This window comes from Schistocerca gregaria, chromosome 6 (assembly GCF_023897955.1).
Source record: "Schistocerca gregaria isolate iqSchGreg1 chromosome 6, iqSchGreg1.2, whole genome shotgun sequence".
Lineage (NCBI taxonomy): Eukaryota > Metazoa > Arthropoda > Insecta > Orthoptera > Acrididae > Schistocerca > Schistocerca gregaria.
This window is the reverse complement of record NC_064925.1, coordinates 381,817,050-382,970,482: the sequence shown is the minus strand read 5'-3', so window position 1 is coordinate 382,970,482 and position 1,153,433 is coordinate 381,817,050. Positions and strand designations below refer to the sequence as shown.

The following is a 1,153,433-nucleotide window of genomic DNA, read 5'->3' as shown; positions in this document are numbered from 1 at the left end:
AATAATAGAATAAAAATATTCTTCCTTTGTCATTTTTAATTATAATGTGGAAGAATATAAAAATATAAATTAGTAATACAAACTAGCATAGAACAGAATAATGTGGCTGAACAATATGCAACAAAATTTAGATAAATTAGAAAATTTTTGACTGGCTTAGACAACGATTCAATCATTGCCTAAATTCAGTGCAAAAATTAAGTTCGATGGGTGGTGATATGTAAGGTGTCAGGCAAATCCAACACCTTACATGAAAACCCTGACATAATAAGCAAATCTAGTAGTATGTCACATAGCTCCGAATAAATCGTGACATTAAATTAACCAAAGTACGAGGGTCGGTCAAAAAGTAATGCCTCCCATTTTTTTCTATTTAAAAAAATTAAGTTAAGTGAAAAATTTGAATTTGGCGCCATTCCTCAAACCACCTTCTGCAATCCACTGCAGTAGTAACTTTCTGTGTCAACAGGTGGCAGCACAGCAGAAGTTTGTAAGATGGCCGACATCGATGTTCGTTTGAGACAGCGTTGTGTGATTGAATTCTTGAATGCAGAAGGTGAAACGCCCATACGCATTCATGAAAGACTGAAGAAGGTGTATGGTGTTGTGACAGTGGATGTCAGCACTGTTAGACGATGGGTTCGTCGTTGTAAGGAAGCTGAAGGGCAAACACCGTTGACTGACGAAAAGCGGAGCGGCAGGCCGGTGAGTGCAGTGACTCCACACAACATTCAGCAAGTTTATGACATCATTCGTGGTGACCGTCGGGTGACTGCAGATGAAGTGTGTCGCATTATTTCTCTTAGTAAAGGCAGTGTGATCACGATTATTAAACAATTGGGGTACTCAAAAGTTTGTGCACGGTGGGTTCCAAGAATGTTAACCGATCAGAATAAAGAGGCAAGGAAAACAATAGCCTCCCAACACTTGCAGCGCTTCCGTTTGGAGGGAGATGAGTTTCTGAAAAAAATTGTGACCGGGGACGAAACATGGGTGCATTTTTTGAACCCGAATCAAAGAGGCAGTCAATGGAGTGGCGTCACACAAGCTCGCCGAGGAAGAAAAAATTCAAAACTGTGCGATCGGCAGGGAAAGTTATGGCAACAGTTTTCTGGGATACATAGGGTGTGATTCTGGTTGATTTTTTGGAGCAGGGATGCACAATAAATTCTGTTCAATACGTCACAACCCTCAAAAAACTTAAAGAACGTCTTCAGCGAGTTCGCCCAACAAAATCAATGGCAGAAGCTCATCGTGGGATTCATTTTGAAGAAGAGGAGGCCGTCAAAACATCCGTGCGTCAATGGCTTAGGAAGCAGAGCTGTGATTTTTACCGTGCTGGGATACATGCCCTTGTTCAAAGATGGACCAAAACTGTAGAGATGGGCGGAGATTACATTGAAAAATGACAAAATGATCCTCAATGTTGTGGTTTTCAACCTATGTAATTGCATTTAAATTTCCTGACAATTAAACATAGAAAAAAAAATAGGAGGCATTACTTTTTGACTGACCCTCGTAATACGAGTAACAAGTGAGCAAATGGAATACCACAGACTAACACAAGAATGCCTAAATGCATGTCGTACCTTTCCACCGTGAGGCAGACACAGTTCCGAGGGGAAAAACAACGACAGAAGCCGAGAGCAGAACCGTGTTAAGCTAGAAGGCCCTACGATAATGGATGGAGTGGACACCCACGTCCCTAGCCCATCGCTAAGTCTACCACCCGCACGTTTTAGCGTGAGGCTTTTTCGCGTCTCTGTTATGTCAAGGACCACCCCCCAGCCCATGTTAAAAGCTAGAGCCCTCCAGAAAAACAGTATAGATCTTACGATAACACAAAAAGGGCCACTACCACCCTCAAGTTTTAGCGTGAGACTTTTTTGTGTCTCAGGTACGTCAAGGACCACCCCCCAGCCCATGTTAAAAGATAGAGCCCTCCAGAAGAACAGTATAGATCTTACGATAACGCTAAATGGACCACACTAGCTGCAGGTTTTAGCGTGAGACTTTTTAGCGTCTCTGTTACGTTGCAAACTTTAAAAACATTGCCCCACCACGAAAAGTATAACGTTTCTCATTGGATGGACAGAATTTTTGTAGGCGGTGCTTAAGGTTAACATTGAGACCCTGATTGGTCAGATGAAAACACAGCCAGATAGTTTTTTTAAGCTAACTTCGGTAAATTGTAGTAAGGAGAAGTTAGGAAAGAGTTAGTTCCGAGACGGCGAGCTGGATGGCTGGTGCGCCGGCCGCTGTCGCCCTGACGCTGCCTAAACACCGACAAGGTAATGAACGCACGCGATGCCGCATTTTTGAGCGCATAAGGCTTCACTCAGAACTGCAGAAGACTCAGCTGTTACACCCCTTTTTTGCGTAATACTAGTGTCGATCGTTAATTAAAACTCATGGTGTTCACATTTGCCACTTGAAGAACACATCTGAAACGCGATGATTTTTCTTTTATATAGTTATTGAGAAGCCACATCAGCCACTGTAATATACGACAAGTTAGATAAGTAATTAAAGATAATTGAGGGTCACTGTAGACCATTTTGATAGATTTCTCTTTTGTGAAACTTAAATTAAACCTAGATTATAGATCTGATATGGCATAGGTCATCCTTCGATCCATTGTAGAACTTGGAAACCCATTCAGGGAATATTCGTTCACATTTTTGTTGAACGCAGTTGGTTTTTACCATCCTGTATTAAAACATTTCCTTTTATCAATAGTGCAATTTATAAACGATGTTTTGTGAGTAGAATAAAATTTCCAATGGTAAACTTAACTGCTTTTTCGACGATATTTTACCAGCTAACTAAAAATAGGAAAGCCTTGAACCCTTTCCACTAAACTTAGTTCGTATTAAGATTCTTTTACAGGGATTGCAGTGGAGCTGACGCTGAGATCATTTAGTATTTGGTTATATCATCGCTAGTCTCACTGAACTCTTCTGAATTCTACATGTCATGTGTGGTCTGGCGTCTCCCTATCAGCAACAGGTCCAAGGTTCAAACCAGTCAATTCCCTAAAAAACACGCTCAGAGCGTCGTTGCGCGAAAGTGGTAGGGAGACACGGAACAAACAGACACCACCATGAATTTTTAGACATACTTCAGCGTTTGATTTCCTGGATTAAAACTTGAGTGGATTCATATGTAAAATAATATTCCACTTAGACTTACTTTGGCTATGTTATCAAGGTATCAGTCAGTTAGAACAGGTCTGTGCACTTACTACCACGACATGATACTGACCAATTCGTATGGTGATTACCCAAATTTTTTTGTAAAGATAAGACATTGCATGATTCATAAATTTGTGTCATTCAGACACACCCAAATGAATTTTCTTTTTATATTTTATTTAAACATCAAAAGTAGACTGAGTCACTTGTCTGAAGTTGCAAAAGATTTGAAATAATTATATTAAAATTCAAAACGTATTCTTTTAAACCGATCGTGTTGAAGAAACCATCAATAATCTGTACATAATATCTCCGTTCTGCGCGCTGTCTTTGTCGAAGACGCATTTCTGCACAAAAGTAGTCATAAGATTGATTTCGTGCCAATGAAATGAATCCGAGAGTTCTTAGCAAGTGACTGGAAGAAATGTGTGTATACCGTCATTACAATATTTAGGTTTGATAAAATGCCAAACAACGATAAAATCATCAATTAATTCTGATATACCAAACCAGATAATACTATTTCAGTTGTAAATAAAACATGTGGAATTGAAGATTATCTGATAGCATTGGTAAGAAAAACTTAAAATTTGTTGTAATGCTTGCTCTCGAATATTATATAGAAAGAGTAAATTTGATTCAGTATTATTTGAATCGAATGCACAAAGGAATTTTACATTTCTTGATCTGAGCACTGGTTGGTCTGATCACTGTCCAACATATTTTTGCACTGCACGCAGTGACGCTACCATTTCTGAGTACTTTTTTTTTCCTTCGCTGTCTAAGGTTTCTATTTACACAAATGTACCGGTGGTCTAATGCATCCAGACCAGGTGAGAAGCTGTTACCCGACGGTACTTGAACTCACTACAGAGGGTCCGTGATATCTGTCAATGGAGCAAGTATCCTAAATTCCGTTGGTGTTGAAGTTTGTAGTAGCCAGTTTAATGGTCTGCTAAAAGGAAGATCCTGTGCTTACCATGAAAAGGAAAGTTTCACTATAGTAACTGCGAGTGGCTCACTGGTCTGGAGCAAGTTCTCAGTTGGACTCACGTCGACGACTTGCGTGTCCGTGACCTACGCCATTTATCCAACAAGGCAAAGTTGACATGCAGTTTAAGGAGAAATCCGCACCACGTATCGTTTCCGGCGACTGCTCGCATTTCTAAGAGGTGAAAACTAGAGGAAGATTGAATATTTTCGTGGTCCAGCCGGGATTCGGTTTCGGTTTCCGGACACGCCGTTTACGACTAGACCGCCAGGCCCGACAGTGCTGTACTGCTGCCACGGGAAGGACGAGGTCGCCCAGTCGTCTGACGTCACCAGCACGATTCTGAGCATTCGCTGTTCCGCTGCATTCCATTACTCCCCCGATGCCGGCGTCGATTATTCTGAGAACTTCCCATGCGCCAGTACCAAAGCCAGTTCGCCGAAATATTAATTTTTCTTTTTTGTCGTCCTTCAAATGTCCCGTGGGCTCGGAAAACCTGGCAGACACGCATGCTGCTTACTTTATTCTGGGCCGTCGCAGCGATAAGTCGATACGTTCCAATCCTTGTCTCGCCATCTGTTCTGCAGGACGGCCGATGCCGCCGGTCGACCTCCATGCTGTGACGTAAGCAGTGGCCTAAAGTGCTTTTTTGGCTGTAGGTTTAGCAGTTCTTTTTCGAACCTGAATTTGTGTACTTCACTCTAATCTTGTTTAGACAGGAATTCAGTAACGACTTACTACTTTTCAAATTCAGGTATCGAAAAATTGCGCGTTCTTGAGAAGAGGGGGGGGGGGGGGGGGGGTAAAGGGAGGAAGCGTTTCAGGCGGACCGACAGACGGTCAAATAACAAATGACAAAAATATTTTTTTTTTCGTGTTACTTAATTACAAATTCACAATTGCTGCAACGCAAGACATGTGGTACATCAGGTTCATTTTCTCTTTGACGGCATGGCAAAGAGAATCGTTTCTATTTCCGAATAAAAATTGGCCAATTTCGACTAGGACTCCGTAAAAACTTAATAACATATATAGACAGTTCATCCATTCCGGGAACCTCGAAGATTTTGCCTTGTTATCGACATACTGGCAAGATATTGGTCCCAGGGATTCCGAGACTTTCGAAAAACTTTTAATGTTTAAGCTGGGTAAAAAAAGGCAAAACAAATATTTTCCGATCGATATAATTGCAAATTAACAATTTTCGGATATTTTTCTCTTGGTTCTACAGTGAAACCTTGCTTCTTCACAAATTTTATGATTGTAGGTCAACGGGAAGTACATTTTCATGAATGAGTTTGTGAGGGTCAAAATATGAGTCACAAATGGCCATATCTTTGGTTGCATTGACTTAGAAGCTTATATTTATTACACTGCCGAGAGCCATAAATTTCAGCTTCAGCGTGAAAAGTCTATCCGTTCTTGAGAAGAAAGGGGGGAAGGGGGGGGGGGGTGAAGGGATGAAGGGTTTCACGCGGACCAACAGACGGTCAGATAACAAATGACAAAAATCTTTTTTTCGTGTGACTTAATTACAGATTCACAATTGTCGGATTTTCTTGCTCTGCTTGCGCATTGAAGCCTTGCTTCTTGCCAAATGTCATGATTATAGACCAATGGGAATCACCCTACAGATTTCGATGAGTGAGTTTGCGAATTTTAAAATACGTGCCATAAACAGCCGAATCTTTTAAGTTCATTGATTTAGAAGCTATCGTTCATTATGCCGCAAATGGAACATATACCTTAGTATGTGACGTAAATTTCAACTTCATTCGTCTCCCCGTTCCTGAGTAAAACGGGGCCTTAACAGTCGAGTAGATAGACAGTCAGTCTGATAACGAATGATGAAAAAAAATTTCTTGTGGTATAATTATAAATTACCCGTTTTTCGATTTTTTTTCCTGTACTTGTACTGTAAAATCTTTCTTCTTGTGAAATTTCATGATTCCGTGGCAAGGGAGAGTCCCCTATAAGTTTTGATGGGTGAGTTTTTCGACTATCAAAGTATGTGACATATTAACAGAATCTTCCGTCGGTTCTTGGTAGACCAACATTATAATAAATGAAAAGCACCAATTTGCTTTTGTTCTACAATATTACTTTTATTGTAAACCAGTTTTCGGCTTACAAGGCCATCTTCATACACTCCTGGAAATGGAAAAAAGAACACATTGACACCGGTGTGTCAGACCCACCATACTTGCTCCGGACACTGCGAGAGGGCTGTACAAGCAATGATCACACGCACGGCACAGCGGACACACCAGGAACCGCGGTGTTGGCCGTCGAATGGCGCTAGCTGCGCAACATTTGTGCACGGCCGCCGTCAGTTTCAGCCACTTTGCCGTGGCATACGGAGCTCCATCGCAGTCTTTAACACTGGTAGCATGCCGCGACAGCGTGGACGTGAACCGTATGTGCAGTTGACGGACTTTGAGCGAGGGCGTATAGTGAGCATGCGGGAGGCCGGGTGGACGTACCGCCGAATTGCTCAACACGTGGGGCGTGAGGTCTCCACAGTACATCGATGTTGTCGCCAGTGGTCGGCGGAAGGTGCACGTGCCCGTCGACCTGGGACCGGACCGCAGCGACGCATGGATGCACGCCAAGACCGTAGGATCCTACGCAGTGCCGTAGGGGACCGCACCGCCACTTCCCAGCAAATTAGGGACACTGTTGCTCCTGGGGTATCGGCGAGGACCATTCACAACCGACTCCATGAAGCTGGGCTACGGTCCCGCACACCGTTAGGCCGTCTTCCGCTCACGCCCCAACATCGTGCAGCCCGCCTCCAGTGGTGTCGCGACAGGCGTGAGTGGAGGGACGAATGGAGACGTGACGTCTTCAGCGATGAGAGTCGCTTCTGCCTTGGTGCCAATAATGGTCGTATGCGTGTTTGGCGCCGTGCAAGTGAGTGCCACAATCAGGACTGCATACGACCGAGGCAAACAGGGCCAACACCCGGCATCATGGTGTGGGGAGCGATCTCCTATACTGGCCGTACACCTCTGGTGATCGTCGAGTGGACACTGAATAGTGCACGGTACATCCAAACCGCCATCGAACCCATCGTTCTACCATTCCTAGACCGGCAAGGGAACTTGCTGTTGCAACAGGACAATGCACGTCCGCATGTATCCTGTGCCACCCAACGTGCTCTAGAAGGTGTAAGTCAACTACCCTGGCCAGCAAGATCTCCGGATCTGTCCCCCATTGAGCATGTTTGGGACTGGATGAAGCGTCGTCTCACGCGGTCTGCACGTCCAGCACGAACGCTGGTCCAATTGAGGCGCCAGGTGGAAATGGCATGGCAAGCCGTTCCACAGGACTACATCCAGCATCTCTACGATCGTCTCCATGGGAGAATAGCAGCCTGCATTGCTGCGAAAGGTGGATATACACTGTACTAGTGCCGACATTGTGCATGCTCTGTTGCCTGTGTCTATGTGCCTGTGGTTCTGTCAGTGTGATCATGTGATGTATCTGACCCCAGGAATGTGTCAATAAAGTTTCCCCTTCCTGGGACAATGAATTCATGGTGTTCTTATTTCAATTTCCAGGAGTGTATTTTACTTTGCTCATTTATTTAACGAAAACTGTTACACAGCCACTGCTTTGATTAAAATGCTAATGTTAAAATGCAGTACCACCACACCCTTAGACTGTAGGTTCCCTCAAATACCTCAACTTTCCTGCATTTAAGTATTTCTGTTTGTCTTATGATATTGCTTAAGTTGCTTATGTATTCTGTATTCACATTGATAAATGTTTCTTCTTTTAATTTGTTGTGTATCACTCTCCATGTTTCATACCTCCTGGTGAAGCATTGTCTAGTACTAATTTTACTTTATTTTATTAGCTTTGTTTATTAATAGAAACTGTTATTTAGGCATGCTACTCCTATTTTGTGCTAAAGGTTTTCCTGCCTACTCCATTGTTGTTCATCTACAGTTCAGTTTTTACTTTTTCATTGCAATGATGTTCCTTACTGTATGTTTCTACATCAGTCTAGATGTGTTACTTCTCTTCCAATGTTGTCTGCTAACATTTAACTTCTTTGATGATGATACTCAGGAAATGTCTGAAGATGGCTTTGTAAGCCGAAAACCGGTTTACAATAAACGTAATGTTGTAGAACAAAAGCAAACTGGTGCTTTCCATTTATTGTGTGTACTGATTGCATTGACTTAGAAGCTTCAATTTTTTACACTGCCAAGGGATTATAGATTTTGGTATGTGATAAATTTGAACTTGATACGTCGATCCGTTCCTGAGAAAAAGTGTCTTTAGGAGTAGGACAGACAGACCGACAGACGGACGGACGGACGGACAAGAAGGTGATCCGTTTTTACCTGTTAAGGTATGGAATCGTAACAATGTAGGATGAAAGCATAAGGAGGTCTTATTACACAGTTACTTTTCCAAGCAACTAGCTGCCACGCATCTCTCTTACTACTATGTAGTATTTTCACCTATTAACTAACTATCTCCCTACAGCTAAACGTATGCTGAATATTGAATTAAACCCGACTACGGGCCATTCCGGAGTGAATGAGTGCACGAACTTCTATCTTCTTAGTTGTTGTTGTTGTGGTGTTCAGTCGTGAGACTGGTTTGATGCACCTCTCCATGCTACTCTATCCTGTGCAAGCTTCTTCATCTCCTAGTGCCTACTGCAACCTACATCCTTCTGAATCTGCTTAGTGTATTCATCTCTTGGCCTCCCTCTACAATTTTTACCCTCCGCGCAGCCCTCCAATACTAAATTGGTGATCCCTTGACGCCTCAGAACATGTCCTACCATCAGATCCCTTCTTCTGGTCAAGTTGTGCCACAAACGTCTCTGCCGGCTGCGGTGGTATCGCGGTTCTAGGCGCGCAGTCCGGAACCGTGCGACTGCTACGGTCGCAGGTTCGAATCCTGCCTCGGGCATGGATGTGTATGATGTCCTTTGGTTAGTTAGGTTTAAGTAGTTCTAAGTTCTAGGGGAATAATGACCACAGCAGTTGAGTCCCATAGTGGTCAGAGCCATTTGAACCATTTGAACAAACGTCTCTTCTTCCCAATCCTTTTCAATACTTACTCATTAGTTATGTGATCTACCCATCTAATCTTCAGCATTCTTCTGTAGCACCACATTTCGAAAGCTTCTATTCTCTTCTTGTCCAAACTATTTATCGTCCATGTTTCACATCCACTTCCATACATAGCTACACTGCATACAAATACTTTCAGAAATGACTTCCTGACACTTAAATCTATACTCGATGTTAACAAATTTCTCTTCTTCAGAAACGCTTTCTTTGCCATTGCCAGTCTACATTTTATATCCTGTCTACTTCGACCATCATCAGTTATTTTGCTCCCCAAATAGCAAAACTCGTTTACTACTTTAAGTGTCTCATTTCCTAATCTAATTCCCTCAGCATCACCCAACTTAATTAGACTACATTCCATTGTCGTCGTTTTGCTTTTGTTGATGTTCATCTTATATCCTCCTTTCAAGATGCCATCCATTCCATTCAACTGCTCTTCCAAGTCCTTTGCTGTCTCTGACAGAATTACAATGGCATCGGCGAACCTCAGTGTTTTTATTTCTTCTTCATGGACTTTAATACCTACTCCGAATTTTTCTTTTGTTTCCTTCACTGCTTGCTCAATATACAGATTGAATAACATCGGGGAGAGGCTACAACCCTGTCTCACTCCTTTCCCAACCACTGCTTCCCTTTCATGCCCCTCGACTCTTATTACCACCATCTGGTTTCTGTACAAATTGTAAATAGCCTTTCGCTATTGTACCCCTGCCACCTTTAGAATCTGAAAGAGAGTATTCCAGTCAACATTGTCAAAAGCTTTCTATAAGTCTACAAATGCTAGAAGCGTAGGTTTGCCTTTACTTAATCTTTCTTCTAAGATAATTCGTAAGGTCGGTATTGCCTCACGTGTTCCAGTATTTCTACGGAATTCAAACTGATCTTCCCCAGTGTCTGCTTCTACTAGTTTTTCCATTCGTCTGTAAAGAATTCGAGTTAGTATTTTGCAGTTGTGGCTTATTAAACTGATTTTTCGGTAATTTTCACATCTGTCAACACCTGCTTTCTTTGGGAGTTCAATTATTATATTCCTCTTGAAGTCTGAGGATATTTCGCCTGTCTTATACATCTTGCTCACCAGATGGTAGAGTTTTGTCAGGATTGGCTCTCCCAAGGCAGTCAGTAGTTCCAATGGGGGCCTTGTTTCGACTCAGGTCTTTCAGTGCTCTGTCAAACTCTTTACGCAGTATCGTATCTCCTATTTCATCTTCATCTACATTCTCTTCCATTTCAATAATATTGTCCTCAAGTACATCGCACTTGTATAGACCCTCTATATACTCCTTCCACCTTTCCCCTTTCCCTTCTTTGCCTAGAACTGGGTCTCCATCTGAGCTCTTGATGTTCTTATCTCCAAAGGTCTCTTTAATTTTCCTGTAGGCAGTATCTATCTTACCCCTAGTGAGATAAGCCTCTACAGCCTTACATTTGTCCTCTAGCCATCCCTGCTTAGCCATTTTGCACTTCCTGTCGATCTCATTTTTTGAGACGGTTGTATTCCTTTTTGCCTGCTTCACTTACTGCATTTGTGTATTTTCTCCTTTCATCAATTAAATTGAATATTTCTTCTGCTACCCAAGGATTTCTACTAGCTCTCGTCTTTGTACCTACTTGATCCTCTGCTGCCTTCACTACTTCATCCCTCAATTCTACCCATTCTTCTTCTACTGTATTTATTTCCCCCATTCCTGTCAATTGTTCCCTTATGCTCTCCCTGAAACTCTGTTAGTCAGTTTATCCAGGTCCCATCTCCTTAAGTTCCCACCTTTTTGCAGTTTCTTCAGTTTTAATCTACAGGTCAAAACCAATAGATTGTGGTCAGAGTCCACATCTGCCCCTGGAAATGTCTTACAATTTAAAACCTGGTTCCTAAATCTCTGTCTTACCATTATATAATCTATCTGATACCTTTTAGTATCTTCAGGGTTCTTCCATGTATACAGCCTCCTTTCATGATTCTGAAACCAAGTGTTAGCTATGATTAAGTTGTGCACTGTGCAAAATTCTACCAGGCGGCTTCCTCTTTCATTTCTTACCCCCAATCCATATTCCCCTACTACGTTTCCTTCTTTCCCTTTTCCTAAACTCGAATTCCAGTCACCCATGACTATTAAATTTTCGTCACTCTTCACTATCTGAATAATTTCTTTTATTTCATCATACATTTCTTCAATTTCTTCGTCATCTGCAGAGCTAGTTGGTATATAAACTTGAACTACTGTAGTAGGTGTGGACTTCGTATCTATCTTGGCCACAATAATGCGTTCGCTGTGCTGTTTGTACTAGCTTACCCGCATTCCTATTTCCCGATTCATTATTAAACCTACTCCTGCATTACCCCTAATTGATTTTGTGTTTATAACCCTGTAGTCACCTGACCAGAAGCCTTGTTCCTCCTGCCACCGAACGTCGCTAATTCCCACTATATCTGACTTTAACCTATCCATTTCCCTATTTAAATTTTCTAACCTACCTGCCCGATTAAGTGATCTGACATTCCACGCTCCGATCCGTAGAACGCCAGTTTTCTTTCTCCTGATAACGACATCTTCTTGAGTAGTCGCCGCCCGGAGATCCGAATGGGGGACTATTTTACCTCCGGAATATTTTACCCAAGAGGACGCCATCATCATTTAATTACGGGAAAAATTACGGCCGTAGTTTCCCCCTTGCTTTCAGCCGTTCGCAGTACCAGCACAGCAAGGCCGTTTTGGTTATTGTTACAAGGCCAGATCAGTCAATCATCCAGACTGTTGCCTTTGCAACTACTGAAAAGGCTGCTGTCCCTCTTCAGGAACCACACGTTTGTCTGGCCTCTCAACAGATACCCCTCCGTTGTGGCTGCACCTACGGCACGGCTATCTGTATCGCTGAGGCACGCAAGCTTCCCCACCAACGGCAAGGACCATGGTTCATGGGGGGAGAATCTTCTTAGTAAAAAAGCAAAACTGATTCCAGAGAAAAGCAGCGTGTGATAAGTGCAGTCCTGTAAAGGAATTATTTGGGATATACTGAAAGGTTCATTAGAATTGCGTCACATTACTTTGTAGTGTAGCGTACAAATGAACCTCATGTTATGTGAACATCTCAGTTAAGCTGCGGTTAAGGTTGTGCGAAGGCAGAAACCGTCATGTATTGGACATGGCAGGTAGGTGGAGAAGTCCCACAGTTGTAAAGCACAAACTCTCTGCTCTATAACATCATTTGCCAGCCTGGCTGCTTAGAAAAAGAGATCCGCTAACTCAAAATTAGGGAAAGGAAAATTTTCAATAACAGTAACTATAAAAATAACGTGAAAATATCTATTTTCACCGACGTATGGCCAAGTCGGTGATTTTTACGAGATACCGTGAAATTCGTACTTTCCCTGATAAAAATTTTATGAGGACGGCAGTTTTTAAATATTCATAACTCATACGGTATTTATTGAATGTTAAAACTGCATTTTGGCTTTTAATCTCCTCTAGCCCGAGGTTCGCGCATAACCTTAAAATGATAGTACATTGCAGCAAACACTGATATGATGAAAAAAATACCAACGATACTGGCAAAAACTAAGAAACAAATCGACAAAAAATAACAACGTGTTTGACAAAAGGCACCGAACATCGCACAAATATACCGAATTTTGTAAAAAAACTGATCTGGAAAAAAGGCCACAGAATTTAGCAAAAAAAGACACCGAGATTGCACAACAAAGGACACCAAATACGGTACGTCAAAAAAATAACAAATGTGGCAAAAAGGCACGGAATGCACCAAAAAATTGCACCTCATTTAGCAAAAAAAAACATTGGCAAAAATGGCACCGACTTCGGCAAAAACTTACACTGAATGTGGCAAAAAATAACAAATTTGGCAACACAACTAATTTTAAAAAATACACACCGAATTAGGCAAAAATAAACATTAAATATGACAAGATACACGCCAAATGTGGCAACAGTACTGACAGAATCTGGGTAAAATAAACATTGAATCTGGAAAAAACACACAGAATCTACCAAAAAATCTCTCCCTGCTGGTAACATACACTCCTGGAAATGGAGAAAAGAACACATTGACACCGGTGTGTCAGAGCCACCATACTTGCTCCGGACACTGCGAGAGGGCTGTACAAGCAATGATCACACGCACGGCACAGCGGACACACCAGGAACCGCGGTGTTGGCCGTCGAATGGCGCTAGCTGCGCAGCATTTGTGCACCGCCGCCGTCAGTGTCAGCCAGTTTGCCGTGGCATACGGAGCTCCATTGCAGTCTTTAACACTGGTAGCATGCCGCGACAGCGTGGACGTGAACCGTATGTGCAGTTGACGGACTTTGAGCGAGGGCGTATAGTGGGCATGCGGGAGGCTGGGTGGACGTACCGCCGAATTGCTCAGCACGTGGGGCGTGAGGTCTCCACAGTACATCGATGTTGTCGCCAGTGGTCGGCGGAAGGTGCCCGTCGACCTGGGACCGGACCGCAGCGACGCACGGATGCACGCCAAGGCCGTAGGATCCTACGCAGTGCCGTAGGGGACCGCGCCGCCACTTCCCAGCAAATTAGGGACACTGTTGCTCCTGGGGTATCGGCGAGGACCATTCGCAACCGTCTCCATGAAGCTGGGCTACGGTCCCGCACACCGTTAGGCTGTCTTCCGCTCACGCCCCAACATCGTGCAGCCCGCCTCCAGTGGTGTCGCGACAGGCGTGAATGGAGGGACGAATGGAGACGTGTCGTCTTCAGCGATGAGAGTCGCTTCTGCCTTGGTGCCAATGATGATCGTATGCGTGTTTGGCGCCGTGCAGGTGAGCGCCACAATCAGGACTGCATACGACCGAGGCACACAGGGCCAACACCCGGCATCATGGTGTGGGGAGCGATCTCCTACACTGGCCGTACACCTCTGGTGATCGTCGAGGGGACACTGAATAGTGCACGGTACATCCAAACCGTCATCGAACCCATCGTTCTACCATTCCTAGACCGGCAATGGAACTAGCTGTTCTAACAGGACAATGCACGTCCGCATGTATCCCGTGCCACCCAACGTGCTCTACAAGGTGTAAGTCAACTACCCTGGCCAGCAAGATCTTCGGATCTGTCCCCCATTGAGCATGTTTGGGACTGGATGAAGCGTCGTCTCACGCGGTCTGCACGTCCAGCACGAACGCTGGTCCAACTGAGGCGCCAGGTGGAAATGGCATGGCAAGCCGTTCCACAGGACTACATCCAGCATCTCTACGATCGTCTCCATGGGAGAATAGCAGCCTGCATTGCTGCGAAAGGTGGATATACACTGTACTAGTGCCGACATTGTGCATGCTCTGTTGCCTGTGTCTATGTGCCTGTGGTTCTGTCAGTGTGATCATGTGATGTATCTGACCCCAGGAATGTGTCAATAAAGTTTCCCCTTCCTGGGACAATGAATTCACGGTGTTCTTATTTCAATTTCCAGGAGTGTATTAGCTCATGGCTTGTGTCCTCAGGAGCAACGTCCAGCGGAAGCCTTTACCAAGGCCAAGGGCTAGGTTCCCATTCTGTGTCAAAATGATATCCCGTCCGCAGAAAGTATATGGGTGAGACTGAGCCCAAACATGAGCATGATGAATTAAGTGTCCTAATAATGAGGACGTTACATATCAGATCTGCTCTTTTAGTACCTCGATCCAGGAAGAGTGAGAAAAACAATCTTCCACTACACTGGGTCCCGATGCCAACTCCTATACTGAAAAAGATGAAATCATTGTTTCTTTCTAATGGAGCAGGTGGGGTGAGTCTTCTTTCTAAAGATGGTAGACATAAAAAGATAGATCGAATGGCAGCGTAGACGTTTTCGTAAAGGTATCTCACACCATGTCTCGTTAACGGAGATCCTTCCGCACAGTTTCATGGTGTTATGGAGCGCCCAAGAAAGACACCGCTCCTGATATGGAGTTCCACCGTCTTAGCTAATCTCGTAAATACTAGAAAGCGTCAAGATAACTGTATAGATCCTGTGATATGTCTCCCCAGTTCCTCATCTCCGTACTAATAAGTCTAGTCGAATTGTAATCCTTTCAATTGCCGTGAAATCTGCCTATCAATTTATATGAATTTTTATATAACAGAAAATCAGTTTGGATTAACAGAAGAAAGGGAGCTACATACGTTATATGCCATTCGTATAGTAAAACTGGCAACGGAAAATCTTGAGAGAACAAACAAAATAGATATGGATATGGAAAACGGTTTTGACCGAGTATCGAGAACGACAATGTGACTGTGTGCACAACATGTCATAGCCCACATATTCAGTTTATCATGGACATCTGTCACAAGCGTTTTCAACATCAATTTCGCTTGTTCTCTCCAGATTTTTCCAATCTTACTGTACGAATAACCTATAACATACTCGTATGTAGTTTCCTTTTCTTTTGTTCAGCCAAGCTCCTTTCCTGTCAGTTAATGATTCATAGAAATTGATAGGCTAATTTCACAGAAATTGGAAGGATTATAATTCAACTAGACATAACGGCGCCATCCTGAGGAACTGGACAGATATATTACAGATTTTATACAGTTATCTTCTCGCTTTCTACTGTTTAAGACATTAACTAAGATGGTGGCAGTCCATTTCAAAAGCGTTGTCTTTCTTCAGAGATCGAGAACACCACAAAAGTGCCTTTGCGCGGAGGTATCTCCTTTAAATAGAAATGATAACCTCCGAATTGAGGCTGAGATAGTATGGTCAAGTAACACGAAGACCTGAAGAAGTGACTTTCCTTGGTTGCAGAGAGGATAGGGAGAGGGAAAGCTCAAACCATCTGATTGACGAATATCTAAAGTAATATGAAGAAGCTAACCATAAGTGAAGAAAGAAATATGGGGTCGCATGATTAGGAAAAACGATCCGGTGTAGCGGGAAAAGGCGAGGAGAAAGACAGAAGAGATTAATTAAACACTTAATGAAAATTATAATGCAAGTGAGCTTTTAAACACCCGCTTCTCATTCACTCCTTACAACTGTAATTCGTCTACATGTTTTGCTTTCTACATTTCCCACATAAATGAGGATTCACAAATACACGGGCAAAGCATGCAAGTTGATATGTAAAATCAACATCATGAAAGAGAAGGAAGGAAGGAAGACTCGCAAGATCATGACAGTTTTAAGACGTCCTAGAAATATTTGTTAAGGTGTCAGGAAAAGAACTGCTCTGAAGTACGAGGGTCACTCCAAAAGAAATGGACACTACTTTTAGTCCATTTTTTATTCTACATGTTTGAATGTTTTACAGTGTGTAGATACATCCTTTAGGGACAACATTTTCACTTCTCCAGATAATTTCCATCCCTCTCAACTGCCTTACGCCATCTTGGAACCAGCGCCTGTATACCCGCACGGTAAAATTCTGGATCAATCTGTTGGAGCTACTGTTTGGCAGCGTGCACAAGGGAGTCATCATCTTCAAATCTTGTTCCACGAAGAGAGTCTTTCAGTTTCCCAAAGAGACGATAGTTACATGGAGCCAGGCCAGGACTGTAACGCGGGCGTTTCAGAGTTGCCCATCCGAGCTTTGTGATCGATTCCATGGTTTTTTGACTGACATGTGGCCGTACATTGTCGTGCAACAGCAAAACATCGTGCTTTTGCCGATGTGGTCAAACACGACTCAGTCGAACTTGGAGTTTCTTCAGTGTCGTCACATATGCGTCAGAATTTATGGTGGTTCCACTTGGCATGATGTCCACAAGCAAGAGTCTTACGGAATCGAAAAACACCGTAGCCATAACTTTTCCAGCAGAAGGTGTGGTTTTGAATTTTTTTTTCTTGGGTGAATTCGCATGATGCCACTCCATTCATTGCCTCTTCGTCTCTGGTGAAAAATGATGAAGCCATGTTTCATCGCCGGCCGGGGTGGCCGAGCGGTTCTAGGCGCTACAGTCTGGAACCGAGCGACAGCTACTGTCGCAGTTTCTAATCCTGCCTCGGGAATGGGTGTGTGTGATGTCCTTAGGTTAGTTAGGTTTAAGTAGTTCTAAGTTCTAGGGGACTGATGACCTCAGAAGTTAAGTCCCATAGTGCTCAGAGCCATTTTGAACCATGTTTCATCACCTGTCACAGTTCTTCCAAGAAATTCATCTCCACCATTCTCGTACCGTTCCAAAAGTTCGCTGCATACCGTTTTTCTAGTTTCTTTGTGAGCCACTATCAACATCCTGGTAACATACCTGGCACAAACCTTTTATAACGCCAACACTTTCAGTACTTTGCAAACACTTCCTTCTCCTATCCCAACGTAACGTGACAATTCGTTGACTGTGATACGTCTGTCAGCAGTCACCAATTCGTTAACTCTCTTCACATTGTCTGGAGTGTGTGCAGTACGAGGCCAGCCGCTGCGAGGACAATCCTCAATATTGCCGTGCCCACTTTCATCACGTAACCTGCTTGGTCACCAACTAACTGTACTGCGATCGACAGCAGCATCTCCATACACCTTTTTCAACCTCTTGTGGATGTTTCCCACTGTCTCGTTTTCACAGCACAGGAATTCTATGACAGCACGTTGCTTCTGACGAACGCCAAGTGTGGCAGCCATCTTGAAGACATGCTGTGACGGCGTCACTCACAGGAACAGGTTGAACTAAGTTTGAAAACAAGTGGGAAGGATGTATCTGCACACTGTAAAACTTTCACACACGCAGAATGAAAACTGTATTTTTACAAAAATAGTGTACATTTCTTTTGGAGTGACCCTCTTGTCTGTGCAGATGAAGTGCAGACATCCGGAAGGCGAATTCTGCCGGAACTTCAGACTATCACTGAAAATAAATCCTCGGCACGAAGAGTATTTTAAGAGTAAGTTAAAAGAGATGATGTAGGATGAGGTGTATATACAAAAAGATGGTAATGTCAGATTCATCTCATTCCATAGTAAATTTGTCTAAATTTTTGAAAGTAGCTTTTCTAAAAATTTATCTAGTAAGTGCATCAAAAAAACCAATTAGGCATGGATAATTAACGGAATTCAAATTTCATGTAAGAGAAAGAGGGGAATTTGCATAAAGGGCAGGATAAGGCAAGATCAGACATTACTTGCACAACACAAAAAATAATGTACTATCTTAAGGGACGTCATTAAAACGGCCAGAAGTATGCCTGTCCACACAGAAATTAATAATGCGTATAACAAGAACGAAACTATATACGATATTGTCAAACCGAACATAGGACAACCAGTCAGCGTACGAGGTATCTACAAATACATCTACATCTACATCTATATCCATATTCCGCAAGCCACCTGACGGTGTGTGTCGGAGGATACTTTGAGTACCTCTATCGGTTCTCCCTTCTATTCCAGTCTCGTATTGTTCGTGGAAAGAAAGATTGTCGGTATGCCTCTATGTGGGCTCTAATCTCTCTGATTTTATCCTCATGGCCTCTTCGCGAGATATACGTAGGAGGGAGCAATATTCTGCTTGACTCCTCGATGAAGGTATCTTCTCGAAACTTCAACACAAGTTCGTACCGAGCTACTGAGCATCTCTCCTGCACTGTCTTCCACTGGACATTATCTATCATCTCCGTAACGCTTTCGCGATTACCAAATGATCCTGTAAGAAAGCGCGCTGCTCTCCGTTGGATCTTCTCTATGAACCCTATCTGGTACGGATCCCACACTGGTGAGCAATATTCAAGCAGTGGGCTAACAAGTGTACTGTAACCTACTTCCTTTGTTTTCGGATTGCATTTCCTTAGGACTCGTCCAATGAATCTCAGTCTGGCATCTGCTTTACCGACGATCAACTTTATATGACCATTCCATTTTAAATCACTCCTAATGCCTACTCCCAGATAATTTATGGAATGAACTGCTTCCAGTTGCTGACCAGCAATATTGTAGCTAAATGATAAAGGATCTTTCTTTCTATGTATTCGCAGCACATTACACTTGTCTGCATTGAGATTCAATTGCCATTCCCTGCACCATGCGTCAATTCGTTGCAGATCCTCCTGCATTTCAGTACAATTTTCCATTGTTACAACCTCTCGGTATACTACAGCATCATCCGCAAAAAGCCTCAGTGAACTTCCTATGTTATCCACAAGGTCATTTATGTATATTGTGAATAGTAACGGTCCTACGACACTCCCCTGCGGCACACCTGAAATCACTCTTACTTCGGAAGACTTCTCTCCATTGAGAATCAGATGCTGCTTTCTGTGATCTAGGAACTCTTCAATCCAATCACATAATTGGTCTGATAGTCCATATGCTCTTAATTTCTTCATTAAACGACTGTAGGAAACTGTATCAAACGCCTTGCGTAAGTCGAGAAACACGGCATCTACCTGGGAACGCGTGTCTAAGGCCCTCTGAGTCTAGTGGACGAATAGCACGAGCTGGGTCTCACACGATCTTTTTTTTTTTTCGAAATCCATGCTGATTCCTACAGTGTAGATTTTTAGTCTCCAGAAAAGTCATTATACTCGAACATAATACGTGTTCAAAAATTCTACAACTGATCGGCGTAAGTGATATAGGTCTATAGTTCTGCACATATCATAACAGTTGTACTAAATGACAGTGTTGTGACTGATAATTCAAAAGTTGCGAGTACTTTTAACAATAAATTTATGAATGTAACAACTAAATTAGTAAATCAGTTCTCCTGGAGAATGCCTATTTCACGGACTAATTCCTGTTTAAAAAGTGGTAGTCTGAAAAAAAATAGTTTTTAAGTATCGCTGCACGAGCAGGACTAATAAATGTGTTCATTAATGTTAACACTAATCATTTATACGTATCCGTAAACTGACTCGTTCCGCATAATTTCGATAAAAGAATCGTTCATATGACCTATAGAGCGCGTAGAGAAGTAAATAACCAGCATGTGAAACGGTAGATGTGTCAACAGAACCAAGGTATCGCCTCTTGGGTGCAAAATTGCGTTGTATGTAAATTAACATTGCAGTGGCCGTTAAGGAGTTGGCAACCTTTGCGGTCAGTATCACGCAGATGCTAGACGATCCTAAGCTCAGAGTCTTAGACGAGGAACTAATAATTGGAAAAGAAAATATAGTTTTTTATTGATGTAAACAACCTACAACCTACAACTTACATCAACAACTTAGGCGGTCCGCCCCCAGTAGCTGAGTGGATGCCGGCACGGTAGCTCAGCGTGTTCGGTCAGAGAGCCGGTTAGCCTCTGTAATAAAAAAAACTGAGTGGAAGGATCAACCACTGAACGTGAACAGGATGTCTTGCAACGTCCGCAACGACCAAACACAACGATCAACAACGAATAAAATGCAAAAAAAGAAGAAAAAAAAGTGATCAGCTCGACAGAATGTCAATTCTAAGGGCCTGGGTTCGATTCCCGGCTGGCTCGTAGATTTTCTCCGCTCAGGGACTGGGTATTGTGTTGTCCTAATGATCATCATCATTTCATCCCCATCGACGCGCAAGTCGCCGAAGTGGCGTCAAATCGAAAGACTTGCACGCGGCAAACGGTCTACCCGACGAGAGGCTCTGGTCACATTTTAACAACTTAGGCTCACAGCAACTGTTCAGAGTAACTTCAGCCAGTCACAATGCAAGGATTACAACTTAGTCTGTTCACAAATCTAAATTCTGGATTCCAAGTCATTTGACACGTTTGCACGCAGACGTTGTTTTTAATAGGGGTGTAGCTGTTGCTCCCCTAGACCTCCCCGTAGTCTATTCGCTAACAAATCGATCAGTGTTCGTTGACGAATGTTTTCACAAACATTTGCGAAAAATTCCTTGTCGAGCAATTGAGACAGCAGCTCCCTGTCACAAACACCGTAGACACACTGTGTATCATTCAAAGTAGCGCGTCAAGCGGCGACGCCGCTGCTGACTAAAGTAACTAGAAATGCTGTTTCTAGGTGTGCGTCACGCTATTCTTCCAACTGTAACCACAACTATGGAGCATTAGGCTCAACACGTGCATTAGTTAATAGCCGTTGGCGATATCATTTCGTGTTGGGCAGGTAGCGAAGTAGCACTCCACGTGTGCAGGAGATCGGGCAATTCGCTTTCACTAGAAGGGTGACCCTGTGGCCCATAGAGCGAACTTCTACATATGTGACGAGGGCGGGTTTTTCGTAGAACTGTCGCACCGAGTTCTAGAAGCGCTCCTTGCCATTTCGTGAATCTTGTTAATAGGATAACGGGTAGGTACATTCAGCGCACGTTCTGTCTGGTTCAAATGGCTCTGAGCACTATGCGACTTAACGTCTGAGGTCATCAGTCCCCTAGAACTTAGAACTACTTAAACCTAACTAACCTAAGGACATCACACACACTCATGCCCGAGGCAGGATTCGAACCTGCGACCGTAGCGGTTGCTCGGTTCCAGACTGTAGCGCCTAGAACCGTACGGCCACTCCGGCCGGAAGCGCACGTTCTAAGGTGCGGTTTTGTGCAGTCTGCAGCACTCAAATCGACATCCATACTCCGCAGATCATCTTATGGCGTGTGGCGGAAAGTAGTTTGTGTTGTCTTGGCAGAAGAGCCAACACCGTGTTACTAGTGGAGACCGCAATGCACGCGTTTTAGCTCACGTAGGCTGGCGTGACGAGGGAAGAACTATACTGACGTGAGGTGGAACATGACAAGGAATTAGAATTTAGAAAGCGCACGAAATTAGTTGATACTTAACTTTAATCCATTAATGATTAACGTCGCTCTTGACGGTACAAGATTCACAATATTATCTGTTAAGATTATGATAACTGAATATGGCGCCTTGCTAGGTCGTAGCAAATGACGTAGCTGAAGGCTATGCTAAACTGTCGTCTCTGCAAATGAGAACATATGTAGACAGTCAACCATCGCTAGCAAAATCGGCTGTACAACTGGGGCGAGTGCTAGGGGTCTCTATAGACTAGACCTGCCGTGGGGCGGCGCTCGGTCTGCAATCACTGACAGTGGCGACACGCGGGTCCGACGTATACTAACGGACCGAGGCCGATTTAAAGGCTACCACCTAGCAAGCGTGGTGTCTGGCGATGACACCATATTTTGTGTATGAACCGTGTCGTTTACTATGGTTCCTGTTTTTCCCTTGGTTTACTCCTGTTTGGAGTATCCGCGCTTTCCTAGAGGGCGTTGCGGAGCCTCCGCGAGCACGCTGCTAGCGCGCCCGCTGGGAGGAGGCTGTGTGTGCCGTGCTCGGGGTGGAGGAGGCAGATGAGACGATTGTTTGGCCCTGGACGACCGTTCTGCAGCGGGACGTTCGGTCCCTCTGTGCTTAGTGATGGTGGTTGTTGGGATGTTTAAGGGGGACTAAACAGCTAAGGTCATCAGTCCCCCATTCCAAAAACAGGCGAGACGAAAATTTACGGAGCAGGTAAAACCCCAAGTGGGGAGGAGACGCCTCTCCCCCCAGTCACTGAAAGAACACCAACGTGGCAGCGAACGCTAGAGGCAAGAAGAGTACAGACGAACACCGGACAGAAAGAAATGGAAGAAAATAAGAGGGCCAGAGACTGGTTGACTGACCATGAGAACAAAAAAAAGGGAAAGAGTCAACCATCCGAATACACACTAAAATCTGCAACCAATGAGAGACTCGAGGACAAGATACACAGAAAGGGAAAGGGGCAGGACCCCCCTAAATGGAACCATAAAAAGGACTACCACGGATAAAATTTAAAACGTCGTCAGCCATGGAGGCATCGTCACTTAAAACCAAAGGCAACGTACCCGGGAGATTAAAAGACTGTCGGAGGGTGCGCAGTCGGGGACACTCCAACAAAATGTGGGCGACCGTCAACTGGGACCCGCACTGACACAGGGGGGCATCCTCCTGACACAAAAGATGTCCGTGCGTCAGGTAGGTATGGCCGATGATGAGCCGACACAGGATGACAGAGTCCCTGCGAGAAGCCCGCAGGGAGGACCGCCATACATCGATCGTCTCCTTAACAGCCCGCAGTTTATTCGGCGAAGTCAGGCTACGCCACTCGTCATGCCACATCCCAAGCACCTTACGGCGCAACGCCAGCTGCAGATCACGAGCCGGGAGGCCGATCTCCAAAGTGGGGGCGGCGATCGCCCCTTTGGCCAGCCTGTCGACACGTTCGTTCCCCGGGATACCAACGTGACCTGGCGTCCAAACAAAGACCACCGAACGACCAGAGCGGGTAATGGCAAAAACAGACTCCTGAATAAAGGATACCAGAGCAGAAGAGGTATAGCAGCGATCGATAGCCTGGAGGCTGTTCAGGGAGTCACTGCAGATGACGATGGACGTACCGGAGCAGGAGCGCATATGCTCAAGAGCGCGCAATATGGCCACCAGCTCTGCAGTAAAAATACTGCAGCCAGCCGGCAAGGAGCGCTGTTCAACATGGGCAGCGTGAGCAAAAGCGTAGGCAGTACGACCATCCACCAGGGAACCATCAGTGTAGACAGGCTCACAGCCTAAAAATAAGGCGAGGAGCACAAGAAAACGGCGACGGAGGGCCACAGGCGGAACCGAGTCCTTGGGTTCCCATGCCAAGTCCAGGCGGACGTCGTGGGTGCACGGACCCGGAAGGGTGGCAGAAGAGGGAACGACCCCAGTTCCTACAGCAGGGACTGGACGCGGACAGCAATGGAAAGCCCAGACCTAGGTCGCCGGTCGGGCAGAGGGAGGACCCTGGCAGGGAAAAGCAGGTGATGATTGGGATGGCCCGGTGAGCAATGCACGTGGACAGCATAGTCGGCGAGCATTCGGTGGCGGCGAATCCGCAGCGGGGGAACCCCGGCCTCCACCAGTAGACTATCCACGGGGCTCGTACGGAAAGCGCCAGTTGCAAGCCGAACCCCACAGTGGTGTATGGGGTCCAACAACGTCAACACTGAGGGTGATGCAGACCCATAGGCCAGGCTCCCATAATCAAGCCTGGACTGCACAAGGGCTCTGTACAATCGCAACAGCGTGCAGCGATCTGCACCCCAAGACCCGTGGCTCAGGCAGCAGAGGGCGTTGAGGTGCCGCCAGCACTTTTGCTTCAGCTGAGTAATATGAGGAACCCATGTGACCCGGGCATCAAAGACGAGTCCTAAGAAGCGGCTAGTGTCCACCACTTCAAGTAGGTGACCGTCGAGGTAAACTTCCGGATGAGGGTGGACCGTCCGACGCCTGCAGAAGTGCATAACTCGAGTCTTGGCTGCAGAGAACTGAAATCCATGAGTCAGAGCCCATGATGCCGCCTTCCGAACGGCTGCTTGCAGCCTGCATTCGGCGACTCCCTTAGTCATTGAGGTAAATGAGATGCACAAGTCGTCGGCATACAAAGAAGGAGACACCGACGACCCCAATGCTGCAGCCAGACCATTAATGGCCACTAGAAATAAGGAAGCGCTCAACACTGAGCCCTGCGGGACACCATTTTTCTGTATATAAGATGAACTAGAGGCGGCACCGACTTGCACCCAGAAAGAGCGGCGCAATAAAAAGTTTTGAAGAAAAGCTGGGAGCTGACCACGAAGACCCCACTCACGCAACGTAGCAAGGATGTGATGCCTCCATGTTGTGTCATATGCCTTCCGCAGATCAAAAAATACAGCAACGAGATGCTGACGGCGGGCAAAGGCCGTACGGATAGCAGATTCCAGCTGCACCAAATTGTCCACAGCAGACCGGCCCTGACGGAAGCCACCCTGGGATGGAGCGAGGAGACCGCGCGGCTCAAGGACCCAACACAAACGCCGCCCCACCATACGTTCGAGCAATTTGCACAAAACGTTGTTGAGGGTAATGGGACGATAGCTGTCCACCGCCAGAGGGTCCGCACCGGGCTTCAAGATAGGGACAATAACACCCTCTCGCCATTGCGACGGGAACACGCCCTCGCTCCAAATGCGGTTAAAGATGGTGAGTATGTGTCTCTGGCAGTCCCTGGAGAGATGCTTCAGTATCTGCGCGTGGATGCAGTCCGGTCCTGGTGCCGTATCAGAGCAATCGGCGAGGGCAGCGAGGAATTCCCTCTCGCTGAAAGGAGCATTGAATTTTTCAGAACGACGTCTGTGGAATGATAACGGCGTCCACTCGGCGCGCTCCTTTAGAGAGCGAAAGGCGGGAGGGTAAGTTGCAGTCACAGAGCTCGTAGCAAAGTGCGCGGCAAGGTGGTCAGCAATGGCGGCAGCGTCAGTGCAGACAGCGCCGTCCAGGGAGATTCCAGGGACACCCATAGGGGTCTGGTATCCATAAATCCGCCGGATGCGGAACCACATGAGCGACAGGGAGACACGGGAGCCCAAGGATGAAACATACCTCTCCCAGCACTCCTGCTTACGCCGTGCAATAAGACGACAGGCCAAGGCATGGAGCTTCTTAAAGGTGATGAGGGTCTCCAGAGACGGGTGCCGTCTATGACGCTGGAGAGCCCGCCTATGGTCGCGAATAGCCTCAGCAATCTCCGGCGACCACCAGGGGACAGCCTTCCTCCGAGGGAGTCCAGAAGAGCGGGGGATGGCAGCCTCGGCCGCAGAAATAATTGATGTGGTCAAGACACAGACCACCTCGTCAATGTCACCCTGTGGGGGAGAAGCAATAGTGGCAGCGGAAGTAAAAGCCGGCCAGTCAGCCCTGTTGAGAGCCCAGTGGGGCAGGCGCCCAGAAGAATGACACTGGGGCAGTGACAAATAGATGGGAAAATGGTCACTGCCACACAGGTCAAGATGCACTCTCCAGTGGAGGGATGGGACAAGTCTGGGGCTGCAAAGAGAGAGATCGATGGCCGAGAACGAGCTATGGACCACACTGAAATGCGTGGGAGCACCAGTTTTCAAGAGGCTAAGGTCGAGCTGAGCCAACACATGCTCCACGGCACGACCGCGGTCATAAGAGACAGTCCCACCCCATAGAGGGTTGTGGGCATTGAAAACGCCCAGAAGCAGCAATGGTGGCGGGAGCTAAGCCAGCAGCGCAGCCAAGACATGTCGGGGGAGCTGCCCATATGGAGGAATGTAAACAGAGCAAACAGTAATTGCCGGCGAGAGCTCAATCCTGACAGTGACTGCCTCTAAAGGCGTCAGAAGGGGTACTGGCGAGCTACAGACAGAGTGGTGAACAAAGTGGCAGACTCCACCTGAAGCTCATTGACAGGCAGCGCGGTTCTTATAGTATCCCGATAACCGCGAAGGGCAGGGGTCCGCGTTGCTGGAAACCAAGTTTCCTGAAGAGCAATGCAGAGAACAGGGGAAACACTCAGCATCCGGAGCTCAGGCGGAAATAACCGCCGCAATTCCACTGGAGAATGGAAGTAGAAAGGGACTGGCAGGGCGTGAAGGCGACTAAGAGGCAGACGGCGCCTCAGAGCCAACGGCCGCCACCGGGCGAGAGTCAGCTCCGTCCATAGGAAAGGCCCCCGAGGGTTCCGTGAGGGCGAGATCCGCGGCAGAGGCGAGGATCTCCAACTCACCCCCAGAGCCAGAACTACGTACAGCAGGCGGTGCTGAAACCGCCAGAACGTCCTTCTTCTTGGACACATTCCGTTCCTTCTTCTCGCGTCTATCCTTTGGCTTAAAGGGCTGGGAGAGTTTCTCTGAAGGAACATCGGAGGCTGACGACGATGCAGAAGCCCTACGACCAGCAGGTGGCGGAACCTTCAGCCACTGGCTGACATCTGGCTGGGTAGGAGAAGAAATGGAAGAAGGGAGGGCCCCGAGGGACCCCTTCCACGAGAGAGGAACCGGCAGAGGCAACGCCGGCGGAGAAGGAGGGGGAGGGGGAGTGATCGAGCCCCCTGGTTTTTGAGCAGATGTCACTCCCGAAGCGTGTGCCGGGGGGTGGCAGAAGAGGGTTTGCCCCCAGCTGCTAAGTGGGCAACACAGTAAGGCTTGCCCCCAGACACGAGGGGGACAGACAGAGATGTACGGCCCCGAGGGACCACTGAAGGCGGCACAGATGAGGTGACAACTGCCACCCGCGAGGGCGACGATAACGTGGCTGCAGCATAGGATGTTCGAAGTGGGACAGGATACAACCTTTCGAATTTCAGTTTTGCCTCGCGATAAGTAAGCCGGTCCAGGGTCTTAAATTCCATATCTTCCGCTCCTCATGAAGAACGGGGCAGTCCGGCAAGCATGGAGAGTGGTGTTCCCCACAGTTGACACAGACAGGCGGAGGCGCACATGGAGAATCGGGATGAGAGGGGCCTCCTCAATCTCGACATGTGGCGCTGGATGGGCAATGGGAGGACATATGCCCAAACTTCCAGCACTGGATGCACTGCATCGGGGGAGGGACATATGGCTTGACGTCACAATGGTAAACCATTACCTTGACCTTCTCAGGCAATACAGCACCCTCGAAGGCCAAGATAAAGGCACCGGTGGCCACCCTGTTAGTCTTGGGTCCTCTGTGTACACGACGGACAAAATGCACACCACTTCGTTCCAAGTCAGCTCTCAGCTCGTCGTCGGATTGTAACAAGAGGTCGCGATGGTAAATAATCCCCTGGACCATATTTAAGCTACTGTGGGGAGTGACAGTAACAGGGACGTCTCCCAGCTTATCACACAAGAGCAACGCCCGTGACTGGGCTGGGGAGGACATCTTGAGGAGGATGGACCCATTCCTCATTTTAGACAACCCCGCCACTTCCCCAAACTTATCCTCCAGGTGCTCCACAAAAAACAGAGGCTTTGTCGTAAGAAAGGAGTCACCATCAGTCCTGCTGCAGACAAGGTATTGTGGTACATAACGCTCCAGCTTGGCACTAGATCTGCGTCCTTTCCACGGCGCAGCCAACGAGGGGAACGACTGAGGATCATATTGTGCAGCATCGAATTCAATTCTGCCTCTCTTAGAGACGCTGGTGGCAGTGCGACCACCAGCTTGGTGAGATTTATTGCGCTTCATTGCGCCACATCCGCCCAGATGCCACCTACTCCGAACGAGGGCTCTCCCCAAGGGCGCCACCCAGCCAAAGCAACGGGTACCTGGCCGATATCCCATTGCCCGGAGTCCCCGTGCCCCAGACACGATGGGCACATACTCCTTGGCATACATGGGGAGGAAACAGCTCTGGCATCTGTAGTGCGATCCCTGCGTGGTCAGGGGGCTACCACCAAGAGGGTACATGACGACCCCACCACAACGGACTGGCTACCGTGCTGGATTTTAGGTGTTGAAAGGGTCTACAGTTGTCGTGGGCGCTAAGAAGGGGATTGCGCACAAGACGAGGAGGCAACCCAGAAGACATGGGGTGTAAATCCCGCCACACGACAATAGATAGCATGCAAGATGGTGGTGCACGATGGACCAATAGAAAAACACCACGTAAGGCGTCCTTCCCCAAATGGCACGCACTAACAACGGAAATTTTGAAAATTGCAGGTCAAACCCAAGAGGGGACCATCACATAAGGTCGAAACGTTTGAGACTCCCTTTAGTCGCCTCTTACGACAGGCAGGAATACCGCGGGCCTATTCTTACCCCCGAACCCGCAGGGGGTTCTGTGCTTAGTCTGGATGGGTCAAAAACCCAGGGCGTGAGGACACAAGAGGCTGTAAATCTGTGGACGACGTTTGGTTTCCGTTTATCTACATCTACATCAACATGGACACTCTGAAAATCACATTTAAGTGCCTCGCAGAGGGTTCATCGAACCACCTTCACAATTCTCTATTATTCCAATCTCGTATAGCGCGCGGGAAGAATGAACACCTATATCTTTCCGTACGAGCTCTGATTTCTCTTATTTTATCTTTGTAATCGTTCCGCCCTATCTAAGTGGGTGTCAACAAAATATTTTCGTTTTCGGAGGAGAAGGTTGGTGATTGGAATTTCGTGAGAAGATTCCGTCGGAACTAAAAACGCCTTTCTTTTAATGACGTCCATCCCAAATCCTGTATCATTTCTGTGACTCTCTCTCCCATATTTCGCGATAATACAAAACGTGCTGCCTTTCTTTGAACTTTCTCGATGTACTCAGTCAGTCCTATCTGGTAAGGATCCCACACCGCGCAACAGTATTCTAAAAGTGGATGGACAAGCGTAATGTAGGCAGTCTCCTTAGTAGGTCTGTTGCATTTTCTAAGTGTCTTGTCAATAAAACGCAGTCTTTGGTTAGCCTTCCCTACAACATTTTCTGTGTGTTCCTTCCAATTTAAATTGTTCGTAATTGTAATACCTAGGTATTTAGTTGAATTTACGGCTTTTAGATTAGACTGATTATTCGTGTAACTGAAGTTTAACGCATTCCTTTTAGCATTCATGTGGATGACCTCACACTTTTCGTTATTTAAGGCCAACTGCCACTTTTCGCACCACTCCGATATTTCTTCTAAATCGTTTTGCAGTTTGTTTTGATCTTCTGATGACTTTATTAGTCGATAAACGATAGCGTCCTCTGCAAACGACAGAAGACGGCTGCTCAGATTGTGGCTGTGGAAGCTATGAAATCCGTCTGCGGCTGCCAATAACCTCCAGAAGGTGGTGTCGTCACTGAAAGTAAGATTTTTCATCTAGTTAGTGCAAAGGTCGTCGTTTGGCGGGCTAAGCTCCCGATGTTGTGGGAGCTATTAATAACTGTGTGGCAACGATTCTCTGCTTTGAGTTTGTGATCGGAAAATGCCTTGCGTGTGTGTTACTGTCGCCTTACATGATCGTGCAGTTGTACGCCGTACTGACTTAAGGCGCGCGTCCTAATGTAACAAAAAAGAAAATTTTTTTGGCTGTGGACCTTCTGCAAACCGTTGTTTTCCCATGGACAGCTTAGGTCACTGTTTGTATAAACACGTTGTAAAATATTAAATAACCTTGTACTGTCTGGCGGGGAGATAGAGCCAATTAATTTTATGGATGTCTGAAATGCGAGATTGTGTTAATGTTCCCCAATATCTGTTGTTTTAGTACATAGACATATTTAACTTTACTCGTTATTGTGTATATATTCTTTTGTTAAGGGGTTTAGTCTCCGTGGCATTTGTGTTCTATTTAATTATATTTAAGGTAGTGCTAGAGTTTCTATTTGGTAATCCGCCTAGCCACGACTGATGTCGGTTGCTCGGTCTGTCTGAAATGTTGGGCCTGTTGGGTAGAGATCGTTGCTGACTTGCTCTCCTCAGCTCCGAAGTCCCGTATTGATACTACGACGCTAGTTCTGCCGGAATCCCATTTGCAGAAGTTATCAGTTCTTGTGAGCACAAATAAAGCTACGTTTGCCTCTGTAATTTTAGTCCGCTGGCCGGCAAGCTTTGATTAATGATTAGAAATCGCTAACTGGTCTTCGTCGATCCTAGTGGCTCGTATTAGACGAGTTCCCTTTCCAGTTCGGGTAAATGTTTCCTCCTCCTGCCGGTGGAGCCATCCTCTTTCCCGATCCACGCTGGGGCAAAAGTTGCCCGAGCGTCTATTGTCGCTCAATTATCTACTCCACCGTTACGCCAAAGAAAGGCGAATTAGAGTAGTTCTGGATAATCTAAGTATTGTACACTATTAAGATAGTTCTAGGCTTGAAGAAATTGCTGTTTGGTAAAATTTAGCCTCCTGTGTCGATAATCCGGAGCATTCCACGATCCGACATTGTTATAGAATTGAAATATTTGGTTTTGATAAATTTGCTGAGACGTGACCTAATTATTTGCTATTGATGTTAATTGCTTTAAAAGAATCGTTTTTTAATTTCTGGTTATAATTTTTAATGAGTGATCGTCCTTAATAGTGTAACAGTTAATGTACGTCTGATTGTCCCCTATGTCACCTACTGACTTCATTCAGAGACTGAAAAGGTGATCCTTTCTCAAGTTTATGGGACTTTTAACCAGTTTATAGTCTTAAACATGTTTGTTAAAAAGGACTAATTTTAGATTCCTATTGTTTACAGACGAATGGAAAAACTGCTAGAAGCCGACTTCGGCGAAGATCAGTTTGGTTTCCGCGGAAACGTTGGAACACGTGAGGCAATACTGCCCCTACGACTTATCTTAGAAAATAGATTAAGGAAAGGCAAACCTACATTTTTAGCATTTGTAGACTTATAGAAAGCTTTTTACAATGTTGACTGGAATACTTTCTTTCAAATTCTAAAGGTGGCAGGTGGAAAATACAGGGAGCGAAAGGCTATTTACAATTTGTACAGAAACCAGATGGCAATTATAAGAGTCGAGGGGCACGAAGAGGAAGCAGCGGTTAGGATGGGAGTGAGACAGGGTTGTAGCCTCTCCCCGATGTTACTCAATCTGTATATTGAGAAGCAATAAAGGAAACAAAAGAAAAATTCGGAGTAGGTATTAAAGTCCATGGAGAAGGTTCGCCGATGACATTGTAATTCTGTCATTGACAGCAAAGGACTTGGAAGAGCAGTTGAACGTAATGGACAGTGTCTTGAAAGGAGGATATAAGGTGAACATCAACAAAAGCAAAGCGAGGATAATGGAATGCAGTCGAATTAAGTCGGGTGATGCTGAGGGAATTAGATTAGGAAATGAGACACTTAAAGTAGTTTTGCTATTTGGCGAGCAAAATAACTGATGATGGTCAAAGTAGAGAGGATATAAAATGTAGACTGGCAATGTGAAGGAAAGCGTTTCTGAAGAAGAGAAATTTGTTAACATCGAGTATAGATTTAAGTGCCAGGAAGTTGTTTCTGAAAGTATTTGTTTGGAGTGTAGCCATGTATGGAAGTGAAACATGGACGATAAATAGTTTGGACAAGAAGAGAATAAAAGCTTTCGAAATGTGGTGCTATAGAAGAATGCTGAAGATTAGATGGGTAGATCACATAACTAATGAGGAGGTATTGAATAGAATTGGGGAGAAGAGGAGTTTGTGACACAATTTGACAAGAAGAAGGGACCGGTTGGTAGGACTCGTTCTGAGGCATCAAGGGATCACAAATTTAGTATTGGAGGACAGCGTGGAGGGTAAAAATCGTAGAGGAAGACCAAGAGAGGAATACACTAAGCAGATTCAGAAGTATGTAGGTTGCAGTGAGTACTTGGAGATGAAGAAGCTTGCACAGGATAGAGTAGCATGGAGAGTTGCATCAAACCAGTCTCAGGACTGAAGACAGGAAGAAGAAGAAGAAGAACAACAACAACAACAACAAAATTGTTTATTAAGTAATTTTCAGTTATATAGCAAATATTACGAGTGTAAATATTCTCTCATTGTTACACTTGCTTATTCTGTGGCTTAGACTGAATGGTGTGAAAATAAATGCAAAATCTAAAGTGAAGCGCTGGGGTGAATTAATCCTTTCCCTTATCATTACCGTTAAAGATAACTGATTGTTTGTCGTTTGTTATTGAAACTGGTTGGGTGCATAGTTTGATTGACCCTGTAGAAAGAGTACATCAGTGTTCCACTGTCACCTTCCCTCTTTTCTGTCCCCATCACGAACGGTTTGATGAAGAACAATAGCTGGAAAGCGTCAGTATGGGGTCGAAGTCTCAAATTTTAACTTTGCGGTATTTTCGCGAGATGTACGTACGAGGAGGCAATATGTTGGTCGACTCCTCTAGGAACGTAAGCTCTGAAAAGTTTGACAGTAAAGCACAGCTAGATGCAGGACGCCGCTATTGCAACGTCTGTGACTGGATTTACTTGAGCATCCCCATGAGTCTTTCGTGCTTATCAAATGAACCTGTAACGAAACGCGGTTCCCTTCTTTGGATCTTTTCTATGTCCTCTATCAATACTAAGCTTTATGGTGGACTGCTATGTTCAAAAGACTGAAACAGGTGGACTATATCAGAAGTCTCTAAGAACGAGTACGAGATTACTGACTAGCATGTCGTATTAGATTGTCAGAATGCTCCGGAAAGAAAATTGTGAAAAACATCACCAAAGGCTGCCCATGGGGCTCTCTTTGTCGAGTGTAACAACCACTAGAATCTGCATCGCCTACGCAAACAATCTGTTAGTTATAGTATCTGCCAACTACAGGGCTAAATTAAAGGAAAATAGCAAGGTAGTTCTTGAAAGACTAAGCTGTGTAGAAAACAGATTAACAATAGCAACACAGAGGACAGTTTATATGTTGCTAAAAGGAACATTATCAAGAACGAGAAAGGCCACAACCAGAATAAATGACCAAACTGTCAAAAGAAAGGAAGTATTTAGGTACTTTGGTATTAAAAACGAAACTTTGATGCATATGCAGCAATAGTCTGCCAGAGATGTGTTAAAATCGCGCACGTAATACAACAACTGGCGACAGAAGTTTTCAAGTGCCAGTAGGTGCAAAAAGAACAGTCTTTATTGCTGTTGTGGGCTACTGGTTGAGCTTTATGGCTTTACGGAGAGCACACCAAAGCGAACTCCTGCGCCTGGCAGGTGCGTATAGAACACCATCGACTGAGTGCTTATGGTTGGTACTAGGCTTGCTACGTCCAGGCCCAGCAGTACAAAAGACAGGGCGAAATGATGAAATAAAGGAGATAACGGGCACAAAAATCACATCGAATTTGGAAATAGAGAGTAGCATTCATAGAGAATGACAAGAAACCTGGAACACGGCGAAAACACAGACGAGAACTTACCAGTTCCTTCCTTACGTAAAAGAAAGATCAAGAATGTCATACTTTCTTCCGACAAAGAGGGCTGTGATCTATCTGTCGGGATATGATCCAAATCTCAACTACTTACTAAAATACAATGCACCACAGACACTTGCGATTGCGGCGCATTTGTCACCCAGGATCATATCGTCTGGGAATGTGCTATAAGACAAGATATTACAGACCGGGACGGGAACGTCATTGGTAACACAACAGTATGTAACATAATAAGGAATGGGGAACTGCGGCGTAAGATGAGCTCGTTGACAGCTGAACTGCAAGCCTACATGGTTCTCTACACTTTGCGTGGCGCAGCAGCACAGCTCCCGTGATTCCAGAGTTGTATCTCAGCGCACCGAGGGCTAACTATCCAGACAAATCATAACTACCTTGGATCTGATATCAGCTATAGGGGTGTAGTTTAGTGTAGTACTGTTTAGTGTCATAACAGATGACTTCGACCCCTTTACTGATTTAACATGAGACCAAAACTTCTTAAGATTTGGTGCCAAGTTGGGAGAATTTCACTTTCGAATTGAACGCTCTCGTTGCGCTAACTTTGGCTTCGCTCAGTGTTGTGTTGCGGTGTAGTTTAGATGGTTCAAATGGTTCTGAGCACTATGGGACTTAACTTCTGAGGTCATCAGTCTCCTAGAACTTAGAACTACTTAAACCTAACCTATGGACATCACATACATCCATGCCCGAGGCAGGATTCGAACCTGCGACCATAGCGGTCGCGCGGTCCCAGACTGAAGCGCCTAGAACCGCTCGGCCATTCCGTTAGAATTATAAATTAAATGGAAATTTGTGGTAAGATCTTATGGGACCAAACTGCTGAGGTCATCGGTTCATAAGCTTACACACTATTAATCTAACTTAACCTAACTTACGCTAAGGACAACACACACTGGCCGTGCGGTTCTCGGCGCTGCAGTCTGGAACCGCGAGACCGCTACGGTCGCAGGTTCGAATCCTGCCTCGGGCATGGATGTGTGTGATGTCCTTAGGTTAGTTAGGTTTAACTAGTTCTAAGTTCTAGGGGACTAATGACCTCAGAAGTTGAGTCTCGTAGTGCTCAGAGCCATTTGAACCATTTTGAACAACACACACACACACACACACACACACACACACACACACACACACACACACACACACACACCAATGCCCGAGGAGGGACTCGAACCTCCGACGGAGGGAAATCATAAATTACATAATTTGTGATCCGCCTATGCAGCAAAGTGTAGCGGACTAGTAGTATGAGACTTCTGCATTCCACGGGAACAATGGCTTTGCACCAGATGGTCAAATTAAGTCTGTAGACTTTTTAAAAATAATTTCTTTTTTCGTTTATGTAGATATTTTTTTTAGTTTTTTTCCTTAAACTCCATAATACTTTGTTATACTAACACATCTGAAATTATGCTAAAATCTTGCGTGCTGTATTCGTGCCAAATCGTGTGCAACATTTCGTCTGTTCTTGTATCCAGATAACAGACCAAAAGAAAATAGCAAATAAATAAAAAATATCAATCCTATAAGCTACGGATCCCACACTAATTAGAAGTATTCAAGTATTGGTCTGTAAGTTTTTCCCTTTGTGAGTGGACAGCACTTCCTAAGGATCCCTCCAATGAATCTGTGAGGCATCTGCCTAACGGGTGACTAATTTTATTTGGTCGTTCCACTTTATATAGCTCCTTATGCATTACCGTAAATATTTTGTGGCTCTCACTGACTGTTCTGCAGTGAAGTCATACAATAATGGATCTTCCAGACTACTTACGCCCAATGCGTTACATTTGTTTACGTTGAGGATCCCTGCACCAAGTGTGGAGCCTCTTCAGGTCTTCCTGCTTCTAGCAACAATTTTCTATCGTTGCGACTTCTGCGTATTCAACAGCACCATCCGCGAAAAGCCTCATGGATAACCAGAATATATATCGTGCAAAGTAATGCTCCCACAACAGTCCCTTGTGGCACGCACGAAGTTACTTTTACGTCTGAAGACACGTCTCTCCGTTGAGAATGACATGCTATGTTGTGTTTGCTGGAAACTCTTCAATCCAGTGAAACAGTTGGTCTGATATTCTATGCGGTCGTAATCTTTTCACCAGTGCGGAACTTTATCGAACGCCTTCCGGAAGTCAAGGAACGTGGCATCAACCTGGGGGACGATATCTATTGGTATTCGGGTCACGAGTACGAACAAAGCGAGCTGTGTTTCACGCGATCGTTATTTTCGGAACCCATGTTGATCCGTACAGAGAAGGGTTTTGGTCTCCAGAAAAGTCATAACATGCGAGAATAAAATATATTCTAAAATTTTAAAATGTACCGACGTCAGACATATAGGCCTATAGTCGTATGTATCTGTACTACATTCTTTCTTGAAAGGCTGCCCTTTCTTCAAATTATTAGTAACGCTTCACTCCTCCACTGGCTTACGATACGCTGCTGATAGAAGAGGATACTCTATGTGGAATCTTATTGGTATCCCGTCAGTTTCAGTGGCTTCCCTCTGTTTATTGATTTCAGTTACTTTTCTACCCCATAATCGATACCTGTCATTTCGAGGTTCGTGTGATGGTTCAAAGGTGAAGCTACAGTGCGACCTTCCTCAGCGAAATACGAGGGCTATTCGGACAGCAATGAACGGCCGATTGCGAAATGGAAACTACAGTGAAAATTGCAACAGTTAGCTACAACTTCCACCTATCTCTCAACATAGTCGCCGCTCCGGTTTGGACATCAGTTGTAGCGTTGTACGAAGTTTCCAATAGCCTCATTATAGATGTCAGCCTTCTGTGCTTTTTGACAATTTTCTACGTTGGACTGCAGCTCGCTGTCTGTGCCTTCATAGCCAGCGGTTCATCTGAGCAGAGAAGAAAAACAGAGCGAGCCAAGTTCGGGCTGTATGTGGGTGATCAAACATTTCCCATTGAAAACGCTGCAGGAGCGTCTTCATTGACTTTGCAGTGTGCCGCCGAGAACTGTCAAAGAAGGACGAACTGCATGACATTTACGTTAACTAGGGTTGCATGAAATCAGGCGAAACCTGTCAGCGGGCACCCATACTTGACGGAAGACGCCATTTTCTAGTCTTTTTGCGCTCACTGCGCGCTCAGAACTGAGGAGAGCGACCTGACGCTATCTACGGGCATACTAGAAGCTCTCCACAGCACATCTATGAATCTTCATCGAGCTTTCAGTGTGGTTTCCGATCGTTCCTTACTTTCCGAATAATTCCGGAAAAAGACTGACGTTCAGTACTTCGGCCTTCTTTGCGTCATCCTTCGTTTCGATGCCATTATTATGACATAGTGTCTTAACACATTGCTTCGATCCGTTTGCTGATTTAAAATAAGATCACTTCTCAAGATTTTGTGCCAAGTTGGTAGAATTTCAATTTCCAATACGTTGAACGCTCTCGTTTCGCTAATTCTGGCTTAGGTCAGTCTCTATTTGTCTGTGAGGCTTTGGCTACGTTTAAAGCTGCAGTAAAGCTCTCTTTGCTTTTGTAGCGACTTCGTAAATTGCTGTCGAACGCGGCGGGAGTTTCCCTTCCTCGTAACTTTGTCGGGACATACCTGCCTCGAGCGTATTGTACAATATTCATAAACTTTTTCCATTGACACTCAGTATTGTGAGTGCTGGAGCTGGAATTTTCATGTTGATCGTTCTTGTAATCTAAGATTTGTTTATTGCACTTCTGTAAAGCACAGATGTCTTCTGTAGGTTACATTCTCCTATGTTGTCCCATATAGCAGCAGCATTTTCCAAGACTCGCAAAGCTATAGTTTTATCGTAGGATGACAAAGTAGAGGAAGCATGGGTCTTCATCAGAGGGCAAGTTCCCTTAGTTTCGCGAATGATATGATGGCGTCAAGCCAAGCTCCTGTCCAATGTGGCGCCAAGAGATTATGCGGCTTGCAGTTGCGTATAAAGAAAGACAAACAGTACACAAACACATGTCTCACCACTATTGAGTATTGGAGACCTGGTGCTGCCTAAATTATTAATTTTCGACTGTTGGTTCCTCGTGCCATAACGCTCACCTTACAGTTATCGACTCTACAGACTATATACATTTGACGCTAAATGTTGGTGACACCTTGTATAACAAAAGCGTATGTAATGCTGTAACTTGACGTCTAGAACCAAGTATTGCACTACAGAAAAGTTCATTTTGCGTCTATTATGCTGCTCATAACAATGAAAAAAATGGTTCAAATGCTCTGAGCGCTATGGGACTTAACTTCTAAGGTCATCAGTCCCTTAGAACTTAGAACTACTTAAACCTAACTAACCTAAGGACAACACACACCAATGCCCGAGGCAAGATTCGAACCTGCAACTGCAGCGGTCGCGCGGTTCCAGACTGTAGCGCCTAGAACAGTTAGGCCGCCACGGCCGGCAACGATGAGAAGACGGGCTGTCCCCGACCGTGTTAGCTCTTAAGTAATATGGATGACCTGGAATGCCAGGAGGAGGAAGTGCTCCACTTAGGAAACGTAATGCGATACCCGCACATTTTTGACGCAAATACGTGATAAACACACAAACTCTACATTTAATACATCCCGTAGCCCTGTGTCTATGAAAATATTGCACAAAGAGACAGAGATCCCCTGTAAATGGCGCACGTCACAGTACATGATTCAGCTAGATCAACTCCGAAACGATATTGCAACGTTTCTCGTCTTCGTATCGCGTTTTTTCACGGCGCGGCGCAAAATTATGCGAGTGTCCTCTGCCCGGATCCACCACGCTCAGCTAACGGTGTGAGTCGCGCGAGACAAAATTATGCGACTTATTGGACCACTGACAAGGGCAACAAACGGGAATCGGATTTTTGTAATCTTTTATATGTATGGTACGTAAAATTCAGAGGTCGAATATGCAACTCTCAAAAATTCTCTAGAAAATCGACTTTGAAGTCTTGTGAGCGTCTTTAATACCCCGAAGTAAAATACTTCCCGAGAGGTAGTGTGGCTCTGTGGTAGAGAGCTCGCCTGACATGTAGGTGGCTTGGGCTCGGTAGCCGGCCGATACATATTTTTAAACAAATGTGCATGTTACACAAGCATTTTCATTGATCGTGAAATACACTGACAGAAAAAAATCGCAACATCAAGAAGGAATTGTGCGAAGTATAGGAAAGGTGTGTAACCTCCCCCTCACTTATCGACATTAATGGTAGTGAAAAATTAAACCACGTGTACCTAATGGAAATTGGGGAAAAGCAATCGAAGTTAATTTGTCGGTAAAGCGGAAGGAAAGGGTTACCTCTAAATGAAAGGAAAAATGCAAATGAAACTGATGGAAATTAATTTTGAAAGGGGGTAAAGTTAATAAAGAAAGCAAATGTGCGGCCGTTACGTTAACAGTTAACTAGGGCTAATTAGATATTTGAGATTTGGGGGGAAATTACGGCCGCCAGTCCTATGGACAATTACTATAGTAACTGAAAAAGAAAGGTTATTACACATATAATTAGCACTAGAAGCGTGGCAACTGAAGGTTGACACGTGGAGTGTGAAAACTGAAAGTTTGTCAGAAGTAATAAATTTCGCTACACTCTGACTTAATTTAGCAAAAGAATTAATAAAACCGGAAAATTGAAAGTTAATTTAGTGACTGAAATTAATAGTGAGCTTTGTTTCTGAAGCACATCGAAATTCAGTCAAATACGGTTAGTCTTGGGCTACCTCAACAATCATTTCAAAAGCTACTTGAATCTACGCATTTTAGAAATAAGAAATTTAACTTTGAACTTGAATTTAATGATTCTGAACAATTAACAATAGTAAAATTTAGTACGTACCAGGCTGAGCTGTAGTCACAGGTAAGATAAAATATGGTAACAAAACTCGCACTCATAATTTGTGCTTGTGTAATCTAAATATTGTAGCCAGCTATGAATACTTTAACTGAACTTTGAAATTAAAGCAGTGAAATGGAATAATATTACTTTAATGCTGGCGTCTGAATTTCAACGACACTCGGGTTCTTTCCGGAAAAGGAAGGGACCCTGCTTTGTAATGCAATTGGGACAATGAGCATCAAATGTTCATGCTAAGTTGCTGTAATTATAGTTACGAAAATGGAACAGTTTGAAAAGCTGAGGTCTGCCATACAGCTCTAAGACTTTACGTGCTTCCAGTCTTCCTTGTTGGTTGATTGAAGGTTTGAAGCCGTCGATCGAGGAGGTGGCGACAGTCACTCATTGTCGGCCGTCGCTGTTGCAGAAGCTGGATGTTGGCGCGCCTTCTTTTCGACACGGTCACCAGGCGAAACGGGCTCTTGATATGCGCCAGCTAATGCTTCCCGTCCGCGACACCGTGTCATAAACTAACATAACAAGTCGAGCGCAATTACATACTGCCAAACCCCGAAAGCGGGGCAACTCTCGGGAGCGTCACACAACACACCTGCTCCACTCCCTACTCCCACCAGACTCCCCTCTGCCCGCGCTCCACGCGACAGAGTTAACACTACCAAAGATTCTAAACACTTCCGTTCTCCACACGACCTATCGATGTATTCGTTCGATAGCATAGTTTTCCCTAGGCAAGACCCAGCGTAAAATACAAATAATATTTACAAAACAAACCAATTATACATCGACATATATAGTAAAACAATTACAACATATAAAAACACAGAAATGTCATATCTTGAGGTAACAAAACAAGGAAAAAAATTATAGTACAATAGATGGAAATAGGAGGACATGCATTTCCGGCGTTACAGGTGGTAGGTATGTTTCTACGTCTGTTCCAATTTCAGGCCAGTCGCATGAGAGTGGCAGTAATAGTATTGAAGTCAGTTCGTATTTAGATACACGCCGTAACGGTCGTGAGCGTTAGTTATCTTTGACACTGTACGAGATGAGTTGATGTTAATCAAGAATGCCTTTGAGGTGATAAAGGCGCCATTATCAACACCTCACTGAGTTTGAACGAGATCTGTACTAGGGCTACGAGTAGCTGCACGTTCCTTCTGCGATACTGCAGAAAGATTTGGCAGGAATGTACATCTACATCTACATACATACTCCGCAATCCACCATACGGTGAGTGGCGGAGGGCACCCCGTACCACAACTAGCATCTTCTCTCCCTGTTCCACTCCCAAACAGAACGAGGGAATAATTACTGCCTATATGCCTCTGCACGAGCCCTAATATCTCTTATATTTGTGGTCTTTCCTCGAAATATAAGTTGGCGGCAGTAAAATTGTACTGCAGTCAGCCTCACATGCTGGTTCTATAAATTTCCTCAGTAGTGATTCGCGACAAGAACGCCTCCTTTCCTCTAGAGGTTCCCACTCGAGTTCCTGAAGCATTTCCGTAAGACTCGCGTCATGATGAAACCTACCAGTAACTAATGTAGCAGCCCGCCTCTGAATTGCTTCTACGTCCACCCTCAATCCGACCTGATAGGGATCCCAAACGCTCGAGCAGTACTCAAGAATAGGTCGTATTAGTGTTTTATAAGCGGTCTCCTTTACAGATGAACCACATCTTCCCAAAATGAACCGAAGACGACTATCCGCCTTCCCACAACTGCCATTACATGCTTGTCCCAATTCATATCGCTCTGCAATGTTACGTCCAAATATTTAATCAACGTGACTGTGTCAAGCGCTACACTACTAATGTACTATTCAAACCTTACGCGATTCTTTTTCCTATTCATCTGCATTAATTTACATTTATCTGTATTTAGAGTTAGCTGCCATTCTTTACACCAATCACAAATCCTGTCCAAGTCATCTTGTATCCTCCTAAAGTCACTCAACGACGACACCTTCCCTTACACCACAGCATCATCAGCAAACAGCCGCACATTGCTGTCCACCCTATCCAAAAGATCATTTATGTAGATAGAAAACAACAGCGGACCTACCACGCTTCCCTGGGGCACTCCAGATGATACCCTCACCTCCGATGAACACTGACCATCGAGGACAAAGTAATGGTTTCTCTTACCTAAGAGCACATGACCACTGGCAGCGGTGGTCGCAAAAAGACCAGACTCTGGACGGTCACATGACACTACCAAGAGGGAAGACCTTCGTGTTCGGCGCATGACTGCGTACTCCATCTCCAGCAGGAGTTTGAGTAGCAGTTCGCACCAGTGACATAGCGAAATGTTACAAAACGGTTACTTCGAGGACATCTCCAAGAAAGAAGTCTTGTAGCGTGCATTCCTCTCCCCCTAACCGCCATTTACGATTTCAGTGGTGTCAAGCGAGAGCTCACTGGAGGTCAGGGAGGAGGTCTGTTGTGTTTCCTCATGAAATCTGGTTCTGCCTCGGTGGCAGTGACGGCTGTGTGTTGTTTGGAAGGAGGCCAGTTGAGGATCTGCAACCATCCTGTCTGGGTGCTACACACAGTGGGTCTACATCTGGGCTGCGATTTCGTATGACAGCAGTGGCAAGCTCTTGCTAGTCCCGCGCACACTGACTGCTGATTTGTACGCCAGTCTGGTGATTCGACCTGTTGTGTGGCCATTCATGAACAGCATTCCAGGGGGTGTTTTCCAAATGGATGACGCTCGCCCACATACCGCTGTTGCAACCAAAGATGCTCTACAGAGTGTCCATATGTTGTCTTTTCCTGCTAGATATCACCAGATATTTCTCCATTCGAGTACATATGTGACATCAGTGGATGACAACTCCAGCATCATCTACAAACAGCTGTAGCCATCTGTGCACTGGCCGACCAAGTCCAACAGGTATGAAACATAAAACCACCAACTGACATCCGACGTTTACATGTCTGCATTCAACATTCTGGCTTTTACACCGGGTACTAATGTACCAGCACTGCATATTTGAAATGGCTTATCACGCACCTAAATTAAACTGTGACTTTGTGTTAATCACTTAAATATGTTACCTAGACAAATGCACTACTCCCGAAATTTTATTACATTTCAGTAATAATTTTTTGGTGTTGCGATTTTATTCTTCCAGTGTTTAATTTCTTCATTACTGATTTTTTTATGAAAGACTCTCTGTAAGGTTGTTAAAATTAAAAATAACATCGTCTTTATGTTGTTCACTCTCCATGTAAGTGTCGAAAATTTGTTTAAAAAAGGTAATGTGGCCAGGAATTCAAATGGTTCAAATGGCTCCAAGAACTATGCGACTTAATGTCTGAGGTCATCAGTCCCCTAGGCTTAGAACCACCTAAACCTAACTAACCTAAGGACATCACACACATCCATGAGCGTAGCAGCAGCGCTTCCAGACTGAGGCGCCTAGAATCGCTCGCCTTATAATTTTATTTATTTTGTAGCTACCAGTTTCGGCGCTTCAGTGAGCCATCTTCAGGACGTAGTTGATGCTAAAGGAGTTTACACGATCCCTACATATACCGCATCAGTGGCCAGCATAACTGGTTACGCAGACTGTATGTAAATTTTGGTGTCAGCACCCCAACTATCAACAGACTCTGAACGCGGAATACTAGTTGATGCTAGATGCGTGGGAGATTCTATTTCGCAAATCGTTAGGGAATTCAGAGTCACAAAGTCAGTGTCAAGAGCATGCCGAGAGTACCAAATTTCAGCCATTACCTCTCGTCACAGCCAACGCAGTGCCCGAGGGCCTTCACCTAACGACCGAGAGCAACAGCGTTCGCGCAGAGTTGCAGTGCTAACAGACAAGCAGCTCTGAGCGAAATAACCATAGACATCAATGTGGGACGTGCAACGAATGTGTTCATTAGAAGAGAGCGGGGAAATGTTGCGTTAATGGGCTATGGCAGCAGACGAGCTATGGCAGCAGACGACCGACACGAGACCCTTTGCTAATAGCACGATAGCTAATAGCTCCTGGGCAAGTGACTTTTGACAATACGTGAGTGGAAAACCGTGACCTGGTCAGACGAGTTCCGATTTCAGTTGGTAAAACCTGATGGTAGTGTTCGAGTGGGGCTGTTTACGTGGAACAGACTAGGTCCTCTGGTCCATCTGAACCGATCATTGATTGGAAATGGTTGTCATCGTCTTCTTGGAAATTATATGCAGCCATTCATGGACTTCACGTTCCCAAACAAGGATGGAATTTTTGTGGATGACAATGGTCCATGCCACGGAACCACAACTGTTCGTGATGGGTTTGAAGAACATTCTGGAGAATCAGAGCGAATAATTCGGTCACCCAGATCGACCGACGTGAACCTCGTCGAACATTTACGGGGCTCAATCGAGAGATCAGTTCGTGCACAGAATCCTTCACCGGCAACACTTTCGCAATTATGGACGGCAATAGAGGCAATATGGCTCAATATTTATGCAGAGGACTTCCACCGATTTGTCTAGTCAATGCCACGCCGAGTCGCTGCACTACGCCGGACACAAGGAGGTCCGACACGATATTAAGGGTATCCCACGCCCTTTGTTACCTCAGTGTAAAAGACCACTGATGCTCAAACTCTAGCCAAACATGTATAGGAAATAGATGATAATGTTGATGATGATGGTGATGATGATGACTGGTTTGTGGGGCGCTCAACTGCGCGGTTATCAGCGAACGTACAAATTCTCAACCTTTGCTCAGTCCAATCTCGCCACTTTCACGAATGATGGTAAAATGATGACAACACAAACACCCAGTCATCTCAAGGCAGCTGAAAATCCCTAACCCCGCCCGTCCCGGAAGCGAGGCCGCGGCTGCGAGACTACGAGCTGCGGACATAAGAAACAGAAGGAAAGATATAATTGTGTATTTCTGAAGGTGGGTACCTCCAAAAAAGAAAGGAGCAAACACGCATATAAAGAAAAAATATACACTACTGGGCATTAAAATAGTTACACCAAGAAGAAATGCAGTTGATAAACCGATATTCATTGGACAAATATATTATACTATAACTGACACGTGATTACATGTTCACGCAATTTGGTTGCATAGATCCTGATAAATCACAACCCAGAACAGCCACCTCTGGCCGTAATAACGGCCTTGATACGCCTGAGAATTGAGTCAGAGCTTCGATGTCGTGTACAGGTATAGCTGCCCGTGCAGCTTCAACACGATGCCACAGTTCATCAAGAGTAGTGACTGGCGTATTGTGACGAGCCTGTTGCTCGGCCACCATTGACTAGACGTTTTCAATTGGTGAGAGATCTGGAGAAAGTGCTGGCCAGGGTAGCAGTCGAACATTTTCTGTATCCAGAAAGGTCCATACAGGACCTGCAATATGCGGTCGTGCATTATCCTGCTGAAATGTAGGGTTTCGCAGGGATCGAATGAAGGGTAGAGCCACGGGTCGTAACACATCTGAAATGTAACGTCCACTGTTCAAAGTGCCGTCAGTACGAACAAGAGGTGACCGAGACGTGTAACCAATGGCACCCCATACCAACACGCAGTGTAATACGCCAGTATGGGGATGACGAATACACGCTTCCAATGTACGTTCACCGCGATGTCGCCAAACACGGATGCGATCATCATGATGCTTTAAACAGAACCTGGATTCATCTGAAAAAATAACGTTTTGCCTTTCGTGCACCATCGCAGGCGCTCCTGTCTGTGGTGCAGCGTCAAGGGTAACCGCAGCCACGGTCTCCGAGCTGATAGTCCATGCTGCTGCAAACGTCGTCGAACTGTTCGTGCAGATTGTTGTCTTGCAAACGTCCCTATTTGTTGACTCAGGGATCGAGACGTGACTGCACGATCCATTATAGCCATGCGGATAAGATGCCTGTCATCTCGACTGCTAGTGATACGAGGCCGTTGGGGTCCAGCACGGCGTTCCGTACTACCCTCCTGAACCCACCGATTCCATATTCTGCTAACAGTCATTGGATCTCGACCAACGCGAACATCAATGTCGCGATACGATAACCCGTAATCGCGATAGGCTACAATCCGACCTTTATCAAAGTCGGAAACGGGATGGTACGCATTTCTCCTCCTTACACGAGGCATCACAACAACGTTTCACCGGGCAACGCCGGTCTACTGCTGTTTGTATATGAGAAATCGGTTGGAAACTTTCCTCATGTCAGCACGTTGTAGGTGTCGCCACCGGCGCCAACCTTGTGTGAATGCTTTGAAACGTTAATCATTTGCATATCACAGCATCTTCTTCCTGTTGGTTATATTTCGCGTCTGTAGCACGTCATCTTCGTCGTGTAGCAATTTTAATGGCCAGTAGTGTAACTGTTTTGCTGAAGGCAAATACCTCCAAAAAAATCTGCTTGTAAGCAAAGACGCATAGAAGAGCTTTAGCCTCAAGAGAGAGAGTTGTTTAGCGCCAACAAGACGTCAGATTCTCGTGGCATACTGGTGTCTAGAAAGCTTTCAAATTTCATCGTCCATTTGTTCCGACAAAATGTGAGAGTTGCATCTCTAGGCGTGCCAGTCGCCTTCAGCGCATCACGTGGACGTCTCGGTCATGTTGTAAGAAATGGCTTCGGCCACACAAGTGTTGCGATCCTCAAACCCAGCTACTCAAACTGTAGCTATGCAAATCTTTATAAAGGGAAGGAGAAACTTGCAAGCCAATGAGCACTTCCTGCATTCCATTGTCGCGACGTAAACAATTCCCACATTTGTAAGAGAGAAGCTTATCTGTACAGAAGATGAGGGCATTCCTTGGATATGCTACGCGACATTCTGGAGTCAGCCTTACCACACAGGACACAATAAGTTCTTGTTTTCTGAAGCTCTCCGCTACCACAGCCTTTGAAAGCGTAACCAGTCTCCATTTTGAAACTTGCTGGCGGATTAAAACTGTGTGCCGGACCTAGACTCGAACTCGGGACCTTTACCTTTCGCGGGCAAGTGCTCTACCAATTGAGCTACCCAAGCACGACTCACGCCCCGTCCTCACAGCTTTACTTCTGCCAGTACCTCGTCTCCTACCTTCCAAACTTTACAGAAGCTCTCCTGCGAACCTTGCAGAACTAGCACTCCTGAAAGAACGGATATTGCGGAGTCATGGCTTAGCCACAACCTGAGGGATGTTTCGTGCTTTGGTAGCTCAGATGGTAGAGCACTTGCCCGCGAAAGGCAAAGATCTCGAGTTCGAGTCTCGGTCCGGCACACAGTTTTAATCTGCCAGGAAGTTTCATATCAGCGCACGCTCCGCTGCAGAGTGAAAATCTCATTCTGGAAACATTCAATTTAGTTAACAAACTGTATTGTTTGCGAGCCAAATGACGCCGACAAATGCCTCTGGAGAGCGCTGAGAGAGCAACACCCACCTCGTCCCGTGTGCCGACGGCGATATGTCTTGTGACGTTGGATTTCTCGTCTGCGTGCACATCAAAGGTAGCTGCCTCAAGGTCTAGTAGTCACATAAAATGGAGTGGCTTATCTAAGAACGATAAACATTGGAGGTGCTGAGAATACGGCACTGAAAAACTAGCCCAGATGTCGTAATTAAGAGCACAGACGAAAGAAGATCAGAACTTAGCGTGCCATCGATGACGACATCATTGGCACAATTTTGGACTGAGAAGGATAATCGACCATGCCTTTTTCAAAGGAACCACGCCGTTATTTGCCTCAAGCGATTTAGGAAAACCAAAGATAACCTAAATCTGGATGTCTCAACAGGGACTTGAGCCTCTGTCCTCTCGAATGCGAGTTCAGTGTGTTACCACTGCGCCACTCCACTGGGCTACTTTGAGTACGTTTAATCGCTATATACAGGACAGTGGAAAAACTGTGAAATGTGCGTAGAGAACTTTTTCCGAGTGCCCCGTTTTGGGGAGCCTGAACGTCTGGTGCAAGCCTTCCTTCTTATTTGACGACACTTCAGCACTTGCACGTCGATGATGATGACATTATGACAACACACACACCCAGCCCCGAACGGAGAAAATCCGCGACCTAGCTGGGAATAGAATGTGGAGCACCGTATTCGACAGTCAGCAGTGCTACCCCATAACTCCACGACCTGTTGAAAGCACAGTGCAGCGCTCCAGCAGATGCCAGTAGACCTAATTAAGTGAGACTATGCCGTTCGCGATCAATTGGAACCATACAAAGTGGAAGACTACAAATGCTATAAATTGTTATTAATGAATTTTTATAAACAAATAGTAATAATGATAGCAATATTATTGAAAAGCATCGATTGCAATATTAGTCCAGTCGACGAACGAAAATTAGGGGCAAAATTTGCTAATTTGGTACAGTGGCAGGAGGAAATGTCATGAACTACACATTAAGTTGCTGCGTACGTTCGTAGCGCTTTTGTTTTGCATGTTGGTATTCCGGTTGCTAAGGGTTTATTTATCAAAATGGTTCAAATGGCTCTGAGCACTATGCGACTTAACTTCTCTGGTCATCAGTCGCCTAGAACTTAGAGCTACTTAAACCTAACTAACCTAAGGACATCACACACATCGATGCCCGAGACAGGATTCAATGCCCGAGACAGGATTCGTACCTGCGACCGTAGCGGTCGCTCGGCTCCAGACTGTAGCGCCTAGAACAGCACGGCCATTTATTTATCGACTGTCACGTTTTATTTGTTGTTGACTGTTGCTATTTGAGTTCACATGTTGTCATTTTGTCACTTTGAGATAGTGAGTGGAGTTGTGGACGCTAGAAAATGGATTGCCAAGTGGAGAAATCGGAACATTTTCGACATATTCATCTGTTTGATTTCAATAGAAGACTGGCAGCAGAAGCATTTGCGCCGCGTGTGAGGATAATGTCTTTGGGCAGAGCATGACAAGACAATGGTTTTCTCGCTTTAAGGAGAGGGAAGATCTTCAGGGTTTGATGAAGACTATTAAACGCATTAGTCCACAATGATCAACGTCAGTGTACTTGAAAACTGGCAAATTTGGTGAACAGTATAGAATTAAACTCCACTAAATTTGCTACAATAAAGGCCATGTACATTTTTTCTCTAGGACTAATTTATGTACCAACACAATAGTTTATGAATCCTAAAAACAAATAATAATAATGATAGGAATATTGTAGAATAGTAACAACTGTAGCATAAATCCAGTCAACGAAAGAAAATTAGGGGAAAAGTGTAAATTTTTGCCCTTAATTAAAGGCAAAATGACCATATTTAATCACAAATAGTAAAAATGAACTACAAATAGAGAAGACAGTCGATAAATAAACCCATAGCAAACAGAATACCAACATGCAAAACAAGAACTCTATGAACTTATGTAGCAACCTAATATGTAATTCATGCAATAAATAAGGATTAACATTTGTACAGTGATGGGAGGAAATGCCATGAACTATATACTAAAAGTCCCCACTGGTGGGGTGTGAGCATGGGGATGGGGAAAAGGGGAAGGAGAGGTCACTTTTTGTGTTTTTCTCAAATAACTCTACGATTGTGGCTTCTGGCGAAACTGTTTCTCAGTGTAGAATTAAACTCCACTAAATTTCCTACAATAAAGGCCCTGTTCATTTATTTCTCTAGGATTAATAGTTTCCATGTTGCAGGGGCTGAAAACATAACAGTTTATTAAATATAATATTGTAGTGATATAACATCAATGTTTATTTTTTAAATGAAGTGGGTTAACACCAAATATTAAATGTGTTTATAACATCTAAGTGCATTAGAACTGTGTTGAGGGATAAATTGTGTTCTGGGGGGTTAAATAGGGTGCAGGAAGCGGAGATGAAGAGCAGAAGTGAGTGGGGGATGTACGTCACTAGATTGTGGTCGTGTACTTCGCTTCTTCACAGGTGTGCTAACTGAAGAGAGAGCAAGTAATTCCCCACTCTGTCTACCCCACTACGTCATAAGAAGCAATTAAAGGGTCTTTTAAAAACTTATACCAACCCTCCACAGCGCACCGTATGAATTATTGGCGATGCGGGCGGTGCTCCGACATGCAAGATGTGGTGGGGTTGATTAATTTCCACAAAGTTTATTAACACTACTTAGAAAATACAGGGTGACAAGTATTTAACTATATGAACTAAAATCGTTATAACTTCTGAACGGTTTGCGTTAGGATGCTCAGACTGCACGGTTGGCCGTGGGGCATGATGGGATTGGATTGGATTGGATTGTTTGGGGGAGGAGACCAAACAGCGAGATCATCGGTCTCATCGGATTAGGGAAGGATGAGGAAGGAAGTTTGCCGTGCCCTTTCAAAGGAACCAGCCCGACATTTGCCTGGAGTGATTTAGGGAAATCACGGAAAACCTAAATCAGGATGGCCGGACGCGGGATTGAACCGTCGTCCTCCCGAATGCGAGTCCAGTGTGCTAACCACTGCGCCACCTCTCTCGGTGCTGCATGATGGGAATTTTGATGCGAATATGGTTGGTTTAGCGACGAAGCCTACTTTCATTTGGATGCGTTCGCCAATAAGCAAAATTGGCGCATTTGGGGGACTAAGAATCTACATTTCGCGATCGAGAAGTCTCTTCATCCTCAACAGGTGACTGTGTGGAGAGCAATGTCCAGTCACAGAATAATCGGTATGATATTCCTTGATGGCACGGTGGCTACCGAACGGTACATGAAGGTGTTAGAAGATGATTTCATCTCCATTATCCAAAGGGACTCTCATTTCGACAAGATGTGGTTCATACAACACGGACCTCGACTCTATCGAAGCAGGAGAACGTTTGATGTCCTGGAGGAGCACTTTGGGGACGGCATTCTGGCTCTGGGGTACCCAGAGGCCACTGGCATGGGCCTACATTGGCTGTCATATTCTCCGGATCTTAACAAATGCGACTCCTTTTGTGGGGCTGGTGTACATCAATAACTCCAAAACCATTGCTGAGCTGGAAACAGGCATTCACGAGGTCATCAACAGCATCGATCTTCCGCTACTTCAGCGGGTCATGCAGAATTTCGCTATTCGTTTGCTCCATATAATCGCCAATGATGGCAAGCATATCGAACTTGTTTAACCTAAATCCGAATATCTGTAGTGATGTTTACATGTTTTCATGTAATTCAATAATTGTCGTCGTGTAGATATAAATTACTACTAATACTAACGTAAGAAACACTTTTGGACATAATCTACATAAATCACTGCACACTGTTTTACACTGCTAGAGCCCGCATCTCGTGGTCGTGCGGTAGCGTTCTCGCTTCCCACGCCCGGGTTCCCGGGTTCGATTCCCGGCGGGGTCAGGGATTTTCTCTGCCTCGTGATGGCTGGGTGTTGTGTGATGTCCTTAGGTTAGTTAGGTTTAAGTAGTTCTAAGTTCTAGGGGACTGATGACCATAGATGTTAAGTCCCATAGTGTTCAGAGCCATATGAACCATTTTTACACTGCTAGAGGGAAATTGACCCTGAGCCATTCTCTACAGCAGCTTCTGCGAAAGGTGCATCCTCTCCTACCGAAAGTGCTGCTCGCTTTTCGGTTTACAGACAAATTATATGTCCCAAGCATTTCTTGTCCAGTTCTCTTATATCAGTAGACAAAACGATTTCACTCTGCTCGTGTTTACATAGTGGAATTTGACGGTGGTGCGCCTTTTCTGGCACACCAGCTCTTTGGCAGTGCTATCGATTACCCGGCTGTACTAGTATCTTTCTCCCTATCGTGATCTGGCGACGGGTATTTGCGGAAGGGGGGTAGTCGCCGGATTCTCTGCGAGGCGCTAGGACGTGCTTGAGGAGACGACGGAGCAAACACGCGGGCTCGGGCAGCGGTGGCGCGGCCGGTCTACCTTGCAAGACGGTCGCGAGTTTGTGGTGGACCTGCCTTTCTTCAACTTCGGGCGCTGTTCGTCGCCTTGCTTTGGGACCTGTTTTCTCGGAGAAACCCATCCCTCGAGACCATCTCGAAGAACGCTCTCCATCGTACGTGTAATTGGTTTTGGCGCTTTGGTTTCGTCAAACGATTTGCGTTGCAGCGAGTGAAACTGTAGGTCGGTTGGCCGCCGGCAGAGTCTTTGTGCTTGTATGCAGACCAGCAGTTACTATTTGCTTTAAAATCCGCTGGTTGGATGACTATTAAAAGGCAGAATAGCACGAAGGCGGGCGTGTGATTTTGGGTTTATTGCCATCAAGGGACGCCCCTGGTATACAGGGTGTTACACAAAAAGGTACGGCCAAACTTTCAGGAAACATTCCTCACACACAAAGAAAGAAAATATGTTATGTGGGCATGTGTCCGGAAACGCTTACTTTCCATGTTAGAGCTCATTTTATTACTTCTCTTCAAATCACATTAATCATGGAATGGAAACACACAGCAACAGAACGTACCAGCGTGACTTCAAACACTTTGTTACAGGAAATGTTCAAAATGTCCTCCGTTAGCGAGGATACATGCATCTACTCTCCGTCGCATGGAATCCCTGATGCGCTGATGCAGCCCTGGAGAATGGCGTATTGTATCACAGCAGTCCACAATACGAGCACGAAGAGTCTCTACATTTGGTACCGGGGTTGCGTAGGCAAGGGCTTTCAAATGCCCCCATAAGTGAAAGTCAAGAGAGTTGAGGTGAGGAGAGCGTGGAGGCCACTGAATTGGTCCGCCTATACCAATCCATCGGTCACCGAATCTGTTGTTGAGAAGCGTACGAACACTTCGACTGAAATGTGCAGGCGCTCCATCGTGCATGAACCACATGTAGTGTCGTACTTGTAAAGGCACATGTTCTAACAGCACAGGTAGAGTATCTCCTATGAAATCATGATAACGTGCTCCATTGAGTGTAGGTGGAAGAACATGGGGACCAGTCAAGACATCACCATCAATGCCTGCCCAAACGTTCACAGAAAATCTGTGCTGATGACGTAATTGCACAATTGCGTGCGGATTCTCGTCAGCCCACACATGTTGATTGTGAAAATGTAAAATTTGATCACGTTGGAATGAAGCCTCATCCGTAAAGAGAACATTTGCACTGAAATGAGTATTGACACATTGTTGGGTGAACCATTCGCAGAAGTGTATCCGTGGAGGCCAATCAGCTGCTGACAGTGCCTGCACACGCTGTACATGGTACGGAAACAACTGGTTCTCCCGTAGCACTCTCCATACAGTGACGTGGTCAACGTTACCTTGTACAGCAGCAACTTCTCTGACGCTGACATTAGGGTTATCGTCAACTGCACGAAGAATTGACTCGTCCATTGGCAGGTGTCCTCGTCGTTCTAGATCTTCCCCAGTCGCGAGTCATAGGCTGGAATGTTCCGTGCTCCCTAAGGCGCCGATCAATTGCTTCGAACGTCTTCCTGTCGGGACACCTTCGTTCTGGTAATCTGTCTCGATACAAACGTACCACGTCACGGCTTTTGCCCCGTGCTAATCCATATATCAAATGGGCATCTGCTAACTCCGCATTTGTAAACATTGCACTGACTGCAAAACCACGTTCGTGATGAACTCTAACCTGTTAATGCTACGTACTGATGTGCTTTATGTTAGTACTGTAGAGCAATGAGTCGCATGTCAACATAAGCACCTAAGTCAACATTACCTTCCTTGAGTTGGGCCAACTGGCGGTGAATCGAGGAAGTACAGTACACACTGACAAAACTAAAATGAGCTCCAACATGGAAATTAAGCGTTTCCGGACACATGTCCACATAACATCTTTTCTTTATTTATATGTGAGGAATGTTTCCTGAAAGTTTGGCCATACCTTTTTGTAACACCCTGTATAGCTGTAATTTATTTATTTATTTATTTATTTAGCAGCCAGTTATTCTGTTATTAGTAAAACTTGTATTTTGTAAAGCTAGTCATTTATATGTGCTTCCTTATATACGTGCACTTATTGAATGCACTCTCTCAACAGCAATTAGTTTTTGTATTTTATCGATTTATTAACGTACATTGATCGATGTTTGGTTGGTTTTTGCCGTCTCTTCTGCGGTCTGTTTGTGTTCCAGTTTCTGAGAGTAGGGGTGCGTGGGTACGGCACCACGTCCCGCTTCGGTGCACAAAAGCTGTGATGTGCCGTCTAATGGGAAGTGACTCCCAGTTGAGACCCGACGCTTCTGTGTTGTTTGGACGGTTGGTCGGCTGTTTCCGGCATTTAAGTTAAGTCACCCTTGCCCAGGGCAGCCTGGGGTCACTGCCCGTTTGATGAATATAACCTATTTCATATGTTGTTTGTTTTTTCTTTTAAAAAAAGGGTTTTTAAACTCGTTTAATATGAATTGTTATTATAGTCACGTGTTGTGCTGGTTGGGTTTTTGGGGGTTCTACACGAACTGATGCTTTTGGTAAATTAGCTTCATGTTGTAATTTTTTATTTAAAAAAATGTTCGTGCCATTTCTTTAAATCAGCTTCATACTGCAATTTGTTTGAAATCGCTGTGGGTCATGTCCTGCTGGTAATTGTTATCTGCTATCTTGCTTGAGCAGAAAGATATCTGTAATATTTTATAAAAGAGATCTCCAAGTTGATTGTCTCTCATCTGTTTTGAAGAAACAGTGAATTTGGTAGTTGTTCTTTAAGGAGTGACATTACAGGGGCCTTGACCTTCCATCCTAAGTGTACCCCTCATCCCCACTTACTAAGTAACAGAATTATTTTCAGTTTATTAAATGTGAATTTATTTGCATTTGTTAAGCGAACTTTAATATAAAATACCTTCCTGAGAAGTGTATAATTTGTACGTGTGATGTTGTCAACCACCTTTTAAGTGTTGTAGGAAACAGGTTGTGGGAAACAGGTCTGGATTGGAAAATGTGGCACCTTTCTGCTGTCTGTAGTTGACAGAGTATTGTAAAGTGATGTAACTGTAATGTAATCACTTGGCGGTGAACTGATGTGTCACCAGAAAGCTACTGGACATCTCTCACCAGTGATTGTGTTATTGATTACTGGTGGACTGCACATTATGGAGCCACTTACCATACATCCACAGTATGTGTGTGTTTGTCCTTAGGATAATTTAGGTTAAATACATCTACATCTACATCTACATCTACATCTACATCCATACTCCGCAAGCCACCTGACGGTGTGTGGCGGAGGGTACTTTGAGTACCTCTATCAGTTTTCCCTTCTATTGTTCGTGGAAAGGAAGATTGTCGGTATGCCTCTGTGTGGGCTCTAATCTCTCTGATTTTATCCTCATGGTCTCTTCGCGAGATATACGTAGGAGGGAGCAATATACTGCTTGACTCTTCGGTGAAGGTATTTTCTCGAAACTTTAACAAAAGCCCGTACCGAGCTACTGAGCGTCTCTCCTGCAGAGTCTTCCACTGGAGTTTATCTATCATCTCCGTAACGCTTTCGTGATTACTAAATGATCCTGTAACGAAGCGCGCTGCTCTCCGTTGGATCTTCTCTATCTCTTCTATCAACCCTATCTGGTGCGGATCCCACACTGCTGAGCAGTATTCAAGCAGTGGGCGAACAAGCGTACTGTGACCTACTTCCTTTGTTGCCGGATTGCATTTCCTTAGGATTCTTCCAATGAATCTCAATCTGGCATCTGCTTTACCAACGATCAACTTTATATGATCATTCCATTTTAAATCACTCCTAATGCGTACTCCCAGATAATTTATGGAATTAATTGCTTCCAGTTGCTGACCTGCTATTTTGTAGCTAAATGATAAGGGACCTATCTTTCTATGTATTCGCATGACATTACACATGTCTACATTGAGATTCAATTGCCATTCCGTGCACCATGCGTCAATTCGCTGCAGATCCTTCTGCATTTCAGTACAATTTTCCATTGTTGCAACCTCTCGATACACCACAGCATCATCTGCAAAAAGCCTCAGTGAACTTCCGATGTCATCCACAAGGTCATTTATGTATATTGTGAATAGCTACGGTCCTATGACACTCCCCTGCGGCACACCTGAAATCACTCTTACTTCGGAAGACTTCTCTCCATTGAGAATGACATACTGCGTTCTGTTATCTAGGAACTCCTCAATCCAATTACACAACTGATCTGATAGTCCGTATGCTCTTACTTTGTTCATTAAACGACTGTGGGGAACTGTGTCAAACGCCTTGCGGAAGTCAAGAAACACGGTATCTACCTGTGAACCCGTGTCTAAGGCCCTCTGAGTCTCGTGGACGAATAGCGCGAGCTGGGTTTCACACGACCGTCTTTTTCGAAACCCATGCTGATTCCTACAGAGTAGATTTCTAGTCTCCAGAAAAGACATTATACTCGAACATAATACGTGTTCCAAAATTCTAGTGTGTAAGCTTAGAGACTGATGACCTTAGCAGTTAATTCCCGTAAGATTTCACACACATTTGAACAAGCACCCACTGGACGTGTTGTATCGAGGCAAACGCTGTACAGAAGGCTTTGGCAGAGTGATTCTCGACGGATTCGCATCAGGAGGGAACGCGGAACACATTTCCAGGACGCAAACAGGATCCCAATAGTGTTGAAGGGATTATGTTGACCTCTGGAACACCTCTGCATGTAGTTGACCATTCAGACACCTCTTCATGCAATTGTAGGGGTGAATGGGCAATGATTAACTGCTGTCAGGTACCGTAAAGAGATCTTTGGATCTCATGTGCGGTTGTTACGAGGTGCTGTGGGCTCGGATTTTTTAATGATGGAAAATAATGCTCGACCACCTAGAATACGGGTGGTTGGTGTTTTGTCGGATGACAGTGCACGCTTGACACGGTCTGCTCGCTCCCTCGGTTTCAATCCCGTACAGCATGTTTGGAATGCACAAGGGATAGGGTTGCATCATGTCAGCGTCCACCAATCACTCTCCAAGACCTCTGAACAACTCTGCAGGAAGAACGGGCGTTATTGCGTCAACATGAGATTGATGCCATAATTCACAGCATTCCCCGTCTTTGTCAAGCTTTTATTGCTGCCAGAGGTGGGCACACCCTATACTGAGCACATTAACGAGTTGTCGTGTGTAAATCCGTTAGTTCGAAATAAAAGAGAATTTTTGTCTGCCATTGTGCATGTTGCAGTTGTTTTGAAACGTCCCCTTAGAAAAATTATACATGTCTGTACTTAAACTGACACACGATATTTTCAGCGCAACGCAGTCTGACTTTTAGTAATCCCTACAAGAGAATGACCCGACGAAATTAACTTATACGTTTCACAAATCACTTACCCCACAAAAACCTTCGTTACTCGAACTACTGCAATACAGCGAGCGCCACTACTGCCAGCTCAATAGTGTTCGAAAGTGATGATATATACATATAGCAGTTCACGACATCCAGTCTTATAAATTTCAAAACTCCGCCATTTCTCTCCCCACATCCACCACTGCTGGCGGCTCACCTCCAACTGCGCAACGCTACGCGCTCTTCACATCCATCTGCCCAACGCTACAATGGCGAGTATTACAACAATGCCAACCAGCCACAGACTGCACACGGCACAGCCAGTGATCTTCATACAGAGCGCTACGTGGCGTTACCAATAAAAAAAAACCCTAAACAGCCTACTTACATAGCCTCCATGCTCCCCACAAAAAATTTTACAAATTGTTTTGGGCAGAGACCAATACAGATTTGAAAATTTTTTTCATAATTACAACAACAAATATATCAAATGCACACACTTATTGATACAATGTTGGCCAAACGCTAAAATTTTCTCACACTCCATAAAGACAGTCCTGATCATTCATCACAGTAAAATTGCAGATTTTTTTTTTCTCAAAGTCTGAGCAGTAAAAGAAAATGCACGCGGAAGTAGTGGATTTCCATGCAGTCTTGAAGAAGTAGTGTTGTCCTTCCATTGGAAAGACAGTGCTGACTCTTGACATGCAGACAGGTAATGGGCCACAACAGAGCAAACCCACAGCAGAGTCAGTCGAAGTTGAAGAATATTGGTAGGTAGGTCGTCACAGAGCAGACCCACTGTATTCCTGGTAGAGGTTATGGTATTGGTGGGCCACCAGAGGTGCAGACCCACTGCAGTCCTTGCAGAAATAATGGTATTGATGGGTCATCAAAGGTGCATACCCACTACAGTCCTTTGAGAGAAAATGGTGTTGGTGTGTCATAAAAGGTGCATACCCACTACAGTCCTTGTAGAAATAATGGTATTGGTGGGTGATCAAAGGTGTAGACCCACTGTAGTCCTTGTAGAGATGGCCAGTAGCCAACTGTTATGACTGTGCAGGTGCACAATCACCATCGAAGAGTCTTGTGGAGAATAAAGCAAGTCCATAAACCACCACTTGTGTACTCACAATGTTTTTGGAACTGTCCTTAGAATCAGCAATGCTGTTAACCAGTCCCTTGCTGAATTATTAACACACATACAAACACTATCAGTCCCTACTTCTCACATATTGTCCATATACTATGACCAACAGAAACGTGTGCAGTGAAATGTAACTTACAAGTTACTTAATTCAATGAACTGGTGTCAATTACAATTTTATAACATAAGAATACAATTACAAAGATACAGAAAACATCATTAAAAACATAATACAGATAACATTTGCAGTAATACAGGCTTTACAAAAGAATTGAACTAACATATACATCAGTGTTACAAGAATTATGACATAAGTAAATACATAAAAGATCAGAATAACTTTTGAAACATCAACTTCACACGTGAGCATTAAAACAAAACAGAACAAATAACGGCTAAACATCTTTATGAAGTAAATAACATATTATTAAAGCAAATTATATTTGAGGATAACAGTATTCCTCATCATAGTGAATGTAGCTTAGTATTGGAAGAGAAAAAATGAAACAGTACACAGAGACCGGAAGAAAACAAATACACAAGGATACACAAACACATAGTGGGATAACACAAAAGGAAAGGGCAGGGTTTGTTTTCAGTGTAACATTTCGTACTGCAGTCCAACCCAAAACTTCATTCCATAGATCGTCCCTCTTATTTCAACATTTGCTTCAGCCAAAAAAATCCTATCCAAGCATGCTTTCTGTATTTATATGTTCACATATTTATTACCTCATTATTTATTTTCCATCATCTTACCTCATCATTTATTTCCAAGAAAATCCTACCTAAACCTGTTGTCCCTATACCCTATTTTTTTCCTATCCTCTTTCAAAATACTTTTTTGGCCAAATAAATTTTCTTATAGCTTCTCAATGCATTCCTTCCAATTCATCGCAACTCATTCTCTTATACAGTCTACCCCCTCTTAAGCTAACTTAAATCTACTGAGCTCAGATGCTAAACTAAGGGATGAGGCAATGCAGCAGCACAAAACAATTAACACAAACAGCAATGAAAAAAATGGAAATTATCACAGCAAGCATCAGAAAATCTAACTTAGCACAGCAAATGCAACATTACAACTAATATAAGGCAATACAGAACAAACAAGAAAAATAAATCCGTAGTACAACTGGCTTAACAGAGTAATACAAAGTCAAGTTCAGTAACATCATGCCTGGCAAACAGCAGCAGCCAATGCAGATCCCATACCAAATACATCATTCAAAGCTCTCATAGTATCACAATGGTTCCAAAAAATATTAAGGGTTCACACAGTACAGACAAAATACAATTTCCTAATTGTGAAGTTACCCAGTTGTGTAATTGCGTAAACATCTGTCACTGACGTAGTAAGAAAAAAAGTGTTTGTCTCTCTCAGTTAAATGATCAGATAGCTGTGTAATTTATGTGTTAGAGAAATATGGTACCGATGTGTAAAGTTGTATAAGCAAATACCATATTAGCTAGGGCTCCTTGTGCTTGCCAAACACATGGTGCACAAAGTAAGTGTGTACCCCCTGAGGATTAATGTAATTATACCCTCAGGTGTTACAGATTACAGCAATGGAATGAAATGTATCACAGAAAACCTTTGTATCATTGTACTTCAAATATCTTTAAAAATAAATGTTTTAAGTACAAAATTAATCACTCAAATATGTGTACTGTAGCGCTAAACTGTGCATCCTGTTGTAAGATAATCTCTGTGGAAGTGTCGTAGTTATCGTCCTCCGAGAGCTAAGTTCTGCAGAAGTCAATGTACTTACATCATGATAAACACAAGTGAAATGCTTTGCGTATAGATATCTTAGTTATTACGCTTATTGCCGTGATAAGCAAGTACTGTGCTGTAACGTATTGTTGCGCTACAGAAAAGGCTGTCTCCTTGTAGCTATACCACAAAAGTTACTACTAAAACATGTTTTAGTTTCCAGAAGAATTCAGAAAAACTGTGCAGATATAATAAAACACATACAGCGCAAAAGCAATATTATAAATTGTGTCACTCATTAGTAGCGTCGTGATATAATCGTGTAGCTGTCAAATAAACTAACCACTGTCTCATCTGGTATCTTGCAGAAAGTACTTTATATCCAGAATGTATTTTCAAGTAAACCAAAATGTTGCATTAAAATCTCATTAGCAGTACCAGTGTATGTTCTAAGTATGTAAGCCTGATAGTCGTTACGTAATCGTGCAACTAACAAGCAAGAATGTACAAATAACAACACTGTGTCATCTGTTCACTATAACAATGCATTCGTAATTTCTGTTTAAATATGTTCCCTAGGTTGTAGACTGGATAGTGAACTTCAAAACATTGTTGCATGTTAACAGTTTCTAAGTCTGACAAAGCATACTAGTAATGTGAAGTGAAAAATTTTATGGCAGAGACTAAGTTATAAAGCAGATTATCTTTCAATAAACGGTTTTACATGTGAAATGTGGTGCAATCCTTTACTCTTCCTAGTACGCAGAGTTTCAACTTCAACGCCATGATCATGTGGTATACGTCGGATCCTGTAAGGTCCATTGTAAACTAGAAAGAATTTGTGACTCAAGTGTTTCTTCTTATGTGACAATGAATGAGCTTTAATGAGCACTTTCTGACCAATATATAATTTCTTTGTATTTGCTATATCGTGTAGTTTTCTCCTTTTGTCTGCTGCAGATTTTATATTTTTAGTAGTTAAATCAATTATGTCTTTGTTCCGGAGTTTAGTGTATTCGGAAAAGGTACAAGCTCTCGAATTCCGTTCGGTGGTTCTTCATTCTTTAGTACAAGAATAGGTGGTAAAGCAGTGGAGTCATGAGGCATTTCATTCAGCACGTTTTGAAATAAGTGTCAATATCTGTCCCAATGCTGATGCTTTCTGTGACAAAGTCTCCAAAGCTTAGTGATTTCTTTCATAATCCGCTCAGACGGGTTACAATGTGGTAAATGAAATGTCGTGTGGCTAAGGCCTCCCGTCGGGTAGACCGTTCGCCTGGTGCAGGTCTTTCGATTTGACGCCACTTCGGCGACCTGCGCGTCGATGGGGATGAAATGATGATGATTAGGACGACACAACACCCAGTCCCTGAGAGGAGAAAATCTCCAACCCAGCCGGGAATCGAACCCGGGACCTTAGGATTGACATTCCGTCACGCTGACCACTCAGCTACCGGAGCCGGACTACAATGTGGTGAGTACAATGAAATAAAAAACAGGTTTGATTTTATGGTTCCGAAGCATGCGTGACCAAACAGCAGATTGCGGGCCGTTATCTGAAATGACTTTACTAACGTGTCCAGCTTCACGTAAATTTTTTTTAACAAAGGCGTTGGATAGAGTCCGTCCAGTGGCATTACGTAACGGAGTGAAAGAAACAAATTTTCAAGTAAGTTCAACAGCGACTAGAACGTACGAAAATCCATTCCATGTTCTGACAAGGGGTCCCAAGAGACCAACAGCAGCAAATTCTTTTAATTTAGAAGGAATGATAGGAAACAACTGAGCACGATGTGAGATAGTAGATGGTTTAGCTTTTTGACAAAGTTTACAAACAGACAAGACTCTTCGAATTCTCTTTTCCATATTGTTAAAATAACAAGTCGTTCGAAGAATATGATAACATTTTCGTGGACCAAAAATGTACGTAGCTGAAATGAAAGTACCGAATGAGCTTATTAACGAAATCGTCTGGAATGCAAAGTACCCATAGCTTGTCATCAACAGTGCAGCGTTTGAAGAGTTTGTTGTTTCTAACCAAATAATAATTCCGGATCTTTATCTTGTCCATGAGCAATGTCCTTTAAATATATGGTGATGAAGTTTTCAAAGGCGACTTTCTGAATGTAAAGAATACTGAAATTTTTCTCGAGGTTGCCTTCTGTGTTACTTTTCTCAAGCCCAGCCGGTGCGCGTGACAGTGTGTCCGCAACAATGTTCTCCTTGCCGGGAATGTATACTATTGTGAAGTGAAATTCTTGCAGAAACAATGCCCAACGTTTTAACCTATCACGATTTAATTTTGAAGACATAAGAAATTGTAATGCACGATGATCACTGTATACTTTTACGTGCTTACCAGAAAGAAAAACAGAATTTGTTAAATGCCCAAACGATAGCTAAAGCTTCTAATTCAGTAGCGGAAAAATTTCTTTCAGATTTTGTTAGCACTCGGCTAGCAAAAGCAATGGTTTTCTGAACAGCAGTGTCATTTTCTGTGGCTTCTTGAAATAAATGGACACCAAGACCGACTTTAGAAGAATCCGTGCTAAGGCAGAAATATTGTGATATATCTGGATGAGCTAGTATTGGTGCGTTAAGTAGCGATTCTTTCAAAGAATTAAATTCCAACTGTGCTTGTTAGTCCCAGTTCCAAATAGTATTTTTTCCAGTGAGAGAACAAAGTTTTGGTGTAACTAGAATTTGCATCTTCAGAAAACGACGGTAAAAATTTACGAGACCTAGAAAACTGCGGACTTGTTTTTTTGTGGATGTAACTGGAATGGCTCTGATTGCTTCTAACTTCAGGATCCGACTGAATGCCTTCAGAAGAAATAATATGTCCCAAAAACTTCATCTTTGTCCTACCGAATTCGGACTTTTCCAGGTTAACTGTTATTCCAGATTCTGCAAAAATACGTAACAAACTGTTGAGGATGCGATTATGTTGTTCCCATGAGGCTTCTGCTATTAGAATATCATCCACGTATAAGGTGACGTGACGTTTTAAGAAAACAGGTAATATGGAATTTATCCCGCGAATGAACACTGCCGAAGAAATGTTCAAACCAAAAGGAAGTTTTCGAAATTGATAACAAACGCCGAAACAAAGGAAAGCTGTGTATTTTCTACATTCTGGATGAAGTTCGATCAGGTAAAAGCTGGATCTGAGATCAATAGAAGACAACACTTTTACACCATTAGAATTTTGAAGAAGTTCTTCCAACGTTTGCGGCCTGTCTGTTTCAGGAATGATGATTGATTGTCTCGAATCAAAGACTAACCTGATCGATCCATTTTTCTTCTCAACAACATGTAATGGATTGTTTTATGAGCTTACTGCAGGCTCAATAATGCCCTCGTCAAGCATAGAGTGTATTTCTGTTCTAACACGGTCCCTGTAATGTGCGGGAATTACGTATGGTCTAACACAAAATTTAGTATGCTCACGAATACGAAATTGGTATTGAAATCCCTTGATTGTTCCTGTTTTGTGAGTAAAAACTATGGAATGTGCTTGTAAAATCTCAAAAAGGTCCTGCCTATCAGTCTCATTACAATTCACAATCGTTTGAATTTTATTCTGAATTAACTCATTAGTATCAAATGCGCCATCGATATCATCCCTGTCAGTACTTGCAGAGTGATTGTTAGTGTCAAGTTCCGTCGAAAATTACGAACTGTTGTCTAACAGGAGGTAAAGCCGATTCATTTCTTCGTCATGGTTTGAGGGCCAATCTTCAAATTTGAAAGCTATTGACTTACCTTCCTTCTCTAAACTTATTTCAACATCGTGAAAGTTTAAGATTGCTTTGTATTCATTCAAAAAGTCTACTCCCAATATAATTTCCGTCGACAATAATGGAACAATAACAAAATTCATAGAGAAGCTGTGTTTGTTGACGTACATCTACACTTTTTCCAAAGATTGCACCTTGTAATTGAATCTTACGTAACGGAAGTGTGGGGCAATCGTTCGATTTGTTGCATTTGCTAAAGACTGTTTCACTAATTACTGAAATGGGACTGCCAGAGTCAAGTACTGCCGTAAATTTTACGTCATTTACTGTAATGTGAATCACAGGATATGCAATGTTGTTATGATTTTCGTCGTTTTCCGGGAGTAAGATGTCCCTAATGTCTTCCATTTTTACGTAATTACTAACTACGGCAGCTGCGTCGTCAGTTTCATAAGTACGTTTTGTGGCTGCCAGCGGTGTGAGTCTGCCAATTGTCTCTTTGTTGGCGCGCGTCGTTATTGGGATTTGGAGACCTAACTTTACAAATTCACCTTGTCAAGGGGGTCCCGCCCTGTTTGAATCCCGCCAGTTCTGATGCAATTCAGGTCTGTCGTTACGATCATATCGTCTGTCGTCATGTCGGTAGATTCCATAGCTTCTTTCTTGTCGGTCACGTGGTGGAGAATTTCTCCCTGAATCGTAACTGCGCGCTGGACCGTTGCGTCTAAAGTTATTCTGTCTCCCTTGATAATAATTATTTTGGTTCCCATATTGCCTGTTTCTCTGATTGTCTCTGTGATAGTCACTACCGCGGAGAGGTCATCTTTCCCTGTAATTATTACTACTCTGCCAACGGTTGTCATACGAGTGGTGTCTGTTTTAGTCACGATTTGTGTTGTGAGAATAGCCTTGTCGTGTCCAGTTATTTCTTTCATCGCGGAATTGCGACGGATGTGACCTGTAATTGTTGTGTTCCTGTTTCCGCGTTCCGCGATTGTCAGTATCAATTTCCAGTTCTTATAACAATCCCTCAAAAGCTTCAACGCCATCTTTGCAACGTCCTGCCAAAATAATATGTCGTAAATATTCAGGTAGTTTGATTAGGCAAATGCGGATGAGTTCTGAGGGGCTGTAAGGGTTTGACAATACTAATTCTTGTGCAACATGTCTTCAAATATTTCACAAGACTGGAGAATTCAGATTGTTCGAAATGTTTCATCATTATGATGCTATGTTTTACTCGGACTTGTGTAGCTTGAGACCAATACGCTGAGAGGAAGTCATGGTAAAATTCTCCTTCACTGTGGCAATCGTGAATGACCGATCACATTCTTACAGCTGGTTTATTCTCTTAAGTAGCCACATAAATTCTAAACTGTGCACCAATGACCACTTGGAAGGAAAACAATGAGAGAATTGATGAAGCCATGCTTGTGAATGAATGTCGTTGTTAGAATTCTTAAATATTTTGAATTTACGTGTAGTAATGAACAGCTTATAGTCAAAATCATCGCGTCGGCGAGTAGCATATCGGTCATTGTTACGTCGTGTCGGCGGTTCCATCTCAAAATTCGGTGCACCTTGCCAATTTCTTTCATAATTTCCGAAATGCCCTGTGTTATTATTTTGTGGCTTTTCCGTATTTCTAAGTCTCTCTTCCCGTGTTGGAGCGCGAGTGTCCTCTGAAATACGTAATTCTTGTATTACCTGTGTCAGCTGATCTTGTACTTCCCAGATTTCTCTTTGGTGTTGCGTATTAATTTGATTCCGATTTTGTTTGAATTTCCTAATTTGTTCGCACTCTTCTGTGTTATTCAGATCATCGTCTACCTTTGCAGATAAGTTAATGAACTGATCCGAAAGTTCGGCTACTTTCTCCGATAGTGTACTTATTTCCTCAGTGTGTTTTTCTGTACCAAATTTCAGAGTGTCCATTTGTGTTGAAATCGTATCTACTGTGTCCTTTAAGTTTTCCTGAGTTTTGGCAAGTTGCGTAACCGAATCGGTAGATGCAACTGAGTCAATTTTAGCTTGCAAGGTCTCATGATTTTCATGAACAATAGTTTGCAGTTCTTTTATGGCTGATTCGTGATTCTGTAATGTATTTTCATGCCGCGAAAAAATATGTTGGAAATGCTTACAAATTTGTGTTTTTACGTCATTACAGACTTATTGACGTTTCGATTCGATTTTATGCAACTCAGTAGTTAAATCTTCACGTGTTTGTTCAAGCGTATGTTCCACTGAGTCTAACTTTTGAAGATTTTGTCCCATTTGTTTCTGATTTTGTTCAAGCGTTTTGTCTAACTTTTTTAGCCTTTGTCCCATTTGTTGCATTAACTGTAATAACAGTGGACTGGTATCTGAAACATGTTCCTCAGTGCTATTCGGCAGTGCATTTGAACCGGCAATATTCGCATTCTGAAAAGCAGAAAATGTGTCTTGATTTATTTGAGTAAACGGTGAGGACGCAAAACCTGAATCTACAGTATTTGCAAGATTGTGTCCTGTCATTTCGGAATCCTGAGGCGAGCTGTTGCCGACCGATCGATCGATAACGCTTCCCTGTTCACTAATTGTTTCACTGCCTACACCATTATTTGCAGCCCGCTCCATATCCCTATGCACAGTTACAAAATTACTACTTTGAACATTAGTTAATTCATTACATGGTGGCGCTAACACACTTCTTTCGTCTTCACTGTCATTTCTCAGTTTACTTTGGAGCCTAGTATTACGTTTTTCACACGCCATTATTGTCACAATATTTCATATGATAACACAGAAAAGCACAATTTGAAGAACAAAAATAAGAGAACACATTAACATAGCACTAAAAATAATATCTAGTTAATTGCAAGCGCAGATGCGAAATACTTGGTGCAAATCTACATGCATGCCACAACTGTTTTACTGTACAACAACGAAAGACTGCAACTACAAAGGAGATTCTCTCTGCAATTACGCGCTAGCAATAAGCAATAGCTACACTAATTACACAAACTACAAGAAAAAATCAGAAGATTCCAGTGAGGTATCCTCGGCTAAGGGTCGACATATGAAACGTCCCCTTAGAAAAATTATACATGACTGTGCTTAAACTGACAGTCAATACTTTTAGTGCAACGCAATCTGACTTTCAGTAATCCTTACAAGAGAATGGCCCTGACTAAATTAACCTATACGTTTCACAAATCACTTACCTCACAAAAATCGTCGTTACTCGAACTACTGCAATACAGCGAGCGCCACTACTGCCAGCTCAATAGTGTTCAAAAGTGATGATATATATATAGCAGTTCATGACATCCAGTCTTACAAATTTCAAAACTCCGCCATTTCTCTCCCCACATCCACCACTGCTGGCTGCTCACCAACTGCGCAACGCTATGCGCTGTTAACATCCAACTGCCCAACGCTACAGTGGCGAGTATTACAACTATGCCAACCAGCCACTGACTGCACACAGCACAGCCAGTGATCTTCATACAGAGCGCTACGTGGCGTTACCAATAAAAAAAACCTAAACAGCCTACTTACAGTTTACATTCTGTTTTCTTTACATTGTTTACTGTCACCTGTTTATACTGCTCTAATTCTGGACGCCAATGTAGATCTGCGAAATGTGATCAAGACATATGTGAGTAAAAGAGTTTGTTCCAAGTATATCGTATGCTCCAGTTTGATAATGTCACATTTCGTTGATGTCATACATTGGACCCGTATTCAAGAATGTTTTGCTCATCATCAGTTGTTGTCTAATGCAAGCAAAAGTTACTGAAATAATCTATACTTAAGTATTTCATGATAGTAGGGGGAGGGAGGAGTGTAGAGCGAGAAAGTAACGTCCGCCGTTATTGACATGGTACTGAACTGCCCCTTGTTGGTTGCCACACAGCAAAAGTTTGGCATCAGTTAGTATGTTCCACTACCTGTTTATCATTCTCTCTGAATATCAAAGATTTCCTTACTATTTTTGCGTTCCAAGCCTAATTTTAACGTATTTCCTGGTAGCGCCATTATCTGTATTCAACGACATCATAAGCACTGAAGACTAAGCAGCTTGCTGCAGTATTTTCTGAAATTTATTGCAATAGTCGACTTCTAACTGCACAAAAGCATTCACAACACCATGATTCCGGTAAACGAGGCTAGCGTACGCATAGCGGATATTTTTCCTACCGATATTGTGGCATTATTCCGACACTGCCTCACCACAACCTACTTTCAATACAATAATAACTTTTATGAACAGATTGACGGGGTGGCTATGGGCAGCCCTCTCAGTCCTGCTGTGGCTAACTTACTTATGGAGACTTTTGAACAACGGGCGTTGCAGACTGCCAGTAAGAGACCAGCCAGATGGTATCGCTACGTCGATGATACGTTCGTAGTATGGACACAGGGAGCAGAGGAGTTGGATGCCTTCCTGACACATTTAAACAGCATTAATCCGAAAATCCAATTCACCGTTGAGACGGAAATGAATGGGCAATTGAACTTTCTGGATGTGTCTGTGGTTAAACGACGGGACGGAACGTTGGGCCATAAGGTGCATAGAAAGTCCACACATACTGATCGTTATCTACACAAAGAATCAAACCACCACCCTAGCCAAAAAGGAGGTGTAATGAAAACTTTGGTAGAGAGGGCGTACAAACTTTGTGAACCTGATTATTTAAAAGATGAGATTGAACATCTACGCTCAACTTTCGTGAAGAATGTCTATTCTAACAAGGATATAGATCGAGCACTTCGCTATAGGCAGAGAATAAGGAGTAACGACGAACAACAGTGGTCCAAGGGCAAAGTTTTTCTTCCGTTCATTAGTAAGGTCACAGACCGTATTGGGAAAGTTTTAGGTAAGTATGGGGTGGAAACTATTTTCAGAACCACGAGGAAAATAAAAGAATTTTTAAGGTCGGCAAAAGATGCACGACACCCTTTGGCTACACCGGGGGTATATAAAATTCCTTGTAGTTGTGGACAGGTTTACATCGGTACCACAAAGAGAAGTGTTAACACCCGTCTTGTTGAACATAAGAGGAATTGCCGCCTGGTCACACGGATAAATCGTCCGTAGCGGAACATGTTTACCAGGAAGGTGATCATGAAATAAAATTCAGCGAGACGAGCGTCATATCAAAAACCTCGCATTATTATGCACGCTTGTATAGAGACGCTATCGAGACTGATAAACATCGTAATAATTTTAACAGGAAAGACGAAGGTGTTAAACTGGATAAAATTTGGTTGTCAGCGTTGCACCGCAAGCGTGACGATGGATTACTTTCAATCGAGAGTGTTGGCGTTACCAGAGACAGTCTCATAGCCGACGCCACGAGATGGACGGTGGCGCCCTCTGTACTGCCTACGTAATCAGCGATTCCTCTAGTTCTCTTCGCAGTTCGCCGCTTTACCTCCAAGGATGTCTCCCGTAGTCGGAGACGAAACGTTTAGGCAGTTCGCCGCTTTACCTCCGAGGATGTCTCCCGCAGTCGGAGACGAAACGTCAGGAGAGAGTTTTATACTTCGACCACGGCCTATCAGCCCGGAAGTTTTAAGTGAAGACAATACCGGCCGTGAAAGCTTACATTGTATGATTCACAACATTATTTCATTACGGTGAATACATGGTTTGGGTCAGGATACCGATTATCGGTTCTGTCGGAGTCGATTTCTGCTGTAATAGGTAGGTAGTACAATAATTTCTTTGCCTTTGGCGCCATCACTTCAACATATTAATCTAGGCTTAAGGATACTGAAGAATTTTGAGCATTAAATGCCATTATTCGTTTAAAATAGTATTTTTGTGTATTATGTAAAGGATGAGAATGTTAAATAGCACGACGTAGCAACTGATGTCAAAATACTATTACGCATGTGCTGTGTACGCAGTCATTCGGTGCACAGCGACAGCAACAGAGGATGCCACCACCCACGCCAGGCACGTCTATCCAGATATGTCACCACCCAGATGGCGCTCATGAATTGAAAACTATTTACACTTTCATCACGAAACCTTTAAAAAATGCTCCATCTGCCTATAGTAATGTCAGCTGCCACAGAGTGCGTTTATACTTGGAACTACATGTCTCTTTCGTAACATGGAGTGCAGATGGACTTCATTTCGCTCTCGGCCAGTGTGCCAGTTCGCACAGTTGCCAAACAGTCCCAGCCGGCACATACCGTCAGTTGCCGAATTACAGCGAGCCACTCTACACTGAGGTGACTAAAGTCTTGTGATACCTCCTTATATCGTGCCGGACTTCCTTTTGCCCGGAATAGCGCAGCAGCTCGACGTCGCATTGTCTCAACAAGTCATTGTAAGACCCCTGCTGTCCCTCTAACCTTCACGTCGGTCGATCTGGGATGGCCAGTTCATTCGTCCGAACTGTCCACCCTCTTCTGCAAACGAGTGCAAACAATTGTGGGCAGTGAGATGGCGCATTGTCATTCATAAACATTCCATAGTTACTTGGGATCATGGAGTCCATGAATGGCCTAACATAGCCAGTTCAATGATACGTTCCTTGGCGTGAGATGACTCAGTCCATTCCACGAAAACACAGCCCAGAACATAATTGAGCCGCCATCGGTTTGCAGAATACCTTGTTGCCAACTGGGCTCGGCTCCACGGCTTTATGGGGTCTGCGGCAAACTCGAATTTTACCATCAGCTCTTACCACTGAAACTGGGACTTATCTGACCAGACCACAGTTTTCCAGTCGTCTAACATCCACCCGATATGACCATGAGCCCAGGAGAGGAGCTGCAGGCGATCTCGTTGTGTTATCAAAGGCACTTCCATCGATCGTCTGGTGCTACAGCCCATTAACGTCAAATTTCGCCGCACTAATAAATTTGTCGCACGTCCCAAATTGATTTCTGCGGTTATTCCATACAGTGTTGCTTGTCTGTTAGCACTCACAACTTTACACAAACGCTACTGCTCTCGACCGTTAAGTGAAGGCCGTAGGCCGCTGTGTTGTCTGTGGTGAGAGGTAATAGCTGAAATTTGGAGTTCTCGGCACACTCTTAACACCGTGGATCTCAGAATATTGAACTCCCTAACGATTTCCGAAAAAGAATGTCCTATGCGTCAAGCTCCAATTATCATTCAGCGTTCAAAGTCTGTTAACTGCCGTATTGCGGTCAAAATCACGTCGGTAACCTTTTCACTAGAATCACCTGAATACAAATGGCATATCCTCCAATGCACTTCTTTTATACCTTGTATACACGACACCACGTGTATATGTTCGTATCGCCAACTCAACTCATTACTTTGACACTTCAGTGTAAATAAGTGATTGTCGGATAGTAAATCCCGAATGTTTAGATGATACCCGACCCAGACCTAGGAAACAAAACTGTTGCATGCAACAGTCCAGATTGAAGTTGTATAAATTAGACACTTCTATTTCATCATTCGTAACTCAAACCTGAGTATTTAACTATACATTGTGTTTGTAAATGTTTATTATTCGTTTGATTTTGTGTTGTCTGTATTACTCGTGTTTTAAGTTCATGGTGTGGCGTAAAAACGGGCTGTTTTAATTAGTCTCTAAAACACAGAATGTTTGATGTATGTTTCAAGTAGGTACGCCATTTACTGATATCGAGTGCTGGAGCGGGCCTGAACGTGCTGTGGCTGTGAAGGCCTTTTACGAAAAAGGCGAGCGTGTTGCTGCTGCTAGACGGGAATACCGTTGCTATTTCAACCTTAGACGGAATTATCCTGTACTATCGACACACGCAATCAGGTTATGGGTGAAAAGCTACGAAGTACATCTAAGTTGAAACCGACAGAAAGGCCCAGAAGTTGTCGTTCACTGTCGCACACAGGAATAAAGAAAGATGTAACCAACAGTCTAAAATTGTTTTGTGAGCCAAATGGGGACATTCCCGGTAATATCTAGTAGTTGTGTGCACAGAATTACGGAATGATTTGAAGTTGCGATGGCACAAGACAGCGACTGTGCTACAGTTAACTGAAAGTGATTGTGGAAACCAAATAATTGTTGAATTATAGGATAAAATTAAGGCAATGAAGGCATCTTAAATTTGCTATCGATTAGTGACGAGAGGTCTATACAAGGGCGTTGTACTTGAGGACAATATTATGGAAATGGAAGAGAGTGTAGATGAAGATGAAATGGGAGATACTATACTGCGTGAAGAGTTTGACAAAGGACTGAAAGACCTGAGTCGAAACAAGGACCCCGGAGTAGACAACATTCCATTGGAACTACTGATGGCCTTGGGAGAGCCAGTCCTGGCAAAACTCTACCATCTGGTGAGCAAGATGTATGAGACAGGCGAAATACCCTCAGACTTCAAGAAGAATATAATAATTCCAATCCCAAAGAAAGCAGGTGTTGACAGATGTGAAAATTACCGAACTATCAGTTTAATAAGCCACAGCTGCAAAATACTAACACGTATTCTTTACAGACGAATGGAAAAACTAGTAGAAGCCGACCTCGGGGAAGATCAGTTTGGATTCCGTAGAAACACTGGAACACGTGAGGCAATGCTGACCTTACGACTTATCTTAGAAGAAAGATTAAGGAAACGCAAACCTACGTTTCTAGCATTTGTAGGCTTAGAGAAAGCTTTTGACAATGTTGACTGGAATATTCTCTTTCAAATTCTAAAGGTGGCAGGGGTAAAATAGAGGGAGCGAAAGGATATTTACAATTTGTACAGAAACCAGATGGCAGTTATAAGAGTCGAGGGGCATAAAAAGGAAGCAGTGGTTGGGAAGGGAGTGAGACACGGTTGTAGCCTCACCCCGATGTTATTCAATCTCTATATTGAGCAAGCAGTAAAGGGAACAAAAGAAAAATTCGGAGTAGGTATTAAAATCCATGGAGAAGAAATAAAAACTTTGAGGTTCGCCGAAGACATTGTAATTCTGTCAGAGACAGCAAACGACTTGGAAGAGCAGTTGCATGGAATGGACAATGTCTTGAAAGGAGGATATAAGATGAACATCAACAAAAGCAAAACAAGGATAATGGAATGTAGTCGAATTAAGTCTGGTGATACTGCAGGAATTATATTAGGAAATGAGACACTTAAAGTAGTAAAGGAGTTTTGCTATTTGGGGAGCAAAATAACTGATGATGGTCGAAGTAGAGAGGATATAAAATGTAGACTGGCAATGGCAAGGAAAGCGTTTCTGAAGAAGAGAAATTTGTTAACATCGAGTATAGATTTGAGTGTCAGGAAATCATTTCTGAAAGTATTTGTATGGAGTGTAGCCATCTATCGAAGTGAAACATGGACAATAAATAGTTTGGACAAGAAGAGAATAGAAGCTTTCGAAATGTGGTGCTACAGAAGAATGCTGAAGATTAGATGTGTAGATCACATAACTAATGAGGAAGTATTGAATAGGATTGGCGAGAAAAGAAGTTTGTGGCACAACTTGACCAGAAGAAGGGATCGGTTGGTAGGACATGTTCTGAGGCATCAAGGGATCACCAATTTAGTATTGGAGGGCAGCGTGGAGGGTAAAAATCGTAGAGGGAGACCAAGAGATGAATACACTAAGCAGATTCAGAAGGATGTAGGTTGCAGTAAATACTTGGAGATGAAGAAACTTGCACAGGATAGAGTAGCATGGAGAGCTGCATCAAACCAGTCTCAGGACTGGAGACCACAACAAAAACAACATAGTGACGAGGCACATTTTCAACTCACAAGGAGCCCCTTGAGTGGGAGGTTGCAAGGGGCCATTGATGTTTACGACGCTCCACATATTGTCTACCACGCAACTATAGTATTGGCTGCTAATGGCAAGAGGAGACGGGACTGGAGGTGTCCAATGGTGAGCACAGCATGAGGCTACTGAGTATAGGTGAACTGCTTAGTCGACGAGTAACTCACAACAGTTCTACAATGCTGGTGGTGTTATACAAAGAAAAGCAATGGCAATGATAAACAAAGCAATCATTTCATTATATATACAACAGCTGCCGCAGTTGACATTTCGTTAGAAGGAAACCCGATGAATGTCGCAGAGTTCCAAACAAGTGACAAATGAAATATCAGCGTTTCTGCAAGATCAGTCAGTGGAATGTGTGGTGACGTGCAAGCTCGACAATGTGCATGAGGAGTACAAAGATGACGATAAGAGCTTAAGAAGAGAGAGGCATACTAAAACACATGTCGAGCCATTTAGTACATCAACCTTGTCCGTTAGGGAGCCTCAAATTGCGTCACAGGGAAACGTTGGTTGGTTGATTTGGGGGAGAGAACCAAACAGCGAGGTCATCGACCCCGGATTAGGGAAGGATGGGGAAGTAAATCGGCCGTGCCCTCGCAAAGAAACCATTCCGGCATTTGCCTGAAGCGATTTCGGGAAATCACGGAAAACCTAAATCAGGATGGCCGGATGCGGATTTGAACCGTCGTCCTCGCGAGTCCAGTGTGCTAACAAATGCGCCACCTCGTTTGGTCGCAGTGAAATGTAGTAAAGGACAATCGATGTCCAAGGAGCGACTATTAAACATAATTGCGCACATGGAAGATCATCCACAGGAAAGAGACTTTATGTAATTGCTTTACGGCAGGTCCTGTCATGGGGGAAGGCTCGTCAGAGAGGTCCGCCGCATGAGCGTCTAGGGAAGTGACTCCCGTGGTGATTTCCCGTTGCCTCCCACTGGTGACGATGAAATGATAATGTGGATAACACAACACGTAGTCTCTGAGCGGAGAAAATCTCCGACCCAGCCGGGGATCGAACCCCGGCCCCTTGGCGTGACAGACTGCCGTGTTGACCATTTTTTTAATTTTTTATTTTTTTTATTTTTATTTCTTATTTTTATTTTTTTTAACACTAAGGAACAGAAAACTAGTAAGTGCACTCGTTGCGTCGAGTTGGGGACGCACGTAACTAAAACCATGCTAATAGTTGTAGAAAAAGGCATAAAGAAAGAGAGCAAAGTGCGGGGCGAAGGAAACCATGAAACAAAACTGAAGGGTCGAATCCATACCACCATTAACCAGTGCTACATCTAGCACCGGATGGGAAAACTAAAACTGCGAAGACCTTTTCGCACCGGGGACAAAAAGAGGAAATGGGACAAATACTGCTACAGAGTGTGAGGGTTCACAACGAAACTCTCCATCTGCTGTATCATCCAGGTATGACTTCTCGTAGTGATGAAAGTAGATCCCACGTTGTACCGTGTAGTGTTCTATTACCGTATTGTAATTTTAGCTTCTCTTACCCGTGATGTTCCAGCTACGTGGAGGGTCGTGGAACGCACTCCACAAAAAATTGGAAAAATATTGTCGATACTTTGGGTTACGGAGGATCTTGCAATGTCGTTACTGCAAATAGTTCCAAAAGTCTAAAGTGTCCTTAGTGCCGTCTTGAAACAACTAATGCACTGCATGTCCACGAAGCCACGTCATTGCATTAGTTTTAGTGCGTGGGTAATACGTTTCATCCGGGTATAAGATAGTCTTGGGGTCGATATGATTCGGCGTTACCCGAAGGAAGTATGCTGACATTTGCCTCACTAAGTGCCACAATGCTGTAGACTCGCCACAGCTAAGACGGTGTCCATCGTTGTCTTGAACGCCACAGCTCGTGCACGTGCGTGAGTCTACCATGTGGATCGCATGTAGCCTTGATCTGGTCACCTGCTTACCGTTGACAGTGATATACCACATCTAGTCTAGTGTTACGTGGTGAATTGTCCTCCACACTACTCGCCAGTTGACGTTCGGGTGCTTCCTCTCCACTACGTTGTCGGGTCCTCCACGTTGCAGGACCCTATAAACCGTCTTTGCCGTCGCCAGTTAAGTCGCTGGTAAGGCAAGTCGAACGTAACTGAGTTCGAGGTAAAAGACACCGATGTAGAAGAGCGAAGAGGGGACGTGGTGTATCGGCACAGGCGGCAACAGGGAGGGCGGTGCTAGTTCTTCTATTAACAAACTGGTCAGACTGTCCGGACGGCGGTGCCATAGTTTGATTAATGTGCTCACGAATAGGGCGACCGCTCTGTCATAAACGTGATAAAGGCCAAGCCCTCCCCGATCCGGAGGAAGGGTGAGATTCTCATATTTGATCTTGAAAAGCATTCCAGAACTCACGAAGGACCCAAAAGCCGCAAGTATACGGCGAGCTAACATCACCGGTATAGGTAATATCTGGGTGTAGTGCGGAATGCGTGACGCTAAATGTGTGTTGACATACTGGGTCCGTTGGACGATATCCAGGGCTCGTAGGTGGTTGCTGGCAATTCCAGTCCGAACATTTCGTAAAAGCCGACGAAAGTTGTGAGCAGCGGTCCGTCGTATATCGTCTGTAAAATCAATGCCGAGACATTTCAAACTATCACTGAGCTGTAAGGGGGTGACACTGTTCTCAGACAATCCGACCCCGATGTTCATCGCCACCGATTTTGCGACGTTGATACGACTACCAGTGGCCATGCCATATTTCGCTATCAAAGTTAGTGCGCTAGCGGTGTCGTCACCGTTGCGGATGACAATCACCAGGTCGTCAGCGTACGCTTTATATCGGAAAGTGTGGCCTCGTAACGTCATACCCGTTAGTCGTTGGCGCAGGCCGCAGAGGAGAGGTTCCATGGCCACAGCGTTAAGTAAAGTGGACAGAGGGCAGCCTTGGCGTATCGATCGAGAAATGGTGAGGGGCTGCGAAGGTCGGCCGTTGACGATCACCTTGGACGTCGCGCCACGGAGTAGTCGCATGACGACAGTGACGAATGGCTGTGGGTACCGCATATGTTGGAGGACCGCTTCCAAATAGTTGTTGTCCACTCGGTCGAAAGCTTGACTAAAATCGATGGCCGCCAGTGCACCCTTCAGACGACATGCCCTCGCCAGTGAGATCAAGTCACGATATTCGCTGAGTGCCGTTTAAATATTATTGTCGCCTCCTAATGACGTCTGATCGGGTGAGATAACATTGCGTAGGGTCTGGCGTATCCGCGCCGCCAACAGTCGAGAAAAGATCTTAAAGTCGCAGTTCAGTAGCGTCAACGGGCGGTAGTCCTGCAGTCGTGAGCCACCGGACGGTTTGTGAATAGGAATAATCATCCCTTCCACAAGGGCCACAGGGAGCGGCACGTCCGGGGATAGTAGTTCGCGACAGATGTCCGTCCATCGGGAGGCTAATAAATATTGAAAAGTCCGGTAAAATTCCAAGGGGAGGCCATCAGGACCCGGAGACTTGTTGACAGTTCCTTTTCTAATGGCGTTGATCACTTCTTCTTCTGTAATTTCTTCCATCAAGGCCGCTTCTGTTACCGGGGTGACGGTGCCGTAAATCGTCTGAGAGACGTCCTCCAGTGCTGTCGGATCAGGAGTCTGAGCGGAATAGAGCTGGGAATAATGATTGTAGAACGCTGTGTTTATGTCTTGTTGCGTGGTGAGGCGATGACCGTCCTCCGTGTCGATGAAGCGTATCAGCGCTCGTTGGCGTCGTTTACGTTCACGAAGGACGTGGAACATTGACGGGCGTTCGCTCGGTATCCGATCCTGCGTCCTCGAGCGGATGACTACCCCCTCTAGGGGGCGTCGCATATGAGCGAGGATCTGAGCCTTAGCACGGTGGACCGCCGTTTGTCGTTCCGGAGACGGCGCCATAGCATCGCAGTCGCGCAGGACCCGGAAGTAAAAGTCGAGTGTATGTCTTCGCCAAGTAGCGTGGTCGCGACCGTAGGTTATCAACGTTCGCCTCAGTGCCGGTTTGGCGCAGTCCAACCACCAGCGGATCGTTGTGGGATATGCACGGAGGCGATTTTCACACGAATGCCACGTATCCTCAACGGCTTGGCGGCAATCCGGGTACGACAGGTGAGCGATGTTTAATTTCCACGGGCTGCGGCTTCTCCACACTTGTTGCCGCCGCAGGGTGACGGCACAAATGTAAGCTGAGTGGTCCGAGAATGCTGCAGGCCACAGTTCCGCATCCTGTGTTCCAGCGGCGAGAGAGCGTGAGGCATAAATCCTGTCGATACGACTGGAAGAATGACTCGTGAAGTGCGTGAATCCCGGTCGGTGGCCGTGAAGATGTTCCCAAGTGTCCACCATCTGCAGGTCTCGAATTAGTGTCTCGAGTTCCGGACACGGATTATGTCGTGGGAGTTGGTCTCTGGGCGCCAGTACGCAATTGTAGTCACCTCCAAACAACAGATGGTCGTGGGGGCCTTGGAAGAGCGGGGCGACGTCTTCCGCAAAGAATCGTGAACGTTCGCGACGTTTGTCCGTCCCGGAAGGTCCGTAGATATTGATAAGGCGGACACCCAGTACTGTGAGTGCCATTCCTCTTGCCCCAGGCAGAAACAGGATATCGTCCGCCACTATCCCTTCCCGAAGAAGTACAGCGACACCGCTGCCTGTTGGGGAAGCTGGAGACACGCAAGAATCGTAACCGTACATGCCTGGGAGTTCAACATATCCTGAAGCAAGGATAACTTAGCTCGCGTCCGTATAGTGTTGATGTTTATACACTCCTGGAAATTGAAATAAGAACACCGTGAATTCATTGTCCCAGGAAGGAGAAATTTTATCGACACATTCCTGGGGTCAGATACATCACATGATCACACTGACAGAACCACAGGCACATAGACACAGGTAACAGAGCATGCACAATGTCGGCACTAGTACAGTGTATATCCACCTTTCGCAGCAATGCAGGCTGCTATTCTCCCATGGAGACGATCGTAGAGATGCTGGATGTAGTCCTGTGGAACGGCTTGCCATGCCATTTCCACCTGGCGCCTCAGTTGGACCAGCGTTCGTGCTGGACGTGCAGAGCGCGTGAGACGACGCTTCAGCCAGTCCCAAACATGCTCAATGGGGGACAGATCCGGAGATCTTGCTGGCCAGGGTAGTTGACTTACACCTTCTAGAGCACGTTGGGTGGCACGGGATACATGCGGACGTGCATTGTCCTGTTGGAACAGCAAGTTCCCTTGCCGGTCTAGGAATGGTAGAACGATGGGTTCGATGACGGTTTGGATGTACCGTGCACTATTCAGTGTCCCCTCGACGATCACCAGAGGTGTACGGCCAGTGTAGGAGATCGCTCCCCACACCATGATGCCGGGTGTTGGCCCTGTGTGCCTCGGTCGTATGCAGTCCTGATTGTGGCGCTCACCTGCACGGCGCCAAACACGCATACGACCATCATTGGCACCAAGACAGAAGCGACTCTCATCGCTGAAGACGACACGTCTCCATTCGTCCCTCCATTCACGCCTGTCGCGACACCACTGGAGACGGTCTGCACGATGTTGGGGCGTGAGCGGAAGACGGCCTAACGGTGTGCGGGACCGTAGCCCAGCTTCATGGAGACGGTTGCGAATGGTCCTCGCCGATACCCCAGGAGCAACAGTGTCCCTAATTTGCTGGGAAGTGGCGGTGCGGTCCCCTACGGCACTGCGTACGATCCTACGGTCTTGGCGTGCATCCGTGCGTCGCTGCGGTCCGGTCCCAGGTCGACGGGCACGTGCACCTTCCGCCGACCACTGGCGACAACATCGATGTACTGTGGAGACCTCACGCCCCACGTGTTGAGCAATTCGGCGGTACGTCCACCCGGCCTCCCGCATGCCCACTATACGCCCTCGCCCAAAGTCCGTCAACTGCACATACGGTTCACGTCCACGCTGTCGCGGCATGCTACCAGTGTTAAAGACTGCGATGGAGCTCCGTATGCCACGGCAAACTGGCTGACACTGACGGCGGCGGTGCACAAATGCTGCGCAGCTAGCTCCATTCGACGGCCAACACCGCGTTTCCTGGTGTGTCCGCTGTGCCGTGCGTGTGATCATTGCTTGTACAGCCCTCTCGCAGTGTCCAGAGCAAGTATGGTGGGTCTGACACACCGGTGTCAATGTGTTCTTTTTTCCATTTCCAGGAGTGTAGTTGCAATGCGATAAGTTTGAGATCTATCCACAGCATCCGTGTTGGCCATCAGTACCCCTGTAAGGCTGTCTCGTCACTAACTGATGACGGGAAAGGGTCAGCACTGGTGGGATAAATTTCCCCCCGTGTCGTCCGACACGATGGGCAAGGAGTGTGCCTCACAGTCGTCTGCCCAGTCGCCATGAAATACCATCGGCTGTTGGTGGCTGTTAGTGGCTGCTGCGGCACTCGGCGCTGACTCCATCGGCTCTTCTGGCTGGGAATCGGCAGCGGCTGTCTGCTTGTGATCGTGCTGTTCTGTGGGGTCGGAGGGGCTGAAGCCGTCACCAAGGCGATCTGTTGAGTTTGAAGTTACAACGGCCTCTGTACCGCCGGTACCGTCGTCGGAATTTCCACAGTCCATGTCAGACGATCGCTGCAAACACTCGTCCGATGGAGCACGCCGCCGTCTCTTGTGTTTTCGCGGGGAACGCTGTTTACGGACGTGTGCTTCAGTATCTGAATGTGGGTGGATTTCTTCAGCTGCTCCGGTGTCTGGAAGAAAAGCCGCTGTCGGCACAACCCGTGGGTCAATGTCCATCCTGGCATCCACGCCTTCTTGCAAGGTCGGTCGGTGATTATCTTCAGGTGGGGGTGCCGTTGTAGAGGCCGGATCCTGTACTGCAGAAGCCATTATGTTCTCGCCATCGGGGGCGGCTATCGGACTAATGTCGTCAGCATCGGTAAAGGTTGCTGCCCGTGTAACTTCGGCGTAATTGAGAGGAAGGGTCGTCACCGTAGACGGAGTCATAGATTCACCTGTCCGGATTTGAGTAAGCCGTCGTCGGAGACAATCCGAGCGGATGTGCCCTACTTTACCACAACCAGAGCAAGTGCGTGGCTGACCGTCATACATAATGATCGCCCGACATCCGCCGATGACAAGATATGACGGAACATGTTTGGTCAATTCAATTTTAATCTGTCGTACCCCGTTAAGAACGGGGTACGTTGTAAAGGTGGTCCATTTTTCGGCCATATGGCTGATCACTCTGCCGTAGGGCTGGAAAGCCGCGGTGACTACGTCCGGTGGTACTTCAAAAGGGAGTTCGAAGACGCGTATCGTACGGAGCCCAAGCCCCGCGTAATCGATAGAGACCGCCCCAATATGGCCATCAGAATGTCTGAATTTAAGACCGTTCGCATGTGCGCTCACGATTCTGTTGCACACCTCGTCACTTACTAGCTTGACGTAGACAACACTGCTCGTGATAGAGAGATGGATACCAATTATGTCTCGCGGGCCAATTTTAACGTCGTCACGTAGGAAACGTTCCACTTCAAAAGCTCGCGGTCGTGCATGATCGGGTTGAAAACTGATCTTGATGGTGGTTTGTCTGTATGATTGTGCCATGTTGCGTCGGTAGTGATGGACTCTAAACTAGCGACAACGCAGTAGTAAACAACAACGGGCACTCGCGACCGCGCGGACGGGACGTAAACAAGACGTCCTCGCCGCAGCTCTGCGGAAAGCGCCACTCAGCTATCGTGGCGGCCAGATCATCCACAGCATAGTAAAAAAATAGTTGTGAACAGATTTCGAATAAGTCCGCAACAATGTGACGATGTAGTGCGTAATAAAAACTACGGATATTCAACGGAGGGCAAGGTACACTAGTTACAAAAAAACCGGGGTAAGCGCATTTCAACGATGCTTAACATAATTTGAGGATGTGTGCAGCAAATTGCACGCGACATGGGTTACAGGTATTTCAAGAAAAGCAGTAGGCGGTTGCATAACTTCAAATAGTGCTACCTAATTGGAAGACGTAAGATAACGAAAATTCAAACGAAGCGTCAACTTGACGATGCACAGCAAACTGCGGAATCGGCAAGAAAATTTGTGGATGCAATAAAAAAAAACCTTATCCCATTGTTCAGTAAGGCGCCGGCCTGAGTGGCCGAGCGGTTCTAGGCACTACAGTCTGGAACCGCGCGATCGCTACGGTCGCAGGTTCGAATCCTTCCTCGGGCATGGATGTATGTGATGTCTATAGGTTAGTTAGGTTTATGTAGTTCTAGGGGACTGGTGACCTCAGAAGTTAAATCCCATAGTGCTCAGAGCCATTTGAACCATTTTGTTCAGTAAGGAATCTGTTTTCAAACTCCGACCAATAGAGATTTGAAGAGGAAATTCACATGAAAGGGACCCTGGAAAATAAGAGATCAATGCATAAACGCATTCGTATGAATTATGCCGAATGGTTATCGGGATGGAAAATTGGCTGGAAAGTTATTTGTTGTGCTGCGAGAATTTGGAGGTACTCTCTGCCACCTACGATTCTTTCTCGTGTGGTGATTTTGCAAGGAAAATAGGGAATATTTACGTCACAGCAAGCAATAGTGGGAAAGTGGGCTTAAGAGAATTACAACTATGGAATGGGCACTGTTTTTGGACAATAGCTGGTCAGAAGAACTTGCTTTTGCTTGATTCCTGGTCTGCGTATAAAAATCATACTCATTTAGAGCAAACTATCCCTCCTAAAAATGTGTGACATTGCAGTTATAGCACCTGGCCAAATTCAACCTCTGGATGTTTGTAATTTCCGTGCCTGTAACACGTATTATCGCACTATTTGCAGCTGCGCCTTACCACTTTCACGATAAGCTCCACAACAAACTGCTTCTCATTCGGCTGCACGTCATCCCATTCTATGTTATTATCATCCCGTTACACCAGTATGGTTCTATATCCAGTTTTTGGGTAAATAGCCTGCTGAATGTCCTATCGATTTGTAATTCCCAAGGAGATCGCCTTCGATCGTTATGGTGCGAGCCTTCGCGATCACTGAGGCACGCCATTTTTCATTTGGTGTTGACGGTGCAAGTTAATGATTTGTTTGAACATTTCTAAAATGTCGACAATGTCCATTTTGTGTAGTGTAATACACACATCCCAAAGAAGGTTGATCTCTGCACCTTCCAGCCGAGCGGTTCTAGGCGCTACAGTCTGGAACCGCGCGACCGCTACGGTCGCAGGTTCGAATCCTGCCTCGGGCATGGATGCATGTGATGTCCTTAGGTTAGTTAGGTTTATGTAGTTCTAAGTTCTAGGGGACTGATTACCTCAGAAGCCAGTTTTTTTGCACCTCCCAGACAGTCATTTTCTGCCGCCCTCCTGATGCACAAAAAAATGGTTCAAATGGCTCTGAGCACTATGGGACTCAACTGCTGTGGTCATTAGTCCCCTAGAACTTAGAGCTACTTAAACCTAACTAACCTAAGGACATCACACACATCCATGCCCGAGGCTGGATTCGAACCTGCGATCGTAGCAGTCGCACGGTTCCGGACTGCGCGCCTAGAACCACGAGACCACCGCGGCCGGCTGCTGATGCACACGGTGAGTCATTAGCAGCTAATATTCTTGCTGTCATAATTCTTAACACAACGATTTCAAATGAGCCGTACTACAGATTGAACTTGCGACTTCTAGCTCAACGTGTTTGTTGTCAGTGGTTATGTCAAATAACAAAACTGCCGCTTCTGGTGAGAGGATAATCGTCACGAATTCCATCAACGCGCCTTAAACAACCATAAAGTCACCTTGTGGTGCGCCATCTCTTCAGTGGGCAGAATGGGCCCTTTTATCTCTGAGGATGAACATCGACGAGCAACCACAGTCACATATCAGTGGTGTGCTGCCATGGTTGACACATTCCGCGCACCTGAACTTGAACAGTTTCCCTGCAAATAAGCACTGGTTGTAACAAGACTGTGCTACGCATCATTGTCCGACAGAACAAATTCCTGCAGACATTTATATTTCTGCAAGAGCGAGACGGCTCCTTGACGTTTTTCTCAACGCCGATTCACTAGTATTGTCCAAACTCCTTCGGGAATCAATAATTTGCAATTGAGAATTTGGGTTGAGCGGAGCGCACCTCTGGATGGCCGAGATAACTCACTCTAACTCTTCACATAAAAAGAAGTAACGTGCAAAAAAAAGAAATGGAGCATCCGGGTTCGAGTCCCAGTCTGGCACAAATTTTCAACTTCCGCCTTTCCTTAATCACAACGCCCTTGCATTATCACAATGCCCTTTGCGACTGGAAGTAACAGTTTCCTACCAGTCCTTTCCCTTTAGTTCCCCATCGTCTGTTTCGTATAAATAAGTGCGCAGAGGGTTTGGTAACCACATAATTTCAAGGAATGGAGGCATTTCGTGGCCTCCCGGGGCTGCCAACTTACCCGTAATTGATTACTTCCTTTGGTGGTTTCTGAAACAGAGTGTGTATACCAGACGTCTATAAACAATTGCGGAACTGAAAGACAATTCGTGCAGAAATCAAAACATTACTACACGTATACTTAACTTTGCCGTGACCTATATACATTGCGGACTGTCTGAGTAACAACGTACCCATGGTGGCCACCTACAAGACATCATTTTCATAACATGAACAGAGCGTAAAATGGCAATACGCAATGTTACGTTGTTGTGATTCAAAAGGTTGTACAATGAAACCCTCGGCCTGTTTCTCTGTATCCAAATCGGTGACAAGTCAAGAGATTGCGATATGCACGTACACAGATGGCGGTTTCCGTAGAGTTATCACTGCTAACAGACAAGCAACACTGCGTGAAATAAAGGCAGAAATAAATGAGCGACATACGACGAATGTATCACAGTGCGGCGAAATTTGGGGTTAATGGGCTATGGAAGTATACGACCGATTAAGCTGATCACAGATCGATTCTACTGCCGTAAACGTACATTTCGCGCAAGGACTATGAAGATAAGATGAGAGAAACTGGGGTTCGTACGGAGGCGTATAGACAGTCGATTCTCCTTCACTCTATTTGGGAGTGGAACAGAAAAGGAAATGACTGGTAGTGGTACAGGCTACTCTCCGTCACGCACCTACAGTGGCTTGCTGAGTATGTATGCAGATGTAGACGTTAATTTGAGGTAGTGACTCTTTCCATGAGCATGGATATTTGCTCCTCAATTTCGTCATACGGAACTAGTTGTTGAAAACAAAATTAATAAATAAAACCTACTTCTACAGTCATTTCTTGATTGCAGAAGTGATACAAACTGTCGCCTAAGGAGTCGCGTAACAGAAAGTGCCCCCGGCTCAGAGCGCAGGAGCCGCGGTGTTACGTAGTCTGCGGGAGCCAAAGACCGCAGCGTCTGGAGGCCGGTCACCGGAGACGCCAGCAGATGGCGCACTATTTTGTTGACTTGGACGCAGCTGGAAGCACCCGGAGTGTGTCTCCCGGACGCCCTTAGGGTCCTCGGGAACTTCCGCACAGGGGGGTGTTTGGGGCCGCCTCTTCTCCAGTTCCCTCTCGAGGCCGCACCATCTTGTTTGTTCTCTTTCTCCATGTTGCATAAGTGTTACCGCATCGTTACAGAAGCCGCTGTTGAAATCTGACGACGTGTGGGTCTGTCCTTAAACACACATGCAAATTACTTCTGAAGATGTCTCGGTATGTTTGTTACATTATTTTTATCAGCTGCGACTGGAGCCTGTTGGATCACGCTGGGCTTTATAATGCAACTAGCCGAGAACATGGCAATACCCATGCATGTATTCATTCCAGCTTGTTATTACTCCATATCCTCCTTTCCTCTTTTTTTTGTCATCAGTCTACTGACTGGTTTGATGCGACGCGCCACGAATTCCTTTCCTGTGCTAACCTCTTCATCTCAGAGTAGCACTTGCAACCTACGTCCTCAATTATTTGCTTGACGTATTCCAATCTCTGTCTTCCTCTACAGTTTTTACCCTCTACAGCTCCCTCTAGTACCGTGGAAGTCATTCCCTCATGTCTTAGCAGATGTCCTATCATCCTGTCCCTTCTCCTTATTAGTGTTTTTCACATATTCCTTTCCTCTCCGATTCTGCGTAGAACCTCCTCATTCCTTACCTTATCAGTCCACCTAATTTTCAACATTCGTCTAAAGCACCACATCTCAAATGCTTCTATTTTCTTCTGTTCCAGTTTTCCCACATTCCATGTTTCACTACCATACAATGCTGTACTCCAGACGCACATCCTCAGAAATTTCTTCCTCAAATTAAGGCCGGTATTTGATATTAGTAGACTTCTCTTGGCCAGAAATGCCTTTTTTGCCATAGCGAGTCTGCTTTTGATGTTCTCCTTGCTCCGTCCGTCATTGGTTATCTTACTGCCCAGGTAGCAGAATTCCTTAATTTCATTGACTTCGTGACCATAAATCCTGATGTTAAGTTTCTCGCTGTTCTCATTTCTACTACTTCTCATTACCTTCGTCTTTCTCCGATTTACTCTCAGACCATACTGTGTACTCATTAGACTGTTCATTCCGTTCAGCAGATCATTTAATTCTTCTTCACTTTCACTCAGGATAGCAATGTCATCAGCGAATCGTATCATTGATATCCTTTCACCTTGTATTTTAATTACACTCCTGAACCTTTATTTTATTTCCATCATTGCTTCCTCGATGTACAGATTGAAGAGTAGGGGCGAAAGGCTACAGCCTTGTCTTACACCCTTCTTAATACGAGCACTTCGTTCTTGATCGTCCACTCTTATTATTCCCTCTTGGTTGTTGTACATATTGTATATGACCCGTCTCTCCCTATACCTTACCCTAACTTTTTTCAGAATCTCGAACAGCTTGCACCATTTTATATTGTCGAACGCTTTTTCCAGGTCGACAAATCCTATGAACGTGTCTTGATTTTTCTTTAGCCTTGCTTCCATTATTAGCCGTAACGTCAGAATTGCCTCTCTCGTGCCTTTACTTTTCCTAAAGCCAAACTGATCCTCACCTAGCGCATTCTCAATTTTCTTTTCCATTCTTCTGTATATTATTCTTGTAAGCAGCTTCGATGCATGAGCTGTTAAGCTGACTGTGCGATAATTCCCGCACTTGTCAGCTCTTGCCGTCTTTGGAATTGTGTGGATGATGCTTTTCCGAAAGTCAGATGGTATGACGCCAGACTCATATATTCTACACACCAACGTGAATAGTCGTTTTGTTGCCACTTCCCCCCATGATTTTAGAAATTCTGATGGAATGTTATCTATCCCTTCTGCCTTATTTGACCGTAAGTCCTCCAAAGCTCTTAAATTCCGATTCTAATACTGGACCCGCAATCTCTTCTAAATCGACTCCTGTTTCTTCTTCTATCACATCAGACAAATATTCACCCTCATAGAGGCTTTCAATGTATTCTTTACACCTATCTGCTCTCTCCTCTGCATTTAACAGTGGAATTCCCGTTGCACTCTTAATGTTACCACCGTTGCTTTTAATGTCACCAAAGGTTGTTTTGACTTTCCTGTATGCTGAGTCTGTCCTTCCGACAATCATATCTTTTTCGATGTCTTCACATTTTTCCTGCAGCCATTTCCTCTTAGCTTCCCTGCACTTCCTATTTATTTCATTCCTCAGCGACTTGTATTTCTGTATTCCTGATTTTCCCGGAACATGTTTGTACTTCCTCCTTTCATCAATCAACTGAAGTATTTCTTCTGTTACCCATGGTTTCTTCGCAGCTACCTTCTTTGTACCTGTTTTCCTTCCCAACTTCTGTGATGGCCCTTTTTAGAGATGTCAATTCCTCTTCAACTGTGCTGCCTACTGCGCTATTCCTTATTGCTGTATCTATAGCGTTAGAGAACTTCAAACGTAACTCGTCATTCCTTAGAACTTCCGTATCCCCCTTCTTTGCGCATTGATTCTTCCTGACTAATGTCTTGAACTTCAGCCTACTCTTCATCACTACTATATTGTGATCTGAGTCTATATCTGCTCCTGGGTACACCTTACAATCCAGTATCTGATTTCGGAATCTCTGTCTGACCATGATGTAATCTAATGGAAATCTTCCCGTATCTCCCGGCCTTTTCCAAGTATACCTCCTCCTCTTTTGATTCTTGAACAGGATATTCGCTATTACTAGCTGAAACTTGTTACAGAACTCAATTAGTCTTTCTCCTCTTTCATTCCTTTTCCCAAACCCATATTCTCCTGTAACCTTTTCTTCTACTCCTTCCCCTACAACTGCATTCCAGTCGCCCATGACTATTAGATTTTCGTCCCCCTTTACATACTGCATTACCCTTTCAATATCCTCATACACTTTCTGTATCTGTTCATCTTCAGCTTGCGACGTCGGCATATATACCTGTACTATCGTTGTCGGTGTTGGTCTGCTGTCGATTCTGATTAGAACAACCTGTCACTGAACTGTTCACAGTAACACTCCCTCTGCCCTACTTTCCTATTCGTAACGAATCCTACACCTGTTATACCATTTTCTGCTGCTGTTGATATTACCCGATACTCATCTGACCAGAAATCCTTGTCTTCCTTCCACTTCACTTCACTGACCCCTACTATATCTAGATTGAGCCTTTGCATTTCCCTTTTCAGATTTTCTAGTTTCCCCTACTACGTTCAAGCTTCTGACATTCCACGCCCTGACTCGTAGAACATTATCCTTTCGTTGATTATTCAATCTTTTTCTCATGGTAACGTCCCCCTTGGCAGTCCCCTCCTGGAGATCCGAATGGGGGACTATTCCGGAATCTTTTGCCAATAGAGAGATCATCATGACACTTCTTCAACTACAGGCCACATGTCCTGTGGATACACGTTACGTTTTAATGCAGTGGTTTCCTTTCCTTTATCTCTCTGTTATCTCATCCTTCACCCTCTGTCTGTCCATCTCCTGCTCCCCCTCTCCCTGTTCACCTCCTTTCTCTTTTCATCTCCTCCTCTCCCCTCTCTCTTTCCAACCACTTCTCTTTCCTTTCTCCATTTCCTCCACCTCATCATCACTCTGTTCAACTCCTCCCTCCATGTTATCACGCAGACCAAGAGGTCGCTGCTGTTTCTTACTCCCACAGTATTTATTTTCAGATCTAACTAATGTGTACCAAATTTAACTGAAATCGTTCCAGGGGTTGAGAATGAGCTTTCCAACAGTGTGTTTGCCCACTTACGCATATCTCAAACACACTGACGCAAAACATTGCAACAACGGGAAATAATTAATCTCGACTAATGATATTTCGGGAGTACATTTGACTAGGCAACATATTTAAGTGATTAACATTGCAAGATTACAGCTTAAGGGAAGGTTTACTATCTTTTGGTTCAAAAAATAGTTTTTAATTGCATTTTTAGACCCGTAAAAGTGTTTAGAATCCACCCCTGAAACGGTTTTTCCGAATACGGAACGGAAATGTTTGTTATTCGTGGTTGAACAAAAAACTGCACCTGCCTGAAATCGGCCTTTTTCACACACCAGTTTTTTTCTTTCGGAGGACGAGATATTGTACCGGTGCTTGGGAGGGAACACACAAAATTCAAATGAAAGTTTGAACGCGTGTGTTTGGAAGTTAGCCCCCAAGTATTTGCATTCTGGTGCGAAGACTGTGGAGATTGCGACATTCCTGGCAGTGAGCAGCTTCAACAAAGGGTATCCAGCAATCCTGAAGACCATGACAACGATGGACGTCACCCTGGGACTCTATTCGACGCAGTTCGCCAAACATTCGGACGACCACCGGATTCAAGCGGCCGAAAACCGCTTGTCACCGGCCGTACAGGATGGGCAGCGCAGGATGACCCAGATAGAGCAGAACGCCCTCTGTGACGAAGAGGAAGGACTAGTTTATGGACAAGGAATAGCAGACTAAACGTACGTTGCATAATATTGCATTTATATGTAGACAGAACTTTAAAAGCGTTTTTCTTGAAATGACTTTTTTTATCGCTCGGTATGGTAACTTAAGATCTACTGAACCGATTGGCATGATTCTTTGTTTCCGACGAAGCTAACTAAATTGTCTAGGAATTTTACCACTTTCATACCGATCCATCAACTATAAATATTTTTACTTGGCCGACGAAGTCGAAAAATCTATGAAAAAGTCCTATTTTTTAAATGGCCGCCATTTTGTTTCCTATGGTCCATATAACTTAAGCGAGGTACAACTCCTAAAGAATCTTATATACGTCACTAACGTCAACCCAATTTTGATTTCAGACGAGCCGGCTGACCTGTGACTTACCGCGCGTGGAGGTCTACATCGAAATTTTGTTTCGTTCCGACGGGACTTCTGCCTTTGCTCTTCAACATTTGCGGTCGAAAAAATTCCAGTTTTTAGAGGAAATATCAATAAACATTTTGAACAAATTTGGCATTGATATCTATTACATGTCCCGAGAAAAAAATTCTCAAAGAACAGTGTTTTTTCGGGCCAGAGATAGTAAACCTCCCCTTAATGAAAGCGCGAGATAAACTATTGCAAATGTGAAATACTGGTGCATCAATAACCGGTGTAACCGTCAGGATGTTGAATGCAAGCATGCAAATGTGCATGTATTGTGGTGTGCAGGTACCTGACGTCAGTTTGTAGGATGGAGTTCCGTGAGTGATGTATTTGATCGGTCAGTACGGAGACGGTTAATGCTGTTTGTGGATGAAGCTGGAACTGTCGTCCAATGATGTGCTCGATTGCAGACAGATATGGGATTCGTGCAGGTCGAGACAACATTTCGACGATCTGTAGAGAATATTGGGTTACAACAGCGGTATGTGGGCGAGCGTTGTCCTTTGGAAAACACTTCGAGGAATGCTGTTCATGAACAGCAGAGCAATAGATCGAATTTCCAGTCAGGGTGCATGACATTACAATGAGGGTGCTCCTGCTGTCATATGAAATTCCACACCAGGCCAATAACTCTGTGTGTCCAGTATGTCTAGCAAGCATGAACCGTGATTTATTTTCAAAGAATATTCTTAAGAATTTATTTTATTTACTAGCGATTCATCAAGAACATTAATACATTTACTCACACTATGTAAGCATGGAAGTAGTTGCCAGGGAGTAACTGATGAAATCATAACCCAATTTCTTTTAACAATTGGGAATTTTATTCACTTTAATAAAGGAACAGATTTAAAATTAGAATCAGAAAGCACCCTCTAAATATCAAAGTTACAATTTATTCAGAGGCAGAAAGAAACAAGTTTTGACTGTATGAGCTTTCGGGCAGAGAACCTTGCCGCTTCCTTTTGACACGGCCGTAGTTAGAACCGCTCACAACAGCCTCTGAAAGACTACACTGGTGCAAATCTGCAAAACACCATATAACTTTAAACTAAGAGTTTTAACAATTTACAAAAGCCCACAATCTATGCACCCCGCTGTAGGAGGAATGGAAATGGTACAGAACACTAACGATTAAAATATTAACCTTGCCACCGAAGGTGCAGCTTGATTTCAACTTCTAAGAAAAGTCTTCCGGTGAAAGGGTGACAACTTTATATACTAAAATGGTCATTTAAATAAAAGCCCATGAAATGCTATCTTATATAAAATTCTACAAGGTTGGCCAAACAATAGTAAGATGCTCTACAGTAGACAGATACCGCCTCTCAAGATCATAGGGAATAATATCAAAGTTTCCAAAGATCAAAACATATTTCAGGTATTAGGCCGTTACACTCCAAGCAATAAATTCGTTAACACACCAAATCCGACAAACATGACAGAGGCAGCTACTAACGTACGGTAGATTGATAGGGAGACTACCGAACAACCCGAACCTCAGGTTGCTCTAACCCGCCCCTACTCCACAAGGGAAAAACGGACCACCCAATTTATAAACAACCACCTTTCCGCGGGTGGGCAAACGGAGAGGAATGGTGGGACGACCCCAAAGCAAATCGGCTCACCAAGGAAACAAGTAGAATTTAACAAGAGTAAATCAAACCACATATCACCAATCACTTAACTTCTAATAAACTGCGATTTCTCGAAAAGACCTGGCGCAGCACCCCCAAATCGCTCTCCCGAACCGTCCGCTGCCAGCCGCTTCAACGGACGCAGGAAGGCGCGCCGATCTCCCTCTCACGGCGTCGCAGCTCGCACCGGCCAGACTGACGTCGTGGGTTGACTCCTGTTGCTATCGTGTCGATCGGGAAGTCATTACCCCTCGCTGTACGCCGCGGCCCACTGGACTCATGTGGCGACCTCACATGCGTGGACACAAGATGGACAAGTCATCTTGTGTCTCAGTGCGCGACCGACCAACCGATCGATGCAACCGCCAATGACCTTTGCCTGAGCAAACTCGAGCAGACTGGTGGCCTAACACGCAGACTCAGGTGCAGGAACTAAGCCCCGACCGGGCGACCACTTGCTGAGTTCTCTTACTGGCGGAGTGGAAAGACTCATTTTGCCTGCTTTAAAGGTTGACCGGAACGACAGACAGACACTAACTGCGTAACAAAAGCGGACGAGAGACAGACACAGACTGCCCGACTGGCGAGCTCATAGCGCCCCTTAAATGCACGTGAACAGTCAACGTTTCCCCTTTTCCACCAGAGGGAGACACCAAAGTTGCATCTGCCACAGCGGCGCCACCGCCAGAAACGGAGGGCGACTGCTTCACACTACGCGCTGCGGCGCGCTCTTCAAAACAGCAATTTTTACCACGGCTCAAAGCACACAGGTTGGTTCCAGGTCATCAACTGGCCTCCTTCTAATCAACACACCGTTATCACTGACACCAAGGCAGAACCAGCGGTCATCCGAAAACACAACAGACCTCCATCCTGCCGTCCAATGAGCTCACTCTTGACATCACTGAAGTCGCAATTGGTGGAGGTTTGGGGTCAATGTAATGCAAGTTACAGGGCTTCTGGCGTTAAGCTTTCGTTGAAGTAACCGATTTGAGCCGTGTGCTGCTCACGTTCTTGCCGTTCATAACTTGGCGTCCTGTAACAACGTTAGGGGCGTCTCGTTTGCTTCTTGTGTTAATGGCAACACTGAGTTTCCTAGTATTGTTTGTCCTCGAGTGGCAGCAGCAGCGGTTGTCGATAGCCAGTACTGTGGTACTATCTTTGGCGCGACCGCTTGTATTTCCGGGTCTTTTTTTTTTTTTGTTTGTTTTGAGGCGCAAAACTGCTATGGTCATTAGCGCCCGGTCTGTGACTTAGGAAAAGGTAAGAAATGAAAATGGAAACCAGCAGCCTTGAGAACGAAACTCAAAAAATTGGAGAAACTAAAAGCAGAAGGAAAGCTTAAAAAAACACTACAGAAAGGGGTTGGTTGTCCCCAAAAAGAGCTTCAAATGACTAACCTCATCTCGCTGGCACTAATAAACTCGAGAACGCGATCGGCTGAATGCGTGTAATCTGCTAAAATGGACGATATATCAGGCGACAGCTGTAGACGGGCGCTCAACGGAGTAAAATAGGGGCACTCAAGTAAAAGGTGTCTTATTGTCCACAGCTGAGAGCAGTGGGGACAGAGTGGGGGAGGGGCGTCGCTTAAAAGATGTCGATGGCTAAAAAGACAGTGCCCTATCCAGAGTCTAGTTAAAATTACCTCCTCCCAACGACGCAGGGAAGAGCTTACACGTCCCGCAATTTATTATGGCGAAGTGTCGACCAATGTGCGTGCCATAAAAGAACAACACGACGAATAAAATACTCCGTAGATCGGCGAAGGGAATCGTGCGAATAGCTGTCCGAAGAAGAGAGACTGCAGCCTTGGCCGCTATATTGGCCGCCTCATTTCCACAGATACCAACGTGTCCTGGGATCCAGAGGAACGCCATCGAGACGCCCCACAAGTGTAGCAAGCGCAGGCAGTCCTGAATCCGGTGGACCAGCGGGTGGACAGGGTAGAGAGCTTGGAGACTGAGGAGAGAGCTGAGAGAATCTGAACAGATAACATATTGTATCCGCTGATGGCGGCGGATGTATTGGACAGCCTGGAGAACAGCGCAGTATAAACCGAACACTGGTCGGGAAGCCGAAATCGATTTGGGGTGTCGCCAACAATATAGGCACTCCCCTATTGCCGGGTCGTCGTGTGTGTCAGGCAGTTCGGCACGGCTTCGGATGGAGCAGCGAGGAGGTCCACAGCGTGAGGGCGGCCAGGACAGCTGGCGGCGTGCAGGCACTGTCGGACCGAGGGGTGTAGCCCACTACCGAACCCAGGACGTTTGAAGTTGAGTGCACCTTATCCAGTAGTGAAACCACTGTTTGACATCTCGTTGTTGTTTGTGTGTTGCTGCTCCCAAGGTCGGTGAGACCATCTGCAACAAGTGGAGTCTGTCAGGTTGGCAGAAGCTATTAGCCGCCTTCTTCTCCTTAATATTAGTTTGAATTTGGTGTTGGAAGAGCAGTTGAACGGAATAGACAGTGTCTTGAAAGTGGGATATAAGATGAACATCAACAAAAAGAGGATAATGGAATGTAGTCGAATTAAGTCGGGTGATGCTGGGGGAATTAGATTAGGAAATGAGACACAAAGTAGTAAAGGAGTTTTGCTATTTGGGGAGCAAAATAACTTATGATGGTCGAAGTAGAGAGGATATAAAATGTAGACTGGCAATGGCAAGGAAAGCGTTTCTGAAGAAGAGAAATTTGTTAACATCGAGTATAGATTTGTCAGGAAGTCGTTTCTGTAAGTATTTGTATGGAATGTAGCCATGTATGGAAGTGAAACATGGACTATAAATAGTTTGGACAAGAAGAGAATAGAAGCTTTCGAAATGTGATGCTACAGAAGAATGCTGAAGATCAGATGGGTAGATCACGTAACTAAAGAGGAGGTATTGAATAGAATTGGGGAGAAGAGGAGTTTGTGGCACAACTTGGCAAGAAGAAGAGACCGGTTGGTAGGACACATTCTGAGGCATCAGGGGATCACAAATTTAGCATTGGAGGGCAGCGTGCAGGGTAAAAATCGTAGAGGGAGACCAAGAGATTCAGAAGGATGTAGGTTGCAGTAAGTACTGGGAGATGAAGAAGCTTGCACAGAATAGAGTAGCATGGAGAGCTGCATCAAACAAGTCTCAGGACTGAAGACCACAACAACAACATTGGTGAAGTGCAACCAGCAGTATCTTACTGCCTAGTGGCCGCTAACGCCCCAGTTACCTGCCCTGGAAGTTAGCGTAATTTGTGGCAGTGTTCTTTCCCTCGTCTTGCCGACGCTGTCGGGCATGGCGTGTAATTTGACAGCTTCCTTAATTGGGGTATGGATAATTGTTTTCCTTGTCTACTTAGTTATAGTGGCTCCTTCTGCCTTTTGTTGTTTTGAACAACGGATTCTGAAGTCGCAGTGCTATGTGTCACTTCGCCCTCGCCTGAATTATTCCATCCTTGTACTGGTTATCTGGCGTTAGGTGGATTGGGTAAGAGGGTTGATCGGCGTTTAAACCGTCTCTAGTTTGAGTTGCCCTCCTTAGGTGAACATTACTCTTGGCTACCATTCTCACCGCTTGCACATCTGTAGTGACCTCTGTCACGTCGATCCGTGGAGCACTGTCTGTGGATCACTCCATCTTACTTGCTCAAGTTCTCATAATTGTTTAAAATTTACCTTAATGTTTTAACGTGTAATTGTCTTCCTCACTTGTAATTCAGACCTTCAGTCGTTAATTGTTTATAACATTGCTTGTGGCCTTCAACCGTCAAATAATTTTCAATTCTGTCTTAATAAGGCCTTCAGCTGTCACTCTTGCCTGTTACAGTTTACTGTGATTGTTTAAAAAATGTTTTAGTAATTTTAACTTGTAACTGCCTACCTTATTTGTAATTCAGGCCTTTAGCTGTTGAGTATTTCCGAAATTGCTTGTGACCTTCAGCCGACAAATAATTTTGAATTCTTTCTTAATCAGGCGTTCAGCCGTTAATTCTTTGTAACATTGCTTGTGGCCTTCAGCCGTCAATTAATTTCCAATTCTTTCTTAAAAAGGCCTTCAACCGTTCCTATAGCTTGTTACAGTTTTTTGACTGTTTAAGAAGAAACTATCTTAGTATTTGTTAACGTGTAACTGTTTTCCTCACTTGTAATTCGGGCCTTCAGCCGTTGAGTACTCTGAGGTTGCTTGTGGCTTTCAGCCGATAAATAATTTTGAATTCTTTCTCAGTAAGGCCTTCACCGTCAGTGCAGTAAATTCCTTTAAATGATTGTTGAAAATTATTTCCTCAAATAAAGTGTGTTTACTGTAGCCAGCGGTAGCTGATTACGGCCCCATCCACAATCGTAGCCTTATCCTGCCTCTCCCTGACTGCCAGGTCTCACGTTATGTAACAGTTCGTTGTGTCACTGCTGCTCATGCTGCTGCCACAGGTGCAGTAGGCCTACTACGCTCCAGAGCCATAACCGAACACGGTGGTCTTCCGTCTCGGAGCCGAATCTTCTTGCGAACGCGACCGTAGAATCTTTCTGCATCATCGCAGAAGGAACATCCATTTTATTACAGTTCTGTTACACGGCCTTGTTCAAACTCAGTGAGGTGGTGAGGCTATGTATCTAAGGATAACTGATCATTTTATATCAGACGATTTGCCATCAAATGTACAGTTCGGCTTTAGAAGTCGTTTAACCCTTTCGTGGGCAAAATTATTGAGCAGTTTTTTTAATGAATGGAGAGCAGATAGTAGTTAACAGATAGGTATATTTATCATACGGAATTTCAAATTTGCTCCAACTGTGAAAGTGAGGTCACACAACAAGGTGGGAAGTATTCTTCCCACTGCCCTTCGTTGGAGTTAAATGACAAAAACAACTTTTTCAATGTATGTCATATTTATTTGATAAATTTACTTCTCTTGTTACAATGATTGTTCACAATTACTTTCCCTGAAATTTTCTGAAACACGGGTCTATGCAAAGCGGTATTTGACAATATGTACAAACACAGCGAGTGCTCTTTTCCGCAGCTTTGGTACTACAATGACGGCACGTCCAGTAGGTTTCTCCTAAAATGGGTTGATGCTCCCCTACAGGCACATGACGAACATTTTCAGGTAGTTTACCCCTTTTTGCCAGAAAGACAGGTTTTTGTCCACACCTTTTTTGGGATGAGAAGCCAGCGATCAATTGTCTGGCTAGATGGATCCTGTATATGAGCTGATCATGCTGTCCACTTTCTCTTTTACTTATTTTCCACAGGATAAAACTGTTCACTGCAGCAACATCCACCAGGAAATAAAATATTCTGTGCCACAATTTTACAGAACGTCTGCCAATAGCATACCTTTCTCGTAATTGATCAAACTTATCGACACCACCCATTATTTTGTTGTATTCTGCCACAACTTCAGGACAGGAGATCTCTGTACTAGTACCATACTTGTTTTTCCTTTTCACTGTGGCTGTTTCTCATGGGGCATGAACTGAGGACAGGAAAGTGAGTGGACGGTTATCCATCCATTTTACTGCAGAAATGGTTCCTTTTGTTTCAAACTGGAATGCTGCTCGTTCCAATTTTACCTTTTCCTTCATAAATTCGGGTAAATCAAAAGTATTTATCTTATACTATAGCTTTGAGGAAAAAATGACAAAATGTCACGCAAACAGAACTGAAAGGCTCCTCTACAGAGCAACACTCAGCTCTACAATGCCTCTGCGCGAACGTACAGCAAAAACGGCGGGAACTTCCGATTGGAAGTAGTCCCCTATATTGTTCACTAGGTGGTAGCACCGTACAGAGGAGGGAACTGTGAATCCCACGGTACTAGGAGCGAGTTCATTGTAGTGGGAAGCATGTTTCCCACGGCTCATGAAAGGGTTAACAACTGAAAATGCTATATTCTCTTTTCTCTGTGAGGTACTGGATGGGTTAAACAAAATGTTTCGAACGCATGGCAAAATTTTTGATTTAACTAAGGCATTTGATTGTGTCGATCACAAAATATTGCTCCAGAAGTTGGACCATTACGGAATATGGGGAGTAGCTCACAACTGGTTCACCTCTTACTTTAGCAACAGGCAGCAAAATGTCATTATTCACCATGTTGATAATGGCAGTGATGTGGGGTCTGAGTGGGGTACTGTGAACTGGGGAGGGGGGGGGGGGGGTTGCCCCTGGGATCAGTGTTGGGACCACTCCTGTTCCTTATTTATATAAATGATATGCCCTCTAGTATTACAGGTAACTCTATTTCTGTTTGCTGATGACACTAGCTTGGTAGTAAAGAACGTTGTGTGCAACATTGGCTCGCTTTCAAATAGTGCAGTACATGACCCCAGTTCATGCCTTGTAGAAAATAAACTAACGCTAAATGACGGTAGTACTCCGTTTTTACAGTTTCTAACATACAAGTCAACAAAACCTGACGTTTTAATTTCACAGAATGAGCACATGATTAGTGAAACTGAACAGTTCAAATTTCTAGGCGTTCAGATAGATAGTAAGCTGTCGTGGAAAGCCCCCGTTCAGGATCTTGTTCAAAGACTTAATACTGCCATTTTTGGTTCAAATGGCTCTGAGCACTATGGGACTCAACTGCTGAGGTCATCAGTCCCCTATAGCTTAGAACTACTTAAACCTAACTAACCTAAGGACATCACACACATCCATGCCCGAGGCAGGATTCGAACCTGCGACCGTAGCGATCGCGCGTTTCCAGACTGTAGTGCCATTTTTACTATTCGAACTGTGTCAGAAGTGAGTGATCGTTCGACACGAAAATTAGTCTACTTTGTTTATTTGCATTCGCTATTGTCGTATGGTATTATATTTTGGGGTAACTCTTCTCATTCTAAAGGGATATTTTTGGCTCAGAAACGGGCGGTTCGTGCAATATGTGGTGTTAGTTCACGAACCTCTTCTCGACCTCTGTTCATGAGTCTGGGTATTTTGACATTGGCGTCTCAATATTTATATTCCTTATTGTCGTTTCTTGTTACCAATATTAGTTTATTCCCAAAAATAAGCAGGTTTCACTCTATCAATACTTGGCAGAAATCAAACCTGCATTTGGATCGGACTTCCTTAACTCTTGTGTTAAAAGGTGTGCAGTATACTGCTGCATCTATTTTCAATAAGCCGCCGCTCGAATTCAATAATCTTAGCAGTAATCCACGCGCTTTCAAATCGAAACTGAAGAGTTTCCTCATGGGTCACTCCTTCTATTCTGTCGAGGAGTTCCTTGAAAAATTAAGCAATTTTTTTTATTGTTTACTGGTAGCATATACTTAAACTTATGGACTGACTTTTTTAAGGTTCGTGAACATTTGTTTTTACCTGTTATTACGTTTATGTTGTAATTTCATGTACTGACATGTTCCATTACCTTGGAGATTTGCTCCTCAATTTGGTCCTAAGAAACTTGACGAGTAAATAAATAAAAATAAATTAATAAATGTCGTCTTTGACGCCTTAAAGGCATTCTTGACTAAAATCAGTTCACCACGCCCAATCTCAAAGTTAATTAAAGCTCAAGACCGTTACAGCGTGTATTTAAAACAAACCTGATTTGCGTCGTCTTAGTGGCGCAATAAGCGCCACTCACATGCGACTGGTGTGAAAGTTTTTGAATAGATATCATGTTTAGACGCAGAAACACGGTTACCAACATTCGTTTATGTCATACCACTCCTTCTTGATGTTGGGTTTGTTTTTCCGCCAGTGCATATAACATATTTTACGCGTAAAAGTGCGTATATTTCACCCATATCTCTAGCAAATTTCGCTCTGCAATTTCATTTTTACGCAATTTAATGTTTATGACGGCGTGTTTCCTAAACTATATAATTTTGCAGGTACATCTGGTGGTATAAGTGGTTACTGTCTGCACTATGCGCTGTGAACAGAATTAGTACTAACGAAGTAGTAAATTAAAAACGTCTTGCATAATGGGACAGTTCTTCAAGAATATGATATCTCCTGAACTGTGTGTCCTCCAGTGATATAGTTTAGCTGGTACATTCAGTGGTGTGTGTGCACAAACAGGGAAAATGTAGTAAGCGGTAAACATTTTTCCTTCCATCATTTTGTAGGGGTTGTCACCGAGACAAGGTGTCGTAAAGTTTTGGAATTATGTCTAAAGTTTGTTCTATGTGACTAAGCGCTGTCATTCTCAAATACTGGATGACTAATGCACGGGTATTGACGTGTTGTGGGCCACACTGCTTTTTCGTCCCTAACCATTTGATACATAGGTGGCTCTTACCCCACAGCGATGACTTCCAGACTGTGCGATATGTGTACCAAATCTGATTGAAATCGGTGCAGTGTTTTAGGAGGAGATATGGAATATATATATATATATATATATATATATATATATATATATATATATATATATATTATTGTATGCACGGTTATTTTGAGTTTCCATACAGCTCTCATTCTTTCCCCAGTGAATTATCCTTCCTTCAGTCGATTTTGTTCTTTTTCTTCCCAGTTTCGTTTTCTGACTGCATTTGCCATTCTTCCAATTTTTGTCGAAAACTTACGAGGAATTTATCTGGGATCTTTCCGGACCAGACTATTTGACATGTTGAGTCGATTGTATAGTTTACAGTAATTCCGTGCAAGCTAAAATTTTTTGATTAATTCCTCTTGATGGGAGTCTGATGACATGCTCATAAAAATTTAATTTTCTCTTCCGCGCCTCTGCAGCGACAGGCTTTTATTCGGGATTTTCAACTGTAACCATCTTGTGTTGTGGTTGAATCGACAATCCTTCTCAGAGTTTTGCTTTGCTCTTATGGTCTGATAGATACGTTATACGTTGTAGTTACTGATTTTTTGCTTGTGTGTGCAGGACTTTTTTTATTTTAGAAGAGAGTGTTTCTGTAGGTCCCCTAGAGTTCCTGTGGACACATTGTGTGTGTGATTTTTCCTTCCCCAACAAATTTAAGGATGGCGCCTAGGTACTTAAGTACCTGATTCTCTCGATTAGACCATAATTTGCGCACAGTTTTTGAACATTGAGTATAGAGCTCACGAATTGGCTACTTTTGGAAATAAATTTGCGTTACTATTACTATAGCCATTGTTATTTTCATCTGAAAGAGCCCATTTAGGACTGCGCTAAAGTGCTTAGAAACGTTGCTTAGTCTTTCTCTCTGTTCATATTTTCTTTTATTCTGTTTTCTCGTGTCAAACGAAGTTGCTCTGGTGATCATCTTTGATTATTCTGCCTCGTCAGCAGATATCTGCTGAATATTAAATCGAAAAATCTTCCTTTTCTGACATCTTCTTATGATCACTTTTTATGTCCCAAATCCGATTCAAGGCGTCTTATTTTTGTCTCGCAGATTTATCTGGTTTTGTTGCATTGATGCGACCGTGAAGTTACAATCTGCGTTTTCTAATACCACTGTTAATGTTCAATCATTCGATCTCTTGGTTGCTTCTATGACTACACATTTTGGTTCCAGGACCTTTCTTATAATTTTTCATTCTATTTTGCGCAGTAGATTCGGTATTTGCATTAACATTTAACTTAAGTTTTTCTCTGGGCAAAGAGGCATTCTAACTTAGTAACGAATTTGTGATGCTTCAGTTTAGTATTCTGTTTTCATGAGTTATTTTATGCAGTACTTAAAGTCTGGACTCGCTTCAGTTTGTCTGATTTTGTTTCTATGTATCTCACTGTCTGCCTTGCCGCAGCGGTGTCACAGGTTCCTGTCAGATCACCAAAGTTAAGTGCCGTCGGGCTTGGCTAACAATTGGGGGGGGGGGGGGGGGGGGCACCGTCCAGACTGCCGAGCGCTGTGGACAAGCGGCATGCACTCAGCCATTGTGTAGCCAATTGAGGAGCTACTTGACTGACAATTAGCGGCATCGATCACGAAAACTGACAACGGCCGGGAGAATGGTGTGCTGACCATATACCCCTCAGTAGCAGCATCCGGTGACGCCTGATGGTTCAAAATGGTTCAAATGGCTCTGAGCACTATGGGACTTAACATCTGAGGTCATCAGTCCCCTATAACTTACAACTACTTAAACCTAACTAACCTAAGGACATCACACAACACCCAGTCATCACGAGGCAGAGAAAATCCCTGACCCCGCCGGGAATCAAACCCGTGAGCCCGGGCTTGGGACGCCTGAGGTCTGAGGGCTAAGAATGGCACTGCAGCTGGACGGTACCGTTGGGCCTTCAAAACCTGATCAGTGTTTGTTTGTATCTTGTTGTCTACCATTTGCAGAGAATAGACCCTCACCGGAAGGCAAATTAATCATTACAAGCATCATTTGCTATAGTATGGCCATCGGCAGGACAAACACGATTGCCTCTTTTTGTTGCACTGGCACGCCCTTCCGCTCCTGAATTCGATTAGGAAGAGAGTCTACAAGGTTGTGCAGGTACGGATCACGAGAAATCCTCCAAACTGCAGGGATGCTGACGTCAGCGCTTCACACGCTTTTCCAACATGTCCCACGGATTTTTCTATGATATTCAATCCAGCTGATTCTGCAGGCCAATCTATATGTAATAGAGTGGGAGAGAGTCCATAAAACCACATATTTTTCCAGCCCGATGATATTTGCTGTTGGCGTCTTTGCGGTAGCCGACCGGTTCTAGGAGCTGCAGTCCGGAACCGCGCGACTGCTACGGTCCGCAGGTTCGAATCCTGCCTCGGGCATGGATGTGTGTGGTGTCCTTAGGTTAGTTAGTTTTAAGTAGTTCTAAGTTTTAGGGGACTGATGACCTCAGATGTTAAATCCCATAGTGCTCAGAGTCATCTGAACCATTTTTTGTTGTCGTCTTTGTATGTTGTATGAACAATGACCTCTTGTGAGGTCACTGACATCCGTCGTAATGTTCTCTTTCAGATTATAATGGACCTTAATTCACTGCCTCTGGCAATTCCTACTGGGTTTGGAAGCGATTTTGATTCACAAGCCATGAAACGCGCCTTCGGTTCCTTTCAGTCACGAAGTTTTTTCGACCACAGTTCTGATGTTGCGTTTCGTGGCCACGTGTCTTACACCACTGCTTGTAGGCAAGTTGAACAGTGCGCCGCGAAACACCAGCAAACCCAGCAACTTCACACACCGTACGGCCATCAGCAGGACAAACACGATTGCCCCTTTTTGTTACACTGGCGCGTCCTTACTCTACCCCTGTTGTATGGTGCAACCTTTTGTGGCTAGGATAGAAGACAGCTGTGTAAGTTGAAATGACATGTTTAATGTCGCAGTATTAGCACAAAAATACACGCTTTTACACGGTTTGCAATGTGAAAAAAAGCAGTTGTCAGGATAACGCATCTCGTCAACATCAAAAAGTGAAATAATTCTAAACACAACAATATTAAATATTAACTCTCAGAAGGTTAAATTCTACTAAACACAACAATCGTATTAAAGTGAAACTAGAAGTTTCTTTACATAATTGTTCCTACACTTACTTTATGATGTTGGTCAGTACTACGAAAATCGTCCACTCTGGTTCAAAGTTCGGTACTACTTTTAGGACGACAATCAAGTCTACAGTGGATGGTTAGTTATGTGACAAATTGAGCAAAAGATTACCCAAGGTCGCTCGAGTTTACAGTGGACACAAGCTGTTGAACCAACAAGTTCACACCCCTGCTCGTGGTATTTACCTTAAGCTGCGATGAACTGTCGTCTGCTAGGCCGTTCTCTTCTGCTGAAATTCCTATGAAAGTAATCACACCTTTGCTGAATTTTCCAGCAAAAACTTTCCCTATGTTTCTTGTTATGCGAGAGAACATGTACTCATCCCTAGTCTTAGAATGTGGCGGTATACACGCACATGGTTTGAGCAGCATGCATATTATAATGCCCTCTCAGTTCTCACAAGAACAATTAACTAATTGGCTGGTTCGTTTCTCCACAGTTCGAGCTATACGATGCTACCGCTAATTTCTAGCTGGATATCAGCCGCAGTGAACGCAGTGTTCACACAAACTACTCCTCTGCGTCGTCCAGAGCGTTATGTACTGCGTTCTGCACTTGACGCCAGTCCTCGAAATTTTCTCTCTTGTCTTACTCATAGCCGAACTGTCTCCCCATCTGGGTTCTTTCATTCTTCATGTCACAGCTTTTTGTCGACCAATAGGAGCGTTCTTATTATTTCGTGGAAACTCTCTACCAATCGCAAGGTCCCTACCATTAAGCCGCGTCAAAACTTTGGCTCTTTCCTCCTTCCTAGCGCGCTTTCACCAATCGGGCATTTTGTGCCCATTCCACAGGCTTAAATGCCTACATTGACACTCTCACGTGTGTACCACTCCCTGGACATGTGATCGAGAGGCTTCATTGGTCTTGTTTTGTATCCTTTTGGAATTCCGAAATGCAGTTTTCTAAAAGCTATCTTCTCTGTCCTCCCTCAGATAGGCCATTATACTCGCTCTCCCCGTCTGAGTCACCTGGTCGGTCACTGACTTTCCGCCTGGAACACCCCTTTAAGTGGTTTGCATTGTACTCCCTGTCGCGCAGACTTGCTTCTGCCCTCGTCCATCTGAATTCCAAACTAAAACGCCTCTCGCTGCTTGTTCCACCTTCCATTCAAACATGCATTATAGGAACGGTGTGTTAATTATCGTCAATTGAATGTCATCCCTTTTTGCATTACATACTGCTAGGCAAATTTGCTCATTACCGCCGAATTAAGTTAGGCGTCATATTCACCTTCCCGTTGCAATGTATAAAGCTCTCATGTAAGGTGCGAATCTGACCTTCATTTATTCTGCCACCGTACACTGTTTACATGCAATGTCCGCTTGAAACATACATGTCTCACGGACCGATACTGCCTTGTCCCCACGCAGAAGCAGTCGGTGTGGTTGGGCACGTGAATCGATTCCTGCGTAATCTGTAAAGACTAAATGATTCATCTGTAAGTGCGCACTGGGGTGACTAATTTTTTTTATCAGTGAGGTATGTTGCCTTTCCGCATGAAATCTTCAAATATAGCTTTCTGCCTTTTTTTTTTTTTTTTTTAAGAGTTCAGTCTCTGTGTGGGTTGTCACACCATCACGAGTTAAAACTGAAAGATCATCTGCTGTTTCTGTGTAACGTCACTGGGTGGCTTATTTTTAAGGACAGCTTTGTCTTCTTCCTTCAGCCAAGCAATGGAAGAGTAACCGAGACAGTCCACCTTCTTCCCATACTCCAATTTTGATATAGGAGCATGCTGAAAATTTTTCCTTGACTTTTACTTTGGATTTTGAGATTCTTCTTTCTGAGAGTTCATGTTAACAAAGGTTTTGCCTTCTAAACCACCTTAATTCAAAATTTGGAAACATAAGCCTTTTCTCAAATAACCTCCTTCCTCCTGCTCGTCTTCTTCTCCTCCCATCCCAGCATTAAGCCGACGGCCTGTTCCTTTCTCACCACCTCTTTCTTGGCATTTTCAGACTTCTCGTGCCCCATTTATTATCTATTGCTACTTTACAATGTCTTTATGACGGCATAGGCAAATGGTCTCTCCATTTGCTCTGTATTGGATTGCCTTTGAGGATTATTAATTGCGTCCCTAATTTTTCCCTTATTACTCCGTTTCTTAATAACTGGTATAACAGTATTAGTAATATAATAACTGTTATAATATTATATTTTCACATAATTTTGGCAGTTAAAATCTCAATTTCGCGGGATCCAATAAAACAGACATTGCACGACTTAAAATATCTACGAAGAAGACATAAAATGCTTTATTAATGGTACAAAGATCGTTCGAAGCTTTTGTGACGTTAGCTGAATATGGGCAGTGAAATGCATCTGTGGCAACGGGTGAAAATTTTGCGCTGGACCAAGATTCGAAAACGGCTTATTATGGAGATATGTATGGTCTATGCAACTAAATGAAGGCAATTTGTTTGTTGCCATTCGCGTCTACACACCGAAAACACACATATGCTGATCACCAAATGGAAGTGAAAGTGAAACATGTGATGTGACAAATGTTTATAAACAACGCCAGAAATCGGCCAGCTGGATTACAAACACCAACAAAGTACATCTCCAGGAACACATACATGTGTTAACAGCACTGGAAATCGTAACACCGAACGATACATTCACAATACGGAACTTGTGCTACAAAAGTTGCTTCTAACCTAAAAAGCAAGAGAAAAACACGACAACATGTAATATATCAGCATATTATATCTATCACATAATACGTTTATTCTACATATAAAAAGAAAAATGTATTTCAGGCCACTGATGATGCTTCCCAAATAAATGAAGCGAAACGCGTATGGCAACACACAAGCTCCCTTCATTTATTTGCATAAATGGTACATACCTCCATGAATTTAGAGCAACTTAGGGAAAGATGGAAAACAGATAAAAATGACGGATTTCTTGCTTTACACGAGCGGTCGCCTTAACCACTCGGCCATCTAAGCACGCTCCATTTGCGTCACGAATTGCCAGCCTGCTACTCACTACTGACATAGCGACACCTACCCATGAACCCCTTACTCGCAGCTACTTAGTCCCGCAAGAGATCGAGCATGGTGTATATCCGCACTGAAATACAGGATCGTTGATCATCGGACATGTGCTGTAGGAACAATATGTTGCGCTCACTCACGATCGTCGTGTGGACACGTTTAGTTAGGTATCTGAATTTCTGTTTCATAGCATATTTATTCCCTCAAGAAGTTTGTTGTAAATAACATAAAGCAGATTAAAAGGTAAGATGATGTACATACAATTCATTCTTCTCCTTCTTTCCCGTTTCTCTACAGTAACTCCATTGTTATACAGTATATTAATCAGTGGCATTTGGTGGTCGGATATATATATATATATAAGGTGTCAGGCAAATCCCAAATCCAACACCTTACATGAAAACCCTAACATGATAAGCAAATCCAGTAGTATGTCACATAGCTCCGAATAAATTGTGACACTAAATTAACCGAACTAATACGAGTAACGAGTGAGCAAATGGAATACCACAGACTAACACAAGAATGCCTAAATGCATGTTGTACCTTCCCACCGTGAGGCAGACGCAGTTCCGAGGGGAGAAACGAGGACAGAAGCCGAGAGCAGAACCGTGTTAAGCTAGATAAGGGAGGGGCTGGGCACCCACGCCTCGAGCCTACCTGTACGACTATACAACCCGCACGTTTTAGTGTGAGGCTTTTTCGCGTCTCAGGTATGTCAAGGACCACCCCCAGCCCATGTTAAAAGCTAGAGCCCTCCAGAAAAGCAGTATAGATCTTACGATAACACAAAAAGGGCCACTACCACCCGCAAGTTTTAGCGTGAGACTTTTTCGCTTGTCTGTTACATTAGGATCACTCCCCAGCCCATGTTAAAAGATAGAGCCCTCCAGAAGAGCAGTATAGATCTCACGATAACGCTAAAAGGACCACACTAGCTGCAGGTTTTAGCGTGAGACTTTTTAGCGTCTCTGTTACGTTGCAAACTTTAAAAACATTGCCCCACCACGAAAAGTATAACGTTTCCCATTGGATAGACAGAATTTTTGTAGGCGGAGCGTAAGGTTAACATTGAGACCCTGATTGGTCAGATGAAAACACAGCCAGATAGCTTTTTTAAACTAACTTCGGTAAATTGTAGTAAGGAGAAGTTCGAGAGTTAGTTCCGGGACGGCGAGCTGGACGGCTGCTGCGCCGGCCGCTGCCGCCCTGACGCTGCCTAAACACCGACAAGGTAATGAACGTACGCGATGCCGCATTTTTGAGCGCATAAGGCTTCACTCAGAACTGCAGAAGTCTCATCTGTTACACCCCCTTTTTGCGTAATACTAGTGTCGATCGTTAATTAAAACTCATGGTGTTCACATTTGCCACTTGAAGTAAAGATCTGAAACGCGATGATTTTTCTATTTTATAGTTATTGAGAAGCCACATCAGCCACTGTAATTTACGACAGGTTAGATAAGTAATTAAAGATAATTGAGGGTCACTGTAGACCATTTTGATGGTTTTCTCTTTTGTGAAACTCAATTTAAACCTAGATTATAGATGTGATAAGGCATAGGTCATCCTTCGATCGATTGTAGAACTTGGAAACCCATTTAGGGAATATTCGTTCACATTTCTGTTGAAAGCTGTTGGTTTTTACCATCCTGTATTAAAACATTTCCTTTTATCAATAGTGCAATTTATAAACGATGTTTTGTGATTAAAATAAATTTCCAATGGTAAACTTAACTGCTTTTTCTACGTTATTTTACCAGCTAACTAAAAATAGGAAAGCCTTGAACCCTTTCCACTATATTTAGTTAGAATTAAGATTATTTTACAGGGAGTGCAGTGGAGCTGACGCTGAGATCATTTAGTATTTGGTTTTATCATCGCTAGTCTCGCTGAACTCTTCTGAATTCTACATGTCATGTGTGATCTGGCGTCTCCTTACCAGCAACAGGTCCCAGGTTCAAACTAGTTCCCTAAAAAACACGCTCAGAGCGTCGTTCCGCGAAAGTGGTTGGGAGACACGATATAGTACAATCAGACACCACCACGAATGTTTGTTTTTATATATATATATATATATATATATATATAGAGAGAGAGAGAGAGAGAGAGAGAGAGAGAGAGAGAGAGAGAGCACAAAAGTCGTGGGATGCCTCCTAATATCGTGTCGGACCTTCTCCTCTTCGGCATAGTACAGCAACTCGACATGTAGTGGAGTCAATAATCCCTCGGTACTCCCCTGCAGAAATTGAGCCTTGCTGCCTCTACAGCCGTCGATAATTGCGAAAGTGTTGCCAGTGCAGGAGTTTGTGCACGAACTGACATCTCTCTTACGCCCCATAAGTTCTCAATGGACGGCCAAATCATTCGCTCGAATTCTCCTGAATGTTCTTCAAACCCATCGTGAACAATTATGGCCCGCTGACATGTACACTGTCATCCTTAAAAATTCTATCGTTGTTTGGGAACATGAGTTCTATGAATGGTGGCATATAATCTCCAAGTAGCTGAACATAACTATTTCCAGTCAATGATCGGTTCAGTTGGACCAGAGAACACAGTCCATTGCATGTAAGCACAGCCAACACCATAATTGAGCCACCATCAGCTTAAACAGTGTGTTGTTGACAACTTGGGTCAGTGGCTTCGCGGGGAATGCGCCACACGTGAACCCTACCATCAAGTCTTACCAACTGAAACCGGCACTTGTGTGACCAGCCCACGGTTTTCTAGTTGCCTAGGCTCCAATCGAGCCTAGGAAAGGCGGTGCACACGATGTCGTGGTGACAGGAAATTCACTCGCTTGGGTCGTCTGCTGACATAGCCCATTATTGCCTAATTTCGCCGCAATATCCTAGCGGACACGTTAGTTGTCCGTCCCACATTGATTTATACGCCTATTTCACCCCGTGTTGCAGGTCTGTTAGCACTGACAACTCTACACAAACGCTGCAGCTTTCGGTCGGCTACGTGAAAAGCCGCTGGTCACTGCGTTGTCCGTGGCGAGAGGTAATGTTTGAAATTTGGTATTCTCGGCACACTCACGACACTGTGGATCCCAGAATATTGAATTCCCTAACGATTTCCGAAGTGGAATGTCCCACGAGTGTACTCCAACTACAATTTCGCGTTCAAAATACGTTTATTCCCGACGTGCACCCGTAATCACGTCGGAAACCTTTTCACATGAATCGCCTGAGTACAAATGACAGCTCCGCCAATGCACTGCCGTTTTATACCGTGTGCCCGCAACATTAGCGCCATCTTTATATGTGCACGTCGCTATTACACAACTTTTGTCACCTCAATGTGTTGTTGTCGTTGTGGTCTTCAGTCCAGAGACTGCTTTGATGCAGCTCTCCATGCTACCCAATCCTGTGCAAGCTTCTTCATATCCCAGTACCTACTGCAACCTACATCCTTCTGAATCTGCTCAGTGTATTCATCTCTTGGTCTCCCTCTACGATTTTTACCCTCCACGCTGTCCTACAATACTAAATTGGTGATCCCTTGATGCCTCAGAATATGCCCTACCAACCTATCCGTTCTTCTAGTCACGTTGCGCCACAAATTTCTCTTCTCCCAAATTCTTTTCAATGCCTCCTCATTAGTTATGTCATCTACCCATCTAATCTTCATCATTCTTCTCTAACACCACATTTCGAAAGCTTCTATTCTCTTGTCTATTGTCTAAACTATTTATCGTCCACGTTTCACTTCCATACATGGCTAAACTCCATACAAATACTTTCAGAAAAGACTTCCTGACACTTAAATCTATACTCGACGTTAACAAATTTTTCTTCCTTAGAAACGCTTTCCTTGCCATTGCCAGTCTACATTTTATACCCTCTGTACTTCGACCATCATCAGTTATTTTGCTCCCCAAATAGCGAAACTCATTTACTACTTTAAGCGTCTCATTTCCTAATATAATTCCCTCAGCATCACCCGATTTAATTCGACTACATTCCATTATCCTCGTTTTGCTTTTGTTGATGTTCATCTTATATCCTCCTTTCAAGATGCTGTCCATTCCGTTCAGCTGCTATTCCAGGTCCTTTGCTGTCTCTAAGAGAATTACAATGTCATCGGCGAACCTCAAAGTTTTTATTTCTTCTCCAAGGATTTCAATTCCTACTCCGAATTTTTCTTTTGTTTCCTTTACTGCTTGCTCAATATACAGATTGAATAACATCGGGGAGAGGCTGCAAGCCTGTCTCACTCCCTTCCCAACCACTGTTTCCCTTTCGTGTCCCTTGACTCTTATAACTGCCATCTGGTTTCTGTACAAATTGTAAATAGTCTTTCGCTCCCTGTATTTTACCCCTGCCACCTTCAGCATTTGAAAGAGAGTATTCCAGTCAACATTATCAAAAGCTTTCTCTAAGTCTACAAATGCTAGAAACGTAGGTTTGCTTTTCCTTAATCTAGGTTCTAAGATAAGCTGTAGGGTCATTATTGCCTCACATGTTCCAATATTTCTACGAAATCCAAACTGATCTTCCCCAAGGTCGGCTTCTACTAGTTTATCCCTTCGTCTGTAAAGAATTCGTGTTAGTATTTTGCAACCGTGTCTTATTAAACTGATAGTTCGGTGTCAACACCTGCTTTCTTTGGGATTGGAATTATTATATTCTCCTTGAAGTCTGTCTTGTACATCTTGCTGACCAGATGGTAGAGTTTTTTCAGGACTGGCTCTCCCAAGGCCGGTAGAAGTTCTAATGGAATGTTGTCTATTCCCGGGGCCTTGTTTCGACTCAGGTCTTTCAGTGCTCTGTCAAACTCTTCACGGAGTATCATATTTCCCATTTCATCTTCATCTACATCCTCTTCCATTTCCATAATATTGTCCTCAAGTACATCACCCTTGTATAGACCCTCTATATACTCCTTCCACCTTTCTGCTTTCCCTTCTTTGCTTAGAACTGGGTTTCTATCTGAGCTCTTGATATTCATACAAGTGGTTCTCTTTTCTACAAAGGTCTCTTTAATTTTCCTGTAGGCGGTATCTATCTTGCCCCTAGTGAGATAAGCCTCTACATCCTTACATTTATCCTCTAGCCATCCCTGCTTAGCCATTTTGCACTTCCTGTCGATCTCATTTTTGAGACGTTTGTTTTCCTTTATGCCTGCTTCATTTACTGCATTTTTATATTTTCTTCTTTCATCAGTTAAATTCAATATTTCTTCTGTTACCCAAAGATTTCTAGCAGCCCTTGTCTTTTTACCTACTTTATCCTCTGCTTCCTTCACTACTTCATCCCTCAATTCTACCCATTATTCTTCTACTGTATTTCTTTCCCCCATTCCTGTCAATTGTTCCCTTATGCTCTCCGTGAAACTCTGTACAACCTCTGGCTCTTTCAGTTTATTCAGGTCCCACCTCCTTAAATTCCCACCTTTTTGCTGTTTTAATCTACAGTTCATAACCAATAGATTGTGGTCAGAGTCCACGTCTGCCCCTGGAAATGTCTCACAATTTAAAACCTGGTTCCTAAATCTCTGTCTTACCATTATATAATCTATCTGATACCTTTTAGTATCTTCAGGGTTCTTCCATGTATACAACCTTCTTCATCTTAAGCACATAATATGCGTAGCTTTTTATGGTCGTAAAAAGTATAATCATAAATGCCTTCAAAGATGTAAGTGGGCAAGTCTTTACCAAAAGAGTATTTTCAGTGCTATTTTTTCCATCTGAATATCTAAGCCCAAGACAAAACAAATTCATTTTTAGTGTTTGTACAGCAAATGTCAAGTAACCGAGAGGTCGAGGGATCGAATCCTGTTGAAAGCATCGAATTTTCAGTATGAATTTTAACGTAGCTTTCACTTCTCAGCGCAACGGCCTTGCCGCAGTGGATACACCGGTTCCTGTGAGATCACCGAAGTTAAGCGCTGTTGGGTGTGGCCGGCACTTGGATGGTTTACCATCCAGCCGCCAGGCGCTGTTGCCAATTGAGGAGCTACTCGACCGAATAGTAGCGGCTTCGGTCAAGAATACCATCATAACGACCAGGAGAGCTGTGTGTTGACCCCACGCCCCTCCTATCCGCATCCTCCTCTGAGGATGACACGGCAGTCGGATAGTCCCGGTAGGCCACTCGTGGCCTGAAGACGGAGTGCATTTCACCTCTTAGCAGTGTGAGGAGTCTTCAGAAACGACACGTGTTTCGGATCTCACATTAGACACAGGTCCCCTTTTCCCAGCTAGATAACTGGAGGAAGTTACAAACACGCATGTCGGTGAGGTGGCGTACAATAGAATAACTTGTAGAGGCCATGGAGCCACACGAAATTATTATTCTTGGCGAACTCTCCCCAGAAATGGAAGACGTCCATTTTTCTTTGAGTTCTTCTTGTTCTTCCAATAGACTTTCAATCATTCTTTTATGTTAACAGAATCTTCCGTCGGTTCTTGGTAGAACAGCATTATAATAAATGAAAAGCACCAGTTTGCTTTTGTTCTACAATGTTTTTCTTCTGGTTGTTCTGACATAACTTTCCATTTGTCTACTTTGTGTCGAAGGTGTGTCTTTCAAGAACGTCGGTTGGTCTTATGTTTGAATTATTTAGGTCCTTCTGATTTTCATCTAGGCAAGGTGTGGATTTCTTAAGTGAGGTTACACAATCTATTATTCTCTTCGTCAATCGATTTTCTGGTAGTCGGCTGAAATGACCAAAGAATTTCATTCGCCTCTTCCTAATATGTTTTGATGTTTGAAATCTTTAATGTTGTTTTAATTGATTGTAGCCTTGAGAACGTCATCCTCCTAGAATTTTCCTAATGATCTTTCTCTCTTCTTTTTTGATATCTTGAAGCTGTTGTTTTCTGTTAAGGGTTAGTGTTTCACTTGTGTAGAGAATTGTTGGTTTTATGACAGTATTTTAGTGTCGAATTTTTGCCCCTCTTGACATTGATTTTTTGTAGTAGAGGCTTTGCGTTAACCCTAATCTTTTTTGAATTCTCCAAGGTATTCAAAGTATGGGACCCTGTTAATTTTACCATATTGTGTCTTCAAGCATTAAATTTCTGTTTTTGAATTAAGTTTTCTCAACTTAAATTTATAAACCTACTTTTTCTGCACATTCTTTGAGTATTCCCAGCTGTTTGACTGCAGTCTGCTCATCCTCTGTTAGTATCGCCAGGTCGTCCTCAAATGCAAAATATGGTACGTAGAGGTTGTTTTTGGCAACGCCCAGTCGCTTTTGCTTCCAAACCCCACATTTCTTGAGTTCTTTCTCCCATTCGTCCATAACATTGTCTATATCTACTTTGAAAAGAACAGACCGTTGTCTCACACCTGTTTGAATGTCGAAGAGTTCTGTGATCTCTCCCATGAATTATTATTAATATTAATATTATCTTAAACAACAGGGAATCACCTAACAGAATTTGTTTTAACACTAATATAAATATCACTAACAGAAATGTTTCCAGTTTTCACTATTTGCTCCAATGAGTTGAGCTTTTAATTTGTGACCATTTACGAGTGACATTGAATCCAATGCTGTTTAGAGAAACTGCCGATAATATAAGTCTTGATCCAAACAATACCTTCGCCTTATCAATCCAACTGGATGGTACGAAAAGAAGTCGTTTTTCACACAATTGCTCCCGTGATTTTTATTACCTGCAATCCACTCATAGAAAATCTTACCCTTGATTAGAACCTCCGAAGTGTTACGTTTCTTGCTTATATCTGTCCTATTCTCGATTCTGCCCCGGCCCTGTAGGGCGGAGAGATGTGCACTTGTTGGATTTCACAGCGTACTAAATTCTCCAATCTTGGCATTACGACCTTGGAAATGAGTCACAGCTACACCCGGGAGCGCGGCAGTGTTACTGCTGATTCAGGCGTTATTTCTGCAATATACAAACTGTCGTGACTCCCGCAAAGTGACATTACTCTTACAGCACATAAATTTCATAAAGCCATTGCGAGACTGACGTTAGTGTTGTGAAAGGCTGCATTCTTTATCCACTTGCAGTCAGATAAATCTGTCCTGCAAGCCATGTCACGGAACATGGCTTTTCCCACGTATGTTACCTTACCTACACACTAAGAGAATATCTGGACATTGTAGTGCTGTGATCCCTTCGGTTAAAAGTGCGTTCATTTCATCCTGGTAAGTGTGGTCTGAAATATTGAATAATTAAACGTTTTTACTCTATAGATATTGCTCTCCGCTCACAAGGCGTTACGTACTGTGAATCAGCGAAATGTCACTGATGGTAAGAGAGGATATGGAATTTCTGTGGGTCCGTAATTTTCCAGATACCATTCAAGGCTACAGTCCTCTCTCCCGATGCTGTACCAGTCTGATACTTCAGCTGATATGTGTGAAGCACTAGATAGCGTTTCTTTTCCACCACAGGTCACTCGACTTTTATTGCTCTGTATGACTGACGCAGGATGTCGGCCATCAGATTTATTTATTCCTCCCCTTACTTGTAAGATTAATCGTAACTCTGTCACATTCATATTACACAGTCATATGCAAATAATACGGCTACATGCTGATCATTTACGAGGATATGTTCTCTTTTCTATGTGCAGATATGAGGAAGTAAATCCTACTCATCAACTTTGACATGACAAAAGTAGAAACTCTTCTACGGAATAGCAGGAGTTGTCAAAGGGAAACTTTTTAAGTTTATTTTAAAATTTAACTTTGCTGCCTGTCAGACATGTTAAATCATTTGGTTAGTGATCAAAAGTTTTGGTGGCTGTGTTGTGCACCCCATTTTGTGCTAAAGATAGTGTTAATGTTGAATAACGAATGTAATTTTTTCTTCTGGTATTGTTAGTACTGGGTGGTTATAATTAAAATGCTGGTATTCGCGGACGTCCAGTGTGGGCTGTAATAATCGTATGGCATCGAAACTTTGTATACATGCTAATGCGTTAATCAGGAGCCGATTTACGCTAGAAACTATTGGTTCCAATTTTGGCCACCAGATGCAGATCTCTACAGTATCTCGCCGACGTCTACAGTGCTCATATTGAACAAACTGCGTAAGCGGAGATTAACAATAAAATCAACATTATTCTTTCTCATTAGTTTGACCTTTTTTTGCCCACGTCCCATTCATAATCCATTACATTCAGAAATATTTCTACACGTCTTTTTTGCATTCACAGCGCCAGGTTTGCACCTGGTGGCCAAAATTGCAACTACTTTTTTCCGTCTTACATCTGTTCCGCATTCGCGCATTAGAATATCTACCAAGTTTCGCTGTCATACGATAATTACAGCCCAAACATGAACTCTGCGAGTCAGGAACAGCATCCGACAACCAAATCTACATCTGCATCTACATCCAGACACCGCAAGCCACCTGACGGTGTGTGGCGGAGGGTACCTTGAGTACCTCTCTCGGTTATCCCTTCTGTTCCAGTCTCGTATTTTTCGTGGAAAGAAGGATTGTCGGTATGCTTCTGTGTGGGTTCTAATATCTCTGATTGTATCCTCATGGTCTCTTCGCGAGATATACGTAGGAGGGAGCAATATACTGCTTGACTCTTCGGTGAGGGTATGTTCTCGAAACTTCAACAAAAGCTCGTACCGAGCTACTGAGTGTCTCTCCTGCAAAGTCTTCCACTGGAGTTTATATATCATCTCCGTAACGCTTTCGCTATTACTAAATGATCCTGTAACGAAGCGCGATGCTCTCCGTTGGATCTTCCGTATCTCTTCTATCAACCCTATCTGGTACGGATCCCACAGTGCTGAGTAGTATTTAAGCAGTGGGCGAACAAGCGTAGTGTAACCTACTTCCTTTGTTTTCGGATTACATTTGTTTAGGATTCTTCCAATGAATCTCAGTCTGGCATCTGCTTTACTGACAATTAATTTTATATGGTCATTCCATTTTAAATCACTCCTAATGCCTACTCCCAGCTAATTTATGGAATCAACTGCTTCCAGTTGCTGACCTGTTATTTTGTAGCTAAATGATAAGGGATCTATCCTTCTATGTATTCGCAGCACATTACACTTGTCTACATTGAAATTCAATTGCCATTCCCTGCACCATGCGTCTATTCGCTGCAGATCCTCCTGCATTTCAATATAATTTTCCATTGTTAAAACCTCTCGATACACCACAGCATCATCTGCAAAAAGCCTCAGTGAACTTCCGATGTCATCCACCAGGTCATTTATGTATATTGTGAATAGCAACGGTCCTATGACACTCTCTTGCGGCACACCTGAAATCACTCTTACTTCGGAAGACTTCTCTCCATTGAGAATGACGTGCTGCGTTCTGTTATCTAGGAACTCTTCAATCCAATCACACAATTGGTCTGATAGTCCATATGCTCTTACTTTGATCATTAAACGACTGTGGGGGACTGTATCGAACGCCTTGCGGAAGTCAAGAGACACGGAATCTACCTGTGAACTAGTGTCTATGGCCCTCTGAGTCTCGTGGACGAATAGCACGAGCTGGGTTTCACACGATCGTCTTTTTCTAAACCCATGCCGATTCCTACAGAATAGATTTCTAGTCTCCAGAAAAGTCATTATACTCGAACATAATAAATGTTGCAAAATTCTACAACTGATCGACGTTAGAAATACAGGTATATAGTTCGGCACATCTGTTCGACGTCCCTTCTTGAAAACAGGGATAACCTGTGCCCTTTTCCAATCCTTTGGAACGCTACGCTCTTCTAGAGGCCTACGGTACATCGCTGCAAGAAGGGGGGCAAGCTCCTTCGCTTACTCTATGTAAAATCGAACTGGTATCCCATAAGGTCCAGCGGCCTTTCCTCTTTTGAGCGATTTTAATTGTTTCTCTATCCCTCTGTCGTCTATTTTGATATCTCCCATTTTGTCATCTGTGCGACCATCTAGAGAGTGAACTACAGTGCAGTCTTCCTCTGTGAAACAGATTTGGAAAAAGACATTTAGTATTTCGGCCTTTAGTCTGTCATCCTCTGTTTCAGTACCATTTTGGTCACAGAGTGTCTGGACATTTTGTTTTGATCCACCTACCGCTTTGACATACGACCAAAATTTCTTAGGATTTTCTGCCAAGTCAGTACATAGAACTTTACTTTCGAATTCATTGAACGCCTCTCGCATAGCCCTCCTCACACTACATTTCGCTTCGCGTGATTTTTGTTTGTCTGCAAGGCTTTGGCTATGTTTATGTTTGCTGTGAAGTTCCCTTTGCTTCCGCAGCAGATTTCTAACTCGGTTGTTGTACCACGGTGGCTCTTTTTCATCTCTTACGATCTTGCTTGGCACATGTGGTTCCGCAGCATCCCCAGAGTGTGATCTGCGGTTCTCAAGCAGCTGTGTATCCGACAGCAACAATTCTGCCGTCTTCTGAAGGTACACAGGCATGCCTAGGATTCTGTGCATTTAGAGTTTATAGGGGAACACAGCGGAAAATACAAGCTGATCCAGATGCGAAACCGAGGGGGAGGTGGCGCAGTGGTTACCACACTGGACTCGCATTCGGGGGGACGATGGTCCAAATTTGCGTCCGGCCATTCACATTTCGGCTTCTCGTGATTTTTCTAAAACGCTCCAGGCAAATGCAGGAATGGTCCCTTTGAATGTGCACGGCCAATTTCTGTCCCCGTCCTTGAAATAATCAGACCTTGTGCTGCATCTCTAATGACCTCGATGTTAAACGTTAAACCATAGTCTTCCTTTTCCTTCTTTGAGTTAAGAAGGGCACAGATTGTATGTCGAGGTCATCGCGAGAGACGCCAATAATTTGTCCAGCGTATTAGCTACTAAATTATCGATCGTGAGCAATGTTTCTTAAACGGCTTTGGAGTAACTGCACCTAGCGATAAGACGAAAGTTTTGACATTCGTCGAATGAATCGGCACCTCCTGATGTGTGCGCTTGTTATTACAAGTACTGATATATAATTCACTAGGAAACACCCATTTCTTTTGCGGTAGCTGTGTAGCGGCAAAACATAGGCTAACTCTAAATCAACACAGTCCCTGACGAGACTTAACATTAGGTCATCCGTGACTGGTTAACGCGTCATGTACTGCTGGACGCCTTATCCTTATTTGAGTCATCTTGTTGTTGTTGTTGTTGTTGTTTTCAGTCCTGAGACTGGTTTGATGCAGCTCTCCATGCTACTCTATCCTGAGCAAGCTTCTTCATCTCCCAGTAACTACTGCAACCTACATCCTTCTGAATCTGCTTACTGTATTCATCTCTTGGTCTCCCTCTATGATTTTTACCCTCCACGCTGCCCTTCAATACTAAATTGGTGATCCCTTGATGCCTCAGAACATGTCCTACCAACCGATCCCTTCTTCTAGTCAAGTTGTGCCACAAATTTCTCTTCTCCCCAATCCTATTCAATACCTCCTCATTAGTTATGTGATCTACCCATCTGATCTTCAGCATTCTTCTGTAGCTCCACATTTCGAAAGCTTATATTCTCTTCTTGTCCAAACTATTTATCGTCCACGTTTCACTTCCATACATGGCTACACTCCATACAAATACTTTTAGAAACGACTTCCTGACATTTAAATCTGAACTCAATGTTAACAAATTCTTCTTCCTCAGAAGCTCCAAGAGGACCGCGATCGGTTCTGGGAACGATACTACAAATAGTTAGCTCAGATTCCACCTCGCGAGCGAGGCTTTCCGCCTTCACCATTTCCGCTAACCACGTATATGAACTGAGGATGTCCTCTGAACCCAGACGGCAGGAGTCATTGGTGCCGACATGAGCAACAATTTGCAGTCGGATGAGACCCCCCCCCCCCCGGCAAGCAGACAGAGTGAACACTGGCCTTCTTCCCCGACCTTTCCGCTATTGCCCTAAGGGGCTCCATCACTCGCCTAACGTTGGAGCTCCCAATAACTAATAAACCCCTCCCCCCTTGGGCCTGCTCGCACCTTGCGGAAGGAGCGGCCACATGTCCACTCACAGGCAGAGCGGGCGATGCCACACGGCCAGCCTCCACACTGATCCTCCGCCTCGTGCGCCGCTAACGCCGCTGAACCCGCCACTCCTCTTGGGGAGAGGGTGGCCCAACCGCGCCCGGTAGACGCGAAGATGTCTCGACCTCAGGGACAGTGGGTCAAGCATGTAACACCTGGGATGTACCAGACTCTCCACTGCCGCTACACACCGAGGCAGCAGCCTGAAGACGGCTGACCGCGGCCATTAACACGTTCAGCTGTTCGCGAACAGTGGTCAGCTCCTCCTGCGTCCGTACACAGCAGTCACACATCCTATACATCCTAAAAAATCAATTTACTGTAGAGAGTTAATCAACTTTTAACTAGACTGCTAATTCACTAAAGACGGCTGATTGTTGACTAAACTGGGGTTGCTAGACACTTCTTGTAGAAAACAATGAAAATAGCACTACCTGTTCTGGACTGTATATAAAACAAACACTAGCACTACTGGCACTATGGCTGACTAAAGGGACTCTATCTGACTGTATTCAAAACAAACACGAAATCTATGGAACACTATTACTAGCACTCGACAATTAAAGCTTCCTAAAAGCAAAAACACTCGGAACAAGAAGTGACAAGTAAGAAAAATACAGTTAATACTAAAATTAACGTAGCTCGCTGCACAGCAGACGTGAAGCAGACGGCAGTTACGTAACAGATCTTCTGCCACACAGCACACACTCGACCAAAGATTGAGCTGTCAGCCTTTCGTTTATAGCTTCTAAGACGTATTAAGGACTATTTACAGGCACTTTTGCGGCAAAATTAGAATCCCACAAAAGAATGTGTAGCTCAGTATTTCCGTACATGTAGAACATCAATACACAGAACTTTATATGACTTTACAAGACTCGAAGTAGTCATAGAATGCCACTGAAACCACCAAAATTAATGTATAACGATGCGGACACCATAGTGAAATGGGAAAAAGGAGAAGAAAGAATTGTAAGTATGTACATCACTGTCCCTTTGGGACTGCCCTGGGTTATTTACAATGTACTGCATGAGTGAATAAACATATTGTGCAGCAGTATTCAATAGTTGTCTACACGTTGATCGTTGGCGAACGCTCTATGTTGAGACTACAACACGTTTTTGAGCAATGAAGATTCTCTTTCTTGAAGACGAATTACCCCAGAACATTACTCCACATGAGATTATTGAATGAAAACACATAAAATATGTTAAATTACCGATTCGCGACGATTCCTTGTTGGTTTTTAGGAGTTCCAAAATGCGTTCCAGTTTAAATTCTCATTGAGATTGAAAGTGTGAACATCTGCAGAAATTAATTCAATAATACTTTTAAGAACATTATTTACTGTTCCTTCTGTTGCTGTATGTATGTTTCGATTAATTACAGTACCAATGCCATCATCAAAAAATATCTATCTCTGCTTGTTGTATATTAGGCGGAAGATCGTTTACACATGTCATAGTGGACCTAAGATTAATCTCTCTGGAACCCCCATATGTGATTTCTCTCTAGTTAGAAGAACCTCCCCTGCTTACATTGTTTGAATTATTAAGTAGAATTGCCTGCGTTCTTTTGGTTAAATATAAAATCATCCATTGGTTTGTTTTGTCATCAGCTACATCAAACCTCATTCTAACTAGGAGAATACTGTGAGTCACAGTCAAATGCCTCAGATAGATCACAGAAAATACCCACTGGTGCTGTTTTGTTATTTAATACTTACAGAATTTGCAGTGAACGTGTAAATGGCATTCTCCATTGCGTAACTCTTCTAAAATCAAACTGTGATATTATTGTTACTCAGGTGTGATGCTGTTATATAATATGTCGCCTTTTTTGCTATTTGGGGAGCAAAATAACTGATGATGGTCGAAGTAGAGAAATTTGTTAACATCCAGTATAGATTTAAGTGTCAGGAAGTCATTTCTGAAAGTATTTGTATGGAGCGTAGCCATGTATGGAAGTGAAACATGGACGATAAATAGTTTGGACAAGAGGAGAATATAAGCTTTCGAACTGTGGTGCTACAGAAGAATGCTGAAGATCAGATGGGTAGATCACATAACTAATGAGGAAGTATTGAATAGGATTGGAGAGAAGAGAAGTTTGTGGCACAACTTGACCAGAAGAAGGGATCGGTTGGTAGGACATGTTCTGAGGCATCAAGGGCAGCGTAGAGTGAAAAAATCGTAGAGGGAGACCAAGAGATGACTACACTAATCAGATTCAGAAGGATGTGGGTTGCAGTAGGTACTGGGAGATGAAGAAGGTTGCACAGGATAGAGTAGCATGGAGAGCTGCATCAAACCAGTCTCAGGACTGAAGACAACAACAACAACATGCATCAAAACATTATCCTTGCCACAAAACAAGTCGTTAATTTATCTTTGTTGCGGTCTATAAGTCATTCAGTTTACATATAGCTTACATGTATAAAAAGAGAAGAAAATGATTCAACGTAAGTACTGTGTTGGAATCACTATCAGATCAAAGATAAGCTTCATTTTTTAAGAGATTACATAATAGTTTCAATTTCAGAAGAAGGAGTTGATGAGTCGTTTATTTTTCAGTGTTCTACTTTGATATATCTCTTGAACTACTAATCTCCATATTTTCTAGCACATTTAACAAATAATTATTAAACGTAATTGCTGATCATTTATGGCCCTACCCTTTTATTAAATAGTGATATTACTCCATTCTGTGGTCTTTTGTCCTGTCTCTCATTTAATTACATTCCATATAACTTAGCTCTGCTGGCGGAATTATATAGTGTCCATGTTCTTTAGCGTTTTCATAACTTATATTAGTAATTTTTATTAGTTTTCGTAGTGAGCAATTACTGCTGGATTTTTACTTGTTCTTGCCAACAGGTACATTATCTTTTTCCTTTCACAAGATACTTTAATGCCTTTAGTGAGTTTTTACATCTATATTTATTGTCGTTTCTGATTATCTTATTACAAGTTACATGAACTTCTAACCTTTGGCCTTTTTACCATACTTGTCAACACCTTGCAGTTTGCAGCGTCGTCGAGCTCGTGTGAGACGTTGCAGGGCGCCACGCTTTTGCACCATTGCAGAGGAAGGCTGCAGGTACCATTGAGCCTGATTTCAAACTTCTGCGTTGGAATGAGAGACAATTACACGGTTCCGAACAAAAGTTATCCTTTAATCTCTTTGGGTTCAAAAAATGGTTCAAATGGCTCTGAGCACCATGGGACTTAACGTCTATGGTCATCAGTCCCCTAGAACTTAGAACAACTTAAACCTAACTAACCTAAGGACAACACACAACACCCAGCCATCACGAGGCAGAGAAAATCCCTGACCCCGCCGGGAATCGAACCCGGCAACATGGGCGCGGGAAGCGAGAACTCTACCGCACGACCACGAGATGCGGGCAATCCCTTTGGGCATTGTATGTCTTTGCTGTCTCGTTTCCTACTTTAATTCCTTCAGCATCGCCTGACTCTTCTACATTCCATTACCCATCTATCTGACTTACGTTTATATTGATTTTATAATATCGATATACCAACCATTCCCTTCAACAGATCTTTCAAGTCACTTTATGCCTCTGACAGAATTATGCCAATGTTTTTACTACTTTTCCCTGAACTATGATTCCCTTTCTAAATTTCTTCTTCCTTTCCTTTGCTGCTAGCTGATTGAATGACATTTGAAGTACACAGAAGAGCCAAAAAGAGTGATACACCTGCCTAAAATCGTGTAGGGCCCCCGCGAGAACGCAGAAGTGCCGCAACAACACGACGTGGCATGGACTCGAATAATGCCTGAACTAGTGCCGGAGGGAACTGACACCATGAATCCTGCAGGGTTGCCCGTAACTCAGTAAGAGTAGAAGCTGGTGGAGATCTCTTCTGAACATCACACTGCAAGGCATCCCAGATATGCTCAATTTTGTCCACGTCTGGGGAGTTTGGTGGCCAGCGGAAGCGTTAAAACTCAGAAGTGTTCCTGGAGCAACTCTGTAGCAACGCTGGACATATCGGGCATCGCATTGTCCTGCTGGAATTGGTTGGTTGTTTTTGGGGAAGGAGACGAGACAGCGAGGTCATCGGTCTCATCGGATTAGGGAAGGACGGGGAAGGAAGTCGGCCGTGCCCTTTGAAAGGAACCATCCCGGCATTTGCCTGGAGCGATTTAGGGAACTCACGGAAAATCTAAATCAGGATGGCCGGACGCGGGATTGAAGCTGGAATTGCCCAAGTCCGTCGGAACGCACAATGGACATTAATGGATGCAGGTGATCAGACAGGATGTTCATGTACGTGTCACCTGTCAGAGACGTATCTAGACATATCTGGTCTCACTCCACTCCACGCGCTTAACACCCTTCTGAGCCCCCACCAGCTTGAACAGTCCCCTGCTGACATGCGGTGTCCATGGATTCATGAGAATGTCTCCATATCCGTACATGTCCTCCCGCTCGATACAGTTCAAAACGAGACTCGTCCGACCATTCAACATGTTCCCAGTCATCAACAGTCGAATGTCGGTGTTGACGGGCCCAGGCGGGGCGTAAAGCTTTGTGTCGTGCAATCATCAAGGGTACACGAGTGGGCCTTCCGCTTCGAAAGCCCATCAGTGGCGTTCCATTGAATGGTTCGCACGCTCACACTTGTTGATGGCCCAGCAATTTGTGGAAGGGTTGCACTTCTGTCACGTTGAACGATTCTTTACAGCCGTCGTTGCTCCCGTTGTTGCAGGATCTTTTTCTGGCCGCAGCGATGTCGGAGATCTGATATTTTACCGGATTCCTGATGTTCTCGGTACAGTCGTGAAGTGGTCGTACGGGAAAATCCACACTTCATCGCTACCTCGGAGATGCTGTGTCTCATCGCTCACACGCCGACTATAACACAACGTTCAGAGTTACTTAAATCTAGATAACCTGTCACTGTAATAGCAGTAATCAATCTAACAACGGCACCAGGCACTGGTTGTCTTATATAGGCGTTGGCGACCACAACGCCGTATTCTGCGTTTGCATATCTCTGTATTTGAATACGCATGCCTATACCAGTTTCTTTGCAGCTTCAGTGTAAAATAAAACGGTTTCACGCCCTTATCAACCACTGTTCCTATTTCAAGTCCTTTGACTTTTATAAATGCAATTTAGCTTCTGCACGAGTTGCTGGTATACTGTTGCTTCCAGTATTCTGTCCCTGCTATCTTCAGAATTTCTGACTATGCATTGCAGTCAACATTGTCAAAATAGAATAATTTTCTATAAAGAAATCGCACGTGTCATAATAGTCTGCAGGCGCAGCGGTCACTTCTGATTGTAAGTGCTGATACCGGAAGACCCAAATTGGGTGTTTCGTACTGTGAGCTTGGTGAATTTGTCGTCTACAACTGGCTACAAGCAGGCGAAAATTCTAGTTTTAATTTAGCAAGCAGCTCGCCTGAAAGTTGAATGGGAGATGAATCAAAAACCAATTGTGCAACTAATGGCGGCTATAACGGCGCTTCACAGATGTAAGTCCCCATTTTTATTTTCAGTCACTACTGAGTTGTCCGAAGGTTAAATGCCACTGCTATGATTCCTGTTCAGCCATTAACTGGCACAGTTCGAAGAGCCATACAAGGTACATGGACTGGAGCAAACTCAGAAACCTTTTTGGAATATCTGTGGCTGCGCTGTACTGTGGACTTCAAAATCACTTGCTTAGCACAATACTGGTGAAAATTTAGCTTCAGTTTCGATACATGACGCTAGACGTATGTTTTCATGACATAAAAACTGAAAAATGTTGAAGCATAAACTCCAAAGACGTTATTTGACCCTCAGGGCGCTAAGCTACAATAAGGAATGGTAGCATGCAGAACACTGTTACAGAGAGAATTACCAATGTCTTTTGACCTTCAGTTTGGATGTTTCCTCCGCCATCACTCTATTGCTCACAAGGGGAACGATTTGATTCGTATTGAACGTGTGAAAGACACGACTAGAACTTCAGCGTATGTAAAAACGAAGACGGAACTCTCAGCCGTTTTAGAAAAAAATCAAATTTGAAGATTGTGGGCATGTTTATGTACTTAGTATTGCTGCTAGTATTTAAGGCATCCGCAACTGCGCAAGTATGCGCGACGTTTGATAAGCGCGAGATCTCAAGATCGACTCTCGCTGTCAGCACTGTTTTTTTTCTTTGTTGTTGTTTCTTTTGTTTTGTTTTGTTTTTAATTCCCACGTCAGCTTTTCAGGATGTAATTCGTATGTAAATGTTCAGTTTTAAAGTACGTCTTCCAAAATATACTCTCCTCATGCAACCTTGCTACATTTATTTTTACAGTCATATAAAAAGGCTTATAAAGTGACTACAAAATTGGTGTACATCGTCGAACAAAATGGAGAAATACTATAGAAGATCGGATAAAAATTCATACACCGTCAGCTATGTGTACCAACGTTCGGTGATATATATGCGCTGCGAAATTGAGTTTTGTCCGAAAACCGTTTATGAATGTAAACCAAGTTTGTTTTGCAATAGAAACACAGAAAGAACCATATACATGAAAAATTCGGCGGTTATTGCATGTGCTGCAGGTCGGAATAATTATTATTTTCCATATCTCTAGGATGAGTGTTATCCTGAACCGTGCAGTGCCTCATGGACCACATCTGTACTTGTCACAAATGTACATGGAATAATACAAAAGAAATGTCTATACTGATTTGATTGGAAGTTCTCGGGTGTCTTTTATTTTTAATTTACAATCTCATTACGAAAAAAATTAATTATTTTTTCAGGGTACATCTCATGAAAATAATAAATAATTCATTAGATATGGATCATTTCCATAGTCTTAATAAATCTGTTGTTTCGGTTGTGTGTAGAGACGGGCAAACAAACACGTAACTGGAATGAGATTTTCACTCTGCAGCGGAGTGTGCGCTGATATGAAACTTCCTGGCAGATTAAAACTGTGTGCCCGACCGAGACTCGAACTCGGGACTTTTGCCTTTCGCGGGCAAGTGCTCTACCATCTGAGCTACCGAAGCACGACTGACGGCCCGTACTCACAGCTTTACTTCTGCCAGTAAACACGTAACTGTTTCGAAACAAATAAAACAGTACAATGTAATGTTTCGATACGCTGTTTCGAAACAGTGAAACAGTTTGCGTTTTGTAATCTTATAAACCTACACATTTTATCATCTTGAATGTCTACTGTATAAGTCTGTCCCTATAAACACAAATGAGGTGCGAGAGCGCTAATCAAGTCGCAGGAAGTATGAAACTGTCACTTAGGCGTCTTGGCAGTTTCGTATTTCCTGCAACAAATGCGCTGCTTTCGTGTCGTGTGACTCATACTTTTCAATTGGCTGAGGACAGCCATAGCTGAAGACTGAAGAACCACCACGAACGGATCTGGAGATGGGAGCAAATTGTAGAAACAACGGACATGCTACTGGGATTCCCACATTCCGTTAGTATGGGTAATACACCCATCCTGCTAATTTACATGCACAGAAAGGGAATTATTGTGGATAATAGGCACAGTGACTATAGACTCACAAATAACGTCAAATAATTCGAATAAATACCAAAATATAGCAGAAAAAATTTTGTCTTTCAAGATGTTTCGAACCGTTACTGTGGCCAAGCGGTTCTAGGCACTACAGTCCGGAACCGCGCGACCGCTACGATCGCAGGTTCGAATCCTGCCTCGGGCATGGGTGTGTGTGATGTCCTTAGGTTAGTTAGGTTTAAGTAGTTCTAAGTTCTAGGGGACTGATGACCTAAGATGTTAAGTCCCATAGTGCTCAGAGCCATTTGAACCGTTATTATAATTTCACCATGCTTCCCAGCCCTTCCCGTTTACCATTACACTATCAGTGATATGTGAAACAGATTGCTTGCAATTATATCTACATAAAATTTATGTATATGTGTAATAACTGTCACTCTACGCCCCTTTTTTATTCCAAATGTTGTAGGCTTACTTACGTTTCTTAATATGATTACTGCACATGAACAGAGAAGCGTATGTTGTAAAAAAAGTGTAATTTAACTGAATGTTTTTCACATATTTATTACTCTGAATGTGAACAGTGTGCGTTGTTCAAAAATGGCTCTGAGCACTATGGAACTCAACTGCTGTGGTCATCAGTCCCCTAGAACTTAGAACTACTTAAACCTAACTAACCTAAGGACATCACACACACCCATGCCCGAGGCAGGATCCGAACCTGCGACCGTAGCAGCAGCGCGGCTCCGGACTGGAGCGCCTAGAACCGTACGGCCACCGCGGCTGGCAGTGTGCGTTGTTTTATTGTTTGGTTAGTGTTTATAAAGCAGATGTTACGCCGTTTCGGAATAGGACAGTCAGATAGAAACGAAGCTTTATTTTCGGACATCTTAAGCTTCATGCTATTGCTTGTCAAAAAGACTTCGACACTCGTGGAAGTGTTTCATGGAGTGGTATGTTGTGTTTCAGTACCTGTGCCGAGCCCGAATCTCGTCCGACACAGAGCGGAATGAAACACCACTGTTTCGATACAATTAGTCCGTTCCAAGCACAGATGGACTGAAACAGCCTTATTTTGAAACAACGATACAGTTTCTGTGTCTGGCTCGAGATTGAATCTTGTCCGGTTATCCGAGACAGGGCAGGAATGAAACACCACTGTTCCGAAACTGTAAACCACAGCCGTTCCGAAACACTGAAACAGTTCCACGTATCGATACACTGTATCAAAACATAGAAACAGTGGCCAAGTCTAGTTTTGTGTATTGTGTATTGAACTGGGACCTAGAAACGATGGAAGGCTTCGTCCCCGCCATAACCCTCAGTGGTTCACAACCCCACAACAGGCTACAGCAGTCTACTCATTCCACCGTCGCCCCACACGAAACCCAGGGTTATGGCGCGGTTCGGCCCCCAGTGGACCCCCCACCCCGCGAGCTTCTCATACCAGACAAGTGTAATCCCAAATGTTTGCGTGGTAGAGTAGTTATGGTGTACGCTTATGTGGAGACAGTGTTTGCGCAGCAGTCGCCGACATAGTGTAACTGAGGCGGAATAAGGGGAACCAGCCTAAATTCGACGAGGCAGATGGAAAATCACCTAAAAATCATCCACAGACTGGCCGGCACACCGGACTTGGGCACTAATCCGCGGGGCGAATTCGTGCCGGTTGTAAGTAGACTGTTTAGGTTTTTTTGTTGGTAACGCCACGTAGCGGTCTGTATGAAAATCACTGACTGTTCTGTTTGCAGTTTGTGGTTGGTTTGCATTGTTGGAATATTTGCTATTGTAGTGTTGGGCAGTTGGATGTGAACAGCACGTAGCGTTGCGCAGTTGGAGGTGGGCTGCCAGCAGTAGTGGATGTGGGGAGAGAGATGGCAGAATTTTGAGAGCGAACGATATGGATGTGTGTCCGTCAAAAAGAGTAAATTTGTGATACTGGATATCATGAACTGATATATATATGATGACTTTTGAATACTATTAAGGTAAATACATTGTTTGTTCTCTATCAAAATCTTTCATTTGCTAACTATGCCGATCAGTAGTTGGTGCCTTCAGTAGTTAGAATCTTTTATTTAGCTGGCAGTATTGACGCTCGCTGTATTGCAGTAGTTTGAGTAACGAAGGTTTTTGTGAGGTAAGTGACTCATGAAAGGTATAGGTTATTGTTAGTCAGGGCCATTCTTTTGTAGGTATTATTGAAAGTCACATTGCGTTGCGCTAAAAATATTGTGTGTCAGTTTAGTGTTGATCAGAATAAGTATAGAGAGAAATGACTGAGTACGTTCAGGTCTGCTCAGCTGTTTGAAAATCAAATAACGTAAGAGGTTTTCCAGCACTGTCATTTATAAAGTTTTTCTGAGGGGATGTTTCACGGTGACCGGCACGCCTTCCCGCTCGGGAAGAAGCGCGTTAGACAGCGCGGCTAGCCGGGCGGGCTTGTTTGGGTAACGCAGGAATGAGAAAAAAGGTGCCAGCAGCGATATTCGATCAGGAGACCTCACTATTTTGTAACAATCACGTTATCACTAGGTTGTATGCCTAAAACCATCTAAGTCGATTTTCAAAAGCTTGAGAGTTGAGTCTTGCATTTTAAATACGGTATGTTGAAGTCCTGGTCTTGCCCTACACATCCTGTCAATATGAATAAAATCGGTGCGGGAAGTTCCTGCGATCTCCTTGTTAGAAATCTGTTGAAGAAGCAAATGCGTAAGCCTAGTTAACCAGTAACTCTGATACTGAGTACTCCCGAGTCCACTTCGTACGGGAGCGAAACGTGAGCTATCTGCAGTTTCCATTATTGGGACTGACCAGCTTGAGGGGTCCACTTAGTTGTGGGTGCACTTGTGGAGCAACGTTGGCAGAGCCGGTTATACACCGCTTTATCCGGTTACGGCATGTTCTAATGAGGTGGCCTGGTTTATGAAAGAACGTCCATTCCTCGTTGCGATACAGAGAATTACTTGTCATATACATGAAAGCAATCTTGACACGATCGTTTAGTTGGGTACTGTGTATGTCGGATATGTTTTATGAGGTCCTCAATGACGAAGAAGGCACAGAAAAGATTAGCGAATTTATTGTAACTTCGCGACACTGTGATGTGCTGTCTACAGGTTTCCAGATAACACTGCGGTACCTGGGTTTCCTGCTACGGCCCGGCTTGTTAGGGACTCAGATGATTTCACTGAGCAGCTTGTCTAGTTGCAAAACCGAAAGTCCCTTTCCACTTCTAAAGCGGTGCCCTGTGGTCTATACAATTGACAGCACAGTCTCCACGGTAGGTGGTAAAGTTTCATTGTCATACATTGGTTAGGGAATCCGCATACAACCGCTAACGTGATCGTCCTCTGTTGAAGTGATGTGAACACACAGATATACTTGCAAACATAATATTTAGCACAACTTTGAAATACAGAAACGTCTTGATCGCAAATTCTTTATTAAGCTGTAAGCGTTTCAATATTTCATCATCAGACTGAAGTTGTGGATTATAATATACAAGAAAATTAACTATACTACATATTTACATAATAACATACGTATGAATCTTAGTATACAGAAATTTCAGTTAGTATCGCACTTATATCTAAGTCAGACTTTAGTAAAAAGGTCAAGAAAGTGAGCACGTAGGCTGAATATAATACAGAACTCATCTCATATAGGCATATTTAACAGTTCCGTTGGCTTTTCCAGGACTACCAATGCCAAAGTGACTATTGCTATTAAGCTGTCAAGGAAGTACACGAAGGACGGTAGGTGGTGCTAATACCAATCATAAAAATGAAGTCAAAGAGTAGTGTGCAAACAATTATGCATTACAACTAACTTTATGTCAGAATACCGTAAATATCTTGACAAAGATAAGTTTATTCTACTTTTATGGAGGAGAAACCCACGTATTAACAGCTTGATATGTGCGTCGCTACGTAGCATCCTGAACAATGTAACAGAGATAGTAGTTAGTCAGTAACCAAAACAGTAGACAAATTTGAAACGAATCACTGGCGTGGTACAATATAAAGATGAAACCGATGAGACCAGAAGTAAACTGTAAGTTGCGAAAGAATATGTTTACAACCATCACTATACAAAATGTTTCATAAACGTCCCCAAATGTAGTCCTATTGCAATAGACGAACATGTAATAAATGACATCCAATAGAGTCATTTAGATGAGCCTAGACTAGCGGCAACCACTTCAAATGAAAGGTCTTTTTTAACTTTTTTAAAAAACTTAGTGGTATAGTATTACATCATGTAAGTGTCCAGCTGGATTATGACCAACTGTAATCATAGTACTATAGTCAAATGGGTAACATACCACATAACCATTTAGCTAAGACTGTGTAAGTGGTAAAATTTGAAATAAAACAGAAGCTAATATTACAATTTTTTATCTTTCTTTTTCTTCCCTTTTTCTTTATTTTGATTTTGATTTTATTCTGTTATTATATATTTGCGCTTTTTAATGTAAAGTTTCTGCTGTTCGTCTACGCTTACCTAAATGGTTATAATGTATATCATCCATTATTTGTTCGAGTATTGTAATATGATTATAGTTGGCCATACTCTTGTGACATTTCATTTTATGATGGTTCTAAAGAGCTGGATTGGTAAACGCTCTAATACTATACCATTAAGTTTTCAAAAAATTACAAAAATCAGTTTTATTTTAAAAATAGTTCCCATTATTCTAAATCGTTGCAACTCATCTAGTCTGACTTAAATGATTGTGTTGTATGTCATTTTTTTGTATGCTCATCTATTGTAATATGGTTACATTTGGAGATACATATGTAACATTTTATTTAGTGATGGTTGTAAACTTATTCTTTCACAACTTATATTTTATTTCTGATCTATAATGATTTTATCGTTATATTGTACCGCATCAGTTATTGGATGCAAATTTATCTTCTGTTTTGATTATTGACTAACTACTATCTCTGTAACGTTGTTAACGATGCTACCTAACGACGCACATTTCACGCTGCCAATACATGAGTTTCTCCACCACAAAAGTAGAATAAATGTATCTTTGTTAAGTTATTCACTACGTCCTAACATGTAGGTTGTCGGAACGTACAGTTGTTTGTATAGTTACTCTTTGGCTTCATTTCTATGATTAATATTAGCGCCACCTACCGACCTTCGCACATTTCTTTGAGAGCTCAATAGCTATAGTCAGGTTGATACTGGTTGTTTTGGAACAGCTAACGGAACTGTTACATATGCCTATATCGAATGAGTTCTGTATTATATTCCTGGCCTTTTTGCTGAAGTCTGACTTAAATATACGCTCCTGCAAATTGAAATAAGAACACCGTGAATTCATTGTCCCAGGAAGGGGAAACTTTATTGACACATTCCTGGGGTCAGATACATCACATGATCACACTGACAGAACCACAGGCACATAGACACAGGCAACAGAGCATGCACAATGTCGGCACTAGTACAGTGTATATCCACCTTTCGCAGCAATGCAGGCTGCTATTCTCCCATGGAGACGATCGTAGAGATGCTGGATGTAGTCCTGTGGAACGGCTTGCCATGCCATTTCCACCTGGCGCCTCAGTTGGACCAGCGTTCGTGCTGGACGTGCAGACCACGTGAGACGACGCTTCATCCAGTCCCAAACATGTTCAATGGGGGACAGATCCGGAGATCTTGCTGGCCAGGGTAGTTGACTTACACCTTGTAGAGCACGTTGGGTGGCACGGGATACATGCGGACGTGCATTGTCCTGTTGGAACAGCAAGTTCCCTTGCCGATCTAGGAATGGTAGAACGATGGGTTCGATGACGATTTGGATGTACCGTGCACTATTCAGTGTCCCCTCGAAGATCACCAGAGGTGTACGGCCAGTGTAGGAGATCGCTCCCCACACCATGATGCCGGGTGTTGGCCCTGTGTGCCTCGGTCGTATGCAGTCCTGATTGTGGCGCTCACCTGCACGGCGCCAAACACGCATACGACCATCATTGGCACCAAGGCAGAAGCGACTCTCATCGCTGAAGACCACACGTCTCCATTCGTCCCTTCATACACGCCTGTCGCGACCCCACTGGAGGCGGGCTGCACGATGTTGGGGCGTGAGCGGAAGACGGCCTAACGGTGTGCGGGACCGTAGCCCAGCTTCATGGAGACGGTTGCGAATGGTCCTCGCCGATACCCAGGAGCAACAGTGTCCCTAATTTGCTGGGAAGTCGCGGTGCGGTCCCCTACGGCACTGCGTAGGATCCTCCGGTCTTGGCGTGCATCCGTGCGTCGCTGCGGTCCGGTCCCAGGTCGACGGGCACGTGCACCTTCCGCCGACCACTGGCGACAACATCGATGTACTGTGGAGACCTCACGCCCCACGTGTTGAGCAATTCGGCGGTACGTCCACCCGGCCTCCCGCATGCCCACAATACGCCCTCGCTCAAAGTCCGTCAACTGCACATACGCTTCACGTCCAGGCTGTCGCGGCATGCTACCAGTGTTAAAGACTGCGATGGAGCTCCATATGCCACGGCAAACTGGCTGACACTGACGGTGGCGGTGCACAAATGCTGCGCAGCTAGCGCCATTCGACGGCCAACACCGCGGTTCCTGGTGTGTCCGCTGTGCCGTGCGTGTGATCATTGCTTGTACAGCCCTCTCGCACTGTCCGGAGCAAGTATGGTGGCTCTGACACACCGGTGTCAATGTGTTCTTTTTTTCCATTTCCAGGAGTGTATGTACGACATTAACTGAAATTTCTGTATATGGAATACTAAGATTGATGCCTATGTTGTTGTTGTTATGGTCTTCAGTCCTGAGACTGGTTTGATGCAGCTCTCCACGCTACTCTATCCTGTGCAAGCTTCTTCATCTCCCAGTACCTACTGCAGCCTACATCCTTCTGAATCTGCTTAGTGTATTCATCTCTTGGTCTCCCTCTACAATTTTTACCCTCCACGCTGCCCTCCAATACTAAATTGGTGATTCCTTTATGTCTCAGAACATGTCGTACCAACCGATCCGTTCTTGTAGTCAAGTTGTGCCACAAACTTCTCTTCTCTCCAATCCTATTGAATGCCTCCTCATTAGTTATATTATCTACCCACCTAATCTTCAGCATTCTTCTGTAGCACCACATTTCGACAGCTTCTATTCTCTTCTTGTCCAAACTAGTTATCGTCCATGTTTCACTTCCATACATGGCTACATTCCATACAAATACTTACAGAAACGAGTTCCTGACATTTAAAACTATACTCGATGTAAACAAATTTTGCTACTTGAGAAACGCTTTCCTTGCCATTGCCAGTCTACATTTTATATCCTCTCTACTTAGACCATCAGTTATTTTGCTCCCCAAATAGCAAAACTCCTTTACTACTTTAAGTGTCTCATTTCCTAATCTAATTCCCTCAGCATCACCCGACTTAATTCGACTACATTCAATTATCCTCGTTTTGCTTTTGTTGATGTTCATCTTATATCCTCCTTTCAAGACACTGTCCATTCCGTTCAGCTGCTCTTCCAAGTCCTTTGCTGTCTCTGACAGAATTACAATGTCATCGGCGAACCTCAGAGTTTTTATTTCTTCTCCATGGATTTTAATGCCTACTCTGAATTTTTCTTTTGTTTCCTTTATTGCTTGCTCAATATACAGATTGAATAACATCGGGGAGAGGCTACGACCCTGTCTCACTCCCTTCCCAACCACTGTTTCCCTTTCATGTCCCTCGACTCTTGTAACTGCCATCTGGTTTCTGTACAAGTTGTAAATAGCCTTTCGCTCCCTGTATTTTACCCCTGCCACCTTCAGAATTTGAAAGAGAGTATTCCAGTCAACATTGTCAAAAGCTTTCTCTAAGTCTACAACCACTAGAAACGTAGGTTTGCCTTTCCTTAATCTGGCTTCTAAGATAAGCCGTAGGGTCAGTATTGCTTCTCGTGTTCCTAATTTCTACGGAAAGCAAACTAATCTTCCCCGAGGTCGCCCTATGTTATTATATAAATATTTAGTATAGTTCATTTTCTTGTACACTCTGTTCCACAGCTTCAGTCTGACGATGAAATTTTGAAACCCTTTTGCGATCAATACATTTCTAAATCTCAAAGTTGTACCATACCTGAATGGTCGCTGTCTCTACCATGGATGTATTTCTCAATCAAGTAATGAAACAGTATTTTGTGATCATATTGTGTCCTTAGGGTTCTGTCACCAGTATGAAGTGGCTGTTCTGGGGAGCAAATGCAAAAAAGAATCACAAGCGCAATAGCTAAAAATAGTAATCGGGCTGATTGTAAAGATCTTTACAAAATATCCATGATTTTACGAATCAGTTATGCACATCAAAACCGATCTCGATTATTGCTACACAAATAGTTCTCCCCATGACCATGGAACAAGATCTAGACTGAACTTACATTTAACGAAGAAAAAATAAAATCCAAAACAGCATTTTCTACGAAGGAATAAAACTTTGTAATAAACCGCCGAAGGGGACGAAAGAGATTTTTAAAACAAACTAATTTAAAAACGGCCCTTAAAATGTGTGTTAAGCAATTCATTCCAGTACAAAAACGGTAAAGTCAAATTCGAGAAAAATTTTCCTGATGTAGCGTTATTCTGAATCGTGATTAATCGGAAGTCGGGATGAGTCACAGTGACCATCGCGAAAATAAAGTACGCAAGTCAGTGTTAGATCTAGTAATGCTGATACATTTCAATTTCTTCTGTGAATGGTACTTTTATCTATTCGTTTACCAGAGGTGCTGGTAACCAGTTGCCGAACCGTGGCTTGCAAGCAGATAAGTTTGGTGACTGTGAACCATATTTGTATTAAACGTGATGCATTATGTGGAACAGGTTAGGTCCGATTTCGTGAAGTAAATTTAGACTGCAAAGGTTCCAGTTTTCTGAGATGTGCAAATCTGCACTCAGTGGCGCGTGGCTGGAGTGCAAATCGAGAGCCACCAAACTGATCTTCCAACTTCAATGACACTGAAAAGGTTGAATCTGATCATCGTTACCACATTTTCAAAGTGAAATATAGATAAAAATATATATACAAATGTTGTTCAACTCCTTGAATGCTGGTGCAAGGATGCTTACACGCTAAACTGCTGCGAGCAAGAAGACCGACCAAGAAGAAGTGATCGCATAGGATGGGAGGCGAGTCGTGCCTTACTTACGTACAAAAGAATGTCGTACTTGTCATCAGCAATTGCTGTATAAATATGTATCAATATCTGTGTCTGACATCGGAATAGTAATTTACAGTTCGAAACAGTGAATGAGTAGGTTATTCGTGAACAACATAAGTAAATATAATAATAAAACATCTTCCTCACGTCATACCATGCTTTCGCTTTATAATTTTTCTTTTTCGGATATACTTTCTTTCAAGCTACGCAATGGATAAAACTAGTATCTCATGCTATTTATCAACATCTCTCTCATAATGAAGGAAAGATGATTCAATTTTTCAAGAAAACAAATGGCACGATACAGTACACAAAATGGAAACCAAAATCGTCGCCATGGTACTGCAGTCAGCTGATTGTGTGATTTGAAATTGTGTGTGTATAGAGCATGTGCTGTGTGCGTAATCGATACTGAGACATGAATGAACAATGTAGGAATTGTGTTTTACCCCATGAAGTAACTTCTTTACAGAGTTGTACAGTATAGTACCCTACGAATAAACTGGATGAGGTAGTCCTGTTTTCCACAGATTCCAACCATCCTGATTTAGATTTTCCGTAATTACACTAAATTACTTTAGGCAAATGGCGAGATGGTCCATACCGTGAGACCACGCCCGATTACGTGCCCTATCCTTGTTAAACTTCACCTGTAGGCATGTCAATGTCTGTGTACAGGGTGATTAAGCTGTCCCTACCGATGACGTTATATGCTACCCGCAACGTACGTTATATCTGGCCTTCAGAAACCACGCATGATATTTTCACATTCTCTCGTTCGCTACACGAAAAATTTTAGTCCTACATGATTACGTTAAATTTTGTAGTGCGATAAGTTCCCGCTGGAGGCCACAGCTTTCGAGTTATTTACGAAAAAAGTACAAAACTGACCTTCAAACGCACCTCCACCCCCACACTCATCCCTCACCACTCAGGATTTCGAGCATGTTGTTCTTGACACTCCCTCCTACCAAGGTACAAAAATTTACAACTATTCATTTTTTTCCAATATTCGCCTTTTTTGGTCTCTACTGACTGGACTATTACGCCACCAGCATACTCGGCTATTTCGTTAACATTATTACTTTAAACCTGCCCATAAGGGAGACGACAGAAAACTGAATTTTTTAAACGTTACGCTAGAACTAATTACAGTGGCTATCCAAACTTAACCATTACAAGCACAGTAGGTTCCTAGTCAGAAAGCCTCACGAACACAAGGATGTAATTGTTTATTTTATGCTGTTAAAATTCACAAAATTGTTTGGAAAAATTTACATAACCTGCAGTTTTACAGTGTGTAAGTGCCCAACTAAGCCGATGGTGTCATAACGCCAGTCAATGAAGACCAAACAAGGTCGAATGTGAGGAATAATTCGTGCAGTCACGTACCTTTTTTGTGCAGTAATAGTAGGCAGTGCCATGAACAACGAACTAGAAATCCAGACCAGTGGAGGCTGAATGTGGGAGTGAACGAAGGTTTGAAGCTCACTCCTGTAAATTTTTCTCGAATGAGAAAACAACTACGGTCTCTAGCGAAAACGTATCCCTGTATAAAATTAAGTTTCTCACTTTTTTTCTGTAGGACTAATAGTTCGCGTGTAGCGTGCGAGAGAATATGAAAATCTAGTACGTGGTTTTTGAAGGTCAGACATAACATTGTGGGTTGCATAAAACGACATCGGTAGGGGCTGTTGAATCACCCTGTATATGAATTCCTGCTTTGTTCTTAAATTGTAATAACTAGATAAGTCCTTTATACGTGTAGAAGTTATCCTAGGATCAATCACACTAAAACTACAACCATTATGTGACCAGAACAACGAATTTGCTATGTTAGTTCAGTCCCTTTTGCTCAGTTACTCCGAAAGTTGTATGCTCACGTGTTCATTCAAATTCATTTTATACCTCACTACGTGCAGTCTGTTGACGAAATTCAGCCCTGCCGCGTGGGATTAGCCGAGCGGTCTTGGGCGCTGCAGGCATGGACTGTGCGGCTGATCCCGGTGGAGGTTTGAGTCCTCTCTCTGGCATGGGTGTGTGTGTTTGTCCTTAGGACAATTTAGGTTAAGTAGTGTGTAAGCCTAGGGACTAATGACCTTAGCAGTTAAGTCCCATAAGATTTCACACACATTTGAACATTTTTTTTTTTAAATTCAGCCCTAAGTGCAACGGTTAATCGTGAACTGGTACAATAAGTTTAAACATAACTCTATTAACACCAATGAATTGTTGTTCAGAATTCTGGAAAGTTGTTCTAACGTTATAAGTAATGTCCTTATGACATGTGTAATGCACTGCTGGCACAGGGAATCAACCCAAACAGATTGAAATTTTCTCTTATTAAACCTCTTTATAACAAAAGAGACAAGAAAGTCTTAAATAATGATCGTCGAATTTCATTACTGATGTCTTTTTTCAAACTATTCGAAAAAGCGATGTATTCAAGAATAGTCTCACATTTTGAAGTAGAAACAATTTCAATGGGATGTCATAGTTTGGATTACAGAAGGACTGCTTGACTGTGAATGCTATCTATACATTCGCTCACTAAATATTACAAGCCTTAAATAATGAAAAACCCCAGTTGGTATTTTTGTGATCTTTCAAAGGCGTTTCATCATGTTACTCTCTTAGAAGAACTTGAGTTTTATGAAACTGATAGCTTTACACACAACTGGTTTGAATCATACTTAACGAAGAGAATGCAAGCTACTTTCCTGAATAACTCAAACAATGTTGAAAAAAGAGAAAGTTTTAGTGACTAGATATAAATTACTAAGTAAGTCCCACAAGGTTCAATTTTGGGTCCACTCTAATTCCTTATGTATTTCAATGACCTTCCACTTAACATTCATCAAGCAGATTTGGTATTTTTTGCGGATGATACAAGTGTTATAATAAATCCTATTAGAAAGAAATCAACACAATAAATCCTATTAGAAAGAAATCAACACAAGAGATTGTTAATGATGTTTTTAAAAGATATGTTAAGGCGTCCTCTGAAAATGGGTTCTTCCCTAATTTCGAGAAAAAACACTATTTTCAGTTCTGTATAACAAGTAAAGGCATACTGACAACTGATGTAGCATGTTAACAGGACTGAGGATACAATGATCCAAATTTTAGGGTTTATGTATTGATGAAAACCTGAACTGGAACAAACATTTTACTGAGCTTATCAAATAATTAAGTTCATAATCTTTTTCTCCTCGTATAATTGATAGCCTTGGAAACAAAAGACTCAGCCTGCTGACATATTCTGCAAATTTCTCCTAAATAAAGTCTTATGGTACAATGGTCTGGGGTAATTCATAACTTGGAAAGGAAGTATTAAGTGCACAAAAGCGGACAATAGGAATAAGTGGTCAATACCAACAGTTGTCATGGAGGCACTTCTTCAGGCAACTAGTCATTTTAACTGCTCCATTACAATTCATAAATTTGATAATTAAATTTCTCATAAGTAATCCATCGCAATTTGAGAAGATTAGTGATGTCAATATCTACCATATTAAAGGGAAAAATGACTTACATTAGTAACTATTAACTTGCCAGTGACTCAGAAGCAGTCCAGTGTGCAATAAAAATTTTTTTATCATTTGCTCAATACTGTAAATATTTATTTACAGACTGGAAGCCTGAAAAATAAATAAATAGTTTTTAAGTACAGTTGCACTTGTGGGACTAACGTTAACACTACTATGTACACACATCCTGCAAACTGATCCATTCCATATCACTTCGATATAAGAATCATTCAAATGATTTACCGAACGTATGTGGTGTAATGGGTGTAAGTGTAGATTCTTTAATATGTGGTACCTTAATATGTACACACATCAGAGAGTTGGTTGTTTTTTCTCTGCATCGTACAATTTTGCCATATTCACATCACATAATTTACTACCTGATGTTTTCTGCATGGTTATAACTGCACTACTAACTGGGCTTTACCTGTCAGTATAGGCTAGCCATTTCGCGTCATGCAGCCGCACTTCAACACCTGATCTGCTGCCCAAAGGGAAAATAAGCATTAACGGCTTGCTCTTGCCATATGTACTTGCCCGAATTAAAACTAAACTAAACTCCGCCCGAACAGGCCACGAAGTCCCAACGGAACCGACCGACCACCGTGTCATCCTCAACCCACAGACGTCACTGGATGCGGATATGGAGGGGTATGTGGTCAGCACACCGCTCTAGCGGCCGTATGTCAGTGCACGAGGCCGGAACTGTTAGTTCTAAATCAAGTAGCTCTCCAGTTTGCCTCACAAGGGCTGAGTGCACCCCGCATGCCAACAGCGCTCGGCAGACTAGATGGTCACCCATCCAATGCTATCCCAGCCAGACAGTGCTTAACTTCGATGATCTGACGGGAACCGGTGTTACCACTGCGGCAAGGCTGTTGGCACTTGCACTTATTAACCAACCTAAAACATACTATTCCTAACAGCTATAATTATTAGTCTGCAAATGAAGTAAATGTTGATGAAATGTTGTTCAGTACAGCGTTCTCGATCGCCAGTGAAAGTATCTACACTTGTACTCATTACATCCTGTGTAAGTAAGTAGCGAATTACAAAGACGGACTAATGGATTCTGCGATTCTTGGAATGCTGCTGGTGTATAAATTTAATCCAGCCCCCTAATCATCATGAACGAGCAAAACAAGTAGTGGAATCTTGTGGATTCACTCCCGCCAGAAATGTGAAGACCCAACCATAGCACGAAAATGTAATGTTGGGTATTTTTCGGGACTGTCGTGATGTGGTGTTAACAGAGTATGCTCGTAAGGGGTCAACTGCCACATGAGTGTACTATCACAGTATCCCGATGGCGTGTCACAGGTGCCTCCCAAGCCGAAACGTTGTAGAAGCAGTTCAAAGACATGTTTCCGCTTGTCGACAATGTCCGAGCACGTCATGCACATGACACAGTCATACCAACTGCTTCTTTGGACTATCATATTTTGCCTCAGTCCTGTTTTTTTTTTTTTTTTAACATGATACTCAATTACTTCTTCCTCTTTCCTCGGATGAGAAAACCGTTACATGGCAGTCATTTATACGAGGCCGTGCTCGAGAGTAATATCTCAGAATTTTTTTATGTGACTATTCTTAAAGCTTACTAAATAAAACAAACGTTTTTAGCACTCTTCCTCTTTATTCTTCATGTCTACACATTTGCAGCCCTCTTTCGCAAGAGGACCCCGGAATGTAGCATGTACAATGGCGGTGCGCAACGTAATTAAGCCGGTGCTTGAGGTCGGCATGCTGTAATCGAGTTAAGAATTTGAAGAGTTCGTTCACGTAAGGAGCACCCATCCTTCAGGAGGACAATGTCAGACCACACACGAGCGATGGGACACCTTCAACAACCAGACGCCTTGGGTTCACTGTCATCGGTCATTCTCCATACAGTTCCGACCTGGCCCCATTCGATTTTTATATATTTCCGAACTTAAAGAACACCTTCGGGGGCTTCACTTTTATAGTGATAAAGCAATACAAGCACTGGGGACGTTGTGGCTCCGTCGACAGAGTCAAACGTTCTACAGTGACGATATCAACGAACTGGTCCCTCTAGAAGAAACTTGTTCGTCATCAGAGTGACAATATTAAGAAATAAATATGCAGACATGAAACATTAAGATGTAGAATGTTAAAAAAGTTTGTTTTAATTAAAAAAGCTCTCATTTTTTTACGTAATAAATTCAGAGTCATATTCAGCAGGCCTTTAGAAGGTGTAGCGTCTCCTCAGCACCGAAAATACAGACTCTATATCTACATGGCTACTTTGCACATAACGCTTAAGTGCCTGGCAGAGAGTTTATCGAATCATCTTCTCAATCATTCTCTGTTAGTTCACTTTCGAAAAGCGAGCGGGGTAAACGAACACTTCAGTCTTTCTGGTGAGAGCTCTGATCTCCCTTAATTTATTATGATGAACGTTTCCCTATGTAGGTTTACATCAACAAAATATTTTCGCATTTGGAGGAGAAAGTGGGTGATTGAACGAAAAACGCCTTTGTTTTAATTATGTCCACCCCAAATCCTGTGTGATGTCCGTGACACTCTCTTCCCTATTTCTCGATAATACAAAACGTGCTGACCTTCTTTGAACTTTATCGATGTTCTCCGTTAATCCTATCTAGTAAGGAGCCCATACCGCACAGCGATACTCCGAAGGAGAACGGACGAGCCTAGTAAAAAAATGTCGTGTGACTAGGGCTTCCCGTCGGGTAGACCGTTCGGCGAGTGCAAGTCTTTCTTCGGCGACTTGCGCGTCGATGGAGATGAAATGATGATGATTAGAGCAACACAACACCCAGTCCCTGAGCGGAGAAAATCTCCGACCCAGTCGGGAATCGAAACCGGGCCCTTAGGACTGACATTCTGTCGCGCTGAACATTCAGCTACGGGGGGCCGACATGCGCCTAGTGTAGGCACTCTCTTTAGTCTCCCGCCAAAAAATCGTAGTTTCGGTTCGCTTTCCCCACAAAATTATTTCCGTGTTAGGTTATTTGTTACAGTAATCCGTAAGTATTTTGGTGATTTCACAACCTTTAGATTTGTCGTATAAGCGAAATTTAGTGGCTTTCTTTTAATAGTATGGACGACTTCACACTTTTCATAATATACATACAATTTTCGCACCTTATAGATATCTTGTCTAAATCATTTTGTAATAGATTTTGACCATCTGATGACTCTACTAGAGGTAAATGACAAAGCGTTGCTCATACTGTCTCCTAAATCTTTTATACAGGTTGAATCACCTAAAGATTGCACCCCAAATATTGTGGAAATGGAAAGTGCTATTGACGTGTGGTTTTCACAGAATGGGTTGGTAGTCAGGAGCCCGTATCGTTAGCCAATCAATAGAGTGTAACAGTATTTATAAAGTGTATTTTTTGTGCAAATATGCACTTTTTAAAATAGAACAATGCCTACTGACATTAACAAACTAAAAGTAGCGTAAATCAGAATGCCAGTGGTGTTGATTGCAGGATTCTGCTGCGAATTGTTTACGAGATATCGTATTTTGAAAAGTTTCCACGCCGCCACTTGTACAATACCTGTGGTAGCACACACTAAAGAGCAACACAAGTTATGTGGAGCCTGTCCAGTAACGAGACAATCGACCACCGCATTTTGTGTTCAAAATGACCATCGTAGCATTTCAGTGGAGATGTCTGATCGCGCTGCAGTAGTTCTTCATTGCATAACATGGAGTGTAATTGTCATGTCCTTGTATACAGCGTCTTTCATCTTTCCACACAGAAAAACGTGTACTGGAGTCAAATCCGGGGAACGAGCCAGCCGAGGTACAGATCCTCTGCATCCAGTCGATTTGGAAACAACTCGCGAACACGTGCTGTAATACTTCGGTCACTATGGGCTGGACAGCTATCATGTTGGCACCAAAGGTTCCTCCTAGTCTGAAGAGGAACGTCTTCTAGCATCCGTGGAAGATGGTCTGTGGAGAGGCTGCGATGCTTGTGCGCGTTCAGCACTCCGTCTATGAAAAATGGGGCTGGTTTACTATCCTACACCGCACGTTTACACCCCATGGACGCTGACCCTCCACCTGATGAAGCCAACGGGGATTGACAACGGACCAATAGCGCATATATCAAAGGTTTATCTGGCCATGGTTGGTAAATGTCGCTTCATCACTAAACAAGATACATGATACATCTAGAGTATCCCGTCTTAAAGCCCATGTACGGAAGTTAACATGATGCTCATAATCATTCCCACGCAGCTGTTGTTGGAGATAAATATGATAGCGATGGAACCTTTGCCGGTGGTGAATGCGTAGGAACTTGCCTGACTCATGCCGCTTCCTCGTGCGATTGCACAGGGGCTAACGTGCGGAGCAACTGCAACAGCAAAAAGAACATTATCCCCTCTACTGTTGTCACTCGTTTCCTCCTGTTACGTTCTCTAGGTTCACACTACCACTTTGGTGGAAGAGGTTGATAGATAGCTGCCGAGATAGTTGACGTCTATTGGGATACGTTTCTGCACATACCGTACAAGAACGAACTGCATTCTTCCCACACTCTCCGTACACTATAAGCATATCGGTTTCACCCGCAGTTGTATATCCCATCATCCACTCACTCAGCAAACATAACATCGTACCTAATAAATCTGCGGGTTGAACGGCACAAAGAAGTATCGGTGTCGTATCTTTTCAAAATACGATACCGAGCAAACGACTCGCCCTAGAATCCTGCAGCAAACACCACTGACATCCTAATTTATCCCACTTTTAGTTTGTTTATGTCAATAGGCATTGTTCAAATGGTTCAAATGGCTCTGAGCACTATGGGACTTAACTTCTGTGGTCATCAGTCCCTTAGAACTAAAAACTACTTAAACCTAACCAACCTAAGGACATCACGCACATCCGTGCCAGAGGCAGGATTCGAACCTGCGACCGTAGCGGTCACGCGGTTCCAGACTGTAGCGCCTAGAACCGCTCGGCCACCACGACCGGCAATAGGCATTGTTCCATTTAAAAAGCGTATGTTTGCACAGAAAATACACTTTCTTAGTGTTAGTACAATCTGTTGACTGGAAAAAAATCCAAGCCACTGACTACTAATTCATTCTGTAAAAATCGCATACTAATAGCAATATCCGCATTATCTAGGTGCACGTTTTAGGTAACTCATCCTGTATAGATCAGGAACAGCAGGGGGGCTTTAACGCTTCCTTGGGTAAAGCCAGGTATTATACTACTGGCCATTAAAATTACTACACCAAGAAGAAATGCAGATGATAAACTGGTATTAATTGGACAAATATATTATACTAGAACTGACATGTGGTTACATTTTCACGCAATTTGGGTGCATAGATCCTACGAATTCAGTACCCAGAACAACCACCTCTGGCCGTAATAACGGCCTTGGTACGCCTGGGCATTGAGTCAAACAGATTTTGGATGGCGTGTACAGGTACAGCTGCCCATGCAGCTTCAACACGTTACCACAGCTCATCAAGAGTACTGACTGATGCATTGTGGCGAGCCAATTGCTTGGCCACCATTGACCAGACGATTTCAATTGGTGAGAGATCTGGAGAATGTGCTAGCCAGAGCAGCAGTGGAACATTTTCTGTATCCAGAAAGGCCTGTACAGGACCTGCAACATGCGGTCGTGCATTATACTGCTGAAATGTAGAGTTTCGCAGGGATCGAATGAAGGGTAGAGCCATGGGTCGTACACATCTGAAATGTAACGTCCACTGTTGAAAGTGCCGTCAATGCGAACAAGAGGTGACGGAGACGTGTAACCAATGGCATCCCATACCATCACGCTGGGTGATACGCCTGTATGGCGATGAATACACGCTTCCAATATGCTTTCGCCGCGATGTCGCCAAACACGGATGCGACCATGATGATGCTGTAAACAGAACCTGGATTCATCCGAAAAAATGATGTTTTGCCATTCGTCCATCCAGGTTCGACTTTGAGTATACCATCGCAGGCGCTCCTGTCTGTGATGCAGCGTCAGGGGTAACCGCAGCCATGGTCTCCGAGCTGATAGTCCATGCTGCTGCAAACGTCGTCGAACTGTTCGTGCAGATGGTTGTTGTCTTGCAAACGTCCCAATCTGTTGACTCAGAGATCAAAAAATGGTTCAAATGGCTCTAAGCACTATGGGACTTAACATCTGAGGTCATCAGTCCCCTAGACTTAGAACTACTTAAAGCCAACTAACCTAAGTACATCACACACATCCATGCCCCAGGCAGGATTCGAACCTGCGACCGTAGGAGCAGCGCTGTTCCGGACTGAAATGCCTAGAACCGCTCGGCCACAGCGGCCGGCTGACTCAGGGATCGAGACGTGGCTGCACGATCCGTTACAGCCATGCAGATAAGATGCCTGTCACCTAGACTGCTAGTGATACGAGGCCGTTGGGATCCAGCACGGCGTTCCGTATTACCCTTCTGAACTCACCGTTTCCATATTCTGCTAACAGTCATTGGATCTCGACCAACGCGAACAGCAATGTCGCGTTACGAAAAACCGCAATCGCGATAGACTACAATCCGACCTTTATCAAAGTCGGAAACGTGATTGTACGCATTTCTCCTCCTTACACGAGGCATCACAACAACGTTTCACCAAGTAACGCCGGTCAACTGCTTTTTGTGTATGAGAAATCGGTTGGAAACTTTTCTAATGTGAGCACGTTGTAGGTGTCGCCACCGGCGCCAACCTTGTGTGAATGCTCTGAAAAGCTAATCATTTGCATATCACAGCATCTTCTTCCTATCGGGTAAATTTCGCGGCTGTAGCACGTCATCTTCGTGGTGTAGCAGTTGTAATGGCCAGCAGTGTACTTCTGTATCACTCGAAGATTTTCTGTCAGTTACTTCGAACTGTGACCTTCCTGACAGGAAATTAAGAATCCAATCGCACAACTGAAGCGGTACTCCATAGGTATAGATTGTGAGGAACGATATCAAAAGCCTTCTGAATATCTAGTAATACGGAATCAGTTTGACATCGCCTGTCGAGAGCATACACTACTTCGTCGGAATAAAGATCTAGTTGTGTATCATAAGAGCGTGAAGCGAAGTATGCGTGTATGTGGTTCTTATTACGTTGAAACAGTGTGCCCACCTGTAAGACGACACGAAGCTGATGGCCTTCATCGCGTGGACGTGACCACTGCAACGCCAGGAGTCGGCGGTGGCACTGAGGCAGCGGATTAGAAAAAGTTGCAGCGAGCAGCTCTGACACGGGGATATCCACCTTCCGGGAAGGCGCGTGTGTAGCGGCACGTAAGGGAATTCCTGGTGCGTAGCGCGCCTCATCACCGCTGAGGGCTCTGGGCGACGTGCCAGCAGCGGCGAACGCACGCGTGCTTCATCGCGGCAAAGGCCATTGCCACCGGCGTTCACGGCCAGCTTGCGTGAAACGGGTTACAATTTCGCAGAAGAAATTGGCCTTCGACAAAAAGACGACCAGAGGCTGTAAAACGTTATTCGTACGGTAAACTTTGCTGGGGCGGTTAAGAGTGGCGCCGGCCGCGGTGGTCCTGCGGTTCTAGGCAACGAGAGGTCCTTGGTTCAAGTCTTCCTTCGAGTGAAAGGTTTGCCGGCATGGTAGCTCAGCGTCTTCGGTCAGAGGGTTAGTTGCCCTCTGTAACAAAAAAAAACTGAGTGAATGGATCAATAACGAACTTCAACGGGCGTCAGGGGACGTGGGACGTCCGCCACGAACAACTGCAACGAACTATAACGAACAAAATGAGACTACAAAAAAAAAAAAAAAAAGGCGCGCAGTCCGGAACCGTGCGACTGCTACGGTCGCAGGTTCGAATCCTGCCTCGGGCATGGATGTGTGTGATGTCCTTAGCTTAGGTTTAAATAGTTCTAAGTTCTAGGGGACTGATGACCACAGCTGTTAAGTCCCATAGCGCTCAGAGCCATTTGAACCATTTTGAACCATCAGAGTGGCGCGGCCCACAACACTGATGAATTGCGGGGACACTTCGATAAGGAAAGAAGCTGAAGTGATGAATCAAAATATGTGTCAAGGCCGGGACTTGAAACTGGATCTTTTCTCACTTTTCGTAGAAACGAACCTTCCTAGTGTCCAAAGGGAGGTTGAGAGAAACTGGGCAGGGGTCGTAACCCCTGTTCCGTTCCCTCCCCCACGAACCAAGGAAAGCGTAGGGAACGTGGACTAGATGTACAGTAAGTTCCACATGGTGTATCGAAAAGAATCATCCGATTTGGCACGTCTATATTTCTGGAACTAATAAACATATACAGTGAATTATTGATGAAAGGGAAACCCAAAAAGTTTTTTTACTATAAAAATACAGCGACCAGCCATTTTTAATGCGTTTTACTTATGACAATATGCAGTTTGGTTTTGCACCCATCTTCAGCTGGAAAATTACATGTATCTTCAGTTTCTACAGTGGTACAATATTGACAGCAGTTTGGATGCTGCAGCTGGGATTCTCCTCTCCTTGTTTTTTCTTGGCTTTTCTTCTTTTTTGTAACAACAACAAAAAATGGTTCAAATGGCTCTGAGCACTATGGGACTTAACTTATAAGTCCCCTAGAAATTAGAACTACTTAAACCTAACTAACCTAAGGACATCACACACATCCATGCCCGAGGCAGGATTCGAACCTGCGACCGTAGCGGTCGCACAGTTCCAGACTGTAGCGCCTAGAACCGCTCGGCCACCCCGGCCGGCTTGTAACAACACAAACAGTTTTTGTCACGTATTTTACACAGGCGCACTGCGTTATCCGCCATGTTGTCGACTCTAGATGTCGACAACATGGCGGATAACGCAGTGCGCCTGTGTAAAATACGTGACAAAAAGTGTTTGTCTTGTTACATAAAAGAAGAAAATCCAAGAAAAAACAAGGAGAGGAGAATGCCAGCTGCAGCATCCAAACTGCTGTCAATATTGTACCACTGTAGAAACTGAAGATACATGTAATTTGCCAGCTGAAGATGGGTGCAAACCCAAATGCATATTGGCATAAATAAAACGCATTAAAAATGTGGCTGGTCGCTGTATTTTTGTAGTAAAATATCATTATCCACGCCCACGGAGCTCAACAGTCCAAATAAAATGGTCAAACTGTTATTGCCAAAAAGTTTTTTTCACACCTTTTCATAGGTGCTCAATATGCCCCCCTTGACACGCTGACGCTGGCGCTAACGTTAGACATACGGGCCTGATCACTGGTTCGAGGTATGGAGTCTAATCTTGGTGCAGTTATTCCTCCAAGATCCTCATTTGTTGGGATGGTGTTCCCTCTCGTTATGGTTGATCCTTGGGTGTTGCCCGGTCGTAGATCCTGGTTGCCAGCATGCAGACATGGTGGCGGTGTCGGTGGCTGTTCCTGTGGGACTAGGTGATCTTCCCTTCCCGCGCTATGTTGTTCAGCGCGGACTCCAGCTCGGGTGTGAGCTTCCTCGCGCCATCTCCAACTTCTTTCCTCAGCCGCGCGACCGCGTCCTCCAAGATGAAACCCCAGTCCCGCGGCGTGCAGATCGGGTTGGAGTTTATGGTGTGGAGGTCCTTCTTCGTGACGAATTCGAGCATAATTGCCCGATATCCGCCACGAAGCTCGAACGGCCGGTGCGGAGCGGTGGCTTCCGTTTCCCTTCCGCTTCCACGAAAAGGTACGGTTTTCTTCGGACGTCGTACCGCCCATCCCGCACCATGGTCGCGATCTTCTTCAAGACCGCTGGGAGGTTGGTGACGTCCGGGAAGGGGATGGTTGTGGAGTGCATCCCTCCCGCCTCTTCTTTGTCCTGCAGCTGCTGCTTCGCCATATGCGGCGGCGGCGGCGGCGGCGGCGGCGGCGAGACGGACTGGACTACGTCCATGGGCGTCTCCCCGGTCTGCTGTTCCGGGGCGACGTCCGTTTGCGCGGACACATCCGTCTGCGTGGACACATCCGTTTGCGTGGACACATCCACCCCAACTTGTCGTACCACCGTGGGGGTGGCAATGGGGGCGGGTGTCTTATTTTGCGTCGTCCGGATTTCTTCCCGCAACTCTTGCAGCTGCCGGTGAAGACCGACGATCTCCTTCTGCATGGCCGCTCTCTCTGCCGACATCGCGGCTTTGAGGGCGGCCACGGCGTCGTCGGTAGCGGCGCTGGGCGGGATTGAGGCCGCCCCGTTTTCCCCCTTGGGCGGGGGTGGCGGGACGGACGCCTCTTCTTCCTGTACCGCTTTCTTGGCGGTTGTAGGTGTCCGCTGCTTCAGGTATGCGCAGCTGCGTGCGTTTGCGGCGTGCGAGCCGCCACAGTTTACGCACGTTGGCGCGACGTGTGGTGGCTTGTCGCAGTCACGTGTATCATGTGCCTTTGCACATTTCGGACACGCGGCTGCGTCCCTACACGTCCTGGCGACGTGTCCCATCTTCTGGCAGCGGTAGCACTGCCTCTTGTGCTGCAGTCTGCTGCGCTTCTTCTTGTTGTTGCTGCCACGGCCGTCTCCTGCCAGCGTGATCAGAAGCTTTGCCACAGCAGCAAGTTTGCCTCCCTTTCCGCGTCCGGACATGGCGATGGGCTAGTGGCGTAACGGTAACGGTGCGAGCCGCAGCGAGTCGGGCAGCGGAGTGCGTGCCCTTGAGATGCACGGCATTTGTCAGTGCCGTGTTCAAATTGTCCCCACACTGCAGCGAGCATATCTTGATTTACAGCTTCCACAGCTGCTGTTGTGCGATGTCTCAGTTCATTCATTGTTGTTGGTAACGTAGGCACATAAACAGCGTCTTTTATAAACTCCCACAAGAAATAATCACCTACTGCCAGGTCCGGTGACCTGGGAGGCCAGTAATGTAAAGCTGAATCATGTAGTCAAGTGCGATCAAGCTAACGCTCAGTAACACTTTGACTTAAACATTCCCGCTTTTTCATATGCCAGTGTGGCGATGCCTTATTTCCTTGGCAAATGAAGTCGTTAGAATCAAACTGCCTATTGGCTTCTGTCTCGGGTTCTTCGGCCGACGTTCATCTAATGATTTTTCTGACGTTTCGCCAGCACGAGTGGCTGGCATTGTCAAAGCTTCACCCTCCATTGGCGGTGGTGAACTGGAGCCGAGCTCGCCGCCGCAGACTATATGTACCTGGCGCGCCAACGTCCGAGGGCTTCTCCGCGGTCATTTCCGGTGCGGTTCTCCTCTTGCTACCTGCGACGGTCGTTCGCTGCAGTACGGGAAGCCAGGATCCGTTGACCTTAAGACTTTCCTCTTCCTTGTTCAAACTGTTCGCGTGTTTTTGCATTTCTACAGCTTCTCTGAACAAGCGCGTGTGATAGTGCTTCTCTACAGCCAGAACTTCCGTGTTAGCAAATTTTATTACGTGGTCGGTCGCATTCAGTGCGTGCTCTGCCACGGCCGATTTCTCCACCTGCCCCAACCTGCAATGTCGCTTATGCTCTTTGATCCTGGTGTTGATGGATCGTCCAGTCATTCCGACATAAACTTTTCCGCATGTGCATGGTATACGGTATATTCCCGACATTGCAAGTGGGTCTCTTTTCTCCTTCGCCGATCTAAGACATTCTTTGATCTTCCTTGTCGGTTTGAAAATCGTCTTTACGCCATGTTTGCGCAATATACGGCCGATTCTGTCTGTCACTCTGGGAATGGATGGCAGAAAGGCCGTACCCGACATTTCTTTTTCTGCTTCCTTACTTCGCTGAGTGTTTGGCTCTGTTACACTTCTAATATAATTTTTGGAGTACCCATTGCTCCTCAGGACAGTTTCCAGGTGTTGCATTTCTCGTCTGAGGTGTTGCGGCTCACATATTCGTCCTGCTCTCGTTACGAGCGTACTAATCATGCATCTTTTCTGGCTCGGGTGGTAGTTTGACAGATTGTGGAGGTGTCGGTCCGTGTGTGTCGGTTTTCGATACACGCTGTGTCCCAGGTTTTCGCCGTCCCTTGTGATCAGCACATCTAGAAATGGCAGTTTCTTGTCCTTTTCTACTTCCATGGTAAATGTTATGTTGGCATGGAGGTTGTTCAAGTGTCTTAGTAAGTCACCGAGCTGTTCTTCACCATGGCTCCACACCACGAAAATATCATCGACGTACCTGTACCACACCTTAGGTTTGCAAGTCGCCGAGTCCACTGCCTGTGCTTCGAATTGTTCCATGAAGAAGTTGGCTACCACTGGGCTGAGAGGACTACCCATGGCGACGCCTTCCAGCTGTTCGTAGAAATCTCCATTCCACGTGAAACAGCTCGTGGTGAGACATACATGGGAGAGCTTTCTGATGTCCTGCGGGAAAATGGAACCGATGTGCTCCAGAGCGTCACTGAGTGGCACTTTCGTAAATAACGAAACAACATCAAAGCTGACCAAGATGTCGTTTGGTGCAAGTTTTAGTTTCTTCAGCTTCTCAATGAAATGTCCTGAGTCCTTAATGTATATGTCTGTAGAGAAGCACTATCACACGCGCTTGTTCAGAGAAGCTACAGAAATGCAAAAACACGCGAACAGTCTGAACAAGGAAGAGGAAAGCCTTAAGGTCAACGGATCCTGGCTTCCCGTACTGCAGCGAACGACCGTCGCAGGTAGCAAGAGGAGAACCTCACCGCGGAGAAGCCCTCGGACGTTGGCGCGCCAGGTACATTTAGTCTGCGGCCGCGAGGTCGGCTCCAGTTCACCACCGCCAATGGAGGGTGAAGCTTTGACAATGCCAGCCACTCGTGCTGGCGAAACGTCAGAAAAATCATTAGATGAACGTCGGCCGAAGAACCCGAGACAGAAGCCAATAGGCAGTTTGTCAACAAGTGGCCACGAAAGCCTTAACAATTTCGTTAGAATCAGTCTCCAACCGCGGGAAAAGAAGGTACGAACGGATTTCTGCGGACTCCTTTGGAACTATGGCGGATGTGTTCGACGTCTGTGTCAGACACTCGGGGACAACTCTGCGATTTACCTTTACACAAGCAACCTGTTTCTCGGAATTGTTCATGCCATAGTCTAATGCTGTGTGCTGTAGGAGGATCCACACCATAACTAACACGAGAGTCACACTGAACAGTTATTACTGACCCCACTGAGCAAAACGTGGAGCACAAAACGTTTTCTATTGCCTCGACACCATTTTTACTAGGACTGAAGAGGGCGCACATTGCGGGAATCATGCAAAACTCGAGAGTTTGCTCTTTCTAAGAGTACATTGTTAACGCACATATCTCAAATAACATAGTAGTGTTGATTTTTAAAAATCGAATTAATTCTTTTCGATACACGCTGTTTACACCATAATGTTAAATGTGACGTCCGCACCGACATCTCTGGTAGTGGTCTCGAATCTGTACTCAATGCGCTTTTGCACATTATGTAAATAAACAATGTGAGAGTTGAATGTTTCGTTTTTTCGGTTGAAGTTTTGGCTGTTTACACTTACTTACAGCCAATTTAAAAGTTGAAGAAATATGAAACATCTATCAAAAATGCCTTCTGTGGTCTGTTAAGAAGCTGTTTGGCTCGAACGAGGCAAACGGGGTGCTTCAAGAGGATAATGGTCCGAAACATCGCAACCGTCTCTGTACAGCGTGGAGACAAGACAGTGGGGTTGTAAGTAGGCTGTTTAGGTCTTCTTATTGGTAACGCCACGTAGCGCTCTGTATGAAAAATCACTGGCTGTGTCGTGTGCAGTCTGGGGCTGGTTGGCATTGTTGTAATACTCGCCTTGTAGTGTTGGGCAGCGGCAGATGGATGTGAACAACGCATAGCGTTGCGCAGTTGGAGATGAGCCGCCAGCAGTGGTGGACGTGGGGAGAGAGATGGCGGAGTTTTGAAATTTGTAAGAATTGGTGTCATGAACTGATATATATATTATGACTATTAAGGTAAATACATTGTTTGTTCTGTATTAAAATCTTTCATTTGCTAACTATGCCTATCAGTAGTTAGTGCCTTCAGTAGTTTGAATCTTTTATTTAGCTGGCAGTAGTGGCGCTCGCTGTACTGCAGTAGCTTGAGTAACAAAGATTTTTGTAAGGTAAGTGATTTGTGAAACGTATAGGTTAATGTTAGTCAGGGTCATTCTTTCGTAGGGATTTTTGGAAGTCATATTGCGTTGCGCCAAAAATATTGTGTTTCAGTTTAAGCACAGTCTTGTATAATTTTTCTAAGGGGACGTTTCAGGGTATACACGATGGATTGGCCTGCAATGTCTCTGGATGCAAATCCGATCGGAACGTTTGATATAGTATTAAAATGAAGCTTAAAGGGAAGCCAATATATACTTTGAAGCAGCTGTCATATAAAATCGGGTCGATATCGAGATTGTTATCGAGAAAATATGCAGAATATATTTTGAAAAGCATGTCAAAAAGGTGCCAAGCTATAACAGATAATGGCGGCGATTGGATTGGTTTCTAGATAATTGTGCAATCAGTAATGACATGTATTTTCATGTAAACACACACACACACATCAAAAAAAGTTTTGCATCACCTCGGTTCCGAGAGTTCCAGAACCAGTAGAGAAAATTAGAATAAAAGTCAACATTAACGTCATTTCCGACCCTTTTTTTTTTCATGAAAACTTCACTTTGCATGTTGTACCACCATACAACGAGATCTTCAGAGGTGGTGGTCCAGATTGCTGTTCACACCAGTACTTCTAATACCCAGCAGCCCGTCCTCTTGCACTGATGCAAGCCGGTATTCGTAGTGGAACACTATCCAGAAGTTCATGAAGGCACTTTCGGTCCAGATTGTCCCATTCCTCAACGGCGATTCGGCGTAAATCTCTCAGGGAGGTTGGTGGGTCACGTCGTCCATAAACAGCCCTTATCCATCTACCCCAGGCTTGTTCGATAAGGTTCATGTCTTGAGAAAATGCTGGCCATTCCTGTCGAGCGATGTCGCTATCCTGAAGGAAGTCATTCGCAAGATTTGTGCGATAGCGCCGCGAATTATTGTCCATGAAGACGAATGCCTCGCCAATGTTCTGCCGATATGGTTGCACTATCGGTCGGAGGATGGCATTAACGTGTCACACAGCCGTTATGTAGCCTTCCATGACCACCAGCGGCGTACGTCGACCCCAAATAATGTCACCCCAAAACAGCAGGGAACCTCCACCTTGCTGCACTCGCTGGACAGTGTGTCTAAAGCGTTCAGCCTGACCGGGTTCCCGACGATTGTCTGGCTGAAGGCATATGCGACACTCGGGGGGTGGGGGTGGGGGGTGAAACGAACGTGATGCCAATCCTGAGCGGTCCATTCGGCATGTTGCTGAGCCGCCGACCGGGGTGGCCGAGCGGTTCTAGGCGCTTCCCTCTGGAACCGCGCGACCACTACGGTCGCAGGTTCGAATCCTGCCTCGGGAATGGATGTGTGTGTTGTCCTTAGGTTAGTTAGGTTTAAGTAGTTCTAAGTCCTAGGGGACTGATGACCACAGCTGTTAAGTCCCACAGTGCTCAGAGCCATTTCTTTGTTGGACCCATCTGTACCGCGCTGCATGGTGTCGTGGTTGTAGAGATGGACCTCCCATGAACGTCGGGAGTGAAGTTGCGCATCATGCAGCCTACTGCGCGAAGTTTGAGTCGTAACACGTCGTCCTGTGGCTGCACGAAAAGCGTTATTCAACATGGTGGCGTTGCTGTCAGGGTTCCTCCACTGCAGTAGTAGCCATTGGGTGGCTTGAGCGAGGCATGTCATCGACAGTTCCTGTCTCTCTGTATATCCTCCATGTCCGAAAAACATCGCTTTGTTTCACTTTAAGACGTCTGGACACCTCCCTTGTTCAGAGCCCTTCCTAGCACAAAGTAACAATGCGGACGAGACCGAACCGCGGCATTGACCGTCTAGGTATGGTTGAACTACAGACGACACGAGCCGTATACCTCCTTCCTAGTGGAATGAGTGAAACTGATGAACTGTCGAACCCCCACCGTCTAATAGGCGCTGCTCTTGCATGGTTGTTTACATCTTTGGGCGGGTTTAGTATCATCTCTGAACAGTCAAAGGGACTGTGTCTGTGATACAATATCCACAGTCAACGTCTATATTCAGGAGTTCTGGGAACCAGAGTGACGCAAAACACTTTTTGATTTATGTATGTTTATAATAGTGTCTTTTACTTCATAGAGATAATGGCGTACACTTCCTTGTGGAACTGACTGCACAAGCGCATCAATGAGCCAACAATTTTATTTTTATTTTTTATTTATTTCAATTTCATTTCTTTATATACCACCGAGCATAGGAGGACACCGATGACCAGAGGAGTAGGGAGTGGCAATTCACCACACTCTGTGAGGCTATGGACGTATAGTCTTTTGGAGAAGAGCATTCCAATGACCAGAGAATAACCAGTGCTATGGAAAATGAGTGGATAAACACCTCACTGCAATAACACCCCAACTGCAGGGTGGGTTAAGAAACACACTACAAAGAAAATTAAAGAAAAATTGTGTATATTTGGGATTGCGGACAACTGCATAGTGTAGTTCATTAGGGAAGCGCCAAAAATCAAGTTCATTTTTCTCGCCATCAGCAAACAAGTAGTGAATTGCTTGTTCATAAATCCACGTCACAGAGTTCGTCTCTATTTGTGGGAAGCGTCCGAAAAAAGAAGCAGGTGAGGATGTATCTGATGGGGAGTCGTACAGGTAATTAGGGCCAGTATCTATAGCATCAAGAAACATAAACCTGTTCCGATCCGCACACAAGGCGATGTTCGTCCGTGTCCAGAACATCACAGGCGAAACACAACAGGATGTCTGCGAGGTGAATCCCATGAAGACATGACCGGTATACTTGCTTCCCATTGAATGTAAGGTGGCCGACCGGTGTGGCAGAGCGGTTCTAGGCGCTTCAGTCTGGAACCTCGCGACCGCTACGGTCGCAGATTCGAATCCTGCCTCGGGCATGGATGTGTGTGATGTCCTTAGGTTGGTTAGGTTTAAGTAGTTCTAAGGTCTAGGCGACTGATGACCTCAGCAGTTACGTCCCATAGTGCTCAGAGCCATTTGAACCATTTTACTGTAAGGTGCCATGCAGACTGGACGCCAGTGCCGTGAAAAGGAGCGCACACCTCGCCAGACGCCACTTCAGTCGGCGGGGGAAGCTTCCCCTCAACCACATTCAGTGGCCTATTCTGCTGCAGAAAGCCATAAATTGCCTTCAGGAGCTTTAAGCATGTTGCCAATATTGCAGTACGAAGATAGTTCAGTTCAGAGAAAAATGGTGAAAGTAAAGGAACGGCGGCTGGAGTCCAAGAGGTACTGAGAGAGAGTGCAGCACAAGGATCTCCGGTAATAGGCTGGTAACACGCAAAGGACAACAACGCCAAAGAATCATTTGAGAGATGACGAAAAGGGCTATGGCTCCATGAGAGACATGATATAAGCCGAAACCACCCCTGCACAGCGATAAAGTGAGGGTATCATATCGTATCTTGAACAGCAAGTCACGGCAAGCCGGTGCCGGTAGCATGTGGTGGGCCATGGATGATACAAAGTTGAGTGTCTGTGACATATGGAAGATACACAACGTCAAATTTACATACTGTGTCAGTTTCAAAAGATCGAGGGCTAGTAAACGATGATATATGAGCCCAGCTCGTAATTGGGACAGCAGGCGCAGGCAGTTGAGGGCGATCGTGTTCCATCGATCACTTACGAAATCGAATCTGTAGCAACGAATAGTAGCAGCTACAGGCAATGGAGCAACGCTGTCCACGGGAAACCCCGCACCTATAGCCATAGCGCTCGATTTGTGGATCTTGAGTGAGCTACCAGAAGCTTTGTCGTAGGTAGTAACCAATGTCAGGGATTCCTTGACCTGAGCACATCTATGAAGAATGAGGAAATGATTGTCCGCATAAGCAGTACACGTGAATACCTGTCCAATGACAGACATCTCAGGCAGTCGTTGACTGAGGCCGCAGAGCAACGGTTCCATGGCGAAAGCGAACAACAATGTTGACAGCGGGCAGCTCAAACAATGGGTCAAGATGGGAGGAGTGTGGCGGCCATTTTAGAGTATACAGGACGTCGCTCCGTGAAGGAGACGCATTACGACGTCGACGGTAGTATCTAGATTTCCTATATAGTGGAGCATCCCTTCCATGTGATCATGATTGATCTGATCAAACGCCTGGCTGAAGTCAAGACCAGCGACAAGGCCAGGCACATAACGAGCCTGAACAAAAGCGATTATGTCTTGATAGTGACAGAAGGCAATGCAGATGTTATTGGCTCCTCCGATGGAAGTGGTTTCATCAGGGGAAACCACATACGGGCTGTCCTTTTAAGTCATGCAGCCAACAGCTGGGTAAAGATCGTGTCGCTGTGGAGCAACCTCAAGCAGCGATAATCGCTTATCTGTGATGTACCTCAAGGCTTATGGACGGGAATGAGGAGAACATTGAGAGAACTATGTGGGATCTGTACGATAGGCGAAATTAGGTCCGGACAAATTTCGGACCACACAGGCGCCAGTAGGGGCGAAATTCTGGTAAAACTTTAGTGGGAGGCCATCAGGGCTGGTCGACTTGTTCATAGAACCCACCTGAACAGCATCATAGACTTCGGTATCCATGACGTCGGCAAGCAAATCCATCGTTGCACCCCTATAAACTGAGCCAAAGGAGAGTTGGGAGACCATGGTAATGTTGGCGGGATTGTCACATTGTGCAGAGTACAGTATAACATAATATGCACGGGGAGGGGGGGGCAGATCCTACGTTGCACTGGGTATCTAAGTACCGCCCATCATCAGTCATAAGAATATTGATCAAAGTCGTCCAACAATGGTGCCATTTCGCTATCACATGGTATATAGACGGTCAGTCCTGAGCTAACCCATCATGTTTGCACGCCCTGATCACATCTCCTTCAAGATGACGTCGAGAGAGGGCAGGGAGCTGTGCCTCAGCATGAATCATCATCGCCAAATGGTCTGGCGGGTGTGGCACTGTAGTAAATTCTTGGAGAATGGTGAAGTGGAAATCATGGGTTCGTCACTGCCACACTGCGACCTCCCTTCCATGACCAGTCCAGGCCTTTTGGAGGGCAGGCTTTGCACAGAGTAGCCAGCATGACAGGGCAGACTGATATGCATCAGTGCGTCGATACAAAGTTGTCCATGTCTCGATGAGCTGCTGGCAGACGGCTGAAGGAGGATGGCTCATGTTCAGTTTCCATAGTCACCAGCACGCCACAACTTTTGTCGACAGAGACTGATGGCACAGATATATGCGTCATAATCAGATAAAACAGAGCGACACACATCAACAGCCTGCATCCCACCGACAATATCGTTTAAGATATAAATACAGTCGAGGTGACTGGAAGAACGGCTGTGAAATTGAACGCCGTGCATGAAGACTAAAGTGGCAGTTGATCTTTGGGCGCCTGGGTTGAGTTGAAGTCACCTCCCAAGATAAAGGCATCCTGTCGACCCAGGAAGAGTGGTGTGACAGCCTCAGAAAAGAAACTGAAGCGTTCGCGGTGACGATAGGAACCAGATGGCGCGTAGACGTTGAAGATCGTGACACCACCGAACGTGGGAACCATTCCTCTGGGAAATAGGCAACTGCATCAGCGAGGATACTGTCATGCAGGAAGATCGCCACCCCACTAGCAGTTAGGGGTGTGCTGTAATGCCATGGGGAGCATGACAAGGTTGCAACATGCACCTCCCGAAGGAGAGCAACGTCAGCGTCCGCAGCATACAGCATTTCATGGAATAAATACCAGCTTATGGCGCCCTCAAATGGTACAGATACTGACTGTAGCTAGTCGATAAGTCTGAAAAGCTGCCATTGGCATGAGGGTGGGAGACGCTAAAATGGTTCAATGGGATTTAACGTCCATCAGTCCCCTAGAACTTAGAACTACTTAAACCTATCTAACCTAAGGAAATCATACACATCCATCCCGAGGCAGGATTAGAACCTGCGACCATAGCGGTCGCGCGGTTCCAGGCTGAAGCGCCTAGAACCGCTCGGTCACAGAAGGAGGGTGGGAGATGCAAAAACGAAGGAAATACAGGGAAATCCACATCAGGCCCAAAGGGCACATCATTACATCACTGTGACGGAGAGGGAGCCGAGCCCACCAAGGGAGTTCCGTCGCTTTGTACACATCAATCCTCAGCATGGGTGTCGTCCATCCAGGAGACAGACGTTTCACCGTGCCGTTTCAGTGGAACACTGTCAAAGGTGCACACAGACATTAAAATGGCGGGAACCGTAACATACGCAGACGGAGATGGAGGCGGAGAGATAGGTCTCATCGTCTGGTGCGAGGGCGTTGGAGGACAGCACATCATTAGTGCTGCGCTGCTCTTTCTTCCATTTCCTCGGCGACCGCTGCTGCTGGAAAAATGGATATGAGCGTACGGCATTGTGACCCAGGAGTCCCCCATTCGGGGAAGTTCGGCCGCCGAGGTCAAGTACTTGTTGCCTTCGACGCCACATTGAGCGACTTGCGCGTCAAAGATGAGGATGAAATGATGATGAGGACAACAGAACACCCAGTCCCTGAGCGTAGAAAATCTCCTGCCCCAGCTGGGAATCGAACCCAGACCCCTTGGCGTGGCATTCGGCCGCGCTGACCACTCAGCTAACGGGAGCCGACACTGCTGCTCCTAACATTCCGGAGCACATCCGTATCAGATGGCGGACGGCTGTTGTCCGATATGCGATCAGATAGCAGGTAAGAGGTCGGTACAGCTCCATGATCAACGACCATTGGGTCGGAACAGACAGCTCACTTCTGCTGAAGGCCGTCGTCCCTTAGTACTGCCTCCAGGGTCACCGTGGCAGAGGCAGGTAAACCGTCCATCGCGTCGTCGAGAGGAGTCGATGCCAGTGCCGACTGATTCGGAGTGGGAGCAGCAGGCAGCCCAGTCGCAGGCTCGTAGAGAGAGGTAACACAGTGGGCGCCGCAGGGAGAGCCGTCACCGATTGGGCATCTGAGCCAGTCTACATCGGAGACAATCAGAACGGATATGGTCTACCTGGTTACAACCTAAACAAGTATGAGGCCGGTTAATCATCGTACAAGACGACAGCCCTGCAGCCGGCAATAAGCAAGTAGGAAGGCACATGTTCCCGCGGTTCAGTTTTTATCTTACGGACCATTGAGGACACGGTAGGCTTTGAACATCTTTCACGTTTCAGCAACATGACTGACGAAGTTGCCGTAAGGTTCAAAGGCGGCGGCCATCTCTACGTCCAACGTCACCTTGAACGGGAGTTCGAAAATCCTCAACGTACGGAGATCAAAACCAGCGAACAACCATGACAGCGCCTACATGGACGTCAGGGTATCTTAGATCGGTATAATGGCGCCGCACAACGTCGGCGTACAGCTCTTCATTCACCAGCTTTATGTACACAGTGGTACTAAGGATCGCAAAATGAATTCCCAGAACAACTTGCGGCCGTAGACACAATTCGTCCCGTATAAACCGTTCTACTTCATATGCTTTTGGTTGTTCATCAAACAAATGAAAAGTTAATGTAATTGTGGCTTGGCGGTAGGAAAACGCCATGATGGTTGATGAATTCGAACATGAAGACAAGCGGCTACGCAGAAGTAAATAAAGGTGCGCTCCCTCGCAAGCAGCATAGCAAGCGAGACGCAAGAAAGGCGTGCTCGCCTCACCACTGCCGAAGACAGGCTGATTACTAGGTAGACGTGGTAACCGCTACACCATCGTAGCATTGTGCCTACGACAGCTGCACGGACCATTCTAGTCCCATGCCGCCCTCACACAAACGTAAGTTCACGCGTACAGCTCATTTTCCAGTCTTAAATCGTCAGTATTTCCGAGGCTCTCCAATGTTGGATATGTGCCTTGGCACAAATTTTAATTCATTACTTCAGTTTCTATCCTTATTGAAGGTAAAGTTGGGACTCATATGTCTCCAGGAATATGTAATTCCGTAATATCAATAGATCACCTATGCCTGAGATGGAGGCAGGCGTTGTCAGCACGTACACAACTTTCCCACTAGAGCACGGCCCGCTAAGTACAACAGCGCAGCTGCAGCGCTCGTCCGTCTCCCCACTACGAGATGGCGCTGTCTTAGAGATGGACCAAATTCTGCTTCCGCTGATCCGCGTATTAATATGTAACGCAGTCAATGAGATTTCTGCTAACGTAGAACCTTTTCCCCTCGCGGATCACACTCACGCAGCGATACCTGAACGCTCGAGGTATTATAATGAGTGTACAGACCTCCGATTACTTAGTCTGCATTTGTCTGTACCAGTCTATAGTCAAGTTTCAGTCTGCGCCTAATAAGATTATCATATTCCTGTACATAGCCATGAAGATAAAGTATCAGAGATATATGAGAGAATAAGATTAACGTACTAAGACCAAAGGAACTTCAGATTGTCAATTGTAAATAGCATCCAGAATGAAGTTAAGTTTTTTTTATGCTTGTTATTATTTTAATGAATGTTCTGTTTAAAGCTGGTCACCGTCAATCTGCTACTCTAAGCGTGCAAGTGGCATTTCTATCGTCTGACCTAATGGCAGAAGATAAATACGCCGCGATAAGACCACGAGACATATTGATGACACTCGCCTACTTCGTTAAAGCGACAATTCAAGTAATCTGATGGTGTGTGTACCGAAGATCTTACAGTACGCACACCACAGCAAAATTTTCCCATTACGTATAAAGCTAGTGTGCTATTCCAATTCGGGGAGCCTCGGCAGTAGGCCTCCTGATGATTTAAAAAGAGAAAATGGGCGAAAGGCGTGAATTGAAGTTTGTGCGAGAGAGGGCGTTGGACTAGGGTAGTCCATATAGCTGTGGTACCGCAATGCTACGGTGGTGTAATCTGCCCAGTAAACAGGAGACCCAGCTCTAAGTCCCGGCCTTGGCACAAATATTAATTGATTACTTCAGCTTCTGTCCTTATCGAAGATCGAGACTGATATGTCTACAAGAAAATGTGGGAACACTATTCAGCAATATGTTCTTAAATTTCCTTTTCTTGGCCTTTTTCTGCATGTTGGTCAGACCATGTTTTGATTAACACATTTTTGAAAGATTTAATGAAAATAACCGGGGGTACACTTTTCATTTCTGGAATAAACACCTGAAACTGTGTATGCTCTAAGAGACACTCTTAGCAAAACAGAAGAAAGAGTGCACTCTGCCCTCACATTCTAGTTGTAACGCCTTGAGGGCATTAGTTACTACTATATACTTCGCCAGTATACCTGCTCTCTTGAGACACTGGGCTGTGACCGACAGCACTAGTCCTAACTACGAGGGTTGGAACTTAAATAGTGGCAACTATTTATTCACAACCGATACAAAAGAGTTACATGTTTGCTCCTGTTACTGTCCTTCAGAGTAGTCACCAACGCTGTGCGGAACCCGTTGCCAGCGATATGGAAGGCGTAGTATACCGTCAGCAGAGCCTGTTCTGTTGACGGTGCGAATGGAGCTGTCTGCTGCCTGTCGAATTTCTGGGACAGTTCTGAAGCGAATGCCACGAAGCCAAAACTGAAACACCAATCCAACAAATAGCGTCATTATGGGTCGCCACGAAAGTCGAAAGTGCATCAGACCCCAGTGTGGTGAAAGTTATGGTGATTCTCGTGTACGACTGCGATGGTGTTATCCTAACGCATTACGTTCAGCCACGGCAGGCCGTCAATGAACATTATTACTGGTCATTTTTGGAGCATCACCTGCGACCAGAGTATGAAAGAAGCGGCGACACTTTCTGCGCAACCCACCCATCATTTTGCACGACAATGCGCGGGCGCTTACAGCGCAAGCTGTGGCTGCTCTGTTCGGTCGATGGGACTGGGAAGTACTGTACCATCCACCATACTCCCCGGATTCAAGTCCTTGTGACTTTGATTTGATTCTGAAGATGAAGGAACCACTTCGTGGTATTCGCTTCAGAACTGTTCCAGAGATTCGACAGGCAGTAGATCGCTCCATTCGCACCATCAACAGAACAGGCTCTGCTAACGGTACACTACGCCTTCCACATCGCTGGCAACGGGTTCTACACAACGCTGGTGACTACTTTGAAGGACTGTAACAGGTGCAAACATGTAACCCTTTTGTATCGGTTGTGAATAAATAGTTTGCTACTATTTAAGTTCCAACCCTCGTATATGGGCTGAACAATGTCTTACTTTTTCCTTAACAACATTCCATTTTTTTCCATATTATCTATCTAAGTACTAAAATAAAATTGTACAGTGTATCTCTCCACTGAGGAAACTTTTGTGTCAATGTCTTCTGTATTTCTCTTAAATCGTTTTACAGTGCCTGTTTTGAAGTGCTTTTCTCTGTATACATTTCAGTAATGGTTTGCTGTATCGCCATTTTCGAGTCTGATTCTTACCTTTCTGTGACCTGACTGTCTTTCTCGCTTAAAAAGTCATTTTCCTTCTTTTCATATTTGGTAGAAGAATACTTTACTTGTGTTGCTGCCTGCTGAAGCGTTTTGTTCTTATTGTAGAGTATTAAAACCCTCAGTTAACCCTTTGACCGATTAAGGGATAGCCCTAATAGCTTTTTGTAATTCTCAAATTTAGTTTGTCGCGCTTTCAACATCTACTCTTAACAGTCCTGTTACATGATTGGCAACTTCGGTTTCCAACTGCTGTTTGATTTCTAACCTGTTCGATGACGTATGCAACCTCACTAGCCAAACTATAATGTACACGAAAAGCTGGTTGAAGTTATAGCTCATTGCACCGCGATTAACACGTAAATAAATTACATATGGTATTGGAATGCAGCACAACGTTATTGATGAAGAATGTTTCTTTGGAAATAACAGCACAATGATATTACGAAATGCACCCACTCAAACATGAACGTCCACCATCTTGTGATCTACTTACTAAATTAGAATAATTACAACACAATCACAGTTTTGGTCAATAACAATTTCTGTAGACAAGGTGGGTCTGAAGTAAAATAGATTTCAACACTTCGGAGTTCTACAATACCATTCGCTACTGAATGAGAGTAACAATTCCCTTCTTGTGCTGTGCTGTATTCAACAATTTTATTTCAACTATTTTCCTAATTTTGTAATTTTACCGCTCTTGACTCTTCTATTGAATTTTATTACTTTCTTTAATTATTCCGTTATTATTATTATAAATTTTCTTCATTCGTTTGTACCTAGCTCAATTTCCATGCGTGCCGTATGATTACATGGCAAGGAAAAAACAGTTGTATCGTACGCAGTTGCAAATAATATTAAACACGTGATGCTATAAAATATTTTATATTTACAGTGCTGTTCTGGGTCGCCAGTTACTGTTACGGTTCTCATCCTTTCTCTGACTGCGAGGGCCTCATTCCATTTCGGTTTAAAGTTCTTTACCTAGCATGGTCTCACTGGAGTCATTCATTGCAGATGTTCATTTCATTTCTTTTCGTTTTCGTTAAACTTTTCTTTCACATTCCAAATCATCAACTCCTTTGGAACTTCTTCATTTCGTACTTATTTATTCGTTTACATCCCTTCATCAAGAAATTTCACTTCTACTCCCTGTACTTGTTTTTCTCGTCTCTCATCCAATGCCCACGATTCACTTCATACAACAGGGTTGGCAATGCGTCTGTTTCTCAAATTTCAGTCGTGTTTCTTTTCGTGTATTATGCTTTAAAGTTCTGTTAATTTTTCCACAGATAGTTTGGAGTGTATTCAACTTAATTCGCATATCTTGTTCGAATACATACGGTATTTTATGATCAAGATGGTTAAAATATTTTATCTGTTAAAGTCGTACTTCATGAGCTACTATCACAATTTTCACTGAATATTTTCCACAAAACGACATTGCCTTAGACTTAATAACAGATCTGACATATTCGTCTCTCATGAGAACCAGCAACTGATTGATATTTAAGATAAATTCTCGTTTATTGTCCATTCTCACTCGCACTTTTCTAATTAGATTACATGTCTCAGTCACTCAGAATCATCTTCAGATTCAAGTCTTTGCGTCAGCAACTTGTCTATTCAGAACCACACATCAGAGTATTCTGATATGTGGTTCTGAACAGACAATACAGGTAATTAAAAATATGCAACTGAGACTGAACAATAAATGAGAATTATCTTACTTTACTAGAAGATATTTTATTTAACTCATGTTCCTTTCTGAAAATCATCTTCTCTTGAAAAATCAGTGTAAGATCATCACCATATATAGTTGAAGCGAGTTAATCTTTACCGAATTGTTTCGTTGTACCCATCATTTATCATAGACTTATACCACCTGCAAATTGTATCGTCAACGTAAATACTGAATAGTGTAGGGAATAAATTGCAGCGTTGTCTCACCCCTTTCTTTATTTATATCGGATCTGTATATGTGCCTCAAACATCTAAGAAAAGACTTCGCACCAAAACCTAGTATCCAACATCACTACCTTCCCTTGTTTCTGCTCTTGTTGAAGAATGGTTTGCCATTCCTCCACAGACATTCAGTCACCTCATTGAAAGTGTCCCCGGCAGATTTCAAACAGCTATAAGGGCGAAGGGTGAACACACCTCATATGAATGTCCATTAATAACAGATCGTGTTTTAATGGGGTCGGTATTATCCGAATGTTATTGACTTTGTAGAAGGTCATGATGGCGCTGACAGGATGGTACATAGGGCACCAGGTACAAAGAATCAGTTCCTCAATCGTCGTGGAATCATAATGGCAGAGAAAATAACATCATGATTTATTCAGCAGCCATAGTAATCAGTACACCAGTAGTGCGTGTTGTCCCTGGGCTGTGTTACTTGCTTGGATCAGCGCACAGCAGCAGGAGACAGTCACCGACAAGACGGTGCTAAGTCAGACAGTGAGCAATGGAAGACGCAAAGTCAGTGCCCTGGCGACACCCATCTGCCTCAGACCAGCTATCACCAAGTACGCAGACGCAGCATACTGCAGTGCAGGCTGGTCATTCCCTCAGACACAAATGCAGTGCCCAGACAGCAGCTTGCAGTGGAAGTGGTGCTGGAGCCACCCGAGTGTTGACAGCAAACCAAGGATCCCTGGAAGGAGTCCTAGAGTCAGTTCACGTTATCTATCAGCAGGCCTCCAGCTGGGAGTTACCAGTTCAGCTATTGGCAGCATCGGTACTAGCCCATAGACCCATGATGAGCAGAGGCATTGTCTAGTTCTATTTGAGATGGAACGACTCTCTTTGCGTTGAAAGCTGGCATGGAATACTTCTGTAGACTGCTACAAACATTACGTGGCTAGTACAGGTGGTATTTATGGCCACTTTACCAACCTATATTATGACGAGATGTCACTTTTGGTCATGTAACCCATGGAAGTGGCACGGCACCAGGCCCCAGCATGGTGCAATCCAGGCCACCATTGTGATGGCCAGCCCTCGCAGCATGCTGCATTGACAATGCTGAGAGCCCTAGCAGCAGGGGGCAGGGCTCTGTGTGTGGTAATGGAGCTCGCTCCCAGGCTGGAACAGAGGTAGCTTGTGTCATGACAGCCCAGCATCTTCCGGATTCTACAGTGGAATTTGGACGTCAGCCTTCGGGCAGTCCTGGCTGCAAGTTACGGATGCCACTTTGGTAAGGTACGGCCGTAACTTTCCACCCCTCTTTAGAAGATCTAATCTATTGGATTGCAGACTGGTATTATAAGAGCGATAAAAAAATTTTCCGTTTGACGGCATTGCTGCAACGTGTAGATAACCCAGCGCGACTGCCATGTGGGAGTATAAGTACCAAAATGTAGGCAAGGCTTTAGTGAGGCCTTCTGCAAAACGCTTAATACTACATTTTATATTTCTTTCTTTTACTGCAATTCTCATTCCAACTGCCCTTACACTAATCCAATCCACTTTATACTTCACGACAGTTTACATGGTAAGGGTGACCCATTCCGTCTGCATATGGTGTACAGGAAGTTCATAACTGCTAGCAGTTTTCCTGTATAGATAGAGATAGGCTTCACAAATTAGAAATAAACAGAAAATGGTACTCGTAGTTGAGACATCCATCACCGTGATTTTATGTTGATAACATTACTGAAATATTCCTACAAATGCTGAAGGATCTGCTCCATGCTATTACACTCCTTCCGTGCTGATATCAGCTCCTCTAAAGAGCTGTTCAGAAAGGTCAGTTTTTGGCAGGTAATATAACTAAAGGTTAGTCAGACAAGCGCAGTAGCCGATATGCTATTTTCAGAATCGTAGCCCCTGTTACGGTAGCTGGGATCGAAAAAGTTGGTCCCAAAATGTGACAAATTGTACCATGTAACAATACACTGCTACCTAGCAGCACCAACCATCCCGTACATTTAGATCATTCCTGCTTGAAACAACTCAAGAAAACCACCACGGGATTATATACGGAATATACCCAGAGTGGATACGCTTTCTGTGAATAGGTGTTCAGTGCTAGGATGTCCTGTGAGCATCGTTTCACTCATGTTCCTCCTGAGAATATTTTTACTTCACACATCCCTGAGGGCAGCTGAATTACTTGAGATGGCTGTATCACAACTTGCTCTTGATGGCAGCGACGAAGTTCATCTGCCGAAATTAGCTAGTGTATGGTTTTCCTATTCTGGTGTAACTAGTATAACTTCTTTTGGCCTGATTTGGACGAACTTTCGTAATGCCCTCCATCTCACAGGATGCGGGTGAACTGTATAGCACTCATATCTGACATTGGTACTTGCTACTGTTAATTGGATTTGCACATGCAAACTAGCATGGTCAATGTTCTTCTTCAATGTCACGTGGTGGTAGGATTTTCTGTTTCAGAGAACAGCTGGCAGCTCTCCCGAAGCCTTACATAGAATACCTATGGTCTATGTAAGCTCTACTTTGTTGCAAACTGAAACAGTTTATAACTGTTTCAGTTGCAACAAGGTAGACGTTATTGTCCTCAAACTGGATGGTGGAGAGCTTCCTGTAAGTCCACTATCTCAAAGCGTACATTTCCTACACTGTTGGCAAACGTACATAAGAGCCTTGCCAGGGCCAGTTGGGTATCCAGTAGATCGAGCAGGGCATGTATTATACTTAAATCTCTGTTAATTACACTGGTGGCTGTTTCCATGTAATTCATTAGTTCTTTCGTTAACGTCCGTCGAACTTCGGTATTACTCATAACACATTTTATTTCGCTTAATATCCCGTTCTACCCTGCTTCCACGTTTAATCCCGAGAAAACTACGCCCAGCCTTCGCACTTCATTTCTTACTCCTGTGCATCATCAGCTAATCTCAAAGTCCAGTGTTCGTTGGTCAAGACGAAGTCTGCCTGCCTGATGAACAGCACCTCTCACTTCAATGGTGCTTCCTGCAAGGCGCTCAGTCACCCCACTATAACTGGCGTCACATGATAATACACTATCTTTTTCAATACCTGGATATACTAATAATTAGTTGCCAGTAAATCCAATTTTTCAAATGCACTTTCGTATTCCAATGTTCAATGAAACTTTAGAGCTTTCTTTAATGAGTGTTTGAGCGGTTATGCTATTTCTGCACATTCTAAGACCAATGTGTTAAATAGTTTGCTAACACAAAAATATTATTAATTCAGTGCCTGTTTGACCTGTTGTATACCTAAAACTCTGTGCAGTGTTCATCAACCTTGGATCTCTTCATGCTCCATCTTGGATAATTATATACCCCCACAAATTAACTTCTTGTAGCGCAAAATGTGTATTGTGGCACCCTTTAGATACCTCTAACTCATGGAAGATATGCGATATGAACAGACTCTTCCAGCACTGCAATACGTAGGGGAAAAGCAACTTCGGACAATGTAGCTCGCTCTTGTAATACTGGCATAAGTTGTACTGAGAAGACCTTGCCTACACTCAACGACTTGAAATAATCGTCTGTACTAACACGACGACGACACATTAGATTTGATATTCAGCTTCTTCCGCTATAAATCATACTACAGCTCGCTACGATATCATTATGTAGAAAAAGATGGATACACTAACACTCTTCGTAGTATAATGGGGTCAGCGGTAGTTACCTGGATATTAATTACAACAACGCATCTATCACGATTCACTAGGTTCCACAGATAAACTACCACAAAAACTAGCAATAATCAACACAAAATACTAGCCGGCCAGGGTGGCCGAATGGCTCTGGGCGCTACAGCCTGGAATCGCACGACCGCTACAGTAGCAGGCCGAATCCTGCCTCGGGCATGGATGTGTGTGATGTCCTTAGGTTAGTTAGGTTTAAGTAGTTCTAAGTTCTAGGGGACTGATGACCTCAGAAGTTAAGTCCCATAGTGCTCAGTGCCATTTGAACCATTTAAAAAAATACTAGAAACGGGGTCTACGGGGAGTAGGAATGATTTATTTACTTCATCACTAACAGGAACCTATTGTGAAGCTTACTCTGACACCATAAATAAATATTTTTTGAACAGGTAGGTACCAGAAACGATAGCTTCGCAATATAACTGATGAATACGTCATATACAGCCGGTGCCTCCTGTAGTTGCTCCTCTTTAAAAGCTTCAATGAATAATCGTATATACAAGTAATTAGTGTGAACGTTACAAATTTTTATGTAAATGAGAGAATACGTTCACAAGGTAAAGATATAATTTACTATTGCTTATCTCTCGTTGTCATTCAACGATAACCTCTAAACTAGCGCCTTTGCTACAACAATATCCTTGATTCTATTGAAATTTTATCGTAGTAAACTATTTACTCAATGTCAGTAATTCAGAATTAAATGGAATAACTTTTCATTGAAAATCACAATAAAATGTATACTTGCTTTTCCTGTCTAAGTAAAGATTATTTATCTTTCTTTCCTTTGAAAGCTATTAACTGAAAAATACTATTTCTTCTCTGTAATTTCTTTGAACTTTGCTTTTACCAATATTGCAGGCTTTTACTTTATTAGCCTTTGGATTTACTTTGCTACGAAAAGATATATTCAAGGTATTAGTCTGATTCGACATAAGCCTCCTCTTTTTTTCAGTTTGGGGACAAAGGAAAGGCCGGGTACTGAGTTAGGTTGGTTTGTGGGGGTTAAAGGGACCAGACTGCCACGGTCATCGGTCCCTTTTTCCAAATACTAAAAACACCCACAGAGAATAAAAACGATCAACAGACGATAAGACAGACGACACAGAACAAGAGAAAAGTAGACAAAGACCAGACAGGCGAACTAAAATCACACAGTGTGACGGTTGTTGGCCGACCATACAAACAAAAAGGGAAAAGCCAACCACCGGAGAAAAAAAAAATCAGACAAATCGTAGGCCATAGACCAAAATCAACACAAAACACACACTTAACATTAAGCGATAAAATCCCCCTGCCCGAATAAAACGCAGAACTATGACCGCTATGGAAGAGTCGTCAGATAAAAGCGCAGAGAGCGTATCAGGCAGCGCAAAAGTCTGCCTGAGCACAGTTAAAAGGGCGCACTCCAACAGAATATGGACCACCGTCAAGGACGCCCCACAACGACAAAGCGGGGGATCCTCACGACACAGTAAATAACTGTGCGTGAGTCGGGTGTGGCCAATGCGGAGCCGACAAAGGACGACTGAGTCCCTGCGGTTGGCTCGCATGGATGACCGCCACACAGTAGTCGTCTCCTTGATACGGCGGAGTTTGTTTGGCACGGGCAGGTTGCGCCAATCAGTGTCCCATAAATCGAAAACTTTGGGGCGTAATAGTGCCCGCAAATCAGTCGCCGGGAGGCCAATCTCCAGAGATGGTGCACTAGTGGCCTCTTTCGCCAGGCGGTCAACAGTTTCATTTCCGGGTATCCCAACATGGCCCGGGGTCCAAACGAAGACCACAGATCTGCCGCAACGGGCAAGAGTATGCAGGGACTCCTGGATAGCCATCACCAGACGAGAACGAGGGAAACACTGGTCGAGAGCTCGTAAACCGCTCAGGGAATCGCTACAGATAACGAAGGACTCTCCTGAGCAGGAGCGGATATACTCTAGGGCACGAAAGATGGCGACCAGCTCAGCACTCAGCAGTGTAAACACTGCAGCCATCTGGCAAGGAGCGTTGTTCGGAATGGTCCCCCAGAGTTTGTGCATAACCGACACGACCAGCAACCATCGAACCGTCGGTATAGACAACGCCAGAGCCCTGATACGTGGTCAGGATGGAGTGGTCAGGATGGAGTAAAAGCGGCGTCGGAAGGCCACCGGAGGGACTGAGTCCTTCGGGCCCTGTGCCAAGTCGAGCCGAAGGCAAGGGCGAGGCACACACCACGGGGCCGTATGCAGAGGGGCCCGGAAAGGAGGTGGTACAGGGAAACACCCAAGCCCGTAGAGAAGCTGTTTGACGCGTACGGCGATCGGACAACCCGACCGGGGCCGACGTTCTGGCAGACGGACGACTGACTGCGGGAACAGGACACGATAATTTGGATGCCCGGGCGAGCTAAAAACATGGGTAGAATAAGCAGCTAGTAATTGTTGGCGTCGTAACCGTAGTGGAGGGACACCTGCCTCCACAAGTATGCTGTCCACAGGGCTGATCCGGAAGGCACCAGTGGCAAGGCGTATCCCGCTGTGGAGGATTGGGTCCAGCAGCCGCAACGCAGATGGGGATGCTGAGCCATAAGCCAGACTCCCATGGTCCAGACGGGACTGGATCAACGACTGGTAAAGCCGTAGGAGAGTAGATCGGTCGGCGCCCCACCTGGTGTGGATCAGGCACCGCATAGCATTTAGATGTCGCCAACACGCGTGTTTAAGCTGCCGAATATGAGGCAGTCAAGTCAACCGGGCATCAAAAACCACCCCCAAAAACCTATGTGATTCCACCACTGAAAGAAGCTCGCCGTCAAGATAAAGCCGCGGCTCCGGGTGGACAATGCGTTGCCGGCAGAAATGCATAACGCAGGTCTTGGCTGCCGAAAACTGAAAACAATGCGCTACAGCCCAAGACTGCGACTTGCGGATTGCGCCCTGTAGCTGACGTTCAGCAGCTGCAATGCCAATAGAGCTGTAGTAAAGGCAGAAGTCGTCAGCATACAGCGAAGCGGAGACAGAATGTCCCACAGCCGCAGCGAGCCCGTTAATGGCTATTAAAAACAGACAGACACTTAGAACAGAACCCTGTGGCACACCGTTCTCCTGGACTTGGGAGGAACTATACGAGGCCGCGACGTGCACGCGGAAGGTACGATACGACAGAAAATTTCGGATATAGATCGACAGAGGGCCCCGAAGGCCCCATCCATGAAGCGTAGAACGGATGTGATGACGCCATGTCGTATCATAAGCCTTCCGCATGTCGAGAAAGACAGCGACCAGATGCTGACGGCGGGCAAAGGCAGTACGGATGGCCGACTCCAGGCTCACCAGATTGTCGGCGGCGGAGCGGCCTTTACGGAACCCACACTAAGACGGAGCCAGAAGGCCCCGAGACTCCAGTACCCAATTCAAGCGCCGGCTCACCATCCGTTCAAGCAACTTGCAAAGAGCGTTGGTGAGGCTAATGGGGCGGTAGCTGTCCACCGAGGGGTCCCAGAAGAACGGGGAATGGCAGATTCGGCGGCAGTAACGATGCCGGTGGTGACCGATTGAACCACTGCATCAATGGCGTCGGTAGAGAGAGGCTCAATAACGGCAGTGTAGGAGAACAAGTCCCAGTCAGCCTGATTCATAGCCCATCTGCTAGGGCGCCCAGAAGACTGACGCTGTGGCAGTGACAGAAAGATCGGAAAGTGGTCACTACCACACAGGTCGTCATGCACTCTCCATTGGACGGACGGCAAGAGGCTAGGGCTACAGATGGAAAGGTCAATGGCGGAGTATGTGCCATGCGCCACACTGAAGTGTGTGAAGGCACCATCATTTAAGATTGAGAGATCGAACTGCGCCAATAAATGCTCAACGATGGCGCCTCGACCTGTTGCCACTGACCCACCCCACAGATGGTTATGGGCGTCAAAGTTGCCCAGTAACAGGAAAGGTGGAGGCAATTGGGCTATCAGAGCAGCCAGGACATGCTGCGCGACATCACCATCTGGTGGAAGGTAAAGACTGCAGACGGTAACAGCCTGTGGCGTCCACACCCGAACAGCGACAGCCTCTAAAGGTGTGTGGAGAGGTACAGACTCGCTGTGAAGAGAGTTCAAGACACAGATGCAGACGCCACCAGACACCCTTTCATAAGCCGCCTGGTTCTTATAATAACCCCGATAGCCACGGAGGGCGGGGGTTCGCATTGCCGGAAACCAAGTTTCCTGCAGAGCAATGCAGAGGAAAGGGTGAAGGCTGATAAGTTGGCGGAGCTCAGCTAGATGGTGGAAGAAACCGCTGCAGTTCCACTGGAGGATGGTGTTGTCCATGGCTGAGAAAGGCTTGACGGGACTGGGAAGGGAGATTACGCCGCTGGGTCACCTGCTGCCTCCGATTTAGCACCTGTGATAGTGCTTTCCATGGCGTCTGATGGACCGGCGAGATCGAGGTCCTCAGCGGACGCCAGAATCTCCACCGCATCCTCAGACGCAGAGCTGGAAGGTTGCGGTGGGATGGCTGCCACCGCGAGTTCCTTGGGCTGAGAGCTCTTCTTGGGTTTCTCACGCCGTTCCTTGGGTCGCACTGGCTGGGAGGGCTTCACCGATTCAGTCTCCGGGACGGAGGAGGATCGTGAAGCCCTACGACCAGCTGATTGCGGGCACTTACGCCATTGTCGGTCGTCAGGCTTCTCGCTGGCGGAAACCTGGGAAGAGAGGGACCCAAGGGACCCCTTGCGAGCGTGAGAAGTCGAAGAAGTTGGACTCTTCTCCGGCTTAGAAGTGGGGACGGACGTCCCCGATGGGTGGGATGGTGTTGCTCCTGAGGTAGGTGGCGCAGGAGCAACCAGGTGGGTAGAGCCCCCCACTGGCGAGGGGGCAGGAGAAGTTGTACTACTCGTCGATCCGGCGACAATTGGAGAAACAGATGGGGCTAGCACAGGTGTTGTAGCAGCAGCATAGGAAGATGTCATTCTCACAGGATGGAGTCGGTCGTATTTCCTCTTGGCCTCAGTATAGGTTAGTGGGTCCCGGGTCTTGTATTCCATGATTTTACGCTCTTTCTGGAAAATTCGGCAGTCTGGCGAGCAAGGTGAATGGTGCTCCCCGCAGTTGACACAGATGGGAGGCGGGGCACATGGAGTATTGGGATGTGATGGGCGTCCGCAATCTCGACATGTGAGGCTGGAAGTACAGCGAGAAGACATATGGCCGAACTTCCAGCACTTAAAGCACCGCATCGGGGGAGGGATATAGGGCTTAACGTCACATCGGTAGACCATCACCTTGACTTTTTTCGGTTATGTATCCCCTTCAAAGGCCAAGATGAAGGCACCGGTAGCAATCTGATTTTCCTTCGGACCCCAATGAACGCGCCGGACGAAATGTACATCTCGGCGCTCTAAAATGGCGCGCAGCTCTTCATCAGACTGCAAAAGAAGATCCCTATGGTAAATAACTCCCTGGACCATATTTAAACTCTTATGGGCCGTGATCGTAACGGCAACATCCCCCAACTTGTCACAAGCGAGTAACCGTCGTGACTGGGCAGAGGATGCCGTTTGTATCAGGACTGACCCAGAGCGCATTTTTGACAAGCCCTCCACCTCCCCAAACTTGTCCTCTAAATGCTCAACGAAGAACTGAGGCTTTGTGGAGAGAAAAGACTCCCCATCAACCCTTGTAAAAACTAAGAAGCGGGGCGAATAACTGCTACTGCCATCCTGAGACTTACGTTCCTCCCACGGTGTGGCTAGGGAGGGGAACGTTTTCGGATCATATTTCTGAGCGTTAAACTGAGCCCGAGAACGCTTAGAGACTGCTGGCGGCTGGCCACCAGCGAGAGACGATGTACCACTCTTCATTGCGGGTCATCCGTCCTGATGCCACCTACTCCGACCAAGGGCCCTCCCCACGGGCGCCACCCAGCCACGGCAAGAGCCACCTGGCAGGATGCCCGTTGCCGGGAGTCCCGATACCCCAGGAGGATAGGCATCTACTCCTTGGCATACGTGGGGAGTTAACGGCGGAGGCATCAATAGAGCGATCCCTGTGTTGTCAGGGGGCTACAACCAACAGGGTACATGGCGGCCCCACCACAACGGACTGGCTACCGTGCTGGATGTTAGGTAACATGTTGTCCATGGTCGCCGTCGGTGCAGAAAGAGGCACTGCACAGTGCAAGGTGTTATCTGCACGCAGAAAAAGAGTCATGCCCAAGAGATGGAGAGCGGACAGGACTGCAGTTCAACGGTGTATAAGCTGGCGAAAGGTCTGATCGCAAGATGGACACAATGCACCAAGTAAGGCCCCTTCCCCAATCGGCTCGCTCTTCGGAAAATTTTGAGAGATGGAGGTCAAACCCAACAGGGGACCATCATGTAAGGCCGAAAAATTTGAGACTCCTTTTAGTCGCCTCTTACGACAGGCAGGAATACCGCGGGCCTATTCTAACCCCCGAACCCGCAGGGGCGGTACTGAGTTATTCAGTTTTAAAACCGTTAATTCTTTATTTCCTGCAATTAATTTGTTTTCAGGTACAAATCAGCGTTTTACTTTACGAGAGCTGGTTCTCGGTTCTAAACCCCACGAAGCGGAAATTTACTAGAAAAATAAAACAAGAAACCTAAATTCTACCGCCACTTTTCAACTAGATGAACTATAAATAATCAAACAAAGCTCAATCACTTCAGACATTGACTTCCGCGGCCCAGATATTTAAATCTCAAAAGCCAGCACTCGATTATATCTTTTAGAAAGTGTTCTGGAATGAATGGTTCTTGATTTGTCGTCTAGGGACAAGGGGAAAAGCTATCAGATTCTCAATAAACTTTCGATTGTTTCTCAATAAATAAATATTAGATAGGACGACCGTTCTCTTTAATACAGACTTCACATTCAGTACATCCAATGAGATTTCCAGAATTTGTTATATTACGACGCTCACGCCGAAGTTACACAATAAATCGTATCAGAGTATCGCTAAGTCTCTACACCTCAGTGCTTGCGTACACCTATACAACCACAATAATGCAATACAACGCTACTATCCCTTAGTGCGTGCTTTAATCCTCAACTACAATACAACTAAACGACTTCCCGTGAACACATCTCTTCACATACACCAATCAACGAAACATCGCACAAAAACATTGAAATACGGTTCGCGTACAAATGCGTGGCTATTAAGCAGCGCCGCGCGGGATTAGCCGAGCGGTCTTGGCGCTGCAGTCGTGGACTGTGCGGCTGGTCCCGGCGGAGGTTTGCGTCCTCCCTCGGGCATAGGTGTGTGTGTTTGTCCTTAGCATAATTTAGGTTAAGTAGTGTGTAAGCTTAGGGAATGATGACCTTAGCAGTTAAGACCCATAAGATTTCACACACACACACACACACACACACACACACATTAAGCAGCACAAAGCAGCATTAATCACGCATAGGAGAAACTAATTTCACCCTTCAATAAATCGGAGCTTTTCCTATACCTGGCGATTCTACACTCTACCAAAATCGGCAAAATAATAATTTTCTACACAAGCCGTTAATCTTCTCAGAATATCTTTCTAAATGACTTAGAAGTGCTTTGAAATGAGTTCTAATTCGCGTGCCGTACGTGTGAGTCAATCACAATTTGTGATAATCTCTTTCGAAGCTCACCAATCGAGCGATACTCGGATACTACTGAAATTCTAAAAGGAGATATCAAGGACCATTCTCTGCGGACAAACATTTCAAGCGAATTCTCTCTTTAATGATAAGTGTTTCTTCTTAGCAGTCGCCAGCAAACGATCATCGGGGCCAGCTGCATCGAAGTTGTTTTCTTTGCCTCACGCCGCTATTCAGCAGTCGGCTGGGCGTAGCAAATTCGTTGACTTGACAGGACACAGCTTTTCTCGACCGTCTACAAAATTTTAACACAAAAATAGAAGAATAGTATACAAACAACTCCATAAACTCTTCTGCTAGAAATTAAAAATCGATAGTAAGTTGAGACGATACAAACAAGTGATGCGCTTTTTTCTTGCTGAAGACGGTTTGGCGCATTACAAATGATACTTCTCTATGCTAAGAGTTAGGTGTGCTGTGCTTGATCTCCTAAAAAACCTCCCTCAACCACTGCACATGCTCTTCCATATCTTTCGCAAACACGATAATATTATCCAGATCTGTATATTGAGCAAGCAGTAAAGAAAACAAAACAAAATTCGGAGTAGGTATTAAAATCCATGGAGAACAAATAAAAACTTTGAGGTTCGCTGATAACATTGTAATTCTATCAGAGACAGCAAAGGACTTGGAAGAGCAGTTGAACGGAATGGACAGTGTCTTGAAAGAAGGATATAAGATGAACATCAACAACAGCAAAACGATGATAATGGAATGTAGTCGAATTAAGTCGGGCGATGCTGAGGGAATTAGATTAGGAAATGAGACACTTAAAGTAGTAAAAGAGTTTTGCTATTTGGGGAGCAAAATAACTGATGATGGGCGAAGTAGAGAGGATATAAAATGTAGACTGGCAATGGCAAGGAAAGCGTTTCTGAAGAAGAGAAATTTGTTCACATCGAGTATAGATTTAAGTGGCAAAAAGCCGTTTCTGAATGTATTTGTATGGAGTGTAGCCATGTATGGAAGTGAAACATGGACGATAAATATTTTGGACAATAAGAGAATAGAAGCTTTCGAAATGTGGTGCTACAGAAGAATGCTGAAGATTAGATGGGTAGATCACATAACTAATGATGAAGTATTGAATAGAATTGGGGAGAAGAGGAGTTTGTGGCACAACTTGCCTAGAAGAAGGGATCGGTTGGTAGGACATGCTCTGAGGAATCAAGGGATCACAAATTTAGCATTGGAGGGCAGCATGGAGGGTAAAAATCGTAGAGGGAGACCAAGAGATGAATACACTAAGCAGATTCAGAAGGATGAAGGTTGCAGTAAGTACTGGGAGATGAAGAAGCTTGCACAGGATAGAGTAGCATGGAGAGCTGCATCAAACCAGTCTCAGGACTGAAGACCACAACAACAACAACATGCTACTACTTCCATTTGATAATAGCTACTCCCTAGACCTTGTAATCGAACCCACAAATTCCTCGTCTGACCGATCTGTCTAAAATTTTTAAGTACAAGAATCGTGTGTAATCCACCTTTTTAACTTTCTAGTAGCAGGGAAAGTATTTCTTTTTAACTGTGAAAATATCAATTTGTAGTTACTGTAATAGCTGTATTAGCTTTCAATGATGTTCAATTTGGTACAAAATAATGTTTTAAGTTACTGGAAAGAAGCGAGTCAGCAGTTCCGTCGCCCATTCACAAAAAATCGTTTGAAACGCCTTCGCAGAAAACAAGCTTTTTTCGCTCAACTGAGCATTGTCACATAATCTGCACATTATAACTGTGACTATTTTGCTGATTGTAAAAGTATTTATGACCATGTGTAACCTTGCCAACGGCCTTGCTGCAGTGGTAACACCGGTTCCTATCAGATCACCAAAGTTAAGCGCTGTCGGGCTGGGCTAGCACTTGGATGGGTGACCATCCGGTCTGCACAGCGCTGTTGGCAAGCAGGGTGCACTCAGCCCTTGTGAGACAAACTGAGGAGCTACTTGATTGAGTAGTAGCGACTCCGGTCTCGAAAGCTGACATACGGCCGGGAGAGCTGTGTTCTGACCACATGCCTCTCCATATCCGCACCCAGTGACGCCTGTGGGCTGAGGGTGACACGGCGGCCGGTCGGTGCCGTTGGGCCTCCATGTCCTGTTCGGGAGGAAACAAACAAACAAACATGTGTAACCTTACAGAATGTTAGTTTTTAGGCAGCTAGTTTTATCTGGGACCTCTTGATAATAACGGGGCTCGATTTGCAACAATTTCGGTGTGAAAAAAAGAACATTTCACTGAATAAGCACTTTTCTGCCTACCTGCTAGTTTTATCCTCACTGCAATAGCGAACGGGTTGTAGACTAGTAAAATCTTATGTACAACAGTCCTGACAAAGATATTAATTCTACAAAGATTGGCGGTTGGCAGCTCTGAAGTAGCAATTTAACTTTATTGTTTCAGAAGTTATTTGACTATTACTGAAATGAATTTAATTTATTACATTTAATTTTTAATCAAAATGGATGCAAACTGTGAGATTCTTACGTAGTTCAGTAGCTGCCGTCTTTAACTTTGCAGTTACGAATTAAATAACTGAACATTAAGTGAAAGTAACCTCAAGATCTAAAGCTTTAAGTGAATTAGCAACACGACCAATCAATATTATGTACACACAAACAAATTTGCACCTGTTTTTCCAGCTAAATACGCTTACGACAATCATTCATTGTCGTGACTCTGAAAATATTTTATACTATCTTTTCACTGTTTAGATTTACAAAGGGTTGTTTAAAAACAGTGACAAGTAAATTAGGATTCAGTTTACGACTTTAGGATAATGAATGTAACAAATAATTTTAAATATCAGTATCTATTCCATAGTCGCGTATGAAATTTTGACTCTAATAGTCAGTACTTAATAAAAAAATACGCTCATGTCTTTTATATCGTAGCTATTTTCGTGTTTTAGTTGTATTGAAACTTCTTTATTTAAATGTGTGTGAGTCTATACTTAAATTTCTGAATGACTGAGAAGATGAAACTTCTACGTTATTTGAGTCTGAAACAGCTGAGTAAAACTGAACGTACAGAGCCTACTTTCTCTTTACTTTTTCTTATAATGTCAACACTAACCCACAAATTTCTAGCGTAACGCAATCCGACTGCTCAAAAAATTACAACCTGACTTCAAGTAATTAATTCAAAAGAATGGCCCTGACTAAAAAGAACTCTTAACAATAACCTGTACATTTCATTGAGCACTTACCTCACAAAAATCTTCATTACGCGAACTACTGCAAAACAGCGAGCGTCAATACTGCCAGCTAAATAAAAAGATTCTAACTACTAAAGCCACTAACTATTAATAGGCATGTGGTTATCAAAGGAAAGATTTTCTTGCAAACCAAATAATGTATTTTTTACCTTAATAATGTGACATCCAGTTCAAACACGAATATAAATCGTCATTGACATCCAGTACAAAGATATATAATCAGGAATGATTTTCAATCTCCAAGTCGGACACTTCCAGATCGTTAGCCTACGCTAACACTTTTAGACCTCTACCCTCCATCAATGCTAACTTCTCACATTTAACATCCATCACTACCGGCTGTTCACCTCCAGTTACCCAACACCACTTCCATCACAACTGGCGACTAACATCCAACTGCCCCACACTACGGGCGATAAACTTCCAATAGCGAGTCCGACCAGTCGCAGAGTCTCTTACAAAGAAAGCGCAGTCAGAGATCCAATGCACAGCGCTACACAGCGTTGCCAACGCAGAAGCAGCCCGCTTACAGTATATTCCAAAATGATAATTGGTTAGCTTCTTCGTGCCTCCTTTGAGATGGAATTAATTTATTTCTCACATGCTGCTTGCAGTAGCCATTTTTCTTGGTGTTGTACTGGCTACAAAATCCATCATAGATTAATGATGGATAATCTTGCTTTCCAAAACTCGCAGTTCCTGGAGACGGCTTTACTACACAAATGCCACAGCCACACCAATTTTTATTCGAATATGCACAGTTTCAGCACTCAGACAGTATTTACATCGCCAGACATGACACATCAGGTTACCTTGCCTGCGGCGCCTTTTCTGTAAATTCCGTCCTTTCTGTATTACTCAATGCCAAGATCGTCCACAAAAGCACAGGTTGAAAACTCGAAGTGGATGCCTATCTTTCTGATTAGCTCTATGAAATCAAATGTTCGACGAGTTTTACAGTTCAAAAATGGTTCAATGGTTCTAAGCACTATGGGACTTAACGGCTGAGATCATCAGTCTTCTGGACTTGGAACTACTTAAACCTAACTAACCTAAGGACATCACAGATATCCATCCCCGAGGCAGGATTCGAACTTGCGAGCGTAGTAAAAGCGCGGTTCCGGACTGAAGCACCTAGAACCGCTCGGCCGCAACGGCCGGCAGTTTTACAGTCGTTATAACGAAAGTAAATACATTATTATCCGTTGGTTCTTTAAACAACACTCATTACTTCATTTTCTTGTAACCATTTCATCAAAGACCTTATAGTATGAAAACATCCATACTTCAAATATCGATTTTTATGGGTACGGTATAATCGAAAAATTTTAATACATTTTTTTGGTCAAATTTAAGCTGTTTCGTTACAATCTATAGTGGAAATGCATCTGCATTGCCCCAAGTTGTCCAGAGTTTCCATTACATTCAGTGTGGAATACATGTCTGCATTGTCATGACTGTTGAGGTATCTGAAGCTGCAGCAGACTCGTTACTTCTTTGTTCCATCCGAGATTTTTTTTGGTAGTATTGCCACAGGTGCACCCCACGGGCTGGTATGCTCCTGAATAGTACCATCAGGTAATTCTTGGTCAACGAACTCTTCTCATTGGCTGTAGGTTGTGGAGCATCTGATATTGCTTATGATACACAAGTGACTCATTCCTAATTGGAATTCTGTGTTACATAACTGGAGTCACTTGTAATGACCCACCTGGATTAAAAAGCTCCTCAAATTCTAACAATAATTCACACATCACTACTCCTTCCATTCCTTTTAAATGCTTCACCTCATCACATAACGCAGTTACACTGTCACCTTGCTTATGGCTTAAATTTGTCTTGTCCAGATAATCTAAATTGGCGACCAACAATCCCTTAGACAAAACCATGTCTTTGGTCCCAAAATTATCAATACCAGTGGGCACGACCTGCCCATCATCCATTTTACGTATGTGTACAAAACATCATGATTTTTCTAAGTCATCATTTTCTCCTGATGAGTCTATCGCACACAAACGCTTACAGTTATGTCCATAACCACATTATCCCACAGTATTTTTTGTTAGCTTGTGTTAATTTTAACATGTGAGCTGATCATTAGTTATCTTGCATGCAGTTTAACTGAGTCATTTGTCGTGAGAGATGAACCATGTGGCAGTAAGCAACTGAAAACAGTTTGGTGGAACAAAGTTCCACCTACTTCTACCATGCAGTACATAAGGTCAAGTTTAGGTTGATGCTTATAAAGAAAATATTGCCATAAAATCGTCAGTACACATCACCTATATGTGGAAAAATTCTGTATTTTTCCGGAATTGCTTCAGTCCCACCTGAAAACAGAACATCGCCAAAACTAGTGACTGCACATAATGTATAACGTGGAGGGATTGACTGTCTCTTTACCATGAGATTCAAACTTGTCACAGACATGTGCGCACCTGTTTCTAACAAAAATTCATGTTCCCTTGCATTCATAAAGCCAATTAAGCTACATTCCACTTCTGTATACGTTTCTACAGCATTTAATTTTCCTGGGACCGCCGCCCAGCGGACCTGGGACTTTTGTTGCCGTGAATGGCTGGTAATTAGCATTCCGTAGTTATTCTTTATTTAGCCTACCGTCTCTGTGTCGGCGTACAGCTTTGCCACATCTCTGGCACTGCGGGTGACGACGATCTCTTTAAGTGTGGCCAGAACCACTACAACGATAGCATTTAACATGAGCGGAAAAGACATTTTCCTATCACGGACTCGAGTGACTGCATCTGTCTCTCTCGAAAATGACGAACAATTATTTTCTAAAACTGTTGCTTTACCTATAATTACATCAATTTCCCTGGATATTCCACACCTACCTTGTGTGAAACATCGGCAGGCAATCACTGAAAAAATGCGTCTAACGCCCTCTGCTCTGCTTCTTGCAGAAGGAACCTATTTTTGGTGTCTCTATTTGCTAACTCATAAGTATTAAGTTTTATCATGTTGTTCTCGAAATTCTCGGCTTATGCACTGTGTCTCTGTGACTCACCGTTTAACTGCTCGCGACAGTATCTAGATTTGTTCTGTCTTCTATATCCAAACATTATTTGGCCGTTTGCAATAACTGTTCTACAACCCAGCTTAGCAGCTGTCAACAGATTGTCTATAAGCGCTAGTACATATTCTCCTGCCTTTCCTGAAGAAGGATAAACTATGCTGGCGGCATTTGAATCAAGGAGGGGGACAGCTAAACTTGACGAAGCTCTGCCCTCTTTCAAAGCATCTAACTTGTTGTACAGGTTTGTATTATCCTGTCTCAGTTGAACTAGGTCGCTCTGATGGCCGAGCGGTTCTAGGCGCTTCAGCCACGGACGCAGGTTCGAATCCTGCCTCGGGCATGGATGTGTGTGATGCGCTTAGGTTAGTTAGGTTTAAGTAGTTCTAAGTTCTAGGGGACTGATGACTTCCCATAGTGCTCAGACCCATTTGAACCAGGTGAGCCACCCAACATTACCAAGAATGAACTACTTTCTGAGTGGTAGCCATCTGTGCTTTTGATTCAGTCATTGTTAAGTCATTATCCAACACACAAGGACGAACAATATTAAAAAGACAATAGTATCAACACAAGGATATTTAATTCTATCACTGTTGTAACATAACCTAAGCTCTAACCATGCACACTCTTTGGTATGCCTGGCATAATGTCCATATCTTCTACACGTGAAATACATCAATGTGAATGTCTCTGTACAGGGGCACTATGACTTAAGAAATTCCATTGAGTTCATATAACAGGACACACACCGGCATAATATTCCATCATATTTACCTTAAATTTCTCCACACTTATGCCCTCACCAGTTTTTATGAACTTCATTTTCACATGAGACTGACAATCCAGTCAGCACTTCACCACGTGTTACTTGAACACAGCACAGCACACTCACCTCACCCCACCCCACTGCACTGATGATGTATTCTTGTCCACAAATTTGCTCGATGTCACTGGTCAAATCTGACACCAGTTGTAATGGGGTCAGAATTGTATGAGTGTTATTAACTTGTAGCATGTCATGATGATGCTGTAGGATGGTATACAGGGCAATATGTATGAAGAACCCTTTCCTCAGTCAACATGGATCCACAGAGGCAGTGAAAATAACATCAGTATTCATTTAGCAGAATTCATACAGCCATGGCAGTCAGTGCCACAGAGTTGCGTGTTGTCCCTGGATGGCAGTGCTTGCTTGGATCAGCGAGCGACAGCATGGGACGGCCACACACACGGACGCCAGTCTGGACAGGCAGCTCCAGAAAAAGCAAAGTCAACGCCTTGCTGACACAGAACTGCCTCAAATCTGCCAAGGAAAAGCACGCAACAGCAGCAGCAAACTGGGCCAATGTAGTGACCGACAAAAAATGGTTTAAATTGCTCTGAGCACTATGGGGCTCAACTGCTGTGGTCATTAGTCCCCTAGAATTTAGAACTACTTAAACCTAACTAACCTAGGGACATCACACACATCCATGCCTGAGGCAGGATTCGAACCTGCGACTATAGCTAGCGACCGACAGGCAGCTTGCAGTTGATATGCTGCAAGAGACGAACAGGTGCAGATTGTGAACCAAGGACCCCAGAAAGAGTCCTGGAGTTAGTTGATGTCAGGCACCCAGTTGGGAGGCGCCATTTCAGCTCTCAGTAGCGCCAGGGTTAGACGTAGCCCATAGACCCGTGGCCAATGGAGGCAGCGTCTACTTCTAGATGGGCTGATTGGCGTGGAGTACTTCTCTTTGCAGGCAGCGGTCAGCAGCATTTACGGCACCTCGAACCAAGTCCGTTACGACAGGGCGTCAGTTTTGGTCACATAGACCACGGAAAGAGAGTCGACATGGTGCAATCTACACTCATGCTCATAAATAAAGGATAACTGCAGAATGTGGTGCCACATAACGTGATACTACACAAAACTGTCACTAATAGCATAGGCACATATGGAACACACACGACACAGATCTGTAAGTCCACGGTATTGGTGATAAGTTGAGAAAACCGTCCCGAAACACATGTGCGACAAAACGCCTTTGTTTCCTGCGCATGTACCCCGACATCAATATCACCATGCACACGTATACAGGCCGCACAACGGTTTGGCATACTCTGGAGCAGCTGCTGGGGTATAGCCTCCCATTCTTGCACCAATGCCTGTCAGCTCTCCTGAAGTGTCGTAGGGGTTTGAAGACGTGCAGCGATACGTCGACCAAGAGCATCCCTATCAGTGCCCGATGGGATTTAGGTCTGGAGAAGAGGCAGGCCACTCCATTCACCTGATATCTTCTGTTTCAAGATACTCCTCCACGATGGCGGCTCGGTAGAGCTGTGCATTATCATCCATCAGGAAGAAGGTGGGACCCACGGCACCCCTGAAAAGGCGGACATACTGGTTTAAAATGACTTCCCGATCCACCTGACCTGTTACAGTTCCTCTGTCAAAGACACGCAGAGGAGTACGTGCACCAATAATAATCCCACACCACATAATCAAACCACGACCTCCATACAGGCCCCTTTCAAGGACATTAAGGGGTTGGTATCTGGTTCCTGGTTAACGCCAGATGAAAACCCGGTGAGAATCACTGTTCTGACTATACCTGGACTCGTCTGTGAACATAACCTGGGACCACTGTTCCAATGATCATGTACTGTGTTCTTGACACCAGGCTTTATGGGCTCTCCTGTGAACAGGGGTCAGGGGTCTCGGGACGAATAAACTATGTGTGTTCAGTCGTCTGTAGACTGCGTGTCTGGAGACAACTGTTCCAGTGGCTGCTGTGAGGCCCCTAGTAAGGCTACCTGCAGTACTCTGTGGCTGTCTGCAGGCACTGTGGACGGCCGGCCGGTGGGGTCCGGCGGTTCTAGGCGCTTCAGTCTGGAACCGCGCGACCGCTACGGTCACAGGTTCGAATCCTGATCCGGCATGGATGTGTGTGTTGTCTAGGGGACTGATGACCTCAGAATTTAAGTCCCATAGTGCTCAGAACCATTGGAACCATTTGACATTTCCAGTGACTTGGGTTCATGTTGCTGCTCATAGTATCGCTGAGGCGAAGAGCAGCGAGTGGAGTGCCTGGGAAAGCGGATCTGATTAGCTTTCCTCGACTTCTTATTACTGTTTACTGTGTTCAGCTTGTTACTATTTATTAAGTTCAACCAGCGGTATTTTTCCTGCCTGGTGGCCGCTAACACCCCTGTTACCTCCCCTGGAGGTTATTGTATGTAACAGCAGTGTATGTTTCCTCGCTTTGCTGCTGATGACCGGTAGGGCGTGTAGTTTTCACACCTTTCTTGATTGCAGGTCGCTTGTGATTCTTCTACTCTGGTGGTAGTGATTTGTTTCTCGTTCCGGGCGCTCTAAGCACAGTATTCTGAAGGCGCAGTGTGCTCCGCCGGTTTCGGCTTTGGCGTGTTTTCCATTCTTGCATTTGGTTTATTGGGCATCAGGTAGCTTCAGCAAGACTATCATTATTCATTCGTTAGACTGCCACTAGTCTGAGTTACCACCTTGTGAAATGAATGCAACTCTTGGCTGCCTATCTCATCGCTCGCGAAAGTGTTTGTTGCTGGACCTTCTCCAAGGTTGATTCCTGGAGCACCGTCTGTGACTGGTCCTTGTGTTTTATTATTGCATTATTTATTACCATATCTTGTAATACCTACATTAAAGGTTATGTATGTCTGGTTAACAGTGAAACGTCCCCTTAGAAAAATTAATGAATTACTGTGCTGATAAACCTCTTACATTATTTGATTTTCAAACAGCTGAGCAAAACTGAACGTACTCAGACATTACTCTCTTTACTTATACTGATCAACACTAAACTGACACACATTATTTTTAGCACAACGCAATCTGAATTTCGTAAATCCCTACAAAAGAATGGCCCTGTCTAACATTAACCTATTTCACAAATCACTTACCTCACAAAAATCTTCGTTACTCGAACTACTGCAATACAGCGAGCGCCAATACTGCCAGCTAAATAAAAGATTCAAACTATTGAAGGCACTAACTACTGATAGGCACAGTTAGCAAATGAAAGATTTTGATAGAGAACAAACAATGTATTTACCTTAACAGTGTTCAAAAATGATAATATATACATATATATATATATATATATATATATATATATATATATATATATATATATATATATATATCAGTTCATGACATCCATTCTTACAAAAGTACTGTTTCTGATGGACACACGTCCAGATCATCCGCTTTCAAAACACTGCCACTTCTCTCTGCACATCCACCACTGCTGGCGGCTCACCCCCAACTGCGCAATGCTACGCGCTGTTAACAGCCAACTGCCCAACACTACAATAGCGACTATTGCAACAATGCCGACCAGCCTCAGACTGCACACAGCACAGCCAGTGATTTTCATACAGAGCGCTACGTGGTGTTACCAATAAAAAACCTATACAGCCTACTTACATAGCCCCCATGCTCCCCACAAAAAATTTTACAAATTGTTTTGGGCAGTGACCAATACAGATTTGAAAAAAAATTCATAATTACAATAACAAAGAAATCAAATGCACACACTTATCGATACAATGTTGGTCAAAAGCTAAAATTTTCTCACCGTGATAATATATGTATCAGTTCATGACATCCATTCTTACAAAGGTACTGTTTCTGATGGACACACGTCCAGATCATCCGCTTTCAAAACACTGCCATTTCTCTCCCAACATCCACCACTGCTGGCGGCTCACCTCCAACTGTGCAACGCTACGCGCTGTTAACATCCAGCTGCCCAACACTACAATGGCGAGTATTACAACAATGTCAACCAGCCACTGACTGCACACAGGACAGCCAGTGATTTTCATATAGAGCGCTACGTGGCGTTATCAATAAAAAAACCTATACAGCCTACTTACAATAGTTCCGGTCGCCATCTGGAATAAATCTAGCAGTGTAAGGGTTGCGTCACAAAGTTACTATTATCTTATTTCACCCGTTTGCTTGTTTCTTTTAATTAACCTTTGCTTATGTTGTACAGCAGGTTTCTATTTTTTTTATATAATTGCCGTTCCAGGCGAGTAAGGCCTTCAGCCGTGATTGTGGTCATTTGCTTTGAAAAAAGTAATTCGATATTTGTATTTTAGCAATAAGCCTTAAAACCTTATTTATTGCCATTCCTGGCGTCTGATCCCTTCTGCTGTGTTTGTGGGCACTTACTTTCATATTTCGATACCTGTAAGTTGTAATTGCTGCGAGTTCTTAGACATTCTTAATTTATTGCCATTCTTGGCGTGTAAGACCTTCAGCCGTGATCCCAGTGGCCTTTTTTTAAACTTTATCTGTATCTGTATTTAATGGTGATTTGCTAAATTGTAACGCACTGTAAACGTTATTATGTACACAGTTGTTTATTCCTTCGTTAATAACGTGTGGTATTTTTTTATTTATTGTTTAGCCTGGAATAACTGTTTTAAAAATAGATGTGTGTAACTGTAAAAGGCAACCAATAGCAACTGATTACGGCCCCGTTCACAATCGTAACCGAATCCTGCCTTCCCTTGACACCATTTTTCAAATAATTTTCGGATTTTTTTCTTTATATTTACTGTGAACCCTTGCTTCTTGCCAAATTTCATGTTTGTAGGCCAGCGGAAAGTATCCGTCACATTTTGATGAGTGAGTTTGCGAGTATCAAAACATGTGACAAAAATATCCGCATCTTTTGATTGCCTTAACTTAGAAGCTTACAGTTATTCCCCACGGGAGCGTATACCTTGGTATGCGACACAAATTTAACCTGATGTGTCTACCCGTTCCGGATAAACAGGAGTTTTTAGCAGTCGGACAGATATACGGACGGACGGACAACAAAGTGATCCAATAATGATTCCGTTTTTAACGGCTGAGTCACGGTCGAATGCACCCCTGAAAAGACGAACATGTGTAAAGAGTACAGTGTCACAACAACGTTGATCGGCGAGTCTACGTGTTCAAAAATCAGAGGCCAGTACGTCGAAGCAACACTATGTCTTCCCGCGCCAGAATATCTAGACCAGCAAAACGTCACTTTAGACAATGCTGGAGGTACTCTCATACGGCAAGAAGTTGGAGCATACTCCTCAATCATGTTATTCTGTGAATGGGTGCTTTACTTGTACCGAAATTTAAAGGTGCATCCAGTTTGGCCTATATCGCAACTGTTGCAATCAGAGTAAATTTTGTAGACACCCGAACTTAATAATGTGTCACATTTTTGGCCTCTTTAGTGACATAATCACATATCCAGGGTTTATTAATTTGGAGATCGATTTTGATGTTAGGCTTTATAAAACAGATATCAGTTTTCTGTGAAATACTGCCACTGCAAATCACATCAACATTATTTTATAACGGTCACTTTTAACTGTACTGTATAGGACTGAGCAAGTCAGTTCAAGGGTTGGAGGTAAGCAATCGCACAGTGTCTCCAATAGGACAATACATAGTAAAGCATTGTCGTGTCCCAAACCAACGCTCATGTCAGGAACGGCTTTACCTTCGTCTTCGAGCACCGCTTAACTGAGAGTGCATTGGCAGTGTCATCAACGCACCCTCCTCTCAAGGAAATGTGACGCTTGAGGACTTCCGGGTAACGCAGCTGAATGTCCGTACTTCAAAGACCTTTAGATTAGAGAAAACTACACAAATGTTACTGTATCTTTCGAAATTTCATTGAAATATGATTTTTGAATTTATTTGAAATAGGAGGGTCATAACTGAATCGTATTACGAATAATAATCACGTAGTGTTATATGGGATTGCAGGCTTTCTCGGCGTATTTCAGCTATGAAATCTTCACGGGTTATCAGCCGAGTGGCGTCGTCTTCTAGTCGCAACGTTTCAATGGATTGCGTATGCATCATCTTCAGGCGAATATGATGGGTACGTAATCCACTGAAACGTTGCGACTAGAAGACGACGCCACTCGGCTGATTGCGTATCCATCATCTTCAAGCGAAGATGATAGATACGCAATCCACTGAAACGTTGCGACTAGAAGACGACGCAACTCGGCTGATAACCCGTGAAGATTCCATAGCCATTCAGGCAGTGGGTTCCATTTCCAGTTTTCGTTTCCATATACTGTTCTTAAGCATATTGAATGACTATTAGCAATATATTCATGTTTTTCGCCTATCTAGATGGAAGTGCTGTTTCACGATAGTGAAGTTGATACGAAACTTTCAAATGAATAACGACATTATGGAGCTTCGTAAGAAATCGTTACCTTCTTCCCATCTGGCGGGCATTTCACTCTCCAATTTCAAATAAGTGAAATGGCGTCTAGAGAAGTACGAGTATTTCTTGCGTATTGTTCCAACACAATGGGTGCTCGCTATTGACGTCAAGGGGTCTCCCAGAAATTAGTGTGAGGTGCATGTATGTAGCCCATGCACAGGTCGGCACGCGCTGTTGCCGAACCGTGACGGAGGTCTTACAGTACCCAACTCCGCTGAAAAAACGATTCCACGTACTTTCCAGACGGGTTCCCATGTGATGGGAAACCTCGGGAACCTGGTGTTGCTGGAAGTTTCCTTCTTTGCCTTCATTTCGCATGCGTCTGATGATATATGTGAGTAGATGTTGAAAGAAACGAGTAAATGCACAGAGCAATAAAGCAACATCACAGTTAAATCAGCTTCTGTACTCCTCAATCTAAGAGTGAGGCTTATGGTACGAGGAGTACCAGCATAATTTTCCATCTATACACTAAACGGCCAACACTATTCCTGGTGCATAGTCCCAGTTGCAGACTGCCTATCTAACTGTTTCCAGCGGCAACAAAAATTTGATTATCACTATTCATACAATTATTGACAGTATTTAAAAATTTAAAGTGCTGTCATAATCTACTCACTAACAGATTCAATCTTATGTTAAAGTTTCAACACAGTAAGACAAGTATTATGATTACAAACATACGCAGCTCTTGGTCTTGCAGTAGCGTTCTTGCTTCCCGCGCACGTGGTCCCGGATTCGATTCTCGGCGGGGTCAGGAATTTTCTCTGCCTAGAGATGACTCGGTGTTGTGTGTTCATCATCATTGACTCGCAAGTCGCCGAAGTGGCGTCAACTAAAAAGGACTTGCAATAGGGCGGCCGAACTCCCCACATGTGGCCCCCGGTCAACAATGCCATACGATCATTTCATTTTTTACAGTTAGAAACATATATACCATGTGCAGGAGACAGTGTATAGCACGGCGCACAAATTACTAGACTATACAGAGATGACAAAAGTCGTTGGATACCTCCTAATATCGTGTCGCCCCTCCTTTACCCGGCGTAGTGCAACAACTCGACTTGGAATGGACTCAACAAGTCGTTGGAAGTCATCTGTGGAAATCTGAGCCGTGCTTCCTCTACAGCCGACCATAACTGCGAAAGTGTTGCCGGTGCAGGACGTTTTGCACGAACGGATCTCTCGATTCTATTCTATCGCTTGCGCCTGTGTCCCGCATTGTGCGCGGGATTGGCATGGTTAATTCGGATGGCCGGATGCCCTTCCTGCAGCCACCACATACCCCCGGGACGGAATCAGAGTACCCCATCTGTCTGCGTCTAGTGTAAATCATGTAAAAGTGCGCATGTGTTTCAAATGTCTGTGAGTCGTGTAACTGAGGCGTGACGCGGGGACCAGCCCGGTATTCACCTAATGGGATGTGGAAAACCGCCTAAAAACCACATCCAGGCTCACTGGCACACGAGCCCTCGTCGTAAATTCGGCGGGCGGATTCGATCCTACCGGCGCGCCTACCCGAGTCCAGGAAGCAGAGCATTAGCGCTCTTTTTTTCCCCCACTTAGCAGCCATACACTTGAACCATTACGCTAACGCAACTTTTTTTTCTTTTTTAGGGCCTCCCATCTCCCCTTCTAGCCCTTCCATTCGCTCTCCTTCGCACGCCTTCTTCGGCGAGGTTCAATGTCCCGCTTTTTTTTTTAATAATCGGTTATGAAACTGAATTGCATCTTGAAGACAATGTTAGAAATTGTAAATTGTAATCCGAATTGATTACGGTGAAAATAACTCTCTCTATAACACTACTTACTGCATTAACGGAACGCAAAATATTCTTCCTTTAGAATTTAAACAAAAATTAGAGAGAAGCAAAAGTAAAAATTAAGAGAGGAAATTAAACTTCTTCAATGAATGACGTCTTTTGAATGAGAATACTTTGTCCCTACTATTCGTGTGCTGTGGCGTGACTCCTGTTACTTCTTGGGAAAACATGCTTTTTCGGGGTTCTGTTGAGGCCTTCACGGCTACCGTACCGGTCCCGGGGCACACGAAGTCCCCACCGTACTTCACCCTCAACAGCTATCCCCTACTTTGGCAGTCTATCTTGTTCGGTCGATTTCATATTATTTAGGTATTAACCGATGCCTTGTTTCTGAAACAAAATTTGCATCATATTTCCGAACTTCTTTTTATGGTCTTCGTTTCGGTATATTTTGAAGTATTCGTCTTTCATATATTCTCGATATTCTTGTAGATTGTCATTGCCTTTGTTGTTAACAACATAATTGACAAAATTTCCGAATAGCCACAAGATGACATTGTTTTTTTTTTTTGTGGCGGAAAGGAAATTTCTTCTGGGAAGAGTATGTCGTTCAGTGTGGTTTCTCTTCCACCAGTCCGTTTGAGCAAAGCGACTTGCAATATAATGTCATTCCAAATATTCTTGTATCCATTACAGATGAAGCGATGCTTTAAGGAGTCCAAATTGTGACATTTTTGGCACACATTGGTTGCTTGTAGTTCTATTGAATACAGTTTTTCATTGGTACTAATAATGTTGTTGACAACTCTGTAGCATGACGCTTGCACTTCCGTAGTCAGTGTTTTGTTATTTATATTAGTCCATATTTTTTCCCAGTTTTTGTTGGGATACTTCAGCTCCATTTTAGTTTTGTTTTCGCTTGATTGTAACTTCTCTACTATATATTTACTTCTCCTCTTATTTTTGTCTGTTAAAATGCATGTCAAGTAGCTTAATTCTACATAAAAATCCTTAATATGCTTTAGGTTGTAATTTATGTTGTGAACATCTATTAGCGTTCTTTTAATGAAGAGGGCAGTGTTTTTCCTCCGAAGGTCTGTCAGCCCCAGGCCTCCGCTTTCGGGTCTCGATGTAGTCGTTCCTACTGCTACTCTGAAAATATGTCCTGTCCATACGTATCGACAGATTGTGCTCATTATAGATTTCGCTATGTCTGCAGGTGTTGGTAAAATCTGAGCGACATATGCAGCTTTCGAAAGAACTGCACAGTTTATTGGTTTAATTCTTTGGTTGAAATTTAAGTCTCTCGTTTCATGCAGTATTAAGCTGCCTCTAATTTTTCCTAACACCTGTTTCCAATTAACAGCCGTTGTTCTTAATGGGCAACTGTAAAAAGGTATGCCCAAAGGTGTGTGACGCTCCACCCTGTTTGCCCACGGTAGCTGCACATTGTCAAGACCCTGTAAATTTAAAAAGGAACTTTTCGTTTCATTTATCCTCGGACCAGTTGCCCTGCTGTAAAGCAATAACTTGTCTGTTAGCTGGGCACAGTCATCATCGCTCCTTACTGGAACTCCCACATTGTCAGCGTATGCATTTGTAACTGTCTTCAGCGCAGCTATTGTTATGCCTTCTAAGGTTGTGTTCAAAAGCCGTAAAAGGGGTTCCAGGGAAACCACATAAAACAACATGGACAGGGGACTTCCCTGAGGAACTCCTAGATATCAATACTTCATTAGTATATTGTCCATTGATCGAGATTTTGGTTCGTATGCCTCTGACGATGTTCATTAAAACCGCTGAGTTGCCATAATTGAAACCTATGTGTTTCAAGGTTCTGAACAGATATCCGTAGTTGACTCTGTCAAACGCTTTAGCAAAATCAATGAAGGCAATGCCTCCATTCGCTGACGATGATGAGAAAATAGAAAAAATGTCTCGATATTCACATACAGTCTTGAAAATGGTACGTCGAGGGAGACACGTCTGGTGGCATCCAATGGCTTTTTCTAAAATCGGTCCCATTCGTTCTTTAATTACACTTGCAACTACCTTGTAATCTGAGTTCATTAGACTGATCGGCCTCATTTTAGCAATATCTTTCTTGTCCGTACTCCTTCCCTTTGCAAGTAGTACAGTTACACTTCCCTTGAAAGCAGCAGGAATTGCCTCTCCCCTCAAGACGTCATTAACTACTTCCGTGAATTGGGAACCTATTAGGTGCCAAAACTCCACAGGCAGGCCGTCTGGGCCTGGATACTTAATTGAAGGTGAAGATTTGAGTATATCAAAAACCTCGACATTCGTAATTTCTAACGTTAAACTACTGTTCTCCTCCTCTGTAAAAACTGCCTCTATTCCGGAGTTCTGTAAAAACTCTTGTACTGAGTTGTCGTCAGTAGCATTTCCAGAATATAGTTGCTGAAAAAATCTATGTGCTTCATTTAAGATATCCCTTTGTTCTGACAGGACTCTGTTATCTTCCGTTCTGAGGCTGGCAATAAAATTTCTTCTTCTGTTTTTTGTGTGTTGTATCAAGTGGTAGATGGAGGTGTTTTCTGCCTCCACCGTCGTTCTAGTGTGTGATTTGATTTGTAATCCCTCCAGATGTACCCTCTTGATACTTATCATTTTGGCTTTAACGTTTTATATATTGATAAAGACGTCTTGAGACATTGGTTGGTCGTAAAGGTCTCTTAAGCAAGAGCAGTAAAACTCCATTGTGTGTCTTGACCATATTGTCCTATCTTTGGCGTAAGATATCAGCGCTGCTCTTATCTTTTTCTTAGCGGGCATAGTCCACCATTCAACAGTCGTTCTATATTTAGTACGCATCCTTAAAACAGACTGCCAAGTTTCTTGCATCTTTAAAGCTAGAGCGTTTTGAGAGAGGGTATTGATATTTAATTTCCATAGTGGGCGACCCCAATATGTGTCTGTCGGCTAACCTGGCGGGTAACGGATCTCTCGATTATGTCCCATAAATGTTCGATGGGATTCCTGTCGGGTGATCTGGGTTGCCAAGTCATTCGCTCGAACTGTCCAGAATGTTCGTCAAACCAGTCGCCAACAATCGTGGCCCAGTGACATGGCGCGTTGTCATCCATAAATCTTCCATCGTTTAATGGCTGCATATGGTTTCCAGGTAGACGATCATAACCATGTCCAGTGAAAGGTCGGTTCATTTGGACCAGAGGACCCAGTCCATTCCATGTAAATACAACCCACACCGTTATGGAGCCACCATCAACTTGAACAGTGCCTTGTTGACAGCTTGGGTTCATGGCTTCGCGGGCTGTGCGCGTACTCTTAGCAACAGAAATCGGCACTCATCTGACTAGGTCGCGCTCTTCCAGTCGTTTCAACCGATATGCTCAAGAGCCCAGGAGAGGTACGGCAGGCGATGTGCTGTTAGCAAACCAGAGGCAGCGGTCGCTGCTGCCATAACGCTACATTTCGCCGCGCTATCCTAACGGATACGTTCGTCGTACGTCCCACACTGATTTTTGCGGTTATTTCACACAGTGTTGCTTGTCTGCTAACACTGACAAATCCACGCAAACGCCGCTGGCCTCGTTCTTTATGGGAAGGCTGCCGGCTGCTGCGTTGTCCGTGATGAGACGTAAGGCCTCAAATCTGGCATCTCGGCACACTCTTGATACTGTGGATCTCTGAATATTAAATTCCCTCACGATTCCCGAAATAGAATGTCCACTGCGTCTAGCTGAAATTCCCATTCCGCGTCCATTGTCCGTCCTGCGGCCGTAACCAGGTCGAAAACCGTTTCACGTGTATCACCCGACTACAAATGACAGCTCCGCTATTCACTGCCCTTTTATCCCTTGTGTAGACGACACTGCTGCCATTTGTACATGTGCATAACGATGTCTCATGACTTTTGTCACTTAGTGTTCGTTATTTTAGAATGAAAGCACTTAGTGACTTCTAACGAACGTTACACATAATTTTAAACGTTTACGTAACTTTTATCTGAAACGATATGCTCTATGGCATTATTGGCGGAGATACTCCCATCTGACATAGTTCATGCGCCTGGTGCAAGTCTTTCTACTTGGTGCCATTTCAATCATTTAAGCGTCGATGAAGATGAGATGAAATGATGAGGACAACACACACACACACACACGCACAAAAGCCCCAAGCGAAGAAAATCCCCGACCGGCCGTGAACCAAGTTTAGATACCCATGGTCTAAGCAAGATGATGAAAAGAAAAGAGTTTATAGGTTACTACGTTTTCGCCTTCATGAGTAAAACTTCAGCATCACGCGTTAACCTATCACTTCTTTGCTACTAACTCCATTCAGAACCCTTTTAGCACACGCTATCAACATACTACACACATCAAACAAAAGTTTTGCATCATCTATGTTCCGAGAATTCCGGGACTTGTACAGAAAATTGGAATAGAGATCAACATATATATCATTTCCGCTCTTTTATTGTTCATGAAAACCACACATTGCTTGTGGTACCACAATACAGTGAGACCTTCAGAGGTTGTGGTCCAGATTGCTGTACACACCGGTAACTCTAATATCCAGTAGCACGTTTTCTTGTACTGATGCATGCCTATATTTGTCGTGGCATACTATCCAGAAGTTCATTAAGGCACTGTTGGTCCAGATTGTCCCACTCCTCAACGACGATTCGGCGAAGATCCCTCACAGTGGTTGGTGGATCAGGCCGTACATAAACAGCCCAGGCGTTTTCGATAGCGTTCATGTCTGGAGAACATGCTGGCCACTTTAGTCGACCGATGCCGTTATCCTGACGGAAGTCACTCACAAGAAATGCACGATGGGGGCGCGAATTGTCGTCCATGAAGACGAATCCTTCGCCAATAAGCTGCCGATATGGTTGCACTATCGGTCGGACATCGGCATTCACGTATCGTACAGCCGTTAATGCGCCTTCCATGACCACCAGCGGCTTACCTCGGTCCCGCATAATGCCACCCCAAAACAGCAGGGAATCTCCACCTTGCTGCACTCACCGGACATTGTGTCTAAGGCGTTCAGTCTGACCAGGTTGCCTCCAAACACGTCTCCGACGATTGTCTGGTTGATGGCACATGCGACACTCATCGGTGAAGAGAACGTGATGCCAGTCCTGAGCGGTCCATTTGGCATGTTGTTGGGCCCATCTGTACCGTGCTGCATGGTGTCGTGGTTGCAAAGATGGACCTCGCCATGGACGCCGGGAGTGAAGTAGAGCAACATGCAGCCTATTGCGTACAGTTTGAGTCGTAACACGACGTCCTGTGGCTGCACGAAAAGTATTATTCAACATGGTGGCGTTGCTCTCAGGGTTCCTCCGAGCCACAGTCCGTAGGTAGCGGTCATTCACTGAGGTAGTAGCTCTCGGACGGCCTGAGCGAGGCATGTCATCGACAGTTCCTGTCTCTCTGTATATCCTCCATGTCCGAACAACATCGCTTTGGTTCACTCTAAGAAGTCTGGACACCTCCCTTGTTGAGAGCCCTTCCTGGCACAACGTAACAATGCGGACGCGGTCGAACCGCGGTATTGACCGTCTCGGCATGGTTGAACTGCAGACCACACGAGCCGTGCACCACCTTCCCGGTGGAATGACTGGAACTGATCGGCTGTCGGACTCCCTCCGTCTAACAGGCTGCATACATGGTTGTTTACATCTTTGGGCGGGTTTAGTGACATCTCTGAAAGTAAAAGGGACTGTGTCTGTGATACAATATCTATAGTCAACGTCTGTCTTCAGGAGTTCTGGGAACTGGGGTGATGCAAATCTTTCTTTAATGTGTGTGTATCACTGAATATGCCTCCAAAAATTATATCATTATACGACACGTGGTTCAGAAGATATGGCGTCGTGAACACGTGTGGAAAAACTTGCTTAAACGGAGCGCGTATTATCCTGACTATAAGGCTACTATAAATGATTCATTCGTTCTCGGAGCTCTATATTTTCCAGACTATTGCATATACAATTCTGACCAGTTGAGGCCATTTATCACGAGCTAATGTGCTGCAGTACACTGTAATTCTCCCACTTAAATTACACCTTTCTCTTCGAATGCGAGCTGGAAATCGCACTAAAATTACGCCATTTCTTTTAAAATGCGTGCTGGTATGCTAATATAATGGGCGAAAGCATATTTTGTTGCGCTCTCTCTGCGATAACAAGGAGCCAGTGTCGGGCGCCGAAACAATTGGTCAGCCATATTACGATCAACTCAGAGAAGTGACGCAACTGTCTGTATTCGACTGTGAATGCTCTTGTGTAATGTCATCCTTTCAGGCACTATGAGTGCTAGGTTGCCCACAGCTCCAGGTCAGAATTTTTCTTAGTAACCTCGTGTAACGTGCTGCGCGAGCGCAGAATATGTGGGATTTTTGAGGACCAGTTGGCCATGGCCAAGTGTCCGAACGCACTGGCTGGTACTGCGTCCGCTCAAGAGCGGTTCATCTACATCTACATCTATGTCAGCAAGACTACTCTGCAATGTACATTTAAGTGCTTGGCAGGGGTTCATCGAACCACAATCATACTATCTCTCTACTATTCCACTCCCGAACAGCGCGCGGGGAAAACGAACACCTTAACCTTTCTGTTCGAGCTCTGATTTCTCTTATTTTATTTTGATGATCATTCCTACCTATGTAGGTTGCGCTCAACAAAATATTTTCGCATTCGGAAGAGGAAGTTGGTGACTGAAATTTCGTAAAAAGGTCTCGCCGCGACGAAAAACGTCTTTGCTGTAATGACTTCCATCCCAACTCGCGTATCATATCTGCCACACTCTCTCCCCTATTACGTGATAATACAAAACGAGCTGCCCTTTCTTGCACCCTTTCGATGTCCTCCGTCAATCCCACCTGGTAAAGATCCCACAACGCGCGGCAACATTCCAACAGAAGACAAACGAGTGTAGTGTAAGCTGTCTCTTTAGTGGACTTGTTGCATCTTCTAAGTGTCCTGCCAATGAAACGCAAACTTTGGCTCGCCGTCCCCACAATATTATCTTTGTGGTCTTTCCAAGTGAAGTAGTTCGTAATTTTAACACCCAGGTACTTAGTTGAATTGACAACCTTGAGAATTGTACTTTTTTATCCAGTAATCGAATTCCAACGGATTTCTTCTGGAACTCATATGGATCACCTCACACTTTTCGTTATTTAGCGTCAACTGCCACCTGCCACACCATACAGCAATCTTTTCTAAATCGCTTTGCAACTGATACTGGTCTTCGGATGACCTTACTAGACGGAAAAATACAGCATCATCTGCGAACAACCTAAGAGAACTGCTCAGATTGTCACCCAGGTCATTTATATAGATCAGGAACAGCAGAGGTCCCAGGACGCTTCCCTGGGGAAGCTACTACCATCATTTTTTTTATTTCTCAAAATGTTAAACCATTAATTTGTAAGTAGGCTGTTTACGTTTTTTTATTGGTAACGCCGCCGCCACGTAGCGCTCTGTATGAAAATCACTGGCTGTGCCGTGTGCAGTCTGTGGCTGGTTTGCATTGTTGTCTGCCATTGTAGTGGTGCGCAGCGGCAGCTGGATACTAACAGCGCGTAGCGTTGCGCAGTTGGAGGTGAGCCGCCAGCAGTGGTGGACGTGGGGAGAGAGATGGCGGAGTTTTGAAATTTGTAAGAATTGGTGTCATGAACTGATATATATATTATGACTATTAAGGTAAATACATTGTTTGTTCTCTATCAAAATCTTTCATTTGCACTATGCCTATCAGTAGTTAGTGCCTTCCGTAGTTTGAATCTTTTATTTAGCTGGCAGTAGTGGCGCTCGCTGTATTGCAGTAGTTCGAGTAACGAAGATTTTTGTAAGGTAAGTGATATGTGAAACGTATAGGTTAATGTTAGTCAGGGCCATCCTTTTGTAGGGAGTTTTGAAAGTCAGATTGCGTTGCGTTAAAAATATTGTGTGTCAGTTTAAGCACAGTCTTGTATAATTTTTCAAAGGGGACGTTTCAAATTAATAAATTTAAATATGCTTAACAGTTCAATTTATATATGTCAAGTTAATATATTCAATTTATGTACCATTACTACCGTTCTAAGTCAAATGCCACAGGCCAGCATGTTGCGGCACAGTGGTAAAATTTTGCACGAGCCGCCATTGAATGTGAGTGCTGCATGAATACAACCGTAAACTAACAGAATTTGCATTATGCCCACTAGTTGGCCTTTCGAGTGCAGTGCCTTGACAAAAGGACTTTAAAGCAAGAATAGAGTTCCTGCGTGTTGGAATATGCGAGATGTTTATCTGTTACAACAGCGCACCGTGAACAAAGGTGGTCGCACGGAAAAGAAGCGCTATGTAAACAGAGTATTGTACGATGGTATCGATAGTTTGTCGAACACCGGTTGACGCTGTAAACAGAAAAGTACCGGTCGACTAAGTGTGCCAGACGACACGCTGGAGAGGGTGAGGTAAAATTTCGGACGCACTGAAAGGAGACAGTCCCACTCACCTTGTCGATTTTCAAAAAGTTTTGGCCATAAGTGTGACTGCATCTGTGAATCTGATAAAAGTACTCATCATATGTACTATCGATTCAACCATATTATTTGCAAGTCTGTGTTTTGAGACCAAAGATATTCGAGCACGTCAGGAGATAGCAGTGTGTAGTGTGTACTAGACTGTCTGACAATGCACTCGGTTTGAAAAGGGTGGAAGCTAGCCTGCCATGTAGTGGAAACAACGTTACTGAAGAAGGATTTTGCGCCAGCGTGCTTTGAGGAAAGAAACGGGATTACAAAAAAAAATCGTTCAAATGGCTCTGAGCACTATGGGACTTAACTTCTGAGGTTATCAGTCCCCTAGAACCTAGCTAACCTAAAGACATCACACACATCCATGCCCGAGGCAGGATTCGAACCTGCGACTGTAGCGGTCACGCGGTTCCAAACTGAAGCGCCTAGAACCGCACGGCCACACCGGCCGGCACGAGATTGCACCAACTGAAGAATGTCAAAAGTGGAATTTTTAACTTAATTCTTATAATGCCACATATGGTTTTGTCTTATAATTTGAAACAAATGATATGGAAAGTAATTGTGCACAGGAAAATTATTAAGAAATATCTTGCCAACTTGTCTAGTTGTGATAACTTTATGAAAGGGTGCATTGTTGTTACGGCTTAACGAAGGATAGTTACACTTGGAATCTTTATTCTCATTTATCAGTCGTTAAGTTTAGTCCCTCATTTTCATTTATTTTTATGACTGTTTGCATACTCGCACTGCACACCGCGAGTTGTGTACTGAGAAGCACTTTTATGATAAGCGATAAGATACCGTCTTGCATAGCACATCGCAAGTACGGCAAATGAAATTTCATTTTTGACACATCATTATTCTTTATATGTAAATTATTATTCTTTATATGTAAACTTCATTGAAAACGGATTGCTTTCTAGCAGGCGAATTGTTTGATTCACCGGCTAGTCTGGATTTCGCATCGTGTAGAGCGAGCTTCCCATACTTGCGCTCAAAATTTAATTTTGACACGGTTCTGTCACCCTGCACTGAGATTTACGTATTTCGATATCAAAATAAGTTTTACACATTTCTTAGATACCGAAATGAGACTTACAAACACGAGTTTAGAAATTTTGCACAATAATTCCAACAATACACATTACCTTCAATACTCAAAAATAAATCAACGGACGGAACAGGAGTTATATTTCAGACCGTACTGCCTGCAGCTTGTGCAACAATTGAAACCGAAAGATTACGTCCAAGGCCTTCAATTTTGTATCGTACTGCAGGAAGCACTTGTGGATCAACAATTCGCCTCCAAGTTCATATTCAGAAACGAAGCAACCTTCCATTTATCCGGAGACGTTTATCGTCACAATGTGAGAGTTATGGGCAGTAAAACGTATCATGAAATTGTGGCGCATGAACGAAATTCGCTGAAGGTTAGTGTTTTGTGTGCAATGTCACAGACGAAATTGTATGGATCGTTTATCTTCTGTGCGAAGACTGTGACGAGTTCATCTTACTTTGATATGTTGCAGCTGTGGTCGTTTTGCAACTGACTGCTGATTCCTAGAATTTTATCTTCCAATATGAGCCGGCCGAAGTGGCCGTTCGGTTCTAGGCGCTGCAGTCTGGAACCGCGAGACCGCTACGGCCGCAGGTTCGAATCCTGCCTCGGGCGTGGATGTATGTGATGTCCTTTAGGTTTAACTAGTTCTAAGTTCTAGGGGACTAAAGACCTCAGAAGTTGAGTCCTATAGTGCTCAGAGCCATTTGAACCATTTTCCAGTAAGACGGGGTACTCACTCAATAGAGTGTCGATGTCCGTAGCTACCTAAACGACGTATTTCCGCATCGCTGGATTGGGCACAGTGGTGAAGAACAAGTGGCTCTGTTCCCCCTACCATCTCTCCCGCGCAGGGCACCTGATCTAACGCCTTGTAACTTTTTTCCTTTGGGGGTATACAACGGACCGTGTTTACGTAGCCGTATCACCAAGAACACTGGAACAGTTCAGAGAACGCACCAATGCTGCTGTGATAACCACTGACGGAATGTTGCCACATAAGTTAGGGAACGAATTTGACCCTTGCTTGGACCTGTGTCGTGTGGCCAGAGGGGCACTGAACAGGATGTCCACTAGAACCAGGCATCTGCCCAATAGAAAGGTGCCGGGCTCCGATGAGATCACCGCTAAAATGTGCAAAAATAAACGAACCCTGTGCATCACAAGAGTATTCAACATCATCACATGCCAATGAACCTACCCCACCAAATGGAAACAGTTATCGACGCAGTGACCAAACCTTGAAACAACCACATGTACCTGAAGACTTTAAGCGAAGTCTTTGGAAGTCTCTTCCTCAAGACGCTGCACCCGCCAATGACCAGAGAAGCTGTGCTATCGCGAGAAGACTTAAGTTTCTCAGATGGTCATTCCACAATGCAACAACTGTTGCCAACTGTAGGGGAATCCACAATGACCTTCTACATCTGAGAATATTGTGGAATGCTCCTATTCGACGTATTCCGCGCGTTTGACGTCTAGCACAGACGACTCATCTACAAGCTTTTCACCTATAGCTCAATGTGTGAGAAAATGTTAAGTTAATGTATTAATGTAAGTGATTAGGGAAAGCAATCCTGTAGTGTTCGGGTACAGTAATACTCGTGTACCGCATGTCAGAGTCACTGCGGCGCCATGCAGAGTTATCGAGCTCGCGTCTCTAAGCAATGCTTTTGGTGGCATATCGCAAGGCGATAGGCGAGTCGAGCTTCGAGGCTACAACGCGCCGCAAGAGGACCGCCTCATGCTCTTCTTACCTGCAGCGAATGAATGTGCTTGTGAGTCTCGTGGCATAGCGAGGCAGTTGTTCACATGTGGAGTAGATGCCACGTAGTCGGCTCGGACAGGAATTCGGTGGCGTCATTTATAGGATATGTTCGCAAGTGACACCTGAAAGTAAGGTGGAGTTTTCTGTTACATCTTGCATCTTGTGTCGAAATGTTAGCGTCAAAGTGTTACAGCTGGGGGGGGGGGGGGGGGCAGTTAGTTGTCCGTCGAGAAAACGAAATGTTTATGCACTCCTAAATGTGCTGTCTAGATTATCTAAGGTCTACAGAAGCAACAAGTACAGCATGTGTCATATGCTACTTTCGCTGGATTCCGTCGTATAGCTTGTGAATTTTTGTAGTTTGAAAACAAGGAATATCGCCAACCAACAAACAATAAGCTCTACAGTTTATGACGCAAACACTTGTCAGCTGCTGGTATTAATGTAGGGCACTGATTAACTTTATTTTATAGTTTAATAGGGTTTGAGAGCGTTTGTGATCAAATTTAATAATGCGATTCTACACTGTCCTGTCAGACTGTTCTCCAGTCTTTTGAGTATTTAATTTTTGGCTGAGGACAGCTAAGCATTCTTATTACTGAGTTTGGTGGTTTTTGGTGCAGTGTTTTTAAAATTGTATATGCTCAGGCTGCCGTATTGTTTGCTAAATGTTTTTAAATATTTTAAAGTGTTTTAAAAGGAAATCTATTTTTATAGCTTTGCTCTTGGTTAATATTACGAGCCTGTTTTCTTAGACAGATTTTCGCTAACCTGTGATTCATTTCACTCTAGGTGCTGTTACAATCATATTTTGGGATTTTTAAAATTTTATCTCTAGTATTTGTTTACTTAAGCCAAGTACAAGGGTAATCAACAGCGGATTCCCCTCTACGGCGAGCATTTTGTCGTTTTTGCACCAGATCATCACAATTATGGATTTCTGATATCAGTCCTTTTTACCGACGAAGCAACTTTTACCAGAACTTGCATCATCAATCTGCATAATTGTTATCTGTGGGCTACAGACAATCCTCGGGGAATGGTTGAGGTGTCTCTTCAGCACCGGCATCAATGTGTGGGCAGGAATTCTTGGCGACCACATACTTTGACCAGATATTATTCCACAACGTCTCGACAGAGACACGTACCTGGACTTACGGCGGAATACTCTGCCTAGGCTGCTTGAGAGTGTGCCTTTGGCAATCCGAAGGGTTATGTGGTTTCTGCGTGACGAAGCACCACCCCACTTCCGCATTACAGTTCGCCAACCCCTCAACAACGTCTCTGCCGGACGCTGGATAGGACACGGAGGCCCTGTAGCATGGTCTGCTAGGCCACGTACAGGATTCTTACCCCCCGGGATCATCTGAAAAGCGTTGTGTATGCAGAAACGCTTCCTGAGGTGCAGACCCTTCAACTGCGTGTTCACGATGCCCACGACGTTATTCGAAGAGGGGCCGGAACATATGAAAAAATGCGGTAATCCATGATGTGACATTTCAAAGCGTGCGTTGCATCCCAAGGAGACATCTGTTGTGACGTGAATGTGATGCACCTCTGTACTGTGTTCCGGGACGATACGTTGTCATTGCCCGCACACCGTCCATTTTCGGACACGTTTCCACGGGATCTTTTTTCCTCCATTTCTAGTCAGGAATCCGTCCCTGTAGTTTGTGGATTTTCTTAATGTTCGCCCTGTATAGTACACAGGTCACAAAACAGTCCAAAGATAAATTTACATTACTAAAAGACATTTCGAGTTTATTGAAGAAAATACACAAGTTAGTACACAGGTCGCAATGTCCATAATACGTAGTGGTACTATGACATGTGTACTCACCTGTTTATGGTCTTCGGCGAAGATATAATGTCTTCTTGTTTTAATATCATAATTTTATCTCTGGACTATATGATGACCAGTGTGCTATACAGGGTGTTACAAAAAGGTACGGCCAAACTTTCAGGAAACATTCCTCACACACAAAGAAAGAAAATATGTTACGTGGACATGTGTCCGGAAACGCTTACTTTCCATGTTAGAGCTTATTTTATTACTTCTCTTCAAATCACATTAATCATGGAAGGGAAACACACAGCAACAGAACGCACCAACATGACTTCAAACACTTTGTTACAGGAAATGTTCAAAATGTCCTCCGTTAGCTAGGATTCATGCAGCCACCCTCCGTCGCATGGAATCCCTGATACGCTGATGCAGCCCTGGAGAATGGCCTATTGTATCACAACCGTCCACAACACGAGTACGAAGAGTCTCTTCATTTGGTACCGGGGTTGCGTAGACAAGAGCTTTCAAATGCCCCCACATATGAAAGTCAAGAGGGTTGACGTCAGGAGACCGTGGAGGCCATGGGATTGGTCCGCCTCTACCAATCCATCGGTCACCGAATCTGTTCTTGAGAAGCGTACGAACACTTCGACTGAAATGTGCAGGAGCTCCATCGTGCATGAACCACATGTTGTGTCGTACTTGTAAAGGGACATGTTCTAGCAGCACAGGTAGAGTATCCCGTATGAAATCGTGATAACGTGCTCCATTGGAAGAACGTGGGGCCCAATCAAGACATCACCAACAATGCCTGCCCATGCACAACTGCGTGCGGATTCTCGTCAGCCCACACATGTTGATTGTGAAAAATGTACAATTTGATCACGTTGGAATGAAGCCTCATCCGTAAAGAGAACATATGCACTGAAATGAGGATTGACACATTGTTGGATGTACCATTCACAGAAGTGTACCCGTGGAGGCTAATCAGCTGCTGATAGTGCCTGCACACGCTGTACATGGTACGGAAACAACTGATTCTCCCACAGCACTCTCCATACAGTGACGTGGTCAACGTTACCAGCAGCAACTTCTCTGACACTGACATTAGGGTTATCGTCAACTGCACGAAGAATTGCCTCGTCCATTGCAGGTGTCCTCGTCGTTCTAGGTCTTCCCCAGTCGCGAGTCATAGGCTAGAATGTTCCGTGCTCCCTAAGACGCCGACCAATTGCTTCGGACGTCTTCCTGTCGGGACACCTTCGTTCTGGAAATCTTTCTCGATACAAACGTACCGCGCCACGACTATTGCCCCGTGCTAATCCATACATCAAATGGGCATCTGCCAACTCCGCATTTGTAAACATTGCAATGACTGCAAAACAACGTTCGTGATGAACACTAACCTGTTGATGCTACGTACTGATGTGCTTGATGCTAGTACTGTAGAGCAATGAGTCCCATGTCAACACAAGCACCGAAGTCAACATTACTTCCTTCAGTTGGGCCAACTGGCGGTGAATCGAGGAAGTACAGTACATACTGACGAAACTAAAATGAGCTCTAGCATGGAAATTAAGCGTTTCCGGGCACATGTCCACATAACATCTTATCTTTATTTGTGTGTGAGGAATGTTTCCAAAGTTTGACGTACCTTTTTGTAACACCCTGATATCGATGAAGTAGAGTCTTCTTTTATATATCGTGTTCTGACTGAGCTTGTGGTGGTTATTTAATGTTGAAGTGAAGTGTGTACATATTGCACACTTCGACTGTATAAACCTACTACGGCCGAAATTCGGTGAAACAAATGTTGTGATAATTGGTCATATTTTATATTTGATGTTGCCGTATTTGGCAGGGATGTATTTTTGACCAATTGATGTACATTATTATCTCCTGTGAAGTTGGTAGGCAGTAATGAAACCGGTAGAGAATAAATAAAATTGTACAGATGTTGCCACAATTTTTTTCATATATTTATTTGCTGTAAATAACCGCTTGAAGAAAGCTTTGTCAATCATTTACTTCCTCGATGTATTATACGTGAACGACATTACATTGATATCCGACAAAGTCTTCTGGGTGCTTCACTTTTTCGTCAGGTAATGTCCAACAAACAAAGAGAACATTGTTTAAATTCTGATAAGACCAGTGAGAATGGTGATGTCCCGAAAAAATCGTTCATAAATTCATTTTGCTTTCTTTCCTGGCTTTACTTCGTGAGACCTTTTGTTGAGACAATCTTTCTTACCTGTTACAAACCTCCATAATTGAACATGAACGACATACTGATATTTTTTTAGAACTTTCGCATAATGTATAAAAATTAAGTAGCAGTAGAGCTAATTAAATTAATGTTATTGACACATCATTACATTGCCAAAAAATTGGAGACGCATTTGTGACGCTGAAAATGTTAAATCGTGCGTCCAGTACTTTACCACCTTCTTACTCTCTTTTTTCCGTAGGAAATACCACAGTACAATGTTACACTCCACGCTAAATAAGATGATTCTTTGTATAGGTGCTACGGCTTTCTGTATTCCATCGGCTGCCTTTCAGCGCGCAGTCACGACACAATACTACACGTGAAGGTTCGGTTTCCCCCCTCCACCTCTCTGTTCGGCACTCTATTCTCAGAACACGTCCTTTGTTTGGCTGACATCCAGCTTGATTTTACATGCTCGGAGCAAAGTAAACGTCTCACCGCATCATCAGATAACCGACCCTGGAAAATCTGTACACGAGGCTCTACTAACTTCGTGTGCAGACGGTTTCACAATGTAGGTATTAATATAATTATCGCTACCAGTCAGTAGCCATACAGCACCACTCAGCCTCATATTCGTTCAACGTGTCTTAGGAAAACATGTCAAGTATTTTACACACTAGAAAAGTCCGTCCGTCATTACATAAGCGGCGATCAAAGAGTTTCCGTTCGAAGGCCGTACTGACGAGAATCGTCATGCCGTGAGTATTGAGGCAATCATCTCAACGGCGCATCAGGTCAAAGATACCAGTTTAATAAAACACCGTGTCCCGTTGCCTGAAGAAGTCTAACTGCCTACTGCAGATCGTCGTCGGAGAGGAATCGTTGACCCTTAAAGGCCTTTTTGAAGGGACCAAAGGCGTAATAATCGCATGGGGAGAGACCAGAACTGTAGGGCGGCTATTAGAGTAGAGTCTCCCACTTGAGTTGACGTAGCGTCTAAAACTAGAGTGAATTGTGCGGTAGCGGATCCTTGCGAGAACTGTGGCGTCGAAATTGATTTCGACAACATGCTTGTGCTAAGGAAGCCATCATTTGTAGAATAAAAGTCCGCGAAGCAATCGAAATTTCTGAGAACGTGTGTAACTTCAGTGTAGAGGACGGCTATAGGCTTCCGGTATCGTGGCTCCCCGCCATCAAAGAAGTGAATTCGCGGCCGCGGTGTGCGAGCAGTACAAACAACGCCCAGGAAACCATCCCTGCAGTCAACAATATTTTTGATAAATATTTACTCCCTCGTGCTCTACCCGTGTAACTTCAGTCTTATGATCGGGGACCACCAATAGCAGCAGGAAGAATTTTAACAGTTAACTCTTCTCTAACATAAGAACAGGAAAGTCGTCCGGTGTGACCGAGCGGTTCTACGCGCTACAGTCTGGAACCATGCGACCGTTACAGTCTCAGGTTAAAATCCTACCTTGAGCACGGATGTGTGTGATGTCCATAGCTTAGTTAGGTTTAAGTAGTTCTAAGTTCTAGGGGACTGATAACCTTAGAAGTTAAGTCCCATAGTGCTCAGAGCCATTTGAACCAAACAGCATATTCACCAATCTACTGCGCGAACACTCATTTGTCGAGAATTTTGGCCAGCTCTCTGTGGCCTGGAAGACCCGTTTTCATGTAACTATCTGTCAACCATGATAACTTTCTCCCAACAGGAATTACATCTTTTGCAAAATTTTCTCTCTGCAGTCCGTTAGCTTCCAGAGAACTACAGACAGAAGTATCAAATATTAAATGGATTTCTACAAGTTTCTTGAATGTAATGTTCTATCTCCACGACGCTGTTCTCCACAAAATGCGTCGATGCGACATGGATTTGCTTTCATGAAACAGATGCCTGAAACACATTGCACATTCAAGACCTCGTACAGCCTGAATCTTATTCCATACCATGTTTTTCCTTATCACAAAAATTCTTAGTTAAGGCTTCTCTGCTGCATGTACAGATTTGGTCTTAAAGGCTTGAGATTCCTTATCCAATAGACCTAATCTTTGGTCAAGTATGATAAAGATTATGAAAACAGTTAAACTTTCTCATTTCGAAAAGACAGAAGGAGCGATCTGTATTACTTGCTAAAAACATGCTGAAGCCAAGATCGCATAAACATTTCTTTATTTAAAACATTCGGTTTTCGCAGGACTTTTCTGGCATCCTCAGAGCTTAAAAAATCTTTTTGTCATCAACTGTGTTCATTTTATGTTGGATCTCATCCTGAGTTGCCATGTGGATAAAAACAACATATCATAAAAAGTTTGTAATACTAAAATATTTAAAAACATTAAGCAGCTTTTACAAGTCGCCATGTTCATATGTATACCGCTTCCAAATGATTGTTACGTCACAGAAATACAGTACACAGTAGCACATCTTTTAACATAAGCTTCAATATCTCCAGCTTATGTAAATAGTTGCGGTACTGTGTACTGCGTTTTTGCTACGTAACAATCATCTGTAAGCGGTATGTATATGAACACAGCTATTTGTAAAAAATGCTTTAAGTTTTTAAATATGTTAGTTATTACAAACTTTTCGTAACATGCCGTGTTTATCCGTATGACAACTTGGCGCGAGGTCCAACTCAAAACGAACACGTTTCATAACAAAAATATGTTTTAAGACATGAAGATGACAGCAAAGCCTGGCGAAACCGATTGTTTTAAATAAATAAATATTTACGCGCTCTTGGCTGTAGAATGTTTTTAGCAAGCGTGGAAACAGTATTTACGATACTATTGCGTAGTAGTACAATCTGCTGTGGAAATACGCCCAGTATTCATGCCAATTTTATTTTACCTACTTATTTTTGTATCATCGCTTCTTAAACGATACTGAACTAGTTTGATTGTAAACCAAACGATCGCTGTTTTTTGCCTTGTTTCACATATGTTATCATGGTTACTGCACAACCTATGTTTCGGGTTATAAGCCCATTTTCAAGTACCTTACTGATTCCAATGATGATTGGAGTCAGTAATGTACTTGAAAATGGTCTTACAACCCGAAGCATCGGGTGTGCAGTAACTGTAATAAAATTTGTGAAACAAGGAAAAAAACAGTGTTTGTTTAGTTAATTTACACTGTTTCACCAAGAACTCATAGTTGATTCAGTTAAATGATAGCCTCAGAGAAAACGCTGTGTCATGCTTTATGGTATTTGGCAGAGAAATTAGAGAAACGCCTCTCTGATTTAAGTCTCATGCTGTGCCCTTTCACAAAAGCAACTCTTTGGTGTACTGGAGCACGCCTTCATTCCGTTGACTCCTGTCCAGGTGCGAAATGTGTTAGTGTCACATATTTTTTACGATACCTTTCAGTCTTACGTAAGAGCTTAACCTCAATTTTTAACACATTACAACACCCAGCATCAAACCTAGCCAGTGGCATCTCTGATGGATCGCCTGTTCGTTGAGAGCTAAAGACAATATGATTCCAAGGACAACGAGAAGTAAATGTTGTAGGCGTCGTGGGTTTTCAGCTGTTCAGCCGGCTCAGAAACTGGAAACTGTAGTTATCCGCTGTGACCCTCCCCTGCATACCGATATCAAATCACTTGGCAGCTGGAATGCCGCTAGTCTCTGGTGCAGTTCACGTACTTCCCTGTTAGATGTACTTACCCGTTAGTCGGTGCTCTAGAACGTCTCAGACATGTTTCGTCTCTGTGACACGAGTACGTAACGAGAGGACGACAGTATGATCCAGTTATCATGTCAAAGTGGTTCTTACGCCCCCATAACCAATGATATGGATTTATTACATTTCTAAAAATCCCTTTACTTTAATTCCGTCACAGCTACGTTTTATTAAACTGGCGACTAGTTTCGAACTACTAAATTCATTTTCAAGCCAGGCCTGTTAAACCTAAAATACAAAATCTTTATGAGAACACAGACATAAAATATGAAAAACAAAATACAGTCCTAAAGATTTCAATAGTTGTTCACTGAGTTGTAACAAACCTGCACTAACAATGCCCGGTTAAGCGAAAATCAATTAACACATAGGTAATACACACTTGATACACAGTCCAATCGAAACCAGACCTCTTTCGCAGTGTAAGAGCATTCATAAAGCGCAGTTTAACTAGACTAAGGACTAGCGCCGGAAACAGTTCCATAGGAAAACAACTGACATTGCTAGTGTCTCGTTTGGTATCCGTGCGCTCCCCTATAGCCAACGTACGCTATGTGATCAAAAGTATCCGAACACCTGACTGAAAATGACTTACAAGTTCTTGGCGCCTTCCATCGGTAATGCAGGATGCAATATGGTGTTGTCCCATCCTTAGCCTTGATGACAGCCTCCACTCTCGCAGGCATACGTTCAACTAGGTGCTGGAAGGTTTCTTGTGGAATGGCAGCCCATTCTTCACGGAGTGCTGCACTGAGAAGAGGTATCGATGTCGGTCGGTGAGTCCTGGCACGAAGTCGGTGTTCCAAAACATCCCAAAGGTGTTCTATAGGATTCAGTTCAGGACTCTGTGATAGCTCAGTCCATTACCGGGATGTTACTGTCGGGTAACCACTCCGCCACAGGCCGTGCGTTATGAACAGGTGCTCGATCGTGTTGGAAGATGCAGTCGCCAACCTCTAATTGCTCTTCAACATTGGGAAGCAAGAAGATGCTTAAAACATCAATGTCAGCCTGTGCTGTGATCGTACCACGCAAAACAACAAGGAGAGCTAGCCCCCTCCACGAAAAACACGACCACACCATAACACCACCGCCTCCGAATTTTACTGTTGGCACTACACACGGCTGGATTCGTGATTTCCTGTCAGGAAGGTCGCAGTTCGTAATAATAGACGGCAAATCAGCAAGTAAAACTGAAGTGATATTAGGTGTTCCGCAGGGAAGCGTCCTGGGACCTCTGCTGTTCCTGATCTATGTAAATGAGCTGGATGACAATCTGAGCAGTTCTCTTAGGTTGTTCGCAGATGATGCTGTAATTTACCGTCTAGTAAGGTCATCCGAAGACCAGTATCAGTTGCAAAGCGATTTAGAAAAGATTGTTGTATGGTGTGGCAGGTGGCAGTTGACGCTAAATAACGAAAAGTGTAAGGTGATCCACATGAGTTCCAAAATAAATCCGTTGGAATTCGATTACTGGATAAATAGTACAATTCTCAAGGCTGTCAATTCAACTAAGTACCTGGGTGTTAAAATTACGAACTACTTCAGTTGGAAAGACCACATACATAATACAGTGAGGAAGGCGAGCCAAAGTTTGCGTTTCATTGGCAGGACACTTAGAAGATGCAACAAGTCCACTAAAGAGACAGCTTGCACTACACTCGTTAGTCCTCTGTTAGAATATTGCTGCGCGATGTGGGATCCTTACCAGGTGGGACTGATGGAGGACATCGAAAAGGTGCAAAAAAGGGCAGCTCGTTTTGTATTATCACGTAATAGGGGAGAGAGTGTAGCAGATAAGGTACGCGAGTTGGGATGGAAGTCATTAAAGCAAAGACGTTTTTCGTTGCGGCGAGATCTATTTACGAAATTTCAGTCACCAACTTTCTCTTCCGAATGTGAAAATATTTTGTTGAGCCCAACCTACATAGGTAGGAATGGTCATCAAAATAAAATAAGAGAAATCAGAGCTCGAACAGAAAGCTTTAGGTGCTCGTTTTTCCCGCGCGCTGTTCGGGAGTGAAATAGTAGAGAGATAGTATGATTGTGGTTCGATGAACCCTCTGCCAAGCACTTAAATGTGAATTGCAGAGTAATCATGTAGATGTAGATGTAGATGTGGCAGATGATGTTCACCGGGCATTCGCCATACCCACACCATGCCATCAAATCGCCACATTGTGTACCGTGATTCGTCAGTCCACACAACGTTTTTCACTGTTCAATCGTCTAATGTTTACGCTCCTTACACGAAGCGAGGCGTCATTTGGTATTGACGAGCGTGATGTGTGGCTTATGAGCAGCCGCTCCATCATGAAATCCAAGTTTTCTCCCCTTACGCCTAACTGTCGTAGTACTTGCAGTGGATCCTTATGCAGGTTGGAATTCCTGTGTGATGGTCTGGATAGATGCCTGACTATTACTCATTACGACCCTCTTCAACTGTCGGCGGTCTCTGATAATCAGCAGACGAGGCCAACCTGTAGGTGCGGTTCCAGACTGAAGTGCCTAGAACCACTCGGCCACACTCGCCGGCCTGTGTCAGTCAACAGACGAGGTTGGCCTGTATGCTTGTCTGCTGTACGTGTCCCTTCACGTTTCCACTTCCTATCACATCGGAAACAGTGGACCTACGGTTGTTTAGGAACGTGAAAATCTCGCGTACAGACGTTGACACAAGCGACACCCATTCACCTGACCACGTTCGAAGTCCGTGAGTTTCGCGGAGCGCCGCATTCTGCTCTCTCGTGATGTCTAATGACTACTGAGTGGCTGATATGGAGTACCAGGTAGTAGGTGGCAGCACAATTCACCTAATATGAAAAATGTGTGTTTTTGGGGTTGTCCAGATACGTTTGATGACATAGTGTATCTCAGATCCAACCTGTTCATGCGCATCTTTATATAACGTGTCTCATATCTTACGTGACAAATAACAAATACCAATGTTTTCTACATTATCAAAATTTAAGTGGTCAGTACACACAAAAGCATCTCCAAGCAGAATGAGGAAATGCACCATATTCTTGAGAAAAACGCAGTCTGGTGGCAAGTGTGAGAAAACGAACCAGTTCTTTTGTAGCCGTCTACAAAAATCTCTCAAGTATATTTCAATTGTGTGAAACTAGTACCTGGCTTGGCTTGTTTGGGGAAGGAGACCAGACAGCGAGATCATCGGTCTCATCGGATTAGGGAAGGATGGGGAAGGAAGTCGGCCGTGCCCTTTCAGAGGACCCTTCCCGGATTTGTCTGGACTGACTGAGGGAAATCACGGAAAACCTAAATCAAGATGGCCGGACGCGGGATTGAACCGTCGTACACCCCAATGCGGGTCCACTGTCTAACCACTGCGCCACCTCGCTCGGTGAAACTAGTACCACCTGACACATTTTGCAGCTCGGCGAACTTTCAAAGCAATTCTCACATCTTGTCTTACTAGTTGCGTGTCATTGTGCATAGTACTTAAGAGTGTACATGAGAACTTTGTGAGAAAATATCCCGTAAACCTCCCTGAATTCATTCGATTTGACGCTATACCGTATGTCTGACGCCATGTAGCTGCAGACACGAATTGGCAGTATCACAGACATGTGTTCCGACAGAACACAGAAACCACAGCAGTAGTAATTAGCAAGGATTCGCAAATTATCGTTCTTGTGAAACACAACTGGCTCTTTACTCTCATGAAGTAACGAGTGCTATCGATACAGGATCTCAAATTGATTCCATATGTCTTGATTTCCAGAATGCTTTTGACACCGTTCCTCACAAGAAGCTTCTAATGAAACTACAAATCTTTGCAGCATCGTCTCTGTTGTACGACTGGATTCGTGATTTCCAGTCAGAAGCCGGCCGCTGTGGCCGAGCGGTTCTAGGCGCTTCAGTCTGGAACCGCGCTGCTGCTGCCGTCACAGGTTCGAATCCTGCATGGGGCATGGATGTGTGTGATGTCCTTAGTTTAATTAGTTTTAAGTAGTTCTAATTCTAGCGGACTGATGACTTCAGATATTAAGTCACATAATGTTTAGAGCCGTTTGAACCATTCAGTCAGAAAGGTCAGTCCGTAGTAGTTGACGGAAAATCATCAAGTAAAAGGAAGTGATATTAGGCATTCCCCAAGGAAGTGTTATCATTTATAAAAGATTTAGGAGACAATGTGGGCAGCCCTATTAGATGCTGCCGTTAACCTTCTAGCAAAGTCATCGGAAAATGAAAAATAATAGCAAGATGATTTAAACAAGCTATCTGTATTGTGACAAAAGTGAAAATTGACTATAAATAAAGAAAAGTGTGAGCACATCCACAGGATTGCTAAAAGGAATCCGTTAAATTTTCGTCAGACGATAAATCACACAAATTTAAAGGCTGTCAATTTACCTAAGCTAAATACACTACTGGAAATTGAAATAAGAACACCGTGAATTCATTGTCCCAGGAAGGGGAAACTTTTTTGACACATTCCTGGGGTCAGATACATCACATGATCACACTGACAGAACCACAGGCACATAGACACAGGCAACAGAGCATGCACAATGTCGGCACTAGTACAGCGTATATCCACCTTTCGCAGCAATGCAGGCTGCTATTCTCCCATGGAGACGATCGTAGAGATGTTGGATGTAGTCCTGTGGAACAGCTTGCCATGCCATTTCCACCTGGCGCCTCAGTTGGACCAGCGTTCGTGCTGGACGTGCAGACCGCGTGAGACGACGCTTCATCCAGTCCCAAACATGCTCAATGGGGGACAGATCCGGACATCTTGCTGGCCAGGGTAGTTGACTTGCACCTTCTAGAGCACGTTGGGTGGCACGGGATACATGCGGACGTGCATTGTCCTGTTGGAACAGCAAGTTCCCTTGCCGGTCTAGAAATGGTAGAACGATGGGTTCGATGAAGGTTTGGATGTACCGTGCACTATTCAGTGTCCCCTCGACGATCACCAGAGGTGTACGGCCAGTGTAGGGGATCGCTCCCCACACCATGATGCCGGGTGTTGGCCCTGTGTGCCTCGGTCGTATGCAGTCCTGATTGTGGCGCTCACGTGCACGGCGCCAAACACGCATACGACCATCATTGGCACCAAGGCAGAAGCGACTCTCATCGCTGAAGACCACACGTCTCCATTCGTCCCTCCATTCACGCCTGTCGCGACACCACTGGAGGCGGGCTGCACGATGTTGGGGCTTGAGAGGAAGACGGCCTAACGGTGTGCGGAACCGTAGCCCAGCTTCATGGAGACGGTTGCGAATGGTCCTCGCCGATACCCCAGGAGCAACAGTGTCCCTAATTTGCTGGGAAGTGGCGGTGCGGTCCCCTACTGCACTGCGTACGATCCTACGGTCTTGGCGTGCATCCGTGCGTCGCTGCGGTCCGGTCCCAGGTCGACGGGCACGTGCACCTTCCGCCGACCACTGGCGACAACATCGATGTACTGTGGAGACCTCACGCCCCACGTGTTGAGCAATTCGGCGGTACGTCCACCCTGCCTCCCGCATGCCCACTATACGCCCTCGCTCAAAGTCCGTCAACTGCTCATACGGTTCACGTCCACGCTGTCGCGGCATGCTACCAGTGTTAAAGACTGCGATGGAGCTCCGTATGCCACGGCAAACTGGCTGACACTGACGGCGGCGGTGCACAAATGCTGCGCAGCTAGCGCCATTCGACGGCCAACACCGCGGTTCCTAGTGTGTCCGCTGTGCCGTGCGTGTGATCATTGCTTGTACAGCCCTCTCGCAGTGTCCGGAGCAAGTATGGTGGGTCTGACACACCGGTGTCAATGTGTTCTTTTTTCCATTTCCAGGAGTGTATTATATAAATATTGAAATAACGAACAGCTTAAAATGGAACGATCATATAGAGAATGTTTTGGGAACTCGAAACAAAGACTTCCTTTTATTGGTAGAAAACTTAGAAGAGGCATCAGATCCACTAAAGAAACTGCCTACAAAACGCTTGTCCATCTCTTCTGGAATATTGCTGCGTGGTATGGGATCCTCACCAGATAGCGCTGATGGATGGCATCGAAAAACTTCACACAAGGGCAGCTCGTTTTTTATTACCGCGAAATTGAGGAGGGTGTCACGGATATGATACTCGATTCGGGTGTCATGGAGACAAAGATGGTTTTCGTTGCGACGAGACCTTTTCACGAAATTTCCATCACCAGCTTTCTCCTCCGAATGTGAACATATTTCGTTGATGTCCTCCTAGATAGGGAGAATTGTTCATTGAGTACAATAAAAGAAATCAGAGATCGCATGAAAAAAAATTTGTGATCGTTTCTTTTAATATTCACGCTGCTCGAGTGTGGAACGGTAGATAAGTACTCGGAAGGTGATTGAGTGAATGCTCAGTTAGGCAGCTAAGTGTGAACTGCGGAGTAGTCATGTAGATGCAGATGTAGATGCACAGCGAGTGCACAAAAATATGGAAACGCCAAAAACACAATACATTACCATTCCTAATGCTCTGGTGGAAAATTGGCATACAAAACAGCCTCCATTCGTCTCTCAATGGATAAATACAGGGCATGTATGGTAGGAGAATCTTATACCATTTTTCCTGCAAAACAGTGGCCAGTTCGAGTAAGTGTGGTAGTGGAGAGCGATCGATCCCCTTCTCTCAAAAGTGGACCACTAAGACTCGATAATATTGAGGTCTTGTGACTGGTGGCCAGGGCAGCTATGACAAGTCAACGTCGTGCTCACAAAAGCAGTCACGAACAATACGAGCTGTGTCATCAGGGGCCCTGTCTGCTTGGAACACAGAAGCAACGAAAAAAGCATGCCAAATTCAGAAAAATGCAAAATCCCCAAGGCTGACTAAGTTTCACGGAAGATCGAAATTTAGTGCGGACGTCAATGCGAGATGCTATTAATAATTTCCACAATGAAATATTGTCTCAAAATATGATACAAAACCCAAATACTTTCTGGTCGTATGTAAAGTACACTAGTGGCAAAAACAGTCAATACCGTCACTGTGCGATAACGATGGAAATGTTACCGATGATGGTGCCAGTAAAGCGGAGTTAGTGAATACAGTTTTCCGTAATTCCTTCACGAAAGAAGATGAAGAAAATATCCCAGAACTCGGAACCAGAACAGCTGTTATGGCTCTGAGCACTATGGGACTTAACATCTGAGGTCATCAGTCCCATAGAACTTAGAACTACTTAAACCTAACTAACCTAAGAACATCACACACATCCATGCCCGAGACAGGATTCGAACCTGTGACCGTAGCGGTCGAACGGTTCCAGACTCAAGCGCCTAGAACCGCTCGGCCAACAGTGTTAGCATGAGTGACATAAAAGTAGATATCTTAGGTGTTGCGAAACAACTCAAATCACTTAATAAAGGCAACTCTTCCGGTCCAGATGGTATCCAATCAGGTTCTTCTCAGAGTATACAAATGCAATAGCGCCTTTCTTAGCAATCATATACAACCGCTCACTTGACGAAATGTCTTTTCCTAAAGACTGGAAAGTAACATAGGTCACACCAATATTCAGGAAGGGAAATACGAGTAACCCATTGAATTACAGACCCACATCACTGACTTCAATTTGCAGTAGGTTTTGGAGCATATACTGTACCCGAACATTATGAATCACGTTGAAGGAAATGACTTATTGATACATAACTAACACGGATTCAGAAAATATCGTTCTTGTGCAACACAGCTAGCTCTTTATTCCCATTAAGTAACGAGTGCTCTCAACAAGGGATCTCAGATCGATTCCATATTCCTAGATTTCCAGAAGGCTTTTGATACAGTTCCTCACACGCGACTATTAATCAAATTGCGTGCATATGGAGTATCGTCTCAGATGTGTGACTGGATTCGTGATTTCCTCTCAGAGAGGTCACAGTTCGTAGTGGTAGACGGTAAATCATCGAGTAGAACAGAAATGATATCTGGCGTTCCGCAAGGTAGCGTCATAGGCCCTCTACTGTGCCTGATTTATATAAGTGATCTAGGTGATAATCTGAACAGACCCCTTAGATTGTTTGCAAATGACGCAGTAATTTACCGTCTAGTCAAATTATCAGATGATCAATTCCAGTTATAAAATGATCTAGAGAGAATTTCAGTATGGTGCGAAAAGTGGCAATTGGCTCTAAACAAAGAAAAGTGAGAGGTCATCCACATGGGTTCTAAAAGAAATCCGATAAATTTAGGGTATACGATACATCGCACAAATCTAAGTGCTGTCAATTCGACTAAATACTTAGGAATTACAATTACGAGCAACTTAAATTGGAAAGACCACATAGATAATATTGTGGGGAAGGCGAAACAAAGACTGCGCTTTGTTGGAAGAACACTTAAAAGATGCGACAAACCCACTAAAGAGACAGCCTACATTACAATGGTTCGTCCTTTGCTGGAATATTGCTGCGCGGTATGAGATCCTTACCAGGTAGGATTGACGGAGGACATCGAAAAAGTGCAAAGAAGGGCAGCTCGTTTCGTGTTATGGCGCAGTAGGGGTGGGAGTGTCGCTGATATGATACCCGAGTTCGGGTGGCAGTCACTGAAACAAAGGTGGGTTTTCTTTGCGGCGAAATCTATTTACGAAATTTCAATCACCAACTTTCTCTTCCGAATGCGAAAATATTTTGTTGACACCCACCTACGTAGGGAGAAATGATCATCATAATAAAATGAGAGAAATCAGAGCTCGAACGGAAAGATTTAGGTGTTCCTTTCTCCCACACACCATTCGAGAGTGGAATGGTAGAGAAGTAGTATGGAAATTGTTCGATGAACCCTCTGCCAGGCACTTAAGTGTGAATTACAGAGTAACCATGCAGATGTAGATTGAGATCACCGCTGAGGAACAAATATTGTACCATGGGATGGACGTGATCAGCCATAGTCTCTACATAATACTTGATAATAATGCGACCTTGGAGACTAACCATGCGGGTCCGTGAAATACACCGACATGATTGCCCAGATCGTCACCGAAGCCCCGCCATGTTTCACTTTTGATAGGAATCACTTTCGTCATAGGCTTGGGATGGCGAATGTCAAACATAGATGTGGACTGAAGTTGGAAACTGCGTGAGTCAAGACTTACGCGAAAAATGACTTGTTTCCATTGCTCCATAGTTCAGGATTTATAGTTTCGGCATCACGCTTTTCTGTTACACGTATTTGCGTATAACTGCTGTCTGGTTTCGAGATTCCAGTTCGCTCTGTAATTCCCAGCTTATAGTACTTCCTTAGTGTTGTTTCGGTGCTGAGTGAGATACAGTTCTGCAGTGAATTTTGCAGCTGTCGCGCTCTTATTTTTGTCACAATCCTGTTCAACTATCGTATATCACGATCACTTAACACACAATTTCGTTCCCCTTGTTACTTAAAGGATGACTTTTTTTCAGCTTTCCCTGTTGCGGTGTAACTGTCGATACGGTGCTTCTTGAAACATCGCCGGCGGGAGTGGCCGAGCGGTTCTAGGCGCTACAGTCTGGAACCGCGCGACCTCTACGGTCGCAGGTTCGAGTCCTGCCTCGGGCATGGATGTGTGTGATGTACTTAGGTTAGTTAGGTTTAAGTAGATCTAAGTTCTAGGGGACTGATGACCTCAAAAGTTAAGTCCCATAGTGCTCAGAGCCATTTTGAAACATCAAACACTTCGGCTACTTTGATTACAGAATCACACACCGTAAGAAAACCAAAAATTTGCCCATGTTCGAATTCATTTAGCTACGACATAACGCACACGAAATACTGTTCTGACGACGACTACCATTTGCAAAGTATTTCAGAGAAATTACAGAGCTGACCGATCTGCATCTCGGCGTGCTCAGAACTGCAGTGTGCAGATACTTACTTTAACAATCTTCCTGAAAAATGGATTCGAGAGAATATAAAAAATGTCCTTTTAATCCTGAATTTTTAGCTGTTTACGAGATCTTTTGGAAAGAAGGAGTCTTGAAAGTCAATGAGGTCATACCCTGTCACGAAGTCTTCACTCTAAGAAAAAACATGAGTGTAATAGATACAATCCAACAGAAAAAAACGACGCACCATGAAGGAATTAATCGATGAGACGGAAATCGGTAGATGTGACATACACGTAACACAAACGGAAGGTTACAATTTCAGAAAACATTATTCAAGAGAAAGGGCTTCACAAATTGAGCAAGTCAATAACACGTTGGTGCACCTCCGACCCCTATGCAAACAGTTATTCACTTTGACATTGATTGGTATGGTATAAATTTTGATGCGGGAGTAAAATGGATTGGGAAATGTGCACTACAGAGAGGGTCATCTTCGAATTTGGTACATATTTGTAGTAAGGAATATGAAAATAAATTAAGGCAGCTGTAATATAATGCAACAAGTAGCAGAAAAATGACATTCAAAACATTTAGTAAATTTTGTGACTGTGTCTTGTATTGCTCAATCCATTTACGTGTAAGTACAGTTAGTTTTATTAGTCAGTTGATCATTTACTCACACGGACAAAACAACACTTCCTCAAGCAATTGCAGTGTTCCATCTTGGGTGGCAGCAATCTGAGACAGAGAACAATCGATAAGAAGTGTTCCGAATGGCGCAGACTTTTAACGACCAGTACTTGGGGGCCGACCGCCAACTTACCGCCTCCTTACTATTTATAAGTCTGTTGGGGGCTCATAATACACTAATTTATGTTATTAGAGGTTGAGAATACAGCTGCAGTTGTAGGGCTCTTATGTAGAACACGACCGGTTTTGGAACTGACTCCATGCTCTGCGCTCGCTGGTAGCACAACGCCTCTTGTATTCGGTCATAGCGGTGCTCGGAGTCACAGACCAAGTTACGACACCTGAAGATTGGCGTATAAGAGCCAAAAACTGGTGGTGTTCTGAATAAAAGAACCTTACAGCTCTAGCGGTATTTTCAACTTCCGGTATAATGTCCAGTTGCGGACGTTCCTCCGACAGGATTGTTTGTAATTTATGTGTATTACCAATTGATAATGAGACTGGTACATACGCAGTCTGAGGTGTCGTCCCACACTCAGTATAGGCTCTTGAGCAAAAAAGTCTGATGACCAATGGTTTAGAGACATTGTTCTCATTCAAAATACCAACACACGCAGCACCTCATCAGTTTTAATCCTACCGTGCACCAGCCTGCTGATATTCAGAGACTGTGTGGCAGTGCCAGCGGTATGTTTCTAGTGGGCTGAGGTACATCTGTGACCATAACATAAAAATGGGGGGAATATGTAAAAATCAGTCAGCAATGAGAACTTCCCACATGGAAGTTCAGTGTAGTTTATCAGTTGCAAAGAAAACTACTGGACAGACAGTAATTTCATATGCAGGTTATTAATCATCAACCTCGGTACAGAGAGTTTTATCATACAATCAAGCCCATGAAGCAATATGAAACATTAGGACTCAAATAAGCAGTACACGGTTGGCTGTGCAACACAGCTAGCTCTTTATTCCCATGAAGTAATGAGTGCTCTCAACAAGGGATCTCAGACTGATTCCATATTCCTAGATTTCCAGAAGGCTTTTGATACAGTTCCTCACACGCGACTATTAATCAAATTGCGTGCATATGGAGTACCATCTCAGATGTGTGACTGGATTCGTGATTTCCTCTCAGAGAGGTCACAGTTCGTAGTGGTAGACGGTAAATCATCGAGTAGAACAGAAATGATATCTGGCGTTCCGCAAGGTAGTGTCATGGGCCCTCTACTGTTCCTGATTTATATAAGTGATCTAGGTGATAATCTGAACAGACCCCTTAGATTGTTTGCAAATGACGCAGTAATTTACCGTCTAGTCAAATTATCAGATGATCAGTTCCAATTATAAAATGATCTAGAGAGAATTTCAGTATGGTGCGAAAAGTGGCAATTGGCTCTAAACAAAGAAAAGTGAGAGGTCATCCACATGGGTTCTAAATGAAATCCGATAAATTTAGGGTATACGATACATCGCACAAATCTAAGTGCTGTCAATTCGACTAAATACTTAGGAATTAGAATTACGTGAAACTTAAATTGGAAAAACCACATAGATAATATTGTGGGGAAGGCCAAACAAAGACTGTGCTTTGTTGGAAGAACACTTAAAAGATGCGACAAACCCACTAAACAGACAGCCTACATTACAATGGTTCGTCCTTTGCTGGAATATTGCTGCGCGGTATGAGATCCTTACCAGGTAGGATTGACGGAGGACATCGAAAAAGTGCAAAGAAGGGCAGCTCGTTTCGTGTTATGGCGCAGTAGGGGTGGGAGTGTCGCTGATATGATACCCGAGTTCGGGTGGCAGTCACTGAAACAAAGGCGGTTTTCTTTGCGGCGAAATCTATTTACGAAATTTCAATCACCAACTTTCTCTTCCGAATGCGAAAATATTTTGTTGACACCCACCTACGTAGGGAGAAATGATCATCATAATAAAATAAGAGAAATCAGAGCTCGAACGGAAAGATTTAGGTGTTCCTTTCTCCCACACACCATTCGAGAGTGGAATGGTAGAGAAGTAGTATGGAAATTGTTCGATGAACCCTCTGCCAGGCACTTAAGTGTGAATTACAGAGTAACCATGCAGATGTAGATTCAGATCACCGCTGGGGAACAAATATTGTACCATGGGATGGATGTGATCAGCCAGAGTCTCTACATAATACTTGATAATAATGCGACCTTGCTGACTAACCATGCGGGTCCGTGAAATACACCGACATGATTGCCCAGATCGTCACCGAAGCCCCACCATGTTTCACTTTTGATAGGAATCACTTTCGTCATAGGCTTGGGATGGCGAATGTCAAACATAGATGTGGACTGAAGTTGGAAACTGCGTGAGTCAATACTTACGGAAAAATGACTTGTTTCCATTGCTCCATCGTTCAGGCTTTATAGTTTCGGCATCACGCTTTTCTGTTACACGTATTTGCGTATAACTGCTGTCTGGTTTCAAGATTCCAGTTCGCTCTGTAATTCCCAGCTTATAGTACTTCCTTAGTGTTGTTTCGGTGCTGAGTGAGATACAGTTCTGCAGTGAATTTTGCAGCTGTCGCGCTCTTATTTTTGTCACAATCCTGTTCAACTATCGTACACTCCCAGAAACGGAAAAAAGAACACATTGACACCGGTGTGTCAGACCCACCATACTTGCTCCGGACACTGCGAGAGGGCTGTACAAGCAATGATCACACGCACGGCACAGCGGACACACCAGGAACCGCGGTGATGGCCGTCGAATGGCGCTAGCTGCGTAGCATTTGTGCACCGCCGCCGTCAGTGTCAGCCAGTTTGCCGTGGCAAACGCAGCTCCATCGCAGTCTTTAACACTGGTAGCATGCCGCGACAGTGTGGACGTGAACCGTATGTGCAGTTGACGGACTTTGAGCGAGGGCGTATAGTGGGCATGCGGGAGGCCGTGTGGACGTACCGCCGAATTGCTCAACACGTGGGGCGTGAGGTCTCCACAGTACATCGATGTTGTCGCCAGTGGTCGGCGGAAGGTGCACGTGCCCGTCGACCTGGGACCGGACCGCAGCGACGCACGGATGCACGCCAAGACCGTAGGATCGTACGCAGTGCCGTAGGGGACCGCACCGCCACTTCCCAGCAAATTAGGGACACTGTTGCTCCTGGGGTATCGGCGAGGACCATTCGCAACCGTCTCCATGAAGCTGGGCTACGGTCCCGCACACCGTTAGGCCGTCTTCCGCTCACGCCCCAACATCGTGCAGCCCGCCTCCAGTGGTGTCGCGACAGGCGTGAATGGAGGGACGAATGGAGACGTGTCGTCTTCAGCGATGAGAGTCGCTTCTGCCTTCGTGCCAATGATGGTCGTATGCGTGTTTGGCGCCGTGCAGGTGAGCGCCACATTCAGAACTGCATATGACCGAGGCACACAGGGCCAACACCCGGCATCATGGTGTGGGGAGCGATCTCCTACACTGGCCGTACACCTCTGGTGATCGTCGAGGGGACACTGAATAGTGCACGGTACATCCAAACTGTCATCGAACCCATCGTTCTACCATTCCTAGACCGGCAAGGGAACTTGCTGTTCCAACAGGACAATGCACGTCCGCATGTATCCCGTGCCACCCAACGTGCTCTAGAGGGTGTACGTCAACTACCCTGGCCAGCAAGATCTCCGGATCTGTCCCCCATTGAGCATGTTTGGGACTGGATGAAGCGTCGTCTCACGCGGTCTGCACGTCCAGCACGAACGCTGGTCCAACTGAGGCGCCAGGTGGAAATGGCATGGCAAGCCGTTCCACAGGAGTACATCCAGCATCTCTACGATCGTCTCTATGGGAGAATAGCAGCCTGCATTGCTGCGAAAGGTGGATATACACTGTACTAGTGCCGACATTGTGCATGCTCTGTTGCCTGTGTCTATGTGCCTGTGGTTCTGTCAGTGTGATCATGTGATGTATCTGACCCCAGGAATGTGTCAATAAAGTTTCCCCTTCCTGGGACAATGAATTCACGGTGTTCTTATTTCATTTTCCAGGAGTGTATATCACGATCACTTAACACACAACTTCGTTCCCCTTGTGACTTAAAGGATGACCTTTTTTCATCTTTCCCTCTTGCGGTGTAACTGTTGAAACGTCCCCTTAGAACAATTTATACAAGACTGTGCTTAAACTGACACAAAATATTTTTAGCGCAACGTATTCTGACTTTCAAAAATCCCTACGAAAGAATGGCCCTGACTAACATTAACCTATACGTTTCATAAATCACTTACCTCACAAAAATCTTCGTTACTCAAGCTACTGCAATACAGCGAGCGCCACTACTGCCAGCTAAATAAAAGATTCAAACTACTGAAGGCACTAACTACTGATAGGCATAGTTAGCAAATGAAAGATTTTAATAGAGAACAAACAATGTATTTACCTCACTAGTCATAATATATATAGCAGTTCATGACACCAATTCTTACAAATTTCAAAACTCCGCCATCTCTCTACCCACGTCCACCACTGCTGGCGGCTCACCTCCAACTGCGCAACGCTACGCGCTGTTAGCATCCAGCTGCCGCTGCCCAACGCTACAATGGCAGACAACAATGCAAACCAGCCACAGACTGCACACGGCACAGCCAGTGTCCTTCATACAGAGCGCTACGTGGCGGCGGTGTTACTATTTAAAAAAACCTAAACAGCCTACTTACATAGCCCCCATGCTCCCCACAAAAAATTTACAAATTGTTTTGGGCAGTGGCCAACATAGAGTTGAAAATTTTTTTCATAATTACAATGATAAAGAAATGAAATGCACACACTTATCGATACAATGTTGGTCAAAAGCTAAAATTTTCTCACAGTCCATAAAGACAGTCCTGATCATTCATCAAAGTAAAATTGCAGTGTTTTTCTCAAAGTCTGAGTAGTAAAAGAAAATGCACACAGAAGTAGTGGATTTCCATGCAGTCTTGAAGAAGTAGTGTTGTCCTTCCAATGGAAAGACAGTGCTGACTCTTGACATGCAGACAGGTAATGGGCCACAACAGAGCAAACCCACAGCAGAGTCAGTCGAAGTTTTAAAGAATATTGGTAGGTAGGTCATCACAGAGTAGACCCCTTGTAGTCCTGGTAGAGATTACGGTAATGGTGGGTCACCAGAGATGCAGACCCACTGTAGACCTTGTAGAAATAATGGTATTGGTGGGTCATCAAAGGTGCTGACCCACTGCAGTCCTTGTAGAAATAATGGTATTGGTGGGTCATCGAAGGTGCAGACCCACTGTAGTCCTTGTAGAGACGGCCAGCAGCCATCTGTTGCAACTGTGCAGGTGCACAATCACCATTGAAGAGGCTTGCAGAGAATACAGCAAGTCCATAACCACCACTTGTGCACTCACAAAAATTGTTTTTGAAATGTCCTTACAACCAGCAATGCTGTTATCCAGTCCCTTACTGAATTATTAACACACGTGCAAACACTATCAGTCCCTACTTCTCAAATATTGTCCACATACTATGACCAACAGAAACGTGTGCAGTGAAATGTAATTTACAAGTTACTTAATTTGATGAACTGGTGTCAGTTACAATTTTATAACATAAGAATGCAATAACAAAGGTACAGAATACATCTTTAAAGAACATAACAATACAGATAACATTTGCAGTAGTACAGGCTTTACAAAAGAACCGAAATAGCAAATACATCAGTGTTACAAAAATTACGACATAAGTACATACATAAAAGATCAGAATAACTTTTGAAACATCAACTTCACAGATGAGCATTAGAACAAAACAGAATAAATAATGTGTAAACATCTTTACAAAGTAAATAACATGTTATTAATGCAAATTATATTTGAGGATAACAGTATTCCTCATCATAGTGAATGTAGCTTAGTATTAGAAAAATTCTGCAACATAAGTCTTATCAGATAAACATATAATGACAGGAAGAACATAAATACACAAGGGTACACAAACACATAGTGGGATAACACAAGGAAAGGACAGGGTTTGTTTTACTGCAGTATTTTGCAAACAAAACTTTTTTTACTTCTCGGAGATCTCCTTTCGTTCTTCATTATTTCCAAAAAGTCCTATCTATACCTGATTTCTGTACTTTTTTCGTATAACTTCTCAATGCATTTCTTCCAATCCATCGCAAATCATTCTCTTATATAGGCTACCCCCTCTTAAGCTAACTTAAATCTACTGAGCTCAGATGCTTAACTAAGGGATGAGGCAATGCAGCAGCACAAAACAATTTACACAAACAGCAATGTTAAAAAATGGAAATTGGCAAAAAAAGGCAGCAATATTACAACTAATATAAGGCAATGCGCAGCAAATAAGAAAAATAAATCAGTAATAAAATTGGCTTAACCTAGTAATACAAAGTGACATTCAGTAGCACTATGAATGGCAAACAGCCGCAGCAAATGCTATGACTTATACCTAAACATGACAAAGCTCAATCAGAAAAAATGTTACACTAAAGACAACAAAGCATATAAGGACAATGTCTATTCACATCTTAATGTCTATGCAATTAAAGTGGTGCACCACAACTTATTCTACCATAAAAATTACCAAGTATTTGAAAAGAAAATTATATATACAGTTACTGTTATTAGTCACTTCTTATTGCTCTTTTCATTCCAAGAGCTCCTTTTTCGAAGAATGTGGATCATTAAATAATTATTTAATAGATCTGTTGACAGAAAGTGTTCACATTAGCAAATGCATTTAATTTTATTTTATAAAACAATGCTGTAACACAGCTGGAAAACAGATATCAAATGAAACATGCAACTATAAAAGGCAAAGCATAAAAATATCATTCAATAGTCATGTGACATTTCATAAGTTAGTACAAATTCTCTCAACTCTCGTAGAAAGACGTTTGTTATAATCAGGTGTCAGATGTAAGTATCTTTCTCAGTAATGAGCGTGTCGTATTTGCGGTGCTTTCTACAAAGGAATCTCAATAGCGAGGATAATGACCTCTTTTTTTTTTCTCCACCTGTGCCTCTGACAGGCACACATTAATGGCTTTCTTTTGTCAGGTGGTTGTCGCGCGGCTGGGTGCCCACGACGCATTACATGCAGGTGGTCACTTAACTGTCTTATCGAAATATTTACGACATCAGTTTCCGCTACAGTGGCAGTCTCATATAAAAAAATTCACAGGTCAAGAATTTGCGTTACAAATCTGTAGAAATAAAATCATTTAAATATAATTGTGTCCAAAAAATTTTCGCCAGCATAGTGATACATTCACGCATATACACTCATTTCATAACTCTTAAAGTACGATTCTTGGTTTCCAACATCCTTTTTCACAAACCAGAGTCCCTAACCACTACTCATTATTCCTTACCTTATTACACATATACATATTCGTCGATATTTCTTCAATATTTCATCATAACAGATACGTAGCATAACCAAATAACTCGTATAGCATCAGCTTATTGATAGTAAACATACCACAACAGCATAATACACATAGTCATCGTAATAATAACATCATAACACCTCAGTCAAATCTCAAAATCGTCGTAGCATCCTCCAATAATTTCAAAACCTAAAAAAAATTCTCTGCTCATGTCAAGTGTCATCTGCCTCAAACGTACTTTAAAAATCATGATCCCATACCAAATATGTCATTCAAAGCTCTCATAGTATGACAATGGTTCCGAAAAAATATGAACAGTTCACAAAATACAACTTCGTAAGTGTGAAGTTATCCAATGGTGTAGTTACGTAAACATCTGTCACTGATGTAGTAAATATATGTTTGTCTCTCTCAGTTAAATAACTAGATAGCTGTGTAATTTATGTGTTAGAGAAACATGGTACCGATGTGTAAAGTTGTATAAGCAAATACCATATTAGCTAGGGCTCCTTGTGCTTGCCAAACACATGGTACACAAAGTAGATGTGTACCCCCCTGAGGATTAATGTAATTATATCCTCAGATGTTACAGGTTACAGCAATGGAATGAAATGTATCACGGAAAACCTTTGTATCATTGTATTTCAAATATCTTTAAAAATAAATGTTTTAAGTACAAAATTAGGCACTCAAATGCGCGTATTGTAGCGCTAAACTGTGCGTCGTGTTGTAAGATAATTATGTGGACGTATCGTAGTTATCGTCCTCTGTAAGCAAAGTTCTGCTGAAGTCAATCTACTTACCTCGTAATAAAGGAAGTGAATTGCTTTGCGTATAAATACCTTAGTTATTACGCTTATTGCCGTGATGAAGACAGTACTATGCTGTAACGTATTACTGTGCTATGGAAAAGGCTGTCTCCTTGTAGCTATACCACAAAAGTTACCACTAAAACATGTTTTACTTTCCAGAATAATTCAGAAAAACTGTGCAGATATAAAACAGATACACCGCAAAAGCACAATGTAAATTGTGTCACACATTATTAGTGTCGTGATATAATCGTGTAGCTATCAAAGGAACCAAATGCTAAGTTTCTTTAATCTCACTGAATGTACTTCAAATAAAGAATGTCTTTTCAACTGAACTTAAATGTTGCATTAAAACCTCATTAACAGTATATGTTCTAAGTATGTAAGCCTTATAGTCGTTATGTAATCGTGCAACTAACAAGCAAAAAATGTACAAATAACAACACTGTGTCGTCTGTTCACTATAACAATGCATTCGTAATTTCCGTTTAAAAATGTTCCCTAGGTTCTAGACTGTATAGTTAACTTCAAAACATTGTTGCATGTTAACAGTTTCTCAGTTTGACAAAGCATACTAGAAATGTGAAGTGAAATATTTTATGGCAAAGACAAAGTTAAAAAGCAGATTATCTTTCAATAAACGGTTTTACATGTGAAATGTGGTGTAAATCTTTACACTTCCTAGTACTCAGACTGTCAACTGAAAAGCAATTATCATGTGATTGCGTCGGTAAGGAACACTGGAATTTTGCTCAAGGTTAGCTTATGTTATTTTTCTCTGCGCCAGCCGGCGCATGCGGCTGCCTGCGGTGCGAGTCACTGTCTGTTTCTTTGTTGGCGCGCGCCGTTATTGGGATTAGGAGACCTAACTTGCCGAGAGGGCCCAGCTCTGTTTGGACCCCGCCAGTTCTGATGAAATTCCGGTCTGTCGTTATGATTATATCGTCTGTCGTCATGTCGGTAGTTCCTGTAGTTTCTTTCTTGTCGGTTAAGTGGTGGAGAATTTCTCCCTGAATTATCGTTGCGCTGTGGACCCTTGCGTCTGAAATTATTCTGTCTCCAGTGATAATAATAGTTCTGGTTGCCATATTGTCTGTTTCTGTGATTGTCTGTGTAATAGTCATTACTACGGAAATGCGATCTTTCTCTGTAACTATTATTACTCCGACAGTGGTTGTCATATGGGTGGTGTCTGTTTTGGTCACGATTTGCGTTGTAAGAATAGACTTGTCGTGTCCAGTTATTGTTTCTGTCGTCACGGAATTGTGACGGATATGACCTGTAATTGTTGTGCTTCTGTTTTTGCGTTCCGCGATTGTCAGTGTCAATTTCCAGTTCTTGTAAGAGTCGCTGAAAAGCTTCAGTGTCGTCTTTGCAACGTCCTACCAAAATAATGTGTCGTAAATGTTCAGGCAATTTGATTAAGCACATGCGGATGAGTTCTAAGGGGCTGTATAGGTTTGAAAGATACTGATTCTTATGCAACATGTCTTCAAAATATTTCACAAGACTTGAGAATTCAGATTGTTCGAAATTTTTCATCATTATGATGCCATGTTTTACTCGGTCTTGTGTGGCTTGAGACCAATATGCTGAGAGGAAGGCATGGTAAAATTCTCCGTCACTAAGGCAATCGTGAATGACCGATCGCATTCTTCATTCTCTAAGTAGCCACACATAAATTCTAATCTGTGCTATAATGACCAGTTGGGGGGAAACAATGAGAGAATTGATGAAGCCACGCTTGTGGATGAATGTCGTTGCTAGAATTCTTAAATGTTTTGAATTTGCGTGTAGTAATGAACAGCTTATAGTCAAAATCATCGTGTCGGCGGGTTGCATGTCGGTCATTGTTACGTCTTTTCGGCGGTTCCATCTCAAAATTCGGTGTACTCTGCCAATTTCTTTCATAATCTCCAAAGTGCCCTGTGTTATTATTTTGTGGCGGTTCCGTATTTTTATGTCCCTCTTCCCGTATTGGTGTGTGAGAGTCCTCTGAAATACGTAATTCTTGTATTACCTGTGTCAGCTGATCTTGTACTTCCCAGATTTCTCTTTGGTGTTGCGTATTAATTTGATTTTGATTTTGTTTGAATTTCCTAATTTGTTCGAACTCTTCTGTGTCATTAAAGACTACCGGTTTTGTGTCATTCAGATTATCATCTACCTTCGTAGATAAATTATTTAGCTGATCCGAAAGTTCAACTACTTTCTCTGATAATGAACTAATGTCCTCCATGTGTCTTTCTGAACCAATTTTCAGAGTATCTACTGTGTCATTTAAGTTTTCTTGAGTTTTTGCAAGTTGCGTAACCGAATCGGTAGATGCAACTGAGTCAATTTTAGCTTGCAAGGTCTCATGATTTTCATGAACAATTGTTTGCAGTTCTTTTATGGCTGCTTCGTGATTCTGTAATGCGTTTTCATGCCGCGAAAAAATAGGTTTAAAATGCTCACAAATTTGTATTTTTTACGTCATTACAGATTTTTTGACATTTCGATTAAATGTTATGTAACTCAGTAGTTAAATCTTCACGTGTTTGTTCAAGTGTGGTGTCTAACTTCCGAAGATTTTGTTCCATTGTGTCCAACTGTTGCTGTGTTTGTCTCTGATTTTTTTCCATTGTGTCTAACTTTTGAAGATATTGTTCCATTGTGTCTAACTTTTGAAGATTTTGTTCCATTGTGTCTAGCTTTTGAAGCTTTTGTCCCATTTGTTTCTGATTTTGTTCCATTTGTTGCATTAATTGCAATAATAATGTATTAGTGTCTGGAATCTGTTTTTCTATGCTTTTTGGCAGTGCATTTTCACCGGCAACATTTACATTTTGATAGGCAGAAAATGTGTCTTGACTTATTTGAGAAAACGGTGAGGACGCAAAACCTGAATGTACAGTATTTGCAAGGTTGTGTTCTGTCATTCCCGATTCCTGAGGCGAGCTGTTGCCGACCGATCGATCGATAATGCTTCCCTGTTCACTACCTGTTTCACTCCCTACACCATTATTTGCAGCCCGCTCCATTTCCCTATGCACTATTACCAAATTACTACTTTGAACATTTGTGAATTCATTACATGGTGGCGCTAACACACTGCTTTCGTCTTCACTGTCATTTCTCAGTTTACTTTGGAGCCTAGTATTACGTTTTTCACACGCCATTATTGTCACAATATTTCACACGACAACACAGAAAAAAAACAATTTGAAGAGCAAAAATAAGAGAATACATTAACATAGAAAATAATATCTAGTTAATTGCAAGCGCAGCTGCGAAATACTTGGTGCAAAACTACATGCATGCCACAACTATTTTACTGTACAACAATGAAAGACTACAACTACAAAGGAGATTCTCTCTACAATTACGCGCTAGCAATAAACAAAATCTACATTAATTACACAAACTACAAGAAAAAATCAGAAGATTCCAGTGAGGTATCCTTGGCTAAGGGTCGACATATGAAACGTCCCCTTAGAACAATTTATACAAGACTGTGCTTAAACTGACACAAAATATTTTTAGCGCAACGCAATCTGACTTTCAAAAATCCCTACGAAAGAATGGCCCTGACTAACATTAACCTATACGTTTCATAAATCACTTACCTCACAAAAATCTTCGTTACTCAAGCTACTGCAATACAGCGAGCGCCACTACTGCCAGCTAAATAAAAGATTCAAACTACTGAAGGCACTAACTACTGATAGGCATAGTTAGCAAATGAAAGATTTTAATAGAGAACAAACAATGTATTTGCCTCACTAGTCATAATATATATATAGCAGTTCATGACACCAATTCTTACAAATTTCAAAACTCCGCCATCTCTCTACCCACGTCCACCACTGCTGGCGGCTCACCTCCAACTGCGCAACGCTACGCGCTGTTAGCATCCAGCTGCCGCTGCCCAACGCTACAATGGCAGACAACGATGCAAACCAGCCACAGACTGCACACGGCACAGCCAGTGTCCTTCATACAGAGCGCTACGTGGCGGCGGTGTTACTAATAAAAAAAAACCTAAACAGCCTACTTACACTGTCGATACGGTGCTTCTTGAAACATCGCCGGCGGGAGTGGCCGAGCGGTTCTAGGCACTACAGTCTGGAACCGCGCGACCTCTACGGTCGCAGGTTCGAGTCCTGCCTCGAGCATGAATGTGTGTGATGTCCTTAGGTTAGTTAGGTTTAAGTAGATCTAAGTTCTAGGGGACTGATGACCTCAAAAGTTAAGTCCCATAGTGCTCAGAGCCATTTTGAAACATCAAACACTTCGGCTACTTTGATTACGGAATCACACACCGTAAGAAAACCAAAAATTTGCCCATGTTCGAATTCATTTAGCTACGACATAACGCACACGAAATACTGTTCTGACGACGACTACCATTTGCAAAGTATTTCAGAGAAATTACAGAGCTGACCGATCTGCATCTCGGCGTGCTCAGAACTGCAGTGTGCAGATACTTACTTTAACAATCTTCCTGAAAAATGGATTCGAGAGAATATAAAAAATGTCCTTTTAATTCTGAATTTTCAGCTGTTTACGAGATCTTTTGGAAAGAAGGAGTCTTGAAAGTCAATGAGGTCATACCCTGTCACGAAGTCTTCACTCTAAGAAAAAACATGAGTGTAATAGATACAATCCAACAGAAAAAAACGACGCACCATGAAGGAATTAATCGATGAGACGGAAATCGGTAGATGTGACATACACGTAACACAAACGGAAGGTTACAATTTCAGAAAACATTATTCAAGAGAAAGGGCTTCACAAATTGAGCAAGTCAATAACACGTTGGTGCACCTCCGACCCCTATGCAAACAGTTATTCACTTTGACATTGATTGGTATGGTATAAATTTTGATGCGGGAGTAAAATGGATTGGGAAATGTGCACTACAGAGAGGGTCATCTTCGAATTTGGTACATATTTGTAGTAAGGAATATGAAAATAAATTAAGGCAGCTGTAATATAATGCAACAAGTAGCAGAAAAATGACATTCAAAACATTTAGTAAATTTTGTGACTGTGTCTTGTATTGCTCAATCCATTTACGTGTAAGTACAGTTAGTTTTATTAGTCAGTTGATCATTTACTCACACGGACAAAACAACACTTCCTCAAGCAATTGCAGTGTTCCATCTTGGGTGGCAGCAATCTGAGACAGAGAACAATCGATAAGAAGTGTTCCGAATGGCGCAGACTTTTAACGACCAGTACTTGGGGGCCGACCGCCAACTTACCGCCTCCTTACTATTTATAAGTTTGTTGGGGGCTCATAATACACTAATTTATGTTATTAGAGGTTGAGAATACAGCTGCAGTTGTAGGGCTCTTATGTAGAACACGACCGGTTTTGGAACTGACTCCATGCTCTGCGCTCGCTGGTAGCACAACGCCTCTTGTATTCGGTCATAGCGGTGCTCGGAGTCACAGACCAAGTTACGACACCTGAAGATTGGCGTATAAGAGCCAAAAACTGGTGGTGTTCTGAATAAAAGAACCTTACAGCTCTAGCGGTATTTTCAACTTCCGGTATAATGCTCAGTTGCGGACGTTCCTCCGACAGGATTGTTTGTAATTTATGTGTATTACCAATTGATAATGAGACTGGTACATACGCAGTCTGAGGTGTCGTCCCACACTCAGTATAGGCTCTTGAGCAAAAAAGTCTGATGACCAATGGTTTAGAGACATTGTTCTCATTCAAAATACCAACACACGCAGCACCTCATCAGTTTTAATCCTACCGTGCACCAGCCTGCTGATATTCAGAGACTGTGTGGCAGTGCCAGCGGTATGTTTCTAGTGGGCTGAGGTACATCTGTGACCATAACATAAAAATGGGGGGAATATGTAAAAATCAGTCAGCAATGAGAACTTCCCACATGGAAGTTCAGTGTAGTTTATCAGTTGCAAAGAAAACTACTGGACAGACAGTAATTTCATATGCAGGTTATTAATCATCAACCTCGGTACAGAGAGTTTTATCATACAATCAAGCCCATGAAGCAATATGAAACATTAGGACTCAAATAAGCAGTACACGGTTGGCTGACGGCCTGAATCTTGGACTATCAGTTACAAATCAAATTACGAGATGAATAGAAATTTCACATTTCATATGAAAGTTATTAATCATCACACTTGTTACAATGAGTTTTATCGTTTAAGCTCGCTTATGAAGCAAGAGGACTCGAAAGAGCAGCACGTGGGGGGCTGAAGGCTTGAATGTTAGACTAACAGTTACAATGTAAGATATGAGATCAAACTGCAGTTAGATCCTGTCATGATGTTCTAGTACTACAGCCACAAGGACACAAGAATAACAGTTTTCCTGGCCACACAAAGCACCTACTTTTCACAGGCACTCTCATAAGAAAAATTAGGACTCATGCTAGATCACGTAATACCAATAACTGTGCAGGAATTTGAAAGAAGGAGCTTTAATCTCAAATTAAACTACATATGCATCGTGGAGCTTTGTCCATGACACCAGAGAAGCATTTACAGAACACGTCCTTCACTTACCAGCAGCCTCAGAAGAGTAGTGTGAAATTCCATTGTTGCAGAGCGCCCAGCCACGCTTGGGAGTAAGGGGAGGCAAATTCACCCATTGCAGTAAATTAGCGTACAAAAACGGACGTCCGTCACTGTCGCTGGCAAGTCTCTCGGGCTCCAGCATTACGTAGCCACAAGTTGAGTTGGCAATACTGCACCATGCTCTGTGAAATACTCTGAACACACTGGAGAGAAACTTTAAAATGCTCCTATTCTCTTGTTTACTCACTCATACAGGGTAAAGTGTGAAGCAGATTGATCTGTGCAAGGAAAAAAAAATACACATATGGTCATTCATTTTCTAGAAGCTATGTGTTTGTCTGGCAGAGTGAAATAGCAAAAAATTACGCACAGCGCAGATGAATAGCGCGACTGCAGGACTTATGCCTTGGACGCTTCACGTGAGACCCACATTCCCAACTGTCCACGATCTATATACGTAATGTACCTAATAGATATTCGCCCATCCACTCATTACTCGCGCACGCTTAGGTGACGATTCCCGTAAGAGTTGGGACAACCTGTGCGCATTCGCACAGACGAAGGTCAATGGCTGGGTAGCCTTTAACTATATATGAAGATAGTAACTGCTCTCGAAAGAACAGATACCATTGATGACAGTGCAGCTTCTTACGGGAATCGGCACCTTAGTGTGCGCGAGTAATGAATGGATGGGCAAATACCTATTAGGTACATTACGTATGTAGATTGTGGACAGTTGGGAATGTGGGTCTCACGGGAAGCGTGTAACGGATAAATCCCTGCAGTAGCCCTGTTTATCTGTGGCCTCGGTGGCCTAGATGGATAGAGCGTCTGCCATGTAAGCAGGAGATCCTAGGTTCGAGTCCCGGTCGGGGCACACATTTTCGGCTGTCCCAATCTATGTGTATAAACAACACCTGTCGACAGCAGAGGGTTTCAATTAATTATCATTTATTCTAGAGAAGCTGCATGGTTATCAGTGGTATCTGTTCTTTCGAGAGTAGTTACTATCTTCGCTTATGACAGAGTTTCAATAGTGCAGAAGCTTTTAATAGAAGAGAAAGCTCATACAATTCCTCCAGACATAGTTTTGTTGTGGTACATTGTGGGAGTGAAATGGAGCAGTAGCTCGAAAGGTACTCCAAAGTTGAAGTACTTTTGACAGTACGATTCTTTCGGGCAAGACGTTTAAATTGCACAAGGATTCACTGTGCAATTTTGGCGGTATATGCAATGTCGCATCCAGTCAAAGCGAAATGGTTCCAGCAATTTGAACCAGGCCGCACAGATGTGGATCATGCTGATCGGGAAGGAAAGCCACCAGTATGGACCACAGGTGACAATATCCAGACAATCAAGGAACAGATTCAGAGCGGCCTCAGATTTCCTGATGATGAGGATGCCCACACAGCAAATCTCGAATGACTCGTTGTCCAAGAAGCCGATTTCTGTCGTCGAATCATTGAACGATCAGTAGATCATTCCGCCCGTTGTTGGCAGGGACTTGGAGACTAAGTGGAAAACAGTGTCATGTGTCTCATCAGTCTGAAGTGTAGTACAATATTCTATAAAAGTTGCTTGGCCTTCCATAATAAAGTCCCCTCGCACATTCACGACCTTCCAAACCTGCGTCTAGCTATTTCATCTACATTGATGGCACTAATCCCATCCTACAGAGCTCATACTGTGTAAAGACTTCAGAAGTTGGCTGCTTACTTAATAAAATTTCATCTTCAATCTCGTCCAATAAATACTACAGTCCATCTCAAGGGAAACTACCAGTTTCACACATTACGCCACAAACCCACCCCCAGGCACTTGAGTGTAATTGGTACGTGGTTTATTTACCTTAGAGTATGAATTTAGTACGTTTTTAGCAATCTAATGCTAATTAGAATAACGCAAGTTCGCAGGTAAATTATTCCAGCATAGTACTTACATCAGTTTACGCAGAGAGAAAGAACCAGCCCAGACCCACTTCTGCAACGTAATATAAAACAAATTGCCTGGCACCGTAGGTGGCAGATTAACAGGGATGTTTTTGTGTGAGGCTGCATGCTTGAAATCAATCCTCGCGTATTCGACAAGTGAACCTATCTGTTCTCACCCGTGATGTCATGCTTCTTAGGTAGCACACCCAATCCGAAATCTGCCTGTATGTTGTACGAATACAACAGTTTTGATGAAGGGGTAATTACTCCATGAAAGAAAGAACAAATTAATTTGATAAAATCAAATACATTATTGAGGCCCTTTGTGCTCGTATGAAGTTGGCGTGCATACTATACAACATTTATGCAAAGCTGACGTAGAACTCATCAGAGTTCAAGGAGCTTGCGTGACAAAAACCAATTCTGTCTGACATCGCAATTCCGTCCTCCCGTTCTAGCTATTCTCGCTTGTCATTATAGTTACTCTGCTGCTTTGCACTTCATAATCTTATAAGAACCGCCAGGTTTGGATCTGCCGGCAATAAGTCACACGTTTTCCCCAAGACAAAAAAGACGCTAACTACACAGTCACAACCACATCGTCATCGCAACACTAAGACAGTATACAACTAGATAACTAGCATCATCCAACCTACTGACATTTGGTTGAATGACGGCATATGGCGTGCCATAAGCTTGCTCACCTTAACCTATCTCTGTCCTAGTCTATAGGCTACTGTTACTGGCAAAAGTATACTTTGAGGCATTTACTAAAGGCACTGCCTAGATGACTGTAAGTACTCTGACCAAATGAACAAATACAAACCTTATGATGTAATTGAAATGGACTATCATCTGACATAGATTTTGCCTTAGCCAATCCCCGATGAGTTCTTTTGTATACAGTGGTCTATCACCCCTACTTACAATGTTTTGGACGTCTGTGATGTCGGATAAGCCACACTACTAATAATTTTCCTATCAAAATAGTAGTGTCTCACATTGACTCCTTTTCTTCCGCAACACTCTCTGAAATAATTCTCTCTTTATTCTTACTCGTATAAAATACGTTTTTCGAATGGACTCGTCCACCAGCTTGTTGTTAAAAGGTACCTGCCGTAGCAAATTTAGTCTAACTTTTAGTTATCGGCCTTCATAATTTTATGCTGCTTTCCGAAAATTTTCCGAAGACGCCATGATGACTTGGCGTCTTTGCGTGTCCTGTCGCCCGATCTAGAGGCAATTGATGCCTCCTGCCTCCGCACGCTACCATGAAATCTGATTTCAGTACCTAACTTAAACTGAAATCTGTCATGTTCCATAACTCTGTTCACCACACGGATTTCACCAAACGCTGTTAAAGTAGCAACAATATCCATACACCTCCTGTTTCAAACTCTTTCTCCTGCTACTCAATTCCTAAGATTTCAGAAACAACTACATCGTCACTGAGCAAGCTCAGTGAATGTACCTATCACTGCCACGTCTCATAACCTTAGACTGAAATTTAAACTACCATTGCCATAGTCAGAAACTGACTAAGAAAAGTCATAACAATTTACTGGAAACACTTGCCGGAACAGCTACTGTGACATTAGGGTATTCATAAGCTGAATATTTATACAGTTTCATCTGTGTACTTTAGTAGTTTAGTTTTTTTAATTTCTGTGCGTTAATTTAATATTTGATGTACACAGTTCTAGCGTTTCCGTTTGTGTCAGAAAGAAGTGTTCCCAAATAGTGTCTGTGTAGTGCAGCTTTCCACGGTCTTTAGTACGGACATAAACTGTGATTGCTATGTGCGGAATCGATCTGAGTTGGTGACACTTCGCTCTCAGTTCCAAGTAGTGTCGGCCTCGGTTACACAGCTTGAGGCTGCAGAGGATGGGTATGACTGTTGTCCGCTAGCTGTGAGGATCCAATAAGCGTCCAGCACGACCCACGAGTCTGCCGATCTGATTGCACCAGTGGCCAACCCAGTTACTGCTCGCATTGAGGTTAACACCTCACCCGTTGTCGAGTGTGTCATCGCGTGACAGGCTGTGAAAGACTTCCTGGGGGCTGAACATAAGGCATCTCCAATTATTCCGACAAACAGGCTGACACTGTCCCTCAGCCGGATGCAGTTGCTTCGCTGTTTCAGAGAAAAACTCTCAGCCTGCAAGACCTGGGCAGATACATAGGCTGAGATTATTGGTAGCTGGGAACTACAATGTTAGGCTCATTATAGAGCCCTTAGGGGTATGGCTCCCAAGGAGGGGAAAACAGCCATTGTGCACTCTGTGTACATGCCAGGTGGATTCATTCCAAACATGGAAAGGGTCCTTCCGGATGCCATGAAGAGCACAGGGTGCATCCAATGTTAGGCACATTATAAAGCCCCTTAGGGGCATGGCTCCCAAGGAGGGGAAAAGAAGCCATTCTCCACTCTGTGTGCATACCAGGTGGATTCATTCCAAACGTGGAAAGGGTCCTTCCGGATGCCATGAAGAGCACAGGGTGCAGCCGACTACTCACGTCAGTACCGATGATGTGTGTCGCTTCGAATCAGAAGAGATTCTCTCTGGTTTCGAGCACGTGTCTGAAGTACTTGTAAGTAGGCTGTTTATTTTTCTTATTGGTAACGCCACGTAGCGCTCTATATGAAAATCACTGACTGTGTTGTGTGCAGTCAGTGGCTAGTTTGCATTGTTGTCTGCCATTGTAGTGTTGGGCAGATGGATGTTAACAGCGCGTAGAGTTGCGCTGTTGGAGGTCAGCCGCCAGCAGTGGTGGATGTGGGGAGAGAAATGGCGGAGTTTTGAAATTTGTAAGACTGGATGTCATGAACTGCTATATATACTATGACTTTTGAACACTATTGAGGTAAATACATTGTTTGTTCTCTATTAAAATCTTTCTTTTGCTAACTGTGCCTATCAGTAGTTAGTGCCTTCAGTAGTTTGAATCTTTTATTTAGTTGGCAGAAGTGGCGCTCGCTATATTGCAGTAGTTCGAGTAACGAAGATTTTTGGTGAGGTGAGTGATTTGTGCAAGGCATAGGTTAACGTTAGTCAGGACTATTCATTTGTAGGGATTACTGAAAGTCAGATTGCGTTGCGCCAAAAATATTGTGTGTCAGTTTAAACACAGTCATGTATAATGTTTCATAGTAAAGGCTGCTAGTCTTGCTTGCGAGATGAAAACAGAGCTCACCATTTGCAGCATAGTCGACGGGACCGGTTGCGCGGCTCTGGTACAGAGCCGAGTGTAGGGTCTGAATCATAGGCTCAAATGGTTCTGCGACTGTATAAGGTGGGCCATATGGTGGAGAGGTTCCGGGTCAGGAGTCCATTACACGCAGGACGCGGCTACACTGATATCAGTGGTTGGTTGGCGTGGGCTGGGCTGTTGTTTAGGCTAGAGGATCTCGGGGAAACACAAAAAAGGTTTCAGTCTCAAAGGGTGCAGGTCAAACACAGGAAGAACGTAGATCTAGGAACCATTGGTATAACAGTTATAAACTGTCGCAGCTGTGTTGCGAAAGTACCACAGATCCAAGCGTTGATAGGAAGCACTGATGCTCAGATCGTTATAGGTACTGAAAGCTGGCCGGCCGTGGTGGCCGTGCGGTTCTAGGCGCTCCAGTCCGGAGCCGCGCTGCTGCTACGGTCGCCGGTTCGAATCCTACCTCGGGCATGGGTGTGTGTGTGATGTCCTTAGGTTAGTTAGGTTTAAGTAGTTCTACGTTCTAGGGGACTGATGACCATAGATGTTAAGTCCCATAGTGCTCAGAGCTATTTTAACTGAAAGCTGACTAAAGCCGGAGATAAGTTCAGCCCAACGATGTTCAGAAAGGATAGGCTAAATACAGTTGGCGGTTGCATCTTTGTTGCTGTTAGAAGCAGTTTATCTTGTAGCAAAATTGAAATAGGAAGTTCCTGTGAGTTGATGTGGGTAGAGGTCATTCTTGTCAACAGGAACAAAATAATAACTGGATCCTTTTACCGACGTCCCAACTCAGATGATACAATTTCTGAAAAAGCCAAAGAAAATTTGAGGCTAATATCTAACACGTACCCGCCTCATAAATTTCAGTTGGTGATGACTTCCATTTACCCTCAATATGTTGGCAAAAATACGTGTTTAAATCAGGAGGTATGCATAAAACTTCAACCGAAATTGTGCTAAACGCATTCTCTGAAGATTATTTCGAGCAGTTAGTTCATAAGCCCACTCGAAAAGTAAACGGTTGTGAAAGCACACTTGAACTCTTAACTACAAAAAAAAAAAAATCCGGAGTAATAACGAACATCAAAACGGATACAGGGGTTAGTGAAGGCAGGTCTGTAGTGAGACTGCATACTGTAGCTCCCAAACCCACCAAAAATAAATGAAAAATATACCTATTCAAAAAAGCAGATAAAAATCCACTTGCCGCCTCCCCGAGAGACAATTTCCACTCTTTCAAAATTAGCAACGAAAGTTAAATAAGATGTTTGATTTCAAGGAAATAGCATCGACAGCAATTGAGAGATTTATACAAATAAATTAAGAAGCTACTGAGCGGATCCCCTATAGAACACGAAACAGATCAGAACACTGTTGCAGAAAAACAAAAAAAAATAAAGCATGCCAAATTTAAACGAACGCCAAACGTCCAAGATTGGCAATCTTCTAAAGAAGCTCGAAATGTAGCTCTAACTTAAATGCAAGTTGCTTAGAATAGTTTGTATGTAAAGTATTCTAGCGACAAGATACAATCAATGCCTACCCTATGCGATAGCAACAGAAATACTATCGATAACAGTGCTGCTAAACACAGCCGTCCGAAATTTCTTCACCGAAGCAGACGAAGTAAATATTCCAGAATTCGAATCAAGAACAGCTGCCAACACGAGTAAGTTAGAAGCAGGTATCCTCAAAGCAGTGAAGCAACTCAAATCACTTAATGAAGTCGTCTGGTCCAAACTGTATATGAATTATGTTCGTTTCAAAGTACGCTGATGCAGTTGCTCAATACTTAAGTCATATGCAACCGCGCGCTTGACGAGAGATCCGTACACGAAGACTGGGAAGTTGCACAGGTCACAACATCATTCAACAAAGGCGATAGGAGTGATCCTCTAACTACGGCCCATATCATTAACGCTGATATTCAGCAGGATTTTGGAACATATATTGTGTTCGAACATTACGAATTACCTCGAAGAGAACTGTCTATTAACACTTAGTCAACACAGATTTAGAAGACATAGTTCTTGTAGCTCTTTACTGACAAGGGATTTCAGATTAACTCCGTTTCTTTAGATTTCCAGAAGGATTTGACAACGTACCTCATAAGTGGCTTGTAATCAAATTGCTTGCTTATATCTTATCGTCTCAGTTATGCAACTGTCAGAGAAGTCACAGATCGTAGAAATTGACGGAAAGTCATCAAGTAAAACAAAAGTGATTTGTGATGTTCCCCAAAGTAGTGCTATAGGCCCTCTTCCGTTCCTTATCTATATAAACGATTTAGGAGCCAATCTGAGCAGCCGTCTTGGATTGTTGCAGATGATGCTGTCGTTCATCGTCTAGTAAACTCATTAGAAGATCGAAAACAACTGTAAAACCATTTAGGTATAATATCTGTATGGTGCGAAAATTGTTATTTGACCCTAAATAATAAAATGTGTGAGGTCATCCACATGAGTGCTGAAACTAATCCGTCGAACTTCGGTTAGAAGATAAATCAATCAAATCTATAGGTCGTAAATTAAACTTAGTACCTAGGAATTACAATTACGAACAACTTGAATTGAAAAGAACACATAGCAAATGTTGTGGGGAAGGCGAACTAAAGACTGCGTTTTATTAGCAGGCCACTTAAAAGATGCCACAGATCTACTAAAGAGACTGCCTACACTACACTTGTGTGTCCTATTTTGGAATACTGCTGCACGGTGTGAGATTCTTACCAGATAGGGTTAACGGAGTACATCGACAAAGTTCAAGGAAGGACAGCATGTTTTGTATTATAGACAAAGAGGAGAAAGAGTGTCACGGACATGACACGGGATTTGGGGCGGACGGCGGACATCATTATAACAAAAGCGTTTTTAGTTACGGCGGGATCATCGCACGAAATTTCAATCACCAACTTTCTCCACGGATTGTGAAAATATTTTGTTGACCCCGTCCTGCATGGGGAGAAACGATCGTTATAATAAAATAAGGAAAATCAGAGCTCTCACGGAAAGATATAGGAGTTTGTTTTCTCTGGACATTGTTCCAGAGTGGAATAATAGAGAATTAGCGTAAAGGTGATTCGATGACCATTCTGCCAGGCACTTATGTGTGATTTGCAGAGTGGCCATGTGAGTGTAGATGTAGATGTCTATGAGGCTGTGCAGTGTGACATGTCATACGTTCTCTGGCTGTAAACTACCTCCTTCCATTTGGTTTCGTGGCTTTACGTAACGTTTTCATTTTTTTTTTCTCATCAAGCATTTTTTATTATCAGCTAGGCGCTTGTCTTCTCCCAGTAGGTGTTGAACCGAACGGACCCAAAGATAAGCATCTTCACGTTTTTGTAACAAATTTATTAAAATAAATGGCGATTCTCAAATATTTTTATATGGATTGTGTTGATAACCTGTCAGCTACGTTGTACAACTTCAGATACAGTGCTCTCCGCTCCTATGAAGTGGTTGTCCATGTTGAGTATCCAGCACCCTTCCATCAGAGGCATAACGCCCAGGCCAGATCATAGACCATACTGAAATACTGCTTTCTTCCTAGCCTGTGGGACTGACTTTTCGTAAACATAATTGGCAGATGGCCCAACATATAGATTACACATCATTAATACATGATGAACTGTGGAATTAAAATAAACTCACCTCTTCCTCAGGGTCTTAGCAACATTCCTGACGCTGTCCAGTCTTGACGGGCTTCAAACGTCTTCGCCCCATTCGATCCAAATTTAACAAAACACGCTGCTGTGTTGGGAGAAGTGTTTCTGCTCTATATCATTTAGTCTGCTTTGTACCCTCAGCTTGTGACAGCGGTCATGGTGTTCAAACCTTTGGGCACATCACTGAGGACTTTTAACGCTACAATACAGTTATTACTACTGAAATGTTAATTTTTCCTTTTATTTCATTAGTAATTGTGTGTACATTTTATTTTGACTGATGATACCGAACACATTATTATGAAGTACATATAAAATAATTTGCCATATTAAACAATTGCAACACTATGCGAAATGTGTAAACCATAGGCTTTAAAACTATGTTAATAGACGCAGTGGCAGTGTCAAGGTCTTAATATTATGAATTCGTATCATTACAGTATGTCTTCGACCTGCCCATGTAAATCACATCTGTCATCCGTTGGGCTTATCTCCCTCGGAGAAACTTCTGCAGGGATTAAAAAAAAATAAAGGGACAGATCCCAGACATACTCCTCAGGCGCTGAAACTGAAATCAAGAAAGAGCTTTTACAATCAACGAAAGCAACCTCATTACCATCTAATAAACACCTAGTAGAACTGTAACGGAACTCGGACTCCAAGCGGACCTTGGGACAACCCCAAGGAAGAAATTTCTGTGGGGTTTCAAACTCCATTACTCTCGTTGGAAAGTTCTGTGTCACTTAATAATGGCACATCCCTGTGTAAAGAAAATTTGAAAAAATGAGGCTACATGAGGGCCAATGATCATTGTGAATGCGGCGAACTGCAAAACCCAGCTCCACTTGCTAACCTGCAGAAAGCTGAATGAATCGTGTTCCATAGACAATTCGATTATAGCAAATGATATTACTCTTGAGGCTGCTATTTTCTGGACTAATTTCGAATATGAAATCTTGGCGGACACCATTTTCTTTACTACGTGACATTCTGTAGTATTTTTAACGTGTTTTTAATGTATTGTTTTTGTTATGATAACTGTTTGTTTTAACACTGTAAATTATAATTTTAGCTTAATATTTTTATTGTTCCTATTGTATGACACTTCGGGTGAGAATAAATAATAAATAAATGTTAATTCTGAAATGGTTTACCTGATAGATCAAAACAAAATCTTTGAAATCGTAATATAATTCTTTGGTAAGTCGAGTGGGAACAGTTATGAAGTGTAGTGATGGAACTGCAAGAGTGAGAGGGCGCAGAAGTCTGTGGCTCTGGCGGGACTGAGAAGAGAGTAGCGGCCACTTGTGGTTACGGGTCGCACAACACGGGAGAGTCCTTATCTTGGCCAAAGAAAGGTACTAAAAACGTTTGCGCCGGGAAGCGAGCCGACACATTCTAGAAAGATGGGACAGCGTTGCTCTCTGCCTACTACCTCACACCTGCAGCAGTAAAAGTGTAACATAAGGGGCAGACAAAAAGTTTCTGTTTGAGGACGTTGCTGCAGCGCATATGCAACCCAGCGCGACTACGATGCAGGTACGAGGACTATTCCGAAAGTAAGGTCCGATCGCTCGCGAAATGGAAACCAGTGTGAGAATCAAAAATGTTTTATTTGCTACAGTCACCAACTCCCAGCTGTTTCTCTACATATTCGCAGCTCCGAATTATATATTTGTCCTAGCGTTGTACCACCTTTTCAGTATCCTCGCCATAGGCAGGCGCCTGTGCTTTCCACCAATTCTCTAAGCTTGTCTTTGACTCTGCCAAAAAGTTGTCTGCAAAACAAGCGGTTCATGCCAGCAGAGATGAAACTCAGAGGCATCCAGTTACGGGCTGTATTGTGGTGATCAGACACTTCCCATCGAAAGCGCTGTAAGAGCATCTTCATTGCCCCTGCAGACTGCGGCCGATAATTGTCATGAAGAAAGAACCGCATGTCAGTTGTGTTACATGGGCTTCCTGACAACAGGCGAAATCTCTCACTTGGCCCTCATACTTTGCGGGAGACACTGTTTAGCTAGGCATATTTACGTGCTCGCTGTGTGCTCAGAACTGAAAAGAGCGATGTGAAGCAATCGACGGCCATGCTAGAGAAACTGTCCAACACATGTGTGCAAAGCTTTACCGGATTTTCACTGTGGCTTCCATTTCGTTCCCGATCGGACCTTACTTTCCGAATAGCTCTCGTATGTAAGAAACGACATGTAGGCAAGGAATTAGTGTGGAAATCGTGTCTTTCCGCTTGCTGAAACGTCAACTGTGGCGACGTTATTATCAAATGTACCCAAACAGGAGCAAGTAGCTGTTATTCTTTTCTTGGCTGGCGAAGGACAAACACCGGTAGACGCTCACTGGACAGTCAAGTATGTGCATGGAGTAGTATAACTGTCGAAAACCACTATTCTGAAATGGTGCGCCAAGCTCAGTGCTGGTCGCGATTCGACACAGAACGCCAGTCTATGTGAAAAGCCAACCTCATGCATCTCAAAAATCACCTCATATATATTATGGAAAAGACTGTCACCAAACTGTTTCTTCATCTAAGGAAAGAGGAAGGCATCAGTGAGTCCATTGTCAGGAGAATAAGGTGAGTGTGACAGAACGTAATAGCTGGAAAAAGAAACATGTGTCGCTCTGTCTTAGGCAAAATGACATACCGTCGTGGCTCGAAAATAACCCTTTGGATAAATTCCCGTATCCTCGAGATTTAAATTCTCACATATACAGGGTGGAGCGCGGTAAAGTGGTTTTATAGCACTGTCGGTCAAATAGAGGGGAGAATGGGCGTGAAAATAGTGACAGACGGGAAATTTGTATTCAATTGTTGTTCAGTTGCAACAATGCAATGGACACGTGAGGAGCGCTCATTTTGTGTTGAAGTGTATTTCTCGAATTCCCATTCGATCATGGCAGCGCAGTTGGCTTTTCGCTTGCAATTTGCAGTATCCCCGTGCGGACGTGTTCCTGGATGGCAATTAATTTTATATTGGGTAAATGCATTCAGAACAGGGAATGTGTCATCTGCACGAAGAGGACCTGAGGACCGGAGATAAGCGTTTCGACACCGCGAAATGTCGAACGAGTTAGAGCAGCAGTATTGCAATCTACGAAATGCTCATCTCGGAAACACGCACTTGCTCTTGGCATTTCAAGGTATTCTCTCCATCGGATTCTTCATAATGAACTGAATTTTCATCCGTATAAAATGTCCGTGGCCCAGCAATTGTCAGTACACGTCTATGTAATATGAAGAACATCTTGTGAAGAAAAAATGTTCAATTGTGTGTGAAATCTTATGGGACTTAACTGCTAAGGTCATCAGTTCCTAAATTTACACACTACTTAACCTAAATTATCCTAAAAACAAACACACACACCCATGCCCGAGGGAGGACTGGAACCTCCGCCGGGATCAGCCGCGCAGAGCATGACTGCAGCGCCCGAGAGCGCTCGGCTAATCCCGCGCGGCCCTTGTGAAGACATGCTTGCAACCATACCCCGTACTGGAACGACACGAACCCCAGACAAATTCACTAGGGACCCACGCACTCAGACCGCGTCACTGCGTGGTGCGCCATATCACGAGTAGGTTTCATTGGCCCTTACTTTTTTCAGGAAAATCGTCTTGCTCTAACTGTCAATTCGGATCGTTACTTAACTATGATGCAAGAGTTTTTCCAGCTGGCTTTCGAGGCAATGCAATCACATGATACCTGGTTTAAACAAGACGGTGTCATTGCACACAAAGCGGCCGTGAATTTTTTGGAGGTTACCTTAAGTCAAAGGTGTATTGCAACCGTTCCAACACCCTGGAAAACCTACAGAACAATATTGAGGCTGAAACTGCAAGAATACCAGAAGACATGCTTGAAAGAGTGCATGAGAGTGTCAGAAAACGACTGTAGCAGTGTGTGGAGTGTGAAGGTAGACATTTGCCAGATATACTGTTTAAAACATGTAATTAGAAACTTCCGTTATTGTCCAATATGAGAAAAATAAAAATGTAAGTTTCGAAGTGTTCTTTATTTCTTTTATTTCATTCCCAAATCCGCAGTTTACCGCACTCCACCGTGTATGTGTAACGTTCAAAGTTTATGCTTCTATATGGGACTGCTGTGAAGCCTGTGTATCTTGACTATCGTGTAACCTCGACATACTGTACACTCAGATTCATGCGACCACCGCTTACGTTCGACATCACCATGTAATAACCATTCACAGGCAGCAGGTGGCAGCACTAGCACTAGACGATATACACTCCTGGAAATTGAAATAAGAACACCGTGAATTCATTGTCCCAGGAAGGTGAAACTTTATTGACACATTCCTGGGGTCAGATACATCACATGATCACACTGACAGAACCACAGGCACATAGACACAGGCAACAGAGCATGCACAATGTCGGCACTAGTACAGTGTATATCCACCTTTCGCAGCAATGCAGGCTGCTATTCTCCCATGGAGACGATCGTAGAGATGCTGGATGTAGTCCTGTGGAACGGCTTGCCATGCCATTTCCACCTGGCGCCTCAGTTGGACCAGCGTTCGTGCTGGACGTGCAGACCGCGTGAGACGACGCTTCATCCAGTCCCAAACATGCTCAATGGGGGACAGATCGGGAGATCTTGCTGGCCAGGGTAGTTGACTTACACCTTCTAGAGCACGTTGGGTGGCACGGGATACATGCGGACGTGCATTGTCCTGTTGGAACAGCAAGTTCCCTTGCCGGTCTAGGAATGGTAGAACGATGGGTTCGATGACGGTTTGGATGTACCGTGCACTATTCAGTGTCCCCTCGACGATCACCTGAGGTGTACGGCCAGTGTAGGAGATCGCTCCCCACACCATGATGCCGGGTGTTGGCCCTGTGTGCCTCAGTCGTATGCAGTCCTGATTGTGGCGCTCACCTGCACGGCGCTAAACACGCATATGACCATCACTGGCACCAAGGCAGAAGCGACTCTCATCGCTGAAGACGACACGTCTCCATTCGTCCCTCCATTCACGCCTGTCGCGACACCACTGGAGGCGGGCTGCACGATGTTGGGGCGTGAGCGGAAGACGGCCTAACGGTGTGCGGGACCGTAGCCCAGCTTCATGGAGACGGTTGCGAATGGTCCTCGCCGATACCCCAGGAGCAACAGTGTCCCTAATTTGCGGGGAAGTGGCGGTGCGGTCCCCTACGGCACTGCGTAGGATCCTACGGTCTTGGCGTGTATCCGTGCGTCGCTGCGGTCCGGTCCCAGGTCGACGGGCACGTGCACCTTCCGCCGACCACTGGCGACAACATCGATGTACTGTGGAGACCTCACGCCCCACGTGTTGAGCAATTCGGCGGTACGTCCACCCGGCCTCCCGCATGCCCACTATACGCCCTCGCTCAAAGTCCGTCAACTGCACATACGGTTCACGTCCACGCTGTCGCGGCATGCTACCAGTGTTAAAGACTGCGATGGAGCTCCGTATGCCACGGCAAACTGGCTGACACTGACGGCGGCGGTGCACAAATGCTGCGCAGCTAGCGCCATTCGACGGCCAACACCGCGGTTCCTGGTGTGTCCGCTGTGCCGTGCGTGTGATCATTGCTTGTACAGCCTCTCGCAGTGTCCGGAGCAAGTATGGTGGGTCTGACACACCGGTGTCAATGTGTTCTTTTTTCCATTTCCAGGAGTGTATAAAACGTGTCCAAGGGAAGCGGAAACAGTGCAGTGCGGGAAAAAACGGCATGATCATTGGATTTTGGGCCAGGAGTTGAAGCACTTCCAAAACAGCTAAGTCTGTAAATTGTTCCCGTGTCGCCGTGGTTAAATATCGTGCATGGCAAAATGGCACTATCCAAAATTGGCGCAGGGACAACTGCGGTGCACTATGGTCCATATGTGACAGGGGCGAACAACGCCTGCGAAGATGTGTACGGGCGAATAGACGTGCAACTGTTGAGCATCTGAGTGCCCAGATGAACCAACGGTGTCTGCTCACCGACCGTGCAGTGAACGTGCCGCGTTTGGGCCTCCACAGCAAGCGCTGGCTCATGCTCCCATGAAGAATGCTGTTCATCGACAACGAAGGCTCCAATTTGCTCGCCAGTACCGCGACCGAGCGTCCAGTGAGCGGAGACAAGTAACCTCTTCAGATGAATCACGTTTTACGCGCCGTCTTCGTGAATCTTCCGAACGCAAAGATCCTGCAAAGTCATCTGAAGGGTCCAGGCCAGAGCAGGGAATATTATGGTCAGGAGAATGTTTTCGTGGCATTCTCTGGGTGATTTCGTTACTCTGGAAGGCACAATGGATCAATACAAGTATATATCTTTTCTTGGTGACTAAGTCCACCACTACATACATCTTTTTCTCTTCGGCACGCTAGCATCTACCAGCAAGGCAATGCATTGCGTCGCACAGCTCGCGGTGTGGATGCATCGTTTGAAGAGCAGCAGGGTGAGTATACCCTACTCCTCTGGCCACCAAACTGTGGGACCACCTCGACCGGGGAGTCAAGCCATAGATCCTCAGCTGAGAAACCTGCCGTAGCTGGCCACGTCACTGGAGTCGCCGTGGCTCCATAGCCCTTGTAATGTCCCCACAGCAAATACCCTCTAACACGCATCAATTAATCATTTTCAATCAAACCATCCACATTTATTCGCTTTGGAAAAGTTATCTGACCTGATTTTCTCGTAATATATGGGGCGACAGCTCGTCGACGCCAAGTATTTTCTAGTGCATGTCTTCTTTGAAATAATACATATGCATATATGCATTCTCCATGGTTGTTAGAGGGTTAACTAGGACAGCTTCTCGAGTATCTGTTGAGGGATTGACGTGTTTCTGACAGATACATATTCTGCTTTTCTTCTCGCTAAAGCGAGCCAATTAACGTTTGTGCCGCTAGCGGTTTGTTTTCATGAGAAAGACATTGTAAAAGGAAAATAATTAAGGCGTGGAATTACCGGAGATCTGGACATGTAATGGAGATGGATTTAATACAGGATTTCCTCCATAAATAAGGTTTGTGAGTTTTTCGTTCTGGAGTGAATGAACGAATGAGTTTTTTCTGAATCATTTGTTGATCACGTTGGCCCTGTAATTAGTGGGGAAGTTTCAGCTGTGTCGAAGAGAGCCTGCAATCACTGAGTCTGTGTTAAATCGTCCAAAAAGGCTTCGTATACATCTGGATTTCGCAATCTTTCATAAAAGGAACGAATTGTCCAAACGATTGATTCTCCCGACTGACTGCAGTGTTTAACAGTAATAATAAATGTAAAGATCTCTTACAGCAAGCCAGCCGCTGATTACCAAGACGAAGGACTCCACCAAAGATTCTATTTGGCTGATTCTTTTTATCACTATATCACGTAATGAAATCTTATATTAAAAACTATACATAGATAAAGGAGAGAAAGAAAGAGCGCGAATGAAAATAGAGATAATACTAATAATCCTCCATTAGTCTAATTTTTCGCCTGTCTTATCACGGATCAGCCAAGAACTGGGAGGGCCTTACTTTACTGTATAGACTTATGTGTGAAGGTGAAGGGATCTTAAAGGCAACAGATACACGCCTATACAAACAAGACATTACACAGAGATAGCGGCTAGCTGCATTGATAATCTATTCTTAGATTAAAGAGACGGCGACTTATTATACGAACATTAAAATGTTAAACCCTGTCACTACCTTCCAGAACGCCACTGACTCTCTTCCTGCTCATATCTTAGGGGTCTGCGCTGCAAAATGTGGTTATACAAGTTTTTGAAATCTAGATTGGACAGTATATTATGAAAACAATATTCTAAGTACGAGTTTAATAGGAAGTTTGACCTAACATCTGTGAATGATAACCTTTCAACAATAAAGACTTTGATGTTGACTCACATTTAGAACAACCATGTGCAGTTATGGATAATAATCAAGGACCGTAGTACTACCCAATTCTTTAGAAAATCAAAATTGCAGTCTCGCCACAGTTACTTAAAGAAAATGGGAAACCCAGGATCACTGGTGATGGACAAGCTTGTGATTGTTGATTTAATTTGACTCAAAACAGACTTTATTATAAACTTCAGTTCGGACATTTACCCTCTTACTGATGCAATATACAAATATTCGCTTCGAATGAATTACATAAACGCGAATAAGAATCATATTATTTTGCGTCCTTAGCCAAAATCATTCATAGTAGGCACGGTGAATAATCTATCACAAACAATCACTCTTGTTTAACCATATCTCAAGAGACTAATAACACTATACACTTCCAACCAAAGTTACACAGCCACATAATACCACAACTTCGTAAAGAACAAAGAAATCTTAAAGCTTAATAAAGCTGAACTGCCTACATAAAGGTCCACAGTGAAACGTGCTTATACTTGGCTCCAACCAAGGTCGCAAAACTTGCACACAGGAATAATAAGTTGCACGTTCATTAAAGATACACTAATGGTTAACGTAAGTGTTAAATAAGAAGGGCTAGTAATAACTCAACCAATAAAATGACTTACAGAAACGCCAATATTAACAAGGTGGCCTCACTTAATTAACAGATATAATGACTCAGAATGATTCCCAGATTGCACTTAACTTTAGAGAACAGCGTATAAGGCCCACAGCAGTATTTGGAAGCAATAACGCTATTGCTGGCAGGCAATACGAGCGTTTACTCCCCACGGCTTGTGCACCGGGTCACATACCAGGCGGTATATATTTATATATAATTTGACCGGCCGCACAATGAGCGGTCCTGACAAGAAACCATAACCGCACCGACGCCAGGGAACGAGCAGTCTTAAAAAATGGCCTGCAGCACAAATAGATTGCAGTGAAAACGAGGTCAAATCACAGCCACACTGGAATATATAATAAGGACGCCCCCAAATTCTTAAGGAGCAATACTCTTACATTACCCGTCTCTCAGTAAATTAGCCGGAAACTTAGAGATCATTTGCAGTTGCCATAAGGCACTTTCAACATTATATAAACATACCAAATGCTGCCGTGACAAATGATTAAACCATTAACTCTACGGCTGCCCGGCACGTACACAACCGCAGCCAGTCCCAAAGCGGACAATCTGTCCTAAAACAAGTTAAAATTTGCATGAAAACCATTTAAAACACTCCACGGATGGTCAAAACCAGAATGAGGAAGATCAGCCTCCTTAAAATGGCCACTGTGGAACCAAGTTCAGAATCATCTCCGGCAGCTACCGATGCCACAGTAAGTTTCAACAATCTTCTTAGTTAAACACAGAATAAGTCATACGGAACTTGGAGCTTGCAGATTACGAGCTGGGAAGCTGTTCAGCGTGTGACGACGAACCCACCACAGTTTTGCACGTCCAGGCGCCCAATGATCGTACATCCGTACATCCGCCGCGCGCCAAAAGCCAAGAGCTGCGAGCACGACGAGGCCCATGCACCACGGTTAGGGACGTGGGCATCTTTCCAACAAAAGTTCTCGTTGAACGCCGACCGGAGACTCACTCGTCACACGTTCACCCGGAAAACCCGCAGGGGGAGCAGTCAAAGATAGCAGAACAGACGAATATCGATACCAGCGATGCCAGTCGAACACCCTAGCGCCAGCCGCCACGGCTCAATCTGAATCTATACAAAAATGGATAAATGTTCACTGTACCCTAAGCACACCAAACAATGTTTTTTGTCAGCATGCTCTGGTATTACTCATTATCGGGACAACAAGGATAACTAAAATATTTGCTGCACCGCCGTAATGCCTGCACTTTGAACTGAAATAAACCGCACTGGTTTTGTCAAAAGTGCTGTTAGTCCCTCTCAAAAAAATCACACAAGGTGCAATACGCCTGAGCGCGATTCACAGCACGCAGACCGGAATGTGTGTAAGAATTATCGTACTCTGTCTGTCGGTTTTCAATCGTCAATGGGACCGTGTATTTTCAGGGTAAAGAGAATTAAATCTTGCTTCTGAAGTTTATCGTAGCTCAGAAAAAAAAACAGTCGAAGTACTTCAGTTTATTTTTAATAAAGGCTGCGAATTTCTTTTCCAAATACTTATTTTATTGTTAAGTGTCAGTGTTTACAATTCACGTTGTATATTGTGAAATGTAAACACAAACATTGTACAATAAAATAATAAGTATTACATGTCTCAAAGGGTTAAAACGTCGTTCACAATGAAAGGCCCTCCTTGTTGCCGGAATCACGTAATGGGTGTGAGAGCATTAGGAGATGTGTCACACGGAAGTTTGGGTCGGTACGGTAGGTGAGCATAGGTAGTCGAATTGATCAAGGCGACAGCTCGTGATGAACTGCAAATGTGGGTTCGAGTCCCAGCCCAGCATAATTTTTATGTGTCACTAACAAATAGTACAACTGAAGGCAATTTAGATTAGCAATTTTTGACTAAAAATACCTAATATTTAAAGAGCAGGTGTTATTCATCAGCAGTGTCTTTTCTTCCACACATGTATGCATGTTTGAAGGGACACGTCAAATGTGAAATGTAAACACAGGTACTGTACTACAGTATAATAAGTTATAAAAAATAAGTATTACATGCCTTGAGGTGTTGAAATTACGATCACAACTAATGTCCCTCCCTGTTGCAGAAATTAAATAATGGGTGTGCGAGCATTAGGAAATGTGGATAAATGTGGCATAAGGAATTTTGGGTCTGTCCAGGAGGCGTACATGCTTAGTGAAAGTGATTAAGACGGCTCGGTCCGACACGAATTTTCCCGTGTTACCACTGTTTCATTTCAGTGCCAAAATGCGGCTAGTGTCAATGAAACTTTGGACAATATACACTGCCAGAAAAAAATAGTACATCCTTTTAGAGGTTTCCGATTCACTCAAGATTTCTTGTTTAACAGTTCATATCGAATACATGGAAAGATTACATTTACAGATCAATAGCACAAGCTGTTCTGAGGTACCAGGTGTCGAACCATGCTGAAATACCGACGTTAGTACATGGCGTAGCCTCCACAGACGGCAATGCAGGCACTGAATGGCATTCACTCGATCGTACAGGTGGTGATTACGGTCCTGGGATATTTTATGCCACGCCTGCTCAACCTGTTCACTTAGTTCTGTAAGTTGTTGGTTGATGAGTCGCATGAGTTACTTCTCGTCCCATCATATCCTACAAGTGCTCGTTTCAAGACAAGTCTGGAGATCGTAAGGGCCAGGGAAGTTGCTGCACGTATTCCAGAGTCTGATGAGTTTCACGGGCAGTGTGTGGGCGAGCATTATCTTGTTGGATCAACACATCACCTTCCTGTTGCAAGAATGGCAAAAGAATGGCTCTAACAACATTTTGCACATACCGAGCGCCGGTTAGCGTCCAAGCGAAATTAAGGTTGAAGAGGAGCAAGATGTGCCGGAAGATGGAAAGGGATTCACCATCCTGGAAGCCGAAGTAGAAAAAGCGCTGAAGGAGAAGAAGAATAGGAAGGCATGTGGAATTGATGATTTGCCAGGCAGAACCGTTGAAGAGCCTGGGAAACTAGTCAAGAAAAGAAATAGTCTTCCTCTGTAATGAGATATATGACAAAGGGGAATAGCCTGAGGACTTCCTTGCCACAGTTATGATACCAATAGAGAAAAAGAGAAACAGTAAAAAATATGAAGAGCATAGGACCATCAGTCTAATTTCTCATGCAGCTAAAGTGTTGCTGAGAGTGTTGAATAGATGGCTATATGGCAAGCTGGATAGAGGGATTGCAGAGGAGCTGAACGGATTTAAGAGGAAAAGGAACAAAAGATGCTATTGGCCTGTTAAGAACTACAGGGGAAAGATATTTGGAAAAAGGTAGAGAAATCATTGCTGTTTTTATCGATTTAGAAAAGGCTTTTGACAGAGTTCAGTGGAACAAGCTGATAGATATTTTGAAGAGGAAAGGAGTAGACTGGAAAGAGAGGCGACTGATGCAGAATCTATATTTACACCGGAAAGTAAAGATAAGGATTGGAAATGAAATGTCAGAAGGAAGCAGCATTGGACGAGGTGTTATACAAGGTTGTTGCCTTTCCCCACTGTTGCTTAACGCATACCTTGAAGAGGTTATTGCGAAAGGCATAAATGGGATAAGAGGAATATGTATTGGTGGAGAGAGAGTAGAATGTAGAAGATTTGCTGATGACTTGGTATTAGTGGCAGAAAGCGAGCGAACAGTGAATAACATGCTGAAAGATCTGAATGAAGCTTGTGTGGAGTATAGGATGCAAATAAACACAGCAAAACTAAAGAGTATGTCATCAGTACAAAACGCAGACTGTCCAATATTAAAATAGGACAATCTACCATTAGCCGAGTAAGTACATCTAAATATCTTGGAAGCACAATAACTGAAGACTTGAGATGTCACCAGGAGGTGAAAACTTGAACTGCCATAGAGAAGGAGGCATTCAACAGAAACAGGAGACACTTATGTGGCAAATTAGATAAAGGTCTAAGGAAAAGGCTTGGAAAATGTTTTGTCTGGAGTGTGGCACTATATGGGGCAGAAACATGGACGCTGAGACGAGAGGATGAAAAAAGGTTAGAAGCATTTGAGTTGTGAATGTGGACGAGAATGGAGAGAATAAGCTGGATGGAAAGAATGAGTAATGAAAGAGTATTGGAAAGGGATGGTGAGAGAAGTTGTCTGCCGAAGATTGTAAGAGAAAGGAAAGAGAACTGGTTGGGAACTTCATCTAGGAGGTAGTGCTTGCTAGCAGATGCTTTGGAAGGATTGGTACGTGGGAGGAGACTGAGAGGAAGAAGGAGACACAAGATGGTGGACGACATAAAGGGAGGAGGAGATTATGCAGACTTGAAGAGGATGGCAGGAGACCGGACAGCCTGGAGAGCTACCATGTGAAAACGTGCTTTTCTGCAGAATACTAATGATGATCATAATGGTTAGCGTCCCATCCAGAAACAACTAAGGTGAACGAGTTGCCGCACCCCAGACCATAAAGCTTGGGATGAGGCCGGCGTGTTTTGGGTGAATGCAGTTCACGAGACAGCGCTCCGCGCAAACGACAATTACTTATGTATAGGCAGAGTCTTCTTTCATCAGTGAAGACAACGGCGCATTCCATCTTCCAAATGATCCTCTGACGCCACCAGTCGATCTGTGCACCTGGATGCTGTGGCGTGAGTGGAAGACGCACTAGACTTGTGCGTGCCCTCAGTACCACTGCTAATAGCCTTTTAGCAATAGTTCATGCTGACACGTCCGGCTCATGAGCCCTCTTATCTGTGCCGTAGTAGTTGTACGATCTGCCACGGCTGCCGTTACAATACAACGGTACTGACGGTTGTCTGTGATGCATGGACGTGCAGAACCTCGTCTATGGGTGTGAGAATTTTCACGTGACTCCTGATACCAGCATAGTTGCACAACTGACACAGCGCGTGGAACTGGGGTGGCAGTTTTCCGAAATGACCATCATGCCACTCGGAAAGGCACAGTTTCACCCCTTTCAGACTCGCTCAGTTGGCTGTAGGAAGCATGAGTGCCTCTCTGTGGCATGGTTGTCTGCTTGCTTCACACGTTTGCACCACACCGAGCCTTCCGCTTGTTAACATTTCCAATTGAAGGGTAGACAAATATGGCGGTCTGGAAGCTATGCCACCACGCTCAGGAACGAAACCGTCTACAGCAAAGATTACAAATACTGCTGCGATTACTCCTTATATTGACCTTGTCAGGATATTTCAGTACATACGCCTATGACGGTTTGCTTTTACAAACATAATCTGTTAGCAGATCACCATGCAGCCCCGAAAACAGCATTATGTTACCCAGTAATGGTTAGGTCATCGCCTCTTTCTGTGCTTGTGTATCAACATGTTTCCATTGCTTACATTGCTATTTTGTTCCGTCGTCCTAGTAATACATCTAACATCACGTTGATTATGCTCCTAAAGAATTTATCTGGACTGCCCTCAAATAGGTTCAACATTGTGGTGTCACCGCAAGGCATCAAACTGGCTAGATTGTAGGCTTCAAATCGGCCGCGGTCCGTCAGTACACATCGGACCCGCGAATCGCCACTGTCGACTCTGGCAGACCGAGCGCAGCCACTCGGCTGGTCTCACGAGACAAGCTAGCGCACTGCCCAGTTCTACAGCCGACTTTAATAGGAGTGTTCACTCGTTATAGCTTCAGAGATCTCATTTGCAGACGCTAGTTAGCATACCCTTCAGCTAAGTCAGTATCTACGACCTTGCCAGGCGCCACATACAATTTATGCATTGCCAATTGATATATATGTGTATGAAGCAATCAGAATTGTAAAGCAGTATTCGCAGTTCAGTCTATAACTGCACTTGTAAATATTATTGTACAAAGCCAAGATCGACGTTCATCGCCGATGCTGAATTAAAGCTAAGTATTTACTTATATTCCTGTCTACTAACTTCTAATCACCTAAGATGTTCCAGATACATCCAGTCAAGTATAGTTCATTGATCCTCACGTCAGCCTACGTGATCAACGCGTGCAATAATGGCCACCCCTTGTGATCAGACTAAGAGTCAAAATGCGTGACTCACCCTTTTTCCGCCTCATACACAACAAACATTTTCTCTGCTGCCTCGGTCTGATGGGTCTTTTGAGTGGGTGCGAGCGGTCGTGGAACTCAGCTGGCTGCAATTTTAGGCGTGTTCGAAATGGTGTGGAAATGTTGAAAACTGATCCACGCCTGATTTTCACTTTTTCCACTACCACCTCATTTGCGATAGGGCGGTCTTCATATATCGTGGCCACCGCTTCTCTCGATATTAGCAGTTCTCCCCAGAGAAGTACCACTTCATCCTTTGCCACCCAGACTTTTTTGGCCAGAATAGAGGCGCCTGAGCCACCGAACCATTGCGTCGAATCACGGTGCATTGTTCCCGTGGTGTATGGCTGCTGCCTTGTGATCCTGCATCACGCCACACAACACAGTGTTGCGGATTGCCGCCCTCGCAAAACACATGCAAGTGGACACAGCGCAGCAAGAGCGAGACAGCCGCTGCAGTATTGAGAGCGCCACATTCACAGGACACAGCCATCACTAGCTCGCACCCGCGAACCACATGACACGAGTTTCTTCTCGGTATTCCTCCGCCGGGCGGCCTTTATAGGACGCTTCTCAGCAGCTCGCCAGACACACTAAAATACCTTGGACTAATCGTCGACCAGATACTAACGTGGAAACTTCACCTAATAGACATCCAAGAGAAAGTAATATATCAAAACTACTGAAACTAATAACACGGGGATGCACCCCTCCACTGTCCTTCAAACGCGCAACTGCCTGATCCACCTCATCCTTTGCTATGCAAATGGATATCCGCTCCTCCCAAGTTCTGTAAGTCCCTCCAGATCCTCGAACGCCATGCTCTCCTCCTCGCTTTATGCATCCATTTACTTTCCCCTACATGGATCCTTTATCAACTCATCAAATTCCCGCCTCTCCTCACTCACACTGAACACCTCTGAACAATCTACAGCATCCACAAACTCGACTCCAATAATCCTATCGTTTCCCTCTACTTTCCAATAGTTATATGGTACTGCATCTTTACCAATACATTCCACCAGCCCTACACCCTCACCTATTCTCCAAAAGAAACTTTAACCATGTCACCCTCCCAGATCATGAACTCTGCCCTGACATTTACCCATCCTACCAGCTAGAAGTCCACCCCACCCATTCCACCACATCAGTGCTTCCTCTCCCTCCCAACATTTCCTTACCCCCTTTTCTTCCCCCACCTGACTCTCTTTCCCCACGTTTTCCCAAAAAGTATTGGAGTCACCAGTTCTCACTTCCACACCTTCTTCTGTCCCAACAGCCGCTCCTACCCCATTGCTCCAATACGCCAGTCTTCCATCATTATACCACAACAGTCCTAACTTCATCACTGATCAACATATCACCCTTCAACAACAGATACCCTATACCAGGGCAAGTCCTTCCGGTTCTTAGTGACTGCTTCTTTTAAATATCAGTGTTTCGGCATCAGATTATACATGTCTTTAAATGTGCACTTATTGTCTTCTATTTTACCTTTAATTATTACTGTTTTACTTCCCTCACATGTCTTAAAACTTTCATTTTATTTTTCCCTCAAAACAGTTTTAAATTCTGTGTCAGTATGTCTCCTATTTGTTTCTTCTTTCTTTTCCATCTAATTAAATTTTGACCTATCAATTGATAGAAGAGCGGGCTGCCTGTACCACTGACAGCCTACCCCCCCCCCTTTTCTGCCCATATGGGGCGTGGGGGGATGGAATAATAATATAAAGAAAGACAGTGAATCGACGTATACCTCGGAATTGTCACAAGTCGCTTCCTCTGAGTGCAGCGCTTTACAGTGGAACCAGGATACTACCAGCGCAGCCTGTATCGACCTTTTGTAAGACAGCGATTTTCCTCTGTGACAGACTGAGTGCTTACTCGCACCTTCAGCAACCGAATTGTATTAGTGACAATCCTACAGTAGATCAAGACGATGCTTGCATTCCCTATAACAGGAAGCCGTTTCCGTTGCTCATGTTATTCCCTGTACTAATGAAATGCTATCGTTCTCGACTCTCAACTACCGGGTTCAGGCAGGACTGCAGACGCATATCTACACAAAAACGAAAAACTAATCGCGTATCTTTATTTTCTATGATTATCCCGTCGTATTTTGCGTTAAATCATCATTTAACTGTTATGGGATGTACAGTCGACAAAACAAAACTGTTCGCATGTCTTGATAAGCTCTGGTACGTTCAGCCGTGTAAAGTTCGCACCACACCACTAATAACGCAATACTCACTGGCAACGGCTTCTCTCACTTTTAGCAGTATATTTGTTCCCTTCTTACTATAACGATTTTACTTAAAGATCTTTCTGATTGTGTTGCGTATAATTACCGCATATTGTTTTATATACATATATAATTTAACACTTTTATCTGTTTGAAGCGCCGAGTTGTTTTTGCCTCCAATCTCCTATACACTGGTAAGCTAAAATATTATGACCACTGCCCACCGCGAGGTTGGATCTCCTCTGGTGGCGCTCAGGGAAAGTAATACAGTAAGGAAAGTATATAAGTGAACCAAAGACGGTTGCGGAATCATTCTAACGGCAACAGGGGCTGAAAATGGGAAAATCTACTGACATAAGCGACTTTGACAAAGGTGATATTATAATTACCCAGAGCCCGTCAATGAGTACCTCGTAAACGGTGTAGCTGTTCGAATTTTTAACGTGCTGCTGTAGTGAGCACCTATGAAAAGTGGTAGAACGACAGTGAAGCTACCATTGGGCGATGAGTGGTCGGACGTCCACGAATCTTCACAGAACGCGGGATTTGAAGACTTCCCTGCTCTGTAAAGCAGGATAGGTGGCGATCTGTGGCATCTCTGCCGAAAGAGGACAATGCTGGTGCACGCACAAACGTTTCGGAGCACACCGTTCATCGTACATTGTTCAATATGGGACTCTGCAGCAGAGGACCTCTACATGTTCACATGTTGGCCCATCGGCATTGTGAATAACAATTGCAGTGGCCACGGGACCGTCGAGATTGGACCGTGGATCAATAGAAACCTGCCGCCTCGTCGCATAACTCACGTTTTTGCTACACCAACTCGATGGTCTCCTCCACAAACGCCGTCATCGAGGCGAACGACGGTTCGAAATGTGCATCGCGCTAAGGACGCCGGCTGCGCTTGAATGGGACCTGTGGCAGTAATCGAAGACACGCTGTCAGCTGTGAACCATCTGCGCCTCTTCATGCTTGATGTCTTCTCCAACGACGACGTCATTTTCCAGCAGGATAATTGTGTGTGTCTCGAAGCTAGAACCGTGCTGCAGTGGTTCGAGGAGCATGATAGTGTACTCACGTTGATGTGTTGGCCACGAAATTCGCTTGATGTGAATCCAATGGAAACCATTTGGGTCGCTATCAGGTGCCACCACCAAGTGTTAAGGAAATTCCATGACTTATGCGTGGACATCAGATGCGACATACGTCCACAAACCTACCAACGAACTGTCGAATCCATGACACGCAAAATCGACGATGCATTGCGTTCCAAAGATGGACCAGCAATTTATTAAGCAGGTTGTCATAAGGTTTTGGCTCATCAATGTATGACATAAATGCGAAAGTTTGTGCGCAATTATATTTTTTACTCTTTCACGCTGACATGGCATAACGGACTTGGAAAAAAATTGAAATGGAATAACTTATACCCTGAATTAACATACATGATACTTTTAGAAATGTGTAGTACAAGATGTTTATTGATTTGAAGAATATAATGCGAAATGCTGAACAATAATTATTCTTAGAGCAAGATATTTACTGTGAGAATTCAATTGATCTATATCTACGTGATTACTCTGCAATTCACAATTAAGTGCCTGGCACAGGGTTTATCGAACCATCTTCAAGCTATTTCTCTATCGTTACACTCTCGAACGGCGTGCGGAAAAAAACGAATACTCTAATCTTTATGTGCGAGCTCTGATTTATTTTATTATGATGATCATTTCTCTCTATATAGGTGAGCGACAACAAAATATTTTCAGACTCTGAGGACAATGTTGGTAACTGAAATTCCATGAGGTCCTATGACAGCGAAAAACGCCTTTGTTTTAATGACTGCCACCCCAATTCGTGTATCATATCCGTGATACCCTTTTCCTGTTTAGGGATAATACAAAATGAGTTCCCCTTCTTTGAACTTTTTCGATGTTCTCCTCCGTCAGTACTGCCTGATGCAGATGTCACACCGCACAGCAATACTCCAGAAGCGGGAGGACATTTTCTAAGTGCTCTACCAATAAGTCGCAGTCTTTGGTACGCTTTTCCTTCAACATTATCTATGTCATCGTTCGAGTTTAAGCTATTCGTAACTGTAGTCCCTAAGGATTTAGCAGAGTTTACATAGATTTGTGTGATTTATCGTGTAACTGAAAATTAGCGGATTTTTGTTAGTGCAAGTTGGATGACTTCAAACTTTTAATCATTTAGAGTCAATTACCACTTTTTGCGCCATACAAATATCTTGTCTAAATCATTTCGCGATTTGTTTTGACCACCTGAGTCCCTCCGTGCTTTATGTCTTCCCCGCTGGCGATGTCATCTTCCACCAGGATAACTGCCTGTATCTCAAAGCCAGAATCATGCTGCCGTGGTTTGAGGAGCATGATAGGGTACATTCACGTTGATGTGTTGGCCACGAACTTCACTTGATGTGAACCCAGTTGAAACCATTTGGGTTGCTATCAGGAGCCATCACTGCGTTTTAAGGAAATTACTTGACTTGTACATGGACATCTTGCGCGACATGCAGCCAGAAACCTACCAACAAACTGCCGAATCCACGATAAGCAGAATCGGTGACGTAAAGGGTTCCTAAGATGGAAAACGAAGATGTCATTTAAATGCTGTACGAAAGAGAGACGTTGTGTCTTCGCATTTAGAACGTGATAGGCATTCAGTGAGGGTGAATTTGACACGGGTTCCTAGGTAGATGCCGTATTTCTTCACTTCTGCAATGCGTTTGATACAGCTCACCACAGTCGTTTAATGAACAAAGTAAGAGCATATGGACTATCAGACCAATTGTGTGATTGGATTGAAGAGTTCCTAGATAAAAGGACGCAGCATGTCATTCTCAATGGAGAGAAGTCTTCCGAAGTAAGAGTGATTTCAGGTGTGCCGCAGTGGAGTGTCATAGGACCGTTGATATTCACACTATATATAAATGACCTTGTGGATAACATCGGAAGTTCACTGAGGCTTTTCGCAGATGATGCTGAAGTTGTAACAATGGAAAATTGTACTGAAATGCAGAAGGATCTGCAACGAATTGACGCATGGTGCCGGGAATGGCAATTGAATCTCAATGTAGACAAGTGTAATGTGCTGCGAATACATAGAAAGAAAGATCCTTTATCATTTAGCTACAATATAGCAGGTCAGCAAGTGGAAGCAGTTAATTCCATAAATTATCTGGGAGTACGCATTAGGAGTGATTTAAAATGGATTGTTCATATAAAGTTGATCGTCGGTAAAGCAGATGCCAGACTGAGATCCAATGGAAGAATCCTAAGGAAATGCAGTTCGAAAACAAAGGAAGTAGGTTACAGTACACTTGTTCGCCCACTGCTTGAATACTACTCACCGGTGTGGGATCCGTACCAGATAGGGTTGATAGAAGAGATAGAGAAGATCCAACGGAGAGCAGCGGCGCTTCGTTACAGGACCATTTAGTAATCGCGAAAGCGTTACGGGAATGATAGATAAACTCCAGTGGAAGACTCTGAAAGAGAGACGCTCAGTAGCTCGGTACGGGCTTTGTTGAAGTTTCGAGAAAATACCTTCACCGAGGAGTCAAGCAGTATATTGCTCCCTCCTACGCATATCTCGCGAAGAGACCATGAGGATAAAATCGGAGATTAGAGCCGACACAGAGGCATAGCGACAATCTTTCTTTCCACGAACAATACGAGGGAGAACCGATAGTGTTTCTCAAGGTACCCTCCGCTACACACCGTCAGGTGGCTTGCGGAGTATGGATGTAGATGTAGATGATGTGCCAGCGTATCCGCTGGTAACAGTTAAACACGAGAGGGCAGATGAAGTTGTTGCACGTACAAATATTATAAGGTTTCCGCTGCACCGAACTAGGTTATTTTCCTTCTTAGTAGAGTTGGTATGTACTTCTTCACGCTGTAGCGGCTGGACAGATTTGGATGAAATATGGAATGGAGACAGTCTATACCCTGAATTAACACGTATGCTACCTTTTATTCCGAAAAAAATCACTATTCCTGTGTGATGGTGAACGTGACTAAAAAGCCATCCATGACAGTTATCTGTGAAATGAATGCATTACGTTTAGCGTAAAGAGAAGTTTTTGACTGTTTTGACAAGTGAACAAAGTACGTTCACAAATCTATGACAGCAGAAATATTCCTGTAGGATAAAATCATCGCCAAGCTCCATAACAGTGTAACGTCTGCGCATGGAAATCTGTAACAGCACGTAGAATGCTTTGGGTTGTAATGTTATCTGAATCACTATAAATAGGAGTCAAGGACAAACGTTAAAAATGGCATATATTCATCTGCACGGACAGCTTTGCGTTGGCTGCTCGCGTGTATCAAGAGACAGAAATCTCTATATATACGCAGATACCAAGACGTCTCGGACGTATCACGGTAGATTTCTGGCTACACCAAGACAATTATGAGCTTTTCCATGCCAGCCATGTCGCAAACAGTCGTGATATTATTTACTCCCTTTCCTGAAACATTTTGTAATTCGCTACTCGGTCGCGTACAAATTTTTTCCTCGGGTGTACGTGTAACTTGTGATCGACGTGTATTCTGTCAGGTTCTCCCATCGTCTCAAAATTTGGTGTTTTTTTCCGATGTCGCGCCGTTTGTTAGGTCGCAAGCGGCTCTCTCGTCAGCGCCTCCAAGAGAGAACTTTTGTGATGGCGCATGCATTTGAAAAGTTAGTTTCGGCATTAACATTTCTTTATACCGCATATTTCGGCAGATAAGGCGATAACTGAAGCACAAAAAAGTGGACTCAAAATCGGGGTCGTCATATGATATGAAACACTGAAATTTATATAAATTAAAACCATTATAAAATAAAATAAATCACACAGCAATGCATTTAAAACGCTGCAGTATCCTCACAATCACCGTCTAAGGAAAGCAGCTTCTCAAGTACATCATCACTTTCCTTGTTGAGAGGGTCCCATTCTGCAAGTTGTAAGCCGATTTATGCATCGTCATCGGTACCCCATAACAAATCGTTATCAGTGCCATCCATAGCTTTGGGAATCCCACACTTCTGGAAGGATTTGATCAGTGTTTGCACTTTCACTTTTTCCCACGGTTTGATCAAGAACTCACACAAACATCAAGTGATACAGCCCGCATAGCTCCACCTTTCGTATACGACTTTGCACTACTCATCATCAAACTGCTCCATTGTTGATGCATTTGGTCTTTCAATGGTTTATTCAGAGAGACATCTAAAGATTGTAGCAGGGAAGTCAAACAATCCGGTATAACAGCAATCGTAGTTTTGCTCCTTGATATGTGTTTTTTTTTTTTTTTTTTTTTTTTTAGATTCTCAGTTATTTGACGTGTGAAACCCATCCCACGCCAACAAACTTGGTTGATTTCGTAGAATATCTGGTCACCTCTGCCACTCATTTTCCATGCACAATTTTACACCATTCTCGTCCGTCCATCCCTTTTCGTGAAGATGTACAAAAATGTCTAATGGAAATTTTATTTTAGGAATCGTTTTCAGACTGAAAAGGACCATAGGTTTTAATCTTGTTCCAACTGCCATGCATGTTAATACTAGAGTAAACCTGGTCTTTTCATGTACTTCTTACTTGACCAGTTTTTACGCCTTTTGTTTCCACACTTCCATTGTCAACATATCGAAGTTCATCGGTGTTTGATCCATATTTCCAATATGAGATAGTGGAAAGTTCGTATTTTCTTCTTTTGTTGGTTCTCTCATTAGTCACACACTTTACAAATTTTACGCCGATTACACACACAGTACAAACTGTTCGAACACACAACACAGCCACCCACTTGTCAGCTGTACATGTGAGTTCGTTATTCGGCACGTGCTTCTACAAGCAAAACCGTTACAATGTTGAAGGAGGCTTTTGCTTTATGAAGTGTGCAACCATACCAATTGTTTAGCAGTACAAAACTGAATTGCCAAAACGACGCTTTGATAAGTACTCAAGGTCTTTACCCGAATCAGTGTGCATGTTATTATCCAGATAATCGCTATTCTAAGCTAAATTTACAGGCCGTTGGTAGTTTCGGTATCGTCTTATAGGACGGGCACACTGCAAAACTGGTGAAACTACATATTGTAAGGGGTTCACCACCCTGCTGGAGCAAATGTAATCTCGATGTATTGCTCACTTGCTAGAATGACAATTCATAGGCGCTGCCTGAGACATAAAATATCTTTGCCCTTGTTAAAAGAGAGCTGCAATAGAGTCGCAGGTCTGAGCAGTCTCTGCCGCAGTTGCAGTCGCTCACTGCTACAGTGTAGTTGTAGTTTGTCGCTGGGACAGCGCAGTTTACAGTTGGTAGTTGATAAAGTCACAGTCCAGAACAAATGGCATGCGCGTAGTTAAGTCACTTGTCTGAGATGTTAATGTGAATTTGTTTCAATTTTTTCCTTTGTGATTCATCAGCACCAGTTGACCCAGATTTGTAACATGTTCAATTTTCCCGGTTAATGGGTTGTAAATCTTTATCAATAATGTAAAAAATTATCAGAATATAATTGTTTTTACTAGTCAACTATAAAAGTATAACTATAAATGTACCGGTCCAGTCATTTATCTAAATTAAAATTTCCTAAATTTTTGTTAGATCATAGTGATGTGTTCTTTAGAAATCAGACGACCAGCTGTGCAACTGTGTCACTAAGTAAAGTCAGTTTCTCTCGTAACTCAGACCTCAGACAAATGTTATCCAGTATTAGTAGATAGGCCAGCATTGCACTAAGCTGTGCCACTTACGAGTAGATATGTAGACAGCGTATCCGGTGACACCATCACGAGGTAAGAATTTTTCAGTTTATTTCTCACGGACAGATTCAGATTGATTTCACAGGGCCATGGCGTAGCGCTGCTTACGTTAAAATTTATCAGTTTTTCATGAATTAAGATTTATCAGTTTTCATGCGTCAGAATTTAATTATCCAAATTTAATTATTTTTATTTTTTATTTTCTGTTCGGGAAGGTTACACATCATTATTTTATATTTTTTATTTATATGGGAATGTTACAATATCTTTGACGAAAATTTATATTACGTCTTACCTAAAGGTCGTGATATCCACCACAGTGTACAGTACTAATTGTTTAACCCTGGATAACACTGTGGGGTGCATCTAGTAAACAAATAAGAGCAAATCTTTATGGTTACGTGGTAACCACCTCTCATCGTTTGAGGCTTTCGAATTCCACTGAAGTGGGTAAGGTTTTCTTTTCTTTTACATTGTACTGTTTGTCGATGTGTTGCAAGTGTAACACGAACATAACCGAGATACGCCGAACATGATAACACAATGCATCACACACTGGTATATGAGAAATATTCATTTACTGCCGGAATGTCTTAGCATACGCAGATCACGAAAAATAGCGTCCTGGCACTCGTGCACAATGACGGTTCCTGTGCTCGTGGAGCCAGCCAGGTACGATGTCCAACCTTGCTGTGGCCAGAAGTGGATGAAACGGTGGTGTGAGACAAGAGTAACTGGCCGGCTTTGAGGTGTCGACGCCTCAGTAAGACAATGTGATGGTTGACACCTGTATGGAAAGTCCGTTTTTAAGTGCCGTCCAGTTCAATTTCCCTGGACGCTCGCAAACCGTCCGCAACCTGTTATGAGATGTTGGCCTTTCGGCCCATTGGGCAGCTCGTAAAGAGACTCTATGATGATTACAGACTTTATAGCCTTGTCTTCGCTGAACTGTATGTAGACCGTGACTGGCACCACATCATCTTTTCAGATGAATCAACATTTAGCTCAATGGGTGAGGGTCCAGTGACGGTCTAGGGGCCACAGGGAACAGGTTACGACTCACAGTACATGATGCAATATTTGTGTGATAACCGCTTTACAGTCGTATGGTGGGCACGGACATCAGCAGATGGGCAAGGATGCTTAATCGAATTGATGCTCGTCTCGCCTCGGACCAGTGTGCACATCATGAAACAGACTGTAGTGTCGAGTGTGACGATTTTCTATCCCAATGGAGTGATCCAGTTCCAAGACGACCACTTACTGGTTCATACGCCGGCAACAGTGGCCGAGCAGTTCGAGGCGCTTCAGTCTGGAACCGCACGACGGCTACGGTCGCAGGTTCGAATCCTGCCCTGGCATTGACGTGTGTGATGTCCTTAGGTTAGTCAGGTTCAAATAGTTTTAAGTTCTAGAGGACTGATGACCTCAGATGTTGAGTCCCACAGTGCTCAGAGCCATTTTTGAACTGGTTCATACGAATCGAATAGCGCAACAATGGTTTTCGCAATAGGAGCTGATCGACTGACCTGTTCAAGCTCCTGACTTACATCCTACTGAAAATTTGTGGCCCACAATGAAGTGTCACATGAACTTACAGATACCGCAGCCACGCACATCTGATAGACAGTGGGACCTAGTGTTGAATATGCGGGAGGGTCTCGGGGATGATTTCACGTAGACTGAAAAATCTACATGGAATCATTGTACATTAAATTTTATTTACAAATCTTTAACATAATGCAGCGATCCAGCAAACGTGAATTGTTCAGACAATAAGAAATTCAGCCTTGATTTGCTAAGCAAAATTTTTTTAGTTTGCCTAGGTTTCGATGCCAATAATGGCATCTTCTTCAGAACAAAAATTAAATTATTTTGAGGGCCAAACGTTGGCCATGTCACAGAATAAAACTAATACAGAATTAAGACGCATAATCATAAGATTATGTCTGTCAATACTAAAAACAATAATAAAAACGTAGACGGAGCTACGCGGAGCCTGGAATAAGGATGACCCTTATTCCTGACCCGGCGTAGCTCCGTCTACGTTTTTATTATTGTTTTTAGTATTGACAGACATAATCTTATGATTATGCGTCTTAATTCTGTATTAGTTTTATTCTGTGACATGGCCAACGTCTGGCCCTCAAAATAATTTTTGTTCTGAAGAACATGCCATTATTGGCATCGAAACGTAGATAAACTAAAAAAGAAATTACCTTGCAACTGAAGGCTAAATTTCTTATTGCCTAAATTTTATTTATTGAATTGTTGCTACTTAACACTTAATACATTAGTAAATAATGTATTAATTAAAAAAGCAAACAGTCCGCAGCTCGTGGTCGTGCGGTAGCGTTCTCGCTTCCCATGCCCGGGTTCCCGGGTTCGATTCCCGGCGGGGTCAGGGATTTTCTCTGCCTAGTGATGACTGGGTTTGTGTGCTGTCATTAGGTTAGTTAGGTTTAAGTAGTTCTAAGTTCTAGGGGACTGATGACCATAGATGTTAAGTCCCATAGTGCTCAGAGCCATTTAATAAAGCACAAACAAATCAATTTGAATCGAAAAACATTAAGAAATCCGACAAACGGCAGGGACGGATTCCTGATTGGAAATGGAGGAAACAAGGTTCTATGAACAAGTGTTCTGAAATGGAGGGTGTGCGTGCAACGACAACAAATCGCCCCGGAACACAGTAAAGAGCTGCATCGCAACACGACACAACAGGTGTTCAAAGTGGCCTCCATGGGATGCCATGCACGTGTTCACACGTCCAATCATCGAGTGCCTCACTCTCTCGCACGTTCTGGCCTCTCTCAATACAGCGTCACAGGCGTCGTGGACATGCTGTTGAAGGGTCTGCATATCAGGAACTAGTTTAGCATACAGAATGCTTTTCAGATGCCCCCAGAGGTAAAAATCCGGGGGATTTAAGTCCGATGATCTAGCAGACCATGCTACAAGGCCGCTGCGTCCTACCCAACGTCCCGAAAAGATGTTGGTGAGGTGTCGGCAAACTGTAATGCGGAAGTGGGGCGGTGCTCAGTCATGCAGAAACCACATAACCTGTCGTTATGCCAAAGGCGCTTTCTCAAGCAGCCCAGGCAGAGTATTCCGCAGCAAGTCCAGGTACGCTCCTCCGTCGAGGCGTTGTGGAATACTAACCAGTACAAATACGTGGTCGCCAACAATCTCTGCCCACACATTGACGCTGGAACGATGCTGATGAGACGCCTCAACCATTCTCCGAGGATTTTTTGCAGTGCACAGAAGACGATTATGCAGATTATGATCCCAGTTCTCGTAAATGTTGCTTCGCCAGTAAAGAGCACTGATGACAGAAATTCCATAATCGTGATGGTCTGGTACAAAAACCTTCAACAAAATCCTTCCTTTTGAGGAAAATCCGCTGCTGATAATTATTGCACTCATTGTAGGTGATAGGGATTGTTGGTAGGCCACTAGTCTCGAGATTGTACATGGGTTAGTCTTAATATCCTGCAAAACCCAGTCCTCTAAACCTGGTGTACGGGTGTACGGACAGTCTGCCACCTCACTGCACGTTAATCTTTCAGAAAGGCGCTATGATCACATAAATGCCCAAAAAGGGCTTGAAATGTGTGATGTGGTTGGTGTCTGTGAGGATACATGTTTTGGTATAGCAGTATTGCTTCTCGACCGTGTACATGTGCTTGGCCATACCCAAACACCATCTCGACTCTTTCCTGGCATGAATACCGAATCACTCTGCTGCTTACAGTACGCTGCGTCAATCGCACAGCCTGTGACACACTAGCAACACACGGCACGTGTTCAGAGCAACTTTCATTCGTCTGCGCCTTCTACTTTGATAACAATGCTTTTCTGGACATATGTTCATAGGACCCTGTTTCTTCCATTTCGTCAGGAATCCGTCCCTGCATTTCGTCGCTCTTATTAATGTTGATCCTATAAAATGATGTCCAGAGAAAATAATAGAGACCAATGTAAGAACAGGTAAGAACATTCTCTTCCTTACTGTCTCTGCAACATTTTCTGCGCTCAGGATGAAATTTTCACTCTGTAGCGGATTGCGTGCTGACATGAAACTTCCTGACAGATTGGAACTGTGTGCTGGACCGAGACTCGAACTCGATTCCTTTGCATGTCGCGGGCAAGTGCTCTACGGACTGAGCTACCCGACCCGAATTCACGACTCGTCCTCGCTGCTTCCTTCCATCCCAAGTTCGAGTCTCGAACCGGTACACAGTTTTAATCGGGCATGAAATTTCATTTTCTGCGTTTATTGTGCAAAGTAAGTGCAATCATAGCATACAGAAGCCCTTTTTCAACTTAATTTTATAAGGGAATCCAGGGATAGCAGTCTATGTACTGTGCCCATTTTTCTATATCGGTATGCAGAGAAACGACGTCTGAAGCATTTTCCTCCATTAAATATGTATCAGTCTCCAAATAACTGGAAGAATATGTTTCATGTTTCTCTTTTTTCTTTTTCAAGAACTAAACTTTCGCTTCTGTTTCTTTCATTTCGCTACAGGCTGCTTCTCTTTGTATTGTTTCAAACGTTCAATTTATGGAGACGATGTTAACATCTTAACAGATTCAGAACTGGCTGATTTCACTACGGCTACTGCCTCTTGATGTGGAGTGCTGATGTTAGAAGTTGGCCGGATATCATTTGAACTCACAATTACTCTGTTGCTTGCATCTCGTGTGTCAAATTGCTGGTGTACAGTAAGCTCATTGTCTCTAAGAATATGCCTGTTACAAGGGAATACCCCTGTACACAGCAGATACACTTAACGGAGATTTTAGTAATCAATATTATATTCTCCTTGACTATTTACAACAGTCTATCAACGCTGGGGTAACTTTTCGACTACGGAACTAAAATTCACGTGGTTTCGAGGTGAAGAACTTGTCGAGCCATGTTCGGAAGGCATTTTCAGCCGGAAAGAAAGTTCCTTGAAGGTAGTTCGACAGAGAGCGGAAAAGGTGAAAGTTGAGGGGGCAAGGTCAGGTGAATAAGGTGCGTGCGAAATGACTTCCAAGCCCAACCCCTGTATAGAGTTTTTTTGTCAATATAGCAGAACGCGGGTGGGCCTTAAGCCGTCGGCACACGGACCGTGCATCCGAACGTTGAGCGTGCCGAGTTTCTGACGTCATAGCGTGGAAAAGCACGTTCGAGAGTCTCTCCGAACGTGCAGAGCAGTATCTGGCATGTCAGATATTCTGGGCGTGTGTCTGAGCGTTGATCAATGAGATAGCACAACGCCACTCACGTCATATGCACGCCATCTCCCTTCAGCACGGAGCTGTGAGGCGCCATATTGGCATTTATTTCAAGCCTATACGTATATATGCCGTTTCTGAGCGTCAGCAAATTGAGAATCACTCAAAAACCCGTAGTTAATTCTGTGATTCGTAGCAATAAAATAATGAGACACATCATATTCGTGACAAAAGAATTATTGTAACTTGCATATTGTGAGACTATGCCATTTCAAGGCAACGATACACTGAGGATCCACCAAAAACGCATTTTTCTTGGTACAATTTGTTATAATTAAATCTCAATTAGTAACATAGCTACGATTAAAGCTTTGAGCAAGTGGAAACACGCTAGAATTGGCTGTCGAACATTTGTCGTCGGTTTAACGTAGTGAGTAGCGTTACAGACTATGAACCTTTTTTCCTAACTTTCGCGTTTTTAGTAGGTTCTGGTGCTTTATTATTAGTTTAATATAAGTATATACTATAATATTTGATGTTATGTAAATATAAGTTCACCTTTTTTTGAGGAGTTTTGAGGAGTTCGTTCGATTAGCTTAATCAACAGGACAGTTTGCGCTACTTGTAAAAGAAAAAGGAGCAAAATTTCTTTATACGTTTGTTGCAAAGATTCTGCTACTGGGTAGGAACAGTGATCAAGTATGAATGACCTTGGGTTTTTACTAAAATGTGGGAATGATGAAATAATGTTTATCTTATGTGGAGAGCTAGTGCAAATTTGTATCGCACTGCTTGTAAAGGAACTTTTATCAGCCCGTCTCCTTACTGACTGGACATGGTGCTTTCCTTTTCGTCTTAAGACATGTACATGGATACTGAAATTTTTATCTGTGTATATTACATATAGAACAGCGTGACTAGCATATGGACAATGGAGGAAATGTGAGATTTAACAGAGCTAACGTGGGAATTTAACGCGCGCCCCTTTAGTAAACAGCGTGATTTACGATCTAGAAACATCCCGCAACTGCCACTGGAGTGCGCTGCGATCGCGTATACCACGTTGGGGCCCACGTACCGTATGAACAAGTCGCACCGTTTCTGAGCATCCAGCGGCACGTTGAACTCAGCACGCTCAGCGTTGGCGTTCGACAGCACGGTCCGTGTGCCGAAGGCATTATCGTGGAGTAGCATCAATTCACGCAGTCTTCCTGCTCGTTGTACTTTGACTGCGTGTGCAAGATGGCTCACTTGTTGGCAATAAATGTCAGCAGTGATGGTTACACCTCGGGGAAGCAAGTCGTCGTCCGCCACCGTCGCTGACCCACCAGATGCATAACATTATCTCTTATGGATGCACGTATGTCTTTGTACGGGGACATGCTGCTTTGTTTGGGCTCAACCATTCCTTTCTTTTCCTTATGTTAGGACAAAGACAACATTTCTCGTCACCAGTTCAAGCTTACACACTACGTAACCTATATTATCCTAAGGACAAACACACACACACCCATGCCCGAGGGAGGATTCGAACCTCCGCCGGGACCAGCCGCACAGTCCATGACTGCACAGCACCTTAGACCGCTCTCGTCACCAGTAATGAAACAGGATGGGAATGGTCGGTGTTGTTCGCGAGCCAATTGACGACGAGCAAGCAGATATGCATCCATAGCCACCTGCTGATTTTTGTGATCTTCGCTTAGAGCACGCAGTACCCATGCACACGATTTTTTGAAACTTCCCCTTTACATGCAGAAGTCCCACCATGGCGTAATGATCACAGTTCATCACATCTGCCACTTCTCGAATACACTGACGTTGGATTATTGCGAATTAACGCGTTTAAACAACCTTCATCGAACTCCGAAGGTCTACCTGAACGTGGAGAGTCACTAATGTCAGCGCGATCCTCGTTAAAACGAGAAAACCATTTTCTGGGCGTGCTCTGTCCAATGGCGTTGCCCCAAAGACGGCGCAAATGTTTCTGGCTGCCTCTGCTGACACCCCTTAACTCAATCAGAAGAACATGTCGGGAAGTTCCGATTTCTCCTCTCGGCACTCCATTTTCTAGCGTCCACAGCTCCACTCACTATCTCCACGTGACAAAACGACAATAGGTAAATTCGAACAGAAATAAACTCATAGCAAGCGGAATACCAACACTCAAAACAGAACCGCAACGAATTCATGCACGAACCTGTTATTTCTTGGGGCTAGTGCATTTTAAAAGGTTCCAGGAATTCCACACAAGTGTCATCGTTTTATGCGTGGAATATAGTGATAAATGGGTGAGGTGGGCACGGTTTTCTCTTCCTTTGTCTATCGCACAAACGTGGTATGATGCACATGGAGTATTAGCACGAAAGGGCCATCACCAGATGGCTTTACAAACTTTAAAAAAAAAAATGTCAAACCATTTAATAAAATTATGAGTCTAAATCTCGTTACTAGGTTGGCAAGCTGAGTTATCCTAATATGATACGCACCTTTCCTCTAAATTCAAAAACATTTTCAGTATTGATTGTATTGTTGGGTGAATTGAAAACGTCATATCAGAAAAGTCATTTTCCCAAATTAAATTCTAATTGCCATAAAGCAAAACGTTGTGAAATGCGTCGTCTGGTGTGTGTAGTTTCATACCCACGGACAGACACAATTATTGAGTTCAGTTTTCATTGAAAGTTAGGGAGAACGACCCACAGGTACCGTTGGAAAACAATATTCTATGCTTGTCATGTCAAATGGAAGGTCGTGCAGTTTCATACCTGCTTACCTTTTTCGGATCATTTAGACGTTCAACCGGATTTTAATAAATATTCCCTGACATAATTTAAACATCATAATCAGGTCCATTACGCTAAATAGTTGCACTTATTTTTCCCACCATATTTGTAATTTTACTTCGAGAGCAAACTTTATGAGCTCATCGTTAAACATTAATTTTCTCTTATATTCACCTTAATGAATTTTTTCTAGTGCATCTGTTTCTACATTCTGTCTGCTATTTCTGTCAATAATTTTGTGCTTACAAACAGAATGATCTCTTTGTGAACTTAATTTGGATCTTATTGTTTTACCTGATTGTTTCCGAAATTTAGAGTTGTGGTAGATTTTAGTGTTCTGCAGTAAAAGAGTAAATGTGTTACTATTGAGCTTGATGCCTACAGCTGAGTGCGTAATTTGAAAAAAAAAGTATGTCATTTCTAGTTTCATTCGTGCCAAAGAATTGAATCAGTATTCGATTAGTTACTCTCTCCCACATTTGAAATACGAGCTTCGTAAAACATAAAAGTTTGCTAGAAGTCTGTTTTATCTAAAACCACTTACTCTTCAAAATAAAAATACTGTCTCGACATTATGAAATGAAAGCGCTTAAAATAACTTAGATGAATTTCATTTAAAATTTTGTGATACAGTTTTTGTTAGCTCCTAATACAATCATTATTTTAAAGACAATAGATAATATGCATCGGTGTTGTACTCCTCAAGACAAGAGAAGCTACAGCAGCAAGGCCCTCTGCACCTACCACGACGGAAAAAAAGAGACAGAGAGAATTGACTAGTTGCAAGGAATCACGCTCTAAGTGTTCCGTAAAAAGTTTAATTATATATATATATATATATATATATATATATATATATATATATATATAGTGCATCCATCCCAGAAATTGTGAGTCTCGACAAATTTTGCCTGTTATCGACATTGATACTGCTGTCCCCAAGAATTCAAAGACTTTCGAGAATGTTTTAATTCTAAGTTTGGTGTCGAGTGAGAAATGACAAACGAATTATTTTTTACGTGTGAAATAACTACAAATCGACATTTTTTTTATTTTGTTTCCTTTTCTTGTAATGTGAAGCCTTGCTTCTAGTCAAATTTCTTGATTCTACATCAGCGGGAAGTACCCTACTGGTTTTAATGGATGAATTTACAAGTGTCAAAATATGTGACATAAATGGTCGTATCTTTTGGTTACATTGACTTAGAAGCTTAATTCTTTTTACATCACAAAGGTACCGTAGACCTTAATATGTCATATAAATCTCAACTTGACACGCCTCAGTTACTGAGAAAAAGGCGCCTTACCAGAAAATATATTTTTCGTGTGATATGATTACAAATTCACAATATCGGCTTTGTCCCTTTACTTTTTGCCAACATCATAATGCTACTCAAAAAGAAAATACCATACAGGTTTTCACGAGTGAGTTTGCAAGTAACAAAATATGTGGCGTAAAGGGCCGATGGCACTGACTTATCTTACATTTATTACACCACCAAGGGACCATAGACCTTACTACGTGACATACATTCCTGAGGTAAATGGTCTTACGAGACGAATGGACAGAGAAACAGTCCGACAAAAAATGATAACAAAGTTTTTCTTGACTGATACAATTACAAATTCACGATTTCCGTATTTGTGCCTTTAGTTTTACTATAAAGCCTTGCTCCTTGCCTCACTTCATGATTCCAGGTCAAAGGAAAGTACCTTATATGTCCTGACGAGTATCAAAATATGTGACATAAATGGCTGTATCATTTGATTGCAGTGATTTAAGCTTCAATTTTTTCACATTGGGAAGGGACGGTAGACCTTAGCATGTGCCATAATTTTCAATTTGCTATGTCTACCAGTTGCTAAGAGAAAGGGTTTTTAACAGTCAGACAAGCAAATAGACAGACAGACAGATGGACGACAAAGTGATTCAGTAAGGGTTCAATTTTTACCGATCGACCTACGGAACCCTAGTAACTGGCCATGTGACGGAACTGAACGCAGATTTAACGAATGGCGGCCAGGCACTCTGACCGTGAGCTACTTCTACAGCGACACGAATACTTCCCTCGGACCGCGTACAACGCTGCCGGTCAAACCACTACATATTTCGAAATCGCTGTCGACGTTCAATACTTCCGTGTATAGCATTTAACTGGTGTTAAATTCCAGTGTCGTGTATAGTACGCTTCGCTGGTATGAGAATATGTTACCGCTATAACTCAACATTATCATTAACGGGGCGAAAGTGCTACCATAATTTGTGACGTGGTTGCACACGCCGAGAATGTCCGATGTGTAACTTAGCAATTTTCCATTGCTTTGTCGACTATATATAAAGGATGTGAAACACGTTGAGGTTTACTGGTGTCGGTCACCTATGGACCTGTGCATGTAACATTAAAATCGTAAGTGAAATTATAAAAGAAGTGAAAGAGAATGAAACATAATAGAAAGCTTCACAATCAAATGCTTCTGCCGACTGAATGGAAGGTTCAACCATTTTTGTGCATGACCGATAACGTTACCAGTCCACTTTTCACCCTGTCACTAGAAGAGGAGTAGCTTACGGGCACCCAGAGCCGAGGTAATCAGCAGTCGTTAGAAAACCAGCAGGTGAAATGGTAAGTAACTCTTCACTTAGCGTACACTAAAAGCTGCAAGACAATATCATTTGGCACATTATGCCTGAGGGTAGTTTAAAGTGTCTACCTTTGCTCATAAGTCTTTGCCTTTTTTAATACACTTCTTCTGGGATTTAAGAGGGATATTAATTATACAGGATCAGGTTAATTAATGTTTTGACTGTGGTAAAGTTAATAGTAATATTTTTCCTTCTTTCCGATATGTTGAAACTGTGAGTTCGATATCTGTCGATGCACTGATATATATATATATATATATATATATATATATATATATATATATATATATATATATAAAGCTAAAAACAAATTGCCTCATGATGCCCACTTTAAACGCTCATATTTTTGTTAGTTTTGTACTAAAGAAACACAGTATTTTACTTTCGTGGGCAATGTACTTGTCGAGAAAACAGTCGGACAAGCCTTACTGGTGACTCAAAGCTTCACCCTGCCAGTAACTGTCCCTTACTTACTTAACTTGCCCGGTGATTCCAATGTACAGCTCGCTGGACAACCACCCTGGCACCAATGATGTAGCGGAGAATGTCCTTATCACTGTGTGATTCAGTTACAATTGTAGACTTTTAGGAAGTCGGAGCACAAATTACACTTGTCTGCCAATTGAAAGATTTATTCTCACTGGCAATGGCTATATTTCGTATAATCAATTAGTATTTTCGTCTTAAAATAAGCTGGGAATATGTCAGTGATAAAATTCTGCAAGTACAGATGAAAATAAAGGGTCATTCTGTGGTGATTATTGTGGTCAATTCACCCATCGACGACGCCAATGTAGCGAAAAAACTCTTATTCTACACTCAACTGACAAAATCGCTTGAAAATATAGGAAATCACAAAGAAATCATTTTACTAGGAGACCTAAATGCCAGAACAGGATGGAAAGCTAATGACAACATAGTGGGACAATATGGTGAAGAAACCATAAATAATAATGGTGAAAGATTGGTAGAATTGTGGATGCAAAATGACTTTAGAATCCTGAATGGATGGTTCAAATATAAGAACATCCACAAATACACAGAGACGAAACCAAGCATTAACCGCAAGTCCATTATAGACTATGTCATAATAAAGCAATCAAAAAAGCTAGCAGACTCGAACTCGGGAGCTTTGCCTATCGCGGGCAAGTGCTCTACCAACTGAGCTACCCAAGCACGACTCACGCCCCGTCCTCACAGCTTTACTTCTGCCATCTATTGTTGAAAATTGTAACTACTGTAATTTCGAAAGTTTGTCCGCCTGAAAACGTACTGTTGTCCCAAGCATATTGCAACAAACGGTGTATTTCTATCGCTGCTCGTTTAGTTTGTATTGCCGTTTCAAATATACCTGTCATTTTTGAAATACCCTGTATGATGAACATCAACAAAAGCAAAAAAAAGGATAATGGACTTTAGTCGAATTAAATCGGGTGATGCTTCAGGAATTAGATTAGGAAATGAGACACTTAAAGTAGTAAATGAGTTTTGCTATTTGGGTAGCAAAATAACTGATGATGGTCGAAGTAGAGAGGACATAAAATGTAGACTGGCAATGGCAAGGAAAGAGTTTCTGAAGAAGAGAAATTTGTTAACATCGAATATAGATTTAAGTGTCAGTAAGTCGTTTCTAAAAGCATTTGTATGGAGTGTAGCCATGTATGGAAGTGAAGCGTAGACGATCAATAGTTCAGATAAGAAGAGAATATAAGCTTTCGAAATGTGGTGCTACAGAAGAATGCCGAAGATTAGATGGGTAGATCACATAACTAATGAGGAGGTATTGAATAGAACTGGAGAGAAGAGAAATTTGTGGCACAACTTGACTAGAAGAAGGGATCGGTTGGTAGAGCATATTCTGAGGCATCAAGGGAACACCAATTTAGTATTGGAGGGCAACGTAGATGGTAAAAATCGTAGAGCAGATTCAGAAGGATGTAGGCTGCAGTAGGTATTGGGAGATGAAGAAACTTGCACAGAATATGGTAGCATGGAGAGCTGCATCAAACCAGTCCCTGGACTGAAGACAACAACAACAACAACAACAACAACAACAACAAACAACAACAACAACAACAACAACAAACAACAACAAGCTAAGGAAGCCTTTGCCTTACTTCAAAATCACTATTTCGCAGTCGAGTTTCAGCTTATTTAGAGAGGTATGTTCAGGCTAATGCTCACTTTTGTTTTACCGAGTATTAAGCATAGATTTTTCTCCATACCATTTTGTTTATGTAAAAAATTAGTATGTAAAGAGTTTTAAATCTTATGTCTTTTCTGCAAAAGACGAACGCACCTCGAAAATCAAGTGTTAATACTGCAGGTAGAAAATGCGCTTACAATTTGTAAACGTGTATTTACGCAGTTGCAGCCACTCATGATGCTTTTTGATTTTAGTTAGTTACGTACGTCAAACATCTGCTGAAACAGCATGAATCGAATCAATTTGCAGGCTATATACACTCCTGGAAATTGAAATAAGAACACCGTGAATTCATTGTCCCAGGAAGGGGAAATTTTATTGACACATTCCTGGGGTCAGATACATCACATGATCACACTGACAGAACCACAGGAACATAGACACAGGCAACAGAGCATGCACAATGTCGGCACTAGTACAGTGTATATCCACATTTCGCAGCAATGCAGGCTGCTATTCTCCCATGGAGACGATCGTAGAGATGCTGGATGTAGTCCTGTGGAACGGCTTGCCATACCATTTCCACCTGGCGCCTCAGTTGGACCAGCGTTCCTGCTGGACGTGCAGACCGCGTGAAACGACGCTTCAGCCAGTCCCAAACATGCTCAATGGGGGACAGATCCGGAGATCTTGCTGGCCAGGCTAGTTGACTTACACCTTCTAGAGCACGTTGGGTGGCAAGGGATACATGCGGACGTGCATTGTCCTGTTGGAACAGCAAGTTCCCTTGCCGGTCTAGGAATGGTAGAACGATGGGTTCGATGACGGTTTGGATGTACCGTGCACTATTCAGTGTCCCCTCGACGATCACCAGAGGTGTACCGCCAGTGTAGCAGATCGCTCCCCACACCATGATGCCGGGTGTTGGCCCTGTGTGCCTCGGTCGTATGCAGTCCTGATTGTGGCGCTCACCTGCACGGCGCTAAACACGCATACGACCATCATTGGCACCAAGGCAGAAGCGACTCTCATCGCTGAAGACGACACGTCTCCATTCGTCCCTCCATTCACGCCTGTCGCGACACCACTGGAGGCAGGCTGCACGATGTTGGGGCGTGAGCAGAAGACGGCCTAACGGTGTGCGGGACCGTAGCCCAGCTTCATGGAGACGGTTGCGAATGGTCCTCGCCGATACCCCTGGAGCAACAGTGTCCCTAATTTGCTGGGAAGTGGCGGTGCGGTCCCCTACGGCACTGCGTAGGATCCTACTGTCTTGGCGTGCATCCGTGCGTCGCTGCGGTCCGGTCCCAGGTCGACGGGCACGTGCAACTTCCGCCGACCACTGGCGACAACATCGATGTATTGTGGAGACCTCATGCCCCACGTGTTGAGCAATTCGGCGGTACGTCCACCCGGCCTCCCGCATGCCCACTATACGCCCTCGCTCAAAGTCCGTCAACTGCACATACGGTTCACGTCCATGCTGTCGCGGCATGCTACCAGTGTTGAAGACTGCGATGGAGCTCCGTATGCCACGGTAAACTGGCTGACACTGACGGCGGCGGTGCACAAATGCTGCGCAGCTAGAGCCATTCGACGGCCAACACCGCGGTTCCTGGTGTGTCCGCGGTGCCGTGCGTGTGATCATTGCTTGTACAGCACTCTCGCTGTGTCCGGAGCAAGTATGGTGGGTCTGACACACCGGTGTCAATGTGTTCTTTTTTCCATTTCCAGAAGTGTAGGTATGCGTTTTTTGTATGCTACATGCTTCTCGTTTACAGAACACTAAACAGCGCAGTCAGTTAAATTTAATAACAGTTATCTAGGGGGCGCTGATTTTCGAGGATTTTAAAGTTCTGCTGCCTACTGCGCGCAGCACTCTCTCGAAGTATTGCTGCCTTGAGGACGTTTTCGCCACCCGGGACTTGCAGCGACAGGGTCCATCATCTCGTGACGTGTAGTAGAGCGGAACTCCCCACCAGCATTAGCCTCGTCTACCGATTCATTTGCAAAATGCTCGGCAAGCTGTCTAATGGTGTGTGACGTAAGGTAATTCTGGTACCACTATCGGATCCTCCTTCCCTGTCCCATTCGCGGATGGCGTGTCGGAAGAATGACTGTCGGCAAGCCTCTGTATTGGCTGTAATTTCTCGAATTTTGTCGTCGTGGCCATTACGCAAGATGTACACTACTGGCCATTAAAATTGCTACACCACGAAGAAAGGCAGGTGATAAACGGGTATTCATTGGACAAACATATTATACTAGAACTAACATGTGATTACATTTTCACGCAATTTGGGTGCATAGATCCTGAGAAATCAGTACCCAGAACAACAACCTCTGGCCGTAATAACGGCCCTGAAACGCCTGGGCATCGAGTCAAACAGAGCTTGGATGGCGTGTATAGGTACAGCTGTCCATGCAGCTTGAACACGATACCACAGTTCAACAAGAGTAGTGACTGGCGTATTGTGACGAGCCAGTTGTTCGGCCACCATTGACCAGACGTTTTCAATTGGTGAGAGATCTGGAGAATGTGCTGGTCAGAGCAGCAGTCGAACATTTTCTGTATCCAGAAAGGCCCGTACAGGACCTGCAACATGCGGTCGTGCGTTAACCTGCTGAAATGTAGGGTTTCGAAGGGATCATCGAATGAAGGGCAGAGCCACGAATCGTAACACATCTGAAATGTAACGTCCACTGTTCAAAGCGCCGTCAATGTGAACAAGAGGTGACCGATACGTGTAACCAGTGGCACCCCATACCATAACGCCAGGTGATACCCCAGTATGGCGATGACGAATACACGCTTCCAATGTGCGTTCACCGCGTCGCCAAACACGGATGCGACCATCATGATGCTGTAAACAGAACCTGGATTCTTCCGAAAAAATGACGTTTTGCTATGCGTGCACCCAGGTTCGTCGTTGAGTACACCATCGCAGGCGCTCCTGTCTTTGGTGCAGCGTAAAGGGTAACCGCAGCCATCGAATCCGAGCTGATAGTCCATGCTGCTGCAAACGTCGTCGAACTGTTCGTGCAGTTGGTTGTTGTCCCCATCTGGGATCGAGACGTGGCTGCACGATCCGTTACAGCCATGCGGATAAGATGCCTGTCATCTCGACTGCTAGTGATACGAGGCCGTTGGGATCCAGAACGGCGTTCCGTATTACCCTCCTGAACCCACCAATTCGATATTCTGCTAACAGTCATTGGATCTCGACCAACGCGAGCAGCAACGTCGCGATACGATAAACCGCAATCGCGATAGGCTGCAATCCGACCTTTATCGAAGTCGGAAACGTGATAGTACGTATTTCTCCTCCTTACACGAGGCATCACAACAACGTTTCACCAGGCAACGCCGGTCAACTGCTGTTTGTGTATGAGAAATCGGTTGGAAACTTTTCTCATGTCAGCACGTTGTAGGTGTCGCCACTGGCACCAACTTTACCATGTCGCTCTGAAAAGCGAACCATTTGCATATCACGGCATCTTCTTCCTGTCGGTTAAATTTTGCGTCTGTAGCACGTCATCTTCGTGTTGTAGCAATTTTAATGGCCAGTAGTGTTTGTCGGAGGAAGTAACACATTGTCCGACTCTTCGAGGAGACTGTTATCTGTAAATCTCTGCGTGATTGAAAAATGCCTCGCTTGTAACGTTTGTCAACTGAGTTTGTGGAGGATCTTAGTGATGGTCTCGCGCCGACTAAGCGACCCCGTGAAGAAACGCACCGGTCTTCGTTAGATCTTCTCTCTTCTATCTGTCCTACCTGTTAAACATTCCATGTTGGTGAACAATTCTCAAGAGCCGGTCGAACAAGCACCTTATAAGCTACTTCGTGGATGAGTTACATTTGCTTAAGAGTCCTCGTATGAATCTCGCTCTGGCTTCAGCTTTTTCTACTGTTCCTTCTATGTGCTCATTCAGCTTGAGGTTCCTCTGGATAGTTACTCCTAGATAGTTTACGGTTGATACTGTTTCCAGCAGTTTCCCATCAATAGTGTAGTTGTACAGTAGTGGATTTCTTTTCCTATGTACGCGCAGTATGTTACACTTATTTACGTTTAGGGTCAAATGCCAGAGCCTGCACCATTCATCAATCCTCTGCAGGTCATTCTGCGAATTGATACTGTCTTACTTTCTTACAAACTAAATGGATTGACCACACAAAACAAGCAGTAGGTAAAGCAGATCCAAGACCGAGATTCTTAGGAAGACTTTTAAGCAGTTATAGCTCATCTATATAGGGAGTAGCTTATAACGCCCTTCTTCGACCATTTCTTGGAAAATTGTTCATCAACGTGCTATCTTTAACAGTTATGACTGATAGAAAAGATAAGGAAGATCCAACGAAGAGCGGCACGTTTTTTCACGATATCGTTTAGTCGCCGAACAACCTTAAAGAGCACCCGACGCTTTCTACAAGATCATTTATATACTTTGTAAAGAGTAAAGGCCCTATCACTCTTCCTTTACTTTTACACCTATCGATTTTGTTCTATTACAGTAAGAGCGACACATTCGGTTCTATCTGCAATGACGTCTCGAGTCCAGTCAGGAATCTGGTCTGATATTCAGTAAGCTCTATTTTTTTTTCTTTTTATCACTAGACGGCAGTGCGAGACGGTGTCAAATACCTGTCTGAAGTCAAGAAAAAGCCGCATCAAACTGAGCGCCGTTTCACACAGCGCTGTGGATCTCGTGGAGGAACAGAGCGAGATGAGTTTCGCAGGATCTCTGTTTGCGGAATCCATGTTGATTTTTATAATTCTTGAGAATAAAAAATAATCCATAATAATACAACAGATTGACCACAACGGCCCTTCTTGTAAACGGGAATGGCCTGCAATTTTTCCCAGTCGCTAGGTACCCTCTGTTGCTCAAGTTATGTACGATAAACTGTTGCTAGAAGGTGAGCAAGTTCTTTTGCATAATCTTTGTATTTTCTTATAGGTAAAAATGGAAATGAGTGTTTGGCGTCATTGGCCGGGAGGCCGCTTACGGGACAGGTCCGGCCGCCTTGGTGCAGGTCTTATTACATAAGACGCCACATTGGGCGACCTGCGCGCCGGATGGTCCTGATGCCTTTCCACTGCTAAACGATTGTAGTTGCTTTTCTTTTCCGCCATCGGTTATCTCAATATCTGCCTTTACTATTATTGTAAGGAGAAACCATGCTACGATCTTCCGCGATGAAACGCTTTCAGAAAACCAACTCAGTATTTGAGCCTTCTTTCTATTATCTTCCGTTTCGGTGCTCGTATGATCACTGAGTGCAGTTAGTGATAGAATATATGATTTCTAACCACTTACTGATTTTACATAAGACCAAAAGCTCTTGCGGTTTTTATTCAGATCGGTTGACAACATTTTGCTTTCATATCATTGAACGCTTTTGTCACTGTTCTCCTTATCCTGATTTTCGATTCGTTCAGTTTTTGTTTGTCAGGTAGGTTTTGACTTTTCTTGAATCTGAGATCAAGCTCTCTTTGTTTTCTGACACGGCTATTAAGGGTCTTTCCAGTCCCTTAAGACCTCGCTCGGAATTTACTTGTCTATGATTGGTTGGCTGATTCGGGGGAGGGGACCAAACAGCGAGGTCATCGATCCCATCGCATTAGGGAAGGAAGTCGGTCGTGTCCTTTCAAAGGAGTCATCCCGGCATTTACCTGAAACGATTTAGGGAAATCGCGGAACACCTAAATCAGGATGGCCGGACGCGAGTTTGAACCGTCGTCCTCCGGAATGCGAATCCAGTGTGCTAACCACTGGCCACCTCGCTCGGTCCTTGTCTAAGGCACACTGTACGATGCTTTTGAATTTATGCTCCATATCTTCGACCTCATCACTAAGTATGTGATGTTGACTACTCGGATACTCTACAGTTTGTATACTGTCACTCTCGCTTAGCAAAAATGTCTCCTTGTAAATAATGGATTTCAGCTATCAGTCGTTAAATTTTATTGGTAGATCTAGATTTCAGCTAGCAACTAGCCATTCTCAATGCTAAGAATACAAGTCTATAATTTACAAGTCAATATAACAGTCTTCTGAATGGAAGGTAACCTGATGAAAAAAGTTTCCCTATCTTTCTTAACATTCCTTGTAAAATCCATAGTCATAATTGCTATCACAGCCTTATGATAACTGATACTTTCTTCTAAGGTGACTGATTCGATAAGTTCAGGCCAGTTTGTTACATTCATGAACTGATTCTCTATCCCCTCAAAGCAATCGCGATAGGCTACAATCAGACCTTTATCAAAGTCGGAAACGTGATAGTACGCATTTCTCCTCCTTACACGAGGCATCACAACAACGTTTTACCAGGCTACGCCGGTCAACTGCGGTTGAAAACTTTCCTCATGTCAGCACGTTTTAGGTGTCGCCACCGGCTCCAACCATGTGTGACTGCTCTGAAAAGCTAATCATTTGCATATCACAGCATCTTCTTCCTCTCGGTTAAATTTCGCGTCTGTAGCACGTCATCTTAGTGGTGTGGCAATTTTAATGGCCATTAGTGTAGAAGTAACTTAAAACGTTCAATAGATCTTTTCAGTTAGTCAGGTCCCTGCTTGAGAACAACTAGCCTGTGCTTTTTCCATTTGTCCTCCACCCTCAGTAATTTCGAAATTCGCTCCGTCGTTGACGCTGACGTCGCTAGTGTCTTGCTGGTTCAAATTCTGAGATCTGATGCAGGGTTCGCTATGAAGACGTTGGATGGGCAGAATTCTCGACACATTCCGAAGGTCGACAGTTGCATGCTTATGAAATTTGAAATGAAAGGACTGAATAATAAAAATTGTTTCAACACAGCCGGCTATGTTCATAAAAGCCCCTGCGTCCCGCTCCCCAATCATTAGTTATTAGGATTTCTTCCCGTTCCCTTCAGGTATGGAAAGCGGGAAGAATTATTATTTGAATGCCTCTCTGCATGCAGCAATGATTTTATCCTCACGATCCTTTTGTGAACGACACGTAGGGGATTTTAGTATATTCCTAGCGTCATCTTTTAAAGCCGGGTTTTGAAACTTTATTAACAGCCTTTCTGGGGACGGTTTATATCCATCTTCATGAGTCTTCTTATTCCGTTCCATCTGTACCTCCGACCATTCGTTCAATATCCTCTGTTAGTCCTGTTTGGTACAAGTTCCACTCACTTGAGCAATATTCTAGAACCGTTCGCACGAGTGATTTGTAGGCAATCTCCTTTGTAGACTGTTTGTACTTCTCCAGTATTCTACCAACAAATCTGAGTCCACTACCTTCTCTATCCACGACTTAGCCTATGACATCATTCAATTTTATATCCCTACAAACTGTTACACCCAGGCATTTCTTTGAGTCGGTCTATTCCAACAGAGATTAATTGGTATTATAGGATACAACTTTTTTTTCGTTTTGTTTCGTTTTGTGAAGTGTACAATTTTACGTTTCTTAACATTTAAAGCAAGTTGCCAATCTTTGCACTGCTTTGTTATCAAGATCTGACGGAATATTTATGCAGCTTCTTTCAGAAAGCATTTCATTATAAATGACTGCAAAAAGTTTAAGATTATTATTAATATTGTCTTTAAGGTCATTAATATACAACACGAACAGCTAGGATTCCAACACACAATTAGAGATTAGATTAGATTAGTACTTGTTCCATAGATCATGAATACGACACTTCGTAATGATGTGGAACGTGTCAGGTTAATAAAAGGTGTCTATACAAGATATTACATTACACTATATATATATATATATATATATATATATATATATATATATATATATATATATATATATATAGGTGGAGGTTGGGGAAATTACCCACTTACAATATCCAAAAATTCATCTAATGAGTAGAAGGAGTTGCCATTGAGAAATTCTTTTAATTTCCTTCTGAATGCTATATGGCTAACTGTCAGACTTTTGATGCTATTAGGTAAGCGACCAAAGACTTTGTGGCAGCATAATTTACCCCCTTCTGAGCCAAAGTTAGATTTAACCCTGAGTAGTGAAGATCATCCTTTCTCCTAGTGTTGTAGCGATGTACACTACTTTTGAATTCGTTCGGATAACAAATTTCATAAGTGAATATATATCGTGAGGCACAATGAAGATCTCTAATTCTTTAAATAAGTGTCTGCAGGATGATCTTGGATCAGCTCCAGCAATTATTCTGATTAGACCCTTTTGTGCAATGAACACTCTTTTATTCAATGATGAGTTACCCCAAAATATGATGCCATACGAAAGCAGAGAATGAAAATAGGCGTGGTAAGCTAATTTACTGAGATCTATATCGCCAAAATTTGCAATAGCCCTAACAGCATAAGTAGCTGAACTCAAACGTATCAGCAGATCCTACACCTGAATATCAATGCCAGATCCGGTGAGAGCTGTGCATTCTTGCAGCATTTCTTTTCCCTTTAAGTGGACTCTGGCTCGTTCGATAATCTACTTTGTGCACATGTGCATCCACGTGATCAGCAGACAGGTTTATAAAACGCAAGCTGTGGTATCTCCCGCTTTCCGAGACGAACCGGTAGAACCGGACGCCCGAATCTCTGCAGAGCTGCCCCTCTGGCGTCACTACGTGCAGGGACCTCCGCGACCCGTTGTGGTATCCATCGCTGCTGTTTACGTAGTGGACTGAGGTCACCGCAGCAGAGAGGTTTTGCTTTAGTTTGAGTTAGAAGTGTAATTATAACGCCGAAGGCCGTTCGGTTTCCCGCGATCTGAAATGTAATGTGCCTGTGGCCAGCAATTTTTCATCTCACAGTCCTATTGCAGCGCAGCACGTCGAGCACGATGCAGCAATGGTTCAAAATCTGATCTCGTGTTAAGAGTCCGTTAGACGGTTAATAATATTGTGCGATTTTATTGAAGTTCTCCCTAAACTTCTCAATACCTTTGTGCTTCAGAACGTTGGACGATAAAGACGCTGTTGCTATAATAATTGCTCTAATCTGTTGCAATAAAAAAAAGATGTGGACGAAAATTTGGTTGAAGGAGCTTATATATCACACACGAAAACATGGTAGGATGTTAAGAGAAAAAAATTTTCATAATTTTGCGTTGACAGTTCTATATTTGATCCATTACTCGAATTAGTTGTCCCCATACACAGCCATTTGCAGCCCCTCATCACTTGGAATCTGGTGTACAGAGTTTTTATTCATTACAAAGTTGTCATACATTTCTAGAAGTCATTTAACCTGATTCCACTAAAGCACCCCTTTTGGCAAACGTAGCATTGCATGGCTGATGGCAGTGAGACAATACTACGGCTTTAGCTATAATTGTTTGTTTGTTGGTTTTAGTGTAAAGTAATCTAGCTATAACAAATATAGAGTGTACATAAAATCCGGGAACACTTTCAATTATTTATGGTACAAGAAACATACATTGTACAGATATACTTATGTCATTTTGTAGAGAAATCCTAAAACGTGTTTTTTTATGTTTTTTTTTTTCATTTATACCGCCACAGCGTAGTTTGGTAATTTGCCGATAGTCAGCGCTAGTTCAGCGAGTTCAGATGCGGAGCGAGCTTTCTGCGTGTTGGAGATCAACAAAAACAAATGTGCTACAGCTGATCAACGGATGTTTAGAACCAAGTACGGTAAGAAGCCACCAACAAGGAAGTCTGTTTACTACTGGCACAACAAATTCGTGACGACGGTAAATGTTTTTGTGCCTTGTCACGTCGAAAACTGTACGGGCCATTCTTCTTCGCCGATAGCATAGTCACTGCATATTCCTATTTGGACATGTTGCAGCAATGGCTGATGCCTCAAATGCAATCAGACTCTCCGTTCATCTTTCAGCAGGATGGGGCTCCCCATTTTCATCAAGAAGTTCGTGGGTACCGGAACACGGAGCTGCCGCATCGATGGATCGGCCGTGCAACAGAAGGGGACAGCTGTTTCATTAAATGGCCTCCCCGATCTCCAGATCTCACTCCATGTGACTTTTTTTCTGTGAGGACTTTTTTTCTGTGGGGACAAGATCTGGTGTATGTACCGCCTCTACCATGTGATATATCAGAGCACCGGGAGCAAATACGGGAAGAGACTGCCACAGTCGACGATGCCATTCTGGGACGGGTAAGGCAAGAATTCAATTACCGTATTGACGTCTGCCAGGTCAGTCATGGTTCGGACATAGGATGTTTGTTTAAAAAAAAAAAACTTTCAGAGTTTCTTTTCAAATGGTTCAAATGGCCCTGAGCACTATGAGACTTAATGTCTGAGGTCATCAGTCCCCTAGAACTTAGAACTACTTAAACCTAACTAACCTAAGGACATCACACACATCCATACATGGATGTGTGTGATGTCCTTAGGTTAGTTAAGTTTACGTAGTTCTAAGTCTAGGGGACTGATGACCTCAGATGTTAAGTCCCATAGTCCTTCGAATGATTTGAACCATTTTTTGTGGCGGCTTCAGCTGTTATGAAATACTTTAAATGTATTAACATTTGCAAATAATGACAACCATCAGCTGTAGAATGGAATGACAACAATGGAAATTTATGCCGGACTGGGACTCGAACCCGGATTTCCCACTTATCGCGAGCAGTCGCCTTACAAGTTGGCTACCCGTGCATGACTCACGGCGACAACCGAACTTCCATATGTCATCAGCCATGCATCTATGACCAAGACTCGTACATCCATTACGTATATTCCTGTACAGATCAGACGTTGTACTTGAAAGACGCTTGCCTGGCATTGGCAGATATTGCAGTGTCGGCACAAATTTTCATTGCCGTCATTCCATTCTACAGCTAATGGTCGTCATTATTCGCAATTGTAAATACATTTAACGTATGGCAACGATATTGTCAATATTGTGATGTATAAGCAGCAGGATGTAATGGTACTTGAATTATGTAACCATTACGGCACCTCACCTGAACCTCTCGATACCAGTAATATTCTACTGTGTTTCTGTTAACTATTTAACATATTTCTGAGACAACATTCAGATTTGATTTCATTCGTGATACATCGATATGTTTATATTGCAATGATATTATTCTTATGTGTATTCTTTCTTTTGTCACTATGATCTTTGACTTACTTGTAACTCTGATTTTTGGACGCGTAAGTGATTGTTAGTTGTTTGTTAAGTTGTTAGAGAGTCGGACCTTGAAAAAGTCAAGTTGTGGACGTCGTGTTGGAAAGACGAATATTGTCGTCAGCTTAAAAAATGTGAACTGTAACAGTGACTGTCAGGAAGATGTTTTCAAGTATGTTTTGAATTGTGAAGTGATGTTTTGTGTGTTTACGTGATATTGCAATAAAAGCAATTAAAAGGAAGTGTAACTTAAATTCGGAGAGCAGATTGTTGTTTTATATCACCATTGTGCTAACTTTGAAAGGTTTAATCTCCAAGAATGGTTTGAGAAGCGCATCTACAAAACTTTTGAATATAACAGAATAAAACCTAGGCCTCTTTGCTTCCTTGCTTTGAATCATAATCACCTAGATTTTCAACGATTGAGCCATGATGATACGAGACCAGTGTGGGAAACACAAAAAGATGAGGGCCTAGTTTTTTCATTATTACATGAAATGACTATTAACTGTGCGCTAATGACACTTGCCACATAATATGACTGATGTTGCACGAAAATGCAGTATTTATCAGCGTGAGCAACACCACAATCGTTATTAAAATATTTACCTTTGTTGTGGTAGGGTTGTTAGAAGGGGCAATTCGTTTTTTTTCCGTAGCCAGGGTAAACTCTGCCAATATCGCGCAGGAATATCGGCAGAGTGTCGCATGCGTCGACTTTTCCCGACAAACACAAGTTGTGGAAATATAGGTACAGGAACAAGTACAGCTCGTCCCTTTGTCCTTTACGCCCTTCTCTTTTTATGGTAGATTTGACAGACTTCCACAGCCGTTCTATATTCTGGGTGTGGACACTGGCGTCGTCTGAAGAGACGAACTCCACATAATGGTTCACGAGTTCGTGGTGGAAACCTTCAGCTTTCAGAGTCTTGTACGACTGAAACCCGTCTGTGATGACTTTTGTTCCAGCCAGTATGAAGTGTTTTATGAGACCCACTAAAGTCACCTTGTCTTGGGAGAATACCCTCACAATGAAAGACTTGCCAGATTCTTTTCTATTCCACCGAATACCCAAATATGATCTACTTCACTTTTAGAAAGTCGTCCTCTCTGGTTCTTTCGTCTTGCAGTATGAGATTCGTCTACTTCTACTATTTTATTCGGTCCACCAACTGGCACACTGTCATTTGTCACTACCACGTAACAGACTTCTCGGCAAAACCCGAAATAGTCAGACACAGTATTTGCCGATAACTCAGTTTCTGGTGCTGTGGCTTGCAACGTGTAATCTCGAATCCAACACGACACAAGAATTACGATCGTCTGAATCGATAATTTGGAGGACTCGAACCACGTATTTTTCCTGATGCTGGTTCGCTTTCCGCAAAGTCCGTAATGAAATTGCAACGGTATCTTAGCGTCGACACTCCTCTTGCGAAGTTTCACACATTTCGCAGCACCACAGTCAACACAGTCCCTTCTTTCTTCGTCCAGCAGAAGTCCATATTTGCGGCAAAAAGTCAAACATTTGTCTGTGCTGGATATGCATGGAATTAGAGTTTTCCACGTCAGATAATCCGCAGAAGAAACGTGAGAAAAAGCAGACATTACACTCGCTGTCAACAGAAACCGTGTCGGTTTCCCAATCAAATCACAAATAATTACGGTGGGAATGTAATGTACACGACCTGAAGAAACAACGGAAAACTGGTAAAAATGATGATCACAAATAATTGATCATAACGCCCGCCACGTGACTTCGAGACTTCCATAATCGATTTACTATCGCACGTTCGATATGTATCGTTCGGACCCCTCCAACGTAGTCACTCATTCTTGGAAATTACGGAAATGTCCCATCTATGGGCAGTATTGACAATATCCTTGTCATACGTTAAATTTATTCGCAGCTGCGAATAATGACGACCATCAGCTGTAGAATGGAATGACGACAATGAAAATTTGTGCCGACACTGCAATATCTGCTAATACCAGGCAAGCGACTTTCAAGTACAATTATTGTTCCATTTAAAAAATTGTATCTTTTTGCTATTATTCGTTGGATAATAACACAATAAACTATGTTCATAACTCCGCAGAAAGCGTAACTTTCCTTATGGTGACCTACCGCAATAAATATTTCCGCCGCCTATTACTTCGTAACTTACACAGGCAAACACATTTGGTGAAGCACCCTGTATATTTGTGGAAGTACATATCCTTTAGTGCCCAATGAATACAAACTATGCCACGCATCAAGAAATTCAATAAAAGGAAATTCTGTGGCAACCAGTTCACAAACAAAGCAAGCCACACTGTTTAAAGTAATCTACGTATCGGTTCTTCAGGGAAGAAACTCCCAGATGGCTCACCTCCTGGTGATTCTAATTTTTGTGTTAACAATGGCGCCGTTTGTAGTGGATATGTTGTTATTGATGTGGGCATCTTATCCACTTTGATAAAGAAAGTGGTGCAATGTAAACAATGTGATGGTGTACGCTGTCTGGAAATAACTGAAGAACAAAGTAGCAGGAAGGGTTTAGCGTCAAAATGAGTTGTTCTGTGTAAATCCTGCAATAAATCTACCTCGAAAATGACTTCGGACATTGTGCATAATTCATATGGTGTGAATTTGAAGTTTGTGTACGCAATGTGTGCAATAGGAAAAGGAAAAAAGGCTGTTCAAATGTTTTGTGGTTTCCTCCTTCCAGTACGTTCAGCAAGTATATAAAAATTATTTTCGGTGACTTGACAGTTGTGTCTAAAGCATCTACGAAACGTGCAGCAGAAGAAACTGTAAAGGTTAGTGGAACCAGGGACGTTGCTGTTGCACTTGATGGGGCATGGCAACATCAAGGAGTGAATGGTGTTGTATGTGCTACTTCTCTGGAGAATGGAAAAGTTGTTGACACTGAGTGCTTATCTAAGTACTACTACACCTGCCATGGTAACACTGAAGGACATATTGAACATCAGTGTTCTGAGAATTATGATGGTTACAGTGGAGGTATGGAGTGTGATGGAGCTCTAAAAATATTTCAAAGGTTGGTGCCCGAAGTACCTAGATGATGGGGATTCTGCAGCTATCAATAAAATTAATGAGTTCAATGTTTATGGTGATACCTTGGTACCAAAACTGGAGTGTTGTGGACATGTGCAAAAAAGAATGGGTAATAGATTGAGGAAGCTACGAAGAGAAACGGAAGGAAAATTGCTGTCTAATGGAAAATGTCCGTATGGCCGAGGCAGATTGACAGAAACTGAAACAGACCTTCTTCAGAGTTATTATGGACTGGTCACTAGACGAACTGCACCTCTGAATGATATTACAGCAATGAGAAAAGCTGTATGTGCCACCTACTTTCATAAGTTGTTCACACGTGACCACCTTGTTCACAGACTTTGACATAAAAAAGCAGATTATTGGTGTGGTTACCAAAAAGCAAAAGCATTCTCTTCCTGAGCCTATTATGAATGAAATAAAACCAATTTTTAGAGACCTGAGTGACCCTGTTATGCTTAGTAAATGTCTTCATGGGGGCACTCAGAATACAAATGAAAGTTTCCGCCTTTGCAAATAGTAAAGATTACCCAAGAATGTTTTTGTAGGAGTAAATACATTAAAAATTAGTTTATTTTATTTACACGTCAAGTTCCATGGGACCAAACTGAGGAGCAAGTCTCCAAGGTCATGGAACGTGTCAGTACATGAAATTACAACATAAAAGTAATAACAGATAAAAATAAAATGTTTACAAACGGGAAAAGGCAATCCATAAGTTTAAGTAAAAGCAATCAACAATACAACAAGAATCAGCTTACTTTTTCAAGGAACTCCTCGACAGAATAGAAGTAGTGATATATGAGAAAACTCTTCAGTTTCGATTTGAAAGCGCATGGATTACAGCAAGATTTTGGCGTTCGAGTTGTAGTTTATTGAGAATGGATGCAGCAGTATACTGCACACCTTTCTGCACAAGAGTTAAGAAGTCCGATCCAAATGCAGGATTGATTTCTGCTGAGTATTAACGGAGTGAAACTGCTTATTCTTGGGAATAAGCTAATATTGTTAACAAGAAATGTCAGTAAGGAATATATATAATGAGAAGCCAATGTCAAAATACCCATACTCGTGAATAGGGTTCGACAAGAGGTTCTTGGACTTGCACCACTTACTGCCCAAACCGCCCTTGTCTGAGCCAAAAATATCCTTCTAGACTGGGAAGAGTTACCCCAGAATATAATATCATACAACATAAGCGAATGAAAATAAGCAGACTACTTTTTGTGTCGAACGATCACTCAATTTATAATTTTTCCGTTAGAAATGTTCAGTTTCCTGAACGATTAAAGTACTCAGTAATAAAGCTTGTTTGTAAAAAGGGATAATGTAGACAATTTTAGACATATTTCTATACCATCAGTGTTTGCTAAAGTTATTGAAAAGGCTGTGTATGTAAGGATAATTGATCATTTTATGCCACACAATTTGCTATCAAGTGTAGTACAGTTCGGCTTTAGAAGTCACTTAACAACTGAAAATGCGATATTTTCTTTTCTCTGTGGGGTACTGGATGGGTTAAACAAAAGGTTTCGAGCACTAGGCAATTTTTTTGATTTAACTAAGGCATTTGATTGTGTTGATCACAAAATATTGCTCCAGAAGTTAGACCATTACGGAATACGGAGAGTAGCTCACAATTTGTTCATCTCTTACTTTAGCAACAGATAGCAAAAGATCATTATTCACAATGTTGAGGATGGCTGTGATGTGGGGTCTGAGTGGGGTACGGTCAAGTGGGGGGTGCCACAGGGATCAGTGTTGGGACCACTCTTGTTCCTTTTGTTATATAAATGATATGCCGTCTAGTATTATGAGCAACTGTAAAATATTTCTGTTTGCTGTTGACACTAGCTTGGTAGTGAAGGATGTTGTGTACAACATTGACTCGGTTTCAAACAGTGTAGTTTATGACCTAAGTTCATGGCTTGTAGAAAATAGACTAATGCTAAATCACAATAAGATTCACTTTTTACAGTTACTAACATACAATTCAACAAAACCTGACGTTTTAATTTCACAGAATGGGCATATTATTAGTGAAACTGAACAGTTCAAATTTCTAGTTGTTCAGATAGATAGTAAACTGTCGTGAAAAGTCCACATTCAGGATCTTGTTCAAAGACTTAATGATCCCATTCAAACAGTATTCTAATGGAAAGCAGCTCTCAAAGATCATGAAAAATGTGTTAAGGAAAGCATTATATTTATCATCTATGTTATCAGCACTATAAAAATTCTGCCACTCTTGTTCCTTGACAAGTTCAAAAAACTGTCTATTGCTGTTGGATTAACTTTCCTACATAGTTTGTAATTATATGTGACATCTGTTTGACTACAAAAGCCTTTTAGTGTTAAAACTTGTGCATGGTCTGAAAGGCCATTCTCCCTGTTTCTAACAGAATGCCCAACTAGTAATGAAGAATGAATAAAAATATTGTCTATGGCTGTGCAACTGTTCTCCTGCACCCTAGGTGGAAAAAACACAGTCTGCATCAGATCATATGGATTTAGATGATCTACCAACATCCTTTTTCTTGCACCATCATACACGAAATTTATATTGAAGTCACCACATGTAACTAGTTTATGGTACTTCCTACAAAGTGAATGAAGAGCCCTCTCTGGCTTGAGCAGAAATGCTCTTAAGTCAGAGTTAGGGGACCTCAACAACAGGTAGAAGCTTAGTTTCACTAAATTCAACTGCCCCTGCACAACATTGAAATATCTGCTCAGTGCAGTGCTGTGACATGTCTATGGACTCAAATGGAATACTGTTTTTTTACGTACATAGCCACTCCCCATCCTGCAAGGAACTCCTTGAAAAACAGCCAGCTAAGCTGCATCCTGGTAAAGGAAACCTCTGAATTGACAAATTATTTAAGTAGTGCTCTGAAATACCAATAATTTAAGTCAACATCTGTAAGCAGTTCACTAACTTTATCTCTAATACCTCTTATATATATATATATATATATATATATATATATATATATATATATATATATATTAAAAACAAAGATTCCAAGACTTACCAAGCGGGAAAGCGCCGGCAGACAGGCACATGAACAATACACACAAACACACACACAGAATTACGAGCTTTCGCAACTGGCAGTTGCTTCGTCAGGAAAGAGGGAAGGAGAGGGAAAAATGAAAGGATGTGGGTTTTAAGGGAGAGGGTAAGGAGTCATTCCAATCCCGGGAGCGGAAAGACTTCCCTTAGGGGAAAAAAAGGACAGGTGTACACTCGCGCACACACACACACACATATAATATGTCTGCTTGTGTCTGTGTATGTGCGGATGGATATGTGTGTGTGTGTGTGTGTGTGTGTGTGTGTGTGTGTGTGCGCGCGAGTGTACACCTGACCTTTTTTTCCCCTAAGGGAAGTCTTTCCGCTCCCGGGATTGGAATGACTCCTTACCCTCTCCCTTAAAACCCACATCCTTTCATTTTTCCCTCTCCTTCCCTCTTTCCTGACGAAGCAACTGCCAGTTGCGAAAGCTCGTAATTCTGTGTGTGTGTTTGTGTGTTTTGTTCATGTGCCTGTCTGCCGGCACTTTCCTGCTTGGTAAGTCTTGGAATCTTTGTTTTTAATATATTTTTCCCATGTGGAAGTTTCAAAAATTCCAAGACTTACCAAGCGGGAAAGCGCTGGCAGACAGGCACAATGAACAAAACATACACACAGAATTACTAGCTTTCGCAACCGATGGTTGCTTCTTCAGGAAAGAGGGAAGGAGAAGGAAAGACGAAAGGATGTGGGTTTTAAGGGAGAGGGTAAGGAGTCATTCCAATCCCGGGAGCGGAAAGACTTCCCTTAGGGGGAAAAAAGGACAGGTGTACACTCGCACACACACACATATCCATCTGCACATACACAGACATAAGCAGACATTTGTAAAGGCAAAGAGTTCGGGCAGAGATGTCAGTCGAAGCGGAAGTACACAGGCAAAGAAGTTGTTGAAAGACAGGTGAGGTATGAGCGGCGGCAACTTGAAATTAGCGGAGGTTGAGGCATATTGAGAAGAGAGGATATACTGAAGGGCAAGTTCCCATCTCCGGAGTTCGGATAGGTTGGTGTTGGTGGGAAGTATCCAGATAACCCGGACGGTGTAACACTGTGCCAAGATGTGCTGGCCGTGCACCAAGGCACGTTTAGCCACAGGGTGATCCTCATTGCCAACAAACACTGTCTGCCTGTGTCCATTCATGCGAATGGACTGTTTGTTGCTGGTCATTCCCACATAGAAAGCGTCAGAGTGCAGCCAGGTCAGTTGGTAAATCACGTAGGTGCTTTCACACGTGGCTCTGCCTTTGATCATGTACACCTTCCGGGTTACAGGACTGGAGTAGGTGGTGGTGAGAGGGTGCATAGGACAGGTTTTACACCGGGGGCGGTTACAAGGGTAGGAGCCAGAGGGTAGGGAAGGTGGTTTGGGGATTTCATAGGGATGAACCAAGAGGTTACGAAGGTTAGGTGGATGGCAAAAAGACACTCTTGGTGGAGTGGGGAGGATTTCATGAAGGATGGATCTCATTTCGGGGCAGGATTTTAGGAAGTCGTATCCCTGCTGTAGAGTCACATTCAGAGTCTGATCCAGTCCCGGGAAGTATCCTGTCACAAGTGGGGCACTTTTGGGGTTCTTCTGTGAGAGGTTCTGGGTTTGAGGGGATGAGGAAGTGGCTCTGGTTATTTGATTCTGTACCAGGTTGGGAGGGTAGTTGCGGGATACGAAAGCTGTTTTCAGGTTCTTGGTGTAATGGTTCAGGGATTCAGGACTGGAGCAGATTCGTTTGCCACGAAGGCCTAGGCTGTAGGGAAGGGACCGTTTGATATGGAATGGGTGGCAGCTGTCATAATGGAGGTACTGTTGCTTGTTGGTGGGTTTGATGTGGACGGATGTGTGAAACTGGCCATTGGACAGATGGAGGTCAACGTCAAGGAAAGTGGAATGGGATTTAAAGTAGGACCAGGTGAATCTGATGGAACCAAAGGAGTTGAGGTTGCAGAGGAAATTCTGGAGTTGTTCTTCACTGTGAGTCCAGATCATGAAGATGTCGTCAATAAATCTGTACCAAACTTTGGGTTGGCAGGCTTGGGTAACCAAGAAGGCTTCCTCTAAGCGACCCATAAATAGGTTGGCATACGAAGGATCCATCCTGGTACCCATGGCTGTTCCCATTAATTGTTGGTATGTCTGACCTCCAAAAGTGAAGAAGTTGTGGGTCAGGATGAAGCTGGCTAAGGTGACGAGGAAAGAGGTTTTAGGTAGGGTGGCAGGTGATCGGCGTGAAAGGAAGTGCTCCATTGCAGTGAGGCCCTGGACGTGCGGGATATTTGTGTATAGGGAAGTGGCATCAATGGTTACAAGGATGGTTTCCGGAGGTAACAGACTGGGTAAGGATTCCAGGTGCTCGAGAAAGTGGTTGGTGTCTTTGATAAAGGATGGGAGACTGCATGTAATGGGTTGAAGGTGTTGATCTACGTAGGCAGAGATACGTTCTGTGGGGGCTTGGTAACCAGCAACAATGGGGTGGCCGGGATGTTTGGGATTGTGAATTTTAGGAAGTAGGTAGAAGGTAGGAGTGCGAGGTGTCGGTGGGGTCAGGAGTTTGATGGAGTCAGGTGAAAGGTTTTGTAGGGGGCTTAAGGTTCTGAGGATTCCTTGAAGCTCCGCCTGGACATCAGGAATGGGGTTACCTTGGCAAACTTTCTATGTAGAGTTGTCTGAAAGCTGACGCAGTCCCTCAGCCACATACTCCCGACGATCAAGTACCACGGTCGTGGAACCCTTGTCAGCCGGAAGAATGATGATGGATCGGTCAGCTTTCAGATCACGGATAGCCTGGACTTCGGCTGTGGTGATGTTGGGAGTAGGATTAAGGTTTTTTAAGAAAGATTGAGAGGCAAGGCTGGAAGTGAGAAATTCCTGGAAGGTTTGGAGAGGGTGATTTTGAGGAAGAGGAGGTGGGTCCCGCTGTGATGGAGGACGGAACTGTTCCAGGCAGGGTTCAATTTGGATAGTGTCTTGGGGAGTTGGGGGACTTCCTTTAAGCAGTACACCTATCAGCTGACTTCAATCTACTACTAGATGCAGTGATATGTTTTAATGATGGAGTGATAGGAAGGTTGGAAGTCCTGCGAAATTTAGGCATAAAATCTGGCTCTAATATGGAAGATCAATAGCTTGCGTGTGACAGACAACGGGTACATGAAGATCAAAGATTCGCTCTTCTAGTTACCAGCGAAGTAACAAGTGCTAAAAGGAATGCCAAGAGGAAGTTTGAAGATGAAGAAATGCTGCAGAATGAAGACTATGCTCCAGAAATGTTATGAGGCACAATTTAATTGAACTCATATTTTCATTCGCAATTTCCTGCAAGTTGTATATTTCAGAATTCGGGAACAAGTATTTCCTAAAGTTTGTAAACCATTGTTTTAATTTTTTCTGTAACTTGCAATAGCCCATACTTATATAGTGGACCTAAGCTTTATGGCAGAACCAACTAAATTATAGAAAAAATAACATTTTATTAGGAAAAAATTATAAAAATTAAAATGTAAGATGTGATTTTTTTATCCTTGTAATGTATATAACAGGTGGAATTAAATAGGTCTGGCATCTCAGCCATAATGTCATGCATATCTGGTAAAAATTTGGTCTCTTTCAAATGTGTAACACTGGATAAATGGTACCTCAATTTGAGGATGCGTTTTGGGAAAAAAATGCATTACTTTCTTTGTAATTTTTTTAATAACCCTAAGCAGGTTCAAAAATATTCAAAATACTTCTAATTTGTTTAGAAAGTGTGCTGCATTACTTAATACCAACAAAAAATCTGTAAAACATAAATTATAAACAGTACCTGAAAGAAATAGGTGTTGATTTTTACATAATACTGAGCTGGAAAAGTACTCTGTTTCTTTAACATGATGCTCACACCAACCAACTAGTGGGCTCAAGAGAGTAACAAGATGTTTTGCGAAACGATATGTCACAGCACCCAAGTTACTCACAATAGGACGAATTTCTCTTCAACTTGACATGTCTTCTTTACGGTAAGTGGCAATCTATCTTTTCCTACATTGTTGGCATTCCTACCTGGAGTTTCCTTTGTTTGATTAAAATTAATTTATAGTTGACGTCTGTCACTTGCCTTGTCAGTGCTACCACATCGGCTGCTGGCTACAACTTGGTTGTAAGTAACACACAAACATGGCATGCCACTTCACAAATTTTGTTGATTTGTGTTGCTGAGCAATGTTGGAAGCAGCCGCCGCGAGGTGCATTGGAAACACAAGATACCCTGTCAACAGCTAATTTTAAGTGACCAATGACTGAACTGTAACAGACGATGCATTTTGTAGACCTAAATTTACATTCATGTCCTAAGCTAACCACAAACTCATGATGTGCAATGTACCCGAGAAAATGGCAGCTGACAATCTGCAGCTGAACTCTAATCATGATTTCTTTGTTCCCTGTGATTAATGTTAACCTCTGTGAGAAAACTCAAGTCAGAAAAAAAAAATCAGATTCAGCGCTAAAAGCAAACTGTAATTTCTCGCTATCATTGGTTACCTGAAACTACCCTCACACTGGCTACAAATGCACAGCAACAAGCAGTCCTCATTGGCTCTTGGCTGCAGATTATAGACGACAGGCATAACCCAAATGAAAAAAGAATGACAGGAAGAAAAATAAGAGCAAATAAAGAGAGTCAATATGATGGTGAAAATGATGTGGCAAAGTATTAGAATATTACATTTGAACCAGTTAACAGAATAAAAATAATAAAGAATAAAATACTAAACTCTTTTGCCTATATTTAGAAATAAAAAGTCACTACACTGAAAAATGATGATGGCTAAAATGACTATGCTCAACACACAACTTAGCTAAAATGATCTCATGGTGAGGGAGCCAAGAGGAGGTCAGCTAAGCCACTAGGAGAAGTTTAATTCCCCGTAGTTTGTTCCCATGACGAGATGACCATTGGTAATGCCAAAGTGACACCACCTGCCGACAGACGGCAGTTTGGGGATCATCCGAGGGAATGGAAGAGCTAGGAGGCCTAGGTAGGAGGAATGCAATCTTGACAGCAGCATCAGCAGCCTCATTTCCTGTCAAACCAATGTAGTCAGGAACCCACAAAAACATCACAGCGACTTCCTAAAGAAGGAGCACGTGGAAGCTTTCTTGGTCCCGTTGCACTAAGGGATGTACTGTGAACAACATACACAGGCTCTGAAGGGCACTGGGAGAATCAAAGCATATGACACAATTCAAAAGCCTGATGTACTGCATGACCTGATAGAGTGTGAAGTGCTCTGCTGTAAATATTGTTTAATGAACAAAGTAAGAGCATATGGACTATCAGACCAATTGTGTGACTGGATTGAAGAGTTCCTAGATAACAGAAAGCAGTATGTCATTCTCAATGGAGAGAAGTCTACGGAAGTAAGAGTGATTTCAGGTGTGCCGCAGAGGAGTGTCGTAGGACTGTTGCTATTCACAATATATATAAATGACCTTATGGATGACATCGGAAGTTCACTGAGGCTTTTTGCGGATGTTGCTGTGGTATATCGAGAGATTGTAACACTGGAAAATTGTACTGAAATGCAAGAGGATCTGTAGCGAATTGACGCATGGTGCAGGGAATGGCAATTGAATCTCAATGTAGACAAGTGTAATGTGCTGCGAATACATAGGAAGAAAGATCCCATATCATTTAGCTACAATATAGTAGGTCAGCAACTGGAAGCAGTTAATTCCATAAATTATCTGGGAGTATGCATTAAGAGTGATTTAAAATGGAATGATCATATAAAGTTGATTGTCCATAAAGCAGATGCCAGACTGAGATTCATTGGAAGAATCCTAAGGAAATGCAATCCGAAAACAGTACGCTTGTTTGCCCACTGCTTGAATACTGCTCAGCAGTGTGGGATCCGTACCAGATAGGGTTGATAGAAGAGATAGAGAAGATCCAACGGAGAGCAGCGCACTTTGTTACAGGATCATTTAGTAATTGCAAAAGCATTACGGAGATAATAGATAAACTCCAATGGAAGCCTCTGCAGGAGATGCTCAGTAACTCGGTATGGGCTTTTGTTGAAGTTCCGAGAACATACCTTGACCGAGGAGTCAAGCAGTATATTGGTCCCTCCTAAGTATATCTCGCGAAGAGACCATGAGGATAAAATAAGAGAGATTAGAGCCCACACAGAGGCATACCGACAATCCTTCTTTCCACAAACAATGCATGACTGGAACAGAAGGGAGAACCGATAGAGGTACTCAAGGTACCCTCCGCCACACACCGTCAGGTGGATTGCGGAGTATGGATGTAGATGTAGATGAGCAGTTTTCTGGAAGCTGATACCGAAAATGGTCGATGCCAATGACGAAGGCACAACCGACCCTATGGTCAGTCTTAAAACCATCAGTGTACATGAAGGTGCTGTTGCTAAGTTGTGTGTGAAGGTCGAGAAACGTAGTGATAGTCTGAATCTGGAGTAGTTTCCTTAGAAAGAGAATGAAGTCCAAGATGAACATGAGCTGCTGCATGAAGCCAAGGTAGTGAAGGGTTCACACCCATTGTGAATGTGGCAGGTAGCATGAAGTTAAGCTGCCGGGACAACAGCCAAAAGTGAACTCGTAAAGAGAAGTGGAGCATGCCGTACTGGTGGCCAAGGGACTCATCGAAAGTGGAGGCATAGGATGGCTGGCCGGGAATAGGAGACAAACAACATGCATATCTGCTGAGAACATCGTGCCGGTATGACAGTGATAGTTCGGCAGGTTCTGCTTATAGACAATCAACCGGGCTGTGTACGAGGTGTGACAGAAATGTTTTAAGAATGGCCGTGTAATTGTACAATGGTGGTAGTTACATGCTACTGTGATGCGTCTCCTTCAAAATAGTTCCCTTCTGACTGAACACACCCACTACAATGGTGTTTCCACATCTGAAAATATTCCTGGAAATATTTTTCCTGGAGTGTGTTACAGATGCTCTCCGTATTTGCCTGGATGTCTTCAACTGAGTCAAATCGCTTCCCTTTCAGTGAAAATTTCAGTTTAGGAAACAGGCAGAAGTCCACAGGTGCCAAATCAGGGGAACATGATGTTTGTGGAGATATAGGAATTTTGAATTTGGTCAAAAATTTAACGATGGAGAAGGCACAATGAGCTGGAGGATTGTCATGGTGTAGCACCCAACTCCTGTCTTTCCACAATGCAGGCCTTTTATCCCGAACCTTTTTGCGCAAACACTCAAGGACACATTTGTAGTATTCCTCGTTAATTGTCAGTCCTCCAGCGGTAAATTCATGATACACAATACCTGTAGAATCGAAAAAATCACCAGTATAATCTTCACCTTCGACCGACTTTGCTGTGCTTTTTTCAGACACTTTTGCAGACACTCGACACATGTTCAGATCTTCAGTTAAAACTGACTGAACTGCATAGAAACTTAAATTAAGTTCATCAACCATCTCCCTAATTGTAAGTCAATGATCAGAGCACACTAAGTTGCAAACTTTCACAACATTTTCATTCGTTTTTGAGGTGGAAAGATGGCCAGCCCATTGTTCATCTTCAAATGATTTGCGGCGATTTTTAAATCTGTTGAACCAGACAAAAACATTTGACTGGCTCATACAATTATCTCCAAAAGCTGTTTTTAATAGTTCGTAAGACTGAGAAGGTGATTTCCCAGTTTTAAAACAAAATTTCACACAAACTCGCTGCTCCATTTTTACGTCCATTTTGACGCAGACAGAATCCGGGAACAAGCCCTAACAGACCCGCGTTCAATCAGCTGCCACAACAAACTGAATAAAGGAAACGCAGTTTCCTGACAGAGGGTGTCCAAGGACCAGGCAATGACTCACTCCCCACCCTCTGAGTACCTGCCTGCCAAACCAGTAAGCAGTAGGGGATCCATTCTTAAAACTTTCCAGTCACACCTCATAAAAGGCACCAGTCACCAAACAGATCCCACAATGGTATATTGTATGAAGACAGTGTAAGGTGGACACACGTGCAGATAAATTAACGAAACACCCATAGTCTGGTTTCAATCAGACAAGGGATCAGTACAAACAGAGGAGAGTGGTTTGATCCAACCACCAGGAAGTACCACTTAGAACACATAGGACAGTGAGGGAACGGGTACATTGGATAACAAGATAAGACACTTGGGAGGCCCCAGGAATTTTGTAGTTTCACCAAATGAAAGAGCAACAGGCTCGAGATGTAAAGAAGGTGGAAGAAACCCATGGTGGTACTAGAAATTCAAACAAATGGTTTTGCCAGTGGAAAAGTGAAAGCCATTGTCGAAGCTCCGCAAGTAATGACAATAAAGACGTCACTGATGATGCCGCTCAAGGAGAAAAGCCTGTGGAGAACTGCAATAAAGTGCAAAGTCATCATCAAAGAGAACAGAAGATGTCTGGTGGGAGACAGGCCATAATAGGGTTAATGGCTAAAGCAAAGAGGATGACGCTCAGGATGGAGCCTTGAGGCACTCCATACTCCTGGATAATAGTGTTCAACAAGGTCAAATCCACACATACTTTGAAAACTCAGTCTTTTAAAAATTTCTGAAGGAAATGAGGCAGGCGGCCTCAGAAACCCTACATGTACAGAGCATGGAGAGTACCAGTCCTCCAGCAAGTGTCACAGGCCTTCTCTAAATCAAAAAATACAGCTACAGTCTGCTATTTCCACAGAAAACCATTCGTGACATGGGTTGGCAAAGTGACAAAATGGTCAACTGCAGAACGTCATGCTCGAAATCCACATTTCTCAGTGTTTAGCAGATTTCAAGATTCGAGCCACCATACTAACCAGCCATGAACTGTATGTTCCATCACCCTGAAAATACAGCTGGTCAGAGAAATGGGACAATAGTTAGAAGGAAGGTGTTTGTCCTTACTGGGTTTAGGTATGGGTATGACAGTAGCTTCACACCAGCTACTGGGAAATATGCCATCTGCCCAAATGCAGTTGTACATATGAAGGAGGAAGTGCTTGCCCATGAGAGAAAGGGGCTGCATCATCTGAATGTGAACATCACCTGGCCCTTGGGTGGAAGACCATGACCAATTGAGAGCATTATCTAGCTCCCTCATAGTAAAGCCAGCTTTGTAGCATTCATGATTCTGAGAGGCGAAGGGTATCATCCGAGCCTCCTCCACTCAATTCTGAGGGAGGAAGGCTGGTTGGTATTGGATGGAGCTGAAAATCTCCACAAAATAGTGGCGTTAGGTGTTGGAGGTAGTAAAGCCCACAAATGACATAATCTGCTATGGTCAGACTGAAAATTGGGGGATGAACATTGGTCACAGAGAGGCGCCGGAGGTTGCCCGACGCAACAGAAAAGGTAGTGAAACCGTTAAAAGAACTAGTAAATGTAATCCAGCTTGGTTTTTCGCTACATTAAAGAATGCAATGACACTGTGTGCACAACTGTTTGTAATAAATACAGTTTGCCATCATAGGATGACAGTTAAAAATGCAGAGAGCATATCTCTGCAAACAGATCACATCATCGCATGCCTCAGTCCACCAAGGGACTGGGATATAGTGCGGTAAAGATGAAGTGTGAAGTATGGAACATCCTGCAGCAGGAAGGATAGTGTTTGGAAGGCACTCTACCTGGACATCACAGCTGGGGAAATGTTCATCAAAGGTCACCTTAGCAAGCTGCCAACTGGGTTTCCACAAAGGTGGAGTAGAAGTCAGCAAAGGAATAGCACATAGAAAATGGTTGCTTGAGTACATGTCAGAGAGAATGGACCACTCAAGATGAGGAGAAACTGGGTGGTGCAGAATCAGAGGTCCAAATGGGATAGGTGTACATGGAGTCGGAAAGTAACATGACTGTTCCAGTGTTAAGAGATATGAGATTGAGTTGACTAAGGAGGTCAGCCAAGAAAGCACCTCTGCAATAGGTTCTGGAAGAACCCTGAATGGGATGGTGTGCACTAAAGTCACCAAGCAGCAAAAATGGGTGATGGATTTGACCAATAAGCTGGAGGAAGTCTGCCCAAGTGACAGCGGGATGTAGACAATGCAAAGAAAAAAGGTGAAGCCAGGAAGGGTAATGTGGACTGCAACAGCTTGCAGCCGAGTGTTCAGTGAGACAGTTTGGCTATGAACATCGTCCTGGATGAGGAGCACATCTCCTCCATGAGATGAAATGCCTTCCTCGGGGTGAAGGTCAAAGCGGATCAGAAGGAAATGCGAGAGGTCAAAGAGGTCATAGGATGCAATTTTGTTTCTTGCAGGCAGAAAACAAGTGGCCACTGTGATTTCAAGAGCACTGTTGGATCTAATGCCGCAAACATTACATTGGAGGACAGTCATAATGGGAAAGGCGAGGGTGAAACAAATGAAGGGTTGTCACCTTGGCAGCTGCCAAGTGCCAGCCTTCGAAGACTCACTGCCACAGCGCCCAGAGGCTGGAGGATCCTGTTCCATGAGATCTACAGAAGCATTGGCATTCTCTCTGGATTGGCCTGTGGATTCCAGAGGGCAGAGAAACTTTACGAGGTACACACCTGTGAAACAGAAGTTGGCCAGCTGAGGGTATCAGGTAGTGACACCATTGAAAAGGATCTCAGAGTTGGGGAAGCTGTCTTTGTTTGATTTCTTAGAGCCTTAACAGTTGGCAGCTGAAGACTCAGATGTTTGTTGGCTGGAGGGATGTAAGAAGTCTTCACGAGAATGTTCCTTTACGACCTGCTGGTTGTGAAGCAGGTGATTTCCCCAAAGGGGGCAAAGATTTGGCGGCTTGTTGTGCAGCTGGAGGAGGAGACAGGGATTCTATTGTGTTGCTGGGCACTTTTACAACTGCAGTGCTGAATTTGAGGTCACAAGTCTGCATGAACATGTCTTTCGTGGAGTGAGGCATAGTAAGAATGGTATTGTAAGAACCAGACGGTAAAATGCTGGGTTTTCAACTAGCCAACATCTTGCAAGTGACAGGGTAGGGTATTTTTTCCTTCACCTGGATGGGCTGCCCTTTGAGATACATGGGATATTCTTGGGATGAGGCTACATGGTCGCCATTGCAATTGATACAGTAGGGAAAAAGAGGTGGACAATTACCCTTGTGAGTATCCCTACCACATGTAAAACTTTGGCTGTTTTTTAACAGGACATCGAGGGTCGTTGTAATACTGACAATGGTAGCAATACTTTGAGTATGGAATGTGCGGTCGAATCGTGATGACTTCATAGTCAGCTTTGATATTTAATAGTAGCACTTCGCCATCAAATGTGAGAAAAAGAGTGCATGTAGGCACTAAGGTTGCATCAATCTTCTTCATTACCCAATGGACTGCCGTGACACCATGATCGGAGGTAAGTTTGGATTTCTCCCTTGGTCAGACCATCAAGCAGCTGAATGTAAATAACACCATGTGAAGAATTTAGCGTTCGATGGGCCTTGACGCGAACAAGATAGCTGCGGAGGAGCAAAGCCGTATAAGCAGCTATTGGGCTTGAAAATCACAACTGGTATCCAGAAGCAGAGTTCCATTGTGTAAACAAGAGCAGAATCTTTTGAATATAAACTGATTAACAATAGTAAAGGACCGATGTCCTTCAATACGTGATACCATAAAGAACTGAGATGCGGCTGGGAGATTCTTTTAATTTTAACGTCTTCCATTTATGTTTAGTAGACACAGACTAAGGTGGTGATTGGCTCATTGTGAAAAGATCCCCCACGATTGCCCAGTTTCTCCAATGGCACTCTCCTTCCAACTTGGGGTCCCCCTCAGAGGGGGCTCACCCAGCTTAGGTGATTGTTCACACTTCATGTGACACCTCCCCAACTCCTGCAGAGGGACCAATTGGCTATTTGGAAAGGTAACAGCTAGAGCAATCACCACTCCCTGGAACTGGCCTGTACCATGCGGTATGTGCAAACCCTACCTTTCAATCTAGGGTTGCGAATTACTCATTACCCAGTCACCTGTTACACGTAAAATGCATGGGTTGGCCTTCAGGAGTACATGGGGAGGACGAAGAAACACAGAGGAACTTCAAATGCTACAGCAGAGGAAGGATAGGAGATGGAGAATGAGGAAAGAAAGAAAAAACCAGATGGGGGACTGTTCTCATGTCAGGTTATTAAAACCTCAGAACACATTCCCAAAAATATCCCAGACATGTTCCCCAGGGGAGAGAAAAAAAAAAAAAAACAGAAGGATAGACATGCAGCATGGAAAGGGGAAAGGTGCTGCAAAGGTTTGGGCCCCTATGGTAGCAGGGAGGGTGTGGGGGTGGGGAGGAGGGGGTCAGGACAGGGAGGAAGTGACACAGAGAAGAAAATGCAGCCCAAGGAAAGCAGAATGTGTCACAATAGCTCGGGGCCCCAAGTGTGCCATGCAAAAACTCATACGAACCGTGTGCCTTTGGGGACACAACCATCTTCCAGACCTGAGCGAAGTGGGCATTACTGTAAGCGAATTGGTTGATTGTGCCAGCAAGCTGTAGCAGATTGTCAGCTCTCGGGAAACTACAACAAGCAATAAAGAGTGGATCTCCTTCAGAGTTTCAAAGTTTTACATTTACTCATGTGACTCAGCTATGAGTCTAGGAGAGAGCACAGTGTGCTTAGTGATGTTGAACCTATGGGTACACCCATTTTAAGACAGTAGGACCGGATACCCCAGCACATTGTGTGTGTTAATTAATGTGCACCTTTCTCTGCTGGACTGATCCCACCTACCTAAGCAGCCTTGTGCATAGTGCAGAAGTTATAGTTGTAGCTTAACTGTTGTTATACATAGGATCACTTACTCCATAGTGCTGCAGGTCATGTTAGTAAGACTTAGAATTAGTGAATTCATACTCACTGTCAACCACATCCCATTACTGTTAGAGTAATGTAACCAATTTTGTGAAAAACCCTTCTGTAACCATGCACCTTCTAAGATGTAAACACTCCTGTGGACTTTCACTAATGCCTGCTAAACAAAGTGTTATTTCCTGTGTACATCAATTCATGGGGCAAAAACAGTTTGGCAAGCACCATCCAGTGCCAGTGGCCACGAATCTATCCCACTTCAGTCAACAACCACATCAATCTGCCACCACAACACACTATCCCGTTCTGCTGTTACGTTGGATTACCTGAATCAACAGTTTGTAAGGCAAGTAAACTCCTAGCCAGTTTCTCCTGTAAACCATCATACGCCATGACAAACTAAGCCCATTTATAAAATGAAAAATATTGTAAACCATGGAATTATATCCCTATATACAACTGATATTCAGGTGACAGCAAATTATTCCTCCCTTAGCTTGTAAGTCACGTTTTTATGGCAAAGGAGTTTTCGTTTTTCTCAACTGTCACTTTTCAAACATTAACTCTACTCCTGTGGAATCAGAAAAGATTTAGAGGCACCAGTATGAAGGGAGTAGGGAAAATTATTTTAAAATTTTATTTGTCAACAGCTACAGCTATATACGTGTTGGTTGCTTATTTTAAGCTGGTGTATAGTGCCAGCAAGTGATGGTGGCTTCAGCGTGGTTCTCATGTGTGGATTGCTGACAGAGAGAAGCCCTGTAAAAGTAGTAGTCATAAACTTCGACCAATAAATGTGCAAGGAGGAGTCACGTGGGTTTCTTGATATGGGTAGCCGAATGACAGACATGGATCGATATCTCTCTCTCTCTCCTCCCCCCCCCCCTCTCCCCCCCCCCCCCCCCCCCCTGTGCTTCTGGCTTCAGATCCTTGAACAGGTTACTAATTTGCTCTCTTATGTTCTACCCGTACTTCAGACATAGTGGCCACCTCCAGACAGATGGCTGGCTCCTCCAGATGCGCCTTTTGTATTCTCCAGTTCTGAATTAACCTTTGAGGGAGTGACGTTTAGCTCAATCATATGTTTTATTCTTTAAGTATTCAATCTGCCTTTACTTCTCCTGAATGTTCCTGTACAACTATTTAAAGCAGAACAAGGTAGAGTTGTCATCAACACAGAGGTGGTTCAGTGGTCCATAAACTAGGCACAGTCCTATCAGAGGCAGTGTGCCCCTGCCTCCCACCCAACCTGCTACTGACTCATCCAGCAAGTTACAGTATGGGGAACTTCAGTTTAATGTGCCCCAACCACAGAGCTACTCTGTGGCTTCCGCAATACCAAACAACATGAGAGGTGAAAGGAGTGACAAGTGACAGGTAAAAATCATAGTAGTGCCCAGGAACACAAGACCTATGGATCTGTTGTCTGGCACTTCACCTCTGACCCACCTTCCAACGCACATCACATTACAATGAAAATTTGTTTTTCCTGTAAACTGCAAATAAGCTGCATTAACATCTTTCGCTGTTCACTGACTGTCAGGAAAGAGCTACCAGATTTTAATGCGGAGATGGCAACTTAGGAAAAGTTGGCAGGTAGATAGAAGTGTGTTTCAATAGTGACCATATTCAAATCGAATTGTATACAACGTACTGGGACAGCTGCAGGCACCCACATAACTTTTCTGGCTGAGTACATTTAGACAACCAATTAGGATAGAAAAAGCATTATGATAATGACATTACAGGACAAAAGATAGCTTCACAATATAGTGTTAATAAACTGCATACCACTTAAATTTGGCAGAGATTAAATACTGTCTGACAATGCCATCAGAGCATTTCAGCTGCCTGCAGCTTCTCTACATGGCACGAATGCCTAAAGAGAATCTACCATCTTCCTCAACAGTGCAAGGGTTGCATTTTCAAATACTTAAAAGTGAGCACAGGATGGTGCTACTGATATCTGATGTGATATTACAATGACAGTTCACCAACTGAGAGGCAGTTTGCTTACAGTGTGTGTTTGAGGAAACAAGAGTAATGCAAAAATGAAAACTTCATGTCAAAATTTTTGTTGCGCTATTGCTGATGCTATTTGCGACACATTAGCTGGGGGGTCAAGCCGGAACCTCCAGTAAGATTACAGTACATGTGATTCTGCACAAACATTTAGCCATGAGAGAGACCTATTCCTGATAGATTCTGCACAACCTGAACAAATCTCAAAAATAGATTTTGTAAATTAGTGCATGTGAATGCTAAAAGTGAAACCAAGGAAATGACATATCTATGCACATTGTAACAGGAGATGAGAATAGCATATATTCATGAGAGTCAGAAACTGATGCAAGTAGCTATGAGCTGAGTGTTCGGAGATAAACCAAAACTGACAGAAATGGTACTTCTACAAAGCTCTTCCAAGAAACTGATCAAGTGTTTCTTTGGTTGGACAGGATGTGTTCCAACTAGTGCTTTAGAGGATTAAGAAACAGTTAATACCAAATGGAATCAACTTAACTTATTATCCATAACTCATCCTTGAAATCGGAAAAAAGAACTGAAAATGTTGTACCATTCTTCATGATAAACACCAACCATCACACAGCACATTAAACAACAGTTTATATGACAAGACAAAAATACTGAACTAATGCCCCACTGCTCTTATTGACCCAACTACTTCTTTTCTTTCCTTTATGTCGAACAATGCATACAGACAGCGATTTTCACACACTCAAGAAGCTGTAGTGTAATTTGAAAAACTATGTTTCTGGGGTACCATCAGATTGTAAAAGTTTGTAAGGTCAAACAGTGGAAAATCCTGGTTGGAATAACAATATGAATTATAATTTCTTCAATAATTTTTGTAAACACTTTTACACCTGTAGCTTTTGTAACAGAAATCTGTTGCATCAATAGACTGTATCAAAGGCAGGAATCTAACCTCAGAATGGGAGAACATAATGTTTGAGTTCCCACAAGGATTAGTCCTGGGCCCACCCTTGTTCATATATACTTATCCATCGTATTTAAAGGGCAGCTGAAAAACTGTGATGTATGTTGACACAGTTCAGATAACTGCGTGAACCACATGTGTGCTTGTTCATCTAGCAGGTTAAATCTTAATTTCATATGCACTTGCGTGATGCAGTTTCAAAAAACTAATGAAGACCTGGTAGAAGCAGAAGTGGAGAGTAGAAGTCATACAGTAGCTGAAACAGTTTGGCTAAAATTCCTCAGGGCCCATCTGGATAATAAGTTACAATGGACTGAACAGACAGATAAATTCATTGAGAACCTCAGTTGACACATATTACTCTTAAAAGTCTCCCTAAGTAAGTTGTCCTAAAGATAATAGTATTGATATTATGCTTATGTTTGTGAGAGATTGATTACTTCTCACAGGACAGAAATATTGTCACTTGTTGCAATATTCATATCGAGGTTAAAGGCCTTGTGTCCGTATTTGCTTACAAATAATCCCCCCCGATGGGATCCACCCTGAGCAAAATACCATGTTCAAATTAAGTACATAGGTACAGTTTTTACTTCTTTTATGCAGACATGTTTCACTGATGTTACAGCATGTGGTAACACAAAAAGAAAAGAAAAACTCAAAGATGATACTATAAAAAAGAAAGATGTCAGTGAAAGAAGAGAAAACTAGATTTTTCTCAAGGCAGATTGTGAGCAAAACAAATTTTTATACTTTTAGCATTAAGAGGTAGTTCTGTTTGCTTTTCTGTAAGGTGAGTAGAGATGTAGAGCAAGTGAACTAATTCCCATGCTATGCATGTGTCACCAGGTGTGCAGCTATGTGAGCATATATCGAGTCACTAAATGGTATACAGACCTGTCAATTTTGTGTGCTCCAGTACGTCAATTGACTTAAAAATAAAGTTGATAAATTTAATGACTGCTGAGAATTAGAAATTTACTTCAAACTGAAAATAATTTTCAGTAATGCATAAAGAATATTTTCCTGATGTGACATTGAAATACAGGGTGTACATAAAGTCCTGGAACACTTTCAATTATTTATTGCAAAAGAACTAAACACTGTACAGATGTGATACATATTGCATTTTGAAGAGAAACTCTGGAAGTTTTTTTACAAACATTTGGAATGCGAACCATGAGTTACCCAGCAGACATCAATATGGTAATCGAATTCTTGCCATACCCATTCCAGCATCACATCGTCGACTGTGGCAGTCGCTTCCCGTATTCTCTCCTGGAGTTCTGCTACATCACATGGTAGAGCAACACATATAGCAGATCTTTAATGTGTCCCCATAGAAAAGAGCCACATGGAGTGAGATCTGGTGATCGGTGAGGTCCTTTAATGAAACAGCTGTCCCCTTCTGTAGCACTACTGATCCATCGATGCAGCAGCTCCATGTTCAAGTACCCATGAACTTCACGATGAAAATGGGGTGGAGCCCCATCCTGCTGAAAGATGAATGGAGAATCCAGTTGTGTTTGAGGCATCAGCCATTGCTGCAACATGTCCAAGTAGGAGTATCCAGTGACAGTGTTCTCAGCGAAGAAGAATTCACTTCACTCACACTGGGATGTCGGCTTCTCTTCGCCGGGCAAAAGCAACCCGCCATAACGAATTTGTTGTGCCAGTGGTAAATGGCCTTCCTTGTTGGTGGCTTCTTACTGTACTTGGTTCTAAACATCTGTTGAACAGCTGTAGCACACTTGTTTTTGTCGATCTTCAACACACAGAAAGCTCGTTCTGCACCTGAACTCACCATGTTTGTGACTAACACTGACTATCAGCAAATTACCAAACTATGCTGTGGTGGTATACATGAAAAAAACTTTCAGGGTTTCTCTTCAAAATAACATATGTATGATACCTGTACAATGTTTGGTTCTTGTGCAATAAATAACTGAAAGTGTTCCCGCACTTTATGTACATCCTGTACATATAAATAATTTACGAGTAAAGGAGACCACTCAGCGGATAACAGTTGTGTCCAGCCACCATAATGTAGGTGTGCACAGGTAGCAATGTAGGTGTGCCAGAGTGCAGAGGCTGATGTAAGAGAGAGAGAGAGAGAGAGAGAGAGAGAGAGAGAGAGAGAGAGAGAGAGAGAGAGAGAGAGAGTGTGTGTGTGTGTGTGTGTGTGTGTGTGTGTGTGTGTGTAGCTATTCGATAAGTGGCCTTCGGCCTTCTTTACTTCTGAATACTTACATTCTGCCGGAGCTTTCCACTATAATTGTAACATGTGTTAAAGCTTCCTCCTATTAATGTACCCTGGAGTGAATAAAGAATGTAAGTGAAGAATGAATCTTATAATTTTAACAAATATAGTATGTTTGGGCTTGTACATAGTGTTGTGAATCACATACAATGGAAAGTCCAGGATGGACTGTAACAATATTATGAAAAGGATAGTTGCAACTCGTCATATAGTGGAGATGCTTAGTCACAGATAGGCACAATAAAAGTCTGTCACAAAACAAACTTTCAGCCAACAAGGCCTTTGTCAGACAGACAGACAGAGACACACACACACACACACACACACACACACACACACACACACACGACCACTGTGTCTGGCTGCTGAGGCCTGACCACTGTTGCTGCTGAGGCTGGATTGTGTAGAGCAACTGCACCTGATGGGAAAGCAATCTGTGGGTAGTGGAGGTGACAAGGTGCCTGGGGTGCAGAGGGGGAGGGATATTAGGGTAGGTATGGGGTGTAGTGGGGACAGGATTGGTTGGGTTGATAAGTGTAGTTGGGAGTGTAGTAGAGGGTGGAGGGGTAGTGTCAGAAAAGGAGAGAAGTAGAGGAGAGGAAGAAAGACTGAGGGACATAGATACACTAGTGGAATAGAAGGCAGTGTAGAGCTGGAGGGGATAGGTAGGTGAAAGACATGGGACTAGTGAAGGCTGTAGCCAGGGGGTCTACAGGACTTTAGGATATATTGCAGGGAGAGTTCCCACTTGTGCAATTCAGAAAAGCTGGTGATGGTAGAAAGGACCCAGATGATGCAGGTTGTGAAGCAGTCACTGAAGTGAAGCAGGCTGTGTTGGACAGCATATTGCAACTGAGTGATACAGCTGTCTCTTGGCCACAGCTTGTCAGTAGCCATTCACATAGACAGCTTTTTGGTTCCCATGTCCATGTAGAAAGCAGCACAGTGGTTGTAGCTTTGTCCAACAGAAGTATCAGTCCTTTCCAAAGTTCTTACCTTTTTCCCAACTCCAAAGTTCAATCATAATGGGCTTGTTAAGACTATCTCTCCTTCTCCCAGTCCCTACAATGGTGACACTTTTGCCATTAACCCTACTAATCAGACTCAATCCAAAAACAATGTTGAACTCAGTTCACTCCTCCATCCAGCCGTGATCCACCCCATTGCACCCAAATCATCCCCTATTACCATTTCAAACCTTGCTTCAGCACCTTTCTCCAAGTCCGTCAACATGGAATCTAATCTTACATCCACAGAAAAAATTGCAATCCATCACATAAAAACTGAACCTGACCTTATAATATAACCTGTTGAGAAGGGCACCACCATTGTGGATTTGAACTGCAGTGACTACATGGCAGAGGATCTCAGCCAGCTGGCACATCTGTCCACCTACAAACCATGCCACAGTGACCTCTATCCAGAAATCCAGCAGGATCTACAGTCTCCCCTCAAATTCTTAGGCTCATCCCAGAACCTGTCCCCTGAGTCTCACCCCCCCCCCCCCCTCCCTCACCCCTAAGACTCTCCACATTCCTATCGTCTACATGCTTCCTCAAGTCAACCACTGGCAACACCAACACTTCAGCAGCTGTCACCCATTCCATACCAAGAAGTCTCTTCCATACAGCATAGCCACCTGTGGCTGTCGCATTTGTAGTTACAAGCACTCCCTCTTCAAATATACCAAGGGTGTCATGAGGTTTTCACAGACTGAAATTACCCACCCAGACTTGTACAGACACAGAGCTCCCATGCCTTGTTTCTCCAGTCACCTACTACTTCTGACATACCCACTGTCCAGCCACAAAGGAGAACTCCCCTCCTGACTCAGTACCATTCAACACAGCACTCGAGCAACTGAATCATATTTTGTAGTGCTTCGAGAGTTTCCAAATAAATTCCAAACCACTCATCGTTCTACCGTCTTGAACAAGATATTTTAAAAATAAGTGTCAGAGAACATACATACTGTGTGATGCATGTTTGTGTGTGCAGGCTGGAAAGGAGTCACAAGTACAGGGTAGAGGTTACGGTCGAACAGCATTGACAAGTGTTGCCGCTTGCACCCGGAAGTTGTATTGGAAGAACAAGGAGTGTTTATGCATCTAATGGTGTTTTATACCACTGATTATTGTAACGAGAAAAAGAAGAACAGTTGAAAAAATTGTTAATTGTACTTCATGTGTTGGACTTGCTAGAGGCAAGACATGTTCATAAATAATGTGGTTGTAAAAACTACAATATCGTAAATATATTGAATCAAGTCTAATGCTAGACAAATCAGTTGACTTGCAAACATTCGAATATTTATGTGAGAAGTGGTGAATTAGTTCTGTGTGGAAGTTGAAATATACCAAGACTAAACTAAAAGTATTCTGCCAATATCCACTTATTTCATGAATAGAGAGAGTCTGATATATTCTGTTAAACACTAATATTATTTGGAGAAGAAGGTATTGGAGATCGACATAGCCGGCTACCCAGAGAAGAAGATCAGCTGTGGATAACATGTGAATCAACTGATGTGACAGAGGTGTGAATATTGCATGCAATCTGATTTCACACCACACTTCAGGTCGTCCAAAGCATTAGAATTTGCTGCAATTTGCATGAAAATGCTGTGCAATGAAGTGGCTATTTGGGTGCACTTTAATAATTTTTCTTATGTCTTCACCACACCTGTTCTATTTCCAAATGTCTTGACCGCACTTTTTCCATTTCCAAAAGCACCAAACACGTTTCAACTTTTCGTCATTTTCACAGGCAGTGTTATGTCACTCACATTGTATCATGTCAACATTCTCAATCACGAGACATGTGCAAACTGCACATTGACATGATACATATCTAATGAACAACTTTGTATTGATGATGTTTAATTTGAACCCAACAATTACGTTTGTTATTGTCTCTGTTGCATTTCGAAATCTTCTCTATCGTCTTACTTTCTCTTTTCGTTTGGTTCATTGTGCCTGTCTGCCAGCACTTTCCCGCTTGGTAAGTCTCAGAATCTTTGTTTTTAATATATGAACAACTTTGTATGATTGACATAACACTCCTTTTAAAAATGACAGAAAGTCAAAATTAGTAAGGTGCTTTTGGAAACAGAAAAAAATGCGGTCACAACATAAGAAAAATTATTAAAGTGAATTACATAAGTCTGCCAAGGTTTTGATTACCTCTCATCGTGCCTTGAAATGAAGAATATCCTACCCACAATCCTTTACATTCCTATCCCACCTCTGCTCCCAACTTCTTGCCTCATGGCTTGTATCCCTGCAGCAGACCTACATGCAAGATCTGTCCTATACATCCTCTGACCCATACCAATCCCGGTCCAATCACAGGCCTCTCCTATCTCCCATCTCAAAGGCAGGGCTACCTGTGAAAGCGATCATGCGATCTACAAATGGAGCTGCTTACTACATGGGCAAGACAACCAACAAGTTGTCTGTCTGCATAAATGGCCACTGACAAACCGTGGCTAAGAAACAGATGGACCACCCTGTTGCTGAACATGTTGCACAACACAACATGCTTCACTTCAGTGACTCCTTAACAGCCTGCGCTATATGAATCCTTCCTATCAACACCAGATTTTCTTAACTACACATGTGGGAACTCTCCCTGCAGTGTATCCTATGTTCCCTTAATTCCTCTTGTGCCAATCTTCACAAGTCGTTGTCCTTCACCCACCTATCCCCTTTTGTGCTCCACTCCAGCACTACACAGCCTTTTGTTCCATCAACACACCCACTAGTCTTTTCTCCTCCTCTACTTCTCTCCTCACTCCCCCCCCCCCCCCCCTCCCCTTTCCAACCTCCTGGCGGCACTTAAGCAGTGCTGCCCTGTCCCCAGCAGATACCTGCATCCTCCTACAAGCTGCAGTTCATCTTCCTCCACCCCAGCTTTTGACAGAAATACTAGTTTCAGCCATGCAACAGCCATCTTCAGAATCTCCCAGGGAAGTAAAAGGGAGTACATTAGTAGCTACTACATTAAGACGTTAAAAATAAATGACAGAAATCATAACAAAAATGAAATCTACCTCACACACCACTGCGCTGTAACAAGTCATGACATGTTTCAACCAGTTGCACACAGGATGCAAAGAACTCTGGAGGTCATCAATGCATGCATAACATACAAATAATTATATGAAGTAATTAAAATTAAGTTCATTTAAAAATACACTTCTTTAAAGTATTCAGAGTTGTATACCAGAAAGCAAAATTTAAAAAATATATTTAACCATATGCAAAATGTATTCATAGATAACTTTTAAAGCCGGTCAGAATTTAACAAGATGTTCAAATAATTAAAATTTATTACAGAAATCATTCTAAAATTGAATACATTGTGTTGTCTCTAAAATTAATCTTATAAATAAAGAAGACAGAATACACTTCGAGAACATACATATTGACATACACTCCTGGAAATTGAAATAAGAACACCGTGAATTCATTGTCCCAGAAAGGGGAAACTTTATTGACACATTCCTGGGGTCAGATACATCACATGATCACACTGACAGGACCACAGGCACATAGACACAGGCAACAGAGCATGCACAATGTCGGCACTAGTACAGTGTATATCCACCTTTCGCAGCAATGCAGGCTGCTATTCTCCCATGGAGACGATCATAGAGATGCTGGATGTAGTCCTGTGGAATGGCTTGCCATGCCATTTCCACCTGGCACCTCAGTTGGACCAGCGTTCGTGCAGACTACGTGAGATGACGCTTCATCCAGTCCCAAACATGCTCAATGGGGGACAGATCCGGAGATCTTGCTGGCCAGGGTAGTTGACTTACACCTTCTAGAGCACGTTGGGTGGCACGGGATACATGCGGACGTGCATTGTCCTGTTGGAACAGCAAGTTCCCTTGCTGGTCTAGGAATGGTAGAACGATGGGTTCGATGACGGTTTGGATGTACCGTGCACTATTCAGTGTCCCCTCGACGATCACCAGAGGTGTACGGCCAGTGTAGGAGATCGCTCCCCACACCATGATGCCAGGTGTTGGCCCTGTGTGCCTCGGTAGTATGCAGTCCTGATTGTGGCGCCCACCTGCACGGCGCCAAACACGCATACGACCATCATTGGCACCAAGGCAGAAGCGACTCTCATCGCTGAAGACAACACGTCTCCATTCGTCCCTCCATTCATGCCTGTCGCGACACCACTGGAGGCGGGCTGCATGATGTTGGGGCGTGAGCGGAAGACGGACTAACAGTGTGCGGGACCATAGCCCAGCTTCATGGAGACGGTTGCGAATGGTCCTCGCCGATACCCCAGGAGCAACAGTGTCCCTAATTTGCTGGGAAGTGGCGGTGCGGTCCCCTACGGCACTGCGTAGGCTCCTACGGTCTTGGCGTTCATCAGTGAGTCGCTGCAGTCCGGTCCCAGGTCGACGTGCATGTGCACCTTCCGCCGACCACTGGCGACAACATCGATGTACTGTGGAGACCTCACGCCCCACGTGTTGAGCAATTCGGCGGTACGTCCACCCGGCCTCCCGCATGCCCACTATACGCCCTCGCTCAAAGTCCGTCAACTGCACATACGGTTCACGTCCACGCTGTCGCGGCATGCTACCAGTGTTAAAGACTGCCATGGAGCTCCGTATGCCACGGCAAACTGGCTGACACTGACGGCGGCGGTGCACAAATGCTGTGCAGCTAGCGCCATTCGACGGCCAACACCGTGGTTCCTGCTGTGTCCGCTGTGCCGTGCATGTGATCATTGCTTGTACAACCCTCTCGCAGTGTCCGGAGCAAGTATGGTAGGTCTGACACACCGGTGTCAATGTGTTCTTTCTTCCATTTCCAGGAGTGTATTTCTCATTTTCCAGACAATTTTTTGAGTGGAATAGTAAGTAATAAAATTGAAAATGAAACAAGAACAGACATAAAGTAACAATAGGAAGTAAATTGCAAAATAATTTCAATAAAATAAATAACAGATAGTCTAATTAATAGTGGGAAGGTAGTGAAATGCAGCAGTTGTCACCAGATGGTACAGGTTACACTTCGTTTCATGTTACTTTCTACTGGCTACAGCTCTTGTTGTGCTATTAAGGTAGCACACATTCCTGCAGGGAGCAGAGCACTTCCCCATGTGCCGTGTGACCACAAAGCTCTGTAAATGATAGCACCATTGTTGACCCCTGCAAGCCTTCACCGGTGCATGACAACACTTCTCAAATGTCAGAAAATAAGTTCTTCTAGCATTTCAAAAGAAAAGTTTTGATTGAAGACATGTTGCTCAGTAAGAACATAATCAGAATTCTGTCTCTTACTACCAATTTCAAGTTCCTCCAAAGCACATATCACACACACTCAAAAGTAGATACCTTACCATTTTGAAGGAACTTGAATTTTTTGTTATTCCACTACATATCACTGCCCAATGCCTTCCCCACACAAACAATCAAATTTGTCAAAAGCCTAGTACTCAGATGTGGAGAATCTCTAACCAGTTGGCGTGGGTTGCCAAGTCAGATTCTCAGAAGCGTGAAGCACTAGACTCAGCACTGTGGTTTTGTGACCAGATAGAGATATGACTGGACCAGGAGAACTGCACCATGCCTTCTGACACTTCATTTGCAGCAAGTTCTTGCTCAGGGTGGAGCCAACTGGTCTGTAGCTAAATTTGACATTAGTTCTCATACACTGAATGAAATACAGTAAAGCTCCTTGCAGGGGGGAGGGGGGGGGGGGGCGGACACGGACACACCTTCAAAATAACATGTTAAATGGAGTTGAAATGCAGATAATCACAAAGGTCAGTGGGGTGTGTTAAACGAGTATTTCTGATTTTGTCCATGGAGACAAAAATTTTCCCTTATTTTGCCTATTTCCACTCCATGTTGAATTACAGAATTAATTCTGGGGCAGTGCACCCACAGTGAATACAGTGTTGGGTCAGCAAAAGTGAGCAGTAATAATGCTGTGTAAATTAGGTAAGTCTTTTTAAGACCTCTGCAATACATTTATTCCTTAAACAGTTTTTGTTGCTAACAACAGATATCATGCACACTGCCTCCTCATCAACAGTTCACAGTGGAATGTGTATATGAGTCATTGCATCACCAACTTCCCATAAGACTTCACACAAGCACTGAAAAATCTAGTGGAACATCATGCAACATGGGTAGATTTCAGTCAGTTTCAATGTTTTCTAAGTGACACTGCAACCACAATCGTTGGCCAAATATTTGTAAACAGAAAAGGAAGGTTCTGCATTTACAGACCCAAAATATGTTACATTGTTTTTAAATAGTAATTTAAATTCTCATTTCTTGCCACATCCTCCACAACAGAACATAGAATTTTTCGCTGAACTTTGCCCGAGCTTCTATTTTCTGATATCTTCAAGGGCATTGTTCATGTCTGTCAAAATGATTCACTGTTTTTTTTTTCTCTCAAAACACCTCTCTTCCAGTTTCCTCGTGGCTGCTGTCAGGAAGATCATCTTGCAGTTCTTGTTTGCTTGATAGTTCTTTAACCTTTCTTACAGCAAAAAAATCATCTGGCAAAGCATTTAAAAATCTGCATACAGTTTAGAAATTATTACACATAAACACCACAGTTTTCAGCTAAGTACAAGATTTAGCAATGGTGGAGGAATATGTTGAATAAAGACCTGTAATTTGCATGGAGTTTTGTTCTGTGGAAAAAGGTTTGCTTTTTTTTCTTTCTTTCTTCAAAATTTTCCCAATGCAAGGTACAAATTCATTGATATGAGCATCTCTTTTTTACTACCTTAAAAAAGAAAAACTTCAGATTGGTAAATCCAAGACATCTGTAAGAAGCTTGATCCATAAACACAAATGCTACACTCTAAAACAGCCACTTCACACTGAATACTGCCACTGACACTGCTTAATAATTTCATGGAATTTCTTCTGTCTTTCTTTTTGATTTTGGAATCTTAGGTGCAGCCAACGAGGAAAAATTAGACAAGCAGAATGCTACAAGTCGCGCAATAAACTACTGGGTCATCAGTTGCTCTATTTCACGAGACAAACATGTAAAGAGGTAAAGAGGTAAAATGTGAAAAAAGTGGGGACTTGGCTGCTCCAATTATATAACCAAGTCAAAGAAATTGAAAAACGGCATGACACTAGTTAAAGCATGACAGGTAAAACAAAACAGAGATAACCAAGGCAGCATCTTGCACAAGAGGGTCTAAAGGCACAACAAGGTGAGGGAGGAAGAAAGTACCCTGTGGTTGCATTGGGGGTGCCCGCTGCGGGGCAAGGCACTTGAGTCCACAACCACCCCTAACATTGAAGAGTATTATAGTTTAGTGTAAAATCCACTCTCCCTCAGGAAATACAACACTTTGGTAGTGGCTGCCTCATCATCTGCGAGCATTTACTGTAGTGAGGTAAGCAAGCTGAGAGTGTGCCGCAGAACAGCCAACAGGACATAATCAACAAGAACATGTGCTATAGATAATAGACTACCGCAGCTGCAGTGAAGGGGCCCTCCGGACGCAGAAGGAACTCATGGGCTAGTCTATGTGGCCGATGCATGGTCGGCACAACACAATACTTTCTGCAAGGCCTGGAAAGATGTATGCCACACCTTAGTGGACCCTTTAATTGCTCTCAATTTGTTTTGGGTCTCCAAGTCCAATTCCCGGAGCCTCAAATTATTGTATCGAAGTTGTAATTGAAGTCAGAGCCTGGTATTTCAATGTCAAGTTGATCTGCTGTAGTTGCGTCTTTAGCTACATGTTAGGCAAGTTTATTTCCTAGAATACCTATGTGGCTCGGAGTCCAGATGAGGGTCACTGTCTTTGCAGAGTGTAGAGGTCAACCAGTAGGTCCTGTATGTTGGTGACCAAAAGATTTTTGGGAAAGCAAAGAGATAGATCTTTTAAGCAACTCCAGATCAGAGACTTTGTCATCCCAGGGATTTAATGCACTGCAAAACCTGAGATATGGCAACCAGTTCTGCAGTGTAGGCACTCAGCAGAGAGTGCTTCTCATGTCCACTTGCATGGGCAGAAGCTTAACCAAGCCTGTTGTCGGAGAGGTCCACCTGTATCACAAGAGAAGAGACATGTCCCGAGAGTGTCGAGAAGCAGCTCTAGAAAAACAGAAGAAAGGAGGCTGTTGGAGGTCCTTCAGTAGAGTAGCGATTTGGATCCCAGATGGACTACCCAGTTTTTGGTGATGAGCAAATAGTCTGAACTGTTGGTTGTGGAACAGTGTTGAGTGACAGGGGTTAGTAGGCTGGACCAGGGGACCAAGTCCATTCCGCATAAACACAGCCCTCACATTATGGAGCCACCACCAACTTTCACAGTGCCTTTTTGACATCTTGAGTCCAAGGCTTTATGAGGTCTGTGACACACTCGAATCCTATCATCAGCTCTTGCCAACTGAAATCAGGACTCATCTGACCAGGACACCGTTTTCCAGTCGTCTACAATCCAATAGATGTGGTCACGAGTCCAGATGAAGCACTGAAGGCAAAGACACTTGTGTAGTTTGTCTGCTGCTATAACCCATTAATGCCAAATTTCAATGTACTGTCCTAATGGATATGTTTGTTTATGTCCCACATTGATTTCTGCAGTTATTTCACAAAGTGTTGCTTGTCTGTTAGCACTTACAATTCTATACAAACACTGCTGTTTGCAGTCATTATATGCAGGCCGCCATGTGTATGTGTGCAAATATCCCATGACTTTTGTCATTCAGTGTATTAAAGCACTATGTGAAAAGTGAGTGAAACATCATACATAGGTATGGAGTCACCTACCTAATCTATAAGACAATGTGAGGGTGAATCATTACGACAGTTGCACTGTTAAGGAAGAGAACTAGGACACAAGGTAGCAGTAATTGAGAGTATTAATATTTAAGACTTACATGGAATTATTACAATCCCATAAAAATGACAAAGATACATTCCCAGAAGTCATGTGTAGTCATAGAACAAACATACAAGGTGTGATGAAAAAGTATTGGGAATTTTCTAACTTCACAATGTTTATACATTTGATTTTCAAAACTTTATCTTGTTGGTTCACTTGTTCCTGATGTTTGTTTGCATTTTCAGCGGCTTTGATTATTAAGTTTACTGTTGACAGTCTAACAGGTTACATGGATTGTGAGTCCTCACCGAATTTTTATTTTCGAAGAAGATGGATCAAAGAAATTGCATTAAATTCTGCTTGAAAAATGGAATAAAGTGCAAACCGCATTCAAAATGTTGGCTGTGACTTTTGGTAAATCTACTATGTGTAAGACAAAAGTTTTGAGTGGTATAAACATTTCAAAGAGGGTTGAGAAGACGCTGAAGACAATGACCACCCTGGATGCCCTAGCACGCCAATTAGTGACATCAATAAGCAAGAAACAAAGAAAATAGTCCTGGAAAATCACCAAAATCAGAGAAGTTGCTGATAATGTTGGCATAACCTCTGGCTCATGCCAAGCAATTTTTTCAGATGTTTTGGGCATTAAACATGAGCAGCAAAGTCTGATGTAAAATTGTTGAATTTCAACCAAAACCAACTTTGCATAGACATCACCCAGGAATTGGTGAATGAAGTTGACAATTATCCATAACTTCTAAAGAAGGTTGTCATAAGTGATGAAACAAGGGTATACAAGTATGATGTTGAAACCAAGGCCCAATCATCCTAATGGATACCGCCTAAAGAGCTAAGACAGAAAAAAATTCGACATGTTCGATCACATGTGAAGATTCTTCTCACTGTTTTCTTCAAGTATAATGGGATACTGCATCATGAGTTCCTCCCTTATGGTCATACAGTTAATAAGGAATACTGCCAGGAAATTGTGCACCATCTGCATGAAGCAATCCAAAGGAAACAACCAGTATTGTCATCAGGTTATCCTCCATTCAGAGGCTGTTGCACGCAGCAACTGTTATTTTGATTTGTAAATAATAACAGATTTCAGCCTTCAGTCGTCCTTTGGAATATTCATTGGCAGATCTAGATTTCAGCTTGCAACTAGCCATTCTCAATGCACTATCCTTTTTCGGTCAATTCATGTAATGCCTGTTGGTCCGGCTTTGTACACAGTTCATGGAATACTGCATTGAGAATGGCTAGTTGCTAGCCGAAAACTAGATCTGCCAATATATATTCCAAAGGACAGCTGATAGCTGAAATCTATTATTTACAAACCAGAATTGTGTCAAAACCACTCAAGAAAATTGCATCACAATATTGCTAGCAATCACACCTCAATGCTTGCTCATGATTTTTTCAGCCAAAAATAAGACCATTATGTTGCCTCAGTTACCGTATTCGCTGAACATGGCCCTTTGTGACTTCTTTCTATTCCCGAAGTTGAAGAGAAGCATGAAAGGACATTGTTTTGCCACCACTGAAGAGATAAAAACAGAATCATGAAGAAACTGGACACTAATGAAAAGTGAATAGCAGAAGTGTTTCTAGTATTGGAAAAAGCACTGACACAGATATCTTATATCTGAGGAGGAATTACTTTGAAGGAGATGAATGAAGTTGACAAAAAATAAAGATTCTTTAAGAAAAACAAAAATTCCCATACTTTTATGATCACACCCCATACAGCATACCAAACACAATAAAATAACAAATGTATTCAACACAAAATCAAATCTCATGTTGTAGGAGTGGGGAACCAATAAGAGAGTCCAGGTAAAGACGGAAGGGATCAGGCCTTGGGTCAGCACAGCGAATAAACTTTTTATTAGAAGAACTCTTATGATTAAAATAGATATGTTAAAACACACATATATAACCCGCCTATATAGATCATCAGGCACAGGAAAGATTTTTTAATCCTTTTTTTTTTTTTTTGTACATGGTTAGCCAACTAACCTAACTTATAAACATAAAAAACAGTTGACAAATGACAGAAATAAAGTAAAACCCACAGATAGAAATGTATATAGCTACAATCCCAGAAACATGACCATAATTCCATGTACATGAAGAAATCCTGTGGTGTAAAGGCCATTGGGTTAAATAATTACATAAAAATAATACCATGCAGGCTTCATTAGCAATATTGGTCAATAGTGTAAAATAACATTAAAATTAAGTAGGTTACAGAATACAAACACAGTGACATAAACTGAACATACAACAGTACATCAGCCAAGGACCAGTGCGGGAAGCTGAGGTTGGATAATGGGCGGAGAGAGGGGGAACAGTGGGATCTGTTGATGAACATCTATTTAGTAAAACGGAAATGTGGTTACGCAACCCACACAGTGTAAACCCACTACAGTCTTATTGGTTTTATTTTACAAAATACACATTCAAAACCTCAGCAAAAATGTGTACCATTTAAAAAGAATTCATACTGAAACAGGTCAACTGTTACGGATTCATCACTACATAAAATTTTTTTATAGAACCACTGTCGCATTCTTCCTAACTGTTCATTTACTTTTTTGTGGGGCCCTTATATCAGTGTATATGGATTTCAGGTTCCTCTAGAATATCAAGTTTAGCCTTTCTGTCCTACATGAAAAATTTTTAGATGTCCGAAATGACACGGTTCCCATTTTTAATGTGCAAACTGATGGCACAACTATTTTTGTACATATGTTACCTAAACTGGTTTCAAAGCCCCCACCACCACCACACTGTCTGCCCTATATAAGCACAATCAATAAAACCACATGTGATGTTAGAGACACATGGTTTTTTAAATTTATTTTTCTTTCTTTCCGAGTCCATGACAAAAAAGGAACACAGTTGATTATTTGTTTGGTAGTGAATATTAACATTTGCTTGTTTGAAGATGTTACTTATTTTTTCAGATACTGGAGCATAGCAGGGTAACAAGGTGAATTTTATTTTGTTATTTCTAGGTAAAATTGCTATGTTTGTCTTAACCTCCTTAAGAATTTTCTCCCTTTTCCAAATTGTTTTCTCTGGATAACCATTTGCCAGTGCCATCTGCACAATGATATCTATCTCCTCTTCAAAGACACCATCCTGAAATTGTAATTTTACAACTCTATTAAAAATTGCTCGGAAGTATGCCCACCTTAGCACGTGTAGGTGGTTCAAGCCGGAACTAATGATTAAATGTATGGTCATTGGTTTCTGATAACTACTAATTACTACTTGAGAAACCTCCATTTTTAGTGTCAGATCCAGCTCCACTGTGAACTGAAGATTTTCATGCATTTGATTGAAGACCCAGTGCAGCTCTTGATGTCATTCTCAACCCCTTGGTATATTAGACAAATTTCATACCTGAGACAGGTGTTATCTATATAATCACAGTACAAAATAATATTACTATTGAGATTAGGGTTCAATGCAAAGAATTTGTTTTGCAGATCACTGAAAAAAATGTCTACTAGAATGCCTGGGAGAGAACTATCTCTTGATAGACAAGGTCATAAGCATCAATTATCATTGTTCACAATTAAAGTTATAAATATGAAATGTGAAGAAAACAAAGGTAAACAAGAAGAAGATCATTCAAAAGCATTTGAAGAAAATTGAATATTACAAACGTATTTTTTGAAGAAGGATTTGCACTAGGTTTAGTTAAAGCAGCAGAAAATTGGTACATAATTTTAAAAAAGTTCTAGTGAAGAAGATCCTGGTGTAGGTCCATCTGGATGTAATTTATGTCCAATAAAACAATGTAATACAGCAGAAGATATAAATGGAGATCTTCTATTTACAAGCTACAACCACTGCTCCTAAGAAGAGTAGTGCATATCATGTTGGTGGTGATAGCAGAAGTGGGGGTACAGCATTAAGTGATTCTGGAAAGTTTTTTATGTGGGAATCTGTTAATGAAATTAAAAGTGGTGATATTAACTTTAATAATATTCATTTCTTGAACATGTGGGAATATGGATACTGTTTGAATGATGTTAGCAAAACGGTAAGCAAACATGCTGTTAAACATTTAAGTACATCAGGTGCCCAATGGTACTCTAATTATTTAGCTCAATTTTTGTGTCCAGGTCAATCTGCATCTCTAACTCCTCATTGTTAAGTAATAAGAATAAAACTACATACTGTTCCTGTAGGTTTAGAAGCTCCATTTAATACAGCTAACACTTTATCTAATCCTGACAGTACTGAAAATGTTCTTTTCATTATGTTTTATGATGCAAAAGTAGACCTATAAAATAAACTCTTAACACTCATGGGTATGCTGAATTAGAAGATACTTATTTCTCTAGCTCTATTGTTATGCCTGGTAGACGTAATAATATAGGTGAAGGTGGAACATTAGGTGTTATTAATCAAACAATGAAACCTGTATCATATAGTGTCACAACACTTACAAATGATCAAGATATTGAAAAATCTGGTTTTATGGGTAAATTAAATGAAACTCATCCTGGTCCTTGTATTTCATCATTTACTTTAAATATAAATCCTGTACCTAATGATACAAATTCATAAGCAAATTGTAAAATGATTTGTCAATTAACTACAAAATTTGTAATTGATTGCACCTTCCCACGCTCTGGACCCACATTAATCTTCTGGTAATTGACTCAAGTAATGTTCTTAATACACTCCTGGAAATTGAAATAAGAACACCGTGAATTCATAGTCCCAGGAAGGGGAAACTTTATTGACACATTCCTGGGGTCAGATACATCACATGATCACACTGACAGAACCACAGGCACATAGACACAGGCAACAGAGCATGCACAATGTCGGCACTAGTACAGTGTATATCCACCTTTCGCAGCAATGCAGGCTGCTATTCTCCCATGGAGACGATCATAGAGATGCTGGATGTAGTCCTGTGGAACGGCTTGCCATGCCATTTCCACCTGGCACCTCTGTTGGACCAGCGTTCGTGCAGACTACGTGAGATGACGCTTCATCCAGTCCCAAACATGCTCAATGGGGGACAGATCCGGAGATCTTGCTGGCCAGGGTAGTTGACTTACACCTTCTAGAGCACGTTGGGTGGCACGGGATACATGCGGACGTGCATTGTCCTGTTGGAACAGCAAGTTCCCTTGCTGGTCTAGGAATGGTAGAACGATGGGTTCGATGACGGTTTGGATGTACCGTGCACTATTCAGTGTCCCCTCGACGATCACCAGAGGTGTACGGCCAGTGTAGGAGATCGCTCCCCACACCATGATGCCGGGTGTTGGCCCTGTGTGCCTCGGTAGTATGCAGTCCTGATTGTGGCGCCCACCTGCACGGCGCCAAACACGCGTACGACCATCATTGGCACCAAGGCAGAAGCGACTCTCATCGCTGAAGACGACACGTCTCCATTCGTCCCTCCATTCACGCCTGTCGCGACACCACTGGAGGCGGGCTGCACGATGTTGGGGCGTGAGCGGAAGACGGCCTAACGGTGTGCGGGACCGTAGCCCAGCTTCATGGAGACGGTTGCGAATGGTCCTCGCCGATACCCCAGGACCAACAGTGTCCCTATTTGCTGGGAAGTGGTGGTGCGGTCCCCTACGGCACTGCGTAGGATCCTACGGTCTTGGCGTGCATCCGTGCGTCGCTGCGGTCCGGTCCCAGGTCGACGGGCACGTGCACCTTCCGCCGACCACTGGTGACAACATCGATGTACTGTGGAGACCTCACGCCCCACGTGTTGAGCAATTCAGCGGTACGTCCACCCCGCCTCCCGTATGCCCACTATACGCCCTCGCTCAAAGTCCGTCAACTGCACATACGGTTCACGTCCACGCTGTCGCGGCATGCTACCAGTGTTAAAGACTGCGATGGAGCTCCATATGCCACAGCAAACTGGCTGACACTGACGGCGGCGGTGCACAAATGCTGCGCACCTAGCGCCATTCGACGGCCAACACCGCGGTTCCTGGTGTGTCCGCTGTGCCGTGCGTGTGATCATTGCTTGTACAGCCCTCTCACAGTGTCCGGAGCAAGTATGGTGGGTCTGACACACCGGTGTCAATGTGTTGTTTTTTCATTTCCAGGAGTGTACAAAGTTCACTGGTTTCTTTAAAAGAAAACTAATGGAGGTCTTTATTTTTACATGGTCCCATTCTTTGAAAAACAGTTAAGACTTGGCTAATATTGTTAGAGTGTTTATCATCCATCCAGAATGCGACACTGGCATTGTTAGACATCCAACATTTGTACACTAACATCCCCATTGAGGAAATGGTGGAAATAATTAGGCAAAATAAAAAAAAAAAAAAAATGAGCATTGGAGAAATTAGTGTATTACGGTATTTAGTATAGTTCTGACTGTTGTTCAGTTACTTTTCCTGTAAGGGCAAGTTGTTTCATCAAAAGGATGGGGTAGCAAAGCGTAGTTCTCTCACAGGTAATCTAACAGACATTTTTGTTTGTACCGATAGAGGTACTGAAGGTACCCTCCACCACACACCATCAGGTTCGCATGCGGAGTATGGATGTAAATGGAGATGTAGATGTAGAACCCCAATCTCAAATTTTGTACTGTAGGTAACACCCATAATTTTTCCAGAGGGCATGCAGCTCTACTGCATGGTTAAATGATGGTGTCATCTTGGGTAAGATATTACGGAGGTAAAATAGTCACCCATTCACATCACCAGGCAGGGACTACTAAGGAGGATGTTATCATCAGGAGAAACAAAACTGCCATTCTACGGAACTGAGTGTGGAATGTTAGATCCCTTAATCAGGCAAGTTGGTTTGAAAATTTGAAGAGGCAAATGGATAGGTTGAAGTCAGATATAATAGGAATTAGTGACGTCTGGTGGCAGGAGGAAAAGGACTTCTGGCCAGGTGAATACCGAGTTATAAATACAAAATCAAGTAGTACAAATTTATATGCCAACTAGCTCTGCAGATACTGAAGAGGATGAATAAGTACATGATGAGATAAAAGAATTTATTCAGACAGTTAAAGAGATAAAATGTAATTGTGATGGGGGACTGGAACTCAATAGTAGGAAAAGGAAGAGAAGGAAAAATAGCAGGTGAATATTGACTTGGGGGAAAGGAATGAAAGAGGAAGTCGCCTGGTAGAATTTCCCTCAGCGCATAATTTAATCATCACTAACACTTGGTTTAAGAATCATAAAAGAAGACTGTATACATGGAAGACACCTGGTGACACTGGAGGTTTCAGAATGATTACATAACGGTAAGGCAGAGATCTAGGAACCACATTTTAAATTGTAAGATATCTCCAGGGGCAGTTGTGGACTCTGACCACAATTTATTGGTTATGAACAGCGGATGAAAACTGAAGAAACTGCAAAAAGTTAGGAATTTAAAGAGATGGGACCTGGATAAACTGAAAGAATCAAAGGTTGTTGCGAGTTTCAGAGGGAGCATTAGGCAACGGTTCTAGAAGAGTGGAAAGAAATACAGTAGAAGACGAATGGGTAGCTTTAGGAAATGAAATAGTGAAGGCAGCAGAGGCTCAAATAGGTAAAAAGACAAGGCCTAGTAGAAATTCTGGGATAACACATGAGATATTGAATTTAACTGATGAAAGGAGAAAATATAAAAAATGCACCAAATGAAGTAGGTGAAAGGGAACACAAACATAAAAAATGAGACTGACAGGAAGTGCAAGGCTAAGCAGGAATGGCTAGAAGCAATTTCATTACGGGAAAGGTCGATACCACCTACAGGAGAATTAAAGAGGCCTTTGGGAAAATGAGAAGCAGCAGTATGAATATCAATTGCCCGGATGGGAAACCAGTACTGACACAAGAAGGGAAAGGTGGAAGGAGTATATAGATGGTCTATACAAGGGACATAAACTAGAAAGCAATATTACAGACAGGGAAGTGGACACAGATGAAAATGAGATGGGACGTATGATACTGGGAGAAGAATTTGACATAGCACTGACAGATCTACAAGGTGGAATCTAAAATTTTCAGGGCTGGTGCTGCCATCTGGAAAGTAGGAGTAATATATCTGTGCACCACTAGGTGGCGAGAGCTGCATATCTGATGAGTCAGTGTGCGGAGCGGTATTCAGCTGGAAGGACGTGTTGTGTGTCCACAGTGATTTCTGTAATACTCTGTGTTTGGTGTGTGGCGATTTTACGATGGATCTGCGAACAGAACAGCGCATATGTATCAAAGTCTGTGCAACTCTCGGGAAAAGTGCTACGGAGACCCTTGCAATGATTCAACAAGTTTTTGGGGTACAGAGCATGAGCCGAACACGTGTGTTTGAGAAGCATGCTCAGTTCAGGGCTGGCCGTACAAATGTTGAAGATGATGCTCACATTGGAAGGCTCATTAGCCGCACAACGCCAGACATTGTTGCCAAACTTCAACAATTGGTTTGTGCGTATCGACATCAAACCATTCAAGATCTTGCAGATGAAGTGGGTATTGGTTATGGGACATGTCAACAAATGTTGACTGACGAATTGGGCATGCATTGTGTCGTCGTAAAATTTGTGCCAAGGATCTCGACTGCTGATCAGAAGGCACATCACGTTGAAGTGTGCACGGACCTTCATCAGACCGCACCTGATGATCCAACCTTCTTGTCACGGGTTATCACCGGCGATGAGAGCTGGATTTACAGTTATTACCCAGAGACAAAGCAACAATCGTCCCAGTGGAAGAGGCGGGGCTCTCCAAGACGCAAAAAAACGAGACAAGTGAAGAGCAACATTAAGAGCATGATCTTCGTTTTCTTTGATACCAAGGGAATTGTGCAAAAGGAATTCATCCCACCCAACCAAACAGTGAATTCCACGTACTACTGTGACTTTTGCGATGGCTCCGTGAAAATGTGCAGCAACGGCCCAAACTTTGGCATCGAGGGAACTGGCTGCTGCATCATGACAACGTGCCCTGTCACATGTCCTTGCTCACTAAGACCTTTATGGCAAAAAACAACATGGCCGTTGTACCCCACCAACCATATTTGCCAGATTTGGCACATTGCAACTTCGCACTATTACCAAAACTGAAACTCAAGTTGAAAGGCCGTCGGTTCGACACCCTACAGAGGACTCAAGAAGCATCACCGACAGCGATAAACACCCTCAAACTACAGGACTTCCAGGAAACATTTGACAAGTGGCAGAAGTGCTAGGACCAGTGTGTACATGCAGATGGAAACTACTTAGAGGGTGATGGTGACCATTAGTCCAAATGTAAGGTTTTCAACAGATGGCAGCACAAGTCCTGAAAATTTTGGATAGCACCTCGAAAGAAGGCCCCAAGAGTAGACAACATTCCTTGGGAGATCTAGCCTTGGGAGAGCCAGCCATGACAAAACTCTTCCATCTGGTGTGCAGGATGTATGAGATAAGTGAAGTACCCCCAGACTTTACTAAGAATGTGACAATTCCAATTCCAAAGAAAGCAGTTGCTGACAGGTGTGAAATTAATGAACTGTGAGTTTAATAAGTCATGGTTGTAAAATACTAACACGAATTCTTTACAGAAGAATGGAAAAATTGGTAGAAGCTGACCTCAGGGAAGATCAGTTTGGATTACGAAGAAATGTAGGAACACAAGGCGATACTGACCCTATGACTTATCTTAGAAGATAGTTTAAGGAAAGGCAAACTGACATTTATAGCATTGGCAGACTCAGAGAAAGTTTTGACAATGCTGATTTGAATATTCTCCTTGAAATTCTGAAGGTAGCAGGGATAAAATACATGGAGTGATAGGCTCTTTACAACTTGTACAGAAACCAGACAGCAGCTGTAATAGTCAAGGGGCATGAAAGGGAAGCAATGGTTGAGAAGGGAGTGAGACAGGGGTGTAGCCTATTCCCAATGTTATTTAAGATATACACTGAACAAGCAGTGAAGGAAACAAAAGAAAAATATTTGAATAAGAATTACAGTTCAGGGAAAAGAAATAAAAATAAAGTTTGGAAGGTAGGAGACGGATACTGGCAGAAGTAAAGCTGTGAGTACCGGGCGTGAGTCGTGCTTCGGTAGCTCTGATGGTAGAGCACTTGCCCGCGAAAGGCAAAGGTCCCGAGTTCGAGTCTCGGTCGGGCAAACAGTTTTAATCTGCCAGGAAGTTTCATTATCAGCGCACACTCCGCTGCAGAGTGAAAATCTCATTCTGGAAACATCCCCTAGGCTGTGGCTAAGCCATGTCTCCGCAATATCCTTTCTTTCAGGAGTGCTAGTTCTGCAAGTTTCGCAGGAGAGCTTCTGTAAAGTTTGGAAGGTAGGAGACGGATACTGGCAGAAGTAAAGCTGTGAGTACCGGGCGTGAGTCGTGCTTCGGTAGCTCTGATGGTAGAGCACTTGCCCGCGAAAGGCAAAGGTCCCGAGTTCGAGTCTCGGTCGGGCACACAGTTTTAATCTGCCAGGAAGTTTCAAAAACCTTGAGGTTTGCCAATGACATTAAAATTCCATCAGACAGCAAAGGACCTGCAAGAGCAGTTGAACAGAATGGACATTGTCTCAAAAGAAGGATATAAAATGAACATAAAAAAGCAAAATAAAGAGAAAGGAATGTAGTCAAATTAGATGAGATGGTGGTAAGGAAATCAGATTAGGAAATGAGACACTTAAAAGTACAAGATGAGTTCTGCTATTTGCAGCAAAATAACTGATGATGGCCACAGTAGAGAGGATACAAAATGTAGACTGTCAATGGCAAGAAAAGCATGTCTGAAGAAGAGAGAGAGATGGGTACATCACGTAATTAATGAGTAAGTACTGAATAGAATTGTGGAAACAAGAAATTTGTGGCACAACTTGACCCAAAGAAGGGATCGGTTGATAGGACACATTCTGAGGCATCAAGAGATCACCAATTTAACATTGGAGGGAAGTGTGGATAAAAATTATAGAGAGAGACCAAGAGATGTATACAGTAAACAGATTCAGAAGGATGTAGGCTGCAGTAGTTATCTGGAGATGTAGAGGTTCGCACAGGGTGGAGTAACATTGAGATATGCATCAAACCAGTCTTAGGATTGAAGACCACAACAGCAACAATGTAACTGAGTAGATGATGATATGTAATATACCAAGGAAATACGAATGACAGTAAGAGCTTCATTGAGTTATTTAACCAGATGCATGAGAATAATACAGTTCACAGTGGAGCTAGAGGAAAGCTTGTCACTATATCTCCTGCACCTGACTCTAAAAAAAGGAGAGTTCTCAACTCGTAACTATTATTTATCAGAAACCAATGAACACATATTTAATCATTAGTGCCAATTTACTAGCTACATTATAGCTTTGCTAACCATGAAAAAAATAAATAAATAAAACCTGTGCCTGATATTGTATACAAGTGGGTTATGAAGGTGTGTTTTAATATATCTATTTTAATCATAAGTGTTTTGTAATAAAAAGTTTATCAACTGGACTCCGCTATTGGCTCCTGTCCCATAAAACATTAAATCTGATTTTGTGTTGTTATTTTTGGTGTTTGATATCCTGTATATTTGCTTTGTAACTCTACCTGAATTGCACATTGTTTCTTCGGCATTTTCATAGGATTAAAATAACTGTTGTTACTGTTGTTGTTGTTGTCGTCGTCGTCTTCAGTCCTGTGACTGGTTTGATGCAACTCTCCATGCTACTCTATACTGTGCAAGCTTAGTCATCTCCAAGTACCTACTGCAACCTACATCCTTCTGAATCTGCTTAGTGTATTCATGTCTTGGTCTCCCTCTATTATTTTTACCCTTCACACTGCCCTCCAATACAACATTGGTGATCTCTCGATGCCTCAGAATATGTCCTACCAACCAATCCCTTCTTCTAGTCAAGTTGTGCCACAAATTCCTCTTCTCCCCAATTATATTCAGTGCCTCCTCGTTAGTTACATGATCTATCCATTTAATTTTCAGCATTCTTCTGTATCACCACATTTCAAAAACTTCTAGCCTCTTCTCGTCTAAACCGTTTATCGTTCATGTTTCACTTACACTCCATACAAATACTTTCAGAAAAGACTTCCTGACACTTAAATCTATACTCGATGTTAACGAATTTCTCTTCTTCAAGAACGCTTTCCTTGCCATTGCCAGCCTACATTTCATATCCTCTCTACTTTGACCATCATCAGTTATTTTGCTCCCCAAATAGCAAAACTCATCTCCTACTGTTTCATTTACACTCCATACAAATACTTTTAGAAAAGACTTCCTGAAACTCAAATCTATACCCAATGTTAACAAGTTTCTCTTCTTCAGACATGCCTTCCTTGCCATTGCCAGTCTTCATTTCATATCCTCTCTACTTCGACCATCATCATCTCTTCCAGGTCCTTTGCTGACTCTGTCAGAATTACAATGTCATCGGCAAACCTCAAAGTTTGTATTTCTTCTCCATGGATTTTAATGCCCACTCCAAATTTTTCTTTTGTTTCCTTTACTGCTTGCTCAATATATAGATTGAACAACATCAGGGATAGGATACAACCCTGTCTCACTCCCTTCCCAACCACTGCTTCCCTTTCATGCCCTTCAACTCTTGTAACTGCCATCTGGTTTCTGTACAAATTGTAAATAGCCTTTCACTCCCTGTATTTGACCCCTGCCAACTTCAGAATTTGAAAGAGAGTATAACAGTCAACATTGACAAAAGCTTTCTCTAAGTCTACAAATGCCAGAAACATAGGTTTGCCTTTCCTTAATCTATCTTCTAGAAGATAAGCTGTAGGGTCAGTATCACCTCAAGTGTTCCTATATTTCTATGGAATCCAAACTGATCTTCCCCAAAGTCTGTTTCTACCAGTTTTTCCACTCATCTGTAGAGAATTCGTGTTAAGTGTTTTGCAGCCATGACTTATTAAACTGATAGTTCGGTAATTTTCACACCTGTCAACAACTGCTTTCTTTGGGATTGGATTTATTATATTCTTCCTGAAGGCTGAGGGTATTTCGCCTGTCTCAGACATCTTGCTCACCAGATGGTAGAGTTCTGTCACAGCTGGCTCTCCCAAGGCTATCAGTAGTTATAATGGAATGTTGTCTACTCCCGGGGCTTTGTTTTGACTTAAGTCTTTCAGTGCTCTGTCAAACTCTTCCTGCAGTATCATATCTCCCATTTCACCTTCATCTATGTCCTCTTCCATCTCCATAATATTGCCCTCAAGTACATTGCCCTTGCATAGACACACTATATACTCATTCTACCTTCTGCTTTCCCTTATTTGCTTATTACTGGTTTTCCATCTGAGCTCTTGATATTCATACAAGTGGTTCTCTTTTCTCCAAAGATCTCTCTAATTTTCCTGTAGGCAGTCTCTGTCTTACCTGCTAGTGATATATGCCTCTACATCCTTACACTTATCCTCCATCCATCTATGCTTAGCCATTTTGCACTTTCTCTCGAACTCATTTTTGAGACTTTTGTATTCATTTTTGCCTGCTTCATTTACTGCATTTTTATATTTTCTCCTTTTATCAATTAAATGCAGTATCTCTTCTGTTACCCAAAGGATTTCTACTAGCCCTCATCTTTTTACATACTTGATACTCTGGTGCCTTCACTATTTCGTCTCTCAAAGCTACCCATTCTTCTTCTAATGTATTTCTTTCCCCCGTGCTTGTCAATCGTTCTCTAATGCTCCCCCTGAAACACTCTAGAACCTCTGGTTCTTTCAGTTTATCCAGGTCCCATCTTCTTAAATTCCCACCTTTTTGCAGTTTCTTCAATTTTAATCTACAATTTAAAACCTGGTTCCTAAATCTCTGTCTTACCATTATATAATCAATCTGAAACCTTCCAGGGTCTCCAGCCCTCTTCCACGTATCCAGTCTTCTTTCACGATTCTTAAACCAAGAGTTAGCTATGATTAACTTATGCTCTACGCAGAATTCTACCAGGAGGCTTCATCTTTCATTCCTTATCCCCATTTCACATTCACCTACTACTTTTTCTTCTCTTCCCTTTCCTACTATTGAATTCCAGTCTCCCATGAATATTTTCGTCTCCCTTCACTATCTGGATGATTTCTTTTATCTCATCATACAGTTCTTCAATCTCCTTGTTCTCTGCAGAGGTAGTTGGCATATATAGTTGTTCTATCGTGGTAGGCGCGGGATTCATGTCTATCTTTGCTACAATGATGCTTTGACTATGCTGTTCATAGTGGCTTACCCATGCTCTTATTTTTTTACGCATTATTAAACCTACTCCTGCATTACCCCTATTTGATTTTGTATCTCTAACCATGTATTCACCAGACCAGAAGTCTTGTTCCTCCTGCCATCGAACTTCACTATTTCCCACTATATTTAACTTTAATCTATCCATTTCCCTTTTTATAAAATAGAAAGAAACTTCCACATGGGAAAAATATATTAAAAACAAAGATTCCAAGACTTACCAAGCGGGAAAGCGCCGGTAGACAGGCACAATAAAATAACACACAAACACATACACAAAATTACGAGCTTTCGCAACCGGCGGTTCCTTTGTCAGGAAAGAGGGAAGGAGAAGGAAAGATGAAAGAAAACCCACATCCTTTCATCTTTCCCTCTCCTTCCCTCTTTCCTGATGAAGCAACCGCCGGTTGCGAAAGCTCGTAATTTTGTGTGTGTGTTTGTGTGTTATTTTATTGTGCCTGTCTACCGGCACTTTCCCGCTTGGCATTTCCCTTTTTAAATTTTTAACCTACCTGTCCGATTAAGGGATCTGACATTCCACACTCCAATCCACAGAATGTCAGTTTAGTTTCTCCTGATAATGGCATCCCCCTAAGTAGTCCCCACCTGGAGATCCGAATGGGGGACTATTTCACCTCTGGAATATTTTACCCAAGAGGATGTCATCATCATTTAACCATACAGTAAAGCTGCATGCCTTCAGGAAAATATATGGCTGTAGTTTCCCCTTGCTTTCAGTTGTTCACAGTACCACCACAGCAAGACCATTTTGGTTAATGTTACAAGGCCAGATCAGTCAATCATCGAGACTGTTGCCCCTGCAACTAATGAAAAGGCTGCTGCCCCTCTTCAGGAACCACATGTTTGTCTGGCCTCTCAACAGATACCCTTCCGTTGTGGTTGCACCTACAGTATCTGTATCGCTGAGGCATGCAAGCCTCCACATCAATGGGAAGGTCCATGGTTCACGGGGGGATGTGTGGAGGGGGGAGGGGTAATAACTGTATTTAAGTCAAATATTAATGCTCACCACTACTGCCACCTGCTGGTCTAGCTGTCTCCCTGAATCATGCAACTGCTGTAATGATTCAGTTTTGCATTGTCTTATGGATAATATAGATAACTCCATACCTATGTGTAACGTTTCATGTTAATATATTTCCTGTTTGTTTTTAGTGGTTATGCTCCATGTATTATTTGTGGTTCTTTACGGAGTTTATCGGGTTAATCTGATGATGTAAAATCGAAATGTGTTACTATAGACTTCTATGTATTTTTATAGAATCCGTAATAGCACTGATACAAACTTTCAAATTACATGGAAATGGGGGCATACTTCATAGCTCACTTCATGTCACACCTGTTAGGTCATGAACCTTTACAATATCGGATGAAGAGAAGGTGGCAAACATCTGGGATCAAAACATCTTGTACTAGGAAGGAAGAGTCATAATAAATGCAAATGATCAAGACTTAATAATGCACTATAAGTATACTGCAAAATTCCAAAAATGTGCTACAAGCAACATTGCAAAATTATTTAGTGAGTCATCAAAAAGGCAAGATCATGAACTATGCACAAACTATTCAAAAGTCAAATAACGAGGACAATTTGGAGCATTATTAGGTATGAAGCAAATAAACTCACCAATCCAAATGATATAGAACTCTTAGGCGAAAGCACTGGCTAGACACTTCGCACGAAATTCAAATCATTGGCTATAAAATTCAATGAACTCTTCCTAACAGCAGCTGCAATGCAGGGATTAAAAATGGTCTACTGAACATATGCATACTTCACAATTGTACATCAGTTTAGTGCTTGTTTGGTTGAGAGATCACAAAACCATTAGGTCACTCAAAACTAGTAACTAATCTAGTAATGGTGGCCTCTCAGACAAAGTACTGAAACTTTGAGCTAACTTGCTAACACCACACTTCAGTTACATTTGTACTCAGTCGATAAGTGGAGGAGTATATCCTGAAAGACCGAAGCAAGCAATACACAAAAGTGGTAATAAGTAACTGACATCTAAATATAGACTGATCTTCACTCCTGTGCTCTCAAAATATTTTGAGGAAGTAGCTTACGACAGAACACTGGACCATCTTTCTGAGAATAACCTTTTAGAAACAGCTCCATTTAACATCTATAAAGGCTTTTTTATACTTTTTTATAGAGAGAATGCAGTATATGATCTCATGGACTCAATTCTATTAGAACTAAACAACAAAAATTACACTACTGGCATTTTCCCTGGTCTTGTCAATGCCTTTTAGTGTTCAGAATAGATCAAAAAATTCTGCTACAGAAACTACAATGGTATACTAGTAAAGATCTACCTCTAGCTTGGATGGTGTCATATCCAACCAGACAAAAGGAAGGGCCACATTAGTGAATAAAGGGACTAGAACACAGTTAAACCCAGAGTGGAGAAACACTGTGTGCAACACACCGTGAGGTATGCTCAGCCTCCTCCAGTCCCCCGTCTATGTGAACAGTTTACCTGGGACACTCACAGGCTCTTCAGAAACTGTGGAACCTCATGTCTGCTGATGACACAAGTGCATTGGTAGCAGGTCTGAACACATCCGTAGCAGACATAGTCAGAAGAATAATGCAACAGCTTTACAACTAGTTAACAGGCTACAGTTTAACATTTACTCTTGTAAAAACACATATTATACAATAACAAGCAAATGAAAGTGACTTTCAGGTAACCAGAAGTAGAGATCAATGGGCATACTTAAGATCATGTTCCAAGTGTGAAGTTCCTAAACAACCCGATGGATAAAAACTGTGGTGATGCCAGCATGCGGACAAGTTCTCCAAAACATGCAGTTCTGCCTACTTTGCACTCAAAAACCTCTCTCAATGTGTTAACCTGTAGACAAGGTTGCTAGTACTGTTTCACCCAGTTTCTGTCCCATGGTAAAATCTTCTGGGGATGTAGAAAAAATTGTATTTTACAGAAGCATGCAACACTAACATTGTGGTAAATTGATAACCAAACATCTTGCAGAAGTCTCTTGAGGGACCTGGGGATTATTACACCTAATTATTATTATAATCTCTAATGGTATTTGCAGTTTATAACAAGGTATCCCTAATGGTATTTGTGTTTATAACAAGGGTCAATGTAGGATGACCAAAATAATTCACAAACACTATATTAGAAGTAGAAATAATTTCCATATAGTCTAATGCACCCTTCTCTTGTTCAGAGTAGAGTTTCATATTCTGGTGGAAAAGTCTTCAACAGGCTGCCAGTGGAATCTGGCAGGAACCTAAAATACCCAAACATTTAAAAAACAAAGGAAAAGAATACCTCATTAGCCACTCCTACCATTTAATTAAATTCCATGTAATTCTAATATCTGTATTAGGCACTGCAGATCCTAACTTTTCCATACAAATAGCTGATATCAGTCTGTGTAAATCTACATAAATGCTGTGTTTGAAATAATAGATACAAAGTGCCAGCTGAGTAGCATATGAGGGGGAGCAGTGGCATTTTTAAAGTAGCTACTTTTTTCCTAATCAGACAATGGAAAATCCAGGATGGAATGTAACAATATTAAGAGAAGGAAAGTTGCTACTCAGCATCTCCACTATATGGTGAGTAACAACTTTCCTTTTCACAATATTGTTACTTTTCTCCTAAAATACATAAAAACTAATGCAGAAGTAATTACCAGAATTAGCATTTTGAGTAGATTGTACGGAGTCATAACTTCTTATCAATGTATTTTAAAGAAGCAGCCACAAGTGGTTGTGTTTGCCTGTTAGCATGTAACCTGGCTCATCGACACTCTTGGATGTACCCCTTCACAGTGGGAATTACGAAACATGATGCATGAAAGAATAGCTGGATGAACATATCACTCCATAGGGACTGAGAAGACAAGACTGGACTAAATGTAAGTGTAGGTTTCTGCAGCTATTGTCATTGTCAATAAAATTCTTCAGGGTACGTGACAACAATGCCAGTGTGTAAAATTATCTGACTTTTTGGCCACTGTTGTTCCTTGATGGGGAAGTTTACCGAAAGCCTGATGGTAAACTTGGTCACCTAGTATAGAGAAAATTCACCGCATGTACACACATCTACATGCTTCCTATCACCATCATTCTACACAAAAGAAATACACCCTGACCTCACACAGTCAGTGATGAAGAACATCTAAAGGCAGAACTACAAAACTTCAGGTCCATCTTTGGAGTCAACTGTTATGGGATGAATACGATAGACAAAACTATGGTGACAATGAGATGACGGCAATAGGGAAGAGCAGAGGGAAGCACTGTTTTATTACCAAACATACAAAGGGTCACTGAAAGTGTTGGAAAAATTCTCTGCCAAGATGGTATCGAGCCTATTTTTGTAGTACAACAAAATAAACCAAGTTCTTAGCTCAATGAAAGATGCAGGCCACAAGGTAGATATTGATGGAGTAGATGAAATTGGCTGTGAATGTGAACTAATACATGTAGAAGAGACAGGGCAACTGATTAGTCAATACAGATATCTGAACACGATATATACGTTTGTCTGAGACAACACACCAAGTCAGCAGTGGCAGAACACCAGGATAAGTGCGGCAAATACATAATATTTCTAGAAGCCCTTATACTGACGAAACAGCCACTTACCTTGAGGAGGAAAGTTAGAGAGTCGACAGGAATAGCTCGGTGACCAACGAACACAAACAGAGAAGACAGGTATAGACTTCCAGTGTCTTGGCTGATGGCAGCAACAGCCCAATTGGACAACAGCTCTCATAAAGTGATGAACACATGAAAACGGGATACAAGTGCAGACATAGGTACACAGAGTACTGTCACACCTTATATGGCATTAGGCAGCAAGTAAAGCAGTACCAAACATTAACTGCCGCCCATTTCCCACGTCTATTTCCACCAACGAAAAGGAATAAAGGATGCATAACAACTCTCCTCCTCAACCTCACCCTCATCCCATCAGATTACAAAAACAGCTTCTTCCACCAGCGTAAAAGAACTAGTTTTTCTCATTCAGCAGTCAACAAAAATAACCTGCGGAAGGCCCTTTGCAACAGTGAACAAATTTAATAAAATGTTCCAGGCTATTACTCCATGGTCAAATGGATTTCACCTTAAAACCCAATGTTTTGGTCCCATCAAAGGAGGACACTTTCCAGGGGAATCATAGCTTCTTTGAATGTCCAATTCACAGTCTGTCTCACTACTAACTACAGCAAAATTCCACTTGCAAGTGCTTCCACACATTGGTGTGCAATTGTTCGATTTTGCCATCACCCCATGGTGGAAGACTGGTACACGTATCTTCAGCACTGGAATCCGGACTGCCTCTCCTTCCTATTGAAATTCCTGGGGTGCTTTACAATCTCTACCTCCTCACTGTATAACCTTTCATGATATCCACTTGTGACTGACAGTAATCGAGCCCTACCACAGATTGTAAACGCTCTGGGACATCTGGGAAAAACTCAAAATTTTTTTCATCTGGGAGAAAACCAGAAAAAAACATGGGATTATTTTAGAATTATACGAATTTTTCATTGCTTTAGTTTTCAGTTAATAAACGAGAGAGAAATATAAAAATAAAACTTAAGTTGCAAAGTAAGTGCGTCATTTGCAACAATAAAACACAGCTCACACACAAGTGTCTGCCAATGGCAAAATGTGTCAAAGGCTTTAGGATGATGACTAAGCAATATTTCATAACAACAAACTACTTCTGATGAGTGTGATGTCACAACTGGTTGAATTAGGTTCAGTTGAGCAGTTGCCATCTCATGCGAAGTTGAGTCGTGTATGAACAGTACCTTCTCCCGCTTATGGCTACGTGAAGTGCTGCTGTTAGCGGTTTCAGCAATAGCGACAACCAACCAGATGCTATCTGGAAAAACTTTTCTGGCACACTCGAGCTGTCAGATTCGCACATGCACAGTGCAGTCTGAGTTGTAGTGGCAAGGGCGGTAGTCTCCACATGGCCTGTGCTTTTATTTACAGCTTTCACATCAAATGGAAACAAAACTGATTTCTGTGGCCGGGACCTATCACGTGAATTAAAATACACTCATATAATCACAGAAGGCCAAAACATGTTTTAATTTCAGTTTTCTGATTATATTTCCACATTTTTGGCAGTCAAGCATTAATTGCCTTGCACAACAAAGTTATTTTTGTCAATTTGCTAAAGACATTTGGCTTTTATTAATATTTTCTGCACAGGAAGTCAATTTATTTGTAATGAAGAGTTTCATTCTACACTATTGGCTAGTTTCAACTGTTTGCTGAATTTCAAGAACACATTTACATCACCTGGCACATATGGCTATATGCCATAATACAGAACAAAACATGAGCTACTACAGTACAGGTACTCCATTAAAATTTCCATTGCGAAAACCACACTGAAAAGTTTGATATGAGGTTGGGGCCTACTACTTTGTGAATCTGGACAAATGAATGTGCACTTTAAGCCGAATTATGCATTTTAGTATGGTTTATGGAATTATGATGCTCTTGTAGTATCCTCTGATAGCTTGTTTTGTTTATGATGTAATGTAGGATCTCTTGATGCTATATACAAATGAACATACAGGCTCCCTACGTCATCATAGCCACACACATATAGTAACCCCTGATTTCTGGCACTCTTTGACAACTGCTGAAATGAATTCTAACAGTTCATGGGAAAATTCTGCACGTGGCAGTTTGAGAACCATTACTTACAAAGCAAATTCCATTTTACGTGTGATAAATTATGTCACATGTGAAAATGTACTTTGAATTTCTGATATCAACAGAGCGTCTGATTCTCATGTTTAACACTTTGAGGGCCAGCCAGTTAAAAGGATTTCGGGCCTAGAAAGCCAGACATTTATGTCATTTAAAATATTACTGGACTTTTGAGCGATGTATCTTAAAGTGTAACACACAATATTATACGTGAAATAGCTGTTCTTGTAGCTACAATGTGTATATTAATTTAAACTATTACGATTTTCTATTTGTGTGTTCAGACTACTTAACAGTGATATTGCTATTGGCTGACTACATCAAGTGTCCTATGCTCTGAATATTCGCTATCATCGACTGGCGAGGTCACGTCACGTGCTGTCATTGGCTTACAAAAGTACTTCATAATCTCAGTATCAGTGCATTGGAAATTAATGTGCTATGTTTGGTGGAATTTGAATGTACACCTTCGTAATACAAAAATATGTTGCAGGCATGTCACTGCACATCAAAGATCTTTCCAAAACGCTTGCCCCCCCCCCCCCCCCCCCCCGTAATTCATTTTCTAAAGTGTTGTGATGTTCTACACTGCTGTACAATACCTTAACCATTCAAACAATTGATAAGTTTTATAGGTCCGTGGGAAAGTATATTGTCACTTGACATCGAAAAAATGTATTTTCACCTGGGAAATTCATGAATTTTTTTTTTCTTTTCTTTTGTCTGCATATGCAGCCATTATCAAAATGAATGTGGTGGTCTCCTGGCTGCAAAGCATGTTCCGCAACAGCTGATCTACCAATCTCCGTCTCCTGCAATTGCCCTTGTGCTTTCCTAGTTAAGTTTAACCATTCTTTTTGTAGTACCCATGTACATCTCCCCACAACTACACGGAATCCTGTAAATCCTGCTTTTTCCAGCAGTAGGCATCCTTGGCCAATTTTAGGTGATATTGTACCTTCTGGGTGTGTTTGTGGCTTACCACAATGTTTCGCTTTTGATTTTTCCTATTAGGTCAATAACATCCTTAATGAAAGGCAGGAAAACTTTTGATTTCACTGGCACTTGAGCATCACTAGGATCTGTACGCAGTGGTCTTAATGTTCTCTTCACCTCAGCGAACGAATGACCATTCTTGAGCTATGCATTGGTAAGTGTTTTAATAACACATCAAGCAGCTCCGACTCTTAGATTTTCCTTGCTCGATCCACCATCGTTTTTACAATGCCTTGCTGTTGTTGTGGGTGGTGGTTTGAATCCAGATGTAGGTAACAGTCTGCGTGCCTGGGTTTTTGGTAAACTAGGTGACCCAAGCTACTATCCTCTTTCTTGAAAATTAGCACATCAAGACAATTCAATCTTTCACCCAAATATTGGGTTTCCTGTTTGCCGATTCCAATGCCTGCTCCCTGAATTTCTTCATAAAGAAGTTCACTATAGCTGGACTTAAGAGGATCACCATAGCAACACCAGCCATCTGTTTATAGAATTCATCACTCCATTTGAAATACGTGATTGTGAGGCAACATTTAAACAGTTTTATAACATCGGGAGGAGAAGTTTGATTCAACTGTTGCAACTCTTCATTGAGTGAAAAGTGATACCACATTAAAACTAACTAACACGTGCTCTTGAGGTGCTTGATGAAGAATTAAAACATCTTGCCAATGCATTGCTCAAGAATGGTTATTTGCTTGCTGAGGTGAAAAAGAGCATAAAGACCACCACGTAAAAATCACAGTTATGCTCAAGCACCCATGAAATCTGAAGTTTTCGTACCTTTTATTAAAGACATTACCGACCATATAGGAAAAATCTTGAAAAAGTGGAACAGTGTGGTAATCAATAAACCCAACCAGAAGATACAAAGATCAACTAAATTTGGCCAAGGATGCTCACCTATTGCTGGAAAAAGCAGAAATTTACAGGATTCCATGTAGTTGTGGGGAGATGCATGTGAGTACAGTAAAAAGAAAAGTCAAAACATGATCAGAAAAGCACAAGGGCAATTTCAGAAGAGTGGAAACTAACAGATCAGTTCTTGTGCAACATGCTTTGCAGCCAGGAGACCGCCACACTCATTTTGATAGGACTTGAGAACTGGCAGCCACAAGTCCAAAAGGGATACCATGAAAGGGTATACAGATAGGCCATAGAGATTGTAAAACACCCCAGGAATTTCAGCAGGAAGAAGAAGGGCACGAAATTGCACATCTGGATTTCGGAGCTGAAGATGATGTGTGCCAGTCTTCCACCGTGGGCTGGTAGCAACAGCGGAAAACAGCAGTCAACAATGGCCAATTGCACTCGCATATTCAAAATATGTGATGTTACACCACTGCATGGAAAATGCAGAAGCAGAATTTTGCTGTAGTCAATAGCGAGCCAGGGTGGGTACTGGAAATTCAAAGAAGCTACGATCCCCCTTGATAATGTTCTCCACAGAGGGGAACGAAATGTTGGATTTTAAGGTGAAATCCGTTCTACTACGGTGTAATAGCCCAGAATATTTTATTAATTGTGACATTTCCAGCCATGAAATGAAATGTCGTGTGGCTAGGGCCTCCCGTCGGGTAGACCGTTCACCTGGTGCAGGTCTTTCGATTTGACGCCACTTTGGCGACCTGCGCGTCGATGGGGATGAAATGATGATGATTAGGACAACACAACACCCAGTCCCTGAGCAGAGAAAATCTCCGACCCAGCCGGGAATCGAACCCGGGCCCTTAGGGTTGACAGTCTGTCACGCTGACCACTCAGCTACCGGAGGCGGACATTTCCAGCCATGAAAGTTAACATTTTACAGTCCCAAAATTTCAGAATTTTACATATTGACAATACAGTTACATATCCTGAAGAATTTTATTGACAACATTGGAGTCATTACAGCATCCAGAGAGCCATTTAAGCAATCATTCTTGCCATTACCCACACACAGAATACATAATATGCATACGTAGGTATAGGAATCCCAAACACATCATTCAGTGAGACGTAACATCCTGGTAGAGATGTCTGACCATCAGGGGAGCTAAAAAGCACATCTGGCCTTAGTGACACTACAAGTTATTCAAATGCCTCAATGCAGCCCATTTGAGATCCAGTGAGACATATCTGCCTCTCTAATTATTTCTGAAAAGCCAAAAACGCTGCAAAAACTACTGAATACATTTTCCATGAGAAACTTTTACAAGCAAAAAACCTAAACATTTAGCAGCACATTTCAAAAATAAGGAATCTAAATGTTCACAATGTAGTTAAAATTGTGGAAGAAGAAAAAAATTTTCGACAAAATATGCTGACACTGAAAAAATGTCCAACAAAATTGCAGTGAGAAGGGTTTGTTTCAGGTTTTCATTCGCAACCACACAAATAGCAAAACAGCACCTAACAATGCAATTTCACAAAGTTAGGAAGGCCTGCTCTGGTGCAAAGTACTCCTATAGCTTCCATGTAGCCAGATTATGAATCTTGACAAAGGCTAAAGAAAAATTTTTTAAGAATGTACCTTACTAGCCACTCCTTGCACTGTAAGTAACAGTGTTCATTGTAAGGTTGCACAACAAACATTAGTGTACTGGAAACAGGGCTAAGTATTTACACATGCAAGTAAATATCTTATGTGAAAAATACCAATGTGACCGACTTAATACTAAGCTACAATTGAAGATATGCAGCAAATGATGTACAGATTAGTCTCTATTACTTGTTCATCCTTTGTTAATGTATACATTCACTCTTTCTACATTTTTGAATGTTCTCTTTTTTGGTTGTAAGGCTTTCTTCTCCATTTACACTTAATCATTCAACCATACCACGGTGTGTAATTTTCAGCCAGTAAAAATGTAGCCCCTGTAAGGCTGCTTGGTTTTTTTGTCTGTTGTTGTGGCAACATGCCAGCAATGAACTAAAATCTCCTATAAGCATATGCAGTACACAACTTCTTCATGAGAAGGTAAGGTATAGAGTCCGTAAAACTTGTTAATACATACAAAGAACCATTTTAGCTACAGAATGGAGTTTCAAATAACACAAGTATTTTTACGGACTTTGGTCTCAAACTTTTGGTTGGATTGTATCCAAGGGGTGTTATGCAATTCACTCACTTAATGCTGATTATTTAAAAGTAAGAATATGAGACAGGCTACATAGTTATGAAATATTTATTTTAAATATAGTTTCAGAAATACAAACTTTTCCCCTAGGTTCTCAGTCTCTTAACGACTCTGTGGTGTGTGTATACATATATACACATGAATTCACTCACACTGCAGCACATACACATTAATTAATATCTTTCTCAGAAACTTTAATGACAGTGTCAAATGTAAGAGACTTCAATTGTCCATGATATATTACCTCCGAGATAAGTTTCTCCGCAATGATACACTGTATGTCATTTGTCCTTGACATTTTACGCATTTTAGCAGCAATACTCATCCCAAAGAGATCAAACTCATCATTTTCCGTTAAAGGTGAGGAAAACTGCTCACGAGGTCCTGTAAGAAGCCTGTCATTCTTAAATTCTCGCCACTTTCTCTTAGTACCAACTGAAGATAATACAGCAGATGAAGTAGACACTGACGGCATTGTACGGTCATCTGTTATTTCAAACATAGAGGTGCTAGTCTCAGATTCACTTGCAATGTCCTGTGAAATGAGAGGCAATTTCATTATAGTGTCATAACATACAAATAGCAACTAAAATACATAAAATTAATCATGTAACATACATGTAGCAAGTGGAGAGAGAACTGTTTACATCACATTCACAGAGGGATTATTTCATGGTAGTTCTGAGAAGCTCTATGGAGCGAAAATAAGATAAGGACAGTGCAGACATCAGTGAGAACATGTATTAATATGAAAAGAATTACAGTCTAGCCACTTACTTGCTAGTATGTGTTCTGAAATTTGCTAAGAATGTGGAATTTTGAATTAATCTAATTCAAAGACCAGCAGGAAGGATTATATATCCAAATAATGGTACTTTCTATGTAAACTATTAATTAGGAGTAATAGGTTTCAAGTTCCAGTTCTATCAGATAAGTTCCAGAGACCCATTAATTATGTAATCAGTTCACATTGCTGTAGCAATGCTTTCTACATATTTAAAGTAGCCAATGAAATCATTCTGGATTCTGATTTATTGAAAATGCAAAACACTACATGCATGCATCAACCAACAAATAAAGAATTCACATTTAAACACTAATTCTTTTCAACGTGTTTGCGGTTACGTGATTATGACAATTATTTGTTGCACAAAATGTGTAGGCACTGAGCAAAAGTTCTCCAAGTAGCAGTATCTGATCATCATGGGGTAGTGTGCTGTATCTACAAAAATATAAAATCAAAAACAGATGTAAAGAGAAGAGACATTAGGATTATCAATATACAAAACCTGAACATTATTAAAATAACAATGACGAAAGGTGATTGGGCCAAAACAATGCAAGTACAAGGCACAGTCGAGAAGTATGATGCCTTACGTACAAAAATTAATGCATCATTTAATGCAATCTTCCACAAAACGACCTGTCAAAAAATGCAGGCTCACCATTGGCAACAGATTACCAAAGAGATAACTGAATTATAGACTACAGTACAAGAACTCGCACATAAGGGAATAATTTTGGTTTGGTTTTATTCCATAGTAATTGTGATGTTTTGTATGTTGTATATTTACAGTAGATCAGTTGTTCTTTAATTGGTGTTGTGACTATGGGGTATCTGAGTTGTTGAGGTTTTGGTTCCACTTTTCAGAGTTGTAGCTATTGGGTTTATGGTATTGATAGCTGTGGTTGGGCTATATACATCAGGAAATCTCCGTTTCCACTTTTTGGCGTTGTAAGCATTGATTTTTGGTATTGGTAGCTGTGGTTGACCTATATAGGTCAAGGTAAATGTGTGATTCCTACACTTTTGTTGGTGTAGAGGACTTTGGGATATATTGTTTTGAGATGGTGGAGCGTTCTTTTATTGTTGTACATTTAACTTGTCCCCACCCTAAATGCCCAATTTTCCGTTAGTTTCATTTCATTTTTTGAGTGGGATGTTGGGTCAATTTAATTTTTGTTTGTTGGTGTGCATATGAAGTGATGTTATTGTCGCCATTTTCTATACACTGCAAGTAGCAGTTTCCGTCAAATTGATGACATAATTGTTCAAAGCAGACAGGTGGAATCAGACGCTTCTGTAATGCCTTTGAATATATTGTGTGGATCATATCTTCATCTTTTTGCAAATCATATGAATGTAAATTAGAGATCAAAAATTATTAGTGAGGAGATGTATGCAATATTACTATCATTAGTGCCAATTTGATGTTTTGTACTGTAATGTAAAAACTAACTATTTAAACATATTATATTAAGTTGACCAATTTTATTTTACAAAAATGGTTCAAATGGCTCTGAGCACTATGGGACTTAACCTCTGAGGTCATCAGTCTTTTATTTTACAAATACACACACTGTACATAATGTAATCTGATTGAAATCAATTAATTAACATTCGACCAAATATAGATTCATTTCTGAAATGGAGGCAGATGAATGGTCGCTGAAATGTTATGCAAAAATTCTTCATATTAAACAAAATCACTACAGTAGTTAAGCTAAGAAATGAAATCTGGCATATCGGTTTCTGGGGCTGTACAATATCTTTCAGTTAGTAAAAATCCGTGGTAACTTAGTGTTACAAATTGCCTTGCCCAAAGTGGCAAAACCTTCATTTTCGACAGACACGAAACTGGGGAAATGCATTATAGATACCTTAAGCCAAGATGCTTGTCTAGCTTCTCTCTCTGCATTTAAGTGATTTTTTAATCAGAAATGAAATTATTCAAGTCTGGTTGCCAAATATTCCAATTACCTTCGAAGTTTCAACTTTCGAGGAACGCTCAATAGGCTCATGTGACTGGTAATGAACAATGTGTGTGGAAGAGTATAAAGACTTCTGATCATCTTGCCCGTTGACACCATGATCAATATCATCAGAAACTGCTCTAGATATAGCTGATGATGCAGCCGTGGTACGTTGTCTGCAAAGCGATAAACTTGTAGGGTGCTTTCTCTCTAAATGTTTTCTCAGGTTAGTCACAGACGTCGTGAAACGTAAAGTTCGATCGCAAATACCGCACTGTGCAAATTTGTTAGCGCCATCACATTTTTGTACAGTAAAAAATCCCCACAAATAAGACTTTCTTCTTTTTTCGTGCATTGGTAACGTCCACACGCCACTACACAAAACTGAATGCAATATTTCTATTTTTGTCCGTAACACAATACATTGCACTTGCATAAAATACACAGGACTGCAGTCAACGCACAACACACTTTGGGCTGTGAACAAGTCACAGCTTCTGCGTAGTTACGGTAACATTGATGTTACAGTGTAATCATGGTTATTAAAAGTGAAACCATGGCGCTCTCCCCAATACTGTTACCAAACAAAGAATACATTCGAAATGTACAGTTGTCAGTTTGTTTATAAGGCGCCCCCACTTCGTGTTACGTATAGACAGATCGGCTTCGGCACCCGATTGTTTCGCATCCAGCTGCTGCCAACATTATTACCACAGTTTAAAAACATTTGAGTCGCGAAACTCTCAGAGATTTTCTGCAGCTACGATACGGCAGTGATGCCAACGGTGATGCCAACGATTGGCCTGTAGTCTTCGACCATAGATATTTATGGTCGAAGCCTGTAGTACAAAGAGAACATACGACGATTGTATACTTGTAAGGCTAGTTTATACGTTGTTTTGTGGTTTATACGACGATACTGGCTTGCGCCACTCGTTGGGTGAAACTAATTGCACGCAACTGGTTTCGTGTTGTACAAATAACTTTAATCATTACTGTTTCTTTGTACATGTGCAGTGTACCATTCGATGTTGAATAAAGCTATTATTATTATTATTATTATTATTATTCTATAGACACGAGGCCACCAGTGTACACTTCAGTTTCGTCGTTATGTGAGTGCTGTAGTGGTGTGTCAAATGAAAGTTTTGGCACCTGTGCAAGCTGTTGCGGAGTTAATAGGTTCGTTCGAGATAGAGCTGCAGCCATGCGTATGCGTTCGACTTCACCCATGGTTTGTGATCGGATGGAAGCTGTTCGGGTTGCTGCCAATAGACGGTTGCAACTAGTTGCGACGGATCAGAGGAAATACTTCTGACTGGTTCCAAGGGCTTTAATAAACTTGCTCCAAAGAAACCAGCGCGTGCATGTGCAGAGCTTTTTGTGTTCGGTCTCAAAGCATTCTCGTTGAAGAAAATAAGTCCTTAGTTCTGCTAGCCTCTGATAGAAACTGTATATCACAGACTTATGAAAATTAAATACATCCTAGCGTAATTTTTTCTCTTGAGAGATTTTTTTGTAGAAATCTGTTGCGTATAAAAGCCTGTGGTGTCAAAAGCAAAAGGATCTCACTATCCTCTGTTAACGTCACTTTCAAATTGAATAAATTTTCTCTCTTCACTATGGGACATAACTTCTGAGGTCATCAATCCCCTAGACTTAGAACTACTTAAACCTAACTAACCTAAGGACATCACACAGTGGTCGCGCAGTGCCAGACTATAGCGCCTAGAACAACTTGGCCACCCCGGCCGGCCTGGAAGTGCCCTTGACGTGTCACAAAATCACTTCGTTGGAGGCACTTCTGCCCATACTCCTCAGCTTGCAAGTAACAGCGAAGAACAAGAGCAGAGTTTCAGCAGCACATCTCAAATACAGACAGTCGCTTGCCATCCCCAGTGAATTTATGGAGAGAGTACCACCACAACACGACGCCTCGGCCCCATCACTGGCAGAAAGTTTCTGCAGCTAAATGGCCAGCCTTTAACTCCATGCCCCAAAGTGGCACTGTACCTACAGAGTATATGTTCATATATTTTTACAGCACCGCATGCATGTTATGTTGCACTTAGACATCATACAGTTGCCACTTAGGCCGTCCTACTCAGGACCGCATCACATGACCACTTGCAATGAAAAGACTTGGCAGATCAAAAGTAACAGCAAGCTGACTAAAGTCTCCATCGACCAATTCAAGCCAGCCTACATCTTGACTATCCTGGCCACCATTCAATTCTTCAACCTGCTGAGGACCTGTCAGTGGATGATCCTCCCCTCGCATGTGGTCAGACAGAGCCCCCTCCTGTAGCTGCGGTGACACATTGACGCTGCCAGCTATCGCCACGTGACCATGTGCAACTGAGGCTATCCCCAGCCTGCCTAGACAGCCTCTTAGACCACACCCTGCACAGGTGAACCGACCAGCCCCACAACAGCAGCCAGTAGACTGTGTCATGCAAGCCAGCCACCACGTCTGTTTCAAGAGCCCGTGCTGTGTCATAATGATGTCAAGCCACACGACCCAGCCAGCAAGCACCCTACTTGATGCTTGCCATTGAGACACTGTCTCTAGGGGCTGCTGCCTCACCAGCCGCCATCTCACTTCCTGTCAGGCTCCAGATATCACCTTCTATCTTACTGGCTTTTTGTCGATCACAGCTCTTGCATGCAATGTCACATTTCCACGTCTCCGATGTGTCAGCCGCTGAGGCCGCAGCAATTCCCATACTGGTCTCCATGTCATGCTTCTGTCAAGTTCCAGGCTCAAATGTCGGTCCTGGGGCTGCAGCGGAGAAGCTGGCAGTATCTACAAAACTGCCAGCTTCTCCACAGCAGTTCCAGGACCCACATTTGAGTCTTGAAGACACAGTGTTCACATGAGCCTAGACTCACCGTAGTCTCCACATCCATGTCAAAGGCGCATTGACTGAAGCATCGTGTTTTCAAGTTGGGTGTGTCAAGAATTCAGTGCACTATGAACAGCACATTTGTGTGAACATTTTGTTTCATGTCTTTTATTCATGTCTAACCGTCTTTATTCATGTGCCAGTGTCCTCTGAGGCAACATCTCTGCCCTGAACATTTCCAGCCAGACATCACCACAGATAGCTCCTGTACAGTGTTGCCTGCCACTGTGTCGCTAGTGGGGCACCTGAGCACACACCCAGCCATCTGTGCGTGGCATCACGCACCACTGCCCAATCACTGCTGACCAGTCTGTTGCCATCATGCTTGTGCTGACATCAGCACAAAGCATCTGAGGCCCAAGCACATGGTAGCCATGGATGGATCACTTTTGCTTCTTGCTGCTACAGAGCTCTGATCTACCGGGGGGGGGGGGGGGGGGGGGGGGGCGATCTGTGTGGCAGCCATACCTCAGAATCACATGGGTAGTGGTGCACCAGTATTCATCCATCAGCACAGATTTTACCATTAGGTAAACCTTTGACAATGGTGCGGCACCCATAGGTGCGGAAGAGGCAAAGTGAGAGCCATTGCAAGCTAGATCTTTGTGCCTTGTGGACATTTATGTCTATTGCGGATTCTGTCAGCCAAGAACAATGGAGGTCGAGTACAATTTGCACTTTCTACCGACACATTCACGAATTTGAATAGATGCCGGTTGTTCATTCCATCCCATTGTGTCCACAAATTAAATAGTGTCCCACGAGATGAGAGGTAATTTATGTGATTGGCTACATACACATGCTTTGTCTCTCCACAGCCACAAGATCATACTGTACGCTCCATCACTGAGGAGTATGGTCACTCCAGGATCAGTGGACAAGCTATTTACCATAGTCACGAGGCTGTGGTGTGTAAATATTTCAGAGTGTACCTCTGCAAGTTTTTAGTTTGTCAACCATTGCCAGTAAATGTATTATTACGTAATCACTTGTTTGATTAATTACCATCACCCAAGTCTACAGGACTTGAAATCGGTAAGAACCACCCGTTTCCTGCTTCAGCTTCTCAATTGCTTCTCTGTGCCATTCAAAAATCCTAACCATTTTTGACAATTTACCAAACTTTTTGTGACTGCCATGCATTATCCATGGCAGGAAAAGCACACACAGATTACAAAGCACACTTTTGACTGAAACTTCCTGGCTAATTAAAACTGAATGCCAGAAGAAACTCGAACTCAGGACCTTTGCCTGTTGCGGGCAAGTGCTCTACCATATGAACCAGCCAGACATGGCTCACAACCCATACTCACAGCTTCGCTTCCTCCAGTTCCTTGTCTCCTACCTCCCAAATTTCACAGTAGTTCACCCGCAAAACTTGTGGGTCTGGCACTACTGGAAGAAAGAACATTGTGGAGACATGCTTTAGCCACAACCTGGGGTTCCTCTCTTCCAGAGTGCTAGTCCCGCAGGAGAACTGCTGTGAAGTTTGGAATGAAGGAGATGAGATACTGGTGGAAGTGAAGCTGTGAGGATGGATTGTGAGTTGTGCTTGGGAAGCTCAGTTGGTAGAGCACTTGCTTATGGCAGGCAAAGATCCTGAGTTGGAGTCTCAGTCTGATGCACAGTTTTAATCAGCCAGGAAGTTTCATATCAGTGTACACATCAATGCAGAATGAAAATTACATTCTGCACACCTTTGACTGCTTTACAATCAACCAACCATGGTCATAATGACAGTCACTCAAATTGAGATGTTTTCTTTGCACCCTGTATCTCACTCTTGTAATTATAATTTTTGTCAGGTTGCTAGGGATTTAATCAAATGTTATACTTAATGGAACAGTCAGTCTCCCTTTTCTCAATGTAATTTCCAACACTGGAAATACTGAAGAGGTGGCTACTATCCTTTTCATCAAACAATTGAAGCCAACTCAGATACTGGCTAATTCTATATTTTTTCCATCAGTACAGTTACAAGGATTTCTAATAGAGAAATCTGAGTCTGATTCATCCTTTTCTTGTGATATTCCATCAGCACTAGTAGTCTGTTTTCCGATGCCCTCACTTTACTTTCCAGTTTTCATTCGTTTATGTGCTACATAAATGTTATGAAGATTGGCCATTTTTTCAATCTATTCATTGTGCTTTTGCAACACCTAATGTACAAAATTCTGAGTAAACCTCATTCACGCAACAATGCACACATACGACTCGTCGTTGACTGTGGAAAAACTGAAAGCCAGTTTCCATTCACTACCGCAACAGTGGCACTGTACTATTACACTGAGTTCCAGTTGAGTTTCATGAAGCACATTATATTGATTTTCATGCTCAAATGTGGTACTTATTTGTGACTGTAAAATTAATTAAATGAAGGTCAGAATATTCTGGCTGTGGAAGTGTACATTTAATTTTGTATTTTTCATCTTACTGGTGCCGTACTGTATTTTTTTAAGGATTATTACTTAATTTTCGTATGTTTGTGTTTAACATCCATTTATGATGCAACAATTCATTCTTTCTATGTTGGCAAGAACAACAAATATATGTGCCTCTATGAAAAATCCAACATTGCTGTTCAAGAATGTATTTGTGTCAGTTAATGCTGTTTACTTATACCATATATGAGTACTGAAAGAAAAATGTCAATATTTTGTATCTTCATTGTACCCAATCCAATGTCTATCGGTGAAGTATCGATATTCGTGTGTCGATTTTTTAGATTTGCTTTTGAAATTGTAGGAAAATATCAAAGTTTGTTTCAGCTGGTGGTGAAAGACTGCCTAACTTCAAGCATGTGTTGTCCAACAACAGGCATTCCCTCACTTTATAAAACCTCTGCATACTAACTGTCATATAATGCAATACGTTTAAAGGCCCCTGTAAAACATCAATTTGCCAAACTTCACTAGTTTGTTGAGCTATTAGCAGTGAGCAACTTTGTTGATGTGTTTGTGAAACAGACATTTCGATTGATGGCATATTTGACAAGATGATGATTTGCTGTGCATGATTAACAAGAATGAGATTTATTACAAGTTATCTGAGACTTATTACTATTTATGTCACTATATCATGATTATCCACAATTGTGGAAACTATGAGGCGTGTTTTTTAAGTAAGGTCTGTTTTGTTGTAGACACTAGTTGTTCGCACACATACCGCAACAAGCATGGGCGTCTTGTACCGGCTTGCCTCAGGAACGACTGTGCTCAGTTTCAGCTCTGTAGCTAACCTGTATGGTTCTGTTCTGTGCTTTCAAAATGTCTAAAACTATCAACTTGCCCACTGCATGTGAGGTTCGCTCAGTGATACAGTTTTTGTCGGCAAGGAACCTCTCCGCTGCAGAAATTCACCTACAGATTTGCGAAGTGTATGGTGATAATGTTATGAGTGAAAGTAAAGTGTGTAAGTGGGTACGAGAATTTAAAGGTGGCTGTGACATCCGTGATGAGGACCGCTCCGGCAGCCCTTCTTTGGCTTCAGTTGAAGCAAGTATTCATGAGAACAGTTGCTTCGCAATAACAGGTCTCTCAAATGAATTTCCTGATGTGTTGAGATCAGTGCTTTACAACATTGTTTCTGAGCACCTAAAGTTTAGGAAACTGTGCTCCTGTTGGGTCTCAAAACTCCTAACAGAGGGCCACAAAAACCAAAGATTTGAGTGTGCGATGAAGTTCTTGACTTGTTATCATGAAGAAGGTGACGGCTTCTTGAGTCAGATTGTAACTGGAGACAAAAAATGGGTTTCGCATATCATGCCTGAATCGAAGCAACAGAGCATGGAATGGAGACACACACACTCGCCTGTAAAGCTGAAGGCCAAACACTCTCTGTCCCAGTGCAAAAGCATGGTGTCAGTGTTTTGGGATAGGCATGGTGTTTTGTTGGTCGACTTCACGCAACGAGGAACCAGTAACAATGCAGAAGCATCCTGCCGAACCCTGAGAGAGCTACGCAGAGTGATTCGAAACAAAAGACCCGGCATGCTGACGAAGGGAATTGTCCTTCTTCATGACAATGCAAGACCTCACACTGCAGGTCCCACCCGCGATTTATTGGACAGTTTTGGCTGGGAAGTTTTAGACCACCCACGCTACAGTCCTGATATTGCGCCGAGCGATTACCATATGTTCCTCCACCTCAAATGACACCTCAGTGGCAACTGTTACAATCATGACGATGACATGAAAACGGCAGTGAACTCTTGGTTATAGGAGCAGGTGGGAAGTTTTTATGAAGAGGGTATTTTAAAATTGGTTGAGAGGTATGATATGTGTTTGAACGAACTTGGCAACTATGTCAAAAAATAGAGTGAAGTATGTACTTTCTGAAAATAAATTTACTTTTTTGAAATAACCTTTCATTGTGTACTTATGTTCAAACGGACCTTACTTAAAAAACATGCCTCATACATTGAAGGATAAAAACTAAAGAGCACTTGCAGTTACCAAAACAGTAGAGACGTTGTGCCTTTCCCAACCAAATATTACACAGTAATAAGTTAAGAAGGCAATCAATATTCTACATAGAATTTACAAGTGGGAGTGCAATTAAAAAAAAAAAAAAAATTGAAGCCCTCCATTTATCTCGAATAAATTTGTTTCCATGTTGAAATATAAGAGATTAGATATATTGCATAGCTGTGTCTTCTTCTTTTCAATGTGAGTACAAAGTAATTCTAATGAAGCTATTAAAATTCTGACTGTTCATTCAGATGTGATGATAAGGTTCAGAGAGTAATACTTTCTTTAGCAGATATTTGTGGGTATATTACCTCTCACAAGGAACCCCTTGAGTATGAGTTCACAAGTTCAACCTTAAGTAAGGCTCATTTCAATGTGCTGTGTTAAAAATTATGAAAGAAAACGTATTAGCTGCTAATGACTCACTGTGGGTATCAGGAGGGCAATAGAAAATGAGCATCAGGGAGGTGCAGACACCAGCCTTCTATGGGATGTATATATTACACTTCACAAAATGGCTATCGTTGACATTCAAGAAGTCTTCAAAATAAACTGTTAACTTGCACTCTACACCCCAAATGAAAAATGGCACTTCACAGTGATCACTAAGGTTCAAACCATCAACTTCAGAGATACAAACCATGCAGGACATTCAGCTAGGTATCCACTCTTAATGAATGCATATAGAATCGTGTTGGTATAATGGGGTGATGAGAACGGATGAAATGTGATGACATGCAACTGAAAGCGAAATGGTCTGCCATGGAGCTTGTCATGAAACTGGCTATTCTTTAAGGCATAACTGGAGATGGTGTGATAATATGTTTTATAGGAATGGAAAATTACAAACATCCAGAAGCTGAATTTGTCCAGTGGTTCCAGGTGGTATAAATTGAAATGTCACACACTTTTCAGACAGGAGAGTTTGCTCTAAAGGAGTATGATTTTTATATGCAGGCCAGGAATCAAGCAAAAGCAAGTTATTTTGACCAGCTGTTGCCCAAAATCAGTCTCGTACCGTAGTCGTAGTTCTCTTATGCCCATTTCCCCACTCTCGCTGTGGCATAAATATTCCATATTGCCCTTGCAGGATCACACATATGGGAAAGAATCATAGGGGGTGGAGCACCGCCAGCTTCTCACAGCAGAATGAATAACATTCTAGCCAATGTACTACCCAGATTAATAGTCAGCACCCTCATGTGGGTCCAGGGTTAGAATAGGCCCGAGGTATTCCTGCCTGTCGTATGAGGTGACTAAAAGGAACTTAACAAGTTTTGGCCTTTATGTGACGGTCTCCTGTAGGGTTTGACCTCCATTTTTCAAAATTTTCCTGAAGAGCGAGCCAATTGGGGAAGGGCGCCTTACAAGGTGCATCGTGTCCATCGTGCATTGAGATCTTTAGCCCACTTCCTCATTGTTGCATTGCAGTCCTGCCCATTCTCCATCTCTTGGGCGAGGACATCTTCCTGGGTGTGTTTTCCACCATGCACTATGCAGTGCTGATTTCTGTGATATTGAAGACCATGGACTTCCTTGGACCTGACATCCATCACGGTAGCCAGTCTGTTGTGGTGGGGCCACCATGTACCCTGTTGGTTGTAGCCTCCTGGCCACACAAGGATCGCTCTGCTGATGCCTGCGCCGTTAACTCCCCATGTATGCCAAGGGCTAGATGCCCAACCCACTGGGGCATTTGGACTCCCAGCAATGGCCATCCTGCCAGGTGGCCTTTGCTGTGGCTGGGTGGCACCCGTGGGGAGGAGCCCTGGTGGAGTGGGTGGCATCAGGGCAGATCACACGTGATGAAGCATAGTCGATCATCTCTGCTGGTGATGAAACACCAGCAGTCTCTATGTGATCACGAGCTCAATTCAACGCACAGAAGTATGACCCCAAATTGTTCCCCTCTCTGGCCACACCATGGGAGGAATGTCAGGCTAAGGATGGTAGCGGATCTTGTTCACCCCGGTACCTTGTCTGTTTGAGAGGTGATGGGGAATCTTTCATGGTGATGAAGCCTCAGTTTTTTGTTGTTCATTTAAAGGAAAAATTCAGGGAGGTGGAAGGCTTGTCCAAAATGAGATCTGGGTCAGTCTTGATCAAAACAGCATCCTCTGCCCAGTCACAGGAGTTACTAATTTGTGACAAGCTGGGGGACATTTCTGTAACCATCACAGCCCACAAGAGCTGAAATATGGTCCAGGGTATCATATTTCACAGAGACCTTCTTTTGCAGTCCGACGATGAGTTGCACACCAATTTAGAGTGGTGAGGTGTACATTTCGTCTGGCGTGTCCACCAGGGTCCGAAGGATAATCAGGTTGCCACCGATGCCTTCATCTTAGCCTTTGAGGGTGGTACATTGCCAGAGAAGGTCAAGGTGATGGTCTACCGGTGTGATGTGAAGCCCTATATCCCTCCTCCAATGCAGTGCTTTAAGAGCTGGAAGTTCGACCATTTGTCTTCCTGCTGTACTTCCAGCATCACATTCCGAGACTGCGGATACCCATCACATCCCAATACTTGGACTGATGACCTCAGCAGTTAAGTCGCATGGTGCTCCTCCCATCTGTGTCAACTGTGGAGAGCACCATTCGCCTTGCTCACCTGATTGCAGGATTCTCCAGAAAGAAAGGAAAATCATGGAGTACAAGACCCTGGACAGACTGACCTACACTGAGGCTAAGAGAAAATTTGAACACCTGCATCCTGTGTGTATCACATCGTTTGAAGCCGCCACTAGAACAGTTCTGGCACCATCAGCTCCACCAACCCAGGTCACCTCTCAGAGCCGGAAGACTACACCTGCCCCCTTGATGGTGGGGAGGGGGGGGGGGCATTTCCCTCACTGTTGCTCCTGCACCACCTACTTTGGGAGCAACACCCCCTCAACCATAGGGGACATCCATCCCCACTTCTAAGCTGGAGAAGCTTCTTCAGCTTCTCTCGCTAGGAAGGGGTCCCTTGGGTCACTCTCTTCCCAGGTTTCTTCTAGTGGGAAAGACGACACCCGCAAGTGGCTGAAGAACCCACAAGCAGCTGGTCGTATGGCTTCACACTCATCCTCAGTCCCTGAGACTGAGCCAGTGAAGTGCTCCTAGCCAGGGAAACCTAAGGAACAGTGAGAGAAATCTAAAAAGAAAACCCGTAAGACCAAGGAAATTGCAGTGACACCCACACCACCGCTACCTTCAAGCTCTGTGGCTGAGGATGGGGTGGAGATTTTGGCATCCACTGAGGATCTAGACCTCGCCAGACCCTCTGACACAATGGATATAGACTGCACAGGCAATAAATTGGTGGCAGCAGGTGACTCTGAGGCGTAAACTGCCTCATTGAATGTTCCATGCCTTCCCAGTCTCACGATGTCATCCTCCAGTGGAGTTGCAGCGGTTTTTTCCAGTGCCTGGCTGAGCTACGGCAACTGTTAAGCTTTACACCTGCTATCTGCATTGCCTTCCAGGAAACCTGGTTCCCAGCAATGCGGATCCCTGCCCTCCGCAGCTATAAGGGATACTACAGGAACCATAGCAACTATAATCGAGTGTCAGGTGGAGTTTGCGTTTATGTCCCAAAACTCAGTCTGAAGTGAACATGTACCCCTTCAAATCCCTCTTGAAGCTGTGGCTGTCAGAATAAGGATGATGCAGGAAATAACTGTCTGCAATGTATATCTTCCTCCAAATGGTGCAGCACCCCTGAATGTATTAGCTGCACTGATTCATCAACTCCCTAAACCTTTCCTACTTCTGGGAGATTTTAATGCCTATAACGCCCTGTGCGGTGGTAGCATGCTTACTGGCCGAGGCAGAGATTTCAAAACTTTACTGACACAATTCGACCTCTGCCTCTTAAATACTGGGGCCACCACACATTTCAGTGTGGTTCATGGTAGTTACTCGGGCACTGATTTATCAATTTGCAGCCCAGGACTTCTCCCATCTACCCACTGTAGAGCACATGATGATCTGTGTGGTAGTGACCATTTCCCCATCTTCCTGTAACTGCCCCAGCATCACGCACATGAACACCTGCCCAGGTGGGCTTTGAAAAAGGCAGATGGGAACTTTCGCCTCTGCTGTCACCACTGAATCTCCCCCTCACGGTAACATCGATGTGACGATTGAGCAGGTGACTAGCACAATAGTTTCTGCAGCAGAAAACGCGATCCCTCGTTCTTTAGGCTGCCCGAGGCATAAGGCAGTCCCTTGGTGGTCGCTGGAAGTCACTGAAGCAATTAAGGAGCGTCGGCGAGCTCTACAGCGGCAAAATTGGCACCCTTCCTTGGAGCAACTCATAGCCTTTAAACTGCCCCGTGCCCATGTTCGCTACCTTATCAAACAATGGGAGAAGGATTGTTGGGAGAGATATATCTCCACCATTGGGTGCCACACGTCTCCTTCCCAAGTCTGGGCAAAGATCAAACATCTTTTCGGGTACCAGATACCCACAGGTGTCCCTGGTGTTACCATAAATGGCGAGTTATGAACTGACCCAAACACGATTCCTGAGCACTTTGCTCTAGCCTCTGCGTCAGAGAATTACCCCCCAGCCTTTCGCACACTCAAACGGTGGCTGGAAGGGAACGTCCTCTCATTCACTATATGCTGCAGTGAATCCTGTAACTACCCATTTACAGAGTGGGAGGTCCTCAGTGTCCTTGCACATTGCCCCAACACAGCTCCTGGGCCTGATCGCATCCACAGCCAGATGATTAAAGACCTCTCATCTGACTACAAATGACATCTTCTCATCATCTTCAACCGGATCTGATGGGATGACATCTTTCAATCTGGTGCTCAAACCCGTTAAAAACCTGGTTGATGTGGATAGCTATCGGGCCATCGGCCCCACCAACATTCTTTGTAAGCTCCTGGAATGTATGGTATGTTGACGGTTCGGTTGGGTCCTGGAGTCACGTGGCTTGCTGGCTCCATGTTAGGGCAGCTTCCTCCAGGGTCGCTCTACCACTGATAATATTGTGTCCATTGAGTCTGCTATCCGAACAGCCTTTTCCAGATGACAACACCTGATTGCTGTCTTTTTGACGTACGTAAAGCACACGACACGACTTGGCGACGTCATAACCTTGCCACATTGTATGAGTGGAGTCTCCGTGGACCACTACCAATTTTTATCCTAAACTTCCTGTCACTCCATACTATCTGCGTCCAAGTTGGTGACTCCCATAGTTCCATCCATATCCAGGAGAATGGAGTCCCGCAGGGCTCTGTATTGAATGTATCTGTATTTGTAGTGGCCATTAACAGTTTAGCAGCAGCTGTCAGGCCCTCTGTCTCACTTTCTCTGTATGCAGATGACTTCTGCATTTCGTACTGCTGCTCCAGTACTGTTGTTGCTGAACGGCACCTCCAGGGAGCCATCCACAAGGCGCAGTCATGGGCTCTAGCCCATGGCTTCCAGTTTTCAGTCGCAAAGTAGTGTGTCATGCACTTCTGTCGGCGTCGTACTGTTCATCCGGAACCCACACTTTACCTTAACGACAATCCACTCATATATGGAGACATATCAGTTCGTAGGACTGGTTTTCGACACTGATTGACTTGGCTCCCTCATCTTTGTCAGCTTAAGCAGAAGTGCTGGCAGCTCCTCAATGCCCTCCATTGCTTGAGCAACACCAATTGGGATGCAGATTGCTGTACGCTGCTGCAGCTGTACAGAGCTCTTGTCCAATCTCAAATTGACTGTGGGAGTGTGGTTCATGGTTCGGCAGTGCCTTCAGCATTGCATTTACTCAACCCTGTGCACCACTGTGGGGTTTGATTAGCAACAGGAGCTTTTAGGACGAGTCCGGTGACCAGCGTACTGATGGAGGCTGGTGTCCCTCCACTGCAAATCAGATGCGCGCAACTGCTCGCCAGTTATGCAGCACACATTCATAGTTCCTCTGAGCATCTGAATTACCGTTTCCTTTTCCCGCCCGTTGCAGTCCATGTCCCACATCGGCACCCCAGATCGGGGCTAATGATTGCGGTTCATGTGCGGTCACTTCTCTCCGAACTGGAGTCCTTCCCTTTATCACCTCTACTTGCGGTCCATTCACATACGCCTCCACATAAGCCTTGGCCGCAGCTTTGTCTTGTCCTTTTGCATGACCCTAGGGACTCCAATAACCCCGTCACTCTCCACTGTCACTTCCTCTCGATTCTTGACGTGTTCTGGGTCTCTGAAGTGGTTACACCGTTGGCTTAATGGTTGATGGTTGCGTAGGCTTCGCATACATTCATGGAGGACATGTTGAGCAGCACTCCTTGCCAATTGGCTGCAGTGTCTTCACTGAAGAGCTGGCAGCCATATCTCGTGCTCCTGAGTACATCTGCTCATGCCCTGGCGAGTCATTTCTCCTGTGCACTGTCTCATTGAGTAGTCTACAAAGCTATCGATCAGTGCTACCTTCGCCACCCTCTGGTAGCATCCATTCAGGAGTCCATCTATGCCCTGGAACAGTCCCGCCATTCCGTAGTGTTGGTGTGGACCCTAGGTCACGTTGGAATCCCCGGCAACGAACTTGCAGAGAGGCTGGCCAAACAGGTGACGCAGAAACCGCTTCTGTAGATAGGCATTCTTTCTTACACTGCAGGGTTTTTCAGCTTTGGGAGATGGAATGGCATAACAGCGTGCACAACAAACCACATGTCATTAAGGAGAGTATGAATGAGTGGGAGTCTTCCATGCAGGCCTCTCACAGGGAATCAGTCGTCCTCTGCCAGCTGTGCATTGGCCATATGTGGCTGACACATGGTTACCTACTCCGTTGCGAGGACGCACCTCAGTGTTGCTGTGGCTCCCAAATGACAGTCATCCACCTCTTGCTGCCCACTTTTAGCCATTCTGCGGCAGACTTTTAACTTTCCTAGCACGCTGCCTTCAGTGTTGGGCGACAATGCCTCCACAGCAGCTTTATTTTTACATTTTATCTGTGACAGAGGGTTTCATACTTCTACGTAGGTTTTAGCACATGTCCTTTGTCCCTCCGTGTCCTCCACCCTAGTGCTTTTAAGGTGGAGGTTTTAATGTGTTGCAGAGTGGCTGGTTTTCCCTTTTTATTCTCGTGGTTGGCCAGCCACTGTAATCTGCTTTCATGTTTTACTCCCTTCTGTTTCTAGCATCTCTCTCTTGTTTTCTTGTCCTTTTTGGTCCTTTTAGTATATGTTGCCTTCCCTTCATTCTTGTAGCTTTTCCTTTCTTTCCATTTTGTGTTATATGTTTCGTCCAATTTATTCTCACCCTTGTGGCATTGTTTTACTAGGAACAAGGGTCCAATGACCTCATAGTTTGTCCCTTCTCTCTCTTTAAACCAACCAATGAATAGTCAGCACAATTATATACAAATGTTATAAGACATTAACCTAAACCAGAAAATAATTAACGTGACTGTACAAAATATAATGACTGACACAGCGAAACAACAAGATCACAGCTAAGCAAGCAGTAATAATGATTTAAATTTGACAAAAACTACAGGCAAAAACATTTTATTAGGAAATATTTCAGTGTAGAAAATAGATGAACTGACAAAAAATTGTCAACAGAGAATTCTTTTGGAAGTGGCATTGAAGCTGACTCTGATATTTGCGACAGTCTGGTATTGTGTGAACATAATATGTTTATGGGCAGAAGAACACCCCAAATATCATGAAGCAACACCGCACCAGAGCCAGGCAGCACGAATGAGATATTAGAAATTCTAAAACAAATGTTTGCAAATATGTCAGATGATCTCAAATAGAAATTTTACAAATATTTTGAGCAATTTGATCAAAAATTTAAAGATCTGTCGAAATATTTTGAACAAAAGTTTTTACAATTACTTGATGAACACAAGAAAACTGCTGGTAGGTTAACTGAGCTCACAGAAAAGCAAAACAATTTGAAAACAGACATGATGAGGTAGCTCAGACAATAAATACGATTCAGAAATACAATCAGTTTGTATGAACTTCCCAATGAAGTGAAAAAACTATCGGAAGACGCAGGGTTTATAAAACTAGAACAAAGCCCCATTGATATATATAAGCTGAATGACCGTGCAGATATGGGGGTGTTCAACCATGACACCACACTCATTGAAAACATTCTATTGCAGCATCGAACCTATGTAACTGACATCAAAAAATTGATGGATGAAAAGAAAAAGAAAATCGTTACTAAGGTAGACATGGACATCTCAGCTGCTTTACAACAATTTCATTCTTAATGGGGCACTGCCAGAGTTAGTTTGAATAAAACCATTAATGCAGGCAACATGCAGGAGAACATACAAATAAACAAGGAAGTACATTTTCACCTACACAGTTTCACAGTGTCAATGAAAAGGGTTTCAGCATATATAATGAACTGTTGATGCTGGTGACAATCCAGATAAATTTACCCCCTACTGCCACACATCATTAACACACTCTTTGGGAACAGGGGCTTGTCTTGTCAATACTGGTGGAAAAAGCTTATTAAAATATTGCCGATTTCAGATGTTTTCCATAGAGACAAAAAAGGTTCACTCCATAAGTTTTATAAGAGTATTACACCAGGTAATGCTGTGTAGATGGACCGAATCACAAAAAAATACTCTATGTGATAGGATTCACCAAAGAATATGCACTGCTCTGGTCAGCAGATGTAGAACATTATCAAACAAAGGAACAGTTTGAGCAAGCCTTTTTAAACATGTTTTTGTCCACTGGTGTTCATGAACAGTTGTGGCGAGTAGTTGTATTTTACCCACAACCATTCAACAGTAAAGAAGGAGGATTGCAAAAATGCTTTGAAAAGCATATATATAAGACAAGATGCTGCAGTAACACTATCTCACATGTAGACACATTAAAGGTCTTGAAAAGTAAATTGCCTCCAAATGTGCAAGAGAAACTGATCACTATACGTGAGAAGACTCTGAGTATTTTCTCTCAGTACAAGAGTCCATGGATCTCATACCTGAAGATGGCCAAGCTAAAGGAAACAATTTGAATTCCTAGTCAAATGTCCAAAGCAATGGAAACCACCAATCCAGTAACAACAATAGCCACAGTTGGCATCCTCATGCATCATCTTCAGATAATAGGCACAGAAATTTTGATTGTCAGGGAAACAATGGTTACCAAAAGAGAGGTGGCCACAAGTATGAACAAGCTACCAGAACTCACCAAATCCGAACAACAGAAGCAGATATAATAATTGACAAGGCACTACAGACCACAGGAGACCAAATAATATGAACTATAATGCATACACACCAGTAACTGTTGGTCCGAGTCAAGGTAGAGAAACAAGGCAAGGAGAATAAGATTTACATAAGAACCCAAGACACAATTTGGCATTCCTCAGGTCACATAGCAAATACAGTTAATATAGCAGAGGCGGTTGACAGTAGCAGTGCTATCCTGATGCCACCTCCAGAAAACAACTGGTCATGTGAAGCCCCCTGACGATGTGACGATGACTGAATGGGAAAGTGGGAACATGCATTGACAAAACACTTATTTTCTATGTTATGGTAAAGACCAAGATGTAAGAGATGAGTTAGATGGAGGCAAGGTGCAGAATGACGAAAACTATGATGATATAGTACAGGCAATAATAAATGCGAAAGTAGGGACTATTTTAGTAGCTATTGTACTCAGCACCAGAGCTTTGACCAGTGTAATATCAATGAGTTTATTTAACGAGATCAGAAAGAGAATGCTTATACCAACCTTACCTGTTCAAAATTCTGACTGCCATGAGAGGCAGGTCCTGAGGAATAAAACTAAAAACACAAATACTCATCACCCATAATGAGGTTACAATCAAATGTACATTTCTTGTCATTAAGACATTAATAGTTAAATGTATTCTTGGAATGAATTTCTTTTGATAGTGCAAAATAAAAATAGTTTTGGGTAATTTCATGCATCACTGCCAGTTGGGCAAACATATAATTTCACTGGAACTAGTTAGAACAAAAAACAAAGCAATGTAGATTTGCAATTCTTTTACCTTGAACTATTTTCTATAAATGAACAATGTAATTTACCAGTCATTAGATATACATATAGACATGCAAGTGCTACAAGATAAGATAAAGGAATCTCCTTACTAATTTCAGACACAAAAAGATGAATTATGTACTTTACTTTTGCAATACACACAAGTGTTCGAGAAGTGACCTGGGTTTATCAAAGTTAATGGTTATAAAATGGATGTTTACTCACAAAAAATATTCTGTCATTAATCATATGCAATACCATGGTCAAAGAAAGAATCAGTAAGAAAGAAATCGAAACGATGGTACATTACAAGATCATAGAGACCTCACAGTTACCATATTGCAGTCCTCTTTTAGCCTAACAGGAATGTCAGAGTCATATTGAATGCAAGGGAGATAAACAAATGTTAAAATTTCATGGAGATACATTCTTAAAAACCATAGTTTTGAGATATCATATTGGCAGATAGCAATACACTCTAATAGCAAAAATATACCGTATTCATTAGTTGCAGTAGAAATCAATTCTGCATTTGTTACTCTTTGGGCCAAAACTCAGTGCCGATGTATAGCAGTACTGGACACAGTGCTGGGCTCAGAGCTGCTGAGTAGAGTGACAGTTTATATGAATGACTTATTGATTGCAACCGTCATGTGGGAAGAGCATGCAGAATTACTAAGAAAAGTGTTGAAGAAATTTCTGAAGCTTGGCATTATTATAAATCTACAAAAATCCAAGTTTGGGCAAGATGAAACCAAATTCGCAGGTCATATCTCCAGAAGGATACTACGAGATACAGGAAAAAGTCATGTGATCAAACAATTTCCAGTACGCCAAATAAAAAATACAGCTAAAGGCATTTCTGAGGTTAACATCATTTTTAGGAAATTTTTACTGATCAACTACTGAACAGTGACACAATGCTAAATTTATTAAGAAAGATCAACACTTGGTTATGGAGAAAGCAATGTCAGGAGGACTTTGTGCTACTAAGAAAGTGTTAGCACACACCAATTTATTGTGCAATCTGGACATGAGTAAATACTTCTGTTTAAGTACAGATGCTTCAACACAAGGAGTCTGAGCATGTCTGTTTGAGATCAGAGAAGTTGACAGGAAACCAATGTTGTTGTTGTTGTGGTCTTCATTCCTGAGACTGGTTTGATGCAGCTCTCTATGCTACTCTATCTTGTGCAAGCTTCTTCATCTCCCAGTACCTACTGCAACCCACATCCTTCTGAATCTGCTTAGTGTATTCATCTCTTGGTCTCCCTCTACGATTTTTACCCTCCACGCTGCCCTCCAATACTAAATTGGTGATCCCTTGATGCCTCAGAACACGTCCTACCAATCGATCCCTTCTACTGGTCAAGTTGTGCCACAAACTTCTCTTCTCCCCAATTCTATTCAATACTTCCTCATTAGTTATGTGATCTACCCATCTAATCTTCAGCATTCTTCTGTAGCACCACATTTCGAAAGCTTCTATTCTCTTCTTGTCCAAACTATTTATCATCCATGTCTCACTTCCATGCAAGGCTACACTCCATACAAATACTTTCAGAAACGACTTCCTGACACTTAAATCTATACTCTATGATAACAAATTTCTCTTCTTCAGAAACGCTTTCCATGCCATTGCCAGTCTACATTTTATATCCTTTTTACTTCGACCATCATCAGTTATTTTGCTCCCGAAATAGCAAAACTCCTTTACTGCTTTAAGTGTTTCATTTCCTAGTCTAATTCCCTCAGCATCACCCAACTTAATTCGACTAAATTCCATTATCCTCATTTTCCTTTTTTTATGTTCATCTTATATCCTCCTTTCAAGACACTGTCCATTCCATTCAACTGCTCTTCCAAGTCCTTTGCTGTCTCTGACAGAATTACAATGTCATTGGCAAACCTCAAAGTTTTTATTTATTCTCCATGGATTTTAATACCTACTCCAAATTTTTCTTTTGTTTCCTTCACTGCTTGCTCAATATACAGATTGAATAACATTGGTGATAGGCTACAACCCTGTCTCACTCCCTTCCCAACCACTGCTTCCCTTTCATGTCCCTCGACTCTTATGACTGCCATCTGGTTTCTGTACAAATTGTAAATAGCCTTTCGCTTCCTGTATTTTACTCCTGCCACCTTTAAAATTCGAAAGAGAATATTCCAGTCAACATTGTCAAAAGCTTTCTCTAAGTCTACAAATGCTATAAACATAGGTTTGCCTTTCCTTCTTCTTTCTTCTAAGATAGGTCGTAAGGTCAGTATTGCCTCACGCGTTCCAGTATTTCTATGGAATCCAAACTGATCTTCCCCGAGGTTGGCTTCTACTAGTTTTTCCATTCGTCTGTAAAGAATTTGTGTTAGTATTTTGCAGCTGTGGCTTATTAAACTGATTGTTCAGTAATTTTCACATCTGCCAACACCTGCTTTCTTTAGGATTGGAATTATTATATTCTTCTTGAAATCTGAGGGTATTTCGCCTGTTTCATACATCTTGCTCACCAGATGGTAGAGTTTTGTCAGAACTGGTTCTCCCAAGGCCATCAGTAGTTCCAATGGAATGTTGTCTACTCCTGGGACCTTGTTTCGACTCAGGTCTTTCAGTGCTCTGTCAAACTCTTCACGCAGTATCGTATCTCCCCTTTCATCATCATCTACATCCTCTTCCATTTCCATAATATTGTCCTCAAGTACATTGCCCTTGTATAGACCCTCTATATACTCCTTCCACCTTTCTGCTTCCCCTTCTTTGCTTAGAACTGGGTTTCCATCTGAGCTCTTGATGTTCATACAAGTGGTTCTCTTATCTCAAAAGGTCTCTTTAATTTTCCTGTAGGCAGTATCTATCTTATCCCTCGTGAGATAAGCCTCTACATCCTTACATTTGTCATCTAGCCATCCCTGCTTAGCCATTTTGCACTTCCTGTCGATCTCATTTTTGAGACGTTTGTATTCCTTTTTGCCTCCTTCATGTACTGCATTTTTATATTTTCTCCTTTCATCAATTAAATTCAATATTTCATCTGTTACCCAATGATTTCTACTAGCCCTCATCTTTTTACCTGCTTGATCCTCTGCTGCTTTCACTACTTCATCCCTCAAAGCTACCCATTCTTCTTCTACTGTATTTCTTTCCCCCATTCCTGTCAATTGTTCCCTTATGCTCTCCCTGAAACTCTGTACAACCTCTGGTTCTTTCAGTTTATCCAGGTCCCATCTTCTTAAATTCCCACCTTTTTGCAGTTTCTTCAGTTTTAATCTGCAGGTCATAACCAATAGATTGTGGTCAGAGTCCACATCTGCCCCTGGAAATGTCCTACAATTTAAAACCTGATTCCTAAATCTCTGTCGTACCATTATATAATCTATCTTATACCTTTTAGTATCTCCAGGGTTCTTCCATGTATACAGCCTTCTTTTATGATTCTTGAACCAAGTGTTAGATATGATTAAGTTGTGCTCTGTGGAAAATTCTACCAGATGGCTTCCTCTTTCATTTCTTAGCCCCAATCCATATTCACCTACTACGTTTCATTCTCTCCCTTTTCCTACTACCGAATTCCAGTCACCCATGACTATTAAATTTTCTCCACCCTTCACTATCTGAATAATTTCTTTTATTTCATGATACATTTCTTCGTCATCTGCAGAGCTAGTTGGCATATAAACTTGTACTACTGTAGTAGGTGTGGGCTTCGTATCTATCTTTGCCACAATAATGCGTTCACTATGATGTTTGTCATAGCTTACCCGCATTCCTAGTTTGCTATTCATTATTAAACCTACTCCAGCATTACCCCTATTTGATTTTGTGTTTATAACCCTGTTGTCACCTGACCAGAAGTCTAGTTCCTCCTGCCACCGAACTTCAGTAATACCTACTATATCTAACTTTAACCTATCCGTTTCCCTTTTTAAATTTTCTAACCTACCTGCCTGATTAAGTGATCTGACATTCCATGCTCCGATCCGTAGAACGCCAGTTTTCTTTCTCCAATGGTATATGTAATTAGTTGTGTGAGTCGAACCGTCACAAAATGTGAGAGATCATATTCAGTGACCAAGCTTGAAGCATTGACAGTGGTTTGGGCAGTCAGAATATTCTAGTATTACGTATAGGGGAAACATACAAAAGTATTTTAGACCGTGTAACATTACGAGTCAAGATAAATTTAACGGAATAGCGTATTTGTCTCTTTTGGTTACGGTTGAGAGATTGATATTTTGGTTCTGTCTGTATATTTATATATAATATTGCCTGAATAAAGGCTGGGTGAGTGTAAATCTATCGTTATAAATGCACGCCATGCGATTTGTTATGATTTGGTCGGTCATAATAATAATAGCATGCTTTTGAATACAATTAAAATATAATTGCGATATCTGTTTAGTGTTATTGGAAATAATACATAGTAAATTGATGAGTAAGGTAGCCGATCCTATAAGAAGAGGTAAAATTGGGCATATTAAGGTGTTTTGCTTTATATCGACGAAGCCGATGATATGGCGTTTTCTTTCTCCATTTACTCTTAGAAATAAACAAGTAAAGAAGTGTTAATTGTGCATTGTGAAAAATATAGGGGCAAGTTTTAAATAACTACGGTGTACAATCAGACTAACAAATGGACATTTAGTTACACAAAATCGTGGATAGCGAAGTGTGGTCATTAAATTGAGTACACCTACAGGGCGGTCAATTCCGGGATAAGCCTTTTCGCATCTCACGAGGGACGCGGTATTGAGACCGGTTTTTTAAATTATATTGCGGAGAGCATTCTTCAATTTATAAAGAGGAGAAAAGCTGTATCATTATCATTAACTGTTGTTGTCAAGCAACCAAAACTGTTCATCAAAGGGTTTCTGTGAATGAGAGGTGAATGCGAAATGAAACTGTGAACGAAGTTATGTTGAATAAAACGGAAGAGACAAGACAGTTTGGTCGTATCTGTTATTATTCCATAAACTGTAACATTTCTTCTCGTTGTACGAAGCCTTTATAGACGATCGTTATGACAATTTGCTTTGAAGCGATCTCATTACGAGTTAAGTTTTGGGGACCTGGTCAAGAGGGGATTGTTCGTAGATCCTAACTACTTTAGCTATTCTGGAATCAGGTGCTACCATGACTGTTGTGTGTTGTCATTGGCTTAAGGTCATCATATCTCATACTCTAAGATCGATGCGCCTTTCCTCTTGGTATAACGGTGTCTCACGGTAACAACGACAACGCCGATGACGAAGTAAGATACTGTAGAAGTGGCGCCCCTACGTGGGGCTCGATCAAGGAGGATTGCTGTATTGAATCGAGTGTCATCTGGATTTACGAACCCTGGAGTTGGAAAATATTGTAGCAGCCAGTGAATCTGTCCAATGAGAGAGGTATTGTTCAATAATTGCTAAAAGTGAGCGATACTACCAGGTATGATTAAAATAACAGTAGGCCTATAATTATATTTAAAAAAAAGGAAGTTGAGACTTGTGATTTTGGTAGATAAATATATATAAATACATAGTGAAAATAGGGGTATGTCTTGGTAGTGAATAATCATGTCAAAACGAACAAAAAGAATACCAGATAGAGAGAGAGGAAAGTGAAGAGAATATGGATGATGCATCCCATGAGCTCAATGTGGGACAGGAGACATGTACAGTTAATAATACAGTTATTAATTTAGAGCTGTTAGGACATTCCAATACAATGATAAGTAAGGTAAGCAGCATGGGAGAACATAAAGATCTTGAGGTTTTAGGAAGTAGATCAGCAATTTGATCCTCAAAATGGAAATATTTACCAAAAAATGTTTGATATACTGGTATCAACAAATACTCAAATGGGTGTAATGAATGGAAGACCCGGTTCACTAGAAAAAGATAATATGCAATTAAAAGAGGACAATCAAAAGTTAAATGAAAAATTTGAGGCCAAATTTGGTTCATTAGAAGTTAAAATGGATTCTTTGGAAAGCAAACTGAACACCTTTGATCATAAACTGGAAAATACTACGAAAGAATTAAAGGCGGACTGGGAGACTCAATTAAATGCGAAATTTGGAGAACTAGATGTAGAGTTTTCTAACACCTTAGAAAGGTAATATAATAATTTAATGGAAAAACTTCGTGACATAGAAAAGAAATATGAGGTAGTTTCGAAGAGTTATGATAGTGCCTGTCCAATTGGATGGTTAAGTGTGAAAGCAGCTGTTTCAATGATAGTGCACAGATAGAAGAGCTTTCAAAACAAATAGTTGAGTTTGAGTCCGATGCTCGTAAGGGGATTGACAAGTATTTAGTAGATCAAACTAAAAGACTTGACGAAGACCTATCTGAATGGATAGAAATAAAAGGAAATGAAATTATAGATAAGGTTAAGACTACTATTGGATCCCAGCCAAATGAAGATATCAATGAGCAACTCAGTAGAAATGATGAATTAATTAAGCTCTTCACTAGCAAAATTCAGAAAATAAAAGACAAAAAAGTTGACGAGTTACCTAAATGGCAAAAGGAAACCAATCATAAATTAGCGGAGTTAGAACGAAAGTCATCACAAAATTTGTTGACAGAGGACGAACGTTCGGAGAATAGGTCGAAAAACAACCGAACATTTGATAATACGAAGTACAATTGTGGTGAAAATTTGCATTGGGAAGTTGATGATTTGGTTGGTAAAGAAGATGATTCTTTTGGTCAGCGAGGATATTTGTCTTCTTTAAAGGTGGAGAACAGCATTTTTAAAAGTAGACAATTCCCAACATTCTCCACTGAAAAGAACAACATGCATCCGAAAATCTCTATCAATAATTTCAAAAGAATATTTCCATGTAGCCGGTCTGAACACAACCGACTTCAGTTTATAGTATCCAAAATTACCAGAGAAGCTGCATTATGGGCCGCCGAAGTAAGTGAAAGTTGCCATACTTGCACTGAGTTTGAACAACTTTTTTTGGCTAAATACTGGTCGTCGAGTAATCAAGAGAAATTAAGAAAAGAGGTTTATCAACATGACTATTTTAACAGTAAAAGGAGTACTTTAAAGCAATATTTTGAAAAGTACATAAATAAGACACGTTATTGGAGTGATCCGATTTCTCACAAGGAAGTGATCAGAATTTTGAAGGGAAGGTTGCCCATAAATATATGTGAAAAGTTAATAAATGTTCCTGACCACGATGTAGAACAATTCTTGTCGGTGATTGAGTCTATAGATATGGTTATGGAAGATGCAAGACAAATGAGTAGTAATCAAATCTCAACTCACACTAACAGTAATACAAATAATTATAATAATAATTTAATGTATGATAATAATAATACCGAAAACCAGGTCAAACCCGCATCACAGGAGCATGGACAGTCTTCGTCCCATGGTTGCAATAAAAACAATGATTATAAGAAATATAGAAGATATACTTACTGTGCTAGAGGTAAACCTCGATATGGTGACGCGACTGTGCATAGTAGTGATATTAATAAGAGTAACAGGTACCCAAGTGATGAACCCAATTGTATTCGACCTTGGGAAGATAAGTCGAAGCATAATGTTCATCAGCAGGATGGAACAAATGCCTCGAGTCCTCATCCAGCACAAGGAGTTATACCAACTGGTGAAGGAGCCTCGAATGTGTGACAGGGTGAATACCATAACTCGGATCATAGTATACGGATTGTGGAAGTTCATGAACCCCCACCGATGACTCAACGAGATAGATGAAACTAATACCAGCCACCAAATGCCTTCCTAGGATGACTTGAAAGGAGAAGGAAGGCAGGCATCAATTTGAACGGAGAATATTAAGGTATAATAATGATCAGGATATAAGGAATGAATTAATTGAAGAAAAACCTGAAGTTTCTAATAAATGCGGACAAATTTTACAGACAATAATTCCAACAAGTATAAATAATGTTGATGTTGAAATATTAATTGATACTGGAGCCACGATTAGTGTCATGACGGTGGACTGTTTAAAACAGATAAGCCTAGGGGTAAAAATGCCCACTTTTCCTATCACAGGATGTACCGTGTCTGGCACGTTCAGCTCAAAAATGCAAAAAGTTGTTAAACAGGTACATGTTGACGTTACAATATGGGGGGCTCGAATAGAAAGTACATTCCTGGTTGTTCCTAAAATGACAGTACGATGTATCTGGGGTTTGGATTTTTTATGTGAGACCGGTGCAATCATTGATTTAGAGAAAGGTGAATGTATATTTAATTCCAGTGGTAAAGTTTTGACAGCCACCCTGAGAAAGGGCCGAGTAATTCCAAATCGATTGTGTATGAATCTAATGGTAAAATATGTCAGTATTGATGATGAAAATGTGTATGATATCTGCCTTATTGAATGTTCTGAAGAAATGATGGATAAAATGTCATTACAGGGAAAGGTGTTGGAATCAGAATATTTATCTGTTAACCAAAAGGACGAATTGTACTACTTGTTGGAAGCATATCAGTCGATTTTTAGTAAACGTCCGGGTATAATAAAAAACTTTGAATACCATATAAAGACGTATGAACATAAACCCTTTTGTCGTACTTCCTACTCTATACCATGGACAAAGAAAGAAGTAGTCAGAAAGGAAATCAATAAAATGTTAGAATTGGGTATTATTGAGCCCTCAGATTCCGAATGTTGTAACCCTCTTGTGGTGGTAATTAAACCCAATGGTGACATCAGATTGGTGTTGGATGCCAGAGAGATCAATAAGATCATTATACCTGTACAAATGCAACCAGAGAACCTAGAAGAGTTAGTACAAAAGTTCTATGGTGCCCGCTTCTTAACTTCTTTGGATATGCACAGTTCATATTGGCAAACTAGAATATCGAAAGAATCTCAAAAATATACTGCATTCGTTTTTCTGGGCCGAAATCACCAGTTTACCATCATGCCATTTGGGTTGAAAAGAAGCGGTGGTGTTTTAATATCGGCATTAGATACCGTACTGGGCAGACACCTTTTGAATGAAGTTACTTTATATGTGGATGATTTGCTAATTGCTTCTGAAACTTGGAAGGAACATTTGGACTTATTAAGAAGACTTTTACGAGATTTTTGGAATATGGAGTTACTGTAAAATTAAGCAAATCCAAGTTTGCTCATAACCAATTGAAATTTCTTGGACATATAATTACTCCTGAAGGGATAAAACCAAATCCTAAAAAGATGGATGCAATTAACAGATGTGCTTATCCAAAGAATAGAATGGAATTAAAGTCATTTATCGGCTTAGTTTCATTTTTTCAATGATTTTTACCCAATCAGTTAGGAAGCCAAGACTGTTTGTTACGGCTGTTAAGAAAAAATGTCATGTGGGAGTGGAATTCCGAATGCATGCAAGCTTTTGATAACATCCGCAATGCTTTGACTAGTGCTCCACTGTTACGTCATCCGAGACTTGATCAAGATCTTTAAATTTCTGCGGATGCTTCTGAAACAGGATTGGGTGCCACTCTTTTCCAGATGGACAATCCAGAAGATATCAGTACCATCAAAATAAATGGGTTTGCCAGCAGAGCACTCTCTAGCTGTGAACGTGCGTATTGTACTACTGAATTGGAGGTACTGGACATGGTCTGGTCCCTTAGGAAGTTTCGCTATTTTGTATATGGAAAGAAGATCATTGTATTCTGCGACCACAAAGCTTTATCTTTTATTTTAACGGGAAGGATGTTCCATTCACGTTTAACCTGGTGGACCTTGCTACTGCAAGAATATGATATTATGCTCAAATACATCAGTGGGAAAGACAATATCATAGCCAATGCTCTTTCAAGACTACCAAAAAGAAAGAATGACAACGAGTGTGAAGAACAGACTATTGACTTTAAAGTCATGAATTTATCAAGGCAATATTGTGAGAGGCAGATTTCACAGCTATGTCGGAGTCTTCCACAACTGCAAGAAGATGATAAGTTGTGGAAAGCCAGTAGACATGCTGTTGAAAGCAAAACGCTAAGTCACTCTCAGGAACAGTATCAATTAAAATCCAGAATATTGTATCGGAATAAGGATGAAGAAGATGTTTGGAAAGTTTGTGTTCCAAATAAATATTTAGAATCACTAGTATGGTAAACTCACTTGAATTGAGGTCATTTTGGTGCCACTAAATGTACAGCCAAAACAGCACAATACTGCTACCATCCAAATTTGGGACATCTAGCTACAAATATTCTTAAGAAGTGCAAAATATGTCAGAAGGCAAAACCCATAAACTATTGTCAGAAGATAGAATTACATCTGATCATCCCACAACAACCTTTAATGTTGGTGTCGTGATGTCTGTGGGCCATGTCCCATGACACGTGGATGGTACAAATATGTTTTGGCTTTCTATGATCTCTTTTCAAAATATGTGAAATTATATTCTTTGAAAAATCTCCATGTTCGACCCCTGTTACGCAAATTTATCAACAACTATATAACTGAGCTCGGCAAACCTATAATGATCTTGACAGACAATGCTGCTTATTATAGAAGCAAAGTATGGAGAGACACTAAGAAAGAACAAGGAATCCAGCACATTTACATCTCAAGATTTTACCCTTGTGGAAATCCAATTGAGAGGATCTTTCGAGAGTTGAACTGATTTCTATGGACGTACATACCCAAACAACATTATAAATGGATCAATTGGATTTATGAATTTGAGAAAGTGTATAATGACTTACCACACTTATCGGCAGGTTATTCACCTAACCGAATAGTATTTGGTGAAAGTATTGTAACTGAATGGATGAAGAAATGACCTGCGATAGAACAAAAGATTACCAAGAAAGAAGATATGGTGAAGAAGGTCTACAAAAACCTGAAGCATCAAGCACAATTGAGAAAAACCCGTTTTGATAAAAATTTGAAGAAAGTAGTCACATATGATGTAGGGGAAGAAATTTTATTGAGAAATCACCCAAAAGCATCAACCAGGAAAAGACTGAATAAGAAATGGCAATATTTATATACAGGTCCATACAAAATAATGAAAATACTTCATGAAGGGAGCTACCTCCTGGCAGATTGTGATACTGATGTAATTAAAGGCTTGTCCCCTCACATAGACCTGAAGAAGTATTATTAATCATGAGCGAACTATAGATTCAAGAAACACTGAATGATACCAAGACTACACTCAGAGTGGACTAAATAAAAGCACCAGTGGATCAATATGTACTTATACTAACATACAAAGAAAATTAAAGAATGTCCGAAGATTTCCATGAGATACCTTCTTGGTATCAGCAACAATGACGATGCTGAAATACGATTTACCCTCTCACCGAACAGCAGGGATGGATGATTTAAAAGTGGAATTAAGAGGAAAAGAAAAGGACCAAATCCTCTCTGGTTAAACAAGTGGCCTGATAAGGGTTTTGACGTAGGATGCCAATCGTCGAACCCGGCTGTGATCCCTGCCTTGCACAGTTGGTTTAAGAACTAAGGCCTTTATCCAAGAAAAAAATGTGGTGTGAATATGAAGTGATTAGTGTGTAGTGTTTCTAAGACAACCTATAAACAAATGTGGAATTTAGTTAAGGGCATTTTGTCTAGGCTCATTAACTCAATTTAAATATTGTATAATGTATGTACTGACTTGTTGAATGTATCTGAGAGTGAGAGTATTCGCCGAAACAAATACCCTCTCATGTCACAGTACACAAAAAATAAGCCTGTTCTGTCTGGAACCCTCTTAAAGACATCACAGTCTGGGGGGCCGTGTAACATTACGAGTCAAGATAAATGTAACGGAACTTGAATAGCGTATTTGTCTCTATTGGTTATGGTTGAGAGATCAATATTTCGGTCCTGTCTGTATATTTATATATAATATTGCCTGAATAAAGGCTGGGCGAGTATAAAGCTATCGTTAAAAATGCATGCCATGCGATTTGTTACGATTTGGTCGGTCATAATAATAATAACATGCTTTTGAATACAATTAAAATATAACGGTGATACCTGTTTAATGTTATTTGAAATAATATGTAGTAAATTGATGTGTAAGGTAGCTGATCCCATAAGAGGAGGTAAAATTGGGCATATTAAGGTATTTTGCTTTATATCGATGAAGCCAATGATACGGCTTCTTCTTTTTCCGTTTACTCTTAGAAATAAACAAGTAAAGAAGTGTTAATTGTGCGTTGTGAAAAATATAGGGGCGAGTTTTAAATAGCTACCGTGTACAATCAGACTAACAAATGGACATTTAGTTACACGAAATCACGGATAGCGAAGTGTGGTCATTAAATTGAGTACACCTACAGGGTGGTCAATTCCGGGATAAGTCTATTCGCAACTCAAGAGGGACGCGGTATTGAGACCGGTTTCTTTTAATTATATTCTGGAGAATGGGCTTCAATTTATAAAAAGGAGAAAAGCTGTATCATTATCATTAACTGTTGGTGTCAAGCAACCAAAACTGTTCATCAAAGGGTTTCGGTGAATGAGTAGTGAATGCGAAATGAAACTGTGAACGAAGTTATGTTAAATGAAACAGAAGAGACAAGACAGTTTGGTTGTATCTGTTATTATTCCATAAACTGTAACATTTCTTGTCGTTGTACGAAGCCTTTATAGACGATCGTTATGACAATTTGCTTTGAAGGGATCTTGTTACAAGTTAAGTTTTGGGGACCTGGTCAAGAGGGGATTGTTCATAGATCCTCGAAACTTTTGTTTTCAATCATCAATGAATCCCAGGCAAACAAAATTTAAGTTAAGAGTTAACGATCTGAGGAGAACATTACATTTGGTGGAGTTGAGCTGGGATTGATGTTTGAAATATGGAACTATGTTTAACAAGTGACTGTTTCAAGTGAACATAAGATGACTGCCATGCAAAACTTGTTTTGAAAAATTTATGTTACGGATGCACAGAACGAATGAATGTTACCACATGGGAAGAGTTGGTGTGGATAAAATGGTCCAAATTCTTGGACAGCACTATCAACCATCAGATGAGTAACAGGTTATTTTTAAAATAGTTTTATGACAGTGACAAACATTTGTGTGGGAAGTTTTTATTAGTTGTAATTTACCATGGATGACAGTGAAAATATAAAAATGAGCGAGGAAAAATGTGTAGGCTGTGAATCTGTAGAAAACACTTTAGACCTAGGATCATGTATCAGTGAACTATCGTCCAGCAGTAATCCAAGTGTAGATCGAAGTTTTGGTGAGAGGGTTCCAGTAAAAATGTCACCATGAGTACTCCAATTAGATAGGGAAGAGTAGGCGGAGATGATTTGTTAATGTTATTAATGCAGCATCTGAAAGAAGCGAAGGAACAGATGGGATAGATCAGGCAAGATATTGGTCAGCAAAGTCAACAGTTGAGTCAACAATTAAGTGAAAATACTAATCAGATAAGGGAAATCCAGGAGGGTTTGGCAGCACTAAAAATTACTGTTGAGACAGAGGAGGGTGAACTCAATTCTCATGTAGTAGCAGTAGAGGTACGGGTTGATGTATTAGAAACTAATTTCACACAATAGTTGTCCAAAAATGAGGAGAGATTAAAAAAACTAGATAAACAAGTAGAAGTAGAAAATTCTAAACTTAAAGTAGAGGTCATTCAGACTAGGAGAATCTTAGGAGAAGTAGAAGTTTACAAAAGGAACTCTGAGCTAAAAATTACAGACATTTCCAACTAAATAAGTAATGTAGAACTGAAGTGTGATGAAAAAATAGATTTATGTGAAAATAATGTTGTAGATTTAAGTAAGAAAGTTGTAGACTTACAAGAGGGTGTAGCTCAAAGAAATTTTGTTAGCAATATTAATTGTGTATGGGGTAACATACCTTCAAAATGTTTTCTAGGAGATGGGAAATTGCATCCTGTTGATTTTTTACAGCACTGCCAGGATAATTTAGGTAATGACATTACAGATAATGTTAAAATTAAATTTTTAAGCGATTTTTGGATGGAGAAGCAACCTCATGGGCCAATCAGAATGTAAATTCTACCATTTAATATGATGAATTTGAAAGAAAGTTCTTAAATAAATTTTGGTCAGAATCTGAGCAAGCTAGGATTAAAAGTGAGTTTTTGAATCGTCAAATGTATAGGGAAGATGAGGGTAGCCTGAAGTGTTTTTGTGAAAACCAGTTGAGGAAATTAGTATACTTAGACATACATTTAGATGAACTGATACAAATAGATGCCTCAAAAAGGAGATTACCTAAAAGAGTACAGTGGGAGTTGATTTATGGACCACACGACTCTGTAGATCAGTTCTTGAGGTATGTAGATGAGTTGGACAGAGCCTTTGAGAGGAACGAGAGGTTAAATAATGGCAGATTTGGCAGTCAACCATTTGGGGGGGGGGGGGGGGGGGGGGGTGGAATCAAAGCAGGTACCAAGGCAGGAGTGACAATGTAAATCAGAATAATAATAGTGGTTACAGTAGAAGCGATAATAGATGGATCAACCATAGTAATGGTAATAGGAACAGAGGACATGACTTTGGGACAATAGTAACAGACAATTAGATAATCACCAATCAATATGAGGCAATTTAAACTGACGGATGCCTCATTGGGAGCCTGTCAGTTTGTGGCAGGAAATAAGTACCAAAATTAAGCTAACACCACCTGCCTAGAGACACTGAAAGTAGATACATAAGACAGAGTAATCGAAGATATTAGAGTAGAAATGACAGAACTAATGTAAGAAGAGCATATAAGATTAGCAAATTACAGTTTGATAGTAAATTCTGGAAAAGTATGAATGAAAGTGTTGAAGATAGAAGTAATAGCTTCTGTAAGAATGTTGAAGAGGTTCCATTAGAGGAGGAAACTATCTCCATTCTATATAATCAGTGTGGCGAAGAAGTTTGCAAAGAAAATGTTGGTTCTGATAATAATCTTGATGAGTTTGGATTAAGGAAATTAATGGAGGAAAAATCTGTCCCTGTTAAGCACTTAAGAGATAATACTTGTACTAGTGTACTTGTCAACAATTCTGATGATCATTGTAAAGATGCTGTAGAAGTGTCTAGTATTGGAGATGATAGCATGGGTGGTAATATTGATAGCGAAAGTGTCAGTAGTAATTATGAATGGGAGGAAGATTTGATGCCATGGTAAATATGGAGGTTAAAGAATATTTAATTAATGGTGAAGATGATGATGTCAGTAAGTTTGTGAAGAATATGAGAGAACCAGATTGTGCCAATGGAAACTGGAAAGGTATCACAGACTAGGAACTTGTGGAAAGCCATTATGTGATGAAATAAACTTTATGGGATACTTACAAGGGTTGTAGTAACAATGACAGAGTAAAAAGGGTCACAAGATTATTTGTGGAGAACAGCATTCCAACTGGGAAGGTATAACCAATCCCTCTTTTAGAGGGATGTGACATCAAGCAATCATCTGATGTACCTCTAAATAAAATACAGACATGTAAGAGAAATTGTGCAGGCAAAAATGGTATAAATGACTAGGACTTTAGAGACATTGAGGATGATTTGTTGCATGAAGATGAAGAATGCAGCGGAGACACGTATGCTAAATTAGTGGCCACCTAACCAAAGGATGCTGGGAGCCTAGAGAAAGAACAGACAAATCAATTTGGTAGTTTGTTGTGGGTGTACAAAGATGTGTTTAGTGAGAAACCTGGGAAAGAAAAAAACTATGAAGGTAGACTTAATCTAAAACCTCACGAATGGAGCAAGTGTCAAACACCAAGAAAAAATAAGAAGATGTAAATGCCCTCAGGAGGACACCACATCTTTGTGTCAAGTGCATGGTGAGCACTAGGTCTCCAAGCTATGTAGCATTCTATTTTCTTCATTTCATTTTTGGATGCTACATCTTTTACTCATCTAGAAACATGTAATGAAGTTATCTCTTACTGTAAATACTATCCATTTTCTGCATTTTCTGTATGTAATATCAATTTTGAGTGTCATTATTTGAAAATGTTAACTGTATACTTAATCTCCCCCCCCCCCCCCCCATGAACCATGGACCTTGCCGTTGGTGGGGAGGCTTGCATGCCTCAGCGATACAGATGGCCGTACCATAGGTGCAACCACAACGGAGGGGTATATGTTGAGAGGCCAGACAAACGTGTGGTTCCTGAAGGGGGGCAGCAGCCTTTTCAGTAGTTGCAGGGGCAACAGTCTGGATGATTGACTGATCTGGCCTTGTAACAATAACCAAAACAGCCTTGCTGTGCTGGTACTGCAAACGGCTGAAAGCAAGGGGAAACTACAGCCATAATTTTTCCCGAGGGCATGCAGCTTTACTGTATGATTAATGATGATGACGTCCTCTTGGGTAAAATATTCCGGAGGTAAAATAGTCCCCCATTCGGATCTCCGGACGGGGACTACACAAGAGGATGTCGTTATCAGGAGAAAGAAAACTGGTGTTCTACGGATCGGAGTGTGGAATGCCAGATCCCTTAATCGGGCAGGTAGGTTAGAAAATTTAAAAAGGGAAATGGATAGGTTAAAGTTAGATATCGTGGGAATTAGTGAAGTTCGGTGGCAGGAGGAACAAGACTTTTGGTCAGGTGAATACAGGGTTATAAATACAAAATCAAATAGGGGCAATGCAGGAGTAGGTTTAATAATGAATAAAAAAATAGGAGTGCGAGTAAGCTACTACAAACAGCATAGTGAACACATTATTGTGGCCAAGATAGACACAAAGCCCACACCTACTACAGTAGTACAAGTTTATATGCCAACTAGCTCTGCAAATGATGAAGAAATTGATGAAATGTATGATGAGATAAAAGAAATTATTCAGGTAGTGAAGGGAGACGAAAATTTAATAGTCATGGGTGACTGGAATTCGAGTGTAGGAAAAGGGAGAGAAGGAAACATAGTAGGTGATTATGGATTGGGGCTAAGAAATAAAAGAGGAAGCCGTCTGGTAGAATTTTGCACAGAGCATAACTTAATCATAGCTAACACTTGGTTCAAGAATCATAAAAGAAGGTTGTATACATGGAAGAATCCTGGAGATACTAAAAGGTATAAGATAGATTATATAATGGTACGACAGAGATTTAGGAATCAGGTTTTAAATTGTAGGACATTTCCAGGGGCAGATGTGGACTCTGACCACAATCTATTGGTTATGACCTGTAGGTTAAAACTGAAGAAACTGCAAAAAGGTGGGAATTTAAGGACATGGGATCTGGATAAGCTGAAAGAACCAGAGGTTGTACAGAGTTTCAAGGAGAGCATAAGGGAACAATTGACAGGAACGGGGGAAAGAAACACAGTAGAAGAAGAATGGGTAGCTCTGAGGGATGAAGTAGTGAAGGCAGCAGAGGATAAAGTAGGTAAAAAGACGAGGGCTGCTAGAAATCCTTGGATAACAGAAGAAATATTGAATTTAATTGATGATAGGAGAAAATATAAAAATGCAGTAAATGAAGGAGGCAAAAAGGAATACAAATGTCTCAAAAATGAGATCGACAGGAAGTGCAAAATGGCTAAGCAGGGATGGATAGAGGACAAATGTATGGATGTAGAAGCTTATCTCACTAGGGGTAAGATAGATACTGCCTACAGGAAAATTAAAGAGACCTTTGGAGAGAAGAGAACCACGTGTATGAATATCAAGAGCTCAGATGGCAACCCAGTTCTAAGCAAAGAAGGGAAGGCAGAAAGGTGGAAGGAGTATATAGAAGGTTTATACAAGGGTGATGTACTTGAGGACAATATTATGGATATGGAAGAGGATGTAGATGAAGACGAAATGGGAGGTAAGATACTGCGCGAAGAGTTTGACAGAGGACTGAAAGACCTGAGTCGAAACAAGGCCCCTGGAGTAGACAACATTTCATTAGAACTACTGACGACCTTGGGAGAGCCAGTCGTGACAAAACTCTACCAGCTGGTGAGCAAGATGTATGAGACAGGTGAAACACCCTCAGACTTCTAGAAGAATATAATAATTCCAATCCCAAAGAAAGCAGGTGCTGACAGATGTGAAAATTACCGAACTATCAGTTTAATAAGTCACAGCTGCAAAATACTAACGCGAATTCTTTACAGACGAATGGAAAAACTGGTAGATGCGGACCTCGAGGAGGACCAGTTTGGATTTCGTAGAAATGTTGGAACACGTGAGGCAATACTGACCTTACGACTTATCTTAGAAGAAAGATTAAGAAAAGCCAAACCTACGTTTCTAGCATTTGTAGACTTAGAGAAAGCTTTTGACAATGTTGACTGGAATATTCTCTTTCCAATTCTAAAGTTGACAGGGGTAAAATACAGGGAGCGGAAGGCTATTTACAATTTGTACAGAAACCAGATGGCAGTTATTAGAGTCGAGGGGCATGAAAGGGAAGCAGTTGTTGGGAAAGGAATGAGACAGGGTTGTAGCCTCTCCCCGATGTTATTCAATCTGTATACTGAGCAAGCAGTAAAGGAAACAAAAGAAAAATTTGGAGTAGGTATTAAAATCCATGGAGAAGGAATAAAAACGTTGAGGTTCGCCGATGACATTGTAATTCTGTCAGAGACAGCAAAGGATTTGGAAGAGCAGTATCTTGAAAAGAGGATATAAGATGAACATCAACAAAAGCAAAACGAGGATAATGGAATGTAGTCAAATTAAATCGGGTGATGCTGAGGGGATTAGATTAGGAAATGAGACACTTAAAGTAGTAAAGGAGTTTTGCTATTTAGGAAGTAAAATAACTGATGATGGTCGAAGTAGAGAGGATATAAAATGTAGACTGGCAATGGCAAGGAAAGCGTTTCTGAAGAAGAGAAATTTGTTAACATCGAATATAGATTTATGTATCAGGAAGTCGTTTCTGAAAGTATTTGTTTGGAGTGTAGCCATGTATGGAAGTGAAACATGGACGATAACTAGTTTGGACAAGAAGAGAATAGAAGTTTTCGAAATGTGGTGCTACAGAAGAATGCTGAAGATTAGATGGGTAGATCACGTAACTAATAAGGAGGTATTGAATAGGATTGGGGAGAAGAGAAGTTTGTGTCACAACTTAACGAGAAGAAGGGATCGGTTGGTAGGACATGTTTTGAGGCATCAAGAGATCACAAATTTAGCATTGGAGGGCAGTGTGGAGGGTAAAAATCGTACAGGGAGACCAGCAGATTCAGAAGGATGTAGGTTGCAATAGGTACTGGGAGATGAAGCAGCTTGCACAGGATAGAGTAGCATGGAGAGCTGCATCAAACCAGTCTCAGGACTGAAGACGACGACAACAACAACAACAACAACAACAACAACAACAACAACATACTAAATTTGAATTTCCTATAGTGGTGATTGGCCAATTATTATAGTTATACCCTGTGGAGCATGTATTTGATTTGTGTGTGCTTCTTTGAGAGTTACAGACATGATCATGATTTTATGAGATGTACATATGGAAAATACTAAAGATGTACACATGTTACTAAATGGACAAGTTGCATTGTGACAAAAGACTTTTAATGAAAAGTTTGTCATTACAAGTTGGTGTGATGAGGAACAGTCTGATAGTTTATGTATGATATGATAAAGAGTTAAATGAGATCTGCGGGGTCAAATGTACTGTATATTGGTATATACTGGAATATTAATCAAAAAGAAAGGATATGTATATAATTTATTTTTGTTCATTGATTTTAATATGTATACAGCTAAATCTTTACTGTTTAGATACGCTTATCATTGTGTGATTTTGTTTATAAACATGCTAATAGATTAGGATAATATGTGAATGATTTTGACATATTTATACCTGATGTGACCTTAATTGTAACCTGCATGAGTACCTTGAGTAATGAGTTCATCCCTGTTCCTACCTAGAGAACTGTATCCAAGAACCTTACCTGACCTGGAAGTAAAAATTAAAAACCATAAAACGAATAGTGGATTGTGCTATTGCAGTGTAGAGACTGCCAGAAAAAGAGGAGTTGCAGACACAAGATGGACAGTGCAAAAGGACTGATGGGTGTGAGCTGCCAATTCCTTTAGATGTGCATTGTGAACCAGTGACTGGAGTGACATCTACAAAAGAAAGAATTTTGATTTTTTTCTATGAAAATATAAATGTACTGGATTGCATATATGTATTTAGCAGCCATTCCTACAAGTAATACTTGTAAGTATGCATCCGGGTAGTTAGCAGACGATAGCATGCCTCCTAAGGCCTTGTATGTGTATCTTCATATGTATCGACCTATCCAATAAGCAAAACACCGAATATTTTTGTGAAAACATTAGATTATTTTGGAAGGACGCATATTGTTGTAATTGTCAATAGATTGTTGTCATTAACAGAATTATGCACAAATGCTAAATCAATTGAGAAATTTAAGTAAGAAATATATAGCAACAAACGTTAAGAGGCTGTGAAAATGTTGCCATACTAACTAATGCCTCTAATTACCATAATTGCACTTGATTAATGAGTTAACACAGAAAACTTAATTATCTTGAGAAACAGCTTAAAAGTTATTACCAAGTGATGTATTTTCATTTGTTATCTATTTTATGTCCTCCTCGGTAATTTATATTCTTTGTAATTACATTTCTAACTAACCCTTCAATTGCTTACATCACACAATGTTTCAATTTCCACAATTTGTGGCCTTATTTGTGCATTTTATGTATGTAATCGGATAAAGCACGAGTTCTGTACTGCCATTCAATGTTACGTAACCAAATCCAAACTGTAATTAATTATGTAACTAAAATAATACACATTGTTGTAATTAACATTCATATTGATTTTCTTGTGGGAAACTACAGATATTACTACAAAAAATTATGACATTTGATATTGTATTTAATACCTTATTTGGCTGTAACATCAGCTTCTTTACATTTTGTAAATTGTAACATCAAAATTGTACAAAATTAATAATGGGTTATTTTGAAATTTATTGTTAAAATTCTATATAAAGCGAAATAGCAATGCTGCAAAAAGGTCGGTCAGTCAGTGGTTTGTTTACATGTGGAGTGTGTAGTTCATTTGTCAATAAATTCTGTTAAGCCTGAAACTTTTGTATTCAATCATCAATGAATCCCAGGCAACGAAATTTAAGTTAAGTTTTAACGATCTGAGGTGAACGTAACAATGTCTCCCACAAGGTTTGTACAAAAGTGCTAAACTAACAAAATAGCCTTCCAACTTCTACATTTTACTGATGCGCGATGGCATATATCATCTGTACTACTGTCACAACATGCAACAATTACAAGAAGAAGATCTGCATTGGCAGAAGGTGATGCAGAGACTTCGGAAAAATGATAAAGCAGCAGCATCCAATACTTCTCTGCTGTATTACATCGAGGGCATGTGCTGATATTTGCTACCATCTCATGTGTAGTGATGTTTATCTATAAGGTCCCTATCAATTTGGTTTGCCTTAATTCGCTTGTTCTAATGCCGTACGAGCTTTTCCAAATTTTCCACCTGAAGTTCTCCCTGCTGGTCATCACTTATAATGGAAGGTAATCATTTAGAAGGACGGAAAGTTCTTTGTTCAAGAATCTCTTGTGAGATTTAAGTATTCCAGGTCCACAGGAAGTGACAAATATGGTGTGGCCTACATCGAAGGTCTGCTTAAGCTTCTCTGTGTATTCGTGACTGGCCTTTCGGAACTCGTGATCCATATATCTGACCAATTTGAACAGTTTATCAAACAGTTAGAATTTCACTAACTAATTATTAGTCACCATGATTTATATAAGCTTAAGTTGACCTTTCTGGCATGTACAGATCTGGTTCACACCACACAAGCACAGTCCACCATGGAGAAGTGCAGTGCCTGTACTGTGGATCTCAGCACTTTTGTTCTAGCTCCCCATTTGCTGTTTGCCAGTTTTTTCAGTACTTACTTCTTGCTGCAGCTTTATGACGGATATTTTCCCAGTGCTGTTTGTACATGAATGACTGGTTCAATACAACACCCACATACATCAGGTCATCTTCATGTTCCTGTGGTCACATTCCAGGCTACATTTACCTTTTGATTTGCATATTTTGGGTGAAGATGGAAGATGCCGACACATACCTTCAAGGGATTTGGTTTACACATATTTTTATGGCATTATTTGAATAGGGCTTAGAGTGTGTTCCACAGTTTGCTCATCTCCTCAGAAATCTTTCCTTCAGCTGTGATGGCCAGGATACTCCCCTGGATGAGCCCGTTTCTCTGTCTTTCTGCCATACAATTTGACAGAATATTCCATTTTGTAGCAGTTATTCAGTGCTTTTTACAAGCTGTTAATATTTATGTTTGTCACATAGTTTTGCCTGGTTAGGGCAGCCAAGACTAGTCTTGTCATTCATTTAGTTTCATGTCCTTCCTCTATTTGGATTTGGCCAGTGCAAGAATTTACTGGTCTGAAATTGACCTGTTGGAGGATGAGATTTTGATCCACAGTATCTGCTATGTGATTCAGTTTGCATTTATCCAGGCTTTAACACTAAAGAAAGCATATGCTGAAACAACAGCGAATGGAAAATGTGACAAAGTGGTGCGAAATATTCAACAATTCCCGAACAGAGGTGGATGATGAAAATTGATCCTGATGTCTACTGGTCATCACATATGTAACTACAATAATAAGAAGTCCTAAATAATGGAATGAGCAAAGATAACAACTCATCACGTAGTTCATTCATTCATTAGTCCTTGTTCCATAGATCATGAATACGACATTTCATAATGATGTGGAACATGTCACTTTACATAAGTTTTCTTTACTCAAATTAATTAATTAATTAATTATTTTTTACAGTTACTACTTCACATCTAAGAATTCATTTGTTGGGTAGAAGGAGTTGTCATTCAGAAAGTCTTTTAATTTGCTTTTAAATGTTGGTTGGCTATCTGTCAGACTTTTAATACTATTTGGCAAATGACCAAAGATTTTTGTGGCAGCCTAATTCACCCCTTTCTGTGCCAAAGTGAGATTTAATCCAGAATAGTGAATATCATCCTTTCGTCTAGTGTTGTAGCTATGCACTTTGTTGTTATTTTTGATTTGGGCTGGGTTATTAATGACAAATTTCATAAGTGAATATATGTATTGCAAAGGTACTGTGAATATCCCGAGCTCCTTAAATAAATGTCTGCAAGGTGATCTTGGGTGGGCTCCAGCTATTATTCTGATTACATGCTTTTGTGCAATGAATACTTTCTCACTTAATGATGAATTGGCCCAAAATATGATGCCATATGAAATTTTGACAATGTTGACTGGAATACTCTCTTTCAAATTCAAAGGTGGCAGGGGTAAAATATAGGGAGCGAAAGACTATTTACAATTTGTACAGAAACCAGATGGCAGTTGTAAGAGTCGAGGGACATGAAAGGGAAGCGGTGGTTGGGAAGGGAGTGAGACAGGGTTGTAGTCTCTCCCCGATGTTATTCAATCTGTATATTGAGCAAGCAGTAAAGGAAACAAAAGAAAAATTTGGAGTAGGTATTAAAATCCATGGAGAAGAAATAAAAACTTTGAGGTTTGCCGATGACATCGTAATTCTGTCAGAGACAGCAAAGGACTTGGAAGAGCAGTTGAACGGAATGGATAGTGTCTTGAAAGGAGGATATAAGATGAACATCAACAAGAGCAAAACGAAGATAATGGAATGTAGTCGAATTAAGTCTGGTGATGCTGAGGGAATTAGATTAGGAAATGAGACACTTAAAGGAGTAAAGGAGTTTTGCTGTTTGGAGAGCAAAATAACTGATGATGGTCGAAATAGAGAGGATATAAAATGTAGACTGGCAATGGCAAGGAAAGCTTTTCTAAAGAAGAGAAATTTGTTTACATCGAGTCTAGATTTAAGTGTCAGAAAGTCATTTCTGAAAGTATTTGTATGGAGTGTAGCCATGTATGGAAGTGAAACATGGACGATAAATAGTTTGGACAAGAAGAGAATAGAAGCTTTCGAAATGTGGTGCTACAGAAGAATGCTGAAGATTAGATGGGTAGATCACATAACTAATGAGGAAGTATTGAATAGGATTGGGGAGAAGAGAAGTTTGTGGCACAACTTGACCAGAAGAAGGGATCGGTTGGTAGGACATGTTCTGAGGCATCAAGGGATCACAAATTTATTATTGGAGGGCAGCGTAGAGGGTAAAAATCTTAGAGGGAGACCAAGAGATGACTACACTAAGCAGATTCAGAAGGATGTGGGTTGCAGTGGGTTCTGGGAGATGAAGAAGCTTGCACAGGATAGAGTAGCATGGAGAGCTGCATCAAACCAGTCTCAGGACTGAAGACCACAACAACAACATGAAAGCAGTGAATGAAAATAGGCATAGTAAGACTAATTTACTGAAATGTTTATCACCAAAATTTGCAATAACCCTAATAGCATAAGTAGCTGAGCCTAACCGTTTCAGCATATCATCTATGTGTTTCTTCCAATTCAATTTCTCATCAATGCACACACCCAGAAATTTTGAGTATTCTACCTTCGCAACAGACTTCCATTCATAGACTATATTTAACAATGGTCTTATGCCATTTACTGTACAGAATTGTATAAACTGGGTTTTTTCAAAATTTAGTGAGAGTTCATTTGCAGAGAACCACTTAATTTTCTGAAGGACATTATTTGCAATTTCCTCAGCTGATTCTTGCTTCTTGGGTGTGACTACTATACTTGTATCATCTTAAAAAGGAATTAACTTTGCGTCTTCATGAATATAGAGTGGCAACTCATTAATATATATTAAGAACAATAAGGGGCCCGAGACTGAACCCTGCGGGACACCATTCTTGATACCTTCCTAGTTAAGAGGACTCTGCTGGTTTTTGTAGACTGTCTGTACTGTGAATTTCAACCTTCTGCATTCTTCCAGTTAAGTATTGATTAAACCATTTGTGCACTGTCCCACTCATACAACAATACTTAAGCGTATCTAGAAGAATTTCATAATCCACACAATCAAAAGCATTTGAGAGATCACAAAATATCCCAATGGGTGATGTTCAGTTATTCATTGCATTTAATATTTGATCAGTGAAAGCACATATAGCATTTTCTATTGAAAAGCCTTTCTGAAAACCAAATTGACATTTTGTTTGTACTTCATTTTTACAAATATGTGATGCTACTCTTGAATACATTGCTTTTTCAATAATTTTGAATAAAGCTGTCAGAAATGAGATTGGGCGGTAATTGTTAGCATCATCAGATCCATCCCCTTTTTTATACAATGGTTTAACAACAGGATATTTCAGTCTATATGGAAAAAATCCCTGTTTCAGTGAGCTGCTACATATGTAGCTGTGAATCTACTTATTTGTTAGGAATAAGCTTTTAGTACTCTGTTGGAAATGCCATCAATTCCATGTTTGCTTTTACATTTGAGTGAATTTATTATTTTCCTAATTTCAGTAGGAGAGGTGGGTTGAATTCCAATTTTATCAAATTGCGTAGATACTGCCTCTTCCATATACTGCCTTGCATTTTCTAATGAATAGCTGGAAACTATTTTCTCCACAACACTGGAAAAATGACTATTAAAATGTTTTCTACTTCTGAATTCTTGTTAACAAACTTTTCATTGTGTTTGTTTGAAATACAGGCTTCCTGTGCTCTCGGTTGCCCTGTTTCCCTTTTCACAATATTCCAAATTGTTTTAATTTTATTATCAGATGCGCTAATCTGAGACATAATGCACATACTTATGGACTTTTTAATAACTTTTCTTAATACACTGCAGTAGTTTTTACAATGTTTCATTGTTTCGGGATAATTATTCCTCCTAGTTATAAGATACATTTCCCTTTTCTGTTTACAATATATTTTTATCCCTTTACTAAGCCATGGCTTTTTACAAGGTTTCTTACAATTACATTTCACTGTTTTCTTAGGGAAACTGTTTTCAAATATACTCACAAAGGTATCATGAAATAGGGTAAATTTCAAATTAGCATCATGTTCCCAGTACACCTCATCTCAGTCTAACTGTTGCAATCTTTCCCTAAAACTTTGAAGTGTTAAATCGTTAATGGAATGCACTGTTTTGGAGGACTGTTTTGCATTACTGTATGGAGCTGTATCACATACTGTAACTAGCTGTGCATCATGATCAGACAGACTATTCTTAACAGGAAAAGTTTTTATTTGATTAAATTTATCTTGGTCTATGAAAACATTATCAATCTGTGTGCTGCTTTCCTGTACCACATGAGTAGGAAAAACAATAACTGATGTCAAATTGAAAGAACCAAGTAATACCTCAAGGTCAAGCTGACATGGGCAGTCAAACAGGCACATAAACAAGCTGAGAGTTTGTTCACTCATGCTGAATGTTAAGGAGCAATGTGTAGCAATACTTCGAGAGAAGGTGAACTTCTTGGCACATTTCGCTTGTATTCAACCATTATCATTGATTACCGGTTTCAGTGAGCATAATTACCATCTTAAAATCTGTGAATAAACCATACAGTGCCATTTTTAAACCATTACCAGATTTTTGAGGGATGAGTTAGACAATGCATTAGCAAGCCAAGGTTAAAACCATAATATCCAAAGTAATTCGCCAAGTGCTCATGTCCCTACTGTGTACTTCATTACAGTCCTGGCACCACTAGACTGACAGGTGGTGGCCAGTACTGCCCACAAAACTGACAATTGACACTGACAGGTGTTGAAGGGATAGTTATGTATTTCTAACTTAAAATTATTTATGTATTTTAATTAAAGCACTATTCCTGTTTTGTGCTGCAAAAAGATAATAAAAAATATTTTTAAATTTTTTAAAAATAATTAATAAAACTGAAACTAAAAATTTTTCTTATTATTTCACTTGCACAAGTGTGCTTAAGCAGAAGCTGCTGTACAACTTAGTTTTTTATACTTATATTTTAATATATTTGCAATAACGTCTGCAAATGTTTATAAATTGCCTCACCATACATGATTTTATTGCATATCAGTTTGTGGAAATTGCACCAGCTCCTACATAGCTGCACTTGTGCATGTGAATGTAATAAAAGTAATTTTTAGCTACCCTTGTAGTATATCATATATTCAGGTTAGGTTTTTTAAGTTCATATTTATGTTATAAATTGCAACCAAGAATGATTTTGTGCACTAAATATTTATTAGTGCTATTGTACCTGATAATAATGGTAATAATGAGACAAGTCAGTAATTCTTTACTGTTGCTTTAGCTTCCTTCTTGTTTGATAGATTGACACGAGCATATTAGTGTGCCTGAGAAAGTGTAACTATGAAAAGATTCATTGCATAAGTAATTTACTAAATTACATATGTGGTCCACCAATGCTTGATAATCTGATTACTGGTTTCATTCTTACTACTTCAACACATTATTTTTTAAAAATTTAATGATATTTTAAATTTATTTTGGAGATGTGGGATGTAATAGAATTTGTGAATGCTTTCCTTAGAAAAACACAAAGACAGTATTTTAACCTAAATTATCTTCCATTGAAAAAAAAAAAAATAAAAAAAATTAAAAGTGCCTACAATTTGGAGATATCAATGACGATCTCATTATTCAACTTTAAAGAAATTTCCTAATATTTCTGTCATCCTTAGTGGCCTTTTTTTATAGTTTCAATTTTTTGCCTTAAAAATACATACCTTTAGGTACACCAATGGCTTTAATTAGAATTTAATAACACAGTTTGTAATATGATTTTATCATGTCAGTACCAGTGTACCTTAGTGTTAAGGAAGACACTGTCTTAGTTTTGCAAAATATTCTGAATGGTATTTATGATTCAAACTTTAGGAGAATTTATATCTACATGCAAAGGTAAATTTGTTAGGATAACAATTTTCACAAAACTAGCTATAAAATAAACTTTTCATTTACACTATCTGTGATGTACCCATCTTTCCAGTTTGTATTTAGGAAATAAATCTTGAATTCCTCAATTCCTCTTTTATTTATTGCTTTTTGTGCTTTTCCACTTATTATTTATTTTCTCATTCCATCACATGCATTTCCCAGTACACTCAAATACACACCTTTTACAAGTAATAGCTTTTATTATTTGTCAGCCAGTGGCCACAGCAGTCACCATTAATTGAAGCTTTATAGGATAAAAAGGTACAAAATTTTAAGTTGATAAAACCTCATAAAAACATTATAAACTCCAGTTAGTAGATGTGTTAAAATACATGTAGTTTCAAATGTCAGTTTGATTTCAGTACATATCTGAGGTCTGTATACATTCAGAAAATAGAAGTCTATAGTTCCTTTAACATGCCTTCTAAAACTGCCAGATAAAAATATATTAATGTTTACATTCATTTGTTGCAAATAAAATAGATTTCTCTATACACTATTAGCAATTCTTAACACTGCTAGAATAACATTTCTATCAGATAATTTGATATGAAAGTGTCAGAAAGGAATACTGTTATTTTTTTATATTTATTGTTCAGAAACACACACACACACACACACACACACACACACACACACACAGAGAGAGAGAGAGAGAGAGAGAGAGAGAGAGAGAGAGAGAGAGAGAGAGAGAGAGACTGCAAAGAGCAGAGTGGGTACAGGGGGGTAGAAAGAGAAACTCACTCAATTTAACAAAAATATAAGCAATTTTTTTTAAAAAAAAAAAAAAAAAAGCTTGCAGAATAATGTCAACGGTCCTTAAGAGATTCACAGAAAAGGACCAGTATATGGCTAATTTACTTTATATAAGAGATACAAAAACATATGTAGAAAGTATGTTTAATATCTGTTGAAAATATGATGAAAAATTATTTTGGATACTATACTGAAAACTAAAATAACACGCAAAATATAGATGAATAATTATCACAAAAGGGGTAATCTAGATTTACATTTTTGTACTATATCTCAATTAATGAAGTAGAAATGCAATATGAAACAGATTATTATTAAACTATCATAACATTCACAACATTAAGAGTATAAAAAAAATAATCTTTCTGCTAGGGAGATTCTGAATATCATGCTAGAGAGATTTTGAATTATCAGTACCGCATAAAACATTTGACATTACACAGCACACCTCTTTACTGGATCCACACAACTCACAAACACATTAGTAAAATATTGTACAATAATTATAGTGAATCTCATCAACAGGAAATAGTAGATATAACTGCAAGGAGAGCCATTTCACAGTGATGTAAGATCAAGAAATTTCGGCATATGACTTGGGCCTTTGCTCGACATGCCTTCCCAGATAACAACAATACCGTTGGCACCAGATGCGTACATGTGCTGAGCATCGTGTGAGTATGTAATACTGCAAAAGAAAGACAATATTTAAGTTAAAATGCAGGAACTACATTGGGTAAGATACTGAGAGATCATTAATTTGAGGCATAATGATTTGTAGGGTGATGTTAAGGTATTCCAAATTGCAGGAATAGTATGTTATAATTTTATCAGAAAATGGGAAATACATACAATTGCAATTCATACTATGATCACTACACCTTCCACTTCAAATGTCTATATAAATTGTAACAAACAAAATGGAGACAAAGCAGAAAGCAGTAGAAGAAGACAAAGTATGGACACTAATGAAAAAACAGTACAATTGAAAGCAACTATATATCAATATAATAGAGGGAAACATTCCATGTGGGAAAAATATATCTAAAAACAAAGATGATGTGACTTACCAAACGAAAGCGCTGGCATGTTGATAGACACACAAACAAACACAATCATACACACAAAATTTAAGCTTTCACAACCAATGGTTGCTTCATCAGGAAAGAGGGAAAGACGAAAGGATGTGGGTTTTAAGGGAGAGGGTAAGGAGTCATTCCAATCCCGGGAGCGGAAAGACTTACCTTAGGGGAAAAAAAGGGCAGGTATACACTCGCGCACATACACACACATATCCATCCACACATACACAGACACAAGCAGACATTACTTGTGTCTGTGTATGTGCAGATGAATATATATGTGTGTGTGCGCGAGTGTATACCTGTCCTTTTTCCCCCCCTAAGGTAAGTCTTTCCGTTCCCGGGATTGGAATGACTCCTTACTCTCTCCCTTAAAACCCACATCCTTTCGTCTTTCCCTCTCCTTCCCTCTTTCCCGATGAAGCAACCATTGGTTGCGAAAGCTTGGATTTTGTGTGTATGTTTGTGTGTCTATCAACATGCCAGCGCTTTTTTCGTAAGTCACATCATCTTTGTTTTTAAACTATATATCAATGTATATCAGAGGGATGTTGGATTATAGCATTTAAGCCGGTTATTAGAATGCACAGACTTGATCTGCACATATTTGTCTCATAATGCATAAATCAACAAATCTTGATTACCTGTACAATTGATCATATACAATTATGTCCCTCCTGCTAAGAGCTTGAATGCTAGCTATCCATTCCTATCTTTTTTTATAATTTTTTGTAATTTCCTTTTCCACCTTTTCTTTCTTTCGCATTGCTCTCCATTATTTGTTTGCAGTTTGATTTCAAACTGTCCATTTTGGCATTCCCATGAAACCCCTATACAGCTCATATTCATCAATACATAACCTTTTTCATTAGATGAATTGCTGTTAGGTTCCGAAACATAAACTTTTGAAAATTTTTTGTAGTAAATCTGATACTTTCTACTAAACTAATACTTTTTTCACCTGTGTTGAGCTTAATGTATTTGCAGAAAAACACACTATAAATTTGAAAGTTTTCTTGTGCCATCTGGTACATGTAGCTCTACAGCTTTCATTTATTAACAACTGTGTGGTTATGATAATGGATATTCTGGGATGCAGACACACCTACCTTATTATGGGCTGTGACACTAATGCATTGCAGGATATCTCCTTCAGTGGTGAGAGGTCCCAAGAGCTCCATAATCTGAAAAACAAAATAAGAATTACTTTCCATTAAATATATTACTGATGTCACTGAATGGTTATGGCATGATTGACAGCACAGTGTCATTACTAAAATGCTGTGAAATCAATGAGGTTAAGAGAAGTAAAATTAATGTTCAAAAAGGTAAACCTCCCTCATTAAAATCTTATCTATGCTTTCTCAATATAATTCATTTCCACTGACACAGGCACAAATACATCAAACTTGCATAAAGATAAAAGTGAAGGCAAATTTGCCAGCATATCAGAAAATGCAGACTTGCAACAAAATAAAATACTGAAACTTAGCCAAGTTGGAGCCTCTCTGTCTGCTATTATTCTAAGCCTATTAAAATTTCTAAATCTCTCTTTTTAACATGCACATGAATTTAATTATACACGATGTGTATAACATAACTATATATGCCAAAATACTATTCAAAGCATAATTCATTAAGATCCATTATTTATATGATAATTTTTGATCCACTGATTGTAATGATACATTTAGTTTTGTTGGAAAGCACTTTAATGAAGAATAAATGATGATTGTAACATTACTACAGTATGTAAGAAGATATTTGAATGAGTTAATCATTAGATCTGGGAGGAATGGCACCACTCATTAGGAAACCCTGAATACATTCTTTATAGCAATCTACTTCAGTTTTTCTAAGAATAATGAACTTATGGATTTTTCTGCCATTATGCCTGTTAGATTCCAAAGTTTGACACTGCATTTTTGTTGCTCTAATTTTTCTGGCCCAAATGACAGTCTTCAACAATTAGGTAAGGCATTGACTTATAATTTTCATAAATTATCGAAAATGATTATGAGCTTCAAGGCAGCCTCTATACTCATACATGGGTTATTCCCAATACAAGGATATGAAATTCTTACTTTTACCTTTTATTAGCCCACCACAAGCTATGCAAATCTAATTATGGTACTGTTGCAACATGTAAATCAGCAAAATCTGACTGAATCCTTTTTCATATGATTATGTCTTTTCCTAAATAGTATAAGGTTTACACACCAGTCTTTGTAAGGCCAACATCACCTCAAAATCTCCAGTTCCTGGAAAGCTTCTATACAACTACTACTCTTTGAAAATATATCACTTGTATTCCTATACTTAACATCTTTGTAGTCATATGCACCATTGTTAACATCTCTGACTCACTCAGTGTCTAACATTTATTTCGGTCATGTAATTCACTATTGTGAACGTTATTCGGTCCCACCTGCCTCGGACTGGAGATTTTGGGGTGGTGTTTGCCTTACACAGAGTTGCTACTGGGTGGAGAAATATAGGACTCCCTTAACAGGTCAGGTGTAAACATTTCACATGATGCGACTACTAGGATAGCAGAAATACATGTGGCATGCACATGTGGATTTTTTAGGAGAGGGAAATCCCTCCACAGGCTCAATAAGATGTGTTACACTCCCATACAGGGTAGCATCTCTCATAGGAGATAAGAGAAAGAAAATGTTAATACACTACTAGTTAATGTCAGAAGCAACTCTGGAAAGGTTTAGAACTAGTTTTGCTTATAAACGGTAGCAATGCCTGCATAGTATTAGGAACAGAAAGTTGGATGAAACCAGGTGTTAATAGCAATGAAATTTTAAATAATGAAATGTATATTATGTATATCACAAAGATAGGTTGAATGTTGATGGTAGAGGCATGTTTACAGCATTAAAAATACGATAATGTCTTGTGAGGTTAGTACACTATGACTGCAAAATAATTTGTGTGAAGCTAAGTGTTAAAGGTGATCACATGTGCCCTTCGGATGCTCTTTTAGACCCCCTGCCTCGGCATCAGTAGTGGCAGAACATTTGATGGGAAACTTGGAGAATATTTCATGTAAATTTCTTGGTAATGTTATAACATTAGGTGGAGATTTCAACTCATCGCCTATACACTGGGAGACTAAGTGCTTAGGGCTAGTAATAGGAAGGGGAACTGTGTAAAATTTTTCAAGGTGTTTTATCCAAAAATTAGAGAAACAACTTGTGAAGATAATGTCTTAATGCACACATCCATAAGCAAGTAACTTCTGCAAGTAACTCCTGCAAGGACTTGCTGAGATGTTTACATTAGAACAAAAACTTGTGCAAGTTTATTTCTAAAAGTCGCTTGGGCAAGTTAATTTCAGCAACTTGCTGCAAGTGCTTGCAGAAGTGTACACACAAGAGATGCATCATGAAAGTGGCAAGTGGATGTTTATAGTGTCATGCTAAAATCCAGGGCAGCTGTCTACATAGTTACATTATTACTGTTGAAAACAAATCAAAATGAGAATCAAAAATTTAAGGGAAAAAATGTCAAAAGAAATGACTGGATGAAGAAATAGATACAGAGGTGTACATATTTATCAAGATACACTGGAAATGAAGTCCCATGCCTCTTGACAGAGCATAGGGGAACGATGCGGGAGACCCGCACTGCCGTACAAGGCAAAGTTCTAATGGAGGTGGTTTGCCGTTGCCTTCCTCTGATCATAATGGGGATTAATGATGGTGATGAAGATGACACAACAACACCTAGTCATCTCAGAGCAGGTGAAAATCCCTGACCCCGATGGGAATCAAACCTGGGACCCTGTGTTCAGGAAGTGAGAACGCTACTGCAAGACCACGAGCAGTGAACCAAGAAACACTACTGAAAGAATTAAAATCAGAGGACTTCACTCAGATTAAAAATTTCATGAGAATGTCATATGCAGTTTTCAAAAATCTCTTGTCTATTGTACAAAACAATATTCGAAACCAGGATACAAAAATACTACACGCTGTGTTACCACATGAGATCACATTTTAATTATTTTTTGACTTGTGCAAACAGTATTTATTACTTGTATCACACACGCAATGCATTCAAAACAGGATATAAAAATGCTGAAAGCTAGCTCACCATTTCAACCTTCAACTACACTTCAATTTTTGCAAACATTACTTTAATGTAAATGTAATGCATTTATGTTTACACTAAGATTAAAAATCAGCTAAAATTTAAAGACACACCTACTGCCAATCTACTTTCCCTTCTAGTGGGACAAAGTAATCACTAAATTTTGTCACACTTCCTTGGCTGCTAGTAGCCAAGTATATATGTTCACGGTTTTCTGTGATACATTTGTTGACTTGTTTCATTCTACACAGAGTACGCGAAAGAACTTGCCCACCCCCCCCCTTCTAACAGCCATGTACCGCAAGTCTCTAGAGGAATGGAAGGTTCCAAATGATTGCAAAAGAGCACAGGTAGTCCCAGTTTTCAAGAAGGATTGTCGACCAGATGCACAAAACTATAGGCCTGTATCTCTGACATCGATCTGTTGTAGAATTTTAGAACATGTTTTTTGCTCGCGTATCATGTCATTTCTGGAAACCCAGAATCTACTCTGTAGGAATAAACATGGATTCTGGAAACAGCAATTGTGTGAGACCCAACATGCTTTATTTGTTCATGAGACTCAGACAATATTATATAATAATATACACTCCTGGAAATTGAAATAAGAACAACGTGAATTCATTGTCCCAGGAAGGGGAAACTTTATTGACACATTCCTGGGGTCAGATACATCACATGATCACACTGACAGAACCACAGGCACATAGACACAGGAAACAGAGCATGCACAATGTCGGCACCAGTACAGTGTATATCCACCTTTCGCAGCAATGCAGGCTGCTATTCTCCCATGGAAACGATCGTAGAGATGCTGGATGTAGTCCTGTGGAATGGCTTGCCATGCCATTTCCACCTGGCGCCTCAGTTGGAAAAGTGTTCGTGCTGGACGTGCAGACCGCGTGAGACGATGCTTCATCCAGTCCCAAACATGCTCAATGGGGGACAGATCCGGAGATCTTGCTGGCCATGGTAGTTGACTTACACCTTCTAGACCACGTTGGGTGGCACGGGATACATGCGGACGTGCATTGTCCTGTTGGAACAGCAAGTTCCCTTGCCGGTCTAGGAATGGTAGAACGATGGGTTCGATGATGGTTTGGATGTACCGTGCACTATTCAGTGTCCCCTCGACGATAACCAGAGGTGTACGGCCAGTGTAGGAGATCGCTCCCCACACCATGATGCCGGGTGTTGGCCCTGTGTGCCTCGGTCGTATGCAGTTCTCATTGTGGCGCTCACCTGCACGGCGCCAAACACGCATACGACCATCATTGGCACCAAGGCAGAAGCGACTCTCATCGCTGAAGACGACACGTCTCCATTCGTCCCTCCATTCACGCCTGTCGCGACACCACTGGAGGCGGGCTGCACGATGTTGGGGCGTGAGCGGAAGACGGCCTAACAGTGTGCGGGACCGTAGCCCAGCTTCATTGAGACGGTTGCGAATGGTCCTCGCCGATACCCCAGGAGCAACAGTGTCCCTAATTTGCTGGGAAGTGGTGGTGCGGTCCCCTATGGCACTGCGTAGGATCCTATGGTCTTGGCGTGCATCCGTACGTCGCTGCGGTCCGATCCCAGGTCAATGGGCACGTGCACCTTCCGTCGACCACAGGCGACAACATCGATGTACTGTGGAGACCTCACGCCCCACGTGTTGAGCAATTCGGCGGTACGTCCACCCGGCCTCCAGCATGCCCACTATACGCCCTCGCCCAAAGTCTGTCAACTGCACATACGGTTCACGTCCATGCTGTCGCGGCATGCTACCAGTGTTAAAGACTGCGATGGAGCTCCGTATGGCACGGCAAACTGGCTGACACTGACGGCGGCGGTGCACAAATGCTGCGCAGCTAGCGCCATTCGACGGCCAACACCGCGGTTCCTGGTGTGTTCGCTGTGCCGTGCGTGTGATCATTGCTTGTACAGCCCTCTCGCAGTGTCCGGAGCAAGTATGGTGGGTCTGACACACCGGTGTCAATGTGTTCTTTTTTCCATTTCCAGGAGTGTAGAAACGAATTGGTATCCCGTTAGGTCCAGTGGACTTTCCTCTATTGAGTGATTTCAGTTGCTTTTCTATTCCTTGGACACTCATTTCAATGTCAGTCAATTTTTTCACTCGTGTGAGGATTTAGAGAAGGAACTGCAGTGAGGTCTTCCTCTGTGAAACAGAAAAAGGTGTTTAGTATTTCAGCTTTACATGTGTCATCCTCTGTTTCAACGCCATCATCATCCCAGAGTGTCTGGATATGCTGTTTCGAGCCACTTACTGATTTAACGTAAGACCAGAACTTCCTAGGATTTTCTGTCAAGTCGGTACATAGAATTTTACTTTTGAATTCACTGAACGCTTCATGCATAGCCCTCCTTACGCTAACTTTGACATTGTTTAGCTTCTGTTTGTCCGAGAGGTTTTGGCTGCTTTTAAACTTGCAGTGAAGCTCTCTTTGCCTTTTGCAGTAATTTCCTAACTTTGTTGTTTGAACCACGGTGGGGTTTTCCCGTCCCTCACAGTTTTACTCGGCATGTACCTGTCTAAAACATATTTTACGATTGCCTTGAACTTTTTCCATAAACACTCAACATTGTCAGTGTCGGAACAGAAATTTTCATTTTTATCTGTTAGGTAGTCTGAAATCTGCCTCTTATTACTCTTGCTAAACAGATAAACCTTCCTCCCTTTTTTTATATTCCTATTTACTTCCATATTCAGGGATGCTGCAACGGTCAGTAAAAGGAGCCAATTATTAACCTATCTCAGTTGTTGAGTATAACCTCCACCCATAATAATTCACAGGAACTATCCACTTCTATTTCACTACAAGATAAACTACTACTAACAGCGACAAACACACCACCACCGGTTGCATGCAGTCTATCCTTTCTAAACACCGACTGTGCCTTTGTAAAAATTTCAACAGAATTTATCTCTGGCTTCAGCCAGCTTTCCGTATCTATAACGATCTCAGCTTTGGTGCTTTTTATCAGCACTTGAAGTTTTGGTACTTTACCAACGCAGCTTCGAAAGTTTACAATTACAGTACCGATTGCTGCTTGGTCCCCCCATGTCCTGACTTTGTCCCGCACCCTTTGAGGCTATTGTCCTTTCTGTACTTGCCTGAGGTCATCTAACCCAAAAAACCGCCCAGTCCACACCACACAGTACCTGCTACCCATGTAGCCAACTGCTGGGTGTAGTGGACTCCTGACCTATCCAGCGGAACCCGAAACCCCATCACCCTATGACGCAAGTCGAGGAATCTGCAGCCCACACGGTCGCAGAACTGTCTCAGCCTCTGGTTCAGACCCTCCACTTGGCTCTGTACCAAAGGTCCGCAAGTCAGTCTGTTGACGATGCTGCAGATGGTGAGCTCTGCTTCCATCCAGCAAGCGAGACTGGCAGTCTTCACCAAATCAGATAGCCACCGGAAGCCAGAGAGGATTTCCTCCGATCCATAGCGACACACATCATTAGTGCCGACATGAGTGACCACCTGCAGATGGGTGCACCCTGTACCCTTCATGGCATCCGGAAGGACCCTTTCTACATCTGGAATTACTCCCCCCCCTCTCCCCGATATGCACACGGAGTGCACATTTGTTTTCTTCTCCTGTCTTGCAGCCATATCCCTAAGGGGTCCCATTACGTGCCTGATGTTGGAGGTCCCAACTACCAGTTCTCTTGATCCGTTTTAAAATTTTGGTACATGTTTAGTGCTCGTATATTATGACATTTCTGGAGACCAGAAAAATGCTCTGCAGAAATTTACATGGGTTCCAAAAATAGTGACTGTATGAGAGCCAGCTTGCTCTGGTCACCCACGATACCCAGAAAGTGGTAGATACAGATGCACAGGTAGATGCCATGTTCCTTGACTTCCAGAAGACATTCAATTCATAAAATTGGCTTTTGGTTTGATGGAGATGTGTGTTACAGGACCATTACTTTTCATAATATACGTGTAAAGTATTGTGTGTACATCGACAGAAAGACCCATTACTGTATGATTACACAATTGCACAAGAATCACAGGAAGCTGTTATTTCCATAAAATATCTAGGAGTATACATGCATAGCAATTTGAAGTGGAAAAACCACATAATATTAATCATGGGTAAGGCAGATGCCAGACAGAGGGAAAAATCCTCAATAAATGTAGTTCACTGACAAAGGAGGCAGCTCACAAAACACTCGTTGGACTAGGACTACGTTCTGAGAGGATATGGTTCTGGAAGAGTCAACCAATGTACTCTCTCTCTCTCTCTCTCTCTCTCTCTCTCTCTCTCTCTCTCTCTCTCTCACACACACACACACACACACACACACACACACACACACACACACACACACAAAGAAAAGCATAAAGATAAGATCAGGGACATTCAGACTCACACAGAGGCTTCACAGCAATTGTTCTTCCTTTGAACCATTCGCAACAGGAATAGGCAAGTGAAATTGGTACTTAAGGCACCCTCCACCACACACCACATGGTGGCTTGTAGAGTGTAGATGTAGATGTAGACTTCATATGTGTCCTCCTTTCCTCTTTTCAATTCTGAACATTTTACTGTTAGGAACAGTGCAATTATTTTTATGTGTGCCTTTCTGTTGTAATGGGAGTCATGCCTCATTAAGGCAACAACTAGCCTATGGTATTTTTATTTTTACAAATTCTTAAATATCTAAAAAGCATTTAATATCTTAAGTGAAAAGAAACATCACTGAAATCTAACCTTATAACTCCATCTGCGTGACCCGACGCGACAGCATTTATGGAAATCCCCTCCGGTGCACCAGAGAAGCAGACGGCTGTGGTCAGTGAGGGTGGCGATGCCCTGCCTGCAGGCGCAGCGTTCACGGAGAACAGCAGCAGCTCCGAGTCTGTCACAAGCAGAATGTCGCCCAGCGTTCTGCTCACTGTGGCCAGCTTCACGGGCTCACTGACCGCCACAGACCTCACGTAAGACAAGCTGAAAGAATTCAAACATTTAAGGGCTAGTCTTTGTATATACCCACCAAAATCAACTTTGGGTACAGTTTCTCTGACAATTTTTTCTGTTTCTGATATGTACTTCTAACCCTTTTTCAACAGTATAGCTGGAATTTTCAATACTACTTAGAGACAAACTACTGGTTTAACATGTTACCAACTATGATACGGAATTTGGAGAAAAACTGACATAGTTTGAATTGAATTACATTTGTCTGACTTATCACTGGAAAATTAAGTTAGTTATCAGTTCTTAGCACTGCTTCAGCAGGTGGACTAGATTATGAGAGAGGGGGTTATGATGTAGTATTGGTTGTGGTGGGTACAGGTCTCGGACATGAATCCAGACACCTTCCTTGAGTCGGCAGTCCACTACCAAACTGCAACAAATGTTCATCAGGTAGTGTATCCCGACAGAGAATGAAAACACATTACCTAATTTCTGTAACACCCCCTACACTGAAAATTCCCCTCTATATGCATCTCGGCACAAGCTCAGAGAGACTACAGAGAGACACTAGTGGCGAATCTAAACTTATTAGAATGGAACTGACATCTGACTGAGCTACATTAGTTGACACCTTCAGATAAATTCTTCTCATTTATTAACTGTACTAATTTGCGGGCAGTCCACAACACTGTGGAAGCACATATTTTCCAAAATGTTGGACACACAACTGAAGCATTCTATGATCTGAAAATATTATATCACACTAACACATGGCAAAAATATTTGTGAGCATGCCAAGGACTGGTTCATTGCGAAAGTTCACCTTGCCTCTTATGCTGCTCGTACTCTATCTGGGATTTTCTCTGACCATATTAATTTAAACCAATTTCAGAGCTTCAGCTTGATATTTGCTTTGTGTTTCTTGACACATTATATATATATGGCAATGGCTTACATTTCCTGCACTGTGCAAGGAATCCACACTTGCGCTTTTAACATTATATTATTTGAAATGTTAATAATAACTGTCTAATGCCAATTACCTGTTAAGGTCCCATATAATGGCACTTCCATCATCGCCAGCGGAAACAGCTATTGAGAAGCTGCGACAGAGTACAATATCAGTCAGTGCTGCTGTGTGCCCCAGCAACACAGACGGCTCGGGACGGAATTCGAGAGATCCCTCCAACCGAAATCTCAAAACTTGTATTCGTCCAGATGTATGCCCCAGCCACAACTGTGGAACATCTGGAGCACTGCTGCATATGCACACCTGTGTAAATAGATTATGTTCAATAGAAGCAAAGCACTTATGTTGGTACAAACCACTATAATAATGCAGTGATAAATCACCACTCCTTAGTTATCACATACTGTCCCTGACAGTTCCTTTTGCTTACAAGACAGGTTCTTACCGAGCGAGAGCGAGAGAGAGAGAGAGAGAGAGAGAGAGAGAGAGAGAGAGAGAGAGAGAGAGAGAGAGAGAGAGAGAGAGCGCACAACGTATCTGCTTCTGATAATATTTTGTGTTTCTGTGAATATATACAGCTGTTCCTAAAGCTAGTATTACATGAAACAATAGAAGGAAACTAAGCAAAGCAAACAGGCTTTTGTAATTACATTTCTGATAAGATGCTTATTTTTTCTCAAGTATTTTTTCGTCAATTTGGTGCAGAAGCCTTAAGGTTTCACCATCCACACAGTGATCAATAAGAATAAACCATTTTGAATTCCAGCAAATACCAGGCATAACATTTCTAGCACACAAAATCCACTTCACATTTTGCCTTAGAGTTAGGCACAGATGTTATGCTTGATGTTACACAATCCAGTCACATTACTGTGACCACCTGTCAAAAGCCCGAATAACTACCTTTTGCAGTGCGAACCGCTGCGACATGCAGGAAGAGTCAGTGAGGTTCTGGAAGACACTGACTGGGATGTGGAGCCATGGCGACTCCGGTGCCATGGTCAGCTGTGCCAGGTTTCTCAGCTGAAGAAGATCCATGACACGAACAGCTCGATCGATTTGGTCTCACTGATTCTCGATAACGTTTAAATCCGACAAGTTTGGTGGCCGGGAAACTACAGTGCTCTCCAAACCATGCACTTACACTGCGAGCTGTGTGACATGTTGCATTGTCCTCGTGGTAGATACCAGCATGCTGAGGATAGATGCATACTTGTGTTGCTTCATTGTGCCTTCCAGAATGATGAGACCGATCAGGGAATGGCACAAAAACATTCCCCAGATTAAAACACTTCCTCTCTGGCCTAAATTCTTCTGACAAAAGGTGCACGGTATTTGCAAACCAACAACCATGTCATCTGAAAAAGTCACTTATTACCATTCAGTGGACTTTCAGTTGCAGTATTGGCTTACAAACCAAATTCCATACTTTGTCGCCAACAAATATCAGTCAGCCTGGGTGCTTCAACCAGGCGCCTATTGCTGCAGCACATACTCAGCAACCATCACTGAATGGTCATTGAGGGGACACTGTTGGTAGCCCCTTGGTTCACCTGGGTGGTGAGTCAGGTGCTAAACAGTTGCCTGTCTTTTCACCCATACACATCTCCACATCCACTGTTTAACATGTGTGCCACAGGTGCCTCAGTAATGGTTTTGGACAGCACCATCCTACTATGCACAGTATACTTTAATCATCATGTCATACAAAAAGTTTAATAACTTCGCCATTTCGGAAATGCTTCCATCCTTGACTGAAAAGCTAATGATCGTCCCCTTTTTGATGCCAGATAAATCGTTCTGTGTCCACGTTACAACAATGACTGCACTGTTTTGTGTGTCCCTCTGACACATTTTATATACCCTCCATTGCTAGTGCTGCCATCTGCAGAAATTGAGTGGTTTCTGCACACTGACATCAAAAGTAAGTGGTAGTCAAATTAATGTGACTGCACTGTGTACAAATAATTGTGAATGGATTCTGTTGCATGTCATACTGTATGGCTAATTACTTAAGTTTATGTAATTATTGTAACATTATTCATCTCAGTCGGGGAATATGAGGTGCAACATATCACTCCAGTAGAATGATGTGTAGTCCTACCTCCACCTTACCAACGAATGATACTCACGATCGTTAAGTGATATAACAATTTAGTAATTAAAAATATGGAACTGTTGGGAAGTTTGTTATCTGTTTCTGCATGTAATGAGTGTACAGACAGCCTCTGTGTATCTTCCAGATGGCTCAGTGGTAGCAGTATCACCATGAGATGAGGTACCTGAGTGGGCTTTGTATATGTTCCTTGCATTGCCATCCCAGTACCGAGTAATGCAGCATGCCACCGAATAAATGCACACAATGTAACAGTACAGCATGATGAGAGGGCAAAATGAAGAAGAATAAAGAATGTTAACTAATGTTAGAACTCGAGACGTATAATCATGAGATTTTTACCTTTTTTTCAAAGTTTGGAAGTTGTTATATCTTTATGAGTAACATACATTTCTGTTACAGAAGAAATGATTCATATTCATTTATAAAAATTCAGTTTACATTGAAGCACTTTGATTACAGCATAATCTGGCCTCCATAGGCGAAGAAGTCCATTGTAACTGCACTGGCATGGTCAGAAAATAACTTGATTTCAGATATAGAAGTTCAGACCTACAAGAAATCAAGAAACTGTACACTGTATATGTATAACAGGAGAACAATGCACAAACCAATGGAAAAATTGGTGTTAGGAATATGTCTAGAGAATGGTACCTTCTATCACGTGTAGTGCCAAAAGTTTAAAGGTAATGTTGCAGTATGGGGCTGTTTTTTGTAGTTAATGTGAGGTCCCTTTATTGTGCTTGGAAAATGTTACACACAGAAGGGTACGAACACTTTTTACAGCACTGTGTACTGCTTACGGAAGAGGAACAATTCAGAGACAATTATTGTTTGTTTCAGCACAGCACTGCGCACCATGTCATGAAGTAGCCACTGTGAAGCAATGAAATAGATTGGTCTGTCCAGAGCCCCAACCCGAAAGAAATGATTAAACACCTTAGGGATGAGTTGGGATGTTGACTTCCCTCCAGACCCCAGTGTCTAGCTTCACTGCCCTCTATGGTTTCGACCATTCCTCCACAGACATTAAGACACCTTATTGGAAGTGTCCCCAGCAGAGTTGAAGTTGTGATAAATGCAAATGGTGGACACTACACATATTAATGTCTACTTATAAGTGTCTGAAAGCCTTTCATCAGACAGTGTATGTAGGTGTGAAACTTCTAAAACTGAAAGATGCTTCGGGGACTGATGGAATCCCTGTGTTCTATATGAGTTTGCAGTTGAGCATACTTCCCTTTTAATTTTAACCACAAAGTATCATAGATTCCTTGAACAAAAACTGTGTCCAATAGCCTGAAAAAGCACGTCACAGCCATATAAGAGAAGAGTAATAGAAGTGAGCCACAAAACTTGTGTTCAATATCTTCTACATCAATATGTTGTAGAATTTTAGAACATGTTCTGAGCTCAAACTTAATGGGGTACATTGAACAGAATGACCTTCTCCGAGTCAACCAGGAAGTACTCTGAAACATCAATCATGTGAAGACCAACTAGTACTGGATCAAGGCACACAGGTAGATGCAATTTTTCTTGACTTCCAAAATGCACTCCACTTGGTACCATACCAAAGCTTATTATTAAAAGTGCAGTCCTATGGAGTATCAGGCAAAATTTGTGACTGGGTTGAAGATTCCTTGATAAGTTGGACACAGCATATTATAATGGATGGAGTCACATCAGTGGATGGAGTCACATCAACATATGAAGTAACTTCATGCATGCCACAGGAAAAGTGTCGAGACCTTTGCTGTTCATGTTATATATCAACCAGTGATCCACCCCAGCTTTGCACTTGTTGCATTGAGTATCCAGAACCTAACGGTATTCTTTATAATATGTAGTGATATACACAAACATTCCCCATTAATCAGCCTATCCTTGAGATTCGTCTTCACACACAGACAGAAAATCATGTCAAGAGGCTTTAATTTATAATCCACAATGGCTATAATTAAACTTTCACTATTTGAGAGGAGCCACAATGGAAAATGAGTGATCATAGGGCAGTGTCACACTGTGTAAACATGTGGGAGAGAAATAATGAATAAATCATTGAAAGAAACACATTTTAATTTCCACATGAGAGGGTTACATTAGTTAATTGCATGCCGTATTTATGTTTACAGTTACAAAAAGGTTGCTAAATGTGATGACCATTTGCATCCATGACAGCCTGGAAGTGCACTACAGATACCATTTCACAATTGTTCACAGCATTTTTTGAACGGTGGACCATGTTGTGTTCAGTTGTCATGACACAGCTCATGCACTGCTTGAAGATCGCTCATTGCATCCAGTATTTCCAGCCATGGCAACGGTAACTTCTTCAGCACTTTGTGGGGCAATTGGCCATTGGCCTCTCCCACAAGCACTACCCAACCTCTCCCACAAGCAATACCGAAGTCACTAATCAATACAAACTTCTGAATCATGTTCTTCAACCCTGGTGTGGAAAGAAGACCTTTCCATATTCCTTTAATGCTTTAATACTTGCGAAGAGCAGCAGCACTATTGCTGTTGTTTCCAAACCAGCTCTGCAAGTAATGCAATGCTCACCTTGTCCAGCCCCATGTCAACTGTCTACAATTGTAATGCACACTGATGCTTGTACTTCAACCCTACATTGTCGTACCAATACTGGTGACTAATGACAAGTCATGATGCTAAAACAACTACCAATGCAAATCCTGCAGAACATAGTCTGAGCATCATACCTGTACAATAAATAGCTTTCAGGCTAAAGTAGAGAAAGTTTAATTATCACCATCCTGTCTACATAGATTCTGGTCGTGCTCCACTACTCTCTGGTGTTGCAACAGTTCACTGTTTTTCCTCCCAGATACTGCCTCACCTCTAGCTGACCAGTTCTTAGCTCTCATCATCATCATAGCCATCAGATGTCACTCCAGACATCAATTAAACATCACACACACACACACACACACACACACACACACACACAATCATTACTATGAACATTAATTATATACGCAAACCTTCCTCTAAATCAGTCTATGTATTAGTGAAAACTGTATCATAATCCCTAGAGTAGTTTCTGAGATCAGCCACAACACAGCAGCAGTAAAATGAGGCAGGGGACTTATATTTATAATATGTATGGATGATCTGGCAGGTAATGTTAACAGTAACTAAGACTTTTTGCAGACAATGCAATACAGTGTAGTAGGGTCTGAAAACAACTGCTCAATTTTTCAGTCAGATCTTGTTAAGGTTTCTAAGTGGTGGAAAGATTGATAACTTGTTTTAAATGATCAGAAACGAGAAATTGTGTACTTAACAGAACACAAAAATGTTTTGTTCTACGAGCACAATATCAATGAATCACAAATAATTAGTGTAGATATGAAATGGAGTGATCACATAGGGTTAGACATAGGTATAGCAGGTGGCAGTCTTTGATTCAGAATACTACCAAAAAAAGCAATGAGTCTACAAAGGAGATTGCTTACAAAACACTCTTAGAACCCATCCTAGAATATTGCTCAAGAATGTGGGACCTGTACTAAATACAGCAGAATCTCATTATTTTGAAACTGGGTGAATTGAAAACTCAATTAACCCACACTAGCTGTTTGGTACCTGCCGAATTACATTGAAAAATCTACCATACAAACTGAATTTCATGTAATTTGTACTGTAAACTAAAATCTCGTCCCAACATTACACATTGCATATCTTCTTCCTCATCTAGACCCAATAAGTACGTATGCATACAGTGCTGTGCACTACAGTATTTTCCGTCATGCATTTCACATATTTTTTCCTCACTAATGTACTGTACTGTAATTTCACAATAATGGCCCGATCGCTTGCTTGCTACTCATGTCACTTCCATGGTGCAAGGCAAAAGGGTGGGGAAAATGAGGGGTTGGTCAGCAGACTGCACACAGTGTGCCACATGCAACAAACCAGAGAACTCTGTCTGTTTGTGAACAGTGAATGTGTTTTTAAATTCTACATATGGTCAACTGTGGAAAGGAGACTAAAAAGTATGTTGCAGAACACTTCAGGATTCTGAAGTCTACTCTCTCATCGATAAGATGTTCAAGGCAGAAAAAAGTGGTAAGAAGAGATGGGAAGGTACAGCTGCCAAAGCCAGACTTCATAAAATGTGCACTAGGATACAGATAAATCCAGGAGGCACACTAAGAAAGGAGAATGGTGAATATTCAAGGCCAGTGAATGTGAGACTGAATGTGCTCACTCCCCTCAATGCACACTGACAGATGATTCAAAACAAGATTTAGCCCCTGTGAGAACTTTGAATCTCCCAAGGAGTGTGTGGATTTCAAGAAAATCCAGTGGGTGGTGAGAATGTATTGATCATTCAAGGCACCAGGTCCAGATGGTATCTTTCCAACTATGGTGCAACAAGCAGGAGAAGGATTAATCAGATTCCTATGGAGACTGTTTAGAGCAAGTTTATCTGCAAGAGTCATTGCCAATGCCTGGAGGAGAATTAAGGTTGTTTCCATTCTGAAACAAGGGAGGAAGGATCATAACAAGGCTAAAGACATGAGATCAATCTGTCCTATTTTCTTCTAAAGATGTTAGAAAAACTGGTTAATGTGCATATTAGGAAAAGGAGACTAACTGAGGTTCCTCTAAATGATAAGCAATATGCATATCAAACTAGAAAATCATGTAAACCAATATGTAAACTTGTTGGGAAGTTAGAAAAAGCAATACACTTTCAGGAAATGATGCTCTGCATTTTCCTGGACACTGAGGCTGCTTTCAGCAACATGGCCCTCAAACCCATTGTTAAAACTGCATAAGTACATGGCATCAAGTCCAATAACCTTGGTGATAAAAGCCATGCTGAGAGATGAAAGGTAAAGGCCACCATGGTGGTAGTGAAAATGGTGATCAATATCACCAGACGGTATCCACAAGGTGGGGTATTGCCCTCACTACTGTGGAACCCAGATGTGAATGAGCTCATAAGTGAGCTACTAAAAACTATTCTAGCCAAGGGTATGTGGATGATTTAGGCTGGCTTGTATATCTCAACAATACAGACAGCCACACCATATGTGCATCCACAATATAGGGGTACCTGTGAAGAAGCTACACCAACCTGTGGTTCCTGAAGACGACAGCAACCTTTTCAGTACTTGCAAAGGCAACAGTCTGGATTATTGACTGATCTGGCCTTAAAAAATTAGTCAACCAGGGCTTGCTTTGCAGTTGCTGAAAGCAAGGGGAAGCCAGAGCCGTTATTTTTTTTCTTGAGGGCATGGAGCTCTACTGTATAGCTTAATGACGATGAAAACGTCCTGGGTACAATACTCCAGAGGTAGGAAGTCTCCAATTCAGACCTCCAGATGTGGACTATTCAGGAGGATGTTGTCATAAATAAATAAATAAATAAATAAAATAAAAAAACTGGCATTTTATGGTTTGGGGTGTGGAATGTTAGACATGTTAATCAGATAGTTGGGTTAGAGAATTTAAAATGGGAAATGGGTAGGTTGAAGTTAGATATAGTGGGAATTAATGAAGTCCAGCGGCAGGAGAAACTGGACTTCTGGTCAGGTGAATATAAAAAATCAAATAGAGGTAATGCAGAAGTAGGTTTAATAATAATTAATAAATTAGAAATCTGGGTTTGTAGCTGCAGATGTGGACTCTGACCATGATTTATTGGTTACAAACTGCAGATTAAAAACTGAAGAAATTCCTAAAAGGTAGGAATATAAAGAGATGAGTCCTGGATAAACTTAAAGAACCAGAGCTTGAAGAAAGTTTCCGAGGGAGCATTAGGCAATGACAGACTGAAACAGGGGAAAGCAATACAACAGGGGGGGAAAAAAAAACATGTAGCTTTCAGAGATGAAGCAGTGAAGGCAGCAGAGGATGATATAAGTAAGAAGACGAGGCCAAGCAGAAATACTTGGGTGTCAGAGGAGACCCTGTATTTAATGGATGAAAGGAGAAGATATAAAAATGCAGCACATGAAGTGCAAAAAAGGGAATACAGATGTCTAAAAAATAGGACTGACAGAAAATGCAAAACAGACCAGTGAGAATGGGCAGAGAACAAATTCAAGGCATGGCTATGGGAAAGGTATATTCTGCTACAGGGAATGAGCTCTTTGGAGAAAAGTGAATACCAAATAGCTCAATGCAAGCCAGTACTGAGTAAAGAAGGGGAAGTTATAAGGTGGAAGAAATATGTAAAGGGTCTACATAAGCGTAGCAAACTTGAGGACAATTTTATAGAAAGAAAAGAGGAAGTAGACGAAGAGGAGACAGGAGATATGATACTGTGAGAATAATTTGACATCAGTGAAAACATAGCCCTTGGAGTAGACAACATGCTCTCAGCATTATTGGGACAGCTAGCCATAACAAAATTTCCACTTGGTGTGCAAGATGTACAAGACACTGGAAATACGCTCACCCTCAGACTCCAAGATGAATGCAATAGAGGAAGGTGACATTTTTTTCACTTCTGGCTGTATTTATTTTACTGCTACATGGGTAGTTTCTGCATTTTAGGCCATTTTCAAATGATTTTCTGTGTAAGAGATAGCACACTGCATTACCTCCACAAATAAAAATGTCATGATAAGAATGTAACTTATAAAATGGATAGATATATGCAGTACAGAAATGTTTGATATGCATTACAGTGGCAGCTTCTTTAAATTTACGTGTTCTATTCATTTTGGTTCATACATATGCTGTCTTATCAGCTTGATAGCTTAACATTTTAATAAGACATGAAATTTAAAAAGACATTACACTGACCAAAGAATAAAGCTAAACATGGACTAACAATTTCAAAAAACTCTTGACTGTATATTTATCTATGTATCTGAGGACAGTTAATAAACAGTAAGAAATAAAAAGTGATATGGGAAACAAAATAAATAAAAATAAACATATTTAAAATACATGGAGAGGAGACTAAAGTTTTAATTTCATTTACTGTGTAGACAATATTTCTACTGTAGGCACCTATATTTCTAGTAAGTTGCATTCATATCATTGTATTTATATTTGTTGGGGTAACATAGTGTGCTCTCTCTTATACAGAAAAGCATTTGAAATGGACTAAATGGCAGAAACTATTTGTGTATGGGTAAAATAAACACATGCAGCAGAACTGGAAATAAGCCACCTTCCTTAGAAACTTCTTGTTGGTGTACCCACTAAGAAGGAAAAAAAGAAAAAAACTCCAATACCAAAAACAGGAGGTGCTTACAGGTGTGCATTCTAGTGAATCATCAGTTTAATAAGTCATGGTTGCAAAATGCAGACATAATCCTCAATGTCATTCAATATTTACATACAGCAAGCACTAAAGAAAATCAAAGAAAAATTTAGTGAATGAGTTGTTCACAGATAAGAAATAAAAAATTTGAGGTTTATGGGTGAAACTGTAATTCTATTAGAAACAGCAAAGGACTTGGAAGAGCAGACAAACAGGTGAATGCATTTGATAGAGTCTTTATATGATGAACATCAACAAATGTAAAACATAGCTAATGGAATGCAGTTGAATTAAATCAGGAAATGCCGAAGGAATTAGATCAGCAAATGAGACACTATAACCAGTAGATGAATTTAGCTACTTTGCCAGCAAAATAACTGATCATGGCTGAAGCACAGACAATGTAAAATTCAGACTAGCAATAGTATGAACAGTATTTCTAAAAACAAGGAATTTGTTACCATTTAATACAGATACAATGAGCAATTCAAACAAGAAGGAAATAAAAGATTTTGAAATGTGATATTACAGAGGAATACAGAAAGTACAGAATCGAACTTGGAGACAAGAAATTTATGGCACCATTTGACTAAGAATGGATCAGTTGACAGAACACATCCTCTCCTCTAGGAACTGTCAGTTTGGCACCAAGAGGAGGTATGTGTATTTGTGGGGAGGGAGGGGCGATTGTAGACAGAGACCAAGAGACGAATACACTAGGTGAGTCCAAATGGATGTGGATTGCAGTAGTTATTTGGAGATGAAGAGCCTTCCATGGGTAGCTGCTAACCAGTCTTCAGACTGAAGACGACGACAACAACACTAGCTTTACAAAAAGCAAAGTGAGTGCATGTGTAAAGCAGTATGAACAAACTTCAGAGTACAAATTTGCACCTTTATTATGTCATATAAAATCAAAAAGTGCCCAAACTGTTTCTAATCTGTAATGTGTAAAGCAATATGGTATGCACATAAATACATATATTTTTCACGTCAATGGTTATACTATCCAAAAAAGATTAAGGTGAAATATCTTTGTTGTTGGTGTTGTGGTCTTCAGTCCTGAGACTGGTTTGATTCAGCTCTCCATGCTCCTCTATCCTGTGCAAGCTTCTTCATCTCCCAGTACTTTCTGCAACCTACATCCTTCCGAATCTGCCTAGTGTATTCATCTCTTGGTCTCCCTCTACTAGTTTTACCATCCACGCTACCCTCCAATGCTAAATTTGTGGTCCCTTGATGCCTCAGAACATGTCCTACCAAACGATCCCTTCTTCTAGTCAAGTTGTGCCATAAACTCCTCTTCTCCCCAATTCTATTCAATACCTCCTCATTAGTTATGTGATCTACCCATCTAATCTTCAGCATTCTTCTGTAGCACCACATTTCGAAAGCTTCTATTCTCTTCTTGTCCAAACTATTTATCATCCATGTTTCACTTCCATACATGGCTACACTCCATACAAATACTTTCAAAAAAATGTCTTTAGCATGACAACATTACTTGATCCAGTCACATTAGTGGGATCATCACCTGTGTTTGCTGTCAACATTCAGTAACCAATCATTGTCCTCACGTGGAATCAAAGCGATTTATTGGACATCCAAAAGAGCACGATAAATGGCTCTCGGACCAAGGTCAGAAGAATTTCTGAAACAGTTATGTTTATGTACTGTTCGCATGCTGCCTCAGTTAACATAAAAAACACATGCCAAAATGGTGCTATCTAAAGCTGGTGCTGAGGCAACTGCAGTGCACCATGGACTGTAAATGATATGAATGAACGATGGCTGTGGAGATGAATACTGATAAATAGGTGTGCAACTGTTAAGCAACTGACTGACCAGATGAAACAAGGGGCTACCAACAGTGTCGCCTCACCGACTGTTTAGAGAATATTGTTGTGTATGGGCCTCTGCAGTAGGTGCCTGGTTCATGGACCTCTGCTGACTGCTGTTCATCAGCAATGAAGGCTGGATTTTGCATGCCAAAACCATAATGAGGTATGTCTACTGAGTTGTGGTAGGCGTGCTTTTTGGATGAATCAGCCTATATGCTCAACCAGACAGATTGTTCTTTGCGTGTAAGGCATGAAACATCTGAAAGCAAACACCATGCACAGGGGAGTATTATGGGACCATTGCTTTTCACAACATATATAAATGACATAGTAGATAGTGTCTGAAGTTCCATGCGGCTTTTCGCAGATGATGCTGTAGTATACAGGGAAGTTGCAGCATTAGAAAACTGCAGTGAAATGCAGGAAGATCTGCAGCAGACAGGCACTTGGTGCAGGGAATGGCAACTGACCCTTAACACAGACAAAATGTAATGCATTGCAAATACATAGAAATAAGGGTCATTCATTCTATGATTATATTATAGCGGAACAAACACTGGTAGCCGTTACTTCTGTAAAATATCTGGGAGTATGCGTGTGGAATTATTTGAAGTGGAATGATCATATAAAATTAATTGTTGGTAAGGTGGGTACCAGGTTGAGAACCATTGGGAGAGTCCTTAGAAAATGTAGTCCATCAACAAAAGAGGTGGCTTACAAAACACTCGTTCGACCTATACTCGAGTACTGCTCATCAGTGTGGGATCTGCACCAGATCGGGTTGACGGAGGAGATAGAACAGATCCAAAGAAGAGCGGCGCGTTTCGTCACAGGGTTATTTGGTAACCGTGATAGCGTTACAGAGATGTTTAGCAAACTCAAGTGGCAGATTCTGCAAGAGAGGCGCTCTGCATCGTGGTGTAGCTTGCTCGCCAGGTTTCGAGAGGGTGCGTTTCTGGATGAGGTATCGTATATATTGCCTCCCCTACTTATACATCCCGAGGAGATCACGAATGTAAAATTAAGGAGATTCAAGCATGCACGGAGGCTTTCTGGCAGTCGTTCTTCCCGCAAACCATACGTGACTGGAACAGGAAAGGGAGGTAATGACAGTGGCACGTAAAGTGCCCTCTGCCACACACTGTTGGGTGGCTTGCGGAGTATAAATATAGATGTAGATGTTATGAGCTGAAGTAGGGAGCGTTATGGTCTGAGGAAGCTTTTGTGGCAGTTCTTGCGTGGTGATAATTTTTGAAGGCACAAAACATCTGTACAGGTATGCACCTCTCACTGTGGACCATGTCCATCCCTACACGCAGCTTGTTTTTCCCCAGCACAATGGCACTTACCAGCAGGACGCTGAAATGTGTCTCTCAGCTCGCAGTATACGTGTGCAGTTTGAAGAGCACCAGGATGCATTTGCTGTAATACACTAGCCACCAAACTCTCTGGATTAAAATCCAATTGAGAATCTGTGGGATCACCCCAGTTGAGCTGTTCATGCCATGGAACTTCAACTGAGAAACCTAGCACAGCTGGCTTTGGCACTGGAAATGGTACCTTCCAGGACCTCACTGACTCTCTTCCTTCATGTCTTCCAGAGATCCACACTGCTAAAGGTGACTGTTCACACTTTTGACAAATGGTCACATTAATGTGACTGGACAGTGTAGTTTTATTCAGTTGCACACAGGTGGACATAACTTGAAAATTATCAACATAATAAAACAATTCTACTTTTTGCGTTCTTTGTGATTTTTGCTACATTGGGATTAGGCTGTGGTTCATACCATATTTCTGCACCTTACTCTTATTCCCCAGTGCTCGAGACATCACCAGAAGCTATAAAAATTCATACAGTGGTTTCCAACCCAAACAAGCTCAGAAAGCCAAATTGTCCACACTTATTCACTGATTCAACAGTGTCCTCAGACAGCTGCCCAAGATAACAGAGTTGTGATAACATGTTACAGAGCTTGTACTGTAGAAGAGTTGTTGCTGTTCACTTCATTTACCATTAAGGCTCACAACTTGCCCAATTTCAGTCCTCATGCGTTTCTGTTAAAGTTCTTTTTGTGACTTTGAATTTATTATGCCTTGCTGTATATCCTAGCATAGTAATGATTGGATCTTGATAAAACCATAGTATTGGAGAAACAAATTTGGTGACTTCCCAGTAGCACTGTGTGACTGAATTTCCTCATTTTGAGAATACCGATGGGTGACCTGTTTTAATTATGAAAATCCATTCAACAGCCAAGATCACATAAAATATTTCTTTATTTGAGACAAGCAGTTTCAACAGGCTATGCTGTCATCTTCAGGTCTTAAAATCTTTTGTTGTAAAATATGTTCATTTTATGCCGAACCTCTCGCACAAGGGGTCAACTGGACAAAAATTAGCATTTGTAAAAGGTTTGTCATGGCTAAAGTATTTAAAACCATAAATATGTTCAAAAGATGTGCTATTGTGTGCTGTGTTTTTATGATGTAACAAGCAACTGCGAGCAATATTTATATGGACATGGCCATTTGCACAAGGTACTTTAAGTTTTTAAATATTTTAGCAATGACAAACAACAGAAAATCCACGATGTAATGAACCTTGCCCAACTCAGTTCACTCCTCCATCCAACCATGATCCAACCCCACTACCTCCAAACCACCCCGTCAACTTTCCAGTATTTCTTATCCTCGGACCTTGCCCCACCATCATTCCCTATCATTACATCTGCAGAAAGAAACTGCTGTCCACCATCTAAAAACTGACCCTGATCTTATAATACTACCTGCACACAATGGCTCCACCACAGTTGTTTTGAACCGCAAGGATTACGTGGCAGAAGGACTCTGTCAGCTGTCAGATACTTCCACCTACAAACCATGTCACAGTGATGCAATTCCAGCAATCCAGCAGGATCTCCAGTCACTACTCAAATCCTTAGGCCCTTCCCAGAACCTCTCCCCTGAATCCATATCCCTTCACACCCCAACAAAAGCTCACACACACACCTTCTACATGCTCCCCAAAATCCAAAAACCTAACAATCCTAGGCTCTCACTCTGGCTGGTTACAGTGCACCCACTGGAAGAATCTCGGCAATTGTTGAGCAGCATCTTTCTGCAATTGAACACTACTCCTCCCAATGTTATCCAGATTCCAAACCCACCATTTCATTCCTCGTGCACCTGACCACCTACATCCTAACCAATAAATGCTTCACCTTTGAAGGGAAGGTATACAGAGAAGTTTGTGGCACAATCATGATGACCCTCATGGCACCGTCCTATGCCAGCCTTTTCATGGGGGTTCCCAAACTACTTATCTGGGCCGGCTGAAGTGGCCGAGCGGTTCTAGGCGCTACAGTCTGAAACCGCGAGACTGCTATGGTCACAGGTTCGAATCCTGCCTCGGGCATGGATTTGTGTGACATCCTTAGGTTAGTTAGGTTTAAGTAGTTCTAAGTTCTAGGGGACTGATGACCTCAGACATTGAGTCCCAAAGTGCTCAGAGCCATTTTTGAACCTGACCTGGTTCAGGTGCATTGATGACATCTTTACAACATGTACCCAAGGCCAGAACATCTTATACTCATTCTTCCACAGCCTCAACACCTTCTCTCCCATCCACTTCACCTGGTCCTCCTCCCCCTCATGCCATCTTCCTAGATGTTGATCTCTTTCTCTCAGATGGCTCCATTAACACTTAGGTACACATCAAACTCACCAGTTACCAACAATACCTGTACTTTGACTGCTTCCAGGCCAAAAAAACCCTCCTAGACAGCCTGGCCACCTGTGGTAGATGCATCTGCAGTGATGAGAACTCCCTCACCCAGCATGCTGAAGGCCTCACAAAGGCCTTCAAAGAAAGGCAGTAACCTCGAGATCTAATTCACAAATGGATTTCCCATGCCATATCCTCACAAACACTTGATTCTCAGATCCATCTCAAGAACCGGCCATAAAAAAGTGCCTCCTTGTCACCCAGTACCACCCTTGATTGGAATGACTGAACCATATCCTTATCAGGGGTTTGATTATTTATCATCGCACCCTGAAATTAGGGACGTCCTACTCAAGATACTTCCAACACCATCCAAAGTGGTGTTCCACCATTCACCCAACCTCTGCAACATTCTAGTCCATCCCTATGCAACTCGCACCCCTATCCTTTACCACAGGGATCATACCCCTGTGGAAGACCCCACCATCATTCCCTAACATTATATCTGCAAAAAGAAACTGCTGTCCACCATCTAAAAACTGACCCTGATCTTATAATCCTACCTGCACACAATGGCTCCACCACAGTTGGTTTGAACCGCAAGGATTACGTGGCAGAAGGACTCTGTCAGCTGTCAGATACTTCCACCTACAAACCATGTCACAGTGATGCCATTCCAGCAATCCAGCAGGTTCTCCAGTCACTACTCAAATCCTTAGGTCCATCCCAGGACTTCTCCCCAGAGTCCATCTCTCTACTTACCCCTACCACTCCCTGCACACCCAACTTTTACATGCTTCCTAAAGTCCATAAACCCAACCACCCAGGACACCCCATTGTGGATGTTTACTGTGCCCCCACTGAGAGAATCTCTGCTCTTGTAAACCAACACCTTAAACCTATTACTTGGAACCTATCCTCCTATATAAAAGATACCTACCATTCCCTCGACTGACTTTCCACAGTTCCTTTATCTTTTACCACATGGTGCCCTGCTCATCACTATTGATGCCATCTCCCTGTAAACTGTAAACTAACATTCCTAATGCCCTCGGTCTTACCGTTGTTGAACACTACCTTTCCAGACACCCTATGGATTCCAAACCTACAACCTCCTTCCTAATCTCCATGACCAACTATACCCTCACCAACAATTACTTGTCCTTTGAAGGCATTACCTACAAACAAATCAGCGGTACAGCTATGGGTACTCACATGGCACCATCCTATGCTATCCTACTCATGGGCCAAGAGGAATCCTTCCTAAAAACCCAGAATCCTAAACCCCTCACCTGGTTCAGATTCACTGATGACATCTTTCCTATCTGGATTGAATGTGAGGGCACCTTATTCACATTCCTCCAGAACTTCAACAACTTCTCCCCCATTTGCTTCACCTGGTCCTACTCAACCCAACAAGCTACCTTCCTAGATGTTGACCTTCACCTCAGAGATTGCTAGATCAGTACCTCCGTCCATATCAAACCTACTAACCACCAGCAATACCTCCACTTCGACAGCTGCCACCCATTCCATACCGAGAAGTCCATTCCATACAGCCTAGCCACCCATGGTCGTCGCATCTGCAGTCATAAACAGTCCCTCTCTAAATGTACCGAGGGTCTCACTGAAGCCTTCACTGACTGTAATTATCCTCCCATCCTTCTACAAACACAAATCTCCTGTGCCTTATCTTTCCAGTCTCCAACCACCTCCCAAAGTCTCACAGTACGGCCAGAGAGGAACATTCCCCTATTAATTCAGTACCATCCGGGACTGAAGCAACTGAATTACATTCACTGCCAGGGTTTCGATTACCTCTCATTGTGCCCTGAAATGAGAAATGTCCTACCTACTATCCTTCCCACCCCTCCTACCATGGTTTTCCGCCATCCACCGAACCTACACAATATACTCGTCCATCCTTACACAAACCCTGCTCCCAATCCCTTACCTCATGGCTCATACCCCTGTAGTAGACCTAGCTGCAAGACCTATCCCATACATCCTCCTACCACCACCTACTCCAGTCCGCTCACTAATATCACCTATCCTATCAAAGGCAAGGCTACCTGTGAAACCAGTCATGTGATTTACAAGCTAATCTGCAACCACTGTGCTGCATTCTATGTAGGCATGACAAGCAACAAGCTGTCTGTCTGCATGAACTGCCACCGACAGACTGTGGCCAAAAAACAAGTGGACCACCCTGTTGCTGAACACACTGCCAAACATGATACCCCTCATCTCAATGACTACTTCACAGCCTGTGCCATATGGATCCTTCCCACCAACACCAGCTTTTCTAAATTGCACAGGTGGGAACTTTCCCTGCAATACATCCTATGTTCCCGTAACCCTCCTGGCCTCAACCTTCGTTAGTCACTGTCCTCACCCATCCAGCCCCCTCCATGTCCCCATTCCAGCACTACACAGCCGTCATTTCACCATCACACCCAGTCTTTTAATTTCTTTTTATTTCTCTCCTTTCTGATACTTACCCCTTCCCCCTCCACACCTCATCTCCTGCCCTCCGTCTAAACTGCAACACTTCACTGTCCACCACTCCCACCATACTATCCCTCCCCCTCCCCGCCCCAGCCTCCTCCTCACCACCATCCAGTCGCCACTCCCATCATGCACTGGTGCTGCTGCTCACAGTGTAGTTTCAGCTCTCTGAGATTGCAGACGTGTGTGCAAGTTGCGTGTGTGTATGTGTGTGTACTGCTGACAAAGGCTTTAATGGCTGAAAGCTATGATTGTGTGAATCTTTTTATTGTGCCTACCATGACTCAAGCATCTCCGCTATATTGTTAGCAATGATAAACCTTTTATATAAACTGATTTTTATGTATTTGACATCTTGCACAAGAGGTTCAGCATAAAATGAACATATTTTACAGCAAAAGATTTTAAGACAATGATGACAGCATAGCCTCGAATACAGAAATATTTTATGTGATCGTGGCTGTTGAATGGCTTTTTGCACTGAGTGATTTACTCAAGTTTTTCAGACAACAATTACTCTCGTGTTCTTTAAGAGGAGTGTTTATGCTTCATTTTGTAGTTCCTATTTACACTTGTACAAGGGATTTTATAAACTTCTGCTGTAGCAAGTGGCATGTATAAGACTTCTGCACTGTTAGTTTAGAAGTTTCCTTTCATCTTCCCTCCTCTTCCTCCTCCACTGCCTCTTCTCTCCACAATCAGAAGTTTTTAAATTAGAATGAGTTAGTGTAAGTTTTTTGCACTAGAAACTGTCAATAATCAAAGGAGTGATATTAAAAATTTACATATCACAATTAAATTTGAGGAAATAACATAAATCTGTAGAACAACTACACAGGTCACTAACTGGATCAATCGCTGATGTGCTGATGACCGGCCAAGGTGGCTGCTCCTTTTTAACCTTAGCACGCACAATGCCATCTGGATGGCCCCAGGACAACAAAGCAGCCCCATGTACCGATGTTCCACTCACTACACCGAGACCTGCACACATAAGAGATATTATTTAGAAAATTGTATCACAATGGTGCAATGTATCAATTATTTCTGAAACTTGGAAGCTGTTATTTCAATAGTTATATAGAGGAAGTTTCCATCGAGACATCTGAGGACACCCACTCCCTCTCACTGCCCCCCCCCCCCCCCCAAAACACACACACACACACACACACACACACACACACACACACACACACACACACACAGAGAGAGAGAGAGAGAGAGAGAGAGAGAGAGAGAGAGAGAGAGAGAGAGAGAGAGAAGGGGGGGGGGGGGGGGAGGCAGAACACCAGTATGAGCTTCATGAACTTAATTTGTGTATGTGTCAATGAATAATCAAACCTGTCATAGCAAATACTGGGAAAATTTTAAAGAGGAAATAAATTTCAAAATTTATACACAAAGGATAATTTTAAACATTGACGCAGAGACAAAATAATATGAAGGGAGGCATAGAAAACAATAAATGCAATAGGTTCCAGGAAACCAGAATGGGTGAACAGCATACTATACTCAGAAATCCTAAAAGTCATGGGTCAGAGCATTTTGATGTACCTAAGATCATGATTTAGCTTTTGTATAAAGAATAGTGTACATCCAGAAAAATAAAAATAAAAAGGAGTACTAACACCTGTATACAAGGGGAAAGGAACACGGGATGGCAGTAGAAATTACAGACCAATTAGTCTTACCCATCTTAGAAGGAAAATATTTCAAGGGTTCATTGTTAAATATATAAAATAATGTCTGCTGGAAGCAGAGGAGGCCACATTGGGAGTGATCAATAGAAGTGGGAGCTCAGCTGAAAAGCTTTCTGATAGAGTGGGGTGGTGGTGACTACACTACACAGGTGAGGGCTCAATGGTAGGCTAGTACATTGGGTGGCAGCATATCTCAAAATGCGCAGAGTCCGGTCGCCTGGAAGCATTGCGTCACATCTTTCAGTATAATTGTGGTTGTTTTTCTTCATTTTTGTTAACAATGGGACAGGTATAAAAACTTATTGTAGATCGCATTATGTAAATTTTAACAATATTATGAAAAGGATAGGTTGCTACTCACCATATAGTGGAGATATTGAACTGCAGACAATCACAACAAAAAGACAGCTAATCAAGTATGCTTTTGGCCAAAAGGCCTTCTTCTGAATTAGAAACCTACACACAGGCATTCACGCATACACAACTCAAACACACACACATATGACCACTGTTGGCCAGACTCGGCAGCCGGAGGCAGTGATTGTGAGAGAGAGTTGCAGCATTTGCATCAGTGTGTGTGTGTGTGTGTGTGTGTGTGTGTGTGTGGTCTAAGAAGGCCTTTTTATCTAAAAGCTTACTTCTTGTGCTTGTCTGCGACAACATCTCCACTACATGGTGAGTAACAGTCTATCCTTTTTATAATAATATTCCATCCAGGTTTTTTAAATTTAGTAATTTTATTCAAATCAGCACTCTGGTATATACCGGCCTGTTTTCCCTAGTAAGGTGACATCTGTGATATGTTTTATGTGATTGACTATTATTGTAGTAATGGAAAGTTCATTTCATTGTTTCTACTACTTTGATTTCTATATTACTATAACATAAAGTAAAAGAATATAATTTAATAATGTAGAGAAAGTTCTGGTTGAAAATGATGAATTATTTAGGAATAAAGGACATGACTCACTGAAAGGCAAAAACACTGCCTCATCGATAGGCACACAAACAAAGGCTAGCTTTCAGAATGCAGTACCCTTTCCTAGCTGTAGGAAAAACATCCCCCCCCCCCACACACACACCACATCACATGCCTGTTCCCTACATTGTGCTCCATCGACTGCCGGCACTTTGTACTGGCACACACTGTGTGTGCTGCGGTGAGGTGGAGGGGCGGGGGGGGGGGGGGGGGGGGGGGGAGACAGGTGGGAGGCAGGAAGGAGGTTGTGGGGAAGTGTCTAGTGGCTTACTGAGGAGTTGGGCAGGTGGCATGTGTTAGAGCAAGCAGTTTCATAGACTAGTGTGAGATTACAGAACACAGCCAACTCATGAGGAGACACAAATGGGGGGGGGGGGGGGGGGCAGGGGGGGAAGGAACACACACACACACACACACACACACACACACACACACACACACACACACACACACACAGTATATTTGGGGGGGGGGGGGGGAGCAGCGAGTTACCTCAGGTTTAGGGTGGTGGTGGTGGTGGTGGTGGTGATCCAGATGGCATGGGTTATAAAGCAGCCATTGAAACCTGACATGTTGTGTTGTGCTGCATGTTGTGCCACTGGTGGTCCACCTTGTTACTGGCAACAGTTTGGCAGTGGCCATTCAGTCTCTTTGACAGCTGGTTGATTGCCATATCAATGTAAAATGCCGTGCAGTGGTTGCAGCAGAGCTGGTATATAACGTGGCTGCTATCACAGGTGGCCAAGCTTCTGATGGAGTAGGACAAGCCTGTGATGGGACTGAAGTAACAGGTGCTGGGTGGTGGACCGGGCAGATCTTGCAAGTGGGTCTTCCACAGGGGTATGATCCCTGTGGTAAAGGATAGGGGTGCGAGTTGCATAGGGATGGACTAGAATGTTGCAGAGGTTGGGTGAATGGTGGAACACCACTTTGGATGGTGTTGGAAGTATCTTGAGTAGGACGTCCCTAATTTCAGGGTGCGATGATAAATAATCAAACCCCTGATAAGGATATGGTTCAGTCATTCCAATCAAGGGTGGTACTGGGTGACAAGGGGGCGCTTTTTTATAGCCGGTTCTTGAGATGGATTTGAGAATCAAGTGTTTGTGAGGATATGGCATGGGAAATCCATTTGTGAATTAGATCTCGAGGTTACTGCCTTTCTTTGAAGGCCTTTGTGAGGCCTTCAGCATGCTGGGTGAGGGAGTTCTCATCACTGCAGATGCATCTACCACAGGTGGCCAGGCTGTCTAGGAGGGTTCTTTTGGCCTGGAAGCAGTCAAAGTACAGGTATTGTTGGTAACTGGTGAGTTTGATGTGTACCTAAGTGTTAATGGAGCCATCTGAGAGAAAGAGACCAACATCTAGGAAGATGGCATGAGGGGGAGGAGGACCAGGTGAAGTGGATGGGAGAGAAGGTGTTGAGGCTGTGGAAGAATGAGTATAAGATGTTCTGGCCTTGGGTACATGTTATAAAGATGTCATCAATGCACCTGAACCAGGTCAGGTTCAAAAATGGCTCTGAGCACTTTGGGACTCAATGTCTGAGGTCATCAGTCCCCTAGAACTTAGAACTACTTAAACCTAACTAACCTAAGGATGTCACACAAATCCATGCCCGAGGCAGGATTCGAACCTGTGACCGTAGCAGTCTCGCGGTTTCAGACTGTAGCGCCTAGAACCGCTCGGCCACTTCAGCCGGCCCAGATAAGTAGTTTGGGAACCCCATGAAAAGGCTGGCATAGGACGGTGCCATGAGGGTCATCATGATTGTGCCACAAACTTCTCTGTATACCTTCCCTTCAAAGGTTGAAGCATTTATTGGTTAGGATGTAGGTGGTCAGGTGCACGACAAGTGAAATGGTGGGTTTGGAATCTGGATAACATTGGGAGGAGTAGTGTTCAATTGCAGAAAGATGCTGCTCAACAATTGCCGAGATTCTTCCAGTGGGTGCACTGTAACCAGCCAGAGTGAGAGCCCAGGATTGTTAGGTTTTTGGATTTTGGGGAGCATGTAGAAGGTGTGTGTGTGAGCTTTTGTTGGGGTGTGAAGGGATATGGATTCAGGGGAGAGGTTCTGGGAAGGGCCTAAGTATTTCAGCTGGAACTGGAGATTATACTGGATTTTTGGAACATTTGTCTGCCGGGTGGATGATCAGGTTTGGATCCTCCAAAATCCCCTACCAACAAGAAACAAAATTCAGAGCTGAAACAATGTCAGAACACGGTAGTTAACCTCTCCACCAAAATTCTCTGCCATACAGAAGTTTCATACCTATCCAAAAGCCTCACATTCAGCCCTACTCCCAGGTTTAACCATTTTTGACTTGTGAAAAACCTACTCTACTTCTCCCACTCCCTACAGTGGAGCACTTCTTTGCCACAAACCCCTACAACTAGTCATTCCAATCCCAACATTGAACCTTGCCTGTCCCAATTTGAACCACAATTCAACTGTGACCCTCCCACACTCCCACCTAACCATTGCTGGTCACCATCCAGGAACTCCCAACTTCCAACTTATTGTCACCAGTCTTCCCCAGGTCCCTCCCTAACAACAACAATCTTTCAGCAGAAGAAAGAACTGCCCTACACAACCAAAAAACCGATCCTAATCTGATAATCCTTCCGGAAAACAAAGGTTCCACCACTGTTGTGATGAACCGGAGTGGCTATCTGGCAGAGGGCCTCCGCCAACTGTCCAACACCTCCATCTACAAGCTCTACCAAACTGATCGCAGCCAAGAAATCTAACATAACCTCCAATCTCTGCTGAAATCCATAGGGCCTTCCCTGAACCTTTCTCCTGAGTCCATCTCCCTACTCATCCCAACAACAGCCCGGACACCCACCTTCCACATGCTCCCCAAAATGCACACACTTAACAATCCTAGGCACCTCATTGTGGTTGGATACTGAAAGAATCACAATTCTTGTTGATCAACATCTCCAAACAGCTGTCCAAAACCTAGCCTCCCACATTAAAGAACTTCCTGCATCAGCTCTCCACCATTCCCACACCCTTACCTTCCAGGTCCCTAATCGTCACTGTTGATGTAACCTCCTTGTACACCAACATACCTTGTCCCCATGGCCTTGCCACAATTGACCACTACCTCTCCCAACGCCATCCAGATTCCAAACGCACCATTTCAATCCTTGTACACCTAACCCACAACATCCTAACACATAACTACTTTACTTTTGAAGGGTAACCCATAACTACTTCACTTTTGAAGGGAAGGTATACAAACAAGTTTGTGGCAGAGCCATGGGGACCCACATAGCACCATCCTATGCCAACCTCTTCATGGGACACCTAGAGGAAACAATCCTTGCTTCCCAAAACCCGAAACCCATGGTCTGGTTCAAGTTTATTGAAGACCACTTTATAATCTGTACCCACGCCCAGGACACCTCATCCTCATTCCTCCACAACCTCAACACCTTCTCTCCCATCCACTTACCTGGTCCCCTCCCTCCTTCACAATTGAGTCACTTTCCTAGATGTCAGTTTCCTCCTCTCAGATGGCACCATCAACACCTTGGCCCACATCAAACTCACCATTCATCCACAGTACCTGCACTTTGACAGTTATCACCCGTTACATACCAAAAAATCCCTCCCATATAGCCTGGCCACATGTTGTAGATGCATCTGCTGTGGTGAGAAATCCCTCACACAGGATGCTGAAGACCTCACAAAGGCCTTCACAGACAGGTAATACCCTTGAGACCTAACTCACAAACAGATTTCCTGTGCCATATCCTCACAAACACCTGATCCTCAAATCCATTCCAAGAGCCAACCACAAAGATGCGCCCCCCTTGTCGCCCAATACCACCCAAGATTGGAACGACCGAACCATGTCCTTCATCTCTGAAGGGAAGGTGTACAGAGAAGTTTGTGGAACAACCAAGTGGACCCACATGGCACCAGCCTATGCCAGCCTCTTCATCGGGTTTCCAAACTACTGGGGTGGTTCAGGTGCATTGATGACGTCTTTACAATATATACCCAAGGCCAGAACATCTTATCCTCACTCCTTCACAACCTCAAAACCTTCTCTCCCATCCACGTCACCTGGTCCTCCTCCCTCCCCGTGCCACCTTCCTAGATGTCTATCTCTTTCTCTCAGCTGCCTCCATCAACACTTAGGTCCACAGGCTGGCTGCCTGTGATAGATGCATCTGCAGTTATTAGAATTCCCTCGCCTGGTATGCCGAAGGCCTCACAAAGGCCTTCAAAGAAAGACAGTAACCTTGAGACCTAATTCACAAACAGATTTCCCGTGCCATATCCTGACAAACACCAGATCCTCAAATTCATCCAAAGAACCAACCATAAAGAAGCACCCCTTGTCACCCAGTACCACTCTGGATTGGAATGACTGAACCATGTCTTATCAGGGCTTTGAGTATTTATCATTATGCCCTGAAATGAGGAACATCACACCTAAAATACTTCCAACCCCTCTCAAAGTCATGTTCCACCACCGACCCAGCCTCCACAACATCCTAGTCCATCCCTATGCGACTCCCATCCCCAATCGCCTGCCACAGGGATCATACCCCAGTGGAAGACCAAATGCAATCTTGGAATGTCACACTGACACTCAAGAAGGGGAAAATCTCAGAATGTGGAGGCATCAAAATACCAAATGGATAAACCATCTAGTGATGCCAGCCTGAAATGTACAGTTGGAGAATATCAAATATGGATATGTAAAAAATGCGGTCAGCAACGATTATACCTAATGGACCAAAAAATTTTGAATAGCAAGCTGAATGATAGCCATACCATCAAGGAACTCAAGGCCTGGACCATGGCCATCATCACATACACAGGCATTGTGACCTGGGCCCAAGTAGAGCTGGATAATCTGGACAGCAAAACAAGAAAACTCATGACAGTTCACCACAAAATCTTGCCCAGGAAAACAGGCAGTGGAGGACTCTTCTAACTGAGGAAGACAGTGGAAGAAGAGAAGCATGGATTAGCAGATTATGTGGAAGATAGGAAAGCATTAGCTCCGATTGAAGTCAACAACAGGAAATTTCTCAAGTTACAGAAAACCAAGACTCAATACCAGAAAGCTATATTACAATGCTGAACCATAGCCTGTGCAATACACCACTGCACAGGAAATTACTGGGGAAGATTGAAGGCAAAATAGATAAAGAAGAGGCCGGCATTTTGGCTGACCAAAAGAATCCTAAAGAAGGAAACTGAAATACTGATTTTTGTTGCACAAAAACAAGTCATCAGAACTAGCGTCATTAAACATAGTATCGAGAAATTAGCAAATGACCTTGCAGACTCTGCAAATTAGCTGATGAAACGACTGACCATATATTGAACTATTGCAAAAAGATTACTCAGATTGATTACAAGCCACAGCACAAATTATTCACATAAACTTATGTCAAAATTAGGATCTGCTGGCAGCTGAGAACTGTTGTGACCAGAAGCCAGAAAAAGCTTGAAGGCATGCTAACTATACAAACAACCTTTGGTTCGATCATCATCTTGCTTGTCATACACAGCAGAATGAGTTGTGATGTGTTTTAAATGTCCACTGCAAGATTATGAGCAATGGTTAACAAGATTTGAGGAGCCATACTAACATAAGTAACTGAACATGCCATATTGAATGAACAAAGTGAATGAATATTTAATAAAATTTATATTGATCAACAAACAAAATGAATATTCCCTCATTTTAAGTTATCCTCCTCTTCTTCTGAAGAAGGACCTCAGCACATACCAAGACTATGAAGAACAGCTTTAACATTTGTGTTACTTTTGTTGGTAATTTTTGGTGTTGCCACCGTAGCCTGAAGATGAGTTCTGTCCCTCGAAAAAAGTTGCTTTATTAAATGATTTAAGTAAGTCACAAGACTTTTGTAGTAGTCTCTGAAAAACTTGTGCACAGATAAAGTTGTTGAAAATAAATGTGCTAAATTACTCTGTAAATTCAAACTTTAGACAGATTGAATGCTGGAATCGAGCACACCAGACATCACAGTTGTGGAGAAAAGGAAAGCATGTATTATTGATACTGGCATCCCAGGTAATGGCAAAATAGACAAGAAAACAACTTTCAAAACTTGCCAGATATGAAGACTTTGAACTCTGGATCTAGATCTACAGTGTCTATATTGGAAACCAGCAAACCATAAGAGGTCCCTGTGGCTCTCAGCTCACTGGGTGCAGGGTCAAAAGATCATGTGAGCTCCTGAAAACCATTAGCATTGATGAGAAATACATTTGTCAGCCACAGACAGCCACTTGATTGCGTTCTGCATGAATTGTACACCAACACATTACTAGATGCCCAGGAAGTATCCAACTAGTGATGAAATACAGAATCCAGTATGGTGAACACATCTGATGTGTTTACTGTTATAATAATAATAATAATAATAATAATAATAATAATAATATAATAATAATGGCCAAAACAGAGCAATTATGAGTAAAAATTCCTGAATTTATCAATAATTTTATATATTTTTTATGTGGAAGTATTGCTTTACATTAAAATTGCCATCAATTTTTATTTCATATGTACATATTTTTTCAAACTTTTGTAGCAACACACAACAGAAAATTCATTTGAGACAAACTGCACTTTTCATTTTCATGAATCTGTAGTGCTCACCAAATGAATACTGCTGATCACTAACAACCAGGTTTTCTTTTTCTCCCCACACACAGAAGATCTTCACAAGGCATTTGTGAGTTCCATTTTTAGTGAAATCTTTATGTACCGGAATTTTTTTTATAATTAATAATGTGGTATTCCTGTTTTGGTACATATATCAGTCCAGGATAGAGTTCACATCTTGTCCAATGTAATTTCACAACAGAACTGCACTTAACAAATAGATATTAATAGAAATTAGAACACAAGTTTTAGGAAACAAGCCTCAGTAAGACAACGTTTTGACTTTATCTGCACAGATGATTCAAACATCTCTTTTAGGTATGAGAACATTTCTGCCCACAGTGTGCATAGAAGGAAAATAAAGTTTTAACAATTGATACTTTCTCAGGCAGACAACCTGAAGTGAGACATCAATCTGGATCCTTTGTGAAATTTCTGAAAAGTAATGTACTGAGTTGCATGGAAGGCAATAGTAAGAGCTCCATGTGTGAAACTCACAATAAAATCCAAACATTTCTGAAAATGTTCTGTCAGAAGACAGCACCCAGCAAAAATTTGGGAAGATGCACTGATGTACCACTACTTTCATCTCAGACTGAAACTGAGTGGTAATGCTAGGTGATGGCAATGGTCTCTCGTTCAGGAGGTCGGCAGTTCAAATGACCATTTGGACAGGCAGGTTTAGGTTATCCACAGCTTCCCTAAATCACCAGAGGTGAGGTCTGGGATAGTCATCTTCCTCTTCCATCTCCCCCGACCTGTGCTCATGTTCTGTCTCCAACGGCCACATTTTTTTTTTATAGAAGGGACATTTTTACTGCAACCTTCTGCCAACTTTTCTTCCCTCAAACTCAAGTAATACTTGTGATTGTATTGCTTATAAGTTTACAGAAATAAAAAATATCTACAGTGATAATATGGACACAATAGCACCAAAAATATTCAATATTCACATGCTAATTCACAATCAGCTCGATAACTATGAGTTAATCTTATAATCTTAGCTTAATTGATTCTAAATAACAAATAAACAGGAAGGCGAAAGAGGCTGGGAAAACTCACACACAGCTACATTTCTGTTGCGCACACACAAGTTATGTTTGCTGAAACCAAAACAACAAAGAGAGATACAGAGAGAGAGAGAGAGAGAGAGAGAGAGAGAGAGAGAGAGAGAGGAGGGGGAGGGAGGCATTTAGTTTCGAAAGTTACCGCGGTCTTTGGTGTATGAAAGCAGCAGGCAGGTGTGTGGTGCGAGACCGTACACATCCCCTGTAGCCAACGGGATGAGGTGGCCAACAGGCACACGGTGTCGACGCTGCCAGACCTCTGATGGTTCTGGCTCAGCCGGCGAGCCCACATAGTGGCCCCATTGCAGGCCCCGCACAAGCCCGTCCTGCACAGACAGTCTCCATTAAATGTTGACCGTGTCAAGCTGTTACTACAAATATCTTGAAAAAAAAAAGGACATAAATTTGTGAGGTTACAACACATAGCTCAAAACACCACGTTTTAGTAGGGTGTTTTGGTATAAAAAAAGAACAGAGTGCTTCAGTTCAGACAAGAAGAGAATGAACAGAAGGTTTTAGAATACGGTGGTATTGAAGAATACTAAACACTGGATGGGTAGATCAATCAACCAACGATAAGGAGAGAGAAGGTATTTATGGCTAAACCTAACTTAATGAAGGGAGTGGTTCAAAGGGGACATACAGAGGCATCAATGATTGGCAATTTGTTCATGCAAGGAAGCATGGAATGCCAAAATCTTACATAGAGATAATGGCTTGAATTCTATAAGCAGGTGGACATGAATACAGGCTGCAGTTGCTATGTCTTTCACAAAAAGAATGTTTCTACTGCTACTTCTTTATTTTCATTGTTTTAACCTGCTGGGCACACAGAAAGCCATTACAGTGATTTGGGTGAAGAACTTTGGCCATATAATTGTTTAGAGTATTCAAAGGCTGAGTAAATGTGACAATAATAATGTTTTTGTTGCTTTGGTTGTTTTCAGCCCAAACACTGATCTGATGCGGCTCTCCATGCTAGTCTATTCTGTGTAAGGCTCTTCACCTCTGAATAAGTACTGCAATCTATCACCATTTGAACCTGATTACTGTATTTGTCTCTTGGACTCCCTCTACAAACCCCTCCCTAAATCACCCCCCCCCCCCCCCAAAAAAAACAAACAAACAAACAAACACACACACACACACACACACACACACACACACACACTTGTGCCAAACTGACAGTTCCTTTTCTTGCTATTGCTAGTTGGCATTTTACTTCCTCTGTACAACCATCATCAATTATTGCTGGAAAAATAGCCCAACTCATCTACTACTTTTAGTGTCTTATTTCTTAACCAAATTCTCTCAGGGTCACTCGTGCTTTACTTCTGTTATGTTCATATTATAATATCTCTTCAAGACACTATCCATTCCATTAGAATGCTCCTTGACTGTATCTTCTGCAATGTTGTTCCGTTGTTCTATAAGTAATAGGTGTCAATATGCTGTAATGACGACTTATTATAGTGATAGTATTCACACCTGTCAGCACCTGCTATATTTGGAATTGGAATCATTAAATTTTTCTTGAAGTCTGAGGGTATTTTGCCTCTCTCATATATGTCATGGATGCCTCTCCCAAGGATTTAATTAATTCTGAGGGCCTTGTTTTGGCTTAGATCTCACAATGCTCTATCAAATTATTCTCACAGTATCATATCTCTCTTCTTCATCTTCACCAACAATTTCTTCTCTGTCTATAACACTGTACTCAAGTTTGCTTCTCGTATATTCCTTTCTCCTTCCAGCCCTCTCTACTTTGCTCAGTACCAGCTTGCCTTCTGAGTTGCTGGTATTCATACAGCTGCTTCTCTCTTCTCAAAAGTCTTTCCAGTTTACTTATATCTGGCATCTATATTTCCCCTGGTTTCTCACCCAGCTTTTTTCCTCTAGCTGTTCCTGGTTTGTGAGTTTACATTTCCTGTCATCTCATTTTTTAGATCTCTGTAACCCCTTTTCCCAGCTTCCTTTGCTGCATTTTTATATTTTCTGACTTGTCATTTAAATATCTCTCGTGTTACCCAAGAATTTGTATCGGGCCTTGCCTTCTTACCAATGTAATCCTCTACTGCCTTCACTATTTCATCTCTCACGCTACCAATTAGTCTTCTATTGTATTCCTTTCCCTCTGTTCAGTCCAATGTTGCCTAATGCTTCATCATATACTCTCAACAATCTCTGGTTCTTTCAATTTATCTGGATCCCACATCTTTAATTTCTTACCTTTTTGCAGTTTCTTCAGTTTTAATCTGCATTTCATTACCAATGGTCAGAATCCACATCTGCCCATGGAAATGTCTTACAGCTTAAAATGTGGTTTGAAAATCTCTGTTGTACCACTATACAATCAACCTGATACCTTACAGTGTGATAAGGTCTCTTCCACATATATAATCTTCTTTAATGATTTATAAGCCAAGTACTAGTGATGATTAAAGTGTGCTCTTGTCAAAACTCTACTAGATGGCTTCCTTTTTCATTCCTTTGCAACAGCCGATGTTCTAATGTTTTTTTCTTCTCTTTCCTTAGCTCATATTGAACTTCAATTCCCCATCACAACTAAATTTTGATCTCCCTTAATGATACGAATCTTTCCTTTTATCTCAACACACATTATTTCAGTCTCTGCATCATCTGCAGAGCTAGCAGGCATAAAATCCTGTGGGTGTTGGCTTACTGCCTGCATTAGTTGTAATAATATGTTCATTATGATTTTCATAGTAGCTCACTCTAACGGTTTCATTCATTATTCGACATACTCAAGCATTAACCCTACTTGATTTTGTATTCGTAATCCTACACTCAACTGACCAGAAATCCTGTTCTTCCTTCACCAACTCCCACTAAAACTACCTTCAACTGACCCATTACCCTTTTTAAATTCTCAAATCTGTCTACTCAATTAAGGGATCTAACATTCCATGCACAGAGCTGGAGAATGCTAGTTTTGCTGTAATAGGTAAAACACCAAGTCCTTACTTTTTATAAAGGAGAGAAATCTTTTTTAAATATGAATACTTGGTTTCACAGTAATATATACCGATAAAAGTTTTTCTCAATCTTTCAGTCACATCAAAAAGTTAAATGTCCATGAGCTTTGTAGTGTCCATCACTATTTTTGGAGTAAATTTGTATAATTTTTGGTTGTTTAATTAATCTCCATTAGAATATTTATTTTTTCCCTGTAAACAACAATATTAAATCACTGATGCATATCTGCCACCTCATGTTTGTTTTATCTGATGGAGTTTCTCTCCATCTGCAGCCATCTCCTTGTATGGATGTGCAAGTCAGCAGTATGCAAATTTTGGCTACTCACATGATTTCACAGACGAATACATTTACATTCTGTTGGAGTATTGACTTTATGGTCTAGTCTTACACATGTTGAACCACTACACAATGCACTGAATAAACCTAACGTAAAATGTAATTCATTGTTAGTTATTTGTCGTGAATCATAGATCATTTACTGTCAATAATTCATCCATTACTGTCAATAATCTGTAAGTCTTATCTTTTTAAGCAATAAGAAGCCCAAACAATCTTAATGTGGTGTCCAATGGTACTGATTTTCTTTGCTACTGTGAGAGGTTTAAAAAATTCAACAATGGAAAATCCAGGATGGAATGTAACAATATTATGAAAAGGATGGTTGCTACTCACTATCTGCATCATCTTCAGAGCTAACAGGCAGAAAATCCTGTGGGTGTTGGCTTAGTGCCTGCCTTGGCTGTGATAATGTACACACACACACACACACACACACACACACACACACACACACACACACACCGCAAAGGCCAAAGGCCTTTTTGGCTGAAAGCTCATTTTCTGACAATATTTCTGTTGTGTCTATCTGTGACTCATCACCTCCGCTATATGGAGAGGTTTTAAAAAGTTATTTGCATTATTGTTCCCCAATGTCAGAGGGATTGTTTTGAATACTGGATCTGCAGCCCAGTCCAGCTCTATTTAGTTCAGTTCAACTGAAATAACGGTTTACTGTAATTGCATATTAATTAATGGGATGCTACAGCTTTCTGCCAAGTATTTGCATGACAGACAACAGTTGGCACTTGGCAACGGCCAAGGAGAACCCATCTGAAATCTCAATAGACGTTTAACCATTTCATGTGGCTGGAAGTGCAAGAAAATTTTGTCAGTAATTTTTTTTTTTAGTTTGTCACATGTAAGAACATCCATGATGACACAGCATTATAAAGTTGGCAATATCATTTGTTATACATACTAAACATTAACTGTGATAGAACTTTCTAAGGGGGAAATGCACTAAAAGCTTTGAACAGAAGCAGTAATGTCATTCAGGTTATGTGAGAAGTGTGGCTGATACCATACACACTAATGGTTTTCACTTGACAAAGTGTTACACAATCATACATAAACTTTTATGGAAAACTATCACAGACCAGAAGTACGTGTTGCTCCGGGATAACAAGAAGGCATTACACTGTGCTGGACTTGGGGCTCACAGAAGAGAGCAAAGTAAGTGGGAAGGGAAACCCAGTTGTGAGGCCAAGCAGGTGCAAAGAATCTAGTACAGTCTAGTACAGTCGAGGAATGAATAATAATAATAATAATAATAATAATAATATGCAAAGGATAGATTGCTACTCACCATACAGAGGAGGCACTGAGTTTCAGACAGACACAACGAAAAAGACTTCTTGAGCCCAATTGCAGTTCAATACCTTCTCTATATGGTGAGGAGCAACCAATCATTTCTGTACTGTTCTTAAAAAATTATACTGTTATATTTTGTCTGTGTTTATTTGAAGCATATGAGTGTTTTGTTGCATAATATTGGGAAGATAGAATTATTTGTGAAAATAAAAAGTTTACAGCAAAAAATTATTTCACTGCTTCTGTTGAAATTCAGTACTTTGTCACAAAAGAGAGCACCATGCTATAAGAATGTGACGGCAGGGGGCATAAGGCGGCGGCAGGCGTTGTTAGGCCCGGGACACAATGAGAAACTCCTCAGGTGGTCTTATGAACTGGCTTACTGATGCAAGGAATGCTTTGGCAGGCTCCGAGACTAGTTGGCCAAAGTCACAATCTTCAATTCTGCAAATAACAATGAGTATTAAAATAACATGTTTCATTAATGTGCTTCAAAATTTACAAACATGAGGAAGTCCAATTGCCCTCTCAGTAACCAAATTTATCCTTGTTTCTGTTTCTTTCATAGGTATCCACAGGGAGCATGGCTGGTATACTACAATATTTGTCTAATTTTCCTAATTATACCATCTTGTTCTTTACACAATACATACGATATTTATTTATTTATTAATTTCATGTTCCGTAGATCCAGTTAGTGAGTCAATCACAAGGATATGGAGCGTGTCAAATTGTACATGTTTCAATTTAAACTTACAATAAATACAAGGGCAATTCAATGCCAAATTGTACATAGCCTAAGTAAGACATACTATTATATAGGGTAGTAATATAATAGCGTCTCATATTTGTTTCAGAAGACTGGTTCTCCATACTGGAAGAGCAAACCTCAGTTTTCAACTGCTGTCTTGTAAATCCTGTTAATGGTGATAATCGATCCTGATTTAAAATTTTTGTAGTTGCTTAAGCAGTTCTGTTGCAAATCATGCAAGTCTTCTTTGAGACTTTTCTATTTCCTTTGTTTAATGAATGAGTGATGTGTCTAATGAATGAACAGTGATATGGGTACATGAGCCACAATAAATAATACACACATAAAAATGCTGAAGCAGATCCAAATTTATATATAGATTGAAAATACCCACATAATATTGACTCAGACACCGTAGGAGAAGTGAACATGTCTGGTAACAGGGAGAGAGACTGACTTCACTGCTCAGAATGAACAGAGATACACTGTGTCCACCAAACAGATGTGAAAATCGCCAAACTTTCAATTTAATAAGTCACAGCTGCAAAATACTAACGTGAATTCTTTACAAACGAATGGAAAAATTGATAGAAGCTGACCTCGGGGAAGATCAGTTTGGATTCTGTAGAAACGTGGGGACACGTGAGGCAATACTGACCCTATGACTTATCTTAGAAGAAAGATTAACGAAAGGCAAACCTACGTTTCTATCATTTGTAGACTTAGGGAAAGCTTTTGACAATATTGATTGGAATACTCTCTTTCAAATTCTGAAGGTGGCAGGGGTAAAATACAGGGAGCAAAAGGCTATTTACAATTTGTACAGAAACCAGATGGCAGTAATAAGGGTCGAGGGACGTGAAAGGGAAGCAGTGGTTGGGAAGGGAGACAGACAGTGTTGCAGCCTATCCCCGATGTTATTTAATCTGTATATTGAGCAAGCAGTAAAGGAAACAAAGGAAAAGTTCAGAGTAGGTATTAAAATCCATGGAGAAGAAATAAAAACTTTGAGGTTCGCCGATGACATTGTAATACTGCCAGAGACAGCAAAGGCCTTGGAAGAGCAGTTGCACGGAATGGACAGTTTCTTGAATGGAAGGTATAAGATGAACATCAACAAAAGCAAAACGAGGATAATGGTATGTAGTCAAATTAAGTTAGGTGATGCTGAGACAATTAGATTAGGAATGAGACTCTTAAAGTAGTAAAGGAATTTTGCTATTTGGGGAGCAAAATAACTGATTATGGTCGAAGTAGACAGGATATAAAATGTAGACTGGCAATGGCAAGGAAAGCGTTTCTGAAGAAGAAAAATTTGTTAACATCGAGTATAGATTTAAATGTCAGGAAGTCGTTACTGAAAGTATTTGTATGGAGTGTAGCCATGTATGGAAGTGAAACGTGGACGATAAATAGTTTAGACAAGAAGAGAATAGAAGCTTTCGAAATGTGGTGCTACAGAAGAATGCTGAAGATTAGATGGGTAGATCACATAACTAATGAGGTGGTATTGAATAGAATGGAGGAGAACAGGAGCTTGTGGCACAACTTGACTAGAAGTAGGGATCGGTTGGTAGGACATGTTCTGAGACATCAAGAGATCACCAATTTAGTATAGGAGGGCAGTGTGCAGGGTAAAAATCATAGAGGTAAACCAAGAGATGAATACACTAAGCAGATTGAGAAGGATGTACGCTGCAGTAGCTACTGGGAGATGAAGAAGCTTGCACAGGATAGAGTAGCATGATGAGCTGCATCAAACCAGTCTCAGGACTGAAGACCACAACAACAACAACAACAACAACAACAACAACTCTCACCTATCAATCTCCCACCAATGTTTCACTATAGATTTCTAGTGTTCTCCAAAACTTTTACTTTCTGTCTCTGCCGCATAATTTACTAATTTTGCTTAGTTTACATCACAACAAGCATATACACAGAGCCTATAAAGGGTAGATGATGGAAATTGTGTGAGCACACCCTGTGACTGTTGTTTCAAAAGATAAATAATTAGTTTAAAATGCTGCCAACCCTGAGTGCTGTTGGCTGTTCAATATCTGCAATTAGATACACAAAGATTAGAAACATTACTTGTTCCATAACCAACTGGCAACTTAAAGACATTGTGAAGGAAAATGAATGTAGACATGACAAATACTGCAGACAAGCCATACACGGAAACCGACTGCAGCACTGCATGTTTGTAAATTCGTGATTAACCTTAGTATATCATCACATTGCAGAGGCTCACCATGGGAAGTCTTGAAGTGGTTGACAATCTTTTCGACGTGAGGGTCTGAGCAGCCATCTGATGAGGGGAGCGAAACAGCTGCCGTGGCGTTTGCCCATAGGTACGAACCATCGTCTCCCATGCTGCCCTCTCCAGGGGGTCGCGAATACTTTCTGCATCGAACCCATAATATGTCTGCAATGAGATAATTGTTGGATTCAAGTATTTTGTGATGTACAAATCTCATTAAGATTTCTAGGTCCTAAATCACTTTGTTGGAGACATCAAGAAGAAAAGAAACAAACACTGGGTTTTTTTTCTGACATTAATACAGTCACTATGATGCTGAAAGACAATGTCCAATATCTTATCACCAACACAGCAGTCATTACTCCCGAACAGTGACACTTTTTGGTGTAGGGGTCATCAATGTATCTTTGAAAATCGAAATTATCATCATTTGTGGCATTAGTAATGCATTTCTCCAATTAGCAACAACTGGTTTCATTTTGTGCTCATTACTTTATACAAATATGTGATAGCAATGCATACTTTAGTTACAAAAAAGGTAGTCTCATTTGTTGACCAGCGTCTGAAATCTGGTTGCTGTGTCCACACAAGTATATTTCAAATGTGCACAGACTTTGTGAGGTGCTGATCACTTGAATATTCCCCACAGAACAATTTTTACGCACTAACTTTTTGAAAGAAATCAAGTTATTTCTTGTGATGTGGTGACACGTACGTTATTCGGTTACTGTATCAGTGGAATTCAAGGAAAATGAGCTGGCATAATAATACTACACTGGTTTTAACCTGTTTGAGCTTACTCACATTATTAGAAGTCTCTTGTTATGTTTACACACAATCATGCACAAGTACTACTAACATTATTACTGCTTTTGCATTATTATTTTCTATCAGATTAGAACTTAGTACATAACTGTTGAACACAGCAGGAGAGTAATGAAAACTCAGTATACAATGTGTATGACTACAAACAAAGGTAATGCCATTATTTAACGATGATGTTACACACAATGATAAGGACACACTGAATGGAGGAAACACAATGTTTATTACATAAAGTGTCCAGGAGATAAATTGAGAAGGGGTTGACAGTTAGAATATGCCAGATAACAATTTAACCAATGATGGAAATTGATGAAACAATGAGAAAACTGACAGACTGTCTAAGTGACCAGAAAGGATCTGTATGGCAGGGATATTAGTCCAATCTCTCATTATTTATGACGTTCAAAAAACATAGAAATATTAAGAAAGATGTGGATAGCTGCAAAACCTTTGTTTTCACTTGTGGGCTTGGTTAATAATAACTCAGATTTTGTGTTTTCCATTTTATTATATATTTAGTTTAACTACACCATAAAATAATAGAAAATATCAAAATAAGCCAGTTACATTATTCTGCTAGTTCATTGTCTCTCTAGGTATGCAACAATAATATGAGAATAAAGACCAAATGTAATGGGCAACACCAACACAAAGCCTCAAGGAATTCAACGAAACAAATTATCATCATCATCATCATCATCATCATCATCATCATCATCATCATCATCATCACGTTCTCACTGAAGTGTGAACTATGGAATGTGCATTTAAGAGCCTTTAGAAGGCTTTACAAATATGAATCTTGCCCACATCAAAAACGGTAGAGTAGCACTAAACAGATTTGTATTCATGCTACATCACAACAAGCAACTCACCGCTGGGTGGAAAACGTTGATGGCTTCCACAGCAGCTTTACCAGTCTGCTTGTACCCAAAAACGAGATCTATCCAGTGAGGCAAGTTCTCTCGAGCAAAGTCCGACTCTAGTGCTTGACGATGGATTAGAATGAATTTGCGTGCATCTCCGCCTGCCCATGGGGGGAGCTGAACATTGTGGACTCTCTCACCTGACTGTCGAACGCCAAGATTGAATCCTGAAATGGATCAGAATAAACCACGTCAATACAAAGGACAAAATTTCATAACAAAATTGTGTTAATGACAATATTGAGTCAGTGCATTAATAAAACATGACAAAAATAGCAATATATGACTGACTGACACAACTACAAATAAAATAAAATAAACAGAGGGCAGACAAAGATATTAGAAGCACAAAAGTTATGAGATTGCAACTTAGAAGTTGATCATAAATACACATTTAATACAATAATGGAAACTTCAGGCAGGAATATCAACAATGTAGGAATAGACATATTGCTACTTACCGTAAAGAAGATACGTCAAGTTGCAGACAGGCACAATTAAAAGACACTCTCATAAAGCTTTCGGCCACAGCCTTCATCAGTAAAATAGACACACACGCACGCACGCGCACGCACACGCGTGTGCGACCCCCAACTCCAGCAATCTGGCCCAAGATGCTGGAGTTGGCAGTTCCATGTGCCTTTTACTTGTGCCTGTCTGCAACTTGACTTGTCTTCTTTGCAGTAAGTAGCAGTCTGCCTTTTCCTACATTGTTGTTATTTTATACAATAAATAGGTTCTTGTAATTTTAAAATAATGTCACCTTGACTGTGGCAATTATCCAGTAGAGAGAGAGTTGAAAAGTAATTTAACAGGAGAAAAAGTAGTCAGCTGAAGATAGGCCAATAAGATGAAGAATAGTTAATTAATGAATAAAACTTATTGCAAAGGATCACAAATTGTTTCCCTTTATATACTGTTAACATGTTCTGCAGAACATCACAGGAAAATTCAAATAATGCAGATTTAAAAAAAAAAACAATAAAATAAATAAATACATAAATAAATAAATACAAGAATGGTAAAACCCCCTAATGTTTTGCATCCAACTTAAAGCCTTTTCTATTAATGAGATTATAGCGTATCTGTGGAGATGGAAGCACTCTTAATTATACTTGAGAATAAAGTAAACTACCTTGTGCACTGTTGTAAATTGCAAGAGTAGTCTATAATGTTCTGTTGACAAGAAGATCATTTGAGATGAAAGTCATGTTTGGATTAGACATAAATGAGGAAGGAAGTCAGACATATTCTTTTCAAAGGAACCAGGCAGGCATTGATCTCTAACAGTATAGGGGAACTGTGGAATACCTAATTCAGAGCAGTTAGGCTAGGCTTTGAAAACTACTACTACTACTACTACTACTACTACTACTACTGCTACTTTATCCAAGTCCACTAGCCTACATCATTCAGTTGTGTACTACAATACAGCACACCCATTGTAGATACTTTAAGACTGTGTTTCCCATTTTCTCAATAAGCACAAGATCCCAAATATTTATAGTTATCATATATTAATATTGTGTAAAAACAATTTTATATCAAAAGAGCAGGCATAAGATCTTAACAGGAGAATAGTGTCTCAGAAAAATACAGAACACTGATAATAAAATAAATAAAAATCAGGAAGTAAACAGTAAATTATAATGAGGCTAAATCAAGATAAATCTAGGTACATTTACCTTCACTGTTCAGCAGGAACTCGGGCAAGTAAAAAAACTCTGGGACCATCTCCTTGACATCAGTCGTAGAATCAGAACTCGTGAGCCTCCAAGTGGTGTGCAAGGAATGGAATGTGCGGTCTGGGATGTCAAAGTTATTGTCTGCAGGGAGGTGCAAAAACTGGTATAATACAAAGATAACAGTCTTGTCCTTATATGTGAAATTATTGTTTATGCAACTACTTTATGAAAGTGGTTGGATGATGATACCTTAATATGCAATGTTTACAGCCAACAAGTTGTACATTTGCCAGAAATAATAATAGTTTGAAGCTTAGAAACGAATATGATTTCTTTCACATCTTGGTATGAAGCAAATTGGTATACCATGTGGGAGGAAGGCAAAGACTTTTTCCCCCATATTGAAATGGGACAATTCTATGGTACAACAACAAGGCGAAGAATTTATAAGGCTGGTAATAAAAACCTGTATGTTTTAAACACAGTGGAACCTTATCTAACTTGCCCTCATTAATCTGTAGCTCTAGTTCATCCAAATAACTGCACAGTATTTTAAACTCTGGAAATAACAGTGACAAGAGCTGGCAATGACAATCATTAAATTTAAATTCAGCCTACCACCTTATGCAGATCCTAGCACGATATCATTACACAAGTTAACACTGAGTTGTACAGTACTGTATTTCCCCCATTTGCTGTGAGTGTAAGAGAAAGAAGGTGGTAGTGTTCATGGACAAAACACAAGATGAAGTGCATACAATGGATAAATAACAACTGTTGTAAAACATTGCAAATGGATTTGGTTGGGTTGATTTGGGGGAGGAGATCAAACTGTGAGGTCATCTGTCACATCGCATTAGGGAAGGATAGGGAAGGAAGTCAACTGTGCCCTTTCAAAGGAACCATCCCAGCATTTGTCTGAAGCGATTTAGGGAAATCGTGGAAAACCTATAATCAGAATGGCCAGACAAGGGATTGAAAGATCTTCCTCCCCAAAGCGAGTCCAGTGTGCTAACCACCGCGCCACCTCACTCGGTCACTGAATTTGGTACTGGAACTTCAACTGTGTCAGACAAAGTAGCAGGATTAGCAGAGAAAAAGTTAATAAATGTTACGCTTTTATGTGGTTTACTGCAAAGTGGGAGAATGGTATTCTGAATTCTGGTCCAATACTGCAGGGGAAAGTAATAGTTGAAACATGAAGCTTTCTGGTGGTGATCTTAACTTCACAACCAGCTAGGTGTGCTTACACATGTGGGAAGATTGACAAAGAACACACTAGCTGCCAGTGACTACCAGTAACTGCCTTTCCAGGGGCACAGCAGCTACTGAAAATTTCAAAAATGAATCCAAATATTTTATTTGCTTAGACAAGTTGACTCGATTCAGGTTTATAGCTTTTAATGAATCTGGTCTTTTCTATTGTATGTTATACAGTAAGAGACTAGCTTTCAGATTAGATGACCCTGCTCAAAAATCAATTAAAAAAGGGCAGAATTACAACAATGGCTTGCCTTAATGTACATGAGAAACAAATACACCTCTTCTGTTAAAATGGAACTCAGAAATTTCCCATATTTTAAAAGATGTGAATCAGCCCTCCTTGCTAGATTGTTATAAGTAACAAAATAATAGGTAAATGAACAGCTGGCTTTCAAAAAACTAGTTTTTTGAAGTGTAATAACATTTCTAAAAAAAGGAGGTTTGCCTCGAAGGCCATTTAGTTGTATGACAACGTTCTGTCATAAGCAGGTGTGGAGGAAATGGTCAGTGGTGGCATCAAAGGGATACTGATATCAGATATTACAATGGCACTTGAAATGTAAAGCTAAGTTCATAACATACGCCTGGATGACTTCTGGTTTCACCATTGGAGTTGAGTGCCACAAGACAGAGGAGGTATGTTAGCCAAGAGATATTGAGCAATCAAGAGTGGATCAGGCCATCGGAAGAAAAAGAAGAAGAAGCAACGGTGGGTTTGAGCCAAGGACAGGAAGCTTATTGTGCGAGTCATCGGAGTGAGGGTGAAAAAAGTGATGAGGATTAAAATAATGTGGATGGTGAATTAACTTAATACTTGTCATAATTGGCTACATAGTAGGATTTTTATTTATGTAATATGAGTGGAGGAAGATGGAAAACTATTTGGTGTTCATGCTGTGGAAAGTATAACTAATTTCAAGAATGTTAAAAAATGTCGCACTGGACAAAATTTAAATTCATTATTATCCAAGACACTTTGCAATGCAGCAGAATGGGACAGTAAAAATGCAGAGAACAGTACCATCTGTTTTGGAGATTGTGATACTCTCATTTAATCTTTATGCAAAGTCTTATACCTACATGCATAAGTTTCAATTATATCGTTACTTGCTTAATTTATCAATGAAAACTGTATAGTAAATAATCTCAATAAATTTATGGAAGGGTTGTACAACAAACCCAAAGTACATTAAAACAAATGTCAACACAGACTCAAATTATCGTTTATACAAATAATATACAAAAGAGTAATAATAATTATGATAGAACTCACTGTAAAATAGTAAAAAGTATTGTTATCAATGTTTATTTCATAACATAACATTTCATTACAGAAACTAAGATATTTCAAGATACTAATCATATCATGGAAGTTGTCATGATTTGCCAAGCCAAAATTTTAATCAGTTTTATGAAATCAAATTATGTTCAATTTAAACAATACATAAAGAGAACTTGTAATTGTTGTTTGTTATAAAAGTACCAATGGCAGGAACTGTAGATCATCAATAATGTGAGAGTATTGCCTCCAGTATTGTGTCGCTCTTTGGCCATCCTGGATAAGATTTTGATGTGTGTCTTTGAAGAAATAAATTAGTGAAAAATTATTTTCAACATGTTGTCGACATCATTTTAAAGATTAGAGTACCACAAAAATTGTCTCATTACACAGAGTATCGATACCAAGCATGCTTCATTCAGTAAGGGTTATTCATTTGCTGAAAGTTACATCACATGTTCAGTGAAAAGCAGACATGAAAATTAAATACTCAGGTTTATTCCTAGAACAAGCGAAACATTATAAACTCAACCACTTTCTTGGTGTACGCAAAATTTCTGCACGCAGTGTGGCTAAACTAAATGTGGAAACTGTATAACATCAATGAGATATTTCGAGATTATTAATTTTGAATTCCCTGAAATGTCCTCCTTTGTCACTGAGAAATAGTTTATACCAGTGTAGCAATAACCAACAACACATATTTACTTAAGTACCATAACTGCATGTTCTGTTCTTCGATGACTAAGGAATTTTCACTCCAGATTTTCATTCTGGAAGTCCAGAAAGACAGCAGCTACTGAACAATATTGACACGTGGCTATCAGGATATCATGTGGGAGTAGGATGAATTGAGTTATATATGGTCTATGATTTTGGAACCCAAGCTGATTGGCACAGAGAAGGTCATTCCAGTTAAGATACCTTATTATAAGTCAGCTTAAAAAATCTACAACCAGCATAAGTAAAAGACATTACTCTCACTGGCTGCTGGCTCAATGGACATGACATCTGTTCTGGATCAGATGTATTATTGACACAAGGGAGCACCTCGCACTTGTAGTGCTAAGGCATGGCGGGAGAGTCATGTGACTAGATCCAACATTTGGCCTCCACCTAGGGATTCACAATTCCAGTGCTGACTGCAGCTCACCCTTGAAAAAAATAAGTCAGGGCAAAAGGTGCACATCAAAACGTGCAGTGATGTCAGAGATTCCAGGAGGGGTTCCGGGGAGGGGGGTCCTGACAGAACCAATGGTGTCGGAGCTTTCACCACCAATGCTGCACCTTAAGACTGTCATCTGTGGCCAACACAACCTCTAACTGTTCCAAAAACATCAGCCAATTCACCTCAACATGTCTGTACACAACAAGCACAATACCTATCCATTTCCTACTTTGTTGAAAGTATATGAAACCACAATAAAATTCTAAGCAAAGCAGACCACAAGCAAGTGATAAAATGATTCAACTGTGACACTATTAAAACTGTGACACACAAAAATATAAACATGAAAAATAAAACCATCCCTAGAATCTGCAACCATGTTTACCCACTTTACATTAAAAATTGCAAAATATGTGAACTCTTACAACAAAACGAACAACACTGCTGGAAACAGGTAAATAAATTACTGTACACATCTACTTTAAAGCTCTTAAGAAAATGAAACTAAACGAAGTATATTAACTGCTGGTGCTGTTAAACTCCTGTCTGCTGTACAACTGAAGTACTACAATCAGTTTACAGTTTTCAGTGGTAGAAACAGTTTTCAGTGGTAGAAAAATTCAAGTTCTTATAAATTGAATGCCAGCGAAGAATCACCTTGATCTACCTACCATTCATTTAGCAGTCTAAATGTTGTTGGCCGACTCCTCAGTTGTCATTACAGCCATAATTAAGTCTTTCACTATGTCTCCTTCATACATTTATTTGTTTGCCTGGCTGTCTTAGAAATTCTTAAATATACCTCTACCTTTCTTTCCGTGGAACCCTCAATTTTAGAGAGGCTTCTGTATTAGAAGCCCATATCTCATTGCTGTAAGACAAAACTGTCAGTACACACTGGTAGCAAGTGTTTCTTTTTATACATATTGAAAGCTTTGTTTCGAAAACCTTATTTAAGTTACAATATGCAGCAATTTTACTCTCGTATTTATTTATTTGCTATGGTAACACATACTCCTCCAATTTCATCCATGTTTATGGATCTGGAAACCACTCCTACGACTGTCGAGAATATAATGGAATCAACAGCAGCAGAGTGCTTGGATACATACTTAGTATAGTAACGAAGATTGAATTCTTGGTTTGTTTCTCAATGGACGTTGGGTTCCATTTTATTGATGAGTCCAAAGATCTTTTCAAAATAACTGAATTTACACAAAATGGTAATCCAGACCCACTGCTTCCAGTTTTGGTGAGAGGTAAGTATGAATATCAATGGCATATACAAGCACAGGCAGGAGCCAAGTGTAACTTGCACAGCTAACTATGAATGGCAATTCGACTTACCTTGATACGTCAGAAACATTCTAGTGAAGGGCGGCAGTCGAACGAGAAAATGCAGCACTGTGCCAGAATTTGAGTAATGGCTACCATAGTGATAGGGCTCCTGGTGCACTGATATGTGTCTCGAACCAGCTGATAGCTCTTGTTTTATATACTACACAAAAATTAAAATTCATTGATTATATGGTGAACAGCAGAATATCAACTGTGAATTTATACTGAATACAAGGAACACCATTTACTAAGAAAAAGAGACACTTTAAGTGAAGGGTGAAACTAATAACTAACTGGAAAAACGCTGAAAATATATAAAATAGTTGTGCACACCAGTAATTAAATGTTATTTGAAAGTTTGTGCATCTGACAGTTGTACTGATTCACACTGATCAAAATGGGAAAGAATGTGCAGAAAATTACACATTTGTTTCTATATGCTTTAAGTTAGATGTAATCATTCCTGGAAGCATATTACTATAAATAAGATGAGATATGTAGTTGTTTCTGTACAACCAATGTGAGTATATCTTCATGACTGTGTAAATGTCAAAAATGTCAAATAATAATAATAATAATAATAATAATAATAACAGCAACAACACAGAACATTCTTTTACTGAAATGTGAAGGCAAAACAAGTGGCCACCTATCCCTGAACTCAAGAAGAAAAAGAAGAAGAAGATGCTGAAGAATTCCTATTTACATGAGAATTAATATGTCTAGAGTTTAAAACTGTATTTTCATTTACCAAATTAATACAATGGTTCTCCCTCCTTCCTCCCCCTTCTCTCTCTCTCTCTCTCTCTCTCTCTCTCTCTCTCTCTCTCTCTCTCTCTCTCTCTCTCTCTCTCTCAATTAACTGTGCTTTATTGTTACCTATAAAATTTTTACGTTTGCAGACAAATTACTCAAAATGTGTGCACCCAAATAAGTGACCTCTTTGTGAGCCTAAGAATGTTTCTTCAAGTGTTTACACAGAGTCTATCAAAATTTTGAACTGAGATGATGGTTGGAAAGAGAGGTTATTTACCATAAATTTTACTGAGGAATAAATACTCTGACAAGCCATTGTTAATATACTTAACTCCTCAAACAGTTTACTGCAGCACATTATTCAATGTACGCCACACACAGTTTCTATAAAACATCCATTGACTCAAAAAACTTTGGCTTGAAGAGATCCCTCAATATCGAACAACAGTATGAAATGAAAGCAAACATATGCTACATATGGCTCAGAAAACCATTTCTGCAAAAAAATTATTTGCTTGCAAGCTTCAGCAGCTCTGTGGAATGAACTTCCCAAATGAAATTCTTGGACAGCTGTATGCCCAAGAATGAGATATTAGCAAATACATGGTGCACTCACTCCTTTGATGGAACTGCCATCAACTTAGCTTTCTGAGGTTTGGCTAGTTCTGTAACTACATACATATTCAGTAAACCAGTGTGAAGTTCATGTCAGAGGATAATTTCCATTATGAAAGTTATTGGGGAGTCTTTCCAGGCTATCCGTAGATGGAATGTAGGAAGAATGATTGCTTAAACATCCCTCTGTGCACTATAATAAGCATAATCTTGTCTTCCTTATTCCTAGGGGAGTGATTCGTAGGGGGTTGTTGTACGTTCCTAGATTTCTCAATTAAAGCTGGTTCTTGAATATTTTCAAATGGGCTTTCATGGGACAATTTGTGCTTATGTGGAAGTGTCTGCCCAATCAGTTTCTTCAGTGTCTCCATGACACTCCCATGGGTTAAGCAAACTTGTAACTATTTGTGCTGTTCTTTGCATACGTGTAATATTTTATTTAGTATGGATCCTGCCGACTTGGGCAATATTCTGGGATGGGGCACATACATTTTTTTGTTGTTGTAAGTGGTCTCTTTTGTGGGCCAAATTGCGTTTTTCCAGTACCCTGGTCTGTCACTTGCTTTACCTACAACTGTGCCTGTGTGATCATTCCATTTCATATCCTTACAAACTGTTACAGTCTGGGAATTTAATGAGTTGATTGATTTCAATTGTGACCTACTGATATTATAGCCACAGAGGACTATGTTTCATAGTTTCATAAAATAAACAATTTTACATTTATGAATCTTTAAAGAAAGATGCAAATCTTTCCGCAACCTTGAAAATTTATCAAAAACTGACTGAATATTTGTGCAGCTTCTTTTCCAGTACAGATAACTAAATCCTCTTAGAAAGGTCTGACATTACTATTAATATTATCTGTGAGGTCATTAATACACAATGTAAACAGGAAGGATTCCAACAAACTTCCCTTTGGTATGGCCTAACTTACTTCTAATCCACTGATGACTCTCCATCAGAAAGAACTTGCCGTGTCATCCTTGACAAAACACCTTCAATTCAAGTCATGAATTTTGTTTGATATGCCATAAGATGGTACTTTGGCAAAAAGTGTGTGTGTGTGTGTGTGTGTGTGTGTGTGTGTGTGTGTGAGATTCTGAGTCAAATCCTTTTCAAAAGACAAGAGGTTCTGTTCTGCCTTACAGCTTGGCTTTCTGGATATTATGTGAGAAAAGTTAGAGTTCAAATTCACATAACAGATGTTTATAGATTTCATGCTGGTTGGAATGGACAAGGTCATTCTGCTTGAGACACCTCATTACTTTTTATACAAGAATATCTTCTAATTATCTACAAAATATGGATGGTGAGGCCACTGGGACAGAATTTCTGTAGATCACTTCCGCTATACTTCCTGTATATTGGTATGACTTGTGTTTTCTTCCAACTAATAGATATAGTTTTTTGTTTGAGGTACTAGAGCATATTATGCTTAAATGAGGAGCTAATTTAGCTGCAAATTCGCTCATATTTGCCAAAGTAAGTGGATTAAACTGGGTAGAACTACTGGATTTTCTTTTACAAAGAACATTTGACAACGGAGTTCAACATTTCTGATTTTCCTTTTCTATCATCCATTTCAGTTCCTGTGTCATCCAGGAGTGTCTGGACATTAACTTTTGTACCAGTGATTGTCTTTACATCAGACCACTATTTTGTTGGGTTCTGAGAGAGATCCTTCAATAATATTCTAGTGAGCAGTCACTGGAGGTTTCAGGCATTGCCAACGTGACAACCAGAATCATTTCATTCAGCATGTCTCCATCCACAGCCCTATGCTTTGTTTTACATTCAGTGTGCATAGTATCTGTTTCTTTAGAAGTTTCTTTATCATGACTGCATAACATGGAAGGCCCCTCCCATCCACTGGGTACATATCTATTCAATGCTTGATCAACCATTCTTTTAAACTTGAGCTACTGATCTTCTACATTATCCTGTCCTGAACTAAATATTTCAATTTCCTCATTGAAATGTCATACTACTGTCTATTTCTATAGTTGTCTGAAGACACAAATCTTTCTATTACTTTTATAGTTGGCGACAGCGTAAATGGCCTCTGACTGCGCAACTCACAAGGAATGCTGTGTTGTCAACTTGGCTGAAAGTGCATGGACAGCAGTTGTTAGATTTGTTATCCATTGGTTCAAACAACACGTAAGTGGTACAGAGATGCTTCAGAACTCAAATGGGAATCTCTGGAGGGAAGGCAATGTTTTTTTCGAGAAACACTATTGAGAAAACCTAGAGAACCAGCATTTGAAGCTGATTGCCAAATGATTCTACTGCTGCCAAGATACATTGCACGTAAGGATCACAAAGATACGATACGAGAAATTATGGCTCATATGGAGGCATATAGATAGCCATTTTTACCTTGCTCTATTTGCGAGTGGAAGAGGAAAGGAAATGACTAGTAGTCATGTGGCGGCTTGTGAAGTTTCTATGTAGATATAGATATAGATGTAAATGTACATATTAAGTTTCTGCAGCTAGGAAAAATTGCAGACAATCTGCCTCATGTCTGAAGAACTAGTACACTTTAAAAATAAGGACCCTTGCTTGTCTGTGTAACACCTGGCACCCTCTAGTTGCTTCAGCCATTATGAAAAAACTCTCAGAGCACCCAGAATATCAGAGAAACCATTCAGTCACAGGTTCACATGTATAAAACATGACAGAACACTCAAATATGACAGAAGTTTACACGGTACAGGATGTGGAAACAGACTGAGCGGGGATTGGCTACCTGTGCGGCTGTCTACTGTTCGTCTCTGGCCCAGATGTCACAAATGCTGCCATAGACTACAGTTGGCCTATAGTCTCTGCTAACCATTGTTCTAACAAATGGCTCATAATCACTGGCACCAGTTCCAATGTGGGTGTCCTCAAAGAGGTCAGGTTTATTTGTTGTGATTACATCTGATACATTTCCACATTGAGTGGGGTTACAAACTGCCTGTTCCAGTCAGCTCTCACCGAAGGCATTTAGTGACGTTTCGCAGGCTGTCTTTTCATGCCCACCACCTGCAAAACTTCATTTTCTCTATACATTGTTGGGTGATTAAAGTCTCCTCCAATGATGACAATATGATTGGGAAACTTAAGTACTAGTGAACTTAGGTTTTCTCAAAAGCTTTGGGTTACACTTGGAGATGCATCAGCTGGTTGACCGAAGGGTCTGATTAGAAGTTTGTGCCCTCCCTTGACAATGAGTCATGCCCAAATAATATTGCTTGCAGCTTCAATTTTTATCTCCGTGGATCTGAGTTTCTTGCATACTACAACAAAACCACCACCTACTTTTATAATTAGCCTATTACTCAATATACACGTAAATTTTCTCAAAAAATCTCTCCGATATCCATTTTGGATCTTAATCAGCTTTCTGTATCTATTACTACAGGAGATCCTCTGTGTTTTCTTTTCTTTCTTTAAATTTTTTTAGATGCACTTCAATTTTAGGACTCTTGCACTCTTTACATGTTCTTCTAGCACTTAAATATTTCTTACAGCTCTCATTTTCTAAACTGAATGGAAAAATCATCTAATTAAAAAAAAATCATAATGTGCACCATACATACAGTCAGCTACCTGGGTAGCAGCCAACGATGTTCACTGCACACCTGACTCATTTGGGGGGACACTACAGTTCTCAACCTATGATGCAAGTCTAGGTAATCACAGCCTACCTTGTTTACAGAACCTTTGAAGCCTCCAGCTCAAGCCCTTCACTTGACTCAAAATCAAGGGGACCATGATCCAAGAACAATGTTACACATTGTGTGCTTTCAAGAAAGTCCATGAGCAAAACTGATCTTCTCAACCTCCTCTTTCAGTCACTGGAATGATCCAGTATGGCCTTGGAGTCCAGTTGTTGTTGTTGTTGTTGTTGTTGTTGTGGTCTTCAGTCCTGAGACTGGTTTGATGCAGCTCTCCATGCTACCCTATCCTGTGCAAGCTTTTTCATCTCCCAGTACTTACTGCAACCTACATCCTTCTGAATCTGCTTGGTGTATTCATCTCTTGGTCTCCTTCTACAATTTTTACCCTCCACACTGCTCTCCAATACTATATTGGTGATCCCTTGATGCCTCAACATGTCCTACCAACCAATCCCTTCTTCTACTCAAGTTGTGCCACAAGCTCCTCTTCTCCCCAATCCTATTCAATACTTCCTCATTAGTTATGTGATCTACCCATCTAATCTTCAGCTTTCTTCTGTAGCACCACATTTTGAAAGCTTCTATTCTCTTCTTGTCTAAACTATTTATCGTCCATGTTTCACTTCCATACACAGCTACACTCCAAACAAATACTTTCAGAAATGACTTCCTCACACTTAAATCTATACTCGATGTTAACAAATTTCTCTTCTTCAGAAACGCTTTCCTTGCCGTTGCCAGTCTACATTTTATATCCTCTCTACTTTAGGGAGCAAAATAACTGATGATGGTCAAAGAGCAAAATTCCATTACTGCTTTAAGTGTCTCATTCCTAATCTAATTCCCTCACCATCACCCGACTTAATTCGACTACATTCCATTATCCTCGTTTTGCTTTTGTTGATGTTCATTTTATATCCACCTTTCAAGACACTATCCATTCCATTCAACTGCTCTTCTAAGTCCTTTGCTGCCTCTGACAGAATTACAATGTCATCGGCGAACTTCAAAGTTTTTATTTCTTCTCCATGGATTTTTATACCTACTCCAAATTTTTCTTTTGTTTCCTTCACAGCTTGCTCAATATACAGATTGAATAACATTGGGGATAGGCTACAACCATGTCTCACTCCCTTCCCAACCACTGCTTCCCTTTAATGCCCCTCAACTCTTATAACTGCCATCTGGTTTCTGTAGAAATTGTAAATAGCCTTTCGCTCCCTGTATTTTACCCCTGCCACCTTCAGAATTTGAAAGAGAGCATTCCAGTTAACATTGTCAAAAGCTTTCTCTAAGTCTGCAAATGCTAGAAGTGTAGGTTTGCCTTTCCTTAATCTATTTTCTAAGATAAGTCGTAGGGTCAGTATTGCCTCACGTGTCCCCATATTTCTACGGAATCCAAACTGATCTTCCCCGAGGTCGGCTTCTACTAGTTTTTCCAATCGTCTGTAAAGAATTCATGTTAGTATTTTGCAGCTGTGACTTATTAAACTGACAGTCTGGTAATTTTCACATTTGTCAACACCTGCTTTCTTTGGGATTGGAATTATTATATTCTTCTTGAAGTCTGAGGGTATTTCGCCTGTCTCATACATCTTGCTAACCAGATGGTAGAGTTTTGTCAGGACTGGCTCTCCCAAGGCTGTCAGTAGTTCTAATGGAATGTTGTCTACTCCAGGGGCCTTGTTTCGTCTCAGGTCTTTCAGTGCTCTGTCAAACTCTTCACGCAGTATTATATCTCCCATTTCATCTTCATCTACATCCTCTTCCATTTCCATAATATTGTCCTCAAGTACATCACCCTTGTATAGACACATTATATACTCCTTCCACCTTTCTGCTTTCCCTTCTTTGCTTAGAACTGGGTTTCAGTCTGAGCTTTCAGGAGCCCAGATGATAAGCATTATTTGTTCCAGCATGGGCACAATCAGTAACTGGTTGCACTCTGTTCCTCAAGGGTTGCCAGGACAGCCTCTTCGACTTGTTGAATGAGACCAATAGGCATACACACTCAGTGTTCCTTCTCTTGTTGCTATTTCCCTTAAGGATTCATTTTAACTGCTGTAGATTAATTTTTCATTTGCCTCATTTTGAACAGGATGAATGTATGGACAGTAAAAGAAATAGGAGAGTGAAAGTGGCCTACATTTCTCAGATGTGAGGTTTTGATGTGTCTGAGAAGAAAAGCCTATGATCTGTCAGTCACCATTCTTAAATTGCAAAAATTAGACACAGACTTTTAACAAGAAATCCACTGAAAAACTTAGGATTACTCATTAAAAATGGACAGATGTGGGCTCGTAATTACTAAGAGAGGCAGGAAAACAACAACTGGGTCAAGGTATAGAAGGGGGTGGAAGGCATAACTGTAGCCATGATTAAAATTAAATGGAGATGTAGCTAGATGAATGGGCATTAGGTGGACCAAAGAAGTTCTTCACTAAATGTGAATGTATGCTTTCCCGGCGTATACAGCTGGCAAAGAGTTCTCAGGCTTCCATCCGGGTGGCGGTGTCTTCAAACTGCGACGTTTCGACAATAACAGCCTAATAGGAGCTGGGTGTGTGAATAAACGTGCAGTGCAGGGGAACACAGGAACTTCAGAATATTGCTCTGTGCTCTGGTGTGATGACTACTAAAATGTTGGCTTTAAATTGCCAATGGCAGATTAATGTCAGGACCTTCTATACAATAAAATGTTTAAAATTATTTTATGCTTTGTCAGTAAAAAATTAAAACTCTCAGGGCAGACATTTTATTTAGCAGCACAGACAGCCCACAGATACTGAGACCATAGCCACAATTAATAAAGAGATGACAGCACACATACCGAATGAGAAGCTTCATGTTGACATTAGTCTGATTTCAGGTTCACAACACGTTGCCTGCATGCTGCCACAGTCTCACAAGGTTATCAATTACTGTACACAATGTGAGGTACTTTGCTGGATCTGACAGCACAGCACAGCACTGTTTCTCCAGAGACTGGAGCTGATTTCCCCCTATAATGTCACAGTTCAATTTTATGAGGCCATTCCGATGGTGACTTGCTACTAGTCTATGAAGATTGGTCAATGGAAGTGAAATTAAGTAGTAGTTGTTCATCTTGCATGGTTTGTAGGAAAATGATCTGATTACAACAGTGTACTTAAGTCTTCCCAGAATCTTGGTGGAAATTAATCTAGACATATGTAGGATGTTTAAGAAGATCACAGCACAGAGAGTGCATAGACTTCCTTTGCAGCCCTCAGACAAATCCCCCGTGAAACGTTCATCATATGACTAAAAAGATACCTTTAGGGGAGAAAGCATTCCTGCAGCAAGAAAATGGTCATGGAATACAAGAAATTACTATGCAATACAAAGCCAAAGGCAAATATCAATAGCAATGACAAGTGGGCATCCAACTACTTCATAATTTATGATATATCAGTCTGCATATGGTAATTACATTATTCTGCTATGTCAATTTCACTAAAATGCTTTTTTAATAACTTATGATTTGACACTAAAACAGAAATGAACATTTATCTGAACACGTACATTATAATTACTGATGTAATGGTGCTCATTTTTCTTTTCTTGAACTGCCATCGGTTTTCGGAAATCCCTGAAACAAATATATTTAAAATCAGAATTATGTCAGACAAATTCAATAATACATCTGTCATGTAAACAATATAAGGAGGCTACCAACATATAAATATAACAAGCAATTCCTGCAACCAGGCAATAGAGCTGACTATTAATAGCTTTCGGTTCCATGAGTTCTTTACTTGGGAGTCACAGAAAAAAGGACGAAAAGAAACTGAGCAAAGTCAGCATAATCTTAATGTAACATAGTTCCAAATGAAACTTTGAAAATATGCCTGGCAATGATTTACTCAATTATGATGACTGTTTTAGCTGCAATAAAATAATGACACACTACAGTTTTTCTATTTGATTCCAAACAAATCACTACAGCACAGCAGTGTGCATTAACAGCAGCACAATGCTTATCGTCTTAGGCACTTAGATTATCTCAGTAGGTGCTGTAGTCCTGCTAAGAGAATTGGATACTTTTAACATCTTTGAGACTCATTACCAACAGGTGAGGCCTACTGTCAGTGGCTGTAGGCAGTTCTTTACTATTTTTGCATATAAAATGGCCAAAAGCACAAAAAAGTAACAGTATTCAACTAACTCAAATGTTAACTTAACATCATGGTGATAAAATTTTATCCATTACTATTAAATCAAACACAACACAGACAATTTTAAAAGAATGACACCCTGCTAATTTTAATATAAGTACTCATGAATTCTTGCATCCCTTTTTGGCAGAACACTTTTTGATTCTTTCTCTACTTCTAGTCTATCGTTATAGGAAATCAACAAAAAAATTTAACACAGAGAGTGCTTTTTTCACAAATGTGAAATTCAGAACAAACACACAAACAAACACACACACACACACACACACACACACACACACACACACACACAAACCATGCAGATGAATAAATACAGATGAAATAAGTTTTCAGCAGAAATATAGTGCAGCCAAAATATCGACTGTAGTAGGAAGTACAATGTGAAAACCATGGCTCAGCACAGCATAGTGCACTGTGCAACATCTCAGCAAGCAGGCATCACTATTGCTGCTGCACACACGGTTGCCATCCTTAACATGGTATGAATGTAATTACTCCAGTTGAATATAATGACCAAGTGAACCGGAGGTGATCAAGACGTGTGCCAAATGGCATGCTGTATAATTGCCCCATGTACTAGGCCCATACAATAATGCTGAATGCATTCTTCTCAAACCCACCACACACACACACACACACACACACACACACACACACACACACACACACACATCCATCATGAAGTTCACAAAACCAAGACACATCCCTAAAGATGATGTGGTGTCACTCTTGTCGCCACTTATCACTCTGTGCACCACTGACGACATGTCTCTCTCTTCAGTTATTAAGGGAAGCTGCAAAAAATGGAGGCTATATTGACAGCTCATGGTGCTCTAGATGTCCTCACAGTGTCCATGTACTAAAGATAGAAACAATACTGTATTTATTACTATTTTCTATTCTTTATTTTCTCTTAGTACATTTTACTTAGATTTCTTCTATTTTCTTCACTAATAGAACTGTAGTTCTTCAGAACACACACACACACACACACACACACACACACACACACACACACACACACAAAATCTGCAGTCTCAGGCAACTGAAGCTTCAGTTGTGAGTGAGAGTTGCATTTGCATTTGCGGATGGATAGAGAAAGCTATTGCTATTCCTCTAATACCAAAAGTTTCTAATTTGCATAAGACTAATGAATGATTCCAAGATTCAAAGCCCTTAAACAAATTTAGAAATTTCTCAATTATGTTGTTTTCTTCACCAAGTTTGTTCAAAACTTTACAGAAAAAAGTTGCTACTGCAGTTACTGTGCACCACACTTTTCTGAATCCTTGCTGTGAGTTGTTTGGTAGCTTGTATTTGCAGAAACAAGGGTCCATTTGGTCAAGAGTTACTTTTTCAAGTAACATGCCAAGCACTGAGGTAGATAAATTCTTTATGGCAGTGTTTTCTCCATTTTTTTTATGCTGGCCATACCTCAGTAATTATTAAAAGGTTAGAACAAGTCCCTGGCCAATTTGAATATTTATTAAAAGTGTGAATCAAACAATGGAAAATCCAGGATGGAATGTAACATCATTGTGAAAAGGAAATTTTCCACTCACCATATAGTGGAGATGCTGTGTCACAGATAGGCACAAAAAAAAGGACTGTCACAAAGAAATAAAGCTTTATTTATTTGTGATAGTCTTTTCATTGTACCTATCTGCAAAGTGTGAGTTGGGTTATTAATTCATTTCTGCATTCTGTATGTAATCCAAGATGTTAACTCATCCCAGCCAATGGATGTTTATGTTCTGAACTTCATAGGCACTGGTATCACATTATTATCAGTAAGCAAAAGCTATGAAATGATCACAATATTGTGATTGTTTCTTAGCCTTGGTTACTGGTAACAACTCGATACCAGTGCCTATGAAATCAATTTGTACACCACAGCACTGAAGATGATCACTATGTGACTGAAAATAAATTTGCTATCAATAAACCATCAATATTAAGTGACCCCCCTCCTGATTTCTTCGAGTTTAGTTCCTTCAGTGATTCTGTGACACTCTCCCATGGATTAAAAAAACCAGTGACCAATCATGTTGCCCTTCTCTGTATACGTTCAATATCTCCTATTAGTCTTGTTTGGTAAGGGGCACACGCTCTTGAGCAAAATTCTAGAAATGGTCATATGAGTGTTTTTTTAAGTCGCCTCCTTTGCAGACTGACTGCACTTCCCTGGTGTTCTACCAATAAACTGAAGTCTATCACCTGCTTTACCCATGACTGAACCTATGTGATCATTCCATTTCATACCCTACAAAGTGTTACACCCAGGTATTTGTAAGAGTTAGCCAATTCTAACAGTGACTCATTGATATCATAGTCAGAGGATACTACTTTTTTTGTTTTTGTTTTGTGAAATGCAAAATTTTACATTTCTGAACATTCAGATCAAGTTGCCAATCTCTGCACCACATTGAAATCTTATTAAGATCTAGCTGAATATTTATGCAGCTTCTTTCAGATAGTTATTTATTATAGGTAACTCCATCATCCGCAAAAAATCCTGATTTTACTATTAATATTGTCCGCAAGGTCATTAATATACAATATGAACAGCAAGAGTTCCAACACACTTCCCTGGGGCACATCCAAAGTTACTTCTACATCTGACAATGATTCTCCATCCATAACATACTGTGGCCTTCCTACCAAAAAGTTCTTAATCCAGTCACTAATTTCCCTTGGTACTTCACGTGATCATACTTTCGACAACTAGAGTAGGTCAGGTACTGAGACAAATGCTTTTTGGAAATCAAGAAATACTGCATCTACCTGGATGCCTTGGTGCAAAGCTTGCAGTATATCATGTGAGAAAAGTGCGAGTTCGGTTCCACATGACTGATGTTTTAGAAATACATGGGCTGGTTAGCATTGAGAACATCATTCTGTTCAAGATATGTCATCACTGTTCGATCTCAAACTGTGTTCTTAGATTCTACAAAAAATTGAAGTCAAGGATACTGGATGGTAGTTTTGTCATCAATTTTAGTACCCTTTTGTAGAGAGGTGTGACTTGTGATTTGTGATTTTTTCCAAGAACTGGGCATGATTTTTTGGTCAAGAGATCTATGATAGTTTATAGTTAGAAGAGGGGCTTACTCAGCTGCAAATTTAGCATAGAATCTGATAAGGATTCCATCAGGGCCTGGAGGCTTGTTCAATTTTAATTGTTTCAACTGTTTCTCAACACCACTGATAATAATACTTATTTCGTTCATCTTGCACCAGTACGAGGATAAAATTGGGGCAGTTTTCTTGGGGTTTCTTTTTAAAGGAACATTTTAAAACAGAAGTAAGCATTTCAGCTTTTGCTCTGCTACCCTCAATTTGTGTTCCTGTCTCCTTCACTATGGACTTGATACTAACTTTGGTGCCATTAACGGCCTTTACATACAACGAATTTCTTTGGGTTTTGTAAAAGTTCGCTTGACAATATTCTGCTGCGGTAGTCACTGAAGACATTATGCATTGCTGGCTTGACAACCAAACACGTTTCATTCAGCATCTCTCTCTGTCTATAGTCCTATGCTTTGTTTTACATCTATTATATTTCTTTATAAGTTTCTTTACACTGACTGCATACCATGAATGGTACCTCCCATTATGAACTGGTCTACAGGGTACACACCTATCCATAACATGCTCAACTATTCTTATAAACTTGAGCCAGCCGGTGTGGCCAAGCGGTTCTAGACACTTCAGATCTGGAGCTGCGTGACCGCTACGGTCACAGGTTCGAATTCTGCCTTGGGCATGGATGTGTGTGATGTCCTTAGGTTAGTTAGGTTTAAGTAGTTCTAAGTTCTAGGGGACTGATGACCTCAGATGTTAAGTCCCATAGTGCTCAGAGCCATTTGAACATTTTTTTATAAATTCGAGCCATAGTTCCTCTGCAAGCTCCTGCCCTATTCTGAAAGTTTCAAGTTCCTCACTGAGATATGGCATTACTGATTTTTTATCTAGTTTACTGAAAATATATACCTTTCTGCTTGTTTTAGTTGCCCTTTATACTTTGGTAATCATTGTTTTAACAGTTGTGTCATGGACACTGATGCCAGTTTCAATGTGGACATCCTCAAAGAGATCAGGTCTATTTGTTGCCATTAGATCCAATACATTTCCATTATGAGTTGGGTTCCTAACTATCTGTTCGAGGTAGTTTTCAGAGAAGGCATTTGATAAAGTTTCACAGGACGTTTTATCAGGCCCACCACTAATGAAACTTTAATTTTCCCAATTGATTGTTGGATGATTATAGTTTCCACCAACAATTACAGTACAATTGAGGAACTTATGTACAACTGAACTGAGGTTTTATCTGAAGTTTTCAGTTACATCAGGGCATGAATCTGGTGGGTGTTAGAAGGATCCAATAATCATTTTATGCCCACCCCTGATACCAAATCTTGCCCATGTAATCTCACACGCAGTTCCAATTGCTACCTCGGCGGATTTGAGTTTCTTGTCTAGTGTGACAAATACACCACCTTCATATCAGATTTGCCTATCCTTTTGATATACACTTAAATTCTCCCCAAAAATCTAACTGCTATCAATTTCAGGTTTCAACCAGCTTTCTGTGCCTAGTATCATGTGAGCTTCATTGCTTTTCATGAGAGCTTCAAACTCTGGCAATTTGCCGTGAATGCTACAGCAAAAGTCCAGTGTTTCCACAAACACTATTAAATGAGGAACATAGGAATATTCTATGGCCCCCTATGCATTACTCTCAGGAACTGCAAAGTCACATCAAGACTGTTTATAGGGCACACAGCGATATTGGACCAATGGCGTTCCTCGCACTCAATGCACAAACTGAACATGAAGGAACTCCAATACGTAGTAATGTGAGAAGTATCCTCCGCCATCCACTTCACAGTAATGTGCAGAGTACAGATGTTAGCTTCCAGACACAGTATAACATGGACACTGAGGAGTGCTGCTGTCATCCTGTTCACTTGATCTGTGAAGTCGATGTCCGATCTACTTCACATAGAATCATTCAGAAGATGATAACTTCTTCACTATACACATGGTCAACTGTTACCTTTGTAAAGGTGCACTCACTGCATTTATTCCAAATGAAAATCTAAACTGGAAAGTTGGAAGGGGATTTAAATCCAGCCCCTCTCAAATACAAAGTCCACCATTTCCAACAATGTTCAACTTACTTAAGTGTTTTCAACACCAATGTAATTCTTAACTACAGCTGCCGATCTCTTTTAAAGTAGCAAAGAATTGTGGACACCACACGATACAAACTTCAGAATCTAGTTCTACATTTGTCGATCGTCCGAAGGTTCAATAATACAGGATGTACATAAAGCCGGGAACACTTTAAATTATTTATTGTACAAGCACTACACATTGTACAGATGTCATACATATTGCATTTTGAAGAGAAATTCTAAAAGTTTTTTTTTACAAACATTTGATATGCAAACCATGACTGACCCAGCACACATCAATACAGTAATCGAATTCTTGCCATACCCGTCCCAGCATGGCATCGTTGACTGTGGCAGTCACTTCCCGTATTCTCTCCCAGAGCTCTGCTACATCATGTGGTAGAGGCAGTACATACACCAGATCTTTAATGTGTCCCCATATAAAAAAGTCACATGGAGTGAGATCTGGTTGGAGCCCCTCCTGCTGAAAGATGAGCAGAGAGTCTGACTGCGTTTGAGTCATCAGCCTTTGCTACAACATGTCCAAGTAGGAATATCCAGTGACAGTGCTGCCGTTGAAGAAGAATGGCCTGTACAGTTTTCAACGGGACAAGGCACGGAAAACATTTACCTTTGGAGAATCACGCTCAAATTCAAATGTATTCATGTGGATGCTTTGTACCCCAGACTCGACAATTATACCTGTTCACTTTCCCATTAGTGGGAAAAGTGGCTTCGCCGCTAAAAATTAATCAATCAACAGTGCCATTCCTATGCTCCTTCAATTGTTGCAACTGTGAGCAAAACTCAAAACACTTGACTTTAGCATCATCATTGAGCTTCTGCACAAGCTCCAATTTGGATGGTTTCATAGACAGCTTCTGTCACAGGACTTTCCAGACTGGCTCTGTAGCCATTTTGAGTTCACAGGATGCACGACACACTGGTTTATTGGACTCCTTAGGAAAGTCTCTCGTACACACTTCAAATTCACTTCACTCACACTGGGACATCCACTTCTCTTTGCCGGGCACAAGCAACCTGTCATAACAAATTTGCTGTGCCAGTGGTAAATGGCCTTCCTTGTTGGTGGCTACTTACTGTACTTGGTTCTAAACATCAGTTGAACAGCTGTCTTTGTCAAACTCCAACACACAGAAAGCTTGCTCTATACCCAAACTTGCCATGTTTGCGACTAGCACTGACTATTAGCAAATTACCGAACTACACTGTGAAGGTATTTAAAAAAAAAAAATCAACTTTCAGGGTCTCTCTTCAAAATCACATATGTATCTATCTGTACAATGTTTGGTTCTTGTGCAATAAATAATTGAAAGTCTTCCCAAACTTTATGTACACCCTGTAATGAAAACAGTAATTATAGAGACAGTAATAATAATAATAATAACGTTATTGTGTGCACTATACTTATGCCATTTGCATAAAACAAATATTCCAAGACTTACCAAGCAGGAAAGCGCCGGTAGATAGGCACAATAAATAAAACGCACAAACACACACACAGAATTTCGAGCTTTTGCAACCGGCGGCTGCTTCGTCAGGAAAGAGGGAAGGAAAAGGAAAGACGAAAGGATGTGGGTTTTAAGGGAGAGGGTAAGGAGTCATTCCAATTCCGGGAGCGGAAAGACTTACCTTATGGAGAAAAAAGGATAGGTATATACTCGCGCGTGCACACACACACACACACACACACACACACACACACACACACACACACAAGCAGACATATATATAAAATACCTGTAGGAGCGAGGACTTTTCAGATCGAGAACATTGCTCGTGTAATCAGCAAGAACAAATGGCATCACGGGATACTGCATTAGGTCGTTGTAGGAACGCCCAGCCATTTTGTTCAACTGTGACAAATACTCCCAGTTTGTAAGTAGGCCCTCTCTCCACAGATGAACTGCATCACTCAAGCTGTCTGCCGCTAGACGATTTGGCAATCTGCACTGGGCCAGCTCATTTGCGAACACATCACGCTCCTGTAAGAGAACGTGATACAGTGAACACACAACTTCATCACAGAGTTTGATGTTTTTACTTCATAGCCACATCCATGTGTTTAATACACACAACAAAGGTGGCTGAAATGTAAGATTTTTGAAATTATGAATTTCTTTGTGATACTGAAGAGATAATTATGGGTCAGACAAGATAAGAATAAACAAGAGTATGTAGAAAACTTGCCAAGGGTCTTTAATGTTGTGAGGCAAGACAGTGAAAGATGAAAAATAACAATGAAAGGCTAGTAACAGCCAAAATGTGAACAACAATAAAATATTAAAATTAGGAAAGTTAGAAATTTAAGAGGTCAGAGACAATGAAAGGAACAGACTGAAAATAGAGGGAGAGATGAACACAACAGATTGATTCAACAAAGATTACAAGTCAATCATCAGCTGCAAAAGAAAACCTTCATATGGTTTACTTTACTAGTGAAAGTTTAAACTGTTGAAACAAGTTTTCTTGTGCAGCTGATGACTGACTTTTAATCTTTGTTGTAATATTCTGTATATGCTGAATTACAGCTATGAACAAAATCATAAAGCAGATTGTGACAGAGGTAATGGAGGAGAAACAAAGTGAGGGGTTGTGTGTGTGTGTGTGTGTGTGTGTGTTGCAATTTAATAAATCAGGATGAATTATTTTAAGTTCATGATACACATTTTTAGTAAACAAGCAGATTCACATTGTATTCTGTACATAAATGCTACTTATTGCAACTTTTATTTTCCTTTCACTGTGACTATTAATTCGTTACATTTCATGCAAGTATAATTAATACCAATACTATAGAAATTTATGGGAGCTTAGTTAAAGTGGAAGAATGTAAACAACATAATCACCACTGGTTGATTAACTGCCCCCCCCCCTTTTTTTTTTACAGCCTGGCATCATACTTTACACACAGTAAAACTTAAGTTACAATTTGTATGGTAACTTAGGAATGAAGATGCTTTTCCAATAATCATGTATCACTCCCAGCTCTGCAACTATCACTGAGGTGCTGATCTATTTAATAAGTGCAACTGTGATAAAAATTTTACAGCAATTTATGATGTCTTGTAGAAAAGGTATGCAAATCTTCAGAGTATACTCAAAGTCTTTTCTAGCTCTTGTGTAGTGATACTTATCACTCCAAAGAAGTGACGCGCATCCCATCTTTTTACCAAAGAATGATAGCCGTAAATGAAAATGCATAATACTCATAAATGAAAACTATAAAACAACCTGTCATGAGTAAGAGCACAGATATTGTGAGAGACTGTTATTTTTGTTTGCATGTGACGAGTCATACTGAGGGACAATGTGTATCCTCAAGATGTGACAGCAATTGCGACAGCTTAAAGGAAATACCTGCTTGGATGCCAAATGTAATTTCTGGGGACTGACGAGCTGCTTTGAAGGGGTGCAGAAGCCATTAAGAGGATAAATATAGACTTTTACCAATTGAGTTTACCCTGTGTTAGAAAACAAATGAAATGTTCTTCCACGATTCACTTGACATTCTTTGTCTGCACTGTAGCACTGAATGTTAATAGTGACAAGAAGTCTTATTATTATTTTAATGACAACATCTGCTTGAAGAATCAATAGATGGGTTATGAATTCAAGATGGATTTCTTGCATTATTTAACATTATAAATGCTGTACAGCTTATGTCAACATCTACAGAAGGGTAGCTGGATATGAGTCAGATATAACCATACAAGAGCCACAGTCAAGAAAATAAAAAGGTAGAAGAAATAATCTGTCCAATGGACTACATTTGTGGAACCCTAGCAGATTCAGTTATTGATGGAAATGTAACAGACACTCAAAATATGTAAGAAATCATATTGACAAAGGAAGAAGCATTGGACAAAAAGTGATAAGAAGAATTACTGAATCAAAATACTTGAGAAGAATATACTATTTTACTCGAAGAATTGTTGTGAAATTGTGCCACTGCCCTTCGCAACTGGATATAAGACTGATTGAAGAAATAAGTGTTCAAAACCAAGGAAAATATTAAATCCAAGAAATATAATGAGAGTCGTGAGGCCCCGATAGAATTATCAGAAACATTTGTTTGGAATCAGGGACAAATTAAAATAAATGACTACCAAAATTTAAAATGGAAAGAGGATTTTTTTAGATTATTTTCAAAATCATTATCAAAGTGTTGGGAGGACACAAAAAAGCAAATTTTGTTCCGAGGTATATACAAGGGGATCCCGACAACTGGGAAACATCTCATTTGGAAGAATTCACTTTGTGGACTGAATTCCAAGAAATTTTTTAAAAAAAGCATTGGTCATCCGGCTCCCAAAAAAGTTGGCTCTTCAGTTATTAGATTCTCATTATTCAGGATGTATATTACAAGGGAACAAGTTTGTGGATATTCCAGTTTAAAGAACACTTTTTACTGGGCAGAAATACACTACAACCCATGTGAAAATATGTTTTATCTATGTTAAGTGAAGATATACTTCCCCTTTTAGCTGTAAAACTTGTCAATCCTTTGAATAGTAAAAGTTTTACAATCAGCATGGAACTTCCTAGCACATCAGGAAACAAAACTCAGCAAAAAAACAACACGTTTTGAAAAGATCATTAATGCACGGCAACATGCACATTTCATGTTTTCATATTACAAAAGTTTAAATAAGAATTCCATCTAATACAGCACAATAGCTTCAAAAACAATGAAATCGAGATTGCTCTACGTGATATGCTTTTGCCAACCAGTCATAGCTCATGTCATGTGACCTCACCAGCCAATGATAGCAGGTATTCAGAGTATACATCACGTGATACAGCCAGCCAAAAGCAATATCATTCTTAAATAGCACAAACCCACAAATATGAAAAGCTGATGATTAAATTAATATACATTCAATATAGCTACAAGAAAAGCTAAGCTATCACATATAATATTGGTTGTCAAACATATTTTTTTTTGCGAGTTCCTACACTTGCCGTACACCTCTGGTGATCGTCGAGGGGACACTGAATAGTGCACGGTACATCCAAACCGTCATCGAACCCATCGTTCTACCATTCCTAGACCGGCAAGGGAACTTGCTGTTCCAACAGGACAATGCACGTCCGCATGTATCCCGTGCCACCCAACGTGCTCTAGAAGGTGTAAGTCAACTACCCTGGCCAGAAAGATCTCCGGATCTGTCCCCCATTGAGCATCTTTGGGACTGGATGAAGCGTCGTCTCACGCAGTCTGCACGTCCAGCACGAACGCTGGTCCAACTGAGGCGCCAGGTGGAAATGGCATGGCAAGCTGTTCCACAGGACTACATCCAGCACCTCTACGATCGTCTCCATGGGAGAATAGCAGCCTGCATTGCTGCGAAAGGTGGATATACACTGTACTAGTGCCGACATTGTGCATGCTCTGTTGCCTGTGTCTATGTGCCTGTGGTTCTGTCAGTGTGATCATGTGATGTATCTGACCCCAGGAATGTGTCAATAAAGTTTCCCCTTCCTGGGACAATTAATTCACGGTGTTCTTATTTCAATTTCCAGGAGTGTATATCAAACACAAATGTGCTGGGTCTTCTAGGCCCAAAAGTTTTCTATGTGGCTAGTCTTCTAAGTGTTAAGTTTTGAATGAGAATCAAATGCTCCATGATTTAAGAAATTCTCTGCACATTCTGACACATAAAATAATTCATCATGGAGGAAAGGGAATTTACTTTGAAAGTAATGCTTCTCAAACAACCCTTCACAATATTTTCCAGTCATCTGTTAGAAATGAGGGGCCCAGTGGAAAAGGGGCACATGCCACCTGTGCAGTGATTTTGTGATTTTGGTACAGGAAGACAGCCGTAGCCATCTAGTATCACAGAGGAGAACTTCTAGCACAGTGGCATGTACCTGTTCCTTTAAAGAGAGCATATTATATTTGCTGTTATTCAGGACTGGCATATTCTCAGTGGAAAAAAGGCTCATGCCAACAGTATCTCTGTTTCTCATGAGTCGATTCGTCTCATTGGTTGACTTGGTTTCAGAAAGCCAATCAGAAAGCATAAAAAAAATCATAAAGGAAATGAGTGGAAAGATAATGAAAGGAAGAGGTTAAGAAACAATGGAAAAGAATATAAATCCCAAAAAATAAGATTGTGCCCAAGAAAGTGTTTCTTAGTGCCAGTGATCCATGCTGCAAAACTAGTTTCTGCAAAAAATTCTCAACACTGAATGAAGAACAGGAGGAGGCAATAATTATTGAGTTTTTATTGGTTGGGAGATTATACTAAGCAAAATGCTTATTTATTTGGATTAATGTGGCCTAATAAGTGCAAAAAAGTGTATCCAAAGAAGAGGAAGGATCCACCAGTAAGTCAGAGGAAGGTTTCTTTCAGGTATTTTATTTGTGACACTCCATTTACTGAGGTTGAAGTGTGTAAAACTGTAGTTTTAGCTGTTCATGCCATTTCTGTTAAACATATGAAGATTATCCATAGCAATGAAGAATGTGATGCCGAGAGTCATGAATCTGCAACATATGTATCTGTACATACACCTAGACAGGATAGAAGAGGCAAGCATTCTTACAGACCTCATGCCATTGATAACGAGAGAAGAAATAAGGTTAGAAATCACTTTGAAATGTTTCCAAGATACACATCACATTATAGTAGAATGCAGAATCCAACCAAGTCCTACACAACCTCTATTCACTCGAATGCTGGAATGTACCACTTGTACTGGGAAGATGTTAAAAACACACATGAAGTCACAGTGAAACACATGAGTACAAAACCATTTTCACCACAGAATATAATATTGGTTTTAAATTACCATCAAGTGATACATGTCATACTTGTGATTCTGCTAAGGCACGTAATAACACCGAATCCACAGACATCAAACTACACCTTGAGAAACCTGAAGCTAAATGTAGTGCTCTGAAAAATGACTCAAATGAGTCAAAACAGGATGGTAGTGATGCACTCGTTTGTACATGGACTGACAACAAGCACTGCCAACATCATATATTTTGACGGAAACAGTATTTTATAAGAGACGACTTTGGTCATATAATTTCCGTATTCACCGTTGTAGTGATGAGAAGGCAGTGATGTGTGTTGGTCCAAGAATGTTGCATCTAGAGGGGCCGAAGAAGTAGCTAGCTGTGTTTTAAAAGGCTTTAGACGTGGTGAAGGAAGAATGTCATTGAAGGCTCATCATTTATTGTGATTCATGTTTTGGGCACCATAAAACTATGTTATCCTATGTCTGTGGTTGTACCTCCAAGATAAAAAGAAATTTGATGTTGTCGAGCACAAATTTCTCCTCCCTGGTCACACGTTCCTGTGATGTGACAGGGTTTTTGGAGTTACTGAGAAGCTGAAAAGAAAGACACAGGCTGTGTACACTCCAGCAAAATGGGTTGAACTTAAAAGAAAGAGCAAGCAAAAGAACCCATTCATTGTGGTTGAAATGAAGAAAGACAACTTTGTGTCATTGTTGTATAAAATGAACAGTATCGTCAAACATAATCTTACTGTTGACAAAAAGCCTGCAGACATCAGAATCTCAATGCTGTTTAGATTAGTGAGTGGTGAACATTCTGTATATTCACCCAATCAAACTGAGAAACCTGAGCGAGTTACTTTACAGAAGTGACGTGGACGATTTACGAAGCTTGCAGAATGCCAGTTAGTTCCCAAGTATCCAAATGGACATCAAATTAAGGCAGAAAAGTTCAAAAAACCTTCAAAGTTTGTTTGTGCCAACAATATATTCAAGTTTTTATCAGTCACTGATAAGTGATGGTAGTGACGATACAATGGAACAGGAAAACATTGATGGGGAGTTTGATTATTAATGATGTGCTATGTAATGTGTCTACATGTAAAGGATTTCATTTTCTGTACTTAAAATTGTAATAAAGTGGCCTAATATTTAATAGTATTTGCAAAACACCATCTAGTAACTTTAACAACTGTTAGTATCAAAGCAGGAGTTCACATTACTATACAAAATCATATTTCCTTAATTCCCATTTCCTGACACAACATACTCTGTTGGCATGTGCCACTTTTTCACTGCACCCTTCAAATGTAAACAGTTTTGACGCCATGCTCATCAAAAGCAATTTATTGTCATGAAGTGTTGCAAGGTCTTTGTCCTAAAGCCTTTGACACATTTTGCTGCCCGCGGACACTTGTGTGTGCACTGTGTATTGTTGTTATAAACGGGTCTTAGTAACTAAACTTTTATTTTGGTGTTATTCTCTCCTTTACGTTTTATTTCTGCAGTATTATTCTGCAAAATCAGGCTAAAGTGAAATTCTTTGTTAGCATATCAATTCTTACCAGCCAAAATTACAAAAATTAACTGAAAACTAACACAATGAAAAATTCCCAGAATTCTGAAAAGTTTCTGAATTTCTAAAAAATTCCCACATTTTTCCCATGCTGCCCTGGGGAGTACACATCCTGTTGTTATAATCACAGGTACGGATCGTTATAAGAAGTACACAGAACGGCATTTAACAAGATCCAAATATAAGTAATCTCATAGAGGAAAGTCTTTTGGAGATTCTATCTTATCAAGTGCAAAAAAAGATTTGGTATTGTGGTTGGAAAAACGTAAATGAACTATTAATTTCTGTATTTGGGGTGATCCAAAAGTTCTGTGCAAAGGCCATACAGTCTAGAATCAGTATACCAAATCATAATGAGCAATAAAGCAATGATCCCACTGACAGACCAGGCTGAAGATGCCTGTTTGGTAGAAAACCATTCCCTGCTGCACATCCTCATCCGATAGGAATCATCGACACTTCATGGCCTTTTTTAAGGGACCAAATGCGTGATAATTGCATGGGGAGAGATCAAGACTATAGGAAAGATGCCTGAGCATCTCCCACTTGAGTTGGTGTAACTTCTGCATTACAAATTTGCAATATGAGAACATGCATTATCACAAAGCAGCAGCACCCTTCATCTACAGTGATGGTTTTCAACAGACATCTGCCCCATATGCATTACTCATTCTCTGATGGATTTCTACCAGTATTTGTAAAGAATAACAAATATGAATGATGCAATAATCCCTTGCCTACATCTCCATGCTTACATACCTACATTGGAAATGTGCTATGTTACGTTGAGTGAGGAGAGTTTATGAGTGCATAGCAGGACGCAGTTACCACATGTCCAAAGTAATATTTGGTGTGGCAAAAGCAGGGAAACCTGGTAGCTACCAAGATAGCAAAGGTGCACACTAACCTTGGAAGACTGAAAAGCAACAAGATATGTTCTTCCATTCAAAAGGAAAATCTCCAATGCTCTCTCTTGTAGCTGGTATCTCCGGTTGTGAATTTCACACACGTCTTCGAAGTTCCACGCTGTCGAAGAGAGGTCAACTTCATCAGGCGATAGCTGCCACTGGAATACAAGAAAACTTTGAGTTAGTTCCGATGATTTTAATAATAGGTGTTACAAACATTTTACAAGTTTAGATGAAAACAAATGAGGATAAATGACAATTTCACAAGCAGTGGGTGAAATCTTTTCTCTCAATTACACATCTACATTTCTGCCATGCTAAATTTCTGCTTCATATTGATAGTTCATTCACAGAAACTAATTTTAAGGCAGTACATTAATTACAAAATGTTTCTACACAATAAAAATATAACTGCTCATACTCAAAATTTATTATTAATAAAATGTAAAAGTAGTTTATCTCAAAACATACAATGTGAAAAACCTCTACAATATCATTATTAAATTAAAAATACATGTAACTTTTTGGTGAAACAGTTACATTCTCTTCCAGTAATTCTTCTACAAACAGTAGCAGTAGTATCAATTTAAAGGTTAACCACGCATTGTTTTGGTGATCCAAGATCCATGTTACGTATATCTCTGCTTTTTAGTTTATAATAAATATTTACTCACATAGATAGCTGTGACTAGGCACAAAGTTTTATAACCTGTATGGTGGACGTTTGAAAATATCTTTGTGATGAGTACTTCTTGAAATGATGACTTATCTAAGAGGAAAATCAAAATTTCATAAACATATAGAGAAAGAATGTTTAGTATTTTTAAATATTTAAATAGTGGAAGACACGAATCTCTTTGCTGGGCCACACACATTTCTGATTATTTCATTTTAAAGCATTAAAAGTCTAGTGTTGTTGGTTGATTCTGAAGTAGACATGGTACATTACCTTCCTTGTGCACATTTTAATGGTACTAAATACAACACACATTACAAATTCTAGCCTCTTCAGTTTATTTGCTAAGAAGTCTAAATGTGCCTTTTGTCTAGATTTAAGCCTATAAAACTTCACATGGCTTAATTCAGTCATTTCCTGATCATTACAAGTTATTTTTAGTCCAACAATTTCTGATGAAATAGCTCTAAACTGGATTATCTCAGTTTCGTTACATTCTATTTCACTCAGTTTGATGACACCAGGATTCCAGGTCTTCTACAATATTTTTTAAACTAACTGTGATTCATTTTTAGGATATCATTTTCAATGAGAACTGAACTGTGATCTGCAACAAAGTCTGAATGAACATTTGTATTTAATGGCAAGTCATTACATACAACAAAGACAGATGCAGACCACTGTTGTAACTTGTGGCACCCCTTAACAAACTTTCTTCCAGTCCGAGAAACAATTGCTTCATATGCTGTTATAACCAGCCTTTGTTTCCTCCGAGTTACAGTATTTACTCGAATCTAAGCCGCTCTCGAATCTAAGCCGCACCTGAAAAATGAGACTTGAAATCAGGGAAAAAAATATTTTCCTGAATCTAAGCCGCACCTGAAATTTGAGACTCGAAATTCAAGGGGAGAGAAAAGTTTTAGGCCGCACCTCCAAATCGAAACAAAGTTGGTCCATTGTAATATGAGACACAATTTAGGTCGAATGAATGACTATACAGCTACAGTAGTTTCGTTCGAGTCATAAGCTTAGCTTTACCAGGTAGCCATTGCTATGCGTCAGGCGCTCCATCTGTATTTATAAGGGTACCCTTCCTTTTTCACGTGCTTTGTCTCGTTTGAATCAATTGCTTATTTTGATTTGATCTGGTAAGTGCCGTTTTCTTTGTTATAGGTGTTTACGTCACTCTAAGCTTAAAATGCATTACTGTACTGTGTCATGCATTGTTTGTCGCATTCTGATAGTGCATGTTTATGGCCTGTCACCGCTCACGTCATGGCTTGCTTTTGTGCGTGCTACTGCTGCTTACAATTTAAAAAAAGGAGAGAGGAATCGTCTCATTAGCGAAACAATTGCATGAAACTGCTATTTGTTGTTACTTACACTGCTGCTTTCTTTGATAATGATCAACAAGAACCAAATAATAAATTGCATATGATAGATGATGTTCTGAACGAGAGTGTAGCAAAAATTTTTCTCCGTTTGAAAATCTTTGCATGCGCCTCTTTAGTACATTACATTCTGCACAGAAATTAGTCATCTTAGATTTAAAAATCTAGTCAGTTGCCGTGCTTCATTTCTGACTATATCACTATTAGGCATAAGAATAATACAAATATAAACATGACGTGAAACGTATATTCTTCCACGTTTGCTGTTGTCTCACTCAAGATTTGTAGTTTATTAGGCAGACAGGATTTAAATGAGATAGCAGCAGACATGAAAGAATACATGTCAAAATGTTTTTACTCATATTATTCTTATGGTGAAGAGAATACTGCATGTGATTCACAATTCATCAAGTTCCTATTAGCAACCATCTCTTCTCACAGGTAGGAAAAAATTCAGAACGTAGAGTTGGCCATATTGCCAAACATCCCAAACAGTCTTACCAGTCGGATTTTCGTAGTACAATGAAATGCTGCTACATTCAAAGATGAACAAACAATACGGAATTTGTATTTACTTCGTTGGATAATGTATGAAAATGCAGTGGTCGAAACTCGGGGTGGAGAAAAAAAAGCTCGCCTTCCACCTTTTTTTTTTTTTTTTTTAATTTATTTACTGACGCAGAGGTTTTGGCGCCAGTGTTTATCTTTGTGCCTACAAAGCATGCATGTGTAGCGCTACATATATTCGATGGCAGAAGTTAGTTGTGGCGGCACCTACTAACATTTTTCAGAACTTCCGTTTGCTTTGCACTCGATTCTAAGCCACGTTTTTAGGATTACAAAAACCGGAAAAAAAGTGCGGCTTAGATCAGAGTAAATGTGGTAAATGAGTGTTCAACCACTCCAACATACTGCCCATGATATTTCTGAAGTAAAATATTGAGGAGGTATCTATAGGATAGAAAAATATTTATTTATTTGTCCAAAATAATATAACACTGAGAAAATTTTCAGTAAACACGAATTAGCAGTTATCTATCAGAAAACCTTGTGTATTTTCAAGTAGACTTTTGAAGAACTTAAATTTTAGTTTGCAAGTTGACCAACAGGAATATTGTGTGGAATTGTTGTCAAAAGAGCACCATTAAACTAATAACTTATACTGTCCAAATTTAAAATTACAGGTGCCTAGTGTTTTTTATAAAACTATGTTCAGCCACATGGCTGGCTTATTACACATTAGCAAAAGGTATGAGAAGATGCATCTGACACAGCCTGTGATGCCTTTCCTGCTGGCCCAGTGGTCGATTTTCTTGCCCAATCTCGAGAAGTGCAGAGAGCAGGTATGCTAGACACTGGGAGCTCAAATGTTAGACGAGTAATGGAGTCTCTCAGAGAAATAGTAGGCAGATCACTGCCATTGAACACTTGGTATGCTTGCTGGTAGGTCTCATCCAAGACGCCGAGAAGGCTCTGTCGGTTCCAATCAAATGCACTGTGTGCAAATGGCTGCTCTTTTCATTGCACATCAAGCTTGTTGTACCGGCTCTGAGTCCATCCTCAATTCTCTCGGTGGCTGGCTGAACTGGTGGAGACAGCTAGAATTGCATATGGGGTGCAGGTTTAGATTAATATTGGCAGCATTGTAGCCAGAGTCACTCGTGGTCCTCTGGTTTGAAGCATAGTGGGGAGTAGTACCAACCTGCATTATCAGCCACCTTTGCAACGGCGGCTACATGTGCAGATAGGCACAGCTCAGCAAAGAGATGGATGGTGAGATGTGGAGGATGAGGTGGACTGAGAAAGAGGGAGGAGGAAAAGGACTGTAAGCAGGTGTACGGGATGGACATAAAGTGTGGGGAGCAGGAGAGAGAGAGAGAGAAGGAATCATGTTGCCTGGACAGCATTAATATGCCTTGCAAGGGCTGCACCTGCAAATTGGCATGGCTGAGCAGAGAGATGGGAAGGGAGAAGATGGATAGTGATAGAGGGTGGAATGAGATGAACAGAGAAATGGGAGAGGAGATGATGGTCAGAGAGAGGGGAGCAGAGGAGATGATGGTCAGAGAGAGGGGAGCAGAGGAGATGATGGTCAGAGAGAGGGGAGCAGAGGAGATGATGGTCAGAGAGAGGGGAGCAGAGGAGATGATGGTCAGAGAGAGGGGAGCAGAGGAGATGATGGTCAGAGAGAGGGGAGCAGAGGAGATGATGGTCAGAGAGAGGGGAGCAGAGGAGATGATGGTCAGAGAGAGGGGAGCAGAGGAGATGATGGTCAGAGAGAGGGGAGCAGAGGAGATGATGGTCAGAGAGAGGGGAGCAGAGGAGATGATGGTCAGAGAGAGGGGAGCAAAGGCGATGGTCAGAGAGAGGGGAGCAAAGGCGATGGTCAGAGAGAGGGGAGCAAAGGCAATGGTCAGAGAGAGGGGGGGAGGGGGGGCAGACGAGCTAGGCATGGAGTTGGGAAAGTTGGGAATGGACAGAGAAGGTAAAAATATACACAGGGGGGAGGGGGGGTAGAAGCAGGAGGCAGGGGGGAGGGGTCAAGGGGTAGTGGCCAGGTGGAACAGATGAACAGAAGGGAGGCAGGTAGGCAGGCAGATATGGACAGGGTGGGGGAAGATGTGGTCGCTCAGAGGGGTAAAAGAGATGGACAAAGAGATGAGGAGGAGTTGGAGACACAGAGTGGTAAGAAGGAGATGGAGACATAAAGTTGGGACAATGAGGTGGGCAGAGAAATGGGAGGAAGGAGGATACGTCTGAAATATATGTGTCAAAAGATTAACATTGTAAGAAAAGGACATACTGCTACTTATCGCGAAGATGACACGTTAAGTTGCAGACAGACTTAAAGACACTTACACATTAGCTTCCAGCCACAGCCTTCATCAGAAAAAGAAACATTCATTCACATAAGCAAGCACACCTTGTGCACACACAACCACTATCTCTGGCAGTTTGGAACAGAATGCAACTGCCAAATAGAAAGGAAGCAGCAATCCAAAGGAGGCGAGGAAAAGGAAGGGATAGTGGGGGGAGGGAGGGCGGAGGAGTGCTGTATGACAGAATGACAGAGTGTGTAGAGACTAGATTGCCAAAAGGGATGAGGGAAGAAGCGGGTGAGATGCAAGGGGGGGGGGGGGGGGCAAAATGAGAAGAGTGGGGAAAGATGGGCAGGTGTGTTGGCAGAGTGTGGGACATGAAGAGGGTGGGAAACAAAATAAAGGGAGGAGGCAATAGGACAGAGCAGGTGGAATCTGTTGGGTGGAGGGTGTGGAGAGAGTATGAGAATGTGTTGAATGGATAACTTCCATCTGTGCAGTTCAGAAAACTTGATGGTAAAGTGGAGGATACAGATGACTGGGTAGTGAAGCAGCCTTTGAAATCAAACATGTTATGTTCAGCTGCATGTTGTGTCACAGGGTGGTCTACTTCATCTTGGCCACAGTTTGGCGATGGTCATTCATCCTGGTGGACAGCTGGTTGGTGGTCATACCAATGTGTGTGCAATGACTGCAACACTGCTGCTATATAACATGGCTGCTTTTACCAGTGGCTTGGTCTCTTAACAGGATAGAATAAGTGTACATGACAGGACTGGAATAGGAAGTGCTGGGTGGGTGGATTGGGTAGATCTCACACCTGGGTCTTCCACAGGGATATGATCCTTGTGGCAAGGCACTAGGATTGGCAGTGGCAAAGGGATGGACTAGGATTTTGTGGAAGTTGAGTGGGTGACAGAAAGCCACAGTAGGAGGGGTGGAAAGGATCTTGGGTTGGATGTCCCTCATTTCAGAGCTTAATGATACATAATCAAAGCCCTGGCAAAGAATGTGGTTCAGTTGTTCCAGTCCAGAACGGTTTTGGTTGATGAAGGGGGCACTCTTTTGTAGCTGGTTCTTGGGTATGGTGGAAAGACTGGCGGTGGGAGGAGAAATGGTAAAGGAGATCTGTTTGCTGAATAGGTCTGGTGATGGTGACTGTCTCTGAAGGCCTTGGTGATACCCCCAGAACACTAGGCAGGGAGTTCTTGTCACTGCATATACACCACTCCTGGGTGGCCAAGCCGTATGGGAGGGATTTTTTGGCATGGAAGAGATGATAGCTGTCCCAAAGTTGCTAATGCTAGTGGTTCGTGTGTTCAATATGGACAGAGGTGTGTATAGAGCCATCAGAGAGGAGTATGTTAACATCCAGGAAGGTGGCATGCTGGATTGAGGTGGTCCACATGAAGTGAATGGAGAAAGTGTTACGGTGGTGAAGAAATAAAGATAGATTGTCTTGCCCCAAGTCCAGATCATGAAGATATCATCAATGAACCTGAACAAGACTAGGGGTTTGGCATTTTGGGAGGTTAAGAAGGTCTCCTCTAGATGACCCATAAGCATATTGGCATAGGAAAAAGGCATGCCGATGCCTGTGGCTGTGCTGCAGATTTGTTTGTATACCTTCCCTTCAAAGGGGAAATAGTAGTCAGTTGGAATGATGTTAGTAAGATGTATGAGGTACAAGTTAGTGGGTTTGGAGTGTGGAAGACATTGGGAAAGGTAGAATTCAGTAATGATAAGACCATGGACTGAGGGATGCTGGTATATAGGAAGGTGGCATCAACAATGACGAGTAGGGATCCAAGAGGTAAAGGTGTGGGGATGGTGGAGAGTCAGTGATGGAAGTGGTTGGTATCTTTGACTTGGGAGGTTAGATTATGGGCAATTGGTTAGATGTGTTGGTCAATGAGGGCAAAAATTCTTTCACTAAAGAGACAATAACCAGCCACAACAGGGCATTCAGGATTGTTCGATTTATGGATTTTGGGGAACTCGTACATTGTGGGTCTGCAAGATATCATAGGGGTGAAGAAGGAAATGGATTCAGGAGAGAGGTTCTGGGAAGGACCTAAGGCTTTGAGCAGGGACTTAAAGCAGGGATTGGAGATTTATGTTAGACTTCTGGGATGGGATCACTCTGTTAGAGGTTATACATGGAGGAGTCAGAAATTGGCAAAGACCTTCCACCAGGTAGTCACTAAAATGCATAACAACAGTGGTAGAACCTTTGTCTGCAGCTAGGATGATTAGGTCAGGATTTGTTTTGAGGTTGTGTATTGTGTTCAGCTGTCCTTTCTTCTGCTAGTGGAGATGGTGGTCATGCGTGTGTAAGGTGTGCTATCTTACATGAATGAATGTTTGTGTGTTTCTTTTCTGATGAAGCTGTGGCCCAAAGCTAATTGCGTGTGAGTGAGTTGAGCTGTTTGAAACTTAACATGTCATCTTTACAATAGTTTGATAAATGTATCAAATGAGTACATTAGCAAAGCTGCGGGGAAAAGGCTTCTGTATGGGTTTGCAGTGTATGTAAAGAGAACTGTGTGTTATTCAGATAGCCCTCTTCTGTAATGAAAAGAATTTTTTTAAGTGGCAAGTAGTGAAGTATTGGAATCCTAAAATAACTAAAAGAATTTTTTTTAGGTGGCAAGTAGTGAAGTCTTGGAACCCTAAAATATTATTCTGTACTGTGCAAGAGAATGTAAATAGCCAAAATATGCATCGTGGAAGATTTTGAGATACAAACATTTATGGTAATTATAAGAGCAAAATGGATTGAATTGATTTTGTGTGCAACTTTTATTACATGGTTATTAAAGTTTACGTTCCATCAACATGAATCCCCAGAAAATTTGTAACTCTGTCTATGGCTTTGTAACCAAATACCACATCTAGATTTACAATTTGATTTATTTTTCCAAGATGCATGTAATTTGTTTTATTTGCATTTAAAACTAAACTAAGAGCCAATACACTTGAGGACTTTATCAGTAGCTGTATGCAGCAACTGCTTTGGGGCACTTGTCACACTAGTATCATGTGGGAATAGAACGACACTGGCTGCACTGTTTGGGCTGTGAATATCACTTATATAGATAAGAAATAATGTGGTACTTAGATTATGCAATCTTTTTCCAAATGTTTCCCCTCTGAAATAAAACCAATTTAATGCGTGGACTAAGGTAACACCAATCCTACAATCTGCGTTCAGTTTTGTAGGTACAATCCCCACCCCCTCTAGATTTCTGGTTATTTGTTCAGGCTAGGACATTACTGCTGTTTCTGTGTTTATACCTGCTTCAGAGTCAAGCTGATTACTGTTTAATAATAATATTTATGGTTATTTGGATATTGAATTAGTAAGTGTTTTATTTTTTTTTTTAATATTTTGAAGAATGGAAAAAAGAGCAATTTACTTTTGACGTTTACAATCTTTCAGGAAACTTTCTTTCACTAGATGATAACTTGACATTGTATGCTAACGGCCTGGTAGTCTGTGGAATTGTCTCCATTGTGATAGATACCAGCACCATATCTACTCCTACCAACATTTTAGTTTTCAATTTTAGTGACTTAAACACTTCAAGTTCATTTGTTGGATCTGCCATCATGCTATCAGAAGGCTTTGAACATTCCACTTTTTCTTGATTTGTGAATGTCAAGCTTAATCAAATAACTGTTTTTGTATTTTAACAAGTTTTCTTTTTTAATGTTAACACTTTCTGCAATTTTGAGAATTATATCATATTATTCACATCTCTTCCCTGCTTCAGGCTTCTCAATTTGTTTTCAGACTACTTTATTAAGCCACAATAAATCAGAAATTTTTCCATAGTGATTACTTTTCGATATACTCTTTTGTAATTCTTAAGATACTGAATAAAATGTGGATTTTCATTTTAATTCTCAAGTGGGTGCACCTATGTATGCAACGCACCAACCATAAATAAAACTGTTTTGCACCATTCCACTGTGTTTCACAATTGTAAGCCCGTACCTATTACTTCATTATTGCTTCAGTTAACACAGTGATAAATTGTGTTCCCTGTTCACATGAACAGCAGTTAATATAAAATAAACAGCAAGCTAAGAGAGAAAAATGTATGATCTATGCAAGAAAATGACCCAGAGTATGAGGTAGCAGCACAATCCCATAATGAGGGAGAGGGGCGGGGAGAGGGGCGGGGAGAGGGGCGGGGAGAGGGGCGGGGAGAGGGGCGGGGAGAGGGGCGGGGAGAGGGGCGGGGAGAGGGGCGGGGAGAGGGGCGGGGAGAGGGGCGGGGAGAGGGGCGGGGAGAGGGGCGGGGAGAGGGGCGGGGAGAGGGGCGGGGAGAGGGGCGGGGAGAGGGGCGGGGAGAGGGGCGGGGAGAGGGGCGGGGAGAGGGGCGGGGAGAGGGGCGGGGAGAGGGGCGGGGAGAGGGGCGGGGAGAGGGGCGGGGAGAGGGGCGGGGAGAGGGGCGGGGAGAGGGGCGGGGAGAGGGGCGGGGAGAGGGGCGGGGAGAGGGGCGGGGAGAGGGGCGGGGAGAGGGGCGGGGAGAGGGGCGGGGAGAGGGGCCGGGGAGAGGGGCGGGGAGAGGGGCGGGGAGAGGGGCCGGGAGAGGGGCGGGGAGAGGGGCGGGGAGAGGGGCAGGGAGAGGGGCAGGGAGAGGGGCAGGGAGAGGGGCAGGGAGAGGGGCAGGGAGAGGGGCAGGGAGAGGGGCAGGGAGAGGGGCAGGGAGAGGGGCAGGGAGAGGGGCAGGGAGAGGGGCAGGGAGAGGGGCAGGGAGAGGGGCAGGGAGAGGGGCAGGGAGAGGGGCAGGGAGAGGGGCAGGGAGAGGGGCAGGGAGAGGGGCAGGGAGAGGGGGAGGGAGGGGGGCAGGGAGGGGGGCAGGGAGAGGGGGAGGGAGGGGGAGGGGGAGAGGGAGAGATATCAGATGTTGTCAAACATGAATCACTGTTTGAGAAATATGTTGCATAACACAATCAGCATGCTGCTACATGTTTCACTGACACAGTATACTATTCTGGTAAAACTGGTTTGTTCGACATCACAGCAAGAGATCACAGTTATGACTCATGGTACATGCAAGTCACTAATGTAAACTGAACTCAAGATGTCCACTGCTGAACTCTGAGAGATAAGAAAATAAAGGTGATTATCTCGGGAAACATGAATGATGATATCACAAAACTGGGGTGTGGTGTGGTATGGTGGGATGGGGTGAAGGGGTGGGGGGCAGTTGGAGAGGGGGGATGAGGATGATGCAGAAAAAATCCTAAATTCACCTTTATCCAGAAGTGGAGGTCTAATGTCTAAATAATATTGTAAACATAATAAAAGATCAAAACGAGGGAACAGCAAAGAGTCTGCTACAAGGGTCACTATTGCAATTTATGGGAGAAAATAATATGGAACTAACCAACAGGAGACACTCTGCTTTGACTAAGAATAATAATACAATCTAATATAAATGTGACACCTTTTGAGAACTGTACGAGTCTCTCAGCTGTTGTCATTGCCTCAGATCTGTAGAACACTGGCAGAAAAATGAATACATGTGTCCACCAAGTATGGTCCTAACCTCTGACAATGCCGATGAGCAGTCACTGTCTGCAACAAAGTAGATGCAGCTCTCGCCAATCAGCACTTCACCGGGCACCTCCCGTGCGGGTGTGACGATGCGAGCTGTTGTCATGTGGCGGATCTTCTCATTGGTGTGCAAGCGCTCGATCATGACGGTGGAAACACGTGGCTGCTGCTGTGATGTATCACGTTCCAAGAGGTATGCCAGGGGCTCACCTTCCAGCTCATCACCTAGAAATTATCCCATCATCATTACAATGAGGAAAAGAGACAAATTTTTAAGAACTTTTACTCAAGACTTTAGCTAAATCATATCTCTTTGTCAGCATGTAAGGAGGGCGATAGTGAAGACTCCACAGCTGCTGCTAGACCATCAATGGTCCACACAAATAGGGGGATGTTCAGTACAGACCCCTGTGGGATCCTATTCTCTTGGATATGGGGGTAACTGAGTGAAGCATCCACTTGAACCTGAAATGTATGGTTCAACACAAAGTACTTGACAAAAATTGGGGGTGAACCCTGGAGACACCACTCATGTAATGTAGTGAGGATGTGGTGACACCGTGTCATGTCATGAGCCTACTGTTGGTCGAAACAGACAGCAATGAGGTGCTGACAACTCCAAGTAAACCAATATATCAGTAGTGGAGCAGCCTTTGTGAAAACTATCCTGAGATACAGCCAAAAGGCCCCAAGACTCAGGGAGCCAACAAAGCCTCTTGCTCACCATGCATTCAAGCAACTTACAGGGAATGTTGGTAAGGATAACTGGGTGATAACTGTCCATATTGAGGGGGTTCTTATCTAGTTTCAGTACTGGAAATATCAAACTTTCTCACTCTCATTCCAGAACTGATTAAAGAGGACAAGGATGTGATGCTGACAATTCACTGAGAAATGTTTCAGCATTTGGTTGTGGATGCAGTCTGACCCTGGAGTCATATCGCGGCTACGGGCAACGGCACTGGAGAGTTCACGTTCACTGTAAGGAGCATTATATGGCTCCAGGTTGTGGATCATAAAAAATAAGCACATTCGCTCCTCTCACTGTTTTATGAGCTGGATGTCGGGGTGGTAGTTCTCAAATGCATATGCATAAGCATAATGCTCAGCAAAACTCTTGGAGACAGTGTCTGAATCAGAATAAATGGTACCATCTAAGGACATACATGGCACATCTGCAGGGGACTGTAAACCGTAGAGTTGGCTTATCTTTGCCCATACCTGTGATGGAGCGGTACATGGTCCTATGGTGGAAATTAACTGTTTCATGGATTCTTACTTTCAATGTTTTATGAGGTAACAAACATGGGCACAGAGCCGTTCAAAGGCAATGAGGTTATACAGTGAAGGTTGCCACTTATAACATTAGAGAGCCCACCTACAATCTATAATGGCTCTAGCAATCTTTGGGTCCACCAGAGTACCACCTTCCAATGGGGGAATCCCAAGAAAGAGGAGATGGCCTGTTGGCTGCCAAAAGATTAGCTGCCAACAGCTGCATCGGAACAGCATTGTGACAGAGACCTAAGGACAACAGCAGAGGTGAACCCATCCCAGTCAGCATTATGGAGAATCCATCTGGGTGGGAGTCCGGGGGAGCAATGCTGACAAAGGGACAGGAAGATCGGGTAGTGGTTATCAGCACACAGGTCATCATGGGCCATTCAGTGGATAAATAGTAGAAGAAAGGACTGCAAAAGAAGAGATCAATGACCATGCGTCCACACTGAAGTGCGTCAGGGCACCAGAGTTCAAGAAAAAAATATCATGTTGTGCCAGAAAAATTTCAATGTTTTTACCATGGCCAGCGATCACCGTTCATCCTCACAAAGGGTTATGGGCATTGAAGTCTCCCAAGACTAGGAATGGTTTGTTTGTTTTGTTTGTTTTGTTTTTTGAGTGAGAAAACAACTTTGGTCATACAAGCCTATGTCCGAACCATAGAACATGAAGATGAAAAAGGAATTAAAAGTGACTACACATTACACACAATCAACAGAATGTTGGTTGGTTGATTGGTTTGTGGGGTTGAAGGAACCAGACTACAAAGGCCATCGGTCCCTTTTTACGTAATAATGAAACACCCACAAGGAAGAAAAACAAGCAACAGAGATGACAAGGGATGACACAAAACAAGAAAGACATAGACAAAGACCAGAAAAGAGGAATTAAACGCACACACAGTGTTACAGTGGTTGGCCGAGCATGGAAACAAAAAAACGAAACGCCAACCACCAAGAGAGACACCAAAAACCTCAATCTAAAACCATAGGCCAAAGGCCAGACTCAACATAAAAAAAGAAACAAACCCTCAGATCGAGTGTTAAAAGCCCCCTGCTCGAATAAAACTCAAAACTAAGCCTGCCATTGCAGCGTCATCCAATAAAAGGGCAGCGAGAATATCAGGCAGTGCAAACGTCTGCCTGAGCACAGTTAAAAGTGGACAGGCCAACAAGATGGGGACCACTGCCAACACTGATCCACAGCGACATAGAGGTGGGTTCTCACGGCGCAATATATGACCATTCGTCAGCCAGGGTGTGGCCAATGCGTAGCTGGCAAAGAACAACTGAGTCCTTGCAAGAGGCATGCAAGGAGGAGCGCCACACACCTGTAGTCTCCTTAATGTCCCGAAGTTTGTTGGGGGAGGGCAGGGTGCGCCACACATCACCTCGAGTACCAAGGACTTTTTGCTGCAATACTGAATGGAGATCACATCCCAGATGACTAATCTCCAGAGCTGGTACACTGATAGCTTGTTTGGCCAGCGTGTCAACACGTTCATTACCCGGGATGCTGACATGACCCAGGATCCACACAAAAACCACGGAGCGCCCACAACGGGCAAGAGTATGGATGGAATCCAGGATGGCCATCAACAGACAAGAGCGAGGAAAACAATGGTTGATAGTTTGTAAACCGCTCAGGGAGTCACATCAGATAACGAAGGACTCACCTGAGCACGAGCGTATATACTCTAAGGCGCAAGAGATGGCTACAAGCTATGCAATGAAAAAACTGCAGCCATCCAGCAACGTGCATTGTTCAGAATGAATGCGTTCAGGAGTGAATGCGTCTTTCGAACCTTGTGCCAAATCCAGCTGAAGGCATGGACGGGGCACACACCACTGGGGTATGTGTACATTGGCCCAGAAAAGAGGTGGGAAATGGAAAAGCTCAACCCCAGAGAGAAGAGACCGGATGCGACCCACAATCATACACTCTGATTGGGGCCGCCGTTCTCGAAGATGGACGACCGAGTTGGGGAACAAAAGTCAGTAATTTGGATGCCCCCAAGCTTAAGCATTTACAGCATAAGTAGCCAGTAGTCGTTCACACTGGATCTGCAATGGAGAGATACCACACTCCACAAGTAGGCTGTTGACAGGGCTTACGTGAAAAGCTCCAGTTGCGAGGCGGATCCTGCAGTTAAGTATGGGATCAAGCACCCACACTGCAGAAGGTGAAGCCCAGCTGTAAACCAGGCTCCCATAATCGAGACACGGCTGAATCAACACCTGATACAGTCGTAGAAGGGTAGACCAATTGGCACCCCAGCTGGTGTGACTCAAGCATCGAAGAGCGTTAAGATGCCGCCAGCATGTTTGTTAAAGCTGCTGAATATGAAGGAGCCAAGTCAACCGGGTATCAAAAAGCAATCCCCAAAACCGATGTGTCTCCACCACAGCAAGAGGTTCACTATTAAGATAAAGCCCTGTCTCAGGGTGAACAGGGTGATGCCGACAGAAATGCGTGACACAAGTCTTGGTGGTCGAAAACTGGAAGCCGTGCATTGCGGCCCAAGACTTCACCTTGCGGGTAGTGCCCTGCAGCTCCTGCTTAGCAACTGCAATTCCAGCGGAGCTATAGTACAGGTAAAAGTCGTCGGCATACAAAGAAGCTGATACGGACATTCCCACAGCTGCAGCGAGCCCATTGATAGCAACTAAAAAGAGGCACACACTCAAGACAGAGCTTTGCGGGACCTCATTCTCCTTAACTTGGGAGGAACTATGGGAGGAACCAACTTGCATGTGGAAGGAATGAAGCGACAGAAAATTTTGAATAAAAATTGGGAGCGGGCCCCTGAAACCCCACCCATGAACCATGGTGAGGATTTGATGTCGCCATGTTGTATTGTATGCCTTCCACATGTAAAAAAAGACGGCAACCAGATGCTGACAGTGCACAAAAGCCGTATGGATGGCAGACTCAAGGCAGACCAGATTATCAGTGGCAGAGTGACCCTTTCGGAACCCAGCCTGAGACTGAGCCAGAAGGCCCTGAGACTCAAGTAGTCAACTCAATCTCTGGCTCACCATGTGTTTGAGCATCTGGCACAGAACATGGGTGAGGTTAATGGGGCAGTAGCTGTCCACTTCCAGTGGGTTCTTGCCAGGTTTCAAAACTGGTATGACGATGCTTGACGATGCTTTCCCGCCATTGTGATGGGAACTCACCCTCAACCCAGATAAGTTGAAATGGTCAAAGGTATGTTGCTGGCAGTCCACCGAGAGGTGTCAGAGCATCTGATAGTTGATGTTATCTGGCCCAGGAGCCATTATCAGGGCAAGTGGCTAGAGCACTTTTGGAATTCCCACTCACTGAATGGAGCACTGTACGATTTGGGGTGGCATGTATGGAATGAAAGGCTCTAACATTCCAATCACTCTTTCAGGGAGCAGAAGCCCAACAGGTAATTCATAGAAGCGGAACTCTGAGCATAATGCTCTGCTAAGAGTTTTGCAATCGTGTCTGATTCAGTACAGACCGCTCCATTCAGGGAAAGCCCAGGTGCACTGACGGGGGTCTGATATCCATAGAGTCACCTAATCTTGGTCCAAACCTGCGATGGAGAGGTACAGATGCTAATGGTGGAGACATACCTTTCTCAGCACTCCTGCTTCTGTCAGTGAATAAGGCATCGAGTTCAGGCACGGAGCCACTTAAAGGTAATCAGGTGTTCCGATGATTGGTGCTGCTTATGAAGTTGGAGGGCCTGTCGGCAATCTCAAATCGCCTCAGCGATCTCCAGTGACGACCAAGGCACAGTCTTCCACAGAAGGGACCCATGGGAACAGGGAATTGCAGATTCGGCGCTGCAGAAACGATGCCGGTGATTATTGTGTGAACCACCACATCAATGGTGTCATGAGAAAGAGGCTCAATAGTGGCAATGGAGGCGAACAAGTCCCAGTGAGTCTTATTAAAAGCCCATTTGGGGAGGTGCCCAGAAGAGTGATGCTGTGGCATTGACAGAATGATTGGAAAATGGTCACTACCGCACAAGTCATCATGCACACTCCATTGGACAAACAGTAGAAGGGCAGGGTTGCAGACCAAAAGGTCGATGGCTGAGTACGTCCCATGTACCACACTGAAATGTGTGGAGGCACTATTATTTAAGAGAGAAAGGTCGAGCTGTGCCAACACTTGCTTAACAACAGTGCCTCGGCTTGTTGGAACCAGTCCACCCCACAAAGGGTTATGGGCATTAAAGTCACCCAGTAACAGAAAAGGTGGCGGCAGTTGGGCTATCAGCGCAGCCAATACATGCTGGGGACTTCACTATTCAGTGGAAGATAGAGACTGCAGACAGTAATAGCCTGAGTCATCCACACCCAAACAGCGACAGCCTCTAAAGGTGTTTGAAGAGGTATACACTCGCTGTAAAGAGTGTTAAGGACATAGACACAGACTCCCTCAGATATCCTTCAATAAGTGGCCCGATTCTTATAATAACCCTGATAGCCACAGAGGGCAGGGGTTTGCATCATTGGAAACCAAGTTTCCTGGAGAGCAAAGCAGATGAAAGGGTGAAGGCTGATTAGTTGTTGGAGCTCAGCAAGAAGGTGGAAAAAATTGCCGCAATTCCACTGGACGATAGTACAATCATGAGGTTGGGAACGCAATGATCATTCATTTAGGTGGTTTACACTTCAGGGTCACATACTGTCACCATCTGATTTCCTGAGGAGTCAACATCCATTGTGTCCGAGGGTCCGACGAGATCCAGATCCTCAGTGGATGCCAGAATCTCCACCTCATCCTCAGACACAGAGCTGGTAGATAGTGGTGGTGTGGGTGCCACTGCAATTTCCTTGTTCTTGGGGGGTCTTCAGTTTCAATTTCTTGCACTGTTCCTTGGGGTGCTCTAGCTGGAATGGCTTCTTTGATTCAGCCTCCGGGACTGAGGAGGACTGTGAAGCCCTGTGACCAGCTACCTGTGGCTGCTTCAGCCACTGGCGGGTGTCCACTTTGCCACTGGGAGGAACCTAGGAAGGGAATGACCCAAGGGACCCCCTCTGAGCGAGAGAAGCCGACGAAGACTTACACTTCTCCAGCTTGGAAGTGGGGACTGATGTCTCTGATGTTTGGGGGGGGGGGGGGGGGGTGCTCCCAAGGTAGGTGGTGTGGGAGCAACAGGGATGGAAGTGCCCCCCACCATCAAGTTGATTTGTGCAACAGATGGGGCTGTAACAGTAGCAATAGCAGCGGTGTAGGATGTAGTCATGCGCACAGGATGGAGCCTTTCAAATTTCCTTTTAGCCTCAGTACAGGTCAGTCAGTCCAGGGCATTGTATTCCATTATTTTCCTTTCCTTCTGTAGAATCCTACAGTCTGGCGAGCAACGGGAATGGTGCTCTCCGCAGTTGACACAGATGGGAGGGAGAGCCATGAAATATTGGGATGTGATGGATGACCAAAATCTCGACATACTAGGCCAACACTTAAAGAACCGCATTGGGAGAGGGATATAAAGCTTGACATCACAGCGGTAGACCATCACCTTCACCTTCTCAAGTAATGTGTCATACTCAAAGGCCAAGATGAAGGCACTGATGGCAAACTAAATATCGCTCGGACCCTGGTGGATGTGCCAGATGAAATGTACACCTCATTGCTCTAACTTGGCGCGCAGCTTGTTATCGGACTGCAAAAGAAGATCACTGTGGAAGATATACCCTGGCTCATATTTAAGCTCTTATGGGGCATGATAGTAACAGAAACATCCCCCAGGTTGTCACAAGATAGTAATGCCCATGACTGGACAGAGGATGCTGATTTTATCAAGACTGACCCAGATCGCATTTTGGACAAGCCATCCACCTCCCCAAACTTGTCCTCTCAATGATCTACAAAGAACTGAGGCTTCATGGGCACAAAGGATTCCCCATCAGTTCTCATACATACCAGGTACCAGGGAGAATAAGATTTGCTGCCATCCTTATTCCGGCGTTCCTCCCATGGTGTGGCCAGGGAGGGGAACAATTGGTGGTTGTATGTCTTAGAATTAAAGGTAGACCTCACCCGCTTAGAGATTGCTGGCAGCGGGCCACCAGCAAGAGATGACGTACCATGTTTCATTGCTTGTCTACATCTACATCTATGTGATCTACTGCTAATCACAATAAAGTGCCTGGCAGAGGGTTCAATGAACCACCTTCAAGTTGTCTCTCTACCATTACACTCTCGAACGGCACATGGGAAAAACAAGAACTTAAATTATTCTGTGCATGCCCTGATTTCTCCTATTTTATGGTGATGATTATTTCTCCCTATGTAGATGGGTGCCAACAGAATGTTTTCGGAATCAGAGGAGAAAACTGGTGATTGAAATTTCATGAGAAGATCCCATTGCAATGAAAAACACCTTTGTTTTAATGATTGCCACTCCAATTCATGTATCATGTCTGTGACTATCTCCCCTATTTCGCGATAACACAAAACGAGCTGCCCTTCTTTGTGCTTTTTTGATGTCATCCGTCAGTCCCACCTGGTGCTGATCCAACACCGCACAGCAATACTCCAGAATAGGGTGGACAAGTGTGGTGTAACCAGTCTCTTTAGCAGACCTGTTGCACTTTCTAAGTGTTCTGCCAATGAATCACAGTCATTGGTTTGCTCTACCCACAATATTATCTACGTGATCGTTCCAATTTAGGTTTTTTGTAATTGTAATCCCTAAGTATTTAGTTGAATTTACAGCCTTAAGATTTGTGTGACTTATCACGTAATCGAAATTTAGCCGATTTCTTTTAGTACTCATGTAAATAACTTCAAACTTTTCCTTATTCAGGGTCAATTGCCACTTTTTGCACCATACAGATATCTTATCTAAATTATTTTGCAAGTTGTTTTGATCATCTGATGACTTTACAAGACAATAAATGACAGCATCATCTGCAAACAATCTAAGACAGCTACTCAGATTGTCTCTTAGGTCGTCAGGAACAATAGAGGGCCTGTAACACTTCCTTGGGGAACACCAGATATTACTTCTGTTTTACTCGATGGCTTTCCATCTATTACTATGAACTGTGACCTTTCTGACAGGAAATCACAAATCCAGTCACACAACTGATGCGATACTCTGTAGGCTCGCAGTTTAGTTAGAAGAAGCTTGCGAGGAATGGTGTCGAAAGCCTTCCGGAAATCTAAAAACATGGAATCAATTTGACATCCTCTGTCGATAGCACTTATTACTTCACGAGTATAAAGAGCTAGTTGTGTTTCACAAGAAAGATATTTTCTGAAACCGTGCTGACTATATGTCAATAAATCCTTTTCTTCGAGATACTTCATAATGTCCCAATACACTATATGTTCCAAAACCCTACTGCAAATCAACGTTAGTGATATAGGCCTGTAATTCAGTGGATTATGCTTACTTCCCTTTTTGGGTATTGGTGCGACTTGAGCAATTTTCCAGTCTTTAGGTACGGGTCTTTCTGTGAGCAGTGACTGTATATAATTGCTAAATATGGAGTATTTTATCAGCATACTCTGAGAGGAACCTGACTGGTATACAATCTGGACCAGAGGCATTGCCTTTATTTAGTGATTTAAACTGTTTCGTTACTCCAAGGATATCTAATTCTATGTTTCTCATCTTGGCAGTTGTTCTTGATTGGAATTCAGGACTATTTACTTCATCATCTTCAGTGAAGGAGTTTCGGAAAACCGTGTTTAATAACTCTGCTTTAGTGGCATTGTCAACAGTGACTTCACCATTGTTATCACGCAGTGAAGGTATTGATCGCATCTTGCCACTTGTGTGCTTTATGTATGACCAGAATCTCTTTGCGTTTTCTGCCAGATTTCAAGACAGAACTTCGTTGTGGAAAGTATTAAAAATCGTCAACCGCCCTGATGCCACCCACTCCGACCAAGGGCCCTCACCAAGGAAGCCACCCAACCTCGGTAAGGGCCACCTGGCAGGATGGCCATTTCCGGGAGTCCCGATGCCACAAGGAGATAGGCAACTACTCCTTGGCATATGTGGGGAGTTAATGGCGCACGCATCAGCAGAGTGAGCCACATGTTGTCAGGCGGCCCCACCATAATGGACTGGCTACCGTACTGGACATCAGGTGCAAATAATTCCTTGGTCATCGTTGGCGCAGATAGTGGCACTGCATAGTACATGGTGGAAAATACACCCAGGAAGGTGTGTTCACCCAAAAGATGGAGAATGAGTGGGACTGCAATGCGATGACGAGAAAATGGGCTAAAGATCTCAATGCATGATGGACATGATGCACCATGTAAGGTGCCCTTCCCCAATTGGATTCTCTTCAGAAAAATTTTGAAGAATGGAAATCAAACCCTACAGGGGACCAAGACTAAAGGGCCGAAATGTGTGAGACTCCGTTTGGTCGCTTCTTACGACAGGCAAGACTACCTCGGGCCTATTCTTACTCCTGGACCCGCAGGCGGAAATCGACGGAAGGAAAGACAGCTAAAAACAGGGACTTTCTCATATAGAAAGCGTCATAAATTCACCAAAAAGGCAACAGAGGTCCTGAACTGAAGATTAAAGTCCTTCGCCATACTGCTATAATGGATAAAAAATAAAACACGGTCAACAGCCCTTGTATCGTTAGCTGATATGGTTGATAACTCTGACAGCAAACATAAATTAGGATGTATGTGATTAAAAAAGGGCATTCCATCAGGAAATGGCAAACCATCAAAGGCTGAGGACAAAGTTGTGGGTGATCACCACGACAGGCAATAGCAATGTCTAAAAAGACAGTGTCCAATATGCAACTTAGCTAAAATGATGGCCGAGAGGTGGTCAGCCAAGTCACTGCGAGAGCTTTAATTCCCTTACACTTATTCCCATGAAGGGAGGACTGATGGCAATGCCAAAGTGACACCACCTGCTGACAGATGGAAACACAGATATCAGAGGGAATGGAAGAATTAGTGGGCTGATGCATGATGACTGCAGCCTAGGCAGCAGCATCAGTGGCCTCTTTTCCCATCAGATTGACAGGACCAGGGACCCACATAAGCAACACAGTGGCTCCATCGAGAGTGAGGAGATGAAAGCTTTCTTGGACGCACTGCACTGAGGGGTGGAAGGTGTATAGCACACAGAAGCTCTGAAAGGCACTGAGAGAGTCAGAGGATATGACACAATTGAAAAGCCTGTGTCACCGGATGTACTGCGTGGCATGATGCAGGGTGAAGAGATCTGCTGTAAATACTGAGCAGTGTTCTCGAAGCCAATACTAAAAATCGTTGGTGCCAATGACGAAAGCATACCCTGGTCAGTCCAAGAGCCATCAGTGAGCACAAAGGTACATCAATTTTCATGTGAAGGTCGAAGAACTTACAGTGATAGAATGAGTCTGGAGTAGTTCTCTTAGGAAGCAAATGAAGTCCAAGGTGAACATGAGGCACTGCATGAAGCCAAGGTGGTGAAGGGCTCACAAGCATTGGGAATGTGGCTGATAGCATGAAGTTAAGCTGCCGGAGTAATAGCCAAAAGTGAACTCCAGGAGGTAAAAGAGAAGAGGGACGTGCCCCATTCTGGCAATCAAAAGATCCATCGAAGGAGGAGGCATAGGATGGGTGGCCAAGCATTGCAGACAAGTGGCATGCATACCTGCTGAGGAGAAGGACACAGCAATATGACAGAGGCAGTTCGGTAGCTTCTGCATTCAGACTCTCAACCAGGCTAGTGTAAAAGGTGCCAGTCGCCAAATGGATGCCATGATGGTGGATAATATTGAGGTGTAATAAGATGGGCGGATGTGCAGATGCATAAACTAAACATCAATAGTCTAGTTTCGAATGTACGAGGGACCGATACAAATGGAGGAGGGCGGTCTGATCCAATCCCCAAGAAGTACCACTGAGGACACATGTGACATTAAGGGACGTGGTACAGTGGGTAGGCAGATAAGACATGTGGAAGGAATAAAAAATGATCCTACTGAGCATGAGGTCAAGAAATTCCATAGTTTCAATGAACGGAAAAGCAACAAGCCCAAGATGTAAAGGTGGTGGAAGAAACCAATTGCGCCACTGCCAGAAAGTCATACAAATGGTTTTGTCAGTGGATAAGACAAAGCCACTGTCAGTGCTTCACAAGTTAAGATGATCGAGACATCACTAAAGATACCACTCAAGGAGATAAGTCCATAGGGAACTGCAATAGATAGCAAAATCATCAACAAAAAGGCAGCTGGAGATGTCTGGTGGGAGGCAAGCTATAATAGGGTTGTTGCCAATAGCAAAGAGGACAGTTCTCAGGATGGAACCCTGAGGCACATTGTTTTCCTGAATAAAGGTGTCCGACAAGGCAGAACCCTCACCTATGTTGAAAACTTGGCCTTCTAAAAATTCTTGAAGGAAACGGGCATGTGGCCTCGGAAGCGCCACATACACTGAATATGGATGATACCAGTCCTCCAGCAGATGTCATACGCTTTCTCCAAATTGAAAACCATAGCCACAGTTTGGTATTTCCGCAGAAAACCATTCATTATACGGGTTGACAAAGGTACAATATGGTCACCTGCAGAATGGCACAATCGTAATCCACATTGTGCAGTGGTTAGTAAATTGTGCCACCATACCAGCCAAGCGTGAATCATACATTCCATCAACTTGCAAACACAGCTGGTAAGAGAAATGGGGCAGTAGGTAGAAGGAAGTTGTTTTGTCATTACCAGGCTTAGGTATGGATACGACAGTGACTTTAAGCCAGCATCTGGGAAGTGTGTCCTCTGCCCAGATGTGATTGTATGTATGAAAGAAAAAGTGCTTTCCCACAAGAATGTGAACATCATCAAGCCCTGGGTGCAAAGGATCAGGATGAAGTGAGAGCATGATCTAGCTCCCTTGTACACTCCTGGAAATGGAAAAAAGAACACATTGACACTGGTGTGTCAGACCCATCATACTTGCTCCGGACACTGCGAGAGGGCTGTACAAGCAATGATCACACGCACGGCACAGCGGACACACCAGGAACCGCGGTATTGACCGTCGAATGGCGCTAGCTGCGCAGCATTTGTGCACCGCCGCCATCAGTGTCAGCCAGTTTGCCGTGGCATACGGAGCTCCATCGCAGTCTTTAACACTGGTAGCATGCCGCGACAGCGTGGACGTGAACCGTATGTGCAGTTGACGGACTTTGAGGGAGGGCGTATAGTGGGCATGCGGGAGGCCGGGTGGACGTACCGCCGAATTGCTCAACACGTGGGGCGTGAGGTCTCCTCAGTACATCGATGTTGTCGCCAGTGGTCGGCGGAAGGTGCATGTGCCCGTCGACCTGGGACCGGACCGCAGCGACGCACGGATGCACGCCTAGACCGTAGGATCCTACGCTGTGCTGTAGGGGACCGCACCGCCACTTCCCAGCAAATTAGGGACACTGTTGCTCCTGGGGTATCGGCGAGGACCATTCGCAACCGTCTCCATGAAGCTGGGCTACGGTCCCGCACACCGTTAGGCCGTCTTCCGCTCACGCCCCAACATCGTGCAGCCCGCCTCCAGTGGTGTCGCGACAGGCATGCATGGAGGGACGAATGGAGACGTGTCGTCTTCAGCGATGAGAGTCGCTTCTGCCTTGGTGCCAATGATGGTCGTATGCGTGTTTGGCGCCGTGCAGGTGAGCGCCACAATCAGGACTGCATACGACCTAGGCACACAGGGACAACACCCGGCATCATGGTGTGGGGAGCGATTTTCTACACTTGCCGTACACCTCTGGTGATCGTCGAGGGGACACTGAATAGTGCACGGTACATCCAAACCGTCATCGAACCCATCGTTCTACCATTCCTAGACCAGCAAGGGAACTAGCTGTTCCAACAGGACAATGCACGTCCGCATATATCCCGTGCCACCCAACGTGCTCTAGAAGGTGTAAGTCAACTACCCTGGCCAGCAACATCTCCGGATCTGTCCTCCATTGAGCATGTTTGGGACTGGATGAAGCATCGTCTCACGCGGTCTGCACGTCCAGCACGAACGCTGGTCCAACTGAGGCGCCAGGTGGAAAAGGCATGGCAAGCCGTTCCACAGGACTACATCCAGCATCTCTACGATCGACTCCATGGGAGAATAGCAGCCTGCATTGCTGCGAAAGGTGGATATACACTGTACTAGTGCCGACATTGTGCATGCTCTGTTGCCTGTGTCTATGTGCCTGTGGTTCTGTCAGTGTGATCATGTGATGTATCTGACCCCAGGAATGTGTCAATAAAGTTTCCCCTTCCTGGGACAATGAATTCACGGTGTTCTTATTTCAATTTCCAGGAGTGTAGTATAAGCGGCATTGTAGCACTCATGATTCTGAGAAGAGAAGGGTATCACCCGAGCCTCCTCCACTTCTTTGCCTTGAAAAAAGGAAGTATGATAGTGGGTGGAGCTAGAAATCTCCACAAAATGGTGGTGGAAGGTGTTGGAGATAGCATCAGGGTCAACTATGACATTAGGGAATAGACCTTGGTCCCAGAGAGCCGTTGGAGGTCAGCCCACATGATGGAAGAGGGAGTGGAACTGTTAAAAGAACTAGTAAATGAAATCTAGTTAGCTTTTTGGCTATCAGGAACAATGTGATGACACTGTGCGTACAACTGTTTATAATGAATTCAGTTTGGTATCATAGGATGATGGTTAAAAAAATTCAGAGAGCACGTATCTGCGCATGAATTGCATCACTGCACACCTCAGTCCACCAAGGGACTGGAACATGCTGTGGTAAGGATGATGTGCAAGGAATGGAATATCCTGTGGTGGTGAAGATAACATTAGTAAGGTATTCTACATGGTCATCACAACCGGGGAAAGATCGTTCATTGAAGGTGGCCAGAGAGGAGTATAGTCTTAGAAAGTTGCCATTTGGGTTTAAATGTAGGTGGGGTAGGAGTCAGCAAATGGATAACACACAGGAAATGGTGGCTCAAGTATTTGTCAGAGAGAACGTAGCACTAAAGATGACGGCAAGCTCGGCAGAGCAGTATGATAGGTCCAAATGGGAATAGCTGTGCATGGTGTGTGGAAAGAACATGGGTGCTCCAGTGTTAAGGCAGATGAGGTTCTATAAGAGAGGGGTTCTAGAAGAGCCCCAAAGGGGATGTGTGCATTAAAGTCACCAAACAGCAAAAAGGGGTGAGGGAGTTGCCCAATTAGCTGGACAAAGTCTGTCCTGGTGACACTGAATGATGGAGGGATGTAAATGGTACAAAGGGAAAAGGTGAAGTAGGGAAGAGAAAAGCAGACTGCAACAGCCTGCACCTGGGTGTTCAGGGGGATGTTGTGACTATGAGTGTCATCCCAGATGTGCAGCATGACTCCCCCACAAGAGAGAATACCTTCCTCAGGGGGGGAGATCAAAACGAACCTGAAAGAAATGTGAGAGGCCAAAGCAGTCGTGAGGGCACAATTTTGTTTCCTGGAGGCAGAGGACAAGTGGACACTGCAATTTCAAGAGCAACTGTAATTCCTCCTTGTTAGATCTAAGCCCATCACAGTAGAGTCATGATGAGGAAAGGGGAGGCAGAAAAAAATGAAGTTAGTTAGTTAGTTCTATTACTTGTTCCATGGATCATGAACATGATTCTTTCGTAATGATGTGGAACGTGTCAAAGTACACAAGATTCATTTATCCCAAATAATCATTGTTAGTCTTATATACGGTACAATTGTTAATGCTTACTGTATTTCTTTGGCCTATGTCTAAAAATTCATCTATGGAGTAGAAGGAGTTGTCATTCAGGAATTCCCTTAACTTACTTTTGAATGCCGATTGGTTGTCTGTCAGACTTTTGATATTGTTTGGCAATTGAGCAAAAATCTTTGTGGCAGTATAATTCACCCCCTTTTGTGCCAATGTCAAATTCAATGAACGGTAGTGAAGGTCACCCTGTCTCCTAGTATTGTAGCTGTGGACTGTGCTATTAATTCTGAAGTGATCTGGGTTACTAACAACAAATTTCATTAGGCTCTATATATATTGTGAAGCTACTGGCAATATCCCTAATTCTTTAAATAATTGTCTACAAGATGATCTTGGATGAGCCCCAGACATTATTCTGATAACACGTTTTTGTGCAATAAATACCTTATTTCTTAGTGATGAATTGCCCCAAAAGATGATTCCGTAAGAAAGCAACGAATGAAAATATGCATGGTAAGCTAACTTACTGATGTGCATGTCTCCAAAATTTGCAATGACACTAATAGCATAGGTAGCTGAGCTCAATCGTTTCAGTAGATTGTCAATGTGTGTTTCCAGTTTAAATTCTGATCAATACAGACACCCAGAAATTTTGAACAATCTGCTTTAGCTAAAGATTTTCCCCCACATTCTATATTTATTTCCTGTGTTATGCCTTTCCCTGTACTGAACTGTATGTACAGTGTTTTTTCAAAGTTCAATGAAAGTCCATTTGCGGAAAACCACCTAATAACTCTTTGAAAAACATTATTTGCATTTTCCTCAGCTGATTCTTGCTTTTTAGGCTTGATTACAATACTTGTGTCATCTGCAAAGAGAACCAAGTTTGCATCTTCATGAATATAATTAGGCAAGTCATTAACATATATTAAAAACAATAAAGGCCCCAACACAGAACCCTGTGGTACCCTATTCTTGATACATCCCCAGTTTGAATAATCTGCTGCCCTTTGTGTACTATGTGGGTTTACTGTTTCAACCTTCTGCATTCTACCAGTTAAATATGAAGTGAACCATCTGTGTACTGAACCATTCATTCCATAGTACTTCAGCTTATCTAAGAGGATTTCATGATCCACACAATCAAAAGCCTTAGAGAGATCACAGAAAATCCCAATTGGTGATGTTCTACTATCCAGAGCATTTAAAATTTGATCAGTGAAAGCGTGTATAGCACTATCTGTTGAAACACCATTCTGAAAACCGAACTGACATTTTGTTAAAACGTTATTCCCACTAATTTTTTTAAAGTTACTCTTGAGTACATTACTTTTTCAAACACTTTTGAGAAGGATGTCAGAAGTGAAATAGGACGATAATTGTTGACGTCTGTCTTGTCACTTTTTTTATACAAGGGTGTAACTATGGCATATTTCAATCTGTCAGGAAATATTCCCTGATTCAATGAGCTATTACATATGTGGCTAAGAACTCGACTTATCAGGTGTGGACAAGATTTTAGTATTCTATTGGAGATACCATCAGTTCCATGTGAATTTTTATTCTTAAGTGAATTTATTATTTTCTTAATTTCAGATGGTGAGGTGGGTAGGATTTCAATTTCATTTGTTTGCACCGGGAATGCCTCTTTCATATAGAGTTCTGCCCTATCTGGTGAGCAGCTGGTGCCTATATTTTCCACTACATTTATAAAATGATTATTAAAAATATTTTCACCCTGTGATTTTTCATTTATAAGCTTTTCATTGTGCTTAACAGTAATACTGTTGTCCTGTGACCTTGGCTGCCCTGTTTCCCTTTTAACTATATTCCATATTGTTTTAACTTTGTCATCAGAGGTGCTAATCTCAGACTTGATACACATACTTCTGGAATTTTTTTTATAACTTTCCTTAATATATTACAATATTTCTTATAATGGTTAAGCTTTTCTTCATCTCGACTTATTCTAGTGTCTTGGTATAGTTCCCATTTCCGGCTACAAGAAATTTTAATCCCTTTAGTCAGCCATGGTTTTTTATCAAGTTTATTTGAATTATGATTCACTAATTTCTTAGGAAAACTGTTTTCAAATATACCCACAAGTTTATCATGGAATAAGTTAAATTTAACATTTGCATCAGGTTCCTGATAAACATCCTCCCAGTCTAACCTTTTCAAGCTTTCCTTAAATTGTTGAATTGTTATATGGTTAATTGGGAATATTATTTTTTTTTGTTTTTTTTTTGCATTACTGTATGGAGCAAAGTCATGAATTGAAAGTAGCTGTGCATCGTGATCAGAAAGCCCGTTCTTAATAGGATAGGTGCTTACTTCTTTTAATTTATCTTGGTCTATGAAAATGTTATCTATCAGGGTGCTACTGTCTTGTACAATACGAGTAGGAAAATCAATGACTGATGTCAGATTGTAAGAGCAAAGTAATAGTTCAAGGTCGTTCTTCTTGCTTGAGTGTTTAAGAAAATCTACGTTAAAATCTCCACAAATGATAATGTGTTTTCCCTTTTCTGACAGATAACGCAGCAAGATATCTAGGTTTTTAAGAAACATTTTAAAATTTCCAAGTGGGGACCTATACTCAGTCACAATTATGAATTTACCACTGTCCAATTTAAGCTCACAAGCGCATACTTCAATGTGCTGTTCTACACAGAATTTTGCGGTTTCTATGTTTTTAAAACTATGTTCCCCCTTAACATAAATGGCAGGTCCTCCTTTCTCCATATTGTCTCTACAAAAATAAGTTGCTAGTTTATACCCATTAATATTTACATTTTCCATTTGTGTAGTTATATGATGTTCAGACAGGCACAGTACATCAACTTCTGTTGTATTTTTAATATTCTCAAAACGAATTATTAGTTCGTCTATTTTGTTCCTTAATCCACTTGGTAGTTGTCGAGTGCCAGCCTTCGAAGACTCACTGCTACAGAGTGCAGAGTCTGGGGCATCCTGCTCTATGAGATCTACAGAGGCGTTGGCATTCTCCCTCATTCGGTCTGCAGAATCCAAGGCAGAAAAACAACTGACAGTGTGCATTGGCAATATGGAGGACAGCTGGGTGAGGGTTTCACACAGTGACGGTGGAGAAGAGGGTCTCCGAGTCAGCATAGGAGAAGACCGTTTGCCTTTGTTTGATTTCTTAAGATTTTTTGGTTGCCAGATTATGATTCAGATGTCTGTTGGCTAGAGGGATGTAAAAAAAAGTCTTCATGGGAGTATTCTTTCTGTCCTTTCCAGTCTCCTAGTTGTGTAGCAGGTGATTTTGCATGTGAGACAAAAATTTAGTGGCTTGTTGCAATACTGGAATAGAACAAGAGAAGGATACTACTGTGAAATTGGGTGATTTTAGCACTGTGGTGCTGAATCTGAGGTTGTGTGTCTGCACGGCCATGGCCTTCGTGGATCAAGATGTAGCAAGAATGGTATTGTAAGTGCTGGATAGTAAAACACAGGGTTTCCAACTAGCCAACCACTTCTGAGCATCAGGGTAAGGCATTTTTTCCTTCACTCTGATCTCCTGGATGGGCATCAAGATACATGGGATAATCTCAGGAGCAGGCTGGATGGTTGCCATTGCAATTGATACAGCTGGGAGAAGGAGGCAGACAATCACCCTCATGAGCATCCCTATGATATGTTACACATTTGGCCAGATGTCAAGAGGACATTAGAGTATGGCTGTAATGATGACACTGCTAGCAGAGCATTGGATTTGGAATGTATGGTCAGATTGTAATAACTTCATAGCCTGCTATGATCTTGGATGGAAGCATTCATTATCAAACTGGAGTGCGTGTGGGCACTAAGGATGTGTCCACCTTTTTCATCATTCAGGACGCCATTGCAGTCCATTGATCAGAGAGGCAGGTTTGGATTTCTGCCTTGGTCAGATCATCGACCAGCCTAGTGTAACACCAAACGAAGAATTCAGCGTTCGATGGACCTTGATGCATGCAGGATAGCTATGGAGGAGCGACGCTCAAGCAGTAGTTGTGCTTGAGAATCACATGTAGTCTTCAAAAGCAAAGTGCCATTGCATAAACGAGAGCAGGATTTTACAGGGCCGGCAATTGCATCAACACCTTTTTGTATAATAGACAGATTAACAGTAGCAAAGGATTGACTATTTCCAGTACATGAAGGCATGAGGAAATAAGGTGCAGCTGGGAGGGTCTTTGATTTATTAGCCTCATTCTATTTCCATTTAGTAGACATAGACTGAAAAGATGATGTTTGGTTCACTGAGAGCAAATCCCCCATGACTCCAGCATCTCCGATGGTGCAGTCCTGCCAACTGTCCCCCCCCCCCCCCCCCCCCCCCGCCCCTGCAACCCCTCTGCCCCCCACCCCCACCCCCCACCCTCCTCGGTTCCTGCCTTCAGAGGGGGGCCGACCCACCTTAGGTGATTGTTCACACCTCAAGTCACATCTCCCGAACACATGACAAAAGGACCAATAGGCAATTTTGGAAGGTAACAGCTCAGGCAATCACCCTTCTCTGGTATGGGCTCTACCAGGGTTATGTGTGAACCCTACCTGTCAACTAGGGGGTGGGAATTACGAGTTACCCAGACACCTGTTACACATGAGACATGTGGGCTGGCCTTCAGGAGTGCACAGGGAGGAACCAAAAAAAGAAGAACCTCAAACATTATGTGGGGGGGGGGGGGGGGGGGAGGGGCAGAGAAACAGTGGAGGGACTGTTCTGATGTCAGGCAAGTGAAAATGCAGAACACATTCCCAAAAACATTCCACACATGTTGCCCAAGTGAGGGGAAAAAGAATAGCAAGAGGATAGACATGCAGCACGGAAAGGAAAAGATATTGCAAAGACTGCAGCCCTGTGGTAGCCAAGCACAAACTCACCAAATAGTGGTGAGTCTCCTGAGGGCACTAGGAATGGTAAGGAAGTTGAGAGAGTAATGCAGACAGTACATCCTGGTACATGACATCAGCGAGAGGAGATTAACATTACAGGTGGTAGATTCATGATGTGGCCATTACCCCAACAGCCACAGGCTTCAATGGAGTGTCAAGAGGCACAGGTCACTGTGTATAGATTCCAGCATATGCATACAAATGCTACCTGATACCCTCTCATAGACAGTACAATTCTTAAAATTAAAATAATCTTTGTAGCCATGAAGGGCAGGGGTCCAAGTTGCTGCAAACTATGTTTCCTAGATGGCAATACAGAATGCAAGGTACATGCTTAAAAGTTGCCGTAGCTCACCCAGATGCTGAAAAAATCTGTTACAATTCCACTGGAGGGTAATACTGCCTGAATACGATGAGGGACATGGTGAGCAGGGAGAATGGAGCTCAACGCAGTTTACAAAGATGGAGGGAGGGGCATACGGAATGTTCATGTGTGCAGTGGATGTCCACAGTCCCTCCAGACAGCAAGTATTAGTGCAACAGGAAGACACATGTCTGAACTTCATACACCTGAAGCATCTCACAGGAGGAGGAACATAGGGTTTCATGTCACACTAGTAGACCTTCACCCTGACCTTCTCAGGCAATGTATCACTCTAAAAAGCCAAGATGAAAGCTCTGGTAGAAACTCTGTTTTCCTCTGGTCCCCTATGGGCATGATGGAGGAAGTACACACCCTGCCACTAAGTTGGCCTGCAGCTTACTGTTAGATTGCAGAAGAACATCAGGTGAAAGATGACACCCTGGACCATATTGAGACTATTGTGGAGACTAAGAGTCACAGGAATGTCACCCAACTTCTCACAAGAGAGCAGCATATGTAACTTTACAGGAGATGGTGTTTTAATGAGGAGGGAACCACTCTTCATCTTAGAGATGGCTGTAACTTTCCCGAATTTGTCCTCAGTGTTTTCCACAAAATATAAAGGCTTCATGGCCAAAAAGGTGACCCCATCAGTTCTGGTACAGACCAGGTATTGGAGGGAGGATCTTGTCATTTAGTTCAGCATTCCTCCCGGGCAAGGTAAGAAAAGGCATTGGGATCATACTTTGTTGCATCGTACAAGGCCTTTCCATTTGAAGAGACTGCTGGGCCCGTTTGACCATCGGCAGGAGAAAGTTTAAGTCACTTCATATGCGAACTATCCACCATGATGCCATCCACTCTGAATGGTGGCTCTCCTCATAGGTGCCACCCAGCCATAGCTGTATTTCACAACAAACACTAATATATGAGAATGATGTCATAGATGATCAGTACATTTCACACACCATACAAAGTGACAAGGCACTTTTGACTACAAAAATACCATAAAAGAAAACTGTATGTAGATCTGCATCAATGCTCTGCAAACCACTGTGAAGTGCAGGTCAGAGTGTATTCAACCGCCCCCCCCCCCCACCCCCCACCCCCCACCCGTAACAGTTAGGGCTTTCTCCTTTCCATTCATGTATATTGACTGTGGGAAGAACGATTGCTTAAATACATCTGTGTGCACTGTTATTGGTCTAATATTGTCTTTGTGATCTCTATGCGAGTGATGTGTAGGGGGGTTGTAGTATTCGTAAAGTTATCAATTAAGCTGGTTCTTGTAACTTTGTAAGTCAGCTTTCTCAGGATAGTTTATGTTCACCTTCAAGAATCTGACTGTTCAGTTTCTTCAGAATCTCTGCTACACTCTCCCACAAGCCAAACAAATCTGTGACAATTCTTACTGCCCTTCTACATTCAATATCCCATGTTAGCTCTATTTGGTAAGAATCCCACACACTTGAGCAATATTCTAGGATGGGCTGCACAGGTGTTTTTTATGCAACCTCCTTTGCACACTGATTGCATTTCCTCAGTATTCTACAAGTAAACCAAAGCCTACCACCTACTTTAGTCATGACTGAGTGTAATCATTCTATTTCAATACCCTACAGACTGTTACACCGAGGTATTCCTACAAGTTGAATGCACAATTTTACATTTCTGGGTATTTAAAGCAAATTGCCAATCTTTACACCACTCTGAAATCTTATTATGATCTGACTGAATATTTTCACAGCTTCTTTCAGACAGTCCTTAATTATGGATAACATCATCTCTGCAAAGTCCACTGTCACTACTAAAATGTTCCACAAGAACTATAACGAACAACATTAACAGCAAGAATCCCAAAACACTTCCTGGAGCGTGCCTGAAGTTACTTCTACATCTGTTAATGACTCTTCAACCAAGATAACTTGCTGTTCCCCCATCAAAAAATCCTCAATCCAGTCTCAAATTTCTCTTGATACCCTCTATAATCATATTCCTGATGTATCATTGAGATTTTCATCACTCACATGCAACAAAACAGTATAATCTGCACATGAACATAAAGTACCAACGATACATGGTACAAAAATATATGCTCAAGTAAAATTAAATTTGTTTATTCTTTCATTTACAAGAGTGAAGGATACTCATAGTATAGTTGGTATTATTAAATGTACTGGTCTTTGTTGCACATTTATAAAATGAGGACTGATCTCTAATTTCAAGTACCATCCACGTACATAAAATTGACAGAAAAAGTACTGTCTGTAAAAATTCTACCTTCTTACAGCAGCTCCTGTATAACAACAAAAGAAAGTGATACTGTATTAAATTCCTGGACTTTCCTGCAACCAGGAAACTGGATAAATATGTTTCCACAATTTACAGAAAACCTCTCTGTAACTGAGATGCAAGCTATAATATCTGAAGAACACAACGGTTTTAGACTAGGGCGCTCAAGTATTGATGAAATATACGTTACCCACTCAAAGAAAAAATAAAATTGCCAGAGGAATAGAGGTCCATCCAACCTTTGCAGATTTGCAGAAGTCCTATGATGTAATACTACAAAACAACAGTGCAGTGTCAACTTTTTACATCAAAGCAATTAAATGCTTCTGCACAGACTATGTGAGTGCCATCAAAGTAGGAAATTCAATGTTACCACAGTTTTCTGTTACAAAATGGCTACATCAATGGTGTGCTATAGCATTGACACTACTTAAGATGTATGTGGAAGAACCACTTAAAGTCTAGAGGAGCGCAAATGAGGAGGCATAAGCATCTATGTAGGGGATGAAATCTTGTACACATTCGTCTTCGCTGATGTTTCCAGGTCATTCTAGAAGGAGACCAGGCTAAAGCTGTGTACATGCTTTGGAGTTAAATGAGGAATGTGAAAATAGGACCTCTCAATTAGCTTGACAAAAACTGAATATCTCATCGGGTGGCAACAATACCACAGAGGATCCGGAGACTGTAGCCAGTAAGACCAGGGAACTTAAGTCTTTTAAGCATCTGGGAATTATGATAGCATCAAATGAAAAAAGTAAAGATGACATAAATAATAAAATAGGGCATGGCCAAGAGGATCATACAACAACTGAACTCAGTCACATGGAATAACAAACAGGATCAAGAGGCAATATATCATTACACATGCTGCTAAAAGTAAACACTCCACAACAAACACAGAATAGAACATGAATATCCAAGGGAAGACTGCTCAATGTGCTAAAAGAAATGGAATTCTTAAGCAACAAAAAGTGCTCTCCTGAACAGATTTTAAATTGAATAGTGTGAGTTTAGATAGCAAGAGTATTTTGGCATTTTTAAGGAGATGCATTAATGATCTTGATATTTTGATTTCATGTGCTAAAGTATAATGCATCACTATACAGAAACAAGGAGTCACTCTGAGAGTTACTACCTCATGTAAAACCAAGAAGACAGTGGGATCACTTCCACATGACCCATATGTGTTCGTCCACAAGATATCAGTGACTCAAGATGACAAGAAGTTGGAGTGCAACTTAAGAAAAAGACTCCAGCTAGATGCAATGAAATCAGTGGCGATGCAACGTTTCCCCCTGTCATTTAGTAGTTTGCATTTCATTTGCTTAATTACTTCATAATTTACTGATGCATATCTTTCCATTATCAAATGGCAGCTGCACATTTAGAATATGCAGTCTATACCTTCTAATAAACTCTTGCTATATTTTATGATTATCATTAAGGTAAGTCTTATTATGTGTAATTTTCTGTTTGTATAATAACTTTGATAGTGAAACTGTGTATTCTTGTGTGTGCCCTCTAGAAGACGTGTTTTTGTCTCCATCTTAAATAGCAGCATCACAGAACACACTGTAGTTCTCATGACGCAGTGCATGTTTGTAGTACATGAGATGAGTTACTCACTAAATGAAATTTTGAGGATATGTTTTCTGTCACTTTCTTTTCTTATTCTATAGTACATATTTAATGTAAATACACTTTTTTTTGGACAATATTTATTCTCTGAAATTTAGATGTGAGGACAATTCCTCTAACAACTGAAACCAGTCACCATTTTACAAATTTACATTTTATAAATGTGCAATAAAGATAAATAAATGTTATATACAAAATTAAGTTCATATACACCACAAAGGAAAAAGGCACAGTGAACTAATGATGTATTTTTAAAGAGACACACAACTACTGAAACAGGCTGCCAAAACTACTGAAGGTAGTGTCATGTTTTAATCTCTGTGGATTTATAACAACTGTTAATCACAGACAATCTTCAAAGTCAGAAACTAAGTTTCATAACCATAATAATGTTCCTGTCAGCATGGGCAAATCTTAGAGGAACAGGAGGAGACATCGTAGAAGGGGCTCCAGAAATATTCAGCATAAAATGAGGCACGTCACTTGGGCAGCCCTGGCCAACAGTAGAAGCTCAGAAGCAGGCTACTTAGCACAATTGTCTATATTGTGCCACAATGATGCATTGCTCAGCTCGGCACATGGTGAGCACATCTGCAGCAGCCAGAAGGTTAATGGGCATGACTCCCACAAAGACTTTGACTATATTATGTATCAAATGAAATTTAACACCAACATTGTCATTTAATTCTTGAGCAATAATCCAGATCACCTTTGGCATTGCACGATTCCCACAGACACTGACTGTATTATATATGCAATGAAATTTATTACTAAAATTGTCAATTAATTCCTGTGCAATAATCCAGATCACCTTTGGGACTGTATTATCTACATCCATGTATGTGTTATGTTCTGCAAGCCACTTTATGGCACAAAGCAGAGGTTCAAATAGCTCTGAGCACTATGGACTTAACATCAGAGGTCATCAGTCCCCTAGAACTTAGAACTACTTAAACCTACCGAACCTAAGGACATCACACACATCCATGCCCGAGGTAGGATTTGAACCTGCGACTGTAGCGGTCGCGTGGTTCCAGACTGGAGCGCCTAGAACCACTCGGCCACAACAGCCAGCACAAAGCAGAGGGTAGACCATACCAACATCAGTAAAGCCTGGATTTTTTGTGCACTATTAAATCAGAAAATATGCATGCATTCATGTAATATCACATTATTAAACATGCACAATGAGGCATCAAAACAATAAAAACAAGTGGTATCGAAATTCAGTTTAATATTTATTTCTATTCTCTTCTGAAATAGTAAACAGCAAGCAATTTCTCCAAATTGTCTTGACTTAGGCTCATGCATTTATCAGACAGAAAATTTTGTTTGTACAAAATGTTCTTTCTACACCACAAGAACTGACAGGTTCATATCTAAGTGAAGACTTTCTGAGAAAGTAGATCAAATTGAAAGTCTTTTTAGTTTACTCCATGAAATACTTTTTGTCAGCTTCATAAACTCAGAATTGGAATTTGATATAACTTTGTTCATCTTATCTTTTGCTGTAAGACCAACTTCTCCCTAGGATAATTGCAAAGATTTTTCAGCCACACCTGGCTTCCATGTTCGTTCATGCGCTGGGAAAATGTGAAAAATTTGATCTGATGTAAATCAGGTCCTGCTTCAATGGTGTTCTCTTGAATGCCACTTCCATGTCTTTTATCCAAGCTGTGTGAGGGTCTTCAAAGCCTTCTACAACAAAAGTGGAGGAGGAAGTAACTTAAGGGTTTTCAATAGAATGCAGCAAACACATGTTAACTGTATTAAACTTGCACATTTTATCGTCTCTTACCAAATTCATCAAAATTATCACACTAAAAGATGACAGCATAACTCCCGGTACCCATCTGATTAAAATACATTACAGTGGCAAAGCCAAATCTGGCAGTACATCTCTAAATGCAGCAGCATGGAGAGAGGTTTTTAAGAATATCTTCGATAGGGAAAAAGGCAGCATATGAATTAATTAATTCTACAAGAGTTATTATCAAGTGTTTGTATTTTTGTTTGTCTAATTACCTCATTTGTGGAAGAGATCACCATATTCACATTGCCGTATTTTAGCGCACTCTTTCAGCTACACGATATAGCGCATGGGCAAAACATGTAATGTGCTTTCCTGGCCTCCATGATATATGACGTAGCATCACTTAACAACAATAGAGCCCTTTTTTATTTGAATTTATTGGCTTGAAGTATATCGACTTCTACCGAATGGAGCAACGGTGCTTGAGCTCACAATGAAGTTTATAGACTGCATCAAAATTTGCAAAATTAATTCATGTGTTAAAAATATTTATTAAAATGTGCAGTATATGCACTAACCCCAAAAATGATGCAATGTGCATTACAAATGTCTAAATTCATGCAATTATATCGATGAAATCTTCAAAATATACATTTACTCCAAAAATGGTCCAAACTTGCAAACAACATGCATTTGCGTGGAAATCTGGGCACTAATTATCATTTTTTTAGCATTTCATTCACCTAGTGAGTGAAGGAAAAATTACTATCTACATGCCTCTGTGTGCATCCTAACCCCCTTACCTCATTCTCAGGAACCCTATGTGAGTATGCATCAGTGGCAGCTGAATGGTCACAACCTCGCCTGAATGCAGGTTCTCTAAATTTATGATAGGGTTTCATGGAAACAATGTTGTCTTTCTGCCAAGAGTTCTCACTTCAGTTCCTTGGATGCCATTACACCTTTGTAAGGGCTACAAGGACCTTTTACAATTCTAGCAGCACATCTTCTAATTCGTTCGAAGTCTGTTGTTGGGGCTACTTGGTAAGGACTCTGGACACTGGAAAGATACTTTAGAATTAGACATGCAGTGTTAGTGAATATTGCTACACTATGTGGATGGAGGAGAGGTCCTAAAATTCAAAACGATTTCTCTCTAAAATAGAGATTCTCAATTGCATGTACAAAATTACGATTAAAATCAAATACATTAGTATTAACATTAAAAGTACCAAAGATTTAGAAGATGCTTCAAGTATGTCCACTTTAATATTAATATTAGTAGCATATTAACTGTCTCGGATATTGTGAGATGGAAGAAAAAAACAAATGAACAATCCAAATTGATCTGCTGAACAGTGAAACTGTGGATGGATATAGGGTCCCATATCGGTTTGATTCCTGTGGATGTTATCGGTAGGTGGGACTACACTAGGCATGGCCTTCACCTCAATAGGAAAGGGAAGGGAAAACTGTCTGAGTTGATTCCAGAAAACGTAAGGGGGGCACTGTCACAAGTGGTAAAATACCAGTGGTCACAGGTTTCAGAGCGATGCCTTTTTGAGGATAGGGAAGGGGGAAAGAAAACAAGTTTTAAGAGAGACTGGCAGACACACTCAGTTTGAGAAAACAGATGAACTGGAGTCAGATTTTAGTATACAGATTCCATTTAAACAATGTTTAACAGAAAGTAATCAGAAACTGCCAGTTCATCTTTGCCAAAGCAGTTATAATCCCATTAGTATGCAGTATCTTATTACACCAGAACATTCCGGGATTCAGAAATAAAATTGATGGACTACTCATTTGTATTGATGAAATGAATTCATCTAACCAAATTGACATAATCTGCCTCTCTGAACATCAAGTGACCACTGGCATAGATATGTTAGACATTTCAGGATTTAAGCTAGCTTCCTACTTCTGCAGAGTAGATATGGATGGAGGAGGAGTTGCCACATTTATTAAAAACTGCCATAAATTCAAGAACATTGACATTTATAAATTCTGTTTAGACCAGCATCTAGAAGCATGTGCAACAGAAGTAGAGTTCCATAACAGATCCTATATAATAGTAACTATTTACCAAGCACCTGCAGGAAATTATAATCTATTCATAAATCATCTAGAAGCTCTTTTGGGTTATTTAACAGGAAGAAACAAAGAAATTTTGATTGCTGGTGACTTTAATACAGATTTTCTAATGCAATCTTCCAGTAAACATTTACTGCACTTAGTAATGGTGTCTTTCAATCTAACTCACATTGTAAACTTTCCAACTAGAATCACTAAATCCTCAAGGACAGCCATTGATAACATTTTTATAGATAAATCAAAGGACCAAAATCATATCATAAAACCTGTAATAAATGGACTATCAGATCATGACATGCAGCTCCTTGTTTTAGATGTAAATTCTGAGCAGAATATCAAGACCGCTAAGTCTGAGTACAGGAGAGTAGCCAGTCAACCAAAAATTGAGTGTTTTAGAAAACTGCTCAAAGGTATGAACTGGAAAGATGTTTATAGTGCCCATGACATGAATGAAAAATATAATACATTCATTAACAATGTCAGTACCATGTTTGAAAACTGTTTTCCTCTCAAAGTTACTCAAATTAAACAGAAGTCTATAATAAAACCATGGATTACACAAGGAATAAAGATTTCCTGTAAGACAAAAAGGAAAATGTATCTGTCAATCAAGAATAGCTCCAATACTGATGATTTAGCTAAATACAAGTAATACTGTAAAATATTAAAATAAGTAATTCAGACATCTAAACAAATGCACTACAAGAAGAAGATAGCAATGTCAGGGAACAAAGTAAAAACGATATGGAATATAATGAAAGAGGAGACTGGTAGAACCAGAAAGGAACAGGAGCAAATAGCATTAAGGGTAGATGACACATTACTAACCAATGGGCATAGTGTGGCAAATCTATTTAACAAGTACTTTGTATCCGTTACTGATGGAATGGGATTGTCAGGATCAGTAAATAATGCCCTTGAATATCTGAAACTAGCCTTTACAAATAGCTTCAGCTACATGAATATATCACTCACTTCACCAAAAGAAATAACTTCCAGAATAAAATCTTTGAAAACAAAGCATTCTAGTGGTTACGATTAAATATCAACAAAGTTAATTAAGGCATGTTCTTGTGAGTTTAGTACAATTCTAAGTTACTTGTGTAGCCAGTCAATTATAACTGGGACATTTCCTGACTGGCTAAAATATGCAGATGTTAAGCTTATATTCAAGAAAGGGGATAAAGAGATACAATCAAACTACAGACCAATTTCACTTCTAACAGCATTCTCAAATTTTTTTGAAAAAGTAATGTACAGGCAGCTTGTCAACCATCTGACCACAAATAACATATTATCAAGAACACAGTTTGGATTTCTGAAGGGTTCTGATAACGAGAAGCCTATATACACCTACAGTGAAAATGTACTTAATTCATTAAATAACAAATTACAAGCAGCAGGTATTTTCTGTGATTTGTCAAAGGCATTTGATTGTGTGAACCACATCACCATTTTAAATAAATTAGAATTCTATGGTGTCACGAGCAGTGCTGCAAAATGGTTCAAGTCAAACCTCACTAAAAGGAAACAAAGTGTGTCAGTGCAAGGGACTAGTGAATTAAGTCATCATCAGAATGGGAAGAAATTACATGTGGTGTCCCACAAGGATCCATCTTAGGGCAATTGCTTTTTCTTGTGTACATTGATGATCTCTCATCAGTTACACTGCCAGAAGCAGAGTTCGTTTTGTTTGCAGATGACACAAGTGTTGCAATAAATAGTATGTCGAGTGTAGCTCTAGAAAGATCTGCTGATGATATTTTTATCGTTATTAATAAATGGTTTAAAGCCAACTCATTGACATTTAACTTTGAAAATACTCACTTCATGCAATTCAGAACCTGTAAGAGGTTTCCATCCAGCATATGCATAAAGTATGAAGAAGAGCAGATAGAAGAGGTTGACAGTCTTAAATTCCTGGGATTACAGCTTGATAATAAATTCAGTTGGGAGGAGCACACCACAGAACTTCAGAAACACCTTAACAAATCTGTATTTGCAATTTGAGTGTTAGCAGACATAGGCGACATAAAAATGAAAATGCTTGCATACTTTGCCTACTTTCATTCAATAATGTCACATGATATAATATTTTGGGGTAACTCTTCAAGTCAAACAAAAGTTTTCAGAGTCCAAAAGCATGTAATACACTCCTGGAAATTGAAATAAGAACACCGTGAATTCATTGTCCCAGGAAGGGGAAACTTTATTGACACATTCCTGGGGTCATATACATCACATGATCACACTGACAGAACCACGGACTGCTATTCTCCCATGGAGACGATCGTAGAGATGCTAGATGTAGTCCTGTGGAACGGCTTGCCATGTCATTTTCACCTGGCGCCTCAGTTGGACCAGCGTTCGTGCTGGACGTGCACACCGAGACGACGCTTCATCCAGTCCCAAACATGCTTAATGGGGGACAGATCCGGAGACCTTGCTGGCCAGGGTAGTTGACTTACACCTTCTAGAGCACGTTGGGTGGCACGGGATACATGCGGACATGCATTGTCCTGTTGGAACAGCTAGTTCCCTTGCCGGTCTAGGAATGGTAGAACGATGGGTTTGATGACAGTTTGGATGTACCGTGCACTATTCAGTGTCCCCTCGACAATCACCAGAGGTGTACGGCCAGTGTAGGAGATCGCTCCCCACACCATGATGCCGGGTATTGAGCCTGTGTGCCTCGGTCGTATGCAGTCCTGATTGTGGCGCTCACCTGCACGGCGCCAAACACGCATACGACCATCATTGGCACCAAGGCAGAAGCGACTCTCATCGCTGAAGACGACACGTCTCCATTTGTCCCTCCATTCACGCCTGTCGCGACACCACTGGAGGTGGGCTGCACGATGTTGGGGCGTGAGCGGAAGACGGCCTAACGGTGTGCGGGACCGTAGCCCAGCTTCATGGAGACGGTTGCGAATGGTCCTCGCCGATACCTCAGGAGCAACAGTGTCCCTAATTTGCTGAGAAATGGTGGTGCGGTCCCCTACGGCACTGCGTAGGATCCTACGGTCTTGGTGTGCATCCGTGCGTCGCTGCGGTCCGGTCCCAGGTCGACGGGCACGTGCACCTTCCGCCGACCACTGGCGACAACATCGATATACTGTGGAGACCTCACGCCCCACGTGTTGAGCAATTCGGCGGTACGTCCACCTGGCCTCCCGCATGCCCACTATACGCCCTCGCTCAAAGTCCATCAACTGCACATACGGTTCACGTCCACGCTGTCGCGGCATGCTACCAGTGTTAAAGACTGCGATGGAGCTCCGTATGCCACGGCAAACTGGCTGACACTGACGGCGGCGGTGCACAAATGCTGTGCAGCTAGCGCCATTCGACGGCCAACACCACGTTTCCTGGTGTGTCCGCTGTGCCGTGCGTGTGATCATTGCTTGTACAGCCCTCTCGCAGTGTCCGGAGCAAGTATGGTGGGTCTGACACACCGGTGTCAATGTGTTCTTTTTTCCATTTCCAGGAGTGTACATGTTATTTGTGGAGTAAATTCACAGACGTCATGTAGAAACCTCTTCAAAGGACTGGGTATACTGGCCACTGCCTCTCAGTATATTTACTCCTTAATGAAATTTGTCCTAAATAATATGTCTATTTCCAACAAACAGCTCAGTTCATACATACAATACCAGGAACAAAAATTATCTGCACAAAGACTTAAAAGCACTTACTTTAGTTCAAAAAGGGGTCCACTACTCAAGAACACTCATCTTCAATAATTTGCCAGCAAACATAAAAAATTTAGCTACAAATAAAGATCAATTTAAAAGGAGCCTGAAGGAGTTACTAGTGGCCAACTCCTTCTACTTCATTGATGAATTTTTTAATAGAAACAAATGATGTATTATATATATTCATACTATTAGTATTTGCTATTTCAGACAAAAAGAAAGTTGACATGTTCCACATCCACGAGGATCTCCTCAGCGTGGATCTATGGAACGAAAAACTAATCTAATCTAATCTAATCAGAGCATAAAAGTGTAATCTATGGGAAACACACAGACAACAGAGAATATTTCACTGTCATTGGGTATATGAGGAATGCGATATCAGAAACATTGTTCCGGACACTGTCTTCACTAATGTGAAGCCATCATTATCATTAAAAGCAATATTACAGACACCAAATTGCAGTGTCCTGTAGAAGATGTATTTCTAGTATCTGTGGAATGATGAACGTTACTCAGTTTCACAATATGAGACACTGATTAGCTAAGAGGTTTCTAGGAAGTTCATTACTAAAAGCACTCAGCAATCAGAACACTATCCACCCATTAGTAATTTTTTCTAATGTTTACACTTCAATTTATGAGGTTATATGATTTGGAGGATGCACTTAGACAGAAATATCAGGGTCTAAACAACTATCATGTAATCCTTCAGTTTCTCCCCGTGTATTTCTTGCTCGAAACAGTCCAGGGGTGTACTGCCGGTCCATAGTGTCCAATGGGCACAATATTTTGGTGATCATTGTTGTCACTCCTTAGGGCAGGCAGCCATCTTAAATCCCCTCCCCTCACGAGGCACACTCTCCACGTTCTGTGCCCATATGTCAGCGGTCGGTGAGACGCTGGCGTCGGCATCTGTGCTGGCGTCGGCATCTGTGCTGGCGTCGGTGTAACTGCCTCGTCCGCCCTAGTTGCCTGTTCGTTTCCTTTGCTGAGCATCTTTTTAATTAGACTCAATACTGGTTTCCATGCCCTGTTGAAGTTGTAGCTGCAATCTCAGTAGATGAGTATATCCCTGGTACAAATTTCGATAGCCTCTCTAATGACACTGTCCCAGTATTTAGATGTCTGTGCCAAGACTCTGGTATGTTGGTAGTCAATTTGTGATTTTCAGACAAACAGTGCTCTGCAACTGCCAACTTGTTGGGGTACCCAGGTGGAGTGTACCTCTGATGTTCTTGGCAATGATCTTCAATGGTGCGCACTGTCTTTCCAATATAAGTCTTCCCACATTGAGACGGAATCTGGTATATGCCGGCCTTCTGCAAAACGAGATCATCTTTTACACTTCCCAATAATGCTCAAGTTTTATTTAGTGGGCAAAAGACAGTCCTACTTAGTGTTTCCTCAATATTCTTCCTATTTTCCCCGATAGTGTGCCAGTATACGGTATATACGTAGTGGCTCTCTCTTTCTCCGTGATTTCTTCCATCTCCACATGCTGTACTGTAGAGGTGGGACGGAGAGCTCATCTGATCTGCCATTCCGAGTACCCATTTCCACGGAATGCAATTTTGAGGTGTTCCAGTTCTTGGGGCAGACTCTCTGCACCAGAGTTATTAGACCCCATTCCTCTGCGCATGGTGGTGGCAGTTATTCGGTTGCAAATACAGGTCAGTGAGCGTTTTATTCCTGTATACCCTGTGGCCCAGGGTGCCATCCGCTCATCTTTTGACCATGATGTCCAGGAACGGTAATCTTCCTTCTGCTTCGGTCTCCATAGTGAGTTTGATATTTGGATGTATGGAGTTTAGGTGTGTAAGGAAGTCTAGGAGCTAGTCCCTTCCATGGGGCCAGACCACGAACATGTCATCCACATAATGTAGAAAACAAGTAGGTTTCCATTTGGATGATGCCCTAGCTTCCTCCTCGAAATATGATGCCATGAGCCGGGTCACCACTGCATCTGACACACTTCTGTACATGGTTACACTCCAGACGAACACCTTCTGAAAAGACTTCCTGACACACAAATTTATATTTGATGTTAACAAAGTCCTCTTCTACAGAAATTCTTTCTTTGCCATAGTCAGTCTGCATTTTATACCCTCTCTACTTCAGATATCATCAGTTATTTGTCTTCCCAAATAGCAAAACTCAGCTATTACTTTTAGTGTCTCATTTTCTAATCTAATTCTCTCATTACCTAATTTAATTTGTGTTTATTCCATTATCCTTGTTTTACTTCTGTTGATACTCATCTTATAATCTCTTTTCAAGACACTATCCATTCTGTTCAGATCATCTTCCAACTCCTCTGCTGACTACAACAGAATTACAATGTCATCGGCAAACTGCAACTTTATTTACTCCTTTCCAAATTTCTCTTCGGTTTCATTTACTGCTTGCTTAATAGAAAGATTGAAGAACACTGGAGAGAGATTGCAATCCTGTCTCGCTACCATCTTAACTATTGCTTCCCCTTCAACTCCTTCGACTCTCGTAACTGCCGTCTGGTTTTTGTACAAGTGATAAATAGCCTTTTGTTGCCTGTATTTTATCCCTGCTAGTTTCAGAATTTCAAAGAGTGTGTTCCTGTCAACATTGATAAAAGCTTCCTCTAAGACTACAAATACCATAAAGATAGGTTAGACTTTCTTTCATTTATGTTCTAAGATAAGTTGTAGAGTTAAATTGCGTGGTGTGTTCCTGTTTTTCTGTGGAACCGAAACTAAACTTCCCCGAGTTAGCTTCTATTTCTTTTTATATTCTTACATAAATAATTTGTGTACGTATTTTTGCTACCATGACTTATTAAAATGATAGTTAAGTAATGTTTACACTTATCAATTGTTACTTTCTTTGGTATTGCATTCTTCTTGAAATCTAATGGTATTTTGCCATTTTGAATCCTCTGCACGCCAGGTGCACTATTTTGGTCTCAGCTGCCTTTCTGATGAATCTCAATAATTCTGAGAGGATGATGTGTATTTCAGGGGCCTTGTTTCCACTTACATTTTTCAGTCCTCTGTCAAATTCTTCTTGCAGTATCTCTCATGTAATCCTTAATCCACTTCCTCTGCCCTTTCCACAAAATAGTCTTCAAGTTCATTTCCCTTGAAGAGCACCTTTATGCAGGGTGTCCCAGGGGGAATGCTCAATATGCAGGAATGATCATTCGAAACAAAAATGTCCAGTAAACACAGACTCTAAAGTGCATACCTTATGAGCTAAGAGTGCTTGTTCATCTTTGTGAAACTCATCTCTTTCACTGGACAAGTACTCATAGCTCTTAAGGTATGAACTTTGGAGCCCATGTTTGCCACTAAATTTTTTTCTTCTTTGGTCCATACTACCTCCTCCAAAAATATGGAAACCAAAGAGCTTGCAGTAGAAGAGATTTGTTTCACAGTATCAAATATGGAGAAGTTTTCATAGCTCTTAAGGTATGTATTTTTGTGCCTATGTTTAGTACACATCTTTTTCTTCAAACGGTCATTCCTGGCATGTCTCTCAATACTTGGCATTCCCCATGGGACACATTGTATCTTTCTTCCACCTTCAGTGACATAAAATGAAGAAAGTGTTACATGAAAATTTGTAACAAACTATAAATGTCTTTATTGATTTCGATGTAAAGCTACAAGTTCATGATGTGTCAGAAAAACAGTAAATTGATTGCAATGTCTGTGAGAAGTAAGCTTCTGCTGATGGAAGAAAAATAGTGTAGAACAGAGTATAATGTGTCTAGTAACAAAACCAGCCATAGCACAAAATTTACAAAATTGAGTTAAAGTTATCAGTTTAAAGTAGAAGGTGAAACAAGAATGTGCTTCAAAATCAGCCATGTCTTCGTGCTTCAGAACACTGAATTCCCAGTTGTGCAATAAAATGGGCCAAGTGTTGGAGGCAGCGAATTTATAATACATCATGCCAAGGAGTGAGCAAAAATCTTCATGTCGCAGCATTTCCATCTGGAATCTGGTGTTGATAGATTACTCAACAATGTGGCTTTATCAGTAGCCAAAATACACTCCTGGAAATTGAAATAAGAACACCATGAATTCATTGTCCCAGGAAGGGGAAACTTTACTGACACATTCCTGGGTCAGATACATCACATGATCACACTGACAGAACCACAGGCACATAGACACAGGCAACAGAGCTTGCACAATGTCAGCACTAGTACAGTGTATATCCACCTTTCGCAGCAATGCAGGCTGCTATTCTCCCATGGAGACGATCGTAGAGATGCTGGATGTAGTCCTGTGGAACGGCTTGCCATGCCTTTTCCACCTGGCACCTCAGTTGGACCAGCGTTCGTGCTGGACGTGCACACCGAGACGACGCTTCATCGAGTCCCAAACATGCTCAATGGGGGACAGATCCGGAGACCTTGCTGGCCAGGGTAGTTGACTTACACCTTCTAGAGCACGTTGGGTGGCACGGGATACATGCGGACGTGCATTGTCCTGTTGGAACAGCTAGTTCCCTTGCCGGTCTAGGAATGGTAGAACGATGGGTTCGATGACGGTTTGGATGTACCGTGCACTATTCAGTGTCCCCTCGATGATCACCAGAGGTGTACGGCCAGTGTAGGAGATTGCTCCCCACACCATGATGCCGGGTGTTGGCCCTGTGTGCCTCGGTCGTATGCAGTCCTGATTGTGGCGCTCACCTGCACGGCGCCAAACACGCATACGACCATCATTGGCACCAAGGCAGAAGCGACTCTCATCGCTGAAGATGACACGTCTCCATTTGTCCCTCCATTCATGCCTGTCGCGACACCACTGGAAGTGGGCTGTACGATGTTGGGGCGTGTGCGGAAGACGGCCTAACGGTTTGCGGGACCGTAGCCCAGCTTCATGGAGACGGTTGCGAATGGTCCTCGCCGATACCCCAGGAGCAACAGTGTCCCTAATTTGCTGGGAAGTGGCGGTGCAGTCCCCTATGGCACTGCGTAGGATCCTACGGTCTTGGCGTGCATCCGTGCGTCGCTGCAGTCCGGTCCCAGGTCGACCGACGGGCACGTGCACCTTCCGCCGACCACTGGCAACAACATCGATGTACTGTGGAGACCTCACGCCCCACGTGTTGAGCAATTCGGCGGTACGTTCACCCGGCCTCCCGCATGCGGTTCCTGGTGTGTCTGCTGTGCCGTGCATGTGATCATTGCTTGTACAGCCCTCTCGCAGTGTTCGGAGCAAGTATGGTGGGTCTGACACACCAGTGTCAATGTGTTCTTTTTTCCATTTCCAGGAGTGTAATTCCTTGCACTTCTATTCTTTAAAGTGATAATATTTTATTTTTACATTGGCGACACCAATCTTTTGCACAAAATTCTGTAATTGGTATTGAAGCAATCCTGTTTCCTGTGTGCTTGTATTTTGTCATTATTATGTAGTATAATGTGGATATTGGTTTGAGTGGTGAACTCAGAAACTGACAGTTATTCCTTGTGTTGCATAATAGAATTGTGCTGCATAATTGAAATATCAGTGAAACACCCTGATCATGTGCTAGGAAGAGAACAAGAAACACATCAAAGTGGAAAACACAACAACAAAAGTGAGAGCGGCAGAAACACTCTGGTCTAACATGGGAAGATTTTTAGTCACTGCAGTTTTATAAAACAATAATATTAGTGAAACATCTTGCACTGCTAATGAGAGTTCCAAGTCTGGTCAATGGCTCACATGAAATTCCTGATAATGTGATCTAAATGAGAGCAAAACTAAAGACTTAAAACAACTCAATTAACATACTTGATTATTTGTAGGTCATTTTGTTTTTATAGTGTTCCACAACCAAGAGAACTATAAACTTTTAGAGACAGCAATTACATCATTTTATCATAATTTAATGGTTTTTTCACAAAATTAACAAAAGATAGCCAAATCAAAACTTGAATTGATGGAATTACATTACATCCTGGATTTTACATGGTTTGATTCTTGAATTAAAAGACATTGGTTCACTATGAATCAGACTTCACAAAACAATAGAACTTCAATATTGATGCATTACAGATGCAGCAGTGAAAGAAAAATGCTAGTGAGCATCAATATTTTCTCTCTAGAGGTTTTCCATTCATACTGAAAAATAAGCCCTTCGTGAATTTGCTCGTTTCAACACTAGATACATCATCATGTGAAGAATGGCATGCCCACAAAATGTACAGGTATATTAAAAAGATGAGTAGTAGAAATAAGTTTACCAAGCATTTGTATGCATGAGAAATTAAACCCTGGGCATACTGCTACATAAACTAATCAACTTGTTTGCACAATACCATGACAGCCACTTCAGCAACCTTTCTGAGGCACTAACAGTGAAAAATTAATATATATGTGCTGCCAGGTCTTCTATCAGAGTACTGAAAATTTGTTCAGTAAACTAGACAAAACAGCTGCAGTAGTGTCATATATCATTGAGGAAACTGTAACTTTTAGCTCAATACAGGAGCATATACTGAAGCTATGGCTCTAGGTTAAATAAATATTTGACCACGCATTGGATAGATACGTATCCAGTAGAACAGTTCATAATGGGACAGAATCTCTATGGTATACCTGTACAGAAACTTCTAAAGAAACAAAGACAACTGCATAATAGGTGCAAAACAAAACATTGGGCTACAGATAGAGAGATGATAAATGAAACATGTTTGCTGTCAAGAGAGAAATGTGTGAAGCCTTCCGTGACTACTGTAGCAGAATATTGTCAAACCCAAATAAATTCTGGTCACATGTAAAGGCTGTTAGTAGCACCACAGTTAAGTGTCCAGTCAATCACAGATAAAATTGTGGATAGTAAAGCAAAAGCTGAACTGCTTAACTCCATTTTCAAACCTTCCTTCACAAACGAAAACCCAGGAGAATTACTCCAATTTCATCTTTGTACCACTGAAAAGATGAATGAAATCAGTATTAGTGTCAGTGGTATTAAGAAACAACTGAAATCATTAAAACTGAACAAATCTCCAGGGCCGATGGAATCCCTATCAGAGTCTATACTGAATTTGCTGCTGCACTAGCTAGAATCTATTGTAGATCCCTTGAACAAAAAACCATGCCAGCAGTTGGAAGAAAGCACAGATCACACTCATTTCCAAAACGAGTAGTGGAAGTGATCCACAAAACTACTGTCCAATATCCTTGATGTCAATTTGTTATAGAACTGTAGAACATATTCTGAGCTCAAACATTACGATGTACCTCAAACAGAATGACCTCCGCCATGCCAACTAGCATGGATTCCGAAAAGGTCGATCATGCAACATCCAACTCACACTTTTCTCCCATGCCATACTGAAAGCTGTGGATCAAGGCAGTCATGTAAACACAGAATTTCTTGATTTCTGAAAAGTATTTGACCACACCCACACTTACCATCACAAGTACGACCATATGGGGTATTTCAAGCAAAATTTGTTATTAGATTTAGGACTTTTTGGTAGAGAGGATGCAGTTGTTATCTCGAATAGAGAGTATGTTTTATGTTAATGTTCTTGTGGATAATATTAATAGCTGTCTCAGACTTTTTTCAGGTGATGCAATTGTCTATAATGAAGTACTGTCTGAAAGAAGCAGCCTGAATATTCAGTCAGATCTTGATCAGATTTCAAAGTGGTGCAAGATTGCCAGCTTGCTTTAAATGTTCAGAAATTTAAAACTGCGTGCATCACAAAACAAAAACAAACAAACAAAATATGTAGTATTCTATAGCTATAATATTAGTAAGTTACAGTTGTACTCTGGTGACTCATACAAATACCTGCATGTAACGCTTTGTAGGGATGTGAAACGGAATGATCACATATTCTCAGTTGTGGGTAAAACAGGTGGCAGACTTTGGTTTATTGGTAGAATATTGGGAAAATACAGTTAGTCTACAAATAAGATTGCTTACAAATATCTCATGGAGCTAATTCTATACTATTGCTCATGTGTGTGAGGCCCTTGCCAAATAGGACTGACAGCGAATACTGAACATATACGGAGAGGGGCAGCACAAATGGTCACAAGTTTGCCTGACCAATGGGAGAGTGTCACTGACATGCTGAAGAAACTGACTTGGCAGACTCCTGAAGAAAGACATAAACTATCCCAAGAAGTCCTGCTTATGTTTTGAGAACAGGCTTTAAATGATGACTCTAGGAATTTACTGCAACGCCCTAAGTATTGCTCATGTAGGGATCGTGATGACATGATTAGGTTAATTACAGCATGCTCAAAGGCATTCAAACAACCGTTCTTCCTGTACTCAACATGTGTATGGAACGGGAAGAAACCATAATAACTGGTATAATGGGATGTACCCTCTGCCATGTGCTTCACGGTGGTTTGTAGAGTGTAGATGCAAACATAAAAACATTTATGTTTCACAAACTGATCCAAACAAATGGAACTATAAACAGTAACACTGCACATTCACATGAGGAAATTCAAATTTACACCAAACACAGAGTACATACTATTGCATCTGGAAAGAATGTTGTGACTTACGCATCTGACGCTGTACTGCTGGTAAGAAATACCGCCTGTCCATTCCCAGATGGCAACGTTGCATGCGATTCCTCACACGAGCTGGCCCCTCAGTTGGGTCGAGCTGCCACGATCTGCAAGCAACAGGTACAATTGTATCTTCCAAACGTGCAGCCTCAAAACTGCAAAAACAATAATCTCAAGAAACTATATATATCACAGTAATTACAAATCAAACTGTAATTTAAAATTTGCTATGGGTCCATGACAGCCTCCTTCAGTGAGTGTCAGTACCATCCAATATTCATTTCTAATTCATTCCTGGATTTCTCCTCAGTGGGAGGACTGGGATGTGTAGATATCAGGCTCGGAGTGAGGAGCTCCTTAAAGGAAAAGTGATTAATTTAGTTTGGGGGGGTGATTAATTTGGATAACACCACTATCAGAGAATGTAACAGAAGAGAGTCAGTAGCACACAGTCCACATGGGATGCTCTTCAAGCTACAATATTTTAACAAGTGACGATTTGTAAACTTTGACCTTTGGTAAAAATATGCATGTTGTCATTACATATTAACATTACATTATGAGGACTTTTACTAATCTTATGGTATTAAATCATCACATACCTGGGATACGATTTAGGAAAATACCACACAGCCCGTTCGTGCGTGAGAGCCTGCCGCAGGCGTAACCAGTGAGAGCGTACACGGACATCTTCACTGAAGCGGGCCTTTATGTGCTCCATAAATGATTTCCTTTCTGCACTCTGTGCTCCCACAACGTGTGCAGTGACATCCATGGCTGTTTCTGTGAGGTGCCGAACCAAGCCCTCCATACGATATACACTCCTGGGAAGAGTTAAGCATTACATTTCAGTTCACTGAAAATATTTTAACCTGCAGTTTTGTCAATTCATCTGTTTATATTTATTTTAAAATTTCAACTGTAAATTCAGCAGTAATGTTCATCACAGTGAGGTTATTTGCATGTACACTAACAAGACAATCTAAATTTGCAAGATGGAATAATGACATTATTATGAAAAGGAGAGATTGTTACTCACTATAAGAGGAGACACTGAGTCACAGACTGGCACAACAAAAAGATTCTTATACATTTAAGCTTCTGGGCAAAATGCGTTTTTCTAAAGTAGAACATATTCATTCACATAAGCACAACTCACACACATATGACCAATGCGTGTGCTCACCAGGACAGACTGTGTGGAGCAACTGTGCCTGAAGGATCAAACTTGAAGTAAAATTCATTTTTGAATATTGAATGTTGTCAGAATATTTACAGAGGTGAACAAAGGAAAAGGAAGGACAATCGGATATGATATCCTGTCAACATCAAGATTATTAGAGATGGAGCACAAGCTCCAATTGTATCATCAAGGATGGGGAAGGAAATCAGCCACACCCTTTCAAAGGAACCATGCTGGCATTTGCCTGGAGCAGTTTATGGAAATTCCATACAAATTTGGGCTTTCTGTGAAACAAGAACAAAATTACAGAAAGAAAAATTGTTATTGATGGCAAACGCAGTTCTCTCTTAATTTTTGGCATTGATTCTACAAAGAAAAATACAATCCTGATTAAATTAATTGTGAAAGTGTTTTTACATAGTTTCTAACAAAGAGATAGAGGGGCTGGCCAGTACTTACCTCAGCTCAGTACAGCCGATAGAAACACAAAAAACAACCGAAAATTTAAGCTCCTAGCTTTCGGAATAAATGTTCCTTCATCAGGGAGGAGAGAGGGGAAAGAAAGGGAAGAAGGGAAAGTGGATTTAGTTACTCACAACCCAGGTTATGAAGCAACAGGGAAAGGAAAACAGGGAAGGTAGCAAGGATGGAGGCATGGTTGGTTAATTTTTCAGGAACCTACTTACAACCAAAAACATTTCTTGAAAATTGTTGGTATCGTGGAAATAGTAATTATCAAAATCTAAAAGCTCTAGACCAGCAGTTTGCTGTAAGTAACAATACATTATATTAATTTAATTTCGATACAGTAATGCTGATAATGGAAGATGCAGTGCTTTGTAAGTTTTCTTGGTAGTTTATGAAGAGAGTTAATTATTGGTTATCTTTGCACACATTATAATGAGGAAATTTCAGAGAGTTTTTAAAAATAATTCTAACTGAATGAAGAGGATTTTGCTATATTTTTCTGTTTTATGAATATTTAGTGAGTGTACAAATATCTTATCCATTTTGACTGACAGAAGTCAGTTTTCTGGTCAGAGTATTGTGTAGTTCAAGGTTACAAGTTGTAGTGGGTTCTTGTTATTCTGCAAATTTATGTCAGTTAGACCGCTTCTTATCAGATGCAAAGATGATAGTAACATCCAAAAGTCAAAGGCAAATTAAAGAGGCAAATATTCTCTCAAGGATAGTAGTAGGTACTATGAAATACTCAGATAGTTTGAAACAAGAGTCTGTACAATTTCTTTATAAATTATGGTTGTCAAACAAACTGAGGCACTTAGATGAAGAAATGGTGGAGCATATGTGTCAAGGAATTAAAAAATGCATACATAAAGCAGCATTTGAAGCACTGGAGCAGCAAGAGGAAGAAAGAAAGTGACTCCCACAATGGTGGACTCAATGCTTCAAAGAAAAAGTGAACCTAAACAAGATGTTCTTTAAAAATTGGTAGAGAACATGGGTCAAACATGATAAAGCTTTGTATGTTAGAATGAACAAAGAAGGAAACAATGAAACATGGGAGGATAAACGGAAAGAAGGCAATGGGGGGCACAAAAGTGGCAACATGGAAAATAATTGCAGAGCTGGGGAAAGAAGTAAAAGAAAGAGCAAATCTGCCGATTAGCAGTCTGGTAGTGTGGTAAAAGCTTTTTGAAACACCTGTTAACAGAAAAAAGGACAGAGTACAAGGAAATAAAGTGACAGATGTGGGAGGCAAAAGAGGTATAGAAGGCAGCTGCCGAAATGGAAGTTGGGGTATCACCACGGCCTGGAAATGTACCAATAGAATTAGTGAGGTATGGCCCAAGCATTTTGTATGAATACCTAAGCCAATCCTTTAATAAATGTATGTGGGATGGGGAGGAAATTCCAGCGAAGTGGAATCTAGTATATCTAAGCCCCATACACAAAAAGGAAGCAAAAATGTATGTAGCAATTATCATGGCATAAGTGTCACAAGTACAATGGAAAATCCAGGATGGAATGTAACAAGATTATGAAAAGGAAAGTTGCTACTCACCATATAGCGGAGATGCTGAGTTGCAGATAGCCACAGCAAAGAGACTGTCACAAATAAAGCTTTCTGCCATTATGGCCTTCGTCAACAGCAGCAGCAGCGTCCTCAGGCAACTGAAACCTGGTTTCAGTTGCATAACACTGCAGTTGTGTGTGTGTGTGTGTGTGTGTGTGTGTGTGTCGTCTACTATTGACAAAGGCCATAATGTGGAAAGCTTTAATTGTGACAGTCTCTTTTTTGTGCCTATCTGCAACTCAGCATCTCTGTCGCAAGCACGCTTAGCAGGCTGTACAGGATGATTTTAAAATCAAGAATGGAGAAGTTTGTAAATGAAGTGGAAGAACAAAGTGGCTTTATAAGAGGCAAGTCATATGCAGATAGCATCTTTACCCTACAAAAGATCACAGAGATGAGATAGGAAAGAAATCTCAAAAGTCATTTGGTTTTCATAAATCTTGAGATAGCATATGACACATTGCCACTAAAGCTATCGTTCAAGGTGCTGTAGTCAGGGGAACTGCCAAAACTTCATGTAAAATGCATCATAAACATCTACAAGTCAGCAGAATGTGTCACTAAAGTAGAGAAAGAAATTCCTAGAGATGCCCCTAGAATAACTAAAGGATTGGAGCAAGGATGCTGTCTCTCTCCCACAACCTTTAAGATGTATGTGCGGAAGGCATTGAAGTAAGGAACTGGTGTATGTACAGACTTTTCTATGATTGTGGTGGTGGTCAGGTTGTTGCAGCAAACGATGAAGAGGATGTGTCTTACAACACGTTCAGGAAGTTGTTGGAAGAGTATAGAAATTGGAGATTGAAAATTAATTTTGGGAAGATGGAATATCTATAGAATATCTATATTGCAGAGAAGAGGGAAGTAACATGGATGTCGACGGACATATTATTAAAGTGTGTAAAGAGTTTAAGCACTTAGCTAGTATCCTACCACATGAAGGAACATGAGACAGAGATATCTGACAATGGACAAGGCAGGGACGAATGGATATCCAAAAATTAAACCCTGTACTTTGTTCCTCAAAGATGAGTTTACAGACTAAAATTCATTTATACAAATCCATGGTGAAACCAATAACAACATATGGGAGAGAGTGCTGGGAACTCACAGAAAATAAAAATAGATGAAAGACAGCTAGGATGGTTTGGACATGTCAAAAGAATGGATGAAGACAGATGGCCCACGCGAGTAATTTTATGATAACCTCCTGGAAGGAGCAGAAGAGGAAGGTAGACCCAAGAAGTGATGGAAGGAAGAGGAATGGAGAGGATTATGAAGAATGGTGAGATCGTGGAATTTGGTGACAGATGCGGGATGTGGAAACAGCTGAAGAAGGAAGCGCGGCAACAAGGAGGGATATGGTATCCAACAATCTTGCGTATTTTGGCTCAAAAAGAGAACTAAATTAAAATATGAAGCTCTGCACAGACTGAATAATGTGTGTGAATGTAACTCTAAACGCCATTTTTCGGGGTCCAGTCACTCACTGCAATTGTGGTGCACCTCCCCGATAGTGCTACACTGAGATTTGGCACAATTCATTGGCCTCACAAAGCTGAGACCAGGATTAACACAGAAGAATCACTTAGTCATTTTGATTGGCAACAGAATAACTTCTACCCAAAATGCCTATTTTAATACAATACATTTCACAGAAGATGATGCTGTAGTTCAAAGAGTATATCTCAATTGTACTCACTTTCTGATGTGTCAAGTTCACTTGTAAACCCCAGCTCTCCTTTTAAAGTCAAGAATAAACTCGATACACCTACAAATTGATGTCTCCCTGGGACCTACAGTTTTCCACCCACTTGCCCATTACTGCAAGCCTTTCCTGACTAATCCTGGCTGGCAGACAAGCTCTACTGATGTAACACTGTAGCTATGATGCTGAGTGTTCATCATGGAGAGGTTTAGTAATATGCAATTCATGCACGGAATATGACAGAAGTATCCTTGGCTCACGCAATGATTTGTGTCCCTAGTGAACGCTTTCACAGACTGAGAGTAACATAAGTTACGTATCAGAACCTCGTACACCAAGCACAGTTTGTGCCAGATCCTTACTCTGGGCAAGAAACACTTGTAAGCGAAACAATTTATCCCATATAAATTAATCTAAAATACAACAATGTGTTGTACTAAAAGTTTTATCTTATTCATTCCATTTATTCAAAGAAAATTATACATACAGTGTTCTATACTTCATTATTCATGATTCATGATACATAATAATTCTTTTTTATTAGGTAGCTCGGATATGAAAGTAGCTAGAAGATTGCAGGTACTAGTAGATGGGAACAGTGGCAGGAGGGTGTCCACAATGAGGAAATCAAAGAAAAACTAGGAATGAACTCTATAGATGTAGCAGTCAGGGTGAACAGGCTTAGATGGTGGGGTCATGTTACACGCATGGAAGAAGCAAAGTTACCCAAGAGACTCATGGGTTGTGCGGTAGAGGGTAGGAGGAGTTGGGGTAGACCAAGGAGAAGGTGCCTGGATTCAGTTAAGATTGATTTTGAAGTAATAGTCTTAACATCAGAAGAGGCACCAATGATATTAGGTAGCTATCTATAGTCATTTGTTTCTGCCAATGGTTGAACACTTGGCAAAAACATGACACAGCATTATCATCAAATACATTTGTAGAATGCGTAGTCACTGTTTTATTGAGGTGATGATTTTCAGTGTATGATGCACAGATTCCCATGCTTTTAGTATTTCTCTTATTGCACCAGAAGATTGCTGCTTTGCTGTTACTGCTTATTCTTCCTGCTCTGAAGAACTCCTCTGCACAACTTCCTGCTGTGGAACTCCAACTCCATTAGTTCTTCTGCAGTCATTTCTTAGTTGTGATATTCCACAAGCTCATTGATATTGTTATTACCCACTTCTAGTCCCATGCTCTTGGCCAAAGACACAATCTTGTTGACTAAAGGCTCCACATGAACTGACTCAAATGCCTCAGAGTCACATTCAACAACATATTCTGGCCGAAGCTCCTTCCAAGCAGAAGTGAGAGTTTTCTTGTTAACATCTTCCCAGGCCTTTTTGCTTATCTTGATTCAGACAATGATGTTGAAGTGATATTTTCCAAAACTCTCCGAGAATGAGATCAGTAGCTTCAGTCAACTCAAAGAAATGATTGAAGAGTGCTTTAGTGTAGAGCCTCTTAAAGTTAGAAATAATCTGCTGGTCCATAGGCTGGAGTAACAGAGTGGTGTTTGGAGGTAGAAACTGGATCTTGATGAATTGAAATGAGCAGGAGCGTTGTCCATAACAAGCAAGACATGGAATGGCAGATTCACCTTAAGCAAATATTTTTTCACTGGAGGACCAAACACTTCATTGATTCAATCACAAAAAAGATCACATCTCACCCAAGCCTTGTTGCTGGACATCCACATCACATTTAACCTGCTCTTCTTGACTTTACACTTCTTGACGGCTTGTGGAATTTCTCAGTGGTAAACAAGCAGCAGTTTAATATTCAAATCAGCCCTTGCATTGGGAAAGAATAGCAGTGTCAGGCAGTCTTTCATTGGCTTGTGACCAGGCAATGCATTCTCCTCTTCTGTTATAAAAGTACACTTCAGCATCTTTTTCCAGAATAGACCCATCTCATCGCAATTAAAAATGATGACATTCTTTGCTGGCTCTGTGTCAGAGTTGACTGCTTCACTGTGCCTCACAATGCTGTGAATGCCGGTTCTTGTCTTAAACTTCTTGAACCACCCAAGGCTTCCCTTAAACACTTCTTCAGCTGCTGATAATCCTGGCATCTTCTTAACGATGTCAGCGAAAATCACACTCGTCTTCTCACAAATGGTGTTCTCATTAATAGTGTCACCTTGCAATTGCTTTCATTTATCCAATTAAGGAGCAACCATTTGACATCATCCAGAATACGAAACTGTTGTTTAGATACTCTACTTACTGCCTTAGAAGCATCTACCTCCTTAATCTTGTTCTTGTTTTTGAGGACAGTGCAAATAGTTTACGTATACCAATTGTACATGCAGGGGGGGGGATATGAAAATTGTAGAGTACCCAGTTTCAGTTTTCTGTACTTTTGAAATGCAACATTTCTTTTGGTAATATAAGGAAAAGGATAGATTCCTACTCACAGTAAAGATGACTCAGTGAATTGCAGGCAGGCAGGCAGGCAGGCACAATGGAGAGGCTGTTACACATTTAGTGTTCAGCCAAAACCTTCTTTAGAGAAGGACACACGCACATTCATTCACACAAGCACTACTCACGAACACATGACTGTCACCTCTGGCAGCTCAGAGAATGTCAGACTTTACTTTGGTATTTCAAATGCGGAAAGAATCAAAAGGAGTACTGGGTAACCTCACTGAAATAGGAAACTGATTGGCTACTGTGTGTGTGTGTGTGTGTGTGTGTGTGTGTGTGTGTGTGTGTGTGTGTGTGTGCACACCTATCCCTCTCTCCCCCCAAGGCAAGTCCTGCGCAGACATTTTTCTTCATTTAGTAGTTACTGTCTAGTCAGATCTAATACAGTTTACTCACTTTACACCAGTAACTCGGTTAAATAACTGAGCAGCCTTTCGACATTTGTAATACAACTGGGTTTTTAGAGGTTTTCTCAGCTGAGGAACAATGTACGACCTTTTAGAGAGGGTTGTACTTCTTTTCTTGATGTTAAAGAATGACAAAAGAGGTTGTGCCACCACAACCCATCAGAGGAAAATTTTGAGTGCAGTCAGAAAGACATCCACAGATACTAGTGCTTTGAGCTCATGCCACCAACAAACTTAGTTAAAGCTCTGTTCCCACAGGAATAAGAAGCCTACAGAAAACAAACCAGGTGTCCTTTGGGTAACCAACAGTTCAACCAGTCTTTTTGGTCCACATGTTCCATATATGTGACACCCACAAAAATTAGCCATCCAAGTTCCTTGAATTTTGTAACTTGGTTAATACCATTAGGCACCCCTCTGCAGCCATCTGCTCATCTGCCGAGTTTCAGTTTGCACTCTTCCTTCATGGCATTACAATTTCAAAAAGCAGAGAAATTAACCTATTGCACATTACCTGTACACTGCAGACTGAGAATTGCGCAGAGACGTCTCTCTCGCTCCTATAGCTTCCCCCTGTGATGCAGCCAGTTCTGAGAGCCAGCTGTCCAGTGGTGCGGGACCCGCCGTCAGGCCCCACTGGGCCAATCGCGCCAACAGCTCCTCGGCGGCATGGCGCTCGCTCGAGGTGGCCACCTCTGCGCGAGCCAGGTCCCACAGGAAGGCAGTCAGCTTGGCTTCTGCCGCCTGGTGAGCATTGATGAGGGCAGCCACTATCTGTGGGAAAATGTGTCAAAATTTCAATAAGTACCATACAATTTGCCTAAATATAGCAACAAGATGTAGCCATATTTACAGTGGAGATGGCATTTCTCTTACTGTGTTTCTATAAACAAAACAGTCTGATTACTTCTAAATCTCACTGTGTATTCTCAGTTTACAATTTACACAAGCTAAAGTATTTACAAAAAGAAAAAAGTTGTTTTATCATCTAAAATGGATAATTCCTGGACAACAAGTCTGTATCCTATCAAGTATACTTCAAACGTATTCAGCTACTTCAAATGGCCAGTGGCCATGTGTGTGCAAGTTGTGCTTGTGTAAATGTTACCAAGTTTCCTACTTCTGAAGAAGTACTTTGTTGCAACCTGGTCACACAATACAACCAAGAATGTTAGTACAACTTTAATAGACTGTGGCATGTATGTCAATCACCATAACATAAACTGAACATGACAAGATGTGTGAGAAGAGTGCAGGCACTCGCCTGTGGCGGGCTCTATCGAATGTTCACAGTATTGCTCTTTCACGGCATACTCTCACAGATGACAACACACTACTTATGGGTGTGTTGCCGTTGGTGGGGAGGCTTGCGTGCCTCAGCTATACAGATAACTGTACCGTAGGTGCAGCCACATCGGAGGGATATTTGTTGAGACGCCAGACAAACGTATGGTTCCTGAAGAGGGGCAGCAGCCTTTTCAGTAGTTGCAGGGGCAACAGTCTGGATGGTTGACTGATCTGGCTCTGTAACACTAACCAAAACGGCCTTGCTGTGCTGGTACTACAAATGGCTGAAAGCAAGGGGAAACTACGGCCGTAATTTTTCCCGAGAGCATGCAGCTCTACTGTATGGATAAATGATGATGGCATCCTCTTGGGTAAAATATTCTGGAGGTAAAATAGTCCCCCATTCTGATCTCCAGGCGAGGACTACTCAGAAGGACGTTGTTATCAAGAGAAAGAAAACTGGCGTTCTACGTATTGGAGTGTGGAATGTCAGATCTCTTAATCGGGCAGGTAGTTTAGAAAATTTAAAAAGGGAAATGGATAGGTTAAATTTGGATATAGTGGGAATTAGTGAAGTTCGGTGGCAGGAGGAACAAGACTTTTGGTCAGATGAATACAGAGTTATAAATACAAAATCAAATAGGAGTAATGCAGGAGTAGGTTTAATAATGAATAAAAAAATAAGAGTATGGGTAAGCTACTACAAACAGCATAGATACGAAGGCCACGCCTACTACCGTAGTACAAGTTTATATGCCAACTATCTCTGCAGATGACGAAGAAATTGATGTAATGTATGATGAGATTAAAAAAAATTATTCAGGTAGTGAAGGGAGACAAAAATTTAATAGTCATGGGTGAGTAGGAAAAGGGAGAGAAGGAAACATAGTAGTAGAATATGGACTGGGGCTAAGAAATGAAAAAGGAAGTCGCCTGGTACAATTTTGCGCAGAGCATATCTTAATCATAGCTAACACTTGGTTTAAGAATCATGAAAGAAGGCTGTATACATGGAAGAACCCTGGAGATACTAAAAGGTATAAGATAGATTATATAATGGTAAGACAGAGATTTAGGAACCAGGTTTTAAATTTTAAGACATTTCCAGGGGCAGATGTGGACTCTGCCCACAATCTGTTGGTTATGAGTTGTAGATTAAAACTGAAGAAACTGCAAAAAGGTGGGAATTTAAGGAGATGGGATCTGGACAAACTGATTAAACCAGAGGTTGTACAGAGTTTCAGGGACAGCATAAGGGAACAACTGTCACAAATGGGGATAAGAAATACAGTAGATGAAGAATGGGTAGCTTTGAGGGATGAAGTAGTGAAGGCAGCAGAGGATCAAGTAGGTAAAAGACGAGGGCTAGTATAAATCCTTGGGTGACAGAGGAAATATTGAATTTAATTGATGAAAGGAGAAAATACAAAAATGCAGCAAAAGAAGCAGGCATAAAGGAATACAAATGTCTCAAAAATGAGATCGACAGGAAGTGCAAAATGGCTAAGCAGGGAAGGCTAGAGGACAAATGTAAGGATGTTGAGGCTTATCTCACTAGGGGATAAAATAGATCCTGCATATAGGAAAATTAAAGAGACCTTTGGAGAAAAGAGAACCACTTGCATGAATATCAAGAGCTCAGATGGAAACCCAGTTAAAGCAAAGAAGGGAAAGCAGAAAGGTGGAAGGAGTATATAGAGTCTCTATACAATGGCGATTTACTTGAGAGCAATGTTATAGAAATGGAAGAGGACAAATGGAAAAACTGGTAGAAGCTGACCTCGGGGAAGATCAGTTTGGATTCTGTACAAATATGTGAACACATGAGGCAATACTGCCTCTACGACTTATTTTAGAAGGTAGATTAAGAAAAGGCAAACCTATGTTTCTAGCATTTGTAGACTTAGAGAAAGCTTTTGACAATGTTGACTGGAATGCTCTCTTTCAAATTCTGAATGTGGCAGGGATAAAATACAGAGAGCGAAAGGCTATTTACAATTTGTACAGAAACCAAATGGCAGTTATAAGAGCCGAGGGGTATGAAAGGAAAGCAGTGGTTGGGAAGGAGTGAGACAGGGTTGTAGCCTCTCCCCGATGTTGTTCAATCTGTATATTGAGCAAGCAGTAAAGGAAACAAAAGAAAAATTTGGAGTAGGTATTAAAATCCATCAAGAAAAAATAAAATCTTTAAGGTTTGCCGATGACACTGTAATTCAGTCGGAGACAGCAAAGGACTTGGAAGAGCAGTTGAACGGAATGAACAGTGACTTGAAAGGAGGATATAAGATGAACATCAACAAAAACAAAACGAGGATAATGGAATGTAGTCAAATTAAATCAGGTGATGCTGGGGGAATTAGATTAGGAAATGAGACACTTAAAGTAGTAAAGGAGTTTTCCTATTTGGGGAGCAAAATCACTGATGATGGTCGAAGTAGGGAGGATACAAAATGTAGACTGGCAATGGCAAGGAAAGCGTTTCTGAAGAAGAGAAATTTGTTAACATCGAGCATAGATTTAAGTGTCAGGAAGTCTCTTCTGAAAGTTTTTGGTATGGAGTGTGGCCTTTTATGGAAGTGAAACATGGACGATAAATAGTTTGGACAAGAAGAGAATAGAAGCTTTTGAATTGTGGTGTTACAGAAGAATACTGAAGATTAGATGTGTAGAACACATAACTAATGAGGAGGTACTGAATAGGATTGGGGAGGAGTTTGTGGCACAACTTGACTAGAAGAAGGGACCGGTTGGTAGGACATGTTCTGAGGCATCAGGGGATCACAAATGTAGCATTGGAGGGCAGTGTGGAGGGTAAAAATTGTAGAGGGAGACCAAGAGATGAATACACTAAACAGATTCAGAAGGATGTAGGCTGCAGTAGGTACTGGGAGACGAGGAATCTTGCACAGGATAGAGTAGCATGGAGAGCCGCATCAAACCAGTCTCAGGACTGAAGACCACAACAACGTCATCTCCCTCCCTGAGACTCTGACTGAGATGACACGCTGGTACTGGGATGTATGGTCACAAGTACTCGGAGTGCAGGAAGCATTGCAGTCTAACTTCTCGTATCAACCCATACGATAGGATGGGTGATGTCGGTGAGAGCTCCATGTCTGTATCAAGTCTGTTAGCTTCAGCATGGACAGCAACTGCATTGGTACTGGTAGCAGTATTGTTGCTAACACTAAAGGTTGATCCTGCTGGTAGGTTATGAGGCAAGGTGCAGATTATAACACAGACTTCAGTTTGGAAAATGCCGTTTAACACACCTATGACCAGTGAAAAGACATCCCCCTATGCAGCAAGGCATGTAATAGTTGTGCATCCAATACTGAAATAAGCTGGAGGCCATAACGGCAGAGACATTCTGATGAAGGGGATTGATACCTGCACTTGAGACCTCGAAACCAAGATAAACAATACCAAATTAGATGTTAACCGAACAAATAAAAGGACTAGATATCATGCTCATGACACACAAGTATGAATCTTGGGAGGCAAAAAATCAGTTATATGGAGATATCAAATAAATAATGCAAGATTTAACTAATTTAAAAATTCATTTTCCACAGAAATTGCTGATAATAATGAAAATGTCAGACAATAAATATATAATAATGTAGACGTCAATGGGAGAGAATATACTGAATCTGTTGAGGAAATGAAGAAATACTTAAATAAAAAACAGGTTGAGTGCTTTTCAGATCTAAAAGACGAAATTGGAATTAGATGAAAAGAGCTTGAATTCCTTAAACTTCAAGTTGTAGTAGACAGTACAATGATAACATAATTTAAAAAGACAGAAAAATAGAGCTCTTTCACAGTATGCTTTAGAGGGAGTCCCACAGGATACATAATTATTCAGCCAAGCAAAGAAAGTGGAAGGGCAATTACTAGATATGAGTACAACCCTTTCAGAAATGATGGTTTGATTAGCCTCTACAAAATAAAAAGTGAGCACTCTTCATGCTCCAAGTAGCCAAATATTGATGAAATTAGCCACAGGGAATGAAAGACGCAACTCAATACTAAAAACATTTATAGATGGGGACTTCACTAGCCAGCCTGAAGAGATTCATAAAATGCCAAAGATCGGTGGAAGGAATTTCAGGTGGAAGGTGGCAGTCATTTAGCAAACTGTTTTCGGAATTCAAGCCAAACGGTGTTGTTCAACTGATATAATTTTTTTAACATTTGAATATTGTTTGCTGGTCTCATGGGATGACAGAAAGAGAATAAAGTATTCAACTGGGCATCTAGAAGGAGAACAGTCAATGGGGGTGTGCTACTTGCAAAAGAATTTCACAGATCGGAGGGCATTAGCATACAATTTAAAGAGCTGCATTGGTCAGAGGGCAAGGAGCAGAAACTAAACTACCACTTTTTAACATTTGATTCATTTTAAAATAATGAGAGCTAGGCCAAGCACAGAAAATATTTTGAAAGGCACCTTCAATTACTCAATTTTTAAATGAACCTGTTAGTGAAGTACATGTGATGAGAATATTGATTAGTTAGTGAAGAACATCTGATCTAAGTTTTGATTAGCTGGATGCCTCCGTAATTTGGCGAGAAAATGATTGGGAAAGAATAATCTAAACCCGTTTCCATCCTAAATTATTTGGTGCAATTATATATTTTGCATAAATCTCGGAACAATGAATATAAGAAACGGGAAACATTCATGTCGATTATATCATGTAAAATGTTGACACTGTGAGAATGATGGTAACAACAGTAAAATTAATAATATTAATTCAGAAGAAATATAGGGAAGCTGCTTTTGTAGATGGTTATGGCAATCCCGTAGGAATTGCTATTATTAAAAACACAGAAAATGGGGTAGGTCTCATGGGAGGGGCCACACCAAGAAAGCAATAAGTGCAATTGCATACAGCTTAGGTTATTGGAATAAATGACATAACTGGGTGAAAATAAAAAGTGGTCAAGAAGGGAATTTTACTATCTTTCACGTCAGTGACTGTAAATTTTGCTCACTGTTTTCTAGTAGTTTCTCAAATGAACATACCATTGTTACTAGAGTGAACAATGAGATATGGATTGTTAAAGTGGGTGGGCAGGTTCAGTTGCATCAGGTACTAGAGTCTTGAAAGAGAAAGATAAACCAGATGATGAACATCTAACAGATCTAGCTAGAAGAAAGGTACGTACTGACCTTATCACTAACAAGTCAAAAAGAGTGTGATCGATTATACTAAAAGACAGAAGGATTAACATAATTTACTGAAACAACATAAAGAACTTCTGGCCAGCCTGGATGTTTAGGCAGATATTAGAGTAAACTCAAGATTAAAAAAGCTGCCACTGTTGAAACTGAGAAAATGTTGCAAGAAGTAGTCACTGAAAGATCGCAAAGTGCATACAATAATGCTCTGTTAGTAGTTAAAAAAACTGAGTGGAGGACCATGATTATTTTTGGATGCCAAAATATTAAATTAGATTCATATGGAAGACATACTCATCACTGTAAGTGATGCAAAGTACATTAGCAGTACAGACTTGAACACAGGTGACTGGCATGTATCACTATCCCAATCTATACAGCTTCCTTGTTCCAGTAGTGATCTTATCAGTTTACATTTTCTTATCAATATTACCATTGTTACAAAAAGTTGTTGATTACCTATTACTTCCAAGACATGGTCTGAACATATTTTCCTACTGAAGGAAACATAAGATAAATTCAAACAAAAGGGTATTACACCTAAAGGTGTCTAAGTCTTCATTTGGTTGTAGAGAGTTTACAGTTCTGGGATATATTGTAAGTGCCCAAGAAACCCAACCTTATACACATAGAATACAAGCCATTGTTAAATGCCCTTGTCCTCAAAATAGAAAACAACTTGTAAACTTTTTAGGAGTGACAGGATTTACTAAAAAAATTTACACAAAAATCGTATTCACAATCTTGTTACTATGTTCCTACTGAAACAAAAGCAATGTTTTTGACAAGATTAAAGATGATCTGGTACTTGCCATATCATCCCAAGCTGGACAATTTATTTAAAATCCCAATACATGCCTCAGATTATGGCTTTGAATGTGAGCTCTTCCAGGGAGAAGAAGGTAGTGGAAAGGGTAATAACCACAGCATTACATTTGTAGTAGCATAATAAACAAATATTAGATTAAATTATGCAGTAACAGAGAAAGAAGCTTTCATTGTTTTTGGGGGTTTCAAATGGTTTAAATACATCCCGAAAGGCAAAAAAACTGTAGTATTGGTCACCAAGCATTAACTTTCTTGTGAATAGCAATCTGCTTTACCACCATATAATGGAGTGGGCACTGTTCCTGAAAGAATTTGGATTTGAAATTAAATATTCAAAAAGATCAAATAATATCATATCAGACACCTTATCTACACTGCCATTAGGGATAGAGGATTGACTTTGAGTTGGGAGCCTTCAACCAAGTTTTGAACTGATTGCCTAAAAGTGGGAGCCATGCAAAAGGCTAACAAAAATTTGTACATATAATTATGAATCAACAGGTGACTGATCCTATATTAGATAAAATAATTCACACTATGCGAGACAATAAAGTAACCAAAGACAAAAGCAGTAAGTGGTTACTACATTATGGAATATTATATTGGCAGAGTCATAGTGGAGGATTTGTGCACCTGGTGCAATGTTAAGCCAAGACTCACCTACTGAACAACTAACACACTTCGCGATATACACGTACATTTCATTGTTCATAGGTAAGCTGCGTAATTAATGATGATGAGATATAATGTTGCTGTCCATAAGTAAGTAGAAACTAAAAGTAAAGTAAAGTCCTAACAGACAAAAACATTAATATTAATGGAGAATTTGAGAAAGGAACTGAGATGTCAGTAATACCAGAACAATAATGAATATGGAATAATTTAAATAAGTAATTATACAATATTTACTAATCAACAGTCTCTTAGAGGATGTATTGTGAGGTCATGCTTCAGATTTTGTTGTCTTTTGGTTTCATATCTTGTATATACTTTAGTACTAAGTTGCCATGTCTAGGTTTAGTCTTCCTTAAGCTTATTTCAGTTTGTTAGTACAATATGTATATAACAAACACATGGCGATTTTGAGACTCTGTTTCAATAGTTAGTGGAAATCACAATTAAGTTGTGAAATATTAATTTGCATGTACAATGATACATGAAGGAAAGTTTCTGAAAGTAGTAAATGTATGGAGTAGGAAGAGGTATTAACTAATTTAATGTATAACGGGTCTAGGAATAAACACTTCTCTTTCTTTATTTCTAATGAACAAACAATCCATTATTCTATTTCAGTGTATTAGCCTAAGTATGAAGATGCCTTGTTAATTTTGTAGTACCAATCATGAATCTGTTCTGGCATTATGATGAAAATACTTACGTACTGCACAGGTGCTGTTTCACTAAATGTTTGCTACTGCCATGAAATTTTGTGTAGGCATATAATGTCTTGTAACAAATGTGTATATCTTTCTTGATAAATGTAATTTGTTTCCTCACACTCATTTTGACACACAAGTCACCCAGCACTCACATACTCGTATTTGTAACTCGTACATTAAGCTGTGTGCTGTTATCACAGAGAGAGAGTCGACAGTTGAGACAGTGGGTTTATATTAATTTGAATTGCACACAGTCAGAGAGAAACCAGCAATGGTAATAAACTATGATTAGAGAAGATATAATGGAAAAAAATATGAAGGAATCAGCTTTTTTTCCTCCTAAAGTATTATGTGATTCACGTTACGGAAGGAGAAACTACTGGAATGTGATAGAAGTGAAAATATTAAACACATTGAATGCAAATGTTATTCACAAATGTGATGCCTAACATGGCGCATGACCCAACAAGTAGCTTCATCCTGCAGCAACATACAAGCTGTGTCATGTTGCCCCACTCACCTCACGGGTGCGCATCGGCTCCTGGCAAAGCAGCAGCCGCACGACATGCGAACGATCACGCGCCGCCTGGCCGGGTGCGAGCAGCCAACATGCCAGCTGTGCCGCCCGCAAGCGTGCCGCATCTCGCACCACTGACGGTGCTGCACGCTCCACCACCAGCGATAACAGAGCAGCCAGCAACCGTTGGCGGAAGGCACGCTCTGCCTCAGTTGGCACATGCCGCCCTTCTGCAACATTGCCGGAGGAGCTAGGTTGTAATCACAATTTTCCTCAAGTAGTGGTTTATCTCTCGTTCCGAGACCAGAGGTCAGTAAAGAAACCAGATAGGTGAATGGTAAATAGCAAATATTATATTGCTGTTATTCCAACCTGGCAATTCCATTGGTTGATTGTGCCTAGCAATGTTTCTTCCATCCCACAACCCTGTGTTATTTTCCTTTGTTACTACCTCTAACTGTGCAGATGGGAGTTATCCTTATTGTACATTCTCCACTCCCAGAATTATCTTGGCCTCAACTTATGGTAACCCTCTGCCCCCACACCCTCTATCCAAAAGTTTCCTCCCCCTCATCCTACCACCTCTTCCCCTCTCACATTCCCTCATCCGCTGTGTGCACTGCCATCTGCAAGTGTACCTGTCTGTCCTTTCCCCTTCCCTGCTTCCCTCCTTTTCTGCTCTCCTCTCGATTTCCTCCTTTCCTTTTCTGATCTCCTTTTTCACCCCCCCCCCCCCCCCCCCCCCCCGATTGCATATGTAACAGTCTTTTCATTGTGCCTGTTTGCAACTCAGTAGGTCATCTTTATGGTGAGTGGCAATCTATCCTGTTCCTTATACTGTTGAATAAAGACAATTGAGTGTGTAGCGAACTACCATCCTGAGCCACATATGGATTAGCAATTTTATTAATTCCATATTACTGTAGTAACTATAAGCTATCAACCAGCATTACATACAGCTATTATACAATTACAATTTTAAAGTAACAAAACATGAGCTTTCTGGAAAAGTCTAGGAGTTCTATAAGACTACTGTAGTATCATACATCCAACATGAGAATCAATGTCCGAAACTTTCTGGAAGATTAAAACTGCATACCAGACTGGGACTGAGGAGGCAGTGGCCTCACCGAGTAAGCTGTCAGGACATGACTCTCCATCTAGTGCTGAACTTCACAGAATCTATCCTGCATATCTTGCTGAAACTGCACTCGTGGAGCTGTGGTAACACTGTTACTAAGAGTAATGCTCTACAAGTAATGTTCATGGGCTCAACTCTCAGTTGAGCACACAGCATTAACTTACCAATTTACAGTTGTTTACAATTTTCATTTTTAAGTTTTTGAGATATGAGTGTGTCGGTAGCAGATTAGAAGTACTAATGTTTTGGCAACTGATTGTCGTCAATCAGCTAAACTATTAATAGTAATGTATAAGCTGAAAATATTTTAATAGAATCACAAATAAAAAAGTAGTAACAAATAAACTATGTCAACAAAATTAACAAAACTAGACAATTTAAAGACAAGGCTAGAATTGAAGCATACAAATGCCCTTTTTTTAGTGTAAGGACACTGGAGAAATGAGGGGGTTGTGGAAGGCAAAATGGCAGTGAGGTTGGAGGGAGAGAATGAGCGAAAGACACGAGGAGAGGGAGGAGAGGAGGTTGAACACAGGGAGATGGAGGAGGGATTCACATTGCTCAGTTTCCATACAAAAATCTGTTACCTCACTTCTTTCTAGAAGCAGTTTATCAAATTCTCAACAACAGATATCTCATATCCTCTAAAAGAATTGTGGTTTCCACTGATACAAAAAAAGTTTTGCATCATCCCAGTTCCCAGAACTCCTGAAGATAGATGTTGGCTGTAGATATTGTATCACAGACACAGTCCCTTTGACTGTTCAGAGATGTCACTAAACCCGCCCAAAGATGTAAACAACCATGCGCATGAGCAACGCCTGTTAGACTGACGGGGTCCGACAGCTGATCAGTTCCAGTCATTACACCAGGAAGGAGGTACAAGGGTCATGTTGTCTGTAGTTCAAATATGCCTAGACAGTCAATACTGTGCTTCGATCACATTCGCATTGGTACTTTGTGCCACAAAGGGCTCTCAACAAGGGAAGGCATCTTGGAGGGAACCAAAGCAATGTTGTTTGGACATGGAGGAGATAACAAAGAGCCAGGCACTGTCAATGACACACCTTGCTCAGGCCGCCCAAGGGCTACTACTGTAGCGGATGACCGCCACCTACAGGTTATGGCTTGGAGGAACAATGCCGCCATGTTGAATAATGCTTTTTGTGCAGCCACAGGACGTTTTGTTATGACTCAAAACTGTGTGCAATAGGCTGCATGATGTGCAACTTCATTCCCAGTGGCCATGGCGATGTCCATTTTTGCAACCACAACACCATGCAGTGCAGTACAGATGGGCCCAACAAAATGCCGAATGGACGGCTCAGGATTGGCATCACATTCTCTTCACCAATGAGCATCGCATATGCCTTCAATCAGACAATCGTCGGAGATATGTTTGGAGGCAACCCAGTCAGGCTGAATGCCTTATACACACTATCCAGCAAGTGTAGCTATTTTGGGGTGGCATTATATGGGGCCGACGTACGCTGCTGGTGGTCATGGAAGGCACTGTAATGGCTGTACGATACGTTAATGCCATCCTCTGACCGATAGTGCAACCATATCAGCAGCATATCGGCGACAATTCACGCCTCCATCATGCACGTCTTGTGAATGGCTTCCTTCAGGATAATGACAGCACTCGACTAGAGTGGCCAGCACGTTCTCCAGACATTAACCCTATCAAAATGCCTGGGTAGATTGAAAAGGGCTGCTTATGTGTGACGTGACCCACCAACCCGTCTGAGGGATCTCTGCCGAGTTGCCATTGAGGGGTGGGACAATCTGGACCAATAGTGCCTCGATGAACTTGTGGATAGTATGCCATGACAATCACAGACGTGTATCAATGCAAGAGGACGTACTACTGGGTATTACAGGTACCGGTGTGTTCAGCAGTCTGGACCACCACCTCTGAAGGTCTCGCTGTATGGTGGTACAACATGCAATGTGTGGTTTTCATGAGCGATAAAAAGAGCAGAAATGATGTTTATGTTGATCTCTATTCCAATTTTCTGTCCATATTCCGGAACTCTCGGAACCGAGGTGATGCAAACGTTTGTTTGATGTGTGTATGTAATATGTGATGTGACTTGCAATACATGATGTGACTCGCAATATGACACAGAAGCAACCTGCATTGGTGAAGTCTACAGAAACACAGTGGAAGTAACTCAACTGGTTCACACTGGGATGACAGTGATACAAAACCAATACATATGTAAATCATATGGCCTGATGCAACACCGTGCGCTAGTTATCCCACACAGCTGTGTCATATGATACAAATTTCGAATCCTCAGGTATAATTTTTCTATGGATATACACAACTAAATCATATTCAAGGGCAGATGTGACCAGCTTCGTGTGGAGGAAAAGAGCAATGGAAATGAAAGAAACAGGTAAAAAATAGCTGTGAAATTGTTACCGCCATTTTTAATCCCTTTTTTTCATTGTTGCATTTTCTAATTCAGATAACAGCCCTACAGTTTCTGTCTATGATTGTAAAATTCAGTCAAGTGTGAAACTTACTGTACTGTCAGTTTAATAAGTCACCTTTGCAAAACACTAACACGAATTCTTTACAGATGAATGGAAAACTGGTAGAAGCTGACCTTTGGGGAAAAGCAGTTTGGATTCCATAGAAATGTTGGAACATGTGAGGCAATACTGACCCTACAACTTATCTTAGAAGATAGATTAAGGAAAGGCAAACCTACATTTCTGGCATTTGTAGTCCTATAGAAAGCTTTTGACAATGTTGACTGGAATAATCTCTTTCAAATTCTGAAGGTGGCAGGTATAAAATAAATGGAGCAAAAGGCTATTTACAATTTGTACAGAAACCAGATGGCAGTTATAGGAGTCGAGGGGCATGAAAGGGAAGCAGTGGTTGGGAAGGGAGTGAGACAGAGTTGTAGTCTCTCCCCGATGTTGTTCAATCTGTATATTGAGCAAGCAGTAAAGGAAACAAAAGAAAAATTCGGAGTAGGTATTAAAATCCAGGGAGAAGAAATAAAAACTTTGAGGTTCACTGATGACATTGGAATTCTGTCAGAGACAGCAAAGGACTTGGAAGAGCAGTTGAATGGAATGGACAGTGTCTTGAAAGGAGGATATAAGATGAACATCAACAAAAGCAAAACAAGGATAATGGTATGTAGTCAAATTGTCGGGTGATGCTGAGGGAATTGGATTAGGAAATGAGACACTGAAAGTAGTAAAGGAGTTTTGCTATTTGGGGAGCAAAATAACTGATGATGGTTGAAGTAGAGAGGATATAAAATGTAAACTGACAATGGAAAGGAAACTGTTGCTCAAGAAGAGAAATGTGTTAACATTGAGTATAGATTTAAGTGTCAGAAAGTCTTTTCTGGAAGTATTTGTATGGAGTGCAGCCATGCATGGAAGTGCAACATGGATGATACATAGTTTAGACAAAAAGAGAACAGAAGCTTTCAAACTGTGGAGCTACAGAAGAATGCTCAAGATTACATGGGTAGATCACATAACTAATGAGGAGGTACTGAATAGAATTGGGGAGGAGAGGAATTTGTAGCACAACCTGACTAGAACTAATGAGCACGTACTGAATAGAACTGGGGAGAGGAAGAATTTGTGGCACAACTTGACTAAAAGAAGAGATCGGTTGGTAGGATACATTCTGAGGCATCAAGGGATCATCAGTTTAGTATTGTTGGAGGGAAGTGCGGAGGGTAAAAATCATAGAGGGAGACAAAGAGATGAATACACTAAACAGATTCAGAAGGATGTAGGTTGCGGTAATTACTCAGAGATGAAGAAGCTTGCACAGGATACAGCAGTATGGAGAGCAGTCTCTGGACTGAAGAACACTACTACTACTACTACTACTACTACTACTACTACAGGTGAATTGTGTGTGCAGTTGTGGTGCCAATTCCCTCCAGCCACCTACCAAGGTCTCATTGCTTCCATACCATGATGCATCGCTGCTGTTATCTGTGCCAAAAGTGGAAATATCGGCTATTAGGTTTTGGCTGATCAGTGTATGTGTCACAATGCATGCTTTATCTTATCTATGCACTTCTCAATATTATACTATCCATTTTTGGCTGGGTTCTGCCTGCTCTCCAACCACCAGTACCTGGCTGTCTTCAAGCAGACCCTTAGTCAGTGTCTCAATATCCCTAATCACCTGGCCAAGGCTACACTAAGTTTTACAATGTTTGCAATCTGATCCTAGTCTTTCCTGCAGCTGTTGACCTACACCCAGCCCATGACTGTCACCTAGCAGCAAGATCTTCCTTTTCATCTTAGTTTCTGATATGACTCCCAAATTCTTATTAATGATCGGATGTGTCCTACATTCTTCTCAAGCTGTATGAAGGTCCCATCCTTCAACAGGAAACAGGAAATACCTGCTCTTTATCTCAACTGTTACCTTTTACCATATCTCACTTTCTTCACCCCTTACCCCTTTTCCCCTCAACAGCACTAATTCCATTATTGTAGCATCAATCTATGCCTGAAATGTGCCTACATTTCTGTGGAAGAGCCTTATGGGAAATCCTCCTCCAGCATCACTGCAGTCACCCAAGGGGAATTGCTGTTCACAATATAAATGGCAAAAAAGAGCTACAAGTTACACAAGAAAAGCAAGAGCATCTAACTATTAACTAAACATAATATACAGTTTGGTAAAGGTGTTGAACAAGCAAACTATTAATGAAATTACAATGAAATCCAGACCTTTAGCTGCTTACAGGCATTGATAAATATTAACAGGGACAGCAAACTATTATTCTGCAGAGTGCAGCTGCAATATTCAGAATGCATTCTAATGACTAAGATATACATGTATTATGCCAACTGAAGATGGGTGGAAACTAGGAATGTGTCTTGGCATAAATACTACTGTATAAAAAGTGGTTAGCTGTTGCATTTATTCAAGGAATGCTTTATAAATTTATTTAAATTTTCACAATTTTGTTGCTGATTTTGTTCATAAGTGACTTATTTTTTACAGTGTACTTAATTTCCTTGTTCCAGATCCTCAGAACCTTATTTTCTTCCTTCTTCCTAGGGCAGCTATTGCTACCTTTTCTAAGTAGCAACAAGCACTCAGTTTCAGTAGGTGCTACTCCACTATTCAATCTCAGAGTTGTTTTATTCTTTCTTCATCTAATAAGTACTCTATGTACATTCACCTGTAACACTCTTGCCGATTAGGCAGTTCTGCTGCTTTACAAGCCGCATGAGCCAATATTATGCCACCTTCAGATTTAAATATCTCTTAAGTTGGACGAAAACTTACTATTCATGAAGAATTACTCTACTATGTGCACAGTCTCATGCACACTATGTACACTTCTAACCACACCTTTTTCTGCATAAGGTATTTACGAATGAAAGAAATTGTCCAAGGACACTGTCATTATTAATGCACTGGTCCTTCCTACTGGTAAATCTTACCTACTACTGCTTTTTCCCTATTTTTCCAGTGAGTGCAGCTGGTATGCTTCTGTCTCTCAATATTTTTCTTGTTCCATTTCTTTTCATTCAAATCCTCTCGCATTACAGACAGCTACAGTCAGTGATCTACAGTTTTAAGTCTCTCGTCCTTTCTACACTTTGGTCTTCATTGTAGCTTGCATCCAGTGACAGTGCAACTCCTCACTAAAGACTAGAGCTGTCATATGGCATGAATGCCAACTTTGAGTCGTCTGGCATTAATTTTCCAGCAACAGCTTTCTCTTCTATATGTACAGTACACAAAGCACAACTATGTAAGGAAATGTTTACCATGAATTAGGCAAGTAAAAAAGCAAGTGTCAGCAGCAGAACATAAAATGTGCACAAAGCAAAGAGTATTAAGAGTTACTTCACCTTTACTCATGTTGATTATGGAAAGATTTCTGATACGACAATGTCCATGGAATAATTGCTATCAAAGGTAAAGCTGAGTGGGACATGAGTCAAGGTATTTCAACCTTTCCAGATAGACATTGAGGAAATCAACATTCCTCATCAAATACACTCACCAATTACAATGTCACCAAAACAAAGGACATAAAAAAGAAAATCAAAAGTTCTGAATTATGTCACATGAAATTATTTTACTTCCAAAAGAGACACACTAATTCCTTCTTCCAACTGTTACATGGACACTGAAATTATTTGTAGAATTGAAATCAAGAGAGTATAGGTTTGGACCTACATTTGACTCTATATATATTATGTGGAAGTACTTGCTCACTTCCTATAAGTAATTTATTGCAAATTTCTTGAGCTACAAGGTATTCCAAACAGATGGAAAAAGGTGCAGATACACATTTTTCTGGAAGGGTATTCATACAAAGCCTGTCAATAACAGACCTGTAGCAGTGGATTCATGTAACTCCCAAACTTCTAGTTTCAATATTATAAATGAGCAAAACAAACTATTAATTCAAGCCTTGCAATCTCTTAATATTAGTAGCTGACTGGACAGGTGGGCGGGTGTCAATGTAGAAGGGGTGGCAGGAGGGATAAGGGAGGGGGGGGGGGGGTCATCACAGGCAACAGGTGGGTTCCCTTGACATACCACTGTCCATGAATTGTGATGGAGCCTCTAACAATGAATACTGCTCTGTGAATAATAACAGACCATTATGTGTGTTAAAATCTGTACTTTAGATTTATAGACGTTTATTTGTCATACTCATCTCATGGAAAGTAGATCCATATGCCACATTCTGGTTCTTGACATGAAGGAAAATATAGACACTGAAGCATCAAAGACACCGGTATAGGCATGTGCATTCGCATACAGAGTTATATAAACAGGCAGAACACTGCACTGCGGTTGGCAATGCCTCTATAAGAGAACAAGTGTCTGGCGCAGTTGTTAAATCGATTTCTGCTGCTACAATGACAGGTTATCAAGATTTAAAGTGAGTCTGAATGTGGTGTTATAGTCAGTGCACAAACGATGGGACACATCATCTACGAGGTAGTAATGAAGCATGGATTTTGCGTACGACCATTTCACAAATGTACTGTGAGTATCAGGAATCTGGTAAAACATCCAATGTCTGACAACATCACAGCCGGAAAAAATCCTACAAAAACAGGACCAACAACACCTGAAGAGAATCATTCAATGTGACAGAAGTGCAACACTCCTGCAAATTTCTGCAGATTTCAATGCTGGGCCATCAACAAGTGTCAATGTGTGAACCATTCAATGAAACATCATTGATATGGGCTTCTGGAGCCGAAGACCCACTCGTCTACCCTTGATGACCAACGGCACAAAGCTTTTTACCTCGCCTGGGCCTGTCAACACCGACATTAGACTGTTGATGACTGGAAACATGTTGCCTGGTTGGACGAGCCTCATTTCAAATTGTGTCGAGCGGATGGATGTGTATGTGAATGGGAAGGGACATACTCAGGAAGCCTGGGTGACAGTAGGGGACTGTTCAAGCTGGTGAAGGCTCTGTAATGGTGTGGGGTGAGTGCAGCTGGAGTGATATGGGACCCTTCATACATCTAGACAGATGACATGTAAGTAAGCATCCTATCTGATCACCTGCCATCCATTCATGCCCATTGTGCATTCTGCCAGACTTGGGCACTTCCAGCAGGACAATGTGACACCCCATACATCCAGAATTGCTACAAAGTGTCTCCAGAAACTCTCTTCTGAGTTTAAACACTTCCGCTGGTGACCAAACACCCCAGACATTAACATTATTGAGCATACCTGGGAAGCCTTGCAACGTGCTGTTCACGAGAGACCTCCTCCTCCTCACACTCTTACGGATTTATGGACAGCCCTGCAATATTCATAGTGTCAATTCCCTCCATCACTACTTCAGACATTAGTCGAGTCCATGCCACATCATGTTGCTGCACTTGCGACACTTATGCGTCCTTTTGGGGGCCCTACATGTTATTAGGCAGATGTACCAGTTTCTTTAGCTCTTCAGTGTATTATGAGAATGATAATTTTTTTGGGTAATGTACTTCTGTCTGATATTAATATTAAAATATGATTTCAATACATCATGAACCATGGACCTTGCCATTGGTGGGGAGGCTTGCGTGCCTCAGCGATACAGATGGCCATACCGTAGGTACAACCACAATGGAGGGGTATCTGTTGAGAGGCCAGATAAACGTGTGGTTCCTGAAGAGGGGCAGCAGCCTTTTCAGTGGTTGCAAGCACAACAGTCTGGATGACTGACTGATCTGGCCTTGTAACAATAACCAAAATGGCCTTGCTGTGCTGGTACTGCGAACGGTTGAAAGCAAGGGGAAACTACGGCCGTAATTTTTCCCAAGGGCATGCAGGTTTACCGTATGATTAAATTATGATGGCATCCTCTTGGGTAAAATATTCCGGAGGTAAAATAGTCCCCCATTTGGATCTCTGGGCGGGGACTACTCAAGAGGATGTCGTTATCAGGAGAAAGAAAACTGGCGTTCTACAGATCGGAGTGTAGAATGTCAGATCCCTTAATCGGGCAGGTAGGTTAGAAAATTTCAAAAGGGAAATGGATAGGTTAAAGTTAGATATAGTGGGAATTAGTGAAGTTCGGTGGCAGGAGGAACAAGACTTCTGGTCAGGTGATTACAGGGTTATAAACACAAAATCAGATAGGGGGAATGCAGGAGTGGGTTTAATAATGAATAGGAAAATAGGAATGTGGGTACGCTACTACAAACAGCATAGTGAACACATTATTGTGGCCAAGATAGATACAAAGCCCACACCTACTACAGTAGTACAAGTTTATATGCCAACTAGCTCTGCAGATGATGAAGAAATTGAAGAAATGTATGATGAAATGAAAGAAATTATTCTGATAGTGAAGGGAGACGAAAATTTAATAGTCAGGGGTGACTGGAATTCGAGTGTAGGAAAAGGGAGAGAAGGAAACATAGTAGGTGAATATGGATTGGGGCTAAGAAATGAAAGAGGAAGTCGCCTGGTAGAATGTTGCACAGAGCACAACTTAATCACAGCTAACACTTGGTTTAAGAATCATGAAAGAAGGTTGTATACATGGAAGAACCCTGGAGATACTAAAAGGTATCAGATAGATTATATTATGGTAAGACAGAGATTTAGGAACCAGGTTTTAAATTGTAAGACATTTCCAGGGGCAGATGTGGACTCTGACCACAATCTGTTGGTTATGAGCTGTAGATTAAAACTGAAGAAACTGCAAAAAGGTGGGAATTTAAGGAGATGGGACCTGGATAAACTGAAAGAACCAGAGGTTTTACAGAGTTTCAGGGAGAGCATAAGGGAACAATTGACAAGAATGGGGGAAAGAAATACAGTAGAAGAAGAATGGGTAGCTATGAGGGATGAAGTAGTGAAGGCAGCAGAGGATCAAGTAGGTAAAAAGACGAGGGCAAGTAGAAATCCTTGGGTAACAGAAGAAATATTGAATTTAATTGATGAAAGGAGAAAATATAAAAATGCAGAAAATGAAGCAGGCAAAAAGGAATACAGACGTCTCAAAAATGAGATCGACAGGAAGTGCAAAATGGCTAAGCAGGGATGGCTAGAGGGCAAATGTAAGGATTTAGAGGCTTATCTCACGAGGGGTAAGATAGATACTGCCTACAGGAAAATTAAAGAGACCTTTGGAGATAAGAGAACCACTTGTATGAACATAAAGAGCTCAGATGGGAACCCAGTTCTAAGCAAAGAAGGGAAAGCAGAAAGGTGGAAAGAGTCTATAGAGGGTCTATACAGGGGTGATGTACTTGAGGACAATATTATGGAAATGGAAGAGGATGTAGATGAAGATGAAATGGCAGATACAATACTGCGTGAAGAGTTTGACAGAGCACTGAAAGACCTGAGTTGAAACAAGGCACCCGGAGTAGACAACATACCATTGGAACTACTGACGGCCTGACCAAACTCTACCATATGGTGAGCAAGATGTATGAAACAGGCGAAATACCCTCAGACTTCAAGAAGAATATAATAATTCCAATCACAAAGAAAGCACGTGTTGACAGATGTTAAAATTACCGACAATCAGTTTAATAAGCCAGAGCTGCAAAATACTAACATGAATTCTTTACAGACGAATGGAAAAACTAGTAGAAGCCGGCCTCAGGTAAGATCAGTTTGGATTCTGTAGAAATACTGGAACACGTGAGGCAATACTGACCTTACGACTTATCTTAGAAGAAATGTTGATTGGAATACTCTCTTTCAAATTCTGAAGGTGGCAGGGGTAAAATACATGGAGCGAAATGCTATTTACAATTTGTACAGAAACCAGATGACAGTAATAAGAGTCGAGGGACATGAAAGGGAAGCAGTTGTTGGGAAGGGAGTGAGACAGGGTTGTTGTCTCTCCCCGATGTTATTCAATCTGTATATTGAGCAAGCAGTGAAGGAAACAAAAGAAAAATTTGGAGTAGGTATTAAATCCATGGAGAAGAAATAAAAACTTTGTGGTTCGCCGATGACATCGTAATTCTGTCAGAGACAGCAAAGGACTTGGAAGAGCAGTTGAACGGAATGGATAGTGTCTTGGAAGGAGGCTATAAGATGAACATCAACAAAAGCAAAACGAGGATAATGGAATGTAGTCGAAGTAAGTCGGGTGATGCTGAGGGAATTAGATTAGGAAAGATGCTGAAGATTAGATGGGTAGATCACATAACTAATGAAGAAGTATTGAATAGGATTGGGGGGAAGAGATATTTGTGGCACAACTTGACCAGAAGAAGGGATCGGTTGGTAGGACATGTTCTGAGGCATCAAGGGATCACCAATTTAGTATTGGAGGGCAGCAATCGTAGAGGGAGACCAAGAGATGAATACACTAAGCAGATTCAGAAGGATGTAAGGTTCAGTAGTAACTGGAAGATCAGGAAGCTTGCACAGGATAGAGTAGCATGGAGAGCTGCATCAAACCAGTCTCAGGAGTGAAGACCACAACAACAACAACAACAACAACACTTTTGTGTGGAAATGGCTTAACTACTCAAGTCAAGGAACAACTGCTACTGGAAATGTCAGAGGGGTTAAAATAAATATTTACACAAAAGGAAAGGAACCACTGTAATGGAATTCCATCTCTCAAGCTGTGTATGATGATTCATTATAACAGGTCAAGCCCTTTCCATCAGTTTACTGTAGAACAAATTTTATTCTAGGTTATTTTTTTCCCTTTGGAGGGTGAAAGTTATCTGTATGAATCAACATGGATAACACAAGTAATAACCATACCTTTTGTTGATCGGACAGATGCAGCAGCCTGTTGAAAAATATGTCCAAGTTGATGATGCATTCCTTGACTTCTGGAAGGTGTCTGTGGTTGTTCAGCACTTCTGCCTGCTGAACAAAGTATGACTTAGAATACTGGAAGAACTTTGTAAGTGAAGTTATGAAGTCAAAAACACCAAAAAATTGAACCAAAATACAGTTAGAGGTGCAGAGATTCACTATTTAGTAAAATGGCTTGCAGTTGATCCTCTACCAGAAGAAGAGGGAGATAGAAGATCAAGAAGAAGAAGAAGAAGAAGAAGCAGAGGGGGAAGGTGGAAAAGAGGAACAATGGAAGGGTAATACACTGAAAATCATAAGCCCCAAAGGAGTTTAATGATTCAAGAATGCTATACAGAAAAAAATTCTTCCAATTTGTATGGGAATGGAATCTAGCACTTAAATTACTAATTGAATTTTAAACAACAGGAAAGGAAAATAGCTCCTAGGAAATGCTTTAAAGATGGAAAAAATAATAGCCACTGTATGGACAGATTCATCATACAGGAAGGCCAAAAATACTTTCAATGAATTTAAAAATAGAGATATCAATACAATGACTAGAAAACAAATTCCACTGCTAAGCATGGAAATGTGCACAGATTGGTAAAAACAGCACATCGAGTGCCGCTACAGAGTGTGAAGTAACAAGCTGATGGAGCTTTGAGAGACTTGTGTTAAAACAAGGCAGTAAGCACAGTTACCTGACTTTTGGAATTTTTTTGCCCATCGGCAGCGTCATATCGACAGGAAGGGTCAACGTTGGTAGCCCTGCGCCTGCTATATGGATGTTTGAGTCACAGCTCCCATACAAGATAAGTAATTTTAGTAGTAATAAACTGTTTTTAACCCTTTTTTAACTAATTTATTACGTTAATTATAGTGCTCTTCAAGCGTACCATTAAAAGTTTTTGGTCTTACTCGTGTATTTTCACAGTAATCACGCAAAGTTCGTTTTGTTTACACATCACGTCCAGGCCGAACTTTTGAGCTTTCAGACTAAACTTCATACCGCAATTTTAAGTGCATTTATTCATAGTTTAGTGTGCCAAATACGTTTGCTACCCCTTTATATCTGTAGAGTATCGTCATCTCTTAAGTAATTTCCAGTAAGAAACTTCTGAACCATTGTTTACATTGTCGCAAGTAGGTCTAATTTTTTGTACATGTATTTTCATTGTTTTCTGGTAACTTAATTGTCTTTCTGTCACTAAAATCGATTTGTACCATGAGTGTAAAGTGCCTGACGTGCTGTAGAATCGTTAGCTCCGGGGTCTGGTGTGATGGATGTAGTAACTTTTTTCATTGGGGAGATTGTAGTGGCGTGGGAATTGGGAAAATGAGCGAGACTCATCAGTGGTTCTGTAGGCTATGCAGTAGAGATAGAAAGATTGTGGAACAGGAGGGGAAAATTGCTGCCCTTCAGGCCGAGTTAGATGAGGCTAGACGATAACTGTGCAGGTTAAGGGGGGAGAAGGGTAAACAGGGGTGCGAAGTGGCAACAGGCATAAGGAACAGGCCAAGAAATTCTTCTGACAGCTTCGTTATTAATGTACAAAATAGGTTTGACCTATTGCCTCAGTCGGAAACTGATGAGCCTCTCACAGAAGTAGATGATGTAGACATGGCTCAACAAGCTTTCAGCAGCAAATTGAATAAGAAGGTAGGGAAGTGTGCAAAGAGAAAGAAAGTCTTGTTGCTAGGTAGCTCGCATGCTAGGGGTGTGGGCCAACTTCTGCAAGATGAATTAGGGTCAGAATACCAGGTCACAAGTTTTTTCAAACCTAGTGCTGAACTGGGGCAGGTTACAGAGGATTTAGGTTCACTATGTAGAGGCTTTACTAAGGAAGATACCGTGGTTATTGTGGGTGGGCCGGGCAACAGTATTGACAGAGATCTGGGGTACAGCATAGAGTGTGACCTGGCAAATATTGCATCGGCATCGAGTCGTACCAGTGTTGGGTTTGTGTCGGTTCTGGAGTGCCACGACCGGACTCATTTGAGCTCTTCTGTCAGGAGAGTTAATTTGGAGTTGGAACGGCTACTTGGATCTGATGTGGGGTCACACATTGGTGTGGTTCCTGTTGATTCACTCTGTAGGTGGGACTATACTAGACATGGCCTACACCTCAACAAGAAGGGGAAGGGTAAACTGGCTGGGCTGATAGCAGGAAATTTAAAGGGGGGAGGAACTACATCTCATGGTGGTAACTCTTTTTTAGTGTAAGATCAGTGTCCAGTGGGAAACTCAGCCAGGCAAGTACTAAAGATGTTAAAAAAGTTCAAGTTACTCACAAAAGTAAAATGAAAAATGTTAGTATATTTCATCAAAATATTGGGGGATTGAAGAATAAAATTGATGAGCTTCTGTTTTGTTTAGAAGATATAGAAACTGAGAATGTAATAGATGTACTATGCCTGTCTGAGCATCACATTGTCACTGATATGCAAAAGGTTAGCATCAATGGGTACAAATTAGCTGCACATGTAAGTAGAGATAATATGATGAGAGGAGGAGTTGCCATATATGTCAAAAGCTTCCACAGCGCAAAACATTTAGAAACTAAAAAATTTTGTGTAGAGCAACATATGGAAGCCTGTGCCACTGAACTAGAACTAAATTGTAACAGTGTATAGGGCCCCCTCAGGGAATTTCCAGCTATTTCTAGAAAACTTGGATGCTTTGTTGTGCTATCTGTCAGACAGGGGGAAGCAAATTATTTGTGGGGATTTCAATGTTGATTCCCTGAAAGAGTGTAATAGGTAGAATGACCTTGTAGTATTACTCAGTTCTTTCAATTTGAGCTCCGTTATTGATTTTCCTACTCGGATAACAAAGAACAGGAGGACATTGATAGATAACTTTTTTATAGACCAAGATACGTTTAAGGACATAAATGCTTATCCTGTTGAGAATGGTCTTTCAGATCATGGTGCACAGCTAGTTACAGTACATGGCATAGCTCCATGCAGTATATCAAATCAGAATTTCAAAGCAGTGCGTTCAATTAACAATATAAATACTGCAAACTTTAGGGAAAGCCTAAAGGAGCTAGACTGGGATGAAGTGTATACAGAACCCGATGCAAACTTGAAATATAACTTATTTCATGATACATTTTTAAGGGTATTTGAAAATTGTTTTCCCAAGAAAACAGTGAAACATAATTCCAAGAAAACATATAAAAAACCTTGGCTAACTAAAGGAATAAGAATATCTTGCAACCATAAAAGAGAACTGTATCTAACAGCAAGAGGGAGTACTGACCCCGAAATTGTTCAATATTATAAAAACTATTGTGCGGTACTAAGAAAAGTTATTAAAAAGTCCAGAAGCATATGTATCATGTCTGAGATCAGTTAACTCTGTTAATAAAATTAAAGCAATTTGGAATATTATTGAAAGGAAAACAGGGCAACCAAGAGCACAGGAAGACTTTAGTGCCATAAAACTGAATGACAAGTGTACTAACAAACAATCTGAAATTGGAAATATTTTCAATAATCATTTTTTAAATGTTGTGGAGAAAGTAGGATCTAGATTTTCACTAGAAGAGGCAAGGCTTCTAATAGAAGAGGCCATACCTGTGCAGTTTGAAACAACTGTATTTCCACGAACCTCTCCCTCTGAAATCAGTAAAGTAATAAACTCACTGAAAAGTAAAAGCTCTTACGGAATTGATGGCATTTCCAGCAAGATACTTAAAGCTTGTTCCCCACAGATAAGTAGGATTCTCAGCCACGTATGTAATACCTCTTTGGAGCAGGGTGTTTTCCCCGATAGACTGAAATACGCCATCGTAAAACCATTGCATAAAAAGGGGGATACGTCGGATGTCAACAACTATTGCCCAATCTCTCTTCTGACAGCTCTATCAAAAATTTTTGAGAAAGTAATGTATTCAAGAGTAGCCTCCTATATACGTAAAAATAAAGTACTAACAAAATGTCAGTTTGGTTTTCAGAAAGACTTTTCAACAGAAAATGCTATATACGCTTTCACTGATCAAATATTAAATGCTCTGAATAACCAGACATCACCCATTGGTATTTTATGTGATCTCTCAAAGGCCTTTGACTGTGTAAATCATGGAATTCTTTTAGATAAGCTAAATCATTATGGTTTGAGGGGGGCAGTGCACAAATGGTTTAATTCATACTTAACTGGAAGAATGCAGAAAGTTGAAATAAGTGGTTCATGTAATGTTAATACAACAGCTGATTCCTCAAACTGGGTGGCTATCAAGTACAGGGTCCCACAGGGTTCAGTCTTAGGTCCTTTACTGTTCTTGATATACATTAATGATTTACCATTCCATATTGATGAAGATGCAAAGTTAGTTCTTTTTGCTGATGATACAAGTATAGTAATAACATCCAAAAACCAAGAACTAAGTGATGTAATTGTAAATGATGTTTTTCACAAAATTATTAAGTGGTTCTCAGCAAACGGACTCTCTTTAAATTTTGATAAAACACAGTATATACAGTTCCGTACAGTAAATGGCACAACTCCAGTAATAAATATAGACTTTGAACAGAAGTCTGTAGCTAAGGTAAAATTTTTAGGTGTGTCCATTGATGAGAGGTTAAACTCGAAGCAACACATTGATGGTATGCTGAAACGTCTGAGTTCAGCTACATATGCTATTAGGGTTACTGCAAATTTTGGTGATAAGAATCTCAGTAAATTAGCTTACTATGCCTACTTTCATTCACTGCTTTCGTATGCTATCATATTCTGGGGTAATTCATCATTGAGTAGAAAAGTATTCATTGCTCAAAAACGTGTAGTCAGAATAATTGCTGGAGCCCACCCACAGGCATCCTGCAGACATCTATTTAAGGATCTAGGGATCCTCACAGTAACCTCACAGTATATATATTAACTTATGAAATTTGTTGTTAATAATCCAGCCCAGTTCAAAAGTAATAGCAGTGTGCATAGCTATAACACCAGGAGAAAGGATGATCTTCACTATGTAGGGTTAAATCTGACTTTGGCACAGAAGGGGGTAAATTATGCTGCCACAAAAGTCTTTGGTCACCTACCAAACAGCATCAAAAGCCTGACAGATAGTCAACCAACATTTAAAAATAAATTAAAAGAATTTCTAGATGACAACTCCTCCTACTCATTGTCTGAATTTTTAGATATAAATTAAGGGAGGAAAAAAAAAACTAACTTAAGCGTTAGTGTCATGCAATATTTTGTGTAATGTAATATCTTGTACAGACATCTTTCATTAACCTGACACATTCCACATAATTACGAAGTGTCGTATTCATGATCTATGGAACAAGTATTAATCTAATCTAATCTAATCTAATCTAACATCGTTGAGCAAAACAGCTGTCACACAATTATTCCAGACAATCTATAGTCTACAAGACCAGCCACATTCCTTCAGACTTTAAAATGAATGTTGATGTATGTCTGAATGCAATGTAAATACAGGAATCCCTATGTTGAACAGAGGCCTACACTAATGATCAAAAACACTTCGACCACATGCTTAATAGTAAGTCAACCCACAAATGCCATACTTGGCAGCAATTCTATGTCACAAGGATTTGATAAGTACTTGATAAATTTCTGGAGTCATATGGAACCATATGTCTACAGACAGCTCATGCTATAATGCTCTTTCCCACTGGACTACTTCTCATGAGCAGGTTCAATCAGGTTCGAGGAAAGAGCCACTTTGTAGATCAGTACATATTTGATCTCAATATTGATGTATTTTTGTGGATGACATGTAAAGAATACAGTCCACTTTGTATTTATTAATATGAATACAATTTTGTATGGAATCTTTGCTTGGTGCCAAGAGCAATAGTTGAGTAGAGGGTTGGGGTTTCTCTCTTTTGTGATACTTAAAATCACCTCTAATTATGACCCTCAAATGAGGGGCCAGAACCAACAACCAACTAGAGCTATTAAGCCACACACCAAATAGTGCTCTGCAAGTCTTAAAACTACACACGTTTCGTACCTGGAAATGTGACCCTGGTCAACTTCGTATATGGTGAAGTATAACCTCATATGGAGACCAACAACTAAATGCAGTAAGTGAGACACTTTAACTGGTGTAAAATATACCAAGCATTAGCTCAAGTGCAGTTCAGACCAGTCTTCAAGCTTATAAACAGGAACTGCAAATAACAACCGCTGACTAATATTATAACAGATATCATTTCCAGTTAGATACCACAGTTACTGCCTCTATCTGCCCCACTTAACTTCAGAAACCAGAGACACCAGATAAAACTAATTTGGAAACCCTCTGAAGCACAAACAATTAGTCAGTTTAGTGGTAAAATGACAAATATAAGCACCAATGTGTAGTGACTTGGTGGACTAAGCTGCTTCAATTCCAGGTGCACTGAATATAACCACAAGCAGTGTCACCCTATGACTGTATAGTGATGATGATGAAGTCCCATACTCCATAACAGAGCGTAGGGGACGATGCAGGAGACCCGCACCGCCATACTAGGCAAGGCCATAGTGTAGTTGGTTTGCCATTGCTTTCCTCCGACCATAATGGGTATGAATGATGATGATGATGATGATGATGATGATGATGATGATGAAGATGATGATGATGAAGACGACGACGACGACGACGACGACGACGACGACACAACAACAACAACACCCAGTCATCTTGAGGCAGGTGAAAATCCCTGACCCCGGGAATTGAACCTGGGACCCCGTGCTTGGGAAGCAGGAGCGCTACCGCGAGACCACGAGCTGTGGACTATTACTGTATAGTAACACACAATTTACAAGGTGACAATTACTGAAATTAGTTACAAACTATGGTGTGCACACACTTCATTCAACATGTAAACATGCCTACAGATATTTGGATTTAGGTTATAATATGTTCGATATGCCTGCCGTCATTGGTAATGATGTGATGCAGACGAACAGTGAAATTCGACACGGACTGCTGGAGTGTCGGAACATCGATGCAGTCGATGACCTCCTGAATGCCTGTTTTCAGCTCAGAAAGGGTTTTGGGGTTTTTGTTATACATCTTCTCTTTAATGTTGCCCCACAAAAAGGAGTCGCACATGTTTAGATCTGGAGAAGATGGTGGGCAATAAAGGTCCATGCCAGTGGCCTCTGGGTACCCCAGAGCCAGAATGAGCTCCCATAAGTGCTCTCCAGGACATCAAACATTCTCTTGCTTCAATGGGGCCGAGCTCGTCTTCCATGAACCATATCTTGCAAAATCAGAGTCACTATGGATAATGGGGATGAAATCATCTTTCAGAACCTTCACATACCATTCAGTAGTCACCGTGCCATCAAGGAACATTGCACAGATTATTCTGTGACTGGACATCACACACCACACAGTCACCCACTGAGGGTGAAGAGACTTCTCGATCATGAAAATTGGGTTCTCAGTTCCCCAAATACGCCAATTTTGCTTACTGACAAACCTATCCAAATGAATGAGGGCTTCATCATTAAATCAAACCATGCATGTGAATACTAATCCCTATCATGCCCCACAGCCAACCATGTAGTTTGAATGCCATATCGCAAACCATACAGAAGTTATGACGATTTTATTTCATACAGTTCAATAACTGTCACCCTGTAAGTAAACACTTGTAACCAAAGGAAAGCCCCTTCAACAGATATGCTTATAAGTGAACCAAAACTGGTCTTCTTCATGAATTGTACTAAAACCGACAGACTTGTACAAGGTAAAACGACAATCACATATTATTTACTAACACACAATTTAAGGAAACACTTGCAACGAAAGGCAAGTCTCTTAAATATCGACAACTTGTACACAATAAAATGACAATCACATATCACCAGCATAGCAAACTTAATAGGTGCCAGGCTAATCAGTGCACCACTTAAAATCACGTAAACATTTAAAGACAACTAGAGCAACATGAACCACTGCTTACCAAAAATTAAATGAATTCCTCTCAAGAAAATGTACATAAGCATTACAACATATGACCAAAACTGGTAAATTATTAGACCCTAACCATCTTCTGTTGCAAACACTGATGGCCGGAAGCCCATTGAGGTAATTAATGATCTCTAACTATGCAGTTCTTCAAATGACATTGACAAAAAAACAGAAACATATATAAAAGAAAACCACTCTTAGCAACTCTCAAAGACAAGGTGTCGGTGGCCCACCACACACACTGAGGTGAAGTCTCCATTTTACTCCCTGCCCACTCGCCCCACGCATTCCTTTGGCTAATTAGAGGACATTGCCTGCTTACCCAGTATGCAACAGTCTGAAGTGGTGACCACCACACACACTGACACAAAGTCTCTGTTTTACTCCCTGCCCACTCACCCCTCGATCACTGGCATTCCTTTGGCTAAAACAAGAGGACATTGCCTGCTTACCCAGTAGGCAACAATCTGAAGTGGTGGGTCTATTAAATTTGTAGCCTACATAGCCAAAGGCAAAAGAAAAACTCGGAATATGGCACATGTAAAAGCTACAGATAGTTCAATGGAGATAACTGAACTTTCTCCAATGCCTCTCAAGAGAACCAAGAACAATTAGCAGATTAATAGATCCTCAAGATTAAAAGTGAAATTATATATCTGAAGCATCATGTAGTTTATCCTGCTGATATATTTGGCCTGCACAGAAAGTGCAGCAGTGTACAGTTAATACTAAGCTGCGGATGAACTCCAGTAAGCCACAATGCTTTTTCATCTCATGCAAAATTTTCAAAAGATGAATGTATAAATAATTGGCATCAAATTCTTTCAGAATAGGATTAAAAGCGTAAACAATGGCATATTATAGGTGCATCCCATGTACAAATTTAAAAAAAATAAATGAATAAATAATCAGAATCAAATTCTACCAGAATATGATTAAAAGCTCAGACAACAGCACGTTACATGTAATTGTGCTATTAAAAAATTCAGGATCTGATTGATAATTATTATCAACGTACACATACAGTTGTTTCACTTACAAAAAGAGTACACCTCATATTTATGGTTCTTCTAATTTGAAAGCAACACACTGCACAATGAGCTATGTTCTCCAGCCAATATTAAAACATAATTAAATAGGAGATCATGTTGTTGTGTAGTAATTGCTTCTATATCTCACAGAAGAAAACATTCAGTAATTTGACAGTGCAAGTTTCACTTATATAACTATCTGTATTTAATAAAACTTTGAGAAACTTTCACTTATGACACAATTTCAGTTTGCATACACTGTTTACAAGCAAGACTGATTATTTAGCGTTACAAATGACTAATAGAAAATCTCATATAAGGATGTGAAACAAATACTAACAAAGAGATAGAGGGGCTGGCCTGTACTTACCTCAGCTCAGTACAGCCGATAGTTACACAAAACAGAACGGAAAATTTACATTCCTAGCTTTCGGAACTTTGTTCCTTCATCAGGGAGGAGAGATGGGAAAAAAGGGAAGAAGGGAAGAAGGGAAAGTGGATTCAGTTACTCACAACCCAGCTTATGAAGCAACAAGGAAAGGTAAACAGGGAGGGTAGCAAGGATGGCGGTATGGTTGTCAGAGGGAAGCCAAAGATATTCTACTGTTAAGTACTGTACCAGCTTCAAACCAAAGAGGATGCATACAGAAGTAAAGAGGTATATAGTATTAAGATAAACACAACTATGTAGGATGAAAAGATGTGTGAATGGCTAAAGAGGAGAGGGGAAAAAGGAGAAGACTGAAGAGTAAATGGGAGTGAGGTTGGTTAACATAGGTTCAGTCCAGGGGGATGGCGGGATGGAAGGGTGTGTTGGAGTGCAAGTTCCCATTTCCGCAGTTCTGAGGGACTGGTGTTGGGTGGGAGAAGCCAAATAGCATGTACATTGTAATAGGTTCCTAGGTACCTAGAATTATGCCGGACGGCATGCTCTGCTACTGGGTATTGAACATCTCCTAGGCGGACAGTTCGTCTGTGCCTGTTCATGCGCTCAGCCAGTTTAGTTGTCGTTATACCGATGTAAAAGGCTGTGCAGTGCAGGCATGTCAGCTAATAAATGACATGTGTTGTTTCACATGTGGCCCTGCCTTGAATTATGTATGTTTTACCAGTAGCAGGGCTGGAGTAGGTGGTTGTGGGAGGATGCATGGGGCAGGTTTTGCAGCGGGGTCAGTTACAGTGGTAGGAACCACTGGGTAGAGAAGGTGGTCTGGGAATATTGTAGGGTTTGACAAGGACATTACGGAGGTTAGGGGGGCGATGAAAGGCAACTCTGGGTGGTGTGGGGAGAATATTGTCAAGAGATGATCTCACTTCAGGGCTTGACTTGAGAAAGTCATATCCCTGGCAGAGTAATTTGTTGATGTATTCGAGGCCAGGATAGTACTGGGTGACAAGGGGGACGCCTCTGTGTGGTCTGGGGGTAGCAACATTGTTGTTGGATGGGGAGGAATGTATTGCTAGGGAGATCTGTCTCTGGACTAGGTCTGCAGGATAGTTGCGACAGAGGAAAGCACTGGTCAGGTTATTGTAGTAGTAGTAGTTGAGGGATTCATCACTGGAGCAGATACATTTACTACGAATGCCTAGGCTGTAGGGAAGGGAACGTTTGATGTGGAATGGATGGCAGCTATCAAAGTGAAGGTAATGTTTTTGTTTGTGGGTTTGATGTGGACAGAGGTGTGGATGTGAACTTCAACAAGATGAAGGTCAACATCCAGGAATGTGGCTTGGATTTTGGAGAAGGACCAGGTGAAATTCAGATTCGAAAAGGAGTTGAGGTTATGGAGGAAATTAAGAAGTGTTTCTTCACCATGAGTCCAGACCACAAAGATGTCATCTATACACCTATACCAGGCCAGGGGAAGCAGCTGTTGGGTCTTCAGGAAAGCCTCCTCCATGTGACCCATGAAGAGGTTGGAATAGGACGGAGCCATCCTGGTTCCCATGGCTGGTGCCCTGAATTGTTTGTAGGTCTGGTCTTCAAAAGGGAAGTAATTATGGGTGAGGATGAATGTGATAAGGAACAAGGTTTTTGGAAGATCTTCGAGTGGGCGTTGGGAGAGGTAGTGTTCAAGGGCAGAGAGACCATGGGTGTAAGGGAAGTTTGTGTAAAGGGATGTAGCATCTATGGTCACAAGAAAGGTTACATGTGGGAGGGGAGTGGGAATGGATTTGAGGCATTCTAGGAAGTGGTTTGTGTCTTTGATGTAGGATGGGAGTCTGCAGATGATAGGTTGGAGGTGTTGGTCTACCAGAGCTGAGATACGTTTTGTTGCGGCTTTGAAGCCTGCTACAATTGGAAATTATTTACATTCTCTTTGACACTGAGAAAGCAACTATACATGTAGTGGCTTGGGACTGTCATAATATTAAGTTCTGCGAAATGATCTTCATGAGAGCCTCTTGGAGTCAGTGCTGCTATACATCTGATAGACTTTTCTTATGACTTTAATACAGTTTTTCAGCTGGGGCAATTACCTCACAGTAGAATTCCATAGGTGCAGTTGGAGTGGAAAAATGCAAAATAATCATATACTAGTAGGGTTTTAGTTACACTATACCTCAGTTTGAACAGCAGATAACTCACTCGAGAAAGTTTTGAGCATAATTATTCTGTATGAACTGCCCAGCTAAGTTTCTGATTTATATGGCAACCTAATAGTTTGATAATTTTTTGTTTTAACTGGAGGCACTTGAATTGAACACAATGTCTTCAGTTTTAATGCTATTACTTTGTAAATAATTTGCCTGGAAGTAATTAACACTTTGGCCCATAGCTACATTTAATTATATCACAGCTATACTGGATCATCAACTTGTGTGATTAGAGTTGTATCATCTGCACGCAGCCCTGACTGACACAACAAAAACAAGGTTCACTCATATATATAGACAATTAACAAATAGACCCAGTACCGAGCTCTGTGGAACACCTTTTCTAACAGGTAATGTGTATGATCTTTAGTTGTTTATATTTACCATCTGACTTCTGTTGCTTAGGTATAACTAAATAAGATGAAGAGCATCCTCTCCAGCTCTATAGTATTGGAGCTTTCTTACATGTATACTATGGAAGCCAGTGTCAAAAGCCTATCTCAAATCTGAAAGAGTTGCACAGGTTGTTTTCTTAGCCTCAAAACAATCATATGTTATTGTGGTGCAGATCCCCACCCAACTCTATCCTGTACAAGCCTCTTCATCTTTGAACAACTACTGCAGCCTACATTTTTCTGAATCTGCTTACTGTATTCATTCTTGGCCCCTCTCTACAATTTTTACCCTCTACATTTCCCTCCAATACTAAAATTGGTGATAGATTTATGTCTCAGAATGTGTCCTATCAACCAGTCCATTTTTTGGTCAAGTTGTGCTACACATTCCCAATTCTATTCAGTATCTCCTCATTAGTCACAGTATCGACTCATCTAATCTTCAGCATTCTTCTGTAGCACCACATTTTGAAAATTTCTGCCCTCTTTTTATCTAAACTGTTTATCATCCATTTTTCGCTTTCATACAAGTCTACACTCCAGACAAACACCTTCATAAGAAACTTCCTAACACTTAATTCTATATTCAATGTTGACAAATTTCTCTTCTTCAAAATCAATTTTCTTGCCATTGTCAGCCTGCATTTTATAGCCACTCTACTTCGGCCATCATCTGCTATTTTGCCTGCCACATAGCAAAACTCATCTACTACTTTAAGCATCTTGTTCCATAATGTGATTCCCTTTGGGTCACCTGATTTAATTTGACTACACTCCATTATCCTCGTTTTGCTTTTGTTGATGTACATTTTATATCTTCTTTTCAAAACAGTCCATTCTGTTCAACTGATCTTCCAGGACCTTTGCTATATCTGACAGAATATCATCACTGGCAGACCTTGAAGTTTTTATTTCTTCTCTCTGAATTTTAATTCCTACTCCAAATTTTTCTTTGGTCTCCTTTACTGCTTCTTCAATGTGCAGATCAAATAACATTGACAATGGGCTACAACCACGTCTCACTCCCTTCTAAACAAATGCTTCCCTTTCATGCCCCTCAACTCTTATTACTGCCATCTGGTTTCTGTACAATTTGTAAATAGGCTTTCTCTCCCCGTATTTTATCCTGTTACAATATTATGAAAAGGAAAGTTGCCACTCACCATATAGTGGAGAGTCAAAGATAGGCACAACAAAAAGACTGTCACAAATAAAGCTTTCAGCCATTAAGGCCTTTGTCAACAATATACGTAGACACACATGCACAAATACCTACACACATGCAAATGCAACTCACACACACCAATGAAGTCTCAGGTAACTATATTGTGAGTGGCAACTTTACTTTTCACAATATTGTTACATTCCATCCTGGATTTTCCATTGGTTGATTGTATTTTATCCTGATACCTCCACAATTTCAAAGCAAGTATTCCAGTCTCATACATCTTGCACACCAGAAATATCATAGTGATGTACAATTATATCTAAGCTGACACAAAATTGAAAGCTCTACTATCAATTTTTTAGGTACCTCAATTGTTTTTTCACTGATCTCAGTGCCTGTCAATCTTTTGAGCTGGTGCAATAAAGACATATGTACTTGCACTCCCCCACTATTGTGTTAATTAAAAGTTATAACATGCAGAAGTCACAAGTTTTCATTCTCCTACTGAGATATGTTCTGATATCATATCTGATGCAATGGGAACTTGTATTTTTAAATGGACCTTCTTGGAGAAGAAGTCAACATGAAGAGAGAATAGCCAATGCAACCATGCAGGCATTTTTGTACATCGCTGGGGAGATGAGGTAAAAATCAAGCAACACACTACACCTCAACGGAATAATTCTTTAAGTAATGTTAAAGAACTGCCACATTTCTTAATCTGCACACAACATACTTGCATGCTTTTCTGGACTTACAATTTCTAGTGTGGCTAAATGTGCTCTCAGCCTTCCCTTCTTTGCTTATGACTTGTTTACCATCTGAGCTTTTGATATTTAAACAGCTGCTGCTCTTTTCCACATAGGCCTCTTTAGTTTCCCTGTAGGCAGTATCTATCTTCCACTTAGTGAAATGTGTTCCTACATCCTTATATTTGAGCTCTACCCATTCCTGCTTAGAAATTTCGCGCTTCCAATCAATCTCATTTTTTAGATGTTTGTGTTCCCTTATGCCTGCTTCATTTGCTGCATTTCTAATTTTTCTCCTTTCATCAGTTACATTCAATATCTCTCGTGTTATCCAAGGATCCCTACTAGGCCCTGTATTTTTACCTGTATTGAGTCCCTGATGCCTTCATTATTTCATCTCTTAAAGCTACCATCCTTTTGGGAACTGTTTTATCTTGAGAATAGTTTGCTTCAGGAATAAGGGACTGATGACCCTGTAGTTTGGTCCCTTTATAACCCAAAGCAACTAACCAATCTTAAAGCTACCCATTTGTCTTTTACTATATTCCTTTCCCCTTTTCCAGTCAACTATTGCCTGATGCTTTCTCTGAAGCTCTGAACAACCACTGGTTGTTTCAACTTATCCAGGTGCCATTTCCTTAAGTTCCTATCTTTTTTCAATTTCTTCTGTTTTAATCTACAGTTCATAACCAATAAATTTTGGTCAGAGTCCACATCTGTCACTGGATATGTCTTACAAATTAAAATCTGGTTCCTAAATCTCTGTCTAACCATTATATAATTAATCTGAAACTTTCCTATGTCTCCAGGTCCCTTCCTTGTATACAACCTTCATTTATGATTCTTAAACCAAGTGTTAGCAATGATTAAATTATGCTCTGCGCAAAACTCTACCAGGCGGCTTATTCTTTCATTCCTTTTCTCCAGTCCAGAAACAACTTCTATTTTTCCTTCTTGTCCTTTTCCTACTATCGAGTTCCAGTCCCACATCACAATTAAATTTTCATCTTCTTTAACTATCTGAATAATTTATTTTTCCTCATCATACATTTCTTCAATCTCTTCATCATCTGTGGAGCTAGTTAGAAAGTAAACCTGTCCTACTGTGGTAGGCGCGGGCTACGATAATGAGTTCGTTATGCTTTTCATAGTAGCTTATGTGCATTTCTATTTTCTTTATTAAATCCACTCCCAGTATGCATCTTAACAGAAGTCCTGTTCCTCCTGCTACTGAATTTCACTAATCACCACTATATCTACCTTCAGCTTATCCACTTTCCTTTTTAAATTTTATAACCTACCTGCCCAACTAAGGAATCTAATATTCCACACTCCTAATGAAACATCCACCTGTGTAGCCCCTGCCTGGAGATCCGAATGGGAGACTACTTTACCTCTGGAAAAATTATGGCTGTAGTTTACCCTTGATTTCACCCATTCACAGTGCTAGCACAGCAAGGCCATTTTGGTTGATGTTACAAGGCCAGATCAGTCAATCATCCAGATTGTTGCTCCTGCAACTACTGAAGAGGCTGCTGTCCATCTTCAGGAATCACACACGTCTGGCCTCTCAACAGATAACCCTCCATTGTGGTTGTACCTATGGTACGACTATCTGTATCACTGAGGCACACAAGCCAACTCACCAACGTCAAGGTCAAAGGTTCTTGGCATCCCTAAACTCCCAACCCCTAGTCTGGTTCAGTTTCATTGATATCTTCATGATCTGGACTCTGGGCCAAGACACACTGTCCACATACCATCACGACCTCAACACCTTCTCTCCCATTCACTTTGCCTAGTCCTCCTCTACTCAACATGCCACCTCCCTTGATGCTGACCCTCAACTCTCTGATGGCACCATCCAAACCTCTGTACACGTCAAACCCACTAACCACTAATAGTACCTACATGCTGATAGCAGCCACCCTTTCCAAACCAAAAAAATCACTGACACACAGCCTAGCCACCTGTGGCCAACACATCTACAGTGACAAGAACTCCCTTGCCCAGTATGCTGAAGGCCTCGTGAAGGTCTGCACAGAAAGGCAATATCTCACAAACCTAGAACACAAATAGATTTCCTGTGTCACAGACCCCCAATCCTCTCACCACTCCCAAGTATCAGCTACAAAGAGGGTCCCCTCTCATCACACAATACAATCCTTGTCTGGAACAAGCGAAACATATCCTTCACCAGGGCTTTGGTTATCTTTCATCCTGCACTGAAACGAGGGATATCCTACCCAAGACCCTTCCCACTCCTCCTAAAACAGTGTGCTGTTGCCCACCCAACCTCCACAAAATCCTAGTCCATCCCTATACTCTCCCGGTTTAGGGCTGTGTTTACTCCATTATGAAACTGATTGTCAACAATTAGTCACAATTTCAAAACAACAGTAACATTCAAAAGTACAATACTAGAAGGAGAAATGACTTACACTATCCTTCATTCAGACTTAGTTGGTCACTAAAAAGAGTAAGGTACTGAACCATAAAAATCTTTTACCACCTACCAAGAGATGTAGAGTTGAATAGCTATTAAAATTAACTCGAAACACAAATTGGAATCATCTGCTTGACAACTACTCCTTGAAGAATTCTGAATGTTAACAGTATTGAGTGTGTGTGTGTGTGTGTGTGTGTGTGTGTGTGTGTGTGTGTGAGAGAGAGAGAGAGAGAGAGAGAGAGAGAGAGAGAGAGAGAGAGAGAGAGAGAGAGAGAGAGAGAGATCAATATTAGTGAAAAATCACAATGATGATTCATACAACACGCACATATCTAAACTAAATAAGATAATTTAACCTCCATAAGTCCCATAGATAACTGAAGTATATGCAAGAACTGTCACATAATCAGCTTTGCAGTAATGTATCCAGGTTGCTGGCTGGAACAAAAACAGAAAGTATATCACAGCAATGTTAAGGATCAGCAAAGTTAAGGAACTGTTACTGTGTATGTATGAAGAAAGGAGGGGGATGAATGGTTTAGAGCTGCTCAACAACAAGGTCATCAGTGCACAGGATCTGTTCAATGGCAGTTTGATAAAGGTATCAGAAAGTCAATTCTACCATTATGTTTGACATCTGAAGTAAGACTAGGAATTAACACATATTCCAATAACTTTTCTATACAGAAAAAGAGTCTGACAAGGTGAAATCATAAAACATGTCTGAAATCCTCAAGAAATAGGTTATGTTATTGAGGCATAAGAGTAATATACAATGTGTACAAGAACCAAGAGGTGCAATTACACCAAGAGGGAATTGAACACATTAAAAAAATTGTAAATGCAGGAGGCAGATTTTATCCTTGTCTGTCATACCTGTACATCCAAGAAACAATGAAGGAAATAAGAGAGAGGTTCAGATATGGTGTTAACATTCTGAGTGAAGGGGTATCAATGGTAAGATGTACTGATGACACTGCTGTCCTCTGTCAAGTTGGGGAAGAGTTATAGGACCTGTTGAATGAAATGGAGAGTTCACTGAATAAAGAATATAAATGAAAGTAAATCAAAGAAAGACAAAAGTTCTGAGAAGAAAAGATGAAATTATGAGAAACTAGACAAGAAAATTAGGAATCATGTAGTACGCTGGAGTGAAGAAATACTGCTATCTTTAACTCTGTGATGGATTAAGTAAGGAAGACATAAAATCTGACTGGCACAGGCAAAGAGAACATTCCTCACCACAAAAATCACAGAATTTATTATGCATCACAGAATTTAGGAGGAAAGCACAAAATGAGATGGAAAAGGATGAATAACTGAGTAAATCAATAAATGTTATTTTATCCTTGCTGGATCTTAAGAATTCAGTAGCCGTTAATGACTGTTGGTGAATACTGTGATGAGTCACAAATACTTTTAAAGTGCTTTTATTTCAAAGTCATAACATTTTTGAGCATTTGTGCCAATCTCCAGATGGCTAATGTTTCTAATTATATAAATGTTCTATCAGCAGCATGTTGTCAGCTTCAGTACTATACAACTATATTTGAATATTTGTATACACTCACAATTGTACCACTGGAAAACTGTTTCACGTTATACCTACATAAATGCTGGCATATTAGCCTGTTTTAATCACTGAAACAACATAAAGGTGGTACTAAATGTTCAAACACTCTTCTGCAGTGTTCCAGTTGACAACATGCTACTGAAGAAAACAGTCATGTAGCTGTAAATGTTTGCCATCTAACGATTGGCACGATGCCTGGAACCTGTTATGGCTCCAAAATGAAAGTACTGTAAAAGTATTTGAGGTCAGCTGTGCTATTCACCTGAATCAATAAGATCCACTGGCAAGAAAATATTGAATGAAAAAATTAATGAAGTAGCAAAAAATTGTGGGTGGTTGTTAACTGAGCTTAGCTCCCTGAACATGTCATTAATACCACTTATGAAGACCCTTTTTAATAACAACTGTTGCTTAAATTAGCACACACAATTAGTTTACAACAGATTATTCTCCATAAACACAAATCCCCCAACCCTTTCTATATTCCTTTGTGATGGGATCTACAGAACATTATAACCAAATGAGTTTGTGTGTGTGGTTTTGAAGCTGAATACAATATGGCACAGTATAGTGAGTCAGAAAGCTCTGAAGGGTAGCATGAGTATTTTTAAATAATCGTTTGTATTCAAAAGCTACCTGTGTGTGTGTGTGTGTGTGTGTGTGTGTGTGTGTGTGTGTGTGTGTGTTTACGGGCGCTAGACAGCGTGGTCATCAGCGCCCAAGCACATAAAAACAGGAACACATGCAGTGAAGGGACTAAGACGAACAGCGATCAAGGAGAATGGCTAAAAGACGCAGATCTGACAGTTCCAAATTCCCACATACAGAGGCAAAACAAGAGGAGAAGGAACACAATAAAAAAGGAAAGGAAACACAAGGAAAAGAGAACAGAAACCGTAGGGAAACAAGGAGGTAATCGTGACTGGCGGACCTCTTACCTAAAACCTGGGTGAGCCAGTCACCCAGCAGCACATTAAAACCCTCTCCCTAAAATCCGAGGCAACAAATTGGACAGGACACAAAACCGTAAGACCTTAACCACAGTCGTTGCGTCGTCTTGCAAAATAAAGGGCAAATCCAGTGGCAAAGAAACTACCGCCCTCTGGTCAGAGAATAAAAGACAGTCAAGTAAAATGTGGCGGAAAGTAATCTGGATGCCACAAGCACTGCAGATTGGGGGGGGGGGGGGGGGGGGGTTCTCCCGCCGGAGTAAAAAACCATGCGTTAAGGGACTGTGCCCGATGCGGAGGCGAGCGAGGGGAACCTCATCCCGCCTGCATGACTGGTAGGACGTACGCCATGGTTGCGTAGTGGCCTTTACCAGACGCAGCTTATCGTCACCAGCTGCCAGCCACTCCTCTTCCCACTGACGCATAACATGAAAATGCAAATGGGAGGTAACAGCATGGAGGGGGACAGCACAGTCAACAATGTGAGGGAGGGAACATGCATCTTTGGCAGCCACATCCGCCAGTTCGTTTCCCCTAACACCCACGTGCCTCGGCACCCAGCAGAAGGAAACCTCCTTCCCCTGCCGTTGCAGGTGGAGTAGAGCATCATGGATGTTCTGGATGACCGTATCCGCTGGGTACAAGTATTGCATGGTCTGAAGGGCACTCAGGGAGTCAGAACAGATGAGGAACTTAAGACTGCGAACACATCTCATCTGCTCCAATGCCCGCAAGATTGCAAACAATTCGACATCAAAGATGGTAAACGCCGCAGGAAGCCGTAACTTGACTCGATCAGGGAAAACAACAGCACAACCAACAGAGCCCCCTGTTTAGAGCCATTCGTAAATACAGGTACATGGTACGGATGCTGGTTTAAAATATCATAAAATAAGGAGGCATATACAAACGCTGGAGTGCAGCTCCTCCAGTACTCCGACAAGTCTAGAAGGATGCTGGGCCTCTGGAGCAACCAGGGAGGCAGGCAAGTAAAACCTTGTCGTTGGGGGGGCACACGCTCCACGCCATGGGACTCAAGCAAATGCTTGGCACGAATCCCAAATGGTCTTGTTGCCCTGGGACGACTGGAAAAAGAGATGTTCCATAGGCGGTCGGGCAATGATAGGGTACACAGGGGAGGTAGGACAGGCAAGGAAATGACACACGCATCGCACCATGAGGAGTTTCCGCCAGATGGCGAGTGGCGGTTCCCCTGCCTCAGCACACAGGCTGGGGATGGGACTGGTACGGAAGGCACCAGTGGCCAGCCTGATACCCTCATGGTGTACTGCGTCAAGGATCTTCAGATACAAAAGCCTTGCTGACCCATACACGGTGCAAGCATAGTCAAGACGCGATCGGACAAAAGCCCTATAAAACTGCAGCAGATGCGCCCGATCTGCTCCCCAGGACCGATGGCTCAGACACTTCAAAATATTCAGTGCCTTCAGGGCCCGCACCTTGAGGTCTTTAAGGTGAGGCAACCACGACAACTTGGAATCAAAAGTGAGGCCCAGGAACCTCACAGTGTCTCTTAAAGGAAGAATGGTGTCCCTCAGACGCAATTCAGGGGAGGTAAAAGGGCACCGAGAACGATTAAAATGAACACACACAGATTTGTCAGCAGAAAAGGTAAAACCCGTCTTTGCAGTCCATGCCTCTAAGCGCTTTATCATAAGCTGCAACTGCCGACTAGCAGTGACAAGACTGGAGGAAGAACAGAAAACAGCAAAATCGTCCACAAACAAGGAGCATTGGGCAGGATTCTGGATAGTGGACGTGATACTGTTAATAGCGACGGCAAAGAGGGTGACACTTAAAACGCTGCCCTGAGGAACACTATTCTCCTGCATGTACAAATCAGATAGCACATTACCAACCCGATACCGAAAGAGGCGGTGAGAAAGAAAGGACCGAATGAAGATGAAGAGACGGCCACGAAAGCCCCACTCATGGAGTTGATTGAGGATAAGGCGGTGCCAAGTAGTGTCATACGCCTTATTAATGTCAAAGAAGACACCTAGACAATGCTGGTTACGAAGGAAGGCCTGCTGGATGGCGGCCTCAAGCATGGTCAAGTTGTCTATAGTGGAACAACATCTCCGAAAGCCACACTGAGAGGGGCTAAGGAGCTGCCTGGTCTCAAGCAGCCAAACCAGACGACGGTTGACCATGCGTTCCAACGTCTCCCCAACACAGCTCATCAAAGCAATACTTCGATAACTACTGGGATGCGTTCAGTCCTTCCCTGGTTTGAGGAGGGGAATCAAAAACGCCTCCCTCCACAAGTAAGGGTACGTGCCGGATAACCATATCATATTAAAGCAGTTCAGGAGAGCTTCCTTGGATGGCAGCAACAAGTGCCGCAGCATGCTGTACTGGATTTGATCATGACCAGGCGCAGTATCATGAGCCACAGACAGCGCCGAATCCAGTTCCCACATTGTGAAGGGGCAGTTATAGGGTTCAGAATTTAGAGACCGGAAGTCCAAGTGACCCCTCTCGATGGCAGTGTGGTAGGAGCAGAAATCTGGATCACAGTTAATAGTGCCAGTAGAGTCCGCAAAATGCATGGCCAGTGTCTGGCTTAGAATGCAGAGCCTTGTCAACAGTTGGAGCTTTACTCGCCTGGGCAGAAGGCGCCATATGGGGAGAGGCAGGAAGTACCCCAATGTCAGCAACCACAGCCTTGTCCAACGTAGCGGGGAGAGCTGCAGGTTGCAAAACAACCAAAGCAGCACAAGTGGACTGGCAAATGCAGGTATTAGTGCTAACACTAGCAACCTCCGTTTGCGTAGCAACAGTGGCCATTTGTACCGGTTTTTTCTGAGTGGAGGCGAAAGATGTAGAAAACACAGGAGGTTGCATGGCCTTGAAGAGCTTCTTGGCCTAACCATAGGGGAGGCGCTTAGATGTTTTAATCTCCTGTACCTTCAGTTCATCGAGATAGATGCGGCAGATCTGCCTCCAGACAGGGTGACTCCCAGAGCAATTCACGCACTTCACGCACTTCACGCACTTCACAGGCGATGAACAATCGGCTCCTTCATGGGCAGGCTGACCACATTTACCACAAGTGGCTATCCCATTGCACCCCAACGTAGTATGCCCAAAGCGCTGACATTTAAAACAGCGCATTGGGTTGGAGAAATATGGCCGTACTGGCAAATGTAAGAACCCTGCTTTAACATAATCTGGAAGTCTCGGGCAACTGAATGTGAGAATAAACAAGTCAGATTTGACAAGGTCCCCATCGACTCGTTTCATAATATGCTGCACGTCAACAATACCTTCGTCAGCCCACTCAGATTTTAACTTGTCTATGGGGATATCCACCAAGCTACACGTCACAACACCCTTACTATAATTCAAAGTGGAGTGGAGCTTGGTCTCGATAGCGTACTCACCTAGAAAGATTGCTTTCCGAAGGGAAGTGACTTGACGGGAACTTGAAGTCTGAACTAACAGAGTCCTATTGCGCAGTCGCTTCACAGATTTCAGTGTTCCTGAAATTCCCTCAAGACCCTTGTGGATGTAAAAGGGAGAAACCCTCTCAAAGCTACCCTCCTTCCGTTTAATAATCAAAAACACATTCTGATTATCAGCATGTGATCCGTTATGACAGTCTGTTAAATCTCTAGCAACACCAGGCACTGGAGGACTAGCAGCGTGTAGTCGCTTTTTTGATGGGGTGTGTTTTCCTACCAGTGGCCCACCCAAGCCACTGGTAGGGGGAAATGTAGAGGTCGAAGGGTCCATTGCGATCCCACAAGCAGCTAGGGAACCAAAGGTCCGCTCAGACAGAGCCCCGCGTGCCTGAGTAAGCCTTATACAGCTGGGGTGCGGCAGGTGCCCCAGAGGTTGCCCGCTTGCTAATGTTCCACCCCAACAGCCATGCATCTTCTAGGCGCGGAGCACACCGAAAGATTGAGGGTTTTTTATAGAGGTTGGCCTTCCTCGCAATCCAGGCGGTCAAGCCAAGATTACCATTCCCCGCAGCACACAACATTTCACCGCCGCGCCGTACGGTGGTCACTGAAGCATGTCCGGGGGTTACGGTGACAGGAGACTGGCGGCGCTGACCAGTCCCCAGCTCAGGATCCCAGGGTCGCCAAGCCCGTACACAGCAAGTGAATGCTGAGCCCCTGGGGGCCAAAAGCTACCTGATTAATTGTGTGTATATACTACAAGCTGTTCCAAACAATATAGGAAACTTAGAACAATACATATTGCATTTTTACTTTAACTTTCTTCACATAATTTGATTTTTTTATAACAACAGCTGATAGGACAGCCTTTTTGGGAATAAGTCTGAGCTGAATTCTTGGATTACTGTGAGTATAATAAATGAAATATACTGATTTTTGAGTAGAAATTACAGCTCTTTTCTAATGCTGCTCTAAGTTTTGCTTTTTTTCCCTCTTATTCAAACAACAAAGCCCTCAACAAGGCAATACAGGAAGTCCTGGGTGGAATACAAGCAGTGGCAGAGGGAAAGGTAAGCACTCTGCACAACCACACTGCAGTGCCGCAACAACTCAGCTGCTCTGAGGGCGGACACTGCCTGAAAATCTGGCGATGACTTTAGCTTTTCCTGTGGGTCTGTCTACAGTTCAATACCTTTACTACACTCCTGGAAATGGAAAAAAGAACACATTGACACCGGTATGTCAGACCCACCATACTTGCTCCGGACACTGTGGGAGGGCTGTACAAGCAATGATCACACGCACGGCACAGCGGACACACCAGGAACCGCGGAGTTGGCCGTCGAATAGCGCTAGCTGCGCAGCATTTGTGCACCGCCGCCGTCAGTGTCGGCCAGTTTGCCGTGGCATACGGAGCTCCATCGCAGTCTTTAACACTGGTAGCATGCCGCGATAGCGTGGACGTGAACCGTATGTGCAGTTGACGGACTTTGAGCGAGGGTGTATAGTGGGCATGCGGGAGAGCGGGTGGACGTACTGCCGAATTGCTCAACACGTGGGGCGTGAGGTCTCCACAGTACATCGATGTTGTCGCCAGTGGTCGGCGGAAGGTGCACGTGCCCGTCGGTCGACCTGGGACCGGACCGCAGCGACGCACGGATGCACGCCAAGACCGTAGGATCCTACGCAGTGCCGTAGGGGACCGCACCACCACTTCCCAGCAAATTAGGGACACTGTTGCTCCTGGGGTATCAGCGAGGACCATTCGCAACCGTCTCCATGAAGCTGGGCTACGGTCCCGCACAGTGTTAGGCCGTCTTCCGCTCACGCCCCAACATCGTGCAGCCCGCCTCCAGTGGTGTCGCGACAGGCGTGAATGGAGGGACGAATGGAGACATTACGTCTTCAGCGAAGAGAGTCGCTTCTGCCTTGGTGCCAATGATGGTCGTATGCGTGTTTGGTGCCGTGCAGGTGAGCGCCACAATTAGGACTGCATACGACCGAGGCACACAGGGCCAACACCCGGCATCATGGTGTGGGGAGCGATCTCCTACACTGGCCGTACACCTCTGGTGATCGTCGAGGGGACACTGAATAGTGCACGGTACATCCAAACCGTCATCGAACCCATCGTTCTACCATTCCTAGAACGGCAAGGGAACTTGCTGTTCCAACAGGACAATGCACGTCCGCATGTATCCCATGCCACCCAACGTGCTCTAGAAGGTGTAAGTCAACTACCCTGGCCAGCAACATCTCCGGATCTGTCCCCCATTGAGCATGTTTGGGACTGGATGAAGCGTCATCTCACGCGGTCTGCACGTCCAGCACGAACGCTGGTCAAACTGAGGCGCCAGGTGGAAATGGCATGGAAAGCCGTTCCACAGGACTACATCCAGCATCTCTACGATCGTCTCCATGGGAGAATAGCAGCCTGCATTGCTGCAAAAGATGGATATACACTGTACTAGTTCCGACATTGCGCATGCTCTGTTGCCTGTGTGTATGTGCCTGTGGTTCTGTCAGTGTGATCATGTGATGTATCTGACCCCAGGAATGTGTCAATAAAGTTTCCCCTTCCTGGGACAATGAATTCACGGTGTTCTTATTTCAATTTCCAGGAGTGTATTTCAATTCTTTAACCTACTAAACATTTATTTCCTGAAGGCAGCTTCCACATAACAAGTGTGAAGATGAATTAATGAGTTAGTGATGGTATTTAAGATTTCAGAGACAAATCATACCTGTAGAACAGATAATCTCCACAGCACGAGAAATGACATTACGAAATCTATCTCCAAGATCACTGCGGCCAATTTCTTTTGTTAGTGACACTGAGAAAACACTGTTGTTGCTGCTGCTGCTGCTTGATGTCGAAATGGTGTCGTTCTCCTTGTAGCCGTTAGCAAGGCCTTCAGTGAAAAGAAAACAAAGAAGAGTGAAATAAGTGAAACAGGTATATAAAATGTGATCAACAAATAATTTTCATATGTAAATTATAATAATTTATAAAAAAAATTATAAATGATAATAATTTAAATCATTTATAATGTCACTCCAAATAAAACACAATATGCCCATGGTGCAACACACTGGTTGTCTCTGCTATCACAATTACACCTTAAAATTTAACAATTATTCCTCTACATTTTTTTCTTCTCTTGTACAAATTCCAGTTTAAAGTGTTTACGAACAACACAATTATTAAGACTTTTAAATTATGCTCAAAAAATTATCATTACTGTATGTTCATAGTGTATTTACTCTAAAAAATTAAAGCAATAAGGTTGTTTTAGTAAAAGTATTGCTGCAATGTTTGTCACACAACAGTTTATCAATCACTTGATAAAATTGTTCTGTCTTCCTCAATTGCATGAGAGCAGGTTAACATAGACATTGTAACTGGATTTGCAGTAAGTATCCTATTCATTTCACTATAGAGTTTTTACAGTATACCAGTAATGAACTGCAAGGATGGAATGTTTTCTAATCACTTTCAAAAAGAAAACTGGTCACATACTAAAAGTTATTGACAACATACTGTTGAAGTTATTCACTAAGGCATTCTGGGAAGTCTGTCTGTGGCCTTTTCTTACTGAAAGCACAGATCATCTTAATTCATTCAGTTTTTGGTGCATGAAGTTTCACAGCAAACTGCAACTTTGATTGAAACAGTGTGTATCTAACATGCTGTTGTCGCTAAAGTGTAGCAGGAAATTACAAACAAAATAAAAACTGTTAGCCACCTTGTAATCTAAAAGTGATATGGATGAATTTAAAGTGTTATCTAACATCCAGTACTGAAAGTTGTGCTTGTTTATGCTTGTAACACTGGTGGAAATAAAATTACAGGTGCACAGAAAATAAATTAACCAGCTGGCTAATGAAATGCTTAGTCACTTTTCCCTTTTCTTACTCAGCTCCTTAATGTGCAAAAGCATCTCAAAATGTTGTTGACCACTGTTCACTCACCTCATCTACAAACACAATGAGCAGTAGCATGTTTCCTCAAGGAGCATTTCAGAGACTCCCATTCAACTGTCTCACTGTGCAATCTGTGTGAGCACTCTAATACTCAAAAGCCAGGCTATGAGCTTCAACTTTAATTTTGACCCAGCATATCACAGGTAGGGTCTTTTGCAGCACAAGGTAGGACTCAGAAATCTTGTCAGTTTGTAGTAATCTGAGTGAGTCCTTTGACACTGAAAACTCATTTGCAGTGCATGACTGTACCATTCTCATAGCGGAACATTGGTCACACAAAACATGAAATTCTTTCAATCATGAACATTAAATTGTAGTATTAGTTTTGTATTTTTGACTCAGATAAATAAATAAATAAATAAATAAATACAAACTCTCAGGGGAGAAAGCTACAACAGTCAATTTTAAATTTCAAACAGGAGCACATCCATTCATTCCAGACATATCATTGTTGGATTTAGTGTATCAACCAAGTAGTAATTGCAAATGGAACACTCTTTTTATCACATCAATGGTAATCATTCTTGAAGAGTCTGCCCCCAGTAGCTGAATGGTCAGTGTGACGGACTGTTAATCCTCTGGGCCCGGGTTCGATTCCCAGCTGGGTCGGGAAATTTTCTCCACCCAGGGACTGGGTGCTGTACTATCCTCATAATCATCATATCATCCTCATTGACTGCAGGTTGCCGAAGTGGCGTCAAATTGAAAGACCAGTACCCGGTGAACAGTCTGCCCGACAGGGAGGGCCTAGCCATACGATTAAATAAAATAAAATTCTTGAAATTGTCAGCACCACAAACACCAAATGTTACAGGCATATACATGTTATGACATCAGTCTGTTACTACATCTGCCTCAACTTATCAATCCCCTGCCTCAACTTATCAATCCTCTTGGCAGTTTAACTTTTCATGTTCTAGCATGTCATTAATCATTTTATTAATGTACTTATTTGAGAAGATTCGACTCTGAGGCTTTTAGAGATGAAGCACGTCTCTCCAAGGCAAGAGCGAAGCTGCTTGGAGGAATTGCCATATTAGCAGGTGCCACCACAGAGAGTGACCAAACCAACAGTTGCAGAAATGCGGTGTAAATAACGCACTCGGTTGCTTGTACAGATATCCTGAAATCACCGAACAATGTATGTATGCAAACTTACTAAATTAACTAATAAAAATTAACTGCATGTGCGCCAATCATTGACGATTGGTACTTTCAACATTGTGCAACACTATCACTTTACTGAACTGGTATTTTATACCACAGGTGTACTAATTATTATTGCTATAACTTAGAATCAGTGATTAATTTCCCTGCATGTATAACTCAAGACACCAGCACTCTAATACATAATGTTTTTGTGCAGCAAGAAGATAAAAAACTAGTACATGCTTTCCCTGTGATAAATGGATTATCAGACCGTGATGCACAACTGATTAACTTATAAAATCTAGCAGAGTGTACAGTACAGAAACCACTAAGTAAAAGTGTAAGGCTGGTCAACCTGGTATCTATAGTGCACTTCGGAGTAAGTTTAAGAAATGTTTATTGGAGAGATTTATATAATAGCCAAATGCCAGTGATAAATGCAACATATTTCTTGATAAATTTATATCCCTTTTGGAACAATGTTGCCCAAAAAAACTGCTAAATGTTAAGACCAAACAGTTTTCAAAGAAATCTTAGATCACTATAGGTATTAAAGTGTCTTCAGAAAGGAAACGAAAACTGTATGAGGCAGCTAGAATTAGTAAAGACCCAGAAGTAATTTTACACTATAAAAGAGAAAAGTTGTCAGAAAATCAAAAAATAAGTATCTTAGAGAAATTAACAACTCAGGCAATAAAATCAAATTAGTATGGAATGTTGTTAGAAGAGAGACAAGAAATGTAACCACTGGGGTAAGTAGTACTACTATTAAAGACAATGAGACCACCGCGAGGCTCCTCAGACAGTGCGGCTACCCCAAGCGGGTGAGCAGCTGACACCAGCAGACAACAGAAAAGCAATTGCCATCTGCAGTTCAATAGAGGTACAACACAGCAACAAACAAAGAACACTATTTTCACTGTCTAATGCTGCAATGAGCAGAGAAACACTGCAAAGTAATATATCATATAGGTTGACAACAGGTAAGAGCAGTATGACATGTTCCACATTCTGTCATGCTGTTCATTGGAGAACTGGTGGAGGGCTCGGAGACCAAGAAAAACAGAATAAACCATCACTCTTGTTGACTTAATTTCCTTGTCACAATTACATCACGAGCAAAAAGCAATAAGCAAAGAACACTTTATTATTAAATATCTATTAACTTAATATACGCAATCTAACTGAAAAGCATCATGTTTGAAGCTCAGAGCTGGAATATCGCTTACGGAAAAGAAAGATACATCTATTTTCATCACTCTATAATTGGTTTTAAATGTTTTTTTTCACTATCATTTCAAAGTTTGGAGTGAGATTACTGGATATCATACACATTACCCCAGTTACATGAACATCGGTAAGACTATACTAAGCTTCCACTTAGTTAATTTCACACAGATTTGTGGTCCCAAACATACTGCACACACAAGTAACTGCTCAAAACAACTGCGGGAACTGTTTCCTACGGAAGTTCTTGCTAACTCAGTATTTTCCGCAGTGCAAAACCTTGCCATGAGCACATGGCTACAATGAAAGTCAATGAGCTTGAACTGAATTTCAAGTTGCGTACTTTCAGTGTTGACTCCAAAAGAAGTTTTAAAAACAATAAAATCAAGTTCAAATCAATTTAAGTCACTAAACCGCTATCAAAGTTTTCTAACAAACCTGTATTACAGTAACAAAGTCATCAAACTGTTCACTCTATATCTCCTTTTCAAGATTTATTTCATTTGTAACTCTTGCAACATTCAAAAAGTGCACAAACGACCCTTCTGAAACTTGCTTTATCCACAACAGCCATTGACTGGATAAAGTGGTGGCACGAAAACACACACACAAAACTGTTCATCTTAAGCAAGTTTCTGGAGCCAGTGGCTTCTTCTTCTGGCAGAAGAGTTTAAGGGGAAAGAAGAAGGAGTGAAGGAAAGGGAATGGAAAGATTTAGGAAAATGGGTACAGTATAAAAAAAGTCACTCGGAACCCCAGGTCAGGGGAGACTTACTAGATGGGATGAGAAGGAAAGACTGATTGTTGGGGACTGCACCAGACAGGATTTGAAAACCTCAGAGCATAAAAGTGGAAGACAGGGTAATATACAACACAGTAATCACTGATAAAGCAACATGCATGAGTTAATAAGAATGAAAAGTTAAGTGCATTGATGTAACAGAGGTGGGAGGGTGACAGAAAAAAATAGACAGGTCAGAAAATGACAGATGTAGAAAATTGAAATGATGTGAAGAAAAGAGTAGCTACTTTGAAGAAATGCTGAGATGAAAAGAATTAATGTCAATTAAAGCCAGGTGGGTAGTAAGACCCAAGGACACTTTGTAGTGTTAGTTCCCACATGCAGATTTTAGAGAAACTGGTGTTGGGGCAAAGAACCCAGATGGTGCGAGTGGTCAAACAGGCACCAAGGTCATGACCAGCATTCTCTGCAACATGATATAGTCGTGACACACAATGTCTTGTTCCAGAGCATGCTCTACAACATGACAGTCACCTAAAAGAATTTTGCACAGAAAATAATTTAACCATTACAAACCCTTGACTTAAGGATTACTAAACATTATTGCAGAAATGCAGTAGCACTGGAAGAATTAGAAAATTTTAGATTGATTATGTAATGGCAAGACATAAATTTAGAAACCAGATTTTAAACTGTAAAGTATTTCCATAGAGAATATGTGGGCTGGGACCATAATTAACAGGTCATAAATTGCAGACTGAAACTTAAGAAAATACGAAAAAGTGGAAAACTATAGAGGCAGGAGCTGCGTAGTTTGAAAGAAACAGAGACTGTCAAGAGTTTCAAAGTGAGTATTAGGCAACAATTAACTGGAATAGGGAAAAGGAATAAAAAAAGAAGATGAACTGAAAGCTTTGAGAGAAGTAACAGTGAAACCAGCAGAGGAAAAACCACACAAATAGACAATAATTGATAGAAATCCTTGGATACTACATGAAATATTGAATTTAACTGATGAAATGAGAAAATACCAAAATGCAAAAATTGAAGCACAGAAATGGGTATGCAGGCATCTAAAAAATGTGTCTGACAAGAAGTACAACATAGCAGTGCAGAGGAGAAACGCAAGGCTGTAGATGTATGCTGGGTTGTACTCTCTGAGATTCCAGGTTGCCTGGAGTAATGACACATGTAAATCTTGGTAGAAATGAGAACTGTGTGATAAGAGTGCAGGAAAGACACTGCAACCATCTCCAAAAGAGACTTAGATTATCAAAGACATTAATTTCGGGATGCATATTTTCACTGCTAACAGCTGTGTAGCAACTGTTCACAGATCAGATGGACAAGGATATTATGTAGGTTCAGGGGTGGCAGAATACCACTGTTTGTTAGCTTGCTTGTTTTGTTTTAGGCTGCAAAAACAACTAGGGTCATACACATCCATGTCAGAACAATAGAACACTAAGAAAAAAAAAGGAGTTTAAAAAAAAGACTACATATGAAGCCCAATAGACGGAGGGAAAGACAGCCAAAAACAGGAACTTAGAGAAAGGTCCATAAAATATGCCATAGAGAAATGGAGGTCCTGACTAAAGATTAAATGTCCTTTGCCATATTTCTATGAAAGATAAAAAGTAAAACACAGTTGATAGCTCATGGTCGCTCGCTAAAATGGCCAATAACTCAGATGGCAAACACAAATGAGAACATAAGCGGTTAAAAAAGGGCATTCTGTCAAGAAATAGCGAACTGTCAAAGGTTGGGGCAATGAGCACATAGTGCAGGGGGAGTACCACATAACAAATGGTAATGGATAAAAAGACAGTGCCCAATACACAACCTAGCTAAAATGATCTCCTCACGGTGAGGGGGCACAGAGGAGATTATCCAAGCCAATGGGAAAGGCTTAATTCCCCAGAGCTTGTTCCCATGAAGGGAGGACCAGTGATGATGCCAGAGTGACGCAACCTCCTGACAGACAGCAACAGAGAGACCATCAGAGGAAATGGAAGAACTAGTGGGCCGAGGTACAAGGACTGCAGTCTTGGCAGTGGCCTCGTTTCCCATAAGACCGACATGACTAGCATCCCACATAAACAATACAGTGGCTCCATCAAGAGTGACCAAATGACAGCTCTCCTGGATGTGTTGCACTAAGGGACGTATGGTGTACAGCACACTGATGCTGTGAAGGGCATTGAGAGAGTCCGAGAACAAGATGCAAGTGAAAAGCCTTTGTCGCCAGGTGTACTGCATGGTCTGATACAGGCCCAAGAGCTCTAATGTAAATACTGAGCAGTGATCCGGAAGCCAGAGCCAGAAAATGTCAATGCCAATGATGAAGTCACACCCAACACCATGGTCAGTCTGAGAGGCATCAGTATACACAAAGGTACTATCGCAAAGTTCCATCAGAAGGTCGTGAAACTAATAGAGCAAAGCTGGAATAGTGTCCTTAGGAAGCAAATGAAGGCCAAGGTGAAAGCAGGTCACTGCACAAATCCAAGGACGCAAAGGGTTTACACCCATCAGGAAAGAAGCGTGAAGTCAAGCTGATTGAAAAAGAGCAGAAAGCGAGCTCCACGAGGTAACAGAGGAGAGCTCCACAGTGGAGGTCAAAGGAGTCATTGAAGAAGGAGGTGCAGGATGGGTGGCCAGGCATGGCACACAAACAGCATGCTTATCTTCTGAGCAGAAAGTCACAGTCATATGACAGAGGTAGTTTGGCAACTTCGGCATACAGACTCACAAACGGGCTAGTGTAAAAGGCACTACTGGCCAAACAGATGTCATGATGGAGGGTAGTATTGAGGTGGTGTAAGACAGATGGACATGCAGATGTATAAACAAAACACCCATAATCTAGTTTCGAACAGACAAGGGATTGGTATAAATAGAGGAAGGTGGTCAGATCCACTCCCCAGTAAGTATCGCTGAGGACACGTAAGACACTGAGGGACCACATACAGCTGGCGGCCAGGTAAGACCTGTGGGAGGACCAAGAAAGTTTCTTATTGAGCATGAGCCCCAAGAATTTCATAATTTCAATGAATGGAAGTGCAACAGGCCCAAGATGTAATGGTGGTGGAAGAAACCAATTGTGCCACTACCAGAAAACCATACAAATGGTTGAAGATGCCACTCAAGAAGACAAGCCTGTGGAGAACTGCAATAGATCACAAAATTGTCAACGAAAAGGGAGCCCGAGATGCCAGGTGGGAGACAGGCCATTACAGAGTTAATGGCAACAGCAAAGAGGACAGCACTCAGGACGGAACCCAGAGGCACGCCGCTTTCCTGGATAAAGGCACTACTCATTGGTACCTTGAAAACTCGGTCTTATAAAAAATTCCTGAAGAAAATGGGGCATGCGGCCTCAAGAGCCCAATGTGTAGAGCGTATGGAGAATGTCAGTCCTCCTCCAGTGGATGTAGGCTTTACCTAAATCAAAAACCACAGCCACATTCTGGTATTTTCACAGAAAATCATTCATGTCATGAGTTGACAAGGTGACAAGATGGTCGACTGCAGAACAGTGTGCTCAAAATCCACACTGTGCAGTGGTTAGCAAAGTGCGAGACTCAAGACATCACACCAGCCGTCCATGAATCATATGTTCCACCACCTTGCAAACATAGCTGGTGAGAGCGATGGGGCAATAACTAGAAGAGAGGTGTTTGTCCTTGCCAGGCTTAGGTATGGGTATGACAGTGGCTTCATGCAAGCATTGGGAAAATGTACATTCTGCCCAGATGCGAAGGAGAAAGTGCTTTCCTGCAAAAGAAAGGTTCTGCAACATCTGAATATGAACATCATCCGGCCCTGGGGTGGAGGATTGGGATGATGTGAGAGCATGATCTAGCTCCCTCATACTAAAGACAGCATTGCAGAATTCATGATTCCGAGAAGAGAAGGGTATCGTCCGATCCTTCTCCACTTGTTTCTGATGCAGGAAAGCAAGGTAATAGTGGGTGGAGCTTGAAACCTCCACAAAATAGCAGCCAAAGGTGTTGGAAATAGCATAGGGTCCACTATGACTCATCTGTCAGGCCAGAAATTGGGGAATGGACCTTGATACCAGACAGAATACCTCTGTGGGAAGGATAGTGTCTAGAATATTCCTCATTTCGATGAGGGGTAATCTAAACCCTGGCAGAGAATGTGATTCAGCTGCTCCAGTCCCGAGTAGTACTGAGGCATGAGGAGAGGGCCCCTTCATTCATGGCTGGACAGTGGAAATGTGAGAGATTGTAGGTGACTGGAGGGACAAGGCAAGGGAGATCTGTTTCTCCACTAGGTTGGGAAGGTAATTTCAGTCTGCGAAGGTGTCAGTGAGAGACTTGGTATATCTGGAGAGGGACTGTTCATCACTATAGATGCGACAGCCACAGGTGGCTAGGCTGCACAGAAGGGGCTTCTTGGTATGGAATGAATGGCAGCTGTCGAAGTGGAGGTATCTAACAAATCACATTGAAACCTGAATCACGTGGTCTTTCATCCGGCTGGTTGTTACGTGGACAGTCGAACCAGTGTAGAAGAGAGTCAAGACCATCATTTTTGCGAATTGTGTTGTAAATGATCATGTAAGAATTCAAATCACATTATAACACAAGAATTCGTGGGATTCTAGCAGGCATGTAGTAACATGACAGCAGACACTGCACGAACCTGACTGGAACAGGGTCCCCACCGGCTGTGCAAGGTTCAGCTTCTCCAGCAGCACGTTGACAACAGACTCAAGCACAGAGAATTGTGCGTCCCGGCAGCGCCTGCTACCCAGGTGCTCCCACAGGTAGCCCAGTTGGTGCAGCACATCCGACAGCACCTGCAACACCCACACTGTGCAACTGCCCTACTGCCTTCGCCTACATCTCCATTCACATACAACTTCACATACACAATGGAATATGAGGCTGGCACATTGTCTGAAATTGTACAGAAGGGTCCAGAAAAATGTAGACACTCTTTGATAATCAATATTAACGAAATAAAATGATATACTATTACTATTCTCGCACAGGGGGAAGGTTATTTTACGTATTCAAAGTCACCCCCATTAGCAGCCACACAACATCAATGCTGCTGAACTGTTGACCAAACTATGTCTGTCAGTTGTAGGGAATTTATTTTGGAAAAAGGATTTGTAAAGGATCAGGGAAATATTATTTAAAAGAGGTAAATTATTTTTTAAAAATTATTCTGGAATGCATTATCAAACGAAGGTTTTTCAGCTATCCGAAGAGTCACTGTAGCTAATGAATAAAATGCTGCGCAATAATATTTCGTTAACAATACATAGATACACAAATTAAAAATGTTCTTGTGTCCCTTCTTGAAATAATTTTCTTTTTATACCTCTTCGATGCTGCAGTGACATGTCTGTGTTTCCCTCCGTTATTGCTGGTGTCCTTTACGTAATACATTCACAATGTTACTCACACTTGGTGGGCATACACATGTTCCTAGTCTCTTTGAAATCCCAACACAGACAGACAGAGAGTTACTAATTAATTCGTGCATGCTGGATTGTTCATTAATAATCATCTCTGGCCTCGCTATCTTTCATTGCTTTCACAGGTGGTATCCCAATCTAGCGGTCAGAGGGTACACCTGTTAATCAACTTAAAAATTACCGCCATACAGTGTTGCTGGTGTGATACTTGCACAGGGTGCCTCAATGGTTTCTCATAACTCCTTCAGTGTAGCTACCTTCTGTTGATAAACTTCATTTTTCAAGGTCCCCCACAGGTAGAAGTCCAGAAGTGTAAGGTCTGGAGACCATGGAGGTGGTGAGGCACTGCACTATCTTGTTATAAGTAAAATCTTTCATTTCCTAACATCTATCAGATGGCAGGTAAAATTGATGTTTGTGGCATGTGGAGATACACCTCACCATTACAGTACCTTCAAAGACGCGTGGGTCAATAAAACTGAGTGATGACAGACCACACCACACATTAACACCTGGCAGGTTAACATGTTTGTCCATGCGAATGTGTGGATTTTCAGGAGCCCAATACACACAGTTATGGCACTTTACAGTATGATTCAGTTTGAATTGCACCTCATAATACCACATTAGCATCCCTGCAAACAGTTCATCCTCACAAAGCATGCTTTCACACCACTTGCAGTACTACATCCTTCAAATATGCGTCATCCTCATTCATAGCATGCAGCAATCTTGGAACGTATACACTCGACTTTGCAGCATCCAGAACTTGTCATACACTTGATTGGTTCACCCTGCTTTCACATGCATCCTGCTTCATAGGTTTCTGATGTGACCTGAACAGTATGTATAAAAATGGGCTTTTCGCACAAGAAACTTTTTTCCCTAAATTACTTACAAACTCTTTTGCTTATTCCCTTATGGTGTATCATGATCTGAAAGGCTTCCCTTTTCATCCCGTCCAGTAAGTCTCCCCTGACCAAGCGTTCTTGTAGACTTTTCTGAAATCTTCCCATTTCCTAAACTTCACAAGTCCTTTTCCTTGACCACTCTTCCTTCACCTTCAAACCTTCTGCCAGAAGAAGGAACCAAGGCTCTGAAAACTTTTGCAGGTTTCCTTACCCTCTATATGTGTGTGTTCCCAGCCGCCATTTGGTGAGTACGTTTTTTTTCTCTATCCAATTAGACTTTATTTTCAAAAATTGATTATTTTTGTTGATATGTGAGCTGATTGAGATTCACAAAATCCCTCATTAATTGCTATAATGAGCTCATTTTTTACACATTACATGAGCACAAAATATTTTCATTCATTCACCTCAATTTACAATGATTTTCTTTGGCCAGTACTACAAATCATAAACATAAAAAAATACCTGAGCAGAGTTTTGATGACCTGGAAGCAGAATGGATCGAGTGACAATGGAACCCAATATCAGATGGATGTCTCCAACAAGCACTTCTGGATTCGGTGAACCAAATGCTGGCCTTTCAGAAGGTGGTGTAGACTGTAATTTTGGAGGTGGTATAGCCTGCAGACAACGACACAGGCACTCCACGACACCCAAGTCCTGGAGGAGTCGTGCTGTTGACACCTGCATGACCTGTAAACAGTGTTGCTTTGTAAGCATCAATTAAACACTTTTTTGCATAATTTATGAAAACTTTTCATGAAATAATTTTTTGGGTAATGTTCTATGCTGTTATATAGTAGTAGTTCAAGTCAAAAAGTACAATAATCAACACGCGCACTACAGAAAATAATTTCAAAATATGCAGTAAATTGTTCAAAAGACTAAACAGGCACATTTTGTCAAATGATATTGTGGAAACTGCACAGTGTTGGTATGAGGCAGCCATGGAGGTAAGCCACTAATGCTATCCCTCCACACTATTGGACATGATTATGACAAACAGTTGCTGAGCCGTTTCCACATTACCCTTTAATGCAATGCCAGAGACAGGCACTCAGAATATCGTCACACAAATTCCTGTCTCTAGCACCAATTTTGGTTATAAGGCTCACCCAGTCTCTAGCTGGCAAACTGAAGCCTACCTCTAGTACAATAGCACGGTGAAGAAATGTACTCACTATTTTTGCAAGTTCTCTTTGATTTGCTCTATCATTGCAGCTTCTGCCACAGGCAGTCTATAAAAGCAACCTATTACCATGTTTCACTCAACTTTGATGCTTAACTTCACTCTAGTTAGTTCACACATTCAGAACGAGTAAAAACCTTATCAGATATTATCGAATTCTTTACAGCAATGAATATGCTGCCACAACTACCATATGATCCATCATTGAAAACTATATATTCCAATCTGAATTTAGGAGGAGATTAGCATTTAGTATACCATTGATAATGAGGTCATTACAGACACATCAAAAACTCAGATTAGGAAAGGTTGAGGAAGGAAACTGGAAGTGCCCATTCAGAGGAACAACTCATACATTTGCCTCAAGTGATTTAGGGAAATCACAGAAAACCTAAATCAGAACGACCAGATTTGAACCGTTGCCCTTCCAAATGTGAGTCCAGTGTGCTAACCACTGTACCATCTCACTCAGTAAATCTGAATTTAGGATTTAGTTGCTATTCAGTTCTGGTGTCAACCAATTTTACGTTAATAAATGAAAAGCACCAGTTTGCTTTTGTTCTACAATATTACTTTTATTGTTAACCAGTTTTTGGCCTACAAGGCCATCTTCAGACATTCAGAGATTCTGTTAATATGACAACTTTACGTTCCTAATGCTGTTGTTATTGTTGTTGTTGTTGTCATTGTCTTCAGCCCAGAAAATGGTTTGATGCAGCTCTCCATTCTTCTCTATCCTGTGCAAGCTTCTTCATCTCCAAATAACTACTGCAACCTACATCCTTCTGAATCTGCTTGCTGTATTCATCTCTTGGCCTCCCTCCACAATTTTTACCCTCCACACTTCCCTCCATTACTAAATTGGTGATCCCTTCATGCCTCAGAATATGTCCTACCAACCAATCCCTTCTTCTAGTCAAGTTGTGTCACAAATTCCTCATCTCTCCAATTTTTTTTCAGTACCTGCTCACTAGTTAGGTGATCTAATCTTCAGCATTCTTCTGTAGCACCACATTTCAAAAGCTTCTATTCTCTTCTTGTCCAAACTAGTTATCGTCCATGTTTCACTTACATACATGGCTAACTCCATACAAAAACTTTCAGAAACAACTTACTGACACTTAAATCTATACTCGATATTAACAAATTTCTCTTCTTCAGAAACGTTTTGCTTGCCATAGCCAGTCTCTACATTTAATATCCCGTCTACTTCAACCATCATAAGTAATTTGCTCCCCAAATAGCAAAACTCATATACTACTTCAAATGTCCCATTTTAATATTGTTGATTTTCATATTATATCCTCCTTTCAAAAATCAACAATAGTAAAATAGTAAGAAAATCAACAATATTATATCCTCCTTTTCCCCCAATGAACCATGGACCTTGCCATTGGTGGGGAGGCTTGCGTGCCTCAGCGATACAGATGGCTGTACCGTAGGTGCAACCACAACGGAGGGGTATCTGTTGAGAGGCCAGACAAACATGTGGTTCCTGAAGAGGGGCAGCAGCCTTTTCAGTAGTTGCAGGGGCAACAATCTGGATGATTGACTGATCTGGCCTTGCAACATTAACCAAAACGGCCTTGCTGTGCTGGTACTGCGAACGGCTGAAAGCAGGGGGAAACTACAGCCGTAATTTTTCCCGAGGACATGCAGCTTTACTGTATGATTAAATGATGATGGCGTCCTCTTGGGTAAAATATTCCGGAGGTAAAATAGTCCCCCATTCAGATCTCCGGGTGGGGACTACTCAGGAGGACGTCGTTATCAGGAGAAAGAAAACTGGCATTCTACGGATCAGAGTGTGGAATGTCAGATCCCTTAATCAGGCAGGTAGGTTAGAAAATTTAAAAAGGAAAATGGATAGGTTACAGTTAGATATAGTGGCAATTAGTGAAGTTCGATGGCAGGAGGAACAAGACTTTTGGTCAGGTGAATACAGGGTTATAAATACAAAATCAAATAGGGGTAATGCAGGAGTAGGTTTAATAATGAATAAAAAAATAGGAGTGTGGGTAAGCTACTACAAACAGCATAGTGAACGCATTATATTGTGGCCAAGATAGACACAAAGCCCATGCCTACTACAGTACTACAAGTTTATATGCCAACTACCTCTGCAGATGATGAAGAAATTGATGAAATGTATGATGAGATAAAAGAAATTATTCAGGTAGTGAAGGGAGACGAAAATTTAATAGTAATGGGTGACTGGAATTTGTCAGTAGGAAAAGGGAGAGAAGGAAACATAGTAGGTGATTATGGATTGGGGCTAAGAAATGAAAGAGGAAGCCGTCTGGTAGAATTTTGCACAGAGCATAACTTAATCATAGCTAACACTTGGTTCAAGAATCATAAAAGAAGGTTGTATACATGGAAGAATCCTGGAGATACTAAAAGGTATCAGATAGATTATATAATGGTAAGACAGAGATTCAGGAATCAGGTTTTAATTTCCAGGGGCAGATGTGGACTCTGACCACAATCTAATGGTTAAGACCTGTAGGTTAAAACTGAAGAAACTGCAAAAAGGTGGGAATTTAAGGACATGGGATCTGGATAAGCTGAAAGAACCAGAGGTTGTACAGAGTTTCAAGGAGAGCATAAGGGAACAATTGACAGGAATGGGGGAAAGAAACACAGTAGAAGAAGAATGGGTAGCTCTGAGGGATGAAGTAGTGAAGGCAACAGAGGATAAAGTAGGTAAAAAGACGAGGGCAAGTAGAAATCCTTGGGTAACAGATGAAATATTGAATTTAATTGATGATAGGAGAAAATATAAAAATGCAGTAAATGAAGCAGGCAAAAAGGAATACAAACGTCTCAAAAATGAGATCAACAGGAAGTGCAAAATGGCTAAGCAGGGATGGCTAGAGGACAAATGTAAGGATGTAGAAGTTTATCTCACTAGGGATAAGATAGATACTGCCTACAGGAAAATTAAAGAGACCTTTGGAGAGAAGAGAACCACGTGTATGAATATCAAGAGCTCAGATGGCAACCCAGTTCTAAGCAAAGAAGGGAAAGCAGAAAGGTGGAAGGAGTATATAGAAGGTTTGTACAAGGGCGATGTACTTGAGGACAATATTATGGAAATGGAAGAGGATGTAGATGAAGATGAAATGGGAGATAAGATACTGCGTGAAGAGTTTGACAGAGCACTGAAAGACCTGAGTCGAAACAAGGCGCCCGGAGTAGACAACATTCCATTAGAACTACTGACGGCCTTGGCAGAGCCAGTCATGACAAAACTCTACCAGCTGGTGAGCAAGATGTATGAGACAGGCGAAATACCCTCAGACTTCAAGAAGAATATAATAATTCCAATCCCAAAGAAAGCAGATGCTGACAGATGTGAAAATTACCGAACTATCAGTTTAATAAGGCACAGATGCAAAATACTAACGCGAATTCTTTACAGACGAATGGAGAAACTGGTAGATGCGGACCTCAGGGAGGATCAGTTTGGATTCCGTAGAAATGTTGGAACACGTGAGGTAGATACTGACCTTACGACCTATCTTAGAAGAAAGTTTAAGAGAAGGGAAACCTACGTTTCTAGCATTTGTAGACTTAGAGAAAGCTTTTGACAATGTTGACTGGAATACTCTCTTTCCAATTCTTAAGTTGGCAGGGGTAAAATACAGGGAGCGAAAGGCTATTTACAATTTGTACAGAAACCAGATGGCAGTAATAAGAGTCGAGGGGCATGAAAGGGAAGCAGTGGTTGGGAAAGGAGTGAGACAGGGTTGTCGTCTCTCCCCGATGATATTCAGTCTGTATATTGAGCAAGCAGTAAAGGAAACAAAAGAAAAATTTGGAGTAGGTATTAAAATTCATGGAGAAGAAGTAAAAACTTTGAGGTTCGCCAATGACATTGTAATTTTGACAGAGACGGCAAAGGACTTGGAAGAGCAGTTGAACGGAATGGATACTGTCTTGAAAGGAGTATATAGGATGAAGATCAACAAAAGCAAAACGAGGATAATGGAATGTAGTCAAATTAAATCGGGTGATGCTGAGGGAATTAGATTAGGAAATGAGGCACTTAAAGTAGTAAAGGAGTTTGCTATTTAGGAAGTAAAATAACTGATGATGGTTGAAGTAGAGAGGATATAAAATGTAGACTGGCAATGGCCAGGAAAGCGTTTCTGAAGAAGAGAAATTTGTTAACATCGAGTCTAGATTTAAGTGTCAGGAAGTCGTTTCTGAAAGTATTTGTTTGGAGTGTAGCCATGTATGGAAGTGAAACATGGACGATAACTAGTTTGGACAAGAAGAGAATAGAAGCTTTCGAAATGTGGTGCTACAGAAGAATGCTGAAGATAAGGTGGATAGATCACGTAATTAATGAGGAGGTATTGAATAGGATTGGGGAGAAGAGAAGTTTGTGGCACAACTTGACTAGAAGAAGGGATCGGTTAGTAGGACATGTTTTGAGGCATCAAGGGATCACAAATTTAGCATTGGAGGGCAGCTTGGAGGGTAAAAATCGTAGAGGGAGACCAAGAGATGAATACACTAAGCAGATTCAGAAGGATGTAGGTTGCAGTAGGTACTGGGAGATGAAGAAGCTTGCACAGGATAGAGTAGCATGGAGAGCTGCATCAAACCAGTCTCAGGACTGAAGACAACAACAACAACAACAACAACAACAACAACAATATCCTCCTTTCAAGATACTGCCCATTCCGTTTAGCTGCTTGTACAAGTCCTTTGCTCTGTCCGACAAAATTACAATTTCGTCGACAAACCTCAAAGTTTTTATTTCTTCTCTGTGGATTTTAATTCCTGCTCCAAATTTTTCTCTTGTTTCCTTTACTTTTCACCCAGTATTAAGATTGAATAACACTGCAGATAGGCTACAGCCCTCTCTCACTCCCTTCTCAACAACTGTTTCCCTTTCACGCCCCTCGACTCTTGTAACTGCCATCTGGTTTATGTACAAATTGTAAATAGCCTTTTGCTCCCTGCTGTCAAAGATGAAAGTATTCTTTGACAACACCATGTACAAAAGCATCTGTGAAGTGTTTATAAATGTGGGCGCAAATGTACATCTTGAATGAAGTGACATGTACTATAACGACAGAGAAAAGAACGTTTGCTGGTACTAAAACACAAAAATGCTTCCTTTAGATTATGTGGTAAGTTTACACCATTCATTTTCCACTATTTTATACATATTTTCTATGTTCGACTTACAAAATTCAGAACCTAACATTAAACCTTTTTGTGACAGGAATATGCATTTCACCTCATTCAAGAGAGGAAATGGAAACATGTATTAAGACAAATTACACCAGATGATGGACCCACAGGGTCAGAAATGCATCACGTAGTTAATAAAACATGAAAAAGTTGTGACTGAAGGCACTGTTTAATTCGTACCTCCAATGTTTTGAATACAGTTTTAAGTTGCAAAATATATATTTTAAAAAAATCTATCAGTAAACCACAGGAAAATATACCACACATTAAGTTGGTAATGGTGTGGAAAGTTTATTTCTAAAATGTGGTGTTGAATAGATAACATTTTAGTAATTACAGTGATGAAGTCTGAAAGATCAACCTACGTGCATTTTTTTTCCTCAAATGAGTATTTTATTTACAGCCTAAATCGTTCTTAAATCCTGAACCATACCCCTGCCGCCAGAGGTGTACTCCTGGCTCCCATTCGTTGTGTGAGGGGTGTATCTCACTTCTTACACCAAGCCCTGCTATAGTTGCTCAACAAAAGGTACTTGTTCAGATACAGTTTGTGAAATTTAATAACTGCTTTTAATAAAACTGTATAAAGGTTCACTAAATGAAAGGTAATTATCAACTGAATTAGTTTTATTAGAGTGTGTGGTGACTGTTCTTTTGCACATGTCTGAAAGAACAGATATCACACATTCATATAATTGAGTCACCTTGATGAGCTACGAGTTGCCACCTTGAGTGTGAATGCACCATCAGGTTTGACCTCCTGTGGGAATCTCAAAATAGTGAGCATGGATGACATGGATGGGGACTGCAGATAGGTGGTGCTAGGTGGGAGTGCGAGACAGCCGAGGGGCATACTGAGATAGTTCGACTAATTGTGATAAACACTGTCTGGATGGTACAGTGTTTGATGCAACTGCCTAGTAAGCAGGAGATCCCAGGTTCAAATCACTGTCTGGCACACATTTTCACTCAGCACATCAGACTCAGCATTACATCCCAATGCAACTGACATCAAGAGTTTCTACACTTTTCTTTCCTTTCTCCCCCCTCCACTTTCAATTTACATAATTGAATTAGCTTGATAAGAAAATGATTGAAATGAAATGGATGGTGCCCATTAAAAATGTACAAGCACAGAAGAGACTCACACTATGAATTCCCACAACTGAATCACCATGCAGTAAAGTTTAATATGTCAGGAAACGTGCAGGATCTCTACCTTTAATTCATGTGACAGACCGATAAACAGAAAGTCCTGATGGGCCTTATATTAACCAAAGTAAATGTAAATAAATGCTGCTACACAAGTACAAGTCCTACAACCATAAAACCAAGTTCAAGTTCCAAAGTATTGAGGATATTTCAGTTCTAAATCACTATCAAACTGCCCAATGGTTGTTCAAAGTCATGGTCTAAAACTCTCTCGAGATTTTCTATCATCAAAACTAGCCGTCAATTCAGCAAAAGTTGGAAACACACAAAAATATTTCTTTCACCTGAAATTGTACAGCCTCATACCATGCATCACTTACAAGTCTCAGCCAATGACTATCAGTGACACAACTCCCATACATAATCGTTTGATGACCCACCAACTTGTACTGACCAATTGTGACTATTTTCCACAGTTTACATGTGCTCGTTGTCCACAAGTTTTCTCCCTTGTTTCACAAATAAGTAATTTTAGGACAACATTTAAATGTACTTTAGACACTAAACCTATAAGTGACATATATTTTTTAAAAAAATGGTACAAATGGCTCTGAGAACTATGGGACTTAACATCTATGGTCATCAGTCCCCTAGAACTTAGAACTACTTAAACCTAACTAACCTAAGGACATCACACAACACCCAGTCATCACAAGGCAGAGAAAATCCCTGACTCCACTGGGAATCAAACCCGGGCGTGGGATGCGAGAACGCTACCGCCCAACCACGAGCTGCGGACTCATACATCAAAATATTGATATTTTGACTCTGTTCACTTTCTGATCTTTCAAATATACTTACAATACAAGATACTTAAGGAAGTGTAAGAGTTATATCTTGAGACATCAAAAGACACAAAAATATAAATAACATATCAAATGAAATTACTACAACATATATGGCCACCTTAACTTGGGTACGCTCTGAGCTGCTCTGCTCACACCATCGCATTTTTGTGGCCATTTTGGCTCCGTTAATCAATTCCATATTTTGTGATGAAACCCTTACAATGTAAGTATGTCATTTCTACAAGCCACTATACCAACTATCTGCTACAAATCACCATTTATGACTATTTCATAGCTGTACACATTTCTGCACAACAATTCTCTAGGCTTTTTTGCACAAAATTGTGAAACGTATTCCAGTTTCCAAATGTTGGGTCGTACAGACAAATTTGATAATGCAATGAATTCATCTCTTTGATATTAAGAGTTTCCTGTATGTAGTTTTAATGTAGGTCACTGGGATCATGAAGATCATGTAGATCAATGTACTCTGTAATTCGCTCACAGCTGCTAATGAGAAGTCCTTGTGAGGTAGCCAGGTGCTAATCTGGCCCTTCTCCCAGTAGCTGGACTTTCAGAGACCTTGTGCAGTTGAGTAAACATGCACAAACTCTTCATCTCTTCACAAATGCCCACAGCCTTCACCTCATTCCAACTGACCCAACCAGCAGCTTACCACATGACGTCTCATTACATGCATATCAAGCAGCGACTGAGAAGTGTCCAAATGGGTGTCAACTCACATGGGATGGGAAAGGAAGAAGCAGTCCAGTAAATGTCAGTGCACTCCTTGTAGAATCTACACCTCCTCTGATTTTGTTTGGTTGGTGCTATCAAAAACGATCATCACATACCTACTGGTGTACTCAGAAACTGTTCTGCTGTTGAATTTAATCAAACATAAGAAATGAAAATTTGTAAAGAACCAAATCTCGTTTGTTTGCCTCAGAAAGTAAGGTCTTCTTAACTTGACTTAAATGCCTCTCATACTTGCACTAGTCCTTCAGAGCTACAAATGAACAATACAGATCATATGCTGAACGTAAAATTTGTCATCAAACACAATCTAATAAAAAAAATCAAAGAAAAATCACATATATGATCCAAACTGCAGCTTACAGACTGACGCACATACATTCTGACAAATACACACGCATTTTGAGTTGGGAGCTGGTTCATCAAGTAACAGAGAAACAGTAAGGCCTGAAGAAAACATGACTTTACAAAAAAATTGGCGACAAACCTTAAGTTGAGATACTAGTTACAGAACAAATACAAAAACCTGGGAAGTTACATTTACTTGAAAGGACGACTAAAATAGAAATGAATGAAATGGAAACAGAATAGCAGACCTACAACTACATGTGTAATCCACAAGCTGCCATTTGGTTCATGGGGGAGGGTTCCTTGCACCACTATGAATCATTCACTTTCTTATTTCACTCGCAAATGAAGTGAGGGGAAAATGACTATATATGGCTCTGTTTGAACCTTATTTTACTTGTCTTCCTGGTTCTTATGTGAGATGCATGTTGATGGAATTAGAATCATTCTGCAGTCAGTCACAAATGCAACTTCCCTTAACACTCTCAAATGTGTTTCACGAAAAGAAAGTCACCTTCCCTCCAGGGATTCCCATTTGAGTTCATAAATGACTTACATACTACCTGCATGTTGTTCAAACCTACGAGTAAAAAAATCTAGCAATATACTTCTTACTTGGAACTTCCTGCCAGATTAAAACTGTGTCCTGGACTGAGACTCGAACTTGGCACTTGGGACTTTTGCATTTCGCAGACAAGTGCTCTACTGACTGAGATACCCAAGAACTACTTACATCCCTTCATCATTGCTTTACTTCTGCTAGTACCTCAATTCCTACCTTACAAACTTCACAGACATTCTCCTGCAAAACTTGCAAGACTAACGCTCCTAGATTAGCTGATTTGGTAGAGTACTTGCACATGAAATGTGAAAGTCCTCAGTTCGAGTGTTGGTCCAGCACACAGTTTTAATCTGCCAGGAAGTTTCATATCAGTGCACACACTGCTGCAGAGTGGAAATTTCATTCTCCTTCTTCACTGCTTCATTGTCTTATTTTAATCTGACTTGTTGGGGATTCCAAACAACTGAACAGTGCTGAATGTGTCACACAAGAGTTCTATACATGGTCTCCTTTTGTAGATGAGCTACACTTCCCTAGAATTTTCCAAATAAACTGAAGTCAACCATTCAGTGTCAGTACACTGTCAAGCAGCACACCTCTAGTACTTTTTTCAAACAACATAGGACTGACACTGTCAGATAATCAGCTTCCACTTTTTGTTTTCCCAGCTGATGAAATTTCCTTGGGATGGTGGTGTCGATGAAAAATCCATGCCGTTATACTCCAGTGCTGATTGCATGTGATCTAGCAGCATCTAAAACTGTATGATGCACTTTTTTTACATGTATAAATATATGCACATAATCTAAAGCACCACCCACATACTAAGAAGTTTCACCACATGGTAGTAGGCATACAGTATTGCCATCTTTGAACAAATACTTCCATATGGTGAAACTTCTGAGTGTGTAAGTGGTGCTCTAGATTAGTTGCATATTTATATACACATAAAAAATGGCATCATACAGTTTCTGATGCTGCTAGATCACAAGCAGTCTGCACTGTAACATAGCAGCACGGATTTTTCATCGGCACCACCACTCCAAGGAAATTTCATCAGTTGGGAAAACAAAAAGTGAAAGCTGACATAAAATTTATCTTAACATGAACTAGCCATCTGAAGATGAACCTGTCGGTTCGAAACCAGTAACAGTGCAGTTTACTTAAATAAATAGCTTTGTAAAAAGTGCCTGCTTGCTTTTATCTTCTATATAAGAGTCAACTTATATTTTGTTCACAGTCACAAACTCAGAATGTCGGTTTTCGACAAAATAGCACCCTTGTCTGATGAACACTTGCTGTCCAGGACTACAAACTGGGTTTTATTACTTAAGAAGTCTTTGAGTCACTCACATATCTGAGGACCTATCCATATGCTGGGATCTTCATTACAAGTCTGCAATAGGTACTGTGTCAAAGACTTTCTGGAAATCTGTGAAAATGGATTCTGCCTAGTGCCTTTTATCTGCAGTTTGCAGAACACCACACAAGGCAAGGGCAAGTAAAGTTTCACACAAGTGATGCTTCTCAAACGTCTTGTATATGTGAGTCAGCTGTATTTTTATTCAATTACTTGGGATTTTGCACTGGATGAGAGATTCGTGAAAAGTGCAAGCTAAGTAAAGGGCCAATGCTGATGAGTAGTCTGTGTAAATCCAAAACAGTGCCACAGGTACCTATTACGATGTCATCCATACAGAAGTCTGTGCGATTGTAAAACAAGACAATGTTTGTACTATTGCCCTGCATGAACAATTTCTTAAACATAAAATTTAAAACTTTGTCTTTCCTTTCACTATCTTCTGATGCCATGCCAGGTTGGTCAAAATTGCGATGAGAAAGAGGCCTTCAAACTGCTCAGAGATTTTACACTAGACCAGAAGTTACTCATCTGCTGAGCTAAATCTTTAGCTAAGGTATGGTGGTCAAAGTTATTGTAAGCTTCGAGCCTCAATATTTTTACCGACACACAAATTTCTACTAACCTTTCCCTGTCAACATTTCTGCATTCTTTTTTGATCTGATACTGCAACAAGATGAAGAGAAATTTGTTAACATCAAGTATAGATTTAAGTGTCAGGAAGTCCTTTCTGAAAGTATTTGTATGTAGTGTAGCCATGTATGGAAGTGAAACGTGGGCGATAAATAGGTTAGACAAGATGAGAGTAGAAGCCTTCAAAATGTGGTGCTACAAAAGAATGCTGAAGATTAGATGGTTAGATCACATAACTAATGAGGAGGTATTTAACAGAATTGGAGAGTAGAGAAATCTGTGGCACAACTTGACTAGAAGAAGGGATCGCTGGGTAGGACATATTCTGAGGCATCAAGGGCTCACCAATTTAGTATTGGAGGGCAGCGTGGAGGTAAAAATTGTAGAGGGAAACCAAGACATGAATACACTAAACAGATTCAGAAGCATGTAGGCTATAGTAGGTACTGGGAGATGAAGCAGCTTGCACAGGATAGAGTAACATGGAGAGCTGCATCAAACCAGTCTCTGGACTGAAGACCACCACCACCACCACCACCACCACCACCACCACAACAACAACAACAACAACAACAACAACAACTGCAACAATCTCTGTTTCCTCAGCACTTTTCACATTTTGTTATTAAATCTTAGTCAGTCTTTTCTGCTGTTAATCTACTTACTTGCCATATAGTTCACCGGAGCATGATTTACCATCAGTATATATGTTGTCCCCGATTACTCTACATCCATCATATTGTAACCAAATGATGTCCATTCATTGTCTGAGTAGTTGTTAAGACTGCTCACAAGCTCTTTACAGCATCACTATGATGACAAGATGATCTCTAACACTAGTCTTTATACTGACATTGTAGATAAGGTCAGGACAGTTAGCTATGGGGACGTCCTGAAAAGTAAGTCCTCTGAATTTTTAACATGAAAACTCTTTAAGCTATTCAAACAAAACAAATTTTATTAACATTCTACATCTTTATTTTTCATGTCTGCATATTTATTGCTTAACATAGTCACCCTGGCAAAGAACACATTTCTCTCAACAAGAAACCAGTTTCTTGTTACTATCACTATAGTATGCTTGACTTTGTTGACAGAGATACAGCTTCATCTGTGCTTGCACTGCTTCAACACTATCAAAGCGAAGTGCTCAAAAGTGTTCTATAACTTATGGAAACAAGTGAAAAATGAAAACAGGTGAAAGTTGGACTGTATGGAGGATGATTATGAGCAGTGAACCCAAGGCATCAAATTGTTACAGATGTTGTAGCACTCATGTGTGATGTAGTACTATTATGCTGGAGGAGACAGTGCTCTAGGTGTGGACAACTCTTCAAATTCCAAACTTGATTAGAGCACACCCTTTCTCATTCACTGATATAGCACACTGGCATGTTACATGCTATAATCCGGAGCCTGCTAGTGGCAGAGGGCTGTAAATATGTAGACATGAATAATAAAGATGTAAAATGTTTACAACATTTGTTTTATGTTGAAATCTTCAAGAGTTTTCACGTAAATGTTGACTCATTACTTTTTAACATGTCATACAATATCTAAAATATTTCCATTGTGTGTGGTTTATCTAACTAGCTGCTCAAGGAATGTGTTCAGAACTACTTGGTGAGATTGTCTGTACCACTTGCAATGAATCCATAGACATCCCAGTCTATACTTGATGGGTTAAAGTTGGCTCCAATTAATACTGTATGATCGGGGCATTTCTTCACTACTGAGCATAGTGAAGCACTGTAACAGTGAAAACGGGCAGCTGGTAAAATTATGGATTTTCCATCTTTTAAAAATAAAATACATGAATATAATCGAAATGACAAAACACATAAAATCATACACTATGACAATAAAACAAAGAGAAGAGGAAATTCTAAATGTATTAATGATAAATTAGAAGATGATCACCAAAATTTTCAGCGTCTAACAAATAAAGTGCAACAGCTAGAGGTTGAGCCAGAAGGTTTAGACAGCTCTATTGTTTATATCACAGAAGATTGGTGAAAAGAATCAGTTAGACATTGGACTCGCATTCGGGAGGACGACGGTTCAATCCCGTGGCCGCCTATCCTGATTTAGGTTTTCCGTGATTTACCTAAATCGCTCCAGGCAAATGCTGGGATGGTTCCTTTCTAAGGGCATGGGCAACTTCCTTCCCCATTCTTCCCTAATCCGATGAGACCAATGACCTCACTGTCTGGTCTCCTTCCCCCAAACAACCAACCAACCAACCAAAAGAATCACAAACTAAACATGAAGTCTTAAAGTCTCTTAATTTAGCAAGTGCATACAAGATAACATCTATTAAGTGTGGAGGTTGCAGTATTTATGTGAAACAAAATCAGCCGTTCAATACTGGAAGTAATCTATCTGCAGTCAATGAAGAGAAACAGTTTGAGTTGGCAGCAATAGAATTAAGGGACCAATATGTGGTATAAAGTAGACTTTTTATGTTTAGTGGATATATGAATATCTTTTTGTCTAAACTAAATTAAGTTCTTGATAAGATATTCTCTCCAAAAGACAACATTCTCACATGCAGAGACCTAAATATAAATACACTGAAATCAAATGCCAATTGTATCTTAGTGTCACTCAACATTTCAAGTTTAGTGTAAATGGTTAACAGTGCAACAAGAATAAAAGAATAATGAGTCAATTAATGATGGTTATTGATAATGTGTTAACAGATTTAGATAAAGAAAACTGTAGTGTGTGTGTGTGTGTGTGTGTGTGTGTGTGTGTGTGTGTGTGTGTGTGTGTGTGTGTAGTAGTAGTAGTAGTAGTAGTAGTAGTAGTAGATCTAGGATTACCTCAACAATATAGTTAAATTGAAAATACAGTAAAAACAAAAAAGATGCATTTCTATAGGTGAATAATTTGTAAACCAAAAAGGCTTGAGTTTGTCAGGCAAATAGCAATTGTATATGGAAAGTAGTATACAGAGAGCTACACGCAAACAAAAACTTAAAAAACTTCACGGCACTACTCAAACTAAAATTTAAAGAGACATTTCCTAAGTATTATGTCTGTTATCCACAGTAGAACAAAATTAATATTCAAAAAACCACTCCAAACATTGAAGTACCTTTGTTCCATTAAAAACAGCCAGTGTAATCCAGCTTTCTCACACTTTTACACTGCAGTGCCAAACAAACTGTTATAGGCATGTGTATTCAAATACAGAGCTATGTAAACAGGCACAATACAGTGCTGTGGTCAGCAATGCCTATATAATACAACAAGTGCCTGGCACAGTTGTTAGATCGGTTACTCTTGCTACAATGACAGGTTATCAAGATTTAAGTGAGTTTTAACGTGGTATTATAGTCAGCGCATCAGCAATGAGACACAGCATCTGCAAGGTAGTGATGAAGTGCGGATTTTGTGACATGACCATTTCATGAGTGTGAATATCAGGAATCCAATAAAACATCAATTCTCTGACATCACTGTGGCAGGAAAAAGATCCTGCATGAATGGGACCAACTACAACTGAAGAGCATCATTCAAAGTGACAGAAGTGCAACACTTCCACAAATCACTGTAGATTTCAATAATGGGCCATCAGCAAGTGTCAGCATGCAAACCAATCAATGAAACATCATAAATATGGATTTTTGGAGCTGAAGGCCCACTTGTGCACCCTTGATGACTGCATGACACAAAACTTTACACCTCCCCTGGGCTCATCAACACTGACATTGGACTGTTGACTGTAAACATGTTGCCTGGTTGGATGAGTGAATTTCAAATTGTATCAAGTGGATGGACGTGTATGTGTATGGAGACAACCTCATGAATCCATGGACCCTGTATATCTGCAGGAGACTGTTCAAGTTGGTGGAGGCTGTGTAATGGTGTGAGGCGTGTGCAGTTGGAGTGATATGGGGCCCCTCATATGCCTAGATAAGACATTGACAGGTGACACTTATGTAAGCATCCTATCTGTTCACCTGCATCCATTCATGTCCATTGTGTGTTCTGACAGAATTGTGTAATTCCAGCAGGACAATGCGACACCCCACACATCCAGAATATCTGCAGAGTGCCTCCAGGAACACTCAGTTTAAACACTTTCACTGGCCACCAAACTTCCCAGAAATGAACATTACTGAGCATATCTGGGATGCCGTGCAACGTGCTGTTCAGAAGGGATCTCCACCACCTCATACTCTTATGGATTTATTGACAGCCCTGCGGGTTTCCTGGTGTCAGTTCCCTCCAGCACTACTCCAGACATTATTTGAGCACATGCCACATCATGCTGCGGCACTTCTGTGTCCTAACGGGGGCCCTACACAATATTAGGCAGGTGTACCAGTTTCTTTGGCTCTTCAGTGTATAAACGGTGTAAGGAAACATACAATAAAGCGCTGCTTGCAGCAAAGAGAGCTCATAAATTCCAAATTGATACTCACTGCTAAAAACAAAAGCATTACAGAAGACTATAAAGCAGGAAACGGGTCCTGTCCAGGTGAGTTAAGCAGACAAAGTGTTTGTAATACAAGATACAAAAGATTTAGCAAACTATAAATAACTAATTTAACAGTACAGGAACAAAATTACACAAACCATTTGTAACAGTCCCTTTTGTCAAAAAGCTAAATAAACATGTACCTCATTCAGCAACCATTGCTGCCCGTGACAAAGGATGGAATCTACAAAGCAGTCTGCAAACTGAAAAATAACATTTCAGCAGGACTGCACAAAGTACGAACTTGTCTGATTACAGATGGTACAGGGGGCCTAATATCACCATTAGTTGACATAATAAATCAAACATTCAAACACAGTTGCTTTCATGATACTAAAAATATGCTAAATTATTGCCTTCCTTTAAAAAAGGCACTGAAAATACAGAAAATTATAGGCTATTCTCACTATTCTTGTGCTTTGCAAAAACAATGGAAACTATTGTGAAAGATAGACTTTTGAACTATTTAATTAAATACAAACTCCTTTCCAATGACCACCACAGTTTCCATTCACAGAAAGGTACTGAACTGACAACAGCACATTTTACAAAACATGTCCTTGGAGTCTTGGATAAAGGGAACTAAACAACAGGTATATTCCTTGACCTAACTAAAGCATTCGATAAAGCGCAGCACAAAATAATGTAGCATAAGCTAGATGAACTGGGAATAATGAGGGTAGTGAATAAGTATTCCCAGTCATATCTAGAAAACAGAGTAAAGTTGTCAAAAATTACAAATATATCAAGTAACTTCAAATATTCTGAAAAACGTACTTCAGAGTCCAGGCTGTTCCAACCAAACTCCAGGGAGCTGGAGCGTCCTGGAGCACTCACTGCAGCAGCTCAGAGCTTGCGTGGAGGGGGAAAGTGAACTCACTGCCCCCTGGCCGCATGCCGTCACAACTGATGCAATAATCCATGTTCAATGACAGCTATGACTAGCCGCGGGACCCCTGTACCTCTATTGGAGGATACCTTTCCATTCATTGTGAGGGATGCTTGTCCGCAGTGTCTTGTATGTCATAAAGTACTTAACTCTGCGAAGAGGTACAATATATAAAAACATTATACACGTCTTCACGCAGCACACTACGATCAGGTAGAAGGCATTGCACACAGAGAACTGGTAGCCAGACTTAAGAACAACATACCAGGAGATGCAAGTTTAAAAACGGTTTTGTAATACGGAGGGTATCAAAATATGCAACATAGTTCATGTTCTGTAAATCGTTTATAATTTTCAGGTGAATGAGAGCAGAGAAAATATTACTGAATCTGCAGTTCGAGCAAGCTACAGGGTCGCTCACATCATTGCGATGAGTGGCAAGCTGTTTTCGATAGGACCACTCGTAAAATTGTACATGGTAGCAGTTGCAGAATGTTTGCAGGCAATTGAAGGGATTTGCCTGTCGAAGCAAACAATGTCTCGTCAAATCCTGGACATGGCAGCAGATTTAGACACACAGCTCAAGAAAGAGGCGGACAGCTTTGTAACAATTTCGCTAGCACTTGACGAAAGCACCGACATATCGGACTATGCTCAGCTTGCAGTCTTTGTGCGTGGTGTCGACATGGAGCTGCAAGTAACTGAATAACTCTTGGATGTGGTACCACTTGATTACATCACAACAGGACGTGATATTTTTGAAGCTGTTTGTGAATCAGTGGACAATATGAATTTGGTGTGGGATAAGCTCCATTCTGTAGCGACAGGCGGTGCACCACAAATGATCGGGCATCACCAAGGTTTTGCTTCTCGTTTGAAAAATAAACTCAGGGACAAATTCGGTAAAGACATTTTGACTCTTCATTGTTTTATTCAGCAAGAGACACTGTGTGCTGAAACAGTAGAGCTAGGTGGTGTAATGAAAGATGTCGCGAAGTGTGTGAATTTTGTGCGGCGTCACGGTATGAATCATCACCAACTCAAAGGATTCCTGAAAGATATGGAAGCAGAGTATGGGGATATACCTTACCACAGTACAGTTCGTTGGCTGAGTCAGGAAAAAGTTCTTGATGTTTTCTTTGCGATTCGTGACGAAATATCCCTTTTTTCTCAAAATGAAGGGGGAAGAAATCAGTTGTCTGAAAGATATAAAATGAATATCAGACCTGGTGTTCCTAGCTGACACAACTATGCAACTGAATAATTTAAATCTGTCATTGCAGGGTGAAGGGCACCTAATCGTTGACATGCATGACCAGATCAAAGCGTTCATGGAAAAGTTACGTTTATTTGAGAGGCAGATTAGTAATGGACATTTAACATTCTTCAATCATCTTGCTTCTTTAAAACTACCTGAAGGTACTACTTTCGGCGATTACCAAGCAAAGTTAAAGCAGCTCGTCGTGTCATTTGAAACACGATTCCAAGACCTCACTAGTTTGGAAATGGAACATAAGGTGTTCAGCACTCCTTTTTCAGTTTCCCCCGATTACTTGTCATCGTCACTTCAATTTGAGATTATTGATTTGCAAAATTTAACTTTGTTGAAAGAGAGGTACTACAACACGTTGGATTTGTCATGATGGTATCTTTCATTACAGCAAAAAAACATTTCCCAAGCTTCACAACAATACTGCTCAGATCATGTGCATGTTTGGATCTACATATTGTTGTGAGCAGCTTTTCTCAGCAATGAAAAGAGTAAAAAGTAAGGAATGATCGTTTCTTCTGGATGCAACAATGAAGGCCATCCTCTGCACTAACGCTGCGAACACCTTGACGCCTGATACATCCGATCTTGTAATGAAAAGAAAATGTCAAGCTACAGAGGCCCAATAAATTTAGTATGCAATTTCTTGTAAAACAGTTGTTTCTTATTTATTTCCTGAACATTGTATTTTCTGGTGTAGAATGTCTAAACGTCTTAGCAGCTAAGAGTATGAGGTTGTCGATCCTGTAAGACACAGCTGGCACATAAAAACGCTTGCCTTGCCGCCTGCCTCAGCCAGCCAGGCCATGTGCTGGCCCACTTGAATGGTCACAGCGAGCGGACCGGCTCCCTGGAGCAGGGAGCTCTCCATGGCTCACAACGGAGCTGACGAGCTGGAACAGCCTGCTTCAGACTCTAAATATATAAATATAGGCATACTGCCTGGTAGTGTGCTAGATCCAACTGTGCTCCTAATTTACATTAATGATTTCCCACAAAGTATCCACCATGGTAAAACAGTATTGTCTGTGGATGACTGATACACTGATTGCTGGTAAGTCAGCAAAAGCTTTAAGAGAAGAAGCTGAAGAAACACTTAGCAACATGCAATAAACAATAAAGTCACACATAATAAAAAGAAAACAAGCACTATGAACTTCTGCATAAGAATCTCTACAGCATGCAATGCCCTCAAAATTCTTCAATCAGTATGCAATATTTCATGTATAAGATCAGTATATTTTACTTGTATTCATTCTGTTATTAGTTATGGGGTAATTTTTTTCAGGAATGATTGGGAAAAATATTCAAGCTATCCAGACTGCAGAAAAGACCAATACATGTAATGACCAAAAGTGGCAAACCATCTCGCTGCCTTAAACTGTTTAAAATCCTGGAAATCTTAACTGTAACTTGTGAATATATTTTTCAGACTGTTCTATATGGGAAAAATATTGACTGCTATGTTAAGAATTGTTTAGTATATGACTAGTAAACTAGAAACAGATATAATTTGCATCTGAAGAGAGAAAAAAAAATTGAAGACTCTGTAGAGTTTACTGCACAATGCCATCAAATATATAATAAATTACCACAACCTACAAAAGAAACACACACTATTTGCTCCTTCAGAGCAAGCTAAAAGATAATTTACAAAATAAAAGTTTTTATACAGCAATGAAGTGCCTCAAGTAAAACAGGTTAGCTAATTTAATAAGCTCTGTATTATAACACATACAGAAATAATAATTATCCAGGACTAAAAAATTGTAATTAGATTAAAAAATTCAGTCAATTATTGATAAGAAATTAATTTTAAGTTGTTAATTTTTCAACATCTTGAATGATGAAATGCATAGAAAGTAAATTGTTTCACTCATTAATAAAAAAAGTCAATTGAACAAACAATCAATGAACAATCCCCCACCTACGGCATCTAAACTGTCTTTTTTATACATGTTCCATGCCTCCTCAAATATTTGGGAGCTTTTTACTTTGGGTTTCATCCCCCTTTAGTATCCAAATATTATTTGAGTGGGGGGCAGAAAATTCAGGGACTCCATTACAAATTCATCAGCAATTTATTCTTAAAATACTGACATTGAAAGTGTCTTAAAAATGTGCACACCACAAATACTCTTCTATTCAAGCGTCTGAATCTTTTATATACTGCACCCATGGCCCATCAAAGGGGGAATCTGCCCCATAATGCACATCCAGAAATCCACAAGTAAGACGTCACAGAATCGATAGAGCTTTCGTTTGAGACCCTCCATTCACCTCCAAACCAAAGGAACTCACTACAATACTGCTGTAAATTGTTAGCCCAGCTTTCATCTAACAAGTTCACTAAATCCACCAGCTGCCACTACGTACATTAGGTAGTCTCAGAAGTGAAGTGACAGACATAACTGATGTCGAAATAGGCCATAATTTGAAGATGCCTGCATCCTATACCCTTGGGAGATGGAGGCAGGACCTCCTCTGCATCTCAAATGAGGCCCCCTGGAGGAGCCCTAAGGAAATAGTGGCGAACGCAGTTCCCTCACATTGGGTACACTGAAAAGTGCCCTGGCAGCAGAGCTCATGGATGAAATAAGTGACACTTGAGGTGTCTCATGTGATGTATCGGTTTCCCCGCTGCCACTTTGAGGCAGTACCCTGTTGATGGCTGACCATGGCCAACAGCATCTTCAGCTGTTCTCAAACTATGGTCAACTCCTTGAGTGTCTGTACACAGCAGACAGGCCCCCTATCCATCCTACAGCAAAAATGTGAATGAAAACCATACGCAAAAATGATCCCTGTTGTCATTTAACTCGGATTTTCACTAACAAACGTGTTAAAATGCAAACAATTACACTGAGCCTGTCAGTGATACTCTTTTACTGCATGCTGGCATTCAGGTAACGATGAAACAAATGGAGAATAATACAACCAAAGTAATGAAAGGCAATGACATTAACTAATGTGAGTCAGAGGGTGATTGGGAACAGTAAAGGGGGGGGGGGGGGGGGTTGAATGAGTGAGTGAGTGATTAAGGAAAGAGGTGACAGACAGAGGGGGGTAGTAAAGGAAAACAGGGTGAGGAGATAAGCATTGGGGGGCGGAGACTTGCGGGGAGGGGGTGGGGGTCAGGCATATAGTGTGACGTGTAAGAAAATGGTAACCAAAATATATCAATTTTTGAGGGTAGAAAAATAAGAAGACTATTTAGGTGACAAACTTGATTAAATACAGGGAAAATAAAAAGTTTAAGAAATTCTGATACATTTCTAAAATAAATTCTCTACTGCTAAGTTCTGATTAATCACTGTGAAGAGAAAATTGGTCATTACCTAGTTCAATAAAGCATGCTAACATTCACCTAAGGTCAGTTATACTGTGGGAATTGGGTCAATGTTGCTCAATGCCACAGCCTAAGGACAAATGGATGCAAAACTTGTACACAGAGTCTATAGGAAAACCAAAAATACTGGAGATACTTGCATGCTTACTCTTGAGGCCTTCCTGTGCTGTGACAGGCAGTTCTCAGCATGGTGTAGCAAGTTGTATTGAACCCATATCATAGCAGACTTCAAACAAGAATTAAGTTATCATACTGGTAACAGAGGGGTACAAAGTGAAATCAGAAAATAGAACACGTAAATGCAAGAAAGAAAAAGAGGATGAAACACTACAAAAATTGTGATTTCTGCCAATTACAGAGGGCCCAACCGATGGCTTCATACAGATCCTCCAATTCAAGTTTTTTTTCCGCAAATTGTAAAACAAAAGATAATTTAAGACTGACAAAAGATGGACCAGCACAGATACAGACTGCCAGAGTGCACAACACAATATACAAATGTAATAAAGTATACACAAGATCACGCAGTTAAATAACGTATATAAGAACAGGAACAATTTGTGCAACTCTGACACTCCAGTAAGTTAGCCTCACCTGATTGTACTGAATACTGCGGTCAGGATACAGACTTAGCAAAAGTATCATTCAACAAAATCAGAGGTGCAGCTTCAAACTACTGGTGGTGCTGCTACATGCTCTCAGGGCTACAAAATACAACCTGTGGTGTGTGTGAAAACGTAAAGAATGAATGAGGTGCCAATTGTGTTCCATACTCTGCCCTATGTACACCGATTAACATTTCCTCAGAATGCAGTAACCTCATTCAGTAGCCAATTACAGAAACTTGTGGGAGTTTCCTCTCTCCATGCCTTCCTTTTTCAACCCCTGCATCAAATTAGTGGAGGTCTGACAGTGCATTACAGTGTGTGGATCGGCCTCAGCTAGATGGCCAAAATGCCAAAACAGAAGATTCTGTGACAGCTGCACAGCACCGAGATGTGGAAACTTTGAACACTTTCGATAACAACTGTGAAAAAATACATCATTAAGTCTCATTCTTAACTTCCTGTGACCCGTTTCTCTTACAGCAAGACAAAACATCTGTCTCTTAAAAACTGACATACGTGTCATCTTCAACCCTATCTGCCCGACATTTGCTCCTTACGCAGAAAAGATCTACTGTCCATATCTGACACTCAATGTTACCCACTTCTTTCAAAACATAAGATGCTTACTTTTAAAACAAGCTGGCTCAAGTAGGAAAGCAAGGTATCTGCGAGGGCGACATCCGTCCGGCAGCAGCGAGGCAGGAGCGCAAGCAGCGGGGGCAGCGCTGCAAGTGGCCGGGAGGCCTGCAGCTCTGCCGCACTGGCACCCAGGTCGAGTGCGGCTGCCTGCTCCTCCAGGGGCAGAGGGCAGAGTGTGCCCAGTGCCACCGCTGCCTCCGCTAGCTCCCACGAGGCCGGCCACTGTGCCAGTTGGCACGCCAGTAACTGGTAGCCACGCATCTTGCAGAACCGTGACACCTCGTCGCTGCTGGCTCGCTGCAGGTATGCTGAAATCACCTGTCAAAATATGCAGTATGTGTATGTAATCAGTAAGTCATGAATATAATAGAGGGAAACATTCCACGTGGGAAAAATATATCTAAAAAAAAAGATGATGTGACTTACCAATGGTTGCTTCATCAGGAAAGAGGGAAGGAGAGCGAAAATGAAAGGATGTGGGTCAATGTCTGCTTGTGTCTGTGTATGTGCCGATGGATACGATTGTGTGTGTGTGTGTGTGTGTGTGTGTGTGTGTGTGTGTGTGTGTGTGTGTGTGTGTGTGTGTCCTAAGGTAAGTCTTTCTGCTCCCGGGATTGGAATGACTCCTTACCCTCTCCCTTAAAACCCACGTCCTTTCGTCTTTCCCTCTCCTTCCCTCTTTCCTGATGAAGCAACCACTGGTTGCGAAAGTTTTAATTTTGTGTGTATGATTGTGTTTGTTTGTGTGTATGATTGTGTTTGTTTGTGTGTATGATTGTGTTTGTTTGTGTGTATGATTGTGTTTGTTTGTGTGTCTATCAACCTGCCAGTGCTTTTGTTGGTAAGTCACATCATCTTTGTTTTCAGATATAATCAGTAAGTCAGTTTGAAACTGCGTGCCGCCCTAAAAGTGTGTGCATTCAATCTTGCAATGTTATTTCTGTGAGGCCAAAAATAATGTGGGTAGAGTTTGTTTGCGGGAAGTGCCCAACAGATGCAACAACACACGAATTAAATGAAATAAGAAAATATGGATTTGCAACCACACATTAACCAGTTTAAACTGCAGAAGTGGTTCAGATAGTGGGGTACGAGATGCGTGTTAAAAAATAAATAAATAAAATAAAAATAAAAAATCATGAATTTTTGTTTTTTGGAATGAGGTTTATTTATTTCTCATCACCAATGTTATCCCCTTGAATACAGACCTCATTAGATATATAAACCAATGGAGCACTTTTTCCAATCCCTGAATCAATACTAGAACTTGATTTTTGGTACAGCTTTAAGCTCTCAGTTGTGTGCTTTTAATCTCTCCTATGATTGTCGTCCTTTATCATTTTCTTAAATTTTTGGAACAGAAAAGAGTCACAGCGGGCCAGCCAGGTGAATATAGAGGCTGGGAAATTGTTACAGTATTGTTTATAGCCAAAAATTAATGAACAATCCACAAGAGCACCATCATGGTGTAATTCCAAGATCTGCTTCGCCACACAACCTCGCATGTTTTTGGATTGCTTCATGTGAGTGGAATTTAAGAGTTTGTGGTGCACTGTGATATTAAAATCGAAAAACAGGCTGAACATAACCTTCACATTTGGCTATACTTGGTAAGCTTTTTATGGACAGATGATCCAGAATGCTTTCACTGGGATAACCGAGCCTTAGTTTCTATGTCCCATCCATAAATTAATGCTACACCACCTCTTATGACACATTTCCATAGTTATACATCATCACCAACTTCATGTACTGACTCCTGAGCAACTTTCATTTGACACTGCCTGGTTCAAAATTCAAGAAATTTTGCTGTCGCACACTTAATATCCAAAACATTGGAAAAACTTTCACGGCATGAGCCAGTTGATATGCCAAATCATCTGCGACTTCCCTCATTTTGACTTGATGATCATTCATAATTAGTTGTTTCACATTTTCTCATGGTTTCATCAGTTGACAATGTGCTGGGACATCCAGGATGCTTGTCATGTTCAGTGTCTTCATCAGAACCACTGTTCTGGAAATAGCAGATTCGCCAAAGATAATATTTAACATTTATAAAACTTTGTGATAGTTTTGCATTTTTATATCAAATTCGATTTTAATTTATCTAAATCTAAAACTCTTCAAACCACTGTAAAATGCAAGGTAGAGTACACACCCCAGTGTACCATGTATAAGGTCTTTTTCCCCATTACATTTGCATAGAAAGCACATGAAGAATGATTGCCTAAATGTGTCTATGCATGCTGTATGTCTTCGCGATACCTAGGGGTAGAGGAGTGGTAATATATTCATAAAGTTGCTTGTAAAAACTTTCTAAGTAGGTTTTCATCTATCTTCAATAGTCTGCCAGTTTAGGGTCTTCAGCTTTACAATTAGCATTCTTCCAAGGGTCAAACAAAGCTGCAACCATATGTGATGCCCTTCTTTGTATCCACTCAATATCCCTTATTCGTTATGGGTATCATACACTTGAGCAATATTCTAGGATGGGTAATGCAAGTGTTTTGTGTGCTCTTCTTTGTAGACCGATTGCATTTTCCTAGTATTCTACCAATGAACCACAGTCTGCCACTTACTTTATCTATGATGGAGCCTACGTGATCATTCCATTTTGATGCAAAATAAATAACTACTGATACTGTAAAACACATGCAACCTTGTTGATAGCTAACAACAATATAGATACTTTCCAAACACATTTACACACGCAAAAATGAAAATACTGTGTGAATCAGACTAACATATCATACAAAATTACCATTACTTTATGGCTAGTTGTGTAGCCACCTTTAGGAAGTGAAAGATATCTGATGCAATGGGATACAGAAGTTTAAAGTATTCTGCAAGAAATTCTGTTTGAGACTTCATGGTAGATTAAAACTGTGTGCCGGACTGAGACTTGAACTCGGGACCTTTGCCTTTCGCGGGCAAGCGCTCTAGGTTCGCACGACAGCTTCTGTAAAGTTTGGAAGGTAGGAGATGAGGTACTGGCAGAATTGTACCTGTGAGGACAGGGCGTGAGTCATGCTTGGGTAGCTCAGATGATAGCACACTTGCCCATGAAAGGCAAAGGTCCCGAGTTCGAGTCTCGGTCCGGCACACAGTTTTTACCTGCCAGGAAGTTTCATATCACCGCACACTCTGCTGCAGAGTGAAAATCTCATTCTGGAAATGCTGTTTGCTTTGTTTAATAACAAGAACTGAGTGGAATTAGAAATGGGTGGGCTACAATGCTATAAGATTCCAGCACATCTGTAGCAAATGGAACATGTCTTGCATGATATTTATCTATAAGGAAAACTTTTCATACAACTCAGTGCAACATTCTACTAAAATTTCAAGTAAGCTTCAGTCCTCTGTTGTGTCAAGAGCTGGTGGGATAGGCTTGTTGAGACCGTGATCAAATGCAGGGTATGAAATATTTCCTAAACTGGAATAATGGTACACACTGAGTGTATCGAAAGCTGTTTGGTAAGGGAAGCTTTACACTAGGTTGGCAGCTCAGAAAAGGCACAATGGAGGTTCATGTGTCAAAGGTAAAAATTGTATTTTCTCCTCACTTTAAGGTGTGCTTACTTTTTTAGTATTTAGTTATAAAACTTGTTCCATGGATCATGAACACAATTCTTTCGTAACGATGTGGAACGTGTCAAAGTACACAAGATTCATTTATCCCAAATAATCATTGTTAGTCTTACTGGCAGTACTAGAGCTTCCAGTGCCAAAGGTAAATTCGGCCCAGGCATTCTGTCTCCTCATATTTTTACAACGCAATTTCAGACATATGGCAATGAGCAATCCACCTTTGATGCTTACCGAGGATAGGATAAAAGAGAGTTTAACAAACTACTTGTAGAACTTTGGAACACTTTTAAGGCTCATACCTCATGATATATCTGCAGATCAAAATTCTCCTCTATAGGAATCAACATGGGTTCCAAAAACATAGATCGTGTGGAATCCAGCTCACTCTGTTCATACATGAAACCCAGAAGGTGATAAATACTGGCACACCCAGATAGATGCTGTGTTCTTTCGCTTAAATAATGCCTTTGATTCAGTTCACAATGGTTAGGTAACATACAAAATATCAGATCAACTATGTAATTGTACTGAAGAATGTATGTCAAAGAGAAGACAGCTTGTCATTCTGAATGGAGAGAAGTCTTCAGATGTGAAAGTAACTTTGGGTGTGCCCCAAGGGAGTATTATAGGACCATTATTTTCAAAATACATATAAATGAACTAATCAATAATGTCAGAAGTTCCATGAGACTTTTCACAGATAATGTTTTTGTATATAGAGAAGTTTCATTACTAGAAAATTGTAGGGATATGTTGGAAGACCTGCAATATCAACACTTGCTGCCGAGAGTGCGACTGACCCTCAACATAAACAAAAGTATCACATTGCGAATACACAGATAGAGACCTTTTATTTTATGACTGCACAATTGAAGAACAAACACTGGAAGCAGTTACTTTCATAAAATATATAGATCTACGTACATGGAGCAATTTGAAGTGGGACAATGACATAAAACTAATCACAGGTAATGTAGATGCCAGGCTAAAATTGATTGGAAGAATCTTCAGGAAATGTAGGTCATCAACAAAGGAAGAAGCTTACAAAACACTCGTTTGACCAGTACTTGAATATATATCCATAACAAGAGTGAACTGATAGAGGAAGTATGTGTGATCCAAGGAAGGGTAGCATGTTTATGTGATTCAAAGAAGGGTAGCATGTTTCATTAAACGTTTATTTAGTAAGCACGAAAGCACCATGTTGTCATTTACTGCCAAAAGAGTCAACAAATATATTGCTTCCTCCCACGTACATCTCATGTAATAGCCATGAAGATAAAATTAGAGAGATGTGAGCCCACACAGGAGCTTATCAGCAATTGTTCTTCCCATGAACTATTTGTGATTGGAACAGGACAGGGCACAAATGAAAATAGTACACAAAGTACCCTCCAAATGCGAAGTGGCTTGCACAGTGCAGATGTTGATGGAATGGAGCTCATTACAGTACAGGATTATTTGAGTTTGTAAGTGGAAGGCAAGGAAATTATCTTTGGCCTTTGCAAAAAATGAAATTAGCCCCAAGCAATTCTTGGGAAATCTTGATTTAAGGAATTATAATTATTTTCAGAACATGGAAACAGGTTACAATGGAAAATCCAGGTTGGACTGTAACAATATTATAAAAAGGAAAGTTGCTACTCACCATATAGTGGAGATACTGAGTCACAGATAGACATAACAAAAAGACTGACATAAATAAGCTTTCAGCCAGCAAGGCCTTTGTCAAAAACAGACGACACACACACACACACACACACACACACACACACACACACACGACTGCAGTCTCTGGCAACTGAAGCCACACCATGAGCAGCAGCACCAGTGCATAATGGGAGTGGTGACTGGATTAGGGTAAGGAGGAGGCTGGAGCCGGAAAGGGGGGGGGGGGGGGGGGGGAGTTGTTAGGTGGGGACAACGACAGTGAAGTGCTGCTGGGGAGCGCATAGGCATATAGGCATGAGGTGGAGAGAGGGTTGGGCAGCTATGTGCAGTCATCAGGAGGCTAGGCGGGAAAGGGGGGGGGGGGGGGGTGTAGTGGAGAAGGATAGAAATAAAAGACTGGGTACAATGGTGGAACAAGGGCTGCATCATAGTGCTGAATGGGAACAGGGAAGGGGCTGGATGGGTGAGGACAATGACTAATGGAGGTTGAGGCCAGGAGGGTTATGGGTTTGTAGGATATATTGCAGGGAAAGTTCCCACCTGTGCAATTCAGGAAAGCTGGTGTTTGTGGAAAGGATCCATATGGCAAAGACTGAGAAGCAGTCATTGAAATGAAGGATGTCGTATTAGGCAACATGTTTATCAACAGGGTGGTCCACTTGTTTCTTGATGGCAGTGAGTCGGTGGCCATTCACACGGACAGGCAGCTTGTTGGTTGGCATGCTCACATAGAATGCAGCACAATGGTTGCAGTTTAGTTTGTATTTCACAGGTAACTAGGGATCGGTGATGTTTGATGGGACAGGTGATGTTTGTGACTGGACTGGAGTAGGAGGTGGTGGGAAGATGTATGGGATAGATCGTGCACTTAGGTATATTACAGGGACATGAGACATGAGGTACGGGGTTCAGAGCAGGCATTGTGTAGGGATGGATGAGTATATTGTGTAAGGTTCAATGGACAGTGGAATATCAAGTGGGAGGGGTGGGAATGACAGTGGGCAGGACATTTCTCATTCCAGAGCACAATGACAGGTAGTCAAAACCTTGACCCTCCAAAACTTTAACAGCTTCTCCTCCATTTGCTTCACCTGATCCTACAAAACCCAACAAGCCATCTTCCTGGATGTTGACCTCCATCTCAAAGATGGCTACATCAGTACCTCTGTCCATATAAAACCTACAAACCACCAGCAATACCTCCACTTCAACACCTGCCACCCATTCCATACCAAGAAGTCCTTTACATACAGCCCAGCTACCCATGGTTGTCACGTCTGCAATGACACGCGGTTCCTTACGAAATACACAGAGGGCCTCACTGAAACCTTCATGGACAGTACCTATCCTCCCAAACTTGAACAAAAACAAATCTCCCGTGCCTTTTCTTTCCAGTCTCCCACCACCTTTGAAAGTCTTGTTGTCCAGCCACAGAGGAGCATTCCCCTCATAACTCATTACCACCCAGGACTGGAGTAACTGAATTACATTCTCCACCAGGGTTTTGATTACCTCTTGTCGTGCCCTGAAATGAGAAATGTCCTTCTCACTATACTTCCCACCCCTCCCGCAGTGGTATTATGCCATCCACCAAACCTACACAATATACTTGTCCATCCCTACACAATTCCTGCTCCAAACCCCTTACCTCATGTCTCATATGCCTGTAACAGACCTAGATGCAAGACCTGTCCCGTATTTCCTCCCATCACCACCTATTCCAGTCCAGTCACGATCACCACCTATCCCATCAAAGACAGGGCTACCTGTGAATGACTCATTTGATCTACAAGCTAAGCTGCAACCACTGTGCTGAAATTCTATGTGGGCATGAAAACCAACAAGCACGAACGGCCACCGACAAACTGTGGCCAAGAAACAAGTGGACCATCCTGTTGCTGAGCACGCTGCCAAAATGACAGCCTCGATTTCAATTACTGCTTCACAGCTTGTGTGATATGGATCCTTCCCACAAACACCAGCTTTTCTGAATTGCACAGGTGGGAACTTTCCCTGCAATATATCCTACATTCCTGTAACCCTCCTGGCCTTAACCTTTGTTTGTCATTGTTCTCACCCATCCAGCACAATCCCTGTTCACATTCCAGCATTGCACAGCCCTTATTCCAGCATCACACCCAGTCTTTTTACTTCCATCCTTGTCCACTATCTCCCCCCCCCCCCCCCATCCCCACCTCTCCAATGCCCTCTGTCTAGCCTCACAACTGCACATAGCTGACTTACCCTCCTCAACCTTGTGACTGCATGCTCGCCAGCAGCACTTCACTGTCTCACACCTCTACCCTACTGCCCCTCCCACCCTCCCAGCCCCTGCCGCCTTCTTACTCCCATCCACGCACCACTCTCCTCATGCACTAGCACTGCTGCTCACAATGTGGCTTCACTTAACAGAGACTGCAGTCATGACTGTGTGAGTTGCATCTGTGTATGTTTATGTGGGGGTGTCTATTTTTGACAAATGCCTTGCTGGCCAAAAGCTTATTTGTGACAGTCTTTTTGGTGAGCATATCTGCGACTCAGCATCTCCGAAATATGTTACAAGAATTTTGTATTTCTTCTGCACACTCCATATATTTTTTTGGTGGCAAGAGTAAATAAAATCCCCTCCATATTCACTGTTTTCGAATGACATGGCTTGTAAATCATGAGGTTTGTACTTCTTTGAGGAGATGGTTGTCCATGGGTTGGACTTGAAAAGTGAGAGGATTTTATATGATTAGGTGTGACTCGGGGCTGGGTAGTGATGCTGTATGTTCACTTGAGTGAATGAGAGGTCTTTAGCTAGGCTACTGTGATTTAGGTTGGCTATGGTACTGAAAGTCAGCAGTTTCAGTCTGGAGCAGAGACGGAACTGGACAAAAAGGCTCAGGACCCTATTGTGAGAATTTGGGTCACAATTACAAGTCCGACTGGGCCCCGCAGGGACACTTGGTAAGGGTTTTTCAGACAGGACGGATGATTGGTGACACAGGTAATTGATCACTAAAGCCTCAATAGATTATCCCACTCAAAGTACAACTTCCTATCTCTGATATGTCATCACTTCTCCCCAATATTGTTCCTAAATTATATACTATCATCCTCAGTGACTATCCAAATCTTCGAAATCTGTATGGCATTGCAAAGCCACTGTCCCTATCTCACCATTCTTCCCTTTGCAGTTGTTTCAGGTGAGAAATCTGATACACACATCCATATAATACCATGTATTTCAATTACACCACTGGCACACCACATGGCAGTGCCCAGCTTTCTATACAAGGACAATTGAGTATAATGTAAAGGTTTTCTTAATTACCGCTAGCAGTCACAAACATTGTCAACTATAGTATTACTTATTTATTTAGCAGCATGTTTCCAGGGAATACCTTATCTTCAAGCTAAATGGCATTACAAAAAAACTTTACTTAAGGTCATACTGATGTTACATAGTCTTTTCATAAATGCTGTGGTCATCCTGTGGAAGAAGAGAAAACTTATTAAGAGGCGATGTCACTTTGGAAGGTGGACTGAAGTAACATCGCCTCTTACTATGTTTTCTCTTCTTCCACAGGACGACCACAGCATTTATGAAAAGACTTTGAACCATCAGTATGACCTTAAGTAAAGTTGTTTTTGTAATGCCATTTAGCCAGAAGATGAGGTATTCCCTCAAAACATGTCGCTAAATAAATAAGTAACACGATGGTTGACAAAGTTTGTGATTGGTAGCGGTAATTTAAAAAAAAAAAAAAAAAAAAAAAAAAACCCCTTTACATATTTCTTGAGACAGTCACGGTCAAAAAATAGTCAAAATGGCTTCAAATTCTTTTACAACTGAGAATTATTCTTTCCATTTTTAATTCTCTCTTACTCTTTCAGTCCATTATTTTCACTCAGTTAGTTCACATATTATTTCTGGACTGAAGCTGTCACAGCACTTGCATACCGATGACTGTCTCTGATCCCTACCGTGAGACATTTCCCTTCATCTTCACCTACTTTCCTCTGCATGACTGGGTGGGCCTTCATGGTCTAAAGGCTGAATGTTCTGTTCTTCCCTGGCAAGATCTCTCCTTCTTAAAGAAAGGCCCTATTCTTCCCAAAACTATAAATGCTGAGATCCCTTGCAGTGACATTTATGTATTTTACTCACATGGTTTTCAGTTTACGGCAGCTTATGAAAAACGCCTCTCTCTCTCTCTCTCTCTCTCTCTCTCTCTCTCTCTCTCTCTCTCTCTCTCTCTCTCTCACACACACACACACAGTTCAGTTAAACATCAAATGTTGATCTACAAGAACAGAGTTCAATTTCCCAAAAACAGACTGAATGAGTGACTATATTGTAATCACGCACATGTAAGGGTCCAAATTTAATTACATCCCTTTGCACAAGGGGTGTTCAATAAGTAAGGCAACATTTTTTTCTGATAGCAGTTTGACCCTACTTAGAACTGCAATATACCATACTTTTCCCCACTCTTTTGGTTACAAAACCCTATTTTTCAACATAATCTCCATTCAATGTGACGGCCTTATGGAACCTTGCTGGGAGGGCCTCTATGCCTGCACAGTACAACTCTACTAGTCGGCACTGCATCCAATGTCTTGCTGTATCAATAACCTCCCCAATCACCCACGTACTTCTTTCCATGGAGTGAACCCTTCATTGAGCCAAAGAGATGGAAGTTTGAACGTATGAGATCGAGGCTGCGGGTGGATGTGGAAGAACAATTCACTGAAGTTTTATGAGCTCCTTTCAGATGCGCAGACTTGTGCGAGTCCAGTTGTGCAGCAAAGTATCTGACTGTGACCCTCTGATCACCTCAAATGATAGTGTTCACATGTTCCAGCACTGCAGGAGTCACAGCTACGTGCAGCCCGCAGGTACATGCGAGATCAGACAGGTTTGCATGACCTTATAGCGATGGTGACAGATGACTCCAAGTGCCTATGAATAAGTGTAATGTTCTGGCCTTCTGCAAAAAGAAATTCAGTGGTAGGTCTTTTCTTGCAACATACCTCCATTACAGATGCCATTCTCTAGGGTATGTATAGTGCTGCCATCCATAGGAACTTCACAAAACAATAAGGGCTGAAGCAGCACCTTACATTGGCCCACAACAAGTTCCACATTTTTTCAAGAGAAACTGGTTGAATAAAAGTATGTGTTGCATTACTTATTGAATGCCCCTGGATTGCTACTACCACTACTACAACACCACCACCACCACCACCACCACTACCACCACTATCATCATTATGAATCACCACACCATTGTTAACACTAAAACAGATGTAACAATGCAAAAGCACTCAAATAGAACACCTGACTGTAACTAACCTTCACAACGGCTGTCCGAACTCTAACATCAGGATGATTTGCAATGACAAGCAAAGTGTCAGCACGCACCACGTGGTTCAACACCTGTGGTGCCATGTTGTCAGGAAGTACCAGCAGAACATCCTTCAGTAGCAAGAGAAGGCCCTCCATCACAAGATTATGACTATCACTTGACACGTGTTCATTTGCTCCATTATTCATTTTCTCCTGAAAATAAAATTGTGGACATCAGTATCAATTTTTTTTTAAATGTTATATACATTACGACCAGTTAACTGGATATATTTAAGAAGAGTTTACTTTGTAATCGGAAAAAGACATGAATAGATTTTGTTATTCACTTCCACACTGGGTCACCTAAAATCTGCATTCTCAGTTGTGTGAGACAATATGAATCAAATCTCCTATGTCATGCAGTCAGTCACTACAGATATAATTTAAAAAATACAGATTTTTGTCTGTCTTTTATAACCCAAGACAAAAAAAATTATTGCAGTACTTGAGTACCTACAGGGTAATACCTGTAAAGAAGTTTCTCAAATTATAGATGAAAAATCTGTGGTTTAAGATAGTATTTTTTTTCTTGTTTAAAGTCTTCACCAAATGAATAGTGCTAACATTTCTGCAGAATAATAAATCACTGTTATTATCGACTGAATAATTTTTGTCTATTTTTGTCCAAATGACATTTGTCACTCCCTTAATTAGTCCAGTTATTAACCAGAAATCCTATGAACTGGGACTGCAGTTTTAGAATTCCCAGATGTTTCTGAAATGCCGATAAAATCTTACCATACCGCCATCACAAATCATTCCACTTCTGGACTAAATACCCCTCAAAGTCAATGGCTGTTAACAGGACACAATACAGAGGAAACAAGTAAGCATACTTCAACATTTTAAAGTAAGATGGCAACACCCAGTTTTTGTGTAACATCCCATACGTGTCAGTTAAAGCCTTGACCATTAGGAATTTAACTATTCAGATTAATTTTTTGACTGATCAGCTTGTAATGCCAAAATGCAGATATCATCCACTACTCTATTAGGTCCATTATTTACATTGGTTGGTTCGTTGATTTGGCATGAGGGGACCAAACAGCGAGGTCATCTGACCCATCCGATTAGGGAAGGATGGAGAAGGAAGTCAGCTGTGCCCTTTGAAAGGGACCATCCCAGCATTTGCCTGAGGCAATTTATGGAAATCACGGAAAACCTAAATCAGGATGGCTGGATGTGGGTTCCTCCCGAATGCGAGTCCAGTGTAATAACCATTGCATCACCTCATTGAGTATTATTTACATAATATTCCTTATCTTTTGCTAGAATATTAACATTTTGTCACACATTGCTTATATACATAAGAACAGAAGTAGTGGGCTAAGAAAAGAAACTTGCGCTTATCTGTGTACCCTACTTGATATATCGTTATGCCAGTTTGAGTTTCTGCTCCTCAGTGATACAGTAACTGATTCAGTCTCCTTGTTTGTTATCTGTATCAATAGTTCTTGATTCACCTACTCAACTATTCACAGAGAACAGTTATTAGATATCTTACCTGTTCTGTTGCACCACTAGCATTTCATATTGCCATTGCATAACTGTCCTGTTATGGACATCCTCTTTCCACCATGATATTTTTATTGTCATGGACAATAGAGTTCTAATTTTGTTCTTAGAGTCTGCAATTTTCTTGGTGCAAGTTTAGTTTTAACCTTTATGGTGACATCTTTCAATACTTAAGAATATTGTGCGCACTGAAATTCTGCAATAGTACTCTAGCTGGTCTTTGTAATATGAGAAAGCTTTATTCCCTTTAACATGTCACTACATTGTATTTATTGGCTTGAACAAGTTACTAATTAGTACTATGTTTCTGCCTGTTACTGAATCACATACGGACTGGAAAGGTGTTTCTTGAGATTTCTTTTTATATGAGGGTCGGACCTTAAATAGTGGCAGATATTTATTCACAACCGGTACAAAAAAGGTACATGTTTGTACCTGTTACTGTACTTCAAAGTAGTCACCAGAGTTGTGTAGAACCCATTGCCAGTGATGTGGAAGGCATAGTATAATGTTAGCAGAGCCTGTTTTGTTGTTATTGCGAATGGAGTGGGCTACTGCCTGTCGAATCTCTGGAACAGTTCTGAAGCGAATGTCACGAAGTAGTTCCTTCATCTTCGGAATCAAATCAAAGTCACAAGGACTTAAGTCCAGGGAGTATGGTGGATGGTACAGTACTTCTCAGTCCCATCATCCAAACAGAGCAGCCACAGCTTGCGCTGTATGCGTCCGCACACAGTCGTGCAAAACAATGAGTGGGTTGTGCAGACAGTGTCATCGCTTCTTTCGCAAAGCTGGTCGCAGGTGATGCTCCAGAAATGAACAGTAATACTGTGCATGGACGTTCTGCCATGGAGGAATGTAATGCATTAGGATAACACCATCACAGTCGTACACGAGAATCACCATAACTTTCACCATACTGGGGCTCTAACGCACTTGCGACTATCGCGGTGACCCATAATGATGCCATTCATTGGATTGGCATTTCAGTTTTGGCTCATGCAATGTGATCAACATCTCATCCAGTGTTGTGATATGGTATAAGAAAGCCTCTCCGTAATGCTAATAACACTCCAAGTGCATCTGACCAGCGTCGTAATGCATCCATTCCTGCATTTCCGTCAAGTCATGCGGAACCCATCCTGATGCAATTTTTCGCATGTCCAGGTGTTCCTTCAGGATGCGAAGCAGAGTTGTATGCGCTAATCCAGTTTTGTGGGTGAGCTCACGAATTGTATGGCATCGATCACTGACCACTAACGTGGCAACAGCATGCACTTCTTCTTCAGAGACGCTAGGACGACCTACCCGATGCATGTCTGCCACAGTTTGCCGACCTTCCTTGAAGGCTTTTACCCAACGTGCCACTGTCCTGTACGGCATTGCCTATCCCCCACACGCATCTTGAAGACCTTGCTGACACTGTTGTGTTATAACACTTCTGGAACATTCAATCTTGATCCAACTCCATTGTTCCTGTTTCGAAAACATAGTGGCACTGTCACATTAGACTGCTCGCTCACAGGTGACTGTGTTTCCCTTGATTGTGCGCACGCTGGTAATGTGAGACGGGCGAATCCATTTGCTCAGAGGTAAGGCAGGTATGTCAATAATGTGTGCTATCAGTGACAATAGTAGATTCCATAACATAGTGTCTCCAAAGCAGTGTTGCCACTATTTAAGTTCCAACCTACGTAAATGTCATTACTCCAAGTGGACTAAATCTTTTGTTCCGCTTTTTAGAAGAGGACTCTAGATTCAATTCCTTGTAATGAATAATCTGAATATCATGATCAGAGAGACCATTACCTTTTTTCCATAGAACTAAAGAGTAACCTATGAACTTGCTGCTGACTGTGGCTTGAAAGTATTTTGCAGGATTCTTGCTTTTCACTTAAATAATTTCCCACAAATCATCATTTTTGTGTGATAGCCAACCGGTGGATTTTTGCTTTCAGAGATTCATTACATATTGCAGATAATAACACAGCACTGACAATCACGAAGCATTCCCTGCTACTTAGTAATAATCTATTGTTTCCACTCTCTTTTTGTTGCAAAAGAACATGTTTACACAATGGAACCAGTAGTGTATGCAAGAGAGCTTCTGTAAGATCAGGAAAGTAGGAGGGACATTGTAAAGATCAATTGTAACAGTGAGGGCAGGTCAGCTGACACGTATCAGTAGCTCAGTCAGTAAGTGGTTCACCAGCAAAAGTTTGAGTCCCAGTCCAGCACACAGTTTTAATCTGTTAGAAAGTTTGAAATCAGAGTGAAATTCATTCATTTTATTTCACTCAAACAACATGTCATATTCTTTATGACTTGCATATTATGTCATATCATATATCAAGATTGAACTGTGACTGATGAGAAGATATATAAATGGAACTGATGAGTAATTTTACATTGAATATTTATTTTTTTACTCAAAAGGTGAAAGTATTCTGGACAGTTCCTTGCCACTGAATCACAATTTACTCAAAAGATGAGATGTAACAAATTAGAAATGAGAAAAGAGTGGGAAATATTTCAAAATATAAAAGAAAATACAAATAGTCATGGGAAGGAAACACGCAGTACATAAAGGACTCAAGCATGAAGACACATTCTTATACTATGGCTGAAACATGAGTAGTAAATGATGACACAAAAACTCTTACAAGGAAATTGTGGGGAGAAATTGTAATGGAAGAAGATGGGACATGTGTACAGACAGCAGTGAAAGGGGAGAGGGAAACATGGTAACAGTGGGAAAAAAGTGGATATTAGATACATATAGAGAAAAAGACAGCAGCCAATGACACAAATCTGGATGATTCAGTAATTTTTTATGATGCAGATTTCTGAATTTTTTTTTTTTTAAAGAAATGTGAATCCTAACATTAACTTACAGCTACATTTAATCAGTGTTACCAAACAACTAATTCTGACATGCAGCTTATCTAACAAATGCACACTGCAGCAGAATATCTGATTGTATAGTAGATGGTGTGTGTGTGTGTGTGTGTGTGTGTGTGTGTGTGTGTGTGTGTGTGTGTGTGTGTGTTTTCATGTAAAAGAGAGAGGGCAGAAGGGGGGAGGGGACTGAACATAGTCAAGCATAAATATCAATGAACGAATATAAAAATAAAAGTAAATGGTCAACAATTGTAAAACAGCAAGAGATTGCAATTATCATCCACAGAACATACAAATAATTGACTGACTAAAAAGATTTCTTTAGCTTAAGTACCAAAGTACCAACCGTATGCTCCTCTGTCTCTGTAACAAATTTTTCTTTCACAGTCTCAACAACTTGGGCTGGATTTGATGCCTGCTCCAGTAACTGGACAGCATCTTCAGCACAAGCCATCAGAGAATTGCTGACTAAAGACAGCCGCCGTGATGTTGAGGTCTCGGTATTTGCTATGTCGCCATTCTCAATTACTCGATTGCTGTCTACAGATCCAGTCAGCTGTTTTATCTGGCAACAGTAACAATTGAGATATCAGAAGAAGGACAACAGCTAACTAAGGAATTGGAAATATGACAAAATTATACCGAGAAGGTGTCAACAGGCTTCATCACAAAGTATGTATAGGCACAGAACAGTTGACAACTTTAACTTGTTATTCTGCTCCACATCCATATGGCCAATCACAAGCTGTGTTCCTTTGTTATTTGGTCAGGGAGGGAACAGGATTTCACACAAAATTTAAACTAAAACCTGTATCTCTATTTATGAGGTCAGTTGCTAATTTTATTTCAAAGATTCCCTTAATAACACTACCCAGTAACTTGCAGTGCATGTCAGAATCTCTGTGGTGTCATCTGCCATCAGATGAATGGTATTAAGGCAGTGTTTGCATTCATAGATTTGTTTAGCTTTTTTAAGCTGTGTGATGCATGAGCTTGGTACACTGCTCCTTCATTATCTTGATGGTATGACCATTGTATGACATTCCTCCTTGTGTTGGTCAAGATTATGGAAAGCTGGAACATTCCATTCACAAGAAGCCAATTATCAGCTGTTTGTATCTTCAGGCTAATTGTTGTCTCACACACTTACAATAGGGCAGTGTAGTTAACCAGAAAATTTCTTTGGAAATGTGAAAACTGAGTGATCTGGTGTTTTAACTCCCAACCTAGTCACTAAATTTTTCACCTGTGACTTCAACCTGTCTGCAAACATAAGGAAATTTGTGTCTGGAAAACATTCTCAGTCCAATACGGAGATCATTGCAACACAACATCAGATGGATATTCAGCAAGAATTCCTACACCACACCTCAAGAGTGGAGTTGACTCAATGAAAAAAAACCTAATATAATAAGAATATTTGTCTATAAAAGAAGGTGCAATTATTTTTTTCTGAAAACATATCCTTTCATTGGCAATCCGAGAAATTTTCTGCTCGACCTACAGAGTAGCATATCAGAAAGACAGATTAGAGGCCATAGAAGGGGTGTTCATTGCAGTTAACAAATACATTCTCTCTCTGAGGTCAAAGCTGAGTGTGACAGTGAAGTTGTCTGACCATGTATAACAGGTCTCGAAAAAACCAAGTTAATTGTTGGATCTTTTTACTAGCCACACAATTCTGCTGTAACACTTCTAGAGTCATTCAAAGAAAGTCTACAGTCAGTAGCACATAAATACCCATATTATGCAATACTAGTTGGAAGCGGCTTCAACCTACCATGTATAGACTGGGATGTCTATGGATTCACAGTGGAGGTACAGACAGACAGACAGTTGTGAGAAGTAATTTTGAACACATTTTCTGAAAACTATCTTGAGCAGCTTGTTCAGCAGCCCACAAACAATGGAAATATCTTAGACCTTGTGGCCACACACAGGCTGGACATTACTGACAACATCAGTATAGAAACAGGGCTTAGCGATCATGATGTCATTATAGCAATTATGGTTATGAAAGTTAATAAACCAGTGAAGAAGGCGAGGAGAGTGTTTTTGCTAGAAAGAGCAGATAAGCAGTTGTTAGCATCTAAATTAGACAATGAACTGACATCACTTATTTCCAGTAAGATGGATGTACAGGAATTATTGGTAAAGTTTAAGCAGATTGTAAATTGTGGTCTGGAGAATTATGTGCCTAGTAAGTGGATTAAGGATGGAAAAGACTACATGATTTAATAACAAGATTTGAAAAACACTGGGGAAGAAGAGGCAGTTGCACTATCAGTTCAAAAGAGAATGCGTAAATGATGACAAGCAGAGGTTAATAGAGATTCATGAGACTATGAAAAGATATATGCGTGAAGCATACAACTACTACCACCATCATATCTCAGCAAAAGATCTGGCTGAGAACACGAGAAAATTCTGGTCCTACGTAAAATCACTTTGGCACCCATCCCGTCTCTTGCTGACCAGTCTGGTGGCGCAGTTGAAGATAGAAAAAGGAAAGCAGATGTTTTAAATTTCACATTCAAAAATCAGTCATGCAGGAGAATTGTACTAACATACTGTCATTTGACCATTGGACAGACTTCCTTTTGGACAACATCCATAAGCATCCCTGGTACACACAAAAAACTGAAAGCTATGTAAGCAACTAAGTCATAAAGCAACTAAGTCATCAGGTCTGGATGGAATCCTATTTTACTTTTTAAAAGAGTACTCTACAGCACTGGCCCCTTCTCTAGCTTGCATTTATCATGAATCTCTCATCGAGTGTAAAGTCCCAAGAAACTGGAAAAAATTGCAGGTGACTCCTGTCTATAAGAAGGGCAAAAGAATGGATCCACAAAATTACAGACTAACATCCCAACATCAGTTTGCTGCAGAGTCCTCGAACACATTCTCAGTTCAAATACAATAAATTTTTTCGAGACTGAGAATGTTATGTCCGCAAATCAGCAAACTCATTTTGCCCTTTTCTCACATGATACACAGCAAACTATACGTGAAGGGCTACAGGCACATTCCATATTTCTAAGTTTTATAGAACGCATATGATGCAGTGCCCCACTGCAGCCTGTTAAAGAAGCTACAAGCATACGAAATAGATTCACAGATATGATAATGGTTTAAAGGCTCTTTAAGTTATAGTACCCAGTATATTGTCCTCAACTGTGAGTGTTCATCAGAGACAAAGGTATTGTCAGGAGGGCCACCTGGAAGTGTGATAGGACTGCTGTTGTTCCCTATATACACAAATGATTTAGCAGACAGAGTGGGCAGCAATCTACAGCTGTTTGTTCATGATGCTATGAGGGTAATCTCAAGAGTAAGGACTCCTATTTTTTTAAGTACATAGACCTGTTTATTTCTACAGTGGTTTACATAAGTTTACAGCTTGAACATTTAGCTATTTGTCAGCATTATCACCATTTCTGTCGATGCATTTGTGTAGACGCTGTGGCAGTTTTTGTATGCCCATGTCATACCAGCTCACAGCCATGCTGTTCAGAAAGTTATGAACCTCTTCTTTCACCTCGTTGTCAGAGCTGAATCGCTTTCAAGCCAAATGTTCTTTTAACCTAGGGAATGGGTGATAGTCACTGGGCACCAAGTCAGGACTATTGGGTAGGTGGGTGATTATGTTCCACTGAAACTGTTGCAAGAGAGCAACGGTTTGCAGAGCAATGTGTGGGCGAGCGTTGTCATGAATAATGTGTATGCCCTTGCTCAACATTCCTCTTCTCCAGTTCTGAATTGCCTGTTTGAGTTTTTTCAGAGTTACACAGTACCTGTCAGCATTAATTGTGGTCCCTGCGATTCACCTCCGACAACAAGGTGAAAGAAGAGGCTCACAACTTTTTGAACAGCATGGTGACGAGCTGATACGACATGGGCATACAAAAACTACCACAGTGTCTACAAAACTGCATCAACAGAAATGGTGATTATGTCGAAAAATAGCTAAATGTTCAAGCAGTAAACTGAAGTAAACCATTGCAGAAATAAACAGGTCTATGTACTTGTAAAAAAAAAAAAAAGGAGACCTTACTTTTGGGATTACCCTTGTATATTGCACAGTAAGGTGTTGAAGTAGTGTGATTGTAGGAGGATACCCGATGACTTGGAGAAAATTTCTAGTTGGCATGATGAACGGCATGAATGACAGCCTAGCTCTGGAAGTAAAACAATGTAAGCTAATGCAACTGAGTAGGAAAAACAAACTTGTAATGTTCAGTTATAGCACTAATAGTGTCCTGCTTGACATAGTCATTTCATTTAAATATCTGGGTGTAATTGTGCAAAGATATATGAAATGGAATGAGCATGTGAGGATTGTGGTAGGGGAGGTGAATGGTTGACTTCAGTTTATTGGGAGAAATCTAGGAAAGTGTGGTTCATCTGTAAAGAAGATCACATACAGGATGCTAGTGCAACCTTTCGAGTGTTTGGGATCTGTATCAGGTCGGAATAAAGGAAGACATCTAAAGTAATTCAGAGGCGGGCTGTTAGATTTGTTGCTGGTAGCTTCAAACAACATGCAACTATTATGGATATGCTTTTGGAACTGAAATGGGAATCCCTGTATTGAAGACAACATTCTTTTTGGAGAATGCCAGCGAGAATATCTAGATAACTAACATTTGAAGCTGACTACATAAAGATTTACTGCCTCCAACATATATTGCATATAAGTACCATGAAGATAAGATACGAGAAATTAGGGTTCATATGGAGGTGTATATACAGTTATTTCCCCTTGCTCTATTTGCAAGTGGAACAGGAAAGGAAATGACTATTAGTGATACAAAGTAAACTCCACCATGTGCCATACAATGTATTGCAGATTATCTTTGTAGATTTAAATAGCATTTCAGACAAGTATATATAGCAAAAGCACTTTAAGTAAATATCTCCTATGACTTAATATTGGGAAAAACCAGAGTTCTTTTTATGCCTGTAAGAAATAATTACAAATTCAAAACTTTATACACAAGGTGTGAACTCATACTGTCTAAAGACACAATTACAATTATCACACTTTACAAATTCCACTTAGAAAATTTGAAATCATATTATTTTAAGCACCTGACATAAGGGGGTGAATGATAATTTGTGGTGGTTTCAATACTAATTTTCTGAAGGAGTCTGGGCAAATACATGATACAGAAATTTGACTTAATGCTTACAATCTAACCTCCACAATTGCACAAGAGAGTGGTGCCTTAATGTGTGTGACAGATTTGTCAACAAAGTCAGTATTCATCCAGTTTAAAATGGGTTATCAGATCACAATGATCGATCTGCCATAATATACAACACAGCAACTTAAAACCTTGTGGTAACTAGGGAAGCAATTAGAACAATGATCTCATAACAGAACCTTTATAAGGAATCGGTAAAACATCAGTTGCGATAAGGTATATGCAGCAATGGATATAATTTCTAAATTTAATGCATTTATAAGTAAAATTTTGTACAGACTTTAGAGTAGTTTCTGAATGAAAGCTGAATAATAGCATCATTGGTTTATCAAAGAAACTTTGGATAACAACAGCTGTTAAAGGGTCCTGCAGCAGAATGAGAGAACTATACAAAATGATAACGACAAACATAAATGTTCAGCTGCTTTCATATTATACAATGTATAGTTCATTATTAAGAAGAGTTAAAAATAAATTAAAAAGCTTGCATGTCATGGTACACACAGAATTGTGGTAGGTCTTTGTTGTAAATTAATTTATCAATGTGTTTTGATACAAAATTACTGTGGTAAAAAAAGGGAGATTACCCACCAAGGGAGAACTTTTACCAACAGTCTATTGCAGAAACTGCCAATCCATTGCTTGCCTCTTCAGTTTTGTTTACAGATGAGGCAACACTTGGAAGAGACTGAATAACAAGTTTCCACAACAACATACATGGACCTATTGCAATCCACATGCTATAGTACAAGCCAGACATCACTGTCAGTTTAAGTTTAATGTGTGGGCTAGAATTGTAGGTGACTGCCAAGTAGGCCACACATTCTCCCAGCACTTCTTACAGGTGCTGTATACAGGGAATTTACTCAGAACAAACACCAAGAGCTACTGGAAGATGTGCTCCTGCAAATAAGAAGAAACAAGTGGTTTATGCGTGATGAAGCTCCAGCACATTTCAGTCTGTGTTCGAGATGCATTGGTTGGTATTTGCCATGATGGATAGGTAGAGGAGAAGCAGTTCCATGGCCTGCATGTTCCCTGACCTCAATTCTTTGGTTTATCTCTGGGGGCACATAAAATAATGGGTCTAAGCAGCAGACAACCTGGATGCACAAACTCTTCTTTGACGATTCGTAGAAACCTGTGAAACCATTCGTAACTGCCAGGAAGTATTTGAATGGTTGCAACAGACCATGATTCAACAAGTGCATGCACATTTTGAAGCAAGAAGAGGGTATTTCCAAGTATTTATTTTGAGTCTATTGTTCAAGGGCTCCAATCACCTAAATGGTAACTTTCATTAATAATTCGAAAACAAAGTATTTTTAGATATATGTTTATACAAACTTCTTTTCTTGTTGTGGTATAAGGAACCTCTCCCTAAAGTGTCTAAAAGGATTTTTGAAACGCCATGTCTATTCAGAGGGATCCATAATGGTTTTGCTAATAGACAATGGAATGATTATGGTAACCACTAGCTATACAGCCGAGTTGTAAAAGGCTCATAGACAAGACTGGACTTTTAGCTAAGCTATCAGACAATGAGGTGCTATTGTACAACATCTGCATCTACACTCCACAAGGCACATTACAGCGCGTGGCAACCTAAAGTATACAATATTATGTGGAGAGTGGTTATCATCACTCTTTTCATAGCCTGTATTCCAGTCAGCAATTAGCAGTATGGTATTAACAAATTTAGTTATAATTCAGGTCAGCAGTGTATTATTACAATTTTTGAGTGTATATCCATCTATTAAACCCATTAAAATAAATGCACATCTTTTTCTACTACTTTCCACATCCCAGAGACTTTAGTCAGAGGTATTCATGAAACGTCCATTTTCTTGTTGTTGTAACATGCTAATATTATAAAAAACATACATATTTAAAAATATTTGCTATAATTAGAAGTGCCACAGCTGATCAATGACAAATCAAAACTAGGACTTCACCTACCTGCAAATTTGTGAGAGCCTTATTCAGCTTCAGTGGGTCTATGGCACGTGCTAAGAGAGACATTTCTTTTTTCCGCCAACGCCATTCTGTTAGGCTGCCCGATAAGGGACCTGTATAAATTTTATCAGCACATAGTTTCAATGACAAAAGATATGCTAAACTGCCAATAACACAATCTACCTTAAATACAGATGCAACATAGACAGAACCACCAAAAAATTACAAGTACTATAAATAAAGAAATTTTCATCAAACCTATAATCTTGCTGTGTAATTTCAATCAATCAGCATTATGTAGTTTTGGGCACACATATGTACTCACTTGAAGAATTTTCATCCAGAACAAAGTAGTAGTTGTTACGTCCATGGCTGATGTAAGTGTGGCGGGCAGGGTGTGCGAGAAGCAGGAAGTCAGCCACAGACACAATGTGGCTGAACTCTGGGGGCGCGCCCATCAGTGATCGCACCAGCTCCACAAGAGAGCAGCAGATCCCAGGCTCCATGTCTATCTCTGGCTTTTCTTGGAGAAACTGCTCCTGTGGCAAGAATTAGTTATATATTAACTTTCCAGCTTTCAGTGCATGATATTTTCATGAGCAAGTGCTACACCATGGTGGTCAAGTGGTCAACAATTCTGAAGGCAGAAATGCTGTATTTACTTCCATCTGTCCTGTCACCAAAAGTACTGCAAACTCAATAAAATAAATAATTTAGGTTATGAAACCTTATCTTAATTTCCTTGTGGTATTCTGTAGTGAGCAGGTCAAATTTGATTTTTCAATAGGAATAAATAAATAGGTAGCCGTGGGAAATTGGTACAGAGATGTTAAGTGCAACAATTCAAAGCGAAGCATTTAGTGGTGTAGCTTTTTAATAGCCCAGTCAGTGAACAAAAGTTAGGAGGGAAAAAAATCATTTAGTCACAAATTTTTGTACAATGGTACGACGGAGTGTAGTGAACAATATACTAAATATCCTGTTAGTGTGGTGTGAGCTTTGGGTTGGGGTTGTTTTTAAACATCAATTCTTTATGTTTTTAACAACACTAAAGTCTTATAGGATAAACTGTGTTTTGAGGGTGTAACAGGTTGGAGGGTATGGGGGCGGAAGAAAGGTAGGTTGCCGGATTGAGATCATGCACTTCCCTCATTCATAGGTTTGCAAACTAGATAGGGAGCAGGTGACTCCACATGCTATCTACCCCACCATGTCACAAGAAGCTACTAAAGGATATTTAACAAAGTTACACCAATCATCAGCAATACCCCTCATGAATCACTGGTGAAGTGGGCAGATAAGCCCAGAGATTGTTTATTTTCCATTAAGTGTGTTAACACTATATGGAATACAGGTACGGTTTACTAATAATACAAATCCAAGAAACACAGATGGACAGAATCTGTGTAATCCTCTTCACAATGTTCTACACTGCTAGAAGGGGAATTTATTCTTGTTGCCCCATATATCAGCTGTAGTGTTATTCTGAGAAAGGTAACTTCCCACTCCACGAGCAGTGTTTGCTTTTGATTTTGCAGACATGCTCTACCTCCACAGCATTTCCTGTCAAGTTCTCTTATGTGTGTAGACAAAATAGCTTCACTGGGCTCATATTTATGAAGTGGAGTTATTTTCAGTTAAATGAGTACTTTTCCGTAGTGAACTTCAGTAAAATACATTACTGTGTGTTGAATTCATACATGTGTTGTTGTCAGTCACCTTTGTAGTGTTGATGGGAATGAGACTGGATTGGTATACGATGTATGTCCACAAAGTAAGCTCCATTTGGTTGTATAAAATCAAATGTGTACAGATACAGAAAATATATTTATTGTACAAAAATCTACAACTGTTAAACTACTTTTCTACATAGCTTCTGAAATTTTGTTGGCACTTGTCATAACGTGGCACAAGGTTTTTTTTATGCCTTCTTCATACAAGGTTGCCACCTGTGTATTCAACCATGTGGTAACATGTTCTCTCAGCTCGTCATCATCGTTGAAGTGTTGACCACCAAGGACAGAGTTTACATGTAAGAAGATATGAAAGTCACTAGGAGCGAGGTCCGGGCTGTACGGAGGATGATCAAACGCGTCCCAGTGAAATTCCTATAAGAGTTGTTTGGTCACATACGCCATGTGAGGTCAGGCATTATTATGGAAAAAAACAACACCTTTTGACAGTAATCCTCAGCGGTTGTTCTGTATTGCACGGCGAAATTTTTTAATGCTCTCGCAGTAACCATGTGCACTGGTTGTTTGGCCTCATGGTAAGAAATCAATCAGGAAAATGCCTTTTCTTTCCCAGAAAATGGAGCACATGACTTTTTGAGGTGTCAAGATTTGCTTAGGCTTAACCTTTGTTGGGGATGAAGTGTGCCTCCATTAAACCGATAGCGGTTTGTTTTAGGGGTGTTGTACGATACCCAAGTTTCATCCCCCGTGACTATCTGAGACAGAAAACCATCACCTTCTTCATTGTAGCATGTCAAAAACTGAAGTGCACTGCCCATCTGTTGCTTTTTTGTGTTGTTCAGTAAGAATTTTGGGTACCCAACATGAGGAAAGTTTTCGAAATTTCAGTTTTTCAGTAACAATTTCATGAATTAGTCTTCGTTGATCCATTATGGATTGTGGGACGATGGCTGGCATGAACTTCTTGATGCAACAGCCATATGTATTGTAGAAATTTATTTTATTTTATGAACTTCTATGAGCTACCAGTTTCGGCATTAGATTGATGCCATCTTCAGGCCCCACTCGTCATAGCTGTAAAATCGCTATACACGGAAGGAGCCATATAACTGGATCTGTGAATCGCATCATTCTGCAACAGCTCTTGGTGACCATGTGATACAGACTGAGGCGGCCAATGGCGCGGAGCATTTTTTGTAAGACCGAATTGGGATTACATCTGGACTTGACAAATTATTTGTTTGCAACTCTTGACAAATTATTTGTTTGCAGCTCTCTCAGCTGTTTCTCTATGTCATGGATGCCTATTACTATATTGTCAATACATGAGTCTGTGCAATGGTCAAACGATGGTATGTTTGTCTGTGTCTCCTGTGTGAACAATTTCTTTGCAGAACTTTACTGTCACAGAAAGGGGGTATTATTAACCCACAACACCCTATTTTCTACACCTTCTACAACAGTGCATGGCATGAATATTTACCAAATGAAGGATTGGTCAAGGAAGTCCAGCAACATGCCTGCTCCATTCATCCATAGTTTTCTGGGTATGAGGCATTTCAAGGCACTGGTGTTAACATCAACTGACAACACACTTACATCGTAGGAGAGTGTCTCTCACTCTTGTGGCTAAATGTGAGGGCAGCCATGTGTGTTTAGATGAGTTTGCAGTATCTGAAAGATGTGTAAGACTGAGAGGCAACCATCGCACTGACCATCTGCTGTAGTGTCAACACGCAGGCAGCTGACACAGGACAGAATGGCTCATATCGTAACAAGTATTAGCTTCCAGACATATGTTATGTAATTTTTCCTCCTATCTATGTAGTTCTCAATTTGTTTGAGCAATCAATCATTCATGATAGGAAACACAGTCATAGCTCAGTCATTCAAAATGATTCAGAAATTTTACGTGTTAGAATGAAATCAGGCGATGATTCTTCTTCTCTGTAGGCTCGTGCTTTGCGGAATTTAGGGAGTGTTGTATAATCAGCCGGGAAACCTCAGATCAAGCAGATATTCGGCTTTGATGAAGTTTAACCTTCCGAAGAACTAATGGAGCTCTTGGATTATTAAATGCATGTTCATATCCAGTTTTCAGAAGTTCCCTTCTGATTAACAACTACGCAATACATCGATGAATATCATTAATTATTAATTGTCAAATACACACCTTTTGTTTGAAGGAAGAAAGAAACTTCCACATGGGAAAAATATATTAAAAACAAAGATTCCAAGACTTACCAAGCGGGAAAGCGCCGGCAGACAGGCACATGAACAAAACACACAAACACACACACAGACATGTCTGCTTGTGTCTGTGTATGTGCGGATGGATATGTGTGTGTGTGTGTGTGTGTGTGTGTGTGTGCGCGCGAGTGTACACCTGTCCTTTTTTTCCCCTAAGGGAAGTCTTTCCGCTCCCGGGATTGGAATGACTCCTTACCCTCTCCCTTAAAACCCACATCCTTTCATTTTTCCCTCTCCTTCCCTCTTTCCTGACGAAGCAACTGCCAGTTGCGAAAGCTCGTAATTCTGTGTGTGTGTTTGTGTGTTTTGTTCATGTGCCTGTCTGCCGGCGCTTTCCCGCTTGGTAAGTCTTGTACAATTTCGTACATGTTATTTTCGGTTATAAATCTCAATAATCAAATTACAATTCTTCGAGCAAAAAACTCAGGCTAATAGGCATGAAGACAATCTCAGAAGCTTTTTTCTTCTATCAACCACCAGAGAGAGTACTACAAAGAATAATTATGCACTCATGGCATAGCTATTGTATGAAACTATTTTGCGCATGGATTCTGCGAGTATGAAGATAGAAAATTTGTAAACGTCATTCAAGGGTAGAATTGTATCAGACTTCATCGAATATAAAGAGATATTACAGTTAATAGAGCTTATTTTCTAATTTTGACCACTGCTATCTCGTGCAAGATTACAGGAAACATTTTTTTCTTGACTCTTCTTCTCCTTCATGGCTTCTATGGGACCTGTGCTGACCTCACATATTGCATCCAACTGCTTCTATGTTGTGCTGCTTCCTGCCAATTACTTACGCCCATCCTGTTGCATACCATTTTAATTTCATTTATCCATGAACTCTTATGTCTCCCCCCGTGGTGTCTTGCCAAATGACTTCTCCATTAATATTCTTGAAACCGCTTGATCCTTTGTCATTCCGATCAGATGGCTTGCCTATTAAAGTCTTCTGGAATTTATTCTGCTCATTATTGTTGCTTATTATGGTAGCATGTGGATTTCAAAGTTGTGCATTCTCTTTCAGCTTTGCAATTCATTATTATAGTATAGACCAAAGATTTTCCTACAAATTGTGTTCTTCCATTTTAGTTAAACTCCATGTTCCTACTCCATACGTTAAGACCAATCTAATGACTGTGTTATATTGCTTTTCTTTAGTTTTCCTTGTTAGCAGCTTAGTCCTTAAAAATTTTTGTATGGCGTAGTCAGTGCTATTACCATTTTGTAGTCTCATTTTCATTCCTATTTTACTCTGAAATTGGTGCTCTACCATTGCACCCAGAAATTTAAACTTTTCAACACAGTTGTTTTTGTTTTTCCCAATTATTATTAAATGCAACTGTATGACTTGTTCAGCATTGATTGTCTTGTTCATCTACACATCTCTGAACCATCATATATCACATTTTATGATCATTTATTTTTAGGCCAGGGTTGGATACTCCTGTACTAACTCCACAAATAACTGTCTAAGCTAAGGCTAAAATCTTAACTTCCTGTGTAGAAATACAAGAACTATGACTGACAGCTCACAGACCATGTGCAAATAATTGAGGACAAAGGGGAGCAGTAACACTTATTTAAAAAAAGAAGCCTGGTGGTATCTGACTTTGGATGATGACATCCTGTGGAGGTCTCCGACTAGGATCATAGGTCAAATCCCAAAACCCAGACACAACTGTTTGGCAGCTACCGGTATTCTGCTCAGAGTCTGTTAGCTCTGTGACCTGGGCTGTGACAGAATCTTTTGGAACTCGAAGCTCCAGTCAAAATTGAGAGAGATACTTCAGAAGTTCACTAACAAAACCTCAGCCTTACTGATTCATTGAACATATATTGGAAAGACAGACTAGATACCACAGGAGGGGGTGTGTTCATCGAAATGACAAAAATATTGTTGGTACTTAGGTCAAATTTTAGTGATACTGAGGTCGAATTTGAGTGGGACAGTGCAGTTTTTTTGGATGTGTATAACAGTTCTAGGTGAAATCAAGTTAATTGTTGAATTTTTCCTGGACACCCCATTCCACTGTGACAGTTTTAGAGTCATTCAAAGAGAGTCTGTGGTCAGTATCATGGAAATACCCAGATCGTGAAATATTAATTGGGAGTCACTTTAATCTAGTGAGTGCAGAATGGAACACCTATGGATTCACTGCGGGCGGTACGGACCGATAGTCTTGTTAAGTACTTATGAAAACATTTTCTGAAAACTGCCTTGAACTACTACTTAGACAACACATGCAACTGAAATATTTTAGACCCTGTAGCTACAAACAGGCCTGACCTTATCAACAGTGTCAGTATAGAAACAGGGATTAGTGATCAGGATACCATCACAGTGATGATGGTTACTAAAGCAAATAAATCTGTCAAGAATGCCAGAGGAGTGTTTGTGCTAGAAAAGAGAAGATACACATATAACAGCATCCCAATACGACAATTAACGGACATCATTTAGCTCCAACATGACTGACATAGACATATTATGGGCCATGTTTAAACTGATTGTAAGTTGCATTCTGGAGATGAACGTTCCAAGTAAGTGGAATCAAGGACGGAACAGACCTATCGTGGTTTAACAGCAAAATTTGAAAATGATTAGAAAGCAAAGGCTCTTGCATTCTCAGTTGGAAAGAGAATGTACAAATGTTGACAGGCAAAAGTTAGTAGAAATCTGTGCTTCTGTAAAAAGATCTATGTGAGAATCATACAACAACTACAACCGCTACCATATTTAGCAAAAGATCTGGCCAAGAAGCTAAGAAAGTTCTGATCATACATAAAATCACTAAGTGGGTTGAGGGTTTCTATCCAGTCACTTGTTGACCAGTCTGGGATGGCAATACAATAGAAGACAGCAAAAGAAAAGCTGAAGTTTTAAATTTCATGTTTAAGAAATCATTCATGCAAGAGGATCATACAAACACACTGTCATCTGTCATACAGACTCCCACATAGGAGACCTAGAAAATGGTGTCCATGGCATAGAAAAACAACTGAAATAGTTGAAAATTTGGAAGTCACCAGGTCCAGGCAGAATCCCAACTCAGTTTCACACAAGAGTATTCTGAGGCACTGGCCCCTTACTTAGCCTGCATTTATCACAAATCTCTTGCTTAGTGAAAAGTTCCAAGCAAATGGAAAAAACACACAAGTAACTCCTGCATATAAGAAAGGTAAAAGAACTGACATGCACAATTACAGACCAATATCCTTACATCGGTTTGCTACAGAATTCGTGAATGGAGTCTGAGTTTGAAAGTAATAAATTCCTCGAGACAGAAAATCTTCTGTTGACAAATCAGCACTGATTTAGAAAGCTTGCCTGTTTCGCTCATGAAATCCTACAAACAATGGATGGAGGGCAACAGGCAGATTCCATATTTCTAGATTTCTAGAAGGCACTGGAAGCAGTGCCCCACTGCAGACTGTTGATGTAGGTCTGAGCATATGGTTTAGGTTCGCAGATATGTGAGTTGCTCAAAAACTTTTTAAGTAAGAGAATCCAAATACAGCACATTGTCATCAATGGAGGGTGTTCATCAGAGACAAGGATATTGGCAGAAGTGCTCCAAGAAAGTGTGACAGGACCACTTTTATTCTCTATGTGCATAAATAATCTGACAGACAGGGTGAGCAGCAATTAACAGCTGTTGGCTGATGACAATTTGGTGTATGGGAAGGTGTAGTCATTGAGTGATAACATTAATATACAAGATGGCATAGAAAAAAATTGAGTTGGTGTTATGAATGGCAGCTTGCTGAAAACAGAAAAATGTAAGTTAATGTGGACGAGTAGGGAAAACATCCCTTTGATGTTCAAGTTTAGCATCAGTACAGTGCAGTTTGACAGTCACTTTAATTAAATTGCTAGGCATAACGTAGCAAAGCAATGTCAAATGGAATGAGTACAGCAGGTTGATGAGAGGGAATGTGAATGCTCAACTTTATTTTATTGGAAGAAGTTTGGGAAATTGTGGCACATTCGTAACAGAGACCAGGTACAGAATGCAATTGGGACCCATTCTGAAGTATTTTTCGAGTGTTTGAAATCCCCACCACGTTGGATTAAAACAAGACATTGAAGCAAATTCCGAGGTGAGCTGTAATTTGTTACTGGTAGATTTGATCAGCATGCAAGTATTAAAGAGATGGTTCGTGAACTGAAATGAGAATTCCTGGAGGGAAGACAATGCTCTTTTTGCAAGGCACTGTGTCAAATTTAGAGATCAAGCATTTAAGACTAACTGCAGAACAAATCTAGTCATACCAATGTACATTTCGCTTGAGGACCATGAAGACACGAAGTGAGAAATTATGGCTTGTATGAAGGCTTTTGGATAGTTTGTGACTTCAATGTTCAATTCAGGTGCACACTAACTTACACATGAAAAACAAAAAAAGGAACAGAAACTGTCTCGTAAAAGTTGATGTCCAAAGAATAACTGAATTAGCTTGGAGCCCCCAGCTCTACTGTGCATATTATCAATGAATTGATGTTCCAGTTAGCAGCACTCTACCAAGGGCCACGGTGAATGGTTGGATTTTGTTTTAAATATAATTTGGCTGCATCTAAGTCTAGCAGCCAACCACTCACTCATTGCATTCGGCCCAAAATTGTCAACTAAGGAAAAGGAAATCACATTTAAGAGCAGGCTGTAATTATCTGCATAATGAGAGTTTGCTACACTCAAGGATTAAAATATACATTAAAAAAACTGAATTTATTTCCTGTTCTTCACACAGTAACAAGTTTATGAATTGCTAATGAATGTTAATATGCCAATGCGAGACCTTAAATAAACCCAGGCAGTATCTCGCACATTACAAAATCACACAACAATTCTGAGCCCCCTCTGCTTAAAATTCAAAAACGGATTCCTCAGTTGCGAAATGCAAAAATTACAAAAAACCACACTCGCTAAGATCAGCAGTGAAATTTCAGAGTTCTGATCGTTCCTTGGTGAGAAACCTTTTTTTATAACCCCCCCCCCCCCCCCTCACACACACACACACACACACACACACACACACACACACACACACACACACAGATGTTTTATAAGCCCATGTATAGACACTTAAGAAAATTTCAACACTTTTGTAAAACTGCACGTACAAAATTCACGGCAAAGACTTGCCTGCGAATACTGCCAGAATAAGATTATTCACCTTCTAGTGCTGCAAAAATCAGATCTTTCTCCTAAATTCTAATTCTATTATGGAAAACATTATTTGTTGCTATATTGTCATTAACAGATATAAACAAATAATGGTAAGGTTACTCATACTTCCGTAACTGTGTGTATTTTATAATACAGACGCAACTGTCAACATATAATTAATTTCATAGCTAAAATTCATTATTTTCCCATGCAGAATACATATACCAGCCTTCATTTCAAACTGGTAATTTTTATAACAATTCTGTTTTGATTCTTAAATAGATTTCTACGAGACCTATTCATATAGATACTTAGTTTATCAAAATCAGTAAAGGTGTCATCAAGTTATTAATTAGAAAGAAAGTATGTACTGTTCACAAAATATTTAACATAAACTAACAACAATGTAGGAACAGATACATTGCTACTTACCGTAAAGAAGACATGTCAAGTCACAGACAGGCACAATTAAGAGAAACTTACATATAGATTTAGGCCACAGCCTTCATCATTAAAACACACACACACACACACACACACACACGAGTAAGGAGCAAAAAAAGGAGAGCAGTGGGCAAAAACAGACAGATAATTTGGCAGAGGGCTGCAAATGAACAGGGTAGGAAATGAGACAATACAAGACAATAGGAGACAATAGGACAGAGGCAGTGGAAATCGTTGGACGAAGCATTTGGGGACAGTATATACTGTAGATTCAGGACAAGATAATTATGGGAGTGGAAAATGTGCTGTAAGGATAACTGCCATCTGCATAGTTCAGAAAAGCTGTTGGTGGAGGGAGGTATCCAGATGGCTCAGGTAGTGAAGCAGCCGTGGAAATCAAGTGTACGATATTCAGTTGCATTTTGTGCCACAGGCTGGCCTACTTTGCTCTTGGCCACAGTTTGGTGGTGATTGTTCATCCTGGTGGACACCTGGTTGGTAGTCATTCCAATATATAAAGCTGTGCAATGATTACAGCAGATCTGGTAAGTGAGCTGGCTGCACAGGCGGTCAAGGATCTCGAAGCGGTAGGATAAACCTGTAATGGGACTGGGATAGGAAGTGCTGGGTGGGTGGACTGGGCAGGTTTTGCACCTGGGTGGAACACAGGTATAAGTTCTTTGTAGCAATTGGGTGGGATTGAGAGTGGCATAGGGACGGATGAGGACATTACGGAGGTTAAATAAGCAACAGAACACCAGTTTAGGAGGGGTGGGAAGTATCTCAGGTTGGATCCAGAGCACAATGACAAGAAATCAAAGCCCTAGCAAAAGATGTGGTTCAGTTTTCCTTCTGGGGAGTGCACGCGTCGGAGGGTGGGGAGGGGGGGTGGGGGGGGGGGGGGTGGGTGATACTGGTTGCTGGTTGAGTACTAGTACCTAGTGAAGGATGTGGTTCAGTTCTTCCAGTCCAGAGTTGTAATGAGTGAGTACCAGTACCATCTCAGCCTGAAACAAGTGTACCACATCCTTTGCTGGTCTTTGATTACCTATCACAGTGCCCTGAAATGAGGGACATCCTACCCGAGATACTTCCCACCACTCCTAAAGCAGTGTTCTGTTGCCCACCCAACCTACACAATGCCGTAGCCCACTCAACCTCCACAATGTCGTAGCTCATCCTTATGCCACTCCCAACCCAACTCCTTGCCTCCAAGATCACATCCCTGTGGAAGACTCGGGTGTGTGGATTGGGCAAGTTTTGCACCTATCACTTCGTATTCCAGTTCTGTACTATCCCATTATGGGCTGGGCCCCCTGTGAAAACAGCTATCTCATTTCCCAACTCTGTTGTAATTATTGCACAGCTTTTTATATTGGTATGACTACCAACCATCTGTCCATCAGGATGAACAGCCACTGCCAACTGTGGCCAAAAGCAAAGCAGATCAGCCTGTGGCACAACATGCAGCTGAACATAAAACACTTGATTTCAATGGCTGCTTCACCACTCCAGCCATCCAGACGTTCCCCTCCACCACTGGTTTTTCTGAACAGCACAGATGGCAGTTATCCTTACAATATATTCTCCACTCCCATAATTATCTTGGCTTCAACCTACACTAACATAGTATCCCCACAACCTCCACACTCCCATAATTATCTTGGCTTCAACCTACACTAACATAGTATCCCCACAACCTCCACCCAACAGTTTACACCCTCTCTGTCCAGTCATCTCCTCCCCAATCTCATCTCCCACCCTGTTTATTTGCAGCCCTGTGTGTGTGTGTGTGTGTGTGTGTGTGTGTGTGTGTGTGTGTGTGTGTGTGTGTGTGTGTGTGTGTGTATTTTACTGATGAAGGCTGTGGCCAAAAGCTATATGTGAGTGTCTCATAATTGTGCCTGTCTGCAACTTGACGTGCCTTCATTATGATTAAATAGCAATCTGTCTTTTCCTACATTGCTAAATTCCTACCTGGAGTTTCCATTGTTTGATTTAACATAAAGTAACATAGAAATAATACATTGCACCAAGGGTGCAGCTAAACCTTCACGCTCATCATAATTTTCTCCTTTTATATCTGGCACTGGCTTTTCATACCTTAATCAGTTCATATGTTTTATTGAGATATCTTAAATTCAGCATTTTAGGTGGTACCTCTGGCCAGTCATGATGGCTGTTTCCTCCATTCTTTGCCCCAACAGCCAGCAAACACAGGAAATTCTGATATGTTTTCAGAACATTCTGAACATCTGCTAGTCACCAGGAGTTCAATACTTCCAAAATGACCCAATAGCAGAGGCTCGAAGAGTGCCAACATCTTGTGGTGGAACTTCAAAGATGGTGCCACTGTGGGCAGCTCAGTGCGGCCCCCATGTGGCCTGTTTTCACTTCTCTTTCACTGCCAAACTCATGCTCGCAACAACTACCTCTGTCATTCAACCCACAACTAACCATGTCAGCACAGCCATGTCCATTCTCAAAGTTTATGGGCACCCTTTTGAGGGTTTTACTGTTACAAGTTTGGTTTTCCCTCATTCCATTCATGGGTGGAGCAGGCGAGGAAATGACTAGAAGTGGTACAAGGTACCCTCCACCATGCACCATACAGTGGTTTGTGGAGTACATATGTAGAGGTAGATGTAAAACACAAACTAATGATCATAACAGAACAATGTAAAAGTGTCAACCAGCCTGGGCCCAAATCAATAAGAGTGGGGAATCAACCTTATCTTTGGATTCATGAAGATAAGGCATGTTATGAAAAGAATCAGAGCTTCTCAAAAACCCAGTAGCCCCTTGAGTGTGAGGGGACAAAAGGGCAATTATGTTTATGATTGCAGCCCCCTATGCCAACCCATTCATGAGACTTGTATAGAAAACCTTCCTAGTCACCCAAAAACTCAAACCCCTCATCTTGCTCAGGTTCGTCAATAATATCACTATGTTCTGGACCTGAGGCCAAAATACACTATTCTCTTTCCTCCACAGCCTCAACACACTCTCTCCCAACCACTTCACCTGGTCCTCCTCAGCCCAGTGTGCCTTCTTTCTGTCTATTAACCACCACATTTCTAAAGGCTCCATAGCTGCCAAAGTTTCCACACCGAAAAGTCTCTCTCATTCAGTCTGTTCAACTGCCCAGTATGTTGAAGGTCCTACTAAGTGCTTCACAGTCACGTATTATCCTCTATACTAAGTCAGCAAATGCATTTTCTGTGCAATATCCTCACACATTCCTAATGCTGAGACCCCTACCCTCTCCCTCCCCAGGAACACGCTGCTAGAGAGCACCCATATCTCCCCAATCATCCCACACTCTAACAACTTTACTATAAACTTTGAAAGAGCTTCATTTACTAATGATGCTGCCCAGAAATGAGGAAATTCCTAACTACAATCAGCTACAATATCTGGGCCCTTATGCCTCACCACATGGGTCATACTGCCATAGAAGACCCAGGCACAAGACCTGTTCTACACACACACCCAGCACATCCTATCCTAATTCCACCATAGCCATATTCTACCCCGCCAGTGGCAGGTTGGTTGATTGGATCATTGGTATGTAGTGAAAGGGGCAAAACTGCATGGTCGTCAGTCTCTTCATCCATTAAGTGGAAAACCAGGAGTGGTAATCAAAGGAAGAAGGCGAAAGGCAAATCCTGGAAAGCCTAAGTGCAACTAACACAATAAAAAACAGATAAAATTCCAGAAAAAAGACAACACAGACAAGTAATTAAAAGATCAGTCAAGTCAAGGTGTTCAAACAAGAAAGGAAAAAGAGCAAAAAGGTAGAAAGGGTACAGGCCAGGCTGGGCCACCCAGCAAGGGCCCTGAGGGACCTCTTCGGGGTTAGGGGGAAAAGAGGGATGAAGAGGTGTGTCCCACAAACCGTTCCCAACCCTTCAGGTAGTCCCCGGTGTCAAAAAGCTCTACCTTTCGAGGATGAATAGAAACCACCTTCATGGGCATAACAACACCAGGTCAGACATTGTATGCTATTACCACAGATAGTGCGTCAGGAAGATTAAGATGTTGCCTCAAAGTAGCCAAATTTGGACAGTCTATGAGTAAGTGAGCCACTGCCAGGTGGGCTCTACATTGTAACTGATAGGGATCCTCATGTCAGAGAATGTGGCCATGGGCCAGTCAAGTGTGACCAATGGGGAGTCTTCAGAGGACAATGGATTCCCTGCTAGAAGCACCCAGAGAAGACTACCATGTGGTCATGGTCTCCTTAAGTGTTCTCAGTTTGTTGGGTGAGATCAAGGCAGACCAATCTGAGTTCCAGACTTTCAGAAATCTATAGCATATGAACAACAGAAGGTCCGGTTCAGGGATGCCCATTTCCTCAATCGGCATCCTGTGGCCTGTTTAGCCAACCAGTCAGCTCATTCATATCCCAAAATCCCAAAATGACTGCAGGTCCAAAAATAACAGGCCACCCAGTTTCATGGAGGTCAGAGACAAGATCCTTGTGGGTGAGGAGAGTAGCACTGGTCTATAGCGGCCAAGGGGGGAGGGGAGGAGGGTAAGTACAGATTAAGATACTGTTGCCAGTGCAAGAATGAACAAGGCTAAGGGTAAATTTAATGGCTATCAATTCAGCAGTGAAGACACTGCAGCCGTCTGACAGAGAGTGGATTCACACACTGTGCATGTGTGAACACGAAGTCCATTCATCCATCAACTGTTGAGCCATTTGTGAAAACTACTTCTGAACCTGGGTACTTCTCAAAGACAGCCAAGAACAGGTACCAAAAATCATGGGGTCGACAGAATGTTTCGGACCTTGTGAGACTTAGACAAACTGAGGTCAGGGCACACATCAGGAGGGCAAATGCGATGTCTCTCTGTCCACAGGTGACAGTGAAGGAAGTTTCAGTTCCGAACAGAGACAATGGAGTCATGCAGCAACAGTAAACCTAGTTCTTGGTCACTGTTGTGTGAGGTGGAGATCCCTACCAGGGGAAAGGGCACAGTATTTGGGATATTCAGGGAAGCTATAAACATGTATAACGTAAATTTGAAGCTGTTGTTGTATCCACAATGGTGAGGCTGATGCAGAACCATATGCGAGACTCCCATAGTCTCAATCAGGATGTTGTAGAGATGCAAAAGGCTGCACTCCAGCTGGTGTTACTGAGGCAGCGAAGTATATTGAGCTGTTGCCAGTACTTTCACTTCAGTTGGCACAGGTGGGGAAGCCACGTCAGCCAGAAATTTTAGACTAGTCCCAGAAAGCAGAGTGTTCAGTGATAGGGACAACTATGAAAGCAGAAATACTGTATTACAGCTCTGATGCACAGAATTTTACGTGCACTTGACCATCAATTGGCTGTATAGAGCAGAGTCGATGACCTAGTGGTGGAATATACAAAATCCTCGACCTAAAAGGTTGTTTCGCAACTCATGTAAGATCCTCAGCCCCTCCACAGCTGCTCTTTCGTCCTTCTGTTTTTGTGCCTACCAGACACTTCCATCAACATTGGATTTCCCATCACTGCATTTTTGCAGGTAATTGTTATGTTCTTAATGATTTCATTTGAAATATGAAATTTTAATTTGTTGAGAGACAGATATTTAATGCAGCTCACATCAAATTCGAGTTGCAATGTGCAATCAGCACAAGAGTTGGCAAAGCCAATGGAAGTGAAAGTAGCTGTTAACGGATATGCTATGTTTGCTGCCAGAATTGCGAATACTGAAGTTTACCAAGGGGAACCCCCCCCCTCCCCCTAGCCGCCCTCCCCAATGGCCAACTACTCTACTGAAAGAGACTGCTCCACATAAGTGATGTGTATCCCTATGACTTCTTAGTGATGGACAATACTCACAACTAAAAAAGTTATAAAATAACATGTCAAATATAAATAAAATAAAATGAAATGAAAGAAACTTCCACATGGGAAAAATATATTAAAAACAAAGATTCCAAGACTTACCAAGCGGGCAAGCGCCAGTAGACAGGCACAATAAATAAAACACACAAACAAACACACAAAATTTCTAGCTTTCACAACCGACGGTTGCTTCTTCAGGAAAGAGGGAAGGAGAGGGAAAGATGAAAGGATGTGGGTTTTAAGGGAGAGGGTAATGCGTCATTCCAATCCCGGGAGCGGAAAGACTTACCTTAGGGGGGGAAAAAGGACAGGTGTACACTCGCGCACACACACACACATATCCATCCGCACATACTCAGACACAAGCAGACATTTGTAAAGGCAAAGATTTTGGGCAGAGATGTCAGTTGAGGCGGAAGTACAGAGGCAAAGAAGTTGTTGAAAGACAGGCGAGGTACGAGCGGCAGCAACTTGAAATTAGCGAAGGTTGAGGCATGGCAGATATCGAGAAGAGAGGATATACTGAAGGGCAAGTTCCCATCTCCGGAGTTCGGATACGTTGGTGTTGGTGGGAAGTATCCAGAAAACCCGGACGGTGTAACACTGTGCCAAGATGTGCTGGCCGAGCACCAAGGCATGTTTAGCCACAGGGTGATCGTCATTACCAACAAACACTGTCTGCCTGTGTCCATTCATGCGAATTGACAGTTTTGTTGCTGGTCATTCCCACATAGAAAGCATCACAGCGCAGGCAGGTCAGTTGGTAAATCACATGGGTGCTTTCACACGTGGCTCTGCCTTTGATCGTGTACACCTTCCGGGTTACAGGACTGGAGTAGGTGGTTGTGGGAGGGTGCATAGGACAGGTTTTACACCGGGGGCGGTTACAAGGGTAGGAGCCAGAGGGTAGGGAAAGTGGTTTGGGGATTTTATAGGGATGAACCAAGAGGTTACGAAGGTTACGAAGGTTCCGCCGTCCACCTAACCTTCATAACCTCTTGGTTCATCCCTATGAAATCCCCAAACCATCTTCCCTACCCTCTGTCTCCTACCCTTGTAACTGCCCCCGGTGTAAAACCTGTCCTATACACTCTCCCACCACCACCTACTTCAGTCCTGTAACCCAGAAGGTGTACACAATCAAAGGCAGAGTCACGTGTGAAAGCACCCACGTCATTTACCAACTGACCTGCCTACACTGTGATGCTTTCTATGTGGGAATGACCAGCAACAAACTGTCCATTCACATGAATGGACACAGGCAGACAGTGTTTGTTGGTAATGGGTATCACCCTGTGGCTAAACATGCCTTGGTGCACGGCCAGCACATCTTGGCACAGTGTTACACCGTCCGGGTTTTCTGGATACTTCCTACCAACACCAACCTATCCGAACTCCGGAGATGGGAACTTGCCCTTCAGTATATCCTCTCTTCTTGATATCCGCCAGGCCTCAACCTCCGCTAATTTCAAGTTGCCGCCGCTAATACCTCACCTGTCTTTCAACAACTTCTTTGCCTCTGTACTTCCACCTCGACTGACATCTCTGCCCAAACTCTTTGCCTTTACAAATGTCTGCTTGTGTCTGTGTATGTGCGGATGGATATGTGTGCGTATGTGAGTGTACAACTATCCTTTTTCCCCCCTAAGGTAAGTCTTTCCGCTTCCGGGATTGGAATGACTCCTTACCCTCTCCCTTAAAACCCGCATCCTTTCATCTTTCCCTCTCCTTCCCTCTTTCCTGAAGAAGCAACAGTCGGTTGCGAAAGCTAGAAATTTTGTGTGTGTGTTTTATTTATTGTGCCTGTCTACTGGCGCTTTCCCACTTAGTAAGTCTTGAAATCTTTGTTTTTATATGTCAAATATAAAGATAGAGATACTGTGCTGAGGTTTCAGGGACGGCACGGAACTCCTAACGTAGCATAACACATTACTCTTGTGAAGTGATATATTGCACAAGCACTTTTCGAGTGACAAATGGTGATCTCCACTGCAAAAAGTTTATTTCCTTAATAAATTACGTAATCTATTGTTTGGATGTATGTTTTATTTATGTGCATGTACCATAAAATGGATGGATGCACTGTATTTGCTAGTCACGAAAGTGTTAAACTTCATACGATGTTTGCCTCACCTGCCAGTCAGGTGGTTTATTCCATATCATCGGGTCCTGCCTTGGAGATACGGTGCAAGACATGGAGGAAGAGCAATTGTGACAGTGGCTTTGATGTCAGGGAGACAAGAGAAAACTTGTTATACATCCTCCCAATTAGCGCCTGTTAAATGAGACTGACTGTTTGTGAATTAGTCCTCATCCATGTAATTGTGACGTTCCGAATACTGAAGCAATTGGACATTGGAATTTTACTCTCAAATTACAGCAGTAACTGCAGCAGTTCAAGAAACAAAGTTTAATCAGAAGAAGTTAGCACATATGCTAAAACAGTAAGGTGAGCATGATTGAATAACTGGAAGTCTTAGCTCCAGATCAGATATTACTTCGCCACTCGATACCACCACAGTACAGAAACAGCAGAAAATTGCACAGCGTTGGACAGCAGTTGCAGCAACTTCACAAGTTTTTTGGATTGCCAGCCTGCCCTGGAGATGTGCAGACTTCTGAAGAATAGTTATATTTATAATGAATGCACAATGAGAAATCCTAAAGCTGAAATATCACCAGAAAATTTTTAGTTGAGATATGCAATGTTGAAAGTGGACATGTGATGCAGTTGTTGGATGTGGTAATGAAAAAAATATATGAATGATTAAATCTACTGTAATACTGTAAGTTATTCATAGTAATATGATGTAGCAATTCTGGGTATTACAGCAACCAAGTCTGAGAGAGAACAATGGTCACACAAAGGTAAAGGACATCACTATTGCATGAAAGCTAACACTATGCACTACATTGACTAAATTTGTTAGCATTTATGTAATTTGTCCCAGCAAACAATGTATTTCTCCACAACAAATAAGTTTGTTTGGTTGCTTGTGTTTTTTGAGTTTGTAGTCAAGTTAGAAAACATTTCATCTCATTTTCATGATCAGCCTTCAAGTGCACCACCTTAATATCCATGAACTCTCCAGGCACATGTTACCATTATACACTTCAAGGCACGTTTGTGGAAAGCATTTAAAACTTCTATTGTAAACTCACAAATAATGAACACCTAAACAAAGTCAAAATTAAAGTTATAAAACCTGACATAATGATCAGATGTGTATCTAAATGACAGAACAAATTGATTTGGTGAGATTTGATTTTCAGTGTGATTTAACATCAGGTATGTTTACTGTAATCACTAATATGGTTTATTTCATTCTCGCAAAACACAACTTGCATCAAAAAAGTAAAACTGAAATAAAATTAGGGTGAAGTGTGTAAGTAAATTTAAAATGAGCGATTTTAGGTCAACATTTGTAAGGAAATACAGTACAAGAAAAAACTATATTTCTTTACCTTGCAAAAGAGAAGAAGACTGTCAACAATGTGGGTGCGGTTCATCTGCGCAGCGTTGAACTCCCGGTACGGGTGGTCATCCCTCAGCAGGATGTGCAGCGCCCGCAGCAGGAGGCCAAGTGCCCCTGCAGGGCCCCACGCTGCCCATGCACCCGCCACAGCCCGCAACACGAATGAGTTGACAACAACCGCGTCTGTGTTTGCCAGGACCGTCACTCGTGTTGGCCCATTCACAGCACTGGTACAACCCAGCACAGGTTTGTCACAGCATGCATCCAGGACAGCCTGCACAGTACAGAGGACCCTGCTTTACAGTGAAGGGATGTATTTAATGCAAATCAAAGCCAATTCAGTACCGTGAACTCATTATTGTAAAACAGTTTTGTGCATCAGTCACTTTTTTACTTTTTCACTGTGTGTTTTGATGATTCATACCATCGTCTTTACATGGAGAGTTCTGTAGTTACAGTCTTGATACTTATGTGGAGCACATATGTCTTTTCGAAACTTATGGTGATACCAGACGACAGACAAAATTTCTAGTTAGTGTGATGAATGGCAGTTTGCTCTGAATGCAGAAAAATGTAAGTTAATGTAGACGAGTGGGAGAAACAATCCTGTGTGCTGTTTTACAAAGTCACATCAGTTAAATTTCTAGGTATAAAGCTGCAAAGCTATATGAAATGGAACAAGGATTTAAGGATGGTAGTAGGGAAGGTGAATGGTCAATTTCAGTTTACTGTTGTTGTTGTGGACTTCAGTCCTGAGACTGGTTTGATACAGCTCTCCATGCCACTTTATTCTGTGCAAGACTCTTCATCTCCCAGTACCTACTGCAACCTACATCCTTCTGAATCTGCTTAGTGTATTCATCTTTTGGTCTCCCTCTAGGATTTTTACCCTCCATGCTACCCTCTAATACTAAATTGGTGATCCCTTGATGCCTCAGAACATGTCCTACCAACTGATCCCTTCTTCTCGTTAAGTTGTGTCAAAAACTTCTCTTCTCCCCAATCCTATTCAATACCTCCTCGTTAGTTATGTGATCTACCCATCTAATCTTCAGCATTCTTCTGTAGCACCACATTTCGAAAGCTTCTATTCTCTTCTTGTCCAAACTATTTATTGTCCATGTTTCACTTCCATACAAGGCTACACTCCATGCAAATACTTTCAGAAATGACTTCCTGACACTTAAATCTATACTCGATGTTAACAAATTTTTCTTCTTCAGAAACGCTTTCCTAGCCATTGCCAGTCTACATTTTATATCCTCTCTACTTCGACCATCATCAGTTATTTTGCTCCCCAAATAGCAAAACTCCTTTACTCCTTTAAGTGTCTCATTTCCTAATCTAATTCCCTCAGCATCACCCGACTTAATTTGATTACATTCCATTATCTTCGTTTTGCTTTTGTTGATGTTGATCAACAGTTTACTGGGAGACTACATATTTAACACTAGTGTGACACATTCTTGAGTAATGCTCGAGTGCTTGGGATCTCCAGCAGGTTGAGTTACACACAAATATTACTGGGATGATTCATGAACTCAAATGAAAATAACTGGAGGGAAGATGGCACTCATTTCACAAAACACTACTAAGAAAATTTAGAGAATTAGCACTGAAGCTAACTGCAGAATAATTCTACTGTCAATAAGTTATCTTTTGTATAAGGGCCACAAAGACAAAGTAAGGGAAATCAAGACTTGCACAGAGGCATGTAGACGGTCTTTTGTCCCTCACTCCATTCGTAAGCGGAAAATGAAAGGAAATCACTAGTAGTGGTACAAGGCAGTCTCTGCCATTTACCATACAGTGGCTTGCAGAGTATGTATATAGATGTAGATGCAGCATTCTGAACTTCCAAAAAACATTTGACTTAGTACCACATGTAGAATTATTAACAAAACTGTGTACAACTGAGGCATCAAACAAAATTTGGAATGATTCAATGATCAATGATTTTACAGTAAGAAGAACGCAGCATGTTATTTTCTCTCTGGAATGGGGATCAGGTCTCCCCCCCCCCCCCCCCTTTTCCTCTGATGACTCATTCATTTTTCACAGTGCAAAGAGAAATGATTTATGACACCAAAAGTGAGTGAAATACTGCACTTTTTTATATCTACGTCTATGTCTGTATTCTGCAAATCCCTGTATAGTACCTTAACTGACTAAATTTTCAACATCCATGTGCATATTTAGCTAATAATTATCATTACTTTACTATCCATAGTTTGTTACAACAAATTTACCTTCAACAGGTAAGGTCCAGCACTGCATCGAGATGACCTGAGAATCTTCAGAAGTAGTTTGTAGCTCTCTTGCCCCACAAACTGTGTGAACAGCTCACAGTCTCCCTGTGCCACCCTGAGGAACAGCAACAGTGCCTGGGCCTGCACCTCCTCGACAAGTGTTAGCTCCACCACCTGCACCAAAATGAGAGCTGATCATCATCATCATCATCATCATCATCATCATCATCATTTATTATTATATTATTACTATTCCTCTTAATGTAATAAATCTCAATCATGTTTTCTGTCTGGCAGAAGGATTAATAAAAAGGGTTAGTTTGTTAGCCAGTTTTGTATTTCACATTTGTATGATTTATTGTGATGATGTAGATGCTGTCATTTTACATTTGTATTACACATATTTATATAAATATGGCTACATGCTGACCTTTTACAAGTCTTTTTTCCCTTTTTTCATAATTCAGTTGCGAAGTAGCAATCCATATCCACCACCTTTTACATACTGTTGCACAGTAGGATATAAGCAAGAGCAGGAATTAAATTTTTTCAGAACAAATGGTGATGACTAAGTGGGGAACATCTGCTGGCTAGGCAGTGATCTCATAGCTGAATGTAAACATGGATGGCCGAAAGTACAGACAAGCTGTGGACTCCTCGTCAGACTATGAAGGAGGAAAGCCAAACACACACAACTGATTCAGCACCTTGAAAAAAGTGTGGAACAAATGTAATGTAACTTCACAAAGAGATGTCATAACACCTTTCAGGATACAAATTTCACATAAAGGAACACACTGAAACCCTGACATTGAACATTAGAGCAGATGAGAACACTGACATTTGGTCACCAGTAGGGATGGGGGTGTAGAGGTGTAGGGTTGGGGGTGAGACTGGGGGTGGGGGTGGGAAGAATGTCACCATCTATATAAAATCTCCATCATCCACAAGCTCATTCTCACTGTCTGGCCATTCCATCTGCAAAACCGATACCGACAGAAGACCATCTATATTAAATTGCAGGATGCTCACATGAATTTAACAAGTTGTGATGAAGCAAGCTGGGATATTTTTTCTTCCCCTCTTGTTTTGCCATCTGCCTCCTTAAATTTGGTTTTTCACTTTTAACAGCTTACCATTAACATACGTGAGTATAATATGCATTTTCATAAAAGAGAAAGGTTGGCCCTCAGTTTTAAAGAATATAACACCAGATCTAATTTTGTGCTTAGTTTTATGTATGTAATTGATTTTCTAATTTATTTTTGAGTATTCCTAATTAGTAACTTTTGTGACAGGGTGAAATCAGTAATTGTTTTGTAACTTAAATTCTACTGTTGATGTATAAACAAATATAAATTCTGTACTAATTATAAACATTTGTAAACTATTGTAGCAGTATGTGTAGGTTTGCCTGCCAACTATTAATGAGGCTTATGGAAAGTTAAAACAATAGTGCACTGGACATATATAACTGTACATTATTGGGGGTGTTGTGAACAGTGAAAGTAAACTACTGTGAAATGCAACTGTGCACCTGTCAGCTACATTATTTAAAGTAGTCAGTGTTGTACTTCCACACCCCAATTTTCAGCCAGTATCACAGCACAGTATGTCAACACTGAGGACAACAAATGAAGAAATAAAAGAAGGCAACCATCACAAAGTGTCTACAAGCTGCCACTAAATTTGGCTGACTGAGGATGAGTGGCACACTGATCATCTGTGGATGAGGAACTGGTCTGCCCACGTACAAGCTGTACAATTTACATTCTGGTGCCTGTGTCATAGCTACTAGGCAAGTTCAAGTATCACCTTACTGGCTGTATGCTACTCAGGCTGCCCTTCATGTTGTTACCGAGTCTTCTGCCTACACGCCATCTCGACAACCATCAACAGGGGCATGCAGATAATCACTGGTGTAGTACTTTTCAACATGCAGAACTGAATATGTTTTGTCTTTTTGAAATTGAGAGAGAGACCATTTCCTGAAAACCACTCAATAACAGTATTACTTTTAAATGCATTTTTTACCAATTGGTCTGTTGCAGTATGTATGTTTGGGCAGACAACAACACTTTCATCTACAAACAGAACACTTTCTAGATTAGATCGAAAGTCATTTACACACATGAGAAACAACAGTGTACTTAAAGTTGAGAGTTGTGAAACCCCACAAGTGATTTCCCACAGTCAGAAGACCACTGGATCCATTGCTGAATTATTAAGTATAACTTTAGGCATTATTTTTGTTAGATATGAAATTATCCATTGGGTGGCTATGCCATCAGTTCCATAAAACCTCATATTATTGAGGAGGATATTGTGATTAACAGAATCAAATGCCTTAGTTAGGTCACATAGAATACCAAACACTCTTATTTTGTTATTTAATGCTTGTAAAATTTGGTGAGTGAGCATGAAATGTCATTCTCAGTTCAGTAACTCTTCTGAAATCCAAACTGTGAATTACTAAGTATATTACTGTCACTCACTTGAGATACTACTACAGAGTACTGTGATTGTATCTCTTTTGTAAATGTGGCTATTACATAGATTTAGGGGATAAATTGGTCCTTTCTTATTAATTTTGGGTAATTGCAATTAATGAAAGTGTTTTCCAAACACAATGTTTTGTTTTTCCTCTTGAACAACTTGTACCTACACTTTTTGCTATATTTAAGAAATGGTTATTAAACACAGCTGTAACTTATTCATTTAAATTTATAGTGATGCTATCCTGTTCTGAAACCTCTGGTTCTGTCTCTCATTTCATTACATCAGTGTTGACTAAAGTCTAAAGGTCACTGTAATCGTTCCACCTTTGTTATTGTTTACACATGTTTACTTTATTTAATTTCACATAATTGGCCATTTTTTAACTACAAAACTGAATACATGCTGTGTCTAAGAATATGATGATTATTTCTAGTATAACCACGGCTGTGTTCAGCACACTTACACTTTTATGTATATGTGCTAGCTTTCAGAACTGTCACATGCACTGTTAAATAACTGGATATATTTCAACAGGTTGGTACCTAAAGCAGTTGAAAATGTCCCCTAAGGTCAAAGTTGGCCAATCCTGCTAAATTAAATAAAGTAAACTTCCGTACACAACAGCTGAGATAGAACCATTACTATATCCTTCAACAAACATGCAGCTTTGGTATCCCACATAAGGCACATGATCTGTTGTCAGGATTACTGATTTCTGACATAAAATGTACGTTTCTCAATTTCTCAAAACTTTTCTCATTAATTTTGTGCAATTTTTCCATTGTGCAACTATTGCAAGATCTTTACTTATTGCTGCCAACAGATACATTTCCCTTTTCCTTTCACAAGACACTTTAATCCCTCTAGAGAGCCGGCCGAAGTGGCCGTGCGGTTCTAGGCGCTGCAGTCTGGAACAGCGAGACCGCTATGGTCACAGGTTCGAATCCTGCCTCAGGCATGGATGTGTGTGATGTCCTTAGGTTAGTTAGGTTTAACTAGTTTTAAGTTCTAGGGGACTAATGACCCCAGAAGTTGAGTCCCATAGTGCTCAGAGCCATTTTAAACCCTCTAGAGATTCACGGCCTTTTTTCGCAGAGGTTTAATGTCCATTCTAAATGGTTTATGAGGAAAGCTATTTTCAAATAACAATAAGAATTAACGAAGGAATATATCAAATTTTGTGTCAGCATTCTGCCCACTGTAAATTTCAGTCCAACTATTCTTAAAAGTGTAACTCCTGGAGCTGTTACTTATTCTAATTGATTCCCACTGTGGGGAACCTGAACTATAAGTGATTATTTTACTTATCCTAACTAACTGTGCACCATTATCAAAGGGAATTTGTTACTGGGTATACAGCCATTCTTTTGCTCTGGGTTATCGGAGTTCTATTGCCTTTATTCATGTTGGAAAGTTAATTACTGAGATAAAACAGTAGGAGTCAAATAAGGTTTTCAGATCATTTTTCCTATTAGAATCCTTCAGATCTATACAGAAATCACCACAGACAATTAACTGCCTGCTGTTGTCTGACAGGTAGCTTAGTAAAATTTGAAGACGGAAAATCCAGGATGGAATGTAAAAATATTAAAAAAGGATAGTCATCACTCACCATATGGCAGAGATGCTGAGTCACCAACAGGCAGAAAAAAAAGACTGTCAGAAAATGAGCTTCCAGCCAACAAGGCCTTTGTCAGAGATAGAAAACACACACACACACACACACACACAACTACAGTCTCACAGCGCTGAGGCCAAGTAGCTTAGTAAGGAATCCATACACAGTTACAATTAAAAGTAAACTATTTCTCAGTATAAACCCCAAAGCACTCACTTCTATGTGCTGATCACTACAAAATCTATACATTTCAATGTTTTTGGACTTGGGGTCTGCCTTCCTATATGCAACAACTCCTCCTTTTTCCAAAATGGTACTGAATGTGTAAGACGAGAGAGTGTAATCTTTTAAATTTAACTTCTCTAACCCATGGTTCCGAAGTGTTCAGATATGTAAAGGATGTCAATCTCTTCAGAATTTGCTAAATTTTCCAAATAGGCTATAAGCTTTTCTACTTCATTATTCAGTGCTCTTATAATTTAAAAAAAAATAAGCTAAGCTTACTTTCCTACGATTCTTAAGATTTTTGTTGGGTTCTTCTGTTACTGCGTTACTTCTTTCACACCAGGGTGTTTCAGTGTTTAGTATGATCTAAAACAGGCATCTCCCTGGCACCAGTAACTATAGGGAATTTTCTCTGTATGATAATCTTCGATTTTAGTTTGACAGTCTAGCTTTTTGGAATGAAATCTCATTTGACATTCTGCACATTTTTCCCATTTGCAATTCATATTCAAACTGGTGAGCTCTGTAGCTGAATTTCAGAGTTTTCAAATTTTTTTCACACCTGTAAATATCAATTTTATCTGCAAATCACATTTCTCTCCACAGCACAATATCAGACTCTCAACAGATGACAGAGTATCTTTTAAGCTAAAGAAAATTGAAAGCCTGCTTTAGAAGCATGCTACAATGCAATGAGAAATTTTGTGAAGCAAATCAAACAAGTACATATTCTTTGATGACCGCTCCAGCATATAGCAAACACAAAGCAAACGTTACAATGCACCAAGGTTCACTCATTTGAAAAAGAATCACAGCACAGACAAACGGGGAGAGGGAGAGGAGGAGGAGAGGGGGGGAGGAGGAGGGGGGGAGGGGAGAGGGGGGAGGAGGAGGAGGAGGGAGGAGGGGGGAGGGGGAGGGGAGGGGGGGAGGAGGAGGAGGATGGAGGAGGGGGGAGGGGGAGGGGGGAGGGGGAGGAGGAGGGGGAGGGGAGGAGAGAGAGAGAGAGAGAGAGAGAGAGAGAGAGAGAGAGAGAGAGAGAGAGAGAGAGAGAGACTACAATGAGTCCAGTTACTTGGAAGTGTACCTCACAGAGCCACAGAAAAGATTTCAAAGAATTCTGAAGGTAAGACATGCAGCTGCCCACCCTTGCAAGCAGGAAGAGGAAGACAGGCACGCCACCCAGCAGTGTTGCAGCGGCCAGCAGGCTGTGATGCTGTATCTTATCGAGCTTCGAGGCCAGCAGCATGGGGGCCATACATATCGGCACCTGCTGACTTGCTCGCTGTTCTATTGGAACACTGCGAAATGATGGCTGCACTTGGAACAGTGGTCCTGAAACAAACAAAATAATACCATTTACTATTAACTTTAGCAGCCAAATATTTAATTCTTATGTCAGATTCTATGTATATTATAAAAATAATTGTACATATGTATGTATGCATGCATGTATATTTGACAACTCCCACTAAACCATCAGACTAATTTCAACCAAACTTTGTACAAATACTACTTACCACATGGAAAGATATATTGTGGGTGTAAAAGCTGCCTGCCGTCAGTGTGGGGGTGGAGGCAAAAAAAGGGGTTGCCGTAGAAGCATAACACAGGAATTTTTCATCTTTGTGGCCACACTGTCCACAGTTGCTTTATAATTATTGGAAGTATTTTACGTCTGTCTTTGCAGCTGTCATAAAATATGTGATTCTGTCACTGAAAGTGTATTGTTTTATTGAAATAAAACATCATCCGTGTTTTGTAAAGAGAGATATTTACAAACTGACTTTCTTTCTAGCTGCTAAAACAGTTCCTTAAAAAAGATAATGATTTTAATTGTGGTGTTTCGTGCCTGGTTTTCCAGGAAACACCACTTGCTTGCACGTTTCGAAGTTCTTTGTTCTTTATTCTTTTTGGCACTGTTGACTTCGGCCTAATGCCATGCTGCTTTGTGCATCTATGCACTTCTCAATGAGAAAACATGCCACAGTATATTGCCACTACTGTCTGTATGAGTAGGTCTATTTCTGGCTATATACGCATTATGTGTTTTTTGTAGCATTAACAACTTTGCCATTAGTTTTCTCTATGATGTTGATACCACTGTATAAGTTTCGGTTTGTACTTCTACAAATGTCCATGTATGTGCAGTTAATCATATGCCTTTCTGGCGTAGGCCTTCCGGGCTGTGTAACAATGTTGAACTATGTGGATTATATTCTAGAGAAGTGATGTCAGTTTCAGGGCAATTTGTGATTGTGGATACATGTTCTCAGGTTCCATACGTCAATATTTGCATGTAAGGGTGTTAATTAATTCCTGTAAGTACAAAACTGTAATATCAATCCCACAAAAGTTTAACTGTATTGGTCCAAACTGCCTCATCTTTAACAGGCAGGATGAATGTAATGTTTGTTAAAACTGATAGTGATATTTTGTCATACACAAAGTTTGTCCTTAGCCTGGGACTGTAGTAAAGCATGCGATGTACTGATGCGTGTACTGTACTGAAGAAAGGTTGATTTGTGTGCACCCACATTAGTGCATGTTATGCTTCACTGAATTGTAATTAAATTTGTTGTTGCTTCTTCTGTAACTACTGTAATGTTGGTTTTCTGACAACCATCTTGGTTGAACTGGTGTAAAGTCATTCACATGTCAGTATCCCTATGGCCAGTTACAGTGCACTAATGTGGAAGAGCTTCTGAACTTAAGATTATTTGATTTACAAAGAATACCTTGGATGATCTTAAATTTTTAAAATTATTGATTTTAATGTTTAAAGAAAAGGGAAAGCAGCTAAAACTAGAACTTCAGTGATTATTCTAAATACCTTGTACCATTGTAATTTTTTTTAAAGGTTATTGATTCTAACATTGAAGGGTTAGGGAAATTTTGGATAATTTAGAATTTCAGTAATTACCTTTAAATATTTTGAAAGGTTTTACATTCTAAAAAAATTGCAAGATATTGATGTTTTAAGCATTACTTATTTTAATGTTTTAAGCAAAAGAAAGTATGAATTTTCTGTATACCTATGTAAACTAAGTAAACCAATACATATTCAGTTACTGTGCATAGTCACGTACCACACCAGAAGTGTTGTGTTCAAGCTTGACCAGCTCCAAATGCAACCTTTCCCTTTCGAATCCTTAAGAGAAGGTATCAAAAGTTAGCACAGAGCATAATTACGAAGATGTATACAGGTGTACATTGGTGCATTTTAGCCACATTGTATTAGAACTGTGAGGAAGTGTTTTGTTGTATTCTTGTTCTGTTAATTGTTTTTGTGGTTTCAGCTTTGGTTTCATGTGAAATCACAAGGTGTTCTGGGGCTGTAATATTTATAAAAGAATTGGTCGCAGTACAAGCTCCAGATTACAAAGGTATCCAAGGAGGCCATGATGTGGAATTATGCCAGCAGCTGTGTAGGGTATTGGACAAGATTGTAAACATCACCTAGCAGGTAGTCGGGGAGGTAAGTGCCGCACGTGCTACATGTTTGTTATTGCTCGCTGTCATCCAGGAGGGCCAGTCCCCTTCTTGCACCCAGTTAACGTGACTGCACACTCGGGCATATAATGTGGTCAATAGCATTAATGATGTCTATTCAGTAAATGAGGATGTTAAGAACATGGAAGTTATATCTAAGTTGCAAGAGCAAGCCTTGTCTATGCAATGGCAATTGTCCCTTCTTACTATATCTGGTGAAGGTGAAGTACAAGGGGGTAATACGTGTAAGGAGATGGGGGAAGGTAACCTGTAAGTAAATATGTTGAATCAATTTGGCAGACTGCCAAATCCTCTCCTCCCACTCATCCAGGGTATCTGCACATTGTCGTTTGGTTCTACTGGTAATGTAACCGAAGTGTTGTGGTTAATGTGCAGATTGCAGGAGCAGGGCAATGTGTTGTCAGTACACCATAGGCTGATATTCCAGATGCCATATCCATTGGTGGAAGGTCAATTGCGTAGAGTGATTGTTGAAGTATTACATGAGGGCGAATCTCTCCAGGTTTTTCATAGGAGAATCTTGGTGGAATGTTTAGGCTCACGTAGAATAAATGAATTAATAGATGGGTGTTATTAAGGGAACAAAACACAAATGGATTCTTGGGGGATTGTGTTGAGCAAGTATGGTGGGCAAAGCTTGCACTCTGTGTAGATGAGACTGAAGCTGAGGCCATTACAAATATTCTGGAGGGGAAGAGACCCTAGGATCGATCTTGTCCCATGTTCTTGAATAAGCCATGCACCTTTTCAGACCCTGATTAAATGGTTACTACAGTGGAAAATGTTAGTTGCGGCGATGACAATTATCAGTACCTGAACTTCCCAGAAGGTAAACTACAGGAATGCCAGGAAATGTGCTGAATTCTAGTATGTAGAGGTACCCACAACATAAGTGTTTTGAATGTGGGGGCTCGCAGCATCTAGTTAAGGACTAGCAGCTGACGCTAGGGCGTTCCCTCTGGGTTCACTTCTTGCCAGCCTTTGCGGGGATGTCACAGGGTTTGTACTGATAATCCCACACAGCTCCCATTCATATGTGCCACAGTGGGGTTGGAACTGGTGGGCATACTGACAGATTTGGATAGTACCACTTCCTCAATTGATTTAGATTGATATAAAAAACAAAAAAGGCAGATTTATGGGACTTATGTGGAAAAAAACGAGGCATGCAGGTCTGTATCGGCTGAAAGGTTGAAGGTGGTTGGTCGGGTACATTACAAGTTCATGGTGCCCTCCATCGGTAATGCTGGAATTCAATATGATGTTGGCCCACCCTTAGCCTTGAGAGCAACTTCCACTCTCACAGGCATATGTTCAGCCAGGTACTGGAAGGTTTCTAGGGGAATGGCAGCCCATTCTTCATGGAGTGCTGCACTGAGGAGAGGTATCAATGTCGGTCGATGAGGCCTGGCATGAAGTCCATGTTCCAGGCCAGTCCATTACAAGGATGTTATCGTCGTGTAATCACCCGGCACAGGCCATGCAGTATGAACAGGTGCTCGATCATGTTGAAAGATGCAATTGCCATCCCTGAATTGATCTTCAACAGTGGGTAGCAAGAAGGTGCTTAAAACATCAATGTAAGACTGTGCTGTAATAGTGCCTTGCAAAACAACAAGAGGTGCAAGCCCCCTCCATGAAAAACACCACACACCATAAAACCATTGCCTCCGAATTTTACTGTTCGCACTAGACGTGCTGGCAGATGATGTTTACTGGGCATTCGCCATACCCACACCCTACCATCAGATTGCCACATTGTGTACCATGATTCATTTCTCCACACCACATTTTTCCATTGTTCAATTGTTCAATGTTTATGCTCCTTACATCAGCGAGGTGTCGTTTGGCATTTACCGGTGTGATGTGTGGCTTATGAGCAGCCGCTTGACCATGAAATCCAAATTTTTTCAGCTCCTGCCTAACTGTCATAGCACTTGCAGTGGATCCTGATACAGTTTGGAATTCCTGCCTGATGGTCTAGATAGATGCCTGCCTATGACGAACCTCTTCAACTGTTGGTGATCTCTGTCAGTCAACAGACCAGGTCGACCTGTATACTTTTGTGCTGTGTGTGTCCCTTCATGTATCCACTTCACTATCACATCAGAAACAGTGGACATAGGGATGGTTAGGAGTGTGGAAATCTTGCGTACAGACGTATGACACAAGTGACACCTAATCACCTGACCATGTTCGAAGGCCACGAGTTTCGTGGAGCACCCCATTCTGCTCTCTCACGATGTCTAATGACTACTGAGGTCGCTGATATGGAGTACTTGGGAGCAAAATGCACCTAATATGAAAAACATATGTTTTGGGGGGTGTCTGGATACTTTTGATCACATAGTGTACCTTTAGATGAACAGTCTAAGCCATTAACAGCATTTTAAACTGACTATAACCTCTCTCAATTTAATTGGGTACCTTTCAGCTTGGTTACAGAAGCCATAGTGCTATCCTGCTTATAGGATTTGCTATTAGGAGATATCAGGTTTAAATGTGTTTTCAGTCACCTGGATGACATAGTGGTATATAGTTCGGACTTCCAAAAGCATCTAGAACACCTCAGGCAAGGTATGAGTTGTCTTAGGGAAGCTGAGTTGACCATGAGATTTCTTTCCTAGGGCATGTTGTGTCTGCCAAAGGGTGAAGGTTGACCTAGCTAGAACCCAGGCAATTTATAAGTTCCCTAGACCACAGAACAATAAAGACGCAGCTCATTTAATTGGAATGGTAAATTTTTGTAGGAAATTTCTACCTAACTTAGCACAAACTGCTGCTCCCCTGAACAGATTTCATCGGAAGGGCAAGAGGTTCAAATGTGGGGAATCCCAGCAAGCAGCATTTGAGGCATTTAAATGTGCCTTGAGTAATACCCCTGTGTTGGGTATTCCTAATTTCAATTTGCCATTTATCATACAAACTTACATATATAAATCTGGCACCACAAATGTTCTTGATGCCTCGAGGATGTAGATGTTCTTGATACCTCGAAGACATTATCAGGAAATGAGACTCATTGCTCTGTGAACAAGTTTGAAGTACTGGAAGTTTTGTATGCATTAGAGAAGTTTAGGTTTTATCTGTAACACAGAAGATACCATTTAGAAAGGAATAACTAAGCCTTTAGTTGGGTCCTGGCACCACCATGTAAGACTGGGAGAGTAGGCCGCTGGGTGGTTGCCATTTCAGCCTTTCAGTTCGATGTAGAACATATTACGGATACCCAAAATCAGGTGGTTGATGTCCCAATTCGTATGTTCAAGTATGTTGTTTAGGAAGTTTCGAGTAAGACTATTTTGTTAAGGAAGTTTCGAGTAAGACTATTTCAGGCCCCCCCCCCCCCCCTCTCCTGCGGAAGCTGGGGGAGGAACAGTGTAGAAACCAGGACTTAAATCCAATTATCAAACAATTGAAGGGAGAGCATGAGGTGGAAGGTTATTCCTTGCAGAAGCAGCTGTTATGTTACCATAACAAGTACGATGACAGGTTGAAGATATCGATGCTGTGAAAACTGGTACCTGCTGTTTTCATTTACTTCCATCAATTATTGTGCGGAGAGCATTTAAGTGTGCAAAATACCAAAATGAAAATAAAGGAACAGCTAACATGGAAAGGAATGATCCCCAAGATCAAGGGTTTGGAATCGAACTGCAAGAACTGTAAGAACTGTAAGTTGGTGTAGCCGGTTACAGATGTAAAAAAAAAGGGCTTTTGTGTTCCAGCAAAGAATTTAAACCAATGGATAAATTATTCATAGATTATCTCATTCCACTTCCACACACAAAGGATGGCAACCAATATGTGTTTGTCACTGTAGATGTGTTTACTAGGTTTGTGTAGTTGTCACCAAGTACAGGTACCACGACCAATTACAGCATCCAGCAGTTAGCATCCATCTTTTCCAGTTTTGGGGCTCCTACAGATAGGTCGCTGTTTAGTCAGCGCATGGTGGGGAGCGCATCACATCAGAACTAGTGCCTCACATTCTGACTGATTTTGGTGAACATTGGCATTCAGTTTGGAATTTGAACTGGGTCTTTACCTTGGCTGGAACAGTAATTCGATCATCTGTGATTAACTCTGGTCATGTGCAGGTTCATCCTGTAAATTAAACTGTTTTCAGTTAGCAAGACTCAGGAACATTTTTCCTATTTCCTCTGTGACACATCACATTGGATGTTTAATCAAAGAGTGACTGTAGTGCCACAAAATTGTACCCTGGCTGTGTTCTGCAAATCTCCATGTATGTGTGGTTAATTGGATAACTTTCTGTTGTAGGCCTTCCGGGGTGTGTAAATCATATTGAACTATGTGCTTGATATTCTAGAGAAGTGATTTTAGTTTCAGGACACTTTGCAATTGTGGATACTTCTCAGGTTCCACAGGCCAAAATTTGCATGTAAGGAAGTTAGTTAATGTCTGTGATTAGAAAACTGTCAATCAATCCACCAAAGTTTACCTGTTTTAATCAAAACAGCCTCATGTTCAGCAGGTAGAGTGAATATAAAGTCTATTAAAACTGATAGTTGTAATCTGCCGTTTGCAGAGTTTATCTTTATCCTGGAACCACATTAAGGTAAGCCGTATATTGACGTATTTGCTACTGAAGACAGGTTGTCTTGGGTGTACCCGCATCAGTGCGTGTTATGCTTCACTGAATTGTAATTAAATTTGTTACTGGTTTTTCTGTAACTACCATAACATTGGTTTTCTGACAACTGGATTGATAGAACTAACTAAGTCATTCACATGTCTGTATCCCTGTGGCCAGTTATGGTGCATTAACGTGAAAGAGTTTCTAAACTTAAGCTTATTTTTTTAGAAAGAATACCTTGGATTATTTTAAATTTTTAACATTATTGGTCTTAATGTTTAAAGAAAGAGTAAACTAGGGCAATATAGAACTTCAGTGATTATTCTAAATATCTTGTATCATTGTAATTTCTTTAAGGTTATTAGTTCTAATGTTAAAGGGAAAGGAAATTTTGAGTAATTTAGAATTTCAGTAATTACCTTTAAGTATTTTGAAAGGCTTTACATTCTAAAAAAATTTGCACAATACTGATGTTTTAAGCATTACTGGTTTTTGTGTTTTAAGAAAAAGAAAGTATGAATTTTCTTTATACCTGAGTATGCCTGTGTAAACTAAGTAAACCACTAAATGTTCAGCTAATATGCTCAGCCACTTACAACATCAAAACAGTTGTATTCTAGCATGACCAGCTCCAAATGTTATCTTTCCCTTTCAAATCCTTAAGAGAACGTGTCAGATGTAGAAATGTACTATTTTGTATTATTCACATTATGTGTATTCTGTATTATAGGTATGTTGTGTAATTTAATTATGTTATTATGTATTTATTCGATGTGTAAGAGAAATGAAGGTGGTGTGAAGGAGCTGAAGGATGAAAAGAGTAGGTTGGCCTGTGTGTGGGTGGGGGATGACTGAACAGTGAGTGTAAAACAGTGAAATGGAGAGATTATTCTAGGAAAAGAGATGAACAACCAGAGCTAAAATGAGAGGAGGAGAGGTAGAGTAAGAGAATGTGAAGAGATGGGAAAGGTAACGATCATTTCCAATATTTATCTACTCATTGAGAAATTGTGTTAATACTTTCTGTGTAAGGAAGTTTCCTTGAAATGTAAGGAAGTATCTGTCTTTACTGATTTTTATAACATTCAAATTCCTTCTGTTGTGCTTGGTCTGTTGTATTCCTGTTTAAGGTGGTCTGCAAATGTTGAGAGCTTTGTAGTGTATTTCCATGCCCTGATGTGCTCTTTATATCTTATGTCAGATGTCCTGCCAGTCATCCTGATGCAAATTTTTTCGAAGTCCATGCAATTGAGCTGGTCGATACAAGATTGTTGGCAAGTGTCTAGTTTTGGTTTTAGTTTAGTAATATGTTTCCATACTGATTTATTTGGTTTGTAGGCAACGTTTATGCCTTGTTTTTCAGCATATATTACCTATTTTTTACATAAATTTATGGTAGTAGGCCATTGTATTCCATTTTCCTTGATATCCTGCTTGTAGTGGTATGTGTTGTTGTGATTTGGAATCTTTATTTCATTATTTATGTCTTCATTTTTCTGTTAAGAACATCTACGATTGTTTCCTTGTATCTATTTTTAATGCTATCTGTTTCATAGTGACTAGCTCATTTTAATACTGAAAGTGTTTAGGGGAGTGGGAGGGATGGCGGTAGGGGGAGAGGGAGGACAGAGAGAGGGCGAGAGTGTTTTAAGTCTAAACTGGATCTTTCCAACATGTTTAGCTCACTTAGTGCTGGTTTTTCACAGCTTTAAATTAAGTTTCTGTGTGTCTTTGCAGTATGCATGTCTGCCCCATTTCAACACATCTGTACAAGCAGCACATGCAATGATAAATGACTAACAAGTCTGCTACTACATACAGTACATACTCTGAAATGCTACTACATACAGTACATACTCTGAAAACCAGTGGGTAATGCACACTGTAAACAATCTAATCTTGTCTCCATGATTTCTATGGGACAGATACATGTCGTATATTCATAAAGCCAAAATTTTAAGCCCGTTCTTAAAACTATGTAGATAGGTTTCATCAGGATAATTTGGGTCTCTCTTCAAGAGTTTGTTATTTGACTTTCTGAAGAATCTCTATGATACTCTCCCACAGAACAAACAAAACTGGGCAACAAAGTACAGTATGCCTATCCTGCTTGTTATAAATCACTTCATGCCAAAACTGTGGACTCGACTCTGAATGAAGCATACAGGTTTATTAGAGGATGCTTAAAACCTACTCATATTGACAAGATTTACTGTATTGCACTGGCACACCTTCAAATATCTGCTGAAACGTCACAGCCAGTCATGAACAACTGAAGGCTGAGAACACTGAAGCACACACACTGTTTGGCCATGAATTAACTCAGTCTATGCTAAAATCAAGAAAAAGTTTCCTTTGACCAGCAGAACATCTGAAACTCCCTCCAGAAAAAGCAAGACTTTTTCAGTGGAAATCTGCACAATAAGAGTAGATGAAGCTGCATGAAATTCTTTCAGTCACTCACAAAAAGGAGTAGGTTGTTTGGAGGTCTCTTATACACTTAAGAAAGGGTGTCAGTACAACAAAACCTTTCCTTAAATTATGGAGTTTCACATCAGAAGTTGAAAAGTGTGATTGTGAAGAATAACAAACTGTGGAAGAACTGTGCCAAGACCCTGTTTCTGCTTACCTGTTCAATGCAGGATCTAATGCTGGTAAACAATAGTGTCCTAAATAGTGCTGAATTTTGGAAAAAAAATCATCTGATTTGTAAATTTTGTCAACGATATTTTCTGAATGTTTTTGTAATACGTACCAGGTTGTTATAATTAAAATGCAGCTACTTTCACAGAGATCCAGTGTGGGATGTAATTGTCATATGGCACGGAAATTTGGTAGGTATTCTGACACATTAATGCTGAACCAATTTACGCTGGGAAACAAATCTTGCAGCCCATCTCTGAATTGCAATCCCAACACTCGAGTAGTACTCAATAATATGTCACAGTTTCATCCTATATGCACTTCCTAAATTTCTCGCAATAAACTGAAGTCAACCATCCACCTTCTCTACCTCAATCCTCACATGATCATTCCATTTCATATCTCTTTGCAGCATTACGCCCTGATATTTAAATGACATAAATGTGTCAAGGAGGGTACAACTAGTGAACATTACAAGTTTATTTTCCCTACTCAACTACCTTAACTTACATTTTTCTACATATAGGGTCAGCTGCCATTAATCCCACAAAACAGAAAGTCATCTTGTATCATCCTACAGTCACTCATCTTCAACACCTTCCCGTACATGCAAGTATCATCCGTGGACAATCATATTGTTAGCGCCCATCCAGTATGCCATATCATCTACGTATACAGAAAATCACAGTGATCCTATTAAATTTCCCTAGGCACTCCTGATGATACCCTTGTGTCTGATGAGCACTCGCTGTTGAGGACAACATATTGTGTTCTATTACTAAAGAAGTCGTCATGAAACTCGCATATCTGGGAATCTATTCCATATGCTTTTACCTTCACTAACAGTTTACAGTGCGGTACTGCATCAACTGCTTTTCAGAAATCTAGGAATATGGAATCTGCCTGTTGCCTTTCATCTCAAGCAGAGTTCCACAACCGTGCTTATTCTTGACAAGCATTTCAGTCTCTAGGAAATTTACTATATTCAACCTCAGAATATGTTCCAGAATTCTGCAGTAAACCGATGTCAAGGGTATTGGTCTTTGATTTTGTGGGTCCTTTCTCATTATAACCTCCCCGTATATGCTACATACAACTGTGTGTAGGCTTCTAAGATGAGTAAATGAATAAATAAGTGAAATGGATACACTCCCAGTCAGGTGTTCTTAGAGTAATAAGAACTTAGGAAAAAGTGAGTTCAACGTCTCATCAAGACAGAGTGCAAGGAAATAGGTTGTGCTCTTTCAAAGAAGCCATCCTGGCATTTGGGTTAAGCCATTCAGGAAAAGCACAGAAATCTTAAATCTGGGTGACTGGACAGAGATGTGCATTGCCCTCCTCCCAAAAACATCTACCCAGTGTGTTAACAACAGTGCCATCTCACTCAGCAATGATAGCAGAGCATCAGTAGATGACTGATTAGCACTAGTAGTAAAAGATATAAGGATAGCTGTAATAATGTGTCAAAACCATTTACTTCTGGAGTTGAATGAAGCAAACATGACCACCTTTACCAAAAAGAGAGAATACACAATGAAACTGAGTAATTGATAGAAATGCGTAATTACCCTTATGTATTAGGAATGGTATATTAGGGACATACATAAAGTTTGAAATCAGCAGTCAGAGACTGTGGTCAGACATGTGTGAGCGATGGTCAGATGTGTGAGTGACATTTGCATGAATGTGTGTGTGTGTGTGTGTGTGTGTGTGTGTGTGTGTGTGTGTGTGTGTGTGTATTTGGCTGAAAGTTTACACATTTAGTAGTCTTATTGTTGTGCCTGTCTGCAATTCAACACTGCTATATGGCGAGTAGCAATCTATCCTTTTTTATAATATGGACTTACATGAAGATATGTTTCTGAAGGATACATGTGAAATAAGTGGAATGAGAGAAGGGAAATGATTTCAGAATGTTCGGTAGAAGTAAGCTGCAAGAACATAGTGTAAAGTAGGTAACTGTCCATTTCGCTAATTCTGACTATCACTACCAGACACATTTACTCCTTAATGGTTTTTGTTGCTGATAACAGAAATCAGCTTTAGCTCAAAATTGATTTATAGACACAATATAATGCACAATAATAATATTTGTGTAGTCTTTGCCGCCATGTTTATGGTTCAGAATGGAGATATGTAAGCTGTTGGAAAGAATATTAAAAAGTTCCTATACAACATGCAGCAAGATATTTCAGATACTTACCAATTAAAAGAACATTTAAAAAATATTGTATTAGCCAGTCTATTCTACAAATAAGCTGAATACCTAAGTTCAGGTACTGGCATGGTCTGTTAGCTACATGCCAGCAGCAGCGGTTTTTGCAAAGCTCCATCCAAGTAGAATAAGTACTGTAAACATGAATCAGTACTTACAGTTCTACATAAATATTTTCTTTGAAAAAATATTGTATTAAGTAAATATTAAGAGAACAACAGCAAATTATGTAGCTCTAGAGCACACCTGAAAAGTACACAATGTTTCCTCAAAGTAGCACCTTTATTTATAATTTACTCAATTAAATGTAGCTGCTTTAAGTGTGAGTAGCATTAAGAAGGTTGATGATAGTATACTGTTAATGCAGTAAAAGTTTCTGTGATTTCCTTGTCTTTTGTAAATGTATACCTTGGTCGTGCTACATCACTGATTGTTCTTGGTCTTGATGGAATCTGAAGCGCAATGAATGAATTAATAAGTCTGTGTAAATCACACCCAAATGAAATGATCATCATCATCATCATCAAAAAACACAAGAGAAGAAAGGGATATTTGGAAATGACCATGAAATGCAGAGCAAGAGTCAACTGAGAGATGTGGAGAGACAAGCACCAAATCCTAAGGAAAATGGGTCACATACCAGCAGACACATAGGTAGCCTACAAAAATAAAGTGACGGGTAATGAAAGTAGGAAATGAGACAAGGTTGTGTTAATAAGGAAGGATGATGTGGAGGGAGATTATGACCACTATTGTTTGATTTCTGGGGAAGCAAAGAAAGAAGGAAAACAGGAAAAGTCCTCTAAAAGGAAGAGATACAAACGTAAAATTGGTAGGTGTCACAGGCATCCTAGCAAAATGTAAGGAAAAGTTAGAAAAATTACAGAATGTAATGGTAACTTTGCACAAAACTGGTTTAAAAACAAAGATGAAAGTGACACAAAGGAAGGCATCACAGTCACACAACACAACTGAATCAAGGAAGAAAGCAGAAGCAGATCAAAACAATATAAGAAGAATTTTCTCAACAAAAAGTTCAACTAATGTCATGTAATGTCACAGAACTGCCAAGGTAGTTTTTAAATTTATCGTATAGAAGTTAAATATTATCTACAGAGGAGACAGAGGCCAACAACTGGAAATCAGTGATTACAAAGGAAATTTGTAAGTCCAGGGAGCATCTAAAGTATTATCTGAAATGAATAGGCACTGTTCAGAACAGATGAGGAAAGACATATATGGAAAATGCTTAGCAGAAGAATGGGGAGATTACAGGGATGTGCATCTGGTTTCTTGGAATTACTAATTGGGCATCAGAAGAGATAATGTGGGGTAGTGGGCAAAGGGTAGAGACAGATACGTGTAGCATGGGTATGGAATAACAAGAGATGAGGAAAAAGTAAAATGAGATGGAGGACAGTAGTGAAACAGTTAAAGGTGTGCTTTATGTGCACAGTTGAGTTGATTCCATTTTTAAAACAAAACTTGGATGACCACCACTGTCATCTTCAGGTGCTGCAAGCTTTGTCGGGACTCTGGGCAGCTGTTAAGCACAGCTACATAGCTTACAGCAACTAAAGATGAGACTGGGTCAATCATGGAAATATTGTTCATAAAAATGGAATTGTTGATTTGGGCGAACACCGGAATCACACAGATGACCAATCACACTAAGAATACCCAGAGATAGCTTCAAAACATTTGAAAGAGCAGTAACTAATAAGAAAGGTAAAAAAGGAAATATATCAAATTGTTCTAAATTAAACAAAAAATATTACACATGATTTTGGAACTTGAGGGACGTGGCAACAAATCAAAAAGTCATAATAGAAAAAGAAATAGGAACAAAGAAAACAAAAATCTTTAACAAATGTGATAGAGGACATAAAAATGTAATGAGTCCACAAACCAGTTTTGCAAGGGACTATAGAAGAAGAAAGAGTATTACAGAAAACGAAATAATTAAGTTAGACAAATAAAACAGAAAAATCACGATGTTCCATTCATAAAGAAAAATACAAAAACAACAACAGAAATTATAGATTTATCAATCTGTGGGCTTTTGATCCTCTCTCTCTCTCACACACACACACACACACACACACACACACACACACACACACACACGTAATTTATATTACACATGGGTATGCGTAGGATTCAACATATGTAGCTTAACCTCCATAATCGTATTGTAGCACATGAAAGCATATTCATTTGTACAAAAGGTGTAGGAAGCAACCTGCTGTGTCAGCAGTAATGGAATAAACACTTAGTAGCTAGTGCTTTGAGCCATTTTCAGTTCTATTCAAGCTCTTTAGCCAAAAGTTGTCTTGGACCAACATGCTCTTGGTTTACAGACTGGATTCTCCTCTGTAATGTAAGCAGTATAAATATTTGTGGGGAAGCTGTCTTGCTTTTAAACAGTTGTTTGGTGGCACACTATACAAAACTGTGTGATGACAAAGTATTAATAAAAATCTCATGTCTAATTGCTTCACAATGCTTCTCTTTTTAATTGACCGACGATTCCTCATAATTTGAGTGTTAGGTACTACAAATCATCCCTAAATGTGATGTACACATCTGAAAGAAGGTTAGGGTGTTACAACTATCCTGTCTCACTTTAAGTAATATTTAAAAAAAGGTAACTAACTTTCAAGATGATTTAAAATAGTTTTGCCAGTACTCAGTTACTGCAAACATGAGTAAAGAAGCTGTGATAGTCCTGGCCAGCCAACAGTGGATCAACAAGCAGCTTTCAACAAGGGAACTAGCCGCAGAAAGGATGAATATAAGACAATAACCCAGCAAGGAAAACAGACTCCGAATTGGAACTTTCAACAATGGAACATTAACAAAAAGGTAGAGGAGATTGTGGGTATGATGGAAAGGAGAAAGCTGGATACATTATGCATGGGAGACAGAGGATGGAAAGGAGAAGGCAATACTGAACTGAGGAAAGATTACTAATTTTACTGGATTGGAAATGAACAAAGACAAAAAGGAACCTGAGTTGTAAGGGATGATCTGAAAGAAGAGGCACAGAGAATAAGTGATGGGATAATGAAGATTAGAATAATGACAAGGGCAGAAGTATGGAGTGGTTCAGGTGTATGCCCCCTCACGTGGGCTGTACATCTCAAGAGGAGGAGGACTTTGAGAAAGAACTACAAAAGCTGTTGAGTGGAGGAAGTCATGGGAGACTTTGTAAGAAAGTACAATATGGAAAGCTTAAAAGTAAGAGGAGAGGTTTGAGAGAGAATGCAACAGTGATTGATAGAAATGGAGATGAGGTTAATAACAAAGAGACACTGAAGATAGTATGGAAGAAGTACTTTGAGCATTTTCTAAATCCAAATGGACTTTGAGATGAGGATAATGGACTCAAGTAAACTCAGCAGCAGGGAGGTTGAATAACAGTGGCTATATCATGTCATGAGGGTGGTGTGAAATGAGAAGACTCCAAAGACGGGAAGAGAACATTAATTGCCCATATATCCAAGAAAGGAAGTAGGAAGAATTGCATTAACTAAAAGGGAGTCACATTGATCCTGGTGAGCAGAATCTGAACAAGGGTCGACAACAAATGGCTTCAGACCTGGGAGGTCAACTGCTGATCTCATATTTGTAGTAAGACAAAACCAAGAGTATCACTATGAATTTGGAGAAGACCTCATGATGGCTATTATCAATATAGAAAAAGGTCTGGAAAGCAGTAGAAAAGAAGAGATTGGAAAAAAGAGACAACAAGCAAAGTGGGGGAGATGTACTACAGAAGTCTGAGTTGTGTGAAAATGGGAAATGAATGGAACGATTGGTTCCAGCAAACAAGTGGTGTGAAACAGGGCAGAGTATTGTCCCCTTTCCTCTTCATTGTGGTCTTAGATGACATAATGTTTAATGTGAGAGACAAAACTGGATAAGACAAGATGAAAGCAATGGCCTTCAAGAATGACTTGATGATCTGTGGAAACAGGGAGGAGGAGATTAGGATGCTTGGGAAGAAACTGTGAGGCAGTATGTCATGTAACTTGATGTGAACAATTTTAACGTAAACGAAGTGAGATCCTGGTTACAACTAGAAAGGAATATAGACCAACAAGTGCAAAAAGGATTGGAGGCAAACAATTGAAAAATGTAGAATGTAGAGCATGTCAAGTACTTGGGAAGCGTGATAGAGGAAAATGAGAAACAGATCAGTGAAAACTGTTAGGAGCCAGGTTTGGAACAAAGGTATCCCAGAAAAAAAATCAAAGAAGTGATATATATAGAAGTCATTGCTCCAAATACTGATATATGCAGCTGAGACATGGTTAATGAAGAAGACAGTTGTAGGCAGATTACACACATGTGAAATGAAGTTCCTAAGAAGTACGATAGGATTAACAAAGAGAGTTAGAATGAGGAATGAAGGGGTAATGGAAAGAGTGAAGGAGGAACCCTTGCAGAGCACTTGTTTGCAGGCTAAGATGGTGTGGGCACTTAAAGAGAATGGAAAACAAGTGGTTTCGCAAGAAGATACATGAAATAGAGATGCAAAGGAAGACCAATGAATAGATGGCTGAAAGCGGAGGAGGAGTGTGTTGAAAAAAGGGATGAGGAATAGACCAGAGTGAACACAGAAAGATGATGGGAAAACGGGACTAGATGGTGAGGCTTATCTTCCTGAGGCTAGAAACTGTTGTTGTTGTTGTTGTTGTTGTTGTTGTTGTTGTTGATGATGATGATGATGATGATGATGATGATGACGATGACGATGACGATGATGATGTCAAGAATAAAAACTCAGTACACAGCATGCAGAAAATATATTCTGGCTATTTAAGAAACTGTCAACAAAATGGCTGAACAGTGGTTAGTATTCAAAAAATGTAGCAGTGAGTTGTTATAAATACCACATACTCTAGTGAAAGTATGCATACTCACCACCAACACCTGTTGCAAACTGTGGAAACAAACTAACAACATCAGGATTCTGCGCAGAGAATATCATCAAGACACTGTCCTGAAAAGGTAAGAGAACAATGAAAAAATTGCAATGCACTTTCAAATAATTGTAGCTTTTAAGTGCATCACATAAAAAATCACAGAACTGACAAATAAATGAACAAAAATATTCTGCTTAGTAACTGTGACATATATAATACAAAAGCACTGGCAGGTCGATAGACACACAAACAAACACACAAAATTCAAGCTTTCGCAACCAAAGGTTGCTTCTTCAGGAAAGAGGGAAGGAGAGGGAAAGACGAAAGGATGCACACACACACATCCATCCGCACATACACAGACACAAGCAGACATTTGTAAAGGCAAAGAGTTCGGGCAGAGATGTCAGTCGAGGTGGAAGTACAGAAGCAAAGAAGTTGTTGAAAGACAGATGAGGTATGAGTGGTGGCAACTTGAAATTAGCGGATGTTGAGGCCTGGCGGATATCGAGAAGAGAGGATATATTGAAGGGCAAGTTCCCATCTCCGGAGTTCTGACAGGTTGGTGTTGGTGGGAAGTATCCAGATAACTCGGACGGTGTAACACTGTGCCTAGATGTGCTGGCCGTGCACCAAGGCATGTTTAGCCACAGGGTGATCCTCCTTACCAACAAACACTGTCTGCCTGTGTCCATTCATGCGAATGGACAGTTTGTTGCTGGTCATTCCCACATAGAAAGCGTCACAGTGTAGGCAGGTCAGTTGGTAAATCACGTGGGTGCTTTCACACGTGGCTCTGCCTTTGATTGTGTACACCTTCCGGGTTACAGGACTGGAGTAGGTGGTGGTGGGAGGGTGGATAGGACAGGTTTTACACTGGGGGCCAGTGCAAGGGTAGGAGCCAGAGGGTAGGGAAGGTGGTTTGGGGATTTCATAGGGATGAACGAAGAGGTTACAAAGGTTAGGTGGACAGCGGAAAGACACTCTTGGTGGAGTGGGGAGGATTTCCTGAAGGATGGATCTCATTTCGAGGCAGGATTTTAGGAAGTCGTATCCCTGCTGGAGAGCCACATTCAGAGTCTGATCCAGTCCCGGGAAGTATCCTGTCACAAGTGGGGCACTTTTGGGGTTCTTCTGTGAGAGGTTCTGGGTTTGAGGGGATGAGGAAGTGGCTCTGGTTATCTGCCAGGTCGGGAGGGTAGTCGCGGGATGCGAAACCTGTTTTCAGGTTGTTGGTGTAATGGTCCAGGGATTCAGGATTGGAGCAGATTCGTTTGCCACGAAGGCCTAGGCTGTAGGGAAGGGACCGTTTGATATGGAATGGGTGACAGCTGTCATAATGGAGGTACTGTTGCTTGTTGGTGGTTTTGATGTGGACGGATGTGTGAAGCTGGCCATTGGACAGATGGAGGTCAATGTCAAGGAAAGGGGCATGGGATTTGGAGTAGGACCAGGTGAATCTGATGGAACCAAAGGAGTTGAGGTTGGAGAGGAAATTCTGGAGTTGTTCTTCACTGTGAGTCCAGATCATGAAGATGTCATCAATAAATCTGTACTAAACTTTGGGTTGGCAGGCTTGGGTAACCAAGAAGGCTTCCTCAAAGCGACCCATAAATAGGTTGGCATACGAGGGGGCCATCCTGGTACCCATGGCTGTTCCCTTTAATTGTTGGTATGTCTGGCCTTCAAAAGTGAAGAAGTTGTGGGTCAGGATGAAGCTGGCTAAGGTGACGAGGAAAGAGGTTTTAGGTAGGGTGGCAGGTGATCGGCGTGAAAGGAAGTGCTCCATTGCACCGAGGCCCTGGATGTGCGGGATATTTGTGTATAGGGTAGTGGCATCAATGGTTGCAAGGATGGTTTCCGGGGGTAACAGACTGGGTACGGATTCCAGGCATTCGAGAAAGTGGTTGGTGTCTTTGATGAAAGATGGGAGACTGTATGTAATGGGTTGAAGGTGTTGATCTACGTAAGCAGAGATACGTTCTGTGGGGGCTTGTTAACCAGCTACAATGGGGCGGCCAGGATGTTTGGGTTTTTGAATGTTAGGAAGTAGGTAGAAGGTAGGAGTGCGAGGTGTCGGTGGGGTCAGGAGTTTGATGGAGTCAAGTGAAAGGTTTTGTAGGGGGCCTAAGGTTCTGAGGATTCCTTGAAGCTCCGCCTGGACATCAGGAATGGGATTACCTTGGCAAACTTTGTATGTAGAGTTGTCTGAAAGCTGACGCAGTCCCTCAGCAACATACTCCCGATGATCAAGTACCACGGTCGTGGAACCCTTGTCAGCCGGAAGAATGATGATGGATCGGTAAGCTTTCAGATCACAGATAGCCTGGGCTTCGTCTGTGGTGATGTTGGGAGTAGGATTAAGGTTTTTCAAGAAAGACAGAGGCAAGGCTGGAAGTGAGAAATTCCTGGAAGGTTTGGAGAGGGTGATTTTGAGGAAGAGGAGGTGGGTCCCACTGTGATGGAAGATGGAACTGTTCCAGGCAGGGTTCAATTTGGATAGTGTCTTGGGGAGTTGGATCATTAGGAGTGGGATCAGGATTATTTTTCTTCGTGGTAAAGTGATATTTCCAGCAGAGACTACGAGTATAGGACAGTAAATCTTTGACAAGGGCAGTTTGGTTGAACCTGGGAGTGGGGCTAAAGGTGAGGCCTTTGGATAGGACAGAGGTTTCGGATTGGGAGAGAGGTTTGGAGGAAAGGTTAACTACTGAATTGGGGTGTTGTGGTTCCAGATTGTGTTGACTAGAATTTTGAGGTGTTGGGGGGAGTGGAGCTGGAAGTGGGAGATTGAGTAGATGGGAGAGACTGGGTTTCTGTGCAATGAGAGGAGGTTTAGGTTTGTTGGAAAGGTTGTGGAGGGTAAGTGAGTTGCCTTTCCGGAGGTGGGAAACCAGGAGATTGGATAGTTTTTTGAGGTGGATGGATCTAATTTGCGGTTGGCCTGTAGGAGGATGCTATGGACAGCTGGTGTGTATATGGGATAGGAAAGATTGAGGACTTTGATTTGGGATGGGAGTTGACGGGTGTGTTCATTGGCCGAGTCGATATATAGGTGAAGGATTAGGTGGGTGAGGGCTATGGATTGTGCAGTTTGGAACTGGTATAAGGACTGATGGAAAGAAGGATTGCAGCCAGAGATGGGAACTTCAAGTGTGAGGCCTTTGGGGGTAATGCCAAATGTCAGGAAATTCTCCCCACTCCACCAAGAGTGTCTTTCCGCCGTCCACCTAACCTTTGTAACCTCTTCGTTCATCCCTATGAAATCCACAACCCACCTTCCCTACCTTCTGGCTCCTACCCTTGTAACCACTCCCGGTGTAAAACCTGTCCTATGCACCCTCCCACCACCACCTACTCCAGTCCTGTAACCCGGAAGGTGTACACGATCAAAGGCAGAGCCACGTGTGAAAGCACCCACATGATTTACCAACTGACCTGCCTACACTGTGACGCTTTCTATGTGGGAATGACCAGCAACAAACTGTCCATTCACATGAATGGACACAGGCAGACAGTGTTTGTTGGTAAGGAGGATCACCCTGTGGCTAAACATGCCTTGGTGCACGGCCAGCACATCTTGGCACAGTGTTACACCGTCCGAGGTATCTGGATACTTCCCACCACCACCAACCTATCCGAACTCCGGATATGGGAACTTGCCCTTCAATATATCCTCTCTTCTCGTTATCCACCAGGCCTCAATCTCCGCTAATTTCAAGTTGCCGCCAATCATACCTCACCTGTCATTCAACATCATCTTTGCCTCCACACTTCCGCCTCGACTTACATCTCTGCCCATACTCTTTGCCTTTAAATATGTCTGCTTGTGTCTGTGTATGTGTGGATAGGTGTGTGTGTGTGTGTGTGTGTGTGTGTGTGTGTGTGTGTGTGTGTGTGTGTGTGTGTGGGCGCGCGTTTTATTTATTGTGCCTATCTACCGACGCATTCCCGCTTGGTAAGTCTTGGAATCGTTGTTTTTAATATATTTTTCCCATGTGGAAGTTTCTTTCTATTTTATCTACATTATATACATATATACCAAGCCGGAAAGCGCTAGTAGATAGGCACAATAAATAACACACACAAACACACACACAGATTTTCTAGCTTTCGCAACCGACGGTTTTAAGGGAGAGGGTAAGGAGTCATTCCAATCCTGGGAGTGGAAAGACTTACCTTAGGGGGAAAAAGGATAGGTATATACTTGCGCCCACACACACACACACACACACACACACACACACACAGCCATACATATACAGACACAAGCAGACATATGTACAGGCTTTCAAACAATGGAAACTCCAGGTAGGAATATCAACAATGTAGTACAAGATAGATTGCTACTTGCCATATAAAAGACATTTTAAGTTGCAGGCAGCCACAATAAAATGTAAGTGTCTTAAACTGTGCTTGTCTGCAACTTAACATGCCTTTTTTACAGTATGTAGCAATCTATCTTTTCCTAAATTGTTGATATTATGATTGGACCTTTCATTTCTTAAAGGCTTTCTTCATACACCAACTTTCAATAACGATATTAATTAATGGTTTATTCCTTCAAGATACAATGCTAATTTAGACTGTAACTTGACTGCTTGAGTTATATCAAACAAACTCTCCTTTGCATGGAGTATCCCTTTTTTCCCCATACTACATAGCTTATTCATCACTGTTGTGCAGTTGCTCCAAGGAACTTTTAATTTTTTATATTTGATGGCAAGCCGTATGGCATTGTAGGCTCCAGAAAAATATCTGCATTGACATTAGTAAACTTAACTGAAGTCCCCAGCCATCATACAATGCCCAAGGATGACCACAAACATAACAGTACCAAATTCCACAGAACCTTAACATACCAACTTCGAGAGTACCCTGTAACTTCACAAACATATAACCAAGAAATTAGTTCACAATTTTGGCTTGGCCTGCCTGGAACAACTATTTGAGTCACACTAGAGACTTATACAACTGAATTTACTACCCACACAATAATGACAATATTATTATGAAAATGATAGATTGTTGCTCACCATATAGTGGAGGTGTTGAGCCACAGATAGGCACAGCAAAAACACTGTCAAACACATAAGCTTTTGTCCAAAAAGATCTTCATTTGAATTAGACAAAACACATGTGCTCACTAGTCATTATATAGCGGAGCTGTTGAGTCGCTGATAGGCACAACAACAAAACTGTCAAATAAGTAAACTTTCAGCCAAAAAGGACTTCATTGGTATTACATACACACACACACACACACACACACACACACACACACACACACACGTGTGCGTGCGACCACTGACTCTGGCTACCGAGGCCAGACCAGCCTCCAGCAAAAAGACTGTCAATTTTGGCCAAAAGGGCCTTCATCTGAAATAGACAACATACGCAAACACACAAACGCAACTCACAAACTCAACCACTATCCCTGGCTGCCAAGACCAAACCAGCCCTAGCAGCCAGAGACTGTGGTCATATATATATATATATATATATATATATATATTAAAAATAAAGATTCCAAGACTTACCAAGCGGGAAAGCGCCGGCAGACAGGCACATGAACAAAACACACAAACACACACACAGAATTACAAGCTTTCGCAACTGGCAGTTGCTTCTTCAGGAAGGAAGGAAGGAGAGGGAAAAATGAAAGGGTGTGGGTTTTAAGGGAGAGGGTAAGGAGTCACAGGTGTACACTCGCACACACACACACACACACATATCCATCCGCACATACACAGACACAAGCAGACATATTTAAAGGCAAAGAGTTAAGGGCCTTAACTCTTTGCCTTTAAATATGTCTGCTTGTGTCTGTGTATGTGCGGATGGATATGTGTGTGTGTGTGTGTGTGTGTGCGAGTGTACACCTGTCCTTTTTTTTCCCCTAAGGGAAGTCTTTCCGCTCCCGGGATTGGAATGACTCCTTACCCTCTCCCTTAAAACCCACACCCTTTCATTTTTCCCTCTCCTTCCTTCCTTCCTGAAGAAGCAACTGCCAGTTGCGAAAGCTTGTAATTCTGTGTGTGTGTTTGTGTGTTTTGTTCATGTGCCTGTCTGCCGGCGCTTTCCCGCTTGGTAAGTCTTGGAATCTTTATTTTTAATATATTTTTCCCATGTGGAAGTTTCTTTCTGTTTTATATATATATATATATATATATATATATATATATATATATATATATATATATATTAAAAATAAAGATTCCAAGACTTACCAAGCGGGAAAGCGCCGGCAGACAGGCACATGAACAAAACACACAAACACACACACAAAATTACGAGCTTTCGCAACTGGCAGTTGCTTCGTCAGGAAGGAAGGAAGGAGAGGGAAAAATGAAAGGGTGTGGGTTTTAAGGGAGAGGGTAAGGAGTCATTCCAATCCCGGGAGCGGAAAGACTTCCCTTAGGGGAAAAAAAAGGACAGGTGTACACTCGCACACACACACACACACATATCCATCCGCACATACCACATATATATATATATATATATATATGTGTGTGTGTATGTGTGTGTGTGTGTGTGTGTGTGTGTGTGTGTGTGTGTGTGTAATCCCAATGAAGTCCTTTTTGGCTGAAAGTTTAGTTGTTTGACAATTTTGTTGTTGTGCCTATCTGCGACTCAACAGCTCTGCTATATGATGACTAGCAAGCTATCATTTTCATAATTGAATTTCTTACTCATCAGATATAGAGCTATAGCTTCTCTTTTATTTTTTTTTAATGAGCAACGGCAAAATTATTTTCATTTTAATACCTGTAGATCTTTAAGATTTCCTGCTTGAGCCTGAAGAATTGAATCCCAATCAATGTCTGATCCGAGTGATTTAGGCCCAAAAAGGTGAGTAAAGTTTGGAGCAGTGCAGCCGACGTCACAGTCTGCCAGTGAAACTCTCCCGGGTCCGAGGCCAACCAAGTAAGTTGCCTTTTCACGTGAAAAAACTGCACAGCGGAACAGTTGAAGTCCGGCAAAAATCCATGAGCCAGATGAAGAACTTTTCTGAAATTTCCTGTGTCCTATCAACACAGCAGAGGAGCGTGGTTTCCGTACGAGAAGCCCAGAAAATGACAACAGACACTCGTGGCGATCACAACCATCCACTATCAGCTCGACCTAGAAGGAGAAAAGGTGTAAGATATATTTATTTGAAACATCAGAACTTTTAAAGTTCAACACTCATACCAAAAATTTTACCTCTAGAAGATATAATTCTTAGTACTATCAACAGACACAAACAAAAGTACAATAGCCCTTTCAGTCCTGACCCCCAAAAATGTACAGGCATTGTGTAAAATAATAATAATAATAATAATAATAATAATTATTATTATTATTATTATTATTATTATTATTATTATTATTATTATTATTATTATTTTACACAATGCCTGTACATTTTTGGGGGTCAGGACTGAAAGGGTTATTGTACTTTTGTTTGTGTCTGTTGATAGTACTAAGAATTATTATTATTATTATTATTATTATTATTATTTTATTTTATTTTTTTTTACTCAAACCAATTCATGGAGTCATCAGGTCTATCCCTGATAGTGCAGCTGCATTTTGGGTTCCGACTGTTGGTGGAATACTGTTCTACAAACAAAATTCATTAGGTTGGCAAGTGATGTCACAACAGCAAGGTAAAATATTTCATTATATTGTCTAAATGAAAGACGATGTTGATGTTTTCTTATAAAACGAGGTGTAGTATCCAGAACTGTACACTTCTCTTTGTGTTACTTTTCAAATTACATTATTTATTGTTGAACAAGTAACAACTAAAGCTATCATGCGGGTTGGTATTTTGTTTAAATTTTATAATATACCCACAAAGTTGGGCAGGTAATAATACTGAGCTGAAAAATATCAATTAAAATTCATTTTCATATTGAAAAGTATTTATTGCAAGTGCGATATTATTGTTTTTGCTTCTCAGATGCTCGCTGGTAAACTTATTTAGTCTTTAAGTTAAATACTTCGTGTCTTGAATAACACGGCAGGCAGAGAATTGTCTGAAGACAATTGCTGATTTCCATTATACAACCTGGTCAGTTACATAAGAGAAACAAGTAGTAAATGGTACAGCAATCAGCCACAAATGATTTTTATTGCATATCTAGATTCTAGTCACTGTGTGGCCATCTTCAACTATCACTGTTCTCCTATACCATCAAAGCTGATAAAAGAAACATATTCAGAAGAAAACAAGGAGGATGAAGGTTGTCTCAAAATCAGTAATGAACCTGAAATGTTTCTTGCTATGTCAAAATAATTCTAAGTGAATCAGTCTCTAGGGAAACATGTGCACAACAATGAGTAATAGCGAAAGAGTCACACAAAGTGAATCTTCAGCTTTCTAAATTGAGCATGACACAGGAGAGGTGGTTTTTGAGAGAGAAGGATTTGGCTGAGAAGTATTTTCTTTCTGCAGATGCTTCCAATACAGAAGTGAAGCTCATGTTACTTTATTCCACAATTTTTTGGAATATTTTAGTGTACATCATATATTGGGCATATGATATTTTTCTTTCAGATTCCGCTGATGTTGTAAAGTGTAGTGAAGAACTTGTGACAGCATTTCTCTGAATATTCCTTATCTTCTGTATCAGAAATCTACGTGAGCTTTCAGAGCCAGAGGCTGCTCCTTCCGGCAGAAGGGTTGAAGGGGAAGGGAGAGGGGTGAAGGAAAAGGACTGGAGAGATTTAGGAAAATGGGTTGATTTTGAAAAAGTCATCCAGAACCAAGGGGCAGGGAAGACTTACCAGACAGGATGAGAAGAAAAAACTTCAATTAATTATTTAAATTTATATTTTAGTGTAACACACAAATTAATAAGAAATATATACATAACTCATCTGTCAGTCACAGTCGTACATGCATGAGAAGCATACAGCATATATTTTACAAATAACCCTAACCCACAAATGTGTGTGGGCTCGTCTCTCTCTCTCTCTCTCTCTCTCTCTCTCTCTCTCTCTCTCTCTAAACCAAATTTAAAAAATATATATTTCATGGCTTAATGATAGACTATAAATCAAATTAAAAGTAGAAGTCCATGAAATTACAATGAAAAACATTTCCAGACCGAAAGGGAATTCACAGTTCCAAATGCTACAATAGTTTCTTGTACTTTTCTAAATGTCTTTCAGCAGTACTAAGAACTTCAATCCCTGAGATAAGTGCTGGCCAGCCATTCTATCTCATAATGTTATAATTCTCACAACTAGATTTTCCTTCTGATACCATTAACTCAACATATAATAAACAAATAATCAAAACTTAGTGAATTTGAGACCAACCAGTTAATACAAATCCTGTGCAACAGAAAACATAATTCTGAATTTCATTCTAATGTACATTATTTACAATGAACATTGTCATCATATTAAACATTTTTTAATTTTTTCCCATAGTATGTATTATAACTTATGAGTCTAGGGAGAAACCCTTGGCAGTGAGGCATAACATGTCATTCATAGAATGAGATGTTCCACATCCTGGATATCCGTTGGCTGACAAAAGATGTTTGACTGATACGGGGAGGGGGGACTCTACTTTTCTGCCACTGGACAGTATGGCAGAATGGTGTGACTCAATTTATGTAGACACATTTTAGATCACTTAAAGGATCTAAGTTACAGACATCTATCAATGCATGTCAAGAAACTTGAGTACTGCGTAGATGTTGTGGCTTGCTCTGAGTGCGGACTCCGTTACCTTCTGTGTCACATTACATATATTTCAATAATTAATTATATTTGCTTGTAAAACTGCATGTAGGACCACCATTAAGTAGGATTTTGGATCTTAATAAACCACCTGTTTCTGAAATGTTAAATCTGCAGTACTGTCTAAGTTTATTACAAATGTATCCCTGTTTGTTTGTAAACATTAATTTGTAATTCACTTAACTTGTCTATCTTCAGTTATTCGACCACAAGACCAATTATTCAACCACAAGACCACCTTTCAATAAAATGGTTTGCTAATACAGCAACAGGGCATAAAGCAGACAGTGTACAGCTCAACCCTAGGACATTAACAAGTCAAGCGTTATTCACAGCCATACATTTGCACTTCTGTACCATTAGAAGCAGAGCAGAAACATAGCAGTGTATCACCTTTTAAAAACATGTTTACACAACTTAGATATATAAGTATCAACAACAAAATAACATCTACGACAGCTTTGGTAATTATAATTGGACAAATAAAAAACACACTCACCAAGTGGTGGTAGGAGGAAAAACAAACAAAACATATGGAAATGTGCAACCTTTCAGAGCCAGTGGCTCCTTCTGGCAGAAGGATTGAAGGGAAATGAAGAGGGATGAAGGAAACGAATTAATGAGGTTTAGGAAATGGGGATAATTACAGAAAAGTCATCCAGACCCTTGGTCAGGGGAGACTTACATACATTTTATATGTGTTCTACCCAGTTGCCACTTGATGATTGGATTTTTATCTATACAGTTATATTATATTTTCAAACACTGATTATTTTTGCTACCAGCTTTTGCGAAGTGAACTATGGCAGAACTGATATTTGATATGTATTATCAAGAGATGGTAATAGAACATAGCCAACAGGGAAACATAAACTTGGCCTCACAATGTGGCTTTCACCTATCACATGGCTCTAAAGTGAATGGATCATATTTTCCTTTCTATTGGAAACAAAATACAATAGATGTTGTCTTTATGCTGTATTGATGGACCTGAATTAATTGTTGTGCATTTTAGAACAATTATCTAATGTAGTATTGACTTTTAATTTGTATAGTAATGTAACAGAGGAATGAGTCACAAGTCTTGTTTATGTTATAGTGGCACTTGCAACACATTTTTCATGTTATCTGAGTATGTATGTAGTTGAAATAATGTTAAGTGTTGTGTGTTGTATTTGTCATTCAGATGATTGAGACTTGGTTCTGAGGATCTGACAAAAGTTAGATGGTGCAAAAATGCGAAGTGACCACGCACTATCTCACAGCTAAACTTCATTGTGTAGCAAATTTAAGCTGTAAACAGGAGACACACTCAAGTACACTTGGACTAAAGACAGAAGATGTCTGACAATACGGTATGTTGTATGATTTGACTTGTTGAGCTATAAGTTGTCTGCATGGAAGTAGTAATAAATTAAGTAGTGTGTACTGAGGTACTGAAGGGTTCACTTGTTCTGCTAATGAACGAGATTTCTGAAATGAACAGATCTACTGCAACTGCAAGTAGACAGTTGCATTATACACAAAAGTCTTTTCAAAGATGTTCTTGGCCAGAAAGGGATCATTCCCAGGCTTATTTTAAAGCAAATACTGTGTAGTTATGGTGATTACAGAAATATTACCAGTGATGGTAATATACAGTTCGGTAAAATCACTCAAAGCCCCGCGTCTGGGTACACTTACCAGATGGGATGAGAAGGAAACACTGATTGCTGGGGACTGCACTGGATGAGAGTTGAAAACCTGAGGCCTTAAAAGTGGAAGACATGGTAATATGCAAGACAGAGATTACCACTAAAACACTGTGCACATGTTAATAGGAGCAAAAAGGGAAGTGCTTTGTATGAAACAGGTGTGAGAGGGGGGACAATAAAAAATAGACAAGTCAGGAAATGGAAGACATAGAAAACTAAAATTGAGTGAAGAAACAAGTAGTTACTGTGAAGAAATGCTGAGACAGAAGGAATTAATGTAAAGTAAGGTCAAGTGGGTGGTGAGAACCAAGGACATGTTGTAGCACTAGTTCCCACCTGCAGAGTTCAGAGAAACTGGTGTCTGGGGGAAGAATCCAGCTACATGTGGTGAAGCAGGCATAGCAGTCATGACTGTCATGTTGTAGAGCATGCTCTGCAACAGCATATTGTGCATTGCCAGTATACACCATCTTCCTATGCCCATTCAACCTGACTGATAACTGGGTGGTAATCACACTGATGTAAATGACTGAGCAGTGTTTACGTAACAACTGGTACATGATGTGTCATTTCACAGGTGACTCTCCCTTGGATAATATATGTTTTGCCACTTACAGGGCTGGAATACATGGTGGGAGGAAGGTGCATGGGGCAAGTCTTGCAGTAGGGAGATAATTAGATAATTTTTTGGAATAACGCTGGTGTTCTTTAGGTGATTGGTGCTGAGATGCAGCCAATGCTTTATTTCCTGTTACTGTTAGGAAAGATCAGCTTCGGAAACTAGTGCAGATATTTGTCTGGGTTGTTTGCTAATTGATGAGCAGACTATGCCAAGGGCAGAGTGTGGCTGGTAGTGATGGGCCAAAATTTATTCACTTCCATTTAAGAAAAGAAACCAATGACAGCAAAGACACCAATCACTACCACCAGAATAAAAAGCAAATGAAAGTACCTTCTGTATCCTGAAAAAAATTCTGTGAACACCCATGAATACAAGTAAAACTGAATATTTATGAATAGGCAAGCATTCTAAAAACTGACTCTAGTTGAAGACATTGACAGAAATAATTTTGTTACATTTCCATCTTTTTAATATCTGTGTAGCAAAGAGCGAGTTGTTATACCAACACTCTTCGAGGCAAAAGCTGCCTTGTCGCATAATTTCATGACAATAATAAGCAAATGTGAATTTTATGATGTCAGCTACAATAGATACATATGTCTTACCAAATCATGACATGTGAAAATTTTTGCTGGGGTGCATTTCCTGCTTGTTACAAGCGGTCATTTAACCATTTAGGGTATCTGTACATGCTACCCAGGTTGATCCAAACCTCCACATGTCACTGTCCATTTCATTATATTGCAGTCTTTTTGTATGTCTCCCTTCAAGCTCACAACATTACTTGATTCCCGCTCAAGAAGAATGACACTATCACAAGGAATCGAGACCATTTTTTCTCCTTGTATGCGCTGTCTCGGATAATGACACTTACATATGATCAGATAATTAGCAGCTGAATGGAATATTGTTCCAAATTATTTGCCGAATTCACAACTGATACAAAAGAGTTACATGTTTGCTCCTGTAACTGCCCTTGAAAGCAGTCACCAGCGTTATGTAGAATCCATTGCCAGCGATGTGGAAGGCGTAGTATAATGTTAGCAGAGCCCGTTCTGTTGATGGTGCGAATGGAGCGGTCTAATGCCTGTTGAATCTCTGGAACAGTTCTGAAGCGAATGCCACAAAGTGGTCCTTCATCTTTGGAATGAAATCAAAGCCACAAGGACTTCAGTCCAGAGAGTATAGTGGATGGTACAGTACTTCTCACTCCCATCGACCAAACAGAGCAGCCACAGCTTGTTCTGTATGTACCCACGCATTGGCGTGCAAAATGATGGGTGGGTTGCGCAGAAATTGTTGCCGCTTCATTTGCAAAGCTGGTCATAGGTGATACTTCAAAAACGAACAGTAATACTGTGCACTGACGGTCTGCCATGGAGGAACAACATAATGACACTGTTATGTTAGACTGCTCGCTCCCAAGTGACTATGTTTCCCTCGATTGCGCACTCGCCAGCGACATGGGACGAGCAAGTCCATTGGCTCGGAGGTAAGGTAGGTATGTCAAAAACGTGTGCTAACAGCGACAATAGTAGATTGCATTGCATAGTGTCTCCACAGCAGTGTTGCCAGTATTTAAGTTCCGACCTATGTATATTACCCAAATGTGACATATGACAGTTAGTGCCAGACCAGGACTCAAACCTGGATTTCCCACTTATTGTGAGACTCTTGGATTGGGTCAGGAGAGTGAATGGATAGATGAAATGGTTAACGAAACTGCTTGCAAAAATCTTCAATAACATTAAACAGTATGGTAATAGTTTATTATTAATCCAGTACGAGTTTCCATGTGTTTTTTGCCTTTGTTAATGTATACCTTGGTCATACCACCTTAGCGATGGCTTCGCATTGATGATGGGCTGTACGGAATTTGATGAATTAATAAGTAAAGAACAAAGCTTAGAGTGAACTTCAAACTCCACCACAACCATTCAAAATAACTAATTCTGAAAATCCTCACCTCACAGCAGCTGTATCATTTTGAATCTCCAGTCTCTTGAAACACACCCGAAAAATAATACCTACTGTTTCAAGTATTACTGCTTCTCTGGTCTGACAGATCTTTTTAACTGAGAAAATATTTTTTTTCTACAATGTTTCTTGGTTCAGTTTTAACAGAAGAAAATCTATTCGAGTTTTAAGGCTGGGAAGGAAGGACAGATCAAAGGACAGACACAAAGGACAGACAGAAATTCAGAGTTTGAAGTTGCATTAACATCAAGGTCATTTACAGACAGGGGGCATGACAGTACTGGCTAGAATGAGATGGGGAATCTGCCACAGTACTTTTACGGAAAAGCCTACCATTTAAAACTTACAAAAGAATGGCCAGGTTGATGGGGATTTCAGCCACATTCAACCCAAATATGAGTCCAGCATCCTGATCACTGTGCCACCACACTTGCTTCCATCGGTATTGTACATTTCTGCTGCACAAAATGACATCATAAATTAAATAAATTCACCATTTTCTCTTTCATACTAGTTCAGAAAATGTGTGTACCTCAATGACATTCATCCTCCTCTGCATGTAATCCTTGACGTTCATTGCCAAATGTTGCCAAGAGCCAGGCGACAGGCAGTTCTCGACTGTCGCTTGCGAAATTACTTCTGAACCTCTGCTGTCAGGCCGTGTCAGCAGCACAAGAACTGACCCTGCAAGAATATGTGACAGTGATTACATAAGGCATAACGAAACACCAAATAAACTTGTGATAACTTCCAAAGTATAAACTTCCACATGGGAAAAATATATTAAGAACAAAGATTCCAAGACTTAGCAAGTGGGAAGACTCTTTGCCTTTAAATATGTCTGCTTGTGTGTGTGTGTGTGTGTGTGTGTGTGTGTGTGTGTGTGTGTGTGTGTGCGGGCGCGCGTGCGCGCGCGCGCGCGCGAGCGAGTATATACCTATCCTTTTTCCCCCGTAAGGTAAGTCTTTCTGCTCCCGGGATTGGAATGACTCCTTACCCTCTCCCTTAAAACCCACATCCTTTCATCTTTCCTTTTCCTTCCCTCTTTCCTGACGAAGCAGCCACAGGTTGCGAAAGCTCGAAATTCTGTGTGTGTGTTTTATTTATTGTGCCTATCTACCGGCGCTTTCCCGCTTGGTAAGTCTTGGAATCTTTGTTTTTAACATATTCTTCCAAAGTATAATGTAGACAAACTGAATTTGTTGCACAATTCTAAGTTCAGTCCATATTTCAAATGTTGCTCTTGATGTTCCTTCAAAAAGCATTTGATTGTGCCAGAAAATGAATCACTAACTACTAAATGATTTTCAATTTTATACAAGATGATATTTGAATAAATGGCTTGAGATTTTTGGACACAGACATAGAAGACACAACAGAACCTCATAACACTTCTCAGAACATTATGCAACTCTCTGTATGCTCACACCAGAGATTTTATCCATTCACAGGTTCAAGCCTTGTAGGACATTTCACATTGTAAAGTCTATACAATTTTTGCAAAGATTAAATGAAAAAGGTACAATGTTTGCTGACTGGCTTATCCCTCACTTAGCTGAAAACCAAATCTAAAAAAATATGGAATTCAAGCTTTTTGTTTAATGTTTTGACACTAATGGCAAAAATATGAAGTGGAATTAATATCTGATTCAAGATGACTGAATCCTGAGCACTACTGTTATTCATCTTGCCTTCTTAAATCTTTATGGCCCTTATCTCATTATATAAGGCATAATTACTCTCCACTTCTACATCTACATCTACATCCATGCTCTGCAAGCCACCTGACAGGGTGTGGCGGAGGGTACCTTGAGTACCTCTATGAGTTCTCCCTTCTATTCCAGTCACTTATTGCTCGTGGAAAGAAAGATTGTCGGTATACCTCTGTGTGGGCTCTAATCTCTCTGATTTTATCCTCATGGTCTCTTCAAGAGATATACGCAGGAGGGAGCAATATACTGATTGACTCCTCGGTGAAGATATGTTCTCAAAACTTCAACAAAAACCCGTACTGAGGGTCTCTCTTGCAGAGTCTCCCACTGGAGTTTATTTATCATCTCCGTAATGCTTTCACAATTACTAAATGCTCCTGTAACGAAGTGTGCTGCTCTCCGTTGGATCATCTCTATCTCTTCTATCAACTCTATCTGGTACACATCCCACACCGATGAGCAGTATTCAAGCAGTGGGCGAACAAGTGTACTGCAACCTAATTCCTTTGTTTTCAGACTGCACTTCCTTAGGATTCTTCCACTGAATCTCAGTCTGGCATCTGCTTTACTGGCGATCAACTTTATATGATTATTCCATTTTAAATCACTCCTAATGCCTACTTCCAGATAATTTATGGAATTAACTGCTTCCATTTGTTGACCTGCTATATTGTAGCTAAATGATAAAGGATCTTTCTTTCTATGTATTTGCAGCACATTACGCTTGTCTACATTGAGATTCAATTGCCATTCCCTGCACCATGCATCAATTCGTTGCAGTCCTTCTGCATTTCAGTACAAGTTTACATTGTTACAACCTCTTCATACATATCAGAGCATCATCCACAAAAAGTCTCAGTGAACTTCCGATGTTATCCAAAAGGTCATTTATATATATTGTGAATAGCAATGGTCCTAGGACACTCCCCTGCGGCACACCTGAAATTACTCTTACTTCGGAAGACTTCTCTCCATTGATAATGACATGCTGCGTTTTGTTATCTAGGAACTCTTCAATCCAATCACATAGTTGGTCTGATAGTCCATATGCTCTTACTTTGTTCATTAAACAACTGTGGGGAACTGTATTAAATGCCTTGCAGAAGTCAGGAAACATGGCATCTACCTGGGAACCCATGCCTATGGCCCTCGTGGACAAATAGCGTGAGCTGTGTTTCACAAGATCGTCTTTTTCTAAACCCATGCTGATTCCTACAGAGTAGATTTCTAGTCTCCAGAAAAGTCATTATACTCAATCATAATACTTGTTCCAAAATTCTACAACTGATTGATGTTAGAGATATAGGTCTATAGTTCTGCACATCTGTTCGACATCCCTTCTTGAAAATGGGGATGACCTGTGGCGTTTTCCAATCTTTTAAAATGCTTCACTCTTCTGGAGACCTACGGTATACAGCTGCAAGGAGGAGGCAAGTTCCTTCACGTACTCTGTATAAAATCGAACTGGTATCTCATCAGGTCTAGCGGCCTTTCCTCTTTTGAGCGATTTTAATTTTTTCTAACCCTATGTCATCTATTTCAATATCTACCATCTTGTCATCTGTGTGACAATCTAGAGAAGGAACTACAGTTCATTTTTCATCTGTGAAACAGCTTTGGAAAAAAACATTCAGTATTTCGGCCTTTAGCCTATCATCCAATGTTTCAGTACCATTTTGGTCACAGAGTGTCTGGACATTTTGTTTTGATCCACCTACTGCTATGACATAAGACCAAAATTTCTTAGGATTTTCTGCCAAGTCAGTACACAGGACTTTACTTTCGAATTCATTGAACGCCTCTTGCATAGCCCTCCTCACATTACATTTCTTTTTGTGAAATTTTTGTTTGTCTGCAAGGCTTTGGCTATGTTTATGTTTGCTGTGAAGTTCCCTTTGCTTCCGTATCAGTTTTCTAACTCGGTTGTTGTACCATGGTGGCTCTTCTCCATCTCTTACGATCTTGCTTGGCACATACTCATCTAATGCATATTGTACGATGCTTTTGAACTTTGTCCACTGATTCTCAACACTATCTGTACTTGAGACAAAACTTTTGTGTTGAGCTGTCAAGTACTCTGAAATGTGCTTCTTGTCACTTTTGCTAATCAGAAAAATCTTCCTACCTTTTTTAATATTTCTATTTACAGCTGAAATCACCGATGCTGGAACTGCTTTATGATCACTGATTTCCTGTTCTGCATTAACTGTTTCAAATAGTTCGGGTCTGTTTGTCACCAGATGGTCTAATATGTTATCGTCATGAGTCGGTTCTCTGTTTAACTGCTCAAGGTAGTTTTCAGATAATGGACCTTTTATAAACGTTTGAGTCTCCCAATCTATATCTGGTAAATTAAAATCTCCACCCACAACTATAACATGGTAGGGAAATCTACTTGAAATATTTTCCAAATTTTCCTTCAGGTGTTCTGCCACAGCAGATGCTGAGCCAGGAGGCCTATAGAGACATACAATTACCACGTTTTAGCCTACTTTAACCGTGACCTTCACCCAAATTATTTCACATTTTGGATCTCCGTCAATTTCCTTCCATACTATTGCACTTTTTATCACTATAAACATGCCTTCCCCTTCACTGTCCAGCCTGTCTCCGCGATATATATTCCAATCTGAGTTTAGAATTTCATTACTGTTTACATTTGGTTTCAGCCAACTTTCTGTTCCTAGTACAATGCGGGCATTGTGACCATTTATTAATGAGAGCAGTTCTGGGACTTTTCTATAGATGCTCCCACAGTTTACTATTTCCATATTAATATTGTCATTCCCTGTTGTGTTTTGCCTACTGCTACCTTGTCATATCTCAGGAGGTGTCTTGTCGGGCCTAGGGAGGGCATTCTCTAACCTAAAAAGCCATATGTGCACTTCACACATACCCCACTACCCTTGTAGCTGCTTCCTACGTGTAGTGCACACCTGACCTATTCAGGGAGACCCTAAATTTCTCCACCTGATAGTGGAGATCGAAAAATGTGCACCCCAGATCGCCACAGAATTGTCTGAGCCTCTGGTTTAAGCCTTCAACTCGGCTCCAAACCAGAGGACCGTGATTGGTTCTGGGAACGACACTGCAAATAGTTTGCTCATATTCCACGCTGCGAGCGAGGCTTTCTGCCTTCACCAACCACCTCTATGAACTGAGGATGGCCTCTGACCCCAGACGACAGGAATCATTAATGTCGATGTGAGCAACAATTTGCAGTTGGGTGCACTCAGTGCTCTCTATCGCCGCTGGCGGGGCTCTTCCACATCTCGGGTGAGACATATCCCCCCCCCCCCTCCGGCAAGCAGACAGAGTGAACACCGGCCTTCTTCCCCGACCTTTCCTCTATTTCCCTAAGGGGCTCCATCACCCACCTAACACTGGAGCTCCCAATCAGTAATAATCCCCACCACCACCACCATCCCGTGTGCCTGCTCGGACCATGCTGAAGGAGTGGCTACACGTCAACTCACAGGTAGAGTGGGCGATGCCACACAGCCAGCCTCCACATTGACACTCTGCCTCGTGCACCACGAATGCAATTGAACCCGCAATGCCCCTTGGGGAGATGTCTCGACAGCTGGGACCAGGGTGAAGCATGTAATACCTGGGGTGTACCATGTGACGCACCAGACTCCCCTATACCACTACACTCCGAGGCAACAGCCTGAAGACGGCTGACCGTGGCCATCAGCATGCTTAGCTGTTCGCGAACAGTGACCAGCTCCTCCTGCGTCCATACACAGCAGTCACACAACCTATCCATCCTAAGAAATCAACAATTTACTGTAGAGAGTTAAGTAATCTACTTTTATCTAGACTGCTAAATCACTAAAGGCGGCTGATAGCTGACTAAACTGTGGTTGCTAGACACTTCTTGTTGGAAACAATGAAAATAAGCACTAAGTGTCTTTGGACTGTATTATAACAAACACGGAATCTATGGAACACTGTTACTACTACTTGAAAATTAAAGCTTCCTAAAAGCAAAAACACACAGAAAAAGAAGTGACAAGTAAGAAAAACATAGTTAATACTTAAATTTATGTGGCTTGCTGCACAGGAGATTTGAAGCAGACTCCAGTTTCATGTCAGGTAAAAAAAAAAAGAACCCTACAAAATGCACAACAAATTGTATGTCTGTGTTTGACAGTATTTATTATCTTTTACTGTTTCTCTAAATAGGCTATCAATGTCCACTGTTGTCTCAAGCTTAATACTACACAAAAGTATTATGTCACTAAAGCTTTAAGTGACTAATAAATGAGTTGTCCAACTCACCATTACTAGTATCGGTCCACAATTCCAAAAGGAGGCATTCACAACCGACCGATATCAAATGCAGCAGCGATGTCTTTTCTACAACAAAGACAATAATTTTGGCTATAGATAAACATGTAAAAGATACACATTTTATTTGAAATAGTGACTGTAAATGACATTTAAAACATGCAAATTTCAATAATGCAACACAGTCAGAAAATGAGAGCCAGATACATTTCAGGACCAAAGGGCAAATCAGTTAACATTCATTCTTAACACTTTCTGAGCTACAACCACAAAAATAGGCTGGGGGTAAACAAAAATATGGAAACAGCAAAAACACAACACATGACCATGCTAAGTATAGCCTAGGAAAACTTTTGGCATTCAAAACAGCTTCCAGTCATCTCTGAATGCATAAATAGAGGTTCTGTGCAGTTTTCAAGGGAATCTTACACCATTCTTCCTGCAAAATAGTGGGAAGTTCAGGTAATTTTATAGACATGAATAGGGATCACACGCTCTTCTCTGTGAACTAGACCACAAAGGTTCAATAATACTGAGATCTGGTGACTATAGAGCCCATGGGTGATAGAGACAATTCATCCTGATGCTCACAGAACCAGTCCTGGATGAAACAAACTGTGTAAACAGAGGCCTTATATTCTTTGAACACAGTATTACCACTGGGGAACAAACAATGTACCACAGGATGGACCTGATAAGCAGAAAAGGTCACATCATCCTTGTCCATAATGTGACCTTGCAGAGTAACCATTGGACACAGGAAATATCACGGCAGTCCAAATAGTCACTGAATATCTGCTATGTTTCACTCTTGAGATGTAAACTCAGCCAGAAACTGGAAACACAGTCATATCACAAGATGACATTCTTCCATTGCTCCAGAGTCTAGTTCTTATAGCTTTGGTACCATGTTTACCTGTTACAGGCATTTGCATCACTGGCAAGAGGTTTTGGAATTCCAACTCTACCCTTCAATTCCCTGCTTATGCAACTCGATTCACATTTTTTCGGTGCTGGCAGGGTTCTCGGGCATGGCATTCAGTTCTAATGTGATTTTTACAGTTGTCATCCACTTATATTTTTGTCAAACTCGTATTCAGTCACCATCTGTCATGATCGCTCAACACACACTTTTGTTCACATTGTGACTTATGTCTGAAGAGATGATGATGATCTGCTTTCCCTGTGTGTGATTTAATTTCTTTTTTCCCTTTCTTTCTTTTTTTCCCTTCACAAGTCCATCTCAATCACATGGATTTCTTACACTTTATTACCGGTTTCAGCATACTGCCATCCTCACATCTGCTACAAAGATAAGTGTTGTGTAAGCAACAGGTGCAATAAGTTAATGAAAAATCTAACAAGTCTTAGTGATACATAAAATATAGGTATTTATACAAGAGACTAATGCCAGCAGAGGGCACTATAGCTAGAGCACATATTAAACCATTGTCACCAATGTGATGATTAAATTGCAGGATGCACAGTCATTACTTAAAAATTTCTTAAAATTACTTCCCATAACAAAACAAGCATCTGACAATAAAATTTAACTGATGCGAAACTGGATTCATACTTAAAATACCATAAAAAGTACAAATTCTAATATAATACAGCCACTATCCTGACTAGGTAATCATACAACTTGAATAAGCTAGTATAAAAAGCGTAACAATAAAATAAAATATCTAAAAATTTTCCAGCATGAGAGATCTCTGTTTGAAAGAGCAATAAACTGCATGCACACTAAGCATTTACATACGGTATATCTGCCTGTGTCTGCATGTGTGTGTGTGTGTGTGTGTGTGTGTGTGTGTGTGTGTGTGTGTGTGTGCGCGCGCGGGGGCGATTCTATACTTGCTCTTTTTCCCCCCTAAGGTAAGTTTTTCCGCTCCCGGGATTGGAATGACTCCTTATCCTCTCCCTTGAAACCCACATCCTTTCGTCTTTCCCTCTCTCCTGATGAAGCAACCTTGGGTTGTGAAAGCTTGAAATTTGTGTGTGTATTTGTGTGTTTTTTATTGTCTCTATCAACATACCAATGCTTTCGTTTGGTAAGTTACAGCATCTTTATACATTAGAGGAAAACTAAAGCGTTGGTATGTTGATAGAAACAATAAGAAACACAAACACACACACACACAAATTTCAAGCCAAACATACCAACAATTAAAGGGAACAGCCACAGGTACCAGGATGGCCCCCTCGTATGCCAACCTATTATGGGTCACTTAGAGGAAGCCTTCTTGGTTACCCAGGACTGCCAATCCAAAGTTTGGTACAGATTTATTGATGACATCTTCATGATCTAGACTCACAGTGAAGAAGAACTCCAGAATTTCCTCTCCAACCTCAACTCCTTTGGTTCCATCAGATTCACCTGGACCTACTCCAAATTCCATGCCACTTTTCTCGACGTTGACCTCCATCTGTCCAATGGCCAGATTCACACATCCATCCACATCAAACCCACCAACAAGCAACAGTACCTCCATTATGACAGCTGTCACCCATTCCATATCAAACGGTCCCTTCCCTACAGCCTAGGCCTTCGTGGCAAACGAATCTGCTCCAGTCCTGAATCTCTGAAACATTACACCAACAACCTGAAAACAGCTTTCGCATCCTGCAACTACACTCCCGACCTGGTACAGAAGCAAATAACCAGAGCCACTTCCTAATCCCGTCAAACTCATAACTTCCTACCAAAGAACCCCAAAAGAGCCCCACTTATGACATGATACTTTCCTGGACTGGATCAGACTCTGAATGTAGCTCTCCAGCAGAGATACGACTTCCTCAAATCCTGCTCTTCTTTCCACCGTCCACCTAACCTTCGTAACCTCTTGGTTCATCCCTATGAAATCCCCAAACCACCTTCCCTTCCCTCTGGCTCCTACTCTTGTAACGGCCCCCGGTGTAAAACCTGTCCCATGCACCCTCCCACCACCACCTACTCCAGTCCTGTAACCTGGAAGGTGCACATGATCAAAGGCAGAGCCACGTGTGAAAGCACCCATGTAATTTACCAACTGACCTGCCTACACTGTGAAGCTTTCTATGTGGGAATGACCAGCAACAAACTGTCCCTTCGCATTAACGGACACAGGCAGACAGTGACTTCTGAAATTTTCCCAGCGTATTTGTTATCCTAATAATTTCCGGGTATGCAGCCGGATCCCGTCGACATTCTGCCACGATATTTCGGCCCAGAGACGTCCGTCCATCATCAGGTGAGTACACAACTACTGAAGAGCCCAGGTGCAGTCGCGGTATTTATACCGATTCTCGCGCACGTGTTGACATGCGCGGCATAGCCGAGTTGTACGTGCTGCCCTCGGTGGTGAAAGTAAAAGATCATCTAGTCATTGAGTATCGATTGACGCTGTCTATTCCGCTGTGAATGTCTAATTTTAATAACAGGATTCCAAGTTTTATCCAGTTGAAATCGATACTCAATGACTAGATGATCTTTTACTTTCACCACCGAGGGCAGCACGTACAACTCGGCTATGCCGCGCATGTCAACACGTGCGCGAGAATCGGTATAAATACCGCAACTGCACCTGGGCTCTTCAGTAGTTGTGTACTCACCTGATGATGGCCGGACGTCTCTGGGCCGAAATATCGTAGCAGAATGTCGACGAGATCCGGCTGCATACCCGGAAATTATTAGAAGAACAGGCAGACAGTGTTTGTTGGTAATGAGGATCACCCTGTGGCTAAACATGCGTTGGTGCACGACCAGGACATCTTGCCACAGTGTTACACCATCTGAGTTATCTGGATACTTCCCACTGACACCAACCTATCAGAACTCCGGAGATGGGAACTTGCCCTTCAATATATCCTCTCTTCCCGTTACCCACCAGGCCTCAACCTAAACTAATTTCAAGTTGCCGCTGCTCATACCTCACCTGTCATTCAACAACATCTTTGCCTCTGTACTTCCGCCTCGATTGACATCTCTGCCCAAACTCTTTGCCTTTACATATGTCTGCTTGTGTCTGTATATGTGCGGATGGATATATGTGTGTGTGTGTGTGTGTGTGTGTGTGTGTGTGTGTGTCCCTTTTCCCCCTAAGGTAAGTCTTTCCGCTTCCAGGATTGGAATGACTCCTTACTCTCTCCCTTAAAACCCACACCCTTTCGTCTTTCCCTCTTTCCTAATGAAGCAACCATGGGTTGCGAAAGCTTGAATTTTGTGTGTATGTTTGTGTGTCTATCAACCTGCCAGCACTTTCATTTGGTAAGTCACATCATCTTTGTTTTATATATATTAAAAACAAAGATTCCAAGACTTATGAAGCGGGAAAGTGTCTGTAGACAGGCACAAAAAAATACCACACAAACACACATACAAAATTTCGAGCTTTCGCAACCGGCGGTTGCTTCATCAATATAAAGATTCCAAACAGGCACAATGAACAAAACACACAAACACACACACACAGAATTACTAGCTTTCGCAACCGATGGTTGCTTCTTCAGGAAAGAGGGAAGGAGAGGGAAAGACGAAAGGATGTGGGTTTTAAAGGAGAGGGGAAGGAGTCATTCCAATCCCGGGAGACAAACAAAAAGAGAAAGTAAGATGATAGAGAAGATTTTGAAATGCAACAGAGACAATAACAAACGTAATTGTTGGGTTCAAATTAATGATGATGTAAATAAAATATAAAGAAACTTCCACATGGGAAAAATATATTAAAAACAAAGATTCCAAGACTTACCAAGCGGGAAAGCGCCGGTAGATAGGCACAATAAATAAAACACACAAACACACACACAGAATTTCTAGCTTTCGCAACCGACGGTTGCTTCTTCAAGAAAGAGGGAAGGAGACGGAGAGACAAAAGGATGTGGGTTTTAAGGGAGAGGGTAAGGAGTCATTCCAATCCCGGGAGCGGAAAGACTTACCTTAGGGGGAAAAAAGGACAGGTTTACACTCGCACACACACACATATCCATCCGCACATACACAGACACAAGCAGCGGCGCTTTCCCGCTTGGTAAGTCTTGGAAACTTTGTTTTTAATATATTTTTCCCATATGGAAGTTTCTTTACATCATCATTATATACGTGCAGATGGATATGTGTTTGTGTGTGTGCGCGCGTGCATTTGTATACCTCTCCGTTTTTCCCCCTAAGGTAAGTCTTTCCGCTCCCAGGATTGGAATGACTCCTTACCCTCTCCCTTAAAACCCACATCCTTTCGTCTTTCCCTCTCCTTCCCTCTTTCGTGATGAAGCAAGCATGGGTTGAGAAAGCTTGATATTTGTGTGTGTTTATGTCCGTCTTTTATTGTGTCTATCTACCACCACTTTCCCGTTTGGTAAGTCACAGCATCTTTTTTTGTAGTCATTGTCTGAAGGTTGCTTTTCTTTTCTTTCTTATAAGTGATCTTGGGCAGTGTAATTTTCTATACTGGTGCTCTGCTGTTGGTCTGAACACATATTCTCGGATATCAAAAGTAGCAGCAATGAACTGCACAAATTCATTCCCATCTGATAAGTGCCTGTATAGGTAGAAACAACTTCTACATACCAGAAACTCTGGTATACTTTAATTACACTATGAAGAATTTAGAGAGCTACAATTTCCTTTGTCAGCAGCTCATCCTCCCAGCTGTATTACTCATTTTGACAGGACAGCCCCATGTGGAGAGTTAATTCAACTACATTCCAATAGGAATGCATTTCCAGATGATGACCTCATACTAAAACCACTTACCATTCTATCGAGAATGAGTAACATCTACTTTCCACATCAACAAATGCATCCTGACAGGTCTGAAAAGTATTGACTAGTATTTTTATGGCTAATTTGTCATCACAGGTCTTTGAACAACCACTGGAAATATCAAGCCTTGTCAACTGACTGCAGGGTCATCCCCTTTCAAATTCAGTTCAGATGGTTTTGTGGCACAACAATGCTCTCATAACATTAAGTTTTACTTTTCCAATTGGAACCATTGCTTTTGCTCCAAGGAACCCCCAGCCATTGTCACAATTCTCAGTTCATCCAGCATTAGGGTGTGCCACTGAGGAAATCCTTGAAAACGGCACTGGCCTGGCAGAAATGCTGAAGAATTTGAATTGGAAGGTAGTCACTCACATAAAATTGTACTCTAAAAATCCAAGAAACAGTTTATTTGCTCTGTTCTATACAGTTAGCTCCTATAGAAGTCACAAATATTAACATGAGATGAACAATAGTTTAAACATAAGCAAAGGAGCAGTGGTTCCTACAAGATGCCCAATGAGAGCAAAAAAACCTGCTGACTAACGTAACTACCTCTCTCACTGAAATTAGAGAAATTTGAAAGATATAGTTATGAAAGTCTACAGTACAGACACAAGAGGGTATGACAATAAGAGTAAGTTATCCCCATCTAATACTTGTCAACGCCGCCGCCCCCCCCCCCCCCCCCCCCCCGATACGCACGCAGCACGCAGCACACACACACACACACACACACACACACACACACACACACACACACACACACACACACACACACACAGAAAAAAAATAATTCTTATGCAAGTATTACCATCATGACCTTGGTCTCTCAGTTGTGAAAGACTATCACGATGCTGCCAACAGTTGTCAGGAATAGAAGCAACAGACTTCGCTCTCGGTCTCTGTCGAAAGGTGCTAGCAGGAGAGCAAGGGCAGGCAGGACTTGCACTGACCACTGGCTCTTCTAGCCTCAGCCACATGGCTGCAGAGTAGCCATGTAGCCACATAGACCATCCTAGCTCTGCACCGATGGGCAGTGAAAGAGCACATGCTGACCATGCAGTTTTGGCACCTACAAGTTAACACCATAAAAAACAATTACATACAAATAAATATAACATAGCAAGAAAAATAACTATAAACACCTCATGAGAAAAGAAACTAAAAATATTACTACACTTTCACAAATAAATAAATAATGCACAAACTGTCCAGTTACAACAAGAGCAAATATGTTATTATCATCAGAGTGGAGTTATTGTTTCCCTTCTAGATAATTTTATTGCTTATTAACTTTCTAGGCTGATCCAATTTTTCCGGGCACCTGTCTCTCTCTCCCCCCCCCCCCCCCCCCCCTCCTCTCTCTCTCTCTCTCTCTCTCTCTCTCTCTCTCTCTCTCTCTCTCTCTCTCTCTCAATAAGACTTTATACACCAGTGTCTTCTAGACAACACATCCTTTGAGATGTTTCGTACTGTATCTCCACTCCCTCAGGTTGTCTCCAGCCATAAAACACCAAACTGTTTCTTCACCTAACTGAACACTACAAAACCTCATATTAAATGTAAATGTCGTGTGGCTAGAGCCTCCAGTTAGGTAGACCATCTGCCAGATGCAAGTCTTTCAATTTCACTCCACTTTGACGACTTGCGCATCGATGTAGATGAAATGATGATGATTGATGATGATTAGGACAACACAACACCCAGTCCTTGAGCGAAGAAAACGTCCGAGCCAGCCAGGAATGGAACCCGGGCCCTTACGATTGACATTCAGTCGTGCTGACCACTCAGCTACCGGGGGCGGACAGCCTCACATTTTAGTTTGCAGACAGGCTATGTATACAATGCCAAAATGTTGCAGTTGTATGCAGACCTGGCACTTGAGTAGTCTGTTACAAAATGTATAATAAACATAGCATCGCATCACATCACAAGTTCACTAACTCTGAATGTATAAATATAATCAGTGAGAGACCTATGAGTGATTGTGTATCTTAGATTACATGAGAATTTTGCTTTCTGAGGTCAAGAGAGTCATTGAATCTTCAATATTCCAGACCCAACATTCTGACATGCGTAAACAGTACACAGGACTACTATGAGTGTTTGGTAAACAGTCAGCACATAACCTCCACAAAGGCAGTCATTAGTAGATCAGATCATTATCTATTTGAGTGCAGGGTGCCAGAAACCAGGACAGTACCATATGAGCTTCACCAGCCAATGACCGACTGGTCCGCCTTCCAACACTTTAACACAGATCACAACAACCAGCACAGCTCCGCAAACATTGGCACAGGACTGTGGAAGAGCGGTAGCGTGTAGCACAGTCTCATGACCCTAGTTTCAGTCCTACTGATCTGACAGGTGACCAAGGGTGTGGCGCATGGATTCCGCATATCAATAAGTTGTGTCTGAGCAGGATATAACTCAGCTAACTACCAGCCTGCACTGTCTTCTCACAGTCACAGTGAGGCAGCACTTCCAGACAGTTGGCAGGTGCGCTCTATGTGAACATTCTCACAGACCACCTATGACACTATCTAGCATCAGAGTACCCTGATGGAGGTACCACGTAACAGTGTGATATCTCACACGCAGGCTGCTCAACGAACACTCCAGTAAATTTTTGACTGTAGCTCAGCTGCCACACCAGCCCATTTTTACCAATCCAGTGACCACAAGATGTCGTAAATACTTGTGTATGTTCAATAAGCCGGCCGCAGTGGTCTCGCGGTTCTAGGCGCGCAGTCCGGAACCGTGCGCCTGCTACGGTCGCAGGTTCGAATCCTGCCTCGCGCATGGATGTGTGTGATGTCCTTAGGTTAGTTAGGTTTAAGTAGTTCTAAGTTCTAGGGGACTAATGACCACAGCAGTTGAGTCCCATAGTGCTCAGAGCCATTTGAACCATTTGTTCAATAAACCCAGCACCACCTGCACCATAACATTTGAAGACTGGAAATAGGAAATGCTCAAAGTATAAAAATTTGATTTTTTTTCTTTTCTATTTTCCCCATAAACCACTGAACCATGGCTAATAACGTGATACAAGGTTGGAAGTATCATAAAAATCTCCTTGTACTTCAGAATACTTTTGCTAGATTTAGCAGTGTGCAACTTCCTTTGTCTGTGACACGAGAAAAGCCAAACATGCTGACTGCATCTGATCATGGTGGTAAGTCGTGTTATAACCCATTTCTCTTTCGCTCCCCTGCAATCAGCAAGTAACAGTACATTTTACTTCATTTCAGTTATTTTTATGTGAACTCTTGTGTGCAGTGCTTTATGAGGGAAAGAGAAGGCAAGGCTAAAAACATAGTGAAGAATACTGGCTAAGAATTCAAAGAAAGCTGTATGTAACAAACAAAAGGACTGCTGTTGCTCAGGAAGAACAACAACAACTTGTGCTGTGTATTGTGCAGCATACTGAAATACCATATTTACACAAATCTAATCTGCCATTGATGTAATGCGCACCCCAACTTCACAACAACAACAAAAAGTTCATTGGCGCAACATTGGTAGTTTAAATTTATATTACACAACAATGGATGTCTACATGAACTATCAAAACAGCAATTTTTAAGAACTCGCTGTCAGGTGACACCGTCATTATTAAAAATGAATGCCTAACTTGATTACTTACATGACATGCAAACAAACACACCCTGAATTACGGTGTTACTCATCAATGTTCACTAATTCCATCATTACCGGTATCCTCCGAAGAGCGTACATCAGAATCAGATTCATTTCCTCTTTCCCCATCATTCTCGGTGTCGTTCCAGACACATCGTCTTCACTGCTGTCCACCACATTTGAAACACAGCATTTCTTGAATGATTTTATCATTATCACTGGTCCTTTGATGATTTTTCAATCATGCAAACCCAGTGTAATTGTGGTGGTGGTGGAGGGGAGAGGGGGGGGGGGGAGGGGGGGGAGGGGGGGGGGGGGGAATGCAGCACGTGTGGTTTGCAAAACCATTTTTCCTACTGTTCCTGAATGTAACCCTTCGAAGGTTTATTTATACTAACATCCCGAGGTTGCAACACAGAAGTCATTACTCCAGGAATAACAACAAGATCACATGCCAGCAATATTGTAACAAAGTATTGTGACATAATGCACAATACCTAAATTTCCATTATGTTGCTGGTTAATAATGGAATAAAGTTTGTACTCTGTAATACACCACTGAATCTTATGCTAACCCCCAATTTTGAATGCTGCATACGGTAAAAAAAGGTGCGCATTAGATTCTTGTAAATAAGGCAAAACAAAATGCGGTGTAATTTTGGGATTCAAAGTGGGTGATCTTCCCATACTAGGAAATAACCAGTGAATCTAGAACTCAGTTATTTAAAGAGCTGAACTTCCGTGGATAAATCATCATATCTCCTGTACTGTGTATCATACAACAATATAATATGCTTGTACATTCAGTGGTATTTGTGAATACTATCAGAAAGAGTGAGTGGTGAATAAGCAATAAATTACAATGTCATGGCTAATTTTGCAGTTTTACTGCATAAGCAACAAAAATGTAGTTAGCAATAAAGTTTACTCCTTTAATCAGCAAGAAAAAGTTCTGTAAAGGTTTCAAATTAAGTGTAAAGACAGTCAGAAGTCACTAAGTGCATTCTTTCTAAAATACTGCAGGAATATAGTACTGGTAATTTGTGTATTGTCTCGCCATTTTCTTCATAGTATGACATCTGGCACTTTCTGTGTTTCCCGTTTCTGATCTACAACTGTGGGCAACACTGCAAGGTGTGTGTATCAGCATTTATCCAGAGCAATTCAAACACCTCATAGGCACCACTCCTCGACTCGTTACTAAAGTTAGAGGGATCGAGGATCTACGGCGTACTGTTAATGTGACTTTCAGTGCCAGAACCCATGAGTTCTAGTCACTCAGTGTGCACTGTTAACAAAACAAAGAAACAAGTGGGATTATGTAACTTTGTGTGAAATATAGTCTGTCAAAAATTATAACTGTGTAGATTAATTTAGAGTTCCAATTTGACAAAGGCAAAAAGCTTGTAAATGCAGCATTTACTCAGTAGCGTAGGCCAGAACCTCTCCAGTCACCTGACATCACATTTTTAACCAATACAAAAATTCTAAAATAAGTAATTTTTAAAAAAATTCTACCTGCAAGTGTGTGCTGCTGGCTAAAGTTATAGACAAGTGACATATAATTTCCCTCCATCAGAATCCCCCCCTGGTCTGGTACAGGTGGTGGTGTACCCACATTTGTGTCTTCACCACAAGGGAAGCGAATAATGTGGTCTGGTTGTGGCCGAGTCTCATTTGCCAGAGAAACTAATGGAGACAGAAGAAGATCCTGTAAAACAAACAATACAGTATGTAATTCTATCAGTTCAGTTGGTACCAAAGGCAGATTAAGTCTGAGTGTTACAGTTACCTGTCTAAACAGGATGCAGCTTAGCATAGTCAGTCATAAATTGATTGTATAATAGTCCTCTCGATAAACTTGAATTGTTCAATGAATATTTTACATCCTTCACAACAGATAACTTATTATACTTTCATGTCTCTTTCCCTCAATATGTTATCCTACGCATCCTGCATATATTAGGCAATCTAATTGATACTCCTTAGAAAGCTCAGGTGATGTCTGACAGTCCCAGTATTGAATACGGTCCATGGTTCTACTGTAAATTTTGCATTTGTTTCTAGGTTTTTATTATGATTTTTTTTTTTTTTCCCTTTATTTACGGGCAGATATGTGCTCTCATTTTTCATTGTGTACAATGACACCACAGTCTGGCCACAAAGTACACATTCCTTTGAAATGCCATCAAACACTCACCTTCCATTACATCACAATCTTGTTTTTTATTCTCTCTCTGACTGCAGCAAAGAGTTTCCCGAGGCCATGAGAAAACCCCTGGCTAGCTACACACCCTGCCCCACAACCTATGTCCTGTCCATTACGGTCAAATTACACTGTCTACTCCTGTCTGTTCTCTGGTGATTTTTTGTCTTCCCTCATGATGTCCAACACACATTTCTCAATAAATGGTTTTAACATTAGATTTCCATGTCTCTGTGTCATAAGTCAAAATTGCTAATACAAATCGATACTGACATTTTTGCTTTAGGTTTTGAAAACTATTAACAAAAGCTTTCTAAGATGTTTCTAGATGTGTAGCTTCTTTGAATGACCTACACATATAAATAAATATTCGCACTGTCCCCGTGCAGCAAAGGGAGGTATGATCATTTCAGTAAGCTAACATAAAATTGAAGAATAGAACTACCATTTTTTGTGTACCTCATTTGTTTTTTTCATTGATATCCATGTCTGTCCGTCTTTGAGTTGGTGCAAGAAAGACATATGTAAGTGTGTTGTCTCAGTATTGTGTTAAGTAAAAGTTGTAATATGCAGAAGTCACAAGTTTTCATTCTCCTAACGAACTAAACAATATTTAATGCAGATCTGGACAATCCACATTATCTTTCTCCCCAACCACTACATCTTACAACCTACAGACAGACATCATCATCAGGAGAGAGACTTAGCACATTTGTAATAATTTAAAATAATTATAAAACTTTGTAAATTTTTCATTATACTAATTGTTGTCTTTCTCTGTTTCATAAATGGGATACTATGATATCGCAATGAGGATGGAAATCACATGATGTGCAAAAGATCGAACATAATCAATTGGAGAATTAATTCTAGATGGAGCGATAAAGCCAACAAAAAGGTAGGAAAATTCACGATCCATTGAATATATGGCTGTGCATAGTAGTGTCGCTACCAGTAATGAATGTAGTACCTTTCCTAATACATTTCCAAATTGAAGTATTCTTGTAAAATACTTAGACACTTGGACAGAAAATTAATTTTAGGGAGAGAAATATGTGCTTACAATTGTGTTACACTGATAATGTATTTTGATACACGTTAGCAAGGCACCATTGAATAGGTTTTGTAGTGGTATCCTCACTATTACAAACAGAATATTTCATTTCCAAAAGTACAATTTATTTTATCATTTTGTAAAATTATCAAAAAATGAGTACACACAATAGACGACACACGGTTGCCAGTCCACTGCTGGATAGCCAGGCACAAGATGTTGCCAAAATGAATGTGGCAACAAATGAAATCGAAACTGAAAATATCTGCCGCAGTGACAACAACTAATCACATTTTTCAATTAACATGGACACAGGTGATAGTAACATTATCATTCAAAATGATACAATGTTGACAGAAGATGAGACAGGGTCGCAATTTTCTCCAAGGAGTATTTTTTCCTCCGATGAAAAGTAATGCAAGACAGTTCAGACTTATTAAATCATTCTTTGCCTGCGACACTTACGCCTAATGCAAACTTGATTGGACAGGGTGAATTGCACACACCAGAAACCCCGATCATGATGTAAATCTTACAACAGTTATTTACACAAAGCTTCAACAATTTTAAGCATGAGTTTAAAGAAGAGCAAAAACAAACACTCAAAGTATAGATGAAAAATTTAATGAGTTTTTCAAAACAGACAGGTACACAAAGGGAATCACTTGAAGAGGAAAAGCAAACTTTTGATGCTTTCAAAACTGACATAACACAACAATTCAATAACTTGAAATAAGATTTGTGTGCTTAACTTTCAAATGAATTATTGGATAAACTTGTAAGCACAAGGAAAGACCTAAAAAAATTATTCGGTGGTTTGTCACAAGCTATAGGTAATTTAAGCCAAAAAGTGTCATTAGTAGGCAAGATACAAGAACAGTTCGTGGTAAAGGTAAAGGAGGTAGCTGAGGCTCTGACAAAAATACAGTAGGAACAGTCACAATTGTGCCAGAATATAAATACATCCACAGGTACTGTCATCGGATTAAAAACAGCATACAAAGGTCTGCATGAACAGGTGCAAAACCTGTCATTGCAACTAAGTAGCATAATTTAACTACTCAGTTCATGAGAAAGGAGCAAGAAAGGACAGATAAAGACATCAAGGAAGTATGCGATAGAGCTGAGGCTGGTATCCTAGACCAAGGCACTATCCACGCACAGAAGGTAGTCCACGAACACAAGGGTTATGTATATGTGATCGAGGAAGCAATGAAGGTACAGAAGGCAGAACTAAGAGATGAAATAGATCAGAGGTTGACAGCAGCAGAGGAAAAAATCACAGACTAACACTGTTAGTAACACTGAAAAGGAAAGGGAACATTCAACCCCAAGCTATCAATCGTCAACAGATAGGATAGATAATCTGAACATCTATCCACACTTGAACCTTATCCTGTCAGGTGAAATAGATTTCAACTATAACATGCAGCAGGCACTGCCGACTTCTGTACCTGTTGCATGGAGGTATTTGGAATATGATCTGATATATCAAAATAATGTCATGTTGGCAACAGGTGAGGGCAGAACACAACCGGGCAACAAAATAATCCACTGCCAACTGACTGTAATCAGAACAATCAAAATTAAATTTTGAATAGTGACCAAGGGCAACAAAATTTTGATCAAGAGCCATGCAAGATACTAACTGGTGAAACCAGACGTATAATGTGCACATAGTTGATGTTACCGCTAATGAAGAAATCAGTGCTCAGGGTAATTCAGAAAATTTGAACTAGTCTCGATAGGTCCCTGTTCGAGGATTAGTAATGCAGTTCGGGCAAGGAACAAGTTAAAAGCTGTATTCTTAGACATGGAAACTGTGCTGATATCAAATGACCTGTGTCAGGAAGATATTACCAACTGCGTGGATGAAAATGATGATTCAATACAGGCAGTAACCAATGCACAAATACTTGGTTTAAAGGTATCCATAGCACTAGGCACTGCAGCTACCACAAATATAATTTCACAGGGTCTGTTTGACCTATCACAAAAATGAGGACACATACTAACGCTTCCAGTCCAAAACTGTAAAATCCAAATAGCTTTAGGAGGTAAGTCTGAAGCTATAAAATTGAAAGCATGGATTCCTATTGAAATTGATAGCTTCTCTTTACAATGCATTTTTCTTGTTGCTGAAAGTCTAATAGAAAACTGCCTTATCAGTATGGACACCCTCTGCAAGCACCAAGCACAAACTGACATTGGTAAGGGGAAGTGTCATTTTGTTGTGAACGACCAACAATATTCAGCGGACCCAATCGATCTGAATGTCTCCGAAAGCAAACCAAACCACACTGCTGACACTCAAATACAATTATTCTATCCTACCATCATGTTTTTAAACACACAGAGAATTCAATAATCACAGGAAGAGGAAATAGGTCCTGAGATCATGCGTGCCAAGGTAAGCGAGTCAATGTGTCTTTAAAAAAAATATATATGCAGGAGCTTTTCATATGTTAAGCTCATGTTTTTGAATAACGACCAGGAATACTCAAAGGATACAAATGCAAAATTGGGGTATACCCACATGAAACCTGCTTTTCGTCTCACCCCATTCCATGGGCCAAGAAGGAGGCTGTGGGGAAATAGATCACCAGAATGTTAAACTGGGAAATAATACAACCACCCTTATCTCCATATTATAGCTCCATTTTGGCCATTAGCAAATCAGATGGTAGTGTTTGACGTACAAGGAATAAATAAAATTACAGTGCCTGTCAGGACACTACCTGACAACCTATACCATTAAGTACCACAACATAATAGACCTCTGAGTCTCGTATTGGCAAACTGGACTACATAAAGATAGCCATAAGTACACAGCCTTTGTATGTGGGGGCAGAACTTATGAGTTCTGTTTTCTCCCTTTTGGTTAGTGCAGGTGAATTTATCTCTGCTTTAGATTGAGTCTTAGAACCTGAATTGTTAAGTAGAGTCACTGTGTATATTGATGATTTACTGATTGTTACCCCTACATGGTCAGAACACTTGAGGCTCTTGGCTCAAGTCTTGCATAGGTTTTTAGAATACAGAGTCACAGAGAATCTAATGATGTCATATTTTGATAAGGACACACAATATCACCTCAAGGTGTACTTCCAGACCCTAAGAAGCTCAAGGCATACTTCCAAACCCTAAGAAGCTCAGTGCTATCCTCAAAATAAGATACAGGTGAAGTGGTATCTTGGATTAGTATCTTTCTTCTCCTTGGTTATGGACCAAACAAAGCCAAACTGATTCTGACAACATTAAAGAAGCTCTTTTGAATGCCAGAATCTTACATCATCCCGACGTGACTCGGGATTTTTGTCTGTGTACAAGCTTGTCCTTGCAAGGACTGCGTGCTTATTTATTCCAAGTCACTGACACGAATGGGGAGCTTGCTCCCAAGGTAATTAGTTTTGCTATTAGGACCCTATCTGAAGCTGATCAAGCATATTCCATGACCAAATTGGAAGCTCTCACGATAATATGGGTTTTCAGAAAGTTTGAATATACATGTGGGGAAAGCATACCAAGGTGTACTGCGACCATCAGTCTTTGTCTTTCGTTCTCACTTGTAAAAACTTACACAGGAGGATTGCTAGATGGTGTTTCCATTTACAGGAATTTGATTTTAAAATGGTGTATATCAAAGGTAGACAAAATGTAATTGCTAATGCCTCATAGAGGCTTCCACAAGGTCAAGACGAATTCTTGGAATTCACAGAAAACAATTCAGAAATTAGGGTTCTTTTGATGAAAGATAAAACACAACAGGCATACTACGTTAGGGTGTGTAAAAGCATGGGACAACTACAACAGAAGGATCCCAGATGGCAAAAAGTAAGGCTAAAACTGCTGCAGAAGAATGATGACAGGTTGAAATTTTATTTTACGAATTACCAAGGGGTATTGTTTTACCTATACCATGCAGAGCAGTGCCAGTGGTGAGTTTATTTCCCAGGGTATCATGTTAATGACTTTATATTATACACTCATAATGTTTGGGGATACTATGGTGTCTCCAAATATCCTTAGTAAAATAATAAATTATTGTTACTATGCAAATTTAAGACAAATCTGCAGGTAATACAGGAATGTGTTGTGTGTCAGATGGCTAAGCATACAAATAAGTCAAAAGCTAATTGACATACAGCTGATATCGCCAAAAGAACTTGGAGATAGTTTCCATAGATGCGGGTGGACCATATCCACAAGGGAAAGAAGGTGTATGATATTGAGTTGCACTATATGACTTTTCTCCATGTATGTCAAATTGTATCCCATATGCTCACTCACAGCAAGCTCCATCATCAGATGAATTACAATGGATTATCTGCCCAGTGTAGACAAGCCAGAAATATTGTTGACAGACAAAGCATTATACTTTACAGACAACAGTTGAAAAGAGTTCATAACCACTCACAACATTAAACACATACTTGCCCAGGTTTTATCCAGAAATAAGTCCCACAGAAAGGCTATTTTTATCCAGACTTGCACCATTCACAAACACATAAGATGGATCAAATATGTTACCCCATTCCAGCAAGTTGTTAATGATCTCCCACATAGCTCAACCAGCTTTACACCTGTGGAATTGCTGTCTGACAAAAGCCAAGCAGACAATTTGGAAAAACCTTTACCCAAGCTCCCTAGGACGAAAATATTGCATCAGCAGAAAATACAATGGGCACTGGTTAGCACTGAAGAAAAGGCAGAGTACAGAAAACAACTGTACAGTAAAAAATTAGCACAAACTGTAGATTACCATGTGGGACAAAAAGTATACCTTACAATCCATCCAAAATCAACAAAATATGGTAAGTTCAATTGCAAGTGGTAACTGCTTCACACAGGGCAAAGTATACCTTACAATCCATAAAAAATCAACAAAATGTGGTAAGTTGAATTGCAAGTGGCAACTGGTTTACACAGGGCCATTTGTCATATCAAAAATCCCTCACCCAGAGTCTATAAACTAGTATATTTAAAGCTTGGTAAGGAAAAAGGGCTCTAGCTGCACAAAGATTTACATGAATTTGTGCACTAAACAGAATCTGACACTGATTAAACACATGGCGGAGAAATGTTTATAAGTACATATAAGAAATCACCTACTGTCCAATTGAATGTACTTGTTACGGGAAGATTTCATTTTTGCCTATTTCATGTGTGTTGCCTTATTAGGATGTAAGTTTTAGTTATGTAAGATTTTTATGATACAATTACAGGCCAGAGAAGGTCAGAAAACATTACCCTCATTGTGTGCAAGAAATTATTTAATTTGACACTGTACTGTTTAAACACACAGATGCAGCACTTGTAAGTAGTGAAATAGAGTGGGGACAGAACTGCGAATGCACAGTAGCTACCTCTAAGGTTAACAACCTCCATGCATGCACACAGCACAGCAGAAACCAACAGGTCACTGCCTGATGACGATCATAGTTTAGCAAAGAAATGCCACGCAATCTGCACTTAGAGAAACCTCATACTATTAGTTGACAAGTAAGGAAATAAAACATCTATACTACAGAACTAAACTAAGATTAATATATTAGGAAGAACTAAGGTAAGAACTTGATATTACGTACAAGTTATTTACATTTATACAAATGGCTATTTACAAGCTACATAAAAGGGGATATCAACGTGATGAACGAAGGAATATGAATTAGAATTAAGTCTTGCATATGCTATGAAAGATAGGATTGTGCTCGCCTATGACAACACTTTTCTTTCCAGGTCCACAAAGGTAAGTCAAAATGACAACCACAGTACAAAGATGTGTGCTCTTACAACTCATTAAAAAAACTGATAAAGAATGAATTGTGTACTGATAGAAATAGAACATATGAATATTGAAAGTATAAATAGGTACCCAGTGTGAGCAACTAGTTTTAAGTTAGTATTTAAGGGTACTTATAGCAAACAATGCAGAGTCATATCCTGGGTAAAATTAGAATAGCATAAGGGCCGCAGTGTAAATGAAAAATTATATGTCAGTGTGATAGTGTGAATGTGTGTGTGAAAAAGCTACAGTATGCCAGATTTATAAAAAGGTTGAACTTAGGTCCCATGCTACCAAATGAAAAGGGTCCACGTGACTGAGACAAACACCACACAAGAGTTATAACATTACATTTGCACACAAACACAAGTTGTCTCAACATTGTTTTACACTTGTTCATTGGCACAATTCTCGAAGAGAGAGAGAGTCATGAACACCACAATACACAAGAGTGATATCCTGTAGATAAGGAAGCATAAGTCACAGACACTGAAGTACACTGTTTACAGGCAACCATGACACTAATATAACACACAGACCTTTGTCTATTTATTGTGCTACCAATCCAGTTGTCTTCAACTGTTCAACATACAAAAGCTCACCAGCTCATCCCATGGCTGAACTGTTAATTCATAATATATTCCTTTAAATGTGTTGATCATACCTTATTTTATAGACCAGAATTCAGAGAGACAGTGCGATTAATACCTTTTATGGAATTTTACAAATTTAAGTGAGTAACATGTTAAGGGGTTTCAGCTCTATGAGTCATCTTTCAAACAATTAAAATTTGTTTTCACTTCATAGTTTATAGAAGACTCCAAGAGTATGTAGCAGCCTCTGTGAGATATTTTCTCCCTGCAACAGCTGTTTGCAAAACTGCAGTTTTGTTTGCAATATTTATTGTATTAGAGCTAAGACACTGTTCACTTAAACACATAATTTTGATGTTTTTACATTTTGAGAGAAACATTTGCAAGTCATCAAGTTTAGTAGCTTAGTTTGCTGGAAGATTTCAAATTTATATTCCAGTGCATCACATAAGAATTTTCACTTTTTTAATGCTATTAAGAATACATTCCCCACCATGAACCATGGACCTTGTCGTCAGTGGGGAGGCTTGTGTGCCTCTGTGATACAGATACCCATACCGTAGGTGCAACCACAACAAAGTGCTATCTGTTGAGAGGCCAGACAAACGATTGACTGATCCAGCCTGATAACATTAACCAAAATCGCCTTCCTGTGCTGGTACTGCGAACGGCTTGGCTGAAAGCAAGGGGAAACTACATGCAGCTGTAATTTTTCCCCTAGGGCATGCACCTTTACTGTATGGTTAAATGATGATGGCGTCCTCTTGGGTAAATTATTCCAGAGGTAAAATAGTACCCCATTTGCATCCCTGGCATTCTACAGGTCGGAGCATGGGATGTCAGATCCCTTAATTGGGTAAGTAGATTAGAAAATTTAAAAATGGAAATAGATCAGTTGAAAGTTCGATATAGTGTGAATTAGTGAAGTTCGGTGGCAGGAGGAACAAGAATTCTGGTCACGTGAATACAGGGTTATAAAACAAAACCAAATAGGGGTAATGTTGGAATAGGTTTAATAATGAATAAAAATAATAAAGGCCCAGATAAGTTACTATGAACAGCATAGTGAATGCATTATTGTAGCCAAGATAGACACTAAGTCCATACTTACCACAGTAGTAAAAGTTTATGTGCCAACTAGCTCCTCAGATGCTGAAGAGATTGAAGATTGAGAAGGGAGATGAAAATTTAATAGTCGGTATGGAATGAAAGAGGAAGCCACCTGGTAGAATTTTGCACAGAGCATAACTTAAACATACCTAACACTTGGTTTAAAAAACATGAAAGAAGACTGTATACATGGAAGAGACCTGGAGACACTGCAAGGTTTCAGATCTGTCAGCTTGTCTACTTATAACTTTCTTGTGTGTGTGTGTTTGTTCTGCCACTGCTTGGTGAGTAGACTTTTTATCAATCCAATCAAATTATTTTGTCAAATATTGATTCTTTTCATTGTTACACAAAAATAATAGCATTACCTAGAATGGAAGGGGCAGGACAAGTGTCACACACAAGGCTCAGCAGAGTGTCACTAAAGACTGCAGGCTCTCTTATTGTATCGTTTGTCTTCTTGAATTAACCTTTAAATTACATTTTCTTTCCATCATGAACAAATAAAATTCTATACATCACTGTGGATGACACACAACAATTGAGATTTAAATTTGGAGTTTATGTAGGGATGATATGCAACTAACACTTCTAAAATTTAATATGATTTACTGTATCATTAATTAGTTTTTATGTGTTAGTCAAAGCCAATGCCCCTAAATACCGTGTGTGTGTGTGTGTGTGTGTGTGTGTGTGTGTGTGTGTGTGTGTGTAAGCTGGTTAAAATGTACACTACTGAAAACAATTTCTCATAGATACCAAGACACAATACAATCACCACAACACTACTCTCCAGCTACACGTGTTTCAGAGCATGTTCCCCCAACATGTCTATTTGATGATGAGACTGCAGTGACTAAAAACCAGTCAATGGTACCATTCAAAAAGAAAGTGGCTGCATGTCACACCCATATAAACTAATGATGTTTTTTCCAGAAAATAATGTTTAGTTAGATTTTATGCCAAGCTTTCTAATTGTGATTCCGTCAGCCTTTTTTTGCATGAACAGTTGGCAAGTTTTCCCATAACCTTCCCTATTATTATTCTTAATTTTTATTATGTCTTTAACACTGCATCAAATAAGCTTATACAATGGATCTTAGTATCCCAGTAACCATTTTAGAACCTAAATATGGTTTTTTAATTAGAGATAAAAACAAAATATCTTTCGGAACATAATCTGCTTACCAATGGCGGATCATCATCTTTGAAGAATGATATATATAGAGCCAGTTCATTTGGAGAAATGCTCTGTCTGGCCAACAGCATCACCAATTCCAGTACCACTTTTTGAAGATCTGTAAAATTAAGAACATGTCTTAGCAACAAAAACAAACTTCCCCCCCTGCTCCCACCACCACTCCTACACACACACACACACACACACACACACACACACACACACACACACACACACACACACACACTACTGGTATATAGAAAGCAGAAAATTCCAAGAAAGAAACTATACATACTATCAACGACTTTTCAAGCAGACTACACAAAGAAGAATGAGGAATACCATTCAAAAATATACAAAGACTACATGAAAGTTACTTTACAGTGCTGTGTTAAAAATGACAATGCTGCTTACTATCAATGTGTTCTACACTGTTGCCTCTAAATTTTGTGACCTGGTATGCCACTGGACACTCCTTTTATAGAAATCTGCTGTCACAGATGATAATAAGATAGAATCCATTTCTTTCACTACAAAATATCCATGCTTTATCGAACATTCCCCAGTTGCTTCTGACAACTGCCTTTGCTGCTCTCCATCATGATCAATGTTGATGTTGTTGTTGTCTTCAGTCCTGAGACTGGTTTGAGGCAGCTCTCCATGCAACCCTATCCTGTGCAAGCTGCTTCATCTCCCAGTGCCTACTGCAACCTACATCCTTCTGAATCTGCCTAGTATATTCCTCTCTTTGTCTCCCTCTATGATTTTTACCCTCCATGCTGCCCTCCAATACTAAATTGGTGATCCCTTGATGCCTCAGAACATGTCCTACCAACCGATCCCTTCTTCTGGTCAAGTTGTGCCACAAGCTTCTCTTCTCTCCAATCCTATTCAATACTTCCTCATTAGTTATGTGATCTACCCATCTAATCTTCAGCATTCTTCTGCAGCATCACATTTTGAAAGCTTCTACTCCCTTCTTGTCTACACTGTTTACCGTCCATATTTCAATTCTATACATGGCTACACTCCTTATAAATACTTTCAGAAAAGACTTCCAAATCTATACTCGTTGTTAACAAATTTCTCTTATTCAGAAACACTATCCTTGCCATTGCCAGTCTACATTTTGCTCCCCAAATAGCACAACTTATTTACTACTTTAAGTGTCTCATTTCCTAATCTAATTCCCTCAGCATCACCCAACTTAATTCGACTAGATTCCATTATTCTTGTTTTGCTTTTGTTGATGTTCATCTTATATCCTCCTTTCAAGACACTGTCCATTCCGTTCAACTGCTCTTCCAAGTGCTTTGTTGTCTCTGGCAGAATTACAATGTCGTCAGCGAACCTCAAAGTTTTTATTTCTTCTCCATGGATTATAATACTTACTCCGAATTTTCTTTTGTTTCCTTTACTGCTTGCTCAATATACAGATTGAATAACATCGGGGAGAGGCTGCAACCCTGTCTTACTCCCTTCCCAACCACTGCTTCCCTTTCATGTCCAACGACTCTTGTAACTGCCATGTGCTTTCTGTACAAATTGTAAATAGCCTTTCGCTCCCTGTATTCTACCACTGCCACCTTTAGAATTTGAAAGAGAGTATTCCAGTCAACATTGTCAAAAGCTTTCTCTAAGTCTACAAATGCTAGAAACGTAGGTTTGCCTTTCCTTAATCTTTCTTCTAAGACAAGTCGTAAGGTCAGTATTGCCTCACGTGTTCCAGTATTTCTACAGAATCCAAACTGATCTTCCCCGAGGTTGGCTTCTACTAGTTTTTCCATTCGCCTGTAAAAAATTGGTGTTAGTAGTTTGCAGCTGTGGTTTATTAAACTGATTGTATGGTAATTTTCACATCTGTCAACACCTGCTTTCTTTGTGATTGAAATTATTTATTCTTCTTGAAGTCTGAGGGTATTTCACCTGTTTCATACATCTTGCTCACCAGATGGTAGAGTTTTGTCAGGACTGGCTCTCCCAAGACCGTCAGTAGTTCCAATGGAATGTTGTCTACTCTGGGGTCCCTGTTTCGACTCAGGTCTTTCAGTGCTCTGTCATACTCTTCACGCACTATCGTATCTCCCACTTCATCTTCATCTACATCCTCTTCCATTTCCATAATATTGTCCTCAAGTACATTGCCCTTGTATAGACCCTCTATACACTCCTTCCACCTTTCTGCTTTCCCTTCTTTGCTTAGAACTGGGTTTCCATCTGAGCTCTTGATGTTCAGACAAGTGGCTCTCTTTTCTCCAAAGGTCTCTTTAATTTTCCTGTAGGCAATATCTATCTTACTCCTAGTGAGATAAGCCTCTACATCCTTACATTTGTCCTCTAGCCATCCGTGCTTAGCCATTTTGCACTTACTGTCGATCTCATTTTTGAGACGTTTGTATTCCTTTTTCCCTGCTTCATTTACTGCATTTTAATATTTTCTCCTTTCATCAATTAAATTCAATATTTCTTCTGTTACCCAAGGATTTCTACTAGCCCTCATCTTTTTACCTACTTGATCCTCTGCTGCCTTCACTACTTCATCCCTCAAAGCTACCCATTCTTCTTCTACCGTATTTCTTTCCCCCATTCCTGTCAATTGTTCCCTTATGCTCTCCCTGAAACTCTGTACAACCTCTGGTTCTTTTAGTTTATCCATGTCCCATCTCCTTAAATTCCCACCTTTTTGCAGTTTCTTCAGTTTTAATGTGCAGGTCATAACCAATAGATTGTGGTCAGAGTCCACATCTGCCCCTGGAAATGTCTTACAATTTAAAACCTGGTTCCTAAATCTCTGTCTTACCATTATATAATCTATCTGATACCTTTTAGTATCTCCAGGCTTCTGCCATGTATACAGCCTTCTTTTATGATTCTTGAACCAAGTGTTACCTATGATTAAGTTGTGCTCTGTGCAAAATTCTACCAGGCAGCTTCTTCTTTCATTTCTTAGCCCCAATCCATATTCACCTACTACGTTTCCTTCTCTCCCTTTTCTTACTCTTGAATTCCAGTCACCCAAGACTATTAATTTTTGTCTCCCTTCACTATCTGAATAATTTCTTTTATTTCATCATACATTTCTTCAATTTCTTCATCATCTGCAGAGCTAGTTGGCATATAAACTTGTACTACTGTAGTAGGTGTGAGCTTCGTATCTATCTTGGCCACAATAATGCGTTCACTATGCTGTTTGTAGCAGCTTACCCGCATTCCTATTTTCCTATTCATTATTAAACCTACTCCTGCATTACCCCTATTTGATTTTGTGTTTATAACCCTGTAGTCACCTGACCAGAAGTCTTGTTCCTCCTGCCACCGAACTTCACTAATTCCCACTATATCTAACTTTAACCTATCCATTTCTCTTTTTAAATTTTCTAACCTACCTGCCCGATTAAGGGATCTGACATTCCACGCTCCGATCCGTAGAACGCCAGTTTTCTTTCTCCTGATAACGACATCCTCTTGAGTAGTCCCCGCTCGGAGATCCGATTAGGGGACTATTTTACCTCCGGAATATTTTACCCAAGAGGACGCCATCATCATTTAATCATAGAGTAAAGCTGCATGCCCTCAGGAAAAATTACGGCCGTAGTTTCCCCTTGCTTTCAGCCGTTCGCAGTATATCCACAGCAAGGCCGTTTTGGTTATTGTTACAAGGCCAGATCAGTCAATCATCCAGACTGTTGCCCTTGCAACTACTGAAAAGGCTGCTGCCCCTCTTCAGGAACCACACATTTGTCTAGCCTCTCAACAGCTATCTGTATCGCTGAGGCACGCAAGCCTCCCCACCAACGACAAGGTCCATGGCTCATGGGGGGGATGATCAATGTCACTTCCTGAATTGAATATTCACATTCATGAACAAATCACTAGATTACCAACTGCCTTGCACTCATACACCTGAGTTATTTTGTTGTGAAAATTTGGTTTACAATTCTTATCATTATCACAAAACAAAAGTACTCCCTCATACTCAGCATGCAATATTGTGAAAAAGGCAATGTTAAATACTATAACAGAAACATATGTACAATGGATGAATTGAATTGTTGCCAGTGTTTGTCACTAGTACTTCTTTTCTGAGTGCCATATTGTAAACAACAAGAAAGAACTTGGGGATCTACAGTTGAGCAGGAAGATATAAGTGACAAACTGACAATTATGCTTTGTGTAATGCAATAATGTGTAACGCATGGGTTGTGGCTGAAAACTTTTAATTGCAGGTGTCTGCATCTTAACAAGTCTTCTTTACAGTAAATAGCAATCTGTTTGATACAGAGTTCAGTGTTAGCCTTCTATCATCATGATCTTGCCCTATGTACCTCACTCATTTTGTTTGTTAGTCTGCTTTCTCATTACCACAATTGCTACATGCCACCACTCACAGGAGTATCAGCTTCTTCCTTGCATCTCTCAAAATATTCCATACATTGAAGTTATGACAATTATTCTAAAGTGGTTTTTTAGCAGCAGAAAGGTCCAATTGTAGAGTATCAGACACTTCATAGAATACTATAATTTGGTTGGTTGGTTGGTTTGGGGAAGGAGACCAGACAGCGTGGTCATCGGTCTCATCGGATTTTGGGAAGGATGGGGAAGGAAGTCGGCCATGCCCTTTCAGAGGAACCATCCCAGCATTTGCCTAGAGTGATTTAGGGAAATCACGGAAAACCTAAATCAGGATGGCCGGACGCGTGATTGAACCGTCGTCCTTCCGAGTGCGAGTCCAGTGTACTATAATTTGTATTAGGTTTGTTTCTTCATATACTAAAACAGATGATAGATCTGCTGGCAAACTAGTATATGGTCTCTTGCCTGAGTAAAATATGCAGCCACTTACAATGTAATCCAATTGAACAGATAAAAAAATCTTCTCATTAAGTGGCAGCAGCATAAAACAAATACAAATCGTAAGTAAAAGTGCAAGCTTCCAGAGCCAGTGGCTCTATGAGGTGTGAAGGAAAAGGACTGGTGAGGTATAGGAAATGGGACACATTTGGGATAGTCACCCAGAACCTTGGGTCAGATAAGATTTACTGAACATGATGAGAAGGAAGGGAAGTCTTTCCTTCTCATCCCATCAGACCTGCAGTTCTGGACAACTTTTATGAACTCTTCCCATTTCCTAAATCTCGCCAGTCCTGTTGCTTCGTACCTCTTCCTTCCCCTTCAATCTTTGTGTGATAAGAAGGAGCCATTGGTTCCGAAAGCTTGCACATTTACTTAACTTTAGTATGTGTTTTCTTCTGGCGCAGTTTGATAAGTAGATTTTTTATCTATCCAATTACATTATATTTTCAAAAATTTATTATTTTTGTTGATTTATTAATCTCTTATTATAATGTGGCATATTGCTATATCACTATATTTGGATGCACAGTGTGATTATAGAAAGGCTTGCTGGAAACAAGAGTGAGAAATCATATAAAAACTGAAAAAGTCTATTGTTGAATATCTTGGTGGAGAAAATGACTAAATAACATTTACAGTGCATGCAGAGTATTTAAAAATAAATAATGCTAGAAATCTATGGTTTTTTCTGTTTATTTACAACTTATTCCCTGTTGAAATGTATGAAAATAAAGTATGAGCATGCTAAATATCCTGATAAAACACAAATGATTACCATGAATGAAAAGTGTGCTAAGGTAACAAATTTGGAGATTTTCAGAAAAAAAGATCACTTATTTGGACCATGATGAGTTTCAAGAAAGAAATAGTGAAGTGAATTAATGGAAATGTGACAAATATGTAAAAATGTTTACCACCAATTGTTTGTCAGTAGCTATAGGCACTTTAATGCAACCAAGCTTACGTAAGTCCTATAAACTGACTTCCGAAGGCAATTACTTCAGATAATACAGTATTTAGAGAGAGAGAGAGAGAGAGAGGGGGGGGGGGGGGGGGAGGATGGAAAACAGCAATGTAACTAAGTTCTAAACCCACAAAATAACAACCAGGCATTTATATACATACAATTTAACCTTCACATGATAAAAACAATACATATTATGCAAATGTGATGCATTTTACCTATCAGAGTAGCATCTCTACACCTGAGACTCAGACCAAAGCCTTCCAGCAATGTTGATACCATCCCAATCTTTGCAAGCCGTGCACAGTTTTCAGCACAGTCTCTGCATAATGCTGCAAGTTGTTTCAATACTTCCACTGCTTCTTTACTTTTCTGCTGTTCTTGTGGAAGCCTGGAGAACAAAAATAAATATATAGTCCTATTTTAAATTAATGCACAGGCTCATCATAATAGAAAAAGGCAGTCTCATGTCTCAAGGAACATAAACATCCTGATGCAGCTACTTGCAAATTACATTCACAACTACAAAATATTATTTATTTAGCCACTAGGTTCCTGCTGGTAGTTTCAAGAGCACCATGCAGAAAGTACGAACACACAATTTCACCGAGCAAGGTGGCGCAATGGTTAGCACACTGGACTCGTATTCGGAAGGGCGATGGTTCAATCCCGTCTCCATCCATCCTGATTTAGGTTTTCCATGATTTCCCTAAAACATTTCAGGCAAATGCCAGGATGGTTCCTTTGAAAGGGCATGACCGATTTCCTTCCCAATCCTTCCCTAACTCGAACTTGCGCACCGTCTCTAATGGCCTCGTTGTTGACGGGACGTTAAACACTAACCACCACCACCACCACCACCACACAATTTCATCTGAACTGTACAAAATAGTCTTCAATTACTAGTTTATAAACAAGGAAAATATTCAAAGGCAGGTACTTAGTGCAACATTACGTAAAGTATAATGCAAGTGAGTGCTTTCTCATGGTGTGGTAGAGGGTGGAAAGGAGAGAGGGAGAGGTGAAACAGAGAGACAGAATTCCACAAAGTGAAAATTATTCACATCTGGTTTTTATAATAAGCAAGACTGAAAGGAAAAGCAGTGCTGGTGGTACAAGTTACACACTACCTTTCCTTGCATTCATCTGTGACATACATTTTGTCTCCTACAAAAGAAATCACTGAGAAACCCCACTTGAACAATGGGATGTAAAATAGCTGCCGTACACAAGAAAGTGCAGAGAAGTTCATGCCACCAGGAATGTGACTTTACTGAATACCGCAGGTCTATAACTCACTCCCTGACAAAAAATGAAGCACCCAGGAGACATGCTCAGATGTCAATATAACTTCATACACTTACCACCATCGGTAGGTACGTAAACGATTAGAGTTGCAATTCTCTGTGACAAGTAGAATTGCTACCAGAGATCATTAGTGCTGGTATGGTTTATAAGGAGCATGAACAGTGTCAGATGTTGATTGGTCATTGTTTAGATCATGGACATGCCACACCCTCGTGTGAGACAGCATTATCAGCAGCTAACAAACATTGAAAGTGGATCACTTTGGGTCTCCCTTTGCCCAGCTCATTGAATCATACATTATCTAGATTTTTAGGACTATGGCCCAATGTAGGCCAACATGGGAATATGAGGGCAGGTATTCTCATCGTCAAGATTCTGTTCAACTGTGTCTGACCACTAGAAGGGAGCATTTCCATAACCTATTTTATCTAGTCCATTAATGTTATGCACCACTACAGTTGCCACACCAGATGATTATGATCTGTATCAGTGACACTGTAACCTGCCAAATCTCAAGTGCCGTACCTTGTCTGCACTTGTTCTAATTTAGTGCTTATAATAAACCGGGTCTTGCATAACATTTTCAAATTATATGAGCTTACAATACCATCTTATTTTGAGCCAGGGTTTTATCTATTTTCAGATACGTAGAGTTAGATTCATATTTTTGGATATTTACAAAATGTTTTAGTAGTCTGCTTCAAGCTAGTTGAACTGATATTTTTTACATGTTATCAGGTTATGCTACAAGAATTAGTCTTCCTAATGTCAGAAGAAGATATAAAAATACAACCTTATTTTTTATTTTATTTTATAAAATCAATATTATGTCACTTACAAAATATGTCACATTTATGTAATATAGCAACCTACATTTTACTACTTTTATGAAGCAGCTTAACACCTATAGTTTTGAAAACATTCAATTTAATTTGTCACTGTCATGTCATGTCTTCTTCTTCATCTTTTGTTTCACCCTCTTTGGAGTACGTTGGATCAATCATTTCTTTGTGCAGTGTTCTTTTCTTAGGGCCTAGTATTTGACCATTCTCTCTGATCTTCTTTTCCCGTCTTCTTTCAAGATGAAGGGTTTGGACTTTTGTGTACATTTGTCTTGGAACCATATGTTCTCATGTTTAGTAATTAATTTAGCCGTTCAATCAATAAATGAATTTTCTGAAATCTTAAATCTACTAGGTCTTCCTCAGTTTCTTTAAACCAGTTGGGTTTCGTTTTGCAGTTATGGAAAAAGTCAAAGATTTGTTTAGTTGATCTGTTGGAATTCGTTCTGAGAAGATGACCATAAAAATTTATTCTCCTTTTTTGCATAGTATCTGAAAGTTTTTCAATTTTCTTGTAGAGAGTTTCATTTTTTATGTATATAATCTTATTGTCTTGAAATTTTGGCCCTATGATTTTTCTTTCCTTTTGCTCAAGTTCCTCCATTTAGCCTTTGAAATTCATGTTTAGTGTTTCTGCTGCATACAGTGCTTCTGGCTTAATCACCGTCTTGTAATGTGTAATTTTGGACCCCCATGAAAGGGATTTCTTATTGTATGTATTTTTTGTTAGTTGGAAGGCCAATTCAAGTTTATTTTTTCTGGATTCCATTGCTTTGCTTTCCCCAGCATTCCAACTAATCAATTCTTTTACTATTTCAATCTTCTGTTCTTGAACTTTCAGGTATTTACATGAGTGCTTGATGTTTGTCAATATCTTAGTTTTTTCAAAGGAGATGCGAAGCCTATTTTAGCTGCTTGTTTCTTTAGTTCAAGGATTTGTTAACATGCTTCTTCCATTGTTTCGGCAGACAGGGCCATATCATCTGCAAAAGCAATGCATTTTACTTTATGATTCTTCTTTTTGCAACCCAGTCTTATACCACTCTTAGTATTTGTGTTCCATTCGCTAACTATTTTATCAAGCACACAATTGAACAGCAACAGTGAGAGCCCATCCCCCTGTCACACTCCCGTTTTTATTTCAAAGGGTTCCAATAACTCACCCATAAATTTAACTATCGAAAATGTATTTGTAAGGGTCGCTTTTATAATATTAGTTGTTTTCTTATCCAAACCCATTTCTTCCTTGAGTGATAATAGAGATTCTCTATCAATCGAATCATATGCTTTTTTGAAATCAATGAAGGAGATTATGTGTGTCTTTGCCCTTGATTTTTGGTGTGCCATAATGTCTTTTATTTTCATAATTTTTTTTCAATAGTACTTTTATTTCCATAATATTTGCAAATAATTTTTATATACAAAAAGCAAGTAACTTTGATTTGTCTTCAATATTAAAAGTGGAAATTTATACAGCACCAATATAAATCAACAAATGTTCTGGATGCTTCTAAAACATTAGTGGACTGATATATTGAAAATGTGTACCAAAGATATGTCAACTTGATCTACATCTACATCTACATTCATACTCCGCAAGCCACCCAACGGTGTGTGGCAGAGGGCACTTTATGTGCTACTGTCATTACCTCCATTTTCTGTTCCAGTCGCGTATGGTTTGCGGGAAGAACGACTGTCTGAAAGCTTCCGTGCGCGCTTGAATCTCTCTAATTTTACATTCGTGATCTCCTCGGGAGGTATAAGTAGGGGGAAGCAATATATTCGATACCTCATCCAAAAACGCACCCTCTCAAAACCTGGCGAGCAAGCTACACCGCGATGCAGAGTGCCTCTCTCGCAGAGTCTGCCACTTGAGTTTGCTAAATATCTCCGTAACGCTATCACGCTTACCAAATAACCCTGTGACGAAACGCGCTGCTCTTCTTTGGATCTTCTCTACCTCCTCCGTCAACCCGACCTGGTACGAATCCCACACCGATCAGCAATACTCAAGTATAGGTCAAACGAGTGTTTTGTAAGCCACCTCCTTTGTTGATGGACTACATTTTCTAACGACTCTCCCAGTGAATCTCAACCTGGTACCCGCCTTACCAACAATTAATTTTATATGATCATTCCACTTCAAATTGTTCCGTACGCATACTCCCAGATATTTTACAGAAGTAACTACTACCAGTGTTTGTTCCGCTATCATATAGTCATACAATAAAGGATCCTTCTTTCTATGTATTTGCAATACATTACATTTGTCTATGTTAAGGGTCAGTTGCCACTCCCAGCACCAAGTGCCTATCCGCTGCAGATCTTCCTACATTTCACTACAATTTTCTAATACTGCAACTTCTCTGTATACTACAGCATCATCCGCGAAAAGCCGCATGGAACTTCCGACACTATCTACTAGGTCATTTATATATATTGTGAAAATCAATGGTCCCATAACACTCCCCTGTGGCACGCCAGAAGTTACTTTAACGTCTGTAGACGTCTTTACATGGATAACAACATGCTGTGTTCTGTTTGCTAAAAACTCTCCAATCCATCCACACAGCTGGTCTGATATTCCGTAGGCGCTTACTTTGTTTATCAGGCGACAGTGCGGAACTGTATCGAACGCCTTCCGGAAGTCAAGGAAAATAGCATCTACCTGGGAGCCTGTATCTAATATTTTCTGGGTCTCATGAACAAATAAAGCGAATTGGGTCTCACACGATCGCTGTTTCCGGAATCCATGTTGATTCCTACAGAGTAGATTCTGGGTTTCCTAAAACGACATGATACTCGTGCAAAATACATGTTCTAAAATTCTACAACAGATCGATGTCAGAGGTATAGGTCCATAGTTTGTGCATCTGCTTGACAACCCTTCTTGAAGACTGGGACTACCTGTGCTCTTTTCCAATCATTTGGAACCTTCCGTTCCTCTAGAGGCTTGCGGTACATGGCTGTTAGAAGGGGGCAACTTCTTTTGCGTACTCTGTGTAGAATCGAATTGGTATCCAGTCAGGTCCAGTGGTCTTTCCTTTGTTGAGTGATTCCAGTTGCTTTTCTATTCCTTGGACACTTATTTCGATGTCAGCCATTTTTTCGTTTGTGCGAGGATTTAGAGAAGGAACTGCAGTGCGGTCTTCCTCTGTGAAACAGCTTTGGAAAAAGGTGTTAAGTATTTCAGCTTTATGCGCGCCATCCTCTGTTTCAATGCCAACATCATCCCGGAGTGTCTGGATATGCTGTTTCAAGCACTTACTGATTTAATGTAAGACCAGAACTTCCTAGGATTTTCTGTCAAGTCGGTACATAGAATTTTACTTTCGAATTCACTGAACGCTTCACGCATAGCCCTCCTTACGCTAACTTTGACATCGTTTAGCTTCTGTTTGTCTAAGTGGTTTTGGCTGCATTTAAACTTGGAGTGAAGCTCTCTTTGCTTTCGCAGTAGTTTCCTAACTTTGTTGTTGAACCATGGTGGGTTTTTCCCGTCCCTCACAGTTTTACTTGGCACGTACCTGTCTAAAATGCATTTTACAATTGCCTTAAACTTTTTCCATAAACACTCAACATTGTCAGTGTAGGAGCAGAAATTTTTGTTTTGATCTGTTAGGTAGTCTGAAATCTGCCTTCTGTTACTCTTGCTAAACAGATAAACCTTCCTCCCTTTTTTTTTATATTCCTATTAACTTCCATATTCAGGGATGCTGCAACGGCCTTATGATCACCGAGACCCTGTTCTGCACTTACACAGACGAAAAGTTCGGGTCTGTTTGTTATCAGTAGGTCCAAGATGTTATCTCCACAAGTCGGTTCTCTGTTTAATTGCTCGAGGTAATCTTCGGATAGCGCACTCAGTATAATGTCACTCGATGCTCTGTGCCTACCACCCGTCCTAAACATCTGAGTGTCCCAGTCTATATCTGGTAAATTGAAATCTCCACCTAAGACTATAATATGGTGAGAACATTGATGTGAAATGAATTCCAAATTTTCTCTCAGTTGTTCTGCCACTAATGCTGCTGAGTCGGGAGGTCGGTAAAAGGAGCCAATTATTAACCTAGCTCGGTTGTTGAGTGTAACCTCCACCCATAATATTTCACGGGAACTATCCACTTCTACTTCACTACAGGATAAACTACTACTAACAGCGACAAACATGCCACCACCAGTTGCATGAAATCTATCCTTTCTAAACACCGTCTGTGCCTTTGTAAAAATTTCGGCTGAATTTATCTCTGGCTTCAGCCAGCTTTCTGTACCTATAACGATTTCAGCTTCTGTGCTTTCTATCAGCGCTTGAAGTTCCGGTACTTTACCAATGCAACTTCAACAGTTTACAATTACAATACCGATTGCTGCTTGGTCCCCGCATGTCCTGACTTCGCCCTGCACCCTTTGAGGCTGTTGCCCTTTCTGTACTTGCCCAAGGCCATCTAACCTAAAAAACCGCCCAGTCCACACCACATAACCCCTGCTACCCGTGTAGCCGCTTGCTGCGTGTAGTGGACTCCTTACCTATCCAGCAGAACCAGAAACCCTACCACCCTATGGCGCAAGTCGAGGAATCTGCAGCCCACACGGTCGCAGAACTGTCTCAGCCTCTTATTCAGACCCTCCACTCGGGTCTGTACCAAAGGTCCACAGTCAGTCCTGTCAACGATGCTGCAGATGGTGAGCTCTGCTTTCATCCCGCTAGCGAGACTGGCAGTCTTCACCAAATCAGATAGCCGTCGGAAGCCTGAGAGGATTTCCTCCAATCCATAGCGACACACATCATTGGTGTCGACATGAGCGACCACCTGTAGATGGGTGCACGCTGTACCCTTCATGGCATCCGGAAGGACCCTTTCCACATCTGGAATGACTCCCCCCGGTATGCACACGGAGTGCACATTGGTTTTCTTCCCCTCTCTTGCTGCCATATCCCTAAGGGGCCCCATTACATGCCTGACGTTGGAGCTCCCAACTACCAGTAAGCCCACCCTCTGCAACTGCCCGGATCTTGCAGACTGAGGGGCAACCTCTGGAACAGGGCAAGCAGCCATCTCTGGACGAAGATCAGTATCAGCCTGAGACAGAGCCTGAAACCAGTTCGTCAGACATAGTTTTCAACTATGTTTGAGTACAGTTCACAAGACTCTTTGCTCTGAATGATGTCAACAAAGAGCTACTAAAATATTTTTGTTGTAGAAACTGTGGCTTCATTTCTTGTGAAAAATGTTTATAGCATGTCTGCTGAATTGGAAGAAGTGCATTTAAAAAGTGGACGTGAAAAAATTAATGAACTATACATCAGTCACTGCTATAGGACAACCTTGGACTAACTTCTATTTTCAGTAAGGTTATCAATTGGACAACCACCCTAGGTGATGATAGTGATTGCAAGTTAAATAATTCCAACTTGTGTATAAATTTCTCCTCTTAAAACATTTCCATAAATATTGCCTTACCAGGGTTGCTCACTTCTTTGCAATAAATTTGTACTTCCAACATCTGAAGGCTGCTCAAAAAGTTAGGTGACTTTTCAAATTGCGCAGGCAATGAACCTTCTATTATTGATCTTTTTAAAAAATGCTGCAACTTACCAAAAGAGAAAGTGCTGGTAGATAGACATAATAAAAAACACACAAATTTCAAGCTTTCGCAACCCAAGGTTGCTTCATCAGGAAAGAAAGAAGGAGAGTGAAAGATGAAAGGATGTGGGTTTTAAGGGAGAGCGTAAGGAGTCATTCCAATCCCGGGAGTGAAAAGACTTACCTTAGGGAGGAAAAAAATGACAGGTATGCACACACACACACACACACACACACACACACACACACACACAAACACACACACACACTGGTGCGCAGCCATCAGGGTGTGCACACTGACAGACTAGGAGTCAGCAAACACATAGCACACAGGAAATGGTTGCTCTAGTAGGTGTCTGAGACAGCGAACCACTCAAGACAATGGGCAAGCCAGGCAGTGCAGAAGGATAGGTCCAAATGGGAACAGGTGTGCAAGGAGTCAGAAAGGAGGAGTCGGAAGTGGGTCCTCCAGTGTTTAAGGCAGAAGAGGTTAAGTTGGTAAAAAGGTCAGCCAAGAGGGCACCTGTGACACGTCCTGGGAGGACCCCAAAGGGAATGATGCGCATTAAAGTCACCGAGTAGCAAAAATGGGAGAGGTAGCTGTGCAATAAGCTGAAGGAAGTCTGCTGCAGTGACACTGAATGACAGATGGACATAAATGGCACAGATGGAAAAAGTCAGGTGGGGAAGGAAAAGACCAACTGCAACAGCTTGAAGGTGGGTAGTCAGGGAGATGGGTGGACTATTAATGTCATCCTGTACGAGCAGCATGATGCCCCCATGAGATGGAGTGCTGACCTCAAGGGGAAGTTCAAAACGAATCGGTAAGAAATATGAAAGCTCAAAGCGATCGTGAGGGGGCAATTTCATTTCCTGAAGGCAGAGTACAAGGAGACGCTGTGATGCTAAAAGCAGCCGTAAATCCTCTTTGTGGGACCAAAGGCTGTGAACGTTCCATTGGAGGAGAATCATGATGAGGAAGGGCTGTAGGGGTGTCACCTCAGCGGTTGCTGAGTGACAGCCGGTGAAGAGTCGCTACTACAGGGCACAGAAGGAGGAGGATCCTCCTCCATGTGGTCCCCAGAAGCATCGCCTTGCTTGTGTGGTCAGTCTATGCAGTCCAATGCTGAAAAGTGGTTGGTGGTGTGCACCGGTGACATGGAGGCTGCCCGGGCTAAGGTATCACGTGGCAACACCATCAAAGAGGATCTTCGAGTTGGCAAAGGAGAAGACTGTTTGCCATTGGTGGACTTCTTTGAGCCTTTCTAGTTAGAGGAAGAGTCGGGTGTTGTTTGACTGGAGGGATGGAGGAATTCTTCACGGGAGTACTCCTTCTGTCCTCTCTGGCCTACTGGTTGTGTAGCTGGTGGCTTCACCCCTTGAGGCGAGAGTTTGACGGCTTGTTGCACAGCTGAACGGGGGGATGGCAATGCTACCTTGACACTGGTCGATTTCACAACCTCAGACCTGAATTGGAGGTCGCATGTCAGCATGGTCATGTCCATCATTGAGTGAGAGGTAACAAGAACAGAAATATAGGTGCCAGATGGGAGAACACAGTGTTTGCGACTAGCCAGAACTTGCAAGTGACTGGGTAAGGCACTTTTTCCTTCACCTGGATCTCTTGGACAGCCCACTAACTACCACTGCAGTTGATACAGCAGGGAGAAGGAGGTAAACAATCACCCTCATGCGCATCCCTACCACAGATTACATCTTTGGCTGGGTGTCGACAAGACGTTCTAGTGTAGTTGAAACGACGACACTGGTAGCAGCGCATTGGGTTCAGAATGTACGCCTGGACTGTGATACTTCCACAGCCTGCTTTGATCTTGGATGGAAGCACCACTCAATCACTGGAGAGAAAGAGAGTGTGGGTGGGCATTAAGTAGGAATCTACCTCTTTCATTACACGATGGACAGCAGTGATCAGAGAGGTAAGACTGGAATTCGGCTTCGGTTAGACCATCGAGCAGCCTGGTGTAAATTACACCATGGGAAGAATTCAGAATTCTATGAGCCTCGAAACAAACAGGGTAGCTGTGGAGAAGCAAGCCAGCAAACAGTTGTTGTGCTTGAGAATCAGAAGTAGTCTCCAAAAGCAAAGTGCAATTCTCTAAACGAGAGCAAGATTTCACACATCTGGCAATTGCATCAACACCTTTCTGAATAATTAACAGATTTACTGTGGTGAAGGGCTGACAGTCTTCAGTATGTGAGACTACGAGGAACCATGGTGCAGTGGGAAGGGTCTTTGAATCATTAGCCTCATTACAGTTACATTTCATTTCATAGATGCTGATTGTGAAGATGACTGATTCAATGCAGGAAAAAATCCCCATGACTGCCAGAATCTGCGATGGCATGCTCCTTCTAACTGGGGGTTCCCTTCAAAAGGGGACGCACCCACCTTAGGTGATTGTTCACATCTCAGGTCACACCTCCTGGACACCTGACAGAGTGACCAATTGGCAATCTGGTAAGGTTGCAGGTCAGGCAAACACCTCTCCTTGGACCTGGCCTGTACCAGGGGATACATGTGAACCGTACCTGTCGACCCAGGGCTGGGAATTACATCTTACCCAGACACCTGTTAAGTGTCAGATGCATGGGCCAGCCTTCAGGTGCACACAGAGGAGGAGGAGGAGGAGGAGAAGAGGAGGAACCTCAAACACCAAAATGGAGGAATGAGAGGAGACGGGAAACAAAGAAAGGAATAGGGGGCAAAAAGCAAAGGTGAGACTGTCCTTACGTCAGTGACAGACAATGCAGAACATTCCCAATAACATCCCAGACATGTTCGTCAAGGGAGTGGGAAAATAATAGCAAGAGGATAGATATGTAGCATGGAAGGGAAAAAATGCTGCAAAGGTTGGGACCCCATGGTAGCCAAACATGAACCCGCAGAAGAGTGGCGAGCCCCCTGGGGGTTCGTTTGTCTTTGACACATTGAAAGGTTACATATGTTTTAGTGTGCTTGGTGGTTTTCGATTATTATAAAAAGTTGAGCAAAGAATCTGCACAAAATTTTGTGTGAAACATGGAATCAAGTGCTCTAAAACACTTGATATGTTGACAGTGGTTTACGGTGAGTCTTCTCTGAGTAAAAAAAATGTTTACAAGTGGTACAAGCTCTTCCAAGATGGCTGGGAAGATGCCAATGATGAACCTCGCTCTTGATGCCCCAGTGCATCAACACAGATGACACCACCGAAGTTGTGAAGAAAATTGCCTAGGGTGATTTAAGGAAATTGCAGAAAATCTAAATCTGAATGGTCACATCAAGATATGAAGCACCATCCTCCTAAATGTAAGTCTATGTGTGTCTGTGTGTTACCTGCTCCACCACCTCGCTTGGTGGAGGTGTGTGAGGATATGACACATGAAATCTGTTTGTGGACTATATTTGGGGGGGGGGGGGGGGGGGGGATATTGCCTGTCTGTGAAGGCCTATTTGAGACATTCAGTGTACCAAGCTAGTGAGTTCTTTTCACTGCGGGTACATCATCCATGGGGGGTAAGATGGTAAGATTGTGTGGGAGGCATTTTATGGTGTAGAAGGGATGGCAGTTGTCAAAACCAGGCACGTTTGTTGGTTAGTGGATTTTACATGGACAGATGAGTGGATGGAGTCATCAACATCCAGGAAGATAGTGCATTGGGTAGAGGAGGCCAAGGTGAAGTGAATGGGAGAAAAGGTGTTGAAGTTGTGACAGGATGTAGATAGAATGTCTTGGCCTCGAGTCCAGATCGTGAAGATATCGTCAAGAAATCTGATTCAGACTAGGAGTTTGGAGTTTTGGGAAGCTAGGAAGGTTTCCTCTAGATTGCCCATAATCAGGTTAGCATAAGAGGATGTCATGCATGTGTTCATGGCTGTGGCATGGATTTGTTTGTATGCCTCCCCTTCAAGGGAAAAGAGGTTGCGAGTCAGGATATAGTTAGCAACACGTATAAGGAACAAGACGGATAACATGGAGCCCGAAGGATTTCGGAGAGGGAGTCTTTTAATAGCAGTAAGGCTAAGGTCATGAGGGATGCTGGTTTACAGGAAAGTGGCACCAACAATGACAAGTACGGATTCAGGAGATAAAGGTAGTTTCGGGCGATTGGTTGGAGATGTTGGTCAATAAGAGCAGAAATTCTTTCAATGGGAGCACAACAGCCAGCTACAATGTGGCACCCAGTATTGTAGTGTTTGTGGATTTTGGGGAACATGTAGAGGGTTGGACTTGTGGGATGGGATCACTATGGCAGAGTTTCCATGTGGAGGAGCCAGACAGCTGGCTGACGTCTTCTGTCAGACAGTCACTGCGACTAATCCCAATAGTGGTGAAGCCTTAGTCTGCAGGGATGCTGATTACGTCAGGATCTGTTTCCAGGTTGTGTACAGTTGTCCTTTCTTTTGCCAAAAGATAAGTGTTCTTAGGAAGGCATCTGTGAAATAAGGAATTCCTGGAAGGTGACCAGAGGGTTACTTGGGAGGAAAAAAAAAAAAAAAAAAAAAAAAAAAAAAAAAAAAAAAAACAAACACAGCTAAGACAGAGCATATGAAAAGAATGGTAGAAGATAAGTGGCCAACAAGAGCAGTTTCACAGCAACTTCCTGAAAAAGAGACGAAGGGGAAGACCATGAAATGGGTGCCTAAAGCATGTCCAAGAAGCAATGGAGAGAACAGCAATAACTCAGGGTGAGTAAGAATGGCAAAACTGAGGCATTTGGCAACAAAGGTATGGGACATGGTGATTGCTGTAGGACACCCCCCCCCCCCCCCCCCCACCAGCACAAGAAGAACAACAACTGTGTCTGCTTTGTATATGTTGGTATATGTGTATCTACTAAGAAAAGAAAGAAACATGCACTGCAATGCATGCCAGGCACAGTTAGTAATATGTAAAATATATTAAAGTGCTATATGGTAAACCCTCAAAGATCCTGTATTTAAGGTAAGTCAAACTGAATACAAAAGTATCGCCAATCAACAAGATGAAGGATTTTACAGATAAAAGGCAGTACCCTTGCTTTAATTCAATTAACACGAGAGACTGTGATCATTCAAATATTATGTAATTCAGTGTTCTTGATTCTTCATCAAAAGGAGAGAACTTTTAATCATTATTATTTTTAAATTATCAAAGAAAACCAGGAATAAAATACAGGAAGCAAAAGATTATTTGCAACTTGTACAGAGGCTGGACTGCAGTTGTAATAGTCAAAGGGCATGAAAGATAAGGTGCAACTGAGAAGAGACTCAGACAGTGTTACTTAGTCTGCACACTGAGTAAGCTGTTAAGGCAAGTGACCAAAACTTCATAAAAGGAGAAAAAATTAAAACTTTGAGGTTTATGGATGATGATGCAATTTTAACAGATGGGGGCAAAATTCTCTGAAGATCAGTTGAATGGAAAGGTTAGTGTCATAAGAGATTATTCAGGAACTGTGCCAACATTGTGCATGGGTACCAAATTCCACCAAATAGAGCTTTTTTCAACTTTTATTTCAATGTAACATGTAAAATATACCAAATATTGGAAGTAAAAGAAACTTCCACAAATAAAATATTCCCCAAGTGCTTACCGGATAAGTATATCTACTGCCAATTTGCAGAGCTGGGGTTCAATCAGCCGAGCTGAGCGGCGGTGGTGGTGCTCGCTGTTGTGGCTACGTGCACACAACACTTCATACCTCCTGGAGCAACGAGGATCGTCAATAGCACAGGCACTGCTGACAGGCTGCAGTGGTATCTCCACATCGGCCTCATAGCCCTCATCAGCTGTCACATAGCTCGAGCTGGCGCCCGCACTCTCTCCGTCGTCATCAGCCTCCTCTTCAGACAGCATCTGCTCCAAACACAGTGGCTGAGTAGCATTGTCAAAAGTGGAAATCCTGTCTGCTTATCACTACAAATTAGTTTATGTTTTGACCAGGGAAAAAACTGACACACATAATTGTTCTTTTTAGATAAGTGTTCTTGTGAGGAACAGAAATTCATATTCTACTAGTACATAATTTTTACAGATTTCAAGAGCAGTACTTTTATATAGACACACACACACACACACACACACACACACACACACACACACAAAGGAAGTAAATAAATGATGCTAATAATGTAGAGAGCTGGTTTGCTATCTCCACAAACAATGCTGTAAGGTAATGGCTGCACAGCTGGTAAATCGGAAGCCGACTCAGTTACGTTCAGGTGCAAATCTGTGCCACCATCCTTGCGTGACAGTGTCCTCCTTCACAAAACACATAGTACTGCTGATGAGAGCACTCAGCAGGATTATATTCAACACTTAAAAGGAGTTTTTGAAGTAAATGTGTATTCACCACAAGACGTACAGGGGATAGGCAAAATTATGTGAACAGTGATAGTAATGGGATGGTTGTGTTTGATGGTCAGCAACGCAGGTAAGGCACATGTCAAGCTGCACTGTGTGTGTTCAGTACGGACTAGGGATCAGTGCAGGTTGTTTATGAGTAGTGCACACTTTGTATTTGCATTCAGAGGCCAAGATCGACATGCAAGGAAAGACCTAACAGAGTTCCAAAGAGGGCAGATTGTCGGGTCTAATTATCTGGAGCATCAGTAACCATGACAGTCAACTTATTGAATGCTTCAAGAGCAACTGTTTCAACAGTCATGAGAGCCTACGCAAAACATGGAAAGACATCATTGTGTAAATGTAATAGTGGATGCAAATCAAAACTAAATGACAGAGATAATCATACGCTAACATTAATTGTGGCAAAACACAAAACTATGCCCGCTTAAGTGAGTGCAGAGCTCAATAGCCATCTTCAAGATCCCATATCTATCAATAGTTTTCACCGAGAAATCCATAAAGCAAATATTCATGGATGAGATGCTATACTGAAACCATTATTGATGACATCCAATACAAAGAAGGATGGAACATTGTGTCAGGAGCATAAATCCTGGGCAGCTGATCAGTGGAAACACGTCATACGGTCCGACGAGTCATTGTTTTCATTATTTCCAACATCGGGCTAGGTTTACATCTGGAGAATGCCACAACAAGCCTACAGTCCTGATTATTTGATTCCAACGGTTAAGCATAGAAGTGGAAGTGTGATGGTGTGGGCAGCCATATCATGCTGTTCTGCTGGACCCATCATTACTCTCAAAGGCCGTGTTACAGCCAATGATTATGTCAGCATTTTAGATGATCAGGTGCATCCCATGATTCAAATGATGTTTCCCAACAATGATGCCATATTTCAGGACGATAATGCACCCATTCACAGGGCCAGGACAGTAAGTTGTGGTATGAGGAGCGTGCAACTAAACTTCAGCGTCTTCCCTGGCCAGCACTGTCCCAGACTGGAACATTATTGAACCCTTGTGGGCAGTACTAAAGGACAGACACCACAGCAGATTTCCACTCCCTCATCACTACAAGACTCGGAAGAGGTTCTGATAGAAGAGTGGCATAACATTCAACTGGAGACTACACAATCATTTTATGCCAGCATTGCACAAAGAATCACAGCTGTATTATGGGCAAATGGGAGTCTAATCATTTATAATAAACCATTCCCAAGTAAGTAAAGGTGTTCAAATTACTTTGCCTATCCCCTGTAAGTAAGGCACTACGAATAAAACTTATGATGGACATAAGGAACTAGAAAGAAGACAGAGAGAGATTTAAAACTATATCTTTCTTGCCATATGTGGGAGCTTGTCATTAAAATGACTTTTCGCACTTCATTGAAGACAGCATTACTTTTGAGTTTCACCACAGTGTGCCCCCTTTTATTCCTGTGCTACATTATAGGCTGCAGTGTATAGAGCGAAGCTGCAATAGTAATTGGCATCGCCAGCTGGCCTTACACCATGCGACACATATTGGTCACATAGTGTGAGGAAATGGAATGTTTGAGAGGCTTCTTATGCTTGAGCAGTGGGGAATAACCATTCGAACAAGGCATCAAACCACATATCACTCACAATTTGCATTTCCAGATTACTAATAAATTTTAACTTCCAAGCGTACTGACGGTCTTTCTTGTTCGGAGAACGATAATTTACTAATTTCAATAACTTAAATAATTTTTATGAGAAAAGTTAGATGTTTTAATTAAGGTGAACTTTTATTAAATGTTGAAGTGGACCAATCAGAAGCAAGCAGGAGGAGGCAGGTATGAAACGGTGGCTAAGCATCTGCAGGAGTCGCAATTAGGACTGAAAGTTGTAGGTAAGACCTGTACTGTAAGTGATAGGACAATGAGTAACAATGAAATATTTCATGTGATATTACTGATGTCTAAACTAAAAGTTAAAGCATATTGTGTCCAATGTAACTGTTGTTCACACTGTTCAGGAAATATTTCAAGTTTCAAAATTTACTTTTATTGGCTCTGTGTGTCTGCAACCTGTTCACAGCAAAGTTTTAATAAATTTGGAGAGGCATTTGTGGCATCCTAAGTCAGTATCCATGCCTTTATTTCAGCCAAGTCACAATCTGGAATTTTATTTTGCACCACTGTTTGTCCTTGCACCATTCAATACAGGAGCAATGAACTTACGACCTGTTGAGAAGAAGAATCCAATGGGGACATCAATATCTACAAACGGCATCCACAAGATATCTATAGAACATACCAAGTGAGCTAAACACTTTCAGATAATCAGTTAAAATGCATAAAAGTGTGAGGAACGTCAATTTCATAGTGTGTCTGTTATTTTTCAGTAATCAAAATGGTGAAATTCAGTACCAGTTGGCGTAATGTGTTGAGGCGGAAGTCTGCATACCAATTTTCAGAAATATCTAGTAGGCACTGGCATACACCTTGAAGACCAGCACTTACGTGATAAAAAGGCTTAATAATCTGCAGTGCACATCACTTTCCACTGTTTATTTTCACTTTGCTATTTTTTCACCGTATTTGTGTTATAACAGATGATTCAGTGCTCCACAAGACTGGATTTTACGAGGTACCTCCAAGTGTGGCCTTTCGGACATTGGACAGACAACTTGTACAATCCATGAAAGATGCACGCAACACCATAGGTACACCTGGCTCTTACAGCTTAGTATATCAGCTGTGGCAGAGCACTGCATCGACACTGGTTACTCTATGTGGTAAGAAAATATCTAAATTCTAGTGCTGATGTCATCTTTTTGGGACTTCATGATAAAAGAAGCAGTTGAAATTCGTTTGGCAAAGAATTTATTTAACAGATATGGTGGTTTCCTCCTGGAGACATCACAGAATTCTGTGCTTTCTTCAATTAACTTGCAAAGACTTCACTACATTACAGCTCATAATGTGTCTGTATCCCAACATGGACTGACTGCATAGCCATAGATTCAATTTAAGCATACTTCTTAGCCACCAATCAATGTGTATCTGTGGCCACACGCACAGTGGCACAGCTTACAGGTTTAAAAGCACAGAGTGGGTGTTGTAGAGTCAGTCTGAAGAAGATCGGGGGTTGTACGAGTCACAGGTCGTGCCTGTCATCAATGTATGTGCCAGCTATATCTACATACAATTCACAATTCATCGAACCATCTTTAGGCTACTCTTCTGCTGTTCCACTCTGTAACACTTAAATCTTTCCATGCAGGCCCTGATTTCTCTTATTTTATTACGATTATTGTTTCTACCTATGCAGGTGGGTGCCAACAAAACATTTTCATATTCGAAGAATAATGAGACTGAAATTTCATACAAGATCTTGCCACAATGAAAAATGCCTTTGTTTTAATTACTGACATCCCAATTCATGTATCATGTCCATGAAACACTCTCCCCTATTTTGCGATAATACAAAATGAGCTGCCCTCCTTTGCATTTTATCATGCCCTCCATCAATGCTATTTGATGCAGATTCCACACCGCACAACAATACTCCAGAAGAGGACAGACAAGTGTAGTTTAACCAGTCTCTTTAGTAGACCTGTTACATGTCCTAAGTGTTCTTTCAACTAATCACACACTCTGGTTTGCTTCCTCCACAACATTATCTATGTGAGCATTCCAATTTAAGTTACTCATAACTTTAGTTGAGGTCACATCCTTAAGATTTGAGTGATTTATTGTGTAACCAAAATTTAGTGCATTCCCTTTAGCACTCATGTGGAAAACTTCACACTTTTCATTATTTAGCGTCTATTGCCACTTTCGCACCACACACCTACCATTTTTGCATGTTGTTATTTACCTCAGTGTGTCTGTATCAGTTATTGTCCCATATGGAGTCCAGTCAGCTACCGACAGTAGGTATGCAATTGAATGTCAAATAACGCCCATCTGTTGAAAGAATAAGTAACGTGTATCACCAACGACAAACAATGGGCCACAGTGAATCGGTGTCACAGCTTCCTGTGTTTGCAATACTTCACTGTGAGCTGTGGTGCTGTCCGGTAGCAGAGCTGCATGATTCAATTAAAATTTGAACAGAACATGGGAAATCGAGTACTGTGTAGCAAAATTGCATCACTGGTTTCAGAAATTGGCACGTCATTGAGAAATCCAGTATAAAAAGTCTCAGCAGTACTATGTAGCACCCTGTCTATTGGGCTATATTGTGAACCTTTATGGGGACTGGACGACAGAAAATATATTAAAATAACGTCTGTGACCATAAGCGTTGGAACTATAACAACATAACTTTCACTATCAAACTCACTGTGCAGCAGTCATTGATCTGAGATGGAGGAGGAGGAGGAGGAGGAGGAGGAATACTATGAACCACAAAGCTCATCTCAGCCTGTTTGGCTATTAGTGAAGCTCGAACACCACTGCTGCAGACAGCTGATTCTGCTGTGGATCACAAGGCATTTACTAACAATTGCAATCTTTGGCATGAATTGTAGACCAATAAACTGTAAATACTGGTCACCCTGCAACTACACAGTGCTGTATCATGAGCCAACACTTACTCTGCCAGCAACCGTCCCTACAGCTGAGCTATGCAGGCAGCTGTGTTCCTTGCAATACACATGCAGAGTTGACCGCATTCTAAGTGTCCAACAGATGACAACTAAAACACTGTCAGAGGTTGCTCATCCCACAGGCCTCTTACCTATATGGGTAATGTGACCAAAAATAGGATCAGCTGTATCCTGGGTCCTGAGGCTGTATTTAGGTCAGCACCCAGGCTAGGAGAGCCAGTTTATTGCGAGCAACAATGATGCCAGTGTCACTGATCAAATAGTGGACTTTTAAGAATTTGGGCCTTTGTCTCATTAGTGCTGCACCAGACTTGACCATGTTTCATCAAACTAGACTTTGTTATTTGATTGTCCTCTGGAACTGTACTTCATTTGGTCTCAGTTTACTACACTTTAAATTTGGAAATGGTCTGTTTCATTCAGGCCTTCGGCCGTCTTACAAATAGTGCTGTTATTTTTACACTCAAGAAGAGACTTTCTTTTGACACTGATTATTCTTATGCAAGAAATAATAGTCTCTCTCCAAAGTGACTTATTGTAGCTTGTACTTAATACTCCTCAGGGGTAGATGATTTACATATTGTTAAACAAACTAGCTCTATCAAATCTACGTGAAAATTTCCTGTGTGCCATATCAGAGGGATATATCACAAGCATTCCTTAAGAAATTATTTCTCATTGCTAATTTTATTTTTATTTGAATCTACCACACAATTTTAGCTGTCTTCAAAGTTTTTTTTCTGTTTTCTGCTTAAATACAACAGAATATATACACAATGTTGGAAGAATTTAATGAGTTGGACTTTTCACTTGCTCAGAATAAGAGGGCATGCTCCAAATTTTGTATGTAAGACTTTAAGCTTTTTAAATAAAACTAACATTTTTAACAGTCTACATCTTTATTTTCCCTGTCTACATATTCATTTTTCAATGTTGTCATCCTGGTGAGAAACATATTTCTCCCACTGAGAAGCAAGTTTGAGCTACTGTCACTGTAGAATGTTTGACATTGTTGATGGAGTCACAACCTCAGCTCTACTTGCACTACTTCATCATTATCAAAGTGAAGTTCTCAAATAAGTTCAAGTTTTGGAAACAGATGAAAATCTATGGAGCCCAGTAGAGACTCTATGAAGTATGATTGATGACAATGAACCTAAGACACTGCACTGTTGCAGTGCTTGTATATAGCATGTCAATGTCAACCTGAAGGAGAGGGTGCTCTACGAACTCTTCGAATTCATGTTTTCGCTTTTCTGGCAGTCTTGCAGTACCTTGCAGAGTTCATGGTGGTGCCTTTAAGCACGAATTCGAAATGCAGCACATCTGAACATTCCAGAACATTGAGAGCATGACTGTCTGCTGATTGCATGGTCTTGAGCTTTTTTGGCATCTGTGATTCTTTGTGGCATAACTCAACTGATGCTCTCTTGTTTTTGGCATCAAAATGGTGAACCAAGGTTTCACCATTTGTCACAATGTTGTTAAGGAACCCATCACCCTCATGCTTAAAACACAAAAGAAATTGTTGACAGATGTCCAGTCTCCTTGGGCATTCAAGACACCCACTGTGCACACAGTTTTCTGTAGTTCAGTTCTGCAACAGTGGCCTGTACGTGCTCTCACGATATGCCACACTTACCTGAGAGCTGTGTCTGCATTAACTGACGATTTTCTCTGATGAATTCACTGACCTGACTTCAATGAGTTCAGTTGGTTCCACATGTGGTTGTACACTCTGGGCTCTGTCACACACACAGAGGTTAAGACCACCGTTTCTTTCATTAAGGGGATGAACAACCCAACAGCACACATTACTGTTGTCAACACAATCATCACTGTATACAGCTTTCAGTCTTCTTTGGCTTTCAGCTGGAGGCATGTTTTCTGTGGTTAAAAACTCAATTACAGCATGCTGTTTCTAATGCACAGACATAGTTATGTTACACACTGCCATGTTAGATGCTACAATTCTAGTGGCAGAGGGTTGCAACTTGCTACATCAACGCAGGAAATAGGCTGAGTAACACGACTGATATTGAGAAGAGAATAAAAAATCCAAGGCGTTACTTTCCATCACACCCTCATACTTCTGAGTTCCTCAAGATGAAACTGTGTAGCAGCTTTTATTTACTGTTTTCTCTTGTATCTAGGATCAGGAACTTTTCCTCTTTTTAGCTCCGCAAGGCTTTCACACACGCAATCAATATAACTTACCCACTTTCATTTACTTCTGCCTGGAGTATCACATCTTCTCTAAAAGAAAACTTTCATTTCTCTTCAAGTTTATGTTGGCTCCAATACAGGTCAGTTATGCTGGCACATAAATTTACGACCTACCAATTGATAAATACCTAATTTTAAAAGCAAACTGATTCTTTTTCCCCAGTTCCTGGTCCATGGCCAAATATTTAGTAGTAACTTGTGGCATAAAAAGTAAAACATAAAATTATGACATAAAATTTCTGGCCAATACTGCTGACAGACATGAATAAAAGTACTCTGGGGTAACTTGTCGCTCATGAAAAAAGTGTTTGTTGCACAGGAGCTCATAATAATATCGCACAATACGTGGGTGGTGTCCGTGCCAAAACCTCAGGCAGGCAGCTCTTTAAACAGATGGGCACACTGAAAACAGACCCGACAATGGATTTACTCTCTTATGACATTTTCTGTCAACAATCAATCACAGTGTACAAACAACACTATCCCCTATAAAGGGTGTCCCATTTATCTTGACCACCCTAAATAACTATTTGTCCAGATGCAAATCACAAAATGTGTCAAGCAAATTTTCTTTAGCCATCAGAGGGACATCAATAAGCATGATTTCCTTCGTTGTAGCATTGTTTTTTCAAAGATAAGAACAGCAGTATGACTTTTTTAAATGGCACCCTGTATTTTTTATTCGGTAATTCATTTCCTTTCCTAAAAGACTTATTCAAAAATGTATCACTGTGTACCATTCACTGCAACACAACGTTATTAATTACATAACACAACACTGAAATTGACACTCCCAGCACTTAGTGCAGGTACTCGGGGTAATGGAACACATCCACGTGCTGACATTGACAGAGGACAAATGTAAACATAAGCAGAATGTACACCCATCATTCTGTCAACCATCGTCAGTTGAAGAGTTGTGCGAGTAGAATGTACACCAATGAAGAGAAGGTAGAAATGCTACTCATCTATGGGAAATGTAAGTTAGCAGAACAGTAACTGCAATACTGTTTTCTTATGTACGGGTATATTTAGTACACTAGTTTAGTCCTTTTAAATACTGTTGTGTATAGTAGGCATATAGTAAAAGCTGTCCTTCCAACAAAGTGCAGCGACATAATGTTTCTTTGTCAAGTAGAATCATGAGAAATATAAAATCAGAGAATGGAAAACTGAAGTTGCCTGTATTATGAAACTTATCTATGAAGCATGTAGTTGTTATAATGTAACAAATTATAATTTTCTTGACTGGCAGTGATTAACTTTAAAAGTACACTATAAAATAAAGTAACAGAACAACTGCTAGCTAAGAGACCTAACAGTGAGCTACAGACAACAAAGTCATATACTTGAAATTTCAAATGCTTCCAGCAATCCATTACCTTGGTTTTACGATGTGGCGGCATTATATGGTGGGAGCAGCTTTCTGCTACAGAACAATCCATTACCAGCTTGCAGAGCCAGAGGTAACGATTTTCATCTTCAGTACTGGCAGACTGACTGAGCTGTTCCTTCAGTATTTCCACAACTACAAAAAATACAGCAGCATGGGCATTACTAAAAGACATCCAATTTAAATAATAATTAACAACAGTATGTTAATGAATATATAAACATCCTTAGACAGGCATAATAATGAATGATAAAAAGAGGCTCGGGTCTCCAGTATGTTCCGAACAACACACTGACAACATACCAACAATTTAGTCTCCACTCCCCCCCTGGAACACTGTGTGTATAAACTGAAAATGCCAGATGGTTAGCATTATCTTTGACATAGCTGCTAGTAAATCTTTTGGGATGCAAGGTAGTGGTTCAAGAAACTCTTCAGTTCCCGAATTTCATCCAGGACTGCACTGGACATCCTCAGAAGTGTTCTTCCGCTGAGTCTTGCTGACTCCTGAAAGGTTTACCAGCAGCTATGGCATCTGGTCATGAAAGCCTTTATTCTATGATTATGTTTAACAGCTGATTGCAACACAGATGGGTAATGGTGGTAGTTAGTGCAGTGCTGGTTGCCACAGAGGTTAGGTGAATTGTGTTTCCTCAATATTTTTCTCACATTCAAAAGTCTAAAATCAATTCCAGACTCAAAAAAGGCAACCTCTTCTACTGACATATATACACATGCTCAAATTTTATCCTGTCTCTGCACAGAATAATGAAAACATTCACTATAAACTAATCAAACAATGGAAAATCCTGGATGGAATGTAACAATATTATGAGAAGGAAAGTTGTGCATGTGCGCACTCATGCGTATGTGTGTCTATTGTAGGCGAAGGCCAATGGCCAAAAGCTCTAATTGTGAGAGTTTTTGTTGTGCCTATCTGCGACTCGGCATCTCCATTATATGGTGAGTAGCGCATTTCCTTCTCATAATATTACCATTATCAACTAAGATGCCCATGGTAGAAATACTTCCAACATTTTTCTAGTTGAGAAAGATCTCGATACTGTGTAGCTTTATGGGTACTGATTTGCCATACCAAAAGCATTAGACTTTAATACCTATGATCAGGAAGTATTTGAAAGCACCAAGTTGGAAAATCGATAAGCATATTAAAAGGAAGGCTATACTTCAAACAATCCTACAGCTATTCAGTAGTTCAAAGGATAAGGAAAATCAGTATGTGCCATTTTTCAAGCTTCACCGCATCTTTTACAGCACACACATCAGTAAGTAAACTGTACAATGCTGGTCCAGAAAGTAATGCTACTAAAATTGTTAAAAAATAATTTACTTAGGGAACAGTACAATGCATCAAAAGTCTTGAAAATAGAACCATGATGGCAACAAAATGAGAAGGTGCAAATAACAGCATATCTTAAGGCATTGGGTTCTTCTGTACATACTTTGGCTTTGTTAAGAGTTCAAACAAGTCCATTGTTTTTAACAACAGTAAAACGTCTTAAAGTGCAGGGGGTCATAAGCTCAGTGGTTGATCTGAAAGCCAGACTGCTTTCTAAGGCTGGGTCTAGTATGGTACTGTTTCCATAGTCACCATATGGGCCACAAATTGTACCTAAATCTAGAGACATCGTCATCACTGTACTAAAACGTGATGCAATAACTACAGTTAAAGTTTTCTTAAGGCACTGCTGAGGACATCCAGTGATAGTAATGTTCTATCATTCACTCTCATACATAAACATTTACACAGAAACATGAACAATTATATTTTGGAGTGCCATCTCTGTACATTTTAAAACAGGCACAAAAAGACAGTTACTACTTCAAAATTTTATAATAGGTATGTGTATAGGCAATATGATTCACACTAAAATTAAGATATGAAAGAGATTATGAAACACTGACTTTAAAAAAGACAATTAATTCCCTAGTGTAACTAAAAACTCAGTGATACCATCAATTAAATCAGACAGTTGACATTACAGATCCTGATAGTTGCCATAATGAAAAGTAGTTAGTTAGTTACTTGCATGTTTCATGGATCATTTGCACATTAAATCATAATGACACATAATGACTCATTTTACATTTGTGCTGTACATTAACTTGTAATTTGTTAGTTACTTAGTTAGTTACATGTTCCAGGGATCATTTTGCATGATAGATCGTAATGAGGTGGAATGAATCTTTTTGCTTTCATATTTTAAATTAATTTGTATCTATTCATCATATTGAAGGTCTTTTCCCAAAAAGAAAAAAGAAAAAAGATATATAGATGTTAATAATTCCTACCCACCACCTTTTCCACATTATAGTAGAGATATTTCTACTGAATAGAAGGAGTTGTCAAGGAGAAACATTCTCAGTTTGTTTTCAAATTTTACTTTGCTGACTGTCAGACATTTTATATCACTGGAAAAGTAGTCAAAAAATTTTGATGCAGCATTGTGCACCCCTTTTCGTGCTAAAGACAATCCTACTGTGGAGTAATGAATGTCATTTTTCTTTACTGATGAAGGTTGCTTCCAAAACCTCTATGTAAGTGTCTTTCAATTATGGCTGTCTGCAGCTTAATGTATCTTCTTTATGGCAAGCAGCAGTCTGTCTTTTCCTATATTGTTCATTTTTCCTTCTGTTATTGTAACGAAGTACATCATTGTTCCTTTTGACCTGTAGTGGGTTATTTACAATGAACTTCATGAGGTGACTTTTCAAATTGTGCAGGCAATGTACATTCAATTAACGATCTTTTTTTATTGTTGGTACACATGTCCTAAACATATGTACACCGTCCCAAGTGTACAGCATACTTCGTTTGTTTTTGACAAATAGAAAAGTTAGATGTTCCTTTTGACCTGTAGTGGGTTATTTACAATGAACTTCATGAGGTGACTTTTCAAATTGTGCAGGCAATGTACATTCAATTAACGATCTTTTTTTATTGTTGGTACACATGTCCTAAACATATGTACACCGTCCCAAGTGTACAGCATACTTCGTTTGTTTTTGACAAATAGAAAAGTTAGATGTGTTTTAGTGTGCTTGATGATTTTTGATTATTATAAAAAATGGAGAAAAGAATTTGCATCAAATTTTCTGTGAAAAATGGAGTCAAGTGCTATAAAACACTTGAAATGTTGACATTGGTATACAGTGAGTCTGTTCTAAGTAAAAAAAAAAAAGTTTACAAATGGTATAAACTCTTCCAAGATGGCAGAGAAGATGTCAATGACAAACCTCATTCTGGACACCCCAGCACTACAACAACAGATGATAACGTTGTTTTGGAAAAAAGAGAAGTTGCTAAGAATGTTGGCATATCGGTCGGCTCATGTCATGCAATGTTTCCAGGTGTTTTGGGCATGAAACGTGTCAGCGAAGTTTGTTCTAAAACTTCTCAATTTTGAACAGAAGCTTCATTCAGGAGTTCTTGAATGCCATCAATGATGATCCTGATTTGCTCAAGAGTCATAACTGGTGACGAAATATGGGCTTACGGTTATGACATCGAAACTGAAGCCCAATTGTACCACTGGAAGCAGCCCCCAAAAACAAAACCAAAAAAAGCACACCATGTTCAATAAAATGTCAGTTCTGCTCACTGTTATTATTATTAATTATTATTATTGTTATTATTATTACAGTCGCATAGTGCATCATGAATTTCTGCAAGGTCGTACAGTCAATAAGGAGTACTACCTTTATGTTATTCACCATTTATGAGAAGAAATATGCAAAAAACGACCAGAATTGTGGAAAAATAATTCATGGCTTTTGCACCATGACAGTGCATCCTCTCTTTCGTCATTACTTGTGAGAGATTTTTTGGCCAAAAATAACACAACAATCATGCCTCAGCCACCATATTTATGAGATTTGGCCGCCTGCAACTTTCTGCTGTTCCCAAACTGAAGGGAGCTATAAAAGGACAAAGATTTTAACGATTAAGGAAATAAAAAATGCATTACTGAAAGAACTCAAGGCTGTACCAAAACGTACTTATGAGAAGTTCTTTGAGGATTGGAAGAAGCATTATATTGTACCTGAGGGGGATTCCTCTGAAGGGGACACCATAAATATTGACGAATAAATAAATATTTTTTCATAAACATACAAAGTCACCAAACGTTTTGAACACATCTCATACGGCCTCCTTTTAGGGTGGGGTTGCTATATTTATATTTACCACAGTTGAAAGTAATAGAGAGCCTATGTGGCTCGTAGGAAAACAATCGCACACAAGAACCTTGTGTACGATTGTACCACCGAGGCAAATTACAGAAGATATTTTTCACACTACAGTGGCTTATTCCCAATAATACTACATACCTGGACAGTTTCACCTATTTATGCATTATATTATATCTGCTTATAACTGGAGCCCTATGAACCAATTTCACAGTGACATTAAGAACAACAATCTGCTCACAACGTACAAAGTTAGCAAGATCTACTGCATTGCAAACAGCAAAGGTCTGTGAGTGTATCCTATTAGTTTTTAGTAACACTATCAGTACATATGGACTAATATACATTGCAATAATGTGTTAACAAGAAAAAAATTGCACCTATGCCAACTGAAAATTCTGTCATGAATGAACATGTATTCACCCATTTCAGTCACATGCAAGTTCTCATTGAAATTACCAGTTTTTACAGTTATTTAATGTGGAGAGACTGTCAACTTGCAAACATCTTTCACAGGAAGACTACAAATTATTGTATCACGAGCACGAAGAGTCTCTACATTTGGTACCGGCGTTGCATAGACAAGAGCTTTCAAATGTCCCCATAAATGGAAGTCAAGAGGGTTGAGGTCAGGAGAGTGTGGGGGCCATTGAACCATTGAATTGGCTCGCCTCTACCAATCCATCGGTCACCGAATCTGTTGTTGAGAAGCGTACGGACACTTCAACTGAAATGTGCAGGAGCTCCATCGTGCATGAACCCCATGTTGTGTCGTACTTGTAAAGGCACATGTTCTAGCAGCACAGGTACAGTATCCCGTATGAAATCATGATAATGTGCTCCATTGAGCGTAGGTGGACGAAACTAAAATGAGCTCTAACATGGAAATTAAGAGTTTCCGAACACATGTCCACATAACATCTTTTCTTTATTTGTGTGTGAGGAATGTTTCCTGAAAGTTTGGCCGTACCTTTTTGTAACACCCTGTATAGAATTTACTTACCTTATCACAGTTTGGGTTCTAGGTTTGCTCGACTGAGAATGCTATTTATACCTTCTTTCTGAAATAGTATAAGCCTTAAATAACAGAATATCACAAGCTGGTATTTTCTGTGACGTTTACAAAGCATTTGACTGTGTAGATCATGTTACTCTCTTCAAGAAACGCTTATTCTAGGGAATTAATGGCATTATACACAGTTGGTTTCAATCACACTTCGAAAACAGAACGGAAAAAATTGTGCACAATATATTGAAAAATGAAAATGGAGTTAATACTTTTTTGGATGTGATACTAGTGTTACATAATAATTCTTGTTTTTTCTTGGTAACTCATCACTTTAAAGTAAAGTTCTGAGTGCATGAAACTGAGCAGTAAGACTAATACATGGTGTACAGCCGTGATCTTCATACATGTATCTCTTCAAGAAGTTAAGTCATTTTGACTGCACCATCACAATACATATATTCGCTAACGAAATATGTTATAAATAGTCCATCACAATTTGAGAAAAATAGTGATGTCAATACCTAAAACAGCAGAGGAAAAATTATCTTTATTACCCACTCTAATGTTGTAAACAGCTCAAAAAGGAGTTCAATACACTGCAATAAAATTTTTTGATCCTTTGCCCAGTAACAAAAAATGCCTTTCAGATAGAAAATCAAGTTTTAAATCTAATCTGAAATAATCTCTCTTGGTCAACGCCTTATATTCCACAAACTAAATTCTTTAAAAAATACTAGCCTGTAAAAAATACCTAGTTTTCAAATGTAGTAGGACTAAAAGAATAATATATTCCTCAATGTTAAAACTAATCATGTTTACATATCCAATAAACTAAATCAGTCCACATCATTTTGATAAAATAATTGTTCAAATTATCTACAGAACATGTAACTAACTAATTTATTAAAGACAGCAAGCCCAATACAAGATGATAATAGAGTATGTCAGAACAAAAAATACAACAAACTCTGTAGTTAACAGTCTAACAAAATAAATTGGGGTTAATAAGAAACCTTGACACAAAATCAGATATAGAACTTTTTTCCTTGTTTATCCAAAGTGTTAAGTTTTCTCATTTCCCCTGAGAAATAGTAAATACTTACATTTTCAGCTGTAATGAACTCTCACTAAGCATAAGCACCCTCCAACATACTGGGCATGATTTCTGCATTTTGTGCTACATTCTTACTTTTTAAAGATGTAGCACCATGGGAAGTAAAGCCACAAGAATATAAAATATGCCTACAAAGTTGTGGTGAGTTAACAGAATTCTAATGATAAAGGCAACAAATCAGTCATTTTCCAAATCATGTCTGTTGATTTTATTTCCCATCACTGGTACCTCAACTGTAATTGTTAATCATATCTCAATAAAATGACTGATCAAGATCAATGAACTGACGTGGTTCACTCTGACTAGTAAGTGATTACAGTCTAATACCCGACAACTCTTCATTGGCTGTCTATTTTGAGAAATTAGGAGTTTATTACAGGTCTATGTCCAAGAGCACAGTTTTTTCCCCACAATATAAATTAAACATGTAACTGATCATTTCAAAGCATTGAGAATAATTATATATTCACATCTAACATTAATATGTCAGTGTCAGTACTGATGAAGCTTTATAGTCAGCAGGAATTTTTTTATATTCATTAGCATAACAACATTCACATATCCAAAAATCAGCAGGTAACAACACAGTTAAGATACACCAACAAATAACCTACTAAACATATAACTGAGGATGTTGCACTTGTGAGTATTTCATCTAGTGGCACCTAGATGCAGTACCAGGCAGCAGCACTGCAAGAAATGTTGTTATAAGAGCCAGATGCACACAGTGAGTCACTTAAGCTAAGCCTAGATTATCTGACACACAGCAGACTGCATTTGTGATGTGGTAAGCACCTTGCTGTGGTTACAAACAATACGTTCTACACATCACCAACACATACTGGAGTGAGAATCCTCTGAAAATAAAGGAATTTAGAAAAAAATTTGTTGTTAATCTTGTTCCACATTATCCATTACAAATATTTACCACAAAATGTAAGACAAAATAATTATTTTTTTTTAATATTATTAGTACATTTGTCCTTCATTCTATTCCAACAAAGTTCTCATCATTTGCAAACTGAAGAACAACTCATTATTAGTATTATATTTGAATTTGAATCTGAAATTTTTGTGCGCTATTGTTTTGCTCTACGTTGTCTTTCTTCCTAATCCATAATTTAATGACATACATTCATCTCTTACCTTAATAAGTAACTGCCCTTACTCTTTCATTTTTCATGTCCAGTAATCACCTGGAATTTATAGATTTTATTTATTTATTTATTTATTTATTTTACTAGGTGTTGAGCACATTGATGGCACATTTAGTCTACCTATATGTCTTCACAGATACACTGTAATGGGGGAGCAGGATAAACTTATCTTGGTTGTGACCACAAGCACAAAGGACCTTGTCATCCAAGCAGCATCTTGCTGGGTCAGACTTCACCAACACTGCAGCTGCTCACAAGAGACTGAGGATTCTCAAAGTATTCTGTGGCAGTTTAATCCAATAAGCTCTCATCTTGAGCTGAGTATCAGTGCAAAGTATCTATGCTAAATTGTGACACGAGGGGAGTTCTCAATTTTCGTCACTGTGATGTAATGAATGTGTCCTCCACTCCATATGCGCATGCCTTTTGTCACAACTCTGCTGAACTTTCTCAGTTTTCATGAGTTGCCGATCAAGTTACTGGAGCCGAGGTGCCTACTGCTTTGAACAATTAGTGTGTCCTCAGGCAACCAGTTACTGTAGGGAATACTCTATTAAGGATGACACCTATTTTCTTCAAGCAAGCAGACCTCCCCCATACTGGATAGGCATATTTGGCTGCAGAGAAATATGTGCGATTGACATGAGAAAGAGAGGGTTTGCACTCTGTTCGTTGCACAACAATTCTCAAAGGATATTATTTCTTGCTTCAACTTTCTTGGCCAGATACTCACAATGGCTTCTGTAGATGTGAGGCCTGTATCAGATACAGCCCAGACAGCAGGGTGCATTTATGTGCTCAAGCAGCTGTCCTTTGCACTACACATCATTACAAAGTATCATATTCATGATCTATGGAACAAGTACTAATCAAAACTAATCTAATCTAATCTAATCTGTTTGTCATCTCAGTCTTGAGTGCAGATGGAATTCACACCCTACAGTCTTTGCAGGATCTGGTCTCAGTGCATTATTCCTATGATATCTTTACATAACAGCCACAATTTTTGTGAGTTTATCCTAAATCTGTGCAAATGTTTGATGATCTATGGTCAAGACAAGATCATCTGTATACAGAAAAGTCTCACATTTTGGAAAACTTTTCTCATTTACAGGCTTGATATTCAAGAACTTTAAAATCCAAATCTCCAGAAATTGTTTTCTTTCTGTCGCTGTATTCCACAAATTCCCACTGTATGGGACTTCAACCTATGCATTTCTCGTTTCTAATTCCCTCCCTCACTCTCTGATCTGTAGACCACCAGGGTCGACTTTCCCTATGAACACACCCTCCCAAGTAGTTCCAGCTTATATATCCAAATGGGGGACTATTTTACCGCTGAGAAAATGCCATCATCATTACACAATACAATAGAACTACATGCCCTCAGAGAAAATAACAACTCTAGTGTCGCCTGGTTTTCAGATGTTTGCAATACCAGCATAGTGCGGCCGTGCTGGCTTATGTTACAGGGCCAAATCAGTCAATCATCCACCCCTCTTCATGTATCACAGGTTTGTCTGGCCTCATCGTGGTTGTACCAGAGGCACAGCTACCTGCATAAACCATCCAATCTCAGTTCTATAAGAAATTCTCACCGCAGCTAATAAAATTGATTATTACAGTACATACATGCATGACATGTTAGTGTTATTTAGAGGATCACTCAGTGACAATGGCATCATGTTATCACAACAGAGTAAGAAAGACAACACACTATTAATTTTTTGGATCTGACTATAAAGAAAAACAATAGTGTGCATAGATTTGGCACCTATCGTATAACCACTTGCACTGATAATGTCGTCCACAATCATTTCTGCCACCCACAAACCCACAAAAAGACATTTTTCTATGCTACGATTCACACACTAATCAGTCTTCCCCTACAACAAAATGAAATAATCAAAGAACTAGCAATATTTAGATATCTAGCACTGAACAACATTTTCCTTGCACAAAAGATTGATAAAATGTTTGCTGCAAAATTACTCAGTCACTTCACATTGTACATCAGATTGCAGAAACAGAAAGAAGCAAACACTAAATATTTGTCCCTATCATGAAACGGATCTGTTTCTGAAAGAACAGGTAAATAATTTCGTAACACAAAAGTTTGAATAGGCTTCTGTACTGGCAACACATTAGGGCTGACCACACATCATAGTATCCAATACTATTCATCTTACACACAATCCGGAGTTTATAAAATCAACTGTGGAGAATGCAATAAGTTTTATATAGGACAAACTGGTAGAATTTTTAACATTCATTTTAGAGAATACCAGTGATAACTTTAAATGATCACTTGCGAATCATATTTTGGCAATTAGACACAGTTTTGATAACATTGAAACTCTTTAGAAAATCTCCATAGAATTGGAAAACGAAGACATCTTGATTATTCAGAAGAGAACAAAATTTATAGGGCATTTCAAGACCAGCCAGAATACATTTTAAATGAAGCAACTGACATTAAAAATACAAAACTCCTGGACTGCTTTGGGAATATCTTATAATCTAGTATTTTTTGACATGATCGACTTAAGCCATATTAATCTTGGCAAATATTCTAGACAATGCTATGCTTATTACTACTTAGCACCTTTCCTAGATTTATGTATTACCTGTGCCTGTCCTATAACAATATTATGAAAAAGAAAGTTGCTACTCACCTCATAGTGTAAATGCTCAGTCGCAGATGGGCACAACAAAAAGACTGTCACAAATATAGGTTTTGACAAAGGCCTTACTAGCCAAAAGCTGTATTTGTGACAGTCTTTTTGTTGTACCTATCTGCAACTCAGGATCCCCACTATATAGTGAGTAGGAACTTTCCTTTTCATAATACTGTTATGTTCCATCTTGGATTTTCCATTGTCTGATCTGTGCTTGTTTTATGTATTTTGACCACTATTTTCATCTACATCTGAGATTTTAGGCCCTTTCCTGTACTTGTATTTTTGGGTGCTGTTTTAATTATGATTTGACAGTCACTTGAACTTTATAACTAATTTTAATACATTTTCTCAGTATCATTTGTGTATGCCATTTTTATTTAACATGTATTTCAGTCACTTTTCTCCTTTCTGTGGATGCATTTCATTTCACAGACCATATAATACTGACTCCATATATTAGTATCTTTGCACTCCATAGCTCAGGCTCTTTGTACGTTTACGTCTTTGCCACTTTTGTGATCCATTTGCCATGCCTCATACATGACATTTAAATTTAAGTGCTTAAATCACAATTTCACCAGCTTTCTAACATGTATGGTATATGGAACAGCAAATAAATTCACAACACCAAATGCAACTACTCTTACACAGCATGTCACGGCTTTACATTATTGAGTGGGTTGCTACATCCGATGGAAGCAGGTCTGAAATCTTCACTCTCAGCATATGTCAATTTCATTCTGATCGCTTTCAGAATACTTGACAATGAGTGCACATCAAAACTGCAATCACAATAAATAATGTTTTAACAGCCAAAAGAGGAATTATTTCACTTACAAATTTCACAAAGGCTGTGGATCCAGTTATCATAAAATTTGTAGTTGAACAGATGGTCGAATGAAGGAAAGCAGCGGGATGCCTACCTATGAGTGCATCAGCCAGGCTGCCAGTTATGTGGTTGCAGTTATACTGCAGAAGAGTAAAACTGACAAATGACAGATATGAAGAGTTGCATCAGGCCAATCTTACACCAACTTTACATCTGATGCCCAAAACAACTACTCTGTGTAATTTCACCTGGTATTATTATGCACAATGTTATACACAAATACAGACCTTTCAAATTTAAGTGACTCAGCAGCAACAGTCTAAAATGAATTGGAATCTCATTATGTGCAATGTCTATTTATGGGCTTCACAAGAAACAGATTGAAGTAGAATGACCCAACACAGAAGTAATTATGGTTGTAATTTATGGTGGGTTATTTCAAACAACAGGATAGTAAAAATTCAACTGACAACACTCAAAATATGATGGCTGTATAAAATATGGCACTCCATGGGAAAAATCTGATCACTTCATTTCTGTCAGTTTCCTAAAATCAATTTAAAAAAATAAAATAATATTATAATTAAAACAGTGTAGTATAGCACATAAGTTTCATTTTACACATATGATTTAATCTTTAGTTCACAAAATCTGATATCCACAGTATTTGATAGTACAGCCTTCCCCCACACGACCATTATAACAATGTCCTTGATCTCCAAAGCATATATAAATAATCCACTTACGTTTTCCAGAAAACCTCCAGGGAAGCCTCATAATACTTGCCCGAAAATCTACATTATTTTTTATTGTCTACATTTTAAATAAAATTCTTAAGTGAATTTAGTAAAATAATTCTTTTTACTTGTGATTGGTCTTTGATGTATAAACGATACAGTCACCAACAGATATCTAATCATAAAGTGGCAAATTTGCGATTAAAGAAATTTATTCTGTGACTCACTATACAGTTACAACTGGAATTAACAATTACAATGGAGAATTTGATTGTTTTTTAATTTAGCAAGCATATGTATTTCAACTAGGTGGTTTGGCTATTCAAGGTCTATTTGTCAGGTCACCTCCAGTATGGTGATCACCATCTGGCAGAGTCTGCTCAGAACAAGACACACTCCTTCTTTCCCCCCCCCCCCCCCCCCCCCCCACCTCCACCCCTCCCCTCCCTTCTGCATGCTTTCTTCTACTTCTGTTACCCACTTCTTCCTGGCCTTCCCTTTCATCTCTGGAATTCCATCATCATCTTGTGCTTCTTCCTAGGCACCTTTCCATCTATTCTCTTCATCAACTTATGACATTTTAATGTTCTTTCCTCAATCATCTCTGTGAACACTTTGTTCCTCACTTTTTCCAATGTTATTACACAGTATTTCTCAAAAACTTAATTTCGCCTGCTTATACCTTACTTTTTTCCGCCTCTCATGCACCAGGTTTCTGCAGTGTAGATCAGAATTGGAATGTAATATGTTTGGTAGATATGTCATCTAATTTCCAGGGACCTACTTCACTATGTATCACTCCTCTCACTCTCTTCAAGAGCTATCAGCTTGCCTTCCACATTCACTTTTTTTTGGCAATTCCCCCATTTTCTTGTATTGCATACCAAAGATACTTGATGCTTTCCATGATGTTCAACCACTCACACTCAGTGTTTTCTTTACTGTAAGTCTATACTTTTTTCCTTGTTGTGAATGCCAGCTCACGCTTCCACAAATTAAATTTTAGGCAATACTCTACAATGCCCTCTTCCCAAGTATACAACTGTTTCTGTATTTGCTAATCTCTCTTCCCCCACATCCTTAAATTACCAGCAGACCACATTACTTCCATCCTGTCTCCTGCTTCTCTTGCCACTGGCATCATTATATTGCTGTGTGCTGTGTGGCATAGTGATTAACGTCACTGTCTGGCATGTTGCGGATCACCAGCAGTTATTTTTTATTTAGTATTTATCATTACTGGAATATACTTGAAATTTCATATTTGTGTATTTTAGAATATTTCATGTTTGGATAAATAACAGCCCTCCCCAGCCAAGAGTCCAGTTTTGTTCAAGCTGTACCTCAGTGTTTGTCACAAATCTACTTTCAATGAGAAGTGTTGCCTTTCTAGGCGCTTCAGTCTGGAACCGCGCGACCGCTATGGTCACAGATTCGAATCCTGCCTCGGGCATGGATGTGTGTGATGTCTGTAGGTTAGTTAGGTTTAAGTAGTTCTAAGTTCTAGGAGACAGATGACCCCAAAAGTTAAGTCCCATAGTGCTCAGAGCCATTTGAACCATTTGTTGCCTTTCCCTGACAAAGCTGCTTTCAGGTTTGGACTTGAGTATGGTTAAAATTTGACAATATCATCCATTACCACTATGAAAAGTAACTTCCTTGTTTCAGGCCATTTCTCTGCTTCAGCTTTCCTCCCTCTCCCTCTCTCCTTCACTACTCCACACTTCTACACAATTTATTCTTTCCTGGTTGAAATGTCTACCCCTTTCCTTCTCAGTACCTCCCAAAATTTATTCCTGACAGTGTTGCATGCTTTCTCACAATCCTGTGTGACTCCCAAGTCCAAACCTTCTTCCAAACAAGGGAGATGGTCAATCGCATCAAGTAGGGAGGCTATCTGTAGGTGTGAAGTTCTCTGTGCACCTGTGTCCTGTCACCATTACAGCAGCTGTAAAGAACAGAGGCACACACCACAAACATACAGGGAAACTTGGGGTTGGTCAAGGATGCTGGAAAACCATTGGAAAAAAGCAGGAATTAACAGCATGCCAAACAGATGGGAGATGCATGTGAGGAAACTAAAAGAAGAATAGTGGATAAACAATTGAAATATTGTAAGAGCAACTGTAGGAGGAGAGTAACAGATCATTTGTTGCGTAACCCAACTTTCAGCCAGGGCACCATCAGGTTGGATTTGATGAGACTCGGGTCCTAGCTGCCCCAAACCGATATTATGATGGGTTATACACAGAAGTGAATTATCAAACACACCGATACTATGGATGGAAATAAAATGTACACTACTCTTTCATCACAGGGTGAGAGCAACAGTGGAAGACAGCAATTGACAACTTCCAATTGCACTCAAGGTTTTGAAAATGTGTGATGTCACGTGTGTATGTAGGAAAACATAAATATAAAATTTTACTTCAGTCAGTAGTGAGCCAAGCCCTGAAGTGGACTCTTGTAGGCCCTACAACTACCTTGAAAGGTGTTCTCCAAGAAATTCATTCAGCCACAACATAATACTCCAGATTATTTTAACAAGTGTAACATTACTCTATTTCATTCACAGAACTTCTTACTAATATCTTGTATTAGAATGCATATACAATAGTTATAATGTAACAAAATTAAACTTACCTTCAGAGACATCTGGAGCAGACAAGATATTTAGTGCAAGTACAACTTCAAGCAGCTCTATGAGTGATGGATTATTGTAATTCATCGTTTCACTCTTAGCACCTGCAATAATTAAAAATATAGCTGCACAATTTTAGAGTTATATTTACTATGAATAAGAATGGATCAAATATGATAAAATTACCATTTGTAGCAAATTTGTTTTGTTATAAACAGTAACACATAAGGGCCAATATTTGAAATCTATGGATTCATACACACATCTCTACAACTAACAATTTGCTCTCATTTCATATAAAGCATTAAAATTATTTCACAGACCAAGTAACAAAACAGTAATGTGAGATGATTGACAGGCAATACCAACATGCACGGGTTTGACAGACAGTGCGGATCCAGACACAGGAGAGCACAGTTAGCGATTAGGTGGCATGCTGTAGCAGACAGATATAGCACAGCTGAAGCATGAGTCTCTGTTACTGGAAGGCTGTCATCCTCGTCATCATGACGCTTTCTGCTAAATTAGCAGGTCCTTTGTGTCTCCCCTTCCTGTGATCCACACGTACAGTCAATAAAATTTCCAATATGAGCTGTCATCTATTGCATTACCCAGGATCTGAAACCTCTTCCCCCCTTATCTCCTCTCCGCAATTCTACTCCTCTAAGAAAGTTTCTATAAGCCCCTCCTCATTTTTATTACCGTATATACTTGAATAATCCACGCATGTTTTTTCCTGAATTTTAGGACGAAAAACTGGGATGCACATATTATTCAAAACATTGTTGGTACTGCTCTGGCTCCAACAATACATCCCATTACACTACTGCATTGTTGCGGCCTCAGTCTGTGACACATCAGTAGCACATTAGGAGTGAAGTATTAATGTCTTGTAACTTGTTAATTATGGCTACAAGTTCTCATTATCGCTCATACACTGCCAAAGAAAAAGTGAAAATTATTGAAGAAGCCGAGAATATTGGAAACCATGCAGCAGGAAGAAAGTACGACGTGAGTGAGAATTGTATTCGTGACTGATGAAAAAATAAAACGCAGCTTCCAGAATCTAATAGTAATCGCCGGGCATTTCGCGGCCAAAAAGCGAAGCATCTGGACCTCAAGAAAAGGCTCTGCAATTATGTAGATGAGAAGCGACAATATGGATGTGCGATGACGTGTGAAATGTGGCAACTTAAAGCATTGTCTTTAGCCAAAGAACTAGGCATTACCAGTTTCAAAGCTAGCCAGGGCTCGCTATCAAGATTTTTCATCCGAAATGGTTTAGGATTCCAGAGGAAAAGAACTATCGCTCAGTGGCTTCCAGGCGATTACGAGGAAAAAATAGTGAATTTTCATCGTTATGTGATATATTATCGCAAATTGGTAATGCGGATCAAATGTCAGTCTATTTTGAGATGCCTCTCAACAACACAGTGAACAGGAAAGGAGAATCCAGCATCACGATACGAACTGGCGGCAGTGAGAAACAAAGATGTACAGTGATGATGTGTGTAACTGGCGATGGACAAAAGCTACCACCTTATGTGATAATTAAAAGGAAAACTGTTCCAAAAATATCAGTAAAAGGCATACCGGTATTAGTGAGAGCGAATCCGAAAGGGTGGCTGGACAATGAATTTATAATTGACTGGGTGGCATGTATTTGGCAATGTCATCCTGATGCATTACTGAATTTACGCAACATGTTGGTCCTGGACAGCTTCCGCAGACATACAACTAAGGAAGTGCGAGACAAATTACAAAAAGGGAAAACTGACTTGGTCACTATCCCTAGAGGCCTAACATCTACCCTACAACCACTAGATGTGTGTATAAATCAGTCATTCAAAGCTGCACTTAAACAGCGATATACGCAATGGATGGCTGATGGAAACCCTAAGTTCACACCTAGTGGAAAAATCAAATGGCTGGATTTGTCCCAGATTTGTGAATGGGTGAAAAGTGCATGAGGACTCCATTCCGCAACCACTGGTGGAAAAATCCTTCAAAAAATGTGGAATCACAAATTCACTGGATGGAACAGAGGACGACGCTCTATGGGAAGATGGTGAAGACGACAATGATTCTCCCACTAGCGATGACGATGAAAGTGATGAATAGAGTGGAAAGAGAGAAAACGTACCAGTACTGACTAAAATATATTATTGCACATACCGTATTAACAAATTCTTAAACAAAATAATTGACATATCTTTTTATGCTATTGTAGGTATGCGTAGAGTCCCGGCTGGCGGTGATAATGTTTCCCGACTGCCCGCCTGTCTATAGGGCCAGCCGGCCAGCTGCACACCGCTGACCACCCGCCCGCTGGATGGATAGTTACGCACCGCTGAATCAATTGCGTTTTAACGATGTCTCAACCTGTACAGCAGTGTTGCTTCAAACCAGTAGTTATTATACATACTTCTGAATACGTCATAATGTTGGAACAATTATTTTTTTTTAAATAAAACAAACTAAAGCAAAAAATAATTTTTCCGCCCTCTTCCTCAAAATTGGGGTGTGCGGATTATTCGAGGGCGCGGATTATTTGAGTATATGGTACATTCAGTAATAACATTACATTTCCTCTCTCTCTCTCTCTCTCTCTCTCTCTCTCTCTCTCTCTCTCCATTTTCTATTCTGTTCTTCCCAATTAATCCTTTCCACCCCCCACCATGTCCACAAATCAAAACCTTCCACTTCACCCTGCTCAATCTTTCTTCCTCCACATTCACATTTCAGCACCGTGCAGGACATGCTGTACAAAAATTTTTAGTAGTCTTTCTCCTGAAATATTTGCCCATTTCGCTCCAGAAAATTCTCCATTTCTTAGAAAATGCCTTTTTGTCAGTGCTGTCCTGGTTTTAATTTCTGCACTGGTCTAACCGTCAGTGTCTATTCTGCTTGCCAAGTATTTAAGGCTTTGAATGTGTTCTACTATTTCTCCACTCCACATTCTTTCCCTTTTTATCCAACCCCTCCCCTCGTGAAGTCACTTTTGTTTTCTTTGTATTTACTTTCATTCCCTAAATCATTCCTTTACCTTCATTGGCCCCCACTGTACACTGTAATTCTCATTCATCTGTTGCTAGAAGGTAGGGCAATAAGGCAACTGGAATCACTGCAGACCTGTGAGGACCAAGTTCAGGGTGGTTTCTAGTTAAAAGATTAACAGGCTCCATTCACGCTAGTATGGCTGTTGAGAGCACCTCACTTGCTGATTCCATTTTTTCTTAAACTGGACGGCTTTGATGAAAACTGAAACAGTCATTCTCCCAGTGAACCGAAGAAAATAGGGATTTCTATTTCTGTCCTAGTCAGTTGTCAGCATTTGTGGAAATACCAGAAATGTTTGATGTCATTGACCGAATCAGTAAGTTTTCCCTGCCAGACAAAAGTGCAGTGTGGGCCACCAAGCAATCTGGGATTTCCACTGCTAATCCATGGGCAGGTGCATTTGAGTAAAGGGCCATAAAGTTTCTAGTTTCTTGATTCAGCAACCCAGTCAGGTGTGAAGTACGAAGGCAGTCTATGGTCTGCACCTGATGCTATTAGAGCTTGTGATCTGTTGTATGCTATGGTTAGAATGGATTGTAAATACTCTCTGTTGCCAAAAAAAGAAAACCTAGGCAACAACAACCTATAAGAGCAGTTGCAGCCATAGGGTTCATCAATTGTTTCAGTGAATGTACAGTGGGATGTGAAAGAATGTAGTGTTACTAAAGGTTTATCAGCTGATAATGCTGAAGAATCTTATGTTTCGTGCTGATGACAGTGTTCCAGTAGCGGAAGTAGCTAATAATAACACAGGTCTGCAAAAAATATCTTTTGAAATTTGATAATTGACTTATGTACTTTTCAGCACTGATTTCAAAAATGCAGTCAATTTTCTATCACATCAGATTTTGTCACACATTTTGGGTATAATAAAATTTAAGCAATTTATCACATTTCTTCCAACATTATAAAATTTTATTTTATTTATAAATCATGTTCTAAACTACATTTCCAGTACACTTCCATTTTTCTTTAAGCTTGTAAATCCTTATAATAACACTTTCGCTTTCTGTCGAAGCTTCTTTTATTGATTTTCCGGCTGTGAAATCATTAAAGACCGCTATCAAGTTGACGTTCCATCTTCCTTGATATCTTCTTTCCATTTATTTGGTGTCTTGGTGGAATCTTTTGGTCTGCTCTTCACTTACATCACCAAGGTTTGCAGGGAAGTAGTCAAGATGTGAGTGCTCTTGTTATAGCCCAGCTTCTGAAAGTTGTCGAGCAGGTCTGTGATGATTGTCTTGTAGTATGGATCTCTTATGTTACCTAGGAAACCAGTAACAACTAATTTAAAAGATGTTCATGCTGCCTTCTCTTCTGTTTCCATTTTGTCCAAAAAGTTGGGATCTGTCATTAGTTTTCTAATGTCTGGTCTGACAAAGATTCCTTCCTTTAGCTTTGCCTGGGATAAACCACGAAACTGTCCACAAAGATATCTTAAACACTCCCCTTCTTTTGGCAATGCCTTAACAGATTGTTTCATCAGCTCCAACTTAATGTGAGGTGGTGGAAGTAATACCTTTTTGGGATCCACAACACTTTTCCTCTCAACCTTTTTAATCTCTAACTGTAAGGTTTTTCACAAGGGCCAACTTTTTTTTTTATGTAGAGTTGCTTTCTGTCTTTACTGCCCCATTCACAGAGAAGCCAAGGGAACTTTGTATAGCCACTCTGATGACCAAGCAGCTTGAAATCACTTTTAAATCACCACATAGTGTCCATTTGTGGTCTGAATAGCAGAGTTTCCTTAAAACCAGTTCAAGGTTTTCATAAGATTCTAAGTGAACTGAGTGTCCAACTGGTATAGAAGCAGACTTATTGCCATTGTGTAGAAGTACTACTTTAAGGCTTCTTTTTGAAGAATCAGTAAAAAGTTTCCACTCATCAGGAACATATTCTATTTTGAAATGTGCCATAAGTCCAGGAACATCACAGCAAAACACCAGGTCACCTTCTTGAGAGAAGAAAGATACAAACTCCTTTTTCCACAATCGATACCAAGAGAAGGATGAACCCGGATCCAACATATGTTTATCTTTCAATCTAGATCTTAAAAACTCTGCAAATTCTTTAGAAATGCCTAGGTCTCTAACCAAATCTTTCAGTTCACATTGTGAGAATGGAATGGGATCGGTTGTGCCAGGAGCATAGTAATCTCTGACTTCTTTACTATCACCTTGCTGAGCCAATGGCTCATGATCATCTATATCATCCAAAGAATGTGGAGGAGAGGCTATTGATACTTCTGGTTCATGAGGAACAGGGCGAATGGCTGATTGAATGTTAGAGTAACAAATATCCTTTTTGTTTTTCTAATTGAAACCTCATGTTTGTTGCACAAACAAAAATAGCAGTCATCAGTATGTTTTTTGGGCTCCCTCCAAACCATTGGTATTCCAAAACATAAGGACTGCTTTTTACATTGAAACCATTGCCTCCATTCTTCAACACACGCTGAAGAAACTTTCTACGGTGCCCAAGGCTTATCTTGATTGCCTAACTTTATACCAAAATAGGTGAAATACACTTTTCAACAAAATCAGAAATGTTTCTTTGTTGCTTTTTAATGGTACAGTTGCCACAAATGTGACAGAAACAATCTGGCGAGTTTATACATCCTTTGGTAGCCATTGTCCATAAAACAACTTCACAACTCAAGAAAACAGTCACTACTTTAAACCACTAGTAAACAACAACAAGTACACAGCACAGAGTGAAGAGGTACTGTGAACTGAAGGACAATAGCTGAAGCTCACTGCTTGGTGATGGCAGGGGAAGAGGTAGTACAACAGACAGGCACTGACATGAAAATACCGCTGTTTTCTCCTAATTACTCTTTATTTTACATATATCTAGTACAAAAACAGCTAATTAACAGTTTATGGAGATCCTAAAAACCAAAAATCAAATTCACTAGAGCACTGAAATATAGAAGAAAGCAAAAACTAGACAAGGAGTTTGTGAAATAACCGTACATGATGGAATTTTTTCACTATTCCCGAAATCAGCATTGAAAAATACTATAAAAATCACTTAATAAATTTGAAACAACTTTTATGACACAGATCTGTGTAATGTTACTGCACAGCAAACTGGTGCACGCCAAGATCTCAAAGATGAAAGAAAATCCTCTAAGAAAGGTAATGGCTTGCAAGTTGTTAATGATCTTACAGATTCAGGAACCTGGTCGGATATTATAAATGATGATTTTAGGATAAGAGCAATTATGAATGGTCCACAAGACATCAATGTAAAAATGTCACATCGCCTGCAGCTAGTGAGACAATAAGGTGATTTATTGTTTCTCATTGCTTCTGTCATCTTTCAAACGATGAAAAAGTTTAGGAAACGTGGCTTGCACATTCTAAAAAAAAGGATGCTGTGGTATTGTTTTTGTTGTGTTGTGTTTTGTTCAATTTGAGTGGTGTCACTATCACAAGAAATGGTTTAAGAGACTGGCAAAGCTTGTCCAAAGTTCTCTCTAACCCAGTACAGTCCTACAATCATATTACTGAAATGCTCAACTGGAAAGAGCTTTTGCAGAGAATTAAAAACTCAAAATTAATTGATCAGGCAACTCAAGACCAAACTGATCAGGAAGAAATGAGATGGAGATGTGTTTTGTTAAGGTTATTATACTACATACCCATGGCATACCACTTGTAGATTGTAGGGGACACTTTTACAACAAGGAGAGCAATGTGAAGAGCACGAAGAGTGGTAAGGAGCTTGTATCATCGAAGAAAATCTAAGATCTCATTATATGCCTTGTTGTTCTCATAGGTCGAACTCCGTTATTAATGAAGCATTTATATCATCTATAATTGTGCCCTTTTTTTTATATAGTTCACAGATTGTTCACATTAACTTTTACCATTGAGAAGGACTTGAGAATAATGTAAACATGACACTGAAACCACTGTGTGATACCAGATGGGAGGCCAGGACTGGAAGTATTCAGGTTATAAGATCAGAGCCTAATAACATAAGACTTGCATTAACAGAGTTAAGGGACACATGCAAAAATGATTCAATGTGTTTCAGTGAAGTATCTAGTCTCTTGAAAGAAATCTCAAAATTCAATATTTTTGTGTGTGCTGTGATATGGCATAATGTGCTCTGCCATATCAACAGAGTCAATAAAGCAGTTCAGCAAGAAGATAATCAATCAGAGACTATAGTAAAATTTACAAAATCAACACTTCGTGATACTGAAGAACACAGAACCAGCAGTTTTGAAAAGGTTAACCAAGAAATGGAGGAATTAGTTGCATCTTTAGCAAATGTTGCCGAGTTAACAGAACCCAGTATTAAAAGGCAGGTTTCTTAAGGATGAACTCATTCCAGGGGAAGAAAATTGTTTTAGGGTAAACCATTACTACATTTTGGCAGACACCATTATCACATCTTTGAAGCAAATATTTCAGCAGCTCCTTAACTGCTGTGACATGAACTTGGCAACAAAGAAATATGATCTCAACAGAGGATGCAGAAATCTTGCAGAAACTTTGAGAGACCTTAAAATGCATTTAGATGCCATAAATTCAAACAACTTGCAAACAAACTGGAACTGCTTCCACATACTGCAAACACGTTTAGAACTAGTTCAGTACATCTTCGAAATGGACTTGAAAGAAGCTTTTCCAAAATGCCATGCCAGTGTCTGTAGCTTCTGCAGAAAATAGCTTTTTCAAGTTAAAGATAATTAAGAACTATTTCAGATCTTCACTGAGCAACAAGCAACTAAGAGGTCTTGCCATAATAGCAGTGTAAAGAAAGATTGCACTTTCGCTTGAGACACAGAAACTGGTAAATGTCTTTAGCGCTCAAAAAGCAAGAAAAGTGAAGATTTAAGTGAGTAATTTTTAAAGTAAAACAATGGAAAATTCAGGATAGAATAATGTCATCAAATCTAAATTAGCGAAACTTATTTGTGAAACACTCACAGACACCAAATCAAAAGTAAAGTTTCAGGGTGAAATATCGAACGCATAAAAACAGGTGCAAGGCAAGGCGATGGCCTGTCTCCACTCCTCTTTAATTGCATACTAGAGTAAATAGTAAGAGACTGGAAAAAATAACTAAAAGAACAGAAACTATCAACAATCCGACTGGGAACTTTAAAAAAAAGAAAGAAAAAAAAGAAAGGTATTGAAATCACTGTAACATCTGTGAATGATTTTGCCGTTCTTTCTGAAAACCTAACAAATGCTAGAATACAAATCAATCTCTTGGAAGAAACAGCCAACAAAGAAGTTTTAAGAATATCTGTAGAAAAAATAAAATTTATGACAAATATAAAAAATTCTCTGGAATTGCTAGCACCAGATAACGGCGAGATAAGGAGGATAAATAAATTGAAATATTTGGGAGAAATTATCCAAGAAAATGGCTTAGAAAACTTCACTGTAGAAGAAAGAGTGCATAAAATAGAGAGTATTAGAACCAGAATGTCTCTATGCAAGTGCATGTTTAGCACTGAAATATAAATTACACAAACATGAAGTCCTAGAAAGAAAAATCATTCAAAAAATACTTGGGCCACCAAAAAATACAAAGGTATGGAAATTAAGAAGCAATGAAGAAGTTTACAGCAACATAGAAAACATAAAGGAAACACTATGAAAGAGGTGACTGCTGTTTTTTGGACACTTATACAGAATGAAAGGCAACAGGTTAACCAAACAGATTTTTAAATATCTTTGGGACAAGAAGTCAACAATAGCCTGGATTCAAGAATTTAGGAAAGAAACAACATAAGTGAAAAAGATATAACAGAGAGAGATTTTCAAGAGGAAAGTGTTAAAAATGGAAGGATTCCACTGCAGGAGGCAGAAGAAGACAAGGTCAAAGTGGTCCAAGGAGAGAAAAAGGATACATAGTTGAAAGATGAAAGAATACTGGAGTAAAGAGAAAGAAAAACGTAGAAGGAAGCATTAAAATTAGTGCATGGTCCTTAGATGACCCAAAGAAAGAAAGAAAGAAAGAAAGAAAGAAAGAAAGAAAAATATTATGAAAAGAATAGTTGCAACTCACCATGTAGTGGAGATGCTGAGTTGTAGATAAGCACTTATCTGTGACTCGGCATTTCCACTCTATGATGAGTAGGAATTAAACTTTACATAATATTGTTAATTTTTAAAATAATGCTTTTACAATTAAGTAGGCTTTTCCCTGTTTTACTTATCATTAGATAGTATCTATTTAATCATATGACTAATTTTGTATGGTTTTAGCAGTGCATGTAAAAGTTATTACTACTACGTCAGCCAATTTTTCCAAATGTGAAAACTATTTTGACAAATGTAAGCATGACCTTTCTGAAACATTTGGAAAAAATATTTAGTAATTTATTATAACAGACAAAACTAAAATCAGTTCAGAATTGGCTCAGTATTACTGTAATACCATACACACCTAATAAATTTTTAGACTCCTGTTTTTCCAGTTCTGTTGGGTCTTAGTTTTAGGCGAACGTTCATTCATATTAGTATATTTTTGATGCATACTTTCCTTGTTTTAGTGTATACTTCACGTATTTTGTGCAAGTTTTAATGCCTAAGTGCTTAAATTTAACATGGCAAAGATGAACTGGTAATCTAGCAACAGCACCACCACCACCATCTGTTTGCATTACACAAAAAGAGATGAATGGCGATATTGTGAAATCTACACCATCTAGTATTCTTACAACCTAAGATTAGCACACTACACTCTATATAAAAGATAAATGAGTGAATTTTTATAAACAAGTACTAGATTACCCATGATTTCACAAGGGCTTACCATGTGAAGTTGCCGGTAGACTAGTAGTGAATATACCCCTGGCTCTTTTGCACATACATTCAAAGAATCCTCAGTCTGTGAATTTCATTAAAACTGTTTGAGGTTCAAACACACACACACACACACACACACACACACACACACACACACACACACACACACCTGAAAGAGCGAGAACCCCATACTCAGACTTCACATGTGGCCCCAAAATTCCTTAAACCGACCCTGCTAGAAGGACCATGTAATTTACATCTACATCGTACTCCGCAAGCCACCTAATGGTGTGTGGCGAAGGGTACTTTCAGTACCACTAGCTCACTATCTGACCCCTCCAACCCTGTTCCACTCGCGAATAGTGTTTGGGAAGAATGATTGTCGGTAAGCCTCTGTATTAGCTCTAATTTTCTCCTCGTGGTCAATACATGAGATGTATGTGGCAGGAAGTAATATGTTGTCTGACTCCTCTTGAAAAGTGCTATCCCAAAATTTCAGTAGTAAATCCCCGTGATGCACAACGTCGCTCTTGTAATGTCTGCCAATGGAGTTTGTTTAGCATGTCCGTAATCCTCTAATGCCAGCTAAACAATCCGCTGATGAAACACACCGCTCTTCGTTGGACCTTCTCTCTCTCCTCTATCAGTCCTACCTTATAGGGAACCCAAACAGATGTACAATACTGAAGAATTGGGTGAAAAAGTGCCTTATAAACCACTTCTTTCATGGATGAGTTACATTTCCTTATGATTCTTCTGATGAAGAATCTGCGTCTTGTGTCTGCTTTTCCCACTATCTGTTTTATATGGTCATTCCACTTAAGGTCGCTCTGGATAGTTATGCCTAGATATTTTACGGCAGATGCTGTCTCCAGCTGTTTGTCGTCAATAGTGTGGCTGTACAGTAGTGGATTTCTTTTCCTATGAATGCACACTATGTTAAATATATTCACAATCAGGGTCAACTGCCAGAGTCTGCACCATTCATCAATTCTCTGCAGGTTGTTCTGAAAATTTTTACTACCTTCTGGCGTTGCTACTTTGGTATAAACAACTGCATCATCTGTGATTAGCCTTAAAGAGCATCCGACGCTTTCTACTAGATCATTTATATATATATATATATATAGCGAAAAGTGATGGTCCTATCACACTTCCCTGTGGTACTCCAGACATTACCTTTACATCTGTTGATTTAGTTCCATTACGAGCTACATGTTGAGTTTTATCTGCAAGAAAGTCTTGAATCCAATCACAGGTCTGCTCTGATATTGCAAACCTCAATATCATATTCTTCTTCTTCTTCTTCTTCAATTTTTACCTTGCCACCTATTGGGCAGTAGTCAGTCATATTTTCTAAGTGTGGGCTGCAAAGTGCAGGAAACCAACAGCAGCCTTGTCATACTCCTTTACCTAATTCTATCCTGTTGACGAGTCATCTGGTTTTCCCTCATTGCAGCTATTCCAACCCACATTATCAAAAGTCTTTTCACTGTCTATAAAACACATATATAGCTCTCTTCCCATTTCAACAAAACTCTTCAGCAAAGTTCAAAAATCCACCAGTGCAGCCTCCAACAGTCAGTCTTTCCTACTCATCCCATCTGGTAAGTCTTCTCTGACCAAGGTTCCAGGTGACTTCTCTAAACTCTTCCCATTTTGTAAAGCTCACCAGTACTTTTCCTCCATCTTTCTCCCTTCCCCTTCCCCACTGGCTCCTAAAGCTTGTAGATTTACTTAACCTTCATATATGCTTTCTCCTGCTGCCACTTGGTGAGTGGATCTTTTATTTATCCAGTTACATTACATTTTCGGAAATTGATTATTTTTGTTGATACATCAACTATTTATTTCAATTTTCCAGGTTTCAACATTGTTCATATACTCTTAGCTACTACTGCCAAATTTTTTATGCTTTTCCTTAGTGAAAGTAGTATTCTGTATCTCCCATCTATTATCTGAAGCTCTTACTGATGTTTCATAATATGATGTTTTTTACAGAGAAGAGGTTTATTGGCCCCATATCTAACCCCCATCCTGGAGGACTTCGTTTTCTTTAGGGTTTACTCCCCTCTGAAGGTAGCCTTCTCTAAATCTTTTGAGTCTTCCTTGCCCTATGATATTGGGCACTCTTTGTCTGGCTCCTCCCACAGGAAATCACCTTATCAAAGACATTTTCAGAGTTAGATGGGAGAGTTTGTGCTTCAATGAAGCTGATGGCTAGTGTAGCTGCCAGCAGGGCCAACCAAGCCAGGCAGGCCTTTGCATAGAAGCCGCTTCTTCTGCTGGTCTTTATTTTGCAACAAGTTCAGCTGCAGGGTGGCCATCACTCGCAAATCCTGTCCCATATGCTCCACAACAAATGAGAGGCTACAGGAGCAAAAAAATGAGTCATGTAAGCATCAAAAATTACAAATGGCCACTGCAAGCTACTTTTTTAAGTTATATTAACAACCAACTGCAACTAGCACAAATCTACTTGCATTGTTAACTATGGGAATTACTTCTAGAAAAGTGCTTTCAACAGCTGTCTAAATGTTTCCTTTTGGACACCTGTATACCATCTGAACTGCTATCTTGTATATTTCCATGTCTGTTACTGTAACACTCTAAGACTGTTTAACGCAATATTCTTTTCAGGTCTTATGCACTTCCTGTTTGTATAGCTATTCCAATTTACATTGTAAGTGGACCTGCTCAATTTCTATCACTTCCAAATAGAGCTTTGTCATGCACAACACATCTGGAGAAATACCTTTAGATTTTTAATTACCTATTATGATAGGAAAAGATTATATTTCTTATTTCACATGCTTCTTACATTCTGATGAAAACATACAGTATGTTTCAATTTATTATCATTCACACTACCTGAGCTATCACCTACAGTTGCATTACAGCAATTCTCAGCAATTATTGGTGGTGAATGAGGGGAAACATAACCTGGGTGTCAGGTAATTATTTGTGCCCTACACCTCCTGTTGCCGAGTACATGTCTTTAGCAGTTTGTGCAATGTTCAGTAATGGGATCTGTGGTGAGTGAACTGCAGACGGCTGTAGTTGAGCAAGTTAATAAATTCTTCCATATACCTCCCATGTTGAGTAGAAGTCTTAAGTTGCCTACTGTTCCTTGGCTGATTTTATTCCACAGCCATGTACTTTATCATTCTTTTGGCTTCCAAAGTTTCAACAATTGCACACCCAAATCTCATGACTTAATGCTAACAAAACAAATTACAATGTCAGTTAGCTTCTTCAAAAAATCTGGCTCATTCACAAAACAGCTACATCCCCATATTTTTATCATCAAATCCCCTCCTGGATCTCATATTCAACAATTAATACTACTAACTACACAGTAACAAGCAACTTTCTGCCATATTAAAACTGTGTGCCAGACTTGGATTTTCTCCTGGGGCACCTTCACCTTTCATGGGCAGGTGTTCTGTTGACACACACAATTCAAGCTCGACTCATGATCCTGATCCCCAACCCGTCCCTCCCTTCCACAGCTTCCCTTCTTCCAGTAGCTTCTACCCTACATTCCGAACTCCTCGGATAATCTCCCGCATACCTCATGAGACCTGCATTTGTAGTATCCACTTTGATTTTACTTAAATTTATGGAATTTTCATTGAGAAATTATTTTTTTATTCTTACTAACAAATTTCTGTATCTTGTACACGATTCCAATAATATCAGCCAAGAGATTAAATCATCGACGTGGGTCCACATCACAGGGCTTGTGTTAGAAATTATTCTGACTTCTGTGACTCCTCTTCTTTGTTGAGATGAGCTAGTCAGCAGTAATAATTCTAGCTGCTCCTGTTATTGCTCTAACTGCATGACGAAATTATTGGATTGAAAAGCCAAGATAAAGTCATTATTAACAAAATAAAAAGGTATACAATGAATTTCTAATTATTTCTAGCTTATATCTGTGATTCACTCTCTAATTTATATTTATTAAAGTTTTTTTTAGATCAAGATAACCACTGCTCCTGTGACAGCGGAACATTATAGTTATCCTTGCATACCAGCAGAATTAAAACAAACAGACCTGCTAGAGGTGAAAGCCAAAGTTTTAAAGTCGATGTTCGAGAAATCATTCACACAGGAGAATCAAACAAACCTGCTAGAGATGAAAGCCAAAGTTTTAAATTTCATGTTCATGAAATCATTCACACAGGAGAATCTTACAAACATGCCGTCATCTGACCATCCAGACAGACTCCTGTATGGACAACACAGTAATAAGCATCCCTGATGTAGAGAAACAACTGAAAGATATGAAAGCAAATGAATCACCCTGTCCAAATGCAATTCTAGTCCAATTTTACAAAGAGCACTCTAAGGCACTGGCCCCTTACCTAGCTTGCATTTGTCATGACACTCTTGCCCAGCACAGAGTCCCAAGCAACCGGAAAAAAGTGCAAGTGACTCCAGTATATAAAAGAGCAAAAGAACGAACCCACAAAATTACAAACTAATATTCCTAACTTTCGTTTGCTGCAGAATCCTTGAACATATTCTCAGTTCGAATATAATATACTTTCTGGAGACTGAGAAGCTCATTTTCATGTCCATGAATCAGCACAGTTTTGGAAAGCATCGCTCACATGATATACTGTGAACTATGGATTCCATATTTCAAGTTTTCCAGGAAGCATTCAAAACGATGTCCCATTGCTGGCTGTTAACAAAGGTATGAGCATATGGAATAAGTTCACAGATATTTTTTAGTAGCTCCAGGACTTTTTAAATGATAGAAACCAGTATGTTGTCCTCAATGGTGAGTGTTTATCAGAGACAAGGGTATCATCAGGAGTGTGTAATAGGTCTGCTATTGTTCTCTATACACATAAATGATTTGGCGGACAGGTTGGCAGCAGTCTGCAGTTGTTTACTGATGATGCTGTGGCCTACAGTAAGGTGTCAAAGTTGAGTGACTGTAGGAAGATACATGACGACTTAGACAAAATTTCCAGTTAGTGTGATGAAGGGGAGGTGGCCCTAAATGGGGAAAAATGTAAGTTAATGTGGATGAATAAGAAAATCATACCTGTAATGTTTAGATACAACATTACTAGTGTCCTGCTTGACACAGTCAAGTTGTTTAAATATCTGGGCGTAATGTTGCAAAACGAAATGAGATTGAATGAGCATGTGAGAATTGTAGTAGGGATCAGTGAATGGTCAACTTCGGTTTATTGGGGGGATTTTAAGAAAGAATGGTTTCACCTGTAAAGGAGACTGCAGATAGGATGCTGGTGTGACCTATTTTTGAGTAATGCTTGAGTGTTTGGGATCTGTACTAGCTTAGATTAATGGAAGACACTGAAGCCATTCAGAGGTGGGCGGCTAGATTTGTTACCAGTAAGTATAAACAACACACAAATGTAACAGTGATGCTTGCGGAACTAAAATGGGAATTCCTGGAGGGAATGCAATGTTCTTTTCAAGAAACACTATCGAGAAAATTTAGAGAGCTGGCATTTGAAGCTGACTGCCAAACGATTCATCTGTCACCAACATACATTGCGCGTAATGACCATGAAGATAAGATAAGGAAAGTTAGGGCTCATACAGAGGGAAACAGACAGTCATTTTTCCCTCTCTCTATTTGCAAGGAATCCCGGTTCAATTTTACCTAGATGAAAGGAAATGATTATTAGTAGTACAGGGTACCTTCCGCCATGCACCGTACAGTGGCTTGCAGAGTATCTATGTAGGTGTAGAAGTTACAACAACACGATCGACCCTCAGTCGTCGACCACTATTGAGAAAAAGAGGTTTTCCTAAATATAACTTTCAATTAATATTATTTGTTAAATATAATACTTGGAAATGAAATTACAGGGTGGTACACACTCCCGGAACAAATGGCATTATGAAAACTGGTGTAGTCACAGCGTTTCAAGTCAACGCACACACTGTTAAATAGTGAAAAAGTTTCCCCAGTGTCTGCAAAAAGTATTGTACATAGAAACACTCACTCATATTAACTATGGGAGACGTTACAATAAATATTTAAATAATTTATTTATCAGAAATCTATGTTACCTGCTGCTAGAAGTGATACAAGGAAGCTTTTACTGTCAGGCACACAAGTTAGTTTTAACAATTGTTGATATGCTGGTGAATATGCAGCAAGGTCCACCACTGAATGCCAGAAAACAGTGCAGTCACCCAACACTGCATCAACCTGCCAAAATATTAAATCCATCATAATGATAAAAATTTTGAGATAACATGTTATGAGATGTTAAAGTGTATTTATAAACTCCATCAAGTGCACATTTATTGCCAAGTAGATATTTGACTTCAACTCAAAGTAATTATTTTCATATCTTAATTATTTAACCAAATTAAACATATATAAATAAACAATCTAGTAACAATGCATTGCCATTTTTACATTAGCTGAAAGCACTGCTAGTATACTGTTCGGTCTCACTCTGACATCTTGCTTTTTTATATTGAAGACATATTGCAATGAGAACCTATTAGCACCATCCATAGTGAATCTATTTGGGGATTACTCTGATGACATTGGTTCTGACGCAGTTCTCACAAAGTCTGACTGTTTTTATTACTACATCACTGTGTTGACCACAGATATGAAAGACTCACACCACTTCAAAGCATTCCGGGTCAGCTACCACCACTTCAAATCATTCCTGGCCACAGCAATTTAATGAAGGGCGCAGAGAAGGACACTGCTCGTCCTCACTTTCTATTCCCTCCGTTGAAAACTCAAAATAGGAAGTACATTGTTTTTGCCTTTGCTTTTTCCAACGATTTAAAGACTCATAGTTAGACACAAGTGGAGGTACAAACCGTACTACCAAGCAAGGTGGCACAGTGGTTAGCTCACTGGACTTGCATCCAGAGCAACAACATTTCAAACCTGCCTCCAGCCATCCTCGTTTAGGTTTTCCTCAATTTCCCTAAATTGCTTCAGGTAAATGCCAGGATGATTCCTGTGAAAATGGATGGCCGACTTCCTTCCCCATCCTACCCTAATCCGATGGGACCGATGACCTCACTGTTTGGTCCCCTCCCCCAAATCAACCAACCAACCAACTAATCAACCAACAAGCCCACAAACTGTACTAGATATTTGGCATGAAGAATAGGCAGTTGGTTTGTTATTAGGCAGGAACTCTCCAACAGACCATTTAACAAGGAGTTGGTCCAATTCACGAATTTGAAACCTACTACGAAATTTTTTTTATGCAGGAAAGATACAATGAAAAACACACTATCAAAATTTTAGCTGCAAGGAAGAACTGCAAATATTTTTTTTTTTTAATTTGTTGAAGTTACTCATTTTTGTTGCACAAAGAACCATTTGTGATAGAAGTTTGTGCAGCCCTTCCTCCCTAGCGTGCGATCAGTCATGACAAGAGAGCATAGCACCATATAGTGATAATACCCAGAGAGCCAAGCACAACTGAAGCATCTAAACTATACAAAAAATATCATGTATCATTCATGGTTTGAATAAGAGGTGGTTCATATTGACAGCTAAATTGTCCAATGTGTAATTCTTACTAAGATCACTAACAGAAGAAAATAAATCAAGGCAATGTTTGATGTTACATTAGAGATGACTTCCATCAATCGTGACTTTAATTTATTGAAACGAAATATTTCTTACACATACATCATCTTATAACAATTCCTGTAGCACAGTTCTTATGATAATTTTTGAATAATGTATATTTTAGTAAGAATGAAACAGTTTCTTGTTTATTCCTCATGGTAATCAGAACAAAACAAAGTGTACCAGGCACACCTGACAAAAGAAAAATTAATGCTTTCAGGCACATCAAAGTAATTACTAGTTTTGTTTTGAGAGAATTGTGGTGGAGTAAGAAATAGTCCTGTCTATTGTACTGCATACTGAGCATACTTACACAGGGTGTATATGCAGACAAAGAAAAAAAAATTCAGATTTCCCGGTTAAAAATACGTTTTCTCCCGGGTGAAAACATACTTTTTCCCTGTTAAATGAGAGTACATTTTCCCTCGAAACTGTATAACTTATCGATCCTTAGAATGGTTATGGTTTTATACATGGGTGTAGAATTTCTGGCACTTTAGAAAACGAAACACAGGGGAAAAAAACGTTTTGGAAAGATCTTTGATGTGCAGTAACATGTACGCTGCATATTTTCGTATTACGAGAGTATAAATTTGAATTCCACCAAGCAGCACATGTTACTTTCTGAAGCAGTGAAATAGAGATTGCGAAGTGGTTTTGAAAGCCAGTCATAGTTCATGTCACGTAATTTTCACCAGCAGATGATAGCAGGTACTGAGAGCTTATGAGACGTGATGAAGTCAGCCAATAGCAACATCACTGTTAAGTATCGTGAACACACAAACAGAAAAAGTTAACTGGTCTATAAGATTAATACACTGGAAGAGAAGCTAAGCTTTCACATATAATTTGGTCTTTTATGCGTGTATTACAATTTAAGATATATCACACAAATCTGCCATTAAAATGTTTAATAACGACATAAATGTCTGTTCTTCTGGGCTCGAAATTCATCTAAATGGCTCATCATCAAAGAGTTTATTTTTAAATGAGAGTCAAATGCTCTTTGATTTAAGAAATTCATCGTACATTCTCGTACGTAGTTCAACTTGCGTAAAAGGAAATTTTCTTTGATAGTAACGCTTTTCAAAGCACCATTCGGAATATTTTCTCACGACCTGTTAGAAATAGGTTTGTTTCTGCAGTTGCCAGAGAGCGCCAGATGACAGGCGTCACTGCGCTTGCACAGCTACGATGTCGTAGGGAGCAGTATGTTCGTATGTGTGAAACAGTAAAAGATTTTATATTAGGTCATAAAAGAAACAAGACATTCGAACTCGCAGCTTCTTACACAGCCAAAGCCATGTTTCTGTAGCCAGAAGTGAGAGAAGGTACTACTCAACTGCGCATGAGCATGATTCCGCTTGTAACTGCTAAAACAAATCTAATGTAAAAGGTTGTGATGTCATGCTCATCGGAGGCAATTTGTTGATACGAATCATTGCATATTCTTCCTAAAGCCTTTGACAAGTTTTGCTGTTGGCAGACGCTTGTATGAGCACATTGTTTTGTTGCTGTATATGGTGCATTTACTTCGCAGTTTAAGTTTTATTTTCGTTTTTTCACTCGTTCATGTTTTATTGCTGAAGTATTATTCTGCAGTAGAGGGATACAGTAATATTCTTTGTTAGATTATAGATTCTCACCAGTCAAAATTATAAAAATTTAACTGAAAACAATGAAAAATTCCCGAAATTCTAAAATATTCCTGGTTTTTCCCAGTTTTTTCCCCGGATGGAAAAATTTCCGGGATTTTCCCCGATCTCCCGGGTGTCTCGGATTGTATACACCCTGTTACAGCAATTCATAAAATGTGCTAGCACGAACTAATAATGCACAACTGATTGAAATTTAAGAACTCTGTTCTCCAGACAAACCTCAAATGACACACAGTTATCAGAAATTATCTTCCCTGACAACTTCCTTAAAAATATTTTCCACAGTCGAAAAAGTTCTTTACAGAGAGTCACATTGTTTGTTCCAGGTGGAATATGAATTGTATAACAGTCCTTTCATTGTCCTCCTGAAAGAAAGAGGTATCACTATGTCTGACCAAGATACCAACAAGAGCAATGAATTAATTTCTGCAACTGGTTAGAAACCATTTCGAATGCTATATTAAGAATTATTATTCTCTAATTCTCCAGATGTTGACAGGTTGAGCATAAGATTTTTGCCATTAAACAGTCCAACTTTATTTTTGGTTCTAACATGTCTCGAGGTTCCTCAAGACATATATAAAGCTGCAGAAACAGTAAACCACTAATACCTCAATATTTTATACGAATGTGTCACAGCAGTAATTGAATGCACAACAAACTCTCATCTTTTTTGCCACAAAAAAAAAAGGTGTAGTTTGCTTGGAGTTCTTTCATGAAACCTGACTGATCAACATTAGGGAAAGCAGATGTGGGGATAACAGCAAGCTGTGACTTCATGTCACCTATGATTTAATTCCATCTCCTCTACACTTTTACTTCAAGCAAACTTCATTGCTTTAGGACTTTCTACACAGTATGATCTCTTGAACTAGCTTAACCAAGTTGAAGGAACTTAGCAATTTTCATCTCAAGTGCAATTTGGAAGTCCCAGTCTCATAGATATCCTCTGGTAACAGTGTACTGTCTCTCAGGTACCTCTACATGGTTCATATCTCAAGCAAACTCCTCAAAAGACTTGTTGTTCATGCATTTTACTCAAGTTTAAGGGTTTATGTCTATTATTAATGAGGGGTCATGGGACTTTGTGGTCACCCTGTACAGTAAACCTTACAGGCTGTTCCTCTTTCACAGTTTTGCTAGTTTCCTTTTGGCACATATTAATTACTTCCACTTATATAGTTCATGGTCAGATTTTATGAAGCAAACACAGGTTTATACAGTGCTTAACGTGAAAGGTTAAACACAATGAATATTAATTCACTTTTATCTCCATTGTTGAACTTAAGCTACCACAAAAGCAACTGGTAATTATTATGGATATTACATGAGATGCAAATCTGAGAGAACAGTAATGCAGACAACTTTCACAAAAACTGAAAATTGCTTTACAAATTATGATCCCACTGAGCTGTGTTATCTGTTTACCGATGCATGTCAACCAAGGACATGTGACTGCCCTGTTGTACATGCGCAATCCACTACAGCTCTGGTAGGGGTGAACAATTCCCCAGCCACCTGACAAGATACAAATTTGGCAATTTTCAACATTTTTTGAATAATTGCAGGGCATCTTAGCAGCTAAAATAGTGACAGGGTATTTCTTTTGGTGTATTCTTTCTGTATATAAAATTTCAGAGAATGCCATGGCATGTCAGATTGGACCATTCTCTCATAAGAATTGGAGATGATGAGATAGATGTGGTGGACAACTGGCAGTGCTCAGATAATGTTGCTTCCTCAGACAACAACATACATTAAGAGGCTGGAAATGGAATATAGAAAGCTTTCAAATTCTACTATGTGGTATATCAGACCCTTCAACCCTGGAAGAGGTTGGCTTCTTCCAAATGTTTGGGAGAGGTGCAATAGTGTTGTCAGACTCAAAATAAAAAGAACAAAAGTAAACAAATTTACTAGAAAAGAAAAATACTAGCAAAAAGTGCACAGCACAAACAGGATCAACCAGCAAAATTTTGAAGTAATGTGTATGACCTTTCTTTGAAGCATTCAACAACAGTGATTGTTTAAGCTTTATCGTCTTCAAAACAAAAGGCCTCTAATACTGCTGAACATTAACTGTCAAATATTCAACTACAAGTTACATTTTGATTACAAAGAATGGGTGGGTGAGTAAGTCTCAGCAAAACCCATTGTAAAGACTGAAACTTGGTCTCAACATCATAGCCGTAGACCCACATCTCATCACCAGTTACGATTCCCTTAAGAAACATCTTGTTCTCATCTGCACAAACCAAAATCTCTTCACATATTTCTGGTATTGATTCATGAGTCATGGGACCAACTTTGTGGCAACACAATGCATTCCAAGACACTGTGTCAGGATTTCATTACATGATCCAATTGAAAAGATACATTATTGTGCAACCTCTTGGACAGTCAGTCTTCAATTGGTATACACAATTTCATTGACGTTCTGGACACAGGCGTCACTGGTAGGCATCAAAGGACATCCTGAATGAGAGTTATCTTTAACTGCTGGTAACTTATAAAAGTTTTCCTTGACATCCTCTGAGGATGTCCTGGATGAAACGTCAGGATCAGAAGAGTTACTAGGACCACGACCTCAAATACCAAAAGGTTTACCAGCAGCTATGGCATCCAGTCATAAAAGCCTTCATTCTTTGGTCATCTTTAACTTTCTGTCTGGCAATTTTTAAACCATGTGAACCATTTGTAACACAGAGTATGGCTTTAGCACTCATCACTGTAGGCTTCCTGAATCATTTGGCTTGTCCCTGTAAAGGTTTACTTGAGTTCCATGCAAAATTTAATGCACACATGTTGCTCCTCTAACTCCAGTCACCTTGAAATTTGCAAACAGTGTGACACAACGTTCTACTCAATGCAGCACTGAACAGTAACTAACAGACATACAACAATGAAACTTCCAGCTGTTACATGTTTAACACAGGTGTGTGCCAGATTTGCTCCAAAACACCATTGGCGAGAAATTATGAATGTTCTGGAATTTTTTGAACAGACCTCACAAATACTAAGCCGATTGTCATGTGTAAAAATTTTATATGATTTATTATGAATTTTTCTGATATTAAATTCATGTGCTAATTCAGTCCAAGATCACGGAGATTTACTTCTCAATTTGGTCTTAAGAAACTACAATGTACAATAAATTAAAATAAAATAAAAATATCAAATACTTTCACAAACAGTACTACAAGTAAGATACATAGCTAATGGGGGATCATTACCATACCTCTAAAAGGAGTAAAGAAGCCTCAATAATTAGAGAAACATTCCTCACATACCTAGAATTACCAAATGAATTTAATTAAGTGTTCCTCAAGATAACATACTGCAACTGATTGTGCGCTAAAGTTTCAGTAATCTTTCATGAGGAGTGTAAGATACAATATTATGATGTAAAAAGATAAGATACTGCTTGTATGTGAGAGTGTTACACTGAGGGGCCAAAGAAACTGGTGCATCTGCCTAATATCATGTAGTGACCCCATGAGCACACAGAAGTGCTACAGCATGACATGGCATAGACAACTAATGTCTGAAGTAGTGCTGGAGGGAACTGACACCATGAATCCTACAGGGCTGTCCACAAAATTGTAAGACTACGAGGGGGTGGAGATCTCTTCTGAACAGCACGTTGTAAGCCATCCCAGATATGATCAATAATGTTCATGTATGGTGAGTTTGATGGCCAGCGGAAGTGTTTAAGCTCAGAAGGGCATTCCTTAAGCCACTCCGTAGCTATTCTGGATGTGTAGGGTGTCACATTGTTCTATTGGAATTGCCCAAATCTGTCGGAACACAAAATGGACTCGAATGGATGCAGATGATCAGACATGATACTTATGTATATGTCACCTGTCAAGAGTTGCATCTAGACATATCAGGGGTCTTGTATCAGTCCAACTGCAGACACCCCACAGCATTAAGAGGTTGTTTCCATACCCATACATGACCCACCTGTTCGATACAATTTGAAACGAGACTAGTCCAACCAGGCAACATGTTTCCAGTCATCAACAGTTCAATGTCAATGTTGACAGGCTCCAGCAAGGCTAAAGCTTTGTGTGGTGCAGTCATCAAGGGTACGCAAGTGGGCTTTTGGCTCCAAAAGCCCATATCAACGATGTTCCGTGAACGGTTCGCACGCTGAAATTTGTTGATGGCCCAGCACTGAAATCTGCACCAATTGGGGGAAGGGTTGCACTTCTGTCACATTGAATGATACTCTTCCGTCATCAATGGTCCCTTTCTTGTAGGATCTTTTTCTGGCTGCTGCGATGTCGAAGATTTGATACATTACCAGATTCCTGATATTTACTGTATACTCGTGAAATGGTTGTATGGGAGAATCCACACTTCATCGCTATCTCAGAGATGCTGTGTCCCATTGCTCATGCGCTGACTATAACACCACATTCAAACTCACTTAAATCTTGATAACCTGCCATTGTAGCAGTGGTTCGCAAAGAAAGATGTCCCTCTTCTTGCAGCGGTGTACTGTAGGTCTCTAGAAGAGCATAGCATTCCAAAGGATTGGGAAAGGGCACAGGTCATCCCCATTTTCAAGAAGGGTCGTCGAACAGATGTGCAGAACTATAGACCTATATCTCTAACGTCGATCAGTTGTGGAATTTTGGAACATGTATTAAGTTCGAGTATAATAACTTTTCTGGAGACTAGAAATCTACTCTGTAGGAATCAGCATGGGTTTCAAAAAAGATGGTCGTGTGAAACTCAGGTCGCGCTATTCGTCCATGAGACTCAGAGAGCCATAGACACTGGTTCACAGGTAGATGCCGTGTTTCTTGACTTCCGCAAGGTGTTCGATACAGTTCCCCACAGTCATTTAATGAACAAAGTAAGAGTATATGGACTATCAGACCAATTGTGTGATTGGTTTGAAGAGTTCCTAGATAACAGAACGCAGCATGTCATTCTCAGTGGAGAGAAGTCTTCCGAAGTAAGAGTGATTTCAGGTGTGCCGCAGGGGAGTGTCATAGGACCATTGCTATTCACAATATACATAAATGATCTTGTGGATGGCATCGGAAGTTCACTGAGGCTTTTTGCAGATGATGCTGTGGTGTATCGAGAGCTTGTAACAGTGGAAAATTGTACTGAAATGCAGGAGGATCTGCAGCGAATACACGCATGGTGCAGGGAATGGCAATTGAATCTCAATTTGCTACGAATACACAGAAAGATAGTTCCCTTATCATTTAACTACAGCCGGCCGCGGTGGTCTCGCGGTTCTAAGCGCGCAGTCCGGAACCGTGCGACTGCTACGGTCGCAGGTTCGAATCCTGCCTCGGGCATGGATGTGTGTGATGTCCTTAGGTTAGTTAGGTTTAAGTAGTTCTAAGTTCTAGGGGACTGATGACCACAGCAGTTGAGTCCCATAGTGCTCAGAGCCATTTGAACCATTTAACTACAAAATAGCAGGTCAGCAACTGGAAGCAGTTAATTCCATAAATTATCTGGGAGTACGCATTAGGAGTGATTTCAAATGGAATGATCATATAAAGTTAATCGTCGGTAAAGCAGATGCCAGACTGAGATTCATTGGAAGAATCCTACACAAATGCAATCCAAAAACAAAGGAAGTAGGTTGCAGTATGCTTGTTCGTCCACTGCTTGAATAATGCTGAACAGCGTGGGACCCGTACCAGATAGGGTTGATAGAAGAGATAGAGAAGATCCAGCAGAGAGCAGCGCGCTTCGTTACAGGGTCATTTAGTAATCGCGAAAGCGTTACGGAGATGATAGATAAACTCCAGTGGAAGACTCTGCAGGAGAGACGCTCAGTAGCTCGGTACGGGCTTTTGTTAAAGTTTCGAGAACATACCTTCGCCGAAGAGTCAAGCAGTATATTGCTCCCTCCTACGTATATCTCGCGAAGAGACCATGAGGATAAAATCAGAGAGATTAGAGCCCACACAGAAGCATACTGACAATCCTTCTTTACACGAACAATACAAGACTGTAATAGAAGGGAGAACCGATAGAGGTGCTCAGGGTACACTCCGCCACACACCGTCAGGTGGCTTGCAGAGTATGGATGTAGATGTAGATGTAGATGTAGAGGTAACAATCTAACAACTCCGCCAGACACTTGATGTCTTGTACAGCTGTTGCGAACTGCAGCACCGTATTCTGCCTGTTTATATATCTCTGTATTTGAAATATATATAGAGGGAAACATCCCACGTGGGAAAAATATATCGAAAAACAAAGATGATGTGACTTACCAAACGAAAGCACTGTTGTGGCTTGCGTTTACAAATGTCTGCTTGTGACTGTGTATGTGCGAATGTATGTATGTATGTGTATGTGTGTGTGTGTGTGTGTGTGTGTGTGTGTGTGTGTGTGTGTGTGTGTGTGTGTGTGTGTGTGTGTGCGCGCGCGCGCGACTGTATACCTGTCCTTTTTTCCCCCTAAGATAAGTCTTTCCGCTCCCGGGATTGGAATGACTCCTTACCCGTATCCTTTCGTCTTTCCCTCTACTTCCCACTTTCCTGATGAAGCAACCGATGGTTGCGAAAGCTTGAATTTTGTGTGTATGTTTGTGTTTGTTTGTGTGTCTATCGACCTGCCACCGCTTTTGTTTGGTAAGTCACATCTTCTTTGTTTTTAGATATATTTTTCCCACATGGAATGTTTCCCTATACTAGTTCCTTTGACACTTCACTGTATATTGGATACAGTTTAAAGAGAACTCACAGCAAAGGAATCAAATGAAAACTAAGCGTATCTGCAACTGGGGTGTCGGTGGTGATACAGTATATGAACTTCGGTAATATTAACTTATTAACTGCATACCTCATGATTGTAGGAAAGAAAAGTTTTCCCGAACGAAACTAATTTTCTCATTATAATTATGAACATGCTGGACACATTTGTGCCGAGTTACTGACCTTCAAATTCATTTTTCTACACGAGTCAGGAGAAGAACTAGCCTGTTTGCTCTACTGATATTCAGTTGAGAGTTAGTGGTCTACGGTGGCCCATCAAAACAGCCGGGAGTTTTGTTTTCTGTTGTGGATTTCATCTTTGTCCCAGGAGACACAGAGTCATATGCTTCAGCACGTCTAGTACAATTGTGACAGAGCAAGTGCCCCTCGGGTTCCAGTGCAATAAGTTTTATACTTCTCCATCTCTTTATCCCCACAATACACTAATAAATTTTTCCATCACTGTTCGGTAAAACAATTCCACATTTGTCAATTAGAAACAAGTTGTAGATGTTCACTCATTATGAGCTTCTTATGCCTTTCAAATGATTAGAAAGGTTAAGCCAGCAGCCCCACACAATACTACACTCTCAGTGGCACTGAATCATGCGCAGACCTTATAGTGACTGAGGACTGACAACACAGACCACAGGAACTTCAGATTTGTCAGATACAAAACCAGAATGGTGATCATTTACGAGGGTCGGTCAAAAAGTAATGCCTCCCATTTTTTTCTACTTAAAAAAATTAAGTTAAGTGAAAAATTTGAATTTGGCGCCATTCCTCAAACCTTCTTCTGCAATCCACTGCAGTAGTAACTTTCTGTGTCAACAGGTGGCAGCACAGCAGAAGTGTGTAATATGGCCGACATCGATGTTCGTTTGAGACAGCGTTGTGTGATTGAATTCTTGAATGCAGAAGGTGAAACGCCCATACGCATTCATGAAAGACTGAAGAAGGTGTATGGTGTTGTGACAGTGGATGTCAGCACTGTTAGACGATGGGTTCGTCGTTGTAAGGAAGCTGAAGGGCAAACACCGTTGACTGACAAAAAGCGGAGCGGCAGGCCGGTGAGTGCAGTGACTCCACACAACATTCAGCAAGTTGATGACATCAGTCGTGGTGACCGTCAGGTGACTGCAGATGAAGTGTGTCGCATTATTTCTCTTAGTAAAGGCAGTGTGATCACGATTATTAAACAATTGGGGTACTCAAAAGTTTGTGCACTGTGGGTTCCAAGAATGTTAACCGACCAGAATAAAGAGGCAAGGAAAACAATAGCCTCCCAACACTTGCAGCGCTTCCGTTTGGAGGGAGATGAGTTTCTGAAAAAAATTGTGACCGGGGACGAAACATGGCTGCATTTTTTTGAACCCGAATCAAAGAGGCAGTCAATGGAGTGGCGTCACACAAGCTCGCCGAGGAAGAAAAAATTTAAAACTGTGCGATCGGCAGGGAAAGTTATGGCAACAGTTTTCTGGGATACAGAGGGTGTGATTCTGGTTGATTTTTTGGAGCAGGGATGCACAATAAATTCTGTTCAATACGTCACAACCCTCAAAAAACTTAAAGCACGTCTTCAGCGAGTTCGCCCAACAAAATCAATGGCAGATGTTCTTCTTTTGCATGACAATGCAAGACCACACACCAGTCGTCACACCTCTGACGAGATTGTCAAAATTGGATGGGAAGTTTTGCCTCATCCCCCATACAGCCCTGACCTGGCACCATCAGACTTCCATCTGTTCGGGCCACTAAAAGAAGCTCATCGTGGGATTCATTTTGAAGATGAGGAGGCCGTCAAAACATCCGTGCGTCAATGGCTTAGGAAGCAGAGCTGTGATTTTTACCGTGCTGGGATACATGCCCTTGTTCAAAGATGGACCAAAACTGTAGAGATGGGCGGAGATTACATTGAAAAATGACAAAATGATCCTCAATGTTGTGGTTTTCAACCTATGTAATTGCATTTAAATGTCCTGACAATTAAACGTAGAAAAAAAAATAGGAGGCATTACTTTTTGACTGACCCTCGTAGTACCAACTGGCAGCATGTGAAACTTGAGGAACAGTACACCACCTTGTCCCTTTAAAACACACTGAAATTTCAAAGTTCTAATCATTTAGATGTCATGCCCTGCTTTCCAGGCCCCATAAATTTAATTCCACAACATTTGTGAGCCACTATTCAGATGCTACAGCTTTCACTAGTGGTAAAGAATTTTGTAACAAATGTGTAAACATGTAACTGAGCTGAAATCTTACCATATTTCCCTATATTTGAAAATATATCCACTACTCTTTCTTTTATTCAAAAGACACAGTGTTTCACTTTCCACTGTCTCTATGTTTTATAATTCTATATTCATTGCCTTATATATAACAGCTTTCTTACATTTTAAAATTTCTTTTATCCTACTTTTATACCTCTTCTTAATTTTACAAAAGCTAATAAGTTGCAATTTCTTTGGCTTTGACAGCACTGAGCATGGCAAATAAATCTTTACAGGGCTAACTGTCACTGATACAGTTTCAGTTTTAAGATTAACACTCCCATCAAGGCACTATTCATGAACTCCCATGTGCCCAAGATGTACAAAAATCTTACCTCTGCTAAACTGTCAGCTGCACTGAGCAGCACAAGAAGCTTTTTAGCTGTGTCCTCTGCACAGTGATGAAGCAGCTCAATATTTGGCAGCCTTTTTAAATGCTCCACAACATCCAAATGTTTGTCACACTGTACAGAGAAACACTGAGTCACTGCACTAGGTATGTCACATCAAAATGCATACAGTTGAACAGATGGTGATTTTATGCAGCTGTCACAACGAAATAAAATATATAACACCATGAAGATTAATAAATTTAGGTATTTGTCACATTTTCATAAAACACATTTTACAATTACAATGTACAATATTTCACAAAAGGAGCATGCAGATTAAGTAATATGAATTATCAATGCAGTATATGCACAGTTTTTAACAGTTATTTTTCTTCACTATAGTACTCTAGTCTCACATTGTCACAGGTACAAATTTTCCTTCATTGTGTGTTGAAAGACAATAAAATGAAATGAAATGATCATATGGCATCGTTGGCTGGGAGGTCCTATTCGGGTTCGGCTGCCAAATGCAAGTCTTATTTTAAGTCGGTGCCACAATGGGCGACTTGCAGCTGATGATGAGGATGAAATGATGATGAGGACAACACAACAGCGAGTCCACAATGGAGAAAAATCTCCGACCCGTCCGGGATCGAACCCAGGCCCAGTGCATAGGAGGCAGGAACGTTACCACCCAGCTAAGCAGGTGGACTGTACAGATAATAATGCATGAGCAGAAGCAAAGTAAGGAATTATTGTCCCTACAGGATGAAGCCATTAGAGATGCAACCTCAATCTGAACAAGACAAGGACAGGGCAGGAAATCACAAGTTTGGAAAAGACAAGGATAGGAAAGGAAATCAGCCATGGCATTTTAAAGGTACTGTTCTAGCATTCACTGTGTGATTTGCAGACACCCCAGAAGAGCCTGAACTAAAAGCTGGATGGGAATTTTAGCCTTACTCATTTTAAACAAATTTGTATTACTTTTCACCTTCAATGGAACAAATGATAAAATACATACATCAACTCATAAGGAAAATAAAACAATGTTTGACAAATAAGAAAAATTATAAATCCTCAAGTGCAAATTATTGTTGACAATAAATGTGGTTGCAAGTAACAAGCTGACAGGCCTGGGAGTCACGAATTTGCTGAGGAGCATAGTAATTCCCATTATGCAAAGAGGTTTAGAAACTGTTTACTGGATTATTTCAGTGTTTAGTATGATGAGGAGAATTTCAACATCCACAGCCGTTACTCAGCTTTAGTTGCAATGTAAAACTTGCTTCTTTTCCATACTGTACCCATTCACCCATACTGTACCCCATTCTATTATTGTCCTTTTACTTATTTTTATTTTCATTTTCACTTTGATCTCACGCTGTTTTCACATGGATTTTCTTTTGTTTCTTCCTCATTCTTCAAGTGTTTTGTCTTGTTGGCATTTTTCTGATAATCCTATGTATTTTTTTGTAATTTTGCATATCTTATGAATTTTTTTATCCTTTACTATGAATCCTTCCTCCTCCTACCTGTGGCAGTACAGCAAAGTTTCTCTACCACTATCCAGAAACAAATCCTACATACTGCTCCTGCATTTTTGCCTAGCTCATGGAGTCCCCTCCCCCCCCCCCCTTCCCCACTCCAAATGACCTGATCATCAACAATCAAATTACTCATCTCCAACTGGAACTCATCCTTTCATAATGACCTCTATCTACCTAAATTTCATCAGTCCAGAGTCCTTCCCAACCTAGACCGCAAAACCATATAAATCAGGCCCAAACTTCCTTGCACTATCACCAATCTGTACATAAAATCTGCCTGCTCTGTAAACCCAAATTCCTGCACCCATCCATTCCAGGTTGAAAACCTTGCCCTCCAGGGCTACAGCAGAATTTATATGGCCACTTCAAAACATTATCCATCTATTCACCTGATAACCCCATCTTGGACTGACATTCTCCACTACAAGAGCTTTCATTGAACCTCCCCACATCCCCTCATGGCTTCCAAGTTCAGGCTCACTGACCTACTATGTTTACCACACACTCGGAAAGGAGCCTCCTGCGACCCTATAGGACCTAGAGCCTAAACAGACCTGAAACACTGTCATGAATATGTCATCCAAAAGCCTCAGTCTCACAGAAGTCCAGTCCTTTCCATAGGCCCTACTTCATCCATTGCCAAATGCAGTCATGATAGACTTGTTAAATATTTTCTCTTCTCCCAGTTGCTACAAATTGTGAAACTTTTTGCCACCAACCCAAACAATCCGACCAAATCCAAAACCATGCTGAACCTTGCTGACTCAATTTACCCGTCTCCCTATCTGTCACTGACCCTGTCTAGCTCAAATGATCCCCTATTAAATTACCAGAATTTCCAAATCTTGAACCTTGCCTCACAGTGATTCACCAAATCCCTCAACATGGAAACAAATCACAATCACAGAAAGAATCACACTCCTCCACCTAAAACCTGACCCGGCCTTCTATTCCTACCAGGTGACAAAAGATCCACTACTGTGGTTATGAACTACAGTGGTTATCTGCTGGGAAGTTTCCTCCAGTTGTCAGATATATTGACCTACACACCCCACCACAGTGACCACATACCAGAAATCCAGCATCTACAGTTCCTTATCAATTCCTTAGGTTTATCCCAGAGCTTCTCCTCCAACTCTCTCTCTCCCCCCTCTCTCCCTCCCCCCCTCTCCCTCCCACCCCCTCTCTCTCACCCCCCTCTCTCCTCCCCCCCTCTCTCCTCCCCCCCCTCTCTCTCCTCCCGCCCTCACACCCACCACTCCTTTCACTCCTAAATTCTACATGCTTCCTAAAGCCCATAAATCCAACCATCCAGCAGGATGTGACTGGTTACTGTGCCCCCACACAGAAAACCTTTGTTCTCATGGACCAAAATCTTCAGCATGTTACCCATAACCTACAATACATTACATAAGCCATCAACCATTTCCTCTATCAACCCTCTGCATTTCTTATCACTTTACTACACAACATCCTGCTCATTGCTGTTGATGCCATCTCCCTCTACACTAACATCCCCAACACCCATGGCCTCACGTCTATTGAACACCCCCTTCCCCAATGTCCGACTGACTGTAAACCTACAACCTCCTTCCAGGTCACTGTGACCAACTCAGTACTCATCCTCAATTAGTTCTGTTTAGAGGGCATAGCGTGAAATCAAATCCGTAGTACAGCAATGTGCACCTAGATGGCACCACTCTGTGCCAAGCTATGTGTGGGTCATCTACGAGAATTGTTCTGTATCACCCTTAATCCGAAAACTCTGATGTGGTTCATGTTCAGGGATGACATCTTGATGGTCTGGACTGAGGGTGAGGACATCTCATTTAAATTCCTCCAAAACAACACCTTCTCTCCCGTTTGGTTCGTTTAGCTATTCTCAGCCTAACAAGCCATCTTCCTTGGTGTTGACCTCAACCATAAAGGCGGCTTTATCAGTACCTCTGTTTACATCAAACCTCCCAACCTAAGCACCTGTGGTTCTAGCACCTGTAGTGATGAGCAATCCATCTCCAAATATGGCAAAGGTCTCATTGAGGCCTTCACAGCAAGAAATTACTCTACACACCTTGTCCAGAAATATATCACGCATACATGGTCTCCACAGTCACCTACCACCTCCCACATATCTGCTGTCATGTGAGGAAAGGAGCATCTCTCTCATAGTTCAGTAACACACAGGACCAGAGCAACTGAAGCACATTCTCAGCTAGGGATTCATCTACCTTTCTTCATGTCCTGAAATAAATATCCTAACCCACCCCATTCACAGTGGTAGTCTGTGACCCTCCCAATGTATATATCATATCTCCAAAATGATATTTTCACTCCGCAGCAGAGTGTGCACTGATATGAAACTTTCCTGGCAGATTAAAACTGTGTGCCGGACCACGACTCGAACTTGGGACCTTTGCCTTTCACGGGCAAGTGCTCTACCAACTGAGCTACCCAAGCGGGACTCACACTCCATCCTCACGGCTTTACTTCTGCCAGTACCTCATCTCCTACCCTCCAAACTTTACAGAAGCTCTCCTGCGAGCCTTTCAGGAGTTCTAGTTCTGTAAGGTTTGCAGGAGAGCTTCTGCAAAAGTTTGGAAGGTAGGAGATGAGGTACTGGCAGAAGTAAAGCTGTGAGGATGGGGCATGAGTCCTGCTTGGGTAGCTCAGTTGGTAGAGCACTTTCCCGTGAAAGGCAAAGGTCCCGAGTTCGAGTCTCGGTCCGGCACACAGTTTTAATCTGCCAGGAAGGTTTAATATCACATCTGTCCTTATTCCACCCTTGCTCCTAATCCCTGGATCCAAGGCTCATATTCCTGTAATATACCTGGTACAAGACCTGTAATATACCTGGTGCAAGACCTGTCACAGACATATTTCAACTAGCAACTATTCCAGTTCTGTCACAGACATATTTCAACTAGCAACTATTCCAGTCCTGTCACAGACATTTCCTGCCCTATCAAAAGCTGGACCACCTGTGAAAGCAGCAATATGATCTGTTAACTTAACTGCAACCCTGTGCCACTTTCTATGCGGTCATGACAACTAACCAGTTGTCTGTCCATACGAATCACTATCATCAAACAGTGTCCCAGAGATAGCTGGACCACCAAATTGCTGAATACACCATCCAACATGATGTTCTTGACTTCAGTGACTGACTGACAGCCTGTGCCACCTGGATTCGTCACAACAACAACTTTTCTGAGTTATGCAGATGGAAACTTCATTCCTGTACACCACCTGGCTTCAACCTTTTCTCTGCCAGCCTATCCCATTCCCTGCTCTCACTCCAGTCCTACACATGTCTTCTATTCTGCTAGTACACCTGCATAGTCCTTTCCCTTCTCTACCTTCCCCTTTGCTTGATCCCCCCCCCCCCCCCCCTCCTCCCTCTCTTCCTCCTGCACAGCCTCCCAATGGAGCACCTAGCAGCCTTATTCTGTCCCCACTACATCCCTGCACATCGCCACAGGCAACACTAGCATACACCCCCTCCCCATACTGCTATCCCTTCCCATACCCTCTCCACGCCTTTTCTGTAATCGCATTAGCCGGCAAAGTGTACTGGTCACGACAGTCCCAGTCTGGCCTTTGAGTCCGTGGACAACAATGGGCATGTCTGTATGAGTCGTGCCTGTCTGAAAGTGTGCGAGTTTTGTTTTTTCTATATCTAATGAATGATTTATTTCAATAGTTCAATGATATACAGCAGTCTTTTTCATTGTGCCTGTCTGTCACTCACCACATCCTCTATCTGGTGAGCAGCAATCCATCCTCCTCATAATGTACTTACTCCATTCCATATTTTCCATTGTTTAACTACTGTATTTCTGCATTTAAACTTGTATGTACTAACACAATAACAGTTTACTTTTTAGGCAGTCACTACCTGTATGCAAGTTTTTCCTACCAACTACACTCTTTATACACCACTGAAGTCTGCAGACAGAACAGTGAAAATGATATGTAGTAGTTTAATTGATAATAGAAAACATTACACTTTGTCTTCTACAACTTATAAAGGAAAATAAGGGGCCAGTTGGCTAGAGAAGCTGCTAACTCTCTCTCTCTCTCTCTCTCTCTCTCTCTCTCTCTCTCTCTCTCTCTATCTCTCTCTTTTCACTGGCTCCATTATTCTCCAAGCTCTTCTGGTATCACTGCACTAGCTTTCCAAAGTTCCAACTACAAAACATAAGTGAGTGGAATTCCACTTGAGTCAGAACTGAGGTTTTAATTTTCATGACCCACAAAACGTCCAAAAGCAAACTATTTCTTGAAACACAGGGGAGATGATTATCATTGGACATGAAATCTTGGCTGTAAAGAAAATAATCAAAGATTTACCTTCTTAGATTAAACAAGTCTGTGGAGACTGGCCACTGCACTGTGTAGGTGAGCACTGTCAAGAATCCAAGTATTTTCAAGACTGTCAAGGAGTTTTCAGATTTCATTTTCCATTATCATTTCCATATAGCATGGGTCTGTGTGTAGGTATTTAACAGCACATCTCAGATGTAATAAAAATTCCCCTTTTGCAGTAGACATCAAGTGCAATCCCAAAAACATTATTACCATAATTTTCTGTGCACATTGCATTTGCATTTTCACAAGTTTGAATACTGATATTGTGTGGATAGCAACTTACCCTCTACAAACAAGTCCACATAATTCATCATGAATTTCTGTCGCATTATATCCTGGTATACTGAGAAGTTGAACCACTGACCTTAAGTGATGTACAACAGAATCATTTGTTTCTATAACCATTTAACATTTCGCCAAATAAATAGAATACAACAACAACATGAGGAGCTCTCATAACTTGTCAACACTTATCGGTGCACAAAAATATGCTATTGTGAGTTTATTACTGCAGATAGCTGCATTTGCTTACTTTTCAGGTACACCTTGAATATCAGAGCTATGAACAGTTGTTCATTCAGAATATTTAACAAAAAAGTACAAGCAGGATGATGAAATACCTTTAAAATATTCAAAATGAAACATTTACTTTCAAAATCGACAACTGTAGTGAAAAATACATCATCTTAAATTAGCCTCATTGCTGGGCTATGCCACTTTTGAATTATTCTTCAAAAATGAATAAAGTATAAAAACAAACTCACCTCAGCCTCACAACTGATACGCCTAATGTCCACGGTAGCAGTTACTTCAAGGAGAGAACAGCAGATGTGCACAAAAGGTGACTCTGAGATCAAGTCACGGATGTGGTCAATGCCTTTCTTTCTTAAAAACTCTTGTGAAAGTTCCTCACTGCAGCCAAGCAGTACCAGGAGTGCTGAAAGGCAGGACCCAAGGAGTATCCTGAAAAGTGATTTGCATCAAAAAAACTGCAACAATTTCCAATAATCTGTGCACGAGTCAACATGGGTGACTGTGACAGGCACTGGCATACAGTAAAAATCAAGACAAATGTTGGCTCCTGTTTGGCTACACATCTGTTTTCCAATATACACCTTCATCATGTGTCGAAATTAAAATGCTCACAAAGTGGTAGAGAAGTAATATAAGAATAGAAAACTTGGTGTTGAGATGTGCTCACTGACAAATTACAGCCACAAAAAATAACAAATTTCTTTATGAAGTGAGAAGAATATCAAATGTAAGCCAAGTAATGGAAATTTGATGGGTATATACGAAAGAATAAGTAAAGAAATGAATCAATCTTCCAGCTTAGTCTTAGATTAGAGTTCATAAAAATGACTGTAATATCAATGTTGCACCTGCAGTCAACCCGATCCCAAAGCGGGAGCACTACCGGGGCCACTGCTTAAAGTTTGTGCATTATGATTATATAGATTTTTGTACAATCTATTTGGAAGTAAACAGCAACTAGTTTGAGACTCAATTTCTTTACTTCTCTCTGTCTTCGTAAAAAGCTAATTTCAAAAGTAAATTTGTCCACAGATTGTAACAGTCATGCAATGTAGAGGAAAGTGTCATCCACCATACACAAATGGCTGGATTCCACATCAATTATTATCGACAAGATTCATATGGCAGCAGTGATTCATACTGAATGCAGAGTGACAGAGCAGCCTTCATTGATAAAGATGAGGTGTGACATTCACATGGCCACAGACAACACTGATGCAGTCCGACATGGAGTGGCCACCAGACCATGGCTGGCAGACATTGGCCACATAGATAAACATAAATGTAAACATAAACTTTCATAGGTAAACGCATGCCCTGTATTTCTAACAACCCTCCTGTTGATAATGAAATGGAATGAGAGGACCTCATCTCTGCCACTCAAGTGGCAGAGTCTTCTCTGTTGAGGTCCAGGTGACCAAAGAGGAGGGAGAAGGGAGGAGGGAAAACGAGACAGTAATCTGCACTGCCGTCTGTACAGTTTGACTGCCAAGAGCTGGTGCTTTCATGTAGGAATTGTCAGCCTTTATGTGAAAATCTTGAACAGTGTGTTGACAGTTCACTTACCTTTTTATATACCCTCTGGGCACCATAACTTGCCTGTTATTATGTCAACTATTTGGTACAAGCTGACAATCTTAATTCACTGAAATTTAATGTTTCCAGACTAACATAACTTTGGTTTCTGAGTGCTCTTCAACCAGAACTGAAAAGAAAGAAAATTAGGGCAACATCCTGTCAATGAATAGGTTATTAGAGATGGAGCACAAATTCAGACTGAGGAAGAAAACAAGCCACACCCTTTCAAAGGGAGCATTTCGGAATTCGTGTTAAGCAGTTTACACAAATCTTGGAAAACCTACATCTCGACAAGTGACAGGCAATTTGAACCACTGTCGTCCTGAACATGAGTCTGGTGCCATCTCCCCTCACCCTTAACCATCCCCCCCCCCCCCCCCACACACACACCTCTCTACCCACACCTCTCACTTCACATCATCTCACTCAGCTCAATCAAAATCCAGCTGCTACCTTAACCATGGTGTGCAAGAACTGATTACTGAAATATTGATTCAAGGTAAAAGTTCTTGGGCTGCAATTAAGTTGTCACAAATATTGTTTTCAAATGCTTTTTTTGCGAGTTTTTACAGATGAAATAAAACAATTCCAACATTGGTTAAAAACAGTATTCTTATTTCCAAGACTTTGTGCAATGTGAATTACACAATATCACATGAGATCGTTATATTGTCATTTCCACGGACAACAATTAATGGATGGTCTTTCATACCCCTAGGACAACAGCCTTGCTGCAGTAATAATACCAGTTCCCATCAAATCGTCGAAGTTAAGCAGTCAGGCTCGCCTCGCGCTTGGATAGGTGGCTGTCCGAGTCTGCTGAGTGCTGTTGGTAAGTAGTGTGCACTCAGGCCTTGCAGGACCAATTGAGGAGCTACTTATTAATAAGTAGTGGCTATAGTCACAAAAACTAACAATGACTGGGAGAGCAGTGTGCTGCCCACACGCCCATCCACATCTGCATCCGTATCCAGTGACGCTCAGATAGAGTTGTCATACCTCTTTGTGGATTGCTTCAAACACTGAAGGAATTGTGACAGCATTTGGACATAAAGTGTGTTGACTTTTGCAACATTTCTGCTTCACCAAGGCTCTGGTGCAGCTTTGCATAGTTTGTATTCATTGGTATCTAGAGTCCAAATAACCACTGCTGTTTCATCAATCATAATTGTGACCTTTTAGTATGATGTGCAATGAGTCAGTCATACTGTTACAGCACATTTTCTTCATGAAAAATATGGCAACCTGCTGACCATTTACATGACTGACTTAAGCTAATACTTCACTGGCTATAACTGAATACCTCACTCCTGTGTGTGCCTCCCTACAGTTGAGTTACGGATGCAATAAGTCTCTTCCTCTTCGAAAATTATATTTACAAATGTTACTGTTGTTTTCGATCTTTGACTAATGATTGACAACAAACTTCATAATAGAGTAAACATATTGTGAAGCTGCTGCCAATATGTCCAACAAGAGCTTTTAGAGTGGACAAGAGAAACATTTTTTTCCCTCAGTAATGAGATACCCAATAAGATAACACTACAAGACACTACAAGACACTACAAGACGTTGTTGTTGTTGTTGTTTTTGTTGTGGTCTTCAGTCCTGAGACTGGTTTGATGCAGCTCTCCATGCTACTCTATCGTGTGCAAGCTTCGTCATCTCCCAGTACCTACTGCAGCCTACATCCTTCTGAATCTGCTTAGTGTATTCATCTCTTGGTCTTCCACTACGATTTTTACCCTCCACGCTGCTCTCCAATACTAAATTGGTGATCCCTCGATGTCTCAGAACATGTCCTACCAACCGATCCCTTCTTCCAGTCAAGTTGTGCCACAAATTTCTCTTCTCCCCAATTCAATCAATACCTCGACATTAGTTTTGTGATCTACCCATCTAATCTTCAGCAATCCTCTGTAGCACCACATTTCGGAAGCTTCTATGCTCTGCCTGTCCAAATTATTTATCGTCCATGTTTCACTTCCATACGTGGCTACACTCCATACAAATACTTTCAGAAACGACTTCCTGACACTTAAATCTATACTCGATGTTAACAAATTTCTCTTCTTCAGACATGCTTTCCTTGCCATTCCCAGTCTACATTTTATATCCTCTCTACTTCGACCATCATCAGTTATTTTGCTCACTAAATAGCAAAACTCCTTTACTACTTTAAGTGTCTCATTTCCTAATCTAATTCCCTCAGCATCACCCAATTTAATTCAACTACATTACATTATCCTCATTTTGCTTTTGTTGACGTTCATCTTGTATCCTCCTTTCAAGACACTGTCCATTCCGTTCAGCTGCTCTTCCACGTCCTTTGCTGTCTCTGACAGAATTACAATGTCATCGGTGAACCTCAAAGTTTTCATTTCTTCTCCATGGATTTTAATACCTACTCTGAAATTTTCTTTTGTTTCCTTTATTGCTTGCTCAATATACAGATTGAATAGCATCGGGGATAGGATACAACCCTGTCTCACTCCCTTCCCAACCACTGCTTCCCTTTCATACCCCTCGACTCTTATAACTGCCATCTGCTTTCTGTCCAAATTGTAAATAGCCTTTCACTCCCTGTACTTTACCCCTGCTGCCTTCAGATTTTGAAAGAGAGTATTCCAATCAACATTGTCAAAAGCTTTCTCTAAGTCTACAAATGCTAGAAACGTAGGTTTGCCTTTCCTTAATCTTTCTTCTAAGATAAGTCGTAAAGTCAGTATTGCCTCACGTGTTCCAGTATTTCTACAGAATCCAAACTGATCTTCCCCGAGGTTGGCTTCTACTAGGTTTTCCATTCGCCTGTAAAAAATTGGTGTTAGTAGTTTGCAGCTGTGGTTTATTAAACTGATTGTACGGTAATTTTCACATCTGTCGACACCTGTTTTCTTTGTGACTGAAATTATTATATTCTTCTTGAAGTCTGAGGGTGTTTCACCTGTCTCACACATTTTGCTCACCAGATGGTAGAGTTTTGTCAGGACTAGCTCTCCCAAGGCTGTCAGTAGTTCTAATTCCCATGGCCTTGTTTCGGCTTAGGTCTTTCAGTGCTCTGTCAAACTCTTCACGCAGTATCGTATCTCCCATTTCATCTTCATCTACACCTACATCCTCTTCAATTTCCATAATATTGTCCTCAAGTACATCGCCCTTGTACGGACCCTCTATATACTCCTTCCACCTTTCTGCTTTCCCTTCTTTGCTTAGAACTGGGTTTCCATCAAAGCTCTTGATATTCATGCAAGTGGTTCTCCGTTCTCCAAAGGTCTCTTTAATTTTCCTGTAGACAGTATCTATCTTATCCCTAGTGAGATAAGCCTCTACATCCTTACATTCGTCCTCTAGTCATGCCTACTTAGCCATTTTGCACTTTCTGTTGATCTCATTTTTGAGACATTTGTATTCCTTTTTGCCTGCTTCATTTACTGCATTTTTATATTTTTTCTCCTTTCATCAACTAAATTCAATATTTCTTCAGTTACCCAACGGTTTCTACCAGCCCTTGTCTTTTTACCTATTGATCCTCCGCTGCCTTTACTATTTCATCCCTCAAAGCTACCCATTCCTCTTCTACTGTATTTCTTTCCCCCATTCCTGTCAATTGTTCCCTTATGCTCACCCTGAAACTCTGTACAACCTCTGGTTCTTTCAGTTTATCCAGGTCCCATCTCCTTAAATTCCCACCTTTTTGTAGTTTCTTCAGTTTTAATCTACAGTTCATAACCAATAGATTGTGGTCAGAGTCTACATTTGCCCCTGTAAATGTCTTACAATTTAAAACCTGGTTCCTAAATCTTTGTCTTACCATTATATAATCTATCTGAAACCTTCTAGCATCTCCAGGCCTCTTCCATCTATACAACCTTCTTTCATGATTCTCAAACCAAGTGTTAGCTATGATTAAGTTATGCTCTGCGCAAAATTCCAACAGACGGCTTCCTCTTTCATTTCTGTCCCCCAATCCATATTCACCCACTGTGTTTCCTTCTCTTCCTTTTCCTACTCTCGAATTCCAGACACCCATGACTATTAAATTTTTGTCTCCCTCCACTACTTGAATAATTTCTTTTATCTCATCATACATCTCATCAATTTCTTCATCATCTGCAGAGCTAGTTGGCATATAAACGTGTACTACTGTAGTAGGCATGGGCTTCGTATCTATCTTGTCCACAATAATGCATTCACTATGCTCTTGGTAGTAGCTTACCCGCACTCCTATTTCTTTTATTCATTATTAAACCTACTCCTGCATTACCCCTATTTGATTTTGTATTTATAACCCAGTATTCACCTGATCAAAAGTCTTGATCCTCCTGCCACCGAACTTCACTAAGTCCCACTATATCTAACTTCAACCTATCCATTTCCCTTTTTAAATTTTCTAACTTACCTGCCCGATTAAGGGTTCTGACATTCCACGCCAGTTTTCTTTCTCTTGATAACGACGTCCTCTTGAGTAGTCCCCGCTCGGAGATCCGAATGGGGGACTATTTTACCTCCGGAATATTTTACCCAAGAGGACGCCATCATCATTTAACCATACAGTACAGCTGCATGCCCTCAGGAAAAATTACGGCTGTAGTTTCCCCTTGCTTTCAGCCGTTTGCAGTACCAGCACAGCAAGGCCGTTTTGGTTAGTGTTGCAAGGCCACGTCAGTCAATCATCCAGACTGTTGCCCCTGCAACTACTGAAAAGGCTGCTGCCTCTCTTCAGGAACCACACGTTTGTCTGGCCTCTCAACAGATACCCCTCCGTTGTGGTTGCACCTATGGTACGGCCATCTGTATCACTGAGGCACGCAAGCCTCCCCACCAACGGCAAGGTCCATGGTTCATGGGGGTAGATACAAGACATTAGTGAATGAAAACGGGAAAAGTGGTCAATGTTTTGGCACTTTTATCTCCAAAATCTGATACTACTCAAAAGGTATGCACTGCCGAGCTTATACGTTTAACAACTGTAAAATTCCACCTTCTGTGTAGGTCTTTATCAAAATAAACACCCATGTATCCTGAACATTCAGTTTCGTTTATGGATTTATTCTAGGGAATTATTTCTACTGGAGTGATTGAGCCTTGTGCAGTAATGAATTGAAGGTACTGTTTCTTATCTTCATTCAGAGTCAGTCCATTTGCAGAGAAACAGTTATTAATTTTATGTGGGTTTTAAGGGAGAGGGTAAGGAGTCATTCCAATCCCGGGAGCGGAAAAACTTCCCTTAGGGGAAAAAAAGGACAGATGTACACTCGCACACACACACACATATCCATCCGCACATACACAGACACAAGCAGACATATTTAAAGGCAAAGACACACATCCGTCCACATCAAACCCACCAACAAGCAACAGTACCTCCATTATGACAGCTGCCACCCATAAATCCTGCCCCGAAATGAGATCCATCCTTCATGAAATCCTCCCCAATCCACCAAGAGTGTCTTTCCGCCGACCACCTAACCTTCGTAACCTCTTGGTTCATCCCTATGAAATCCCCAAACCACCTTCCCTACCCTCTGGCTCCTACCCTTGCAACCGCCCCCGGTGTAAAACCTGTCCTATGCACCCTCCCAACACCACCTACTCCAGTCCTGTAACCCGGAAGGTGTACACGATCAAAGGCAGAGCAACATATGAAAGCACCCACGTGATTTACCAACTGACCTGCCTGCACTGTGACGCTTTCTATGTGGGAATGACCAGCAACAAACTGTCCATTCGCATGAATGGACACAGGCAGACAGTGTTTGTTGGTAATGAGGATCACCCTGTGGCTAAACATGCCTTGATGCACGGTCAGCACATCTTGGCACAGTGTTACACCGTCCGAGTTATCTGGATACTTCCCACCAACACCAACCTATCCGAACTCCGGAGATGGGAACTCGCCCTTCAGTATATCCTCTCTTCTCGATATCCGCCAGGCCTCAACCTCCGCTAATTTCAAGTTGCCGCCGCTCATACCTCACCTGTCTTTCAACAACTTCTTTGCCTCTGTACTTCCACCTCGACTGACATCTCTGCCCTTACTCTTTGCCTTTAAATATGTCTGCTTGTGTCTGTGTATGTGCGGATGGATATGTGTGTGTGTGCGCGCGCGAGTGTACACCTGTCCTTTTTTTTTCCCCTAAGGGAAGTCTTTCCGCTCCCGGGATTGGAATGACTCCTTACCCTCTCCCTTAAAACCCACATCCTTTCGTCTTTCCCTCTCCTTCCTGAAGAAGCAACCATCGGTTGCGAAAGCTAGTAATTCTGTGTGTGTGTTTGTGTGTTTTGTTCATGTGCCTGTCTATATATATTATTTTCAAGTGCTGGGTTTTCTGTGTTAGGCTTGATAGTAACACTTGTATCATCCGCAAAGAGAGCTATTTCTGCTTGTGTTAGGCCCTCTGGTGCCTGTGAGATGACATCTCTTTGAATAGTGTGTTGTCATTCATTGCATAATCAGCAGGTGTCACAGTTCGGCAAGGCTGACATCAGCAGCCACCCCAAGAGAGCACAACAGGCGACAGAAATAGACTGACACACTTTGTATAGATGTCAGTCATCTGTAATATGACATCTCATTACATGGAAGGCCAATGATCAAGCAGCATATCATCCTGGCCAGTGGTAGCCAATCACATGGATTGGTGTATTCATCTGCATCATAATATAGCCAGTGCAGCCAGTCCTGTAAAGTCAGTGTACATTCAGTGGACATTGAGTTCATGGTGTCCTCACTCTATGGTTGGAGAATAAGAGAGGACGCAATATTGATTTCTGTGGTACAACTGTCATGTTGATTCCCCATTCTGAAGACACTGTTTTGTTGCGTATACTTCCTGGGGTTTTTAATGTTACACTCTACACCCTCTTAGGTAAACAGGATGAAAATCAGTTACCAACAAGCTTTCCAATATGACAATATTTGAGCTTGTTCAACACCAGACAGTCAACATAATTGGATGAAGTGGGACAAACACACATGCAAAGACGTGATAGGCAAATTGCAGCCATCTCTGATTCATTCATTAGCTTATTTTCCCTCTTCTTTTTCTTCGAAGGAAACTTATGATATCTCCTTCATTAAGCTGAAAAATTCCAGAGATATAAGGGTGATCAAAACGTTTCCACTTGAGAGCATTGCCGCAACATTTATGCTATGTAACACAATTCCAATGCAGGTATATAAGTACCAACATATAGCAAGGGATTAGTGTCGCATTCGTATCTTACCACATGCATGTGGTAAATGTAGAAATGTGAAGTATGGTGACTTTGTAAGCAAACCGCCCAAACACAGCCAACATGCTGTTATTCTTTTCTTGTCTGCTAGAGGATAAACACTAGAGACATACATCAGCGAAAGGAAATCTCTGCAGAGCAGTATGTCTGTTGAAAACCGCCATTGTGGAATAGTGCAACAAAGGGTGCTGCTGCTTCATGGTATCGCATGTCATCATATTGCAAATACTGTAACGCAGAAGCTATGCCAACTCAAGTGAGACACACTTCAGCAGTCACCATATAGTCCTCATCTCTCCCTCTGGGATTATCATGCCTTTGGTTCCTTAAAAGAGGCCTTGAAGGGTCAATGATTCCTGTTGGATGACAGTGTGCAGCACGCAGTTACTTACTTCTTCATGCAACAGGACACATGTTTTACCAAATGGATATCTCATCAGTGCATCCGTGGGATGATGGTCTCAATGCTCATGACAGTTTTGCCTGATTGGTTTATCAGTTCTGGACTGTATGTCCTTTGAACAGGAACTTTTTGACCATCCCTTGTAGCTTTGGTTTTGTCCACTCAAAATGGGACTTCAAACAGAACAAATGATAGTGAAACAGAAGATTCTGGACTGAGGCTTAAAACGGAACATCTGCAATTTAACTACATACTGTGACCTTTAACCATGATGAACAGAACTTTGTTTTAAATTATAATAATATCTCATATACACTACTGAAACAAATGACTTTGTTTCTTTCATGTGCCTCTTTTAACTTGACGCATTATTAACTGGTAAATCAATTGGTACCAAATGTGTCAGTAACTTATTTGTATATGTCCATTCCTGCAGACCATTCATCCTGAGAAACAAACTGGACTCTGTGCTCACTGTCAATTATAACACATCCTATTGCAGAGAAACATGTTTGAGATGAGGAGGTACTGCTCTACAGAATGTGTCACAATTAAGTTTCAAGTATTTGTGTTCTTCAAACTTTAGTTACTGTGGATTTAACCCATTTGAAATATTGTAAAAATACAGTAGCATACCATTTTCATATCTCACAAAGTCCACAGACTTCACACTATCACGATATTTTGGGATACAGTTTTAATTTTTCACACAGACCCTTGCCAACTTAACACAATGTGAGTCAATTCTCCACTTTCATTTATAAAAATAAAGAGTTTATGCCAAAGCATCAAAGAATTATTCTTTTCCAGGATTAATTTGCGAATACTGTGAGACCAATGTGGCTTCGATGTTGCTGGTTTTACTGTTGTGCTGGTGGTGTAAGATGATGGTGATGGTGATCATCATGTCCATGATCACAGATGAAAAAGCAGTGTTGTATTATCTCTGTAGGCAGTCCCCAAGATTTATGACGACTCCAACACTACAATAAACAACAACCAGAAAACTGACAGATCCTCCACTAAACTAATGCAGTGTGCTTGTAATACTCACTTGTCAGCCTCCATGTGATGCTCGAGGTAACGTTGCTTAATGTTTACAAATGCAGGTAAGAAAACATGGAGCAGTAGTTGCAGCTTCACATAGGGGGTAAAGCGTGGCATCTGCTGGATTAGGTGGGCTGCCAATGCCTGGCTCAGCTGACAGTTGTGTGTGTCTGCTTCGAGTAATGGGCGGAAGAGCTCCACGCAAGACCACCTGCACAAATATGTTAAAATGCAGCATGTGATCAACACTAATAAAGATGTAAACAAAACACACAACATGTAGTTTACTGCAGCATGCATGACTTTTAATCTGACACTGCTCAGTCCATTGTATCAAAATGATATTGCTACTCAATTGCCCAATGGAATACACCAGCTGTGCTGCAATGCATTTTCTACACAACAAAGTTCCCAACTTACCACCCCTCCCTCCTTTGCCCAAACTCAAATTATTTAAACTGCATATTTAATACTTGGTGCTCAAAGCATACTGTTAGACACCTTGCAACAGCAAGGAATTACACATACATGATTCTGACCCCCTTCCCACTCCAACAACCACTTCTACTTGACTGCTAATGATAGTACACAATGGTGTCAAACATTTGGCTTCCTAATCTCTGGTACACACACTGCTAGTAACTTTAATTCAGTACATCAGATAAAGTTAATGGAGTACTACTTCAGCTTTATAACTTCTTGAAATTTTCTCTGAGACATCAATATTTAGCAAGGCTGCGTACCACTCAACAATTTGTTGAATAAATATTCTTGCACAACAAGGACTCTGAGCACGCCAACCATGAATCAGATGCTGCCACAAAGTCATTGCTGCCAACCTTGGAAGAGGTTGTCAGTAATCACAAGACAAATATGGAAATATGGAGGTTAGTCTCCTCCTCTCCCTCTCACTGGAGAATTTTAAATATTAGAAGCCTGATTTAGGCCTTTAAACAATTTATTTCACACTTTTCTGATCCTAAGTAAAGAAGATATATTTAATTTATCATATATTTACTTTTATTTTCATATTAAAATTAATCTGAATTATCCTTTTCAATAAAGAAAATTTCTTCAGCCACAATGTCACTCACACATCCCCCAAAGAATGTAATAGGGGAATCTACAGTTGCTCTTCCATACAGCGGCAGGTCATATAACTTGCGATGACAAATTTTTCCAAAGTCAGATAATGAATCCCACTGCCATAGTTATTGTTGCTGCTGCAATGTTGGGAAATGAGAGAGATTTTTTTTCATCTACATCAATGTGAAGCAACATAGATTTTTTTGTAAGGAGTCTTGGCTCTCTTTAATATTTTGATAACTATGACTCACTCTGAAGGCTCCATGAGCACTTTGGTGTTTCGTAGTGTGTGACAAATGTTCCTTTGATCTGCAGTGACAGACCAGTGGAACACTGGTTTTGTGTTGCCAATGTGTTGACAACATGCTGAAAATGTACCAGTACTAGGCATAAACAACGTTCCAAACACTTTTTCAGAACACGTTTTGAACTCAGTGTAAATGTGTCTTTGGTAAGCTGTGGGTAAAAATCATTCATAGACATGTTTACTGTGTACACAGGAAGGGGATTATTATAATCTACAAAACATTTTGGTACCATATAATTATCAAAAAGGAAACCGTACCTTTTCCAGTTTTTTAAAACATCAAATTGTAAAAGTGTATTCCCATAATTTTTAGTAACTTCCTGTAACTCTGTAGACGATAAATCCATCACAGTTATGGACAATCCTTAATAGTTGTCAACCATGCAAAATATAGTCAACTACATGCACTACAGAACTGAGTATCAAGAACTTACATACTCCCTGCCTTGGCTCATTAAAGTACTTTCATAGGTTGCGGATTGTGGACTGACAATACGAGGTGGACAGTCCTAATTTTATGGCCCATCGATGACATTCACAATGTGTTCGTTAGGACCAGTACTGTGGCAGGAAATCAACTGAAACATACATTCAAGGGCCAGTAAGCCCTGTCAGCCTTGTGCTACAGCTCGAAAACTCATATTTGGAAGGGAAGACACTAGTCGTGAAAGAACACAAGTGCTCTACAATAATGTTGACACAGTGCCCAGTGTTCATGGTGTGTTCTGTAATAATATCACATCTCATCAAATTCTTGGTAAACATTCAGCTGCAACTATTTTGTGCACCAGAACTTCATTTACAAAGAAACTTATCTCGGAACATAGCATTTCCCCAATAGAAATGGCAATTCAGTATAACAAAAACTGCAATTTCTGTGATAAGGTAACTCATTTGTATTCTTATACGGCATTGCGTGAACTCTTCAGTGTGACTGATGGTGACATATCTCGTGTGTAGGCTGCAGAGCATAGTGCAAGATGAACAGCACATCTGAAATGACTAGCACTTAACTAAAATCGTACTTCTCCATCAGTCACACCACTGAGTGTTGTCTTCTGCGAATTACATGGAAGTCAAGCCTTGATTACAGGTTCTCAGATGAAGTGTGTCAAGGTGTGTACTAGGGCTCTACGTGTTATTTGTCGCCTTCCCATAGAAACCACTTACAAGAGCAACACTTTGCAATACCCATGCCAACTGCCCTGGCTTCACATTATAACCATTGTCAAAGTTGCTCAAAATAACTGTACTGAGAAGATAAAGAGTTAATAACTAAGAATTATATGTACCACAGTTAAGCAGAAAGGGTGAGTGTTAATTTTTCTAGTGTGAGTAGAGATAAAATTAAAATGAAGTCCAGGTCACACCCGTCTACAAGAAGGGTAGCAGAAGTGATCAACGAGACTGTTTACTTATTTTCTTGACACTTTTTAGTTTTAGAATCCTAGAACACATTCTGAGCTGAAATGTAAGAGGTATATCTGACAGAATAACTTCCTCCATACCAACATGGATTCCAAAAACATCAATCATGTGAAATCCGACTCACATTTTTCTCAAATGGTATCCAGAATGCCATCTACCAAGGCAGTCCGGCACGTAGTATTTCTAGGCTCAGTACCACGCCTAAACTTATTATCAAAAGTACAATCATATGGGATATAAAGAAAAAAATGTGACTGGCCTGAGGATTTCTTACTAGGGGTATGGAGCATATTACCTCAAATGGAATCTCATCAAAATATGTAGGAGTAAATTCAGGTATGCCCCAGGGAAGTGTGTTGGTACCCTTTCTGATCATATTGTGTATAATGACCTTGCAGACAATAAAAACAGTAATCTCAACTTTTCACAGATGAAGGACAGTCCGAATGAAGCTGCACAAATATTCAACCAGATATGGATTGGATTTAAAAGTGGTTAAAAGATTGGTCAATTGCATTAAACATTCAGATGTGTGAAACTGTGCACTTCACAAGAAAGTATACTACAACAATATTATCAATGAGCCACAGTTGGAATAGTTAACTCATACAAATACTCGACTGTAACACTTTGTAGGGATATGAAATAGAATGATCACATACGCTCAGCTGCAGATAAAGTAGGTGCTAGACTTCAGCTGGTAGAATACTCAGATAAGAAGAGAGGAGAGAGAGAGAGAGAGAGAGAGAGAGAGAGAGAGAGAGAGAGAGAGAGAGAGAGAGAGAGAGAGGAGAAGAAGAAGAAGAAGAAGAAGAAGCTTGCAAATCACTCGTGTAACCATGTAACCCATCTCTGTTCTTCACTATGCAGACCTACTGCTGGTAGTTGTCAAATGTTTTCTTCATTTCTGCCTGAATTTTTTTCCAGGTCTTGGTTTCTTCATTGTTGTTGTCAACCATTGCTGACCTGCACTGTCCAACTAAATATAGACATCAGCAAGAAATGCCATCTTCCAAGTTGTACTTAGCAACATAGTCAAATCCCTTTGGCGATTTTGTCAAATCCTGGCTAGCATCTACCAAAAACTCTGTTGGCTGACTGATGTGCATCTGAATCACCAATGCCTTTGTCTCCATTTTTAACTATGTGGACTGCAGGAGGAATATCTGTATGTATTTGAGTAACTGGCTGTGAAAGCGACAATTACTGCATTATCTTACTGGACGACAGTGATGTCGATATCTGACATACATGGCATATCCACAAAATTATGTCACAGAGAATCCAGAACTGAGTATGTGTTATGGGAGGAGCATTGTAAACAACAAGTGCCACTTCACAATGAGAGTGGGCAATGCAGACAATGTGGCAGGATCTCTCATTTGTAAGGTTTGTGAAGAATCAATGTGATAACACGTCTTGCAAAACTTACACCCCCCTCCTCCCCCTCTCCCACACCTGTCATAACAATTATGAACTGATTTGACATGCTTAGGGGCATTGTGTGTTAGTGAAATTTTCCAAAGGTATGTGCAATTTAATGTCTTTGATGTTTATGAATTCTAATAAAGTTGCTATTCTTATTCTTTGCGTACCAGACTTTAAAAAATTATATGCCAGTTAACGTAAGAAGTGAACACAGTTTTTGGAGAGATCAGTCTGTTCAGTTATTTCTTTATTTTTTTCTGTCATGACGCAGCCTACCACAAACACCTCTCGTGTTATATTCTTTATCTCGCAGTAGTACTTGCACTCTACATTCTCAGTTATATTATGGATTATTCCAATCTCTGTGTTCCCCTACACTTTTTACCCTCTGCAAATCGCTCCAACACTATGGAGGTAATTCCTCGGTCTAGCAACTTGTGTCCTATCATCCTGTCCCTTCCTCTTGTCAGTGTTTTCCACACATTCCTCTCTCTATTGATTCTGCGGATAACCTCCTCAGGCCTTGTACCATCAGTCCACCAAATTTTCAACCTTCTTCTCTAGCACCACAACTCATAAGTTTCAGTTCTCTTCTGCTCCGATTTTCCCACTGTCCATGATTCAGAAATTTCTTCCCCAAAATTTAGGTCTATGTTCAATATTAGTGGACTTCGTTTGACCAGGAATGCCCTCTTTTCCTGAGAAAATCCTTTTTTTATGCATGCCCTTGTTCATCCATCCTGTCTTATTTTGCTTCTGAGGTTGCAGAATTCCTTAACTTTGTTCATATTATGGTCACCAATACTGATGTTACGTTTGTCACTGTTCTCATTTATTTCCTCCTTCCTTTCATCTTCCTTTGGTTTCTGTACTGACTACACTGCTCATTTCATACCTCACATCTGGTATTTCTTCTTCACCTTCACTGAGAATAGCAATATCATCATCAAATCTCATCACTGACATCCTTTCACACTGAATTTTAATCCCACTCTTGGCCCAAGCTTTAATTGTAGTCAACACTTTTTCGATGTACAGCTGAACAGTACGGGTGGAAGGCTGTCTTGCCTTACACCTTTTTTTAATCTGAGCATTTTGCTCCTGGTCTTCCATTGTCATTGTTCCTGGCTGGTTCTTATATAAATTGAACTTACCAGTCTTTCCCTATACCTTACACCTGCTTTTGTGAGAATTTCAAACACTTGGCACCATTTTACATTGTCACTTTTTCTGCTCCAACATATCCCATTAAGATGTCTTGATTTTTCTTATGTCTTGCTTACATTATTAAGTACAGAGCTATAAATACCTCTCTGGTACTTTTTCCTTTTTGGAAGCCAAGCTAATTGTCATCTAAAAGACCCTCAGTTTTCTTTTCCGTCGTCTGTATGTTATTCCCATTAACAACGATGGAAGCATAAGCTGTTTGGATGACTGTGCAATAGCTCTCACACTAACTTCCCTTGCTATCTTTGGGACTGTGTAGGCGATATTTCTGTGAAAGTTTGATGGTACATCTCCTGTCTCATAGATTCTACACACCAGTTTCAATAGTTATTAGTTTGCCACTCCACTGATGATTTCAGAATTTCCACATGAATGTTATCAATCCCTCTTGCTTTATTTCGTCATGTCTTCTAAAGCTTTATTAAACTTTAACAGTAATACTGAATCCCCTAGTTTTTTTCATTTGACTCCCATTTGTTCCTCGTCATGTCGCCAGACAAATCCTCCCCCTCTTTTGAGGCCTGCAATGTATACTTGGCACCTATCATCTCTAACTCTACACTTAACAACCAAATTCCCAAAGCACTCTTAATGTTGAAACCCTTGTTTTTTTAATTTGACCCAAAGCCTGCTTTGACTTTCCTATAGCTGAATCAGTCCTATTTATGACCATATCTGTTTCAACTTCTTCGCATTTTTTCTATAGTTATTTTGCCTTGGCTGCCCTGCACTTTCTACTTATTTCATTCGTAAGTGGTTTACATTTCTGTATTCCTGAATTTCCCTGAACATATCAATACTTCTGTCTTTCATTTAATAAGTTCACCCATCAGGTGAAGTATTTCTTCTATTATCAAAGGTTTCTTTGCAGTTACATTCTGAATACATATGTTTGTCTGGCCAACTTCTTTGATTTCCCTTTTCAGAGGTGCAAATTCCTCTTCAACTACCTACTTAGTATTCATTATCACAGTTCTATAGTATCAGAGATATTCAAACGTACTGAATTATTCCTCAGTACCCAACTTCATTGCATTCATTCTTCTGGACAAGTCTCTTAAGTTTAAGCCAGCTCTTCATCAGTACTGAATTCAGAACCAATACTATACGTGCTTCTGGGTATGCCATATAGCCTAATATCTGAGGGCATGAATTCTTTCTGACCATGATTGAACTCATCTGGAATCTTTCTGTGGGTCTGCCTTTTACAGATATGTTTCCTCAGCATGTGGTTTTTGATTACGTCTCTACTATTAGCTGAAATTTATTGAAAAACTCTGTCTTTCTTCTCGCTGCTTTCTAATAATAAGTCTATATTCTCCTGTTGCTTGGTCTTCTCTTCCTTCCACCACCACAGCATTCCAATTCATTAGATCATTGTCTCCCATTACACACTGAATCACGAGTTCAATATTCTCGTACACTTTCTCCATATTCTGCTGGACTAATGCTTTTGGTATTGGTTTGTTGTCAAGCCTGATGAGAGCAACCATATTACTGAACTTTTCACAGTAACTCACTCTCTGCCCTATCTTCCTATTCATAATGAATTCTAGTCCTGTTACACCATTTAGTAGAGCTGTTGATATTACCATATACTGACCAGAAATCCTGTTCATCTTACCATTTCACTTCACCTTCCACCCCATCCCTCACTCAATATCGAGACAGAATAACTAGAAAATTAAGTTTCCAGTAAAACAATTATTTACAATACTCTTGGGGACTTGTGCTTTGAGTTGCAGTGTGTGTGACATTATCCAAAAACGTTTTTCAGTAACTGTAAATATTGTAGCAAGCTTAGCAGGCAGTGAAAAAAATAACCCATAGAGTAACCAGCAGTACAACTGTAGGCAGTCTGTGTTTAATTTACGTTAGTGTAAGGTGGCATTAAAGTTTGGCTTTCAGTTACCCAGACAGAAATCAGAAAGTAGTGACATTAAACTTAACTTGGAAAGTATTTCCTATTTTTGTGATCAGTATTGTAGAAAAGATTAACAGCCTACTGAAGTACACAATGTGATCAAAAGTATCTGGACACCTAGCTGAAAATGACTTTCAAGTTCGTGGTGCCCTCCATCAGTAATGCTCGAATTCAATATGGTGTTGGCCCACCCTTAGCCTTGATGATCGCTTCCACTCTCACAGACAAATGTTCAATCACGTGCTAGAAGGTTTCTTAAGGAATGGCAGCCCATTCGTCATGGAATGCTGCACTGACGAGAGTTACTGATGTCAGTTAGTGAGGCCCAGCACGAAGTCGGTATTCCCCAAACATGTTCCACAGGATTCAGGTCAGGACTCTGTGCAGGCCACTTCATTATGAGGATGTTATTGTAGTGTAACCACTCTGCCACAGGCCGTGCATTATTAACAAGTGCTCAGTGGTGTTGAAGGATGCAATTGCCATGCCTGAATTGCTCTTCAACATTGGGAACCAAGAAGGTGCTTAAAACATCAATGTAGGCCTGTGCTGTGATAGTGCCATGCAAACCAACGAAGGGTGAAAGCCCCCTCCACGAATAACATGACCACACCATAACACCACCGCCTCCAAATTTTACTGTTGGCTCTACACATGCTAGCAGATGACATTCAGCTGGCATCTGCCCTACCCACACCCTGCCATTGGATCTCCACATTATGTACCATGATTCATCACTCCACACAACGTTTTTTCACTGTTCAATCATCCAATGTTTACACTCCTTAAACCAAGCGAGGCATCGTTTGGCATTTACCGACATGATGCGTGACTTATGAGCAGCCACTCGACCACGAAATCCAAGTTTTCTCACATCCTGCCTAACTGTCATAGTACTTGCAGTGGGTCCAGATGCAGTTTGCAATTCCTGTGTGATGGTCTGGATAGATGTTTGCCTATTACACATTACAACCTTATTCAACTTTCAGCTGTCTCTGTCAGTCAACAGATGAGACCGGCCTGTACACTCCTGTACTGTATGTGTCCCTTCACATTTCCACTTCACTGTCACAATGGAAACAGTGGACCAAGGGATGTTTAGGAGTGTGGAAATCTCACGTAAAGGTGTATGACACAAGTGAAATCCAATCACCTGACCACACTCGAAGTCCTTGAGAATCGTGGAGTGCCCCATTCCGCTCTCTCACGATGTCTAATGGCAACTGAGGTTGCTGATATGGAGTACCTGGCAGTAGGTGGCAGCACAATGCACCTAATATGAAAAACATATGTTTTCGGGGGTGTCGGGATACTGGAAGTAAAATAGTCTCCCATTCGGATCTCGGGGCGGGGACTACTCAAGAGGACGTCGTTATCAGGAGAAAGAAAACTGGCGTTCTACGGATCGGAGCGTGGAATGTCAGATCCCTTAATCGGGCAGGTAGGTTAGAAAATTTAAAAAGGGAAATGGATAGGTTAAAGTTAGATATAGTGGAAATTAGTGAAGTTCGGTGGCAAGAGAACCAAGACTTTTGGTCAGGTGAATACAGGGTTATAAATACAAAATCAAATAGAGGTAATGCAGGAGTAGGTTTAATAATGAATAAAAAATAGGAGTACAGGTAAGCTACTACAAACAGCATGGTGAACGCATTATTGTGGACAAGATAGACACGAAGCCCACACCTACTACAGCAGTTTATATGCCAACTAGCTCTGCAGATGATGAAGAAATTGATGAAATGTATGATGAGATAAAAGAAATTATTCAGGTAGTGAAGGGAGACAAAAATTTAATAGTCATGGTTGACTGGAATTCGAAAGTAGGAAAAGGGAGAGAAGGAAACATAGTAGGTAAATATGGATTGGGGCTAAGAAATGAAAGAGGAAGCCGCCTGGTAGAATTTTGCGCAGAGCATAACTTAATCATAGCTAATATTTGGTTCAAGAATCATGAAAGAAGGTTGTATACATGGAAGAACCCTGGAGATACTAGAAGGTATCAGATATATTTATATAATGATAAGACAGAGATTTAGGAACCAAATTTTAAATTGTAAGACATTTCCAAGAGCAGATGTGGACTCTGACCACAATCTATTGGTTATGAACTGTAGATTCAAACTGAAGAAATTGCAAAAAGGTGGGAATTTAAGGAGATGGACCTGGATAAACTGAAAGAACCAGAGGTTGTACAGAGTTTCAGGGAGAGCATAAGGGAACAATTGACAGGAATGGGGGAAAGAAATACAGTAGAAGAAGAATGGGTAGCTTTGAGGTATGAAATAATAAAGGCAGCAGAGAATCAAATAGGAAAAAAGACGAGGGCTAGTAGAAACCCTTGGGTAACAGAAGAAATATTAAATTAAACTGATGAAAGGAGAAAATATAAAAATTCAGTAAGTGAAGCAGGCAAAAAGGAATATAAACGTCTCAAAAATGAGATCGGCAGGAAGTGCAAAATGGTTAAGCAGGGATGGCTAGACGACAAATGTAAGGATGTAGAGGCTTATCTCACGAGGGGTAAGATAGATACTGCCTACAGGAAAATTAAAGAGACCTTTGGAGAGAAGAGAACCACGTGTATGAATATCAAGAGCTCAGATGGAAAACCAGTTCTAAGCAAAGAAGGGAAAGCAGAAAGGTGGAAGGAGTATACAGAGGGTCTATACAAGGGCGATGTACTTGAGGACAATATTATGGAAATGGAAGAGTATGTAGATAAAGATGAAATGGAAGATACGATACTGCGTGAAGAGTTTGAGAGAGCACTGAAAGACCCGAGTCGAAACAAGGCCCCCGGAGTAGACAACATTCCATTAGAACTACTGAAAGCCTTGGGAGAGCCAGTCCTGACAAAACTCTACCATCTGGTGAGCAAGATGTATTAGACAGATGAAATGCCTTCAGACTTCAAGAAGAATATAATAATTCCAATTCCAAAGAAAGCAGGTGTCGACAGATGTGAAAGTTACCAAACTATCAGTTTAATAAGTCACAGCTGCAAAATACTAATGAGAATTCTTTACAAACAAATGGAAAAACTGATAAAAGCCGACCTCGGGGAAGATCAGTTTGGATTCTGTAGAAATGTTGGAACACATGAGGCAATACTGACCCTATGACTTATCTAAGAAAATAGATTCAGGAAAGGCAAACCTACATTTCTAGCATTTGTAGACTTAGAGAAAGCTTTTGACAATGTTGATTGGAATACTCTCTTTCAAATTCTAAAGGTGGCAGGGGTAAATTATATGTAGCAAAAAGCTATTTATAATTTGTACAGAAACCAGATGGCAGTTATAAGAGTTGAGGGGCATGAAAGGGAAGCAGTGGTTGGGAAGGGAGTGAGACAGGGTTGTATCCTATCCCCGATGCTATTCAATCTGTATATTGAGCAAGCAATAAAGGAAACAAAAGAAAATTTCGGAGTAGGTATTAAAATCCATGGAGAAGAAATGAAAACTTTGAGGTTCACCAATGACATTGTAATTCTGTCAGAGACAGCAAGGGACTTGGAAGAGCAGTTGAGCCGAATGGGCAGTGTCTTGAAAGGATGATATAAGATGAACATCAACAAAAGCAAAACGAGGATAATGGAATGTAGTCGAATTAAGTCAGGTGATGCTGAGGGAATTAGATTAGGAATGAGACACTTAAAGTAGTAAAGGAGTTTTGCTATTTGGGGAGCAAAATAACTGAGTATGGTCGAAGTAGAGAGGATATAAAATGTAGACTTGCAACGGCAAGGAAAGCGTTTCTGAAGAAGAGAAATTTGTTTATCGAGTATAGATTTAAGTGTAAGGAAGTCGTTTCTGAATGTATTTGTATGGAGTGTAGCCATGTATGGAAGGGAAACATGGGTGATAAATAGTTTAGACAAGAAGAGAATAGAAGCTTTCGAAATGTGGTGCTACAGAAGAATGCTGAAGATTAGATGGGTAGATCACATAACTAATGAGGAGGTATTGAATAGAATTGGGGAGAAGAGGAGCTTGTGGCACAACTTGACTAGAAGAAGGGATCGGATGGTAGGACATGTTCTGAGACATCGAGGGATCACCAATTTAGTATTGGATGGCAGTGTGGAGGGTAAAAATCATAGAGGGAGACCAAGAGAGGAATATACTAAGCAGATTCAGAAGGATGTAGGCTGCAGTAGGTACTGGGAGATGAAGACGCTTGCATAGGATAGAGTAGCATGGAGAGCTGCATCAAACCAGTCTCAGGACTGAAGACGACAATAACAACAAACTGGATACTTTTGATCACATAGTGTATGTTATGCAGCAAGTGGCAGAGAAACAACAAGAACAAATGGCAGAGAAAGAACTCCAAGAACAAGAATGCCTAGCAGAGGAGGAAAGCTGTAGTTGTGAAAATATTGAAAGGAAGGGGGTGGGGGTGTAAACAGAAATAATCATTTAGAGCACAGGAGGGAAGACATGAGGATAGAAAAGCTACTGATTCCGATTTTAGTTAGAACTTAAATCAATTATATTAGATTCACTGAGAGAACAACTTAACAAGCAAATTCAGGGAAACTGGGATACTGATAGTGAACAGCTGATGGAAACAGTGAGGCTCCAGAGAGCTGTAAATGAAGTCAAAAAGGAAAACTGACAGGTTTCTGATGAGTTGCAACCCGCTGAGTGGAAATTTACACATGCTATTTCAAATGTTCAGGTGGGAGTTGTGGCAGTGTCGAAGAAATCTATACCAGAGTATTATGGTTACTTTCACATTATCGTCAGATTGAAAAAGATAAAATGCAGATTTTGAAACAGCATTATGTGAAAACAGTGCACATTTTGGGTGTGTGCAGTAATGTGGTGTTCTTTGTCACTCAAAGTGCAACAAATTAATGGCTGAGGTGGTTTGATTTAGTTTAGTTAGTTTCATGTTCCACTGATCATAACAGTGACATCTCACTATGCTATGGGATGAGTCCATTTCAATTTTAATAACAACAATACTATGAAAATGATAGATTGCTCTTCACTACAAAGATGACATGTTCAGCTGCAGAAAGGCACAACAAAAAGACACACATCTGAGCTTATGGGCAAAGCCTTCTTCAGAAAGGAAGACACACGCGCGCACACGCACACAAACCACTATCTCTGACCACTCTGACCAGAATGGCAAAGCAACACAAAATAGCAGTCATGTGGGCACGAGTTGTACTTCCTTGTGTGAATGTGTGTCTTTTCCTTTCTGGAAAAGGCTTTGGCTGAAAGCTCAGAGCTCAATTTTGCCAATGTGCCTGTTTGCAACTCAGTGTGCCACCTTTATGGTGAGTAGGAGTCAATCCTTACCATAATGTTGATATTACAATTTTAGTACACCTTCTCAGCAGAAAATATGTCAACACACACATAATACTGCTACACATTCAGACATTATTATAGGAGGGAGTATTATTTACACAACTTGGTAGGTGGCCAAAGATTCTTATGGCTCGATAATTCAGTCCTCTCTGGTCCACAGTAAGACTGAGTTATGGATTTTCCACAGCAAGTAAAAGACAGGAAATGCAATGACTCACTGTACATTAACACAGGTAGCACAGAAGAGGTGGTGTTCCCAAAAATTACTAGCAACATTGTTGCTAAAGACTCAAGTTGACAAGATTCTGGCATCTGTTGACATTATCTGTGCTAATTTTGTATTTTTGTTGACACTGTTGCGCCTGAATGTCAAGTATGTGAAAGCTGCGAGGAGGAAGAAGTGTTTGGCCTTACAATTATTCACATTTAAATGAGAAGAAAAAGATATAGTGGTCACATGTTTTGTTCCAGTGTGTACATGGGGAAAGCAAAAAAAATGGCTCTGAGCACTATGGGACTCAACTGCTGTGGTCATTAGTCCCCTAGAACTACTTAAACCTAACTAACCTAAGGACATCACACACATCCATGCCCGAGGCAGGATTCGAACCTGCGACCGTAGCAGTCGCACGGTTCCGGACTGCGCGCCTAGAACCGCGAGACCACCGCAGCCGGCCCATGGGGAAAGCAACAACATCTTTTTGGAACTGCAAAAAATTAAGAAGAATTTTTAAGTGATGGAAATTCCCAGAGTAGAGAGAGATCTGATACAGAATTGCTTTGTGTGTCATTTATATTTCACAGAGGAACCCACTAAAGCAAACTTGTTTATCACCCATGGTGACCAAGATGAATTTCCAAGATAAAAAAGGTTTCTAAAGGCACGATCTGTCCCTCATTTACATTCCATTTCATCAAAATATCCATCCAACATATTATGTAAAAGAAAATCACAAGTAAAGCATTTACAATAGAGAAGTTGTGACAGAGAAGATGGTAAGCCAGATGAATCTGCCATGTCTGCCAGTATTCCTTCTACCCAAGAAAGAAGTATGGAATTAATTGGTACCAAATGCAGCAAGTTTCATTACAAAGAGCATTCAAGAAGCCAGAAATCCTGTACGAGTCTAACAAAGAGGGGACAGCTGATGTCAAAATCAATCAACTGAAAAAGCAGCTGACAGTTTAAAAGAGGAAAATTGCTCAATCAAAGTAAGAAATATTGTAATAACAATGTATGTAAGATTTGTGAAGGTACAGTCATAATGGAGTTTTCTGAAGGTTCAAATGATATTATCCTTTTAACTACAGTTAGTAGTGTGTACATACAAGACGGAGAAAATGCTACAGAGAGTTAACCATGTAGAACTCCTTTACTTAAAAAGTGTCTAGTGGGGTGCAAGTGCAGTCAGTTAAGGTGAAGACAACTGGTTGCTTGGAGGGTGCACAAATCAGCTACAAGATTCAGAGCAGATCCAAGTAATTGTACAACTAAAGCAAATCTGATGACATCACAAAATATTTTGATACATTTCGGTATATTGCGTGAATAATTTTTGCTTTTGGACCATCTATCTACTACTGAATGAAACACAATTTTTGTGCCATGGACCAGAAACATAACATGTAGAAAACTGTCCACACAACCTGTAAGTAGGATTTAAAATATTACTACGTCATGGAAAAAACAACCACCAGAACTGTTTATAATCTACAGGTACACTGTCTTGCAGAGAATAAAGCCGAAACATGTACAGCATGAAAATTGTGTTTCGTTCAGTTGTAGTCAGATGGTCCAAAATAAAAATTATCAATATGCCGTAATATTATACGCAACTGAGGAAGACAGGAATACAGAAGTTGAAGATGTATTTTGATACACTGTATGCAAGAAAAAGAAAGAAAAAAAACCTCAACAGGCTTAAAACACAGCAAAAGTTACAGAAATGTTGTATGAAAAATAAAAAGGGAGTGTGGTATAGTAACAGGTTTCTTCTGGACAGTGTACTCATAGGATACAGATGATGTTTGAAGTCCAAATTGTTGCAACTTGCTTCAGAAATACGTCTCTAAAGCTTAGTAAAGGATCTCAAATGCTTATATTGCATTAATTCACATGCTGTGGAAGCTACTAGTGATTATTTTTCGAAAGACCAGAAATAAAAGATATACGCAAGTGTTCAGGCTCAGGCATGGCAGGGCAAGACAGCTGCATTTGCTATCATTTGAAATTAAAATTGGATAGTTTTCTGGTATGGTGTCAACGTTTCCTGCGCACAATTCGTAAGTATCAGATGTTAATAAATTTATTTAGTAAACTTCTCTCGGTTGCCTTTCTTGGTGTTTCTGAGGTGGCCCAGCAGGTCAGTTCCATACACCTGTGTTCCAACACATTTCACTGGACTTCGTCTCCTTGTGTATGGACAGATCCTGAAAGAGAGTGTTAACTGTTTCCCCAAGCCATTCAAATGGTGTACACAACTGAACTTTAAACCTTCTGTATTCACACTTTCTCTTACAAAAATAATCCTGTATACAAAATGGGCTTATACATCCTTTCTTTTTTTTACAAAAACTAGTACAGGCTGGGTAAAATCACGACTTGTTGTCCCCAACTTGTAAGTGTGATGGGTTCAAAATGTTCTCCCATCTGCACATATCATATCATCATCTCCCACAGTGGTATGTCCCGACACTTACTTACTACTAAACGGAAGCCTGGAAGTGGGACAACACGCAACTTCACAAGAATGTCATGCCACACTTCAAGTTCCAGCACTTTCCTTATCTTTTATATTTTTACTGTATACATAATGCATTTACTATGGATATTTGAAATTGTTAATTCTTGTTTACTTTGTATTTTCACTAAACTTTATTATTCACAAGACAGTTTACAGAATGGTGATGACGAAAGTGTAGATAGTTGAAATAAAAACATTTTATTTAGCGAAATGTTCTAAATTTTTGATTCACAACCACCGTGTGATCCTCTAAATTTGACACAAAAATAAATATTTGTTTTTAGAGTGACACAGATAAACGGAGAGCCTTCATTCTCGTTTCTCACACTATAGTTTGACTTTTTCTCAAAACTCACTATTTAAAAAGTTATTCATAATCAAAATTATCATACTGTATTCCAGAATATTCAAATCTTAAAGTGAGATCTTGTCAGAATCCCATGGTGATAGGTTTGTAGCCACGATTTTTCTGATTACAAAAATGTTTAATTTTCCTAAATATTGTATTAGTTTTAAAAAATCACATTAAAAATTTTAACTTTCCAGAAAATTCATAGTGGGCTTTTGTAGAGCCAAGCATACACCAAAACGTATGCCACATAAAATAAAATCATCACTTTTATCAATTAAAGGATATCCAAACTATAATTAAACAAAACAATGTTTCTACCTAATGGATTTTTTATGCATTTTTTTTCTTTTTCTTATGTTCATGTCTTCAATGTAATAGCTTCATATACAAAAATTTTGTAATTTCTGTAATACATGTTCATATTCAACATATTTAACAATAAGCTACAGCCAGTCAGTGAGCAGCAGCCAAAATGCAAACATCTATGTTTGTCGGTCAATACAGTCATTAGGTTATTAGTCTACCTGCTGTCAGTATTCAGTATGAATAATTCCAAGCCAGCAATACAATCCAGCTGTTTAGTTAGTGTATTATCCTTAGCCACATGAAATTTTGCTAGACTATTCAGAGTCCATGTAGCTTACCGATCTACATTACGAAACTGATATTAATACATTACAAGCAAGCTGATTATCATGTGTTTAGTAACAATAAATGTAAATGAACTGAATAGTAGTAGTAGTAGTAGTAGTAGTAGTAGTAGTAGTAGTAGTAGTAGTAATAGCATTTAAGTTATCAGATAAGCATAGAAGAAGGTTCGCAAAGACAAAACTCCACGAGACTCAAGGGACTTGCAAAACAGACCAGCAAAGTTATTACATGTCCTTGTTTTTTACTTCCTTAGCTTGCACTTGCTAACAGGTGCTTACATTCTTACAAAACTATCGTTACATTCCAGTGTGAATATAAATTTAAATATTCGTTGACTACTCAAGAAAATGGACATCCGGGTTGGAGTATTGATATCATACCCAAGTCGAATGTGGTCTTCAGCTAGTCTTTGGAGCTGAGAAGAACAGAGTTTTCAACCTAGAAAATATAGTTAGGAAAAAGTTGTGTTTTTCACATACCTCCACTGGAGCTCAGTCCAATTCACAACATGTGCTGGAGAATCTCCAAAGCAGGATTTGTAACTTTTCAATGGGATTTCATCCGATATGTTACCCATGTGTCCACTGAAAGATGTCTTCCATGTCCTTTCGCAGGTGGAAAATGTTGGCACACTAAAATTCCTTATTGACAGCTAATGCAGAGACATGTTTTATGAATGGCTAAACAATTCGGATCGCATTAGTATTGAAATTTCCACAATGAATGTTTTTGGGTATTGTGGCTGCCACAGCAACATGTGCTTCCTCAGGTCATAAGTGGAACAAATGGCATCTCGTGGCAGAACCAATAGATTAGAGGAAGCACCACACTTTCTCTTCTACTCACTATTGACAGTGAAAATAATTTTTCCATTAAGTGCTATATGTATGAATGTTACTTGTGTTTTCAAACTGTGATAGATTGCCAACAACATACTTATTAAAGGAGTAAATGTATCGTGAGGCTGTTGTCAGTATGGCCAGCTGTTTAAAGAGCTCTCTGCAAGAGGTAGGGCGCGTACAGTTTAATGTGGCCAAGAGATGCGCAGTCAGCAGGGCGCACCTGGAGAGAGCAGTAGTGGTGTGTTTTATGAGCAGGTGCTGCTGGGAAAATGCCACGTGCTAGAGGGGAAGTGCCATTCTAAACTGAAGCATACACTCATATTTTTTGTAAATATTAAGTGGAGGCCCTCTTATGTCCTCACTTGCATGGCGCAGATCTACTGTCACCTCTGCTCCAGTAAATATCAAAAAAGAATTCTGCTGAAAATACAACAAAAGCAGCATTTATTTTTGCCTGACTTCTTAACCATTTCTAACTTTAAGAGAAACATCATGAGCGGAAAATTTTGAGTAGAACCTATACAATTCTCGCAGTGCCAGTTAAAATCTGCTTCTTTTGCCAAAACACAGCGGAGTCTACACACCATCACCTAACTAAACATATTGTGCAGATGCAATTGCAGGAGAATTATGAAATAGTGGTTTCTTAAGTACATTAAGTGAGGAACTGAGGAAAGTTAGGTCAATAGCTTATGAAAAAGCACAACCTAAGCACAAAAATAAACTTATAAATGTCTTCACTTATGCTGATCCAAAACTCACAGCAATTCTTGTTTCACCAACTATCAATGGCCTTAAGAAATTAAATTGTTTCATTGAAAAAGTCTGTAGTTAGTGGAATAATGTAGTACATAATGAAGTATCACACAATAACCATATGCAAAATACTCTCCTCTTTGCGTGTTATCTTTTGCCAAAATCTCATTTCAATATCTCAAACCGTTTATGAAATATGAGGAATGTAGTGGATATTTAATTCTTCTGGTTTTATCACTGGCATGTGCGATTGCAAATGAGAGTGCTACATCAGATCAATTTTATCAAGATTGGTGACAGACAGAGACCTTCACCTAAAGAAAACATCAATATGTTAGCTAAATTTCATATGCAGCAACATATTATGCAATATACACTGAACTCAAAATCATAGTGACCCTATTTTTCATTGCATACTTTTCTGAATTTTATGCAGCGTCTTACTTAAGTGCAAATGATGCAATATCTATGATCATTATGAAAGATGGGCATGTCATCATGAAGCTGACTTATCAAGTTATAGATAACGAAAAAATGAATTTTTTCTCAAATATCTGTAAAATTGTTTGAGAAATACTGTAGGGCATGTGCTCTGATTCTGTCACAGCGCACCTCTGACTGGCCAAAAGTGGACAAACAATGTTGGCCTCCCACTTCCCAAACAAATGACTGAACTCGCCCAGCACTCTACATGAAAACTGCTCATTGCGTATCAATCACCATACCCTGCGCGGACTCTGCTAGAGTAGACACCACTTATCATCCTTATTACATCTTCCTGAGCAACAAATACTTTGTCCTCAATGACAAGATACTAAAGAATAACAGGTCATAAGACATTAGTGAATGATAACATAGCACAGACTTAATTTTAATATCATTGTGTCTGTTTACTCATTTTGGAATAATTGTAGTTGCACAGAAAAAAAGAGAAGGTAAGAGTTTGTGGTGTAACATGTCACTCTGACAGAAAGTGATGTATAACTCAATATCTACCTAGATGATTAATGATGGCCACGATAGTTGAAACCACACAATGGTTAAATAGTTAAGAATAGAAACCTATGTGTGGACTTTTGTCATCATTTTGCATGTGAGTCTTGCATGGATGGATGGTGCGCTTCCTAGAGGTGGTACAACAATCTCAATTTATCCACGAGTTGCAGTACCTGCATGGGGTTTGTGCAACCTCTGGGAGTACAGCATACCAGTTTTGAGAAGCATGATGCGTCACCTAGTAAGAAGCATGCTGTGACAAAGTAGCATGATGTCTTTCTCATTTCTTTGACACAAGTTGAAAACTGGTGAAGTTTATTAGTTTATAACACTGGCACAACAGCAACGGTAACAACGTCCTTCAAGCTACTAGACACAGATTTAATTACAGGTGCAACAGTTCAGAATTCCAATATAACAAAAATTTTGAATCCGAACACACACATTTTTAAAGAGGAATATTTTAAGTTTAAAGTCCCACTGGCTAAGTGACCATTAAAGACAGCTTATAGTTTGATATGCACAGATCGCAAAGGTGAAAAAGTTCAGAAAGCATGGAAATTTTACATATTGGATGACAGCTGACAACATATGCGCACCAACCCATTTTGCAAGTACAACTTTGACATGGACTGTGGTTTGCATTGTCATTATGAATGAAAACATGCACAACGCTAGTGTAATATTCCACAATTTCATAAACCACATTTCGGCTGTTACACCATCATCAAGTACAAAGATAAATATGTGGTATAGCAAAATTTTGTTGGCACCATCACATGTACTAGTGAAACATTACAAATGCTTACAAACATTTCAAGCTGGATAAAAAGTGAGACACCAATTAAGCTAAAAAATAGCGACAGACGAGCTCACAGACTGCAAGATCGGGTGTGAAAGGAAGGAAGGAAGGAAGGAAGAAAGAAAGAAAGAAAGAAAGAAAGAAAGAAAGAAAGAAAGATTGGTATTTAACATCCTGTTGACATCAATATCATTAAGAGATTAAGCAAAGGTTTTGACTGCTTCACAGACAAGGAAGAAAATCGGCTGTACCCTTTCAAAGGAACCATCCCAGCATCTGCCAGGAGGGATTTAGGGAAATCACAGAAGACCTAAATATGGATGGCTAGATGTGGATTTGAATCATCGTCTTCCCAAATGCAGGTCCATTATGCTAACTAATGTGCCATCTCACTGGATAAGATTGGTTCTTTAATCACTCCAGCTACATTACACACAGAATCCATTACAAACAACTGCGAGGCTATCAATCAAATCTTTCTTCATACTTTAGAAATTGAAGTGTGAATTATTATGTCCCCAAGGGACACTACTCGGCACCAACTGCTGTTCTGCCTGACACTCACTGATGGATCTTTTGCCACTCAATGACACAAAAAAAGAACTGGCAGAGTTACATGTTGCATTCTTCTGCAAATGATAAAATTCCAGGAAACTGAAGCCTACATATCCACCCAGCATATCACACACAACTCGCTATCCCAGAGTCTAATGTGACAACAGAAAATCTCTCCAACATGCAACTGGGCAAGCATGCAACAGCAGCCCTCCCACCAACTACACACACACACACACACACACACACACACACACACACACACACTTTAGTTTGTCATTACTTGCTCCAAGAGAAGAACTTGAAGCCTTCAGACAAAATAATGCTGCAGTAAATTTGTATTCAGACCACATGTGAAAACTCCACCCACTACTAATCTTATCTGTGAGAAATTACTGTGTAGTGCTAAGAACAAAATTAAAAGGTGATTTATGACATAAGCAATTTGAGTAATGTATATTGCTAACCATGAACCATGGACCTTGCCACTGGTGGGGAGGCTTGCATGCCTCAGCGATAGATAGATGTACCATAGGTGCAACCACAACGGAGGGATATCTGTTGAGAGACCAGACAAATGTGTGGTTCCTGAAGAGAGGCAACAGCCTTGTCAATAGTTGCAGAGGCAAAAGTCTGGATTATTGACTCATCTGGTCTTGTAACACTAACCAAAACAGCCTTGCTGCGCTGGTACTGCGAACGATGGAAAGCAAGGGGAAACTACAGCCGTAATTTTTCCCGAGGGCATGCAGCTTTAACGAATGCTTAAATGATGATGGCGTTCTCTTGGGGTTAAATATTCTGAACGTAAAATAGTCCCCCATTCGGATCTCCGGGCGGGGACTACTCAGGACGACGTCATTCTCAGGAGAAAGAAAACTGGCGTTCTACTGATTGGAGTGTGGAATGTCAGATCCCTTAATCGGGCAGGTAGGTTAGAAAATTTAAAAAGGGAAATGGATAGGTTAAAGTTAGATATAGTGGAAATTAGTGAAGTTCGCTGGCAGGAGAACCAAGACTTTTGGTCAGGTGAATACAGGGTTATAAATACAAAATCAAATAGGGGTAATGCAGGAGTAGGTTTAATAATGAATAAAAAATAGGAGTACTGGTAAGCTACTACAAACAGCATGGTGAACGCATTATTGTGGACAAGATAGACACGAAGCCCACACCTACTACAGCAGTTTATATGCCAACTAGCTCTGCAGATGATGAAGAAATTGATGAAATGTATGATGAGATAAAAGAAATTATTCAGGTAGTGAAGGGAGACAAAAATTTAATAGTCATGGTTGACTGGAATTCGAAAGTAGGAAAAGGGAGAGAAGGAAACATAGTAGGTAAATATGGATTGGGGCTAAGAAATGAAAGAGGAAGCCGCCTGGTAGAATTTTGCGCAGAGCATAACTTAATCATAGCTAATATTTGGTTCAAGAATCATGAAAGAAGGTTGTATACATGGAAGAACCCTGGAGATACTAGAAGGTTTCAGATAGATTATATAATGGTAAGACAGAGATTTAGGAACCAGGTTTTAATTTCCTGGGGCAGATGTGGACTCTGACCACAATCTAATGGTTATGAACTGTAGGTTAATTGAAGAAACTGCAAATAGGTGGGAATTTAAGGAGATGGGACCAGGATAAACAGACTAAACCAGAGGTGGTTGAGAGTGGCAGGGAGAGCATTAGGGAATGATTGATAAGAAGGCAACAGAGGAGGTGAGGTGAAATAGTGAAGGCAACAGAAGATGAAGTAGGTAAAAAGACAAGGGCTAGTAGAAATCCTTGGGTAACAGAATAAATATTGAATTTAATTGATGAAAGGAGAAAATATAAAAATGCAGTAAAAGAAGCAGGCAAAAAGCGATACAAACGTCTCAAAAATGAGATTGACAGTTGCACAACCAGAAATAACGTATGCAGCTGAAACTATCTTCGAAACAACTAATACAGCAGAAATTGACAGAATACTAAAAATAGAAAGAAGAATAATTAGGACATGTATAAATAAACAGTATAAAATAAATGGACATTGGAGAATAGCATCAAATGAAACACTATATAAGAAAAGAGAGCACAATTAGAAAGAAACGCATCTCATTCTTTGGACATCTGATGAGAACACCAGAAAACAGAATTGGTAAAAAAAAATAATACAAAAATTGTGGAATAGCAAGCACGACATTAAATGGATCACAGAAATTAAGGAAGATATAAAAGAAATCCAAATTACAGTAGATGACCTAAAAAACAAGACAGAGAAAGACCAGACTACTCCAAGACCTGCAAACCAGACTACAAATGAAAATCAATAAAAGGAGTACAGAAAGAGTGATCTCAGATGAAGAAAGAAAGAAAATATCTGAAAGAATGAAGAAATATTGGGCAGACAGAAGAGCAAAACAACTTTCATATAAGAATAAACTCTAATAATTATATTACCTATATATCACATTAAGTTATTGTTGAGCCAAATTGTATCCCTGTGTAACAACATGTTTACGGTGGTGGTGGTTAGTGTTTACCGTCCAGTCGACAACGAGGTCATTAGAGACGGAGCAGAACCATAATAATAAACAAGAGCTCAGATGGAAACCCAGTTCTAAGCAAAGAAGGGAAAGCAGAAAGATGGAAGGAGTATATAGCGGGTCTATACAAGGGTGATGTACTTGAGGACAATATTATGGAAATGGAAGAGGATGTAGATGAAGATGAAATGGGAGATACAATACTGCGTGAAGAGTCTGACAAAGCACTGAAAGACCTAAGTCGAAACAAGGCCCGGGAGCAGACAACATTCCACTAGAACTACTGACAGCCTTGGGAGAGCCAGCCCTGACAAAACTCTACCATCTGGTGAGCAAGATGTATGAGACAGGCGAAATACCCGCAGAAATCAAGAAGAATATAATAGTGCCAATCCCAAAGAAAGCAGGTGAAAATTACTAAACTATCAGTTTAATAAGTCACGGCTGCAAAATACTAACGCGAATTCTTTACAGACGAATGGAAAAACTAGTAGAAGCTGACCTCGGGGAAGATCAGTTTGGCTCCCGTAGAAATATTGGAACACATGAGGCAATACTGATACTACAGCTTATCTTAGAAGATTTGCTAAGGAAAGGCAAACCTATTTTTCTAGAATTTGTAGACTTAGAGAAAGCTTTTGACAATGTTGATTGGAATACTCTCTTTCAAATTCTGAAGGTGACAGGGGTCAAATACAGGGAATGAAAGGCTATTTACAATTTGTACAGAAACCAGGTGGCAGTTACAAGAGTTGAGGGGCATGAAAGGGAAGCAGTGGTTCCCGATGTTATTGAATCTGTATATTGAGCAGGCAGTAAAGGAAACAAAAGAAAAATTCAGAATATGTATTAAAATCCATGGAGAAGAAATAAAAACTTTGAGGTTCGCCGATGACATTGTAATTCTGTCAGAGACAGCAAAGGACTTGGAAGAGCAGTTGAACGGAATTGACAGTGTCTCGAAAGGAGGATATAAGATGAACATCAACAAAAGCAAAACGAGGATAATGGAATGTAGTCCAATTAAGTCGGGTGATGCTGAGGGAATTAGATTAGGAAATGAGACACTTAAAGTAGTAAAGGAGTTTTGCTATTTGGTGAGCAAAATAACTGACTATGGTCGAAGTAGAGAAGACGTAAGATGTAGACTGGCAATGGCAAGGAAAGCATGACTGAAGAAGAGAAATTTGTTAACATTGAGTATAGATTTAAGTGTCAGGAAGTCGTTTCTGAAAGTATTTGTTTGTAGTGTAGCCACGTATGGAAGTGAAACATGGACGATAAATAATTTGGACAAGCAGAGCATAGAAGCTATCGAAATGTGGTGCTACAGAGGATTGCTGAAGATGGGTAGATCACAAAACTAATGACGAGGTATTGATTGAATTGGGGAGAAGAGAAATTTGTGGCACAACTTGACTAGAAGAAGGGATCGATTGGTAGGACGTATTCTGAGGCATCAAGAGGTCACCAATTTAGTAGTGGATGGCAGCATGGATGGTTAAAATCGTAGAGAGAGACCAAGATATGAATACACTAAGCAGATTCAGAAGAATGTAGGCTGCAGTAGGTACTGGGAGATGAAGAAGCTGGCACAAGATAGGGTAGCATGGAGAGCTGCATCAAACCAGTCTCTCGACTGAAGACCACAACAACAAGAACATATTGCTAAAATTACAAAAGAGAGAGTACAGGAGAAGCAACCCACAGCACTGCTGACAGGAACACTTAAATTAGAAAAGAGTGTTTAAATCTTTTATACTTAAATATTTCTTTTTCTAAGAGGAAAGAGAAATTGGCTGAGGAATGCTGGAAGGGGGAGTAGACAGACAGATTTCACTTCATCATTTCCTACCTTCCTCTTCCCTCTCAACCTTGGGTTTGAGTGACCTGCTCCTCTCATCGATCTTACCCAATGAAATTCCCTCTCTTTCCTCAAGAAGGAATTTACAGTGCCTGTAGCTATTGATATTATTTTATAATTTATGTGTTTCCATCAGCATTGCTATAATTTTCACATCCTTAAATTAATTACTGGTAATGATTCATATCTCTCTGTAACTTTAACAATTTTCTCAATTTTTTTTAATACAAATAATGTACTTTCTTGCATGGACCCAAAATTATTGTGTTTTTCCCCCCTAACTAGCAGTGGATTTACTTGGATAACAGTTCAGGATACCTTAAGAGTTTAATATACCATGAAATGCATTGCTGCTAAATCAGAACAGCTATGAAAAAATGAAGGAAAAATCCAAATTATAACAAATCAGCAAATAATGCATTACTGACCTTCCCACTCCTTCTCCAGATATGTAACCTTCAGCTACAAAGAGCAAGTCTGATGATGACGATGGCGAAGACCAGCGGGAGCATACAGAACAACTTTTGTTTCTTTCTGTTATGACAGCACCCAATTCACGGTACAGAGACCTTTCCAGAAGGGCAAAAGTAAGCCGCCTCACCCGTTTATTGCCTCCAGCTTGTTCTAGGATACCAACGAGGGCACTAACCTGTAAAATGCAATGAAACAGGTTAGGCACTAACAATCATACATCTGTAAATTTTATTTGCAAGGAATTTAAGAAGTGTTCAGCACACAAAGGCACTGTGTTTAGTAATACCTTATACTGGTAAATAAATCACCAGTTTTTGTCAACCAAAAGAATAATGAACTATAATCATTATTAATGTAGCTCTGGATTTTGTACAGTTTAATTACAGTACAGGCCTCATTAGTTATCGAGCCCCTTCTTGGGCCAGCTTCCACCTGTATGTGTGCTTCTCCAATGCATCTCTCTGCCCCCCCCCCCTCCCCTCCTCCTCTATTCTCTAGCTCTCTGACCCCCTCCTCCTCCTCTTCCATTCTCAACATTGGTGGCCTCATGTGGTAAATCTTTATCAAAATACCGTAACAACTCTACAACAGTCAGAGTTTTCTAGTATCATCTATAGATCTCCTGGTGAATTTATGATTCCCAGTCTACTTTATGAATTTTTATATATGAACAATCACTTCTTAATGCTGGAGTCACTGGTCTTCAAGACAAATGGGCCAAATAGTGGACAGGAATGCTGAATGGAGATATTCCATTTATTGTCAAAAGTTCTTTCTTATATCCCCACCCTGCCCTGCCCCAAACAGTATCTTGACATGCTGTGGATTCATACTGCAGACTAAGAAATGTTTTTGTACAATCTGTTTCCAGTTCTCAAAAAGAATGTATAGGACTGTCAAGATAGAAAGTTGGACGCTGGTCTGCATCTTTAGTAGCTGTTTATGTTCTGTCCTGCTGTGTTCACAGACATAACCTTAATTTAGATATGAAATACATTAAAACGAAAACAGAAAATGAGACAAGCAGCATTTTAAGTTTTTAATTGCAGTTCCAGACATCTAAGGATATGCTTCTGCAGCACCACCACCACCACCACCACCACCACCACCACCAACAACAAGTAGGTAGTAATACTTGATAAACTGAACTGTAAATGCAGCCGTAGAGGGGTCTAACTTCTTGTCCATGTTACTCACTGATTACTATAGTTGAGTCATCATAAGTTGATGCACAACTGAGTTGGGCATGGCAGCTTTGGAGACTTACCTCAATGTAATGTGATTTTTTAAACATCTCCACAGCAACACCTCAGTGTTGTCACAGCTCTGTAGACAACTACAAGCTGTCAGGGATCATCTTATTTCATCTGAACTACACGCCTCCCAGTCCACAATAGTTACCTCACAGTGCAATCGTGGAAAGAGATCATGAAAACACCTTAGGAGACAACTGCAACTCCTCGCTGTTAATGCCATTAAATTTACTGATGACAAGGAGGAGGAAAGAATGACAGTGCTGCACTTCGAGGCTGGTGGTCAAAGTCTGAGAACAACTATTGTTTAGGCTTATATGAGATTCAGTTTTATAAACTACAAGAACAAATGCTGCATTTGTATGAATGAGATGATACAGTTTCTGTAAATGGCTCCATAATAAGCTAGATTTTATTAAAAAAAATGAAGCATCAGACTTGAAGTAACAAGTAGTTTATACAGATAAAAAACAGATTCATTTACAGTAAACTGTGAATAAACGTTAGCACAGTTAGCAGTCGGTGGCCTCAGTTGGCTGAGACGCAGTCGTGTGTGTGAGTTGTGTTCACGTAAATGTGTGTGTGTGTGTGTGTGTGTGTGTGTGTGTGTGTGTGTTTATCATCTATTTTTGATGAAGGCTTTACTGGCTGAGAGCTTTATTTGTGACAGTCTTTTTGTTGTGCCTATCTGTGACTCAGCTCCTCCACTATAAGGTGAGTGGCAACTTTCACAATAATGTTACATTCCATCCTGGATTTTCTATTTTTGATCTTAGCATGGTTATAGCATGCAAGAACTTTTATCAAATAAAAATGCAACTCAATATTTAATTACTATGCTATGCAGGGCATTGGTGTAGTATGCAACATTGTTCCACTCCAACAGGTACCCGGGAGTACGTATTCACTGCATCCCCTCCCCTCCCTGGCCATGTCTCAAGTCTTCTTTACCAGGTAATACAAGAAAAACTGTTCTCTGCACCCAGGATGCAACAGCACTCACTCCAAACACAGGTCACTTAGAAAAACACAACTTCAAACATTATTTTTAACAAACACTAGTCTATAAAATACTGTGAAATTGCCCAAAACAGAGAAACACAAATGGGAGAAACATAGACCTATGAACTCTAAATACAGTAGTAATATTTTACTAGGAGTGTCGTGGTCCTATTTGGCAGTACACATTTCAAATCCCCATCAAGTCATTTTGATTTGAATTTTGATGGTTTCTTACCAGTATTTTGGGTAAACTCCAAATTGATTCCTCATGCGTGTCAGTTCACAAATCATTCTCTTCTCCTTCCCAAAAAGCTAGAATTCTGCCTGCTTACTTATCAGTGGCAGGGAGAGGGGAGGGGATTAGTGGGATGAGAGAAACAGAGGGGAGGGGGAAGAGGAGGGGAGGGGAGGGGAGTGGGAGAGGGGAATAGGAGGGGATTAGGGGGTGGGGGGTGGGGGAGGAGAAGGTACAGGAGGGGGAGAGGGGGAGGGGGCATGGGAGGGGGGAGGGGTGAGATGGAGTGGGAACAGCAGAGGGAAGAGATGAGAGGGGGAATGGGGGAGGGGGAGGGAGTGAGGGAGAATGGGGAATGGGGGAGGGGGAGGGAGTGAGGGAGAATGGGGGAGGGGGAGGGGGAGGGAGTGAGGGAGAATGGGGGAGGGGGAGGGGGAGGGAGTGAGGGAGAATGGGGGAGGGGGAGGGGGAGGGAGTGAGGGAGAATGGGGGAGGGGGAGGGGGAGGGAGTGAGGGAGAATGGGGGAGGGGGAGGGGGAGGGGGAGGGAGTGAGGGAGAATGGGGGAGGGGGAGGGAGTGAGGGAGAATGGGGGAGGGGGAGGGAGTGAGGGAGAATGGGGGAGGGGGAGGGAGTGAGGGAGAATGGGGGAGGGGGAGTGAGTGAGGGAGAATGGGGGAGGGGGAGTGAGTGAGGGAGAATGGGGGAGGGGGAGTGAGTGAGGGAGAATGGGGGAGGGGGAGTGAGTGAGGGAGAATGGGGGAGGGGGAGGGAGTGAGGGAGAATGGGGGAGGGGGAGGGAGTGAGGGAGAATGGGGGAGGGGGAGGGAGTGAGGGAGAATGGGGGAGGGGGAGGGAGTGAGGGAGAATGGGGGAGGGGGAGGGAGTGAGGGAGAATGGGGGAGGGGGAGGGAGTGAGGGAGAATGGGGGAGGGGGAGGGAGTGAGGGAGAATGGGGGAGGGGGAGGGAGTGAGGGAGAATGGGGGAGGGGGAGGGAGAGAGGGGAGGGAGAGGGAGAGAGGGAAGGGAGAGGGAGAGAGGGGAGGGAGGGAGGGAGATGGTGTGTGTGAGTGTGTGTGTGTGTGAGAGAGAGAGAGAGAGAGAGAGAGAGAGTTTCAGTTAACTTATTTTGTACACACATTGAAATTAGCATAGGCATCTGACGACTGCTTTCTGCAATGCTAAATGTAATAGAGGTTTGGTGCTGGCATACTCACTAATGTGCGAGGCTGAAAGCAGCAGCAGGTCCCGCAGTGCCTCATAGCACGCAGTACTCGCTCCCTCACAGCATGTACAGACAGCAGGTGCACTAATACTGTGAAGACAGCAGACACGCGGCAATATGATGCATCGAGGGGGTCCGGAGCATGGTGGTGGGTTGGAGTTGAGCTTGTGGAGATCACGACTGCCGCACCGGGTGTTGGGGCTGAGGTGCGCCTTGATCGGCGAGTTGCCTGCTGCACGAGTTCTAGTTGCGTGCGTTTCAACGTAGACACGAGGCGGGCTACGTTGTCGACCAACCTGCGGTGGGAGAGAGAGTTACTGTGTTTTGGTCAGAGATTTAACTGCTGAAGAGATAAACACTACTCAACGGATGGACGTGTGATTGCGTAGGAAATTTATTGCACAATAGGTGATGCACAACTTCAATAAAGAGGTACAGGGTTGTCTGAACAGATGTAGCAAACATATCTCGACCCCCAAATTTTGGAATGTACACTTGCTTTCAGAAATGTTCACCCACATATGCTGTTTATTCACTGTAAGCATGACATTACGTGGCCAAATACCCGAGAACATTTCAAAATTGTCACAGGCTGGGGAAGCCTAAAATCATAAATCATAACTCCAATTCTCCACAAAGCTTTTTATATGCCATACATACTTCATGCAATATGCTACCACACATTTGTTGGAAATTTTAATTATCAACGCAATTCCTTATCATTCTTCCATTTTCATATTGTGCTGCAACACAATAAATTCTTGTGAGCATTTTCCCATGCACCGTTTACATGCAACATCATTGATATAGGTATATTAAGTTTAAACTTAGCTACTACATCGACGGTGGGATGAGAGACAGTTACTCTTACCTTTTACAAGCAGTTGATATAGCAAAAGTGTGTCAGGGGCGAGAAAGATGTGCAGTGTAATAAAGAGACAGTGATGGAAGAAAGTGGTAGGGTTAGGAAAAAATAGAGCAACTAAAACACAGTGGCCACTAAGTGTCACTAATAAGAGGAAAAAAGAAAAAAAAATGAAGAGAAAAAGAAAACATTCTACGTGGGCTTATTACATAAGATGTCCCACATTTCTGGAGGACACAGTGAATTGTTTCAATATTACAGCAAAAAACAGTGACAGTACAGCTATATCATTAGATAACTCCAATTTGAACTAAAATTGACAGGCTGGTGAGAAATTTATTCTTCTTTAAGTTACCTTATTTTACACACTCATTCCATTGCCATGGAAAACCTTGGCATCAGATGCAGTAGAAACCTAAAAATCTTCCAGCCTTTAAGTATGTGTAATTCATAAAAATAATAGTCCTAAACAATGTAGGTGACTGTTGGATGAAGCTTCCATTGTTTTTCCACACAAGCCACTACGGATGCAAAAATTATGAACGTACTGAGAATGTGTTCATTGAGTATGAACTGATATGCAGACATGCAAGGGCAAACACTTCTCAATCTAATGCAAACAAAGTTTTTGATATTTGGCATCTTAAGTGATGCATTTGCCATCAGCATTTATGTTAACACTCAATGTCACAGACACACTTACTGCAAAGAGAACAACACATTTCAACAGCACAGTATGCTGAATTTTCAAGTGATTATCTGCACTTCTATGTACTACATCTGGGCTATTCTAACAACAAGGATATAAGCATGAGGCGACAATGTATTTCGGGAAAATAACTACACGGAGCCATGAACCTTGCTGTGGTGGTGTGCCTCTTGTGACTCAGCAATACGAACAACAGTACTGAAGAAGCACACAGCAGTCTTTTCAGTAGTAGCAGAGGCATCAGTCTGGACTACCGAATGATTTGGCCCTCTAACTTTAGACAACGTGGCTTTGCTGTGCTGGCATTGCAAACACCTGAAAGTGATGGGAAACTACAGCTATCATTTTTCTGAAGGGTATGCAGATCTGTGTGGTTGAATAATGTAAGACTCGTCTAGAGCAAAATAATCCAGGGTTAAAACAGTCTTCCATTCAGGTACCTGGGATCGGGCTACTCAGGAGTATGTTGTCATCAGGAAAGTCAAAACTGGTGTTGTAAGTGTCAGAGAGTGGAATTGTAGATCCCATAATGAGGTACATACGCTAGAGAACTAGAAAAGAGAAAAGCACGTGTTGAGGTAAGATATGGTGTAAATTAGTGAAGTACAGTGGCAGGAAGAACAGGAATTCTGGAGGAAGATCATGAAGACAAAGCTCCAAAACAGGAAAAGTTTCCCAAAATGTCATACTTTTTTATATGCAGATGACACTTAATGTGGTGTTGGTGCTCTGTGTAGCATTCTAAAATCGCTCATATAAACTGATTGATGCAACTGCTACAACATTCACAACGTATTTTGTAAATTCCAAGAACAGTGCAAGTAAATGGAGAAGCTGAGCACCTATGAAGACATCCAGTCCTTACAACTAAAACTGAGTGTTAATTTTTTTCAATGAAGGCAGGAATAGGTACAAAGTTTGTTTTACACCAGAACAGACCATGACTCATCACAAAGTGTATGCTATACTATATGTGGCATGCATTCTAAATTAAATTCATTCTTCAGGTTTGAAAAGAAAATGAAAGCACTTGGTGTGGTTGTTGCTGTCCCAGGAGTAAGAACATGCAAAAACTATATCTCAATTTGCCATTTGCTCGACATACCGTATTTACTCTAATCTAAGCCGCACCTGAAAAATTAGACTCAAAATCATGGAAAAAAAAATTCCCAAATCTAAGCCGCACCTGAAATTTGCGACTCGAAATTCAAGGAGAGAGAAAAGTTATAGGCCACACCTCCAAATCTAAACAAAGTTGGTCCATTGTAATATGAGACACAATTTCGGTCAAATGAATGACAATACAGCTACAGTAGTTTGGTTTGAGTCGTAAGCTTAGCAGTTATGCTTTAACAGGTAGCCATTGCTATGCGTCAGGCAATCCATCCGTATTTATACGGGTACCCTTCCTTTTTCACATGCTTCATCTGGTTTGAATTGACTGCTCATTTTTCTTTGATCTGATAAGTGCCGTTCTCTTTGTTATATGTGTTTACGTCCCTCTAAGCTGAAAATGCATTACTGTACTGTGTCATGCATTGTTTGTCTCATTCTGATAATCAGTGTTTACAGCCTGTCGCTGCTCGCGCCATGGCTTGCTTTTGTGCACGCTACCGCCGTTTTTTTAAAAAAAGAACCAAATAATAGACTGCGTATGATAGAAGATGTTCTGAACAAGAGTTTAGCGAAAATGTTTCTCCATTTGAAAATCTTTGCAGATGCCTCTTTAGTACATTACATTCTGCACAGAAATTAGAGTCATCTTAGATTTAAAAATCTAGTCATTTCTAACTGTATCACTATTAGGCATAAGACTAATACGAATATAAACATGACATGATATGAATATTTTTCCGCGTTTGCTGTTGTCTCACTCTAGTTTTGTAGTTTATTAGGCAGACAGTATTTAAATGCGATAGCAGCAAACACGAAACAAAATATGGCAAAATGTTTATATTTGTATTATTCTTATGGTGAAGAGAATACTGCATGTGATTCACAATTCATGAAAGTTACTATTAGCAACCATCTCTTCTCACGGGTAGGAAAAAATGCAGAACGTAGAGTTGGCCGTATTGACAAACATCCCAGACAGTCTTGCCAGTCGGATTTTGGTAGTACGAGTAAATTGAAATGCTGCCACATTCAAAAATGAACAATACGGAATTTGTATTTACTTTGTTGGATAATGTATGAAAATGCAGTGGTCGAAACTCGAGGCGGAGGAAAAAACCTCGTCTTCCATCTTTTTTTTAAATTTATTTACTGACGCAGAGGTTTTGGCGCCAGTATTTATCTTTGTGCCTGCAAAGCATGCCTGTGTAGCGCTACATATATTCGATGGCAGAAGTTAGTTGTGGCGGCACCTACCAACATTTTTCATAAGTTCTGCTTACTTTGCACTCGATTCTAAGCTGCAGGCAGTTTTTTGGATTACAATAACTGGAAAAAAAGTGCAGCTTAGATTCAAGTAAATACAGTAAATATTCATATTATTTCCTTATTTTTCAAATGTTTCTCTTCTTTGGCTCATTCTCAGAAATATTCTTCTGAACCAATGGGCTTCTTTTCCAAATTCTCAGAATAAGCAAGAGGGCATTATCCAGTGCTGTGCTGTGCTGTGTGCTCCCACGAAGAACAAAATCACTCTTTGATGCCTATGTAACATGAGTCATCTCTTCCATCCTACAAGTATTCATTTCTTCATTACACAAGGAAATGTTCTACTGACATGTTGGATATGGGATAAGTACCTTTGCCTGTCAGCAGCCACAGTTATCTGTGGGCTGTAGGCTTTATTTGTTTTGTACTTTTGGTGAAGGATTTCCAATTTTTAAGAGCTCCACTTTCAGCGCTATATTAATATGTCCTGTGAGCAGCCAGCTGGAGTTAATTTCCCAGACAGCAGCATCCTTACCACACAATTGCAGCTGTCTTTTGTGTCTCAAATTTGTTACTACCAGTATTATTGTATGATTCCTGTGCATGCAATGTAGCCTCTCACTTCTTTCAGAGTTGCAAACTCCTCCAGTAGCAGCTCAAGGCAAGGTCCCAAATATAACATCCAGAAATTAAGCACTGTCATGCAGCTCAAGGCAAGGTCCCAAATATAAGATCCAGAAAATATGCATTGTCGATATCCTATCAATAGCAACGCCCCCCCTCCCCCCAAGCACAAAAAATAAATAAATAAACAAAATAAAAATTGTTTTCCAGGGCAATTCTATCCTAGCAGTAACTATTACAACTTTACAGAGGATTCTCGTCACTTAAATTTTCTCAATTAACAAGAGCATGGAGGAACATTTGGAGTCCGACAAATGACAGTTACAAAATTGTACATCAATACATTGCAGTCCTTAGAGACTGCTTTGATTTATCAGTATGAAATGATTATAAGATGAGATTTTTTTTTTCCCCGAATTCCTCATTCGAAAAATACACGGTCGTCTTATATTTGTAGATTAAATTATTTCTGTTGAGGTCAACATTTTTAAGTTGTTTAGTAGAGCATAAAGGGGTAGCTTTACATTTATAAGGGTCATTTTACATTTAGAGATGAAGCTTTGGCTATAAAGGGCACAGGCAGAGTCAGTTAGTTGAATTCAGAAGGCAGAGCCTGGCTAACGATACTCGAATACCAATAGGCTTAATAAAGCCAGACTCGCCTTGCGTTTTATATTGTTGGCGGCCACACTATTAATAAAATGAACAACTCTGGCGAAAGTTGGAATCAAGTTATTGTTTCTACATTTCAGTAAAAAATTTACTAAACACAGCAACCTGGCTCTTTCCTCACGTAATTTATCCAGTACGTGGATATCCTGAACCATCTCCTCCCCGTAAAGGTATTTGATGTGACTTCTGAAATTTTCCCGGCGTATTTGTTCTTCTAATAATTTCCGGGTATGCAGCCGGATCCCGTCGACATTCTGCCACGATATTTCGGCCCAGAGACGTCCGGCCATCATCAGGTGAGTACACAACTACTGAAGAGCCCAGGTGCAGTCGCGGTATTTATACCGATTCTCGCGCACGTGTATTGGTAACTTATTCAGTGCAGAAATGACGGCCTTGTTTGAACATATACTCTCCTCAACGTACTTTCTATTCAATGACGAATTCTTTGAACAAACAGACGGCGTCGCCATGGGGAGCCCTTTGTCCCCTGTTGTAGCTAATCTCTTTATGGAGGACTTTGAGGAGAAAGCACTTGAGTCTGCTGTCTTAAAGCCTACGGTCTTCTGGCGGTACGTAGATGATACTTTTGTTGTATGGCCTCATGGCAGACAGGAACTGGAGAAATTCCTTCATCAATTAAACTCTTTACATGAGAACAGAAATTCACGATGGAGATCGAAAAAGATGGCACTTTACCATTTCTAGACGTGCTAGTATGCTGTAAAAATGATGGGTCATTAGGACATTCTGTGTACAGGAAACCGACTCACACAGATCTGTATCTCCAGGCGTCAAGCTGCCACCACCCAGCACAAACAGCCGGTGTTCTCAGCACCTTAATACATCGAGCGCATGTAATATCGGACGATGAAAACCTCCACGCAGAATTAGAACACTTAGAGAAGGTTTTTAAAGAGAATGGCTACACTTCACGCCAAATAAGAAAGGCCATGCGCAACTGTCATAACAAGAAGCAGCGCACTGAGGATGCTGATGACGACTTTAAATCAACTGCGTTTCTTCCATACGCCGGGAATGTGTCGTCGAAAATAGGCCGATTACTGAAGAAGAATAAAATCAAGGTTATCTTCCGTCCACCAGCAAAGAACCGGGCCCTGGTTGGATCCGTTAAAGACGATTTACAACTGAAGAAAGCAGGCGTCTACAAAATTCCCTGTGAATGTGGCTCTGCATATATTGGCCAGACGACAAGAACTGTCCATGAACGATGTACAGAACATGAAAGATACACCCGTCTGCGGCAACCGTCAAAATCGGCAGTAGCAGAGCACTGTATTTCATTGGGACATTCAATGGAATACAATGGAACAAAAATTTTAGCTCCGGTTTCCGGATTTTGGGATTCCGTAATCAAGGAATCAGTGGAAATACGTCTTTCCGATAATCTTATAAATCGTGACAACGGCTTTCAACTGGATAAAACTTGGAATCCTGTTATTAAAATTATACATTCACAGCGGAATAGACAGCGTCATTCGATACTCAATGACTAGATGATCTTTTACTTTCACCACCGAGGGCAGCACGTACAACTCGGCTATGCCGCGCATGTCAACACGTGCGCGAGAATCGGTATAAATACCGTGACTGCACCTGGGCTCTTCAGTAGTTGTGTACTCACCTGATGATGGCCGGACGTCTCTGGGCCGAAATATCGAGGCAGAATGTCGACGGGATCCGGCTGCATACCCGGAAATTATTAGAAGAACAAATACGCCGGGAAAATTTCAGAAGTCACAACTACTGCAACATACATCCTTCTGAATATGCTTAATGTATTCATCTCTTTGTATCCCTCTATGATTTTTACTACACATGCTTCAATCCAATACTAAATTGGTGATCACATGATGCCTCAGAATGTGACCTACCAACCGATCCCTTCTCCTAGCCAAGTTGTGCCACAAATGCCTCTTCTCCCCAATTCTCCTCATTAGTTATGTGATCTACCCATCTAATCTTCAGCATTCTTCTGCAGCATCACATTTTGAAAGCTAATACTCCCTTCTTGTCTACACTGTTTACCGTCCATATTTCAATTCTATACATGGCTAAACTCCTTATAAATACTTTCAGAAAAGACTTCCAAATCTATACTCGTTGTTAACAAATGTCTCTTATTCAGAAACACTATCCTTGCCATTGCCAGTCTACATTTTGCTCCCCAAATAGCACAACCCATTTACTACTGTAAGTGTCTCATTTCCTAATCTAATTCCCTCAGCATCACCCAACTTAATTTGACTACATTCCATTATCCTCATTTTGCTTTTGTTGATGTTCATCTTATATCCTCTTTTCAAGACACTGTCCATTCCATTCGACTGCTCTTCCAGGTCCTTTGCTGTCTCTGACACAATGTCATCGGTGAACCTCAAAATTTTTGTTTCTTCTCCATGGATTTTTATACCTACTCTGAATTTTTTTTTTGTTTCCTTTACTGCTTGTTCAATATACAGATTAAATAACGTCGGAGATAGGCTACAACCCTGTCTCACTCCCTTCCCAACCACTGCTTCCCTTTCGTGCCCTTCGACTCTTGTAACTGCCATCTGGTTTCTGTACAAACTGGATATAGCCTTTTTCTCCCTGTACTTTATACCTTCACCTTCAGAATTTGTAACAGAGTATTGAAGTCAACACTGTCAAAAGCTTTCTCTTATCTGCAAGTGCTAGAAACGTAGGTATGCATTTCCTTAATCTGTCTTGTAAGATAATGTCAGCTTCTACCAGTTTTTCCATTCCTCTTAAAGAATTCATGTTAGTATTTGGCAACCATGACTTATTAAATTGATATTTTGGTAATTTTCACACATGTGAACATCTGCTTTCTTTGGAATTGGAAATATCATATATACTTCTCGAAGTCTGTGGATATTTCACCTGTCTCATATATCTTGCTCACCAGATGGTAGAGTTTTGTCAGGGCTATCAGTAGTTCTAATGGAATGTTGTATACTCCCGGAGCCTTGTTTCGACTTAGGTCTTTCAGTGCTCTGTCAAACTCTTCACACAGTATCATATCTCCCATGTCATCTTTATCTACATCCTCTTTTATTTCCATAATATTGTCCTCTAGTAAATCGCCCTTGTATAGACCCTCTATATACTCCTTGCACCTTTCTGCTTTCCCTTCTTTGCTCAGAATTGGGTTTCCATCTGAGCTCTTGATATTCATACAGGTGGTTCCCTTTTCTCCAAAGTTCTCTTTATTTTTGCTGTAGACAGTATCTATCTTACACGTAGTGACATATGCTTCTACATCCTTACATCTGTCTTCTAGCCATCCATGCTTAGCCATTTTGCACTTACCTGTTGATCACATTTTTGAGACAGTTGTATTCCTTCTCGACAGCTTCATTTGCTGTGTTTTTATATTTTCTACTTTCATCAATTAAATTCCATCCTCTTCTGTTACCCAAGGATTTCTAACAGCCCTCATATCTGCAACCTCTAGTTCTTTCAGCTTATCCAGGTCCCATCTCCTTAAATTGTTACCTTTTTGCAGTTTCTTCATTTATCCTACTGATATTAAAATGTAGTCAATAAATGGCATAAGTTTAGAATAGTTTTAATGTTAAACTTTTGGCAGATACTTTATGTCAATAAAATAGCTTGTAATTTTGATTAGTCAGAAAACGTTAAAAATAAATTTTTCTCACAGAGTCTGTTACAAAAATGGGGGGTTGTCTCAAGTAAATTTGGTACTATATAGATGGCACTAATGTGCTTCTGTAATTAAGCAGCTATTTTAACATATCATGATAAAATTTAAAAAAGTGACTAACTTTCACACTGTGAGAAAGAGTATGAGTCTTCTTATTACCTGGAGGCACGACTCACTGAGACGCAGTTTTCAACAAACGGCACAGCAACGACAATACCGATGGCAGACTCGATAAGTCGTGCTCCTCTTCCTTGGAGAAACAGCCCCAGCAGTTCGAGAGCGTCATGCAGCCGGTCGGTGCCACCCCCACGGTGAGTGACGAGAATTCCCCGTACAAACACAAGAACAGCCAGGGATATTCCGTAGACCACATTCTGTGCCTATCACATTAAAAAATAAAGAAGTAATGATAATTTATGGTAATAAATCAAAGTCAAGCAAGCTACAAACAATATAATTCCACTGCACAAGTCAGTAACTAGCAAGTATCAGCACGACTGCTACACAAAAGCAAAATATCACACTCTCAAATCCCATCCACAAATTAACAGGAAAGATTAGATTTATGTCGGTTAAAATGTGAAAATGACAGTATTTAACCTCAAGCTTCCAGAATCAGTGAGTTCAATACCTAGAACAGCTGTTTATAAACAACTCTATTCATGGAATTATTAAGAAATCACACATCTTGCACAACCTCCAGTACAAGTTAGCAAAGCGAAATCACATAATTAGAATATTGGTGTAATAGTGTCCCAAAGAATCAACAGTTGAATGTAGTGCCATGCATATTAATTTTATGAATTTAAGTAATATTATACGAATAATTCACTCCTAATTCACGTCTGTGTTTTTGAAGAAGAAATATTTTCTGGACAATGGTTCAATAGTAATTACTTCAGGAAGCAATAGAAAATGAAGATATGGAGATGTACTCGTGAGGAAAAGTCCACAAAGAAGTGAATCACAGTCAGTACTTGAGGATTATTGTCCAGCAGAGTCACAATGGAGTTATTTAAATGAAGCTATATAATATGTTTTGGTATTCACTACAAGTAAATTTACAGATTTTAAACGTCAGGCTCGATCATGTCAGAAATGACAGAATCAGAGAGATCACGAACATTGGAAGCACAATTATAGACTCCAAAGATAGAAAGTGTTTACTGTGGTATGGTCACTTACAACATATGTCAGACACAATTTGGTCAGCCTCCCACATGCTGGAATAAATTTGTGGATAAACAAAAGTAATATTTCAGTACAGTGTCAGATAAGAAATAACATGAGGGGGCAGCGATACCAAAATATTGCTGATTCTTTTTCACAGTTGGCTTTGTATTGTAGTAACTTCAATAAAGTATGATCCAGTTCCTCTGTAACTTCCATGAGCTTTATTGTTAGAGCATACTCTGCTTACTGTGTGGACAGCAACTGACTTTAGCAGTCAAGAGGAAATAATATGATCTTGTTCAGGGTATACTGAAACTCGGACTGGTTGTGGGGACAGCAATATAAATTACTGTAAGAGCAACAGAGATTCATGAAGTTCAGCATTTAGTCCACTGTATTTATAATTTATTAAGTTCGCTGCATTTATTAAATCTTCTTTCTCAGGTTGGGAGTACACTGAGTGCATGATATTGCTCAGTGCTCAAAGGTGCACAAGACCACTGTGGACTGAAATTCCATTTACGAAATATCCATGAAACTGTATTTTATTAAGAAAAGGCATCGCTATTTCAAAAGTGCACACCTCCTCTCTGGTCCCCTAAACACGCATAACTATTTGAGCCATAATAATCATGCAGAGACTAGTAAAAATGTATTCACTATAAATTTTAAATTATGATGATGATACTACATCATTATGGACACTCTGTGACATGTCTTTAACTTATGAATATCTTTATATTACTATTATTATCATTATTATTATTATTATTATTATTAAAACAATGAAATGTCCAGCTTGGTATATCAACAATATCACATAAAGGACAGACTGTGACTCACCATGAAAATGACACATTGAGTTGCACACAGACACGACAATGACTGCCACACAGAGCTTTCAGCCAAAGCCCTCTTCAGACAGGAAAACACACATTCACACAAACAAGCACACCTTATGCCCACATGACTCATCTATGGCCATTCTGACCAGATTCCTTACAACACTCTGAGCTATTAAATTTACTTCTTAGGAATGTCCTTTGTTGGTGAGCAGCAGATTAAGTACAGATTAAAAATGGAAAACACATACGTTTGACTGCAGGAACAATACATTCTGCAAGCAAAAGTTTAAATGTTACTTCACAAATCATAAAACAAACAATTGGTGCAAGTGAGACTTTTCTCCACATACCTTCATGGCATCTTCCTTTGTAAGAGGACTGGCAACAGTTGCAAAACTATCACACACAGACGCACTTTCATTGTCATTTCCCTTATCATCTGTCTGCTTAATAGCTGCTGATGTACGGTGTACCACATCTTCCAAAACCTTAATTAAACAGAAAACAGCTCCTTCAATTATAATAATTTATGAAATTTTCATATTTAATTTTCATAAAAGCAAAATCCAAGGCTGCTTAGACAGTGGTCCAACAAACCACCACATAGAAGAGGTGGTGAGTGGCACTCAGGCTGTTAGATATCATTCAGCTATCAGACTAACTCAAACAATGGAAAATCGATGGTAGCATAAAGACAATATTATGAATAGGACAGATTGCTACTCACCTTACAGTGGACATGCTGACTCTCAGACAAACATAAAAAAAAGACTGTTAAACAAGTAAGTTTTCGGCCAAAAGGCCTCATTTAGCACTCTTTTTGTTGTTCCTGTCTATGACTCAACATCTCCTCTACATGATAACTACCTATCAGACTAAGTCGTCCTCTTACAAAAGAAGTATTGCTTTGGCTGTAAAAGATCATGTCCATTAGAAGCAGATTTTGGTCATGTCATTAAATTGAAAATGTAGTATAGAATGGAATTTGAATGCAACAAAGGCCTAAGCTGGCCATCACTTTTTCTTCGAAAAGAGAGAATAAAGAGACAAAGGGAGGAATGAAGGAAGGAATGATGAGAGCTTAATGTCCCATCGATGATGATGTCTTCAGAGATGGAGCACCTGCTGAAATCGAGGAGCAACGGTTAAGGAAATAGGTCACACCCTTTTGAAGGTACCGTCCCAAATGATTTAGGGATATCATGGAAAACCTACATCTGTACAGTCAGATGAGCAGCTGAACCACTGGTGAGGGAAGAAGTCACGGGCACTGCTCCAGGCCTCCCCTTTTAAGTGGTGTGAGGGCTGAGAGTGCTCACATCCCTTCATAATTGCCAACTTCACTACGGTCATGTGGCAAACTGTGTTTGCCCTCACATTGGTTTCAGATCAAGCTTTACATGGTAGTGTAGTAGCCAAGTGGCTAGGACAAAAGACCTGAAGCCGTGGGTGTAAATGGGTCGACTCTGACCAAAGCTTTCTTTCCCCTTTGTGTAAATCTTATCTAAATCAACAGAGCAGTAACTCAGTGAGAGAGTATAATGATAAAGTGTAAGAATTCTCTCTTTTTGATGAAGGGTTCCTTGATGACGTTCCACTGGTACTCAACAACTCACAATGCACTGTGACACTGTTTTAAAAATGACAAATAGCTTTACACATGTTCAAAACGAGTAACTAATGCTGTCCATCACACTACAACACAGAACTCCTCAAGGTTGTGGTCTTTTTTATAGATCTTTACATCACCCTTATGAGACATGCAGTTAAGCTGAGATCCCCACTTCCTGTGGTACACAATTACCCAACACCATACCATGTGACATCTGTCGAAACAAACCCGGAGCTTTTAGTAATAGGATGGTGGCACACACTGGCACCCATGAAGTGCATTTAGCTTACAGAAATATACATGTGGAGCAAGTACTCTCCTTGAGGAATGGTGGACAGAACTGGACAAAGAAATATTTTCCCTAATAAGTCCACAGGGCAATGAAATAAACTGGTCTGTGTAAAGGGCTGGGCATGCAGTTAGAGGTAAATGGTGTCAGCACTCAAGACACAGGAGACACAGTCCCTATAGGTTATGAGGTGGTGGTTTGTAAGCACCTACAACACCACAGCGACATTTTCCAGGTTTTCTACTTCACTGCCTCAACTATACGGTGAGTTGTCGTTACCTACGCTCCTTCCACTACAAGTTGTAGATAACATTCATCCTCTTATATTTTATTCCTGATAACTTCAGAATTTCAAAGAGGCTATTCCAATCAACACTGTCATTTATTTTTTTTTAATCTACTTAAGCTAGAAATGCAGGTTTGGCTTTCTCTTACCTGTTAACAAATGTAAGCCATAGGACCAGTATTGCCTTGTCTGTTTAAGCTAGAAATGCAGGTTTGGCTTTCCCTTACCTATTAACATAGGTAAGCCATAGAACCAGTATTGCCTTGTCTGCTCCTACCCTTCTGCAGAACCCAAACATGCTGCCCCTCCAACTTAAGTTTCTAGTTGTTTCATTTTTTTTGTACATAATGCAAGTCAGTATTTTGCTACCATGGTTGAGTAAAGTGACAGTTTGGTAACATACAAAATGGTCATCATCTGCCTCCCCTGCAATTGGAATTGTTAGATCTGTGTAAGGGTACTTTGCTTGTCTCACATATCTTGCACATCAAGTGGAATAGTTTTCTCATAGCTGGTTCTACCAAGAATATCAATAATCCTCAAGTAAAGCCATCACTTCCAGGGGTCTTGTTACAATTTTGGTCTTCCATATTCTGTCAGATTAGTCTCTCAGTATTCTATGGCTCACCTTACCTTCATTCTCCCCTCTTACCTTTGTATAATATTGTTGTCAAGTGTCTCTCCTTTATACAGCCCTTCTGTAAGTTCTGCTTTTACCCTTTCTTTGATTATTTAGTGGTTGGTGTGTGTGTGTGTGTGTGTGTGTGTGTGTGTGTGTGTGTGTACACACGCATGCTTCATTTAAAATATTGCCCATTTGGGCAACTGTTCTAAAATGTTTGATTAAAACACAAATAATACAAGAACAAGCCTAAAATAACTACAAAGGGATGCGAGGCTGGCTGAATACTTACAAAAAAGGATGAGCCAACCACACTGATAGTAGTCCATTAAAAACTTCTCTCTAATATATCTGAAGAAAGACAGGTATTTCACAGAATCCTAAAAGTTTGTACCACATTCATCTCATTTTCAGCTAAAATAGATTGCAAATCTGAAGGGAAATCAGCGACTGCCATTTTGTCTAAAAATAAAATGCAGCCAACTGAAACAGGGTCCAGTGTGATATGTACACCACAAGCACCACATAATGGAGGGTACTCTCACTGGAGCAGGAAGCCACGCATCAGAATGTCGGCTCCAATATGAAACCAAGTGGGAAGGAACATATCTTGTCTACATCGCCAGAAAAAGATATACCACGGCCACTTCACTCCTGACATCATTAGGCACAGATTATTGTCTGTCACGTCTGGCATTCTTCTACCCATGACTCTGTACCTCAGCAGCGAGATAGCTCATACAGGGATGGCACACTGAACTATCTGATAATGCCTTCACACCTCCTTGGTTGCTACATTTGCTAAATTGTTTACCTGAATGCCCACATGCCTGATATCCAGCAGAATACAACCTCCTTCCCCAGCCTTTGTAGCCAAAGAAGGACATCCTGGATATTCTGGACTGATTTACCTTTTGGATACAAGCATTGGAAGAGTGATATCTCACTTGCACCAGCGCCCTAAAAATTACATATAATTCTGCATAAAAGACAGGGAATTCTTCCAGTCGGCAGATCCTGAGGATACAATCAGAGAAACAAACAGAGCAACTGAGGGGCTCCCCCTGCATAGACCAGTCTACGGATACAGCTACACAACTGTGGTGCTCATTTAAGTGTCATAAAACATTGAATTAAAAACAGACACAGGAGTGTAGTCTTTCCTGTTCCTCAGTAAATCTAAAATTACTTTGGGTCTTTGCAATAATCAGGGTGGTAGATGGTTCCAACTTCGAGCTTGTGGTTGTACTAGGCCCATAGCAAATGACTAAGTTCACACTTCATGCAGGTCCTATATGGCTTCGTTGCTCCTGAACAGACACAGAAAATTTGTTCCATATCATTCTAAGACAAGCAATGGTAAGGTATGCTGGAGAATTTGGAACAGTGGAGACTATATACATCCCGTGCTCCATGAGGAGTTGCCGCCATATGGTGAGTGGCAGTTCACCAGTCTCAGCACAGAGGCTGGGCATGGAACTGTTCCTGTAAGCACCTGTGGCTAGCCTGAGCCCCTTAAGGTGAATAATGTCAATGTGATCTTCAAGTAAGAAGGCTTTGCTAATCTGTCCGTTGTGCAACCATAGCCTAACCGGGATATCACGAGAGCCTTATAAAACTGGAGTGACTTGGTCTGTCCACCTTCCAAGACTTGTGGCTAAGGTACTTTAAGATCTGTAGTGCTTTCAGAATCATTACCTTTAGATCCTTTAAGAATGGTAACCACAGTAGTTTTGCATCAAACATGAGACTCAGAAACCCCATTGAATCTTCAAAAATGTAGAATGGTGTCTCCCCATTTGTCCATTTGTATGTCAAGTAAATGAAAATAACACAAGAATGATCTCACACACACACACACACACACACACACACACACACACACACTTATACGCAGAAAATTTAAAACATGTCTCAGCAGCCCACTTCCTCGATCTCTCAATTGTGGATTGTAACTGATGTACTGCTGTTGCAGTGTTGTAAGTGGCACAAACAACCGCAAAATCACCCACAAATAAGGAGCACTGCACAAGACTCTTTATTGTGGACATTATACTGGTCATCGCTGTGGCAAAGAGGCTAATACTTAAAACACTCTTCTGGTTACAGTCATTCCCTGCTCCAAACTATCAAACAGCACTTTTCCAGCTCAGTATTTAAAAAGGCGTTTCAATAACAAGGACCAAATGACTATGGGCAGGCACCCACGGTGCCCTAGAATACTGTCTCACCAAGTAGTGTCATACACCTTTTTGATGTCACAAAATCTCGCTATATAATGCTGTCCACAATGGAAAACTACCTTCAGTTGGGTCAGGTTGTCGACAGTGGATCAACACCACCTGGAAACATGCGCTGAAAATGACTGGCCTAGACTAGATGACAGTTAACCACTCACTCCAGGGTCTTTGCGATACATCTCATCAAAATGACTGTTATTTAACAACTGAGGCAAATTTGGTCCTTTTCTGGTTTGAGAAGATCTATGTAAAGTACTTCCCTCCTCTAGTTGAAAAAATGTCTGGTCTGTAATATCAAATTAAAACATTCTAGCAGGATTTCCTTTAATTCCATTTTCAAGTTTCACACCTTGTTGTATAAGATTCAATCACGAATGGGTGCAGTGACACTGAGTCTCACAGTTAAGTGACTCAGAATTGTTCGATATGAAGACCAGTGCAGTCCTCTCCACAGCCAAAAGGTACAGCGGACAGTTGGTTCCTGGCTGGAAATGGCAGTAGCCATAGCAAAATGTTCTGCTGTAGCCTGGGCAATGTCCATTAGGTGCAGACATATATCTTCAAGACTGCTACTATAGCTAATTAACTGCATTTACTGGAAATCATCTTGATGGCTTCCCAATTTATAGAATAAGTGGAGCCATAGATTGAGTCCAGAAATACTCGCCATGACCTATTCTTGCGCTCCTCAATAATATGCTGAGCTGTGGTCCTCACTAGTTGAAAGGCTGTGAGTATTTCTGCTGTCAGTCAGCAATTAATGTGTTGCAGAGACACATAGTGTGGGCAGCTTAATGATTGTCATCACTTCACTAAGGTACAGGCTTCCTACTGAGATTGCCTAAGGACTTCAAGACAGGTAATTCAGTGCCACAGCTGATCACATTTGTGATGTCCACACCTTCCTGGATATTATTATTCTAAAAGTCAGCAGGCTGTACTCCATCCAGTTTGCTATGTCAGTTAACTGTTTCAGCAGCTTCCTCTTGGAGACTGCACAATCTGGTAGAGGTATCCAGAGTGGGAAGCTGTTACCTGAATGAAGGTCACCAGTAACTTCCAACTGAGTGAAACCTGCAAGGGCTGTAGAGTGTAAAGAGGATGCTGAGCAGCATTGAAATGTTTGAGATTGCCTGTGTTTAGGATGCACAGCTCCCAAGACATCACAAGGCTCTGCAAATATCTGCCACTGGGTCAGAGTGAGAGTCTTGTAACACATTACATACACTGAAGTATCCAAGTATGAGAAATGGTCAGAGGAGTTCTACTATAAGGTCTTGTTCAGGGCCTTGTAATCTACTGCTTCTTGTGATGGTACGTACAGAGAGTATAGCTCAGTAATGATTTACATAGACTGAACCTTTTGTCAAGCACATCATCCTTCAGGTGGAAGGTATAGACACATGGCACAGGGACATTAAAGGAAACACAAACACAGTGCCTTCCCTGTGCTAGGAGTTTCAGTTCATCCACATGTCCTGAATCCACCTTTGTTCCACAGTAGTAAGGGAACCATTTTATCAACGGGGTTTTTCTTTCACCCTGTCTCTTTGCCAGTGCAGGGATTCCACCAAGCTTGAAGGTTTAGTTGAGGGGCTAGGTTGGTGCCTCAGGCAGATTTCGTATTCCACTCTGTTTGAAGTGGTTTGGTTAGAAAGGTAAATATACAGGGTGTTACAAAAAGGTACGGCCAAACTTTCAGGAAACATTCCTCACACACAAAGAAAGAAAATATGTTATGTGGACATGTGTCAAGACACGCTTACTTTCCATGTTAGAGCTCATTTCATTACTTCTCTTCAAATCACATTAATCATGGAATGGAAACACACAGCAACAGAACGTTCCAGCGTGACTTCAAACACTTTGTTACAGGAAATGTTCAAAATGTCCTTCGTTAGCGAGGATACATGCACCAATCCTCCATCGCATGGACTCCCTGATGCACTGATGCAGCCCTGGAGAATGGCGTATTGTATCACAGCCGTCCACAACACGAGCATGAAGAGTCGCTACATTTGGTACCGGGGTTGCATAGACAAGAGCTTTCACATGCCCCCATAAATGAAAGTCAAGAGGGTTGAGGTCAGGAGAGTGTGGAGGCCATGGAATTGGTCCGCCTCTACCAATCCATCGGTCACCAAATCTGTTCTTGAGAAGCGTACCAACACTTCGACTGAAATGTGCAGGAGCTCCATCGTGCATGAACCACGTGTTGTGTCGTACTTGTAAAGGCACACGTTCTAGCAGCACATGTAGAGTATCCCGTATGAAATTATGATAACGTGCTCCATTGAGAGTAGGTGGAAGAACATGGGGCCCCAATCAAGACATCACCAACAATGTAGAGCAATGAGTCGCATGTCAACACATGCGCCGAAGTCAACATTAACTTCCTTCAATTGGGCCAACTGGCGGTGAATGCCTGCCCAAACGTTCACAGAAAATCTGTGTTGATGACGTGATTGCACAATTGTGTGCGGATTCTTGTTAGCCCACACATGTTGATTGTGAAAATTTACAATTTGATCACGTTGGAATGAAGCCTCGTCCGTAAAGACAACATTTGCATTGAAATGATGATTGACAAGTTGTTGGATGAACCATTCGCAGAAGTGTACCCCTGGAGGCCAATCAGCTGCTGATAGTGCCTGCACACGCTGTACATGGTACGGAAACAACTGGTTCTCCCGTAGCACTCTCCATACAGTGATGTGGCCAATGTTACCTTGTACGGCAGCAACTTCTCTGATGCTGAAATTAGGGTTATCGTCAACTGCACGAAGAATTGCCTTGTCCATTGCAGGTGTCCTCGTCATTCTAGGTCTTCCCCAGTCGTGAGCCATAGGCTGGAATGTTCCGTGCTCCCTAAGACGCCAATCAATTGCTTCGAACGTCTTGCTGTCAGGACACCTTCGTTCTGGAAATCTGTCTCGATACAAACGGCTATTGCCCCGTGCTAATCCATACATCAAATGGGCATCTGCCAACTCCGCATTTGTAAACATTGCATTGACTGCAAAACCATGTTCGTGATGAACCCTAACCTGTTGATGCTACGTACTGATGTGCTTGATGCTAGTACTGTAGAGCAATGGGTCGCATGTCAACACAAGCACCGAAGTCAACATTGCCTTCCTTCAATTGGGCCAACTCGTGGTGAATCGAGGAAGCACAGTAAATACTGACGAAACTAAAATGAGCTCCAACATTGAAATTAAGTGTTTCCAGACACGTGTCCACATAACATCTTTTCTTTATTTGTGTGTGAGGAATGTTTCCTGAAAGTTTGGCCATACCTTTTTGTAATACCCTGTATGTAGAGAGAAAGAGATCTGCATGGTCTAACAGATGATTCCTCCAATCTCCAACACTTCCCTTTTGGTTTGTTTGTGTGTAGAGACTTCAGAGGACTATTTGTGGCAGTGTGAGTGCTCAGATGAGTACTGGAGCCAGCCTGTTGATTTGCTGGATGCTCTACAATGGTGGCAACAATGACCTTTTCAGACTGTCTGGAGGGACCTGTGGTAATAGCTCCTTGCCTTTTTGCACTTACAAAAACAGGTATTGGTGCTGGCATTAGATTCCTCTACTCATGTACAGACCCTGGCTTTCTGGGTTAACTTCTTGGGGTGTGAAGCACATGAAGTAGCAAAGTAGGAGGTTGGATTGCTTTATAGATATTTTTGCTTCGTCATATAGAACCCCCTTTGTTGTTTCTAGCATTTGCACCAGATTTTCTTCAAGGTAGATGGTGGAGTCTCTACCCCATACAAGATGATCCCCAGAGCAATTAACACTCCTCAGAAGAGACGAACAAGTGACTCCATGGTGAGCAGCCTACCCATTTTGTGACAAGTGGCTTCTCCCTTACATGCTAAAGCAGTGCTGGCATTTGAAACAGTGTATCGGACTGGGTATACAAGGACCAACTTTTCTGCTAGTGAACCATGCCTCAATCTGGTCTGGAAGTGTTGTGCTATTGAATGTAAGAGTAAATCCATAAATTTTACCAGTTTGGCATCTATTATTTTCATCATATTTTGCACATCAATCACATCTTTCTGAGCTCATTAATCTTTCTGTTGTTCTTTGGAAATATCTATAATATCACTACAAGACACATCTTTGCAAAAGTTTGAGGGAGCCATGCAGCTCATTCTTGATGGAATATTCCCCAAGGAATTTAGCTGCTTCTCAACTGATATATATGAGAGTCATTCAATTATTAAAAAGACAGACTGATCTGGAGAAAAAAAAGCATTTATTTTTACAAAACAATACTTTTTCTACTTTTCAACATAATCCTCTTGAACATTAAGCACTTGTTCCATTGGGCTACAAGCTTTTTCATTCCGGCTGCAAAGAACTCTTTATCTTTATGTTTGAACCAATTTCCACAAACTTTTTCATGTCCTCGTTGTCCTGGAACCTCTTCCCACATAATGCCTCCTTCAGTGTACCAAACAAATGGAAATCACTAGGTACTAAATCAGGACTGTAATGGGGATGAGACAGTATTTCCCAGCCCATTTTGTCGACAGTTTCACATGTTAGTTGAGCAATATGAGGATGTGCATTGTGTTGCTGGAGAATCACACCGTCTCCTCTGAGATCCGTGACTTCTCTCTCTCGTGGCTGGCTTCACCTTATTTAAAAGCAAATCCGTGTAGTATTGGTTGTTCATTGTATGCTGTTCTTTGAGATAATCACAAAAGTGGACCTTCAGCACCCCAAAATGCCGTCAACATGACCTTTCCTGTGGATGCTTGGGTTTTGGATTTTTTCTTGACAGGGGAGTTGGTGTGCTTCCACTCCATGCTTTGTCTTTTTGATTCTGGCTCATAATTGTGAACCCAAGTTTCATCACAAGTTAAAATTTTGTTGAGGAAGTGCTCATCTTCTCTTTCATAATGTTCTTTTAGCTCTGTGCACTCTCTCAACCTTGTTTCCTTGCAAAAGGGACACATCTTCCACATATTTTGTGGTAAAGATTATGTTATGAACTGTATCAGTACTAACTTGAACATTAACAACTATCATTTCCACAGTCACATGGCAGTCGGCATTAATTATGTCATCAATTCGACTTTCAAATGAGGGAGTTGAAATTGTAACTGGTCGGCCAGGACGGTGTTCATCAGCCACTGAGTCATGACCATTTTTGAACTGCTCTACCCACTTGTAAAAATATGCACGATTCATACAATCTTCACCATAAACTTTAGACATTCGACAGTAAATATTCACTGGTTTCTTGCCTTCAGCAAGTACAAAACGAACAACAGAACGTTTATCAAATAATGTGGATGTTTCAAGTGGACTCGCCATTTTGAAACGTATTTTTGAGGTTATAAACAAAACAATGTTGATACATCAGCTGATCAGGGCTTACCCCAGTGATGCCAACTTAAATCCATAAAAGTACCAAACTTGTCCTACCAATAGTGTTTCCCCAGACCAATTTGTCTCTTTAATTATTGAATGACCTCGTACATATAAGATGGCAGCAATGCTCTCTAGAGCCTTCTAAATGAAGATATGTGAATCTTCCTCCAAGCTGTTGCCCTTTTTTTTATTTCAATGATTAAAAATACATCTGTCTAGCGGCATACGTTTTGTTACTGCAAATGGAACTACCTTATACTTTTTTTCCCCATGGAGTAGTGGGTACACAAGCATTCTTATTGGGTTGAGCAGCCCACTGGGTGTACATAGATTAGGTTTTGACAGTTCCATCTGGGTGCCACAAATAGCTGTGGAACCAATGGTCTGAGGCCCTGCTTGCCAGGGTGAGACTTATACATGTGGGTTGTAGCAGTTGCCCCAGTGGTTGCCCTTTAATGTCTATGTTATTTACTGTGGTTAACATACCCACATATTGGTGACCGTGAGAAGAAAAATGGAATCCTAGAGCGCAAAGATTTAAAAGCAAACTGATAATGCCTACAACAGACAATACTATACCAACATAAAAGATCAGACAGCATTGTGAAGCCACATGCAGTGTAAGTGGTGACTTTACATTTCAATCAGCTTCAAATAGTGAGCAAAATATGTTTTTGGAATTCTGGGAGCTACCATTATGGCGACAACATTCTGTTGTCAGTCGAAGTGTCTTGATCATGCCACAAAGTAAAGAGGAAATCCCACCACCTTTACCACAGCAACCAGAATCATGCTTTTGTTTGCTGGAACTACCTTTTGCTACAACTGTGTTTTAAGTGATGAAATGCAATTTATTCCAAGAGTTGATGCCTTGGATTCTCATGCATTGATTTTAGTGTCACACATTATTAAAAACATGCCAGTGCAGAACAAGTATTGGAATCCCAAAACCACTTCATTCAAAAGATTCTGCAAACAACAGGTTCAACGCAAACAACAGCTCTTAAACAGTGAGCAAATTGGTGGTAAAGCAGTACCTGATTATTGGCACCATATACACAATATTTTTGCCAAGTCTGAAATGGCAGACACAAAATATAAAATTGTCAGATAGAAATTGCAGACAAGGTCCACTGCATGTTTCAACATGAAAAAGTGTGTATAGAGACACAATCCCAAAATGATGTCACCACAGCATAGCCTCCGCAGTCAAAAGCGGTTGCAAAAAGGCTTGGATGCATTCATAGAACATATTACCAAGAAGGGAGACAAGGGACAAGCCAATGTTACACAAGACGATGCTGCCACTTCACTGTTTTACCACTCCGAGTCCTGTGACAGTAAAAAACAAAACAAGAAGCAATGCTCATCCATGTGCTAGTATCACAGCCACTATGAAGCACAGCCTATGAAGTGTGTTGCACCTTGGTTACCCAAATGTAAATAGTGAACAGTATTGAGCACATCAGGCTGCAAGCAAGCTTACAAGTACCTACCGGTCAACAGATGCAGCATCCTTAGGGGTGCCAACAATAACAACATCAAACTCACCACCACACCATCCATCAAAACATAGCAGCCACCAGGCAGTGGTTTCTTTACAAGTAGTACTGTGGTCATGCACAGCCAGCTTGTAAACTAAAACCAGGCTAATGATTTTAAAGGATCTAGACAACTGAAGGTAAATGACAAATAGCTGCCTCCAAATCTGGTTGAAAGTAATTCTGATATGAGCACCTTGCCAGAAATGCAGCAGCAGCAGCAGCAGCAGCAGCAGCAGCAGCAACTGAGAAGTCTCAAGAGTGTTTATGGCTTGCTGATGCTAACAGTTCAAAACTATAATGGACCCAAGTTTCTATCAGCCACCAGAATGGAATTTTGTATTGTCTGATGTATCTGATCCTATATTAGCACCAATTTCCTTCATCATTAAAGGCAGGAAATCAACTACATGCAACAGAGCTTTGGTTGGGGACCAAAATAGCTAAAGGGCAATTATGCAAGGCATTCAGAAGCAGCAGCAAGTTCCATTCAAGCCTGCAGCAGACATCAAGTGTGAGCAAAGAACAAAGAATTAAAATCCAAACTGCATACCTTAAAATGGGAATTGGAAGCTGCAAATATAGAGTCAAAAAAATTAAAAAAGGAGTGCAGTCGCCAACCAACCCGGCATAGTAGCATCAAGCACAACACATTGCGTAACACTGAGAATACGTTTGGTCCATCTGTCACCAAGAAAGCTCAATGCTCAGCAACAAATAAGTCACAGTAAAAACAGCTTCAAGCAGGAATAATCAACAGATCCATCAGCTCCTGGCATCTCTAATACATCTCATTAAAAATAAAGACACAATATGGACACCATGGCTCGATTATCGCGCATTAAATGTTTGCACTGTACCTGATTGCTACCACATTCACAATATTCAAGATTTTACATGTCCTCTAGCTGGAGCAAACACAGTCAGTGTTATGTACTTCAAGAGAGCTTACCACCAAATTCTGGCTGCTATGCAGGATGTTCTGAAGACAGTGATAATAACACCTTTAGGATTGTTCGAACATTTATGAATGCCATGCTAAAAATGCTGTGCAGCCACAAATAAGTGTTACATGAACTATCTTTTCATTTCACCTATCTAGATCTTGTACCGGTGTTTTTACAAACGCAAGTGGAACATGGTGAACATTTACAAATTGTATATAACAGACTAGCAGATTACGGTCTCTTAGTGACTGATGACAACTGTGTGCTCTGGAAATGACAAGTGCAATCATTAGGTATCTGCAGTAGGTATCTGTCCCCTTAAGGAGGAATTCGATGCAATACAGAATATGCCCAACCCTACTGACTTTCAATACCTAAGAAAATTCTTATGAGTGATCAAATTTTATCGGCGACTCTTGCTGGGAGCAGCTGCAGTGCAGGCACCCCTTACAGTAGCTTTGGACAGTCAAAACTGCAATGTTTGATGCCCACTGACATGGACTACTGACATGCCTTCAAAATGGTGTCAGTCAATGCAACACACTTCTTTTGGCACACCCAGCACACCTAGCTGCCATCATTGTGATTGTGCACACAACTTCGATGGTAATCGATCAGCACGGCACTCCATGGTGTGTGGCAATCCCTGGATTGTTTCCTCACAAGCGTACTGACACTCAGACCAGGTGGACTGCTTAGAATTAGGAGTTGCTCACAATATATGAGGTCACCTGGCACTTCTGCCTGTACATCAAACCACAGGCATGCATTTGGAGTATGCACTGACCACAAACCCATCAATTTTACCTTGAAAACACACAAGGAAACATTTTCCACAAGGCAATTTTAACACTTGCAGTTTATCAGTGGTTTTGGTACAGATTTGAGTCATATTAAAGGGACAGATGATATAGTTTCAGACAATTTTTTGAGTTTATTCAATACAGCTCAAGCAGCTGCTGCACATACAACTCGTGGTGAGCAGGGACACAGGAATGCTAGAGGCTCTCTCTAGCAAAATAAATTTTTTTAAAAAATACTACTGTGTGATGCCTCTACGCCAGGGAAACCCCAAACATTTCCTCTGATGGAACACTTTGTGAATCCTGCTACATTGATGAAACAACTTGTTAATTTTGAAGGTGGCTAACTTCTTAAAAATGAGAATAACTTGTTTTGTTTAGCAATTACTTCAATTTTAAGCAACAGCTAAGACCACAGAAATCATAATAAAATTTTTAAATGTAATCAGTATTGCCAAAGTGTTAGAAAGGAAAGAAAAAAACATTATTAATAGTTTTTCATGGAGCACTTACTCACTTTCTGTGGAACATGATCAGAGTTCTGCAAAATGCATTTTGGGAATCTTTGTTGTCCTCCTAGGACATTTGTACAAACTGTTTTTCACAAACAAGTGGTTGAGACAGAGCACAAACTAGCACACCCCACAGCTAAAAGCACAATTAAGTTTATTGGGGACAGCCATATTACTGACCGGCCTGGACACATGCACACATTAGCACACTGCTTCAAGGATTCAGGAGTGAGGGAGGAGGAGTCTGCAAAAAGAAGGGACACTCTCTACCACTAACACTGCCAAATTCAAATTAACACGTCAACCTTGTGCAGACACTGGATTAGACTAGAATAAATAAGGAGGACAGGTACATTTGCCCGAGACGATAACTAAATTATGATTAGCAAGCCAGACAGCCAAAGTTAGCTGCCATATTCATAAAAACAAATAGGTCAATTTTCTGGTCCACACTGATCTAGTGGATCTGTTGCCTCTGTTTGAAAGACATATTTATCTACATGGCAAGTGACTGGTACACCCATTGGGCCAAAATTATCCCAATCATGAACATTTTCACAGAAACAACAGCCTGGACATTCCTCACTACATGAATGACCCAGTTCAGCTGCCCAGCACACACCACAACAGATTGAGGATGGCAGCTTGAGTCCACCTTATTTCTCGAACTCACTAGATTGTGTGGATTCCAACACCATTGCACCATAAGTTAGCACTTAGCCAGTGATGACAGAGCATTGATACACAACACTCAAAGCTGTGCTCATGTGCCATGACTCAATCCAAACAGCAGCACTGCTACTAGTGCTACTCAGCCTAAGCATCACCATTAAGCAGGAAATTGATGCGTTAACAGCTCAGATGATCTATGGAAAGACACTGCAGCTTGTAAGGGATTCTGTCATCCCTTACCCAACAATAAGCACAGTTTTGCCTCACACAGGTCGGTGGTAGGCTAAAATCACTTGTCAAGCACTGGTTCCGCTAACTGAGTGAAGTCTCAGTTACTCAAGTCTGGGAAGAGTTTCGAGTTAAGAGTCCATTGAGTCTGGGCGGAGATGTGAGCTATGCACTGTTGTACTGGCTGAGTGAGTATCTACCATCATGGGTGATCCTCAGCATAACATTACTGATTCATGACAAATTATTTTTTGAGAAGTGTCTTAAATGCTCACAGAGGGCTGAATATCCCTGTTCATGTCGAGTATGCTGGCCACAGATAGGATTTCACTAAGGATTGTGTGTGACAATCATTATTATAGCTTGTGGCCAAATAAAAAAAAAAAAAAATACTGATGTGTTGAGATTAACTGTAAGTAGAAGTTTGAGACAGAAGTGGTGTCTGCCTCAAAACTGTATTTAATCAGAACATACAAGTCAAACAATGTAAATCATTTTGGTATTGGTTATTGCACAACCCTTTATTGTTGTGTGAACATTGTTGAGCAACCGCATCCTGATTAGAAATGACTCCCGATGCAGCTAAATCTATTAGCACTTGCCTATTAGATCACAGTCAATCAAGATTAAAGATAGGCTACCATTATGGATAATAACAAAAGACATCATGTTAATCAGGAATATTTCAAGCTCCCGCTACAGTTTTTCGTATCACAAGATTCCCTCTCTGCATCCATTACGCCATTCCTACTGTGACAAGTTAAAAGAGTTACATCTCCAAGCTTCGCCCCATACCAGCAGTTTTCATCATAAGGATGTGAAGGAGAGCTCACGTTTTTTCAGGACAGGCACCTCTGCTCACCACTCCAACCTCCTTACAGTGACTCTTAATACTTCGTTTTGAAGCTTAATGATCATGGTATGCAAATCTTACAGAATGGTAGAGCTATGACAGGGCTACTCAAAAGGAATCATCATCATATCTGTTATCCACTGTCGATCTACCAACTTGGCACCTCTGTCCTCCATCATCACCAGATGTGATGAGTGAGGTCAACAAGGCCTGTCATTTCAGCAACACCTTCACACCACAACCACCAGTGTCACCTCTCATCGACAATAGTACCCCAAAGGGGCTATGACTGCTATTGCCAGTATACATGAGGGCCAGACCCTGAGTTTGACACCAATTCTTCTACTTTACTAAAGGCTCCTTTCTACCATGGGAGGCTGTGACAGAGTAAAAGTTCAACAAGAATTTCAAGCATTAAATTAACTCTCTCTCTCTCTCTCTCTCTCTCTCTCTCTCTCTCTCTCTCTCTCTCCTGAATCAGTAAAAACAACACACACACACACACACACACACACACACACACACACACACACACAAAATCTATGTCGTTAAGGTGAGATCAACATTTTCCTGTGACACACAATACGTCACCACTGTGCTGCATGGTAGTCACTGCTGCAGCTTATACAGAGCTTATGGTTACAGAGGATTGGGGATGCCCATCACACAAAACCCAGGTTAGCCAAAGCTGTACCCAGCTAACAAAGACTGAGCTTCCTCGGGCACTCACTATTTGGCATGTCAAACTCAGAAGATGTATAATTTTCCTAAAAGCGGTTTCTGGTTTGCCATTTATCATTTTACATATAGACTGCTTTATATGTATCTGTATTCCCTGTCGCCTGCTTCATTTGATACATTTTTATGTTTTCACCTTTCATCAATTAATTTTAATATTCTATATTCACAAATTTCTGATCGACATTCTCTTCTTGCATCTATTTTCTTTTGCCATCCTCTGGGATCGGAATTACTGGCCTGTACTGCTGATAGTCACTTACAGAAGTACAAGGCACTGTCCTAGCTTTGAGAACTGTTGGATCCTTCCTTAGGGAGGAGAGAGGTACAGTTTAGAGAGGAAGCACAGAGTACTCTGGCCTCAGCATAAGACAGACTGCCCTTTTCTAAGGATGGAAGGAGAGTAATAGACTTCTGTGATGGGCACAAGATATTCCATGCAAATACGCTTTTCAAGAACCCTCTGAGAAGGAAACATATATGCAAGTTTCCAAAAGATCAAAGAAGATATCACACCAACTATATTTCAGTAAAACACAGACACATAAACATCCTAAAGGATTGAAAGTGTCACCCAGGTACCAGCTCTCCTGGTGATCTCAAATTTCATTCAGAATTTCACCGTTGGTAAGTTGTGAAGTTAAAAAGAAAGAAGTTAAAATGTTGCAACCTGGACAAGTGCAAGGAACTAAAAATTTAGACTAATTCAGAAGAACACACAACATTTCGAAGAGTAATCGGCGTGGAAAGTTGGAGAATAGCCTTGAAAGAGACAGTAACTGCAGAAAAAAATGTACAATGATCAAAAAATGCGTAAAACAGCCAGTCTCATATAGCAGGTAAGGACTGCCATTAAAGTGGTGACAAAGCTGTAAAAATATTTCAAATGAATAGAATGAGATAGGTCATTCAGAAACAAAAATGCTTGAAAATACACGAGAGCTAAATAAAAATTGTCAGAGGGAAAATGTGATGACACAGATACAAGACTAAAACAGGTTAACATAGATACAGGCAATGATAAGAAATGAAAAAAATGCAATGGAAACAGAAAAATAAGGCAAAAGCTGAAAACAGTACTTGGAGAAATTTTATTGTTGCTCAAAAGAAATTACACAAATTCAAAATAAGAATACAGTATAACACGATAATGGAGAGGAAATACTTATTTCTGAAATTAAGAAAGATATACAAACAATGGAAAACCCATGATCAGAAAGAAATGCAGCAACTCAAAATGTCCAAATGCCCAGGTACTGATGAATTATGAGGTGTGACTGGAAAGTTTTAAGAATGGGCTTGTTATTGTACAATGGTGGTACTTACATGCTACTGCAATGCATCTCATTCAAAATAGTCCCCCTCTGACTGAACACACTGACTCCAATGGTGTTTATACTTTTGGAAACATTCCTGGAAATGTTTTTCCTGAAGTGTGTTAAGGACTCTCTCCGTATTTGCCTGGATGTCTTCAATCGAGTCAAATTGCTTCCCTTTCAGTGAAAAAATTTAAGTTTATGAAACAGGCAGAAGTCCACAGGGGCCAAATCAAGTGAATATGGCAATTGTGGAAGCACAGGAATTTTGAATTTGGTCAAAAATTCAACGTTGGAGAAGGCACGATAAACCAGAGCATTGTCATGGTGTAGCACCCAGCACAATGCAGGCCTTTTCTTCTGCACCTTTCTGTGCAAATGCTAAAGGACACATTTGTAGTATTTCTGGTTAATTGTCTGTCCTCCAGGGGTAAATTCATGATGCACAATACCAGTAAAATCGAAAAAAATCACCAAAATTATGTTCATCTTCGACCCATTTTGCCGTGCTTTTTTCAGTCATGGTGAACTTGGAGTCTACCACTGCAAAGACTGCTCTTTGGTTTCAGGACCACATCCATATAACCCCCCCCCCCCCCCCCCATGAACGATGGACCTTGTCATTGGTGGGGAGGCTTGCGTGCCTCAGCGATACAGATAGCCGTACCATAGGTACGACCACAACGGAGGGGTATCTGTTGAGAGGCCAGAAAAACGTGTGGTTCCTGAAGAGGAGCAGCAGCCTTTTCAGTAGTGCAAGGGCAACAGTCTGGATGATTGACTGATCTGGCCTTGTAACAATAACCAAAACGGCCTTGCTGTACTGGTACTGCGAACGGCTGAAAGCAAGGGGAAACTACGGCCGTAATTTTACCTGAGGGCATGCAACTTTACTGTATGATTAAATGATGATGGCGTCCTCTTGGGTAAAATATTCTGGAGGTAAAATAGTCCCCCATTCGGATCTCTGGGCAGGGACTACTCAAGAGGATGCCGTTATCAGGAGAAAGAAAACTGGCGTTCTACGGATCGGAGCGTGGAATGTCAGATCCCTTAATCGGGCAGGTAGGTTAGAAAATTTAAAAAGGGAAATGGATAGGTTAAAGTTAGATATAGTGGGAATTAGTGAAGTTCGGTGGCTGGAGGAACAAGACTTCTGGTCAGGTGACTACAGGGTTATAAATACAAAATCAAATAGGGGTAATGCAGGAGTAGGTTTAATAATGAATAGGAAAATAGGAATGTGGGTAAGCTACTACAAACAGCATAGTGAACACATTATTGTGGCCAAGATAGATACGTAGCCCACACCTACTACAGTAGTACAAGTTTATATGCCAACTAGCTCTGCAGATGACGAAGAAATTGAAGAAATGTATGATGAAATAAAAGAAATTATTCAGGTAGTGAAGGGAGACGAAAATTTAATAGTCATGGGTGACTGGAATTCGAGTGTAGGAAAAGGGCGAGAAGGAAATGTAGTAGGTGAATATGGATTGGGGCTAAGAAATGAAAGAGGAAGCCGCCTGGTAGAATTTTGCACAGAGCACAACTTAATCATAGCTAACACTTGGTTTAAGAATCATGAAAGAAGGTTGTATACATGGAAGAACCCTGGAGATACTAAAAGGTATCAGATATTTTATATAGTGGTAAGACAGAGATTTAGGAACCAGGTTTTAAATTGTAAGACATTTCCAGGGGAAGATGTGGACTCTGACCACAATCTATTGGTTATGACCTGTACATTAAAACTGAAGAAACTGCAAAAAGGTGGGAATTTAAGGAGATGGGACCTGGATAAACTGAAAGAACCAGAGGTTATACAGAGTTTCAGGGAGAGCATAAGGGAACAAATGACAGAAATGGGGAAAGAAATACAGTAGAAGAAGAATGGGTAGCTTTGAGAGATGAAACAGTGAAGGCAGCAGAGGATCAAGTAGGTAAAAAGACGAGGGCTTGTAGAAATCCTTGGGTAACAGTAGAAATATTGAATTTAATTGATGAAAGGAGAAAATATAAAAATGCAGTAAATGAAGCAGGCAAAAAGGAATACAAATGCCTCAAAAATGAGATCGACAGTAAGTGCAAAATGGCTAAGCACGGATGACTAGAGGATAAATGTAAGGATGTAGAGGCTTATCTCACTGGGGGTAAGACAGATACTGCCTACAGGAAAATTAAAGAGACCTTTGGAGAAAAGAGAACCACTTGTATGAACATTAAGAGCTCAGATGGAAACCCAGTTCTAAGCAAAGAAGGGAAAGCAGAAAGGGGCAAGGAGTATATAGAGGGTATATACAAGAGCGATGTACTTGAGGACAATATTATGGAAATGGAAGAGGATTTAGATGAAGATGAAATGGGAGATATGATACTGCGTGAAGAGTTTGACAGAGCACTGAAAGACCTGAGTCGAAACAAGGCCCCGGGAGTAGACAACATTCGATTAGAACTACTAACGGCCTTGGGAGAGCCAGTCCTGACAAAACTCTACCATCTGGTGAGCAAGATGTATGAGACAGGCGAAATACCTTCAGACTTCAAGAAGAATATAATAATTCCAATCCCAAAGAAAGCAGGTGTTGACAGATGTGAAAATTACCGAACTATCAGTTTAATAAGTCACGGCTGCAAAATACTGACATGAATTCTTTACAGACGAATGGAATAACTAGTAGAAGCTGACCTCGGGGAAGATCAGTTTGGATTCCTTAGAAATATTGGAACACGTGAGGCAATACTGACCCTACGACTAAGAATACGGAAAGGCAAACCTAAGTTTCTAGCATATGTAGAGTTAGAGAAAGCTTTTGTCAATGTTGACTGGAATACTCTCTTTCAAATTCTGAAGGTGGCAGGGGTAAAACATAGGGAACGAAAGGCTATTTACAATATGCATAGAAACCATATGACAGTTATAGGAGTTGAGGGGCATGAAAGGGAAGCAGTGGTTGGGAAGGGAGTGAGACAGGGTTGTAGCCTCTCCCCAATGTTATTCAATCTGTCTCTTGAGCAAGCCGTGAAGGAAACAAAAAGAAAAATTCGGAGTAGGTATTTAAGTCCATGGAGAAGAAATAAAAACTTTGAGGTTCGCCTATGACATTGTAATTCTGTCAGAGACAGCAAAGGACTTGGAAGAGCAGTTGAATGGAATGGATAGTGTCTTGAAAGGAGGATGTAAGATGAACATCAACAAAAGCAAAACGAGGATAACGGAATGTAGTCGAATTAAGTCAGATGATGCTGAGGGTATTAGATTAGGAAATGAGACACTTAAAGTAGTAAAGCAGTTTTGCTATTTGGTGAGCAAAATAACTGATGATGGTCGAAGTAGAGAGGATATAAAATGTAGACTGGCAACGGCAAGGAAAGCGTTTCTGAAGAAGAGAAATTTGTTTACATCGAGTATAGATTTAAGTGTAAGGAAGTCGTTTCTGAATGTATTTGTATGGAGTGTAGGCATGTATGGAAGGGAAACATGGACGATAAATAGTTTGGACAAGAAGAGAATAGAAGCTTTCGAAATGTGGTGCTACAGAAGAATGCTGAAGATTACATGGGTAGATCACATAACTAATGAGGAGGTATTGAACAGAATTGGGGAGAAGAGGAGTTTGTGGCACAACTTGACAAGAAGAAGGGATCAACTGATAGGACATGTTCTGGAGCATCAAGGGATCACCAATTTAGTATTGGAGGGCAGTGTGGAGGGTAAAAATTGTAGAGGGAGACCAAGAGATGAATACACCAAGCAGATTCAGAAGGATGTAGGTTGCAGTCGGCACTGGCAGATGAAGAAGCTTGCACAGGATAGAGTAGCATGGAGAGCTGAATCAAACCAGTCTCAGGACTGAAGACCACAACAACAGCAACAACAACAACAACAACAACAACAACAACAACAAGCTGATAGCTATAATAGTCACTGAAACCAAAAGAAAACTAAGATGAGGTAATGGTATGTCCAGCATACAAATATGCCAGCTGTCCGAATGCTAAACTTCAATAGGAGACCCTCAAAGAGGAGGAAGAATTTTGATTTATAGGACGTAAAAGAGGTAAAGATGAGAGAAAGATACAGTAGCTAGGATTGCACAAGTCAAAAATTCTTCCAATAAAAAGATAACAGCACCTGCCAATGTATGAAAATGTAAATTTCAAGACTGGAAAAAGATTGTGTTTGGAGCACGGGTCTATTTGAGTGTGAAACTTTGACAGTGGGTCAGACAGAAATGATTAAACTATTAAAGGCCTCATAAGTGTGACATTAGGGGAGACTGTCAAAGATTAGAAGTACTGATTGAGTAAGGGTTGGGTTGGGTTGGGTTGTTTGGGGAAGGAGACCAGACAGCGAGGTCATCAGTCTCATAGGATTAGGGAAGGATGGGGAAGGAAATCGGCCGTGCCCTTTCAGGGGAACCATCCCGGCATTTGCCTGGAGTGATTTAGGGAAATCACGGAAAACCTAAATCAGGAAGGCCGGACGCGGGATTGAACTGTCGTCCTCCCGAATGCGAGTCCAGTGTCTAACCAGATTGAGTAAGGAACAGAGCTGTTCCATAATGGAAGGAGGAGATATAGCAGCTGGGCACACGTTAGAGAAGTATTTGCTGACAGCCATAGTCCAACTGACAGTGCAACAAAAGAACTGTAGGGGTGTGCTCAGTTATGAGTATACAATGCAGGCAGCTGATGGCATAATGCACAGCGGCTGAACCGAGATGTAGACAATGGCCAGCAAATAATGGAAGTGGGGAACTATGCCAAACTGGCCGCAGCATCAATAATTGAAGTGACGGTAATGTGTGTACCTTGTTTTCTTATCAGTTACTAAACCCATTCATGGTCTGACGTTATGGGGACAGATTCATTGACTGACCACACTTTTGCCCCTGTAACAAGTGAAAATGCAGCTGCACTTTCCACAAAGCATAAAGTTGGGTGTACAACTTCCAAATTTCCATTTTTCTTCATTCTGCATAACTTCTGTGTTGCACCAAGTGACCTTAATGTGACCAGGTGTGCTCGTTCCCACATGAGAAGGCTATCACAACATTCTGACTGATAGGCATAGTAGCAGAGTACCCTGTTCATGGATTTTGCTCAGTCATACACAGCATTTCTCCTTTTGTAGTAAAAAACAGAAGCTTTGATAATTTCACAAGAGTAACATGACAAATAGTGTCAGCAGCTATTGCTTCCCACCACTTTCAAATTTTTGCAGGTACTGAATCCACTCTTGCATTTTCATCAGTTGTAGCTGATGTATTTTAATCTGTCACTATTATTCTTTTTAGTAATAAAATGAAACATTTCAAGTTTGATATTATTTAAATGCAAAATAGTCTCTAAGAATGCTAACAAAAGGCATAAAAGAATGTTATGTCGCAGACTGTTTCGGTCTACATTAGCTACTATATGACATGGTTAACACACTTCTTTTTCCCACTTGCTCCACTCACTGCTTGCTCTTGATGCTAATATATGGTTATTGATTTTATTTCTGGTATTTTAATTGAGATTATAGCAAAAATTTTATTTATCTACACTATGTAAAGGAAGTACTGAAAATACAACAAAGTTTATTTTAAACAGGGTACATTCTTTAACCAAAGATATCCCCGCACCAAGTTGGCACTAATTTCATCCTACGAAATAACTTCTTCTCAAAGTTGAAACTATGGAGAAAGAGAGAGAGAGAGATATTAATTAACTGTTTATTAACTGGGAATTCATTAAGAAGTGACTTTCAACTAAGTGGGTTGTGAGAGTTTAAAAAGTGATTTTAATCAGAATTTTTTAATGTGAACAATTCGCTACAAACTGCAAAGATATTAACAGTGACAGTTATATATTAACTTTAAAGTTTAATATAGTAAAATCTCTGGTCAAATTTTACATGAGCTAGCCAGAACTACTTTTGACAATTAATAAACCATATTTGCGGGCCTTGCATGTTAGGAAAGATTAGAAAGTTTAACATCATAAAATTATTTAACTGAGTCTTAGCACAGACCATCTTAAATAATCAACACAGTCTATTACATAGTGTATGAATGAACAGTGCATTAGTAATTCATCACACACAGTGCAGATTAGAAACTATTAAAACAATGTACATTAACGAATTATGTTGCTTGGGACCATGTTGGGTCTCTTGACGATGTCTGCATAACACCAGAGTAAATATTTACAAAATAGCATTTTCATTACCAAGTGAAACAACAGCAAGATCTTTTCTATCAAAGTGACACACCAAGATCATTGCATATGGTGAGACTACCACTACAAAAAGAACCACAAAAATCACAAGATATAAATTACCAGGCTTACTGCCATGCATGTCATGACAAGACAACATGGAAATGGCTTCAGTAGCAACAGGCAGTGGTGTGAGGGTACAGAATTTATTGTAACTAAATTTCAGATTTTTTCTAATAGAAGTTGGAAGTGTTAAGTTTCCTCGAATTATTATGTGCATGACATTATGCGTTAGTACAAATATTTGTTTGTGTTTTAACAATATTTGTTTGAAGTGCTCCTTTGGTGGTGCATGGAGTTCGACAGCAGGCACCTTTACATCACAGCAAGTATGGCACAGATATTTCAACTCTGCATAGATTGATTAAAATGGTTCAAATGGCTCTAACCACTGTGGGACTTATCATCTGAGGTCATCAGTCTACATGGCTTAGAACTACTTAAACCTAACTAACCTAAAGACATCACACACATCCATGCCAAAGGCAGGATTTGAACCTGTGACCGTAGCAGCAGCGCGGTTCTGGACTGAAGCACCTAGAACCGCTTGGCCATAGTGGCTGGCACGATTGATTAAGGAGGCTTGCTTAATAGGTAACACAGATGAAGAAAGTACTTAAGAATGTGTAAAACTAACATAGCATTGAAAAGCTGTTAGTTTGTTTCAGTATTTAAAATGCTTCAATACTAAAAGTGTGTCTGCACACTGTCATGTAATGAATGTTCAAGTAATACTCCCTTTCTCAGAAAAGTTCCAGGACAGTGTTTCTTTTTTTTAATACAAAATTGTAATGATGCTAACTCCTATCGAATTAGACCCCTTGGCTATCTATTCACATTTGTAAATGTTTCTGGAGTCCTGGGAGCATGCAGGGAAAATATCAACTGCGATGCTTGTAAGCCAATTTGTCACAGCCCGTTGGATGTCTGCAATATCTTGATGAGCTTTCCTTTCAGTTGCCTTTTTTCTCGTAGGGTGAGGGAGAAAAAAGAAGAAAAAGAAGAAGAAGAAGAAAAAGAAGAAGAAGAAGAAGGAGAAAAAGGCAAAGCAAGAGGCTGTGCAAACATGGTGGATGTAGGATGGCAGTAACAGAATGTCTGGCCAAATATGGGGTCTTGCATTGCCATGCTGTAAGAAACAATCCTGAGAATGACAAAAATAAGGGTGGTGATGTAAAGAGTATCATTCATTGGTTGACCTGGATGAACATACTCATGGTGAACAAATCTTTTACTATTACAGAATGCATTCAACATTGTCTTTGTTCTCGAAGGTTGTTTGACCTCCTTCGAAGATGGCGATTTAGGACTCTGCCATTCAGCACTTTGACGCTTCATATGAGGGTCATACTGGAAGCACTAACTTTCATCACCAGCAATAATCTTTGACACAAATATGGGATCATGTCTGGCTCTATCCAGCAGTTCAGCAGCACCAGCAGTTCATCTTTCCTCTTTCTATTCATCTGTTTGTGTGTGAGGAACAAGTTTTACATAAAGTTTCCACTTCCCTAATCTTTGCATAAAATCTTATAAGACAGAGCATGATTCAAATTGAGTTCTTGAGTTTTCACACCCACAGTTACATGACAGTCTCCTTGCAGTAATTGCCTTACATGCTCTACATTTGCATTGGTATGTGCTGCAGACAGGCAAACAGCTATGGTATCATCTCACACTGAATCTCTGCCTTCACAAAACCTTTTATGTCACTCAAAAATATGGCTTCTTGAAAGTGGCTCACCTGCATATGCTTGTTTAATCATTGTGCGTGTTTCACTAGGGGTTTTCCCGAACTTAATCCAGAACTGAATGTTGACTTTTTACTCACAACCAACATCCACTGTGTTACCGTAACTAATGCTATAAGAACCCAAACAGTGTGTTGCTAAGAACAGCCGTGTCACCTAATGAGTTTGTGCAGAAACATAGCCAAAGTCATTTCAAGGACGCATTCATACCAGGTACCATAAAAAACAACATTTGTTCTGTTTTGGTGCTGCAAACTTCCTTTTTAGTATTGCAAACTCAAAAATTAAAAAATCCTGTCCTGCAACTTTTGTGGCAAAGGTAGGACAATGATATTAAATCTAGGTCACGACTGTTTCACGATTTTGCCACAGAACCTCGCCCGTAGGCACACCACACTATGTACCTTAATCAAGATAGGCAGCAGGCCAGAGCGCAGGGTGGCAGGCAGCACTGCCGGCACAAGCAGTGCGGGCAGGCACGCAGCTACAACTGCCACCAGCCGTGCCCGCACCTCCCACTGTCGGCTCTCTCCCAGTTCCGCCCACGCCGCCGCTGCCACCAGCCCCGGACCGCACAAGCGGTGGGCACACATGTTGGCAGCCGACAGTGCAGTCGAGTGCGCGCGAGGTGCCAGGCGGCTCAGCAGGTCCAGGACCAAGAGGGACAGCTCATAACCGGATAGTGTCGTCTGGACGCATTCCTAGAATGAAAAGCAACGAATGGCCGTAAAGTGGGAGGAATGGCAAAATGAAAAGTCACCAACTCTATATCTTTGTGTACAGAATTGAGACAACAGTTGTAGAAAATGATGGTACTCAATCTTAGTGACTGAAAAAAAAAAAAAAAAAAAAAAAAAAAAAAAAAAAAAAAAAAAAAAAATTGCATACAGAGAGGAACTGCATCGCTGATGTAGACAGCTTCAGCTCATACAACTCCCAGTTTTCAAATTCTTACAAATTACAAATACCACAAATGGATTGTAATCATACCTGGTACCTGCATGTCACCAATCAGCAATTAACAATTACTCTACACTAAATGATGGTCATACTGTAGTAATTTCATAATTAAATCCGAATTTCACATTTCAGCTATATCTAAATGAGAATCTTTCTACTTCTTCCTGTAGGAAAAAAAAATATATTACTTCCTTTATAGAAGCTTTAATTTCCTTTGTATTGAACTTGCATCTTACACAATATATTTCAAAGAGGAATGAAAATTAGTGTTACATTGGCTTTGGCAATAGCCTTTTGTGGAAGAAATGTCTTCTCTTTGACATTTTACACTGGGCCACTCATGAACCTGACTGAGTTATGTGTACTGTGGCAGTAGATCAGAGAAGAATCAACAAACTCAAATGGTACTAAAGAAGAAGTATCCCCTCACCACAACATTATTTTCATAATCAAGCATCATCTTGGTCTTGGACGCATTAACAGTTATTTGTGGGTCTTTAACACTCTTATCTCAATATAATGCGCGTAATCCACACTATCTACAAGTATGTTCACGTGTCACCCTAATCTCCACAACATATTCATCTGGCATCCTCAACTTCCATCTATGAAGCTCGTATGCTTCTGACATCTCCAATGCAAAAGTTACCACTCATTTACGAACACTGCACCCACCAGCTTCACAATATCTACAATAGAGAGAATGATCTTTAAGCCAAATATGTTACTCACCACACATATTACCGCCAATCCTCCAATTTTCGCTTCGCCTTGATATTGAACTGTTGATCTGATTCATTTTTCCATACCAAATGTTCTTTCAATATATCTTGTCACATCAATTAAACAGAACCATATCCCGGCCCCCCCCTCCCCCCCCCCCTCCCCCCCCTCCCCCCCCCCCCCCCCCACACACACACACTGTACAGTTCTTGATAGTGCACACTTGTATTGCCACCTACATTTTACATTTTTGTCTCATCTATCTCATCATCTGCCAATCTCATGCTAAGAAGCACCATCCCTGCTACCATTTGTTACATCAACTATTCTCTCTTCTTATTTCACAGATCATCTGCTCTAATAGAATTCCAGTTTTCTTTATGTGCTGACCTAGCATCCCTCAAAGCTTCTCATGATTACTTAAATCACAGTATTTCCAATCACTGACCTGAAAGTCAGATGCAAATTCCTAAATAATTTTACAACATTCCTCTGCACTGATTCATCATCTAACTCACAGCAAGAAGATTCTGGATTAGATAGCCAGCAAGCAGTTCAAGTTTTATCTGAGGTGTCACTCAAGTATCCAACACAGCCAGAATGGGCCCTAGCACACTTTGACACATGTGATTATAATTTCTCGTAGAAACAAAACTCCAGGTATTGCCTCGTTAATCAAAACTCATTTTAGATATGTAGGGCATATTGAAAATCAAAAGCTACTGTTTTAATAAATATTAATTTTTATTTTTTGCATGAACCAACTGCAGTTCTCAATTTACAGACTTAATTGTGACTTTCCAATATATCCTCAACGCGCGCGCGAGAGAGAGAGAGAGAGAGAGAGAGAGAGAGAGAGAATACCTGCCCTTTTTCCCCCCTAAGGTAAGTCTTTCCATTCCCAGGATTGGAATGACTCCTTACCCTATCCCTTTCGTCCCCTACAAAACCTTTCACCCGACTCCATCAAACTCCTGACCCCACCGACACCTCGCACTCCTACCTTCTACCTACTTCCTAAAATACACAAACCCAAACATCCCGGCCGCCCCATTGTAGCTGGTTACCAAGCCCCCACAGAACGTATCTCTGCCTACGTAGATCAACACCTTCAACCCATTACATGCAGTCTCCCATCCTTCATCAAAGACACCAACCACTTTCTCGAATGCCTGGAATCCTCACCCAGTCTGTTACCCCCGGAAACCATCCTTGTAACCATTGATGCCACTTCCCTATACACAAATATCCTGCACGTCCAGGGCCTCGCTGCAATGGAGCACTTCCTTTCACGCCGATCACCTGCCAATCACCTGCCACCCTACCTAAAACCTCTTTCCTCATCACCTTAGCCAGCTTCATCCAGACCCACAACTTCTTCACTTTCAATTAAAGAGAACAGCCATGGGTACCAGGATGGCCCCCTCGTATGCCAACCTATTTATGGGTCGCTCAGAGGAAGCCTTCTTGGTTACCCGAGCCTGCCAACCCAAAGTTCGGTACAGATTTATTGATGACATCTTCATCATCTGGACTCAAAGTGAAGAACAACTCCAGAATCTCCTCTCCAACCTCAACTCCTTTGGTTCCATCAGATTCACCTGGTCCTACTCCAAATCCCACCCCACTTTCCTTGACGTTGACCTCCATCTGTCCAATGGCCAGCTTCACACATCCGTCCACATCAAACCCACCAACAAGCAACAGTACCTCCATTATGACAGTTGCCACCCATTCCATATCAAACGGTCCCTTCCCTACAGCCTAGGCCTTCGTGGCAAACGAATCTGCTCCAGTCCTGAATCCCTGAACCATTACACCAACAACCTGAAAACAGCTTTCGCATCCCGCAACTACCCTCCCAACCTGGTACAGAAGCAAATAACCAGAGCCACTTCCTCATCCCCTCAAACCCAGAACTTCCCACAGAAGAATCACAAAAGTGCCCCCACTTGTGACAGGATACTTTCCGGGACTGGATCAGACTCTGAATGTGGCCCTGCAGCAGGGATACGACTTTCTCAAATCCTGCCCTGAAATGAGATCCATCCTTCATGAAATCCTCCCCACTCCACCAAGAGTGTCTTTCCACTGTCCACCTAACCTTCGTAACCTCTTGGTTCATCCCTATGAAATCCCCAAACCACCTTCCCTACCCTCTGGCTCCTACCCTTGTAACTGCCCCTGGTGCAAAACCTGTCCCATACACCCTCCCACCACCACCTACTCCAGTCCTGTAACCCGGAAGGTGTACACGATCAAAGGCAGAGCCACGTGTGAAAGCACCCACGTGATTTACCAACTGACCTGCCTACACTGTGACACTTTCCATGTGGGAATGACCAACAACAAACTGTCCATTCGCATGAATGGACACAGGCAGACAGTGTTTGTTGGTAATGAGGATCACCCTGTGGCTAAACATGCCTTGGTGCAAGGCCAGCACATCTTGGCACAGTGTTACACCGTCCGGGTTATCTGGATACTTCCCACCAACACCAACCTATCCGAACTCCGGAGATGGGAACTTGCCCTTCAATATATCCTCTCTTCTCATTATCCACCAGGCCTCAATCTCCGCAAATTTCAAGTTGCCTCCACTCATACCTCACCTGTCATTCAACATCATCTTTGCCTCTGCACTTCCGCCTCGACTGACATCTCTGCCCAAACTCTTTTCCCCTTTAAATATGTCTGCTTGTGTCTGTATATGTATGGATGGATGGATGGATGTGTGTGTGTGTGTGTGTGTGTGTGTGTGTGTGTGTGTGTGTGTGTTATTTTATTGTGCCTGTCTACCGGCAGCTGTAGACCTGCTTAGCGATTTTACATAGGACCTATCAACATAAATGCTCATTAGCTAGATATTGAGTTCATGAATGTGTCATGTTCAGATAAACAAGCATATAGAGGACTTGTTCCGATAAGAAGAGGAAACTCTACAATCTATGAAAAATTCTACAATACATACTTAATGAGCAGAAACCATTTTATAACTGTATCTGCCATGGCCGGCATAGGACAGAGAAGATAAAGGTGACTGAAGTATACCCATCACTGTTCCTTTGCTGTATTTTGATTGTATTTGACTGTAAATGTATTTTGGGTACATTGTAAATAATAAGACAAAATGCTAATTGCATAATCATCATCAGCATCATCATCGTCTTCATCAGGTTCCAAAAAAGGTCATATACAACACCTTCAAGCTGGATTGCTGACCACACATGATGGCTAAGGTATGTCGTAATGGTGTATATTGTTTCAGCCTGGGATCAATTGCTACATTATGTGATCAAAAGTATCCAGACACTCCTAAAAACATACATTTTTCATATTATGTGCATTGTGGTGGCACCTACTGCCAGATATCCCATATCACCTATGTCAGTATTCATTTTACATCGTGAGAGAGCAGAATGGGGCGCTCTTCAGAACTCAAGGACTTCGAACGTGGTCAGGTGATTGGGTGTCACTTGTGTCATATGTCTGTACGTGAGATTTCCACACTCCTAAACATCCCTAGGTCCATTGTTTCTGATGTGACAGTGAAGTGGAAACGTGAACAGACATGTACAGCACAAAAGCGTACAGGCCGACCTCGCATGTTGACTGACAGAGACCGCCAACTATTGAAGAGGATTGTAAAGTGTAATAGGCAGACATAAATCCAGACCATCACATGGGAATTCCAAACTGCAGCAGGATCCACTGAATGTACTATGACAGTTAGATGGGAGGTGAGAAAACTTGGATTTCATGTTTGAGCAGCTGCTCATAAGCCACACATCAAGCTGGTATATGTCAAACAAAGCCTCGTTTGGTGTAAGGAGCATAAGCACTGGACGATTGAACAGTGGAAAAATGTTGTGTGGAGTGACGAATCACAGTACACAATGTGGCAATCTGATGGTAGGGTGTGGGTATGGGTATGGGTTCAACATGATGGAGCACCTGTTCATAATGCATGGCCTGTGCCGGAACGATTACACGACAATAACATCCCTGTAATGGACTGGCCTGCACAGAGTCCTGACCTGAATCCTATACAACATCTTTGGGGTGTTCTGGAATGCTGACTTCGTGCCAGGCCTCACTGACCAACAACAATACCTCTCCTCAGTGCAGTACTCTGTGAAGAATGGGCTACCATTCCCCATGAAACCTTCGAGCTCCTGATTGAACATATGCCTGCAAGAGTGGAAGCGGTCATCAAGGCTAAGGATGGGCCAACATCTTACTGAAGTCCAGCATTACAAATGGAGGGTGCCATGAATGCGTAAGTCATTTTTCAGCCAGGTGTCTGGATACTTATGATCACACAGTCTATTTCTACCGATGAATACAAATCTCCATGCCAATTAAAATTTTGGCTCCATTAATGACTGGAATAATTTTTTTATTTCTGATCATACATCTTTTCCACCTTTTCATTTTTTGTGGAGTTAGTATGCATATGAGTTAATACCACTGTGGTGTGTGTTGCCTTCATGTCTATCTTGGTGACAATAATTCATTCACTATGCTGTTCACAGCAGTTCATCAGACTCTCCCTCTCTCTTTCAATGATTTATTTACACTTGGTTGGTTGGTTTGTTCAAAACGGGGGAAGTGGGGGGGGGGGGGGGGGAGGCCAAACTGAGAGGTCATTGGTCCCTTTTTCAGATTAAAACAAGTATACAAGTGTGAAAACAAAACAAATGAGACGTACAACACAAAATGGGGAGAAATGAAAAACCACAAGAATAACAAAAGGGCAACAAACACTAAAACAAAAACCACAGAGAGATGCAAGAAACAGGTAGAAGGAAGTAAAATAAGAGAGCAGATGACCATGGCTGGCTGATCACAAGAATAAAAAGGATAAGCCAGCCACTCTGTAACACCTTAAAGCCTCCAGCCTAAAAGCACTGGTGTGGAGGATACAGAGGGACAAAGGACACACACTAAAACTTACATGGAATTATAAAACCCACTCTCACAGAGAAAACATAAAACCAAATCAGCTAATGAGGCATTGTCTGGTAAAATGAATGGCAATGAGTCCGGTAACCGAAGAGTGTCTAGCAGCACAGGCAAAGCAGGACAGCACAATAGAATGTGGGTCACTTTTAACTGGGCCCCACACTGACACTGAGGGGGTTCTTCATGGCACAGGAGATAGCCGTGGGTCAACTGAGTGTGGCCAATGCAGAGCCGGCAGAGAATCACAGACTCCCGGCGAGACGCCCACATACAGGACTTCCACACATTCGTAGTCTCCTTAATGGCACACAGTTTTTTGTGCATACTGAGACTATGCCATTCTGTCTCCCAAAGTCAAAAAACCTTCTGGCGTAAGACTGAACGCAGGTCAGTTTCAGAGATGCCCACATCCAGAAGCAGTTTCTGCGCAGTCTGTTTGGCCAGCCTGTCAGCAAGTTCTTTACCCAGTATTCTTATGTGTCCTGGGGTCCACCCAAACACCACGGAATGATTGGACCGCTCCAGGGCAGAGATGGACTCCTAGATGGTCGCTACCAATGGATGGCGAGGGTAGCACTGGTTGACAGCTTGTAGGCTACTCAAGGAATCAGTATACCGAAGAAACGACTCCGCAGGCCATGAATGGATGTGCTCAAGAGCACGAGATATAGCCACCAGCTCTGCAGCCATTGAGCAAGGAATGCTGTTCAATATGGCCTCTGTGAATGTAGGCGAAACCAATGTGACCATCAGCCATTCAGCTGTCAGTGTAAACCATTTCAGAGCCCTGGAACACATCAAGAATCAAGAGGAAGTTACAGCAGAAATCCGCAGGAGTAACTGAGTCCTTAGGGTCATGTGAAAGCTCCAGACAAATCTGCAACCTAGATGTACACCATGGAAGTGTAAGTGGATGGACATGGATGTAAGGCAGTAAAGGGAATGACTCCAGTTCAAATTGAAGGGATCGGACACGAACAGCAAGTGTAAGCCCTGACCTGGGACACTGATGTGGGAGATGAACCACTGTGGTTGGGAAGAGCAGACAGTAATTTGGATGCTCAGGACAACTATGAATGTGTGCAACGTAACTGGTGAGCAGTTGTGCATGCCTAACGTTCAGTGGAGGGACTCCCGCCTCCAGCAGTGTGGTGTTCACCACACTCGTCCTAATAGCTCCCATTGCTAGTGGTGCACTGTGTCGAGTAAACACAACACTGAGGGTGCTGCCGAACCATAAACCAGACTCCCTTAGTCGAGGTGGTATTGAACAAGGGCTCTGTAAAGGTTCAGCAGTGTAGATCGATCTGTGCCCCTGTTAGTGTTGCTCAGGCAGCAGAGGACACTGAGATGCTGCCAGCACTTTTGCTTAAGCTGACGATGATGAGGAAGCTAAGTCAATTGAGTATCGAAAACTAGTCCTAAGAATTGATATGTCTCCCCTACCATGAGTGGATCATCATTAAGGTAAAGTTACGGCTCTGGATGAACGGTACGATGGAGACAGAAGTGCACGACACACAACTTTGTGGCTAAAAACTGGAAGCCATGGGCTAGAGCCCACGACTGCACCTTGTGGACGGCTCCCTGTAGGCACTGCTCAGCAACACCAGTACTGGAAGAGCAATACGAAATGCAGAAGTCGTCTGCATCAGAGAAGGTGCGACTGACAGCCCTACAGCTGTTGCTAGACCATTAATGGCAACTAAAAACAGAAACACACTGAATACGGAGCACTGCAGGACTCCACTCTCCTGGATAGAGGTTGAACTATGGGAGGCACCAACTTGCACATGGAAAGTATGGAGCGACAGGAAGTTTTGAATAAAAATCGGGAGCGGGTCCTGGATACCCCACTCATACAATGTGGCAAGGATATGATGTCGCCAGGTCGTGTCTTAAGCTTTATGTAAGCCAAAAAAGATGGCAACCAAATGTTGGCATCTGGAAAAGGCTGTTCGGATGGCAGACTTGAGGGACACAAGATTACCAGTGGTAGAGCAACCCTGGCGAAGCTACTCTGACATGGAGACAATAGGCCACATGACTCCAGGACCCAACCCAACTGCCAACACACCACATGTTCCAGCAGCTTACAGAGAACGTTGGTGAAGCTGATGGGCTGATAGCTATCCACATCAAGGGGATTATAACCGGGTTTTAGCACCGGAATGATGGTGCTCTCCCACCGTTGTGATGGAAAGATACCACTGCACCAGATCTGGTTGAAGATGACTACTTGTAGTCAGACGAGAGATGTTTAACCATCTGACTGTGGATCTGATGTGGTCCAGGAGCTGTGTCAGGGCAATGTGCAAGGGTGCTGAGGAGCTCCCACTCTGTAAATGGGGCATTATAGGGTTCACTGTGGTTGAAGTGAATGAGAGGACTTTCTCTTCCATCCACCATTTGAGGACGCGAAAGGCTGGGGGGTAATTCCCCGACACAGAGACTCCAGCATAGTGTTCGATGAAGTGCTTGGCAATCACATTTGCATCAGAAGATAACACACCATCGATGTTAACACCAGGGACACCTGTTGGGGTCTGGTACCCGAGAACACATCTGATCTTCGTCCAGACCTGGGAAGGTGACATATGGCACCCAATGGTTGAGATGTACCTCTCCCAACACTACTGTTTCCATCTTTTGATAAGCTGGCGAACGCAGGTACGAAGCCATTTAAAAGCTATTAGGTGCTCCAGGAAAGGGTGCCACTTAGCGGATTCCAGCAACCACCAAGGTACTGTCTTTCGCCGGAAGCACCCTAAGGAACAAGGGATCACATTTTCCGCCACAGAAATGACAGTCCTGGTGACTCGCTTAACCATCACCTTGATTTTACCGTGTGGTGGAGATTCAATGGTGACAGTAGAGGTGAAAGCTTCCCAGTCTCCCTTGCTTAAAGCCTATCTGAGTAGGCGTCCAAGGGCATGACACCAAGCGAGTGACAGGAAGATGGGGAAGTGGTCACTACCACACACGTCATCGTCGGCTCTCCGTGGACAGATGGGAGAAGTCATGGGCTGCAAAGTAATAAATCAAAGGCCGAGTAAGTACCATGAGCCACACTGAAATGTATGGCGGGTCCAGTATTCAGGAGGCAGAGGTCGAGTTGAGACAGTAAATTTTCGACACCTCTACCTGGCCAGTAAGCAGGGTGCCACCCCACAAGTGGTTATGGGCATTAAACTCTCCCAAAAGTAGGAAAGGTTCAGGGAGTTGATGAATCAGTGCAGCCAATATGCTCAGGGGTACTGCACCATCTGGAGGCAGATATATGTTGCAGACAGCTATTTCCTGTGTTGTCCTTATCCTGACAGCAACAGTTTCAAGGCTAGTTTGAAGGGGCACAGGTTCACCACAAACCAAATTCAAGACATAGACACAAACTCTATCTGACACTCTATTATTCACTATGGTTCTTGTAATATCCCCTATAGCCACAGAGGGCACGGGTCTGCATTGCCAGGAACCAGGTTTCCTGGAGGCAATGCAGAAAGCAGGTGTATAGCTTAACAGCTGCCATAGCTCAGCCAAGTGGTGGAAAATTCTGCAGCAATTCCACTGGAGGATGCCATTATCGTGAGGCTGGGAAGGCACGAAACGCTCAATGAGGCAGTTTACTCCTCAGAGTCACTTGCAGCCACCAATTGAGTACCTGTGCAATCAACATCCATTGTGTCTGAGGGCCCAGCGAGATCTAGGTCCTCCGCGGACACCAAAATCTCCACTTCATCCTCAGACGCAGAGCTGTTAGGTAGCAGTGGTATGGGTGTCACTACACTGTCTGGGTTCTTGGTGATCTTCTTCTCTTTGGGTTTCTCTTACTGCTCCTTAGATTTTTCCAGCTGGGAGGGCTTCATTGATTCAGTCTCAGGGACTGAGGAGGACCATGCAGTCCTACGACCATATACCTGTGTGTGCTTCAGCCACTGGCAGGTGTCTGCTTTGCCACTTGTAGGAATCTGGGATGAAAGTGACCCAAGGGGCCCCTTCCTAGCTAGAGGAGGACCTGAAGAAGACTTACACTTCTCCGGCTGGGAAATTGGGACTGATGTCCCCAATGGTTGGGGAGGAGGGTTGCTCCCCAAGTAGGTGGTGCAGGAGCAACAGGGATAGAAGTTCCCCCACGATCAAGGGGGCAGATGGAGTCTTGATGGCTCAGATACAACTGTACATGGTGGAACAGAGGGTGCTAGAACAGTTGTCGTAGCAGCAGTGTAATTGGATGTCATACGCACAATATGTAGCCTCTCATATTTTCTCTTAGCCTCAGTGTAGGTCAGTTGGTCCTGGGTCTTGTATTCTATTATTTTACTTTCTTGCTGTACAATCCTGCAGTGTGGTGAGCAAGGGGAATGGTGCTCTCTGCAATTGACACACTTGGTAGACGGGGCACATGGAGTATTGGGATTTGACGGATGTCCACAATCTCAACTGGTGAAGCTGGAAGTACAGCGGGAAGACATATGTCTGAACTTTCAGCACTTACAGTACCGCAGAGGGGGAGGGATATGGTTTCACATCACAGGTGTAAACCATCATCTTGACTTTTTCGGGTAATGTGTCACCCTCAAAAGCCAAGATGAAAGCACTGGTGGCAAACTAATTATCCCTCGGAGCCCGATGTACACACCGGATGAAATGAACACCTCGTCACTCTAAGTAGGCATGGAGCTTGTCATCAGGCTGTAAAAGAAGGTCCCTGTGGAATGTAATACCCTGGACCATATTTAAGCTCTTATGGGGTGAGATGAAAACAGAAATATCCCCCAGCTTGTACAGGCGAGTAATACCTGTGACTGGGCAGAGGATGCTGTTTTTATCACGACTGACCCAGATTGCACTTTGGACAATCCTTCCACCTCCCCAAACTTGTCTCCTAAATGCTCTACAAAAAAACTGAGGCTTCATTGATGTGAAAGATTCCCCATCAACTCTTGTAAATACGAGGTATCAGGGTGAATATGCTTTGCTGCCATCATTAGTCTGGCATTCCTCCCATGGTGTGGCCAGGGAGCGGAATGATTTGGGGTAATATTTCTTTGCACTGAAGTTAGACCTCAACCACTTAGAGACTGCTGGTGGTGGACCACCAGCAAGAGATGATGTACTATGCTTCATGGCATGTCATCTGCCCTGATGCCACCCACTCTCACCAGGGGCCCTCCCCACGGACAACACCCAGCCGCAGCAAAGGCCACCTGGCAGGATGGCCATTTCCAGGGGACCCAATGCCCCAGGGTGATTGGCATCTACTCGTTGGCATACATGGGGAGTTAATGGCGCAAGCATCAGCAGAGGGATCCCTGTGTAGTCAGGAGACTACAACCAACAGACAGGGTACACGGTGGCCCCACCACAACAAACTGTCTACCATGCTGTATATGAGGTGCAATGAAGTCCATGGTCATCGTCGGCACAGAAAACGACACTGCACAGTGGATGGAGGAAAACGCACCCAGGAAGGTGTCCTCGCCCAACAGATGCAGGATGAGCAGAACTGCAAACCCATGACAATAAAGTGGGCCAAAGATCTCCGTGCACGATGGACACGATGCGCCATGTAAGGCACCCTTCCCCAATTGGCTTGCTCTTCGGGAAAATTTGGAAAAACGAAGGTCAAATCCTACAGAGGACCATCACATGGAGGCCGAAACATGTGAGACTCCTTTTAGTTGCCTCATACGACAGGCAGGAATACCTCGGGCCTATTCTAACTCTCAGATCTGCAGGGGGGGGAACTTAAAAATGAATTAAATCTACATGCATTTTGTGTTAATAGCCTTATGCTCATCAGAAAAGAAATTCTGTTTCTCCTGCCACCATACTTCACTGATTCTCACGATATCTAATTTCAACCTATTCATTTCTTTTTAAGTTTCCCCCCCTAATTACACAACTGAGAAGCGTAACATTGCACACTCTGACACATAAAATGGCACATTTGTTTGCTTTTATTTTAACGTTTTTCTGATACCATAGTCTTGAGTAATTCCCACACAGAGAGCCGACTGGAAGACTTTTCCCCCACAAAAAATTTTATCCAGGAGGATTGCATCTTCATTAATCCCCACAGTGGAGTTGCATGTTCTCAGACAATATAATGACTTGTACCATTACGAGTGGCTACGCCATTAAGAGTTGTGTTAACATCAAATATTTGGTTGGGCATTTTGTGAGTGAACTCTGATGGCATGACTGCTAACCGAGTTGAGACGGACCCATTGACTTAGGATGTAAAGTCAGAATTGCAATATTCACTGGAAAATAAAGAATGCCTAACAGACAGGCTATAAGCAAATTGAAGGCAGCTTATGAGTTGTGGCTGTGAGACGAGTACACTGCAAATGAAATCATGCTTGTGAACATTTTATTTACAAAGATAATAACATTTGTAATTATTAATGTTTAAAAAATTTATAAAAACTATAGCAGACACACAAAGTACACATATGACATCGTTTAATAGCTCTTATGACATGTTCCACATCCTGGAGGACCTCCTCATTATGGATCAATTGGAATGAAGGTAAATCTAATCTAATCTTGATGCCCATTATTAAGATAAGTCACTTTCACTATAAAGTACGAAATAATTCTAAAAAATTTATTGAATAATTAAACTAAGATTTCTCCACATAAACACACTTCATTAAAACTAGCATTATAATTCCAAATTATGATCCCTTTGACTGCTATGTTTATTTACTTATGATTTGACATTACATTGTTTTTAAAGTTGATGTTTTGACTAGAATCAAACTGCAGCAATAGCAATGTAAATAAAGTTGGTGTTTCAACTAGTTAGACTGAAGCACCAGATGTTGAGAATAAATCTCTTCATGTTAGTTACCATTACAAAATTTGGACTTAAATATTTTTTCATTAGGTCACAAATCGACAGAATATTCATCATGTGTCGTAGAATGTATACATGTAAAGTGCAACTTTCTCAAATCAGATGCCATGTGACTAAGGCTTTAAATAGGCATGAAAAGCAGAGTTAATGGTCTTTCATCGAATTGTCATCAGTTTGGTTAAGTCTTGTGTCTGGCTGACGGGCCACAATATTGCTGGGAATTCAACTGGGTCAGTGGGACACAGGATATTTAGTGACTGGGTGTTGAATGCTTACAAATATTCTGGGACTTTGAAATCAGATGGGACTCAGAAATTTCAAGTCAATTTTCAGTGAAAGATTGTTTATTGTGACTAAGCCGTTTGTAAGTAAGTGCAAAGTCTGGCAATTTTGCTGCATTATAATTTAACCGTATAATGTATTTTTAAGATTCCACTACTGGTTCTTCGTTAATTAATGCGCGACATTTTGCATTTACAAGTAATGTGCTTATCCGATTGAAGAGAACATGAACAAAGCCCAATAGCTCGACAATCACACGAAAGAGACTGAGAAGAAAGAAGGAAGCACGAGAGTGGTTTGAAAAGTTCTTGGAATCACCACGAGAGATCAGTGCTAGCTCAACGAGTTGTCCACATTTATTCATTCAACTGTTGCTTGTAAACAAGTGCCACATCAGTGTTGTTGGAAGACAGCTTTGACAGTGATGTGGTTGTATTGTTGCTCCCGCATAGTGAAGGTATGTGTGTGTGTGTGTGTGTGTGTGTGTGTGTGTGTGTGTGTGTGTGTGTGTGTAGGGGGGAGAGGGGGGGGGGGGGAGAATCGTGATTTAAGCAGAATTAAGTACTTCACAAAGAAAGATATGAAAGCAAAGCACATTCATGCTGATTTCCAGAATACACAGGGGGACTCTGCTCCTTCATATTCATCTCTTGCCCAGAGGACAAATGAATTTAAATTTGGTTAGGAGAGCTTAGATGACGATCCGCACAGCGCTCATCCAAGATGTGTCACTACTCCAGAAATCATTGCCAAAGTGTACAAAATGGTCATGGAGGATCACTGATTGAAAGTGCATGCAATTTCTCACACTTGCCAGATGTCATAGGAAAGGTTAGATCACATTTTAACTGAAGAATTAGAAAAAAATTATCTGCAAGATGGGTGCCGTCATTCTTGATGCTGAATCAAAAATGTACTAGAATAGCATATCAGAACAATGTTTGGCCTGTTTTACGAGAAACGAATATGATTTTTTGCACCGGTTTGTGACCACAGATGAAACTTGGTTGCACTACTATATCCTAGAGACCAAACAACAGTCAAAGCAATGGAAATATGTTGATTCTCTGCCACCAAAGAAAGCAAAGACAATTCCTTCAGTGAGAAAGGTCATGGTATCAGTGTTCTGGGATGCGAAGGGGATTCTGTTTGTAGATTATCTCCCTACTGGGAAAACAATTACTGGAGAAATTGCAACAAAAGATATGAAAAAAAAGACCAGGTTTAGCTAGGAAAAAAGTCACCTTCTATCAATACACTGCCCGCTCCCACACAAGTGCAGTCGCCATGGCAAAATTACATGAACTAAGGTATGAATTGCTGCCACCCCTCCCCCCCTCTCCCTTATACACCTAATATGGCTCCATCAGACTTCCATCTTTTCCCAAAAACTGAAAATTTTTCTTGGTGGATGAAGATTCACTTCAAACGAAGAATTGATAGCCAGAGTTGACAACTAGTTTGCAGGCCTGGAGGAAACTCATTTTCGAGATGCGATCAAGGCTTGTCTGTGAAGGCCCTCTTGAGAACTTTAGCACACTGTGCAAGAGAATCTTTGTCACTGCAGATATTCATCCATGTGTGGCCAAGCTGTGTGCAATTAACTTTTTGGTATGGAAGCGATGACAGATTTTGAAATGCAGGTACTGTTGATGGTTTGTGTCGACAGAGCTATCAAAGAAAGGGAAGTCAACATCAAACAAGGTGACATCATGTGTTTAGGAAGACCACGTGTTGGGTCTGACCAGGAAAGTACTTGGGCGCGAACAAACAGATCTATATGAACGTTTGGTTACAGGACCATTATGTACCTCTGAATGTGCTGGTGAGTGTCATTTTTCTGCAAAACTCTGCAGTCATGCTCTAGATATCACTGTAGATGTAATTGTAGACGTCATACACAATGCAGCAATCTTAACTATAAATGTAAATGCAGAATGTCAATAAAATGCTCCGAGCAATACAAATTATTGCAAAACGCACAGTGAAGAAATGCAAGTTGATCGCATGGCATATTTGCACATTCTATAATGTGGCGTTCAACAGATGTCACATCAATGACACTTTTGATGTTGTTCACTGGTTCACCAATATTGTAGCCAGCGTTCTGGCATGCGTAATGAAGGATTGGTCTGTATACTCCCGCAGATAACTGATTGTAAATGACAGCATGATAAACAATCTGTCGTGCAATTTTGGCTGCATATTACTGGAAAGTAGTTTAATGAAGTCTGTTATTCTCTTGGAGTATATTTTATATTGCATGAATAAATACACATCCAGAGGTTGTGCATATTTTTTAGTTTTAGGCAGAATGATTTTTAAATCTACATGTTTTCCGCGTATGCTTCCAGTAGTACTCTTTCATCCTTATGTCCAGTCCAGGAGTCACAAAGTACTAATGACTTTCTCGACAAATGTGGATTCAAAACTGACAGAAAAAACGTCTTCAGATGTTGTTTCGTCATCTTCCCACGCACACTTGCATCAATGACGACATTTGGAGGGCACCACGTTTCTATTTCCCTTGACATGCGGGGTCCAAACTTTCCACTGGATTCTTGAAAGCAAATATAGAGTTTGTCTGCCAATTGTCTGTCCATTGATATAGCAACATTGATCGTGTAACTATGTGTTGCACAGTTAACCGATTGCAACATCGCGAGAGTGTTTCTCTCCCCTTTCATGGATAGTGTTCTGTCACAACAAAGTTCATAGTTGAACAAGGCCATGGGCATTGTGGACAGCAAATCTACAGTGATGAGAACTCCTTGTCCAGTACATTGGAGGTCTCAGGGAGGGCCTACACAGACAGGCACTACACTTCCAAACCTAGTCAGTTTCAAGGACTGCTTCACAATGCGGACCATCTGGATCTTTCCTTCCACAACCATCTATTCTGAACTTTGCAGATGGGAGTTACTTTGCACCACACCCATCACTTCCCCATTAACTCACTGTCCTCACACCCTCCACCCAACTGTTTCACCTTCCTCTGTCTTCTAACCCCCCCCCCCCCCACCCCCCACCCAAACCACATCACTTTCATTGTGCACTGCTCTCCACCAACTCTGGCACACATGCATCACATGCCTATTGCTTGCACCTGCCATGTGTCCCTCCAGCATTCCTAGTGTGTGTGTGTGTGTGTGTGTGTGTGTGTGTGTGTGTGTGTGTGTGTGTGTGTGTGTGTGTGTAACGACTTACTTCAAAAGCTAGCAAGCTTTTCTTCTCTTTTGTGTGTGCCTATTGACGACTCAATGCTTCTGCTATTTGGTGACTGGTATGCTTTACTCCTAAATTATTTAAACTGACCTTAAACAGTGGAAAATCCAAAACTGACCTAAGATATTCAAGGACCTATCATTAACTTCGCCACAAACTTATAACTCATTTTATACTCGAATAATTAATAAAGACTTTGCTAAACACACAGTAGTCATAACAAATCGAAATGCATTAAATTAAAACAGTAAAAGAATTTATCAACATAGGCAAGAAGAATGGAAAAGTGAAAAAAAGGAGGGCACGCAATATCAGTGGTTGGTATGTAATTTTTTCTGAATTTCCCCATGCACAACTTATAGACTAATTTCTTCAGCCGCGCAGAGTGGCTGTGCAGTTCGAGGCACCAGGTCACTAACTGCGCGGCCCCTCCCATCGGAGGTTCGAGTCCTCCCTCGGACATTGGTGTGTGTGTTGTTCTTAAAGTAAGTTAGTGTAAGTAGTGTGTAAGTCTAGGAACCGATGACCTCAGCAGTTTGATCCCTTAGGAATTCACACACACACACACACACACACACACACACACACACACACACACACACACACACAATTTCTTCAATTGATATCACTCTTCATCCACTAATTAAAATTTATACCTGAATGCGAGGTTCACGCCGTAAGGCATCTGGATCTGGAATTATTAGCTGGTTTCCTGAAAGCATTGTAGAATTGGAGGATGATGATGCTGCCACCAGGCCAGTCCCATCATCGTCACTGCGCACAACCTGTGATTAGAAGACTGTCACTGTGTGTTATGCCTCCCACACAAATTACACACACTCAATTAAAAAACCAATAGATAACTGGCTTATGGAGAGTAAAATAGAAACAAATTTAAGAAATCAGATAATAAGGGGTAAAAGGTTGAAACCACAGTCTCAAATTACTGTGAAGAGTAGTGGAATTAAACTGGATCTGGAAAAGCAAAAAAAATCAAAGAAAAATATTTTCACCATAGAGGCTGTTTACATTTCATAATATTTATGTGCCCATTTATAGTTACTTTTAAGTTTTGCTGACATACATAGGGAATGGGAAGGATATGTCATGTGTTGCACTGTTATTATGGTATTGTCAAAAAGATTTTGTTGTGCTCACCCAGCAGTTTAAACTCTGAACATCACTAGCATCAAAACCTTCATTGAGCCTTAGAAGGGAACTGGTGTATCTCTGACACTACTATCATATAAAAAAATGTTTTTCTTTTTACCTCTTTGAAGTACACCAAACTTTACATGCATAGTTTTTTATACCATGTATAGAAGCGTTGTACAAGAAAAACAGATTTGAAGTCAATATTATAGAAAAAGAAGCAAAAGCACATGAATATGAGATGGCACGTATGACACAGCGAGAGCTGACAGAGCATTGAAAGACATAAGCCAAACCAAGGCCACTAGAGCATATGACTTTCCCTCAGAATTATTGACTTTCTTGGACTAGTCAGTCATGACAAAACTATTCCACATTGTGTCCAATATACACAAAACAGGCGAAAACTTTCAGAATTCTAGAAGAATGTAAGAACCCCACTTACAAAGAAGTGGGGTGCTGACAAGTGTGAATATTACTGAACCCGAAGTCTTCATTGCAAGATACTGAGATGAATTATTTACACAAGAATGTAAAAACTCTGACCTAAGAGAAGATCAGTATGAGTTCCAGAGAACTATTGGAACACAGGATTATGCATTTCTAGACTTAGAGAAAGCTTTTGATAATTCTGATTGAACTATATTCTTCGAAATCCTGAAGGTAGCAGGGAGCAAAAAACTACCTATATCTTGAACACAAACATCACTTACAAGAGTCAAATGGCATGAAAGATAAGCAGTAGTTGGGAGTGCATTGAGACAGTGTTGCAGCTTATCCTTCATGTAATTCAATCGGTACACTGACCAAGCAGTAAAGGAAACAAACGTGAGTTTTCAAAAGTATATTAATCTTCTTTCACACACCCTTTTTTTTGCATTGAGATTGGGTATGGAGAATCAAATTGCTTATTCTCATGATTATTTATTAAATATCATTAACAAAACACATCATAAATGGAAAATATATTTAAAGCAAGACAAAGAAGACATAAGAGCATAACAACAATTGAAATATTAAACACTCAGTTTTCTTGTTGGCACTGTTGGACTGGGGTAACATATGACAACAGTGTTGCTTTTTCACTTGCTTCTTTATTAAATTTCAGCAATGCAACTGGTTATAAATATCTTTACGAAAAGGCAAAGACAACATTAGAGCACAACAACAATAATAAGATGACTCAAACATTTGGCTCTTCATCATTTTTGGGCTGTGGAACATATGAGGAGTTTTACCACTCTCAGAGTAAAAAGTTTCTGTGTGCATCACACAGACCAAACATTGTGACATTTTGAAACAATATTTTGTCAGTCGTTTCTTTACTGTGCAGGTGCTACATCTTTTTTTTCTTGATCTCAGTTCCTTTATCTACATTTCTGCTTGCATCTTCCACTTTATCTTCACATGTTGACCTAAAATGTTGTAGCCTCAGTTGAAAACCCTTTGAATTCCTTAGGTGTCCAAGCTTCTTCAAACCAAGTGAGGTAGAACTAACGAATACGGTAGTTGTTTCAGGAATCCTTTTCTTCGGATACAATCCTCACTGTTACCACACTAAATTACTTGTGCACTGATTTTGCTCATATTGATCAATGTAAAAGATATAAGCATGGAACAACTGCACACATTTCTTGCAACACCATATGAAGTGCTCAACTTATCCATAGTGTCAACTCCACATTTGGTGCTATTATAAAATGTTAGAATGGATGGCTTCTGTTTATCTCCAGTGTCAGTACCTATTGAATAATCTTCATGCAAACTTGATCCCTGTACCATACACTTCCACTTTTTGGAACACAGAAGCTGGGGAACAACCTTTCTTGAAGCCAAAAAGTGAACTGTGGACAGCACTTCCTTCACTGGTTGCAAACTACAGAGGAATCTCACACTTGTCTTTCTTCATCCTCCCAACAAAATAAAGATTTTTTTCTTCTGTCAAGCCAATACTAGTAACCCAGTTGTCTCTGCCATATTTCAACATGAGCGATTAATAGGCTCACACAGATGCAGAACATCTAAGGTTTATTGGTCATGTGGTGTAAGCCTTCTGGTTGCAATTCAGTATGTATTTCCAAATTACACAATTAAAATATTTGGTAATCCACAGGAGCATACATCTTAATTCCACAGTTGTTTGGTTTCCTAGATTCATATTGGAGAAAACTGCAGTTTCCACAGAATCCTTCCAGTTTTTACATCTACCTACTATAACATTTTCTTCAAAGGTATAGGATTTCTAGCAGTTTTTTTAGATTCACTATAGTATTTTTAGAATCACTATTATTTTGCCTAATCATCTCCTTTGATTGCAAGTCCCGTGACTTGTCAAATGCAAGACACCACAAAATGAATCTGAAACATTTTATTATCATTATAAGGCAAAATTTTTCCAATGCTATCTCCATTAGTTCCACACAGACCTCTAAGATTTGTCTGTTACTTTTGTTAACATCAGCTAAAAATAGAGACCAATGACGGCTTTCAATTCAAAAACATTTACTGGTTTTACATCCCTCTCATGCTAATTTCCAACACACTCACTATACTGATTTGTATACAAAACTACAATTGACAAAATGTCATCACCTATGAGGCAATTCCAACATTCCAAAAGCATTATTTCTGCCTTCACTGCACCTATAAGTCAAAGTAATTTTCGAATAATATTGTGGGCCCTGAAATGTACACTCTGCATTGGTGGAACTTTATTCCATTTTGTCTCTCTGCCCCTTCCAATACGGTAATGGTTGTTTTCGTCAAGTACTTCCACATCATCTTCACTGTTGTCGTCCTCTGTTTCTGAATCTTCCTGCTGAACTTCAACTACGTTATCAAAATCTGTGTCCACTTCCTCTTCAAAATCCTGATTTTTATTATTATCCCCTTTCAACATCATCTTTTAGACTTCTCCAACATGATTTGGTTTAAGGAGGTTGCCTGAAATAATCAAGTATACCCCCACATAAAATCATAAAATTCGTATAAAATAACACAAACAGGCACAGTGTATCAAGTTGCTACTTGATATTTGGTTAGCCACAACATGTGATAAGACAGCCTAAAAGGAAAATAACAGCATTTTAAATTCTAAATTAGCTCTGAACTACTTACTAAACTATGTTGATAATCAAAGAAATGAACTGCTGAAACAAAATGCAAATGGGTGCTGTCTATTCACCTTACAAATAACAGAGCAGTTACATAGGTACTGAAGCACACAACAACGAAAATCGGTTGGAGAAGGGAAGCTACTAGTGAGAAGACACCAGGGCTGCTAGCTGTTGACAAATAATTTACAGCAAAGTCCGAAATTTATCGATTTGAACACATCGGACAGAAAGTTAAAACTCAGGGAGAAGAGAGAAAAATCTTTAAGAATTGCCAATGACATCATAATTCTGTTAGAAACAGCAAAGATCTAATGAACAGAATGGATAGTGTCTTGAAAAGATGTTATAAGATGAACATCAACACAAGTAACACAAAGGTACTCAAATTAAATGAGGTGACACAGGAAATTAGATTAGGGAACAACATGCTACATGTAGCAGAGGAGGTTTATGCGATAAGCAAAAGAACTGACAACAGCTGAAGCAGAGAGGACATATAATGCAGACTGGCGATAGGAAGACAGGCAGTTAAAAAAAAAAAAAAAAAAAAAAAGGTAAATTTGTTAACATCCAAAATAAATTTAACTGTCAGGAAGTCTTTCATGGAGATATTTGACTGCACTGTAGTCTTTTACAGAAGTGAAACATGGACAATAAACAGGCTAGACAAGAAGAGAATACAGGCTTTTGAAAATGTGGTACTACAGGAGAATGCTGAAGAGAAGATGAATAGACCGGGTAATGAATAAGAATGTACTGAACCAAATCAGGGAGAAAAGAAATTTGTGGCACAGCTTGAGTAAAGGATGGGATCATGTAGGTATCAAAACACTGAAAGTTTATTATTGGAAGGAAGTGTGGGCAATGAAAACTGCACAGGGAGACCATGAGAAGAGTACAGTAAGCAGATTCAAGTAAATGTAGGTTGCAGTGGTTACTTGGAGATGAAGAGGCTTGTACACCATAGAGTAACATGGAGAGCTGCATAAAGCCAGTCCTCCGTCGGATGACGACAACCACCACCACCACCACCACAACAACAACGACAACAATGAGAACAACAAGCAAATGACACTAAGTTTCAGTAATGGTAAAATGATGAATGTGTGTGTGTAGTGGAGCAAAAACAGTAGCAGCTCTCCAGTGAAAGATGGGAAGTGAGCACAGCTTTTGTAATGAGACAAAAATCTGGAGGAAGGAAGAAAAGACATAGTTGACAACCTATGGAAGTTTAAGTCTGCCTGTGAGTCATGCATGAATAGCCAAATTTTGTCTGATTAACAGAGCAGAACCATAGACTGAAAAATCAAGGTGTAATGGATATTTTTCTTTTTACGAATGACCAGAAGGGTTGCCACTGCAGGTGAGAACTGCCCACTGAGATTATTCAGTTTACATCCACAATGTAAGAAGTAGTTAAAACACTCCAATTTACAGGTGTTACACTGTTGAATATAATATTAAAGTTTGGTCATAATTTCAGGTTATCAAAACACGGATATCTAGAAGTGTCTACACTGACATCAGGTACCTCCAACAGTATTAACTGACGTGAATTTTGAGTGGCTGTCAGGCATACTGGTGAAATAAGCTCACCGGGCAAAAAATTAACCACCTCAGTACACATGCACAGATGAATCATTCAGCCTTTACAGACAGAGCAGTGATCAAGTCACATGGTCAACCACGCACACACTGCCTCTATGTGAGCATAAGGCTCCAGCAATCAGTGAGACATTTTTGTTTCAAGCAGACATTGTACGTAAAAATCGGTAAATGGCAAAAAGGAGCAATCGTGTTTGGCTATGATCAGGTCCATACGGTGTGTGAAGTTGCTGGATTTGTCAGTGTTTCACAGTGGAATGTTAAACCTTTCTACAAGAAGTGGTGCAACACACATGGCCGCAAAACCCGTAATCAGTGTCGTAGTTGGAATAAGATCCTTACAGAGGGACTGGAGATGCCTTTCACCACCTGTGAATCAAAATCACTTAGAGACCTCACTGAAATTGCTGTAGCCAGCGACTGAAGTTCCATCCCAACCTGTTAGCGATATAACAATGCGACAGGAACTGCATGCAATGAACATTTGGTGTCTGCCACCTTGTAAGAGGCCACTGCTCACACAAGCACATAAAGACTACAACAGCAAAGTTCATCGCACTGGAAGAGTATGTGAGTAGTTTCCTGAACATTTCCCCACATTATTACATATTAACTGGACTACAAAATCACCTAACTTGAATGTCATAGAAAATCTGTGGGTCATGTTGGAACAGTGGGTCAACATTAGCATCCCAACAATTTGGTGGAATTGAATGGTCATATCATCAGTGAGTGGCTTAAACTGAATGGATGTACCTGCACAACTTGTGGACTCACTTCTTAAATGAATCTGGGTGGTTATCAAGTCCAGGGGTGGAATTACACACTATTAAATGATGTTTGTAACTATTTCTCTAGGGATGACTAATTTTTTTTGTCTGGAGAGCTTATGCTGTACTCCCAAGACAAAGATAAAATTTAACTAAATTACTAATTACACTTTTAACATCAATTATAGGATTAATCAAGTCACTCTCCAATCCAATGTGCTTCTCAATCTAAATTTAAAAGAATTTTTGGTAAACTGAAAGTAGATGGAAATACGTGTATACGGAGAGAACACTGGTTTCTGTAAGGACAGTAAGGAGGATAGAGGAGAGAGCATGGCTTGAACAGAAAGAACCAGCACAATAAATAGATTTAGTACTTAGTCAGTCTCAAACCCAACATAACATTAGGCTCTCTAAAGAATAAGTAAATCAACAGCTCTTGCGTGCCAACAGATGTCATCAAACATTGGGGAATAAATGTCTTACAGGACATTAGACAAGTAACTCAAACTTAAGAGTATACAATTACAGCTACTGCAAAACTTAGGCATGGATACTAATCGCTGGTTAACTACAATAATTCAGCATATTTGAGAGGTGACTCCTGCTAAAAATTTGTGTGTTCAAAAGTTTCTCCGCAGTGCTGTATGACTGTTAGCTGCGCGTCCCGTATGCCACACTCAATATACCGAAATGAAACTCAGTGAAATACAAGTTATTAATTTATTGAATATTCATTTTTACTTACAAATTTTCACTTTATATGTTGAAAGTGTCCCCCTTGTTGTTGAATACACAAGTCAATCATATAGCACATGCAGATAACAATCATAATGCACTGCAGAGAGACTTTTTGAACACCCCGTATATAAAGCTCTGCAAAGAGACAGTTGAAAAATTACAACTTATTCCGAAGTTAAACATTTGACAAAAGACACTCATTCTTAAAAACCATAAAGAGTAGTACTGTCAGGGAATATTCAATAACGAATTGTGGGAAATGAAAGGAAGGGGGTAGGACAGAAGGATACAAGATGTAAGGCTGAGAAGAAACCCGTGAAAGTAAGGAACAGATGAAGTGAAAAAGATCACTGATACACTGTAAGCTAAAAGGATAGCCTTCAAACGCAGAAGACTATGAAAAACCATTAATTAAACTAATATCAATGTATTACTTTAAGTGCAGGAGGTGAAGGAGGAGGTAGCTGTTACACCATCTTCATTAAAAATTTCAGGAATATTGATAAATTACAAAAATTTCAGCCTGTAAGAAATAAAGACAGAAGAAATGGTTGATAAAAGTGGTAAGGAAGAAAGGAACAAACAAACAAGGTACTCCCTGGCAGCAATACTGCCTTACACACTTACTGAAGTGAAGTACTCAAAGTCCATGGGATTGAGGCGTATGCGGATGACACTGAGAGGCTCCGCCCTCTCACCACCTGACTCGCTGCTGCTACCACTAGCTGCTGCCGGAGCACTTGTGGCACTGCGAGCGACAGAATGGCCATCTGAACCCAGTCCTCTGGACCTACTAGACAGAACACTAGTAATTGTCACTGCACTGCGGAAGATGGAGTGCTGCATTTTGTCACTGATGGGAAAAATGAAGAAAAACATTTTACAGAAAACAGTCATTGCTTCTCTGCAACAAAGGGAAAAAATTAAAACATTTCAAATATTCTATGGAAAATACATTAACCTACAATTAGCTTAGGAAAAAGTGAAGATAACAATGACACTCAATCAAGATTTCCATCATGAATATGTTCGATAATTACTAAAAATGCCTTAGCATGGAGACACTTAAAATCAACAAGGTCGTCCTCTGAAAGGTGTTGCTTAAATCATTGCAGCACCCATCAGCTGTCCTGGATAATGACTTTTATGTCTCTGGACCACCAAGGCACTGGTCGACGATGGTGGAGACCTGTGGAGAGGGGGATAGGTGCGCCAGCGGCATGAAAAAGAGTGGTAGAGATGTCTCGCACAACTGCGTCAATGCAATCCAAGAGAGAGGTGTCAAAGTGCAAAGCAGGCATACATAAAGGCCAAGAGGCTTTACAAAATGTCAAACTTGGGTGCCTGTCATCCTGGCAGTGGCAGGGGAATGACAGGCTCAATGGAAATTGGCCACTGTCATAAAGATAATCACTGTGTCACCAATGTAGGGAAGCCAAGAGAGCAAGGGAGGAGATCGTGAGATCGACAGCAGAAAAGGTGCTGTGAGCAGCATTGAAGTAAGTAAAGCAACCATCATTGAGGAGAAACAAATCACAGTCTGTAAGAAGTTGGTCAATTAGAAGACCCCTACCCATCAAAGTGGCACTCCCCCACAGGGAGTGTTGGGCACTGACGTCCCTGAGGAGGCAGTAAACAGGGAGGAGTTGCTGTATTCAGGTAGGGGGTCAACATAAGGAAGTAGCCTCCTGGAAGGAGGTAGACATTGCATATGGTGATTGCTGTGGTCATTCGCACATGTACTGCTATTGCTTCTGTGTCCGTACAGATAGGAATCCAGTCACTGATGACATCATTGCAAAATAAAGTGCAGACTCTTCCACACACTATTCTGGGGATGGCATGGTTCTGACAGAAAGTCCGATAACCATGAAACGTTGGAGAGTGGTCATCACAGAAGTGCGTTTTTTGAAGAGCAAGAGAGAACGTAGAATAGGAGGAAACAAGTTGTAGTTCTGGTAGGTAACAGTAATATCCGTTGCAGTTCCGCTGGATTATTGTGTGGCTACGGTCCAGGGTAGATATATAGAAGCCGAGTGGAAGTCATATTACCGGGTCAGTGGTTGTCACCAACAAGTATGGGCTGAATTCCCCGAGGAAGCCAGGGAAGCCTCATCCTTTGACATGCACTGCTTCTTCTTCTTCTTCTTCTCCCTCGCAGGGAGGGAGGAGGTGTTATCAGTAAGGGAATAGGCAATGCTGCCAGGATCGGACAGAGAGCGAGCAGATTTGGGGCCTCAGAGTGTGAGTCCCTTATGCGACCTGAGGTTGCAGGCTTCCTACCTTGAGAACGCTCGGGAGGGGTGTTCTGAGAGGGAGCCCCATAGCTAGCACGAACCAGAGAAGAGGATGTCTTTATTCCAAGAATTCTTTTTTCCTTTTTATACACTAGAAATTCTAGTGAGTATGGAGAATGGAGACCAAAGCAGTTTACACAGTTAGGCAGCAGGGTACAAGGCTTCCCACATAAAGAGGGCACCAACAATCACCGCAGATGGGAACGGGACTGCATCGCGAGGACATGCGGCCAAACTCGAGGCAATGGACACAACACTTGGAAAGTGGAATGTATGGTTTGACATTGCATCTATATAGAATTACCTTGACCTTCTCGGGCGGCATGTCCCCCCTCAAATCTCAGATGAAAGTGCCAGTGTCCACACAATGGTCCTTAGGGCACCTCTGGACACACCAGATGAAATGAACACCACGTTATTCCAGACCAACCTTAAGGAGGAGGAGCTCCCTATTGAAAATTACACCATGTGTCATATTGAGTGACTTGTGAGGAGCGGTATTCACTGGAATGTCTCTTTAAATGGTTGCAGGCAAAGAGGGAGCTTGACTGACTGGCAGAAGTTGTCTTGACAAGGAGGGAGCCAGATCTCATCTTGCTTCACAACTCAACTTCACTGAACTTGTCCTCAATGTATTCCACAAACAAAAGGGGTTTGGTGGCAGCAAAAGTTTCCCCATCAGTCCTAATACAGGTGACGTACTGCGGAAAGGGTTTCACCCCAAGCCAGCGGGCCTGGCCCTCCTGCCAAGGAGAGCAAGGGCAGGAAGGCACAAACAGGAACTGACACAGAACTATTTCTAGGAAGAGATGCAGTTGCAGAAGAGCAGCCAGGGAGTTTAACACATTTCATGCGCCAAACATCAGCTCTGCTACCACTCATTCTGTGCAGGGGCTCACCTCGAGGGGAACCACCCAGCCACAGCAATGGCCGCCCTGCAAGACAGTCATTGCCAGGAGTTCTGATGCCCTGAAAAGATGGGCAACCACTCCTAGGCTTGCAGGAGCCATTCACATTGCAGGTACCAGTACTGTGATCCCTGTGGTTTCAGGGTGCAGCCAGATGGGTACATAACAGGCCCACCACACAGACTGTCTACCAAGCTGGTGAGCTAGCAAGGAGGCATAAGGGCTGTGGTGGAGAGGGAGGGAGGGGGGGGGGGGAGATTGAGGAGGAGGAGGAGGAGGAGGAGGAGAGGAACCTACAGCAAAGGCGCTAGGGAGGGAGTTCTTCCCCATAAAGAAGAATAATTCTGTTTCTTCCATGCCCCAGCACTCATTATGCTCTCTGGACATACTAATTTCTATTTCTTGGCACTCTTGCCCTCACAGTTGCTTTCTGTATTTAATTTTTACAAATCCTTTACCAAGTGCCTTCACACTACTTCCAGCTATCTGTTTTTACTTTCTTTGATCTCCTTCCAGACTTGGTCCAGACAGACCGCTCCTTGCCATGTGCCCCAGGTCTGTGCACACCAGCCTTGTGATGGTTCCAAGATCCCTGCCTGGCGATATGGCCACTGGACGCTTCTGCTCCTCAACACTGCAATCCTGCGATAAGCAGCACCAATGCCGATGGTGGTGGACCTTAGCCCTAAGCTGTCAACAAGACCGCTGCCCACACAGAGATGTTAAGATGTGCTACCACCTCCCCTCCCCTTCAGTGAGAGAGGGGGATGGGGGAGCTGCTGCGTCAAGGCCCTGTGGCTATTCAGCCAGCAACCAACAACACAAATGGGCTGTGCAACCAATGGACCTCCCTCCTGACAGACATGAGAGGGTCGCACTCTTCCCAGTTACCTGGCAGCAATTCTAGTGCTGCCAGCAGACACTGGTTACATGGACCCTTTCTTCTCCACGTGCCACAAGACTGAAAATAGTACCAGCAGAATCCTAGAGCACGGGCAGTATTTATGCCAGTGCTTGGGTCATGATGAACCAACTTCACTCTAAGTGAGCTTCCTGCACCAGATGCGAATTGTGAAACCATTCCATCAATCAGCACCTCACTCTGGAGCCACCATTACAACGACATCACCATCCACATTCAACTTCCCATCCAGAAGCTGCCATGACGACCTTTACAACAAAGAGACGCACCCCCAGATGCAATAACCTGCAGTCAGACTTTGTAATATCTGTTATCTTTTCATGTCATTGATTATACCGATCTTAAACTTTTTCCAGTCCTCTCAGGACTATGACTTGTCTACGTCTTATACAGGCATTGACAGTGGCGAGCTTAGTGATGGGTAAGTTATTGTGTCACACCAAGTTCCATCGGAGACAATTACAGGGCTTCAGCTTTCTGTTATTTTTCTTATTCATTAAATATTACGGATGTGACTCATTTTAAGGTATTGTGTTTGAATCTGATTCCCCTTGGAGTAAACTATTTATTTATGTACAATAAACTTCACAATTATTATTTTTTTTACCTGGGTGATTTTCCTTGCACTGCGGACATAGTAAGTACAGCTGCTTCTCTTTTTTCCAAAGACCACTCAATTTTCCTATTGGTGTTACGTATCATTCCCCTAATTATATATGCTTCTATAGTCTCGCATTTGACCTCTAGCCATTCCTGCTTAGCCATTTTGCACTTTCTGTCATTCTCATTCTTCAGACAAGGATTTTTACTATGCCTTGTCTTTTTACCTGTTTTATCCTCTTCTGCCTTCACTATTTCATCTCTCAAAGCTACCCACTTGTCTTTTACTGTAATCATGTCCCCTGTTTCAGTCAATCATTGTCTAATGCTTGCACTAAAAGTCTCAAGAACCACTGGTTCTTTCAAACTATACAGGAACCAACTCTCTAATTTCCTACCCTTTTGCAATTTCTTCAGATTTAATCTGCAGTTTCCTAACCAATAAATTATGGTTACACTCCACATCTACTCCTGGAAATTTGTTACAGTTTAAAATCTGATTCCAAAATCTCTGCCTTATCATTATATAATGATTCTGAAATTTTCTATCCTCTCCAGGTCTCTGATACATGTACAACCTTCTTTCATCATTCTTATAACGAGAGGAAGCAATGATTAAATTATTCTCTGTGCAAAATTCCACCAGACGGCTTCCACTTCCCTTCCTTTCCTACACTCCATATTCTCCTCCTATTTTTCCCTTTCCTAGTATCGAATTCCTGTCCCTCATTACAATAAATTTTTCCTCTACCTTAACTATCTGAATAATTTCTCCTTCTATCTCAACAAACATTTTTTCAATCTCTTCATCAGATGTGGAGTTAGTCGGTATATAAATCTGTACTACTGTGGTGCACATTGGCTTTGTCAGCTTCGCTACAATAATGTGTTCACTGTACTGTTCATAGTAGAGCTTACCCACATTCCTATTTTCTTATTCATTATTAGAGCTATTCCTGCATTATCCCTAACTGATTTGGTATTAATAACCCCATACTCACTGGACTGAAGTCCTAATCCTCCTGCCAACAAACTTCACTAATTCCCAATATATCTAATGTCAATCTATCCATTTTCTGTTTTAAGTTTTCTAATGTACCTGCTCAATTAATGGATCTAATATTCCATACTCCGACCAACAGAATGCTGGTTTTACTTTTTCTGATGATGATATCCTACTTAGTAGTCTCCGATTGGGGATGTGAACGAGGTCTATTTTACTCCCAAGTTGGGTGATGTTACATGGTCAGATCAGTCAATCATCCTGACTGTTGCCCATGCAGCTACAGAAAAGGCTGCCGCCCTCTTCAAGAACCACATGTTTGTCTGGCACCTCCACCGATATCCTCCCAATGTGACTGTAACTGTGGTACACCTATCTGTATTGTTGAGGCACCCAAGCCACCCCATCAACTGCAATGTCTGTGGTTCAATGGGAAAGCAGTACCCCACCTGAGTACAATGAACGTATGGCAGATACTCTGAATTTTGTTCCCACAGGCTTTCAAAACATTTGAGAGAAAGGGAACAAAATAATGGTCGCATGGTATCTTATTCCAAAATGACAGCTGCACCTACTCTCGCAGCAAGCAAAACAAAAGGAGAAAGCTGGTTAAATATTTTCAAATACAGACACAACTACACACATCAAAAAAAGTTTTCCATCATCTCTGTTCCAAGAGTTGTGGAACCTGTAGAGAAAATTGGAATAAAGATCAACAGAAACATCATTCCTGCCCTTTTTATTGCTCATGAGAAGCACACATTGTATGTTGTATCACCATACAGCGAGACCTTCAGAGGTGGTGGTCCAGATTGCTGTACACATCTGTACCTCCAATACCCAGTAGCACAACCTCTTGCATTGATGCATGCCTTCATTCATCTTGGCATACTATTCTCAAGTTCACCAAGGCATTGTTGGTCCAGACTGTCCCACTCCTCAAAGGCGATTCTGCGTAAATACCTCATAGTGGTTGGTGGATCACTTCGTCCATAAACAGCCATTTTCAATGTATCCCAGGCACGTTGGATAGCGTTCATGTCTGGAGAATATACTGGCCACTCTAGTCAAGTGATGTCATTATCCTGAAGGAAGTCATTCACAAGGTGTGCACCACGGGGGCACAAATTTTCACCTTTGAAGACGAATGCCTCACCAATGTGTTGCCAATATGGTTGCACTATCAGTCGGAGGATGGCATTCATATATCACACAGCCGTTACGGCGCCTTCCATGACCACCAGCAGCGTACATTCGTCCCACACAATGTCACCCCAAAACAGCAAGGAACTTCACCTTGCTGCACTCGCTGGACACTGTGTCTAAGGTGTTCAGCCTGACCGTGTTGCCTCAAAACACATTGCCGACGATTTTCTGGTTGAAGGCACTCATCAGTGAAGAGAATGTGATGCCAATCCTGAGCGGTCCATCCGGCATGTTGTTGGGCCCATCTGTACCACACTGCATGGTGTCGTCTTTACAAAGCTGAACCTTACCATGGACACCAGGTGTGAAGTTGCGCATCATGCAGCCTATTGTGCTTAGCTTGAGTCATAATATGACATCCTGTAGCTGCATGAAAAACATTAGTAAACACGGTAGTATTGCTGTCAGGGTTCTTCCGTACCGTAATCTGTAGGTAGTGATCATCCACTGCAGTAGTAGCCCTTGGGCGGCCTGAGCGAGGTATGTCAACAATATTCACAGTCAACACCTATCTTCAGGAGTTCTGGGAACCGGGATGATGCAAAACTTTTTTTTAAGTGTGTACAAACGTGACAATGGTTTTTATTACAATAAAAAATGTAAACTTTTAATTTTATTTATGTTTTTGTAATGACAAAATATCATATTTGTAAATATTGTTATCTCAGATTTAGTATGTACAAGCACCGAATGGTCACTGGCTCTTGTTCAGGAGTTCAATGAAAAAGTAACTATGTAATGTAAAGATAAGAAGCTGATCTGAGATTGAAGAAACTTAGTTAGGATAAGCAGTTCCGGTCTGGATAGGCTGGTAGCGTATTGACTGAGCAAAGCATGTGAACATGTGAACAGCCTGCTACGAGTCATTGCACCGAGTTCACAGGGTAGGCCACAAGGCTTTGCCAGTTCGCATCAAAACTCACTGAATGATTGACAGTGATGAAATTGGGTCAACGGAGACAGTAAGAATATTGTCCAATCGTATACCAGTTAGAATTTTGTAATGATTAACTACCGCCTGCACCTCATCCTCATTATATTAAGAGAAGGTATGTTTCCAGCAGATCTGAATTACACTATGAACCAGAAAAATTACTGAATGTATTAATAAATGGACTAAGTATGATTTTTATGAGACTTCATCTACCTTGAATCACTACACCTATTATGGCGTGTTGCATCCAACCAAAACTGCACCGATGTCCCATTACAAAATTTTCTAATGTACAAAACTTGTAATTTTTTTTTCACATGTTGTTAGGAAAAGAACTTCTATGTTTGTATTTATCTGAGGAACATTAGTACTGAATTCTTGATAGATGGTGCAAGCAATTAAGACTTGCAAGGTTCTGAACAATTGTAAGTGAAGTGCATGATGACATCAATATAACTATGATGGTACATAATCGAAGTCCACCAAACTAAATTTTGTGACTATTAATTTCTATTTCTTAACGATATATTTTAGCATAAAGGTCAAAATAAATGTGAAATTTCAGATCTTCTAAAGAGTGTCACTACAGTCAACCAGCAGTAAAATTCTAAAGTGATTTCTGCACTGCCATATATCTACACAATTTCTATGGAATTCACACTTAAGTATGTAGAATCAGCTTCATAAAGAATCACTTTCAGCCTATTTCTTGACCACTGAACTGTCGAATAGGCATGTGGAAAAATGAACATCTACACCTTTCTGTGCTAGCTGTGATTTGTTTTATTTTATTACAATGGTCATTACTCCCCAAATAGGTGGAAGGCAACAAAATAGCTTGTGATTTTGAGGAGAAAGTTAGTGATTGACATTTCACGAAAAGAGCTTTCCTCAACAAAAAATGCCTTTGTTTTAATGACTACAACTGCCACCTCGCTTGTTTTATCTTTAACATTCTCTGCCCTACTCAGCAATAATACAAAAAGAGATGCCCTCTTTTGAACTTTTCCAGTGTCCCCTATTTAGAAATGAACAAGATTTATGCCAACAACTAATTAGTTCAAAACAGAGGTGTCCTTGTGGGACAGCAATTGTTTCTATTCTACTTAATCAAAAATCATGCAAGGTAAGAGTAGTAAAGATATATTTTAATGGTTTGGATTGGATTGATTTGGGGAGAGGAGACCAAACAGTGAGGCCATCAGTCTCATCGGATTAGGGAAGGTAGTCAACCATGCCCTTTCAAAGGAACCATCCCAGAACTTGCCTGAAGCAATTTAGGGGAATCACGGAAAAACTAAATCAGGCTGGCTGGACACAGGATTGAACCGTCATCCTGCCAAATGCAAGTCCAGTGTGATAATCACTGTGCCACCTCGCTTGGTCATATTTTAATGCACAGCTCTCTGTCTACTAAAATAGCTCTATAAGAACCTTATCCATTTCATCAGGGCAAATTCTTTCTGAAATAAAATGGAAATGTTTGACAACACATAACAAGATCAGTTACCCCACATCACACACAGGCAGTAATGTGCTAACAGCAGCCATAATATGGGCCACTGTTCTCTCTGATAAGATACAATCTCTGATAAGATATAAAGAAAAAGACTACTCAAAAATCAGCAGTCTTCATTACTCAATCAAATTATCAGAATGACTTCTATACAAACAACTGTATTACAGTTACTACTACAATTTGTTAAGCTTTACTGCTCTTCAACCTTCCAGAAAGTATGTATAAACTGAGATTTTTATCATTTTGTGTATCTCAGTTGTGTTTAAAACTACATTTAAATTTATACGTACCTAACAACATCAATTAATGGCCTGTCCATCGGGGGTCGTGGTTTCCACAGCTGTACAAATGGGTTGCACTCTTCATTTATTATGAGACTGCGAGGAGCAGCTTCTAGGCCGACTGGGAACAGGGACACCAACAGGGCACACAACTCACGTCCACAAGACAGGGACTGTTTTGAGAAAATGTCAATATTTACACATTAATAAAGTAGTTTATGAAAAAAAAGAATGTGATGTTATGTTGTACACTTTGTGTAAAAAATTAAAAACAAAGAAATTTTTCCAGTGATTATAAAAAAAGAATGAAGATACTGACAGGTGTCTTTCATCTTCTTATAAAGTGACGTGCTCACAAGAATATGCCGGAGGGGGGTTGGGGGGGGGGGGGGGGGGGTAGAGGAAGCTTTCGAGATGACGCACAATGCTGAAAGGTGGTGTACCGTACGCTGATGCACTAGCTACTGATGGCTGACATCCCACCACATCTATCCGTATAAGCCACGCATAACTTCAGTCACTAATTTTCACATCTTCATCTACATGATTACTCTGCAATTCACATTTAAGTGCTTGGCACAGGGTTCATCGAACCACAATCATACTATCTCTCTACCATTCCACTCCTGAACAGCGCATGGAAAAAACGAACACCTAAACCTTTCTGTTCGAGCTCTGATTTCTCTTATTTTATTTTGATGATCATTCCTACCTATGTAGCTTGGGCTCAACAAAATATTTTTGCATTCGCAAGAGAAAGTTGGTAAATAGATCTCGCCGTGACGAAAAACGTCTTTGCTTTAATGACTTCCATCCCAACTCGCGTATCATATCTGCCACACTCTCTCCCCTATTATGTGATAATACAAAACGAGCTGCCCTTTTTTGCACCCTTTCGATGTCCTCTGTAAATATCACCTGGTAAGGATCCCACACTGCGCAGCAATATTCTAACAGAGGACGAACGAGTGTAGTGTAAGCTGTCTCTTTAGTGGACTTATTGCATCTTCTAAATGTCCTGCCAATGAAACGCAACCTTTGGCTCGCCTTCCCCACAATATTATCTATGTGGTCTTTCCAACTGAAGTTGTTCATAATTTTAACACCCAGGTACTTAGTTGAATTGACAGCCTTGAGAATTGTACTATTTATCGAGTAATCGAATTCCAACGGATTTCTTTTGGAACTCATGTGGATCACATCACACTTTTCGTTATTTAGCGTCAACTGCCACCTGCCACACCATACAGCAATCTTTTCTAAATCACTCTGCAACTGATATTGGTCTTCGGATGACCTTACTAGATGGTAAATTACAGCATCATCTGCAAACAACCTAAGAGAACTGCTCAGATTGTCACCCAGGACATTTATATGGATCAGGAACAGCAAAGGTCCCAGGACGCTTCCCTGGGAAACACCTGATATCACTTCAGTTTTACTCGATGATTTGTAGTCTATTACCACAAACTGCGACCTTCCCGACAGGACGTCACGAATCCAGTCGCACAACTGAGACGATACCCCAAAGGCCCGCAGCTTGATTAGAAGTCGCTTGTGAGGAATGGTGTCAAAAGCTTTCTGGAAATCTACAAATATGGAATCAACTTGAGACCCCCTGTCGACAGCAGCCATTACTTCGTGCAAATAAAGAGCTAGCTGCATTGCACAAGAACGATGTTTTCTGAAACCATGCTGATTATGTATCAATAGATCGTTCACTTTGAGGTGATTCATAATGTTTGAATACAGTATATGCTCCAAAACCCTACTGCAAACCGATGTCAATGATATAGGTCTGCAGTTCGCTCCTACTACCCTTCTTAAACACTGGTGCAACCTGCGCAATTTTTTAATCTGTAGGTACAGATCTATCGGTGAGCGAATGGTTGTATATGATTGCTAAGTAGGGAGCTATTGTGTCAACGTAATCTAAAAGGAACCTAATCAGTATACAATCTGGAAATGAAGACTTGCCCATATCAAGCGATTTGAGTTGCTTCGCAACCCCTAAGGTATCTACTTCATGCTAGCAGATGTTCGTGTTTCAAATTCATGAATATTCCATTCGTCTTCCCTGGTGAAGGAATTTCGGAAAACTGTGTTCAATAACTCCGATTTAGCGGTCCAGTTGTCGGTAACAGTACCATCAGCACTGCGCAGCGAGGGTATTGACTGCGTCTTGTGTACTTTACATACAACCAGAATTTCTTCAGATTTTCTGCCAAATTTTGAGCCAATGTTTCGTTGTGGAACCTATTCAAGGCATCTCGCATAGAAGTCCGTGCCAAATTTCACACGTCTGTAAATTTTAGCCAATCTTCGGGATTTTGCGCTCTTCTGAACTTTGCATGCTTTTTCCATTGCCTCTGCAACAGCGTTCGGACCTGTTTAGTGTACCATGGGGAATCAGTTCCATCTCTTACCAATTTATGAGGTATGAATCTCTCAATTGCTGTTGCTATTATATCTTTGAATTTAAGCCACATCTCATCTACATTTGCATAGTCAGTTCGGAAGGAATGGAGATTGTCTCTTAGGAAGGCTTCTAGTGACACTTTACATCAGTGTAGGTACAGTGAGATAGTCTAGTGATTGTTGTGTTCACTATGGTCAACACAAAGGGAACACCACAAATGTTACACGGACAAATGACAGTGAATACGTAATTTTTTCCAGAGTTGGGTAAAGAAAAAAGTTTGCTGAAGTGGAGCATGTACCAGCATTGTCAACAGGCATGGTCTGACAAGTAGGGCATAACACTCACACCTTGTCCTGCTGCCTTGGTGACATGCCCTTCTTTTTTTATCTACCCCAATCCATCCCTCTCTCCTGTCTGAGAAGGGACCCAACAGTTCCAGAAGCTATGGTAGTGTTGTGGATTTTTGTGTGTGTGTGTCTGTAGGCAGAGGAACAATGCATAACCTTATGTGGCTGAGTTACAGCAGTTCAGGACTGTCTACATTTTGATCTAAACAGTGTATGACTGAGATGGTGAGGTGCACTTATTCAAAGCAATTTGTAATTTTTTTTATGTGAGTTTGTGTCTTAGTGAAGATGGGATTGGTTTTTAGTTGAATTTTATGAGTAGGTGTTAGTGACTGTTGTAAACGGGGAAGTTGTTCTGGAGTATTAGGATAGTGTGCCGTCAAGAAGTAGAAGAATCGAAGAAATCCTAAAGGAAGTTGCTGATCTAGAGGCTACAATGTGCAGAAACTAGATGCAAATGATGAGAAGATAGATCAAGCTGATGCTGAAATTGAAGGGTTGAGTTGACACGAACAAGAAAGCCCTCATGAAGACAAACACTGAAGGTGTCAAATCTGATAAATTTCTAACTATAACAGCCACCAAATTAAACCATCAAATTTAATATGACTAATACTAAATTAAATCAACAATCTGATACATTAAATGAATGTATTGCCAACTCCCATCACAAAAACACAGTGATAAACAGAAATTTATCAGAATTCGATACCACAATATTAAATTAAGAATGAGAATTACATTCTGGCATAATTAAACAGCCTGATTTAGCCAGGAATGAGGTAAATGATCGGTCTTATGTATTAAATACAGATTTTAAACAAATCTCAGGCAAGTGTAGGAGTTGGTATCTCAAAATAAGGAACAGATCAGATGAAGTAACATTCCCCTTTAACAACATTGGAGAAATATGTTGTTAGTTTAATGGAACAAAAGGTTAAGGAAAATATTAAGCCATTTGTTACTACACCTTTTTCATCAGGTATTGTCTGTAAATAATCTGTTTTGGGTGAAATTTTTCAAATTTAGGGCACAACTGCACCTGCAATTGGAGGGAGATATAAGTAAATGAATTTTGTGGAATTAATTTGGTAATCAAGTACTATTTGACGTCCACTTGTATGGCATGTTTGATTTTGGTACAATAGTATGTAACCATAACATTATATATTAAAAACAAAGATTCCAAGACTTACCAAGCGGGAAAGTGCCGATAGATAGGCACAATAAATAAAACACACGAACACACACACAGAATTTCGAGCTTTCGCAACCGGCGGCTGCTTCGTCAGGAAAGAGGGAAGGAAAAGGAAAGATGAAAGGATGTGGGTTTTAAGGGAGAGGGTAAGGAGTCATTCCAATCCCGGGAGCGGAAAGACTTACCTTAGGGCAAAAAAAGGATAGGTACATACTCGCACGCGCGCGCGCGCGCGCACACACACACACACACACACACACACACACACACACACACACACACACACACACACACACACACACACACATCCATCCATACATACATACACAGACACAAGCAGACATATTTAAAGGCAAAGAGTATGGGCAGAGATGACAGAGATGGGCAGAGAATATTTTAATATATTTTTCCCATGTGGAAGTTTCTTTCTATTTTATTAACCATAACATTAGCTGTAAGAGAGAAAATTACTTTTGAAAGGAAATGAAATTCAGTTGTAAATCTAAGTCTAATTGTACGGGACAAACAAAAAGAAAATTAAATATTTTTGGAATACAAATAAAAAGAAAAGGGAAATTTGAAAAGGTAGCAGGCTTCAAACTTACACTAAGTAACACACATAAGGTGCGTCGATTGTAAGGGTGCTGGGACACATTTTTTTGACACCACTGGCAAAATGTACACCAAAGGCAAAATGTAGCTGTAATGACATCCCGAAACATTGGTTGGTCCACCCGGAGACTCCAAAAAATATATGAATATCTTTAAAATGATCTACATGGTGAATTGATTAATTTTATGCATAGGAAATTATTTCCATATAGTTGCCAATTAGTTGGATTTTTATTGTTTTGTATAAATATATGCTACTTATTTAAGAGAAAAACATGTACATTTCCTATAATGCAGTCAGAATCTATTGTTTTCACGTAAAAACTACAAGTCTTAAAAAGTTCTTTCTTGTAATCATGTTATGAAAGAACATTATTAAAACTTTACTGCAGTAAAATTAAAAGTAAAATATTGTAAGTACTAGGTGAAAAGAGTAGACATAAAGTGAAACAAGTTTACTGTAATGGACATTAAGATTAGAATATTTATCATATTAAGGAAAAGTTGCGTGCAAATGTAAGGACACATACTTTCAATTAAAACTGTGTCATGATTACTACTGTACAGTCAAACATGATAATACATTTGTTCATAATGAGAAGCATTTTAATCAGAATAAGATGGTCATTAACTTTATAATGTATTAGTAAATAAGATATTTATCACAGGATTTTACCGATACATTGTGCCAACATCACTAACCCACTTCACCACACTTAGTGAGCAAACTCCTCACTTATTATACGAGTGTTATGTTTGCTGTAGTTGGCATAGTTACAGTTGTTTACAAGTTTTTCCTCTTGTTTCTGTTTCATCTTATGCGAGTACAATAAAAGTTATTTGTTAAATACTGAGTAATTGCTTTATGTGGATTAAATACAAAATACGAGTTCCCATAGTGGTGACGCTGAATAAGGGAAACAAAAAATAACCGTGTGAATGTATGTATCATAGGTAATAACACCAGAAACTGAAATTGGGAATGAACAATACTTACCAATCAACCCAGAAGCACTATAGACAACTATTAACATTCCGCAAAATGGAACAAAGGGTGAAAATGCAAAATATGGGCGTACAAACGTGCGACAAGGAAATATTAAGCTTCCCACGACGTCAGCTCTGGTTCACACAGGCTGAACACATATTTCAACCGTGTCCTGTGTCCAATAGCACAGACAAATTTAATCTTGTGGGGTCACATCTTTATTTAGAAGGGAAAAAAACTGCAGATGAATATATGGGTGGCAAGACTCTGTCGCAAGTACTCAAAACCCTACACACATTAGAAGGCCCTCAACTTCTGTCTGAACAATCTTTACAGGTATTATGCCTTCATAAACTTCCAGCTAACATCTGTGTCATTACTGCAGCACAGACAGACTTGGTGTTGGAAGTCATGGCAAGAAGACAGATACCACTGCAAACAGCTCAAGTGAAATTTTACACATGTGCAAGAATCAACAACAGCCAACACAGATACTCCGGAATGTGGACAGTTGTACAAGCTGATGTCACTGACCCCAGAACACTCTTGAATACTTTACACCAGCAACATGGATTGTCCGAACACATGGTGGAGCAGCTAGAAGCAAAAGAGACAAAACTCAAGGTGCAAGTAGCTGCACACGAACAGCAGTTAAAAAGCTGGAAAAAAAAAAAATCAGAACATGCCACCCCACTAAACTTGCCAGAACAGTGGTGCTGGTACCATAGGCATTTTGCCAAACCCTAATCTGTCACAACAGCACAGGCACCCAGATTAGAGTTTGGTAAGAAGATGTACAAATGCCACATTATCTACTGCCAATCACTTACACCAACTGTGCTTACGGGTTCAGTCTTAAGTGTAGAGTTTTCCTACTTACATGGGTTCAGATTTCGGTGTCTACCGAATTAGGATCAATGTCGCAGTGATGGCACTAACATAATGTGCTTATTGCGACAACTGCCAGAATCCCTATCTACGGTGAAAAGCAATTAGCATTACACCTAGATTCGAACTTCCACCCAACACTGATTTTTGCGGTTGCCGACATGCCTGGGCTCATAACTGGAGCACACTTTTAACGTAACTATCAGTTTATGCACAACGTCATCACTGACTGCCTATCACAGAGCTGTGCCATTTTAAACACCATTCAGTGGGCAGAGTTAGCATTGTAGCAACAAGATCCTCTCTTGTGCCATCTTACATAGGAGCAACAGTATTGCAGTTCAGATGTGTGTCAGCCCTGAATGTGCCAAATACAATTAGGTGGGACAGAGAGAAAAGGAAATAGTGGCTCAGCATATCAGAGCAATATCTTCATGAGATTTTAGACATATTGTTTAACCTGGCACACTCAGGCATCTGAGCCACAGCCAAGTTAGTATCCGCCAAAGTTGTGTGGACCAGAGTGCAAAAAGACTGTCATGCATGGCCATGTGCAAGACTGATATGCCAGTTTAATAAGATCGACAGGCATTCCTTTGCAACTACTGCTCACTTCCCAATGCCATCAGCATGGCTTTTGCACACACCTGATGGTTTTTGCACATACATGCAGACATCGTAGGAGCACTAACATACTCTAGGAGACAATGTTATCTGCTCACAATCATCAATAGTTTTACCGAGTGGCCAGAAGTGTCATAATACAAATGGTGTGTGTGTGTGTGTGTGTGTGTGTGTGTGTGTGTGTGTGTGTGTGTGTGTGTGTGTGTGTGTGTGTATTTACATTACCCAGGTAACTCGTGATTACAAACCAAATTCAATTAATTTTCATTCTCCATTGTGCCTATTTGTCCACAAATTTTCTTCAGTATTTCTTCTTCTAATTAATGTCCGATTTCCTTGTGTCAGAAGTTAAAATGCATAAGACTGTACGACGTTACAGTCACCACAATGCTGATGGATAGTAGCCTCGTTAACAGAGACAAAACCAACAGGTTGTACCATGCACTTGACTGCCTCCCTACTTTGCACCCTCAATTCCCATCAATCAAACAAATGTAGGAGTCTTACACTGCTATTTTCCTGAAAACCAACTGCCAGCAGTCCAAGTGATACCTAACACCACAGCCCATGTCTTCCACAATTGAGTCCTTACTGTACACCCCATTCTGTTCCAGTTTTTTATGCTACTAATAGTCATATTCTTAGGCTACATAAATCACAGCCTATGCAGAAACTCACCGAGCAGTCCAGGTGGTGCAGGGCGGCAAGTGCCCGCCAGCCCCAGCCGCAAAGTAGCAGCCGAGCCAGCGGCTGGAGGTCCTCGCTGTGTGGCGGGCATAATGCGTGCACCTCTGTCAGTAGCTCACACCCGATCAGTGCTGCCACTCCAGTCGGGGAGCTGCCACTGCCACTGCTAAAACATTTGAATATCGGAGGATGTTTCATTCTGAGCAAATTCTGGGCTACTATTTTACTTATTTAATTATCGGGTTCTGTGGGACTGTGAAAGCCAAAGACACTCAGTTGTGGAACAAGTCACTATGTATTTTACAGATCGCCAATTAGAAAATTTATAAACGAAAAACCTAAAGAATGAATAAAACACACAAAATAACTGAAGAACAATATGTACAAATAAAACACTACAGAGAGAAAGTTTCTGCTATTGTGTGGAACTCATGTACAGAATACAAAGAGTGTGCCACAAGGAAACCTTTCAACTTGTAGCTGAATACTTGGGGTTTAACTTTTTTTTTTTTTCCTCAGCTCAGCTGGAAGCCCAATGACGATTAAACCTGATGGATACTGGACACCTCTCTGTACAATGTTTATGGACATGCTATCCAAGTAAATGCATAACATTTTACATCAACTGTCTACTGCATGAATGTGGTTGTTTATTGTGAATGAGTCATCATGCGAGCTCCATGGTATACAGTCACTACAGAGAAACATCTAAAGAAATGATACTACTGCATCATAGGCATAAAACAAAGCATAGGGCTATAGATAGAGAGATGCTCAATGAAATGTGTTTGGCTGTCAAGATAGCAATGCATGAAGTGTTCAGTGACTACTGCAACAGAATAATGTCAAAATAAGATTTACAAAAACGAAATTAATTCTGGTTGAATGTAAAGGCTCACAGCAACACGACATTAGTATCCAGTCACTCCCAGAAGGCAATGAAGATGCTGGTGATGAGAAATGATGGTGTAGGCACGCAGCGGTAAGGTCTTGAGTGTCTGTACGAAAATGTTATGAGGCAGGTGTTGATATAATCTGTCAATTCACAGAATTATAAAACTTTCATTACAAGTCAAAATAATCAAAAGTAGCCAATCAAATGCAACCAAACACACACACACACACACACACACACACACACACACACACACACACACACACACACACACACAGAGGAATACAAAAATGAAAAAATTAGAATAGCATAACAGATATCTGTGGCAGGATGATAGCTGGAATAAACGGTGAGTCATACACTCTGCAACACAATAAAATCTCTAGCCTTAACGCTTATCTTGGAGTCCAGACACTATACAAAACTTTGAAACCTTCATCACACTCACCTAATCATCAAAAATAGAGGGTAGATCCCCACCTGAATCTGCTTCTGCCCATTTATCACACTATAAAACATACACTGTTTAAACGTGGTGTACAATGATTTGAATGCCACAGGCATCACATACAGGAAGTCTTCTCATCGGAGTAGGAAGCTACATGTGAGGGGACAGTGGCCAATTCAGAGGCAGGTCAGGGACACTTCACCCCACCTAAGTGACCAACAGGAGAAACACCACAGTTGGCTTCACAAAAAGAGCAGCTTACTGTCTTTTTTTTTTGGGGGGGGGGGGGGGGGTTTAAGGCCGCTCAACTACTGAGGTCATTAGCGCCCAGTCACAATTGTAAGAGCACATAGAATGTAGTAAAACTCAAGGGGGAGGGGGGGGGGGGGGGAGGAGACGACACCAGAAAGTTCTTACAAAGATGAAGATAAAATAAGTGAAAGAGTTAGATGTCTTTGGACAAGCCAGTCGAGGTAATAAAACAAAGAACACGAGCAGCTACTCGAGCGTCATCAGCTAAAATATCCTGTAAAGTAGATGGCAGAGACAGGACAACACGAGATTGACTAAAACAGGGACACGACAATAAAACATGGCGCACTGTCAATGCCTGACCACAAGGGCACTGCGGGACTGGGTCACCTGAGAACAGGTAGTGGTGGCTAAACCGGCAATGCCCAATCCGCAACCTGGTCAGAAGGACCTCCTCTCGCCGAGATGATCGGGAGGAGGTTGTCCAAGCAGTTGGGAATGGTTTTACGGCCCGGAGCTTGTTTCCTTGAAGTGATGACCAAGTATCCCACCACAAAGACACAAGCCTCTTACAAACAACCCCACTAATGTCAGATGACGGGACACAATGGGAGGCTGGCCGAGGCAGGAGGACTGCAGCCTTGGCTGCAGCATCAGCAGCCTCATTCCCAGGCACTCCTACATGGCCGGGAACCCACAGAAAGCTGACAGGAGAGCCATCATCAGCAAAAGAATGGAGGGACTGCTGGATCCGTTGCACCAAGGGATGGACCGGATATGGAGCTCCAAGGCTCTGAAGAGCACTGAGTGAATCAGAGCAGAGGACATAAGATGAATGGCGGTGACGGCAGGCATACTGAACGGCCTGTGGAGAGCAAAAAGCTCGGCTGTAAACCTGGAACACTGGTCGAGGAGCCGGTATTTAAAGGTGACGGCCCCGACGACAAAGGCACAGCCGACACCATCGTCAGTTTTGGAGCCATCAGTGTAAATAAAGGTGTGACTGGCAAGTCGCGTACGAAGTTTGTCAAACCGTGAGCAATACACTGCAGCCGAAGTACCCTCCTTCGGGAGCGAGCTGAGGTCGAGATGAATATGAACCGGACCCTGGAGCCAAGGTGGTCTCGGGCTCTCACGCTCTCTAAAGGTGGTAGGAAGGGCAAAATCCAATTGTCGAAGCAGGCGACGAAAGCGGACTCCAGGGGGCAGCAAGGCAGACACGTACAACCCATACTGACGGTCGAGAGAATCAGCGAAGAAGGACTGATAAGAGGGGTGGTCGGGCATTGATAACAGCCGGCAGGCATACCGACAAAGCAGTAAGCCACGCTGGTAGGTCAATGGTAATTCGGCAGCTTCAGCATAAAGACTCTCGATGGGACTAGTGTAGAACGCTCCGGTTGCAAGACGCAACCCCCGATGGTGGATGGAGTTGAGACGGTGTAAGAGGGATGGCCGAGCAGATGAGTAGACGAGGCTCCCATAATCCAGCTTTGATCAGACTATGGACCGATACAAGCGAAGCAGGACAGTGCGATCCGCTCCCCAAGATGAACCACTAAGAACTCTGAGGACATTAAGGGAACTTGTACAACGGGCAGCCAAATAAGAGACGTGCGGAGACCAACAAAGTTTCTTGTCCAGTGTGAGCCCTAGAAACTTAGTTGTTTCCACGAATGGGAGAACAACGGGACCGAGATGTAAGGATGGTGGAAGGAATGCTTTATATCGCCGAAAGTTGATGCACACTGTCTTCTCTTCAGAGAACCAGAAGCCATTAGCCACACTCCACGAATATAGGCTGTCAAGACAATGCTGAAGGCAGCGCTCCAGAAGGCATGTTCTCTGGGGACTGCAGTAGATCGCGAAGTCATCCACAAAAAGAGAGCCTGAGACATTAGGTGGAATGCAATCCATAATTGGATTGATCGCTATGGCAAAAAGGGCTACGCTCAAGACGAAGCCCTGAGGCACTCCGTTCTCCTGGAGGAAGACGTCAGACAATACGGAACCCACACGTAACTTAAACTCCCACACGTAACCTAAACTTTCGATCTGTTAAAAAGGAATCAATAAAAAGGGGCAGGCGACCGCGTAGACCCCACCTGTGCATAGTGCGTAGGATACCTCCTCTCCAACAGGTCTCATAAGCCTTCCCAAAATCAAAGAACACGGCTACCATTTGGCGCTTTCGCAAAAAGTTGGTCATGATGAATGTCGACAAGGTCACAAGGTGGTCAACAGCGGAGTGGCGGTGACAAAAGCCGCATTGAACTTTGGTAAGTAGCCGTCGAGATTCAAGAATTCAAACTAACCGAGCATTAACCATGCGCTCCATCACCTTACAGACACAGCTTGTAAGAGAAATGGGGCGGTAACTAGAAGGAAGGTGTCTATCCTTCCTGGGTTTGGGTATAGGAACAACGACGGCATCACGCCAATGCATGGGGACTTTACCTTCGGTCCAGACACGACTGTAGGTACGAAGAAGAAAGCTTTTGCCTGCCAGAGAAAGGTCTGTCAGCATCTGAACGTGAATGGCATCTGGCCCCGGAGCAGACGACTGGGACAGTGCAAGTGCACGTTCGAGTTCCCGCATAGTAAAGGGGGCATTATAATTTTCCAGATTCAGAAGGAGGAAGGAAGGTCGCCGAGCCTCTTCTGCCTCTTTCCTGGGAAGGAAGGCAGGGTGGTAATGGGCGGAACTTGAAACCTCCGTGATCAAACGGCTGAAGGCGTTGGAGACATCCACAGGATCAACAAGTACCTCATTATCTGAAGTCAGGCCAGGTACCGAGGAGTGGGCCTTAATGCCCGACAGCCGGTGCAGGCCACCCCAGATGACAGAAGAGGGAGTAAAACTGTTAAAGGAGCTGGTGAAAGAGGCCCAACAAGCTTTTTTTGCTGTCTTTGATGACTCTAAGGCATTGCGCTCAGAGTCGTTTGTATCCAATACAATTCGCCAACGTAGGATGGCGGCGAAAGGTGCGTAAAGCATGTCGTCGAGCACAGATAGCGTCTCTACATGCCTCATTCCACCAGGGGACGGAAACATGATGTGAAGAAGAGGTAGTACGAGGAATGGAACGTTCGGCAGCATTGATGATAACAGCCGTGAGGTATTCGACCTGACTGTCACAACTGAGAAAATCGTGGTCCAGAAAGGTCGCCAGGGAGGAGTAAAGTCCCCAGTCAGCTTTCGGTATATTCCAGCTCGAAGGACGTAGGAATGGGGTGTGGTGCAGGAGACGAACGACACAGGGGAAATGGTCGCTCGAATAGGTGTCAGAAAGGACATACCACTCGAACCGATGGGCAAGAGTGGTAGAACAGATCGAGAGGTCCAAGTGGGAGTAGGTATGAGTAGAGTCCGAGAGGAAAGTCGGGGTGCCAGTATTGAGGCAGACAAGATTGAGATGGTTGAAGACATCCACCAAGGGGGAGCTTCTCTGACAGGATGCAGGAGAGCCCCAAAGGGGATGATGGGCATTGAAGTTGCCAAACAATAAAAACGGCGGAGGAAGCTGAACAATCAGGTGCATCATGTCAGCCCGACTAACTGCGGATGATGATGGAGTGTAGACAGTACAAACAGTAAAAGTAAAGGCAGAAAGAGTAATACGGACAGCTATTGCTTGGAGTGGGGTGGTCAATGGGATGGGATGGTAATAGACATCGTCCCGAACGAGCAACATGACCCCACCATGAGCTGGAATACCGTCCACAGGGGTGAGGTCAGACCGCTCCGAGGTATAGTGGGTAAAGGCAATACGGGCAGTTGGGCGCAACTTGGTTTCCTGGCGACCAAGGACGAGCGGACAGTGCAGGCGGAGGAGCAGTAGTAATTCCTCCCGATTAGATCGAATACCTCATATGTTCCAATGTAACAAAGCCATCGCTAGTCAGAAAAAAGGAGGAACAAAACGGGTGAAGAGCTGGTCACCTCGACGGCCGCGGAGGGCCAGTTTTCGAGGGAACAACGCTACAACCGGCGGGACGCGGATCCTGTTCCATCGAGTCGTCGCCAGCTGTGGCTGCATTCCTGGGTTGCGTAGGAGGGGCAGCATCATTCGCTGACGACAGGCCAGCTGAGCGCCTGGCAGCAGAGCGTCCCGGCGAAACCAAGGACAGCCGGGAGTAGTGACTCACGGATGGAGCGTCAGACGAAACGCCGGGATGGAGAGGGGGATGAAGACTTCTCTTCTTCTTGGAGGCCTGCTTGGAAGTCCGATGAGGCACGGGGATGGTGGGCTGGACCCGAAGAAGGTCCTCACGCGCGTGGTCCGTTTTGAAATGTCGGACCTCGGAAGCCGGGGTCCGGAAGGTTTCCCCGATGGACGCCTGAGAAGAGGATCGCTTCTCAGGCGGCGGAGGGGGAGGAGGAGGAAATGGTGGCCCCTGGGGCAGAGGGGGCAGGGGCTGCGAGGGAGGAGGATTTGGAAGGGAGGGATTTAGGAGGCGGAGGCATAGACCCCGGGTGGGGTGAGGAGGTGCAGGGGGGACAGGATAGGGTGAGGATAATGTGGAAGGGGTGGAAACGACTGAGGCAAACGAAGTTGTCAACGTCAAGGGATGGAGGCGGTCATACTTCTTCCTGGCCTCAGAATAAGAGAGACAGTCCAAAGTTTTTAATTCTTGAATCTTCTTCTCCTTTTGATACGCGGGGCAGTCTAAAGATCTAGGCGAGTGGAGGCCAGGACAATTGACGCACCAACGTGGTGGGGAGCATGTATGTTCCTCACGAAGAGGACTTCCACAATCGCCACAAAGGGGCTCAGCCTCACACCGTGACAACATGTGCCCGAAGCACAAACACCGAAAGCAGCGCATAGAAGGCGGGACGTAAGGTCGCACGTCGCACCAGTAGCACATCACCTTTACCTTCTCCGGGAGAACGTCCCCCTCGAAGGCGAGGATAAAGGCCCCGGTGTCGATGCGACGGTCTTTGAGGCCACGCTGGACTCGCCGGATGAAATGCACGCCTCGGCGCTCCAGGTTGGCCCTGAGCTCCTCATCAGATTGCAGCAGGAGGTCCCGGTGAAAAATAACCCCCTGCGTCCTATTCAGTGCCAGATGCGGGACAATGGACACTGGGATGTCCCCTAGTCGGTCGCACACCTGGAGCGCCGCCGACTGTGTGGCGGAGGTGTTCTTTATAAGAACGGACCCCGAACGCATTTTACTGAGGGCCTCGATTTCCCCGAAGATGCCCTCAATGTGCTGGACAAAGAACATGGGCTTGGAGGTGGCGATCGTCCCCCCATCGGTCCGAGAACAGACTAAATAGCGGGGGAAGTACTTCGCCCCAAGCCAGCGGGCCTGTTCTTCCTCCTAGGGAGTGGTCAAGGGGGAAAGGGCAGGAGAACCAGAACCAGAACCAGAGACAGTACCTTTCTTTTTAAAAGACTCGGCCGCAGATCGACCTGATACATGTTGACGTTTCATCTGCGAAACGTCCGCCCCAATACCACCCACTCCGAGCGAGGGCTCTCCCCATGGGTGCCACCCGGCCTCAGCAAGGGCCACATGGCAGGATGACCGTTGCTGGGAGTCCTGATGCCCCAAGGAGACGGGCATCTACTCCTTGGCCGACATGGGGAGGGTGCAGCTCACGTATCGGCAGTACAATCCCTTTGTTGCCAGGGGGCTACAACCTAGAGAGTACATGACGACCCCACCACAACTGGCTGGCTACCGTGCTGGATTTCGGGTGCCATGGAAAGTCCATCATGATTGTAGGTGCAGATGGGGATGCACTATGGGCATAACTCGTGCAACCTATCAGGCGTTTAGGCCCAATTGGAGGAATAGTGGGTGCGTTTACAACGCCGGGCCAATGCTGAGTGCCAAGGTCTTAGTGCACTGAGGACCCGTGATACACCACGTAAGGTGTCCTTCCCCAAAAGGCTCGTACTTCTGTAGAATTTTGACAAATGGAGGTCAAACCCCAAGGGGGACCATCACATGGAAGGCCGAAATGGTTGAAACTCCTTTTAGTCGCCTCTTACGACAGGCAGGAATACCTCGGGCCTATTCTTACCCCGGACCCGCAGGGGGCAGCTTACTGTCTGTCACTGCCAGTCACTCCTCCTCCCATAACTCTATGGATCTCTGACTCACCAGTGAGATGACAGCCTGCAAGGGAACAGCACAACAAGTCATACCCCTGCATGCCTTGTTGGTTCCCTTGGTCTGCCTGTTCATTTCCTAGAATTTCCACATGCCCCAATACCCAATAGAATGACATCTGCTTCGCCCCCTGTTGATGGAAGTAAGTATGGTTAGTCATGTATGAGTTATACCATTTTCTCTCCTGAGTACATGTAGAATGATTGTAGGGCAGTAAGGGAATCGGAGCAGATGAATACTGTTTGCTCTGAAGACACCTCATCTGCTCCAGTGAGATGATATATGGATCTCTGCATTAAATACAGGATATTCACAGTGAAGGCGGCTCCAGAAGACACAGCTGGAGAACACTACTGAATGGAAAAGGAGCCTCCTTTTTTTAAACCCACCAGTGTATGCAATTTTAAAAGAGCGATGCCAGCTAAAACTTTAAAAAACAGAGAGTAAAATATAAAACCTAGAGTTAAATCTTTCTTATAATGCATCAAGTCTAAAACAATTCTGGGCCTTTGTAGAAGCCAAGGTGGAGATCTGCTCCAACCTCAGCATAAAACTTTAAAACCAACCACACTCATCTCTAAAAGGCAATCTTTCATGCAAGTCCAACAGGGTCTCATCGACTATTGTTGATTATGAAACAGCCTTCAAATTGTAGGCTGACCAATGGCATAGTAAGCAGATATGTATATTGTGAACAGTATTTTGTAGGCCTGTAGCAACATGAGTAGTCATTGCCTGATGTAAAGTAGCAGTTCATCAGCCTCAATGGAAAGGCTCAGTATAAGGTTGACTCTAAAGCCCCTAGTGGGCAGCCAAATTTTGTTTATGGAACACCATGTCCAAGGTTTTTAAGTAAGAGATCGTCCGGACCCATATGCCGTGCATACACAATCAAGCCGAGATCACACAAGGGCTCTGTAAAACTGAAGAACACTAGTTTGTTCTATTCCACAGGCATTGTGGCAAAGACATTTTAAACTACAGAGTGCTTCGAGTATCCATATTTTCAGGTCACTAATGTGTGGTTTAGAATCAAATGTAAGGCCCAGAAATCACATTAAGCCTTCAAAATTAAGAACAATGTACCTCCTCCTCAACTCAGGAAAGTTTAGACCAGAATGTGAACCATTAAATAGAAAGCACACGGACTTCTGAGTCGAGAATTTAAATCCCCTCTCCTCTGCCCATTCATCCAACTGTTGAAGAGTCAGCTGCAGCTCACGAGTTGCTGTTGCTGGGCTCCAGGAGGAACAAAATACAGGGAAGTTGTCAACAAACAAAAGAACAATGGACCAGAATTTAGCTACAGAAGTGATACTATTAATAGCTATGACAGATCACAGACAACAAGCCGAAAGATTGGAAATGTGGCGGGACCAGCACCATTTTCTGTAAAACATAAGTCCCAACAATTTAGGACATCCGCAAATGGGAGCTCGACAGGGCCGAGATGTAGGGAAGGAGGAAGGAACGCCATACGACACCAAAAATTGACACAAATGGTCTTACTGGGAGAAAAGCAGAAGCCGGTTTCAATGCTCCAAGAGTGGAGGCGATCGAGACATCCTCGAAGACGACATTCAGGAAGGCTGGTCTATTGAGAGCTGTAGTAGATCGCAAAATCGTCCACAAAGAGGGAGCCCAAGACATCAGGAAGGACACAATCCATAATTGGATTTATGGCGATGGCAAACAGTACAACACTTAGCATGGAGCCCTATTTTCTTGGGAGAAAGTATGGGAGAGAGTAGTGTTCACCCGCAAAAAATATTGCTACCGTTTCCTGAGAAAATTGTTCATGATATAATTGGAGAGAGCTCAACTGCAAAACTATGCTTTCAGAAACCACATTGGGCAGGTGTTAAAAGGTTTTGGGACTCCAGCCACCAGGCTAAATGACAATTCGCCACACGCTCCAAAACCTTACATACACTACTCGTGAGAGAAATGGGGCGATAGCTAGAGGAGATATGTTTGTTCTTTCCAGGTTTCGGAACAGGAACGACAATAGCTTCCCGCCATCTTCTGAGAAATGTACAGTTGGTCCAAATTTGATTATAAAGGTGAAGGAGGTAACACAGACTATGGTATGATAAATGCAGCAAGATTTAGATGTGGACACCATCCAGTCCTGGGGAGGAAGAGCAAGAAGAAGAGAGTGTGTGTTTGAGTTCCCGCATGGAGAAAACAGTATTATAGGTTTTGCTATTTTGAGAGGAGAAAGCAAGAGGTCGCACTTCCGGTGCACGTTTCTTTGGGAGAAAGGCTGGCGGGTAATTTGAAGAGCTCGAAATCTCAGTAAAGTGTTGACCCAATGAGTTAGAAATTGTGACTGGGTACACTAAGGTAGCATGCGCGACAGTGAGCCCAGAGATCGGGGAGAAACTAGGTGCGCCAGATAACAGTCGACTTCGACTCCAAACATCTGAGCAGGGAGTGAAGGTGTTAAAACAGCTAGTAAAGAAGTCCCAGCTTGCCTTCTTGCTATCATGGATGACGCGACGGTATCGTGCATGTAACTGCTTATAAAGGATACAGCTGGCCAAAGTAGGATGGTGGCAGAAAATGCGAAGCGCACATCTCCGCTCATGTATTGTGTCACGACATGCCTCGTTCCACCAAGGAAATGGGGGGCGCCGGGGCAAATCAGAGGTGCGAGATATAGAACGTTCCACGGCTGTAAGAACAACTTCTGTAACATGAGTGACCTGATTGTCGACGCTAGGAAAGTGATGGTCATCGAATGTCGCTAGAGATGAAAACAGTGTTCAATCGGCTTTGGCAAACTTCCAGCGTCTCGGGTGCATAGATGGCAGTTGTGGCTGCAATCAAAGGGCACAAGGAAAATGGTCACTCAAGTATGTATCAGCATGAGCAAACCATTCAAAGTGCCAAGCTAGCTTAACATCACCGACCGAAAGGTCCAAATAAGAGAAATTTGTCGTGGAGGCAGACAAAAATGTAGATTCCCCAGTGTCGAGGCAAACAAGATCCGCTTGGTGGAAGAGGTCATTCAATAGAGAGCCCCACGCACAAGGACGCGGAGATCCCCAAAGCAGGTGGCGGGCATTGAAGTCCCCAATCAGCAAATAGGGGGCCGGGAGCTGACCAAGAAGATGAAGGAGATCAGCTGTTGCCATCGGTGTGGACGATGGAATGTATACAGTACAAAGACAGAAGGTGTATCCAGAAAGGGGAAGATAGACAGAACAGCTTGCAAGGAACTGTTTCAAGGGATTGGGTGGTAATGGAAAGTATCATGGAGAAGAATCAAAAGTCCCCGGGAGGGGGGGGGAGTGCCATCAACAGCGGGGAGATCAAACAGACTGACTGGAAATGATGGAAAACAAAGTTATCGTGGGGACACAGCTTTGTTTCCTGAAGACATAAGATGACCAGTGAGTAGGATCTTAAGAGGATAGAAAATTCATCCCGATTGATTCTAATGCTGCAGATATTCCAATGGATACTTAACATAGGGAGGACAGAAAAGGGAAGAATCTTACCACGGTTGCTCTCAACTCAACGACCGCTGAGAGACGGCAGCCGACAATGTGGAATGGCATTCAGCCAAAGGCAGAAGATACTGATCCATAGGTTGTTCGAGGGCAGCTCCTGCCACCAGCGATCGGCCAGTTGATCGGCCGTCAGTAGTGCGCCTTTGCCACATGGAAGACGGCCGAGGGCAGTTACTGCCAGGTGGCACTGTAGATGAGACATGCTGTGGTGGAGAAGGAGAGAAACTTGGCTTCTTATGAGCCTTCTTGGAAACAGGGCATTGAGATGAGGGAGGAATTAGTGGTTGTAAAGTCGGGGCACGTAAGAAATCTTCACGAGTAGGCTCTTTTTTGGAAGTCCGAGTGTCTAATTTTGGGGCTCATGATTTAGCAGGAGCCGATGAAGGGTGAGCCATAGAGTGAGCAGGTGACAGTGGGAACGTTGAACAGGCAATCTTTGCGCTGGTCAATCTGAGGATCACGGCACTAAAGGTGAGATCACAAGTCTGTGTGGCTGCCTCCTTAGTAGGCCGAGGAGATGCAAGGACAGTGCTATATTTACCTTCTGGAGGCACAGTGGGCTTTTAACTGGCGTATAACTTACAAGCAGCAAATGTAGACTCCCTTTCCTTCACTCTGATTTCCTGAATAAGCCGTTCATCTTTGAAAATGGGACAATCACTAGAGGAAGCAGTGTGGTCGCCCATACAGTTGATGCAACGAGCGGCATCCTTGCCACACGTAATGCATTTGGCCGTATTGGAATACAACTGGCTGGTATGGTTAAACTGCTGACATCGATAGCATTGATAGGGTTGGGGATGTAAGGGTTGACTGAAATTATCTCTTGTTATTGTTGTGGTTGTCGTCTTCAGTCCTGAAACTGGTTTGATGCAGCTCTCCATGCTACTCTATCCTGTGCAAGATTCCTCATTTCCCAGTACCTACATCCTTCTGAATCTGCTTAATGTATTCATCTCTTGGTCTCTCTCTACTGCCCTCCAATGGTAAATTTGTAATCCCTTGATGCCTCAGAACATGTCCTACCAACAGGTCCCTTCTTCTTGTCAAGTTATGCCACAAACTCCTCTTCTCCCCAATTCTATTCAATACCTCCTCATTAGTTATGTGATCTACCCATCTAATCTTCAGCATTCTTCTGTAGCACCACATTTCAAAAGCTTCTATTTTCTTCTTGCCTAAACTATTTATCGTCCATGTTTCACTTCCATACATGGCTACACTCCATACAAATACTTTGAGAAAAGACTTCCTGACACTTAAATCTATGCTTGATGTTAACAAATTTCTCTTCTTCGGAAACACTTTCCTTGCCATTCTCAGTCTACATTTTATATCCTCTCTACTTTGACCATCAGCAGTTATTTTGCTCCCCAAATAGCAAAACTCCTTTACTACTTTAAGTGTCTCATTTCCTAATCTAATTCCCTCAGCATCACCCAACTTAATTCGACTACGTTCCATTATCCTCATTTTGCTTTTGTTGATGTTCATCTTATATCCTCCTTTCAAGACACTGTCCATTCCGTTCAACTGTTCTTCCAAGTTATTTGCTGCCTCTGACAGAATTACAATGTCATCGGCAAACCACAACGTTTTTATTTCTTCTCCGTGGACTTTAATACCTACTCCGAATTTTTCTTTCGTTTCCTTCACTGCTTGCTCAATATACAGATTGAATAACATTGGGGATAGGCTACAACCCTGTCTCACTCCCTTCCCAACCACTGCTTCCCTTTCATGCCCCTCAACTCTTATAATTGCCATCTGGTTTCTGTAAAAATTGTAAATAGCCCTTCGCTCCCTGTATTTTACCCCTGCCACCTTCAGAATTTGAAAGAGAATATTCCCATCAACATTGTCAAAGGCTTTCTGTAAGTCTACAAATGCTAGAAATGTAGGTTTGCCTTTCCTTAACCTATTTTCTAAGTTAAGTCATATGGTCAGTATTGCCTCACATGTTCCAACATTTCTGCGGAATCCAAACTGATCTTCGCTGATGTCGGCTTCTACCAGTTTTTCCATACTGTCTGTAAAGAATTCGCGTTAGTATTTTGCAGCTGTGACTTATTAAACTGATAGTTCGGTAATTTTCACATCTGTCAACACCTGCTTTCTTTAGGATTGGAATTATTATATTCAAAATGAAGCCCAGGGTATACATCTTGCTCACCAGATAGTAGAGTTTTGTCAGGACTGGCTCCCCCAAGGCTGTCAGTAGTTCTGATGGAATATTGTCTGCTCCCGGGGCCTTGTTTCAACTCGGGTCTTTCAGTGCTCTGTCAAACTCTTCACGGAGTATCGTATCTCCCATTTCATCTTCATCTACATCCTCTTCCATTTCCATAATATTGTCCTCAAGTACATCCCCTTGTATAGACCCTCTATATACTCCTTCCACCGTTCTGCTTTCCCTTCTTTGCTTAGAACTCGGTTTCTATCTGAGCTCTTGATAGTCATACAAGTGGCTCTCTTTTCTCCAAAGGTCTCTTTAATTTTCCTGTAGGCAGTATCATCTTACCCCTAGTGAGATAAGCCTCTACATCCTTACATTTATCCTCTAGTCATCCCTGCTTAACCATATTGCACTTCCTGCCAATCTCATTTTTGAGGTGTTTGTATTCCCTTTTGCCTGCTTCATTTACTGCGTTTTTATATTTTCTTTCATATTTTTTATCTCATAGCGCACTTTAATGTTTGATGGAAGTTGAATTCTATCAAATGTCAAGAAGATAGTGCGGGTTGGTACCAAGTCCTTGTTAACCCTTTTCATAACTCGACGTACAGCCGTTACGCCCTGGTCAGACAGGTAGTTTTGAATTTCCTTGTTGGACAATCCGTCAAGTGAACGTGTATAAACCACCCCGTGTGATGAATTTAAAGTGCGGTGCACTTACGCCCGGAGAAGGAAGGTGTATAGTATTGGAGTTAGCAGCAAATTTTGTGCCTGGAGGGCACTGACTGTTTCTAACGATAAGGTGCCATTTTGTAATCGGGAACAAAACTTTACAGGATATGCAATTGCATCAAAACTTTTCTGAATAATGAAAGGATCGACTGTGAAGTCTTGACCTTCATCCGACCGAGAAACAAGGAACTGTGGCACTGATGGAAGAATTGTCTGTTGCTGAGACTCATCTAACTTTCACTTGTGAGCAGAAATTGTAGACATAGAGGAAACCAGTGCGGAAGCATCCCCCATGATTACTGGTGTCTTAAATGGTGTACTCCTTCCTTGTGCGGGCCCTCTGAGGGCACTCCTGCCTTAGGTGATTGTTCACACCTCAGGTCACACGACCAGAGAAACGGACGGAGGAACCAATAGACACGTCTAGAAGGTACCAGCTCGGGCAATCGCCCCTTCCTGGACCTGGCCATTACCTGGGGGTACGTACGTGTCATACCTGTCTACCCGGGGTGGGGAATTACACATTAACCCGTCACCAGCTATGCATGTGTCTGCCTTCAGACACAAACAGGGAGCAAATAATGAGAAAGGGAGGAATAAAGAAAAGGAAAGAAGAGAGGTCTCAAATGCCACAGTGGAGAAGAGGGCAAAGAGAAGAGGCAAGGAAAAGAGAAGCCGGACATAGACATGAAAGAAAATCCTATTGTGGGAGAAGGGGAAGGGATGAGGTGGAGCCGGGGGTAGGGGGGGGGGGGGGCATGTGGAAATTCAAGGTATGCAGCCCAGAAAGGAAAGAGCCGCACTAGCTCAAGAATCTCATGCTCGCCACGCACATATCCACAAAAGAGTTGTGGACCCCCTGAGGGGGGCCTTCCCCTTGAAGAAAGCCTGTATCCTGCAAATTAAGTCTCTCCCTTCCATATGCGTACTGTATCAGTTACCGCCAACATAAACAATGACAGCACACAACATATGGAACAACAATTCACTATACAACTCGCTATGATAATGCTTAACGCTCACATTAGATTTGGCATTCACAGCAGAGGATTCAGAACACTACTGAACGCTCATTGGCTGTCAGACAACGTGTGACATTGGTGCACAGAACAAGCCTAAACTCGACCGCCAGTGTTCGTGACTCCAACTATAGTGATGGCAGCACTACGATAAATATTCAGTTATATCCAGTCATTTCCAAGTTTTAAAAGTGAAATTAAAATTGCTTCTCACTAGAGTCGAAAAAGTGACCTGACACCTAAATGAGATTAAAAAGGTGGGGGGGGGGGATTCCTTGGAGTACCACACTGAATAGCCATTAAGTGCTATAAGTGACACTATCATAACCAGGTGATGTGTTATGAACTGCAGGTAACACAGAATTCAGCTCTCGCATGGAGAATGGGCAGCTGTATTCTTCATCAGCGGTGGAAATGAAGTCTCATCTGCCATCTGCCCCTTTCATCTGTCTCTCTGTGGAACTGGAAAGCTCAATCCTGGTTGGCAGTGGCAGTAACTGTGGCAAAATAGGCTGCCACAGTCTGGGCAATGTTTCGCATTACGGTATCCATGGGGCACCTCTCCCTTTCCTGGAAACCCTACTGATGGTCTCCAATATGACTGTACCCCTAACTGAACAATTTAAACTTTTGTCATGATCTCGTCTTGCTCTCCCTAATAATTCAGCAACATGGTCTCACTAATCACAAGATCCTGATAGCAGAGAGCAGCATTCATTGCTCCAGCAAAAGGTAGGCTGCATTTGCAGCTGGCTTAAAGACTGCAGAATGGATGCTTGAGCAGTGCAGTGGATCTTTTGAGTGATATGATCCACCCACTCCTGGACAGATTGAATCCATCCTTGATAAGACCAAAATCTATTGGTATGACTCAATACTTTCTTCACTCTTTAACGAAGTGTTCGGTATTAGCCTGGATTTCAGACTTAATACCAACTAGCAAAAATAAAAGTCTTCCTAAGGCAGCACTCATTAACTACATTTTCTATCAAGAAATCAAAAGCACTGTCTTTAACGATTTTACAAATGTGCCGTAGCATATATCTCACTCATGGATGAGACTTGTACTCAAATTGAGGCTAGAGAGAGATGGGGAAAAAAAAAAAGGGACACATGCTTAGCTCAATTTTCAAATTTTCCTTTACAAAGGAAAGCAAAGGAGTATTGCCCCAAATTAATTCTTATACCACCGAAAGATGATTGAAATATGTATTAGGGTCAGTGGTGTAGACAAACAGCTGAAATAGTTAAAACTGAACAAAGCTCCAGGGTCTGATGGAATCCCTAACAGATTCTTTAATGAATTTGCAACCGAGTTATCCCCTCTTCTAACTATAATCTATGATAGATCCCTTGAATGAAAATCCATGCCTAGTAGTTGGAAGAAAGTACAGGTTATGTCCATCTATTAGAAGGGGAGCGAAATCATCCACTTCATATAGAATCTTCGAAAATATTCTGAGCTAAAAAATAATGAGATGTCTCGAACACAATGACCTCCTCCATGCCAACCAACATGGGTTGGCATTGATCATGCAAAACTCAACTCTCGATTTTGTCACATTATACTGAAAGTCATGCATACACACATTCAGGTAAATGCACTAGTGCCTATTTCTCAATTTTCAAAAAGCATTTCACTCGGTATCACACTTCTGCTTATTATCAAAAGTAGAGTCATATGGGGTACCCAGGAAAATTTATAATGGGACTGACAATTTTTTGGTAGGAAGAACACTGCTATTTATCTGGGATTAGAAGTCATTGGCAAATGTAGAACTATCTTTGTTTGTGCATCCAGGAAGTTTGGAACCCTTGCCGTTCATGATGCTTCATTAATGAAATGATTATAAAAAATCTGCCTCAATTGCAAATAGAAACCAGATGTTGACGTAGGTTTCGGAGCGGATAACCACGCCCTCTTCGGAAAACACTAAAACTACAAACTGCATAAAAGGCATGGTCCAATATTAATACAGAATGCCCAAAAGGCCAAAAGGCTTGCATAAAATGAAAAATAAACGGTACGTGAGTACCATGTCAATAGCTGTACTTAGCTCAAACGTCAGAAGCATGCTTCCTCACCCCTGTGAACGTTCAGTGGGCAGCGGGCTCTCAGGTAAACTGAGGTGGCGCCGGCACGTAGGCTGTGAGAATGTCAAGAAGGAACCAAAATGCGCAAATTGAGAAATCGTCTTCTTTCATTTGATTTTCATAAAACGTGTTACGAAAGCGATCTGAAGACTGGGTCAAAGGCGCAGGAAGTTAATGCATGTGTATGTATTACGTCCTAGCTCGAGGATAATTTTATAGGACTATAGAACGTGGATAGGATGAAACTATATTAAATTCTAAGCACTATTGACCAGTAAAGGGCCAAATTAGTATGATAGGCTTAATGTAATTGCGTGAAAGGATGTACAATGTCGCCATCATCGCCCTTAATATCTAATGACCAACAGATATTAAGAGAGATGAAGGGGACGTTGTACATAACAATACTACATTTTAAATGCCTCAAATGCAACCTGGTTGTACTATTCATTTCACATCCTTGTTGTTACTCAGTTGACTCAGTTGCAGCATATTAATTAGACTTTTTGCAGATGATGTAGTTATCTACAACAAAGTACAGTCTGAACAAAGCCATACAAATATTCAATAAGACCACAATAATATTTCAAAGTGGTGCAATGATTGGCAGCTTGCTTTAAATGTTCAAAACTGTAAAACTGTGTACTTCACAAAATGAAAAATGTAGTACCCTATGAACATAATTTTATGTGAGGCACAGTTGGAATCTGTAAACTCATACAAATACTTGGGTCTAACACTTACTAGGGACATGAAATGTAACTATCACATAGGTTCAGTTGTGGGTAAAGTACATAGCAAACTTCAGTTTATTGGTCGAATAATGCGGAAATGCAATCAGTCTTCAAAGGACCCATCCTACAACACTGCTCAAGAGTATGGGACCCATACCAAATAGGACTAAAATGGGATACTGAACTTATACAGCAAAATGCAGCAATACTGGTCTCGTTTGTTTGACCCACAAGAGAGTGTTACTGAGATGTTGAAAGAACTGAACTGGACAAATCTTGAAGACAAACGGAAACTATCCCAAGAAAGGCTACTAACAAAATTTCAAGAAACAGCTTTAAATGGTGACTCTAGGAATATACTACAAGACCCTACATATCACGATCATGAGGGTACAATTTAATTGATTACAACACAGGAGAAAGCCCTAACAATGGGTACAGTGGGACATACCAGCCACCATGGACTTCATAGTGGTTCGTGGAGTATAGATGCACATTAGATGTATGTGCGCAGAATCACGATGAAAGAAAGGAGGACATTAAATGTAAGTGAAAAGAGGGCAGCTCAAATTGTCACAGACTTGCTTCATTGCCAAGACAGTTATGAAAATGCTGAAAAACCTCAGCTGACAAACAGTTGAAGAAAGATACTATAACCATACAAACCAAGAAAGAAATCTCCAAATTTTTTAATAACTAGTTCACACATTGGAATATATAAATATTTTCTTACTTATCACTCGAACAAAGAACACAACATTACAGAGATATAGATAGTACATTCATTTTAAATTATTATATACAGTAAGAAATTTCATTATGAACAGAAAAGTCTGCTATACACCTTCCTAAGATTTGCAGTTTATAACTATGAGTGCTGCAAACACTTTGCATACCAATCACCAGAAGTAAACAAAACAGCAGTGGCTGCACCACAAGTACGAAACTGAGAATAATACTACTGTAGTCATGATACAAACTCGTATTATCTGGGACTCTGGTATCAACAATGAAACATTAGAAATCTGAGGTGTGGTAACGATAGCAATATTAAAATTGGTCCAACCAATTTTTATTTCTTAAAGAATATGTGTAAATGAAACACATAATGTGGGGCAAAAAAACAACACAGATCAAAATGTTATGGAACACAATGGTTAGCGGAACCTATCTACCACTTCTATAGGAATTACATAAGTGTCTGATTCCACCCATCTGCTTTGACTCATGACATCATCAATATGGCAGAAATAGCTAATTCTGCCATATACAAAATGAATACAACAGTGTCACTACATTCACATGCCAACAAACACAAACAAAAGTAAAAATGACACAATAACATCTCACTCCAAAAATAAAATGAAACTAATGGGACAACAGTGGAAAACTGGGGGTTTAGGGTGGGCACATAATAAATATACAACAATAAAAGAACACCACACCATCACAAAATAAATAACATAAAAAAATTAATTTACAGCATTATGCTACAAAAAAAAGAAAAAAAAAAGGGATCAGACACTTACTTCCCTTAGCCCATATATCTCAACCACAGTTATCGATACCAAAGAAACACCACCTACAATCCCAGAAATTGGAGTCCAAGATTTCCCTTGACCTGATACCAAAAAATCAACACCTGCAACTCTGAAAAGTGGAACCAAAACTCCAACAACTCAAAAGTCCAAATACCCAATATTCACTATACCAATTAAAACACAGTGGACCAACCATAATATATAACACACAAAACATCATAATTACTACAGAATAAAACCAAAACAAAAATTACTTACCAACAAAAGCTTCCAGCAAAATCACCTAAGCTGGTCACCAACACATTGACAAGCGCGCGCGCGCACACACACACACACACACACACACACACACACACACACACACACACACACACACATATATACATGTCCTTGGCCCGAGTCACCAGAACTTTCATCAACCTCATGTTGTTGCCACAAATGTGACATCTAACATACTCAGTAATAAGACCAAACATCTGCAAAAACTGTATGACAGACATCATACCATCACCTATCTCAGTACGTAATGATACACTCATGAACCTCACTGTCATACCCATACCCACCAAAAAGCCAATTAAAAAAATTCAATTTCTCTCTGCACAACAAAGACCAAACTATCAGACCCAACAAAAATCCCAAACACATAAACAAACAAAAACACCTTAATAACTACTGAAAATGCTTCCACAACCCACACCAACTACCTAAACTCAAAATCACATTAGCACGATGACAATCAGAACTCAAATGAACCTAATACCACATATTAAACTCAGCACATCCACATCCACCACCACAGGGCACCATCAAAATCAGCAACGTGACATCTACAAACACAACCCACTCAAAAAGTCTGTGCAAGAGGAACATCACACATCACAACACCATTACGTCATGTGTGGAATTGGTCATTTCCTTTGACCCATTCTACATACACATCTACTTCCAGAATCCGCAACCACTGTTTATTGCACAGCAAAGAATACTTTCTGTAGTACCATATATTACTCTTTGATGGTATTCTTCTACACAAGTTTGAATATTATGGTACTGGAGATTTTGGTCGTTTTCATTCCACCTAACTGAATTAATGCAGCATGTTGCATTAAGAAACCTAAACATTGTATACAATGAAACTGCACCTTCAGAATGCGGAATGATCATTAATACACAGAGACGGAGGAGATAGAGAAGATCCAAAGAAGAGCAGCGCGTTTTGTCACAGGGTTATTTGTTAAGCGTGATAGCGTTACGGAGATGATTAGCAAGCTTAACTGGCAGACTCTGCAAGAGAGGCACTCTTGCATTGTGGTGTAGCTTGCTGTCCAGGTTTCGAGAGGGTGCGTTTCTGGATGAGGTATTGAATATATTGCGGAGTATAAATGTAGATTTAGATGTAGAGATACTGGGTATTGTATATATATAGACAATTTTCCATCATATATCCCAGAAGCAAAGTGTGATGTTACATATAACTCCAGAAGAGTGATACGTACCCCCCATATTCTTACTGATGAATGACACTCATGAACAGGAACTTATAAAACAAGTTGTTATATAGCAGAGCATAACTACTGAGCACATTATATATAAAACTTCCCATGTTGAATATGTGTCATATCATTCCTTGGTAAGGTTCTCCACATGCAAGTAAAACAACAAATCTGCACAATAGATAATGTATACAGCAGAAGTAGTTTTATTATAGTTCCTGCCCTTCCATCAAGGCCAGCAAGAAGAGAGCAATGAGGAGATGAAGTCTACTACTCCTGCATCAATGGTAAAAATAAAACATACCAAAAGCAGAACAACATTAAATCACTATTGGATCAAATACATAAAACACAAATGGAAGCACTACATCTATAGTTTCTGCAAATCACTGTTAAAGGCACAGTGGAGGGTACATCCCATTGTACCAGTTATTACAGTTCCTTCAAGTTCAATCCACGTATTGATCATGGGAAGAATGATTGTTTAAATGCCCATGTAAGTGCTGTAATTAATCTAACTTTTCCCCATGATCCTTATATGAGTGATATGCAGGGAGTTGTATATTCCTAGAATCATCATTTAAACGAGGTTCTTGAACCTTTCAAGGAGGCTTTCTCAGGATAGTATACAGGACAACTTTAAGGCCAGTTTTAATGGTGGCTGCTTAACAGAAGTTTATAAGTCATTATGTAACAATGAAACTTCTGAAAGCATAGTCCATAGCTTCAGCTGAGGGTAACAAGCGGTTTCTCCGTTACTGGAATCTGAGATGTTATGTAATAAAACATTTGAGTAAGAATCTATACCTTTTAAAGTGTTCACCATAATCCAATTGTTGTGCTATATCTGTGGAACTATTATTAGATGCTGTGCTGAGGCCATAATTATTATTTATTAGACTGACTTACCAACATGAGATTATTTCATTTGCATCTTTTCCTTCTTTCACCTGCACTAAAAATTCGGACAGGAAGACATCCAACCATGCCGACTTCTGTCAACACACAAAACACATGCATTGCTGCTTAAAAATCACAGCTGTATATATCGAAATTAACTCTTTTTATCATCTGCTGCCAAAATGACTTGACAAGAAGATTTATGACGTAAGGGGGAAATTGATCTACGCGTAAGCATTTTTTTAAATGACGAAAATATTGAACGATCATTTACCTCGTAAGAGCGATGTTCTGCTTGGATAAAATACTCCCACAACTGTTGGAGCTTTGGAACTGTCATGTTGTGCTTCACTTTAAACGTCACAAGTGATGCTTATTTTGTGTACACATAGCCGATTTAGTAACTCCACAAAAACCAGTCATAAACGTCAGCTTGCGATTGATAACGTTGTTGGCATCATAAAAACATGTATCGTCCTTACAGTTTACAATCCAGCGTGCATTTTCTGTTATGTAACTTTCACTTTTTGCCGCACCTGCCACTTTGAAGGCAGAAATGTCACGCCGTATAAATTAATATAGAATACTAAATTTGTAATTACACCTCGTGGCATAAAAGCTACACTTGAATTGGAATTATAAAATTCTCGCTCACTGGGTGATAAATCAACGCATGTAATACACTGCGAACGTAAACTATGCTGAGATTTTATAACATCCAAAATCAAGCAGCCGCTTCTGCACTGGGTCACAGTGCTTTTAATACATTGCCCTCTGGTGATTGCGTCCGAAACTAGCAGTCACACTACTAGCAGAGCAGTAGGAGTATCTTTGAGTACAACGAAAAGTCGACAGACGACAACGTTGGTTTGTAGCGGTAGCGGGAAAAAGAGCGAGTTGTGCTGAAAGTGATTTGTGGTGTTAAGTGAGGGCACGTGTGTCTACTTTGTATTCTTTTATACATAAAGTGTAGAGATGGTGCATACAGCTCATCCCGAACTGACAGAAGATGAAGTGGAGTTATACGATAGACAGATTCGTCTTTGGGGCCTGGAATCACAAAAGCGGTACATTGCTACTTCCTTGTTCAGTTTGATATTTATTTATTTATTTCTAGATTTTAATCTCTTATCTTAGTAATTACTTGTAATTTTTGTGCAAATTGCTGTGCACTTCCGTTGTTCTACGATTTAATTGTTTTGCTACTGACTATTGTTAAAGTTCGCGTTAAGCCACATGAAGTCAATTCTAATGAGTGGCAAAATGATGTCCCTTATTGGAGAAATCTATATTCCTGTTCTAAGAAGACTAAAGTATATGCATCATTCAGCGACAAGCATACCAGTGTTTTGCACTCGAACGTGCCTAATCAGAAAGAAAGTTTTCTTAAAAAATAAAAATTAAGCTGTGCAAAATTTAAGCCCAATATACAATGATGTCATGGTAGTATGAGGATTTCAGTAGGGTGCTGCAAAAATTCGTTTTAGCGCTACAACAGTGTTGTCGAAATCTGATGCTTTTCATATTGAAACTAGTTGCAATCAAAAGGAAATATTTGGATCAGATGCAAAATTTTTTGTACCCAAGACATTGAATGTCAAGGCGGTGCCATTCTCTATTTCTGTGCAGCTTGAAGTAAAGGTTGAAGCAAAATCAAACGTGATAAACTTTCAATCAATTTTGCGGCTAACAATGTTTGTACAAATACAGTATGTTGAGTGCCCATTAGTAATCCCGTAAAGAATTTACTTGATACTAGTTGTGAAGAAGGTATTTGGGAGTATTCTGTAAGTGGGTCACTTCATTGTAATGGGCGTTACATCCACAAAGATGAAAACCTTTCATGCAGCCTCAACAGAATCCAAATTTAGGAAGTGAAAGTATTTCCTCCCAAGTTTATGATCCTTTTGATATATTGTAATCTGAAGTTTATTATAACAAAATTGAGTAGCCTAACAAGTGAAAAACATGGTGTAATGGGTTACACAATTCGGACATGAATCTTTGTATGGAAGTTGTAAAAGTTTGATTTTATTGTACAGAAATTAACAAGCTTTTGTATAAATCAAATATGTTCTCAGTTTTCTTTTCTGCTTGATTGATTTGATTTAAAAGGTATTACATGAACTGTAACAGGTGCTATATTATGCTAATATTTCTGTTTTACTCAAATGATTATTGACACACTCTGTTTTCACCAACACAAGCCTATTAAAATTTAATGTAATCAAATTATCATTTGTTTAATTACCAGAGAATACACATCTGCCAGCACAACATATTTACTATATAGTCTATAACATAATGGAACAAATAGATTAAATTAGGAACCTTTCAGTTAATATTGTTATACAGATATTTTAGTATGCAGTAGGTGTAATTAGCTTTAAACACCTTTTTCAAACACATCTTCACTTTCACTGAATTCATAATACAGGGTGTTTTCTTGTGACTTTACATCAGGTGTTGGCGTCTAAATTTTTCAAAACAAATGTCATTTTCATCAGCTTTCAAGATTTTATAACTGTGACCAGAATCTTTCAGGGGCATAATTTTGATGCCGTCTTCACCATCAGTTTGGATCTGGAATGTGCTAACGCATCGAAACTTTTTTTCTGGTGACAGAGGCCTTTACTAAAACAAACACACCAGACTTTACTTCGGATATACCAGTGCTGTAAATTGACATGGTAGTCACTTGTGTTTCACTTGTCATCAACCCACATTCAGAATTCCTAGAGTCTGTGGAATCAAAACTTCTTCATAGGTTAATCCTCTTATTATACGGCTACTTGTGATCATATTGGATTACAGAAGCATCCGATTCTTCGACCCATGACATCATGAATATGGCAAAAATGACCATTCTCAGCATCTCCAATATGGCTCCTATGATGTCACTACACAAACATGACAACAAACACGAAAATACATATAAATACAACAAAAACATCTCCCTCCAAAAATATAATGAAACTAATGGGACATGTGCAGGAAATTGATGGTTTTAGGGTGGGGACAAACTAAATATAAAAACGCACACCACGATCCCAAATCACACAAAAGACAAAAAACAACACAGAATTCCCACTTCTGCTACACCCACAAAATCCACATGAATCGGTCACTTCCCTTCACCTACACATCAGCAACTCAGTAGTCATTAGACATCGTGAGAGAGCAGAATGGGGCACTCTGCGGAACTCAACAGACTTCGAACGTGGTCAGGTGATTGGGTGTCATTTCTGTCATATGTCTGTAGGCAAGATTTCCACACTCCTAAACATCCGTAGATCCACTGTTTCCAATGTGATAGTTAAGTGAGAACATGAAGGGGCACATACAGTACAAAAGCATGCAGGCCGACTTCGTCTGTTCACTGACAAAACCACTGACTGTTGTAGAGAGTCCTAATGTGTAATATTCAGACCATCACATGGGAATTCCAACTACATCGGGATCCACTGCAAGTACTATGACAGTTAGGCGGGAAGTGAGAAAACTTGGATTTCATGGTCAAGCGGCTGCTCATAAGCCACATATCGCACCAGTAAATGTCAAACAACACTTGATGTAAGAAGCCTAAGCATTGGGTGATTGAACAGTGGGAAAACGTTGTGTGGAGTTGCGAATCATGGTACACAATATGGCAATCCGATGGCAGGGTGTGGGTATGGCGAATGCCTGCTGAATGTCATCTGCCAGCGTGTGTAGTGCCAACATTAAAATTTGGAGGCTGTGGTGTTATGGTGTGGTCGTGTTTTTCATTGAGGGGGCTTGCACCCCTTGTTCTGTGTGGCACTGTCACAGCGCAGGCCTACACTTAAGTTTTAAGCACCTTCTTGCTTTCCACTGTTGAAGAGCAATTTGGGGATCGTGATTGCATCTTTCAACAAGATCGAGCACGGACTGTGATGAAGTGGTTAGACAATAATAGGCTGTGTAATGGACTGGCCTCCTGCACAGAGTCCTGACCTGAATTCTGTAGAACACCTTTGAGATGTTTTGCAATGCTAACTTTGTGCCAGGCCTCACCAACTGACATCGATACCTCTCCTCAGTGCAGCACTCCTTGAAGAATGGGCTTGCATTCACCAAGTAATTTTCCAGCACCTGATTGAATGTGTGCCTGCGAAAGTGGTAGCTGTCATCAAGGCCAACACCATATTGAACTCCAGCATTACCAATGGAGAGCACCACGAACTTGTAAGTCATTTTCAGCCAGGTGTCTGGATGCTTTTGATCACATAGTGTAGCTCAACCGTAAGTGTCAATACCACAAAAAAAAACCTGCAACTACAAAAATTGGAGTCAGGCCGCAACTATCAATACCACAAAACCAACACCTAAAACAAAATAAATTGGAATTGGACACTCCCTTAACCTATGTTGGTCAACCACAGTTGACGATACCAAAAATAAACAACTGCAATATATAAAACCAAACCCACAACAAATCGAAAACCCCACAAAACATCACAACCCGTGAACAAAAGACCCAAAAAATGACTACGTACCACCAACAAATTCGAGCACTACACACTAGGTTAGCCACCCCAATCAAACACACACACACACACACACACACACACACACACACACACACACAAATAAAAATAAGTCCAAAACCACCCACAAACCCCCTAAAAAATAAAAAAATAAATTGCCCCCACCCTAACCAGCAATAATTTGCCAACAGATAAAAACCACAATCACACACACATTACAACTCAAAAAGATCATCTGCAACATAATCATAAAATAACTCCCTCCCACCTAAATCCACAACAAATACTCACAAACCCCCTACACACACACACACACACACACACACACACACACACACACACACACACACAACCCCCAACCCCCAACTAACCACCCTTGGCTTGTACATCTTGCTCACTGCCCTCAAAAAAATGCGAAAAATACAATACTCGACAGGGATGCTCTTCTGCCAGCAATGAGATTTGAGGTTAGAAGAGTGCCTCTTCCTCTCCTCCCTATGACTGATGTAACCAGTCCCCCCACCCCCACCCAAATAAAAAAAAAAAACACTCGGCTATTGAATTTGTACACACTCCAGTTTTGTAATTTTTGATCTCTAAACTGTGGTTTACAACTAAATGACCATAACCCTCTTCCCCAACTCTCTATATGGCAAAAAAGCATTTGACACTACTGCACTCTCCTCCTCTATATACTCTTTAATTAACCCCTCCAATTCCCTCTCTGTACGCCCCTCCAAACCCTGAAAACACAATCTGCATACCCATCCCCTGAAATAACAGGCCCCCACACCCATAAACCAACCGGAGACGTGTCCCTCCCATGCTTACTCTTCCCATACTGTGATTCGTCTATCTTGGCCACCACCCTCAGCCCACTCAACTTACCCCTATACTTCACATATTGTAAACACACTTCCCTACGAAAAGAAAATGAATCTAACACCATCCTGGCACTCACTTCAGTCTCGTGCACACATAGATAGAGGACATATAACAAAAATAGTAAGTCATCAAAACAATCTCTCTCATGGTCAATGTAGATTTCTCAAACCAGGTACTGCATCTAATGGAGTGCCAGAGGCTATCCTTTGGATGCTGCCACATATGACAGTCCTTGGTCTGAGACAACGGAACTCTCGCCAACCTCATGTTTTCTCTGCAGACACTACATTTAACAATCTCTGCTTACAGACCAAATATCTGGAGAAACTTTATCGACAACATCATGTCCTTACCCATCTCCACCTGCAACCATGCGCTGTTGGACTTCATAATCATATCCACACCTAACAAAAGAAGCCACACACTAAGTTAAACGTCCTACTGCAGCACAAACAGCAGACCAATAACACCTATTGACGACATGTTAACAAAAATGAAAGAAAGACAAAAAAAGAATTTGACAACTCACTGAAACCAAATCCTTCAGTGTGACACTCCCGACAACTGCACTCAGCCAACACCAAACTTTAAATGGACCCAGTACACCACCACCACCACCACCACTGCAGGACACCATCAAATGCAACAAGACGATGTCTACAAAAACAACCAGCTCATAAACTCCGCACTGTAATGATGTCACACACCACAACACCCTTACGTCACGGGTCAAAGCAGACGGATGAGATCCGATGCCTCTGTTGACCCAATCACATTTATCCTATTCATTACAGTAGTGGCAGTTTTGGAAACAGGCAAGTCTTTGTGGTTATAATAGTATAGAAAATGGTGATGAACCCTAATATTAGGTATACAAATACCTTTTACATTGTCCCATCTCTTGTCTAGAATTCTCTTCCACAGTGTCTCATCCCCGAATTGCTCTTCAACAGTGGGAAGCAAGAAGGTGCTTAAAACATAAATGTAGGCCTGCACTGTGACAGTGCCACACAAAACAACAAGTGGTGCAATCCCCCTCCATGAAAAACACGGCCGCATCGCAACACCACCGCCTCCGTATTTTACTGTTGGCACTAGACACACTGGGCAGATAAAATTCAGTAGGCATTCGCCATACCCACACCCTGCCATCTGATTGCCACATTGTGTACCATGATTCGTCACTCGACACAATGTTTTTCCACTGTTCAATCACCCAATGCTTACACTCTTTACACCAAGTGAGGCAATGTTTGGGCTTTACCAGTGTGATATGTGGCTTATGAGCAGTACACTAACACTAATTTCGATATACAAGAAATGCACTGTTATACACATGAACACCCATAACTCTTAACCAAAGTCATTTAACATACAAATCTAGCAGTCTAGCAAAACTAAAGATAATATTTCATAAAGCCACTGTCTCAAATAGCCAATCAAGACTTCTCAAACAAGAAAACCAAATGAATAGAAGTTCATTCGTTTTCTCATTGACAATGGCACGTGTTCCGAGATGCAGGAGCTTCAGTCAGTCTCATACTGTCTCCACAAATGTAACACTTCACATATCCTTTCGAAATGATAGAGAGCAGCAATCAGTTGTCATTTTGTTTGTAGCTTTATTAAAACAGACCCTGATTTCGGCTAATGACTAGCCATTATCAATGTAGTATTTGAGAGTTTTTATATGCTCAGCTCCCGTTGCAGTTCATTCAAGATGGCTAGTATTTGAAATCAGGGTCTGATTTAATACAGCTAGAAAGGGAACATCGACTGATTGCTGCTCTCTATCATCTTGAAAGTCACATCATAGTTGCTGAACACATTAACTCTCCTAACAGAAAGTAATTTGATGACACTTCACATACTCTAGTTAAACTGAATAACCATAGGAATTTAATCGCGATCTACATATCATCCCCAATTGTGGCAAGCAAAAATCTAGTCATGAACTTTATTGTCAAATCCATAACTAGCTCGAAACAAAACTTAAAATTAAATCCCCAACCATAAACATCACACGTCACTAATAATTCCATACCTGAAAATGACTCTATTGCCAAAAACTGGCAACATCAAAATAACCCATTAACAGACCACCACGAAATCTTCCAGTAGTATTCTCGAAACAGCAATCAAGAAGTCCAGTGAATCACTAACAGCATTCACAAACAAGTCTGAAACAAGCTGCCTCCACTAGATCACGTCACAAAATACTCAAACATGCCCTCTGCAAACACAATCTATTTCAAGTAAGTCGTATCACAATGACATGACACAACACATTTATCTCACTGGTCAAAGCAGATGTGTGGTAACACAAACTTCGGTTGAGCCAGCACTGCTAGCAAACATTTGCACATATCATTATTTTCAAAAGTATATTTTGTGTGACATACTTGCACATATTTGTATAGTCCTTATATTCTGTAATTAGATCTCTATGTATACTTAGTTTATAAAAGGTTTCCATTTTTTTAATATATAGAGCACATGGGGTGTCTTCTTACCCAACTACCTTTTGAATGCATACAAGACAAGTTGAAGACATATCCCTATACGTTACTCCCCATATCCCTGATTAATGTTATGAATCTATCGCTGACTGAGAACTACTTCAGGCTCTCAACTTGGCTCATGATGTGGCCACAGGCTCTAATTTGAATCATAATCAAATGATCCAACATCTGAATGTGATTCACAGACTCCATCTACTTGGGGGGGGGGGGGGGGGTGTCTTCCACTGTATTTGGCTAGAAGGTGTTTTCCCTTAGCAGTAGAGGAATAATGTCATAATCCCAATCCCAAGGTCCATTGACAGCTACCAACCAATTAGTCTCATCAGTGTGCTTTGAAAACTGTTCAGTGGGATGGTAGGTAAACGATTATGCTGATTTCTCAAGTTATTGGCTGGGATGGGGTGGGAGGCAGCACATACGGCATACTAAACTACATGACAACGTGGTATATTATGTTCCCTCCGTGACTGGAGCTTTTGAAGTTCCCTAAGGGTTTTTGCTGGTTTTGGTTTGTCAGTTTTTGTCCATCGGGTTCTTTTGCGTTAAGAGTTGGTGCATCATTCAGTTCCACATGGAAACAAGTGCAGCGTTCTTAGGGCCCCATGCTAAATATTACACTTTTCTTTATTAGGGGTAACCTAGTGACCTCTGTAGCATCAGTGATCACTCCAGAGCTGTATGACTGTGACTTTTGCATTTGGTACAGCTGTCAATCTCTAGCCTCAGCTGAACACCAGCTCCAAGTAACCATCGGAAAGATCTCTATGCGCATACTATCCAGTTTGTCCCAACTTAGAACTCTACTCACATACCCAGCTTTTCGTCCTTGTTGTGTGGTTGTGATTTTTGGGACTTGCCTTTGATAAAAAGTTGAGATGGCTGCCCATATTTGCCATTCTAAAACTAGTTGTGTGTGAAAACTTAACCCGCTCTGCTTCCTTGTCCATACCTCTGGGGTATGGGTGATGCTGCTCTAATCCGTATTTACCAGGACAAGACTACAGTTGTCAGGTTTCTGGCACAGTAGCACCGTGGGCTTTGAAATTATTGAACTCAGTACACCACTGTGTAGTAAGACTGACCATTGGCTTCTTCTGAACTAGTCCCATAGACAGTCTCATAGTCAAAGCAGGGACTTTATCCCTTCAGTTCTAATGGTACCAACTGTTGTTCAGTTACACAATCACTATACAACGAGCATCACACTTATCAACACAAATGTTGTATGAGAGGAAAGGCACAATCACGTGTTCCCCATTGCACTATTATCAAGTTTTTCACAGTACATGGCGTAAAAGCATCCGAAATTATGAAAATACTCGTGGCACAGTTCGGAGACGACACCCTGATAAAGACTCTCAAGTTTGTGCTTGGTGAAAGTAGTTTTTACGAGGACAAGAAACAGTTGAGAATGCAGCTCACTGACGTCACCTGAAGACTAGCATGACTGAGGAGCATTGTTCGACAGCTTATTGAAGACAGTTTGTGAACAGCAGTTGCTGAGAGTGCTGCAGAGGTAGTGGTCAGATGATCACTACTGAGAACCTCAGATGTTGGATAGTGTCCCCAAGGTGGCTGCTTATCTTCCACTGCAGAGCAAAAATTTTATTGTCTACAGGTGTGCAAATTGCTACTGACATGCTACCAAACTGAAGGGGATTTTTTTTTTTTTTTTTTCACCAGCTTGTGACTTACAGTGAAACGTGGTTGCACCATTACACCCTAGAATTAAAAAAAAAAGAGTAGAAAAAATCGCGCTCTCAAAGTGTTTGTGTGCAACAGGCTGCTGTCACAGCTACATTCACTTTGCGAAAACGGGATCAAGAAACTGGCTATGTGCCAGGAATAATGTTTTTTTCCTGTTCAGAGGCTATATAGAAAAATAAGTTAATGTATATGAATTTTTCTGAAGCTTGTATTAAAGAAACCCACAAAGATGATGTGACTTAACGAACGAAAGCTCTGGCAGGTTGATAGATACACAAACATACACACAAAATTCAAGCTTTCGCAACCAACGGTTGATTCATCAGGAAAGAGGGTAGGAGAGAAGACAAAAGGATGTGGGTTTTAAGGGAGAGGGTAAGGAGTCATTCCAATTCCGGGAGCGGAAAGACTTACCTTAGGGGGGAAAAAAGGGACAAGTATTCACTCGCGCGCACACACACACATATCCATCCGCACGTACACAGACACAAGCAGACATTTGTAAAGGCAAGGAGTTTGGGCAGAGATGTCAGTCGAGGCAGAAGTACACAGGCAAAGATGTTGTTGAATGACAGGTGAGGTATGAGCGGCAGCAACTTGAAATTAGTGGAGGTTGAGGCCTGGCGGGTAACGAGAAGAGAGGATATACTGAAGGGCAAGTTCCCATCTCCGGAGTTCTGACAGGTTGGTGTTAGTGGGAACTATCCAGATAACCGGGTTGGTGTAACACTGTGCTAAGATGTGCTGGCCATGCACCAAGGCATGTTTAGCCACAGGGTGATCCTCATTACCAACAAACGCTGCCTGACTGTGTCCATTCATGCGAATGGATAGTTTGTTGCTGGTCATTCCCACATAGAAAGCTTAACCGTGTAGGCAGGTCAGTTGGTAAATCGCATGGATGCTTTCACACGTGGCTCTGCCTTTGATTGTGTACACCTTCCAGGTTACAGGACTGGAGTAGGTGGTGGTGGGAGGATGCATGGAACAGGTTTTACACTGGGGGGCGTTAAAAGGGTAGGGAAGGTGGTTTGGGGATTTTATAGGGGTGGACCAAGAGGTTACGAAGGTTAGGTGGACGGCGGGAAGACACTCTTGCCCAAACTCTTTGCCTTTGCAAATGTCTGCTTGTGTCTGTGTATGTGCGGATGGATAAGTGTGTGTGTGCGAGTGTATTACCTGTCCTTTTTTCCCCCTAAGGTAAGTCTCCTTGCTCCCGGGATTGGAATTACTCCTTATGCTCTCCCTTAAAACCCACATCCTTTCGTCTTTCCCTCTCCTTCCCTCTTTCCTGATGAAGCAACCGCCAGTTGCGAATGCTCGAAATTTTGTGTGTGTTTGTGTGTTTTTTTATTGTGCCTATCTACCGGAGCTTTCCCGCTTGGTAAGTCAAGGAATCTTTGTTTTTAATATATTTTTCCCATGTGGAATGTTTCTTCCTATTTTATTTACATCTTTGTATATATATATATAATCCTGGTTTGTACACTCTTGGAAATGGAAAAAAGAACACATTGAAACCAGTGTGTCAGACCCACCATACTTGCTCCGGACACTGCGAGAGGGCTGTACAAGCAGTGATCACACGCACGGCACAGCGGACACACCAGCAACCGCGGTGTTGGCCGTCGAATGGCGCTAGCTGCGCAGCATTTGTGCACCGCCGCCGTCAGTGTCAGCCAGTTTGCCATGGCATACGGAGCTCCATCGCCGTCTTTAACACTGGTAGCATGCCACGACAGCGTGGACGTGAACCGTATGTGCAGTTGACGGACTTTGAGTGAGGGCGTATAGTGGGCATGCGGGAGGCCGGGTGGACGTACCGCCAAATTGCTCAACACGTGGGGCGTGAGGTCTCCACAGTACATCAATGTTGTCGCCAGTGGTCGGCGGAAGGTGCACGTGCCCGTCGACCTGGGACCGGACCGCAGCGACGCACAGATGCACGCCATGACCGTAGGATCCTACGCAGTGCCGTAGGGGACCGCACCGCCACTTCCCAGCAAATTAGGGACACTGTTGCTCCTGGGGTATCGGCGAGGACCATTTGCTACCATCTCCATGAAGCTGGGCTACGGTCCCGCACACCGTTAGGCCGTCTTCCGCTCACGCCCCAACATTGTGCAGCCCGCCTCCAGTGGTGTCGCGACAGGCGTGAATGGAGGGACGAATGGAGACGTGTCGTCTTCAGCGATGAGAGTCGCTTCTGCCTTGGTGCCAATGATGGTCGTATGCGTGTTTGGCGCCGTGCAGGTGAGCGCCACAATCAGGACTGCATACGACCGAGGCACACAGGGCCGACACCCGGCATCATGGTGTGGGGAGCGATCTCCTACACTGGCCGTACACCTCTGGTGATCATCGAGTGGACACTGAATAGTGCACGGTACATCCAAACCGTCATCGAACCCATCGTTCTACCATTCCTAGACCGGCAAGGGAACTTGCTGTTCCAACAGGACAATGCACGTCCGCATGTATCCCGTGCCACCCAACGTGCTCTAGAAGGTGTAAGTCAACTACCCTGGCCAGCAAGATCTCCGGATGTGTCCCCCATTGAGCATGTTTGGGACTGGATGAAGCGTCGTCTCACGCGGTCTGCACGTCCAGCACAAACGCTGGTCCAACTGAGGCGCCAGGTGGAAATGGCATGGCAAGCCGTTCCACAGGACTACATCCAGCATCTCTACGATCGTCTCCATGGGAGAATAGCAGCCTGCAATGCTGCGAAAGGTGGATATACGCTGTACTAGTGTCGACATTGTGCATGCTCTGTTGCCTGTGTCTATGTGCCTGTGGTTCTGTCAATGTAATCATGTGATGTATCTGACCCCAGGAATGTGGCAATAAAGTTTCCCCTTCCTGGGACAATGAATTCACGGTGTTCTTATTTCAATTTCCAGGAGTGTATTTGATTCACCCTCATACTTCCTGGGTGGTTTGGATTGAAGTGCCTCCCATCTACAGTTCCCAGGGGCTCTCAACCCTACCCCCTCTGCTGGCTACTCTGTTTATCTCCTCTTATTCAGTTTTCTGTTACTTTGAGGTGTGGTTAGCCATTTTTGTGCCGCATGCTATTTTACTTTTTTAGGAGAACCCTTTTGTGCACCACTCTGCTGAAGGCAGGACCTTAAAGACCAATTACCTTCAATACTTCCTTTGAGAGAATGGGTTCTATTCACATATTTAACACTATGACCCTATCAAATTGGGGGCAGGACAGCTGTGTGGAGGGACATCTCCCACCACATGTTAAGGCCTGGGAGAGTCCTGACGAGACCCACCCACTTCCCAGCATGATCATTTTTACTGTCTGTCCTGCTGGTGTTCATTACACTTTTAGCCATTTCACTTTTACTGTGATTTTATATATCTCTTCTCCACACAGCAACAAGAAATTGTGTATCCCGTTATTGTCCCTCCTTCCACCTGTGCACCAAGTACCAGAAGAGAGGTTGGGTGATGAGGCCACAGTAAGCACCTTGACGTCTGGAATCTCAAGTTGCGGAACTATGCTGGAGGCAAAGGTGCCGGCTGCTTGGGTGGGAGTACCAGGGATGCCAGTGCTGAAGGACACAAAGGCACTGGCCCAGCAGCTGTGGAAGTGCAGACAACAGCCTCACAGGAATAGCCAGTAGCAGGCTTCAGAGAACTGGACCTCAGAGGAGCGGCAGGAGGCAACGACATCCACAAGGCAGCTTAGTCCGCCGCTGCAGCAGGGATGCACTACTAGGCTTCGACAGACCTTGATGGAGGAGGCAGCTGTAGCAGACTTACAGCTCTGACTGTAGCACAAAGACAGAACTGATCATGACGATGTGCCAACCGCTTGTCAGTGGTGCTAATCGTACAGTGGCGGTTGCTGTGGCAGCTATGGACTATGGCCAGAATCCATTTCAGTTGGTGGCCAAACCACCACACCCAGACTGCGGAGCCAGGACTGAACTGTGATGAGGGCCTCATTGTCAGATGTTGGTTAGCTGGCATGAGCAAGTGGAAGAAGGTGCGGGGTTGGCAGAGGTGGAGCATCTCAGCTGCACTTTGAAGCCCCACAGACTCAAGAAGCACATCAAGGCGTCTTCTGTGGAAGAGTCCATGACGTATTTCTTCATTTGAACCTCGAATGTTGGGATGAGATGTTCTGCATCATATTGGGAATGGAAAGGAGGAGCACTTACGTGGTGAAAGCTGTACTGGGCACAGAATTTGTGGAAGGTCTGAGAAACAAACTGCAAACAGTTACACAAAAGTGCAAACAGTTATCTGTCGGGACAGACTGTAACAGTTTTTGTGATAATATTCACTACGCTGTTGTTGTTGTTGTTGTTGTTGTTGTTGTCTTCAGTCCTGAGACTGGTTTGATGCAGCTCTCCATGCTACTCTATCCTGTGCAAGCTTCATCTCCCAGTAACTACTGCAACCTACATCCTTTTGAATCTGCGTAGTGTATTCATCTCTTGGTCTCCCTCTACGATTTTTACCGTCCACGCTGCCCTCCAATACTAAATTGGTGATCCCTTGATGCCCCAGAACATGTCCTACCAACCGATCCCTTCTTCTAGTCAAGTTGTGCCTCAAACTCCTCTCCAATTCTATTCAATACCTCCTCATTAGTTATGTGATCTACCCATCTAATATTCAGCATTATTCTGTAGCACCACATTTCAAAAGCTTCTATTCTCTTCGTGTCCAAACTATTTATCGTCCATGTTTCACTTCCATACATGGCTACGCTCCATACAAATACTTTGAGAAGACTTCCTGACACTTAAATCTATGCTTGATGTTAACAAATTTATCTTCTTCAGAAACACTTTCCTTGCCATTCTCAGTCTACTTTTTATATCCTCTCTACTTTGACCATCATCAGTTATTTTGCTCCCCAAATAGCAAAACTCCTTTACTACTTTAAGTGTCTCATTTCCTAATCTAATTCCCCCAGCATCACCCGACTTAATTCGACTACATTCTATTATCTTCATTTTGCTTCTGTTGATGTTCATCTTATATCTCCCCCTTCAAGACATTATCCATTCCGTTCAACTGCTCTTCAAAGTCCTTTGCTGTCTCTGACAGAATTACAATGTCATCAGCAAACCTCAAAGTTTTTATTTCTTCTCCATGGATTTTAATACCTACTCGGAATTTTTCTTTTGTTTCCTTCACTGCTTGTTCAATATACAGATCGAGTAACATCGGGGATAGGCTACAACCCTGTCTCACTCCCTTCCCAACCACTGCTTCCCTTTCATACCCCTCGAGTCTTATAACTGCCATCTGGTTTCTGTACAAATTGTAAATAGCCTTTCGCTCCCTGTATTTTACTCCTGCCACCTTCAGAATTTGAAAGAGAGCATTCCAGTCAACATTGTCGAAAGCTTTCTATAAGACTACAAATGCCAGAAATGTAGGTTTGCGTTTCCTTAATCTTTCTTCTAAGATAAGTCGTAGGGTCAGTATTGCCTCACGTGTTCCAATATTTCTACAGAATCCAAACTGATCTTCCCCAAGGTCGGCTTCTCCTAGTTTTTCTATTCGTCTGTAAAGAATTAGTGTTAGTATTTTGCAGCTGTGACTTATTAAACTGATAGTTCGGTAATTTTCACATCTGTCAACACCTGCTTTCTTTGGGATTTGAATTATTATATTCATAATGAAGCCCGAGGGTATTTCGCCTGTCTCATACATCTTGCTCACCAGATGGTAGAGTTTCGTCAGGACTGGCTCTCCCAAGGCCGTCAGTAGTACTAATGGAATGTTGTCTACTCCCGGGGCCTTGTTTCGACTCAGATCTTTCAGTGCTCTGTAAAACTCTTCACGCAGTATCATATCTCCCATTTCATCTTCATCTACATCCTCTTCCATTTCCATAATATTGTCCTCAAGTACATCCCCTTGTATAGACCCTCTGTATACTCCTTCCACCTTTCTGCTTTCCCTTCTTTGCTTAGAACTGGTTTTCCATCTGAGCTCTTGATATTCATACACGTGGTTCTCTTCTCTCCAAAGGTCTCTTTAATTTTCCTGTAGGCAGTATCTATCTTACCCCTAGTGAGATAAGCCTCTACATCCTTACATTTGTCCTCTAGCCATGCCTGCTTAGCCATTTAGCACTTCCTGACAATCTCATTTTTGAGACTTTTGTATTCCTTTTTGCCTGCTTCATTTACTGCATTTTTATATTTTCACCTGTCATCAATTATATTCAGTATTTTTTCTGTTACCCAAGGAGCTCTACTAGCCGTTGTCTTTTTACCTACTTGATCCTCCGCTGCCTTTACTATTACTCCCCCCAAAGCTACCCATTCTTCTTCAACTATACTTCCTTCCCCCATTCCTGTCAATTGTTCCCTTATGCTCTGGTTCTTTCAGTTTATCCCGGTCCCATCTCCTTAAATTCCCACCTTTTTGCAGTTTCTTCAGTTTTAATCTACAGTTCATAACCAATAGATTTTGGTCAGAGTCCACATCTGCCCCTGGAAATGTCTTACAATTTAAAACCTGGTTCCTAAATTTCTGTCTTACCATTACATAATCTATCTGAAACCTGTCAGTATCTCCAGGCTTCTTCCATGTATATAGCCTTCTTTTATGTTTCTTGAACCAAGTGTTAGATATGATTAAGTGGTGTTCTGTGCAAAATTCTACCACGCGGCTTCCTCTTTCATTTCTTACTCTCAATCCATATTCACCTACTATGTTTCCTTCTCTCCATTTTCCTACTACCGAATATTTACTATATAAGTGACTTATTAGTGGTTTCTTCATTCACCTCTGCCTTTCTTGTGTTGTTACCTGATATTTGTGAGTGTTTCGTATCAAGCAACTTAACCTCCTACCTGTGTTTACATTCCGCACTGACCAGTTGAGGCTGTAGCGGTGCATCAAAAGCTAAGTACTAATTAATTGTTTGTGTATAGTGGTTTATTTAGGAACTTTAGTAGTCTTCAACCAGTGGTCTTGGTGTTCTCTGGTGAAATAGTTTCAGAAGAAATTTTTGGAAACTTCTTTCAGTTTCGTTACTGTGTCATTAGACGTTTGATTTTCTTTCTGTGTTAGGCTTTGTTATATTCTCATTTGTTGTTGATTAATACTGTCAATAATAGTAGTAACTTCCCTTGTAGAGCAAGTTTGTGATTATTGTAGTCAGTTTTTTAACATATTCTTATATAGTAGCAGAACTTAGATAAAGTAGTTTTTTTGTTTCAATAACTGTAAAATTTTACCATGAGTGAGAAGTGTGGGCTTTGCCGTAGGTTCGTGAGTAGTGGATTGTGGTGTGATACTTGGTCAAAGTATTTTCACTGGGTGGGGGGAGTGCAGTGGGGAAGCCACTGCGCATTCTGGTGAGATCCTCTCCTGGAACTGCAGGTTATGTAAGAATAGTAAGTTGATAGAGGAGCAGGAGTGTAAGATCTGTGCCCTTCAGGTGCATTTGAAAAACACACAGGAGGAGCTAGATAGAATGAGGAAGGAGGAACGGGGTTGGGGAATGGGAGCTGGCTGTTGGCAAGAGATCTGCTAGGAGGAGGAGATTTTCAGATAGCTTTACTATTGGTGTTTGCAATAGATGTGACCAACTGTCAGAGTCTAGTGGAGAGGAATCTCTAGTAGCTGTAGATGTAGGAAGTATGCAACAGACTTCAGCAGTTACAGTGGCTAGGACAGTTGCAAAGCCTAAGAGAAAGAAGAAGTTATGCTATTAGGTAGTTGTCATGGCTGAGGTGTAGGCCAGCAGTTGCAGGAGGTGTGGGGGAGTGAGTAAAAGGTCACCAGCATTGTGAAGCCTCATGCAGGATTGGCTCAGGTGACTATTAACATAGTGGGGTTATGTAGGGATTTTACTAAAGAGGATCAGGTAGTGATTGTGGGTGGGGCTGGTAATAGTATTGACAGGGATGGGGAGTATGACATAGATGGTGACCTGGAAAAGATAGCCACCCAGACTGGCAACACGAATGTGCATTTCGTGGAACTGTTTCAGCGTCACGATCGGCCTCATCTTAATACAGCCGTCAGGCATAGTAACATGAGACTTGGGGGTGCGCTGATGACAGGAGGCATGAGTCATATTTCAGTTGTGTTGGTGGAGTCTATCAGCAGGACGGGTTTCACTAGACATGGCCTGTACCTCAACAGGTATGGAAAGGGTAGGTTGGCAAAGCTTATAGGCGACAGCATAGGTGGGGGTGGTTTTACTCGTGGGAAAATTCCTGTAGTAGTGGGTGTTAGAGCTGTACCTTTTTTAGATTGAAGTCAGCTGATAGGTATTCCTGCTTAAGGGAAGTCTCTCTAACAAAGAAAACACTTTCGACAAAGCTTAGGTATCTGATTAATGAGGGAATTAGTATATTTCATCAAAATATACAAGATATTAGAGATAAAGTTAGTGAACTGCTTATAGGTGTTGACTCTGAAATTATTGATATATCTGAACACTTCTTAAATAAGGAGATAATTTAGAGGCTTCCTTTACCAGGATACAGCTTGGCTGACAACTTTTCTACGAGCTCTTTGCGGTGTGGGAGAGTAGCCATGTATGTGAAAAACGGTATCTGATTTGAGTCAATTGATGTTTCAATGTACTGCACTGAAAAGGTGTTTGAATGTTGTGCAGATGTGGCTAAATTTAGTGGAGCTAAATTTTTAATTGTATAAGTGATTGGGCAAGGAAAAGGATGTTGGTAGACCTCCTCAATTCATATAATCTTATGCAAACCGTATTCTTTCCAACGAGAGTGCAAGAAAACAGTAGAAAAACCATAGACAACATTTTTGTTCATTCCTCATTATTAGAAGGGCATTCTGTTAGCAAAAAAGTGAATGGCCTTTTAGATCACGATGCACAAATTTTAACTCTAAAAGATTTTTGTGCTGCAACACATGTTAAATATAGTTATCAACTTTTTAGGAAAGCTGATCCAGTTACTGTAGAGACCTTTGTAAACCTTATCAAGGGACAAGAGTGGCAAGACGTTTATAGTGCTGATACAGTAGATGATAAATACAATGCTTTCCTCAAAGCTTTTCTCGTGCTCTTTGAAAGTTGCTTTCCGTTAGAACGTCCAAAACAGGGTACAAGCACAAACAGGCAGCCTGGGTGGCCGAGTAGAGGGATAAGAATATCCTGTAGAACAGAGAGGCAGCTATATCAAAACGTTAGAAATAGTCAAAATCTAAATGCAGCAGCCCATTAAAAACCGTATTATAAGGTGCTTAAAAAGGTTATTAGGAAGGCAAAAAGTATGTGGTATATAGATAGAATAGCTAAGTATCAGGATAAAATTAAAACCATATGGTCAGTCGTAAAGGAAGTGGCTGGGCTGCAGAGACAGGTCGAGGATATAGAATCAGTGCATAGTGAGAATGTCCGTGTTACTGACAAGTCGCACATATGTACAGTATTTAATAATCACTTTCTGAATACAGCAGGTGAACAAAATAGAAACCTAGTCCCAACAGGTAATCATATAGCGCTCGTAGAATAAAGTGTTCCGAGACTGTTATCTGAAATGCTCCTCCATGATACTGACAAGAGGGAGATTGAGTTAATAATTAAATCACTAAAGACCAAGAACTCTCATGGATATGACGGGGTATCTAGCAGACTACTGAAGTATTGTTGTATGTATGTTAGCCCAGTGCTTAGCCATATCTGTAACTTTTCCTTTAGGAGTGGTTTCCTGGCCAATTAAAGTACTCGAAAGTGAAGCCACTTTATAGAAAGAGAGACAGGGATAATGTTGACAATTATAGACCTATTTCTATGCCATCGGTGTTTGCTAAAGTTATCGAGAGTGTTGTATATACAAGGTTTCTGGAGCATTTAAATTCACATAATTTGCTGTCAAATGTATAGTTTGGTTTCAGAAATGGTTTAACAACTGAAAATGCTATATTCTCTTTCCTCTGAGGTTTTGGACGGATTAAATTAAAGGTTGCAAACGCTAGGTGTTTTCTTTGAGTTAACGAAGGCTTTTGACTGTGTTGACCACAAAATATTACTGCAGAAGTTTGACCATTATGGAGTAAGGGGAGTAGCTCACAATTGGTTCGCCTTTTACTTTAAGAACAGAAAGCAGAAGGTAATTCTGCACAACATTGAGAGTGGTAGTGATGTTCAGTCCCAAAGGGGCACTGTTAAGTGGGGCGTTCCCCCAAGGGTCAGTGCTGGGCCACTGCTGTTTCTTATTTATATAAAATGATATGCCTTCTAGTATTACAGGTGATTCAAAAATATTTCTGTTTGCTGATGACACCAGCTTGATAGTGAAGGATCTTGTGTGTAATATTGAAACAGTATCAAATAATGTAGTTCATGAAATAAGTTCGTGGCTTGTGGAAAATAATTTGATGCTCAATCACAGTTAAGACTCAGTTTTTACAGTTTCTAACTAACAATTCAACAAGAGCTGATATTTTGATCAGACAGAATGAGCATATTATAAGCAAGACGGAACAGTTCAAGTTCCTAGGCGTTCGGATAGATAGTAAGCTGTTGTGGAAAACCCATGTTCAGGATCTTGTTCAGAAACTAAATGCTGCTTTATTTACCATTAGAACAGTATCTGAAATAAGTGACACGAAAAGTGGTCTACTTCACATATTTTCATACGCTTATGTCATATGGTATTATTTTTTGGGGTAATTCTTGTGATTCAAAAAGGGTATTTTTGGCTCAAAAACGGGCTGTTCGAGCAATGTGTGGTGTAAGTTCGAGAACCTCTTGTCGATTCCTATTCAGTAGTCTGGGCATTTTGACATTGCCCTCACAGTATATATTTTCTTTAGTGTTGTTTGTTGTTAGCGATGTTAGCTTATTCCCAAGAGTTAGCAGCTTTCACTCAGTTAATACTAGGCAGAAGTCAAATGTGCATATGGAATGCACTTCTTTGACTCTTGTGCAAAAAGGAGTGCAGTATTCTGCTGCATCCATTTTCAGTAAACTACATGAACTCAAAAGTCTTAGCAGCAGCCCAAACACTTTTAAGTCTACACTGAAGAGTTTCCTCATGGCTCACTCTTTCTATTCTGTTGAGGGTGTCCTGGAAGAGCTGAAAAATTAAGCAAATTCCAGTGTTGCATTGTTGATTTTCTTTATTTAAACTTGCCAATTGTCACCTGAATATGTTTCTTATATTTCATTTTATCTGTTTCTACTATCGTGTTACATTTTCACGTATTGACTCATTCCATGACCATGGAGACTTCTCCTTAATTTGGTCCCATGGAACAATAAATAGATAAAACAAGTGTATATGTCAATCCTTCAGTAGAAAAGATCTTGGAAAGCAACCGAAACTTAATCGTAGCTGAAACTGAAGGACACCGGACAATGTATGGAAGTTTAGAGAAGGCATTGACAACCAACAACCAATTAGAATTTAGATGGGGTCCCACAAAATCAACACTGGTGTGTCCCCATGGATGTTGTGGTGCAAGCCACAGAGAGAGTGCAGCCCACGGCGCCACATGTTGTGTAACACACTGAGAGCAAGACGCATAATGTCACCATCAGTGCAGGCCAAAATACTTGCTGATGGGCCACGGACTTGGTACATGAAACCCTCCAATATCCACGCTATATGAGCTGAAACACATTTTGCCATAGGGTAGCTGATGTCACATCCATGGGTGCCGACAGCCTGTCCGTAGCTAAGAGACCACCACCCTCAAACACAAAGGCGGTGATAGAAGACAAAATAGTTACATAAAGAATCAGAAGTCTTGCCAGAGCCCTGTCCGCTGAACAATTTTAACAATCTGGTGCGAAACCAGATTGGCAGCAATGGCTGATGCAATCCAGGAACCTGTAATAGGAAACTGCATTGCACCTCAACTTCTAAGTGATAACGAAGGTGTTCATTCTGATCAGAAATAGGATGTGGCCCTGTTGGAATGCAGGATAGTACATCAACATTGGCTTGCTGCATGTGAGACCAAAAATCTATATCATGGTTGTAGCAAGACAAACAAGACCCAACACTGGAGGTGATGTGCTGCTTTGTCTTTCAATGAAGCAGAAGGATTAAACAGCGAAACTAGGTGCTTGTGGTCAGTAATGAGGAGGAACTTAGACCCCTGCAAGAACATGAGAAACTTTTGAGGACATAGACGATAACAGGAGATTCCTCTTCAGTTTCGAAGTTGAGTGTAAAAGCATTGAGTATTTTTGACATGTAAGCTATTGGAAGTTTGGAACCATCCTCATGTTGAAGTGTGAGAATGGCTCCAGCTCCATGCTGAGAGGCGTCTGTAATCAAAACCAGTTGGTGGCCAGGATGAAAAGTAGCTAAACAAGGAGCAGAATGTAATCTAGATTTCACAAGGGTGGACGTGCACTTACAGGCCGGCATCCACTGAAAAGGAACATTCTTGTGGAGCAACTCGTGGAGGGGATGGGCCAATGGTGCTGCACCCGGTATAAACTTGTGATAGTGAGCAATTTTGTACTGGTACTGCCTAAAGTTCTTTGACAGTTGTAGGGTGTGGCAGAGCTATGACTGCGGCTACATGATTAGGTAAAGGCTTATCATTATCCCGAGAAACCTGGAACCCTAAGTGCACAATGGTTGGTTGAAAAAAAGTGTGGCTTTGATAAGTTGTGTTTCAACCCTGCTGTCTTTCAGCTGTCAGCAGCAAGGTGCATCAGTTACATAAATGCTCTTCTGTGAATGTATCCATCTTAACAATGTCATTGACATATTTGGTGCGCCCTGGAATGGATATCGTCAGTTGTTAAAAACACACTGGGGCACTAGTCATGCCAAATGGGAGGTGCTGATATTGGTGGAACAGGTCGGGCATGTTAAGCTCAAGAAGCCATTTAGAATCATCATCTAATGGAGCCCGCAAATAGGCTTCAGATAAATAAATCTTGAAGAAAACCTAGCTCCCAGAGAATTTAGCCAATAACTTGCCCGGATGGGGTAAATGGTAGGTATCAGTAATAGATTGAGTGTTACCTGAAACTTTAAAGTCGCCCCAGAGATGAAGCTAATTAGCTTTCTTCTTCTCTCTCTTTTTCAACCATGAGGGGGTAGACCACTCACTCGATATAATAAGCTGTATTATCTCTAGTAACATCAACTGCTTTCACTTGATCGAGCAATGCCAGTAGAAAAGGGCGCACATGGAGAAAACCCAGCTGCACCATAGGTTTCAAGGTATTTTGGGAAGCGAAACTAGTGGCACAACTAAAACTATCAGAGAAGACAGATAGGAAGTCAGAACACAAAGAATCTAATTGCTGGTAACAACCTGGTCGGCAAATAGGTGCACCATATCTGAAATAGAAAAACCAAAAACATTGGAAGCATCCAGACTGAGATTTGCTATGTCAGCATCATCCACTATCCAAAAAAGAAAAGGAATGAACTACAGCTTTATAAATATTGGGAGCTGTAAATTGCTCCAAAATTGGAATATACTGCTTGTTGCAACTTACCAAACATCAAGTAACCGGAGACAGTGCCGGAGATCCCAAATCCAAATAAGTTTGTGATTTTGGTAAAGTCACAGCTGCACTCTTGTCCACTTATAGTCTGATCACTTTGTCTATCACTTGCACTTTGATAAACAGTTTGATGTGATTCCTAATACTGGAGACACACAGCTGGCATCTGTGTTCATGTCTGCAGGAGGTGGCAGGGAGCAACACTCAGATGCTGTATGTCCTTTTTCCTACAGTTGTTGCAAATAGGCTGACACGTAGAGCATGTAGCTCTTTCATGTTGCACAAAATAATAGAGGCAAAATAGGAGTGCAAAGTACTACCGTTGTAGTTCTATTGTTTAGCACTGCCCTGTCCAACACTGTGCAGAGGTCATGGTTGTACGGCTGCCACATCATCCTCTCCCTGAAAACTGACTGAAACCATTGTCACACTGTAGTGCACATTCACATGTCTTGTCAGGAGCCAACCCAACTGTAGCACCATGGTCCATAGAGTCGATGTAGGAATCATAATGAGCTTCAGTAACAAACTGAGACCATGGAGTTCAGCCACCCAAGCCCAACATGACTGACAGGACTGTTTATGACAAGGATGGAACTCAAAACGTGCCGTAGTGATATGCGTGCATTTACGGTGGTGATTAGACAACAACTTACACATTTTGTTGAACAAAAGTAAGGGCTAACTGCCACGACAGCTGGTAAATCTGATAGGAAATCCGAGAAAGCAACAAAGCCTTATAGAAGTTAACATCAGTGACACCTAAAGGGAGGAAGTGTTGCCAAAGCTGCTTCTCATAAGCTTCCTAGTCTTTGGCCGCATTGTTATAAGGGGGAAATGATGGCAGGTATGCCGACTGCTTTGTCTACCTGGTCAACATATTTGTAATAACAATCCTAAGAACCTGTCGCTGCTCGAGGAGGAATTTGTACCGCCTCGATAGACATGAGAACCAAAGGAACAACCAGGGAAATCAAGCACATGGAAATGAACACCACGCTCATCGCCAGTTGAATCGCAGTGTACGACACAAGAAATTGTGTGGTCACCAGTGACAAGAGTTTATTAATCCACATTCAGGTACTCACAAGCATAGAGACAATACAAAGCAGTAGGACGCAAAGGAATTGCAGACATGGGCTGCAAGTGGGCACTGATTGAAATCAGTGAGGAAAGTTGAAATTTTTGCCAGATGGGGATTCAAACCCCGGATCTCCTGCTTATTAGGCAGATGCTCTGACCACGGAGCCATCCAGGCACAGTGGTCATTGCAGCTGCACAGACTATCCCTAGCATACCTTCCACATCAGACTCAAATTCTCAACTTGACCCAAATTCTCAACTTATCCACACACTAATAATATAGTGCCCCTTGCCCATTACCCTAATTACTCAAGGCATTTCGCCAATACCCCTTCGGAGAGGCCCAAAAGAACAGACATCACATTATACAAAGCAGTGGAATATATCTGAGGATGAGTGCCTTCCACTCTGTCCTTATATAGGGAAGAGGTCCGATAGACAGTGCACCGGGCGCCATTCCATGTGCATAAGTTGCAGGCAGCCTCTGGTGGTCAGCCTGTGCAGTTGCCAATGGCGGAGTGTTTGAATCTAGTGCACCATATCCAAGTATGACATACAGAATTATAGTTGGATGTCTGGTTTAACTGTTGGAAAAAACTTTGTACCTGGTTAAAACTTCCAGTCTGACTGGTTGTAAAACAAGAGATTTTGTATTTCCTTTAAAAGTTAGTTCTTTCTTACGGTAAAAAATGTTTTGGTAGAAGATATTGTCCTCAACTGAGAAGAACGTGCACAAGAGGAATTTGGCAACAGGAGTTGTGGAGCATTGAAGGTTGAGTAACAGGTACTTGTTATTCAACCTTAAATATGGAATTGTTCTACTAAGAAGTAACAGAAGAACCCATAAATAATTGTGACATACTCTTGACAGAATATTACACACCATTCGAAGAACATTATTATGAATGCAGTTATAATCGGCAATGCAACTGTTACTGATGTGTAGAGTTTTGAGAGACGTTGTTGTGGTCTTCAGTCCTGAGACTGGTTTGATGCAGCTCTCCATGCTACTCTATCCTGTGCAAGACTCTTCATCTCCCAGTACCTACTGCAACCTACATCCTTCTGAATCTGCTTAGTGTATTCATCTCTTGGTCACCCTCCACGCTGCCCTCCAATACTAAATTGGTGATCCCTTGAGGCTTCAGAACATGTCCTATCAGTTGATCCCTTCTTCTTGTCAAGTTGTGCCACAAACTACTCTTCTCCCCAATTCTGTTCAATACCTCCTCATTAGTTATGTGATCTACCCATCTAATCTTCAGCATTCTTCTGTAGCACCACATTTCAAAAGCTTCTATTCTCTTCTTGTCCAAACTATTTATCGTCCATGTTTCACTTCCATACATGGCTACGCTCCATACAAATACTTTGAGAAGACTTCCTGACACTTAAATCTATGCTTGATGTTAACAAATTTCTCTTCTTCAGAAATGCTTTCCTTGCCATTGCGAGTCTACATTTTATATCCTCTCTACTTCAACCATCATCAGTTATTTTGCTCCCCAAATAGCAAAACTCCTTTACTACTTTAAGTGTCTCATTTCCTAATCTAATTCCATCAGCATCACCCAACTTAATTCGACTACATTCCATTATCCTCGTTTTGAGACGTAAATATATTAAATTGTCTCACCTTTTCAGTGTGTTGATACTTCAGAAATACTATCGATCAAATTTTCCATTTGTGCATATAAGATGTCAGTAGCTGCTTTAAAAGTAATTTATTCATGCTGGTACTGTGTATACACCACTGAAATGTTGTTTCATCAGTGATAGGATTTTTTTCATCTGTTTCTTGCTTACAATGTGGACATTATGTCTGCCATATCTGTTTCTCTAGAATTTTTCTCTTTCTCACTGGTGCTGTACATAAAAAGTTAAGTAATGTGGGAGACCACAAACCGTGAGCAATGAAACACAACAACCCGACTGTGAACCACAGCTCTTCCAGTCTTGTTGCTTGCATTATGCTAGAAATTTGGCAACATCAGCTGTTAATGTTTTGTTATATAAAATAAAAATTATTCTGTTACTATTTTGTATTCGTTGTGCTGTGTTTTATTGTTTTTTCTTTTTGTCTGTTTAGTATTGATTTCGAAGCTCTATGGTTTCATTTTCAGGTACTTTAGCCCTGGAATTGATGTCGCACACCATCACAAGTATATTTGGTTGCTGTAATCACAGTAGTGTAGTTAATACACAACTAGAAAGCCTACTGGCTTATTGTGTATTAACCACATTACTGAATTACATTAACAGGGTGTACATGCGTGTCATCAATTATTGAGCTAAGTGTCTAAAAATGAAGACATAGCACTTTGAAAACCAGTAGTAAACAGACAAAAAATAATAATAAAAGCGAGCACGGTGAAGACAAAGTAGTATCATAATAGTCATCGTTTTCTATAATAAAACAAATTATCCTGTTTTTTACTGTCTGTTGTCAGTTAATATAATAAGCAAGATTGTAAATCCTAAGTTCTTCAGTGTGTATTATTGGGAAATATTAACAGAAAAAAAACTTGCTTGTTTGTTAAAGTATCCTAACAACGATTTTGAACGTTGGCCACTAACCACTAATTTATAAAGTGGATATTTTCAGACATTGTCTATATATGAAATATTTTTCATAACTCTTCACGGAGGCAACAAAAATTTATATCTTGTAGGCATTGGTTCAAGCAGTTGGGAACACTAACCATAGCCTCCAAGTAAATTTATCTACCAGTAGAAATTTTTGTCAACAATCCAGTTAATAAATCAGTACTACCCTGTTGCGAATCCATGTGTGGCACACAAAGATGTGAACCACATAAGACTCTGATAATCTACCAATAAAAATAAAATGACTGACAGGCAGAAACAGCATTTTTGGGCACAGATGAAAGTTACTCTTCATGCACAGTTCTTTTATACCTTAGAGAAATTCTGAGCTGGAAACAAGTCAATTGTGAACTGGAAAATGGCTAATGTCTTGCCGTACTGATAAATTGTTTTTTCTCACCTACACACCCTCACCCCCAACATTCGTGCAGCATTCGACCAGTGATTATTAGATTGTTGGATTTTTTGAAAATTTTCATAAAATTTGATGTAGTTATGTTTCTGTGGTCTTATCTCTAGTGCCGTTATTTTTAATTGCATTTAACTTTACAGGTTAAGAAATGCGAAGGTACTGCTGATTGGTCTGAGGGGATTTGGTGCAGAAGTGTGCAAAAACGTGGTTCTAGCAGGTGTTCGCTCCATTACGTTGCTGGATGATGGCAATCTCGCAGAGGATGAGTGGGCACAATTTTTGGCACCCAGAGATGCTGTCGGGAAGAACGTAAGTCTATCTTCTTAATCTTGTCAGAACACATTTTTGCATTTGTTTGTGCTTTTTCTTGATAATTTGGTTATCTATGTTCCTAGGGTGTTAATTGCCAGCCTTACTGTAATCTTTTGAGATATAGATTGTGTGCTCGTCACCAGTTCTCTAATTATTATGATAGACTACAAGCCTTTTTATGTCGTGTTGTATGTATACAGAAGAGAGAAAGTGGTAAGAGTGTACACAAGAGATAGTGCTACACTAGTTCCTGTATAGAAATTTTCAGTAGGGATGGCTGTGTCACTCTTAGGATGAAGTGTGTTTGTTTTTTTCTTTTCTGTTAGCATGGAAGCAGGATTGCTCTGAAAGCTTAGCAACATTTTTCTGTCTTGTTTATAAGCCTTTCGGCCAATCAATGTCTCAGCCATAAGGTGAGTTGTTACCTTTAAGTCATCCCATATTGCATTCCACCATGAACTTTTTTTATCGCAATATTGACTCCCGGGGTAAGAGAGATCACAATAACTTATTTTCTTTCTGAGTCACTGGAAGTAATATTCTGAAGTCATATTTTTAACAGTACTTTTGCTCATTCTGTCCTAAATTTCTCATCAGATGTCGCATAAGTTGTGTTAACAATGACCTTAATGTACTCTCCTTGCTGGACATTTGTAGCAGTGACTGTACAGTTTTCATTGAAGTGGTAATGTTTCAGTTGCTGAGTTGATTGATTGAACTAGACCCACAGCCTCAAAAACAATACTAGATGAAAAAAGAGTCATCATTAGTCTTATAAAGTTTGTTTCTCAGATGGGTATATTGTAATGGACTTTGTTTATTTGCCAAATAATATAAAATATGTGATGGAGAGCAAAGCAAATGTAAAAACTAAACTTAGTTTCTTTTGGATAGCTTTCACTTTTCCACAGATGAACTTATAATTAAATTTAACGAACCTGATAGTGTATAAGTCAAAAGTATTTGCTTTAATATTTAAATTTAATTTCCTGATTCCAGTAGTGCGTAATGTGAATTACTGCATGTCTGTGAATGTACTGCATAGGTCTGTTCAGAGAACTGGGGAAACTAAGTATTGCTTCCCAATATATTTATTCCTTAATGAAATTTATCATAAATATCATAGAATCAATACTAGAAATAAGAATAATCTTCACAAAGATTTAAAGTCACAACACATTTATTGATGAACTATTTGATGTCTACATTATTAATAATATCAGGCAACGAGTGTGTTACATATAGCCTCACTTTCGCATCTTCCATGCAGTAATGTGCTCAGTGCAAAAGAGGTGTTGTAAGGTGATTTTCTGTCTGATGATGTGTGGCTGCAATAGCCTAAGAATTTTCATATCCACCTCATTGTACTGTAGATGTACATGTTTTGTGGCAAGCTGTATTATTATCTTTTAAGTGAAAACACGTTTAAGATTCTTTATTTATACCACATTTTTATGACTTTTCATGTGAAAGTAACATCAACATATCCCCTTTTGGTAAATATGTACTGTGTATTCTTGTTTCATGACCTCTTCTACATCCTGGAGCATCTTGTCACTATAGGTACATGGAACAAAAAGCACATCTAATTTTCATCTCTCAACAGATGCACACAAAACATTGTACAAGTGTATGATGCACGAAAATACTGCAGAGTTCCCACAAAGTTCACAATCTGTTACCTTCTACAAAAGTGTGAGAAAACTGGTGTTCACCTCCTGTAGTTCAAAGAACTGTGAGAACAGACAAGGTGATATGAGAACAGTTCAAATAACAACAATTACTGAGAGAGAAATCCAGACACAATAGGGCAAATGAACTGAGCAAATTAAACAGCTATATACATTGCAGAGCTTAGCCACAGGAAATGCCACGTTCTAATAGCGAGAAGTATGTGAAGTGTGTGTTTAGTTGATCAATAAAAGATACATAATATAGTTGCTGAGATCACTTATTTAGCAAATTAAGATTTGTACCTGTTAATCAGTTTCGAATAACCATACTCTTGTTCTTCTCAGTGGACTGAAGTGCTAGAGGCTGAAAGGAAGTTATACCCTTGTCAAATATATGTGCTGTCCAAGAAAATTTCTTCTTTTAATAGCAACATATTAATGCTTAATCAAAGAACCAGAAATGAAGAGGGGCAAATAGCATTAGAAGCAAATGATACATTGGTTACAGATGTGGGCAGTGGTACAAAACTAACTTTCATAAATGTTCAGAAAAGATGGAGTTGTCAGGTTCAGTAGATGCTGCCATGGAGTACCTCAGTTGAAACAGTACACATTACTTCACTAACATGAATATGACACTCACTACCCTAGCAGAAGTAATGTCCACCATAAAATTGTTAAAATCAGAACATCGTAGTGCGAGAGTGCTTCTGGGCTTAGTAACATATTAAGCTCTCAGTGTAACCATTTGTTTAAAGGGGGGAAAATTTGAATGGTTGAAATATGCTGAATATAAGCCCTTTTTAAAGAAAGGAGATAAAGAAATACCATCAAGTTTCTGTCCAATTTCACTTTTGCCAGCATTCTCAAAAATTTTAGAAAAGGCAATATACAGTCAGTTTCTTAACCATCTGACAACAAATAGTATATTGTCCAAGTCTCAGTTCAGATTTTTAGAGAGTTCTGATAATTGAGAAGGCTATCTGCACATACACTGAAAATGTAGTTAATTCATTCAACAATGAAAACTCCAGGTAGGAATATCACCAGTGTAGGAAAAGATAGATTGCTGCTTACACTTACCATAAAGAAGAAATGTTAAGTTGCAGGGGGGCACAATTGAAAGACAGAGGCTTTCATCAGCAAAAGAGAAACACACGCCATTCATACACACAAGTAAACACATCTCTCACACACAACTGCCAATTCTGGCAGCTAGGGCCAGAATGCCACTGGGGCTGAGCATCTCTGTGTCTCATTTGTGCTTACTGACTGAGCCTGTAACGAAATGTGTTGCTCTCCTTTGTATCTTCATTGTTTCCTCTCTCTGACCTATCTGATACAGATCCCATACTGACAAGCAAAATTCAGGCGTTGGCTGGTGTTTTATAAACTACTTCCTTTGTTGATGGATTACATTTCCTGAAGATTCTTCCAGTGAATCTTAGTCGGGTATCTGCCTTACCTGTGATTAATTTTATCTGGCCATTCCCTTTCAAATTGTTACATACATGAACTCCTAGATATTTTGTGGAAGCAACTTTGTACGTTGATTGTTCTGAATTTTGTAATTGTAGAATACAGTCTTTGTGCTATATATTCACAATCCATTATGTTTATTTACATTGAGGAACAATTGCCACTCCACACACGAAGTGTCGGTTCAGTGCAGGTCCTCCTGCGCTTAACTATGATTTTCTAACGTTGTGACTTCTCTGAATACAAGAGAATCATCTGCAAAAAGCTTCATGAAACTTCTGACATTACCTACTTGGATCTTTTATCAGTATATTGTCAAAAGTAATGGTTTCCCCTGGGTACACCCGAAGTTACTTTTACAGCTGAAGACTTCTCTCCATTCAGAATGATATGCTGTGTTATATTTCCTAGAAACCGTTCAACCCAATCACAAAGTTGGCTTGATATTCTGTACACTTACATATTGTTAGGCAGCAGTGTAAAATTGTATGGAGTGCCTTCTGGAAGTCGAGCAACACAGCACGCACCTGAGCACCTGTAGCTAATGCTTTCTGGGTCCCTTGGACAAATGGAGTGAGCTGAGTTTCACATGATCGTTGAGTTTGGAGGTTTTCGCTCTCCAGAAATGTCATAACATGTTAGCAGAAAAAATGCTTGAAAATTCTACAACAGACTGACATCTGATCAATCTGGGCACAGAAATGCCAGATGTCCCTTCTTGTTGCAAATTTATCTTTTTGCATTATGGTGCATATGACCTCTTACACTTGGAGCACGATTTGCGTAATTTTTGGGGCAATGTTTACTACCGCTAGTCAGGGTTAGATACGATGATGCAGTGGAGGAGTGGTCTGTTGTTGGAGCTACATGTACTAAATAGGGTCAATGGTGACAGCTCTGTTCTGAGCTCTGGGCAGCTACCAATGTATGTGAATTGCTTATCATTACCTATAATACCAATCTGTTCACTATAGGGCAGTCATTTGCAAACTGCTATCTAGTTTGTAGGTTGTTGGTACTGTTGGATGATAAGCTACTGCCATTGATGATTGGTACACTTAAAATTGGTTAGTAAGTTTGCCTACTTTGCTTTGTCATCGAACACTTGTTGTTTCAATGTGGCTACTTGAAGTGATTGCTCTGTATGAACAACATCGTGGAGTATTGCGTCTGATTTGGTAAGAGCTTTAGACTGAACTTCTTAGCTGGGAATGAGATGAGTGTCATCATGTCTAGTTAATGAATCTGATTATAACACAATACTGTGCTAGCACACAAAATTCCACTGTTGGTTAAGACCTCGGAGGTCGTCGGTGACCCGGGATATGTATGTTTGACTGCCCTTCTTAGGACAATGACTAAAATGCATATGAGGTGCCACAGTCTGAGTTTGGCAATCAAAAATATCCTTGAAGCCTATGTTACCAAGATCAGAGACTGGTCATATTTTTGCACTGAATTGTATAACTTACTGGAAGACAACAATAACAACATGTGCTTAGAGGTGGGATCAGCCACGCAATGAACCTCTTCGTAGAGTATATGGAGGCATAAATTCGTTTCTCATGATTACATGGACTTGTCAGAACTATTGAGTGACATTGGTGGAGGAGAGGATGCTGCAGCCTGTCATACCACTAGCTATTGCAATAATGCCGGTTGTTGTTCCATGTGCTAATGCAGAAATGTTGTTGCAGCTGTCGTCACCCTTCACATTGTGCTAATGTCTTACCCTCTCTGCTACATGGAGCACATATGATATCACATCCCAACAGCCTGCCAGGTGAGCTGAAACGTCTTAGAATGCAGTTCCAAAAGGATGGTTACTCTTATAAACAAATGTAATTCGTTCCGATTAAAGCAATTTCAGTGTAGAGATACAAAGAAAGATGTGGAGGCATCCTCTGCGAGGTCCTTCTTGCCACCCTTAAGCAGCATGTCTTCAAGAGTTTAAAGACTAACCAAAGTATGTGTTTCATTTACTGACAAAATAATGAATCTGTTACATTCAATAAGAGGCTACCTTTGCATAGAAAACTTGATGTACGTAAGGCCGTGTGCCAGTATGGGAAGTCATATTGGGCAGACATGTCACACCATGTGAGAATGCTTTATTGAACATCCTCAACGTATAAGCCAGGCACAGCATGAGAAGTTGGCTGTAATGGACCATTGTCTGAAGGGCATCTCATTTTATGAGAAGGCTGATTTTTGCTTGAACCTCTTTAATATTTTTGTCAGACTTCTGTTTCTCAGTTCAATGCTTTGCCCATTTTGATTTTTTATTCAAATTCTTATTAGGATCAAACACAGCCACGATAAGAGAATAGGTGCCATAAATGACATCCAGACATGGTGCTTCGACTCCAGAAAGGGCACGGAACCATGCTTCAACATACAGTGATACGGGAAATACAAATAGCACAGATTGCATTCTCTTCTAGTGTTTCTAGTACAAATCTATCAGGGGACATAAATATTTTCATACAATAAATAACTTGCACCATCCACCTCACACGATAACCTCCCAAACACAGAAAATTGGTATACGAGACAGTGCTCCAGCAAGAGAGATTGCAGTGTATTCTAAAACTGAAACATTCGAGATTGATATGGTCAGACCTGTGTTTCCAAAGCTTATCTTTTCTTCAAGGTATATACTACCCGGGACAACCGCGAGACACGGGATAAACCCAGGAATTTTTTCGTCTGGGAGGAAACCGGGAAAAACTCAGGAATTTTTAAAAATTTAGTTTTCAGTTAAATTTTTGTAATTTTGACTGGTAAGAAACAATATTCTAACAAAGGATGTTACTGTATCCAGCTACTGCAGAATAATACTGCTGCAATAAAACATGAACGAGAGAAAACAAACAAAAATAAAACTTAACTTTATTTCTGAATGAATTGTAAGTTGATTTTTGAATGCGTGCATAGTGTATGTCATGTCTCTGCCAGGGGAACCCCCATTGCATCTAGAAATAAACTTTCTGGCAGACAGATGCGGACAGGGCTATACAAGCTGAGCAGAATAAAGCCGGACGAGTGAATGCCAATCGCTGTCTGATTATGTGGTTGATTGGGTTTGCGAATGATCAGCACTGTTATAATTACCAGCAAAATCCATAGATTCAGACTACCAGAGTGGGAATAAATGACTAACAGGACGTATTATCTTCTCGGTATATTCAAGAAAATGAAATTTTGACAGAAAATTTTTGGCTAGACCATTACACTAGTAAGAGCCAGTTGTACAGCCCCGGTAGCAGCTGCCTAAGTTATATTCTGGGAGTAGCATGGAAAACATGTACGAACACGTAATAATGCCTAACCGGAGAATAGACGCGGAATAATTAAACCGATGATTGTGGCAGGAGGAGTGAATTAACCAGAGAATAAGTTTTGACACTGGCAGCATTAGTTACAGAATTAGTGAAGACAAGATTGGTATTTTTTAGAAGAGGAAGGATAAGAAACAGGGCCATTACACAAATTATGGAAGAATATGACGATTCCAAATTTATTTAAAAAATTACTACTACTGCTTTTTGATCTCATGTTTGAGAAGCTGGAGCATATGAATGAAGTGTGAAACTATTTACGAAGATAAAGCTTTTTGCTTGTAGTAGGCCTAATAGGCATTTGATATTGGTACTTCATGAATTATATTCTGTTGTGTTATAAAAATGACCATTTTCCTATTTGCGTGTATGCACTAGTAAACAATGATATTGCTATTGGCTGACTACATCACGTGTCCAATGCTCTGAATAACCTCTGTCATCGGCTGGCGAGACCACATAAATGAGCTGTGACTGGCTTACAAAAGCGCTTCGCAGTCTCGATTTCAATTCTTCGGAAAGTAACATGCAGTGTTTCATGGAATTCAAATTTGTACTATCGCAATACAAAAATAATAATCAGTGTTCAAAAGTCAACATTTTTAATTCTTTGTGAGCTTTTACTTTGTCACTGATTTGTGCAAAAAGTAAATGCCTTTTCTTTGAGTCTGGACATTCCAAAGAACAACAGGGAATAATAATTACACACGTTGCATTGTCCATCCAATGGATTGTTATTCAGAAACCTGGTCTTTACCAAAAACAGAGTGATCTTTTTTATCACAACTGGTATTTCTTTTTATGTAGTGGTTGCAGCTTTGTTGGGTAGACAAAACACGGCAGACAGATACAGGTGATTGGGGTTCATATTGCAGCTAGTCTCTTAACTTTGTCACATTTCCAAAGTTGCTGCAGTGCTTAATTTTTTAGGACTACTTGAGACAAATCTCTTGGTTTAAGCCCACTGACAGTTAATTTGACACATTATAAAATACAAATTGCTGTAAACATTTTTGTGTGTTCTACAGTTGGTACATTATTTGGGTAATTACCAGATGTTGTCAATAATTTGATGTGTGCATCGTCTGCAATCTTTTTCTCGTGTAATTTTCTAACACTGCAACTGCTATTAGATGTTCTTCACATAGTTCACGTCGGGAGATAGCCTTTGTCATTTCAACTCATGAAAATTATTTCATGCTGCTGACATGGAAGAGGCTTTCCCATAAATTGTGGTGGTGCTCTTTTACGGTTAAATATAAGTTGTTGATACTGAAAATGACACACACACATTTTGGTGAGGTTCATACAAAAGTGTAACTTGACTGCAAGTTTGGCTCTACTGCCTTATATTCCAGCATGTTGTTGGAGGCACAGTTGTTAATGTGCTCTGTTATATCATTTCTCTTTGATGTCCAGATGCGTTTGTGCGTGTTAGAATGGTCTTAAGCTCCACACTGCATTTTCAACGTGTTCATAATCCTCATTAGGTTTCACATTATGACACTGACTGTGTTCACAACGTTTCCATGCTGTTTGATGAGATATTACTCGTTGGTATTGTAAAATGTGGCCTTGTCAAAGTCTTCAGTTGTTACAGGATATTCTGAGATTCAAAGACGCAGCAGTGTTAAGAGTGCCATACAATACTGTTATGAATAAATTCTTCATGAGCAGGTTACCTTTTTCAAATTAATGTGGCTTTGCCTTCCCTTGCAAGACGTAATATTCCGTTGCTCTTACCATACATCATATAGTCAATTTGACTGATGTTACTAGGGCATTCAAACTATATAAGTTCTTTTAATTAATTTATTTATTTCATTTATGCCTGAGCAGGAAGTCTTGTGGAGTCTGTTGTTTTCTCACATTAGAAATTTTTGTCACAGTTAAGAAATAGTGGGATTTATTGATAGTAATTTTTTGTGCCTTGTAATAGCTGTGCTTTTGTTCTACAGTATTAATTTTTATTGTGTTAACCGGATTTCAGCTTACAAGGCCATCCTCAGACATTTACTGAGTATTGTCACCAAATAAGTTATAATTTTTACAAACAACAGTGCCTATCGCAAATAATGCAATGGGTATAACCTTGTAAAGAAGGGCACTAATTGCCCGAAACAGGTCAAGAAATTTAATTTTAGGCAACTGGTTGCGTATGATTTCATTATATTTTATGTATACTCATTGTGGTAAATCAATATTTCATATTTGTTGCACCTGTCTCCCCACTCAGGATAGTTTTCAGTAGTGCTGCGTTCCTGTAGCTATGTGGAAATATGCACTTAAAATTTGTGTGTGTGTGTGTGAGAGGATGGGGGGGGGGGGGTCGGGGGGACACGCCTTGGTTCCTGGTGAGGTCAGTGATAGAGGGCATATATTATCCTGTCAGTAAAAGTTCCACCAGTCCTATTTGAGGATAGAGCATGGGTAGAATGACTTCTGATATGCCACTGTGTGAGCTGTTACCAGTCAAATCTACTTTCACAATTCCTGTTTGAGCGTTGGTCACTATCTGTTAAGGTGTTGTACATTCCCGGATTCTTTCCTGAGAATCAGCCATTGTGACTTCTGTAAACAACTTTTGCAACATATTACACATCTTTCTGTGATACTCTGGTAAATTTAACAAAACCATGACTGTTTGCTCTGAACTTGTTTGTTTAGGTTTGATATCCGTTTTATTTAAAGCTAATAAAAATCGCATGTAACATATTAGTGTAGTTGCCAGAGCAATGACAGTCATGCCAGATTTGCCAACGTTGATGCGCTATGACACTCAGTTATTCACAGGACTAAGAAATTAATTGATACTCTTTGGCAGTGGTGTGTTGAACATCACCAGATTTGCTGTGCTTACAATCATTTACTGGAATAGTTGCAAGAAGGAGATTCATTTTTCTGTAATGGGTATTATTTAACTTGTTGCTAAAGTTAAAATTTAAAAAGGAAAGTGTGTGTTGCATCCTTATTGTAACCTAGCATACAGATTTAACTGAAGAATGATCACTTCAGAGACGTGCAGTTATTATTTGTGAATGAGACCATATTATGTGTGAAGCTTGCAGCTTGTCTACCCTCGCGCCTTTTGTGAGCAATGCTTTCATTGACTGAGTGACTCAGAAGCAACTGGTGACTCGTGCTTTGTTCTTAGCATCAGTTCAATCTCTACCCGTACCTGTACATCTACCTCTACCTCTGACTGGTGAGGGCCTGAGAACATTTCACAGCTGCATACATTGTATCACCTGGTTAATTTGTTACTGCTTTTTAGGTCTTTTTTATTTTGATTTTCTGTCTGAGTAAGTGACTTTGCTCATTATGAAGAGTTGTGTTTATATGGTTCAGAAAATGGAAGTGAGTATATGAAAAATATTTTTTCCTCAGTTTGATACGATGTATATTGAAGATCGTTAAAAGTTGTACTACTGTACCTTTGATACAACAAAAGTACTGAAAACATCAAAAATTGGTGTTAATGCTGTTAGAGCAGAGGAAAACTTGCTGATTAATTAGCACAACAGCAACTTTTTAGCAAGCCTAACAGGCTTTCTTTTGATAGTAGAAAGAAACGGAAGAAATTAATAGCCAAAGTTCAAATAAGAATATGCAGGCAAGTCGTAGATAAACCTGAGCAATATGATGTACACGACAATGAAATTTATGTATGAAAGATGGAAATGAGAGGTGCAAGTGGATTGAAAGGCGTAAGCTGGCAATTGGTCTGAAACTGAAGTGAGAATATCATTCTAAAGTTGACAAACTAATGAGCAATGGGCAAACGGAATTTTACCTTACTTCTGATCACATTCACTCTCATTTCTACAGATTTTGATCATTTGCTAAGATTATCTTCTGTACATGGTGGACCACCAAAGAAAACCTGTAATACTAGATACTGTCTTTTTTATCCTCAGAGAGCAGAGTCTTCACTGACGCGAGTAAAAGGTTTGAATCCAATGGTGGAAGTCATAGCAGACACAGAAGCTGTTTCAGCTAAGCAGGATGCATACTTCACACAGTTCGATGTTGTCGTAGCAACAGATCTCCGACCATGGTCTGAGGCACTGAGAATTAATGCCGCCTGTCGTTTAGCTGGAGTCAAGTTTCTCTGTGGTGGAGTCTGGGGTTGCTTTGGATTCACGTTTGCAGATTTGCTGCTCCATGAGTATGCAGAGTAAGTAGTAAAGTGATGAAGTGCTGTTTGATCCAAGTTATAATCATTTCAGTTAGAAAAAGCCGTTAGTAAAGTAGTAAGAGATCTGTGTATTATTGTAAATTAATATTTATGAAAATTTTTGTTTCTTTTGCCTCAGAGATGTAATTCAGCATTCTGCAGAGAAAAAGAAAGGCGAACAAACTAAATTAACAGTGAAAAATACAGCAGAATTTGTTCCATTTAGAGATGCTCTGGAAGTTGATTGGCGTTCTGAGCAATATTCTAACAAGCTTTCTAAGATGGATTGTTGTTACTTTCTTATGAAAGGTATGTACTTACGATTAATTCTGCTCTCTTTCTGCATTAAAGAATGTAGTTTAACAGTGGTCACATCTGAAACACCACTTTAAATTGGATTTCATAATGATATATGTCTTGAGTAATGGGCACAGAATAGAGTCTGTCAGCCAAAGCCTGTATGAAAAATAATTTTGTGCTTTACATCAAATATAGAACTTTCACATATACTTGCTAATTCACACAAAGTGAAGTAGTTATAGTGGACACTTCTGGCCTTTATTTGTGTAATAGATGTCTAAAAAATGAAAATTGATTGTGCAGTTAACATTCAGTTCTACTTCATTCATTAAAATAAAACTTACATTATAAAGCCTGTGGCCACTTTTTTTTTTAAGCAGAAATTTGTTTCGCGTGTAGGTGAAGCAACCAGTAAAAGTGATCTTTACAATACCCAATACAATTGCTGGAATTTTGTATAATAATTCATGTTGCTGAGATACCTGGGGAAAAAAGAAATGATAGATTAGATAAAATGATGATTTGGGGGGGGGGGGGGGGGGGGGGGGGGGAATTTGAAGGTACTGAAAAGGGTTCAGCCTGCATCTAGTTTGTTGGAGGTAACACTACTGTTGGCATCATAATCACCATTGTCCTTGACTAAAGCTGAATTTGACGTAGCATTTTTTTTTAATCCAAAATTTTGTTTGGTTACCTGTTATGGTTTCCCTGTAACTGATGAAGATTTGTTAGAAACTGTAGATATGCTACAAAGTTGTTATGATAATAAAAGTTGCACTAGTGTGGCATCTGCAGTTCTTGCAGGTAAATACTGAACAGAAAAAGTTTGCTCTGTCTTCAGTATAATGTATTTACCTAAAAGGAGATGCTGCATCCTCTATGTCCAGTGAATTCACATTTCAGCACAATTTCCAGTTACACACTCCAGCACCAAGAGCAAACAGACATTGTAAGATGTAGAAGGAATAAGGCTATGATAGTTGGACAGTTGATTTTCTATCTGGGTATCAGTTACTCTTCTAACAAAATTAATCTTTTTAAAACTTTGGTCAAGACTTGACAAACCAGAAAAAATTAGATAAACATTGACTCAAATCGTAAATCAAAATTGAAGTTGCTTTAATGGATATGAAATTACTCAAAATAAATGTGCATACTGATTTGACTTGAAATTGTGACTCTCGGAGATTACGCAATCTAATTTGAACAACCCTTTGTGATATTCTGTGCTCACTACATGCAGTTCTGGTTTTTGCTTCTTTCCTTCACTTCCACAATTGCACTCTACCACCACATCACCACCCTTACCCATCCACTCTCTCTACTCACCCTCTTTGCAATCGCTCTATCCCCTCCCCCCCCCCCCCCCCCCACCACCCCCCAAAAAAAAAAAAATCGCTTCCACTAGTTTGTGTTATCTCACAGGCCTCTGTTTGACTGGGAGGGGGGGGGGGGGGGCGGTTAAGTGTACTTTCCTGGACCTTACCCACCATGCTCAAAACTCAATTCACCATGTGAAAACGTCAGATTAGGCTAAGATATTAGTTCTTTATGCTTAAAATTGTGTGACAGTTTGATGTCTTGACTGAGAATTGTTAAAGCTGTTATTTCATTTTTCCAGTGTTAATGAAGTTTTGTGATGAAAAAGGACGTGAATTGAACCCCAGCAAACGAGAGGAAGAAATTGCTGAACTTAAGTCATTAGCATCCGAAGAACTGAAGAAGCTCGGCGTTCGTGATGATATGATCCCTGATAAAATGTTTGGGTATGATCAGTTTTCTAAGTGTTAAACTTTTTTACAAACTTCCAGCATCCTGGAATAATTGTAAGTCAGCAGCTTCTGTTAATAAGGTCGACGGAAAACCTGCCAAAATTGCAAATTTAGCTTTTTTTTATTATTTTCTTGATGACTAGTTTTGGGCTGGGACCCATTTTCACATCATCAAAATGATATGTCCAAAAATACGAGAACTATATCAAGCATATATACGTATTGTCAAGTACAAAGGACAGTTATCTGCATGCACTGTAACAAGTATGAAGTGTAAATGAATAGTTACAGCACCTACAGATAACTGTTCATTTGTACTTCATTATACATATATATTTTTGTCATGGTTCTTGTATTTTTTGAAATACCATTTTTGCTATCTGGATCATTTGAAAGGGTGTCCCAGAATGATACTAATCACTAGTAAATAAAAAAAAGTGAAATTTGCAAGTTTGGTTGGTTTTCCATTGTACTGATTAAACTTTTTTGACTCGCATGTATTTTGTAAGCTCTGTTTTGCACTGTTTTGAGTCTCAGAATACTTCTGCTGCAATAATATGTATAGTTTCCAGTTTTATGATGCTTTTTGACCCTTCATTTTCTCTGTTTACTTAATCCAGAGTATTCATATTTTTCCCTGGATTGATGACAATGAAATTTTACTCGAGGTCTGTTCAAAAATTTCCAAAACTTTCACAATTTAACACCAATGGTTTGCTGGAATGACGTGTGGTCGGTTTCCCTGCATACACCTGTGTGTAATATGTAACTGCCAGAAGTTTCATTGTTGTATGTCTGTGAGTTATTGTTCAGTGCTGTATTGAGTAAAATGTTGTTTTGTTTGGTTTGCGAATTTTGAGATGAGTGAGTTAGAGGAGCAACACATCTGCATTAAATTTTGCATTAAACTCAAGAAAATCGTTTCAGAGACACAAAAAGTGATACAGTGTTACAAATGGTTCACACGGTTTAAAAATCGCTGGATGCAAACTAAAAATGACCCTCGTTCAGGACACCCGTCAACGTCTACAGACGATGCTCATGTCATGAATGTCAACGAAACTATGTGTGCCAATCTAAGACTGATTGTCCAAGATATTGCAGAAGAATGTAACATTTCAGTTGGGTCATGTAACGAAATCCTGACACAGCATCTTGGAGTGCATCGTGTCATCGCCAAGTTCATCTCATGGCTCATGAGTCAAGACCAAAAAGACCTTTGTCTCAGAATCTGTGAAGAGCTTTTGGATCACTCAAATGAGCATAAGATGTTCCTTAAGGGAATCATAATTGGTGATGAGATGTGGGTTTGCAGTTACAATGTTGAGACCGAGGTTGAATTTTCTCAGTGCGTTTGGAAAGGTTATCCAAGACCAAAAGAAGCTCATCATGTCAAATGTTAAATCCATGCTGATAGTTTTCTTTGACCTTGAAGGATTAATTCATCATTAATTTGTACCACAGGAACAAACAATTTATTGATGGTACTATCGGGACGTGTAGTGGCATGTGCAATGAAGAGTGAGAAGGAAACGGCCTGAAATGTGGCAAAATATTTTAGGCTCTTCTATGACCGTAATGCACACACACGTTCATCCCTATTTTGTGCGAGATTATTGCACAAAAAATGCAGTGCTGTCTCATCCTCCATACTCTCCAGAACTGGCCCCTGCGATTCTAAAGTTGAAACCTCCATTAAAAGGAAGAAGATTTGCAATGATAGACAAGAAAAAGAAAATTCACAGATTGCACTTCACGCAATCCAGTAAGAGGCAAACCAAGACTGCTTCCAGAAGTGGAAACTGTTTTGGGAGTGGTGTATCAGTTGTGGAGAGTATTTTGAAGGACCAGCAGACACTGTGAATTACAGACGGGCTGTGAGTGGGTGTTGATTAAATTAATAGGGAAAGTTGAAAACTTGTGCCAGGCTGCAATTTGAACCTGAGTCTCCAGTTTGCTGAGCAGAAGCAGTGACCATTATGTCACCCAGACACAATTATCATCACAACTGCATGGACTACCCTAACACGCCTGGTGTCAGACCCAAATTATCAACTTACCCATGCACTACTACTATACTGCCCCTTAGCCATTATTCTCATTACTTGTGGCTTTTCAGTGATTTTCTTAAAAGTTCGAGCTGGTGTGCATCCCCACTGAAGAGATCATTGGCTGTTTTTGCCTTAATTGTATATATGTGCTGTCTGTTCTTTCAGACAAAATGCTGCGAGTAATGAGGGCAAATGGCAGTACATTAGTAATGTGTGGATAAGTTGAGAATTTGATGGGAGGCTTGCTATGGTAGTCTATGCAGTTGCAAGGATCACTGTGACCGGATGGCGTTGTCATTCGTGCATCTGTCTAGAAGTGTAAGACCCAGTTCAAATCCTGGTCTGGCACAAATTTTCAACTTTCCCCATTTATTTAATCAATGCACACTCATAGCCAATGTCAGTAATTTCTTTGTGTGTTGTATTTTGTTAATTGTTCAAATGCAGCTATCATAATCTTGATGTGTTAAAGAAGGGGATCATATTGAACATCCTCGTCAGTGTTGACTTGAAGATAATTCTTATACTTGACTGACAGATTTCTTAAGCGCTTGGTAAGGCACAAACACAGTCGGTAAAATTAGGGAAAACTACAGTGGCAGCTGTAATAATAAGCAAAGAGTGTTTATTTTTGTAGTGCTTCCGTCGTAACCTTCTAATGCATACACTTTTTCTAATTTCTGTCTGCCCTATTGAGTGGACTCTAAAACTATGAATATACTTTAAATTGCTAGGTAATCCTTTGTGCAGTTTTGCGTCCTAGTGCAATGTTAAGCCAGATCTTTAAAATCTTTTTTAAAACAGTACAGCGTGTATACACCCCGGGGAATCTGGGAATTTTTTCATCCAGGGGAAATATGGGGAAAAACCCATGAATTTTTTTGAATTCTGGGAATTTTTCATTGTTTTACTTTTCAGTTAAATTTTTGTAATTTTAGCTGATAAGAAATGATTTTTTAACAAATAATTCTACGTCATCCCATATACTGCAGCAATAAAACATAAAGAAGAGAATAACACCAAAATAAAATTTTAGTTTCAAAGAAAATGGGTCATTTACAACAAAACGCAGTGCACACAAATGTCTGCTGACAGCAAAATGTATCAAAGTCTTTAGGACAAAGACTGTGCAATACTTCGTAACAATTGACTGCTCTTGATAAGTCTGACATCACAACTGTTTATATTTTTTATCAAGTCAAGGGAAAATATTGTGAATGGTGATTTGAGAAGCATTATTTTCAAAGTCAATTTCCTTTTTCCCAAGGTGAGTTATGTTACTTGTGAGAACGTATGATCAGTTTTTTAAAGTACAGGGCACTTGAGGCTCATTCAAAACTTAACACTTTGAGTACCAGCCATTTGCGCAATTATCTAAAATTTTACTGGCACATTTGTGTTTCATATACCTTTAAGGGAACACACACTAAAAGGAGTCCAAGCTTCAGGGTTAGTTTTCTATACTTATTTTAGTTCTTTCACAGATAACAGATTATGCAGGAACAATAGTAAAAAGTATAATTAACCTTCAGACAAAAGTGCAATGTGAGTTCTTCAGCAATTTCGCACATAATTGGTTTTACTATGGAAATTCGAAGTGCTCAATGGAACATTTATTTAGCCAGGTAACCCACAAAAAGTTTGGTGGACAGCAGTTAAATTTATAATTGTGCTTGTCCAAGATATTCAGCTGCAGCAACTTAGGCTGTGTTCTTAGGATCCTGCCTAACCGAGTCCTCAGTGTGAGAGAGAGAGAGAGAGAGAGAGAATTTGATGACCAGTATTGTATGTGAAAGCTTAGGTTTTTGTTCCAATTGTGCTGTCTGTTTATTAATTTAAGCCATTAATTGTTCCCATTTATGTACTTGCTTACTTATTTTACTTTCCATGTCCGAGTAAGAAAATCTAAATACTCTTCTTCCAAAACTCTGCAGATTTAATGGTCTTACCGTTACACAAAAGTAAATCTTCCCACTGTGCAAACAAACACCATTCATGGGCACATGAACAAATGTTCAGTCGTCAGTGTTCCTCGACATTCACTCTGGACATGTTCAGAATAGCCCAACTTAACCATGTTTACTTTACATTTTGATACTCCTGTTATTAATTTATTCAGTGCTCTCCATGTACTATACTGTAGTTTGTGCCCTTGTCCAATTTCCGCTTTGGAGTACAGGTTTGTACTTTGCAGTGTGTTTGACCATAGAGACAGGCAGCGTGCCTCAAATCAGCCTTCTAGAGGTACTGTCTTCCTTGACTTATTGTTTAGTGGATATGCATTAAGTGCCATGGATCAATTTGCTGCTTTTCCTCTCTATTTTGCTGGCTGCTTTGGATCTGGTATTTGTGTATTTGCGCTATTTAAAAGTGATGTTGCTATAGGCTGACTACATCACATCCTATGCCCTGAATATCTGCGTTCATTGGCTGGCGAGATTATGTGATAGAGCTGTGATTGGCTAATGAACGCGTATCGCTATCTCGATTTCAGAGCTTCAGAAGCTACTGTACTATATTGTTTCTGTACATGTTGTTTTTTGTTGGGTTTTATTTCCTTGTGGTTGGTCAGTTTTTGTAGCTCTGAAAGAGAATATATTATCACTTAACACAGGTTTCTTATCTGCATATATGCCCTGCAGTGACAAAAATAAAGGTGGAATTCAGACTTTCAAAACCATGCCTAGAGAAAGCTGACTGGAGACATGGCAATCTTGGAAGTGATGTTAATTTAAAGTACAATTTGTTCACAAGTGATATGGCATAATTTTTTGAAAGTATTTTCCCAAAAAAGACAGAGCTCAGACCAAGCAGTTACTAAAAAGCTATGGCTCAGTAAAGGAACAAAAACATCCTGTCAGAGGCAGAGAGAGCCACATGTAATACCAAAAAATTGAAGTAATTGTGATAAGATAAAATACTACACAACTTATTCTAAAATCCTGCCCGAAGTAACCAGGAAATTAAAAAAAATTTGCGATTAGCTCTGACAGCAAAATAAAGACAATTTGGAATGTAACAGAGAGAGGAACAGAAGATCTTCCCTCCAAAACTGTCAGAAATACTATTCTTAACATTAACTGTATAATGAAAAGGAAAGTTGCTACTCACCATATAGCAGAGATGCTGAGTCGCAGGTAGGCACTATCACTGTGGCTTAAGTTGCCTGAGACTGCAGTCATGCATGTGAGTTGCGTTTGTGTTTTCGCACGACAGTCTTTTTGTTGTGCCTATCTGTGACTCAGCATCTCCGCTATATGAGGAATAGCAACTTCCCTTTTCATAATATTGTTACATTCCATCCTGGATATTCCATTTTTTATTCTTAACATTCACAATTTAAAAATAGTTAACAACAAGGAAATAGCTGAGACTCTTGACAAATATTTTGTAACTGTCGCAGCTCAAATAAATTCCAGCAGGTGATGCCACGTGTATATTGAAACATGGCTTTACCGTACCTTTCAGTCAGATAAGTGTAATCACCATAACAATTAAAGAAATTTGAAAAATGACGCTCATTCTTTGAAGAAAAAGAATTCTGCAGAAGTTGATGGTATCTCCGGCAAGCCATTAAAAGTTTGCTGTAATGAAATGAGCAGGGTCTTAATCCTTAAATTCAGTACATCCCTGCACCAAGGAGTGTTTTCAGAGAGAGTAAAATACTATCTTCTTATCTCTCTTTTGAACAAACATTCAAATTTTCCTGAAAAAGTGTTACATGACAACATGTGGCGACTCTTAAAAACTTCAGTAAAAGTTACCAGTTGGCATATTCTGTGAGCCAACCAAGGCATCTAATTGTGTAGATCACCTGATAAGAGACAAAGCCCACCTTTAACTACATCTATACTTTGCAAGTCACTTTGAAACACATGGCAGAGGGTACATAGCATTGTAAGATAGTGTTTTCCCTGTTCCAGTTGCATACGGATTGCTGGAAGAATGAGTGCCTAAATGCCTCTGTATGCACAGCGATTTGTGTGATCATTTCTTTGCAGTTCCCTTGTTAGCACTTAGTTAGGAGGCTTTCAAATATCTATAGATTCTTCACTTACCTTGAAACAGTGTAAGCAAGCTTTTGAAGGGTAATCGGCATCTGTGAGTTAAACAGAGCTGTGCCCTTTTTTGCCACCCTCCGTAGTATACATTAAATATTACATTAGTCTTATTTGGTGTAGGTCCCGCATACTTGAGCAGTATTGGAGGATGAAATGCACAAGTGATTTACCGTATTTATTCGAATCTAAGCCGCACCTGAAATTTGAGACTCGAAATTCAAGGGGAGAGAAAAGTTTCAGGCCGCACATCCAAATTGAAACAAAGTTGGTCCATTGTAATATGAGACACAATGTAGGTCGAATGAATGACGATACAGCTACAGTAGTTTGGTTAGAGACGTAAGCTTAGCAGTTAAGCTTAACCAGTAGCCAGTGCTATGTGTCCGTCCGTATTTATACAGGTACCCTTCCTTTTTCACGTGCTTCGTCTGGTTTGAATCGATTGCTTATTTTTCTTTGATCTGATAAGTGCTGTTCTCTTTGTTGTAGGTGTTTACGTCACTCTAAGCTGAAGATGCATTACTGTACTGTGTCATGCATTGTTTGTCGCATTCTGATAATGAGTATTTACAGCCTGTCGCCGCTCGCGGCATGGCTTGCTTTTGTGCGTGCTACCGCCGCTTACACACAAAAAGAGAGGGTAGGGGGGGAGGTGTCTCATTAGCGAAATAATGGCAAGAGACTGCTATTTGTTGTTACTTACACTGCTGCTTTCTTTGATAATGATCAACAAGAACCAAATAATAGACTGCGTATGATAGAAGATGTTCTGAACGAGAGTTTAGCGAAAAATTTTCTCCATTTGAAAATCTTTGCAGATGCTTTTTTAGTACATTACATTCTGCACAGAAATTAGTCATCTTAAATTTAAAAATCTATTGCTGTGTTTCATTTCTGACTGTATCAATATTACGCATAAGAATAATAGGAATACAAACATGACATGATATGTATATTCTTCCGCGTTTGCTGTGGTCTCACTCTAGTTTCGTAGTTTATTAGGCAGACAGAATTTAAATGAGATAGCAGCAAACACGAAATAATATGCGGCAAAATGTTTATATTCATATTATTCTTATGGTGAAGAGAATACTGCATGTGATTCACAATTCAGAAAAGTTCCTATTAGCAATCATTCTGTTCTCACAGGTAGGAAAAAATTCAGAATGTTTAGGGAAAGAAAAAGCTCGTCTTCCACCCCCCACCCCCACCCGCAGAGGTTTTGGCACCAGTATTTATCTTTGTGCGTGCAAAGCTTTCCTGTGTAGCGCTACATATATTTGACGGCAGAAGTTAGATGTGGCGGCACCTACCAACATTTTTCAGAACTTCTGCTTATTTTGCACTCGATTCTAAGCCGCAGGTGGTTTTTTGGATTACAAAAACCAGAAAAAAAAGTGCGCTTAGATTCGAGTAAATACTGTATAAACAGTCTCTTTTGCAAACTAACAGTCTTTTAGCAGTATCCTGACAATGAACTGAAACCTGCCACCTGCTGTACCCACAGCTGTGTGTGTGTGCGATCATTCCATTTCATATTCCTAAAAAGTGTTCCACCCAGGTATTTGTATGAATTGCCTGATTCCAGTTTTGCTCACTTTTTTGCATTTTGAGAACAGCACAATTTTATATTTCTGAACATTTAAAACACTTTGCCAGTCCTTTGAAATCTTTTCAAGATCTGTCTGAATATTTGTGCTGCTTCTTTCGCACAGTACTTTGTTATAAATAACTGCATCATCTGCAAAAACTGTGAGGTTACTATTGTCTTTCAGACCATTAAGGATACAAAGTACTTATAAATGGTGGAAAAATCAAAATGTTTTATGACTTTATTAAATTCTGTAGTCTTTCCTGATTACATTGATGTATACATTACAGAGTACCAAATTTTAAAGAACTGTGAACTTTCTGTTTCCAGCGATTATATGTATGATATGCTGTGTATGTTGGTAACGGTGCAGGTTTCTAGTGTATGTAAACGGTTATCTTTGCTAGTATTTACTTTTGTTATGCTGAAACAGTTTGTTCACGTGTTACTGAATGTTTGCTACCCAAGTGCTACATATATTTGTGGAAGTACATATCCTTTAGTGTGCAATAAATACAAACTATGCCACACATCAAGAAATTCAATAAAAGGAAATTCCATGGTAACCAGTTCACATACAAAGTAAGCCATACTGTTGAAAGTAACCTATGTATCAGTTCTTCAGGAAAGAAACTCCCACATACCACACCTCCTGGTGATTCTAATTTTTGTGTTAACAATGACGCTGTTTGTAGTGGATTTGTTGTTATTGATGTGGGCATCTTATCTGCTTTGATAAAGGAAGTGGCAAAATGTAAACAATGTGATGGTGTAGGTTCAAATGGCTCTGAGCACTATGGGACTTAATATCTGAGGTCATCAGTCCCCTAGAACTTAGAACTACTTAAACCTAACTAACCTAAGGACATCACACACATCCATGCCTGAGGCAGGATTCGAACCTGCGACCGTAGCAGTCGTGCGGTTCCAGACTGAAGCACCTAGAACCACTCGGTCACACCGGCCGACTGATGGTGTAGGCTGTCCGGAAATAACTGAACAACAAAGTAGCAAAATTAGTTCTGTGAAGATCCTGCAATAAATCTACCTCAAAAATGACTTCGAACATTGTGCACAAGTCATATGATGTGAATTTGAAGTTAATGTATGCAATGCCTGCAATAGGAAGAGGCTGTTCAAACGTTTTGTAGTTTGATGGACTTTCCACCTCCTCCCAGCAGGTTCACCAAGTAAATAAAAATACTTTTAGGTGCCTTGACGGTTGTGTCTAAAGTATCTATGAAACATGGCAGTATTGAGGACATCGTTCTTTGAATGGTGTTGCAAGTGCTACTTCTCTGGAAAATGGAAAAGTTGTTGATATTGAGTGCTTATCTAAGAATTATGATGGTTGCTGTGGAGGTATGTAGTGTGATGGAGCTCTAAAAATATTTCAGAGGTCGGTGCCCATTTATAAAGTTCGATAGACAAAGTACCTAGGCGATGAAGACTCTAATGCTTTCAGTAAAATTAATGAGTTCTATTTTTATGGTGGTTCCTTGGTAACAAAACTGGAGTGTTATGGACAAAAGAGGATTGGTGCTAGATTGAGGAAGGTACAAAGAGAAATGAAAGGAAAATCGCTGTCAGATGGAAAATCTCTGGCTGACCAAGGCAGATTGACATAAATTGAAATAGACCTCCTTCATTGTTATTTTGGACTGGCCATTAGATGACCTGCACCTCTGAAAGATGTTACAGCAATGAGGAAAGCTGAAGGAGCAGATTCTTGGTGTGGTTACCAAAAAGCAAAAGAAAGTGGTCAAATATACCATCACAAGCATTCTCTTTCTGAACCTGTTATGAATTAAATAAAACAAGTTTTTAGAGATCTGAGCGGCCCTATTTTGCTTAGTAAATGTCTTCATGGGGGCACTCAGAATACGAATGAAAGTTTTGACCATTGCATATGGGAAAGATTACCCAAGAATGTTTTTGTAGGACTGAATACATTAAAAGTTGGTGTACTAGATGCAGTAATGTGTTTCAGTGATGGAAAGATAGGAAAGTTGGAAGTCCTGAGAAATGTAAGCATAAAATGTGATCTAATATGGAAGATCAATTGCTTGCGTGTGACAGACAATGAGTGCATGAAGCTGAAATATTTGCTATTCGAGTTACCAAAGAGGCAAGAAGTGCTAAAAGGTGTGCCAAGAGGAAGATGAAGAAATGCTGCAGGATGAAGACTATGCTCTAGGAATGTTCTGAGGCACTGTTTAATTGGACTGATATCTTTTCCCACAAGCTGTATTTTTCAGAATTCAGGTACAAACATTTCCTGAAGTTTATAAAGCATTGCTCTAATTTTTTTTCTGTAACTTGCAATTGTCCATACTTATGTAGTAGGCCTAAGCTTTATTGGAGAATCAACAAAATTATAGAAAAAATAAAATTTTTATTAGGAAAAAAATTATAAAAACTAAAATGTAAGGTGTGATATTTTTTATCCTTGAAGTATACATAATAGGTGGAATTAAATATGTCTAATACCTCAGCCATCATGTCATGCATATCTGGTAAAAATTTGGTCTCTTTCAAATGTATAACATTGGATTAAATGGTACCTTAATTTAAGGAAGAGTTCTGGAAAAAAATTGCATCAATTTCTTTGTAATTTTTTTAATAATCCTAATCAGGTTTAAAAATATTCAAAATACTTCTAATTTGTTTAGAAAATGTGTAGCGTTACCTGATAACAACAAAAAATCTGTAAAACACATACATTATAAACAGTGCCTGAAAGAAGTAGGTGTTGATTTGTACATAATATTGAGCCAGAAAAGTACCCTGTATCCTTAATAGACAGTGTAAACAATAAGGGTCCCAACACACTTCCCCAGAAGACACTTGAATGTACTTCTACATCAGTAGACGACCCTCCATCCAAGATAACATGCTGTATCCTGCCTACATCAATCCGGTCACAAATTTTGCTCAATATGCCATATGATCCAATTTTTTAGAATAAACTTCGGTGTGGCACCAAGTCAAATGCTTTCTGAAAGTCAAGAAATACTATATCCACCTGATTACCTTCATCCATGGCTTTCAGAATGACGTGATAAAAACACAAGTTGGGGGTTCATATGATCAATGATTAATGCTTTGAAGATCAGCCACTTAGAATAATGTTGGGTCTAAAACTCTGGTCAATTATGCTATTATTTAAAATGTTACTGGCACATTTGTAATTGATATACCTGCAAGGGTAACACACATTAAAAAAAAAAGACCAAACTTCAAGATTTATTTTTCATACTTAGTTTATTGACAGTTCATAAGTTTTAAAATAATAATGACATAAACTATAATTTTCCTTGCAAAAAGAAAGTGTGAGCCGAGTTTTTGAGCAATTTCTACCTCTTGAGCTTCAGAATTCTTGCTCATGCAACAAACCTGGTGTATTTGTAGCAGAAATACAGTAAATTGTGAAATCTAGCAAGCACACACACGAAATTATGTGAGTGCAAACATATGGCACAGCCAGTCACAATAGCAGCTGTTATGTTTGCTACTGTTTCTTTCAAAATAATTCTGGAAATTGTCTACAGAAGGCAGCACCTGTCAGGGGACAGGTAGTGAGACGTCAGTATGTTGGTGGTGGTGGTGGTGGTGGTGGTGTACGAAATGAGTCCAGTTTTTGATCAATAGGTGGCTCACATGTGAAGAAAATTGTGGCCTGAGATATATTCGGGCACAGTCTTTTTAACACAGCATTGTGGCCTGAGCTATACTTAGGCTTGGTCTCCAGACTGTTCAGGATGTGTGCTGGTTGGCTTGGAAGCAATAATTCTGTTTGACATACCTCAGAGATTGGGCGTAGTTTTGTGGCTCAGTGCTGCTGCCCTTCTTGTAGAATGTTGTGGCCTGTGCTTTCTTTCATTTACTGGGCAGAGATTTTTGTTCAAAAGTATCCAAGTATCTGCAGATAAAGTGAAAGCTACTCAGCTGCAAAATCTATACAAAAACTGACAGGGATTCTATCAGGCCCTGGAGTCTTGTTAAATCTTAATGATTTTAGATGTTTCTCAACCCCAGTTCATGTTTCAGTGCTATGAGAATCATGGGCAATACTTCTCTATCTTCCTTAGTACAGGAACATTTGAAAATGGAGTTAAGTATTTCCGCTTTTGCTTTGCCACCCTCAGTTTCAGGTCCTATAGCATCCTTGAGTATACAGATGCTAACTTTGGAGCCACTGACAGCCTTTGCGTATGGTCAGAATTCCTTTGGTTTTTTTGAGTGAACTTTCGATACGATTCTGCTGCATTAGCAACTGGAGGCTTCTCACATTGCCTTCTTGACAGCCAAATGTACATCATTTAACATCTTCTGTTTATAGTCCTAAGCTTTGTGTTCAGGGTGTATATGACCTGGGAATTTTTCATTGTTTTAGCTTTCAGTTAAATTTTTGTAATTTTGACTGGTAAGAATAGATGCTCTAGCAAAGAATATTGCTGTACCCGCTACTGGTGAATGATACTGCAGCAATAAAATATAGAGAGAGAAAAAATAAAACTTTAGCGGCAAAGAAAATGCGCCATTTACAGAAGCAAAACACCATGCACGCACAAGCGTCTGCAAACAGCAAAAAAATGTGTCAAAGGTCTTAGGACAAAGACTATGTAATACTTTGTAACAGTAAACTGCTTTCTGTGAGTGTGACGTCACAACTGTTTACATTAGGTTAGTTTGACCAGTTGCCAATGGGCTCATGCGCATGCGAAGTTGACTCGCATATGAGCAGTAGCTTCTCCCGCTTCCCCCTACTCGAAGTGTGGCTGTTAGCTGTATGAGCAGTAGCAGCAAGCAGCCGGATGCTAACGAGAAAAAACACATGCCCTAGCTGCTAGATTCGCGCATGTGCAGAGTTGTAGTGGGGACCCATGTTTTTGTTAAGTGGTTTTCCTGTTTCCTCTTTGTTTACAGCTGCCTCGTCAAATGAAAACAAAACAGATTTCTGTGGCTGGGAGCTCTCAAGTCAATTAAAACTCATTCGCATAATTACAGAGGGCAAAAATATATTTTTAGTACAGTTTTCTGATTTTATTTTATTTCGGAGTTATTAGCAATCAAGCATTAATCGCCTTGCAGAACAATGAAGTTATTTTGTCAGTTCGCTAAAGAAATCTGGCTTTATTAATCTTTCCGCTGAGGCAATCAATCAATTTATTTGAAACAAAGTGTTTCATTCTACAGTATTGGCTAGTTCCAACTTTTCGCTAAATTTCAAGTGCCATGTATGAAATTATGCCATAATAAAGAACCAAATGTGAGGTAGTACAGTATTTTTACTACAAGAAAATTTACACCCAGAAAACCACACTGAAAAACTTAATATCAGATGGGACCTACTTCATTGTGAATCTTGAAAAAACCAATGTGCACTTAAAGCCGAATTATGCATTTTAGTATGGCTTACGAAATTCCTGTGCTCTTGGAGTATCCTCTGATGCCTTGTTTCTTTTATGGCGTAATGTAATCTCTCTTAGTGCATTATACATATGAGCATGTGGGCTTCCTACACCACTGCAGCTGCACATGCGCAATAATGCCTGTTTTCTGGCACTCTCTGCCAAATGCTAAATCGAACCTATTTCTAACAGTCTCAGGATAGTATTGCGAACAGTGGTTTATGAAGTGTTACTTTAAAAACTAAATTTCTTTTTATGCAAGATGAATTATGCTCCATGTGAAAAAGTGGGATGAATTTCTGACATCACAGACCGATGAAAACTGAACACTGAGGACCAGCCACTTACAAGAATTTCGAGCCCAGAAGACCAGAAATTTGTCATTATTTTAAATTTACTGGCACATTTGTGTGATATATCATAAGCCACTTACAAGAATTTCAAGCTCAGAAGACCAGACATTTATGTCATCATTTTAAATTTACTGGCACATTTGTGTGATACATCATAAACTATAACACACGCAAAGAATGATCAATATTACATGTGAAAGCTTAGCTTCTCTTGTAGCTTATTAATCTTAGAGACCAGTATTATATGTGAAAGTTTAGCTTTTCTTGTAGCTATGTATATTAATGTAAACCATTAACTTTTCCTCTTTGTGTGTTCATGCTATGTGACAGTGATCTTCCTATTGCTTGACTATAACATGTGCCCTATGCTCTGAATACCTGCTGCCATCGGCTGGTGAGATCATGTGGCATGAGATACTACTGGCTTACAAAAGGACATCGCAGTCTCAATTTCAACGCTCTGGAAACTAACGTAATGTGTTTTGTGCAATTCGAATTTATACTTTCGTAATACGAAAATGTGCAGCATGTATGTTGCTGCACATCAAAGATCTTTCCAAAACTTCTCACCTTCTCTCATGCCCACCACTGTACTTAACCCACTCGATTGTTGGATGATTGAAGTATCCTCTATTAATGGCTGTATGATTGGTGAAAATACATATTAGTGAATTGATTGATTCTCTGAAGTTTGTTCCATCTAGGGATTGGTTATGTGGTTAATAGAACAACTCAATTATAAGTTTATGTCCACCCTCGATACTGAGTCTCTGCTGAACATATATGCCATAACTGACTTTGCCTCAGTAGTGAGATCTCAGCAATGTGGGAGTTATTTTCCCAGTAGTAAGAGAAGTTACGAAGGCATGAGCACGATGCATTCTGAGAAGAAAGAAAATACATGGTATAGCAGTTACTTTTCCAAGTACATGACAACACTGAAGCACACACCACCTGTATACATTGTTTCTGCCCCTGATGTTCCCTAGACGAATGGCTTTCAGGGGACATCAAAGCTCTCAATTATTCAGGTAATATCTGTTGTCTTTTTTGTGTCTCACACGTAAGTGTCAATGCTAAAAGTCCAGAGTCTGGAACTCAAGCGTCTGTCAATCCTTCTGTAGTTTCTCTCAGTTTTTGCTTCTTACCATTGCCAAAGATTTATATATGTCAAATGTTTATTTGAATCATCCACTGCACATCTTGTTTCGACTGCATGTAAATAATATTTATCTGCTTTGTGTAAAGTTATAAGAATGAAAACTGTATTTCTGTGTCAATTTTATTTGCTCCTGATTTTAGTTTGCAACTCCATTTAAATATTGTGCAACTATGACTCACATACGTATTGTGTTTATTTTCCAGATGCCTATTCTCACAAGTGAGCCCTGTGTGTGCAATTGTGGGTGGTGTTATGGCTCAAGAAGTTATAAAGACAGTTTCTCAAAAAGAACAACCACATAACAACATGTTCTTTTTCAATCCATTAAACAATCTTGGATATGTTGCTTGTCTTGGCAACTGACTTTAGTTCATAATTCTTGTGTTTTGTGTACTTCGAATTAACTGTTTCAGTGTTGTATGTAATTCAGTGACCATTGTAAAAATTTTCATAAATTAATTTAATATATGTTTTTCATTTCTTTGGTAAGGTGGTTTCTTTCGCCATATTATTTCAAGTTTTTCCTACTGCTCAATAAAAGCACAGGTGCTGTAAGGTATATCAAATTCTGTAAGTGTAACATTACAGTCCTAAGATGCACATTTGATGCTACAAATCCCTACCACCTTTGTTAATAGCAAAAGCCAGAAACTCTGTTTTGGACAGAAACATCACCAAACAACAAGTGTGACCAAACTAAGCTGATACTTGCTGCACTTGAAGTGCTTACATTGGTAGGTCAAGCGAAGGCACACAAGATTGCTCAGGTTGTTGCTTATCTCGTCAGTTAAGAGACTGGCGTACACAAAATCATTGCCTTTGTGAGAGGTGGGAATGAATAAGAGGCACAATGGTTGAGGGACAGTATTATAAATTGCACCAGTAACAGTTGTCACTCATGTATGCTTTTGGTATTAATAATTACAGGCATGATGAAGGACTTATGGAAATGGAGTTCCGAAGCCATAACAGTAATAGTAGACTATTATACCATAGCCTTGTAACTCGAAGCTTGATTTGTTTCATTTTTAACTTTTTCTTGTCAACAATCTAGTTAAATTTATGTTCAATCACTTCCCCATACATGATTCAATAGTATTTATAGCAGGGTGGCAACTCAGATGGCATTGGAATTCTCAGAGAAAATGGGTTTACTGGGTAAGTCAGAATTGTGAGAAACTCGAGGAGGAGTGGAACTGTTCATTGACAGAGAAAATATTCTTAGTTATTTCATTACAAATTGCTGAGAGATTCTGCTGTAGAAATGAATTGGTTCTCTGATGTAAAGTGTGTCCAATGTGAAAAGTGATGTATCATTGCTAACAAAAGTTTATTGGCATTACTCCCCAGTGACAACAATTGAAGCATGTTCCGGCAGGGTTTGTTCGTATACTTGAGGTTACTTCAAAGTGACCTTCTAGAGCACAAAATGGTGTTGGATGATGGTGATGTTGGGATTTTTAGGAGTGACAAGAGGTTATAACTGACAGAATATTGATGGAATTGTAAATAAGTGGAGGGTTTTCATTGTTTTGGGATCTAGTTAATTATTTAGCCACAAAACTGCTCCATCAGTATGCTCTGATATGCCCTTGGGTTTTGCCACTCGTTTCTGTAGTGTGATTAATTTGTCAGCCAGTGTGAAAAAGTCCTAGCACATAATTAGAAGCAAGATTTTAACACTGGTGTGGTAGTTGTACAAATGCCTGCCCCTAGAATATATTTCATTTTGAAAATTGCATATGGCACTTCATATGCTTCTGTCTGAAAAAAAAGTGTTTCTCCTGTCAGTGTGAATATTTGTTTTTATTCCTCTTCTGTAAAACAAGCAGAGTTATTCACTGGTGAATTTGTCGTATGAGAATTTTCCCTTGCTTCATTTCGTATTATAAGCAAACCACATATCATATTCAGATATTAGAACTGGTTTGTTACTATTATGTACCACCACAGTTACCAGTGTTCCGGAGTGCTGCCACCTGACTTAATCATATTGTGTTATTTTAAGTGGCGATCAAAAAGTTTCCATTTAACAGGTGTGCTGTAGTGTACACACAACATCGTGGGTCTCCCATGTGGGTGTATAAGCACCGACTTGTAGGCAAGAGATTAGTGTGGCATTCATGTCATTCCAGAGTGCATGTGGTAATTATGTGGAAATGTAAACTATGGTGGTGATATTACCAAATGTGTTCAAATAGGACTAATGTGCTGTTATTCTGTTCTTGATTGCTGAAGGACAAACACTGGTAGATATCGATCAAAGAGTAAGAATGTGTATGAAGCAGGATGTCTGTCAAAAACCACCACTGTGGAATGGTGCTACTGCTTCAGGATAACGCAGAAGTTACACCAACTCGAGTGGGATACACTCGAGCACCCGCCCTTAGTCCTAATCTCTCCCCATGCGATTATCTCACCTTTGATCCCTTACAAAAGACCTTGAAGGGTTGTGAAGGTTCCTGTCAGATGACGTACACCAGGCACTTACAGACATCTTCACGCTACAGGATGTGGTGTTTTACCACATGCGTATCTTCAACCTGGTGTGTTGGTGTCCACAGGGATTTTGCCGGATTGGCATACCGATCCTGGACTGAATGGTGTTCAAACAAACTCTTTGGTCGCCCCTTGTAGAATGATTTTTCTCAGAGTAAATGTAATTTATTGTAAATATTTTAAATATGATTCGTTTATTGTATGTCCTATTTTCATTCCTAGCTGAACTTGGTCTAATATCTCATAAGTTACATGGCAATGCAAATAATTTCCTTTTTTGCCATAAAAATATTTGCTTAAGTAGCTCAACTACATCATCTATGAACAAATTTGCCATCAGTTACGTTCTTGTAACGATTCACTGTTCCTGCAAAGTGTTCCTTTACAACCTGTGGGCATGTTGCACTGACAGTCACACAGTTCGCTGGTTGAACATTGTGTGCCACCTACAAGGGGTGTTCAATAAGTAATGCAACGTGTTTTTTGCCAATTTCAGTTGAAAAAATGCAGAATTTCTTGTGGGACACTGTACAATATTTCCGCTTCAGCCCTTGTAATTTCATGAAGTTCTGATAGGTGCCAAGCAGAGAGCTTTCATTGAGTTTCTTTTGGTGAAAAATCACAGCATCACAGATATTTATAGGCCCTTGCAGAATGTCTATGGAGACCTAACAGTGAACAAAATCACAGTGAGTCGTTGGACGAAGCATCTGTCACCATTGCAAGAGGGTTGCACAAGCTTTTCTGATCTGCCAGCTGGGTGCACACAGCTGTGACTCCTGCACTGCTGGAATGTGCAGGCACAGTCATTTGAGGTAATCGATGGATGCAAATGAACTGAACTTCTCCTTTTTCATGACAATGCAAGTGCTCACACAAGTCCACACACGTGAGAGCAGCTCACAAAACTTCATTGCAGTGTTCATCCTCATTCACCCAACAGCCCAGATCTTGCCCCTTCCATCTGTCTGGCCCAATGAAGGATGAAGCAGTACATGGACAATGGAGCGGGTGGGGGTTATTGATGCAGCAAGAAGTTGGCTCCGATGTCAACCAACTGAGTGGAACCATTGGGCATACAGGCCCTTTGAATAAGATGCTGAGACAGTCACATTGGATGGAGATTATATTGAAAAATATTGTTATGTAGCTAAACAAGTGGAGAATAATATGGTATACATGTGCCGGAATCCTGAAAAGACCCAGCTTGCTTTCAGAGGTATGTTCTGCATTACTTATTGAACGCCCCTCACATAATGGCGTTCCTGACTTAATCGCACTTGTGTGCACCAGTTCAGGCTCATCTCTTCTTCTGTGATACTGTTCTGTGAGTCCATCATACATGTCACAATTTTTGTTAACCTTCTTTCTACATATTCAGTATCCTCTCTTAGCCCTGTCTGATACCAGTTCCACACACTTGAGCAGTATTTTCAGGATGGGATTCTTAAGTGTTTCGTAATCAGTCCCCTTATGGAATATTACTGCATTTTCCCAGTTTGTTAACAAACCAAAGTCTGTAGCTGCTTTACATATGATTTGAGTCTGTGTGATCATTCCATTATGTGCCCCTACAAATTGTTGCATCCCGCTATTTGTATAAACTGTTTGTTTACAGTTGTCATATGGCTATTTTGATAATAACATACTAATTTTCTGTATTCTGTGAAGAGCACATGTTGACATTTCTGAACATTTTAAGTGTTTTGCAAGTCTTCACACCACTTTAAAACATTACCAGGAACTGACTTGTCATTTGTGTGGGTATTCTTTCTTCCCAGGTACTACTTCATTAAGATGCAGATAGTTTGGAGTCGCTGGCAATTTTGTCTGGCAGGTAATTAATATACTACAGGAACAACAATCATCCCAATTTGCTTTCCTGAGCCGTGCATTGTGATCTTTGATAGCAACTGAAGAGTAAAGGATCGGCAATGAACATCTTAATATTGATTCCAGCAAATGTGAAAAACAGCTTAGCAGAGTAATTTTTGGGAAACCATTGGTACATATATAAACACTAACTCTAGAAATGACAAATAGTGTGAATATGTACATAACATGAAAGCAAGATGCTATAAAATTAGAAGAATGACCAGAGAAATACTATTTATGCTTTCAAATCAAAACGAACCTGCCGTCTTTAGTCAAAAACATGCTTTAAACAATTCACTTTAAAGTTTTGTAAACATTTTTTAAAGGAAATCATAGTCAACTTTGACTGTAAAATTATTTATTTAAAAACTACTAGTGATATATATGCTTGTGTCTGTGTATATGCGGATGGATATGGGTGTGTGTGTGTGTGTGTGTGTGTGTGTGTGTGTGTGAGTGTATACCTGTCCTTTTTTCCCCCTAAGGTAAGTCTTTCCTCTCCCGGGATTGGAATGACTTCTTACCCTCTCCCTTAAAACCCACATCCTTTTGTCTTTCCCTCTTTCCTGATGAAGCAACTGTTTGTTGAGAAAGCTTGAATTTTGTGTGTATGTTTGTGTATCTATCAACCTGCCAGTGCTTTCATTCGTTAAGACACACACACACACACACACACACACACACACACACACACACACAAGAAAATTAACATTTTTATGTGTCAACATTTGTTTCTACATTACTTTCAGATGGTACTCCAATACAGATAGCAACATCATTTCCATCATTAAGGACACAATAAATTAACCATCACTAACCCACAACCCCACACACTTGCTATTATCATTAGGTATCAGTTTTGTCCATGATTTCTATCCTTTCTCATTGCAAATCCAACAGATTGACAGTTAATACATTACGTTTAATATTGCCAGTGCCAGAACCTTCGGCCACACACTTAACATTTCTTGTAATTCATAAATACATGTTGTGTGACTCAATGAATACACTTCAGTACACTTCATGACTCAATAATGGCCACACAGCTAGAAATACCATGAATAAGAATACACAAGTGAAATTAAAATCCAAAGGCTACAGAAAAAGTTCACTAGGTAAGGTGTCAAGTTCTTCAGTAAATATAAGGTCATAAAAATGAATAAATTTAAAAGGCAACATAAATAACTCATAACATAACTACTAACTAACTGAGAGCACACAGAAATCATAAAAGAAAGGTGGGTTAGATAGACAAACAGAAAATATGAAGAACGAGGCAGCACATAAAACAAAAATGGAAAAATAGTGTTACAGGGATCAGAGCCAATGCTTGCCAAGCACATAATAACAAAATACTTTAGATTTAATAAAGAAAATGCATTTGGTAATGTCAAATCATCAGAAGCCTTGTAAGTAAAAAAGATGGGCTTCTCATATCCATTTAATAAAATGGATTAGCAGCTGGAATTTCAACAAAACTGTACATATCAGAACATCACACGGAAATTGCTAAAATTAACAGATTATTATTTTTATTGGTATAACATGAAAGTAGTCCCAGGCCCATCAGGTTAATGAAGATTATACTGAACAGCTTTTTGAATGCTGTACCACAGTAATTTATAGACCACCAGCAGAAAGTATCTTAAGTTTCATAGAGCTGCTAGAAACATTTTTAGTAAGGTTATGCTGACCCAACTGAAAAATCATTAATGTCTTTTTTTCTGTCAGGTACTACTGACTGAGAACACCTAGAATTGTTGTCAGTTTTGAAATATTCTCTTCAGTGAAATTCCTTGCAAGGATTGAAGGGCATAGTTCAACACATGATCACAATTGTCAACAATAAAATTTACTGACCAGTTAGGTTCAGGTCAGAGACAAAAATTATTGAGTCACAGAACCATAAACAATGACTTGCCCACAATGTTTAGAGAGAAATTACAGGAAGTGAGCTGGGAAAATTTATAAATCAGACAACTTTAAGGGAAAATTTAACACTCTTAACATGTTGTTTGGTGCACACTTAGTGATACATGTCTCTCTGTCAGGTGTGAGGCTCAGCTGTGGCTACCAACTGACACGGCATCAGGCATAATGCTCTGTTTTACTTGCTGGTGCCTTGTGGCAGTCAACATATCAGACATATTACTACGTTTGCTCCGAGTCTTCTCCCCCTCCAAGCAAATAAGGGCAAAATCGAACAGAAACAACGATAAGAGGTGGATAACTCCTGTTATGCAGCTGGATTTGTGATTTCCTGTCAGAGAGGTAACAATTCTTAGTAACTGACAGAAAGTCATTGAGTGATTTCTGGTGTTCCCTAAGGTAATGTTATAGACCCTCTGCTGTTCTTTATCTATGTAAATGATTTAGGAGCTAATCTGAGCAGCTGTCTTAGGTTGTCTGCAGACGATGCTGTCATTTATCGTCTACTAAAGTCATCAGAAGATCAAAACCAACTGCTGCGAAACAGTTTAGGTAAGATATCTATATGGTGCAGAAACTGGCAGTTGACCCTAAATAATAATGGTGTGAAGTCATGTGTGCTAAAATGATAAATCAGTCAAGTACAAAGGCCCTAAATTCAACTAAATACCTAGGAATTACAATTAACAACAACTTGAATTGGAACAATCATATAGAAAATATTGTGGGAAAGGTGAACGACATGTTATTGGTAGAACACTTAAAAGATGCAACACCTCTATTAAAGTGGCTCTCTACACTACACTTTTCCGTCTTCTTGTGGAGTATTGCTGTGCAGTATGGGATTCTTACCAGATAGGATTAACGAAGTACAACGATAAAGTTCAAAGAAGGGGAGCAAGTTTTGTATTATTGAGAAATGGGAGAGAGTGTCACAGGATTTGGGGTGGAAATCATTACCGCAGAGGTGTTTTTCTTTTTTTTTTCTCTCTCTCTGTGGTAGGGTCTTCTCACGAAATTTCAATCGCCAACTTTCTCCTCTGAATGCAAAAATATTTTATTGATACCGACTTACATATGGATAGACAATGATAATAATAAAATAAGGGAAATATGTAGATGTTTGTTTTATTTGCGCACCATTCAGCAGTGAAATAATTGAGAATTGGTGTGAAGGTGGTTCGATGAACCCTCTACTAGACACTTAAGCATAATTTCCAGAATACACATGTAGATGTTAATTACAGATCGCATTCTGTTGTGGTTTTTCTATTTATTTGCATGAGGTAGTCCTTTTGGACTTCGTGCAGCGACAAGAACTGTAGCACTGTGCTCGACGTCATTGCAAGTGCAGCCAAGAGAATGCTGCTCTGTGCACAGCTCAAAGAATATCAGTGACTCAGGCATAATATATAGCAATAATGTGAACATATAGTGAATCTTTTTGTAATAATTGGTTGAATGTTGTAGTTGAGGCCGACAGGTCTGACATACAGATGCATGCTAATGACTAATCTCATCTGAGGTATAGTCAATAAAGGCCGTTTGTAACTCCATGTTGTCAGAATACTGATTTAGTAGATATTGATGTCAAATCGAGATTTAAGATGATTTTGTTTAGTTGGGTGTTTGATGACTACTACAGGGCAGATGTGTAGTTTATTGGGAACTCTCACAGCTTGTACATTATTTGATGAACATCCATTCCTTGCAGTCCTTCCACTGTAAGGAAACACTCTACACCTTCTTTCTTTTGAAGGCTCCATTTCTTGGTTTTCATTACTGCTGAGGGCAGAGGAGAGTCAGCATGTACACATGCTCACTCTCTTGTCATCTGGGTGCGCATTCGTGTTCTTCTAGCAGCAAGTTTGGGACCTCAGTTTTCCATAGGCAACAGCATTATGTTCCCTTGAGCGGTCTTCATTTTACGACCCTCAGCTTGTTTCTTTTTGTATGACCCTGATATTTTTGAAGCTAATACCAGTTGGTGGTGAATGCAGTTTTCATATAAGTAAATCTAACACATCTGCATTTGGTTGTTTATTGCGGGGTGCCGTATTTGCATCTGGTGTGAGGAAGTAATTGAATTTAGTGGCCAGTGATTTGAAAATGTCACCATTTCTGCTAGAACTATTTTCTGGGACACCAATATCACTGGAATTACTATTTTTGTTTTCTTCTTGTTTGATAATGTTCCTTATACTTGGGGTCATTTGGTTTGTTATCATAGTACACCTTGTTCTGCTTTTTTCAGTGATGGAGTGGAGAATTCTACAATACTGGCAGTAAAGGAGTTTTAGATCTTGACTACTACTCGTATTATGAATGATGACCCCTATCTGTCATCCAAGCTCACTTTAACTCAATGCCCAGCTGGGCTGCAGCCATTATTGCTGCCAGGAAAGGTAGCCCTGTGAGCTAAAATTGTGCTCTCCCTACCAGGATATCATCTACAGATTTAATCATGTGTTGTTGCTACTATGGTGTATAGCCACAATATGTATGAGGGGACTTCAGAAAGTAAGTTAGATGTTCCACACTAAGAACATTGTGCAACACGAGTAGTGCATCATCATAAGAGAGTATGTGTTGTGTGTTTGCTGCAGACACAATCCTCCTGCAGTATGGATTACAAGGGCATCACAGGGTGGGAGTGAAATGATGTGGCAACTGTAAGAGTACTCCAAAGTTGAGGGATGCAGGACATGATTCTTGTGGACAAAACATCTAAATTGCACACAGATTTACTGTGAAATTCTGTACTGGAGCAGGAGGAGGGATCTTGATTTTAAGCATAGTTGCATGAGTAGGACTAAAAAAAATAATATTTTCATTAATGTCTACACTAATCTCATACACATATCCTGTAAACTAATTCATTCCACATAACCTTGATAAAAGAACCATTCATTTGATGTATGGAACATGTAACCAATAAATAACTACAAACCTACGTCCAGCTGTAGTGATGGGTACTAACAATATGTAACCAATAACTAACTACAAACTCGTGTCCAGGTGTAGTGATGGGTACTAACAATCTGATCAGGGCCACACAGATGCCTATCAGGAAGGAAGGCTGTCGACAACAGATGACAATGTGCAGGCAATCGAGGAACTGATTTGCAATAAATCCAGATTTTCCTATGATGAGGACATTCACCATTCACACTGCAGTTCTGAAAAAGCTACTCGGCTGAGGAGCAGTTTTGTTTTGTAGAGGAACTGAACAATAGGTAGAAAGTCCCAACAATTGTTTACACACACTTGATGACTATACTGAAAGATAGTGTCATGTATCTGTGACACTTTGAAGTGTATTACAGCATTCAATAAGAGTTACTTATCCTGCCAGTTTTGTGTGTTACTTGCTTTTTGAAGTCCGATTTTAAATACACACAGACACGGTTGAGGCGGACCCATCTGCTTCACCCGGTCTTCCTCAACCCAGTGTGCCATCCATCTTCCGAGATGCTGTCCTCCTCCTCCTCCTCCTCTCTGATGCCTCCATCCACACCTCTGTCCACATTACCCACCAACAGTACCTGCATTTCAGCAGCTGTCTTCCCTTTCACACCAACAAATCCCTCCCATACAGTCTGGCCAATCAGGCACGGTGTATCTGGAGCGAGAAGAACTCCTTTACCCAGTATGCTGAGGGTCTCGCCAAGGCCTTCACAGGCACTGTCCCTCAGACCTAGTTTGCAAACAGACCTCAGTGCCATTTTCCCTCATACCCTCAATCCTCCCACCACCCCAAGAATAAGCCACAACTGCCCCCTTTGTTGCCCAGTACCACACCAGACGGGAACAACTGAACAACACCCTTCACCAGGGCTTTGATTACCCATCATCATGCCCTGAAATGAGGGACACATTACCGGATATCTTTCCCACCTCTCCTAAAGTGGTGTTACATCACCCACACAACATCCTAGTCCATCCCTGTTCCATTCCCAATTCCATGCCCTTGCCATAATCTCTGTGGAAGACTCAGGTGCAAGACTTGCCCACTCCATCCACCAAGCACTTGCTATTCCAGTACTGTCAGGGTCTTATCCTACCCTATCAGAGGTCGGGCACTTGTGAAAGCAGTCATGTCATATACCAGCTCTGCTGCAACCATTGCACAGTCTTTTTACATTAGAATGACTACCAACCAGCTGTTCATCAGGATGAATGGGCACCACCAAACTGTGACCAAGAGCAAAGTAGGCCACCCTGTGACACAACATGGAGTTGACCATAACATGTTTGATTTCAATGGCTGCTTCACTACTTGAGTCAACTGGATCCTCTCCAACACCAACTTTTCTGAACTGTGCAGATGGAAGTTACCCTCACAACACATTCCCCGAAATTATCCCAAATCAACCTACAGTAACACATTGTTTCCATCCCCTGCGTCCATCTTCTCCTCCCTATTCTTGTCTTCCACAGTATTTGTGTCCTGCCCTCGGTCAACACACCCAACCATCTTTCCCTGCTTCTCTCCTTTTTCACTCCATTTTTCCCTTTCTCATCCTCTCCAACTGCTGCTTCCATTCTATGTGACAGTTGCATTCTGATCCGAGCTGCCAGAGTAGGGAGTGTTGTATGTGTGTGTGTGTGTGTGTGTGTGTGTGTGTGTGTGTGTGTGCGTGCATGTGGTGGTGGTGGGGGGGGGGGGGTGGATTTGCTTACTTGTGTGAATTAATGGTGTGTTTTTCTTTTCCTGACAAAGGCTGCGGCCGACAGCTAATGCATAATTAACTGTACCTTCTGCAACTTACTGTGTCATGTTTAACACCGTAGGTATGATATGTTCTCATGTGCTGTAAAATTAAACTAGTGCCCAATATTACGCCTCCGAATGGTTCACACATACACACACCATTACACCTTTTGCGAATGTCATCACTGTCTTCTCAAAGAGTCCTATGATCCATGGCTAGGTGGCAGTGGTATCGTTTTTGTTAGCATTGTCCAATAACAGCCAAGTTTAAAGAAAATGAAAAACAAATGGAGCATTGGTTTCCCCTCTTATTACCTAACCCAAAGAATGAAAACGATTTTTTATGTGTGGAGAAAATATCTGCATCTACCGAATTCACACTGCAGGCTACTTCTGGTAAGAACTAACATAAGAAATGTCTCTTGCTAATCTACTCTCACTAATAACTATGGGAATCACCTCTAGATTCATTTATACATGTATTGGGAGAAAAACATGATGGAACAACTGACCAGGGCTTACATTCAGGAGGAATGTCAGTGCACACACAAAACTGTGTGAACTTATCTGCCTTTTGGCACTAGTAGATTCTTCCTTGGGGATGGGGGAGAGAGTGGGCAAGGTTAAAAAGGAAGAAGAGGGCACTCAGACCCCAGGATGGGAAGGAGCCACCTGTAGTAAGTTCGTGACAGCCGTCCAGAATGACTTATGTGTCAACGTTTCTGCAGAATCAGACACTTCAGGTACTTGATAACGGAACAGTGAGGTCCAGAAGTAGGGTACACTGACCGGCCTGGTGCTACCTGTGATGTACCACTGAGAAAAGCTGCTTCAGGTAGATGCCCTCATTACCGAAGACTGGTGTATTACGGTGGCAGCCACTGCCCCAGAGTTTATACTGAGCATTGGAACTGCAACAGACACTGAGTATTCTCCATTCACTTTGAGACAGTTTTAAATTTTCCATTATTTTATTGGAAAGATTATCAGACCAGGAAACGATTTGATTAATAGGAAAATATATAAATGAGTAAGTGCACATTGCATTGTCCCGCTTATGTTTTGTGATCCTCCCACTTTTGTCTTGTGAGGTAGCCACAGTGTAAAAGTAAGGGGAAATGGTTTTTCTTTCCTGCTCCATTCATGGATGGAAATGAGGAGGAAAAGGGGAACTGGAGATGGTGATGCTAGAGGTGTGCCCCCACCACTTCACCATACGGCATTGGGTGACTTTTGCAAAATGTAGGTGTAGGACCTGAATACCATGATACTGAACAAGCATATCCTATTGTTTACTGCTTTCACACCCTGGATTACAGGCTTTGGCCCAGGTGTAGTTAGAAGCCTGAAACTATCAGACCTGAGATCCCAATGGCTACCACCACTGCTTAGTAACACCATAAAGGCTCTTATCAGGGATGAAGTCTAACTAAAGTTCACCCTTGTTGTTCTAAGCACTGCTATGGCATCAACTACATAATAGTGAAGAATTGATTTAAGATGATGCTACAGGAGGAAAGTAACCCAAATGTGTTTGAAAAAGTTAAAGATGAAAAATTAGGTTCTAAAATAGAAAGGTTGAAAACCCATTTGGTAGCACAAGTATACCAATATGTTGACCAAATGAAAGTTTTCTCCAGCTACTAAAAATCTGGAAACTGCTGCTGTTTCTCCACATAAACTGCTGGTTGACATATGTGGCCAGTCAATGGCTAGAGTAAGGAAAGCTTTGAGTCTAGTGACCCACTGAAAAAAAAGGAGGGAGAACATTCTGGGGAAGGGGATGGAAATAAGCTGTATCTTTGGTGTAGGAACGATCCCCGCAGTTGCCTTAAGCAATCTAGGGAATCAGAAAATAAAAATCTGGGTGGCCAAACGGATATTTGTTCAAATGCAGACCCTTTATAGCAATACGCCACCATTCTCATCTCAGCCTTCACTGGACATCACTACCTTGCTACTAGCCTAGTTCAAAAGCAGGTTTCCCAGGCCATAACATCCAATCCTGGTACTGCTAATCCCTCCAAATACCAGTCTAAGAGATCACATCTTGGCACTCAGTATTATCCAGCCCTTGAATTTTGAATTAGCTACTTCAACAAGGCTACGACTTCCTAAATCACATCCTGAAATGATGTCCGTTCTATCTGACATTTTGCCCACAAAACAGAGTAGTGTTTTGCTGCCTTCCCAATCTTTGCAATATCTGTCAGACCCTAGGTTCCTTCTGCACAGACTTCCTTACCCTATGGCTCCTACCCCTGTGAACATCCTCACTGTAACACCACTGAGCCACCTCTGAAATGACAGGTATCATGTACAAGCTGTTACGTAAACACTGTTCAGCCTTTTACATGGACATGACTGCCTCCAAGATATCAGTTACCATGAATGGGCATAGGTAGAGGATGTATACCAGCAACACACAACATGTTGCAGAAAATGCTCTACAACGCGACAGTTGAGACATCAGAGCCTGTTTCATCACATGTGCTGTCTGGTTTCTTCTGCCAGACACCAGTTTCTCATAACTTCACTGGTGGGACCTGGCACTGCAAGATGTCCTTGTTTCTTGCCACGCACCTGGCCTTAATCTATGTTTATTTCTTTGGTTTCGGCATTACTTCACAATAACCATTCCTTTCTTCATTTCATTTTTTGGTATCTTTTATTTTCTGACCTGTCCAGTTCCCCCTGCCTACCTCTACCACAAACAGTGCACTTAGTTTTCCACTCTTATTAACTCATTCCTGTTGTTTTGTCAGTAATCTCTGTCTTGCATGTTACCCTATCTTTTGCCTTTAAGCTCTCAGATTTCCAAACCTCATCTGGTGCAGGCAGTCCCCAGCAATGTCTTTCCATGTCATACCATCTGGTAAGTCTCCCATGACCCAGGGTTTTGGCTGATTTTTCTGAGCTCTTCCCATTTCCTACACCTCGCCAGCCCTTTTTCCTCTCTCCTCTTCCTTCCCCTTCAACCCTTCTGCCAGAAGAAGCAGCCATTGGCTCCAAAAGCTTGCAAATTTCAATGTGTGTGTGTGTGTGTGTGTGTGTTTTTCCTGCCACCCCTTCGCAAGTAGATATTTAAATCTATCCATTTACACTATGTATATTCAATAATTAATTATTTTCTTTAATGATATATTATATTATTCAAATGCTTGTTTGTATTATTATCAAACAGAAATGTTAATCCAAAATCTAAATCTTCTGGCTAAGCATTTTGATTTATGGAATGTTCTGAATGGCCATCCTATTGGTTTCTCTTCATATTTGATCCAATCTTCCTCCTCCTTCCAAGAAACAAGCTGTCAGTTACCACAACTACTAAATCGATGACATTACCAAAGAAATCTAAATCTCCCAAGCTCTGTCAATCACCCTCAAAATGTTTATGTAGCAAATTATTCACATCAGTCTTCATGGCTGCATTCACTCTACAATATGGTGATTTAAGTTGATGGGCACATTAGGTTTTCTTTTCCCTCTTTCAGCTTCCTCTTCAATCATCACTATACAGCAATTTATTTCTCCATGTACAGAAAAACTGTGCCCTTACACGCAGTTCACAAGATACAACTGTCATTGTTGAATGCTTCTGAAGACAACAGGGATAAAATACAGGGAGCGAAAGGCTATTTACAATTTGTATAGACACCAGATGGCCGTTATAACAGTTCAGGGGGCATGTAAGGGAAGCAGTGGTTGGGAACGGAGCAAGCACTAAATGAAACAAAAGAATTTGCAGTAGGAATTAAAGTTTAGGGAGAAGAAATAAAAACTCTCAGGTACGCTGATGACTTTGTAATTCTCTCAGAGACAGCAATGGGCTTGGAAGAGCAATTGCACAGAATGGATAGTGCCTTGGAAGGAGGATATGAGACGATCATCATCAAAAGCAAAACAAGGATGATGGAATGTAGCTGAATTAAATCAGATGATACTGAGGGAATTAGATTAGGAAAAGAAATCCATAAAGTAGTAAATGAGTTGTGGTATTTGGGCAGCAAAACAGCTGACGATGGTCGAAGTAAAGAGGATTTAAAATATAGATTGGCAATGGCAAGAAAAGCATTTGAAAAGAAGAGAACTAGGTTCACGTCAAATACAAATTTAAGTGTTAGGAAATTCTTTCTAAAGGTATTTGTGTGGAGTGTAGGTTTGTAAGTGAAATGTGGACAACAAACAGTTCAGAAAAGAAGAGAATAGAAGCTTTTGAAATGGGGTGCTACAGAAGAATGCTGAATATTAGATGGGTAGGTCATGCAACTAATGGGGTCGTACAGAATAGAATTGGGAAGAAAAGAAATTTGTGGTACAACCTGACAAGAAGAAAGGATCAGTTGACAGCACACATTCTGGGGCATCAATGGATCACAATTTAGTACTGGGGGGGGGGGGGGGTGCAGGAGGTAAAAAAAAATTATAGAGGGACACTTAGAGATGAATACAGTAAGCAGATTCAGAGGGATGTAAGTTGCAGTAGTTATTCAGAGATTAAGACATTTGCATCGCATAGAATAGCATGGAGAATGGCATCAAACCAGTCTTCAGACTGCAGACCACAACAACATTGAACACTTACCATTTCTGAGAGAAGTGCACTTATTGTCAGCAGAACCAGCGGAGCATGCTAATTAGCTTCATGTAGTGTTCATGTTGCACACAACATGATTCGAAAGATATTCTATAGAGGACTGAATACAATTTAAAACAAAAACTTATTTTCCAGCAGCTATTTATACTTTTAGTGAATATTATTTGTTACAATCCAATACCACAGTGTGAAAGGTTGCTTCTGAGACTTTGCAAAAATGTATCAAACTCAATTTTGTTCATTGTTCAACACAATGTTCCTCATTTGAGCTCACACTGAGGCTTACCAACAACTATTTTTGCTATGGGCCATTTGCAACTGTAACAGGGAAGACAGAAGTGACAGTGGGACATAAAAAGTGTCCTCTGTCACACACAGTATGGTTGCTTGCAGTGTCATAGATATAGACTTAGTTGTAATAGTGTAAGCATCACTTCTCATAATTGCCCAAAATGCTAACTGGTTTCTATTGCAAATGACAGAATAATTAGTGTCTAGGTACGGAAGCCATCATGCTAGTTACTTTGTTTCATTGTTAACTTGAATGTGTCAGCTGTCATTGCAAATCACTGTGCATGAAATGCAGTAAAACTTCTTGTGTGTTAGCCCCTTGCAAAATTGCTGATGCATTAGTCATTTTGTTGTCTAAAGTTACTAACAAATAACCATTTCATGAGCACTGGTGGTATGAAATGTCTCAGTTGCTGGGATGTGCAAAGATGTCAAGCTCGTGAGGGGATCTTTAGTCCTTCAACATGAGCAAAAAAAGCCCTAGTAGTCTATACAATGCAAATTTTCAATAATGATGGTGAACTGAAGGATTTAAGCAGTACATATTTTTGATAAAATTTTCCTACAGTGCAATATAAATTTTATGTTTGTTATACACCTACTTTGTGTGTGCTGTCATTAGTAGGCTAATTGAGAATACACCTTCTGGGCAAGAAGAAAGAGTCAGTAATGCATTTGCAAACAATTAGTTCCCACTTTTTCAGAGAGTGGTTGAGGGGACAGGAATGTTCACAAAGCAAACTAAAAAATATAAAGGATACTTACTGCCAATTTTTAGTTTAGAAGTCATGACCACTTCTCCCTTCATGTGCTGAGACTCGGCGTTGAAGTGCCAGAGTCTGAAGGTCTAGTTTGATACCTACCAGTCAGTCTTAGGATTTTTATCTTTCACTTTCCACTTCCTTCACCTATGGCAATGATGGTTAATGCGAAAAATGCCATGTGCACCATGGTTTGGAATTCACATTAACCTGTAGGTCCCCCTTTACGCAACTAACTCAGTTACAAGATCAGAAGAGCACAATGGCACACCATGTCCAAGACACCTACGCTTAATAAAGTACTGTGGTTTTCAAGTTAACATTTTGGTGGACAGGTTTATCTTTTGACAACATGTTGTAAGATACTGTACTGTGTGGAAAAAAGCTTAAACCTATTAAATATTGTGAGTCACTGAGATTAATAAATTAACCTATAGATAAACAACCCCAGGTTGAGTAATTATCTGATTTAACCAGTTTTGCCCATCTGTATTCACTGCCCTGGTGGTAACACTTAAGAGGTTTACTAATGCAGCCCTCGGTACTATAGTCGACAATAAATTACTTTATGGGTATGACAAAAACATATCAAAATCAAATTGTAAATAAGTTAATCATGATTACCAACATGAAAACTCCTGTATTTGGGCAATCTCAGGTTTTTAGGAAGCAACATCTTTAGTATGAACAGTTCTAGTTTTATAGTAGCAACAAACTGGGTGAATAATAATTTTTAATTTGAAAATGAAATAATTCTACTTCTCTATTCTCTTTTTCCCCTCAACACTATTGCAGAGTGTACACTGTATTTCGTACACCGAATATAATTATAAGTGACCGAGACATAAATCCATTTCTAACATACATCCCTTCCTCAGTACCTTCCGATTCTCATTTTGTGACGTTTCACACTGAATCATGCAACACTCTGACTTAAAATTTATGTGGCACTCATTGTGCAGTAAAACCCAAATGACATGACAGAAAATGAAATGTATTAGGCTGCAGTCAATCAACCTAAAATGATTAAAGAATATTTCATTCCTTGTGATACTTGTATTCTCAGTGAAAAAAAAGGGGGAGGGGTTGTGTTCCAATGCAGGTTTTTCTGTCTGGCATTTTGTCACTTGTTGCTGCAGGCGTCCTTAGAGGCTCAAGAGGGAGTGTCTCAGATGTTAAATGATTAGGAGAAAAAAAGAGAATACAATACACACGACTAAATCCTAGTCATTGGCAACCATGGAATGAACGACTAATCATCCAAACCCTGAGAGTCAGTCTGACCTATGTCGTGGTGCTCCTTTTGATGGTACTGTTAGTTTTATTCAGCACCATAGCTGTCATATTTAAGTACTTCCTCCTCCTTGTTACGGAACATTTCACTTGTTTGAATCAAGAATGCTAACCAGCAAGTACAGCAAAACGGGCAAGAGACAATTAAAAAATATTTATTTCACTCTTGTGATCCATTAACAATACATCAAAATCCAGTACCATTTTTGACTGGCATGTACTGGACAAACTAAAATGCACATGAGAACTCTTTTATACAGAAAATCATTCACTTTATCTTCCCAGTTTACATCATGTTATATCAGCCAATATAGTTTTCTCTATATTATTTATCACCCTCAAAGACTGTTTTCTTACTGAAAGATAAAAGACTGCCAACAAAGTGAGCTTTAACTACTCATTCAGTGTAGTGCATTTGTCAATTATGACCACTCTATAATTTCTTTTAATTTTTTTTTATAATTCTGCACTATACATTGAGTTTTTTGTTTCCTTTTTGCTTGTCAGTATCCTTTAGTACAAGTGGTGGTAACTCATACCATTTAAGTAACTTATCTAGTCCAAGGTACATTTTTCAGCATCTTTTAATCCAGTTCACTTGCCAACCTTATTTTGTTAGTCAAAAAGTCGGAAACAAAACTACAAAGTAAGAATATCCAGCAGTAAGAAGATCCTATTGACTTGGTGATGAGCCTCAATATGTATTTGACGATATATGATTAAACTGACAGACAATGTATACACCATGACCTAAATAGATTACTCAAGTGAAATAAACAAAAGTAGCAGTTCCATGAACAATTTATTAATATAAACAACAGTTCCATTAACAGAAAACTACATAATCTGCAACAGACAAAGAGCACAAGACAAAATGTGTATCGCACCAGTACATTATTTCACAGTAGTTTAGAGTACGACATTAAATATATTATTACCGGTAATATTTAATGATTGAAAATATCGCGGATTCTGGTCATAATTAAACAAACACGTAATAATTACAAACCATTCCGTATATATTCAGATAAACAAACCACGGTTTATGCAAAACAGTTTTCACAGAAAATGGAAGTATTGTTTTGAAAATTCCAGTTTATTGTAAAACACTAAAGGTTTGCATATATCACTATGAACTTGCTGCTGTAGAACAGGTTTCTGTCAACCTTGCTAATCAATAAACTTGGTCTTACACTGCAGCAGAAATAAGATCAGTATATTTCTTTATTTTGCTCGCGGTACTCATGTCAACATATTTGTCACCGATGCTCACAATCATACCTCCAATTATTGCTGGGTCGACCTTCGTGTTTAGCACCAATGTCTGCCCCTGCTTTAGGTGTCCCTTGAGAGCATCTTCCAGTTCCTTCCTCGTAGCATCATCGAGAGCGCTGGCAGTCACAACTTCACAAACTACTTCTCCCCTGTAAGCTGCCATAATTGTCTTGAACGAATTAATAACAGCTTCAAGACTTTTCAGCCGGCCATTCTCTGCAAGTAACGTAACAAGATTTGCCGTCGGTGGCGAAAGCGCAAGTTTACTTGCAATTTGTTTTACTGCTTCTGTTTTTGTGTGGCGTTTCAGCGTAGGATTTTCAATGAATTCTCGGAGTTTAACATCGGTTCGAATCGTCTGCTGGAATTTCGTTAATTCTTTTTCCACTGCATCTAGCTGTTTCAACTTTGAGGCTGCTGAATAGAGAGCACTTGCGTACCTCCCCTCAAGTCCAAAAACTTGCACAGGTGGTTTTACCATCTGCTGCTGAGCAGCAGATGTTTTCATTGATCTTGCAATTATTCCAAATCTAACCGCAGCCATCCTCACTTCTTCACCAAACCAAACCAGGAAGGCCCAGAATGAATGATCCTTCACAGATGTTATGTAAATTCGATAGCCTGTTCTCGATTGTAGCAACACGAGAGCAAACGCAAAATCTCTGATATGCAAAAAAAAGTTAAATGGTTTAAAATAAAAAAAACTAAAAATTCAGCATGCTTTTACTACAAAGACTGGTAATATGAGTCTGCTTTTACTGCAAAGACTTGTAATATCATAGTCATGTAAATTTACGACGTTATTCCTACTTTCTTCAGGTGTCGTCTCTGTAATAATATATAAAGAAACATTAAAAATTATGAAAGATGTGACATTCTGTAAAATCATAATTTATTTTATTGTAAATATTTTAAACGTGTAATACAAAATTTTAATACGACTAGTTATGAAAATGACTACTATGCAGGAAATGACGTAGTGCACCGGAAGTGTTACTCGGCGAAGTTTCTCTGGTTCTCTCCATTGTAGAGCAGTATGGTAGAGATTTCGTGTTGAACGTAGTTAACGTGTGGATATAAGGTATGTTTTGTGGGGAGTGAATAGAAAGTTAGTAATTTGATCTAATTTTAACTTGATTAAGTTATGCATTATACATTAAGTGTAGTTGGCGAGCAATCAATTTAGGAACAGTTTATATCGTGTGTTAGGTACGTGTTCGCAGCCATGTGCTGCATGGAATACAGGTTTTAGTGGGAATAGTGTTGAATCTCTTACTTGTATGATCCCTAATAGCTATTATTAGAATTGTTTTCAGTGGCACTTATATATTCTAAGGTCCGTAGATGTAAAAACTTTGTTTTGTCGTGCTTACAGTACTAACGAAACTTTTTTAAAAAGTTGTGGGTTCCTAAGGTGTTGCTGCTCGTAATTATTAGAACGCTTTAGCTCTGTATTTTTAAATTCACTAAAAATATTTCCGAAGAAATTAGGTGCGTCACCACGAAACGCAATATTTAGGCCATATTTACCACATGCAATGGTTCGTGCTGCACATTCAATAGATTACATCGGGTACTTCTCTTTTGATAGATACTTTATTGTCGCTGGTAGCAATCCTGCAGAAATTGCTAAAGTAATTTTTTGTGGAGTTGCAGGTTGTATTTTTTCAGTCCATAGTAAACAAATTTATAAATTTTTGGTATTTCGGTGCCACAACTTTTTATTTGGCCTTAACATTTGTAGGCTTGGCAACTAGCAAGATAGGCTTTCAGCCTGACCTCTCACCACAGCTAAAATTTTGGGGTGTTCCAATACCACGTTTATTGATGACCCCAGTATTTGTTTTTTAAATGTATGTTACAGTTGACACACATTGCAAATTTTAACAACTTTTGACGCAGCCAATATTTTTGCTGAACATATGAAAAAGTAGTCATATTTTCTCAATATTTTGATGACTAAATTTGTTGCACAAAACTGTAGGTGCTGCAGAGTTAGTCATTTTAAAGCACATGAACTATGATTTCCAACAGAACCCACCTTTGACAAAGTTAGAAAATGTCCAAAAACTAATTTAATGTTTTCAAATATCCAAAACATCTTTTCCTCAGAAAAATATTTGTCCCTTTGATAACATTTTGGAGATGGAAAAGAATTACATGAAACAATAAATTTAGAGCATTGCACCACAGTGTTTCTAATGTTTTAACTGTAAGTTGATTAGCCAATCAACTACATAGGAGGGAATCTGTAGAAATGTGAAGATTTCAGCTGGTGGTCATTTTTGGTGGTTGTCAGTGTTACATAGCTGACAGTAGTTTGTAAAGTAGGGTTGTTGTGTTATTTTTTTTATACCTAATGGTAAGTGTGCAAAATTTTTGCAGGTAGGATCCTTGTTGAACATTTCAATAAATAGGATGATTTTTCAGATTACTTATGAACATTACATTTAAATGGATTATACCTCCTTGTGTAGCTCCTGCTTTTGCAGATGCATGAAACAATGTTAAGGTGCTTGCAGAGCTCCTCACACTGTCATGTGGATAGTGGGCTTGCTTAAAACACTTTTGACAAACGGCCAACTTACAATTAACACAAGAAAAGTTCATATCCCAAGGAATGGGGGAAACATTATCTTAATTGCTTTCTTAAATGTGTACAGGTACTGTTGTGGTCTTCTGTTTAAAGATTGATTTGCACCACATTTCAAAAACTTCTGTCTAAATTGTTTGTTTATATTTGTCCATTTCAATATTGTTACATTCCATGCTGGATTTTCCATTGTTAATTGTCCATGTTTTATGTAAACACATCTACACTACATACCAACACTTTCAGAAAAGACATCTTGACATTTAAAGCTGTATTTAGTGTTGGCAAACTTCTTTTCAGAAACACCTTTCTTGCTATTGCCCATCTCCATTTTATATCCTCTCTACTTCAGCCATCGTCAGCTATTTTGCTGCCCAAGTTTCAAAACTCTTCTGCTACTACTTTAAGGATTGCTTTTCCTAATGTAATACCCACAGCATCTCCTGATGTAGACTACTTTCAATTGTGATGATCATATCCCTTATAGACCCTGTCAATTCTGTTCAGCTATCTTTCAAAGTCCTTTGCTGTTTCTGAGAGGATTAAAATGTAATCGGCAAATGAATCTTTTATTTCTCCTTAAACTTTAATTCCTACTCCAGATTTGCTTTGCTGCTTGCTGACTGCACAGATTGAATAACATCAGCAATAGGCTACTATCCTGGCTCTTTTCAGCCACTGCTTCCCTTTTCATTCCCTTTTACTCTGAAAACTGCTGTCTGGTTCCTGCACAAGCTAGAAATTGCATTTTGCTCTTTCTTACACTTACTACCTTTAGAATTTCAAAGAGTACTTCAATCTGTGTTTGCAAAGGCATTTTGCTAAGACTACAAATGCTACATACATAGGTTTGCCTGTTTTTAACCTGCCTTCTTTAATAAGTTGTACAGTCAGTATTTCCTTGTGTGTTCCAACATTTCTCCATAATCCGAACTAATCTTCCCTGTGGCTTGCTTCTACCAGTTTTTTCCTTCTTCTCTAAAGAATTAGTGTTAGTATTTTGCAACTGTGACTTTTTAAACTTATTTTGGTAATATCCACACCTGTCAGCACTGTCTTTCTTTGGAATTATCCTCTTCTCGGAGTCTGAGGTTATTTTGCCTGTCTTATGCACATTGCACACCTGATTGTTACGGCTGGCTCACCCAAGGCTATCAGATCAGACGGAATTTTGTTTACTCCTAAGGTCTTGTTTTGAGTTAGCTTAACATAGCTACAGCTATCCAAGGATTTCTACTAGTTGTCCTTTTTTACAGATTTGATCCTCTGCTGCCATCACTATTTCACTCATTTAAGCTGTTCTTTTGTCTTCTTCTGACTACTAGTAGTAGTAGTAGTGAGTACTCAAGTAAATAACTGGTAGAGTTAAATCATTCGAGCTGCTTTCAAAAATTAATTGCTCATAGCTTCTGTTGTTTCATATTTCTGCACAAAGTTTGTCTTTCGTTTTTACAAAATAACGTAAAAGGAACAAGGTCTCTCAACATATTATTTTGCTTAACATTTGAGTATAAAGTTTAGCTGTACCATTGGATCAGCAGCACAATACATGCAGATGATTTTAGTATTATGCAGTTGTTCCTGTTGAGGTGTACATTTATTGCTTGAATGATGTATAAGTTATATATGGTGGGTTTAATGAACATGTAATTCAGTTTTGTTTAAAAGGGACCTTGCACTCTGTATTTATTGTGCAATACTGAGTAATCATATTGACGAGCTGAGAATTGTATTGATGTTTTTCACATTATATTGGTCGCTGCATAGGTTTTACAACTCAATATATTGCACTGTGTAGGAGTGGTATTGTGCAATACATTGCAGTTCCTGTTGAGACTTAGTTTGACCGTCCATATTTAGTGCTTGCTCAGTAAACTGCTGCAGAAACATCTGAAAAGTGTTGAAGAGTAGGAAAAGTAACAATGAAGCTGTTTATTTGTTCATTTTAGAAGCTTGGAAATTGACATCCAATACATGTATGAACAGTATCTTTTACATGTATGTAAGCTGTAATGAATTTCACCAGTTCATTGAAAGATTCCTAGTCCATTGTTGAAAACTTAAGATAGCCATCTGGCTATGCTGCAAATTATTTTAGCAACATGTTGTACACCGCCCATGCCACATTTTTACCCATTGCCGTGTCCTCTTGATTTTCTTTTGTGGCATGTAGTAATTCATGTAAATTCTGCAGTGTCAACACATTTGCTATGAACGCATGTTTCTTTTGTGGCATGTAGTAATTAATCTAAATTCTGCAGTGTCAACACATTTTCTATGAAGGCATATTTCTGATGCATCCCAAAATGAATGTCGGGCAAAAATATTCTGAAGTTCATGGTCTCGATTTATGTGCAATATATTGACACAGTGATTGCATAATAAATATTGAATGTGTGGGTGGCCCCTTAAACCCAATACCTATGTTCGGTTTTTGACAGAAGTACTGATTTTTTATAATTAGTTACTAAAATCTTGGTACTTCTGTAGTTTAATGTTCTTAATTTTCTCAAGAATTCATCCTTTCTCCACTTTGAATTGTTTGTTAATAAACTTGTAAAAAAACTCTTATTTACACAGAAAAAAGGGATGTTATTTGTGGTCACTGTGTTTACCAAAAAGTAATTAATATAACCCCAAGGTCTAAATCTTTGATATGGACTGACCCATTAAACAACATCTAAGCAAGGATATAGTATTCTGGATATTTTCCGGTGCCACTTGCCAGCTCTGTTAGTGGGGAGTTAGTTTGTAAGTTTGTTTATGCTGTTAGTATGCCTTCTGAATTTTGCTGCAGTTCTGTACACATAAGAGCTGTGAGAGAGTGAAATATTTCAGGGAGGACCATGCCACAGAACGAGTACATCGAACGCCATCGGCGCCTCTATGGGCGCAGGCTTGACCACGATGAGCGGGTGCGCAAGCGGGAAGCACGTGAACCTCACAAACGAGCTGAAAGAGCACGCAAGACTCGTGGCCTCAAGGCCAAAATGCTCAACCGCCAACGCCGCAATGAGAAGATCCAGACGAAGAAGAAAATTCGTGCCCACGAGTTGAAACGTACCAAAAACCGTGTTGGTGATGGGGAACCGTCAGGTGGAGCTTTGCCAGTGTATCTTCTGGATCGTGAGGTCCAACAGCGTGCCAAAGTTCTGTCCAACATGGTGAAACAGAAGCGTAAAGAGAAAGCAGGCAAATGGGATGTTCCATTACCCAAAGTTCGTGCACAGGCTGACTCTGAGGTTTTCAAAGTTCTTCGCACGGGCAAATCGCGTCGCAAAGCATGGAAACGTCTTGTTACGAAAGTGACTTTTGTGGGGGAGGGCTTCACTCGTAAACCACCTAAATTTGAAAGATTTATCAGACCCATGGCATTGCGGTTCCGTAAGGCACACGTAACACATCCAGAATTGAAGGCAACATTCTGCCTACCAATTATTGGAGTTAAGCGTAACCCAAATTCACCCATGTATACATCATTAGGTGTAATTACCAAGGGAACAGTAATAGAAGTTAATATAAGTGAACTAGGTCTTGTGACACAGGCTGGCAAGGTGGTCTGGGGAAAGTATGCACAAGTGACAAACAATCCAGAAAATGATGGTTGCATTAATGCTGTGTTGCTTGTATAATGTTTTCTGATCTTGAGCTATGTTCTAATGTTTGTCTACAATATGACTACAATGTGATGTATTTGTTTGCATAATAAAGTACAGAATTGTATAAAGCATTTGAGTGAAATAGTTCCTTTTAGAATGCACTGCCATTTACACTTACCTTATTGCACATTTCTTGAGTATTAGTAGTGATATTCTTACTTGAAACTTTTACAGAAATCAAAATGCAGATATTTGTGAAGACTTTGACGGGGAAGACTATCACCTTAGAAGTAGAAGCTTCGGATACAATCGAAAATGTTAAAGCCAAAATCCAGGATAAAGAAGGTTTGTAACATTGTAAATTAATGTCTGTGGTCAAAACCCACTGTAATGGTCATTTTTTGTGTTCGCCAACAGTGGGTATCTGAGTTGTGTAAAACTTTAGCAGCACATCAGTGAATTGTTTGCCATCATACTTCACCTTAACTTTAATTTGGCAATCATGACATTGTTTAGCATGGAATACAAGGGTTAATACTGAATGTAGGTAAAGCACATCATCTTGTGTTTAAATATTTAGTTTTGGTATACCTGATTTTAAATCTAATACAGTGAAGAAAACAGGTGAGATCCAGAAAGTTGGGTCACCTAACCACTTTTTGTTCCCTGAAGAATATTCTACTTTGTGTTTATATAGGCATTATTAGGATTCCTTTCAGAATGTGAGTTGTTGCAAGGTGTTCTCTCCTATCAATTGTTATTGATTTCAAAGCCATGTTTGTGTTGGTAGTGAACTGTTTAGTTTTGCAAAGGAATTTTTTTCCAGAAGTTGAGACATGCACATACTTAAGACATGTAATTATTGAAGCAGTAAAGTTACAACGAAAACACAAAAAATCAGTGTCACTTTCTAATTTCCAGACAAGGTAGACACACGTTGAAAAATGCTTATCACATTTCTCCAGCCTGGTGGGAACTTATAATTGGTCTTAAATAATTCCCAAGACACATTGTAATAAAATTATTTATTGATTTTCTACAAATGGACACAATCTGAAATCGCAATACTTGATGAAAATAAATTCTGAGTTAATCCATACCTGACACCCACTGCTTCAGATGTTCATGAAACTTTCTGCATGGCAGTATAATGTAAAAAAAAATTTAAAAATGTAAGTGCTGTCACAGAAGGGATGTCTTATTGGAAAAATTAAATATTCTTGGCTTACGGGAATACAGAAAATAAACTTAAGCTGCTGTGGTCCAAACAATGAGTTTTAAATATGTAAAACACTTTGATGCCTGATACAGGATTTATTTTTATCAACGCAGCACTCTGAGTATGATATTTGATGCTTATTTAACATATATCACATCATTGTTCAGATTATTCAAATCAGTTTATGTAAACTGACAACCTATATTAAGGCTCCTTCATGAAAGTACAGAGCCAAAATTTATAAGTTTAAATGAAACATTTTTACTGCACGAATAGACTTCATTTAGGGTGCCAAATTCTGCTCACACTAATGTTAATTTAAAGTGTACGTGTTCAGCAGTGAAGATCCCTTAAACTATCAATGAAACTCCTTAATTGTCTGTTTTTAATGCATTGTGACAGATTGACCTATTGACTTAATACATTGTGCCAAATGATGATTATTTAGATACACCAACAGCACATAAAATGTTTTCTTAAAGCACAAAAGTCTTCCGCCTTGAACCAAAACAGTGACAAGCCAAATCAATGACAATGCTGGTTCAGGTGGGTGGAGACATGTTATGACTTTTGACACGGCAAAGTACCACTTGTCACACACAACTGCTACAAAACCATTTTGTTGGATAAGTGCATGATCCCATGTGGGGCATTTTCATTGAATGAAAAATCAAGGAAGGCTTTACAGAAGTTAATTGTCTAATCTCCAAAGAATCACAAGAAAGTGGTTTGTATAGTGAAAATTTCTGGTGCCATATATTGTGTGGGTTGTCGAAAATATCTTATTGAGGATTTTGTGTAGAAAATCTACGTACTTTCTCGAAGAATTGAAAAACCTTTAATCAATATTAACATCACAGAAATTGTAAACATCAGAAGCAATTACTTGTGCATTATCTGCTAGTTGAAAACTAGCTCTTCTCAGTACGTTCTATATTTCCTCCCAAACCATTGCGCACAGATTTACCATGTCTAGTAGTAAAAAAGGAATGCTCGACATCAATAGAAAAATTGTCTTTGTGCGCTCAAATTTTTCGGGCTTTTTCTACTCTTATATTGAGCAGCATGTCCCTCAGTGAATAACACACTCTTCACGTGTGTGTAATGCTCTACCAGCCACTTAACCATTTCTTTCTGGACAGCATTACAAATCCATGTTCCATATCACCACTTTATAATGCAGTTGTTCACGATTACCAATTTACCTTCTTCCTTTACCACATGAACAGACGGGATGGATTGGACAGCTGCTTCTTGTCCAGTGGTAACTCTAATTTCATTCTGAATTGCAAAACTGTAGTTTTCAGCAAAGTCCATTAAGAGTAATTTTATGGAGTTAGATTTTCTATAATTTTTTCAATGATTTTGACTGATGCTTAAAAGATATAAAAGTGTGGTTTAAGTTACCAAAAAGTCTATGTAATCCACTAACAGCTGCAGACTGCTTTACCAGTTCTGCCCCCATGATCTGTGTTTATCAACTGGCTGAACTCAATTTCATGATCAGCACCTTTGGCAGCTAATTTCTGTTTTAATAATTCTGACTTTATCACAAGGACAATTATCACAGTGATTAAACATACTTGTTTTCAGAGTGTTTCTTCAATGCGTCCCACATCCGAAAGCAGTTTTACAATTTGGTGGATCACATTTTTATAGAAATTGGTGACAGTCTTTACTTCATCAGCAATAACTTCCCATTTTTTGGTTTAAGAGTTGATAAAATACTCATTTCTGTTTTCAGTTTCCTTGCTTATCAAACCACATACTTCTTAACATTGAATTCTGACATTGTTTTCTTTTGACCAAGAGGGTGGAGCCAAAGTTGAAATTTGGATTTGTCATGTACTCTTAACACTACCCATTTTCTCTCATTAACAATATCATGCCATAAAAATCTATGGCTTCCTTAACAATTTCACCCTCAAATTTTTCTTCTCTAAAGTCAGAATCTTCAATACTGCAATCTAATGCCTGGCACATTTTTTGTTCCAAAACATGCTTCACTTTTCCAGCTTTTTTGACATATGAAGCCTTGGTGTGATTTTAAATGGGGAGAACTTTTAAGGGCAAGTGTCTGTTCATGTAAAGTTTAATTTGCACTCTTAAATACTTTGACTCATTACTACTGATTTGTGAAATGTCATATCTGGGTCAACTGTTACCTTCATTTCTCACTGATTTCAGGTTTTGTAAATAAAATAGAAAGAAACTTCCACATGGGAAAAATATATTAAAAACAAAGATTCCAAGACTTACCCAGCGGGAAAGTGCCGGCAGACAGGCACATGAACAAAACACACAAACACACACACAGAATTACTAGCTTTCGCAACCGATGGTTGCTTCTTCAGGAAGGAGAGGGAAAGACGAAAGGATGTGGGTTTTAAGGGAGAGGGTAAGGAGTCATTCCAATCCCGGGAGCGGAAAGACTTCCCTTAGGGGAAAAAAGGACAGGTGTATACTCACACACACACACACACACACACACACACATATGTGCGGATGGATATGTGTGTGTGTGTGCGCGAGTGTACACCTGTCCTTTTTTTCCCCTAAGGGAAGTCTTTCCGCTCCCGGGATTGGAATGACTCCTTACCCTCTCCCTTAAAACCCACATCCTTTCATTTTTCCCTCTCCTTCCCTCTTTCCTGACGAAGCAACTGCCAGTTGCGATAGCTCGTAATTCTGTGTGTGTGTGTGTGTTTTGTTCATGTGCCTGTCTGCCGGCGCTTTCCCGCTTGGTAAGTCTTGGAATCTTTGTTTTTAATATATTGATTTCAGGTTTTTGTTCACAAATCGTAAGACTTCTTGTGCACAGTTTTTGGCCTGGTTTTACATAGATTCTCTTAGCACTTAATGTTTTAGAAGTAAACTGACTTCAGATTGTTTAACTGTTTGTGTTTTTTTGAAAGGATCACAAAGTTCTTGCAGGTTCAAAAACTTTTAAGTAATAGTATCTGTGATGTCCACATAGTAGCACTTTCTTGGGCGTGTGGAAAGTTTATATTGGATTGCATCAATATCAAAGCTTGCTGGTGTTGACTCAGCTTGGTCAAATGACAAAATGCTTTAGTAATTTTCCAACAGTGCATGAATTCACATTTTGCGTTGCAATTAACTCTGCACTAATTCACTTAAAACATACTTCATAGTAGTGGAATGACAAAGCTGCACTACAAACAGGTATGACCAATACAAGTGGAATGATTAGGCTGCTCTACAAACAGATATGACCTGTCTCACAAAAGACAGCAGCTGAGGCCAAATAGACTAATTGTAGCATTGTTTTCATGTGTGTGTGGGGGGGGGGGGTGTCTATTTTTTGGTGAAGGCCTTACTGGGTGAAAGCTTTGTGTCTTTTTGTTGTGCGTATCTGCAACTAGGCATCTCTGCTATATGGTGAGTAGCAACTTTCCTTCCATAATTTTGTTAATGTTAAGAAAAGTGTTTTTTACACTGTTGGGAGGGAGAGCTTCTGTTTCTCTCTCACACACATTCCAAATTGTCTCTATTTTGTTGTCAGAGCTGTTGATGTCAGATGTAATGCATGAACTGCTGTCTTTTGTGTGTATTTAAAACTTACAGGTAACAATAAAAAATTTGTTTACTATATAGTAAAGTTTCTTTACACACTCAGTTGATTTAGTACATTTACTGTTCAAACAAATATTTTTCTTAGAATTAATGTGAATGTTTGATCTGAAGTGCCCTCTTTGGTATGAGATTAATCAACTGACACTGGAAAATGTATCTACTGTAATGCAATATGTAGTAACTGAGATGGGACAGAAAATCTACCATGGCTTATCACTGTCTTATGAGAACATTTGCTGTTTAACAGCAAGTACTATCTAGTATCGATAAATTAGTAGATGCCTGGAACATTTCTCATTTTGTCGAAAAGTAACTTCCATCTAGTATGAGAATAGTACAGCACATACCTGATTCTGTAATTAGCATCTCATTGAACACAATCTTCGGAAAGAGGCAGAGGGCAAGGGTTTGGTTTATATTACCAGGGTGCAGCTAAACAATTTCCAGATTCTACAGTATGAATTCCGAAAGCTTCCTTTGTTGTCAACACATATGTTTAAGTGTAAACGTATAATAATGGAAATGTAGTTACTGTAGCTTTTTGGGGAGTAATTGAGACTTGGAAGCGAACATTTCAGGTGCTTGACACTCTTAAATATACTTGATAAACACTTTTAAAATAACAGATTTAGGTTGCATATAGATTATGTATTTGCTCAGTATTGGGGGACTAGCTCATCATAAATCTGCCAGAGAATATGATACACAATTATAACAACTAAAAGCCTTCTGTGTAAAGGAGCCAATGTCTTTGAAAGCTTGCCCGTTAAAATCTTAGCTGCCTGACGTGGGCTGGTAGATGAAAAGTTTAACAGTTGGACTTTATAAGCATAGATCTCTCAGGTTTTTGCCTCCATCTTACTAGCTAATACTTCTTGCTTGACTATTAGTCTTGTACTGTTATTTCGGGGAAAAAAAGGCTACACACATTTAAAATTCTGATAAAAGCTGTGACATGTTAAGTGTTCCATTTTGTGAGAGGATACTCTGTTTAGTTTTGGTGGCCTTTGCTGAATTTATTGCAAGTAAGAAAAACACTTGGTGGCACATCACTTCCCTGTAGTAAGTAGTGATAAATTGGAATTTTATCAAATAATGACCACTTTGAAATTTGTGGTCCTAGAGGCAATATGCTGGTGACAAAGTATCATACACTGTGTCAATTTATCTTTATTCTGGTATTTGCATAATACACAGTTCAGGCATTGCAAAACAAGTGTATAGGTCTTTTAGAAATATATTAATGATTTAAAGAATGCACTTGCTAATCATCAAAAATGTGGTACTTTGAAAACTAAATCTTGAATTGTGGTATCTAATCTGGCTGTTCATTTTAAATCAGGAATTCCCCCAGATCAGCAAAGACTAATATTTGCTGGCAAGCAGTTGGAAGATGGCCGAACATTGTCTGATTATAACATCCAGAAAGAATCTACTTTACACCTTGTCTTAAGGCTCCGTGGTGGTGCTAAGAAGCGAAAGAAGAAGAATTACTCAACACCCAAAAAAATTAAGCACAAGAAGAAGAAGGTTAAGCTTTCAGTCTTGAAGTTCTATAAGGTAAGTACATAAGTACGCAAGACTTCCATTCTGTAAAGCATTGGGATTGGCAATAATCACCTAAAGATCTGAACACAGGTAGAAAACTAACATGAAACAATGAATTGCTGTCTAAATTTCATTTACGGTTCTATTCATGGGTGATGGGTTTTTAGTGGGCACCTTTCATAGGTGACTATACCGGGGCTGGTAAAACATGTCATGTGACAGCTTGTGTGTAGTTTACTATACTGTGATTGCGAGGTTGCAGTAGCTCCCTCTGCACACGCTCACAACTCCGAAGTATGTATTGTAAATATAAGCTACACTCAGTGTTAATATTCAAGTACAACAAAGTATGTTTTTCTAACAATGGAGGCTGTGTTTAATAGTATATGAAACTGTGTATTGACAACACCTGAAGTAATGACAATATCTATGAAAAGTTGTTCCAAATTGTTAGTGTAATAGTTGCATGTAAAACATTCTCTCTCTCTCTCTCTCTCTCTCTCTCTCTCTCTCTCTCTCTCTCTCTCTCTCTCTCTCTCTGTCTCTGTCTCTGACAGACGAGGGGGGGGGGGGATATAAAGTCTGTGTACATTTACTCACCAATACGCAATTTTAGTCGCTGAATACCATCCAGTTAGTAAGTGGCCCTGTTCACTTGCAATTTCATCTAAAACGTATTTGGGCATCACAGGCTGTGAATATAGCAGCAGCTTTGTCATGCTCATCTCTGCAGCAATGTCTTGCCTGCAACCACTGCACCATAGTTTCTTTAGTCATTAGTGGTGGGAGTTTTATCTAAAATCATGGAATGGTACGATGTGTTGTCCATCACAAACACTGTAGAAACTATTGGTGGTCCATATCCTTATTATAGTCACCGGTTTTTCTCGATCGAAAAAAAGTCCTTAAGGCACAAAGCCGTCTGAAGATCCTGCATGAGCCACATTTAATCTGGATCCTCTTCCTGTTGGCTGATGACCTCTGCTATTCAGAGTATCATCTGTCCAGCATTTCTAAACTGATTTTCCAGCATTGACCCATGTTTCATCTAACCATATGATGGTCCTTTCCTACAATGTTGTGTAAGAAAATGGTACAAGCTGCAACAATGTGACCTTTTCCAAGTTACAGTTTTCATCCAACTATCTTTCTAAAATTGAAGTCCATACTTCTTAATACCATCTTATGTGAAATTTCCCCCCATGAGAAAAGTTATTTCTTTTAAAGAAATCAGCAATTTTGCTATTGTGAAGTATTCTTTCCCTGTATAATATCTGTATACAAATTGCACCAGATTTGAAAGTCCTTTTTTATACTTTCAAGGAGTACTTAAAAGCAGTTTTTCCCACCAGGGCTTTCTTCCACACTGTTTACTTCAGTGTCTTATAAGTCTTTGAGTAGTACCTCTTTCTTACAACTTTGACTGAGTCCTAGAGTTTTCGAGGTACGCTTTAAAACTTTATCGGTGGGAATCTACTCATGCCCATGAAGAGAAACAAATTGTTTTTCTTGCTCATAAAGTGCAGGCATCCTCCGTAGCAGTGCCAAAGCCTGACTATTTAATGGCACTCGATGGCACAGTGTACTGTTGCTTGGTGAACGACAATTTTGATGAGATTGTTTAATAAACGCAAACTGTAGTCAAGGCAATAACACAATACAAAAGCAGGCAGTTTGCACTATCAGTGTTTACACGGAAGCCAAGTTACATGGTAGCATCGACGCCGGAACCAGTTTTGTCCATGTTATTGGTTCAGAAGATGCAGCACTTAGTGTTCCTCACTTGTCAGTTATATTGCCAACTTTATGGTGCTTGGTGAGTGACCTTGAAGTTACATGTTTCAGTGGCCTGGGTGTAGTCTGGACCTGTCAAGGGCCTTGTCATTTCTTGGAGGCAACACAGTTTCATATAACAGCCTAAACAGTGTAAGTTCCTTCCTGTACATGGTGTTTGCAAAGTGACGAACTTACAGCCGTAATGGTAAAGGCAAATATACCCAATATATTAAAACTAGATAAAGTTGTTTGTTGGAGGTTAACTACCATAACTGAAAGAGTTCTGCTAATCATTGTAAAAATTCAAATGGAAAGTTGATTGATCTCTGAAATGGTCTAACTATAGAATTAAATCATTTTTAAAATAAAATAAATACATTGTGCCCAATGTATACCATGTATTTAAGCTTTCAGGCCTTTGAAGTGGTAAAACAGTAGGAGAGGAGTACAATGGACAGCTAAGCAGTGATCATCAAAGTGGTTGGGACAGTAGTGACAATCTCAAAGTGGGACTTAAGGCACTTACTAACTCCTGTTTGACCCTAGTGTATCGTAGTTCCCTTGAACAAAACTGTGTCCAGTGTCTGGATAGAATAAGTGACATCTCTTTATAAGAAAGGTAGCAAGAATTGTACCCAAAACTGCAGTCCAGTGATATAGACATGCATATGTTAACTGCCCTTAAACGTCCAGAAATATAAAATAGTGCACTCCACAAAAGTACATTCAGTGTCACATTATTAGAATCAATCAACTTGTGGAAATATGTGTTTAATAACTTTTTAGAATATTGCTGAAGTGTGTGGGACCTATACCAACTAGGACTACTAGAGCATTTTGAATCTTTACAAAAAGGGAAACAAATGGTCAAGGATTCATTTGGTTCAAGATAAGTGACTAAAATGCTGAAAAACATGAACTTGCAGACACTTGTAAAGATAGATGCAAACTATTGAATCCAGGAACATACCACTGCACCCTTCAAATTGCTCTCACAGGGATAGGAAAGGTGAGATAAGATTCGCTACAGCACGCACAGAGGTTTTGAAGCAGACACTTATGTGAATCAAATGAAGAAATTCTACGAGGTACAATGGGGGGTATGGCTGGGATAAATTGGAAAAAGAACCTGATGTTGATAGTTTGTAAGGCAGTGTTATTGGAAGACTGATAAAAATAAGAGAATGGAATACACTGAAAGACAGGCAGTTCACTAAGAGATGAAATAGTGGAAGGCATCAGTGGATCTAATAGTCAAACATAACTCAATTAGAAATCCATGACAGTATAAACTCGAAAAAGGGAATACGGGTATCCCAAAAATTTAGATTGACAGTATAATGGTTGGAGGAAAAATGCATAGCTTTAAAATCACACAGCTGTGGAAACAATAGATTCTGCCTGTGGATGCTTTTCTGGGGTCAAGTTGATGTCTGAGCTGGTTGTAAACCTTCTGTAGGTTCTGAATTTGTGTAATGGGAGCAATCGATTTATTGGGAAAATTTTTTTTAAGCAACAAGTTCTAAATATTTTTTACTTCATGATGACCAGTTTCAACACACTTAAAATCATAATCAGACCTACAAATCTGACAAATCACTTCAAAGGATAAATTCTGTAATACTGTTGTAGAACAGTTTGCCAGAAGTTGGGTAGTTTATGATAAAATAATTTACAGTCCTTTGGAAATTTGAAGTGCATACATATAATCCCATAGAAGGAACACATTCCATTCTCAATACAGCATAAGCACATAGGTTTGATGGTAATGGGATGAAAACATTAAAGACACAGTGCTACTTATATCTTATTACTGACAAACCAGTGTGCTTATACTGTATTGAGTGTGGAATGTGTCCCCACTGTTATTTTATTATATTCTACCCATCTTCGAAAATTCTTAAACAGTATTATAAAATTTGCCTTTTAACGTCATTTATCATTTAACTTTGTCGATCAAAAGATGGCAAACTTCTGTCGAAACCAGTCATCATGAAATAAGTAATACTTAGTGATCTTGACATCAAAAGAAATTTCCTTCCAATAAACTCTCACATTCTAGTGAGGACAACAGACCAGGTCTAGCTGGCCTGAGTACTTAATCACACACAGTTCATAGAAATATATGCCATGTGTGAATGAGCTTTCTCATGTTGAGAAATAGCAATATGGTACTGTCACGTGGAAAGTAATGCACGAGGATGTAGGATGGCCATGACCTTTGTGCTGTCAAGAGTTCCCTCAGTGACTACCAACAGTGACATGAAGTTATACTGCACGGCTCCCCACAGCACAATCTCCTAAACATTGTAAGAAGAGGACCTCTCTTCAGTTCGCTGTCATCCTTTGATGGCTATTTAGGATAGTACGAACAGTGATTCATCACTGAACGCAGTAGGATTACATTCTTTAGCCATCCCTGCTTCTCTATCATGGCACCACTCCAAATGCAGCAGTTTGTGTTGTGGTGTTAGCAGCAGCTTACACATGGGTTTGTAATTTCCTTATCCAGGTGCTGCTAATCTCTGACCAATTGTGTGGGATGATGTGGAATTTTGTGGGGAGTCTTGATTGTTCTCAGATGCAAGTATAAAGAGGTTATGATATGCTTAGTACACAATATGGTGAGCCTCTGTTTTGGTGGTCAGATGTTTTTGACCAGAACATTGAAGTGTATGTCTCCATAATGTCCCCATGCAGTCAAACATCACTGTCAAATTTGAATTCCCCACTAATGTGCCATGGTTTGACCAGACAGATGGATCTTGCAAACTGTTAGATGCTGATACTGCTTCTCACAGGAGTACACATAATCTCTTGTTATTAAGTTAGCATCTGCACTGTTCATGTCCCTTTATATACACTGCCAAACCACATAACACAAAATAGATTGAAAAAGGGCAAACCTATGTTCACAGCATTTGTGGATTTAAAGAAAGCTTGTTCACTGGAATACACTTAAAAATTATGTGTAGCATGTATAAAATAAAGGAAGTGAGAATATTTAAAATTTGTATAGAAACCAAACGTAATTTAGGAGTCAGGACATGAAAGGGAAGCAGTGTTATAGAAGGCAGTGGAGCCAGTAATGTGGACTATTCTGCATTGTTGTTCAGTCTGTGCAGTTAACAAGCAGTAAAGGAAACCAGGGTGAAATTTTAAGTGGTGAAGGTTGAGGGACAAGAAATAAAAACTTGAGGTTGGTTGATGCCATTGTTTAATCACACAAGGCAAGTGTAATCTTGGAAGAAAGTGGGTTATGGATAATTAGCAGTTCAGGCCAAAGGAAACTTTTGAAAAGGGTGATCAAGCAAAATGCTGAAAATGAAATGGCTCTTTCAAATAACTATGATATTAAGTCAAGGGGGAAAAAAGAAATTTATTGCACAATCTGACCAAGTGATTTGGGTGATGACACATCCTGAGGTATCAAGGAATTGTAAAAATTTGGGAGAGAAAAGCTATAGCACAGTGAGCTGGTGCTAATGGGTGTACATTACAGTAGTTGTGCAGCAATGAAGACACTTGTACCGGATAACTAATGTGAAGAGCAGCATCAAAGTCTGTTTTAACTGAAGTCAGTAGAAAGTGCTTCTCATATTTGTAATTTGCCACATGTTCAAACATGCTTCAGCTGGAACAGCTATTAAAGATATTACTATATGAATAATGATCAAGCACAGTACAGTATTAGCTGAGTGTAGATTTGTGAGAGAGTGTTTTCAGCATGATGCGTTCATTATTGCTGCCAACCTGCCATAAAACATGACTGATTATTGCCTAAATCACTGTAACTGTTTGACATAATGTTGTAGTGACATTATTATATGTGATATCATAACTGTGGCAAGAATTATCTAACCAAATGTGTTAATAATTAAAAATGTCCTTCGGTTTTCAGGTTGATGAAAATGGGAAGATTCATCGCCTCCGCCGTGAATGCCCATCAGAACAGTGTGGTGCTGGAGTATTCATGGCTGCAATGGAAGATAGGCATTACTGTGGAAAGTGTGGGCACACACTAGTGTTCAGCAAACCTGATGAAGCTTGAACATGTTGCTGTATGGTTTCTTGGCATTGTAATATTACTGACAAATAAAAAATAAGCAAATATTTTTGTTTAATTTCACTGTGAAACCATCTTAATTGTTTTTGTAGGATTGTATAATGGTGTGAAGGATGTGAGGTTGGGAGGGAGTTGGTGACAACTGCAGAGAGGAGAGTGGTGCTGAGGAGTGAGCCATGTATACCTTGCACATCACTGGTACTATATCTACAATTTGTATCCCATGGTGTGTTTGCAAATTTGTGGTGCATAGTGATTAATGGGCTTCCTTCTCAGAGAAAAAGTCTGTGATAAAATGACAGATTTAAACATGTCTTCATTGCTCAAACTATGTTGCTGGCTGCTGGAGAGTTAGCAGACTTGAGAGGGAGAAACTATGGTGTGTACTTGCATTAATTCTTGGTTGTACCTATGTTAGAGTATTGCTATAGAAATTAAACTTAAGCAGTATCTCAACAGTTATGGCAAGGGCTTGTTGATTTTAAAGTCCATGAAGAAAAATCCAATCTGGTTACAGATCACGCAAAATAGATCATTCAGTACAGTAGTTCACAACCCACACCTTTAACTTTCAAAAAGTTTGAGATGGTTTAAAGGAAATTATTATGAATGCCTCACAGTTGATGTAGCAAGCAATATTATTACACAAGGTCTTGGAGAGGGGGAGGAATGTGTGTTGTAATGAATTAGAATAATCACAACAGTGAAAATTGTGGCCATGTTGTTGATGAAAGGGGACTTCAGGTGCTGTTTTGTATTTTATTTCACATCACCAATAAGCATTTGCAGTTCATTGTAAATGAGACTTATGAAAAATTAGTTTCAGCATGCAGTTGTATGTTTAGTCATGGTCTTAATTCCAGTTGACTTAAAGGTGAAAGTGAATGTGATTGACAATATTGTGAATATCACAGTCAACGTGTTTTTGGTGATTCCACACAGTAAGTAGAAACATAGTTTACAACAGTAAATGTTGTGATGATACTTAAGAACTAATACATTTTAAGTTTTTTGGATATTGCAAAATTAAATGTCAGAATTCTTGCACAGTTTTGCCTACTTTTATTTTGCAGTGCCTTGTTCAAAATATTTGTGGGAATGACTATTCATGTTGATATGTATATGTCAATATAAGCATCATGACACGTGGATAGAGGTAGTGCAGAGTTTAGACACTGGATTCACATTCAGTGGGCGACAGTTCGAATCCTTTGCCAGCTGTGCAGATTTGGGTGTTTCTGTATATTGCTTTTGGAAAATGCCAGGATTTATTTGAAAAGGTCAAATGGATTCCTTCCACATCTGAGCTCATTATGTAATGAGTTAATTGTGACAGAACATTAAAACCAAATCTTCCTTCTTTCACCAGCACAAGAAAACTACTTAGCCAAACTGAGTGTAGATTTTTCTCTCCCACCCCCCCCCCCCCCACCCGAAGAAGGAACTATTACCATATTTACCAGACTAAGACAACCCATCCCCTTTTTAAGGGGTCCTGGAGGAAAAATTTATTTAACATATGCCACATAATCAAGATTACAAACTGTTCATGTAAGGGATCTAAGTTAACATTACACCTATTCCAAATTTATGCCATTCATGGAGTCTAAATTTTGATAATACAAAGTGAATAGTGATGAATGAGGGGCAGGCAAAGCAATGGAAACAGATTAATAATTGCTGCTTGAATAATGAAAGAAAATTAATTGGAAAGAATAATTGAAAGAAATTGGGGGCATGTATCCTGGGTGAAAATAGTAGTAATATAGAGACCTTAAATGTAAATACACGTAAGACCAATATTCATCATTTAAGTTTGTGTGTGTCTTCACATTAATTCTACTGTGTGTAGCATTGCTCATGACACTGCTGATTCCTGATCGCTGCTTACGCAAATTCCTCTTGTCTGCTTTGAACCTTCTGATGCAGGATTCTTGGTGTGTGCGAGATGATGAACAGACGGGTGTAATTGGCATAAACATATATAAACGAACTTGGTCTTCCTAATAACTACTATAACCTTTAGTATACGGTTGGAATACACATTCTTAAACAATACTGGTTCGGCAGAGCTAGTCATACATTCGCCTGCAACCACTTATAGAAACGTAGGTGAAGATACAGAAATTAATAAACTGAATTGTGTATCTCTTCTTTTTTTGTAACATTATCTCTGGTGCAAAGCAATTTGTTACTTCTCATTTTGCCTTATATAGCTTACATGTATAGAAAGAAAAGAATGAAGGAAAAAATGATCCATTACAAAAGAGTCAGATATTATTTACGTTAATTTTTATCTTCACTGCCTCTTTCGTTTGCTTAGTCTGTTGTGACACTATTTTCAGCATTGTCTGTTTCCCCTTAAGTGTATTTCGCTTCTATCCTAATGCGAGAATGTTCAAATGACATTTGTTTCCAAATATATCGTCTGCCTGGCACTCGTTGGTTGTATACAACGAGCAGCTGACACATGCGAAACCTGTCATACGTCTCTCGGAGTGTCAACATTGCTGCATGAAAGATGTAAGTACATCACTGGCCCCATCTAGACTTTTAGCATCTGCAAAAATGTGTGTTAATGTTGAGTATTTGTCAAATTTTAAAGTCAATTTGATTCAGAGTGCAAATGGATTCAGGCAAATCCGTTTCCACATGGCAGATGTTTATAAGCAGCCAACATGTGCAGAATACATTTCCATGGTTGACAACATGCTGAAATTTGTCTGCTCCACACATCCACCCCTGCACACATTGTACTTCTTAACAGTGGGTACTGTTCCACCTCAAACTGCCCGTATTGCTGTGCTTGAGCAACAGTGAAACATGAACAGCAATATCTTCTAAGGTGCAGGTCATATGAACAACAGCAACTTATACGTAAGTAATAGATCATCATCACTACTCAGTCCAATTCTCGAATTTTACCTTGCCCGCAGTCTAGGTAAGTTTGTATCATCTCCACAAAGGATCTGTCGGCTGTAATTCTGGATTCTGTGCCGTGACCACATATGTCATTTGCAACCACTTGGTAAGTCATTACTTCCTCAAAGTAACCAATTTGTAGCAGCTCGTTGTCAGTGTGTTGCCAGCACTGCTCAGATTTCTGTCGCAGATCCAGTATGATGTGCCAAAGCAATACACTTCCCTCTTGGTAGTGCCATGTGCTCATCCGGAGACCAATCTTTTTGCAACCGTACATTTTCATGACCACCACTGCCAGCAATCGTGTATAGTGGCTACATTCCTGCCATGTCTTTCTGCAGTATTGTAGAAGGAACAACCAGCTTCTTCTAGCCCTATTACATGACCTTGCTGAAACTCAGTGAGATGTTGATAACGGTGTCTGTCACCTTAAAGGCATGCTTCACTAACGTCAGCTCTCCATATCCAATCTCAAAGGTAACAAGCACTTGTATTTGAAGCAAACTTGATTTGCATGCTCATAATGGCACTGCTAGCATCACTCACAGGCAACTGATGCAAAACATGATTGGACATCATCTTTCAGTTGTAGAAACATGCCTGCCAAATTTTGTTTATATTGCACAACTTCTTATTGGTCTCACAATTTTTTTCTGCCAGTACACTGGAGCATCTCTAGGCGAATACTGTGAACTGCATAATCAAATTATTTTGACAGAGCACAGAAAATTCTAGTTGAAAATGTTGTGACTTGCATTTTGTACAGTCTTATTTGTGAATTTAAAAATAGAATGTTCTGTGGAGAGCCCCTTTTGGGCTCCAAATTGAGACTAAATATCTTATCCTGAAAGAGGTCTGTTGTGGGTTGTCCGTACTACTATATAAAGGCAAGTTGTTTTAACATTATTATCAAGAACCTTAAAAAGGTATTTGCTCAGTTTACTTGAAATTTCTGCATGATGATCTAATAAACATTTGGATAGACATAGATTGTGTATTTTTACTATATGTAATATGTAAAGGGGAAATATGGTTTCCAATAATTTCGAAAGGTCTCTACCGATTTACTCAAGGTTGTTGCACCTTTCTCTAATTGACATTTTGACAGACATAGGCTATGTATTTTTAATATATGTGATATGTAAGTATGTATGAAATATGTTAAGGGGGGACGTTGTTAGCAAAAAGAGTTCTTCACCAATTTAACTCAGATTTTTACATGATGCTCTAATAAACATTGTACACATGAGTTGGTTTTGGAGGCAATGGGATTTAAGAGATCACGTAAGTTAATGACTTGGAAATGCTCCAACATCAAGCTAGGAGAGTTTCAAATTGATCATGTGGCCATTGACTGGAAATTTTATAAAGAAATATATAATGCTAAAGTCCTCTGTGGCGTCAGTGTTGATTCAGACCACTACAAAAATTAGAATCAAATCTAGGAAAAACAAATTTCATGTTAGAAAGAGAACTTAAGATCCTAGTTGTATTATTAATAACAATCCATTATACTGCAGGAGATCTAGAACAGCTTTAAGCGACAATCTGGGTGTAATTGTCAATGGATTAAAAGTGTTGGCTGGGGAAGCTGCTTCCTTGCAGAAACGGAAGAAACTGTTTGGTGCAATGTGGAATGTGATATGGCAATGCTACACATGATTAAAACTTGGTTAAGTGACCAACAACAGAAAATTTAAAAGTTCCAGGGAGGAATTACTCAAGGCTAAATGAGCAACTGCTAAATAAACTGGAAGGGTCGAAAGGAAATTTCAATGGGACTCACTAAAATATATAGAGCAGGCTTTCAGTCGCCATCAGATGAGAGAATTACGATCAGACATTTAAACACTACCAGTCGAAATATACTCCACCTACTCATATCCTGAAGAATATGAATGAAAACATTAGACGTAACAGTTATGGCAATTCAGTTACTTTGGCTGAATGCTTCAGTTTCTAAATAGTGCAGGACCTGAACATTATTTGGAACCTGACTCTTATCTGAGAAATAAAACATAACTAAAACAACAGGATAAAAGTATGAAATGCGGATTTTTTGTGTAAAGATAAATATATATTAAATTCAGAAGACTGATACATAGTGCTTTATTCGAAGTATGCTTCATCTTTTTTTTTTTAAATACATTTTCCCCCTTTTGCTGTGAACCATCCATCGAGCCATTTTTTCATATCTTCATATGAACCAAAAAACTGCACAGCAAGTATGTGACCCATTGATGCGAACAGGTGGTAATCATAAGGAGCTTAGTCTGGTGAGTACACTACATGGGGAAGAACTTCCCATCTGAGTGCTTCCAACATGTTGAGAACCGGTTTTGCCATGTGTGAAGGTGCATTGTCATGAATAAAAATGGCTGTGGTGTTGCCTCTTTTAGTGTTGTTGTTGCCTTTTTCCAAGTAGCAAAGAGTTCATATCAGTAAATTGTTGTTGGTAACATTTAGTATTAACCATTTCCCCAGGTTTTAACAGCTCATGATAGACAACGCCCCTCTGGTCCCATCAAATGAAGAACATTGTCTTTCTGCCAAAGCGATTCGGGCTTGTGACTGATGCGGATGGTGTGCCTGGGTCTGTCCATGATTTTTTGCATGTGTAGTTCTCAAAATAAATCCACTTTTCATCCCCTGTAACTATGCGAAGCAAAAATGACTTCATTTTGTACCGAACGAGCAATATGTTAATGTTTTTGTGCTTTTCCATTTGCCTGTCGTTCAACTCGTGGTACCTGTCTACTGGTCTTCTGAATCTTTCCCATCTCTCATAGCCTATTGGAAACACCTTGTTGACTAATGCCCAGTTGATCGGCGAGTTGTTTTTGTGTTGGCGAATCATCTTCTGTCAACAATGCTTCCAATTCCACACTTAATATTTTTCAGAGGCTTTCCATGTTCCTTATCTGCAACATCGAAGTTAACGACTTTTTAAATGCCAAAACCATTGTCCCCATGTACCTTGCAATGGAACTTGTTCGTCATAAGTTTCTTGAAGTAATCGGTATGATTCGGCAGCAGTTTTCTTCAGCAGAAAAAAAAAAATAAATAAAAAAAATGCTGTACACGACTGCTCTTTGTTTGGTATACATTTCAAAGAGTCAGGAACAAGAAACTAGCAGTCACCTCCGCCGATTATTGAAAAGTCTGTGAAATTATCCATCGTGAATCTCTACTTTCCATCGTTACAAAACTTGGTTTTAATCAGAAACTTGTCGACCTCATTGTGGTTACCCTTCAAAATACTAATTCTAGAGCAAGATTCAAAAATGAATTCTCCGAACCCTTTGAGATTTTAACTGGACTTCAACAAGGTGATGGATTGTCTCCATAACTGTTTGTGTGCTGCGGAAAATCATGTGCAACGGAACAAAAAATGTCCATCATCTGTTAAGATGGGAAGAAAGATTTGATTTAATTGTTGTGCCTTTGCATTTGATTTGGCATTTTTAGCAAACAGTATTGATGACGTAAAGTTTCAAATAGAAGAAGTAAAGCGAATTTGTGGCAAGGGTTGGGTTGCAAATTTGTTTTGAAAAAACGAATGGTGATCACTTAACTGTTGACACATGCCATATTATACTCCATAATGCTCAAAACAAGTTTAAATATCTTTGTGAGATTATTACTTCAAATGTCAACGAAAGAGGATCAAGAGATAGAACAGTACAGTGAGCACAGAGAACTACGTGGCCAGCTTACAATAAACAATCTCTTTTTAATAAATGATAAACTTTGGCATTATCCTTCTGATGTTAAACTGGAGGCAATATATGCAATGAAATACTATTTAAACTACACAATTAAGCAATACATGATAAACTGCAGAAAGTTGATAGAAGAATACTCCAAATGATTATCAATAAAAAACACCAAGCTAATGGTCAGTGGAGACTCTTTGCATAATTTAGTGATTTGCCAAGAAAGTGAATTCATTGTTGGCACGATGGGAAAAAGAAGGGTTCCATTTTTTTTTTTTTTTTTTAACATCAAATTTAATGCAGAGAAGAGAAGAGAAGAGAAGAGAAGAGAAGATGCTTCTGAAGAACAACTACATACAACTGACATTCAAAACATCACAGCAGAAAAAGTATGCCATATCTGCAGAACAGCTACCTGCCTGATTGCTCCGAATGAAGATGTTTTGGGAAAGGAAGAAACTGTTGACTGCTTACATGTAATTCATTGTAGACTCTGTTGTAAAATGTTTTAAGTGCTCCAATGTAGCTAAGAAAAAAATTGATATGTTGTGCCTTTTCTGAACTATTTAGCATTGAAGCTAGCCAATCAGGTAATTGTTTTCTCAAATTCAAGGGGCCTGCAGGGGCAGTATTGCGAAACTTGTTCTTCTGTTTTCCTCAAACCAAACAAACATAGCTTTTGGTCAGCTACCTTAAATTTATCTCTTCTGAAAAAGGCACGTTTTAAGTAGTAGTGAGCATTTGAACAAGTGGCAACTCATGGACCCACAGGTTTACTGTACAATACTTCATTTTGGAGCATGCAGGTGCTTGAATTTGTGCGCACGATGACTTGCTTGGTTAACTTCAATGCTAAATAATTCGGAAATTGTGCAACATATCAAATTTCTTTCTCAAAAATTGTTTCTCAGCATACCCTTACCTGTAACACTCTTACAAGATATTCAGACGGTTTCTGATCACCCTGCATATTGTATAATATCTAAGGTGGGAACCTCAAAAAGTGCTTGTTGGGCGAGCTTCAAATTTTTGAATGAGATACTGAGAAATGTTTAGATGGACATAAGCTACATTTTTTTTTTTTAATGGCAATATATGGGTGTCTGTTAAAAGTGACTGTGGGAAAGATAGCGCTATGCTGTGAAAATGTGCAGTTTCGTTTTCTTTCATACAGTCAGGCTTTTAACTACAATAACAGGCATGTAAACCATTCAATAGTGGAGTGGTAAAGATATAGCTTGAAGGTAGTTCGATTAACACACTACCAGATTGATGTAAATTGGAGGGTCGTCATGTAGATGTAGGTTAAACAAATTGTTTCGCCCATGTATATTCTTTTTCCTTAAATATACTTTTAAACAAAAACTGTACACACATGAATGTGCTATTTTGTTTTCTTCCTTGCCATTGATTTTACAGGAAACAGGAAAGTTGTATTTGTGGCTTATAGGCTTATGATTCGAATACTATGAAGGAATCCTACCCATTTGCTGATTAAAGCTATGTTAAATGCTGCCATTGAAGCTGCTATCCTCACAGATCCAATGGCTGGAGAGGTCTCTCTCATACCCCCATATACCAGTCACCCAATTTACCCACTCATTTTAAGCTATCTGCCAAACAAGGTTTCCCTTGCAATCACAATAAACAAGGCTCAAGGTGAGAGAGAGGGGAGCAAAGGAAATGGACATCGAGAGGGGGGAAGGAAAATGGACAGGCAGAAGGGCAGGGGTAGGAGGAGTAAATGGCCAGAGTTGGGGGAGCAGGACACAGAGAGAGGGTAAGACTTTAGGAAGTATACCTAGTTCCCACAAATATACTCTAAGAAGAAAGGGGAAAAATGTCATACCACATAGATGTGATGAACAAGTACAGACAAACAAATAATTAAAATTTCAGAAAAATTGGATGAAGAGAAGGAGCTTCACAAATTGAGCAAGTCAATAAAGCATTACTTCACCTCTGGTCCTTATGCAAGCAGTTGTAAGGCTTGGCATTGATTGATAGAGTTGTTGGATGTCCTCCTGAGGGACATCATGCCAGATCCTGTGCAACTGGTGTGTTAGATAAAAATCCTGTGCTGGACAGAGAGTCTTGCCCATGAAGGTCAAAACATTCTCAGTTGGGAAGTGATCTGGTGACATTGCTGGGCAATGTAGGGTCTGGCAAGCACAAAGACAAGCAGTAGAAACTTTCACCATGTGCTGGTTGGCATTATCATGCTGAAATGTGCCCAGGATTATTTGCTATGAAGGGCAACAAAACAGGGCATAGAAACATTGGTATACCACTATGCTGTAAGGGCACCAAGGGTGGCAACCAAATGGTCTGGCCTCAGAATTAAATGGTACCCCAGACCATTACTCTTGGTTGCCGGCTGTGTGGTGGGCGACAGTTAGGTTGGTATCCCACTGCTGCCCATAACATTCCAAGACCTGTCTTCGGCCTGGAGTGTCACTGAGTGGACTAGATTCGTCTTCAGTGACTAGTTCAGCTCAAAAAATAAAAAAAATTAAAAAATGAATGGTATTTATTGTCCGGGATGTCACATTCAGGGTTCGGCTGCCATCTTGCAAATCTTTTTAGTTGACGCCACTTCGGCAACTTGTGTGTCAGTGATGCTGGAAATGATGATGGACACACAACACTGAGTCCACTGCCGGGAATCGAACCTGGGCCCGCTTGCATGGTAGGCAGTAATGCTACCACTGTGCTACGGAGGCGGACAAAGAGCCACGGTGACCAGCAAAGACATGTCTGGAGAAGCCCCTGGACAGTCATGGGACACCATCATGTGGCCGAATAACCAGGAGTGACGGTCTGGGTGCCATTTCATTTCATAGCAGGACCCCTTTGTTTGCCATCTACGGCATCCTCACAACACAGCGATATGTCGACATTATTTTGCTCCCTGTCTTGTTGGCATTCATGGCAAGCCATCCTGGCTCACATTTCAGCTAGAGATTGCTGCCCACACATAGCAACAGAGTCATTCCTCCTCACTGCTCCTGTCCCTTCTCACTGTCATTATCACTCTCTTCCTCATTGTCATTGTCATGGATTCTATCTCTATCACTGGCTCTCACCCACTTCCACTTTCTCCTTATCTTTATTCCTCACCCAGTGGCACTTACTCCTTCACTCTTTTCCTAGTACTATTCTGTCACTGTCAACTACGCTCAACTGTCCGTGTGTCCCTCTCTTTCTCTCACACTGCCACTGCCTGCTTCGACCCTTCTATACAGTAACCACTGTCTACTATCTTACTGTATTTGTTACTTTTCTGTCTCTTTTCCACTGTCAGTTTCTCCTCTCTGGATTAAAATAAACCGAATATGGTTTCGTGCCAAAATTTTAGGAATTTTTTTAAAGATGCTGAGGGAGGCAGAACGAGGCAGCTAGTAACCCACTTTTCAATTAGAGTATTTCAACAGTAGGATACGAGGGTGGTGCCTTAAGTACCCGGCCTGACCGAGATGTGGAAGTCGTTGTTGAAAAATATCTCTGGATTAGATAGTACCGGGTGATCAAAAAGTCAGTATAAATTTGAAAACTGAATAAATCATAGAATAATGTAGATAGAGAGGTACAAATCAACACACATGCTTGGAATGACATGGGGTTTTATTAGAACCAAAAAAATGTCCGACAGATGGCACTTCATCTGATCAGAATAGCAATAATTAACATAACAAAGTAAGACAAAGCAAAGATGGTGTTATTTACAGGAAATGCTCAATATGTCCACCACCATTCCTCAACAATAGCTGTAGTCGAGGAATGACGTTGTGAACAGCACTGTAAAGCATGTCCGGAGTTATGGTGAGGCATTGGCGTCGGATGTTGTCTTTTAGCATCCCTAGAGATGTCAGTCGATCACAATACACTTGTGACTTCAGGTAACCCCAAAGCCAATAATCACACGAAATGAGGTCTGGGGACCTGGGAGGCCAAGGATGTCGAAAGTGGTGGCTGAGCACACGATCGTCACCAAATGACACGCGCAAGAGATGTTTCACGCGTCTAACAACATGGGATGGAACGCCATCCTGCATAAACATCGTACGTTCCAGCAGGTGTTTATCAGCCAGGCTGGGGATGATGAGATCCTGTAACATATCGTCGTACCTCTCACCCGTCACGGTAGCAGTTACAAAAGCAGAATCACGCATTTCCTCGAAGAGAAAAAGGCCCGATAACAGTAGATGTTGTAAATCCAACCCATACCGTGACTTTCTTGTCATACAATGGAGTTTCCACGACAGTTCTAGGATTTTCGGTAGCCCAAATACTGCAGTTGACAGACCCTCGGAGCGTGAAATGAGCTTTGTCGCTCCACAACACATTACTCAACCAACCGTCATCTTCCACCATCTTTTTAAACGCCCACACCGCAAATGCCCTCTGCTTCACTAAATCGCCAGGTAACAGTTCATGATGCCGATGGATTTTGTACGGATAGCATCAGAGGGTACGCCTAAGTGCCAACCAAACAGTAGTGTATGGAATGCTGGCGAGACGTCTCCATTTCTTCCTGAACTGTCTCAGCAGCATTAAGCCTCCTGCTCGGTCGGCCACTACAGAGTCTATCGTCTAAACAACCTGTGGCTATAGACTTCAAAATCATTCTCGCCACAGCTGCATTTGCCAATGGACCTTTACCCGTTCGAATCGCCTTCCTATGGCCATAGGATCGTAACGCTTAACTAGCACATTCCCCATTCTGATAATACAGCTTCACTGAAAGGTTTCAGGTAACATCAACATGCTACGACTGCTGGCACAACTGGCTCTCTCTCTCATTACAGATCCTTTTATACACGATTGTCATGTGCAGTCACTGACTGACGTTTTGCTGTCCAGCGCCATCTGTCTGACTTTTTGTGAACTTTTTTTTCTAATAAAATCCCATGCCATTCCAAGCATGTGTGTCAATTTGTACCTCTCTATCTACATTATTCCGTGGTTTATTAAATTTTCAAATTTATACTGACTTTTTGATCACCCGGTATACACTCTAAAAGCATATGTTTCGAATCTATAGACACCACATTGTTTTGTATTTGTTTGACAACCATCAATAGTGAACGTTGTGAGTGAACTTACGAAAATGAAGAAAACTGATCCTTGTTATGCTGTGGCGGCCGCACCGCTCAAATGTGGGAAGGGCTGAACTACGGCACAGCCGACACAAGTAAGGGAAGCCCGGCATTCACGAATGCAGCTATACCGTTACGCCGAATTTTGGCAACGGTGCTTCGCGTACCGGACCACACGGGACAAACCAGAGAGACAGTGCGAGCTGGTCAACGCGACGTGACACTGACCATGTGCGTCGAGTTAACGCGACTCCCACGCAAACGCGTACGCGCAGTCGCTCGTTTCGCGGTGTGCACCCTTAAGCCGTCGGCACACGAACCATGCATCCGAACGTTGAGCGTTGAGAGTGCCGAGTTTCTGACGTCATAGCAGGGAAAAGCACGTTAGGGAGCCTTTCCGAACATGCAGATCAAAATCTAGCATGTCAGATATTCTCAGCATGCGTCTGAGCATTGACCAATCACATGGCACAACGTCCCCTACGTCACATGCACGCCATCTCCCTTCAGTACAGAGCTGAGAGGCGCCATATTGGAATTCAGTTCAAGCCTATACGTATATATGACGTTTGTGAGCCCCAGCAAATTGAGAAACACTCGAAAACCCCTTGATTAACTGTGTGATTCGTTGCAATAAAATAACGAGAAAAGTCATATTCGTGGCAAAGGAATTATTGTAACTTGTGTATTATGAGAGTATGTCATTTGAAGGTAGCGACACACTGAGGATTCACAAAAAAATTCATTGTTCTTGGTACAATTTGTTATAATTAAATTTCACGTAGTAACATAGCTACGAGTAAAGCATTTAGCAAGTGGTAAGATATAAGAACTGTCCGCAATTGAGTTGTAGCTACTTTAGCGTAGTGAGTAGCGCCAACGATCCCTGACTAGGTTGGTGGTAAAATGAGGGTTCGTCTCTCGCGAAATTAAAATATTTTTTTCATAACATTCACGTATTTAATGGGTTTTGATCCTGTATTATTAGTTTAATGTAAGTATATACTACATATTTGATGCTACGTAAATATAAGTTCACCTTCTTTTGAGGAGTGAGTTTGTTCGGTTGGCTTGATCTACAGGACAGCTTGCGCTACTTGTATAAAGATATTTTGTTCGTTTTTCTTTTGAGTTTCGTAATTCACGTCTTTTAAAGATTCAAAACGGTTCAAATGGCTCTGAGCACTATGCAACTTAACATCCGAGGTCATCAGTCGCCTAGAACTTAGAACTACTTAAACCTAACTAACCTAAGGACATCACACACATCCATGCCTGAGGCAGGATTCGAACCTGAGACCGTAGCGGTCGCTCGGCTCCAGACTGTAGCGCCTGAAACCGCAAGGCCACTCCGGCCGGTTTTTAAAGATTCTGCTGCTGGGTAGGAACACAGATCAAGTAAGAATGACCTAATGGTTTTACCAAAATGTGGGAACGATAAAATAGCGCTTATCTTATGTGGAGAACTATTGCAAATTTGTGTCGCACTGTTTGTAATGGAACTTTTATAAGCCTGTGTTTTTATTGACTGGACATGGTACTTTCCTTTTTGCCTTAAAACATGTACATCGCTGTTGAAGTTTTTGTGTATCTTACATATAAAACAACGTGACTAGGATATAGACAATGGAGGAAACGTGCGTTTTAATAGAGCTAACGTGGGAATTTTACTCCCGCCCGTTGAGTAAACAGTGTGATTTACGAACAGAAACATCTCACAACGGCCGCTGGAGAGCGTCGCGATCGCGTATACCACGTTGCGGCCCACGAACCGTATGCACAAGTCGCATCGTTCCTGAGCGTTCAGCAACACGTTGAACTCGGCACGCTCAACGTTGACGTTCGACAGCACGGTCCGTGTGCCGGCGGCTTTACGTTTGGCAGTGCCTTTCTCCCTTTGACGGACATCACGGCACCTCCGGTCGCACCTGGAGCTGAACATTAGGCGACGCGGTTTTTTGTCTCGCTCGGTCCTGGAAGTCGCGTCACGGCCCATCACTGGAGTGTATACCCTCCCGGATCGGTGGTCGAGCCGTACTGCTAATTCAACGCGCCTGTACGGATGGGCATTAGTCATAAATTGTATTTGTAACTAAGTGTAAGACGTGTGAAGAATAAATATGTCTCGACCAAAACTGCTCTAGTCATTTCCGTCACCAAGCCTCCTCCTAGAACATAGTGCGTGGGCACGTCAATAAAGCCGGTTCGCTGCACGTTAATGACTCTAGGCGGTGATACCACATGTCTCCAATGTGATACTTTTTTTTTTTTTTTAATAAAAAGGCCACAGCACAACCGGTATTAAAGCTGAGCTAGATTCTACTTGGGAGGGTCTGGTCCTTCGTTGACTACAGTAAAATATTGGGTAGCTGTGTTTAAACGAGGCCGTACGGGTTGCCGAGGCAAGCACTGCAGTGGTCGACCAAATCATGTGACGGCTCCATAAATGGTGAAGAAAATCCACAAAGCGGTACTGGATGATCGTCGACTGAAAGTACGCGAGTTAGTGGTCATAGTATGCATTTCAAAAAATGCAGTACATCGTATATTCTCTGAAAATTTGGACGTGAGAAAAATATGTGCGAGGTTTGTGCTACGTCTGCTCACACTCGAGCAAAAACAGTGTCGTGAAGATGTTTCAATGGAGTGTTTAGCGAAGTTCCACAGCAACAAAGCTGATTTTTTGCGCCGTTTAGTAACCGTGGATGAAACATGGGTCCACCACTTCACTCCCGAGACAAAAGAACAGTCAAAACAATGGGCAAATTGGAGGACCGACTCCAAAGTAGGCGAAGACCGTTTCATCTGCAGTCAAGGGCATGGTGTCGGTTTTTGGGATGCGAGTGGTATAAAGGAAAACTGTCAACGACGAGTATTATGCGAACTTATTGCAACGTTTGGCCGAAGAAATCAAGCAAAAACGGCCGCATTTGGCCAAGAAGAAAGTGTTGTGTCTTCAGGACAATGAACCAGCTCACAAGTCCGTTATTGCAATGGCCAAAATTAATGAATTAAAGTTTGAATTGCTACCTCATGCACACTATTCGCCAGATTTGGCCCCCTCGGATTATTTTCTGTTCCCAAACTCGAAAAAATGGCTCGGGTGTCGAAGATTTTCAACAAATGAAACGTGATGTCGGCAGTTAAGGGCTATTTTGAGGAGTTCAGTTCTCATAATAAAAAGGGTACCGAACTTACAGATCATCGCTGGGAAAAGTGTATACAGCTAAAAGGAAATTATGTTGAAAAGTAAATACATTTTCCAAAATTTTTATGTTTTCTTTGTTGGGTTGGGTACTTATGGGACCACCCTTTTTTGTGTTGTGCGTTTGCCTGCTGGTTCCCTTATTTTCCATGCCACAACAGTGCATGCCATTCATGTGAAAAGAACTGTATGAGTCAGTAATTTTTTTTTTTTTAGTTTACACATGAGAAACTGAAATATCGGTAACGCAAAAGAAATTTTACACATCAAATGAGGTTTTATGTGCACAAAAATTTTGCATGTCCTTCAGTATTGTAATGTGGGGTTCCCATAACCCTTCAGAAGGTAAGGAAGACACTGCACAGCATGTTTCTCAGTGTTACTCGCTTATAAACTACGTTTTCGCCTAACACCGGATTTTAACTATGTTGTTTACATGTACAAGATGGGTAATTTTTAAACTCTGTATCTCGGAAACGTATAAAGGTATCAAGAAAAATTCCAAGGCTGTTTGAGATCGGGATCTTACGAATATATCGCAAAAATTACAACCATTTGGTGTGCATAGCTGTTTTGGAATCTGCGGCTCGGTTTTAGTACCCAAAAACTATGTTTTTGGGGTGTTTCTCGATAAGGGATAAAGACTTTTGAAAACGGACAGATGGTATGTCTAGATAAATGCCTAGAGAATATAAGGTTAAAATTTGAGCAATTTGCTGCGGTTTTTATTATTCTGATGAGGGCACATTCAGTGAGGTATCTGAATGTCTGTGGAGGAATAGTAGCCTATTCTTCCTCAAGAGCCAAAACAAAGGCAAATAGTGTGTTGGGCACCGTGGTCGGTCTGGATTGACAACAATGTCCAAACTCGTCCCTGAGGTGTTCCGTCAGGTAGAGAATCTGGACAGGCCAGTTCATTTCAGGAATGACAGTGCCCACAAACCATTGCCTCATAAATGCTGCTTTATGACATGGTCTACATCTATATCTGCATCTGTATTCCACAACCCACATAACAGTGGATGGCGAAGGGTACTTTGTGTACCACTGCTACTTTCCTGGTTTCCTGTTCCAGCCGCAAATAGTTCATTGGAAGTTATGATTGCCGGTATGCCTCGGTGTGGACTAGAATCAGATTTTACCTTCTTGCTGATTTCGTGAGGAAGCATTATATTTGTTGATTCCCCAAGGAACGTATGCTCTCAGAACTTTAACAACAGCAAACGACACTGTGGTGCAGAATGGCTCTCATGCAGCACCTGCCACTGCATTTGGTCGATCCTCTCTGTGACATTTTCTTGCCTACTTAATGTACCTGTAACGAATCGTGCTGCCCTTCTTTGGATCTGTTCTATTTACTCTGTTAATGCTACCTAGTATGGATCCTTAGTGACGGACAATGTTCAAGCATGGTCGAAGGAGGGTTTTGTAAGCTACCTCCTTTGTTGATAGGTTGCATTTTCTGAAAATTCTTCTGCTGAATCTCAGTCTGGCATCTACCTTTCTTGCGACTAGCTTTATGTGGTAGTTCCACTTTAAAACTCGAAGGTATTTTGTGGATGTCACTGCTTCCAGTGATTGTTCTGCAATCGTGCAGTCATGGGTCTTGTTGTCTGTGTACACACACCAAGTTCCATTTCTTTATGTTGAGGGTCAAGTCTCTGAAGATTTTCCTGCATTTCACTTTAATTTTGTAGTATTGCGAGTTCTCTGTATACAACAGAACCATCCGCGAAAGTTTGATGGAACTTCCTATGTTGTCTGCTATTTCTGTTATACATATTGTGGGAAGTACCAGACCTCTAACGCTCCTTTGGGGTACACCCGAAGTCACTTTTATGTCTAAAGTTTAAGAGGAGCCTAAGGGATTAATTGAGACCAACTCCTTCAATTTAACTGATGAATTTCTTGGGATCTGTGGAAGATACATTGGCATTCTTGTATTTGTTTTTCATTATAAATATTTGTTGCGTATTCTTGTACTTCTGAAACGTTAACATACTGGAGGATCTCCTCACTATGGATCAATTGGAACGAAAGATACATTTAATGTAGTCTCCATTGTGAATGACATACTGTGTTATGTTTGTTAAAAGCTCTTCAATCCAATCAGACAGTTAGTCTGATATTCCGTACTTACGTATTTTGTTCGTTAGCGGCAGTGTGGAACTGTATAGAATGCCTTACAAAGCCAAGGAACAGAGTAACCACCTAAGCGGCAGTATCTACAGCATTTTTGGTCTCTTGGACGAAGATAGCGAGCTGGGTTTCACACGATCCTTGTTTTCTGAACTGACCGTGAGAGCAGATAACATTCTCCAAGCATTTGCCAAGCTCAAACCTTTCCATTGGAATGCAATTGGAAGCAAGTGATTTGGAATTGTTGTAGAGACTCCATAGTCTACATTCTTTGACATCACTATAATAGCAGAGCTGTAGCAATCCGTATGTATTTGGTGCTGAGTAATGAATACTCTGGCTGACTCGAAGTACCGAATCGTTACTTACAAATATATTTCATTACTTCGCTCTATCGACACAATCTCTGCAACGGAAACCAATATGGAGCATGCATTTACTGCAAAGCGGCAACGACGAATGCGGTACAAATCGTGTAGATCAGGAATATATGGCTCTAGCCCCCCCCCCCCCCCCTCCCGTTCCACATGTGGGATGCAACACGCTACGGTACTTTGCATTTGGCTCGGCTCTAGTTGGCTGTTTCCGGAAGATTTAAGGATGGGTTAGATAGAACAGCAATCAGTCGTGGAATTCCACGACTGATTGCTGCTCTATCTAACCCAATATAACCAGAGTCGTTGCGTGCACCCACCTCATGGAGGGCAACCTGATCGTATTTAAGGATACTCACTCACCAGCTCAGTAGTTGCTACTTATAGAATACGGTTTGTTTTGTACAAACTTTGTTGTGTAAATTTAGTTTCATTTAAAATACTGGTTTCGGAACTGGAATATTCTATGTTAATATGTGCTGTCAGTTGAGTAATTTATATAGATCTCCTTGAAGAATTTTAAGTGCATAGCTCTACACCTAGATGGTTATTATTTCTTATAACATATTTAGCATCTTAAGTCTCGGTCTGTGTTTGCAGATTACTCCTAGATGACCTGCAAGTCCACCTTTAATTCCAACACACGTTTTGTTTTTTTGAAATTACTTATCTGCAAATGTTTCAGTTTAACAGTTGTTATTTGGTTTTTGATCTCATCTAGTATAAAAAGTTATCATCTTCAAATGATATACTTTTCACTAATGTCGATATTATTTTAATGGTTAATGTCACAAAACACAGCACAACAGTTACATGGCTCGCAGATGTAGTGCTACAACTATGACCTGAAATATTCCAATTTGTTCTGACTTTCCGTGAGCGAACTTCAGGCCAAGCCCCATAAGATAGAGTACGGGAACAGTACTTAGCATTCGTAACCCTTTTCCCAAACTACACTATGTGATCAAAAGTATCTGGACATATGGCTGAAAATGACTTACAAGTTCGTGGTGGCCTCTATCGGCAATACTGGAATTCAATATGGTGTTGGCCCACCCTTTGTGCATATAATTTCAACCTTTTGTAACCCACGGTTGCTTCATCAGAAAGAGGGAAGGAGAGGGAAAGACGAAAGGATGTGGGTTTTAAGGGAGAGGGTAAGGAGTCATTCCAATCCCGGGAGCGGAGACTTACCTTAGGGGGAAAAAGGGACAGGTACACACACACACACACACACACACACACACACATATATCCATCCGCACATATAGACACACAAGCTGAAATATGTAAAGGCAAAGAGTTAGGGCAGAGATGTCAGTCGAGGCGGAAGTACAGAGGCAAAGATGTTGTTGAAAGACAGGTGAAGTACGAGCGGCGGCAACTTGAAATTAGCGGAGGTTGAGACCTGGTGGGAAACGGGAAGAGAGGATATATTGAAGGGCAAGTTCCCATCTCTGGAGTTCTGATAGGTTGGTGTCAGTAGGAAGTACCCAGATAACACAGACGGTGTAACACTGTGCCAAGATGTGCTGACTGTGCACCAAGGCATGTTTAGCCACAGGGTGATCCTCATTACCAACAAACACTGTCTGCCTGTGTTCACTCATGCGAATGGACAGTTTGGTGCTGGTCATTCCCACATAGAAAGCTTCACAGTGTAGACAGGTCAATTGGTAAATCACGTGGGTGCTTTCACATGTGACTCTGCCTTTGATTGTGTACACCTTCCGGGTTACAGGACTGGAGTAGGTGGTGGTGGGAGGGTGCATGGGACAGGTTTTACACCAGGGGCGGTTACAAGGGTAGGAGCCAGTGGGTAGGGAAGGTGGTTTGGGGATTTCATAGGGATGAACCAAGAGGTTACGGAGGTTAAGTGGACTGCGGAAAGACACTCTTGGTGGAGTGGGGAGGATTTCATGAAGGATGGATCTCATTTCAGGGCAGGATTTGAGGAAGTATATCCCTGCTGGAGAGCCACATTCAGAGTCTGATCCAGTCCCGGAAAGTATCCTGTCACAAATGGGGCACTTTTGGGGTGGTTCTGTGGGAGGTTCTGGGTTTGAGGGGATGAGGAAGTGGCTCTGGTTATTTGTTTCTGTACAAGGTCGGGAAGGTAGTTGTGGGATACACTTCACGTGGTGATCATAAACTAATGCAAAGACTGCAGTGCAGTCAACAGTGTGCAAGTGGGTGAGTGAGAGTCGAATGAGATTTCTGTACAGGACGTGTCACAGTTATAGTAGTGGGCGCCTGGGGTATGCCAGTGCAAGATTTGTATACAGTGTAAATCAAACTTAGGAGCGAAAAGTCACATGGATGAAAGTGTTCGGGGGGAGAGGGCGAGGTGCAAAATGATAAGTCACCTTTGTGGATACGTTCTCGAACTGGTCCTGATGGTAGATAACATTCTCCAAGCATTTGTCAAGACCAAACCCTTCCACTGGATTACAACTGGAAGCAAGTGATTTGGAATTGTAAACTCTAGAGGAGTCTCTAGAGTCTACATTCTTTGACATCACTTTAATACAGAGCTGTAGCAAACCGGATACTTTGGCACACACACACACACACACACACACACACACACACACACACACACACACACATATATATATATATATATATATATATATATATATATATATATATATATATATATATATATATATATATATACTCCTGGAAATTGAAATAAGAACACCGTGAATTCATTGTCCCAGGAAGGGGAAACTTTATTGACACATTCCTGGGGTCAGATACATCACACGATCACACTGACAGAACCACAGGCACATAGACACAGGCAACAGAGCATGCAAAATGTCGGCACTAGTACAGTGTATATCCACCTTTCGCAGCAATGCAGGCTGCTGTTCTCCCATTGAGACGATCGTAGAGATGCTGGATGTAGTCCTGTGCAACGGCTTGCCATGCCATTTCCACCTGGCGCCTCAGTTGGACCAGCGTTCGTGCTGGACATGCAGACCGCGTGAGACGACGCTACATCCAGTCCCAAACATGCTCAATGGGGGACAGATCCGGAGATCTTGCTGGCCAGGGTAGTTGACTTACACCTTCTAGAGCACGTTGGGTGGCACGGGATACATGCGGACGTGCATTGTCCTGTTGGAACAGCATGTTCCCTTGCCGGTCTACGAATGGTAGAACGATGGGTTCGATGACGGTTTGGATATACCGTGCACTATTCAGTGTCCCCTCGACGATCACCAGAGGTGTACGGCCAGTGTAGGAGATCGCTCCCCACACCATGATGCCGGGTGTTGGCCCTGTGTGCCTCGGTCGTATGCAGTCCTGATTGTGGCGCTCACCTGCACGGCGCCAAACACGCATACGACCATCATTGGCACCAAGGCAGAAGCGACTCTCATCGCTGAAGACGACACGTCTCCATTCGTCCCTCCATTTACGCCTGTCGCGACACCACTGGAGGCGAGCTGCACGATGTTGGGGCGTGAGCGGAAGACAGCCTAACGGTGTGCGGGACCGTAGCCCAGCTTCATGGAGACGGTTGCGAATGGTCCTCGCCGATACCCCAGGAGCAACAGTGTCCCTAATTTGCTGGGAAGTGGCGGTGCGGTCCCCTACGGCACTGCGTAGGATCCTACGGTCTTGGCGTGCGGTCCGGTCCCAGGTCGACGGGCACGTGCACCTTCCGCCGACCACTGGCGACAACATCGATGTACTGTGGAGACCTCACGCTCCACGTGTTGAGCAATTCGGCGGTACGTCCACCTGGCCTCCCGCATGCCCACTATACGCCCTCGCTCAAAGTCCGTCAACTACACATACGGTTCACGTCCACGCTGTCGCGGCATGCTACCAGTGTTAAAGACTGCGGTGGAGCTCCGTATGCCACGGCAAACTGGCTGACACTGACGGCGGCGGTGCACAACTGCTGCGCAGCTAGCGCCATTCGACGGCCAACGCTGCGGTTGCTGGTGTGTCCGCTGTGCCGTGCGTGTGATCATTGCTTGTACAGCCCTCTCGCAGTGCCCGCTGCAAGTATGGTGGGTCTGACACACCGGTGTCAATGTGTTCTTTTTTCCATTTCCAGGAGTATATATATATATATATATATATATACGTTACATCTATCGACGCAACCTATGTAACGGAAACCAATATGGTGCACGCATATACTGGAATGCAGGAACGTTGAAAGCCGTACGAATGGTACACATACGGAATGTATGGCGCAGCCACTCTGTTCGGCATGCGGCATGAAACTCTTCACACTACTGCGCTCTCGGCTCGACTCGATTCGCTCGGTTCTACTCCGGCGTTTCCGGAAGATTTAAGGATACGCGAGCATTAGCACAGTAGTTGCTATTTAGAGAATATGGTTTGTGTAGCAAATTTGTCTTCAGCTTCCACATTGAATAATTTAAAACTTACTGATTTTCGTTTTTGTTGCATTATCAAATTCGCTTCAGACGGATTCAAGTATAAAAAATAAAAAAAACATCGAATTGTCAAGATGTAATCGTATGAATCCGCTTGGATTCCATATGAGTTTACGATATCGTCGGTAACAAAAAAAAAGAGTAATATTACGTTAGTAACGAGTATTGTTGCTTTTAGTAAGGAATACATTTGAATACATTTTTTTCGTTACTTTCACAGCTCTCCTTTAGTATTTACATCTTAAAGGCATGGGCTAGGCTGTTTACTTGTTTTGGGCTGACTTTACCAGATGTGATGTGTGAATTGTAATCCATAATGTCGTGAAACCCTAAAACTAGAGCGACAGAAGAAAATTTACAGTAATGTACTGTCACACGACGACATATTCTTTCAACAAACACTATATGAATGTGGCTCAGCACCATCGAAAACGTTTTACGTCTTTTATTTTTGTAATATGTTTGTGGTAAGTTCTATGGGACCAAACTACTGAGGTCATCGGTCCATAGGCTTACACACTAATTAATCTACCTTAAGCTAACTTACACTAAGAGACAACACGCACACCCATGCCCGAGGGAGGACTCGAACCTCCGACGGGGGAAGCCACGCGAACCGTGCTAAAGCGCCTCGGACCGCACGGCTACCAAGCGCGACCGTCTTCTATTGTTTCCGTGTAGCCTGCATTCAGCTACTGGACGTGATTTTGCGTTCTGTTGTACTGCGACTTCTATACACCAATAAATCTTACTTCATAGTTTCACAGAGAAATAATTAAACAACGTTTGCTATTAACAGCATTAGCAATTATATTTTCCACGTAAGCGTCTTTACGAGCGAGAACTGTTAGGTCTGCTCGATACAAACATCGGTCTCAACATCTCATCAACAGCACAAAAGATAATAAAAAACCTGAATATAGTCTAATTCTTAGGGTTACCAGATTTCAAAGAGAAAAACCGGAACACTTGTATTTATATCTAACTTCGTTAGTACACTTACACTTATTTTCCTGTTAGCTATTGTGTTATTTTGAAATCTATAAGACAGTTGAAAAACTCGTAACTAAGTTGTATCTTTTATTTTGTGCATTGGAAAGGGACACGTAGGTACATTATTCATTTGTTTATAAATAAAGAAGACCGATGTATGCTTCTGTATTGTAATAGGCGGGATATATTTTCTGGTACTTAGATGCAATTTGTTAATCTTAAAAACCGTGGAGTGTTATTAATAAGCAATCAGATACAATTTATACATTTCATACTACAATTTAAGATTGCGTGCATACACGCAAAACTGTATTGAATAAGCACTATTAACACTCGCCACATAGCTCACATTCTTCATAAAATTAACTTCCACATAGCTGCAGTCCCTTTAGGAGAAATGGTTTAAGTGATGCTCCATTTGTTTTGGTTTTACTTGTTTCAAGGGACATAAAGTTGGAGGTCAGAAAGTTATTAGAGGCCGGGACAGGTAATACCTGTTTTTATTTTCAACATCTCTCTTGCTGTTTAAGGCATAGGACCAGTTAAAATGCGGTAGAACTCTAGAGGGTGCTGTGAAAATGTATATTTCTATAATCTACTCGGAAACTTGTTTTAAAAAAATATGCAATTCAATAAGAAATATTAATTCACGCATTTTTTCTCGACTGAAAACCGGGACAATTGTGTGTCCTGAATGATTTTCTCTGGACACCAGGACATTTATGTGAAAACCTGAATTGTCCCCAGCAAAACCAGGACGTCTTGTCAGCCTACTAATCGTCAACACTAATTTGCTACTTCACAGGTGTTACGTTTCTTGGTTATCATTATCCTGTACAGTTTACCGTAAGCAGTTATAAGATAACGAAGTTTATCATTAAAACAAAAGTAAAAAATACGACTCATTTTTTTTCTTTCGTTCTGTTTAGATACATTACATCTGGCGTTACTGGATAGTGGCGTCGATTACTTCGGTTGCTTCGATTACGATCTCGAGTATGCAGGGTGTTACAGAAAGATACGGCCAAACTTTCAGGAAACATTCCTCACACACAAAGAAAGAAAAGATGTTATGTGGACATGTGTCCGGAAACGCTTACTTTCCATGTTAGAGCTCATTTTAGTACTTCTCTTCAAATCACATTAATCATGGAATGGAAAGACACAGCAACAGAACGTACCAGCGTGACTTTGTTACAGGAAATATTCAAACTGTCCTCCGTTAGCGAGGATACATGCATGCATCCACCCTCCGTCGTATGGAATCCCTGATGCGCTGATGCAGCCCTGGAGATTGGCGTATTGTATCACAGCCGTCCACAATACCAGCACGAAGAGTCTCTACATTTGGTACCGGGGTTGCATAGACATGAGCTTTCAAATGCCCCCATAAATGAAAGTCAAGGGGGTTGATCTCAGGAGAGCGTGGAGGAATTGGTCCGCCTCTACCAATCCATCGATCACCGAATCTGTTTTTGAGAAGCGTACGAACACTTTTACTGAAATGTGCAGGAGCTCCATCGTGCACGAACCACATGTTGTGTCGTACTTGTAAAGGCACATGTTCTAGCAGCACAGGCAGAGTATCACGTATGAAATCATGGCGGTGAATCGAGGAAGTACAGTACATACTGACGAAACTAAAATGAGCTCTAACGTGGAAATTAAGCGTTTCCGGACACATGTCCACATAACATCTTTTCTTTATTTGTGTGTGAGGAATGTTTCCTGAAAGTTTGGCCGTACCTTTTTGTAACACCCTGTATATGTTATTTGTATATGAGAGTCGCATACAGTCTTATAATACGAAGATTTATTATGCGCGTAACATGGTCTGGGAACTTAATCCTTTATTCCTGGATGAGAGGATGAAGGACGGTTGTTTGGGTTTTAATTTTTATACAGGGTGAACAAAACTGGCAAACTACAGGGACGGATTCCTGACTTGGAAAGGGAGAAAAAAAGGACCTATGAACATCTGCCCAGAAATGGACAGTGTGCATGGAATGACAGAAAATCGTCCTGTAATACAGTACAGAGATGCATCGCATCCAAGGCACTTCAGATGTTCAGACTGGGATTACGAGTGATAGGGATAGAAGCGGTTGTCATACAGGATACACATAATCGTACTATGGCTTACACCATTTTGGTTGGCCACCTCCCAGGAGCTTGTAGTAGGGTTTGTCTCAATGTCATGTAAATTTCGGTTCTCCAAATCTGGTGACGCTCAGTCCGCCGCCCCCTGCTTGTTCGTCTGCCTGAAGGGACCTATGATCACACAACCGCCCAAAAAGGGCTTGACAAGTTGTGTGATGTGGTTGGTGTCTGTGAGGGTACTTGTTTTGGTGTAGCCGTGCTGCCTCTGGACCGTTTACATCTGCTTGGCTGTACCCAAACACCATCTCACCTTGTACCCGACATAAATACCAGACCATTCTGCTGCTTACAGTGCGCTGTGTCAATCACACAACCTACAACACACAAGGAACACACAGTACGTTGTCAGAGGAACTGTCGTTCGTCAGTGCCATCTACCGTGACTACGCTGCGTTTCCAGACTCTTCCTTTATTTCCAGTCAGGAATCAGTCTATGCATTTTGTCGGTTTTATTAATGATCACACTGTACATTTTAAGGGGTCACGTGTTAGCTGTTATTGGTAACTAAAACTTAAGTCCTCATAGTATTAGTTTACATATTACAGTTTACATCTACATCTACATTGATACTCCGCAAGCCACCCAACGGTGTGTGGCGGAGGGCACTTTACGTGCCACTGTCATTACCTCCCTTTCCTGTTCCAGTCGCGAATGGTTCGCGGGAAGAACGACTGCGGGAAAGCCTCCGTGCGCGCTCGAATCTCTAATTTTACATTCGTGATCTCCTCGGGAGGTATAAGTAGGGGGAAGCAATATATTCGATACCTCATCTACACTCCTGGAAATGGAAAAAAGAACACATTGACACCGGTGTGTCAGACCCACCATACTTGCTCCGGACACTGCGAGAGGGCTGTACAAGCAATGATCACACGCACGGCACAGCGGACACACCAGGAACCTCGGTGTTGGCCGTCGAATGGCGCTAGCTGCGCAGCATTTGTGCACCGCCGCCGTCAGTGTCACCCGACGTGAACCGTATGTGCAGTTGACGTACTTTGAGCGAGGGCGTATAGTGGGCATGCGGGAGGCCAGGTGGACGTACCGCCGAATTGCTCAACACGTGGGGCGTGAGGTCTCCACAGTACTTCGATGTTGTCGCCAGTGGTCGGCGGAAGGTGCACGTGCCCGTCGACCTGGGACCGGACCGCAGCGACGCACGGATGCACGCCAAGACCGTAGGATCCTACGCAGTGCCGTAGGGGACCGCACCGCCACTTCCCAGCAAATTAGGGACACTGTTGCTCCTGGGGTATCGGCGAGGACCATTCGCAACCGTCTCCATGAAGCTGGGCTACGGTCCCGCACACCGTTAGGCCGTCATCCGCTCACGCCCCAACATCGTGCAGCCCGCCTCCAGTGGTGTCGCAACAGGCGTGAATGTAGGGACGAATGGAGACGTGTCGTCTTCAGCGATGAGAGTCGCTTCTGCCTTGGTGCCAATGATGGTCGTATGCGTGTTTGGCGCCGTGCAGGTGAGCGCCACAATCAGGACTGCATACGACCGAGGCACACAGGGCCAACACCCGGCATCATGGTGTGGGGAGCGATCTCCTACACTGGCCGTACACCTCTGGTGATCGTCGAGGGGACACTGAATAGTGCACGGTACATCCAAACCGTCATCGAACCCTTCGTTCTACCATTCCTAGACCGGCAAGGGAACATGCTGTTCCAACAGGACATTGCACGTCCGCATGTATCCCGTGCCACCCAACGTGCTCTAGAAGGTGTAAGTCAACTACTCTGGCCAGCAAGATCTCCGAATCTGTCCTCCACTGAGCATGTTTGGGACTGGATGAAGCGTCGTCTCACGCGGTCTGCACGTCCAGCACGAACGCTGGTCCAACTGAGGCGCCAGGTGGAAATGGCATGGCAAGCCGTTCCACAGGACTACATCCAGCATCTCTACGATCGTCTCCATGGGAGAATAGCAGCCTGCATTGCTGCGAAAGGTGGATATACACTGTACTAGTGCCGACATTGTGCATGCTCTGTTGCCTGTGTCTATGTGCCTGTGGTTCTGTCAGTGTGATCATGTGATGTATCTGACCCCAGGAATGTGTCAATAAAGTTTCCCCTTCCTGGGACAATGAATTCATGGTGTTCTTATTTCAATTTCCAGGAGTGTAGAAACGCTCCCTCTCGAAATCTGGACAGCAAGCTACACCGCGATGCAGAGCTCGTCTCTTGCACAGTCTGCCACTTGAGTTTGCTAAACATCTCCGTAACGCTATCACGCTTACCAAATAACCCTGTGACGAAACGCGCCGCTCTTCTTTGGATCTTCTCTATCTCCTCTGTCAACCCGATCTGGTACGGATCCCACACTGATGAGCAATACTCAAGTATAGGTCGAACGAGTGTTTTGTAAGGCACCTCCTTTGTTGATGGACTGCATTTTCTAAGGACTCTCCCAATGAATCTCAACCAGGTACCCGCCTTCACAACAATTAATTTTATATTATCATCCCACTTCAAATCGTTCCGCACGCATACTCCCAAATATTTTACAGAAGTAACTGCTACCAGTTACCATCATACAATAAAGGATCCTTCTTTCTATGTATTCGCAATACGTTACATTTGTCTATATTAAAGGTCAGTTGCCACTCCCTACACCAACACCTGATAGTCACATGTGGTTATTTTGTGTTTACTATCACATTTAAAATGGGTAATTATAAAAAAATTGTGGTTTTTTGTTACTTAGTCTTTATTATACATAATTTAGTCTTCATCCGACATATATGGAAATCTTTATCATTTTTCACCCGCATCGGACACATTGTGGGTAGTCAAGCCGTATTTTTCTACTTACCTTTCCTTTAAGCCGTACAGTTTGGGTGTAAACGCCAAAAAACCATAGTGTTGTCAGTGTGTCGGCTAACAGGTGTAAGCTCTCATGTTACGCTGCTAGTCCATCGGGCTATATGCCCATAGTTGCGCGGTGTTCATAACCATTTGCTTCAAGGAATACGACAGGTCAGTCATTTCCGAGCAACCCGAAGAAAACGCCAGAACTGGTCCATACAGCCAAAACCTTCATAAGGTAGGTTTGGCACACGATTACCAGCAGCTTTTTGAAGTGATGATTCACCCCTTCCTAATGGTCGTACTCTCACTGCCGCCCATGGTATACTTCATTGTACACTCCTTGGGAGTCGTATCATTGAAGTCTGTGCTCCGTAATTTTAACCACTTAACACATTTTTAATACGAAAACTCTAAACCTCTCAAGGTTTGCCGGCCGTGGTGGCCGAGCGGTTCTAGGCGCTACAGTCTGGAACCGCGAGACCGCTACAGTCGCAGGTTCGAATCCTATCTCGGGCATGGGTGTGTGTGCTGTCCTTCGGTTGATTAGGTCTAAGTAGTTCTAAGTTCTAGGGTACTGATGACCTCAGAAGTTAAGTGCCATAGTGCTCAGAGCCATTTGAACCTCTCGAAGTTTCAGAACCCTCTCTCTGCTGATTTGCCAAAAATCAGACTGCTATTCTAAAATAATTTTTGTATCACAGTATAAATTAAAGACCATTACACCAGCATGCCCAGTCAAGCTCTTCCTTTCCACTTCAGTTTTATGAGTCATGCAGGTCAACTGCATGTATATCTATTTTGTCTTTAATCTCGAATGCACAATACTTTCATTAGAGATCGCGCACTAAAACCACCTTGTGATGGATTCGAAAGATGCAAACCCTACCAAAAAAATGTACACTGCAACAGTTGTGAAACGTTGTGTAATTTGGTAGGCTTGCCTACAACATTCAAAGGTAAGCCACTTCTGAGTCCATCAAAAAGTGACTTTACATGAAAAACGAGTACCGGTATACAGAAAATATTTAGCATTCAAGAGCTAACACAACTTAAAACATTTCTATATGTATATAGTTGTCCTGGAAGAGTCGCAAATGTAAGAAATGAAAAGACATGAAAGATGTACATAGACGACTGGCGACACTAATTCTCAGGAGTAAAAAAGTAATCTTCTCCCTTTGTTCGTGCATATAACAACCAACTCACATGAGTATTCTCATGTGACCTGATGTAACATTATTTCTTGATCAAAGAGACTGGGCCTTCAGAGGTTCTGCTCAGAATACTGGAGATCCAAATAATGAAAATTTGCTCAGAATGTTGGAGCTCTTGAGTCATTATGATCCATTTCTTACAAAATACGTTAGCAAGGTCAGAGAACGACAAGAATCTGGAAAGTGTTTACAAGTGCATGATCTATTACGTGATACTCAGAAATGAATTTACTTTTATTGTATCCATCATGTCCGGGGTGCCATCTTGGAACGGGGAAAAATGAGGCGCACTATCCAATTATTGTTGATGCAACTGCTGATTCAGATCATACAAACATTCGTTGTGAGTTATATTTACTTCAAGAAGGAAACTGATAAATATGAAATAAACGAACGGTTTTTGTAATTCATTGACTATAATCAGAACACGGAATCATTGTAACACGGAATGGATAGTATCTTGAAGGGAGGATATAAGATGAAAATCAACAAAAGCAAAACGAGGATAATGGAATGTAGTCGAATTAAGTCGGGTGACGCTGAGGGAATTAGATTAGGAAATGAGACACTTAAAGTAGTAAAGGAGTTTTGCTATCTAGGGAACAAAATAACTCATGATGGTCGAAGTAGAGAGGATATAAAATGTAGATTGGCAATGGCAAAGAAAGCGTTTCTGAATAAGAGAAATTTGTTAACATCGAGTATAGATTTAAATGTCAGGAAGTCGTTTCTGAAAGTATTTGTATGGAGTGCAGCCATGTATGGAAGTGAAACATGGACGATAAATAGATTAGATAAGAAGAGAATAGAAGCTTTCGAAATGTGGTGCTACAGAAGAATTCTGAAGATTAGATGGGTAGATCACATAACTAATGAGGAGGTGTTGAATAGAATTGGGGAGAAGAGGAGTTTGTGGCACAACTTGACTAGAAGAAGGGATCGGCTGGTAGGACATGTTCTGAGGCATCAAGGGATCGCCAATTTAGTATTGGAGGGCAGTGTGGAGGGTAAAAATCGCAGAGGAAGACAAAGAGATGAATACACTAAACAGATACAGAAGGATGTAGGTTGCAGTAGGTACTGGAGATGAAGAAGCTTGCACAGGATAGAGTAGCATGGAGAGCTGCATCAAACCAGTCTCAGGGCTGAAGACCACAACAGCAACAATCAGAAAACGAGAGTTGCACATTTAATTCCATCAACAGTTGTTCCTGTCAGTGAATGCCGCGAGCACAGACACATTTTCTTCAGTGAAATCTTCTTGCAAAACTTTCCCTGTGTGCTTGTTATAGCCTGATTGGAGTACGTGCAACCAAGAGTTATCACGAAGAAAATACTTTTTCAGAGTGATTCAACTTCTTTACAACTTGTTCAATAGCTCTCCAGAACGATGGGATATTCTGGAACAGCGCTGTAAGTTCTTTTTACTGTTCTCTCACACCCGCTGGAGTTGTCGGATTGACGCTGCAATACCAATTGCAGCTTGTTTGGATAGGATTGTCATCGCTGTTGAAACTCTCACTAAGTTAAATTTGTCAGTGAAACACGTTCTGCTTGCGATGTGTTTCGGATTATGTGATATCATTCAAGTGTTTAATCTTGGCATCAATGCAACTAAAGTTCTTGGTACGAGTTTATTACAGAAGCAAAATTACAACTTTGAAATTCTACCATTGATGTTGAGATAAGACACTTTTGAGAGCTTAAAATATCTTCGCAGAAGTTGGACCAATTCTTCATGATCTAAAGTTGACGCCAGAACAAATGATATCGATCCTGAATATCCAGAGGTGTCCACTAAGAAGAGGAAATTGTGTTGCAGCGAAGAATGAAATGGGAGATGTGAATTCAGAAAATTTATTCAAGATAAATGTATTTTGTGTCATTATTGACAATGTAGAGTCTAAATTGAAAACCCAGTCTGAAACAGTGGAGATTTTAGATGAAACATGTGGGTTTTATGGAAATACTTATAGATGGCTGAAGATCAGGTCGCCAAGACATGCGAGTTATTTGTCAAGAAATACCTTTAAGATATCACAACAGATTTAGAAGAAAAAATTAACACTTTGGCTCGAATTAAAAGTTGTCTGGTATCAACTATGCACCGACGTCATTTAACAAGTTTGGGAACCTACGAAAGTGAATATAAGTTGGCAAGCCAACTAGTCTCTGATGCTATGATCGAATATTTCCTGGGCTTAAGGTTCGCAAAATGTCACTGGCAGTGTTATAGGCATTTAGGTTTAATACGCTCCCCGATGCGTGACTCAAGGCGGTTTACATGCGAGTGCGCTGATGTCTACTGAAATATGTGGGCACGCCAGGGAACGAGTGGGGGACGAACCCTCCATATCGCAGCGTTATGGTATGTTTACAAAATGATTCAAATGGCTCTGAGCACTGTGGGACTTAACTTCTGAGGTCATCAGCCCCCTAGAACTACTTAAACCTAACTAACCTAACGACATCACACACATCCATGCCCGAGGCAGGATTCGAACCTGCGTCGCGCGGTTCCAGACTGTAGCGTCTAGAACCGCTCGGCCACTCCGACCGGCGGTATGTTTACACTTGTGCGCCTTGCAGCTAGGTGCCGTGTGCCTATGCTTGCTCCAGACGCAAGTAGAGGTACGTGCTCCCCGTCTGGTGTGGGGTGACTCCTACACCCCCGTGCGCAAAAGTCAGAGGCATGCACGACTTTGCAATGGAGCAAGGCCCCCTTGCCTCTTCGTGCAACGGCAGCGTGCGCCTACTGCTCACGGACAATCGCACAGGGATAAGCGCACCTTTACTGGCAGCAGACATTTCTTCAATGTACAGTTCAGTATAATCTTAGCCTTTTGTTTGAAAGTGAAGTGAAAATAAATGTAACCAATTTAAAAAAAAATTAAATTATTATGTTGCACCTGAAGCAGAATTTGTAAGTCATATCAGTTTCCTGCCTTGTCGTAGATTAGATTAGATTAGATTAATACTTGTTCCATAGATCATGAATACGACACTTCGTAATGATGTCGTACGTGTCAGGTTAATGAAAGATGTCTGTACAAGATATTACATTACACAAAATATTGCATGACACTAATGCTTAAGTTAGTTTTTTCCCCTCCCTTAATTTATATCTAAAAATTCAGCCAATGAGTAGAAGGAGTTGTCATCTAGAAATTCTTTTAATTTATTTTTAAATGTTGGTTGACTATCTGTTAGGCTTTTGATGCTGTTTGGTAGGTGACCAAAGACTTTTGTGACAGCATAATTTACCCCCTTCTGTGCCAAAGTCAGATTTAACCCTGCATAGTGAAGATCATCCTTTCTCCTGGTATTATAGCTATACACACTGCTATTACTTTTGAACTGGGCTGGATTATTAACAACAAATTTCATAAGTGAATATACACTCCTGGAAATTGAAATAAGAACACCGTGAATTCATTGTCCCAGGAAGGGGAAACTTTATTGACACATTCCTGGGGTCAGATACATCACATGATCACACTGACAGAACCACAGGCACATAGACACAGGCAACAGAGCATGCACAATGTCGGAACTAGTACAGTGTATATCCACCTTTCGCAGCAATGTAGGCTGCTATTCTCCCATGGAGACGATCGTAGAGATGCTGGATGTAGTCCTGTGGAACGGCTTGCCATGCCATTTCCACCTGGCGCCTCAGTTGGACCAGCGTTCGTGCTGGACATGCAGACCGCGTGAGACGACGCTTCATACAGTCCCAAACATGCTCAATGGGGGACAGATCCGGAGATCTTGCTGGCCAGAGAAGTTGACGTACACCTTCTAGAGCACGTTGGGTGGCACGGGATACATGCGGACGTGCACTGTCCTGTTGGAACAGCAAGTTCCCTTGCCGGTCTAGGAATGGTAGAACGATGGGTTCGATGACGGTTTGGATGTACCGTACACTATTCAGTGTCCCCTCGACGATCAGCAGAGGTGTACGGCCAGTGTAGGAGATCGCTCCCCACACCATGACGCCGGGTGTTGGCCCTGTGTGCCTCTGTCGTATGCAGTCCTGATTGTGGCGCTCACCTGCACGGCGCCAAACACGCATACGACCATCATTGGCACCAAGGCAGAAGCGACCCTCATCGCTGAAGACGACACGTCTCCATTCGTCCCTCCATTCACGCCTGTCGCGACACCACTGGAGGCGGGCTGCACGATGTTGAGGCGTGAGCGGAAGACGGCCTAACGGTGTGCGGGACCGTAGCCCAGCTTCATGGAGACGGTTGCGAATGGTCCTCGCCGATACCCCAGGAGCAACAGTGTCCCTAATTTGCTGGGAAGTGGCGGTGCGGTCCCCTACGGCACTGCGTAGGAATCTACGGTCTTGGCGTGCATCCGTGCGTCGCTGCGGTCCGTTCCCAGGTCGACGGGCACGTGCACCTTCCGCCAACCACTGGCGACAACATTGATGTACTGTGGAGACCTCTCGCCCCACGTGTTGAGCAATTCGGCGGTACGTCCACCCGGCCTCCCGCATGCCCACTATACGGCCTCGCTCAAAGTCCGTCAACTGCACATACGGTTCACGTCCACGCTGTCGCGGCATGCTACCAGTGTTAAAGACTGCGATGGAGCTCCGTATGCCACGGCAAACTGGCTGACACTGACGGCGGCGGTGCACAAATGCTGCGCAGCTAGCGCCATTCGACGGCCAACACCGCGGTTCCTGGTGTGTCCGCTGTGCCGTGCGTGTGATCATTGCTTGTACAGCCCTCTCGCAGTGTCCGGAGCAAGTATGGTGGGTCTGACACACCGGTGTCAATGTGTTCTTTTTTCCATTTCCAGGAGTGTATATACTGTGAGGTTACTGTGAGGATCCCTAGATCCTTAAATCTGGATGAGCTATCATCCAGTTGCTAGTTATGGTGATCTTGGACTCCTGATACCTGTCATCGTACCTACTTTTCAAACCAGTTTATTATTGTTCTTTCAGTCTCCTGTAGTCTGATCCACGAAACGATAGCGTTTCCCGCATGTCGAAGCACGGACGGGAATTGCATTGTTGACAAATTCGATTGACAGTTGCGATAAGCACATGCTTGTGCTTTCAGCTTGAAGAAAACGTATATCCTGTAAATTGTCTCTCGTTTACTTATGCAGAATTTATCTCGTACCACCACAATCAGCGATGACAGCTCGCAATAAATGCAATCGAAATTCACTAAACAACTCGCTACGATCACGTTTAATGCCCGCAATAACTACGGCCAGTATTACACTACCAAATTTCTTTGACAAAGATTTGATCAAAGATATAATGGAATATTCATCAAATTTATTCGACATAGATCTTTGACGTGGCGCTAAAAAGGAGTGCTCACTGTAACACTCCAATTTCTTGCTACAGGAGTGAGTTAGGTTACGTTAGGTTAGGTCTCCAATCTTCTTCATCCATTTTTGTATTCAAGGTGCCTCATGTTGCAAAGCGCCTCATCAGCATCATACATCTCTATTAATTTTTCAGTTGTCGGTACACACCTATTGTATTTACCGGCCATGTTTATAAACACAATACAGATGGCAGAAGGCTGCAGCGATGCTTGCGCTCTACTTGGTAACATATTGCAGTGAACAGAAGACAAGCGACTTTTATGGTCAAATCTGCAGTGAGGCCCTAGATTTGATCAAATTTATTTGACAACAGATGATATTTGACAAAGTGCACTATTACACAATCAAACTTTTTTGTCATAAATATTTGACGTATGAACGTTGACAAAGAAATTTGATAATGTAATACCAGCCGGTACGGCATAAGGGGCAGAGCGCTCAGAACATAATGTACGCTCATTGGCTACCGGAACGTACGTGATGTAGGTGCGGAGAACAAGCCAAAATTCGGCCGCCATCGTTCGTTGACTCCAAGTACAGTCCATGAAAGCATTATGGTGCTAGTATTCTTTCTCGATGTATTTAACCTTTGCACATTCATTCAAGATACGTCTGATTGGTGCGTTAGTTCTTTCAAATCCTGCGGAACTGGAGACATGGTTTACGACTGTTTTTTGTTTTCCTACATAACAAATAATTTTTACGATGATAGAATGTTATACATTGTGTATCGTAATAGCTATTACTTCTTTGTCCTCTCGTCGAGATCGGATGTTCGGCCGGTGATCTGTGTCTTCCCAACACGATATTTTGACTCCGTAACGTGACGTATTCACCAGGTACCGCCTGCTTAGCTGAGAGCCGGCACGGTAGCTCAGCGTGTTCGGTCAGAGAGCTTGTTGGCCTCTGTAATAAAAAACTGAGTGAAAGGATCAACAATGAACATGAACGGATGTTATGTGACGTCTGCAACGACCAAAAAGAACTGAGTGAAAAGATCAACAACGAACTTCAACGGATGTCATGTGGCGTCCGCTATGACGAAATACAGCGAACCATAACGAACAGAATGAAATAAGATTCAGCGACCGAACTTCCCCGAATCGGTCCTCCCGGCCAGGAATGCCATACGATCATGTCATTTTTCATTAGGTGCCCTGGGAATGCCGGGTTACGACGTCGAAATATCTTGTTGAGAAAATGCGGACTACAGGCAGAACATCCGATTTCAACGAGATGACAACAAATCGCCGGGCATGTGTAAGGGATTATATTAGTTTTCTGAAATAGCAAAGGCCATGAAATTAAACATTTTTCTGAATACAGCAGTGTCCAGTAATGCGTCGTTTTGGACCTGCACTGAGGTGAAGGAAACTGTATTTTGTAATAAAAGTGCTGGAAGGGTTTCATTTCTAAACGAGTGTGAAATTTTGAGCAAGGTCACATCACGCACAAGTGAGGTCAACTGAAGAATGGGATACAACCCGTCAGCTTTGACCGATGGCGTTGTTGTTTTGTCACAGATATTAATGTCTTTATTGTCGGATCATTGATAACAAATCGGTTATCTTCCGTGGTGAGGCGTCGTCACTGTAAACTGAAATACATGAATGTGTTTTTAAAAGACAGATTCGATTTTTGTCGCTTGTATTAATTTAAGTCATTCGGTACTTATTTTCATTCTAAGCGAGTTTGAGATATTCTGGATAATTTTCACTTTTTGATTTTGGTTTGTATGTATGGATTTATCTATCTTAACTGCAGCACGGAATACAAATTTTACAGTTGTCTCTTTTTTTCACCTTCGCTGTTATTAGTACTACTGCGATATTTTTCAGTCTATACTAGTACTATCGAAGGCGAAAAGACCGATATACAAAACAATTGTATCTGGTACTTCGGTTGACCTATATAGGTCAACTGAAGAATAGGATATTAGTGCTAGCAAAGACGAGAAGAGGGGCATATGTAACGCTGGCATCATCTACGTCAGTTATACTACGAAGACAGTACAGGTCAACTGAAGTACAGGATACAAATGTTATGTATATCACTATTTTTCGCCTTCGCTAGCACAAATTTCTCGTATGACGCTATTTTTGGTCTTCGCTAGCACTAGTACCCTGTTCTTCAGTTGACTTCTATATCGTAACTGAGGAACAGGATACTACCTTCGTAGTTCATCTCAGGTACAGCATGCCAATGTTACGATGTAGGTTTTTTCATCTTCGCTGGCAGTAGTATCATATTGTTCAGTTGACCTATATAAGTCAACTGAAGTACAGGATACAAATTTTACTGTTGTCCGTTTTTTCGCTACAGCTAGTAGTACTTTGATACTTTTCAGTTGATACAATTACTGTCGAAGGCGAAACAAAAACTGTATCCCATACTTCAGTTTATCTAAACAGATCAACTGAAGTACGGGATACAAATTTTACGTACGTCGATTTTTTCGTCTTCGCTAGCATTAGTACCCTATTCTTCAGTTGACATATATGGGTCACCTGTAATATGGAATACAAATTTTACGTATGTAGGCCTTCCCGACTTCGCTAGTACTAGTATTAGCTGAAGAGTAGGTTGCTAGTAGTAGCGGAGGCAAAAAAAGCAACAGCTGTAAAATTTGTGTCCCTTACTTCAGTTGGCCTAAATAGGATACTAGTGCCAGCGAAGGCGAAAAAGTTGGCATACGTAAAAATTGTTATCCCATACTGTAGTTAACCTATACATATCAACTGAAGTTCGGGATACAATTCATATATGTCAACTGATATAGTCCATGTTAACGTAACTTCTGTCCCTTTTTTCTTTCTTTTTTGCACTAGTAACCCATTCATACTTATCATAGAAGATAGATAAAGGAAAGACTAACCAACGTTTCTAGCATTTGTAGACAAAGAAAGCTTTTGACAATGTTGACTGGAATACTCTCTTTCAAAGGTTGCAGTAGTAAAATACAATGAGCGGAAGGTTAATTACAATTTGTAGAGAAGCCAGACGGCAGTTATAGAAGTCGAGAGTCATGAAAGGGAAGCAGTGGCTGAGAAGGGAGTGAGACAGGGTTGTAGCCCATCCCTGATGTTATTCAATCTGTATATTGAACAAGCAGTAAAGGGAACAAAAGAAAAATTTGGAGTAGGAATTAAAATCCATGGAGAAGAAATAAAAACGTTGACGTTTGTCAATGACATTGTAATTATGTCAGACAGCAAAGGACTTGGAAGAGCAGTTAGACGGAATGGACAGTGTCTTGAAAGGAGAATATAAGATGAACATCAACAAAAGCAAAACGTTGATAATGGAATGTAGTCAAATTAAATCAGGTGATGCTGAGGAAATTAGGTTAGGAAATGAGATACTTAAAGTAGTAGATGAGTTTTGCTATTTGGGGAGCAAAATAACTGATGATGGTCTAAGTAGAGAGGATATTAAATGTAGACTGGCTATGGCAAGGAAAGCTATTCTGAAGAAGAGAAATTTGTTAACATCGAGTATAGATTTAAATGTCAGGTAATCTTTTTTGGAAGTATTTGTATGGAGTGTAACTATGTGTGGAAGTGAGACATGCACAGTAAATAATTTAGACAAGAAGAGAATAGAAACTTTCGAAATGTGGTGGTGCAGAAGATTGCTGAAGATTAGATGGGTAGATCACGTAGCTAATGAGGGGATATTGGATAGTGTTGGCGAGAAGAGGAATTTGTGGCATAGCTCGAGTAGAAGGACTCAGTCGGTAGGACACGTTCTGAGGCATCAAGGGATTATCAATCTAGTATTGGAGGGAAGAAGGGGGGGGGGGTAAAATCGTTGAGGGGGACCAAGAGAAGAATATACTAAGCAGATTCAGTAGGATGTAGGTTGCAGTAGTTATTCGGAGATGAAGAAGCTTGCAGAGGATAGAGTAGCATGGATAGCTGCATTAAACCAGTCTCTGGACTGAAGACCACAACAACAACCCATTCTTCAGTTGAGTTTTGTAGGTCACATGAAGAATCAATATACCTGACATTATATTCGAAAGATGGATGTACGTGATATACGTCTAACTTCTGTTTCCTCCATAGGCCATATACGGTATAACATAAACCACGCATATCCCTCTCTCTGCCGTGTTAATGCTAGAAACCAACATCTAATTCACGTGACTTGGGGCAGAAAGTCGAGTTCCTGTCAATACGCGCTGTGGGAAGTGGAGTTGACAATTAACAGTTTCTTTCATTTATAGCTCAAATTAAGCACTGAGTTTGAAAATTCAACGAATTGTAGTAGGCCTACTACTCTAGTTTCTAGCATTTGTGGACTTAGAGAAAGCTTTTGAGAATGTTGACTGGAATACTCTCTTTCAAAGTCTAAATGTGGCAGGGGTAAAATACAGGGAACGAAAGGCTATTTACAATTTGTACAGAAACCAGATGGCAGTTGTAAGAGTCGAGGGGCATGAAAGGGAAGCAGTGGTTGGGAAGGGAGTGAGATGGGGTTGTAGCATCTCCCCGATGTTATTCAATCTGTACATTGAGCAAGCAGTAAAGAAAACAAAAGAAAAATTTGGAGTAGGTATTAAAATCGACGGAGAAGAGATAAAAACTTTGAGATTCGCCGATGACATTGTAATTCTGTCAGAGACGGCAAAGGACTTGGAAGAGCAGTTGAATGGAATGGACAGTGTCTTGAAAGGAGGATATAAGGTGAACATCAGCAAAAGCAAAACGAGGATAATGGAATGTGGTCAAATTAAGTCGGGTGATGCTGAGGGAATTATATTAGGGAATGAGACACTTAAAGTAGTAAAGGAGTATTGCTATTTGGGGAGCAAAATAACTGATGATGGTCGAAGTAGAGAGGATAGAAAATGTAGACCAGCAATGGCAAGGAAAGCGTTTCTGAAGAAGAGAAATTTGTTAACATCGAGTATAGATTTAAGTGTCAGGAAGAAGTTTCTGAAAGTATTTTTATGGAGTGTAGCCATGTATGAAAGTGAAACACGTACGATAAATAGTTTGGACAAGAAGAAAAGAGAAGCTTTCGAAATGAAGAATGCTGATGATTAGATGGGTAGATCACATAACTAATAAGGAGGTAGTGAATAAAACTGGTGAGAAGAGGAGTCTGTGGCACAAATTGACAAGAAGAAGGGACCGGTTGGTAGGGCATGTTCTGAGGCATCAGGGGATCACAAATTTAGCATTGGAGGGCAGCGTGGAGTGTAAAAATCGTAGAGGGAGACCAAGAGATGAATACACTAAGCAGATTCAGAAGGATGTAGGTTGCAGTAGGTACTGGGAGGTGAAGAAACTTGCACAGGATAGGGTAGCATGGAGAGCTGCATAAAACCAGTCTCAGTACTGAAGACCACAACAACTACTACTACTACTCTTACACATGCAGCAGTGCAGCTAACCTAGTTTCTTCGAGCGAAAGTTGGTTAATGTTTAATTAGGTAGTGTGTAAGCCTAAGGAACGATGACCTCAGCAGTTTGGTCCCATAGGAACTTACCACAAATCTCAAAATTTACTAATCTGTAAGATACAAAACAACTATCTGATCTGAGCATATGTGAAGGTCTTTACTTCTGCGTCTAGTAAAAAGCACAACATTTGGTCTATAACAAAAATGTCAAAAAACTGTGCACTATGAATGCGTAATGACATGCTCGGCTTCGTTCTCCGAATCCCGTGACTTATAATCCGTTCATCATAAGAATAAACCAGATGTAAACAAACACAAACGCGATGATTGGTCAGAAGCCATAGCACACGTACCCTGGTGTCGCTACGCTCTTGGAAGTAGGTCCTACTTATGTATTAGATATCTTACTACTAAGTTACGTTAAATGAAACTTTAAGATATTCGAATGTATTAACAGTCATCAACGTTTTTCTCAATCACCCTTGAGCTTCAAAGTTTTTGTTTCAAAAATCGTGTACAGTCGCAGCCTCTGCAGCGTTGTGCTCTGATTGTCGCGTTGTTAATGCGCACTATGAAAATGGCTGATGCTGCTTTCTGTTCCGTAGTGAAACACGCGTATGGAACACGGTTAAAAAGTGCCGAGAAATAGGCTTGTCTTAATAAATTCATAAATAAATTTACGGAGATAATCGGCTTTGAAGTTTTCCCAGAGTTCTATGTAATCTAGTAGAGAATACGCTTACAATTAACGTGTTGCGCAGTCGGTACCGTGATGGAATGCTGTATTTTTACATTTGCTACTGTTCCATTACAATATGAACCCAACAGAACTGATCTGGAGCCAAGCTGCGGGTTTTGGCCCGAGAAGTAACAAGACTCTTAGGCTGCCGGACGTACTGGAACTAACGTACGCAGCTTTTTCAACGTCTCTGCCGGCCGTTGGCGGGATATAGAACGGCTCGTCATAAAAGAAGACAAAATGCTGGGCCTGGCTGCCTTCGCGGATTCTGTTGTTAATAGGCTTGTTATCAACACAGCAGGTGACATGTCCAGAACTGAAATGTTTTTCTCGAATTCGGATAAGGAAGGAGCTAAGAGATTATCAGACGACTGATTGTAAGTAATATCTTGAGTGGCTTCTATAATTAACTATACGGTGAAATCCTTGAATACTGTTTCACGTTACACACAGCTTACGCAGAAAAATTACCCTGTGGTTAATTCAGGAATTTCAGTCGTTCTTGTTTTTAATTACAATGGTACCTTAGCTAAAAACGATAACGTGTTGTGGTTTTCGGCTAATCGTCTAAGGAGCGTATTGAGGGAGATTTGCAGCGTATTATTTCATTCTGCTTAAAAATTAAATGCCATTCGAAGCCGTATTGTTCCTCTGCCCTTCTCTTTTTACGTGTGAATTGCAGCTGGCAACGTCACTGCAGGCTAGCTGTACCAGCTGACCGGCCAGTGCTGTCCAAGTTAAATGCGCTGGTAGAGCTGTTGTCCGTATTATCGCTAAGGCCAGCACAAAACATACGCTTGTTATCGTACTTGGCAGTACTCGAGACAGCATGGCTGTAATTCCACGTCAAACTAAAGTCCAATGTGGTTCCAGCAAACGCGGAAGAATACATAGTGCATTATTTACACCAGGTTTATTCTTACGATGAACGGATTGTATATGTTGGTTACAGTAAATGTCTTTGTTATCTATGGTCCATGATTTCCTCCCAAAGACCATATATAACATAGACTGTGCATGTCCCTATCTCATCTGTGTTAACGCTAGAAACCAACATCTGTCACGCGACTCGAGGCAGAAAGCCCAAGGAACATAGGAAAGCCGAGTTCTTGTCATTACGCGTTGTGTGAAGTGGAGCTGAAAGTTACAGTTTCATTTATAGTTAAAATCATGGATCCATTTTTGACATCAAAGAACTGTAATACTACTGTTACACACACAGTAGTGCAGTTAACCTAGTTTCTCCGGAATACTTCATAATAAAGCAGTTGTTATCTTTTTTACATGTGGTCAAATTGAAAGAGAATGACTGTTCTCTATTGAATACCTTCTTTTTTTTTACTGTGAATTCTTGTAGTTCGCCGCTTCCACAGAAGTGGAAGACAATAATTTCGAACGCAGCATTAGTTTTTAACTATTTCACAAGAATACAGGGGAAATGCTTTAGTAAGATTTTGTAAGAAAGGAAATTTGTTTATGTTCATAATGTCAGGTATTTATACAAAACAAGCACGGATGTTTTCGGACTTTTGTTTAATCCAGTACAGATACCGTAACGGTATCAAGATAAGAAACGTAATAAATTACGAAACGTTCATTATATTGGTGCAGTGAGCTAGATATTAACGATATGTCGTCTCAACATCTTAGTCATTGACCAAGTTTTACTTCCAAGGACCAACATCCATACTAACTAACAACTTATGGAAATACCTCTGCAAGTATTTTAAAGTACTTAAACAAGTGTAATTTTCGTCCCTTTACCTAATCTGCAGTATATAAAACAACTATCGAATCTGTGTAAATGTGGAGGTCTTTATTTCTGCACCTAGTACAAATCACATTTGATCTGCAACAAAAATGTCATTAACTGTGCACTATAAATGCGTAATGACATGCTCGACTTCGTGCCCCGAGTCAAGTGACTTAGATGTTGGTTTCAATAAAATGACATCATGTGCAGTCTATGTTATCTATGGTCTGTTTCCTCTGTCCTGATTTCGTCTTTGCTGTTAAATCTGTGCAATGCATCATCTCTGGTAACCTCTGACGTCATTGGTCAAACCTGATGAATTGTATCCCCCTTCTTCACTAATCCCCAAGTGTGGTACTGTTCTCTTTCAATAAAATTATCATTATTAAATACAATGAAGATTGCAGATATGTTTAGAAATGTTATTTAAATTTGTAGCTACCACAGTCTTCTCTAATTATGACTGAAAATGTGCGTCGAATTCTGAAATGTGAACGCAGAGAATGTGCTGGGAAAAAAATTATGTACTAGTGGCAGCAAATATAACTTTCAGTGTCAGTTCTGTAATACGGAAGCCTGCCTTTCCCCATTGTCGTATAAAAACTATGTTATGTATTTTACTACCCGAAACTAAGTAAACAGTTTTGTAGAAGACATTCTGTGATCAATAGTACCTAACTTCAGTAGTTCATTGTTTCCATTAGAAGAATAGCAGCTCAAGGAAAAGCATCTAAACTCGGAGTGATGAGCATTGGCTTTTTGTATGCAAAACGAACCATCTGTGGGCAGTGCATCATTGACAAGTAACGTTTACAGTCTTGTCCTCTTCGACATCAGAAAATTAGGAACAGTTACTCTAATAGACCCATTTATAAACTTCACGCTGTGTCGCAACACTGCGCGCCATTCTTCGGGGACTTCTGGTTTCTAAATGCAATCCAGTGACACGTCACAGTCCGTATAACTTCCACGAATGTTCACATGTTCTGAATTACAGGATAACACTGCATCCATCACGCAACCGAAGTGAATACTCTTAACAGTGTCTCGATAATACACGTTTATACACGACTGTGCGGTCTGATTCAAACTGTTGCACCACGAACAACTGTTAAATTCACTCGAATTTCGCCATAAATATCTCGTGCAACGTATAGTGCCACAGTATAAACCAGCGGAAAAATGCTCCCGTTGGAGCACAAAAATGAAGACGTTCCTCTTGAAAAGACTCTGACAAAAAAGCGGGGAACCAACTGTTTAAATCCCCTTTCTGCCTTCCTCACCAAGAATTTCAGCATGCGAACATATTCGCATTCTTTTAGTACAGAACATTCTGAATCCTTTTATCCAGTCTCTCTTTGAAGTGAAGGCTTCATGCTGAGAATCTCCCTGTTACTGCCTGTGTCTATGTACAAGGATCGTTCAATAACTAATGCCCCACTTATTTTTTCTCAGAAAATATTTATTGTTAAGAATGAGAATTTGGTGACAACACACATCAACATGTCTTGTCCATGTCCTACTTTTCTACATAATCCCTATCTCGTTCTTTGGTCGTACGCCAACGTTGTGGATGAGGATGTATTCCCTGCTGGAAGAAGCTTTTGTTCTGTAGGCATAGCCATGTTTTCACTGCATGACTCACACTCTCGTCAACTTCAAAGTGTGTTCCCCATAGAGAACCTTTAAGCGGCCCAAAGAGATGGAAGTCCGAGGGTGCCAGGTATGGACTGTAGGGAGGATGAGGCAATGATGACCAACCCAGTTTGGTCATGTGTCCCTGGGTTCTCAGACTTTTGTGTGTTGTGCATTATCGTGTTGGAACAAGATTTCTGCTGGATTCTTGTCCGGCCGAACACGTCGGAAAAGGTTCTAGAGTTTATTCAGAGTCTTCACGTATGCCTCTGAAATGATGGTATGACCCTCCTGTCATCACATCCAAGAGAATTACGCTATCACAATCCCAGAAGACTGTCACTGTGACTTTTCCGGCACAGTGTGTTGCCTCGAATTTCTTCTTTCGTGGTGAATGAGGATAATGCCACTCCATGGACTGCCTTTTGGTTTCTGGTGCAAAGTGTTGCACCCAGCTTTCGTCCCCCATAACGATCCGTGACAGAAAGGCCTCTCCTTCGTACTGAAAACGCTCCAACAATTCAGATGAAATGGCCTCTCTCTGAATCTTGTAGTCTGCTGTGAGCATTCGTGGAAAAAATGGCTCAAATGGCTCTGAGCACTATGGGACTCAACTGCTGTGGTCATCAGTCCCCTAGAACTTAGAACTACTTAAACCTAACTAACCTAAGGACATCACACACATCCATGCCCGAGGCAGGATTCGAACCTGCGACCGTAGCAATCGCACGATTCCGGACTGCGCGCCTAGAACCGCGAGACCACCGCGGCGGCGAGCATTCGTGGAATCCATCGGGAGCACCTCTTTGTATATCCGAGACTCTACTTAAAGTAGTAAAGGAGTATTGCTATTTGGGGAGCAAAATAACTGATGATGGTCGAAGTAGAGAGGATATAAAATGTAGACTGGAAATGGCAAGGAAAGCGTTTCTGAAGAAGAGAGATTTGTTAACATCGAGTATTGATTTGAGTGTCAGGAAGTAGTTTCTGAAAGTATTTGTATGGAGTGTAGCCATGTATGGAAGTGAAACATGGACGATAAATAGTTTGGACAAGAAGAGAATAGAAGCTTTCGAAATGTGGTGCTACAGAAGAATGCTGAAGATTAGATGGGTAGATCACATAACTAATGAGGAGGTATTGAATATGATTGGAGAGAAGAGAAGTTTGTGGCACAACTTGGCTAGAAGAAGGGTTCGATTGGTAGGACATGTTCTGAGGCATCAAGGGATCACCAATTTAGCATTGGAGGGCAGCATGGAGGGTAAAAATCGTAGAGGGAGACCAAGAGATGAATACACCAAGCAGATTCAGAAGGATGTAGGTTGCAGTAGGTACTGGGAGATGAAGAAGCTTGCACAGGGTAGAGTAACATGGAGAGCTGCATCAAACCAGTCTCAGGACTGAAGACCACAACAACAACAACATTAGGAGCGCAATGGGAATTCCAGTGTCAAATGCAGAGGAGAGAGCGGATAGGTGGAAAGAGTACATTGAAGGCCTCTATGAGGGGGAGATCTTGCCTGATGACGTGAAGGAAGAACAACAGGAGTCGACAGGAAGGAGATAGGGGATCCCATATTAGAATCAGAAATTAAGAGCTTTGGACGACTTATGATCAGATTATAAGAAGAGACAGATAACATTCCATCTCGCACAGTCAGCTTAACAGCTTTCGCATCCAAGTTGCTCACAAGAATCACACACAAAGGGAATGGAAAAGAAAATTGAGGCTTTGTTAGCCGGCTATCAGTTTGGCTTTAGGGAGGGTAAAGCGCCAGGGAGGCTGTTCTGGCGTTGCTACTGGTAATAGAAGCAAGACTGAAGAAAAACCAAAACACATTCCTAGGATCTGCCGACCTGGGAAAACTGTTCGGCAATGTCAAATGGTGCGAGAGTTTCGAAATTCCGAAAAAAATATGAGTAAGGTATAGGGACATACCCTAATATGCAGTATGTATTAGAACCAAGCTATCGGCTATAACGAGGGAAAAGAGAGTGGACTGAAAACCAGAAGACTTATAAACTCATTATATCATAATCAAAAAGCCTCAGTTAAAGTGAGAGGAGAAAGCACAAACTGGACTGGACTAGGAAAGGATGCTGTCTATCACCTACTCTTTTCAACCTCTACTTGGAAAATATGACTGACCAATGCTCATTAGATGACAAAGAAGTAGAAAATGGAGGAATAAGAGTAGGGCGTTTGAGGTTTGCTGATGACATGGTCCTTCAAGCCACAGGGGAAAAAGAATTACAAGGTTTGATGGACACCACTGAAGCTAACAGAAAAAATTATCGATTGAAAATTAACACAAAGAAAACAAAAGTATTGCCACTAAGATGAAATAAAGAAATAAAAATTATGCTGAATGGGAAACTACTAGAACAGATGCAAAATTTTAAATATCTTGGAAGCAGGCTAGACACCGACTGGAAGTGTACCACAGAAATTAAGACAATGATAGCAATGGCAAAAGAGGTATTTTATAAGAAAAGGAGAATTTTCTGCAGCGGTCTGGACAGAGAACTCAGGAAGAGACTCATAAAAGTCTAGTATGGAGTGTTCTTCTATATGGCGCTGAAATATGGACTTTGAGGAAGAAAGACAGAGAAAGGTTGGAGGCTTTTGAGATGTGGACATGGCGGAGGATGAAAAGATTAAGTTGGATGGACAGAGTAAAAAATGAAGAGGTACTGAGAAGAGTGGGAGAGAAAAGACAGTTACTAGATGTAATAAAAAGAAGAAAAAGAAATTGGATTAGGCATATATTAAGAAAGAATGACGGACTGATAAAAATAGTTTTAGAAGGGTATGTAGAAGGGAAAAGAAAGCGAGGAAGGAAGAGATTTCAGACACTGGATAACGTAATGGACGGTACATAATACAGCAGCCTTAAGAAGGAAGCAATGGATTGCATAAAATGGAGAGGTAAAGGACCTGCTAATATAGCAGATAACTGATGATGATTATTAGAACGAAAAGGGAACAATAAGACTTGAAGACCAGGAACGAAGTGCTACGATTAAAAAGGGTGTAAGACAGGGATGTCTTTCGCCTCAATTTATACATCGAAGAAACAATGACGGAAATAAATGGCATGTTGAAAAGGGGGAATTACAAGGTGAAAGGATATCGATGATAAGTTCCGCTAATGACGTTGCTAACCGCAGTGAAAGTGAGGAAGAATTGTAGGTTACGTTGAATGGAATGAACAGACTAATGAGTACAGAATACCGAAGAAATACGAAATTAATGAGAAGTAGCAGAAATGAGAACAGTGAGAAAATTATCATCAATTGAGGATCACGAAGTATACAATTAAGGATTGTGCTAACTAGTTGTTGTTGTGGTCTTCAGTCCTGAGACTGGTTTGATGCAGCTCTCCATGCCACTCTATCCTGTGCAAGCTTCTTCATCTCCCAGTACCTACTGCAACCTACATCCTTCCGAATCTGCTTAGTGTATTCATCTCTTGGTCTCCCTCTATGATTTTTACCCTCCACGCTGTCCTGCAATACTAAATTGGATATCCCTGCAATACTAAATTGGAGATCCCTTGATGCCTCAGAACATGTCCTACCAACCGATCCCTTCTTCTCGTCAAGTTGTGCCACAAACTTCTCTTCTCCCCAATCCTATTCAATACCTCCTCGTTAGTTATGTGGTCTACCCATCTAATCTTCAGCATTCTTCTGTAGCACCATATTTCGAAAGCTTCTATTCTCTTCTTGTCCAAACTATTTATTGTCCATGTTTCACTCCCATACATGGCTACACTCCATACAAATACTTTCAGAAATGACTTCCTGACATTTAAATCTATACTCGATGTTAACAAATTTCTCTTCTTCAGAAACGCTTTCCTTGCCATTGCCGGTCTACATTTCATATCCTCTCTACTTCGACCATCATCAGTTATTTTGCTCCCCAAATAGCAATACTCCTTTACTACTTTATGTGTCTCATTTCCTAATCTAATTCCCTCAGCATCACCCAACTTAATTTGACTACATTCCATTATCCTCGTTTTGCTTTTGTTGATGTTCATCTTATACCCTCCTTTCAAGACACTGTTCATTCCGTTCAACTGCTCTTCCAAGTCCTTTGCTGTCTCTGACAGAATTACAATGTCATCGGCGAACCTCAAAGTTTTTATTTATTCTCCATGGATTTTAATAAATACTCCGAATTTTTCTTTTGTTTCCTTTACTGCTTTCTCAATATACACATTGAATAACATCGGAGAGAGGCTACAACCCTGTCATATCCCCTTCCCAACCACTGCATCCCTTTCATGTCCCTCGACTCTTACAACTGCCATCTGGTTTCTGTACAAATTGTAAATAGCCTTTCGCTCCATGTATTTTACCCCTGCCACCTTTATAATATGAAAGAGAGTATTCCAGACAACATTGTCAAAAGCTTTCTCTAAGTCTACAAATGCTAGAAACGTAGGTTTGCCTTTCCTTAATCTTTCTTCTAAGATAAGTCGTAAGGTCAGTATTGCCTCACGTGTTCCAGTATTTCTACGGAATCCAAACTGATCTTCCCCGAGGTCGGCTTCTACTAGTTTTTTCATTCGTCTGTAAAGAATTCGTGTTAGTATTTTGCAGCTGTGGCTTATTAGACTAGTTGTTCGGTAATTTTCACATCTGTCAACACCTGCTTTCTTTGGGATTGGAATTATTATGTTCTTTTTGAAGTCTGAGGGTATTTCGCCTGTTTCATACATCTTGCTCACCAGATGGTAGAGTTTTGTCAGGACTGGCTCTCCCAAGGCCGTCAGTAGTTCCAATGGAATGTTGTCTACTCCGGGGACCTTGTTTTGACTGAGGTCTTTCAGTGCTCTGTCAAACTCTTCACGCAGTATCATATCTCCCATCTCATCCTCACCCACATCCTCGTCCATTTCCATAATATTGTCCTCAAGTACATCGCCCTTGTATAGGCCCTCTATATACTCCTTCCACCTTTCTGCTTTCCCTTCTTTGCTTAGAACTGGGTTTCCATTTGATCTCTTGTATTCCTTTTTGCCTGCTTCATTTACTGCATTTTTATATTTTCTCCTTTCATCGATTAAATTCAGTATCTCTTCTGTTACGCAGGGATTTCTACTAGCCCTCGTCTTTTTACCTACTTGTCCTCTGCTGCCTTGACTACTTCATCCCTCAAAGCTACCCATTCTTCTTCTACTGTATTTCTTTCCCCCATTCCTGTCAATTGCTCCCTTATGCTCTCCCTGAAACTCTGTACAACCTCTTGTTCTTTTAGTTTATCCAGGTCCCATTTCCTTAAATTCCCACCTTTTTGCAGTTTCTGCAGTTTTAATCTACAGTTCATAACCAATAGGTTGTGGTCAGAGTCCACATCTGCCCCTGGAAATGTCTTACAATTTAAAACCTGGTTCCTAAATCTCTGTCTTACCATTATATAATCTATCTGATACCTTTTAGTATCTCCAGGGTTCTTCCATGTATACAACCTTCTTTCATGATTCTTAAACCAAGTGTTAGCTATGATTAAGTTGTGCTCTGTGCAAAATTCTACCAGGCGGCTTCCTCTTTCATTTCTTTCCCCCAATCCATATTCGCCTATTATTAGGCAGCAAAATAACCCGCGATCGACGAAGCAAGGAAGATATAAAAAGCAGACTAACACTGGCAAAATGGGCATTCCTGGCAAATAGAAGTCGACTAGTATCAAATAAAGCCCTTAATTTGAAGAAGAAATTTCTCAGAACGTATCCTCTTAGAGCACAGCATTGTGCGGTAGTGAGACATGGACTGCGGTAAAACCGGAACAGAAGAGAATCGCAGCATTTGATATGTGATGCTGCAGAAAGCGTTCTGATAACGTAAGGAATTAGGAGGTTCTCCGCAGGCGAAGAAAGGAATATGTGGGTAACACTGACAAGAAGGGACAGGGTGGTCGAACAGGCTTCAAGGAATAACTTCCATGGTGCTAGAGGGTCTGTAGAGGGAAAGAAACTGGAATATATTCAGAAGATAATTGAGGACGTATGTTGCAGTGGCTGCTCTGAGATGAAAAGGTTGCCACAGGAGAGGAATTCGTGGCGGGCCGCATCAAACCAGCCAGAGGACGAGTGACTCAAAAAGAAAGAAAAGGAAGAAAAAAGAGCCCGTTCTACACCTTGGGGCAGATAATGAAAAACGAAAAAAAGTATCATGATGAAACAAACAACAGATTCGTTGTAGTAACTAAATTGTTGAATCAATCTCGTAATATTACAGCGAACTTCCAAGAATTTACGTTAAGGCAGGTCCACACGCAACGATCTGTCTGCGCAGATATCGGCGCAGATGTCTGAACGTGCAGAAGATCGCTGCAAATGTGTTCTACATCTACATCTACATCCATACTCCGCAAGCCACCTGACGGTGCGTGGCAGAGGGTACCTTGAGTACCTCTATCGGTTCTCCCTTCCATTCCAGTCTCGTACTGTTCACACGACAAAAACTCCAATCTACTATTCGCCTGCCACCTGCCGGTGCAGAAAAGAAATATCCTTGGCAAGCGACTACGCTCGCCAAGAACGTCAGAAGTTTAATTAATTTATTTTGAAATTTAGGAATTGAAGAAATTCTGATGTGGTCTGTGTTCGCTACTTGTGTTGCAAAAAACATTCAGACAAAACGCAAGAAACAGAGAGAGCGGTCAAAATGCTATAGTGAAAGCATTTTTTGCACTTACATTTACTGCGAGAGTTGCAGGGCCACCGTAACGACTGGCGTAATTATTTACAGATGGATGTCGAAACTTATAATTGCCTCTTAACGCTCGTAACCTCTCATATTATACGAAATAATACTTGAATGAGAAGAGCAATTTCTCTCCATGAACGGCTGACGGTGACATTAAGATTCCTGGCAACAGGAAGGAGCTATAAGGACTTTAAATTTTCAACTGCAATTTCTAAACAAGCATTGAGTGAAATTATACCCAACACAAGTGAAGCTATTTACGCTGTCCTGAAGGATGAGTTCATGAAGGCAAGTGAAGTACATTAATTCTGTCGAGTTACAAATAATATTTTTGCTTATGAAGAATCATAATATTTTTGCTGTTTTAGACGTGTTTGAATCACAAAATACCACAAACTTGGCTGATATATTTCATCCACTCCAACACCAGATCTTCGAGATTTTTGAAATTTTGATAATTATTCACAGTAAACAGTCCACAACGATTTTTATTATTACGGTTTCTCAGTTCGTCGGTGCGTCAATATCTCGTAATTTTTCATTTAATGCATTGTATGCAGCTGTCATTTTGTTCCTGTCACTGTACTCTTTGCTTTTAATCTTCCACAAACGTGGGTCATCTCTATAAAGTTCAATGAATTCACTGATAAACTGTCTAGAATGCTGCCGAGCGTCAGCCATTTTAATGCTCCGTGCGCACAAAGACAAACACTAGACTGAACAAGCAGCTGTTTCGCGCCAGATATGCGGCGATCTCCTGTCCACACGCTCCAACTTGTCTGCGCAGATGTGGTTTGAACCCACAGATTTGAGACGATTCGTTCAAACCTCCAACTCCAACTTCGAGGTTTGCACACACCTCATGTTGGTGCAAATCTCCTGTCCACACGCAATGATCTGTCTGCGCAGATGTGATGTGCACAGACATTTGCGCAGACAGATCGTTGCGTGCGGGCGGGCCTGTAACAGTGCTGTTTTGCTGGCCAGAGAAGTAAATTAATTACTAGCACTAAAATGAAATGTCGTGTGGCTAGGGTCTCCCGTCGGGTAGACCGGTCGCCTGGTGCAAGTCTGTTTACTGACGCCACTTCGGCTTCTTGCGTGTCGATGGGGATATGTTGATAATGATGAAAATAACACAACACCCATTCGCTGAGCGGAGAAAATCTTCGAGCCAGCCGGCCACGGAACTCGGGCCCCTTTGCATGGCATTCCGCCGCATTGACCCTTTTCTTTTTTTCATTTTGTTCGTTGTATTTGGTCGTAGCGGACGTCACATGACATTCAGGGAAGTTCGTTGTTGATCCTTTCACTCAGTTTTTTTATTACAGAGAGCAGCCATATCTCTGACCGAACACACCATTTTTTTTTTGTAGTCTCATTTTGTCTCTGATTTACAACATGAAGGCAAAATTAAATGGAACTAGATGGTTTAGTATTTCCAGCAACATTCGGAATTACCTCGAACTTCAGTTTAAAGTTTCTGCCCACAAGAATTATGTACAATTCATTGGCTTTTATAAAAATACGAAACACTTTAATTTCTCCCATTTCAAGTTTTTATCCACATGATTTATGCACGATTAATCGGACTAAAAAATGCCTAGACACTTTCGTTATGGTTATGATTCCTTCATTCAGATATTCGTTATGTACATGAAACACACAATAATATTCCACATTCTTTGGATTGCAGCTTAATAATTAATTATTTCACGTTTCTATCCAGACGATTTATGCACGATTCATCGGATTTTTTAAAAAAAGACTAAAAGCTTTTTTTTTTACTTTCGTTATGGTTCCTTCGTTCAGACATTCATTATGTTTCTGAAACACATAATACCATCCCAAATTGTTGGGATTATAGCTTAATAATTCATTCAACTGGGATGAGCGTAACAGGTAACTCCTGTCACTGCGTTTGTACACATGTATTTACATTTAGCTTTGACGTTATCGGTACAACCGCAAAGATCGATATACGCACTCATGTAGTCTGTGTTATTTACGTCACGATGACGTAGTGGTACGGCACTATGACGTAGGGTTCTCCTCACCTAGCGTGAGATGAATGCTACCCCACGCTGAGCTAACGTGCCGGCGACTGCTCAGCTCTCGAGGCACACGTTATGTAGCAGACTAAGCGCATGAGTGATTTTTCTATCGGCCGATCACAGAATCGTTTTGCTACGATAGTGATGCTATATGGATGCAGGCGAATACCCGTACAAAAAGTCGGCAGTAAATATACTGTAGCAGTACACAATTATTGGCAGGCCGCGGTAGTCTCGCGGTTCTAGGCGCTCAGTCCGGAGCTGCGTGACTACTACGGTCGCAGGTTCGAATCCTGCCTCGGGCATGGATGTGTGTGATGTCCTTAGGTTAGTTAGGTCTAAGTAGTTCTAAGTTCTAGGGGACTGATGACCACAGATGTTAAGTCCCATAGAGCTCAGAGCCATTTGAACCATTTGAACCACAATTATTGACCGAGGGAGTGACGCATACAATATTGTATGCTGCGAAGCGCACTTGTTGTTTTCGCTCCGCAGTTTACTGCATAGTGCAACAGCTGACAAAAATGGAAAATGTTAATAGCGAAGAATTAATTTGTTTGTAAGAATGTCGACCTGCACTGTACAACAAAAATTGTAATGTTCGCCAAATAAGAGTCTGACTGTGGCTGGAAATCTGTGAAACTTTGACAACATAGATCGAATTAACCTCTGGTGAAAAAAGGCAAATATATTTTACTAAATATAGCAACCATGTATCTGAATGAAACTTATATGCGGGATTGTTGGACGGATCATTTTATTATGTACGCGCACACAATGCTGAAACAGTAAATTTGCATTTAAATATTCCAGAATGTAAGTTATAAAAAACATTTCTGTTAAAAGTGTCTACTTGTGGGCATATTGCTAATCAACAGGTCCTCCTAGCGAAGTAAAGAGCTCCGAAAAATGTTTATGATTATCTTGAATCACTTCTGAAGCACATGTCCAAGAAACAATTTTCTGCAGAAGTATTACCCTTGCGTTTTATTGGGTTACTACATGTTGTCTCCCAAAAATATGGGGTATGAAATAAGCTTTAATAATGCTTTCCCCAAAATCGGGATTTGTGCCGATGTGCTGTTACATTCTCCGCTTACTTGCGAGAATGCCAAAATACTGCTGATGAGTGAATAATAAGTTGGTCATGGGCGCGCACAGTTACCGGTTGAATAAAATCCGCCGGCCAAAAAAACGCTTATGAGAGCATAGCCTTAAACGCTACGATACATAATACTGCGCAATTTTTCCTGAAGCGCAGTGATATTGAACGTCTAGGGGTGAGATTGAGAGGTTGCGCAGTAATATTGAGAACATCAAAAACTTCTGAAATATTTTGCGTTGCACGGGAATATTGTGCCGTCTGTGGGCGGTATTGACTATATATAACTTTGCCAGTCTCTCGTGCTACAGACTGGATATCAGTGTTACAGAACAGAGAATACTTTTTTACTCTGTGTCAGTGTTTTCACTGTTTGGTTTATTGTGGCATTGAAAATGAGTCAAAAATGAGACGAACGAACGTTATGACTGGAATGCATCGAAATGTATAAATAATTGCCGGCATTGTGTGATGTTCTGGCAGATGACTACAGAAACAGAAATATTACGAATGAATCATATGATCTGTTGGTCATAAAATACGTTGAAAGTCCACGAAGGACGCTCGTTAAAAAAAAATTAATTAGTGCTAAAGTACGAATAAAAGTATTTGTGTGTGTTTGTACATTAGCTACCCAAATATAATCATGTAGTTCACGTTTTAGTGCATGATGTGATACAGTTACATTATGAGTGAGGTGAAACTGCACCTGTAAATTTAGTCTTCGAAAGAACTGCCAGTGGCAAGGTATTTTACCATAATAGAGTAACGATGACTTGATGGAATTAAGTCTCTCACTGTACTATTTTATTTTTGTGATCTTGCTGATGGGCATCCGCAGAAATTGATCCGCCAGGGTTGGGACGAGAAAGCAAGACTCGGACATTGTAATTTTCGATGTAAAAGAGTTGGTCAATTTTGAGACGTATCACAACACAAGAACTAAATTTTGTAGGTGACACAAAAAGTATTATAACCCCGAGAACTTAATATTTGTTACACGTACATTACTTCATTACACAAAACAAACGATTATAAAGCAACTGCTCCAAGTACAGCACTGTCTCATTGTGATCAGCCTCATAGTGCTACATTTGGCTAAACGAGAGGTTTAGAGCAATAATGGGATATGGTTTGTAGAAGTGTATAAAAATTTTGTAATGAATAAAAGCACTGTACTGCAGATTCCGGAGGGAGCTACTACGTGTGGGACGCCTAAGTGTGTTGAAAAGCATTTCCAGATATATATCAGCTGCTGGACCATCAACACATAAATAGTTATGATAACCATTTTTAAATTCAACCTGAGTTCTCCGAACAAGTTTTCGTGAGTGATCTTTGATGTTCCTTGACCAAGTTTTTCAAGTAAACTTTTTCTGTTACAACAAAGTTGAGAAATTACCACAGCAGCAGCTTCTTTTTACGAATCACAATATTATTGAGCACTCTAGGGAGAAAGTCAATAATATTGGACAGTTGTACTCTGTAGTATTGTTGACCATCTAGGGGCCGCTCTAGTTTATACAAAAGTTGTTTTTAGTGTTTTTAAATTACCTATGTAGTTGTGTTTTAGCTGGCCGCTGTGGCCGAGCGGTTCTAGGCGCTACAATCCGGAACCGCGTGACTGCTACAGTCGCAGGTTCGAATCCTCTCTCGGGCATGGATGTGTGTGATGTCCTTAGGTTAGTTAGGTTTAAGTAGTTCTAAGTTCTAGGGGAGTGATGACCTCAGATATTAATTCCCATGATGCTCAGAGACATTTGAACCATTTATTTATTAATTTAGTTGTGTTTTATTCTTTTCCATCTGTTACCTTACGATGGTATGAGTTAAAGGTTGGATTTAGTGCTTATCAATGTAAAAGCGGTACTCCTCAGTAGCTAAAAATTTTTTCGTAATTTGTGTTTATGCTTTGCGGCTTATCTACAAAACCATTTGAGTATTTTGTTTAAATCTGTAATCATTACGATTAATATCATTGTAAAAAAGGATACATAGGCAAATATAACTACTATTACAACACTACACATTTAATGAGTTTCTTTGCGACAATAATTAACATACTCATGCAGGGTTAGCTGCCCTCTGAGTTAATGGATCAAAGACGAACTTAAACGGATCTCTTACGACGTCCGCCCCGAGCAGATGCAACGAACGAAAACGAACAAAATGAGATTTTTTAAAAATGTTGTTCGGTAGAGCTATTTTTACCTATCACTAAATTATTGAAAGGATAATGGCGGTTCCATGCATCTATGCATATGTGGAAAGAGTCTTCAGGAACAAATTTAATGACGTTGTGGTAAAAAGCAGAATTATGAATTGTTTGCAACTTGCAACGACTTTTACCAAAAAAACTAAAGGTACCAGTAACAAAAATCTGCTGAAAGTTGTAACTGGCAATAATAAATATAATTTTTAATCTTTACTAAGCGTTTTGTTGCGTTCGCCTTCAGCTGAGCAAACTCTTTCGCCAGGCAGTGTTGCTAATTTTGTCAATTTAATCTGGCAACCCTATTTACCAGTGCAATCGATAGAATTATCCAAAACACAGTTTCCAGTTCGAAAGAAGAAAAGGAAGAAAAGACTAATTTTTGTTTCGGCATATAACAAACGTATCGTTAGTCTTCTTATTGCCACAGACAAATTGGGTTTCAAGGCAGCTGACTGCAATGAATATAAGTTCTCACGTTTCGCCAGCTTGCTAGACTGCGTATTTATGCGTAGCGGAGGCCGTCCGTGCCTTTTCATGTCAACAGCAACGCGTATAAAACTCACTTCGAGTCTGTATGTAGCTAGTTGTTCGACGACCGCAGACAAGCAAGTGCACCATGAATACCGGAGCCCTCATTCTTATATTGGGTGAGTGCTCATCAACTGGTCTTTGCGAGTGTTTCTGAAATATGCCGCTTCACGAAATGCTTTTCAAATTTTTATTATTATTAGTTGTAGTAGTGGTGGTAGTAGTAGCAGCAGCTTTCGAGACGAGCCCGTTGAGCCACCTCAGTAGTGGAATATCAATTATGATGATGCGAACGTATGGACAACGCAACACCAGTGTCCGAGTGGACAAAGTTTCCGACTTCGGTTAGCAGTCCGCCGCACTGCCTGTGCAAGCTACTGATTCGGGCGTTCACAACTCTTAATTTTTTTATGCAATAATTTTCTCGAAAACAGTTAATTTTTAGGCTAAAGGTACTTTATCTTCGCCTTGCTGGGTACAGACATACTTTTCTCTCACTGTGATACATTTTTTTTCTATTTTACAAGTTTGAAGCATTCTTGTTTTAACACCTGTTATATCATTTCTTGCAGATTTTCATTTTTCCAGATATCGCAGATCTTCGGTTTGCTTTGAGATCACATCGTGATAAATCTTGCCGCTACATGTGTACTTTGTTGAAACGTTAAGATAGATCCGTTCAGCTACATTTGCAGTGTGCATTCCTTGATTTAAAATGAAGATGCTAGTTTGTTCTGCAAATTTCCATTAACGAATACGTTGTGGAATATTTTTTGGGGGAAACGCAAGTCACTACAGAAATTAGTCAAATATACAGCAACCCGCCAGAGAACCTTATATTATGTACATACAGTGATGGAGCATAAATCTGAAATAAAGAATTGCCTGTTGGGCAAATGCTCCTCCACTGAAACCTGTTTTCACAAAAACTTTTAAAATTAATGTTTCGGGATATTTTATAATTAGTATAATCACAACAGTACAAATCTTTATATTGTTGATGTCAGTTCATTGCATTGCTCTTGAATTACGTATATTAAATGTATCTTTCACTTCGTTCCACTCCCGCACGATCCAAGGATTAGTTGGAATACGACTGACGCACTGTAACCACCTGATCTGTTCGCATGCTAGTTGCGGCGTCACACGTCCGGCCAAATTTAGTGTCGAATTTTGTTAACAGAATTTATATTGGAAACGGTCAAACATTACAATACCGTTGCAAGTCAAAGTTTCACAGTCTCCGTTATCGGACAACTTCACCTGAAATTTAAATTTTTATTGTGTGCATATTTTTTCTGGACGTGGTAGATTACATCATTTCATATAGGGCGTACATTACGTTTACTTTCAGTTGGCAGACCGCTCCAGTCCATAGAACCGGTAGTAGTCCGAAGGTTTCGGCTGGAAGTCCTTTGTTTCTTAAGCTGTAGGCAACATTAGGTAGGTGACAATTGTGGCAGATAGCCATTGTCATCTGCTTTGTTGCTGTTTTGCACTGAACTGTTCTGTGTGGTTTTTTTTTTTTTTGTTTTTTATTGTTCGGTACGTTATCAAATTAATGTTGAGGTGGTTGCTGCAGTTAGGGTCTTTGTTAACCATGAAAACGCATAAGACGATTTCAGTTTCGTTTACGAACAACATTTAAAGAGATTTTTACTTCCGTGTTTAACCTCTGCTTTTGCGGAAGTGCTACGTGCAGTTTGTGGTGCCAACACAGCAGGCCTTCTTTCGCATGGGTTATGTAAAAAGTACATTATTGTTGGCCCACGCGCAAGCCGGGCTTTTTATTCGCTATTGGCCGCCACACTTACCTCGGCCATCTAAAAGTAAGCACAGTGCATATCTCCTACGTAGCTTTGGTATCATTTGCACGAAGTCGGCATAGCATTCTTTATCATTTTTGTTTTTCATTCAATTCAATTTATTAGCATTCTCGCGCTCCATCTTACGTGGTGATATAGGATTTGTTATGCATAATAAAACATTTTACAATTATGTGTTCACTGATAAAATATTTGTATGTGCGACATGAAACCACACATATTGGGAAGGCCGATGTGGCCGTGCGGTTATAGGCGCTTCAGTCTGGAACCGCGTGACTGCTACGGTCGCACGTTGGAATCCTGCCTCGGGCATGGATGTGTGTGATGTCCTTACGTTAGTTAGGATTAAGTAGTTCTAAGTTCTAGGGGACTGATGACCACAGATGTTAAGTCCCAAAGTGCTCAGAGAGCCACACACATAACAGGCCGACTATAAATTAGTATAATAATTTATGTTGTATTACATTTTCCAAAAATAGGTAGTTCACTCCACTGGCAATACTTTAAACAGAAATTTTCGTTGCTAAGAGCACATTTTTGATATGACTGTCTGTCGTCTCTGTGAAAATCGCCTCTGTTTTTTTTCTTTCATAACTATGTTTAACAATGAGAATTCTTGGTCTACCATCAAAGACACACGTTCATAAAAATAGATACCGGTAGGTGGTAGGGCCATGGTTTTATATACCTTGAAAAAATATGTACATGATTATCTAAGTGGGAATCGTTGATCATTTTTATTAACGTCTTTTGAGATATGAGTTTTTAGCCAGAGTGGTATCCCTTCACCCATATAAATATGCTAAGCAGGAGTGCAAAGTAGGTATGTAACACCATTTAAATACTATTGGGATTTTTAAGTTCCTTGCAACATAGCAGCAGGCTACAGACATTGTTTTCTGTTTAACAGTTCTGTGTGTTTCTCCCATCTTGAATGTACATCCAGCCATACTTCTAAAAATTTAGTGTTTGGTGTTTGCACCCTGTTACCCTGCCAAACTTCCACTGTTAAGCTGTTTCCTAGCTTTTTTTTACTTGGCTGAAGTTCATCTCAGTGTTTTTGTCATTCATAATTAGTCTGTCGCAATGAAAAATTATGCTAAACTATTTAAGCTCTTGTACAAAGCCATTTTTCAGAAGTAGAAAAAACATCCATACTCACCTCTTGCATCCAGAAACAGTGTCCATGTCTGTGTGTTCCATTTCGGAAGAAGTGTAAATAATGTTTAGTATTGTTTTACTCTGTGCACTTTTGCAAGTCAACGCCTCATATAGGTGCTGAGTAACGAGCTATCCTTCCCTTATTATTGTTTTCCATCCTAGACGTTCCAGTGTTTGATTTTTCTTGTAGGTCAGCACTGTTCATTCCTTTAACAGGCTGGTGTCATAGGCAAACAATATTGTGTCTGCTGCTCATGTATGATTTGGTTACGTTATTTATAAATATTAAGAATAGCAGTGGTCCCAGTACAGAGCCCTGTGGCATGCCATACATGACTCTCTCATATAATGTGCCTAATGTATCAGTTATGTTGTTACTCTACCCTTTTTATTTCTATCATAGAGATAGGGTTTCAACCAAACACATGCTACTTCACAACTCCCATAGCAGTATGGTTTCCTTGGCAGTAAATTATCATCAGTGATGTCAAATGCCTGAGACATTCAAAAACGGACCACAATTTAACTCATTTTTATCTATGGAATTTAGGACACATTTTAAAAACTTATAAATCCTTATCCCAGTTGATCTGTTTTTCCTAATACCTTTTTATCCATTAATCACCTTACAGTTTTTGTTTAGCAAATGAGTCTCTTCCATTGGCATTTCTTTTATCATAGTTTTGAAAACCCAGATCTCAGTGAGCTACATTTGCAATTACTAATATCAGACTGCACCTTTCTTGTAAAGAGGCTTGACAATTGATTTTTTTAGTTTTTTTTGGAACTCCTATCCCAAATATTAACTACAAATTGGAAGTCTGTTCCTTGCACTGTATTTTATTACCTTGTCTAGAAACTAATCACTGCCACACAATCATTTATATTTTAATGTATTTATGATGTTTCAAACCTCTAATTCAGTTGCAAAAGATGGAATTACAGCCTCATCTTTCAAGGGGAGTCATATGCTGATATTCAATTACATTTAGTTTGAATTATAATTATTGTTATGTTTATGTAATGGTTGTTGAATATGTTGGCTTTTGTGTTGTAGATCTTTAAGAGTTTCATCTTCACTCTGTAATGAAGTAGTAGTTCTTTCTGTTTTGTCTGCATACATTCTTTCACATTTACCATCTCTTACATTGATTTTATATTCTTAATATTTTCCTAGCTGCTACTATAACTTTCTTATGTAGTTCCCTGTAAATTTTCACATGTGATTTCAGTGCTTCTGTTACTTATGGCAGATTAGTTTAACTTGATGAGTGTGTTTGCTGACTTTCATAGTGCCTAGGTTACTAACATGTTTGCTTTAATTGGGATTTTAATTCATTTAATTGGAAATGAAACATCATAACAGTGCCTACCCTTGCAAGAAATTACCTAATTTTATCTACTTTTTTCTAAACATCTGAATAAAAATTCATATGCCAAGTTTATTAATAAAACTCGTCTCTGTATTTATCACTGACCACTGGATCATTATTAGATATAGTATTTAACATCAGTATGACTGCTCCATCCTCAAAGGACGTGGTGTCCATTACTTAAGTAGTATGTTCAAAATGGTAGTGTATTGTTTACAAATGTTTGGTCAGCTGCTGTTTTAGACCCATTTATACACCAATTGCCTTAATGTGCAGTTGATGTCATATTGCAAGAAAAACAGATTTGTGTTTCAAAATATATTTCTCAGATGATGTATGTATAAGGTCAAATTTTTGCTCATACTTTCACTGATAAAAGCTTTAAGATGTTGGCTGAGCTGAGTAAAACAGCTTTTGACCTATGTACACTGCCAGTAGTAACTTAGCGGTTGTGAGACATGAAAATTAAATGAGTTTATTGTTAGAAGACTAACAGTAAGCGAAAGATGATGGAAAAAATCAAAGTTGGACAACACAAAGAAAGACAGAAAGAAAGCAGCTGATATCAGATGTACAACAAAGGTCAGTGCCATAACGGAAAGAGCCGAACATCTCGAAATGGCAGTGGGCTGGTCACATTGCTCAAAGAAAAGATGGTAGATGTTCAAAATGTGTACAAGACTGGGGCCCAAAATGGACTAAAGGGAAGACTACCAGACAGATGGATCCATTTTGCAACTTGAAGCTGAAGATCAGCAGAAATGTAAGTACCTGCTGGGATCCTATGTTATGTGCTGATTCATCACCGTGTGACTGAATTGGCAGCTGCTGGTGCTGCTAGTGATGATGATGATTATTCTGTCTATGTACTCATGATTTATAACTTGAAACTGGACAGTGAAATAACCCAGTACACTACTACAATTTTGAAACTTACTGAACTTTGATGTGGAACCCATTCATAAAAGCCAAAATCATTTACTTTATGTGAGAAATATTCATTGTGATTACAGGGACATTGTCCATCTCTGTAACTGTTTAGTGTGTGTGTGTGTGTGTGTGTGTGTGTGTGTGTGTGTGTGTGTGTGTGGTGTTTGTTTTACTTCAGGGATGGTCTGTAGCAGGGCTCACAAAGCTTTGAGAAGATAGCTAAGGACCTTCTTATCATATTACTATTAGCCCTACCCTGCCATCTGAGAACGGAACGTTGCAGCGTACCCCAAGTCTGGCCACAAAGTTGCATTTTAGTACCAAGTCATATGCTCCCTACTGAATGAACATTACAGTCAAAACAATGCTGTGCTACATTGGAAAAGTAAACTTAGAAATGTATGTCTCTTTCTGCTTTCTATTTGAAAATAAAATATAATATGTCTTGATAAAAATCTACCCAGCAGGCAACCAGAGGCAGACAAAAACACATATAAAAGATAAGGAAATGCACAAGCTTTTTTAGCAAGTGACTTCTTCTTCTGGCAGAAGTGTTGAAGGGAAAGGAACAGGGATTGGAGAGAAGCACTGGCAAGTTTTAGCTAATGGTGAGAGTTACTAAAAAGTTGCCCAGAACCCTCAGGTCTGGGGAGACTTAACTGGACAGAATGAGAAGCAAAGACAGATTGTTGGTGCTGTGCTGAGCAAGATTTGAAAACTTGATAACTTAAAGGTAAAGGGTAATAACAAGACAGATATAACTGAAAGAACATTGATATGTTTTGGCAGATTAATACGGCTGCAAGTCAAACTCGAAACCTTTGCCTTGTGCTGGCAAGAGCTCTACCAACTGAACTACCTAAGCGTGGCACATGACCCATCCTCACAGCTTTACTTCCGACAGTACATTTTGTGCCTTCTAAACTTCACAGAAGTTCTCCTACGAAATCTGGCTAAGGCGTGTCTCCACAACATTCTTTCTTTCAGGAGTGCTAGTCCCACAGGTTTTGCACGATAACTGCTGTGAAGTTCAGGGGTAAGAAGTGAGGTACTAGTGGAAGTAAAACTGTGAGGGTGGGTCATAAGTTGTGCTTACGTAAATCAATTGGTAGTGCACTTGCTTACAAAAGGCAAAGGACCCGAGATTGTGTATATGTTCTGATTTAATGGGCACTCAACAGTGAGGTTATCAATGCCCTGATTTCGAGTCTTTGTCAGGCACACAGTTTCTGTCTGCCAGAAAATTTCCCCTGGTACACACTCTGCTGCAGAGTGAAAATTAATTCAACTTTCACAGTTTCCCTACATTTTTACAATAATTTAATTAATGAAAAGTAATTTTAATCTCTATTCGTTGTGCTTCTGTTTATATACTTTAGACAGAGAGGTTGATTATGATTTTCCACATGCGGTCCAATTGTATTAATTGCTAAAGTGACACGAATGAACCTCTCATTCCACATGTTCTGACAGCATGAGTCTTAATAAATAATTGATAAAAAATGGATCATTTGATATTTCATTTATATAAATACAGCATGGAAAGTTGTGACAGAATGTAAATAATTTTGCAGTAAAGATACAAATCACAATATAATAGAAGCATTGACAGGTACAAAAACAAGATAAAATTTTAACAATGTAAGAAAAGATAAAGTGCTATATACTGTAAGGATGACATACTAAATTGCACACAGGCACAATTAAGACACTTACACATAAGATTTCAGCCACAGGCGTCATCAGAAAAAGAGAAAAGCACACCATTCACTCACACAATCAAACACACCACACACACATATGATCGCCAACTCCAGCAGCTCGGGCTGGAATTGGTGACATGGTGTGTGAGGTTTGCTTGCTTGTGTGAATGAATGGTGTGTTTCACTTTTTCTGACAAAAGCTGTGGCCGAACGCCCATGCGCAAGTGTCCTTTAACTGTGCCTTTTTGTGACTTGTTATCTTTGCGGTAGGTAGCAATACCTGCAGTTTCCATTTTTGTATTAAAAATTTTGCTAGTTGGATGAATCCTCATGTGTCATAGAAACCACATTTACCTGCTACATTAAAGAATGCCACTGCTTCTTTGTTCTTATTAAGTGGCTACTGTTTATCTGGTATTGGCAACTTAACATTTAGCTGGAGGTGCACTGGTATTTTTCACAGGTATTTGTTACCTACATCTTTAATGGCAGTGTCCTGTTTACAATATACTGATGCTCTGAAGGTATTAACTGTCTGCCAGAACTTTCCACTGTAATTATGCTGACATTTGAAATCAAGGTTACAATGAACTCAGCTAATTGCCATATTCCATGTGGAAATTTTCAAGCGCCGAATTCAGATAATTTGCATCAAAAGGAAAATTCACTAGAAAAAACTGTAACATTACTGGAAGACAATGGCTTGCCAGTACTTACCTTAAGGGGACAAAATTCCAGTACCGCCAACATACACATTTAAAAATCAATAACACAACTAATTGCAGCTTTTGAAACTGTTCACTCTTCGGGAAGTAAAGTATGATAGGTCAGGAAGCTTAGAAAGGAAAGGCGGAGCCTAGTATGAGTGGGTCCCATTTCTTGTGAGAGTGATGGGAGACAAAGATGAGTGGGGAAGCTTTATGTCAGAGTGCACTCTGAAAGCTGGACAGTGATGCAAAGTGTAAATCAAAACTATTTTTTTGTCTTGTATTGTGACTGTGCAGATTACAGTTCAGGTGAAACTGATTTTAATGCTGTTCACAGTTTAAGTTTCTGAGAGTCGCTTTCCTTTTGTCAATGTATGATCTCAATGTGAACCACATCCTCAAATGCTATTTTGTTTGGCTGGACTCCAGAACATGATAAACAGGGGACCTTCTGTAATGGGACATTTGAATTACTCACTTTTCATACCTACCCACCTGAGAACCCATTCTCCCTACTGTGCTCCAGGTTCCATTTTTCTCTACCCACTCTTTGTGTGTAATTGCTCCTGCCACCACACTCTCGTAGACACCCATGTATTCCCTTCTTTTTCCAGCCCACTCTCTTCAGTTTAGGACATAGCAATGCAAACAGTTTTCTTTTTACTTGCCTGTATCCCATTGTATCTTTATCACAAGTGTTAATAGTGACTTGTTGACATATGTCTGCAGCCATGGCCGGTGCGTCCTTCGCTAACTTTGTGCCACCTCCGCACTTGCACAAGCCGTTGGCTCCCATCTGCTGTCCGCGTTTTGTACCTCCTGAATGCTGCCCGTCTTATTGCCCAGAGGAGTATAAACCTGTCTGTGCCACTGACTGCCACCATCTGCGGACTTTTGCCAACATTTGTTTCATGCATGCTACAAACTGCCTGGAAAATACAAGTAAGTATCCAATTATCCCAAAAGATTAAATTTGAACAATTACTGAGCAGTATGTCCTAGATATGGATAACATCAGTAAAAATGCATTAAAATTGTAATGGAATGTCCTGGGAGGAACACAAACAAGAGAATGATAAAAACAATCACTAAAAAATATACTAAGTGGTGGATGAAAATACAAATAAGAAACCGAAGAACATAGTGCAGCTTGCAAACTTGTATTCTTGTCCAAGACAGTTTTGTGTATGTGTGTGTGTGTGTGTGTGTGTGTGTGTGTGTGTGTGAGAGAGAGAGAGAGAGAGAGAGAGAGAGAGAATCCGAATAACGCAAATACTCTGAAGACGAAAAGTTAGAAAGCTGGTATACAAGGTTCAACTTGTTATGTGACCCATTTACAGCAAAACATATATCTTTTGGCAATTTAATGTAAGGCAACACTATACAAAAAGATACACAGACTAGTGGCATGAGCCTGTACTGTTGTCATACAACGTTTCTGGACCTGTAATTTCAGTATTCACCTGCCTCCCTTGTTCTTCTTTTCCTGACTTCCCGTTCCCAGTAGATAAGTTTTCACTGAAAATATTTCTGGCTTTTAAGCGCAGCTATTTCTTAGTAACATTTCCAGTCACGGCAAATGATACAGTCCAACTGTGATTGATAAGTCAATAGTTAGACCTTAATATCTCTATTGAACTAGACATAGAAGTGATGATATATTGCTGTCTGATATGAACAAGTACTGAGAGCAAGATACCCTCATTATTTAGGATTACCCAATAAAAAAATGATGATGTTTCCCCTTGTAACAGTGGAGGGTGAATACATGCATAAGTGGGAAGCAGGTGTGGTCAACATTTGAGACCAAAGTTTCAACTGGCAGGAAGAGGGAACCCTGTCTAAGCCAAAAGGTTACTCATGATTAGTATTTGGGTCTAAACTACACATATTGTTATGAAAAAATTACCGTTATGAAAAATCCAGTTCCGACACATTACTAGCAAATTAGTGTGCAGTATATTGATGTGCCTACCAGGCAGGATTCAGGAAGGGATGATCGTGCATGGAACAGATACAGAACCTGAAGACAGTATTAAGGATATGCTGATGTATAAGCACAAGTGGCACATTTGTGGACTTTTTTTAAAGTAGGCCTATGATTGTCAACTGACAGAAAAGCTCAGAGTGGACAGGGAGACCAGAGAACTAATCTTATAGATTCTTACAAATATAACATAAAAAGTAACATAAAAAGTCAAATTCATTTTTAAAACTCTGTGAGATACATACTGGTGTCCAACAATGAGACTGTCTCTTCTCCCAGGTGTTAATCTCAGTTCTAGACAAAGTTATAGGAGGATAAACATAGGAAATTTCGGATGCAATATCAATGGTTAAGTGTTTAGCATTACTGTGGACGGTGCTCTGTGAAATTAGACTTGTTATTTATGTATCTGTCTGCTTTTAAAAAATTCAGCTATACTGCAAGTGGTAATATATCCTCATTCCATAAACCAGTTCTTTCGTGTTCTCTATGCTGTAAATTACTTCCTCTTATTTTCCAGTTTTTAGTCAGTCCAGCTATTAGTTACAAACATATGGAATACAGTTATCACATTCGTCACATTACAGCTTTAGGAGGTGAAATAATTCAAGTTTTAGATTTTGATAATGTGTTATGACGTACTGCTTTCATGCTCAAATATACAATTTATACAACCTACTTTATGACATGGCTCAAAGATTGCTTATCGAACTAGCAGAATTAATGCCCTTGCAAAGTAGTTAGGATAATTTCAGTAAATAGAAAGTGGCATTAATTTGCATTCGCTGTTGATTTTTTTCAGGATACCGCAAAGTCTATGATGGAAAATGCCCAAACAGCCACCCAATGCTCCAGTTCCATGATAAAGAAATTGAGTGGATGTAAAAATGAAACTTGTACAATTTTGAATGAATAAAACATTCTATAAATAAGTACAGTAACTCAATTTTTATATACTTTTCTTCCCTCATTGTGCCAATAAAGAAGTGGATGTAATATAAAGGTCTCACATTGCAGGAAAAAAAGTAATGCAATGAATTTGAGTCCAAGTCTGCAACAGTATTAACCTGCCAGCAAGTTTCAAAACTGTGAACGTGAGTCAAAGACTCATCTTGCATTCCTACAATTCAAAAGTGGCTAGTGTATAAGAAACAAGAAATAACAGTGCATATGTGTTATTTACTATTCACTGTCTGCATCTTGTAGATGTAGGATGGAAGGGAGGCAAATGGCGACATTGAAAACAATTAGTCTTGTATGAAACACCACATTTAAGGGGCTATGCCATGTAAGCTATTCTGTTAGTTCCTATTAAACTTTTTACTGCAGAAGAGATACTGATAATTCTGAAAAAGAAGGCCAACTTCTAGTTGTGTAACATCTACAGTGATCCATCTGAGGATCAAAATTTATCTGGAGATGACAACAGAGATGAGGTAAACAATAACATTGAGTGTCCACTGGGATCTGTCTTTGAGTTGTGGCAGATGCTATTCCGGCAGTTTTCTCCCAAAGCAATGATGAACAGAAAATTTGATGCATTCAAAAGAAACTATTAACATCTCAAAATTTAAACAAACATTTAATTTGGATGGAATGTGTAAAATTTTAAAAGAGGGTAGATTTAGAGCCTGAGAACAGACAAAAGTTCTTCTCCTGGAACAACATGCCTCTTATTCAAATTTTTGCATTAGTTTCTTATGAAAATGTTACCTACATCAAGCCGTCTTATGGTATATGGCAGAAGGTCCCCGTGTGTACCACCAATTCTATCCTTCATGCACAGCAAATACGGTGGCTTAGTGTTACACAACCCGAACTGAAGGTAATGCTTTCAATATTGTCATAAATCATCTAGGTGGTGGGTATTTTTGGGAACAGAAACTTGACATAAACAATTTTAGGGTGCAATTTGTTAGCACTGCATGGATAAGTTATGTTATGTAATGATATATTTTAAGAACAATTTGAGCAGCTAATTCACATTAATTGCATTTTTTAATTATAAACAATGCACTTATGTATGGCACTTGTTAACAATGACAATTAAATGGATTAGTAGCATCAGCTGGCCAACAGCCTTGCTGCAGTGATAACACAAGTTCCCATCAGAGCACTGATTTTAAATGCTGTTAGGTTTGGCTAGCACTTGGATGGATGACTGATTGGGTCTTCTAAGCATTGTTGGCAAGCAGGGTGCACTCAGCCTTGTGACGCCATTTGAGGAGCTACTAGGAAGAAGACTGACAACAGTCGAGAGACCAGTGTACTGACTACATGCCACTTCATCTTCTCATTCAGTTACGCCTATCAGCTGAAGATGACATGGCGGTCGTTCGGTACTGTTGGGTAACCCTAGGCTTGGTCGGATGGAGTTCAGTTTTACTTTTAGTAGTGTCAGCTGCAGAAATGTAAACAGAATACATTCCAGTTAGCTTTATTTCCACCAAGTTTACTTATTTTAGACCATGACTAAATTGACTGTAATTACAACAAAGTTACTTATTAACTTGTTCTGGGGCAGTTAGCCTCTTTCCATCACAGACTAAGATTAAAAAGCAAACAATAATATGCTCACTGTAGTAACAACTATTTTAAGGTTGCTTTCCCAGGTTTGGTAATTATTTTAGGGTCCACAGCCACAGAAAACCAACTGAGTGATAACATTGTGCCACACTGGCAACAAAAGGACAGGATAGAATATCCCTTTTTTTTTCTTACAATGGTGAAGTTTATATCATAACGCATCAAAACAGATGTTCTTGAGGCAGAGCCCTCATCAAATCACATAATTGAGTTGGTCTGATTTCATAATTAAAAATGTAATGTGGAGTGTATCTAGGACTGAAGTGATGCAGCATACCTCCAAGGAGTATAAGATTATACTGGACTGTACTCAGTGAGACCGTGCGGCCAACTGATCAGGTACAAATGTTAACGACAAGACGTGTTTCAGTCTGCTTTGTTGAAAGAGTGTTACATGAGTTTTCTAATCTATGAAATATTATTTCAATGAGAAATACAGAACATAGCAGGCCCTATCATGAATGAGGTTTACCTCGACCAGCCATATGCAAGATCTCGCAATGTATGTGCAATGGTTAGGTAATATTCTGCACCACTGTAAGAGTACATGGAACTTCTACATAGTCTGACATCCATGGTAGTTAATAGTGACTAGGACTTTATTCCCCTTGTCTGGAGTCTACAAAAAGGGACTGACATGAACAGAGTAACATGTCAGCACCAGTGACATGATGGAACTACCACTGCTTTCCTTCTGATTTTGAGAAGTATACCACCCACTGATACCTCCCTGAACTGTATCATTTTTTTGTTACGTACATACCAATTTCCTAACTGAGTACATGTTTATGCATTGTGAAACATGAACTTGCAAGTATACAGTTTTGAAATTTTAGGTTTGTTTTCATAGTACAACATATCTGAAGAGAATCTGGTAACAGTTGTCATTTATGTGGTTGTAGCAGTCTTTTTCTTCATGCCTGACAGGAAACTCGATCCCTTTGCATTCACTGTCTAAATATCATTTTCTTTGTCATTATCTTCAGTCCAAAGACCGTTTTGACACAGCTCTCCATGCTAGTCTATCTTGTGCAAGTCTCTTCATTTGTGCATAACTACTGCTACCTACATCCACTTGAATCTGCTTACTGTAGTTGAGCCTAATTTTTTCTCTACAGTGTTTACTTCCAACACTTCCCTTCATTCACAAACAGACAATTCCTTGATGCTTCAGGATATATCCTTTCAACCGATCTCTTCTTTTTGCAAGCCTGTGTTATAAAGTGATAGGTCAAGGTTGTACTACATGAAGGAATCAGCTACTTGGTTAGCAGAGTACTTGTGAAGTGCATATGAGGTTTGTTAAGGCTAGACGGTATTTCAGGTACTCTTTGAACATTTGCCAATCGATACCCAGCAAGAGAAGTCAGACCACCTTCAGATTAGGCACCTCAGCTGTCAAAATTTTATCAGTAAACTGTCGAAGTATTCGCAACAAAGTTCCTGAATTTACTGCCCTCCAGGAAGGCTCTCACACTTAAATTATTCTTGGGACCGAAAACTGGCTGAAACCCAAAGAAGAAAGCTCTGAGATATTAAGCTGGTCATGGAAAGCATATTGGAAAGACAGATTAGAGGCCTTAGGAGGAGTGTTCATTGCAGGTGACAGAAATATTGTCTCTATTGAGGTCAAAGTGGAGTGCAACAATGAAGTTATCTGGTCGCATCTAACAGGTGTAAGTGAAACCAAGTTAATTGTTGGATTTTTTACCAGCCGTCCAATTCCCACTGTGACCGTTCTACAGTCATCCAAGGAAAGTCTACGATCAGTAGCGCATAAATACCCAGATTGTGCAATAGTAGTTAGAGGTGACTTCAACCTACGAAGTACAGAATGGGATGTCTATGGATTCTTTGCAAGGTGTACAGATGGACAGTCACGTAAAGTACTATTGAACAAATTTTCTGAAAACTCCCTTGAGCAGCTAGCTTGGCAGTCCACATGCAGTGGAAATATCTTAATACCTTGTAGCTGCAAATAGTCAGGACCTTATTGACAACGTCGGTATAGAAATAGGGATTAGCAATCATGAAGTCATTACAGGAACTATGTTTACGAAAGTTAATAAATCAATCAAGAAGGCTAGAAGGGTGTTTCTACTAGAGAGAGCAGATTAGCAGTTGTTAGTATCTCACTGAGAGAGTGAACTGAGGCCACTTCGTTCCAGTAAGATGGACATAGAGGGATTATGGGCAAAGTTCAAGCAGATTGAAAAATTTGGTCTGGAGAGTTATGTGACTAGTAAGTGGATAAAGCGTGGGAAAGATTCACCATGGTTTAATAATGAAATTCGGAAGATGCTGAGAAAGCAGAGGCTGTTGCACTCTCAGTTAAAAATAGATTGCACATATGAGAACAAGCGAAGGTTAGTAGAGATTCGTGCATCTGTGAAAAGACCTATGCGCAAAGCACACAATAACTACCAGCTTCATACCTTAGTAAAAGATCTGGCAGAGAACCTGAGAAAATACTGGTCCTGTGTAAAACCACTAAGCGGGTCTAAGGCTTCCATTCAGTCCCTTATTGACCATTCTGGTGTGGCAGCTGAAGACAGCAAAACGAAAGTCAAACTTTTAAATTTCATGTTCAAGTAATTGTTCACACAGGAGAATTGTACAAACATACCATCATTTGGCCATTGGACAGACTCCCGTATGGACAACATAGCAATTAGCATACCTGACGTAGAGAAAAAACTGAAAGATTTGAAAGCAAATAAGTATCTAGTCCGGATGGAATCCCAGTTTGGTTTTACAAAGATTACTCTATGGCATCAGAGATATGCTTTGTACAACTTGTGAATGGCCTTTTGCCCATATATTTACTCCTGCTACCTTCAACATTTCAGAGTGTAGTAAGATCAACATTGTCAAAAGCTTTCTCTGAATCTACAATTCCTATACAGGTTTACCTTCCTTCCACCTATCTTCTAAGTTAAGCTCCAAGGTCAGTAATGCCTTGCGTGTTGCTACATTTCTCCACAGTCTAAACTGATCTTCCTTGGCATGGCCTGTGCAAGTTTTTCTTTCCTTCTGTATATGATTTGTGTCAGTATTTTGCAACAGTATGTTATTAAACTGGTGGTTTGGTGGTATTCACATCTGTCAGCACTAGCAATTTTTGAAATTAGAATGATCACGTTCTTTTTGAAGTCTATATACTAGGTGAATAATTTTGTCATGGCTGGATCTCCCAAGGACCTCAGTAGTTCTCAGTTTAATTCTCACACAACTACAGAGATAAGTGATATAGATATGTGTCGCTAGCATTTAAAAACAGCTGAAATCAGTAAAGCTGAACAAAGCTCCAGGGCCTGATGGAATACTTGCCAAATTGTATACTGAATCTGCAACTGAGTTATTCCCTCTTTAAACCATAATCTTCTATATGCCCCGAAGAAAAAACTGTGCCCAGTAGCTGGAAGGAAGTGCAGGTCAGACCTCTCTACAAGGATAGCAGAAGCGCTCCACAGAATTACCGCCCCATTTTCTGAATATCCATTTGTTGTAGAATCTTAGAATATTCTGAGACCTAAGGTAATGAGATATCTGGAACAAAATAATATTCTCCATGTCACTCAGCAAGAATACTGGTAATGTGAAACCCAACATGCAGTTTACACTCATTACGGTGTATACAGCCAGGGCAACTGGGATATCCGGGTCTAGGAAAGCCCCGGGAATTTTTTCATCAAAGAGATAACCTGATCGTTTTTTTACAGTTCTGGGAATTTTTCATTGTTTTAGTTTTCAGTCAATTTTTTGTAATTTTGACTGTTAGAACCGATACTCTAACAAAGGATATTACTGTATCTCGCTACTGCAGAATAATGCTGCAGCAACAAAACATGAATGAGAGAATAAAACTTAAATTTCAAAGGGGGAATACGCCATTAAAAAAAGTTCTTATAAAAGCATCTGCTAACAGCAAAATTTGTCAAAGGCTTCAGGAAGACTATGCAATGCTTCGTAACAACAAATTGCCTCCAATGAGCATGACGTGACAACTGTTTACATTTGATTCATTTCAGCAGTTACGAGTGGGATCATGTGCATGTGCAGTTGAGAAGCGTTTGAGTAGCACCTTCTCCCACTTCTGGCTACAGAAATGTTGCTGTTGGGTGTGTAAGCAGCAAACCGGGGTATCTGAAACGGGCGGCAATTTTGGTGGTAAGGGGGTCAAATTCATATTCTTGAGGACAAAAACTTTGTTCCACAAGGCGCCTAGCATCTAGCGCACAATGGTCTATCGATTATTCAAATGATTTTGAAACGCATCCCTGTTGGCTTTTAAACATTTTTGAACACATTCTAAGTTGATTTCTGAAAGAATCATAAGTTGATTTTTGGATGTGTGTGTAGTGTATGTGATGTCTCTGCCAGGAGAATCCTCGTCAGAAATAAACTTTCCTGCTGACAAAAGGGGACGGGCTATACGAGCTGAGCAGAGCAGCTGAGCAGAATAAAGCCGAACGAGTGAATGCCATTTGTTTATGTGCTTGGGTATGCGAATAATTAGCGTTGTTATAATTACTAGCTAAGTCTGTAGATTCAGACTACTGGAGTGGAAATAAATGACTAACAGGAATAAAAGGTAAGAAAGATTACATATTATCTTCTCGGTGTATCCAAGAAAATGAAATGTTGACAGAAAATTTTTGATCACATCACTACACCTTTCGCAGCAATGCAGGCTGCTATTCTCCCATGGAGACGATCGTAGAGATGCTGGATGTAGTCCTGTGGAACGGCTTGCCATGCCATTTCCACCTGGCGCCTCAGTTAGACCAGCGTTCGTGCTGGACGTGCAGACCGCGTGAGACGACGCTTCATCCAGTCCCAAACATGCTCAATGGGGGACAGAACCGGAGATCTTGCTGGCCAGGGTAGTTGTCTTACACCTTCTAGAGCACGTTGGGTGGTACGGGACACATGCGGATGTGCATTGTCCTGTTGGAACAGCAAGTTCCCTTGCCGGTCTAGGAATGGTAGAATGATGGGTTCGATGACGGTTTGGATGTACCGTGCACTATTCAGTGTCCACTCGACGATCACCAGAGGTGTACGGCCTGTGTAGGAGATCGCTCCCCACACCATGATGCCGGGTGTTGGCCCTGAGTGCCTCGGTCGTATGCAGTCCTGATTGTGGCGCTCACCTGCACGGCGCCAAACACGCATACGACCATCATTGGCACCAAGGCAGAAGCGACTCTCATCGCTGAAGACGACACGTCTCCATTCGTCCCTCCATTCACGCCTGTCGCAACACCACTGGAGTCGGGCTGCACGATGTTGGGGTGTGAGCGGAAGACGGCCAAACGGTGTGCGGGACCGTAGCCCAGCTTCATGGAGACGGTTGCGAATGGTCCTCGCCGATACCCCAGGAGCAACAATGTCCCTAATTTGCTGGGAAGTGGCGGTGCGGTCCCCTACGGCACTGCGTAGGATCCTACGGTCTTGGCGTGCATCCGTGCATCGCTGCGGTCCAGTCCCAGGTCGACGGGCACGTGCACCTTCCGCCGACCACTGGCGACAACATCGATGTACTGTGGAGACCTCACGTCCCACGTGTTGAGCAATTCGGCGGTACGTCCACCCGGCCTCCCGCATGCCCACTATACGCCCTCGCTCAAAGTCCGTCAACTGCACATACGGTTTACGTCCACGCTGTCGCGGCATGCTACCAGTGTTAAACACTGCCATGGAGCTCTGTATGCCACGGCAAACTGGCTGACACTGACGGCGGCGGTGCACAAATGCTGCGCAGCTAGCGCCATTCGACGGTCAACACTGCAGTTCCTGGTGTGTCCGCTGTGCCGTGCGTGTGATCATTGCTTGTACAGCCCTCTCGCAGTGTCCGGAGCAAGTATGGTGGGTCTGACACACCGGTGTCAATGTGTTCTTTTTTCCATTTCCAGGAGTGTAGTTACAGAATTGGTGGTGAGAAGATTGTTTTTAGAACGAGGAAGGAGAAGAAACGGGGACATCACAAAAATTATGGAAGAAATGCCGATTCCAAATTTATACAAAAATTTCGTACTACTACTTTTCGATCTCATGCTTGAGGAACTGGAGCATATGATTGAGATGTGAAACTATTTCCTAACATAAAGCTTTTTGCTTGTAATAGGAGACCAAATAGGAATTTCATATTGGTACTTTGCGAATTATATTCTGTCGTATTATAAAAATGACCATTATCACCAAAACAGTCTTGCTTATTTGATGTGGGTTACAACTGCAGCAATATTAGAAAGGTCAATTTTCTTTTATCTAGCAGACACTGACAAAATAGACGTAATCAGATCGAGAAACCACACCAGTCTTGGATACTATTTGTATTAAAGGCTTTTTTCCATATTAGACAACGACATTCCAATTTTTCATGTAGCAAAACGTTTGATGACATTTTATGAGGTAATAGATCCTTTTGCACAAAGGAAAGCACGCCATGTAAAGTTGTAGCAAGATTAGAGAGAGGGAAAAAAAAGGAAAAAAAAACATTCTAGGAGCTAAAGATTGAATGAATGTGCGCTGTCTTGCTTGCCTCTTGCCTTAACTGGTTTTATGTATCCTATATTTCATTTTATGTCACAAAGAACAGCAAGTTATTAGCTAATAGGCAATAAAGAGTCCAAATTTTCTGAAGAGTTCCTCTGGTTACAAATAATCCCATTAGGTATCAATTGCGAGGAGGTAGGGGCAGAAGAGGCACCACAGGGCATTTTAATTTCCACTGTTCTGAATATAGTTTGATGGCATCCATTACAAAATATACACATTTGAGTTCCACAGTGAGAAATACAGTGGCATGCGGTAGAAGAATGCTGTGTGAAGAAGTGTGGCACTGCACTTAGGCACACTTAAGACCAAGTAACACATCTTACATTTCCTTGAACACATTTATCCTCTGTGATTCTTCAATTTCTCCAGGCGTATTTTATGACGAAATAAATCTCGATGAACAGACTGGTATGAGTGTGCATAGGACACAGTATTTCGGCAATCGACCACGTCCTATGCACAATCATACCAGGCTGTTCACCCGAGATTTATTTCGTCATTTATGTTTTATGTGTCAGACTCTTCAGAAATATGTACGCTAAAAAATGAACATACACTACTGGCCATTAAAATTGCTACACCACGAAGATGATGCGCTACAGACACAAAATTTAACCGACAGGAAGAAGATGCTGTGATATGCAAATGATTAGCTTTTCAGAGCATTCACACAAGGTTGGTGCCGGTGGCGACTCCTACAACGTGCTGAAATAAGGAAGGTTTCCAACTGATTTCTCATACAGAAACAGCAGTTGACCGTCGTTGGCTGGTGAAACATTGTTGTGATGCCTCGTGTAAGGAGGAGAAATGCGTACCATCAAGTTTCCGACTTTGATAAAGGTCGGATTGTAGCCTATCACGATTGCTGTTTATCGTATCGCGACACTGCAGTGAACGACTGTTAGCAGAATATGGAATCGGTAGGTTCAGGAGAGTAGTATGGAACGCTGTGCTGGATCCCAATGGCCTCGTATCACTAGCAGTCCAGATGACAGGCATCTTATCTGCATGGCTGTAATGGATCATGCAGCCACGTCTCAATCCTTGAGTCAACAGATGGGGACGTTTACAAGATAACAACCATCTGCACGAACAGTTCGATGACGTTTGCAGCAGCTCGGAGACCATGGCTGCGGTTACCCTTGACGCTGCATCACAGACAGGAGCGCTTGAGATGGTGTACTGAACGACGAACCTGGGTACATGAATGGCAAAACGTCATATTTTCAGATGAATCCAGGTTCTGTGTTTGGGGACATCCCAGTGAACGCACGTTGGAAGCGTGTATTCCTCATCGCCATACTGGCGTATCACCTGGCGTGAAGGTATGGATTGCCATTGGTTACTCGTCTCGGTCACCTCTTGTTCGCATTGACGACACTTTGAACAGTGGACGTTACATTTCAGATGTGTCACGACCCGTGGCTCTACCCTTCATGTGATCCCTGCGATACCCTACGTTTCAGCAGGATAATGCATGACTACCTGTTGCAGGTCCTGTATGGGCCTTTCTGGATACAGAAAATGTTCAACTGCTGCCCTGGCCAGCACATTCTTCAGATCTCTCACTAATTGAAAACGTCTGGCCAATGGTGGCGAGCAACTGGCTCATCACAATACACTAGTCACTGTTCTTGGTGAACTGTGGTATCGTGTTGAAGCTGCATGGGCAGCTGTACCTGTAAACGCCATCCAAGCTCTTTTTGACTCAATGCCCAGGCGTATCAAGGCCAGAGGTTGTTCTGTGTACTGCTTCTCAGGATCTATGCACCCAAATTGCGTGAAAATGTAATCACATGTCAGCTCTAGTGTAATATATTTGTCCAATGAATACCCATTTATCATCTGCATTTCTTCTTGGTGTAGCAGTTTTAATGGCCAGTAGCGTATTTTTGAAAAGTTGTTTTTTTTTTTTTTTTTTTTTTTTTAAATTTTTGATGTCCTGTCTCAAAAGCTTGAGGGAGGGGTATTGCCCCAATTCGAAATATCGTAGATCCGGGGCTGATGTGCAGAGCAGTCTGAGTATAGGGAGGGTGGGGATCCACACGATCTGTGAGTTTGCTGTTCCTTCTTGGTTTACTGCTCTCACGTAAAATGAAAAAAAAAAGTTATTTCTGTGGCTGGGAGCTATCAAGTGAATTAAAGTACATTCTCATACTTACAGAAGACTAAAATATGTTATAAGTTTCAGATTTAATTTTATTTCCACCTTTCTGACAGTGAAGCATTAATTGCCTTTCAGAACACTGAAGTTATTTTTGTCGCTTTACTAAAGAAATTTGGCTTTTATTTATCTTTTCCACTGATGCAGCCAATTTATTTCAATTAATTCCTTACTATTGGGTAGTTTCAACTGTTCACTGGATTTCAAGTGGACGTTTTCATCTTGTAGCACGTATGGCATTATGCCATAATAAAGAACCGAACATGAGATAATACAGGACTGGTACTCGAATAAAATTTACATCACAAAAACCGCACTGAAAAGCTTAATATCAGTTTGAGGCCTACTTCGATGGGAATCTGGAATACTAATGTGCACTTAAAGGCAAATTATCCATTTCCGTATGGTTCATGAAATTCCGATTCTCTTGGAGTATCCTCTGATCTCTTGTTTCTTTTATGACATAATGTAAGATCTTTTAATGTTTTACATGTACAAACATACGGGCTTCCTACATCACCGTAGCTGCACAAGCGCGGTGACGCCTCTTATCTGGCGCTCTCTAGCAACTTCTGGAACAAATCTATTTCTAACAGATCGCTGGAAAATATTGCGAAGAGTAGTTTGATAAGTGTTCTTTTTAACGTAATTTGCCATTCATGCAAGATGAACTACGCACGAGAATGTATGATGAATTTCTTAAATCACAGAGTGTTTGACTCTCATTTAAACATACTCTTCGATGACAAGCTATTTAGAAGAATTTCGAGCCCAGAAAATCAGACATGTATGTCAGTATTAAACATTTTTACTGGCACATTTGTGTGATGTATCTTAAAGTGTAAAACGCGTGAAAAAGATCAACATTATATGTGAAAAGCTTAGCTTCTCTTGTAGCTTATTAATCTTCGGCAAATATTATATATGAAAGCTTCGAATTTCTTGTAGCAACACTATGTATATTAATTTAAACCATTAACTTTTCCTGTTTGTGTGTTTGTGCTACTTAACAGTGATATTGGTATCGGCTGACTACATCAGCATATTTTGCCTTTTTTCAGAGCATTATTTCTTATGGTTTACTATTATGGGGAAACTGTAGCCATGTACATGATATTCTTCTCTGGGGCCCATGAATGTACATATTTGGAAACATTTTAAAACGAAAGCATATGTGTTTTTTAACACAAACTTATGTTTTTTTAAATGGATCTTCTATATTTTTTCTTCAGCAATCCATAGCATGACAAAGCACATACACAATGGCATTGATTGCATCACAATATTCCCGTTATATCCCGAGATATTGAGACGCGAAGTTGACGCTAGAAACACCCGAGATGCGCTGCTAGCGCATGTCCTGAGGCTCAGGCGTGAACCCCATGCTGCCCGTAATCATGATGTGATTGACATGTGTAATCACACCTCCATACTTATCAAGAAGTCCAAAACGAATAATACGGTCTGCTGCCATCAACTCTCATAAGCACATAATGGTTTCCCTCTTGCACGTTTTACAGATATAGGTACACAATATGAACCAGTACTGATCGGTGTACACCCATCAGGTTGTCTTATTTATCCTGCACACCCAAAATAAGGTTTATCTAATGCGTTTTATGACCCATTGTGCCTGTCGCACAGGGCCTGGCTCTACCTAGTCAAGTGTCCAACGTAGTTCCCACTACTGCCACAGTTACCACTTTGCCTTACTCCTGTACTCCACCACAATCCGAGCATCCCATTTGTTGTTGCTTTGGCGTGCAGTACACCACTTGCCAGTGTAATCGTGCATCAGAGTAATCTAGTGACGGCACGGAGGTAGTACACATTGTGAATAAACCTTGTGTTGTGGAACTTATATTGTACAGTATAATGTACACACATGAAGATATGGTAGAAATGCTGCTGATCTATGGAGAATGTACTTTGACGGGAAATACGTTATGAGAGTGCTTGTTTGTTGATAGTACTGTTAGCGAACATTATGATTATTAAGTTAATATGTCTGTATTCTACCCTACTCTACATACTTGTACTGTATCTTGTTGTAGGTGGACGAAATGCTGTTCAGGCAGAACGACTGTACAGAAGACGATTCCCTGACCAGCCATCGCCTTCGCACCAGATGTTTGGTCTTCTCACATATCGTCTACGTGAAACAGAAAGCTTAAATCCACATCGTCCTAGAACATGCACAGATGAACGTACTGACGTTGCTGTACTCGCTACCATAGCTGTGAATCCTCAGATCAGCACGCGTCAAATTGAATGTGAAGTTGGTGTGTCGAAATCAAGTGCACAGCGTATTCTTAAACGTCATAAATTTCATCCTTACCATGTTCATTTACACCAGGATCGTCATGGAAATGACTTCCGCAATAGGGTTCATTTTGTCAGTGGGCTCAGCAAAAACTTCTGACTAATCAAAATTTTTTTGCAGATGTTCTCTTTACCGACGAGGCATCATTCTCCAACAAAGGAATTGTCAATATGAGGAATATGCCTTATTGGTCTGCAGACAATCCAAAATGGCTCCGCCAGGTAGAGCACCAACGTCCGTGGAAAGTTAATGTTTGGTGTGGGATTATTGGAGATACCATTATCAGACCTTTCTTTATAAATGGCATCCAAAATGGCAGACGACACAATCTTCCTGTTCTCTTGGACACAGTACCTCTGAACCGGAGAATGGTCATGTGGTATCAGCATGATGGATGCCCTGCACATAACGCCTTACGAGCACAACGACTTCTGAACCATAAGTTCCTTGGTAGGTGGATTGGACGAGGTGGCCCAGATAGGTGGCCTGCCCGATTTCCATACCTTACACCGCTGGATTATTTTCTTTGGGAATGAGATCCATCCTTCATGAAATCCTCCCCACTCCACCAAGAGTGTCTTTCCGCTGTCCAGCTAACCTTCGTAACCTCTTGGTTCATCCCTATGAAATCCCCAAACCACCTTCCCTACCCTCTGGCTCCTACCCTTGTAACTGCCCCCAGTGTAAAACTAGTCCTATGCGCCCTCCCACCACCACCCACTCCAGTCCTGTAACCTGGAATCCTGATCCCACTCCTAATAATCCAACTCCCCAAGACACTACCCAAATTGAACCCTGCCTGCAACAGTTCCGTCCTCCATCACAGCGGGACCCACCTCCTCTTCCTCAAAATCACCCTCTCCAAACCTTCCAGGAATTTCTCACTTCCAGCCTTGCCTCTCAATCATTCTTGAAAAACCTTAATCCTACTCCCAACATCACCACAGCCGAAGCCCAGGCTATCCGTGATCTGAAAGCTGACCGATCCATCATCATTCTTCCGGCTGACAAGGGTTCCACTACCGTGGTACTTGATCGCTGGGAGTATGTGGCTGAGGGACTGCGTCAGCTTTCAGACAACTCTACATACAAAGTTTGCCAAGGTAATCCCATTCCTGATGTCCAGGCGGAGCTTCAAGGAATCCTCAGAACCTTAGGCCCCCTACAAAACCTTTCACCTGACTCCATCAAACTCCTCACCCCACCGACACCTCGCACTCCTACCTTCTGCCTACTTCCTAAAATTCACAAACCCAAACATCCTGGCCGCCCCATTGTAGCTGGTTACCAAGCCACCACAGAACGTATCTCTGCCTACGTAGATCAACACCTTCAACCCATTACATGCAGTCTCCCATCCTTCATCAAAGACACCAACCACTTTCTCGAATGCCTGGAATCCGTACCCAGTCTGTTACCCCCGGAAACCATCCTTGTAACCATTGATGCCACTTCCCTACACACGAATATCCCGCACGTCCAGGGCTTCACTGCAATGGAGCACTTCCTTTCACGCCGATCACCTGCCACCCTACCTAAAACCTCTTTCCTCGTCACCTTAGCCAGCTTCATCCTGACCCACAACTTCTTCACTTTTGAAGGCCAGACATACCAACAATTAAAGGGAACAGCCATGGGTACCAGGATGGCCCCCTCGTATGCCAACCTATTTATGGGTCGCTTAGAGGAAGCCTTCTTGGTTACCCAAGCCTGCCAACCCAAAGTTTGGTACAGATTTATTGATGACATCTTCATGATCTGGACTCACAGTGAAGAACAACTCCAGAATTTCCTCTCCAACCTCAACTCCTTTGGTTCCATCAGATTCACCTGGTCCTACTCCAAATCCCATGCCACTTTCCTAGACGTTGACCTCCATCTGTCCAATGGCCAGCTGCACATATCCATCAACATCAAACCCACCAACAAGCAACAGTACCTCCATTATGACAGCTGCCACCCATTCCATATCAAACGGTCCCTTCCCTACAGCCTAGGCCTTTGTGGCAAATGAATCTGCTCCAGTCCTGAATCCCTCGACCATTACACCAACAACCTGAAAACAGCTTTCGCATCCCGCAACTACCCTCCCAACCTGGTACAGAAGCAGATAACCAGAGCCACTTCCTCATCCCCTCAAACCCAGAACCTCTCACAGAAGAACCCCAAAAGTGCCCCACTTGTGACAGAATACTTCCCGGGACTGGATCAGACCTTGAATGTGGCTCTCCAGCAGGGATACGACTTCCTAAAATCCTGCCCCGAAATGAGATCCATCCTTCATGAAATCCTCCCCACTCCACCAAGAGTGTCTTTCTGCCGTCCACCTAACCTTTGTAACCTCTTGGTTCATCCCTATGAAATCCCCAAACCACCTTCCCTACCCTCTGGCTCCTACCCTTGCAACCGCCCCCGGTGTAAAACCTGTCCTATGCACCCTCCCACCACCACCTACTCCAGTCCTGTAACCCGGAAGGTGTACACGATCAAAGGGAGAGCCATGTGTGAAAGCACCCACGTGATTTACCAACTGACCTGCCTGCACTGTGACGCTTTCTATATGGGAATGACAAGCAACAAACTGTCCATTCGCATGAATGGACACAGGCAGACAGTGTTTGTTGGTAATGAGGATCACCCTGTGGCTAAACATGCCTTGATGCACGGCCAGCACATCTTGGCACAGTGTTACACCATCCGAGTTATCTGGATACTTCCCACCAACACCAACCTATCCGAACTCCGGAGATGGGAACTTGCCCTTCAATATATCCTCTCTTCTCATTATCCACCATACTCCTGTGTATGTGCGGATGGATATGTGTGTGTGTGCGAGTGTATACCTGTCCTTTTTTTCCCCTAAGGGAAGTCTTTCCGCTCCCGGGATTGGAATGACTCCTTACCCTCTCCCTTAAAACCCACATCCTTTCGTCTTTCCCTCTCCTTCCTGAAGAAGCAACCATCGGTTGCGAAAGCTAGTAATTCTGTGTGTGTGTTTGTGTGTTTTGTTCATGTGCCTGTCTGCCGGCGCTTTCCCGCTTGGTAAGTCTTGGAATCTTTGTTTTATATATATATATATATATATATATATATATATATATATATATATATATAAATAAAACAGAAAGAAACTTCCACATGGGAAAAATATATTAAAAATAAAGATTCCAAGACTTACCAAGCGGGAAAGCGCCGGCAGACAGGCACATGAACAAAACACACAAACACACACACAGAATTACTAGCTTTCGCAACCGATGGTTGCTTCTTCAGGAAGGAGAGGGAAAGACGAAAGGATGTGGGTTTTAAGGGTAGTCGTATAAATCTGGAGTATTGTCTGCCATTTTGGATGCCCCATATATATATATATATATATATATATATATATATATATATGTGGGGCATCCAAAATGGCAGACAATACTCCAGATTTATACGACACAATCTTCCTGTTCTCTTGGACACAGTACCTCTGAAAATGTCTGCAAATATATATATATATATATATATATATATATATATATATATATTTGCAGACATTTTCAGAGGTACTGTGTCCAAGAGAACAGGAAGATTGTGTCGTATAAATCTGGAGTATATTGTCTGCCATTTTGGATGCCCCACATATATATATATATATATATATATATATATATATATATATATATATATATATATATGGGGCATCCAAAATGGCAGACAATACTCCAGATTTATACGACACAATCTTCCTGTTCTCTTGGACACAGTACCTCTGAAAATGTCTGCTTGTGTCTGTGTATGTGCGGATGGATATGTGTGTGTGTGCGCGAGTGTACACCTGTCCTTTTTCCCCCCTAAGGGAAGTCTTTCCGCTCCCGGGATTGGAATGACTCCTTACCCTCTCCCTTAAAACCCACATCCTTTCGTCTTTCCCTCTCCTTCCTGAAGAAGCAACCATCGGTTGCGAAAGCTAGTAATTCTGTGTGTGTGTTTGTGTGTTTTGTTCATTGTGCCTATCTGCCGGCGCTTTCCCGCTTGGTAAGTCTTGGAATCTTTGTTTTTAATATATTTTTCCCATGTGGAAGTTTCTTTCTATTTTATATCAGGAAACACATTGATGTACCTTTTCAACGTTTAACTAAGTCTTTAAAAAGCTATCATGTAATAGGCTCCAAATGTTGCAGTAAATTTTCTCTTTGTAAATTCAATTGTCCTATTGAAAAGATCAAGCCAAAACTGTATGACTGGCTGGTTGAGCATCCTTTTTATTCCCTTGATGAATTTCTTGATTGCAGTCAAAAACAAATAATATTATAAACTTCTGCTGCTCCCGATATACTATATTAACTATTTCATTAGCAGTTCTAGTTACCTATTTATTAGTAGCTAGTAATAATCATTAATCTGTTTTTCTCTGCACATCTGCAAAGGGCAGTTATTATAATCTGATGTAATATTTCTTTGTATATAATATAAATAAAATAGAAAGAAACTTCCACATGGGAAAAATATATTAAAAACAAAGATTCCAAGACTTACCAAGTGGGAAAGCGCCGGTAGATAGACACAATAAATAAAACACACAAACACACACACAGAATTGCTAGCTTTCGCAACCGGCGGTTGCTTCTTCAGGAAAGAGGGAAGGAGAGGGAAAGACGAAAGGATGTGGGTTTTAAGGGAGAGGGTAAAGAGTCATTCCAATCCCGGGAGCAGAAAGACTTCCCTTAGGGGGAAAAAAGGACAGGTGTACACTCGCACACACAAGTGTACACCTGTCCTTTTTTCCCCCTAAGGGAATTCTTTCTGCTCCCAGGATTGGAATGACTCCTTACCCTCTCCCTTAAAACCCTTATCCTTTCGTCTTTCCCTCTCCTTCCCTCTTTCCTGAAGAAGCAACCGCCGGTTGCGAAAGGTAGAAATTCTGTGTGTGTGTTTGTTTATTTATTGTGCCTATCTACCGGCGCTTTCCCACTTGGTAAGTCTTGGAATCTTTGTTTTTAATATATTTGTATATAATATGTTTTTCTGTCTCGGTATTCTGTATTCTGACTTTTTCCTGTAGTTTTTACTGGTACATTCTGATTGATTTGGTTGTACCACCTCACTTTATATATTGTATCTCCTGTCTATTGACTATTTATAAAACTATTGTAATATTATACTTATAACTCCTGAATACAATTTTGTTTATATTTTGTAATTTGACATTGTCTATTGCTTCTGTAAGCTTAATGACAATAAAATATTATTATTATTATTTATTATTATGCTCCGAATATCCACTGTCATCAGCTGGCGAGGGCACGTGACAAGAGCTATGACTGGCTTACTAAAGCGCATTGCAAGCTCGAGTTCAATGCTTCGAAAAGAACATGTGATGTTTGGTGGAATTAGAATTTATACTTTCGTAATACGAAAATATGCAGCGTACATGTTGTTGCAAATCAAAGAACTTTCCAAAACACATTTTTCCCCTGAGTTTCGTTTTCTAAAGTGCTGGTAAATTCTAAGCCGCTGGATAAAATCATGACCATTCAAATGATTGATAAATTTTACAGTTTCGAGGAAAAGTAGACTGTCACTTAACATGGAGAAAGTGTATTTTCACGTAGGAGAAAGTGTATTTGCATCCGGCAGAAAATGTATTTTTAACCTAGAGATCTGGGAATTTTTTGTCCCCCTGTCCTTATATACACCCTGCTCATGACATAGTGAAAGTTGTGGATCAAAGCAGTGTGGTAGATGCAGTATCTCTTGATTAAAAAGCATTTGACCCAGCACCGCACCTACCCTTGTTATCAAAAGTACGAACGTATGGGACATGTAGCAAAATTTGTAACTGTAAATGGCAAAATTAATTAGATGAAAAACAAAGTTGTTGAAGCACAGTTTTTCAGAAAACATTGTCCAAAAATTATAAACAGCTCTAACAAGTCACTAAACAAAATGGTTAACTATGGCACAGAACACAGTTCATATTTGCATCGTACATCACAGAAATAGTACCAGCAGAAATTTCTCAAAGAAAGCCATACAACAATATTTCACTCAACACAAGTCTTAAAGAAAGTCGTCACACTCAACAATCAATCAGTCATTCAGATAACAAAAGTGGTCAGTCCCTGTTAACAATCACAACACAATTCAGTTAAACACAAACTTGAATTAACACTTGTATGTTATTAAGCACCAATGTTACTGAGATTATGCAGATATCACTGTGCTTATTTTCACATACAGGTTAACATGTAGGTGTTAAGTGAGTGATTGCCTGGAGCAGACTTGACATAGGTTTTACTGACTTATTCATTTGGTTGTGACTTTCAGATGCATGTAACACAGTGAATCACTATTTGCAGGCTGACTTCCTTGGGTGACATCCAGCTATTTAAAGACTGGCATATGAACAATTGTTATATCAGAATCTACGTAATCATTTGAAAAGCTGCTTGGTTAGATTTTGCTACTCAGGATGGATAAAAAGCATTAACAATAATTTTGATTACAAGGAATTCAGAAAAGTTTATAGAACCATTTTATGCAACAACATTAGGAATACCCTGTTTATTAGTACAAACACCCTACTGAAAATTACGGTAAACTATGCAAAACTCCTAATTAATGGTTTAACTGGTTAACGAAGCGTGTCATCTTGTGCATAGAAATTAGGTTAACTAAAGTGTAGGGTTGGAATCTAACAAGTGCAAAGTCAAAATCACTTAATCACAAAAATTCCTGCAGTGTCCTTGTTTAATAAAGGGGACCAATGGCAGACACCTCTTTACAGCCATGACCAAATGTAAATAACAAATGAAATATGTAACTACAGCAAGAAAATGAACTAATGGGACAGAAAGGAAGGGGTTTTGGACAGGGACTATCTAAGTATACAACAATAACAACACCATTCCAAAACAAATACTAACAAAAAAACTGGCACATGAAATTCTTAACATTCACCACAACCAAAAAATGTGAAACCAAAAACCATTGGTAGCATAAAAATACAAACATCAAGAAAAGTTTTGCATCAGCTTGGTTCCGAGAGTTCCAGAACCTGTACAGAAAATTGGAATAGAGATCAACATAAACATCATTCCCATCCTTTTTATTGCTCATGAAAACTACACATTGCATGTTGTACTACTATATAGCAAGACCTTCAGAGGTGGTGGTTCAGATTGCTGTACACACCGGTACCTCTAATACCCAGTAGCACATCCTCTTGCATTGATGCATGCCTGTATTTGTCGTGACATACTATCCACGAGTTCATCAAGGCACTGGTGGTCCAGATTATCACACTCCTCAATGGTGATTCAGCGTAGGTCCCTCACAGTGGTTGGTGGGTCATTTCATCCATAAACAGCCCTTTTCAATTCACCCCAGGGATGTCCGATAGGGTTCATGTCTGGAGAACATGCTGGCCACTCTAGTCAAACAATGTCATTATACTGGAGAAAGTCATTCACAAGATGTGCATGATGGGGGCACGAATTGTTGTCCATGAAGATGAATGTCTCGGCAATATGCTGCCTATACAGTTGAACTTTCGGTCGGAGGATGGCATTTACGTATCGTACAGCCATTACGGCACCTTCCATGACCACCAGCGACGTCCGTTGGCCCCGCGTAATGCCACCCCAAAACAGCATGGAACCTCCACCTTCCTGCATTGCAGGACAGTGTGTCTAAGGTGTTCAGCCTGATCGGGTTGCCTCCAAACATGTCTGCGACGATTGTCTGATTGAAGACATATGCGACACTCATCGGTGAAGAGAACGTGATGCCAAACCTGAGCAGTCCATTCAGCATGTTGTTAGGCCTATCTGGACCACGCTGGATGGTGTTGTAGTTGTGAAGATGGACCTCACCATGGACTTTGGGAATGAAGTAGCGTATCATGCACCCTATTGAGCACAGTTGGAGTCATAACAGGACATCCTGTGGCTGCATGAAAAGCATTGTTCAACATGGTGGTATTGCTGTCAGGGTTCCTCTGAGCCACAATCTGTAGGTAGCGGAGCGGTCATCCACTGCAGTAGTAGCTCTTGGGTGGCTTGAGAGAGGCATATCATTGACAGTTCCTGTCTCTCTGTATCTCCTCCATGTCCGAACAACATCACTTTGGTTCACTCTGAGACACAGACACTTCCCTTGTTGAGAGCCCTTCCTGGCAGAAAGTAACAATGCAGACACAATCGAACTGCAGTATTGACCGTTTAGGCATGGTTGAACTACAGTCAACACGAGCCTTGTACCACCTACCTGGTGGAATGGCTCGAACTGATTGGCTTTCGGACCCCCTCCGTCTAATAGGTGCTGCTCATGCATGGTTGTTTACATCTTTTTGGGGGGGGGGGGGGTTAATGACATATCTAAACAGTCAAATCTTCAGGAGTTCTGGGAACCGGGGTGATGCAAAACTTTTTTTGATGTGTGTAGTTCAAATGAAGCCCTTGATTCCAGGAACCACTCGCACCATCCAGAAGCCGAGTTTAGGAAATTTCATTTGACATATGCAACTCAAACAAAGCCCTCAGTATCAGGAATCCACATACAACCCAAAAACTCAGTACAGCAAATTTCATTAAGCCCCAGTATCCCCCCCCCCCCCCCAAAAAAAAAAAAAAAAAACATTATCACAAATTTCATGTGATCTAAATGGCAGCTAAAACAGAGCCCAGAGTAGTCAAAAACCAACACACTCATATCATCAAATTAATTATCCAAACCTTCACTTACTGTATTTATCTAAAACTATGTCTGTAGTACAACAAACAAAAACTCACTCACATAAATTATAGCAAAAACGTCACTATGCTGTTTATTTTGGAAGAGAACCTACAACCAGCTTAGGGACAGAAATGATGGCACTTTCTGCAGGACCTGACCATCATTTTGCAGGACAATGATCAAGCACGTACAGTGCAAGCTGTTACTGATTTGTTTGACTGATGGAGCTGCTAAGTGTTATACCACCTACTGCACTCCCCTGACTTAAGCTCTCGTAAGTACAACTCGATTTCTAAACTGAAGGAAACACTTCACAGCATTCGCTTCAGAACTGTTACAACTTCGTCGGGCAATGTACCGCGCCGCTTGAACTGTCAACACAAGTGGCACTGCTAAGAGTATCCTACTACTTTCTGATCGCTGGCAACGGGTTATACACAATGCTGGTGACTATTTTGAAGGTCAGTAAAACTTCAAAACACAGATCTATTTTGTACGTGCTGTAAATAAATAGTTGCCACTATTAATGTTCCAACCCTCGTACATGTTTCGAAATTTGGTATCAGTATTAAGTATTTTTTATTGAAGTGAAGTGGAACCAAGTAAGGAGGATTTTCTTATTTTTGAGACCCACTGATGTCCTTGAAGTCTGCTGCCTGGATCTACAATTGAAATGTAAGAGAGGAAGTCCGATTAGCCAAAAATAGTACAAGCACATTTCCAACAATACAATTGTAATATACTTTAAATTAATTTTTTCCATTCATATATGCATTTTTTTCTATTATTATAACACAGCTGGCGACCTGAGGTCTTCAGCACACCAGTTGTGACTAGAGTTTGTTAACTCTTGGTATTGTAAGAAATTTCTATGACATTGTTATTAGTTATAAAAAGTAATCATCGGTATTTTCTGTTTGCATGAATTACAATGGGGAGCAAGTAAAGCAAAAAGGCAAAAGTTGAGGAGAAAATTTAGGAAAGGAATAAGAATTGGACACAGGTTATGTAAAATTTTTCATAGTAAGATGTTTTGTTTGGCGCAAAGCTTGGATTGCTCCACAAGTTGCTTGCATGGTTACACTCTGTAGCGCCACTTTTGGTGTAGATGGAAACCTTTTCCTCATTATTTTCATTGTTGAATTTAATTGTGAAGAATTTACAGGAATTTTTCAGTGAGATACATGTTGTCAGTAAAACAGAAAGAATTGCAATACAATAGTTTCCGCATCATAATAGACATAAAACAGGCTTTGGCATCACGTAGATTACAACTGTCAGGTGTAATAATTAGCATATGAAATTTTAACATTTTTTTCAAAATTTTTATTTTTACATATTCATACAACATGGCAGAAAAATAAATGTCGATTGTTGATAGCAACAGCGAAAACACAATCAGCCAAGATGGCATAGAATTGCACGATTGAACAATTGAAGTTCAGGCGGCATGCATGCCTATTGCAGAAGGTTTAAGTGGTTCAGAGATGAGTGTCGCAGGTGTGACAGATGATAGTGATGCTAAACAGTAGAATAACCTTGATGACACATTGTTTACAATTGACGAGACAATGTCATGCATTTCCCAAAGTGACATACCACTCACGAATGAAACACTGGAGAGAAACACCACTTGGTCACAACACAAATATTAACTTGGAAAGTACAGCTGACAGCAACCACAGTAGTACAACTCTAGCACTGTTATGGCAGTTATTATCTAACATAAACACGAAATTTAATGATATGAAACTCAATATGAACACAAAATTCAGTGATATAAAACAAGAAATGAATACCAAAATTGATAATTTGACACATAATCTGAACACCATCACACAATATCTAAATACAATGAAACAAGAACAAGTATTCAAGGATTTGCAAGACACAATCTCACAGAAGGTTGATGACTTAGTCAAAAAATTTTGGCCCTGAAATTGACAAAAAATTGAATGATATGAAAAAACAAGTAAAGTATTGCATGTAATGCCTGTTGGTTGGGCTCCATCTATAGTTCATTGAATACTACTCAATGTATTCAATGAACTGTGAATGAAGCCTGACCATCAGGCATTACATGCATTTTGCGAAAATAATAGTGCATTGAGAATGGCTAGCTTCTAGCCAAAATCTAGACCTGCACAATAAAATTTAAAAAGGATGACCGATCGCTGCAATCTATAATTTACAAGTCAATATAACAGACACTGAGTGCAACAGCTTTCTGAATGGAAGGTAACCTGATGGAAATAGGCCTAGGTTATGGAATAAATGTCAGGAAGACTTTAATAACATTAAGCAGGCGTTAGTCAATGCAAACATTCTTAGCCACCATGACATGGCCAAGGATTTATGTCTATGCACAGATACCACATCTCAGGCACTGGGGGCATGCTTATTCCAGATGAAAGAAGAAGAAGAAGAAGAAGAAGAAGGTAAAGAAGTACCCTAGGTCATCAGTTTTGCTAGTCGCACATTATCAGAAGCAGAAAGATTGTCCTCTGCATCAGAATTGGAAAGTTTAGCTGTAATATAAGCATTTAAAAAGTCTGAATATTTTTTGTGGGGCAAGAATACCAAAGTTCACTGTGACCCTCAGTCACTGTCATATCTTTTAACATGTAAACTATTGCACTGTAAATTAGCTAGGTAGGGTCTATATTTACAAGAATTCAGTTTCGAGATCATTTATGTTGAAGGAAATCAGAATGTTATTGCAGATGCCTTGTCTAGGTTACCAAGAGATTTACAGGAATTTGGTGAGTTAACAGAGCAAGATGCAGAAATCAAAACGTTATTAATGCAAGGTCCAAAGAACAGTCTGATTACCATAAGTTTTGTAAGCAAATGAAAATTATACAACAGCAAGACTGTAGATGGAGTAAGGTCATGCAAAACCTGAAGCAAGATGGAAGTGGGAAGGTAAGTAAATGGTATCAGGAGTACAAGGGCGTTTTCTTTCATAGAAAACATGAAAAATCTGATCAACGGAATGTGTGTATTCCTGAAGATTATATCGACAAATTTATAAGACACTCACATAAAGTATGGGGACATAATGGAGTAGGCAAATGTACTGAAACCAAAAGTACTGCTAACTGATAATACTTCATATTTCATTGGGCAAAATTGGAAACAATTTATGACCTCACAGGGCATAAAACATGTATTAGTAAGCTTTTTTCACCCAGAAGCAAGCCCAGTAGAACGAGTCTTTAAAGAATTTAACCAATTTATTAGGACATACACCCCTCACAAACACACTCAATGTGTAGAATACGTAACTCATTTCATGCAAGTTGTCAATAACCTTCCACATTCTTTGACAGCTTTCACATCTAAGAAGTTAGTGTTCCGGACAAAACAATCAAGTGACTGGGAGTCGCCCATACTAAAGGTACCCACTACAGAAATGACACTACAAGACAAAATCAAACAAGCCATGGTTATACTAGGAAACAGGGCAGAGTATAGACAGAAAATTTATAATAAGAAACTGAAATGTGTTACGCAATTTTTTAAGGGCAACAAATCCTCATACGGACATACCCTAAATCAACAAAATTTGGCAAACTGAATAAGAAGTGGCAATTACTCTATTCAGGACCATATATAATATGAAAAATACCATACACTGAGACATACAAATTGGCCTATGCGAAAACAAGGAGAGACAAGTGTCTCCATCCTCAGAAGGACATAAAAGCTTTTATAGAATGATGAGGCAAGGTAACATTTTTTTCTTTCTATCACAAGATAATTGTACATAGTATACATAACTCTAAATCTAATTTTTCTTTTGGAGTGTATTTTAAGATAAAGTAATGTGTATAGGCATAAGTAATTCTTTTGATTTGTACACATAGGCATAAAATTAACAGCAATGAGAAGTAATACACTACTGCAATGAGAAGTAATAAACCACTTCATGTGAAGCAAAAGTATAAACAAAAGTAATGTATTGCTCAGCTGTCCACACTCAACAATACGCACTATCGTAAGTAGTAGGAGAGGAGGCATTGACCTGTGTGCATGCGTAACAGACTGGCAGAAGGCACAACCATATAGGAATGTGATATATACAAGTACTCAGCTTAAATACAAAGTATATGGAAATACTAAGTAATTGCATCTACTGTCTAAGAACCAAGGAACCTATTGATAAATGTATGCAGGGATTTAATTAAATACTAAGCTGTATACAACATATTTACAAGCAAAAGGAAGGATTACGAAAAATTATACGAGACATGTAAGTTAAGGAGAAACAACAAAATACTGTAAGAAATGCCAAATAATTTTCTTTGCAGAGTAAATGATCATAATGTGTAACAGAATAAACAAATGTCTATGAATTTAAACAAAGTATGGAAATATCTGCACGGATGTAATGACCAAATATATCAGTGGCTACTGAGCTATGTACTGAAATTAGTTTTCAGTTTTTTCTTTCAGCTACCAGTGCACCATCATGGCGCAGAAGAAGAGAATTACGTCGAGAGGAGGAGGTACCAAATGGAGAAATGGGCCACACCTTGAGTAAACAATTTAGTTACAAGGAGATTTATACAAAGGTCAATAGGCAAATGAAAAATGAAATACGCATCATTGCAGTATATCTCTGTGACATTTATCAATAACTATTTGCTACAGAGTACACATAAACATTTAAGAATATGATTTTACAGAAACCAATTAATTTTTATCGTGTCACATGAAAGCTTGAATAATGACATTTCCAGGTATTCAAGAAAGATAAGTCTATGATGATTAAACAACATGATATGTGAATGATTAGTGAGTACACATTAGTTCCATGAAATGAAAGTTCTTTGGCAACTAGTCCATGACTGCACGACTAACATTTCCTCATAAATTCTTGAACCAGTAGATGAGTATTTCTTTTCTTCTCTCCCAAACAAAGGAGCTGGCACCAAGCATAGTTAGGCCAGCAATGCATAATGTTTTAGTTCTATTTCCAATGGTTTTCTCCCTCCTCTACCTAAGGAAGAAATGAACTCCCACAAGTGATAAAAGCCTATCTATAAAATTAAGTATAAATGTATCAAATTTTTCTATTGTATCATATTGATTTGTTACATAATCAATTTGTATATGTGATGCGAACAAGGAAAAGTTAAAACTAACAAACAAACTGAAGTAACAGAATCCAGTTAATAAAAATTTTATGAGGTTTTAGTATAAGCGATGGATGGAATGTCAGCCATAGGTATAAAATATCATGTCATGTATATTGTTGTAATTCAATACTTGTATTAATTTTCATTGGAAACCAAAGTCTAAGTGAAGGAATACAAGCAAATTTATACAATGTTTTGTACGGGGATGTGTGTCTTTCAACAGGTGGATGGTCAGTTGTGGTGACATTAACATGTGTGTGCAACAAAATAATTTCTGAGTATCGTGGCTCACAACACTTGATACATTAATAAATGAACTATGGTTGTTTTGCCAGTACTCATTGATGTATGTCGTTGGCCAGGGTTCTTTCCACTGAAAATGCAAGTATGACAGATAATAATCAAGCCCAGGCCATAAAAATGGAGCTCTTCAGCCACAGTGTCAGATTCTGAACTATAAGCACACACACAAAAAAAGTTCAAATGTGTGTGAAATCTTATGGGACTTATCTGCTAAGGTCATCAGTCCCTAAGCTTACACACTACTTAACCTAAATTATCCTAAGGACAAACGCACACACCCATGCCCGAGGGAGGACTCGAACCTCTGCCGGGACCAGCCATACAGTCCATGACTGCAGCGCCTTATATGGCTCGGCTAATCCCGGGCGGCAAGCACACACCCACTGCACCCAGAATGAAGACAAATGCCACAGCAATTCTTCAATATGTGGTACTCAGGTGAAAGTGTGGCACTCAAAGTGAAATCAACACTAAGAAAATGCGTACACGTACGTTCAACGGTAGCAGCTAACACGTTGACCGTTAAAGACTAGTTCTTAGCCAACAAATACACCTGTGCATAAGTGTGAAGTCCGAAGAAAACTGAACATTATTATCAGCGCACTAAATTCAGATATGTAGTGGACTACCATATTATTTATTTTAATTTCTTGTAGAACTCTAACCTACATAGGATAAGCTGACATATCCATTCCATTAAATAAAAGAGAAGCCGCCAAATAAGGGGCATTGGCCCCTATTGGCAAATGTAAATAGGTACATGGGGGAAAAAACTGTACATCTCCATACCATGTCTACGTACAGCGTGGAGGCAATTGTGTAGGTACATGGTGAAAAACCCCCAGGATATTGTAAAGTTAAAATGTATTAAAAACAAAAAATGAAACACTGATCGACCCTAAGTATTGGCAGAGACGTTAAGTATGAATGCATTGTAAGGTGCAGACAAATGAAAAAAAATCATTCATTTTTCTTTGTACATGGTGCTGTTTCTCTCTCTAGTATGTGGAACTTTCTGTTAAGAAGCGCAGCTCAGAGTATGATGGGCTACGAGTGTTTTGTATCATACATGTTTCAAAATAAGAGAAGATTTGGTATCGGTATTAATTATTTTTTGTTTAAGTGAAGTGGAACCAAGGAAGGAGGATTTCCTTATTTTTTTGACACACACTCATGTCCTTGAAGTCTGCTGCCTGCATCTACAATTGAAATGTAAGAATAGAAGTCCAATTTGCCAAATATCATATAAGCACAACATTTGTGATAATGTAATTGTAATATACTTTAAATTAATTTTTCTGTTCTCGTATGTATTTTTTTTTTATTACAACACATGGTGTAATGGATGGCAGCAGAAGCTTATCAGTCATGCTCAGCTCACATTGAATCCAAGTGCTGGGGTGCTGAAGGCATTCTGTGATGGTCATTGTCCTCAGTGTCTGGCATGGCAACGTCCAGCTGTATTGGAGTAGAGTCGCTCTGGAGCTCCCATGCAGGTTTCAGTCAAGCGAGTGAAATGGTTATAGCTTTGCCATTCAATAGAATGTCAATTGTCTGTGGATTATGCTTGAGCACTCTGTACAGGCCTGATAAGGGGGCTGCAGAGCTGATCGTATGGCATTGTCTCACAACATGACAAGGTTTGAAGAGGCGAGGTCCTTGTGTATAAACACTTTTGGGGTTGAGCATGATGCATTTTCCGAATATTTCCCTGATGTGAGGCATTGATCACACTTGTGTTGTGTTGACCGTAGGCAGAGTTAAATCCAGCAGCTCACCATGGACCACCTCTGAGAGGAACACCCATAGGTTGTCCTTGCACGCTGAGGGGATGCCGAGGACGCCGGCCGCTTTGGTCGAGTGGTTCTAAGTGCTTCAGTCTGGAACCATGTGGCTGCTACGGTCGCAGGTTTGAATCCTGCCTCGGGCATGGATGTGAGTGATGTCTTTAGGTTAGTTAGTTTTAACTAGTTACAAGTCTAGGGGATTGATGACCTCAGATTTCAAGTCCCATAGTGCTTAGAGCCATTTAAACCATTTTTGATGCCGAGCAGGACCCATGGGAGTACCTCATCCCAGGAACTGCCATGACACATGGTCCTCTGCAGGTGCTATGCAATGGATCCAAACCTGTCTGTCACTAGGTGGGTTGATACCTTGATGTCAGGGTGACTAAGATTGTGTAACCACTTGAATATTTTGTAGTACATTGTAAGAGATACTAATGGCCATGGCCTGTTCTATAAAATGACGCAGAGCAGAGTTGTGCTAGACATGGGAAGACACTGACGTTTGATGCAACAGTTTGTGTCATGGTTTGTGAGGAGGTCGTTGATGCTAAGATAGCTTGTTTGTTCTGCTGCTATGTACTCATAGTCATACTGAAGAGAAATTTTGGTGCTTCTTGAAAGGTAGTCTGCAGTGATATTGTCCACACAATGAGTTAGACGCACGAGGTTGGTTTGATAAGTCTGCATAAAAAAGCAAGGAAAAAATGTTTGTTTCATAAACAACTTACTTCTTGACGTAGTCCCCTTTGAGGGATATACACTTGGCCCAATGATCCTCTAGCTCTTTCATCCCATCAGAGAAATAGGTTCTATCAAATTCTTGAAATTACTCTTTGACTGCAAGTATAACATCCTCATTTCATAAAAATTTCTTCCCAGCAAGCCAAAGTTTCAAATTAGTGAACAGGATGAAGTAACTCAAGGCTACGTCTGTTGAATAGGGTGGATGAGGGACCAATTAAAAGCCCAATTCATGCACTTTTGCCATTGTTATCGCTGATGTGCATAATGGTGCATTAACCTGGTGCGTACCAGTCGTGGTCTTCAAACAATCCAGCAATGAAGAATAATAGGATCCTCTTATGGTTCCGCCTTTTTCCAAGTAATTATGAGGATTATTCCTTGGGAATCCCAAACAACAGTGACCATCACCTTACCAGCTCACAAAATGGACTTTCCCTTCTTTGGTGCACTTTCACCAGCCTTTGTCCATTATTTTGACTGCCATTTTGACTCTGCAGTGTGCTGATGGGTCCAGGTTTCATTGACAGTCACATGTTAGTGCAATAAGTCTTGCAGATTGTGACTAAACCTCGCCAGACATTGTGTTGAAATGTTGTGCAGGATGCACTTTCGGTAGACTGTGAGCTGTTGCAACACCCACTTTGCACACAGCTTCTTCATAGCCAATTCTCCATGCAGGATACTATGCACTCACTCAGATGAGATGTCTACAGTCTCAGAAATCTCACAAATTTTTATTTGGCTGTCTTCCATAACTGTATCGTGGTTTTTGTCACTCGTTTTCTTTGTGGTGACCTCAACTGAATGTCAGGAGTGCGCTTTGTCTTTGGTGCTTGTCTGACCACATTTAAATTCATTAATCCAAAAGTAAATGGTCTTCAATGATGGTGCAAAGTCTGTGTGAACTTCATCCAATTCTATTTCAATTTATGTGGTAGTCCAACCTTTCAAAAGGAAATGTTTAATAACTGCACAAGATGCAGTCATTTTCAATCACAGCTGACAGACACACTGATCAATTCAGGTGGCTGTCAATAATGAACTGTGCACTGTTGAAATTCTTTATACAATCCTTGAAATAATCAAGCTTACCAACCATGAAGGTGCAACAAAAATGTTTTCATCTTTCATGGAACTTTACCAGACTTATGAAACCATCCTCATATGTTGGTGCTGTGGTGTGCTATGAGTTCTAAATGTCTGAGTTGTTGGGGAATGGCATCATAAAACAGTTTGTCGATAGCATCTACCAGATCTGTGTACATGGTCACTTGATGGGCTGCCTTATCCTCATGAAAGTACTTTACTGCTGCAATATTGCAAGGAGCTCACGATTAGAAGCTGACCACTTTTGTCTATAAGGAGGATAGTATCCTGAAGAAGAACCAAAGCAGTGTTGGCGTTCCATCTACCACCTGCTGAAACACAGCCCCACCAGTGTCGCTCACATCAGTCATGAGGGACAGCTTTGCTTTAGGTTTAGTATTGTTAAAGACAACGCTAGACAGCTCTTTGCCTGGAATACATCTGTCCTCTCTGTAGATTGCACAACTGTATGTTAGCTTCCTAAGGCATTCATAAGTGGACACTGCAATGTCACTGCATGAAGAAGATGTCACTGGTAGAAGTTAAGGATTCTATTCCCTTTTCAGAGAGTGATTGAACATGAGTAGGCATTATTTTTCCTTCTACCTTTGATCTTCCCAAATTCTCTTCATACAGTTGCTGTGTTCTTTCTTGCATTCTTCAGATCATTTATTTCTTCTTTTTTCTGTGTGTTTTTCCATAAGTGTATGTTTCCTTATGAAGTTTCTAAATTGTTCTCCATTGCTTTTGTAGTCTTGTGTGATTCCCAGTTCTTCAATGTCTTCTGTTTCAAGATCCATTCTGTCTTGTTTGCGCTAGTGTTTGATATCTCAAAGATTTGCCTTGTTAGCCTATTCTTGTCCTTCCTGTTATGTTCATGAAATTTCAACCTTCTGTGTATAAAGGTGTTTGTTGTTATCGCTACCTGTTTATAGATCTCTCTTGATGGCCTCTTCATCCAAATTCCTTCATGAAAAACTGAATCCTTAGACTCTCCCTTTCCTGCTTTTAAATCTCTATTATTATCTTATGACCATTTACCACTGTAATTTCTGCAGCATAGAGTGCTTCTGGTAGAACTACTGTGCTGTAACACCTTAGTTTTGCGTTGTCAGAAATATATTTTTTTATGGTAGTGATCCCTAATAAGCTGATATGCTTTTGGAACTTCTTTCTTGATAGGTTATTGTGCTTTGTCCTGATAGTTGGATGATCTCTCCTAGATATTTTAAAGTGCATAGCTTGTGCCACTTTTCTGTTCTGAGTTGTAATGGGGAGATTATCAACAGGCTTACTTTCCATGTATTGAGTTTTCTCATAGGACGTTTGAAGATCAGTTTTCTGTGATATTTATTGAAGCTTTTCCAATGCAAGTTTGGCTTCTTCTCTGTTGCTGGGTAGGATGGCAAGATCATCTGCAAAAGCCAGAATGCTTCACATTGATTCTCTGCTCTATTTTAATTTCTAGTGGAATTTTCTTTTATATGTCATCACAATTTTTGTCAGAACCATTTTAAATAGAAGGGGGATAGTCCACCTCCTTGGCAAACAGCAGTATAGGTATGAAATGCTTCTGACGTTTCTCCCATGAATTAAACTTTGGAGGCTGTACCTGTTATGTATATTTGATAATTGGAGAAGAAGGAACAAAATAAAGCTTAACAGGTTGAGAGGATATGTAATGTTAATTCAGTGATTTCAAAATTGAGTCAGATTTACAAATAATGTTGCACTGTGAGCCCAGTTACCAGTATGACCCCCCCTCCCACCAGCATGGCTGCATTAATTGATTCAGTAGGAATGGGTGCCATGTCCTCCACTGAGACAAACTGGGCCACAACTGTTGTAACTGGTTCTCGATATCCTGAATACTGGCACTGGGATGGAGTTGATGACTGACTGAACTGATCCCACAAATGTTGTATCAGAGATTGATCTGAGGATCTTGCTGGCCACAGGAGAAACTCATCATCACACAGACAGTTCATAGACATACATGCCACATACAGACAAGCACGACTCTGTTGAAAAGTAGCACCATGATGCTGCCACATGAGAGTTGACACACGAGTATGCACGATATCTGTGATGTACTGTCACACCGTCAGAGTTCAGTCAATTGTTACCAGCCACACATGAAGTTGTACACGACTACTCCGCACACCATGATGTTAGGATTAACTCTGTTGTGACACTCCAAAATGTTGGAAGAATGAGACATCTCCCTGGTAGTCACCATACTCACTAACAATGATCATCTGGTATTGTGAAGAACCTTATTCATCGTAGAAAACTCTGTGATGTTACCTATCAGCAGCCGTGCTTTCCAGTCTCAGCAGGACTCCAAACACAGCTGTTTATGTTGTTGTGTTAATGGCAGCTAATGCCATTATGTCATTCTCTAATCTGCTGCTAGTGTCTGACCAATGGTGCGGGTTGGCACACACTATTGCAGGGAGTCCGTTACTATTTCTCAGATCTGCAGGGACTGTAATGTAATTTTTGCACAATACCAATACCTTCGATCCTCCCTAATGGTATCAGATGCAGCCAACTGCAACCTTGACGAGGAGTATGCCTGCTCTCACATTCCCATGCAGTCCAATAATAGGCCCCTGTCACATCTGAATGCACCGCACATCTGGATACTGGATGATCTGCCCTCCCCCTCCTAATCCTCCCTCACCCCCTTGCCCAGGAATTGTATTAAGCAGATACTATAGTTCTCCCAACCTCAGTTGGGACTGATCAATAGTTACAGAATGCGAGACTGTCCTCATTTTGTCAGCTAATAAAGCACTGTCTATTATCAATGCTGTCTCTCCAACAATGGCTACAGCAATTAGTAGACAAAAATCTTCATTAGCCCTAACACTATGCTCCTCATGCATTGCAGTAATGTCTATGTGGCAAATAAGCAAGTGTAGTGTTTTGAAAATTTCTGCGTAAATTCTAGGACCACTCTGCCTTCTACCATCTTGAACACACAATATTTTAGAAGTGAGTGTGGGATGATAGAACCCTACCTATTGTGCATCACATGTTTGTGCTTGCAGGTTTGAAATTCAGTCGCGAGAAGAATGTAGATGCGGCAGTCAAAAGGCAATGACAATTACTTATCGGGCAATCCGTGGAAGTTTTAGTGAAAGTGTACGGAAGAAACATGGAGCTTCTATGTTATTCTGTGCTAATTGTATCAGTGACCATTGTTATAATAACGAGAACAGCTGATAAGGTACTCTTGAGAAAAACTCTTGCCTTCGCCTTGTTGAAGGGAAGATGTGTATTACAGTTCATGTTGAGACTGGACATGGTGTTTAAGCTAACTTTCTCTTATATGTATTTGGAGACACGAGAGGCTTACAAAGCAGTATATATTTATATGAAGAGTGAGACCTGTAATATGTCTGAAGTTGTTAGTTGAAGCAAATGAAATTGGCATGTCTACTTATTTTCATAAGTAGAGAGAGTCTTAAGAAATTCCTGTACCTAGCAGCATACTTTGGAGAAGAAAGTGAAAGAGAGTTTGCAGCAGTAGGTTAACCAGCAAGGAAAGTTGGCCGAGCATGTCAAGTAAGTCATCTTGTAAAAGAAGTGGAAATTAGTATATTTAATTCGCACTTAAATTGTCGTCCAAAGCCGTTACACAAGGACACCTGAGAATGTCAGCACCAGAGAGAACAGTAGCCTTGTAAGTGTGTCAATTGTATGTCTGATGATGAACTTAGTCCAGTTGCTTAGTACACTTAACATTCTTTTCCATTGTGCCTGTCTGCAACTCACTGTCTCCTCTAGATGTTGTTTAGCGATCAGTCCTCTCTGATACTTTTTAGTTGAACTTACATGGCAGCTCCTCTGTGTATTCATATCTTTCCAACAGTAATAAACTGGTGATTGAATCCATGTTTTCCGTATTTAGACAGACATAATACATCAACTTCGTTTTGATGTTCGAGGTCATGTAAACAGACAGTAAGCTGATTAACTTTGTGTTTTGGCCCTCTACTATTTTATATACTTTTTAATTTTACATGCCTAGGTCCATAGGATCAATCTCTATGATCAGGGAATGAGTAAGTACATGAAATTAGCATCAGAAAAGTAATAATATACTAAATAAAATGAACACAAACCCTATGCAGATGACTAGCTGAGGTTACATATGAGCACAATCGACAACGTAACATAGGAATTAGCTTAATTTATTTCCAGGAACTCCCCTGGAGAATAGAAGGAGTGATCCGTGAGAAAATTCTTCATATTAGACTTGAAAGTGTGAGCATTACTACTAAAAGTTTTTAATTCTTGTGGTAGCTTACTGAAATGGAGACAGCAGAATACTGCATGCCTTTCTGCACAAGACACAAGGAGATGTGACCCAAATGCAAACTGGATTTCTGCCTAATGTTAACTGAGTGAAAGCTGCTAATACTTTGAAATAAGCCCATATTATTAACAACAAATGACATTAAAGAAAATAAATACTGGGCAGCCAATGTTGTAATTACCAGACTGCTGAACAGGGTTCAACAAGAAGTTCATAAACTTACCCCACATATTGCTCAAACTGTCCATTTTTGAGCAAAAAGTACATTTTGTGAACTGCAAGAGTTACCCCAGAATATAATGAAGTAAGTCATAAGTGAAATAGACTATTTTTTATGTTGAACTACCACATGTTGTAGATAGTCTCCTAACAGTAAATGTGAGGTGTGCCTATAAAATAATGGCACTGCTGCTGTCACAGTGTAAGTACACATGAGCCAAAGGTGAACAACTAATAGCTATTGAGTGTGAAGCCCCTTCAGTTGAATGTAGAGTCTCTGGTGTCTTCAGACAAATCAGTGTGGCCAGATCCTCAGTTTGTGTGAGAGGTGTTGTCTGTTTTGCTGGAAAAAAATGAAAATGTAATAATAGAGCAATGAATTGTAATGAAGTTTCACTTGAAACTTGGAAAAAACTTCTACTGAAACCTATCTGTTACTAGAAGAAGCACATGGCAATGACAGTTTATCACATACATGAGCTTTTGAGTGGCTCAAGTTTTTACAATATGCTCAAGAAGATGTTGACAATGCTCACGCCCAGGATGTCCTTCATCAGAAAAGGACAAAAATATTGAAAAAGTAAGTAATCTGACTAAGTCTGACTGTCGATTGGGTATTCAATCGACTGCTGAAACAGTAGGAGTTGACAAAAAATGCATTTGGCAAAACTGGCACCAAACATTCTCTTGATCATACAAAAAGATGCCCGTGAAAATGTTTGTACGACACTTTGAATTACATTGAAAATATTCCTAATTTCTTGGAAAGAGTGATAACATAGTTTTTAACTTATGATACAGAAACTAAGCACCACCCCGTTCTTCGGAAGAGCCCATCTTCACCAAGAGCGAAAAAAGGTTGAATGAGCAAATCATGATTCCAAGAGATTGATGACCTTTTATTTCCTTTTCGATGTTAATGGAATTTTGTGTCTTCACTGGTTTTCTTAAGGTCAAAATATTAATCAACATTAGTAGCTTGAGATCCTTGCTCAACACTGTGAGAAAATAAGGAAAAAATGACACAAATTGTGGAAGAACAGGTCATGGGTTCTGCGTCAAGACAATGCACCTGCTCATACCTCATTGTCTGTTAAGAATTTTCTAACTAAACAAAGCATCTCATTGTTAGACCACCCACCTTATTCACCTGACGTAGCACCGTGTAACTTATCTATTCCCCAAGGTCATATCTGCATCAAAAGGAACAAAGGTTCAGACCACTGGGAGAGAGAGAGAGAGAGAGAGAGAGAGAGAGAGAGAGAGAGAGAGAGAGAGAGAGAGAACACACACACACACACAGCCTGCGTTATTAAGGAGCTCATAGAGGAATATTTCCAGCACTGTTTTCATCAATGGTAAATTCACATAGAGCATTGTGGGATAGAGGAGGGTGCATATATTGAGAATGACAGTACCTAAATATGTATGTTTCTGAAATAAAATATTTTACAGCAACACTCGCATTATTTTATAGCCACGGCTTGAATAGCAGCATTCAGTATTTGAATAAGATCCTGAACATGGGGTTTGCCTGACAGTTTACTATATATCTGAACACCTAGAAATTTGAATTCTTCAGACTCACTAAACATGTGCTTGTTCAATGTAATCAGTCTGTCAGTTTTAGTTGAATTGTGTGTTAAAAACTGTAGAAAGTGTTCCTATGATTTAGAATAAGTTTATTTTCTACAAGCAATGATCTTATGTATTGAACTCAACTGCTTTATACAGTGCCTGTGTTGCACTTAATATCCTTCACTACCAAGCTAGTGTCATCAGTGAACAGAAATGTTTTAGAAGCACTGACAAAACAATAGTGGTCCCATCATTGACCCTTGAGGCACCCCCCCCCCCCCCCTCCCAAATTAACAACATCCTAATCAAACACAAACTCATAGCCATTCACATTACTGTGGAAACTGACATTTTGCTGCCTGTCATTATAGTATTAGAAGAACCGATAGTGAGTTAGTCTTCTTATTCCATAATATTCCAACTTCTGCTGTAATATTTAATGATCAGTACAAACAAACACTTTGTTAAATCAAAGAAGACACCTACTTTTCACAGCTTTCTTTTTTATTTGTCCCAACATCTCACTGAAAAAAGAGAATATAACATTTTCACAGTTAATAGACACACACACTCTTCAATAACTTTTGCTGTCACTGAAGGCACAGAACTAGGATCCAAATTGTCTACATTATCCCCTTCTCCTTTTTTATAAAGCAGCTGCACCATGGAAACAATCAATTTTTGACAAAATAATTTAATTGGATAGATAAAAAATCTACTCACCAAGCGGCGGCAGAATACACACATAAAAGAAGGTTATAATTAAGCAAGGTTTTGGAGTCATTGACTCCTTCAGGCGGAAGGGTTGAAGGAGAAGGAAGAGGGGTGACGGAAAAAAAAACTGGAAAGGTGTAGGAAAAGGGGTAGATTTTGGGAAAGTCACCCAAAACAGTGGGTCTGGGGAGACTTACAGGAGACGATGAGAAAGAAAGATAGTTGTTGGGGACTGCATCGAACAAGATTTTAACAAGTGAGAGCTTAAAGATGGTTGACAGGCTGATATGCAAGACAGAGATTACTGCTTAAACATCATGCATGAGTTACTAAGAGCGAAAAGCTAAGTGAATTGTACATAACAGAGGTGGGAGGTGGGCGGTGAAAAATAGACGGGTAAGACAATGAAAGACGTAGGAAACTAAAACACAGCCTTCCAAGAACTCCTCACAACCAGTATTGCTACACAACCCTTCCCCAAGTCCCTACAACATGACCATAACCTGTCCTCTGCAGAATTCGAGGCTCTGCATTCCATAAAAGCTGATGACTCCATCATTATCCTCCCAACAGATAAAGGATCTACCACTGTGGTACTTGACCAAAAGGGAATATGTTAGTGAAGGTCTGCCAGCTGTCTGAGACCTCTACATACCAGTCTGCCAACAAGATCCCATCTCTTTGATTCAAACTGACCTGCAGTCCCTCCTTAAAACCGGAGACTCCTCACAAGGGACTAACACTTCAGTCCACAGAACTTATCTCCCCACCCAAACCACACACCTTTTACCTTCTTCCTAAGATCCACAAACCCAATTATCCTGGTTGTCCTATAGTTGCTGGCTTCAAAGCGGCCACCAACGCTATATCTGCCTTAGTTGATCAGCACCTGCAACCCATAATACAAAGACTTTCCTCCTATATCAAAGATTCCAACCATTTCCTAGATCATTTGAAATCTGTGCCTGTCCCACTCCCATCACACACCTCGCTTGCCACCATTGATGCCACCTCCCTCTATGCCAATATCTCCCACATTCATGGCCTGCCTGCTGCTGAACATTTCCTCAGTCAGTGCCCACCTGATTCCAAACCTACTATAATCACCTTTATACTTACCAACAACTACTACACCTCTGAGAGGCAGATATACAAACAGATCAGGGGTACGGCTGTGGGAACCAGGATGGCTTCTTACTATGCTAACTTTTTCATGGGTCTCTGGGACTGAGAAGACTTCAGCCCCTGGTTTCATTTAGATACATCTTTAACATATGGACTCATGGTGAGGCTGACCTGTTAAAATTCCTGGAATCTCTGAATATCTTCTCTCAATTAAATTTCACATGGTCCTACTCTGAATCCCATGCCTCTTTCCTTAATATTGACCTCTCCTGACTGAAGGTCACCTACACAATTCTGTCCACATTAAAGCTACCAACAAACAACAGTACTTACATTTTGACTGTTGCCATCCATTCCATGTAAATGTCCTTCCCATACAGACTTGGCATTCAAGGTGAACATATTTGTTCGGATGCAGACTCTTTACAGCAATACACCACCATTCTCACCACAGCCTTCACTGGATGCAATTACCCTACCAGCCTTGTTCATAAACAGATTTCCCAGGCCATCACATCCAATTCTGGTATTGCAGATCCCTCCAAAAAACAACTTCAGGCACACCACCAGTCACTCAGTATTACCCTGGTCTGGAATGTACTAACCAGCTATTTTGACAAGGCCTTGACTCCCTAAAATCATGCCCTGAAATGAGATCCATTCTGTCTGAGATTTTGCCCACCACACATAGAATAGCTATTCATTGCCCTCCAAAGTGCTGTAATATTCTTGTCAGACCCTATGCTCCTTCTGCACTCTCCCCCTACCCTATGGCTCTTACCCTCGTGACCAATCCCACTGCAAGACTTGCCCTTTGCACCCTCCTGCCACCATGTATACCTGCCCTGTTAACTGTTAAAACATATACTATCAAAGGGAGAGTCACCTGTGAAATGACATGTCATATCCCAACTGTTTGTAAACACTCTTTGGACTTTTCCATCGGCATGACTACCACCAAATTATCAATTAGGATGGATGGGCATAGGAAGAGGGTGTATACTGGCAACACACAATATCCCGTTGCGGAGTATGCTCTACAGCACGATAGTTGTGACCTCGGAGCCTGTTTCATCACATGTGCCATCTGGATTCTTCCCCCCAGACACCAATTTCTCAGAACTCTGCAGATGGTAACTAGCACTACAACATGTCCTTGGTTCTCACCACCATCCTGGCCTTAAATTGTGTCAGTTTCTGATATCTCAGCATTTGTTCATAGTAACTAATCTTTTTTTCTCTCCATCTAAGTTTTCTACATCTTTCATTGTCTGCCTGTCTATTTTTCACTGCCCCCCTCCCACCTCTGTTATGTACAATGCACTTAGCTATTCACTCTTGTTAATTCATGCACAATGTTTAAGCAGTAATCTCTGTCTTGCATATTATGCTCTTTTCGACCTGTATGCTCTCAGTTTTTCAAATCTCATCTGATGCAGGTCCCAACAATCGTCTTTTCTTCTCATCCCATCTGATAAGTCTCCCATGACCCATGATTCTGTGTGACTTTCCCGAATTCTACTCCTTATTCTAGACCTCTTAGAGTCCTTTCTTTCACTCCTCTTCCTTCCCTTTCAATCCTTCTGCCTGAAGGAGGACCCACTGGCTCGAAAAGCTTGGCTAATTATAACCTTCTTTTATGCGTGTGTTCTACCACTGCATGAAAATAGATTTTTTATCTATACAGTGAAATTAGCTTCACTACAGAGTACTTTAATCATTCACAAAATTTACCATTCCTAAAGCAAAAATTACAAATGTGGTGTACTGCATAAACATATGCAGCACAGTGCTAGATAACCCACTATATCCATGAAAGTCCTTGTCTTCAGTCATTTAATTACTGACTTAGTCCCCTCCTTGTCAGTATCACAAAGGTGTTCTTCAAGTAATGTAAACTCCAGGTAATAAACATTTTTACTATGTATTGACTTTATGTCCTTGAAGTTGTGCTGTTGGACAGAAACTCATGAATGATCATATGGCTTTACAGCAGAGCGTTGATTATCCAAAATTTTGTCGGACGTAGGATAATCAAACTGTATTCTTTTATTTAGCAGTTTACCAACAAAAATTACATAATCTCTTTTTTTAGAAAGGTAGTGCAGCTCAGTAAACAAAAAAAATACGTAATACATATGCATTTATGTTAAATATGTATAGCATTAATGCTTAAAACGTCCTTAATTTTGGCCTGTCTAAGTAAGGCTACCTGTTTGTGAGCAACGAAGTCTGCTACTTTCTTCAGGACAATACTTGATGCTAATCGCTTTCATACTGGTCTTCAAACCATTGCAGGACAGTATCTGAACATGGAAATGCTTCACAAGCAGCTGATATGTTTTAATCTACATTTTCTGGATGACTAGCTGATGAGATGCTGGCGATGTCACCTTTATCAGTAGCGAGGTTTATAATTTCACTATCCTGCACGATTTGATGCCTTGTATCTGCATCATTGGCACTAAACCATTCTTTAACATATCATTTAATTTGTTACATTTGATCAGACTTTTTGCGATACTGGTACCCAAAATTTTATCCCAGGCTTTTTTCAAATTCTGTTCCTTTACACTATTTCATGCTGCACCAATCATGTAGGTTACATCTTTCAACCATATTTTTATGATTTCCTAACAGACTTTCTTGTCCCTCATCTCTTTCCTACAATAGCTTACGTAACAATTCTTTTCTGTAACACCATTTGAAAGCCGCAGTAACGCCTTGATCCATGGGCTTAAGGAGTATTAGGTGGCCCATGGATTGGCACAAAGGAGAGTGAAATGAAGCACCAATACAATAGTAGATTTGTTTAATTAACCTCTTCATTCCATCCCTCACCTGTTGTATATTAGGAACAACTGGGTGGAGGCATCCAGTCGCCTCACAGCATTGCTGAAAGCGCAAAGAGCGTGGCTGAGCATAACATCACTTGAATGCCACTCTCAGCAATGTCGTCAGCTGTGATGGTGATGACGGCGTAGCAGCGCAGCTGACAGTTCCTGAGGGGTGGTCAAGTCCTCTCCAGCGAGTGGGCGGTTCTCCGCTCAGGCAGTTGCTGCTTTCATGACTCAGGGCTGGCTGCCCTGTCATGTGGTTGAACAGCAGATCCCTTACTGAATTCAGGGATGCTGTTCTGCGAGTCACAGAGTCTTAGTGTAGATTGCTATACTGAGACAAGAATATTTTAGTACACAAATGGCTGAATACATATACACTCCAGACTGTGCTCATCTAGGGCTTGAGTGCCCAGCTGACTGCCTTATAATGCCTGTCGGTTGTTTTTTGTTTCACAACGCATAACACTCTTGCCTGCCTGTGGCTGGCTTCTGTCACAACTCACTTACACTCTGGTGTACTTTTTGACCAAATACGGTCGATATGCTACTTTGTTATGTTAGGTAGAAGAAAAATCACTATTATGAACTTGTCCTTTTTGTTTAAGATATCACATCACGGATGCACTATCAAAGAGCAGCTATGTTTTCTTCCTTATGCTTTTTCTTTAACTGATGAGCTTTTACAGTGTGTACAAAAACTTCCATACATTAAACCATTTCATGAAAATCATGCTATCCACCCTGGTGCTCTTTTGTGCAATGTAAACAATAGGCATTGCAGACAGATTACTGTGTTTGAAACAATGTAGTTTCTCACTTTTGGGCAATCTGTGGTTAGCACAAGCTAAAGCAGTAATAAAAATCTTGCTTATTTTAGGACCGTGTGCTGCTAATTTACAAAGTCAAGCAGGAGTGTTTCTCAGCAAAGCTTTCCAATTGAAGACAATTTTGGCAGCATTGTAAACGTTTTCAAGAGCATAATCTTCCTGCTCAGTACTTCCTTAGGGCGATTTTGAAAGAATCTGCTGCTGAAGAATCAGAAGACAGTTTATTGTTTTATATTTGAAGCTGATGAATGCCATGTTGTTAGATAAGTTGACGGAGATTCATTTTCCTTCAACCTTTTTTTATTCCCATATTTATTTCTCATAGAAAGGACAACACATTTATGTTTAGACATTTTATTTCACAAGGTTACTTTATGAGGTGAAGTTGACAAGTGATAACAACAGGGCACAAATGATTATTATTGTTGGCAATTTGGCACTGTTACAGGGGAGGGGTGGAGGTGAGTGGAGTTGACCATAGAGGGGGAGGATGATAAACGTAAGCACCAGTTCAATCAAATGACACTATACTGAAATTTTATCCCAATAATTATCTTTCAATTTGCATACCACGTTTTTTTGCCTTCCTAACAGCATTTTTAAGATCCTTAAACTACTGTTTGTAATGGACTACTGCAGCTTGACTGCTACTATCCCTCACGTTTTGATATATTCCCACTAATATGGCATTCTTACCCATTAGTGAGCCATCCAGATTGTCTGTTAGTGACAGTACTCCTTTTTAAACATTCTAATGGAAAGCAGCTTTCAAGACCATGACAAATGTGTTGATGAAAGCACTATACAAAAATTTAAAGTTTGTGCACAAGCATGTGTGGACACACATTTTCCTTTTAATATTAAAATATGTACATTATGGTCCGAAAGGCCACTGTTAATAAAGAATGAACCAAATTTTGTCTGTAGTTGTACTACTGTTCCTCTGCACTCTGGTTCGAAAGATTACAGTCTGCATTTGATAATACAAATTTAGGAGATCTTCCTAAATTATTTTCCTTGAGCGACCACTTATAAAATTAACATTAAAGCCAGCAAACCAACCAATTTTTGGTATATTCTATAAAGTGAACCAAGAACTCACTCTTTCTAGTTTCAACATAAATGTCTGGAAATCAGAGTTTGGGGACCTACAGATAATTGCTTTGCTGTTACTGCATCTGCCTCCTCCTCTGAAGAACGACTCTCCGCAACTTCCTGGTGTGAAACACAACTGCAATAACTACAGGCTCCACAGCTACTGACCCAGATGCCTGAGTCACATTCGACAACGCACTCCAGCCAAAGCTGCTTCCCAGCAGAAGTGTGAGTTTGCTTGGTAACCCCTTCCCAGTCCTTTTTGAACATCTTGATTGAGGCAAAGATGGTGAAGTGATATTTCCAAAACTCTCTGTGAGAGAGATTGGTAGCTTCAGTCAACTCAAAGCAATGCTCGAAGAGTGCTTTAGTGTACAGCTTCTTACAGTTAGAAATAATCTGCTGGTCCGCAGGCTGGAGTAACAGAGTGGCATTGGGAGGCAGAAATTGAATCATGATGAATTGAAATGCTTCAAAGAGGTGATCTTGAAAAACCTGGAGAATGGGCAGGAGCATTGTCCATAACAAGCATGACATGGCAGATGCATCTCAAGTAAATATTTCTTCACCACAGATCCAAACTCTTCATTGATTCAATCACAAGAAAGGTCACACATCATGCAAGCCTTGTTGTTGGACCACCACACATCATATATAACCTGCTCTTCTGGACTTAACATTCCCTGAAGGCTCATAGAGTTTCTCAATGGTAAACAAGCAGCAGTTTAATTTTTAAATGATTGCTTGCATTGGCACAGGACGACTGTGTGATTTTTTTTTTATTTTTTTTTATTTGGTTCTGACCAGGTAATGTATTCTCCTCTGCTGTTTTAAAGGTACACTCCAGCATCTTTTCCATAATAGACTTGTCTCATCACAATTAAAAAGCTGTTGCAGCAGATAACCCTCAGAATCTACAAGCATCTTGAGGTTGCTGATGTTCTCCGCTGCCTTTGTATCCGATCTGGCTGCTTCCCTGTGCCTCACAATGTTGGTGGTTCTCTTACACTTCTCAACTACCCATGGCTTCCCTTAAACATTTCTTCAGTCACTGATGACCTTTGCCTCTTCTTTACAAATTGGCAAAAAGTCCTCACAATTGATATTCTCATTAATAGTGTCGCCTTGCAATTGCTTTCCATTTATCCTTTTCAAGAGTAACCTTTTGACATCATCCAGAATAAGAAACCGTTGTTTACACACACCTGTCTCTCCATTTGAAGCCTCTATTTCTTTAATCATGTCCTAGTGCTTGAGCATAGTGCAAATAGTTGATGTAAACCAATAGTGTGTGTGTGTGCGCGCGCGCGCGCTATATCAACAATGCACACACCATGTTTGTGTTTTTCAATGATTTTATGTCTCATTTCTAAGGTAATTTTCTTTCTCTTACAGTCATCTTCTTGCGGCTTTATTTTTGAGGGCATTTCTACAAAGGTTATTAAAATTTGCACACAAAAAAATGTGTGAACATGAAATTAAAAAAAAAAAGTGTGTGGTCACTTGCTGCACTAAGATGGTAGCAGAAAGAGCACTAAACTCAGTCTGCAGTATGTACTAAAGACATTGTTCATATGCTACTGCCGACAATGAAAGGTGTTCATATTGTTGAACATTTCCCTCACTGTGTGCGGGAGACTCGTGGCATCACAAGAAATAGCCGTCACTCATTATGCGAAACATCACATGTTAAGTGAGTCACTTTTTTACAATTTGCTTCGCCTGTTATGCGAATTGCCCATTACGGGAGGTGCTCGTTAAGTGACGTTCCACTGTACATGAAAATCCTTCATGACTTAAATACCTGACCATTTTTTGAGGGTGACTCCTTTGTTAGACTTCCCTCAAGCAGAGCTACGTACACTCCTGGAAACTGAAATAAGAACACCGTGAATTCATTGTCCCATGAAGGGGAAACTTTATTGACACATTCCTAGGGTCAGATACATCACATGATCACACTGACAGAACCACAGGCACATAGACACAAGCAACAGAGCATGCACAATGTCGGCACTAGTACAGTGTATATCCACCTTTCGAAGCAATGCAGGCTGCTATTCTCCCATGGAGACGATCGTAGAGATGCTGGATGTAGTCCTGTGGAACGGCTTGCCATGCCATTTCCACCTGGCGCCTCAGTTGGCCCAGCGTTCGTGCTGGACGTGCAGACCGCGTGAGACGACGCTTCATCCAGTCCCAAACATGCTCAATGGGGGACAGATCCGGAGATCTTGCTGGCCAGGGTAGTTGACTTACACCTTCTAGAGCACGTTGGGTGGCACGGGATACATGCGGACGTGCATTGTCCTGTTGGAACAGCAAGTTCCCTTGCCGGTCTAGGAATGGTAGAACGATGGGTTCGATGACGGTTTGGATGTACCGTGCACTATTCAGTGTCCCCTCGACGATCACCAGAGGTGTACGGCTAGTGTAAGAGATCGCTCCCCACACCATGATGCCGGGTGTTGGCCCTGTGGGCCTTGGTCGTATGCAGTCCTGATTGTGGCGCTCACCTGCATGGCGCCAAACACGCATACGACCATCATTGGCACCAAGGCAGAAGCGAGTCTCATCGCTGAAGACGACACGTCTCCATTCGTCCATCCATTCACACCTGTCGCGACACCACTGGAGGTGGGCTGCACGATGTTGGGGCGTGAGCGGAAGACGGCCTAACGGTGTGCGGGACCATAGCCCAGCTTCATGGAGACGGTTGCGAATGGTCCTCGCCGTTACCCCAGGAGCAACAGTGTCCCTAATTTGCTGGGAAGTGGCGGTGCGGTCCCCTACGGCACTGCGTAGGATCATACGGTCTTGGCGTGCGTCGCTGCGGTCCGGTCCCAGGTCGACGGGCACGTGCACCTTCCGCCGACCACTGGCGACAACATCGATGTACTGTGGAGACTTCACGCCCCACGTGTTGAGCAATTCGGCGGTACGTCCACCCGGCCTCCCGCATGCCCACTATACGCCCTCGCTCAAAGTCCGTGAACTGCACATACTGTCCACGTCCACGCTGTCGCGGCATGCTACCAGTGTTAAAGACTGCGAAGGAGCCCCATATGCCACGGCAAACTGGCTGACACTGACGGCGGCAGTGCACAAATGCTGCGCAGCTAGCGCCATTCGACTGCCAACACCGCGGTTCCTGGTGTGTCCGCTGTGCCGTGCGTGTGATCATTGCTTGTACAGCCCTCTCGCAGTGTCCGGAGCAAGTGTGGTGGGTCTGACACACCGGTGTCAATGTGTTCTTTTTTCCATTTCCAGGAGTGTATCACCCAACTTCAATTTAAAAAAGGTGCAGTTCTAACATCAATCTTTTGCTGTGAGTGATCTCACCATCTCTCATTACACTGTCACCTAAAGCTTTAACTACCGTCCCTTTGCATACCTTTCGAGATACAGACCACGCCTAGTGAAGCCCAACCTGTCAACAGACTCAACTGGAAGTACTATAATGTGAGTCATACCTTCAGTCATCAGTGCTTCTGCAAGTGCTAGGTTAATATGCCTGTATTAAGTCAAGACTGACAAGAACACAAATGGTTTAACGAAGTGCACCAGTTTGAACAGCTATTTTTCTAGATCACCACCTATATCAAACTCCCTGTTCCCAGTAAGACGACCCATCCACAATCACTATTTGAGCCTCTTTCTTAAAATTCCTATACAGCATCTCTATATTATCAGACACCTGAGCAACCATGCATGAGGCTTCACAATGCTGGTGATCTTATTCTCATTCCCTAACACATCCTGCAACTGTTGGCTTACACCTCTGTCATGGAAACTAACAGCAGAACCTCCTCTTTCAAGTTCTTACCTGTACAGGACAGATACATGTTTCCTACATCTGCAAGAGACTTTGTCCTCTGACAGCTTGTCAAGTCTATTGCTGATACGCAAAGTGAAACTGATTTGATATGTGTTTTTCCTAGCTGTCTTCTTAGTAATTGCAAGTTCCCATTCTGATATTAAGGTAAAATTATTTTAACAAGTTTTTTTTATGTATGACATACTTCACTTACATGGACCTTTCTTAAAGTAGCTAGTCTAAAAGATGGATTTAGAATGAAATGCTTACTTTTCACATCTGCAATAAAACTATTGTTGGTGTTCAGATATGAATTCAGCTAGTATGTCTTTCCCCCTCCTGTTACATTGTAGTCCAGGTCTTGTGTAGCCCACCTCCCAATAGCAGCGACTAGCACAGTAATAATGTGAACCTCCAAGTCAGCAGCAACCAAGTTAATTTCTCGTTAAGTCACCTGATGCCTTTGTTCATCCAAGCCCGATTGTGCTGATGCAGAACCTCAACAAAGGCCAAATCTGTGTTCAATGTTGCTACATATATGTTATCCAGGTCACTTCTATGGTACTATATTATCTCTTATGGGCCAGGCCATTAAATGTTCCTTACTATAGTCACTTCACCCTCTTGTCTCAAATTCCTCATCACTGCCTTGATGTGTGTCAAAACCAGTTTAGAAGCTTTATTGCACCATTTAGTATATGTAATCAGCCAAATTCCAATTAACAGCATGAGCAGAATGTAAATGCTATGCTCATACCAGTAATCCCTACATTGTATATGTTACACAAAAATTTGAAGCAGGTAATGCACCAAACCTATAAAACTCAGTTAACTGGAGGGGGGGTTTACAGCTGAAATTGTCACAATCTACTATAATTTTTGCACAATGAAATTGTTTTAACAAGTTACTCATTTTCAATTATCAGCCAAAGTACTTCATACAAAGGTTTGCTTATCTTGTGTACAGCTATTATTCATCTGTGTGATGTATGAATGTAATGATTTTCACTAATTTTAAATAATAGTTATGAAATTTTGTGAATTATTGTCAATTAGAAGCTATGAAAAAATGACAAACTTTCTTTTATAAGTGTCAGAATTTCTGTTAACACCAATACAAGATCTGTTTGATTAAATGTTGGAAACATGATAGAAATTCTGTACTTAATTTATTTTGTGTGTAATTAACAAAACGCATTGCTTGTATTGTGTATCTGATATAATTGCATATGATAAAAACAATATCTGCCCAGCCTGCTTATACAAACTGAATAACAGGCAATTGTAAACACACGCGAGACAGATTTTGTATGTTAAATTAACAAGATGCGATGATTATGTGACTTGTAAAATCTGTACTAACAACAATGTTACTATTGTCATGAACTGGATATAAGCAATATAGTTTTGGAAGGTGGCGTTCACTGCTGATCAGAGGTTTTGTGACACAACATTTATGTAACTGTGCACAATAGATCTGCAATGAGAAGTATTACGGTGTACCTGCCCACCCCCTCCCCTTTCTGTAAATAAAATAGAAAGAAACTTCCACATGGGAAAAATATATTAAAAACAAAGATTCCAAGACTTACCAAGCGGGAAAGCGCCGGTAGATAGGCACAATGAACAAAACACACAAACACACACACAGAATTACTAGCTTTCGCAACCGATGGTTGCTTCTTCAGGAAGGAGAGGGAAAGACGAAAGGATGTGGGTTTTAAGGAGAGGGTAAGGAGTCATTCCAATCCCGGGAGTGGAAAGACTTACACTAGGGGGAAAAAAGGACAGGTGTACATTCGTGCGCGCACACACACACACACACACACACACACACACACACACACACACACACACACACACATCACATCCATCCTCGGCAAGATCTCCTGCACAATGAGTAGATATCAAGTTAAATATTCTACATTACCGAGTCACACTGCCTACACAGACTGTTTTTATTTCATCAAGCTACTGACACCAATAAATTCATGCAATTACATTTTCATTTAAATAAGAGTATGTTATGTCTCAAAGTAATGAACATTTAAGTGATATTAAAATAAATTGAAACTTAGCTATCTCTGTACCCTGTATTACTTTGCCAAGCTAACACTAGGTTTTGCAATACTTATGGTCTAGTACTTTGCTCTTTGTTTTTCATGCAGCAGTTCCACGATTCCTATCTAGCAGCAAGACCTTTAGCTGTCCACTCAATTTTCAACTTGACTCCTTAAGTTTTATTAATCATCTACTGTGCCCTACGTTTTTTCTACAACTGAATAAAGATCTCCCCCCCCCCCCCCCCCCCCCCCCACCTCCCTCCAAAGAGCTAACAGGCTGTATCTGATCTTTAACTCTATGGTAACAGAACTACCCACACTATTCTCTTTTGACCCATTCCTGTGACCTTTTCCCCCACATCACACTTTCTTCATTAATTTGAACCTCACTCATCCTCAATGAGATGCCAGTGTGATAATACTGCACCACCTTCTCCAAAAGTGTTGTTAAGAACTGAAGTCACCCTGATTCAATACTCAAAGACACTGCAATAGTCATTAAAGAAAATTTGTGCAATATAATCACTGAAACAAACATACTGTCTGTATGAGAACACATTCTGTAATTGTGCTTCATTTTCACCAGTGTTTTTCTACACAACAGTTATTTATAACTAACCAAGTACCTGGCATTACCTGGGTATGTATTTATTCCAATTCTATTAATACATCTCCTCCTTTCCCTCCCCCCCCCCTCTCTCTCTCATCGTCTCCTCACCTCGCACCTATTTGTGTCCATCTCCTCCATCCCTATGTCTGTCCATCTCTTACTCCCCCTTCTCCCTCCACATCACCACCCCCAACCCAAAGGGAGGCTGCTGGTTCTTACCACCCACAGTATTTCTTTGCAAATAATAATATGTGCACCAAGTTTAATTGAATTGATCCATGGGTTTTGAAGAAGCTTTTTGCCAGCAGCTCTGCTCACTTATGCACATGTCAACTATATTTAACATTTCACAAATACTTTTACATATATTTCATCCGTATCTCTAGTGAATTTCACCCTACAATTTCGTTTCAATGCTGCTCAATGTTCACGAGGACATGTCTCCTGAACTTTGTAGAGTGGTATATTTTTGAGGTACACTTAGTGGCATGTGTGAATACTGTCTGCACATGTGTTGTGAATAGAGTTAGTAGTAAAGAAGTAACAAAAGGTCACGACAAATGCAGCAGTTTTCCTGCATGAACTGTGAAAATGTAAGCAATAATTTTTTCTCCTTTCATCATTTTGTGGAGGGGATGGGATGGTCGGGTGGCGTGGGGTGGGAAAGGGGACTGAAAAAAAGTCTCATAATGGTTCAAAATTATGTGTAAAGTTTGTTGCAAATCACTGAATGCTCTCATTCTCAAACACTGGATGAATGTAGTTTCGGTGTTTTGAACTACATTGTTCCCCTCCCTCTCTGCTCCCTCCTCCTTTGAGAGGTAGGTGGTTCTTACCCCCCCCCCCCCCCCCCAACACACACACACACACACACACACAGACAGACAGACAGACAGACAGAGAGAGAGAGAGAGAGAGAGAGAGAGGAGAGAGAGAGAGAGAGAGAGAGAGGGGGGGGGGGGGGGGGGGGGGGGGGGGTTCTCTCCAAGCAGTAATTGATGCACATACCAAGTCTGGTTGAAATAAATCCATGGTTTAGGAGAAGATGTGGAATATACACTGATGAGCCAGAACATTGTGACCACCTAAGTGACAGGCAGTATGTCCAACTTTGGCATGGATAACAGTGGTGACGCATCGTGGTAGGGAAGCAATGAGGCCTTGGTACATCGCTTGAGGGAGTTGGCACCACAACTTCACAGACAAGTCACCTAATTCCTGTAAATTCCAGGGAGGGTGGGCGATGAACTATGATTCCACATTGAGAGTTGCATCCCAGATGTATTCGATTGGATTCAGATTCTGGCAAGTTGGGTATGGGAGGTGGGGGGGGGGGGGGGGTCAGCACATCAATGAGAACTCCCCACTGAGTTCCTCAATTGTGTTAACATTGGCAAATACATAGATTGTCGGCATAAGCCCATTGTTGGGATGTTCAGTGCACTGTGTGTTCAGACACACTTGTACTCTGTCCCGCATTACAATCTGATGTTAGTTCTGCCACAGTTTGCTGCCTGTCCTGATTTACCAGCCTGCCTGGCCTACAACATCCAACATCTGTAATGACAGGTGGCTGCCTGACTCCATGATGTCTGGATGTGGTTTCACCTTGGTTTTGCCATGTGATGAAGCCACTCACCACATCACTTCTATAATGCCCAACATGCAGTTTCTGAATTTTTCATGCTGAGCCTTGGTCAAACTCAGATTTTATGCCTTCCCCATTCTGCGCGCACGCGCGCGCACACACGCACACACACACACACACACACACACACACACACACACACACACACACACACTCTCTACGTGCACTGTCGTGTGTGTGTGTGTGTGTGTGTGTGTGTGTGTGTG

The 1,153,433-nt window shown here is 41.2% G+C and overlaps 6 protein-coding genes and 1 pseudogene across 17 annotated transcripts; 3 read left to right on the top strand and 4 right to left on the bottom strand.

Annotated features, from left to right (window-relative positions):
- Positions 1–139,431: 139,431 nt before the first annotated feature.
- Positions 139,432–139,548, bottom strand: LOC126279219 (5S ribosomal RNA; annotated as a pseudogene).
- Positions 139,549–351,226: 211,678 nt separating this feature from the next.
- Positions 351,227–354,658, bottom strand: LOC126278588 (uncharacterized). Its single transcript, XM_049978800.1, has 2 exons — positions 353,954–354,658; positions 351,227–351,727 (listed from the first exon to the last, which is right to left on the bottom strand). Exons 1-2 carry the CDS (start codon positions 354,380–354,382, stop codon positions 351,362–351,364), a joined length of 795 nt encoding a protein of 264 aa, XP_049834757.1. The 5' UTR covers positions 354,383–354,658; the 3' UTR covers positions 351,227–351,361.
- A 45,220-nt stretch (positions 354,659–399,878) lies between these two features.
- Positions 399,879–942,933, bottom strand: LOC126278092 (lysosomal-trafficking regulator). 4 transcript variants are annotated; one of them, XM_049977936.1, is made up of 56 exons: positions 942,439–942,933; positions 942,174–942,259; positions 920,222–920,396; positions 912,474–912,637; positions 903,422–903,584; positions 896,067–896,195; positions 878,795–879,091; positions 852,679–852,816; positions 850,470–850,690; positions 841,360–841,663; positions 837,607–837,827; positions 812,361–812,564; positions 802,320–802,518; positions 795,641–795,769; positions 783,089–783,230; positions 767,189–767,290; positions 752,799–752,944; positions 743,837–744,099; positions 730,743–730,915; positions 724,715–724,824; positions 714,297–714,489; positions 709,951–710,211; positions 703,388–703,465; positions 697,924–698,075; positions 690,126–690,482; positions 683,353–683,431; positions 666,540–666,787; positions 661,111–661,284; positions 658,851–659,135; positions 640,297–640,510; positions 639,975–640,084; positions 633,152–633,370; positions 628,336–628,542; positions 617,718–618,047; positions 594,892–595,119; positions 592,732–592,888; positions 583,703–583,870; positions 558,630–558,737; positions 546,256–546,482; positions 537,568–537,827; positions 529,885–530,106; positions 529,277–529,389; positions 489,092–489,324; positions 478,641–478,799; positions 471,142–471,386; positions 463,548–463,614; positions 454,972–455,122; positions 449,915–450,055; positions 448,179–448,396; positions 446,470–446,643; positions 438,957–439,140; positions 429,245–429,381; positions 411,027–411,256; positions 409,777–410,013; positions 402,045–402,119; positions 399,879–400,541 (listed from the first exon to the last, which is right to left on the bottom strand). In XM_049977936.1, the coding sequence occupies exons 1-56, from the start codon at positions 942,502–942,504 to the stop codon at positions 400,412–400,414; spliced, it is 10,203 nt and encodes a 3,400-aa protein (XP_049833893.1). In that variant the 5' UTR covers positions 942,505–942,933; the 3' UTR covers positions 399,879–400,411. The 4 variants fall into 4 exon arrangements, with proteins under 4 accessions (XP_049833893.1, XP_049833892.1, XP_049833894.1 ...); XM_049977935.1 differs by having other exon boundaries at positions 558,630–558,734; positions 903,422–903,587; positions 942,439–942,900; XM_049977937.1 differs by having other exon boundaries at positions 666,600–666,787; positions 903,422–903,587; positions 942,439–942,900.
- Positions 942,934–942,968: 35 nt separating this feature from the next.
- Positions 942,969–997,519, top strand: LOC126278094 (SUMO-activating enzyme subunit 1). The gene is made up of 6 exons (XM_049977940.1): positions 942,969–943,231; positions 969,485–969,653; positions 980,067–980,326; positions 980,466–980,635; positions 982,248–982,392; positions 997,234–997,519. Exons 1-6 carry the CDS (start codon positions 943,140–943,142, stop codon positions 997,391–997,393), a joined length of 996 nt encoding a protein of 331 aa, XP_049833897.1. The 5' UTR covers positions 942,969–943,139; the 3' UTR covers positions 997,394–997,519.
- Positions 997,520–1,015,772: 18,253 nt separating this feature from the next.
- On the bottom strand, positions 1,015,773–1,017,046 carry LOC126278097 (ATP synthase subunit O, mitochondrial). Its single transcript, XM_049977945.1, has one exon. The coding sequence runs from the start codon at positions 1,016,806–1,016,808 to the stop codon at positions 1,016,179–1,016,181; it is 630 nt and encodes a 209-aa protein (XP_049833902.1). The 5' UTR covers positions 1,016,809–1,017,046; the 3' UTR covers positions 1,015,773–1,016,178.
- A 193-nt stretch (positions 1,017,047–1,017,239) lies between these two features.
- LOC126278096 (ubiquitin-40S ribosomal protein S27a) lies at positions 1,017,240–1,034,709 on the top strand. Of its 3 annotated transcripts, none has more exons than XM_049977943.1 (4): positions 1,017,240–1,017,345; positions 1,022,691–1,022,801; positions 1,028,615–1,028,832; positions 1,034,498–1,034,709. In XM_049977943.1, the coding sequence occupies exons 2-4, from the start codon at positions 1,022,699–1,022,701 to the stop codon at positions 1,034,645–1,034,647; spliced, it is 471 nt and encodes a 156-aa protein (XP_049833900.1). In that variant the 5' UTR covers positions 1,017,240–1,017,345; positions 1,022,691–1,022,698; the 3' UTR covers positions 1,034,648–1,034,709. The 3 variants fall into 3 exon arrangements, with proteins under 3 accessions (XP_049833900.1, XP_049833899.1, XP_049833901.1); XM_049977944.1 differs by having other exon boundaries at positions 1,017,272–1,017,345; positions 1,021,696–1,022,801; XM_049977942.1 differs by lacking the exons at positions 1,028,615–1,028,832; positions 1,034,498–1,034,709 and having other exon boundaries at positions 1,017,241–1,017,345; positions 1,021,696–1,022,802.
- Positions 1,034,710–1,037,351: 2,642 nt separating this feature from the next.
- On the top strand, positions 1,037,352–1,101,859 carry LOC126278098 (vasotab-like). 7 transcript variants are annotated; one of them, XM_049977948.1, is made up of 3 exons: positions 1,037,352–1,037,539; positions 1,099,682–1,099,894; positions 1,101,742–1,101,859. In XM_049977948.1, exons 1-3 carry the CDS (start codon positions 1,037,519–1,037,521, stop codon positions 1,101,853–1,101,855), a joined length of 348 nt encoding a protein of 115 aa, XP_049833905.1. In that variant the 5' UTR covers positions 1,037,352–1,037,518; the 3' UTR covers positions 1,101,856–1,101,859. The 7 variants fall into 7 exon arrangements, 3 of the variants coding, with proteins under 3 accessions (XP_049833905.1, XP_049833906.1, XP_049833904.1); XM_049977949.1 differs by lacking the exon at positions 1,037,352–1,037,539 and adding an exon at positions 1,091,293–1,091,371 and having other exon boundaries at positions 1,101,742–1,101,844; XR_007550648.1 differs by lacking the exon at positions 1,037,352–1,037,539 and adding an exon at positions 1,092,615–1,092,695 and having other exon boundaries at positions 1,101,742–1,101,844.
- The last annotated feature ends 51,574 nt before the right edge of the window (positions 1,101,860–1,153,433 follow it).

Coding starts and splice junctions, on each gene's coding strand:
- LOC126278588 (XM_049978800.1), bottom strand. CDS start 354,382: ATGCAAGTGCAATGTATTGTGTTACGGACAAAAATAGAAATATTGCAT. Junction 351,728..353,953: donor CGAAAGTTGAAACTTCGAAG/GTAATTGGAATA, acceptor CTCATTTCACAG/GACATTGCAAGTGAATCTGA.
- LOC126278092 (XM_049977936.1), bottom strand. CDS start 942,504: ATGACAGTTCCAAAGCTCCAACAGTTGTGGGAGTATTTTATCCAAGCA. Junction 659,136..661,110: donor CTGGACCTTACCTGTTGAAG/GTAAATTTGTTG, acceptor TGTACTGTGCAG/GCTGTCCTGGATGCATGCTG. Junction 411,257..429,244: donor GCACATCAGCGATTGATCCA/GTTAGTGACCTG, acceptor CTATTTACACAG/GTGTGCATATGCAGCAGTGC.
- LOC126278094 (XM_049977940.1), top strand. CDS start 943,140: ATGGTGCATACAGCTCATCCCGAACTGACAGAAGATGAAGTGGAGTTA. Junction 980,327..980,465: donor CTGCTCCATGAGTATGCAGA/GTAAGTAGTAAA, acceptor CTTTTGCCTCAG/AGATGTAATTCAGCATTCTG. Junction 982,393..997,233: donor ATCCCTGATAAAATGTTTGG/GTATGATCAGTT, acceptor TTTATTTTCCAG/ATGCCTATTCTCACAAGTGA.
- LOC126278097 (XM_049977945.1), bottom strand. CDS start 1,016,808: ATGGCTGCGGTTAGATTTGGAATAATTGCAAGATCAATGAAAACATCT.
- LOC126278096 (XM_049977942.1), top strand. CDS start 1,021,704: ATGCCACAGAACGAGTACATCGAACGCCATCGGCGCCTCTATGGGCGC.
- LOC126278098 (XM_049977947.1), top strand. CDS start 1,092,988: ATGGGTTATGTAAAAAGTACATTATTGTTGGCCCACGCGCAAGCCGGG. Junction 1,093,082..1,099,681: donor CTTACCTCGGCCATCTAAAA/GTAAGCACAGTG, acceptor ATATGTCTGCAG/CCATGGCCGGTGCGTCCTTC. Junction 1,099,895..1,101,741: donor AAACTGCCTGGAAAATACAA/GTAAGTATCCAA, acceptor GATTTTTTTCAG/GATACCGCAAAGTCTATGAT.